General features: G+C 36.9%; 4 protein-coding genes and 1 long non-coding RNA gene across 11 annotated transcripts; 2 read left to right on the forward strand and 3 right to left on the reverse strand.

The window, feature by feature from the left end:
* Positions 1–6,718: 6,718 nt before the first annotated feature.
* GPRIN3 (GPRIN family member 3) lies at positions 6,719–42,181 on the reverse strand. 2 transcript variants are annotated; one of them, XM_085222268.1, is made up of 2 exons: positions 41,725–42,181; positions 6,719–15,396 (listed from the first exon to the last, which is right to left on the reverse strand). In XM_085222268.1, exon 2 carries the CDS (start codon positions 15,281–15,283, stop codon positions 13,058–13,060), a length of 2,226 nt encoding a protein of 741 aa, XP_085078394.1. In that variant the 5' UTR covers positions 15,284–15,396; positions 41,725–42,181; the 3' UTR covers positions 6,719–13,057. The 2 variants fall into 2 exon arrangements, with proteins under 2 accessions (XP_085078394.1, XP_085078393.1); XM_085222267.1 differs by lacking the exon at positions 41,725–42,181 and adding an exon at positions 41,041–41,679.
* Positions 42,182–136,258: 94,077 nt separating this feature from the next.
* Positions 136,259–200,507, reverse strand: SNCA (synuclein alpha). Its single transcript, XM_019614559.3, has 6 exons — positions 200,335–200,507; positions 198,765–198,910; positions 192,499–192,540; positions 186,900–187,045; positions 137,564–137,653; positions 136,259–136,887 (listed from the first exon to the last, which is right to left on the reverse strand). Exons 2-6 carry the CDS (start codon positions 198,883–198,885, stop codon positions 136,855–136,857), a joined length of 432 nt encoding a protein of 143 aa, XP_019470104.2. The 5' UTR covers positions 198,886–198,910; positions 200,335–200,507; the 3' UTR covers positions 136,259–136,854.
* A 20,725-nt stretch (positions 200,508–221,232) lies between these two features.
* On the forward strand, positions 221,233–270,119 carry MMRN1 (multimerin 1). The gene is made up of 8 exons (XM_085222269.1): positions 221,233–221,994; positions 242,531–242,650; positions 245,435–245,541; positions 250,630–250,728; positions 253,357–253,530; positions 257,899–259,881; positions 267,448–267,594; positions 268,706–270,119. The coding sequence occupies exons 1-8, from the start codon at positions 221,468–221,470 to the stop codon at positions 269,125–269,127; spliced, it is 3,579 nt and encodes a 1,192-aa protein (XP_085078395.1). The 5' UTR covers positions 221,233–221,467; the 3' UTR covers positions 269,128–270,119.
* A 58,130-nt stretch (positions 270,120–328,249) lies between these two features.
* Positions 328,250–951,721, forward strand: CCSER1 (coiled-coil serine rich protein 1). 6 transcript variants are annotated; one of them, XM_085222271.1, is made up of 11 exons: positions 328,250–328,502; positions 378,996–379,112; positions 394,138–395,496; positions 398,978–399,165; positions 449,928–450,021; positions 496,743–496,854; positions 587,978–588,191; positions 642,960–643,037; positions 679,031–679,114; positions 715,672–715,749; positions 942,480–951,721. In XM_085222271.1, the coding sequence occupies exons 3-11, from the start codon at positions 394,182–394,184 to the stop codon at positions 942,960–942,962; spliced, it is 2,646 nt and encodes an 881-aa protein (XP_085078397.1). In that variant the 5' UTR covers positions 328,250–328,502; positions 378,996–379,112; positions 394,138–394,181; the 3' UTR covers positions 942,963–951,721. The 6 variants fall into 6 exon arrangements, with proteins under 6 accessions (XP_085078397.1, XP_085078398.1, XP_085078396.1 ...); XM_085222272.1 differs by having other exon boundaries at positions 378,996–379,087; XM_085222273.1 differs by lacking the exon at positions 378,996–379,112 and adding an exon at positions 816,795–816,840 and having other exon boundaries at positions 328,251–328,502; positions 942,480–942,710.
* LOC146544421 (uncharacterized) lies at positions 652,596–674,903 on the reverse strand. Its single transcript, XR_014882856.1, has 3 exons — positions 674,668–674,903; positions 673,848–673,907; positions 652,596–660,945 (listed from the first exon to the last, which is right to left on the reverse strand). It is a non-coding gene; the product is annotated as an uncharacterized LOC146544421 (long non-coding RNA).
* Positions 951,722–993,478: the final 41,757 nt, after the last annotated feature.

Raw genomic sequence — 993,478 nt, forward strand, 5'->3', positions numbered from 1 at the left:
TTGCCTGCAACACTCACAGGTGATTCACTTGGACTGCATTTCCAGACACTGACACTATTTGATATTTGCCAGCCAGCATCACCTCACTGTGGTTCTCTGGATCACACTGCATCCATGCCACAAGCTGATAAACAGCTGAGTGGCTTTAAGAACACTATAACCATATACAAGCACTTCATATGGTGAAGACAAAAAGGTTAAAATGCTCAGGATCAGTAGAGAAGGTCCAAGATGTCATGCAGTGAGACTGCGGTGCAACTTCAGCTTCTGCCTCAGCATCACAGAGAGAAATATTCCCTTAGACACAAAGTAACAGAGGGTGCAGATGTTTCCTAAGTGACAGGGAAGGTAGGTCTCTGTAAGTTGCAGAGGCTTAAGGAGCCTTTCAGAGACTCTAAGGCCAGAATTTAGAAGCCCAGTATGACAAGTTGAAACCTACGCACTCAGCAGTGTACCCAGATTCCCTGTTGTCCAATGGCTCTGGGATAGCCTGTAATAAAAAAGGTGTCTTAGTACATAAGAACTGAAATTATCTCCACAGTTGCCAGCCAAATTATCTCCAGCCGTTTTATTGTCAGTTTAAGTGACACCCTTAGGAAAAGCCATGGTCCAAGACTGACCACTCCCTTGCTAGAACAGCAGGAAAAGAGAGCTCTTGTGGGGGTTTGGATGTTACCACAGTGAGATACAAACCTACATTTGCCCAACATACTGCAAGCAGCTGCATTCAAGCACTATATCGCTACAAGATAAGTCATGCTTGGCTGATCATCCCCTTTGGGTTTCAGTGGTCTCCTCACGATAAAAGGATCCACTAGCAGAATTCATCAGAAAAGCCATCTAGGGAGAAAGAGGGAGTTCAGCCATTCAGTATGCCAGCAACAAGCAATGGCAGCAGGCACTTATGTGATTGAAAGCACATTTACAAGCTTGTACTGATCTGCCACTTGCAACACACATTGCATATTATGTGACACCTCTGATTCCCCTGGGCTGTAAGTACAGTTTGGTCAGTCATTTTTGCAGAATCGGTTTAATCAAGAAGGAGGTGAATTTGGTAATCATGTGCTGCATGGCTGTGCAGGCATAAAGAGGGGAACTCTCCCCACAGGAGACCACTAGCTTTCAGTGCAAGAGTCCTGCCACTACCAGCTGTTTCCTCTCAGTTTCTATCAAAATTTGACAGCTCACTGAAAATTAGGAATGAGAAAAAGATTTGCTTGAAAAAAAAACAAAAACAAAAACAAAAAACAGTGACTCTCAGTCTTAACAGATCTCCTATGCTATGCTAGTGCTAACAGTAGGGGAGGACCAAGCTCTGTGCGTGGTTATTAGAAATAGCTTTTTGGGGATTTAAAGTCGATTCTTCAACGAGATATTGATTTGCACTGCAATAAATGATTCGGAACTACTTGCAGATTTAAAGCATGTAGCTGAATCAGTTACAGTGAAGGCACAATTTCAAGGTAACCTATGCAGCTTGAAGATAAAGACCTGACTACTCCCCCAGACAGGAATAGAGACTGCCAGGCCAGATTCACCACATCAGGTCCTACATGACAAAGGTCCATAAGCAAGAAAGAACATCATGATACCACAGGTAGCGCTGCCTGCAAGAGATGTTACAGTGTTTGTGTGCAGTGCATTAGTGTGACACTAAAATATACATGTGCTCAATACTGCCTCAGGCAGCACTTTGTCCCCAGCAAACAACCCAGGCAAAGCAAAGATGGCAGCTACGAGACAGAGAATTCAGGAGTTCAGCTCCATTTGAAAGGTATCTTATTTAAGAAAGATGGCAATCCCACATAACATGCGAATAATGTCCAAATTACCAAAGCATGTTTTATTCCTCTACTAGTCTCCTAATGCATACAAAAAGTCTGCTGACAATATCCACTATACATGTAAATGCTTTTGCTTTGCATTTCTCTAATACTCTGGGATGTTACCCACTCAATAGATATCTGCTATTTTTATCTATCAAAACAGAGTCAACACAGTTTTTCCCCACTAAAATCAATTCAGGCTTACAGTAAGCCATCTACCAAGAACTCGATATTATTTTTCTGCAGCTATGTATGTCTTCACAAGAGAAAGAGAGAAAAGCAATTAGACCTCGAGGTTTCTCCTTGCTCTAAAGGACTTTGTGCATTTTTCTGATAATCCCAGGTAGTAACGCCTCCGCTCTTCCTGAGTTCCCCTGGCTGGTGGGGGCACAGGAAGATACTGCAGCTTTAGCTCCTTTTATCCTTTCATATGTCTCTAGCCTTTCTCATTTTTGCTCCACAAACCAAGCATCTCAAATAACTCCATTTCCTTAAAGAATCAAGACCTCCCCCATAAACTTCACATCTTCCTTCTATGCAGAAAAAATACAAGGACTTCCAAGTAGGGCAACATCCTATCTACCTCTAGGGCCTTCCTTTCACACCAGCTTCTACAAGTTCCCCACCCTTCAGGTTCCACAGTCCTTTCATCCAACTTACATACAGTTGCTACCCAGGCAAGAACCCAGTGTCTCACCTAACATACAGATCTTTTGACTTTCATGCTGTACTTCAGGGTAAACAGTTTTCTCATATCATCACAAGACACCTTTCCATCTCTCCTGTGAGGGGTTCTTTTCCACTCTTATACCCACGTCTTGCTGCAGCTCACTACATCAACATCAACCTTCTCTAGGCTCCTGCTTTCCAACTGAACACAATCACTGTTCAATCCTCAACTCTAATCCATCCTTTACATGAGCTTTCCTTTTATCCAGATGAAAACAAACACCCCACTTACCTCTTCTTCCCTTTACATGTACCATAACATGCACTTCTGTTCTCTTACTAGCATGATCTTTTATTCTAAAGCAGAGCAACTTTAAATATAGCTTCAAAAAGACAATCCCCACCACACTACTTGTAGCAGGAACAGAAGCAAGCCACAACTGTGTCCATTTATCAGAGGATCAGTTCACAACATTTCTTGCATTAGCCTTAATTACATGGCAGAAAACCTCTCTTACCCACTAAGTGAAGCCTTAAACTGTTGACTCTTTCTCTCCTTCCCTGCAAAGCCTTTGCTGCCTCCTCAGCTCAATGTATAGCACCAGCACACCTGGGACTTGGGGAGGTGGGAACCTTCTTTCTCACTGTTCTCCCTGGGGAGATCCAACTTGACAAAACTGTTGGTTAGAAACCAGTTCTATAGAAAACCTTCTCAGATGTTTTTTTTGGCCAAGTGGGGATGATCCTGTTAACGAGCTGATGTTCATTTTCATCTGTGTGTTACAGTACTTTGGAAGGCATGTCAGTAACTTGATTTTTGAAAATCTAACTGAACCAACTTAACAATGGTGAATTCATTTTCCTGAAAAGATGTAGAGCACTCAGGAAAAGAAGTATTTAAGATCAGCCAGCCCCTTTTCCTGCAGACTTTTCTCTTTAGTATCCAAACTAAAGCTCTGTGGTTTTCTTCCCGACAACATTTGTTTTGCTAAGTACGCTGCATTCTACGACAGAAACACAGAAATGAAACATATTTTTCCTCTTAACATCTGGAAATATGATTGCATTTCTTTTTTTCTTTTTCTTCTTAAGCATAGGGCCTTTTAAGGAAATAAGACACAGGTTTGAAAGATCAAAATAATTTATTCAAACAAAACTTGTAGAGCAAGTTAAATAAGCGTGACAGCTCTTCTGGAGCTGGCATTGGATACTTTACAATGGTAGAAGAGTGTGTGATCAGTGCAGACCATCAGCAAGCAGCAATGTGCCTCTAGAAGAGCTTGGATGAGGAATGTGCCAGTAGAGGGAGACTTAAACTGCAGAATCACAGAATGGTTTGGGCTGGAAGAGACTTTAGAGACCATCCAGTTTCTAATAATTCACCCATGGACAGATTTTCTCTCTTTAAGTGAAAACATCAGCTGAATCTAGCTGGAGAAATGGGTGAGGTTGGGAGGGGAGAAAAAGTGCTACATAAGATAGATGAGTGAAGGAGGTATAGAAAGCTATGCCATAAGCTGGCCAACAGGGAAGCTAGGGTGAATGCCAGGAAAAATTTCCCATCAGAGAAGTATATAAGCATGCCATGACAGTAAGTTCATAACAAAGAATACTTCACATTAGTCAAAACTGGAGCTATATTGAATTTACATTCACTTCAGTTAGTTGGTAGGACTCTTACAGTTTTGCTTAGAACTATGGTGTAGCACTTAGCTGTCTTACTCAGCATTTGTCCTTTAAAGAACTGTTAGACATCAAGATGTAATGGTCACATTGGGAGATATTTGGATGCAACTTGATCAAGTGTCAGCCCCATTAATTCCTCATTCCTTCTCAGCTGGGCTTGCAGAGCCAGAGAACAAGAGAGAAGCCTGCTCACCAGGCTCTGCTCAAAGCACCCATAACCTAGTGGAGCCTAGGTTTTCCAGGAGGATGAGTAGTAACTCAGTGCACAGGTCCAGAATCTGCACAGAGATTCCTTTCTTACTTTAAAACTTGCTAACCTAAGCAATCCGTCTCATTAATTAATAGCCCAGTAGTTCCCCTTAAAAAAAGAAGAGACATGAATGGGAGAAGAGAAACACGAGTGTTTCCTTAATCACAGAAGAAACAACTTACTGAACAGCCTCACCTCTGATGCTTCCTGGGCAGACTTCATCTCTTCTTCCTGAACCCAACCTGACTCAGCCCTGCAGACCCAGCCCCATGCAGGTGCCAAAGTGTATTTGACTTGCAGAACCCAGCAGCTGTATCTGTGCAGCCATTTTATATCAAGTGCTGAGGAAAGTGTGGGCGCCCAGTGTCTGCGCTCTAATTGCCAGAGTATTGTCTACTGGTCTATGATATATATGTCCTTAGCTGTTTATGCCTTTCTGATATTATATAAGTGGATTTAGAGAAAGAGCATTGCCATGAGCAAGTTTCTAATTAGGAAAAGAAATAAATAGAATTATTGGAATTAAGGCAGTACCTCGGCATGAATGAGCCAAATCCCTTCCTTGTGCTGCAGTCCACTGCAGGCTATTAGAAAACATCTTTTAAATTATTATTTTCTAAAGTTAATTCATCGTGGAGATGGAATAGCAAAGGCAAATTCCTTTGCAGACTGGCAACCACGCTCTCAGGCTGCTGATTCCACCTAGCTTGACACTGCTAAGGGCAAAGAACAATGCATTATGAACAGGGTGCTCTGCCATACAGCTGGACCCTCCCTTGTACAAACACTTCTGAATTATCAGCAGCAATGCTGTGTACATTAACGTTTCCTGATTTGCTCTGGCAACTTTCTGTCCAACCAAACATGCAGTTTGCTATTACTAGTCATACCTGCCTACTGCTACTTACCTACCACCACACTGGCTAATAGATGTCTAAATAACAATGGCTCTCTTTGCAGAAGTATCAAGCATCCATAGATCTCCATGGCCTGACCTCAACAGGAGAAAAGAGCACTCCAACATTTTTCACAAATGAGACTGTATTTACCTAAATATTTGGTTGCAGATTTAAGTGCCTACATTTTAAAATATTGGCTTGTGAAACTAGTGATTTGTGGCTCTCAAAGGAGAAATCTGAAGTTTGAGTAAGAAGTATTACGGTTTCCACTCACAATTCTACTACTTACCACAAAGTGTTACTGATAGTTTGAATCCCCAAAGATGTGGCTGTTTCCTTGTCTGGTTAAAGAAGCTTAGCAGATATCCTAGGATCTCGTGCTGCCAGTCAGAAATCTAACCCCCTCAGGAAATCAATTTATGTATGAACTAGAAGCTAGCAGGCACTACCTCACTGAAACGAATTTGTTATACGGTATAAAATCAGATGGAAACCATGCACTGGTGATGATGGATTTGTTGAGATGCTAGCTCTTTTTCTTTCACAGAACTGAGCACTGGTCTGTCTTCTGCTGTGTAGAGGATCTCAAAGACTTTTAGTTGCTGCAGTAAGACTAGAAGGATGAAGCAGGAAACTCTCAGAGGTTTTCCTGCCTCCTAAGGCAGTCTGCCAGTTGCAGCATGCAGATGATGAACCCACTCAGTGCAGGGAAACACCATGCTCCTGGCAGGTAGTGGTCAGGACTAATCTTTGGCAGTTACTGGTATGCAGGAACCTGAGTCATATGACAAGGAATCCAGCAAAGCTCATTAATCAAATACCCTGCACAGAGCAATTAGCTGAAGTAGTTGGAACCCTCACAGCCAACATGTACAAAAACAATGAGTTCAGAAGCACATTTAACAAAACAACTAATCGTTATTTTAGGGAAGACAGCTCCAACTTTGGGAAGAGAGCCACAACTTGCCCTGCAGAAGAGTCACTATGTAACCACACTTCCCCAAGATCTGTTTCATTCCTTTCACTTTTCTGAGTGTGGCAAGGTAGGAAGGCAGGAAGCAATTTTCCATATTCCCCAAGTTAGAGCCATAGGAAAGATTAATCCTGGGTACAGTAGTTGTGTCCTCTAGTAGTAGACAGGCACGTGGGAACACTGCACCTGTAATATGATTGGATCAAAATACTTTGCTGCTATTGTCTGTTATCTTACACTATTTCATACCTTGAGATAAAACTTCTGTTTCTCTTAGGTGCAGAAGAGGGTTCAAGTTATTCTGATGCTGATGCTCCTGGCACCTCACACCACTTGGTGTGTGTATCCACCTTGGATGTGGGGGATGTCCTTTCTTTCCATATGCCAGTCTACAAACAGAGACCCAGAATAATTAAGACAGTGTTCATTTTATTGTACTCAGCATGGAAACCAGAAAATGTAAAACAGCAAAACATTAAATTCCTAAGGAAGTAAATCAGGCGAGTGACATTGCTTTATATCATTGTACGACATCTTCACATGCAGACTTCTGTTGGTATGTCTCAAATAAATGCTACGGTACATCTGGAAGCCTAGAACTAGCTTTACTTTGTACAGTACATCACGTTCAGTCAGTAAAACTATAAAAATAATAAAGCCACAATAATACTAGTCATCATTAGAAACACAAGACTGTTTTTCTTCTTTCGCTGACTGATTTACGGCCATCCTTTTTATGGTGCTTGCAAAAGCCAGGAATTCAGAGTTCACTCATCTTCTCTCCCTTCAGCTCTGTATACAAACTCCCATCCCTTTCCAGTGTGCTACTGAGACCTTAACTTCAGACCTGAGACTTGATTTTATATACCAGGGACACTTGGACTTTTTTTCCCCACTACTGAAACTTCTCATGGCAGCATCTAAACCTGGGTTTAATGTACTTGAAACTATTCATTACAAACTGAGACATGGGATGTGTTTTGGGGAGAATCCCCTAAACAGATGGATCAGTTGTAGTGATGTTGCTAAGAAGTATCTGCCAGACTTGTATGTTTCAGTACACAACTGCTGGAGACTTTGCTGGAAGAGCTGTCATTTATTTCTATGCCAGAGGTTATCACTCTAAGCAGAAGCTTAAGAAAATCTCAAAGCGACTCAATTCATATAATTCTGCCCCCAGTGAGCTCAGATGCCTGCTGTCACCCACAGCCTTTGTGAAGAAACCCATTTGTTTCTACAAAGCTCTGAAGTCAGTGTGCATCAGGCACTGTGCTTTTTGTTGACAGTCTCAACACGGAGTTTGGCCAATTGACTTTTGTTAGCTAGAGCCCCAGGAATTAATTTATAGAGACCAGATGAAATGCTCATTTCTACTCACTATTGCAGAGTGATCTAAACTTGCCTTAAATTTGTGGAAAATGTTGAGCCTCCAGCACTCAATTAGAGAGGGCAAAGGGAAAAAAAACTTCAGAGTATGCGTAATGCATGAGCCCTACACATGTGTACAGTTCTTTCAAACATGTGCACACACATACACGAGCACATACAAGCAACACTTACAGCAAACTTTCTTAGAGGAAAAAAATATTTCCTCTCTGTGTGGCTGAGATCTATCAATTTCTTCTTTAAAGAATCCTGAATGATGAAAGGTTTTACACAGCATAATCTTTATTTCCAGGATTTGATTCAAAATCCACATTATAAATGCTGTGAAAGAAGAGGTGCTCAGAAAAGAACACAGCAGACAAATTATTATATCTCGGAGCTTCAAATAAATGAACAATGTTCATTTCACTTTGGATCAGTTCAGCTGTTATGCTTCTTTCTTTTAAATAGCTACACTAACTCAGGAGGAATAATGAAATTTAGGCCCCTATGAGAACATTTCAGCAATTCCAATGTACAGGACTTGATCTTCAAGCCCACTAGTCACTACAGCACCCCATGACTCTGGAAATACTTGGTAGTGTGCAGCATTTGGATAGGAATGTATGTACATCCTTTTGGGATAACTTTGAAAACAGTGACCACTTCCACAAGCATCAACCAGACTAAAAAAAAAATAATAATAGTAATAATAATAATAATAATAAACACTAAAAAATAAATGAACAAAGGCCGAGATGCTACTAAAACAGAAAAAAGAAAAAAAATGGACAGAAGGGTTTCTTTCAGAATATAGCCCTTACCTTTCTAAATAATGGAACTGAACACTGACTGCAAGGGGCTCTATATTGCTCTAGACCTTGGAGCTTGATGAACACTTATCTTGCATTCAGAGCTGTCGTCTCCATAAGCTGACTGCAAAAGGCTTACTCTGCCTTGGTAACCTTCTGCATTCATTTTTAAAAGGTGTAAAGGAAGAGATATGGAACAAGGCAATGAAGAATTAGCCTAATAAACTAACAAAATTTTTAGTTTTATATTTTTACATTTATAAAAACTTTGCTAAACAGTAAAACACTGATATGGTAGATTCCACCAAATGTCCAAAAGGAATTTTCCATCAACTTCAACACTAATTTTTATTTGCATTTCCGTTTCTAACTTTAACACTTCAAAGCAGTCATGACACTCAAGATAAAAGCCAGCATTATCTTTAGAGAATATATTTCCTTTTTCTGAATCCCTTGAAGGTATTTCTCCAAACAGTGCATTTTTTCCAAGCTCTTACATGATAGTAGTGGTAATAAATGGAGCATGTTCACCTACTGGTATCACCAGTTACTTTATAACATTAGTTTTATTGAATCATATTTGCATATATGTATATACACTAGCAAAATATACAGCTTTTGGAAAAGTTCATTTTCCTAATAGCCATGGGACACATAGAACATAAAAATGTGTGAGCTCAGGATGAACAAGTGGGGATAACTGCAAAAATTAAGCAAAACATTGGCTCTAAGGACACAGAAGTATCTCCATGAAGAATGCATATCAGCTATATTTTAGTTTTCAGTTGGTCTTTCCTTCCTCACTTTTCTCAGTAATTCCTTCTCAAATGTTTCAAGGAAGGTTTCCTACCTCTGAAATGGGGAGGACAGGTATTTTCCTCCCTGTCTCCAGATCATTCCTCACTCTGTTTTTTCTAAGCCAGCAGAGGTCAGGAGGACCAAGTCAACAGAACTGAAGCAAGACTTTGACACTTGTGCCCAAGCCAAGGTGAAGCCAGCAGACATCAACCAAGTGCACAGACAACGGGAGTCATCATGGCCTCAGATGAACCTCAGGCCAGGCTGCAAACTGCCTGCAACAGGGTTCTTCTTCAATTCAGCTTTTGTTTTGGAAACACTGAAACACAGAAGTAAACAGTGCATTCTCAATAACTGTTCTGGTCTTGGCTCTGGCCACATCAGTCTTCAGAAGCTCTGACAGAAATGTTTCCTGACAATTAACTTGTTTCCCTTGTCTCATCTTCCAACAAACTGAATTTAAGAGTTACTTTAACTGGTCAGGCTGCAACACAGTTCCTCTGTTTTTATTTTTCCCTATACAGATTTACTCTTGGGAATGACAAAGTAATTTTTGTTTTGTACCCTTTTTTTTTATTATCCCAAATGGATTTTCTTGGTTGTTAACCATTCAATCAATACTCTGTGATGCTGAGTCACAGGGCAGGGAAGATGAGCAGGATGAAGGCACATGGATCATCTTCCCATACGCTTTGCCATATACTACTCCAAGCACATTTTTACTTTTGACGCTGAAACGACACCAAGAACAGTCTTTCTTGGCTGCTAAAAGACCACACACAAATTTGCTAATTGCTACCCAAAACATGGTTTTGTTTTCCTTCTGATAAACATACATCATCCATCTGAGGGTTCACAGCATCATCTAGACATTGTAAGCACAAGAAACCATAAATTGCCAGTGTTAAGATACCAGGTTGCCTACAGTCTGCCCTAGGAGGGCAAAGTAGAAGCACAAAATATTTTACATGAGATGCGCTGGTGATTATCGATTCATTTTTGTGTGTTTGTCTTGGCATATTATTGCTTGGCTTCAAATGCATGCCTGCAGGAGCTCTGCATTGCTGACATTTTGCATTTGTCTGCGCACAAGTATTTTCACAGAGTGCAAAAGCACAATGCTCTGCTGACCACCACGCTTTTTCCAGCTATGCCCATGTGGTTGTTTAGATGCATCCACTTGGTTATCTACTCAGCAACGTTTTGCTGTATGTCTGTACTGGTGAAATTTTCCTGGAAGAAAGGTTGCTGGGTATGGAAAAGGGGTGGAGCGACTGGTGAAGACTCCTGGCTGGGAGCAGCTGCAGGTTATCCAGAGATCCAGAGATTCTTCCTGAAGAAGTGTTAGCTTCAGCGCTCACACATTGCTAAGCTCAGTTCAGCCTCGATAAAATCATTCATACCCACATTCTAGAAACATTTTGAAGTGCTTGAGCTAAAGGATAAAGTTCATGGAATTTGGTGAATGCATGATAGCTGTTTATTCTCTAGAAGAGGACATTTGTATAGGGACAGTTCAGAGAGTGTCAGATCACAGTGCTGTAATGGGAAGGGATGTGAGCTCAGTCAAGGGACGTGGTTTCACAGGAGAACAGGACAGGTAGCAGCTAAAAAGGAGCAGGTAGAAGGTAAAAGCATAAGAAGGAGCCACACAAAGCCTTGGGCCTGGACAGGAGACAGCAAACACTGCCAAAAACTCTGGGAATCTGAGCCTGACACAGACACAACATGGTAAAAGACACTGAACTCATCAACTAACTTTGCCTAATGATGCTGCTGCTATTAATCCCACACAAAATCTCACATGAAACTCACATCTCAGACACTGCCAAGAAGGTGATGTGAGCAGCAGTACACAAAAAGACAGACTTTCCTCCTACTAGATGTGGGAAGACACTCTGATATGGCATTTCAGATTCAACAATTCAGCGTCAAATGGGAGATGAAATAATGCACAGAAATGGAATGAGAAGGTGCCACAGAGACCCAAATACAGACCAGAGGAAAATTAGGAGTCAATTCAGTGCCGAGCCAACAGCTTTCATTGAACAAGTTTAAAATATTGGCCATTATAAAACCTTACAGTGTTTTACCCCATAGTTGGGGAAAAGGTCCTCAACAGCTGCTTTGAAGTCTTGCCAGTTGACACACTCAGAAAATCTAGTCTTCTAAATAAAAGATGACCACCTCAGGGCTACTTCATAGACAAAAAGATAAGAAAGGATACTAACATATGTAAGATCTACAGAATAAGTCTGATGTATAGTACTACAGACAAATAAATTAGATCATGATTTGTGAAAAATCCTTAATGGAATAAAAAATAACTCCTATTCAACTGTAGTACTCTGCAGGATTACAATATCCAAATCCCCAGTGCTTTGCAGAATTGAAAACTATATCTTCTACAAACTGCAGGGGTTCCCCAGCTCCCCTGAACTCTAGCGGACAGAATAAAAAGCTGGTGGGAAACAGATCTCCCAGGCTGTAAAATATTAAGCTGAGAAATGTGAAAATGTTCATTTGAGACATTATTATATACCACACTCCTGCAGAAACAGTCACTAAGCTACCTCTTATTAGCAGGTTCTACAACTTCTCTAATATTAGAAATACACTAAAAATTGTCTCAAGATTTTGGTACTTCTATAAAGTAAATGTTTCAAGTTATCTATAAGGGTTTATAATACAGAGGGCATTAAGCGAAACAAGGAAAGCACAGGCTAAATAAATAGTATCAAGTTTATGAAAGGCAGCAAGAAAAGCACCAGAACATTGGGAAGGAAAAAAAAAAAAAGATTCAGATAAGGACTCACAAGGAAAAAAATATCAGAGCAGCGTAACACACTAAACACTTGGGCTCACGGACCTAGGCTCAGCCTGCTCCTACTCTAACATATTACTATGCATCTCTGAAGAGAGCAAAAAGACCCACACCACTTTAAAAAGTGCTTTACAGGAACAATATTCAGCACTGCTGGAGGCTGAGAGTGACATGTGGCTGCTGGGCTGGCACCTGGCATGCCAGGAAATCTGGCTGTGTGCGCTCTCTTGTCTGGCCCAACATGAAGGCAACACCTGCTTGCAAGCACACTCACACCTCTCTCGTCCCCTCATCAAAATCCCATTTACTCATCTTCTTCTCCCAGAGAGAATACTTCAGCCCTGGTCTTCATTCTTTTCTTGGTTCTTCACTTCATTGGGAAAAGAACCAGCTCTCTCGGGCTCACCTAATCTGAGCCCCACTGCATCAACAGGAGTATAACTGCCCAGTGATTGGCATCCGCAACCTTCTCACGGACATGCCTCAGCATAGCCAACTTAAACATGAAGAAGGTTGTGTTGAACTACTCTAGGTGTCTACAGCTGTTAACCTTAGTTTCACCTTATCCAGCTCCCCCCAGCATTTTCCTTTGCGTAAGACCTTGTGATGTATACCAATAATTTCTGACAATCATCCTGATAATCTCTCTGCTTCTAGCTTTATCAGAAGTTGCTGCATTCCCTGCAGCAAGGTGGTAATTCATATTTGTGCTTTTGCTAAGTGCCTAGCTCTTATCTGACAGTGATTGGGATGGGGCGCCATGTGGAAATACACCAGCTATGGCGGTGATGAAGGTATGATGGAGAGAGTGTCTATTCAGAAAACAAAGGGGAATAATTTCCACTGTTGCTGCCTTGCAACCCCAATGACACAACTGAACAGCAGGACTCGAGACTCAGGGGGAGGGATTCTCACTACCACTGCAGACATCTACCCACCCCTATGGACCGCTTCAGTCTAACACAGATGACGGAGCGGGTCGGACACAGCAATTGGGACGCCTAAAATTCTGCAGCATGGACTGGAATACATTATGCTGCCTCCCTTTCAGTTTCTTATTTGAGGACGTATCCGAGGAAATGGATTTCCGGTTCTGACTGTTCTGAGCTCGGATCAGTTTTTCATGTTCTCGTATCTGTCTCTGTAAGTGGTTCTGGATAGCTATTCCCAGGGATTCGGGATCGAGGGAAGCACCGTAGACCTCCCACGTCATGCCTTGCTCATCCCAGACAACATCCCTGATGTGCTTGGATTGTTTCACCTGCACTTTCGCTTCCATGGCTGGGGTGGGCTGCTTCTTGCTTTCCCCATGGTTTGGCAAGGACTGAGCTGAAGAAGGACCAGTTGTAGCATGAATCTCAGGCCTACTTTCCTTGGCCTGAAGGCCCTGCTGCTGTGGAGCTGCAGAGGCTTCTGGGTGAGGGCTGACACGTTCAGAGCTGCAGCCTGGCACAGCTGTCACTCCCAACTGCAGCCCGCTGGCTCCTGCAGCCTGCTTTGCCTCTCCTTGGCCTCTGCTCTGCTGCTCCCCACCTGCCTCCCCTGTGTGAACCTTTCTGCTGATGGGCTCAGCGCTTGTGTTTACCACTCCCTGGGCATCCAGCACCATCAAGATTTTCTCCTTTGATTTAGCTGCAGATTGAGGAATCGCCTCCACTTTATTTGCACCCTGACACTGCTCAGAACTGCTCAGGGCTTCTTCATTCTGCTTGGTTTCACTCTGTGTGCGACAGAACGAAGGTAACTGGCTGCTTCCTGCTTCGTGGACAAGACACTGCACCTTGTTCTCAGTTACAGCAGCAGAAGCAGTGTTTTCTTCACCAGCTGCAGGCTGATGACGGGGGCGAATGGTGAGCTGCTCAGCGGGCACTGACTTTGGCAGGGCTGCAGCATCCATTAACAGTGTAGCATTGCCCTTACCACCACTTGCTGCATCCACAAGCGTCCCTTGGGAGGTGGCAGCTGCTGAGGACGAGGGGAGAGTGGGCTCTGCATTGTCTGCTGAAGCTGGAGACACCGCATGAGGTGAGACTCCAGGCAGCTCATCAGGCTGGCTTTGGGCTGTAGCAGCTGCAGTCATACCAATGGTTGATTCCAGCACAATACGAGGAGAACACGGAGATTTCTGTAGTGAAGAGAAGCTGTCAGCAAGCTTAGATTGGCTCAGTCCCTCACTGCCTTTGTAAATGATGTGCAGTTCTTCCTTATCCTCGGGAGCAGGATTCCCTTTTAAGAAGGCAGCAAGGATGCTGGGGCTGGTGGAGGCCGATTTGCTCTCCACAGTAGCCACGGCCTGAACCTCAGCATCTCTCCATGTCCTGCTTGCTGCTTCCTGAGTGAAAGTGCTGCATTCTGACTGAACCGTCATTGTACCCGTTTCTCTGAATTTGGACAGATGGGTTGGACCCAAGTTCACTGGCTCAACACCGGCATCACATACAGGATATGTCCCCTCACAGCTGAGCTGGGCTGGCGACTGGCTGCTCTGCTCTGTCTCAGTTTGATCACTAAGATGCAGCTGCTCAGTGCCTGCAGCCCTACTTTTTGCATCCATAGCCACTTGTGGGTCTCTCTCAGGATCAGCAGTTGTGTCCTTTCCTGGAGAGGCAGACTGAGCACTGGCTTCTTCTGCTTTCCCACCTGTTTCCCCTCTTTGCAGAAGACTTGCCTGAGAAGCAGGATTGAACTCATTACCCCCAACTGGGCTGCTTGGGGAAGAACACTGGGTTACCTGGAGCACTGGCTGCTCCTCAGCCCTCTGAGCCTTCATGGCAGAGTCCTCCACCTGCACTAGAGCATTCACCTTCATCTGGCCACCCTGCATGAACTTCTGGGAGCTCTGCGGAGCCGGCATCATGTCAGGCCCACACCCTGCTGAGCAGGCCACTGCCACCGGGGTTGGCTCTACCGCTGCCTGAGAGCCCTGTGCAGCCTGGCTGGAGAGCCCGGGAAGAATGCTGTCATCCTCAAGCCTCTGGGTGTTGATATGCTTCAGGTCACAGGCACAAGAGGTTGCAGAACCAAGTGTTGTGCAGGGGAAGCCATTGCTGGCCCTCTCTGCAGTATGAGCCTTAGGCTGCTGCTTAGCAGGTGGCAAGTCTCCCAGGTGGTCCTTATCCTCAGCAGCAGTGACCAAGGAGAGCTTGGCAGGTCCCAGGGGATGTGGTACAGTCCCCATGGACTGTGTCAGGGATGGGGCTCGCTGTCAGCTTCTCCTGGGAGCTTTCTTGCAGGACAGTGGGTCCAATGGGCAGGCTAACAGTAATAGTTAGCTGCACAGGAAGAGCTAACCTGTCAATGAAAGAAATGTAGTGTTAGCTGCATTCAGATTTAAGAAGAAAAAATACCCCAAATATTTATTTGATGGCTTGGAAATAAATACTAGTAGGTAGGGGGAAAGAAAAACACCCATTCTGCTTTAAGGCCACATAAAAGACTCAGATTTCAAATATCTCTCAATTCTTAAGTTTGGATGTCTTCTCCAATCCATTAGGATAAGAGAGAACCGTTTCAGTACAACGAGGAACGATTTTAAACTAAAAGAGGTGAGATTTAGGTTAGGATGTTAGGAAACTGTTTCACTCAGAGGGTGGTGAGGCACTGGCACAATTTCCCAGAGAAGCTGTGGATGCCCCATCCTTGGAGGTGCTCAAGGCCAGTTTGGATGGGATCCTAAGCAGCCTGAGCTGGTGGGTGGCAGTCCTGCCCATGGCAGGAGGGCTGGAATTAGGTGTGCTTTGAGGTCCTTTCCTGTAATTTTAAGACAATGCTAGGAGCAAAGAGAAAGAGGGATAGGCAGAAAGGGAAGCAGAATGGATGCGGAAGTTTGAGGAAAAATACTTAGCTACAAGAGGCCACAAAATAAACTCTGAGGTAAATTCCTCTATCAATCTGTCTGTGGAATGTGAACAAGCAATACCTTGCCTGCTGTGAGCAGGTGAAGATCAGACCTGTTTCTCTGAACCCCTGGGACCTGAGAGGTGTCACTCTTTGGCTGTCCATCCATGGAATGCCCTTCCCTCCCTCCACTGTGACCAAGGAAATGCTTACACCAGGCCAGCACAGACTAACATGCACAGAGTTACTCTCTGGTAAAAAAGAATACAGAGACAAGATAACCTGCTGGGTAGCACAGATGAATGAATGCCAACAGAAGCTTTGTGCTGCAAAGCCAATGCCATAGCCAGTGAAACAGTGGGGAGGGATTTTAATCAGGTGGAACAGAGTTGTCCAGGTTGAAATCTGGCCAGGACTGCAGAGAATCCGTCACTTGAAGCAGAAGATGACCTCAAAATGTGCTTCTTAACTGGGGGCTTCAAGAACACTCAGCATTGCCCAGCTCTGGTCCTGTTAGAGGTTGAAGTATCATTCTCTCAGTGTCTGCAGAGTGGTGGTGGATCAGCAATTAAGTCCCACTTTGTTCTTATTTTCAATTGCAGGCTACCTATGCTATATCAAAAACTCCTTTTAAATGATTTCCCCAGCTCATGCTGTCAACAGAACACCAGTTTGTAATTCAAAAGACACCTCAAACATTTAGTTTTGTGTTGAACAGACAGGTGATGCTGGAAAAATATGTGCTCACGTTTCTACATGCACACAGTGGGGTTCCTTCACAAAGCAACTTGGGAGATGCCGCTGGCAAGAGCCGTGCCATTGCTTACGTCATGGTTTCATGATTTTTCATTATCAGTATTCCACATGATAACATGTAATGCACTGGGGGTTTGACTGCTGATGCTCAAGTTCCGGGTGCCTGTCCGGAGGAGAAGAAGAACTACATTTCCCCAGGGGGCTTTGTGGTCAGCAAGGAGATATAACTCCCGGCAAGGTCACCTGATGTTCTCTTCTTTGCCTGCACTTCTTCGCTTGCGCTTCTTCTCTTGCGCTTCTCCGTCTGCGCTTCTCTGCCTGTGTTTCTCTGCCTGCGCTTCTTCCTCGACTCAACTGGACTGCACTTCTCATCTCAGCGTTGTGGTGAGGCCGATCCACCTTCCAGACACACACTCTTTCTCTCTCTCATTATATTCTGCTGATACTATATTTAGTAAATTGGTTTGTTTCACCTCAGATTGTTGCCGCTGTTTTCAATTATTTCGGGGTCCCCTATTTTCCTTTTCCGGGGGCGCGGATCCGCAGATCCCTCCGCCCTTCTAGTTACGGAACCGGACCGAACCAGCCCATAAACCGTTGACAGCTTAGTACCTCCAGACACTCACTTTCTGTTGGCAATATCAGCATAAGTCCTTTCCAAAAGTCAACCCTACCTGCCTCCTTTCTCTAAACCAGAATGGCAATGCTGTAAGACACCCTAAATTTCATCACTTCAGGGTACGTAGAAAGAGCAACAGGAGAAAAGAGTTCAACAAGAGGAAAATTTAAATGAATACAGACAACCTATTTGTCACAGTTTCAGCTGAAGCAGAGTTGATTTTTTCTTCATTGTGTCTGATATGATGCTATGTTTTGGTTTTAGAAGAAAAAGAACATTGGTAACACATCAGTGTTTTAGTTGTTGCTGAGCAGTGTTGTACAGAGCCAAAGACATTTCAGTTTTTCAGCTTCTGATACTGTCCCATCAGAGAGGGGGGCTGAGGGGGCATAAGGAACTGAGAGGGAACGGAATCAGGACAGCTGACCTAAACTGACCAAAGGGATATTACATACCATGTCACATCACACACACAAAAAACTTTGAAAGAGTGGGCAGTTTGCCAGGACAGCAACTACTGCTTTGGGACCGGGTGGGCATTAATCAGTGGTTAGTGAGCAATCGCACTGTGCCACACTTGTTTTGTAAAATACATATATTATTATCATTGCTATTTTTTTTTTTCTTTCTGTCTTAGTAAATATTTTTTGTCCCATCTCACTAATTCTACTCTGTTGCTTTTTCTTCCCTGATTTTTTCCCCCATCCGACTGGGAGGAAGTAGGAGTGAGCAAACGGCTGTGCAGCGCTGAGCTGCTGATGGGTTAAACAACACTATTTTTTTTCTAAGAAAAACACTGCAACTTATTACTTATTCATTAACCTTTATGTCTTCCACATATTAATAATTTATTACTTTTATCCTGTATCTTTGGGCTCTATCCAACCACAGATGCACACAGCCTTCCAGGGAGCTGAGCTCCTGCCCCTGTAGGATACCAAATGACTTAGCTGCAATCTGTGTTAGCAGCTCCATATCGCTCCAAAGTGGGTCTGCTCCAAGGCTAATGCTTGCTAAGCTGTTTGAGATGTATTGAGTTTATGTAAAACAGACTGCAAAGTTGCACAACTTTGTGACTGCCTACAAGACACGTTTGCTTCATTCTGTGCTCACTTCAGTGTCAGCCAGTGCAGTCCTGAAGAAGGAAAGCCATCCAACTTCATGCTGTTGTACCACGACTGAATGTCGAATGACTGTGAGCAGAGCAGCAGATGGCTCAGGGCATCTTTTTTCCTAAATTCTAGTACTCTCTTCTTTCCTTTTCCAAATGTCAGTGCAAAACAAACCAGAACATACAGTTGGGCAGGTCACATTATTTTGTTCTTAGGTCAAGAGTTTCTTTAAAACCAACTAAGCAAAACCGAACCAGTTCTTAGGATGAGACATACAACTTGGGGAACAATTTCAGAACAAATAGACAAGGCAGAGCAGATCTGTTTGGCTCTCCACTATACAAAGGGGGGTACACAAAATCAAACACTCTGGATGGAAGCAAACTGCCTGTGTTCTCATATGCAAATCCTACAGCAGCAGAGATGCCAGCACAGGTCTGTGTGCTGCAGCTAGAAGCAGCTGTGACAAGAATTCTGCATACTGGAGGTGCACTGTCTGTAACTGAAACTCAGTGGGGGAATAACTCCTTATTTTTCAGTTAAGTAAATCAATTCTGACCAGAACTCCCACATGAATCCCCCATCTCTTTAGAGTCTCTTCAGCAGCATCACTAGAAAATATGTTTAAGAAAGTTTATTTTTGATGCATACACTTAAATGACTGCCATAAATGCTAATTACAAGTGATTCTGCTACCTATCTCCAGATGTATAATGCCATGAAGAAATTCTGCCCTAATAAACCTACATATTTCTGGTGTGGGGTAAGAGAACATGACTCAGATATTTCACTTAACATCAGAACATAGGGTAGGGAGCCAGGTCATCCTCCTGAAATATACGTTATTTTATGAGAACATGGTCTTTGTAAAGACTTCTTTGTCAAAGTCATGAGAGCTTTGTTATTGTTGGACTCTTTACTAAGCGAGGCTGATGGCAGGAACCAACAACACTGTAGTAGTATAAGTAAATGTGGTAATTATTGTCCATATTCTTTCTAAAAATTAGTAAAAATCAAAATGTCTTATGCAAGAGAAAAACCACCAAAAGCAGCTAATTACAGAATTGGAAAGGCATTTTTATGACTGCCAGGAGTGAAGGCCAACAGTGAGGCCTGTGGGCGCAGCGTATGCATGCTATTCCACTGCCAAAACAGTGAGGATTCAAACCAACAAGCAACACTGACTGCAAGCAAATACCTACAAAAGAAAGAAATGCGAACCTCAGTAGCTGGCCAAAAAAATATGTTAAAACAAATCAAGATTGCTGGTAAATTTTGCAAGTGTTACATGCCTGACCTGGAGCAATCAACCAAAAATTTCTTTCATCTGTGGAGGTACTAATATCTCTTCCTAAGGTCAAAATCAGTTTTTAGTAATAAGAACAGATTTTTGACGTGAATACAACTCTCCTCCATCTTGTTCATTCTGATCACATTAGTCTGTCTTACCGTGTCAACCTTATCTCAATGTAGAATTACTCCTGACCTTTTGCAAAAAATAGTTTTTAAATTGACAAAGTCTATGTTTGGCTTATATGACTGGCAGAGTCTTTGCATGGCCAGCAGAGCTCCACACACTCTTGTCACTGAGTATCTTCTTTATCTGCTTTACACAAACGAAAAAAAAAATCCACAATACCAAACAGAACATCGTAAGAAGTTTCCAGGCAACTTAACATAGTTAACCTCAAGCTACAATGTAAAGAAAATGCCATTTACCTCAGTAACTCCCGGCTTACATGAATGTCAGCAAAACTAGAAAGTCTGCATATTTTCTAAAACAAAACAGAATTTTCCAAAACACTCCAGCATAAGATCCTGCTTGGCACTTCTTTTGAAAAAACCTGGAAATCTGCAGAAGCACAAATAAGACTACCAGCATCTCTAACTGCCCTTAATTTTGAAAATAATTTAAAAATCAATAATGAAAAGCAATCAAAGTGCAGCTCCCAAACTAATCAAGTGCCTCCTTCCAAATTCTGGATTCCCATCAGATTACCATTCACTGATTCTCCACTCTTTGAGCCCTCTGTTCACCTACTGATGTTAAGAACAGACATTTAGTTATTCCATTTTTCATCATATGGTTTCTCACATTATCACAGAATTATATGGGTTAAGGTTGCAGGAATTCCGACTCCCTTCTCGTCTACCGGTTTAGGGAAAAAACAACCGGATGTTCTAACTTGTATTAGACCACTAAATATACAGATCACGAAGCACATTCCTCTAGATTTTATATTTACATATGCACATGCATCCTTCTTAACTCTGCATCTTGTGTTTTCTTCTCTTCCAGCTCTTTAAGGTGTTGTTCTCTATAAAATGCTGACTTTCTCTTTTTAGCGTCAAAGGGTGTTAGTTGTACAACTTCAGAAAAATCTGCTTAATGATTTATTTTCTCCCAATTGAGAATTGCCACTACAAATGAAAGACAGAGCAAACCAAGGATGTACTCATTAAAATATGAAAGCAATAACCCAAAGAGGTAAGATACAAGATTAACACAGCTTCCATCTCTCAGTGTGCTTAGGGATACTGACAGGAGACAGGCTCTTTCCCTACAATCATGGGGATGCAAGATGAGATGCAGACAAATAGATATTTTGTGTATATGCGGTTCCCACAAGAGATGGGGTTGGCATTTCAAGGAGAAGGTGCTCAGCCTTTATTTTGCAACCTTTCGTCCAAGGGCAAAGGCAAATGGTTACACAAGGAAGAACTGAAGTCACATTTCCCTTACTGCAGCTGAGGTCAGCACCCGTCACTGCAGGTGCTGCAAGACCATCACTTCTGTGATCTCATTTGCAGAAAGACTATCAGACTCCCACCACGCCACAAGTGCATCATGCCCAGCACAAGGCTATCAGCAGCCATACACCAGAAAATGTGCATGAGATTCAGGCTTACCTAGGGTACCACAAAGACATGGAGGCCATTCAGATATGGTCACTGCATCCCCCCTGTGATGCCGCTGCTCCAAATGATAGCCAGACCAAACCTGCAAACACAGCAGGAACCTGTGCCTGGGCAGACAGGGATGTGGATGGCAGAGGCAACAGGTTAAACACTATCAGGCTGCAACTCCCTCCCTACAACTCTATTGTTGTAGCATTTGGGCTCAGGGATGCTTGTTATGGGCTTGCTGTTGTATGAAAGCCACATTAGGCCAGCCCAAAGCTTTGTTTGGCTCTATCCCATCTGCCCTGAGCACAGAAGAGGGCAAGATCTGATAGATGGCATGTGTTCTATATGGGCACACAATGCTACATTCTCTTCAATGTTGGTTGGTTCAGTTGTACCCTTACAGAAGGAGGAGGGAAGACAGCTTGGCATGATGGTCCCCAGAGCTGAGAAGGAGATGGATGGGAAGCCCCTGCAGAGGCCTCACAAGTCAGAAGCCTTTGGTCTGGCTGCAGCCATGTCCAAGAGCAAGGACCTGCCTGCAAAGACTTGCACCTAGCCTACTTATTTTTATCTATATTAAAAAATACATTCCTAATTCATGAGTTTGTAACTCTAGGCTTTATTCTGAAAGGTTTTACTTCTTGTTCTTTTGCGGCAGAGAAGTTTTCTTTAGAAAAATGTCATATTAGTTCTGGCCAGCCTTAAGTCCTAGCATGCAGATACACCCGATCCTTCTTATATTCTTCCAGTTCCCAGCCATCAGAAGTTTAAGGATTTTCTAAATTGAAGGACACTATTAATCAGTATTGGAAATTAATGCACGCGTATTTATTATACCCCTCTATGTGTTTGGCCCAGATAAAATTCTGTGGTGATGCCTATCACAGCATATAAGAATATTGTGCAAAAAACGGTGCTTTACTTGGACAAGCCCATTCACTAAAAAGCCTCGTTAACTCTGCTAAGTGCAGAAGGGCAAAGCACAGCTTAACCTGCTGCCCACAGCCTGCAAACTAAAACAGGGGTTAAGTCAGTCCTGCCAAATGCCACAGAGGTCTATGGGCCTAATCCAAAGCAACACAAACTGTATTGCATCTTCCTTCATTCCATTGAGCTGCTGGCCAAAGCTTCCAACAGGCCACAGAAACCCTATTGGGAATGCTACAGTCTTCTCAACTATATGCAAATACAATTCCAATTAATTTGAAATACAATTCCAAATCTAATATGAAATATTCATTCACACAATGCAGGTAGCATTGTCAGATTTTGTTTCTGAGTGTAGGTATTGCTTGTTTGCTCTATAAATCTACAATCCCTGTACTCTCTAGACTCTTGCTGAACTCCTGGGGGTCCAGAAACCATTGTGCCCAGCAGCCTGCAGAAGCAGCTCACAGTGACTGGATCTCAAATACTCTTTAGTACATAGACAGGCAATCCCTCATGCTCACTACAATAATTTTGATATTGAAATCATTATCCTAGTTTAGAAGCAAGCATCAGTCACAGCAGCCCAAGCATGACCTCAAGACTACCAAAGAAATCAGTATCAGAGTAAGTGGGTTGGGACTGACATAAAAGGATTGTACCCAGGAAGAGCTCAAACAGATTTGGGCACACCTCTGCTCTAACTTCCTGCCGAAGGGAGCAAATCACTCCAAGATCTGTGGCAGCGTGAGTGCAGTAAGCCCAATTCAACTCCACCATACTGCTGGCAGCAAAATAATTACTTACCCTTCAATTAGAAAGATTTCCATCTAAAAGGAAGGATGACTGCAGCTCTGCTCTAAGACTTGGTGTTCCAGCCCGTGTCCAATCTGCACTCTGTGGGCAGGACCTGATTTGCCTCTGCCAGGAGACTCACGCAACAACCACTTTCAGCCCAGGGCACATCCTCAGGGCCACGATAAAAGCTGCTAGCAGCATGATGATACAAATATTCTGCATACATGTAATCTGGCTCAGAATTCATCCTGGTTTCACTTTGCTTTTAATCTCTGTCAGCAAATAACTGCATCAGGAGATATGCAATTATGGGCTATTTACCTCAATGACTACAGCTGCAGGAGCCATACTGGCAATCCTCACTCAGAGGTCCCTAATACTGTGCAGCAAGGCTGGGACAGATCTTTTGAAGAGGAGCTTCTCCTGGCCACCCCTCCCCAGCCTCTCACAAAGGCAGCAGGGTGGTATGCATCATGGCAGCACAGGGAGAATGGCCTGCTTTGTCCCAGCATGTCCACCTTTGAGTGCTGTCCCCTTTCTGTCCCCTTGCTGTTCTGCACCTGCACATCCTCTCTCACCCCATGTGTGGCCCCATGGGCAGCTTGACTCTTGACACGTCTCCTCCAAGGGCTATAGTACCAGGTAAAACACTTCCTTATGACAGGTGTGCACGAATGTAAAATTCCCTGCTGAAAAGCAAGCTTGCTACAGAGTGCCACCGAGAGCCTGGCAGCCGTTCTACTCCAAGGTGAAAGGGAAGGAGAAATGGGTTTGTGAAAACAGCCAAATCAAACAGCAGCTACTACCCTAACGGGCAGTCAACTGTAACAGTTATATAAGCTACAGCCACGCTCTCCGCTCGTATCGTGGGTCAGTCCAGAGGGGACACAAGATGTTGACAAAACCCACAGGGCTACGTGTTTTCCTTTTTTTCTTATTGCATATTATTATGTTTAGTCTCATTATTTATCAGAGCATTTTTTGAACTTCAGTGTCTGACAGTGGAGGTGACTTTTAAGGACGCGCAGCCTGGCTTCAAGGGTAAGCCTTATTTCACAAGGAATGAGTGTTCCTGACACACGTGCAGGTGGAAGGAAGCCAGCAGCCTGCTGTCCACATCAGGCAGGTGACTCCATTTCACACAGCTCACTGTCACACTGAGCTTCTTCAACTGACTATTGAGTAACGAGAAGAAGGTTTTTGAGGGACGCCAGGAGGGTTGTATGAACCTTTCAAACATCACTCCCGTGTTTCATGTTGAAAGTGACATGACCGCCCATCATTTAAGGGGGGATTTTCATCCTCATTTATGCTGCTACCTTTTTTCTGCTTGATAAAACCACGATGAAATCTAACCCCTCATTAATGTATATCATACATTATATACTGACTGCCTTTGAACACTGACCGCTGCCAAACAAAAGCTCTGCTTTTTTGAGAGGGCCGTTTAACAATAGCCAATGATAAATACCTTTTCCCTACACAGCAATACTAATGTGACTTCATTTTAAAGCAGGATGATCACCTTCAGAGGTGAAAGCGCACTGCTGGCTCAGTGCCCGTGCAATTCTTGCTTTCTCTGCTAGGATTTCCAGTTAACCAGTGGCAACCAGGATGGTGCGGTTTATGTAGACATACATCTACTGGGAACCAGCCCAAAACCAAACCCACATTTTGTGCAGCCAGGAAAACATAACTACTGCTTAGCAGGCCTGTCTTGGAAAAAGGGTGGCTCTGTGGAAGAAAGGATGTTATCCAGCATGCTTTTTAGTTCCTTGAACACGAATTTCCTGAATTTCATGATGACTTTATCCTTAAGAACACCCCCCCAGCACACTGCATGCAAACACCACTGTTGTGGCAGAAGCGGCCCCAGCAGTGGTGGCAGAACACTGGTTAATTAAGCTTGATTTGTTGCTGATTAACTACATTATTGGCATCCAGAGGAGCTCATTGTGGTGGTGTGGTTATTTGCCAACATACCAAGTAAGGAAATTTTGCCTTGGAGGAGCCTACAGAAGGAAGAATAATATATACATGCATAATTTAAGAACCAACGATAATTTTTAACTCTTATCCCCTGAGAAATTAAGCTTTCCTCATATATCATATTATTTTAATGAAGGCACCGAGCTCAATATTGGAGAATAGTTCTATACATAACAGGAGCTGGCAAAGGGTATGCCCATTGCTTTTTACAAGCATTATCCTAATGGAAAGGAACTACTCCAAATGGCATGTAATTAGAGAAGAAGGATGCAGACTCCATCCAGTCATTACAGTAACAGAAATTCGCTGTAGTGTTTGATTAACCTAAGAAAGGCATGATGATGATTTCACCATATCTACTCTTGCCTCCTGGCTATAAGAACACAACTAATGTCAATAGAGAGGCTTGCAGTCGAAACAGCAATTGCTGTGGCTATTAAAAAAGTTAAAAATATCTTCCATTCTTCCTGCCTCCACCTCCGCAGTTGCTTCCTGTTCTTTTTTGTGTTCTCACTCTACTGTGCTGCTGCCTGTCCTGGATAATAAACACAGTAAAAGGAACAAAATAATCTCTGTAGTAAAGCACCTCCTGCTAAACACCTTTTGAAAAATCACAAGAGGAGACATTGTGCTACAGCCACTTGTTGTCTGCTGTATGGAGGCTCTGCAGGAAGCCAAACAGTGGCAAGTTGGAAGCCTTTGGTATTCAGAGATAAAATCGGAGCAATTCACTGCTATCTTTTACAATGCTGGTAAATGCTCTTCTGAGGGCAGTGACACAAACCCCTACATCCAGCTGAGGACTGTAACCTGCTCACCTCAGCCACATGAGCTCACAGTACAGCTCTAAGTCAGGCTGCTAAATGAGAAGCTGTTGTCTCAGACTCCTTTCCTTGAGGGTATATGCTTTTTTTTTTTTTTTTTTTTAAATTGATTCAGGTGGAATTGGAGCAAACCAGAAAAGAGCAAGATAGCCTCATTCATTATTATGATTTTAACCAATGAGGCAGTACTGCACACAGGACATGGGGAAGGCAAAGAGGTGCCAACCAAGCAGACACAGGATGACACACGCTAAATGGTACCTTGCAATGCCTGGGAAAACAACATTTGTCACATTCAGCTGATAGTCAGTGGCACCATCTTTCTTTATATCAAAAAAATGATGGAGCAGCCTAACATCACACACAGCAGTGAATCTGTAAGGGCTTCTGCCTGCCTAACCCTAATAAAGATAAATGCAGGATAGGAGCATGGTGGTAAAATCGTATACCTATAAACCACACCATGTTTTCTTCAGTTTCCACCCAGAGCTGCCAGACAGCATTAAAAGGCACATCTGAGAAACCACCCAGGTTACAGCAACTTCACCACACTAGATCTGATCAGGTAAAACTGAGAGAAAAATTTTGCTCTGGCTCTTGCTTTGTGAAAATGGAGGTTTGGGTACTATTATCATCTCCATAATACAAGCCTCAAACCTCACCTCACTAACTTAGAATCCTGAAGTTCACTGTATGACCGGAGGGTTCCTCAAGACAAAGAGAGATTCTTACACCTTCTCCATCTACCATGTGGATACACTTGAACAAAGAGTCTGCAGAGTGGTTTCCGTGGATGAAGAAGCCAACTCATTCACCAATTCAATACGAGATCTTTCTGCAGCAAGAAAACCACCAACAGCTGTGCTGCACAGTGGCCTATTTTAAGAATAGCTCATTATAGATAGTCTGTCCCACAGGTGTCTGATGGTAATAGCTTCTCAGAATTGTTCTTGCAGCCAACACAGGTGTGTAAAATTCTCTCACACTAACAATTTCAGGAATCACCCTCCTTTCTTCTATTAGAATTGTTCCCTAATAAAGGCTTTTTCAAAACATGCATTTATATCCTTAGATTCAACACTCTTCTATCCTCAGCCCCTTAGAGGGTGGTTAAGACTGCATACAGTTTTTATACTATGTTTTAAATGTGCATTTTCATGGGCTTAAGAACAATTTCATTCTCTTCCTCTGAATTCTCAGAAGTCACAAAGCTGATAAGACAAACTCTAGTGTCTGAGACTCAGGAAACTTATCTGTGTCAGAACCCAACTGAAATCAGAAATACTTCCTTAACACAGCCAAACCCAGAAAGTAGTTCAATAAAAACTCTCCTCTCAGCAGTTTTACAGTATTTCTCATTTAACTGAACTAGAAACAGAGACCCAGCATGTCTTACTTTGTAATTCCCTTCAAAGCTAATAATGATATCAAGAATCAATTACTGGAGCCATACATAAACCAAAACTTTGTTTTTTGTGACTGTGGATCTCTGCAAGGACACAAGGACTTCACAAGCTGTTATGACATTCCTACTGTTGTTCTGGGCCAGAAGCTTCCGGGGCTAGAATTCTGGACTTCTCATTTCTCCAGATTTGAGACAGGAGTATTTACCTTTTCATTTTATCATGTGACCACAGCAACACATACTGTGGGGGAGGCACTGGTAAAGGACATTAACTTTGACATGAATTCTTGAATTATCATTCCTCAGGATGATTGCAAAATTACTTAATGACTATCATTACCATTAATTGCAAGACAGCTCAAACAAGATATATCTTGCCTGGGTTTAACAGAGCCTCAGGTTTACTGAAGCTGAAGCCTCAACCACTTGCTCAAGATCAAGTCCTGAGTAGTGGGACTTGCACTGACCATGGCACCTACTCCTCCACGTACAGTTCTACATTTCATGCTGCTGCTTCACACTGCAAGAGCAAAATATGCCTTCAAACTTTGAAGGAAAAAAAAAAAAGAGCATACTGAACAGTCCCAGACAATTACTGAATTTATCACCTACAACCCTACTCCTCACATCAGTCTGTGCTCCTCTCTCCTTCCCCTCAGGGCAGCTTCATCTGTCCTTGCTCAGGCTGCCAGGAATTTAACCTGCAGATGTTAGAAGCAAGTGGAGGTCAGGCTGTTCTTTGCCAAGGCAGAGCTGTGAGTGAGCAGAGCTCTAAACAGCTTTGCCCTTGTTTCCAAGTCATCCGGAGGGCGTGAAAACCCATCACTCACAGCTTAGAGCTTGATTACTGGACTCACATTGAACACAACGCCTGATGCACAGATGTCTACTTGAGTGAGTGAGAAAACACATGGCAGCTTTTCAGCTAGAATGAAAATCCAGGCAACGTGATTTATTTCCACATGGGATCTTCTTGAAGATAAGCACTGGATACTTTACCAGCTGTGGATATACGGTCGGCTTATTACCACAATTTATTTTCATTTACATCCTATTTATGGACATGATTTTTACTATGTCAAACTATGCATACATACAGGATTGCAGACAGACAGACAAACACAAATAAAATTGGATATGCGCTAATGTAATAATAGGCATCCTGCATAATCTTGGCGATTAAATCTAGGCTCTGAAATTACAGAAGTCTGAGTCTGAGTCTCTAAAGTGCTGGATAATCAGAAATGCCAGCAAAGCCAGTGGGAGTCAAAAGTTGCCCAGTACTTTTGAAGAGACAATTCCTTTTTTATTTCCTGTTCTTATGCAAGAAAAGCCAGAAGGACTCAAAATATTCTCCCATTTTGCTGGATGGTATATGTAGGCGTAGGAATACATAACATTTGCACCTTTAGCAGGCAAAATACAGAGGAGAGGTAGGAACTGAAACTTTTTCCACCTCTTCTTTAAAAGATATTGCAAATGAAGAACACAGAAAAAATGATAGAGTCTAACACCAACAGTTCCAGTACTTAAGAGCTTTCTTTTATAATCTCATAATTACTATTGAAAATTCTTTGCGTTTGTTAGTGTAGGAATCTGACTTTGGAGATCTACTTTTGAAAGATTACCAAAAGGTATCAAAAGGGCTGTCACCTTGCTGGATTAGTGCCATTTAGCATGTGCTGAATCTATAAAGAGGTGAAGCAGTCTGCTATCTTTGCTCGAGCATAATCTATAGAAACAAACAAGTTTATAGAATGTGATGCCGCCAGCATTTACAAAAAGCAAAACAAAATAATAATTATGATGATGATGATGATAAAACAAAAATAAAAAAAACCCACAACTCTAGCAAAAATAACCACCTTAAAGTTGAACCAGTCTAGGAAGGTTATCTATGTGAGAAAAGTACTCACAACCCTATGCTTTTCCCTCCAGACCTGCTCAGCTGCTGGTCAGCACCAGCCAGATAATTACTACAGTTTGATCCTCACTGCTTCAGCTCTATTCACTTTGCTCCCTAATCTATTAATTTATTAACAGCTACAAACCACAGACCTCGGCAGCCAACAGAAAGCTGTTGGGCTTATACTATTACAAGTTAACAGGAGAAAAAACATCTTTGCAAATGCAGACTGTCATAAGAGGTGGTTAGAGAGAGACAGATGTTCAGTCAACATTGCAGACGGGCTGGAAAATCCCATAGCATCACTCCAAACTTCTTACCCTTTTCCTCTCCCCAGAAGTCAGACAACTTGCTCTTTTTCACCCACTATGCATGTTCTATACCCTAAATTATCCGGCAAAGGCTGGAATGCTTGGAAAGTAGTAACCCCCTGCTGATCTTTTCCCTGGGCAGCAAGTAGATCAAGTTATTCAGGTGTTGAATTTCAAGGCCAGTGTACTTCAGTTCCCAGCTTCTCCCACAAAACTGGAAACGGACCTAGTCTAGAACAGCTCACTCTGGCAACACTTCTTTCACACGAACTCAAATTGTTTTATTTGTTACACAGAATTATCTCGAGCACTGCAGAATTAATTCTGGCTTGGTGGAAAGGCAGTAAACGGTACGATAAGGTAAGAGCAGCTTGCTTAGAAAAAGACATGCAAGGGGAAGCAAGTTGGTTGATCCGTATGATACAGGCCAGTGTGCTGGCCCTCTGCCTCCTCGACCTAGGCTTGAATGCTCTTCCAGCACAGATTCCCCATCTGTCTCTTCCTGTGTTCTCTGTGCCAGAGTATTTCACAGCTTCATATAGCTCAAGGCCAGGAAACTGTTCACAAGAAATGGATGTTTTTAAACAGTGTTTTGCATCATGTCATTTGAAAGACAATTTAAACACTGCTTAAATATTTGTAAAGTGGCCATGCTCATACTTCTCGCTGTCCCACACTGTACATTCAGCTTGAGCATTCTAAGCATCTCTCTGCATTTCTAAGCCTCTAATGGGTGTTTTTTTCTGTAATGCTATAAGGTGATGGAGAGTACAACAATAATAACCGGGCAGCAAAGTCTTTGGCTACAGCAAACAAGGGCCAGCTGAAACACAGCAGCTGTGGACACAAAAACAACAAAAAAAAGCTGTTTCCTTTTGAAAGACCTGAGGTAGGCAGGGATCTCCAGACAGATATCCTCAACTCCACTGCCAACCCTTAAATAAGGTCTGGAAAGGGGAGGATCCTGGTTCCACCTCTTTCAGTCACTCAGGTACATTGTATGCACCTGAGCTCTCCTGGGTTGGCCCTGCCTTCCACCAGGTGCTCAATCACTGCTTCAGGCCATGACTTAGTGTTTCTGCTACATTTCCATCTTCTGATTATTATTTTTTTGTTGTGGAACCTCTGTAGGGCTGATTTTTGCAATGGATGACTAAAATCAAAACTATTAAAAAAAAAAATACTCTCTCCCACTGTACAGAAAGTATTTTTCTGAGTAGGGCTATAAGAAGAAAAAAAAAGAAAGTGTAGACTTAACTTAAAAGTGCATATGAACAGAAGGGGAAAGCCCATTTTCCCAAAGATTGTCTTCTTTTAGTCACATACAAGAAATCTTTCCTCAACAAAGCCAGAATTAGTCATGAAATACATATGACTGACTGATCTTTTCAACTGTCAGAAATGAAGAATTTCAAATAAAAACTGTGTGCCTATGGAACATTTATCCCTGTTAAATCTTGGTTGCGGAATTCATCTTGGGAGCGCATAAACAAAATTCTACGCTGAACACACAGGTCAGCCTTCAAGATGGGGAAAGAGAAATGAAAGAATACTGTATTACTTCAGGGGTAACGTATATGGCCATGTACATTGCTTCAAAATACTATGCAAGACTAAGCTAATGGGTCTGCCCTAAAACACATTTAACTCTCTCTGTAACTCCATTGTACAGATCTTAGGAAGAGCCTGAGTACAACCTTCTAGAAAAGAGGCACTTTAGTACTCTTTTCATTTAAGATATGAGGATAAGTTGAATCATTAACCACTTAGCAAAAGGATCAAGGAAGAGTGCATAAAAATGATTGCAAATACAGAATGGAGAAAGTAATAATAGGACCTATTGGGGGTCGTCTTCTCTGCAAGTTTTTGCCACTTAAGTCTTGCAGTAAGTTATTGCAAAAAAAACCACATTAAAATAAGTGGGCTTGAGGCCTTCACACAGTATAGTCTATCCACACAAAGCACACTGGAGACTGGCTCCAGATTTGCAGAATTCACTGGTACAACCAAGAAATAGTGTTGAGCAAAACCCCATGCTCAAGCAAAAGCACATCCTGAAAGCTACTCTGTACAGGCAAATCCCTGGTAGATTTTATGAAAGAAACACACCTTAAAGAAGTCAAAAACCGTTGCAAGGAAAATGCTATCATACTGTTTAATCAACTGATATTCCTGCCATAACTTAATAACTTATTGTGAATAATTCCTTCTTCACAGATTGTTCCTCCACTCCTGTAGTTTCTTTCTGGCCACAGGCATCTGTGAATTTTAACATTTTTATTTGTGAGTTCATTACCATCATTATCTGCTCTTTGGAATAGCAACATTGCTCTGTACAAGCCAGGAGCACTTCAGGACCATCACTAAGGAATGGAGAGCACAAGTATTTAGAAGAGCATTCTGCTGGCTGAATGAAGCATCGCTGCTAAATTTTCTTCTCATTCATTTCTTACTCATCTGCCCTAAATTCATTCTGAATCAGCTGCCTACAGACTGGATGACTGAAAGGATGTTGTTATTTGCCTTCCTGTCAGAATGGCAGCTACAGTGCCTGGAAAAAAAAAAAAAAAAAAAATCACAGCAATTTTATGTCTCTGGTTGGATACTACTGGTAAAAAGCCATATTTAAATTTCATATAAACTACAGCAGCTCGATTGATGAGATTTTCATCAATGAAATTACAGTCTTTTAACACTGGGTCAAATATCACCCATCTAATTCAGGTTTGGTGTTTTTCTTTTTTCTGAGCAGTATGTAAGCTACAGACTAATGTACTTCTCACACTAGCAGGTGTGGCAGTGATTGCTGACTAGCTGAACTCATGTGGTGGTTAAAAACCAATTTGATTGCAGATGTTGGATTATAAATCGCACTGAAAAAGATGAAAGGTTTAAGCAGACAAAATAAGAGACAAACTGAGAGACTCATTAGTCACTAGAAGGCAGGCTGTGTTACTGGAGAAGCAACAGCACATGAGTTGTCTTAGAGCATCAGTACAGATCCAACTGATGAGTAAACAATGAATAATGTTTCTTACACTGCTCACTATTAGTGATTATTATAATTGAATAGCTAGCTATTTAAAAAAAAATACCTGTTATTAGCTTCTCCTTTTTAAATTTTATTTTACTTACACCTAAGTTTTTTTTAGGAGTGGCTCAAGTACAACTTGTGGGCTCTCTCCCCTATCATCTGCCTCTTTTGGTTGGCTACTGATAGGGACATCTGCTCATGTACTTGCAGGCATGTTGCTTTGGAAGTGATAGGTACCTACACATACCCTGCATTCAGGAACCTAGCTGAACCCCTTCTGTGTGCTGATTAATACAATCAGTCCACTTGCTCTCTTGTTTAGGAGCAAATGTGAGTGTGCCTATTGTCTGTCTCTTCGGCAAACCCTCTGCCACCTTCCAGCATGGAAAACTGTAATTCTAAAATAGGTCATTTTATTATAAAAATACATTTCCCAAGCAAAGTTCCCCTGAGACACTTCATAATAAGAACATCTTTTGAATTGAATAAATATTGTTCTGCTATTTCCCAGTATCAACTGCACGTATTTCTATGATAATGCCCAAGTACAGTCCGGCTGGAAGCAACTCTTGAAGTACATAATTTAATACAGGAATATTTCCAGTCGAAGCCTTCTATGCCTTATGATAGAGTTCTATTATCTGGCTGACTTTATTGCTCTGTGGACAGTTAAAGTGGCCCCAAGACTTGAGGTATGAATTGTTCCCCTGATGTTAATGTATGTACCAAACCTAGCCAGGGAGGTAAAGGCCTCTCTCCTCACCAAAACAAAGACAACTTCTGTGTTAGTTTGTATGTCTGGTGAATGCAGGAGGAAGCTGCTTACCCCTTCCATTTCTTAGGCATCAAGCTAATCAAGACTAAAATAAATAAACTAAATAAAAAAATAAAAATAAAAATAAAAACGAAGGCTAGATTCATTCCTGAATGAATCAAAATGAGTCAAAAAGCCCAAGCCGCTAAATTAATGAAGTTAATCCTTCTGCAATCCTCATTTCTTAAAACTTTCCTCTGCGTCTCCTGATTAAACCTGCCTGACTTCTCAGGAAATGAAGAAACAGATCTTAGTCCTCAGTCATATTTTGCAGCACCTTCTTATGCATTTCCAGCATCATTAGCAGAACTACAAGCTGGATTTAGCCTTATGAATCTTAGGCATGGGGTAAACAGCACCAATCATGCTTAGTCCTAACCTTAAGTCAGCATGAACAGGTATAGGTCTTTCAACTCAGTTCAGCCCCCTGCAGAAATAGATGAATGCACATTTGCAATTCATAATACTTATTCTTATGGCATAACCAGGATTACTTGGAGGGCTGGAAGGAAGTCAGAGGCCTGGAAGTCTGGTCACTTCGTTCTGCCATGCCACTGACTGGGGTAACCATCAGAAATACCACTTACCCTTGATCTGAAAATGTCTTTGTTGTTCTGAGAATCGTCAAATGTTACTGTTGCATTTGTAATTGGAATACCTGTCCCTGTGGATTAGATAGAAGCCTGTAAGTTCTTTTACAGAGCACTCAGATAATCTTGTAAGGCTACTGCTTTAGCTTGAGCAGAAATCTGGGTTCTCATAAACATATGCAGATATTTATAGCCTTCTCAGTGGCTTTTAACAGATACCACCTAATTATTAACCTCAGGGGGAGGATTAACATTTTCTTGTAATAAATATGGAGATGTTGTAGCATGCTGCAGTATTATAAAACTTTCAGCTCTTGTTGTGAAATACCAGACTTTCAGGGTGGAATAATTCTGTCATCTTGTTTCCATACAGCTCTTCTCAGAGTATCATCTTTCTGACAAATGTTTTGTCACATTACTTCTACCCCTTCCAATGCCACCCAGCATGCTTCTTATGTTTTATCATTTCCCTAATGACTCATCTGTAGAGCTAAGCCTATCGACTGTGAAGTTTTTCATGAAACTGATGCTTCAGAGAAAAGAGAGTGACATTAACATTAGAGACCCATAAATTCAAGAAGTTAAATACTAAGGACTGATCATCCTTAGGTCTTTTTTAGCCTATGGGCTAGACAACCCAGCTCAGCTCTCCTGGAAATGGAAGACTGACGGGACTTTTGTACTTCTTCATTTTCTGAGCTTGGGGCACGGTGATATCCAGTTTATTCTTTAGTGCACAAAGGCCATCCTAAAAGCTGTTCCAACCTGCATCTTTGATAGCCTAAGAAAATCAGAATTTGCTAAAACACAACATGACCCCTCATATCATCTTTGTTACACATCACTAAGGTGGAAGATTTCCTGTGTAGTCCATTCTACTAACTTTCCAAATTTACTCTGTTGTTCAGTGCTGCTTTGGGAAAGAGTCCATGGTCAGAGTCCCAGGGCCCTGTGTGAGTGGAGGTACCTTTCCTCAAGTACTTGGCGGACACATGGCTTTGTGCGCTAAGATCACACTGACAAAATAAGAACTTATCTGAGGTAAAGAACCAGTGCTTTGAGTTAAAAAAAATGTACAGTCTTTTTAATAAAAGCAAAATGATTGCACAAGAGTAGAAAAGAGTAGAAGCAAGCAAACGTCTGTGCATTTTTAAAGGCGTACTTGCTACCATGAAACTAACTGCTAATCAGGGGCATCTGCACAAGAAGTGGAGGGTCTTAAATCTAATAGGCTGGCAGAGTGCTAACCCTACAGTGTGTACTCCCTCCTTAGTGCTCTTCACCCCATCATGCAGTGTGCTGATGAGTCACTCTTGTGTTTATGGACTTCTCTGGTCTGGCTGTGGAAATTCTGTGTTCTACAGATTGGACCTATGATTAATCCATGGGCAACACAAGCAATTTGAAATTAAGCAATGCTACTGCTTCCAGGATCAGAACTTCATCAGTCTGCAATTAAGATTCCTGTCTAGTGACAGGCTTAATATCTATAAAACAGATTTTAAAATAACCATTTTCTTTCTTTCCTTAGTAGTGATTGTGACTGCTGCCTAAGAAGGTAATGAGAAATAGCTCAGAATACACTCTTCTCCATGCCCTCAGGAGAACAGTTTCATCTCTAGAGCTAAACAGTGATATAACTCAGCTGGGAAAATGAATTATCATCATCTTCCAAGTGCTACACACTGGGATTCCCATCTAAGAGCTGCTCTGCACTGTGCTAGCCACCATATTTGCAGATTCTAACAGATTAACAAAGAGCCAGGGTTTGGGTTTTCCTCAATTCTTGTACTTCTAGAGAACAGGGGGAGGGAGACGAGCACAAAAGGGAGCAAACTCAAACCATGCCACACTTCACTAACTTATAATAAAAAACAAAAGGAAAAGTAAAAATAACAGGAGTTGCTGACAATTACAACCACAGATATTATAGGTAAAGACCCTTGGTTCTGGGTTATTAAAAAAGTAATAACAGAACCTTCTTGCATGTTTGTTAGATGTTGACTATCGTGATAGCTTCCTTACCTGCCAATAAGTTCTGTAACATAGGATTGTGGAGTTGAGATGGGGAGAGAAAAAGAACACACTTTGTCCTCTCTGGACATTCTTTATAGAAGATGCTACAGTAATTCATTGCAATATTTGTAATTGTTGGCATTTTTCCCTCCACTTAATCATTTTTCCCATGTACATGCATCCACTGCTGGCAGAGGACAAAGCAGGGCACAAAATGATATTATGCTCATTTCTAATCATCACTCTTTTGGTCTCCATCCTTCCTGTTTTCTCTTACATTCACACACTGCATGCAGTTACAAGTATCAGTGATGTGCTTTTCTCATATTTACTCAGCAGCATTTTGACACTACTGCCCTTTCATATGTGCTGCTGATTTACAGATGTGAACACTTAGCCCCTGCCTCCAAGAAACGAGTCACTCGACTTTAATAAGTAACTGATCTGTGATTAAAAAATTAATCAGTACAAATCTTTCTTTCTGTAGAACTGTTAAAGAATTCAAAGTCCATGTATATAACAAAATACATACGTAGCCTTTTTCTTTTTCTTACTGTTTGTAGAAGTAAACTGTGGCCAGAGACTCTCAGAAGCTTTCCCTGCAAGAAGGTAATTTAACTTGATTCAGAATGTATACAGAACATTTTTTTTTTTTTTAACCAATAAATACTATCAGTCTTTGCTTTGTTCTGTCTCTTAAGAAGTTGACATTTACCTGAGCAAACTGATGTACCCCCAAATATGAGAGTAGTTTAGCCATCTTGTCACATAGTATCAATGCTTACAGACAGTGCATCCAACTCCTATCCTATGATTAATAAATAAACAATAATGGCTGAATTTTGGTACATTTCTAATCTTCCATAATAATGCCAAACTACTGCCAACAATCCCTCATGCTAGTCATCTTTTTTGGCCAGTTATGCTATTCATACGTACACAGAGATGCAGACTGAGGAAAGGGCTAATGCCTCTATCTTGGTTTTTCAGCTGACCTTATCCTGAAACCTAGTCAAGCTGGAGTTTCACTTACTTTAACTACACAACTATTTTTGAAGTATTCTGCACCAGTTCATAACCCTAGAAGACAAATATGAAAGTTTTATCAGATATGAAATCATTACATTTCATGAAATAACATCCAGGATTAGCCTCAAATCCACAATTGCAACAGATTCAGCCTATGTGTCACCTCTGTCCTCAGTGTAGGTTTTGTAAATTAAGGAATTATGCATATCTAGAAGAAGAGTCATACAAGTTACGAGATTTTGCTCTATAGCTGTAGGGCTACAAGCATGTCGTTTTTCACACCTGCGTCAATTTCAGAAGCAAACCACAGCCAGAGTACTGTTCTTAGTATAATCAGCTTCCCCTTAGTTTTGATTGCAGCTAATGGATGTTGTTCATGTTCAAAAATAAATGTTGCACTACTGGCTGTAGGACCCATTTGACACACGTTACTACTGCAACATACTTTTCTTAGGAAATAAACCTAGCTATACCCACCACTTGTCTCTCCTTGCTGAGTGCTCTTCAGCTGACATTGTAACTGTGAGACTCATAAAAACACCATCTTCTGTCCATCATCGACTAGCAGAGTTAATCACCAGGCACCATTCTTAACACCAGATTGACCCAAGCTGGTCATGATAACTCAAAAATAGTTGAGTTTTGGAACCAACCACTCTATGGAGAGATCTATATGCTCTTCTAGTGGCAAAACGAGTTGAAGAGAAGATGCAACATTGAGAAAGGAAAGTTGTAAGCAAAAAAAGAAAAACCAACCAAAAAAAAAAAAAAAAAAAAAAAAAAAAAAAACAACTACCCCAGTTTGGGAGAAAGAGACAGCATTTGAATAAGAAGGAAAAGCTGCATTCCAGGTAACAGAAACTCAGAATTTCATATAGGGGAAATCTACAGTTAAATCCACAATAAACAATTTCTAATATGCTGACACCAACGTGAAAAGAATTTCCTGCAGTTCAAGGGCTCACAGGGTTCTGTATTCCCCTCAGATATTCTCTGATATCTTAGCTCAGTAGATATTTTTACCCTTTTAATAGGCACCTCCCTCATTCATCACTGTTAATACATCATGCAGCATTTTGTATAGACATATTTTCAGGGACTAGGATAAAAAAAAATCCACAAAAAATCCTTTGTGGAATTTCAAGAGAGTTCACTGTACTGATATTTAAGCCACTACATGATCAGAATTTACATTTTCTTAATTCCACCACTGAAGACACTCAGACTGAAACCTGCCATATTTATTCATGCAAACAAATGCTACTCATAGAATCACCTCACTTAATGGAATGGTTTGCCTGTATAGATAAGGACTTTTATCTTGCAAACTGAAACACCTTGAAGGAGGAAATGATGGAGCAGTATTTAATCCAAAGATATTTTATTTATCTTACTGAGGTTCGTAATGGTATTATCACCATGCTCCACAACAGTGAACAGACGACATACTGGGAAACTATGTTGATAAGGGGCCTTTCTATTCCTCTGCTTGTGAAAGGGCAAATACCCGGCTTTTCTGTGCTACTGAAGTGCCACAGGCATGCCCAGCAGTAGCCTTACAAGCAATGCATTTGTTCGTAGTCCCAGTGTTTCTTCATGAGGCTTACAGGAAATGATTCTTGCACTTTCTAAGTGGTATTAGTTAGAAAGCAACTGACTCAATGCTGCGTTCAGCACAGCTACACACACACCAACACCCTCACAGAGCTGCCCGACTGTGCCTCTGACACCGCCCTCCCTCTGGGCACACCGGTAACCCCACAGACAGAGGGGCTGTCAGCTTTACTAAGCCAATTCTGCCTCTATAGAAACCCCAACAGATCTCACTTCAGAGAACATCTCCCACCTGCAGCTTTTCAGTCCCCTTTGGGCCGCTGCATGCAACCAGACAAGTTGACAACGTCCTGCCAGAAGCCTCTGGCCCATTCTGTCAGGCCATGTGCTTTCTAAAGAAAACCATCAACCCAGGGCGGAGTGCAACTTGGACAAGTAAAACTCAGACAATTCAAGGTCAAGACCTGCAACATAGTGACCATGCAGACATCAGCCTTGGCATCACGCTGAGTGAGGGCATCACCCTCCCGTGTAAGGCGGGAAAGCAGATCTCTCCCTCACCAACGCTTGGAGGCACAGTTGAATAAAAGCAGCTATGAAACCATTTCACTGCAGTGGGCACTTTCAGTTCTTCATTTATGCTTTACTCAGTATAACTTCTCTTCCAGTAAATTTCAAATAACCTAAAGGTTACACTGACTGAGAAGGAAAAGGACACTTTTAGCATGGAGGAAAAACTCAGTTGACTTGCAGAGGGAGAAACACAAGAGCTTGACTATTGTTAGCATACTGCAAACTCCCTGGAACTGATAGGACAGGGAGAAAAGCCTGAATACAGACAGATCCAGAGTGATGCATGTAGGAAACTTTAGTTTAAATACTCCTTCCAGGACAGGCAAACAACTCCTGAGAAAAGCCTGGCTTGCCCAGAAATGCAGAGATCACAGACACACAAGTTCCCACCGCGTGGTCGTGGGAAAACAAAGTTCATACTGCTGGGTGAATAGACAGGGGAATACTGTGCCCGATGTCATTCTCTCTGCAGTGACATTAATGGCAGCCTTCCTGGAAGCCACTGTGCCGTGCTGGTGGCTGCACTTTGCAGGCGGCCACTCTGGGGGCCTGGAGAAGAGCAGCCGCTTTTCCTCTGGAGCCTTTGTATTCCTGGGAGAAACCAAAGGAGCGCAGCCTATTTATCTCATCAGAGACAACACTAAGTGGCTATTTAATTACCGTCCTTAAATACTTGCACAGAGACTATCTGAAACTAGAGAGCTATTTAATCTGCCAGACAAAGACATTAGGAGATCTCATAGCAAGAAGATGAAGTCAGAAAAGTTCAAACTGGAAATAAGATGCTAACGTTTGACATAGAGATTAACAATAAGAGCCGGTTACCCAGGAATGCTGTAAATTCCCCATCGTTTAAAGTCATTAAATCACAGCTATTTGAAGAGGCTAGTGGGCCAGGCCTCCAGTTCACTGGGGAACACTCTGTGTTTTGTACTATACAAGAGGTTAGGCTACGAGATCACCATCAGAACTCTGTTAAGCCCATTGGCAGCACTGCTGTCTTTTCCTGGGAGAAAAGGAAAGAAGGATGAAGGAAAAAAGTGTTAACAAAGCCAAGGCCTGCATGGAGAGAACACAAAAGTAGGTTGAGCTGCAGACAGCAGAACTTGGTAAAATTCACTGAGTTTGGCTGCTGGCTTCATTAGCAGCAAGAAGAGGCCCGTTGGGGACTTACTACCCCAAACCAGGTTGCTCCAGGCAAACTCTCAGCAAACCTGGGCGTCTAGCTAAAAGGGGTGAGCGGCACCGGGCAAGCCTTTAACGCACCCAGTTATCTGAATGCAACCCAGCAGGCCAGAAACCGAGCAGGTGAGCCCCCGGCTGGCACACTGCAAGCGAAGCTGCTGGAGCCCAGAGCTCGCGGTCCACCTGCGCCGCGCTGCCGCCCACCAGTCGCTGCGGCCCGGCGGCAGCTCGGAGCGGGCCACGAGGTCACCGTTCGGCGCTCAGCCCCGCGGGGCGGCGGCAGGTGTGGGGGCCGGGCCGCCCCGACTCGCTGCGGGGACTCGCAGGGTCTTCTCCCGCTGCGCCACCGCGGGCCGTTGCCGTGGCGACCGCAGCGCTGCCGTGGCGATCGAGCCGAGCATCCCTCCGGCCGGGCCGGACTGCCGCAACCCGGCACGGCGGGTGGGGCGAGGGCACGTCGTTATTATTATTAATTGGTATCACGATCAAAGTTTTCCGCACTCGGGCGCGACGAAAGCGCGGGAGCCAAAGTACCGGTAACAACCAGCAGAAGGTGGGAGGGGCCCCCAGGGCTGCCCGCAGCCCTGCTCCTCTGCGGAAGAGGGCATCCGGCCGGGCACGGCGAGCAGGCGGCCCTCGCCACGTCCGGCAGCCCCGGACCGCCGTTCTCGCTCCACGCTTGGGCAAATGTGCCGGGGGGTGGAGGTGCTCCCGCTTCCCCCGCTTCTCCCGCTCCCCCCGCCCCTTACCTCCGCGGCAGCGCCCGGGGAGCCGCGGGTGCGCCGCCGCCGCGGGCAGGGATGACCTTGCGGAGAAATTCATCATCCGGCCAGGAAAATAAGCCCTTCCTCAGGGTGCGCGGCGGTGGGAGGGCGAGCGGAGGGAGGAGGGCTGCGCCGGGCTGCCCTCCCCGCTGCGAAGGTAAGGGGGAGGCAGCCGGAGCGGGCGGAGAAGAGGCAACGGCGGCGGGAGCGGCCTCGAGCAACCGAGTCGAACCGAGCCGGGCGGGCGGCGGCACCTCCCGGCCGCTCGGAGCTGAGGCTGCAGGCCGGCGTCCGGCGCGGGGAGGCGGGGAGCCCGGCAGGGCAGCGCTCCCCCCCGCGGCCGCTGGCGGAGCGGGGCAGCCCCGGGCTCCTGCCTTGCCGGTGCCAGTAGTCGCGGACGGGCGGCTGTTTCCGCGCAGGCACAACCCAGCTCTTACGGTCCCGCAGCCGCCGGCCCGGGACGCGGGGAGCTCCTGCTCTCCGTCGAGGAAACGGAGCTGAACGAGAGGCCCTGGTGCCGTGGCGGAGACACCGGGACGCACCGGGGATCGCACCGCATCGCCTCCGCTCCGCCCGACGACCCCGCGAGCCGGCTCGCTCCCGTTCCCAGCGCAAAGCTACCGGCGGCAAAAGCAGCCGGGTGGCTGCTCTGCAACAAAAGAGCCAGACCTGCACGTAGGAAATCCACCAGTCCCATCCACCTGTGCTTGTCCTGCACGTGTCAGTCGAGGAAGTGTGCCGCCAGACTGCTATCTAGGCACCTAACGAGCCGTTTGCTTGCGGGGTCGTACACATTTGCATGTGGGATCGCAGCTTATGCAAATACTGATGGACTCTTGTCACGCTTTCAGCTCGAATTGTTGTTTTTGATAGGCAAATTTAGCTACCACTGTGAAGCGCTGTCCGGTCTGCCTGCGGCGAGCCAGCAAAAAAACCCAAAAAAAAAAACCAAAAAAACAAAAAAACCAACACCCAACAAAAGCAAAACAACAACAAACAAAAACCAACACCTCCACAAAAATACTAGCAAGAAAAACATTTTGTGTTAGGACTCATATCTGTCTGGAAATCTCTGATCTAATTGCAATCTATTCCCACCAGTGTGGAATTTTATCTCTATCTGCTGCAATCGCAGGAAATGGTTCTGCAGTGCCAGGAGATTGGAGTGCAGGTTTTCAACCAGAGAGATTCCAGCTCTTCCACTTTCCTTTATGGAAATTCTGTGGGAGAAACTGTGAGGAGAACTCCTGTATTTACACTGTTTTGTAACATGGAAAAGATCGAGGAGCAAAAAACGACAGCAAGCTAAAAGATTCAACAAATCATCTTTTGATATCTAATAATCTCAAGCATTAATAAATCATATTCCCTTTATCCGTATTAGTGGATCCATATGTTATTCATTGCACAGTAAAACACCCTCAGGCTCAGTTACTGATTCTAAGTCTCTTTGACTCGTGGGTTACATGATGGTTGCTGATTCATGGAGTTTCATAGGGCTCCATTTTAGGGTGAGTTCTTTTTAATGTTTTTAACAAACGTCTTTGACGCAAAACTCAAAGGTATAATAATAAGTTTTTGAAAGACATTAAACTGGGAAGAACTGCTGAGTCTCTTGAGAGTAGAAAGGTCTTGCAAAGAGATCTTTGACATATCAGAGGTCTAGGCAGTCCCAGCCACATGAAGTTTAAAAAGTGCCAGATTCTGCATTTGGGATGGGCCAGCCCTGAATACACATATGCATTGGGGGCAAGAGGATGAAGAACAGCCCCAGAGAAAGGGATCTGGGGTTCTGGTTGATTACAAGCTTAATTTGAGGCATTAGCGTGCCCTGGCAGTCTAAAGGGCCAAACATTCCCTGGGGTGCACCAGGCCCAGCACTGCCAGCTGGGTGATGGAAGGGATTGTCCCACTCTGCTCTGTGCTGGTGTGGCCTCGCCTGGAGCACTGGGTGCAGTTTTGATCACCGCAATAAAAGAAGTACATAAAACAATTAGAGTGTCTAAAGGAGGGCTAAGAAGATGGGGAAAAGTCTAGAGGGCAAGACGTATAAGAATTAACCAAAGTCTCTTGGTTTGTTCAGTTCTGATAAAAGGAGGCTGAGGGGATGCCTCATGGCAGCCTACAGCTCCTCATAGGGAGCAGAGGGGAAGCTCTGAGTTCTGCTCTCTGGTAACAGGAACTAGACCCGAGAGAGAGGCATGGAGCAGCATCAGAGGAGAGTCAGGGTGGGTGTTAGGAAAAGGTTCTAAACCAGAGGGTAATTGGGCCCTGAAACAGGCTGCCCCAGGCAGTGATCAGGGCCCCAAGCTGCTAGAGTTCAAGAAGTGTTTGGACAAAGATTTGAATTTTGGAGGTGTGGACCGAGGAGTTGGACTTGATGATCCTTGTGGATGCCTTCCAACTTGGGATATTCTATGTTTCCGTGATTCTTATGTTTCCTACTATGGAGTGTGCAACTTATTTCCCAGCACTGGCCACTGAGGTCAGCACATATTTATGTAATATCCATGCCTGAATGTGGCTTTCTGTCTTTAACCATGGAAAATTTAAGCTAGATCTTCAATAACTGCCATCAACAGCTGCTTCTTTACATATGCCAAAATAAAAAATAAAAAAAATAGTAGTTTTAAGAGCCTGAACATCCAAACATTGAGAACCTCACTGGAGGGGGAGAGTGGGGAGAGCATCAAACTTCATCAGGAAAAGCAGAGATGTACAGTATTGGCACAGCCAAGGGTTCCTACGAATCTGACTCTACTTTGTTCTTGTTACAATCTTGCCCCTTTTTTGGTGCTTCAGAGGATTGTTACAGAGCCTAGTCCTTACCCTTGTCATCTCTGAGTCTGGAATCAGATCAGGCTGACAAACTCTTCTCATTATTCTCTTAAATGACATAATTTTTACAGAAACATTTCCAGACTTCCTAGAATTAATCCTGTTGCCATTGATATTACTATAGAAAAGTTTCCTCTTTTTTGTTAAAGAAAAAGGCTGGATGATGCAATTTCCTTTATTGGCCATTGGACTTTCAGGAAGAGGTAGCTGCAGACACTTAACAGGCCTTGCTGCTACAAAGACATCCTCAGACATTAAGAAGGCAGTTATTCTGGCTTTCCTAAACTTTCCTAAGCAAAAAAATTGCTTATTCAAATTCCTAATACAGATCCTTTCCATTAATCATGCCTTCTTCCCTTAGCCCGAGATACTAAAATCACAGTCTTAGCACTCAGTTAACCAATTAATTATCTAAGCTAGCCAGACTTTTTGCATCATCTGATGCAGCTTTAACCCCACTGCCATCTTTCCCTTCCAGCATCTTTCTCCCAATTCACTGAAAGAATATTAGTGCTGTTACCTTCTACAGCAACTTTTCCCACCTGGGAAGAAATAACACACACCATGGAGAGGTGAGAGTCAAGCTTGTCTCCAGGTAGCCCTTATTTGCCACTGTTTGCAAAGAGAGAAATTTCATCTGTCTTAATATTTATAGCTAATACTTCCCTCTTTTTTGGAAATCAACTTTGGGGTTAATTGAAATTGAAACACGATAGCATTTTATCTGAACTCATCAGGAAAACATTTGGGCACTGTTTTTGAAGCACATGAGCATGAAGTGCAAATCACAATAGTTGTCTTATTTTGGCTTCAGAATTGCAGAAAAAGGTCCTCCATGTGTTTGACACAGAAAATCTTCCCAGTCTTTCCAGCTGAACCTGCATGACTCAGTGACTTCCAAGGCTGAATAGTCAATTGCCTCTCTTACATGCCTTTGAAAATCTTCAGGAGTAGTCTGCCTGGTTTTACCAAAGGGAAACCATACTTGACCAACTTAAAGAACTTCTTTAATGAAAAAACTGGCCTGGTAGATGAAATGAGAGCAGTGGATATGATCTTCCTTTAATTCAGTGTGGCTTTGAGGCATTTGACACTGACTCCCCTAAGATTCTCATAGAGAAGCTGATAAAGCATAGGCTAGGTGAGTAGGCACTGAAGTAAACTGGAAGTTTTTTGAACAGCCAGGTTTTCAGAGAGTACTGATCAGTGCCAAAAACTAGTTGGAGACCAGTAGCAAGTGGTGTACCCCAGGGGTTGATTCTGGGTCCAGTCCTGTTCATGATCTGGATAAGGAACAGAGTGCACCCTGTTCAAGTTTGCTGATGACAAAATTTGGAGGAGTGACTGATACACCAGACTGTCTTGCTGCCATCTGGGGGGACCTGGACAGGCTAGAGAAATGGGCTGACAGAAACCTGATGAAGTTCAGCAAGGGAAAATGTAAAGTCCTGCACCGAGAGAGGAATATCTCCATGCACCGGTATATACAGGGGTTACTCAATCAACTGAAAAGCACCTCAACCACTCTGTGTTTCTTTGACTCATTTCATATGACAGGAAGCTTTTGGTCAATGTGTTGTGGTACTAATATTTTCACCCTTTATGTCTGTGTAGTACATTTGGGTATAATTAATTTCACATTGTCCTATTCCCGTTTCACAAATATTCTATATATTCATTACTGTGATTCTAAATGTGAAACAGGCCATGCAAAAAAAATAACCCTCTGCCTTCTCAACAAATTAAAACTACCATTTGATGAGTCAGTAATTTATACTGTTTACCTCTTTTTATGTCAACAAAACTGAGATCTGGAACAACACATAATCATAACGATTATAGACATAATGAGCTCATTTATTACGTACTTACCACATGGTATTCTGGTGCATATTCAACAGTAATGATGTCAAATAATACAACAAAAAAACTATCTGCTCAGATAACCACAGCTTACTGGGAGCAATAAATTAAGCTAATGTGGTACCAGATACATGGGAACTCTGGTTTCAGGGCCCTGTCTCCAGTTATGTTATGTTAACTGTGTATACCAAATGTCTTTGATATTTTCAGAAGTTCAGGAAATAAGAAAATCAGCCAGAGCACCTTCTAGGAGGTGGTTGTAAGGGCTGCAGATAAATGTAAATTGAAATTAAATAATCTCAACAATGCATTTCTATGAAGCAGGACTGCTATATATTGCTTGTACACTTGTACAGATTTTAGGTACTTATTTGTTCTAATCACCAGTCTAGTTCTGCCTACTTCCCTGGGTGTCATCAGCTGGCTGTGGAAACACATTACTCCAGAGGGAAACATCCTTTAATAATGTTACTGCAGCTACTTTTGTGCTCTCACATTTTATCAGGCAAGATGGAAGCTTCTCATGGAATCAGATGTAGAACGGCTTGGGTTGGAAGGGATCTCAATGCCCACCCAATTCCAACCCCCTGTCGTGGACAGAGCTGCCCCCCCACCAGCTCAGGCTGCCCGGGGCCCCGTCCAACCTTGAGTGCCTTCAGGGATGAGGCATCCACAGCTTCTTGGGCAGCTGTGCCAAGGCCTCACCATCCTCACAGTAAAAAGCTTCCTCCTAATATCTAACCTCATGCTACCAAAATAATTATTTCCCGGGCTGCTAACAAGACAGTTTATAACTCATGGTAGCTATCCCTACTACATGGATTTTTATGCTGATTCATATTACAGGAGAGATAAAAAGCAGATGTAGTTGATGCTGCAAGGTTAGCAGATAAAAAATATATAGGTGTAAACATGGAGAATAAGTACCGTACAGTACGGTATCTAGAATGGTAAGGAGTGGAGATGAAAAAAAGCAGACGAGAAGCAGAATATCCAGTTTAAATGTAAAAAATATTATAAAAACAACAACTGCTGACATAAACTGTATATCAGTTTAGAACCAGCTGCCTGAAAAGATAAAAAAAAAAAAATCTGGAATTAAATCAATATTGTCTCTAAATTCCTCAATGCTGCCCTGAAACAGAAAGATTTGCATTCATTCAAGATAGTTTATAAAATGAAATCTTAAGTGTTCCTGTTTCCAGTATTTAGTAATTCTCACCAGAATCCTACAAATGTATGCTATCAAGTGTCTGTGATGTATTTGTGTATTGTGAAGTGATGTTCGTTGGTATCACTGAATTTGTCTGTGTGCAAATTATTCTTGAATTATTAAAGAAAAATTGATTTACTTTCTCTTGATCATTCTAAATGTTGTTGTATCTATTATCATCATCTATCTGTAAATCACCTATCATATTATTTCATCTAAAATAAAGACATCCAATCTTTCCAGGTTTTTTTTTGGCTTTTTCCTGCTTCTATTGTATCTTATACCCAGCCATGGGTCTAACAACATTACTGATACGAGACACTGGTAATAACTTCTATTAGTCTAAATAAAAAGGAAATAAATTAGTTGTAGCTCAAACTTAGCTCAGTGTAGCTCTGTATGGAAGCTAAGGTGGATCTTTCAAAAGGCTTGTTTTGCTTGTTTGCTTTTTCTCACCACAGAAGTAACTATCTCCATTTGATCAAGCCAACTCATTTTACATTTCCTGAATTTGCAGTAGCTCAGGCCTTTTCATTTCTGTCTCAGGACTATTTTTTGCTAAAGCATTCATGCATGCTGTAAGCAACTCAGTCTGTTCACACTGGACACCCTCATCCCCATGTGCAACCAAGCCTCTTTCCCCAAGTGACCTCAGTGCACCTTCACCATGGGCTCCACCACAGCAGTATTCAACCATAAAGTTTACACTGGCTTAGTTTCACTTGAATGCACAAGGTTTTCCTGTGAGTTTCTCCCACACTGTTTGTCCTCATAACTCTTTCTGCTAGGGTGATTTTCCACTCTTCCTTAGTTTTTGCTCCTTCTAAGTTTTTCCTTGCTACAGGCAGCATCCAAACTCTATCACTAATATCAAAGAGTCAGACATGACCTGTTCAAGCTAGGATTGAACCAATTGCTCTGGGATATGTGCAGGATCCTTTCTGTACAATCCCAGCTTTTTATGGCAGGCAGATGTACGGAATGCATTTTGAGATGGATTTTCATCACCATTCTGTGTGCAAGTCCCATCTATTAGCATATCCATTTTGGTTGTTTGAATTGTATTAGGAGTATCGACATACGCCTTCTTTAAACGTGTGGATTTTGTTGTAGTTTGTTTTTTTCCTTTGGAATTTGGGACATCCCTTCAGAACATGAGATAGGCAAGGTGTGGTGAATCAAGGGTACTCTTGCAAGAAATATCTCACGGTTGCAGAGCAAGAAATCATTTCCCCTGTTTTTAAGGAAATGCGTAAATACTAGAAATTGTCCTTCTGTTCAATTCAACCGACATTACCTTCTCTAAAATATCTGCAAAACCCCCCTTTTTGCTCTGACCCCACTATTAAACATACAAACAGGCCTCATCCTTGTAAGTCTCCACTGAATCACATTTCCCCAAGCTCTTATGGGAATGATCTCAGGTCTGATTCTATGATATTTTTCACCCACCATCTTTTCTGTAATTGTGCTAAATATTTCCAAGCCAGCTGCTACCTTTTCTCCTCTGTGATAGCATCCTGATGGAGAGACTACAAAACCTGAAGCCTGGGGCTGATTCCTGCTCATTATCACACTCAGCTGGTGTGAGATCCTGGACGTGGTCATGGAATGCAAAGCCAAAGCTAAAAAAATAAGATGAATCAGTCTTCTTTCCTCCACTACTTCCATATCTTAAATGAAAACCAGTGAAGTAAAGTTCTCAGTCATCATGGTCAATGCTTTCTGTGGGTATACACAAACAAACTTAAAGATATAACCTGGGCTGAAGTTTTGCATGGCTAACTCTTAATGCTGCATTAACTGCTGTCTTCAAAGGAGCTGGACCCTCTCTGTTTCTTTAGTGCTCAGTCTCCAGGCATAACTATGTTGGATTTAAATGAGAGATTTGTGTACCTTTTTTCTGAGCTCTTGAACAAAATGAGGCCAATTAGTAACACGGCAAGAAGAAATCATTATTGCTAAACTGGTATCATTATTGGTAAACTGAAATCAATGGATAGGAGTCTGCCTTCAGGAACGGATAAAGCCTTAAAGCTGAACTAAAGGGTCCAGTATGACACAGAAATCTTCAGCAGTCATAAAGCTGTCAAAACAAAGTTAAATAGACATTCTGGGGACGTAGAACTAAGGCAGCATTGCCAGATAGAGCAGATGCTGCAAAAAGCCCTGAGATACAAAGCAAATGACTGCAACATCAAGTAGTCATGAAACTACCTCTCCTTTTGCTAATTATTGAGAGTTGCAAAGACCCTGAGAATTAAGTAATGACATGAGACAGCCTAAATCTCAGAAGACACACACTTAAGTTCAAACACAAAGAAAAGGTTTCTGAGTGTTCAAAAATGACTAGAAATTTTAACCCTCTCTTGGTGCTGCCTCTGGAATACATGGAAAAAGAATATTTCTTATTTCCAGTAGAACAGTGTACTTTTATGTCACTGCAATAAAAAAACATTTTAAATTTATAGGGGTCTTTTTATATCAGCTCTTTGTCCACATATGAATCATTTTTACTTGTTATGGAAGAATAAAAGCATAAATATGGCTTGACATTCTTATCACTTACTTAGCTCTCAATCAAAAGATTTACTGCATTGCTCTCTGGGAAACTTTTGGTAGTTTGGTAGACTACGGAAATAGAGAAAGTCAGCTTACTTTCTGTATGTAGATGAGAGATTTAAGTCATCATAGCGATCTCCATAAAGCTATAGTATATTAACTGCCAAATTGCAAAGGGTGGATAAGACATGGCTCCTGCTCACTTTACATTGACATATCTACCTACAACTCATATTCTCCACATAAAATTATCATGTTTGAGAGGTTCATGGCCATTTAAATTTACTTGAGAATGGTTTACTATTCAAAACAGAGGGAGTTTTTAAGGCAATGAATTATTTTCTGAAAGATCATCAACCTGATGAAAAATATATATATTTGGTAAATATATGATTTATTTATTAATAGACTTATAATTGGTAAATTTGGTAAATTGATTTATATTTGGTATTTGTAGCTGTGTATTTGCTCAACTTCCTTTTAACTCTCATGTATATGCAGAAGGACCCCATTCCCAGGATACACCAATAGGCTGTTCCAGGAGGCACCAGAGCTGTTTTTTCCACTGGGATGGCTCCAATTTTATTGGCGCATGCAGTTACTTCACATTATTCTTGCTCTTCTTTAAAAAGGGTCACACCGCTCTTTGGGAAAGCAGTTTGTGAACTCTCTTCAGCACAGGAAATTTGGTTGTGCCTGGTCTTTAAGTGGATTGTGCTAATGGGCACAAAGGCAGCAGACTGTAATAGATGGTATACTGCCACTTCAGTGATATAGCCAATAATAAAGTCTCACTCACTGCAGGACCTCCAAAGGAAACTCTGTCCCCTACATAACTTGTTTTGAGCTCTATACAGCATCAATCTTTAACACAGACAAAGATAAAAATTACTCCAGTAATGACCAAGAACAGTTACCAAGTATTGGTCTAAGTAAGTCTTAACAAGATTAACTTGAGCTAATACAAATAGTTTGCTTGCGATACTACTGGCAGTAGGTTTATCTCCTTGTACACGTAAAAAATTGCCTATTATGCATACACATGCAAAGAATTCAAATTTCCAAAATGATAAAAAAAGATAAAAATCAATCAAATTTTAGCTGAAGAGCACTGTGAATTAGTTACACATGCATGGACATGTACATATGGAGAAAATCTACTTCTGAACTTGTTCATATTACTTAACCTTTCTCTACTTCAGCAGGTAGATTTTGGATTCTTTGCCCTAGAATAAATTTCAGAATGCCTGATGATTTAATAAATGAGCCCTGCTAATCCTTGCTAAGAGACTAAAAATGAATCTCTCCCAACAGGAATTACCATCCTCAGTTCTTGTGTTGTTAAGGTTTCTTAAAAGGCCACAGCGCAATCTGTGCCTTTCTTTTCCTCAGGATATCATGCCAGATTTTGAGCTGGCATCCATTGATATTCCTCCCCTTTTCAGCCTTGGTTTGCTTTACTTTTTCCCAGTGCATTCTCATCAGATGATTTTGACAAGCCTTCTCCCCACAAGCAAGCATCACTGTCACAGCAAGACAATACTCATCAGAACTTCCTATTTTTCCTGCCTTCTCAGGAACACAGTCTTCTGAAGCATCTCAGCTAACATGTAAGTCAAGCAAATCCTGTTCTTTCCCCGCCTCTAGTGACTTTTCAACATCGCAGCCCATGAGTTTCTACATATCCACCGCTATCTAAATAATTCAATGGCTGCTCAGAGATATATTGGAAAGATTCAATTAGTCATTGAAAAAGTTGATATTAATGAAGTGTGTCTATTTATGTAACTGCTTTAATAGGCAGCAGGAGAATTGTTAAGAATTCTGCCAAGGGCAAAAGGTGCCATTTATACCACTAACAGAGGACATTACTCACAACTAGAAAAATAAACTGGATATCACCGATGCACTGAACGGGTCTCTTGAAATGCGGATAGGGAACAGAAGAAAACATAAAATCTTGATTGCATTAAGAAATCTCTCAAAGAGTTTAAGGCTCTGTATTAAAGACTGTAATCAAAGCTGGATCCCATTGTGCTCTCAGTCTACGTTAATGGTAGACAATGCTTCTCTGATCTCATGCCATTGCTAAGAAGAGACTCAAGTTCAGCTGAGCACAGTGAGAGGCAGATTCTTCTTCGTTTCATTTACTTATGTTAAGACAAGAGTGGATTGAAGAGAAAAACCTGCTTATCTGCTGAGATTGATGAAGAAAGAGTGAGAAATGAAAGTGATTTCCCCACCTGTGTGCATTTATATTGTACAACTACGGAGATTAATCACACCACCTCCAGTGATAGCAGTGGCAGGGAACAGGGAAATCTGTATGTGCCTCCTCATTTACCGTGGGCTGCCATATGACCTTAATTAAGGGGCACTGCAGTGCTGATCAGGACTTCTGCAAAATGACGAGTGTCCTGACACGCATACCATCTACCTTGGTTACATATAATTGAGTAAAGCCAGTACTACACAGCAGGACTTCCTCAGCAAGGCCAGCCTTGAAAGACTTGTTTTCTCCTGCAGTTTGAGAGGTTTCTCCCTCTGGCCTCCACAAACTGCCTTTTGCTCTCCAGAACTGGGAACCAGGTTGCCTTCTCCCTGTTTGGCTAGGACTCTTATGGTATCAGGAGCAGGTCCTGGAACCAGACATTCCAAGCAATGTCCTGAGTCACACTGTACCTCCTTTTTTCAAAGAAAATGACACAGATAACCTAAACTCAGACACTGACGGTGAGGATAGAGAATTTTCTGACAGTAGGCATGCTCCCATAAGATAAACAAGTCTTGATAATGTTAGGCTAGGTAAACTGCTCTTTGAATCATTGGTCAAAGTTGAGACACCTATTTCTTTTGGTCATCAGTGGTGTTCCCCAGAGTTGGTACTGGGGCCTGTAATAAGGAACATGGTTTAGAGGAGAAATATTGGTGGTAGGTGGACGGCTGGACTGGATAATTTTGGAGGTGTTTTCCAATGCTAGTGATTCTATGATTCTTTATCTGCTTGACACAGTCCAGCCTTCAGTAAGGGAAGAAGACTGAAGAGAAAAGGAGATGCAAGAAGACACATCTCATGGTATGGAGAGTTGAGACAAAATCTATTCCTCTCCCAAAGTTACTGGGAAACATGTAGTATTCCTGAGGGGAGCAGAAGTGAGTCTGTGATTGAAAAAAAAACACACCCACCCTCTAAAAAACCCCAAACTACTAGAAATGTCACACAACAACATTAGGGCACAGATTTCAAATGTTTAATCTTCTGGAAAACACCATACATCTCAACATGCTTCTAGTGAGGGTCCTCTATGCAGTCAATTATATGTGTTCAAGAAAATGTTGTATTTGTATGTGGGGAAGTAAATTGGAAACATTTATGAGAGCAGTTCTAACAAATAGTTCCTTGCATGCCCCGTGTATTTATATGCTCACTTTATCTTAACAACTCTTTAGGAGAATTGTAAAGTGAATCAAGACAAATGAGTTCACTTCAAATCTCTCACACAAAAGAGAGATGCCATGCATTTGTAGAGTAATTGAGACATTACTTTTCCATATAAGTCAGCAGCGTGTGGATTTTTCTTGTGCTACACATGCTGTTTATTGACTCGTTTTAATCCCGTTTCCATAGAGGACAGCAGTATGCTTGTTCTCCATAGCCACTGAGATCAGGCTTAGCCTAGTCTCCTCCAGGACATCTCCACCAGGAGCTTCATGCCAGAAAACTTTTTCTGCCTGTATAATGCAAGAGCAAGGACAAACATTTTTGAAACGTAAAATAAAGATATTGAGGGAATTCAGTGGAGAAAACAGGGCAATTACCTAAGATGTTTTTCTCCCTTCCTAAGATTTTCTTACTGTTTTGCAATCCAGAGGCTTCCAAGAAGACAGGGCAAGCAGCTAGACCATCATTATTCTAACAATTGATCAACTAATGTTGATCTAGAAAAGTTCAAGCTCCTGCACACTGACGCAACCTACTAGACTACCTGCTACTGGACCTCATGCCTTCATGATTTTGCTTGTACTCTCCCAAGTAATTCCTAGACATGGCTGGCTGGCAGGTAGTGTGCTCCAGGTCCATCTCCAAAAGCACTCCGCATGCAAGCATCCTATTGCGGAGGATATGAAAATTTGCAAAATTCAGTTCATGGCATTTAGCCTCATCATTTGTCAGAGGGGCCACGGACTCAGTCTTTACCTAGGAGCTGCCAAAAGGACATTCCAGAGTGTAGTTTCAGGGTAGTTTGCGCTGGTCACATCCTTGCCTGCCTCACCATTACTGGACCAGAGGGTTAATCCAGGCAAAATATCTGCATCTCCAAATCATTAATTTTAGCTGTAACAGCTTTCCTAACCCCCTAAACCATGGGCCTTCCATCACCTGAACTGAATTGTGGGTACAGGAACAAAGCCAACAGGTCATAGACTTGGCCAAAACTATTGTGGAACTGTACCTAAGTAACAGATAAAATCTCACTTGTTCTCTGTCACTTCTCTTTGCAACGCTGAAGTAAAAACCAATTGCTTCTCAGTTCTGCTTCAGAAACAAGAAGTGGGCCTTTCAGTTTCTATAAATAAAACCAAACCTTTCCTACAGTGAGACATGGTGCTCCAAGTTCTATTGAAAAGGAAGGGTGCCATTTTCAGGGTTTGAAAGATTCAAGAAATATTTTCATGGATCTTACCACATAGTGGTATCTGTTGCAGCAAGACACTAATAAAACCAGTGGCCTGAGGAAAATAGACTCTCTTGAAAAGACTGAATGATCCAACAATTTCTGATGGATACCACAAACTCAAGTGGCAGGCATTCCTTATTCCACATCAATGAATTTGCACAAGGCTTTAAACAAAGATGCTTTCTTTGCCATTAACTCATTGGCAATTCCACAATACGTTATATACCAACAGAATTACTACCAGGAACCTCACTGGTTAGGAGACTTTGGGTACCAGTTTTTTGCAAATAAAGTTTGTGGTAGGATATACTTAATGTTGCCATATGTCATGCAGATATATGAACACACATCTGAAGATAGGTGCACATGCGATAAAAGAGAAACATTTACACATTACAAATAAAGTATGCTATATAAACATATCCAGCGGAACTGTATGGCGAGAGGATTTGATTCTATTTCAGTATTTGAAGGCTTGTATGTTTTAAGTTTCCTCTGACCTGTAAACTTGAACTGACTTTCCCATTTAAGAGGAAATTCAGATGTTGTTCAGTTTTCAGACTCATAAAACTGAACTTTAGAAGTGCTAAGAATGTCTAGTTCCACAAGGGGTACATACATAAAGCATGCCCATTATTCACCACTGTGCTACTCCAGCTGAATCCTAAATCATCTCTGTAACTGGTTCAAAACCTGACTAATGAAGTGCTAAATCAAGCTCAGCAAGTGCTTCAAGATTCAATTCCTTTTTGCTTAAAAGATTTTGCAATTAGGAATAATTATGATCCAACATTTATACTGCTTCTGTTTCAGTTTTCTTGCAGATGGGTTTTGCACACATAGTACTGTTTAGTTTCAATAAATATTTCAGTAATAATGTAAATGCTTAAATGCTCCATTATCATGTAGTAAAAATCTATTGCAACATTTATTTACTAATAGCACTGAACAGTTCAAAAAGAAAAAGAAAAAAAACCAAAAACAACAACAATCCAAACAAGAGCAATGGGTTTACAAAAGCACTGTTTGCTTTTTTCCCTGCAAGCTTCTACTGCTGCAAGGAAATTTGATTTATGAAGCCTTGATTCCATGTTTGCTATAGACCCTGGCCTATTGCTTAATTCAGCAACGAGGCATCGGCTGTGGATTGGCTGCCCTGGAGCAGCACAGTGGTTGGGCTCACTCTTGCTTTCCCTCGTGTAAGGTCAGTTTCACCATGAGCATGAACGTGTGATGTGCTGCATACAAATAGACAGGAGAAACCAAGAGCCTGTTTGTGAAAGATATCTGGCATTCTGGTAGTCATCAACAATAATCAGCCCATTGCAACTGAAATGATTGTTCCTTAATCCTCCACACTTACACTTCAAATCTCCCTGTAGGCCAATTTGTTTCTGCAAGTTTGCCCTCCCCAGCCCCTTATAGTTTCCATTTGCATTATTATTTGATGGATAAGTGGTTTTATCTTGCAGATTTTTTGGAGTGAAGACAGACCAGGTGAGTTCCATATTGCATGGTCCAATAGACCAAATGGAAGGTGATGAGACAGCTGTAGAAGCATTGTGTCACTAAGCACATGCAGTGAGATGCAAGGAATTCATAGATCTTAGAGCTTCTCATGTTGAGTGGCTGGAAGGTGTAAGTTCTATATTAGGTAAAAAACAAGTAACAGGAGGTTCACCACCTAAACTCTGACTTAGTTTTTTCCAGGGCATTTGCTTGTTCTTTGAGAACATCAAATATAATTTCTTCCTATTTTTATCTCCTAGTATTTACATGTATATTCTTCCTAACCCATATCAATTTATATCTGGAGTAGCTGCAATCACTTCTTGGGATCAAATGGGGAATGTGGGCCATTGTGAAAATTCACATTTATCAGATATCAGAGAACAAAGACAAACAAAGATAAAGCAATTCTTAATGATCAAACCTCTTCTGTCATCTTCCTGTAAATCCAGAGCTTACCTCTCTTTAAGAATCACTGATTGCTTCGGTTAGATTGACATTCTGTTTGCTGCCTGTAAGAGGAGGCCTGTTTGACCACGTACCTTTCTGGATACAGAAATCATTCCCATGGACAGAAACTAAAAAGGGCTTCATAAGCAAAGCAGAGGCATTGTGCAGCCACAGGGCAGTCAGTCCTTCTGCAGACATCAGACTTATTCAAGCAAAGAAGTCTCAAGAGCCCATAATATAATGAGATCTATCAGACCATCTAAATATAGATGTTTCCATCAGTTCCCTCATAAATCACAAAGAAGAAAACACAATCGCTGCGTACACAAGAGTCAAATCAAATCACCTGACCTTTACTTAGCCTTAGCTTCTGCTATGATTTTTTTCCATAATTGACCTTTTCTGCTCCAGAGAGCTCTTCATAAAGAATAGGCGGAGAAGGGGGGGAAAAACAGAGATGAAATTATCTTGCTGAAGTGATAATTAAGCAAGACAGGGGCCATGAAATAATGTCTTTTCATGCAGCTTGCAAAGTCTGTGCAAACTCAGTCGCCTTGGGCAACGGGACAAACTGCGCAGTGCTCTGCCCCACCTACAGCACTTCCTGTCTCTGACATCAGCACAGCACTGTCATCACATCTGTTGGAAAGAAGCAGACAGGGCTGATGGGCTGCCTGAGAGAAGCTGTGACAGCTGCCTCATGCATGTCACTGCGTTTTATCACTCCCTTACAAGATAATAACAGTGATTAGCCTTGTCCTGTTCTCAGAATGGAAAGAAGCACTTCTGTTGAAAGAAAATACGAACCTTCTTCAGGCATATAATGGTGAGATTTCATGACTCAACAACATCCCTCAGTGCGACCTGAGTAGTTACTATAATCTGTGTTACACTAATGTCCAGCTGGCCAGTGTGTGACACAACTCCTGGCCTCAATGGCTCACATTAGAAAAATGAGGGACATGAGGCGGAGTAGGAATCCAGCCTCTAAGCCATGCATCTGAAATCAGGCTCTTCCAGTTACCTGTGTGAAAGCAGACTGTCCCAGTCTGCTACTGTAATTCAGCCTGTGATGTGTCATGGCCAGCCTCACTGCATCTCACACCAAACGCCAGCTTCTAGGTTGATCAGAAAAGCCTGAAGAGTGCAAACATCTATCTACTGCGACATCATTCCTGCTTTGATGCACTTCTTCAAATTCCTTCTGCTACCTTTCCCATCAGCTAGAATGCTCGCAGATATTGCTTCAACATCCTTACAATCAACACTTGCAATACATCAAGATATACATGATACACCCACTTAAAATAGTCAACAGAATAGCTGAATAGGCAGGTGTTGATAAGTGTCTCACTCCAAATTTTCACCCACCACGCAGCGCCCATTGCTCTTGTTGACACTGCCCTTCTTACCCTAAGTCACTGTTTAGAGATAAAATCTCCCAGAAATTTTGCATCAGCCATCAGTTAGCATCTCTGTTCTTTGATGAGAATCTCTCCAGTAACTTACACAGCATTTTTTTTAGACCACGAACATACAGGCTAGATAAACTGATCTGGATGAGGAAGGCCGATAGTAAAATGTCCTGCTGAATTACTCTACTGAAGTGCAAACAATATCTAAATGCTGGTTGAGAGAATGGATTGTCCCGTTCAGCTCCGGTGCAACCTCACTTTAAGCAGTGTGCGCAGTTTAAGGCACCACAATATGAGGACATAAAACTGCATGAGAGCATCCAAAGCAGGACTAATAGAATCGAGAAAGGTCTGGGGTACAAGATGTGTGAGCAGGGACTGAGGTCCCTCGGTTTGTTCAGCCCAGAGCAGAGGAGACTGAGGGGAGGTCTCATGGCAGCCTACAGCTCCTCACTAGGTGCAGCGCTGAGCTCTGCTCCCTGTGACAGCAACAGGACCCAAGGGAACAGCATGGAAGCTGCAGCCGGAGAGGGTCAGGTGAGTATCAGGAAAAGATTCTTTACCTGAGGGTGATCAGGACCTAGAACAAGCTCCCCAGGGCAGCAGCCACAGCCCTGAGCCACTGGAGCTCAAGGAACATTTGGACAACACTTTGAAGAAGTGGTTTGAATTTTGGTTGGTCCTGTGGACCCAGGAGTTGGACTTGATCTTTATTGATCTCTTCCAATGCAGGATATCCTGTAATTGCTTTTTTTTTTTTCTTTTTTTTTTTTTTTTTTTCCTACAAGTAACATCCCTGCTTTCACTGTTAGCAGTCTGTGTGATGGATCTAAATGCCTTCTTTCCAGCAGTACACCAGCCCAATCTGTATTTTCTTCCCAGGGGCCTGGAAGATTGTTAGCTGATGGAGTACACAAGGAAGTGAATTCATGATAGTTCTGATTTTTTTTTTCTGGGCTTAAAACATTAGAAAATGAGTCAAATGTTATGGTCAAGTGTAGGTTTCCTATTTGATTTCCTGAAACCATACAGACAAGTAGGTATTTCCACAATTCTTAACATACCTCTCTATGCTCACACTTACATAGGAAGATATGCACAAGTACCCCTACACTGAATTACCTCAAAGTGTACACCAGTGCATGGATACAGATTTTTTACTGCAGGACCCATCCATCTAATGAGATAGTCCTGACAGTAACAGTAATTAGTATTTCTTCTGATTAAGAGCAAACAGGCTGCTTTCTTTTCCATCAGCTAACTCGTCACTGACCACAGAGATCAGGAGCAAGATGGTTCCTATCTCCTGTGATTGTATCACTTGGACAGTATCTTATCTTGCCCGTTACATTCAACCACCCTTTTTCTGATCTTGGGACAGCAGATAGTGTCACAGTATCAGCTGACAGAGTTTTTTGTTCCTTTTACATGATAAATAATAGCACAGAAAGAACTTGAATCTTTGCCAGCCTCCTACATATCTTTTGGGGTTAGTAAGTCGTATAGTCCCTATATGCAGCTCATAGCCAGAGAAGTTCAGGATCAGCTGTTCTGAAGGTTTCATTTTATGAAATGAGAGCTTACCGCCTCTTTCCAGTAAAGAGCGAACTGGAGGTAGGTTAAAACCATGAAGCAAGTCGCTTGTAAGGTACTGAGAGCAAGAGAAGATTACATTTTTAGAGCATACTAGCAATTCAAGATCCAAGAAAGACCAGGCTGTTATCCACAGGGTAAGTGTAGGACCTGACCACACACGCCTGGTACAGATGGAAGAAACAGCACTCATTCCTCTGTGAGTATGCAATGAAGGCAAATAATCTGGGAGTAGTCCAAAGATATCAAGTTAATTGCTCATTGCTACATGCGTGCTGTGCAGAGGAAGGAAGTGGCAATTTCATTAAGCTTTCTGTGCAAAGAACACACCTCTTTGTCTAGCTCAGTTCTTAAATGTTACTCAGAATTTGTTTTCTTGTTCATATTTCATTTGTATAAACAGAACTGTCATTTTGCAAAAGGATCACTAGTTTTCATCAGCATTAACTGGCACATTCTATTCCTAACAAGACAAAATGTACGTGGTCCCTGTGATTTGGTCTTAGGCTTACAAATTAGCAGCATGAATACAAAAATACACTACTTTACAACTTCCAGACAGTCACAGTTTTATAAAGCACTATCAGAAGACAACATAATATCCTGACCTGTAGTTACTCAAAAATTATAATCTGTAGTAGGAGAGTGGAACATTTTGCAATCCAGTGACTCTTTAATAGCAGTGGATAAATTCCTCTGGGTATGCTTGAAGAAGCATCATTTTTAACTGTCAGACTCTCCCACTGATAGAACACAGATGGTTCTGTTGTGGGAGAACAACCACAGTGAGAAGCAGAGGGATAGCTTGGACACTTGGACAGAATCCGCTTGTATCAAGAGCCACATAAACACTAAAACTTTTTCATCCGTGATCAAGGCCACCTCTCTTTGTCTTTCTGGCCTCAAGGAATGTAGCTCTTGCTTAAGTTTCATTACCTACGTGCTTGGTAAAAATCTCGTGTAAGTGCACCTGCTATTTAAAATTACTACCATATTTTAACTCAGACACATACAATTGACTGTCACCTACTGAGGTCAGTGCTCCAGTGTCTGCTACTGCCTTGGCATTCACTGGGAGCGAAGACTGAACTTTGGAGCCAGGTAAGAGTATGTCTTCTTTACGGGGCTGCTGAGATATGCAAGGGTAAAAGAAACTGTTGGAAGTTCAAGTAACAGCAGTCAGTGCAGCTCCAACCTCCTTTTCTGTCCTTCCCAGGCTGATCATCTCAGAGTGTTTCTACCTACTAGAACTGTTTGCCCTTCTCCACTTTGTGTTCTTTCAAGTCATTGCTGCCTCCATCAAGTAATCCACTTAAGCCATTTGCTTGGTTATTCCCACCAAAGCAGTAAAGATGGAGATCTTCAAGATCACTTTAACTCTTGACCAATGCTGACACTCCATGTTTGTCCTTCATTTCATCTTCCAAAGCAGTGGAACACTATATTCATTTAGAGAGCAGAAGAAAATCCTCAGGGATTCCCAGCACTTATTAAAGTGGATGGAAGTAAGCATTCATATCACCTTCTTTAAGTACCTCGTTAAGTACCTCATCTGTCCATCTGCTTTCACTCACTTGTCATGAGCAACATTAAAACTGCAATTTCAAATGGTTTTCTAACCTGAATAAATTTCTATTCTTTCCCCTATAAGCATTCAGAGTTGCAACTGCACAAACGCTGCAATTTCCCTTTACCCTGTGCTCATGGGTTTTCCTACTCCCTAAATCTTCATAGCTAATTTTTAATGGAACCAATTTCTCTAAAAGAAAAAAAAAATAGCACCAGCTAGCATTTTTTGATGCTTGCTGAACATTGATGGAGACCAAGCAACGGATACAGTGAGGAGGTGTACGGTGTTTGTTTCAGCAGTGGCAACAGTGGGTCACCTCTGCTACAGCAGATTTGTACGAGCCCAGCATACAGGCTCTTGTTCATTGCTGATGAAAAATACATCGCTAATGGTGGTGACTACATTGAGAAATACTGTTTTGTACCTGAGAATTTGCTCTATTAAATAGTGTTATTGTGCTTTTCATAGCTATTGTAGTTGCCATGAAAATAAATAGGACGCATTACATTCGGTGCAAACCTAAATAGTTGAATAAAATCATGCCTAGGTGGCTGGTCCATTGCAGTTTTCCCTGGGTAGAAAACCTTGACAGAAGACCTCAAAGAAGGGGTTCTCATGGGGAACCTGGATCATTCTTCTGAACCTCTACAATCTCTCTTAGCTCATCCATGCTTCTGCCTTCCCCTCAGCTAATCCTGTGCCACTTGCTACCCAGGCTGCAGATGGACTGCACAAAAAGCTAACTTGATGTAAACTAAGGGAACCATGTAGGCTTGTTCCTCTACGCTGTGGATCATCAGCACAGGGCAGGCTGGGGCACAGTCACGGTGCAGCTCTGCAGCAAGCAGTACCTACAGGGCCAGCGATGCAGGAGTTGCAGGCATCTCTCTGCACACCTGCACCAGCTGTCTGCAGCCCCAGCAGGACACACACTGTCCTTCGGTGTGTGGCTGAAAAAGAGCCAGCCAGATAGGCTTGGGTCCAGTGTGGTTTTGACAAGCTATTTTCAAAAGGCATGAGGAAAAAGAATGTAATGTGCAATTTTGCTACTTCTTTTTAGCTGATGTTGTCCCCTTTAGGGCAAAGAACGTGAAGCTCTTTTGTGATGTCCTTCATCACTGTGGGCAAATGAAATAGGAACAACAACGTTGTGCCCGACTGCAATTCAGAAAGGAAACTGTATAATGTTTCCAGTCATATTAGATTTCACCTCATTGGCTCTGTTTTTCTCTTTTTTTTTTTTTTTTAAAGCTAGTAGGCAATATTCCTTTCTCATACTTGAACATGAAAATAAATCACTGCTGAAATATTTAACACTAGGTAGCATTCACATGCAGTAAATCCATAATGCTGGCACTGACAAGCAATAAATCAAAACACGATGCTAAAGATCAATAAGGCAGTGGGTGCTAAATAAACATACACATCACACTTGCAATCTCTGGGAGCAGGGCTCCTGCTTTTACATGTCATGAGCTAATACTCGCCAGCTTTTTTTTTTTTTTCCTTTTTTATAGATGAAGATACAAACAAGGGCATATCAGTTTTATAATAGCCTTGTCAGATATAAGGCTTAAATTTTGGCTCCACACCAGCTGCCTGTTATTCTGGCTTCGCACCAGAGTCTGCAAGAACAGGAGGAGGAAAACATTTCAGTTCTAAAGCTTCTCAGAGAAGAAGGGCTTGGTTTGATCCAATTTCTCATTTAACATTAATTGCATGCTTATGGTTTTGGGCAGAGGCCCAAACAGCAAAATAACAGCTTCCACCATAAGCATGACTAGGGCTGAGCAGCAGCATCTAGGGCCATCTTGTTCTTACTGTTTTTGGCATCAAAAACCCCTAACTAGTTCAGATCCTCTCATCATCTTGGGTAGGTATTACAGAATAACCATGCACATCTCAAACTGCAGTGTGAAACAAGGGTGCAGCTACCTGTAGTGAGAATATTAAACTACTCAACCAGTCGTGAGTAACTTTCAGTGGGGGGGTCAATATAGGGGCCTGTCCTCTTTAATATCTTTATTAATATCCCCTGAATGAGGGGATTGAGCACACCCTCAGTAAGTTTGCAGATAATACCAACTTGGGATAACGTGTCAACCTTCCTGGGGTGTAGGAAGACCCTTCAGAGCAACCTGGCCAGGCTGGATTGCTGAGCTGAGGCCAAGGGGATGAAGTTCAACAAGACCAAGTGCCGGGTCCTGCACTTTGGCCAAAGCAACCTTAGGCAATGCTACAGGCTTGGGGCAGAATGGCTAGAGACTGTGCAGAGGAAACAGGTCTGGAGGTCTGACTGGATGATATTGGAGGTTTTTTCCAACTGTGGTGATGATGGTTCTATGATTCTATCTAAGGAAACATCACTACAAATGCTGCATTTTACCTCACTGCACCTGCAGTTCTACCATCTTCCTTCCCTTTTGCACCTCAGTACCACCAGGCAGGTGGTACTATTGCCCTCAGGCAGGCCAGCTGGACCCTGTGCCTCTGTATGCGTCTTCAACGCAGGCTGTAGGAGGAACACGTGCACAGTACCTGAGCTCACCATGCTGTGCAACAACCTGTCTCCAAAGCATGCTTCTCAGATTATTTTGGGTATATTTATTACAGGATAAGCTGTTTCCCCTACCACAAACATTAGAATAATTTATTCAGCAGTTACCTAATTTCCTTCTTTGCACTGATATTATCATTCTTAGTTCTGAAGTCATTAGAGAAGCCATTAACAACACATTTTGTGTAGCTAACAAAAATAGGAAGAAATTTGTTTATATGGCTTACCTCAACATTAAGCATAAATAAAGCAACAACTTAAGGGAAGAAGTTAGTTCTTTCAAACAAGTAATAAACACAAAAATAACAGCAATTACCAGTTAACTGTCAAATAAGTACAAGTTCTCGATATACTCTATTTCTCATTCCTAAGCTGTTTCTGTTTAAAAAAAAAAAATTTTTTTAAATAGATTTGGCTAAGTGATTCCCAGAAAATAATGTATTTGATAGTAGTGTTTCTTTTTCTTCCCTGCATTTATGGCCTAGTATTTACTGTTTTCAGCTATATATGCAAACATAAGGGTATCCCAACCTATAGTTTGAGTACGTGCTATTTACTCCATGTGCTGTGTTTGCATGATGTGATTCAGCCCCCTCTATTTAGAGTCCATGGTGTTTGGCAAAAACATTGAGAAGTCAAGAAGGAGCAAATGATTTTGAGGTAGCCAAATATCCAGGCTAGTTAGATATGCAGGTCAACCACCATCTGCCCAAAAACATTTATAGTTTGTCAACAACATATCTAGAGAAAGAAAACAAGGGTGTTAATACTAATGAGACTTCTTTTCATCTAAAGATGAGTGGACAGGGGAGGTTTGAGAGTCTACTTGTACATTTTCTTCAAGATCTCTATACCTTGGGTTTTTCGTGGCCTCTCTGTCAGGGAGAAGTACATCTGTTTCTCTTCTTCATAGAATCATTAAGATTAGAAACCACCTCCAAGATCATCTAGTCCAACCATCAACCCATCACTACCATGCCCACTAAATCATGTCCTTCAGTGCCTCATCTACACATTTCTTGAAAGCTTCCAGGGATGTAGACACCACCATTTTCCTTGGGCAGTCTGTCCCAACATGTGACCACTCCTTCCTTCATAGAAGAGATTTTCCAGCACCCAGAGTCTCCAAGACTGCCTGCAGGGGCCAATAGTATTCATGTGGAAATAAATACCTTAGCATGGTAAGGTTCTGCATGCTGAGAAATTCTTCTAGAAGAAGGGGTCTGTATGATGAAAAAAAAAAAAAAAAAAAAAAATCAATGCTGAATAGGTGACTCTCAACATTAAATAACACACTTGTTTGCTGGACAACGGAATGTAGAGGCAAGCTTTAAAGGAAAAATCATGCTTATGTGTTAAGAATTGCACAGTCTATTGGGGGTGGGACAACTTTTCCTCCTGGTTGGACTAGCCTGACATAACTGTTCGTCAGATAGTCTGTAATACCACAATATAGCTATACAGAGCAGCGCCAAGATGAGAAGAAAAGGTCCAACATGCAGAACGTACATCCAGCTCCGTACTTGCCCAGGTTCTCTGAAGTTTCAATTACTGCTCAAAATGTTTCATCAGTCTGTTAACCAGCACCAAAATGGAGAGAGAATGTATTGATACAGCACTGTACATCTTGAGCTGAACACCGAACACATCTCTAGCTCTCCTGGCATATCTATTTGAATTATAGATATCTCAGCCACTTTGGAGAATTTGTCTTGGGGAAGAGAGCCTGCTTATTTGAGACGCTCTATACTCAATCCGCTTTAGGATTGTGCAATCAATAAAAAATACATGCAAATTGCTATAAATGGCAGTTATTTGGAAGAGTAAACTAAATCTGGATACACGCATTGTCAGAGTAGTAGGCTGCTGTAAGACTAAGTCTTTCCTCCTTATGTGGTACTTGCTTGTAAATCTGCTTTGTAGCACAGCCTCTCTCTGCCTGGTATCCTGTGAAGCGAGGCTTTGAGATCCCCAATTCTGCACCTGTATAGTGAGCAACAAGCTTGGTCCTGTACTGCTGCAGTAACAGGAAAAGAGATAGCCAGGTTGTCCTGGGCAAGGTGCATGGAGCAGCCCAGCTGAGCAGTGCCAAGTCACACACTGTGCTTGGCACTCTGTAGCCAGGAGCACAGCTAGCTTTGCCAGCAACCATCTCATCTTGATCATCTATCTGTATATTATTCAGTGTGCACTCAGTCCAATACTACAGAATGTCTACTTATCACAGCATTTGTGCTTGCTTTTTACCCTCCATGTGGTGGAGAGAGCAAATGACTCCAGAATGTCACAGTCTGCTTTGTCCAAGCAATATGGACAAGCTACTGTTTGTCAGTGACTCTGCAAATGGTGACACAAGCGTGCAGCAAAGCAAAAAGCATTTCCTCATAGCTGTGTAGGGCTGTCAGTCCTCTGCCTCCCCCAGTGCTTTGAGCTACTGGTGTCTCAGCCATCTGGTGTGTGTTCAGGACTTTCAGCTGATAACTCCAGCCAGCCCTGGCAACGCTACGCATTTAGCCTGCGAAGCTGAAACAGGCTTTGAAGTGTTTATATAAAGCTGAGAAAGCAGAGGAAAGGCTATAGAAAAAATGAGTGGGAAGGTGCGAGGAGGGAAGATGGCAGGCTGGTGATGCAGGAGGCTCTGCACACATTTTCCTTGTCTAGGAAATAGAAGATAGGGCTTTGCCCAAGTAGGAACCCCTCATGGGACTCAGCCACAGGAGAATAAGGTGGTAGTAATCACAGCTTCTCCTTATCCCCTGCTTGGAAATTGAAAAGCAGATTTTCAGAGAAATGCAACGACATGAAGCTCTTTGGATAAAGGAAGGTCTGAGGAATCATCTGCCTTGGTTTTCTCCATCTCCTCACCCTTCCATAGTACACATGCAAGACAGTGGGGAAGCTAAAGAAATCTTTGTGTTGTGTTTAGATGAGTGTGCCAGCAACCAGCATCAGAACCAGAATGTGCCCATGTGGTGTGCATGGGCAAGAGAGGAAGCTGCTGCTGTGTCAGCTCACCTGCATGGCTCTCAATGATGCAACCCGCTCTGACCTCACCTTACACTGATTTGCTAATGAAAGAAGCTGTAAATTAAGCATTAGGCTACTTGGTTTATGCACTTTCATATATGATAGGCAGACAGGAACCTATCATGCTAAATAAATGATGAATTTGGCTTTGACAGAAGATGTAATTTTGCCCACAGATACAGCGCTAGTGTTAGGTTATTCATGTCAACATGAATATCTTCTTGAGTGACACATAGGCTAGACTTCCTTCTCAGCATTCCTACTTAAGAGATACAGCAGTCATGCTGTATTGACTTTTATCTAATGGAAATAACAGGATCTGAATTTGGGTACAAGCTACCAGCTCAGCATCAACTCAGAAGTACCTCAGAGGTAAAAGAAAGTTTGTTAGTTTTAATCACCCCCTCAAGTATTTTCTATAACATTTGTAGTGAATGTATTAGTACTACCACACGACTCCAAAGATGTTTCCCATCCTTTCACGAGCCATCATGCAAATGTTTCAAAGCAATCAGTTGGAAACATTCACAATGAAATGCTGATGAAATGACTGCCTTCTCATGGTTCCAGTTACTCCCTGTGTTCTTCACAGGTTATTTCCATGTGAGGCTTTCTCTTCCTGCATCTTCACACAGACAGAAGAGCTTGTTGGCAAAGGCTGGTTTAGCCTTATTGACTCCTTATCTGCAGTGTTCACAGCAGCTGAAGATGCATACCATGCCACATGCCTCCTTGCTAAATACCACCTAAAACACCACCTAAATGAACACCCTTGCAAACCAAAGGGTGCTCATTCAATTTGAATGCTATTTCAGTCAAGCTCTAGCAAACCTACAACTTGAAATCTATTCAGGCAACACTGCATGAATGTCACAGTATAAATTCATTTCCTGAACAAGAATCAAATATCTGCCCCATTATAGCTGCAATAACAGGAGCTCTGGAGAGTATACGTCAACATTAATAGCACAGAAATATTAGGGCTGCATAAGGTGACAAGGCCATGTATAAAATGCAATAGTCTCCTCAGGCATAAATCAAGTTTATGACTTGATCAGGCCAAGCTTTTTTGAACACTAGCCCCTTTACTCTGCAAAAGCAAGACAGGGGTACTTTTTAAAGGTACCCTTGCAAAATCTTGAGAGGAAGACATGGATAAAACTGTATTTTGCTTATCTTCAATGTCATTCTACTCACATTCTCCTTCGTAAAACTCTGACAGCTGATGCTAGAAAAAAAAACTACACTCAAAAACAAGTTAAAAAAAAAATCACACACAACAGCATACTGTCCTTCCCTTCTTCAATTCATCTTGTGGTATTCTGCTAGTCAAAGCCAGAGGATGGAGCCATGCACAAACTCAACATTTGAACAGATTCAAATACACACCACTGAGCTGGTTTTGCAGGCTCAAGTATCCACCACAGACAATAAACATGTTAGACTGAAGGAAAAAAAACAAACTTCCACCCCCCAAAAGAAAACCACAAAAAAAAAAAAAAAAAAAACCAATAACATTTACTTCTTAGATTCTGGCTTGAAATAGAACATTAACAAGTTAAACACTAAAAACAAGCAGGAAGAATCAGCTCAGAGATGAAAGCAAGGCATCCTTTCTCTGACATGAAACTTTCTATTACTCCCTATAGTCAACATATAAGTTAAAATAGCTATCACAGCATCAAACAGTAAATCCAGAGGAAATCTGCAGATCACTAAACACAAACTTTGTTAGGTTCTTTTTCTCTGTAGTCGTTTGCCTATTTGGCCAGCAAGTTAAAAGAATCAGCTGCACACTCAGCACCTTTAGAAGCTATCTGTCTAGCACAACAAAACAGAGGGTTGTGACTGTTCCAGTTACGCCAGTAACACCATAGAAAGAACCTGAGTGTTATTATCAGCTAGAGAAGCATATGAAATTACACCAAAGCTTTTGGATCTTACAGAATAAGACAAAGGTAACTTACAGGTAGGTTTCAGGAGATTAATTTTTATAAAAAGCTCTATAATTTACCTAGAATAAAGACAAATTCAGTTATTTCAACTCATTTTGGCTGAGACCTCCACATAAATCTTCTTATTGGTTTCAGAATAGGGACGAGGTCTCATTTGCTGATATTTTATATTTCTTGAAATTGAAAGCCCAGTCTAGCAGTGCTGGGATTAGATCCTGTGGAATCCAAGGTCAGTGATAAATTAAGACTGCCGGTTTGTTCCAGCTTTTACTCCTATGGTGGTAGGTCAAACCTTGACCCAGAAGCTCTTATTAACACCCAGTTTGGATATGCTATGGTTTTCTCCTACAGTATCGGACAACTTACCCCTACCTACATATGCATTTTCTTTTCACAATTGTTTGTAGAACCAGGTTTTACTTAATTTCAGAGCAGTAAGAACATCAGGAAGTACCTGCACAATGAAGAAAAAAAAAAATCAAGTATTTCCTGGCAGAACTTCTGTACCCTAACAATTCATGGTGGATATACTTTTACAAACACGACTTCAGGTCAACACATTCTCACTGCATCTCATTCTTCATCTGCCTGCGATTATAAGAACTAATGGCTTGATCTGCAGCTCAGTATCTATAAATGGCTAATATTTCTAAATAGTGATTGAATGCCTGTATTTTCAGATCTGTTACGTATGCAGTGATGTAAAACTCCTATTTTAAAAGCAATATTTATTTATCACACCATAAGCGGCCATCATCTAGAAAGGTTGTATTGGTAAAGTAAACATGAAGCACTGCTGAACAAAGTAGAACCTAAATGGTCTGTTTACCTTCAGCACTGGACTCGAAATCTATTGTAATATCCTATTACAAACCATAAGGGTTGTAACAAAAAGAACCCAAAGGAAAAAATCCAGAACACTGTATACTGAACATGTATGACTGTGTCATCCTCATACATTTTTGCTTTGTTATTGATAACAGTTAGTTCCCTGGCAATAGTCTTGGTAATAGCAAAAGGATTTGCATTAAACACTCTTCACCCATTTATAGTCTAGCAAGTTAATTAGAGATGAAACTAAAGGTTGAAGAGAGGACAGAAAGGAAAGGAGAACTTTATGGTGTGTAGGCTACACATTCTACAGTAAATATCTCCAATCTGTCCACTTGAAGAAGGAGAGAAGGAAACTGACTGAAGACCCTGACAGTTGCCATGAGATGGCTACGGAGAACCCTGGAACCCCATAAAGCCCGTGTTCTCAGGCAGCTCTGCTGCTTTGGGACATAGCCAACAAATAAGGGGACATATTCCAGTTCAGGTTTCTTATTATTATAGCTCTGGAGGTGACCAGTAAATGAGAACTAGAAAAGCCAGGCAGAACACAGGAAGATAACAGGGGTTAACTTATCCTAAAGGGAATGGGCAATCAGACTTAATTCCCAAGCTCTCCATGGAATTAGTACAACCAATCTGAGAATATCCTTCTCACAGAAGGGATGTGAGAAGCAATACAGACCCTACTGGGAAACCCAAAAAGTAAAACATTCATGTTAACAGATGAGGAGTAAGCAATATGTTCACTTAGTTTATCATCTTCCATAGCATCAGACAGAAATTTATCCAGCAATTTCCAAATTAGGCCCAAGAATGTTTGCGTTATCCATGGTAATACTTTTACAAAGCCATCTCACCTTGTTTAAACATCTGTTTGACAGTGACACTATCAAGTGTCCTGTTCAAATTCTCCCTTGCAAGTATTTCCTGATTTCAGTATACATCCATCTGCTCTTTCCCTTTTTAGTTTAGTGTGTGCATTTAACTACATGATTACCAGGTCTCGTTATTTGCGATCTTTCTCTGCATCCCCTCCAGGTGTCTATATCCTTTCTGGATTATTCCTGAGTACAGCTACAGAAATATCTTTATCCTCCACTCGGCTACTGATTTCATCCCTAAATCTTGTGTTTAGGGCAGCTGTCTTGGAGTGTTACATTGTATTGTTGAGCTTAAAAAAAATAATGGGAAGTCAATTCTGATATCATTTTGTAATGGCACAAGGGAGATAAATCTCCTACTTTGAAATAGGAAGGTCAGGAAAGAGGAGGAGGAGTAAAATCCTGAAATAAGATAGACCAAAAATCTCTAGACAAGGTGAACTTATGTGACTTTGTGCATCTCAGTTGCCACAATTTTCTTAGCCTCATTTTTCCACTGAAAGTCCCATAGCCAGACGCAAAAGCATTTTTACAAACAGCAAAAGCAGCACAAAGTAAAGAAGAACAAGGGAAATCAGAACTGACTATTATTGATTTTGTGATAAAGGCTCCATGGAGACCAACTGTTAATTACCTTTCCAGAGAATAATCTTGTTTACTTGGAGCCAGTGCTGTTTTTCCTTCCCCCTTACCTATCATATACAGCAGACTGTACTGCTAGGATTAGCACAGGATTTAAGAAGTAAATGTGCATTACGAATGAATTATTATTATTCATCAGTTTTATAACAGCCCCGCTAAAGTCCAGGCAAGAAAGAAGCAACACAGAAAATAAGTCCCCCCATCCCAACCCCTGTGCTAAAGAGTAATAAGCTTCCTAAGTAGAACTTGCATCAGTTGGGCCTTTTCCAGATAATTTAAGCCAAAGCAACACACATCTGTCTATCTTATTTACCTTCCCCTACTGCACTTGTATCACATTCCCATTAATGACCTACCCTTCCGGATACAGGGTTAGGCTTTCAGCACAGGGGAGAGAGACGACACAACACAGAGTCACCGTCCTCTGCTCCCTTTCCAATAAAGCCACTAAGCCCAAGCCTCATGAGCTGAGCTGTGCATGGTTGAAGACTAGCTAGTCGGGACAAATGAGGCTTGAAAGCCATCTGTTCTCTCATCAGAGCCTGACATGGGCTGATTCAGCCCAGGGCATGGCTGCTGCAGCTATGCTGGCCTGCCCATGTGATGTGAGCTGTTACTTGTGGCAATAACAGGTGCAAAGCCTCCTGACAGAAGTGCTGTTTTTAAGTCCTGATTCTCTTTAATAACCCAGAGAGGTGGCAGACTGAGCTCTCCAGAGCTGCAGCCTGACTTAGTACATGCTACCTAAGCAATTACAGATGCAAAACAACACTTGCAAGCAGCATTGTGCTGTTCCGCAGTTCTCAGAATTGCTAGGGATCATGCACAGAGAGCAGGAGCACACACAACAGCAGGATGACATTGCTAAGCTTTGCAAACACACAAGCTTTTCCCTGAAAACCTCCCTGTTGTTGCTGATGCAGTTTTGCTGGAATCCTGCTGCAGGGACCTTCCCAATTTTTATTTTTTATTTTTTAAACTTATGTTGAAGAAGATTAAAGAGCAAGGACTTCAGCAGCCACACAGCACAAACAAGCTGAGTACCTAAATGACTCCTTTTAACTAAAGTCTCCATTACAAGATTTAAAACAGGTGATGCCAGAAACACAGCCTCTAAATACTAATTCCCAACACTCTCCCAATTGCTGTCTGTGGGGAAAAAAGTGATAGCAGTTACAGCTCTGTAAAACTGGGCAATAACAGACCATACAGGAAAATGAGTGACTCCATTTGAAGTTACAATCTGTAAGCATAAGTGGAAATGCCATTTTGACCTAAAGGGAGGACTGAGTGCAGTAAAACTTAAAAATCTTCAAAGAGTGCATCTGCTCGGTTAGATAGTCACTCTCTTCCTGCCTAGCATGCATTTCTTGAGGTTTTCTTTGTACCTGTGTAGTACATTTAGTGTGAAGTAAGTAAACAGCGTAAGCTAGAAGCAATCAGCATGATAGTCTCAGTTCACAGAAGCAGTCTCTCTACCTTAGCAAGCTGCCACTTATAAAGAAGTCAGTGCAATCACAAGTTAATGATCTCTGCTGGCTTTTGATTCCAGATCTATTGTGCATTGAAAAATATTACATCTAAAAATACCCTGTGTTAAGATCTCCAATGGGCTTTGAGCACGGTGTTCTGGAAATGATCTGTAATATTTCACGCATTAAAAAAAAAAAAAAAAAAAACCAGCAATGGCCTTGGTGAAGAACAGTTTTGCTCATTTGTATTTATACCTGCTCCCAGCCTCGCAAGGCAGCCAAGGTGACTTTGGGGGAAACGCTGCTTCAGTACAGCTGGTGCAATCTGGACCCACAACTTACCATGCCTGTCAGAAGTAGTTTGCATATTCATTATCTCGTGATGAGCACTGTGTTGTCAAGGGAAATGTACCAAGGGAAAACACACCCCTTTGGTGCATATCTCAATTTGCTCAGTCTTCTGTAAATTTCCTGTGTGCTATATCAGTCTGAGGATAATCTGGCCTGTTTACTGTAAGGATTAGGCCCTTCTCCTAGATTACTGATGTTTTAATTGTATACAGAATAGCTGAGGAGGCAAAGAACCTGGTGGGAATTTTGCTGGGGGTAACAATTAGAACACTGTAGCTCTTTAACTACTTAATCACCATCAGTCCATAGGATTTTTCTAAGAGGCAAGAAAAGGTTCTTATTCATTGGGGTGCAGTGGCGTAGTGGCCAGCAGGGGTTAGAAGTAAACCCAATAAAGTCTAGCATTAGAATCTGTCCTTAGTTAAAGTTAAAAAGTACAGGTCTTCTGTGCTCACAAAGAAGGAGAGCAGCATAGGAAGGACGAAGTTGCAGCAGTTTGTGATCTGATCTTATAGACAAGAGAGAATCATCAGCAGAAAGAGGTGAGGCTTAACAGATGAGCAGAACTACTGCAGGTTCATTTGGCCCTGAAAGCTGGGCATACTTGGTCACGTTGCATACTTGAAATAAATTCAAGGAGCTGCCCAGCTTATAGCTCTGTAGGAACAACCCTGTAGCTCTCTCTCAGGGCACAGGACAGCAATGCCACTTAGTGGCTTCATGAAAGCTATTTTCTCATTTAATAAAAAAAGTCCATGTTAGCAAAGGAACCACATGGATAGCAGCTCAATGTGCAATCTTGACCTTACAGTTCCTTGTTTGCAAAGTAAAACACCCCCCCCAGCAAGCTGCAGAATAACAATCACTACTCAAGTTATCCTACTTCAGCTCTCCTGTGGGGCTTGCCCTGCACTGGAACATGCTCCACTCCTGGCTGAACACCTAGAGCAGACATCACACAGCCCTTGGCATTCAGCGGGCAAGACAAGGCTTCAGACACAATGACCCACCCTGCCTCAAGAAGAAGCTTCAGCAGAGCTGTAGATTTGGGTGATTAACTACAGTTAAGCAGAAAAAGAGTTCTTAGGAAACACCACCCCATCCTGCTGGGATTTCTTTCATAGATTCAGCAATGTTGGAAGAGACCTCCAATATCACCTAGTCCAAACATCCATCTATTACCAATATTTCCCACTAAACTACATCCCTCCGTGTAACAACTCCATATTTCTTGAACACCTCCAAGGATATACTGACTCCATCACCTCCCTGGGCAGCCCTTTCCAGCATGCCCATTTCTTGATGTGAAATCCTGAAACTTTAGTGGAGCTGTGCTGGTCTGCATCGATGCAGAGCCACTCAAGACGTTTATATTTAATATGTCTCAAGTATTCCTGTTATAGAAAATAATGTGAACAAACCTGAACTGGATAGTTCAAATGGACTTGGTTTTCATGTTTTGTTATCTAAAGAAGAAAAAACTAGCTTTATCTTTGCTTCACTGTTGGTTTTCTTGACTTTTTATTCTATCTGTCACTGCATTAGGGAGAGGCAGCTGCACAGACTGCTCTCCTTTTCTGGTACTTCACTGCCTGGTTAACTATTTTAATATCAAAGATCATAGAAAATCTAGACAGATCTTCCATGCCACACTTTCAACTTGGAGAATAATCTTTTGGAGTAGCAATAAACGCAGAAAGAGTTTCTTTTCTCCTGGCTATCCAGCAGGGGAGGTCAAGGTCTCACAAGCTTGCACTTGAGGGATGAGATGGCCTCTCTGTGCCCAAGGGCTCCCAGTTGTCTTTCTGGCCATCACTAACTTGCTCAGTAACCCCTAAGCAAGTCACTCTCCTTCATTTTAATTTATATCCCAAGTATGCAAGGACATAAAGCAGGGCAGACTGGATATGTTCTCTTGCTGCATTGCCTTTCCTGCTGAGACTCAGCATACTCAGAATTCATGTTTGTTTTTGGCAGTAAGCAGTACAAAGCCTGTTCCTCTCTCCTTGCACAGCTCCTGATCTCAACGTTTGCAGGAGAACAGAAATAATTATTCCAGGGTATGTGCGATGACTTTAGAAACAGTGCTTAAGCACCAAAGCTCTTCACATTTTATTCTAATCCAGTAGCATCTGAGGCTCTCAGAACAAAGCAGAGAACGTTTTAAGGCACAAAGGATTAGACTAGGCGAGTATTGCAACCACAGTCATTTCAGAATCAAAGAGCAGATAGTCTGTGCACGTTCAGCTGGATTCAGCTTAGAACAGCTTATAAATCTCCTCTGACTTTAACTATTCCTGCTTTCCCCAAGTCGAACACAGCCAGGCTTATTCACCATAGCAGACTAGCAAAGCAAGTTCAAGCAGTGCTTGATAAGAAGCAGCAACACTGAACTCGGAAGTCAAATAAAAAGACAAGAATAATATATGTACACACAAAAATTATAATAAATAATATATATAATAAATATAAATATAAATATAAATATATATATAATATAAATATATAATATAAATATAAAAAAATATAAATATAATTAATAATAATTAATAATAAATAATAAATAATATAAATAAAATAATAAATATAATAAATATATATATAAATTTATATATTAATATATATATAAATATATATATAAATATATATATAAATATATATATAAATATATATATAAATATATATATAAATATATATATAAATATATATAAAATTGAAATTAGGCAGTACTAAGGTTTCTAGGCAGTACTAAGGTCCACAAGTCCATGGGACCTGATGGGGTGCATCCGGGTGTTGAGGGAGCTGGCAGAGGTCATTGCCGAACCGCTCTCCATCATTTTTGAGAGGTCTTGGATAACAGGGGAGGTCCCTGAAGACTGGAGGATAGCCAAGGTCACTCCGGTCTTCAAAAAGGGCAAGAAGGAAGATCCGGGTAATTATAGGCCTGTCAGCCTCACCTCCATCTCTGGAAAGGTGATGGAACAGCTTGTGCTGGATACCATCTCCAGACAACTGGGAGAAAAGGAGGTTATCAGGAGTAGTCAGCATGGGTTCACCAAGGGGAGGTTGTGCTCGACCAACCTGGTGGCCTTCTATGATGCTGTCACATGCTGGGTGGATGGGGGAAGAGCAGTAGATGTAGTCTACCTTGATTTTAGAAAGGCATTTGATACTGTCTCCCACAACATCCTTATAACAAAGCTGAGGAAGTGTGGGATAGACGAGTGGACAGTGAGGTGGGTTGAGAACTGGCTGACTGGCAGAGCGCAGAGGGTCGTTGTTAGTGGTGCAGAGTCTGGCTGGAGACCTGTAACCAGTGGTGTCCCCCAGGGGTCTGTGCTGGGTCCGGTCTTGTTCAACATCTTCATCAATGACCTTGATGGGGGGATAGTGGCCACCCTCAGCAAGTTTGCTGATGATACGAAGTTGGGAGGATTGGCTGACACGCCTGAAGGCTGCGCTGCCATTCAGCGAGACCTGGACAGGCTGGAGAGCTGGGCAGTAAGAAACTGGATGAGGTTCAACAAAAGCAAGTGTAGGGTCTTACACCTAGGGAGGAATAATTGCATGCACCAATACAGGCTGGGGGATGAGCTGCTGGAGAGGAGCTCTGCAGAGAGGGACCTGGGCGTCCTGGTGGACGACAGGTTGGCCATGAGCCAGCAGCGTGCCCTCGTGGCCAAAAAGGCCAATGGCATTCTGGGGCGCATTAAGAAAAGCGTGTCCAGCAGGTCGAGAGAGGTGATCCTCCCCCTCTACTCTGCCCTGGTAAGGCCTCATCTGGAGTACTGTGTCCAGTTCTGGGCTCCCCAGTTCAAAAAAGACAGGGATCTCTTGGAAAGAGTCCAGCGGAGGGCCACAAAGATGGTGAAGGGCCTGGAGCATCTCCCCTATGAAGAAAGGCTAAGTGAACTGGGTCTGTTTAGCCTTGAGAAAAGAAGACTGAGAGGGGACCTGATCCAGGTTTATAAATATCTGAGGTGTGGCGGCCATAGCGGTGAGGCCAGTCTCTTTTCAATGGTACGTGGAGACAGGACGAGGGGAAACGGACATAAGCTGCAGCACAGGAAGTTCCGCACGGATGTGCGTAAGAACTTCTTCACGGTGAGGGTGACGGAGCACTTGAACAGGCCGCCCAGGGAGTTTGTGGAGTCTCCTTCTCTGGAGATATTCAAGTCTCACCTGGACGCCTACCTGCGCGACCTGGTGTAGGGAACCTGCTTTGGCAGGAGGGTTGGTCTCAATGATCTCTAGAGGTCCCTTCCAATCCCTACAATTCTGTGATTCTGTGAAATTAGCCTATGCTTTGAAGCTGAAACATCATACACTAAGTGACTTCAGTAACTCTAAAGGAGAAATGTTTCTGTTCTGATACTCAGAGCTTAGCTTGCAGGCCCTGTCTTCCAGTGGTGCACATAAGCAGGGACTTCCCCAACTCTGCCACAGCTCCCTGTGCAACCATACACAGCTCTGGGATGCAGCTCTTGTTTTTCTGGGCTGGAGAGAACAGTGGGGGGAACCACTGCTGTTTTCAGCTGGCAGATTTTCAGGGAAGAAGTTTCATAATAAGTAACTACCTGTGGATATTCTGCTTTTAGGTGAGGGTTAGGCAGACAGATTGGTAATGGAGGCGAGATTAGGCTGGAGGTACCATTCTATATGGCCCTCTGCTTCTCTTACTAGTCTGCACTGTGCACTTCTCTGCTGACCACTGTATTTACTGCTTCTCTGCAAACAGTGTTTGGCCACACGTATGCTCTTAGAAGTATAAAAGTCCAGTTGAATGGTTATTTATATGAATTATCCTGTTTTCCCTCTAGTAAAATTCAGCAATTCTTGTCCATACTTTGGTCCCTGTTGGTCACAGTTTTCAAAGCTGTGCTACCTGTAGCATCCTGCAGTTCATCCTGTCTGATGATTCACAATTTCTGTTTGTTGTGTGACTCAAAGAATGAGCTCTTTCTGGAACTGATTAACAGTTCCTACACCTTTTATATTTGCCATCCAAACCCAGAAATTACCACCCTGGGTTCTCCCTGCAACAACACCTGTGTGCTGTTCCCTACAAGAACTGTTGCCTAGTACTTGCTTGTTCTCTTTTTAGGTTATTAGTCCTACTGATCGTTCGTTTGCACATAGCACCCAGATGGAGATAAGGGCTGCAGCATGCTGTACAAACATGCAAAGCAGCACTGAACTTAAGGGCTTTCAGGCTAAATAGATAATAGATATGAGTGGTGGGGCAACCAGCAAAGAAAAGGACATTACTCAGTACCATTCACATTTATTGTGAAAGCCAAGACTAATGACAAGCTTCCCAATTCTCATCCACGACCATATCCTGTTGGCTAAACCTCCTTTGTCCAATATGAAAGAATTTTTCCTGTTTTGTGTCTTGCTGTAACATGACGGATAGCACAACAATGACAGCAGAGCAGCAAGATCCCAAGCCACAACAAGTAGAATGCATTCAAGCACGAGGACAGTGGACACAAAAAACAATGAAAAGAAGCTACTTACCTGAGAAAGGCCACAAGTATGCAGAGATATCCAGACAGATACCCTCATCTCCACTGCCAACCCTTAAATGAGATCTGGGAAGGGGTGGATCCTGGCTTCACCCCTCCTGGTTACTCAGGTACATTGCATGCACATGAGCTCCCCTGGGTTGGCCCTGCCTTCTCACCAGGTGCTCAATCACTGGTTCAAGCCATGATTTAGCATTTCTACTACACTTGCCTTGTGAAAGAAAATGATAGGAAGGACTGAAACCAGTAACTACACGAATTGTGATCACACAGCGAGACCATCTCTCCAGAGAAATGTGGGCAACTGCATGATGTATGTAGCTTGTTCCAGCCTGGAATATCTGTTCTCATGTCATGATATCTCCTGAACACCTTAAGATTTTTATTTCTGTGTTTCAGTTGTCTTCATACACTTCTTTGTAGTCCTCTACTGAAGGGATATCCAGATTTTCTCTTGTGCAGGTCTGCTGTTTAAATCAATGAACATGGCTAGAATATAATTCATACACACACAGCCTCAACCATTGCTCAGTCACTACTCCAAACTCCTTTCCTTTTTCAGACTGTAGCTGAGCACCAATAACATCTGGAGAAATGACAAAAGAGAAATAGAACAGAGTTTACTTCAGCTAAAAAGAACGGAAAGCTTCTCTAGAACAAGTTTTCAGTTGAAGCAATCCAACTGCTACCATAAAGGGTATGTATTTTTTAACTCTATTACTTTGTAGTTGTTTTCTTATTCTTTGCATTCATGTAATTAGTCTGTTAAGCAAGGAAAAATCAGTGTGCCATGTAGATAGATCCTTTGCAGACAACTGGGAATAGTGAGGCTGTCCTGTCGTGAGGATCTCTGCAACTGGATCAATGCAATAAGGAAGAGTTTCAAAGGCGGTGGCTAACAAGGTTAAAGTCGCAGCACAGGCACTGTAAAAAGAAAGCGTTCTTTCAGTTAGAGGTGATCAGAGAAGAAAATGACTGAAAACAAGAGATAAAATGAATTGTTTACAAATTGTTGGTGTCTCCAGAGATATCTATGTCCACATGCACCTGTGACTTTCCCAGGGATCTGAGGCAGTCATGGAGATGAGGGCGGTATTTTTACTGTCCACAGGTTGTTCATGCACCAGAATCATTAAAGTTGGAAAAGACCTCTGAGATCCTCTTGTCCAATCCCTACCATGCCCACTTAACCATGTCCCTCAGCACCACATTCACATATTTCTTGAGCACCCCCAGGGATGGTAACTCCACCACCTCCCTGAGTAGTCCTTCCAATGCATCACCACTCTTTCAGAGAGGAAACTTTTCCTAAAATCCAACTTGAACCTTCCCTTGCACAACTTCAGGCTATTACCTCATGTCGTAGGTTCTCAATAGCTGCTTATTTTCAGCAACTACCTTTCACAAGCCATCTTATATAAAGACACAGGAATACACACATGTCCATAATTAAAGATCTAAACGATGAAATCCAAGGAAGCCTTGGAAGTTACACTGCAGGAGCAGAGAAGAGAAATTCTAGCTTGCTTTGCACCACCAAGCAAACAGTATCTGCACTTTATTGAACCAAAGCTCTGGTGTATGACTCGTGGAGAACTGGTGCTCCTTGGAAAGCAACCTGCAGGTTTAACTGTGTGTACTGCTGCTCATTCTGCCCTCAAAGTGAATCAGGAGCTTGTGTCCTACCATCACAGAGCTAAACAGTACTTCTTTTTCCAGTGGCATTTTCCCCTTAACTCTGCAGGTGTCACTGTGAAATAGAAAATCTGTGTTTAACAGCTTCTGCTCTAGTTGCTTTGTATGGGGAGAAACACAGCTAGAATATATGGTGAGCTGGCTATGAGAATGTTTGACAATTTTCTCCTGGAATAATAGATAAAAAGCTACCCTCTATTCTAATACAGCTGCTTGAGTTGTATTTGGAGGTCGTGGTTCTCACAGAACACGTTGATGTTTTAAAGGCAGACTTTTCCCTTTCTTCTGTTGTTGCCATCTGTGAGAAAAATGCGTAGTATTCCTGGTCTGAAAATCCAAAGTGCTACTTTGTATGAGCATAGTGGAGCTGTGACAGTTCAGTGATGTAAAAAAGCAATTTTGTTCCGTCTCCATGGGGATAAGGTTGTCCATGGAGCTGTAGTTTTAAGGGATGCCCCAGTGATTCCGTGCAGAAGGAGGTTCAAGGGCTTTAATTAGAGGGGGATAGCCAGTCCACAAAGTTATTAGGACAATAAAAATGATGTGATTTATCTCCAGAAAGCCTGATGGGTCCTGTAGTATTATTGTTCCCCAGAGTCCTAGATCTGCCATGCAGAATTAAATTACAAGCCATAGTCCACAGAAGTGGGTTATTCCAAGTGTGGATTGATAACAGCCAGAGATGCAAACTCAGGCAATTTCTATCTCTCTTTGTATAGCCACCTCTCTTACATTTGCCTTCCCTTTTTCTATATGGCTTTTGTTTTTTGTTTCTGCTCACAAATCAATAAAGAAGCATGGCTGCTACTGATAGCCAGCAGTAGGCTCATTCCCAGCTTACTTTGCCATTTTGGGAAACGCTCAATTAATGATATGCATTTCTGGAGCCTAAATACCTTGAAAAACCCAGTCCAGGATGTTGTACTCTGCCCTCCAAATCCCAGCTTCCTTTTGTCAGTATGGGTGTTTATATAAGAAAAGAAGACAAACCTTAGTGGTGGGTGGTTTTTGTTTTGGTTTGGTTTTGTATTACTTGTAATCATCTCTGCTTTTGAGACATCCCTAGGGATGTTTTGTTAACATGGATTTTGGTACATGAATGGCTTACTTCCTTTAAATCTTTCATATAACTTTAAATCCTAGCTCCAGCTCCTGTAACTGCTTCTGACAGCAGGTGCTTCAAAGAGATAGTGTTAGGAGCAATTGTGTTTGCAGTTAAATCATCTTCATTCCATTTGTTCTTTTTCTTCTAACATGAACATGTTCTTTGCAATATTATGGGTTGCAAATGCTATAGGAGGCATTAAAGCAGTGGTGACATGTCCCGGTGTTTCTTGTTCCCCATCACTGCAAAGCCTCCCTTCTGTCTAACACAAAGTTTCTAGCTGCATTTCAGCCCCGCTATTTTTTGTTTGATTCCCTTTTTTTGCCTTTTCCAAACTCAAGAATGACTGATAAAACATTTTCTCCTCACATGACATATTTTCTAAACCTTTGCTCTTTCTCACATTGTGCTCTGGATTATTTTCAGTTGCTCTGCATCTGTCTGCATCTAAAGCTGGACCCATGCTTCAGTTACTATATTGCTCTAAATAGAATGACGGAATTATAGAATCACATGATGTCTTGGGTTGGAAGGGTGTCTTAAAGACATCTCCAGGGATGAGACACCACAACCTGTTCCTATGCCTCACCATGGTCTGAGCAAAGAATTTCCTTTCCGTAGTCAGCCATGGAAGATTCATAGGAAGCAGTCAAAAACCTTATTGTCTGTGAGCCCCCTCCATGGAAAGTCAATTGCAACAGCAGATAAAGTAGAAGCTGCAGGTGAGCCATAGAAGTTTGTTTCCATCTCCTGTGCATCGCCAGGGAAAACTTCACATCTCCTAAATGTAACCAAGCTAAGCAAGGGGTAGATGTGTATGTTTTTCCTGGGCACTGCCATCCAGAAGGGAGCTGATGGGCTTTCCTTCTCAGCAATTCTTGGATAGCCCACTAAAATTTCAAGGTGTTGCACTGTGACCTCTTGCAGCATCTTTAAATACTGAGGATTTCCTCCTCTTTTTTAATTTTTTACTTTTTCTGAACTTAGGGAAGTTCTAGGAATCCGTAGATCTGCTTAAGCAGTTCTGATTAAACACTCAAAGACAGGGAAATAAGAGTAACCTGGTTTTTAAAGGTGCTAAGTGATCCCAGGTTCTCACAGAGAACGTGATCTGGCTATAAACATCAAACTACATGAAATAAAATGTAGAAGTGTTGTCCCATAAGTGGAATTTTGTGCTTGCAGCAGGGAAAACATCTAGCACAGCCCACTGCACAGAGATCTTCTCCCTGTGATTATATTACACCACTTCACTGCATCCTCACTTTTGGAAAGAAATCTAACTCTGCAGCTGGGACTACCTTAGCAGCTGATTAGTCCTTACAACAAAGGATGGGCTGTAGTCAGGTTTCACCTGTGGCTCCTCAGAATGAATGCTTCTCTCTCAGACATTTTTACATCTTTAGTTCCAAGTGTCTTTTTTTTTTTTTTTTTTTTTTTGTACAGCAGTTCGTATTTCACAGCCTAGATGTTAAACAAGAGGGAAAAAAAATCAAAAGCATTCATTACTAGTTCTAGACACACAGTTTAAATGGCAAACTGCTGTGCCATGTCCAGGCCTCAAGCAAACAGATGTTGATAGGATCTATGCTGGGTTTGGAGACCCAGCACAGAAACCCAGCTTTTGGTGGTTCCAGAGTCAAATGGGTCTACGTTAATCAGAAAAAAATATGTGAAAGTCATGCAGTAATATCTCAGATGTGGCAAGTATCTTCATGTACCAGTAGATGGTGATCCTACCATTAGCTGCCAACATACACAGGGATATCTCGAATAGCATTTCTTTCCCTCAGTGCTCTGTAACAAGGTTAACTCAGACCACATTCCAGCCCAGGTCTTGGCAGCACAGGGCAGAGGCAGGGGGTTTCTTTAGCAGCACAAAGACTTGATCAGTAGCACTAATCACTTAACCTCTGTTCCGCAACTCAGATAAAGCTTTATTAATTCATCTGCTCACCTGTAATTATTTTACTAATTTTGTGGTTGACCTCCACAGTCTTGCTTAAGTGAAAATGGAGAACCCTATTTAGCACTTCCGTAAGGCTGACCTACAGCAGACTGTCATTTGATATGAGAAGATGTGAGCTAAAATGGAAAAAGTGAGAGGCTCTTAGAGTCTCTGTTTTTCAACATTTCTTTTACTGCCTCCTCCTTCACTTAGCCATTACCAGACCAAGCTGAGCTAATGCAGAACAGCTGGGGTTGCATACAATTCACTCCTACGTTTTCTACTACGTTTTTGTTTCGTCTGTAAGCCACCTTTTGCATACTGTGTAGTAGTTTCACTGTTTCTCTTCTCACTTTGCAGAAAAACATCAACTGCTGAACTGTGGCAGGAAGCAAATAGTCCTAAGCTGCATGAGTACTATCCAGGTAGCAGAAGGAACCAGTCAGAGAATGGCAGTTTAAAGATGTGCAAATGTGCTTGCTGAAAATACATAGAGTCCTGTGCACGAGATAAAGGCTGAAGAGGATTGGTCAGGAATAGAGCAGAAGGCATCCTAGGATCAGGATAACCAAAGATTTATGGCCCCGATGGTCAGAAATTGCCTTTCAGATCCAAACAGAACACTAGTGTTTAAGTGTTTAAGTCAAGATTTTAAAGATTTATGGATTTTTTGTTTGGCTGGTTTTGTTTTGCCTGTTCACATAATTGTGTAAGCAATCAGTTGGGGCAAACTGGGTGATCAATACAGGAAGACAAGACAAAGCTATGCCACAATACACTTCTGCTTGATGTGTATCTATGCGTGTTTTCCTAAAGTCAATTAGGAGCTTGGAACTTCTGAGATATGATACTGTAAAAAGAGTATAATATCTCGTATCAACTGCTTTCCTGTTGTCCAAGGGTTCTCAAAGCATTTTAAAGAGCATTTTTTAAGGATAAAGTAAGGTCAAACAGTTTTAAGTTAAACACTATTAGAAACTCTTTGTTTCTAGTTCCTAGCAAAGAGCAACCTCCTGGCGATACATATATATTTTATGCTATGTGTATTTGGTGGAATATCTTCTAAAAAGTTCTTGAGCCTCTTTTAAGAGTGATGAAGTAATCTCCAGAAAAAGACGATCTTTTCAAATGACATAAACCTCCATTTTAATTTTTATTGGGACTGATAACTGAAGCTGTGAGCCATGAAGGAGCCTTCCAAAAGGCTGCAGTCCTTGTCTTTTTTTTTTTTTTTAATTTTTTTAAATTTTCTGTTCTGTTCTATGCACTCCCAGCACCATGCTCCTTAAGTTATGAGCATCTTCATAGACTTTACATTGCTAAAACTGCCTACATTTCCTTTGGTTACACCAATGAATGCTTCACAGAATCACTCAGTCATATTCATGCCAAGATGCCACAAGGACAGCTCAAGCTCTCGGCAGCTGCAGTGATAAGAAGAAGAATGAAACCTTACTATGAACAAAATCCACAGATTAAAGTTTTCAAATAATCCCTCTTCTTCTTCTTCATGGTCTGTTATTGTCAAAAGGGAGCTAATACCTCCTATCGCATTTTAACAGGCTTTGCTCAGCATGTAGGTTCTCAGTTCACTCTGGGTTCTGCTCTGCTGGCATAGAGGGAGGGCTCGTGTACACTTAATTTCCTGTCTGACTGACTCCTATCCAAACATTGCTGCTGTTCTTGCTAAAATATTTTAAAGGCTTTGGTAGCTTTTAAAGGAGAAACTTTTTTTTTTCCTTTTCCTTAATAAAATTAGTCTTAGTACATACAATACCTGAGATGAGGTATCCTGGAGTAAGATCCTAAATTGCTCACCCAAGTGATACTGCATGCATTTAAATATCTTTCTAGAAAAATCTAAAAGGGCATTTGCCAGAATAAGGAATATCGATAGTTCCATGCTTTCTACTTCTCAGGCTGGACAGTGTTTATTCGCAGGTATTCAGCCTACAGTTAGCTTCTGTAGTGTGAATTGTTGCTGTGCTCCACTACAATCTTGACCTCTGCCATTCAGCTCATTTCTGCTTAACACTCAGTACAACAAGGATGTCAGGGCAGTAAAGTATGTGTATAATTCTACTCACTTTTCAGCAGTACATGAAAGTAACAATGGTTTGAACAGGTAAACACATCCTTACAAACCCACAGGAAAGGAGACAATGTACAGGCACTTCAGCCAAAAACTTCTGTGCCAATATTTAAATAATATGCCAGTGCAGGACGAAAGTTCCCACCTGCTGGTATTTCGTGTAGTTCTTTTGCTATAACTATGACTTCTCTTTTCTTTCTCTCCTAAAACAGAATTAGCATTCTCTTTCCATAGATATTTTACAATGCAACTTCGAATTAGAAGAAAAGTTTTGGCATGTGTAGGAAGCTCAAAATAACACAAGTTGAGAAATTAAATATTTCTTTAATGAAATAGTGGGAATTGAGCTAATTTCTCATAACTAGCTTTTGGATATAATTACACTTACTTTCCTCTGCTATCTAAGTAGTCAGTTTCTAAAAAAAAAAAAACAGAACTCTGCACACTGTTTTCCTACATGGCAAGTGATGGTAAGCACTGACTTTAGGATCAAGTAAAAATTGATTACATCCATTTATCATTTGACTAAGCCACCAAGGTATGGCTTACTGGAAATCATTTCTTCATTACTGTTTCTAAGAAATAGTCTCTTTTTCTTTCTTGTAGTTTAAGTATCAGATAACTTGTTCATCTGAGTTGAACCTGGTATGCCTTTTCCTCTTCTACTTAACTATTAAGAAAGAGAATAGGTACTCAATTTTTAAATGGTGAGGTAGTGGATGATGTTTTCTACCTGTTCTTAGCCCTGATGAGGCTGCAACTTGAGTATTTTGTTCAGATTTGGGTCCCTCACTACAAGAAAGACATTGAGGCTCTTGACCATATCCAGAGAAGCTTAACAAAGCTCGTGAGTGGTCTGGAGCACAAGTCATAGGAGGAGCAGCTGAGGGAGCTAGGAATGCTTAGCCTGGAGAAGAGGAGGCTCAGGGGAAACCTTATTGCTCTCTCCAACTACCTGAGAGGAGGTTGTGGTGTGCTGGGGTTTTGCCTCTTCTCCCAGGTAACAGTGATAGGACACGAGGATGGCCTGAAGTTGTACAAGGGGAGGTTCAAGTTGGATATTAGGAATAACTCTGGAACAGGCTGCCCAGGAAAATAGTTCAGTCACCATCACTGGAGGCATTCAAGAAATATGTAGATGTGGTACTCTGGGACAGTATTTAGTGAGCAATATTAGTAGTAGGTGGTCAGTTGAACTACATGATCTTGGTGTTCTTTTCCAACCTTAATGATTCAGTTCTATGTTCACATCTCCAGTAACAAAAAAATATAACATTAAAATAATTTATTAGTTTGCCTTTTTTGACGTACAGTATTGTAAGTCAATCACAATTTGTATTCTTTAGCATGTAGAAGAAATGAATGCAAAACTAAATGTTAAATGAGAGCATATACATTATGCAATTCCCTTCAGGTCACAGACTTCAAAACTAGTTATTTTCACAATGTGTTTGCTCCTTCCAGTAGCCTGAAATGACACTCTTGGTTCACAGCCAGGATTTTCAAGCAAATAGATTGCAGGGGTATGAAGTAAGTAGATCTTTTGTATTCTTTAATCAGTTCTGATCCCTACAGTTTAGCAAGAATCATAGACTTTAAAGAGTGCAATAAAATCTCTGTAGTCAGCAAAACGTTATCTATTCCTGCCTCATCCTCAGTTCAAAGAAATATTAGTGCAGAATCTATGTAACAAAAATGTAAAATCCAGAAACTGTAGATGATAGCCATTCTTAAGTGCTTATATTAGAATGATTCATCTACAGTGAGCGGTTCTGAAAGCAGGAGAAAAGAACAGGTATTTGTAAGAGACTTCAAGTGTCTGAATTCTCTTCATGGACAAGAAAAATCTCTTGCTATCTTTCAAATATTCTTAAAAAAATACATTATATTAATTCAAAATACAGACAATAATTTAATAATTCTAATAAAACCTATTAAATTTAAAATATTTTAATAAAATTTTTATATATAATATTCTAACTATATATTGTATACTAAATGTATATTTGCGTATAATATGTATAAACACAAATACTCTCAAGAAAAATCCTTGCCCATTTTGGAAAACCTATCTATTAAAAAATGGAATTCAATAGCCATTGAGACAACAGAGACTTCTGCAACACATTGTGCTTTGAACATCTTTAGTGCTGGAGAAAGAGGTGCAAAACTCAAGAAAGGGATTTTGTTTTTTCTTCGCTTGTGCGTTTGTCTCATAAGCTCACAGAAGTAAAATCCTAAAGTCTGGGAAAACATATAAGGCTTCTTCATAAACACAGATCAACTCCTTAAAATCATAGAGGGATGTATAAGCTGAATAAAATCCAATTCCTCTGAAAATTCAGGAACTTTGGTCAAGAGCAGTCAATGTTCTCCTGTGGACTTTATTATTTGTACAGTAAAATGCTGCTAATTCCAGCCCCGGTACTGCAAAACAATTAAATGCATGCTTAAACCACTGAGTCTGCACATGTGCTTTGCTGAAGCACAAAGTGTTAGGCTGTTTTCAGGTCTATTGCCCAGTGGATTGATGGTATTAAAATATCCCATGAGAACTGCAGAAAATACCATTCCTCCAAGCAGACCAAAAAAGAGGAAACATTTCTTTTGTTTTCCTGGGCAGGAAGGAAAACAAGAGTAGAAATGCAGTAAGAACTTGGGCTGCTAGACTTGAATGGTGCGTCACAGCTGTGGGCCTGTTTTCTGTGCTAGCAGTGATTATGAATGACTTGCTGAAAGAAGAGTGGCTGCTGCAAGACAGTGGAGCAAATTTAATTCAGCAGTTTTCCTCACTTTTCATTAGCATGATTCTGAATCCATACCGGACTGGGAAAGATCAACAAGCATGACAATAAGGGTCAAACATGAGCTGAAGAGGAAGTACGTCACTCTGCCATGCCTTGTAATTACCCTATAGGACATGCAACACATCCAGACCTTGGTTGCTGTCCAGCTGTCCAACCTATCTTCATGCTCAACAGGCAGTGAATGAATCATCCCACTCCTGCTGATGAGCTGACACTGCAGGAGGAGGGTGCCAGTCTTTAGCTCTGTGCACCAGGTCCATAAATAGAGTTACCTTAGTTGATTTTTTTTTTTTTAACTCTGAAATAACAGAGCAGTTTAAATATATATACACATTAGTTTATACCAGTCTGCCTAGTTTCTCTGCATTGCTACGGGATCTGCAAGAGCTGATCCTTATCAGCACAGCAAACTAATACAGTTCAGGTAGTAAGGCATCCCTGCACTACCATCCTCTCTTTCTCTAGACATCAGCATTCAATCTACTGCTGTTTGAAAAACAGGGAACTAGACAAATAGTAGAAAAGGGACCTTGAAAACAAGTTGGCTTTTTTTTTTTTTTTTACAACAAAGTGTTAGTTTATGTAACAGGTCTGCATAGTTATTTCAGAAGTACTGAGAGATATGACTCTTTCCTCATGACATATATATACACAGATAAAACTAATATCAGATTTGCCTGATACACAGGGAAATATTACAAGAGAAAAAATTAAATAGAGAAATACTACTAGAACCTGTTTAGAAATGCACTAATTCACTGTCCTAGAAAATTTAGTTCAGTAACAGACACTTTTTTCCTGTCTCTGCCTTTTATCCACATTGAGTAGAAATAAATAATTTTGTGTAGTTTCATTATGGTATGTAATCACTCTCCCTTTCATACACACAGGAATGTTCCAGCAGAACGTCACATTAATCTCAGCCTCCCTTTTCTGCCAAGTAGACCTATTAAATGTGAGATTTTTTTTTTTTTTTTTTAAACAAAGTATAGGCTGCCTTACCTGATTTATAGAAAATTGCATGTATTTATTTTCTGTATTTAGTAGCCTTGCTTTAAAAACACCTAAGAATTTTTTTTCACACCTTCATAAGTTAGCTAGAGTTGAGGTACCAGTTTGAAGGTCTTAGTATCACATGCAGTGGAAGACTGTTTATTATTAAGGACTGTAGCTTCCCCAACTAAATCATCATCATATCATTATTATTTGAATATGAAAAAGAAACCACATTTAAGAAATAAATATTATTGTTAACTATTTTATTATTATGTTTTATTAATATGAAATAATATTTAGAACTATATATACAGAACATTTAGAAATGTTAGTTTTAGTACTGCCTAAATGCCCAGTGTTAAGTTTAAAAAATAAACCCTTCATTGCCCTATTTGTTTGACACATGCCTCCTGGAGGTCTGTAAAATTTCTGCACATTATAGTTTCCACCGGCAAAATCCTAGTGCAATAAAAGATGAAGGGAAGAGCCTTGAGTTGCCCAGAGCCCACAGCTAGACTTCACATTTCTGTGACACTGGTATTTAGTGTACTAATGGGCATGTATTCTGACAAGCTAAGTTTCATATTAAGGCAATGTGATGATACTTCTGCAATGCATTTCTCTTTTAACTACTGATTTCACAGTTGAGGCTGCCAGAAGCCCAAGTTCTTCTCCTCCTCCCATGGAGGTGGTTGAGTCACCATCCCTGGATGTGTTTAAAAACTGTTTGGATGTGGTGCTCAGGGACATGATATAGTGAAGGGTTGATAGGTTAATATGGTTAGCTTGCAATTGGACTTGACGATCTTTAAGGTCTTTTCCAACCTGAGCAATTCTATGATTCTGTGATTCTCCTTGAGACAATTTCACACTGCAATAGTTGTCTCTATTGTCTCTATCTACAATAGAATTTCCTTGACTTCTCTTGGTGTTGCTGGTAATTACACAGTCACTGGAAGACTTGGTGTTCATTGCTTATTCAAGCATTAGACAAGACATAGAAACCACGTGGTGATAGCAAATGACAGTGTCAAGAACAGGTCACATTTCTTAGTAACTATGCATCAACAAAGAATCCAAACGTAGAATACTTCCTTCTCATCCTGCCTTTGCATGAGTGCAGCAACCAATCAACTGTCATCATTCTTGCCCTCTTAAGCCAATAAATAAATACATCAGTGCTATGCAGCATCTTCAGAAGTTGCTGGAAGTCTTGAAGGTTCAGCACCTGTATGTATAAATATTTACATCTTCAGAACATTCCCTTAGAAAATTCTTGATTTTCATCTTCAACTGTTTTGGCACGGCTTCACTCAGCTTTCTCACATTCAATGTCACTGTTATCAAACAAGCTTTTTAAAACTTTTAGTTAGCTCAACTGCTTACCAAAAGTAATAAGAAAGACAAATGATTTCTTCTTGAAGTGAGTGCTGCCTGTGAACTCAGGAAATTGTTCATTTTAACTGTTGTTAAACTAGTGGAGGAATAGCAAAGCTAAATCTTAGACCTTCCTGCTTTCTTTCCATTACATAAAAAAGAATAGCTATTGACCTTTTGCCCATAGCTAAACTATATTGGCATATTCAGCTCTCTTTTTATATGTGCAGAAAAATAAAGTGGCCTAAGTGATGTACTCAGAGCCCATCCTTTGGAGTAGCATTGCAAAATTTTCCCTTTAAATGTTAAGATTCTACAAAGTCCGCAGTGTTAGAGCTACCACTAACTTCAGGGAAAAAAAAAATGTAACAGGCATTTGTATTTTTATGCATTAAGGCATAATTAGATTTACATCCAATTTTTGGGATTTAGATTTGCAGCACTGGAGACTGTTCCACTGTTAGAGAATACTGTTTTCACTCCATGAATCTAAAAACATTTTATAAAATGTAGATAGTAAGTTACTATCATTCTATAGTAGATTGACAATGAGCCCTAAAATAGCTTGAACTTACTTACATAAGTTAATAATCACACAATAATAGAGAAAGAAACATAGTTTGGAACACACGCTTTTTCCAACAAGTTAACAATGTAATAGATAATAAAACCAAAAATGATGCTCTAGTGCTATAATGTGCTACAAAATACAGCAATAATAGTCAAGTAGCACAACCCTAGGCTGCAAAAAATAAGAACAAACCAAAATACAGCAGCCACAAATACACAGATGCAAAAGCACAGAAAAAAAAATTGCTTACCTTTACAAGGTCTCAGTAAGGGATCTCCAGCAAAAAAAGCCTCTACTGCCAACCCTTAAATAAGGTCTGGGAAAGGGTGGATCCTGGCTCCACCCCTTCTGCTCACTCAGATACATTGCACACACCTGAGCTCCCCGGGTTTGCCCTGTCTTTCTAGCAAGTGCTCCATGGCTGGTTCAGTTTGTGACAGTATTTCTGCTACACTAGAATAGAACAGAATGCGATTTCAAAAAATTAAGCACTGGTATTTGAAAATTTTAGTACTAAAGATATGTGTATACGTAAATTGTGTATAAAATAACAAACTATTATTTTCCTTCTCACAAGCAGTTTTAAGACAGACTTTCATTCCTACTTCTTATCTATAGATCAAATGGTATTTCTTGCTGTAAAGCAAGAGTATTCAAGGCTGGATTTTTTTTGTACTGTCCAGTTTCATACCCTTAGTCCTGAAGCACTAGTAATGTCAAACCATATTCATCAGCATTCTCCAGAGCTCTTTAAATTACCATTTGTTTTTTTCTTCCTTTTTTCTCTTTGCTATTCTGTTAGCTCTGTGAGCGACATCCTGTTCCCAGCTCCACTTTTGTAGTTCTGCAGCTGTCTATTGGAGTCACCACTACAAATTCATTTACACTGCTTGTCCATGTTTGGTTATAAACAGCACTGCAAAATCTTAAATCAATATTTTGAGTTTTCCATGCGCTTCAGCCCAGATGGTACCACGTTAATACAGGCATCTGTTGGCTCTGGCTCATGCCAGTTACATACCACTGGTTTACTATAGGCCTTTGTGGAAAGGAAAGGCTGATCATCATTGAAATTCGAAACTATGTTTTAAGCTACTTAAAAACAGCATTGCTAAACGTTGACAAAGTTGTCATTAAAATCTTTTTTTCGTTCTTTCTCATAGGAGTAATAATGGCAATTTTGCTTCTCAGCCTCAGCTGCCACTGAACCATTTCAAAGCTCTGACATACTGTTGTCATTTGTATGCCATTTGTATGAACAATCCTGCCAGCAGCCAAGAACACGGGAAGACCAGAAATTTCCGGTTGCTTCCAGACTTGAAGCTGCAGTAAAGAACAGTGACGAAAGAACCATCAAACTGTCCACCAGGTTGGCTCCTTCCATTTCTAATTACTGAAAACATCTTAGAAAAAAACAATTTTTTTCTTTCCTGCCCACCTCCAATAGATTATAGCATTGCTGAAATGTCTTGTGTAATGAAGCCACTACATGCTTTCTCATAGTATTTACTCCTGGGCTCTGCTTTTTCCATGCTGATTTTTTGCAGTAAGGCAGATCCACTCTTCCTTTTGCCTAAATCAGAAAATTCCTGTTGTGCTGAATACCTGTAAAGAGCATCCAAAGCATTTCTGACTGTTCGCCACCTCTGTCTGTTCTGGGAATCTCAGAAATTCTGACCTGGCAGGACGGAGGGATGTCTCTTAGCCATTACATGAGCCTTCATTTGACTTAAAGATGCTGATTAAGAGACTGCACAGATGCCTCATGCCTTATCACAAACTGGGGCTGTTGAACTGATGATCTTGCAGTCTTCATCCTGTTATCTGTCCACCATGCTGAAGAAGTATGCACAGAGATCTCAGCATTGACTTTTTGCCAAGGAGAGTCTGCTCCTTTTTATCAAAAGGGAAGAAATGGGGATTATGGGGAAGTAACCAACTCGGTCATGCTGCCCTGTCTTTGGATATGGGTCTTTCCCCTCATTGCAGCCCATCTCCCTAGAGGAACTGAGACCAGATCTCAGACATTTTCATCTTCACACTGGCTCAGCAAGATGGAAGATGCACAGCCATGCCAATGTTAAACTTTTAAAGAAACTATTTAATTAGAGACCTTGCCCTTTTAACGGTTGACTATTTCATACTTCAGTAGGCCTCTGGTTTACTATGAGAAGGAAAAAGAAAAAAAATAACACTGAAAGAAAACTCCATCCACCTTCAATACCAATCAAATTGTTGACTTTTTTTCCCCCCAATCACTTCTACTTTCATTTAAGTGATCTAATATGTAGACAATGGCCTTCCACTTCTTACTTCTGTAAAAAGAGGCTTGCAGTTGGGAGGACTTGGAGTCCTAGCTAACTGGAGTCTGAATCTCAGATCCAATAGCTTCCTATTGTTTTTTTTTGTTAGGTTAAGCCCTTAATTGTAATTTCTGTTTACTCACTTCTGTTTTTCAATTGAAAGCTGGGTACTTTTTTGCAGAAGATGGTGACCCCACCAACTCAAGCATACAGCAGTTTAACTCACTGTGTGTTTCTGAATGCTGAGAGAAAGTAGTGCTACAAAAGAATTATACAGCAATTACTAAATCCTGAAAAGTTTCAGGCATTCTTATAAGCCATATTTTGCTCATTTCAAAAGAAAGGCATATAATTCACCTCCAGTTTCCATATTCTACTGTATTACTGATGATGTTTGAACATGTTTAAGATCTTTCCCAAATGCCCTTCCCAAATACAAACCTTTTGCTGTTTTTTTTTTTTCCCCACTGTAAATCTCATTGTTTGATTGTCTGTACGTCTTTCTCTGACTTAAACGTCCTTAGCAGTAGCTTCCTCAGACAGGAAAATTTTATTTTAAGATACTGAGATATAAGATAGGAAAATAATCTGAATCCACTGACTCTAATTAACATATGGTGATCTTAAGAAAACCTTGTTCCTGCCATATTTTATTGTGATATTAAAGGCATTTACCTCTCCCTTATTAAGAGTAAACAGAAAAGATATTGTTATACCATGCTGGGTACTCAGTCTAGTATAAATATCAAGCTATAATAATTAATCAAAACTGCTATAGAAACACATATTACCTCTCAATTTTGGGCACAAGCTACATTGTCTCTGATTCTTTTAAAATGGGACAGCTCCATCTCAGCCCAAAGACTTTTCTTTACTGTGCAAAATCAAACCTTTCTTTCTTTTGATTAAGAATTATACATCTTTTTTGAATGATCTTCTGCATGTGTATAGTATCCTTCTAAAGACCAGGGCTTCTGTGGAAAGATAATGAGAAATGTACCAGAGCTGCTCCACTCTTGCATTAAGACCTGCTGTAGGAAGTTCTTCTGCCAGAAAGAGCAGATAAACTGGAATACTCCCAGGAACTCTGGCAGATAAGTATTATTTTAAGATGTTGGAGACAGCAGGTTATCAGTTTATATTGCCATATACCACTGTTATTCATTAATCTTTTACCTGTATTTTCCTTTGGCTATTGTTATTAGGAAATTTCTTGGTTTTTAATTTTTATTTTTTAATTTTTTTTTATTTTCATACATGCTTGAGGGAGGATTCAACTGAGAAACTGTGAGCCAAAAAGGAATGTAACTCATTAATATTTTCAATAAAATGAAGATATGAAGATGCAGACCCTCCTGGAGATAATGCTGGCTTTGCACAGGATCAGCTGAGGGAATTATGAGGTCAAACGTTTTTGTCTGGAAAAAACTGGAATTAATCATGACAGAAATCTCGCCAAAATCTCAACAACTGTTTGGGTTTATCCCTGTTTTAAGTCACCTGTGTGATACGAATTATTATCCAGGCTTTCACCCATATATGCAGTGCAAGTCTTTCAATAGAGCATAATGAGCATGGAAAGAAAGTTCTCTTGCTGATACTTTCATAGCATGCAAACAAATCTTGGAATGAAGCCAGCCTGCCTCAGTGAGAAAATATCCTCAACGGCAGAAATGAGGGGAAAGTCAGAAGGGATTGTATGAATAAATAATTTCCTCCTATCCTAACAACTGAATCAATCAGTCCTAACATCTCTCACAACTTACATTTCAGATACCTATCTCCAAGTTTGTTTCTCATTACTGGATTTTTATTTTTTTTTTAATCTTGTGAAGCCATTGATATTTTGTTTTTCTTGTATTTACCTGTTTACTTTAACTCCTCTCCTTTAGTCTTGCCAGTTGTTTTCCTACCTTACTTTTCCCTTTCTTTTCTGTCCTTATCATAGCTTTTATGCTTAACAAACATTATTATCACATTATAGACTCCCTGGTAATGAGGATTTGAATCTCTTCAGAAAGAGATCAAATAACCAGTTTTAGCAAAGGGAAACAAACTTGCTTTCTTTACCCCGCTTCTCTAGCTTTCCTTGAGGGAAAATTCCAAGCAGTGCAGTACAAAGATCGTGGCACCGAGACAAATCTGCTGAGCTAGCACTCTTGCAGAGGTCTCAGTCTGAGCCTTTAATACCACTGAGACCAAAAGCATGTACAAATGCCAGCCTGAAAAGTCTTCCAAACAGCTTTAGTTTGACAGGAACCCGTCTCCCTCCCTGGACAATGACTCTTATATCCAAATATTTCTGCACTAAAAACTTGTTGTCTCAACTTAAACTGTACAAACTTACAGGTCAGCTTCCAGGTGTTCTGGCAAGTACTATTTAAAATCTAATTAATGTCATAGAGGCCTTTGCTCTGATGTGATTCCATGAGCAAACTAGTCAACTGTGAAAATGCATCCTTGTTGCTAGATCTTTTTGACAGGTGTCACGTTTGCTTGTCTAGAGTGGCACAAAGGATTTGCAGAACAGTTGAGAAGACATTTATTTAATTTATGAAGAATAGAAAAGAAACAAATAACAGCAATGCAGTTTTTTTTTTTAAAAAAAAACACCATCATTTTACAAATTTGTAAACTCTGACTCTTTTTTCAACCCCTTTTTAAGTTAAATATCATCCAACCTTTTGGTTGGAAATGCTATCTGAACAGCTACTGTAGCTCACGACAACTGTATGAATTATAAAGTAGTACCCATAATATTATTTATTACTTGCATTTTAAGGCTTTAGCCATTCACCTCTGAGGATGCTGAATGTAAAACGTCAAAGGATGACCAATATCGATTGTTTTACAAAATTACATTTAATGACAGAATAGCACACCTATCAACTGCACACTTTTGTGTTACTCATTAGCAAGTTTTCCTTTAACAGTTGTAACAACTGACAGGTGCAGATTGTTCATTGGCAAGCATCACATGAACTGAATAAGAGATCAGAAACACATAGTTAGGGTTTTATTGACAGGTAAACTTTAAATCATTTCCAGTTTTACAGAGAGCATGTCTGACCATAAAGGAAAGAGGTTTTGCCAAATCACTTGAAACATGTATTGTATGTGTTAAATATCGTAGAGATCAGTAATAGATAAGAAGATGGGAAGATGTAATGTCTGAACCCACTAGTTAGGGACAATGACTGCCTAAGAACTTGTGTTTTCTCTTGTAGGGATACATCACAAAATCTGCAATATCATTGCATGAAAGGGGCTGAAATTTTTGCAGTTAGCTGGCATGACCATCCTGGTAGCTCCAGGAACTCCTGTCTCCATCTTAGATTTCTCTGAGTGTAAAATATGAAACAAAGCTTATACCAAGCAAAATGCTGCAGCACATTATCCACTCCAGCTTTTAACACACGTGCACACCCTCATTATTACAACAATCTCTCTCCCTTATTCTCTTTTGTATCTAGATTTCTTTTTGTTCCCCTAAATAGAAAATCTTGAGATCTGAATTTCTAACTTCATACTTTTCATCTCCTCCCACCCATATTGAGGATTCTCTTAAATTCTAATTTTTCTTTATTATCACTTGAATCTAACATCTTCCCCTTTTTTAAACACCCATAAGTATTGACCATTACAGAGGGCTCTGAGCAGCCTCTCTATAGCCACAGCTTTGTCCCTCTTCTATTCCTTTTTTCCTTCTATTTCTGTGTCCTCCTTCTTCCCTCTTTATATCTACCTGATTCTGCTCTACATCTTGTCACAACAGAAATCATTTCCCTGGTTGCATCTGTAAGGGATTACTTCTACTAGTAAGCAGAAAGCCATCCACTGGGTGAAGCATTCATTAAAATCTTTCCTCGGTCCCATTTTTGACAGCTCCATTGTGTGAATGTACTTGCAGTGAGATCGAATGGTGGTATTTAGACTGGAGTTAAATTTGTTACGCATACCCATCCTAAGCATTAGGTTAGGTGGTTATCCTATGTAAATTAGAGTCACTTTGAATACAGAGCCCTGTTGTTAATCAAGAGATTTTCTGAAAAGTTAGAAAATAATCTAAATGTTTCGTGACTGTCTGAAAAAATCATGAACTTATATTCTCAGATCATGAGATACACTGTAAATGGCAATTCTGGAGATTCCTGCTATATTTATTATTCCAGGATATTAGATGAAATTGGCTGTTCCCAGTTCGTGAAGGTATCACAAATAATACACATTATTTTTTGTTCATGCCTAGTAGCAGGACTTCCAATAGACTACAATGTTAATTTTTATCTTTTGGTGACACTGATTTCCTTTCATGGAGCATATATCCAATATAACAGAAAATATAAAACTACCTAATAACAGCATAGGAAAAACTCTGTGGGCTGGCAAAGGAGCATTGCAGCAGCTGACTACGTGATCCTCATTTTTTTTCTGTAACTGAGGAAATTCATCATAATGACAGACACATTTGAGAGAAAAGCCATAGTTTCTCTCCGAGTCACGTATCCATAGAGCGTGTATTAGACACAAAGCTCATCCAGTCCTCTTCCACACAAATGTCTGGTTATTATCTGGCATTCAAAGCATAGGAAGCCAAACAGATTGTGGATTTGACAGCATACATACCATTATCTTTCTTATGCTTTCTGTTTTGGATGAACACTCTGAATTGGTTTCTTCTGAAGCAAAATGTTTTCACTAGCAACTGATGTGTTTCCTCCATTGATTTTTGACAAAGAGAAATGCTTCAGGCTTTGCATAGATGCATTTTCCCAGTTCTGGAAATTGTTTAATATTTTATTATTCTGAGGAATGCCTTTATGCTCCTCAGGAATGACTGACCAATCAATTATTCCACCTTCTCTAAAGATATTCAGTCACTCACAAGCCTACCTCTTATTTACATTAGAAACATTGCATTTCCTGAGTTAAATACATAAATACTTTAGAAATTAAAATAATTCAATATTGTGTTCTTCCCAGTGTTTTGTAGTCAGAGCCTTAAAAATTTGAGCGAAGTGAGTTAACATTACTGGAAAACAAACAAACAAAAATCCTGTGACTGCTTGAGTGATCTGTTCAATAACAGTATATAAAATACCTTTTTCCTCAGAGTTATTTACAGATGTCCTGGGATTAATACACACAGATATGTGGACATCCAGCAGAATAAATGTAACTAAACTGAAATCTGGTCATGGAGATTCTGCTTTTCTCTTTCTCAGCTCTGAAACACCTCTCAGAGACTAAACCTTGCCTGAGTGTAATCTGAAGATGGAAGGAAGAAAATGAGGAATAGGAGACCTCATGACTACATATAAAATACAAGAGCTACAAATCTTCATTCATTACACAATACAAAAAATTATTTTACCAGTAAAGGTGGTAAGAGCGGCGAGTTAAATTTGATAAGAAACACTTCACTCTGCTACACATGGCTGAAGAGTAGCTCCCCCGCACACGAAAGCCAGACATTAGAGACCTTTCAGAGGCTACAGAGGACAGCAATATCCGTGTTCACACCAAGACCCCTAGAAAACCAATTGCACTTTTTGTTCTCTGTCTCAGATGATTTGTGTAATGTTTTTCCAAGTTACCAGCTTTGGTGAAAATAAGAATTTGTGGAGAAAATCCTTGTCATAGTTCATTGAAATGATTGTGAATAAGTTGCTTAAAAACCTTTGAAAATACAACTCTAAATCTCTGAGGGGTGATGTGAAGATATGCACAGATAGTATTAACGTACACAAGTTGAGTAGTGAGGAATGTATAATTAGGCTGTTTCTGATGTTTATCAGAGCGGAAGGAGCCATGAATAAAAAAGCAGGCGTTTAATCAACTTGGTGAGACATGCATGCTTGCTGCAAGCAGACTTTCTCCAGCTCGTTTAGACTGTTAATGTGGAGATGCACTGAGTGGTGTGTGGAATCGCATGATGTGTGGAGCACACATTCACCCCTGGGAGGATATACAGGTGCACAGCATTTCAGTCCCGAGGCTGTCACAAGCCAGCAAATGAAAATGGAAGTATATTTCTGCTTACACTCCTCATGGAGCATGTTTGCAAAGAGAATATGTGAGTTGTAGTCAGGTCATATACACTGCTGTCCTTTTGATTTACTAATGGCATGCTTGGGACTTAGCATGATGCTGGATATTGGGTGAACAGATTTCCAGAGATGGCACTAGTATGCCACATAGAGTCATGATTTTCAAGGCAGTTTTCAAGAATGCATAGGAAGAGGGATGAAAACATTTAAGGTTTCTTCCACTCTGAAAATACCATCCATCTTGTCAGTCAGAGCAACTGGTAAAACAAAGAGGTAATCTGAAAGGGCATAATTCAGTGTGGAAGAGCAAGGCAACTTTTCAGCACAGAATAGCAGAGAGAATTGTGGACTGATGTCTAGAAGGATGGTACCAGTTAAATGCCTGACTCAACATCTGAGAGCTACATTTAATTTTTCATTCAACCAGATTAATCCTATTATTATTCTGGCTACATGCCAGAAGCTTTTTCTTCCAGCCTCTGTGCTGCTCACTTCCATCTAAAGCTGTCCCCAGGACAGGATGAATCTCTGGGTCAGGGAGGTTATCATGAAACACTGACCTCAAAGGCAGCTTTTAAGCTAATACCATACTACTGTATTTGATCTAAAAGTTTTCTCACTCATAGGGAAAGACAGTATTTTCACTGCATAGCTACAAAAACAAAATTTAGATAGAAGTAGATAGAACTGCTTAAGAAGGCTGATTACTGTAGTTCAAGAAAATTTCATATGAATTTCATATGAAGCAGATGAGGAAAAATAGATATTACTCTCCTGCCACACATCCTTTTCTATTGTTGCACACAAAATACCAACAACTGAATGTCTCTCCCACTAGGGACTGTTTTTACACTCTCACCTTTCATAACAGACTGTCAGGATGTGACATGGCCCTTCCAGCATAGCCCCACACCAGACAAGCAAGGTATTCCACAGACAGCAACTGAATCTGGCCTCTCATTCCCATCAGCATGATGCCTACAAATTAAAGGTAAAAATAGCCTGAGGTAGCTCACAGAGGTATGTTTTCTAATAAGGCCTATGTTTTAGCTATGGGGTATTAGATAAACTTTAGATAAACAAGCACTCAAGCAGTTTTATATCTTTTAGGTCCACTTCTATATTTAGACCATTTTATCAACAAATGTAAGGTCCTTAGCTTCATGGTCATGGTCAACTAGGTAGAGGAAAAAAAAGTAAATATGTCTAGAGGAACTCCAGGAACTGCCACAGAAAACATGACTATAAACACCTGGGCAATGTATACCAGCATCTCTGATCTCCACTGTAAGGCTCCAGATTTACAGCACTGATACTCCCAACAGAGAGAAGCTGAGCTTCTTCTGGATAAGGTAAAAGTGTTTCCTTCTGTGATATATAAAGTGAAATGGACAGATAGTGAGGAGGACAGCAGAAAAACAAGCTTTTTACCCTCCCAGCTTTCTGAGACATTATGGTGGGATAGAGAAAAGTTCGTTCAGCTAATGAATCTTCTAATGAATACACTGAATAATTTTCTAGATACAGATTGTCTCTTTAAAGTCATCATAGGCCAATTCAGCTCTGGTGTGATTTCAGTGGCTTCAGTAAGGCTGCATCATCCTTACAATCAGGCTGAAATTGTTTCTTTGTTCCATTTCCTTTTTCCTGACCAGCCATAGATCCATTGTCCTGGATTTAACTCTTCTAACAAAACAACAATTACTGCATACAATGTTTTTGCTGCCCATTTGCAAAGGGTGACCTTCCTTTTCCCTTGCACAAGTCCCCACATGGAAGTACAAGCTTTCACAGCTGAATGACTTTCAATACACAAACAAAAACAGAGTGAAAACCTTAGCATTGCTATTATAGCTGCTCTCTATAAACAATTACTTATCTTAACAGGGATTAATATAAGAACTAATCAATTACAGAAATAAACTGAAACTGCTGCAAAGCCTGTCTTGGAGTTGTAATTTCCTCCAGCAAATAGAGCTGTGGAGCTACTAATCAAGTTGGGCACTTTTCACCAAGGAGGTTACCAACAGTGTGAAAGTACAAAAACAAGATATGCCAGTATTAGTTGGGAAAAAAGTCTTCTCAAAATTAGCAAAAAAGAAAGAAAACAACATGTGAACACTGCAAATAGATGATGATGACACATAAAACACATGCTATGTGCATCTTGTTAACAATACAGGCTTTGCAAATGATTTCAAATACAGGAAAAATGACCAAGGTGTGCAGAAAACTAGAAAGCATCAGAATGAGATAGGTAATCATTTTTACATGGTGAATTTTAATAGACAGACAGTTAATTATGAGCAATAATACAGAACCAACTACTTAGAGATGCTGTGCACTAGCACAATCAGATTAAATGTAACCTCGTGAACCACTAATCAGATTACATTTCAGTGAGCTAATCAATGCAGTGTTGTGATTATATGGAGTTTATATAGATTATTAGAATAGAATTAAGAGCTGTCATTTCGATAGAATTAATAATCTGACTTTTTTCATTTCTAAGATTCAACCTCAGTAGCAGAAGCTTTACTAACTCTTTTGTTATGTCCTGTTTATTTGCCATTCACTAGAATAACTTCATTCAGCCAAGCAAAGGGATCAGTAGAAATCTCTTCCCTGTCAAACTAGCATTATACTTTGTAGTGATGTGTGGAAAAAAAAAAAAAAAAAAAAAGACAACATACAGAAAGATCCATGTCTTATTTTGCGAAGGAACAGCAGTTTCACAAAGACGCTAATAACAGCAGCTCAGTCAGAGCTCCTTTTATTTGCTGGATTTGGGGCCCTTGTGTTCATCCAGTTGTTCTGATGACAGTTAATAGCCTATTCTATTTCAGTGTTGCCTCCACCTCAGCTGCCTCTTCAGCTTCTCAGTGGAGCTCAAAAGATGGCTCTGAGCTGCTTCTGCGATTTGTGGTTCAGCGTGGGATTCACTCTCGACTCAGTCAGCAAATTGTGCTGAGCTGTGTGATTCTTCTGACGTTCATATGTGTGGCCAGTCATAGCATCGCTGTTGTAGATGCAAAACTTTTCCAGTCACACAACCCCTTTTACTACAGAAATGCTTGTGTATGATGAGCATTTGGAACAAGGAAATACACTGCACATGATGCATTAGTAATAATTCCTAGGTTATGTGATAAAAGCTGCACACCCACAAAGGGGAGCAGACACACAACAGTGATTGTGTGAGCCCAGCCAATACCCTACCCTGGCTGCTCCCAGGCACATCATGGGGAGACAGCAACCACCAGTACACCTCCACAAGCCTACAAGAGCAAAGAGGCACAATGACAGACTGTGACTCCAACAACAGGTTCCTAAGGAACGAACAACCAGTCCTGGTCCCTGCCATGGCTCGTCCTGTAGACCTTCGGCCCCCTCTCTGGGTGTGCTCTTAAGCTGACATCAGCTTTTAATATACATCTTTAATTATATATGCATTTTATTATATAATCATAGAATGGCTTGGGTTGGAAGGGACCTCAAGGATCATCAAGCTTAACCCCCTTGCAATATTTCTATTGGTAGAAAGCCTGTGCAAAGGGCTCTGAAAAGTGAACTCATCTCTTGTCTCCTCTGATAATAATTTCACAGATCATTCCCTCTCAAGCCTCTCTTGTCTATGACAGTCGCTTTCTGCAACGCCTCTTCTAGAATGCCTGTTTTTCTTGGTTGTCTGTTCGTGTCTGAGCATTTCAAACAAAATCTCTCTTCTGACTCCTGTGTACAGTTACTACTTCTTTTTCTCCACTGGAAATTTCTGTCCTGATGCTTCCTGGGATCACATTTGCCTTTTTCACATCATTTAACTTTTGGTGACTCTGTGACCAACTAATACACTCAGGTCTTGCTAGTCTCTCCTTTGTAGATGATAAATACCGTGTCTCCAGTGGAAAATTTTGCTTTGGGTTCCTAAATTCATGTTTGTACTTTTGTAACTGGCAATATTTAATTCAATTTATGTTTCTCCAGCCCTTACAATTATTTAATTTTCTTCTGTACAAGTCTTTTTTGTCCCACAGTGTTATCAGAACTTTTTACTAATGTGTTCTCCACTTTTCTGTAAGTAGAAAGATTATACCCAAGCCTTGTTACCTCCTCCAGTCAGCTGTCTGCTGACTGCCCAATACTATATGACCTTTGAGCAACTTCTTGTCTTACCCACTTCATATTTTTTTTCTATTAAATATTGTCTTCTTCAGTTGGAATAGTAATTTCTCTGATGGTACCTAATCGAATACTCTGCTTAAGTGTAATTAGATGAAAACTCTTCTACTTTCTTGTCTTAAAAAAATAATAATCACTCTTACTGACCTAGAGGTTAGTTTGCTTAGTCTGCCGTCTGAAACTACACAATATCTATATTTTTCTCTGTCATTTTCAGAAGTTTGTGTATTCTGAGGTCAGATGACAGAATGTAATATTTGCACAACTCCTTTTTAACAGACATTTTTCTCAAAAAAAGTGATTCATTTGTTATTCTGTGGCCAGTGTTTCTTTAACATAAAAACTAAAATCTTTGATATCTTGATCTCTGGGAAGAAGATCCCGTTTTGCTGACCACACTGGCTTTTTTTAATGTTTATGGCATCATCTTAATCTAGTTTCTATGCCTGTTTATTTCTAAAGGCCAGACCAGATGTTTCTGTAACCTTTATGAACACTGATGCAAACTGTGCTTATCCCATTCTCTCCACTGGCCGATTTATTCTTATCTTTTTCTCTCCACAAGACTATGTCCTAATTTCCTTAGCATGATCAGTATCTGCCTAAGCAGCATCAATTGTTACTTTATCGTTGTTTTACAATCTCCTAATAACCTTTTTAATATCCCCCAACTGCAAGGTTTTATCCTTTCTACTAAAATAAATATTATAATATTACTCCTACATTTTAATACATAGAAAGAATAAGCAGACAACTACAACTGAAAGAAAATCTAAACGTTATATCCAAGCAGATCAGAGTGAATGCTTGATGGCACCAGCCTGATCTTTTCCATATTTTTAAAGTTTTGAAGGCTAATCTCCTACAAAACAAAAATTTCAAGTAAGGAATGTTCTCCCTGTTTCTAAAAGCAGAATTTGTTCTAGAATCTTTTGAATTGGAAGGGATCTTTAAAGGTCATCTAGTCCAAAAGGATTAATATTTTAAAAGGAGGATGGTTGGCATGGCTATCCTTGCTCTGCTTGACATATATTTAAATGTATGGTAAGCAAGGGAAGTTGCCAGGTCTTCTGGAAAACTACAGAAGCTGAACATATTGTAAGGAAAATACACACTTCTCCATCTATACCCAGATAACACCTTCGTGGTGGGACAAAACAGTGAATAAGAGAGGCATGTTTAGATCATCTGTGTGTTCTCTGGTGAACTCTGCATAATCACTGTGGAAAAAAATAGCATATTTATAGAAAATAATGGTGTTAAATTAATACTGTCTGGAGAGCTACAAATGATAATACAGAACAAATCACCTAACATTACTACATGAGGATAGTGACAGTGATTAAGAAAGATACATCCCCAATTGCCCTACTACTTTACCATCATCCACCAGATTCCACAATTGCTGGGGAGCCTCAGTTGAGGTTTCCAACTTCACTGCAAGAAGGTCCAGCTTTTATATTGTTGAATAAATAAGTTTACATGACAATTAGGCGGAAACATCTGGTTTCATTCTCCATTTGTATTCTACCTAAAGCCTGGCCAGGGCTCAAGGAGGAACCAAGGAAGTCTGTGTGCTAGTAGGTCTTGACACTATGCTTCTAAACAAGGAAAGGTTAATATACTCTCATAATGCTTTATCTAAGCTACATCTCTTGTTAATGAGATATTTTGTCCAAGATACGTATTTTGCTAATGATCAGATACTCATGATATATAATGCTGGGTTGTGAGATTTATCTAGAGATCAACTTTGGTTCAAGACCTACTGTTCAGGCCTAGTACTTTAGCCACTGAAAAACAATTAATCTTTCCTTACGTCAGTTCAAAATGTAAACTGCACTTTTTTTTATTTTCACATTTGTGACATACCTTTTTCTTGAGAATACAATTTTCTTAAGATGTATTTAACCTGCTAAAACAGAAACTTAAGTCCCTTGCTCAAACATTTTAGGTATTCTTGGCATCTATCTAAAGAGAAGTTAAAGATTCGTTTTACTTTTTGTTTAAACTTCATTCCAGTCCAATTTTAATCCATTTTAAGATCAGAAGAACCATTGTAACAGTCACTGCTTAATCAAAATAAACTGGAAAATAAAAATGTCAAGCAATCTCCTCATGCTTTCCTGTTTTTCAAGCAACGATAAATACCCCCCGTAGATCTCCTGTTAATGCAACTATAATATAGCAGTGAGAGTATATAGCCTACACCCAAGCCCATACCATCAACCACAGAGGCATGATATGTAGAAAATCTAAGTAAAGTCCGAGTCCATAGCAGAGTTTGTTTTTAAATTTGAGTCACGTGGAGTTTGCTGTTTATCACTGTCAGACCCAGTAGCCCAAATACATGAGTTCAGGCATTTAGAAAAAAATACAACCAAAGATGTCTTGAGTGACATCATTGTGGAGCAGTCTGTTATAGGATAAACAGGAAGAGGCCAACAAACACCAATACTAACAACCCTTACTCTTTTGCTTCTTGCTTATGAATAATGGAATGCAATTAGAATTAATTTTTGAATTCCTACAGCTGAGTCAGATATTGTATCAGGATATACAAGAAGCTCTAGCAGGGCCTTCTTCCATAAATCAATCACCAGAATTTCTATTGGGTTGTTGAGTATGACAGGGCTGGAGAAGCATAGCACAATGGTCTTCTACAGAAAGACAGAAGCTTATTTCTTGGTATCTTATTACTTCGGTGCATTGGAATGACTTGGAAATGGCCTAGAAAGAATTGATGATGGATGAAAAAATGAAAAAAAAAACATTTTCTTGCTATCCTTTGTCTAACAATGCTAAGAGGAGTTGTTTATACATCAGCTAACGCCTTCATTTTTTCAGTATAGTTATAAAAGAAATCTAGGTAACTGGACTTACACAGCAGATTTACTGAATTTATCAGCTGTACATTGCTTAATATTGCTCTGTCCAAGATTACAGGTATTTTTGTTTCCTTTCCTCTTTTCCCCTCTCATTTCCTTTGCAGTAAACTCTTCCAAACCTCTACTTTTATACAGCTGTTTTCTTTCTCAATACTTTTTCTATGTTTTTTGCCTAATGTTTTACATGCCTGCATGCTACCAAAGAGGAAAAGAAGAGCATAGCTTATTTGCCTAACAAAAAGAAGGCTAGAGAGGGGCAGGATCTTATAAGGAAATAAAACCCCATATGTTTGTCTAACATGACAGAATAGTACCTTGTATTCCCTAGCCTTAAAAAAAAAAAAAAAAAAAAAAAAAGACCAGGAAGTAAACTAATAGACTCAACTACGACAGTAGATCTATTTTCAACCTATAGATTTTTCAACAAAGTTAAAATGCTGTCACCATTACCTTTGGAATTTCTGTTTCCTTTTGTAAGGCTCAGAACATCTGTGTATCACTTAATAACAGAAGATAATTAGCTCCTAATTAACACACCTGCCACTGCAAATTTTTATTATTTTACTTTTTATATATTTCCCAGCTAAACCTGGTCTAAGCCATTCTGTAATGAATGAACAGCTTTGCCTGACTCTTTTCCACTGTCAAGTTTTGTGTTGGCTAATATAAGACTGTTATCTAGAAAACTAAATTCTTGGCAAGATTTTGAGCACTGATGCTCATGTACAGCCCTGCGTGGTAGACACCACATCCTGTTACACTGTTCTGGGTATCAGGACAACTCTTGTTAAGGTTATATTTCTTCAGATACTCAGAGAAGACAAAAACACTTTTTCTAATATACTTTTAGTGAACTTCAGATTAAGTCAGAGCAACTCAAAATTTAAGTCAGCAGAGAGCTCTGAACACAACAGGAGCTTGGCTGAATGTAATGGAGGTAGCTAGTGTTGTATTCAACAGCGCATAACACAGCAGAAGAAAAAGAGATTTTAGTTCATAGCTACATACATCTCACAAGTGGGGGATGTTTCTTTTTAGCTCCATATACCCAACTGCAGCACATCTTGGGCTTCTCATATATCACATATATGTTGAGCAGAAAACACTTGCAAAGTGAAAATACACTCACCCTGTAGAATTAGAAGGATGGAAACCTCCTTTCTTCTCATAATCCACCATTTCATCCAGCAACAGTTGAACACGTATTTACATTACCACCGGATTTATATTCATGTTGAAATTGCTCCTAACTTGGTCACTTAGAAGCTGACTGAAGGTTGTATATGTTGTTTGATGACTGGCACGTGCTAGAAGAGTCATGTGGTAAGTGTCAAAGCAGACTGAAACAAATTTAGCTTTAGCATTTGCTGTTTCTTGAGAACATATGTTTGTGAAGAAGACTTGAGGCTAAACCCTAGCCTATCTTTAGGTTTGTATGCTTACATACAAACAAATGAACAGCAGATTCTCTAGATAAGGAAAAACATTGCCATTGTACTAGAATATTAAACATCAATCATTGTTAGTCCTTAAATAAGGATGTGGCTCAAGGTTAGTCTTAGCAGCGTCTACATATTTCCAGCTATTGTCTCATCTTCTTCGTGCATGTTCTACTTCCCACTAGTCATGATGACAAGCAACTTCCACAGTCCCTCATTTTTGCCCAGACTTCCTCTGGCCCAACTATCTTTATTATGTTCTTAAGGTCATAAGGGCTTCCTTTTCTTTTTCCATGCTCTACTTTCTGTAGTGCAGTTTCTCATTTGTTCCCCAGTAATAGAAAGATTTACTGTGGCTTTTTCTAGTTCACTCACAGCCAAGGGAAGAAAGCTCTTCTAAGCTGAAGTCATCCAGTATTTCCTTCAACAAGAGGATTCAACACCATTCTCTCTGCCTAATACCTGTGTTTCTTCTGCAAAGTAATAAGCGTCATGTAACTTATAGTACTGCCTAGTTCATCCACCACGCAGTGTTTTCCACACCTTGCATTTGCACAACCAGTGCAATCCCCTCACACAATGAGAAGTAGGGGAAGCTGTGTTATTTTTTCTGTTTTAACTGGATATTTACAGCCTACATTTCCAGTCCATTAGTAATGTCTGAATATGAAATGAAGTGAGAGGAATTAGAGGTTAAATAATTTAACAGAAATTGCACTACAGATACAGTAGGTGGTTCTTACTTTTTGCTGAAGGGGTGAAAAATAAGTAATTTAAAGAAAACAAAACACAACAACAAAAAATCAGAGCTGACGCTACATGAAGACTTCGCATGTTGCTAAGTTGCATGTTCTCTCCATGTTGTGTGCTTGCTGGGTCTTAGTCCAGGATCTGAGCCAAATCTTGTTTTCTCTGCCACTGTTCAGGTACATGCTGAATGTCTTCAAGGACCTGGGTGATGGTCAGCAAGTCAATGATGTCACTGTAGTGAACTGGATGCTGAAAGAATCTGGCAAGTCTACCCAGAACTACAAGGTGCAGGTCCAAAAGGAGTGGATCATAATCTTTCAGTCAGGTAGTGCTTCTTGAAATCAAATTGTTGTTGTCCTTGTCAGTAGTGCCTGAGTAGTGGTTGTCTGGACTATCTTGCCTAATTTGAGAGGAATGCAGAACAACTCAAGCACTTCTTTGCAATGATCTCTTCCATTTGCTCAGGCTTATGAAATGCTCACCCAGTGATCAGGGCTTGGAGATTGAGCCCTTGTCTTTTTCTCATCTTGTTGAATCATCATAAGTTGCCAGGTTTAAAGTATTTCTATTAAATCATGGCTTTGAAATGTGTGTTCTGTGACTATTCTGTAGTAGCAGAATGACAGGCAGTTTTTTGTGCTGATAATAGTTTCATTTGATTATTCCTAAAAATGCAAACAGAAGGAGGAATGTAAATGTTAGCCAATAAGTCTTCAATTATGCTTGCTATCTATTAGCCCTAACAAATATTAATTACAACTTTTAACAGTCGGTAAAGTGGTCTTGACATTTCAAAGGTGATTTTACACATTAAAGACACTCATCTCTGCTGTGGAAGAGGAATATGGCAAGATCAAAATGCACGCATAAAACTGATGTGACAGGACTGCTGCACATCATGAAGACTAAGCTGAATCTTAGTAGTGAAAATAGTAGGTGAAATTATGTTGAAATGGGGCGGAGCTAACTTGTCAGTTTTGGGTACCAGACCAAGAGCCAACAAAGTCCTCTTTCTATGGCAAATGGGGATGCTGTATCCATGGTAAGAAGAACTGGCTCGAGTGTGTGCTCTTCCAGATCTTGCAGAGATGAAACCAAAGATAATGATGACTGTATGCCTGCTTAACGGACAGAGGGATGAAGCAAGTATAAAAGAGCTGATCCATGTAAAAATTTAAGCAAACAAACAAAATGCAACAAAAGTTCACCTTTCCTCCATGCGTCCATGAGTAGCAGACCAGTTGTGTCCGTGCTGAAATACTTATGGTCTAGGAACTGCCAAAGCTCAAAGACGCTATGCTTTGCAAACTGGTATCAGGAGAGAGGAGTTTTAATCAACAAACATGCTCTTTTCTCATAGGAAAATTTCTCGAGAGCTCACAGAATGCATTAGTAACAGACCAGCATTTGCAGTGCTGCTCTGGAGCTGTTTTCACCTCGTAATTTCCCCAACACATGGTGTGTGATTTTGTGCTTTGTTTGTTTGTTTTTCCCCTGAGAACTATGTGGTGGTGGGTATGAGCTGTACTGGGAATCTATCTTTATTTCTATCTGCAGTCCCATTAAATTGCTGTCATTTGGTCCAAGGTTTGAGCACTTCCTTACCCTTGCAAGCAAAGCAGCCAAACAAAAGTTGAGATCTGCAAAGTCCTAAGCTGAGCATTGCATGACACCTGCATCGCTCAGCTCGGTGTCATCTCTAAAATTGGCCCAGGGTGCATTCAACCCCATCGCTTAGGTCATTAGAATAGGTCAAACCGTTCCCAAGCACGACTGTTTCAGCCGTATTATCAAGCCCTGCACGGCGCGCCCTGGATTAGTTGCACTCCACTCTGCCAGCTGGCATCCAACGGCACCGCGAGGCGCGGGCGGCGAGAAAGGTCTCGCGCCTCCTGCTGGTGGGGCTGTGTCTGTGTGTGTGCGCGCGCGTGGGGGGCGCTGGGCGGGAAGAGCGCGCGGCACAGCCCGCTCCCCGGCCGCCATACTTAACACAGTCACAAGGTGGCGGTGCGACGTCGGCGAAGCGCAATTTCTAAAGCTGCACTGAACTGAATGCTGAGTACAACCCTTTGCTAAAAAAGAATGCCCAAACACTAAAAACTAACCACGCAGAAAAGAGGTTTATACGGAATGGAGTCTGAGGTGCTGGTAAGAAGTGAAAGGGCATCACCAGGAGAAAGCATTCACATGATCATCACAGAGGACTTACTTTTGTTCTGCGTGGCTGGGATTCCCTCCATAGTGCCTCTATCTCTGCTGATAATAATCATCAAATGCAGAAGTTGCCATGATGGAATTTCAGGCAAACATTGTCCTGAAATCAAACAAAGTTAGAAGGAAAATGAGCTACCTTACATGCTGGGAGAGAAAGGACAGAAAGGGAGAACTTAGCCCAGAGCTGCAGCCTCTCAGAGTACAAATGCTAGGCAAAATACATGAGCTCAGTGCAACCAGGCTGACTGTGAAAGCCATCACACGTAAGAGGAAACAAAGGGCAAAACACATCTGTTTGGGTCCTGCTACCTACAGGCTGAGTAACACGCAGTTTTCATTTGTCTGAGGAGGAGAAGAAAGAAAACAAGTCCATTATCTGCTAAATATGCAAACGGAGCTGCATTCTTGATTACAGCTCTATTTAAAATAAAATACAAACTGTTCTTTAGGTCAAAGTCAAAACAAGCAGCAAGAATTCAGTAGTATCCCTGAATTCCTTCTGAAATCTTACTATGAGAGCATCTGGGAAATCAGCAGGCAAACCTAGCTTATGGGCACTGAAGATGCCATCATGGAGCCCTTATGAAGACACAGACAGATCCATGGCAAGCATTTACCTCCTCAAGCTGTGTCCTCCAGGTGGGTCTCTAAGTTTAATTTCAGACTTAAAAGTAGATTTTTGTTTGCCTAACACACTGTGCTCACAGAGAAGTAAAATAGCTAAGTTAATTTTAAATTAAACAAACAAGTTTCACGTGCCTTAACAAAGGCGGGAATCACCTCATAAAGTTCAAACTTGTCTGCCAACAACAAAAAAAAAGTACTTGAAATCAACTGAGCTGTCATTTATTGAAGAACAACTGATTTCTAAAGCAAGACTCGGTGATAATTTGGCCTAATAAATAACAAGAGGCTGGCCTGCAGCATGAGCAAATGAAGATAACTAGTCTCTTGATCACCTGTACGGGCTCTGGGCTATTTTCCCTCTTCCTGCAGGGGAAAAACATGGAAGGGTAAGTATCTTTCAGCACGATGCATGAGCTGAGCACAGATCTTGAGCATTCCCTTGTCTGAAATGTAACAGAAATGGCCAAAGTGAATAGGAGTAGGGGAAAAAAGGAAAAATGCAGAATGCTTGAGGTTGGAAGGGATCTGTGGTAGTTAGGTGACCTCTGGACGTCATCTTGTCCAAAGCAGAAGTTTTTAACTATTAAGTAACTTAAATAAATAAAAAACTAAAATTATCTGGATAAAAATTGCTGCTGAAAAAAACAAACCAACCAAAAAAACCTGAGCTTTTATGAATTGTCTGGAAAAATTTCTGTTCAAAGAAATTCTGTTCATGCTGTGCTGATAGCTTAGATTTTATTCTGTTGTACACAAAGTGCTAATCTGAGCAAGCATGGGATGCACACGCAGGTGAATACAAGCATGTAAGTCAGGACTTAACTGGGACAGAAAAAATTGAAACAAGAAATACTACCTGAGCCTTAGCTATGCAAAGAATAGAAAGAAACTGAAACTGCAGTTCTGCTCATGCATTTTTAATTTTCAACAGAAAATCCGAATAGAGATCATCTATTCCTGATGGGTAATTTCTAGGAAAGAATCTGTGTAATTGAGTGTTGTTACACTCTATATTGTATGCATATGAATTAAACTAAGAGAGTTCTAAGCCATAATCCAAGCCAACTATAGACCTAACCAGTTTATCATGCTTCTTATAAGTTAGTTATGAGAGGTTGGTAGTACTTCTCTAAGCCTGGGAGGGCCTGGAAAATATCCAGTAGTTTCACAAATCTGAGGATTCCAACAGGAAGAAAGAAATTAAATTAAATGTACAGTGTAAATTAAAGTTCCCAAATTTAAAACCCAACTTAGTACTGCCTTTGCCAAGGCCCAGACTAAGGGGTGATAAGTGACTTTGCTGCTACACTGTGTTGCACAGTTTCAGCTTCCCATTTCTTTCAAGCTCTGAGACTTCCTTCCCACTCTTCCTCTCTGTACTAGCCCAACCATGCTGCCTAACGTGTGATGGGAAAGGGAGCGGAGATCAAGTTCAGATCCTTTGCTTGCCACCTCCAGCTCTACAAAGATTTCTGGTTGCTTAGTTCTCTCTTCTACCAATGGAAACATCTGCTTCTTCATCTTCCTTTACACGAACATGCAGTTGTACTTTGCCTCCTTTTTCCTTCAGACATGCTTGTAATCTAGGCTCCTAGGTCATTCATACACGAAGGGAGTGCTACAACACTTTTGCCAAAAATTTTTTTACAAGTTGTTACGAGTTACATCCTCTTGGTATGTCTGAAAAGCATCACACTGCTTCAGTGTTGTGCCATTTTCAGGGTAATGCATCTTGTCTCTCTGGTGAATTGGCATATGGTTATGGCACAATTTAATATTCTGGTTTATTCTGGGCATCACCTACAAGAAGGTGTTCAGCAATATCTTACCAGTATAATACAGATTTTCTCTCAGTGTTAAGTGAATAATTTGCAATGAGAACACAGGGACCATGAACAGTAAAATTTACCTTTGGATACTTTTAACACGCTCCTGCAATCTAGGCACTGCAAAATAAAACAAAAATTATATTCATAGATAATTCTTCAGAATTATCTTCAAAATCAATGCAACCTCTGCTAGGGCTGAGTTGGAGTTATTCAGAGAAGAGGAGTGAATGCCCCTGTGCTACGTTTGGAAGTAACTCTTCTGTCATCGGAAATAAAAAGCTATGCATGATGTACTTAAGCTGTATAAAAATTCCCAGTTGGTAATACATATTCTATTTTGAATGAAATAATTAACAACTATACAGAAAGCCCACAGCAAGTAATGTAGAAACATAAAATAACATGACATTCTAAGGTTTTGATTTTTTCAGGACATTTCTGGATTTCTGAATACTGTATTAGCAAATCAAAAGCGTTCCAAGAAAACAAGGAATTCAGCAAGCCCCAAATATATCACCAGAAGCCCCTCAATTTCGGGAAGCCAAGCCTGGAGAATTATTTATGAGTATTTTCTGTTTGACCACCTCAGGGCTAGTGTCCAGTGCAGGTAATGCACTTCCCAATACCCTTGCAGTCTCCAGACTTGCTGGGCCTCACATCCCATCCCAGAAGTCCTTAAACTCTTGCCTTGCACAATGCCTTCACTGTACAATAATGCACTTGTCTCTCATCACAAAGCCAGAACCTGTCCCCAGTCTGCTTCAGTTTCTAGAGAAATATCCAGAAATCCCTTAACCAAAGCTGTATGAGGGCTCTCAGAAATGCCAACATTTTTATGGCAGTGTTGAGATGGAAGAGATGGAAGTTTGGGACTGTTTGTAGACTGCGTAAAGCAGGGATGCCCTGGAGCTCCCTTGCTGCTTTGTGGACCTCATTACTGGCACTGAGAATATCCCTGTCCCCTGAAGCAGCTGCTATGTGAAGGAAATATTCTGGTTCAGATACACTGAGCACAAGTGCTTCTGAAATCAGATTTTCTTTGATTTCTGGTTCACAGATTTCTGCTTGAAATAGAACAAATTGAATTAAAATAATTAAATAATGTCTCATAAGTTGTGGACTCTGGCTCTACAGTTGTCTCTGCTTGGCGCTGTTCTGTAGAATATAAGTTGATTTAAGGGCATTTCTGATTGCTTATCTGCTAGTGGATAAAACAATAACATGGTTGCTGGGTTTAGCTGTATAGCTACTTGTTTAGTTACACAGATAGCACGAGGTAACTACAACCTTAACATTTGTGCTCAAAACAAACCTGCATGGTTTTGCCAGCATCAGTCAATGCAGGACTCTTTAATGCAACGTGTGAAGTGGGAGTAGGAAAGACTCCTGCTCTGATCCATCACTGTATTCACTCTAATAATATACTTTTTTTAGAAACGTTACCTGCAGCAATATCTATCACAGCAAAGAAGTTGGGAGAGCTATGAATTAACGTTAATGCCTGTTAGTTGCTCCTTATGATGTGACTAGTTTGGTCAATCTCTAGACATCACCAAAAACCACGATGCTTTCCTCTGTATTTTTTCTGAATTGTGCCATATCCCTACAGGATTTCAGCTTCCTTCTCATTAACAACTTGGTTAAACAATTGCTGTAAAAGCAAGGGTGGATGGGGAATTGAGTAGCAGCCCACTCACCTTCCTATCTTCCTTGAGCAGCATGCTGCAACCTGTGCTTTGTTAACAGCCTGCTGGCATTCATCCTCTTTACCCAACTGGTATCTAAGATAGGCAAATACTTGTATGTTGTTTAAAGTGCAGCTTCTTCTGAGAACAAGGTCAAGGCATATTAAGTATGTGCTGTTTTATAAACAACAGGCTTTGGCATGGGGTCAGTTGAAAACTGAGTAATAGCTGTTAAAATAGGAAATATTTGAAAACAAGCCATCTCTGAACACAACTGAGCTTCTGAATGACAACATTGCCACGTGCTTAGTTTAACCTGCGCTAGTTACCTTGACATACTAGCCATGGAATTGAAGTCACCATGGAACTGGCAACGTGCAGCCACCATGGAATTCAGGAAGGAATGGGTATAGCAGTTCTGTCCTTGCTCTTCTCAGCTTCATCCTCTCTTTGGCATCTGTGTCATTTCCTACGACTATTGCCACCATTGCCAGTAATTTGTAGTTCCTGTATAGCACCTTTCATCTATAGCTTCTGTAGAAGCATTCCTTCTATCTTCATTAAATACCTAACAAGGCACTTGGGCTCTCACTCCTCCAACCTTGTCTGGCATCTACAAATCTCTTCTTGCTGTCTTGGCAGCCTACTGGATTAAGTTTTAGTCATCTAAATAGCAGCTGTGACAAGGGAATACGTCAACAAAGAACAGCGAACTAGTTTTTGTTTCAGAGAGGTATTTAAGATATGAAGTACCAGCAACACTCCTAACTGAAGGGAGGCTTTGGTCAGTTCACTGTCTAAAACAGCTACAGAATGAGAAAGTCTCAGTATCACTTAAATAATTTCCTAGGGTGATATCAGTACAGGCGGGGCTGGCAGGGTGGGGAATGGAATAATTCTTTGAGCCTAAGCAGAAACCAAGGCTAGGCTACTTTTGGAATCACAAAACCAATTTAAAAACAAAAGCAGTTATGCATGCAGAATTACAGCTCACCATCTGCCCCAAGATGGGTACCACTGCTCCATATCCTCTTTAAATAAACACCTAAGAAAGTAAAAAGCTCAGAAAACCCAGACCTCAGACTCTCAAAGTTGAGGCTGATTTTACAGGTAGCCAGAGTAGGAACACGGGGAAATAGCTGAGACTGCTGTGATACAAACTGCACTCAATTTCTCCTTACCAGTTAGGAAAACTTGAAACCTAAGAAAGGATAACATGCTCTTCCTCTGTTAAGCAGATAAGAGGTTTCCAGAGTCTATACTCAGACAATAGCATTCTTGATGAGCATTCTCACTGCCTATCTGAAGTGCTTAACCACTGTCTGCCCTCTACAGATTTTTAGCCATAGGGTAGTCCCATATAAATACAATTCCAGGTACCTAGAGAAGGTGCACATTGCAAAACCTATGTGTGTTGCTCTGGTCTGAAAAGGGTGTGAACGAGTGCTGCTGGGATGTAGCACATTTGTGGCCAACATGGACCCCTTTGTGGATGACTGGCCCTGTATTTCCTTGACAACTTGGAGGCCTTATTTTGAGTACTGTTACAACAGAAAATTAAAACTAAAAAAAAACAAAAACAAAACAAACAAAAAAAAAATTGGCTCTATTTGCTTTGCAAAATTAGTTCCATAAGCATTTTTTAGGATGACTTTCTAAATCCAATAAAGATCTAGTAAGCATTCATTAAATTAGGTGAATTATGGGTAAAGATAGAATTTGCAAATATATTTTCTCTTGGCTTTGCCTCACTGTTGGCACAGATATCTGGAGACTGTGATTCATGAACACTGTTTTCAGATCAGATTTACTTTTAAGACCAGAAGTACACTTACATTAAATGAACAACTCTGTGATTGTGTTTGCCTCAGATTTTCTGAGAGAATGTGTCCTGGCAGTTCAAGTGATGATTACTGTTAGAAAGCTTGCAAAATTCTTGTCTCTAAAGTCCTTGCAGACTTGCAGTGGTCTTTAGGCTTTTTTACTTTATGGAATGCAGAAAAGATAACCAGAAATAGTATCATTATATTAAAATGCTTCCTAGAAACAGCTCATATAATTTAAAGAAAATGACTCAGAAAGAGGTGCAGCTTGGTACACTAATCCTCAAGCAGTAGCTAATAGGCTGAGATTTACAAAGTATTTTGTCCGTGTTTCCGCTTGTTCGTTAAATCTTCTTTACTTAATAACTTTGTGGGATTGAAAAGAACTTTCAGGGTGTTTCTTTCCAATTTCAGGAGAATGGAAAAATTGAGGATTCTATTAACAGTTTAATTGAACAGCTGGCTTAAATTAAAGTAGTCTATACTAAGAAATTTGTAATTTGTCACGTTTTGATGCTACTTAATTGATTAAATACTCCTTGTTGCAGTAGCTAAAGAGCAAAATGGCCAGGGTACTGATATGAAATCTAACCAAAACCAGAACAGTTTGTATGGAAATCTAAGGAACCTTAATTTGACACTGATCTTATCAACCAGCACAAGGTAAATACTACAGAGAACATTATGAATTTGAGAAGAAAAGCTCTCGATTGAAAAAAAAGAGATAAGTTCAGTATAAAAGAAAATGAACAACACTGTAAATTGCAGCAGACTATGAAAAAGGAGTGTGTTTAATTAAAAAAGCTGCTTTCTTATGTAGGAACATGCTGCCCGGGCTGTGTAAACATGCTGTCTGCCTATTCAAGGTTTACAAAGACCTGGTAGCAGTGAAATAAATTAAAACCCAAGGCAATGTGACATTCTTTGATTTTGTTAATTACCCCCTACTTCATCTTTTTTGTTCCCAGGCATGAAGCAGCTTCACACTCTTTCACAGACTTGTAGTAAATTAGACTGTTCGTTTAGGATTTACAATTAGTAAAACAATAGGATGGATGTGAATCTGAAGATCTGAGAGTTTCATCTAATAATGACACCTTGGAAGTTTTGCAGTGCTATTGGTCCAAGACTCCATGAACTTTTTCTAACGAATTGCAAATTGAGTCTGTGATGAATGGAAATGGGAGAGGGAGGTACACTGAATTTTGTTCCTGATCTGCAGAGGAAGAAAAAAGCAGATGAACTTCTACACTGTAAATTCAAATTCCTGCAGACCTATAAAACCATTTTGAGGGTAAAAGCCTCACCTGAAAGGCCTCATCAACTGTTGGAATTGACTTGGACAGACTTGGGCTCAGGGAAGAAGATCCTCATGGTACAAAGTGTATTCAGACACTGAATCAATTAGACTAAGGGGAAAAAAAAAAAAAGGATTAAATTCCAGGAAGTCACAGCTCAAGTATATCTTAGCATAGTTTCCCATGACATAAAACTTGTCCAAGAACACTGAGAAGCACAAACATCAGTCAAGTGCTATTCCCTAATTTTGTACCTCTCCTATTTCTCTAATTGGTGCGTCTGTATGCCACTGATGCTGCAGCCAATGTTTGCAATTTCCAGTTTATAAATACTGTTAGGCAGTAACGATTTAGATTACGTACAGATTACAGCTTTTTTATTTAATTTCCGATTATGCTTTCAGCAAGACTTGTTTTCTTATCTGCATTTAACACCTTTATGGGAATAATAAACTAAAATGAAAAGGTGTAGTAATGCAAACAGGAGTGACTTGATTCACAAATGCAATCACAGCAACTCAAAGATGAGAAGCTGGAACAAAACAAATGATTTTAGTACTGAAACTTTTTACAGTTTACACACACGCACACCCACCCACCCACACACACAAGACATGAGGGAAAGAAATTTTGTTACCTCTGTTCAGTCAGTAGTGAAAGAGATTTTGATGATCTGTATTTTTGGTGCATTATGTGAATCAGTAGTGTTCAGTGACAACAATGGGCAGAAGATTCCAGTGGCAACAGCATCGTAGACAGTGCAAAGCTGTGAATACAACTCCTATATTTATGCTATCATTTCTTAAATATGAAGTTTAAAATTTAACTTTCTGGTAACCAGAAGACAGAAATTTTCCAAAATATATACACTTCCATCTGCTATTTTGCAAAATATGTTTAGTTTATAGGTCTTTTCTGTAAAGACCAGTTATTACTAGTACTACTGCATCTTCCTTTCCTCCTGTCAACATTTTTCCCTGCATACTTCTGTTAAGGAATTACAGGAAAAAAAAAGAAATACAAACATATGAAAAGCACCAGAACCAAGTGTTTACCTAATGATGAGTTTCATTTTCATTCTGCTCTTGAACATAACAGAGCCCGCTTTCTGAGGAAGACCTAGATTGAAAAACCCAACCCATTTATTGTTTGTTTATCAAGCAACAATAGTTACTTGAATCTGTTTTCAAGAGAAGAAAGTCATGTGACTGTTGCAGACAGACTTACTAAGTGAATATCAAAAGATAGGTATTCATTCTGTTATGTTCAGCTGGTGAATTTTTTCTGCCCAAAATTCAAAAAAGGAACATGACCTAGACTATACCAGAACAATTAAGTCCGCATCAATATCAAGTAAAATCATGGGGGAACTACACTACAAAATTCAAATGACACACAGTTAAAGATGAATGCCATCAGCACTGCTTTGAGGAAAAAATTTATGATAATAAATCATTTAACAGAGAAAACTGCACGTGTGTAGTGTAGCCTACAGAATTCTTGTTCAAGTGTTCAGTTTATGTTTGCAGCAAATTAGTTAAATAAAAATGAGCTTACACAAATAGAGTTGGCCTTACAGGATAACAGATTTCAAGAACACAGTTTTATGAAATAACAGCAATTGAAGTCAATGTGATATTTTGGCTATCACAATATTTTGCAATATAAGGAACATATTAAGTCTGATAAAACTCAAGTTTTTCCACTAGTGATTCAAAAGTACTTTCAAAAACTTTATTGATCAAACTGTCAGATAACAAATATGGGTACTATGAAAGTTCTGTGACTGAAAAGCAGTCATGCAGAACATCAGAAATATTCTCAGAAATTGGTCCTAGCCATGAAGTTTTCTTTTTAAAAGTCTGTGGTGCAAAGTACCACACGTAGATGCACAGAACATAGAAGACAGAACAAGCTTAGAAGATAGTGGCCTCCACTCTGGAGCAGCAGCTCAGGGAAGACCGCATGATATTTAGAAATTGCACCCTAAGGTCACAGTGTCAGTATAAAGAAAAAAAAGCACTGCAGCAGAAAAAGGAGTGTAAGCTAGAGACATTGAGGTAGGTGTTACAAATTCCTTTGCAGAGATTTGGAAAACGAGCAGAAAAGACTTTCCACAGCGATCCAGAAGACAAAGAACACACCTTGCTCTTGCAAGAAAAAAGGAGAACAGTGTTTAGTAAGCATGAAAAATGAAGACTGAAGGGTGATGGGATTACAATGTACAAACACTGAAGAGAAACAACGATTTCCTGAAGTGCTCTTCAACTTAGCAAGGAAAGGCATAACTTGAATTACTTGATGGGAGCTAATGCCAAGGAAAATCAAATAGAAAGTACAAATCTTCATCATGACAGTCATTAATCAAAGAAAATTATGATTGAAAGCAACTGATTCTGCAGTTCTGGATACCTTCATCAAGATTCTGTATCCTACAGGAGCACGTATGAATGCAGCAGAGCTCAAACAGTGGCTAAAATAGCATTATAGCCTGTGCCAAATCCAGGATAGTACAAAAAGGACTCTCACCATGGTCCAGACACTGAGAGGAGTGCCAGTCTCCAGGAGCAGGAGCCATACTTACATCTGCTGGAGATGGACTAGGGCACAGCTTTGTCTTTCTCTTCTGACGTGGACCCTGCCCACAATACCCTGCTAGCAGCACTCCCTGAGAAAGAGCTTTGTGGTCCCACATTCTCTCTGTCTCTCAGGTTTTCCTCTCCCTGGTACATAAAATGAAGGGAAAATGATTGAATGCACACTCTGCTAGTTCTGTTACCTCCTAGGGGCATCTCTCCTGCTCTGGTGGCTCAGGTCCAAGAGATACCCAGAGCTGCCATTCAACTTCAGAAGCATGAACATTGTTATATCTCCGGTGCTTCATAAACACAGAACAAATGGTACCCCTGGAAATTAAAGATCATCAATAAAACAGATGCCAGCTTACTTGCAAGTGGAAACAAGCATTCTCACCATTCCTGTTTTTCTGCAGTATTCACATGTATCCACTTGGACGACAAAGTAGCAAATCAGATAACAAATTAAATGTGTCAGAAGCATAAGAATAAAGCTTTGGTAGGAAAAGAAGTGGGCACAGCAGTGTAAACTCAGCTGTGTTTTTCAAGGGGAACAAAGAGAAACTGTGTGGACACAAAGGTGTCCCAAACAAAGCCCCATGATTTGAGTCAGTTCAGACTGAGTGAATCATGGCATAAATGATTCTGGCTTCTGGGCAAATCTGGCATATTGTACAACAGATACAAGAGCCAACTGGATGAGCATCAACACTGAGAGCAACAGCAGCATGTGCTACAGATGGAAATGATTAATGCTGAGACGTTCAAGAATGAAATGTTAACCCACACTGCATTGTTTCAGATTTTGTCCCTTCCAGCCCTTTAGTTAATTCCTTCTTGGCATGATTTCCCTGAATTGTTCTCCAGGTTGGTAACCCTGGATTGGATCTGATCTGAATGAAAGTTACCTTAGTAGGAGGAAAGCAATGGGAGTTTCAGAAGTCAGCTTTCAGCCATAGCAGCTCCAGTCTGGCAGTAAGTCAGAGCACGTAACCAATTAGGACCACTAAGGGACCTCTGACCAGCAGAGATTTGGCTCTGTATGAGGTCCTCCCCTACCCCACTCTCATTCATCCTCCCAACATGCCACCTTCTCAGTGTCCTACAGTAACAGTAATATGTTGATGATCCAAAGCACAAATGAAGGGTCAGGCATGAATGCATTTTACTTTTTCAGGAAGTCTTCCTGAAGAGTGGTAGACAACAACAGACTCTTTCCTCTTGCACAGATTGACTGAGTGTGAAGATTTGCCTGCAACACAGTAAGAGATTGGCTATGCTGCCATCTCTGAAATACATAATAAAGTTTTGCTTATACAAATTCAATTTTTGGTCAGCTATTCTTTCTAAAGCAATGATACTTACTTTTGTTCCATACATAATAATGGTAATTTGTATTCTGTGTACATGTGATGGAGAGTGAGGAAAAAAAATATTCTTGCCATCTTATTCTACTGAAAAAAAAAAAAAAAAAAACACAGAAAGATAAAAGAGTAGCCAACACTTTCCCCTGGATAGTAAGAGTATTTGTGAATTTATGCTTAATTTGTCCTTTTACTTCCTTTCTACTGCTTTGTTTCTACTCTTTTCTTTCCTGGGTGTTACCTAGCTCATGCACAAATCCATGGAAGATATTCAGCTGACAGCAGAAGACAGCAGTCATTTTTAACCATGTAAAAAGGATGCTGTGAAATGCCTATCGAGCACCTTGCTCTAGTGTTCATCTGTGTCAGTGAAGTAACCAGAGGCACCTCTGTGTCACATTTACCTGGAATAACACTAGATGATGCCTTATGCCATCTCTCCTATCTGTGACAGCCACCTGGTGCAAGCACAAACTGTGCCCACTCCTTCCCAATTCAGGAAGCAGGACACAAGGTTGAAAGGTCCTGTTGGAGATGACTGAGCACTGATCTCACTGCTTCCATAACTCTCCAGGAGAACATCTTTTCTTCACAGAATACATCTGATCCCTTAAGATCCCCCAAATATGACAGGTTAAGAACAGTGATTGGTGGTATAGGTATCAGTCAAGTGTGTTTTGTAACTCCTGAACTTCTAAGAAGGTGACAGATCTGAGTATGTACAGACACTGGATGTTCTCTCCTCACTGGACTCAACCAGACTCACTCATGCTTATGCAAAGCCAAATCCAGGTGTGTGCCAGAGCTGAGATGACAAGCTGTACTGATGCCTTTAAACATACATGCCATATTGCTATGTTTTTCACAATCCAAAATATATAAAGAAACATTAAATAGCCAGTATCCAAAGTGCCATTTTCAGTGATGTCTATAGGCAGACAGCATCAATGCTTAAGGGCAGGTTAGCATTATATTCTTCCAAGGAAGGTGTCCTCAAGCTCTGTAACAATTCCCTTTTCTTAGAGACCCTCTGAGCCTTCAGTTTCATCTGAAAGAGATACAACTCTCAGCTCATGAAGAAAAGCTCTACAGCTTTTTTTTTTTTTTATGCAGGACACATTATATTACATAAAATTAATTGATCTTCAATAAATGAAACCAGGAGACATGTTTTACTTTAATGTGCAATAGATTGGTAAAATATATTCCTTCAATTTCCCATTACTATGATAGGAAAGCACTTAGTAATGTAGGTTTGCCTTGAAGTTCTGTAAAAAGTAAGCATCTGCTACTCATCGATTCCTAGTAAGGGTGTAATACCTGGCTCTCCAAAAATGCTATCTGAAATAAACAACAGCAGTCAGTAAATATAGATGCTACTTACCAATTCAATACTTCAGTGGAGCTATTGGAAACAATTTCTTTCAGGCAGGAAACATGCATTTATGACTGGACAGCACCGAGGACATTAGAATTTGGAATACTCACTGGGCTGAAATGTTTATGCACTGACACCCTGTGATTAATAACATTATCAGCGGGGTTAACAATGTTATTAATTGTAGGGATGAGCACCAGCTGATCAGGAGCTGCTATGGAAGCTGTTCTGTGCTGCTTGGACATGGGACATCCAGGGCCCGCTTCTCAGATGCAAAGTTACAGGCCACGAGATGAGAGAAACGTTCTTGTTCACTACATTCTGACCTGAGTCAAGTACAGACCAGCTTAAAGGTCTAAAGCCTAAGGTTTAATATCCTTTTCAACCTCCACTATCACATTCACAAATGGAGTCGTGGTTGCATTATCTGGCTGCTTTCCAGGCTAATTTGCACAGTGTAACTGCAAGAACAAAGCTTTCATGACTCAGGAGAACTAAGGCTGTGATGCATTTCAAAGCAAATGTAATCTAATGAAAAACACCAGCACACAATAGAAAAGGGTGGGCCAGGAAGCCTTCAAACAACAGCTGTTGCAACACAGCACAGGCAGGCAGTTCAGGCAGTACCTGCATGGGTGTCCTCAAGCCACACAATTTGTCAACATACCATAACTAAGAATATGATGAAGAAAACAACTAAAATTAGCTACAAAAACAGGTTGCTTAGTAAAAAAGCAAAATATATTATTGCTTTAGTATCTGCACCGATCATTTTCTTGACTGCTAACACATCCAACAGTATTACTATAAATGGAATGGAAATAAGAAAAACGGAGTGGGAAAACAGAAAGTGGGTGTAATGCTGCAATACAATGAAAAACACAGCAATGACAGCAGAGCAGTAAAATCCTAAACTGCAACAAATGAGCATTTGCTCAAATGCAACAGCAACAAACACAGAAACAAAGAAAAGAAAATGCTTACCTTGAGTGGGCATCTGGTAGGCAAGGATCTCAAGCAATAAAAAAAAAAAAACTTGCCTCCGCTGCCAACCTTCAAATGAGGTCTGGGAAGGGGTGATCCTGGCTCCACTCCTTCTAGTCACATTGCATGCACCTGAGCTCCCCTGGGTTGGCCCTGCCTTCCACCAGGTGCTCAATCACTGCTTAAGGCTGTGACTTAGCATTTCTGCTACAGTGGGTAAATACACATACTAATTTAAAATCTTTTAAAAACACAAATCTGCCATCTTCAGAGAAACTACGGCCTTTCATTTCTGGTTTGAAAGTGAAAGCTGTAAGATACATCAAAATAAACAATGTAAGTAATTAAGAAGTGCTGCCCCTTACTGAAAATTTATACAGCATTAAAGCAGAGAGAGATCTGTGAGAGAAAGATGTCCTGTGAATTCTCTTGTCACTGTGTTACTACCTGGTATTATCAAATCAGGTTGTATAGAGCTGTGCCTATGCTTCACTGTTATTTAGATGAAGGAGGCAACTTCCACCATGACACAAGGCTTTCGAAACTATGGCTTACTGAGGCTCTGACTGACCAAAAGCCAGTAGAAGTTGGCTTTATTTTTGTGTGTGTGAAAGAATTTAGGCTAACTAGAAAGGCCATGGACTTCAATTATCATGAGTATTATCAGGAAAAGATCTTAAAAGACTTGCTTTGAGACACGTGTCTCATCTCTCTTATTTGTCAGGCAGTCTAACATAACACCAGTCAGTCTTGAGAGATCACAGTGATTTTTTTTTTGCATGTATGTTTAACACATACCCCACCGTAACAGCTGAGTTCTTTCAGACCTCAGTTACAGCCTAGAAAGTTAAAAAAAAAAAAAAAAAAAAAAAGTTACGATAAGGTTAGAAGAAAATACGGTTTTGTGCAAGACAGCAGGATAGAGCTTGCAAAAGGATTTTGGACAACTGAAACAGAAAGCTGTGCATGAGAGCAATTATCCTGCAATGATATTTTCGATGATTTCTTTTCAAGAAAATCTCCTTGCTTAAAGGAGTAGAAGAAAATATGATTTATTTTCACAGTACATATTGTCTCATACGTGATCTAGGAAGTCCTTGAATCCTTACTTTCTCTCAAGAGTGGGAGGCAGGAGTTGAATTAGTACCTCTGCTCAGGTCATCGTTGCTCCTCAGTTTTGGGACAGGTTTCTTGGTGACTCCCTCCAACCCTATGGCTCATGGCTCCACATCTTCTCCTAGCCTGCCCAACACCTGGCTTCTCCTTGTGTTTCATGCAACATCTGAAAATGAGAGAGGATGTCAAGATCCTACTGCTGCAGATACCGAATTCTAAATGACAATTCTGCACACTGAACAAGGCAGGAAGAAGCTACTGTTATCCTTGCTTCACTGATGGCATTGGCAAATAGTGGTAGAGGAGATATTTTAAGCCCTGTGCTCCAAAATACAAGCAGTTGCCCTTTCTTTCATTGATTTCCTTAGGGGTACTTTTCTCAAGGTACTGACAGAGTAGGATACAAACTATCCTGCTGTAAGGCAGGAGAATGCAAAGACTTCATGGAGACAATCTTTCTGAATGAGATGGAGGTCAGGCAGAAAATGAGACACACATTCAATTGAAGTATGAATGGCTGACTATGCATTAATACAAAGGAGGCAAAACAATACCAAGAATTTCTTTCTATTTTTTTTTCTTTTCTTTTTTTTTTTTTCCTCAAAGCCATGTTTGGCTTTGAAATCTTTTTCATATATAGTCTGATATCTTTTGTTAATAGGATTTCTAAATAATTTTTGTTTCTTTATTATTTTTCATCCCCTCAGGAACAGTTAGCTATTACCTCCTCAGCAGTTCCCAAGATTATTTGCTAATAGTCTTAGATTGCCTGCCTCTGTGAATTGTAGAAGGAGCAGAATTAAGCACTTGGCAGATAAGCTTAATAAATAGAAAGGTGCTGGGTAGGCTTAGGAAATGATGGAGTTAGTTTAGGAAGGAAATGATGGGAAGAAAAACATTTTTGCTTTCTTTTTCCTACAAAGCAGTTCATCTCCAGAGAAGAAACTTGCTTTCATCTTCTGACAGAAACCTGCTTTGGCAGTTCTTAGAGGGGTTGCCTTACAGAGCATCCTTCAGATGCACTTGTACCTCAGAGACCTTTACTGATTTCTGTTTGTCTTGTTTTTGCAGCTACTGGAAATTTCCTAATGTGTACCGTGAGCTATCCTCCAGCAGAAGTGATTAATGTTTTATAGAGGAAACATTCTGGTGGTTTCGAACGCATTTTTATTTTTATTTTTATTTTTTTTTTGTGCTAACAGGCTCTTGTGTTGGCTTTCCCTCAGAACTATTGCTGGAACTCTCATTCTGTCACTTATTCTGCACGAGTATGTCACGTCTTTTCACCAGAGTCATCTCTATGATGTCTGAATCCTAGGCAGCACTTCCTTTTGATATACTTCATCATTTCTTAAAAACACACTTTTATAGCATTTTACATACCAGCACTCAGTCCTGCCCTGCGCAGAATTACAGTACACACAGCCAAGAGCTGTGCTGTCCACTAGGTGAACAGCTGGATTTTAAAAGCAGATGCCTAATGAATTGCATCTCCCTCCATTCCCATTCCAGTTGTGGTTTCTATTTCTTTTTTTCCTGGTGGACAGGATTAATATTAATTTAAACACTAGATGTAATGGAAACTTTTCAGGAGATTAAAGCTTTATATAGGCCCAAAGACCTCAGACAACTAGACAACGTTTTCACAACAGACAGAAAAAAAAAAGTTATTAAAAGCAGCATATAATTTTCCATTTAAAAATAACACCATTGGTAAAATCAGTTTTTCATCCTGTCTGCCATCTTCCCTCTAGGGAGACTCCACCATTTCACCTTGGGCTTGGAGCTATGCCTGAAATGCAAGGAGAAGATGTAAGGGTGAGAAGATTTTAACCATTACTCAGAGTAAATTGAACAGTTCAATCTGTTGCATTACAGAGCCTGGTGTGTATCTAAACCTCATCGGATCCCTTGAAAAATCACATGCTGTATAGAATAGTGATCAGTAAGTCTATTTCTCCTCTTATTACTCTGAATTTTATACATTTTAAGGATCATTGACTAAAAACATTTTTACCCAAGACCTAACAATCAGGTACTCTGTGGTGGTGATTACTGAATGCAAATCAAAACATTATCCTTGGTATTTCCTATAGTTTCATATAGTAGTAGTTTTGCACCTTATGGATACATGATGTTCTATATGTAATGTATATATATGTATGTGTTTATGTATATATATGTACAGATGTCGGGTTTTTTTTCAACTGTCCAATAGACGTGGAAGCATAATTGTATACATCAATAGGGAAAGTTCTAATTTTAGCCATCTTTTAACTATCAGATCAATGTCTAAGAGTAACGATATACCTAAAAATCATCCTTAATAAACTTAATAGACTTGTTTTGCTAAGATATGTCATGCATTTCCAACATAACAGAAGCTGAGCATCATAAACTGCCAAATGATTATTAATAAAAATACAAGGAAAAAGGAAAAAAGGAAATAACAAAGAAAGTAACATTTTAAAGAAAAAATGTGATTGGAAAAGAATGATGAGCTTAACAATGCTACTATTCCAGCCATTTCAACTGACTAAAATATCAAATTGTTTTAGGGAAAATGACACTGGGGGGAAAGACATCTGGAAAGAAGGAATATCAGCAGCCTAGACAGAACTATCTCGGCTGAAGACATGAGTAGGGAGGTCAAGCCAGTTCTTTGAGTGGCTATACTGAACAAAGCTTTTATTTGGAAAGCTAACTTACCATTTATATTTGGTAGGCAATCTTCCAGTAATTGGGCTCACCGCACAACTCTTTGTTTGTAATATTTTCAGCATTCTGCAAAATGGATTTGAGGCAGTAAGACAGCCAGTGCAGGAGTCTGTCTCCATGATCTCGTGTTTGCCGATTCTACAGCAGTTCAGGACTCCCAGCCCTCCATTCAACTGCCTCAGCACAGTGCTTGGGATTGAAGTCCAGAGCTGACACCATGTGCAGTGAGCAAAAACCTCAGGAAGTCTGAATTTTCTGTCTGAGCAAGTAAGTGAGGTTTATTTTTCAGTTATATTTGGAGTTAAAACTTTGGTACAACCAAATTAATATGCTTGAGAAGAACCAGATCAGGCTGGAAATATAATACAGTAACCAGGAACTTGTTCAAGGGCTATAAAAAACTGAAATGAAGCAACAGAAACCTTCCCCCACCATGTTTTCTGGACTTCATTCCAGCAAAGAGGTATGTGGGAACTGAGAAATCAGCACTGACAAGCCAAAAGCCAAAGTTGAGTTATTTTACTGACTAAGAGCACAATTTACACTTGAGAAATCAAATACTTCATCAGCAAATCTTTTCTTGTTCTAGGATTAAAAGCCAAATTTTATTGCAACCCTCCAGCCCTCTCCCCTCTCTCCATCTAGAAGTAAACTCATTAGCCAAAAGTGGGAATGGTGATAAAAATGCATAAAGGGTAAGAGTAAGGTAAGAGTAGGGTAAGAGTAGGGTAAGAGTAGGGTAAGAGTAGGGTAAGAGTAGGGTAAGAGAACAATCATACTCCCTTAAACATACTCTATCTTCAGATTTCCCCAGATGCTAAGGAAAGAACAATCAATTTTATGGAGGCGACAAGAAAACAAAGATAATTAAAAACAAACTCCTTTACCATCATGATGCTGTTATAATAGCTTCACTACAGGAAAACAAAGGAACTTTTATCCATGTATGGGGAAAGAAAGTCATATTCCTCTCAGGCCAGAAATAAGCGATAATTGTTTTCCGCCTTAACCTTTCTATGCACCAAAGCGATCCTATCCAAGCTACTGCAAGGCTAGAAACATCCTAGTAGCGCTGGTCTCCACTTACTAAGCAAATATTGTGTTGACAAAGCCCTGCATAGTACTTCATGAGTTTTTCCCTACAATACTGAGAAGTATAAGGACATGCAAATATTTTAGGTCTGTGGAGAAGGACTATTACAGTTCTGCAGAAACTGATTTTATTGAGCTGGTTCTTTCCTGTTGCTTTTGCAGCATGAGCACTGTGACTGTGCTACGTACAGAAATCTGACAGTGCTGAAATAGCAGGAGGCTTCCTCGGAAGTGGCTGAGCCTCAAAGGGCAATTTCAGAAAACGAGTGTGCTGTAACCACGCATGCCAGGATGTATTTAAAGGCTGTTTGCTTTTATTTTATATTCTCTTATTATTAACAATGCACCTAAGATTTAAGACTGTACACAAAGTCTCTGTTGAGAAACAAAGTCTTTGCAGATGAAACAGTTTAAATCAACAGTTTCCCTTCCTGCAAATTTCATCAAGCCACCAGCTGTGTTTGGCAGACTGAGTGTTGCCTTAAATAGCTCCTTTCAAGACAGTTAAGGTGAAGCTGGTAACAAGACAGATCTTCCTGGACTGAATATTAAAAATAATCCAATAGTCTATGAACTGCTCTATAGAAGTGGGCATTTCAGCTTTGTTCCTGTGTTGCCTGCAACTTTATGCCAGGGCAATCCTCTGCCAATGCTTCCCTACCTTCTTGTCTTCTTAGAGCATCTCTCCTTCCTTTCAGCCGTCGATTCACCTTGGTCAAGCATCTGCCCTCCCTGTTCTGCCCAAATAGCTCTCAAAGCCTCTGCTGTGCTGGCCCTCGGCTTCTTCAATTGTGCTCATTTCTGTAGCTACTTGTGTCTCTGAAGTGAAATGCCTCGAGTCTTGTGTAGGGAACAAATGCATAGCACCTATCCTTGGAGAAATACGATCTGATACATTGCTGATGCACAACTGAGAAGTACTTCATGTTATTTATGATTTTTAAATAAAGTCTGCAAGATGTTAACCTAAAGATTTGTATTTTTGGATGATAACTAGAGCAAGCTAGCTGATTTTTTTTTTTCAGAATGTTCACATTTTGTTTGTTTCCCAAACAAATTGTTGGTAAAGGAGATTAAAATATAAAGAAAACCCTTGCTTTTCCAGTCGTCACAAAAACATCAATTGCTGTTCTTTAAACTCTTCAAGAAGCATTTCCAATCAATTTAGCAATGCAATTTAGGTTAAGGTACATAAAAAAACTGAAAAACTGATCCAGAATACAAAGAAGCTGTTCTCCACCTCTCAGCCATCAACAAACTCAGACCTGCAGCCCCACTCACTTGAAGTTCATCTTCAAGTTCCAAACAGTCTTCAGTGTAAAATATAGTTTAAGTCCAAAAAGAAGACTGACTATTGATGTAAGATACCTATCACTCATCTACAATGAAGGAACCACAAAACTGTAGTTTCTACAAGAGGGTTCCTGCCTTTTGCTCCTTTGCACAGCTCTGTTCTAAGATGAAATAACTATGCTAATAGGGAGATGAGCAGGGCTTCAAACTCATGCAGTACCAAATCACACAGTCTTCATTTACAAAGAAAATATCAGTAAGTTTCAATAGCTCCCTCATTAGAATAACTGCTTGCCAACAGGAGAGAAGGAATGCTTGACCTATTTATTGTATGTAGCTGGGAATAAAGGTGCACCTCAAAGTGCTGCCTTAACCTAAGTTTTCATATCTTACCACTGAGCAAATACCCTAAAGCCCAAAGAAGCTGATCATGACATGGAAAACCTTGGCTTGTATAAATGTCTTTTCATAGACAAGGTACTTATCAGCTTCTATTCTATTTTGCAATCCCAAAATACCTGCTGTTAACATTCATCATCTTCTAAGAATATCAAAGCATTGCAAAACAGAAGAAAAATTATTCTACACCTTCATATATTTAACAATTTCCAGACTTAGGGTCTTTATTACAAAACTTTAGTAGAAAAGAAGAGACAGAAAATTCCAAATGAGTGAATATATGTCTATGCAGTCTTTCAGAAGAGCAGAGAGGGAGACAGAACTTGTGAAAAGAAAAACCTCTAATAGATTGGTTACATGTCAGAATCTGTCAGCAGTGTGACTCATTTGTACTGCAATAAATTACTTCTTTTCTAGGCCTGAATTTTAACATTTGATGTTTCACTATAGCACTGCATGAAGTAAACCAGCGCTGATCACCCCACTGCAGGAACACCGTGTGGGGTTAATCATTAGCAATATAATTTTAGAATTGGCTGGAGAAGGGTGGTGCAATGCACAGATCAATAAATATTAAACAAATAAATAAAAACAAGCAGCAGGTAGATTAGAAATGAATGGCATGGCATAATTGCAGTATGCTATTTCACACTATGTCATCAGTATTTCCTTTAAAATGCCACTTAAGAGCCAAGTAGTCCAGTGTGAGTGTGAGATGGAAGAGACTTGCTGAAACTCAGGAGCTGATGCAAGAAATATGATTCACTAATAGGAAATAAAGGCTTTTTGATACATTTAGTGCAGAGTTAAATAAGTGTTTTTAAAGCTGCTTAAACAGAGCATGCCTCTTTTGTTCCATACAGGCAGATGTTGTTTTCCATCTGAGCTACAGACAACATATGACAAAAGTATCACGTCTTCTAATCAACATTAGTTTAAAAAATCAAGTACACTCTCTTTGGTGTGACTGCACAGAAGTACTGAGCAAACTTCTAAGAGAGTGACCTCCCCTTAAATATAACAGAAAACAAGAAAATCATGCTAGTCACCTTCCTTGCACTGGCCTGTGTCAGAGATAAAAAAATTGTAAGATTTTTTTAAAGTACCCACATAAATATCTACTTAAGTACAGGTGAAGTATTTTAGGTGGCAGCACAATTATCCTGACTTCACCAGAAGGTGCTTAGACAAATGGTGATATCTGTCTGTAACCCTGATATTTGTGTTTCTGTGTCCAGCAGCAAATGACCTAAAGTCTTGACCTGGAAATTCCCAAGACTCGTTAAACTCTTCATCAGCTGTGTGAGACACTTCATTTTGAGTATGCACATGTGGCACATAAAGCAGGAAATATGGGGCAGGAAGAGCAGCAGCAAAGCAGAGCTGAGCAGGCACTGCACTTCATATGCAGTGCTTCACCTCCACTGAGAGTCTGGCTTACAGGGATATTATATTATACAATTTTGCTGCTAGATATTAGGAGAAAATAAATGGTATATAATCATTTGGTGAATCATTCATCCGAAAAGATCTCGCACCTAATCAGATTCTCTGCTCTTCAGCTCTTCATCTGCTGACCTGAGTGGTAAATAAATTTAAGGATAGATAAGTAGGCATGAATCAGATGATTTTAAGTTCTTACTAAGAAGAACCTATTCAAAAACTGTATGCCCAAAGTAGGTAAATTTTAAGGTATATTCATTGAAAGCTGTTATTGGTGTTTAAGATACCCTTCCTAACAGAATTAGACTCAGAATTTGGAGAAGTCTTTGACTACAATAACAGCAAAGATAATTATACAGACCCAGTATTTGTTCTGACAAGGAGGATGGGCATAAATAGTTCCGTACAGATAGTAAGGCAGGCAGTTGTAAATCAGATTCTTACTGCAGAGGAGAAATACTGGCAAGATTAGAAGAGTATGTGGTGCTAGAAGTAATATGAACAATTTCACATATTTCCACTCATTTAAATCCCTCATGGTACTGAGTCAATTTTGCCAAAATCTCACTGAGCAGAGAAAAGCCTATGTCGATAAATATTTTTTGAAATTTCTGTCTGTATTTCCTTTCTGTTTTGAAACCTTCCAGCTTTTATACATCTAAACTTCATCATAAAATGCATTTTTTTTTTACTCAGCTCTTATATCTCAAAAGGCTGGCATATATTCTATTCAGGACCAGCGGTGCCTGTTTTTAGCAGATTACTCACTGAAGCTTAGGATGGGAACCCTGACCTTGCTGTGACATCCTAACACAATGAGCACTGTCTTGTCCTGCTACTTGATGCTTGATTGTTAAACATACTCTCCTGTTTACCTACTCTGTCACCAGCATGCACAATATAGACAAACGTGTGCCACAAATAGAAATAGCACAATTACAAGAACATTGTATGGAGAGCGTGTACTCCATTCCCAGCAGGTCAGTCTACAGTCTAATTTTTTTTTTTTTGCAATTGATTCTAAAGAAACATCTCCCTCACTTTTATGCATAGGTAATCTGAGGCAAATAGTGGACTTCTGACATTTAAAACTAGCAATTCATGGTTTTTCCCTGCAATGTTGTTGTTTATTTGCATGACACTGGGGAGGTGCCAGATGTTCTAAAAAGTCACAAAAAAACACATCTTCCCTTCAGCTTTGTAAATAGCAGCAAATCCATTTCAACTCTTTGTCAGATCTCTTTCTTGAACCTGGTATTGGACTCCTGTCCCTATCTTATCTAGGGCCTTTAAGTATTCTTGTAGTAGAGACAATAAATAGTACAACCTGACATATCTGGGAGTTCATAGATGTGTAACTACTATGACACTGAGATCTGAAATAAGCTGCAGCCCTGCTGAGAATTTACAGTCTCATCAGAAAACAGATAAATAACACCAATGAGTTGGCCAATAAACTGTACTTGACAATCACAAACAAGTCCACTTTTAAGCCTCCACTGGAGGAAGCATTTTCAAAGCTTTTCTTTCAATGTGGAAGATACCTCAGCTGACCTAGTTTCCTACCCTGTTTGTTACCTCTTGGCTGTCTCATCTGAGGTCCACCTGCTGTCTCTCCATCTGCCAGCCTTTTTTAGATCAGATGAACCTTCACAGTTACACATTAAATGTCAGGCAGGCTTGAGAAAAGTTGTTTATGTCTGCTTTTAAGCAGATTGTATTTTCCATTAAAAATGCAGCATAGAGACACTAAAAACTAAGATCTCATTTGTTTTTGGTTAGCGTAATTAAAAAACAAGCTTGCTTACATGAAAACTGATGCTTTTTGTTCAAAACCGTGGACATCCATACAGAATGTAAATCAATGGAAATACTCCCTTTGTTTTCAGGGAGTTAGGGAGCAGAACATTGGATTATCAGTTCCACTGTGTACCATCAGTCTGACAAAAAGGTGGAGTACAATCACTACTCCTGGAAATCTCCCAAAGTTTCAAGGATTATCTCCCTAAATAGCATAGAAAGAATGATGGGAAACTCATCACACGAGCATGCTCTGCTACACAGCGCAAAACTTCTGCTGGATTTATGGATGTTGTAAAGCCTCCACATTAAGTCAGTAGGAAGCTTCAATACATGTTACATCAAATCTTAGAGGTAACTAAGAATTTAAGATTTTTAACATTTTATGAGTAGGCAGAATCCTCTACCTATCTCCTGTTTTGCTCTTGGATGAATTTCAGCCATCAGATGCACAGCCCCGCATGCTCAAGTCTCCCAGCTCTTGGAGAGAGTAGTCCCTCCCCAATGCTCATGGAACTGATGGACCCTTTAGCCGTGTCAGATGATTCTCTACAAGAACCACGAAGTCTAGAGTGCCCAAGATAAGAAACTAAGGATGAAGTTCTTGAAGAGATGCAGATATTATACTTCCTGAGTTTAAGACACTGTAAATTACCTTTTCTACAGCTATCTTGAGGAAATAAAGATAAGTCACACTGGGGGGAAGAGAGCATTTCTTGCCCTATTCCTCATGCAAATATAATAACTTGAATGTCATTATAACAAAAGCACATAGCAGAAGTATTAACACTATAATTTACAGTAATGAAAGCATTATTACAAGTGTTTAATTAATAGCCATTTTAAGACCAATTAAGGCTGTCAAAATATAAAGGAAACAAAATGTGATTTTTCCCCTGGAGAACTGGAATATGGTGGGATTCATTATTAACTCACAGTCTGAGGATAAAAAACTGCTTTCAGTTAGAAATAAAATCTAGGCTCCTAAAGAAAAGTGAGCTGAGAGGTACGTTGCTCTCCAATAGATATCACTTAAGCAAACATTATCACAATACTGTAGAAACATTTTTTAATGCCCTTTAAAAAAATTTTTAATACAGAAATAGCTATTTAGTTCAGCTTTAGCATCGTACATAATTCTGACATTTGCAATCCACACGTCACCATTAATTTCACTGCAGGAAATAAGACAAAAAGGCATTTATTCTACCTGGAAAGGATGGTTGGACAGTCCTTAAGGAATCTAATTAGAGCACAGCTTGTTACCAGAGCAGTGTATCACACTGTGCTACCATAGTAACCAGGATCCCACGGACCATCAGGGTCATCTGAGGGCATGTTGGCAACAGGCATGAGAAATACACCAAATGCCTATGATACATTTTGAAGGAACAACTTGAAAACTCTGAATAACTTGCTGATGTTAGCCTATGAAAGAAAATAATCTTTACATGCTCAGAAAATTGTCGTATCTCAGGAATCAATTTATTGTTATTACTCCTTTTAGGACAAACTGCTTCCCAGATCTTATTTAAGAAGCTATATGACTTATCTGCAACATCTGAGCAACAAAGCAGTTTGACTCCCTAATATAGGAACAATACAGTAGTTGAGACCTGGGGAAGATGAACATTAGAACTGTATTTTATATCTAGACGGCTGTTTCCAGTATCTGCTGTAGTACATCAGGCATCTGACCAATCATCAGGGTGACAGCTCTGTTACTGCTTTTGGTGGCCAAGACTCTGCTAGCTCACTAGGGAGAAAAAAAAAACAAAAACAACAACCCGCAACACTGCATCACTGAGCTTTTCTTCCTAATTCCTTCACAAAGAATAGAAAAATCCTTTAACAATATTAATAATTACAGAAGTGTGATCATACATTGTATGCCATCCTGATATTTACTTACCATGGAAGCAAACAAGAGACATTAACATAGCCTTTTAACAGTAAATATGTCCATGTCAGGAGATTCTTTTGACACATAGTTTGTGAAGCTGACTGCAAATTGACAGTGGTTTGTTGCAGGTTACCATGAAAAGGTTCTGCAGAAGAGCAAAGGGCTTTAATCTTCATTATGCACTTTAACTATTGGTGAAAATATCCACAAACTGTTTGAAATGATCAAGGAGATGATAACAGTTTTTAAACAAGAGTTTGATTGCAATTCTTTTGAAAAATAGCTTTCCCTAGATAGTTTCCCTTGAGACTTGAGGACAACAACGTAAACTGAAACAACAGTTTTCAAAGCACTGTAAGGCCAGTCCTGATACTCACATTCTTCATTCTGCTTTTAGTATAGAGCAGGCTTGTTTGCTTCTTTTGTTCCCCCTGTTCCTTCTCAGGAAGCCACAAAACCCAAATTCTTCAATGCATGCTCTTGGAGAGATAATTAGCTGTTATAAATAACTACTAGCCTAGAAGCTCATTTTTAACAGGTTACATTTTATTTGCTTCAGTTGAACACCATTATTTACAGACACAAGTTAATAAAACACATCACAAAACAATAAAATTTCAACAGTTAATATTTATAGGTGCATAGTTCATGCTCAGTTACTTTTTTATATATATAATACATACACATTTACATAAAGCTTTCACAATAAGTCTTTTCTGCACAGAAATAATAGTCATAGGAAACAAATAAAAATCGTATCATAAACAATATCAAATTACTGACAGCCTATCAACAAAACATGTACAGATTTAGAAATAAGCAGTAGACACTTAGGTGTTTTTATTTAGCATTTTGTTTTTAACTTTTAAAAGTGAAGCCACAATATCCACAGTACAACAATGACCCTGCCAACCAGCTTTTGTTTCAGCAGGAGGGAAATGCCGAAACAAGGTGGATGCAGTCACAGATACTCCAATCATTGCTGATGGAAGACTTCAAAATACACTGTAAAAACTGTAAAAAAATTTTACGACTGGGCACATTGGAACTCAGCACTTGTACAGGATGGGACGTCTTTGTTAGTAGATTTCAGGAGATACAAAGGAAGAAAAGATTTCTCATGCTTCAGGTTCATAATCTTGATACTCTTCCTATGAAGGAGAGCAGAAATCAGTGCTACTATTTCAGATAAATACATCCTAACATGCATCCTAACTTTTACTGATTGTCCTAGTCACAATGGATGCAGTGAAAAAATAATAAGGATTTTTGTGTGATGAGAATCTTGTATTTACTGTTTTGTCCCATTTTCCAGATACTGTATTTGACTAAGTGATGTTAACAGGAGAATAAGCTTTTACAGTGGTTAACATACCATTCACAGTTATCACAAAGACTTACAGCAATGAATTTGTGACTAATTCCCAGCAGGCATAATGATGCAGGGAAGAAAGGAAAAAAAAAACGAACAACCAATAAAAAAATAACCTGTATGTAGTTTACCTATTAAAAGAATCTATGGAGAGGTAGAACTCTCTCTCCACATTTCGTATCGAATATGAGAAGAAGTTACTGCTGATTACTCAAAAAGTGAAGCATGCATGTTTTGAAACAAAGATAGTATTTTCTCATTAAACTTCAAGAAATGGATTTTTTTTTTCCCCCCACCACTGCACCTCAGAGAGATTTTGACCAGAGACTTATTTCTCCTTTGACCCTGCTGCTCATAGTACCAGCCTGCGCCACACTAACTCGACTCCAGCTTTCAGTACCCTGTCTTTACCTTTCTCCTATGGGCACAAACAGCAAATACCACAACAGATTTACCTCTGGAGGCATTTCATATGCCTCATTCTCAAGATCCACAGGAATATCAGTATTATTCACCACCCCCTCCTGCAGGAAACCTTCTTCATTCTACATTTAAAATAGGGAGAGAAAAAGAAAATAATAAAGTGTCAGATCAACTGCTTGCATTCTCATGTATTACAAAGCATGTCTTTCCTGCCCACACAGTGGATGCTGACTATAAAGGCATGCAGAAGTAAGAGGAGGCCAAAAGGAATTGTATTGTATCAAGACATGGAAATGAAACAGTAATTCTGTTATTTATTTTGTTATAGGCAGATAACTCATCCTCCTACCTCTTAATTCCATTTTACAGTTTTTACCCTTCTCATATTATATTTCAAAGTGGCCAAAGGAGGAAGAACAACTACAACTTATTGTATGTTTTTTTTTCTCCCCCCTACAGTTTTAATACCTAACGATATTGGGAAACGTTTTTCCCTTAACGAGTCATATTTTTATGTCCTTTATTACGCCGAGTAGCACCTTATTCTATATTTATGACACATGACGCTGCCTAACACACAATTTCTTATATTCTTCTCTAGAGATCTGTTATTGACCATTAAAGAAGAACTTCTAATGCCCCCTCCCATCCACCCCCCTTAGCAGTTGTTAATGCTGAAGGTCACAGAGAAGAAATGAAAGTTTTACCAGAACAAAGACTGCTGGAGTTAGCCCTAGGAAATTGATATGAAAACCAGGAGATTATCTCAGTGGAACTATTTTGACTGTACTGATTTATAGCAGTTGACAATCTAGACAGAAATGTACTAGAAAAATCCTAACACACTCAGGAAGAAATTCACTGAAAAAAAAAAAAAACAACAAACAGTCCTGAGGCTAGTAGTGTGGAAAGGAATTCAAAATTAAGCCTGTCACAAACAAGACTAATGAGGTAATTCTTCAAAGTTCACAATTTATAGGATAGTTCCGCTAAATTGAATTTAGAATGTAGATAAAAATGAATAAAAGAGCAGTTAACTTGGAAACTCACCTCCACCAGTTTAACAGAAGACACCAAATAATACGCAAAAGAAGTGGCATTAAAACTTCTTTACCCTAAAGCAGTATTTGTCATGCTTCCTTGATGATTGCTGATGACTATCTTAATTTTATGACAGATGAAGGGCATGGAGTGAACACCACATACTGAAGAAATAATATCTTCACTGGGAAAACTGGATTAAGACTTTTTCTTTCCTCTGACAAACAACTATTCGGAACGAACATGAGGGATAATAAAAATAAATAAATAAAAAGGTGCACGCATTAATCTACAATGTTATAACACGTAGCTCAGCACTGGAAACCACTTCCCAATGCTCCTTAACAAGTGTGGTGGTTGGGCAGAAATAAGTGGAATGAATTCCTAGTAAATGCAGACATACAGCACATTTGAACTTGATTAACTATCTTCATTGCATTTCTGTAGGTGGACAAATTCATAACATGCTAGAAGACCTCAAGGATACACTGAGATTGATAAAGTAAATGCAAAATTCCAGACTGAAATTGAAAATGCTTAGCACATGACCAAAATTTCACTAACATTATAACTGAATTCAATTTATTTCTTTGCTCTTCGATACTTCCTAATCTTTATCCTTTCCTTTAGTCTTCTTTCTTTTATTAACTTCTTCATATGAGAATTTTGTACATCGTAGTCATAGCATGTATTCAGTAGTACTAACAAGTCTACAATGTTAAAATTCTACAAACACAGGAAAAAGGAGATAAGCCTTGCAAACCTCAATTTCAGACACTCAGTATCAAATAGTTTTATTTCTCACATTGTCCACACTTTAGATACAATTTTTAAATGATTACTCTTCTTTCACAACTTTATATTCTCACATAGCATTTAGCACTGACTTTCAAACATAATCTGCTCCCTTTCAGCTGCTACTCCCTTTTACCAATTCCCCTCAGGGATCAGCAGAAGCGTGAAGGCTATTTACTGCATTCCAGGTTCTCTGTGGTGTAACCAGCTGTCCTCAGTCATACTCAATTCTTAGCTTGCTACATCACTCCATGCAGCAATAGTGACTTTTTCTACCAGAAATCCTGCTCTTCCTCAGTGTGGTCATATCTTTTCTTTGGCACCCTTGCCTGCACATTCACATCTTTAACGCTCATCTTGAAGGCACATTATCTGCAGAATTTATTTCTATTATGTGAATTCTTCTCTCATGCTCTTATTTCAGGCTACTATTATAAGAGTGACCAGCATCAGTTAGCAGCTCTACTGACTGATTTTCCTATCTGAAAAAAGTTACAATGGGATATGTCTGTTTTCTTGGCAAGAGAAGCACACAGACTTTTGGTGAAATTCTCATACATACTCAAGCATAAAAAGATTACATTTAGAGCAAGTCACCAGTGTAACATAAAAGGTCCAGTATGAAGACTTGCTCCTAAGTGGGATCAGGCATCCTTTTTCATATGGAGGTAAGCAGAATAGTTTGTGCAGAGCCAATGCACATTTTTTTTTTTTTTTAGCACAGACAACATGGATAAATTCCACAACTGAAAAGATAATGATAAACTGAGTTGCTAATATCTCTCTTAAGCCCTGTGTTTTCCAGAATTAATTATTCTGGATACTCAACATGACATGCAGCTTTCCAAGCATAAAATTAACAGAAAATAACAGGACTACCATAACTTCAAAATGCTCAAACTTCTGAGATTATTTGATGTGCAATATTTAATTACCATATTTTTAAAGCATATTTTAACAGTAATTCATGCCTGTTTACTTCTCTGAGAATTAGACTCAACCCCTACCAGCTTTGACTGAAATAGCGAAACTGTGTGCATGAGATGCAAATATTAAAGCTGCCTCATCCGACACATCAAATCTAAGGGCCTTCAGCTCCTTTTTGCTCTCACTCTTTTATTCTAAAATACCATTCAATTTCTGTTATCATCAAAGAACAGCTTTGGCTAACAATTGGTACATCAAGTCAAAGTGTGCCCCAAATTCTTCAAGTGGCTGCACAAGGAAGAATAAAATGTAGTTGAATGTTATATGCAGCAGGAAAACATACAGCAAGTGAAACCGCCAGCACAGCTAGTAATGACAAGGCAAAAGATTTGCCAGCAGAATTTCAAAGTAGAGTTTCAATGCTCATATGCTGCTTGTTTTTAGGAACCTCTGAACTACCTATCAGGGTTATAGAGACACAGTGATTAAAAGAGGCAGAACTTATCTTCCCAACTTCCTTTATCAAATTCCAATGCTTAGTTCAGGATGAAGAATTATGTATGGCTTCAGATAGAAGAACCAGTAGCACTAGTAAAATAAAGAGATCACAACATCAATATTTTTCAGATTCATAAACCGTACTTAACCAACAAGGGAACTCTGCCTAGTAATGACTTGTCACCTTTGTAACTCAAACACTACCTCTCATCTTGATATCACTGCAGCTTAGATGAGAATGCTGCTACTAAAGGTCACATATTTAACTATATAACACAGATGGCCACATCAGTTTTAATGGCTGCTCTCTCTGCTTCTCATGAATTTTCTCTGAAGTTAGGACATCACAAAAATAACCTCCCCCAGTAACATCGAACTGCTTACGGTACACCTTTTATCATTCTTTTAAAACAAAGAAATGCAATTTTAGTTTCTTGTGATCAATACTTTTATGTCTCAAACTAATTACAGAAGAGGAAAGCCACCTTACAGAACAACGTTCATCTTACTATGAAATTTTTTTTTCTTGAAGCTGCCACATGTCTTTTTTAAACCATACAGAAGAGCAACTCCAGAGGGAAAGCTTTTAGTAGAAAATGTGAAAAGCAAAACATTAAGCTTCTGAGAGGTGAAATCAATTTTTAAATTGGGTATTTGAACTTTCTGCAGACATGGTATTAAAAGAATGGTGAGGTGAATGTCTGCTTGTCCCCCTGAGGCCTCCCTGAAGAATAAGCAGGTGCCTGTCTGTATCTTGTTTTGAAATAAAGAAGCTCTGGGAGAGACTTGTACTTCAGCATCCTCCAGTCTTCTGCTCTCAAATCTGGAATCACGTAAATTAAGAATTCTTCCCTTGACAAAGGTTTGTGATTATCAATCTTGGATAGCCCAAGACCTACATGCCATCTGGCAGCCTTGCCAGCCCTCATTTACTTTCTAAAGGAATGATGAGCTCTCTCCCAAAACTTGCTGTTCTCAAGCAACTTAACATCACTTTGTAAATGAAGGGGAGAGAGCAGCACACCATGGTAAAATTATTTACCTGCATGAACCCGAACATCAGTTCTAAACTGAAGAACTGACACAACTGCTACACAAAAGCAGTAAAAGTCAGATACGAAGTAGAACTTAATACATTATTTACTGCAATAACTCCTAATGATTGACTCTTCCTTCACTATAGGGGCAAGCCCTGATAAGCAGTGTGCATTACAGTGCTAACTGACCCACATCTGCAATACAGTATTAAGCTAGCATTAAGAAAGCCTCCCTTCCCCTTCCTTTTTATAAGCCAGGGAAAAGTAAACAAAAGGGTTTCTCTTATTTCATAACCTTTTTTTAAAATTATACCCTCTTTCCCTTCACTCTCATAACACTCTTGTGGTAGAAGTAGAAACATTTTTTAAGACTGTCTACACTTGGAAAACAAATCAAGTGGTCTGCTCATGCTCCAACAGTTTAGGCAGCACAAGGTAGCAAAATGTTAACATTTGGTCTTCTCAGTGATGTGTCTTTGAATGCTAAGTTAGTTTCATCGCAAATAAATAAAACATTTTATCTCAAGCTACAGACAAAAGCAATTTTAAATGGAAGCAGCATAACTGTAACCTAACCTAGCAGTAGATGTAAGTATTCTAATTTACTATCTCTCTGGTTATCAGCATTTTTTTTTTTCCCATTATAAATCCTGAAAAAGTCTTACAATCACATATAGCCTCATTATTACTGGAGAGTAATTCCACCTTGAACACTCCCGTATTCTGAGATAAGTAAAGCAGAGGAACTGCACGGCAGGAAATAAGCATATATAACTGCCTCCGACCAGTTTTCAGATAACCCAAAAAAGGTATTAACCAGAATCCAATAACAAGAAAGGAAAAACTTACCCCACTCCCAAGGTAAGGACCCACTAAAAAACTCCCAGAAGAAAGTAGTCTCCAAGTAGAAATAATCCCCTTACACTTGCCAGCCAGTAAATGAGGTTAAGGAGGGGTGGACCCTGGTCACACAAGTGAATTGTTCACACCTGTATTCCCAGGGCTGTTATGCTTCTTCACCAGGTGTTCAATCACTAGTTCAGACTATGACCTAACAGTTCTCATACAAGTACCCAACTGTCAGCTCCTTTAATGCTTATACTGTCAAGAGAAGACCACTTTGGAGATCATCCCATGTTCACCGAAGTGAGAAGGCCCCATTGGAGATCACTTAGTCCAGACCCCTGCTCGCAGGGCTGCTCACGTTCCTGGTTAGGTTTTGACCATTTGTACAACCTGTAACTAAGCAGGGCTATTTTAAGTTCTTACCACTGGTAGCTTAATTTCTCTCCTGCCTAAGCCCATCTCATATCGGTATTTATGTACTTGCAAGAGCTTCACCCACATATTTTTCATTACATAGTTAATAAGGAATATCTGGGGATTCCTGAATGAAAGATTGTCTTTCAGTTGTTTTGCCTGCTATCCAAACGTATCTCCTGCTACAAGATGAATTGCAATTTGCTCTGCCAGTGAGGTTAAAATTCCCCTTTGAAAAGGAAATCAGTTACATTTTTTCTTTTCCACCAAATGTCAGATTATTTTAGGGGCTGGATACTGGAGCTAAGTGAACCAGTAACTGCTGTTTCCATTTGATAACTTATCTTTTACAACTATTTTGACCATAAAGCCCAACTTACCTGAAGGGTGAAAAATCCTTTAACAAAATAGCAAATACCAAACAACGTGCATAAGGAAGAGGTGTTAAAATGGCCTTAATTTATTCGCTTTCTTAGTTCTAATGTACTAGTTGTGTGAAGCTGATGGATAACTGAGTAGTCGGTTCAGTTTAGGATGCCCTAAAGCCCCTGCCCACCAGCTACAACAGCCGATGCTGCACATGGCTGGAAGCCCGTGCTGTGAATGACAGAGCATTAAAGGCAGTCTGGTGATTTTATTCCTGTGACAGCGGGACACGGAGAGCAAACATACCACTGCAACGCCTAGAAAGAAATAAATGCTTTTAATTATCCCTATGCTAAACACCCAGGTGAAGAAAATGTGGAGAAAGCACCATGCTTGCATGTGGCCTGAGTGTGAAGGAATCTATCTGTCCCAGTGCATCACTCAGAACAGTAATAGTGAAAAGGGGCTGTTACTGTCCTCCTTAAGCAGATCATGTGAGTGAAGAAGAGATGTTCAATTAAACACATAAATGTCAGGGCAATAGCATGAGTCCAACGTTTTCGTGCTCTTCAGTTGGGAATGACAAATAAGTGAAAAGAGTAAAGACTGAGGCCTATGGAGAGAAAAAAGACGTAATGTAGTTACACATCCATCGTGATGTCTACAAGTGAGTGTAAACACCATTTACAAAAGTTTATCAACTGCTGCAAAATCCTAAAATCAAGTTTCAATACAACACGTGTTTATTTTATTTCTTCCTCTTAAAATCCTCCATTTGTAAAAATGAGGCTGAGCTCATTTCAGAATACAACAGGAATATTTTTGTGAGCAAATTCCCTAAAACCCAGATTTGTGTTTTGCATTAACAAAGCTCATGAAGTTACCAAGTTAGAAGTGCTGATATCATTAAGAAATGTCTGTGGTTGACAAGGCAGGAGCTGCCCATCACCTAGGTCAGACCAGCAAGTGACACCCATTCATAAGTGACAACCAGTGCATTAGTTATACATGACTTCAAATAACCAGTTGTGTGGGGCTGACTCAGCGTGCTATTAGTAACGCATGCAAATGCATCCAGAACACACAACACTCCCAGCTTTACAAACAGCTTTATCCTCTTCAGCCTTGGAACATTCCGAATTCCACTGAAAATATCAAGTGTCCTCAGTGAAAACTGAACTGCTAGGAAAGAAAAAGCTAGGGCTTTCTTTTTTAGTAGCAGGAATACTGGCTACCTAAACATCAGATCTGGAGGCATTGTGCACAGCTGTGGAAAAGCCCCAAACTCTCAGAATGACCGGGGTCACTCTGGCCTCGTGAAAGCTGCACAGAGTTCAGAGCTCTCAGCAATATCACTGAAGTGAAGGCTGAGAGGAACAAACATGTCAGATTTTTCCACCTCCTTAAAAACCTGCACATTCACATTGTTAGTGCCACTGCTTCAAGCCCTTTTTACTTTAGTAACAGAAAGAAAGATTAGAGGCTGTGAAAAGAGTCCTTGCTGACTTCTGTTCGTCTCCATGCAAAACAGCTCAGCAGGTTCCTCACTGCAAGTGTCATGAGCTCCCCAAAATGAACTCAGACAGAGATGCCTGCATTCTCCTCAGAACCCTGTGGGACTGAGGCTGGTTTGCATCCCTGCTTGCACAGTAAGAAGACAGAAATCCCTGAGGCTTTACTGAATGGAAATGAGGGATTGATATTTTGGGAAAGAGCCAACTTGCACTCATCTTTGCAGTGAAAAGAAAAAAGTGTGGAGCTGAAATACAGAAGAATCAGCTAAGCTCAACGGCTAGAGAAATACCCAAATAAAAACAACTGTTGGAAGCCAGAAAGACCAAATAGAATTCAAGCCAAAATCAAAACAAATAGTCAAACTAAACTATTTTTCCTCCTGAGTCAGTATAATTTTCTTTGTGGATGTCAGATAACTTTATTTTACTAAACGCTTTGCTGTGTCACACTTGACATTCTCCTCAACAACAAGAGAAGCATAGGTCAATAAAAGCGTTTTAGAGTGATTGTAAGTAACTGTGTTGATGACAGACGCTCAAGCAGATAATTCTCAAAATGGAAGTTTCTATCACATATAATTTCACAGGCACACTGTGTTCAGTAACACTAATACATTCATTAAGAATTTGGAAGAAATATTGAAGTCTGTACTTACTGTATGTTTGCTCTTCAGCATTAGAGTGGGACAATAAACATCCTAAATTTATTTTAGTGACCTTACTACAATTCAAAATTATCAGGACAAAATTGAACAAGTGACTGAAATAGGTAAGATGCAGCTGAACGTGTTAAGATGCTGCACTTAGGCACTCACTAAATCAAAGAAGAACAAACTGCGCACAGAAAAGAATTGTGAGTCAAAGAATAACATTAGCCAACAATGTCATGTTATTGCAAAAAAGGGCGGACCATTCTCTCAAGTCTTAACAAGGCCTGGGGGGTAACTGGCTTGGACAATTACAAGCATGCTTCCTGAATACAGACTGCAGGCTACAGTATGCATGCTGAGAAAGATGTTGGGAGATCTCAAAGGAGAACAACAGGAATGATCATGTCCTAGAGTTGGGAGGAAAGATGAAGGGACCTGTCAGGAAAATTGAAGTCAACTAGGTTCGTATAATCCTAAAGGAATCCTTAATTAGAACTGTTTAAGAGGTTAGTATGCTATAGGAGCTGTATGGGATTAGCTAAACCCATCCGACCCCTACCGCAGTGGAGGATTCTCTGATCCGTATGAATTTATCAGGAATGACCTCCAAGTGTGACACCTGAGCTCTGTCTTCATTAAATAGAATTAGAACATAATACTAAATAATATTGATTGATCACATTGACTAAAGCAATGACTTTGAAATCAGCATAGAAACAAGTAACTATGTTCAGATGTGTCAGAATTTATTTTATGTTGGTAAAGATTATTTAAAATAGCATAGTCCCAGTCTATGCTTCAAAGTAATACTTTACTGAAGACCACTTAAAGATCACGATCCCATAAATTGTTAGTGCGGATAAATTCTGCAAGTAATTTTACAAGTTCCTCAAGTACACATTCTCTTTACTAAGAGAATAAATTAAATGAGAAAAATAAGTTCATTTTAAAAAGGTTTCTATCTCATACAAATATTATTTTAATAAATAGTATTATCTAAAAGAAAAATCTCTGAAACATAATTGTTTATCTATAAAAAGTCCCCTGTACTGAGCTGCAGGACCAGCAATCCTGTGAACAGCACTAGCTCTGATTGTTACACATTGCCAGGCAGACAGTATACATTTCAATTCTGTATCACATTTTGTGTGAGTGTTTTCACTGAGCAATTTCAGGAACATGCACCAAATGAATTTTGTAGGTCCCCTTCAACTGAAACTATTCCATTCTAACTTTGATGCATTTCCAAACTTCATATTAAAAAAATGCAAATTAAATTAAGTATAAATGCACACACACAGGCATATACACAAGCACATATGTGCTTATGAGAGCAGGTATAGAGATGAATAAAATCCCATTTGCTTTCCACCGAATCGGATCTTTCCAAAACGCAAAATATTATAAATGCAGGATCAAATGCTGATATGCTTATGCATGTCACGTGGTACCTCATTTCAGATAAAGTCCCACTGAAGTGGAATATGAGAAAATGGCGAAATGAGGAACATAGGAAAGATGTCTGGGTCATCACAACTCTCTGAGTGGAGTTCCCTCTCACCCAAGCTGACTTTAGAATTCTGCAATATCTGTGTAGGAACAGTCACATCAGTCTCTTTACAGCTAATACAGACAGACGGGCAGTTTTAGGGCATAGGATGGGACAGATCTCCACCCAGGTGCCCACTCTGGAAGGAGCACTCTGGATCTCCTAGAGACCTGATCTGAAACAGAACATATCTAAGGAAAGAGGAAGAGGGCTCCACGAGAGATAGAAAGAGGATAGGGTATGAACAGGTAAGCAAATGCAACCAGCATTGACTCATTTGCTGTTAACTCTCCAGCAGGCTGAGAGGAGAGCTGACAGCATGGTTCAGATATTTCTTAACTGATTCACAGGATGTGCTGCTGCTGAATCAGTTACCTGTTAGGTATCTTCAGTGAGTATATTCTTTAAAGTGTTCCTTCAGCTCCAATGTAGGGAATCACTTTACCTAGCTTCTAAGGAAGAAACCAGCAATTGCTCTGAGAAACACCAGCAACAATTATTTTAACTATAAAGATATTAGGAGCATGTACTGCAACTGTGATCTATTCAACAGCAGATCAAACATTACAAATGACTACAGAATTGACCTGTGTTTTAAAATTGATATTCCTCAAAAATTTAGCTTCATCTGAAATTCAGCATACAACTATTCAGAGCTTTCACTTGCGTTGGAAAAGATTACTTCTCAGCTTGCTGGCACAAAACACAAACAAACTAAACTCTCATTTGTTTCCTGTAAAATTAGGAACAACTCACTTATATAAGTGGAAAGTATTATTTAATAAATCTTACTTAGAAAACCATAGAAGATGAGCAGAGTCCTAAAGGACTAGATCCTAAGTACACAGTAGCTGAGTATTTGTTTTCTTTTTCTCTTCCTTAGACTTTGTTACTGTTAGCTTTGTTTTTTCTTTTGGCTTAGATAAAGGAAAGATCAGATTGAATTCTCCTGTCTTACAGATTGTATGAGAATGGAGTTCAAGGTAAAAATGACCTTTCCCAGACCAAATTTTTCTCTTACAATGTCAGTGTAAGCCTGGTCACACCTGTACCCCTGGAGAATAGCCTGCCTTTATGAACATATTTGCAGACATCTGCTCTTCCAAAAGTGATACATACCATAGGAATCTTTACTACTCCTCCATATATAGAATATCTTCATAGTGCAAGTTTGTAAGGGCCTTCAGGAGTTTTCCAGGTCAAACCTCTGCTTCAAGTAGCTTCAACTTTCCTTAAATCACTCCCAGCTGATGTCCGGGAAAGCTTCTTGTGACAAAAATTGCATGGCATGATCATGATTGGTTCCTGCACTCAATTGCTGTTACCAGTAGTGTTTTACCTGGTGCATAACCTCAACCTCCTTCGCATTCATTCCTGGTCCTACTGTCAGTATTTCTAATACTATTTCCACTGAACACAATTCCCTTCCTCTCTTAGCAGTTGTTTGATACAAGACAGACTGTCCTGACGTCATCCAAAATTCAGGAATAACGTCACTAATTCCAATGTGGTGTTACTATGTAGGCATTCTTTACTTTTTATGTTAGATGCATGAGGGGATATCTTTGCCTTAACTATGCATACCTTGAACAAATGACCTTCAGCTTATATTTATTACCTGTATTACATACACAAAAGGTTTCCCTGGTGAGTACATACATACATACTCAATACTCTCTCCCAAAATCATTAACATAGGGTCTCACCTCCTTGCACATGTTCAGTTATTTGGGGTGGGGGTCTCAAGACCCTCAGAGAGGAAGTAAGCAGTATTCCTCTTCACGACCACAAACTACCCTCCCCTTGTTTTTTTCCAAGTTGGCAGTTTTGGAGTGATATACTGGAGAGGGCACCCACACTGAACCAGATAACAATGACATACTGGGCTTCTTAAGTAGATAAGGGATGTTCTGCTTAGCATCAGATCATGTATGTTTTGTTAGCATTAGCAAGTTTTGTGAAAGCAAAGATTATTTAATTAAGGATATCATTGACTCCTTTCGGTCTCCTCTTCCCTGGACTATACAGCCTGGTTCTGTTCATACAGCACAGTTTGCTAACTTACTGAGCATCTGCTGCTCCGTCTCCCTGGTGCTTGTTTCAGAGATGCACATAAGGTACTTCTTGCTGTAGTTGGGATGCAGCTGCTTGGCACTTAGCAAGAGTCAAGTATGTCAGACGCCACTCTGCTAAAGAAGGAGGGCAAGCCTCATCTATGTGTAAAGCAGGAAAACCTATGTGGACTGATGATCTCTTCAGCCACAGATTGAGTTCCATAACAGAACTGTTACTGGCACCATTCTTACCATAAAGAGCCTTCTACAGATAAGCTCTGTCAAAGTATTTGAAATTGAGAACTTCTCTTAAATAATCAAAGAAACATGGAAAATTACTTGTCAGATTTGTTAGAATGACACTTTCCCTCCAGTCACTCCTTAATATTAGCCACAGTAGCTTACTAAAATTTATCTTTTAGGCTGGGATCTCTGCATCTAGGAATGAACTGGTGTAAAAGTGCAGTGACACAGAAAAGTGATCACCACAAATAGGTACAATTCACAAATATTAATTGGTCACACAACTACATGGAGTGTAACAAAAGGGAAATGTTCTCTTCTCCACAGCTGCCCTTATGGTTTGAAAGCAGGGCCTCTAATAATAATACAGCTATCAACCCCACTACTATTTGAACACGTTGGAGAAAAAAATGATGCATGCTCCCCATACAGATGATGCACAAAAAGCAGTTGAGGCAAAACATAAATTCTGTTCACTACATCCATAACAACAGACTAACCGCATTTATACCAGGAAATTTTGAGTGAAATATTACTAGCACAGCAATTGCATTCATTATACCCTTCACTTTGAGCATAAGTAGAAAACAAAACAAAAACCTGGACTACTTTTCTTCAAATTGTAAGTCACATGTGATTTACAGAAGTTCAGTTGAAATAAAGAATAATTTCATTTATGTCATGCCAATGAGAATGATAACCCAAACTTATTTTGTATTAACAAAGGGGCTCAGTTAAAATGCTGAGGAGAAACTGAAAGAATATGCAGTTCATATATGGCAAACTACAGTTGATACAATTTTTTATCCTACAACTCACATTGTTGTGTGACAATCACATCAAGATTAATGTACTTCCTCAGAGCAATAAGACATCTTCAGCATTTAGATTCTCACTGTTGTAGAGCCCTTTCGTATATTCAAGTTTTACAGAGCTTTCCAGAGCTGAGGATGATGGAAAAAAAGCTCCCCAAACCAGTCCATGCTTCAGAAAATTATAGCACATATCCAACATGGCTCCTTGCAATCTGAAAGCAACACAAAATCTATCTGGTATCACCTATAGAAAAATTTCTTTGCACACAGTTTGTGTGGTGAAAATTTAGATAAAGAACCATACCTTGAGAATTACTTATGCAGAACTGAATGCGAGCAACACTCTTGCATGATACTACAGGCAGATGCCAAAATGTTTGCAAATGCTCAAGCAATATTATCATTTAGCTGCCCAGCTGGTCAGTTTATGCACAAATTCCATTCTAAAATTGAGCCAAATTAAAAATAAATAGGTGTAATCTGAGGCAAAAAGTATAGTTTGCCATAAATTTGGATGATAAATAAAGATAAGATGGTTAGTGGTAACCAATATGGCTTCACTAAGGGCAAGTCATGCCCGACAAACTTGATGATGGAGTTACACTGTTAGTGGATAAAGGAAGAGCATCTACGTGGACTAATGCAAAGTATTTGATACTTCCCACATAACATTCTGGTTACCAAATTGGAGAAAAATGGTTTTGATAGATGCAGCACTCACTGGAAAAGGAATTGACTGGATGGTTGCACTCAGAGTGTTGCAGTCAATAACTCAATGTCCAAGTGGAGACTGGTGATGAGTGGCATTACTCAGGGATTGGTGCTAGGACTGGTATTATTTAATATCTTTGTAGGTGACACGGACAGTGGGATTGAGTGCACCCTCAGCAAGTTTGCAGATGACACTGAGCTGTGTGGTACAGTTGACATGAGAAGGAAGGGATGCCATCCTCAGGAACCTGGACAGGCTTAAAAAGTGGGTCTGTGCCAACTTCATGAAGTCAACAAGGCCAAGTGCTAGGTCCTGCACCTAAGTCAGGGCAATTCCAAGTACAGATACAGGTTGCGTGGAAAATAGCTTGAGAGCAGCCCTGAGGAGAAGGATTTGGGAGCAATGGTTGATGAAACATTCAACATGAACCAACAATATGCAGTCACAGCCCAGAAGACCAACAATATCCTGGGTTGCATCAAGAGATGTGTGACCTGCAGGTCAAGGGAAGTGACTTTGACCCTCTGTTCTTCTGAGACCCCACCTGGAACACTGTGTTTACTTCTGGAGCCCCCGGCACAACAAGGACATGGAGCTGTTGGAGAAGGTCCAGAGGAGGGACACAGATGATCAGAAGGCTGGAATATCTCCCCTATGAGGACAGGCTAAACAAACTGGAGATCCTCAGCCTGGAGAAGAGAAGGCTCCCGAAGGACCTTACAGTAACCTTTCAGTACCTGAAGGGGACCTACAGGAAAGCTGTGAAGGACTTTTTGTAAAGGCATGTAGCAACAGGAAACAGTTTTAAACTGGAAGAGGGGAGATTTAGACTAGATATTAGGAAGAAATTCTTCACAGTGAGGGTAGTGAGATCATGGAAGAGGTTGCTTAATAAGGTTGCGGATGCCCCCTCCCTGGAAATGCTCTAGGCCAGCCTGGATGGGGCTGTGAGCAACCTAGCCTATGGGAGGCATTGCTGCTTATAGCTGGGGATTTGGAACTAGATGATCTTTACAGTCCCTTCCAACTCAAAGCATTCTATGATCCTCTTATAAACAAACAAAATAGCAGTATGTTATCTTTTAAGTATGATTTCCAAATCATTTCTCTTTATTTTAGTTCCAGTTATCTGACAACAAATATATGCATGCCCCCATAATGGGGGGTACTTAAACAGCTGTCATTGAATTATAACTTTTTCAGTGGTCCAGCTTGAAGCTGGTTGATGCATTTACTATTTCATAAAAAGCATTATTCAGCAAGTAGATTCAATGAGGAATCATGCTACTCAATGGCATCTTGGCCAAAAATCATACCGCTTAATATAAACTGTGACACTGCTTTGAAATCTGATGTAAATAATTTTTACCAGTGAGATGGACAGGCTCAACATCCATTCATCTGTAGTTACACAATTAAATAAATGACAAGAGAACTTTCCTACTCCATCTATGCAAAAGAAGCTTGTTGATTCACATATCAAGGGAAAGCATTCAAGTAAAGTGTGTTCCTAACACATTTCAAGACATTGTGGAAAAGAATTAACATGAGTCAGAGAAATTTTTTGGAAACAGAATGCAAGACTATTTTTCCAATTACTACTGCAGAAGTGAAAACCCTTCAAGACTGAATTTGATTTTTATACTGCTGGTAATCACCTCATGCAAAAGGAAAATTCTCCAGAGCATTTTGTTTTGTGGGTGATACTCCCATTTCCCCAGCCGAGTTAGATTGAACATTTATAGCAGGGGTAAAGTGTTCTAAATTGGCTTGTATCAGTACAATGACTCAGTGATTACCACACAAGTGGGAAGATATCAAGCATTTGACATTGCTTCTCCTATTCTTGATGTCACAAAAGCAAATGCGAGAGAATTTAAACTCATTTTTATCACGTTATTTTAAAATTGTAACAGGGACTTTGATCATTCAAGAGCCTGTTAAATATTCAGGAAGAGAAGATTTTTCCTATGAATGTTTAGTCACTTTCAAGTATGATACTCATTTCTTCACATGAATACAATGTATCATCGTTTGCCCATTTCTCCAAAAAAAAATCCTAAAATTAAAAATTGATACTTCTATTCAACTGTAATGAAAAGATAATGAATACAAGCAGACACAAGATGGGGCTGTGAACCCCATGAACTATGCAACCTGTTTGCACAGAACATGTGTAAATCTTTGAGACATTCATGAAATGAAGTTTAACTTTGAAGGACGGCACAGTAATTTAAGTGCCTTGCAAACAGTGGCAGAATTAATGCTACAATCTTTAAACATAGGACGCTTGTCCTGCTGGCATCAATACACTAAAAAGCAATGTTAATCCCATTCAAGTGTATTTGATTGTGTTTCATCATAATATGAATCACACACTACTAGGATATCTATCATTTTAACCAATGAGCTGAAATTAAGCACCTGGGAGCACTGTAACTAACTCATTCTGTTGGCTAGGTTTTCCTTTGCTCATAACCTAAGTCAAGGTGGCTTCTTCAGTCTCCTACACACACACTTTCCACTGCTCCTGGTTGCAAGCTGCCTGCTATATTAATGACTCATCCCCATTGTAAAGTACCAGTTCAGACTTCTCATTAATCAGCTTAAGCATGCTGGGTTTTGCAGTGAGCTCAAAGCCTCTTGGAATCACTAGTTTATGAATAATTTAAGTTTGAGCGTTACAAACACAGGGAAGGGGTATGGACACCTCAGAGCAGGATGTTGGCAATGACCCTTAATATTCACAAAAAATACTTGTGATCATGAGCCTTTCTTTCAGCCCACTTCAGGGTTTTTCTGGTTATTTATCATCAGTCAACACACTGCTTTCAAAATGTGATTGTTAAATCTGGTGAACGGCCAGGCAGTCACCTCGGTTGACATGCTTGTGCAGAGATTTAGTACTACATCACTGCCTAGTCTAACCCTCCTGCAGACAAGCCACTATCTATCTTGTTCAACAGTGTGAAAAACCTAGAATAAATAACGAGGGCACTGTACTGCAAATAGATGGGGAAGAAAAAAGTCTCCCTTAAAGCATACTGCAAAAGGCACTGAATGCTCTATATAAATGAGACAAACACAGAAAAACATTTTAGCTTGTGGAGAATAGTGTTTACTTTTAATGGACTATTGCTACTTTCTCCCAACATTATCATGATGCTGTCTAACTGTACAAGAAATTGGGCATTGCTTGGGTAGGACTTTTCTTTTTGATAATGAGTAGGATAAACAAGAAAGCAAACATCAGCATCTTAAGTTAAAAAAATTTATGTAGCTCTAAGAGTTTTTAGGAGCAAAGTTTAAGAGGCTGAGGTCTGTCCCTTACAGAAGTCAGACTACATACATTACAGAATCAAAGAACGACATGGTAACATTGTGAGGCAGAAGGGACCCATAAGGATGAAAGTTGGTGATTCTCAACCTCCAATTGAAGATCTCTCTGCTCTCAAAGGTATCACCAACCTTCTCCTGATATTTGGTCATCCACAGACTTACTTAGCATACATTTAAGATCTGTATCCAAGTCACTGATGAAAATGTTATAAAAAACCCAACAACCTGGCCCTAAAACGGAGCCCTGCGGAACCCCAGCCTATTATTCTAACCCTCTGAGCAAGACCTGTCAGTCAACTGTTCACCCATCACATTATCGTTTTGTCTGTATACTGTATATAGTCCAGCTGTATACCGGACATTTTGTCCAGAAGTATACTATGAAGAACAGTATCAAAAACTTCACTGAAATAAAAATTATATCTCTGGCTTCTCTTGGTTAATTAGGTTAGTAACTTTGCCATAAAATGAGCTTAAGTTCATTAAGCATGACTTTCCCCTTGTGAATTCGTTTTGGCTACGACCAATGACTACATAGTCTTTCAGGTGTTCAGTTTCACAGTTTGGTTTGGGAAACAAGGGGAAGCAGGCCAGCCCATCTGGTTTGCAGCTATCTAGAACTTACAGAAGCCATCTCTGCCTCCGTTAAAAGAACCAGGGCTAACGTTACGGAGTCAGACACTATCGCCCCCAAGCCAAATCCTCTCTGGTCACCCTGTGACACTATGCCAACTCCTCCTTTGTTCCCTTTTGTCTGCTAACCTCAGCCTGGTGCTGGCAAACATCAATGAAAGATAAATACAAATGCTCCTACTAGCAGAAGACACACATTTAATACGTTATTCCCTCAGAACGGACAGATTAGATTCACCACTTTTTACACTCCTTTCAATTTCCATTAACTGTTTCTTAATTATTTATGCTATAACTTCATTTTACTTTATTTGAAAAAACTTATTTCTATTACTAAGCATAAAATAACTTGGCTTCATACTATATGCTGAAACAATTATCACACAAATTCTAGGGTCAAGAGCACTGTTAGCAAAACCATGTGTAACTCATGTAAATTCATGTTCACCCATAAGTCAGGCTGTCAGTTTGTCCTCTGCTGAAACTTCAAAACACTCAGTCACACTGACATTCCAAGAGGATTTACCACTGAGAATAACAAAATAATTCTTCCTTCTCACTTCTTACACTGATCAATGAATCATTTGATATAGAGATTAGAGCTAAGGCACAGCAGCTCAAGAAATTTGGTTGATATGTATGTGATGCATCAAGACTGTGTAACTTGACATACAGCTTAAAATTTATATTTTCAAGGTATTGAACATCATGTATTAAGCACGTATATATCAGAGCAGTTGCACTGACTTAACACTACTTTACTACCATGATCAATTACTGCTTATCTATCTAGGCTGTAATCTTCCATAAATCATTGCAGATATACATGCAAAATTTGTTAAGAAAGATTTTTTTTATAGTTCTAATTGAGTAATTGGGTATAAAAATTAACTAACTGGAATATAAGCTACTGATACATTTTCAGAGAAGGGCTGGTCAATCAGTCACTGTCTCATTGGACTTCTCTCAGTATACAAACACAACAAAGAGCTAAGGTTGTATGCCTGCACTGTAAGGTAGATAATTTTCAGAGGAGGTTTTGTTCTGAATGATCATACATATATCTTTTTTCTCTGAAAAACACTTAGATGCTGCTCAACAGCAACTGATGGAGTTTTGGCTGTACGCATCCCAAATTCAGTTTATACTGTGGAAAAGGACACAACCAAATAAAATCTATCAGAATGAAAGCGCACATTAAGGTATATAGACAAAAGTTCATGAAAGAACAGTAGGTATTTTAAAGCTGATACACCTCTAACGCTGAATAAAGAGCAACTTGCATCAAGTGTAATGATGACAATGATCCTAGGAAAGGAAATACGTTCATGTCCATTTGCGAGGGCTCATACTGCTGCTGTTCATCATTTCCTTGGTTTTACACTGTGAAAAAAATACAGTATGGAAATCTTATCTTTTCCTTTTCAGTAACTATTTCTGAAACAGTTTATTTGATATTAGGTTTTGGCTGGTGTGACACAGTAACCTTATTTTTAACACAGTAACCTTTTTTTTTTTTTTATCTTCCAGCATCATTCCACTAAAACTTTTTTTTCAATGAGACAGTTTTAAACCTTACTTAAAAAAGGCATTTTAATTTTTTAAAATCTGATCAACCACCTCCACTTCCAGATTATAAAACTAAGCATTTATAGCCCTAATGCTCGTCTTAGACATTCTAGTGCAAAAATTCAGAGGAAAAAAAAGACAATAGCAATGTACACCTGTTTGGGAGACATGTAGACTTTATAGCAACTAGGTAGGAAAACACAGATGTCATTAAATATTTGATCTAAAACACTGCAGAAAAGTTTGTCTTAACCCCACCGAGATCTTTTCAGATATTTTTGGCCTCCATTAATACTCACTGACTTTGTTTCCTACAGTCGAGTCACAATATTTACTGCTTTACCTGAAGGCTTTACAGCATCAACTGGTTATTCAGCTGCCACTCTGCAACAAGCAACTAGCCAAGATTAATTTCAGAAATATTTCCCTGCAGTGTGACAGGCAAGGCAGATGGAAATAAATTGCCTTCTGAGCATAAAAAAAAATGTATATTTACTGATCAAGTCATCTGGACATAAGTGAAACAGTTTGTTTTTTTCTCCTTATGGGCACCAGCTCTCACAGAGTTAGTTCACTTCAGCTCATGCAGTTTATATCAGCCAAGCCAAAGGCACAGATCTTCATGACTCACTCTGAAAAGGAAGGGCAAAGCTTACCTCTTGCCAGTGACTGCCAGAATCAAGACAAAATCCTAAAACACAATTAAGACTGGATATACGAGGTTCAGTGAGTAATACTCTAATGCTCGTGTCTTGGTAACACTGCTTAATTTCTTTCCAGTGGACAAGCACTCACAACTTTCCCAGTGGAAGTTTGTGTTTGTTCGTGCCCTAAATACATACTTTTCTGGTACAAAAGTGGTTGAGCAGAAGAAACAACGTACTTTCACTAATGCTACATACAGATGGCACCTCACTGTCAGATAGCAGCCTCAGACCTCAGCTCACCACGGAAAGGGGCTGCCCACAGTTGACAAAAGTCCCAACAATTCAGTTGGGCTCACTTCTAAAAAAACCTTTGGTTTTCTGCCTGAAATACATTTTCTTCCCTCTTCTGTTTTTTGTTTTTTGTTTTAAAGCTTTATGATCACAGACTGCAAACACAGCAACCATTTGATGGCTGGACAAGACAATCTAAGGTTGGCCTTTTCCAACCTTCATGATTTTTTGATTTGTTACCTGTTTCTCATAGTCATGGTTCTTCTGGTCGATGCCCCCTCAGTTAGAGCCTCAGTCCCATTCTCACCATGCTTTTCAATCCAACAAAGCCAGCTCTCACCTGGTGTCCATCTAGTACTGACCTGTTATAATGAATGGTCCCATGCCATTACACAAGAACATGTCCCGGCTCCTGAAGCTACAACTTTGACAGTGACTGGGCTTCTCTTTTCCATATGTTGAATGGATTGTTTATCCTGGTACCAAGTTAAATAGTCAGTGCTGGACCTCTTGGATCACAGCTCCTGGTAGTTGAAATCTGCTAAAATGCATCATTGACAAGACCTGTGAGAACTCTCAACACACTAAATTCAGGGAGTATCACTGTTTCTGCTCCACCACTTAGATTTTACATTTAAACTGACCCCGAGATTTAAATATCTTAGTTAACTTCCTATTTAAGAAAGCTATTTAAGAACTCTTAACACACTGCTGTATTCATCAAAATACTAGAGGAGATTTCCAGTTCAAATTAAACATTTTTTTTATCCCCCCCCATAACAAATTTCTTAGCTTTAGTCATGGCAATCTGACACTACTTGCTAGTCCATATCCAACCATTTGTGAATTAACAGTGGACTTCCTACATAGGAATTTAACGAAGTAATGAACTCTAGAGGCTCAGCTTGTCAAAATCACTGTGAAATCATTGTGAAATCACTGTGCAGAAGTCTTAACCTGAGTTTCCACTGGAAAATTTGACTCAAATAGTTGTATACATTTGTATCACAAAACTAGTCTGTCTTTACCAGATAAGACTGCCAGAAACAATATCCATTAATATAGTTATTTCACCAGTATGACATACTCTGAGATATTTCCTTAAACTTCTTTTTCAAACAGCAAAAGCTGTGTTGACATTTAGGACAAAGTTGCTTGGAGAACTACACCAGTTTGTCCCTGCCTTCTAAATGTAATCAGCTCCTCTATCTACCATAACCTCTCTTGTACACACCAAATCTGTCCAAACTTCCCATACATTCAGGGACAAATTTAACCTCGCTGGGGTAGTATTGATCTGCCAGTGCTTCTCGGACATTTCTTCTCCTTTACCATAAGTTACTAGACTGTATTAAGTTTATTCCATCCAGTACAGTGTTACTGCTGAGAACAAGCCTATTTTGAAGTCTGTGAAGTTCACAAGCAAAAGATGTGCTTTGATGCTTTCTCTTCTTCTAAAACTGTACAACAAAAACTGGCTCCCAGTCTCTACTCTGGACAACTTCAAAATTTCACAGGCTACTTATTGAGGTCCATTTGAAGTGGGGAGTGATGAGCTTTGCACCACTACAAAGGCAAACAGTTCCAGAGACTACCATGGTTTTCAAGTCAAGAGCTTTTTTTTTCTTAAAATTTCTGTTCTCTTCACAGAAACACCAAGGTTGGAGAAGACCTGCAAGATCATCAAGTCCAACCATAACCAATAGTTCTCACTAAACCATGTCCCTCATCACAACATCCAAACTTTCCTTGAACACATCCAGGGTCAGTGATTCCACCACCTCCCTGGGCAGCCCATCCCAGTGCCTGACCACTCTTTCAGGGAAGAGAACATTCTGGAAGCAAAATTTAAAAAGCAAAAATAAAATACTGCTGATGCAAAGCAGTGCCTTCTGATTGCAAACAGTATGTTCATGAGAAGATGCTTTAGACACCATGCCGTGACATGAACAGATGTGATCACAATAGTCTACACTTCTGTGCTTTGAAAAAGTTATTGCTTTTCTTTTTTGGGGACGAGTGGAAAGGCATTAGTAGGAAAAAATAGCTATAATTCAGGTAATATCCTTTGAAGGGCTATACTAAAGATGTTAAGGCAAGAAAAGCACTCAAGTAACATGAAACACCATCTGCTTTCCTTTAGCTTCTGAAGTGTAGCAGCATTGTCAATATTGCCAACATTAGTCACTCTCCTCATAGTACTGGATGTTTTTCTTATGCTCTCAGCTCTCAATCAAAATTACACAACCACATCTTATTTAAAAAAATTAAGAAGAAACCTGATAGATCAGAAAACTGTAAAAAGTCACAAGTTCAGAAAAGTTAAAACTACATATTTAACAGTTAAATCTGTATATTTAAACAGATTTGAGCCAGATAACTAATTATAATACATTGATAAGATTATTCATAGATTAATAAACATACTCCAGGGAATTTTTCAAAGTAGTTTCCACATATTCAAAGGAAGAATAGGTCACTGAGTTAGAATCAGATTTTTTAATATAGCCACAAAATATTTCAAAGATCTAGTTCTAAGCCCCATTCTAATACTGAGATAGCTTGTGAAATTAATGGGACACCCTGACTTCTTAAGTCACAGCATTCAAGCACTGTCTCACCTTGATCACAAGTCTCACTTCTTCCTCATCCAAGCACAGCCTGCATTACTGCCTAGGAAAGAAGAAAGAAAACTCTACCTTTCCTGCATACTTTACACTTATCAGTATTTTGTGTGACTCAGCTGCCTCACACCGTTTTTATTTTTACGCAAAGTGAAGTTTTGCTATTCTTGAGCAAAAAGTATGTCATAGGACTGCCTACTAACAGCACCCCATGAATGCTATAGGCACTGTGCTCCAGCCAGACATCAGCACATCTTCAATTGGCAGACACAGAAGTGCAGCCCAGGCCATGCTGCTCACAAGTGCTTTTAGTTAGACTCAGCACACTGAGCCCAGAGTGATTTGGACCCCATTCAGCGCAGAGATCACCTCAAGCCAGGAGCTGCTCCTGGAGACAGACACTCTCAGATGCATCTGTACAGTAACATCAATCTAAACATCAGTCTAGGCCTTCATTAAAAGGCAAAGAGACAACAACAAAATCATGTCATTCTGTTCATCTCTCTGAAGTGGAAAGTTAAGGCTGCACTATGTTATAACTTGTATCTTTTAAAGACTTGAGTGCACCATGACTATGTAAGTCACAGAAGGCTTGTATCACCAACAATATCCACCAGTCACAAAACACAATGTGAAGATCCTCACATAGCCCATGCATCCAGGACTTCCATGGGAGCTTGGGCACAGGTGGTGAGGGTGCCTCAAGCCAGGATGTAATGCTACAATGCTTCCTTAATGTCAGGTATCCCTGAATTTTACTAAGGTCACTTCAGAGTCTTGTGCCAGCTCTTAAATTCCATGCAGGGCTAGGGATTGAGAATTGAAGTAAGAAAAAGAAAACTGTCAAGTATCTTATTACTTCCACTGCACGCTATCATAGATGATGGATTTTAACATACCCAACAGCCCTCGGGGGAGCATCACCAACTTTCATAAACTGAAGGATAGGAAAATTAAGGCTCAGCTTCTCAGGTTTTTGAATTCTTCATTTTTTATTACTTAAAGTACCAAATACTCAAGAACACAGTTTCAACTGACTGATCCTCTAGCTCACCCTGTTTTAATACCAGCATCCTGACATCCTGATCTCGCCCAGGACTTGGCATACACATGCTTAAATTAACACACTTGCACTAAAGAACAAACAAGCATACACATGATACCTTACAGGAGCCATAACATCATATTTCTCTCAGCCTAATCTGTGGGAGGCAGTTCTCAGAGTCACTTTTCTTTTCTTTTCCTTCATCCTTGTGGATGAATTATCACAGAGTATTTGGATATTCAAAATGAGACAGCCTTTAGAAACAGTTATCAAGAAATAGGAAGTTAGTCCTCTGAAAAAATCAGACCTTCTTGGATGTCAGTGCGGATAATCTGAAGCACTGATTTAAACTGTGCTTACTTTCAAACCATTAATTTTACAACTTAGAATGGAGGAGACAGACTATGAGATCATCCGCTTTGCTGGCCTCCAGCTGCTACTGTCAGTATAGATGTCGGGGAAAGGAGACATGCATTTGACACGTGAGCAATCTATTCTCTTCATTTACTACAATCAGATCAACAGCTACTACTAACAGTGGTCACCAACACGTGCTTAGATGTCATCTCTAAGCTCCTTCATCACTGAACACCCAGACTTCAGCATCTTTCTAAACATAAAACAAACTTCTATTACACTGGCATTGTTTCAAGTTTATATTTTACCAGTCAGAAACACATAAGGTCGAAGTGCTTGGAATTAAGTAAACTATGCAGAGTCATGGGCATTGTTTTTTAAAAGCCATTTTGTTTTTATCAGGCTTTATGGCTGCAAGATTTTCATGGTAGAACCATCGTTAACCTCTTTGGTTTATACTACTGAAATCTTAGAAATTATAAAAAAACAAAATGTGAGGCTACCAGGCTTACTACATATCATCTACATCACATGGATCCCTCTAGCATCACCAAAATCCTTAACTTAAATCCAGAAAAAGATGGAGTGAGAGCAGTTAGCAAACAGGCAGCAATATTAGAAAGCATCTTCGTTTCAGGAAACAGCATTACAGCTAACGCAGACAGAGCCAAGAACATAAAGGAGAGAAGCACTAGCACCGTATAATTTCTATGTTACCAAACCTTCAATTACCCTGTAGAGAATGAGAAAATTTCATCTTTCATTGTAGAAGGAAGAGGAGACTGAAGAACAAAGGAAGCATTTTTGAAAGCAATCATGTAAGCGGAGCAAGCAACTAGTAAGCAGATACAGAAGAACTACAGGAGAAAAAAATTAGATTTAATCACTGCCCCAGCTGTCCTGTTATCTTATCATGGCATCCCCTGTACCCAAAGGTAAGCCAGATATCCTGCTCTTCTTGCCTGTAAAGTGAAACAACAAGGGACACTATACACTATTTCTCTACAACATGTATACTACAGAGAAGACTAACTTTCCTTTCTCCTTCCCCTTCACCCCCTAATTTATTGTTTTAAGGAAAAAAAAAAAGATCACAGCATTCACATTTCTACAGTGTTCAAATTACTACTGCAATTTTTTTCCTTTTTAATTATCTCCCATTATTAAATGTTTCTTTAAAACAAATAATGATTTAAATATAGAACATAACTGTTGTATTTGGCACCCAAGAATTAGGTATTAAAAAAGAGCAGAACAAAACACAACTAAGCACATAGCATCACAACACAACAGACAGTCTAAAAACCCATAGTAAAAAAAAAAACAATTTGAGAAAAGGAATAAACTGACAAAAGCTTTCACTAATAATCCAGCTTTCATAGTCTAATGAAAGGAAATTTCTCATGGTACTTTCAGTGAAACTATTAAGACCTTTTACTTGATCATTTAGTTCCCATACCATTTCTGGTGAAAAATGTTTGAACTAAGTGAGGAAACAGATTCTTCAACCACTCAAATTCAATAAAGAAATGTAAAGAAAAACAACGCTAATAAAGACACCTTCAGACATTTCTATATTCCAGCCATTTTCTTATCACTTGCCTCTAATGCTTCAATACATGTATTCTCCTAATGTTACTTTTTTTGATAACAGCTGAGTTAGCTACAAGGTGATATCGCTATGAGAACCGGACTCTTTTCACTCACCACTTTGTAAAAAGTAGATCAACATAACACAAATCATCAAGCATTAACCTGTCATGCATAAGAATAGTTTTGGGGCAGAGTGGTTCTCAAGGATTGCAGCAAACATTATATGCCACTGTCAACCATACCCATGAATTTCCACATTCTGAATGCTTTACGATGTATTCACCTCCGCAAAAGCCTTCAACTTGCTTACTACAACAGCATGACACGCTCATGCATTATATATATAGACAAAGCAGAAACAAATTACCAGCTCTACAGGTAGGGAAACAGGGCTTATCAAATCCTCAGTAACTCAGTGCCAAGTCTCAGGACATTTATGATGGAACAAACCAATTCCTCCAGCTTCTGCAGCAGTCTCCGATACTGATTTCAGAACAAATCGAAATGCATCACAGGCATTTTAAGCTCAGAGTTAGAAATTCATTTTTCCTAAGTATGAGCCCTTGGGGTATTTCAATTCCACAGAAATTGTATCAGTGAACATTTTCATTATGGAAACAGGTAGCATTTAGTATTCAGTATTTTGTTTATGAAGGATCCTGGAAGAACCTGGTAAAATCTTCACTCAATCCATCCAACCTTGAATTTTCTTCTTGAATTTTCAAATGAATGTCACTACCCTCACCTCCACAAACAAATTACTTAGCATTTCTTTGCAGAGCAAACACTTTTAATTTTCTTTTGACATCTTAGGAGGAAGGACAGACTTCACTGAAGAGTCACCACTTGCAAATGTCACTCTTTTTGTTTTGTTTTCTCTTGACTAGTTGCTTGTCTGCTAATAGACAGACTATCATAGAATCATTGGCTATACTTCTTTTCATGGGCAAAAAATCAAATTCTTAATCATTACCTCTTAGAAATGTAGCAGCTTCAGAAGTATCCCTCAATTCAAGTAGAGATACCCTGGCAAGGTCTTCAGATGTTCTGTATTCCCCAGTCTCATCATAGCATAGAATTACTGAATTCCTGGAGTTGGACTAATGACTTTCAAAGATTCTTACCAACTCCCCTCCAATGAACAGGGACATGCACAGATAGATCAGGTTGCCCAAGGCCTGGTCCAGCCTCACCTAGAAAGTTTTCAGGGACCAGGCATCCACCACATATCTGGCAACCTGTTCCAGTGCCTCACCACCCTCCTTGTCAAAGACTTTTTCTTTTTTAGACCCTGCTAAACAGTCTACCCCCTTGTTTCCTGTAGCTCCCCCTCTAAATACTGAAAGGCTACTACTATCAGGTCACCTCAGAGCCTTCTCTTCTCCAGGCTGGACAGCCCCAGTTCTCTCAGCCTGTCCTCATAGGAGAGATGTTTTATCCCTTGAACTCTTGTTGTGACTCTACCTCTCCAACAGATCGGTCTTTCCTGTGCTGTCAACTGTACATCTGGACACAGTACTCCATCTAAGGCCTCACCAGCACAGAGTAGAGGGGCAGGATCACCTCCCTCAACCAGCAGGTCACTCTTCTTTTGGCGCACACCAGGATACTGTTGGCTTTCTGGAGTGCAAGAACACATCACTGACTCATGTCCAGTTTGCCATCCACCAGAATGCCCAGATCTTTTCTGGCAGGGCTGCACTTAATCCTTTCGTCCCCCAGCTTGTACTGGTAGTAAAGGTTGCCTCAACCCAGGCACAAGATTCTGCATTCGTATTTGTTGAACCTCACAAGGTTCACCTTGGCCCACTACTCAAGCCCGTCTAAGTCCTTCTAGGTGGCATCTCATCCCACTGATGTGTTGACTGCAACCTACAGCCTGGCATCATTAGCAAACCTGATAAACGTGTACTCAATCCAACTGTCAATGTCACTGATAAAGATACCAAAGAAAATGGTCCCAGCACTGACTCCAGTGGAATACCACTCGTCACTGGTCTCCATCCAGACATGAAGCCATCAACCATCATTCTCAGAAATCAATCAATCCTGCAGCCAGTTTTGTCCATTGAATAGTCCATCCATCAAATTCATATCTTTCCAGTTTGGAGAGGATGCTGTGGGGGTACTGTGTCAAAAGCCTTCCTTTGAACTGCTACAAAGAGAAACCTACCTCTGCATGTTTTACATACATAGCATCCTCAGTCCTCAGCAAGGAAAAAGGACACACATAAGACAGAAAAAAGCTTTCCTTTCTTAAGTACCAAAATAACGCTGCTTAAGGTGAAGATTTATTTATTTATTTATAATTCATCCCCGCTCCTACCCCCTCAAAGTAAGTTGTCATTAGGGAAAAAAAAGAACCCCTAGCTATTTTTCAGAAACTTTTTGCACTTTGTAGACCTTGCTGGATTTTCACAGATTACCTCATGTGCTGACACTGCTTCCATCTTTTATCTGTTGAACTCATGTTTTGCTAGTTGTTTATTTTCACATGCTGTCCCTTTTTTGAGTAATGCAGATTGCTCCTCCAGCATGTATTTCTCCCCCCACTACTTTGGCTACTGTTTCTGTATAGCTGTTTTGGGTCCATTATTTAGGCTAGCTTACAACCTACATTATTGATTTCATTCCCACGCAGACCTTATAAACACAAAAATAGCCCAACAATCACTTATCTTCAGTGTCTCATTGTATTAAGTACACTTTCCATCCTTCTGTAATCTCTGTCATACTTATCTCACTTTTGTTCATTGCTCTTAATAAATAATATAGGAAAAAGCACACTACTATTGAATTCTCTTCTGCTTGAATGATTAAGAGTTCTTCTTTTTTCCTGCAGGAAAATTTGAAACTGAGTCCTCAAAGCATAGCTAAACATACTACTTGTCATTTGTCGGCTCCTCCTTGAGAGATTTGGTAGATGTACAACTAAAGTGAAGCTTTAGGACAAGGCTTCATCTAGTTTCTTCTGATATTAAAAAAACCCAAACAGAACCATAATAGAATCATGTACTTGTGGAATTACGCATCAAAATGTAATTTAATGAGGGGCAAGTTAATTGAAACATAAGAGGTGCTGAATGTTCAGTAAAGGTTCAGAAATATTATTAGGCCAATATAGTGGACAACACATCTGAAATTCTCAAGTAAGTATCACTCCTTGTGATGTAGCTACTATATATACAGACAAGCAAAATCTTATGGTTTTAAATTCTTTTCTCTGCCTTCTCTCAGATGCTCTATGGTGCATTTGTTTTGATACAACTGGAATTTCATCTTTCTCAGAGGCCCAAAGAAATGAAACCAATGATGGGGGTTGGAGTCGATGACTCCAAAATCTTAGGAGTTGGAAGGGATCTCTATGATCTCATTTATCATCTAATTTCAGGACTACATTGTAGTTTGTGGAACAGTATGTCTTACAAACTAAACATTGAGAAATTGTTTTTCCAGCAATACGCCTCATAATACAAGACTCAGATTTACTATGTTTTTCAGAAGTCTTTACATACTGTACTTGTCTATTCACACTGTACTGAATTCTCCTTTTTAGAAAAGGTTCCTACAAGCTCCGTACTAACAAAGATGACATTTACAAGTCTTACCATGAGCCTTTTTTCTCCTCAACTAATTTTATCATGGTGGGAGTATGTCAGTTATTTACGGCATGCATTTGGGTGGAGTGTGGGGTTCTGATTGCCAACTTGAGGAACTTTTGTTGTTGGACTTCTTGGCCAATTCTGATCATTTAAACGTGGATAAGGCTTAGTAACACCATAAAGCACAAGTAAACCGCATGTTAGAAATATCTATTTTAGGGCAGTTATAATAATTCTCAAGTTAGTCACCTTAAACTTAAAATTTTAATTACAGGCCACTCAAATTTCAGTGAACAATATCTTAATTTTTAATTCTGAAGTGATTTATTTTACTGCTGCTCAGAAGGAAACAGCAAGTAGCTGTTGCCCTCTAAAACACATTAAGAAAGAACAATTTACATTTCCTTTTTAAATGGAAATATTAAAATTTCTAGAGTTGGGCAAATAAAGCTTCATTGAATTACTTTCTCCACATCTATGACAGGCTTCCACTACATAGACTGCAATATCTGGTGTTAACGTAGTACATTATTTCATTTTTTTAAGCAAACACTGCTTCTTCCCTTTCATAGTCTATAAACTTAGAGTAAGAACATCAGATCCAAAGGCAGTCTTCCCTACACTCACTTCAGAGAAGGGAGTAAAATAACCAGGACAAACCTACATTAGCTCTTATGTTCTAGGTTTTGGAGAACTGATTTTGGTCTGTTTTTCCACCGAGAGTTCTCTGCAGAGAAGAGAGAAAATCTCAACGAGTGTTTCAAGAAAGAGTACTAATAAGTGACAATGTTTCGGATTGAAGGAAGATGCCTCACACCAGTTAATAAAGAGATTTTTAAAAACATTTTCATCATAATCTATGACAGAAAAGACAGTGTACTGTTCACAAGTTTAGAAGTGGTAATGAAGAAGAAGGAATTCAGAGTACTCAACAGATCAGGAACACAAAAATCTATGAACTGAATCTCAAGAGCAAAAACTGAACAGTCCTGTTGTGATATTTATGTAATTATGTATTTGATCAAGTCATTTAAACAAAACAAAACCCAACCTGCCTAGCACTTGTTAGCGGGAAACATTGAAATCATGAGCTATGTATAATTGTTCCGAATTACAGTTCAGAGATGCTATTTCTCCCCTCTACTTCAGGCTGTTAAATTCAGAACCTAACAACAGTTTAAAAGTCATCAGAAATATCTCAGTAGTTTCCATTCCAGAAGAACCTACCTAATGCCCGTAAACACCCACAATGACAAATTCCCTTCCCAATCAAAGTTTCCAGTGTGACAATTATGTCCATAAAACTCTGTTAAGTTTACATTCTTTCTAAAATTCATTTCAAGTGAAGTCACTTAGCAAATTTTTTGCACCAGAGTATTCCTGAGGAAGTAAATGTATGCAATTAGTCTTGGACTACATGGTACTTTATTATGAAAAAGTTCTTAAATATAGAATAACTAAATATAAAATAAAGTAAAAATGAAGGAAAGCTTGTCACACAAAAAAATAGCCACTACTTAATTCTATCTCAACAGTGCACAAGAGAAAGAAATTTGAATACAGTCTTTACAACACCTGACTTCAAAAACATCCAGGAAAACGTGTTATGACATAAGTCCATCATAAAATATTCTAGAACACTTAGACAAATCTAATTCATATTACCATTTCAATTGAACTCACTATTCCTTTTATTCACATTTTATTACCAAACATGAAAAACTACAACAAATGCACATGCAGAAATTTGCCAGAGAATTTGCACAGTCCCTTAAGAAAGGCTTTGTGCGTTTGAAATATTGCCAAACCAATAACAGTGGCCAAATGCATAGTACAAATAACAAATTGAAAATAATCAATATAGAAAAAACAATAGGCTGGTACAGCCGGATAATTTTGAATAATAGATAAAATCATGAGAACTAAAGTTTGTGCATACACCATTTGTGGACTTAACTGAGATTTCCTCTTTTTCCTGAATAACAAAGTATTGAACTATGCATGAGAAGATTAATTATAGGAAAAAAGATCTCTAGCAGGACCAAGATGGGTGGGATGGATTATCCTTTCCTTTTTCAAGTTTCTTCAAGTTTCTTCAGTCTACGACAACAAAACAATTCTACTGAATAAGTTGCAGAGAAGTGTAGAGTCTCTCCTTCTCTCCTACTACAAGGTGAGTATTTTCACAGTAAGAATAAAAACCAGAAACCCAGTAGGCTATAAACCAAAAACATTTAATGCCACAACCAAAACCAGGCAAAACTCTCACAGAGCATTTAGTCAAGCTGTGGAACTCCTTTTCATAGGACAGCGTAGTTGCAGAGAGTTCCTTGTATGCAAATAAGCACTGGACAAATGGAAGAGTACTGCATAGAAACATACTGCCTTCCGTACAGCACCAGCAAATGTGAAAGTCTCTCAATAGCAAACCCCTGATGGCAAAGGGGGAATACTAGGGAGTGACATTATGGCAGCCCATGTCCAGCATCTTTGATTCCTGCCGCCAGTAGTGAATGTTCACCGTTGTTATTTCAGGAATTTCTTGGGTGTATATAATTAGAACTTAAATTATTTGCTCTTCTAGAGCAATGAGATGGCATGACTTACTTAGTATGAAACACTTCTACTGTTATGAAATGCTATTTTAGACTCAAGTGTTTCTCAACCTTATCATATCTCAAAATCAATTTATTCATTCACTCCGAGCTTGTTCATCAAGGCCAAAAATCTAGAACAACAAAAAACATCCAGTAGCTGCAGAATAGTTCCTAGACAAACTACAATTGATGCTCTCATTCTTAGACATTCCAGGCTCAAATAAGGCCATGACAGCACACATTAACTGGAGCTCAAGCATTTAAATTACATAAAACTCTTTCCCTTTATAAATCCAGAAAGATTTCAGTAACTTACAAATTCATTTCAGTAACTTACAAATTCAACAAATTCAACAAACTTACAAATTCAAGCACAAAAAACACCACCAATTGCAAGCACAGTTTAGCCCTGAATCCTCTGAAGCTGCAACACCAAGAGATGCATTTGAGTTTGGAAAAATCAGCGTCACATCTGAGTTTGACATTGTTCTGTGGACATTCTCCTATGTCTTTGTACTAAAAGCTTTTAGCTAGAAACACAGTTCAAAGAGATTGCTGCTAACCTTTGTTTTCTTGTTACTCTAAGCAACCTAATCTTTAAAAGCTGAAGACAGACTGTCATGACTTAAGTAATATTTTAATCATTTCAAATTTGAAAGGACAAGGGATCCATGAGGTTTGGGCTGTGCATGAGGAGACAGCTGGCATCAAGATTTCTTCCAACATTCAGAAACCACTGACAGCGCAGATTCTAAAATGCTATAGAAGTTCTTGTGAATTTTAACTAATGCAAATAGTTCTTGTGGAGAAACAAGACAATGCCCAACTTCAGCATCCAACACCAGCTACGTGTCCCTCTGAGACAGACCTCTTACTTTACTTATTTTCACCTAATGAGCTCAAGCATCCTGCAGTGGTTATCTGAGGTTTTTCTGCACTCTCAGGCAGAGGAAAAGATCTGCAACAATTTTCAGCACGGAAAAGCTTACTGAACATTACACTGGTGATAAAGCCCTAGAAGGCTTATTAGATCATCCTCTAAACTCTATCTGCGTGTGTCTGAATTGAAACTGATTTAGGGAACCTATAATCATGTCTACAGTCAACAGACATCTGGGCAGCTTGAGTTCTGACTTGCAACATCAGCATTACTAATTGGAGTAAGTACTAATTGCATCCTTCTGCCTCCCAGACACTGAGAGAATTCCAGACTTCCCACCTCAGATTTCCAACAGACTAGAATGATTTCTTCTAAAGATGACAAGTGAAATTGAACTTTTAAGTACTTAGAAATAACATGCAAGATCTTTAGAGTTGACAAGCAGATAATTTTAGTCAATAGAAATATTTGAATCCCCCAGTCTAACAGGTTGCATTTTTTTCTGGGTAAAATTAGAAAACTCCTAAGGCAAATAAACCCAATACACATACAAAGTCTTGAGTACATCCATCCAAATCACATGCTTCTCAAGATAACTTCAGACAACAGCACAGAATTCTTCAGCCAAAGACTAATAAAAGTTGTGTTGTATTCTACTCACAAACTTTTATTTAGTTTATAACGGCTTTGAGGTAACTGTTATGGGTGCACAACAGTCAATTTCTTGAGACTGGGGAGGTGTTTTTTGTTGAGTCTGCTCTAGTGCGAAAGGCAAAGAGAAGCACCAGCATGATTAAACTCAAGCCAACACTGCCCTGAGCATAGCTCTCCCTCAGTGCCACGCATTAGGACATAAGGCATTCTCTGCCCCCAACCACACAAGAAATAAAGTGATTAATTCTTCACAAGGACACATCTTGAAGCTACTGCAATGAATGCTGAGAGATGCACATTGTCTTCTAGAATGGTGCTGGACCACACAAATGCAGTTACTATAGCATATTTATCACATTGGATTAAACAAAACAAGTCACAAGTCACTATTGTCAATTCAGGCTGTCTGACTACATGCTTATTAACAGTATCTTCAACTATTAACTGACACTAAACCACTTGCTTCAGTTTTTCAGCTCTTACCTAAAAGATAACTAGTCATTCACATGCAGACTTAAGCTAGTCCTGTCTAAATACTGTGACACAGAAGAAAGACACGGTCAAAAAAACATGCATAGAACAACACTATCACAGTTTGCCGTGGATAGCGTCCTAATTAGATTGTTCTTGAGTGGGGAAGCACAACAGTACTCAATATGAGTGATCAAGCTTCACTTTATTCTTGCACACATAGGGTTTATACAGGTTTCCGATACATGTGTTTGCTTACTATTGGTGCACAACGTTGGCTGCTAGGTGGGCTGCTTAGCCTTAACCAATGCTCAGTCAGCATTCACCCCTGTGCTTCTAAGCCAGTTTACTTGTCAGCCCCCCCCCCCCCCCCCCCACATCCACAGACCACAGCTGCAGATATGGGCCCACTGTTTACATGCTGCCCCAAGGAAGGACACTGTGACTCCTATCTAACTCCTAGTATTTTCTCATGGGTATGCACTCTGCCGCCGCACCAGGTATGCTCGTACATATTCTCATGGCCGCCCTGCTTTTGCAGCCATTCCCCAACAACAGTTCATCCTACTTCATGTGAATTCAGGTAGGAAACATTTGAAATACAGATAGCCCAAGGAAACAAAACCATCTCTGTTCTCTTTACACCAAAACATCTTTATTTCTATTCACAGACGTGGGAAAAGACGAAAGCTATAATGTACAATGTTCTACCATCCTGACTTCACAACGTAACAGAGCCTGAAACTGTTCAAGCTCTGGTATGCTCAGCATCTAACCATAATCTCCATCTCTGTGCAAAAATTGTCTGCTTCTATGGCAATTTGAATAGCTCTTGTAGCTTATTGCATTACCAATGCAAAATGCATGAGCTGGGAAAATAAAGGAAGGAGGAAGGAAAAGTAGAAAACAGGAAGTATGAAGTTATCACTTACTGCAGAATTCAAAAACTTCATGTACATAGGAGAAAATATGTTAGTAAGGGAGAACGTGTTGAAAGGCAGTGTATGCTGTCACTAACTGTGGCATGTAGGATAGGCTAAATGGGTATTAATACAGTAGTATTACAGGTAAGTAAATGCATGATGGTTTGGATGATTTTTATAATAGGATTACTTTTTTTTTTGTGGAATAGTCCTGTGCATTGCTTGACTGAACAGTATTTCATACATTCACAGCTAAAGAACCAAACAGTTCCTCTTAGAAGTGTATCGTACTCCCCAACTCCTATGCTTCCTAATCTTGTTACTAGTAAGCACAATTACATCAGTACTGATGATTGAGAAGTGGAATAGAGTATTCAGATTGAAATCTGGCCTTGGACCAAATTATCTCAGATTTCAGCTTCAACACAGCCTAGAAAAACAAAGTTGTTGACACCGCGTAAGTACCAAAGGCCAGAGCAATCCTGAACAGAAAGCAAACAAAGTGAACAGAACACAAGTGTTTTAGGCTTGACTGAAAGCATCATTCTTTTATCTTCTCCCATCTTCCCTTTCTAAATGCACTCTCAAGGAGTGCCTGTCCATGCTAAGACGGCTGTGAAAACAATGAGATAAAACTGGCCAAGGGAGTGAATAAAACTAAACTACCACCTTTGTTCAGCTGCCACCATGCCAGCCTTGCCTTTTTACCTCTGTCATCTAAAATCTTGTCAGCCTTCAAGATATACTAGGCAGATCAAAGAAATAATGGTATAAGCTGGAATAAAAATCAACAGACTTAAAACAGCTTTTATTCATGAAGACCAAGTCTCATTTGAAATGAGATGAAGGGATGAACTGATCAGACCTCAACACCATTCCTTCACAGCATCAATGCAATGTTTCCTGCAGCTGTGATACTTCAACAGTATCTACCTACTGCTTTATGTCTCTGAATGCAACACCTGCTCAGATGATTTACACCCATAGTAAAGTGCAGAGACCAAACACACTAAGGAAGAAAAAAAGGACAATCTAATATTTCCAGGTGTAATTTCTCTTATATTAGAAGTGACATCTCATTTATTTCTAGCCTCTAGAAACTCATTTCTATTCAATATTCAAATTTTGATCACTCAGTTTTATTATTAACAAAAAATCTGAGCATCTGTGATCCATGGCATACATTTCCCTAACAGCAAGAGCTAAGCAGAAATATGTCACAACTGTTCTGAACACAGAGTCTAGAAAAATCTGCGAGAATTCCATATGGAAACATCCCAAGCACATACATGGCTTAACAAAACTAAGCAGTCAGTACAATCAATTTACTTGGAGACATGACTGAAAGCATACTATTGTGATGATTATGACATCAGTTACTCATGAAAGTAGTCTCTCACTTCAGGTTTTTATATGATCAGTGTGCCAATGCAATTTTGCTTGTTTTTTCCCCTTAAATCATGAGCAACTCCAACGTCAGTTCAGCTTATCTGCTCACCAAAGCACTACTGAACAACAGGAGAGTGTTACAGTTACTTCTGTTTTTCATGTTATTATATTAACAGAAACTAATCTTGTCTAGCATATTCAGACAAAGCAAATAAGTAGAAGGTAGTCACATACTTCAAGTTAATATTTTCTTCCTACTGCATAACCCACTGGCAAATATGTGCCCCAAGTCTCTCCTGGTGGTATTCCACTGAGTGTGCTCTGTTGGAGTGTTCTCCACCCTTTTGAGCTTGGACTGCAATAACTTGAGCTTCTCAAGCTGCACACTTCAATTCAAGCATCACCAAACATAGAGCATTGGTCAGGCTCCCTCACCCCTAAGCTCTTGGCTTAAAAACTATCAGATTATCTTCTGAACTCCTATTCTGTTATTATTCATCCCATAACAACTAAGGGTACTTCACGTAGTGCCTTAGTGGAAGGACACAAAGGGAAAAAGAATGTCTATACTTCTTGTCCCCCTCCTCTCAAATCAGCGTCAGACCATATCAAATGCCAAACATTATCTTGTCAGAGAAAGAGGCACTCTTTTAATGAAGAGAGACAGTGTTCAACAGACAGATGGGCAATTCAAAGGACAGACTGCAATGTCTGGGGATGAGCCAGGCAAATCCCTTTCCCCTCCCCCTCAGAAGAAATTTAAGCACTGTTGTACAGACTTGCTTACATTTGCCTAAGCAACTTGAATACTTTCAAAACAAAGGAAAGTTGTCTCTCAAAAAAAAAAAAAAAAACAGCAAAATAAAACACCAAAAAATAACAGCAACAAAACTCTGTTTAAAACTAAACCTGTGTTTAAAAAGCAGAGGACTTGAAATACTATTTTTTCACATACCACTCTGATAAAATCCTCATCCTTGTAACATCAAGAAAGCCTTTGAAAGAACATCCATACCTATGATCAGCCTTTGGGTATACCTACATCAATTTTCTAAAATAGCACTAAGTTCTAACATGGGATGCATGTTACAGCCTAGAAACTTCACACATGACATCAGGATTATTTTTCTCTATAAAGGATATGCTAAATGTTTTCAATACACACACTTGCAAAGCTTGCCAGAGACCAGATATTAAGATGCTACATTAGCTTTAAGCACTCAGCTACTGTTAATATTGTCAGAAGGCCAGACTTTTTTTACCCCGCATACTGCCTTTGTAAAACTTTAGATGCCCTCACCTTTTCAGAGCTTTTAAAATAAAGCCCCCCCTCAGACCTACAAAGCAGGCATGGCTTAAAATGTCAGTGACTTGAGGAATCTCCAGGTCTAAAACCTGCATCTTTTGACAGCTAAGTACCATGTATTGCCAAAGAGCAAAGCAGAGCTGATTGTGGTGTTTAACGCAGTGATTGCACACATTCTAGAGCTGCAGCTCCCTCAACCTGCTGGTCACTTGTTGGATGCAGGCCAGGGTACAGTTGGTTTTCTGAACTGTGAGAGCACATGCTGGCTCATATCAAGCCTGCCATCCACCAGTACCAAGTAAGTAGCACTATCAGTAAGCCCTTTAGAACCATCTGTCAAAACAGCTATCTTTTTTCTAGTAAATTTTAAATCCAAAATGCTTCCAGGCACAGAAAAACTTGTACAGTTACAGCAGTCTGAGCTAGCAGAACACAGTAGCTTCAAGGCAATTACCATCACTACAGATATCTTGATTAGTAACATTCATGCACATAAGTATGACCCATTGTCCCCCACATTTCCTTCTCATGCCCGCAAACCAACAGGAATAGCCGAGTATGATTCCCCTTCAAGAGGCCAGTGAAGGACTCTATGTAGCTGGTTCACTTCCCATAACATAACATACAGGAAATCTAGAGGAAAAAACTGAGTTAGGAACAAAGGACTCAGGAAGAAAGAAACAAACAACTATCCTTGTTTAAATATCATCAACATGTTTACCACTCCAAAAAGATTTCAGAGCTAGTCCTACATTTTGCTTTCTATACTAGTTCTATTAATTATTCCCTTATTTCTCACTCCTGAACACAACAAGCACTTTCAGAATTCCCACCAGCTGCTTGTGCCAGGGGAAGTTCAGATTGCATTTTGGAAAAAATTTCTCTGAAAGCGTTTAAGTGTTGGAACAGGCTGCCCAGGGAAGTATCAGTCACCATTCCTGGCAATTATCAATAAATGTACAGATGTGGCATTGAGGGACAAGGTTAAGAGGGCATGGTGGTGATTGGTTGACAGTCAGACTCGACCTTAGAAATCTTCTCCAACCTTAAGGATTCTATGATTACAAAGCACACATCTGAAATATAGTCAGGGAAAAACCTGCAAAAGAGCTGAGATTTAAAAGCCTTTTATCATAAATGCATAGATGGTGTGTAGGAGGTGGAAAGAAGCATTACTAAAACTGTCAACTTTCCTGTGAATTATGAGCACATCACTCCTTTCAAAAATAGGCTGAAGGAAACATTGTGCTGATGACCATGAATAGCAAGCTCACCACACTTGCTTAGACAGCAAGTCAGCTGTACTTGAACATAATCTCTCCTTCAAAGCTACTGAAATAGTTTTTATTATAAAACAAAAAGAATGACAATTTATTTGAAATAGTCATGTTTGAAAAAAATTGTCATTTCTGATATCTGTATTTTACATTCAAGGCCAGCAAGATAAACCAACTGGCACAAAACTTCTAGCTGAAGTTTCCAATTTCTGCCTGATGGTCTAGCAGCCCTGTGCTACAGTCTGCCAGAACAGCCAGCAGCTCCTCCTCTTTCTCTATCTGAATAAACATATATTCTCATAATGGCGCTGAACACAGCCTGCTTCCATCCGTCACCAGACACAGAAAATGCACTTCAAATAATTTTTTTAAGAACTCAGTGGGGATTAGAAGGATATATCTTTCTTCAATCTGAGCATTACCATGAAACACTTGAATTTACATTAACTTTCCAGTGACTTTTCTCTCGACCAGTTCAAATGCTGCTCTCCAGGGAGGAAACATTCAGCCTTAAGCTCTGTTCAATCCCTGATCTTTCTCTACAAAAACATTTACATACAGTATGCCTCCCTGAACTCTGATAGCTATACCTGGAGGGACTTGTAGGATGAAATACTGCACGCGCAAAATTGTGACCCAATCATTAAACTTGATACAAATCAGTAATCTGTGAAGTAGCAGTTGTTCACAACACAAAGTATTATTCAATTCAGATCGGGGTTAAACGTACATCTTCAAAAGTTATTTTTACATTGGATACACTGGGTGCTAGCTAGCAAATTGAAGTGTTTGATGCCCCAGTACAATGTTGTTATTTTTAACTGGTTTGTATATACCTTATCACTTATACATGCAAAGAGATGCATATTTGAAAAGGCTATGACTCTTAGACACTGGTGATCTTGATTCAAGTCAACACTCAAAAACCAATCAAACTTGGGCATTTTGTCTGTTCCAGTGACTACATACATGCATACATGCTTAGAATTAAACCATGTAGTTCAGTACCCTCGAAGTATCAGCTATGCATAAATCAGCCACTTAATTATAAACACATTAGAAACAATCAGGTTAGAAGAAATCAGAAGTCAGTTCTCAACAGTACAACTGCTAATGACTTTTTACAATTCCCAGACTCTTTCTTAAATACTCACACAAAGGTAAAAAAAAGTCCAAATTTTAAAAAAATTGAGTCCAACTGTTCTAGTTGTTCAGATGCAAAAGACCTTGATAGTATTTTGCATCTCTGTTACAGGCTGCTCCTCTTTCTACTTGGGGCTGATCTACTGAGCAAGGCAAAAGAAATTCTTTACTAGCTGAGCATGACTTGACAAAACACGAACAAACAGCTCTGAAAGCAAAAACAAAAGGCTTTGAGTACAATCAATAACACATCCCAGACACCATATTATCTCAGCCTGCTTCACTCTTGCAAAAACCAGTGTTTCTAGAGGACAATTGCAGCAGCTTACACCTCCAGTTTCCAAACAGAATATTTTGCAGTAGGCCACTGGCAAAGAAAGGTCTGAAATCTACCTTTTCTGATATACTTCTGAGATGTTACTGGAGAAAACTACAAACAACTTTTAGTCAGTAGGTAAATCATGGAAGCTTTAAAAGGAAATATTTTGAGACACATACTTTGAAACTGAAAACAAATACTTTGAAACAGGTACTTTAAACTGCTATCAGTGATCCTAACACAGACCATTTAACTTCCTTCAAGAGACAGATTTAACACAGCTGAAAGTTAATGCTAGTTTACCATAGAAAAGGTAGGTCAGCATGTCTTCCTTTCTCCTCAATAATATGTTAGTAGCATTGCAGAAATCTCAGAACATCCACTGTATATCAGCTTTCATCTAGTAACACAAACTCTACATCAGTTTCAACAGGGGTCAAAGTGGCCATCAAAAGTGTGTATCATACATCACTGGTATTTGCTAATTACCTCTATCCTCAAACTCCCTTTCTGCTTTAATAACTACTGTACTACAAGTAGGTAATCCTCACAAAAGCATGGTGACATTTTTCTCTTTTCCCTCTGTTAATCTTTTCGTTTGTTCATTTCTTAAGATGACATAGGGCTAGTATTCTGAAAATACAGACTGAGCAATCTCTGTCTCCACAGAGAAGTATTTCTTCTACATTTTAGTCTTTTTTTTTTTTTATAAGTTTATACTACTTTAATCACCACAGCAATCCAGGACTTGAGTTTGCTGCTTATGCCCATTGAGCACCACACTGCAGAGCTCAAAGAATACAGTGGCAGACCTAAGAACATGTTGCAGTCCTTTGCCAAAATATCATTTCTACACCTGTCATAAACTTAAATTGCTAGCTAAAAAAAAGACCACACATCAGCAGCAATGTGGATTTTATTGTATTAGGAAACAGCCTCAGCTATCTTTACAAAACCTCTTAAGATAATGACTTCCAGATAAGAACGGAATGAATCTCATTTGATCTCCCTGCTTTCTGAGAGCAAGCAAATTAGGTTGAAACATACAATGTTGGTCAACAGAGGAAAAGAACACTGAAACATGGCAGAAGGAGACAATTATTATAACCTAGTAATGTCTGCAAGCTTGTAAAGCCTGTACCTCAAGCTGCACAAAAGCACTGCTATTAAGTCTGCACAATTACCACAGGCTACAAAGAGGCATTTCCCATCTGAAACATCAGAATTTCCATGCAACAGTGAGCGAGTAGGAATAGTTGGCATGAGTATCATCCCCAAAAGAGCTTAAACACGTTTCTTTAAGTAAACAACACCTTCCTGAACATTTAACATGGATTTGACAACTATTTAAAGCAGGAAAAAAATACATTGCTATGAACAGCACATAAAATCCCACAGATGGCTCCATAGGAAAGACTAGAACACCATGAAACAGAACAGGTGCCAACTGAGCCTGAAAGACTTGCACAGCTCTGTATACACACAGCAGCCTGGAATGGGGGCACGTCAGGTCAGTCAGGAAGGAAACTAAAGATGGAGGATTTAGGAGGTGGATGAAAGACTGGAGTAAATACCATGAGGAGGAAAGAAGCACAGGCTGCAAACAAGCAAACCCTCACATTAAATTCAAAGTCACTCTCCTGATAAAAGAATAAGAAAGGTCTTCTGCAGCTCCTTCAAAAGTTAATGAAAAATTGTTGTCTTCTGTTGTAGATACATTTATAAATTACACTGCAATGACATATGTACAACTCATATTGCAGAATACATTTATCCTTTGAGACCAAGGGACATGGACACATTCAGTTTAAGGATGAGGTACTTGGTTTCTCAAGGTTCAAAGCTAAATCTGCAGTTAGGCAATTGCTTGGGAAGATAGATCAACATGAAGCCACCCAACAACTTCTCAACCTAACTCTTCTGCAAGTCAGCAGAAGTGAAGATAACAAGTAGACAGAATATCAGCCTGCACTAAAACATTATCCCACAGTGAGAAATGAGAAGACAACAAGAGGCCTTGACATTTAACTGATAGTTGTTTCTGAATTCATGAAGATCAATAATGTCCAGGACATCTAGATAAAACCACACAAGTTACCTCACCCTTTGCCTCAGACAACTCAAGTTCTGTCTTAGTTATAGATGTCAGTATATGGAAAGGCTACATAGCGGAATGCAGCCTTCCTGCAAACACTGCAGTTATCTCTTGTGAGGAAAAACACAGACAATGTGCTGCACAACAGGAAAGACATTTTCTCTGCTAACCGGAGAGGCCAAGCAGAGGTCACAATTTGAAACTTTCCCAGCACCTACAAACTCTGATCAAACACCAAAACTTTAGTAATTCTAACTAATGTATATTTCATCACCTATTTTTCCAAATTTTTTTTATTTTCCAGTGCAAATTCCTCTATATACCACAGCCTCAAAATTATTTCAAATACCATTGTTCAAAACAGACATGAAATTGAGCTACTTGCGTTCAGAAGTAGCTACCAGCAGGTGCACATTTATCTGCTGACAATTGACAGGAAAGTTCTCAAAGTGAAAGTATTTTTTATTCAGTGTTTTCTGACTAAACAGAAAACAAACATTAGGCTAAACATTAGGCTGTTTCAGTAAGCACTCTGTACTGCTCTTTATAAGGCCATAATGCAGTATCAACACATGCTGCATTAAAAATAAATCCACGTCACTTGTTTTCTCTTGGTGTCTCCATGTAAACCAACTGCTTCAAGTGGCTTCAATTGCAACTGTCCAGTTTATTTTGGATTGAAAATATAAATTGATGAATCAAAGCCATGTGCATTCCACTACAGAGCATTCATACATGATCACAATGTAGTTTCACAATTCTTGACTTTCATACCTCTGGACTGCCTCCAGAATTCCTGAGCTTTCCTACTCCAAGAACAAATATGCAGCATTATGAAAGGGAGATATGACAGTGTACACAAAGTCCAAAACCTTAATGTTGTCTAGCTATAGGTGCCTTACATTTTAGAATAAATAAAAGTTTCCTGTATTAATTTGCTTCAAAAGCATGGATTAGGTTTTCACAAGCATTTTGTTATTCAACAAACTACTGGTAACCTTGAGATTAGAAGAGTTCAAACCCCTGTAAGAAAGACCCGGACAAAAAAAAATCTAGCTCTTCTGTAATCAAACAGACACACCAGTTTACTGAAAAGTCCCCTCCTTACTACATGAATTAAGAAGGAAAAGCTGACAAATGCTTTTACTTAATAGGAGCCTCTTGTGGTTTGACTCATGAACAATATAGAGCCCCTACCGGCGATTAATCTCTCCCGCCATTCTACTCTTAATCCATCTACCTGAATTAAAAAAGGAAACAACACTAAGTCATGATAAATATCCTTTCTGCTTTGCAGCAGATATTTATACATTACTCACAGATAAGGAAATCAAGTGGAAAGGGGAAGAATAACCCTACCTCAAAGTACATGCCCTTCATTAGGGACAATTTAAATAGAAACATAAAAGCAAGCACCATCTGATAGATGCCCAGTTTTACCTACATGAGCAGACCCGCTTATCTAATGCATCTATCATACTCGGGCTTCCCCAAAGAGAACACTATTTGGTGGTCATTCTACCACAAATGAAAGCTTTCTGAAAGCACAGACTACTGCTACTATTGCTACCACAGACAAAGCGTAAGTGTCAACATTAAACCCACAGCTGGGCCCACACTTAACAGCCAGAAATCGCCTTTTCTGCAATGCAAAGCCAGAATGGACACTGCTTGAGTCAAGCTCAGACCCTCTGGCTATTTGGCAGCCTCCATAGTGATCTAGATTACATACATGTAATCATAAGCTTATTCATTCTCAACTTTGACCTTAGGTTAGAGCCACAAAAGGCAAGAATTAATGGAGAGAAGTAGTCAAAGAAAGCAATTAGATGCTGCTGCACCTGCTCAGACCACTTGGTCTACAACACCTACAGAAAAGCATCAGCTCCCTAAGTTAACAGGGCAAACTTACTTCTGCATTTAACATCGAAACCTTATTTTCAAGTTCTTCTTAATTCAGAATGTCACTTTTTCCTCATAAAAAGCTCTAGAAGAAAGGAATAAATCTGCTTATTCTATCAAGACAATAACATTTTATGTCTCATGCATCTTACACCAACTGCCCTGCTTTTTCTTGGGGTCAGCTGGCTAATAGCATGACATGTAATGGAAAGGTGTAAAAACTCACTAATCCCTTTTTGAAGGATGAAATAATGTATTTATGTTCAGCAATTTCTCCTTTGAATTTTTGAGCTCACCTACGGACTGGAAAGATGTGGAACAGTGATTCTTTAACGAGCCAGGTCTTCTGCAAGATATGCTGAGTCAGAATTTAAGGCAATATCAATATTCTGTCAAAATGATTTGTTTAAAACCAAACTTTGGAACAATCGGACTTTTGTTTTTGTAATGCTACTCAAAAAAAAGTGCATTCAAATCAGCTTTAAAAGTTTCAAGAATTGCGTGTGAAATGTAAGTGTAAGTACACAGTATGAAAAAAATATGCAAAACATTAAAAAGATAAAAATAGAGAAAAGTGAAGGAAAAAATGAGGACATATGTTTGAATTCCTCCATATTACTTTAGTGAAATACTCAACTCAGTTCTAAGCTTTTGGATCTTTCAGAGTAAGTAAACACATTAAAGAATTTCTAAGTAGATCTCTACATTTTTAAACTGCAAAATATAAGTAAAAAAAAGCTGAAAACAGTATCTTTTAAACTAAAGGTGGTAATCAGCACTTCTTTGATGAATACTCAGAAATTCTTATACAATAATTTTCACATTAAATGCAATTAAGAAGGTCTTTTAATTATTGAAAAAAATGCCTAGTGTCCAAATTAAACATCTTGCTTTTCCCTCAATGCTTGGTAAATAAACCAATAAACTATGTTATTAGCTACATAATTACCAATTTATACACTAACTTCTGTATTATCCTGCTACAATAATTTTGTTTTCACAAGTGTTATTCAGAAAGCAATGTGTTATATTAAGAGGCACACTGGAAAGAGAAGAGACTTAACACTTAAACATACTGAGCATAATCTTAAGGATGATGCTTGCTACCAGGTACCTTAATAAGATCTTCAACATGAAATCTAACTAAATCTTTGCAATGTTGACCAAATACTTCAACATTTGAACTTGACTGTTTGTTTTGTTTTCATTTTCTAGCTAGAGTAATATAAATAAAATTATTCACCACAGAAGTCAGAGAACTAAAATAGATCTGCTCCTGCAGTGCTAGAGAACCAAAAACCACGAGATAGCATGAATATAGATTTTTCATTATTTCATTACTGTAACATGATGAAAAGCAAAGCAACAACACCAGAGCAGCTAAGTCCTACGCTACAGCAAGAGAGGACTTGCTCAAATGCAACAACAGTAGACAAAGAAACAAACAAAAGAAACTGCTTACCTTCAGAAGATCCCAGGTACACAGGGATCTCTAGACAGATACCCTCACCTCCACTCCCAAGCCTTAAATGAGGTATGGGAAGGGATGGATCCTGGCTTCACCCCTCCTGGTCACTCAGGTACACTGCATGCACCTGAGCTCCCTTGGGTTGGCCCTGCATTCCCACCAGGTGCTCAATCACTGGTTCAAGCCATGACTTAGCATTTCCACTACAAATTATCTATTTGGAAGTAACAAATTTGACAATTTTTTTGTTTTGTTCTAAAGCAATATTATATAACAGATAATCAGTTGTTATACCTTCATATTACCTGTATATACACACACAAACACACCCTGAGCTAAAACTACAATACTCGAAGTATTTCATAGCTTTCTTAACTTAAGAAGAACACATTCGTTTGTACAGTAAACCTAATCATAATTATTCTGACATATTTCTTCACCTTTTACACGATTATTTTAGAAGCACACTCTTACTACACACAGACATAATGGACATGCAGGCACAGTATAAATGTAGAACACATCAAATATCAGTATACTCCAGTACAGTATCTCTTTTTATTGTCTTTTCTTAACAGAAAGAAGGCAGCATAAAGACACTGTTCTCTTATGCTTCCAGGACAAGTTACAATAATTACAAATAACAAGTATTATTGCTAGTAGATTTTAAAATTAGTCTTCAATTTACAACTAGTTTATAAAGAGTTATCAATTTTTAATAGGTTCTGTCCAACATCCTAATATACACTACAAATAATTCATTAATAGATCCATGTCAGCAAGACATGAAAACTTTTGAATTCTAGATTGTATTACAAATTTTGTCATTTACTGAAATGCTACTCAGTGCATTAGACCTTTAAACATTAATACAAATCTAGTAACTAAAACCATTTTTGCTGCGTTTAAGTAGTGAGGTTCTGCCAGCATGTATGCCCTCTGGGACAGTTTGCTGAATAGCACTGTCAAGACATCTCTATCACTCACTATCACAGCTGTCACACTGACTGGTATAGCCTCAGCTGGATGCCTGTGCCTGCTCTTCATGCGTTAGAGGATCTATCTTGTAACTTGCACTGCCAAAGCAAGTGCTGTCTTGCACACAGGATGGCTTACATTGAAGAGGATGTTGAAGTTCATCTATTCCAACCCCCTTGACATGGGAATAATTGCCAACCACTAGATGAGGCTGCACAGGATTCCATCTAACTTAGCCTTCAGTGCTTCCCAAGATGGGGCATCAACCTCTTTGGACAAGCTTTTCCAGCACCTCACCATCCTCTGACTAAATCATCTTCTAACCTAAATCTCCCCTCTTTTAGTTTAAAACCATTTTTCCCCTTGTCCTATTGCTATCAGAGTGTATGAAAACTCAGTCCTGCTTTAAGCTCCCTTCAAGGAGCTGGAAGGCCACAACCTTGTCTCCCCAGAGCCTTCTCCTCTCCAAGTTAAGCAAGCCCAATTCCCTTAGCCTTTCTTCATAGGAGAGGTGCTCCTGCCCTTGGATCATTGTGGTCCTCCTCTGGACCCACTCCTATAGTGGGACACAGTTGCATGCTTTAGGACAATCCCTAATAGATGTCTACTGGAAAAACAATCTGGTAGAGACACTGGCTAGCCACACTGAAGTTCAAGAAACAAATTTCCTAGTTGTGGTCTATTACAGCCAGTTTAAATTAGCCTGAGGATAACACAACCTTAGGAAACGCTATCTTATAGTAAAAGATATACAGAGTTACATTGAGATTTCAACTGTATGACTCACTTCACATTTCCCTTATTTCTGGAAGTCTCCTACTTCCAATGCTGGACACTGCAACTAAATTGCCCCATATGAATGGGCAGTATTCTGAATGCTTACATCCAAACATCACTGGAAAAACCAAGGCAAATCCAATATCCTAACTGCACATGAATGTAAAGAAAAAAACCACTAAGCATTAAAATACCTTTACCTGATTGGATTTAGATGATATTTGTGAAATGGTTATTCAACTCCTGCAAGACCAATAAGGCACAAGATGCAGTGGAGCCTGTTAGGAGCTGTAGATACTGATCAGCTACCTAGACAGCCATGCGTGTAGCTGACTGAGAAACTCAGACTAAAAATACCAATATCAAGAATCAAATGAATGCTTTTTTGTATCTCAAGTACAAAGCACCAGTTCAGAATAACAGAGCTATTTATGGGGCTACGAAATAATACGCATCACATTATGGATGCTCTTTAATTTCACAGATGTGATTTCATTATGTTACAGCCATCCTATCTCATATGTAAGCATTATAATGTACACGACAGAATTAAATCAAAGTCTATAGAGATTTGGATCATGTTTTATAATTATAAAGCACTATAAGCTTACATTAAGATCAAAAACATTAGTAATGGTCAATATTAAAAGTAGGCAGCTGCATATTAAAGCAACAATGATCTTTATGGCATCAATTAAAGGGTTCAAAGAACTACCAGCAGAAAAGATACCTTCAGTGCTAAAGTACCGACGAGCTAGTGATAAGCATTACCAGAAACTAAGTTTGTGTACACAACCATGGTCACTCCATACTCCTTTGTCCCCCTGCCAAGTTCATTAAGTACTTACATTTGTAAACCTTGAAAATAGCTTTTATGAAGAATCATGGGCACATCAAAAGCAACATTTCCTTTATATTTGAGCAAAAAGGGACTAAAAAGTTCCCCAGGAAACCTCCTTTGAAAAAGAACAAAACCACTTGCGAGATGTTTTCCAGACCAATCTATCACAGAGGAATGAATGCCTACCAGTGTAATACTACTTTCTTATCCTGATTTAAGCACCAATAGTCTTTGTAAGAAACAGAAATCCACTATAACGGGTGAGAATAAAGAAGAGCGTTTAAGGATACAATTTTAACAGCACCTTTGTACACTTAATGGAAAAGAGATACACAATGGAGCTTCATTTTAAAAATCAATATGACACCCATATTTCTATGAAAATACTAATATTCTTCAGAACTCCATTTTGTCATTATAAACACAAATGCTCATACATAAAATAGTATGAAAGGAAAAGTTGGGGTTTTTCTGGGTCATTTTCATCTACAACCAATACTATACACATTTTCAAAAGCATCATTTCTATCAGCTGCCTAGGGTCACTTTCTTTCTAGCTTAAGTGGAAGAGTATGACTTCAGTATATTGCAAAAAATGGCAGTAAATCTTGAGACTGTGCAAGTATGTATTGTTCACCTCTGTACTGGAATAGAAAAACCTACAGTTTTTTTTCCCCCAATACAAAGAGCTAGAGCAAATTTAATTTCAAAAGTTCAAAATTGTCCAGAAAAAGTAACAAATTCATGCCACTGTATTCACAGAAGGCAGGGATTATCCAGCTAGATCTTGACTTTTAATGTATTTAACCAGTCAATGGGTTGGTACATGACTCTGTCTTTTGTCTGCAGACAATACAAACTGTGGTGTTAAACTTGAGATTCATCTGTATTATCTTTCACAGCTCTAGTGGGTTCCTTTTCAGTCCCAAGTTAGTTGGACACAAAAAGTTATCTTCCTATTCAACATTGTTAGTCCTACAGCTGTTGGCCCCAACTAGAAATTACTGAGTTCTATTTCAGTTCGCAAGTACTGCAAGTTGTCAAAATACAAGCTATGCACACCAGCATTTTTCTTGGCTATTCATTGGTTTAGCCCAACCCTCATGCTACCAACTGAGGCAAAAGGAATCACTCTATCTGCCCCTGAATTTACTTCATCATCTGGAAAAAAGCATAAACAAACCAACCTGTTTAGCCAGCTGATCCTTCTTCACCAAGCCAGTGGCTGCAGCAATATTCCCTGCTCCTTCCACTGTCTTCTGGGCCACTGCTGTCACTCCTGTCACCACAGCTCCCCCAACATTGGATACCTGCTCTTTGGTCTTCTCAGCCACTGAGGATAAACAGAAGATGGAAAAATGTTACAGCTTTGGGAACTGTAGGTTATTGAGGTTTTCAGAGTCATTTATCACCGGCAGCCCAATGTCATGAAAGGGCCTCAAGTGGATCTTCAGTAATGAAGATTACTCTGTTAATCTGATCACAGTTGAGTAGGAAAGGTAAAATCAAGCCTCATTTATGGCCCTTATTACACCCAACTCATAGTGTAATACTTAATTAGTGCACTCCATATAGCACAGTTTGGATATGTATTCAAATTAGTTCAAACACCCCCGCTGCATGTAACATGGCATGGAAGACTCACTTACTTTAAACCTTAGACTCAAAAGCTATTGATTTATTTTCTTTTTTAAAATGCATGATTAATAAGCAAAGCTACTACTGCTTGACCAGAGAATTTCTAATACAGCATTTTCTGATTTTCTGAGATTTCTGCATCACTGCTGATTCTTCTATCCGTAACACACAAACTACAAAAAGACTGAATGCCAAAAATGCCTGAGCAAACTGGATTAGTAACTAACTTCAAAGCCTTAGGGAACGAAAAACTCACTTATCCTACATATCCATCAGTGGCCGACATTCTACCTTTCTGAGTATTATGGATTCTTTCTGCTCTTTCATTCCCAAGGGCTGTTTTCCCTGGAAGCAAATTGCATTACAGTAAACCCCTCTAAGATTAAAGAGATTGGATGAATTCACACCACCAAGTAACAGGACCAGATTTTCAGAAAAAAGTGCATTTACTTCACTAAGCAAGAGGGTATTCTTCTAAAATATCCAGCACATCACTTCGTTATTCTAACTAATCCTGTAGTTTCTCCAGTCAAAATACCATCTGACCCATAAAATGCATTCATAACTCTTGCCACATCCCTTTATGAGCACAGGCTTGATTTTACCTGATATTCAGGCTAACCTATCAGAAACTTTTTAAAATCATGAACAAAGAAATGATTTTTTTTTTTTTTTTTTTACAGATAAATTTGATTTCTTTATCTGCTTACTAATAAGTGTCAGCTTTATATAGCAGAAGGTATGCTGCATAGATTGCTATGATGGATATTAAGTAATGGCAAAGGCTAGAAAGATAGTAAAATCTCGTATCAGGTACATTGTTTAATGACTTGAATAATAAATATCTTCTGACAAGGCAAATGATTTAATGCTCTTTCTAACAAACTTAGTGTGAAAACAAAATTTATTACAGCAATTAAACAACTAAACAGCGAGGATTTCTAGGCATCCAAATCCGCTGACAAATTCCTAACCTGTTATTTTTCATAACAGCTTATCACTTCGTACAAAACCAGTAAGCTGGTTCTTTAGAAAAATACTGTCTTTAAGAAATTAGAGCCACTGACACAAACCAAACTATACACATAGCACAGATTTGTAAATGCACTTGTACTAGTAGGACAGGCTCTTTTTTCAGTTTCTAAAGAACAGAAAAACATTATCAACATTCCTATTACCAGAACAATTCTGTAAATAAGCTCTAACTTCATAAGCCTTCAGCTATGTAACTCCAGTGACATGTGAAAAAAAACAAAATAGGTTGCCAGTATGTATTTTTGCTTACACTAAGTAGTAACAAGGGACAAGCATTAAGTGCATATTAATTTATTGTGAATGCAGGTGTCATACCAACTAACAAAACTCATCTGAATGCCAGGTTGATAAATGACTTTAAGCTGTTAAGTCTTTAGCAAATTGATATCTGCTTTGCATCACAGCACTGAGAAAGAGTAAATAGGTTTCTGTAGAGCTCTACTGTGCTGTGGCCTGATTACTTGTAATCACCTCTCGAATAAGGGATCCTGGAATGAGATATAATGGCCACATCGAGGCTAACATTGAAATTGAAGTTCTAGTAATAACTGTAACATTCTACCAAAAAACTAAGTTGTGTTGAAGGTTTTTTTTTCCCGCCTCATCACAGACAACTGGGTAATAAACTAACAATCTTCAGAACAATTCAAAATGAGAACTTGCTCTTTTCCATTTTGATCATCTCAAGTAGATGAAAGCCACGTAATTCCTCTGAATCAGTGGCATTAATTCTTACTAAATATACTTTCAAATATGTATTTCAGACAATAAGATTGCCTAGATACTTGAAAAACTCATTTATGAAGAAGTGATAAGTAAAACGTGGATTTTTTAGTTTATACATTTACTGTAAGATACCTGACAATTAAAATGAATGCAACTGGAATACCTGTGACTAAGAATATAAAGAAGTAACCAAATAATAATGGTTAAATAAATGAATTAGGCAAAAAAAGTAGACTGCAATTGATAACTGCTAAAATTGTCTCTGTCTCACTTTAGGAAACTGACATCTGCTAATAGTACTGAGGCAGAGCGTTTTCTGGCTTTGAGCTTTTCTACAAACCAGAGCTTTACTTGGACTACTAGGACAGTCTGTAAATATCTCATCTTGGAGACTGCACATTTCCAGACACTTGTTCTTGGGAGATGAGTAAGATGGGTAAATTACTAGACATTTAGAATCAAAGGGCTATAAACATGTCAATTAAGCAGGTAAATCAGATACACAAGCTAGTACACCCATAAGACCCAATAGGCAACACTACTTTTCCTCTGTAAGTTTTCAGAAAGGGTGACCTGACAAATAAAAAGTTCACAGCATTCCTATGAATCACAGCCCGGCATCCTCATTTTGCAATGTCTTGAAGTGACTAAACCTGGTAAAAATCAGGTCATACTTAAAAGCAAGAAAATCCTTAAGCCTTGTTAATTTCTGGGTTTGGAAAGCCACTGACTGAAAAGGATATTTCATTGATCAGCACTTTGATCCTCCCCTCCACATGCAAGCTATTTCTCTATTCTTATATTACAAAGTCCATACTGCTCCATTTTAGAAATTATGCTCTCAGGATTTTACATTAGGTCCTCTCTTCTCCATCCTCTGCATGCCCTCTGTCCATTTTTCATCGTCATTCCACAGCCAAACTCCTTTCAACCAGTTGAAATGAATCAGTATTACACAAACTATGGCACAGTAACCATTATTCTCAAGCTATGAGTTACTCATTTCATAAAGTAGCTGAGGAACTTTTTGCCTAAAATTCCCAGTAATATCATTGAACACTGTACTTATAGGCACAGCAGAGAACAGATGCGTTCTCTCCCTGTTTTGATTTATAGTCCGTTATATATCACGCAGAACAAAATTTAATATAACTTCAAATCTGTCAAAAATCTGTTCTCCTAGTTTAAATTTCCTGTCTCACTACATATATTATATCTGATAAAGATGGAGGGAAAGGAATCTCCCACTAAGCTAGCCTACTACAGAAAATCATTACTTCAAAAAGTTTCTCAAAGCCCAGCTTAGTCAAAAATTAACTGTTAACTTGCATGCAAGTGTTATCTATTGTTCCCACATCTGTGATCATATGGGATACACATGCCTCAAATCTTATTCTACTGCAATCCTCTATTGCTTACAGTCATTATCCTCCTGAATATTTCCCTTAATTTAGGTCTAAGAAGAATAGATTTCAAATCTTGTAACAAGAACATAAATCTATTTAGCCTGCAGATAAGTTCTGAAGGGCTGTCAGATGTTCTGATCAACTATGCTCCTAAATATACACTTGGTTTACTTCTCAAACATTTGAGTTGTGATATTAAGTTCTGCCAAGTGAAATCTAACAGTTTATTCTTTGTATTGACCTGTATAAGCACAGATCAATGATAACCTGGCTGCACAAAAAGTTAAAGAAAAAAATCCTTTCCTACTCGCATTTTCACTTGTATTCTATTTTTTTTTTAAAGAAAAATACTACAAATTTCTTGACTGAGCATTTTCTTCAAATCTCCAGAAGTCTCATTTTTGAATAAAGTCACACGTTCTACTCAATGCATTACAGTCATTTCAAGTCCTCCTGCACTTCATACACGTATGATATGTCCATTCATTCTGCCACTTACTAGTTGCTCCAAATTATTGGTTACTAGTTTCAGTTTGTATAAAAATTGATCCCTGTAAATCAGTTTAAAATGCAAATTCACTCATTTTTAGTGTAGAAGTACCCATGTAAACATACATGGCTAGCAATAACTTAAACATTTGATAGTACTGTTGCAACAGAGAGATTATGCAGTTTAAAAAAATAAAAGAGATTTGAAAATCTTCCAAATGCAAATTAGTTTATCAAAACTCTGAAACATGTCTCATCCCTACAAGCTATTACCCTCCTATCTTCCCACTCAGCCAGCTCCTGGGAGACATATTGATGAGTCACAATAATCTTTTAGGAGTGGAGGGAGCGATGGGGCACATCCATACTGTTGTTGCAATAAAACCTAATCTAATAAGTCACTACCTGCAGTGTAGTGTTGGAAACAGTTCTCAGACAATGATGAAGAACCATTAAGATCACCAATAACCAGGTATTAAGTTCATGGGAATTTTTTTCAGGCACTGACTGTCACAGTATAGCTATGCACTACACTATAGTTACACTTAAGTATACTAGAGGCAACCAGCTTAAGAGTTGCTTGGATATAATCACACAGACTGCAATTAGCAGCAATGACTGCTGCAGAGCTAAGCTGACAACTACATAGGAGAAACCCCATTTTGCATCATGGCTTTAAATGTGAATTACCAAAAAAATACTTTTGCACAGATAAATTGCTGGTGCTGCTGCTGGCCTTAACTGCTAACCCTCCCTGTGATTTTTCCTTTCTACCCAGCTCTTACAGGCCCTGCTGTATAAAGGAGGTTTCTTCTACATTATTTGCCTTCTTCATCAGTTGCATTAATTCCTTATCTTTCACTAGCATACATCCTATTGACTCTACAGGGTCCTAAATCAGCAGATAAATGTCTTTCGAACTTATGCCCAAGTCCTTCCCTACTATACATTCCACATCCCTCCCGTTCAGTGGCATTTCTCTTCTCCACTCCCACCTCCAGATTCCACTACTCTTCCTCCTCAAATCATAAGCAAATGGAATTGGACAAATATACCAGGCTTTCAGGAATTCTTCACAAGAAAACTAACCCCTTTTTTTAAAAAAAAAAAAAACTACATCAACATGCTTCTAACTTTCCTACATAGAATATTTTGGCAATAAACAAAGAACAGAAAAGAATTAAGTTTGATATACCTACTTCCACAAACATAATTTATTTTCTTCTGTTTGAAATCTGGTTTCACTAGCCTTCCAGCTTGACTTTGATTCAGAATACTGCTTAGAAAATCCTCCTCACATACAATCATATTAAACTTCTACATTTTACAGTGAAATATTTAAAATTTGAGAAGCGTAAAGAAATGTTTATGTAAACTGCATAAAGTTTTATATTTTACCATTCCTCAGAAGCTTGAGCGTTCACAAAGAACTACACAAAATTTTAATAGAGAAAAGTTTGCTTAATCAAAGAAATTAAGAGAATTGACTTACCTGTTGTGACACCATGAACAACTCCTTCCTTGGTCCTGGATCCTAAACAAAGAACAATATTTAGCTGAAAATACTTGCTCTTACATAGTGGTAAAGACAAGATGGACATTAAGTTAGAATGAATAGATTGAATACATACTGTTGCACAATTTCCAAATTAATTCAACAGAAATTCCATCTAAGAAAGGCTGAAACTATCAATTGAAAGCAACTATTTGAACACAGTGACTATAAAAAAATGATAATACTGCAAACGCTTCTGCAGTTTATTCCTTGTACTTACTGACTTTCTTGCCATTCTCTTAACAGTCATGTTAATTAAGTCTGCCACTCCACAAACTCACAGGGATAACTGCACAGAAGTCATCTTACTATTAACATCCTAATGAGACTCATGCATGCATTTTCAGAAGATCAGAGCCCACGTTCCCAGAAGATCCTTAAAACTTCTAACAACTCTTGTTCAAATCTTGGTTTCTAGGGAATTAACAAGCTTTACTGAGCCTACAGAGAGACTTAGTAGATAAATTCACTGGGAGCTTCTAGAAAGCTGAATTTAGACCAAGAGCAATCTAAAAGAGAAACATTAGGAAGCAGTCAGTACTTAAACATAAAAGTGTCCATGGGGTCAAACTGCAGGCTCACCTAATCCGCTGCTCTCCTTATCACAGACAAGAAACATCAACAAAGGTTCTGCAAACAGAAACCTTGAGCTTGTGCAGCACTGAGAAATATTACAAGACCTGTTTAAACATTGCAACTCTGGCACCCTGAAGACCAAGACAAATTCTGTAATGCCCACGTAAAAATATCATGATAATGACTTCTTTTTAACTACTAAAAAAATTATACATTTTTATATTCACATGTCGCTCAGTATTTCAGACGTTATAGTTAGTATTTGAGTTACTACTTCTAATACCTATGTAATTTTAGCATATCGCTATATACAAATACATATAAACACAAACTGATACTGGCAGAAACACATGAGAATTTTATGATAAACCAGCAGAAATACATTAGAAGAAAGCAACTTTGATAATTCTTTAAAGTAACAAACACTGAAATAACATACAACTCATTCAACCGTACTGTTCACTGCTAGTGCCAATTTGTAGAGCTTACACCACATATTTATAGCACTACTGGATTGATTACAGCATTGAAAAGGCTCTTACCTATGAGCAAGAGCATTATTCCATTACAAAATTAAATAACATTGTTGCATCAAGTAAAATTACTTCCTGTTCCTTTAGATAATCAACAAATTGAACAGCTGAGAAACCTTCCTCCTTTACTTTGATTTTCTCTTCAAAAATAAGCAGTTTGCTCTCAGTGAAAATGTTTACTATTGTAAGAACCATTCATTTTGGTGAATCCAAGGTGTTAATATTTCAAGACTTGTTCTAGGACTTCAATTCTTAATCTTGCGTCACCATGAGCACTGAACAGCACTAAAAACACATGTGGAATTTAAGAAATGACTGTTTCTACTGACTGCTACAAAGAGACTAAACATCATTTTAGGCTTACAGGAAATCTATTCGAACATTTAACATTAACAACATACTTTGAAGTTCATTTGTATACCTGACCAAAATCTCATTCATCTTGCTCAAGTTACTGCCCACCATCCAAGCCATTAGCAAATGCAAACCTGTGAATAGCAAGTATGCCATTCCCTAGAGCTGAGAAGGATGAAGGTGAGAGACCGATGTTATGACAGAACTCGCTTGGGACCTCTGTAATGCACTTACCTTCAGAGGAACATCCACAGGCTGATTCTTAACTCACATAACTGTGCTATAAGCACAGCTAACCTAGAAATGCCAGACCTTTCTACTGCCAGATTTTTCTTTAGCAAAAGCACAACTTGCTGACCTGTACAGAACAAACACATTTATGAAAACAACCAGCTAAGCTTTGGTCCAGAACTTACAGCATACATTCGAGCTAAACATTCAATTCCTGCACACTTCAATGGAAGTAGCTGTTTCTCCAGACAGAATTACAATAGGATCTAGAAGAACATTAGGACCTGCCAGAACAGGTCTATAAATAGAACAACTGAATTTGTAAGGGCAACTCCTGGCTGGGAATGAATGAAAGCAGTCATCCACACTGTTTCCTCCTATAAACTACCCGTCTCTCATTCTGCTATTTTCAAAACATTAATAAACCGGCTCATTATACTCAGCACAACAGGGAGAATGGAAAAATGAGACAAGAGGTAATCTGATACTGACCTATGCCTACTTGGTTAAATCAAGAGCAATAGTAGCACACGGTATGATATTTTTCCTCATTATAATACATATTTGAGTCACTCAGAGGAAACCAACCCACTATTTTTGTCTTTATGTTATTATCTAAAACAACAATAGACTCTCTTCATTTCATTACTTACGATCATCACTATCAGCAGTTTGTCAACACACACTCATTTCTGGGCCGTTTGAGAGATGATTAGAATACATCAAGCAAGCCTTTACTGAGATTCAGGCCACTTAGAATTAGTTGAAGATGGAGAGACATAAGCCCAAATCAGGGGAAGGATAAATCATAACAGTACTTGCTCCTGAGTTCTGAAGCCCATTATCCCACCAGATTGACCTCCAGCCCCTTGACTCCTTCACGAAGCTTACCCATTACTGAAGGAAAACAAAAAAACCTTAAGGAAGTTCTGCAGAGGAATTTGGATGGTCCTGCCAAATAGGTCACGACTGGACTGAACTATTCTAAGGCCATGTACCAGTTGAGCACAGGGCAGTAAATTCTTCTGCCACAAACTTGTCTCTTGATAAGCTATTCTTGTGTTCTGCTACAGTATATCATGGCTAGAGAGATCACATTGGACACCTCCATTCCTGAGCACCACACAAGCACTCAGAAGTCAACTGAGCACAAATGGCAGCTCCCTGGTAACAACACAGAGCTGGAAGGAACCCTTTAGCAGCACATCACTCATGGCATGCAAGAGCATTATCCTTAGTCACAGATCTTGGCTTCAAAGTCAGTGTGGGTAAGCACTGCCACTTTTTTCTTCACTGCTTCACACCAACAGCTTGTGAAGGATACATGGAGACCCAGTTTTGAATTTATATCTCAGTCCTCTTTCGTTATCAACAATCAGGTCATTCTTTGGAAATAAAAAAAAAAGGTCCTGATGCTGCTTCTATAAGTCAAGATAAAACCACTGTTTTCAGTGGTCAGCATTGAAGACATAAGCAGAGGAAGTAAGGGAAAAAAGGAAATAAAAACATACTACAGACTGTATTAAAGGATATTCTGAGTATTGAAGAGACGGACAAAGATCATAGAATCCTTACGAGTTGGAAGTGACTTCTGAAGGCCATCTAGTTCAACATCCCTACACAAACAGGGTCATGAACATATAGATCAGGTTGCCCAGGATGGCGGGAGGGAAGACTTGTGCATGGAAAGGAAAAACAATCCCATTAATCCTCCAGGAGACTCCCTCAGAGTTCTATGTTTCACATTTGAATCTAAACAGTAGCTATTGTTAATAGATTCTCGCTATGTAGAAGTAAGTTAAAATCTTTATTATAATAATTAACCATAACCTGGGCAGAAAAGCAGACATTTTCATTTTTTACTTAAATTACACTCCAAAATTCCTTAAGTTCTACTACCTAAACTCATCTCTTAAATTAAAGACTATAGCATCTTGGGAATCTGAACCAAATTTTTTTTTTTTTTATCTTATTCATTTTGTAACAGCAATGGGAGGCTGAAAGCCACTGAGATGACTGCTGAAACTAGTAATGATTAACAGGTCCCTCTTAGCCTAATTTTGTCAGACTCTTTGCAGGATGTCAGGTAGCTTTCACAACAGAATCTCACTGTTTGACTGTGCAATTTTTATCTGAAAACTCAGCTACAGAGGCTGGAAAAAAATCTTTAGAATCCCCAATACACTGTGCTGCTCCTTGCCTCTGATTATAGAGGGTTCTTCTTAAACACCTTCCAGATTGCAAGCATTATCAGCCTACAGAATGAAGAGATTATCTCATCAGTCTTTGTTATGCTGTTCAGGAGATGAGCTGCCCCTGCTGTGTGCTTGCGAAGTACAGACATCCCCAGCTCAGAAATGAAGGGGTTATGGGTGGCCTGAACATGCTGCTTTGGCAGTGAACACAGAGCTGTGACCTAGTTTCAGCTGCCCTCTGCCAGAATCGAGCCCTCACAGGGGTCCCCAAACACCACTACAATTTGTTGAGCCTATTAGTTTCTGCTCTGATGTTTCCTCTCCTTGTTTTAATTCTGACTTTCCCAGTTGCAGCTAGAGAACCCAAGGAACCAATAACCAAGCAAGTTTATCACTTCGGTCCACTTCCTAGTAGAACATTTTGAGAACTACGAAAACCTTGGCACGCTAAACCCAAGCATGCACCCAGACACATTACCTGTCAGAAATTCTAAGGAGCAACTCTAAAGCGTTTTCTGCCTGCATCACTGAAACTGCATATAGGTCTTTCTTCCTGAAAAGCATTCATCTGCTGCAGGAAAGGGGCTTGCTTCACATCACTGTAGTTGTATGCACAGATCCTCATTATGGCTCAGGGCTTCGCTGACCAAGGTATTTCAGTTGTGAAATAAACACCAAGTCTGCCTTATGAAGCACAGCCTCAGCAAAAATATCTCTGAAGACAACAAACAGGAAATCTGTTGCCTTTGGGAGGACAGCTAGTTCCAGACTCTATTACGATCAGGAGAAGAGCTCTGGGACAAGGATTATTCCAGCACACAACACAGTTTTCTAGTACAAAGAAATCAATGAGCCTAAAAGCATGCTCAAGATCAACAAAAAAAATGAAATTTAAAAAGAAAGCCATATCCTGAAAATTAATTTTAATATCGAGCATGATGTGCAGTGAAAGAACAGCTATTTTAATGCTGAAAATGAGCAGATGCTCATTTTAAAATAGATTCATCTTACAACTACTTTTCAAAATGACTTCCATCTCTGTTGGCAAGAGCACCAAGCTTAGCTACAGCTCAGCAGGAGAAAAGTATATTCCAAATGAGTAGTCTAAACTACATGGAGAAGAAATTATTTGTTACAGACTGGCATTAACCGGCAAGGGCAGAAGGAATCCTGGAAAGATGTACAGAAACATCAGTTCTTCCATTTAAAATAAATACTTCTGGTTTTTAACTCTTCTTTTTAATTTTTGTACACACTTCCCCAGCTACAAGCAACATCCATTCCAGAAATGACCTGTTGCCAAATGATTTAAAAAAAAAAAAGAACAAATCTACAAAAAAGAGTATTTTCCTTTCTATTCTACTACCATGTTACTGAATTTTACCAAAAAATATGGAATTCCTCCAGTTTACATGACCTATTCATATGGTCCTGGCAGGTTCTTTTCCTGTGCATTTTTCACGATGGCGTTTACAAAAGAGTATTTTAAGGCCTAGTAGTTGCTAAGTGAAGATCATGATCATGCAGTCAACATACCAATGTGGGACTTGAAAAGAATCTTTTCCCTGGTCTGGCCAAGTCAGTTAACATCTGCTTCCCATTTTCTCCACTGCTGCTTGAAGGACTAACTACCCTAACTCAGTAACTGTGAAGGTTCTTCTTTGAGAAGCCATGGAAAATAACTGCTGTGCAGAAAGTATAGAACATTAGGTTAAATTTGAAAGACAAGAAGCTGACATCTCATCATTGAAAATGTTACTGTTGAGGATCTTTATTTAGTAAAGAAAGGAAACAGGCTCCTTTCTTCACTGTGTACACTTCGGATATCCTCATTTTATTCCGGGAAAAGCCATTGACATTTCTTATACTCAGTTCCTGAACCAACATCAAGTTTTTGCTTTTAAAACACTGTTTAAAACACAGGCATTCTACAGGACTTTGTGAATATGCCTCCCATCTTGAGTAGCACCAGCCAGTAACTTGCATTGTAAGGCCTCTTCCACAAGGCAAACTTATCTTGTATGACATTACAAAAGCTGCCCCATGATGCAGCCACACATGGCCAGCACTACACAGTGACAAGAAGCAAAACAGTGACATACAACACCACAAACAATCAAACACACAAACAACAAGCAATCTTCAAAGACCTGGAGCTCAGGTGAGTTCAAATCTCATCCTGTTTACTTTCCAGTTAATCATCTCCTATAAACAATTACGTATTTTAGAGAATTCAGCTCTTTCTTTCAGATGAGTGGGGCTTCAGATGAGATTGGGAACACCAATCAGCAGCATGACCTTGCTGCCCACCTACCCACATAGAGGACTCCCTCTTTCGTCTTTCCTGCTGCTTCTGCCACTCCCTGCTTGGTTTTTTCTGCCGCTGCTACAACTCCCTCCTTTGCCTTGTTAAGTCCTTTCATGAACACATCCATGGCTGAAGAATTTCTTCACTCAAAACTAGAAAAAAAAAGCATGCTTTGAGTAACAATTATCTTTTTTTTTTGCCAGAAAAGGAAGAAAATTTCATTAAAACTTATTGAACATTAAAATATTTTAAAATTATGCTACTTATACCAACATATTATATAACTTTCATCTACATCTCTATTAGCAATATACACATAGCTCTCTGTATCTAGTATTGCTTTCAGTATTTCAGATAGAAAAAACAGTTAAATAACTAGAAAAACAAGGAGCTCAGTTACACAAATAACCTTTACATCTTCTCACATGCTATTACAGATAGCAAGCCAAGCAGCATGGCTAAAGTAGTCCCTAAAAGGCCTGGGAGTTCCCACAAAAATCCACAGAGAGGTTTACTGATAATGCAGTTCTCATTTGAAGGTGCATTCATTGAAAGGAGAAAACCCATTTCTTGCCCATCACTACCTCCAACAGACTGTTTGTTGATCTACTAACTACAAGACCTAATTCCATCACTTGCTGATGCTCCACCTTCTCGTTCAAAGGAAAAGCTTAAATACTAGCTACTTAACTAACACCTCTTCTAAATGAGACACGTTCACTTATAGTTAGAACCGCTAGAATTTCAGGACTTGAGCAAACAGAAAACGCTGCTTTTCAGCAACTCATCATTTTGTGTGCAGCCAATATCACTCTGCCAGTACTTGTGTTTTCCAAAGGGATCCTGCACATGTATCAAGTCTAAGGAAAAAAAAAAATCACGAAAAAACAAAGGCAAGAATATTCAATGCTAACAGCTCCGCACTACAGCTACTAAGTGAGTTCTGTGGCAGCTACACAGCCCCATGCTACAATTAAGCTACATAGACAGTAATTAAAGCCACCAAGTCAGCATCCCTTCCACAATCCCGTCACAGCAGCCCCTTCCCTTTTCCCCCTCCCCCTCTCAGAAGCAGCACTGCCTGCTAGTTCCTTCCTCCGCCGGAGGAAGGGATGTCTAGGAAGGCAGCGGGCAGCTTGCTACTAACCCGTGGCAATCAGAAGGGCAGAGTCCGAGCCCCGTGGGCAGCACCGAGAGCAGGTGTGCGAGCACCTGGGCGCAGCGTGGGGGAAGAAACAATACACGGTTACGTGGCTCTGCCCAAATAAAAGAAAGGGCACCTGTAGAGGGAAGAAAAGGAACGCGCAGGGCTCTCCTTCAAGCACATCGCTGTATCTATAGGGACTACCCGAGGAGAAGGGGAGGGCGACGTGATCAGATCAGCACCCAGCGGCTCCCGCACACGGCAGCCGCAGCGCCCGCTGGTTTCCCCTCTCGCTCCCTTCCTCCTTCGTGCCCAAAGGAGAACGCTCGGCGGTAAAAGCACCTCTATATCCCCGCACCTGTACGCACACTCACCCCTGCGACTGCCCAGCTCCGGGGGAGCAAGGCCTGTCACGCACTCCCCACCACTTACCGCCGGGTCCGCCGCTGTAGGGAGGCGGGGGGAGGCAGGGCAGGAGGATAAGGGCGAAGCGCGGAGAGACCTGATGGGAGCTGCGCCTTCTCAGCACATCGCCGAGTCTCCCGACACCGCCCCGACGGCAGCACGGCGGGCAGCAAGTGTGAAGGAGAGACAGGGTGAGGGGCGGGGAGGTGGGAGGAGGGGCCGGGGGCGGTGGGGCGGCTCCCAGCCTTCATTCCCGGCTGGGGGGGAACGTGCTGCAGGTTGGCTATTCGTCGTGACGTGGGGGTGGGAGGTGAGGATAGGAAAAAAGCGAAGGGGAGAGGCTGAGGTCCTGGTCACCTCGTGGCACCACCTGTGCGCCGTTCGCCCCGGGGCTGAATCACCACCATACTCAGAAGCAGTATGAGCAAGCTATTGGTAGTTAATTCGGCACACCTGTTTTGCTTCCCCCACGGCTCAGAAAACGCCCCCGAGCTCTTGATTACTTTCCTTCCTCTTGTAAGTCTTCAGACCCGAGTGACTCGAGGAGAATGCTGCCGTTCTCTCAGGATTCATACTCCCAGCTCATTTTTAAGGATAGCAGGTGTTTCTCTTACAGACAAAAGATGAGTCTTAGCCCTGCTGCAAAAATAGAATGAAATCTTTATCCAAATGAGGACAAGCAGCCCAAACTCACACCTGTTGGACCCCTTAGTGGTCTCCATTGCACAGACCAGGGCCACTGCTGCTCCCCTCTTGGTCTGTTGCTCTCAAGTCACTTTTCCCCAGAACGGGAAAGCAATCACATTTCTCTATACTGCTGCAGAGCGTAGGCATGAAAAGCCAAATTCAGTGGGAAACAAGGTATTAGAACAGATGGACCTTCAGCATCAGTACATCAGTCAGCACACTGTACAGATCCTGCAAAACCTTGCAGAAACAGTTTGTTTTGTCAATGCATTCCAAAGGAGAAGCAGAGCTTGGTACAGATGAGATACAGGGACATAAGCTGCACAAAATGCCTTCCATTCATCATCATGGGCAGGCAGCTGATGGGTCCCTGCTTTTATCTCCATTCTGAACATACAGTGCAGAGTTTTCTCTTTTTCAGGTTTCTTAATATTTACCTACTGCTTGGTAAGCTTTCTTGGGATTCATTCCACTACCAGATTTAACCAAGCAAACCACTTGGTGATACATTGCATTTCCTTGCATCAGAAAGTGCTGACTTAGAGTACAAACAATTCCTTCATAATTCTGCCCTCCAGAAAAACTTGAACTAGCAGGCAGCACATCTTATTCATCACGAGCTGCACATTCCTACTTAATGATGCAAGATCTGATGTGTTTCCTTCCAGTTTTGGGGGAAAAACACAGGTGTAATATTAGAGAATGAATCCAAGAAAATAAAAATCATATGCTTTCTGCATAGAGACAATCTTTTTCGTCCCTAATGTTACAAGCTACCAGGGCTTTATGATTGTTGTAATCAATATTCCACATTGTAACATCACAGAGCACTGGTAGTTAAAGAGTTAATGCTCCAGTTCCATGGATTGTCAACATTGCCAGGTACCTGGTTCTCAGAAGAGAAGAGCTACATATCCCAAAAGACTGTCACTGTTCCATTTTGCATTTAAAGAGAAAGATACAACTGTTCTCAAGTCTGAGACACTCCTTGTTTTATGCTCCTCTCCCCCACATGTGCTCCCCAGCCATCTCACCTTCAGCATTAGAGTAAAGCCTTCAGTATTGGACACTCAAACTTTATTTGATTTATTAGCTTCACTTAGAATTTTACTGCTTTATATCGTGTTATCTTCCATTCTGATATCATATTTAGTAACTTAGTTTTTCCTCCCTTAGCTTACTGCTGTTGTTTTTAGGCCTGTCTCACTACCTTTTCCCCCTTCCCCTCTCCCAGGGCTTGGGTCCATAGCTCCTCCCACCACATTAATCTCAGAACCAGGCCAAACCAGGTTCCAAAACAACTGGCACAACCAAAAGCATGCAGGTAGTGTTACTTAATTCCAATTAACCATTAATACTGCGTTCAATAATTTAAAGACAAAATTATTATTAGCATTAGTATGCTTTCATAATAAACAGAGAATATTGAACTCCTTATGTGAGTGTTACCTACCAGGTTTAACTAAGTGTTTTTGTTTCTCCAGCTTGATAAGGTTCTTTCCTATGCATTGCATGATCAGACAGAGGCAGGATGTTCTGCTATTAGATGAAGTAACAGCTTGTTGGATAATAAAATCATGTGGCCAAATTCAGAGTGGCAGAAACAATTTCAATTTCCATGGCATAAACAAAACTTTTTGAACACTGCAGTTTGTTTTTTTTTTTTTGCAACTGAAAAAACACTGCAGAGTTAAATCGATCAGGATATGCTGTCTTCAGGTTAAAAAACCTTATATGTAAAACTCTTCAAGCAGAAACACTGGCAAGATGTCCCCTTGAAATACTAAGTTGAAGACATTCTCTTGTTGATGCACAATGACTCACATGTGCTCCGTGTTCCCACAGAACCGATATATGATGTTACTCAGAGAAAAGGTACCTTTGAGAACCTGAAAAATTGCAGAATGAAAAGAACCTGTCTTAATTTATGGTGACACTACAGAATGACAGGAAATGGGCAGGCTATTTGCAAGTGGCGCATGTTATTCCGCTGCACAGTCTTTCTACCAATTGCAGATAATCTGAAAGCTGCCTTAATTTCACAAACTCATTAACTGTGTAGAAATGCTATTTTTCTGCAAACATTTCATTTCTAGTCTTTCTTACAGAAGAGGTTACTATCTGTATTTAGACTTGATGGAAAATTCATGCCGTTTTCATACTCTTGCATCACACATTTGCAATTCTGTTGTATCTCAGGTCCCTGTAACAAATGTTTCTCTTCTCAGCCATGCTAAATTTTGAGAACTCAGAAACATGCACAACTTCAAAAAACACTGAAGACAACCTCTCATTTGTATACAGGTAAGCCTGAGACTTGGAACATTTTTTTTTTTTAAAAACCTAGCACATTAACAGGTGCTTTGGTCATAGCCTAATACTTCATTACAATAATTTGCCTCACTTGCTTGGTGTTCCCAGTGATGTTTACTCAACTGAAGCATAATCATAACTACCTACACATATATGCAGATTTATAAGCATATAAGAGAGACAGAATATTTGTTAGGTATTTATATTAAAATGTTTTAACTAAGACAAATGTATATACCAAAATATCATGTTGGAGGCAATTATGCACATAAGTGTGTGTATACCTATTTACATTTATGTATACTTCACTCCGAAAGTCATTTTCCTATATCCATGGCAACTACAAAGAGCACAATAACTTCTTTGATAGAGTCAATTCTCAACTTCAGAACACTTTCTCAATATAGTCACCACCATCAACTATGCATTTTCACCAGCAATGATTCTAAGTCTGCATGGCCATCTATAACACAGCTTACCTTTCAGGTCATAGTTGTTATGGTTGAAAGACACGACCTGCTGCCTCACTGCACTCACATTCACTGTTTGGTCTCCATAAACATTCAATAAACATTGATCAATGTCAATAGGTGTAATTTTCTCTGCATGGAGGAATTGAATTCCACACCTTTGCTTGATATACACTTCCATGTCAGACAGTTTTGTCATACTGCCCTTTCTGCTATCATCCATTGCACAGCGTGAATATGTAATAGAATACTGTCAAGAAAGTTCAACTTGACTGCAATACCACCAACATCCACCTCTGACCTTACTGGCCCACATAATAAAACTGGAGACATTACTTTTGGAGCAGCCTTCATACATCTTTAAAAAAGGTTGAGGTACATCTTAGTTACCATAAATATCAGCTCAATTGACATAATCCCAGTAGTTCTTTAACAAAAGGAAAAAAGGCTCTCACAGCTTTATACCATCTCTATAACAGGCAAAACCAACCCAACCTACTACTCCTTTACTTGCAGTCAAGGTTGAAATTGCAGAAATAACACATTTTACATGAGCAATGATAATGTCTCAGATTAATGATTTGTCTGGGCTAGACATCAGTGTTTAAGCTCTACTCCCGAGACCTTAAGTGAAGCTGTACCCTGAAAAGCAACAGCTCAAATGCTAAGGAGGCCAATGCTGCAGCAGTGTTTCTACTCAGAGGCACGTTCCGATTGTTCTGTAAGATGTTTCCCACTACATAGCACCAATGAGCTGACTGTGAGTGACAGAACAAATTGTCTTCCTCACACGTGATGCAATACATTAGCCCCATCTGATATAACTGATGGTGCCAACACTAGTGAAGTAGGAACTGTCATGCAGGATCAGTTCTGATGCCCATCTAGTTTCCAATCCTGTTTTGGATAGAGGCCAGCACAGAACATAGCCAAGGTCTACAATAACATAGTATGCTCTGAAATAGCCTGCTTCAAATCTAAGTATCTGAGCCAGTGCAGTCACAGCACATAAATTACCTGGATGGCAGCATTTCTCAAGAGATACACCAGGAAAGCAGCAGCTTTAATTAGATACCAATGTTAGTCACCAGCAAACTGTTTAAACAAGTGCAAAACCCAGACAGTAGCATACTTCATTCCAAACTGTCTTCTTTCTACAATTTCTAAGGGGATGTAACACAGAAAAGTATAGTGACAATTTTCAAACAGGTTTTGGTTTTGTCAGAGGTATTAATAGCCTGAAAGTGATGAGCAAATCAGCAATCCAAGCATACGACTGCATCTTAACAGAAGATCCTTTTTCCCCACTTAGCCTATGAAAAAGCTTCATTGCTGCAGGTCTTCTATCTAACACATTTAACGAACAAAACTTGCTGTGCATAAAAGACATCTTCTATTGATTATTCAATGTGCAAAAAAATACATACGCGCAGCAATATACAGAAAAAGGCTATATAATTTGATGTTCTGCTGCTTTAAATAGCAAAAAACCTGGATGTAAGTATTAAAAATAAAATACTAGGAAGCTTCAGATTCAGATGATACTGAGTTGGCAGATCCTAATAGACAAAAGAATTACTGAGTCTGGTTTTAGCCAGTACCAGTTAGGATTTGTTTCAAATCTAAACACAAATGTTCTTGTCCTAGCTTACTGCCAAACTAAACATGTATTGACTTCCTGGAGAATTTTAGAAGGAAAAAAGGCTAACAGTTACAGGAATCAGTCACCCTCTGGACTGTGGAGTGTGGAAGTAAAGTCCAAATACTTTCTACAAATCTGATGTTGTTTCTAATACCTGAATTTTGTTCAGGGCGTCACAGATTAGAAGCTGTAAGAATAAATTCACAACATGATTCACTTTACTCTGTCTTGAGGACACACTCAGCATCCACTGCTGTGCCTCACACCACCAGTAGTCACAGAGGTTTGATCTCTGTGTAAGAATTGCAAGTTACCTTGCCTAAAAAAGCTGGACCTCCTTTAAGTAGTTTTGTGTTATTTGCACAAATATGCTTTTTTCACAGACTGTTCTGCTCTCATACAGGCCACCTGTCTCTTTCCTTGGGCCAAAATACGCATTCACCTTTGAGTTTTGAAACAGAGATACAGGACTTGAGCAGAATGTGTGTCTCAGGAGGTCATCTGCATCTCACGGTCCTGCTCAATGTGAAATATTCGTAATTTCCAGAAAGCGTTCTTCACTCAGAATGTATCATCTTGGTTTCATAACAAGACACCAATGGGCAAGTAAAGCACAAATAAGAATGTGAGAAGGAGCAGTAAGTGAAACAGTTGAGCCACTCACATAAAAAAATAATCAGGGATCACTGCCTGCATAGGTATCAAGTGCCCAGCAAAAATGAGAGTTTGTCATCACTGTGGCTTTTTCTTCCTTTCTCAGTGAACTTACATTAGGATGGATAGCTTCTTTACAGCTTCTGCTGTAATCTTTCCTCCTGTTTGCTGTCAAGATTTGCAAGCATTCAACCTATTGCTGACATACCACAAGATACTGCATTAGTCACTGTAATTTCAAGATTCTCGGAAAAAACAAGTCTGATTTGCTTCACACTTTGAAGATTCTTGCTTTTGCAGTTGTACAGAAGTGCCTGTATCAAGATACATTAAAGTGAAAGCATCCTTTTGTCCACCACACACACCCATGCAATATCTTCTATACATGGTTTCAGGAGTTGTGCTGCTCTGGTTTGGTTAGCAGAAGCAGAGACGAAGTGTTTACGGCCCTCATCAGGGCAGTCTAGTAAATAACACTGATTTGATCACAACCTACTATAAGCATTTATACATAAACTGTTTATAAAAGGCTAATGTGTTTACAACATTTTGATCACTTTTTAGTCATTTTTATGGACCGTAAACGTCTAAGAAGCAGTACATTTTTGAATCCTGTGACATATACTTTTTGTCATAATCTTCAGCTGGAGTCCTCATAACTATATTTGCAGATACATGCAAGTCTCCCTTTACTACTAAACTCTTACATAAGTACTTGAAAAGGGCATAAATCCAAACTGTAAACAACTTCCTCGTGCTATTCAAAAGCCAAATGAAATCTTGTTTCTTCTTTGATCAGCTTGAACGCACTGCTGAAGGAAAACAGTTCCCTCCTCAGAAGTGAACAGATATGTTTTGAATTGAAACAAGCTAAGATGGTTTGTTGCTTATTTGAAAAGCTGAACAAATTTGACTCGTCACATAAAAATCAGTGTGAAGAACACCTTACAGAAGTGAAGGGAATTTAGGGAGTTTTGAAGACTGCATTTCAGACATTACTGCTGTTGTGTGTTATCGAAAATATTTCACCCTGTGGGGGCATCTGTGCTGTGAGATGCTAACACACTCATTATGAAAAAATGCGATTTTGACACTTCATTAGAATACTTAAGCCTGAAAACACTGTTTCCAATGTCTTAAATTTTTTCCTTAAACCAGTTATGTTCTCCCATGCAGATCCTTCCAAACACAGAATAAGTTACAGTTTTGCAATTCTGATATGTTTTCATTGTCCCAAACCATCTTCACCTGTATTTAATGTAAATGACTCCCATTTGACACTATTTGTCCAACTGAGACTATTAACTTCATGGAACACTGAACCCTCTTAGAAACCATGAAACAAACTCTATCTATGGTCTGGTATGAGATATTAATCTCAGCCAAAGCTTTGAGATTGTTCTGCCTCGTTCCTACCCTCAAAAAACCTTTTTAAGGAATATCACAATGCTTAAAAAAAATGACTGTGATTTGTGTAAAATTTAGTCAAAGCCAACAATAACACATACCTCCACCCTCTCACAATGAAAACCCAAACCAACCAACCAAAAATCATTTTAATTAAATGTATCAGATTAACATAACCAATTAACCCAGCAAAAAATAAAAACAGGACTTGCCAACTTTTTTGCATAACTCTGACAGCTACTCTTGCTTCTGGACTATTTACATTAACTCAATAACTTCAAGTTGCAGCAAGCAAACTCAGTACACTTCTCTCTGATCCTTGGGCAGTTCTTCATCCCCATCAGAGTTCTGTTAATTACCCTACGTTCTTCAATACAATCCAATAGAACGAATGGCCTATAGACTTTCAGTTCTAGGCCTTGCCTCATGAACAGTCAGCAACTCAACAAGAAATTACAGTCTCTGCCTGATTTTTAGAAGTCCTTCCTAGGAAATTATCTAGGGCTCCATCAACATAAGTAAGTCACGTGGTAGGATAAGGAAAATGCCAGTAAACAACATACGTATTCTCAATAAAGGCTTTCCAAACTAGCACTAATTTAATTCAACAGACAAACCCCAAAATAAAATGAACTGTTATTTTCATTTGAAGTGAAAAATTAACCGATTTTGAAACCAGCCTATAATACCTATCATTAACTCCAGTAACGTGAATGGCTCACTTCAAAAAAAGCATTCCTAATTTAATGTAAAATGGCAACGTATAATCACTGAGGCAAATCTCCCCTAATAAAACATTATAAATAAACACATACATGCATATATTTTTACAAACGGGCTAAACCAAATCTTAAAACTACTCTCGTAATGCACTGAAAAATACAACAATAACACAAGAAGAACAAAGTCCCAGACTACAACAAATAACAACTTGCTTTAAAAAAAAAAAAAATCCAGCAAGATCCACACAAACTAAATACACTACTTACCTTCAGAAAACTTCAAAAACACAGGAGCATCAGACAAACATGCCTACCTCCACTGCCAACCCTTAAATGAGGTCTGGGAAGGGGTGGATCCTGGCTTCACTCCTCCTGGTCACTCAGAGATATTGCATGCACCTGAGCTCCCCTGGGTTGGCCCTGCCTCCCCACCAGGTGCTCGATCACTGGTTCAGGCTGTGACTTAGCATTTCTGCTACAACTCTCCAACAATGGAACAATGAATCCATCAGAGCATTTTGTACAACTCATTTTCTTTTCTGATTTTCTTGTGTTGTACGAACGCATATGTATGGGAACTGTTGAGTCATGGCCTGAACCACTGATTGATCACCTGAGGCAAGCCCTGAGTCAGCTACAGAAGCACAGGTGAAGGCAATTCAGCTGTGTGACCAGAAGGGGTGGAGCCTGGCTGCACCTCTCCTAGATCCCATTTAAGGGCTGACTGCAATTGGGGATGGCTCTTTTTTGGGAGATTACTTTCTTTGAAGTTTTTTTTTTGCAAGCCTAGGGTAAAGGTGAGTGTTTTTTTTTTTTTTTTAATTTATTTTTCTGTTCTGTGATGATATTTCTAGTTATATGACTTTTAAAGTTCTAGCCTAACCACACCTATTTTGCTAATTGTATGTTTGTTGACTCTTCCACATGCAACTGTTGAATGGTAAAATGTTAGTTTCCTATCACAAAGAAAGTATGTTTTACAACCTATTTCCTTGGTAGAATATGAGATTTGGATTGTAGAGGATAATGCTTATATGTTGTATGGTAATTCAGGATAGTTTTGTTAGGAAGCTTTCAATAAGACACAGTTACTGTATTGTAATTATGAAACAATATCTTTTTTCTGTCTAAGTTCATTTGTTGTAACTCAAAATAAAAATTAAGTTTAGTGTAAAAAAACAACTGATGCTTTTAGTTTCAAGTATTGTGTAAGATGCTGTCAATTTACTTTAAGAAAAAAAAACTTATAGATGATGTAGGTAATATGGTACTCCCAGTACAATAGTAGTTATTAGACTTACAAAAACATGTGTTAAGCATTTTTTTATTCAATTGGTTTTCGTAATTCAAAGTATTAAAGAATATTTCGAATTTTGTTCAGTAAGCAAGCCACAAACCTGAACCTCAACTACCACTAGCTGTTTCTTTTAGAAAGATTATATTATCAGACAGGTAAGTAGATGTAGCTCAATAAAATGTAGTTGTTTGTTTTAGCTTTCTTAGACTAAAAGATGTAACAAATTATATGCGAAGACACATTTTGTTGTGTTTTTACAGATGTAATTGCTGAGAATTTTGTATTTTTCATTGTATGTTGAGTAAAGCATTGAAAAGACTTCTTGGGGTTAAATTGAAAAAAAAACTATCTGGTAGAAAAAGAACATTTTGATATGTATGGTAAAAAAGGCATGTACAAATTGTATTTTATTTCCAATGTTATCCTTTAGTGAATATTTGAAACAGAAATAGATGTAGAATAGGGAGTCACTTTAGACGAGAATTTTAGTTGTGTGATTTACATACTTGTTGTTAAGGTAACAGAATGAAGAACTTGGGGAAACGTTCATCTAAGGTTAACGTTTAACTCAATGTATTTTGCTTGACTGCAGAGTTAGGTATCTAAAAATTCCAAAAAAAAAAAAAAAAAAAAACCAAGAGGCTGAATTCTGAGAAGTATTTATCCATTAGAGAAAACAGAGTCTGCTCAAGATGTTGAACTTACTCAGCCACAACATAATGATATACTTTTCAGTGTGGGTTTTGTAACTAACAAAGCAACTGCAGGTAAGATTGCAGCTGATAAAGTGTATAATATAAAGTGTATAATAAGATAGGAAATGTAGTGGCACAGCATTCTGGAGCTTAGAGCCTAGTAAACAGTTGTAAAGTCAAGTTCCTACTGTTAGCTGCAGTTCATGTTAGTGGAAGGAAAGCCAGAAAGGCTGCAAACTAGACTGATAATGATTCTACCAAGAAAACTAGGAGACAAAACATGCATGAAGTAAGCAAGCTGAAGACTTGACCTACTGCTAAGTGAGACTTGATAAGTGCTTTGTGCAAGCAAATGAACAGTTTCTTACTTAAGCCTGCCAATGTAGAATAGCCTTTACTGGAGAGTGTCCTTTTGCTTGCAAATTTAGATCTGAAAGCTGTGTGTCAAACTTTTAGTAGCACTGGGTTTTGCACGTGTTTAGCCATGCAGTTTCTTTCTCATTCAAGCACATTCAGGTTTTTCTATGAAAACCTATGCAGGTGTGCTGAGAATAACACATTTGATATTCAGTTTTTCAGCTAGAAAGAATTGTCTTAGTGGATTTACACAAACAGAATTTTCATGTAAGAAATATCTTGCTCTTTCCTTAAATTTACAAAGGAATACTGCCATTTGCTTTATGTTATTCTATTGTTTCTATCTTGTCTGCTAAATGTACTGCTCCCTCAGGTTGCCGTGTTCTCTCAAGCAGCTTTGACTCTGAGTTTTTTCTCTGCCATCAATAGGCTGTCTATCTGAAATTTGTAATCATAAAAGCAGATGAAAAGATTATCAAAGCCTGAATTTTAGTTTAAACTGACAGCAAAATTACCCCTCAGTCAATGCTCCATGATAGATTATATAGTATTCTTTGTGCACACTCAAGCCATGATCATCTTGAGAATGTGGTTTCAGTTCAATAGCGGAGTTCTGTTATGTCCCCAGATCTACAAGGGACCACATGATACAGCTGCTTCACTAGAAGAAAGATACTTCTGATCTGAGAGTGGTATTTAAATGAACCAACTTTCTGGATCTTTCGCTATCATGAAGAGACTATTTAAGTAATTGCATGGCTAAGGAAAATAGGGGCAGGGCCCTAAGGATACCAACAGCTGTAGATGTCCTGAATAACCTCATCTGTGGTCTCTACCTATACTCTTATGCTGACCTAAGGACCTTGACAAATGGAATATATTGCTCACTTTCTCTGCTTATGATTTCTCCAGTTAAGTACTTCTATATTCTAGAACTCATACACAAGATGTGATTCTCACCTTCATGCTGAGTACTGTCCTGTCAGAGATGTCTTGTCCAAATAAAACCTCATTTATCACAACATAGAGAAAAGAGCACAGAAGCAACTAACAAGTAACAATAGGAGACATCTGGCAAGGCTTGATTTAATCATCTCAGTTTTATTTGTGTTTATGTAGTGGAAATAGTAAGTCACAGTCTGCACCAGTGATGGGGCACCTGGTAGGATGATAGGGCCAACTCAGGGGAGCTGAGGTGCATGCAATGTACCTGAGTGTCCAGAAGTGGTGGATTCTGGCTCCACCCCTTTCCAGACCTCATTTAAGGGTTGGCAGTGGAAGTAAGGATATCTTTTTGGAGATCCTGGGATCTTGCTGCTTTGCTGTTGTGCTTTCCTTTGTGTTAGTTGACAACCACACCCCACTTCACAATTAGTCTTGATGCTATTGAAGTCAACTGCAATTCAAAAGAACAGTATGAGATTGGAGGTTAGAATATATTAACATAACACAGTGTATGGATTAATAATTTTGTTTCTTAAGAAAAATGTTCTCTAGGAAATAGTAAAGAAACAGTCCTCCTGTTGTAAGAGACAAAAAACACAAGCAGAGCTTATATATCTCTCAAAATATTATTTACAATGAATATATAAGTTGAAGCAGAACCATCTGAATTGTGCTGATATTATAATTGCTCTATGCTAAATGTACCATAACATTATACATTACTTCTCTATGCTAAATGTATTGTTTATCTTGCATAACCTGAACACAGGCCATGTTTAACATCCTCAGGATAGGAGAGAGATCAGTCATGCATTGAGCGTCCTAGAAATGCAAGCAATTCTGATCAAAACTCTATTGGAACTCTATTGGATGAAATTGAATAATGATAAAAAAAAACTGATAATACAAGCATGCTAGCAATTACTCTTCTCTCATATTTGTGTCTGCAGTATCGCTATTCCCCAAACCTGATTCAGAAGCAGTGTGGCTGAATACTGTGCCATGCTGCAGACAGAACATAGGGTATACATAAATGTATTAGATCGCTGTCATGGTGGGTTATTCAACATAACAATTTATCTCTAGCCAGTTATTGCCATATTCATTTATATACCCCACAATGAATTCCTGAGTGGATTTAGGTAGGCTGTAGCCCACTGCTTTAGGTATTTATATTTTGTTGCACAGCAACAGCTGCCATCCCAAAGTGCTGTTATCCTTTCCACCCTTCCATTTCTCAAATTTATCAGTGAAGAGCGATTGAAACTCGACAAATGCTCTGGCAGTGGCAAAACAACTGTGAAGCAGAGCATGTAGAAATTGAAATGGGACTCACAGGGAGAATTTCATTATTGCAGGGGATGAGCATAGCTCACACTCAATCACAAGCAAGTATGTTAGGCTGTGAACGTAGCTCATGCTCAATCACAAGCATGTATCTTTGGCTGCCACCCGACAGTAAGATGAGCTACTCAATTCAAGCAGTTTGCAAACCCAGTAATAAGCCTTTGTCATTTGATTTTACTGTGCCTTATAAATTTGTCAAACCTGTATTTCCCAATGGGCCACACAGCCCATTTTATAGACCCAGAGAGCTTCCCAGGCTCTGTTCTGTAAAATTTTCTTTGGATTTTTGTCTGCAATGCCATTAGTGATGAGTCATTCCTCAAGAAATGAGATAGTAGTACCCCCCCATCTGCACCTAGAAATACCTCTGGTTAATGGCCCTGTTTACTGGCAAGGCTAGTGCAGGATTGCAGCATGCACTGACATTTTTTTTTTTTCCCCTTCCAATCTCAGTCTTCTGCTCTCAGTGCAAACTGTTCTGCCCTCTGTTAACATTATGTTGCATCCAAATTAAAGACTAGATTGCTTGAGTTCTCTGTTTTATCACATTACAAATCTTATCGTGAGCAGAAAAGAGAAGGCGCCTTATATGCGAGACCAAGAACTTTCAGTTAAATACAAGCCTAAACCATTTCATTAAACAACTACTTTTCATCTAGTTATGGTGGTACTTGCACAGCTCGAAGTATTTGGAGTTAAAAATGACTTAAATACCCTTACACTGCTCCTCTGCGCATGAAAGCTGGTGCCTTCAGGGAACAGGCAGCGAGTAATAGCACAGTTGGAATCCTCTGTTGGGAGAAGTAAGATGTGGTTTCTTTCTTGTCACTCTGGAACTGGGCTAATTGTTATGTTTGCTAACAGTAACTACTCTCTCCTTTCTTCCTTGGTCTCTGACATCATTTTAACATCACGTTTGTGTGTTCAATGTAGTTTTTATATCCATTAAATATCTTATATACATATAATAGAGTGTATGATATTAAAAACATGTACATATAATAGCTTTGTTCTTATCTGTTTCTGCTAGAACTGTTTACTCAGCTGACAAGGTTTCCTTTGATAATCAACAGCTGACCAGTCCTGAGCTGTTTATAGTCTTGGGGTGTCTGATGTGATCCTGTGCCACTGCTTTGGGGAGCCTAATCTAATCCTGTACCTGTAGTCCTTCATGATGCGTTTCATTTGAGGGTCACAGACAATTCATTCTACACATAATTTCTACTTGCTATTGCTCTACATTAATTACAGTTAACAAGTTTTACATCACATAACAGTAGAAAGAGAAGCGAACACCAAAATAAGTCTGGCAATAGTGACCTGACCTAGTTGCTACTAGTTGCTGTTGCCTCCAAAAAAGGCAAAAAAAAATCTTCAAGTATGCTGGAACAAGTCCTGACATTTCAGAAATTTTAGGTACAAGCAGAGAAAGCAAGATAAGCATCTAGCCCTGTCCCCTGGCTCTGAATAGAAAACAGTTGGAGGAGATCCACAATAACTTGCTTGTACAGTAGGATCGGCTGGAGTAAGAAACTCTGTAGGTATTGAAAGGGCAGATTTCTCTATCAAAGCAACATAGAAAAGCAGTGGGGCCTTTATCATCAGTGATATTTACTGTAATAAAACATATAAAATTGAGGTCTCCACCCTCCCAAGGCAATAAGTAGCTGCTCAAACTAGTGACTGCTTTGATATTTCTACATCTCTGAAGGTTTCTTATCATCGAATCTTAGAATGGCCTGGATTGAAAAGGACCACTGTGATCATCAAGTTTCAACCCCCTGCAATGTGCAGGGTTGCCAACCATCAGACCAGGCTGCCCAAAGCCACATCCTTGAATGTCTCCAGGGATGGGGCATCCACAACCTCCTTATACAACCTGTTCCAATGTGCGACCACCCTCTGAGTGAAATGCTTCCTCCATGTAACTAACCTAAACCTCCTCTGTCTTAGTTTAAAACTATTCGCCCTTGTCCTAAAACCATCCACCCTCTTAAACAGCTTTTGCCCCTCCAGTCTATATGCTCTTTTCAAATTATGGCCTGACAATGTGACTTCTACTGAAAGCCCAGTGTTTTCTGTAATAGATGTTTACTGTTTTGCTGGGTAAGGGAAATCATGGATCAAGCTTCAGTTTTGAAAGGAATTCATTTCCAAATAGGTTCATCTTGGGCACTCTGTACGATATGATCCCCAAGTCCCTTTGCTATAACTGCACCAACTTTGAATGATTCAATGGCTCAATGCTTGGAAAATCTTTTCCTTTTTCAGTGCCTGAATATTATGTAGAAGGCTTAAGCGAATCTTGGTGTTTTCCTGTCAAGGATCAGGGAGGCTGCCTGATCTTTACATAAGCATTTAAAGGCAATCATAGAAGATAGGTTAGATGAACTCATACTGCTCTACCTCCTGTAGGAAACACTGTACTCAGTGTCATACTGAGATCTTACAGTCCTCAGTAGCTGGTCCTACCTTTCAGCTACAAATGATAAAACATATCGGGTTCAATTCATCTCAAGTTTAGTTCTGTAGCAGTGTCGATAGAAGGGAGGAAAAGAGTTTCACAAAAGCCTTTGAAATTTAAATTCTCTAGCTTATAGAGAGAAATGATTTAACATTTGTTCTGTAAGGGATTTTTATTTCAAAAGCTTTTTCTCAGTTACTCAATTTGTTTCTCTTCGTTCCATTTCCCTTTAATCTTGTCACCAGCAGTGACTGGTGTGGCAAATAAAACACACAGTTATTAATGTGCAGATTTTTCTAGTGGTAAAAAAAAACCCATAAATGTTTTGGTGAAACAAGATTTCATTATTTCCTTTTCTAAAAAAAACATTTTCTTTTTATCTAGTGACTTGCTCTTGGGGTTTCAGTTGGAAAATATGAACGAAAAAAAGAAGCTGGCATGAGAAACAAGAAATCACGCTTATTCACTTGTAAAAGTATTTTGAGGTCTTCCATTAAAAGTCAGCTTCTGTTGGCCTTTACTTCTTGCTCTTATCTCCCTTGACCCTCTCTTAACTTCCAGTTTTTCTGTTATTGTTACAACTAAGGAAGCGAGACCTTTCAAACCCAAGCACTTGTTTGACACTTACTGTGTCACAGTTAATATACATGAGCATACATACATATATTTAGATTCAGCACTCAAATCCCGAGCTCATTATTTTCTAAATTAGGCTCATTCAGGCTCCAGTCCAAATCTAAACTCCCAGCTGCTGCAGTACATTAGTCACTCCTCCTTTGCCTTTTGGTTCCAAGAAAAAAATAAGTTGCTACGATAGATCTACGATTAGTCAAATTGAGGATTACACAGAGAGGTTCCTCTTACTCTCCTTTGTTTTTTCTCCTAGGGCATGTCAAAACTGTTAACTGTTTTTCTAGGAATGGAATTGACGGCATGCGCTAGGGAAAAGTCTCATTAATCCATTTTCCACATGATGGGGAAAGCTTCTCTATAAATAGCAGAGGGCTCATTCCTTGGTGATCTTTAAGGTGTTTTCCAACCTGAGCAATGATTCTATGATTCTCCTTGGAAAAGTAGAGTTCTTTGAGAAGCCTTCAGTATACTTAAGCTTCATGCACTACTAAGGCTTCTGGAACAACAGTACAGCCTTAAAGTGCAGCATACACACAGAATGAGGTTTTAAATCCAGGTTCAAAGACTACAGGAAAAGTTAAGTTTCGGCTGATTTGCAGGTTTTTGACAGAATAAATCTGTGTTTCTAGCTTTTCCCTATGGCTGTAGAACGTTTTCTGACTGGAAAACTGAAGTATCATCTCACTGGACACATCCACAGATAATTTGCCTTATTTTCAAATGCCAAATTTTTAGGAACATAAATCCCCAAGTATCTTTCTAAGTAAATAAAAATGAGGGATAGCACTATATATTTTATGAAAGAAACTGAAGATCTTAAATTAAAATCAGGTCAGGAAACTGGCTCTAGCCAGTTGCTGCAAATCATATTTATCTCTTGTGAAAGCATTCAGCATCTCAGCTCTTCTACCAAGCCTATGTATGAAACATGAAAACCTGCTTACTGATCCAGCTGGACAAAGCACCTCTTTATCACAGAAGTAAGAGAACTCCTTTGACAATCTTGCTATGTTGGGTGTGCAGCAACTGGTTGTGGGCTGGGATACTCAGCTTATCTCTGAGACACCTGAATTAAGATGCTGCTATATCCTGCCCCAATGCACTTCAAGCCATGGACTTGCCAGCTTGGAAGTACCAGGCAAACCAGCTTTCTTTCCCCACTGAACTATGAAGCAATTATCCAACCAAAACTTACTACAAAACATCTAGACTGACATTTATTCCTTGCAGTTATAGGAAAATGCATGCAGGCTTTTTATGTTTATAAATGCAGGGTTTTTTTTTATACTGATTGCTTTTTACACCTTTTGCTCAATGATCCTTCTGCTTGGAAGAAGCAAATGGGCTTTCTCTGTCCCTTTAAGCACCCATGACTCTTCTCCAGACTGAGCTGCTCAGGAGGTTAAAAAAAAAAAAAAAAAAAAAAAAAAACCTGTTTTTCCATGAAATACATATGTACAAGGAAAGTGAGAAAACAGTGTGGTTGTAGAATACCAAGTTAGTATATTTGCCATGGAAACAGCATTTATAAGGAACATGGTGATACAAGGAATATCAACTACTGCCTCAGTGCAATTATTGCAACATGGAGGCACAGCCAGCTACAGGTTGCTCCTTGCACAGCCTGACTGGAGCTGTCAGTTTTATTAATTTGGTAATTATGGGTTGTTTCTGGCTGCAATGCTTGAGATGCTACATGTATCCTTTGCTCTTTTCAGGAAATACAAGGAATGGAGTAGGAGAAATTGAAGATGGGAAGGTGCCTTGTTCAGTTATTTTTCCTGCTTGATGCCTTATTCTTCTTCGGTCACTTTGCCCTTCCCTATTCCCTTTTTGCTACCAAAGCCATAATGGAAGCTTCCTGATTTCCTTTCTCCTCTGTGTTGATGTGAGCAGAAATACAGCCAAACCAAGCAATTGTTTTGCCAAAGGAAAAAGAAACACATGCTGAATGCAGTCTGCAAAACAGAGATGATTTATGCTCTGGATTAATTAGCAGCATTTGATGACCTGCACATCATCAGAATAGAGAGGGGTTTGGTTGCTACCACTGTTCAGATAAATGTCATTTTCCAGTCCCCTGCTGCCATGCTGTTTTGGAGGGTTCATCAATCTCTCTTTGTGGAACCATTATTCTGTGAGAATGCAGCCCTGTGCAGGTTTGAACATGTGCTACCAAGAGAGGAATTATTGCTCCAGTTTTCAGTAAAAGTCCTGGCTTCCTTCTAGCTTTCATAGAGCATTGTTGATGAATATAATAAGAAATAAACAACACGGAAGCTTTTCAGTGCTTGTCCCTGGCAGCACTGGTTTGTTTTTAACAGTGTTTTTATCAAAGCTTTCTTGGTAGCAGATATGTGTGGAAACTTCACACTGCAGACAGGTTAGAAGTGCATCCAAGAAATTTCCGACCTTCAGAAATGACTGCTTAGTCCACGGCTTGCCGTACTTCCCTGAATTAAATGCAGTAAGGCAGAGCCTTGGCTCCAAGGGTTAGCCAAGCTTTTCTTAGTGTTGGATTTAAAGCTGCGTAAGTAAATGTTGTTCTTCTGTGTTCTTGCTGATTTCTAGGTCCTTGGGAATGTCTTGGTCTCCAGAATATTATGGGCATTCCAAAAGCTAAACTGACATATAGCTAAATCTAATGAAGGCTGCTAAAAGAGGCTGTGATGCTCACTGAAGACAATTGTCTTCATCACACTTTGGAGCTAGCACAGGGAAGGAAATGGCCAATGTTAGAGCTCTGCCTCAACAAGTAATTCGTTTTGTTCCAGGAAAATCCCAGTGGTTTTGCTTTATTTGCAACTGATTTATTTGCTATCTTATATCAGTTCTGGAAAGGAAATTCTGGAAGCAGCTCACAGCTATAAGCTTGTTTATTTTTTTATTTTTTTTTAAGTAGACCACACCAATTCTTACTTTGCAAATCCTTAAGGATAGACTGAAGTTAGAGAGACCAAAGCAGAGAGCACTCTCTCATCTTGCAGGTCTTTTCCAACCTTGGTGATTTTATGATTTTGTTTTTTTGCTCAATTATTATTTTTTTTGGTGGCTTGGGATTCAGATCCCAAGCATGCAGCAATCTGAAACTGATATCCAGTGTTTCTGACAGTGCCAGATTTTTCTGATAAATAAAAACAGCTTCAACTAATATTAACTTTCAATCAGCAGCCCAGACATTTATTAATGAAACTACATTAACAAATTTTAATTTAAGACTATTCAAATGCAGAAAAAACTGTGTTGTAATGAAATCTTCCAAGCACCAGAAGTCACATTGTTTTCCATAGCTCTCCTCTGCACGGGTAGAAATCTGCATTTGCTGTACTGACTGTAGAGGCATAATTAACACTTGCAGTGGAGTAACGTAAAGCAGAATCCAAGCTTTATTTGTTATCAGGCAAGTTGATTGTATAAATTCATCAGATACAATTTTATTTCTAAAGCCAACTTGCATTTAATTTGCAAATACAGCCAAGACTTAAATTATCTCTTTTTTTTTTACCTTGGGATTTCTAAAAATATGAGATGACGAATGCTAACTCAGGAAATTGTTTTAATTCAAAATCATAAATGTAGAGCTCAAAAACAGAAGTATTCAGCTGTAGCCTTTAAATAGGTTGCTCATTAGCCTGTCTGCTGAGTACTACATACAAAAGGTATTTTAAGGATTTTTACTAAGAATGAGAAGAATAGAGGAAGAATTCTTTTGATGTAAAAAGAAACTCTTTGTGTTGAGCATCCATCTCCCTCTGATTGTTTCTGTGTGTAAATTCCTAATGTTATGTTTAGGCTGCAATTAATGCTGGTTTATAATACCATCTTGTGTTACGCAGCCTTGATTGTGAAAATAACTTCATGCCCTGCGAAGTGCTGAAAGAATTGAAAAGATGTAGGATAAAATACCCCCCAAACAACCTTAATTTTAAGATCTTAAATCTTAAATGTTTTATGGAAGAGGCTGCTGGAAATTAAAGTGCAATAAAAGGGAAGGAACTGACTCAGTGATTTAAGATATTCCTTTCAGCCTTGTCTGTGGATGGGATTGAGTTAGTAGATTTAATGTTATGTATTTAGAGGTGCGCAAATATGGGTCTACATTTGAACCAAGTGTCTAAACTAGTGAGCTTTGAACACCATCTGAAATGCTCTCAAGTATCCTGAACTCAAAGGGCACATATATACCATGGATCATATGCTGTCTTTGCCAGGATCATATAAAAGTATCTCGCATCAAAGAGGATCTGAAATGACGCCAAGTGTACAATCAAGTTAAACAAGGGGAAGGGCAAAGTCCTGCACCCAGGGAAGAATCGGCCATTTCCTGTGTGGGTAAGCAGGCACGAGTTACCCAGACAGTTCGTGGAGTCTCCTTGGAGATCTTCAAAAGTCACCTGGATATGGTCCTGGATAGACTGTGCTGGGTGACCCTCATTGAGCAGGGTTTGGACCGCTTGGACTGAGATATGCCTTCCAACCTCAACTGCTTACATTATCTCCATTCCATCAAAAGTACAAAAAAAGCTGCTCCATCTGGTCTGTGGGCAATTTAGATACTGAGAGCTGAACCACATGGTTATCATTACTTGGAGTAAAGTCCCGTTAACTGCAGAAAATATTATTGGTGTCATGTGGTTCCTGGACTGAGTAACTAATGAAAACTTTTTAGTCTTATCTGAATTGCTTCCTCTGCCAGTCAGTTCATTTTTTACACTATGGTAGGAAATTGTGTTTTTTTGTTTTTCCTTTTTTTTCCCCAGTTAAGGCTCTAAGCATGCCGCTGGAGTGGTATATCAGCTCAGGATTTGATTCCAATATTTTTTCAGAGATAGCATTCAGAATGTTTTGAATGTTGAGAGCAATTCCATAGCACCAGGAGTTATAAATAACCAATTACTTTCAATTAAGTGATTGCATTATAGACGTTGCACAACTCGTTCTTCAATATCTCCCTGCTTCTGGCATTGTGTGCTTAAATATTCAAAGCAAAAGACAAGATACAACAAACTAAGCTTTATGTAGCACTGTAGTTTTTCCAAACCTTTTTTTTTTTTTTTTAATGGCAGGGTCACAAGTACAAACCATCTAAAGTGTGGTTTAGAACATGTGACAAGTCACTTGTGCTGTCTGGTCATGTATATGTGAAAAGAAAATTACCTAATTATTTCATTTATTTTCCCCCAGGATTACCTAACAGTACATATTTTTCCACATTTCTATTGTGTCATTAACCTCTATCCTGTATGTTCTGCAGAAACTTCTTTCTTCCTTCCACAAGGGCTGTCAGGCTCCTGCTCTCCAAGGGTCATAGGTTGCAGGGGAATCCACAGAAACAGGAAACCAGGCTTCCTCAGTCAGTTTTGAAACACCAAAATCTGTTTCCTTTCTACTAAACATAAAGCCCAGCAGGGCATTCTATGGTGGGCTCTCAGCTGTATGTGTAGCAGCTCAGGAGGAGAGAGAAGTTACAGGGTTCTTGCTTGGGAAATAGATGTAAGACATCCAGTAGCACTTATAAACCATCAGAATGAAGGAGATAATCTTTTTGCTCCTATTACTCTTACAGAGTGGCAGCAACGGATTTAATATTACAGGAAAACTCTGGACCACAGACCAAGGTGGTGAAGCCCTGACAAGTGACACAGATATGACTCCATCTCCAGCTGCAGTGCATGGTTCAGTGGATGCAGGTACAACTGCAAGATCACCTCATTCTGAGATCCAAACTGCTGAGGAGAGTGTATTGCAGGTACTCATTTCTGCATCTTCAGGCAAGACTCTAGGACAGAAAGCTCTGCAGAAAGCCTCCGATGCTATGACCTCTATCCTTGCAAGCCAGTCAAACGGACGCAGTGATGGGAACTCTGGCATAGACAAGACCAGAAACTTGCAGAGCATTGCAAGGAAGGCTCCTCTACGGCAAGAGGTCGCTACAAATCAGGATACATCTATAGAGAACAGGTATCTCGAGGAGCCATCCCGCAGCACTGGTATCACCAACGTTCGAAGGGATGCCAACTCTAAATCATCTGGCTTTGAAGCTACGAGAGGAAAGTAAGAAAAACTACACTTTTTTTCTTGTCTTTTATGTACTTAAGAACGCTACTGGTTATTTTTCTTTTCTCAGTGAAATAATGGGTAAAATTCCTAGTAATTTTAGTAGAGCTGCTTTCTGAGCTTAAGTAAGACTGAAGAAACAATCAAGGAACCAAACCTATAATACATACTCATTCAAAACCATTTAGTTATGACAGACTGAAGCCTGCAGTTTTTAATTCTTGAGGTGCTTATCTCAAAGACAACAGTTAAGTCATTAACACATATAGGTAGGAAAGGACTACAATAGAAGCCTCCCTGTTTTATGCATGGTAAACGTTTCTTGTTCTCTTTCCTGTGGATAGAAGAAATTTCAAGTGTGAGATTTTTTTCTTTTAAAAATGATTTTGATGGTAGAATTCCTAACTAAACTTATAAACAATTGAGGATACAAAATAGAGCAGCATATGACAACATGAAGGATTTTATTTTGTGATACAAACTTCCTGCAAATAGTGTCACAGGTGAATATGTATTCAGAAGCACGTAACTCAATATGTAATGGCTATGCTTCACAGATATATTGTACTGTCTAGCTTTATAACTGAACACTCAGTTATTTTCTTTGTGCTATCATGTCTTCCGTTCTAAATGGGGATGTTAATACTGATTTTGGATATGTTAAAAGCTTCACTTAATTGGTGATATATATTCAGATAGTGGTAGAAAATGGAAGGCAGAAGAGACTGGTCTTTTTCCATACTGTTTATGGACAGTGGGCTTTCTTCTTTTGATTGTACTTAACAAATGCTAACATTCAAAACGTGGAAAAACTCACATTAAACTCACATAAATTCACATTAAAGAGAAGATACCAGCTCTAAGAAAAACTCCTACAATTATGTTGTAATGTGAGACTATAAGCTAATGCTCCTCCAGATTCAAAAAAAGATTCCTGTTGACCTGAATGTCTTGGATTATGCATAATTGAAGTTATGTGGGAAAGGCACAAAGGAAAGGAATTTCTTACCTCAACTTAGAAGAGATACCAGGTAAGATGCTGTGTTTTCCATGTAACTTTCCTAACATATTTCAGAAGTTCCTCTGTTACAGCACTTCATCACAGTTTTTGACAGCATCTGACATAACCTGAGTAAAATGGTTTTCTTTATTTCTTGGGCCTTATTCCTCCATCTCCATTTACATAAAGCCTTAACATCTATTAAGCTTAGAGTCCTTTAAAGTCTTCCTCAGCTTTTCCAAAGAACAGTACTCCAATGAAACTAATCTTCAGAAAAACTTTGTGAATTGACAAGTATTTTTTCTACCTTTTTCATAAAATATATAAGCAGAAAGCAAAGAATCAGTGTTGAAAAGAATCTCATTTTTTTATCACAATAGGATGTGGTTGCAGCTGAGGAAAGACACAAGAAGTTATTTTGTGTTGACCCCTATTTCATGAGTAATCTAGGAGTAGCCTGCTGTGCAACATGCATAAAGGTCTTATTTTGAGTGCATTGAGAACTTAGGCATAAAGCAAGGTTTACAGATCGTTGTCACAGTACTGAGTAGCAGCATGAAAGCCTATCTTAAAAACAAATGCTGAATCCCCACTCTCTTTCTCAAACTATTCTAGGTGTTGTTTGATCCTTTTCACATCTTCTTATCTTATAAGCCTAGTCCTCCTACTGCAAACAAATGTTTTTACAAGCAATGTCGTCTGAGCTTTTCTTTCAGATTTATCACCAACCTAGACTGTGACTTAAGTCACTTCACTGTTTTTTTCTCCCTTTCCCTTCGAGTTAGACTTCAATGAATAATAAGGTCTCTTGCAACTCAATTTCCTTCAGTAAAGCCATGAAAAAATGCCTAGACTTATATACTCAATGTTTCCAATCACTGCTGTGAAGCACCTGAAAAACTACTGCTGTGAAACTATGCATAATAACACAACTATTTATTATATGCAGGTGTTATTGGCTACACTCTACATTCATTTCTAGCATGTTTTTTTCTTTTTTCTTTCTCCTTTTTGTTTTGCATCATTATTACAAATAAATTGAAATTCTTTAAAATTTCCTGTTAATAGAGATTTCTTTGAGGTTTACTTACTGAGTACCTGAGTACAGTTTGAGTGAGTTGATAGCAGAATTCATAGTTGTAAAGTATACTATCTGAGGAAATCTGGAAGGAAAAAGTTGCTTTTTGCTTTAATTTAAAATTAAAGGAACTCTTAAGTTACAGACTGTATTCCAACCTGAATTTTCATTTGACCTTGTAGAAACTGCATGACTCTGTAATCTTTCAGAGCAACCCATTGTGCTAACATATGTGCAGAAATGCTGATGTTAAATGGTTCCATATACAAGGGGGGGAGGGGGTCAGGAAGAGACAAGAGTAAGACAAACAAATCATTATGAGCCTTTAAGTATATATTTATCATTATTTTAAAAATAATTTATAATAAACATACTTTGTTGGAGAGTCTCCATGGCAGATTATCCACAAGGCACACAGTGTGCCCATTGCACAAAATTAATTACCCAAACATCCTTCTTTTGAACGAGGTTGTGTGCTCTGCTGGTTTAAGTACAGAAGGAAATCCCTCAGTTTGCTCTACCCTAGATTATTTGAGGATGATATTATTTATATATATTGAGTAATTCCTAGAAATACTGATAGGGCAACAGTGATGGGGCAAGGCCAAAGACAGAATCACATCATCAGTAAGGTTGGAAAAGACCTCTAAGATCATCAAATCTAATTGTAAACCCGTCCCACCATGCCCAATAAAGCATGTCCCCAAGTGCCATATCTAAAATTTTCTTGAATGTTTCAGGGACTTGCAAGCATGAGCTAAAGTGAAGCTGGAGAACTATAGCAGAGTTTTTTCTAAATTTTGGAGAAATTAAATGTAAACAGTAACTTAGTGTCAAAGAAGACAATTGATAATACGTTGCTTTCAGTTGAGTTCATGTGAGATACATCTTTTTCAGCTTGTGAAGAGAAGAGAATGTTGGTGTTTCATTTTATGATAAAGCAGCTTAAATAACAGTAGTACTATGGAGCGAATCAGAGTCTGAGTCTTGAGTCTAGAACACTCATCCTTCCATTCTGAACACAACTTTACTAATTATTATTCAAAGCAGCTCCAGAATACACAAGACATTCGTTTCGGCTGTAAGTTAACCACATTGTCTCCATGCTGTTGAATGACACTGTATCACTCTATTCTTTTAGTGCTTATTTCAAAATTTCCAATTATAATAAATCCAGTGAGTCTTTGTAGATTTCCCTTAACGTATATAGCAGTGAGGTATTTTATTACTAAGCACAAAAGGCTTTAATAAAGTCAACACCCGGGACAGATTTGCTCAGCTGTCTTGTGGTAGAAATGCTGAAATATTTCATTCTCAAGGCCAGAGCTCTCCCCAGAAGTTTCTCTCCAGAAATTGCTTCTGCTTTTATCCACTTGACAGAATTTCCAGTGTATTGGTAAATTTAAATGAGTGGTTCAGCTCAGAGATGGTTCAAATACAGAAGAAACATAGAAACCTGATTTAACTGCCTGGTTAATGTAAGGTTCATAGTCTCTTTTGATCATGTCACTTTTTAATGGAGCAGAGAGAACAATTCTTAAGTGGATTTCTTAAGATTTTGCATCACTGTGCATGTACAATAATTAAAACTCATGCATGACTTATATTTCTGCCTCGCTAGGTATATTGACTAGGACCTGGAAGAGAAAATCCTTTACGCTAGTGCTGAGGCTGCCTTGGTGGTTGAATGTCAGAAGGTGTTTGACGGTACTTTGCCTTCATAACATTGTACTCCAGCCACGCGGAATACATTTACAATGATACTCTCTTCTCCAGTAGCATTTTCAAGGTAATTCTGAAGTATGGCTGAGAGTCTACAATTTAATTTTTCTGAATGTGATCAACATAGTATAATTCCTATTGCAGTCATTAAACAAAACAAAAACAAAGGAAATCAGTAATGCAGGTATTTTTATTCATTACTTTATTGCTGTTTCATCCACTGAATAAGGGAGGGTGGGAGGGGATAGAAAGGACATAATTGACTAGTTCAGTAATGATGGTATGAGTATTTAGGGATTGGTACTGATTTCTGCTGAGCACTGCAGTAAAATAGCTAATAGGAAACTGAGAGTACTGGTGTGAAGTATTATAAATCTTACCACATTATGTAGATTAGGTACCACTGTATGCTGTACAGCAAGACTAGTATAGGGCAACCAATCAATCCACAGGGTTCATGTGATTCACAGACTATTTGTTTGTATCAGTTCATATCAAATATCCCATGCATTGAGAAAATCATTCCCATTGTTGATCCATGGATAGAAAGAATAAAAAGGTATGTGAAAATGTGAATCTTTGCAGTGTTTACATTTTAAATGGTTTCTATACCTGGAAAGAATCGTCGATGGAGACCCAGATCGTACTGCTTCCCACAATGACTCTGTAGGGTATATTGTCCTCTAGGTGGAGAAGAAATGGTGAAGACATACTCAAGCAATTTGGGACTGCAGGTGACAAAATCACTTCTCTGGAAATAACAGAATCCATAGTTTTGATTCTCTCAGACAGCTTTTCAGCAACGATAGTTTGGAGTAGTCATGACAGACTTTTTTCAAGAGTACAGGAAACATAGCATTGGAAAACAAAAAGCACATCTTCACCCATATAGCTTTAGTGACAGTCCCAAGGTACTTGTAAAAGATGATTTCTCTCTTAGCATCCTCAGATTTTGACTATTTATCTTTTCTGTGATCAGATTCTGATAAGGCACTGCTATGCATATGACGTGAAATATTTTAGTGAAGACAATAAAGGTTTCCATTAATCTCATTGTACTACCTACTGCGTTAATGCACGTGCTTATCTTTGCTCTTGCTCTTTGTTTATCTGTCACGGAAAGAGTGAGGATTAAGAACAGTTTTCATCCCTATTTGACATCTCTCCGCCCCATTGCATAAATTAGGATTACTATAAAAACTGGACCAAGGGTTAGGGTTTAGCTCCCATTCACTGCAAAGTGTAATTTTTTTCACAGCATTTCATCTAAGGTTCACCAGAGAAATCTGCTCAAATTTGCACAGAAAATATGCGTTCTCACAATTCCAAATACATTTAACACTTTAGAAAACTGTCACTGTTCATTCCTGGAATAGACATGAAAAGGAAAACAACAGCAGTAAAGTGACCCATGTTTTCCAAAAGCATTCATTGCGTTGCTAGATCGAGAATGTATATGTTTCAAAAGACAGTTTCCCTGCTTCTTCTCAACACGTCTATTCTGCATTACACTTTTGGTAAGTGGTATGTGAATAAGTGACACTGCAGGTCACGAGGAAAAAATCACCTTGAATTTCACGGACTTTGGCTCAGATTGTTTTTGTTCAAGAGCTCCACAGATATTAGCCAGTGACAGAATAAAAATACAGTTCTTCATGAGGAAGTGACAAATCAGATACAAACCAATTAGCAAGGCAATTTAACTAATTTAATGAAGGTAAATAAGAAGAGAAAAGCTACTCAAACAACACTCTAAGCAGATTAAATAAGAAGAATACACGTTTCTGGAATTGGGATGGGATCTTCTTTTTTAACATTTTCAGGTGTCACATTGTTTTGGTCAGCATTTCTCAAAATGAAGTTATCACTGACAAGGACCGCTCTCATTTTACAGAGATAAGAAACAGACTTAAAAAACAGCAAGTCGGGTACTACTGAGGTTATCTGAGCAGCAAGGTCAATAAAGTAGACCAGAATTATCTTAATGAATTCTATACTCTGGGGCAATTACATTGTGGAAAACAAATTTATATTCCAGAGGGAGAAATGCACAACTGAGACACTTTAAAGAGAACTTTGTCTTTTTTTCTTTCAAATATGTTTTACTGGATAATTCTCAAATTAGCCTAATGCATAACTTCTCAAAAGTCTAAAGTCCATCTGTGGGAAAATTTGATTATTTTTGAGGGGCTCCAAACACAGTGGAATAAGGTCTTGAAAGAGCTTACGTGGTATGCAAATAGACAGCTTTTTTTAGTGCCAAAATTGGCTGGTGAAGTGCTAGACAAGCGAAAATTGTGAACTAATTTTTGCAGTACAAGGTAGGACACAAATTTTCACAAGAGTAAATAAAAGCTTGGATGAGATAAAGAGGCTATTCACAGCACAAGGTTTCAGCATTGTTTGTACAAATAAAGAGGAAATGAACAATGGGAGTAGAATTTGTATTTTGTAAAGGCAGGACAAAATGTCAGAACCCTGAATCCTGGGGAAAAAAAAAAAAACAACAACCATGAAACAAACGGTGAAGTAAATGGTATCACTCCCTCTACCTGATACTTCAGTGCCAACAAGTCAGCTCTTTGTCAGGGTTGAAAACATATATATAACATATTTTACAATCACTTATTACACTACATATCAGATTTACTTCTCAGAGGCTGTCCAGCTTTGCTATTCCAATCAGCATGTAAAGCAGATCTCCCAATCTGGTTTTTGTATGTGGTCAAAATCAGTCATTGTACTGAATTAGTATTTCAGTTGAGATTAGTAGATTCATACATTACAGAATAAAGGAAGCTGAGCAGTGAGTGTAGAAAATCAACCAGTTTTAATTCAAGATTATAACTTCTGTTTGAAGTATAGTTTGTATTTCAGAAAGACGTCCGATGCTCATTTAAAGACACAGGGTTATTATTTAAAGATACAGAATTTAGTTCAGATTCAATGACTCGCAGAAGGCATTGGGTAGGGAGGAACCTTAAAGATCATCTGGTTACAACCCCCTTTCTGTGGGCAGTGACACCTTTTGCTAGATCAGGTTGCCCAGGGCCCCATTCAACCTGGCCTTGAATTCTTCCAGGGATGGAAAGTAGAACCTGTGCCAGTGCTTCACCAATCTCTAAGTGAAGGATTTCCTGCTAACATTTAATCTAAATCGCCTTTCATTCAGTTCAAAATTACTACCCTTTGTAAAAAAGTCTGTTCCCATCTGTATGGGAACTGTTCAGTCATGGCCTGAACCACTGATTGAGTACCTGGAGAAAGGATCTGGTCAGCCCAAGGACCACAGGTGAAGGCAATTCATCTGTGCGACCAGAGAGGATGGAGCCTGGCTCCACCTCTCTTGGGCCTCATTTAAGGACTGACTGCCAACAGGGAAGGATCTCTTTCTGGTGATCCTTTTTTGGGGAAGTTTTTTTCTGTGAGCTTAGAATCTTCTGATACAGGTGAGCAATTGTTTTCTTCCTTTATAGCGCTTTTCAATTGTGCTGGTCCTGGTGTTATTGCATCTTTGTTGTAATGTCTTTCTCATTGTACTGAGCTGTTCAATTGCTATGCTATCTTTCTTTTAATTCTTTTTCACGTATTGGAAAACCACAATGAGGTCTCCCTGGAGCCTTTTTTTCTCCAGGTTGAACAAGACTAGCTTTCTCTGCCCTTTTTCTTAAGAGAGCTGCTCCAGCCCTTTGATCTTTCTAGTGGGCCTTCTCTGGTTCTGTTCCAATGGGTTTATGTACTGCTGGTCCTGCAGGCCCCTGAGCTCCTGCTGCAGTACTGCAGGTGGTATCTCACAAGAGCGAAGAGAGAGAATCATCTCCTTCAACCTGTTGGCCATGTCATTTGATACAGCTTAGGTTAGGGTTGGTTTTCTATGTTGCTAGTATAAAAAAAAGTGAGAGGTCTCCTGAGTCATCTAGTGGATTTCAAGAGAAGTTGCTGAATTAAAAGTCTGCTCCCTTATGTAATAGGGAGAGGGACAAAGGTGAGGAAGATGTCAGAGTGCTTTCTATTCATTCTAATGATTTTTGAGTATTAAATTAAGTCTATCAACATATCTTTCCTCAACAAAACTTGGCAGAATGCTCGAGGAAATTTGAAAATGCCATGTATTTATATTTTACCTAAATTCAGGGACTCTGTGTAGTGCTTTCAGGCTGGGATAAGTTCTAGGTTTATTGCATTTATATATGGTATCAGTATATGAATGTTTATATGAATGCTCTTATACTATTACACTTAAAAGAACAATTGGATTGCCTGAATATAAAAGCAAAGGAGATTGGCTCACAGAAACACAGAATCATTCAAATTGGAAAGGGCCTCAGGAGTTCTCTAGTCCAAATTCTTGCAACAGGAGACCATAGTAGGTTACTCTGAGCCTGATTTAGTCGCATCTTTTGCTCCAGAACTCACCAGGTCAGGCCAGTGACTGCATGACCTCTCTGGGCTCTACTCCAATGCCTCGGAGGAGAACAGGTTTCTCATACTCAGTCTGAGTATTTCTTGCGTCAGTTCATTTGCTGTGACTTTCATTCTCCTGCCATCCATTGCTCTGGCTCTAATTTCTTAAAGGCATCCCTGCAGGTCCATGGTTAGGGCTGATGTTAAGTACTCCCAAGCTCTTCCTTACCCATGCCAAATAAGTCCCAGTTTCTTAGTTTCTCCTTTCAGAATACCTCCTCCAGGTGCTCATAGCACCTTTATACAACTCCCTTTGTTTAGATGTAATGGACAACATTAAATGAAAATGTGTAGAGTTTGGATTCATATTTCATTAACTGCTCTATGCAAGAACATTCGTCTCTGTATAATCTGAATGAGGCACAGCCAGCAAACCATGCGCTGGCTTTAACAGCATTTCCAGGTGCTGTTCTACTTCTTCAGCAACGCAATAATCTTGTTTTCGTGATGCAGTGATGTTCAACTGTGCTGATTCAATAGCATTTCTATTAAAAGCCAGGTAATCTAATCTACTCGTGGATAAAAATAATTTATTTTTAGATATAATACGAAAGGGGCAGAATGAAATCTCCACTCTTTGTGTCCTGACTGCCACTGCTGCTCTTTGTGTGGTTCTAGGACCATTTACAAATGCTGTTTGAAAATATATTGGCTAAAAAGCAAATGGGTTGATTGTGTACAGCTGTACTTGATGATCACCAGCTGGCTGTTTTTATGCTATTTGTTGTTCCTGTTCAGTTAATCAAATATTCAATGGTTCAAACTAGGAATGTAGTACAGAGGGAGTTGATGCAGTCTCATAACTTCCACTCACACTCGGGAAATTATTGTTTTCATTTTGTTTTTTTGTTTTTTAATTGATGGTGTGAATTGCACTTCACTTTACATCAACATCAGATGCCACAGTGTCAAGAGGACTGATTCAAGTCCCGTGCGAAAGTCCCGTGCAAATGCATTCAGAGTACACGGACTACCATGCTAACTTCACCAGATAAAACACAGGGAAGAGGAAGAGAGGTAGAAAGATGAAGGCCCTGTGACCTCCGCCCTTAGCCGCAGTCTGTCCTCTTCCCTCCTCTGCGGGCAGCGGCTGCCACCTGCCGGCCCAGCATGGCAGAGCTTCTCGTTGGCTTGAACGAAAATCAGAGCCTACAACCACTGCTGAGTTATTGCCTCTCATTGGTCTCTTAGCTATGCGCCGAAGGGCAGACTTCCGCAGGCTCTGTGATTTCGTTGACAGATAAGGAAGGTGCTTTTCGCTGGCAATCGTGTCCTTCCGAAGCTGTGAAACCTTGCCTCATATATATGTATCTTCCATATCATGAGGCTGATGTAAATCACTGAAGATGAGTCAGCTAAACACAGGGAAACACTGCAGTAATTCCTCCTGTGCCTTCAGAAATAGTGTTTTGGTTTTTTGTTTTTTTTTTTTAGACAGAAAGGTGTTGTACCTAGGTAACCTGGGCACAGGACTCATTGCCACTGAGGAAATGTGTAAGCAGTTCCTACTTAAAATGGATCTGGAAAGACTCCTATCTCGCAGCCATCTCCAACATGCACCCCATTTTCTGAAGACTCAAAGCTGTTCTCCACCACCTTGCTATCAGTGAGTTTTGCTGGCCTTTTTTCCTTTCATCAGCAAGGGAAAATTTCACAAGGGCTTTTGTTGTCTGGATGAAGAGACTTGAGGTATGGTTTAGTGGCTTGTGGTAGCAATGGTAATGGGAGGATGGTTGGACTAGATCATCTTGTAGGTCCTTTCCAACCTTGTGATTCTATGATTCTATAACAGTTGACTTACACGGCTCTCTCCAGACTGGATATCTGTTGTACAATGTGTTTTGAGAGTTGTTAAATACAACTCTCCTGACTGAGATCAGCCTTAATGGAAAAAAAAAAAAAAAAAGATCCTGCTGCAGCTCTTTACAAAAATCTGTGTCAGAAGCCTGTGTTGCTGATCTGGAATTTATTAGTCTGGTGAGATTAAGGAGGCTTTTCTGGTTTGAGTTCCTGTTACGCAAAGCAGATGTCTTCTGTTCTGCCTTTGCATTAAAGTATCCCATAATAGTTCTTCCACCATGCTTCATCTTCTGTTTTCAAATCTACTTTTTTTTTTTTTTTCAGGCTTCAAAATTCTATTTACATTGTAAACATATCTTAATGAGCTTAGTTCACTGGTAGTGTAAAACTAATTATGAATCACACCAGGGACTCTTTTGCAGAGAATATGTCCTCTAATTTAGCTCAAAGGTTGCTGGGCCCTTGTGAGAACCACAGGTACACAGATATCGTACTCATTGAGTGTGAGAACGAGTTACATATTATAAGTAGAAACAATCTGTTCAAGTTGGGTTATGTTTGTTTTTTTCTTTTGTGTTTTTTTTTTTTTTTTGGCGGATAAAAGGACCAACAAGATCAGAGGTTGAGTTCAGATTATCTTGAAAAGAAACAGTTGTCCTTACCTGTTAAGTTTGGGATTTATAGTGTTGCTTTTTCCTTGAAGGCATTTCCAAATGAGCTAATTCCAGTACTATTACTTTGAAATTAGCTGCTCTCTATAGTAATGATAATGAGTGGATTTACATTATCAACTTTAAGTAGTTTTCTTAACCTGGTCTTCTGTATTTCAGGGCTTTGATGTATTTTTTACAGTTGTGCTTTTAACGTCTGTTTTACTTGATTTATCTTTTTGTTGATCGTATTTGCTTAGATGTGAAATGGAATGCAATTACCAAAAATACTGCAACAGTATGTTTATTGCTGCTAGTCTTGATGTTCTCAATATATAGGAGACTGTATAGGGCCTCTATGCCACAACTGGAGTAGTGCTGCAGGTTGATTTCTAAAATTTAAAGAAGCTTTTCCCCTGTTGAGTCTATCAAATTTATTTCGTGAATTTGCTCTTGACTTCCACAAAGGCGATGAGAAGATTAACTGACATTTAACCTTGAAAGTTCAGAGATGTCTTCAGGTCTTGGTAAGTATTTATTCAATAAATGTTCATCACATACATGCAAGAAGCTAGAGACAGAGGGAACAGAACAAAAAGGAAGCATCAAACTAAAGCTTTATGTTAAACAAAAAAGAAATATTATCCTAATGAAAATTTTCCAAAAAAATGGTAAGGAGGTAAAATAAGATAAAAGAGAGAAAGTAAAAATCCCTTTTACATGAAGCATGTTGTTTAACAATTAAATCTCACAAGTTATATGAGGGAGTACTGCAATATGACGTTGGCGGCAGAAATACTGAGGTGGTCCATCTGTTGGCCTTACTTAGCGTCTTAGATCTCAGGAATCATTTTCCAGCTGAACTGGTTCTGTCACAAATATCTTGGTAAGATCTCAGAAGTCAAAAGATAGATCTTAAGGATAGGTTCTTATGCTATTTTGCATTTGTATGATTCTTGTGTGAAGCTGTGAATCTGTGTGTTTTGATTCCCAATGTAAGCAGCCTAGAAAGACAGTGATGTCAGGGCAAGCTGTGTAATTTAAATACATATTTTCCTGGTAACATTTTAATGTTTTAGAGTTTAACAGAATTGATCAATATGAATTGGAAGCAAGAGTTAGCAGCAAACCATGATATTGGAAGTTGAGCTTTCAGGTATGACATGCAAATATTAGTCTGGAAGTAGTTGTAAGTTCAGCAACCATGTCTTGTCACTCCTTTGTCAAGCCAATAATATGTTCCAGCATGGGAATAATGGTGTGATCCTAAGAGGTCCAGAGGAGCAACAAAGATGAAAAGGCGCTTCAGCCCTCTGATCTATAAAAGGCTGAGAGAGCTGGGATTGTTCAGCCTGGAGGTAAGAAGTCTCAGGCTGAGGCCATGTAGTATTTGAAGGGAGCTTGTAAACAGGAGGTACAGACTTTTTGCGCAAGCGGATACTGAAAGAACAAGGGGGAATGGTTTTAAACTAGAAGAGGATATCTAGGCTAGGTGTTAAAAGGAAATTCTTTACTCAGAGGGTGATGAGGCACTGGCACAGGCTACCCAGAGAAGTTGTGAATAACCCATCCCTGGAGGTGTTCAAGGTGAGGTTGGATGGAACCCTGGGCAGCCTGAGCTGCTGGGTGGCAGCCCTGAAACAGAGGGGCTGGAACTGGATGATCTTTTGCAGTTTCAGAGGCACAGATGCAGATGAGAATAACCCTAATTGTTTACTGCATGTTCTCACATCCCTTATGTATGTTCACAAGTTTTCTTTTGTAACTTTCCCACCCGCCTTTACATGTCAACAAAACATTCTGCAAGTACTCCTTAATGGTGCATGCAGTGCCTATCCAGTCAGAGCCATGAGTCATTCCAAGCCATGTACTCTTCCTCCAATCCGGGTTGTTACCACACAGCCAATGTGCAGCTTGCTTGACTTTGTTTTTTTTCTTCTGGAGGTGTCCTTGGTTCTCAGTGTTGCCTTCTCATGCTTTTTGTCTTGCTCCACAGCTTCTGCTCTGAATTGTCTTTCTTGTATTCCCACAATTCCCTCTTTTTTGTTTATTAGCAAGCTATTAACATAATGTAAAATAATAGCACTAATCATTAATAACATAATCATGACCATTTAGAGCGTTCTCCTTCATTTTGTGTAACACTTTGTAACGGTACTGCTGGATCCATTTAGGTTATCATGACTTGATCAAGGCTTCAATTGTTAACACGCTGAAGGTAAGAAAAAAGGCAAGCTAAACATAGTATAATAACAAGAAATACTATTAAAACCATTAAGAAAAGAACAAGCACGCATTAGGCTCATGGCCCAAGTTTCTGCAACCTGGAAAAGAATCCCTGAAGGTCCTGTTCTGTGTGTACCTCTTGACAATTGTCTCTAATCAGGTACTTTTGTATGCTCTGATATATATTTTTTTTGAATGATCTATAAGGTTCACATAGCACATGCCTTCAAAGTCTTCATAACCATGCCTTTGGGCTAATAATAGAAAATCAATGGCCAAAAAACTTTTATGTTGTGTGTTGGATAGAATTGACATCAGTGGGCAAGCCTGCTAGAGTATCACTAGTGGTGTTATTTTCCAGCCAGCTAGCATCCTAACTTGGTGAGCGTGACCAAAGCTTGAGCAGTGCTGTTTCGCAATATGTTTGGGCTTGAGAGACAGGATGTCTCAAGAGCAGAAATGAGCAAACTAAGCACTCAGCAGCTCAGAGGTTCATGAGTTTTAGTTATCATATTCTTGTGAACTAGTGAACTGAAAGATCTATTGAGCAGTATTCTGGAGTTCTTTATTAAATTCATACGTTGAATCAAATTAAGATAGTATGTGCCTTTGTCTCAAGTGATATATGGCCATATATTTAAAATTCTGATCAGTGGGATGAGAAAGAGTTGATCATTCTATAATGCAGGGTCATCCCTTTATCTGCGATTCCCTTCCAGGTTTGGTCTGTGCAAATGAAGAAAAGGCTACTTGATAGACTAATAGCATCATAACCAAGCATTATTGATAATGAGAGGGTAAAATTATAGTAGAAGAACTATTGTCATAGATGACATCACCGGTAACCTGTTCAAATCCTGTTCAATTTGCATTTGATCTACAACTAAAAGGAAGAAGCGCACAGCAACATAGATAATGCCTAATAATTCTAATTCTTGAGGTTGCATTGGTAACACAGGAAAATCACCCACTTTTATCATACCATTACCAATGTTGTTATTGTGATACTTTCCAGTGGGCAATTGTAATCCAGCCCTTCTTTGTCATTGACTATGGCACCCGTAAGTTATCTACAATACAACAAATTGCAAAACAATACCAAGAAGTAATAAACACACAATCCCAGTCATTATGAAGGCTGGATGCTATTTTCTGCTGTGAGATGAAGCTGAATGTATTATGTTGAAATCCATGTAGGCTTAGTCCCAGTGGAAACAAGTGTATGCATGACACTGATTTATCAGTGGCAAGGGACCTTCCCAATGCTCTGTGGCCATGTTCCAAATGTTAGCCTTTGGCCATTCCTTGAGCAGTGGGGTGCCCCCAAAATTATCGTTACTTGAGTTGTATCTGTATGTTCATGATTCAGAATACTTGGCACAAGCAAAGCTTTACATAATCTTTCTTGAGGTGTGTCCCCTGTATTTCCCCTTTTTTTTTTTTTATTAAGAATACACTTCAATGTTTGAACATATTCAGTGATGTGCTCCCTCACTGGGAGAATGAGGACTGCCTGTAGTATGTCTGGCCACCCATTCTTGGAGGAAAATTAGATTGGCCTTGGAACTATAAGCAGGTCCATTATCTGTTTTGGTAGTATGTGGGATCCCCATAGCATCATAAGAAAATAAGCAGTGTTTATGGGCCTCGTGACTGAATTCACCTGTATGCTCTGTGGAAACATTTAAGAAGAATCTATTGCTACGTGCAAGTATTTTAGATGGCCATATTCGTGAACATGAGTGACATTGTTTGCCAGAGTTGAAGAGGTCTGTGCCATGGGGATTTGTCCCTGTTTGAGGCAAAAGGGCATTTGTCTGGCAGTCTGGTCATGTTAGAATGATGTTACCAGCTTGATTCACTGTCAGTTGGAATTGTTTTTGCAAGGCTCTCCTATTTTGATGCATGAATTGATGGGAGAGTTGCACTTGTTGAAATAATTGAGGTCTAGAAAAGGTGACTGTGACTTGATCAGCATTATGGTTGCCTCAGTTAATAGACCAGGCAATGCAGTGTGTGATGGAATAGGGTTAATAAAGTAAGGAAGAATGTGGTTAGAGGCATAATGTAAAACTCGCTTGAGCTGTGCAAAAAAGGCAGGGTTCTTAAATTTGTTAAGAGAGACCCCTCCATCGGCTGAATGATACCTGTAATGTACAAAGAGTCAGTTACTATACAGAGCTTTTGTTCTGCAAAATTTGAGATGCTTGAGCTACCACAGCAAATCATACAACTTCAGGTGATCCATCAACAATATGCACATCTGACTGCCTTCTTGTAGCAGTCGCACACCAGAGAAGCGCTGCTTGGTATGTCCTGATGGAGCCATCCATAAATACAGTAACAGCATTAGGTATTGGAACATGAGAAAGTAAAATATTTCTAGTAAACGATAGGTAACATAAATGATGCAGTAGCTGATGTCTGGGGGGATGAGTGGAAATTTTCCAGTATAGTCAGCCACAGAAGTTTGTGCAGTGAGCAAATACTCAAGCACTCAATCTAAATCTTTTTTAGTAGTGGGTATGTGGATGCAATCAGAGTCAAAAGCTCATAAAATTTGTACATGATGCCGACCTCACTGTATTAGCATTGCAAACATCTCCACTCGTGATGTAATCGTTTTTAATGTGTGTGGTAACAGTATCTGTTCAAGGATGATGAGAGGATCTTTTCTTGAGATATCCCATTGACATAACAAACTATATGGGCAGTAGGAGTTTGGTATTATAAGAGATGCTGGAAGTGATGAGCAAACGTGATGGCTGTGTCCATGTTGCACTGATGTTATTACAGAGTCTAAGCATCATAGTGCTTTTGGTGTTAATTGTCTTTTAGAGGTTAGATCTCAGCCTCTTTTGTTGGAATAGAGGGTGTACCTGTTAAGTAGTGATAACTAAGGCTGGTGGCAGACACCACATGACCAGCAGCCAGTTGTTCTTGAGCTAGATTATGGAAATGCAACAACGTTTCCTTTGTTGAGGGTCACTGTTGTACCCAAACGGGTTGCTTTGTTTTCCAAGTTAGGGGTATAGGTTGTTGCCCATCAATGGCCTGTATTGAAAATGCATCTGCAAAATCATGCCCCACTGACCACAAAAGATCATGAGCCCACAGAGTACAGGGAAGCAGCATGTGTAAGGAGCAGTGTGAGCGATGTGATCATCAGGCTCTTCAAAAAATAAAATTCAGGCACTTTAGGCTGCTGCATGCCCCCCGACTTCTATAATAGCAGAATGAGAGTTTCTTAGTGGCCATTCAGAGGGCCATTCACTTGACTTAAGGATGGTAACATTGGCTCTGGCATCCAGGAGGCCTAATAACTGTCGCCTGTGTGTGGTAATAACGGTTTGTCTTTTGACACTTGCGTAGTCCATAGCACAACAGGTTTGTCCATGCTCTCAAATCTACCAGTCCAGTCCCTGATGCCAGGTTTGGGCATAGAATGAGAAGGGGCTAGCTGTCCTATTTTACGGCTTTTAGGAATAAAGTGGTGGGTGGAGGGGAGGGTGTCCATGCCATTATCTTCATTTCCTCAGTGTAATCAGCATCTATGACTCCCTGTAAAACAATAAGTCACATCTGTGTAACTATGTCATAATAAGAGGATGCTACAAGAGGAAGCGGCCTATTATACCCACTAGAATAAGGGTCATGGTGTTATCAGTGTTGCTGACTGGGTGGTGGCCAAGTCCACTCCCGCACTACTTGCAGTGGCTAGTCTGAGTGAGCTGACCAGGCAGTGGCTGGCTGATTTGGGACTGTATTTGTTGTCATAGCATTTGGTCTCGTACTCTTCTTGCCATTTCCCAGCAGATCAAAGGGCTGTGCAGCAACAGGGAGCTTAGATCGATGTTCTCTTGCCCAGTGTAGCCCCCTCCCACACTGGGGACAGGGTCGAGCTGGATTAGCTTACGCATTTTTATTTGCTCGCATAGGCTTTTTACAGTCCTTTTGTACGTGGCCAGGATTTCCACGATTGTAACACTTCCTTTTTTTGAGCTGTTCCTACATAGAGTTTGGATGCCAGAATGTCTGCTAACAAGGCCTTTCTGTGACTTTCCATGCCTATATCTTGACAGGCTTTAATCACGTCAATAACGGATGGATCTGCATTCTTTGAGGACTGTAAAAACTTCTGACAATCCACATTTCCTTTTTTTACTGCTAACTGCTTAAACAAAATATCCCGGGCAGCTTGATTTTTCCATTTGTCTCTCTAGCATATTTTGTAAACTGTTAAGAAATTTAATGTAGGGCTTGGCAGCCCCCTGTTTAATTGATATAAATTAGGCATTAGATGAATTAGTGTCAGGTATCTGACGGATAACATGCAACACCAAAGTCTTAACTTATTCAAGGCACTGCCTATCTATCTGATAGATATAGACCTGAGGTGCTGCCTGCGCCCCTTCCCCAGGAGCTCCTCCATGCCAATAGATTAAGTTAGCTGAATTAGCTATAGTCTGGATGGTATCCTGTTCTTGGTATTCAGTCATAAACAGTGTATTGTATGGGAGACAGAATTGTTCTTAACAAGATTTTCCAATTGTAAGGGATCAGAACTGTCAGCAATAGCAACCAAAAGATTATATGTAAAGGTGGACTGAATTCCATAATCCCTCACCGAGTTCCTTAGCTCCTTCACTGCCTCATAATTGAGGGGTTCCCACAGGGGGGACTGATTTGCATGATAGACCATAGGAAAGGCTTGCAATATCAGCATCGCCCCGTAATATTGCTTCTTTTCTGCACTGCTCTAAAGCACTGTAGTATGCTGTAGAAGAAACCACGTTTTTTCTCCCAGTCCCCTTCAAACAGTTATCAGGAGGGAACAAGTTCGCTTCGTCCTTCGGATCTAGTGGACTGGGATCAAAAGATCCTTTGTTTTCGGTCCATCCTTGACTTTAGCCAAGTTACATGCCGCTGCCATGTACGGCAAGAAATTGGAGGGGCGGAAGGCGGCAGCGGTCTGGAGAGCGACAGGGAAGGTGCGGAGATTGGCAGAGTCACGGCGAGGGACCGGGTGGGGGGAGGTGCGGTTGGTGGCAGAGCGGTGGGGGTTTGCGGTTTTCCATCTCCCTGGCCGGGGATGGAGTTGGAGCCGCGGATCGGGTCCGGGAAGGAGCTGCTACCCGCGCCGAGGGACAACGGTGGGGATGGGGGGGAGCGCGATGGGGAACAGACAGAAGAATTTGCCCTTTATTGTCGGGTTTGTTTGTGTGCTTCCGATATTTGGTGCCAAACAGGTAAAAGTTTAGTAGCCACTTTGTCTGTAGTAGTAGAAGCCTCTGAGTTTTGTGCCGATTTTGTACCAAAGCTCCCCATCAAAAGAAAACCCAGTTAATGGAAAGTCATGGACATTTTTGCTTATCCAGTTAAGAGAAGTAACTAATGCTGAGCTAGATACAGGTCGATTTTATCATATTCAAGTTATCTGTAATGCTTCGAGATGGCTTTGTTGCTCCTTCATTAGTGAGCTCCCCATAGCTGCCGACTGCTCACCTTCTGTCCTGCCGAGTGGTGCGGGCACGCAGGAAACGATGTCCCTGTAGTTCAGTCGGGCAGCACTGCCAGAGCAGGTTCACTCAGCCTTGGCTAGGTTTGCTCCATGCAGTGGGTGCCACTTGCAGCATCCGATGCGTGAATTCGGAGGACAATCTGAATGGTTTATTACAGGTTCTAACCTCCATCCTTCATATACATTCACAAGTTTTCTCTTGTAACTTTACCACCCATCTTTACATGTCAACAAAACATTCTGCAAGCACTCCTTAACGGTGCATGCAGCGCTTATCCAATCATAGCTGTGAGTCGTTCCAAGCCATGCACTCTTTCTCCAGTCCAGGTTGTTACCACGCAGCCATTGTGCAGCTTACTTGACTTTGTTTTTCTTTTCTTCTGGAGGCGTCCTTGGTTCTCAGTGTTGCCTTCTCATGTTGTTTATCTTGCCCCACAGCTTCTGCTCTGAGTTGTCTCTTTTGTATTCCCACAGTCTTTATGTTCTCTTCAAACCTAAGCCATTCTGTGATACTCTGATGGTAAACTTAGGTCATAAATATCAGGTTCGTAGAATCATACAATTGCTCTGGGTTAGTAAAGACCTTTAAAAAGGAGAAGACTATTGAGTCAACAACCTAACCACACTACTGTAAGTCTAACAACCCTCTGCTAAATCATGTCCTTGAGGACCGCATCCAAATGGTTTTCAAGCACATTCAGGAATGGTGACTCAACCACTTCCATGGGGAGCCTATCCCAGTGCTTAACTGCTCTTTCTGTGAAGAAGGTTTTCCTGATATCTCACCTAAACCTCCCCAGGCACAGCTTGCAGCCAGGGCAACTTGAGGTTGTTTTTATTAATGGGTGACATCTTTTACAAGACATCTTTTTTGGCACTTAACTAGTTGGAAATTAAATATGATGAGATTCATGCAGTTCTTCATAATCAACTTGATTACTGAATTATATTATTATAGAAAACTTTAGGTTTATTACTAGAACTACGTGATTTTGTGTACTTCTGTTTAACTTTCATTTCTCTAGTCAGCTATCATCTCGATGCATGTAATGTCTACTATATATTCATATGAGTTTGTGCTGATAAACTGTTTCTTTAGAAATCTAATTAGTCTTTCACTTTTCTGTTGGAATGCCTTATAAAAATCTGTAACAGGACATGTCTTCTCAATATGTGACATGTTGCTGTTTTTTCAGCTTAGCACTGGCCGAGTGACCTTGCCAAAAGCCTTTGAAATTTCTCTACTTCTGATTCAAAGAGTGCCAATAGATTTGAGACATGATTTCACTGTACAAATGCATCCTGAGCCATTATTCAAATGATAATTTCAATTAAATTCCATTTCCTTTTGTCTTCTACCACTGTACCTGTTTTTGAAATTGAATGTAAACAGTTTGTTCCAGCCTCCTGGTACTACTTTTAAAGGAATGTAGCCTTGGATTCATCTTCTCCCACTTCCTGCTCTGCAGTTGACACTTAGATTATTTCGTATATGACTTCTTTCCAGGAAGAGGAGGGGAGGAAAAAGCTAGTGGCATAGCTAGGAGTAGGACTAGCACATATTATGATTGTGTGTGGCTTGGGCCTCAATGTGCACTGTATAACACAATTTATGTGTGCTCAACTTATTTCCAGGGGAAGAAAGGAAGTGTAAAAATATCAATTCATAAGATGAAACTTGTTGGTGATTAAAAGCTGTGTTCAACAATCCTTTCTCTTCTGGAGAGAGTTTCTATGATTGGAAATGCAGGGTATTTTAGTATGTATGATTACTGTAGGCTAGAAAGACTTCATTGTATTTGGTACTACTTAAACATTTACCAAGAAAAAAAATCAGGTATACCTAAATAAATGTAGAGGTTTAGAAATAACTGCTTGTTCTCTTTATTGTTAATGGATAGCTGAAGCAGAAAGAGTAAGTAACTTGCCCAAAACTAAACTGGCAATCTGAGGGAAGTTTTGTTTTCAACTTAATCCTATCCTTAACTGATATTCCTGTGAAGTAGCATATCTCATTATGTTGTGCGAAATGTTGTTTGTATTTTAATTCTGTCTCTTTTCTTCTCTTACAGAAACTGGTGTGCTTATACCCATACAAGGCTTTTACCAACAGTTGTAGTGGACAACCTGGAAACCTTGTCATCAGGCAGAGCAAAGCCTTGCACTTGGCTTATTGGATCCTGTGCTCAGAGGTGTGTACAACTAGGAGGAAACAATACTCGAATGGTCACCAGCTGTATAATGAAATGCAATCGTAACTTCAGAAAACAAACAAGCAAAATAACAATTTGAATAAATTTGAATAAAAATTGAGGGAGCAAATTAGCATGTTTACATATGTCATTGCTGATCTCCTAGCAAGTATAAAAAAAAAACTGCGATTGGAACTGTCCTTCAGTTTCACCATGCACATTTGGCATACCCTGACTCTGGCATCCTCTGATCTCTAATGAATGTTTCTTCCAAATTACTTCAAGAGAAACTGCAAGTATTTAAAGCTCGTGTGAGAAAGAAAATCCTTCTTGTGCAGTTTTCCAAGCTTGTGTGTTGTGTTGCTGGGGCAGAAGGCTTTCTCTGAATGGTGTAAATATTTTTATCTCTTCTGGATTCTTATTTGTGTCACAGCTATGTTGGCAAGGCAGCAAAACTAGAGAAGTTATTGGCCTGGATACAATTTGTTAATAGCAACTCTGAACATACTTAGATTGTCCTTTGTGATTTTGGTGACTGTGTTCTCCAAACGTAAGATTTTAATAGTAACTGAAATCGGATTTTAATACATGGGACTGGAGAATGGCAGCTTGAAACAGAACTAGCAAAACAAAGATTATAAAATGTTTCTCCCTTGTAAAATTTCAGAAGCCTCACACAAGTCAGCTTCTTCTGAGAATTGTTCTCTAGATGGTAGGGCAGAGCACACTTAAACTTTGAGGTGAAACCTGAAACAGAAATATCCTTAGGATGAGGAGAGAGAGTAAAATATAATAAATTGTATCTCAAAATAGTGGGATAAGCCCTGGGGTTGCAGTGTTGGCTGCTTTTTTTCTTCTTCAATCTGGTAGATTTGCAATAATGCTTTTTTTTTTTTTACATATTTTTAAAATTTTAATTATCTTCTTGGGCTGCTCTTGTTATTTAGTTTGCTATATATACCTCTGGGGCTTGTCTACATGGAAAGCTATTTCTGCAATTTCTCTTCCTGATTAACTCCTTTCATGGACACTTTATTTTTATGAGTACTTTCAGGAATTGGTTATGTCAATACAGAAGAAGGCAGTTTAATCGCAAAGTAAGAGCGCATATACAGTGAAATAATTGAGAAGACCAAGCTGGATTTCAGTTCACCTTGATATTTAGTAAGTTCTCAATATGGACAAGTTATTTTCTCAGAGGCCAAGTGCTTCAGGGACATGTGCAAATCTGCTATACATTTTATTACGCAGTATTGCATTCCTTATGAAAGGTTGACAAGATTAACTACTGTGTAAAACAAGGTTATTTATATATTTTTAAATTCTTTAGGAGTGTATTTTTTGGTCTGACAGTTTTCAACTTCACCCCTTTCTGGAGTGATTTTGACAGGGATTATGTGTTCAGAAGGCTTCTTTGCATTTTCTGAGAGAAATTGTTTTCGTGATAGCATTTAGCAACTAGCAGAACTATTTGAAATTCTTCTTTTCTCAAACATTATATTTAAGAGAAGCAAATAGACATACATAAGCTCGTTTCTTCAGTATGCTCTTTTGCTGCATATTCATTCTAAACTGACTAACTTCAAAAAGCTGTAAGAAGTGATGGGGTAGTTGGGACATACAGAATGTTTTGGAACAGAAACAAAATGGCTGCTGATTCTGCAGTTACCTACTTTAACTCTAAGAACTGAGGTATCACAATTGCATAGCTATACCCTACTTGCTTCAAACTACAGGCTGGAAATTTTAGTGTTTTATCAGATTTGTCTACATCTATAATCTTGTTCAAATTAGTCCATAGAATCATAGAACGGTTTGGGTTAGGTGAGGGACCTGTAAAGAGCATGTAGTTCCCACACCTTGCTATAGGCAGTGAACCTTGCCTAGATGAGGTTGCTCACAACCCCATCCAACCTGGCCTTGAAAGCTTCCAGGGAGGAGGCATCCACAACCTCACTGGGCAATCTGTACAAGTGTCTCACCGTCCTCACAGTAAAGAATTTCTTCATGATATCTAGTCCAAATCTACCCTCTTCCAGTTTGAAGACCTTTTCCCTCAGTCCATCCCCAGCTATCCTGTAGACCCCATTCAGGTACAGAAGGCTGCTATAAGGAGCCCCAGAACTTTCTTGAGGTTGAAAAGCCCCAGGTCCCTCAGCCTATTCCTGTAGGGGAGGTGCTCCAGCCCTCTGGTCATTCTTGTGGCCCTCCTCTGGACCCACTCCAACAGCTTTATGGCTGTCTTGCTGGACACAGTACTCCAGGTGATGTCTCATGAGAGCAGAGGGGCAGAATCACTACCTTGACCTGCTGATCACAATTCTCTTAATACGACCCAGAATATGAGTTGAATCAGAAACAAGAGGCTTCCAATATGTACTTAATATGGTCTGGTATAGCATAAATACATCAGAAATGCTTTTGTTATTGATTTCAAAGGAAATGTGATTCCATAGTCGTATAGTTGAATCACTCTGTCTAGCTTTGTAGTTATTAATCATAATAACAGTTAATAATATTGAATTCCTGGATGGTATATTCAAGGAAGAAACCTGACAGCACTAAACAGGTCTTAAAGGAAAGTGTTGTCTATTCAGATTAACTGGAGGTTGCAGTACTGACACTCTGATTGCTGTTGAAACATCAGCTCCTAGCTAGGCTTCACTTTCAGTTTCAAGTAGTTAATGAGAGGACATGCGTGCGCACACACACAAAACAGAATGTAGGATCCTACATCTTCTTTACCATTACACAAAACAGTTTTAAAATAGTTTTGTTTTGCAGTTCCCAGACAAGAAGACACCAAGCCTATAGGATTGAACATAAAATAGTAACATCGCTGGAGTGGAGGTGTTGTCCTGGATACAGTGGGCAAAATTGCCAACCAAAAGGTGGGTGAGAGATGCAGTGATTTGAAACCCATTAACTTCAACAAAAGAAAGCAATACAATCTTACTTTTAAGTAAATGGCTATGCTAAAAATCAATGCGGTTCTTTTTCTTAATTCAAAGCCAGGAAAAATACATGGTAGGCTAAAATGTTTTGGAATGTTGACTCTTCCCTGTATGTGAGCTTCCAGAGCAGCTTAAGCAAAATGTCTTTTCCTTTCTTGCTCTCTAAAACTCATAGCATCTTCAGCCTAATTCCATTTTGCTCAAATACGAGGTTGAACTCAGGGCTTCTCTACTTTTGACCTTTCAGTTATTGAGTTCTGCAGTGCTGGAATATTAAATCCAGGTCCTCCCTTGAATGTTTTCTATAAAATTCATCTGCAGCACTGTCACACTTCTGGCTTTTAGTTGGTCTCTAACAATATATTTCACACATTCAATAAAATGATGTGCTAACTTTTGTTTTCCTCTAAATTGAATAGGAAACTTGTTGTTCAGTTCACTGGTGACTGAATTTTACTTGATACTGTGCAATACACGTACAACTTTGTCTTTTTTTGATAGAACAGAACACTTCAGCTCTGCCCTGGTGATCAAACAGACTTTAATATACCATAGTTTAACGTCTGTGTAATAGCTATTTCTTTGCTACTAGCCTTTTAAAAAGCTGCCCTTGAAAAATAAGATTCGGCATCAGCATACATATTTTAAATGAATGAATATTACGAGCAAGGCCATTACATGTGATAGGGAGTTCAATCAGCAGTGGTAAAGAAGGGGCTGATTAAAAATTAATGTAGAGAAATGAAGAGAAATCACTGTTGTTCACATCCAGGAGGGAATTTCAGTGCTGAAAGAGCCAGAATCTCAACAGGCACCAAATTCTCTTCTGTGCAGCTGAGCGTAGAGTCAGATATTGACACAGGATACAGCCAGTTAGCAAGGCTGTCCAGTGAGCATGGATAAGATTTCTTTAAAAGCTTGCTGTTTAAAAAAAAAAAGGAAACATTAGCAAAAATAGGTAATTAAAGGGGTGGAGTACAGTGGATAAAATTGAAAAGACATCAAAACAACATGGGAGCTCTGACCAGGAAAAAAGCTATTAACTCAAACAGTAGTGGCATCTGTGTAAATGAGAATACAGGAATATGTTGTCAAATGTTAAAGGAGTAGGTTTGAAATTACATCTCCTGGGTTCTATTCTCAAAGCTCTTCTGACTTGCTGAATAATTTGGGGAAGCCGCTTATAATCTGCATATCCAAGCTTACTCATCTAGAGAAATGAGATGGCACTTATCTCACAAGGGCTTCGGGATATTTAATTAACGCTTTTAGAAGTGCTTAAAGAGACACAGATTAAAGGTGTTGTGTCTGAAGTGCTTCTTTTCCCTGTTTCTGGAATGCCTCTTTGCATGAGGAGCAGACCACCAGCATAGGCCCTGCCTGTATTACTCAGTTCCCATGAAAGGGCATCAGCTACTGAACTTGAACAATTGCGAGCCTGATAGCTTTGTCTTCACGCTCTGTTTCTACAGAGGCAGGGAGAGAGACATTATAAAATCAGACAGTGACTGCTCAGAATTCTTGAAACCTCCCATTGGTCCCTCTGCACTCGATCTATTTAACAACATGACCATCTAATGAAGGATTTCTGTGCTGAGGAGACATAATGATCTGTCTGACAGTCGAGGCAGGAGAACTCGTCTCCATGTGACAGCTATTCCTAGACACTGGCAAACTCTTCTTGGTAGTCGCTTCGCGACTGACTGGTTACAGGTACTCTGTAGGTAATGAAGTAGTGAGTGATAAGAAGAGCTGTTGGAAAGGTGTTTATATCACTATTTCTTCCTCCCATTTGGCAAGAACACATTACTGAAGTGAACAAGACACATACCCAATTCTACCATGGACCACGTACTTTTACAAGAACTACTTCTTTTAATAAATAAAAAACAGGCTTCCTTTTATTTTAAGTCTTGTGGAACAACACAGCATGGACAAACCAACAAGCAAGAATGCTAATAAGAAAGGCGTTGTCAGCTATGAGTTGCACAGTTTGTGAAATATTATTACTAAGCACAGCTTTATTTCAGCTTTTTATCCTCAAGCTGGAGAAAACAGCACATGCATACCAATGTTTTGGGGTGTGAGGTACATTGGAGTTCATTCATGGACATAAGGTTTATGAACACTGTGTAATGTATCAGCTTTGCTGTGGGGTGAGGTAATGTGCAGTAATTTATTTCCACCTAACCTAGCTGTGGCTTAGAGCAGAGAGCTTGTTCTTTAAATGGTTGACAGTATTGTAGCCATTGTTAGAATTAAATTCTCTTGCTTGGTAGTGATGTCATTTCTCCAGCAGATGGCTGTAAAACGTTCTGCACACGAGCAAGTGCTGTCCTCAGCATGGGGTGAGCTGAAGACTCAAAGGTAGCAATTAATCTTCAGGCACAGGAGTGCCCAGAGAGGGAATATGGGGAAGCTACGTAACTCTCCAGAGGGGTTCCTATTAAGTCACTCCTGACTAATCAAAGATATATTGAGAGGAAAAGATTCAATTTTCATAATTTTAATTTTCCCTGAAATTATTTTGCATGCTGTGTTTAAAAATACATGTGACAATAAATTATACATTTAGGCTGATACATTCAATGTTAGGAGCCTAGTGTTAGATTCCGATGTGCTTTAGCTTATACTGGTGACTGCTGAACACCCTGAAGCTCCTGGAGGAACCAGAGGAGCTCCTCATCACTCAGCCTTCTGAAATGCTGCCTTTAAGTTTTTTTTTTCTTTTTTATTAGTGTTTCTTATTTGAAATTACACCTATAGGGCAGATATGGAAGTCTATTTTTTGTTTTGTATTTTGTCATTTTAGCTTTAACTGAGCATAGCATATCCCATTTCAAGTTATTTAATGGTTATTTTTAACTTAAGGATATGCGTATTGGTGTTTTAGTCTGGTGCTTCTGTCTCATCTGCTGCTTTTTGGCATCTGGAATGGGGATCTCAGCTGGGGGAACAATGAACACGATAGGCTTTTGTCAGAGTTGTTCCTTTGGAAAACGTCTGAGCCACTGGAGAAAAATGATGTGAAAGGAGCTATATTGCCAGTGACTGTTCTGAGTTTGTTTAGCAAATGACATTCCTGATGCTAAGGCTGTCTGACCAGCATATTTTCTAGACAATGATGACATTTCATAACTGTACAACATGCGGTATTCTCTCTGTCGTGTTGTTCAGTTGTGTTTATGTGTGTGAATCGCTCGTTACGGTCTATGCTGCAGTTAGAAGTGTGGAGGTTTGCTCCGTTACTGGTTTCCTCCAACAGTGTTATCTGTGTCCTGGGTTTTACAGGGATTAGGTTATCTGAGCAGTTCAAAGCATTAGTAAACAAGCATGCAGCAATAAATACATACCCTTGATGCTCTTAAAGCAAATAAAACTAACTGTAAGGGCTTGGGTATTTTGCAATGTATAGCTGTGAATGAGGCACTTGATTTAATGGGTAAGATAGAAGATAAGATAGATAATAAAAAAAAAAATCTGGTGTCTGGTAGCAGTGGTGGTGAATATATTTAGAGCAACAGAAGCATCAGTAAATGAAAGAATAAAAGGACATTGATCAGCTGGTCTTCATCACAGTCAAGTAATTGACTCCCTTGTCATAGATTATATCATCACGTCAGCAACTGATAACTGATGTGTAATGAATTGGGCAAAATGCAAGCAGTTGACTCCTGTCAATAACCGTGCCATAGAAAGCAAACAGAAGCTATTGAAATTGTAGCTGAGGATTTTATACTTACTTTCAGACAATTTCAGTAGTTTCTATGAAATTTTCAGTCATTATTATTTTCCTTGATGAGTCTCTGTTCTAATTGTTACTTTCTCCCCTCATTTCCAACCTCAAGCACATTATCCTTCAGTGTAATAATCCATTGATCCTTTTGCACACTGCCAAGAGGCTGATGGGACTTCGAGAATTTTTGGATTCAGCTTTTAATTCTGTTTCCTGAAACTCATATTATGGCCAGGCTAGGTTTTAATACATGAACTGGAGGATAATGTCACCATACCCAACTTCTCCTGCTTCGATCATAATAAAAGTAGGAAATTATATCTGCGGCATTCCTCAGATGTGCTCCAACTGGAACAGCAGCCACTTCAAAATGCATTTTGAACAGGCATATAAAAATTGGTATGAATTTATAACAGGAAGTTTACAACCTACTATGTACGTATCATTATTTTCTCCACTTCAACGAAAGGGATCTGACACCGTTAAGCTTAATGGCTAGAGAAGTGAGTAATGAAAATGTAAATCTCATTTTATTTCTTAGGTCCAGCAGTTGTTGCTCATATTGTTGGGGAGAAGGCAGTTCACTTTCCTAGACCTCAGTTTTCTCAACAGTAATACTAAAAAAAAAAAAAAAAAAAAAAAAAAAATTAGTCCAACTTCTTAAAAAGTGTTCTTTGATCATTGAATTGAGATGTAAAATAAGAACAGAAAATCTTGTCTGCCATGACCAGAGAAAATATTAACAAACCCACAACCTTCCTAAACTTCAATGTATGTATCTGTCACATATCTAAGATTATATTTAGTAGAGTCTGGAATTAGATTACATTTTCTAATTGTTTTCATTTTTCAGGTACTGCAATGCCATTGTATTTATTGAGTAGCATGTAGTAGATTTGAAGAGTTATGTAATTTGAAAAAAAAAAAAAAACAACAAAACATCAATTATTGCTGACTTTTTTTGTATTGTCTTTGCATTTCTGTTTCATATTGATGTAAAGTCTTCATCTAGAATTTTTACCTCTGTATACTCCCATGTTCTGTTCATTCTAGTTTCAACCTTTTAGTACTAACACCAACTCTCACAAATCTCAGGAAGCCATTTATAAAACTATTCACTATATTCATCCAGATGTAGTCCTGCATTCTGTTATAAAGGCTAATCTGCAATTATTTCTGGGTTTCGTATATTTGGTATATGACACAGAGGGAAAGTAATTTATTCTGAATACTGATTTATTCATGTTCAGCGTTTCACTTGCTTCCTTGACTTTTTGTCCATCTCTTAGCTCAAGAACGTCAATCATTTCTGCACAGCACTCAGGCTGAAAGCAGCAGAAGTCTCAATGAAAGGACACCAGGAGCTACACAGGAGCCTAGTGGGCCAGGTCAGCTGTTACAGATGATTTCATCTTCGAACACTTTACTCTTCCTAACATTACCAGAGAATGATGATTGTCTTAATAAAAAAAAAAAAAGTGAAGTGAACTTAGCATGATTAAGCTAAGAACATTTGTAAAACTTGTTCAAATAAATATTTAAACTACTGCATTACTAAGTTAAATTAAGTAGTAGAAAAACAAACAAAAAGCAGCACTGAATTGTAAGAGAAAATATAGTGATGTACAGTGTTTTCATCAGTCATATGATTGGCCTTTAGGGGAACCAAATAATAAAATGTTATCAGATCAGTGTGCTCCAATTGCCAGTATACTGCACTGATATTGAGATAGTCATGCGTGCTTAACAGTGTGTCAGAATGCAGACTGCCACATGGCTTTAAGGAGACAGAACATGTGTATGTGCTTATGGCCACATATGTGCTTTACTTCAAATAATAAAGACAAAAATCACAAAGAATAGGCAGGAGAAGGGATGTATGTGAATATAGTGCTGAGATAAGGATAAGTAGTTTCAAATGGGAGTTGGAAAGGAGAAGATTCTTGCACCTTGGTGATATTGTGTGAATAACCAACTTTCCCAGTGCTGGAAGGAGGAAGATGCTGTCTAGTAAGGCAGCCAGGACTCCTATGAAGAAATGAGCCTGATCAATGAAACGTGAAGCAGGGCCGCTTATTTTAGTAGTAATCCTAGGCTAAAAATAACTCTAAAACTAAAATCTCAAACTTCCATGTTAATTTTTTTCAGTGTGTTTTTTTTTCTTTTCTTTTAAATCAAATTGGATCAGTTTGGAATTGGAATCTAGTCTGGTTGCCAACCCTGAAAATAAAACCTGGGACCAGGATTATCTGTCTGCCCTGGTCTGTCATTCTACCACCTGCTGTCAGGACTAAAAGCCAGATTGTGTTTCCAGCTACTGCAGTGCCATTGTGCCATTTATAAACCACATTTCCAGGTTCACTTGTGCAGCTTGACTACTCCCTGCAGCAGGAACCAAGAGAAATGTAACTGCAGAAACTGTTGTGTCCTGCAGATTATCATTCAATTATCTATTTTGATGGATGGAGATGAGTCACTAAAGTTCACTTCCTCTCAGTGACAATTCAACCAGGAGCAGAAGTGTATAGACCTATCTGTTTGCCCATGCCAGAGAGTAGTGTTATAAGAGTAAGTATTCAAAAACCATCTGCCAATGGCTTATCTCCAAGATGATGCTGAAGAAAGGTGAGGACAAGGCAGACTCAACTGCTTAGTTAAGATATAATCACAGCTTTATGTTTAAGTAGAGACCAAGGGGAAAGAAAACAGCTGAATAGGTTAACGTCCTAACCTAAAACAGTCTTACTCACCAGGGTATACCTATTAGGAGTTGTACAATCCATGTGCCTCTACAGGAGAGCATTCTGTAGGTGTTGGAACAGTTCATGCACACTGACTTGGTGCTTTTAGTGAATTGTCAATATGTTCCCAAGTGTTCTTAAATACCAGAATTTTAAAGAATTTAAGTCTAGTAAGAAGAATATGCTCTTCCATGTGTAACTTGCTTTTTCTTGTTGCAGTTTTTAGGCCCTTGTGCCTACAGCTTGTATTTGACACTAAGCATGTGTCCGTGATTGCTGATTATGACTGTTTACTGCCATGGGAAAAGACAGTGGTCCCTTAATGAAAAGCAGCATAAGATCAATACCAATACTGTAAACTTACTCTAATAAATATTTATATGTATTGTTAAAGAATTTCTTACATAGCAATTTATTAAGTCATAGTATGGTTTTAATCATATAGTGCAGTATATTAGGTGTATGAAGTTGACTGTTTGAATTGTTGAAGGATGTCAAAAAAATTAATAGCGTTCCTTACAGGAATTAAAGCGTTTAAGTAATTTAGCATCTTCTGAAAATCGCAGATGAAGTCTTGTTCCTGTCAGCTGTTAAACTCGAGTGGATAACTGGAGCCATACAGAGTTTGCAAGACCAAGTCTTTTTTTACTGCTACCTGCCTTAAAAGCTTCCAGATAGGCTCTTTTGCACCTGAAAAGACTACAAACTCAGGAAAAATTTAGGAGGTCTTAAAATAAACTTGGCTGTACAGGCTGGATGTCTTTTTTTTCTTAAGACAGACAAATGGTTATTCTGAAGTCATTTATCTATTAGCTATTTTTATATCTCTATTTTGAATTCATCTCTGAAAAGATGATGTATTCCTTCAGATAGTAATCTTGCGAAATTGTGATGTTATAGATAAGTAAAAATCAATGCTTTTGTGATTACAGTAAAGGAGAAAGACTAAATGAGAGTTAAATGAAAACCTTGGTGAGGTGCTAGGTGTTGGAAAAATGACTTTATGCTGATTAAAATATGCAAACCATTCCAGGTACTATTCTAGAATCATAAATACTTTATAATGGATACAGATGCTTTAATAATTAGCTGCTGCTGTGCTGCTGAATGTCACTAATGCACGATACATGACAAAATCAAGATGATTCACTAGAGGTAATAACTCAAACTTTTCACTGCATTCTTGATTAACGTCTTTCAAGTCAATTATATTTTTTTCCACCTCACAATTTTGTAACGCTACTTTTTTTCTTCTCATTTTGTTTTCTGATGAAGCACTTGCACAAAAAATGAATGAGAATATTAGCAGTCAGGAAATGAAATTGACTTTTCTACAGAAGAAGGTTGACAACATTGCTGCTGCCATGAATGATTTGAGAAAGATGCTGTCTTCTCTGGAAGGCAAAATCAATGAAGATAAGGGTACAGACTTGCAATCTTTTCTACAAGGTAAGAAAAATAAATGAATGTAATCACTCAACCACTTAAAGGTGCCAGGAAAAAAAGTGCTTAACACATTTATGGGCTGTCCTACCCTATTGTTCTTTATTTGGAAGGAACGCTATCTTTTTTGCTCTATTTCTTAATAGAGGGGTATTTATTTTTTTGGTTAAACATGTGTTGTTATGGTGGCTTTTGTAGTGACCAAAAGTTAAGTTCTTGTGTACTGAATCATCTGTGCAGTAATGTCAGCTGCTATCAAGACATTTTTACTTACTTCGAATTTCTGCAAGTAATTGTTATTATTATTACATTGTATTCTCTTGATAGCTGCTAAAGGAGGTAGTATTGGCTCTTATGCTAAGTGCAAGTATTATCTTCAACATGTAATTCACATATGAAAGGGAAATATATAAGGAATCCTGTAGTTGTATCTACAACGTGTTATCTTCCTGAATCATTTACCTTTGTGACAATATTAGGCTAACTCTGATAAACTTCTGTACTCAAGAGTTAACAATCAAGTAAGAAATTATTCTTTGTCTTTTGGGTAAATGAGAATGATATGGCCAAGGATCAGAAGATTGAGCAGATGCTTTTCAACATAAATATGCATCCTTTTCTTGAGAATCCCACAGCAAGAACTGTTAGTTATCCAACTAAAATGATGTTTAACGAACACTTTGGAACTTAAGCTTTTTTTCCCTGGATATGCAGTTTATTTCTTATCTCTAAGGAACGTTTCTCAAATTGATTGTATTATATGTTTCAAAATTGAGAGGATTGTCTATTGTTTTAAAGTACCATGAAGCAATTGGATCTTTTAATGTAGAGTTAAAACCAATTGACAAAATAGGTGACTTTACACGTCTCTCGAATTTACCAGCTGTTGCCCCGTTTTATGTATTTTCAGTTCTCATCTGTCTCCTGAGTTGCTCATGCCAAATGCTAGATGGCTCTCTTGTACCCTGGATCACATTTATCCTGTCCCTTAGTGACCTGCTTTCACTTCACCACATATTGCTAGATGGCATTCTTGACCCTTGGGCATACATTTAATTTGTCTTTGAATATTTTCCATTTCCTTTCTGCTTTCTCTTCATTCTTTTTTGTACTCCACTCATTCTAGCTATCATTTTGATAATATTGCAAGAGGTCTTTTGCTCCCACTTACCCATTCCCTATTTATGTCTATATTGAGGGTCTTAGTCGTAATTAAAATGCACAGTACAAAACCCATTATTTTAAGACTTTTTTTCAAACATGTTTCAGGTCTTTGTTTACATCTACCGTGCTCTATTTAATACTTGCTTCAATGAAATTCCAGTTGCTGGCATTTTTTTTCTTTAATTTATATTTTCAATCTACCCCCTAATCAAGCAGTTCAAATGGAAATACTGCTTTCCTCACGAACGCTCCAATACAGGTTATTCTTGGCTTGTATGTACGTGTAGGGTAACAATTAAGTCACAACCTTGAGCACCTGCTGAAGGGGAGGAGGTGGGAATGGCTGGCCCAGGAAGCAAAGAAGCAAGCAGTTCACCTGTGCTTTGTACCTGACCTGAAGGAGTTGTCCCTGGATCCATTCCTCTCTGGGCTCTTTTAAGAGTTAGCCTCAGAAGGGAAAATGTCTCCTGGATGAAGGCTACTTCCTGAGAAGGAGTGCTCTATAGCTAGAGATTCTATCACCAGTCAAGCAAGTCAACTTTTTCTTGTATACGAATATTGATAATTTTTGTAGTAATTGACCTGGTATCACAATAACAGATCAGAAGCAATTCATATCGCTATTGGCTCATGTATACTATGTCAAAGGACAGCTATGCAGTTTCTGCCCAGCAAGTATGGCTTTGTCATACTCCAAGTGGGCAGAATGTACTGAAGTAACAGAAGCTGGCAAGCGTTTTCAAGCTTCTCTCTAGCGCAGTACAGATGCACACCAGAGGTGCATCATGGTGTTGCTGAAATATTTTCTTAGAAGCCAGCCTGAAGAAAGCACTGGAGTATTTTTTCTACTGCCATCCTGAAGCAACATGCTTTCAAAGCATGGCAAGTCTGTAGTTGCACTGTGTTAGTTAGATATCTACTTTCTTCTCTTAGCTTTTCATTTTCTTCCCATGATCTCCTCCTCTTTTCTCATATTAATTATTTATCCTTTTTCTTGTCACAAATTCTAATGGCTGTCCAGCTTTCTAATAGAGATTTGTTTGGAGTGAGGTCTTTTTTATCTGTACATAAATAATTCAGTACAATTCACGGTCCTTTTTTTTTTAGTCAGTTCATGTATTTCAGTCCTACAAACTTGTCATCTGTGGCTATGAGGCAGCATTCACTTCAGTAACAGATATTCTCCTCTGAGTTGATTAGAGAAGCATTGTGTGCTTATGAAAGACTGTTTTCAGTACTTAGACTGTTTCTACTTTTTAGTTATTTAGAGAAAATTTTGTTCTCCATTTAATAATCTCTACTTATTTTTTTCTTCGTTCTTTCTTGCGTATCACGACTTTCTATGGAGTCCTTTCTTCATTATTCAAATGGACACTCATTTAAAAATGAACTCAAGAATGGAGAATTAATTACTTCAAGTCAGAAATGTCATTTACAGCTGGATATATAATCCCAGCTCATTCTCCTGTGTACATATATTTATTTTGCATGCTATTTTTCAAATACTAATTGAAAATGAAAAGGGAGTATATGTTGACACAGTAATTATACAGTATGTATTTCAGAGCATTAAAATTAATAATCTCATGAAAAGTGTAGGGGTTCTTCAGTGATCACAGGCAGTTTGGACCTTTCTATTTCACAATAAGCAACAGAAAGATTGAGTTGCGTGTGTGAACATGCTGCTGTATTCTGAGCTCAAGCTTAAAAATAAGTGGAAAAGCATGCTCCCACAGCCACAAGTGAAATTCAGAATGGCACTCTCCTATTAGGTACATTCTTTTCCCAGCCAGTAGGCAAGGGCAGCAAACCTTAAGTTGTCTGTTTTGGCAGGCTCCACCTCCCTGATGATAACATGTGAAAGTCAGTGCTGAGCTTTGCTCTTTTGGACAATTGCAGAAAGTAAATGACAGTGTAGATCCTGTAGAAGAGCTTTTGTAGCAGGATGGCCTCTCATCAGTATTTGTTGCTGATATGATGTATTGTAAGGGATTCCTTGTAGAAGGAATAAAGTAACCTTATTTCTTTCCACAGTCATGTTTCTTCATAGCTCCTTGTGTCTTGTAAAATACTTGCTAGCATCTTATAATAATCATTTCCTCTACATAGTTTGCTTTTCATTGTTTTCTTGTATCCTCCTCTCAGCTGCCAGTGCATCTTCACTCTTGAGTATTTTTCACTTAGAGTGTTGAGGCACTGAAACAAGTTGTCCAGAGATGTAGTGAGTACCCCATCCCTAGAGATGTTTACAGCCAGGTTGGATGGGGCTTTTGTCAACCTGATCTAGTACCTGATTAAGTGATTGGAACTCTTCCCGCAGCTTGGGGGCTAGAACTAGATAATGTTTACAGTCCCTTTTAACCCCTGCAATTCTATGATTTAACTAGATGTAGAGGTTACTTCTGGAAGTGAAGGAAAAAAAAATTCTGATTTCACAGTGGAGCAGAATACTTGTGATATGAATGTAATTTTTTTAATGCATTGGTCTTGTTGGACAGCGTTTAATTTTATCACTTAAGTCTATACATGAGTCGTACACTCCTGTTTTTCACAGGAATGGAATTTCCACATTTACCTCTGCTTAATGCTTGTCAAGATTAGTATTCTGAAGAGTTACTTTAAGAGTATACGAGACTAAGTAAATACATGTACCTTAGTCTGCTTTTTGCAGCAATTGTCATATCCTAATTTTAAATATTCAAGAAAGCCCTTTTTTTTTGTTCTTCTATCCAATATAGAAAATTGTATGACCACTTACCATATATGACATAACAGGAAAGTAATAATAATGTCTGCTTTCACTTCTTGACTATAATGTTGATAAAGCAGGATTTTTTTTCCTTTACTTTCCAAATGGAAAAAGGACATGTTGTTTTCTTATGTATGAGCAATAAAAGCACATAAATATCCTCATTTCAGTGCTCGTAGACAGCTTAGCTAAGTGATCATAGTTGACACTGTGTACTCAGAGTCCGAGTTGACTCTTTCAAAATAATAGAATAAGTCCCTCTGATTTCACTGGAAACAAGGAAGAGATTACAAACAAGTAGCTGTTCTCTGTGTTCTTCAGTTACAAATTTTGCTCTGTGGATGGGTAATTGGTGGGGATATCTCACTTGAGAACAACTCTGTGCTCATATTTTGGGGGGAAAAAAAGGATTGCTGACAGTATTGTTTTAATTATTTCCATATTTCTGCATTTTCCTGAAGGTCTCAAATCCAGGAGTATTAATATGTTAGTCAAAGATATTGTTGGAGAACAGTTAGAAGTATTTCGAAGAGAAATGCTAGAGAACACGGCGCAGATTTTCAAGACGGTGTCTAGTTTGTCAAATGATCTTGAAAATACAAAAGAATTAGCGAAGCACCTAAATGAAACACAAAGAAAATTTTCTCTAGAAAAGGAAATGGGGCCAACAAATCTTGACATTTTGGAGCTGAAGAGTCATATGGTAGAGATGAAAGAGGAAATTACTCTAACTTGTTATAAGCCTATGAAAGCTTTATGGAAAAAGCAGAAATCCTTGGAAGACAACTTAGAGCATCAACAGTCAAGAAGTGTCATTTATTATGAATCTTTAAATAAGACCCTTAATGAAATGAGAGATGCTCATGAACAATTATTATCAGCTGAAGCATCTCCAAAACAAAACATCCCTTCGACAGATGAAGTCATAGAGTACAATATTACAGAGTACATGTTCACTCTGCATGAGAAGGTGAAAAAACAAGATCTAATAGTACTACAGATCTATGATGACTTAAGAGTCCAGGATAACAAAATTAGCAACCTCAGTCTTGAATTGGAAATTCAGAGAGGATCTGTTCTGGGAGTCTGTGATGACATGTTGTCTGAGAGCAGAAAGGATTTCCAAATGCAGCTGTCAGGAACCCAAGAAAATGTTCTTGTCCTAAACAGAAGCATCTCTGATTTGGTCCTTTCATTGGACAGTAAGATGGACAAAATGAATGAGCAAATTAATGACTTGTCATATGATATGGAGATCCTGCAACCCTTTATTGAGCAAGGTCCACCTTTTAGTCTGACTTCTGAGTATGATCAACGAATCCAATCTGAAGCAATCAATGAGAAACTTGAAAACCTCACAGTTATTGTTAACAGAATGAGTTCTATCATTAAGGAACTCTCAAAAACTCAGGAAGGACTTAAAAACAAATCTCAGGATTATCAGGAGTTCTTGGAGAGTCGTATGAATGAGTGCTCTGTGGAAATAGAAGATGGATTAAACAAGACCATGATAATAATAAATAGTGCTATTGATTCTATTCAAGACAATTATGTACAGAAAGATATGTTATATACTCTGAAAAATGAGACTGAGGTCTGCTGTGGCAGGGCTGAGAAGCTGGACAGCCTGTTGGCTGTCCTTTCCCAATTCCAACAGTTGAATGAATCCATCTGGACATCACTTATTGGCAAGCAGAAGCACGAATTCACTTCACAAGTAGTTCCATTGCTTTCTGATCTCCCACGTGTAGAGTCTGACAAAACTATCCTTCACAATTTTAGAAGAATTTACTATATTTTAAATGAAACATCGTCAAAAATAGACAATCAGCAACAGGATATTGCTCACCTGGAAGAAAAACTAATTGACTATCTGGAAGCATCAAAGGACCTTGAAGTTCGTCTCCTGGTTGCAGAGTCAAAAATTTCCAAGTTTTTGGCAAATAACTGTGTTTCACAGAAAAAAACTAAAGCTACTTTGACAGAGAAAGAACAAGCAGCCTCACTTCAGCTCCAGCCACTGACTTCCAGAATCAAGGCCCTGGAATCAAAGTCAATCCATTTCTCAAACAGCATCGTACTTCTGAACAAGACTGCGTATGAGGCCTGGGGGTTGTGTCAAGATGCCAACAGCAGGATCCAGAAAGTGAATGCAAGTATACCTGTATTAATTCAACTTGCTCAGCCAGATATTCCTCTGCTGCACAGAGGACTCCAAGAGCTCATTGAGTCTGTGCTTGAGATAAAAGCAGGGACTATACTGACAAATCTAACACAGCATGTTGACACGTTGGTGGCAAGTGCAATAAACAATGTTACTGAACTTCAGAAGCAAGTGAAACCAACTATGAAGAAACCAGCTCTAGTGAAAAAAGGAGCAGCAAACATCACCATGAGTCTGACAAGCCGAAGTCAGAGAAATACAGATAACACCATAGACTCAGGTAACATGTTTTAGTTTATGCCAAATTTGGCTCTTTTGTAGTGGTCCTAAGCAATCAATGTGATGAACTGAGTAAAAAGTAGCCATAACAGAGGTGGCTTAAGAACTTGATTTAAGGTGAGTAAAGGCTTAAAAGAATGCCATGAGAAGTGTCTTATGGGAATCTGAGGTTGCTCTATCCTCTTAGTTGCAAGAAGATTTTTTTCTTTCTCATGAAGTCATCCAGAAGCTCCACAGAATTTTTCCTTAATAAATTCGTATTTGTTCTATTTAAGTTATGTGGATGCATAAACTCAGCTGAAAACCTGACCTTTCAAACCTAACTGACAATTTAGACAAAATCTAAACTACAAGACTTTGTGCTTGCATATCAATTGTCAATTTCTGTAAAAATGTGCATACTAGAGGAGAAATCTGGAGTTGCATCAATGCTTAGCAGCATCAGTAGGGATGATAAGTACTAGAAATATTAAGCGAGTGAATACACCAAATGATTGCAACAAGGCTTTTGCCAGTTCCTTCAGACTTCACTAAGATTATTAGTGCAGTTACGGTTATAACAGTATCCTTGCAGAATCAAGAGTCAGGCCATAAAGTAGGTTTGACACTTGAGTGTGGTTGGCTTTCAAATGTTTAAATTCAAACATGATCATAAGAAATGAATTCCTATGGATGATTTCATAAAAATACATTTAGTTATGCCTTTTGGCATCACTGCTCAGAGAAACATGTTTTATGGAGATAACTTCTCTGACAAGGTACGTAAAATGAAGAGTGGTTAAGTGACTAGGAATACTTAGAGGGAAGCTCATTTAGATTAAAATAAGCAGGATAGAGCAAATATAGGCAAGTGTCCAGATAGTTTTTAGGACCCAGATCTAAATCTTTTCTATACAGCATTCTTATAGTTAAGAAAATCTCTGAAACTCTATTTGGTCCCTGTTCTGAGCAGATGTAGGGGTAGGGAGAGCTGACAGTATTGTTATTGTGCAAGCTTGCCCTTCATCCTTCCCTTTTTCCACCTGCACTAGGAACAGCCATTTCAGTACTCAGTGCAAGGATGCTTATTAACACCTTAATCCCATGAGTATCTTGACTTCTGCTGAAATCCATCCACGCTTAAGGAATTAATTCCTTGGTTATCTTTTCAGTTAGGGAAGGCACACTGGGGGAAAAAAAAAAGCCCTTGCAACAAAATTTGTTTGATTTTGACTTTGGAAACAGCAATTATCTTTGCTTTGTGTGTGTATCTTTTCTGTCAGTTTCTGCTGCAGCACAGGATGGAAATAGAAAACACTTGATCACAATTAAAACAGGGAGAATAAGAGCTGATGTCTTTTGATTCCTCTTAAGTCTTTTACATTGTTGGAAACTGTCATTAGTGTCACCTGCCTGAAGCACAGGAAGTTGCCATCTGCTCTCTGCTTTATTGCATTTTATTGCATTAATGTCTTTCCTAGTTATTTACCTCATGATGAATTTTAACAAGTAGCATATTTGTTAATGTTGTTTATGTTCTCACTCTTGCAGAAAGTGCAGATCTTAGCAGATACAGTAAAACCCTATTTTTAAACAAGGTATTCATAATGTAGAGTTTATGCAGTATTCCAGTAGTAATGAACTCAATTAGGTTTTTTTGCTTAGCTAAGTCGTACATCATGTTCGTGAAAGTTTAAGAAGTAAGACTATTATTTTAGTTGACAAGTATTCATTTTCTACATCGATAGACTTTACTTCTCTAGGAAAGCTTTTTCTCTCAAGTTTCAGGAGACCATCCAGAAGTATGTGCTGACTGTACTTAATTTTCTATAAGAAAACTTAAAGTTCAGTAGCTAATTATGGAATGTATTAACTCTTAGACCACCTTTTTAATTCACAGAGATTGGAATCATATTTTATATACAGCACAAATGTGAATGATAATTCTCACTGGTTCCAGTGTGTTCAATATTTGATCCTTCTTGAACAGATTGCAGTTTTTCAGTGACATTAATGTGTTCAGGATTTGGCCCTGAGGTAACATTTTCCACAGCAGTCATTTAAAATCAAGTAGAAATGATGTTAATTTTTTGTTATGTAGGTAGGTACATGCAATTTTGGAGACTTCTCATGTTGTGGATTGAATAAAAGAAAAGTTTTCATCGGGTAGAAGCTGTTATATGTGTATAAAGAATGGAAAATCCAACTTTTTACTTGATAATAAATATAATGACTGTTTGGGTTAATAAAAAAGGAATGTCTTAAGACATCTTCGAGTAGCTAACATGAGGGTGATGCATTTCTTTAGAGAAAAAAATACCCAGTAAAATTGTCATTGTTTGGATTATGAATTAGATTTAATTTAATTTCCAAACACTGTACTACAAGAGCATGATGCAGAATAAGGGCAGCATATCTCTGTTCCCATTTGTCCATTGCCCATTGATTTTGTTCTCTAGAGAATCTATTGTAGTTTTCAGAGGTAAATGTGCTCTTTAAAGGTATGTGTTAGTTGTGGTTGTCCTTTATTCAGATTATTCCGTCCTAACGTAATACGCTCACACTCTGTTATTCATGTTTATGTTAATTATGTTAATGCATTTTAAACAGTGCGTGGTTGTAAGATTAAGGTTGTTTCTTTGTTATCTTTCATTTATCTTATTTCTGACCCTTCCATTATAGTACTTTCACATAGGAATGACTAGAATCAATGCTTTCAGTACCCTGGCGAATGAGGCACCAAAGGAGTTTAGGATTGTGGTCTCAGTAATAGCCACTTTTATTTCGTTTTTGTTCTTAGCAAAGAAAGGCAACGTTCTGTACTGAAACAATGGATAATAACTTTCAGTAGCTATACTTCACATTTTGGGAATTGCACGCTGGAACTGAAGATCAAGTCAGAAAGCTTGCAGTTGAATATGTGGAAAATGTTTCTTTCTTATTGTCAGATTTCAGTTGCACATGATTTCTGATTCCTAAAAGAAATGCAGGCTTCCCTTTCATTTATATCCTGCAATTAATTTATCCCATTTAAATGTTTTGCATCTTGTGTGTTAATTGTATGAATATGATGATAATTATAGTTGAGTTTTGTGGCATATGCTTCCATTTTGCATTTTTACTCTTTAGACTAACGGGTAGATGAAACAACTTTCTTATGTTTAGTACTCATGAAAACTGAATAGTGCTGAAAGACACACATCGGAGCGTTAGATGCATCTTATTAACAAAGAAGCACCTCACTAGAGTTGTCAGAGTCCCAGTCGTTCAGATCCATCTTGACAATGTGCTTCCATCCTAAATCTGAGAGCACAACTTCAGAACTGGTGTGTGGTAAAGGGCCTCCTGTCCTTGCTTTTTTTTTTTTTTTGCTGAAGAGTGTTGTGAGGTGAGTGGGTTTTTTGTTTCATTTTTTTAGTATTACAGGCACCCCACAGCGCTTGTCCCTGAACTCTCTTCCAAGACCCAAGGTCACTAATAGCTTGGCTATCTTAAGTAGCCTGACCTATTCCCACACTGCACCCCTGTCCATGTTTTTGAGAGCCCTGCTTCTTCTAAGGCCAGGAAAACCATTGGGATGTCACGTTCCAGGGGCATGTTTTAGCGGAATGTTGTTAGAGTTAGGGTAGTATGGTTAGGTCATGCTTGGACTCAATGATCTCTAAGATCTTTTCCAACCTGGGTGATTCTGTGATTCTCAGGTCTTCTTGGGGGCTTGCTGGGCTGTGGCTGGCCCTGGTTTCTGTGAGCAACTTGCCTTGCTCTGCTTGTCATCTTTCTAGGAGGTGCCCTAGCCCTGCTGCTACCCCTAGATCCAATGGGCAGTTCTTCTTTGGCAGCTTTGGGACTCCTTGCATCCAGGCTAACTAAGATGCTCAATGTTTTTATCATGGTCAAATTGAGAGCAGTAAGCTAGCCAAGATGAATAATTGTAGACTGACAGCTGGTCAGACCCTGTGCAGCCACAGTGCTTTAGTGGATTTCTCGACTCTTCCAGTCTCTTAGGGCTTCCAGCGACATGATTGTGGAAGCACTGGGAAGTCACTTCCTTTTCAGACATATTCAGATTGAGCTCCTGTCATCACATTTTTCTCTAAGGAGGCCATTAAGTTGCTGAATATTCTATTTGCTTCTAAACAATATTGCAGTAGATACTGGCAAAGTATCATTTATTTTCTTTTTAATACTTATTGATACAGCATTGGCAGCCTATTTCCCAAAAGAGCTTTTGGCTGCTTGCCTTTCCAAAGAGTAGAAAAAACTCAGCATTAACCAGCTATTCTCACTCTTGCTGTATTGAATGAAAACAGTAACTGCATTTCCTTTGTCTTCTGCTATTAATAGTTGCAATTCAAGTTTTTTCATTTATTTACAAAGTTGTTTCTTTTTCCTCATATGCACTACTGACCTTTGTGAAAGATAACAGTAAATACTATAGTTGGAAATATTCTCCTAATATGAAACTCTCAACATCTTTATCCTAACCCAATCATGTCTTTAAAACCTCAGAAAGGAACAAAAAGAAAATCAAGTGGAAAAGAGCAGTATCAACCGGAAATGGTAGCAACAGCATATTGTCCATAGGGAACTTGTAATACACATGGAAATTGCATAGATTGCTTGTTCATTGGCCTTCTACTCTAAAAAATACTAATTGGTTCAAGCTTCTTCACAGCTTTTTTTTTTTTTAGCTTCTAGAATCTGGAGCATCATCTCAAATGTTGTTAAGGTGACACTGCTTCACAAAGGACAGTATACTACAGGTGAAACTATGTCAGAATTTAGTTTAACTCCAAGGTTAAATTCAGGCAAAATTGTCCTCCGTGGCTGGTAAAATACTGTTCTCAGTCTTAATAACATTTCCTTCTATGTAGTCTTTCTCCTGTTTCTTGCATATATCACGGTTGCTCCAAAAGTGATGGCATCCCTTTCATTATATAGGTCCGTGATATCAGAAGCAGATGTTGGTGTTATGGCAGTAGAGGCTGAACCTTCCCATCAATATCCCGTTACATGTTGTTGCTGTGTGATGGATGGCAGCAATGGGCAGTCTGACAGAATAGTGTCTGAGTTGGAAGGGTGAATGAAGCAAAGATGTGGAACTGCATTCTTTAAGTGGAAAAAATGGCACCCACTGACATTCACTGACTCTTGCTGAACATTTTTGGAGAACAGTGGGTATGAGCACAGTGAGGTGGTGGGTGGTACATTTCAGCACTGATGTAGATTTTCATGAGAAAGGCATGCAATGTACATTGCTAGAAAAGTGCATAGCTAATGGTAGTAACTATGCTGAAATATAGTGTTGTGTAGGTTAGAATTTATTGTATCAGAGTGTTAATATACTTTTGTAATCTATTGCTTTTTCCATGGAAATAAATAGGAGGCATTACTTTCAGACTGGCCTATGCATGCTTTGTTTATAATTCATGCTGATTAACAGGCTGGCTGCTGAGTATTTCTGGAGTATGATAGCACAATCAGCTGTTTTTCTTCCTATCCTGCTTTACTTTCATGCAGTATCCAAGCTGCTGAGGATGCTTGGTAAATACGAGTGAAAAATAACTTCAATTAAGTCTACAGCAGAACTGTTATCTGGGAAGAAAAACATAATTTCCTCATGTCCTGTTGCCTGTACTATGAACCCAAGTCATGACAGACCTAAATTGCATGATAACAGCGTGGACATTATTTTTTGTTGAATGAATTATTGCTGTGTTTTTATTTTGTATGCTCTGTTAGTGCACTACAGAATGTGATTTGGCGTTCTGCTCAGTGAACTAAAATTTCTCATGGAAACTGGTTGCTGTAATTGTTTTCTCTGGATGAGAAGCTAAAGGTAACTATAGGCGTTTCTGAAATATCTATGTGTGAAGATTGGTGAGTTCTCATCCAGCAGTCTAGGTTTATAATAGGCTATGTGGAGTCAGAGCTCTTTCTAGAGCTGTGGTGGTAGTTCCTGTCAAAGAAAATATCATTTTATAAAGCACATGACTTATATTTGACAAAAAAAAAAGAAGAAAAAATGTCTTGGGGGTGTTTCATATTATGTTTTTCATGGAAATTCTTAATATTTATATTTATTTAAAATATATAATAAATATTTATAGCCAGAATGTTGTTCCCCAAACTGCTATGACAAAACATTATACCACTCAATAATTACTGCCTAATAACTCAGAAGCACTGGAGTTTTTGTTTCTTAGTATTGACAGAATATGATTTGGTGAGCTCATACATATGAAGAGAGGAAGGCCATCTTCAGTGTGGGTGTACTGCAGAATCACCTGTTTGGTGTAATTTGCATTGCTTGTGATAATAGACTTCTACAGCAATGTTGGTGGATATCTGGAAATGAAACTGAGATTATTTATGGACAAAGGACAAGTACCTGAAGGAGTCTGGGTAGTACTGAGTACCTTTCATCTCCATGAGCTGGTGATTCTGACAAATTAGGGTGAATAGTATCATAGATCGGACAGCACATTGTCAACACAAGAAATACTAAACTTGTGTTTTGGTCTGCCTGAAGTTGATTCTGCCCTAGAAGAGCTGTTTTCTGTGCTTGCACTAGTGAAACCAAACCAAAGCACAGATTCCCCCTGTAGCAATTAGAAAATAATTGCTTATTTTTTCCTCATCAAAAGAAGGAAATAAAATGGAGTATGTCAGCACTGCCTCTTCCAAGTTTTCCTGTTTGTGCATTATCAGCTCCAAGCCTCTCAGCACATTTCCAATCTTAGCAAAGATTAATTAGTTTGTCCAGCCTATTTCTTAAATCACATGATCTTAGTCTGCTGATTTTCACTTGTCTTTGCTTTTCTGTCAGAGAGTAAGAGTAGAACACAGTGAGAGAGGAAGAGGGCTGAATCAGCTGTATGGTGGTCACCACAAAAAGTCAGCTGTCACTGTGAGCCACTGGTGTTGGCTGCTCTGTGGTTTGTGTCAGGAGGGGTAGATTCTCAGCACCCCCACATCATTATGGGAATGAGTGTCCTCCAAATGAATATGTCCCGAGGACCATCTGTAGGTCTACCTTGCCTTAAATTGTTATAGAAAGACTCACAGCAGAAAGAACATCTGCTAAAGCTTGGCAACAACCTGGCTTTGCTGGCTTTAAATTTCTATTCTGGGGAGCAATGGCAGGAGAAAGGGAAGGAAGAAATGAGGAAAGACTCCTATTTCTTGACAGGAATCTCTTGAACTATACAATCACAGCTGTTCAGGTATTTCAGCTTTTTAATGGTTCTTACGTGTTTTAAGTCAAAGCTTTGTAGTACTTTATCTTACTACTTGTACCCAAACCCCTGAGACAATAACTCAGATTTTCTAGGTATTTCGGAATAACTTGGAAACTAGCTGAGGTTATATTATGTTCAAGCAGAGAGGTAGGCTGCTGTATTACTTGGAGAGGATCTGATGTCGGCCTTCACATAGAATGTTGGGAGAAATGCCGCTGGTTTTCTGAATTGCTTAAGAGGCTTCCCAGAATACTGAAAACTTTAGGCAATGTCACTATAATGATTGTTTGCATACGTGTATACAATTGCAACTTAAAGTTGTTGGCTTTCCTCCCTCTCTATCACAGGGCAGTATTCAGCTTGTGTCAGCTCCCCATGCCAGAATGGAGGAACCTGTATCAATGACAGACAGCGTTTTGTTTGTGCTTGTCGCCACCCCTTTGGAGGAGTCAGTTGCAGTACAAAGCTGGTGAACGATGATACTCTGAGTGTTGGTAAGTAAAGAATTGGATGGCACAATATGTTAGCCGCATGGGCCTTTGCCCCAAGGTCTAATTAGGGTACGTTTGCTGGTCTAAGGTCTCACATTTCACTTAAATAAGTACTAAATCAGGTAGTAGTGTCCTGTGTTTTGGTGTTCAAGTCATCAATCCCTTGGGTAACTCACAATCTCCTTTTTTTTTTTTTTTTTAACATGACCAGCCAGTGGGATTAAATTGGGCTGGCACCAGTTATAATTGCTGGAAATCTTTGTGGTGACTTCTGCAGGAGGCCGCTGAGGGATGGTATGCTATAGCTGGGGGGGAAGTGAAATTGCATCACTTGGGAATACCACATTAGCACTGCAAGAAATGCCCTATAAATACTGCTAGCTACCATAATATATGAGATTACGGTCTCAAGGAGTCCTTTTAGGCATACCTCTGGTTTTCACTAGCAAGCCATGCAGCCTTTAAAAATGTTTCCAATTAGAAATTGTGCTTATTCAGTCAAGAAAACAAATAAATAATTTACATGCAAGCTGCATGGAATGTGAAATAAATGCATTTTTTTTGTAGCTGTTTGGCTGATTGTCAATCATGACAACATGAATAGGGAATAAAATCATTTTTATAGTGGTGTGGTATCATAGTGTGCACGCTCAGCTGGAGAAGAAAACATAGATTTTTTTACTACCTCATTTAACATCAGGAGTGCCAAATTTCTTCACAGTTTGTCTAAGATTTGTGGAGAAAATTCTTGGCTTCAGCACACACAGATGAACAATGGAAGAGATCCTGGGGAAGGGAATAAATTGGAATAGAGAGAGGGGAGAAATAAGAGAAATAGCAGCTCTCTTCAATCACAATGTTACCTTACTGTTTTTAAAATTCTTCCTTCTATTTTTTTGTTGTGCCTAGCACTAATTATGAAGAAAACTACTTTTTATGCAACACATAAAAATGCTGTGCTTATGTAGAACAACAAATTAGTCACTTGAGCCACTAAGTTATGATTTCAGATATGATTTCTGGCTGATCCAAGTTTCCTTTCTATAATATAAAAGGAGGAATGGGAGAGAAATACAAAAGTCTTTGTTTGAAACTGCTTTTTATTCCTTTTCAGATTTTTCAAAGAGATCGTACAGATATGCACCTATGGTGGCCTTTTTTGCCTCTCATACGTATGGGATGACGACTCCAGGACCCATCAGATTTAACAATCTAGATGTCAACTATGGAGCTTCATTTGCTCCAGCAACTGGGAAGTTCCATGTTCCATATCTTGGGGTGTATGTTTTTGAATATACCATTGAATCATTTAGTCCCCGTGCCTCTGGCTATTTGGTTGTTGATGGAACAGACAAACTCAGTTTTCAGGCTGAAAATATTAATAGTAATAAATACAATGACAGAGTAATTGCTGGAAATGCATTGTTAGAGTTAAATTATGGTCAAGAAGTCTGGCTCAGACTGGCAATGGGTTCTATACCAGCCAAGTACCCACCGGTCACTACATTTAGTGGTTACTTATTGTATCGTACCTAAATCACTCATAAATGTAAACATTCACCATCAAATGAAGCACCTGGCATATACATTTACCTTTTAAATATGTCATTTCTTTCACAGCAACAAGCTTTTGAAAGTAACTAAAGCGATGGCATTGGCATTTGAAGCATCTACTGGGCTGATTATCCATATTGCTTGTGCATGCTACAAAACAAGTCCATAGGGTGTGAATATAGGAAAAATAAACATCTTCCTTTTGTAAACATGAGTCAGAAGCACAGTTCTAATTATGTCCTGTTTTTCATTGGATAAACAGACAAGGAAGCTGAGAATCAGTTCTCAAGAATAATCAGAGCTTCTTTTGGTTACTGCTTTACAACATGATTGCACACCAAAGGAGATGGATAGATTTTTTTGATGATTTGAATGATGTACTGCTACTTAGCTCATTGTACCAAAGGGTAGTCATATGCAGATTTTTTGCAGAAAAAAATCTTTTTCTCAGTTCGCTTGATATTACCCACCAGGTACCTTGATATATCAGCAATTAATTGATTCAGAATTTCACATGGAACCATTATGATAAGAAACTTATTTTTTTTTTTTGTATCGCAGAACAAGAATCTATGTGCTTATGTGCTCAAATCAGAAGTAAGCTGGTCATTTTTAGTGTTGAATATCATTAGTCATAGGAAAAACATTACAATGGACTTGGTGGAGACTTACTCGTGCTTAAAGCATTTAAATCACAGCTGGCTTTCCTTAGGTGAAGTCTTTGAGCAAGCATTGTTATAGGGGCTTTATACACGTTTTGGTGTGTAGTCTTTAGCTTATAGTATGCAAGGCTAAATGAGATAACCATAGCTGTCCTTTCTAAGTTTGAACTCTATGAATCTCTGATACTTTTTGTTTCTGCATTATATTCACTGACTACTAAGGCAGGATGAAATGAACTACGAATTTCAGTCTGCATAATACCAACTGTGTTTACTGAGCACCAAACCAATTAAAAAAGTATTTTCACTCTATACTATGACTGCCTGTGTAACTCTTGTCACTTTGCCCATTGCTTCAACGGGGAACAGTTTGGACCTAACTAAATAAAAATAAGACAACCGATTTTTACATACTTATTCCAGAAAATACTACCTCTAATGTATACGAACTGGGAAGTGTACGTTGGTAAACATTTTACAATGAAATGAAAGTTAATTCTTCACAGTGAACACCAATACTGTAGTTCATCCTGTTTCTCTCTTTTGCATGCTGAGTTGGTTAAATAGTTTAAACTCTAGATGATAGGTCCAGTCTTTGTACTTCATGTTAAGAGCATCAGTACTCCTCCTGTGCTGCTGCTGGAGCCTAGCCTGGTGCATAGGGTTCAACTTACACCGAGCTGCAGGGTTGCTTAATTTCATGGGAAGTCGTTTGAGGTGTTCTTTAACAGCAGATGTGATCAGAGTTTTCTGCAGTCTTCCTTCAAATTTAAGGCTTTTTTAAATGCTGGAAAAAACAAGAGAGGACATAAAGTGGTCTCACCATCTGCTCTAATCTTGGATTTGTCCTGCTGTGGAATAGGAATCATGCTTGACCTAGGGAAATACATACTCGCTACTGCAAGCCAAGCTGTCCCATTGCATTTCTTTCTTTTTTTTTTCTTTCCTGAGCATAGTGATCTGAAAGAAAGCCTCTTCTCATTTCTTTGTTGCAACCAGCCAGTTGGTTACATGTCCGAGGCTTTTTCTGTTTTCAAAGGCTTACTGTGATTTCAAGGGAGATGAAAATGTTATATTAAAGCTCATTTTTCTGAAGACCTAAATCCACTAATTACTTGTTAATAGATCTTGCAGCGTTTAAGTACTCAAAAACATAGGATGTTTCCCTAAAGGATCTGAAATAAAGAAAGCCACTACACTAACTGCAAATTTCATTAACAGGTTAGAATGTTTTTCTGTTGCTTGCATTTTTGTTTTGGATTTTTTGTAAGCCTTAAGTTCTTTCACATTTGTGGCAGATGGATTCTTGATATACCATGATGCTTGAATGAGTGTGCTACAGATCTTTCTACTGTTGCATATTTTATTTTTCTTTAAATACTCAAAGTCCTTGATAGAATCCTAACTCAGCCTACCGTATCATTGAATTTTATCAAACTTAATGACTGCATGCTGCAATCCCCCCTTGTATGATTTTGTCATTTTAATGTGTTTAGTCTTCTTTATTCCTGCTGTGGCTATGGGTAAGTGGCGTGAAAATTACTCTGCAGATGAAATTCAAATGACCCACCAGAGACTGTGTGTCTATTTTAAGTTGACTTTCTTTGCCCTTGCTGCCCTTGCCTCTATGAGGTACAGGCTTACTCCTCTCCACTCTTTTTCACCGATAACCAGAAACTTTCTCGGCTGTTTTATTGCTTTCCTTCCTCTTTCGTTGTTGTTGGTTTTGTTTCCACATGAAACTCCTAATTCCTTAGTTGTAGAGTAAAAACTCTGTTTAAAGCTGCATCTGTAGCTGTAACACAGGAAGATAATTTCCTGACTTCAAAATAATACTGAAACTTTTGCTTATCGTATTATTTAAAACACGGAAGAAATAATCTTTTAAAAATATAATAAATATGCATTATACTTCTTTATAATGCAGTGGTGAAGTAAACCATTAAAATATTTCCTCAGATGTATTAAAGTTAAATGTGCTTGGCTTTGTTTTTGAAAATTAATATTGTGCACCAGGAATGTAGGTTTGCATTGGCTGCTGAGGCTTATTTGTGGGCCTATGGCCCCGTACCTTGTATGCTTGGACTAATGAGGTACATAATATCATAAAATAACTGAGGATCAATAAAATGAATCAGCCTACCCATTATGCAGACAATACTAAATCTATCAGTCTGAAAACCCAGGAGAACTTTGTAGGAATCAGCTAGGAAAAGTGGTTCCTAAGGCATTTTGTCACTTTTCTGCTTTCATTTTTGCTGTCTGATTTACATTCCCTAATAACAAGAGGTTGCAAATCTGGATGTTCATCACTATCCACAGACCCAGTAAGGGATCACAAAGCTATCCTGAGTCTTTGTACTGTAGAGTGAATGGTGTTCTCTTTATTTGGGGGACTCAATAACCATGGCAACATTTGGTCTGTCTTGGCTTTGACAAGCCCATCCAATTTACTCCAGAGCCTGCGTTATCTTTTCTTTACCTATACCAAGTTATCACTGAATACATTCCCAGGTGCTCATATACTTAGCATTGTTGTTAAGATCAGCAGTTTATTTTCCTTGTGTACCTTTTCTAGTTCAATAGACAGCAAAACTCTGCTTCTTTCCAGCTCATGCCAAATTCCGCTTTTAATATGTTTGCCTGGTGCTATTGTTGCTTTATGCGAATATATCTGGGATATGTTTGTTCAGTTGTTTTTTTTCTTGGATAATAACATCCATGTTTCTAACAAATGCAAAAAAAGATGTTTATTTCTGAATTTAGGTACTGATATGAACTTGTCTACTAGAAGCGACGCTGCAGCTAAATCCATCAAAATCAGTGAGGATAGAATAACAAGTGCTTTGAGACTGTTGCAAAAGCAGATCTTCATAGCAGTGGTATTTAGGCATGTGAGCAGATGAGCTTAAAGCAAATTTATAAACGTAAAATGCAAAAAGACCCTTTATACGAGGGGAAATGGTCTCAAGTTGTGCCAGGGGAGGTTTAGATTGGATATCAAGAAAAACTTCTTTACAGAAAGAGTTGTTAAGCACTAGAATAGGCTCCCCAAGGAGGTGGTTGTGTCACCATCCTGAATATGTTTAAAAACCATTTGGACATTGTGCTCAGGGACATAATTTAGCAGAGGGTTGTTAGAGTATTACGGTTAGGTTGTGGTTGGACTCAATAATCTTTAAGTTCTTTTCCAACCTGAGCAATTCTACAATATTTCCAAAGAAACTATACAAAAATTGTACCCACAAAGACCGTAGATTTACACATTTTTGTTATCGAGGTGAAATAACTGCTTCAACACTAAACTGTGAACACAAATTGAAAAGATCAGTAAATGAAACAGAAAATGATTGCAGTAAGGCTAGCAGCTTTGTGGATTTCATTAACCCTTTCTGGTTGACAGATGTATCATGGAGTTAACAAGATCTGCAGTTTTTTCATTCAGTTTTAATTTGCTGAATTCCTCTTTGTACGCTCATCTGACTGCTGGAAAGCACAAGGCCCAGACTACCGTTCCTATGTTTGAGTGGTATCAAAAGGAGATTTCTTGAGTTACAGTGGAAGTCTTTGTACTTATTAAATTTTCTTGGTGTAATTATGTTTTCAGCAGAGTTCTATAAGAAATACAAGTATTTATCACAGCTTTGCATTCAAAGTGTACATTAAATGTGTTGTTACAGTCATTTGCTATTTGCAAAGCTGTCATTCTCCTTTTTGTAAGAGAACAGGAATGGCAGGAGAGCTGTCAAGAGTGATATTTAATGAAACACTGTCTTTAAATGGGACTCCAGTCAAGAGCGCTTAGAAAGAAAACTTTATTTTCAAGCTGCTTTCTTGTTGAAGTTGCTATAGACATGTTACAGTGAACACGCTGACTTGTAATGAACTTCCTTGCCCCGCTTAAATCTGTAGGGTTGCTAAATGAAAAACAGTCTTCTGCATTCACATATTCCATGTAAACAAACTGAAATGTTTCTGAAAATATTTACTGGCGAGGTTGCTGTTGAAAATTCTTATCTTAGCAAAAGCAAGTTGCAAACAGAACAGACCATAGCTATTTACAAACTGTGGATAAATGCTTCCAGAAAGCTTACAGTTTGGATCTGCAGAAGTTGCATACTGTACAAATGATCTGAAGTGCTCAGTAATTCTTTATAATTACCAGACGCCTTTTGAATGGTTTGTAAACCCATTAGATAAAACCGTTATATCTCACATCCACATAGATATAGCATCCTGAAGACTTGGTTGTCTCAGATGAAGTCACACATTTGACACTAAACGTGTTAAGACACTAAGAGCGCTCCCTAAGTGTGAGTGCTCTTCCATCTTAACTAATGTCAAAGTCAAGAACAACAGGAATTAAAAAATCCTCAGCTCTATCTGAATACTTGGACTCCTTCATGAGTTGCCTTACAAGGGTACAAAAATTCAGCCAGCCTATTCTATGGGAATTGCTAAGCCATGGCCTGACGCAATGACTGAACACCTGGTTAAGGCACACAGCCAGCCCTGGGAGCACAAGTAAAAGCAATTCACCTGTGTGATTGGAAGGGGTGGAACCTGGTCCTGCCCTTCCCTAAACCTCATTTAAGGGCTGGCTGCTACAAGTGAGTGTTCTCTACTTGGAGTTTCTTCTTTTGGGAGATTTTGATAAGCTCTGATCCTTGGCGTGGGTAAGTAAATATTACTTTTTTTTCTTTAACTAGATTATAGTCATCATTCTTTTTTGAGTATTTTGTTAGTTGGTTATCTCCTATTGCCTTTTCCTACAGCTACTTACTGGTTTTTTTTTTTTTTTTTTTTCAGTTCAAAACTGTGGTTTAAATTGAAAGGAGGAGCCTGTAACTCCCGCTTACTTAATGCTTTGTGCAGACTGATCTTCCTTTGGCTTATAAGACAAAAATAATAATTAAATGAACCACGAGGCTCTTAGCAAGTTTGCTAATGTCAGGTTCTTATGATTCCAAATAAGGTTCTGAGCTACCTCAGAGAGAAAAGCTCAATCCTTATTAAAGTGGGAATTGAGCCATTGAATTTAAGGTAAGGAATAACTTTCATGGAAATACATGTTTAAGAATGTAATGTCATTACAGTTTGCAGTGAACTACTGAGACAGGTTTTAAAAGCTGTATCACAATTTTGATAGTCGTTCCCAACATATTGAGGGAAGTTGGAGGCTACAAAGCAAACTCCGTTTCAATTCCACCAGCTATACTGAACTCGTAGGGGGGAAGGAGGATGCTCTTTTGGGAGAGATAGCAGTAATGGTGTCGGTGTCATGACGAGAACATCTTTAAATTCTCGGCTTTTGTGGTTATGGTAATAGGTGAGGAGAGCTGTGTGTGGATAAATACTGAACTGTGTGTGTAACAGCTCCCCATCTAATGGATTAGGGCTACAAAGAACTACATGTACACAACAGGTACCTCACTACAGTGGTTGTTGAAAAGAGTTGAAAAGCTTGACAGAAGAAAATTAACATTTATAGTGGGCACGTAAAAAGCTGAAGTTCCAGCAACATGTCTGACAGTACTGACAACTTCAGAGCTAGGCTCCTGCTCAAGTGAAGCCTTTTTGCTTGTTTCTTGTTGTGTTTGTACCTTTTCATTTTCACAGTAGTGTAAGATTCAATCGTGAGCCCCACTGCCTGAAACTACTGTGATTGGTGCACACAGCAGTTACCTGTTTGTTATCTAAATCAAGTGTGACCACAAGAAGTGAATTTCAGTAACTAGCCCAGAAACTACCTCCTACAGTTAAAAATAACTGGCTGCAGGATGAAGTGCTGCCTATAACTAGTTATACTGCTACCTTTATAAATTGGAAGGCTCTTGCTTCTCAACTATTGAGTAAAATAATGAAGTTCTGTGGTAGAAGAGGCTGCCTCGGAGTATTCTTTCATCATCATCCAATTTGCTACTTTTATTCTCAACGTGATTTTCAAAAGTGCTGACAAAGAAAGTACCTGCCCAGGTAATGTCTTTAATGAGAAATTTTTATTGTTTTGATCTTTGCCCAGCATGCTGATTGCCCTTTACAGAGCTATAGCACAAGGCGTATGCTTATGTATGCTGATGACAGCATCCTACCAGTGCTGATGCTGTTGGACTTGTCTGTTGAACCTGACAGAATTGATCAGGGTAGTTCACCTCTGCGCTGCCCAATACTTCTGCAATACTCCAGACTTTGTGTAGTGATACATAGTTCTGTGCTTATAACTTGCTTTTTTTTCTTGCTGGTTCACTCCAGATACATTATGAAACCTCAAGAGGGATTGGTTTTTACATCTATGCTCTGAGTTCCTGTGTTTCTTTCAGGAGCAGGTAGTCCACAGTTAAACTTCCACCTTCATTGTTATGCTGATGACTTAACTGGTTTAGTTATCAGTTACCCAGGGCTATGACCAAATCTTGTTACTTCTGTACTCCAGGAAGCATGAAAATTATTAGCTTGAGAATGGCACCTCTTTCTATCACCTCAGTACAACTTTAATCTGTTTTTAAGTGTGCATTTCATGATATCTGAGCTAAGTTGTTTACGTGATCTTTATGAACGTAATTGCGTTCCTCTGCTCCTGCTTAGGATCTGGTCTGTGAGCATGCTGCTTTAGTTGGCCCCAGTATGTTTATCTGCATGTGCTTTAAGGAATTAAACTTCTCAAGTGTAACTTCCCGTCAAGGCTGTTCCTGAGTAGCTTTCTCCTCCCTGCCTCTTTCACAAGTACGTCTCTTTATATGACAGAGAAATTGCACATAGTTTCTGTCTGACCAGCCTGTCCAGGGATACCAGGTTTCTAGACAGTGGGCTTCATGTGGAACCAAAAAGTTTATCGGGATTGTGCAGTAAATACACAGAGGAGAACATAAGTGGAAGACTTAATGTCTCTAAAGATAAAAACTATCTTCAATAGAGCTACACTTAGTGGTAACTATAGAGAAGGAGCTCCTAATCTGGTATCATGTCTGGTTTTATATGGATTGATGGTGAAAAGTAATTTAAAATACATTCAATGATTCTGTTTTTCTCTCTTCATGGGATCACTTTGTTGTATTTTCTAGTTGGAGTGGAACTATTTGTCACAGTATTTTAAGAAGTTCACTCAAAATCTATGCATTCCTCTGGAGTTCCCAGAAGATCTGAAGCCGAACACTTCAGAATTCAAAGAAGCTTTGCTGAAATACGTAGATAAAAAAATGTTTTCATAGAAACAGTTGCGATGCTTTTAGAGCATTCCCTCATTTTCACACCCTGACTTCTCTTCACAGCTTGCAGATCTGAATGGCTTGTTTTGAAGTCACAAAGCTTCTCTGTATACTGTGAGGAGCTGTGAAAGTAATTCCTCAGTGAAACTATGCAGATTGCTGAAGTGGTGTAATCTTTCAGAAAACAGTGAAATTTTGCTTTGAAGTTCACTCCTGTTTACTTGTACGTTGCCAGTTCCAAAAAGACTTCAGTGTGCATGTGCCCTCATGATCCTTTCATCCCACTGTATGGCATGGGTTTGGGATTTACAGCTGCTAATTGGATAATTATTGCATTGTGAAGTTGCACAGAAAGGTTAATTCAAGACTTATAAAAAGGACACAAAGGAATCAGAAAGAAAACATTGTTTCTGTTTATATCTCCTTCCTTTGTAGTATTGCTATCTAAAAATATTTTTCCAAGAGTAAAGCAAACAGCTTGATTCTTAAGGATAGCAATGAGGTTTTTTTCTTGAATGCTGTCATGAGTATAATTACACTATCAAGAGTTCACGTATGTTCCTCTGGTTGCCATGTGGTTCTGTTTCAGCTATCTGACTTCTACCTCTCGTGGGATCTGCACCCCTTATACAGTTATAACATTGCTACTAGCCCAAAATAGTTGTTGGTGCAGCCGTGGGTTGGACAACACCTGCCCACCACTGCCACTTTGTGCCAAATGGATGAACATGACAGCCCTGTTCCCCAGAGACTCCTGGCTTCTGCTTTGTAACAAGTGGTGGCACAGCAGGAACTGAGCCAAGGAATGTCATCAGAAATTGAAAGTGGAGAGGGAAGGGAGGAGAAGCTATGTGAGATTGTAAAGCAGAGAAATAAATACATAGATAAAACGTGATAAAAGCTGAGGTGTGAAATGCATCTTTATGTATTCAAGTATGTTACCAGGAGAGAGAGAGTGGAAGTGAGCATGAGGGGAAAATCCTCAGAGGGAAAGGAAAGATGTGCTCTGAGCTGAAGGCTGCAGTGCTGTTACAGAAGAATATCCAAAGATAGAAAGCAGCAAGGGACAAAGAAAAAGCAGTATGTGATGTGCAGTACTCGGGGGGGGGGGGGGGGGAAGGTGTAGAGAGGGGGGAATGACATAGATTCAATTAGCAAGGATTTCTGTTATCTGCTTTGTTTGTTTGTTTTTTCATAGCACTGTAGCTATCTGTTCTGTGGAAGGGAAATAAGAGAATTTTATGAACTAGCAAAGGAAGTATAGAAGACAGTGAGTGCACTGGGTCCTGCTACTTGATCCAAGGGGTCAGGTGAGGCTCGACATAGTAGGCCTGGGTAGGAGTTGATGGTTGACATGACCTGGACGCAGCTTCTATTGGTGTGGTTCAAGATGCACCCCTGGAGCAACAGTCACTTGGCTATGGATGCAGTGGCTTTAATTATGGAAGATATATTATAGGAATAAGGGACAAACATAAACAAAATGAGTGTGGTCTGGATGCTTTGATATTTATTGTCCTGCTGGTTATTGCTGTTCTTAATGAAATTTGCAATTAGCAGGCTATTTCCTTGTATGCTTTTCTCTCTTCATGTCCGAAATTTGTTTTTGGCAACACTATGATTGTGAACAGTACCGTATTCCTTTTTTCCTAAAGCTCAAGAGAGCATTTAAAGCATGCTATAGTCTGAGTTGACACTGTTCAACTGCTTTCCAAATAAGTGAACCGAAGCTGACATGAGGAGCTGGTATGACAGGGGATGGAGGCAAGAGGAATTTCCACTAATGTTATAGCACAGAATTAATCGTGATAGATTTGATACTGTTTTCATTTTTTACTAGTACTGTTGAATCAAACTAGATATTAGGAAAACTTTCCATTTTCTACTCTTCTGTGATATGACACTTAGCTGACAGAAAGATGATTTATTTGCTTTTCCAGCACGTCTACACAGTTCATGCTTGTCACATGGTAAAGCCTTTCTGATTTACTGTGTTTCTGTAGAAGAACACACATCTTTTCTTTGCTTTTTATAGTAACGTTCTTCCATGACTTCATGACAAGTGAGTTTGAGTTCTAATTGTCAAAATAACACTGTGTCCGATCTTTACAGTTATTTCTAAATATTGAGAAGCTTGAGTGATTGTATTCATGGGTGGATTGTGAAGTACTTAATGGAAATAACTTGTTAGGACAATTTCTTAAAAGAAGAAAAGCATTGAAGAAATCTCCAGGGTGGAGTACAAAGAATATGCAAGGTGTCTGTTCCACGATAATTCTCTGAACAACATCAGGCCTGCAGATGTCAGTCTGCTAGCAGCATCAGGAGAGCTTGGTACAATGACTCTAAGAGATGCAGCACACAATGAGGATCAAGGTGTAACATTCAGCACCCAGGCTCTGTCATGAGAGTGCAGTGATGGGAACTTCTTGGTACTATGGAACTGACAAACTGTTCAGTAGTCACTGTAACTTATTAGCTTTTCTGTTTTCTATTGCAACAAAGATAGGTATGATTAGAGTAACTCAAGTTCCACCTGAGGAAAAAAAAATAGTATAAAAGTAGCTGAAAAGAAAGAATTTTGGGGAAGGTACCCTCGCAGATAAGAGGGGAAGATATTGTTGACTTATGGGACCAGTGGATGGGCTGAATCTCTTCGTCCTGGTTAGGGATGCCTAAAGGGTAAGATTTGTGCTCTTGGTTGTACTGAGTGCTTCCCCTCAGAAATGTAAGAATGTCTACAGAATTATTCTGTAGTTTAACACATTTGTGATTGCTATATTATTTATGTTATTGATGTTAACGCATGTTCTGTAAACAAGGTATTAATCACCAGTTGATGAATATACTGATGTTATGGTACAACAGAGAGCTTGGCTATGATGTTATTACACCAAAGCAGGAAACAGAAATGATAGGTAGATTCACCTATAACCTGAGCTCGCAGGAGAAACTCCAGTAGAGTGGATCTCCAGAAGAGATTCTTCCCCACTGGCATTTAGCTCTTAAATGGGTCTAGGAGAGGTGCAGCCAGGCTCCACCCCTTCCTGCAGCACAGGTGAATTGCCTTCACCTGTGCTCACATGACTGACTCATTGCTTGCCTCAGGTGGTTAATCAGAGGTTCAGGCTGTGATTCAGCAGCCCATACAACCAGCAGTTCAAGAGTCTGTAATCATTTGTTCCAATAAAGAGTTTTATTCTATAAGCCAGTTGTAAGAGCTCTCATTGGGAGTGGTCATTCTTAAGGGAGGTCATGTGAGTCTATTTGGCACACTTATATGAAGAGATTCTGAGCTATGGGGGAATCTGAAATCATAAAAATTCTTACTGTATGTGACCAAATTACCTAAGGCTGGTCATACAAGCCTGTTTTTATGCAACTGGACTTGCAGTGCCTAAGCGGGCATTATTAACACATTAACACAACACAAGGTGCATCCTATGAAGATTTGTCTTGCTACCGGCAGTATGAGTGAGGGTCGATTGATCTCATCAGGTGAAGCAAGAAATGGGAGAAACAGTGAAGAATAAGTGTGAAGTTAAGATGGGTCTGAGTGCTTTTCTTTAAAAGTAGTCTATCAAAGCTAAGAAACCACTTCTTCAGTCTAATTTTACTTGTTTCTGGAAATTGCTTTCATATGTAGTGTAGGAATACTCTGGGCTCAAAAATGCACTGTATTGTCACTAAGATCATAAACATTAGCATTCTTCAGGCTTGATTTAGCTTTTTAGTGGGATTTTATTTGCCTGTTTTTTCTAATGCTGACATAGTATACCTGAAAAATAAGGCATAAAAAGAGGGATAGGCGTTTTGATTTTGGGTAAATGTTGAGGTTTCAAGTAAATCCTGACTTGATGATCTGGATGCTCGAGAAGAAGTACTGGGTGAGTTATGTAAACTTAATATTACCTTTGTTTGTCCGTGATGTCAGGTTTGTGTACTGCTACTGCTTTTTAAGTAGTGGTTTCCGTAAGTCATGTCTTGAATACGTTTCTCCATCCTTTTATTTATCTAGTACGCCATCCATGATTGTCCTGTTCCTGCAATTACTTATTAGTAAATTCAAGGCTATAGCCCTAATAAAACGCCAGAAAGATCACAGTGTGCACGGGCAAATAATCTTGTGATCTTTTGTTACTGGGTTTTGTGCATACAAGGCTCAGTGCTGTAACCTGTTCTACTAACACTTTGCATTTAAATGTAACTCACAATTAGTGACAGATGCTGAAATAAATATACAAGTAGGGGGTGAAGGCATTAGTTTATACATAGTCATTTATCTTCAAATATCGTGAGCAAAGCTTAAGCCAGTTACAGTTGAATGAACTGAAGCTTTGGCAGTGTCTTTTGAACTGTTTGAATTAACAAAATCAATCCTCATAAATTAAACTATCGTTGATGTGTGATGCAATTAAGTGCTGTAATCAAAATAGACTCTCGGTGCATGCTGTGTAACCATACTTTTACCAACGCAGAATTTTAACCACTGCTGGCTAACTGCTCCTGCCATGTTGTGTGAGACTCCCATCTGGCATGTGAGACACTAACATTATGATACAGTATTTCTTTTTCATTTTTCAATTTAGGCTGACATCTGCTGGTCTACGCAAATGGCAGGCAACCCTGCTGAATGCAAACCAATTTGAGGCAGCAGTGATTTCAGTTTTCCCTTTGTCAGTTTACAGAGCTCAGTACTGCGACCAAAGAACTTAATTACAAAGGAAATTCACAGTGAATAATATGTCTCTGGAAGAAGAAAGGCAGCAACAATACTGTGTGAAGAAAAATGAGTTTGACATGATAAATTACATGCACGCATACTCTGTGTGCAGTGTAAGTATTCAAAGGAACCAATAGAAGCTACTGTATATTGGCCAATCAGACCTACAGAAAAGGTGTTATTTAAGGGCGCTACACTGTGGGGTGTAATGAGGAGGTTGTAGATAGGAGTTAACTCTTTTTGCCCTATCAATAAAGCTAAAGAGAGGGGGCGTGGCACTACACTAGGCAATCAGCTCTAAATGTTTGAGCAGGCATATGGCAATTTCTGCCCAGTGCTTGGCTTTCACAGGGTGAGAGGTGCTTGGCATTCTAGGTGAAGAGGTTCTGTGTGTCCGGACAGAAGAAGCAGCAGAAGTGGAGGGCCAAGAAAGCCACAGAGATGATACTGCAGGTTCTTTTGCAGTTACTCCTTTAATTACTCCACTTACAACACCAGCTACTCAGTTAATTCCTGGGTGTATCAGATGCAGGTTACTTAGTGAGTTTTGTCTGTGCCAGCCACAAACTGCCTGGCCTTCAGCAGCAGATGTAAATTTGGAGTACTTCTCATGGTAATTATAGCCCTGCTTTCCAGCAGCGTGGTAACTCTTGTCAGCTGTCCCAGCTAACTCCCTGAGATGTTTTAACACACAAGCCATTGCACAGGGCAGATGCACAGATATGAATTCTGTGCTGGCTTTGTAGAGCACGGGGAATGCTGAGTGACGGTTATGATAACTGGTGACACCAGCATTTCTCCTTTGGAAAGTGAGTTGAAGTCAGATTAAATGTTAGGAGGAAATTACTTACTCGGAATGCAGTGAGGCACTGGTGCAGGCTGCCCAAAGGAGCTGTGAATATTCTGGTCCTGGAGGTGCTCAAAGCCAGGTTGGAAGGGGCTCTGGGCAGCCGGATTCTGCAGTTGGCAACCCTGGCCATGGCAGGGGGCTGGAGCTGGATGGGCTTTCAAGTCCCTTCCAAGCCAGTATGGAGTCTCCACTTCTTTTTCCTGTGGCATTTCCTGTGGCTGTAGCTTGGAAGTGCCAAGGGAGCCAGAGAGAGGGGACTAAAGTGCCCTGCCATAGCAGAGCACATAGCAAAAGAGAAAGGCTGGATAAGATTTAGGTCCTTTTATTCTCCTCTGTTCCTGCAACACCATGGCACCTGTCCACTGTACAGTGCAAAGCAGAACAAACCCCTGGTGCCTGTGTGTGTACAGCCAGCCTGCTGTAAGTGATGCCTCAGGTGTCCTGACCTGATTCTTCCCACAGTCATTTGGGCAGACTTAGAGGTAGAGAGAGGCTGTGAAAGAAACAAAGGCTGTTTGTTTTCCAAGAGAGCCCACGGGCTCTAGGGAGGACCCTTCAGCTGGTCCTGCCCGGAACAGTAAAATATCCTCCTGGTTTTGGGAGATATTAGTACAGGAGCACTCATAATCTGCATGCGCTGCTAGAGTTTCAGTCAGGAATTGAAATCAAGTTGCTTTTTAGCACAGGTTTAGCAATAGTTGCTAATTACAATTAAGTACTATTGTGTTAAGTGCCAGCAGACATGGCGTGAGATAGTGCCGAGCATAATTAAACAATCAAATAAATCATCAGTTGTTGCCAATAATTTTGATCCCAGGTGTTAAGGTGCGGCTGAAGTAGAGATCTGCACTTGGTAAAGGTCCTGTGGAGGGTGCTTGGTTAGCTTGGGAATGTTGGGGGTGGGGGTATGGTGAAGCTGGTGTTCTATTAAATGTTTATCTTGTTAAGGCTAACTCTGTATTGCTTAAAAGAATCAAACACAATTTCAAAGACTAACCCAAATGTATTTAGAGAGGCAGGCAAAATAGTTAACAGTGAGACTTCTTTCTTAGTACTCCAGGTCATACTACTTAGCTGATAAATGGGATACAAAACTGTAGGACTGAAACTTGTACAAATGTTGATACTAATTAATTTAAGGTACGTATCTTTCTTTTTTTTATATTTAGTATCCTAAGTTCAGAGCTTTGATTAAGCTGTATAAAAATGTTAAAAAAAAAAAACAAAAAACAGGAGTGACCAACAAAGTGGGCCCCATGGCACTGTCAGTGTAAGGTTCAAGAAAATCCTTATATTACTTTAAGCCTTTGACCTCTTTTCTGTTTAGACTGCTTTTTAAGCAGCTATCTGGTGCTTCTCCAGGTTAAAACTCTCTAGATGATCCCCGTGGCTTTGAATTGTACTTAAGATGGTTCTGTGTACTTGCTTCCAAGTGGAAAAGAATATACTTGCCACTGAATTCTACTCATTTTGCTCGTCTTCAAATGAAGACCAGCAAGAGAAATCTCTTACTCTCAGGTTCTGTGGATGCTTTGCTTCTCATTGTGTTTAATAGTGAAATTAATACACTGGCAGACATGCCTAAGTGTGGTGCAATTAGCTAGAGCTGATGGGGAAATATTATCAGATCTTCACTTGGGGGGGGGGACAAAAACAAAAACAACCCTTTAACTGTTATATAACATTCAGGATTGCTGTTCTTGAGATCTTTACCTTTCTGAAAATGCTGATAGTCAATTTTCCTTTCCATGTATTCTTCTGCTCATCATAATAGATATTTTCAGCACAGATCAGTGAGCTGTAAATCTGAACAGAGTCCTCACCATTTCATACAGCAGAAGAAAAACATCATAGAAATGAAAACAGTAACAAAAATAAAATATAGCACAAAAAGCTTGTTGAAGTAGATTTCAAATGCCAATTATTCTAAGTCAGAGCTAGAAAGCCTTTTTAAGTCAAGGTTTTATATCTCTCTACTGTGGTGCTGCAAGTAGAAGACTTTATACGGATTGATCCAGTGGACTGCTGGATGGACCTCTGAAATTTTCATTTAATGGACTTCTGTAAATCAGACTGATATTTTGTGTGCTGTAAATCCTGAACTCAGTTGGTGGTGTAGTATTACTGTGTACATACACACTGCAATCTGTGTTTATGTACAAGTTATATCAGACTAACAGTTCTGTTCAGAAATAATTTAGGAGCTTAGCCAAAAGCCAAACAGTCTCCAAGTTGTGTTGCATCTACATAAGTGGTGGAAAACTTTGTTGTGGTTTTTGCTCTGTTACAATTGGAAACCATAGAGCATGATGTGCTTAAGGTGGTACTCAAGTGTGTGGTACTATTTGCTCACCACTTTTTTTTGCTAAAATCTGGCACTTGCTTATATCAGAGCTACAACTTACTGAAGTTCTGATAAGTAATTCCACACTTACTAAAACAATATAGCACTGTCTGTGCATTTAGCATGCACTATTGTAGCATCTAATTTCGTGTCACTCTAGATATTCAACTTTCATAAATGCTGATGCACTCGTAGATTCTCTTTAGTAGTGGCGCTGTGCTAACAAGCAAGTTTTGTAGATGCTAATTTTCCTAAACTTTGAGGGTAACTAAGTGGGAAGGTCTAGAACATTACAGTTTGTCAGGATCTTTTTGAACTGCCAATGCAGTTTTATCTGGGCTTGTACGCAAACAGGCATGGAAGAGAGGCAGAGCAGTGAAAAGTTGACCTGTATAAGGGCTTTTTTGGTTATTTAGTTGACAACAAAGCTGCTTTAAAACTTGTAGTCTACTTTCCCCTAGTCTGCTGCTTTTATGCCATTACCAATGGTATCATCCATTAAAAATGGATCAGATGCTAGCACTTCATATGCAGTTTGCACCTGGTGACCAAGCTTTAGAAACTGGGGAAATTGGGTGCGTGTGTAATAGCAAATAAAATCAGCGAAGATTAAAATGCTACAAGTCCCGGGCACTTGAGAGAACAGGCTAAGTGCAAAATGAGGCTCTCTTGTCACAATAGAGCTCAGAGCAGCATATGCTGAGGGAAGCTGCTCTGGCAGCGTGTGAGACCACAGGTCTGTGCCTTAGTAACTGGTCACGTAACTGAGGATTTGAGAGCTGCAGGGTGGGTGCAAATCCTTCCTCAACTCCAGTGAAGCTCAGCAAAGGTTCAGTGTTGTCTGCTTCTGTCCCCATCCAGCTCACCCAAGAGTGCTTAATCAGCGAAGCTTACTCATAATCTAGTTCCAGTGAGGCGATAAATACATTCTGTTTCTTACTGCTTTACCACAGTGATGTGCTTTCAATATTTTTCTCCTGTAATCAAGGTAAGGATCTTTAATTCTTTTAATGCTGCTTTTCCTGTCTGTCTACTGCATGTGAAGCTGCTGTTCCTGGGCTCAGGTGGACTTGAGGCTGATCACAGTGTATGTCTGTGGGGAATACTATTATCTGCAGAGCTTTCACCTGACCTCAGCCTTGAATAAGGATATCAGGACTTAACTCTGAATACCTGAATTAGAGATGAAACTTTAAAAAGCATGCAGCTGAGGAAGTGGCCTGGAGACCTGTGGGGCACAGAGTGACATACTATGTGCTTAGGCCTTGCTCCAGCTTTACATCTGTTGCCAGCTACCATTCAGAGGCAAAAGGAAACTATTCTGTTCCACGGCACCAGGGGACTGTAGGAAAAATACTTCTGGAATAAGGAGGAAAGGAATAAAACTCATGGTAGAAGGCTCAGACAAGGGCTAGCATTCTTACCTCTGTTCGACAGCTTTGAAATACTTGTCTTTCTCTTTCATGATGACGAGCTCACCTTGTGTCCTTTTTGCAGTATCTACAAGCCATGCAATCTCTTACACTTGTTACATGCATCACTTATAGACTTCTAGGAGGGGTAGGTCTCAAATTCTGTGCCTGCAGTACTTTTAGAAACAAATCCCTCTCCCAGCCCTGTCCAACCCAAGCTTACCACACCATCACCAGTGCAGGGGGAGCTGCTGGTGTCTCAGGGTGATGCGGTTGTTTTTCTTCATGAGACACCAGAAGTGTTGAATTTACAGAGCTGACATATTAACTCTGGTGGCCTAAAAGAATAAATGAGCAATACCATAGGGTTGTCTGCTCAGCAACGGGTGTTTTTTCCCAAAGATCTCTCTTTAATTGAAGCCATTTTTCATTTTGAATGTAGAGTGTATTCATTAGAAAGCAGCATCTCAAAGGGACTGGAAAGCTCAGGAGATTAGTAACAAGGTACAAAGCCTTTTGCCTCTAGGTTGCCAGTTTCAAATCTAGCCATGTCATTATTGATCCGAAGAAGTCATTACAAGCTGACATAAGTTGAGATGCATATATTGAAGTGACCTTGTCAGATTAGTCAAATTCCTTTGTTAGGAGATAGGCTCACAAAAAATATTCTCATTAGCACTTTGTTGGTAGTCCTTACAGCATCAGTAAGGACAGGGTGAGCTTGCTTATGCAAAATCAGAATAGAGGGATTTCTGAGCTCTAGAAAGGTTGATTGAAACACTTTGAAAAGGATCTTATGACGTGCTTTGAAATTTCCAAGTTGATTCTACTCTGTGTAATTTAAAAAGAACACCTCTTGCAATATTTGCCACATTTTGATCAATATGAGTTTAAAGAATCTGTGTAATTAGACGGTTTTAGAATCATCAGTGTGTGTGTATTAACAGTAAAACATTTCATCTGGAATAACTTACATTTGATATCTGTTTCATTTTTATTTCTTAATTCTCAGAATCAGGCCAACAGTCGTTTCAGTCCTTGTACTGAGTGTATATATATTGTACTGACTGTATTGATACAGTCAGAAAATGTCTAAGAAAACTGCAGCTCAGCCTGCAGATCTCACATTTGTACTTAGAATTAAACTCTTGCTCTGTGGGACACGGTGACCACCAATGCTGAAAGCAGAAATCATGGGGGAAGAAAAATACCAGATATCTGGTGGGAGTTGAATTTGTCATAGGGAAGGAAAGAGTGTTTTTGTGAGCTTTGAAGCCTGTGCTGTAAATTGAGTTTGAGATGGAAAAATCTCTGTGGGCTGTTTGTACTTTCTACATCAGCACCAATAAATATCAAAGCTGGGCTGGTAACTTTGCTGGCAGAAAAAAGTGCGGGTGACATCAGTTTTGTATTGCAGGCAGCAAGTAAAATGTCTTGATCAATGAAGCAGTAGGTGAGAATTTGTTCCATTGTGCTTTTGATTCCTGGCCAAAATCCAGCTTTTTAGGGAGCTGGATCAAGTGTTTCCTTGAGTTAAACTTGCTTCTATATTTGGTCTTTGTACAGGACCCTCTAACTCATTATAACATCCATAAGGGCCTTGTGGGATGCTGCAAGCATTCAGTGATACATTTGGGCTCAGCTGAATTGCTCCGGGGATTTCTTGGCACACCTTGTTTTATCCTTTAAGCAGCTAGAGCATGTGAGTGGCTCTTTTTCTGTTATGAACGTTTGTTGTCGCAAGGATATGGAGAGGTTTGCCAAGGTTTCTGTGTATCTTCAGCCATTCATTTTCAAGGTGATGAGAATATACAGGTGTTTACATCACTGGTTCAAAACTTGAGAATTTAACCTTCTCAGAACAGAGAACATAATGTACTATTCCATTCTTGGGTGAAAAGCCAAGATAAGAATGATGAATCGGCTTGTTTAAAATACGTATGGATAAATGTCAAAACTCTTCAGCCTTCAAACTCAAATGATTTGATTTTTCTTACCACACAAAAGACTTAACCTGCCTGATACTCTTTTTTTCTTTAAGGTCTGAGTAATAACGGGTCTGTGAGAAGCAGTATTTCAGCATGTTTATTTAGAAATGTGACTTGTGTTCAAGTAACATCAACTATCAGTAATCAACTGAATTGGTAATTGTACTCGTTTCACTGTGATGTCTCTATGGTGCTGTGGTCCAGCAGATGCATGCCCTCCTGGTTTCTGCAGCCTTCCCAGCAGCAGTGTGTCCTGGTGGATTCAGATAAACTTTAACCTGTTTCAAGGCAGTTGGGCAAATTAGTTTAAATAACCATCGAAAGTTTTCAGAATAACCTGGTTAACTTCTCTTAGTGTGCTCAAAGCCTTAGCACAGCCTGGAGAATCTGCTTAGCTGGGGTGTTGCAATGTAGTAATTCTAGCTTCCCTCAGATAGTGGTCACAAATCGTGAGTGGTCACAAAAAAAAAAAAAAGAAGGCTACAGATAGTACTGCAGGACTGTATAAGAAGGCAAAAAGCAGCAGGACGCATGGTTGATTTAAGACTTCCCCTATTTTCTCTACTTTTCCTTTTTCCTTGAATAACAAGTTGAAAAAATAACTTGAAACAAAACCTGAAAACAAGAGGCTAAGAATTTTTCAAGGTCAGGAACTTTAAATGCCTGTGAAAACATAATACTTGAGTTATTAAAGAGGTTTGGGAAGAGATTACAAGGATAAAAATTTAGAAGCAAAGCACAAGAATTTTTGAGTACAGCTTTTCCAACGTTTTCAGCTTACCCAGTGGTCAGGCAAAGGTGATTGTGCAATAAATGAAAACAAACAGTGCATACGAGGAATCATGCTTGGAAGGGGAAAAGAAACAACAAATCTATAGCACTGCTTAAAATGCACAGCTACTAAAGGAAAGATCATTTTTGAAGCTGTTAAAAGTAAATGCATGTACCGAGAGCTACGGTCATACAGAAAGGAAAACTAAGTTTTGCTGACCAAATAGCTTTCCATCCAGAAAAACAAAACAAAAAAAAACACTGAGACTTGATAAGTGAGTAGCTTCATTTCCATTTCCGATTTGCCTCCAATCCGATATCCTGTTGAGATGAATACATACGCTACGCATCCCAAGTGGAAGGGCATAGCTGTATTTTCTTGGTTGCATTACTGCAAAGCTTCCAAAGGATGAGTGAAATGTGTTTTAGAACAACAAAATGGTTGTCAGCATGACCAACCTAGGCTTGGCAGTGCAGGGAGAGGGAGAAACAAGTAGCACTGAGCCACTTGCTGCTTTGGCCAATGAGGAATGCCACCAGAAAACCCTGGGCCAGCTATACCTAGAACATACACAGTGGAGTGCTCCTTCCACATGCAAATGCTCTGCTCCAACTATGGCTGTGAGCAGCTAATCACTTCTTAATCTTACTAACCTATTTGCCTCAGCCGTATGTTGGGGTTGAAATTCCTGCTGATAAGATTAAGGGCTATCTTGAACTAGGGCCTACATAAATAATAATGCGATTTCCACAGTGATATTCATTAGAATAAAATGTAGAAAGGGATGCAAGCCTTTGTGCCGTGGGACTGCAGCCAGCTGCTAATTGTTTGTGATCAGGAAGCAGTTCTCTTTTCCTCAACCATGAGGGGTTTTATGTGTGTGTTAATATAATGACATTTTACTCCTTTTGCCTAACTAAGTTGTATTTATTTACAGTGTGTGGGCTAGATTTCTATCTTTTGGATACTGGACATCTGTATAAAAACTTCAGACTATATTTGCTGTGTGCTTTGTCTTCAACTGATGAGATGTTTTTTTTTTTTTATTTGCACTACACCTGGCTGTAAAATCTTTACGTGGTTAAGGCAGTCATGGCTCAGGTTTAATCCAACTCATTATAAAGCTGACGTGTTTTCCCCATTGTCGCACCATTTGTGACTCATTACTCCCTTCTGCTGGCAAGTAACCCATTATATAATATTAAGAGTCTGAGAAGCATGAAAGCATAATTATAGTAGTCTTTATATAAAAGATTCATCAACAAATGGTTTTGAGAAACAAAGTGGTTAAGTCTGTTATTTCAGTGGCTAATCTAAGAAGCAACATCTGTCAGTGCATGCTGAAACTGTGGCTTGGCGCTTTGAAAATGCTTTGTGCTCTGTCACCAGCTTAAGCACAAATATCAGAAGTACAAGCTTAATTTTCATCACAGCCACCCGTGGCTGACCTGTAGTGACTAAATGCGTTGGCTGCTTTTGCCTTGTTTGGCAGACTATTGAGGCCCTTGGATGCAACCAGTGAAGTTTTCCAAACCAAAACATGTACTGATATAAAACAGTCCCACAGCATTTTTTTAAAAATACATCTGTTACCTATTGGAAAAATGAAGGAACCCAAAAGAGCACAAACACTAGTTTTCCAAGCAACAAAAGTCTCATGTAGAATGGCAAAAGCACACCCAAAACACTGTTGAAGTCAAGGAAGTATATAATAACAAATATACAGGTGTATCAACGTTTCCAGTTCAGATGGTTTCAATGTTTAATTTTTAAAAATGTGTTTATTTGTGAATCCTTCTGGGGGATGAGAGGAGGATGTATGAGGAAATATACTGATCTTTCCCATTTTTCTAAGGATGTGTGGAGCCCTAACTGGATTGCTAAAACCACAAATGAAATGTAACCAATGTGGGAGCAGCCCTTTGCCAAAAGGGCTCTGTAGAGCATGCTTGCATATATGTCAAATGAGGCTTGTTTGAGACGCCATTCCCAGATGTGTGTCATGCATTACCTTCATTGCTCCTGTGTTGTGTACTCTTAAGATGGAAATGCTAATTTCTTGGTGTCATCTTGAGGGCCATGGAGGGAAGAAAGTGTGGAATGGAATCAAAGAGAATATATTATTGGTGACAGCAGCTATACTAAGTGAGGGATGCAAGCGCAAACTGAAGATCTTGTTAATGAGAATAAGGGAGGGAAATACGGCCACCATGCATGCTAGCACAGAGGCTGGGGGATGGGGTGGGTGGAGAAAAGCACTTAGTAAGAATAGCCAAAAAGAGCTGTCTGATTATGGCTTAAATTCTGCAGCCCTGGTCTTCCCAACAAGCAGAACTCGCTTCAGCTGGAATGACGAGAAATTCTCCCAGTTCTCCTTGTCCTAAGGGTATGCTGCTTCTCAAGAGCAGAGGTGCTCTCCTGAATTCTCATGTTATCAGTATAGATGGTAAAAAGATGAAAGTGAATGTCATTTTGATGGTTTGATAATGAATTAGTCGTAATTGTGATGAATTCCCTTTTAATTTCCAGTTGTTCTTCTATTTTCTGGTATTTTAAGAATGAAATCCTTTTCTTTATTCAAGTAAGAGGTTCCAAGTAAAATCACTTTCTTCCCAGAATCCTTCCTTCGTAAGGATTTCGAAGTTTATGTGTTTTATTGTAACTCGTGCTGAAGCCAAGACAGTTTTTGAATTAACTGAATCCTTTGCCAAATAACATTTTCATCCTGTTGCCAGGTCTAGTTTAGCCTTGTAGCAAGACAACAACAGGACAGATCTTGCATTAAAGATCCATCCATACCACTGTTATGCAATACTTGTAACAAAGACTGTGTCCATATATTGGCCTGTACATTCATTTCACTGCTTCTTTGGGTTGTTATTACTCTATTACCACAGCCTGCTTTGCTGTCTTTCCCTACAGCTCAAAAAAACCCACACACAAGACAAGTAAGATATTGCAGTACTGTTGTTCTTAGATTATGTATTTATGGAAATGCTTGGTACCAGTTTAATGTATTTATTAATTCCCTTTGTAAAATTTCCAGACCTCTGCATTTATATGCTATGGAATATGTAATTCCCCTTTCTACCTGTCATTCTCTGCGTTTAAGTACTATTGGCATTATTTCATCTATGATTAAGGTGATCTATGATCAGTCCAGTCTCTAGCTGAATGTTTTGCACATACTGCCTTATTAGCGCCTCCCTGCAGGGCCTTGCCTTTATATTCTCTGCTTTGTTGCATTTAAGATGCCTTCAAAATATTCAGAAATCATGGAGCACCTAACATGTTATTGCATAAGAGTTACTGAGAATGTATGAAAAACTGCATGTACATTGCTTTTTTCTGTGATAGGATTACTACTTTAACTTTAAGTTTCTGAATGTTCAAGTAGAAAATTGGGTTTTTGAAATTACTGGAGTGTATTACAAGACAACTCAAATATTTCAGAATCTGACCAGCAAGCGATGCCCAGGTGGGAGCTTGTGTACATGCGTTCTGTCATACCATTAAAGATCTTTACCTAGAAATTAAACATGAAAAACCTACATTAGTGATGTTTAAGCATATGTATTTTGAATCTTCATGGTGTTTTGAAATCTGCTGTGCCTTCTATCTTGTGTAGAAAGACATCAAAATTTTAATGAAGAGGTTTTATGAATCTGTGTACCGTCTGTCTTGCTCATCCTACTGTGCTCTCTGTACTGCCTTCCCTGACTCTGTACTCATGTTAATATGTTTAACAGCACACTGCCATCAAACGAGGCCTGCAAAACAAATTATAAATGTCATCCAGGGAAATACAAAAATCAGAGTTAAAATTAAATGTTGCACTGAATTTGGATATGCATTAGAAATGTAGGTAAGTGGATCATGAATCATGCTGAAAAGAGACTAATGTGTAAGTAGTATTCAATTTTTATTCTAAAAATTTCTAGTGGCATTTCACTTTCAGAGCAGGTGAGGATGACAGCATGTAGCTGAAAGCTCTTTTTGCCACTCGAAGAAAGAACTTTCTGAGTTTCTCTTTGGCAGCACTTGTAACAAAAATGAAGTAAGAAGATAAGTCAGTGGAAATGGGTTACTATTTCACATAGAGAAACAATACAGTCACTTTATCAGGAGGCTGCTGGAAAAATAGATGTTATTTGGGCAGGAAGAAATATCTCCTTAGGTTATCAGGTGATGAATGAGCAGTCACTCATTTGAAGTAGGAGGGAGTTAAATGAGACCACTTCTTAGCCCTGTAAGAAGCAATCTTGTGTCCTGCAACATGCTTAATGCATACAAACAGAGTAAAATCAGTAGAGAATAGAGGAAAGCATCACTCTTTAACTTCCATCCACTTGCCCAGTACCAGAGAACGCACATTTCGCACGAAGCTAGAATTAAACTGGCTTCAGATTTCTAGCAGAATTAAACTGGCTTCAGATTTCTAGCAGAATAAAGTTTATCTCCACTGCTCAGAAAAACTGCAAACTCTTCAGGCCTTCACTAAAGCTGCTTGAATTTTCCTGCTTTTTGCCACGACTACATTTTAGCATCTGTTCTTAGTGGATCTAATTACTGCTTAAAGTTCCTCTAAAGTAACAGAAAGGAAGAAAGGTAGTCCTCTCTTGCTGACAAATTGCCTGCAATGAAAGAAAGAGGAGGAGGGGGAAAACAGGCTTTCAGGATTGAGGCCCTATGTGATTGTATGATATATATGTAGTCCCTCATCAGTGACCATGTCAGATGTCTGGTAACAGAGCAAATCTACAGCATGGTGGCAGAGACAGAGAGGACTAGGCATGAATCCAGAATCCAAATCTCTCCAGAGAAACTTGCAGAGGAAAAAAAAAAAAGCTTGTAGCACAACTGATCTGTGCAGCAGCTGGCCCTCTGCAGGAAAGGGGATTTGTCTTTGAATTCCATTCTGATAAGCAGGATGGTGGCAGAGGGAAGGGACTTGCTGACTGCCAGCAGCCACAGAACACCCCCTGAAATGTTCACAGCTTTGCTTCCACTGGGAGCGTCTGCCATTCTTCCCACAAGAACAGCTATAGTGTGTTACAAGAGAGCACCCATTTTAGAAAGAGCCAAAATCCATAGATAAAACACTCTCCGGTTCTAGCAGACTTCATATGCTGGGGATACATGGTGTCTATGTGCATTTTTTTCTCCCTAAACACACAGCTGGATTAGAAAGGCTATGGAGGGTGATGATTTGAACTGCTTTTTACCAATAGCAGAATAGCTATATTTCTGTTAAAAACAAAAAAAAGCCACAACGCTGTACAAAAAAAATTTCCAGGTAGTGCATGAATATCTTCTGAATTTGTATGTTGAGATGCTAGAAAATATGATTGCTTACTGGAACATAAAAAGGTTAACAATTTTGTAATCCCTTTTTAATGTATGAATGCATGAATTTGAATAGAAATATCTTGCTAGCTAAGCAATTGTCCCCTTCCTAATTAGCAATCACAGTTCTGACTGTCAATTCCACACATAAAATGGGTATCAGACTAGAAAGCATTCTTGTAGCTCCCACCTTTGTCTCTTTTGTGCATTTGTAATTTGAGTGCAGAAATCCCTCTGTGTGAAAATCAGTAAAATCAGCATGTTTCTTATTTTAAGTTGGATATAAACCCGTATCGTCAGAGCCAGCAGTTTTGATGTTCACTTAAGGTATGCGTCAAGGACTGCAGCTATTCTACAGAGTATTAGTACAAGAACCAATTACCCACTTTTTTTTTTTTACTGCATTTTATGTGATGGTTTCCTACTATGGACATGAGAGAGAAAATAATAATAAAATAAGATGGCACTTCTGTGAAACAAACAATCCTCGTTTGAATGCTTCTCTTGTAACAATGTATTTATGGATCTAGTTCACTCCTTCCCTCTTGGGAAAGAGTTATTGCAAAATTCTTTAGCTCCCGTGCTGTGGCTACTAGCAGTTTCAGTCTACAAATCTCATAATGTCTATCAGATGGGGCCAGCTGTGAAGTCTGTAGGGCAATTAAGCCGGAGTTCAACAAAGCACTTGCTTATTTACAAGAAAATTCAGAGAGCAGATATATACTTAATAACAATGTAATATGTAATAATGTCCTTAATGTATTTAAATAACTTTTCAGTTATTTAAGTGTTTTTTCAGATGGACTCCAGGGGTCTCCTCCCTTTGCAGGACTGAGCATTCATACAGCCTGCTTCCCAGCCCAGGTCTGCGCAGTAGTCAAGGAAATCATTCCTCACTGTCCTGATTTCAGCTGGGATAGAGTTGATTTTGCCTTTGTAGTGTCTGGCATGATGCTATTTGTTGGCTTTAGGAGAAAAGCTATCTAGCTAACGTGTGACTATTTTAGCTGTTGCTGAGCAGTGCTCTATGGGGCAAAGAACATTCAAGTTTCTCAGCTTCTTGCATTGTCCTGTCGGCGAAGGGATCTAAGGGGACATGGGACAGAACTGGGACAGCTGACCTAAGCTGGCCAAAGGTACATGGTATCCTATGTGAAGTCATGTGGAAGAAAAAAAGTGACTTGAAAAATGGTAGAATTGATTGGGCTGCTACAACTTGCAGATTGGCTGGTCTTTGGTCAGCGTGTGGTAAGCAGTTGCATTGTGCATTTCTTGTTTTGTTATATACGTATAGTAACTACTATCCCTTTTTTCTCCTCTTCTTTTTCTTTTTTAGTAAATAGTTTTAATTTCAGCTCACGATTCTACTTTGTTTTTTACTGATTCTCTCCCCTATTCCACTGAGAGGGGGCAGTGAGTGGACTGTGTGGTGCTGAGCTGCTGCTGGGTCAAACCACGTCACTCACTTTGTCCTCAGTGCTCTCTGTTATCCTCATCAGCCTTTGAAGCAGGCCCTCTTGCTGTGGCAGTTTTTCTTTGCTTTCCTGAACATTTTGTGTCTTGAATTTGAACAATGGGGAAGATGAAGACCTCAACACATCTCTATCATTCCCTTCTGTTCTCTAAGGTCTCCTACAAAAAAAAACTTAAAATATCATTCCTTTTCTTTTACCTCTGTAACTGTTTCTACTCTATTATCTGGGCCCTTATTAATGTGTTCTGCTTGTACTTCGTCTTTTTTCTCTTCTGGGTAACTGGTATAAGATAACAGTTCATTAGTGTCACCATTATAAAATTATTGGTAATTTGATTATCTCCCTTATTTCTCAGTGGGCCTACTTTTCCTTGGCTCTTCTTTTCTGCCTGTTCCATTAAATGAGTTTTCGTTATCATCCTTAGCTTTGTTAGCTAGCAATAACTCATTCATCTTTTCCTTTCTCCATCTTCTCCTGTCTAGGTCTGGTTGTTATTCTGTGTTCTGTCTCTTTCTTACCTTTTTCTTTTAGCTCTCTGCCAAGTGGTGGCACATGCTTATTTTTAGTTTGTCATCGTGATGTGGTGGTTCTATCAATTTTTGTTTTCTTTTTTTTTTTCCTATCTTTTAAGTGTGGAGGAGATGAGATGCACCCAGGGACAAGTTCTCTCATAGGAATCTTCTATGGAGGTGTCCAGAGCATGTCAGCCTTGGGGATAAACTGCTTTTGCTGTTGGAAAAAGGTGAGCTCAATTCATTTTTAAGTGCTGGATATGAGTTTGTATTATAAATCGTGAACTGTAAATATGAAGGTGCAGATGTGCATTTTTGCTGGGAAGAGCAAAGAGGGAATTCCCTGGTAGCTGAGTATTATTTTTAGTATGCCATGTTTGGGGTTATTTTACCTATTGCTATGGAAGTTTATTGTATAAAATGTCTGCTTCTCATTTAAGTTGAAGTGTAAAACCTCCACTGGTTTCAATGTGATAGGAAGATCCTGCTAGCTTTGTTACTGGTGGAGCTCTGGGTGGAAAGCAGGTCCACATTTTTCTTGTGCTGTTCATCTGTGGACACACAGGCATGATGCAGTCAGCTCCCTGCACACTACTGTTTCACGTGCCGTTTTGAGCAAATGCATGCTTGTCTTTTACCTTCCAATATGTTTCCACTGAGTGCTGCTGATGTGAGTTGTGTAACTCACACATTGCTCATTGGACCTTTGTAAATTCTTTATTTACCCTAGTAATCAGACTGAAGGTCAAAAGAAGCCCAGCCTGTGTGACCCCAGGGAAACCTCCTTTATCCTCCCTTGAACTGCTTTATCTGGAAGATTCATGCTAAGGTGCTGCCAATCTGTGCTCAAAAAGGGAAGGAAAGTCAGTAGCTCAACATCTTTTGTATTCTTCAGCGTAATGTCTGTTTACGTGAACAAAACACAGGATTAGAGTAAAACACTGAAGCAGTCCCAGCAGGAATGGCAAAAACAATTCTATTGCTTATTTCCCCAGAGCCCTCATCATGCTAAAACCTCCTAGTCTCCAATAGATAGCTAGAGGAGAACAAAGATAACCACTCCCCAGCCACAATGGGAAAAAACTTACTGTTGTATCATCTTGAGCCATGTCAGCCTCTCATATTTAAGTATGTATCACTGGCAAAGATTTAAATGTTGTGTTTATGCAGGGTTATGTTTAGTCGCATCAGTGGCTAAAAACACACGTGGGCAAATGCTAGTTAATTTAGATCTTGGAAAAGGGAAATCCAAAGCACTACACTCTGCTATATTGTCTTTCTTAATGCTTTCCTATGGCAGGATGCTGAAGAAGACATAAGGTCCATGAGAGCCTTCTCCTGGTCATACTCCATCTCTTCTAAATGGTCCCATAGTAATTTTTGGAAAGTAGGAGGGGAAACGCTTAAAACCTCATCAGGTCTCAAGTTCCTTCCATTTGAATGCAGGGATGATGTAGAGAGAATACATGTGCAAAACAAATACAAGCCTCCTCCCCAAACCTGAAGTTATATTAGTTGTTCACAGGCCATCATGATAAGTAGGGTAATCTGGCTTGCATAGGCAGCTCGTTAATGCACATAAAGGAGTTGTCTCGAGGAATATACTTCCAGCTCCCATACCTAGACAAATTGTTTTAATGATATATACTATTCGACATCATGTTTTTATTAGAAGCAGACAATAACTATGCTTTGCATGGTTTTGCTTACAGACCTGTCACACAGAATGGTTTATAGTACCTACCCCATAAAAAAACAGTTTTGGAAAAACTATCCATACATATGACAAAGACTCTAAACCAAAGCTGCCACACTCTGCTGTCTCTTATAAGAAATGTGTCTTGCTCTCTTAATTTTTCTGGAGAGTATCATAAAATGCAAAATAGCTGCATGCCACTTGTAACAGGATCATTATTTGCGTAATCCTCACACTGCAAATTTTTCCTTTGCATTCTTTTTCATAAAGCCCCGCTTGCATGCCAGCTGGGACAAGAAGGGGGGTGGGAGGGAAGTTCTGTATTTGCAAATAGAAATCTTATCTTAGCGCTATCATTAACAGCTCCCACTTCTCTCCTCTACTTTCTATCTCCAGCATGGATCTGTCTTACATAAGTTACCATATCTTGCCAGTGTAGATGGGTGGCTAATAAGCTAACATGACCTAGATTTTTTTTAAGAGTTATATATTGCCTCTAAACAGATGTGACAAGATAATATTTAATCACTGTAGCATTCTTGACATCCACTGGGCTAAATGCCTAAAACCCACCACTCGTATCAGAAGTGCGTGATTGCAAAAGAAAAAAGCACACATCTATTTGCTTTTTTCTTCAGTCGCTGAGGAGTCAGAGACACACACACAGCTGCTCTTTTTCACTGCTCTATAGCAGAGCATAGCATTCAACTCTAAGCAGAACAATTGTAGGAAAAAAAAAAAAGAGATGAAGAGAGAAGGAAGATTTCTCTAATTAAGGTAATTTGTTTGCAACTGCAAGATCTGTAATCCTTCTATCCATATCCATTGTTCACTTGCACTGTATTTGTTTCTCCGTAGCTGAAAATGAGCTTGTAGTTTTTTCATCAGAGAAAACCACCGGTCCTATTCATTTGGCATTTATGGTGTGCATTCTTCTGTGAGCTTTGTCAGACTGCACTGGCATATCACTTGGCTACGAGGAAGCAGTATCTGACACTGGAGTGAAGTGGGAGTAGGAAGGCAAATCGACTTTTTCAACCGATGACCACAGAGCAACATCTGGAATTGTAAGGTGTCTGTAATAAATCCCATCTTATTATCCTGCATATTAAATGTAACTCAGTTAATGACCATATAGAGCAGATTAATGTGAGCAAAGTCTAATTAGGTAAAGACTGGAGAAAAAAAAAAAAAAATTTCTTGTTTAATTATCTAAGGCAGCAATACAGAAACAAGCAGTATTACAGGAGGCTCACATTTAAGGGCCTGCCTGGCAAACAGTATTATGACATATAGGAACAAAAATAGATCTGAAAACTCCTGGCGCTGTTAACATACTCGTTAAGTAGTTTTGCTATTGAAAACATTTTTGCTAACATGTTTGAAAGTGATTTAGTTATTAGGAATACTTTGATTTTTTTGTTTGTCCATTTTGCAATATCTCCGAAGAGCATGATTTTTTTTTTTATGGCTGCATACAGTACTTATGTAATTACTTCAAAGCGGAGCAAGTTAGACTTTACAAAAATCAAGGGATCTGAACTTGCTCAGAGGAGGATATACATCGGCCAACTAACAAGAAAAATCCTAAAACTGCTGGATCCCAAATAATTCTCCAGAAATTTATTTCACCTGAGATAGCAATCTTTCATCATTTTAGCAGGCGTAAAAGCAACTTTCAAATACCATGTTCTGTCTGTGTGCACAGCGGTCCATCGCTTTGCATACATCGTTGCTTTTGATTCTCTATCCAATCGAGGCAATTCCTTTGATTACAACTGCAGCCCTGCTTGTTTTTTCATATATCCAATTAACTTTAGTGGATGATTGCTGCAGCAAGGCCTATGAAGTGTATTTTTTTGTTTCAAAACAGTAGTTTATAAATGATTTTTTTCATAGCACTGAAATGTTCCAGCGGCTGTGCACCTGGTTCTGAAGCATGCTGTGCAGACTCATAGGAAAAAAAGATATTTCTTACTATCTGAGAAGCAAACAATGAGATAGGTAGAGCAAAAGAACATATCTCTATGCAAGGTTTCACACTTGCACAGTAATTTTAAAGTCTGTTTTTCTGCTTTTTTTCCATGATCAAGTTAACAGTTATGTTAGTGAGATCTAAAACAACGTTCTGGCGTTTCTTTTTACTTTCAACCCTTGAATCTTCTAAAATATAGGAAACAGTGGAGAGTATATTTATGTATTCCTGACAGCCTTCCTTTGGATTAACTGTTATCCTAGCTACAAAACTGATTTCTGTCTGTGTTGTCACATATATGACTCTGGATGGCTTGGATTATGTATAGCAAAATGTAATTAAAGATACATATTCCATGAGAGAGGTTGATTCACCAAGGAAAAGAAGATTTTCCAATCCAGAAATAAGGATTAAGGAAGAAGGAGGTTTGCAGAGACTTGAATACATTAATTTTCATAACAGCTTACATAGCAGTTCAGACACCTCTATTGTGTGCAGTGTACTTAGTGCCTTCCTTCACCTGAAATCAGGAAGAAAGGTTGTGCCTATGCGGACTCGGATGCAAGAGTATTTTATTTTGTAGTCAAAGAGCAAATATCCTAGCATTGATAAGAACTGCTGATAAATTGCTGTCAAGGATTGCAGTGGCCAGGTCATGGCAAAAAAAAAAACACATTTTATCTTTTCTTTTGGGACTGAAGTGGATTGAAAATTAAATGGCTGACAAGAATATTTTCCCATATCTCATAGTCTCACAGTGCTTGTTGGACTTCACTTGCCTTGGGCCCATGATGAACCAGATCTGGGAATAAGATAGAAATGTCACTCCAGTGCTGTCTGTGAGTTGCTGAGTCTCAACCAAAAGGTCTTAAACCAGCCTCAGCAGTTTACAAAGAGCTAAAAATTCTGTGTTCTGTAATAGAAGAAAATTTTTCTTTAGAAGCTATGCCATAATAGAGAGCTATGTTCCATGTTATGACCCACGATAAAGGTCAGTTCAATGACTTATGTATTTTAGGGTCACCTTTTGCACTTCTGAAGATGTGTGAAAGTATGGTGAGGAACTGGTTCCAGTATAACTTTGCTGGTGTTATCATGAGATAAATACAAAGTAGCAGACAGAAAAACACTACAATATGGTGGGTTTTTTTTGTCAAATTTGTTTAAAAGTATGTTTTTCTTGCAGATGTGCTACTTAAGTGAACAAAAAAATGAAAGGCTTCTTGAAGTGAAAACAGTAATTACCCTCGGTGGCATATTCCACAGGTGAGGTAGGGTATCCAAAAGGATGTGCTGATAATGAGATTAAGTGTGGCTGCACAAACAATTACCCTGGCTCTGAGGCCACTGAGATATCACTCTCCTAGAAAAGGTTAACAGAGCATCCTGTGCTCTTTAAGAGAACATCCTGCTGCTCTCAGTAATGCTATCTGTTACCTTGCCCGCTCAGTTATGCCAGCCATTGGCATCTAGTCTGGTGTCCACACTTAGATATTTGCCAGCAAATGACTCCTGACTCTCTGATGTCTAAGCTGTGGGATCTCAGGGAACTGAGACAAGACCAAGTCAGACACCACAAGGGACAGAGCCCTGTGTGAGGAGAGCACCAGCACTGCAGGAGCCCAGTGGTGGCTGTGATTCGATGTCCTGTTTTCTTCTGTTCTGGGGGGAAAAGTGTCATGTTCACCTCCATTGTACCATACGAAGGTTAGGTTTAAGTCTGTAGCAATCTTAACTATGCCTCCCTGTATTTATGTCTTTGTTCTTCATCCTGACCTATTCACTTCTCCAGGTCTTGTTATCCATGCACAAAGTGAGAATCGCATGTTGTGCATCTGGATTGTGGTACCAGAAAAATACAGAGGGGAAGCCAGAGGATTTTGATATCTGCAATGGGAAGTTTTGTCTTGCCTTCTGAATCCAGAAGGACTTTTTCCCCATCAAAGCAATATGCATTTTGTGATTGCTGCAACAGGAGGAACACAAAACACATACAAATTTTTCTAAAACGTCAGCACCGTGACCAGACTGCTGCTTTTGTTTATCGGAATTTAGATTTAATCTTAATCCTAAAGGAATATTTCTTTGCATCCCGCTGTTTCTCACTCAAGCACATACTTGCTCTCAGATCCTAATGGAGTCTCCATGTGCCCTTGGAGGGTGAGTTCCTCCTGATGCCATTCATGCCCTTGCTGGCTGCACTCCCACTAGTTGCCCAGCCACTTACCCCAGCTGCTTGTCTCAGTTGAGGTAGCAGACCCAATGCAGAGGATGCATAATTTCCTGCTCGTCATCCAGAACAATCTATGGTGATTGGTCATGTGTTAAACTGCATTCTTACAAGCATTGCAGTGCTTCATTTTATGTTGTTGAAGGATTTTAGTCATGTGCTTGTTGTGTTTTCTACATGCTGAAAATCTTTGCCTTGATTTTATTTGAACCTGTGTGATACACCGTTGTTTATCCTGAATGTGTTGAAATGTATGTGTAGAGTCTGAAGTATGGAACAGAAAAATAGCTCAACCAGCATGAATTCAATGAAACTTTGCATTTCATCCTGTCAGTTGTGCATGCATAAAAGATTTCTTTGTGAATACAGATTAAGCCTTTTTTTTTTTTTTTTAATTCAGGGATTATTATGAGGGCTGAACTTTCTTTCACCCCATGACTTGTTGTGAAACTGAGGGCAATTCTCTGCAGGACAGCATACTGAAAACGTACTGCAAGCAAGGGAACTGATGTAGCCAGGATTCTAGGGGTTGTTGTGAAGTGTCTTCCCCTCAGCTTCAATCTCATCCTGAGATAGCAGCACGATGGCTGGATTCATGGTTCTGCTATTGGTACATCTTCTCTGACACTCAACAATGCTTCTCAGGTCCCGTACACTGGCACTGCCTTAGCCATATAAATGTTCAGCTTCCAGGTGAACATTAGCCGTGGACACTTGGGCATTATTTTCTTAGCTATTTAGTCATTTCTGTACTTTTTATTAAAATTTTGGCTAATGATTTTTTTTTTTTTCGTTAAAGCCACCAGCCTCTTCAAGAAAGTACTGAATCAAAAAACAAAAAAGCATAGAAAAGCAAATCAGGTCACCACAAATTCAGCATAAACACAGAGTGGCCAACTCATCTTCATCACTGGATGGTAGTGCTCAGGGACACGATTTAGCAGAGGGTTGTTGGAGTTAGGGTAATATGGTTAGGTAGCAGTTGGACTTGGTTATATTGCAAGTTTTTTCAAAGCTGAGCAGTTCTATGATTCTATGATCTTCACAATAAGTTGGACATAGCTTCTGCAGTGAAGAATACCTTCCCTTCACTGCTGATAGTTTGTACTGACTTAGGTGTTGAACACGGCATGCAAACTGCTACACAACATCTACTAATGGTAAAAGTTACAGGAGATCTGTGAAATGCTTCGTTATGCAGAAACTGTGACCTCTCCACTTGAGAGATCTGCAGCTGCACACAACAGAGCCCACCTGAATTTTTGCAGAGCTGCTCCCTTAGTGCTTGTGTCCAGATAATTCACCTGCTCTTTGAGTTTGCTGGATCCCCAAAATGCTTATACAGATGTATCTCAGCAAATCCTTCTCTGTCATGTAGAGGTATGTGAAGTAACAGTAGATGTAATTTTTTTTTAAAAAAAACAACACTGTATTTAGAAATTCTGAATTGTGAAAACTGATGAAAAAGGAATGTAAAGAAAAAGAACAGAGCTGAGATAAGGTTTTTAACCTCTAACCAAATTTCCTTTTAACTAGCGAAAATGAATTCGTTAGGAAAGATGAAGTGATCACTGACTGCTCAGTAAATAGCATTTTTTGCCACTTCCTTTTAGAATGGCGCATGTCAAGTGACAGTCACACTGGTCTCCTTTAAGACACATTTTCAGTGATCAAGCAAGACCAACTTCAGGTAGATGCAAAAACTTGCCTTTTTATCCCAAAGTCTCGCGTGTCTGCAGAGAGTTGTGCTGTCACTTTACTCAGAAGCTGACTATGCAGAGAAAAATGCTGTATTTACTTTAGCGGCTGATATATTTAGCTAAAACCAAAAGATTTGGGGGATACGTACTCTATTCATCGCGTCTGCACTTGCCAACTGTAAAAGAAATCTGTCTGAAAAATATTTCCTTTCCCAGAAACTTTTCTTCGCTTTTATATTCTTAGCTTTCTCAGCTGCAACCAAGCTACAAATGCAGTGAAAATAATAGAGAAATCCACATGGGGATGCTCTGCACTCACATGGCTGAACATCTGGAGCTCTATGAGGTGGGTAGACCAGGAAAGCAGCTGGCAAGAGCCAACAAGTTGATACCCCCTGCTTTTCACTCCTCGGTGGGAGTGATGTCCAGGCTCTCTTCCACGCAGCAGCACCTTTCTTTCTTCCACTGATGGCATCATCCTGGCACACAGTCTCACGTTCAGACAAATCAGAGTAAGTAGTTGTAACCTCTGACACTTTCTAAAAACATAGGTATGGATCGTATACTGAAACACAGAATGTATTTTTGCAGAACTAAGTAGCCTGAGTGTCTTGATAACACACGAGATCATTATGCCTAGCTTATCAGAACACTTATGCTGTCAATGACCTTGACTAAAGGAGATTCTTTCTACTCATCTCTGAGTTTAGTGTTATCTTTTCATGCTGTTTACACTGGCATTTATGTAATCCATACAGTGCAATTAACAAGGAATGGCCATGAGTTTAAAGTTGAAAAGTGAGGAAAAAAGTACGGATTCTCTAGCACACATTTGACTATTTAGCAATTAGCTTCTGTAGTACTGTTAACATCACATGTAGATTTTGGAACATAAAGGCTCGATGACACTGAAAACAGACCACTTAGCATAAATTCAGATACAGACTATTTTATTTGCAGAATTTTGTGTCTGTTCTTGTAATGGTTTGTCTTACAGATAGCTCCATAATTCAAGGTATTACAGAAACTATGGGGAATTCATACAACCTTTTTTTTTTTTTTTTTTTTTTGTAATAACAAGACAAAGACCTTTACTAACTCTTAATTCATATCCTTGCATGAGAATACCCTGAAATTCCCCTGTTTCGAGGAACTGCGTTATACTGATATTTTCTTGCAAAATCTATTGTTAAAAGCTGTGCTTTAACTATACTAAGTGCTATGTAACACTGTATGCTCTGAAAAATCATATGCTGTGTCTATCAGATGACATCCCCATGGTGATAGTGTGGCTTTTTTTCCTCCTGCCCGTGCTTCAGTTCCTTCTCCGTGTGACAGAGATAATATCATCCCCTCATCTCACAAAGAATGCAAGGAAAATTAATTAATTTTTGCAATACACCCAGGTATTAGCGTAATGAGATTCTAGCCCTCATCTCCACAACTTTCTGTAGTATCTGATCCCTTTCTGTCTTACAGACTCCTATTTTGATCTTAGCATTCATTTCTTTAGAAAAATGGCATATGTTGAAAAGAGTAGACAAAAATTAAGAATAAAAACTTCAACCGACGTCAAATATTTCTTTTACTTGTGATAAAGATTTTCAGTCTGTTTATATATATACTTTGTTAATTAATAGGATGTGCCACTCTGTGTTCACTGTTATAACACCTCTCATCTTTTCCTAGTTTTTTCTCTTTTATTTTCCAGCTTGTATATTTGTTTAATTCACAAAAATGTTTTGTTCTTGGAATACTTTCCTTAATCTGCTTAAAATAAAATGATCCCTGATCAAGTCTCTAGCAATAAAATAAGCCCTGTGAATCAACTGGGAGATTTGCACAGGTTTCTGATGCAGGTGAGAAGTATTTGGGACTGGTTATAGGGCTTATTTGTAAGGAGTTTCTACTTGATAACTTGAAAGATACAGTAGCACAACCAAAGGAGGACAAGAGAAGGTTGTTGTTTTCTTTGCTTCTCTCTACCTGTTTCAGCAGATGTACCTCCTGCACTCCTTCCATTTGTTTTGCAGTGAAAAAATCTGCCTGTGTGAACTTACTCTAGTACTGATAGTTCGGTGTTGGTTAAGATGTGTAATAGATCTCATATGGAAGGAGACAGGAAGATTGCTCTGAACTTTCACTGATTTTTCAGTCAATAATGCCTGGAAAAAGTCAGGGTATCATTTGAATTCCAAGGTACAAAGATTTTTTTTTTTTTTTTTTTTTGCTGTGTTTTAAAAGCAATTGAATTTGATTACAATTTCTTCAGTGGGCTCTAATGTTTCGATTGCTTTGTTAATGACCTTCTAGTTCATTTCTGTGCTACTTTCGAAGAAGTTGGAAGTACTTGCAAAGTTGTGAGGTGAGCATTTTTCCCATGCTGACAGGGTGAAAGAGAGAAAGCCAAGACCCCAGGAGACTCTTTACCATCTTTACTAGAAGCATAGGGCTTTGTAATGAGATTCTTATTAACAACATACTTGCTGAGTGAGATGAAAGTGGTGTTGGTTTTTCTTCACTGTTGCTTGATTGCTCTGTGGGAGTGTAATTTTCCCCTTGGTATGTGATGGTCGTGTAGTTAGAGCAGCCTTGCTCTCACCTACCTGTGCCTCTGCAAGTGAGGACCCAGGAGGAATGTAGAGGAGCTGTTGAGTGGGAAGGGGCCCTACAGCTGCTCTCAGCATCCAGAAGTACAGCTACAAGCAGACAAGTGCTTGACCTCACTGCTGCCAGAGTCCTTCTGATACATCTTAAAGGAGTAAGAGTGAGGCAGCAGTGCAGAGGTAAATCCAACAAGTTATGAACAGAAAACATCATCTCTTGCTGAGCAGAAATGGAGCAATTAAGAGAGCAGTGGATTCCACCACTTTGCAGGGAGTGAATTTTAACTACTCAGCTCAGTGCAAAATGACTGGAGAAAATAGCAAACAGTCGCCCTTTCTTAAGGAGAATTTTTGTGTTCATTTCATTACCTACATAAAGCTGTTTTCAGTCTGAAATATTTCTATTACTATCATGCAGTCTTGTGCTTATATTTTGCCTACTTTTCAAATTGTTATGCTAGGGAGATGTAAAATTTCACACTATAGTCTCAACTTGATCCATGATACTTCAGTCACTGTGATAATACCTAATTAACAGAATGTGAAATTAAAATGCATTCTTGTCTAGGGGGATGAATATGAGTATACAGAGTAAAACTAGAAGAAAGACATAGTGAAAAGTATTGCAACTTAACATCCTATATCTTTAAACTACTTTTGAAATACAGCAAAGTTGTAGGTATAAAAAATTTGCTAAGAAGCCATGTGCTAAGAGCTGCCAAAACATAAGTCTCTGTAGAAGTAATAAATGAGTCTTTTCTGTGAACTTAATGTAGATATGGTAGCTTTAGATCTAGTAAAGAAATATTTTGCATCTGTACACCCAAACTACTCAAAGCCCTTGTTAATCAAGTAAGTATTTGGAATGCAAAGTAGTGAATTCACATATTTTTGATCACTGATTTTTTGATTGCTTTTGTTCCCCACAAACCTAAAGGATTAAAAGGTGAGTGTTCTTGAATCCAATCATTTATCTGTACAAGACATGCTTGATGTCCAGTATGTGTGCATGGAATCCTTACACCTAGCCATGTGTGTGGACATTGTGTATAACATTCAAGTGAGGCTCCATATCCCAGCATCTCCCTGTCCAAACAGTGAATGCTTCATGCAGAAGAGTTATTCCAGCATACAGGGTCTTGGTGGATTTCCTTTCCCTTGAATGCTTCATTTGTCTTCCATTCGAATGGTGCATGCAGTGGGGGATCAAATCTAACATGAAGGATGTAAGTTGATTTCTGCAGATACGTTTGCAGAAAACTGTTGATAAGAAGATGCTCAATAGATCTTTATAAAGCTTTCCCCTTATTGCTCTTTATTTCTTTTGTGCCATGCCTCCAACCATTAAAATCTGTTTTGAAGACAAGTGATTTTAGGTAATGGAAACTGATATTCTGAAAAATTAAACAAAAAGAAGTATTTTCTTCTGAGATGTGTATTGTATGATAGTGAAGGAAGTTTTTATTTACTAGATTCTATTTCTAGTAATGAGACATTTCTATTTTTGATTCTTACATCTTCTTAGGAAGTTACAGCTTCCTAAGGACAAAAGGTGTTAGAAAGGGACTGCTTGTGAATATCTGTATTTAAGCCTGAACTCCTATGTCAACTGGCATAAAAGTATATTAATTTTTCTACTATGTCACGTCACCCCGAGATGAAAAATAGGAGCATGCCACTAACTTAATGGGACTGAAACTCATTTTCTACACACTCAGCACAGTCAGGCCACATCAGAAGCAACAGATGGCTTGGTATCTCTTGTTGACGTTCCTGCTGGAATTTTATTTCCATTTCAAGAACATGATTCTTTTTTCTGTGTTCTGTCTGATGTATAATAAAACATTCCTCTGATGCTAAATGCAAATGCAGACATATATGAAATAAACCCATGATTTTTTTCTTTTAACGCTGCTCTGTGAAAGACTGCTCAGGCTGGGAAATGTACAGCCTTTAATTAATGACCACAGGTACCTCTGTTTCACTGAGTGACAAAGTTGCTGATCCCTTCACCACTCCTCCACCACCTTCCTGACGTAGAGAGTTAGATGTTATTTTCAACCTCCCCTCGGTTTTCAGGTTCTCCAATGGCACATAACTTGATGATACAGCTTTGTTTGAGAGAGGGAGTAACAAGTAGTAAAAGGTTTAGAATCTATGAAGTCGCATCACTCAAGTTCTAATCTGCGCCTTCAGAGTTCTGTAAGCAGATTTGAAGTATGACTATGAATGTATACTGTGTGTGCATCTGTATTCTATATACCAGAACTAGAGTCCTTCACACGCCTAAATGTAAAACCTCTACCCATAGAGAGTGTGATACCTGGGAGAGCCTCTCTGTAAGTAAGAAGACCGATAGAAAAACAGGAATAGAAAAACACTTTCTGTGTTAGAATCTGTTCAGTTATTTAGTCTGTTGATAGGTAATTGCAGGAACCAGAATGTGTTAACATAGAAAAATTTTAGCATTAAAAATAAAATCTGGTTACGAACCAGTCTTAATTGGTACAAATAGTGAGCTCAGTGGAATTCGCTAGGTTTTCATATTGTGAAAAATTTGCCATTCAGTGGTTGATCTGTGTTTTGCTGGGATTTTCTCATTTCCTTCCTTCACCGCTGCAGAAAAAGTAGATTGCTTCCCCTTCCAGCCCCCTGCCTATTGCTCATTAAAAGTAACATGAAAAATGAATAGCATGATGGTCAAATTATTCTGAGTAACCAGGAAAGCTAATTATGAATTTTAATATTTACTTTTAAGAGCAATTAGCCACTGACGTGAAAATGCCTGGAGAAAAACTGGGTTTTCTTTCATTTGATGTCCTCAGATTTGGATATCTTTTAAAAAGAAAAGTTATAGCCCAAGACAAATTCAGTTTTAATGTAGATGTTTCTAGATTAAAGTACATGAATCTATACAAAACATTTATAACAACTCCTTTTACCTGGTGAACTTGAATATCAAAGAGAATGTGGACTGAACCACCAGATTGCACTCTTAGAGTGGGTTTAAATGCTGTTTCTTATTCATTCTTCAGCAGGCATCAGAGAGGTGGAATCATCTACTGTGGCTAATTAGGAAAAAAGTATTAAAATCTATTATGAAACTTGAATCTTGACAAAAGAAAGTATCATGTAAAATGACTTAAGTGAATGCGGGATCCTTTCCAGAGCTCGGATACTACAGGTATCAGAACGGGCTCTGAAACAAAATTTGGGGTTCAAAAAGAAGGATTGAATGGTGTTAAGTAGTAGAAACGTTTAACTAGCTCTGAGCCCTCTCTAGAAAATAGGCTTTTATTATTGTTATATGACCCTGTTCATCACTGAGTATTTGGCAGGTCAGATATAGTGGTGGGCTTTTTAAAGATATTTGATGTGTGTCCCCATAGAATGAGATGCAGAAACTCCTTTGTGTTGTGCAGTTGCCACCAGAAGTCACACTGGCACAGTATTTCATGTGCCATTGACCTCTCTGAAAGCAGGCAGAAGAGAAGCAGCTTTGAAATTCTGTGAATCCTGCAGCCCTGGGTCAGTGCTGTGACAGCAACATGAGGATGACAGACTTGAGGAATCAGCCTGGAGTTATAGGACATGGAAATGATTTAAGTTTTCACTGCATAGGCCCACACCTGCTGTGCATACTTGTATCTAGTGACACAGTCAGGCTCGGGGTAATTATTTCTACACTTCTTTTAAACACTAAATGCTGTCTATCACTAGAACAAACTTTATTAAGGAGATTTTTGGTTTATTGGATTCTCAGATAGTAGTCAAGGCTGATGAAGCCCTCAACTGACTGTTCGATTAGAGTGATTTCTGAACGCATCAGGAGAGAGTGAAACAAACCCCAGCCATCTAAACGAATATTCATTCGGGGCTACACAAATGGAACTACTCCAATCTTATAGGCTGAAGCAGCCTCAGGAGGATCTAATTGTACTTTGGCAGAAGGGATTTATCGTGTCCACAGAGCTCCCTTCTTTTTGATGTCATTACCCATAGTAGAGAACTGTGCCAGGTATACTTGGGAAGCAGCTTGCAGCTGGACCCAAACATTTAACACAAACATAGATCTTCCTTGCCCCAAACTTTTCAACCACAGATTTAAAGTGCCTCTAAAAACCAGTCTCCCACTGCTTCTGGCTGTAATACAAACCTAATTTCTATCAAACATATAAAAATGCTGTACTTTGCTGTTGCTGACTGTTCATTGTGGATTTCCAAGGCTCTCAGACTGGAAGAAACAAATGTCAGCTTTATAATATAAGCGGCACAAAATCTGTTGCATCACAGAAGATAGTAAAATAGGAGTCTGCTAAAAAGATAAAAGGCTCAGTTTTCTTTGTGATGTATTGCAGTACAGTAACTCTTACTAATGTAAACTGCAGTTAATCCTGTGCTGCTCATGAAAATGAGAGCAGGGCTCAGGGGCAAGATGACAATATTGGTAATACACAATGATCCTCCCCCCTCCAATAGCCATCCTTGGGTTGCTGATGCTAAAGAGTTTCATTATAACTAATGTTCCTGAAAGCACACATGCTTCTGATAGCACACACTACCAGCGTTATCTGTTTAGGGATCACAGGAAGGAGCAAAGATGGCTGTAGACTTGCTCCATGGTCAACCCCCTGCTGCCCTGGAGGAACAGGACCCCTCACAGCCTGCCTGCAGGCTCCTGAATGCTGACAGTCTGGCTGCAGACATCTGTCTGTGACTGTTTTAAGCTGCCTCCTTTTGTAGGAGATCTGTAATACGGCCTCAGGCTGTGCTTGGGGTCAAGCTTGAGGCAGCAATGTTGTATAGCCTCCCAGTTCAGTCTGTGGGAGAGCCCTGGGGAAGCCTGGTGTGGTGATATGGATGCAATTTTTAAATATTTTTCTTCCTCCTTGGAGAGTGCTGGGAGTTGTTTTGCTCTGGGAAATCTGGGAGCAATTGGTGTTGATCAGGAAAATGCTTCTCTTTGAGATACTGGGCTCCTGGGCTCACCGTGGTGATCCTGGCCTGCAGCTCACAATGCTAGCACTGAGCTTGCTCTCGTGGAGCAGTGCTTTATTTTGACACTGCCACTCTTTGCCTTTGTTGTCCCTGCCAGATTGCTCTGCAGCTTTCTCACAGCAGAAGCACAGTGGCCATATCAGGATTTATCGATTATAGGCCCGTTAACAGACAGAGCACTGGAACAGGCTGCCCAGGGGGGGTGTGGAGTCTCCTTCTCTGGAAATATTCAAGTCTCACCTGGATGCCTACCTGTGTGACCTGGTGTAGGGAACCTGCTTTGGCAGGGGGGTTGGTCTCGATGATCTCTAGAGGTCCCTTCCAACCCCTACAATTCTGTGATTCTGTGATTCTGTAACAGGCACAGATTTCTGTAAATGGTAGGTACGAGTGGAACTATTAGGTATTTGATAATAGAAAAATCTCCTTAGGAAAAAGAAAACGTAGCCCTAGACTAAATTTCTTATTTTCAAATTCCTGGCAAAAGTTTCAGATTAAATCTTAGCCTTTGGTACCACAAATTCAACTCATTTGATCTGTACGGTGGGATATTCCAATACCTCAACATGTTGGACAGCCTAAATTAGTAATGTGAGAACTTGATCCTTGACTAACTTAAGTTGTGTTCTAAACAAAGAACAGATCAAGAAGAGTAAAATCACAACAATTCTACTTTTTATTGCTACTCAAGATTGTCATAAAATGAGGTCCCTTGAAACCTAGGGCATTCTATGATTCTATTTCCAAGTTTTCATATAGTTGTGTTGTTATCCGCAGAAAAGAAAAACAATGCAGGGAAAAGTATATGTTAAACATGTCATTCATCTAATGTACCAGTAAGTGAACACATACCAGGAGTTAATTTTGATCAATGAAAAATTGTCTTTTTCTTAATTAGCAGAGATAGTTATGTCAAGATGGGGCAGTACCTCTATTCAATTTTAAGCAGTGAGCCAGGAAAGAGAAACTTGAATGCACAAAGCTTGCTGCCATTTCCAGTGGAACAGCTACATGTCAAGTCCTGAGTTCCCAGACTTTTCTTGTGCTCGATACCACAAATCACCCCACAGCAATCTACACCCATTGGTTCAATTTCTAAATATAAAATGGAGCATAAGCAGGTTAAGTGAAACGCAGATTTATCTCCTCACAGGCTTGAAATAACAATAGAAGAGGTTGTCAACATTTTCCAAGACTGCTCTTGCTATCATTTATGTACATTCTAGTATTGACTTGGCAATCTTTGTCACTTGATGTTCTGTTTCAATAAAAAGATGAAATAGAAAAATGCCCTATCAAGGGTCATCTGATTTATGCTGGGGTAGTTCAGGAATGAAGGCAAGCTGTGGGCCTTATGAAAAGCTGAGTACTGAGCTGGGTGAATTCCACTGATAAGCATCCGTTTGCTTTGTGATATCTATAACTAAAACATAAATAAGGTGTAAAAATTTGTCTCCCTTCTGAATTAATGTGATATGGCCCTGAAACAGTACTAATCATTATGATTTTTTCCCTAGTTACATGACTCCAGCTGTATTAGCATTTGTGCTGTACAATTATCCAGTAATATTTATTGCTGCACTCTTAAATAAGTGTACTATGAATTCATACATAATGTGAAGTGCTTAAATGGTAAACTCATATGCAATAAGAAATAACTGATGCTCTTTGTGAATGCTTAAAAGCGCACAACTGATAGTGCGTTTCAGTGCACACATTACTACTGATGTTTTTTCTATTTCACTGTAATTGAATTCCACAATTAGTTTTAATTATTACCTTGCATTAGCTTTCTGCATACTGCAGACATTCACAGTAAATGCATACAGAAGTGTACTTCTCTAAAAAAAATATTAATACCTGAGCTTTCAGCAAAATAAATGACTTAAAAGGAATAATGGTAAGGCTTTTTTGTCAGTTATCTACAGAGATGTATGCAACACTTGACTGTTTAACATATGCACAGCTTAAAAGGAAACACCTGGCACATGGCCCAGCCCTGTTCATACGATGCTAAAAGCCGTTCTTTTGTGAGCCAGAATCTTTAAGAGTCATTTTAACATAACACGGAGAAAGCAATGCACAGAGTCAGCCTTTGCTATCTAAGATGTTTTAAGGTATTTGAGCAATAAACTTTGCTGGAAAAGGTGAGACTTCAAGTGCTAAAGGAGATACGGCAAGTACTCAGACTTTGCTGAGTTAATTTTTTAAGGGCAGAGACCAGCACTGAAGCAGAAGCAAATTGCAAAAGAAGGTGGGAGACAAGGCAAGGTTAAGTGTGTGGCTTCAGAATTTCTAAGTCAGAGCATATTAGCAACTCCTGCTTTGCCCAGGAATAGAATGGGATACCAGGGCTATGTTTTTGTATCTTCCTGTGTTTGGAAACCATGCCAGGAAGGCAGAAGCGATGCGGTTCCCATATGCACAGCACAACCCAGAAGGAGATCCTAGTGTATCAGCTGCATGCTGCTGAATGGGGGACTGCCTCGGTGAATTCTGTCTCTGTGGGATTAGGTCACAATTTCTCATTGAAGTCAGAGAACTCTTCTGGCTGCGACTGTAGTGAAATTGGAAATGAGCAAGTTCTTTATGTCAGGGAGTGTTAGTATGGGAAGTGTATGTCATTTTGAGGCTTCAGCAAGGAGTCCAAAGAGTGACCAACACCAGCATCCCAACAACCAGCCTCAGTGTCCAGTAGCTCTCCACGATGCCCACAGAATAAGGCACAGAAGGCTTTGGACCGGTGGCCTTCAATCCCATGGTACTGTGTGTCCCCAGATCCCTTCTCATCCTTCAGTTCTCCTCCTGTCCATTTCCCTCCGGAGCTGGAATCTGATATTGCACAGAGACAACAGGTAAGGTCTCCTCAGCATGATAAACTTTTCAACATCTGCAGGATGTTTACGGCTGCCCTCCACTAGTTCTTCCAGCTCCTTCGAGGTAAGCATGAGGGAAGCTGCAGTGGATTGGGATGTTGTTAAGGGTAGAAGATATGCAAACTTGGAAACTTTTTGATTCTGACAACTCCAAACCACAGGGAAAACTGAGAAGTATCATTTTGCTTGCTTCTCCTAAGCACTGGCTGACTCAGCCTGGCTTGAGTGGTACTGGAGGCACTGAGATAAAACAGTTGTTTCTGTGTAGACTGAGGAACAGCATGTACAATTTAATCACTCTGGTAATTTAGAAAAAAGGAAAAGATGAAACATCATTCCTACATTCTTCTTGCATCTGCCTGAGTACCCTTCAAAAAAAATTGTAGTATCTTTCTTCTTAATTTCTTCATGCTTCTTAATTTGCATGTCAAATAAAGCCTCAGCAAGTAATTTTGATGACATTGCAAATGTTTTGCTCTGTAGACAATCTCTGTAAAATGCCATACGTTGTCAGATAACCACTGACAAAGTACTGTTTTCTTCCTAGTCTACTGTGTAACATTCTTCTCATGAAATTTAGAAATCTTAATGTTCTTAAAAAGCTGTCTTACTTGGAAATGCATTATGAGCAATGCCAGAAAATGAGAATCAGATCAAGGAATCTGACAGGATCCTTCTCCCTCTGCACCTAAAACATCCCATAAAACCCATCACCATTGAGATGTGGGCTATATTCCAGAGTCTTTCAAGCAACACTGCTCCCTATTTTATGGATACGCAGCTGCCATGAGAGGTTCAAGATTGTCATTCTGGACCAGTGTAAAAGTGATGCCAGAGTTGCAGACATGTTCATCTTGATCTTAGAACTAATTTTCATTTTTTGTTTTCCCTGTTGTTTTTATTTACGAATACACCTTCTTGTGTTTCTGTTGAATCCGATTAGATGTTAAGTATCTATGAACAGCTGTTTGTTAGATTGCAGCACAAATGTGAGGCAGAGAGAGCAGAGTTGCATACATGTGTATTTTGCCTAGCAGGGAGTATGTCTTCCTCTAAGCTAAGAAGAATATGGATATTGCATTTTCATATCAGACACAATGGCAGTTCTCGGGTTTTAGAGCTTAGTTTCCAGTCAGTTCTCCTAGTCAGTGAGGTGAAGTGATCCATACTAAACAGATTTTTCAGCAATATCCTAGCAAATGTCAAAGAAATCACCCCTTTATTGTTGACAATTATTTTCGCTAGAGGAATGACATCCCGTTTTTGTATGACAAAACAACAGGAAGGTGCAAAGTTGGCCTTGTCAACAATGAGAGAAAATTTGATTGAATGTATAATGGTGAAGGGTAATTAAATACATAGGCTATCTTCTCCTAGGAAATGCTGGTTTAAGTGATATTTTTGGTTCACATTGTAGAACACAATTTTGCTTGTCTCTGTATTATGGTTAGCAGGCAGAAAAATACATCTTAGATGTACTGTATGGGAACTGTTGAGTCACAGCCTGAATCACTGATTGATCACCTGGGGAAAGGACTGAGTCAGCACAGGTGAAGGCAAGACCTAAAACCCTAAGGGCTGACTGCCACGAGGTAGCATCTGCGGAGTCTTTCTAGATCTTTGGATATAGGTAAACATTCCTTCCCCGTTTGTTTCTTTTCTCATTTTCACCACAATAATCTTTCCAGCTGTAACACTGACTGTAACATGTGCAATGTTATTATTAGATGATATTAAAAACATGGTTTTGCATTAGTTTGATGGGCTGATGTAGTTTTTTCCAGAAATGTTTACTTTTTCCTAAAAAACAAACGAAAAACAAAACATGATGTTCAGCAAAGAGTATTACTTCCAAAAAAGGAATTCATGTATATGTGTCATGTATCACTTAAGAAGGAACGGAGAGATATTCTGGAAGGGTCCTGTGCAAGTTTTACCCCATTTGAAAGGTAAACTTACCTGTATTTTACCTGTACCTTAAAGCCCCCTCCTTGGGGCTTGATAATAACAACAACAACAACAACAACAACACAAAAAGAACAACAACAACAACAAAAAAAAAAAACAAAAAACCCACAACCAAACAAAAAACGAAGAACACTGGAGTGAGAGTTTTTCCTTGGGCTCATTCCCAGAGCTTCCTGAAGGGCATCCTTGTCTTGTGCCTTTCTTTCTTGATACGGGGTCACTTCCCTTTTACTCTGCTTTGTTCAGATGCAAACAGACTGAAAACATTGCAAATGGCCCTTGTGAAATTTTGGAGGTGGCTTTTTTTGGGGTACACCTCAGGTGCTGGATTCATCCTGTGCAAAGGGAGAGCAGCAGCAGGCCAGGGAAAGGGAATAAACAGGACAGTGAGAAGCTGTGCTCAGGCCCTTATCTATCGAGATGGAAAAGCACCAGCAGGGCTAAGCAGCCCTTTGGGGCTGGCCAGGACAACATCTTCTCCCCACCTGAGCACCCACTGTACCTGGCCCAGCCCCTCCTGCAGGGTCAAGAGGAGAGAGGTTCAGAATTATGGTGTTGTGTTTCCCGGGAGGTGGATGGACTAGAATATCTGGTTCTGTTGTGGTTCACACAGTCTGCTCACTGAAGAGATCAAAGTATGCTTATTTCTGGCACAGGACCGACACAGATTCCTTCAACTGTGTGTCAGCAGAGCACAGAGAAGCTTATTGACTGCTGCATTCACAACTGCCACACCAAAACCTCACTGTCCCTCATTGTACGTTTTGGGGAAAGCTGTCTTTTAGGTTCCAGATCAGCTTTCCTTACTAATTACTTTGTAACACTCTGGCACACCAAATTATACGTATTTTTTCAATTGTTGCACGACGTAGCGAATCATCTCAAATTTTCAGGCAATCAAATGAAATAATTGTGAAACAAGGCAATCAACTGACTCATCTGTGGACATGCCATAAAATACAGTTTGATTCAGCTTAGAGCTTATGCTGTGCTGAGCACTACAGTTGAGTCACTGTCCCATTATCACTGACCATTTCAATGTTGCTTAGTCTCCGTAAATTAAAGTTTATTTATGTGAAAGTTAGAAATGTTCTCTCCCTTGTTCCTAACCCATTGTAGTTCATTAACTGCATAGCTACTATTTTAATGTTTTAAGGGGTTTTTTTTTTACTCATTTTCCCATGACTTCCTTAGAATTCATCACCTTGCAAAGAGGTTGGTTAGTCTAGAGCCTTTTTCCCCACAGCTCTACCACATCGCAGACTCTACCTTGCGTTAGGGGGACTGGTATTCAAACTTTTTTTCTTCTACTGAAATTACAGATTTCTACAACAATCATCTTCATCCTTATTCAGCCTTTTATTTTCTTTATTCAAATTACAGTTCATGTACCAATGGGATTTAGAATCCATTTCCAAACCGAAAATTAGCTGAGGTTTTAGTCTATACTTAAAAGCCTAAACAGATCACTGTTATAAACAGATATTTAAGTAGCTGAAATAAGGGTATCTCTACTGTTTGCAGAAGTGAATCAGAGGTAAAAGCAGTTGTAGAGCTCTGATGAGAAACCCATTGACTCTGATTTCTCCTATGCCTGGTGTTTCTTACAGGGGCTGATAGGCATCTGATAGGGTCAGCAGACAAACGGCTGTTGTGGTAGAGATGCTTGAGTGCTGCAGTGCTTATGAAGGAGCAAGGCTGCTCAGCACACCAGGGCCATCTTCTCAAGTCTTCTCCATACTCTGTGTGTATTTAGCATTCAGGACTAAATTAGGCTTCTAGATTCCCTGTCCATAGAAGTGAAGAAAAATGTGAGAAAGTGATTCTCTGAAATGAGAGAAGCTCTATTTAATGGACCATCTGAGAAGTACAAGTTAGAAGAAAGAGCTGGAGTTTACCTGCCCATTAATGCCTCTTCACTTGGAATCTAAAGAAAAACAAACCCCTTTGCCTGGGGCTTACTTTGAACTCTGATGGCAGTTGGATACACCTCTGAAGCTGTTTTGGGTAGGGGCTGGAGCAGATGACCTCCTAAAGTCCGTTCCAACCTATATAATTTCAGTCCTGTGGGGACTGGGTGGAGGGAACAACATGATGTTGCCAGATTTCCAACAGCTTATGATTAAGAAGCTTCATGCAAGTGTCCTGGGTTCATGTTCCTGCTCAGCCTGTTTCTCAAAAGTGCTCATCTATGTGATTTACTCCTCAAAGGGACCTGCCAACCGGACTGGTAAGTTCTCTGGTGACCTGGAGTCTCCCTAGGTTTCTTCTGGAGGTGTTTACCACTTCCAGAAAGAAATACCTGTATGTTGGCCCCATAGATTGATCCTTGAGCTTGTGGACATACACAAGAGCCATCTAATACTGTTGTTTATGCATTATAGCCTGGGAAGCAAAGAATGCAGTTTTCACCTTCCTGTGCTTCTGATCTCCTGGCCCAGTGCAGTCACAGAGCCATGAGCTGTTGGTGCACGTGCCATGGCTTATAACAACTTCTGTCTTTTTTTTCAGCATCACTATTTATGCAGTTAAACGCATACCATTGCTAAAACAGTATTTACAGAACTCAATAGCAGCCACCCTAACTCTGAGGGAGTACCAACAGTCCTGAATGAAGCTGTAAGGTTCCCTCCTATCTCTGCAAATCTGGCCCTTGGTGCCACAGCAAGGAGACTCTGGAGATGTTTTGTCTGTTATTTCCTGAAGAAAATCTCACTCTGATCACTGTCAGGAAGCTTTCCTCCATAAATACTGCAACAATGGGCACAAATGAACTTCCCATCAAATTCTGAACATTGCATTTCCTTTAAGAGCTGAATAAATGCACCTGCATTCCTAGAAATTTTCTGTAGTTCAGAGCATATTCCTACAATATTGTAAGATACACATAATTAATGCAAAACTCTTAATTTCTAGAGGCACGCTCACATAAAATTCTATTGATGTGATGGGCTTTCTGTTGCAAAGGAAAATAATATTTCTCATCTTTGTCTTGTAGAAGTAAAATAGTTCAGAGTGCCTTCAAATTAAGGACTTTAAATCATAAATCTAGTGGCTAGTTTATATACTATATCTAGAAATAGCATTTTTAAGCAGTTTATTGGAATAAAAACGATTGTTCTAAAAACTAGCTTCAGCTCTCAGCCAAACTTCTGCACATAGTTTACTATTAGTGGAATAATTCCGTGAGCCTGGATCAAGTCCAAGGAATAAAACAGACCGCACTGAACCTAACATTGAAGTTAAAGGTAATTCTGTCATTGATTTTTGGTAGGTAGAGGCTCTTAGATCCAAGCAGGCTGCTGTAAAAACTGACATTATTTCTATTATTAGTGCTGTGCTGAGGATATGTCCCACCTGTTAGCTAGTCCTGCAGTCCTCATTATTTCACTGGGTTTTACTCAAAGTCTTCCTTGGGGTTTCTGGTGCTGTCTTGGCATCTCGAGGTTATCAGTCAGTCTCCAGAGGTCTGTTTAATAAATAAAATTGAGGAGATGTTTGAACAAAAACATTAAGGGTTTGAACCCTAACATAGCAACCCGCTAGCAGACCAGTCATGAAACTCGGGGCTTTATAGCCAAACAATCTTCCGATGGAGCGGCCCAGATATTCCTGCACTGGAGGATGTCTGTGGCATTTTTTCTCTCACTGTGTAGAGAACCCACATGGTTCTTTCAGATAATTGGGTTGCTATTTGTTTTTCACGCTAATTAAAGGGAAAACATTTTGAAGCGGTCAGTCACTCTTCATTGGCAAAGTGCCATGCAGAATTGTGCAGGCGTGGGCTCATTCACAGTTCTCCTTTCTGCCTTTACTGAGGGACATAAAAAACAAACAAATAAACAACAACAACAACAAAAACCACAAAGGCAATATTAGACCAATAAAATCAACATTAAGATTTTAATATACAGCTATAATTATTTTCCACTGAAAAGGGCACATGCCAGTGGGAAGCATAAAGCACAATGGTTTTCTGTCAGCAGCCTGAGTAGCAGAATGTCTGCCTCCCCCTCTTTGCCTCTCTTGTACACACATCAAACAATTGCATTAGCACTTCTGCTGCCTTTCTTCTCCTACTCTCTTTTTTCACACTATTTAAAAGCTAAAGCAGACTGGTGTTGATAGTTGGGCCTAACAGTGAGTTTTGTTTGAACACAACATATACTATCAACAGTAATTCAGAAATTTCTGCAAGCATTTTAAAGGCAAGACAAAATAGCTTTTAAAGACACATTTCACCATTTACAAATAACAAATTATTTATCCATTTCAGTGCTTCAGAGGTCATCTCTTAGTAGAAAAGCTAGGTAATAGAAATTGGAACAGCATAAATCCTAGTAGGGATGCATTCCATCTATTTGTAGAATACACTACTTTAAAAAACAACAACAACAACAAAAAACTTACTACCTTTTTAAGAATTAAAACACATTGTTGTAGAAGAACAAATTTTAATACTTCATCTTTATTGCTACCTCCAGTACTGTAGGAGTTAAGTTATGGCAGCTCAGTAACTGGGCACTTGCTGCAGAAATTGCTTTTTTCTTGATATGTTTCTAATGGTATTTGAATCAACTTCAAATATTAGTATTTAACTTTCTCTGTTTAAAGCTCTTGCAGTGAAACCATCCTCCTATCTGCATTTTATTTAGTTCTGGCTATAAGTGGTATAGATACTTCAGTATTCAAAGCTATAAGCCCCGTTCTGTTACTATTAGTTAATGCCTAAACTCTCATTTTGGCAAAGAGGCAGGGAGAAATTCTTGGAACTCTAAAGGTAAGTACCTTCTTACATAGGGAGTATGTTTAGTACTGCACTTAAAGATTTTTCATCCACTGATATGACTCCACTGCTGCTCCCATTAAAATTACTGGCACCTTTGCCATCAAGTTCAGCAGATAGGAGTTGGTATTCTTCTTTTAACTATTATGAAAACATACATGTATTTTCTCATGAGCATCCATAGCAAGATTAATAGACTGAGTCAGTATATCTTCTATAGGACTAAAATTTCATGTAGGTATTTGTCTTGTATAATGCATGATGTCATAAGTCAGAATTTCAAAATAAAATCTATGGACATCACTGCAGAGTTCTAATTTTTTATTTAATAAATTTTTCTTAAAAACTCAAAAGAAAAGATTGTCTTAAGCAGCATAACCATTTAGCATGGAATATCACAAGAGGTCTGTGGGAGCCAGCATCCAATTTCCTGTAATTAGTAGGATTTAAATCCCTAACTCCTATGTACCCTCTAGAATATCTCAGGCTTATATGCTTTCCAAAAATTTCCATTGAAGACCAGAATCACGCTGGGCTAAAAACAGTAAAAAAACCCCAACAGAGTAAGTGACAATTTCTGCCTGAAAGAATGATAAATGTAATTATTTTGGGTATAGGATCAATTCAAAGAAGCAAAATCATAGGTTTGTGTTAAAATTTCTTATTCTAACACTGCAGAAAAAAAATATTACCACGTGTTGGGGTTATTTTGGCTTGCCCTAATGTTTTTTGAATTATCATTTAATGAATATAATTATCTAATACATTTTTTTTCTCAAAAATTAATTCACTATCTTGGAATTAATTGAAGTACATATGATTTCTCAAGTTTCATGGCAAGTATATGGATGTTTATTGAAGAGAGGATCATTTAGGGACATAAATCCATGCTGCTTGTTGAGGCATAACTTACTGTTGCCCTTGGGAGAGAAAGACACACTGTATTTTTGTGTGTGTTAATGAAAACATATAATATACTGGCACATTTTATTTGCAGTGAAACTCAGGTTTTCATTTTCTATTTTTATCTCACGTTCATTCCAACAGCATTTAATTGTCTGGGCTCTAGGAACAGATGAGTTAAATAAATCTCAAAAACTCTGAAAATTAAATAGAGTTGGCAGCAGATATTGATGTCCATTTCATAACTACTCTATACATGTATGTCAGAGTCTATTTATTATCTGTGTATTATTCACAGATTGTTGTGGTAAAAATAATGCTATACTCAGGGGGAGAGTAAATAGCAATGCAAAAGTCAGGAAATGTTGTGAGACATGAATTATTATCACTGTATATTAGTGAAATAATTTCTGCATTCTGAAGGGATTTTGTTATTGATTTAGTTTTGAAGGGTAAGCATTTCACAGTATTTGGGCCCTCTGAACTAAAATTTCTGGTTCCTTTCTGCCTGCATCCATCAGGCTGCCTTGTTTGTTAACTGTTTTGGAATCCACATGACTGAAAATGTGTCTGTTTAATGCCGGATATCACATTTATGTGACTGCATTCTCAAGGATGCAGTTAATAGACTTTTCTGCTGCTATTCTTCAGAATATCTAAGGAGAATACCACCTGGGAGAAAAAATGTGCCCAGCAGAAGTGCAGCTGCCAGCTGTGGGGCAGCAGTGCCTTTGGCAAAGTTGTCCTGGACTTGTCCCCTTATCACAGATTCTCTTTTCCAAATGCATGTTCCTCAGCAAGGGATGTGTGCTCCAGGGACCTGAGCCAAAATATGAGTCTGTTCAAATATTCAGTGCATGAAGTAACACTGAGCATTTCTATATTTGGGGAAGTGTGCTGATTTTTTTCTCAGACTGACTATGACAGGGAGATACATCATGAATGTTTGCAATGTTCGTAACAATACTATGTAATAATAAAGCATGAAATGGAGTCAAGAGTATCTGTTGGGATGTAAGCCAAAGCCCAGTAAATTCATTAAGCAGACTGGATTTCCAGCCACCAGCAGATGACCTTGCACATACATCAGAATCACAACACAGGTTTCAGCCCCTGTCCATTTCCATGTCCAGAAAATTTCAGAATCTGACTTTAAAATGAGATTTTTGAATAAAGAAAATAATCTCTCTTCCATAAATACTAAATGTGAGGGTAAGCACAATAGACAAGGATGTGAAAATGAATCTATCTGAGCATATCTTTGCATCTCAGTTTGATTGCACATTGTGAGAACTCGTGGCTTGTTGCCTTCTCTCCTGGAACTTCACAATTCCACACACCAGCGCCACATCTGATGGAGCAAAGCTGCCCCTTCTGCAGTTATAGTCTGAAGGCACTAGTCTCTTGCACACTCTGGTACAAAAATTGAAATTTTTTATGGAAGTAATATGCAACAAAACTACTATCACATACACATCTGCCTGAGACTTTGTGTTTGCCTCTGGTGGCAAAAACAAAGTAAGGGTGGAGCTGTGAAAAGGCAAAGAGGTAAGGCTCAGAAAGTTTCCTTCTAATTCTGGTTCAGCAAGGGCTTTCAAGCATGAGATTCATTTAGTTCTGTGCATTTACTCTCCAACTGCAGGTAGGGCACTTCCTTGAGGAAATGCAGAGCTAATTAATATATTTTTTTTTAAATGAAGACTACAGGCCTTGCCTTCCGGAAAAAGCACTAGTGAGTTCTGGTGATTATGCTTGTGCAGCTTTCCAAATTATTGTTGACTATATGACTGCATGTAGCAGAGATGTAGAGCTGTAGAGAGATGACACGAGAGACTCAGAAGTTTTAGGGTACTTAATCCCAGAAAGTTTTTCCAGGTAGATCCCTCCTACTGAAAGGCTGTTGGGAGAATATCTAACTCAATAACCTTATACATTTTTCTGGGTGTTACAAAGATGCTGGTATAAATAATACAAGCCTAGTAACAGTATAATAAATATTACGATTTTTTTTCCTACTTTTTTTTTAATTAATCCTGTAAAGGTATCTAGGAAGGCAAAGAGGGTTCCTCTTACAGCTTTGAGCAGTAAAGTGACTGCACCTTGTATGTTTCTATGTATTAATAAATACGCCTGGACATCCTGCATTTCTCTGCACTGTCTCAGATGATGTCTTTCTTTCACATGCCTTGTGTGTGGTCTTTTGTATGTATAGCATAGAAGTTGCTGCTCACTAAACAGATGAGGAAAACTTTCATAATTCCATGCTAACTGAACAACTTTAGGCACTGCCTAGGCCTAAGGCAAAACTAATTAATGAGTCTTAACTGCAGAATTTGCTCAGACCCCCAGGTTCAGTCATTCTGTGGAAAGCTCCTGCTGTGATGATGCATTAGAGTTGCAGATATGATAAAATGAGGCATGCAATACTTTATTATAATCCTTTATTTCCTGGTACAGAATACTACCCTCAGACTATGTTTTCAGTGTTAACAATCAATCTGTTTCAAATAGAAATGCAGTTTTCCCTTCCAGCAGGTTTCCTTCCCATTCCCATTTTGTACAATGGGTAAATAACAACACTGAAAAGAATGCTTGTCAACTTCAATTTTGCCTAGCATGTAAATGTTACAAAAATGAACTTTAAAAATCCCTAGACAAACCAAAATATTTCCACAATTTAAAAACAAATAACACAAGTCTGAACAGACAAATTACAAAGGAAGAAACACTGGTAGCCTGGAGAACCAACACATTCTAACATAAGAATCCTCAAAGAGATCAGAATGAAAAGTCAAACTGACTACATGCAGGCTTTTGTTGTCTAAATAAAAAGAAATGCAAACACTCAGTATGGATTGGATGCTTCCATTAAATTACTCTTTGTAAAAATGTAGTGCCCAAATCCTTTTGAGTCTTTCAGATTTCAGTACCCACGTGAAGATTCAGGGATAACAACAAAAACCAGGAGTTTGGTTCATCTACTGCAGGGTCAGACCTTCTGCCAGTGCAAATGGATTGTACTGTGAAAATACCCCTCTGAGTTAGGAGTGAAGGTATTTTCATCAAGAATTTTTGGCCTCATGCCTGTCTGTATTTAAGAGACATGTGGATGTTTTCCTTAATAATGTGTTTTGAGTAATACTCTAACTAATCAGTCAGTTGCACTTGATGATCTTTGTAGTTCCCTTTCAAGTGATTCTATTCTATTCTATTCTATTCTATTCTATTCTATTCTATTCTATTCTATTCTATTCTATTCTATCCTACTCTGTTCTGTTCTTTGTCAAATATCTCACTGATGAAGTAATAAAAAAAAGCTCTTCATTCTATTTAATAAGCTAAATTTTGAGAGTGTAGTGAGAATTTCTCTTGTTGAGTGAATTGAAATTCTTTGCTTCTATTGTTTTTGTTCTTTCTGACCCTAGAAGTGATGGTGGTTATCTTGCAAAAAAAAGTAGTGTCATTTGTGCCATTGACACTGAGAGAGCCCAGTGACAGCGACTATACATCAATTTACAACCAATTTAAAAGCAGGGGACAAACCCCATAAACATTAATTAAAAACTGCTTCAAATTACTATTCTTTTGTGATTAACTAAAGTGGACTTTGACCTCCTTTGAGATTTTAATGTCAGCATGATGAAATTCATCGCTTCTAGTAAACTGACCAGTGTTAGTGACTATTTTTGCAGTACGTCACGTGTGTGGCACAATACAGCAAGTGGAAGATCACTCAATTAATCCTTGCTCCATGGGTGCAAGTGGATATGATCACACACAATGCGAAACCAATACATATTGATCAGTGTGGCACTGCTTCAATGAACAGATGATTCTTGAAAAGGGAGTGGAAGCAGTTTGGTAAAAGAGGCCTCCTTTGCTTTCTCTTATGGTGGTAAACTGGGACTGGACTATAGTGCTTCGTGGTTAGTGTGGAGCAGCAGCACCTCCAGTGCCAACCAGGCTCAAATAGCAGAACCTTCAGTGAAGTCCATGCAACCATGCATCCCCTCTTGAGGTGCCCAGAGTATCCCAGTGCTGAGGTTGGGTCACTCTGCCAGCCCCTGGCTCTGAGTCGCAGCTCAGCATGGCCAGTTATTCTCACAGAACCAGTTATTTTAGGATTTTTATAAGCTCCTACAAAACAGAGATGAATCTGTTTTACCCCCCAAGTATTTCTATAGCTGTGGCCAGCCCCAGACTCCGTGCAGTTAGGATCATTCAAGCAGAGCCACTCTAACTCAAGCAGAGAATCTCTGACAGGGGATCATGTGAAACCATTAGGCAGGAAACATGGAATGAACTCAAACAGAGAGGTAATAGAAACAGATGACAGACAATGCAAGGAAATCAGACATGTTGCTGTAGTGACTTTAAGGACATTTATTTCTCAGCAAGAATGTATTCTTCCTGTTGAATCTAATCTCCAAATCTGGAATTACCTCATGATGCTTTGTTTTGTTACAAAACCACATTATTTGTTTGGCGAAACACCTGTCGTACAGAGAGGCTTTCTCCAGAAGTCACCATAGCCAGGCCAGCAGGACATGGGTGGAAGAAGAGAATCATATCATGGGTGCTTGGGAAGATCCAGGGTGTGGTGGTCACAAACCTTCCTCCTCGTAGCTCCCATGCCTATCTGCTGAGGTTTCCATTAGCAAACCCACTTCAAAACAGGTACTGCTTAATGGTTAAATTTATTCCTTTTTTTTTTTTTTTTTTTTTTTTTCCTCCTTAAAAAACTGCTATTATGCTGTGCAATCTCTAGCTGCTGGCAATCCTGTCTGTGTCACTGGGCTGACCAAAGCCTTCCCAGCAGCACTGGAAGCATCAGTTGCAAATGTGTGTGGAAGTGCCGCTTAATCACATGGTTCACCTTTTGGGGCAGCAGCAGGCAGTTTAGCTTATACAAATGTTCCGGAAAGTTGGGGTTAACCAGTAGGAGGCTCTTACTGAATGCAGGGAAAAAGGAGAAGGATAAGAGATGGAGTTGAGAAACCGTGCAAGGCTCTTGGGAGAACCCTGATTCAGCAAAACCTGGATTCCTCTGCTTATGGCTTCAAGGCTGTCTGAGCTTCATAATGTGGCTAAGTAGATATTTCATTTTAATTATGGGGAAAAGTCTTAAACTTCATTAAGACGACTCACGCGCATAGAGTTGCCTGCATACTTGGCTGGATTGTGAACGCTCAGTAACACTGTTTGGCTACCACGTACTCTTGGTTGAAATTCCCAAACTGTGACTATCAGCATTGTGAACGACGATCACGTACTCTTGAGGCTGTGTCTCATGAGATTTTTGACATTTTAAGATGTGGATGATGGGTTATGAAAAATCTGTTTCTTTTCATGTAGCATCACTGTGTGCAGCATACCTCTGTTGGTCCCCTGTGAGCGTAGAACACTTGATCTGCTTTAGATTTACTATCTGGCCCAGGAAGAAATGGAAACACCTCTAGGTTTTGTTGTTACATATCACAGATTGGAGCAGTAAATGCGTTTGACTGATTGTCACTTACATATAAAAATGAGTGGTTGATTCTGATGATGCTATATAAATTGGCAAGACGAACATATTATGAAAACTCAGTTATATTTCTTAAAGCTCCTCTGTTTTACCACTTCTTTCTGAATGGAACAGGGGCACTAAATGCCTTGACCCCAATATTCCAGGTGCACCATTGCTGTGTTAATGCAGATGAGACCTTGTCTGTCATATGGCCACTACTTTCTCAGTGCTCTTTCCTCATTCCATTAATCAAGCACCGTGATGCTCCTGGATTGCGATAGGCAAGCTCCATTGAGAAATAATCACAACACACACATCGGAGAAGATGAGGAAGTGAAATCAGACTGCCGTGCGGCAGAAAAAAAATAAACTCTCGAGCAGATGGTGAGCATCAGTACACCGGGGCAGGGCCGAACTGAGCCTGGGAGGGCTCGGGCTGTCCCCGCGTGGCGCATTCCCCTCCGCGCTGCAAGCTGCGGGAGGCACGCAGGGACGCGGTGCCCACACGCCCACGCCACGCGCGGGGACAGCCGCCACCCAGCGCCCGCGCACCGCCCCGCGCCGCACACACGCGGAAGCGCCGCCCCGGCCCGCCCCCGCCCGCTCCCTCTCTGCCCACACGCCGCCGCTCCGCACACGCAGCCCGCAGCCGCAGCGTGACTGCCTGACCCCGGCCGGATTATTCACCCCGCGTCGGGAGGGGACGCAGGAAGTCGCCCGGAGAACCGCGGCGCGCGGGCGGAGAGGTGGCGGCGGCCGCGGCACCGCAGCACCGCAGCAGGGTCCCCAACCATCGCCGGTTGCTGGAGGAGCCCGGCCAGGTATATAACGCGTTCCCGGCCCTGCCCCGGGCGGCACCGCAGGCCGCGGGGTGCTGCGGGGAGCGGCGCGAGGCTGGGGAGGCGGGCGGGGGCGCCCCGCGGTGCCAGGTGCGGAGGTGATGCGGAGGGTGTCGCCCCGGGGCGGCCCACCCACGCCTCCGTGCCGAGTCCTCCGTCCTTCCCCTCTGCTGGGGCGGCTCCCAGCCGGAGGGAGGATCGGCGCTGCCGCAGCCCCGCGCCGAGCCCCGGGAGCGCTGGGGATTAACGAGGGCGGCGGAGCGGGGAGAGGCAACGGTGCGAACCGCTTTGTGGTGGTGCGGATGGGGCTCGGCGCCCGCAGGTGTCCCCGGGAGGGGCCGGCGGCATGGCCGCGGGTCAGCGGGGACAGCGGTCCTTTTTCTTCTCGTTCCTTTCAGGCGTTGCGTCTTGCTGTTTATTTATTGTTATTTACGAAGGGACGTGAGATGAACCCGTGGGGATGGCAGGAAGAGAAGTGCGTTCAGAAACGTGGGCGGCTTTGGCGAGGGGCTGGGCTGGGGGCAAGAGCCGAGGGCGCTGCCTGTGTTTTCCAAAAGCACATGGCACGTTCAGAAGGTGGAGCAGATGGTAGTGGTGGTGCTGCCTATTATGGACCGGGTTTGTGGAAATCCCGAGCTTCTTCTGGCTGATTGCTGCGTGGTTTCTCCTGGCTGAAGGAGGTGACCTTTCACGTTTCTGTAAGGCAGAGAAAGTTGCTGCAAGTCTTCCTTCTGAGGGACAGGGTAGATCTGCTTTTCCTCTGAGAAGAGAACCCTCTGAGCTGCACATCTCCCTCTTGCCTTTGAGGCTGATGACAGTAAACGTCTCAGTGTAGAGATTGTAGTGTGCTTTATTTTCTGATTGCACACCTTTATAGTTGAATGCAACTTGAAGGGATGTTCAACATCTCTTATTATCCTTTTTTTTTGTGCCAGATGTGTTTTTTCTCTCTGGTATGTATTGCACTTGAAGTGTTAAACTCTCGGGGGGCACGGAGGTGGGGATGTGAGGCGAGGTCTATGAGCTACTTCAAACAACTCTCCGTGCTCACACTTAAGAGGCAGAGAAGGAAACATGTTGTAAAAGCAGCTGAGGAATATATAAAAGTGAAATATTAATGAACTAGAAAAGCTGAGATAGTAAGACGTTGCGCCTAATCATTTTGGAGGACTCTTGTGTAGCTGCTCAATGTATGTGTCTGTAGTACAAATGAAATTAGTATAAAAGGACAACAGGATTTGTATTTCTCTAGCTAGAAGTAATAATAATGCAAAATTCTTTTTTGCATTGGTGATTGTTTCTTGGGGCTTGTTTTACCCTTGATTTCTGAGGCTACTGTAGAACTGCATTATTGCAGAAACAGTAAAAAAAAAAAAAAAAAAAAAAAAGTACATTTCAAGAATGCTGTCTTAGAAATGGAATGCAAAAGGCTGACTCAATCCTGAAATTACCCAGAGGTTTAGCCTTAGAAAGCACTCTTGGGGATGTGAAGTTGACTTTTCACTCTGAGGTTATTGATCTTCTGTGGTATCCCAAGCAGAGAGCAACTCAGGGCAAGGTAATGTGGCTGTCCAGGCTATGTTGAAGAATGTTGTGCCAACAAGAAGGGATATTTTCTGCTTGGAGTTTATTTACTCACTGGAGTTAGGGGTATGATGGTCTCTGCAGTGTTTTGGCCTGTCATCTTAACATGCATTTCCAGCTTCTAGGTTGCTTTGTACTTACATGAGTGTATAGAACTGCTGAAGAACATAGAAGGCAAGCAGATCCTCTGCTCTTGTAGAGACTGTCTGGACCTCAGGTAGCTCAGTATTTGGAAACAGAAAGAGAGAGAACAAGCATCAATTTATGCTGTTTGTGTTTGCTTTGTAGTTCAGTTGTTATTTGTTTTTTGAAAAAAAACTGCTGGGATGTTCCTGTTGGTGGTGGTGTGGTTGTGCCATTTATTTATTTATTTGTTTTTCATTTTTAGAAAGAAGCAGATACAAATAGAATCTTTACCTAGCCCCGCTGGGAAAAGTTGCTGACGAGAGCTGAGCTTAGTTTTCTTACCACTGGGAGCAGATCCGTTTTCTGTTAGATGCTGAATTTTTGCAGCAGTTTCTCAGGCTGCTCACTGGGAGGATTTAATTGAGTAGGAAAGTGGTTTGTCAGTCCACAGAATGCAGTCCTTGGCAGTGTGTCTTGTGGAACATTTTGGAATAGTTTGTGCACATCAGCTCAAGCTCTCTTTTGGAGAGCTTGGTGCGGGCCTGAGCAGAGGGATGGAAGTGGAGTCATACAAGATGACCTGAGACAATAGGTAAGTGTGTACCATGTCTGGGTCATGTGTAGAGAAAGCGTTCAGTACTTAAGTCTGTGAGTCACTTAAAATGCTGGGAAGGTGAAATCTTGTATCTGTGTCTTAGTGTGTGGTTGCATGGAAGCACAGCTGTGCTGCTTAAGCTGCATACATACAGTTAAGATTTCTCCTGATTCAAACCTAATGCCTCAATGGCTGGACAACAAACAACTTTAAAATACACTTGGGAGTGCTTTTGGTTGCTAGATAGATTGTTTTCTAAATTAAAAGAGAAACATCTTCTCCATCTGGCCCAATTCCTGCTCTGTCATGAAGATTCATGGGAAGTTGTCTATCAGGTTCCATGAAGGTTCATGGAAGACACTGTGGTTTTGTTGGATTAGCCTGTCTGGAGTAGATGTAAGGTCAAAACTGCGTGCGGATTATGTATGGTTTTTATGTGGGGCTATGAGAAAAACATGTTGTGAAAGTAATCTTAATGGTAGACTTTGGAAATCATAAAAAATAGCATGTTCTCAGAACATGGCATTTCCATGTGGTTTTAATTAGTGGTAGATTAAAAGAGGTGAAGCACTAGATGAAATGGTGTCTTTCTATTGGGGCAAATATTCATGGAAAAGAAACTTCATAGACTTCAAGTCAAATTAATAAGCAGTACATACTTTATTTTTAGAATAATACCAGCTTGTTAGGGGCAGGAGCTGAGCTGCATTCTCTATCATGCAGAAGTTAATGCTTGTTAGAGGATTCAGTGCCTCAGGTCTTCCACAGTGCAAGTAGTTTTGCTGAAACTGGAGGGGGAAAAAAGAAAGAAACAAACCAGGGTCTACTTGCTGCTACATATGCATGCTTCCTGAAAAAATGTTTTTACAGCTTCATTGGGTTGCTCTCATTATCGCTTTTTTTTTTTTTTTTGGCCACTTTCTGCAATGACAGTAGGCAGTGTTACCTTGTTAAATGAAGTACGCACACTTGAGTGTTAGGCTGTAGCTGTTGCATTTGTTGGCTGTGTGGGATGCTGTGTAGAATACAGCTCCTGTAAACACTTAAAATGCATGGCATGGCTTGTACCTGTAACATTTCGTGCATATCCTTATGCTTCAGCAGGAGCCTGTAACTTTGAGGAGGAGCAGCCATCTATTTTACATGTGGTTGTATTGAAAGCCCATGCAGCTGTATGCTACTTAACAGTCTGGTTACTGTTATTTGTCTTCTCTTGCATGGTGGAGTGTTACCACTTAGATGATGTGAACTGCAGCTCTGTGACAGAGATATGTAGTATGGTTTTTCATTGTGTAGCAACAAAATGTTAGTGTTTCCTGCAGAGGAGACCATTTCTGTCTGAAATACGATCTGTCCTATGTGGGATAGTTATTTTATGCTAAGGATAGTTTATAGAAGGGCAGTATAAGGGAAAGGAAACGATGGCAGTAATTGTCAAGGGGGGGAAAAAGCACACATAACCAAGAAACAAAACAAAAAAGCAAGAATGTACACTGTAGTCTCTTGTACACATTCTGTATATCTTCCCCAAAACAACTGATTAAAAAAAGAACACCCTGATTGCGCTACTGGCAGGTATTAAAAGATTGGAACGATGATACTTCTGTGTCAGTAATGTTTTACTTTTGTCTTACTGACTTACTGTATTAATATAGTTCGGTTGTTTTTTGATAATTTGGTTTATGTGTGGAAACTGCCTGCATGTGTGGTAGCATGACTTCAGTACAAATCGTGCAGCATTTTTTTCCTTGAGGTTTCTTTACTAGCAGTTTACTTCTGTCTAGGAGTAAAAGCTTTTTGAGCATTTTGTTTTGTTGCTAAGTGTGAGAGAAAGTAGTTCAGTCACTCCTAGAATGTAACGACATTTTACATTATTTAAGAATATGCCACTTAATTTTTTATCATGTTCTAGCATATCAGGAATTTGAGACTGGGCACTCAGGAATGCTTCTGAGGGTCACTACTGCTGTCTTTCAGTGAGATTAACTGGTTGTGACAAACTGGGAGAAAGCTGCTTTTTTTTATTATTATTATTTTATTTTTATTTTTTAGAGCTCTTGGCCTCTAAATTTTTATAGTACAGATAATTGCCTCAGAGAATATACTGGTTCCCATGCATTTCGAACTTTGGAGTTCTTCTCTGGTGTGGCTTCTTTTACTCTTGTTCTTTTGGCTGCTTTTCTGCTCCTCCTTTATTATGTGCCATCTTGATGTGATCTTTTCGGGTGTTATAGCGAGAAAATACTGATACACCAGTGTTAAGGGGACAGGAAAGAGATAATCTTAAGGTCCTTTCCAACCCAAGCCATTCTAAGATATACTACTGTGGGAATTGTTGTGATGTGAATAGTAGAATAACTGCTCTGTGAAAACTAAGATTGTTTTTTATTTTCTTTATTAATTACCAGTATACTTGTTGCCTTAGTCTGTACAAGAAAAAAATTAAATAGGAACTGAATGTATATACTGTAACAATGTAAATGATAACAAGTTAATTTAATTTGCAGTATTCAGAAGCATTAGTATATTGCTTCAGTAAGCAAGTTCTTCAATTAATATATTAATAATTCTTCTCTTCATATTGCTGAAGGGAATTACTGGTAGAAAATGCCAGTTCAGAAAATGATGCGGCTTTCTACATACCTTCTTAGAGAGAAGTGCTGTTTTCTGTTGTTGCGGGTTCTTCCAGATTTACATACTTCCCAAAATACCTTGAGAGAAGATAATACTCTCAGCCAAATTTATGGCGTCTCTTGTGACATCATGACGAATGACAAACTAGCCACAGATATTACTGATAAATATTGATGCATGTTAATTTTGCAGTATTTTTTGATATTAAAATGACACTTTTTTTTTTGATGCACACAGCATGTGCTCGAAATGGCGTTTATGGACTGACTTAATGTAACACACATGTTAGTTTTGCTGTATATGTAGAAATGCGAATATTATGGTGTAATCTCTCGTCGCGTGACTACACTCCTCTACTCTGCCCTTGTGAGGCCCTATCTGGAGTACTGCGTCCAGGCCTGGGGTCTCCAGTACAGAAAGGATGAGGAGTTGTTTGAAGCAAGCTCAAAGGAGGGCCACAGGGATGGCCAATGGGCTGGAGCACTTCTTCTGTGAAGAAGGATTGAGGGAGTTGGTGTAGTTTAGCTTGGGGCAGAGAAGGCTCTAGAGAGACCACATTGGAATCTTTCACTACTTGAAAAAAGCTTACAAGCAGCAGGGGAAACAATTTCTTTATGCAGGTAGATAGTGACAGGACAAGGGGGAATGGATTTAAACTGAAAGAAGGGAAGTTAAGATTAGATCTTGTGAAGGAATTCTTCACTTAGTGTGTTGCGATGGCACTGGCCATCCAGAGAGGCTGTGGATGCACCATCCCTGGAGGTGTTCGAGGCCAGGCTTGATGGTTTCCTGGGCAATCTAATCTAGTGGTTGGCAACTTTGCCCATGGCAAGGGATTGGAAGGAGGTGATCTTTGGGTCCCTTCCAACCCAAGTAATTCTGTGATTCTATGACTGTCTTTCAGAGACACTGTAGGAAAGCATACTAATTGCTCTGTGTACATTCCTTCTCTTAGAGATTAATGAGCTGCTAAGGAACCTTAAGTGGATAGATACTTTCTATTCTCTTTTGATTTTGCCGCTTTCCATGTGAAAGTAGATGTGGCATAAGAAACGCTGTTTGCAAAGGTTTGCAGACTCTGCAAAATAATGTGGTTTTGTCTAGTGTGAATTATCTAGTGTCTTATAGGTATAGGTGCAGTGATCTTTTACCTTGGGTAAAAGACTGAAGCATCCTGATTTATTACTGTTTTCAACGCTATTTTTACATATCAATCATAAGCTCCTTCGGAAAAGTCGTCTCTGTAAGGCAGTGGTTAAACTGCTACTGATTTTAATGAGATCTTGATTATAACCTTAAATAACATTTTGGAATCGCTGTAGTTTACTTTGCATGCGATTTTTTTTTTAATTTTTTTTTTCCAGAAGTTACTAAGCATGTGACTTGCTGTCTTGGTTTTCTCTTTTGTCTCATTATTGAATTCTTAGTGCCACTAGAAATAAAGCTATCTTAGTATTTATTATGATGTGTTGAAATAATGAATGAATAATAGAAAAAGAAATTTCAGACTGGCTGAAACACTGTAAATGCAACTGACATGAATTAAGTTCATTGTGTCTGAAAATAAACTGATCGGTACCTAGAGGCACCTAGCATGTACTAAGGGCAATTATACTAAGGTGCAGTGCCAAGTGGGAAACAAGATATTTACAGTTTTGACAAAGTTCAGCTGGAGCAGAGTTTAAAAATACTGAAGATGTTAAAATGCTCGCCTTGATTTTAAATATTCGGAGGTGAAATATAGGAAAGTAGTAGGAAGCATATGAGATTTGGAAAGGGTGTATCTCAAAATCAAGTTCAGAGTTGTGGAAAACACGCATATGGAATACATGAGGAGGAAATAAAAGGCACACAGGTGAGTAAGTTTGTCAACTGTTAGGAGCTGAAACTACAAATGACTTCTTTTTATCTGCTAATCTGTGTCATAGCTGGTAGACTCTTGGGCATCTGCTGAGATGGGAGAAATAAAAAAAGGCAGAGAAGACTTGGTGGGGAATGCAAGTAGAATTAGCTGTTCTGTTCTCCTGACTCTATATCTTTGTCCTACCCTTCTGCAAAGAGGTTGCCAGAAGAAATTCAGGGATTAGTCACATTAGCTGCAAAGTAATCTCTATCCTTTCTTAAGCCCTCATATTAACATCCTGATCTTGGTTAAATGGGGTTCTGGTGGCTGACTGTCTTTGCCACAGCCTCTGTGAATTTTACACCAGTATTGACTCATGTCTCTCATTAAGACAGTAATATACAAGTTGGGAGTTCTGTCTTTTAAAGGTAGGTTTTGTTTTAGATTAAACTTCTAACAGCCAGAAATGGGAACCAGAAGCAACAGGGCTGTTCTAGACTGTTAGATCTGCAGCTCTGCTACGCATATGTGTATTGATATACGGAGAAGTTAGTCTGAACTTGGTTTGTTTAGAGTTGGTTGAGCTAAGGGCATGAAAGCAGTTGCATTATGAGACAAAGCTAAGGCCTGGTATCTTGACAAAAAAGCTTCCAATTCATTATCAAGAGACACATATCGTTTATGCCTACAGCAGTTTCAAATTAGTAGTGTTAACAGATGATGTAGACTAGGGCATTAATAGAACTTGAATGAAGTTTATAACTAACACATCCATTACTTGGCTTGCAGGGATCGTTGTGATACTCTAGACACCTTAGGGATCAATTTTCTGGGTAAATAGCACGTTCAAATGTATACTTGCATTTAATATAAGTATTTGTGGAAGGTAGTACGTAAGCTGCGTTGCTTTCAGGCTCTGTTCTAGTTGTCATTTACTTGCTCCACTGCAGTAAAATCCAAAAATACGTTCAGCTTTTAAAATCCACTCCTGGTTCTCTAATAACTGAGGAGTGGAGAAGATAATAAAACAACAACAACAAAAAATGCTACTTACTCTGTTTTGAGGGAGTTTAATGTGTTATGTGCAGCGTGCTTCTGAAAGCTGTGTAGTAGCACTGCTCACATTACAGCCACGGTTAAAAATGGCCTCAGGGTGATACTATTCACTGAAGAAGGTAACCAAGTACTTACTGTAGGATTACTGTAAAATGTTGTGAGAACTTTAGTGTACCAACTTTTACACATTTACATTTGGTTAAGAACCTACAGTGTAGTCATTCTACTATGATTCTACATCCTTTGAAAATAGACAAGGGGGAAAAAAAGTATGTTCAAAGGAAGCTGTATTTCTGTATTCAGGTTTATGATATGTTTTCTTCCCCTATAGTTTGCCTTTGGCTGGGTCAATACATGTAGCTTACAAAATGCTGAAGCTGAACACCCAAGAAATGGTAAAACATTTATGCAGCACTATATCTTGATGCAGCATTTTCTAAATATTGACTAAGTCCTTGTCCTAAAGAGTTTGTGTAGTTCAAATAAAACAAGATATGACATGACACAGAACAGCTTGAGAGAGGCATGAGAGCTAAAGAACTGCTTTGAGAATTTAAGTGGGCTTGAAATGACAATGAAAATGATGCTTCACCAAACAACAATATCATCATCAAAAACAACAACAAAAAAGCGACAAAAATACCAGAGTTTGAACTCATCTGTTGCTTGTGTGGGGTTTTTATTAATGGTTTGCAGAAGCTATTATTTATTTTTAATTTATTAAATATGTGAAATGTACATAGATGTTTTAAAGATAATAAGCAATTAAGAAATTAAGAGCTGTTTGCAAATGCATGCTTGTGGGTCCTCAGTTAGTGTTACAGTGTTACAGTACTGCTTCCTTTGGTGGAGCCAAATGCACTATTGCCTATGCCTCCTGTTTGGCCTTGTATTGCACTGAGCAGTAACTGCCAATGCTGAGTGAGAGATGGAACAGGCTGACAATGTGTTAGCTTATGAACTGTGGTGTTTTTAGCAGTGGTATATTGTTGGTTCTCCTCCATTCCTCTTGAGACTTGTTCTCTGTTCCAGAAGTAGAACACAAAGCTTGCAAAGATTTGGTAAAAGAAGCATGAAAGAAGTCTCAAACCTTATTTAAAGTTTTAGTAAGCCTTATGAAATTTGAGGGAAGGAAGAGGCTGTTGTGAGATCTCTGGTTGAGAGAGAAGCTGCCTGGTAAGCTCATTCTTTGTTTAGTATCAAAGAGTTGATCTAGAAGGGGATTCTTGTACATGTCCTTGCTGCTTGGAGCTTCTTACATTGAAATGAACTAACCACAGTACACAAATCTATTGGAAACTAAACCTTGTTAGATCTGATATTCATAATGACATGTGAGGGGGGGAAAAAAAAAAGCCTGAGAGGCTTTCTTAATCTTTTTTAATTTACTTTTTGAAGGTCTTCCTCCTTCCCCCTAGGTTATTTCTCTATGACCTTTTCCAAAAGGGGGTGGAGCACTCATTCAGGGTGTTGGACTGATGCCTGCCTCCTGAGAATTGATTTGTTCAGGCCCATACAGTAGATTTGTTTGCACCACCTGAAGGCTTGATTTTGTTTTTAATACTTAACTAAATGAAGTCTTCTAGGAAGAATGTTGCAGGTATGGAGTTTTTGTTGAACTCAGCTTTTGATTGAAAGGCAATGGGGCTGTATTCTTAAGTTAGTCTGTTTTCACTGATATGCAGTTAATCTGTCAGCAGAGGCAAAGAAGGCCAGGCTTATTTCTGTGCATTGTGTGTTGTTGAAAAAGGATGGGGAAAACTCAAGCAAATGCTGCTGTTGTGGTTTATAATCTGGATGGAAGTTCCCTGTTACAGGTACCAGTTAAAGATGGGAAACTGTAGTAAACTATGTCACATTACCAGTCAGCATCTCTTTGATTTTTCTAGGTGAAGAGGTGTAGGAAGTAGAGAAGCTTCAGATAGAGGCCTGTGTTTTTCTATGTGATAGCAAAATAGTTAGCAATTAATAACTAAGATTAAATCCAAATACACCGAAGTGTGCAATCCTACCAATGTTTTTCAGTGATTTGTTGCTCTAGTAGAGAATAAGCTTAAAAATAAAGCAAAAGAGTCTTTGTGTCAAGGAAAACTTAACATTTATGCAAGTGTAAGTTTCGGTACTTGACTTCAGTACTAACATTGAGAAAGCACATTATGTTTCTTATCTGTAGCTGATAATAGTTGATGTTGAAGAACAATGTAGAGAATAAGTGTACAAGGGATGTTTGTCCTGGACTGTGGAAAATAAGCAATAATAAGAGTGCTTGGCACAGTAGCAAAAGCAAAAACTTACTCATGTTGTTATTTATTTCAAAAAACAGGTTGGACAGCCTGCTGTGTAGTGTTTATTCAAGAGCTTAAAATGAGCTTGGTTTGCTCTGCTAGACAGGTTTGTATTACTGCATTCCAGTGAAACCACTTGCTGAGCTTGTGTGCAGAAAATGCACCTGTTTGGGGAAAAAAATTTCAGCTGAGATGAAGTGGTATGCTAGGGACAACAGGGTTGACTCCAAGGTGAAGCATCCTTTTTAAACCGATATTCTTGCCTTGGAACTGTGATAGTTTTGCATCAGTTCATGTTAGTTGTGCTTCAGTCAGTTCTAGTTGTACTCAGGTTGCTGTATGTATGTATTAGACCTTTTGTAATTTATCAATTATGAATAATAATAATGCAGGAAAGCTGCGTTTCAAGGGCTTTTTATTATCTTCAATGCCACACATCTATAATACTTAGAGATTTAGCAGAGGGGATTTAGTGAATCTATGACAATAGAAACAATTACAGAGGAGGTGAAAAGAATCCTTGAATGCCTTATTTTTATTTCCCTAGAGTTCATCTTCACATATCAAAGTAAATTAAGCAGAATATGCTGCTTAGATGTTTTTTTTTTTTGGATTCCCAAGTCAAAAGCTGTTATGCACGAAATGTAATTCTCTTTATTCCCTGTCCTGCAATCTTTACATGAAGTCAGTGTAAATGCAGAATCATATTCTACATCCATTCATGATACTGAGGGAATGACACCAGTTACTACTGGTATGTATAGTTTTGATATAAGTAGGTTGTTCTGAAGGTCATGCATCCTGTTTATTTCAAACTACAACAGCTACAAAGAGAACAATAACACTATTTGATAAAACAAATTTTCATCTATAGGACACTATTTTTCAACATAGCCACCAGTGGTTAGTAGTTGCTATCAAAATTGCGTGAGAGTCTGCAAGCTGTGCTCATAAAACACTACATGGCCATCCAGAATGGGCTTGTCTTTCATGTTTCTGTTGCCACTGCTGAGCCAAACTACCCACCAGCTCATTGTGCTCCCATCCGCTTTTTGATCTCCATAAATGTTCATCAAGCATTGGTGAATGTTAATGGGTGCCATGTTTTCCACACGGAGGAATCAAATGACACACCTTTGCTTCATCTGCAGTTCAGCAACAGATTGTCATTTTGTCCAACTGCCCCTTTGCTGCCATCTGTCACAGAGCAACAAAATGTAACCAAATATTGGTGGGAAGATTCAGCTTCTACTGCATCCACCACTGACGTCATGGATGACCATAATGAAGTAGGAAGCATTACTTTTGGAGCAATCCTCCTATGTTCCATTATTTTCCATTATTTCAAAAGCTACTTTGCCATGACTTTTTTTTTTCTTTTTGTTAAATAGATTGTTGCCATTAGGTGATTAATGTATTAAAGATGAACACGAGTTTTCTCTATAACGAGTACTAGGTCATAGTCTGTTGTATCTATCTGGAAAGAATGTTTTGCTGTGAATCTAGTTTTCGCAATCGAGTACCTATGGAGGTGTACTCTCCAAACATCTATTTATCACTCTTAGGATTTTCCTGCTGTGTGCTGTTTACTGGAGAAGACAGATTTGATGGAGACTGGAATCATTCTGGCTAGACGTGAAACAGAGTATATTTCATATTTGCTTATTTGTCGAGGAATAAATACAGAGATGAATTTCACCGTAATCCTCGCTGTTTATTATGTTGTGCTAATCTCTATAGCTACGTCTGATTATGAAAGGGGAAAAAAAGCCACCAGTAGGCTTTAAAAGTTTCTACCATCTGTCATGGTGCTTACCCTTCGTTTGCTGTAAGGATGTATATTGTGAGCAGCTTGAAAGACTCCCTAGTGTGTTGTAACCTTCAATGCTATTTTTACCTTGTCTGTCTTTTGGGCTCTTTATGTTCTAATGGAATATACACATATATATAATATCCATCCTTTTCATCAGTTGCTCAGTGTAGCAGCTTTGGATTTGGGACCTTCTTTCTATACTGCATATGAAATGACACCTTGCACAGAGAAGTTTTCACAAACAATAAGTCACTCAGGTCGACTGTAAAAATAGTAATAAGTGAAAGGGTGTGCTTTCTGCTCTGTCCATCCTTGGGGCTTTTACCCTGTTTACCTTCTGTTTCTCCAAGTTAGTATTGCACAAATGATTATACCCTTTAGCTAACTTTCTGGATTGTGTTCAACCTTCATCCTTGTCTGACATTTTACTGTGTGCTGCAGAGATCTTGTTGGATGTGAAGCTGCAGGAAGAGGGCTGGCATATGCTTTTATCAAGACAAGGGCTTTCTGGCAATTCCTGGCCTACTTTATGGTGTGTATGAGCTACTGTAGTTGAAAGGAATATGATTACTTGTGATTGCTGTGGAGAAACAGGGTGTTGTATTTTGAAGAGCTGAGTGAGGTATGGAATTCACAACACTGTTTTTGCCGTGCTGAAGTACGTCGTTTATCTAAATTGCATTTTGTCCCTGTCCTGAATGTAATAAACAGTATGTCATTAAAGCTAGTCATGATCTCTGTGAGCTTTTGAGAAAATACTTCTGTTACTGGAAAGCTGGGTTAATCTCTTCCTAAATCTGTAAGTAATTCAGGCTGTTACTGTGGTTTCAGCACTTTTCCCTGGAAAGCACAGACTGGTCAAGTGATGGAGATCAAGGTCATAACCTACAGATGCAATATCTGAGAATCAATCCCTGCATTTTTTAATATAAATGAAAAATTTATTTAAATTCTGAAAAGATTTTCAATATGTTAAGTACTTATTTGAAACACTATTTCAGCTACTCTTGGTTTCTTGGTTTTATCTTAGTAAATTTTGGTTCATGATACAAGATTCAGGTATGCTGTTTTTTTTTTGTTGTTGTTGTTGTTGTTGTCTGTTTGTTTGTTTTTCCTGCCTTTAGGTTTTTAAACAAAGTAGTAGCATGAAATAGCTGATGACACTACTTGGTTACACAGAAGACGACACAGATACCTAAAAGAATTTAAATTTCATGCTAGGAATCTTTTTAAGTAAGTGTATGAGTTTAAGAGAAAAAACATTATTTAATCTGAATTGTTCTCACAACTCAGTGAATGGAGTGGGTGCTCTCAGGAAGTGCGATTGTTAACTTTAAAGCTCCTTGGTTTAGAGGATTTTTACCTTGTTAATGTTATGTGTTCTCTACGTCACTTGTGGTCTAAAAGATAGTAAAGTAAGATAATGGTAAGGTGGTTTGTATGTTTAAATATATCATCTAAATTGATCAACTCCAATTGATGTAGCTGGTTTTGAAACAAAATATTTCAAAATATGAGTACAGGGGATAGGCAAACTTGGAGCTTTGTGCTCAGGTGTGTTGAGAAGCTTACAAGTCTGTATGTTTTCAAGGGAATAGGTTTGGGGAAGAGAATATCATAGGGTGTTACCAATTGTGTAGAATTGCTGGCATGAAAATATTGGGAGACTGAAAGGATGTTTTTTTGGGAGAGATAAATGTCCAGTGTTCTTTCTAGATGTAACATGTTGCCCGTTTGCAAATCGTAAGCTGGCTGCATTTTCAGAATGATGAGATTAAAGTCCTTAATTGGTAAAGTTTCCTGGATTTTGAAGTGTGTAGAATTGTGGAAATTAAGAACTTGGAAGTCTCTGTGAGAGCTAGTTATTTATACAGTGCCCAAGTTATAATGCAAATTACACTAGCTGACAATCTTATTCTGTGAGCTAAGGGAATCCTGCTGATCTTCTTTTTGTTTTTTGAACCTTGATAATCCACTGTCCCATGTGGCAAACAAGGGATATCTTGTTTTATGTATATCAAATGATGGCAAGGATTTCTTGGCAGCTGAGTTAATTTCAAATTTATAATGTGACTTTAGATTAACATCTGATTTCTCATAGGTAATGATATTTTAGCCCCTGAACTCTTTGTAGGAAGAAAAAAAAAATCATCTCTCTGAAGCATTTGTTTTAAATCTGATCATGCTTTTTTTTTTCTCTTATGTAGTATGTAGTGTGTGTGTGTGTGTGTGTGTGTGTGTGTGTTGCATTTAACCCCTTAGTAGATAATTGCATTTTAAGTGCTGTGGCCATTATGTTAGCTAGTATCACTTCCTTCAATCAAGTCTTAAAATCTCACATTCTAGATGAACCACAAGTTTACTAGTATATACATAAGAAGAGGAATTCAATTTCACGGAATGATCTGAGCTGCATAGTAAGATGAGTTAATTTGTACAGGGTTCATTTTAATAAGCTGTATGTCGTATGAATGGGAAGCAGAAATTTAGGTCATCTTTCAACTGTGTTTGAAAAACAGTGACTTACTGGAGTGGTGGGTAGGCAATCCCCATTGTATTCAGGGAGTGAGACTACTGTATGTCTCTGCATAGTGCATTGCTGAGCTGAAATATAGATGTTTTTCCTTCTGCGTTTATTACTTGTGAAACTGCTTTTGGAATGCATCAGTCAAGTGTCTTGCATGGTAAAATGTGACGTCATCTTGTAGATAGAAATAGGGCAAATGTGGATTAGAGAACTTTTTGAAATAGGGTGGTGTGTAGTTACAGTTTAGAACCTGTAAATAGAAAAAAAATATTTTAGAACATTTGGAATCTGAATGCAAAGGACTTAAATTGTGTACATTGTTATATGGGAAGTCTGAAGTATTCTGTCAATGAAACCTGAGAATAAGAGTTAGTCTTAGGATACACACTATCACAGAGTAGGTTTCACTTCAAAACTCTGGTTTGAATGGATTTAAAAAAAGAGTTGCTTTCAAGGAGCACTCAGCCCAGATGTCTTTTTATAAAACTACAATATTTTTAATGCCAAAGAACTTATCACTGTTCTTGTTGGCTACTGGTTACTCTCTCCATTTTTATTTTTATTTTTATTTTTTTTTGTTTATTTCTTACAGCCTAGAGTAGGAAAATGATTTAGCCTCTTCCATCTTCATCTTCTTGCACACTAGGGCAGACTTAATAAGAGGGCTTATGAAGAGAGGTTAATGCTTAATTAGGTTCCATTGGACTTAAATAAGAAAATAATAATATGGATACAGTTCATTTTCTTATAGAAGATCGTTTTTTTTCTAAACCTGTATATTGAATTAAATTTGAATTAGAATTTGTTAGGAGGAACTCTTTTTGATGCGGCATAAGGACGAGAATGGCTCAAGAATTTTGGAGTAAGAAGAAGGATCCAGGAAAGTAGTTCTTTAATTTCCTGGCAGCAAATGTCATCCCCTGGGCCACTGCATAAGTGATGCCTTTGTTGCATGCCATTCTCTGTTCGAGAGAATGTATTCAGCAGCCAAGTCTCTGTTTCTTGCTGAAGCAAGTTCTGTGTCTGCTCCAGGTGATGGATCAGATGGAGCTCTCCCATTAGCCTTGTACCATCCACAGTCAGTCCTCCAGGTGTCTGAAATGGTTAGCCTGTCTTCAGAGCTTTCATGGTATTGCTGGCATAACTTGGTTGCAGTTCTGCTGAGTATGAATATGCTTTGTCTTGTTTTCTTGAAAGTAATGACAGTAATGAAAAAGATAAGGTGTATTTCTTTCTCAGAAATGGTGTGATTATGGATTTTGCTAATCAGAAACATGTTTCTTACTCCCTCCCCAGCTATGACTGCAGCAGCTTTCTTTGCTGTCTGCTGGCCTTTTGCCTTTTACATCTGTGACTGGAACTGCATGCAGACACTCCTTATCCTACATTAGCACTTTGTGCCAGGAGGAGCCCTCAGAGACTGCAGCTTAACTCCGCTTAAGCTTTGCTGTACAAGCCTGTTGTCAGACAAAGCTTCACATTGAATTCGCATTTTCATTATGGAACCGTGCATCTAATTTGTTCTTTCAGCTAACTTAAATGGAAGATGGGTGGCATCTGTTTAATAAAATCCATCATCATCTGGAGATTAAAGAGGAAAACATCTACAGTTTCCTGTATGTTGGTGTATGGGCTTAATATTTTTATAGGGGATTCATTGCTGACTTGAAATTTTATAGGAAACTACATAGTCAACACATTTCTTGAAACTTAACATCAATGTGGGAGCGTGTTCTTTTCTTGGACTCAAGGATTTCTGAATGTCTCATTTAAATCTGAACCCAACAGAAAATGAAAGTGAGCGTTACCAGTCCCATGTCTAGGCAGCCCAATATAAAACCTCAGATTTAACCAGGTTTCTTTCATTTGATTCCACTGCGATTCTATGTTAAAATATTCTGTAGTTTTTTGGACTTGTGTATATATATATTTTTTTAATTGGCAACAATACCTCTCCCTTTAACGTGGGAAGGAATCTTTATGCCAGGAGTTAAATTCAAACACATCAGCATGTCAAGAGGAAAACAAACTGAATAAGTTTGTAGCCAATTGAGGTGTATTGTGTGTCGTTACCCACTTTGCTACAGCTGGCTTATTCAGAAGATCGTTAAGGTAGCATTTCACTGGCTATATGGAGGACATACAGCATGTTTCTTGGCTGGCTATGGTCTTCTAGCTTTCATTCATTAAATACAGCAGACATGATGCTTTTTTTAATATAGGTTTTGTGTATGTATATGAGATTTGTTTTTTATGCTATGAACTCATGATATCATAAGATATAATTAGGCAAACTACAATTGAACTACTACTGAGTTATATAGTTTTGGATGATACATTATTTCCTTTTGGATTGTAGCCATTTCTTTCATGTGGTTTTCATGTCTGCAATTTCTTGTTATTCAAATTATGATTGAATACTCAGCAGACATGCACAGCTAATGATATAGTGGGAAACTCAATATTTTAATGACTTTGAGGCGTAAAGCCATCTTCCCCCGCCCTTTATTTCTTTATTAATAACATTGTGTACTAAGTTATGTGTAAATCGATGTGAATGAAATATGATGTAAGTGAAAGCAGTTTTGTAAACACAAGCATACAGTGTCAGTGAAGAAGCTGAACCATGGATATATTGCCTATTGCAAGTAAAGGGTGTGCTCCAAGGCTACTCTTCATGCATCAGCTAAAACTATTGGGATGCCAGGTGACGGCATGAGACTGTAGTGGAAGCACTGGTTGCTGACTGAGAGGCTAGGTAAGCATTTTGGTGACTAAAGGGTTTTTGAGGGGATAATAAGAACTTGTTTCTGACCAGTCAGCTGTGGCAAATGTATTCCTGGAATCGTTTGTATCAACAACTGCAATGCCATGTCTATAAGAGATTCAGCTGATTTAATGTCTCACTCAGCAGGACAAGGAGATGTTAGCCACCTGCAGGAGCACCTGTGAATGTCTGAGGTTTTGCAGTTGCCTGGCTAAGGTGGGTTAACACCTGGATCTAAATTATAGTGAGGGAGATGTTGTCTGAAAAATGGATTTGATGCCCGGTGTACATCAAATGATCGTGTGATCATAAGCTCAGGAGAGCTAATTTATTTCAGGTTTGAGCAAGCCTGCGGTGCTCAGTGGTTTCCCATAAATCAAGCACCCCAGACAGAACTGTCCATGCTATATTTATATGCAGAAGTTACAGAGTTAGTGACTTTTCCAGTCTGTCTTTCTCATGGTGATTGCTTAGTAATTTGCATATAATTGTAATATTGCTGACTCTGTACTACCATTACTGCACATGCTCAGGGAAGGGTTCTTCACCTGGGCAGGGATCTTTTTGGCATATGGATGTGTGTAAGAGATTATGATTTTTACTATTATAACAAAGGTGGTTCAGCTAAGGATACATGGACCTTGAATTTTCTTCCTAAGTTGACAACATCCTCAAAGCAATCCTGTTTAATGTCTTCCTCAAGACCTACTGGCTTTGGGATGTCCCTGGCTAAAGAATGTCAAGTGTTTATTTTTCTGATACCTGATACAATGTTAGTTCAGTTTTTAGAAGCAGTCTTCATTAGAAGGGGGAGAGCACAGAAGTTACCCCCTTGCTGCCAGCACTCCCTTCTACGAGGCTCTAGAAAAAGGGCTGAGCATATGTGAAACAAACTATAGAAGACACAAACCTGAGGAGCCCCGTGTGTGCGCACCACTGGAGGAACACACCTATGAGCAGAGACCATTGCTGGATCTAAGTGTGGTGATATCTTAACTTCTTTTCACATCTTTCTCTGTCTCCACTTTTGACATATAAAGGTAGTGTACTTCTAAGCGGCTGCTTGATTTTATTTCTAGGTAATATTGTCCCAAGCCTTTATCTGACCTTCTTTCTAGACATAAGGGTTATATCGTTACAAGTTTTGCCCAACCTTATCTGTTGTAATTCTCCTGAGGTTTACGTAAATTTGTTTCTTATTTGAACATCTCAAGTGATTTGTTGTTACTCCTGGTTACTGCACAATGTTAACCTCACCCTAGCCCATCCAGACGGACAGGACAGTGTTCAAGCTCTGGTTGTAGCAAAGATCAGAAGGCTGTGTTGGTTTCTAAGATGTCTGCATCGGAAGTGGAGACACGGAGAACTGGATGATGGGTGATAACATAGATAGAAGGATGGCACTAAGAGTGTGTCAACAGTGGATGGAGAATTCTGGTGTTGGGAAAAGAGTGAAGATCTGTGTGTTCAAGTAGTGTGGTTGGCAATTGATAACATGTTAAAGATGATAGCAGGACTGCTGATTTTAAATGATGCTCCTTTTGCCAAATGATAGCTCTGCAGCTGTAGCTTTTCAGGTAGGTTGCTTAGGTTGGGATTCAGGATAGGCTTTCAGAGGAAAGATGACAGCACCAGTGTCAGATGGACAGTCTGACAGTGAATGTCAATTTGCTTTGATTCTTTCTGGAAAAAGCAAACAAAAAAACATCAATGAAATATGCTTACATTGTGTTTGTGCATGTACAGAGTGTGAAATACAAGTATTTACATAAGCTGTTGTCCTTTTGCATGTGCAATTTCTGTGATGCAGAGCAGTAAAGGTATTTGCTAAGAACTGGTTAAAATTGTTGTGTGCTGTATTTGACTGTTTCTACTGAGATTTCTGTGATGGTGGTGATCTTAAACATTGGCTTTCATTTCTTATGCTTTTTGCATTTTTTTTTTTTTTTTTTTTCCCCAGTGATGGTGCTTGAAGTAAAATGGATTAAAACTGGAGAACAAATTTCTGTTCTGCTACAAGAGTACAAACATTATATTTAAACTAATAGCATATAACTTTAAAACCTTTGCCATTGCTTTAACATAGCAATAACATTTAGTGCTTACACAGTGCTTGACCTTTCCCAAAGCGCTTTACAAATATTAATTAATTGTTTTCTGAGATTGAAAAAGCCACACAGTGAAGACTGGGGGAAGGAATAGCGGAAACAGCCAGGCCAGAAAAGGAGAGCGCATTTTGCTACACCTAATTATTTCCTGTATTGTCTGAGATGCCAGTCTTTTTTTTTCATGGTTGGTCCCTTTTGACAGCTCTTATCTTCAGAATTCCACCCTGCGTATTTCTTAGCAAATTTGTCCTCTGACAATATGCAGTGGAGTTATGTCTCCTGTGTAGTTACAGGCCCACTGAGGTTTCTGTTGGAAAAGGTTAAGTGTACATATTCTCTTAGTATTTCTCGAACTAGAAATGATTAAACTTTGTCAGGTACCTTCCTATAAGTGGTCTTAATGATTTTAACACAATTAGCATTTCCACATTTTGCAAGGATATAAAAATCAAAGCTCGGAGATGACAGAATTTGAATTAGCAAATAGGTTGCGTGGCAAATTGCTCCTTCTTAAGTGAATGAATGACACTGTCTAAATATGGAAAGCAGAAATGCATCGAATTCTGAATTAGAGAAAGATTGCACCTTTTAAGTCCTCGTTATGATTTTATGGTTGTTCATCTGCATTCCACATGACAACATCATGTAGTGCACTGGGAGTAAAAGAGTTAATGCTGCAGTCCCATAGATTTGTCAATATTTCCAGTCTCTTAGTCTCAGAAGGGAAGAATGAAACTTCCAGAAGATTTCATTTTCTTGTTTCCACTTTGGAGGGAAAGATAGAACTGACTGAGAGTCACAGGACTGTTCTCTTTGCTCCCTGGCCATTTTACCTACAGCATTAGGGTAAGAACTTTGGTTTCAGAAACTCTTGCTTTGTTTGATTTATTAGCTTCCATTCCAATCATATTAAATTGTGTTATTTCACATTCCACTACTGTATTTAGTAAACTAAGTTTTTTGCCTTAGTCTGTTGTCACCGTTTTTCTTTTGTCCAGGCCCATCTCCCTACTTTTTACCTTCCCTCCCAGCCTTTTTCACAGGATGTCTCGTGTATCTGAGGTCCCTTTGTCACAGCACCAGACCCAAGCAGTGACAGTCCTGCAGTATATCTTTCATCCCTTCCTCAAGCCAGAGGAAAGAGAAAACCAGCTTTTACTTGTGCAAACTGCGTTCACAGGAAGATACTGTATATACTTAAGAGTTTGTGTAGATAAATAACTTCTAGTCTAGTTAATTGTTTTCATTACTAGATTGATTAGTTATGGCCAAACAAGCCAACAATAGTAGCAGAAAAACTACTGTCTGCCACCATGTCTATCAATGTTGCTCAATACACTTTGATTGTCGAGTAGTGTTGATATTAGTCAGCAGGAGAATTGGCACAGATCTCTGTTTAAATCCCAGTCTTGCTACCAAGCACGTTAAGTTATGTTCCTCCTGAGTGTTTCAGGAGCGCGGCAACACTTCTTTCACTCATACATCAAAATGAGGGCTGTGGCTTTTAAAGATTTTTCCTCAGGTCCAGGTCCCAATTATAGGCATAGATTCAGTGTTGTGTTCCTCCGTATTTGGTGAGGTATGGTTATAATGTGTGCCCTGGGCTTTGGCAGTCCTCTGAGCTTGTCTAAATAGTTGCTTGCACTACAGCTTGCCAAGTTGGAACGCACCTTTCTTTATGTGTCTTGCCCCACACTGTTGGAGGATAGCAGGAGGGCATTTCCAGTGGTCTCATAGGGCCTCAGTTGTAAGTTGAAGAGGGAAGGAATGAGGGTGTCAGGAAAAAGACAGATGGAAATCAGGAAAGAAGTTTTATGTTTGTAGGCGTTGAACCTTGTATTACCTTGAATCAACAGGACTGGACATATGCTTCCTGATTCACTTCAGACTGTAGCCTTTATATCTGATAGTGGGCAAGGTATCTGACAGTACTTGGTGGTACCCTGTCAAGAAATGAGAGCTGGGAACACAGGTTGGGGTGTTGTTTCGTAGCACATATGAATGTCCTAAAATCTCACAGAACTACAGCTGTTGATCATATGTATATCATATTGATTCATCATAAGTGGCAGAAAAATTGTTTTTGAAAAATACCTGGAGTGTGTTATCATAGTCAGAGTGGCATAGTTTCAGTATTGATGGTCTATTTGTACTTTTGCTTCAAGAGGCAGCTACAAATGGTTAAATAGCTACTGTTAGTGGTGCCTTGTTGGAATTTAATTTGTAACTACATGGAGATGTAATATGTATGCACAGGTCATTTGTCAATAAAGGTTCACTTTTTTTTTATTTTGAGTACACATCTTTGTTTAATTACGTTTTCTCTTTAGAGTCCTTGCCATTTATGTTTGTGCAGTGCTCTGTATGATAATGTGGACTAATATTGAGGAATTGTTCAGGGAAATAGGACTGAAGCTGCTAATAAAGTGTTGTTTCTTTAAAGTGTTTTTTGTTTAAAGTGTTTTAACGTTTTGGTCTTTAAAGACCAGCCTGAGGAGGTGTAATTGGACTCCCAGTTCATCACCTTTGCAGGCAGCAAGTCAGTTCTTGTTCTAGTGTCTCAATGCATGGTGTTTGGAGATGCTCAAGATGTTATCTGAACATTTATCTGACTTGATCATTGAAGAAATTCTGAACTTGATATTTAGATCACTAAATTATTAATTGTTTATATGAATAATAGCAATTCAGTGTCACACCATTCTATGTTTTAAGTCATTTCTTGACTTGGAGAAACTTTTTTTTTTTTAATTTCTATTTACTTGCACCGAGAAACGTAGCTTGGAAACACGAGGTTTCCTTCTGTCTTTTTTTTTTTTTTTTTTGGTCAGTGTAGATTTTGCAGGAATGCAAATCCTGTAATCAGATCAGGAAATGAATATGTGAAAAGAATATTCTTTGCATATATAAATTATTTTTTTATATTATTGTCATTATTACTAGCATTCTGGATATTATCGCTGTAACACTGTGATGGGTGTTTTTCATCAGTGAGGGAACGTATTTCAGTGAAGCACTGAACGTGAATGCTGTTTATACGAGCAGTTCTTGATATTTAAATTGTGGCATATAATCTATCAGGATATGTGACTGCAGGCTGACTGCTGGAAGTCAGGGAGTTAAATATTGGAACTGGATTCTAACAGGGTCGGATGAATTAATAACTCCTAGAAGCATTAGTAGTTATGTGTGCTAAGATAAAGGTTATCGTGCTTTGCTATTTCAGCTGATGGCTGCAAGGTCCTGTGGTGCTGCTTCTATCTCTGCTCGCTTTAGAACAGCACAAGAGCTACTGGTATTGAAGGGTTAGATTTTCCTGAAGTTGAATCATCTTTGCAGAAAAGGAAGAAAGATGGTGGACTTAAAGGTTCAGTTATTTCAACTTGTAATCTTGGATGGCTGTGTCTGCACAGGTGATGTGCCTACAAGGCAGAGATGTTATGTGGAGGTTGGTTAATGTTAGCACACTACCATGGGGAGATAAAAAGCTGTGTCTGACTCTATTGCCAGAAATGTTGCCAGGCTAAAGCAACAGGAGCAGCTTGCTATGCATGAGTGAATTTAGAACTGGATTAAGAACTGTTAATCTCTATGACAGCACAGATGGATACCTTGATAGAGAGAATCTGGTAAGCTTTTAAGAAAAAGATGTGCATAACTGCCATATGAAGATTATTCTAAGAGCTAATCAGAAATGAACAGCTTTAATCTGCTTGCTTATTACAAGCACAATAAGGAATCATGGAATAAAATAAGATCTAAAAGGTAATAAATGGTTCTTGTTTGAAGACTTAGCATACTTTTCGGAACAAAATTTTTAGTCAATTAATGTTTTGAGAGAGGAATGCAGAGTGTAAGCCAGACATGATCAACTAGGAACTAATACCTGTTTCTTAGTATCTATTCTGAATTAGCAACAACTTGAAGTGTGTCCTCTGTTGCTCTAGATGTGGTGAATGAGTACTGAACACAAGGAACCACGTGTTTTAGTGGGATTATTAACTGGTGGTCAAGCAGGCTGAGTCAGCAGCTAAGTATGCATGACATGAGAAATACATACCAGTATGTATTATCACGTGCAAGTATGTGTCTAAGTGTATTATGCTCTGATAACTCGTCTGCGTGTGTAGATGATTTCATTACCGTTAGGTTTCTAATGGTGAAGGAGAGCTGCTACAAGTATAATTAATTATCACTCAAAATATTTGTTCAAGTATTGTTTCCCATTTCTACTTCTCTTTCCACCTTTTCATGGAAATGTTGTCTTGACGTTTCATCCTTTCTTCTGCATTTTCCTAATCAGTGGGAAGATGAAAGAATATTGGGAGCATTGAACTAATATTTACTTTATGTTGCCCTTGCAATACATTCTAACATGGGAATCTTAAAACAAACAAAAGAGAAAAAACAATCCCTAGAAGCTGGCAGCTTTCTGTTCATACCACTTTATACCTCACTGTATATTTAACTAGAAAACTGGAATCAACTCAAGCTGAAGTGTTTCAGTGGATTCAATACCTGCTTTCTCTACTGCTCTGAGCTATGCATCTGTTTAATGATTGGTGCAGTGGGGCTCCAGGCACCTACTTAACACCACTTACTGTTCTGATGTACAAATATTTCAAGGGGATTTGTTGTGTAAACAAGTTAAGCTATGTGTTATATACATTTAATGTATTAGTGCAGAAAAATGTGTGCAGTTGCGTAGTTCCATTTTACGGACGTGGAATACGTGAGAGACTTCTTTTTGCCTGTTTCTTCTTCCGCACCCTCTGCTCTTTTTCCTTTTTCATGCTTGTAGTCTATATAGTCACACAAGCTGGGAATATACAGAGGCCTTGAGCCTGCTAGTAGCAGGGATTCCCTTCCCATTCTCAACCTCAAGCTGCAGAGGAAAAAACTATCCCCTCATCTAATTGAATATTTAACTACTTATTTTTCTGCTGGAGGTTACTGAAATTTTTGTATAGTGAAGTTGGTCTAGCAGTCTATATAGGAAACAGTAAATAATTCTCTTGCTGGACTGATCTTTCAGAGCATTTGTGGCTTATCTGGTGTCATTTTAATTATCAGGAACAATGCACAGAAATCAAGATTACAGCCATGATTTTTTTTTTTTACCTGAGCCTGTAAATTTGTGGAGACCTTTTAAATCTGATTGCTGAGATCGGAAGTGGAGGAGGTAGGAGGAATGGTTACTTCTGAGCCTATGTCAGCATGCACTGACAATAAGGAAAAAACTGTGATTAGATGAGAGTAACATTAAGATACTCAAGATGCCATAAGGGAAAAGTAGGAAATTAGAATGTCTTGGTTAGCTTGTGCTTCAAGTAAAATAAAACTAAGATGATTATACTTTCCCTCCTAAACTATCTCCTGTTATGAAACAGGAAACAAACAAACAAAAAAACTGAAGTGAAATTATTGCTTGAAAACTGGCATCAAGCTCTTTATGTTATTTATACAGAAACAGCCTTTGTAAGGAAGTCTTCCAATTTTCTCAAAGGGAATTCTGTTTCTTTCTATTTGTTCATTGCGATGTTGTTCCTTGAGGTGTTTTGGCAGGTGTTTTGGTTTAATAATCTTCTTTGAAGCACTTTGTGTGTGCAACAGTTGTGAACATGCATGCCATGAGATAAATTATATTTTGCTGCATTTTGGTAAAATGATGGCTACGGATGTATTTTTTTTTCATTTCAGTGTGCATTGATATTTTGTAATATTTCCTTTTCTGAAGACTGGAATTTTGCTTAACTCGGGCTGAGATAAACATGGCCAAAGGGGTTACATTTTTGGAGTCCAATCCCCTTAGATGCTTCAGGACTTTCTGGTGTATTACCTGATACCCTCAAGATATGGTTGGCCTTGTTTTTAAAACTTGTAAAAGTTTGTAGTGGTGCAGATGGAGAATTGTTTAGAAACATCTGAACAGCCTGTTGGCAATGTTTTCTCCATAACCCGCCTTACTATCCCGTGTAATAAATGCAAGCTCCAAGCTTCCATCTCTGTGGGGCTATGATAGTTCAGGACCTACAGGGCTGCCCCACCTAAGATATTTTTGCATTATATGGCAGGAAACTACCTGAACTTCAATATCATAACAGTAAGCCTTTGTTTATAATTTTAGATCAAGATTCCCATACAGTGATAGCTTAAGAAATGTTGAAAATAGTAGCTCCAAATGCTTTTGAAGATCTGATGGAAAATGCTGCAGTGTGCTACATGGTTAAGAGGGTTTATTATGGCAATGGGGCCGAAAAGAACTCTCTTACACATTTGTAAGTAGCATGCGATTTTGTTCTGTACCAATAGTCTTAATACTGTGTATGTCCCAATCATTTCAGTTTTTGATGCTCTAAAACTGAGAGGACATACTGATCGGAGAGAACTACACAGATGCTTTTGGTTGTACATAAGGTAATTAGCTGACTGACATGATTAAAACTCGGCTAGTGTACAGACTTTAAGGATGTATGTACGTGATTTGGGCTTGGTCTGATTCACTACCGAATCGATGTGGTGGTGCTACAAGGTATGGGAGAAATAATGCTTTGTTCTCCATTGCTGACCGGCAGAGTTAGTGGACAACTGCATGAATAACTACAAGTAGTCAGACAAACAGTTCAGTGGACTTTTTAAGTTGGGAGTTTCCTAGGAGTGCTTGAAGTTAATCATTAGCTAAGTGCTTTGCTGGAGCAGGGCCAAGGTGCTTGCTTCCTCAAAGGATCCTGCCTCTATTTATCATGATCTGTTTTTCAGTCTATTGTTTCCAGTTTAAGGGGGACCTTCTATTTTGTTTGTTTGTTTAATTCAAGTAGGTTGTCTCAGTGTCAGGCATTTGCTTATTTTTTTTTTTTTTCCTGAGTTTTATACCTTTCTTAAAGTACATGCAAGTTTAAAGTCCACGTCCACAGCATGAGGAACTAGCAGCCCAACAGGAGGCAAAGGAGAAGGTGAGGCCAGGGCAGGATAGTGAGCCCAAGTCAGATCAAACAGTTATTTAAGCTTGTATACATCTTGATTCAATTACTGTGGATAAACAGAGCAGCTGTTCACAAAGCTGAAACTACACTGGGATCTAAAAATACATTTTTGGAACTACTACTATTTACAATATGCTGCTTTCTCTTGCAGTAACTTATTCTAGAGCTCTTTATTGAACAGCGGGGGTTTTCATGCAAAAGAAACATGCCATGGAGTGCAGCAGAATGGCCAGAAATGCTTTAGCTGAGATTAGGCAACAGTATTAAATGAGAAATGTTTGGAAAGATTTGTTGTCTATTTGAAAGAGCTACATGTCTTTATAATCTCATAATGCTAGTAAAATCACATATATAAATCAGAATAGCCCATCTAGTTGACAAGTGTTGCTTGTCAGAAAGGACATAAAATATAAAGAATTTCCATTAACTATAACTCTTTCCAGTGAATATTTGGATTTAGAATAGAGACAAACATAAATTTTTTTTTTGTAGAATAATCTCCTTGAAGTGATGTTAGTGGATTCAGTGAACTTAGAAGCTTCCTTCCATCAGAGAATAATACGTACATATATCTGTAGATAGAAATAATTACAGTGTCTGGATGACTGATTTTAGGAGCTGTTCTAATGTCAGAAACACAAATCTGTAAGATGAGTGAAATGTGAGTAAGGTAGCCACTCTCTTCCTGAGAATATTGAGCTAACTCGAGATGCACAGGCTCAAGCTTTATTCTTTGCGTTCTTCCTCTCTATGAACTAGCTTATAACAGTGAAACAATGTGCACAGTGCTGAGAGTGGAACTGAGGATAGCAGCTTGGTGATGAGCTGGAGCATCCTCTGGACTGGCTATAGACCCGTGCGGAGGGTCTGTGTGGATTTGTGGGGCTGCAATGCTTGGAGATATGTTAGTGCACCTACTGCTTGACACAGCCTTTTCTTGGCTTTGATTCAGGATCAAGCTTGAGTTGGCACGCTTGCAGTGCAGTGCATCCTACTATACATTTCCATATACATCTTTTAAAGCTGCCTGAATTTGGGTTACTTAGACTTAGAGTGACCAGCTTGAGATATACGTGTTGATAATATACAACGTCCCACTTACGCATTATTCTGTACCACTTATGGAGATACAAATGTGTTTCTGTTTTTGTTTGTTTTTTTTTTTTTTCAACAAGCATTTTCATGGGTGCTTTTGTCTGTTACTTGAAAACCAATTATTTTAGATTGAAATGGAAAACAAATTTGTCATGTAAGTGAAAGCGAAGATAAACAGATCACTTCGGCCTTGAGATTTAAAACTCAGTGTTTTTTTTTTTTTTTTTTTTTCTGGGGAGTCAGGCAGGTAACAGCTATTTTTTTGCGAAAAATCAATTTCTGGTTTTGAGGGGCATTGCTTTATTAAGTTTAAATGGAAATTTTCATCCCATGTCTGAGGAATATTCTTTCAATTACTTGTGAAATTAGTTAGTTCACATAAAATTTAATTCTATAGCCTGCTGCTGATTTTCTGCCAACATGTGAAGTCAAAATGAGGAGTGGCAAGGCTAATTGTAGGCTCTTGTACTTAATCATCCACAGAAAGCATTTTAATGTGTAAAATTCAAGGTTTTCTTAGAGAGTTTCATTGCACTCAGTAAAGATATATTTGCTTAGAAAAATTAAATGTACGCTAGAGATGCTTGGGAAATTTTGAAATAAGAATGCATTGCAAAATCACTCGGGCCTCTTGATCTGTCAGGTAACTATGAGAATAAAAGGTATGAGTTGGCAGGGAGGTTAAAAGGTGTGCAAGCTTGTGCTTTTTATCTGGAGATAATTGAGGTTTGAAAAGCTGGCACCTTTTGCTGATGAGATGTGTGTATTTTATTTTATTTTTTATTTTTTTTTTAAATGGGAGTCCCAGAAGTTTATAAAAGCTTTCTTGGATCTCACAATTGATGCATCTGGTCGTAGGTACTGAAAGGACTGTTGGGCTGTTCTCAATGTGGTGTGTGCTATTTTGATTAGGTTATAGATTGGCTGCCAGTTAAAACAGAATGCCCAGCTTACTCCTTCTGTGCATTAGCACAGCTATTGCTTGAGTAAAAAGATAATGAATGGCAGATTTCATTAAAACATGGGCGACCGTGTCTTAGGTGAAACCCAAATCACAATACTATTTTTGCAAGTTGTTTAAGAAATGTTTGCTCTGTCCTGGAAGGTTTTGATTTTTTTTCTCTTCTCTTTAAAACACCGTGTGAATCTTATAAATAAGGTCTCTCCTATATAAGGCCCATACAAATAGCTGTAATATCCTTCTATTACTACATTTTGAGCGCCATGAACTACCAGACCCTTACAGACCCTACAGAGCAGTAGGTAGACTGATTAAAACCTCAATTCTACTCAGTGCAAATGTTTGTACCCTGAGGGCATCTGTCCCCCCCCCCTTGAAGTGGTGTGTCAGATCACATCTGTAAGCATATGTAGCCAGTATTGAGATTGTAAGAACTCTTAAAATGTAATTGAGATGATTTGTAATCCCCTTACTGGCACGTATTACTGGGTTATTTTTCTAGTACTCATTTAGTTTAAAGCTGTGTCTATTAATTTAAGTTGCCTTTTTTTCAAATGCATTTTCTCTGCTTCTTGGTTTCTTAAGGACTGAAAACTGAAAGTCACATTGTGATCTTCTAGCTTTTTGCTCACTGGTCTAAATCAATCACAAAAATGTGTATGTTACGTCAAATACATATTTAAAATGCAGTCTGAACAGAGAAATGCAGTGGTGGAATGGTGCAGAATCAATAAAAGACAGCCACAGGTCTTGCTCTGTGGCAGCATTGTTTCAGTCCAAAGAAGAGAATGCTAGACTTGTGGTTTACAAAGGAATGAAATAGAAGCAAGGTAATTGCTAAACAGTTCTCCCGCAGAGTCCAGCTTGCGTTGAATACTATCAGTTCGTTGCCCTTTAACTCTGAATCTATTTCTTTCCAGGATTTTTCCCCTCTCAAGAAGCATTAGCATCAAATGGTGTCAATTCTGTATGGTACAATGCATCGAGTTGTGGGGAGTGATCAAGTGTAGCTGATGATACAAATTTGCTAACTGCTTAGTAGAAGCGCCACACTCCTTAACCATCCCTAGGATGTTGTTTTTTTTTTTTTTTTTTTTCCCACTGAAACGCCTTGGTACAATTGGGAGCTGTGTGTTTTAAAGCCAGCTCTTAGAATTCTCTTTAATGCTTTGGTGGGTTTATACCAGTTCTCAGCTGTACAAATAAAGCCCTCCTGACAGCCATAACATGGAGTTACTAACCCTTCTTCAGAAAGAGTATACGACAGTGAATGTTAAAATTAAAGGGCACTGTTACAGTAGATAAAGCTTCGGAAGTATTGTCCATTTGTGGTAATAGGCTGTATTGCTTCTGGTACTAGATTTGCTGTGTTGAATAGTCATCTGTTTGCATAGTTCAGCTGATACTTGGTTCGGGTAAATTTTATAATTATTTTTTGAAGTCTTAATGAGCCTCAGTTTGTAGTTGGCACCATCTGTCAGCTATTCAGTGACCAGTATAAAATGAGACGGCTCTTGGCTTGTTTCTTTGCACGCAGGTAAGCTTGTGCTGTTAGCATCTGCCACAGCCAGCCTATTCAACTGAAGCATCTTCTCTTAGGGACTTCTTTCCTAATGCATACCCTTGTGTTGTTAATTCACAGTCACACTAGTTGTCAGCAGAATATCTTTTAATGTTAAAAAGAAAAAAAAAAAAAAAAAAAAAAAGAAAAAAAAAAGAAAAAAAAAAAAAAAAAAAAGAAAAAAAAAAGAAAAAAAAAAGAAAAAAAAAGGAAAAAATATTGAAGAAAGAATAGAATGCTGTAGAACTATTTATTTTCTTCAAGCAATTTCAGTAGAAACCCTAAAAACATACTTCTAGAATAATGATTTCAAAAAAAAAAAGGTAGTGAAAACATGATTTAAAACAAACAAACAAATGCAAAACCAGAAGACCAAGCAGTTAAGAGGTAGTCATAAGACTTGGGATTAATCTTGTTTTCCTTCTGTTGTTTTGACCTAATGCTGGAGTGAGAAGTGTTCACTAGAGTAAGTGAAAGCATGCACATACTTCATAGCCTTTCAAACTCTGTACAGGTGTAGGGAGGTTTTCTTAAGAGCTGTATAGATAGACTGGAAAGAGAAGGATTATCCTCAGAATATAATTCTGTAGTTTTGGAGCATTTTTACTCTTTTTCCAACAGTAATGTGATAAAAGCTTCCAGACATCACTGTATGAAGCGGATCTTGTACCATCTTTATGCTATCCTCAGCATGAATGTAGGGAAGATGATGCTTTGGACGCAGCTAAGTGGTTGTTCTCATGTGTTGCTTCTTAAGGCTGTGTTTATGGGGAATAAGTAGGTTCTCTTGAGGTAGTGCCAGCATAGAGTAGTCTGACCAGGACATTATGTGAGCATTTATGATGTCTTCCCCTTTGCGTGCCTTAAAACAACTTGCAGTCCTATCTGGGGCATAAGTTGAATGAAGGGGAATATTAGGCAGCCTCTCAAATTATAGTTCTTGGTATATTTTAGGTTTGGCTACTGCTTGATACGCAGTTCTCATATCTGGAGCAGTGACAGGGCAGCCTTACATGTGCATGGAAGTTAAAGTTGCAAAATGGCACAGATTGCTTTGCAAAATCTGTTGCAGAGTGCACATGAAGGAGAGCAAAGCCCTTGTGTAGTCTTGTGGTCACAGGAAAGAGACTGTCGGACTAGTACAAAAGCTTCCTGCAAAAATTTGAAAATCTGTAAAGGCTGAAATGCAGTCCTTAACTCATAAGAGGGCAAAGTTTTAGCCATTCACTCTAAAAGGAAGGAAGAAATGATTTGTTTGCAATTCTGCGGAAATGGTAGAGTTCCCTTACACACACACACACACACACACACACACACACACACACACACACACAGGTGTTTCCTGCATAGACTGTGACATATCCATATATTAACATATAGTTTTGGACATTATCGGGAGTCCAATAGGAGAATGGAGCTGTTTTCCTTTAGTCTGACAGTTGGAGAGGTAATGAGCAGCTTTTCAGTCACAATGTACTTGGATTATTTCTAACATTAGCGTTACTCATTTTGTTAAAGCAATTTTTCAACATGATGCTCAAGGAAGGACAGTACTGCTTTTTATCATAGAATCCTTAAAGTTGGAAAGGACCTTTAAAGGTCATCCAGTCCAACTCCCCTGCAATGATTAGGGACACCCCAGCTAGATCGGGTTGCCCAGAGCCTGCTCCAGCCTCACCTTGAAAGTCTCAGGAACGGGGCATCAACCTCATCTCTAAGCAACCTGTTGCAGTGCCTCATCACCCTCACTTTCAAAGAAGTCTTCCTTATATCTAACCTAAATATGCTCTCTTTCAGCTTGAAGCCGTTTCCCCACGTTTTATCACCACAGACACTGCTAAAGAGTCTATCACCTTCTTTCCTGTAGCTCCCCTTTAGATACTGGAAGGCTGCTATCAGAGATCATCTTGGAACTTTCTCTTCTCCAGGCTGAATGGCCCCAGCTATTCTAGCCTGTCCTTGTAGGAGAGGTGTGCCATTCCTTGGATCATTTCTGTGGCTCTCTTCTGGATGCACTCCAACAGGTCTGTGTGTCTCCTCTACTGAGGACTCTACATCTTGATGCAGTACTCCAGCTGAGGCCTCACCAGAGTAGAGTAGAGGGGTTTCACCTCTCTTGGCCTGCTGGTCACTCTTCTTTTGATGCAGACCAGGGTATGGTTGACTTTCTGGGCTGTGATGGCACATTGCTGGCTCATGCCATCCACCTGAATTCCTAAGTGTTTTCTTGTCAGGGCTGTATTCAATCCTTTCATCGCCAAGTTTGTATTGGTAGTGAGGGTTGCCTTGACTCATGTGCAAGATCTTGCATTTTGAGTTATTGAACCTCATGAGGTTAACCTGGGCCCACTGCTCAAGCCTAAGTTTTTCTGGATGGCATCTCATCCCATTTGTGTGTCGGCTACAACCTACAGCCTGGTGTCATCAGCAAATGTGCTACAAGTGCACTCGACCCCACTGTCAGTGTCATTTATCTAGATACTAGAGAGTGTGGGTCCCAGCACTGACCCCTGACACCACTTGGCACTGATCTTCATCTAGACGTGGAGCCGTTGACCATCATTCTCTGTACTCAATCCTGCAATCTTTTTCCGTTGAACAGTCCACCCAGCAAATCTGTATTTTTCCAATTTGGAGAGAAGGATGTTCTGGGGTACTATGTCAAAGGCCTTTCTGAAGTCAAGATAAATGACATCAGTGGCTCTTCAGTTGTCCATTGATGCAGTGACACCATCATAAAGGGCCCCCAGGTTGATCAAACAGGATTTTCCTTTGGTGAAGCCGTGCTGGTTCTCCTGTATCACCTCCCAGTCTTCCATGTGCCTTAGCATATCTTCCAGGAGGATCTGCTCCATGGTCTTCCCTAGCGCAGAAGTGAGATTGACAGCTCAGTAGCTCCTAGGGTCATCTATTTCATCCTTCTTGAAAATGGGTGTGCTTTTGCCTTTTTTCCTGTCACCAGGGACTTCAACAGTTTGTCATGACTTCTCAGTTATCATTGAGTGTGACTTAGTGACTACATCAGGTAATTCCCTCAGGAATCTCACTGTAACCCATAGACTTGTGGATGTTCAGGTTCCTCAGGTGGTCACGAATCTGATCTTGGCTTACAGTTAGAGGGATGTTCCTTCTCTGATCCCTTCCTACTGAGCCAGATGTTTGAGGGCTATATGTTAGAGTTAGCGAAGAAGACTGAGGCAAAAAAAAGGTAGTTAACTCAGTCTTCTCCCTTGTCTGTTGTTACCAGCTTGCTTCAGTCACTGGAGGGGGCTACTCATTCCTGGGCTTGCCTTTTGTGATTCACGTTCCTGTAGAAGCCTTTTTTGTTCTTCTTTGGCATCCCTTGCCAAGTTCAGTTCAAGTTCAGCCTTGGCTTTCCTGATGCCATTCCTACACAGCTTAGCAGCTTCCTTATAGTCTTCCCATGGTACTTGTCCCTTTTTCCACTACCTGTGTGTTTTCTTCTTGCTCTTCAGTTTGACTAGCAGATTCTGGTTTAGTCTTGCCTTCCTTTCCTGACTTGCTACACCTGGGAATGGAGAGTTCTTGCATGCGAAGGAAAGTTTCCTTAAAGATCTGCCAGCAATTTTATAGGAGTAACAAATTATCAACAAACAATATTGGTCCTTAATGAATTTGCCTCTGACAGATGCTTATTCAGGTCATCTTCTGCAGAGTGAAGATGAATAAACCATTTGAGACCTGTTTAAAAATGAAACTGAACAGATTATGAGAAGGCAGTTTACTGACACTTTATTTTTGGGTGTTGGATGTTCTTAAATGTTGTAGCCATCATGACTAGTTATACTTAGCCTTATTTCTCTTAGTACTGGAAAGAAGGAACAGCTTTTTAGTGCTGATTTCATTTGCAATCTCACTTTTCTTTTACTCTTTTGGATGGTATTGAAACACACACATCTATGACTAAAAAAAAAAAAAAACTACTTTTTTATTGGAAGGCAGAATGTCTAGGCAGCAGTGTGACTGGCAGTCCTCAGGAATTTCCAGCTGGCACAGAATGTGCTGGTGCACTAGCTAAGCAGAATAAGTTGATGAGGATGCAGGCTGTGCCCCCTGCTGCAGGTGGTGTTCTGACTCCCTCTGCAATTCCAGGTTCAGCTAGACTCCTAAGTGCTGATTTTGAAAACGTTTCCCTTGGCTAGACTTCTGTGAAGGATAAGCAGAGGAATGCAATGCTGCATGGAAATATCCCTTTTTGAGAACTAGGGGATTGCCTGTCCTGTGTTTTGGTGTTCTGAGGCATTGCTGAGTGCTTAACTGTTCTGCTGTGTTGCTGATGCTCTGCTGCCAGGTAGAATTCCCTCTTGGAGGACTCAGTTGTAACAACTCAGTTGTATGAAATGTATCTCATTCTTAGTAAACAGGCCACTGAGCTAGCTCACCTATTTTTCCAGTTAATTTAGTACTTTACTATTCATGGATTGATTGTCCATTTCTAAATCTGGTATGCATTCTGTACCTTTTTTCTGTCCATGCAGCACACTTCAAAAGGGTTTTGCTAATTACAGTTCAGTAGTTCAGACCTATTGCACAATAAGATCATTCTAATTGCATTTTCAGCAATGCAGTTATTGAGTGTGATGGTGACACGTATGATTTTTTTTCATTGAATTTGCTGCCTCTCCTCTTGTTGGAGAAGCTTTTTCTTTGAAGTTCAGCTTTATTATGATATACGGGCACTGCTCCAAAAGTAAAATTCCTCCTATTTTATTGTGCTAGCCCACAATTTTATGGCATTCACCCCCTACTTCATTGATGCAGCTGTTGATATGGCAGTAGACTTGAACCTTTCTGCCAATACTATGTTGCATTTTACTGCTATGTGACAGATGGCAGCAGAGGGCAGTCTGAGAAATGGTGTCTGACATGGAAATGCAGATGAAGCAAAGGTGTTAATGAATGCCAGTGGGTGCCATTTTTTCTGCATGGAGGAATTCACACTTGCTGAACATTTATGGAGACCACACGGTGGATATTAGCACAGTGAGGTGGTGCATTTCAGTGGTGGTGGCAGTGGTTCACTTGGTGCAGATTTTTATGGGGGCAGCATGCAGGCTCTTGTTCATTGCTGGAGAAAATGGGTAGCTATTGTTGATGACTGTGTTGAAAACGGTTGTTTTGTAGTTGAGAATTTACTCCATCAAATACTGTTGTTGTGCTCTTTGTATCTCTTCCAGTTTCCATGTAAATAAAAGGAGGCATTACTTTCAGAGTGACCTATGTATTATGATAGAAGTTAACTGATAAATTGCTGCTCAGAATCTCGTTTACACCTTATTCCAAGTGAAGACTTATGAGACTTTTTTAATGAGTGGTATAAGACATGAAAAAAATACATCCTGGAAAATGACAGAGATCCTACAAATGTGCAGGCTAAACTCTTAGTTATAGTTATAGTTTAGTTTTAGTTATACTGATAGTTAGTGTGAGAATGGTTCTTATGTTTATCGCTGAGGAAACACTGAAGGTGGCTTCTTATGGATTAAGGTGATACACAACAGTATATATTTCTTGCTCATTGATGTTTTAAACTTTTGTGTCAAGCTGTAGTGGTTGCGTCTATGGAAAACATGTTTTATGCTTTTGCTACAACCGGTGTTATTGCATCTCAAAGGTGTAGTTGCCACACAAGTTCAGAAAAATGAAGTCTCTCAGTAAACAATAAATGCAGTTGTTCAGTCGTGGAAATGTGGTGCAGGCAGAGATGCTCAGTGTCTTACTGTCAGGACTTGGCACGCTTATTTACACTAGGAACCTGTAAGGAATACAAAAATGCAAATCAAATTTGTGATTTCAGTGCTTTTCAGTGCAAAGTGTGCTGGATTAATATGAAGATGTATTTCAATACCAGGCTTAGTTGACATTTAGGCAGGGTAGGAAAGTGAGTTTGTATATACTCCTTCCCAATGCCAGGCTCTTACATAACTTGAATTAATGCTGTTTCATTACAACTAACTTAATGGATACAGTTATAGCAAGTAGTTCTTAATATAGGAAAAAAATGAAGAAAAAAAAAAAAGGCATGCTTTCTGCATCATTAATGTGTTCAGCTCGCACAGCTTTGCTAATGTAAGTATTGTTCTGTTTACTCATGAATCTAACATATTCATTTTCTGTTAATGTTGCATATTGAAGCCTGGTAACTTCCAAAAGTATAGTTGCTTATGTAAGTGTTAGATGTTTTTTTTCCCACTTAGTTGCATTTAAGATTTGTGCTGCCTTTTACACAACATCTGTTGCAAAAACAATGATTTATCCCAGCCTATGTGATACAGATGTATGTATGTGCTTAGACTTAAAATGTAATGTGTTTTATTATAAATGTTGACAATGCTTACATATTCAGTAACAAGCATTGTATACTGTACGTATGTAGATAACAAACCATATAACTTTGAAGAACTAAGTGGAACTGATTTTGTTGCTATTTGATGCAGAAATGTTGTTAATAGTTCTTTATGATTTTGCAACATACGTGTCTGTTCTAACTATTTATTTATTGTAAATTGTGCTACTGGGTGAAAAAGAAGTTCAGTTGTTATATATATGGCTTTCATGAAAATTTATCTTTGGCTTCTAGTTATTTTAATCCTTGACAACTTCAGAAGTTGTTTTAGAGGACTGAGGCATAAATTTCATAACTCAAATTTAAACTTCATTTGAATTCAAGTGTTTTGTTGAGACATCAAATGGGTGTGCTTTGCTCTGTGGTGTTTTTTTTTTTTTTTTTTTTGTACTGTCGGAGGCGCACTACCTGGCAGGTTGGTTCTTCGTCAGATCTCTGCTGGGAGCTGTAAATAGGGAAGTGGTGGCCCAGATTTCCATTGTCCTGAATCAGAGCCATCTTCATTGAAGGTGATGGTAACTTAGCCAAGAGCTGGCTGTGCTTCATTGTGTCCTAGAACCTTTCAGATCGACTGCCACCTTCTGTTGCCTCCTTGTTTGCATCTGGAGGGATAAATACATTAGCTAGCTGAGGAAAATGCTGCATGAGAAATGAGGAGTAGGTAGTGCTGCAGGGAGAACAAGTGAGCTCTCGCAGGTCCTGAAAACAATAGTTCCCTGCTCTTGCTTACTAAGCAATTGGCAAATGTTAAAAAAAAGATTTTACTGAATCAATTTTCAACTGAAAGAGCTGTGTTCTATGCAGTGAAGCAATTGATATAGCTGTGCCACTCAGAATGTAGAATTTAAGGATGTGGGAGTGACAGACAAATAACAGTTAGTAGGCTGCGAGGATGTGGGCGTGGGATGGAAAGAGAAGGAATGGGAGCACGTGGCAGGTGAAAAGGAAGAAGTGGACAATGTGGTGCTGTGGAGTGAAATTAAGGTGTTTTTATTGTGTTCTAATGCAGGCTTAATGAGTACTGTGCTCTAAAAATGGATCAAAATGCTGTGGATTTTAGGAAGTGAGGCTTGTAGGATACCTGGTGACAAACTTCCCTGCTACCTCTCATAGTATTTCTCACTAGCATATGATTGATGGCTGCTTCTAAAGCTTATCCTTTAATTCCTATAGTCCTCCTATCTGGCACCACCCCGAAACTTGTTTGGAATGGCTGGAGCTGTAAGCTGGATGAACAGTTGGTAACGTGTTTGCTTTGTGGTGAACTTAAATGGATCGTACTTAGTGGAATTAAAACCTGTTAAAAAAAAAAAAAATGAAGTGTGCAAATGAAGTGTTTTTGTGGGTTGGTGTTTTTTATTTTACTTTTTTTTTTTTTTTTCTTAAGTATGTTCTTTCTTGATTAATATTGCATTCAGGGAGATAGACTTCTGGTATTTCATTTGCTTACGGAAAAAAAGGCCAGGTAACATAGACATAGACAGTGATTTTTTTTTTTTTTTTCCTTCACTGCTAGTGATGAGAGCAATGGACTGATTGAGCTGTCTGAACTTTCCACTCCTCAAATAAGATTGTACAAGCTCTTTACTAATTTTGAAGAATAGAAGTTAGTGGAAAATTGATTGTGCTTTGCTGTACAAGAAGTAAATTTAATGTAGGATGCCCGCATATAGACATATGCATTTGTTAAAATTTGATGTCTTTTTTGATGAGGTGAATGAATTTGTTTCTTAGAACTCTGGAGTTGATGAATTTTCCCTCAATTCTAAGCGGGGAGACTGATTTGAACTGTTTGACAGTTAAGCAGAAACTTACACCCCATGATTCAGTTTATCCTTCTGTAAAGTCATCTGTAGAGTGTTGTGTTAACACCTGTGTAGGTTTCCAGGATAATTGGATAAAAATTTTCGAGAAATGTGTTGATGATTTTATAGAGCAGTATTTTTAATGGCACATCGAGTTGAAACATTTACAGTAGAAATAATGTTCATCTTCTGTCTTTGACCAGATTTATTTTTTCCCCTTTACTGACAGCATTTAGTGGAAATTCTTTCTTTTGCAAAGATCATTCTGTATGTCACCTGAACCTGAATTCTGCTTGGAAACATTAGAATATGAGACCATGGCTTATACCTCTAAATTGCTTGGTCACTACTGTTATCTTTATTCTATGGTCATGTGTAATCTAGTGTTTGGTAAACTCTGTAAGCCAGTTTTACTTCCAAGCAAATAGATGGGTAGACAGTGACCAGACTTCTGGGAGTGGCATCTCAGGTTTTCTTCAGTGATTGGATAAAAGTACTAAAGGGAATCCAACTAATATTCTCCCTGACTGTATGGTTTAGTTCCTATGACTTGTTGAGTGGAAGATTTTTCACGGTTTAGTGATTGAACAGATTATTACTATCAAGAAGACTTAATTAAAATACTTGGGATTTGAGTTGAAATGGAAAAAGTGAGAGACTTTCAGCTTTTTGTCAGGAAAAATAGATTTTATCATATTATTATCAAGCAAAAATGAATAAAATTGTCATTCACTTTTTAAAGCCAACTCTACAGTGGATTTGGTTTGATGCTGATCTCTACTGAATAGAACTCTTGAGCCTAGGGTGGATTTTCTTGAAAACAATGGCCTAGTTGAGATTGCTTCTAATTGATTTTGTTAGGAGTTTTTGTCTTTTATGAGAAAAAGATGAGAAGAAATAATTTTTTTTTTTTTTTAAAAAGCATCCGTAACTAGAAGATCTAACTAGTAGATCCTCTGTCTGCCTCCCATGGTTTCAGAATTCTGAGGAGTAACAGGAATTTTGCGATTCAAGTCCACTCTAGTGGTAGAAATGAATACTTGAATATGGTTATCTTTACATTTATTGAGGAAAAATAAGAAATTCTGCTTTGTTTGGGGTTGGTTTGCCTTTTTTTTTTTTTTTTTGAAAGGCTAATGTGATTCTAGCAGGAATTCAAAGGCAATTGTTCTATGTGGTTTGTGAAGCCATACTTAAAGTTATGAGATATGTTCTCATTTCAGATAAAAAGAACCATGTGTGCATTGTTAAGTGGTACTGGCACAATGTGGATTGAGTTTTAACTATTTCACCTGTTCCAGTTGGAACTGGCATTCAACTTGTTTTCAGTACTTTAAGTGCTGCCTCTTTCTTAACACATAGGAAACCCACTGCTCATTTAATCAGAATTCTTGTTTTCCAGAAGAAGCTTATTTGACTCTTAGAAAAGAAGCATTGCAAGTATTAAATGATTATGAGTGTAGTATCAGACGATTAAAGCCTAAAGCTCGTTTTCTCTTTGCGAATATAGCAGTTCTTTGTTCTTGTCCATGTTGTGACATGTTTAGTTACACCGCAGTCCTCACTGACTGTGAATTGAGTTAAACACAAACCACAATATTAAAGAGACCAATAACTGCCTGTGCTCACAGGCTGCTCTGAGACCTGTTAATGGCATAACTGCAGCATCAGGATTCTGGGCTCTTGGAATATTGTACCCTTTAAAAACCCTCAGGGAAGAAATAGATCTATAAATAGTACCTAGAATTAATTTGTTCAGTTATGGATGTAAGACAGTTTTTTCTAATTCTGCTTCTTTCAAATACTGTTCTATTGTCTTTCTTTTTTTTCCATTCTGTGTTTCTTTTCATGTGTGTGGGATTCTGTCGTGGAGTGGCAAAAAACTCTCCAGAATCTGGAAAAACAAAACAAAAAAAAAAACCAAACCAAAACAAACAAACAAAAAATATGACAGGTCTCATACCTCCAGATTTCTGATCAGGTATCCATAGGGAGGTGGCAAAATGTAATATCAAAAGCTGTGACTGTGAAAATCTTCAAGTAAACAAAAGCCTCATTCACATTTTATATTTTGCTTAAACAGCTTAGAAATATTTCCTGGCAGAGCTACCTGGGTAGAAACAAATAGACAGGCTATTGTAATGAGCGTATCAAACTTGAAAGACTTGAGAGATTAAGCTTCTGATATTGAGGTGTAATCAGGATTTTGAAAGTTTACTGTTAGCCTTCTCACTGATTATGTGGAACAGGTGTGCTTATTAAGCTGATATTCAGTGCATGTAGGTGGGCTGGCTTGTCATGCACAGAAACCACGTGTACGTGAGGCATGGCAGGAGGTGACTCCATCTCATAAATCTCTTGTCTATGTTAAGTCCACTGAACCATTGTAAGACATTAACATTGACTGAGTTCCTTAAACTCTGCATGTGCTGCTATGTTATAGGTGCTGCCTATTCAGGGTGTTTTTCAGACATCTTTAAGCAACATAATATCTTGTATTCTGAGAAAAGAGGGAAAAACTCAAGCCCATTTTCACTTGTGCTGAAATCAGCATTTTCATTCAGTTACCAAGTCCCACCCTAAAGCAAATTTTACAGCTCAGTTAATAAACCATGCAAAGGAGTTCATAATGGAAATACCTATGTTCCCTTAATTACCATGATTGTAATAAAACCTGTAATAATAAGGTAGCACCCAGGTTTGTTGAGCTGTTTTGTCAGCTACCAGATAGAGACTCACAAAAATCCCTTTCTGAGTGGAGAGGTGGTTAATGCCTCTCAAGGGCCTCTTGTGTCCAGTAGTGAACTTGTGAGAAAGCGGTATTTTATTTATAAGCTGTTCATTTTGGCTCCATATCCTCCTGCTAAAGGTATGTCTTAACACAGTTGTAGTTGTCTCCGCTTCTTTGCGAGAAGAAAACATTTCATTTTCAGACTATGTGAAAGCTGGTGTTGTTCTAGGCAACTAGAGAAGACTTAGTCACAGTAGAAATAAAAATGGTAGTTGTCCATTTTTTGTTAAAGTTAATTTTTTTTTTTTTGGAAGCACTGATACTTCAGTTATTCTGAAGATATGGTGGAGAAACCTTTGTAGCATGTTTGCTGCACACAGTGGAAGACTAATATACCAGAAACCTAGTTTTTAAGTATGTTAATTTTCTGTTCTCCTGCGTCATAAACCAAAGATATCTCCAACTTAGTTAAGCATGTAGAAAATAGTCACTGAAGTTGGTCTTAATGAGAGCAATGGCCTCGAACTGGCGTCACGTGTCTGGAGCTGAAAGCTCACCTGGGGAACAAATTCTTTCCCAGGTATCCTGCCATCCAATGGTGAATGCTGGGTTGCGCTCATTGCCATAGCTAAACTATAGTTACTTTCATGCTCTAACAGCCAGCTGATATTTGGCCTTTCTTTGTCAGATCGTGAGCACTCCACCGAGACAGTCATTTTAATGTAAACATTTTAGATAGTGCTTAAAAACACATGTGATTAACTAGCAATCAGATACGTGATTATTACCTAATTGAATTTCTCTGTTTCTAAAATTATTTTGTTTTGGGCTAGTGATGAAACCTCTCATCACTGTCCATCTAAAAATTCAAACAATTGAGCTTGAAATATAAGTGTAATCAGCAACAAGACTTTTGGAGTCAGGAAAATTAAAGATAGGAAAGATTGCTGATGTAAGCAAATGCCTTAGGGGTTTGCCTAGGATTTTTGGAACATACTTTCAATAAGAGGTGGAACAAAACAGATTTTTTGGAATCATTTTGTGTAGTAAATGTAGCATTTGCGATAACAATCAGAATACTGTATGTGTCTTTCAGGAGCTAATCTTTTTATAATGGCTTTTCTGATGGCTGTTCAGCAAATGATATTGATCACTTCAGTCCTACTAACATATATGGTGCTATGCGTATGGATTTGTGACATTGAGATCTCTCTGGTTAAATAGACAAGTATAAAATTGGTTTAAGTTCTATTTTTCAAGGGGTATAGTTCTATATGGGTGTTGGGGGAAAGCTTCACAAATATTCCCCAAATCACTTTTGTTTGGTATTCATTAGTTACGGGTGGGAAATGACTGAGAAATGCTTAGTAGAGATTTAAGCCTGAAGCCATAGGCTTGCATTCTCCTAGACAGCTGCTCCTCCAGGTGGAGTCATTGACTAACCTTCTTAAGAGCCACCTTTGAAGCATCAGTAAGCTACCTTTGACTTGTGAGCATTTTTACGCTGTTGTAAAAGCCAGTAGAAAAGCTACGTTTACCCTGTGAGTGTTGCATGCAGTTCATTGCTACTAGACTAAATAACAGTATTGATTTTTAGGTGCTAGGGAGCGTGTGTCTACACAGTTCAATTTGATAGCAGTCAGTCATCTCTAGAGCTTTGATACTGATATAACTAAAATTACAGTTCAGATGGAGATGCGTAGCTAACAGCACTCCTGTGCCATAAAACTGCTTAGTGTCAACTGCTATACAGTGTTCATATTCTTTCTATGATTGAAATATATCAATAGCTGTGGTGGTGTCATGTGTGCTGTCTAAATGCTACTAATAAGAACAGCATCAAACAAAGATGTTACAGAAACCTGCAGCTTTTACAACTAAATTGTGACAATGTGGTGTTAAAGTGTTCATCGTGAGATGTCAATGGTGATCTATGACTCTGCGAAGCCTCTTAATTTATGAAACCACATGGGCTGTCACATCTTCCTTTTCAGACATAATAGATTCAGATTTCAGACTATTTTTTATTGCATACTGTTCTCAGTTGCTCATTTTAATTTGTTGTTCTGATAAGAAGGCTAGAATAAAACTGGAAGTAAAATATCAAAAATAATTATCCTTATCGCCTCAAGATGGATTACATGTTCTTTCTCTCTTCTCCTCAATTCTTCTTTCAGCACCTTTATTCTCACCTTTTTCTCCTTTCCATGTTTCCTGTTTGGAATTGGGCTTTCTGTCAGCATTATCTTCTCGTTGCTTTACAGCAGTGCTCAGTTCCTGGGTTTAGAGAGGAGACGAGTCTTATTTTCAGCACTCAGTGATAGGCAACATAAATTTCTTTTAGATGAAATGGTACGTATAGAGCCTCATCTTTGGCTTTGGTACAGTATAGGCTTTCCAGAGTGCTTGCTGCTAAATGTTGCTAATCTCCAGTCTAAACAAAAAACTTGGCATCTTTGATTTATTTTCTGTATGTTTTGTTTGGGATTCTCTTTACTATTTGAGGGGCATGATGGCCTTTCTCTTGCTATTGAATGCATCCTATCATCAATATTGTCAAAGTCATGTTGAGAATATGTGATACACGCAAGTTAGAGAGTATTTTGGTTTTTGTCTTATTGTTTTTAGAATCTGAGTGAGAGGGGAAAAAACCCAACAAATTGGTTCATATCTCTCAAAACAAAGCACCTCACAATTGGTGCCTGCTTCTCTTCAAGATTTTGCCTTGGAAATACTTCCTGTTTGGTATTGTGTTCCTGTACAGCTCACCCCTAAATGGGGAAATGACTCAAATGAGTATTCCTGGCTAACACTGCAAGCGTTCCCCTCTTTAATTCAGTATCCCCTTTTGCAGAAGTCTGTCAAGAGCAGCTCTTGAAGACTGTTAAAAGCATTAGATGTGTTTAAAAAAAATTAAAAAATAAAAAAATACGATCCAAGAAAAACCACAGATTTTTAGATAATGTCTGAGTTTGGTTTAGCTTACTCTAGTTCTCATGTGGAGAGTTGCAGTATTTGCCTTTTGTAGTCTCTGTGGTAGTAGTATCAGCTGCTGGTATTGTGTTATACTGTTATTCATCACCTGGACATAATCCTCATTGCCTTGAAATTTCAGTGTCTCTGGGGAATCTCCCCCTGCCCGACCTCCAAATCTCAGCTTTAGAAGTTGCAGAGGGAAACCTAGGTCAGACCAACAACAGCTGTGCAGATGTGTACCTTGTAGTGCTGTCCCTAGCTTGAAAGCTTCTTATAGTGGCTGAGTTGAGCAAAGCCAGAGTAAGGAAGCTTGGGAGCCGAAGAATAAAAGCACGCATTCAGCTCTTGTTTTGAACAACAATTTATGCTTCCCCAACAACTTGAATGACTGCAGTTGACATAAGAATTGCTGATCCTGATTAGTACCTCAGGATTTGATATTGCCAGGTATCTTCTGTTCATCTGATTGACATGTATAACAAGTACAAATAGGTAATAGCTTAAAATTGGCAACCAAAAGGCTGATTGGTGTCTACTTGGGGATTTTTTATCGGTATGTGTGACATGGAAATGGCCAGCAGTTCTGTATTATTGAGGGCTGAAAGCTTTCTGGTGGTCTGCAATATGTTACTTACAGTGTTTTATTCTATTAATCAGTTTCTGGTTAAAATTTCAATGTAATCTCAATTGCCTGTCTACTCATCTCCCTTACTTTACTTTAGAAATACTTCAGTAGTTTGATTTCACTTCAGTTATTCTTCAGCCTTCTTACCAAACCTCACTTTCCTTGGTATTTTTCCATTTGATATTTCTGTGCATTTTGTTCCTTGCTTTGTAATAGCCATCTATGGGCAGAGTTTAGAGTCTGAGTAGTTGGTTTTCCTCTCTGTTTCATGGGCATCTGCTTATCTTTTTCTTTCTTCAGTACTCAGTATAAGTGGAGATCCTTAAAGCTAGAGTCATAGTGTACCAAGATGAAACAGTGACAGTTGGTATAGCCTATTAATCTGAATATTACAAATATTTTCTTGCATACTTTGCTCAAATTCAACGTGTGTGTGTGTGTGTGTGTGTGTGTGTGTGTGTGTGCGTAAGTGCCACATGCATGCCTATGTATTATTTGTATGAAGATGAAAATAATTTCAAGCAGGCATTCCGACATCTGAGCTTTGACATGCTAGTGACTTCCTCATTCAAAAAATGTGAAGCACTGAGCTGCTGTGTTTGTTTATCAGTCAGACTTAAATACATATGTTTTGTAATCCTCAAAGAATATAACAGACCCGGAAGTCTTAGTAAAAGGAGTGGTAAGATGCTGAATATTCTTTTTGTGTACTGAAAGCAGATGAAAGACAATAGAACTAACCCACCAGTGTCCAAATGCCCACTTGCTTTTCTGTCAAATTAGGTTATTTTCAACTACTTGTGTAACATAGTGTCTGACACTCTGAAGAATGGGTAGTGGTGGAGGGCTGGAGTTAGCAGTAATAGTAAGAGGTTCAGAGATATATGAAATCAATTACATTCAGTCATAAATTTCTAATGAGCACGTTAATATATGCAAAGTTTTATGGGCATATGAGTTCGGTACAGGCAGATTGTAAGCCTGACGCTGTGACCCAGAAACTTTTTTAATGTTAAAACAAGGGTAATTCTGAAAACATTTATTCTTTCTGGAGGCTAGGTCCTTAATGCCATCAAATCGAGAGAAAGAGGTGGAAATGATATTTCTTTACTATTTAGTCTGTTGAATGAGTTAGGACCCCAGCTATGTAGTTGGAAGGGGAACCAAATAAAGATACTGAGTGAATGGTATAAAACATGTCTATGCGTATGTCCTAACTATGATAATCACTGCTAGAGCATCTTGTGTATAGTAACAGCAAGATAACAAACAATGGAAATGCTTCTCAAGTTATGCTTTATTATCCAGATAGCGTAGTAATCTTTTAGTCAGCAGTTTCTGTTAAAATTGAACCATGTGTTCTCAGAAAACAGCAGATGTATTGTATAACAATTAGCGACATAACTTTGCCACTTGAGGATTTGGGCTAATACCAACGTAATTCATAATTAATCTGTGATATGTATGTAAGGCAGATTTCCTGTTGGGTACTATTTGTCTTCACTATTCACTGTGCGTTCTTGGTGTTTCCAAAGGTTTTGCCACTTAATACATTTAGAGCCTTTACATAGACTTAGCATAAAGTCTTTTCAATAACCATAAAAGGATTAGCCATTTTAGTGCTAGAATCATTATACGACTAGCATAAGACACAGTACAGAAGCTGGGGGAAGGCCAGAAATGTCCTAAAGAGGAATGTTTCTGCTGAGAACTGTTGGGGAGCTGCCCAGGGGCACAGCATCTGCTATTTGACAAGGAACCACCTTGGAGGCAGTGCTGAATGCCATTGTCTCTTTAGTCTCTTTATTCCTTTTCAGTAATATATATTCATTAGCAAAAGAAATATTGGGTACTAGCTCTTAATTTCAGTTCTCTTTGCTGATGGGAGTTGCATGCTTTCTAACAATATTAAGCATCAAGGAAGTGAAAGACAGGTATAAATTGTCAAAATAAGACAAATAATGGAACTAGAGGAAAAGGCTCGATTTCCACTGCAAATTTTGATAGATTGACTTGGTGTAATCTGTAAGATATAGTACGAATTGCATTCCACTAGAAACAACCTTGCTGTGAGAGATGGAAATAAGTGTACCAGCTTAATAGGATATATTATTTTTTTTAAAAATATATCAGCTGAAATAGTTCCTGGCTAGTTGTTTTTAAGGGAGGAATCTTGTATTTTCATTGTGAATTCTATGTTGACATTTACGTTCTCCTGAGAAAGGCATTAATTAACTTCTTTTTTCCAGTTTAGGTTTTTTCCTCTGGAAAAATGTGTGCAATATATATATGTTATGTATAAAAGTCTCTTCAGTGGAAAACTGATAATCTTATTACTTTACTGTAACCTTTGCTAGTGAGGCATGTGGTTTTATGCGACTTAGATTCTTAAGTTCTTGGAAAAAAAAAAAAAGGCAAAACCAGTATGAAAAGGCAAAAGTAATCTCTTACTTCGACTGCTAAACTTCTATAGTAGTTATGTCAAATGTTCAATTTTGGTATCCTTCCTTGAACAGTTATGGTCTCTTCCTACACGTTTTTTTTTTTTAATTTAAGGCGCATCATATGTTCATGACTTGTTTCTTTTATTATTTCTTGTTTTCATTCTGTAGAAGCCAATCAGTGATTGTCCAAATATTTTTTTTTTTTAGAAATTCTGTAGGTTGTAGACGCTTGATCTCTCTATCCTTGATTTAGCTGAGAACCAGTCAAAGCTGAATACTCCTTTCTTTGTTCTTCACAAATTTATCAGAAGTGCCATAACTGGAAAGGCATGGTTGTGGTTTTTTTTAATTACTTATCAGGTCTTCTGATAAGCTTAACACTGCAGTATTCAAAGTTTATTCTGAGAATAAAAAAAAATCCTTCCACTGTTCATTTATATCTCTTGGATGAGTAATATATCTGGATGAGTAATTAAACTCTGTAAGACTAAATTAGTTGCACTAATATTTTATACTTCCCCTGAGTATGCGTCGTGGCTCTTCTGATGAGGCATAGGTATTGTTTTCACTAGGAAGACTGTAATCAAATTTGGCATTGAGCACAACTGTCACTAACTTTCCTGTTTGCTAAAGACATTAGTTGATTTGTTTTTCATTGTACTACTCAATTTTCCAGGATAGTGAGTTAGTTCTCTCTGGTTTTGAAACATAGCTATTCTTCTAAGACTAAATCACTTTGTGTTATAAGGTGAAGCTCATAGGCCTCAGATTTCAGGACAAGCCACCCTAAAATTATGGGATCGCTAATCTTAATACTAACCTTAATTCCATGTTTAAGAAATGGTTCCTTGTCTGTTCAACTAGAGCAACCTATTTCAGTAGTTTTATTCTTCTTACTAGGATGAAATACCTTCCTAAACGTTTTTCAACACAGCCCCATGCCACATTATTATCCCTAATTGGAGAAGTATGAATTTGAAGGCTGGACTAGTCAGTGAATAAAGTATTGTTTCAATGGTTGCAGCCAGATGGTTGTGGTCAGTGATACTGTTCAGATGGAGTCTGGTCACGAGTGGTGTCTTCCAGAGGTCTATCTTGAAACCAGTGCTCTTCAACATCTTTTAACATAAACATAACGTAACACAAACAGTGGGATTGAATGCACTATCAGCAAGTTTATGGATGGCATGATAATCTGCCAGGTGGTTGACATGCCTGGAGGATGTCATCCAGAGAGAGACAGATGGAGCAGTGGGTGCAGGTGAACGTCACGATACTTAACAAATCCAAGTGCAACATCTTGCACTTAGGTCATGGAAACAGCCACTATAAATACAATCCGGGGGACCAAAGGATACAGCACAGTCCTGCTGAATAAGACTTGGGGATGCTAGTGAATGGTAAGCTTGATGTGAGCCAGCAGTTTATCCTCACAGCCCAGAAAGCCAACTGTGTCTGGGGCTGCATTGAAAGAGGAGTGACCAGCAGATTGAGCGAGGTGATCCTGCCACACCAGTCTACACTGGTGAGACCTCACCTGGACTACTGCATCCAAATGTGGAGTCCTCAGTACAGGACGGACTTGGGCCTGTTGGAGTGTGTCCAGAAGAAGGCTACAAAAATGATCCAAGGGATGGAACACCTCTCCCGTGAAGACAGGCTGGGAGCTGGGTTTGTTCAGCCTGGAGAAGAGAAGGCTCCATGGGGGCTTGATAGTGACCTTTCTGTATGTTTAAGAGGGGCTCTGAGAAAGAAGCAGGATCCGTTGTGATTATACAAGAGGAAAGAGTTTCAAACCAGTCTAAATCTCCCCTCTTTTATATATAGGGAAAAAGCTTTTTTTCCAATAATGGTAGTGAAGCACTAGAACAGATTCAGAGAAATGGTGGATGCCCTATCTCTGAAAACACTTAAGGTCAGTCTGGATGAGCCTCTGAGCAATGTGATCTAGTTATAAGTGTCCCTGTTCATTCAGGGTAGTTGTACTAGATGACCTGTTAAGGTCCCTTGGAAATCAGAATCGGTTACGAGAAAATAAGATGAAAAGAAGTTGTTGGTTTATAATCATCCTCTCTTCTACTGTAAGAGAATGAGAAAAAAGCAAATGCATGCTTTTATTCTAATTCATCAAAATCTTCTGAAAGTATACAATAATACTGAGCAGGTGGTCAAATGAAGGACCAAGCTGGGTTGGCGGATAGGGCAGATAGTAGCTCTAGCTTCCTGTGCTCATGTCCAGTTTATTCATGTCCTGGGGATCTATATCCCGTACAACTGTGACCTAGGAAGGCTATCATGAATGGACAAAGCTGCCCTGGAGAACAGGGGAGGGCAAGCAGAGCGTGTGGGATTAGGAAGGCCTCAGGGTGAGCATCGCGCTCTCCTTCGATTTGATCTGTCACTCTGACCTGAGCTCAGTCAAGTCACCAGCATCACTGGTATCTGAGCAGTGACTGAGTAGTGGCACCAGCACCAGTTAGTGAGTGATCTGGGAACTAGGAGAGGTTATAGCATGGAGGCAAGGCCTGGAGGGCCAGATTTCATGGCCTGCTGCTCCTATGGCTGTACCCTCATGGAGTGTCTACCTACCCACTGGGGCCCATACTAAAGTCCTTGGAGCTGTGTTCCAAAATGCTTGGTGAGGAGCCAGTGGAGGGACATTGTCCCAGTGCCTCCTGACCCATGCTTGCCCTCAGAACCATGCCCTTGGGCAGTGAGTCAGAGTGGTATTGCTAGCAGCAGCAGCACCATGGTATTCTTGGGCTGTACTGGCACAGATAAAAGTGAACTAGGGTCTCCTAAAGCAGTCCTAAAGTTGGCTGGTAGAGGGGTGGTTGAGCTGCAAAACAGCAGCTGTCCCTCATCACCTCAGGGCAGGAAAATCAAAGGCAAATGTCATCAGAGGAAGCATGGCATCTCCTAGTTAACTTCCTTGTGCCAGTAGTAGGCTTGTTGGTAGTCCAAACAGAGAGATGTCAAGTTGTACTGCATGTGCATAGACTACCACTGAGCCCCAGCAGCCCTTTGGAGAACTCGGTCAATGCACATCACTGCATTTCAGTGTACAAATGTGGATATTGACTGCATTCCACTCTGTCTCTGTGGAATCCCAGGGTGATCTTTCTACTCCTTCGTGTGCACCAGATTGCACTGTGGGCTTTTTGACAGGACCCAGCCACCACTCTGGTTTTGATGCACCTGAACATGGTATATACAACTATGTAACAGATTTAGCTTTTTAAGGGACTTCATTTCTATTCTGTTCTTTAATGAGTTGCAGCCTGTCCCTGTCAGATGCTGGAGGATTCTTACTTCATTTCTCAGTTGCCTTTTGCATGTGGCATATGTTAGACTTGCCTCTGTGAAATATAGTCTTAACAGGAGATAATGAATGAGAACTGCATTTTCTGTCCTATGTCATCAGTGCTACGTCATCATGGGCATTGAATGTATGTTTATGGAGTTACATCTTGGGAAGTTATAATTTCTTGCTGCTGCCTACATTAGCAGTAATGAGAGATAATGGATTTTTACAAGTACTTACTGCCTTTCTGCATAGAATGGTGATTTTTTTTTTTTTTTTTTTCAGGAGATGTCAGTAGGACTGTTTGTTTGAGCCTGCTGTGTTTCTGCCTGCCTGTCTGATGTTGCTGAATCTTATCCAAGCTGGCAGAAGGCATGGTGCTGTCACTATTCCAATTTCTTGGTAACGCTTTTTAAATTACAGAAATTTCATAGAAAATGTATTTTGTTGTGCTAAAGCAGCAAGTTTGCTTGCTCTGGTACTGGCAGCTGCTGTCCAGCAGCAGAGCTCTCTTTCGTTACCTCCAAACATTTCTCTCCTGCGAAATGGAACTCCTCTGTGTTGTTTTGTTGGCACAGTTTTTACAACATGCGGAGAGAGTCTGCAGGTGAAATACTCACTCAAATGCGTGGTTTGCAATTGCAAAGCAATTTCTTATTGTGTACATGCAGTTAATGGTTAGGAATCGTGGGAGCTACTATGCTAATTATTAATATATTTAACTCTTGCATCAAAACTTCCACAAAGTGTTTGCTTGCTCCAGATTCATAGAATCATTTAGGTTGGAAGAAATCCATAATATCATCAAGTCCAACCATCACCTAACATTTTACAAGTCCACCACTGGACTATGTCCCTAAGTGCATATCTGCACAGGTCCTAAGAACCTACAGGGGTGCAGGCTCCAAAACTCTCCTGGGCAGTCCATTCCAACACCAACCACCCTTTTTGTGAGAAGAAATTCTTCCTGAAATCCAATCTAAACCTCCTCTTATGCAACTTGAGACCATTTCCTTGTGTCCTGTCACTTGTCACCTGAGAAAAGAGACCAATGCTCTCCTTGCTGTAATCTCTTTTCAGATAGTGGCAAAGAGTGATGAGACCTCCCCTCAGCCTCCTTTTCTCAAGAGTAAACAGGTTCAGTTCACTCCCTCAATCCTCATAACTCTTGTTTTCTAGTCCCTTTACCAGCTTTGTTGCTCTTCTCTAAATGTGTTTCAACATTCAATGTGTCTTGTAGTGACTGGCACAGAACTGAACACAGTACTCAAGGTGTGGGCTGAGTACAGTGGGACAATTTCTTCCCTAATTCTGATGACCACACTACTTACTATACAAGCTGGGATGCCCTGAGTCATCTTGGTCACTCCGCTGGATTGTGTTCATGATCGATGCTGTTTGTTTCTTGGTTTTGCCGTCTTTGCATACCCCCATGAGAATAACAAGTGTATGACACCAGTGTTTAGAAGGTTGCTTCACACTTAAAAAGTAAGACTGTTTAGGTTAACTACTACTGTTGGAATTCAGTTGACTTAATTTCATTCTCTTGAATGGTGGCTGCAGTTTACATCTTCTGATGAAAAAATTTGTTTGTATGTTGTAAGTAGTAGAACATCTTGGTCAGATGATATGGTCTTTTCTTCTGAAGAATAGTAATCACTGAACATAATCCACTTCTCAATAGTAAACTTATGAAAATGTAGCAGAAGCTGCAAAAATTGCAAAGAGATTGACAGTTGAAAAAGTATGCTTGTTCCAAATACTACCTTCTTATTCACAGAAGCTGATAGTAAGCAGCTTAAGTGTCTGTTCTTTTTGCTTTTAACTCGTTTGTATGTGTTAAGAAAGCTTCATTATATGGCAAACAAAATGATCCATAATAGCTCCGTAATAACTAGGGGGTGAAAACTAGTGTACGTGGAGATTTATAGTTAGTTTTTTTTTTTTGTATCCTTCATTTCTGTAGGGCTTCATTTTGAGATGTAACAAAACCTTCTGACCGATCTTTTTCCGACTGAAAGAGGAGGCGCATCCAAACAGTAGGGTAAAATTACTGAAAATACGAAGATGTGACCTTAAAATAGGAAAAACAAAAGTTTTCAATACGAGTTACAGAAGAAAGAATATTTACTGCTAGGAATGGGAGGGTCATGGAAAGAAGACTGGCTCTGAGAAAAGGACAGTCAACTGTTTTAACAACAGCAGAGACTGCAAGACGGTATTCATGGCACACATTCTAATATCTGCATGCTGCTTTGAAAGTATGGAAGTATTATGACCATTTAAATTTTAGAGATAAGATGAAATGGAGTAGGACATGAAGAAATGCTTTAATGAGCTAATACTTAAAGCTGTTCTGAACATCTGGCTGTGGGCTTGTAGTTGCTCAGTTGTTAGAGACTACATAGTAAATGAGATCACAGACCTTCATTTTTCTGAATTTTCTCTCCTGTTTATTAATAAGTTCTGTCCCTGTGCATTCCTGCAAGCTTTCTTCACCAGTGCTAGTAAATCAAGCAAAATGTTCTTGTGTAAAAGGATCTACAAAAATACTTAACTCACTCATTCTTAGAGAAGACTACTAGATCAACAAAACCTTCTCTTATATGGAGCTGGAGGGCAGTGATGCATATGTTGATATCTTGTGAGTATTTATGTATATGTGGAGTAACGTGCTTTCGAATCTGTTTTTCACCTAAAACTAATGAGCATTAAAAATTAGATGTACAAACTGTTCACTTAGTAAGATCTGTGGAGGTGACTGGGAAGCACCTGAACTTGATGTTTTGATACCTTTTATGCATTGCAGACAGTGTTTCAGAACATCACAAAAACACAGAGCCCTACTGCGTTTAGCTGTCTTTTAATCACATTTTTGCGTTCTCCCATGAATGTGTTAAATCTACTTTTATAGCTCTGATTTCTTTTTTTTTTTTTTTTTGGAGCTCAGAATCACAAGGTATCTTGGTTTTACATTTCTTAGGTCTTCATAATTGTTCTGCATATAAATTAGGTTTGCGCATAAACTTAAGAAAATTATGAATTCATTTGTTCCAACTATGTAAAATACACTGAGAACTCATTACCACTCTTAGCCTAACTACATTCAGAGTAGGGCATTTTGGTTTGCAGTAACTGTATAATTAATTTAACCTTTAAAGTTGGCTTTTACTATTCTGTCTTTTAATATGAAATGCAAGAAGCAGGATGTCTAAGCCATCCAGTGTAAGGGGACTAAATTATATCCTTGTTCACTTAATTGAACAAAGCATTTAGCATTGTACTTATGTTGACGTCAATGAAATCATTCCTGTTTTGAGAGTTGTCTTACTTTTTAAGTGTCTTACTGACTAGGAATGACATTATTCTCATTCTCCAAGTTAAGAATGTGATTACATGCTTCCCTTGTTTCCTGAGTTGAATTTCTTAGTATCAGCGAGGTAGTGTAAGAAAAACAAAACAGAAAAACGACATAGCGCATGTGTTCAGAGGATCCTATCCGTAAGTTCCATGAGATTTAACTGGTTCTAGATACTGCTGTTAAGCAATTAGTATAAGTAAACTTATATGTGCGATAGCTTTTGATAGAACAACAACAAAAAGAAATAAAAAATGTGCAACAGCACAAGAAGCCTGAATGGCCTGGGAACTCTTCTTTGTTCTGTCTTAGAAGATAGAAAGTTGGGAAATAAAACTATGTCTTCTATGTCATTCTTCTGCCTGGAGGTAGGTCACCAATGTAAAAGCCCACTTGGAATTATGTGGGAGACCATTTCTGTCAATATTTCTCTGTTGCTATTTGCAACAGTTTCTCTTATGCAATGAAAGTGGTTGGAGAGGAAATGCATGTTACAGATTGGTATTTTTTTTATGTTTTAAAAGGTTGCATTGTAAAGGAACAGCTGTTGGTCTTCGTGTGGAACTTGTAAATCTGATTTAGTCTGCTCTGCTCACAGTCTTTACAGCCAGGAGTAAGAGTACAAAGGAAGACAGTTCCCTAGTGAGAAGTTAATTTTCTGGTTGGACTTCCAGGAGTCATGCTTTTATGAAAATGCTTTCAGTGTATCTGATTGCTCAGAAGACAACCCTAGCTTTGAGAGTTACATTTAATGCTAAAGGAAAATAATAATTACTACCTTAGAAGACATAAGGATGGAGGTTGATTGTAGGCACTTTCAAGCTGTAGAACTTTGTTTTGATTGAAGTTAACTAAGGCTTACCAGAGATATCCAGGAACATACAGTGAAAACCTTACCTCGTAAGGTTAACTGTTACCTGATCTGATCAGTTCTGGAGATTACTGTTTAAAACTGTTAATAAGTTGTGATGGAGGTGGATCCAGGTAGCATATCTTGGCTGAGAGAAGCGATAAGCTTTAGAACAAGAGGCAATTGTAAAGGATGTTTAGTTGAACATATAAAGCCTTGTGTTGCTTATTTATTCACTTTTTTTTTTTTTTTTTTTTTTTTTTTTACTTTTTAAGCAATTTGGATAAAACTAGACTTAGTCATCTGTTCATAGCAGCCACTATACAGCTTTCCTATACTAGAAATCAAGGGATATCTCCCTTGATATAAGCACTATTTCCCCATACATATTATTCTTCCTTAAGGGCGGTTTTTCCTCCATGTCTCATCTCCTTTACCTTTTCTTGATGCAGTACTGACCTGAGTGCTAACTCTTTGACACTAGCAGCAGATAAGTTGCTGCTTCTTCATAACATACAGCTGACTACTGGAATTGTGATATGTTTGTAAGGCTTATTGTTGGTGTGAATAATTCTATCAAAGATGTATGTGTACAAAGTTGTAGAAAATAATTTGAGAAACGGTTTTACTTTAATAAAATTTTCCTAAATATGCTGTCATCCAAAGACCTTTGTTTGGCTGTTTTAAAATATGAGATCTAAGCATGAAGTAAAAAATGTTTTTTTGTATAAACTGTTTATGGTATAGTACTTCATAGTTCTCTGGTAATGCAAGAAGACTTTTATAAGGCCTTCTCTTCATCTAAATGTCTGAAGTTGATTTTAAAGAACAGAAGTAAAATACCTGCGTGACAGATCAGTATGATTCTCCATGTAATTGACAAGGAGGGTTCTCACAAGTGTCTCAGTCGCAAAGCAGTTATTTGCTTAGAGCTTCTTAACCTCCAGTTTTCAAAATGATATTCCAGTTTTTAATGTGTGTGCATAAGCAGGGGGTGTGTATTTCTGGGGATTACTTGCTGTGGCACTTTTATCTTATGAAGTGTGCCATACTTTCTGTTCTTAAATAGACTCACTGCTATAGAAATAAGTCTCGCAGTGTTCCCATATTGATTAACGGCTCACAGTAACAATTAGAGTGTATGAATATATTTAATTGTCCTGAGAATTTTCATCTGGGGTTTTCTTCTCTTTTATTGTTTTTTATTAGTGAAAAGATGGATGTATTAGACTTACTTGAATCCAACTTTGAAATGATTGTATTTCAGCAAATGAAAAGGGGAATAGCCTTGAGTCATGGCTGAGATTTATGGAAGTCTTCAGCAAAACATAAGTATTGTGATTTATTTCTAAATTTAGTGGATTTATTAGTAAAGAAGTATTCTTCCTGCAAAAGTTATGTCTAGTAAAATACTTAAACATAGAAACTAAAGCAATTAGTTAGCAATTAAAACTACATATCAGGGTTGGAAATTATTAATGTACTTAATATTCTGCCCCATGAGAAACACAACTTAAGTCTGGTGATGCCCGTGGGGAGCAGGAATCACGTTAGCAAGCTGTGACTAGTCTGAGAATTTTCAGTTCATCTTCTTTCAAAGCATGACTTGGGACTTGTTGTTTTCATCTGTTTATCTTCAGGGAATTTTGAAGAGAGCATTTTCACTCCTGTTGCTCTTAATGAAGTATTATTTCATGATAACATAGTCAACAACTGCTGTTCTTCAATTATCTTGCTATTCATCCAAGACCAATCTGTAAATCTGCTTGAAGTTAGGCAGGGTCTCCATGATTTACTTTGGTGAATACTATTAACTGCCTTAGTGTATTTGATTTCTTAAATTCTTCAATTTATTTGGCTCTTCTGGCAGAGTTTTTGTTGCCCAGTCCTTTTCCAGGTAAGGATGGAAGGTGGCTATGGATTCCTCTGTCTTGGTGTTGTTTTTAACAGCAGCTTAAGCAGACACTTAAGTAAAAGTAGGAATGAAGGTCATGGATCTTCAGTACTGCATGATGAATTCCTTAGGGATTTGTCAATTTTCATTACAGATGATTTAAATGATAGAAATAGGTTTCTTCCTGCATTGATCAGCATGAAAAAGGGAGAGACAAACAAAACCCAGCTTTCATCCACTAAAACGGGGAGTTTGTGTACTAGGGTTAATTAGCTAGTACATGTGCAAGGATTGTTTTTGCAAGAGTGAAAGAAAAACCGCCAATGGGGTGACTGAGGCTTATGGAGGGGAGAGGCCAAGTGTTTTAAATCAGCATGAATCACTTCAGTGGAGCCACATAGTCCATTTTTAATGCTGTTAAGGTCACACACTTAGCCGGCCACAGAGAAGAATAAATGACAGTTGCTGTTGTTGTCATGGGCAGCCATGTGCACAGCAGAAGCAGGCAGCTCTTGAGACTGAAAAGCAGCCAAACTAGGAAAAGTGCAGGAAGCTTAAGAATAAAAAATAAATTGCTGAATGACAGTGAAGTTGTGATTCTGGAAGATAAGAGGAACAGACAAGGGAGGGCGTGGAATGAAGGCATTCAATCCTACTGGGGCCACAAAGGGCTAAGGCAATTGTGAGATGGTTGCTTGAAGGCAGCAAGAGATATGAATTTACAATATATTGAATGACAAGTTTTGGAACAAATGCATTAAAGCAGAACTTGAAATCACTAGTGTCGACACAAATGAGCTGGATTGTGCTTTAAAGATGCTTATGATGTCTTGTGAGCCAGCAGAATATTTTAAATTGTTGTTTAATGAGAGAGCTGATAGAGGTGCTCTGGATGCCTGTGGAAACTTTACCGTTGGCATTTTACTTTGCGCTATAGGCAGATGTAATGTTGTGACAGTGTAGTGTTGGTATAAAGTTAGGGCCGTGTTACTTCCTGTATTTTCCTCATGAGAATTGCGACTTGCTTAAGCGATGGTGAGCTGTTCGACTTCATTTGCAGAGTAAGAAGCTAGCAAGGAGTCTGTCCTGCTTCAGTGTCCTGATCTGGGTGAAATGCTAGCTCTGTTGTGTATGAGTAAGTGCTCTTGTGGGCACATTGCAGCTGGTCTTCCTGCATGAAGAAACGGGAAGGTTCTTGATGGCTTTTCTTTTTAGGATTGTCTTAAGTATTTATTCATACATAAAAGTAAGGAAAGACTGCATGTAATAAGGAACAGAATGTGTACACACAAGTTAAAAGTGGGGCTTAATCTATTCAGCTGTTAATTAAATCACCGCCTGTAAATGAGCACTGAGTAAATCCTGTGTGTAGCGTGAGATCTGAACTTACTATTCTTATTCAACTTTTCATTGAGCAAGATTGTCTGTTATCTCTAAACATTATACGAATGCTTCTGTTTGTATTGTGGATAGGGAGGACGATGCTATTCAGCCTGGTTACCAGACTGACATTTCTCTGTCTGCCAAAGTTATCTCTCAATGTTAATCAATGTGTTTATGTATGCTGTAATTACCATTTGCACTCAGTGACCTAAAGGACTGGATGGCATGGCATTTGAATCACAAAGCAAGCATAAGCTGTCTTTGAGACGTAGTCTTTCAGATTGTTTACAAGTCTTCTCTGATTAAGCTACGTAAATACTGTGAATAGCAGGTACTTTAAGAAATGTCTTGTACACTTTTCCAGAATGCAGATAACAAATAGGGGTCAGAGATGCAGTTTCCTCTGATCCAAAGAAGTGCACTAAAAAGCAGGCACACAAGTATGACTGTGACCTCACTATGGTAAGATGCTTTCCTTTTTTCTGACCTATTTGTGTCTGACTGTGAAAATCAGTTGCTTATCTTCTTTACATAATTCAAGTTTTGCTAGTAAATGATCCCAGGTCTTTCTGAAGAGTAACTGGTTGCAGGGTGAATATGAAGACTACCCAAAACAATGCTTCACTTATGTCTTAATATTTTATATATTATAGTGAAATTCTTTGAGATACCTTTTATTATAGAATCACCAAGGTTGGAAAAGACCTCTACTTTCATGTAGTCCAACTATTCACCTACTGCCAACATTTCCCAGTTAAACCATGCCCCTTACTACCACATCTAAACATTTCTTGAACATCTCCAGGGATGGTGATTCAACTACATCTCTGGGCAGCCTGTTCCTGTACCTGACTATCCTTTCAGAGGAGAAGTTTCTCCTAATATCCAACCTGATTGAGCCCTGGCACAACTTGACGCTATTCCCTCTAGCCCCATCACTAGTTAAATGGATGAGGCTGACCCCCACCTCACCACAACTTCCTTTCAGGTAGTTGTAGAGAGCTGTAAGGTCTCCCCTGAGCCTTCTCTTATCTAGACAAAACAATCCCAGTTCCATCAACTGTTCCTCATCATACTTGTGCTCCAGACCTCTCACCAGCTTTGTTGCCCTTCTCTGGATGTGTTCCAGGGCCTTGATGTCTGTCCAGTAATAAGGGACCCAAAACTCGACATAATACTCCAGGTGCAGGGGTTGTTGTGGCCAGTGTGCAGGATCCGACTTGGTCTTGTTGAACTTCATCCTGTTGGCCTCAACCCAGCCTGACTAGATCCCTTAGTAGGGCCTTTCTACACTCATGCAGTTCTGATGCTTCCTGCCAGCTTGGTGTCATCTGCAAACATAGTGAGGATGTACTCAATGCCCTCATCCAGGTAACCAATAACGAGATTGAACAGGCCAAAACGCAGTACCAACCCTTGAGGAACATCACTCGTGACCAATCACCACTTGAATTTAACTCCATTCACCACCACTATCTGGGCTTGGCCATCCTGTGAGTTCTTTACTCAGCAAAATGTGTATCTGTCCAAGACACGGGCTGCCAGCTTCTCCAGGAGAATGCTGTGGGAGACAGTGTTGAAGACTTTGCTGAAGTCAGGGTAGACCACATCAGCAGCCTTTACCTCATTCAGCAGGTGGGTCTCTGGATCACAGAAGGAGATAAGGCTGGTTAAGCAGGATCTTTCATGAGCCTTTCATGAAACCATGCTGCTTGGGCCTGATCCCCTGGTTGTCCTGCACGTGCTGTGTGATCCCACTCAAGATGACCTGTTCTATAAGCTTCCCTGGCATTGAAATCAGGCTGACAGGCCTGTAGTTCACTGGGTCCTCCTTACGATCCTTTTTTTAGATGGGAGTTATGCTGGCAAGCCTACAATCCTTTGGGACTTTTCCGGTTGGCCAGGAATGCAGGTAGATGCTTGAAAATGGCAGAGGTATTTAATGTACTAGATATTTGAAATTCACATAGGAAAGAGCTATGCCCTGCAGGTTTCTAGAGTTCAATTTGCCTATTTGCTTCCTCAGTGATTATGAGTAAATAAACAATATGACTTATTTCATGCTAATGCTTACTTCCTAATTTAAAGTCAAAAGAGAATATAGATAACATTTCTAGTTTTCTTCTTTGAATGTTTGTTATAGTTTTGATTTAATCCAAGCACAGGGGATAGGAATTCAAGATTTATAAAAGCTGTCGTTCTTTTTTGTACTTGAGCAGTCAGAACTGGAGACAGTGGTGTTGATGTATGTGTGACTTCAAGTTTACTTCCTCCAAATAAATTTGCTTTCTTCCTTTGTTGCTTCTAAAAGCACTAATACTCCGGAAAAAAATAAGCATGGACTCCTGAACTTGTGACCTGAAGTATCTCAGTGCTTGTATTCTGTGGCAGTTTTTTTCTTTTTTCTTTTTTCCTTTTTCCTGATAAACACACACAGTGCAATACAGAGAAGAAAAGATGTGTTGGATTGTATGCATGTGTAGACACGAGGAACTTTGTAGAAGTTCAGCTCTATATATTGGTTAGTCTTTCTTGGCTTATAAATAACTGTTGAGGAAAAATCTCTTAAGTGATTGCCAAGATCAGTCTAGCTTATGAAATCAGACACAGAGAATACAGCTGTGGCACCTATTCCACAATGGGTTTATAAAAGGGTTTATACGCACAAGTTTGTTTTAAATGGAAAATGAGTATTTTAATGGATTTGATGGGTTATGTAAAGGAAAAAAAGCAAAATGAAATAAATATGATAGAGACACAAGTGAGATAGGAACAAAATTTGGTAAAATTGGAGTAATATTCAAGGCAGTAGTGCTTAGCTGCTTAGTAGTAAGTGTGGCTTACGCAGGCTGTCAAGCTGCCTGCTGTGCTAATGGGCAATTCATCATGAGTGCATGAGCTGCACCAGACTTCTGTTGACTGACTGAAAATGAAATGTATTTATTTTGTATGTGTTTATTTGGGAGTTAGTTCAGGTGCTTGTAGTACCCCGGGGTCAATGTCATATCTGTGCAAGTCTGGAGCCAAGTAGTCCCTGCCGACATCTCAGTGGTGCAGGAGACATTACACGACAATCACACGTGTTCTCTGTACAAATATTCACATTAGTCCTGTGTGTTTCATTTAGTAGATGATTCCTGATTCAGTATTTTTGTTCTTATTTTGATTAAAGGTCAGGGCCCTTCAGGTATTTGTCATTTAGCTTCCCATCTAGACTTCTAGATAGCTAATCCTGTTTTCAACTTTGTGTGGAAGATACTGTATACTATTCCTAGGAGACACGTCTTTAAGGAAGAAATCTTTAGGTAAGATTGGTTTAGAAAATGTTTAGATGTAGTATTTTATAATGGAAAAAAAATTATAGGCCTACACATGACAATTATTTGTTGAGTAAGCATCTATTAGATTTTAGTGTGGACATACACTTATGGTAATGGTAAAATTCATGTTTCAGGTCCTAAATTTGTCTCAAAGACTCTGAGAAGTGCATAAGGCGTTAATGCTTTGTTGTATATGCAATCAGTTAAAAAGCAGAACGACTGCTCCATCTACTGGTGTCTGAACACCCCAGCCGGAGCTGCTCTGTTAAATACCTTGCGTGCCCTGGCACTGCTCTGTGAGTAACTCTCTGCAGAAGGGAAAATTAAAAGTACTGGGGTTAATTGTTCAGCTAACGGTCAGCCAATAGATTTCTCTAAAGACACTGGGTAGTGTTTAGATGACTTTAACCCATTTTAAACACTTGTACTTCACTTTTTCTACCTTTACTAGCTGGAAGTCATTTGTTTCTTTTGGTAAGGTACAACTTAGAAAGTACAGAGCATGTTGTAAAATTCTTACCTTGTTCGTTTACATATTTTGTCTAATACTGTGTGTTTGGATTGTTTCTCCTAAGATCTTTTGTATGGGAAGAAGTATAACAAACTTGCCTTCGTGTTTTTTCTTGTAATGAAGTACATGACTTCAGAATATTTTTTGAGATTAATCAGAAAACTATATATATATTTTTTTAATTTTCATTTGTGCAATATGTAGGTGCAGAGCAATGCGGAAAGAAACTATTTACATCTGATTAACTATTAAAATTGCTAAGAATGGGGAAAAAGTCTTGCTCACATACTGCCTCACGCTTTGCATGTTTCTTATTTGCATTGGTTTGAACATGGAAGTGTGGTATTTTGGAGCTGTAGCCAAATACTTGAGGAATAGCAGATCGTGGAATAATCCACAATAATTCTGACTGCTATTAAGTGTTTTAAAGATAGGTTACTTTTTTTTTCTCATAATATCATACTCATATTATACCACATGAAAAATGCATCAAAAATCCATCCCATAAAAAGCAGAACTGGACTTTCTAGTGTAGTAGTCAAGTCACGTCAGTTTCAGCAATATTTGGATTTTTTAAATAATAATAAAAAATAACTTAGGAAGTAGTAGTTTGGGTATTTATTTAGTTACTTAATGAGCAAAAATTAACATGTTAAGAATGAATCCAAATGCACTTTTCTTTCACATTACAAGCATAATTTGGAATTAAAAGATTCTAGGGGGGAAAAAAGGAAAAACAGTTTCAAAGCAAAGGGAAAAAAACAGTATGTGATGTTATTTCTGGCTAGTTGTATTGGTAGTGACTCAAGTTGTATCATGTAGTTGCTTTCTAACCTCTATATTAAACATCACTCAGACTATATTTTGACTCATATGGTGTGAAGGTTGTGCAAAATATATGTGTGTGCATATATAAAGATGTTTTTAAGCAAGGATCCTAGACCTGCCTGTCTTGTTTTTGTAGAGCCTTCGTGTTTGCTTGACTAGTATTGACTAGTATTCTAGCTACTGTTCTAACAAGGCTGTTGTTTCTTGAAGGTAAAAGAAGCTTTGTGATAGGTTCTAGAATTTATGTGCAGGATCAGAATAGCTGTGATTGTTGTAGGAAAAGTCCAGGTTAATTGACAGATCAGTCTGCAAGGGCAAAAGCTATCTGTCATTCAAAGATATTTTTCTAGTGTTTTCTTTTTCCATTATTTTTGCTTTTTAGGAACTTTGTCAGTAGAGCTAAGAATATTGGATGTAGATATTTAGTGGCTTGGTATAGAAAAAACATTTTTCTGTGTAGAGAATAACAATGTAGCTGAACTGAATTTCACTCATTAAGATTTACTGCTATAAAGTAGTAAACACAATTAAGGTAAATGTGAAGACTGAAAGGGAGCAACACCTCTTGAATTTAGTAAATAATAGGACACAGATGGCAGTTTATAAGCGTCCTGTATTAAGGAAAGTAGTCTGTTTGTGTATATCAATGTATATCTTTTCTATATTGCAAGTAGAACAGTCATTTTGACTCAATGCTGAACTTTGGCATTTAACATTGTCCCACATATGCAATTAAGCATTCCTGTATACATGGTTGTGTTTGTTTTCAGAAATGTTTTATGATAGTCATTGTTTCCCTAGAAAGAACGGTAAATGTTTTAATGAGCTTATAGTTGATTATAATGAGCTTATACCTTATTGTAATGAGCTTATTTAATGCATGAGGATTTCTGCTGCCCGGATGATAGAAGTGTTGACAGCCTGTGTGTGCTCTGCCTTCAAGAGGCAAGGAAGAATGAATGAGCAAATATCATTTATGTTGTCTGCTGTTAGAGGAAAGGAATTCAGTGAAAAACTGCTACTACCTGGGCAGTAACATTAGGATTGGTTGATAGGAATAAAGTCTATTATTATTTAGACACAGATTTCTTATTGCAAATGGAATTACAACACGAGCTTTTTTCCTCCTTTTTATACTTCCTTTGACTCTCAATTGAGTTCATTTCCTAATAATACAGTAGGAGGGCTTGATCTCCAGTGGGCTGATACTTAAGATGTGGGCCTGAGAGCAGACAATGGGAGTGAACAATGATTGATTTGAGTGTAACAAAGTCTATAGCAATTTAATATTTAAAAAAATATTTGGCCTATCTACTGCAGCTGTGAAACTACATTATAAAAGTTCTTTTCAGTGATTATGATGTCTTATGAAAATACTAGGAAGGGCCTTCATAGTCTTGTTGAATAATCTTTTGTTGTCTGCACACATCTGTATGCCTGCAAGCATGTGTTTATGAAAGCAAATGAACGAACAAACAAACAAACCACCTACACCACAATATATCTGAATTAACACCATATATATCTGAAGGTAGCGAAAAACACAGAGATCTGTGTGGAGAGGGCAGATGGGGCTGCATGGAACTTTCTGACTTGTTTTCAGTAGGTTCGGTTGTGGGCAAGTGAAGAATGTATTGCAACATAAGTCCTCACATGAGCTGATGGCCTGGATCCTCTCTGCTGCTGCCAGTACTTTTGCTCTTAGCATTGTAAACGTGAGGGACCTTACGTATCAGAGGCCTTGTGTCACTTGGTTTAGTTGATGCAGAGCTATTTTGATAATCTATTTGTTTGTTTGTTCTAGTGATTCTGTCCCTTAAGACAGGGACAATTTAAATTTGTGTCAATTCAGTTGCTGGACTTCTGTATTATCCAGCTCAGGTTTTAGCTTGTAATTGTCAGTGTATTCTGGAAATCAGTGGCTGTTTGCAAGTTATGTCTCCCTTGATAAACTAGAAAATGTAATTCATTCTTGATGCTACTTAAATTGTGGCTGCTTGATAGTACACATTCAAACTGGAGCTATTCTGACAGAAGCTGTCTACTCACAATCTCTAAACTTAATCATTACTCTTACTTTTACAGTAACATAGTATAGATGTAATTATAGGTACCCATATGTATGAGTATATGTTTGTATGCGTATACATACACGCTATATAAATATACACGCCATTCATATGTATATTTTTTGTTGCCACGTAAAGCATATTAATTTGCTCATTAGATGAATGAATTTGTTTTTGTCCTTGACGTACAAATACTGCTTAGATAAATGATCTGGTATTTTTTCCTAGGTGCTGAACACTTGCAATTGAAGAACTTGCAGTCAAGCGTTAGACCTCTTTTGTTCTTGCGATCGTATCTGGTTTTATTGTTCTCTCAGTGGTCCTGTCACTCACCACAGTAGTTTAATATGGCAGGAACCAAAAGGACGAACAACTGTTGCGTATTTCTTAAAGATTAGTTTTATTGTAGTATATCTGCAGAGCTGTTAATACAATATTTTATTGCTTAATTATTAAAAGACACCAAACGCGTGTACAAAACACATATTGCTGATTATTAAAAACCTGCAAAAGCATCTGATTTTAAGCAAGAAAAAACAACTTCAAAAGGGTCTTACACAGCTGTTAAAATGGAATTTTAAAGTTCAAATCTATCAATCTATGATCTTACATTTTGACAGTGAATTGCTAGAACTTAACATTCTCTAGGAAGAATGGGTGTTGGTGAGCGTGATTGCAACACTAGCATTTAGTTTGCTCAAAGATGGTGCCTACTACCTTTAGTAGGAGCACATAAAGGAATTAAAAATCCAACTCAACAGAAAGATGGAAAACATTAAACTTTTGGTAGTGCATTTTTCTTGTGAAAAAGAATGTTTAGGAAGCCAAAATCATGTTTTAATTTATGCAGAAAAATCAGTCTCTTTTCTGAGAGGTTATATTTTATCGGCAGGCTTGTTCTAAGAACTTGCGTAACAAAGGATATTTGGGTGAAATATCTGTGTATCATGTAGGTTTATACTGTTACTCAGTATGATATGCATTGCATAATGTATACAATTGAATATCTTGTGTAGAATGTTTTGAGCCACATCTTTGCACGGTTACTAGGATTTTGGTGCTGCATATCTAACATAACTGAAATTGTGATATAAATAATGAGATGGAGCTGTACGTAAGGTAGATGTTGATGTCTCAAGTGTTTTGACTGACTTAAAATTTGTTTACTTGGCTTTTAGACTGAATTATTATTCTGTCTCTCTTTCTCACCCCAGATTAATTTCTTGGCTGTGAAGTAGTGTGAACACCTCGTGCCCTGATGGGGGACTCAGGATCCAGGCGATCGACTCTAGTGTCTCGGTTGCCAATATTCAGAAGAAGTATTAGCCGGAGACATGACTCCCTCCCTTCTTCGCCTTCCTCTGCCAGCGCTGTGGGTGTGCACACCTCCTCCCCATCCAGCACAAACTCCAGCTCAGGGAGCACAGGCAAGCGCCGGAGCATATTCCGAACTCCTTCCATTAGCTTCCATAACAAGAAGGGGGGGGAGCAAAAGCCTGATGCCGCTAGCCAGAATGTTAACATCTCAAATGGTGCCCAGCCCTCTCTCAGCACTTTTCAAAAACTGTGCCTGGAGGAACACATTAAAAGCAGAGGAAGGCATTCGGTTAGTTTTGGCAGCTCGCGTAGCAAGAAGATAACAAGATCTTTGACAGATGATTTTGAAAAAGGAAAGGAGCCTTCAGCTAATAAGAATGTCTTTATAAATTGTATAAGCTCTGGCAAAAATGAGGGTGATGATTCTGGCTTTGTGGAGGAACAGAGCCGCTACTCTGTCAAACAGTCCACACGAAAACTTCTCCCTAAATCTTTCTCATCACACTACAAATTTTCCAAACCGGTTCCACAGAGTCAGTCAGTTTCCTCTGTGCAGCAGACTGGCTGCATGCTGGAGATAAAATCCTATGTTGAAAGTGAGCCAGTGATTGCTGCATCCTCCTCTCCATGCTCAGCTGAGGTGACAGAGTGCATGGGGAGTGCTTTGCAGTCTCCACTGCTCTCAGCTGACCTCACGGCTGTCCAGACCCCTTCTGACTTCATAACCTTGACGGAGGATTCTGTATCAGAGGTTGATGCTCTGCCCAGCAGTGGGAATGGAGTGCTGCTAGCAGAGGATTTTGGCCACAGTGTCTCTACCTCTCAGATAATCTTTAATCCTATTGCTGTTCCGGTGAAGGAAATGGATTATATGGGAAGTACTTGCCAGTCTGCTGCTGTATCTCCTGCAAGTCATGCAAGCTTGTGTAGTGTTGAATCTAATAGCTTGCGCAAAACTTCAGCTGCGAATCAAACAAAAGTATCGTTGCAAGCCAATGAACTACATGTTACAGATGCCAGGCACAAAGGAGAAATGAACTCAGCAAAGGTGGATTTAGAAACCTTTGCGTTACAGCATAAAGAAGAACTGGGAATGCACTCTCCAGCAGCAAAGGAGTTGAGTGGGGACCGAGAGGAAAGCATGTTTTCCAAGCACAGCAGAGAAACAATTCCTATAACGGAGCCTAAGATTATTCAATGTTCTGAGCCTCGGTCCTTTAAAACACAGCAGGGATACGAAACAAACTATCCTAACGGTATGTACTCTGTTATTTAATTGTGAGGTTTGATGGTTTTGGAGTTGGCTTGCTTTCTTTTTCCCCTTAGTTATGTTTTAGAGATTGTTTGGTCATTAAGTATGTGTTTAGCATTGTCAGTGCTATCTAGAAAGATGAAAAGTTATGAATTGTGCTTTAATTCAAAAGCAAGCTTAAATCAGAATAACAAAAGGTATAAAACAGAAGCCTTTGTTTCTTTGGGTTTCATGTTTTACTATGTAGTAATAATGACATACATCAATGATGTTGATATCTGTTTTCCCTTGATAGAAAATGTATTAAGCAAGAATATTGATTCTTGTCTCGTGTTGAATGGGTATTCTGGGATTTTTGAGGCATGCATAATTTGAACTTGAGTCGAAGACTTGTGTTGTTTGACAAAGAAAAATTGCCAAAAAATAAACCTCCTTTAGCTGATTATGAACAATAATTTACTTTGTATCTTGCAATACTTGAGGTTTCAAAAGTTCTTGATATTCACATGCTTTTATTGAGATGATGCTGTAAAGTAGTTTGACGGAACTACTACTGTTACGGTAGCAGAATACAATAATATATTGCTGTTGCTATCTGAAATATCATTGTGCAGATTCTCGTTTCACAGACTGTGTAATGGAGAATGTTAACTATCAGCTGGGTCTTTAGCTTTCAAATACTAACAAGATGGAGTGAATAAACTATTCCTCAATCTCAGTCTATAGAAAATGGTAAATGCAATCTCAAAGGAAATCATTCGCTGCTCTGATTAAAAGAACTATGTTTAATATCAACCTGAGATGTAGTGTCTGATAACTTGCAGAATTTCAGTCATTTTGGCTTTGTTTTCCATGCGCTTCAGCCTAGATCATGCCACTTAAACACAGGCATTTGTTGACTTTGACTTATGCCAGATTTCTACAACTGTCTTCAAGTCTGGTCAGGAAAGGCTGAATATTATAGAAGCTGGAAACTAAGTTTTAAGCAAGCACAAAGTTCCACTTACGGGACAACTCTTCTGAATAATACTCCCTGTAATTCAGGAGGAAACAATTATTTCCTCTTCCCCTAGACTATTACATGTCTATGGGACTGGAGGGATCTATGTGAGGGTACTGAGGAAACTGGCAGAAGTTCTCACTAAGCTACTCTTCATCATTTATCGGAAGTCCTGGTCAGCTGGACAGGTCTCAGATGACTGAAGACTTGCCAATGCAAGACCCATCTACAGGAAGGGTCGGAAGGAAGATTCTGGGGAAGCCTGACCTCAGTATTGGAGAAGGTTATAGAACACACCATCTGAAGTGTGATCACACAGTTTTTGTGGGACATCCAGGGGGATCAGGCCTAGCCGGCTTTGCTAGTGTCCTGCCTGACCAACTAGATCTCCCTCTACAGTGTTGCAGTCATGAGGGGACCTGCATTGTGGATGGGAGAAAGGTTGTTGACGTAGTCTACCTAGACTTCAGCACAGCCTTTGACATGATCTCCCACAGCATATTCCCGGAGAAGCCTGGACATTTACTTAGTCATGTAGATTTTAAGCAATCGGAAGCAATCTTACTCGTCAGTTGTTTTTCACTGTACTGGATTGTTGGGCATCTTGTTCATAAATGGATACATAATGTTAGATTAATCCCCTAAATTAGCTTTCACGAGAGGAGACCTGTTTATCTTGAACCTTATTCAGGTGGGACAAAAAAAAAAGATGTTTAAATTTAAGTATGTTATCTGTTCTGAGCACTTTGGCTTGTCTTCTTTGGCTCACTTGTGAAATGGGCTTACACTTCTTAATCTGATTTAGTAGAGTGAAGTCGTTATAATGAAAAACAAGGAGTGTCTCAAAATGATCAGTTTCAAATTGATTGTGTATTTCTAATCATGCATCAGCAATTGTGTATTTAATGTGTATGCCTGTAAGACAGCTAACTGATGTTAGAGTGTGATAGACTTTTGTAAATGAACTTAATATTCAGTGAAACACTCCAGCTAATGCTGCGCAATTTAGAAATCAATGATTATTATTATGGTTTTTTAATTCGATTCCAAATGCACTTTTTTTTTCAAATTTGTGTAGTGAAGGATGTATTAGAAATTAGCAAGGGATCAAACATTTAAAGTCCCCTGAAAAAGTGCAGAAAATCCTGCTATGTGAAATAAAATGAGCATAACAAAAGTTTGTAGTGTTCAGAAAGAAGTAATTAAAAGTACTGTTATTGTTGCCTACAGACAGTTTTGAACACTGAATAGTATTTAAAACTGGGTGCCAATGTTAAGTATTTCTGTACACTTTATGTAACAATAAGTACTTTTTTCTTCCCGGTCCGACGGCAGATTTCAGTGGTTGACAGCATCATAAATGTGACTCAAATGCCTGACCAGATTGGACATGTAATGCATTTCTTAATATATGCCTATATAGTTTTATGTGATAGTATTTTTTCTTTTTGTAAAGCTGTTAAGGAAATGTTTGTTCTCTTGCAAAAGGCAAAAGAAATGAAGATTTTCACGTGTGTTACATTTATTATGTGTCACAGTTTCAAGTGTGACAGTGCAAGGGGACCCCTTACTCCCCTTTTGGGGGAAGGGAAGAAAAATGATCCAATTAAGATATGAAGGGATAACAAATTTACTACAAATGGTAAAAGAATGTAAGGTGATAATAAAAAAGAGTTAAAATTAATAACTCAAATGATTGTGGAGAAGAAGGCTATTACGTGCTTTTGCTTGCCGGGCTGCTGGAACCTGGAAAAAACTTCACCCCTGTCACCAGGAATCATAAGTCATCTGGAAACCCTTGGGAAATGTAGTACATCTCAGTGTATATTCCTCTTGGAGAATTAGAATTCATGTGAAACTGCTATAGAGAACATGAGACTAGGAAGTACAGCTCCACAGTGCACTATGTATCTACACCCAACAGCCTGTTGCATGATGAATGGAATGGAATGATACTATGGAATACCGATATCACCAGGACGTTGTGCTATTTTATTTTCCATTTTTCCCCATCTCTCAAGTTGTCATAGCGCTTGAAAATGTGATTTTTTTCTCCTCTTTTCCAGTGTTATTTTAATTAATGGGATTTGAGGTCTAGGATTCAGCCTGCAAGATGAGTTTGGAGAGCATGGATGAAGAGCTGTGATATATGTTTCTAACAAAGCTGTGACCTGGTCCTACAGAAGTTAGGGACAGGATAAGACAGGTTATGTTTTTTGCACCAGGGAATCAGTGATTGTTTTTCTGATAGATTTTACTGGACAATAGTTTGGAAGCCTCCAAGAATGAAGAGAGAAACGAAGGAAAGGCTATGCTTTTATTTAGTTAAATAGGATCTGTTTTCTACAGGATACCTTATGGAAATTATCACTGTTACAATCTTATAAGATTCCTTGCTAAGCATTTTAAGTCAATGTTTTCTGTAAGAAAATATTTGTAGAGGATAATTCTCTGTAACGCGTGCTGATTGCATGTCTATTTGTAGTTGATCTTGCCAATAGCTTCAGTCCATACCGAGAAGGCAGATTTATTGAGAAGAGACTCAGATCATCCTCGGAAGGCACTGCTGGAAGCAGTCGACTGATCATAAAACCGAAGGATAGCAATGCAGAAGAAATTAACAGCCTACGGAAGCAGAGAGCAAGCTCATCCTCCTCAAAAATGAACAGCATGGTGAGTTGATTGCTGTGTGTGTTTTCTTATTTCACTTATTAGTGCAGCTATATTAAACAGCAAATTTGCAAGATGGTAAAAAGTAACTTAAATGTGGATTTGAGCTTCCAAAATGTGGTTCAGGCTGAGCAACAGAGATGAAAATTGTTATTTTTTTTTTTTTTCAGGTTGTTACACTGTAGAAAGTATTGTACATTTGCAGTGAAGAGCTTGTTGCAGTTGTGCTTTGTAGATTTGCCTGGGATAGAAATACTGGGAGAGTCAACTACAGCAAAATTCAGTGTGAATATTGCTGAAATGCAATACAGTGGGCAGCATTTTGAGTTTTACTGTTGTAGTTATTTCACGGAGTCATGCACAATGAGAATGAGATGAAATTGAGAAGTTTTGCAGTGAGGAATTTGTTCGTAAGGAAGCTCATTATGGAAAGGTTGGATAGTTCCTTTCAAAACAGGTGAGAAAGTTCAGTGCTTTCACCCTAAGAGCAAAGTAAGGATGGAGAGGAAATCTTCCCTTCTGAGAACTCTTGAAAATCCCTCAGACTGGGAAATCTATGACAGGTCAGATTGATGTGTATCAGTGCTTCTGAAACTTTGTAGGGTGAAACAGTAATAATATCAGTCCTTTCCTTTTATGGGCTGTCCTATAGGAAGTGAGAATGAACATTTTAGGATGAATGGAATTTATATGTGTGCATATACTTTCAGGTGAGAGTTTAAAAAAAAAAAATAATTAACAAAAATACAAGACAATGGCATCCACTCTTCAGCTTATATAAATCACTAAAATAAGTTGTGCAGCTGTTCTGAGTACTTTATTTGATATTCTAATTGAAAAAAGAAAGATTCATTGACACTCATATTTGAAAATTTTCTAGAGAAAGGAAAAAATCTGGAAGTTAATTACTCTTGCCCAGCTCTATAAAGAGCTTTTTTTTCCTCTTTGGTTTACTTAAAAGTACTTAACAGCCTTTGTGTTGTTATGGTCTAGCACCATTCTAAGAGTCTCTGATGCAAACACAACTGCCTTTTCTAAGAGAGGTTTTATTTGCAGTTTTTCAAAAATGTGAAACTAATTTGTGCAAGCTCATGCTAGATGTCCAAAGCACATTATTCCAAAACACCATGATTTTTTTGCTTTTGCAGACAGACACAAAAGCTCAACAACTGATACTGTTATTTAGGTTCTGTTTATGACTGTGTTACCTTGCCTGCCACTGAGGGTAGCATGTTTTTTCTCTCTCAAGGAAGCCTAAATTTTATCCCTGTCAGATTCGCCCGTACTGATTCCTGTTCAGTGATTTAAAAGTAGGTCCCGAAACAATTAAATAATGTAGTATGAATTCCCCTTAAGGAAGCTGTTGAATTGGGGGTTTTCTTAAAAGATTGTGAAGTTTGTCCTTTGGTTGTGGTAAATCTTACATCTAAATGTGCTATCTAAACATTAATTCATAGACTTAGTAGTTCTGCTCTCCTATGGCAAGAGAAAATGACATCATTACAGATGACATTTTTACTATGTACAGCCAATGCACAATAATTTTATATGTTGTACAGGTTTTTATGGCCTATGTACCACTGTCTTGAAACACTCAATTGAAACAGAATTACTTGATGTCTTTTACATGAACACCTGACTCACTTTGTACGACCTGTGGAGTGTGGATTACTTACTTGAATGACAGGATTATTCCTTCCTCAATACTATCATATTGTGCAGATAAACCAGTATTGAATAATTAATTTAATTTTATACATCTGCTATTCTTCCTCCTTTCTAATTTGTTGCTAGCTTGTTGTATGGTTAAAAATAAAATGAAATTTATGTCAACAACAACAAAAATACCACCTCTTTTATTAATAAATACACTCAGCTATTATACTCAAAGAAGCAAGATAGAAATAATTACTAAATTGTAGATGAAGCCTTTGTGCTACTGAAGTTTTTACTTACAGCATAGTTATTTAGCAAGTTCACATCTGAATATCAGTGAATCTTATATTTCAAAACCAGAAGACAGTGACATTAAAAGCTCCTGTTTTCATATAGGCGTAGAGAACTTTATGCAGATGTAACTTCTGCCTTAAAGAGTTCACTCACTCTGTCTTCAGACTGTAAACCCTATTTAACTCATTAGATTTAAGCTATTAGACTGGTCTTTGCATTTATTTAAACAGTGGACTAGCTGATGTGTTAATACTAGACCAAACAAAGAAGTATTAATGAATGATGCAAAAGGGAAGGTGACAATACTTGAACAACAGGAAAAGAACTAAGTGTGCATGGATGTGTGATTTGGGTCTTTTTTTTTTAATGTATTGTGTATGAAAATCCACTTCTGTGTTGGCTCTTTCTTTTAACTTAAATTAATGAGATTGTCTTCAGATTCACTAGTATTTGCTTGTAGCGTAGTCACAGTCCCAGAAGTTCTGTGTTACAACTGCTATGCACCTCCATGAGTAAAAGTTCTTTTAGATTTTCTACCAGTACATACAGGTACCGTCTTCATGTGTTCAGAGAAATGCTAGATTAAATCATCAATATATATAGTTTTTAAAGTGAAAAAAAAAAAAAATAATCAGGAGGCAAAAGAAGAAGCTGACTCTCTTAAAAGGAAAGGGAATTAGAAATTGAAGGAATTATGTTCCTAATAATATGTAACTGAAGGCCTCTTCACTGTACTTGTCACAAGCAATTCATGTTTAACACTTCAGTAGCAAATAGTTGCCAGTGAGTCATCACAGGTACCTTTTCCTCACAAACTGCAAAAAGTCTTCCAGAAGTTCATTTGCTTTTGTTCTTGTTGGCATACAGCATGGGATTCTTTTGTTGCCTGCCTAGAGGGGAATGCGAAACAGGTTAACTGGGGTATTCTAGGTTTGTACAGGGGAGGAGAAAAAACTAAACATTCGGGGATTCGAAAGTTTGAGAAACGGTTCTTCCTTCTAAACAATTCACTCAACTTAACATGCTTGCATGATAGTAATGTTCTTTTCTAAGTCAACAGGTAAAGGCTTAGATAGATCAATCTCCTACAGTATGTGTCAAATCTACCAAGAGGGTTGTCAGGTCCTCTAGCAGCGGCACTGATTCATTTGTGAGGCTCTGGAAATTAATTAATAATCTGGATGTATAATGGAAAAAAAAACCCTCTCTGAAAATGTACTGACTTCCTAATTGTGTAAATAATGAACTGAAGCAGATGTGTGAAATTAACTGCTCAGATTACTAATTATGTATGTTTTCATCAGAATAGGCATTGAGAATCATTCTTGCAGTGACTGATTTATCCCACAAGGTGTCAATATTTCACCAAAAACTATTTGAGATTCAAACGTTACTAAGTTGCACAAAGGATGAAAACTCAAATTCGGTGCATTTTTTCTTGGAACACTTTGTAGACTAGCCCATGTTGTATAATAAAATCCTTACAAATGCACCTGGTTGATACAGATGCCATTTGAAGAGATTCATATTTTGATAGTAATTCTGGGCATTAAAATGTTCAGACCATTACACTATCATTACCACTTGAAATATATAGACATAACATGGAGACAAATTAACTACATCTTTGATTGATATGGCTGTCTTCCTTATTCCCATAGCTCCTCTTCTTTCCAATGCATACAGATTTAGTTGCTGTTGTCTGGGGGGGAAACAAAACAAAACACAACGAGCTAGTCAGCATGATAAAATACCTAAATGACCTAAAATATGCAGCCCTGCAAGATCAATAAAAAGAACAGAAATGTGAGTAGTTGAAATATAAGAGCGTACCGTAATAATCACATTTAAAATAATATGATCAAGTTCCCACATCACTTAATGTACTTTCTTTTAAGATCATCGCGGGGAAAAAGAGTTTATGTGCTGGAATACTTAAAATAAACAGTAAAAGTTGAGGTCAACTGGAGAAACCAAAAGATCATCACCTTTCATACAAGTGTGATGAAAAGATCACTATCATAGGTCTAACTTTCATCAGTAATAAAGAACAGATTTTTTAAAAGAATATAAATTGGTCTTAAAACAAACAATCAACAACAACAACAAAAACAATAAAAACCAAAAAACCAAAAAGTAAAGAATTGGAAAAGCCAGTTTTAACTATGGTCAGTCATTAGAACCAAACTGTTTTATAGGAAGTTGTCAATGAAAATGTAGATACATAGGCTACTATGTTACTATAGGCTTAAAAAAAACCAACCAAACAAAAACAAACAAAAAAACCCCCAACAAAACAACAAAGTTCAGAGATCTGTTGGAGTTCTCAGACCACTGTGTTCAACACTTGAGCTGCTCTATGGTTTAAGCACAGCATGCATGTTTTTGTTCTGTGTAGACAAATGACTTATGTTTATAGTAGTCCACTTACATTTGACTCTGACATACCTGCCTCTGTATTACAAAAAAACATATTCGACTGTGGACTGCTTCTTTGCATGCACCTGGCTGTCAGCACATGCACTACATAACTAAAATAAACCCAATTTTTCTGCTTTTTACTTTCTTGGTGAGTGAACATTATTGCTGACCTTTGTGTTCTGTAGGCTCTCACTTCACTATGTGGGCATTAACTTGAGCCCAAGTCTTTCTTCAGTTTCTCATATTATAATTTTGTCTACATGTTGTGAGTTTGCCATTTCTTAAATTGAGATACAAGTTTTCATCCTTGCAGGTAAAATTTTGTGTGCTTGCACTCTGCCTTCTCTTCTTTTGCCTGCAGCAAAGCAGCCTTACCTATTTGTGTCAATTCAATTAGATCTACATTTTTTTTCTAGAATGTGCCTTTGACTGCATCCTTGCTTGCTTCGTTTCTTCTCCATGATTCTAATGTATCAGATAAAACTTCTTGTTTCTAGTTAAAGGACTTCAGTGGCCTAAGGTCATTTTAGCTTTTTCCCCTCAACTTTAACAATGATGCAAGTCTTCATTGTCCACTTGTTAAGCAGTCAAACAGTTGTATTCGCGCTTTCTCCCACACTGCCTACCACTGTCTGGAGTAACTGTGGTTGTCACAAAACTTTCTTCATTTCCTTTCACAGTTTTCACTATATCTTTTGCCTTGCCTACAAATGCCAACACAATACTGAAGTGAGATCATTTTTCAAGATGCACACTGGTCACTAGGTCGCTATAGATTTTATTCTTATCCATCCTGTGCTGACACACGTTTGCACTACGCTTATTATGCAGCAATACTTTGAATATCTAACATCTTTGTAAATATATGTACAACATGCATTTGAAACAGTATGTGGAATAAAAAGGTAATGGAATACAGGAGAGTATTTGAAAGGCTATTGCGGGCTTCCATTTTATAATAGGAGGGCTTGAATTCAACAGAGCACAGCCAGTTGATTGAAAGAGGTGATCATCTCGCTGTACTTGCCCTTGGTCAAGCTTCAATTTACAGTGGATGTTAAGACACTTGAATGTGCCCAAAGGAGGGCAACAAAGCTGGTAGCAGGGCTGGGAATTATGTCCTGTGATGAGAGGCTGAAAATACTGTGTTTATCAAGCTTGCAGAAAGGGAGGCAGAGAGGGGACCTCATTGTTCTCAGCAGCTTCCTAAGGAAGTGTCACAGGCTGTACATCTGAGGCTACTTGAAGAGTGAGGGAGTAAAAGTTGAAATGGTTTTCTTATTTTTTTTCTGTTCTGAGTAGTATGTACTCGCTGTTGAAACATGGAGCACAGATGAAACTAGCGTGGCTTCTAGTCTGGAGAAGATAGATAGAAATGATTTTTCTATTTGTTCCAAGTAGATTATAATTTTTCTTCCATCCTTTTCTCCCTGAGAGTGGACCTGACTTTCTGCTTCATACATTGTGACAATCTGTACTGAGATCATTTCAAAGATAAGATTTTCAAGGAATCTGTGGCTAATACATAAGGTGGAAGATGCTGTCAAATATACGTGAGTTGAATGGCTCATAAGTTATGGTAGGTAGCACACAGACAAACTTGGAATTGAAGATGGTTGTTTTGTGACCTGTGAAGGCTTGAGACAGCCTGATGGGAAACAACTGCCTCTTTATTCACAGACTGGAGACACGTAGGTATTTAATTTCTCTAACAGCAGATATGTTTTTCTCCTGACAGCCAGGGCAGTGAGTGTAAGGTTAGGAAGAGACTATGAGTTTTGGGGGTTTCATTTCAGGTTCAAAACCAAACCAAAACAGTCTTTTTCAGATATACCAGAAGTGTTATTAAAAATAATAATAATAATAAAAAATAATATATATATATATATATATATATGAACCAGGTAAGCAAAATGTCTACACTCCTTTAATATCCTTTACATAACCTTCTTTACAGCTATCAAGGTTATGTTTCCTCTGAGTAACTGCAAGCTGTTGTTAGCATGCTGAACATATTTTAAGTCTCATCTGTGATGTTCATATAAGATTTTTTCGTAGTTAAGCATTACATCTTTACTTCCATTCAATTATGAGATTTCTACTTAATTCAAATTCATCTATGCTATGTTGGTCTTCTCAGGGGAGAATAGTTAGCAACATCAATTCTTACTGAACTGTTTGAGCAAGCCCTGTAAGGCAACAGTTTGCTCCTTGTGTGAAGTGGATTTGACAGCATTCGTTTCTAACTAACTTAGTAGTAACATAACAAATTTTCCCCCACTTGGAATGGGTTTGACATTTTGCTTCCTTTGTGGAAGGAAACTGTGGAAGTCACTTAAAGGAAAAAATGTTATGATCTCTTTGACGGTATAAGGATGTACTATCTAAATAGGAGTAAACTACTGACTGTAGCTAAGCAGTAGTATGGACCTGGTGTTCTTAATTTAGCACAGATAATGAGCCGTTCTCATACTGTTAGCAAAAAAAACCCGAAGAAAACGAAAAACAACAACAACAAAAAATGGAAACAGCAAGTTGGGATTTAAGAATTTTGCTTATGATTTTTAGGTCAACTAGAAGGTTTTCAGTTAAATACCATGTGGAAAATTTACATCCTTATTGTAAAATAGAATTTTATAGGAAGTTTGTTTAAATGAGGAAAAAAAAAAAAGTCAGACTGTTGTTGCTATATATTTTGAATTCATTCTTGAGATCAATTAACTAACTGAAAATAACCTAGACTTTACTTAGTACTTATTCTGTAACATTATCCCTTGAAGGACGCAATCATTATAATCCATAATAGGGTAAACTATTGTTTTTATATGGATAGAAGTTCTCCAGTTGAATACAATTGCAGTAATGCTGATAGAAAGGAAAATAAGGTTATTAGCATTTGTAAATCCCAGATAATTCAGAGTAGTTGTTGAAGGTGTTATTACCTAGTGAATGTAGAACTGAGTTAATTCATCTCATATTTTCTATTACTGTTTTAATTTAGGAGTACTTGTAAGAATTTCCTGAATTAATTCACAGAGAATTGGACTTATGAAACTATAGACAGGTGTCCTCTGTAATGTGTTACATATATTTTTCTGTTTTCCTGTTTTTGTGGAATGCCTGAGTTTTAAAATCTTGACAAACAGCTAAGTGTAAATCACATGATGCATGGGTTTTTCTAACACTTCTCTGTTAGTTTCAGTTCTTACCAAAAGCATTTTTTCGTGTTAATGTGAAGAGACAATTTTTTCTCAATCTGCTCTTTTTTTTCAATTGATAGTATTTCTTAGGATTTCCTTTTCCACATAAAGTCAAAGATTGATTTCTCAACAGAAATATCCTGTGATGTGTCAAAATATGAAATAGTGATTGATAATATTTGAACAGGCCAAAAAAGTCTTGTTCTAGTTTACTTGGACTTGTGTATTTTAATTTCCTATTCATCATCACACTTTCTATAAGCATGCGTTCAGAGTACAGGCCAATATGGTAGTAGTATTCTTGTGTAGTGGCATTGAAAAATATCATTTTTTGGCCTTCAGTCTGTACATGTGCTCTGTTAAAATCTATATATTGCTACCTATGTGTCTAAAGAGACTAGTCAGTTTGGTAGAGATCTTTACTTTTTACTCAGTGCCTGCCATGCTGTGGAGGCATGGAAGATGTCACAATTTCACCATGGATCAAACAATCCAAGAAGTCTAATTTATCTGATCCTCCAACAAGTCTAATTTATAGTCCCTGCTGTTTTTTGTAGTACTTTAATCAGTAGTAGTGGAACAGTGTCAGTAAGGCTGGAAGATGACTCTGGAGGTTGTCTGGTCCTACATCCATGCTCAAAACAGTGTCAGCTAGGATTTAGAGTGGAAAACGACAGATTAGTGGGTAGGAAAGCATATTCCTGTTCTTTTCTTCCTGATTTCCTTGTGTTTTTGTTTGCTCCCTCTTGTCTGTTTGTTGAGAACCAGTAAGCAGATCCTGGCTCTGTCTTCACTAGTCCCTGTGACCCACCCTCGTATGTGCTCCAAGCCCTTTAATAGTGGGAGAGATAAGAATCCAAGTTTAAAATGTAGCATCAGGCAGTTGTGGGGAGACTTAACAGATCTCCTTGACATATCTCTTACTGTTCTTCCAACTTAGTTGTGCCACTGGTCACTGCCCTGGCATGCCCTGCCTGTATATATGATAGAGTGGTAAGAAACAGTGAACCCCCAGAAATTAGGATTGTCCCTGTGTGTGTGCACCCTTACTCTCTTTTTATTTCTTTCTCCTACACGTTGGAGCCAGGTATGCCAGAGGAAAAAGATGATTGACAGGGAATTCCTATGAGTTGCAAGTGGGCATGTGGAGCTGTAAAGGAGGAAGGAAGCAACCAGGAACCAAAGAGGTATTTATAGAGGAATTGTAAGAGGTAGTACAATCTGAAGTACTCCTTGTGCTTGTGTACTAGCTCTTTTCTACATGTAGATAGGACACAGGTATGAAGAACCTGAGAATCATTGCTGATGGGGACAGGCTCTCTGATTTTGTGACCTAGCATGGCTGATTTATTTCAATACTGTGCTTGTATTTCAAAATGAAAGAGGGTTTGTTATGCAATGAGTAAAATACTTCCATGGAAAATGTTTTTATCTGTTATTTGTGTTGAGAAATACTCTTTGTAAGAAAAAAGTAGATATTTTAATAGCTTTTATGCATTAGGAGTCTACCATCACATCCATGAGAGATGCTCTTAGCAGCATTTCTGCAGCTGTAGTTTTTTTTCCTCAGGTTAGCTCAGGTCTCCAAAGAAGCTTAGCCAAGTACAGTATGAAAACAGAAATTAGCAGGTGACTTCTCTAAAGGAGACAGCTAATGAAGATTTTACTTCATTAGGTTGGAGTTTATGACTAGTGAGTATAAAGTGTATTGGAAAAAAAACACCTTAATTAGTACTCAATTGGTTTTCATGGGAATAAAAGCTGAAAATTGGTCTGGGCCTTTTTGCAGTTACAAATTGAGCTCCTATTCTTCCTTGCATAGCTTACTTCCTGCTGTAATAAATACTGTTTTAAGGTCACTCAAAAAGTAATGACCAAGACCAGCCTTGTTGTCAGGGTTCTTATAAAGTATGGTGTTTTTGCATAACCTATTTTTTTTTTTATCTGTTTTTGTGTGTGACATTGCGCTCAGAATAAATATGCTGTTTTCCCTCAGGCTGTAGCAGTTCAGGGTAGGGTGCTCCCATGCTTTTGGTACCTTTGATTGGTGAAAAGAATGTAATCAGGTAAGAAAATGAAATTATTGGATCACTTGTTTGCAGTCTCTCTGTCTCTCCCTGTCTTCCCAGTGTGTTGCTGGAGGCGATCTTTGAGGGTTAAGGACGTAGCAGTGGCTGAAAAACTGTCTGCAGACTACAGAAGTTTGTCTTCTAGAGCAGTGTTTTCTGATTGAGAGTCAAGTGAATGCTTACCCATTAAAGCCTGGATCACATTTGGCATGACATTGATAGACATATGGAAATGAGGTTTGGGAATGCTTATCTAGGTTAATCCCCCTTATAAAGGATGAACAAGCATAAATATAATGATATCCTTCAAAAAGGAATGAGGCATTGATAAACTTTTTTTTTTGCGTTAGAGATCCTTTTTTATATTCATGCCATTCATTCAATAAAGCTAATAAAGTTCATTAAAATAACAGGCCTTGTGAATACTTAAATATACTTGCTTTTAAATTTTCATAGTTCATTAGAAATTTTCATTAGAAAAATAAACAACAAACACACGAAAACTCACCAACCATCATATACTTAACTAAATTATTGTAGTTTAAATTTAGGACAGAAATGCTTACTTTTGTAATTTTTTTTTTTTTTAAATATAGAAATAGATAACTTTTGAATTTTTGTGCTTTGAGAAGCTTTCTTGATCTTGAAGAGTTTTGGTTTCAGATAAGTGGTTGAGATGAAGTAGGCAGACTGGATAGCTGTTATGATTCAGTGCTGATAGAGAAGCATACCACTTAAGAAGTAGTAATAGCTATAACAATTCATTTTACAGCATTTATTTTAAATCCAGTTTTTGGTACCAAAGAGAAGCTAGGAAGGGCTTAGAAATAGCCTGCTTCAGGATCTTGAACATCTACAGTGTGACGGGGAGTTTGAATGATTCCAGGAGCACTGGAAGATTGTTCACCGAAGTCCATTTCTGTTTGCTCAGATTGAGGTATCTTGGGCAAGAAGGAGGGCTTCCATTTCTCTTACTGAATTGCCTCTTACTCATATGCATGTTTTAAATTACTCCCACGTACCCACCCTGTTATGTACGATCCAGTAAAATAGACAGCACTGTAGCAGAGCTCATGTCATCTGCTAAAAAAGACTCCTACGAGATTCTTCACTGGATAACTTTTTGGAATATGTTAAAAGAAACTAGGCTAGTTTTGACTGTTCTATAAATCAAAAGTTTGCATTTTCATGAGAAGTCTCCTGTCATCTTTTTTGGCATGTTGCAGCTGATAAAAGTAAAACCCACCAGTTTTGACTATATTAATCCAACCTAAAATGATCAAATTTTAAATGTTTGGGAGATATTTTTGAAAAAAAAAAAGATCTTAAAATAAGCATTGTGAACTTTGTGTTGTGTGAAGTAAAACGAGTAAATAGTGGGATGGAATGCTCAGTTAAATGAAATTTACTTTATAAAATTGCCGACTTGGCAGACTTCTGTCTTGGCACAAATGCTTTTATGAATCTGCAGACTGGAATGAATAAAGTGGAAGTGTGGGAAAGCGAGAGAATGCATCCAAAAAAGAATTGAGAGGATAAAGAAAAGTTGGGACTTGTTGGAGGATGGGCTGTGTTGCCTCTGGGACACGGGCGAGATTATCAAGTGCTGATAAGTGTGAAAGCACTGAAGATAAGAAAACTGGGACTAAGTACAGGGTGTTGCTCACTGCAGGTTTTGTGGAAAAGGAAATGATTAAGCATCAGAAAGGAAGGAAGCTCATTGGGAGGTCTGGGTGGTAGTGGTGCTCTGAAAGTAAGAAGATGGGAAGCTGGTCAATGTATAGAGGTAGTGAAAGGGAAGCAGCTTTTTTACTTTTATTTGTAATTTAGGCAGGAATTGGGAGTAGCAGGGAACTAAAAAGGTCAAGAGCTATCAGAAATGATTTCCAAGAAAAAAAATAGTAACTTTCATCTCACCTGAAATACTGAAATCCAGAGCCTAGTCTTATTTTCTGTGAGTATTCTCTCTCTAAAGGACATCGTTTATAGGAAAACAAGGCAGCCTGTTAAAAACGCTTTGAGGGCAACAATCTGTCAGACATTTGAACAAAAAGAGGACAACAGTGCAAATGTCCTGCCGTAAATGTGTCAGTATGCATGGTGGTCTAAGTCTTTCCTTATTTTCGTTATTCACATGTTATCAGAGTGTTTTTCTCCAGACTAGACTAAGTAGTTGTTGTTTTCTTCAGTACTCTTTAAGAACAGAGGTGACATGGAAAGCATTTTGATCTTGATATCAAAGCTGTATATTTTCTTTTGAAACACTTTGCCTTTTAAAGGCTCATATGAGGTCAAGAAAAAAGGAAAAAGATTATTTTTGCATTTTGATTCATAGAAATGCTTCTGTACACTTTCCATTCAGGTTAACTCTGATCAAAGTTAAACCACATAGATGTCAGTGCTGTGAGTATTTTCTTTGTTTGTTAATGGAAGCCTTCATGCAACGTGAACTCTTTCTTTCTGGTGTGACCATTTTGCTCCTTTTCTGCGATACAGGACAGTATTCCTCTTTCTGTATGGTTTTGTCCTTTCACCTGTTAATCATGAGACACAAAGCTGCAACTGTTTTCACAGCTATTCAATAGATTCCACCTTTCTGTCCCTTACGTTACAGGCATGAAACACAGCAAGTATTTTTCTTCAAATTTGTGGTTAAGGATTATGCGATGAGTCGATTGCTTAAATACGTTTGTATTCTTTAGGGCAATATCTATAAATGCTAATGCAATGCACTAAAATTTATCTGAATAGTTCCAGAGCAAGATGGAGGTTACATTAAGTGGATTTAGACAGAGGAGGGGGAAAAACAGGACTGCAAACTAATTAAGGTCAGAATTGCATACAGGACAGCATATAACTGCTGATAGCGAAGTGAACTTTTGAAGAGAATTCTGTATCAGTATTTTTGAGGGAATTATGAAATGATCTTGTCTTCTATTTTCTTTTTATAGTATTGTCACTATTTTAACACTATGCTTCAGAGATTCTGCTAGTCAGGAAGTTGCGGCCAAAAATAATGAAGTAGTAGCTGGACTAATTCTTCCTAATCTATTTCACTGTAGCTGTTGTCCTACACTGTAAGGAGTGATGTGGCTGTATGGGAATTACTAGCCAGGGGTGTTAAGCAGAATAAAGTATTTTTTTGTTTGTTTTTGTATGTCTTTTGATTTTTTTTTTTTTTTTGCATCATTATTAGCTAAAAATGCTAAAAACAGCCTTCTGTTAAAGATCAGTATAAGATGGATCTTGTAGTGACATACAGATTTTCATATGTGCCTGACTAGTACACCTAGTGCATGCCTATGCTGTTAAACTGATCACCAGAGATAGGGAGTCAGGATTTTTCTCTTTTCCCCATGTCAGACGAAAGTTATTTTTTGGGGAAAATTCTGTTTTCCTCTTAGGTTGACTTCTTTGTAATCCCCATTCCTTTGACAGATAATTCAAAAATAATGTGGGTAGAGAAAAAGTAATAAAGGAAAGACTGGAAAAAATCACAACTGGTCTTGAGATACTGTTGACTCTCAGGGATATATTAAGGATGTGTTTTTTATCTAACGTGAAGTGTACTCAATGTAAATTAGTTATAAAGCTACAGTGTATTTTGTTATCTTGTTGTTACCCTGATTCACTTCTTAAGTTTATAACGGGAATAAGAAATTAAAAGGAGAATTATTTTTGATCATTGTATTGTAGCATGAAAAATTTGTATGTCTTCTAACCAAATGAATTGTCACTAAGTAAGAGATCTCTGTTTCAAATATCAGCTGTAAAACTATTCAACTATTGGCTTTCTAAGAGTAGAATTAAAGCAGAAGTAAAATTAATTCCACAAAACACTACAGCTTAGAAACAAGATACGTTCAGAAAGGGCGAATTACATTAAATAGATTTTTGTAAATTCCTATGAATGCGTATACTATTTAAATCTAAAAATCTGAGTAGCTTGACTTCAAAGCCAAACACTTGTAATATATATATATTAAACAAAAGAACTCCTTCATGCATGCAGTTTACATTGTATTTAAAATATAATGATAAATGTTTTCAGGACACCTTTTATTTTTTGGTATGCTAAGCATTTTGCGTAAGTATTGTGAATGTATTTGATTTTAAAGCTTACGTCTTCCGAATTTACTTGCATGTGTTAGTTGGTTAGCATGAATTTGTTGAATAGTTTGGTGTGAAAAATGAGAAAAAAGCGTTTGCTTCCTTTTGTGGTCCATACAAAAATGATTTTTTATGACTTAGGAATACAAAAGGAGGATGCTGGAAATTGCTCCTCAATGTTCCAATTTTATGTAAGTTTAATTTTTTAATTACTTCTCAGTGTATCTAAAATAAGAACATTAGTGGAAAATAAAAATGTTCTTACTGGTTTTCTGTACCCAAATGCAAAGCTGGGAGTAAAATAACCCATTGAAAAGTGCGTAGTAGTCCACAAAACTTGTGTAAATGAAATCTTGAGAATAGATACTTTTAGGATGGGGGTTTCTGGAGGTCAGATTCTTCATTGGTTTTATATTCCACTAAGATGAAGCAATGAATCTCAGCATGTTGGTGTCTTTGTGAGGTTTTTATTTCAAAAAGATACAAATAGATGAATACAAATCCTGAACTTGAGTTGAAAAGAATAGTCGCCCATTCAGCCATGGTTCATGAATCACAGCAATTCTTGTTTTAATAACTTGAGTTGGAAAGCTGGATGCCAAACTACTCTGAGCTTGCTGCTTTAAGAGGACTCAGCTGTCTACTGGAAGGGCCTACAGGTGGAAGAGAATAGAGCCAAGCAGGGATGCTTTGCTTTCTAACACAAGAAAGGAAAGCCATTAATGCATGGTTTTGGTCTTGGAGTGCATTCACCCTTCTATGCAGTCTGCATGACAAAGGCAATTGTAGCATTATAAAATGGTATGAAGTGATACACTGATTTCTTCAAGCATATTTATAGCCACTCTGTAGGAGGTCTATAAGGTCTATTAACTAGAGGAGTTCAAAGATACTCATTGTTGTTCAGTATTTATTTAAAGAATTCCATGCACTAGGGTGTCTGATAACCAGGTTTTAGGATCTTCTGTTGTCTCTGTAATGCACATTTCTGTTTGTTTAATGGGGCTCTCTTTTGTGAGCTAACATATGAAGCTGCCAACACTAAGTTGTTCATGAGCCTGGCTGTTGTGAGGAGAAAATACCCAATAGCCCTATTTGTAGCTTTAAAAACTTTTCCTCGATTGCATCATTTAATCATTAGTATGTGTTTTAAAAGATGGTGAACTAACTCATTGATCATTATTCTGTCTCTCTATTATGATGGCAAGCAGTGTTTGTTTACCAAAAATCAAATAAACAATATACAGATTCAAGCCTGCTTTGTTCATATTTAGAATAGTTTGGCAAATAGAAAAGGAAAATTCTGCTTTTATTAATTCTCCATATTCAAAGGCTCAAAAATGTAGCTTCAGGCAACATTTTCCTATTGATGTACTGCAAGTTACTTTCATATTCAAGGTGAGCAGAAAGGATTAGCACATCCTTATCTGAATTAGGATTTCATTTCTAACCTGTTTTCTGTTTTAATATGCTGTTGCTATATGCAGGGTTTGCACACTAACGCTACAAAATTTACATTATAATAGATATTTGAAGGACTAGTTCTTTTAAGTACAAACAATACGTAATGTAGGGCAGACCAAAATTATTATGTATTTTACTCTTGTGGGTGGCTTCACAATAACAGTAGTTTTGAATAGAACTCAATATGTATGTAACAACATTGCTAAGTATGAGCGGAAAGGTTATGTGTGTATGAGTAGAAGAAAAAGTCTGTTGATGCCCATGAGTCCTTCAATTTTTTTGCTTACATGATTGAACATTATTTTTACTAATAGTATTTCTAGACCAAGACCAGTCAGTCTACTTTTGCTCTTTGCTGTGTTTGCTGAGACAGGAGGTAGTGTGAGGTCTAAGCAGAAGGCACATATCAGGGCACGTTATATGACAGAACTTGACAGTAGACGAGGTCAAAAAAAAAAAAAAAAAGAAAAAAAAAAAAGAGAAGAGCAGAGCAATTACTTGTGTGTATACAAGAGGTGATGTAAAAAAATTCATGGTATGTACTTAGCCACAGGTTTCAACAGAAGAATCATCACTGGATCCTCTGGTTAGACTTCTTAAAATAGGACTTCATGGCATGTCCTATCAGGTACCTCTCTATCTCTCTGTAATAGTCAATAGGTTATAGTGGAATAATGATATCGAAAGTATGAAGAAAGGAAACACGTACCCTTTGGTTATCCCCCCCTTTTTTTTTTTTCCTCCTTTTGCTTTAAAAAAAAAAAAAAAATTAAGTCTAATTTCTAAATTAATCATCGAAACATTAAGGTTAGAAGTGACCACTAAGATCATAAAGTCCCACTGTTCATGTTAAATATGTTTACTTCTAGCTATTAGGTCTCAGTTTATCTTCTGTAGCTACAGTTAAGTGCATCTTTTACTATGTTTTTTTTTTTCTTTTCGTTAAAGCTGCTTGTATACTGTAAACAGAGAGAACTTCTTTATTTTATTTATTTATTCATTTATTGCTTTTCATTTGAATAGATTGAGGTTTTTACACATGGAATCATGAAATTCTCTGGTTTGGGAGGGACCTTTAAAGGTCATTCAGTCCAACTCCTTTGCAATGAACAGGGATGTCTACAGCTAGATAAGGTTGCTTAGGTTGTCCAGCCTAGTCTTCAATGTCTCCAGGGACAGAGCATCCACCACCTCTCTGAGCAGCCTGTTCCAATCCCTCACCGCCCTTATTGCATGAGAAAAACAAACAAACAAACAAACAAAAAAAAACAAAGAAAAAAAAAAACAACCGAAAAACCACACTTCTTTTCTTTTATCCAGTCTCAATCAAGTCTCAATTTCCTCTTTTAGTTTGAAACTACTTCCCCTTGTCCTATCACAACAGATCCTGTTACAGTCATTCTACTTTCTCATGCCCCTCCTCCCTTTGGATGCTGAAAGGCTGCCATCAGATCTTTTTGGAGCCTTCTGTTATCCAGGCTGAACACACTGCTGTTATAGTCATGAGACAGATTCATAGAGGGCAGTCCAGAATACACTGCAAAAAGTATGTAGGCACCTTTCATTGTCTTTTCTCTGTTGGATCTTGATATCTCTGAACATCTGCCAGCATTTTAGATGGCAAATCACTCATTTGAATCAGCTGAGGGTATGAGGTGAAGGCTGTCTTTATCGTCCTGACTCTTTATACTTTTGTTCGTCAGTGTTTTTTTTTTTTCTTTTTTCCTGTAGTGCATCCCATTTGTGCTGTTGAGTTTCTTGATGGGTTTCCTTTCAATATTCTTGATCTTGCTGCTTGTTTTGATTGTTGTAATATTGTTTATAATTTTTGTTCTGCTGAGAACAGAGGAATAATTTGAATGCATTGTATGTTTGTAGAGAGTATAGAGGTGACAGAGATGTTTTTACTGAGGGAAGTAAGCTTTCAGTTTCCTGAAGCCAGTGTTTTACTGGGTTTGCGGTGGAGCTCTGATGTGTGGAGCACTAAGGATAAAAGCGGTGCTGAAAACTGCCCGTCACAGAATCACAGAATGGCCAGGGTTGGAAGTGACCTCAAGGATCATGAATCTCCAACCTCCCTGCCACATGCAGGGCCACCAACATCCCCATTTAATACTAGAGCAGGCTGCCCAGGACCCCATCCAACCTGGCCTTGAACACCTCTAGGGACGGGGCATCCACAGCCTCTCTGGGCAGCCTTGTTCCAGCACCTCACCACTCTCATAGTAAAGAACTTAACCATTGAACTTAATAAAGAACCTATATGTTGCACTGTCTGCCAGAGTGAATTGTAGTCCAAAAGTACGAAAGATTCAGTAGCGCTTAGAAATGGTATGAGCTCATTCAGCATATTTTTGCCACAAAGAAATCTACATACTGAAGAGTGCTGATGAATGCTGGTGACTCTGTTCTGCCCATGGGCACAGCACAGAGAGTGAGTATGGACCAGTGTGTCCTGCAGTAATATTCCTGCACTAGCACTGCTCCTCCTTAGTGAGCATTTTGGAACACAACCCCCGGGGCTCTGGTCTAGGCCCCAGTGGGCAGGCAGACCCTTGTGGGGTACCACCATTGGAGAAACAAGCCATGAAATCTGGCTCTCTAGGTCCTGCCACCCTGCTGGTTGCAAGGTGACTATGAAGGCCTTGGGATGTCCTGCCCAGGGCAGGAGGGTAGAATTAGGTTATCTAAAAGGTATTTTCCAACCTGAACTATTGTAAGATTCTATGAAAAGGTTTGATTCCAATGATACAATATTCTGTGAAGTTCTTGAGAAAATAATTGGTATAGAAAGGCAAGCATACTCAGATCAGATTTGTTTCACTTCTTTGCATGTAGCTGATTGCTATAGTAGCACTGAATATTTTAGTTCTGCAGGGTAAAATACACCCTATCTCCCAGGAAAATGAATCCTTGCCTGCCAAGTATATTGGCTTCACCTAGGTATTACTCATGCTAATGATATGAACGCCTAGTTCTTCATAAAGCATTTTGCTCAGTGAAGAGAGTAGTTCTTTCTAAATTTGTGCATATCTGGCAGTTTTCCAACGTGCTGTTTTCTGTATAGCTGGTACAACTATTTATGCATTAAAGAAAACAGAGTGCAGACAGCAACACGTATTTCATGTTATCAATCAAATTCACTGAAGTCCTGTTGTAGCTCACTAGGATGACATGAAATTATTTCAGTGTGTAGTGGCAAAATAATTTGTCTTCAGATTTTTCTTTGTTGCAGCTGATCCGCTATTCTTAATGTTTTCTGTTTTTCCAAGGGCTATACATATATTTTCTGGAAAGGCTGCTGATCATAACAGCTAATCTGTCAGCCATTAATTGAATATTCTACTTAATTTAATTCATTTATCATCCACTTGCACTGAGTTCCGCAGATATTGTGAAAAGGTACTTATTCTGATCAAAGATGTGCTGCATCACAGTATAGACAGATGTGAGCAATATAGCAAATATGTTTTATTGGTCTAATTAAAAAAGAAGAAAAGAATCAATAGGCTTTTGGCACATAAATCCTTCTTTGGGGCCAGTTCTTTAGGTAATACATAATTATCCTCAAAGATGTTTCTGTGTCCAGGGAACTTGTCTGTTTTTTTTTTTTTTTTTTTTTTTTCTAGCCTCAATATGAGGTTGATAAGAGACACTATCTCTCCTAATAAACCTTTCCTCTCTTATACCTACAATCATTCCTGGTATCAGCAGTTCTGCTAATGTCATTTTTCAGTAGCTCTAGGTTTTACTTTTCCTCACTTCAGTGTCCCTGCAGCAGATTCAAGCAGAAGCTACGATATCTGTCATCTTACTTCTGTTTTGACATATTGAAAAGTATTAAATTCTTAAAAAACTCTTTTATACACCAGTTTTTAGAAGGGAAATACTATTGCTCATCTCTCACTCTAATGATTCATTATAAATTCGAATTTCTTCATTTTTTTGTTGATTTAAGAAGATGATGTTCCTTTTTCAATGTGACTGTTGCATCATTTACCTTTTTAGGGAAAAGCTGCCAAGCTTTATTAGGGGGCTTAGCTCCTGAGGGGGATTTTTTTATTGTTTCCTCATGCTTGTCTAGTTCTTCTCTGTACAGTTGCTAACTCAAACTGTCAACCTATAAAGTGTTCTTATAACATTTGCACATGAATTACTGCAAGAGGTGACATAAGGCTAATAGAAGGTGTTCATGGTAACAGAAAATCTCATTTGTACGTAGTGGAAGTGTGAGCTCAGGGACTTGTGCTTTGATTGTGTTATAATTAACAGTGCTTTGTGTATATTGCTAGGATAGCTGCAGAGACTGCTGACACATTGTAGGCCCTGTCTGACACATTCCTTCACTTAAGAGATGTGGACAGCAGGGAAGAATTGAGTGGATACAGGGCTCTATCTGGGCTGATTGCAAGTTTCTCTGCTAATCACAGGCATGTCACTCATGGTTAAGAGGCAAGACCCAGTCTTCAGCCTTGATGTCTGTAGGCCTGTATTTTAAAAGCATTTCTTTTATCTTCTAACAGTAGAAAAAATAGCTATCCGTAGGAATAATGGCTAAGAAGAAACCACGAAGACAGAAAGTTTATAACATATTGCCATATAAGAGGATGGATAAACTTTTTATGGCTTCTAGAAATTAAGCTTTCTGCACCAGATGTTGAGAACCTGTAAGCTATTGTGTTTTATTATGCTGTTTCTGATTACTTTAGAGAGCAAAGATACTATCTACTGAAATTCTTATTATGCTTGGCTGCCATTCTTTGCCTTTACTTACAAAAGGCAACTTGTGTATGGAGTGCTTAGAGCTATTCCTATTCGGCAGCTCTGGTTATCTGGTATTTGCTGTAGTTTGCTCTAATGGTAAAATGTTCTGAGTATCTTTCTGTGAACCCAGAAATGTCTTTCTCCACCACTTCTAAGACAAGAAAAGTCCATGCCAATGCATAAGCCCGTTTAAGAGAGAACTTACATTCTGTCTCTTCAGCATCTGTTTGCCTTTTCAGGTATCTAATGTCACTAAACCATGTGGCTCTTCAGTGTAAAGTATAGTATTTTCTGGAATGCTTTTCGTGGATGGGTTACTCAAAAGACCTGATTAGGTTGGCCTTAACCAAATGTTTGTGTTTAGCAAGGACATCTTCATTTTTTCAGGGTCATTTTGTGAACAGTAAGTAGAATTGATTATATTTTTGAATAGCTTCTCCGCATTTCTCATTCATATACTGATTTTTTTTTTTTATTTTGTGAGCAAATCTTTCAGCATAGAGCTAAAGGAAGAGAAACTTGGACTAACTTCTAAAAATATCTTGTATTAATTCTAGAGTAATAACCTAATTTTAGAATCATAGAATAGAATCACAGAATCGAGTTTGGCTTCATTTGTACTGCTGATGGATTCAAGTGATCTGATCTGACGATATATCTCCTAATTCTGGACTGTCTTCTGTGATCTTGCGTAGCCTGGACCTGTTTGGTTACTCATGAGTATATCACATCGTGTATTTTAGTTGATAGCATTTGTCCAATTGATTCTTTGTTGACTTTGATTAGTGTGTTTCTGTAGTATCTACTGTGAGCTTCTGTACACAACATGCAAATTAGATGTGTTGTTTGTCTGATCTGAGCCAACTTTGGATTCTGTACTCAATATTTTTCATTAAGTAGGAAATGATTTAATACAGCTAAATAGATATTTTATTTGCACATATTTTAGAGGGCTGTTTTCCTGCACATACTGGCTGGTGCTGCCATGTACGATTGATGTGAGACAGCATTTTCTTATGCTACCCTGTTTTGAATATATCTTTTTTTTTTTTTCTGGACGAGTTTCTTTTATTAGCCATGAGTTTTTGCATTCTACAGTTGTCTTAGCCTTGTTGCTAAATGTTTTTAAAAATATTTTCAGAATCTTGGCTGGAAGGGTATTAGAGGCCATAGCAAACAGCTACAGCAAGTTGTTGAAAATAATTCATTTCAGATATTCATTTGTTTTGATGTCTTTAAGGGTCTTTTGGGAAAATGATGCAATCAGGGAGGGGAAATAGAAGACAGCTGCTTTAAAGAGTAGATGCTAACCAGAAATTCAGGTCTCTTGTGGAAATTTTTCAAGATCTGGAAAACAGACTTAATCTTTTTTATTCCAGTAGTAATTAAAACGGACAACGTTATGAGTAAGAAAAGAATAAGCCTGTTAAAAGTAAATATTCAAAAAGAGATTATTGGAAGGTAAACTACTTCAAGAAATTAATTTCTATGTTCAGCTCTCAATCAGATACAGATAATTATATATAATTATATATATATCTGTAGTTTCAGGGCTGATTCAGTGCAGTTTCAGTGTAATAGGTGATGCCATAAGATGAACTAATACTGTAAATGGCTATTACTTCATTTTGGATTTTTTTCTCTTTGTGTTATTGAACGGTTTGTGTAAGTCAGTCTTTGAGAAGATAAATTTACCAGTATGCAGAGATGGAATTTATCTCTTAAGAAAATTATTTTTTATTCATGTGTCAGTTTGTTCTACTTCAGCAACCTGTATCTTCTGCTTTATTGTGCAGTTCTTGTAGAAATATAGAGACATCACCTTTCTTTGATATAGTCAGTAGCAATTTAGATAATTTGCCCTATGGTAGGATTTAAGTCACAGGTTTTCAAACTTACCAAAGGTTTTTCATAGCTCTATGATGCTGTTGCATTGCGAATACAACATAACAATTCACATTTCTTGGAGAAGCATTGCTAAAAATTGAATGGTTGATTTCAAATAACTCTATTCTTACACATCTCCAAGTAGCTGTCTTCCTCCCCTCTCCACCCCCCAAACAGAAGAAAAGTTTCTTACTTTCTGAAAATTAGGTTCTATTGGACAGAGACTTAACCCCTGAGACTTTTCTATGCACTAATAAAGTATTTTAAGATCAGCCGCAATTGATAATTGTAAAATTGTATGTGCATCAGGGTGTTGCTCACTTTTAACTGGCATGGTAGAAAGAATATTATGGTTAACTTTCTGCTCAGAGGAGCTGTTAAAAAACCTACCATATCACAGCAGTTTTTTTATCTAGATACCATTACCTTCAATCTTTGATACCTGACGTTGTGTTAATAGCCCCAAGTGCATTTCAATTTAGTTTGTGTTTATATGTCTATACCATCCACACCTGTCTCAGTTGATCTGAAGCAACTGATCTGAATTGATTTGAAGTGTATTACCTATGAAACATAAATATTTCATTGTATACTTGCAAGAAGAAAATGTGTTAATTCTACAAGGGATGCTTTGAAATTTTAGATTATTATTATTTTTTTTTTTTAGTACATACTTGATTATGTAGAAGAGGTTTGGTTGAGAATATTATCTGAAATTATATGCATTTTATAGCCTTGGGGAAAAAAAAAACCTTCCCTTTTTATCTTCTAGATTGTCATGGAGTATATGGCATATGATGTTTTGCCTTAGGACTGTATTTTTTATTACACCAGAAGTAAAATGCAGGGAAACCTCCCACTAAACTTGATAGAACTTATGTTTGAGGGTGTTCAAGTTGGATGTAGCCAGGAATCATCCCACTATTCTTCATAACCTTCAGGTATAAGTAGGTTTCTCTGAAAGTAATGCCATCCAATTTACTTCCTTGGAAACACCAACAGATAGAGCACAATAACACTATTTGATAGAGCACATTCTCAGCTACAAAACACACTTTTCAACGTACCACCATCTTCTCCAGCAATGAACAAGAGCCTGCATGCTGCACTTGTGTTAAAAGAAAAATAACAGCAACGAAAACCCCACCACCACCACCACCACAACAACAACAACAACAAAAAACCCCAGCAAATAAAACCACACCTGCTGTTTCAGCCACTGCTGAAATACACCACCACTCGCTGCCTTGCTATGCTGGCCTGCGCTGTTTGGTCTCCAGAAATGTTCAGTAAGCATCACAGCATCAATAAAAATCAGTGGAGTAGAATTCTTTCCACGTGGATAAATTCAATGACAAATTCTTGCTTCTTACATACTTTAATGTCTGATGCTTTTTTGTCAGACTGCCTCTCTGCTGCCATCTATCACAGCAACAAAATGCAACAGAATATTGATGGGAAGGTTCAGCCTCAACTACCTTACCATGATTTGTCCTTTGATGTTCTGGGCCACTGTAATGAAACAGGAGGCATTACTTTTGGAGCAGCCTTCATGAGTTATATTACTGACTACTGTAAAACTCCTGTGTTCTAGATTGGTTACTTACTGTTGCACTTAATCTTCTTTTCCTGTATTGCAGAATAGGAGTAGAATAGTTTAATCAAAATACTTTTTTAAATGAGGTGATATTCTTACGCAAATTGAAGTGGTGATATACAGTCATGTTATATGATCCTGGCATTGAATAGAGTGAGAACACTAGGTTTTTGTGATGTGTAAATAAAGCTTTAATATCATCTATGTTGGGCAATGAGAATCCTTTTTGTGTGAGAGAAGGAAACGTTTTCAAAACCAGGTAATACAAGCCCCTTTTTTCTTAGCATGGTCTCTATCAAAAAGGGGTCAGGAAAAGTAAAAAGTAGCATTGCTTCCGAGAGGGCTTGTGGTATTACAAGGGTTTTCTTTTCTCATTTTTGTAAAAAGACTGTAAAGGATTTGTTATGGTAAATAATCCTGCTGCTGGAGGACGCATTTGATATGAATAAGCTTGTTGCCTCATTGGTCCCTCATAGAGGTAAGCAACAGGACTGAGAAGGAGATTACTGGGATTACATGCAGAAATTAATAACGGTCTTTTAATTGTAGAACCAAGTTTATCACAGTTCAGCCAATTAGCTGAAAGTAGAGATGGAGCTAATAAGAAAGAATATGGAATGAGCAGATAAAGAACTAACAGCTTAATATTTAGAGAACAGATATTACTTTTACATTACTTGCTTCCCTTTACTGATTGATGTATTACGGTAATTTGGTTTGCTGCTGCCTTTGGGATTTATTTCTAAACACATGAGTATTATATAGCACTACATTATGTACTTCAGTTTTCCTGCTTACTGATTCCAGGATGAAATCTGTTTTAGTCTTGATACACTACATTTCACCCATTACATTCTCAAGGAAGACAAATGACTGTAGGTCTTTGCAAGTCAATGACTCATAAATAGGAGCTTTAGGAGCTAGAAATTCCTCCCTTCTGTCCTTCTAGAGACAGTGTAATCTGTGTAAGAAGGGATGAGTAATCAGATAAATAATACATTTATAAATGTTTTTTTTTTAAGTTTTTTTTAAACAGTAGAAATGTACAATGGTCATTTTGCTTAGTTGGTTACATGCCAAATGCTACGCAAATCTCTACCTATGGTTACAGTTTACTGAGAACGTAATTCAGTTGCTTGGTTCCTTAACACGAATACAGATATTATCAAGTGGAAGCTTAACTGCTTAAAAAAAAAAAAAAAAAAAAGTTATGAAGTGGTTATTAAATTATACCATTCCTGTTTGGAAAACTCTATAGTCACTCTTTCCTTAAATAAAAGTAGAAGAAGCTGTGTATATCATAGATGTATGATGAAGGGAAAATGAACAAAGATATATGCTTGTAATTATAAGGTAGCTACTTCATGGTTTATTTTTCCTTTTATTATTGACGCAATACTGCAGATTTTTGATGCTTTTGAGTCTGGAAATAGTCTTCAAAACATTGATTGAACAAGGAAAGCTATTATTATATTATTCAAAATTAATTTTCCATCAATTAAAAATGTCATAGGTAATTATAAGTATCAATTTGTTTTATGAAGCTACTGACGTTTCAGACAGGGCAAATTTATCAAGAGGGAGGTCAGTTTTTTCCTGCAAGCCTTATAAGCAATAAACAGTAATGTCTTGTATTTCAAGAAAGCTTTTCTTTAAAAAATTAATATTTTTCTGGGTAGTGGAGATATTCATGTGATTTGGTTAAAAAAACAAATAGGAAGAAAAACATCTGTGCACATCCTTCCTGTTGCATTTAGCAAACAACCAACCCTATGCTCCCAGTTACATGTTTATACTGTAGTTCAAACCTCCATTAGTGTGACTGACTTTATTGCCTTTATATTTCTTGAGGAAAAAAAAAGTAGGTCTGTGGTGCAATGCCTGGCCAAGCACATCCAATCTTAGGTTGAAAATGAAATCTCAAACTCCAGTTAGCCTGTAGGCATGGTTGCACTGTTATGATGAACGTATGGTATTTATCTGAAACAAAAAATAACGAGGATACTGACTTCATTTGACAGAGCAGATCTACAAGAGAAATTTAGCAAAGTACCGGGAAGATTAACTAAAGGTTTTTTTTTTTTTTTTTTTTTTTTCCCCAATTAAAATATTTTGTAGTGTTGTCAGAGGTACAGGTTGAGTGTGCCAAATTTTTCTATAATTATTTTCTATTCGCTTTCACATTTCTTGTTCTCTCTATAAATATAATATTAAAATTTATGGTTAAATGAATAGATGCTGTATATGATGGTAACCTTGAAGTATATAGCAGTTGGGATGTAAAAAAAAAAAACAAAACCATAACAACAACCCTCACTGTGATCGTGGACATTCTATTATGATAAGAAACAGGAGGCCTAGTCTGGCCATTGCCTTCAGATAAACTATTTCAGGGAGGCAGTGAGTAATCTGCTAACTCTGCATGTCCATTGAGAAGTGCAGGACCAGCTGTAACTAGAGGTTTTATATGGTTTTGCTTGCTGTTGTGTGTTCATATATTGTTCTTTATCAGTGTGGATGCCCATACTAATATACTTTGTGTATGACAGTGCAAGAGTTGCAAGAGGCGGTGATTTAAGGTTTTACTTAATGCTTTAATACAACCCTTGATCAAGTTAACAGAACTGTCACCAAGGGAATGAACTACTCTGCCTGGTCTCTTCTCTAATCCTAAAGATCAGCACAGACTGCAGAACTGCAGATGAGAAACTCACATTTTTCTTCGCAGTGCTGAGAGCGTATTATCCTGACAGGTAGCTAGTTTTTCACACACCAATATAAAAATAAAACACAATTTTTAGATGAAGAGATACCAACTCAGAGGTGTCTATAGTCTGTTGCAGGTAAATAAAATGCTACAAAAATATTGTTGCTTCAGGCACAGATCATGAAACAATGTTTTTTAGGACACGTTCTTCTCAGTTATATTATACTTGGGCTAGCTGACAAAAACACATTGCTGGTAGGCAGTGTGAGGTTGTGTATCCTGTACTTATATTAAAGAGAATGAAGGGCCAAGCACAATGCTGTGCTTATAGCAGTAGTGGAAGAGAGAGGTGGCAGTAAGCTCCTCTGCTTGTACATCCTCCCACACCTTACCTGTAATCTTCTTTGAAATTGAAATATCTAGGCTTACTTTATGGCTGCTAATTCACTTCCATTAGTGTCAATGTTCTTCCATATCCCCTTCTTATTGTTAGTTCAGTATGGTCTTACACTAGAATACAGACTAAGTTTGGAACAACTGTTTCTGAATGTGAGATGTTTAGACAAGTTGAGTTGTACAAGAAAATGAATTTAAACTAGAAATGGTTAAGACTTTGCTTTCTCTAGTCTGACTGGTTAAATCATGACACAGATTCGTAGATGGCAGTCCAAGAAAACACGGCAAAAAAAAATGTAGGTACCTTTCATTGTATTTTCCCTGATGGGTCTTGATGTCTGTGAACATCTGCCAGCATTTTAGATGACAAATCACTCATTTGAATCAGCTGAGGGTATGAGGTGAAGGCTGTCTTTATCATCCCGACTCTGTATATTTTTGTTCTTTTGTGTGTGTTGTTTTTTTTTGCAGTGCATCCCATTTGTGCTGTTGAGTTTCTTGATGGATTTCCTTTCAATGTTCTTGATCTTGCTGTTTGTTTTGATTATTATAATGTTTATAATTTTTGTTCTGCTGAGAACATAGGAATAACTTGAAAGCATTGGTATGTTTGTAGAGAGTAGAGGTGTCAGGGATGTATTTACTGAGGGAAGTAAGCTTTCAGTTTCCTTAAGCCAGTGTATCGCTGGGTTTGTGTTGGGGCTTTGATGCTGTGGAGCGCTAAGGATAAAAGCAGTGCTGAAAACTGCCTGTTTACTCTATGTTTTAAGGAGTTAATACTTCAGTTTGTGCTGCTGCATGACCCAAGTTTGGCATAGAACTTCAGAACAGTAAGTCCACAAGCTTCTGAACTGGAAATGTTACTTTAAATTCTCTTGGTTTTTGTATCCATAGCCTGCTGTATTGAGAATAGTGAACAGAGAAGTACTTCAAACATGGTATTGAAATTTGCATAACTATGGTTAGCTGTAACTGGAAAACCATTTGTGTTTGGAAGAGATGATGAACTCAGCGTTCAGCAGAGAGCAAGTATTGTGTTCAATTTCACCCCCGTATTTAAATGAATTTTGACCCACAAGATAAGATGAAGAAATATCTAAAAAATCTCTGAGCAGTATCTCAGTGATTTGAGATTAAGTAGCATGAGAAGAGCAGTTTGAGGAGAAGGTACTAACTGATTTCAAATGCCTTATGCTCTGCTGGAGAAAATGTTATTTTTAATCTAAAATATCTAAAATAAATGTGTAGGAGAAGGTGTAATTTCCTTTTGTTTTATGGACAGTCCAGGATTTGTATCAGGAAACACTTTCCAAGAGGAAAGGAAAAACCTGAAGTGGCTTTACTAAGAGTACGGTGGAATGCCCGTCACCAAAAATGTCTAAGAAAACAGTGGGTAACCAGTAGCTACTAATGTTATATATGTATTTCATACTGCTGTGGGGTCGCAGGCTTGACTGCCTTCAGTGTGCTTTAGTCCTTCTATTCCACGAACAACACAGAGTTATATACCGTGCTCTCTGTGGGTAGTTGTGAAACTTCAGCGTGACTTGCCAGCAGCTAAGATTGATGTACGTAGAAGGCACAAAGTCAAAAGAGGCAGGATTTTCAACAGGCATTTCATTTATACCCTGCATGTCTCAGGAGCAGAGGAGGAAAATAACCTGTTATAGAGGAGCCAACATCAGAGAATAAGAAAGAGCCTCAAATACTCATTAAAAGCACTATGAAATCACCATTAACTGGAAATATCTTTCCCATTTGGTAGCATCGATATTATTAAGTCATTGGGTCTGCATTGCTTTCCTGAAAGAAATTTAGGGTAACGTATGTATGTGTGAAATTGAGTTTTTTGTTAGTTACCATGGGCATATACCTGCATATTTTAACGACATAAGTTTATCAAGGGTTCGATTGATAAGAAATAACAGCTATTGACCATGTATGTCATTGTCTTAGCCATGCTCAGGAAAGCTGCATTAGAAATGTTGTAGAGGCTATTATTTTTTCAACAGTGACTTCTATGAACTTTTTCAGTTACACACATAAAATATGCAATGCAATCTCCCTTCTTCTAGTTCTAAGCCATTCCCCTTGTCCTGACACTATTAGACTCTGTGAAGAGTCAATCCCTCTCTCACTTATACACTCTCTTTAAGTACTGGAAGGCCATAGTGAGGCCTAGAGCCTTCTCAAAGCTGAACAAGACCAACTCCCTCAATCTATCTTCATAGTAAAGATGCTCTGATCGTTTTCGTGGCCCTTCTCTTTGATCTGCTCCAACAGTTCTGCATCCTTGTTGTGCTGGGAGACCCACGTTGGGATGAAGTACTCCAGATGGAGCCTCACTTTTTTTTTTTCCCCCAGGAGCAAAATCTACTCCCTTGAGGCTTTACGTATTTCAAGTGCTACTGGTAGGTTCAGTCATCTTTAATTTCAGTAATGCCATCTGCCTTTAGCGCATCCTATTGGCTACTGAGGACCACTGAGCGAACCAGAAAGAGCTATATGGATAGTATTGAAGAAATCTCAAAGTGGGCCTGCGTGTGAATTTTTTTTTTTCTTAATGAGGAAAAGAGAGATGGTGACTGGCCACGTGTTAGGAAATACAGATTTATTATTTCTCTTTTCCCCAGAACAGTGGCAAAATATTTTGGGGAATAAAGTTATATTTAACATTCCTTTACCTCCTACTACCATATAAGGTTATTCTCCCTCTTTTTCTTTTTCTTTTTCTTTTTTTTTTTTTTTTCTATGTCTGAAAGTCCTGCAGCAATATATTTATCAAACAGCTTTTAATTTAGGTAACTGAAAAAATTGTGTTGGTATTCACTGAGTACATTATCTTCAGGTTTGAAGGAAAATATCCAGTATTTTAGGATGGAGATGGCTTTGGTATAAGTGTTTTCCCCCTGCCATGTACCACTTCATTTTCTATTCCCTTTATCTTTCTACCCTTGATTAAATACTGTGTTCTGGTGCTCAAGAGAATAATTCAGATGAGCAGAAGCATTACTAATAGGAAAAAACTGCTGCCTCCAGCAAATACTGTTTCTTATTAGTCAGTGTGCCACCTTATGAGAATGAGATTAATTTCAGATCAGAACTTCACTTCAGTGATGAACCGATGTACTACTGTATGTGGGTCACTAGTTCCCTCAGCTTCAAAACATTCACTGAGATAGTCCTTGTCTTTTCTTTTAATACGTACCTGTGAAGACCACTGATGATGAAAGCATAGATTTTTATATATAGGTTGTTTTTCACTGGAGAGCGTATCTTGGTCTAAAGCAGAACAAATACAAAATTTGCAGCTCATTTTGACAGAACTGTGTTCAGGGGGAAACAGTCTGATCCACAGACTGTAGCATAGAAATGGAGAACTTAGACTTGTTTTTTTTAAACTGTGCTACATCAGTAAAATGCTCGCAGAAGTCTGAGAAGAACAGTTTTTTTTTTTTCTTTTCCCCTGCTTTTTATCATATTCAAAATCCTGAGTTGGATCTGAGATGAAAAATTAAAGAAGAGTAAAACATTTCTTGTTAAGCTACACATTTGTTGAGAGTGTTTCTAGTGGTACTTGCATTGGATGGTAATCAAGTTTGAGTCAAAACTGGAGCTTTTTCAGATGATTACATATGATGAAATGGTGTTTGGTGTGGGATTTGTAAGCATCCATGCTATTTTATTTTATTTTTTTAAGATCTTGGACACTTAATCTGCCTTTTTATTTTATCTGATTCCTGGTGATATGGAGTTGTTTGTGTTCGTGTTGGATTCGCCTAGTATATCTATGATGCCACTTGTGCAAGTCATCACTTCTGTATGTGCTGCTATTATAATGGAAAAAAATACACAGCAGGGATGAGAAGGAAAGTATGTGCTTGTGGCTACATTCGACTACAAGAATTTGAGGAAGCAAGGACTGAATCTCAGCTGAACTGAAATGGAGTTAGGAAGACTGCATTTTATTGATTTTGAAAGAAAGTATATTTTACTGAATTTATGTGATAATTTCAGCTTTTGGGAATTTAAAGAAAATGTTCATTGTTGTCTTCTCCCCCATCCCTCCCCCCCAAAAAATCCCCTTTTGCTATGCTTTTCTCTCAGTTCTAGAGAATTCACTGAAAGAGAAAGTGAAGGGCCCATATAAAACAACTAGGGGGAAGAGCAGTGATGTTGAGATAATAAATTATAGACGTGTTTCAGAATAAGCACTTGGAAATAATCATACTTGGGCTGCACTGATAATTGCACACTTCGACTGCTTGCTTACATCTACTCATCTACTCTAAAAGTTTTTTTCTTCTGAGACTGCACTGTTGGTAAAGTTTTTTAATTAATAAGTGAGTACATTCAAAAGTGCTGTTTTCTGATATTGTTTGTGTCTCCTGTTAGTTAACACACGGTTCCAGTGCAAAAGCTCTTCATCAAGTTGGATTCACTTGGTATTTTAAGATGCATTTAGAGGTAAATATCTATGGTCTGAAAGCTAAATTTTGTGTAGTGGAATTTTTTAACTCTGTGGATTAAAGAATTGTTGAAAACTGTGCTTTTGAGACAGTGTTTAATTAGCAAGTCTGTGGAATGGCAAGATAAACTGAGGGATCCTGTCTATGAACTCATGATCATTTTGTGGTGTTTGCCAAACAACAGACACAGTGAGTTGTGTGGTTTTTTTTTGACGAATGAACAAGTCACCTTGTGCCTCTGTGTTGTCTTTGGATATTTGCAGAGTACATAGTACATTGTAGAGCGGCTGTAATGTCAGCTCCCGGTATACCTGTAGACGTAGTGATAGTTACTTGGATTTCATGTAGAGAGTTCTGCATTTGATTTGTATTTACTCTTTGACGACTTGAAAATGAATTATCGAAACTTAAATTCCTTATTTCTTTGCTAACTTCCATTCTTACAAGTTATCAGGAGCAGTGACTGTCTTATCTGTCAGCAAAAAAGGTAATTCTGTGATTTTGTGTCAACAGATAAAAATGTGTTTAAATTTTTTTTTTTCAGGAATAATTGTATAATAAGAAACTACTGTATCACAGTCATTTCATAGCTCATAAATTTGGAAGTGTGATTATAGAAGAGAGACTGCTTTTCACAATCCTAGAATACCTTGTGCACCAAAATGAGCACAAAACAGAAGACACTATCACCATTTACAAGTTGTGCGAAATAATTTCTCCTTTTATGTGGTGTCATTAAGTATTTATTTTTCGTTTGTGTTAATAATTACTATGTGTTAAACCCTAGCTGTAAACTGGGAACTAAGAAGGTTGAACAGCTCATTGACTAGAAGTCAAGCTTTCACCAGCCTTATGCACAAGTAGATGAAGAATGAATTCTCTTAATTTTAAACACATAATGCAGTTGATAAGATAATAATTAAAAAAAAAAAAAAGCAACATATGGAGTCTAGATGTTAGTAAGAAATAATGAGATGAATATTAAATATCCATAAGATTACAAATTATTCCGTAGAGATGGTTTAGAGGATAATCTTTGGTAAGAAATCTCATCTGACTTAACTAAATGTTAAAGAATAAATTCCAATGAAGTCCTTGGGCTTCTACAAATAGGAATGTCTGCATGAATGTGAATTCAGGAATTGAGTTTTCTGTGAGATGATTTCTATTCTTATTACCATATCACTAAAAGAAGAAAAGCACATGATACAGAGCTTATTTTGGAAAAACACTGCTTTAGGAAATGCTGAATCGTCTCCTGCTTGTAATGTTTATTGCAGCTTATGTTTTCTTTTTTTTTCTTTTCTTTTCTTTTTTTTTTTTTTTTTACTAGCTTTATTTAAATAATCAAATATGGGCATAGTTTTCATGTCTTTTGAAAACTTATTGGCAAGCTTCTTCTCACTGACCTCCTCGATACTCCTGGCAGGCTCCTCTTAGAGCCTTTTTCTTCTACTTCCATTTCTATCAAATTGTGTTAAGGACTGTATTATCAGCTACGAGCAGCAAAGATAGTTTAATTAGACTGCATAGATTAAATTAGGAGCTTTTCTTCTGAGTGCACAGACAGTGTATGAATAGAGGTAACTTGACAGAGAATTTAACTACTATCTTGTATTCAAAAAATAAAAGCTATAGTTAATGTCTTTTTGCCCACTGCTGGCTCAGAGTACAATAAGACTGCTTATATGATAGGCTGTTATTTTTCTTCGGAGCTGAATAGGAAGAGTTAGAGTATGTAAAAACTAAGCTGAAGCAATTATTTTTCCATTGCTTTGCGCTTGAGTTGAAACCATCAACTAGTGCTAGAAACTGTCTAGAAATATGAAAAATGTGAAATAGGTGTTCACTGTCCCGATCAACTATTTTTGTTGATAATTGAACAGAGCTTTAGAACAGTGATGTGATATAATGAATATGGTGCAAAAGGTTGATTATCATCCTTTTTTTTTTTTTTGAGGAAGAAAGAGAAAAGGTGAGCTTGCAGAGTGTCTTCCTCACAAGATTTAAGAACTCCCATGCAAGAAATTAGTGACACTTTGTTCTGAGGATTTAAAAAAAAAAAAAGCATATACATAATTCTTCCTAAATCACTTCTAGAATGCTTTTTTTGATTAAAGTTTGAAATATAAATGATGAAAGGCAGTACCATATAACTATGCTTTTTTTTTTTTTTAGTTTGCTAGGTAAAAAAAGAAAAAGCATATGTTTTGTTCAAATCTAAGTACGTTAGAGAATGCATTTGGAAGTCCTATATTGAATCAATGTGCAAGTTTGTGAGTGGATTCAGGTCTACCACTAATAACAGCAGTAATTATTTAGTTCTTGAATTGTGGATGGAATTAATACTTGAATTTGTGTACTTCTCCAGTATAGCCTAGAGTTATGATGCTGAACCCTGAGACTTAAATTGAAAGCAGTTATGTATTGAGGTATCAATACACAGTTTGTGTCTCTCAGAGATCCAGGAGGGGTATCTTTTGCTTGTTTTGCCTGTAAATTAATTTTGATTAATGCAAACAGATGATCAACAGCAATTCAAGATCTTTTTTTTTTGGGGGGGGGGGAGAGAGATGCATCACAGTTAAGGTCCCCAAGCTTTCTATAGAATCTGCACATTTCAGAGACACTGAAATCAATGTCTTCTCTTAGTCACTTGGTGGCAGTAGGCTTCTGTGTAACAATAAACACAGCCATAAAGTGATTCTCAGACTCTCAAACTTGAAGGCTGTCTGCTTTCTTCTGCAGTATGAAAGATAAGTGTTTCTACTTAAATAGTTATTTGAACAAAATAAAGAAAACATAATTTATATTTGATAATGCTTTGGAAGCATTTAGTATAAGCATACCACACTGCAGCATAGGAAAATGTATTATGGCATGTGGATAAAGCAAACAAAATAGTATTGTTTCTCAGCAGTCAAGGCCCAAGACAGGGAAGGCTCCTTTGGCTTTTATTACTGATAACATTATTGTCAGAGCCAGGAAGCGGTAAACCTGTCATGTTATGAAATTTGTTGTGTGTTGTCCTTGTGGTTGCAAATGAGCAAGCTTGACAGGTGAATGACTGTGGCGAGCAAAATCCTGCCTTATGTTACAGCCCTGTATAATTGTGTCAAGCTGGAACCTTGTAGCCATGATGTCTGGCACAGACTTGGAGGGACCAAGGGGCACAGAGCAGTTATCCTGCTGAATATGAGTCAAACCACATTCGATTTATTTTTACATCAGAGAGATTTGTCCTAATCTATTTTAAAGCACATTATCCCATAACATTTGCATTAAAATATGGTATCAGAGTCTTTCATCAATGTAAGGTTGATCATACATGTAACTGGATTTGTCACGCTTTAGAAGTTGTTGCTCAGTAGCAATGCAGTACCTTAAAGGGGAAATATAATCCTAGTGAATTGCTGCATAACAGAGAATAACAGAGAAGAGGCTTGTTTCCACACCCTCTCGCCTCCCCCCCCTTCCCATAGGGCATTTCAGGAAAAAATGATAGGATAGCACACAGACATATGGGAATGAAAGAGCTGCGAGGGCTGCTTTGAAAGTATTGTTTCCTGTTTTATTATGCTGGCCCATGATGTCAGAGGTACAAACTGTGGTACAGCAGCAGAGGCTGAACCTTCCTGCCAATACTTCATTACAATTTGTTGCTGTGTGACAGATGGCAGCAGAGGGGCAGCCTGACAAAATGGTTTCTGACATGGAAGTGCTTATGAAGCAATTGTGTTAACGGATTCCTCCATGTAAAAAAATTGGCATCCGTTGACATTCACTGATGCTTGCTAAACATGTATGCAGTCTGAACTGTGGATATTAGCACAGTGAAAGCTGGACTGCATGGGCAACGTAATCCTAGCAACTGTGAAGCAATGCATTAGCTCTACTGCTGCAGATGTTTGTGTGCACCGTGCAGTCTTTTTTTGTTGCTAACAAAAATGCATAGCTAATGATTGTGACTATGTTGAGAAGTGATGTTTTGTAGCTGAGAGTTTTTGTGCTCTTTGCATTGGTTGTAGTTTTCATGGAAATAAATAGGAAGCATTACTTTCAGAACATCCAATCTAAATTTCATTTGGTATGAAACCTTGCAAAAAAGAAAATTCCGATACCTTGTGAATTTTCTTTGTTCAGTATTAGATTAATTTGTCCTCATTTGCGGCATATGAACACTGTATTTTGACATTCCTGCTGGTAACTTAAGGAAGTTAAAAACTGAATACTGGTAAGCCCCACATATAATCAAAAGACCATAATAAACTAGAGGATGGATGGAGCAATGGGATGGGGTTGCTGATCTCTGCAAATTGTCCCTGTTAAATCTCCTACTGAATATGAGAGAAAAAGTCACTTACAGAGTCATTTGTTTTGAGAGTTTCTGTTTGAATAAGCTAGACAGACAAAGAATAGGAGAGAAAACTTAACTTTCATATTGAAGGGATTACTTGATGTAATGAGGCAGAAAGTGCATAAAGTGTATCAAAACTAACAATTTCTTAGTTGACTGATGTTCCCTTAGATTATACTGCTTCTTGGGTTTAATGTTTGGATCCTAGCTTATAGCCTTATTGAACTAAAAAAAAAAACAAAAAACAAAAAACAAAAAAAAAACAGGAAAATATATCCAGTTGTTTTTTTTTCCATTGTTTCATATCCAACCCAGATAAAAACACAATATTGACTGTGTTAATTCAGAAGATTTGTCAAGATATGTACTAAAGCAAATTGTACAGCAGCTCCAGTTCCCCTGCAAATGCCCTTCCAAGCTGCTTCAGACCTTTTTTAAAGCAGTGTGTCACAGTGTATAAAAGATTATTGCCTGGTTGTGTTTTTGTTCTTCCAAAAAGATATATCTACTTTGCCTTGGAAAAATATTCCAACCCATACGGTAGAGCACATGAAGTATTATTCAAAACCTTTTGTAACACTGAGTCCTGATTTATTATGGCCCATGAGCCACAGGTCAATTAATGTAATCATGTAAAATAATAGGAATAGTTAATTTTCAAGAATTATTTTGTACTTCACAAATACATGTTCACTGGCAGACTTTCCATGTTTGTTATCTGAAAAATGGCCAAGAATCTTTAGTGTTATCTTTTACTTCTTAAGGTAACACATGAAATATCATATAGATGATAAGTTTTCACTCTGTTCATGACTGGTATGGAAAGAACACTGCATGGCTTCTTTCTGTACACAAAGATTTTTTTAAAAACCATTTAATTTTTACATTCATACAGATTAAAATGAGCTTTTCTCAAGGGATCAGAATGTCAAATTTTCTTTGGTACCTTGTATTTTTAATTTCTGATATACCTTGACAGGAAGGAAGACAACAAAATCATGACATCTTTCAGTTTCGTAATTTTGTGAGTAGTCTGAATAGCAGCAGTCAATTCTACCAAGATAGCCACCAGTAGAACAGAAATAGTTTTAATGTTTGTCTCCGTTCTTATCCCCTAAAAGAACAGATGAAAGCAGAAATTAGTTTATGATGCTCATACTTAGGAGTTTTTTTTTGTTTTTTTTGTTTGTTTGTTTGTTTGTTTTGTATCTTGGCCCCATACTTTCAGAAATCTGGTTCTTGCACTCCTGAACCTGTCAATAGGGCTGCTGTGTCTATATGGCACAGCTACTTTTTGTGGTTTAAGTCATAACTAATTGGCCATCTATTAGGCCTCTCTGTTTTTTATGCCTTTTATGATATGGTTGTTGCCCTTTTGGATTCTCACCTACTTCATGTGAAGATCGATTGGGATGCAATATTAAAGAAACTGGTTGTTTCTGCTAGTAGAATGCTACATGTGATTATGCAAGTACGTTTCGAAAAGGAAATGGGTCTTGGAAACTAATATGGCAACACAGACAAACCTGTCTAAGAGTCTTTGGCAACGTGAAGGAATCTTTTTATTTTTTTTTAAAATTATTTTTAGTCAGCTGTGCAGGTTGAAAGTTTTCATAAATGACATAATGATGAAATTAAATCACCTGGTGTGGCTACATGAGGCTTGAGCAGAAGCCAAAGATTACCTTCTGATTCCAGCAGTGCAATAGTTTCAGTCTGCAAAGTAATTTCAGCTCTCTCTGAATTACCTTCTAAAAACAGCAAGTCTGTATTAATTAGTATATGGGAAGTAATTCAATAATATTCACTGTTTAATCATATAGCCAAGACATATTCAAATTCCCCCTAGCTCATAAAACTACAAGTGGATTGGGAGGGGTTGATCAATGTCATTGAAAAATGTAGAGTTGAACTGAGAATTTGACAATAATCAAGGTAAAAAAGGATGTTTCATAACTAGCATTGTAAGATGTGAATCTGTACATCACTTTTGCTCATAGCAGGTGCACTGTGATAATCTCTCTCTTCCATCCAAGTATTTGTTGTCATTCAGTTTCAACATTTTGCTTTTAAGACTACTACCTTCTTATCCAATTTTGGATGTTGTCATAGAGGTTCAAAGATTCATGGGAGAAGTGGGGAAAAAAGCCTATATCAAGGAAGATCTTATACAATTGGATGATATGAACCTTATTCTTGAGGAAAGTAAACTAATAAATTGTCATCTATGAAAGTATGAAACTTAGATTGCAGACCTGGGAATAATACTGAATAGTTCTGAACAGTAGTACAGCATTTACACACATTGGCTTCATTGTGGTTGTTGTATATGCTTTATTACTCCAGTAAACGGAAAACCAATTTTTTGGCGTAATCCAAGCTCTACATACAGAATTGAAGCTTTAGAAGCCCATAGGCTTTGATATCTGGTCAGATGTCTTTTGCTCAATACATTCACTGGTAAGTAATATTTATGTAGATCTTACTGCGTGTCCCCAAAACGTCTTTATAATTTCCTCTTATTTTATGTTCAGAGCAACAGCAGCTGCAGAAGTCTTAGATACAGAAAAACATTAAAAATAAGAATATTGACCAAGAAAGAGCGTCACCCTTTTTTGGATATATGAAAATGTCTGCTAATCCTTACATGAAAGCTTTAAAACCTGTTGACTGAAGAAATATTTGAATATGAGTTAAAATGAAGGCACAGGAGAAAATTACGTAGTTTTATGATACTGATATTGGTGCAATAGATATGCTATAGAAGTCCTACACTAAATAGTGTTAGGTAGTACTAGTCCTTTCTGTTGTGTTAAAGATACAAATCTGTCGCATGGCCAGTTAGGGGAGCCCTCCTGTTGAGTTGTGAGACTCAGGAAGTACGCTCTTGCTTTCTGAAGCCCTTCTCAGAGAGTAGTCTATGTGTAGCTATGCCCAGTCTTAGTTTCAGACATAATCAATTGTTTATGTCTATAGAGTGATGTGCATAGCCGCTTACCAGAGTCAACATTTGCCTGTCAGAGTCCTCTCGAGGGCTTTCAGTTAAACAGATTCACTAACACCTTACTGCTTAAGGCCCCCAGAACTTTCACTGCAAAAGGTTTGTTCAGTTAAAAATAGATAGTTTAGTGAGGTGACAGATAACAGATTTGGAATTGATGCGGATAAAATTCATTAGTTGTGTTGGTGCTAATTCTCAAGGCCAGCTAGTAGTTGCCTAACAATTCAGCTGGATTGTGAATTCGCATGTCATTGCATGGTAACAGAGGTGCAATATCTTAAGTGGTATCCCTGCTAGTGGGGAAAGGATGATGAGTCTGACCCACCAACCCACTCCAGTCAGTGGAGTGGTCCCTCTCTACAGAGTGTTGGCAGAGGACCATATTTTGTACTCTTAATGAGGAGAGATTAGGATGTGTGCTGATAGGCATCTTAACAAGGCTTGTGTTATTTAATAAATGTAGGTGAGGGAGAGGGCAAGGCCAAGACCGATGTCAATGTTTGGTACAGAGACACAATTGCTCTTCAGGCTTAGATAAAATGACTTTCACCAACAACAGTGGGCTGTGCGGCCTCTGTCCCACTCCAGACCTCATTGTCACAGTTGTCAGACCTGAGGTGAGATGTTAAACCATACATCTTTACATCTGTACAGACATGTTTTGGTCAGCTAAGTTGCTCAATTCCTACCTTTTTTCAAGACCAGTGCAAGTTAGGCACATGAATTAAATCTCATTGTTATGTAAGCTGTTGACTTAGAGTCATTCTGTATTTCAACACAGCAAACCTGGGACTTCCTACATTTCCACATTCTTGCAAATATTTGAAAATCAAGGCAGACTGCCTTATTAAGACAGTATCTATATTTTCTGTGTAATAATTCAATTTCTTCTATAATGTTCAGACTACTGAGGCATTGAGAATGTGTCTCATTTAAGAGCCCCATAGTTTTCTAGCAGAAATTTGAAGATCAGTTTTGTGTTCATACATGCTGAATATCTTTTCTTGCTAAGTTTTAAATCCAGATGTGTTTGTGCATGCTGCTGAAACTCGGTCCAAGAGCATCCCATTTCTTCTGTTTGTAATGCTGAACGAGTCTGGAATTTTTAAGCAATTAGCTTCTTAGAATGGGAACTAAGCAGCAGTGTTAGTTAAATTGAACCTATATATACTGCTATTCTATTCAAAACAGAAGACCGATTTTTCCTTCTTCCTAGAATAAAATAAGAGCTGTTCTAAAGAAACATACCCTATGATGGATGCATTGCTGATTCTTTTTAAACTTTTGACCAAGAAACTATCTTATTTTAGGCCTCTCGACAGTATGCCCTGAGCACTTAGCTGTTAACAAATAATGAGAGCATTGATTTGCTGAAAGGAGAAAAAAACTGGAGCGCATTAGGCTATTAAATTAAAAATTTATTCCAATTAGTACTGGGGGGACTGCTTCCTACCCTACTAAATTAGGCAACTGGGAATTCATGGCAAGTGAAAATCATTATAATGACAGTCCTTTTTCATAATGATTTGAGAAAGTTTCTAACAGTGTCACCATGACCTCAGAGAGTTTCAATTGCTCTCTGTACTGAAGATGCATAAATGCTGATTAGTGACAAAGGGCTTTGGAGTACTTTTTAGTAAAGCTAAGTCTTTCGTAAATATTTAAGGTCTGACATCTAACTTGTCAGTTAGTGTAATAAGCTGTCCATCTCCATTTGCGTAAATAACATACTTGTGTGCTCAGGATGAAGAATTCTGTGACTTGATTTATGATATTTAATGCCCATCTAGAGAGCCTTCAACACAAAAGTAATTTGTTTATTGAGTTCATATTTTCATTCATTCTCCTTTTAAACCAAAAATACGCTATTTCTTTGCCGTTCTTTATTGTAAGAACAGTATTTCAGTTATATTTATGGGATGAATGGGACAAGTCAAAGAAATCTTGGAGATGTCATTTAAACAGCAAAGTTCCACAATGAACCAAAATAAATGGAAATAAAATTTCATGCAAAAGATCTATGAGCAGAGCCAAGCTGCTTTGTTTTGTTTTGTGGCAAAAAAAAGTATATACTTTTTAGAAAGCTGTCTGTATGCTGACTTGATCAACAGGTTTTTTTGGGGATTAATACTTTGACTCAACCAGAGTCTGTGAGTTGTTAATAGTGTTGGATGGCAAGATGACAGGCAGCTGAATCCACACATTTGGCTGTTCTAAGTTCAGATGTACAAGGCAGGTGGCTGATACCAGTGTACTCGTCTCATAATTTTCTTCCATTCTGATGTACGGAAGGCTAAGTATTTGTTAGAAGAAAATGTGTATATATATATATAGATACTGTAAGAGAACAGTTTTAAGCATCAAGGCTTTAAAAGTATAGAAGGGTAGCCCATGAAATGTATGCGTTCCAAAATGTCCAACAAAGGATTGTTTTTCCTTTTTCTGTGAGATTTACGTACCCCTTCAAGATGGAATATCATACTGCAGATGTTAAGTGAAATCTGTTACAAGATGTCTCGCCTCTTCAAGTTCCCACTTCACAGCTCATTCAGTTGCAATAGCTAAACTAATCAGTAATTGTCGTACAGCTTTTCTTTATGAAAAAGAACAGAACAAAGAAACTGGGAAAAATATTCAGTAGTGGAAAAATGACATTTCAGCAGAAGCCTTTCTCAAAGAATGATTTAAAACCCTGTTTACCAGAGCAGCCGTAGGTCAAAGTTACCATGGAAACAGAAAGAATTCAAATACTATTAGCAATAGCATATCTATTATGATATTGTATTAACAAAGTCATAGTAAAGGGTCACTTGTGGTTTCATTTACAGGGCTCAATTTTTGGTGATTTATCACCAATATTACAGTCTACAAATGAGAATTAGAAACAGACGGTTCAGCCTTGCATTGTCTTTTGGTAATATTGAGAGGAAAGAAATATTGCGTTTTCCCATTACTTTGTAAAAATATTTTATTTATTTAAAAATGTTTATAAGGCTTTTTACTTTTTTGAATGAAGTGAGCACATAGCCTTTTAGAAATAAAGTAATGGTAAACGCATAAAATAGGTTATTTTCATTTAGCATCTAAAAGTTCTGATTCCTCTAGAATGGTGACATCTGGAAAGAAGATTACTGATGGGAATAATAGATAAAATCTTGAGCTCGATACCACATGCATACCTTTTCCTGTGTTGTTTTTTGGAAGTGCTAAAAGCTCATTGTAATCAATGTAGGATTTGTTTGGAGAAATGAGTCTTGAAGTCCACTGTGTCAGTACACTGTCTCTGCCAGACAAGGTGAGTTGTTCTTCAGTGGTTTGTAAAACAAACAAAAAAAAACAAAACAAAAACAAAACACACACACGCACAAAACAAACAAACAAACAAAAAAAACCCAACACGTTCTTTAAAGAGATTGCTAAGATTTACTTCTTAGAACAGGGATGAATTACCAAGATTGCAAATTCTAAGGTTCTGCCTCTTGTATCCCCTGAATTTAATTACTATTATTTTTTTTAGTAAGGACAGCTCCTACCTATTTACATGGCTACTTTTTTTTTTTTTTTTTTTTTCCTGTGTTGTCCTGGTCAAGAAAAGAGAGAAATATAATCCAACTCTGATTAAAGGTTTGATCTTTGACTCTTAAAATGTTGGCTGAGGCATAGACTTGGGTGCTACCAGGATAGAGCCAGAAGTTTCTAGTACTCAATATCATTTGCCCAAAGGCAGGTTTAAGTCCTGTGTTTAATTTCAGTGGTTTTGGAAAAATTTATTTGACCAATCCATGTGTTGAATGACCTGTCATACACGCATCCCTAAAGTATGTACAAACACAGAAAAAACTGAAGTGTATTCAATATGAATGCACAATACAAATACCAAAGGAGCTTTGTGTGTCTGGCAGAAAAATCTGGCACAGGAGATGTAGAAAACTTTCCCAAAGCTATATGATCTTAATGACTGTACTTGAACACTTACATAGTGCTTTGCCTATTACAAAAGCTGTAAAAACAGTAACTAATCCAAAGCAAATTATGTTTTGCAGATGTGTCCCTCTGCTGGGAGGAAAGCATATATATGTTTGTCTGCGGCTTTATTTGGTCATTTTGAAGTTTTATTTCATTTAGTTGAATACATTTTCATACTTTCTCAACAGAAGATTTTTTTTCTTAGAACTGTGAAAATTATAGCTTGATGCATGAAAAATGTATGTATCTTTTTTTCTTTTCCAATGCAGAAGATCCAATTGTGATTCTATTACAGTGAAAGTGAATCTGTGCACTCTAGAATTATTTGAAAAAATGGCAAACAAGCAGTGAAATACCTCTGACTGTAATGTTTTCTTTTTCCTTTTATTCACACACTCAAATCTTAAGCTTTCTGATGCAGAGAAGCGTGTACACATTTTATATGTGGCTTTTACTTTCATATACTATTGCTTGATAGGTAATTCAATGTTAAGTGAGTGCTGCTTTGTTAGGAACTGCTTCTAATTTAGGAGTTAACTTGAACCTGCATTCATTTAAATGCTTTAATAGAAGCAGAAAGGACAGCAAATTTTAAACGCTGAGGGCATCTGTTGCCTCCCAGTTCTGTAAGGGCTATTTGGCTGTGCAGCTACCCTGTGTGTTGCAAATGGGTGTGCAAGCCTGTATGGTAATTAGAGATTGCAGTGATGGGGCTGTTTAGAGACTGGCAAATGAGGCAGTTTCTCCAGGATACAGGTGCTGGGGATGGCTATGGTCTTTGGCACCTCCCTCAATGAGACTGTAGCAGAAAGCTCTTGCTCTCTCCAGAGTTGAAAGCTGAAAACAATGTGTTTAGCATCTTCTTCTGCCTCGTTCCTTGCCCATCCTTGGTGGTTTTGTGCCTCTCAATCTTCTCCCCAGGATTAAGGGGTGGGGATCTTGTATGTTTCTCATTTATGATTAAGATCATAGGCAATCTTAATTTTGGAGCCAGGGCTTGCTCTGGTTTCATGTCCTATCTTAGACTTTTACCTGCATATTATCCTCCACAGAGTTGTAGTGTGTGGATGACCAAAGAACAGAAAATGTATTTGCATGGGCTGCTAGTCTCTCCAGGTGTGTTATGCAGGAGAGAAGCTGCCAGTCTGTGGTAGGAGGGTAAGGAAGGTGCTGGTTGCCCCTGGGTGTCGAAGTACCCTATGAAGTATCATCTCCATATGTGCATCTCCATATCTGCTGTTCTAGTGAGAGGAAAATTGATTAACGCAGGAGAAAGAATGTTGGTGTTGTGTATATATACATATTTCTTGCTCTAATGCTTTTTCCCATGGACTTTAGAAGGTAAGTGCCAATTCCCTTTGTGGTCTGATCCTGATTGACACCACATTGTATGGCCTGACAGCAGCACTGTCAACTCCAGCTGCCAGCGGTGGCTTTGTGTTGTGTTACTCCTCTGTGGTTTCAGTAAGCAGATCGTATTGCAGCAGAATGAACCCTGTGCGGGTGAGTGTAAACTGAGACATGAAAAGAGTCCATTATTTATAATTGTTCAGGCAAAAGGAGCATCATTGCAGACGTCGATTTAGTGCACAGAGAGAATCCAAAGGACAGAAACAAGGATAGGTTGGAAAACAGTGTGCTTTCCTTGCATAGCTAAAAATACATGTGCAAAAATATTTTGAAGAGTAGTATGATGGATCTGAGCTGTGTAGTTGAACAGTTTCCTCCTCTGATAATCTTTGCTCTTCGGGGCACGTTAATTTATAATATAAATGAATTTCCATGTTAGCTGCAGAAAATGTTCATAGCAAATGGTACAAGATGTTTTTTCTACCTTTCTGATGTTTCTTGTATATGTGACTAGAGAATAACATGCTTTTTGGGTGGTGCTATTCAGACTAATACAGCACTTTTAAAATGCTCTTGGTATATGAAAAGCATGCAGAGGCTTTACACTTGATACAGAGATTTTTATATCGTTGGCAAAGATTGCGTTTGCTGGATTTCACGTACTTTCATTTTCTCTTTGAAGTATGTGGGAGAGTGCAGAAGGAGAAATACTTCATTATGTCCATGAATTATTCAGGTACAGTTCTAGGAGTTAACATTACTTTAAATAGCTCAAGGTCTTTCTTTTTCCTTGAGTATATCTCGGAGTTTTCATTTTTATGCTGATTATATGCTAGGTTTCTTTGCAGAGTACAATTTTGATGAAGTACTATCTTTTGGCAGTCTCTAGAAATCATTTGAGACTTGAAATAAGTGTTTAATTCTGATCTTTTCCAGCATCAGATATGCAGTGACCCTGAGTAGATACAGGTGAATTGTCATACATGTGTTCTTACAACAGAATCAAATTATTCTCCCTAGAGTGTGTTTTCTTTTTGCTCTTTCAAAAGGATTGATCTCAAATAGCCCTCCACATATATTTCTATGGAGGGAAGATAAGGAATCTATTATGTTAAATACTAAAATGCTACTATGCATATAATACCAGGCTATTTTTCTTTCGAAGAGTAATTTGATTAACTCTCTTGCAGTGCCTCATTTCAATCGGGAGATTTGAGTAGTAAGCCCTTATACTTGGAAACAAAACAAAACAGAATAAGATGTGAAAATCTTTGTTCAGAAAACGGGTAAGAGTAACAGCACAGAGGAAGATGATTCAGAAAAATGACTTTTATTATTTTTAATTTCTTGTAGTTATAATCTATCTTTGAAATGTCAGTGATTCCCTACATAATCACTTAAGCAGTGAGTCACAGGCTATTATACCAGGAAAAAAAAAAAAAAAAGCTTTAAAAAATGATTCCTCTGGATTTTAGGGCTTTCCTTATAGTCTAAAGTTGGCAGAAAATGGGTTTAGAGATTCTCGAGGAAAAAATGATCTGTGTAAAATGAAGCCGCTGTTGATAAGTGTTTCAGAATGGGACTCCAGTGAACAAAGCTCATGCACACGATTGGAATTCTGGCAGCAATGAGGATTTTGCCCAGTCACACACTAGAGGAAGGACCATGGCAAAATGTGCTCTAGGAAAAATAGCAGTTCTTTAGTGTGTTTGCTGAGCACAGATCATAGTTTGACAGCTTTTCTTCAGGCTTCCTTGTGCAAAAGCAACATTAATGATTAAAATGTACCCTGCGTATTCGAGTTCATGAGAGTAAGATTATATCAATGTACGTATAATCCCAATTAGCTTTCCTTGACTTTTGTGAATACCATCGTCAGTCATTATGACTGACAAATACCAATGAACAGTGTAATTGTAAATGTGTGGATGCTTCAGTCTTGTTGCTTCATCGAATTGCTTACAGGGCCTCGATCTCAAAGATCTTAAACTATTTCTAAGCAATGGTCAAGATTTTGTTGCAATTTGATTATACTGTAATAGAATGGAAATCTCTTACTTGAGAAAAGAAACCTGAAAACACAAGAAAATGCCAGGTCCCAGTAGCAACCTGTGTGTGGAGATATGAAAGCACTGGTCAGGAAACAGCCTGCATCCCTTTGCTGAAACACAGAAATATGTCAGTGCTGAGCCTCCCTCAAGATACCGGCATAAAAAATAAAAGGGAACACAAGCCATTGAACATGATATTGAATAGGGACTGCATGCTAATTACAATAAAATTACAGAATAATGCATACAACTCTCCAAAGATGCTGCTAATGACAGAGAACCTTTGTCTACTGTGTTTAGAAGCAGGGAAGATGAGAACAAAAATATGTGCGAACATAAAGAAATGAATCTTTTATTTGGCTCTGTTGGTTTTGGGATGTTTAAAATAGGCCTTTTTGTCCTCTAAAACCAATTGTTCATCTTGGTTTCCAACATTAGTTGCAAAAGTTCAGTTTTACACATGGATTTTCTGTCTTGTTTATGCATATTGTAGAATTTGTATGATCTTGATAGGTCCATTTTAGGACTGAATATTATTGCTTGATAAAATACTATACTTTTGTGTATTTTCATATTCGTATGAATGTTTTATTGTCATTTTTGAATATGGGGGTAGTAACTTTTTAAATGATCGTAGAATAATTCCATAAGAAGTAATTTTACTAGGTGTATAAATTGGTTACTTGGAATAATAACGCTAGATCATCATAAAAGGGGCTTCATAAATAAAATGTTATCTGTTTTTTTTGTTGTTTTACTAACAATAGATGTGAGTTTAGTTACCTTGGGCACTTCATATGTACTTATTACCATGACTGTTATTATTTATTGCAGCTTTCAAACTTCCTAGAAGTTGTAGACTCTGAGCTGCAACAGGGCAAGAAGTATTGAAGTACTTGACTATTCTGGAAAAGGATAGAGAATTCATATACTGCACATTAAATTTCCTTGTAGTGATTACAAGAAGGGAAGCTAGGAAGAGAAAAAGAAGTAGGGAAGGAACTCAAGATTGGAAGGAAGGTCCCTTTCAGTGATGCTGAATAAGCATACAATTCAGGGAAGATTTTTCTATCTCTGTTATGTTTCAGCTTTTTCTGTTATATATCAATATGAGTCACTGCATATCTTTTATAGTAAAAGTATTCTGAGGTTATATTTCTAAACTGAATATCACCCATGCCAGTGATTTGAATAAGATAGTTAGCATTTGGATGAAAAAAAAAATAGTTTATAGGTTTTGTTGTTGCTATAATCTTTAATGCCAAAATTGCTAATAAAAAAATAACTGAAATATACCACTGAATATTGTCTTGAGTTGTAGTTACTGATGCTGCTGCAGAGAAATAGGTGTTGCAGTATGAGGAATAGTTTAGTAAATTGGAAGGAAAAAGCACCATCATGTAAATTTCTGATGCACTTTAAAGGCAAAACAGTGCTAGAAGTCGTGGCAAAGAGACACAAAAGTAGAAAATGCCTTTCAAGGCTTATAAAGGGGCTATTAGAAAGTCGAGAGGTTTTTGCTGCAGAGCTTCTGCTTTCACTAAACAGTTTACTTCTGGAAATAAATACATGATCTATCACCATAAATAGACAACAGACATTTCCTTGGGACCTTGATGGAAGTGTTTCTTTTTCTTTGTGACAATGCCTTTAAGCTACTTGCTGTTATTTAAGACTCAACCTCTCTTTTTTCTATCGCTCTTTTTTTTTTGTTGTTGTTATTTAATTATGTTAATCTTCAAAGACTGTAGTAGCAGTAGTGGGAGAATGAAAAGAGGGTCAAGAGGTATTAAGTTTTAAAAGAAATTACAATTTTTACTAATTGTCATAGCAACAAAGGAGATGTGGGGAATAATGGTACCTAGCAAGGAGGCAAAGGAGTGGAAGACACGTCTGAGCTGTTCTGTGGCATTGGGCAGACCAGTTTTGAAGTATTTTTGTTTTACTATAAATGTACATGTTTTCAGAAAAATATTAATGTTAGGACAGATCTTGGAAGCAAACTACTGCTCCTCTTCTTGGATGTACTATTATGCATTCCTGAATCTGTATCTGTGGAGCAACTGTTTGCAAGTCAGTATTCTTCCTTGGTAGTGGATAAGGAGAAGAAAGAGGCTGCTGATCTGACAGAATAGACACATTTCTTCTAGCAGCTAGAGAAACTCCCTCTGTCAAGTGTTCATTTGTACGTATAAAGGAGCCCTACATACAAACTTTCTGATCTTAGTTCATGTCACCTGGTGGAGTTGCTTCAGCTTAGAAGATGAGGCCTAATATAGTGAATCACTGTATTTTCTACTGATTGCAGACAGTCTCCCAAGATTTCCACCCGTGCATGATTGCACAAGGTGTAGCATATATATATCCAATTAGAATGAAACCATGCTCATTACTATCGCTACGGAGAAGATCAAAGGATGTTTAGCATGGCTAACAATATGGATTAATTTGGTTGACTGTGATATATAAAATAATGTTAAGGAACAAGCCTGTATATTTCATCTTTTTTGCTGCTTATCAGTACTGACATGAAAAGCTTTTAGAAGTTTAAAATTGCAGGCATTTTTCTTCTGGACTTTTTCAGTGGAATGCTTTTATTTATAAAACAACGTAGAAATGAAATAAGTTGTACATTCTCTGAGTATATATTATTTTGACTGACTAGTAGTGTCTAAATTAAGTGAACAATAAGTTCTTCCATTGTTTAGATGCTATTTTGTTACATTAATCTATTCTTAACTTGACGTAATCGCAGAATTGCAAGATTTGGAGGGACCTCCCAGAGATGGAGTCCAAGCCCCCTCCTAAAAAGCATGTTCCCTCCCATAGGTCACATAGGTAGGTGTCTAGACGAGTCTTGAATATCTCCACAAGGAGGCTCTGTAATCCTTCTGGGAAAACTGTTGCAGTGCTCGATCACCCTTACTGTAAAGAAGTTCTTCTGCATGTTTGTATGGATAACCATCGATTCTCCTTCTGGAAAAACAGTTGGACTAGAGGTACTTCAGTCATGTCTCTTAGAACAGAAAACAAATTCTAGTAGTGCCTTGCTGCTTATATTTTGTGAAGTATTTGGCTACTATCACATTAACCCTAAATGACATTTTCAGTCTTGAGTACTCCACAAGCCCCAACAGTGATTTAGAAGAGACTTAAGTTTTTGGCTATCTATAACACTGAGCAGTGCATGTTGTCTTGCTTTGGTTTAATACAGAGAAACTTTTTTTTTTTTTTTTTAATTAAGCTAGTTTTTCTTTGGCTTTGTTACCTGCTAACATAAATCCAGACAAGAAAGGTGTGTGTCAGTGTAGGTATTGGGTACCATAACCTGACACAATGCATCTATATCCTGTATTCTATGTAGTTACTATGCTTATGTACTGGATTGTAATAAGTAATTTGGTTATTGAAAGTCTGCATTATGTTGGCTTGAAGAAAATAGTTTCTATGAAGAAGGCTTGCCGGCAGCTCTCTGATAAAAGGAATAAGATGTTCTGTGTTAGATGCAACTGAAACAGTCGTGATGCATACAGCACTGCTTGTTCATTGTTGGGAGATTTCTACACTTGACAATTATTACTTTCTGTGCTTGGTATCTGTAAATATAAGAAGAGCATTAACAATGGGTTCTGCATTTCAGAAGAGGTATTCTTATGCTAGTGGAAAGCAAGCGAGATGATGCAAGAGGTCCTTGTATTGCCTATATGTTGTTTTTGAAAGAGTGGAAAATAGAATTTAAAGAAATTATTACTCAAAAGAGTTGAATAAATGTAAGCTTTGTGTGTGAATAGGAACTGACATCTGTTATGGGGGAAAAATACTTGAAAGAATTAGAAGGAACATGAAAAAGTATGGTTGGAACTGAAGTCATAAAGGGCTTTTGCTAGTTTGCGGTATAATGCTGTTATGTTTCTTTGCTTTTCCTACAGCAGGATATCTGTAGGGATCTCTAGCCCCCAAAAGCAGCTTGATGCACTGAAACAATCACCTGATCTTTTCCATTCTGAAAACCAGCGTTTGATTTAGATTTGAATGGGGAACATAAGGCATGTGTGTAGTGCCAATGTATTGTGGACAAGTCCAATGTGTATTTTCCTCTGTGAATGACCAAAGAATCATGCTTGTTCTGTTATCACTTCAAGATTTTCAAACAAAATGCTACCTGCAGAATGCAGGTCCTACCTTGGTTTAGAGAAAATCATCAGTGTCATGATATTATCATGTCAGAAGAAATGCACTACATACACCTGATGTTATATGATAGTGCTAATTTCCCTTACTTCAAAGCATTTTCCTTTTAATCATATCATACTAATTATAGATTCTTGATCATAGAATAAAAACATTAATGGGAGGAAAATGTAACCTGTTTTCGTCCCTTGAGTACAACAAATTTAGATTGATAGAGACTGGAGAAAATGATAGCCTGTTCTCCTTCTTTTCCATAGTCAGGAGAGGGACTAGAGAAAATGATTACCTCAGATGATTGCAAACACAGTAAATCACAAAAAGAGACTGGGGACCCAAGGAGCCACACCACATAGTCAGGCTTTCTTCTCTGTCACTGTAAGCCTTTATTGTTCACACGAATACTTCAAAATTCATGAATTGATTGATCATACCTGGATTTTCCAGTAATTCTGTACTTGTGTCTCTTTATGCCTTAGATGAACAGAACTATAGATCTCTGTTTAGTTAGAGCAGATACTGATTAGAATTCCAAAATTTAATGAGAAACAGCTACTGATAATTTTGTGTTCTGCTTGCTTCTGTATTGTTTTGTTTGTTTTTCCCTCTTTAGATATTCAAGATCCTGAGAAACAGAGAATAGTGACAAATACATCTCTATTTGGCCAAGTATTTTGTACTGTTTTCTCTCTAGTCAAATGTAAATAGAAGAATTTCCTGGAGCAAATTCTTAAACTTATTTTCCAGGTTTGATTGTGCAAAAGGGATTTAGACTCATCTGTTTAAATACTTTTGCTTATTTGTTTTGTTTTTATTAGGATGTTTTGAATAATTTGGGTTCCTGTGAGTTAGATGAAGATGACCTAATGCTTGATTTGGAGTTCCTAGAAGAGCAACATCACCATCGTACTGGTAAGACTGAGAAATATTGGATATCTTCAAAGAGATGTTACTATTCTAGAAAGACGAAATCTGGAAATGTGTTCAATACAATTACTTGGAAATAACAGAGTCATTTCCTTAGAAAGGTAGGGAGCAGTATGCATTTATTAGTTTGATTTGTAAATACCTGTGCCTTTTGACAGAAAGGTACTCTTTAACATTGCTTTTTGCCTTCATGTGGTCAATTATTAAATGGAATTATTCTGTACCTGTAAAAATTTCTTGTAACTACACAGCACCAAAGGCAGACTCGCTTAGTTTTCTAGATATTTAGAGTGACTTCTGCCACAGAGTGTTGCAAAACAAACAAACACAAAAAAAACTATTGCTGATACAATTGTAACTTGATTTCGTGCCTGCTGGAATAACATGCTTCAAATAAGGAGGCCTTGACTTGAGTGTAACATGATTGCTTTCGTGCACTGCATTGATTAATAGCAATAGCCATGGTGAACTCTCAATGTGTTCAAAAGAATTTTAGAACAGATTTTCCCAAGCTCTTGGTAAATAAGGGCACTTGCAGTAGGGAATCTTGCCTTCCTTTTTCCATAAGCAAGTAAGTCCCAGTAACTCCAAAAGACTCAAGGAGCATAAAACATGTGAGATTTATGCTTGATCACAATGTAGAGCTCTGAGTTTGTACTCCATTGTGATGCTTCCTATGACAGTGACATGCTTCTTATGACGGTGACATGACAGTGACACTGTCACAATAACAATGACCCTTGCTTTCACTTGCTATTTTCTAACCCTTTCTTTCTCCATCCACAAATGTATGTATCCCTACTGTACATTTATGGAGACTCAGGCGGAAGAGGAGTTTCTGACAGTTATTCCTGCAGGCGTGCAATGTCTTCAGTTCTGCTCTCTCTTTTGCTGCACATTTATGCAGGAAATTATTATAGATATAGCATTGCTGATTGAATTGTACTCCTGTTTCCATTTTTCTCTGCATGATAGTTCTATGATGTTTGTATTTAACCACTGTGTTGTGCCACTGTAAGCCTGTTTACATATCTATTTAAAGGAAAAGACAAAGACACTTGTCTCATTATATTTGATAAAAAGAAGAGTAGTATAGAGGGCTGTAAAAGCAATATTTGTAATCCTGAATAACTTGTTTCCTTAATAATTGAGAGCTAAAAAGTTTGAGGATAAAACTAACTCAAAAGTCATTTAAACCAGGAGTGAGTAATGCTACTATGGGGTTATAGAAAGTGAACACATGGGTGAAGAAACGTGGATTGAAAAAACAAAACAAAACAAAACACCTTTTTATAAGAAATCATAGTGCTTAAATGTGATTAATTCCTGGGCCCACTGTGGACAAGTTAACTGGAAGAATCATTTTCCATAAATAATATTCTCTAGCATGTGCTTTGCCTTGTTTGTATTTTGTTACTTTGCGTACATTCGTTGCTTCAAAAGTAATGCCTCCTATTTATTTCCATGGAAACTACAGCAGATAGAAAGAACCACGTAAATATTTGATAGAGCAAATTCTTATCCACAAAATGCTATTTTTTGAACATAGTCATTACTATTAGCTATGTATCTTTTATTTATTTTTTTTTTTATACCAACGATAAACAAGAACCTACATTCCATGCTCATAAAAATCTACATGAACGTCTGGAACATAGCATGTTTTTTCACTGTCACCACTGCTGAAGCACACCATCCACCACATCACTGTGCTCGTATCCACTGTTTCATCTCCATAAACGTTCAGCAAGCATTGATAAATATTAATGGTTGCCATTTTTTCTGCATGGAGTACTTAAATTCCATACTTTTGCTACCTCTGCACTTCCATTGCCAGACACCATTATATCAGTCTGCCCCTCTACTGCAATTTGTCACATGGCAACAAAATGTAAGGGAATACTGTTTGTAAGATTCATTCTCTATTGCCATACTACCAACTGATGTTGTTGTAGCCAACGTAATAGTATAGGTGGCATTGCATTCAGAGCAGCCCTTGTATTTATAAAGCTCTGAATTAATGGTGACAGAATAGTTATGTCCATTGCATTATTGTAAAACATTTGCAGCAGCCTGTGGAAAAGCTAAGATCATAATGCTTGACATTATTCTTGATGGAAAAGTAATTTCAGTGGAGATGTGATATGATATGTAATCTTTCTACTCTTGGCTCGTTATCCAGAGCTATTTTAATTCTTTGAGTATATACACCATCTGAAAACAGGAGTTGATAATTTACGTAGTATTTGATATTAGTTGATTTTTTGGACTTGTAAAAGCTTCCTTAAGGCAATGGGCTTGATTATTAGTCTATGGCTTGCTTCACCAAAAATTATTGAAGACAATCCCAGACATACAGACCTGTGAACCTCATTTTCTCTGCTGGCACGTACTGCCCATGTTATATAGACTTCAGCAACACATGTTTATGTTCATAACAAGTTCATTAAGTTCCTCTCCTACATAAAAGGGTCTTTATGTTTGACATTCCCATGAGTGTTGTACTGTAGTTGTGATCAGGTGGAAGTTACTGCATATACTTTTTTCTCTTATCAAAATGGGAGCATTGATTAGTATAAAAATATGACATGAACGTTAAAAAAAAATGCTGTTTTTTGCATAGTAATCTTAACTTTGTCTTCCTGAAGCCTAACTTACCAATGCTACTGTGAATGTAGTGCAATAAAAATCCTATTATGCTCCACATAATGATTCTGATCATAGCATTTATTAGGTTAGGGCCATCGGTCTTAGTTTTATTACGATTTACTTGTGCCCCACTGCTACACTTGGCCTCCTTATGAGAAAATCTGTGGGGAATGACTTTAATGGGAAATGTTCCAAGAGAAGTTCAGCTTGGTAATTTAACAAATATGTTGAAATATGATGAGATGTAATTGGAAAAAGAGTTTAGTTCCTTCTCTTACTGAGAGATAGCTAATGAATCAGTTAAGTTCCCATTCTTCAAGAGCCTAAAATAATCTCTAAGATGACAAATTGTATGGGTACAATCATCACATCTTGACTCAAATATCCAAAATGTTTCTTGGTTAGGAGGCTGTATGCAGCTAGCTGTAACATTGAAACATAGCAATTCTCAAGTGTAACACTACACTTAGTAAATTTGATCTTTTGTTTAATGGCAGATTGACTCTAACCTGTCATTAGGAGGTCCAGGTTTTTAAAGACATGTTAGTTAAACCGTGATTCACGAGTGCTTCTGTTTTTTTTTATCTGCTGTTATTGAAAGGAAGAGTAGTTGTTAGGATGAGGATATGTCTTGGATTTTTCTGCTGAAGTCGACAGTGAGTTGATAGTTTAATGAAACAACTATGATTTATTGATCTTAATTTTGGTGACTGTTTTTGAGTAGAAAATGAAATGCTGTTGGAAGAATTTCTGGAAGAAATTTGTACTTAGGAATGCATTTTAAAAGAGGAGAAACTAATTGGCAGGATAGAGAACATTGCTCTGTAAAGCAAAGCTGTGTATGAATTAAAACGTAGAAAAAGAGATTTTTTGCGCCCTCCCCTCTCTCCCCTTCCCCCCCCCCCCTTTTTTTTTCCCTTTTAAAAATAATAATAATTATTCTTTTCCCCAGATAAATTTTTGTGTTCTTGTCTGTTCTCTGGTTGCCCTTCCAGACTATCTTCATGAAGTACGATTCCTGCAGGAAGGCACTATGAACTGTGATTAGTATTAGAAATTGAAATAAATAAATAAAAATTCCTTAACTTTTTAATTTAACATCTATGGAGATGTTCAAGGTCAGGTTGGATGGGGCCCTGGACAGCCTTATTTAGTTGCTGGCAACTCTGCCCACAGCAGGAGTTTGGAACTGGATGACCTTTGAAGTCTCTTGCAGCCCCAGCCATTCTGTCTGAAGATTTGCAAACCTGATTTGCAAATGCTTCTACCTTGAATGTAAAGTTCTGTGTTCTGCAGGACTTACCATGGCCTTGCAACTCTGGAATCCTTCATTTGTGACCTTCTCTCCTTTAGTGTGTATTAATTTACTGCTTTTGCTTCTGTTTTTAAGCCTACATTGCTGGGAAAGAGATTATAGATGGAGACATTTTATTGTCCCACCTAACAATTGCTTTGAAATTTATTAAAATAACATTTATGTATACTTGGTGAATTGAGAGCTCTACTCCTTACAAATGCAGAATATTAATCAGCTAGATTCACTGAGGTTTTCTCATACTGTTCTTGAGCTGGAATGCTTAAGAGTAAACATAGTATGACATACGTGATGAGACTTGAGGGGGCTTTTTTATTACTCTAAGTAAATTAGTCTTTTAAAATATACTGCAGTGTTGATTTTTTTGTTGTAAAATAATTAAGTTAGTGGTTTCTATAGCGGGAAACTGTGACCTGCTTATAGAAAGTGACAGCAGTAATTTAACCTTATTCATTTTTGTTTTCCCTGTTGAAACATGATTTGATTCCAAGTTATTGATTAATCAAATATATAATGAAGACCTTTATCTTCAGTGATATAAGCAGAATATGAAGGAATATAAGAATATAAGGAGAATCCATTAGTGTGGTAGGTACACATTTATGTGGATGAGGTTTGCTTATGTTGTGCATAGCTTATTGAAAAAAAACAAATATTTTGTTGTCTTGCTCTGTTGTTTTAATAGTTACCAGTATATAGCAGTAAATAGCTACCTTCTACAATAACTTAAAAATGTATAGCCAATGAGGGTCACGTGATTTTTTCACTATCTGCCATACATGTCATCAAAGTTGTCCTGCTACATTTTTTTTTCTTCCCACAAAGACATCTGTGCATACCTGGGATGTACAGTGAGCAGCTCAGCAGATGTTAGTAAGAGCTGGTGGTACTGGATGTACATGTGTGCTCACCTCTGCTTTGGGCTCTGGAGCACACAGTGTCTGTTGCAGAGTGCAGTATTGATTAGCTGTGCATCCAGACTGGTCTGTTGCATCCATCACATTGCTACCTGAGTGCTTGCTGAATAGTTTTGAAAAATGCAGTTCAGTGTAGTTTTGGGAAGAGATTTGTCTTCAGTCAGAGCTTTAGCCATTTCCAATTTAGTACCTTGGCCTCATCCGTAAAGCAGTGATCCAATATACATTAAAAGCATAGCTACATCATCTCTAACGTATTCCTGAAATGATATTATTTGTCTTACTGGAAGAATTACATTAACATGGGAATATGAAAGTATACTTCAGCGTTGATTTAAATATTTTTCAGCTCTTCAAAAACAAAACAATAACAAAAAGCCAACAAAACTAAACACTTTCAGACATAGGGGACATTTTGTTCAAACTTAAGTTTCTAACAAACACTGTCTTTTTATGTGAATGAGAAACTATACATGCTTCGATGAGATGACATCTGAAATGATGACAGTGGCTCTGATGGTCCATATATATATATATATATGTATATGTATGTATTCTTTTACTAATGGATATGCAGAAAGGAGGATTCTTGGTGTAGTTTTGTGTTAATATAACTGTAAGGAATGAGTTTGTAAACCTCATATAGAAATTTCTCTCATATAGCACATGTTCCTGTAGACGTGATGTAACTATAAGAAAATTAAGTAGACATTCTTCATGTATAAATTGTAATGATGTGACATCGTGCTGTTTAGCATTGGAAGTTATGTGTGGGACAAGGCACATATCAGTGAGATAATTAGAACCAAATGACTCTACCTTTGCCATAATTCTTCTCTGGATACGCTAGTAAGATCAACACCACAGAGTGTTGGGCTGGAGTCTCTATCATAGCATAAACATTAAGGATTCTTATGAAAAAATAATCCTATGTATGTATTTGTTATGAATTTGGCAGATTACTGTATCAGTTTTGCAGACATCTGAAAATAAGGTAGATACAACATTTTGATTTTTTAGATGAATTTATGAGTGAAACATTAAGGTTAGAGGTCAAATTATTTACAGCATATCAGATTGTCATCTATTAATAACATAATGATGTTATTTATTAGCAACTTCCTCAATAAACATGCAGTGTACTTGTTTTGTGGAAAAGAAAACAAATTTTTATGGTATTTCCTTTCATTCTAGATAGCCTGCGGGCCAATTGCTGTCAGTACCCAGCCAAACCTTAGTGCTGGTGTAATGACCCAGTGATATTAATAAGGTTGTTGCTGAGTTATTCTGAATGTGATGAACAAGCTGTGTGTAAATTCTGTGGATGGTTGGAGCTCCTTCTGTGTCTATTAATTAAATGTTCTAATTATTTTTATTAATTTTCATGGAGAGTAGGGTCGCTTAAGCCAAACTGCAATCTCTGCTTTTGTTTGTTTGGTTGGTTTTGTTTCTTGACAAACAGTGGGAGAAATACAGACGCTATTAAAAAGTACAGAAAAACTCCATGCTGGTAGTGGGTCATTAACAGTCATAGTTAGAAACTGTAAACTCAAAAAAAAAAAAAGAAAAAAAAAAAAAAGAAAAAAATCACAGCATTAAGCAACTATCAGTTTAAAATGTTTTGTCTGAAATGTTGAGTTGCAAATGCACCTAGTTCACAAATAACAGGAGGCGTATAAGCATAGACATCTAGCTGTGCCTCCCTCAGAATGTATTTAAATTGTGCTTGAGGTGTTATGGATAATTGGCCTGTGCTGAGCACCATTAGTGGGTCCTGGGAAATATTCAGCATGCTGAGCAAATAGTACTTTTAGGTTTTGTGTGTGTGTGTGTGTGTGTGTGTGTGTGTGTGTGTGTGTGTGTGTGTGTGTGTGAAGAGGGGCAAATGACCAATATTTTCAACTGGTGAGTGTAAGTTAAGTTACTTTCTGGCTAGAAATTTTATTACTGATATGTACCTGTAAATCCTGTTCACTTAAATGAAGCAGTTAGAAGACCAGCATCACAGAAATGAAACCAATAATTTAAATGCCATGAACTTTTTGTACCACAAATAGACAATAAAGGCTAAAGATCACAGTCTTGACCTCCAGAGTTGTGAAGGAGTACTTTGAGTGAGATGCATTTGCATGGTTATCATGAAGCAATTAGAATTAGAACCTGTATCTCAATTTCCTGCTCTTTTGTAATTATAGTGTGACATTTAGTTACAAATCCTTGTTTATATTGGTATGCTCAGCCATCACTGATTGAAAGAACCAGGATGGTAATTAAATTAGGCATACGGCCTTCTTTCATTTCTTTGATTTTATACATATATTGAAATGAAACATCTTATTTAATAGTGTCTGCAGGCAGAAAATAAATGCAATATTAAGCATTATGACAAATCAAAGCATATTGTTATTTATAGCAATTCTACATTTTTAGATGACGAAGTGTAAGCAGTATGCTAAGTGATGTTTTTCTGTCCCGCTTTGCGAGTTTGCAAAGATCTGGAATGGTTCTTTTGCCAAAATGGAAATGTGATGAGAACTTTAGAGAGGCGCATGCTGTTTCCTTGTTTTTTTTTGTTGTTTTTTTTTTTTTGGTGAATATAACAAAAATTTAGAGGCTAAGCATAACAATTATGAACTCAAAATTATTCTGCAGAACAGCCATAATTCAACTGTGAAAAAGCTGTAAACTCCGCACCTATTCATCAGCTTTTCCTACTTAAAGATCAGGTGAGACTGTTCCTAGAAAGTGTGAGGGATGATTTTTATGTTTTAAGTATTTGTCTCTTGGATCCTTAATGCTTCACTTTTATGTGTGAAAAAGAAGGACACTGTAATACTTCAAACTTGAGTCTGGCATTCCTGGTTTGAGCTTGAGGTTTTTGATGCATGTTTCCAGTGCTACCTTGGGCTGGTCACTTAATACATGTAATGTATCTCAGGTAGTACCCTCAGTATTCACAGTAAAATCATAGAATCGCTCAGGTTGGAAAAGAAGATCGAGTCCAACCATGACCTAACCATACTACCCTAACTACCCTCTGAGCAGTGATTTGAGATGAGAGAGCTGCTCAGATACTGTTGGGATGAAGTTATGTTAATAACTATTTCATGCCATCTTTAGAGACCAGTTAAATTTTGTGCTTTTTCATACTTTATTCCAGGAAGTGAAGCAGACATTAGCACTGTTAGCATGTTTGCTAGTTAATCGTGTTATTTTTGTCTTTCCTTCTGCTAAAGAAATGCCATAGCAAAACACAAGCTTTTTATAACAGGAGCAAAAGACACTGAAAAAGCTTAGCACACTTAGCAACTGGAGTCTAGGCTTGAAAATAAATGACTTTTTAAATCTTTCCAAAGTTGTACTTACCATCCGTCATTACTCAAAGATTGAGTCATATCTGCAGGAGTTTTTGAAAATATTAGTTGACTCTGTCTGCCTTGTACCAGAGTCTCTTTGTCATGAGACAGCATGTCATGTCTTCTTTGCCCCTGTGAAAGCAGACAGTTGATATTGTTTGGATTTTGTCAATATTCATTTCTATTTTTACCTTCAACTTCTTTTGAGAAGGAAAGAATTCACAAGTGAGTGCCATGCAGATAGCTAACCTCTAAGATTTGTTGCAGCCTAGTTTCAGTTTAAGGAGGCTCAGCAGGTATAAAAGGCTTTGGAGTTTGGTCTGTGGTACAGAGACTTTGTGAGAATGTTTTGATCTTCAAGGCTTTCTGAAGAAGCTTGTGCTTTTAACTGTATAGCTCAGCTAACTTTGCATAATATTGTTCACATGACATTCACAAATCATGTGTCTCTTTTAGACAAGAGAACAATTTGGGATGAGTTTGGAAAGATGACCTTGGAGGAATTTTTTGATTTTTGTCTTCTGTACCTTAAGTTGACTTAAAATTATTACTAAGTGAATAAATCCCGGCTCTCTTTGCTTCATTTATTTACACTCAATTTCAAAATTCTTACTTGAAAATCTTACTGCAGTCTACAACCTTAAAAAGAGTTTGTCAAAGCAACTCCTTGCCATCACTCCAACTGCTTCCATGAAAGATAGTAGATTCATGAAGTCTACTAGGGATAATATTACTGTTACTCTTGGTGAACAGCTTTTTTTTCCTGCTTATATAATGTAATATTTTTAAGATAGAGATTTGATTTCCAGTTAAGATTTGAAGGAAAGTGTGGTTGCAATTAAAACTATTCACTCAGAAAACAGTTTTTAGAACAAGCAACAAGTTCTCTATTGCAGAAGAGTTACCATGCATAATGTTGAGCTATGAGTGGCAAACGTGATACACTGAATCTGGGTGTTTGCATCACTTCTCTTTTTTTCACTGAACAATGAATATATCAGTTAAGTATTTAAAGAACTGTGGAAGCACGTGCTGGTCTGTGAAAAGATGTTTGCCTATGAAGATTTGCCTCCTTCAAAGAACATAGTCTGGTAGATGTGTAATTTGAAATTTTAATTTTTGCAATGTGAAAAATGTGTTTTTTTCACTGTTAACAATGGCAAAACTGAAATGCTTTTAGGTCTGTCCAAAAATGAGCATATTCCTGCATGCAATGTATTGCATAGTGAGGAAAAGAGTATGGTAGTTAATTTTGGTGACAAGTATTGTTTTAAGATTCACTTAAACTACTGTTAAAAAAGACACCTAAAAAAGGCTGAAAATTATTGTAGTGCTTAGCATAAGGATGTGTATTATTTGAGATTGCCTACTTCAGTGAAAAAGGAGGTTTTAATTAATGACAGAAGCCATGAACAAGCATAAACAGAGTTGCAAACTTGTGGCCAAAGGATAATGGAGGTGATGTCAATGACCAAAAGTCTCCAGTTACTAACTGATGGGCAATGAAAATGCTCTGGGTGAAGCTTTGGCACAGTGCCTAGACTGGAAGAAGCATGAATGTATGTGGCAGACAGGACAAACTGAAGGCATTTGACTGGGATGTGTTAGTGTTTTACATGTTCAATTTTTCTTGTACAAAGTCCTTAAAAAACAAACCAAACAAAAAACACCTGAAAAATAACCAAAACTTCTCAGAAATTGTGATTTGTCTTTCATATAACTGCTGAATCTGCAAGAGTGAGAAATGGAACAGAAAACAGATAGTAAATGAATGTAATTCTTTCCTGTTTGGAAGGTTAACATGTTCATTCTTTCTTTCCTATCTGAATATTTGCAGCCCTGCAGACATAGTTCACCTATTTATTTTTTTTTAGAAATGAAGATTAAAGTGGCTATCTTTGCAAATGTCACGACAACCACAGTGGCACCAATGCCTGAAGAATCTTGATTAATGGGAGTGTTGGTAGTGGAATTCTCTTTGTTAGAAAGATTGCGATTTTCCTGGTTGTCAAAACCCTGGGCAGTATAGTTAACCTGTTGAAGATCTTCCAGACTTGACCAATTTTTTTCTCACCGATTTATTTATTGAGGGGAAAAAAAAAAAAGCCATTTACCATAAAAATACACTTGTTTGGATGCTGAAAATCAGTCAGTAGATAAAATGAAAATACAGCTGTGTTGTAATATTATTTCTGTGCTTATTTCCCCAAACTGCTAATTTCACAGAAAGTAGTTTTGACAACCCTTACATTTTGTTCATGAATAAAACATGGCATAACTGTATTTCCAAGGCTTGATTTCATTGTTTTTTTTTTTGTTGTTGTTGTTGTTGTTGTTGTTGTTTTCCTATACTCAATCTTTATTTGTATGACTTTATTTGGAGTTTTTTTGCAGTGTTGGGAATTCAGCAAACTATATTCTTTAAACTTCTAGCTGTAACATTACTGACGCCATGTATTTGTTGTAGCTTTTCTTTTTCAGGCTAGGAAGACATAGATATGTTATTTAACCAGTCAGCGTGTACTAAATTAAATGCAAATAGCTCCCGATTCTGAGGACTTTCAGTCTAAACCCCTCAGCTTGCAAATACAACGTGCGTGTGTTTGCGTCTTGGTTTATTCTGAGCTGTTAGGAGCAAATCATATGAAGAAACCATGACTGTTACTGTGCATTGGAAGAGACAGTTTTTTTTGTGGAAGGAGGTCTGCAAAGCACAATGGACAGGACTGTACTGAGCTATTTTGTACAATCTCACACAGTGATATTTAGAAACTTAGTTATTGCATGTGGTAAATACTAGGGCTAAATAGATGGATGAAAGTAGAGAAATAGTGTTTGGAGGAAAAAAAAATGGTGTTGGAAAATCTAAGAGTTTCTCACAAAAAATAGCACCGTTTGGGACTAAGTTGCTTTATATTTGAGTTAGAATTAGACTTCAAAAAATTTTTCAGACTCTCTCTGCCTTCTGATACCTGCAGAAGTACTATTCCTTCAGTCTAGTCTTAAAAGAAGTCAACAGGTTGTATGAAATCGAAGATAAAGTTTTACAGATTGCAGACATTCTAAGTAGGAGCTAGCTGTAATATAAGCATGCTTGCTTTCTGTTCATACTGCTCTCCTTCTTCAAAGCAAGGGGGGGTATGGATAACAGTTGATGGAGAGCTGTGTTGCATGAGATATCAGGTCTCATGATATTTTTCACTCTTTCATAGCCTACAGGAAAACTGATGTTTGCTTCTTCTGTCATACTGGGATAATGAGCCCTTGAAACAGCACGGTGGCAGTGGCTAGAAGGATGGTAGAGGGAATGCTGTGAGACCAGTGGAGCTGACAAAAAAACCTGATCATTCTTTCAGTGTAAGAATTTGTATTTCCAGAATCTTAAAACTGTAAATAAAGATGTTTTCAGTCACGTAATGCTCCTCTTAAATACAAGTGAGAGGTTTTTCTTTCTTTTATAACTCATATTTAGTATATTTAGTATTTTCTCTCTTACGTATTAGCCAGCTTTCTGGAATATGAAGGAACCAATCTTAGCTTGCATATCAGTCAATTGATATGCTAGCCGATGAATTTCTTCTTTTGTAGATTCAGTTCATTGGAGATATGTCATGCAAATCTCTTATTTGTTGATCTTTAGTTTTCCTCCTGATCTAGTTCTGTTTGCTTCCCATTAAAAAGAAATATGTTTTGATGGACATCTTTCTGCTTTCCATTTATGTTCAAGTCACATATTCAGGTATGATGCAGACAACATGCATCTTTAAACATTCAGTTAGTTCTTGATTTTAAATAATAGTATATTCATTAAATACTCAGTTTTAAAGCTGTGAGTCAAAGATGGTAGCCCTTGTTCTTGTGCTAGCTTAAAAATCTATGTAGATAAGACGTTAATTAAATTTGCAAAATTTTTACTGACGGATCCTCTCTCTCAATAGACATCTGTTTTGTATGTTATGGAATAGATTCATCATGATTATTTATAAAACTAATTATATTTATAAACTATAAGCTACACATGATGGAGTTCACAGAACTCCATAGATATCAGCTTTCTTTATGTGTGGGGATGAACTTTTCCTGTATTTACTGCTACTAAAACATATTTGAAATTTTGATATCTCATCAGTATTTAGGTCACTGCACTTGCTATGCTGTTCGTATTCCTATTGGTATCCAGGATGATTCAGCGTGTTTTATATCTATTGCTTGTTCCTTTACATTTTAATTTTAAAGTTTGTTAAAGATTCAGATCTCTTTTGTGTCATTTTTTGTTTAGTATGTATGCACATTCACTAGTTTGTGGGGAAAAATGTTAGCGATATATCACAGAGCACATAGAAAAACACATCTCTCCTTCGGGAAGCAGTCATTGTTCTGTGCTTCAAGAATTTGCTGTGAAAGCTTCTCAGTGGGGCATTAAGCATTTATTTAGCCCAAGGCACATAACTATCTATCTGAAGTCAGTGGGAACACACAGTTTAGATGTTAGCTTATTCATAGGCGTCCTTGGGCCTAGGAGCTTGGATTCAGATCACATAGTAGCTCCTGTGACACTGAATCTTACATCTATTCAGTTGTCATAATTTGCCTTAAATATAATGTACTATGTTTGAGTGTAGTATTGCTAACAGGTATTGTACAGGCCTAAAATGTGTCTTCTGCCTGAGGAAAGTAAGATTACAGACAGCTAATTAATGATTTTTTTTTTTTTTTTTAGGTTTGGTACTAGTGGCAGCACAGTTAAGAAGAATAAAATGTGATATTATTAAGTGATTAATTTATTTTATTTTAAGTTATTTTATTTATATTAGTGATTATTTTCCTTAAAGTATATACAGAAATGCAGTCCAACTGCTTAATTTCATGTAGTTACTAGACATGGAGATGTAAGAAATAGACAAGAAGACAAAGCATTTACTTTTTTTTAAGTTATTTCAAGGAAAACTAAAGTTGGCAACAAAGCACAGTATGATTGTTTAATTTAAAATGTTAACACCATTTCAAGAAAAAAAAAAAGTACAAACCACTCATTTTTATTGAAACTTATTCCATACGAACTCTGCTGTTTTCCCAGAACAGTGAGAGTATCAGTCCTTGACTCATTCTTAATCATCCAAGTGGTGGAGATACAGGTAAAATGAACTGTATGTCTAATAAATATTTTCTTTAAGCAAATTATTATTTTTTTTTTAACCACTGCTAGTTTCCTACATTTAGTAGTCTGAAGAGACATTGAAAACTTTTATGTAGGAAGAAGAAGCAGAAGTCACAAAAAATCCCACAACTTATTCAATGTTGATTTAGGTGGGGTTCATTTACAATTTCAGCATGTCTTTTAAACTGGTAGGCTGCATTTTAAGAAATGGTGTGATACTGGTTCTTCAATAAAGCAGAAGTTCTTGCAGGCAGACTAGATCCCTTCCTATCTCTCTTAAATACATTAATTTTGTTTTTCTTTCATGAATATAGCTTCTGGATATTCTTTATCTAACAGAAAAAATTGTAAGGCTTTTTTTATCAATTAGTTTAATGGTCAGTTCCACTAAAATTGCTTCCAATCAGCCTAAGAGGAGGTGCTGCCTGTGTGTCGTATGAACTGAAACTGTTTTGCAGAGTTGTTTGCAGCCTTGATTACATATGCAGTTCCTACAAACTGAATTAATCTGAATGGGGGATTCTTAAGGAGGATATTTGATTTTTCTCTTCTAATCCAAAGAACATGGTGCCATGGCTTCATTCTGTTTATAACATGAGTATTTTTTCAGTGTATTTTCCACATAAGTGACTAAAACTATGTTACTGCTTTATTCTCGTCAAGACATTTCAAAAGATTTTTGAGAGAAGGATTTTTATAAGATGAGATCTCTATGAATCTCTAGAACATCTCCACTAGAAAAAAATGTGTCAAAACCCAGTTAAACACTTGAACTAGTCTGTTTTGAAAGAGTTTGTGAGTCAAATCACAATGTCTGGAAAAAGCCATTCTGTTTCAACAGGGAGAAAACTGAGTTCTAATGGGACCTTACCCCTTCTCCTTTAACCTCCGTTCCTCACCTTTCGGTTAGGGAACCAGTAATCATGTGAATTGTGGAGATGTCACATGCCAATTGAAGTGGCTTTATAAACTTACGGAGCACTCACTGTTTGTCTTGCTCCAATTTATAGGAGGGTGATGAGGTTCTTTTAATATCTATATACCCGGCGTGAGATTAAGAAACAATGGTTCATATGTTAGTCCAACCAGTTTATTATAAATCCTAATCAGGGAGGTGGGGAAGGGAAGGAGAGAGATAGAAAAGATAGGTAAGAACTAAGAATTGTGTAATGTGGGGATAGTCACTACCAGGATCCAGCAGTGGTCCTGTTGCATGACATTTCGAAGGTCCAAGGCAGAAGAAAAACCTAAACCTTGCGGTTTTCGATTCTTCTTTTATCCTACTTGTTCTCCTGCCTACGTGACATCCCTGGGCACTTGGGCAAGGGTCATGGCCATCATCCTGAGATAAGTCCACACAAAAGACCGCTGCACAGCTATTAATCTGCAGTTTATCTCTCTCTCCTTGCCTCTGGCCTTGCCCATCTCTGTCCCCCAGACAAAGGATTTCACAACCCTTGCCCAGGACTTGCCTGGACTTGAACAAGTCGATCTGTGTCCCAAGCTAGCTTTGAGACAATGAAAACTAAATAATCTCTTAAACTGTTCCGGTGTCACATGTTATAATTTGGCAAAAATCATAATACTGTCCTTATAATACTGTCCTTAATTTCTTTATCTGTTAAGTATGCTACAATGCATTCCTATTTGTGGTAAATGTGATGCATGTGGATGCAGAAATCAAGTAGGTTAGATAAAGCCTGTTTACAAGAGCAGTAGATCGGTGAAACCATTATTCTTTGGATTGTCAGCAATGTGGTGAGCTATAATTTCTCTTTGCTGATGCAATTTTCCATATTCCACTTAGTATGCAGTGAAGTTTGCCTGTCTGGTCTGTAACAAACTCAGTTTTTTGGTTTTTTTTTTTTTTTTTACTTGCTATCATAAACATCATTCTTGCATTATAGCTGCTGGATTGCAGGAATAAAGCTGATAACTGTTTACACCTTTTTATTCTACTTAAGGATTTTATAAATAATAGCCAGTGTGTTACTTGTGCAGAGGATAAAATGTAGGAATCGTTATCTGATTTTTGCAGTCTTCCACCTTAGAATTTGGCATAGTAGCTTAAAAGGTCGAATTTTTTTTTTCCCTAGGAAGGCACAGGGAGAATTACACTGCATTTATTGTACAGTTTTGGCCTGTATAATAAATTTTTTTTGAGAACCTTTTTTTCATAGCTCAGATTAATTCAGAAAATTATAATGTATTATCCTGAGAAGATTTAAATTTGTGTGAGACGGCATTACCGAATCAAGACTTTTTGCAAGCTGAAAACAGTAGAAGTCTTTATTTTTTTAATTCTTCAGGTGGCAGCAAAGCAGCACTGCTGAGTCACTGCTGATTATTGCTTGCACGTTTTATTAGTTGAAAATGGGAACAAAAGCAGTTCACATATTCTGTGGATGACAAAACACGCCTTGCATAATGTTGGAGCTTTTTAGAATTTCTAATTAAGAAGTAGCCTTAAATTTTACTCAACTTACAAAGAGTAAATTTTCTTGTTGATGAAGAAAATGAGAATTGTGACCTAAGGATCTCTTCATGCCCCTTGCCAGTTTCCATCTATTTGGGATGCGGTTTAGAAGAGATTATTAAAGATACTGTTTATGATAAATTTTTTGGTAAAAAGAAATCTCTGATGGGTAAGGTAGCGAAAACTTTGTTATGCAAACCTGCCTTTAAGAACAGCAAAAAATGTCTTGTGTTATGGACATAATTGTATAAGCCAATCTACTTTAAAGAAATATTAGTTTTAGGAATTTGGTTTAACTTTTTCATATAAATGCAGAATTGCATTTCACTTTGGAAAATAAACTTAGCAAATAGATTGGTAAAGACCTAATTTTCCTTCAGTTATAAAACTGAAAACTGCTTGCTTGTACTGTGGTCTCACACTGTCCTCTGTGGTCTAGAGCCTGGTGATTTATGATGTTAAGAGTTAATTTGGCAGTAATGAAACTGGGCAGGTTCAAGGTTAACCTGAAATTCACTGGTTCATGTTTTTAAGCTTGTTTGCTGAGAGAGGTGTTCTGTTACATATACTAAAACAAATGGATATGAGATACTATTTGGAAGTTTAATTTAGTCAAGCAATGTAATTTTAAATAGGTGACTCTTCAGTCAACTATTTACACGTATTTACGATGACTTTGCAGAGGGTGACTTTGATTTGTGTTCCTGTCCGCATTTGTACCCAGTAGGAAACTGTCTGATAATGTGTGATCTCATATTTCTTTCACATAATTCAGAGAGATTCTAACAGCGTATCTAGCACTCAAGGGCATCAGACAGATACACAGATTCCCTGGAGTACCTTCAGTCCAGAAATCAATACTTAGACTGACGCAAAAATGCTGTAGGATTGTTGGATTTCTGCTTTTTGAGGAGGAAATAGGAAAGAGTAGATGAGGGGGGTAGAACTCAATAAATAAATTCACGTTTAAATAAAATTATGATATGTATTATATTATAATGTATTATATTGTGTACATAATGGGATTTTTGTTTGCTTTTACTAGATGCAGGTAGATGCCTTATGAATACTAACAAATAAGAGCAAATATAATTTTTCAGTTGTTTATTGTTGATAAACATTTGGAATTAAACCAGCATTAACTTTCCACTTAGATGTTAATCTTTTATATTCTTAATAGCTTCTCTTCCGATGTGCTTTATGATATTCCCAAAAACTGCAATGGAATTACAGCCTTACTCTGGACAGGCAAAAATATGTAGTCCTCATTCAAGAAATTTGAAGTTTGCTTGCATATGTACAACAAGTTATTTAATTATTTGCGTGGTACTTTATTTGCTTATTACTGTTTATCTTTGATGTAATGATCCTGTTGGAATGCGCTTTTTCATGTTTATTTACAATAAGTATTTTACAAATAAGATTCTGATACCCACTTGACTGGTTGAAAAATATTTTGATATTTATTTTTGGCTGTAGTTCTGCAATTGATGTTTACATTTAACAAAAATTGACAGTGAAGAGTCAAGCTCTATAGGGAATATAACTCTTCATTGATAGAGAGTAAAAGGAAATAGGAGATTATAATCTGCAGTTTCATCAGCGTGGATCCATGAGAGGTGCATCCTCAGGCTGTGTGATTCAACTTATCTGGAAGGAGGTTCTAGTCCAAGGGTTCCAGTGCTCTGTATTGTCATTCTGCTTTGGCTAATCTATAGATGTGTTCTCATAATGCATATTGAGTCTGTGTAAAATGTTTTTAGTTCAGAAGTATTTATTCTGTCCATGCATCTGTATTTTAACTAAAGCCATTCATCTTAAAGAATTTCAAAGCATTTTATGTCATTACATGCAATATTAATGGAATTATGTCATTAATTAAAACCGAGTTCTGAAAACAAACAAAACCAAATCACTGAGATGACAAAACTGAGCCATCATCTACCCTTACCTGTATGTCCTATACCCAATTGTATGTTAAATTGTTTTGTGAATTTTTGGATCCTGTGATTTTTACATCATCCCCTCTGTACTGTTTCCTGACATACACTAGTACTGTGAATTTAGATAGTTCCCCTACAGATGTGATTAATTATTGTAATGCTAATGTCAGTTAATTTATTGAAGTGGAAAAAAATTTGCTTCTGGGTTCAAAAGGATCTGCAGAAATTTTGAAAGGATATGTAGGGGACCATCTCTACTTGTGCAAATAATATTTTGACATCTTTCATCCAGCCACTATAAATCGCTGAAGTTCTGGAATAAATTCATAATACCGGACTTGTGTTCATGACCAAATCATCTTTTTATGCCATAACTATGAAAAAGCAAAGTATCCTATTCACAATATTAAAACAGAGAACCATTACTCTTGACAAAGGAGATAGAACCAATTCCTAAGTCACAAGAATGCTCTTCACGTGAGTTCTCATCGGAATATAAGCATGGTGTAATGTGGACTGTGTTGTGATGGGGAGATGACAATCTGAAATACAGTGCCTGGAGATTGATCTGTTGAATGCAGCATATTCATTTGCAGTTAAATGGCATTATATTTTCTGTGTTAAGTTTCACATGTTATCACTGCAGACAAGTCGAGGCAGAACAGTGTGTTTTTTATTTAACTGAGCATTGCGTATAGATTATCTTAATGCATCATTCACTTTGAGAAGGTCATAGTTTCCTAAGTACATCTTGGGCATTAAGCAGGAAAACTGAAGTTCAAAGCTGCTAATAAATCTTTTCTGAGCCTCAGGTTCAAGAATTGAATGTGTTTGTTTAAAATATGAACTAATTATTCCTGAATTACCCCAATCACCATAGTAACCTATGTTCATTGTATTTCATATGAATACATTTAAAGCCATTTAGCTGGAAGAAATAAGTGTTGTCAATTATTGATATGTACATGTAACCTAATTATATTGTGAAACATTTTTGTAGGATGAACGTGTCTTCATGCATTGCAGTTTCACAACACTGTCAATAATCAGTATCACTCATTTAGGTGAACTGTAATTCTCATTTTTGAGTCTTTTTCCTTATTATTTCTTTTTTTCTTCGTCTCTTCATCTCACTTTTACACCCTGTATTTGTATTACACCTTGTATTTAGCATTTTTGAATTTTGCTGTTATTTCTGGTCTTTTTTTGGTCCTGTGCAATTACAATCTCACCTTTGCTGGGAGATGTTTTTTCTTCCTGCATCTGCTCACATAGGCTCTTCCTTGGTCGTATGTTTGACTTGCAGAAATTGCACATATTTGAAGACTTAGAAGGGCATGGAAACTGTCCTTTCTCAACATATTTTACTACTGCTAGCTACTTAGAATCGTAGTTGTGCTTTCTGATTTAGATCTTATAGAAAACGATCCTGTTGAGCCTATCCTCTCTGCCCTGATGTCTAAGTTATTAGTGAATCAATTCTGAGCCTCTGTAGTTTACAACTCAGCATCTTGAGGCAAATCAAGATCAATGGCAGTGTACCTTAAAATGTAGTTCGGGAGATGATAGAATCCCTGAATTTTGGGTTGGTAGGGACCTTAATGATCACCTAGCTAGCTCCATTTCCCCTGTCATGGATAGAGACACCTTCTACAAGACCAGGTTGTTCAAAGCCCCATCCAACCTGGCCTTGAACACATCTAGCCATGGGGCATCCACAGCTTCTCCAAGTAGCCTGTTCCACTACCTCACCACCTATATAATGAAGAATTTTTTCCGAATGTCTTTCAGTTTAGAGTCATTACTGCTTTTCCTGTCACTACTCTGCCTGAGAAAAAGTTTTGTAGGCCTCCTTTTGTTACTTGAAGGCTGTTGTAAGGTTTTCTTGGAGTCGTCTTTTCTTTACACTGAACAACTCCAGCTCTCTCAGCCTTTATTCATAAGAGAGATTCTCCAGCCCTCTAATCATTCTTGCAGCCATCGTCTGGAGTCTTTCCAATGGATTCATATGCTTCTTGTGTTGCGGGTGCCAGAGATAATCTATGACAAATAGGAACATTTTTTTGTATGGGAAGACTGGTGGCAGTGACCACTCAAGCCATCCCCAGTAAGCTTTTCGTACTAATTGCTAACAGTGATTATATATCCTAACAGAAGCTAAGTTCCTAGCGTGTGAGACCTGTCTTAACTACAGTCCTTGGTTAGTATTAATTGCAGGTGTTTCAGTTTTCAGCATTTCAAGTGCCTCGGTTGACATCAAGAGATATATCACTTTCTCATACTGTGTCTCTCACTGTACTGACAATTTTAGTGAATATAACCTCAAACTGCTGCTTCAATGCCTGGTCAACTTATCTTCCATTTTCTTTACATCACTGCCTTGGGTTGAAAGTTAACTTGCATAATTTTAGCATCCTGCTATAGAAATAGGCATTGAAGACTCTTCCATGTGGTACCTCATTTGTCTTAGGTACATGGATTTGTTTCCAGTTGGCAAAGCAGCTAGCAGGATTTGCAGGAGCAACTCATCTAGCAGCGTGTCCCTGGGGCAGCTGAGGGTATCTGGTTTCCCTCTTGTAGAAATGACAGAGCAGGAGGTGTGATGTAAAGAGCAGGGGCCTTTGGGACCTGACACCTCTGCAGCTGGGCTGGTCCTCTTACCGAAAAGCTGTTCTTGTAGAGCACTTCTGTGGATCCCGGTGTTACTTGCAGATGGTCAAATAAAAGTCGAAGCTGGTACAGTGGGTAAAGCAGGTGGTAGCTCTGGCTTCCCATGGTGATTGGCCTGTGTTCTAGGGATCCATATCCCGTGCAACTGTGGCCTAGGAGGAGTGTCCAGAATGGCCAAGGCTGCCCAGGATGAGAGAGGACAAGCAGAGCATGAGGAATAGGGAAGACCTCAGGCTGGGCATTGTGCCCTGAGACTTGATCTCTGGCTGTCACTCTGACCTGAACTCCATCAAGTTACCAGCAGCACTGGTGTATGCACAGTGACTGAGTGGTGGCAAGCACATGTTGGTGGGTGACCGAATGTGACGTCACATGGCCTTCATGGTCATCTGGCAACTGGGACGGATCGTAGAAGGGAGGCAAGGCCTGGAGAGCCAGATTTAATGGCCTGTTGTTCCCATGGTTGCACCACCACAGGGGTCTGCCTGCCTCCAAGGACTGTTCCAAAATGTTTAGTAAGGAGGAGCTGTGCCAGGGACATTGCCCCAGAGCCTACGAAATGTTTGTGAGTGAAAACAGCATTACAAATGGTATATGCCATTGAGATGCTTATTAATGTTTATTAACATCTTAAGTATGGGAGACAAAGGGACATGGTCAACCACTTTTCAGTGGCTTGTGGGGACAGGCAAAGGGAAATGGCCATAAACTGGAGCGTATGAAGTTCCATATGAATATGCAAAAGAACTTCACAGTGAGAGCAACAGAGCACTGGAAGAGGCTGCCCAGAGGAAATTGTGCGGTCTCCTTCTTTGGAGATATTCAAGACCTGTCTGGATGCCTACCTGTGCAGCCTGCTATAGGCAGCCTGCTTTGGCAGGGGAGGTTGAGTTTGATTTCTAGAGGCCCCTTCCAACCTCTACAGTTTTGTGATTCTGTAATACAAGCCAGTTTTCTTTGCTCAGGGGTGTATCAGAAACCAGCTGGCATGGCTATCAGGATGTTGCTTGTTGTCAGTATCATTTGAAAATGTACCTTGAGAATTTATCAGTTTCTTTATTTTATATTTAATTAATTTTTTGGTAGACTATTATTTACATAGTCTTAGAGAGCCTCATCACAAAGCCTCTTGAAGGTGCTGGGAAAGTTTCCTTGATCCTAATTGTTCAATGGCTTTTGCACGTGCAGTTGATTAATCACGCTGCTGCCTATTTGTTTAATTAATTAAACCCAGTGGTGTTTGAAGAATCAAAAAGCAATGGAGTAAACACTATAATTGACTGAAATGGGAATTACATTTGAAGAACTGTTGTGGAATTAATATCACTATGTAATCTTGAAATGCAGACCACTTTAGTTGTTTATATATGCAGCTTTTGTTCATTATGCTGAAATTGAGCTGAAAATTGTTCTTTTCATGCCATTAATTTAAATTTTCAAATTCAAAGTAAATTAAGTTGCTAACTTCAAACAGTTATGGAGATGAATTCCTAAATGAGAGAGAAACTCAGTCTACAGCTATGTCTAAGAAGCCACATTTTACCAAAGCCAATGTTGCCATCATAGGTGATTAACACTAAAGCTTATTGTTGCAATTATACAAGTCAGCGTTACCTCTTTAATTGCTAATCACTTCACCAGAAGCATTCTTCTAGGTTTGGGAAATGCAGAAGTTACAGATGAAGAGCGCTAATTACTTCATCCGGCCTATTTTTGTTTTCTTCCTTTGTCCTGATAATACTAGTTGTTTCCTGTGGTGTATTTCCTGACAGCTTTGCATTACTTCATTTAAAACCTTTTGCCTTCAGAGTTATCCAAATTTCAGTGTTTCCCTTATTCTGAATTGTATCTAGCGATAATGCCTGAAGTGATGCAGAAGATAGGTAAGCAGTGAGGTGAGGGAACAGATGTCTCTAGAAGTCTGCTGTTTTGTTACCCCGTGAGCCTCATTCTTAATTAAGTTTTTTAGTGATTTACTGTAACGTATTTTTTTAAAACTGATGCTGATCTAAGGTGGAATGTAGGTAATCGTTATTTTAACTGTTATTTTGTGTAATGTAAAATCAGTAAATTAGATGACCTTGAAAATGCTGTATTAGTTATCAGCTGGCAGTTTAAACCTCATTGTCACAGAGTTGTAGTTCAGTTTCTGAAATGCAAGCAATTTACCACATCATATTCCTTTTTCTTCATGATTTCTGTGAAGCAATATGGCTTCTTCATCGTAGTAAGGAAAATGTCTAGGTAAGTACATTGAATTGGAAATGAGTGGTTCTTAACTGTTGTTGTAAAGGAACTCTTCTACCTTAGTTTTACAGTACCTCATTTTTTTTTTTACCTTAACTAATCAGCACTTCTATTTTTGGAGCTGGCTTTGGTGTGTAGATGATTTCCACTTTTATCAGGTATTCTTTAGTTTTTTTTTTTTTAAAAAAAAAGTAACATTTTTTTTAAATACCTTGTCTGAACAGCAGGGTGCAGTGAGATTCTGGAAGTGCCCAGATCTTCAAAGTTTATGTGTTTTAATTGTATCAGCGTGTAAGGTACATGCCATGTAAGGTTCCCCAGACATTTCAAGAGAGCTGGAAAATATGTATTTCTTGTATGTGCAGCATAAACAGTGCTACAGTGATGTGTAATGTTTTGAGTGAATGCTCAGAGGTTGTAAGAGAAGAGCCCTGGAGTGAGCGGTCAGCTACAGGTAGCTTGCTCTGTCCTATGCGGCTCAGTGTGGTGGTTCTTAATATGCCCTGTTAAAGTGCCTCAAACTGGTAGGATGGCTGTAGAGTATGTAAGCCTAATTGGGAGGAGACGAACAAAGTCTCTGAACGCTTTCATCTATGACAGTGGCTGTCAGAAAACATGAGAGACTATTCCTGTGGTACTTAATTAAGATTTGAGTCTTTGTAACGAAAACAACAAACAATTAATTAATGATAAAAAATTAACTGTGTGTCCTTTGAGTAGTGATTTATATGTGTAATTAATATGGTACATTTAAAAGTGTTAGTTGTCCTTTGCGGAGCTGGGTAATAAATGGTGGATTTAGAAGTGTTAGCTTTTACTCCAAAATAGTCATAGGACTAAAAGGATCTAGCAAAGCAAGGATGACCTCCCCTATTCTGATTCTGTGTGAAGAAATGCTGCTCTTGCACAGAGATTCTGCATGTTGTAATTTGTTATTTTACGTATCTACTCTATCTAGATAGGGTATCGCTTCTTCCAGTACATAAGTACATAAGTATCACTTTTGTTCTCAGGCTATCAAGATGGTCAATTAAACAGCCATATTCAGCTATACATATATGTAAGATGTTAGTGCTGAATCTGAGTTATCCTACTTTTCCTCAGCTGAGGCCCTGTGTCCACGTTCTTAAAGATATCGTGCTTCATATTGCAAGACCAAACTGACCTCACAAATCATATAGTTAGTCAGGGTCAGTAAGATGGGACATCTCAGGAGGCTAGCTCTATTCAGACTCTGGATTTTACTCTGATTTCAGCAGTGATAGATTTAGGAGCGATAGCCATTTTCTGTTATGTTTCTTAGTTTTGCAAGACAGTGGTTATGTTCACTCAAAATGTACTTTCATTGTATCTGTGATTTGCTTGTGTACCTTTAAAAATTCTTGGAGCTTAAAGTAGTGTTTGAAAGTAGTTCTTAAGGAATATGCTTTTTTGATATCGTAAATATGGATTTTAAACTACAAGGAAAGCTTGGAAGTATATTGATATAAAAGAAACCAGTGATTTGTTGGCTATAAAGTGCTTGAAAGGAATCCGTGAATTAAGACTGCAAAGAAAAATAAATAATTGTGCCATAATGCTTTAGTAGAAGTTGGGAATTCATAATTATTTCTCACTATACCTATGACCATAGTCTAATTGCATTTTGGATGATAAGGACGAGAGACGTTAATACAATAGTTCAATTAATAAGTCATTTCTTAAGAGTTGTTTCAGAAGTACAGAATTATCGTATATGGATATTATAATGAAAAGGATAGAATAATGTGGTACCTTGAGGTTTCTGTTGTGGAGTAGGGCTATACCAATGTTTACATGGGAGACCTTAGAGTTATGTCATTCAACTCTGTGGTGATATATTGCAAAATGTAGAGAATTATATCCTGTACAATTCATCCTCGCTTTTCTTTCCAGTCTCTCCATCAAAATTGTTGTTCATGAGCAGTCTGTGGCTAGTGAAGTCCAAATCATGCAGCATGTTGAAGTTGTTCTTGTGCTTGATCTATGTTGCATGTGTCATGGGTAGCATAATTGTCCTTGTGCTTATTTGCTTATATGTCAACAAGTTTAATCTTTCCAAAAATGTTATTTAACTATTTAAAAATTTTATGACACTGTTAATTTCAGCAGTAGTTAATAAACATGCAATAACGTAATTATGTCTGTGGAGGCAGTGCTTTTGGTATAAATGCTTATTGGTATCCCTAAAAAGTCATGAAAACAAATGACAAGGCATATTGCATTTAGAGATGTACAGTAGAGATATAGAGGTGATATAAATTTGAATGTATTGTGTAAAGTTAACTAAACTAGTTACTGGGCAGTTGAATGGTAATTCCACTCTATACAGAAGCTAGTTAATAAAGTTTGATTCGATTCTTAAATAGCAAACTCTTCTGCAAAGTGTAGCCCTGCTGTCATTTCCATTGTATTTCAGTCATGGCTCTGCTGATGCCTTTGATTGTGGGATTTTGGTTACCCTCTGAGGTCTCTATAGTAGATGTGCTCTATATCATAGAGGCAGAAGTACGTATTTGAAGCCTGACATTTAGAAGATTAGAACAAGAATTACAATTTGAAGTTGGTTTATGGTTTTCTTCTTAGTGAAAGAAAATTGTTTTTGACACTAGCAGTAACTTTGCTGATTAACTATGGGCCCTGAGAGCTGGTTTATGAATTAAGTGAATATTGAATTAATTTTGAAGGCACAAGGAAAATAAATAGCTAACTTTTTTTTTTTTGTGGTGTTACAAACCTTTCTTCATGTTCAGATAGAAAAGTAGCCCACAGCACTTCACTGAAATGTATGTTTTCTTGCCTATTTTTATTCAGTGCATAAAATGCATTTGTATACACATTCTATATGCTCTTTTCCACATTAGTATTGCTAAACCTTTGAATTTAACCTAAATGGGCTCTAGAGCTTCCTAACATAACTGCCATGTCAGTGTACACCTTAATACACAGTATAAGCCATTCAACTTTTTCATCACTGATTTCTAGGTTCTTTAAACTGCAAAGTTAGTGCTGTGCTAATGTAAATTTTACTGTGTAAAATTTTTGAAGTTGAGTACTTTTGTTAAAGGCTCTTAACAATGTTACTAATTTACACATATATAAAAGCATTCCTGCAAATTATATTAAAGGGTAATTTCTGCTGTATGGGACTTCAGTGTTCTCACACTGTAATAATAGGTAACTAAGCTGTGAAAATACAACAGAATAGAGCTCCATAATCAAAATTGTGAAATGCCTGTTTAACAGCACAGTAGTAGTTGACCTGCAAATGGAGGGGACAATGTAGGAAGTACTTTTATTTTCTGTAGAGAAATATTTCCAAGAGATTCCATCTGAATTTATTTATATTCAGCCCTTCACTTTACTTGTACAGCAAGAAGCTGGAAAATCTGCTTGAGAAAGGCAGTCATGTTTTCCTAAAAATTAAGAGTAGAAGCAGTCCATATCTGGGAGGGTTTTGGGTATTTTTTGAGAACGAGAAAGAAATAAGTGGCAGTTTGGGGAAATGTGTTTTAAGAGGGAATTGAATGTTGCCTGCTTGAGTGCACAGAATATATGCTTGGGTGGACAGTCTAAAAGGAGACCATTGCCCAAAGCATCCCATTGCGTCAGGACAAGTGATGTGAGGCTTGCCATTTCATTTAACTGATTTGCACAATAAATTACACTCTGTTTTTATGAAGTATTCTAAGTAATGTACAAGACATGGAATTCTTAACAGCTGTGAGATTTCTCATGTACTCGATTCCCTGTATCCCTTTAACATTAAGGAGACATTACATGGGCTATGACATTTCAGTCCAGTGTATTTATTGCTCTTAGGTATGTGGCAGCATCTGTGATATGCTATTAACAGGATTGTCCAACATTAGCCTTCAAATCACAGTATACATACATGAATGTATACTGTATGTACAATCTCCAGAATTTTTTACTTGTAAAATGATTTTATATTGTTTTTTTAGATAAAACTTCCATAAGCATATTAATAGTAAGGCCATTGCTTAAAACACTAGTACTATTAAGTATTACTAAATAGATACATATCTTTAATCTCTGTAAGTTTCTGCTTTGCAATATTAGCGACAGAAAAGTAGTGTTGATAAGGATAAAATTCTGTTTACTGCTGTCATTTGTGTTCGGTCAACACACAGATCTTAGGGGAGAGCAATTGGCTCTCAGGGATCTCAACCAAATAGGGCCAAATACTTTAAATACTAAAAAACAATTTCACTTTTACAAAAGTACTGAGACTTTTAAAAAGGTTTTGTGTTTTTTTCTTTACCTTCCAGTTTCAATGATACACCAAAATAATGTCATCTTTTTTTTTTTCCTCACAGTCACAGGTAAGCCTGTGGAAAAAAAAGTTTGTCTCAAAACTACATGTGACAAAGCTGCTCAGAACTTTTTTTGTTTTACTCTGTCTTGATCTTTTTTCTCCTTTTTTTTTTTTTTTTTTTTTTTTTTTTTGTTTGAGAGACAGTGCAGTATCAGTATATGTTACCCAAAAAATTGTACAAAAATGTGATGTGTGTTTCTGTCTTTGAGGGAGGTGCATGTCACTGCATGCCTGTGCAAACACATGCAACAAGATGGTTAGTAGCATTGTCTGGGTCCACAGAAATTTACTGTGACATTTTATTGTCCAGTGAGCAAGTACAAAAATCCGAGGCAATCCGTACTTGTTTGAGCCCGATATCAGCAATGTAGAACATGGCAATTGCCTAATCCATTGCATTCTGTTGAACTTCAAACAGGTTTTTTGCTAGTTTAAGTTCTTTCAATCTCTTGAAACTAAGCTAATGCATACGATGACTGATTTTACTGCTTTCTGTAAATCAGCACAGAGATTCTCACTGCTGCTACCCTTTGCAGCAACCTCCATGTCTTCCTGTTCCTCAAGGTGTGGAAATTCCTTCCACTAAGAACAGTAACGGAGCACAACCACTGCTGGACTTAATATGATGGAGATGCACACTGGATACACTTTGTGTATGTGTTTCCAGTGTTTCCTTGTTTTTTGAAGACATAGCTGGGTGGTGTAATTGCTAAACTATTTCTTCACAGAGTGCTGAAGTGGAGAAGTCTATCTTACAGTTCACATCTTGTTTATTGGCTTTCCTCTTGCTCACATTAGCTTCTTACAGCTAGAAAATAAGGTGCTTCCTCTGTCTCTGTCGGACTATGCCAACATCAGAAAAATGAAAAGAGCAATATGTAAGCGTGACCCACAGAGCTGCTCAAATCTCCCAACCTCTTAGGTTTTATCTGCTAGGACTGACACCAAGCTAAGGGCTGTTACTTTTGACTTGTATAAGCAGAATTTATTTATTTATTTATTTATTTATTTATTTATTCATTCATGTATTTATTAGATAAAATAGCTAAAGTGGTTATTTCAGGACAAAAAGGTTTCATGTACCTTGCAGTTATTACGTCTTGAACATTTTCTTGGTCAGCCTTGATCCCACAATTGTCCTGTCAGTCTTCAGCTTGTTGATACATCTTTGAATCTCAAGGGACTGAGGAGAAGTTCTGGTCCCTCTATCTTTTTTGACCTTGCTTGAGAGAGAGGCATGGGGTGTTGTGTGCATCCTATCTGAAGCTGCAGTGAACTGTAACTTACTGTGCAATTTATGCTTCCTTTTCCATCACAGGGAATCGTGTTTCTGTAGAGTGAGTAAGTAATCATTCCTTTCTTTCATGTTTGTGGCCTGACATCATTAATACTGACAGTACAGCTCTGGGAATCATTTGATAGTTAAATTGAACAGTCTCTCTCTGCTGGATCCACATTGACAGGTTGTAAAATGCTCAATATGTTGCTTCATATTAAAACCACATTTGAGCAACAGACTCATTACTAGATCTCAAAATCAAAATAGATGCTCAAAATTCAGAAGTAGTATCAATAACAAATTTTAATATACTGTTCTTTTATGGCATTTTTCATATGTAAATAGCAGCTCTAAATCTCATTGTTGTCCACATTTCTTGTACAGTTATGAGGGCTGCTTTGAAAGTAATGCCTCCTACTTTATTATGTTGGTTCATGAGGTGAATGTCGGTGATATGGCAGGAGAGGCTGAACATTCTCACAAACATGACATTACATTTTGTTGCTATGCAACAGAATGCAACAGTGGAGCAGTCTGACACAATAGCATCTGATGTGGAAGTGTACGTGAGACAAAGGTGTGTTATTGAATTTCTCCGTATGGTAAAAATGGCACCCATTTACATTCATCAATATTTGCTGAATGTTGATGGAAACAAAACAGTGGATGTGAGCACAGTGAGAGTTGGACTTTGGGTAAACTTTTCCTAGCAATAGTGCTGTCATAACAGATGTGAATCACCTCTCCTAAGTGCAACATGTAGGCTCTTGATCATTGCTGATGAAAATGGTGGTTACTTTGTTGAGAAATGGTGTTTTGTAGCTGAGAATTTTCTCTATGAAATGGTGGTGTTATGCTTTTTGCATCTATTGTTGTTCCCATGAAAATAAATAGGAGGCATTTCTTTTGGAACGCCCTATACACTAAAGCAGAGGTAATGGAACTCATCTGAACTCTTGGTCAAGCGTTTAATCCAAAAATAGTATTTTTTCTTTAAGTTGTTATATTTGTATATTTCAGTATCTCTGAAACCATGACTGTGGTGCCTTAGTAAAAAGAAACTGAGCATGTTAAAGAAAACTAAGATAAAAACTAAGAGTATGTTATGAAAAAGCTTTGTTAAATGGAAGATGCACTGCCTGCTTTTTAACTCTAAAAAGAGGACTATGGGCTGAGCATAGCAACATTAACAACTGATTTTCCTGCTTCTTTTTGTACTATTGAGTCTATAAAGCATTTAAGAGGTTCTGCTGCCACTGGTGAAAAACAAATTAATTATGAGATTTCTGAGAGAAGCTTTTAAGGAGGGTGTTATATTAAGTGTATTTCCTTGGGTTATTGGACCTTTATATTTAAATTATTATATGAACTGGGGATTAGGTGCAGTACATTATGTTTAAATTTAAGATATTTTCTTGAAAGTGATATTTGATTTTAATACATGTGCTATTTAAAATATTGGGTAACTTCCAAATAATTCTTGTTCTCAAATTGGAGGGCTTTCAACAAATGTCAAGTGTTAATCTTAGGCCTGCTCTTAAATTCCAATCAGCTAAGAGTATAATTGTTCACTAGAGAGTGAAGTGAATTACCTTCTACACGGCAGCTCAAAGAACTAGTCAGAAGGAAGTTCCAGAATTGGTGGTCACACTCTGCAAAGTGCAAGTAAAATGCTCTGCGTACCGTAGATCCCGTTAACCCCTCTGCCTTGAATACAAGGATAACCTTTGCACCCTGCTGTTGAGAGTGCTCTTGAAGTTGGTGAGATGCCTTCCAAAGGATGCTAGGGTTTTAAATTAAGTTACGGAGGCGATGGCTATTGACATTTGGGTGAGAATGAAGCAGTGCTATTATGCATGCTACATTTTAGTGAATTGGGAGCTAATGTATCCAGCTTTGCAATGTAGGTTAATTTTTTTTTTTTATTAGCGTATGCATGGTGTCTGTGTATGCCATCCTTTAGTGACGACCTACATAGATAAATAGAAAAGGGGATTAGTTTCTACTGTCCCTTGGACACAAGTTGTAGACACTGATGGATATAGTCAGTTTTCTTTAAGGTCCAATTCTCTGGTATTTGGTTGCAAGTAAAAGATGTCTCCAAAATCACTGTAGATTACAAAGAGCAAGTGGTTCCTCTTCATTTTCAGATACCTCTAGAAATCCAGTCCTTTTGCTCTATGTGCTAATTGTCAAAAGAATCTGTTGTACTTGACTAGTTCCTTGGATGCCTCTAGCATAACATCTGAAGTAAAGATGGGAGATTTCCCAGGGGAAGATGGAGTGTAGGGCTGTGAATGTGTTCTCACTATTTAAATAGTCATTAGGCCAGATTCTGCTCTGTTCACAGATGCACAATCAGCCTTCCATATTCATGAACACTCTTCATCTGCTTTGACAAATGGTGCAACTTGAGAATTGAGCTTTCATCTTTTTGCTTCTGTTTAATCAGTTCACCTTGAGTTTAGAAATCATGAGCTTGATGAATCCAAAGAAAGCTCCAGGTGAATTTGGCCATTGACTTTTTATACACTGCTGGAGAGTTATCCTGTGAGAATCTGTAATATGTGTTTTACTTCTATTTCCTGTGCATCTTATGCTGTTTTATAACATAATGACCTACTCTCTGGAACAGATTTTCAAGTTATCCTCCTGCTAGCACCTACAGAATTTCCCCACATTCTCTTTTGTATTTTGAATTGTATAAAATTTATAGCCTAGATTATCATTTGAGTGTAGGAGAAAGCACATGGAGTTCTTCCTTATTAGGGCAGCTGAGGCACAAAAAGTTTGAGCGTGTTCAAATTTATGCTTTAAGTAAAGCATCATCCTTCCTCTACCAAAACATTCACAGTGTTCTATCAAGTAATAACAATATTAATAACAGTGCTCATTACAGTCTCTTATTAATGTTACCAGTATTACATTATTTAAAGCCGCAATAAAGCTACGTAAATCACTAAAATAGCACTCCTTCCTTTCAGAGTCAAAACCAGAGGAAAGGTTCTTAATCAAGGTAGAGGGATAATATGTAACCATGTATTGTCTTATTATCTGCTTTCCAAGTAGTTGTTTGCCAAAAAAAAAAGTGATTTATTTATTCCTTTTTTAAAATTTATTTGCAGGTTTAAGACTAGTAGAATTGAACTGACTCTTATGAACTTGGCTTGGTCTTAAGTGCTGCATTGTTTTCTCAGTTTGTAACAGTGAATACTTAGATGAACTTCATGTTTAACAAATGTCATTGTATACTAGCAATTTGCTTGATTCACATTAAGAATTTTGAATTAATCATAAGAATCATAGAATTATAGAATGGCATGGATTGGAAGAGACCTCAATGATCGTTAAGTTCCAGCTCCACCCTGCCACAGACAGGTTTGTCAACTGCTGGATCAAGTAATAGATCATGTTTCCCAGGGCCCCATCCAACCCGGCCTTAAACACCTGCAGGGATGGAGCATCCACATCCTCTCTGGGCAGCCTGTTCCAGCACCTCACCACTCTCTCAGTAAAAAAACAAACAAACAAAAAAAAACCACCTTCCACTTGACATGTAATCTAAATCTCCCTTCTTTCCATATTCCCCGTTGATGAATTTTATGATGCTTACCAGAGAGTAGAGCATAACTAATACAAGCCTGGACGAAGAATACTGAGCTCTGACTATTCTGCTTCAAATACCAGTCTGTCTGCATGGTGCTTCATGATGCTATGGTTGCCCTACTCTGAAGAACATACTTCAGCCTCATTACCTGTGGATCTCGAGCTAATGGTCAGATAATAGACGTCTATCTACATGTTAAGGAGGAAAATGTATTTTGAAAAAATGAAAACCATGTAGCCTTATTTGTGACTTTTATCACTCTGAGGAGCTGCAATGAGAATGAATCAGATCTGAAAATGACAGGAGGAGAAAAATGATTTGAGTATTATGGAACATAGCCTTCAAAATATCTCTGCACTTTCTAAAGTTATTTCAACTCAAATAATATGAACTGCAAACCAGTGCTTTTAATTATCTGATGCAGCTACATCATGCCCTTGCAGTGTGACCTTGAGCAACCAACTTGTGAATTTGCAGTTAGATAAGGGCTCAGTGCACCCCATCTGCTCTCATAAGTAGTGAAGTGCTTATACTTTTCATAGTTTTGCTTGCAATGAAACTTACAGTTTGATTAAAACACATCATTCAGAAAAGGATTTGTTTGAATTTTAAACACATCTAAAGACAGACATTAACCAATTTTATGCTTACTTTTTTTTTTCCCCCTCAATAGTTTAATTGCTTTTAATGCTATCACTTGGCTTGACAGGTTATAGAGAGAGGTACTTATTTGTCCGGGAATGTTCTCCTGCATATGTTTGCATACAACATATTAAAGTAGCCATTCAGTTACCTTTTTTGAGAAGGTGAGGTGATAACCGAGTAGAGCCTGATTTCAGTGACGTCATTGTCACCAGTGATACAAAAGCACGCTTGTAGGATGAGGTTTGTGTTGGACGTTTTTGCGAAGGCAGTACTCTTAGTTGTTGGCTTGTGAACCAAAAGTCTGCTTCAGTGATATAGTGATGGTCTGTATTCTTTGTGTCTGGTAGTATAATTGTGCATTTGGCTTTCTGTTTGTTAGAATCCTCCAATTTATAGGCTTCAAGATCTGCCCATACTGCCTGTCATTTTGACTCTGCTCCTTTTTTTTCTGAATATAATCCACTGATATTCAACCTAACTTGAACATAAAAAAATGCCCTCTGAGCTTCTTTAGATTTCAAGGGTTTTGTGTGTAGTTTTTTTTTATATTTCAGAATTTTTAGAAGTGTGAAAGAGTGGGTGTAATAAAATCAATTGTTTTATTGTTTTTCAGACAGATGTATGTATTTTGCTTGGCATAAACTTTATCTCCTGCATGTATACCGCTAATTTGAATGTTAATTGGAAGAACTCAGCAAGTCACTTGCAAACCTGGCACAGCAGCACTGAGCTCTGCTGTTCAAACTTTTGCATCAGGACTATAACACTGTACTTCTGGGAGAACCGAAGCATGTGCTTGTGCCACATGCCAAATCAGACAACCTTGGCCTGAGAATGTAGTAAATTTATGTAAAGTATTAAGTATAGCAAAATCTGGCTGTGTAAATAGTCAAAGTTTTACTAGTGCAGCCACAGAAAATTGATGGATATTCATATTCTGCTTTCTGTTGTGTTTCTTTTTGTGGTGCAGCAGACTGTCATGTTTTATTTCCATAGATGCCACTGATCTTTCTTGCCACCTGGCTAACTCTATTCCCTTGGTGTTGCTTGAAAGGCTGTGTGAGCTGGCTAGGGAATTTTTACTCTGGTTGTCTTCTAGAATCACTCCTTGCTTGCTGTCACAACATGGCAGTTGAAGAGCTTCATTCTCCTGTCCTGAGATCATATCAGCTCTCATCCTTCACAAACGTCCTTCATACACGTTTGATGCCCACAGTAGAGAGTGTGGTATTCTGTTCAATCGCATGTTTTTTCTGTTCTTCATAACGTCTTCATTTTCCTTCTTGACTCAGACTTGTATGTATAGATGATCAGAAGGCTGTCCTGGCCTGTCCATTTGCTGCTGGAGTACTAAGTGAAGTTCTCCCCACATTCCTTCTTTCTCCACTGCTTTGTGCTTACAAATGAGTTGTTGCCAGCTGTTTCCATGTGCAAGCTCAGATTTGATAAACTGCTTGTAGAGACTTTGATGTCCTGCACAAATGCAGAGATGAGGCTGATGCTTAGCCCAGGAAAGGTCTGCAAACCACTTCAGATGCGTGTTGTTTAAGATTTACTAAATAATAATAATAATAATAATAATAATAATAATAAAGACCTTACTCAATTTTGCAGTTTTGTCCATAAGAAAAAATACTGGTTAGTAACATAGTAAACTTGAAGTTTTCTCAAGGACAGAATTATTAAGTAAGATTCTAGCCTTACAGAACTCTACACCCAAAGAAGTAAAAGTAAATTAAAAATAGGAGAGAAAGCCACCTATCTTTGGGATGGCAAAGGAGTGAAATATCTTCTTTGCATTTTGTTACAAATAAGAAAAACAAATAATTTGAGAAAATAGTGGGCATTTTCATTATGATTTCTTTATTTGTTTCAATGTCCAGTGTAAATTTCTGATATGTAGTGTAGGAGTGACTCCTGTGAAAGAATGAATGAGTTTGGTGTGGCTATGACAAATGTGCTGCTATAGGGACTGCTTGCTGAGTTGCTTGTCACTGAGGTTGATGAAGGCTGTCATTCTGTGGCTTAGAAGATGTACAGCTCTACTAGCAGTTATCCCTTGTGCTCCTGCTAGCTGATACCAATATGGTTGTAACAAAAAGCCAGCTAATCTCACTCTCTTTACAAATCATAAATATCTCACATCACTTTCCTGGTAAGCTTTGGTTTTTAGAAAATATAAAGAGAGCTGATGTAGTGGTTTTATTTATTTAATTTATTTTGGGTATCTGTGCTTTTACAGCTTTTTTTCTTGTATTAATTAATTTCTTGTGGCTATGGCCCTTCAATACAAACAATAAATTAGTCTTGCCTTGTTATTCTTCATTTCAACTAGTCCAAGGTGAAGTCAAGAGATTATTCTCCTGAATATGCTTACTATTGAGATTTGACATTTGTACATGTGGTAAGTAACAGTCTAAGATATTGTTGCTAGAGTACTTGTTCCTTCAGGGCCTTGTATTGTGCCTACAGAAATGTCCTGCAGGTCTTTTTATATTCCTTCTTTCAAGATGCCAGTGTAACAGTCTTTCTCTCCTTTTCTTGAAGGCCTGATACTGCTTAAAATCGAAACTCAAATTCAAATGTGATAACAAAATTGAAATAAAACTATCATTACTTAGTTTGTCTGAAAAGGTGCCTTGGAAGCAGCTGGTTCTTGTGGCTGGTAAAAGCACTGCAAGCATTTTCTTCCCGTTCTTAAAGAGACCAGAGTTTCCCAGTTTCTTGTACCTTGCAACAGTTGCCAGAGTGTGGCTATATGCTTTCATCTAACTTTGCTCCTTTCAGTAAAACATTTTGTAAGCCATACAGGGCCTTTGGCTACTTGTTTTTCTTCCATCTTCCAAGACTGTGGTGTTTGTCGGTCTAAATTGCCACTGAGGTCCAGCATTCATCTCCTGCAGGCAGTGTTCTCCTTTGTAGTTACATTGTTCAGGGTAAAGTCAGGACCAGGGAGACTGAGAGCAATTGGCTTTATAGAATGCCTGCAGCTTCAGCTTGCTCATGGGGCTTTTGTAGCTTCAGCTGTCGTCCCAGCTGATGAGCCAACTGAACTTAATGAGCATTCATATCTGCAAGGTAGATCCCATTAACTTAAGCTGCTTGACTGAGGTGTCAGATACGGAGCTTTTTTCCCTCTTTGCCACAGCCTATTTGTACATTTGCATGCTTGGCTGGCACGAAGAAACCTAGTGATGAGCATGATCCCAGGCCACATTCATTGCATCCTATTCATCCAGAGGGCCCGAGCCATGATGTTTTCTTGTGAGATGATTTTATTAGACTATCTATTGCAGATACCAGTCCTACTCATCAATCTCCCACAGCCAGCAGTGCTGATCAGACCTACTGATAGGGAAGGGAGTTCACATTGGAACTCAGATTGTGATGTTTGAATGTGTAGGGTTAGTATTTTGATAGAGATGGGCATTTTACATTTTTGAGGTTATCAAGCAGTGTGTGTGAGTTCTGTCTTCAGGGCAGAGCAGGGGACTTGAAATTTTTTCATCCTCTTTTAGTCTTTGCTTAGCTCTAAAAGCAGATTTTGGAGCTAATACTTTGCTCTTTCTAGTGAGACTGAAATGTGTATTTTTGTTCAGACTTGCTTATAGCCAAGCACTGTGCTACAGAGGAGGTTGGAGTGAATCTCTTTGGGTGCATATTAATGCAGTTGTTTTTTTTTTTAAACTGGTTTTGAATGACTCAGTAACATAGCTTTCAGTAATTTACAATTTTTAGTTATTGTTGTGTTCTCAATTATACAAGTTGCTACTGTCACCCTTACTGTAAAAAAGTTCTTCTTGTTTGTACAGAACTTCCTATGTTCTTGACCTCTTGCTACATCACACTGAGAAGAGCCTGGCCTCATCCATTTGCCTCTCACCTCCCTTTAGGTATTTATAAATGGTAATCGGGTTTCTCATCAAATAGTCTTTTCCCCAGGCTGAAGACACCCAAGTTGTCAAATCTTTGCTCATGTGGGAGATCCTCCAGGCTTTGTCATCTTTATCATTTTTGCGGCTCTCTGCTGAACTCCTTGTAGGAGATCGATGTCTTTTTTGAGCTGGGAAGCTCAGAACTGGACATAAGTAGTCTAAATGTGGTTTCAACCAGGGCAGAGTAGAGGGGGAGGGTCGCCTCCCTCAACCTGCTGTCTGTGCTCTTTTTAATGCACCCCAGGATACCACTGGCCTTTTTTGGCCACAAGGGCACGCTGCTGGTTCTTGGCTAACTTGTCATCCAGCAGAACCCCCAGGACCTTCCTCCTATTTGCAGGTCATCACCTAACCTGTACTGATGCATGTGGTTACTCCTCCCCAGGTGCAAGCCTCTAGACTTCCTCTTGTTGAATCTCATCAGGTTTCTCTCTACCCAACCAGTGATGACATCAGAAAAGGTTATCAGGTTGGTCAAGCATGATTTCGCTGTGGTGAATCCATTCTGATTACTCCTGATAACCTTCTTCTTTTCCAGTTGCTTGTGGAGAGTATTTAGAACAAGTTGTTGCATCACCTTCATAGGGACAGAGATGAGGTTGAGTGGCCTGTAGTTTCCTGGATCCTTCTCTTTCCCTTGATGAAGACTGCAGTGATGTTGACTATCCATATGTATATGTATACATTTTTTTAAAGGTTTCACTGTTCACTGCTGCAGTGAATTTATTCCATTACCTTCAAATCCCTTCTGTAAGTAAATCAGTGCACCTACTGTTTACGTGGGTGGATAGTGATAGGACAAGGGGGAATGGCTTTAAACTAAGACAGGAGAGGTTTGGGTAAGATATTAGGAGGAAGTTTTTCACACGGAGGGTGGTGTCACACTGGAACAGGTTGCCCACGGAGGTTGTGGATGCCCCATCCCTGAAGGCATTCAAGGCCAAGCTGGATGTGGCTTTGGGCAGCCTGGTCCAGTGGTTGGCAACCCTGCACATAGCAGGGGGGTTTAAATTAGATGATCTTTGAGGTCCTTTTCAAGCCAGGCCATTCTATGCTTCTTGATTGCTATACATCTTAGTCTAAAAGATTAAGCCTCTACTTTTTGTTTCAATGGACATTCATATCTTTCATTTATGAGACTTCTTGCAATTTGGTTATATATGATTGTTGGGAATCAGATTATTAGTGTTTCATTGTAACTTTTCACTAATGTATAAGTATGCTTTTTATTCATGTCTATGTCACACAAAGTCATAGACTGAAATGCTAACAAATACAAGGCTGTGACATTGTTCTGACTGATGATGTGTTACCAAAAGCTAACAAAGATTGGTTGCAGTTTTAAACCTTCTAATGTTACTCTAAGGCAGTACTTCTTGATACTGAGAAACAATAACAGCATATTATTGGAAATAGAATATGCTTTTATTTCATGTTTGGAGGATTGTTTGAAGGATGCTTGAACCAATGTTATCTTTAAGTACTTCAGTGTGAATAAGGAAGTGTTTTAGAAAACAGCCTTAAGCATAAATAGATATACTTTAAATGTTTTATGTACAGAGGAGTTACAGTTGAAAAATGAGCCTACTTGGATTCCAATAAATACTGTTATGATTGCTCCTGGTGCTGCTACAGGTATTCATCACTGCTGAATTTGCCACAGGGACTGGTTGCAGAGAGGGTAACAGGATGGTCAGATACTGAACAGATTTCACACGGGAGAAAAATTTTACAAGATGAAAGAGATAACTAGCAAAACACAGTCTATCTGGTTAAGCTTGTTTTAAACTGTAAGCTGGAGAAGAATGAAAAGGAGTGAATGTGCTACCCTTTCTTTCTCAAGGGATCAAGCTACTGTCATTCTGTCAATTTAATGAGCTTAGCAGGAAGGAACACAGGAAGTTCTGTATGGGTGGCAGAGCCTGGAACAAGCTGTCCAGGGAAGTTGTAGAATCTTCTTTGGAGATATTTGAGACCCACCTTGACACTGACCTGTATGACCTGCTGTAGTGAACCTTCTGTAGCAGGGGAGTTGGACATGGTGATATCCTGTTCCTTACGAGGAAGTTTTTCACGGAGAGAGCGGTGAAGCACTGGAACAGGTTGCCCAAGGAGGTTGTGGATGCCCCATCCCTGGAGGCATTCAAGGCCAGCTAGATGTGGCTCTGGGCAGCCTGGTCTAGTGCTTGGTGACCCTGCCTGTGGCAGGGAGATTGAAACTAGATGATCATTATGGTCCTTTCCAACCCAGGCCATTCTATGATTCATAGAGGTCCCTTTCAATCCCTGCCAGTCTGTGGTTCTGTGCAGTGTATGGGAAATAGGCCATCAGCATCATCATTATTTGATTAACCTATGTTTCATCACAGGCATGACTTTCCATGACGTATCACCAGTAAGGGAAGCATTCTAAGCATTAACATTTAAAAAAGCAGCTGCTGCTTATAGTTTGTTTTCTTATGCAGAGAGTGTGAGCCAACTGGCCCAAATAGCATATATGATTGTTGCCCTATTATTGCAGTGGCAATAAAGACACTTGGGGTACAAATGCAAGGGTGCAGATAATCACATGCTCTAGTGTGCTAGAATTTCTTGGCTTCTGATTAATGTTGTGCAATGTACCCTTCACAACTGGGTGCCAGCATTGACAGCACAAAGCAGATCTGTTTGTGCAGCCTTTGTGAATACCATAAAAGAAAGAGGAAATTTGAGAACCTGCTAGAATGTATTTCATTTGTCCATAATGGCCCTGTAATTGTTGCTATTACAAAATTTCAGATAGTGGCTGTGGTGTGTTTAAGAATTGGGCCTGTGGTTTTATTGCAGAATTATTACATTAAAACCATTTGGGGACTGTAGGCATATAGTCACACTCACTCTCTTAAGTATTATTCTGGCCAATATTGTGAAATGCAGCTGTTTCTAAGGGATAAGAGGCACTAGAGTAACTGTTGAACTAATAACAAAATTGAGATCCATTTAGTTTCCTTTTTTTCCCAAAGACCATCAGCTAATTTGAGATCAAGGCACAGGAAAATTAGGCTTTTTAATTTTTTTACTGAAAAATTAGTGGGGCAAAAATGGCTTTGACTCTAAGCGCCTTGACCTTTTATGTGGCCTTTAAGAGACTGAAAGACTCTTCGGGCTTAAGGGTTTTAAAGTAAAGAATTAAAATATTGTGTTTTGCTTCTGGGGCCAAGAAAGAGAATATTGAGATGAAATCGTACACTTGGTTTTGCTGAAGTGTTTAATGAAGCTGATGTTTGGAGCTAGGCAAGAGAAGGGCCCTCTGAATTAATTAAGAAGAGAACACATTCACATGGTGAGCACAGTGCTAAACTACAGTTATTACTGGGCTTATCACAACTAACGCACTTTGTTTAAGGACCCTCCCATTCGTAGTGCCAACAGCTTTCCTAGGGTATTATCTTGAGTTATCCACTTTAAATACTCCTTTTTATTCCCTCACCTCTTCAGTGGTACTTAAAACTGGATTAAGTTACTGAGGTAATTTATGGTAGATCCTTTTGTTTCCTTTTTGTGTATGTATACTTTATACATGTTGTTCTTGGCTGGACTGGAAGAAGTGTTTCACAGTTCTTTGTTCTCCTATGTTTGCCTTGTATGAAGAAGATACACAGGGCCAGGCTCTCTGCTCTTCCCTATTTGTTGTTCAGAGCACTTCAGCTCATTGCCTCAGCCTCATCACAGCAGAGACAACCTTAACAAACAGTGTGCTAACATGCAAATGTCTGTACTGGGAATTGGCATTCTGGAGTAATTAGAACATGTTTTCTGGCTCTCAGTAGTTAAAAAGAATGTGCAATTGGATAATTTGGCTCCAGATATTGCTCCCCTGTGTTTCGATCTCCTGTTTCTTACACTGGTAGTTGATAGGAAATGTATTTAACACCTCCCATGCCTCTGGCTGGTTGCCTGTTTTTTTTTTTGTTTTTTTTTTTTTAACTAAAGCAGAATGTTTTTAGGTATGAAACAGCAGTTGTTTTCCAGCCTTGATCTGTTTCTCGAATGATGAAAGCTGATTATTTTAAATTTTATACTTACAAGTGGAAATTCTTGGAATTGTTAGTGCCCAACTCTTAAATCCGAAAGTACTTCAGTGTTTTCATCTCCCTACATCATGAATCTCTTATGCTTCACTGCAGACTGAATATGAACATTTCCCTTCTGTCTTCTCTAAACAGGTAGTACCTGCAGTTCATTTCATCACTTATAAATTGTGTCGAGGGAGGCTATTTTCACATAGAGTAGTAATAGCCAATTTTTCTCCTTCCTCTTAAAAAAAAAAAAAAAAAAAAAAAAAGCAAAAAAGAAAAACTACAATCAACAATATTTGAATAGCTGCTGGAACTTTCGCCCCTAGAGCTTAAAATCTTTCTCTTCTTCACAGAGGTATGTTATATTCATTAGCTGTTGAAGGCTTCATACTGTTCTACTATTTGGGGATATTTTTTGGTTGGTCCAGAGTAGAAGAAGACTGCTTAAAAATAGTCACTGTTATTGTTCTTGGAAGGAACAGCTAAGGAGAAAAAAAAAAGAAAAAAGGTTGTTTTTCTTCTTCAGATGCAGAAATCTGTTTTGATAGTGAATGATGGTCTGGAGCTTCTTAAACACTCCTAGTGATAAATAGATGGTTTTAAAACAATCGGCAATGGAAGAAAAAAACCTGCATGCATCATTGAAGGATAAATTGAATTCAGTGAGGAATTACTTCTAAAAGCAGTAGTGATCCCTTATGATGGTATTACGTGAAGTTAAAACATACTTTTTTCTGTGGAGTTGTCCTATATGTGACTTGTAGTTGGTATGTATCTTTTATTTCATCAAGATAAATATTAGTTAATGATAGTGCATAGTAAAGATGTCCTTTCAGTTGTATTATTTTGCTATCATTATTGGCTAGTGTATGTAATCACTGAATTGTGAATCAAGGAGATGCAGGTTTACTGGAAAATACCGTCACATGCGAAAATACCATCTCACTTGCATGTGTATTACCCATTTTTTCAGAAGACAATAACTGCATTACACATTGCAGAGGGCACAGAACTGAGAGAGAGTGGATGGTAGTCTAGAGGGTCGTGCTGCCATGCAGACCTGGAGAAATGGGCTGACAAGAACCTCAAGGGGTTCAACAATGGAAATTACTAAGTCCTGCATCTGGGGAGGAACAACCCAAGGAAGGTAAACAAAGGCACTAGCGTGCGTGCTGGCAGCTTGTCAGCTGAAGGTAGCTCTACAGAGTAGTTTCTTTGTAGTCTTGGTGGATACAAGTCGACCAAGAGCCTGCGTTGTGCCCTTGTGGCAAAGAAGGCCCGTGTTATACTGGGGTGCATTAGTTACGGTGTCCAGCAGGTCGAGATGGGCAATCCTTCCTCTCAGATTTGGTGAGTCCTCACCTCCTCTCCATGCTGAGATCAGTGCAGGGTTTTGCAAAAGAGGCATGGAGCTCGTGAACAGTGCCTAACAAGTGTCTATTGTGATGATGAAATTGGAGCATTTCTTCTATGAGCAAGGTAAGACTGTTCAGCCTACAGAAGAGAAAGGAGAGATCTTATTTGTATGTATGCTTGGTGGGAGAATGCTAAGAGAACAGAACTAGGCTCGTCTAAGTGGTGCCCAGTGCCAGGCTAGAGACAGTAGGTGCAAATTAGAACACAGGATGTTCTGCCTGAACACCAGTAAGCGCTTCTGTGAGGCTGTGGGCTCTCCTTGCAGATCTTCACAAGCTGCCTAGATGTGCTTCTGGGTGCCCTACTTTGGGTGCCCTGCTTGAGCAGAGTTTGGGCTTGATGGACTAGGATTTAAAGATGTACCTAATTTTCCTGTTGACCTTTCCTACGAATAGCTGGCTGCTGTGACTGTGAAGAAACACGAGAAGTACTCATGCTCCTACTGCATATCCAGATAGAAAGTTTCTGCCCCATTTGTTTTGCAGTACAGTTTAATTTGACTTGCACAACTATTTAGCTATTGTGTAATTGTACAAAATCATTCTTATTTTGACAGTGGCCTCTAGAGGTCCCTTCAACCTTAACCGTTATTCTGTAAATCTGAGGTTGCTACTTTTTTGTAGCGCTGGTTTGCAAATGAAACAGCAATTGTTTTTCCAGCACTACAAATTGAAGAAAATGATAAAGCCATTGCTAATTAAAAATAATAATAACTTCAATTTTCCAGTCTCCTTCTGGCAGAGGTATGCACATCTTATTTTCCCCATCATCTGTGGAACAAGCTATAGCACAGTGTGGGCAGGAGAGCTGGGCTTTGTTTTCAGGATGATATACACAAACCTAGCATTAGTTCAGCCTCCAAAAGCATTTTTTTCTTACCACTTTAGGTTCTTGTTGCAACTGAAAAGAGAAAGTTAAGAGAATGCTAAAGGTTGACAGAGGTCCTTGTAGAGTTTATGCACACAGCATAAGAATTTTGGGGATGATTTACAAATATAGAGTCTTTTACTTGTATTATTACCCTGAATATTTGATATACATATAATATAATGTCTCACCTCACTTACTATACACTGCAAACAAAGGGCATGGATTTTATTCACACTGGAAAAAAAAAAACAAACAACAATTTGGTTTTTTACAGCATGGAGCTAGGACAAAATGAAAGAGTGAGATGAATGACTGTAATGAGGAATTTTGCAAACTTTCCATGTGATATCCCAAAATAGGATTATAATTATGTGGCAAAATGCTCAGCAAAAATCAGTCAAAACATCTCTAACACTACTGAAAGTAGCGAAAAAATGAAGATTAGAAAATATGAAGTAAAAGAGATAAATTAACTAGCTACATGAATTTACCATTTCCACATGAATAATATCTTGTTTCTTTTTGTTCATAAGCTGTAGTGATAAGAGGCAGAGAATGAGTTTGTGTGGTCATTTCAGGAACAGTGCAGTAGACTGGACCAGCTGTTTATATTGGTGATTGGTAGGTTTTCAAATACCAGCTCAAGTAATTAAAATCTTTGCTTTTTCTATTTTCTTGACAAGTTCATGTGGTAAGGATAAATCTGTGAAGTTCTTACTGTCTTTTAAAATGAACACTCAGCTGAACACTTGAGTGGGTTATGGTTAAAAGGAGTAATCTTTTAGTGTATTGGTTTGATGTTATAAGGTCTGTAGTATTTTGGGAATCTTAAGAGATTCAGATTAATGAGTCCAAAATGTAGTCGTCATTAATTGGCTTTTTGGGTGGTAATATTACCCACTGATACATTAAAAAAAAAAAGAATAAAAAAAAAAATGAAGGCATATGAAAGAAATGAGACTTAAGAGAAGTTTGAAGTGAAGTATGAAAATAGTCTCCTTGAGTAGAGCCCATCCCTGTCATTGTTAAAGATGACTCTGCATTCAAGTGCATTCTCATTATTTTAATGAACGTTATGAACAGATAATAAAAGAATGCGCTCTAGGAGATAAAAATTAAATGCTGTCACTATTCATGACATTTTAGTTAATTATACTATCCCATAATGACTTATGACTGTTAGCACTGAGGCTCGAGATAAAAGGGGGGATCACAACAAGCTGTACCAAAGCTTATCTCTGACTTGAATGGGAGGATAATAAATTCCACGTGCACAGATCACCAGATGACCCGGGTTTTTCTTTAGCTGTAAATTAAGGGATTATACAATCCCTGTGTAGCATTAATTATTAAACAAAAGCGATTTTAGATTGTAATTCATTCATGAAATTTTATAAAGGCTGGTAGATGAGCGGTGTCATCTTTGTTACCTGCAATTTTTATTTTAACTCCTTTTGTAAACTGCTTTGATGGATTGTGGGTGATCGTACTCTGTTGTGCTATGTGATGTCAGCAGACTTTTTACAAGTAAATTAATGACATGATAGTCAAGTATCGCAACTTTTCTAAAAAAAAAAAAAAAAAGAAAGAAAAAGGAAATAATTATTTGCTTTATCTTTTTTTTTTTTTTTTTTTTAAATCAGCATTTCAGGTTAAAATGCAGGAGCTGAATTTCAGTATCACCCTTTGACAAACCTAACTTTTCACAATTGTTTGTCTAAAAACAAAGAGTCTAATCTATATAGATGTTTTTATTTGTACATATTCAGTCATTGGTTGTAGTGAGAAGATACTGCTTTGTGCTTTTCTTTATGCCTAACAAATAGCACCATGATAATACATCGTCTGCTGGTTGAATGCAAGATAGGAGGACAAAAATGACAAAATTCTTTTATTTTTATGTAGTATTTCTAGTTCAATGCATTTTGCATCAGTTCTCTCCACATTTTTCTGTGTAGGAACCTGTAACATATATTCCTCTTACATACCTGTAGGCAGTATGGCAAGTTTTCTTTTGGTATTAGCACGTTTTGGGGTATGGATTGCTGTGATAATGACCAAGTACTGAGTTAAACTGATTTCAAAATACAGAAGGTCATGTTTCACTACTCATTCACAAGTCATCTTATGTGTCTACCATGCGCAATGTGTGCATCAGTAATTAAACAAGTAGGCATAAACACTGAAGAACATAAAATGCATTAGGCATAATTACATGTACTCTGCAAAAAAGATTGTCTTCCTTTTAGAATAAGCCCATTGTTAGGATGTTTGTGCTTCTTGCTAAATGGCTCAGGATCACTCTAAAAAACAAAAGTACACATTTCAGACCTTTATTTCAAATACTCAATTCTTTTCTGTCCTATTACTTACAGTCAACTCTCAAGCTGCCTTAAAGCACTAGGCATTGCTCCAGGGTGTGTGTTGGGCATGCAATGTGTCTTGATGTGTGCTGAATTCATGCTGAATGTAATTTGAGTAAAACTCAGGGTAAAATGCCACTATTAGCTGTTCTGCATTGGCATCCAATCAAGGCAATATGGATGAAATTTTTACTTGAATTTTAGTCCTTGTGTAACTGAAGTGTGTGCAAATGATAAATTGCCTGTGGTCAGCAAGGAGAATGCATGTGATTGTGAAGGTTGGATGATACACTATCAGAAACAAGTTTTACACTGATAAATGTTACTGTTCAATATTCTCAGCTATCATAACCTTGTACAAATGTAAAATAGGTTTTTCCTGGCTTTTAATCCTTGAGAACTTGTGACAGTCATCCTTGTTACAGTTGATGTTATTGGCTGTGTGTACGCACATGTAAACCCCACAGCGATGTATGTTATGCATATAAATTGCTGTGCGATCTGTTTAAAAGATGAATCACCACATTTCTTCTTGTTCACATACGACATACAGTAGTACCATAAATGTATAATATGGGAAACTGGTGTGGTTTATTCGCTACAATGAGCATTTGCTTCCAACTTCTGCTTGGAACATAAAGGTACATCTTGGCTGTACAGGAAATTTCTACCTTTGAAACACCTAGCAGGAAGGGGTGGCTGCTGTGGTGCTATATTACTAGTGACATTTACAGCTGAGATTTTGGAGTATGTATAACTTCTAACAAGTATAGCTGCTTGTATGGAGGTCAGGTACTTCTGGGTGTTCATTTATTAGTGCTAATTGAGCTAGATGCTCAGTTGAAATATGTGATTGTTCTTCTAGTTGTAAATACCAACTGAGTCATATCAACAGGCACTTTAATATGTAAATAATTCGTATTAAGGGAAACTATGAATAAAAGTATCAGATATCACTCCTAAATCAGTTGGATTTGGCCTTTTTGGCTTAAAGTATGAGATGTAAGACAAAACTCATCAGAGTTTCTTTTAAGTACTTTATAATCCTCCTTAATTTCTATTCTCATTTTTAATCTGTGATGAAGAAAGAAGTGCATCGTATGCTAATTTGGAATTGGAAATACATGTGCTTCTAAGGACTCACATGAATCAAGGAGATATTGCAAATTGACATCATATCTTGTATCAGGTGAAACTTAGAAAATGAGAGTGGATGTACAAGTCTACGGGAAATACAAGTGCTACTTTATGAAATATAGAAACAGTAATGTTTTCCTCACAGATGACTACACCAAAGTCTGGAAAATCATTTCTATTTTGGTCTATCACAGTATGACTTATTACATGTATATATTTATGTATACACATAAATTTATACTTTTTTTCTTTGAGCATCTAAAATACACCCTAATGTCACTTTAACACTGGGATTTTTATCTTTGCAGTTTGTCGAGAAGACTCGTACCAGTCAATAGTCTCATGTGCTGCTGTAGTACTTACCCCAACAGTGGATACAAGGAAGAAAGAACAGATGCTAAAATCTGAAACATCTAAACAGTGAGTTATTCAAATAACATGATTATTTATGAATGCAGTGTGAACAAGGGCTATATTTATTCTTGTGGATGTATGTTTACGCCTCATTTCTGTTTCACTAGGGGTTACACTTAAGCATTCCCATAACCAGAAATTGACCTGTGACTAGGCTGCTTCTTTTTTTCACTAGTCTACCTTTTTATCCAAGGCTTTGATAATGAAGTATACAAAAAATGTGCTCCTTTATCCTCTGAAAAATTTACTTTTTAATAGGCTTAGCAGAAGGATTCGCTTTGTTTAAATAATCCTCTCATTCATCTCAGTTTTTAGTTGCTTTTTAGAAAGATCTTAGTTCCTAAAAGTTCCTAAATTTGAGATATTTCAATATTTTTCAGTGCCTATTTTTACTACTGTGTTATAAGGTATGATGACATCCTCAAAAATACGGTAGTGATCTTCCACACAAATTCTAAGAAATGGAGTATAATTTGATATCATATGTTAGACAAGAATCGTACCCAAAACATATCAGACAGGTTGGTTGTTCCCTAACACTTTTGACATGGTCCCGTACAACATTCTTATTTCTAAAGTGGAGAGATTTGGCATGGTAGGAACCAGAGGGTTGTGGTCAATGGTTCTGTGTCCAGTTGGAGGCCGGTCATGAGTGATTTCTACCAGGGGTCTATCTAGAGTCTGGTACTCTTCAATTTCTTTATCAATGGCCTGGATAGTGGGATTAAGTTCATCCTTGGCAACTTTGTGCTGCAGTGGATACAACAGAAGGAAGAGATGCCACCCAGAGGAACCTGGACAGCTTGAGAAGCAGGTACACGAAAACCTAATGAGGTTTAACAAGGCCAAGTGCAAGGTGTTGAACTTGGTTCAGGGCAATCTCAGGTATGCATACAAACTGGGAGAAGAACTCCTTGAGAGCTGCCCTGTAGGGAAGGTCCTGGAGATCCTGATGAATGCAAAGCTGCACATGGAAAAAAAAACCCACACCATCAAAAATTCAGTGAATTAGATATTAGACCTGAAACCTTTGGGTCAGATTGAAATGTGTGCACTGTCATATCTGTTACTAGTTATACAGTGTCTTTAATGGGAGATGTAAAGTCTCTTTTCCTCATGTACATCTAGTCTTGATACAGGTCTATGGCCTAAGTCACTATCTTATTGTGGCCCCTCTTTCAATCTGATGGTAGAACTATTTCTTCCTAGTCTATCTGTATTTAAAAATTTAACGTCGTACATTGTCTGTCACCTATATGTGAAGTAACGTCTGAAATACTCCTAGCATCTATTTGATTGAATGGTTTTGTTATGTGGCTTTCTGATTATTAAGAGATTGGGAAGGCAGTAGGTTGCAGAGTATCTATGCTGAAATACTTCTGTGGTTAATTCAAACAATATAGTATGGTTTTGCCTCAATTCCATTAAAAAGTAAGCCTGCACTGTTATTTTATTGCCTTTTTTTCTCCACTGTCAGCAGTTTCAACATTTAATAATCTCTTATGAATTCAAAGGAAGGTCCTGTATGTGTTTACCAAGTACTTGAGACTTTTATGCTCAGCGGATCGATGTTTGCTGGCATTGCCTCGCCCTGCCTGTATGTGTGTGCGTGTGTGCGAGTGTGTGTGTGTGTGCCTGTGTGTGTGTGCGAACAGCAGATTTCCTGTTATGATAACACCTCCTTTTCCCCTTGTGATATTAGCAAGTATATTAATATATTTTGTTTTTTACTTACTATTTTATTCTTTACAACCTGACTAATGATATCCTCTAAGTTATTAGACATATATATAATACACTCAGATATCTAAGAAACGTGCTGTGGCCTCTGCTACAATTTGCACTTCTAAAAATTTAACTTGTAACTCTGGAGTTCTTTCATTTAAAAAAAAAAAAAAAAAAAAAAGGTTGTGCTTAGATTATTTTGTATATATGTGCATACGCAATGACGGTATTGTCATGTTTAAACCAACATTTCTTACAAATATATCAGAAATGAAACATATCTTTCTGGAAAAGTTTTACATATTCTAATCCGAGTTCAGTAATCTGTCTCTAAACATTCAGTGTAACTGTAGGACTGTAGGATGAACAAAGTATATTGCTTCAAGGAGATATGGAGTGCTGTGAAGCAGCAGTGTCCCATTTATTTCTGTCTTGTCACCTTATGCTTTTTACATGTAGATCTTTGTCCCCATACCTGCTTACAATTGAAGATTTAGAGATTGTCTAAATATCCAAGTGCCGTCTGTTTCTCTCCATTGTAGACATTAGGCAAGAGGGAAGCCCCTGACACACATCGAATTTGCTTTACAGTAGTACAGTATCCATGTTATCTGACCTGCACAGATGAATTGTAGTTACTTGTGTTTGTAATTACCTTACTGAAAATGACCTAATAACCTTTATGGCTTAGATTTTTATGCTTACTTTTGCATATGTACCTCAGTGGTTATGACTTGCCTGTCCCAAAATTGAATATCACATAGGATTGAGAAGTGGTCAGCTCTCTAGGAATGAGCAAATATTGCTGAGTTTTAGGACCTTGGACAGAGTATGCCAAGTATGTCAAAATGCTTTCTGAAACTATGTAAGGAAGCAACGTATAATCCAAGAGACACAAAAAAGTACAGATTAATGAAAATCAGATAATAAACAGTTGCAAATAATTAAAAACAATTATACTGTGTAAACCTCAGTGGAACTATATGCAAAACTTTCAGGACACAAGAAACTGTGATGCCTGGGTGAGGAAAAAATACCTTTAGTGTGAATTGCATAGTATTTGACTAAGGATGTTTGGACTTAAACAGAAGCTGTTTAGTGACTTTAAATAATGCACTATATTTAATTAATGTAATTTTACTCTAACCAGCAAAATATTATGCCAGAAATGGTAGCAGCAACACGTAATTCTTTGAAGTGTCAGTGATTAGATAATTGGGGATTGGAGAAATAAAAGGCTGTTTTTTTTTTTCCCTTTATTTTTCTTGAACTTGCAAAACATTTCTCCAGGAGGCAATTTCTTAATGATACCAAGGGAATTGTGCAGGGAGTCACAGTGACTGGTTAGGTGCTTACTCATGGGAATCAGGGTAACGGAGAGAACTATACCTTTAAGCAGTGTACTGCACTGTTTAGTACAGGTGATCAGTTTTGGCATCTCAGAAGGTTTTTGTGTATGTACAATGGCTGCTCCAAAAGTAATGCCTTCTGCTTTATTATTTTAGCCCATGAAATCAGACCATCAGTTGGTGTTATGGCAATAGAGGTTGAACCTTCCTTCCAATGTTTTATTGCGACACAACAGATGGCAGCAGAGGGGGCAGTCTGACAAATGGCATCTGACGTGTATATGGAGCAAAGATGTGTAACTGAAATCCTCCATGCAGAAAACACTGCACCCAATTAACACTGATTGATAGTTGCTGAAAGTTTGTGGAGCCCTAAGAGTGGATGTGAGCACAGTGAGGTGGGGACTCACTGCATTTTGGTGCATTTTAGCAGTAACCATAGCAGCAGTGTGTCCCCTCCACTGGTGAGATTTTTACAAGCAAAGCATGAGGCTCTTGTTAATTGCCAACAAAAATGCATAGCTAATGGTGGTGACTATGTTTCATCAAGAGAAGTGTGACCAGGAAGTTGAGGGAGGTGATTCTGCTTCTCTACTCTGCTCTCGTGAGACACATCTGGAGTATTGTGTCCAATTGTGGAGCAACCAGCACAAGAAGGACATTGCAGTGGCTCTGGAGCAGGGCCACAAAAATGATAAGAGGGCTGGAGCACCTCCCCTATGAAGACAAGCGGAAAGAGCTGGGGCTCTTGAGCCTGGAGAAGAGAAGGCTCCGGGGAGACCTTATAGTGGCCTTCTACTACCTGAAGGGAGCCTACAGGAAAGCTGAGGAGGAACTTTTTATAAGGGCATGTAGCAACAGGACAAGAGGAAATGGTTTTAAACTGGGCTTAAATTTAAAAACCAGATTTAGACTAGGTATTAGGAAGAAATTCTTTACTGTGAGCGTGGTGAGACACTGGAACAAGTTGCACAATTAAGTTATGAATTTGCCCTCCCTGAAAGCATTCAAGGCCAGGCTGGATGGGGCTTTGAGCAACCTGGTCTAGAGGGAGGTGTGTCCCTACCTATAGCAGGGTAGTTAGAAGTAGATGATCTTAAAGGTCCCTTCCAGCTCAAACCAAATTCCCTAATTGTCTGATCTTCAATTTGTGAAAATTTAATTGTTGCATTTGAAGACACTGATGATGCTTTTTGATTTTGGCAGCCTTACCTAATTTTTTTCAAGGGAAAAAAAAGAAAAAAAGTATTCTACTATTTCTTTCACTTGCAGGTTTTCTTTTCCTTTTTCTCTCCTTCCATCTTTTACTTCTATATAGATAGTATTTAGATAAATTTCTGGGAATAATTTTTTCCCCTTGAAGTGACTATTCTTTTCTCTGCCCCTGAGAATAACATGAAGAGTGATTCTCTAATGTCAGGTTGTGGTACCCCACTGCAAGGTTTGTATCTGGTTTGACAGTTTTTTCAAGCAGGCTTGTTTTGGTAATGTGTAAAATGAATGCTTTTCAGACTCATTTGGACAATCTGTTAAAAGATGATTGAACCGTTTCAGTTTCCAAGACAATTGTGATGATCCGCTCTGAAAGCATGCGTCACTCCTTGCGTAATACTAATGGTATATGGATGCCTGTTGTTGCTCTGGAAATACATCGATTTGAAAGCTGTGGTTCCAAAGAAGAGAAGCAGTAAAAGACACATCAGCTGAATTGCAGTATCCTTAGCATAGCATTTTAGTGATACATAAGAGGTAGAGGGGATAGAATTTATATCAGTTTCTTCAAAGCAAGCACTTCAAAATTGGGTAAAGAGTTTGTAGTGCAATATACTTAAATTGTCAGTTGTCACATGTGTCATCAAAATCACTTCCTGAACTGATAGGAATCAAATATATTTATATAAGGGTCAAATACATTCCAAAAATTGTTTCATGTATGTGGGTACTGGAGCTCTTTCTTGGGGAACCAGGTGGGCCTGTCTCCTGTGGGCTCAGGCCTGAAGGGTGTGCTGTGCACATGACAATGTCTTCATTGTTCTGTGCTCTCACCCATTCTCTTCATGAGCCACTTCTTCTGCTTTTTCTCACCATGCACAGCAGTGTGATGGAGCTCAGTCATCTCTCCTCCCTGGCTCTCGTGCTCCTCACAGTACCCTGCAGCACCCCGTCCTTTGCTGGTGGTTGTGCAGATGTTTCTCTTTGTAAATTTGAATTGCACAGTAATTGAAATTTCCGTGTTGTTTCCTTCTTTTATCTGTGGAAAATAGTCTAAGTGCTGCCTCTCATTCACATGACAGACCATCTGCAGATATGGAAATTGCAGTAGATATGTCTGGGAAGGTACCTTCTGAAGTAGGGTAGAGTCTGTGACTAAGGCGAGGGCCTTAGTGAGCAGATGGGTTTTGCATGTTAATGTATTTCTTACCTCAGAAGATTTATATATATCCTAGTTAAGAAATAGGGAGCAAACTGTGTTTTTCATAGTAATAGGTGTTGATTTCCTTTGTTAAAGTTAGGCTTAGTGAAATACTAGTTTCTTTTTGAAAAATGTAAGTATCTCTTGGAAAAATATTTTCTGCTAGATTTTTGAATCTTTAATTTTTATACTAGAAAGAAAAGCATATTGTAAATATATAACTGAGTATATTCACTGTGTAACAAATCGATAATAAAAACGTAATCAATGTAATAAACAACAAATGAACTTTTTATTTAAAAGGCGCCATTAAGCTGTTATATTTGATTAAGAACTCATTTTTTGATTATTCCAATTCCTCTTCTCTCTGCAGTAGAGCAGAGGGAAAAACAAACTATAACTCATGGACACAACAGTCCTATAGATTCAATGTACATCAATGTATATTATGTGCTTTTTGCACATAATAGGAAAATGAGTTATTTCACTCTACTCATATACTCATTTCTAGAATGGAAAACATTTCAGAAAATAGGAAATATATTTCTATTATTTCTATTGTTTTCTGTGTCCTGCCACTGACAGTAGGAAAATGAATTTTGTACATTTGCAAAACAGCTGATGGTTGTGCGAAGAAAATAAGATAGTACAGCAAAGCAAATAAGGCAGAAATTGTGTATCTGATTGTAGAGTGTTCTCATGTTTCTTGTCAGTCACAGTAACCAGCTATTCATAAGAAAAACTGGCAGAAAAACAATCTAGATAAGGATTTATGTAAGAACATATTAACCAGATCCACATTCGGACAGTTTTTGAAGATGCCCAAGGAAGGGGGCTCCACAGTCTCTATCGGTAGCCTGTGCAAGTGCTCAGAAGGCATTTGAATTATTACTGATATGACTGCACTCAGTGGTATTTCTTTAAGAGTTGAAGGTGTGGTATATTAATTAATGTGCTTAATTGAATCAAAGTATGGAGGGTCAAGAATGCTACAGTATTTCCATATTGGAATAATTGTGCTTACTTCAAAAGAAGGCTATTGCATTGTATCATTGTGTAGCTAACCTTAGTTAATGAAAGAAAATTAAGGAAATGAAGATGTGTAGAGAATGTAATTGCTGAAGGATGGTGTGTCTGAGTTACAATTATATAGAACTGTTGAAGACTAAATAGTTAAAATAGCTTACATCGGCAGAGGGTGCAACTGAAGTTGACTTGAAGTAGTGAACTATGCAAACTGGGCATAATGTAATTATGGCCACGTGGAATACAACTTTCCCCTGCTTCATCAGCTAGAAATGGACAACATAATTGCATCAATGGCTACAATTTCTTAATGAGATCTGAAGTCTGAAGTCAATGCAATAAAAATTTTCTCAGTAAACTACCGTTAAATTTAGAAAATGACTCTGGTTTAGCCTCAAGCAACAGTAAAATGTAGTTTTGTTCCACCCATATCCCTACAATTATATAAATTTCTAATTTTGTAATTATTCTTGTTTTAGCCATATCGCTGATAAGAATGTCTTTCAGAGTAGGATCATCCATATAGCCTAAATTATTTTTTTTTACTCCTAATTTAAATCAAAATCAATGCATTCTCATGCGTTGTTATCTTCATTTTCTGTGAATCATCATGTTCTCCATTGAACATTTCTGCCATATTTTTAATCGTGTGATTTTCTCATACTTTGACTCCAGAAACTTACCAAAATAAAATACATCAAAATCAGTAATTCTGAAGTATTTAATTAGAGATCTGAATTGAAACGATGCCGACTGTCACCCCAGATACATAGATAAAGTCAAGTGCTCAATGTACATTTGGTTCAAGAATGGAAAATGTATTGTACCATAATGCTTAAATTATTCTGCTTTCAGGAAGTTGTTGAAAATTATGAGTCAGACAGAATCAACTCAAACACAGCAATCAACACCTGGTCTCCTTGGCTAAGAGATGTACAGACTTCAAAAACACTGGTGGTGTGCTGTACCAAATATCAGAAACTTATAGAAAGGAGGCTTTTTGCTAAATTATCTTTTAATGTGTGAAATCAAAAATATGTACAACTGGCTTGAGCTAATTTGTGTTGAAATATGTAGTAGGAATATGAACAACTTGTCTAAGCTAATGTCCTTGAGTATTCATTGCAAAATATTCTCAGAATATACATTTCAATTGGAATGTAACAACACATAGTTATGACTGGACATGACATTTGTTTGAATTTGAGTTTTGAGCTTTTTAGTGTGTGATGATATTTGAATGATTATGTATATGTATTAGGAGTCCTTAATCCTACCTGACTCCTTGAAAAAGACACATTGCTGTAGGCAATGCAATCAGAAATGGTTGAGAAGTTCTAGGAGGCTGAGCAGCTGGAACAGGACTGTACAGGTGGATGTTTGCTATTTTATCTGGAGATCTACATCTAAAGAATTGCTTTTCTAAATTGTAGCACATGTTACTTAAAAAGTTTTATTTCTATAAATTATGGTTCTCTCCATTATCTTATGTGGCAGCTACTGAAGTCCTGAAGAGGACACGTTTCGATAGTCTATTCATATGCCATACTACAGCAATTACGAAGGCAGCGTTACACCCCATGTATGGTTAAACTTGATGCCCAGTTCTGCCTAATGAGAATTTACAATAATTGTGAGATTTCACCAGAGACATATGTTTTAAAAATGTAGAACTGAGAACTCCAGATAAATGCGCATTTAACTCAGGTGGGAGAATGAGTGAAGTGCCAGCTGTGACTATTAACTCCCTTTTCTTGTATGCCAAAACTTTAAGAGCACACAGAAATTATGGCTGTAAATTTGAGACAGAAATATTTGTTTAACTTCTTTGATTCAAGCTTGCACAAAATTAATTGGAAGTGCATGATATTAGATAAGTGCTCCAGAAACAGAATTGTACTTTCTGGCATGTAAAGGCATCTGTTGTTGTTAAGCTGTAATTAAAGTCATGTTTGAGCCACAACCAGTGATTGTGTGAGCTTTATCATCTCACTGGGAGTTTAAGCCAGGTTTGGGCCTATGCTTTATTGCAGCAAAAATATCAGTTTGAGGTGTTCTGAGGTGGTAATGGGTCGGGAGAAGGGACCAAGAGGATAATTAGCTTTCCAATTTAGAAGTGTGTGGTGTTTGTATTACAGTTAATCCCTAGTTCTTACAAAATAGATTTCAAAGCATAATTGCAGCTCAAATGTAAAAATTAATCAGCTATGTTATTATTTGTGAACAATTAAGCGTCGTAAAATGGGAAACAAATATGAAGGAAATATGTTTGTAAATGCAGTGCTAAGCCTGAAGTACTTTATTTGGTTAGACAAATGCATTGTAGATTAAAATTAGTGGAAAAAAAACAGATTACAGATCAGGGATTTATTTGTTTCACTTTCACAGTAATTTGATGATATCTCTGAAGCATAACAAAGAACAGAATTTCTTGGTAATTTCTTATTCACGCTGAAAGATAGGAGGGAAAGAGGAGGGATGTCAGAGACATGTAGGTAGATTTGCAATTGTGATTGTATGTTATAGCTGTTGAAGTATGTTCTTTTCTTAACTCAGTGTCTCCTTTCAGTGAAAACATACTCAGATATTCTTTTAAATATGATCAGTGAAAAACTGCATTGTGATTGTGTTACCAATTTTACTGAGGGGTTTTCTAAGTCCTGTACTTTGTAGAGCATTTCTAAAAACTGTTATCCTGCACAGTGGCTTTCTTAATCAACTTTGTTAGCAAATACTGTGCTAACGAAAGTCTTAATATCGTGATTTAAGTAGAAGTACTGCTGCAGTAAATTTAATTGAATCAGCATGCTTCTTAGAATATAGAAATAATGTAGAAGGAATGAATTACATGTAAATTGCATGAAAAGTGTGCATACCTGCTGTCGCGTTGTGCTTGTATGGGGAGGGAGGAGGTGACCATGCTATGTTTAGCATACCATCAGTGGGATTTCACATTTGAATTTGCAAAACGAGATGAGGAGAGATGCAACTGGAGTGTGCATAACCTATAAGCAAGATTTGTTCTGTCTTGCAGAGTGAAAAGAGGTATTAGAGAAAGCATAGAAACAATTTTAAGAACAGCTTTGTTACCATCGCTTCCAGCTCCTTTGTTTAATTGTTTCTTTCATTCTTCTTTCTTCCCTGGGGATAATGAAGGTATGGAGACAATATCACCCTTGTTCCTGTAGTTACATTTTCAGTGTACTTATGAGTAGCTCTGGGAGTATGGATTTTAGTAAATCTATATATGTTTACATTGAGAATTGAGTACATTGTGATTTACTTGCATGGATTTACTGACTGCGGAGGTGGTTGACTGTAAGTAGAAAGGTGAAGTGATAGTGTTGATGTTTTTTTTCTTTTTCTTCCTCTCCTGGCTTTTTCCAGTTGGTCTAGTGGCCATGTCAGCCAGCATTTGTGAGATATAAGACACCTACAGCATAAAGAAGGAAAGCTAGGAGATGGGCAGGAAGGAAGCAGAGGAGGTAAAATTGAAGCAATGCTACATTAACACATTAGGACACAGGCAGTGTTGGTGCACTTGGTTTGTTTGAAAGAGAAATTGGCAAGTAGATTGAAATAAAGTTATAAAACCAAATTATTGTATTAAGTAACAGTTCATATAAGATAGCTGAATGGTGCAAAATTTACCTATATGTCTATGAAACAGATGTGAGTTTTTCTTTGTGTGGTATAGGATGAGGATGCAACTGGGTTGTGCTAGGAACATGCCTGTCCAGGCATGTAGCTACTATGGAACATTTCATGAAATTTGTGAGGGAAGCTTTTTTCTTTACCCATGCTGTACCTGTAAGTATTTTGTGTGTTACCCATGACAGGTTCATTTTACCAGTCTTATGCTCAAAGAAAGATTGTAACTTGTTTTGCTTTTATTTTAATCTTTCCTTTATGCATATACAATGGAGTAGTATATAGCTTTTGTTACAAATGAAAACTATTTGCTGCTGTTAAAACATTGATTAAATATGTAGCAGAATGTTTTACAAATATTTCCACCTATTTATAATTCAGATTTGGAGCTTCCCTCTCAGCAGTATACAACGTGAACTTTGTTCAATGTTTCCAAAAAAGAGAAGCTGGGAAAGAGAACTGTGCTTGCATCATAACTACTTTCTGTGTTGAACTGCTTAGTTAATTATATTTAGAAGTATGAGCAAGATGTAAATATTTATCTGCGTTTGTTCTAGCAGTCATGTCAGGCATTGCAATAGTGCAGTGGAGTTAAATCATTTACAGACTTCTGTAGTTCTCACAGAGCTCCATGTTTTGACCTGTGCAAATTAAGATCTCTTACTAAAAAGAAGCATGAATATATTAGACAGAAGAGATGGTTTTTCAAAAACAGATCAAAGTATTGCACGGACTGCGAGTTAACCTGCAGTTCTCTCTGTTATTTTTTTTGTCTGTGTTTTTTTTTTCTCCCTTCAATATCAGCTGTTTCTTATGTTCAGCAAATCCCCCAGACCCCAGGAAGATTCCTGGCATGAGCAAGACAAGAAGAAGGAAGAGAAACAAAGATTTAAAAAAATTACTAGGTTTGAGCTATGAGGTAAAAACAAAGGGAAGCCCAGGCAGGGGAAAAATAAGAGAGGTAGCTTTGAGGTAAATTTTCCTGTGTGTTAATCATTCATGCATATTACCTGCAATCTTGGCAAAACTACCTATCTGCCTACCTATTTATTTCTTTATACAGCAACTTAGAGAGTGTTTAACTGAAAATATGGCAGTGTTCATTTAACTCTGTCACACCAACCTGCTCCTCCAGATTTTACTATATCCTTTATTATAATATAAATCTTGATACGTTATTTTACCTTATGCCAAGTTTACTAATTCAGAAGATAATGAGTTAAGAAGGATTCATCTCTCCTGACAGTAGTAGGAGCAGATGTGACAGAGAGCTCAGTTCAAGGCCTCAAAACAAATATAATGAGAAGAAAGAACAGAAGGCATTCCTTTATTTTCAGAATCATTTCATGTAATTCTGACTGTATCTATCTAAACATTTAATACGCGCAATATAAAGCCAAAACAGGAGAAACAGAAGTCTTTTTTGCTGGATGTACAAATTGTATGGTGATGACAAGTTATTTTGTCCTACAGTAAGGTTCCCTAGTGGACCCTATTGATGAGGTGTACTTTAAGCCTTAATTTTGTAATCTTGATCTATTTTTATCATTTTCTCGGAGTTTACAATTAATAACTAGTACAGAAAATTGTATTATAACATTAATATTATTTATAATTTATTAATATTATTAATAATATAATAATTATAACAAGAAATTATAATATCAATAATTATAATTATAATATAATTTATTAATATTGCATATTTTTATAATATTATATACATTATTAATAATATTATTGTATTTAAAATGTGCCATGTACTTTCATAGCTGAATAGAAGTCACTTATTGTCAAAAGAACAGTACAACCCATTAGGGAGAACTAATGGTGAAGCTAGAAGATAGTATTTACGAATTGATGAGAATGCACTGTTTTTCAGAAGCAGGATTATTACTTTTTAAATCCTGTTCTGACTTTAAAGAAAATATTTATTTAAATGTATAAAATATAGCTAATATATACCTAATATATTTTTCTTTAATATCAGATGGAATTGAAATGTTATCATACAACTATGCTATGTGGTAATAAATACTATTTGTTGTGATTTTCAAGTTCTCTACCTTCAGCTCTGTTGCATTTCAAAATTATACAGTGCCATTATAATCTAGAGTAAATACAGTACAGAAACAACACCAAAAAAGTTTTATTTAATAAATCTTAAAAAGTCAAATCATAAATCTTAATCGATCTCACAAATTTCTTCTGTTTCTTAAAGACATCATTTTTTCTTTGTCATCGAAAGACAGAAATACATTTAGAAAAACTTGGAATTTGGTAGAAGCCAATTGCAAAAACGAATTACTAAGCTGAACCAGAGTTCAGAAAGTCTCAGAAAGGAGTCATATCCCCATTATAACAGAGAATTTTAATATTGATTTTATCAAGGTTTGTTTATCCTAATATTTGAAGATGCAATCAATAAAATTCACCTGCTTAAAGCAGTGTTTATTGTTTCCAACTTTGTACTATCTGTATATTTATGACTTTTTTTTTTTCATGTGATAGTACATAAAATGTACTAAATACTTTTAAATTTCAAATTTATAAAAGTTAACTTGAATTTGTAATGAATGGCTGATAAACTTCAGGGAATTTGTAATTTGGATGGAACTGAACACTTGATTCCATTTCTTGTAATACATTATACTTGAAAAAGCAACAATTAAATACATATAGAGTGGTTTCAGTCAGTGTGGGGACAGCTAAAGGTCTTTCAGCATTGCAAAGCACTTTGTATATACAAGAGAAATTGGGTTGATAGTTAAAGAAGCTTTGAAAGGATTCCAAGAAAAAGATGAAATAACATGAAATGTTTGAAACAAAAGCTTTTAAATGTCTCTGTACGATATGACTTTGTTAGTTTTTCATTTTTTTTTGTTCAGTCTTCCTGCTTCCCTCACTCTTTTGCTACTTACTGACATTAGGGATTTTGAGTTGTGTAGCACAAAGCACTTTGCAAAGAGGATTAATGAATGAAAAAGCAACATGGATAAATTATTTTATTTCTGGGGCCATTTACAAAAAATCTTATCCGTTCTCATAAATCTTGGTTCAAGGCATCTGTACTGTAGTTTCACACTTGCTTTGGCATACTTTGCTCTTCATGTGCTTAACCTGGAAATAACGTATGCACAAGCTGGGGGAGGACTATCAGTTTTGTGTTTCAGTGAAGCTTGAGTGTTATCAAGATAGGATTGCACAGTCGTTATGAATGCCATGCTTGCTTTTGCTAAATCACAGAATGATAGAATCACTAAGATTGGAAAAGACTTCCACGATCATCCAGTCCAACCATCTACCAGTCACCAGTATTTTCCACTAAGCAGTATCCCTCAGTATAACATCTAAATGTTTCTTGAACACAAATCTGGTGTTTGTGTTAGACTTATTATTTCTGTTATCTTTCTGGTCCTTCACATTATTGTTGTACCTTAATTCTGGTATTTGTTTAAAGAGAGAGTATCAGAGTGAGTACTTAAAGCATCAAGTTTGCAGTACTGCAGATATTAAAGTATTTAAAGTGTTTCTTATTAATCTAAAAAGGAGATTTTTATGCATTCTATGGGAAAATTTCTTGAAAAGCTTGATTATCAATTATACTGAGTCTTGTACTGAAACTAGTACAATCTGTGAGAGTTAGGAACTGAAATTTAGTCACTTGGAATAAGAGAAACTAGCTGGAGGTAATTAGCATGCTTACATTGATGATAGAACATGAAATTTTTAAAGGCGAATGTTCCTTGATGTCTTCTAAAAGAAACTGTCTGGAAGATGCATTATCCACTATTATTTTAAATATATGTTGAACAATTGTGTTGTTTCTGTATGCCTCTTTCAAACTAGATATTAGAGTGTGGATGTTGAGCTACAAACAGCAGTTAAATTAACTTTTCTAATGATGTCATCTTGTATTCTGTATGTGCTTTTGAATGGGAATACATACCTGTCAATGTGAAGTGCCATACAATGTGTTTATTTTTCATGATGAAGGAAGAGTATGGTAAGTTGAGAAATGTATGTTCAGGGATATTTAGGATCTATGTAAAATCTTAACTCTTTGACATTAGGTATTATATTTCAATCTGTCAGTCTTATGAGATTGACATGCAGCATTTTTCACACTTGTATATGAGAAAAAGGGAAGATTACTTGTTGTGAGAAGTGCTCTTTTACTATTTTAATTATTTCCCACTCTCTCTGTATCTCTGTAGTCTTGAGTGAATTTGAGTTCCAGATTCATTGCTGCTTGCTTAGGATCTTTCCTATGCTTGTGTGTACTACATGATGCCATAAAATCAGGGAAGTTTTTTTATATTCTCCAGGCACAATGTTGTAAGCTGAAACCTTCTGGATTCTGCATTTTGGGAGAAAGAAAAGGTTTTTCTTTAGCGTAACCTTTCATTTCTCAGACAAACTGGAAACTGTTGTCAAGAATGAACAAATAAGGAACTACTAGGGAGTTGAATGAGCTCAGTGACCTGTTCACAGCTTTCCAAATATTCCCTGACCTTGACATCTTTCTCTGTGATGATTTGGAATCTCTGAAGGTATTAAGTTGTATTACTGATGGTTTTGTGTTGTTCTCCTTAGAAGTCCTTTGTGAACCTTTCTCAAACTTCCACCAATCACCAGCATTATCTGTTTTAAATATTTCCTTGCTTGAACCTTATTTCCTTTCATCTAGACTGGTAGTGGAACTGGTAGCAAGAGAGCAAAGCAAGTGCAGGAACTGCTCAGTTTGTCTATGTAGATTTAGGAGGAATGAACAGCTTTTCCTGGTATGTCCTTTTCTAGCTTTGACAGTAAACCAACATTATTCTTCTTCACTCATCTTCAACTGCTTCAGAGATGACCTCAGTACATTGCTAAAAAATAAAAGACAAGAAGTCTGACGTTCAACAAGATAACATAATGAGTACAATTATACAGCTTGCTTTTCTCGTCTGAATTGGAACAAGTAATTTGAACTTAGCCATCGTGAAGGATTCATACATGGGGTTATGGGTACTCCAGTGATTTTGGACTGTCAGTATATTATAAAATGACTGGTTTCTTTTAGATGAAATAAGAGAAGCTTGCATCTATTAGGCTTGTAGATGCTATTGTCCTGATTTGCCACCTTCACATGTTTTCTTAAATGATTTTTGCAGAGTAAGCACAGGACAGAACAGGTTTTTCAGAAGGTTTATTTTTGTGCATTGTTTTTGCTTGCACTAACTATGCATGAGGCATGCTTCTATGGAAAGTCTGGAAGAGTTGTTCTTAAGGGATCAGCAAATTAAAATATTTATTTTATCTTGTCTTAAAAATATATATCCATGATATCCACACAAGTGTTTGTGTGGTGATCAGATTTAACTTCCTATGCCCTAGTCTGTATAAAGTTAGCCTAATTTGGGTGAAGAAAGTAATTTTCCCAAGATATCAAATGCTTTCTGAAATTATTTTCAAAACATATCTTCCTTATTACTTATAATGATAAAGTTATAAGTAAATAAGCAAAACAATCAGCAGTGTCTTATAAGTTAGTGTATTTACCATTATATGTTGCTTTTCTCTTTTACTATGTGCAAATTATTAAACTCTTATTGGCTCTTCCCCCAAACGATTAACTACTGTAGTAAACAGAAAGGATTTCCAATATATTGGGAAATACATATAGGCAAAGTATCTTCAGAGGTTTTTAACTGACCTTCAGTGAGGTTCATAAGGGTCGTAGTGTTGTCTACATTTTCCTTACACCAGAATAAAAACAGACTAATGACGTAGGCTTAAAGAACTCTTCTTAATGCAGAAAAAAATTCATACCTAGAGTGGAGAGAAGTGCATCAGATAAAATGGGATACCTGTGCAGTCCACATTGGATTCCTATGCACTTTGCAAACAAATCAGCTTGTCCAAAGCTATCCTATGGCTTATCCTCAGAGATGTCCTGCTTCATAATAGTGAACCTATAGAGATATTTCTCAAAGAATTAATATATGCAGCTATGCCTGTAGGTGTCAGTGGTTCAATATAGTGCCATGACAAAAAAACTAAAATAGCTACTAGGCAGCCTTCATTGGAGCCTAGAAACAACAGAAACCTTAGCCTTTGAAAGAAACCTTTGTGTTTACTCATTAGTGTTAGCAAAAAACATTTTATTTTGAATGAAATGCTGCCTGACTTGATGGGAGTATGTTTGCACAGTACTATTGTCATGAGTAAATAGTTAGTACTAACAGGTAACCTGTGGAAGATAGAAGATGAATTATTTTAAACAATTTTTTTTTTTTACTGAAATAGTTCAGTGTTTCTCTGATGCTTCTTTTCAAATATCTATATTTTTTTCTTTGACTTTATAGCTCTCCTTCTAAAGATTTTTTTTAAGTGACATTGGAGGGATAAAGCTTCGGTGTAAGAATGCATGCTTATCTCTGTTCAATCATGTTTTTGTTACAAGAGGGGTTATCTGCAGACTAATACAGCTGCTACATTTGGTGAGCCATCTAATCTTGAATCTGTACTTGCTTACATTAGGACAGTCTTTTCTAACAGGCATATGTATTTTTTGATCAGGACTGCTGCTGGAAAATATGCACTTCAGCCTTGTCTATTCTATGAATGCTGATGAGCAGAAAGCAAGTTTGCTGTCTTGCCATCTACTCCTCGGGTTTCTTAGGGTTATGAATCCCATTGTATATTGATGACACAGGGATAAACTTGTTCATTCAAGCATACCTATGAAAAATTCATGTTTGTTCTAAAGATCTGTCACCTTGGATGCATACTGGTGCTTTTATGAGCATGTCACATATTGGTTGAAGACTGTATTTTTTAAAATCTGAATCGTAAAGGATTCATTCATCTGTCAAAGCTAAAATAATGGAAAACCTTGAAGCAGTCAAGATTTTTATGAAAAATGTGACTGAAAATGATGTTTATCCTAAGATTGCTGATTTTTCTGGAAAGTGATGAACTAAGCTAGCTAAGAACAGTAACTTATAACCACGAGTTATACAGTTCAATAAATATAAAATGTGGCAACAAAAATTTTGTCTTCAAAAGACTTATAATTTTTTTCCCATTTCTTATATTAATGAAAATACAGTGGAGTTAGCTAAAGCTGTTCAGTAGTTGAGATTTGTTTTGTTGCTTTAATTTCCTGACATTCAAAAGTCTGCTTATTTAAAGATAAAAAACGTCAAATCTTGTATTATGCCAAATTCTTTTGCCCAGTACTTTGTATTGCCCAAGGCCACTTATCTGACTACCAACATCTAGTAGAAAATGTCTGTTCTTACACACATGTGGTCTTGTAAAATTGGGGCATTTGGGTGTTTTTTCGTGCTTGAAATTTTCATGCTTTGAGTTTAACAGAAAACATGACTTAACATAAATGCACTTATATTTGAAGTTAGCAAGTGTCATAATGAAGCTAATATATTTGCAAAATTCAAATGCCATGCTATGAAGATTTGCATGCTTGTTCAAATTTAAGCATATAACCAGTCCATTGAGATTTAAGCCTGTGCATAAGCCTTTGTGGCTGTTTTATCCAGTGTTCTTTCATTCAGAAAAGCAAACTGAGATGATATAGGTCTGTGAAATGTAAATATTTTTGTATAGCAATATTTAACGTAGTGACAATAAAAAGTGAAATAGAAATTAAAGATAAAATAATTCTTATTTCAACAGAACTAGTCAGCGTTTTTCTCCTTTCCAATGGAAGGAGAAGAGAGAAAGCTGTAATTATGAGGTGAAGGTTGTGTCCTTGCAAAGAACAGACATGATTTTCATTCTGAATAATTTAAGCAATTTCTTTCTTTTGAAGGAAAGATTGTAGAGCAAAAGAATCTCTTGTGCGATTTCAGCCATTAAAAAGATATTTGATGATCTCTTACCTTTTCTGTCCCTCATTACATGTACATTTAAAATTCACTTTAGATATTAATGATGCTTATAAATCCATTTGCCATCCATAGTGATTTCAGTAGGGAAGACTGAAGTCTTTCATTGTAATGGAGCTGCAACTAAGTATTAGTTATCAGATACTTAAGATCTGACTTCTTCCAAATGGGAGTGCTTAGTCTGGATCCTAGCCACTTGTGATAAAGATCCTGAATCATCTTTTGAAAAACAAGGGAATTACTCCTGGCATTCTAGTTGAAGCAAATGATTGCTTTGCATCTTGTAGAATTTTGCCAGGCAAGTGTGTCAATTCAAACCTTGATCAGTACACTTTAGCATTCCACAGAAATCTTCCAGCAGTGAGGGAAGTTTTACCTAGAGGTGAAATCTACCAGAGCAATTTTAAGGGGCTGTAGATGGATGTAGAGAATTTAGCATACTACAGTGGATGCTAGTAAGAAGTGGGATTTTTGAAGACTGTATCCCTATCATAGTCGAAACTGATAAAATACAAGGCAAAATGACCAATAGACTTCACTGCTCTTCACTTCTTTTCATTATATTTCCGAAGTAAAACTCGTTCTTCTATGACAATTATTAAAACAAATCTCAACTAGTTGGACAAACGTCATTAAAACAAATCTCAACTCACTAGGAATTATAATATATAAGCTGATAACAGGTAGATGAAAATATTTAAAAAAGAAAAATTAAACCAGATTTCTTGTCTATCTACCAAATATCTTTATTTATCCTTATCTTCTACTGTGTGTGCTGAATTCTGGATTAAATGTATTTTTTGGTTCTGCATGAACTGATGAACTGTAGCCATCCAAATGTGGTGTTCCCATAGCTGACTTTTTGTGCCAACGTTGGGAAGAGAACTACAGAAGTGTTAAGTGAAGTCAGGCCAAAATCTTAGCATGTGGATAAGATGCCAGAAGTAGAAACTGCACATGTATTTGCTATCATAGACAAAGCTATCACCTTTTCAAAAAAAGATAGTGATTAATTCTATCCTTTTTACAATGATACCTTTTAAAGTAAATTGATAACTTAGGGATTCTTGAAAGTAAATCTTATTTGAAATAAAATTATTTTTTATTTAATTTTATTAGTTCAGAATCCTCAATTGTCTTTTAGACACTGTAGATGAAAATCTCTGAAATGCAATGTTTGTATTCATTGCACATGAAATTCACCTCCACATTTTATTATCTTGAACTGTTGGCCGAGGCTTTGTTCTTTGGGTAAAAGGAACTTTGTTAATGGAAGATTAGTAGCTCAGCTGAATGGGAATTACCGATGCAGAGCCACAGATGAAGCACAAACCTTTTACGCTTAATTAAATGTAGTGGTCTTACTGCAAAACAGATATGATCTCTATTTAGTACAATGTAAGAATGAGAAAATTTAAGTAGGCAGCAGAAGAGGAGTATTATGGGGGAGATCTAAGTAGCCAAGATGAACTGTTAGATATTTAATGCTAGAGCTTCATCTACATTGAGAACGAATTGTATAGTTGACTTGAATTAATGTTGAGTTGTAGATTCTGGTACTGATGGATTTCTAAAATTAATAAAACAATGTATTGGAAAAGAATGGTTCAGTAAAGAAAATAATCAGTCAAAGAAAGAATGCTTTTGTATTAACTCATTTTGAGATAAGCATTTAAAACTCTACTGGATATTGCTAAGCTTTTAAAAACTTAATTTTTATTTTGTGAAGAGATTCTTGTAAACTCGCTGATTGCATATGATTTATATGAGCACGTTTTATGTACTGCTTTTCTTTCAACAGGGTACATCGTGTCTTTTTGTTCTTTTCATTTAACATAATGATACTTTTAACCCAAATAATGTAGTTTTCTCAGTTGGTTCAAGGTGGATTTTTCAGAATAAGCACCAGAGTTTGTACTGAAATTTCATAATCTGTAATCCACATATAGTAAGAATATAACACAGAGGGGTATTTATTCAAAAAATATCAAAAATAATCTGAACCCTAATTGTTATGGGTAATTCTGAATTTCCTCTAAGAGAACTTCTATTGCATCCTATTAGATAATAGAAGTAAAAAAAAGTATTTTAGTTAATTAGTTAATAGTAACTAAATTAATTAAATAGTATCAAAAAGTTAATGCTGTTCATGGTAGTGTATTTTTTAAATGACTATAACCCCACATTTTGCAGTTTAACACTGCAGATGTCACATAATAAAATAGGAGGCATTTATTTTGGTACCAAATCATTTGTAAGAGCTGTATATAGAATTGTCTTTTCCATATTTACTGAAGGGTTGACCCATCATTTTTACTAATTGTTGTTCTGGGTAGGTTTACTGACAACAATCTAATCGAATGTCTAGTTTATGTCCAACATGCTTGGAAGTGAACTGTGCAAGTGGACGATGCTTCAACAATACAATAGAAATGTATAATTTCATTTATAGTATTGAAATGTGTTTGGAACAAAAACAAAAAGTATACTAGAATATTAATTATGTGGATTGTTGATATTATAGAATTTTGGTTTTATTTCACTCTTTACTGACTTACACTTGTGTTTTTGTTTTTATAACCTATTTTCATTCTCACTATAAAAACCAATATATTTTCCTTTAAATCAGAGCTGGAGCAATGTGATTGTATTACAGTAATTTTTGAGCCTATTCCACTGGACTTGAAGCCTAGCAGTATTGCTTTAAATCTCAATTTCCACACTGTTGTAGTCCTTTAATTTTAAACATGTTAAAGAAGAGAGTCTTGTATGGGTTATATCACAAAGCAAGAAAAAGGGTTGTGTTAAGATTCCTTTTGGAAGGTCTTAGTGTTTTCAGTATGCACTAGTGTGCGAGACTTGAGGAACAGAAAACAGTTTTGCAAGCACAGCAAAATATAAAAACCTCATTAGTTTTGCATAGAATTTTTAGATCATATGTGACAACTACAAAAATGTTATACTAGAAAAACCTGCTTTTTAATGCTACTTAGTGCCCTCTGTCTAGCTAAGCAAAAGTGCGTCGTTATGATGTAATGCCTTTAGCTTTCTCTCTTTCTTGCATGAGGTTCTGACATTTGCTCAATTCATCAGAAGAATTTTGAAGGTAGATTTTATTATTCAGTATTTCCTTTATAGTCATTATAATTAACTAGCAGGACAGCTTAATTTTGTTCCAGAGATAACCAAATTTTGTCCCTTTCTCCAAAAATATATATATGTTTTTTTCCCAAGCAGGGCAAAATACACTTAAGACATCCAAAGCAAAAGTGATGTAGAACAATATGTCTACGGAGAATTGTGTATATATTGTTCTAATATGTGGGAATTTTAGAGGATAAGGTGTATGAGGAGCAGCTGAGGCCCCTTGGTTTGTTCAGCCCAGAGCAGAGGAGCTGAAGGGAGGCATGAATGACACTCCCAATGGCAGTGGTCACAGCCACAAACTACCAGAGTTCAAGGAGTGTTTGGAAAGGGTGTTCAGACATCAGGTCTGAATTTTGGGTAGTCCTTTGTTGAGCCAGGAGTTGGACTTGAGGGTGCTTGTGGATCTGTTCCAACTCAAGATATTCTGTGATCGTGTAACTCATGTATAATGTAAAGATAGTATTTTTGAATTCGTGTATCTTGAATTTTGAAGCTGTGTCTGATGAGAATATACCTCATATAAAAAATAGTTTCTGCTTTTTTAGATGCCAGCCATGCATGTGCCTGCACTGATAAACTCCTTGGTATAAATTCTGCTTTTGTTGAGATGTATGCAGTCTGCTGGAAACTGCTGAAGATTCATTTCAGTGGTTGAGAATCAAAATTGGCCTGCTCTTTCTCTCCTTATGAAAGTAATGTAGAACATAATCTCTTGTGCAATAATCATAATTTAATATAAAAACATAGGCTCATGTGGATATATTTGACTTTAGGGAATGTCAACAAAGATTAATGTCAGATAAGATGAATAAACCACTACTTTTTTCACTGTCAAATCTGCAGTTGGGCAAGAAGCTTCACTTTGTTACTGAAACATTTTGCTGCTTTTAAATTTGTATTGTGTAATGTAGTATGTTGACTTCTTTTGTTGCCTCAGTATTTCTGTAGTATCGCAAAGTTCTGTAAGTGGAAAAAATGGATCGTTACCAGGCAGCTTAATGTTAATAAAATGAACAGCAGTGCATATTTTCATGAATAGTTTGTAGTCCTTATTACAGTTAGGCAAAAGTGAGTGAAAAGTCCTAAATTTTGTCATAAAATGCATCCTGATACCTCAATATTTGATTCTAATGACGGAACTGTTGTCAAGCAGTTTTCTTACTGCAGAAACATGATGGGATGTTTACACCAGGCTGTAGAACCTTATTGATGATGAGAATTAGCTTGTTTTCCTAATGGCTCATTTCTGAAGCCTGTTGTGATGACACTGGCTTCAGCTCCTGCTTACATACCTCTTAGACCAAATGTGCTAGAAAACAGTTCACATATTCTGAAGTTCCCATTTGTCCAGGTTCACTCTCCCAGCCTTGCCTAATCTGGAGTGGACACATCATTAACATTTAAGATTGTATGGCTGTTATTAAAAAATGTGTAAATTACAAGTATGCACAGATTACACGTTCAGTAAGCTAGTATATCTATCTGCAAATATATATACATTTTATTTGTATTTGGTTCTCACTGCTATAGTCTGTTAGCAACAGGCAATAAATGTTATTAATCTTTCTGCACTGACTTTGTTTTGCCTGTGACAGCAATTGGTGCGGGATCCCCTTGTCCTTATCTCAACCCATGAGCCCTTTTTCTTTGTATTTTCTCCACCAGTTCTTTCTTTCGATGGGGAGGAGTGAGGGAGTAGTGTGATTCAGATGCCCAGTGTGAAACCACTGTACTGCTCTGCAGCTAAGTTTGCAGGAAAGATCCTAGAGATTAAAAGTGTTGTGACTGCAGAATTTCTCACTATTGAGTATATACTTATCCTACACTAATACTTAAAATTTGTGATGGTGATTAAATGTGATCTCAGTGTACAGATGCATATGATTACAATATATAGAGAATTTCAGTGAAGCTTAATATACTATCTTAATTATTTCAAAATATCTGATAGGAAACCATGAGCTTTCTCTTCTCTGAACTGCAGTCTTGGTTCTTGATAGGAGTCAGATGAAGAGCTGCATTCCTTGCCAAGTGATAGGAGGGATTCCCAGAGAAGCTTCCTAAACAAGTTGCTGAGCAGCAACTATCTGCATAGTGGGATAGGACAGCTAAATGTGTTGCGCGTGTTGAAGGGCAAATGAATGAGAAAAGTTGCAATAGCTGGATTGGTGTGATGCTGGAGACGCTTGGGGATGGCACAGAAATATGTGGTAACGCACCAAACATACTGGGAGAGCTTTGAGACTGATCTTGGTTCTCTGCAAGTCTTGACTATATTGACTTGGGCATGCTGTTCCTTCTCTGTGATTATTTCTGTTATAATTACTTCAAATTGCAAAAAATTACATTGCACAGATAGGGTAGCATTTCAAAAACTGCAGGTGCTTTTTGAAGTCAACTGTTGATCCCACTCCCTTCCACCAAATAAAATGAAGCATTTTGTGTACACTTTTACGGAGTATAGTTTTTAAGGCTTTGTCTGAAGGCAATTAATGCTCTGTATCTGCAGTAATGTCACATTTTCCTGGTTTATTAATCTCACAGTAGGCTGGAATTTAAACAGTTTTCTTATGGTACTTATGGTATTGTCTTGCCAAGTAGTTCTTAATAGTAAGGGAGAAAGATACAAACTGTGATGCTGGAAATGAATCTTGAAAGCCTCTGTCATTTTGTTTAAACAGGTTCTTCTGTTGCTTAAGACCTACAAAGGGAAGACAATAACAAAAAACAACAACAACAACAACAAACAAACAACCTCAAGATCTGGATAAGGCCCATAATTTGGCAGTGCTTTCATTATTATCATTATTCACTTAAATGGATGGAAATCCTTTTGTAGATTATGCACGATGAACCAACACATGGAGAGACAAAATCAGAATGAAAAACTCACTGCTTACTTTAAAATACCTGTGTACCATTACTTTATACAGTACTGTAAATAAGAAACACCAGTTTTGTGTCCAAGTTCTGGCTAAGGCTCCAGTTTTCTTCTTTCTCCTAGCCTCAAGTCACTTCTAGTTGTATATCAGCAATTCCTTTGCCTCTGGATATTAGGTGAGATGCACCAAAAACAGAAAGAAAATCTCACAATGTGGGCAGAGGTGGAAAAGTTTTTTTTTTTTTAAATACAGACTTTTTAAAAATGTGTGTTTTGAAGACAGAATGTGTAGATCCACCAACCTTCCATTTTCTGCATGAACTAATGAGCAGTTAGTAGACCAGCTGAAGTGCTCAGCCTCAGCCTTTTCAACTGCTTTCACTTATATTGTGTTTGTACTGCTCATAACTGTTCTGAGTTCATGTTCAAATTTCTGTACTGCTGTGTTTGAATGAAGTTTGGACAGTGGGTTCATCCGTTAAAAGTACCTACAGCCATTGTGGCAGGATGAATACATTACTTGAATACTCCTTAAGAGGGCTTCCAGTCTACTCCAACTCTGCTTCTAAAGGCCTTTTCACGTATACCGTGATGAAACATAAAGTATTTTTGCCTGTTAGGCACCCTTTGGTTAATGATGGTAGGAAATACTGCTTCACAAAGATTTGCACAAGGGTTTAGGGAAGTTAATTTGTTTTCACTTGGAAAAAATCATGACATTGTGCTCAGTGGAAGACACATCCTAGGCTGCACTGCCCATATCTCATTATTAAGGATAATATCCAGAACACAAAAAAGAAATCGATTGCATTTTTGGAAGTTTTTACATGAACTTACGTAACTGAAGTTCCTGCTACTTGTAGGTCTCCCATTCCGTGAGAAAGGTAAGATTGATTTGAAATTCTGTACTTGAAATAGAAGTTCTTTACATTTGTACATGATGTTGTGTATAGAAAATATTTAATAGAGAGTAATCCAATGTTTTGGTCACATATGCTGCATTCATGTAATTGCAAAGAGAATAATCAGAGCCTAAGGTGAGATTGCAACTAAGAAGTAAAAAGCTAAGATTCAGTTTCTAACTTCCTACATGCTATATAAAATATATTGTCATGATACTTAAAGACAAGTTCTGTCTGTGATGACTCTCTTATTGTCTCTTTTGATTAGAAAGATTAGGAAAGTTTCTAGGGTTTTCACAGAAATTTGCATCTTCTTTATAAATGCAAATATGATGTATATTTTTATAATGGTCCATAGCCCACATATTGCTCAATATGAGGGCTGCTGCATTCTTAAATGTTTTCTATCAGAGAAGTTGGTGATATGAGAGACTCGAATCAAATACACACACACACACTTCCTTATTTATCTCTTGGCATGTGGACAAGAGCTTAAAAAGAAGCAGACTATAAAAGATTAAGAGAGCATAATGACTTATTCAAAACAGTGAAGATATGATCTAGAAGTTTAAAACAAAAGTTTAAAAAATAAAAAAAAATAAAAAAAAGCTTGAAATCTCTTTGTATTTCCCCCTGTTTTGGTAGGAAAGATGACAGTAACATTCTATTGTTTTTCTTTCTCATAGTAACAGATTTAGAAATCTGGAGGGAATATATTGCCTGGTAATATTTTTTATGACTACCTAGGAAGGTGTAAGATGTAAGATAAAGCACAAATAAACAAGATTTTCGACTTTTTTTTTCCCCCATACTGACTAAATGCAAGTCTAGTTAACTAAGGATAAGGAAAAAGGAAGCAGATCCTAGTAAGCTAGCAGGTGGTGTACATGTCATTGCCAACTGAAATCCTAAGGACTCAGGTTTCTGAATTCCTCGGTTTTGAATGTGGTGTAAAATCATGATTCTGACATTTTGTGGTCATTAAAAATCCCGTAACTCTTCTGGGAGAAACTCCTCCTGTTCTTGCTAAGTTTTGTTTCAGTTGGTTACGCCTTGACTACCTTATCTTCTCTGCAATTTCTCTTGTTCCCATCCTGGTCAGGATTGCTTTGATTTTACTCAGCTGGGAGAGGTTCAGGTTGAATATTAGGAAAAATTTCTTCTCAGAAGGAGTATTGAGGCATTAGGACAGGCTGCCCAGGGAGGTGGTGGAATCGCCATCCTTGGAGGTGTTCAAGAAGTATGTAGATGTGGCACTGAGGGACATAGTTTAGTGGGTGTGATGGGGAATGGATTGATGGTTGGACTAGATGATTTTGGTGGTCTTTTCCAATACTAATAACTCTATGATTCTTTAAGGTTCTTTCCAACCTAAGCATTCTATGATTCTCCTACAAGGTGTGGTGCGTTTAATTGTGTCTCGGCATAGCCTGTGTTCTAACTGTGCTTCCCACACATCCCATTTGTGACATTTCATGTACCATGCATGTCCTTCCTGTCTTTCCTAGTTAACCTCAGCTAGGCCACAAAAACAAACAAACAATCATAAAACCCACAAGCATTCTTCCTTCCTAGGAGGAAAGTCTGTGCATAAAATCAGGCTTTAAATAAGGAGTTAGCTTAAGTACTATTTTTGCAGACTGTGCAGTTTGGCCATGATACCGTGGACAAGAAATAATACTTTCATGTACCTAACATTAATATATCTGTCATGACTTTCTCTATAAATATCATTAACATCCTAATGCAGTACTGCTTTTATAAACATTCTGTGTTACTCAAAAAGATTTTAACAAAACATCAGATGAAAAATCCCTTATCTAACAATATTCCTCAGTGAAACGCTTCAGCTTTTTTTGTAATTGCATGGACCTTTGACCTCTGTCTTAAACAAAAATAATTGTAGGTCCTCTGCAAGGAGTTACATGAAAAATTCATTATTATTTCATTCAGATGTTTTGAAGCTAGATTTTACATGTTGTCTGAGGTGCTGACATGAGCAGTTTTGGTGAGCTGCAGCAGCTGTTGTGCAGTTACCACTCCATAGCTAATGCTTTGAGACCAGCAGATTATTTATATACCATTAACATTTAATTAACCCACAGTACCTATGCCTTACCAATGACAGATGGATACAGTGAACATGAGGACTAGCTAGTTTTTTAAAATGCATTATTTAAAAAGTGTTTTGCTGTCTTTTCTCTTGCTTTCCTTATAATTTGACTTTTTGATAGCTTTTATTTTACTTTAATCAGCTTTTGGATAGGCTTGAAGAGGGGAATTAAGCCTCACTGTGATATATTTGAAATTGTAAGCATGCAGCAATTGGTTCTTCTTTAACATATTGTCTCAAAATGGCAGATTATAATAATAATGTGAAAAATCATTTGAATGACAGGAAATGTAGCAACTGATCTATCCATTTCAAATGGATTGTTTCAAACACCAGGTAAATGTTCAAATTTGATCATAGTATTTCCTGAAAGAGTGTTTCAGTAAGGTCAGCAGTACTCCCTATGGTATAAGTATTGTTCTTCCTTCTGAGAGAGTGAATTATTTTTTAATTTGATGCCATAACAAACAGTAATGACACTGACCTGCTTGCTTTTTGTGACATGTTATTTAAATTTAGAAAATTGCTACATGGAATGCAGCAATCGTTGGAAGCATTTTCTAGTACTAGGAACAAAAGATGAAAATAAAGTCCTCTGCTACCCTCCCCACACCCCCGGAAAAAAAAAAAAAAAAAAAAAAGAGAAGAAAAGAAAAAGAAAAAAAAAAAAAGAAATCGTGTGTTGTTCTGAGAGGCGCCAATTAATTTGAAGGGAGAGTATGAAGAATTTGCTTCTTTGTAAGTCTTGTGAATTGAAGATGAAAAATCAGAAGCAGCAAACAGTATTATGGAAAACTGTGTAGTTTCAACCCTTTTTCCTTACGTTCTTTGTTCAGTGAGGAAGGTTTAAATCTGCAGTTCATTTTCTGATTAGGAAGATGTTTTTTATGACTGTTGAGCAGAAGTGATTGGAAACAGTAGATTCTTTGTGCACAGGATCTAGGACAGAACTTGAAGCACTGGTCCTCAGCCTGCTGCAAATATTTTGTTCACTTTTTAATCAGGTTTGTGAAGTCAACTAAGTTCAGTGGGAACTATACTCATTCTCACAAATGCCTGAGGTGTAGATCTTGAATGGTTTTATAAAGCCAATGAAGAAAAAGAGCTGTTGTGACATTTTATTTTTCTTTTCATGCCTCAGCTCAAGTTTATATTGATGCCATCAATAAAAAAGACTCAATAAATTGTATAGTCTAAAAGATTGGATCTTTAGATATAATCTTTGGTATCTACTTTGTTAACTTGATGAGTGTTAAATTGACTCCTTTATAATGAAAATCTGTCTTTGAAAAACAAAACAAAAACTACAATCAAGTCATTATGTATCTTTATCAGCATTGTGGGGCCAAGAAGGACACTAATGCTATCCCAAGAAGAAGATTATTTGTAAGAGGGAGAAGTTTGCTAAGAACTCTATATCCTGTATAGCTGAGAGAGGCTGTAAGGGCAAAACACTGCTTTAGTGAGTAAAGGTTTGAAAGAACTAAGTTTGTTGCCCTTCCTTCACTCTGCCTGTTGGGATCTGTCAGACAGTTCATTTACTATTCTTTCATGACCTAAATGGTTCACCTGTGAAGTCAGTAGTGAAAATGTCCTCGTAAGCCCAGAGCCTGCCTGCCTGCCCTCTGTAATACATCACTTCATAGGTATAGGAAGAGGGAGTAAATTTGAAATGAAGGAAGGCACTGTGAGAAAAGCTGGTTTATAAACATGTGCCGGGTATAATGAATCACTGAGAATGGGGGTATATGTTGAAAAGTATACTTTGTTGACTGTACCAGTTGTACAAATGCATGTGTGAAAACAAGTGAGAAATGTTTCTTGATATATGTGAAATCTAGTTTATTGAATGTATGTTCTTGTGGACATGAGATTTGAAAAGAAAAAGACATTGGCTGGTGTTTTTGTCTATTGTGGCACAAATAAGCAGCCTGGAACTATTTTCTTTACTAAATGTGAAACCAGACACACAAACTTGTGTGTTGGAAGGATGAATACTCTCATTCCACAGAATGACTGTTTTATTTATTTAAAAATCTCAAGTAACATTTATGAGTGAAAATTTCAATTTTCAGCCCCCAGAAAGGGGAGGAAATACAGATGAATATATTCTGATTTTTCTGTTGTTGTTTGCCTATGTGAGTTTTAAAAAAAAAAAAAAAAACAAAAAACAGAATGAGCTTTATTTCTTTCTTCATGAAACGCTTTGAGCTACTCTTTTACCTACTAAAATTCCATTATGCTAACTGATGACTGCATACCCCTCGGGATATTGCCATGTATAAATTCAGTTTTTGTGAAATTAATCTCTGTAAAATTGGATAGTAAACATAAGCAGTAAAGTTTTTGAAGAAAATCTGTTGACTTGAGCAATTACATATGCCATTTCAACGTTGCCAAAGAATGATCACATCTCAAAGGTATTATTTACATATAAAAATATTTGATTTTCTGCCTAAAACTCTCAACCGTATCAATATTTGTGTGCATTTCTCATGGTAACCACAGTTTGACATGTCTCCTCTTTCTGTTGGCAATTAGTAATTCACAGTGTAATTTGGTTCTCTTAGTTTGACTTTGAAAACTACTTAAAAATTTTAAAATAACGTTATTTGGGCGACTGAAAAAATATCAGCTTTTATTCTCTCAATTTCTGCCACCTAAATAATGGTGTGTGGGAATGGGAGAGTGAAGCTAGACCAGTGAGCAGGATTTAACTAGTAACTGTGATATTAGATGAGAATGCATGAATCCTTATGTGCCTCTGACAGAATCTGTTCCTGGATTCTCAGAATAAATGGCATTATGCTAATCTGCAGGGCATTAAAAATGACGAGGAAAGAATATTCAGCTATGAAACTTAACTTCAATATAATATGATAGAAATGATTAATTTTGTGATTCTACTTTAAAAATCTCAAAGTGGTCTGATAATATATGCTATTTCCAAACGAAAGTTATTGTGCTATATTTGAGTGGAGAGAGGAATTTAATCAAGTTATTTATACTTGGAGCTTTCTATGAGAATACCATACGTCACAACAAATGGGTGTCACTGGGCATGAACTGAAAAATGAAAGTACAATGCTTTTGAAACAACTACACAAAATTATACAACTCTCTTAAGATCTAAAGCGTACTTTTTAATCTATTGTTTTATCACCATATTAAATCTTCTTTGTGACAGCTCAAAGGAACTTACTGTGACTTAAGGAGTGAATCTTTATCAGTAGTTGACAGGCAGAAAAAATGATAAGGCCATACAAGCAGTTATTTATAATAGCATTTAGCTGGAAAGTGGCAATCATTCAATATATGATTTATGTAATTTTCCAGGGCAGCAGATATACCTTCTGCAGTCCATCAGGCACTTCATATAGGCCTGCTTCTGCAGCATGAAAGTTTGCCTGCTCATTGCAGAAAGAACAAGATAAATGCAAAACTGAATACAGCTGTGTAGCAGATAGTACAATTGGAGATTCTTGTCCTGTTTATAAATGATAATTCCTTTATGAAGTCAAGCTGATATTTAACCATTCTGGCTTTTTCTTTTTTTTTTCCTTTTTCTACATTTTTTTTCTTATTGTTCCCTCCTCAACACAAACACACACTTTTATTTTTGTCAATTGCACACAGTGCCCTGATGCCTTGTACGGAATTTAGCCTGTTAAAATAGATGGGAGCTTGGCGCAGCCACTGAATGTTTGCCTGTTGGTGATGGAGTGGTAGAATTAACTTTTTTCATTTCCTTCCTTTTGGTTTTCCTGCAGTATCACTCCACTTGAGGAATTCCTTGTACTGCCATTAGTGTTTTTATTTAGTCAGTGTTTTGGGTGGAAAAATGGATGTTCTGTTCCTGTAGTGTTTTTGAGAAACATTGTCAAAATCTATTATTTGAAAAAACCTGAAACTGCTCCCCATGTTTTGTTGCTTTGTGACTGGCGTGACAATTGGAAAAGCCAGAATGCAGGGAGGGCATTTTTTTCTTTTTACTGATGTTTCTGGTGTATACGAAGACAGAAAGCACCTGCATGACTCTTACACAGAAAATCGTCTTCTTTTGGAATGTTTTGGTTTTGAAAAGCTATAAATAAGCAGCTGAAGTTTTAAAAGTTTAGCTGAACAGTATGTGATGCTTTTGGATCTTATCTGTTCTCAGGTTTACTTCCTCTCAGTTGGCACCTGAGCATACAAAACTACCATTCCGTCAGTGCTTCTTCAGCTAGTGCGTAAAAGTGGTTCACTTCACAGGCATGCAGTCAAAACTGAGTGGAACATCAAAACATTCAGCAGCCATGGGTGGCTGTGTTGGAGTCTGAGCTCTCTTAGTGATAGCCTTGGATGACAGTGAATGCATTCTCCTGGAGATTCCCTAATAGAGATTTTTTGAAATCAATAAAATGTACAATTCCAAGTTCTGTAATGATGTGTATATCCACCAAAAAGATGATATCAGGCTGCTTTAGTGAAGGATCTGTCCTGACCAGGATTATATCCTGAGCAATTAATTGCTGAATGTTGAAGGCAAGTATTACTCATTTAATAGTCATAGTCTAAGATGACTCATAATGAATTAGCTTTCCTGTCAGCAAATGAATGTTTTCCCCTTTCTTCTCCTGCAAGTCTGCATTCTCCATCAACTTCTGTCTATGAGCCAATGCCTTATACAGTAGTAGTGAATTATTAAAATTCTGCCCAAAAGTGTATAGTGAAAAAGACAACCTTTGCTACAAGAATTGTATTCCTTAAGCAACTGGGGCCTTAGATCAATATTGTTGTGCCCTGCAGGAAAGCAAGAGCATCCTAAACACCAGCTGTTATTGTTCCATGAAGGATATAGGAGAATGCTGCATTTGACCTTTGCTTCTGCAAGCAGATTTCTGCTATGTGGCCCCTCTCGCTGTACATTTGTTTTATTTGTTTGTTAAATCTTTCTTTTGCTGTGCCAGTACAGTTGATGATTTTACAATGCCTTTCACAACAAGCACCAGTTAATCATAAGTTGCTGGATTTATAGTTAGATCTTTTTCAGTCTCTTACTAGAAAACTTTAATAGGAGTTTCAATGCTTCGAGGAAGAAATGTTAACTAGCCTACTAGCTGAGTCTCTTCATTATATTGCCATATGCTCAGCTACTCAGATGAAATGAATAATTTTCTGCCATGGCTAGAATAGCTCTACAGAAGCCCTATAAGCATCCAGTTAGGTAATTCTGCCTGAACTGTTTTTAATACATCCATTTTAAGACCAGTTTAATGTGGTTTGCTATGATATTGTCATCACGCATAAAATGACATATCTGTTAAGAATTTTGTTTGAATTCATTTTGAGCTCACTGTGTGTTAAGGTGTATATGTGTAACTAATGATTCGTGGAGGTGTATATCTCTGTTGCATGATATGCATCAGTTGTTTGTGTAATTAGATAGAAGCACTGAATATAGACTGTGAAATAGAAATACTCAAGCGGAAATGCTAATCTGCCACAATAATTTAAAGAAAAGGATTGTCATTGCCTCCTGTAAATCTTGAACAGACTGTTATCTCACAAAGCCACAACAGCATAAAATTTACCTCAATGAAATAAAAGTTCTTTTCTAATATCCAGGATTTTACCTGCTGTAAAAAAAGGCATTTTATAAATTAAAAAAAAAAAAAAAAATCCAGTAAAAAATTTATAAGAATGAATTTTTTAGGGAGGTATAAAGACATCTGTGAAATGAATTGAGAAAGTTCTAAATGGCATTGTCATTGCCAGTGGAGAAGAGAGAGGAGCATATATAAAAGTATCAGGAGAGTGTAATAGCTCATCTTCTTCTCTGTCTCCACCCCCAGTCTATTTCCTACCTCTTGATTCAGTGACTCATCTGAGAGTCAAATGTTTGAGATTTTCTTAGAGTTTTTTTCTTTCTTGGCTCAGTCACACATTTTGGCTTTAGCAGTCATAACTTAGTAAAAAGGGTAATTTAGACTGGTGGAGCAAACTCGGATTCTATCAGATCAAAATTCCAGAACTTTCTCGCATACTTTTTATTTTATCCCCGTGTGCATTTTCACTTTCATGTTTGTAGAGCCTTGTGCTTGAGGAAATGTCATGGTCTTTGTCATCAACTATGATTTGAATCTGTAGTTATATTTTTTTTCCCCATATTTTGATCTTCCTGTGCATTATCTTGTTAAAGATCATTTGAAATAGAGATAGAGGGAAGTGCTTGTCATTTCTTACATCTTAGCATATTATTGCCATTTTATCATTTTGTTTGGCATTGTGTGACTGCATGATGAAGATCAAACATTATTCCTCAGTCATATGACAAACCAGTGCTAAATTATTGAGTCTTACTTGACAGTTGTTAGTAGTGCAGAAAGCCTTTGAGTCATCAATTTCAAAACCTAAGGGTATTAAAAGAAGCATTGCTTTACCAAGCAAAACAGTGAAATAAATCCTTATGTGTATTCTGCTGGCATATATGGCACGTTGATTGGCTTTTCCTGCCTTTATCGCTTTTATTTTCCCCTCTTTCTCCTCTGTTTACTTCATTTGTCAGTATTTTGCTGTTCTCAAATGAGCATAAGAGGTTATCTTGCTAGTAATAGTGTGATTGTTTTCCAACAACTTTTTTGCCAACTTGTTAATGAACAAAAGTCAGGATGGAAGGATCTAAAGTAATAAATTAGAACATTTATGGATGCAAGACAGAATCTAGATTTGCCTTTTTGTTACTTCATCATCTCAAGCTAGGTAAGGTTTCACGTGTCTACTTGAGACCGACAAGGAATGTCCATTTTGGGCACATGATTTATGTGGTGGATTTTACTTTTTCTAGTACTTTTTTTCTGTATAATAATTTTTGCACTAATTATTTACTGGTTTTGTTGAGTATTATTCCCATTAAGCTCACTTGGAAGGGGATTTAGAAGCAAAGACTACATAGTGTGAAAATAAAGTGAAGAGAGTCGTGTTTCTTTCTGTCATTTTTGTGTATGCTCATGAAAATTTTTCAAGTATTTCCCTGGGAGCAGTTGCTTGGAGTCAGTGATGTCTCTTTCTTTGATACCAGCTGAAACATGAGTAGACTTGTTGCAAGATTTCCCAACAAAACCTGGTTATTTTAAAACACAATTTTTATCCCAAAGTATTTCAGATCTAAGGCATGTCAGATGTTTCTTTCAGTTCAGCCTACTTTTTTTTTTGTTTGTTTGCTTTTTGCCACTGTTCTAGAATCATGGGTTCCCTTGCATTTTTTTTTTAATACTGTGGTTTGATTGTATTGTCTCTGTGGTATGACAAATTAAACTAATTTCTACAAAAGTCTAAGCATTTAATTCTTAAAGACTAATATTTTATCATAGTTATGACACAAGCTACACTAGATTAATAATTCATTTTTTCACATATGATAATACTACACTGTATCTCTTCTAACTGCATCTTGTGTTTGTCTGGCTTGTAATTGTTTTGTAGCTCTTTAACTTTTAAATTAATAAATGAATGTATTACTTGATATTGAAACGAATATGCTTTTCTTTATACAATTAAATTGGATTATTGAGATGTTTATATATGGCATATCTGCTCTCATTAACCAGTATGTTAATCAGTACGCTTCAGTTAATATCTACTATCAGTATACAGAATGTATGCTATTAAATAGTTATCCCATATAGTTGATATAATTTTACATACTTGAACAGTAGAAATTGTGAAACATGGAAATAAGGAAGAGGAAAGGAGAGAGAACTGGCAGGGCAAGCAGATGGCCAAATGATAACTGGCTTTGGATTTCTCTAACCACAATTTTTTATTGAAAATTATTCTAATTTAGGAAAGAACACAAAGAGTATGAGAAAGTGAGGTGAAGATGGATATTCAGAACAATATCAAGAAAAGATATAGGAAGGATTTAGGTACCACAGTATATGAATAATAATTTTATTTAAAGAAATCCCTGAGGTCAGTCATAGAATTCAGGTGTGTAGGGATCTTAGGAGCTGTGTAGTCCAATCCTTTGCTCTGACCAGGTCCAGTTGAGACCTCATCCATTTTAGTTAGGAACATTTTATATAATGGAGGCATTACAGTCTGTCTGAAGCTCTCTTGCAGTGTTTAACTGCTTTCACAAGAAATGATTTATTTTCATACATCTGATAAGAGTTTATTATCTTTTGCATCTGCATCTTGCTGTTTCCCATCTTCTCTACATTTGAAAATTAGGTTGTTTTAGATAGTAACAAGGCGCTTTTTATGGCTTAACAAACTCAGCTCTCCCAACTTCTTCTGATATCACCATCCAGTGCCCTTGCTCCAGTAGATCTATGTTGTCCTTAGAGCATCAGGCTGTGAACTGGACACAGTTGCACTGTGGTGCTCCACGTTAGTAGACAGGAAAACAGCTTTTGCTTCCTCCCTTTGGCTTGCACTCGTTTCTGTGAAATGTATGGTAGAGCATGTTCTAGTGATTTAGATGCTTAACTGCAATAAACAAAATATGAGTTATAATCTAATAACTGTAATTTGTAATACAGCAGCTGTTTTGACAATATAGATTGTAATCTTATGGTTTTGAACGTATCTGCCATCCAATTAGTCCCTTTATATGAAAGAGATTTAAGACATTTCTTCTGCATTGGGCAGTTCACATGGGTCACTTATAGGTTCCTCTTCTGAGCCTGGTCTACTTTTAAGCAACTTTTTTTCTCCACTCATTTTATAATACCTTCAGGTGCCTAAGGGCGGTGGTTTCTGCTCCAGGAGCTGGGTTTTCAGCATCTGTCACCATGTTCAATGTCACAACCTTTAAGTATCTTTTGGATGTCATCACAAGTGACTGGATCACTCTGCATAATTTACTTGACATATTTAGCTTGTTTTTCTTGCTTAATGTGTGTGAAGGCTGTAATTTTGAATAACTTCAAAGAATGGCTTTGCCAATTGATTTTCCTATAATTAAATGATTTTAAAAACATTCTCTAGATTCAAAATTTGAGCTCTTTTGCCCAGTTGTTCTTATTCTTGGCCTTGCTGTTTATATCCCCCTTTTACTGCACTGATGTATCTTCCCAGCTTGCAGGCTGAAGACTACAAGCTGATGTGACATATTTTAAAGAGTAAATGGTTTTCTCTCTAGTAAGGCAGGTTAGTCCTCACCAAAATATGCTTTTATGTCACCTCCTTGTTTAAATATATGGTCTGTATTTCATTCTTTGTTCTTAACAGTTATGTCGCTAAGCAAATGTGTATTTACAGCTATCAAAGGAAAAGGAATGAATTCAAAACTCAGTTATTGCTTGGGGAACATAAGTCAGGGCTGATGGGTAAACTAATAACCTGATGTGACAGGAATTAGTGTGCTTTTTAGATACTGACAAATTATATTGAATCACCACTTACATGAATAAACTTTGACTACCTTAGATGAGGTTTAGTTCTTTCCTTAGATTCTTTTTACAGCTCAGGTGTCTCACTGTGTGTCTGTATGAATATGTGTATATATATATTCTAAAGTTATGATTATAAAGTGGTGAAACTGAGAATCTATAGGCTACTTTTTAAGCCCTTTTAAGCTAAGAATACTATAGAGTTTATTATTGATTATTAAAATAATGACTTTTGGGTTATTTTTCATCGGGAATTTCTGGTTTATTTAATTTTAGTTTTGAATATGAGCAAGGTGCAAGAACAGAGCTATACTAGGAGCCATTTATTTTCTTCATTTTTTTTTATCCCTAATGAATTGAGAAATATAAGGGGATGTTGAAGATCCATATGGGATATAGGGTAGGGGAGAGGAGATTCTTTTGTAAAAAAGGAAAAAGGGAGATTGAGAAGAGGGTAGTGTTTAAGTAGAGATTGTTAGAGGAAGAAAAAATGAATGAAAGAATGTATGTATAGTTGTTTCCAGTGTCTTCTAAAACCCACTGCAAAAGATAAATACAGTTCTGAGGAAGTATACTCTTTCAGCAGTAGATGCCAGGATGTGTAACATTTATCTAAGTTTGGAAAGCACTGACTAACCTGAGACTCTCAAAATGTGTGTAGAAGGAAGATGGTAGTAGTGGATGGTGGGATTGGCATACAAGAGGAAGGAGGCAATGTTTTTAAAGAAATACCTTTCTTGGGAAGGATCCTTTCCAGCAGTGTCCTGTCTCTGTGTGAAAGTGTCAAATGACTTTATATTATCCACATTCTCCAGTATGTGCCATGGATTTTGTGGAAACCTAGCCTAAACACAGAGGTGATCCAGGACTAAGAGCAAATCACCTCTGTCTGTAATTTATACGTATCATAAAGATTTTGGAGGAAACCTGAGTGGCCACCAATCCGGATATAGTCAATAGTCAGCACGTATTTACTCAATTTTTGTGATTTAATTTCATCTTTGTTTGGAGGCAAAATGTATCACTGTGGATAGTCTGAACAAAAAAATTTAGCTCATCTGAAGGTCTGCTCTGGGCTAAATTTTAAGCTGGCAAACATGCAAAGTAGCTTATCTTGGAAAATGATCTACATTCAGAACAGTTTGCTCTACTTTAAAAGCAGCTTGTATTTTGTGCTGTTGCTTTTCCAAAATAATAATGGTACGTAACTGTTTTTTGGGAGCAATAGAATTTGTGAAGTTAGTTTGTTGTTACAGCTCTTACCAGTACTTGGCATTAAGTGAAATGGATCTTTGGAAGAGTAGTGTTCAGTTCTGGCTAAATCTGGAGGACATTTTGATGAATAAATACTCTAGATAAAAATTACTTATGATAATAGGATCGCTTATCGTAAAGTATTAGTGAAAATTATTTAAAATTTGTAGATCTTCCTTCATCTTAGTTTGGCTTCATGTGCACATTACATGCAGACATTGTGTGTGAAACTCTTGCTTTTTATTACAAGCTTAACCTTCTGCTCTGTGTATTCAGTAGCATTTTCTGTCAAAGGAGAACTGCATGCTTACAAAATCAGTTCCAGACAGTTTGAGTGTAAAATGCCTTATAAAATGTTGATGGAAAAAATCTTTGTTTACTAAAATATTTTTAAAATCAGTTCTGAAAATAACGAAAGAATAAGAAATAATAAATTAGTTTAATTCAAGTACTTGAGCTGTTTTATACCAACTTTGATTTCTCTATGTGCAACAAGGTATAGCAGTACAAGCACTCTGGATCTAAATCAATTCTTATTAAGAAATCTTAGCGTGTGTTGTTAAAATGTATAGTTAGCTGTTTGTGCGTTGTGGGAAATGGGAGTTTGCAAAAGCACCCAAGCTTCTAAATGTGAGTAAATGCAAGTTACTACCCTGCTTGTGGACTTCTGGAAAGAACAGAATGACTTCTCTGTCTTCAAAATTTTTAAACTACTCAATCTTACTGAAATTTCATTTTGCACCTGGACAGGAGTAACCACATGCATTAGTACAGGCTAGGGGCTGAGCTGCTGGAGAAGAGCCCTCTGGGGAAGGACCTGGGTGTCCTGGTGCATAACAGGTTGGCCGTGAGCCAGCAGCATGCCCTTGTGGCCAAGAAGGCCAAGAGTATCCTGAGGTGCATTAAAAAGAGCACAGTCAGCTGGTTGAGGGAGGTGATCTTACTCTGCCCTGGTTGAAACCACATTTAGACTACTATGTCCAGTTCTGGGCTTCCCATCTCAAACAAGACATGGATCTCCTAGGAGGAGTCCAGCAGATGGCCACAAAGATAATTAAAGACTTGGAGCATCTCCTGTACAAGGAAAGGCTGAGTAATCTGGGTCTCTTCAGTCTGGGGAAAAGAAGACTGAGGGAGGAATCTGATAATTGTTTATGAATATCCGAAGGGAGATGTGAGGCAAATGGATGGCTCTTCTTGCTGGTACGTAGCAATAGGATAAGGAGTAATGGCCTAAAACTTGAACATGGGAAGTTCCATAATGACATGCAGAAGAACTCCTTTCCAGTAAGGGTGACAGAGCATTGGAGCAGGTTGCACAAAGAGGTTGTCTCCTTCTATGGAAATACAGAAGACCTATCTGGAGGCTTACCTATGGAACCTATAGTAGGGTACCTTCTTTAGTAGGGATGTTGGACTTGATCTCTTCCAGCCCCTGTGTTCTGTGAATTTAGATTCATAGAACAGGCAGAATTTTTTAAAAAATAGGGTATTAAAAATACTGCCTTTTCTCAGTATAAGCAGGGAGTTAGGATATTTTTTGGATTTTGACCTGTGACCAATCCTTTTTTGGCACTGAATTATTTTTAAGACTGTTGTAAGCTATAGACGACTTAATCGTCTAGTTTTTCAACCCCTTGTCAAAATTTGCCATTGAACAGGATGTGTTTAGGGGTGTCTGTCACTGCACTCCGCATCCCTTGAAGTGCTTTTGTCTCACTTTAACAGATAAAAACCTGTAGAGTGGCAGGCGGAACATATTCAGTAGAGCTCTTCAGTTTATGAAATCATTCTCTCTCAGGGCTGTTCACAGAGATGTGAGTCCAGCAAGCTGTGGACATAGACATTTGTGAGGCATTTTGCTGAATGATCTGAATGATTTCTACCTTTTCCCTCCATTTCCCCTACAATCCCAACTTTTTCCACATTTTTCTTTTTATTCTCACATTTTCTCCCCTTTTCCCCAACATTCCCAAATTTTTCCACCTTTTCCCCTACTTTCCCACCTTTTCCCACGTTATCCCTTACATTCTTAGATTTTCCCTACCTTTTCTCCTATGTTCCCCTCTTTTCTCATACATTCCAAACATTTCTTTCCTTTTTCCGATCTTCCCACTTGTCCCACCTTCCCCCCCGCCTCACCCCCCTCTGTATGATAGCGTGGATGATTCTCTCTAAATAAGCTCTAAGAAGAGGAAAAAGCTCAGTGTAAGAATTGTGCAGTGATTACCCATTGCATCCCCAAATATTTATTTCTGAGTAAAGGTCAGATTTTTGATGCAAAGTAGAAATAATAAAGCATTCTTCTAAGTGAATGCCTCTGTTATATTTTACATTTGAAAAAGCGAAGAATATAACTTCCTGAAAGTAGGATAGGCAATACAGTGTCTATTGTTTTTTTTCCTCTTTTTTATATGTAATGACCCAGTTGAAGATAGGCTATCAGATCATACTGTTCTCTGAAATATTCTGTAGCTTAGATGAGAACAAGAGCCTTCACACAGAAATAAGAAAGTGAGAAGTGCATGTATGCCAGTCAAGCTTGTAGACTTTGTACTTCCTTTCTTTTTCTTTGTCCCCCTTTGCTCTCCCTTCCTCCCCCATTGCTGGTAATGATTGCATCAATGATAGGAAAGCTATCAAGTTAAGCTTCGTGCACAATAATGAAGTTGTTTTGATGCAAATAGGACTCAGTCGCTTTAGTTTCTCATTTGTGACAATCTCTAGTAACCTGATAGATCAAACTGAAGCTGGAAAGCAGTGTACAAAGCAAGTTAAAGAAGCAGGCTTCCATCTTGCATAGTAGCTTTGAGGGATTAATAATTAAAAGTGTAGGGTAACATTTTTAGACGAACATCTCTTTGTATCTGTAACTGAAATGGAATCTAAAATGCTTCAGGATTGCCAGTTGTACAGAGATTCTTTGAATGAAGACCAGACTCTTGGACAAATTCAGAATCACAGAATGGTTGAGGATGGAAGAGAGCTCTGTAGGTCATCTAGTTCAGCCCCCAGATAGTCTAGGACCATGTCCAAATCATTTTTTAAGATCTCCAAGGAGGACACTCCACAACCCTTCTGAGCTACCCATGTCAGTGCTCCAGCACCAGCACAGATATTCTTCCTCATGTTCAGGTGGAGCCTCTAGTTCCAGTTTATGCCCATTGCTTCTCCTGGCAATAGGTACCACTGATAAGAGCCTGGCTCCATTTTTTACTGCATCCTACCTTCAGGTATTGTAGACATAGATGAGATCACTGATCATTCCCACTTTGTTCCTCACCTGTATTTTTTTTGAAGCCATGTGGTGCCTTTAGCTCTATGCCATAAGAGCTTGAGGCTGGAACATGGCAATTGTGCAGATCAGTGGCACATTCATTCACTTAGCTCTGTTTACTGGGGAAATTTGTGCATTCCCAATTTTGGTCACTCAGACAGGAACTAAGTAGTAAATCATGATTCTAGCAAATTGATTGCTTTGGCCACAGGAGTGGTGCAGCTTTGAGAGTCTGGGAGCACAGGTAAATTACCTGCTAGTTAGCACAGTCAGAACCTTTGTAAATGGGATTATCATTCCTGAAAAAATACTTGTAACAAGTATCTAAAAAGGCAGTAAATGTCACTGTGCTGTGCTGTTAGCACAATTCTAAACATACTTCCAAGTTTCTGTTCTAGTATGTGACAGTTTCATATCCATTTAAATCTAAGCTTTCATTTTTCATAGTTGTGTCTGTGTAGTGTTTTGCTTATGCCCAGGAGACTGCAGTTGGCTAAAGTATATCGTTCTACAGTTCTAGGCAATACAAACTTCAGCTTTTATATGTACAGTCACCAGTGCTAAGTTGATGCTGAATTCCTCACTGACTCTTCACCAATAGTATTTTCAGGTAGAAAATAGGTTTGGAAAATCCAATCACTAGTGGAAATAAACATTTTAAGATCTTAATTGATAGCATTTCTTTAATAGTTTGAAGAAGGAGACTGAGGATCACATAGTAAATAGGTTCTGTCAACTTTTATCATCAGACACATATTGTTAAAGTCTATGTCAGCACCTTCACACCACTAAATGAGTTTGTATATTGAGCATGGAAGGAAATGTTTGTGCATTACCGGCACTGCTCAAATTTATGCTTTTTCCTCTTTAAGATTGTTCATGCAGGTGGAGAAATTTCACTGAAGTTGGTGTATTCAGAGCACAGGCTGGACCAATGCTTAGACATGTTTTGTAGAAGACTTTCCAGGTTTTAGAAGGAGAGGAATCAATTTTGCTCAAGTCTTTGGCTCAACTAAATTCAATAAGTTTAGAATCTTACTTTCTCCCTGACAAAAACATCATCATTTACTGCTTTTTAATGCTTATCAGTTTCTAAAGCAGAAACAAATGGGTAAAAGACTGTGGTAAAGACAGATGTAAAGAGACTTACATGATATTAAGAATGAATATTGTAGATTTAGAGCATTGGACTGCCAGGTCATGTAATTGTTTTAATAGATCTGCTCTGCATTAAAAATGATTTCTTTATGTTAGTTTTTTTTGTATTCATTGTAAATACTTAAAATGAGAGCTCATAAGTGAAGATTTCCTGCAAATAATATGATTTTCTAAGTTCCCTATTATGGACTGATGTGCCCATATATGCTGTGCAGAGTTATATCGATTTCATTTACACTGTAATAATGTTGTTTTAAATACTTCAGTTACCTAGCTCTCATCATTTTCCACAGCACTTAGCATTCTTCTCAGTCAGCTTATAGCATTTGAATAAACAATTCAGAAAGCTTGGGTATAACACAACTGCATGACTATCCTTTGGTTACTCAGCAATTTAAAGCTATTTTCTTCCATTCTGGAATTACAACTTTTATTGGCAGATCTGTAACTAAGTGGAAGCTGGATACCCTCAAAATATTTTTTCTGGTTCAAGCTTTTAATGTTGTTGTTTTTTTTTGTTTGTTTTTTGTTTTTTTTAAATAAAATGCAATTTTAATAGCAAGAACTATTTCCAATTAAATAGTTTAGTTACTCATTTTTATTTTTATTAATAGAAATGAGCTATTTGGGGCTTTTTTTTTTTTTTTAAAGGAGAAATCCATTGAAATTGACTTAGATCAATTTTGTAGTTTTTATTTTTTATTTTCTTTAAGCTATTTTGCACCCAGGTGAAGTTATTTGTGTTGTGACATTCCAGGATTAATCCCATGATGTATTTCTGGATAATTCAAAGTTGATCACCTTTTGTATTTTCTACTGTCTTAGAGACTTTCTTTCTTCCTTTTGTAGCTGGTGGCACTTTATCCCAGATAGCATTTAGGAGCACTTAGTAAGCCTGTCAGTTTACTTGTGACCTGCTCCTCACTTAGACCATTGGGGATCAAATAAATATTTCCCTTCCTTCTTTTCACTGCCATTCTTGAGAAAAGCAGGCATTCAGGAAACACTTAGTACACTTTAGGGTAGTGTGATTAGGTTGTTGTTGGACTCGATCTTTAAGGTCTTTTCCAACCTGAGCAATTTTATGATTCTGTGATTCTGGAAGATCAAAGCTGTAGTTATAGGAGATTATGAGTCTTGGGAGATCAACTCTGCGAAGATTATAAACTACAGACAGTTGCTTTGGACTGTAAGGGGCTGCTAGATGAAATCTTAGTGAAAACCAAAGGAAGGTGTTTTCACAGATTACATCAGAATTCAGACTCTGATAAAGTTCAGTGCTGGAGAGTTTTTCTGACAATCACTTCTCACTAGAAACTACTTCTCCAATATCAGGTAGCTTCTGAAGACATATTCTCAGTTTTAATATTGCCCTGTTTTCAGATGGCAAATGCTTGTTATTAGCAAAATAGCTCAAAACCTTTAATTCATAGAAGTTTCAGAACAAATTTAAGTTCATTTTTGTCTTTATTTACAAAGGAAAAAGTCTAAGTATGGAAAGAAATGAAAACAAAGCTTACTTTATGCCATGTCAATTTGTAAATGTCACCATCTCTCTCCGTATATTTCTTTTACCTTTACATGTGTTCCTGATTGAGCTCAGGTGGAGTTACATCTCTTTGTTGTTAAAGTTAATTAATCTCCCTGAGATATCCACCAACTTCCATGGCTTACCTTTCTTTTGGAGTTTCACAGGACCTTCATTTAAATGCATTAACTTGGCCAGAATGCTCTATATTTCTGGAACTCATTGGGCGCTTTGACAGCACTATATTGAGACCTGCCTTGCTTCATAGGAGATACAAATACTTTTTTTGTGATCAGGTGACATCTCCTGTAGTTGCCTAGTCTGATAGTAACTGCTTGACTAAACAAAGTAAAAAAAAATTTTTCCCTTGTTTTTTTTTTTTTTTTTTTTTTTTTTTTTCTGGCTGACTCAGTCTGTTCTCTTTGTTGTAATGTTTCTCCACTGCTTTAATGCTGTATTTTATGCAGGTTGCTCCAAAGTTATGTCTCCTACTTTTTTTCTCTGAAATCTACAACAGATACAAAGAGTACAGTAACACTATTTGTTAGAGCACATTCTTAGCTACAAAACACTTTTTTTTTTAACATAGTCAGCATCATGAGCAATACATCAGTGCTGAATGAGAGCCTGCATGCTGCACTTGTAAAAATTGCACCAGTGGAGGTTACTTGCTGTTGCTACCCGCTGAAATGTGCCACCCGCTGCCTCACTGTGCTCACATCCACTGTTTGGTCTCCATAAATATTCAGCAAGTGTTGATTAATATCAGTGGGTGCAACTTCTTCCATATGGAGGAATTCAGTGACACACCTTTGTTTCATCTGAACTTCCAGATCTGATGCCTTTCTGGTCAGACTGCCTCTCTGCTGCCATCTGTCGCACAGCAACAAAATGTAATGGGATGTTGGTGGGAACATTCAACCTCTACTGCCATACCATCAACATCTACTGCTGATGCCACGGGTCAACATAATGAAATAGGAAGCATTACTTTAGAAGAAGCTACCATATATTAACCTATGATGCGGTAACTCTGTTACACAAGCATCTAAATTGAATTACTGTGTGAGGCCTATTAATAGCTCTGGACTGAGACTGGATTCAGTGATAACTAATTGCTTTGGGATAATATTAAATTTGAGGCTTACTAAATCATATCATGTGGTGCGTTGACTGCTTGAACAAATGAAGTGGTGTTGAATATAGTATCCTTTACAGCAATGTAAGTGTGCAGCTTCCTTTTTATGATTTCAGCATGCTGTGACAAGATATCTGAAAGCCATAGCCAAGAGACAGTTTTTCTTTCCAGGTTTGATATTCTTTTTCTGTATTTTACCTCTATTAATAGTTGGCACTCTTAGATTCTTACTACTAGCTTCTCCTTCCAGCCCTTATGATGAATTGATCTTGTTTTTTCGGTCAGGTTGGTTTGTAAGGTCTTGAAGGATTTATGCGTAGCTGTTCAGAGATTTCACCTGAATGTGGATTTGATTTGTTTATTAAATATAAATTCTTTTGATTGCAAAGGAAACATCTTGATCTTTTTAATTTGTACTTAGTTATTGAAAGGTCAGAGAGATAAAAAATAGACTTAAGGAATTTTGTGTGAGTAAGGGGTATTTTTTCTCAGTGTTTTCGAAGTTGGCCTAGGTATACTGCTCCCTGTAGAATTTTGCATGCTTTTATTTTGCTTGTATGTGTACCAATGAATTGTCACAATCTGTCAAGTTTAGTTAAGATTGTGCTTACAAATGCAATCCATCTTAATGCATTTCTTAATACAAATGTATTAAGAAAGAGTGCATTATTCTAAATATGAAATGAAGAAAGTAAAATGTAATGTATTAAACAGAAACTAGTAGTCATTACTTCCATATGTAACTTTCTCATATATAGTACCTGTTTTTCTGTTACTGTTTTACATGCACTAATAATATAAAAATCTGGATTAAAATAAATATTCATTAGTTTTCATATTTAACTCACAGGTTCTCTGCTTAAGAAATGATTATTCAACAACAGTATAACTTTTGTAAGTCAAAGTCTGTGAGCCTCCCATCCCCAAACAGCATATTATTTGCCATATCTGCATCTCCACACTATGTCTTGCCCTGTGTATTCTTCTAAACCCTATCTGGTCATTTGTGCCGTAGTTTATTAAAAGGCATGGGTAAAGCAAAGATATATATTTTTAAGTATTTTTAAAGGAGCTCAATAGTTTCATATGCAAGTAATGCAGGGTAAGGTATCATGGCTGTATCTGTGTGTGTTGTGTCTGTCTTGTTCTTGTTTTGCTATTTGCTTCTAAATATTGGGTTCGATAAGACTTGGAAAATACACTGACATGGAAGATTTCACAGCTTTGCTCTGAGACCGCAGCTGTCAAAACACTTTCCAAAACCATACCTTAAATTCTGTTGGCCAGTGTACGAGAGGACATAGCCTGTCTTACATAAGCCCTGTAATTCTTCTGTGTTCTAAATTTTTGAAGACCACGTAGACTGATTTATTTTTGTCAACAAAATCCTGGCCATGTTCCATCCTTCATCCAACCCTTTCTGCTAACTACAAATGCAATTCTCAATAGGAAAAAATATACCTTCTTGATGATTTTTTTTTCCTCCTTTAGTACTTTATCCCTTTAAACTAGCATAAGTTGTGCACAAAAAAAGTAAAATGAGTGTTAAAGTCATTACTAGTAACTATGAGACACTGCTGTGTTAATCTTAAATTCTCAAAGTTTTCTGATTAGCATAAAAAGATAAGTTTTTGAGAATCTGTTTACCTAATAAAGATGAATGGCTTGATTCTATTCAGCCAGGAGTACAATAAATACATTATCTGCTTTTGCAATGGACCATAGCACAATTTCATGCCTACCAGGCATCTAGGTTGAATGTATATGATGTACCAAATTTATGAGCATTCAGAAATTACCCCAATCTGCAACTCACGGGAAAATGACTTCAGTAATCAGTTCCTCAGATGAAGAGGTTTCAAAGTAGACCTTGGTTTTCAAGTACAAAAAAAGGGAAGGCAATCATAGTAGGTTGAAAAGACACTGGAAATACAGGGCAGAAATAGAAGAAAGCAAAAGTAGCGAGAAGTGTACAAAGATAATTGTAACATTCACTAGAGATGTTTCTCTGTCATTTGAAGTTTAAAATTCATGAAACAAAATAAAATGTGAAAGGTACACTTTGTGGGATGCTAGCGTAAAACACAAATCTCATTGGATATCTCTTTCTTGAGGAGATTGGCTCAAAAACTGGATGAAGTTTTCACCGGAATCTGTGCTGCCCAGTATGCAGGCCAGTAATTATAAAGTTATCTGGGTTATCCTGCACTAATACTGCATTAACATTGTGTCACAGATTTTAAAGCTTCAGGCACTGATCCTATTAACTCTGTGTCTTGTGTTTGTTAGGACATATATTAGCAATTCTGCTGTATTACGGTTTGTCTAAGCTTAATGTAAATGAGTGTATAAAGTTTGAAATAGGAAATCCATGAACAATCTCAATTAGAAACACAGAGGGAAGTATCTTATTTATTAAATAGCTGTTGGGTGTATCCTTAATTCAGCAGAGAAAACGGCAAAGTCTTACTGTGTTCAGTAGGTCCAGGCTTCTAAGAGTTTTTTAGTTAAATTCTTGGCTTGTGTTTAATGAAATGGATTTTCTCACATCTGCTTGAGTTTATATACATGTATGTCATATATTTTCTAACTGATATATGCAAGATGTGTATGAATTTTCCTTATAGCGTGTACTTAGAATGTCACAAATGTTTTTTTGATCCCTTCCATAAATATGGTTCCTGGAGATCCTGGATATCTCCCACTGTTCCTGGAAGACAAGTCTTGCACCAGGCCAATAGCAAGCTAGGAAAATTTGCCTAAGAATTATCCCACAGGAAGATTGATGCTATTTAATCCACCAACCACAAACTACTGTCAGAAAGTCCTTTCACCTGTATTTTTATTTATTTATTTATTTATTTTAAATATTTAGGGACAAGATTACTTTTTTTTTCTTTTCTTCTCCAAGTCTTGATTTATTATTGTCTACTTATGGTCTCTGTATATTGTCTATTTATTATAACAGAAAATAATACAATCTCCTTGAAACGGGAGATTGTACCCGTGTGCTGTGATTGGCCACAACAGTCTTTTATGGATGCACTACCAAAAGCAGCTTGGCTTTATCAGTTAAACCATCTTTTCAATCCAGTTTTTGTACTACTAAGAAGTAAATATGTTATACAGTCTGCACGTAGAATGAACTTAAACAATAGGTTGCTCTGAAAATAATGGTCCTATTTATTTCCATGGAAATTACAACAGCTACAAAGAGCACAATGACATTACTTGATGTTACTATAGAGCAAATTCTTAGCTGCAAAATGCTACTTAGTCACTACCATTAGCTGTGCATTTTGTCCAGTGATGAGCAAGAGCCTGAACACTGCACTCGTAAAGATCTGCACCAGCAGAGATGACCCACTGTTTCATAGCTGCTGTGATGGCATCGTTGTTAAGAAAGTGTTGCCTGCATACTCCAACTTCTGCTGTGCTTACTTCCTCTGGTTGGTCTCCAGAAATGTTCAGCGTTGACTAATGTCAGTGGGTGCCATTTTTCCCCCACTGAGGAATTCAGTGATGCACTTTCTCTTAAACGGCTATTCTATGTCAGATGCCATTTATCAGACTGCCCCTCTGCTGCCAGCTGTTGCACAACAACAACCTGGAATGGGATATTAGCAGGAACCTTCAGTCTCAAATACTATACAATGATTTGCACTTCCAATATCATGGGCCAACATAATAAAACAGCAGAATTACTTTTGGAGCAGCCCTCACATATCACTGAAATGTCCAAGTATATCCTGGGGAGCACTTGCTGGACATATGATGATTTGGGATCTTCCCCTGACTTTTGCCATATGTCTTTATTTTGCTGCTTTTAAAGAATTTGCAATGTGCTTAAAAAAAAAAAAAAAAAAGGCAATATTTGTCTTTTTTTCCCAAGACTTATATTTCATAAAGGAATTATTTATTATATTTATGTGAATGACAGGGTTAAAATTCAATTAGTAGGAAGTTGTTGTTTTTTTTCCCCTCTCTTCTTTCATCTGTATCAGATTGTATGAGTACTACAAGATTTAAAATATTTTGGGCTGCATGAAGTAGTATAGAGTACCTCTAGAGAAGTTCTGAGGCTTGGTGCTTCACAAACTTTTGGACAAAAAAGTTGAACATTCAGAAGAGAAGCAAATCGGGATGAAGAAACATAAGCGTATGACTCTCTGGAAGTGGGGGAAATAAGTACTTCTCTTGTAATATTGAAGTTACCCACATAGAAAAATAAAGCATAAAGTACTATCATAAAATTGAAAGAAAAGTAACAAACCCATTATGAATAACATAGAAGAAATAGGAAAAAATATTTGAGAGTAATTGCATGCAGAATAGAGCATATTCTGACATACCGTATTAAAAACAGTGACTTGCCTAAACTGGAAATGATAAATCACCCGCTATTGATGGAATAATAATATATATGCTTGAAATGGCTAAAAGGAGGGGGATGCTTGTACAGGCAGTGTGCTGCTTGGCATGTGGAAGTTCAGTGCTATAATGGATTGTGGAAATAAAGTAATACAGGTAGCATATCAATTGAGAGATGACGGTCTAATAATTATAAAATTGTATTGATTTTCTTTGCAAAAAGACAAGTTTCTACTTAGTTTCCTAAGCATACTGGGTCTTTAGGTGAGACAGTTGTGTAGATTTTGCTATATCAAGCAGAGTGTAATGAAGCATTCAATTTATACCCTCATTTTTCTTTTTTTTCACTTGCATTAGCGCTGTTCAGATATTAGCCCTTGTGGAACAGACTCTTTTGTAAATATTTGTAAATGCAAGGACAGAAGAAATTGTTCACGTAAAATTAGCAATCAGGCTGATTACAATTTTAACAAAATATTTTTAGACAAACTTGTTTCCACTTAAAATTGATCGTGAAAAGAATTGTTGTTCGACACATCTGCTTAGCTGTTCTTCAGTTAATCTAATGCAATGCAGAACTTCTTGATGACAATGAAATCCAATAGAATATTAACAGCACTTTTCTGAAAAATTAGAGATTTTTTTTTTCTTTCTTTTTTTTTTCTCCTCCAGTGAAAAAGCCAAATCAGGTGTCAAAGTAAAAGGTTAAATTCATGTCTGTTAGTTTATGGAAGAGCACGGCTACACGTGCTTGTAACAGTGCTTCAGGGAAACCGTACATCTCTGGAATGACTGTATGCATCTCTTTGCTACAGATTTATGACTGTGTGGGATACCTACGCATGTGGAGAAACCCTGGCTGGCACACAATACCGTATCCTAGCATTCTCTGAATCATGCAGGTTCTTTTGGGTTTATATTTAGTTGCCATGAGCTAAAAGACCAATACCACCCTAGGCTTCTGAGACGTACTGCTTCTGCTTCTAGGCCATTCCAGGCAGATTAATTTCCTGGTTCCAGCTCTCTTTGCTGAGGAGTAAGCCCTGGAGGCTTTATTTGCACTGCAAGAAATTAAAGCTATGGTTTTGTAGTTATGCTTGTCAGTTTGTTTTCTTTTATCTCCATAGTGAAAGACAGTACTCAACTGTAGGCTAGAATAGAAACTTCCCAGTGCACTGAGGACAGATAGAATTGTGAGTCAGTGGCTTGAAGGGAATTTGCCAAAATGACAAATGAGATCTGTTACAAATGATTGAAGTGTTTTCTGTTGAAAAGGTCTGTAGCCTTTCACAGGTGTCAGTGAGGGATACAAGCACTGACATATTGGAATTCAATAAAAATTTCTTAATAAATATGTCACAGAGAGAAGGAAATTGGATTAGAAACAACTTCCCTGACTATTTTCTTCTTCAAAATATGTCTCTCTAACTAAATATCAATAGGCTGACATACCTGCTTCATATATTTTTCTGCTTCTTATTTAGAAATAAGGACTTAGTTTTATGAAACATGGTAAGGATTTAGCAAAATAAATAAATCAATGCACAGTTAAATCATTTTCAGTGATGAGTCCTGGCTGCTGCTTGTAAGTTAGGAGTTAATTTTCCTGTTTCTTTTTAATGGTATTCTTGTTTTCTACTTCAGAAAAACAGCATAGGAAAAATATTGAATAGATTAAATCATGTGGAGATATTTTTTCCTGTGTACATAAAAGATTACTGAATATTGATGAGTTTTTATGTTACAGGTTATGACCTCAAAATACAATAGAATTTCATTTCTGATCTGAGGCCTGACTACTGACCTGCTTTTTTTCCAGAGAACAGATTATTGTTTTATTTCCTTTCTGCTCATGCTGATAAAAAACAAAACAACAAACAAACAAACAAAAAACACAACACCATAACAACAAATGGATATATTGAGTTTCATTCTTACTACATTTTACAAAAATAAGCCAAGGCCAACAGTACAAATCATGTGAAAATGTTCATTCATAGATTATCCTAGCCAGTTGGGATCAGCAGGTCATCATGTCTGATCTTTTCCTTAAAATAAGTATAAGAATTTCATTCAGGAACCCCTTCTCTTGCATTATTACAACTATGTATACTTATAACTTGAATGAATTTGCTACTTCAACCTAAGTGTCTCAAATCACTTTCCTTTTGTAACGAAGCTTTATGTGGAACGCGTTAGAGTTTATTTCAAGTATCAGGAACCTGGAACCTTAAAATGGGTAAAACCTGGGTAAAATTTGCACTTTGAAGGACTTGAGGATGCTCAGCTAGATAATTAGCATTCTTTTGCTAGGGAAGAATGTGTTGGAAGACACCACAGAACACTAGTAGTGGTGTCATGCATCAACATTTTTCAAGCACTTTCAAGTAAAAATTCTATTTTTAGGAGTATCTTATACACTAATTTTTTAAGAAATTATCCTAAATCTCATTATGTCTCTTCATCTACTTGTCTTAAATAATAGAATATAGGGTACCTAATTACTGAAGAAACTTTCTAAAGCTTACTTGTCGTTTCATATAAACTGTTTTGGGAATCCTAATGATCACAGGTGATCAGGTCCTGTATTTTGTGTACTTTTAAATTGAGAAGATACAGAGCAAAAGTGTTTTTCAATTTTATTTTATTGATTGTTTTAGAAGAGATTACTCTCTCACCTCTCGCATTGCTTTTCACCATTTCATTGGGCAGCCTTCAAATTTTCTTTGATTGTCCTTCATTTAAGTAGATTACCAGAGAGAATAGTTAGAAATAATTTCTTTTTTTTTTAACACTGTGAATAGCACAACCTTAAGATATATGGTGCTTAACTATTAGTTATTTTTTTTGCGCTGTGCCCTGTACGTTTAGCAAATGTTCCCTGGTGTTGTACATTTTTCCTGTCTCAGCTGAGCCTTGCTTTAACCATTTTCCACTTATGCCAAAGCAAAGGCTACAGAACATATCTTCTCTTGTTTTGTGGCTAAACGGTTGCTGTGGATTGACAACGGTGTTTTGAATTTGGATGTGAGATGGACCATCTAATCTAATCTTTGGGTTGTTGCAAAAGATTGCAAAAGACTACAATAATATTTCCTTGCAAATCTACAGGAAAGAAATGGATTTTTGATGCATTTCTAATTTAGTTTATGCCAAAAGTGCAGGGCTTCTCAATACTATGAACACTGCTGTGGCTGACAAATATTTGAAGTGTTCTAACAAAATCAATAATGAAGAAAATATACGGCTGTGTGTTTAGTTTTAAATGACTTGGCCTCCGGTGATGATAGCATAACATCCGCTTAAGTTTTGAACTTTTTTCTAAGAAGCAGTGTTTGAACCCTGAGGACATGGGGCCTGTCAGCCTGACCTTAGCGCTAGGGAAAGCTATGGAGCAGGTTATCTTGAGGGAGATCACAGGGCATGTGCAGGAAAACCGGAGGAACAGGCCTAGCCAGCATGGGTTTGTGAAGGGCAGGTCCTGCTTGACCAACCTGATCTCCTTCTGTGCTCCAGTGACCCACCTGGTGGATGAGGGAACTATTAGTGATAGGTGGGCAGGTGGACTGGATGATCTTGTAGGTCTTGTTCAACTTTGGTCTTCTATGATTCTATGGCATTAAGAGCCTATAATTTTATTTTTTCTAGATCATTAATTTAAAAAAAAAAAAAAAAAAAGCTGAAGAAAGCATCATACAAAAAGTACTTCCTGTAATCACTTTTCAGACTCAATCCCTCTCTGAATGTATTTCTGATTTGAAGTTGCTTTGGTTGCCTCTCTGTGTAAGCATCTTTTAGAAAATTCATGGCTAATCTAATTTACTCACTCTTTTCTGTATGTTTTCCAGTCCAAAGACTTCATAGATCCTTCCTATGTCACTGGCTGAATTTGAAACAACTCTTTCATTCTCTGGCTTTCAAAATGCTGCCATGAGCTAGAAATTACCATGCTAATAGATGCCTTGAAAATAAGGGAATTAGCAAGAAATGTGCAGGTATGCTTCTATTCCAATGTGGAAAATATTTTTGCAGTATATGGTTAATGGCTAGTTTTTTAGTGTCAGTATGGGGTTTAAGCATTCATTTCCAGGTAAAAAGAGCAGAACAAAACAAGATGCAGAGTTCTGGAGGACTAGAGGTTATGTAAATTGTACTTCTATTAGTCAATTTGGATATGCTATTGTCAATCAGTATGTTGACTTAGGCTGTCATATTCTTCATCTTATCATTTTTCTTCAATTATTTATGAAATTACTATTTTTTTGCCTGTTATTATTGTCCAATATACTGTATCTCCTTTATTATTACTATTTTTTTTTAAACTTGAACATGTGACAAATAATATGGGTGAATTTATGTACTGGAAATACAAAGCTTTACGTAGGCACTTTTATAAAAATATTATTCTTTATCAGAAATGATCTCCTAGGTTGTACTTTCCTTGGTGGATGTTAGATTTCATATTGTGATATGATTATTTTAACAAGATAACTATTTGTCTCAAATGTAAGCAAACATTCACATAAAAATATCCATATTTACTTGAAACACTTCTGTGGCTTTTTCATGCAGAGGACTGGAATATGTAATGAAGTGGAGATGTAGTCATACATTTGGGTAGCCTTTATTCTCTCTGGACTCAAAAATACTTTGCTTTTTGTTCTTCTTCTTTTGTATACATGCACCAAGTCTACAATTTCATTGATTCGGCAGCTTTTAATTTTATTTTTTTATCTGTATGGTTCCATACACATTTATATGTATCAAAAGCCTTCTGTTCCTAAAAACACAACAACAATATTATCTGTACCACCACACAGTTTATAAAGAGGTAACATTACACTGCCTATTGCCTGTCACCTTTGTAAGGTATTGTTCTACCAGTAGCCATTGATTTTTGTGAATCATTTGGGGCTTATGGAGAGTAGTGAGCTGGGAAATGTCAAGACACCAATCACAAGGTGTTATAGAGTAGTTTTGTTCACAACTAATAATCATTTTTACCAGTGAAACATTTTTATTGTGTAGCCTTGTACTATTGAAAGGTCTGACAATGGAACATTGTGTGAACATAGACTGGGCATAGCAAATCAACAAGTCTACATCTGATTTCAGATAGCTCATGTAGCCAAAAAGGATTATTTTGATTTTCCTTTTGAAAGGACTGTGCATTTAACAAATGCTGATGAAAATCTGGGAGTATGTGAGGGGAAACTGAAAAGGTAAGGGATTACATTCAGTAACACAAATTTGAATTCTGCTGCAATTGCTGCTAACTACATCTCAGCAATGAGAGCTTTTACAACAGAGTGCTAAAGCATCATTATTCTAGAAAATAGTAATTGTAACAATAATCCTAACGTGTTACTATTTTTTTTTTAAGGAGAGATAAAGCATTCTATTTTGGGTTTTCATGATAACTGTCCTAGAGTTTTACATTCTTTTTTGTTTATTGTTTGATATGTCTGTTGTAAATGAAGTGAGAAGTAATACTGAATTTTGGGTATCTGAAACCACTCTTCAATACTTTTTTCCTTTGTAAATACTATTGCTAATATCAATTTTGACTTTGAGTCCTTAACAAAGACAATATTCTAGTGGAAAAATTCCTGTAACAAAAATGGATCACGCTTAACTGTAGTATACTGAGCAACTTCTATAGAGTTGCAAAGGGGATTAGGTCAGTTTATAGGTCTCTAAGCCTCATCAAATAGGTGTTGACTGTTATTTTTTAAATGGATATAGTGATATAGAGGCACTAAAAGTGATTTTACCAAAATAATTCAGCAAGTTCCCAAAGAAGAATTTGGAAGTCCTAACAATGTGTAGAGTGTAATATTCTGTATTTGAGAGGAAAAGGTTCCAGAATTTCTCATTTACTGTTTCCAGAAGACAAAGCACATGGAATCATAAGAGTAGGAACGGAATAAAAATATTAAAATAAGATTATTCAGATAGTTTGTATATACTTGTGACCATATGCTCTAGAAAGTAATGACGAACATTAAAATCCCATCACCTGCTAGAAACAACTCTTTTACAAGCACAGTATTTTCTGAATGTGTTTGAAAATCACTTTTGGAACGTGACAACTCATTTAGTAGATGTCAGCTTTAAGGTTCATAAAGTTTGGCATGTAAGATTCAGCTTGGAATGGAAAATCTAGAGCAGCTTTTTTGGCAGATGCTCCCAGCAACATAACAGAAATGTTCCACACTATAGGTGATGAGGTTTTAACACAGTTGTCTTAGTGCTAGATTAATTTGTAGATGCTATCACCTAGTCATTTGGCATTAGGGCAAGTTAAGAAAGAAGAAATTAGGTTCATGTGAACAAGCATATAAATTTTGACAGAAGGAGCTAAGTTAAAGCCGATACAGTATGAACTTACTCATGCAGCAGCAGTCTAGGCAGTTTTCTTGACAGGGACATGGAGTTCTATTGATTTTTAGTGCATTTTTTTTTCTTGTAGTGATGTGAGAGCTTTGAGAGAAAGCTATGTGCTAAATAATGAATCAGTGATAATTTTCAGACAGATAAAAATTCTGTTTGTCTAGTTATTCTCATGCAGTGTTCCCACCATTAGTGGAAATAGAAAGCAAAGCCAAATTTCTGAGACTTTCAGCAAGTGAATTAATTTTTCTGGACGCATCTTTAGGAATGTTAGGAAAACTGAAAATACTGCCTTATTTTTCTTATATGAGAAATGCTTAATAAGAAACATCTTAAGGCTTCCCTTAACATTTCCCACTGATTTCTCACATCCTTAACTGTTGATATCATGATAGTATACCATTTGTCTCAATGTTGTTATCATAGAATCATAGAATGGCCAAGGTTGGAAGGGACTTCAAGGATCATGAAGTTCCAACCTCCCTGCCACAGGCAGGGCGGCCAACCTCCATATCTAATACTAGACCAGGCTGCCCAGTGTCCCATCCAACCTGGCCTTGAACGCCTCCATGGATGGGGCATCCACAACCTCTCTGTGCAGCCTGTTCCAGCATCTCACCACTTTCTATGTAAAGAACTTCTCCCTGCTATCCAAACTAAATCTTCCTTCCTTCAGCTTAAAACCATTTCCCCTTGATATCTATACATAGTACAGTTTACCAAGTGGGAGCCTTTTTTGCCTGGAATGTAACTTCTTGAATTTGAAGATTGATTTTTTACTTTTAATGTTTCTGGAAAGCAAATACAAGTGACAGTGGTAGAAAAGATTGTGAAAATTAGCATTTGTAATTCTTTCTGTAGTATAGTATGTCATACACATGCTCATTATCAGAGATTACAACATAGCTGTCCTGGCATGAAACAAACACAAGATTAATATAGGGCATTTCACATAAGGAGTTTACAACATCAGATATGTTCTGTGACTGTAGTTCCACCTGGTGTTGTCTGTATGGTCCATTTTCTTTTCAACACTGATTTCTCCAGTTCATTCCATTAAAGACTGTTCCCTAGGCATTCACATGTTTTTTATGTTTTGCAGCCATATGCTATATGGCACTGTATTTGCTTAATTTAAAACCTGACATACGTATCCATAACCCAGATCTCACTTATGTGTAGTAAATTCTCATTAAAATCTTTGTGTTGGTTGTGTATGTATATTGTGACATATTAACGAAATGTTGCTTCTAAGACAAATAATTTTCCCACTGCATTATGAAGGACATTAATCTATTCTAAATTGAGCTATTTGATAATGGAGATAAGATGAATTGCAGTTTCTTCAGGTTTTGAACTGTGCTGCCTGTAGGTGTTTCGCAGTATTTGGTAAATACTTTGTGAAAAAACATTGCATATCTGCCACTAACATTTTTCAGAGTTTAAGAATATATAATATCTCTTGTACTTAGTTGTTCTATTCTCTGAATAGGACATTTTTTTCTATCATATTTCTGCAGAATGTAAAAGAACTATTGCAATCCACTCACAGAACTGAATAAAGAATTGCTTATGATAACAGAGAAAAAATGTATAGGAGGAAATTCACTCTGTTAATCTCTTTGAAATGGTGAATGGGAGGTTGTAGATACCTGAGTACTATTACAAAATGTAAGCAGAGCTCTGAGATCCATTATTCACAAAATCTTTGTTTAAATTGTGGTGCTCGAGTTTTCGCCTCTAGGCATGCTCAAAGCCAATTAATTTTGACAGGAATTGCTCTACATCTGGTTTGTTTTCTCATTTCCCTAGGGATTCGCAGAATGCCCTGACTTCTTCACCTGTGGAACAGGATGTTAGGAAGATACTAGATATATTCTTTCAAAGAGAAGCTCAGAAAATATGAAGAGGCAGTTTCAGCTTTTGTTGACTCTTTCCTAACACGTAAATCACTCCAAAAGTAAAGCTCCTATTTATTTCCATGGAAATAACAACAGATACCAAGTGCTCAATAACACTATTTGCGAGAGCTAATTCTCAGCTACAAAATGCTATTTTTCAGTCCTCCTGACATGGTGACTGTGAAACTCCACAACAACAGAGAGCTCCTTTACTTCAGTTGGTATCGTGTGGATATTTTGTTCCCATCTGTTCAAGCTCTTCTGTAGAAAATGGTCAGAAAATCAGTGGAGCGTTCAACACTTCCTGAAAAATTCCCTGTAGCTTTGTGGTTGAATCTGAGGAGGAGTAAAAACATGTAGGTCAAAGCTGTCAGGTTATGGGGGGATTCTAGTCCAGGACTTCAACATATTCTATGCAAGTTCTTCCCATTAGGCTTTGGGACAAATAGATGTTTAGCACCTCATGGATTTCTTTGTCAGCTAATATGTACGAGTACTTCCCATAACCTTCCTCTAATGATTTCAAAAGCATTCTACCTTAGTGTGCATTTCTCCAAAGGAGCCATTTAAATTAGTGTTTTCCAAATTGGAGGAGCTGTTTTTTGTTGTTTCTGTGATATCTGCAGCTTAGGATCACCATCTGTAGTCTTTTGCTACCTCACATAAATTATCAGTTGTTTAATTTAGCTTTTTTCTCATGTCATTTATTTCCACATACGGAGGTAGCAGCTTTACCAGCAGATAATAGAAAGTTATTAACTTGTTTCACCTTACATTCCCACAACCACATGCTGCTATTTCTTATAATAACCTTGGCTCCAGTAATGTGGCCCTTTGTGGGATTTTTGCAGTGTGTGATTATACTGCAACTACAAAATGAATGTAGACTGTCATTGCATTATCCTACTCATCTAATGTGGTAGTTCGGGTGTTGTTTGCATGATATTTTCCCACATTTATTGTCTGATAAAATTGAGTTTAAAATTAACTATTTCCTTATTCTGCAACACTCTTGGACTCTGTTCCACTATACAGGAGGGAAATGGCTGTGAAAGTGCTAAAATATGAGTGTCAAAATGAGTAGAAATAATATTCCCTTCAAGGTTTTAAAGGAGTATTAGTAGCAATAGAGTCAACCCAAATCTAAACTTTTCTTGGTATTTTTTTTAGTGGTTTTAAGTGGCAGTTTAAAATCATACTTTTTTTCTGAATTATGTTAACCTAATACAAGTAAAGGTAATTTTTCAAGGCACTGCAAAAGAAGAGATGTTTATTAGACACTTGCTGTATTCTAAAGACTATACTTTTTCTTCGTAAATTCCAGTGTAAATTAAACATAGCATAAGTTGTTAATAAAAATAGAAATAGGAGACAGGCTAAAAATGTAAAACTAGAAAACATATTTACTACAACCACTTAAATGTGTTGTTAGTGTTGAGGATTTTTTTCAAGATTATCCCCTTAGCAGGGTTCTCTGTAGGAAAATCACAGAAAACTATAATTGTCATACATGGGCAAGTTTTTTTTTGTGAAAAAAGAACTATATCAAAAATAGATGTTTTACATATGTTTTGCAATAAATGTTCAAATTTTCTAGTAATGCAAATCAGCCTCTTGAAATCGAAACTTATATAGTTTAGCAAATAAAACTTTGTGAGAGCCTGACCTTGCTTTTCAAGATATCCTTTTTTATTCATAAAATAATTCAGTGGTAATGATTAAGATATTAGTGATTGTTAAAAATAATAGTTTATGGAAGATGGAAAAATGAGAAAAGGTAAGACCTAGCACCATTAACATAGAGCTGTATGTTATAAAATATGGCCTCAAGTTGCAGCAGGGGAGGTTTAGATTGGATATCAGGAAAAACTTGCTTACAGAAAGGGTTGTTAAGCACTGGAATAGACTTCCCAGGGAGGTGGTTGAGTCAGCATCCCTGGATGTGTTTAAAAACTGTTTGGATGTGGTGCTCAGAGAGGAGGGTTGTTAGGGTAGTGTGGTTAGGTTGTGGTTAGACTTGATGATCTTTAAGATCTTTTCCAACCTGAGCAATTCTATGATTCTACGAAAACCTTCTCATAACCGTGGTAAGATTGCAGGTAATAGATGCCTCCACTCTTCTTCCATATTTAACAATAGTGTTTACAAACATGCTGGTATGTCTTAGAAGAGGTCAGCATGTAGGTTACCTTTTGTTGCACCGAGACACACGTAGACCCAATGCATGAGAATGTTGCTTGATCTGCTCTCTCTGTAGTTCTTAAGCACTTGAGTAAAATGAAGATCATATCTTCAGAGATGAAGGGAATGCTGTTATGGATCACTGTAATTGATGCATTGATGTATACACCCAAAGTCCTTTAGAGGGTGCCACAAATATTTAAGAGGTTTTGAGCATTTAATTTTACACCAGATCTGTAAATTAACTGAAAGATGTGTAAAAATTCATACAGTGAGACAGCTCCCTCCTGGCTACATACACATAGCGGCTCAGAAGTGTAAATTATTCCTGCTGAGGTCAATCTTAATTTATGCTATTTTGCCTCTGCATCTGCTATTCCGAGGAAGAAGAATATAAATAACATTTGCATTTGAAGAAAAAATTCCCTCTCATCGTATGAAACTTCATTCACTTTGGGAAATCTGTTTTAACGAATGGTAATCTGAAGAGATTCAGCTGAAATTAGCAGGTCACAGAGGAAAATTGCTTCAGATGATGTTTCTGAAAAAGCTGAAGAAATGACCACAGCCTTGACAAGTGAACACTAAAGATCTGCAGAGGTGTTGTTATTTAGTACTTGTTCTATGGATTTTACTGTGTAGAAGTGTAAAGTAAAAAAATCAAAGAAAACAAACAAAAAACTAATGTATGCGATGGGAAAAGATTCATTTTTGCTCTTCCAGTGTCACATTAGAAAGGCAGATAGAAAATAGTAAGATAAAATCAAAATTACTAGAGCAACTTGAGTACAATCATATTGCATTAATGATTTCATGTTGATGACTGTGTGGAGGTAAAAGACCTGCACATGACGCACTGAGTTCTAAGTGGTTTTAAGACACTCCTCTATTTGCATTTGATAGTGACTCAGCTGGGTCCTACTACTTTCAAAAGTTAGGGAGCTATTGGCAACTAATATCATTACTCCGAATGCTTTCTACTGTTCCTTGTCCTGTAATATTCTTGATTTAGTTAAGACCCATGTAATTTATAAACTCCACTTATATGGTGGATTTCACTGAAACGTTTCCCATTTTCAGTGATGTGATGTCTAAGGAGATATTCATATACTCAGCAGAATCATAACAGTAATATTATAATTGCTGTTCAAAAGTACTGAGTAGTCTAGGCATCTTTTTACCTACTATTATACCTACCTAAATATTGTTCAGTTAAAGTGAATGACATTCTGTGCAGCAGTATGCCTGGTGTTGAATTTCTCTTTGGTGTAGACAAAGGACATGTACAAGGGACATGTTTTGTACTCACTTCATAAGGAGATAGTTCTGTAGAAGTGCAGTTCATTGTACATGAGGGAATCCTGGCTCGTAGAGGTTAACACCAGGAGAGGATGGGAGAGCAACAGAGTGGTTTTCTGTCCTTTTGGAAGCCCTCAGGCATCGCTGTATGGGGGTAGTTGCTGCTGAATCATACATACTGTGTCAATCTGTGTTGCCACAGTCAGATAGCTTTTCAGCCATCCTGCCAAGTATTTCTAATAGTTTTAAATTTACTACTATCCTTGACAGTATGGGCACTTTTAAGCAGCTAGAATAACATTAGTTGAAATAGAAATGACAATAGAAACTGAGCAGTTTCTTTTCTAGTGTAGTTTTATTTCCCTGGGACGTGGTTGATTTCTGTAGGATACAGCATTAGACCATCAAATCATCTTAAGTGGGTTTTTTTATTATTTTCAGTAACTGTGGAACTGTTCCTGAATGGAACTGTTTAGACATTCATATATCATCAAAGGAAATTGTTACTAAATGGACAATGCTACTTAATGTTTGAAATAAGTGGAAACCAAGGTCTCCATGCAGCAGTCTCCATGACAGTAAATGTAAGAATTTCTTTTATCTCCTAGATGTGATAAAGGAATTGAACAGTGAAGCCAAACTACGAAATAAAACACAAACCAACCAGCCAACCAAAGAAAATACTTATAAACGGTTGTTTTATTTTGACGCTTGTATCCCATGGTGTTTTAATATGACAAGGGAAAAATTCCTTTCAGTGGTACTCAGTGCCACCCGTGCTTAAAAACATACATAGACTTCCATATGTTAATTTTAATACAAGCCATTTGGATGATGTTTTGCTAAGTGATAGGAGGTACATATTCTGAAAAGTCTTACTTACAACAGCTAAAACTAGCTAAAACCCTGATCGCGCATTGCCAGGAGAAGGAAGCAGGTACAAAAATCATATGTTTCAAACTTTATTCTTTATTCCAAACTATAAGTTCCAGACTTGCTCCTTCATACACCAAGGAATTAATACTACTATAATTAATCTCACAGGTGTTTTTTTTTTTTTTTTTGTGAGATATATGTCACGTGGGTTTTACAAAGCAGAATAATCCTTAGGAAAAAAAAAAATTGAGCCAATTCAATCTTTATAAGACGTAAGGGAAAACTGGAATTCATATAATCAAATTTACATTTTGGAACCAGAAATAACTTCTGACTTCATGATGACAGTGAACATATTTCACAGCTTCTCTGCTTTTTTTCTTTTAGCTTTCACATTTTAAGTATATTTTATGGATTTTAAGCCAGTTAAAAAGATTTTTCTGAAATAATCTTGAAGTATATTGGAAGTATGCTTCCTGAGGAGTACCTAGATATGCTTAAAAATTTTTAGGTGCATATCCTGGTGATATTTTAAAGATAAAGAATTTGGTGGGACTATAATTTCACTAGCTCACTGTCTGCAGTTCTATGCCTTGCTTCATTTGGTTGAGTAATATGTTGGGTTTTTTTTAGGCTGTCTAGCATTGATAGTACTTAGAGATGAGAACTGATTCAAGAAAATCAAGATTGTTAGACTGCTCCTATCAAGCAGAATTTCATTTCATAGAATCATAGAATCTCTCAGATTGGAAAAGACCTTAAAGATTATCAAGTCCAACCATGACCTAACCATACTACCCTAAGTCTAACAACCCTTCTCTAAATCTTGTCCCTGAGTACCACATCCAAACTGTTTTTAGACATTTCCATGGATGATGACACAACCACCTCCCTGGGGAGCCTATTCCAGTGCTTAACAACACTTTCTGTAGAGAAGTTTTTCCTGATATCCAACCTAAATCTCCCCTGCTGCAACCTGAGGTCGTTTCCCCTCATCCTTTCACCAGTGAGAAGAGACCAACCCTGCTTTCACTGCAATCACCTTTTAGGTATTTGAAGAGAGAAGTAAGGTCTCTCCTCAGCCTCTTCTTCCCCAGACTGAACAGCCCTTCTTTGTTTCTTACAGATTTATGGTGATTTTATCTGAAGTTCTAAGCAATACATATTACATACAACACCTTGAAAAGAAAGAAAAAAGGATTAACTTAATCTGTTTCTCTTAATGTCAACTCTGATACTTAGCGGCAAATAAATGTTGACTGCAGCCATTATGAGGAAAAGAATCCATTTTTTCTTTGTTACATCCAAACTGAAGATACATCTGTGACTGAAGTGGTCAGTTTAGGAAAATGTTAACAGTTTATTTAGATATTCGTTTTTCTATGTCCAGTCTATTTCCTTTTTTTTTTTTTTTTTTTTTTAAGGAGAACAATAAGAAAAAATATCAGCTTAAATTATTAAAATTCACCTTTTTGATGCACGGAATGATGATTTATATTAGCAATGGGCTTTGTTCTTTTGAAGTCACTAAAGAATACATATTCTTGTTAAATTATTATTTTAATACCTAGCTCCAAAAGCATATTTAACATAAGTCTAAGAAGAAAAATAAATAAATGTTAATTAGCTTTCATTTTCTCTCCTTTGCATTAGCCTGGTTTTTGTCTAGTGTGTTGCTTTTGCAGCATGTAACGTATTTCATTTACGTCTCAAAACTATTTTATAGGAAGCTTTCTCTGGATTAGCAAAAGTATTTGGAAGCAAAATGTATGGTAATGATTTCTTTACTATTTATTTTGCTATTCTAATGTGCTAACGCAGGACAAGGAAAGCTAGCAATAGAAAATATGAACTGTTGAAGTTCATGAGAATGCCAAAAATGTCATTATCTTTAATGAACAGGAATGAATGAATGAGTTGCTGTGTCTTTTTACGTTTACATATAAGTAGTTTGTGTTAATGCTTACAGTCAAGCAAGGCTGCCTGTTGCTTAATCTTCCTTTTTGAAGAAGTTGGGCACGCTGACATGGCTGCTGTGAAGTGCTCAAAAATTCCTAGAAGTACTGAACTCCAGAAGCTGTCAGCAGAAACAAACGTCTGGTGTAATTATTATTTCTGATGCCAAAACGAGCTCTAATGATAGGTTTTGCACTGAGATGTAAAAAATTTGCATTTAAACTTCTTTTTAAAAAGCGGTTAATGTTGGAAGATGTGTCATTCCCTGCAGAATGCCAAAACAAAAGCATGCAAATTATATTATTTTACCATTTTCAGCATGATTGTTATTATTGTCTGTAGAACAAAAGTTTTGCTATTTGCTCTTGTTTGTACATATATTTGTGATGTTCAGCATATTTGATCATTTTATTTTTCTAATTTTCGTTGTCTTTTTACATAAATAACAAAGCACTGTGCTTTCTATTCTTTACTCTAATTGAGTACAGCATATAATGGCTTCTGTTTTAAAACATTACGTGAATTGCTTCAAATGTTATATACTATGTTCCACTATTGCACTCGAACAAAATTTGCATATATTATTAGATTTAGGAGAAAATAATAATAATAAAAAAAAACAACAAATGAAGCATTTGAATCTTGTGGCCTTTAACAATCTTCGCATTTTTCTTGTATTTCTTTTTTTTAACTTCCTTAGGATTCCTTAGTTCTAACTATCATTTTTTATGCTTTTCTTGAAATACTTAGCCTTTAGTATTCAATCCCTGTCCATATAATATCCAGGTATATAGTATTTTGAAATGCTAAAGACAAGTGTCTTTGGATTACTTTTTATTTACAAAGTCATCAACACACTAAATATTAAAAATGAATAGTTTTTTCTTTGCAACTGCTCTTTGTTGTTGCAAATTCTTTAACTTTTGCAAAAGTTAAAAAGTAATAAAAAAAGTTGAGACATTTGCTGAGTAGCATGCAATAAGTATGTTTATTTTAAAAAGAAATTACATTTTCGCGAAAAGAAAACTCATTCTCTCTATCAATTCATAGACTCAATTTTCTGTTTTTTGTTGTTGTTGATTTTGTTTGTTGTTGTTGTTTTTTAAACTAAGGAATGCCAAAATCTATATGATGCTTCTTGAGCCATTAATTCTTCAGATTTGGGAAATAAATGTATTCTCATTCATTTCACCCCAGGATGCATGGAACAGAGTGATCCCAGCTTTGCAAAGCCATAGTTTTTTTTATCAATTCTTTGAATGCTTGTACCTTAGGTAATTTCCTAAAGCAATAATTTTAGTAATAGCAACTGAAAATTGCTGTATAATTTTAGCATTACATTTTCTGACCTTTTTCATTGATCTCACAGGAACTGCAGTGCAGTGTCTTCTGCAGAGTAGATTACGGCATTTCTGCCTGTGGTATTGGTCTTTTCTAATGCAATTTCTCTTTTCATCATTGCTATCGCAATCTTGTTTCCTCCATGGCACATCAGGGCTACAAGGGACTCCGTTACTGTTGTCAGTGGTAGGGGATTACATATGCCAAATTTCCTGAATTTTTGTGGAAGTATCAGGTTCAAAGTTTGCAGCATATATTGTAGCTATAGATTGGATGAAACCTTTCTATTTTGTGCAGCTGGTTGCCAGAGCTAAGAGGTACTAGAAGGCTAGCGCGGTGACTCTTTGCTACTGCATGAGGGAGACCTCAGCAGTATGATGCTGCCTATATACCTAACTGCATCGTCACCCTTCCTACCACCCATCAAAGGTAGAAGGCATCAGCTCCAGATACGGAGAATCCAGTGCTGAGTCTCTCGAGCAATATAAGCTTTTCGCTTTCTTTTGTTCTGCCACAGAGACCTTTGCTGCTACACTGATCAGTTTTTCTAAATTGTCTTTTTTGCCCCCATTGTACCTTAGTTCATGACACATAGATTTGGTGAAGGCACACAAGTGAACCATCATGTCAGTCAATAATAAATGGTCTCCACAGTACTCAAAGTCTACTCTGTAACTGGTCCTGGACTAGTTAGGTCTGGTACCAAATGTGGGGAGAAGGTTAGAGAACCCAAGTTTTTGTACTAAGTAAAGTTAGCAGTTGTCCAAAAACTAGCAAAGGGCTGATTTTTGTGGTTCATAATAGAAAAAAGAAAGGATAGGTAAACATTAAAAAGCAGAGCATTTTATGCACAGTTAGCGTGACTATAGAGTTTTACTATGCTAATAAAAAATGATATGCCTCCATAAATTTCTAGCTGAGAAAGGTTTGGCTTTATATCATCGTTTATGTGAAGATTTTTTTAAAAGGAAAATGAATCATGATTCAGCCATTTAGTTTAATTAGTGTTGTTTGTAAAAGACTATGAAAAAAATAGTTTAAATTAGATGGGCACTAAGCTTGCTTTTTGAAGGGTTTTCATTTTCGTTGTCATACAGGCACAAATCAGAAATAGTGTTAGGCAATTTAATTCAAATTTTTGCTGCTTTCTGACAAGCAGTTAAGAGCTTAAACTATTTGATAATACTGCTGCTTATGTTACTTTCCAGTGCCATCTTCTTCCAGTCTGTTGATGCAACTGACACTGCTGCTTCTAGAATTGCTTGCTTGTTGAAAGACACTTGATGCTTTTTAAGAAACAAGCAAAGGAATTGGTCAGAAGAGCACTTGTTGCACCACATAGCACTTACAATCAAAACTGAGTTCTGTAATATGTGCAAGACCCTCCCCTTGTTTCTCCTGTCAAGTTTAATGTCATTCACTTTTTGTAGTTGGATTTTATTCTCTGTGCTCGTAGCTGGTAGATGTTTCCCATTAGCTATAAGTAGGTTTGTAAGTAGACAATTAAGTTTGAACATACCTTTTTCCCCTATTCTCAGCGATCTTTCTAATCCTCTGTAGCTGTTTTAAGTCAATAGCAAAGAAGTTACCTAAATTTCTTCTGTGCAGAAATTGCAGATGTTCCAGCATGGCGTATCGAAAAATAATAACACCGGTCATTCAACTGTTGAAAAACTGAACTGGTCTGTTAGTTTTTGTGGAGTGTATCTCAGGTTTCTATAAAATCTGAGTATTGTTGTTTTGCAGTAATATTTATGGAAGGTATAATTCAATTGACTTCGGTTTATAACATTGATAGTTCACAGAAGGTATCCCAAATGTGTCATGTAGTTTCCAGATAATTGATCAAATTTCTTCAACATTTGAAATGGAGTCAGAGTTTACTGCAATAAAGTTCTATTAATATACTGGCAGGTGTACTGACAAAGATGGTGGAAGTATTCTTAAGGAGCATATTTCTATAACTTGCTTTTGCTTATCAATGAAGAAGATGAATTTAAAATCTCCAGAATGACACCTCCAAGAACTTAGAAATCAAAAGGCAAAAAATGACTTCAAAGCGATTTGGAGACAATAGCTGTAATTCCTCCCATGACCTAATTTTCAAATTAGTTTCTTGTGAAATGCTGGCTTGTCATTTAACAGGAAAGCAGCAATAAAAATCTATTTTGCACTACTAGCAATTTTGCAGGGACTTACAGTTTTATGCCCTGACACCCAGTATAAATTTTTAAAGACATATACATAACTAATTTCTTTTTCTAATAAGAATTAGTTGTAGCTTTTGCAAATGATCCCATTCTGCATTGACAATAATGCTAAGGGAACAATAGAATGATAGTTGGGTTTTAGAAGTGTTTCAAACTGTTGTAGCCTTAGACTCAATCAAACTGAGTTCTGTAATATGTGCAAGACAAGAAACACATTGAGGCCCTGCAGTGTGTCCTGAGAAGAGCAGTTAAGCTGGTTGAGGAGTCTGGATCACAAGCTTATGAGGAGCGGCCAAGGGAGCTGGGATTGTTCAATCTGGAGAAGAGAAGGCTTAAGGGAAAACTTATCGCTCTCTACAACTACCTGAAAGGAGGTTGTGGTGAGGTAGGAATCAACTTCTTTTCCCATGTAACTAGTGACAGGATGAGGGGGAACGGCTGCAAGTTGCACCACGGGAGATTCAGGCTGGACATTAGGAAAAAATTGTTCTCCAAAAGAGTGGTTAGATGCTGGAGTGGGCTGCCTGGAGAGGTGGTTGAATCACCATCCCTGCAGGTGTTCAAGAAAAGTTTAGATGTTGTAGTGAGGGATATGGTTTACTGAGAAATACTGGTGATAGGTGGATGGTTGGACTGGATGATCTTAGATCATTTCCAACCTTGATGATTCTGTGATTATCTTCAAAAGGATGCAGCATTTGTAGGTGATGGTGAATGTTTATATGGAAGAAAGCAAAAATGTTAAGCTAAAATGCAATAAACCATCTGCTTTTTGAATCAGGTTGAATCAAGGAAGATCGGTTGATGTTTCTTAAGAGGCAATGTGTCTTTTTTTATGTGTATAAAGAAGCTTCCTAAATGGGCTCCTGATTGCAGCTCACAACTCGCAGATCTGCCATAGAATAAGAGAATGTTAATGAAATAAAAAAAATAATGAGATAGATTATGGTCAGGCAAAATTGTTTTGCTTGTAGTGCTTCTTTACTGGCTGTTTCGTAATCTTTTAGCTGATGGTGGAGGAAAAATTTAGCTATGACACACCATTCCCCTAATTTTGTTTTTCTAATACAGACTTACATGGAAACATCTGGCCCCTACATAAAGCTGTGTTAAAAAAAAAAATGAGACAACTAAGTAAACAAAGGTCAAAAATAAAAAAAGAATCCTTAGTGAATAGCTAATTGAATCTACTGTTGAAATACGACCTGGAATTCAACTCGGTTGTCTGTTTTGAGGTGTAAACTGTCGTAGAAAGAAAGAGTGTTGAGGAGTTTTTTTTTTTGTGTGTGTGTGTGTGTGTGTATGTATGGGTGTGTCCGTTAACAGTATTCCTACAAAACTGACATCAAGCAGTATGTGGGTTTTTTGTTATCTCTATTCATTTTTCTCACTGTGTACCCATTGCTTACTTACGCAAAAGTGCTCTGTTTAAAGTTTTAAACTGGATATTAGCAGAATTTTTTATTTTTTTTTTTCTCCTGGGAAGGATGTATTGGTGTCAATTTTAACTGTTGTGACAAATTTAACTGCTTTAAATATATTAACAATAGAGGTGTAATGAACAGCAGTGGATGCCTTTAAAATACTATTAGGAAAAACCTGTTGAAACTTCTGCTATTTTGCTGCATATGGCGACCTGTTTCTGGTGACAGTTTTTTTATGAAATTGAATTATTGTAAGCATCTCTTGATAAATTGGTGTGTAGATTTTGTTTCCCTGCTTAGATTAGGTTTCCTTTTCTATTTAAAGATAAATTGTTGAACTTTCTGGAATGTGAAATTGCAAGGTATTGTTAGAAAGCATTTCTTATTGATGTTCTGTAAAATCTCTCCCCTGTGACATTACTGATATTGATATATAAACCAGAAAAATAGGAAGAGTTTATCAACATGATAGCAAGAAGCTAAAGATTAGATGAATGATGCAGTAAATATCAATGTTAGAGTTGTGAACTAGGATCAGACAAAAATGAGCAGCCTTTCTTTTTTATTTAAAAATAGCTCATTGGGGAACACTGGTTATACTTCACAGTCACAATTCAGTCTTAAAATAAAATTCTTTCTCAGCCTATTTTGACAAATTATCTATTGATTAATTAGTTAAAATTAATATATATAGAACTATTATACATATTTACATATGTACACATATATATATTTATTTATATATAAAAAACTTGGCCACGAAACACTTAAGTCTCTGAGGAATCCTGGTGACCAGAGCTCCCATGCTGAAAGATACATCTGTTTATCTGGAAACATGTAGTCTCTAGGCTTGAAAGCTGTTCACGCTTTGGTATTTAGGGAAAACGTAGTTGGAGAAGAGAACAACTTAAGATAAAGATGGCTGTCAACTATAAGTAAAGAGACCTGATAAAGAAGCCTTTGGTAATAGGAATTTTCTAGAATGGAAAAGAATATACATGAAAGTAGAGATCATAGAATTGGAAAAGCGAAAGAAAAGGAAGGGAAAGAGAAAAAAAGAAAAAATGCCATAAAGCAGGCAATTAGGGGGCAGATTGGAGGTGCCAGTCAAGTGTTCCACTGCCATATCTGGAGCTCTAATAGGCATGGAGGAGAGTTTTTTTACCATACAATGTAGTAAATGACAGGGAGAGTCATCAAGAGGGAGGTCGTATTAAATTTTTGTAGACCATTTTTAAAATACAGAATATCAGTGTGCATGGAAGCTGCAGGATGGGAACAAAATTACGATAGTATGAGCATGCAACAAGGCTTACTTACAAGTAGAGCATGGCAGACATTTCACAAGCGATGTCTAAACAGAAGGAGAAACTGGTTGGAATGGATGCAGTGATAAAAGGAGAGGATTCAAATTAAAAATGAAAAGGCATCTATGCCTTCTTAAACAGAAAGCTGTGGATATGAGAAGGGAGATAAAATAGGTTATAAAATTGTTAGATGTTGTAGACACAGTCTGGCCTAGGATAATGTCACAGGCCTCATAACACATCTTAAAGACAAGTAAATTTCTAATGGGAGGCACTTAAGGTTGTTTTTCTTGGAAGATATTTGATGCCAAGATAAAGACGGGCAACGTAAGAGACAGAGCTATGTTTGATTAGATAGAACTGAGAAAGGAAAATGAAAATCAAAAGAATATACATGAAAGTAGAGAACATAGAATTGGAAAAGCGGAAGAAAAGGAAGGGAAAGAGAAAAAAAGAAAAAATGCCACAAAGCAGAGGTGATTAATCAAAAACTAAGGAAATAAGACTAGAAATGGATTTTAAACTTGGAAAGGTAAGGCTAAGGGTTAACTTCTTCCCTGACATAGATTCATCTTCTTTTGTTCCTTCCTCAGATGCTTCAAAACTGTAAACAAGATGTGAGTGATTTACTAGCTCTCACTGAAGTTATTTCAGCTGCATCCTGCCATGATCTCTTTCAAATGAGAACCTAATAACTCCTTGGAAGGAAAAAACACAAAATTTACAGGAAAAAAAAAAAAAAGGATTGATTGATTTTGAAGCTGTTGTGGCTTGTTTAAAAACAAGTAATCACCAAACTTCTTATCAAAACATTTTATTCTGAATTAGTCCACCTAGAATAATCTTTCCGATTAAGATTTTTTTCCCACATATTAGTCCTGTAACTGCAAATGATTCTCTTGAAGAAAGTTGCTGTGAATGTAATATGGACTTGAAAGATTAGCTTTCACTTTCTGGTCTTCACACTTATTTTCCTGCGTTAAATCAAGCTTTAAAAATGTTCTCACACGATAAAAAGAAGCTTGTTGGCTGCAGAATTTACATGTGCCATACCCTAAGTTTTAGACTCCTGTATAAGAAGTACGGTTCAAACGTCTGCAGTCTTTACTCTTGATGTTGTATCTGTCATTCTGTCTGGGTTTCAATACATAATCAATTTCTTACTTTTTCATTGTTATGATTTTTTTTTTTTTAAGCAAATTACCCTTTCTAATATGTAGTATAAAGGTAAAAGGTTTTTATTTTGTAATTTTTATTTCTGGAGTATTCTGCATCATTTCACACTAATCCAGCTGAATGGAAGTGTTGCAAAAATTACATTAAAAATATATAATTTGATGGTTCATTTCCTGAAATTATGTGTCTCAGAGGTAACAATGATCACTGAGGTATGCATTTATCTATTCAGAAATAAGACAGGAGGCATCTGAAGACAATGAGGGTTAATCTAGAACTCAAAGAGATAAAAATAAGTCATAATGTAAAAATACCAGGGCTGGCATTATCTGTCCAGGCAAAATATGTTTTGATTTGAAAAACATCAACCACTTTATTGTTTACAGTTTTAATTATATAAGCACTCAAAGCTACCCTGTGTTGACAGTGGCTGTTGTATTGGTTTGTTTCTCCTATTTATGTTTTCTTGCCCACTGGAAGCAAAGCACAAAGCCTGCTGATTCAAACTCTGTTTAGACCAAATTGTTTCCTTCTCACATGTTCTTCTGTGTGTTTTTCATATGTGTTATTGCATGGGAAAAAAGTAATCAAAGATGCTTATTCTTCCAAATATAGGAGATAATTTGGACAAATACTTCTTTTTAAGTACTCCAGTATTTTGTATATACGCATGTGATACATGTGAATGTGGACCATTCTTTTGAGATGTGAAACCAAATCAGCAGAGTTTAAACTACTGAAGCTAAACACTTAACTGTGAGTGTGTTTCTTATAGGATTTACATGCCATCCATGACCTTATCTGAAATGTAAGTCTTTTAGGGGTAAAGCCTATCTCAAAATGTTTGTATAATCAAGTAGACACCTTTCAATTTAGGATTTTCTAGCATTCTCATCTAGAAAAGAAAATGTCTGTTTTTGCAAGGAGCATGAAGCAAACCTGAGCAAAGAGTTGAAAGCTCTTAAGTTGTTCCTCTGCTTGCTCAGTGGCCTTGCTTAGTCCAAAGTGGAAGTTTTGTTTAGACTATCAAATTGCAGTTGCTGTAGCTGTGTCACTAGTGCGATGATGGTGGCAGAAAATACCAGACTCTCAGATTTGCTGTACCTATCAAAACTGAATTTTTCCATTCGTAGAGTGCTCTGACTTTTTAAATGTATGTTTTTCCAATAAGAAATGTATTTATTTATTAGAGAAAAAGGGCATTTTCTTTACTGTTGTCTCTTCCTTAAATTTTAACTTTCATTTTGCCATACTGTTTTAAGGTCAAACTGACATGTAGATTAAGGAGGATAATTTTCTGTCAGAATAGGTTCTGGTGGACACTGTTCATACAAATGTGTGTGACCACATCTGTTCATGGAGTGTTACTGAAGGAGGCAAGGAGATTGCCAGGAGGCACTCATTGCTGGTATTTTACCAGCAGTAAACAGTGTGCCTTTGCCCTTGTAAGTCCCACATCGGAGGAACAGGAGCAACCTTAACAGGCTTGCCTCAGTTCTAGAGACATCTGCCATGTCTGGTAGTTGGAGCAGTAACATATCCAGTTGAGTGTCTTATCATTTTCAGATTTTAAATATATTCTATGCCTTTTAGAGTAACATCAAGTTCACATCCCACTTCCTGCTGCTTCCTTTTCCTCCTGACTGGTTTGCTTTTGGCATTGCAAGCCCTTCTGACACAAAATACTGAGTAGGCATTTTGCATTCAGGAGAACAAAGATTCCATGATTTGAATTTCTTAGTGATGTACTTTATACAGAAGAGCATGTTCGGCTCATTTTCCATAGGGAGTGAACCAAAGCCTATTGTCTGCTGTACATTATGATGACAGCAAGTGTGCCTTTATGTGGTCTTTAATATTTATTTTATAAACCAACATTATGAAGGCTGAAACTGTCATTCCTATTTATACTGCATTTGTGCTTTGGGATAAAAAGGAAAAGCATCTGCATAGAAAAGATGTATGAGAACAGTTTATACACTGAAATTTTTCTTCTTAGGGGTATGAAATGTGTTTTATAAAAAGCATCAAAAAATCTTAATCCTGTTTACGCTTCAGAAGTTCCCTCAGGGGTTTAAATTTTTCTGACTGTGGAGACTGAACTCTTTATGAAAACATTAACAGTTGGGAAGGATTTTCACATTATATGAACTGAAATCATTTGATTTTATTCAGAATGAGATTGTATAGAGTGGCTCATATTATTGCTTTTATGCAGTAATGTTCTCTACAGAAGTGTAATACAGGTGTAAACGTCATTTCTGGGAAGAAACACTGTGGTCTGCCCTTAATTGCTTCAGCAAATGAAAATATTTTAATGATAAAGCAATTAAGACTGCCATAATAATTAGCTACTTACTGAATTGTCTAAGTTGCTTGTATATATATTTCCTCTCGTACCCTTTAAATTATTTCTCTTTGAAAAAAAAAAAAATAGAAAATGTTATTTAGCTTTTACTTGGGCAAGAATGATGAGTAACTTATATTACATCTTTTTGTTTTCCTACTTTTTTTAAAAGAAAATAACCAAATATGTGATTGAGTCTTTCTAGATATGTGTTCAAGTAGCACAGCTCACCTAGAAGATTCATGTGATTGCTGTAATAGGAAAAATAAAAGGAAGACAATAAAAGGAAGAATAGGGAAGGTACTATGCATGCCAAATGTTAGGTCAATAGTATACTTGCATTTGTCGAATGTTTTGTTTCCATTGGTAAGAATTATATTCATACTGTTATTTGTACTATTCAAGTAGTAGTTTATTATAAAGCTTACTTGGGAAAGATGTGTTTGAGAGACTGTGTTTTGATTAACTTCATAGGCAAAAGGATGAACTTAATGTTTGCATTCTTAAAAACACTTAGACCTAAGCATCAAAAACTTGTAAGAATTATCTTAAGGGGGAGAGTTTCAGGCTATGGTTTCAGTATCCATTTTCAAACGGTGTAGCACAGGTAAACAGAGGACTAGATTGAAATCAGACTTTATCCTTTCCAAAAAGCAGCTTCCTTGAGGAAGCAACATAACAGTGCTTACCTGTGGAAGAGATGTCTTAGAGAAGCCTCATCTGATAGCATGAGAAGGGGACTAATTCACATCTCCATTTTCCTAATTTATACTTTGGTGGTTTTTGTTTTTTTTTTTTTTAATATGCTTTTAATGACTTTTTTTTTTTTTTCCTTTTCTTGTGTAAACACTTATTTGTTTTCAAATTTTTCTAGGATTTTTAATGAGCTGAAGTAAATCAGAGAGTAATGGGTTTGCAAAAGCAATGAGTACAGATAAATTAGTGCTGAAGAGAACTTGAGAATCTTACCAGGGATTGTCCTCTATTTTTCCTGAAGGGATCAAAAGTTATAAAAATGGCAGTTCAACTCTCCTATGGTTGCTTTCAAGTGCAAGCACCAACCAAGAACAGATAAGTTCTGTTTTCACTAATTAATCTACTTGTCTCATTGAAATGCTTTGGTTCCATTTTCAAGTCCTGACACAAAACTTCAAGAGAACATTGGCAAGAAATTTAAAGTCTAATCCTGAGTTTTCCATCAGTATGCAGGTGGCAGTAATCCATAGTTTGTGTAGGGCTTATCTTTATCTCCTGTTTTGATTGTCAGCTGTCTGTCAGGACTGGTCTGCAACCATGTACTTGCATTGCCGCTAAACTGAAGCTGAGCCTGCATTACTTACATTTAGTCTGCTCTATCCTGCCACGTATGTGTGCTTGGACTATTAGATCAGGACAGCTTGTGAAGCGGGATCATCATTCTCCCTTCATGGATTTTAGGTGATCATGGGTGATAGATAAGGCACAGATATATGTGTCTATCCAGTTGGCTTGCATCACTGGGTACTTGCTATACCATACATATTTACAGTTTATTTCTGTTGCTCTTCAGAACTGTCATGTTGGTTACAAATTGCTTATACTGTAAATTCCATTTTTCAGTTATTGATTTTCTTTTCCATGAATTGTTCATAATGTATTTATTTATTTTTTAGTGCTTCAGTGAAGGTGTTTTTTTCAGCTTCTATGCTCCGCTTCCTTATGAGATGCCTTTCTTGATGTTTACTTGTCTTTCCAGTCATTATTTCATGAGGAAATAGTTGTGAGTAGTGAACTGGTGATGGTGTGGTGTTGTGGCTCTTGGTAGGATTTTTAGGGCGCTGCAATAAAGAGTCTTGTCACCACACAACTGTAAAGAAGATTAAAATGGAAGAAGAATAGGCTCTAGTGTTCTTCTTTGCTTACAAGGAGCTCTGCCTAAGGAGTAGGAGAAAAGGTCACTTGCTTCTTCAAACAGTATTTATATTTCTTTATGACTCTATTGCCCCAATGATTTCTAATGCAGAAAACTCTTCCCTTCATCCATTTGAAAGGCTTCATCCCTTGAAAACAAGTGCAATGAATGGACTTGGGGGATTTGAAGCACAAAACAAGATGATAGTTTCTCTTCTATGTCGTCTGCCTTCACATACAAATCATTGAGAAATGGATTATTTTTCAACTACACACCTATTCTTCTACTCTCTACCTAAGGGCAGTTTGTACATGTACAGGATTGTTTCATCATTCAAGAGCCAGTGTTAATTACCTCATGCAGTGGATAAAATGTGTCGAGATGCTGTGCTGGTATTGAAGTAAAAAGCACACCGTAACATAAATGAATTTTGATTTTTTTCCTTCATTAGCAATAACCTTCGTCATGTCAGATATATCCCAGTGTTCTGTTACATGAAGCTCCTTCTGTTATTCATCTAAATTTTTATCAATTTTCTGCAACCATAAAATGGAAGCACTGAAAACATTCAGCAAGAATGCTCTTCTAGAGCTTCAGATTATCTGTTAAAAAATATGTAGAGATTAATTCAAGCCTAGAGCCAGTGCAGTTCTTAGGGTTCTAGGATGGCTTCACTGTTTCCTTACCTCTCTCTGCCCATTAATGCTTCTGCAGGCACAGCATGCTTCTGGCTCAGGTGTGTTCTGGTGTTGGGTTTGGGGTTGGCACATCTTCTGGAGCCATCTGCCTTTAACACAAGAGGATTCAGAAATACTTGACTGAGCTGACCCACTGATGTGCTTGCAGGGTTGGACCCTACAATTCCCAGTAGAAGAGCTGCCCCTACTCTTCTTGTTTTTTAGTAAAAGAACATAGAAGATAGCTCTTTTTTAAAGTTCCTTGCCTTGACTCTGCTTTGAGACTTCAAACACTTAAGGAAAGTTAACTGAAAATGGAATTTTTTTCACTTAGATGTTACAATTTGAAATTCAGTGGAGAGAGTCAGGAGAGACCACAGTTGAAGTTACACAGGTACTGTGATAAACTCTGAAATACCTCAGCAGAATATGAAATTGCTTTTCATCTGCTTCTGAGCTGGAACATGAATGAATGTGCACAGAGATAGACTACTGGAACACAGGTGAAATAATGTCCCCAAGGCTGGGAAGATGATGCCCTTCAACAGCATTTCCATATACATTTGTCCTTCACTATTTCCCATCCTCTCTAAAAACATATCAGGATATATTTTATGTGTTATGACTGACGTTTGGATGTATGACTACCGTGAAAATTACTGCTATTCCTAGTAGTGCTAATGAGAAGCTCAGTACTTTCTTTTCACATTTCAATAGTCTAGTGTAATAATGAAATGTGCCATCCTAAACTGGGATATAAAATAGAATTCTTGCCTATATTAAGTTATTAAAAGTCCAGCTACTTCTCATTTTGGAGCAGAAGCCCCATTGATATCTGCAAATGGGAAATATGTGTATTCCTAGTTTAGGTGGGCAGTTTAGAGATAAGCAATGTAGTATTAAAAAACCTGTAGAGATTTTTTCCTAGTTTATAACGAGAAATTAGCATTTCAGCAGCAAGAAGGTTGATGTATTTTGTTTAATTTATGTGTACTATAATGAGCAGTGAACCTGTTCAAGGCTCTCATTGTTTATTGTGAGAAAATCAGGAATAAAACAGATAGTATGTATCAGATATTGACAAAATAACAAGCCGCCAACTACCATATATTTCTGATACTCATTTTGCACCTACTGGTTTCTATAGGTAGCCTTATGGGTGTATGGGTACAACTTTCGGTGTAGATTTGTTTGGTTAGATTCCAGGTGTCTTTTGTATAAAGATTGTGTATGTATTTTACAATGTTTCACTGCTTTCTCTGTTTTTTGATATGAGCATGGAGATGGATATTTATAGAAACATAAATACACCCATGATGGTGAGAAACTGCAATCTTATCACCTTGGTTATTCTTGGCCATTTTCAACTGTAGTGTCATTCACTGTTTTGAAGTATAACAATTTAATGGTGATTGGATACCAAACTTTTCAAAGTGCAGCAACTACAAAATTGCAAATAAAGTAATTAAGTATAGAATGCTCAGAATATTCTTTTAAATGATACTATGGGAAAAATGCCATCTACAGAAATAACATCATTGGTTGTCTCACTTAATCAGCCAAGCAGGATGAATACAAAGAGAAGTAGAGACTAATTAAGATATACTGTCCTAAACTTTCTTTCATAAAACTTTTACCTTTTTTAGGGGCTGCCACAATGATTACATTGATACTGCAGTTGTAGAAAATACCGAAGTGATTTCTCTGGTTGGTGTTGTGAAGGGACTATCGTTCGTTCTTATGTAGCTTAACTGCCCTTGCAAAATCCATATGGTTCCTGTCTGTTGGAAGTGACTGATCACCAACAGTGGGCTTCTAGCTTTCCACTGAAAGATGTGAGAATTGCAACTTCAATTATCCTTGCTTAGTTTGCTTCAATAATGAAGTTAATATTTCCTTGCCTTTTGTTTTACATTTTCAAATTTTCTGCTTATTGTTGCTGTGGCAAGTTTACATGACTTGGAACATTAAGGTCTTTCGTGTTGAACTCTTTGAGGCTTATGCTGATGAGGGAAGGGATAAAGGTCCCATTCCTTTCACCATGAACTTTGGAAAGCTTTCCAGGTGCTGCTCAGAGGACCTGATTTTGGATTAGCTCTTCCATGTTTTCTGACACACATGTGAAGGTGTTAATCATCTGGCTTACTGGTTTGTTTTTTTTCTTCTTAATTTAATTGAGGTGATTTATTTGTCTCTGTTATTCCTGTGAAAGGCTTTATTCAGGAGTGATGAAGTGAAGGAATAATGACAAGTATTAATTAGCAAATTCTTAGCTGTGGTTTCAGTTCCCTGAAGTTCATTTATAATATAGAATTTGTAAAATAATTTAGAACTGATTTTGCTTGAATTGTGTTCTGATCTAGAAATTTTCTTGTTTATTTTTTTTTCCCAATATTGCACTTGTTGTTGAAAATTAAATAAAAGACTTGACAAATTATGCTGTGTTTAAAAAGTAAAAATAAAAAATGCAAGCTTAAGTCCAGGGGGTTCATTTTATCTGATGGATGATACTAAAATTTCAGAATGCTGCTTGTAGAGCTAATAAAAATATCTCTAAGGAAAAAAAATATTTAATTGCCTGCTGCCAGATTTTGCTGGCAAACATTGTTTGTATATGACCCTGACCAAGCTGGTAAGTTAATTCAGCAAAAGATAGACAGTGATCCTTTTGAAAAGGTAAAAAGCCTGAAGATTATGCTTGGAGCTTTGTTGACAACCTTATGCCAATGACTGTCAAAGTATCTTGTAGGTCAGCCAGAATTTAGGTCAGTTTAACTATACTTAATTATACCAATTTATTATGCTGGTTGCATGCATTCTCGCAGAAGAAGAAAGGAAGTATCCTGAGAGTGTGTGAAGGGAGATAATCACCTTCTTTTGTGGAAAAAGCTCTGTAGTTTTGATAGGCTGCTGCCAGGAGTTATAGTGTGGGGGGATGCAGATGCAGAGACAAGGGTTGGTATACCAAAGAGATGGAATCAAAAAGTTCAGTGAGGGATGTCCCATACTCCTCTCTTTTGCATTGTCGAATACTCACAACAATACAGAATTGTCTGTAACAAACGAAGGTGAGAAACAGCATTATAGTATGTGCTAGTGTACTTACCCTTCAAAACTTCATCCCTTTTTGACCAGTACTCTTCACTGCATTCACCAGCACAAAGTTGTCTCTCATGGGAGGTGTCACAGCTGAAGGGGAAGACTTTTATCATTTTTCCTCTTCGGACATATCTGTTATTTGCATTCTGGGCTTTGTTTCAAAGACGATTGAACAAAGATAGTAATCACTGTTTGTGCAGCTTACTGTGAATAAAAACCTTCCCCTTTGCTACCAGGCAATGTTATCTGCTTTTAAATGTCAGGCACCCTTCAGTGTGCACAAAAGCAAGGATGAGATAACACTGCCATTTGCCTATGCTGGAAACAGAGGGATGGCTCCAGGACCTGGGTAGCAACACTTGCGATGAAAAGCCTTTGAGAGAACACCCACCCGAATTCCCCATAGAGTGAACTTCATAACACGATCTGTTCTGTTGTAGGTTGTACTGAAGTTGTGACATGAGTCTTAAAACAGAGAAATCTCAGATTAGTTACAAGTCTAAGCCTAAAGAAGGTCTGTATTCTAGGCATGTTTGCTTCTTCTTGTATTTCAGCTGCTCTCAGAGTGTCTCATTGCTTGTTCAAGTGCATAAGACAAAGTACTTTTATTGAAAACAAAAACAAATGAAACCGACTCCGCTATTATGTTAAAAAAAAAATAAAATTAAAACATTCTGGTGATGCCAGTGAACTTTCATCCATCACCTCATCCCTTTGTTTCTCTTTATCTTTCTGCCAGTGTATTATGAATAATTCTGTGACACCTTTCCTCTTGATGCATGTATGCCCTAAAAAGTTTCCAAGTTTTTATATGTCAGATATGGAGAATGTTAGCATGGACACTAATACGTATGCTAATTCAGATCTCCAATGGATTTCTGGCCATAAAAGCAAAGGAAAAAGGGCGGCCTTGTACTAATAATACAGAAGATTAAGGGTCATAAGTCAAGTGATGCTAAAATTCAAAGACTGCACCATATCTGTATGTGCTCAGGCACACTTTTTGAGCCGTGTCTTCTGCTTTCAAAATCCATAGGTGTGCTTAGATCAAGCTTTTTTTGCTACAATACAGGCTAGAAACTGCCATTTCATGCAAATTTTATCTTCTTAAAAAAAAACAAAACATTTACTCCAAAAGCTGATGAGGTATTGCTAACAGCCTTAGGAATATATGGGAGTCCAGTTCAGTTCTATCTCAGTTTAGAAGGAGCATTGAGAAGCAAATTATAACACATGCTTGTTATTAGAGCTTTATGTTGTTAACAATGCTCTTCTGACAAAGACTTTGCAAAATTGGTAATTAAAATTATTGATTACTCTTATGTAATGTAAATTTAGTGTTTCACAGAGGTTCTGGATTCTATTTAAATTTAATAATCTGACTAAATTTTTAATAAATTCCTTAAAGCTGTGTTTTCAAAATTTTTTTTTTCATTATCAAATTGTTGCAACTTTGAATAAGTTAAGGGTATAGGTTATAACATTATTGTTAAATGGAAATAAATTGTGCTGAAAGTACTGCTTTTGTTTACTGCTCAAAATTCAAATATGCGCAGCTCAAAAGAATTCATACATCAGATGTAAAAATCAAGTCAAAAGCTGTATGTTTTGAATGAGATGTTCTCTTCCTAAACTTGAATCATTTTGCATAATACTGCTCTTAATCTTATTTGCAACCTTAAACTGGCCTGGCATTGCAAACTAGAAGCAATTACAGCAACTCCAGATTTTCAGGTAATTCAAGTAGAGTTCCTGGAGTAGCGAATGTAACAGCCAGAGAATAAACAACTCAAAAATGCATTTAATTTTTATATGACTATCTAAAAAAAGAAAAAAAAAAAAAAGGCAAATTTACATGTAGGGGAACTAATTTCCTCTTACTGAAGGAAAGATAAGGCTTTTTAGAGAGGATAAAGCTTCTGGTGGTGCATAGTTCACAAGCACTCATGGATCAAGAAACAGCGCACCAACAAAAACATTATAAGTGACAGCAGCTAAATGCTACTATTGAGTTTTTACACACTATTTCCTTCTGTGTGCTGGAATACAAATAAATATTTAGATGTATTTAGATATGATCCAGAGATCTGATCTTCATATTCAACTGTACTGAACAATTATGTTTCCTTTGCCTCTGGCCTTAATTTGCCAATTGTTTAGTTTTACTCTGATATAACATGTTGCATTATGGGGGAAAGGAGGGAGAAGGAATGTTCTGTAAGAGTGCAATGCAGGAATGCTACTGTGGTGTTTTAGTCAAGTTAGACTAAATATTCTTGTTATTTTTTTTGAATGAATTATTTAGAATCAAAATCAAAAACACAGAAGACCATGCTAGCTCTGTTTGAGAATTCTCCTGTAGGTGGGCTACTTGTACAGTATGATAAAATGTTTCTGCTGTGGCACTGTGTGATTGAATATATCATGTAAGAACAAAGCAATTAGGTTAGCTTACACATTAATTAGTTTGTTTTTCTTTGTTTGATTCTGAAGTCTTTGTTAAAAGAATATTGAGCATGTGCTTTTAGAGGGGTTTAATTTCACTCATTATAATCCCAGTGTGCATACTGCAACACTTACCTTCTAAGTGAAACCTGCCTGAATGAATACAAGCCCTCCAGTAGCTTGAGAGGAAACTTACAAGGAGCTTATGCTCCAGAGCTCCCACAGCTTACAGGGTTTCATCTCCATATGTAGCTGAGAATTTGTTTTTAATAATTTATTGGCTTCTCTGCCAGTGGCATTTTGCAAGTTGATGTGTTGAGCTGTGTGGTATTCAGGGGAGAAGGGAATGCGTTGGAAGGCTTGTGGTCCCTGAGACCTGTGGAGCTCCCAGTCTCTTACATAAGGTGACAAATGCCTGGATAAATACTATTTACTTCTACTTTGTTGCCTGGCACTCTCCAGAGATAAGATCCAAATATTACTCCAAGTGATCTTTGATAGCTTTTTTTTAGGCAGTTACTCTGAAAGGATATTTCTTTATTTCCTGTGTCCCTATACTTTTGTTTAGGATCAGTTTTGACTAGAATCCAGAAAGTTTATTTTATTTAATTGTGAGAAATGTACATACTGTTTACTAGTGTTCAACTCTGTTAATCATGACACAACAGATTATGCATCAGTGAATGGACTGAAGGAGATATTTTTTTATAAATATCTTCTCACTTGAGAATGCCATTCTTCATTAGAAGTTTGAAAATTTCCCCTTAATAATTCAAAACAAATAAATATATAGGCATGTGCAGATAGTCCCATATACACAAATAATCAATTGGCAAGAAAACACAATTTGCAATGACTGTGACAGGAATTGCATGAATTTTATTAGCAAACTTTACTAAATAACTATTTAATTATATTTAATTATTGCTAAATTTCTCTTTTTGATTTGTTACTTACTTTCTAACAGATTTTTAAGTCACTGTGGCTGTTCAGGTGTATGTCAGCAGAGACAACTTTTTTAAAGCATTTATTATAATGTTTCTTTGCTCTCTTTTCAACAATGGAAATAGAGTAAAATGCATGTTCTGGATTTCTTAATAAATCATGTCCCTCGATCTATTACATGCTTTCATGTGTTGGTCACAAAAGAAGGTTTAACATAAAATCTATTTCAACAATAACATTAGGATCAAACTATTTTATGTGGTAACTTAAGGAAGATGGAAAGTATCCAGGTATCCTCTGAATTGAAACATTATTCTTAAAACCATTAAAGAGGACAAGGAGAAGAACGAGGGATAAATTTGTTTAACCATATACTTTCATCAGCATGAAGGTCCATTGTGTTGATTCCACTGAAAATAATAAAATAATTTCTTCACTCAGAAAGTTGTGTTCATAATTGCTTATTATTCTGGGATTGTGTGAAAATGTAAAATGCTAATAATTAAATTTAGGACTAGTAGACAGAACTTTCTAATCCCACACAGACTTTTAACTATGTAATTGTCCTATTGGGCATTCCTTAAGTCAAGCAGATAAGATGGTATGACCTCTTGATTCTCTTCCTTATAGTCCTTATTTTTCACCTGTGATTTGGTTCTCCAGGCATATGCTTTTTTTGCTAATGGAGGAATGTGTATGTCTACAGCATTATAACCTATAGTGTGTTTAGATTTCCATCTGTTCTCAAGCACTGATGTAGCCTGAAGCCAGGACAAATTCCGTACCTGAATCCAATCCAGAAAGAGTTCCCTGAGTCACTCTCTTGGGCTAAAGGTGCCTCAGGGTTGGGATGCAAAGCAAGCAAGCAAGCTGAATGCTGAAGCGATACTAAGATACTTTGTGTATGTTAGTAAATATCAATTAGGCTCTTAAAACTGAGCGTTTGCTAGGCATCTCTGTTGAAGCTTTCAACCAACTTCAGGTATAATGAATTGCCTGATTGCTTCGAAAAATTTTCTTAATGCTTAATCACTTCATCAAAAGATATTATCTTGATTTATGTAGTAGTACTGTGGGTGGGAACTTACTAAATATTTAAAAGCCAGGTCAGACAGGACTCAAAGTGAATGGCTTTGTCTTCTTTCTAAAGAATGAATAGAGTGACTTCTTCTACTTATTGGCAGGCAATCATCATGTCCAATATCCATCCTAATTTTCCAGTTTTTTTTTTTTTTTTAAATACATTTATTAGCCTCCTGAAGCTATAAGTCTTATGTTACATTTGCTGTTTCTCAAAGCAAATTCCAAGCATTTAAAGCAGAGAGCAAAGATGAGGAGAAACATTTTTATGTAAAAGGTGGCAATGACAGAACAAATGTACTTTTCTCCCTTTCCCAATTTTATAGAAATTTGCCTGGCACACTTGTATACCTGTCTTCTTTCACAGCTAGATCAAACTTGTGTTATTCTAATCCCAAGTCAGCTGAGTGGGTAAGGTAAGGTACACATTTGGAGTGAGATTTGGAAAAGATACTGAATACCTGTAGCTATGCTGGAACAGTGTTCAACGAGAGTTATGTATGTTTGCGCAGATAGATTTATCCTTAGTCCAGATAAAAGGTAAAGCTTGTTTTGTTTATATCCCAATCAGAGATGTAATACAAGTTACTGCTTGCTTTTTTTATATTTAACTAAGCACACTCACTCATTTATGTTTCCTTGTGTGTTGTGATACTCTGCTTACTACTGCCCTGTTACCACTTGAATTTAAATAAGCCTCACTGGTCTTTTCCAAACTGCTATTTGTTTGCACATTATCTGATTACTGCTTTGCACTACATTATCTTATTTGTATCATATTTAAAATTTTCGTAATAGATTCCAGGAGGAAGAAAAGGACTAAGATCTCAACTGTGATATGTTTGTGTGCTAGATCTAGGAATGTAAACAGAGCTCTTGACTCCTGCAGAGAAAGAAAAGAAACGCTTGATGTGACCTTATAGGAGCTGTACTTTAGCAAGAGCTGAAAAATTGAAAACTTTTTTTTTTAATTTGACTTTATATTTCATGCCAAGTTCTAGCCTAAAGGAAATCTTTATGGCTGAGATATAAGCCTTTAAAAGAAAAGGAATTATAATGGAAAAGGCTTGACAGTCTTTTAACTTATAGAAGCACTAGCTATTACAGTTTGTGTACACATTCATGTGTGTATATGCATAGTTTGATAACAAGAGATATTGAATATCTTTTTTCCAAAAGGCTGACCTTGAAAAGTCATAGCATCAGAGTACCAGTAATAGATATATGGTTCTAAAAGCTATAAAATGTCAGACAACATGTACCTTATGATATAGAGCAGTTCAATTTTCTCAGTTGTCATCCCTTTAACTTTTGGAGCATTCTCTGTTTGAACAGAAATAACATTGAGAAATTGGGTGAGGAGGCTGGTCAAGGTGAAGTGTAAAGATTTGATGCCATAAAATGCTAATATGGGTAATTAACCAAGTGTTTATGTTTGGGTTATGTATTCATTTTCTCAGTATTTGTGGAACTGAGTGTGGAATTATGGAATTTTTATTCTCCTTGACTGGTGTTTGAGAATGTTTAGGTATCTAACAGCAAATTACTTGCTATGCCTATTGTGATACTTAGATACATGCCTTCAAAACTTCAAAACTGTGCCTTGGTACTGCCAAATATAGAGCCTTCCCTTTTTCTTAACTAAATTTATTTGAATTCTTAAGCATTTAGGATACAGCACATCTCTTACTAAGTTAGAGTAGTAAGAAATTACTCAGAGACTAAGATTCAGTTTGGGGTGTATGCAGGAACTGAAAGTAAGGTAGCTCATTGTAGGAATGCTAGTGTGTGCTTTGAACTTGGTTTTGAAAGTGTTTGAAGTAGGCAGCTTGTTCTCTAAAAATCAGATATAATTGTTCCTATGTGTATTATATGACCTCAAAACAGTAATTATTATTATGTAATTATTTTTTAAAAAAGAATCCCTTTAAAACATTTGCCATTGATGAGAAACAGGAATTCCAGATGAGAGAAAAAGCATGGATGGAAGGCTATTCACATCTGTATAAAAAAGAATTTTAGGATCTGTTTTTCTGTAACTGTTATATCAAGCTCATTTTTCTGGTATAAAAGGCTATATGTTTCCTGATGGGACCCATCATAAACAAGTGAGTTTTTTTTTTTTATTTTTATTTTTTTCTGAAATATTTATGAAGATTGAATATATAGAATCACAGAATCGCAAGGTTGGAAAGGACTTACAAGATCATCTTGTCCAACCTTCCTCCCATTACCATTGCTACCACAAGCTACTTAATCATATCTTGTAGCTCCTCATCCAGACGCCTGTTGAATACTGCCAGGGACAGCGACTCCACCACCTCCCCAGGCAGGCCATTCCAGCTTATATATGCATTTATATATGTATGTGTATAATCTTTATAACTGTACATATATATAATATGAATATATATACACGTGATATTTTTAGACATGAATATAGTGTTTAACACTGAAAATTGAAGACAAATCATTTAAGACTTTCTTTGAGTTGCTACTTCAGAAGTTATGCCCTCTGGGGAGACAAGAGGTATGTTCAGTTCTTCCCATTAAGGCTGGAGTCCTTTGCTCGGCTTGTGGAGCCTTTCTGATGCCTGCAGAGTTACACGTTCTCTGTTACGTTAAGCTGGTATCAAGAAGTGCAGACTCTGTGGGACTTAGGCTAACTCTGATGTAGCAACATCTTGAGTATTGCTGATGAAAACTAAGAAGATTAAATTCTGTGTAATCTGGGGATCTTTATGCAAGTGAAGTCCAAATTACCATAAGCTCTGCAAAACATTGATTTGTGGATCAGCAAGAAGGGAAAAATAACTAAAACTAGATCAAGTTGCAAATCTATGGGTCTTTATCTTTTAAGTAAAAACCCTTTAAAGATGCTTTGGAGTAAGAAAACTATTCTTGTTTTACCTTCTTAAGGGAAAGCAGCTTTGAAGCACAGTCATATCTGTTCCTGAGTTAACGCACAGTTACATTGGATTTATAGAGGCTATTAAAATGCTAAGAGTCACTGACTGATTATTTTTAATGCTCTTTCACTATTTCATAAAAGATTACTTTCAAAATTGAACTGCTCTGTCTTGGTGGTATTGCCATTTTACTAAATGTGGATATTGTGTCTTATGATGATGATTTTTTTTTTAATGCATTCAAAATGAAGAAATATGTTTATGGTATTCAGCTGGTATGTACAGATAAAACAAGAAACAAGGCAGTAAGCTTAAAATGCCACCAAGTTGCACAGGCCTTCATTCTATTAAATTTACAAAATTGTAACAAATTTGCTTTGGCTTTTAAGATCTTATGATTACATTAATTGTACTGACATTAAGCTTGCTTTTCTCAGTTACCATTTGTGATCCCTGTATATGAAACATGCAGCTGTACAGTTCCCCAGGCTTCAGGTTTACCCTGTTTGAGCAATCTGAATTATGTTATTATCCTTGGTGGTGTTGATCAAAAGGCCGAGGCAGAGTTTTCAGTACAACCTCTGTCAGACTTTAATCTTCATCAAATAGCAAATGAGAATCACTTGTTATCTGGAAGAAAATTGAGAGCAGCTTCCTCCCAGTCTTCACAGTTGTAATTAATTTGCCACTTCACCCACGGTTCGTATCAGACTTTTCTGAAGACAGTTGTCTTTTCTCTTGCCCAAGAGTCTGGCTGGGTTTGAAGCCTCAAGGCAAAGAATTCCACAGTTGTGCTGAGGGATCTGAAGTGACATCTATGTGGGATCATTCTTCAGGACACTTCTACATCACTAACATCCACACAAACTCTACTTGCAACCAAACCATGCTAGGGAATCATTGAAAGAGCAATAATTGGGTTGGGCCAAGGCATTTCAGATGTACTTTAATGCTGTGGACTTCTGCTGCCTGGGAACATTTTCTGGTACAGTTTGATTAACTACTAGAGGTCCCTTCTCCAGTGTCACAGGCACAGGTGTTGTGTGAACAAGCTGGAACAGCCAGTGATTAGCCCCACTCCCTGTTCCCCACCATCATGGCGAAGGCTCCTCCTCACTGAGCAGCCAGCCCTGCCCTGGATGTGTAACTATTACTCAACAGTAATCAAATACTGGCCCCAAACAATTCCTCTTTACTCTGTGCAACTCAGGCAAGCTGGATGTTTGGCCACTCACGATAGGAAACTTCTAATTTTAGTAAGAAGGTGTTTGTTTTTTTTTCCCTGCAAAATCTCTGCTGTTGCTTTGAGATGAATTGCAGTGGATTACCATAGTAATAGACCACCTGCACATTGCTAATGAAGAATTTGATGAAATAGCAGTTCTAAAATGAATTTTAGATGAGCTTTTTCCTGCAGCAAATAAAAGGAGTTGTATCAGATCATGATTTTCTGTCAGAGATAAGTTGTACTCTACTCAGGTGGTTCAGAGGTACCATATAATTCAAGCACTCACTGTGTGCCAGCTCTGAGCATCCATTTCTCAGTGGCAGTTGAGTTAGATTTTAAACTTACGTCTGTGAGTTGTGATGTCTTACTATGGCTGTTTCCATATTTTAGTTCTGTACTTGAAAAGGCAGTCACTTTGTGTGTTGAGCAGCGTGATGTCAGCATATAGCCCAATGAAGTAATTCAAAGTATCTTCTTCAGTTGAAATTAAGGCTTGCTGAATTTCAAGATTTATGGTTCATACTGAAACACTGCATTGCTCCCATGTAGCAGAGGATGATACTTCTCCAAGAGCACTGTTGGTTTGTCCAGTCACATGGGAAGCTGCATATTGCTTTTGATGCCAAATTCTTCCTAGAATGTACAGTAAGAGACACCTTCATGAAGATGAAGCTTTGGTGGGTCTCACCATGTGAAGATGCAGAATATTATAAATAATATTTTATCTCCCAGTCTTCAGGCATTGGGCAGGAAAAAAAGAGGACTTTGTTGTTTTGTATTACTCAAATAGTGTGCACTTTGGGCTTCATAAATTTTACTCAAGTGGAGATTTCAATAGTTTGAAAATGGCTTCTTTTTTTATAAACCCCTTAAGGGTGGCTTATATTGTGAAACTTCTGTTAAGAGATTATTTTTCTTTGCATGATTTATACCTGAGGCTTCTTTAATAAAGGCTATGAATCAGTAATGGATTAATATCCCTCTATCAACTGCACCTTTACCATCTGTTTCAGGTTATTATTTTAAAAGACACAAACTATTCAATTCAGAAAGTTGTTTAAATATATTTTAAAAATTAAAATGCTGTAATTTAATTCTTGTATCAGAGTGTTGAAAACCCTAGATTAGAAAATACTATTTCCATTAGCCATCAGGGCAATCTATGTCCTTTTTTGGTCAGTTTCTTGACACACTGTCCTTAATGTACATTACATAGCGTGCAAAACATATATTAAAAATCTATAAAAATAATTCTAGTAGATTTTTTTTTTTCTTCCCATTTGTTGACATGGCATTAGTAATTGTTTGTTATAAGAAATCATGTTAATCTCTTTTTGCATGTGGTTATAATGAAACCAAAGTTAACTTGAAAGAATATTGCACTTAGAAAAATGTCTTTGTTCTTGCAGAGGATGCCAGCACTTAAAATTCAGAATAAATTTTGTTACATGAAAATTCAAATGGAATAGAAAATTGGAAGTATACATTAAATGTATAATCACGGAATCAGAATTGTAGGGGCTGGAAGGGACCTCTAGAGATCATCGAGTCCAGCCCCCATGCAAAGCAGGCCCCCTACAGCAGGCTACTTATGTAGGTGTCTGGCTGGGTGGGTCTTGAATATTTCCAGAGAAGGAGAATCCACAACCTCCCTGAGCAGCCTATTCCAATGCTCTGTCACTCTTTCTGCGAAGCAGTTCCCTTGCACATTGGTGCAGAGCATCCTGTGCTCAAGTTTATGGCCATTTCCTCTTGTCCTGTCCCCATAGACCACTGAAAAGAGGATAATAGTAATAATAATAATTGTCCTTACGTATACTAATATCTTTGATTACAGTGAATTAATTTAGTACACATATAGGTGTTATGCATTACTGTTACAACCCTTTTGTAACTTATTCAATATAACGTCGTTGCACAGTGTAGCCACTTTCTCAGACTTATTCCCCACTGAGATTTGTCCTTTTCCTACTGCTCAAAAATAAAATAGGCGCAACATTAAGATTCTGGTTACTTTCATGCCAGAAAAATCATTGGTCATTTTAATTACATTTTGTTCTATCAAAATTTCAAGTAATCTCTTTTTAAATTTTTTGGTACTTTACTGTTAAACTTTTGGCTACTTCTGGCTGGTTTTAGCTGATTGAATCCATGACCTCTAGATCATAGAGTGATACAGGTGGCAGGGAACCTTTGCAGGTTTCTGGTCCGTGCTTTAGCTCAGAGCATGTTCAATTAGATGAGGTTACTCAGGGCTCTGTCCTATCTTTAAGGATGGAGGTCCCGGGAACGGGGAACCCTTCTCAGGCAGTAAGTGAGTAAATAAATAACATGATCCCTATTGAGTTCCTGTATTCTGGCTTCCATTAATTTCCTTTCATCCTGTTACTGCACAGCCCCGATGATTGTCTGGTCCAGTAAGACTCCCTTTTCTTTCACTTTGGAAAACTGAGCAGCCTTTCAGCCTTTTTTCATAACTTGTGTGCTCCAGTACCTTGTTGGTCTTGTTGATCTGTGCTACACAGTGTTCAGTATAGCAAAGTCTGACACTCGCTCTGATATTAAAGGAAGATAATATGTACACAAAACAGGATTTCAGGTGTAAAAAGCAAAATACTGGTATTCCTTTACTTCTAAATCTTTCAAATTTTTTCTGTTGTCTTTAATCTCAACTACAGCTTAATGTTGTTTTGTTTTATGTTCTGCTTAAATAACTTCAGTGGTAACTAATCTTTGGAGAGAGTACAGATTAATTAAATTTCAAGTTCCGGTTTACAAAAGATTATGTTCATCTTATATCACTGGGCCAGCCTAGAAGACGGTATTTTCTTTAGTGATTTTCCTTTCATTCTAAGTCAAAGCATATGGAAGAATGTGATTTAGTTTTTCAAAGTGCATACAAATTAGGTGATTATTCATTTTTTCATAAAGCAGAACTGAAAAACAATAGAGTCATAGCAGCCTTGCCCATGGGATATTTTGTTTCAAAATATCTTTCGTCTGAAGAGCTTGAGATAGTATGGTCCTAATTCCTGTAGAAAGAAGTGAATTTCTAAATGCATATTTTATTGCTAACACCATATGGCCTTATATATATATAAAGGCCATTCATACTAGCGAGCTCAAAAAGTGAATGTGTAGTGTGTCTTTTAACATTACTTCTGTTAAAGTATAACAATTGCTGTGTTCTTTATTTTCATTCTCATTTCAGTGTTGATGTTTCTGTTTCCTCTTTTAAGGAACCTCTCTTTGAAGCTGTCGAAGGAGGTAGAACAAGGAGAAGCCAGGTATCCCCCCCGTATTAGCCAGCTGGCTGGCAGCCCATCTGTGGAGTGGCCTTTCACTGGTTTGGAAGAAGGTGGAGGCATCGAATCTTTGCCCTTCAGACTGATGCTGCAAGATTGCACAGCTGTAAAGACATTGCTACTGAAAATGAAGAGGGTTCTTCAGGAGGTAATTGCCCACTCATTTGTTAAATTAATAGCTTTCTTCATTAATGAGCTAAGCAGCAAAAGAAGGTCAGAAGAGTTTACGAACTCGATGTCTCATAATATGTTTTGAATATATGGAATTGATGCAGAAATATAAATAGCTCTGCCCCAGTGTGGCTGAAGTCAGAAAGTTTATACAGTTGCAGAATTTAACAGATGCTGCCATCTTGGTGTGCAGAGAAAAAAGCTGCTCTTTGGGTTTCAGCTAAAAGGTGGTGGATTGATTTAGATCAAAACAAATTGTGTTGTCTTCCTCTCTTATTTTGGAATTTTACAGTTTTCTTACTGCAGTTGTTAATCATTATGTAGTCACATGCAATTTATAGAAGAGATTCAAAAGGAAGAAAATGTTCAAAGTAGAAGTACTGAAGCTAAAGGTTACTCTCTTGGGCTTGCAAATGGCAGATGAAATCAGATTTCTTAGTTCATTATATCAATGTTAAGAGTGCTGACTTGTCCTGTCCCGCTACATTCTTCGCCTCTCACTTAGACTGCTGGTGTTTATTTGAAAATCACCTTTTGCATTGTTTAGGATTTTAGAATAAAACAAATTATTTTTGTGGGATTTTTTTTTTACAATTTCCAGCTGTGAAAATTTGACTCAGATAAGTTTATGGCAAGTTTTGTCAGTGCACTAGAGCATTCTTGTTCTTCGATATCTACAAAAATTACTATTTTTTTTAATTTGTTTAATTCATAGACTTTGTAGAATAACTCATGTGCAGAGGATTCTGTGGAGATGCAAACCTCTGCTCAAAGCAAGGCTGCCTTAAAATAGGTTGCTCAGTGTCTTGCCCATTTTACTCTTCAGTACATTAATGGGAGTACTTACTTGCGGCTTCAACAGCCTTTTGGGGCAACCATGCCAATGTTTAACTACATCATTGCAAGCTTGTTACTTAAGATATATTCAGAATTACCACTGATGCAACTTCATCATCTGAGGAAGTGATATTTGCCTGAGACTTAAATAAAGCTTTGATAAGTTCTTTTTTTTCTCTTTTTTTTCCACTGTTCGTTTCTTAATCATCTGTATCTAAGGTCAACCAATTGTTCTACTGTCTGAAGATGTTTATCAGTAGTTTAGCCATAGTAGTTGTCCATTAGCCCTACTAAATGGCACGTTTATACTGGATGTTGCGACCTATGCCATTCACTTTCCCTCAGTTCTCAAAAAACTTTATGCTATTGAACTTCCCAGTGGACTTCTGTTTTGTTGAATACAGAACTGAAATAATTATTCTCAATCAGTTCTTTCTTATATAATTTAGGGATGCGTAGTGGATTTAAAAGTTCCTATCCACTGAGCAGGATGTGTAACCACATTAAAAATGCAAATAAATATTAAGGATTATAATACTACAAAACATATCAGTTGTACTTCATCTGGTTGCATTGGTAGCTTATTGTGTGACTATTATGTTTTGCTTAAAATGATTCATTTTTACCTTAAAGGTAAGGATATATATATTTTTTTATTAACAAGTTCCATTACACTTGTGTATGACTCTGCTGAGATTTTCTATATGACAGTATTTTGTACTTTCTATAACATTTTAAAATATATATTTAAATACATATTTTTTAATACATATTTAAAAGCATTCACCACATGATTTCCACAAAAGGAACTCAAGGTATTTAATATACCTGAGTTACTGACACCTCCTTATGTTATTCATATTGATTTTATTTTTTCTTCTTATTCACTGACTCTCTCACTTCTTTGTTTTAGCCATATAATTTTTGTCTTTCCATCTGACAGTATCACAGTGCAAAACGTGATCCTGTCTTTCTCCTTTTCTCTTTGTCTTGCCTTCCTTACGAAATCAAAACAGCCTTTTACTAATCCCATAGTTGATATTGTGTATATGCTGTGCAAATATAATATATGTGTGCTGTAATTTATCTCCCTATTTTTTTGAATGTTTTTGAGTGCTGAATAATGATTTTGAGGTAGAATATCTTATTAGTAGTATGGATTGTTCCAGTACACAGCTGAAGCAAAATCTGATTTAGTTAGAAAGAATTGATCAATCTGTTGATTATCTAAAACTCATTTGGCTGCCTAGAGTTGTTATTTGTATCTTGATTGTTCTTTCTGCTTTAAAATAAATAAATAAATTAGTGATTTCTAATAATAGCAGTGATAGGTATATAGTGAAATAATAGCAGAAATTATATGGGGAAATGCTGCAAAATAGCATTATTGCTTAGATTTCATATCCCTGTAAAAGAGTTAGCAAACCTGTCCACTATACAGTAGACATCACCCTTGGTATAACTGTAGGAGAGCAGTAACACTAAAATGTTCACAAAAAAATGTTATAAACACACTAAAACTTGAGGAAATGAGCCAAAAATTGAATATGATTCAAAAGAATATAAGTAGCCTGGTTTGAATGGTGTAAGCAACTAAAGAAGAGATGACTTTGAGAGGTATAAAAAAAAAATTGGTATTGGAGTGACAGAACTTCATTATCTTCAGAAATACAGACATTTATATATTTATGTCACTTTTAAATTATTAGTGGAAGATTCCAGGAAAATATAATTCGATCAAATTGAAACATTTGATGGAAGAATCTGACAAATAATTCATCTCAGCATATGTGGCAAACAGTTTCCATGGAGAAGGCATCTTAGTTCCATTCTAACTAGATGTAATTTCTTTTTCCAAAAAGCAGTTCCACCCCAAGCAATATTATAAATCAAACTCTGTGCAGTACAGAATTAAAACAGAGCATAGAAAAATTTGTTCCTTATCTTTGAACTCTCATCTATTTTTAGTCTTAGGTGAACATAGTCTCTGGCAGGTTTATAGAACTGAAATATTTTTTACCTGTAATATTAAATATATATATATAATTATTTTTAGAATTAATAGTACATCACATGTTTTCATCCACTTTTAAAAGTATAAAATCATGCAGTCTATATTTGAAAAATGGAACAATTTATCAGAAGAAAAGCTGCTGTTTTTCTTTTTATAGCTGATGTTATCCAGAGAAGAACAAATTACAGGAGTGTATACCTCTTTATTGAACATCTGCTTTTGACTACTAATTTAATTATGCTCTGCCAAAATGTAGTACTAGTTAAAAACATGTATAATTATTTTTTTTGCTGCAGTTGTTTGTAATTGAGCAATCAATATCAAAAAGCTGAGTGCAATATATGCTGTACTGTGTTGCAGATTTGTAAAGCTGTGAGTTTAGCTTGTTATCAGTCTTATTATGAGAAGGGAAATTGAAGATGTGGCAGTAACTTGAAAGACTGAGAATGTTATTAGGTAACGTATTTAGTAAAAGACTAATGAATGATTGTTCGATTAAAATAATTAATTACAAATTCACTTTCAGTGAAGAAGCCTTGAAAATGTCAACTTACAATTCTCTGTATCTTTGGCTATGTAAATCTCACAAATGTTTAGAGAACTTTACTGAACAAAGCTGAAGATAGACTGGACAACACAAGGAAACTCAGTGATGCAGCAGAAATTAGTCAAGAAAGGATTTCTGAATCCATTCAGCAGCTTTATTGCGGAGGGTCTATTTCTGACAGGGAATTTGTAAATAAATGGACTAGCCGAGACCTGTGTCCTGTAAAGTTAAAAAGATGTTTTGAAAAAGCATTACTAGAGATTAGCAACACAGCTTGATAAAAGCCATTTCAGAGTATAAAACAGTATAGGCTGACATGCAGCCCATTCTATGATTTGCAGATGTTTCTTGGTCTTCCTTTTTTTCCATTTCAGTCTATTGAACTATTTTTTGTTTGCTTTTTAATTTGTCTTTTGTTTGCTTGTTTGTTTGTTTTGTCCTCAAGGTGTCTACCTGGTCTTGAGCTTTTTTCAGTATTAGTTCCCTGCATTCAAAAATAAAAATTGGTAGGTTTGTCCTCCCCGTACAAATGGATTCTTTACTTTCTAACTTTAGATGGGCTTTAGATGGGCTCTGAACTTGGCTTCTGGACTCAGAAGAAGACATTGGCTTTTGTCCTCCATGTACTGTGCTATGCTTTGTATGTTTTATTACATTTCAGACCATATATTGTTTGCATATAATCAATCAGCATCTTCAAATAAGAGTGTAGATTCTTTGTTAGCTATTGCTATTAACACTAATAAATGTATTATTATATATATGTAATAACTTTCCCAAACTACATAGGTTGCTCTGAAAGTAATACTTCCTATTTATTTCCATGGAGACTACAAGAGATACAAAGAGCACTATAACACTATTTGATAGAGCAAATTCTCAGCAACAAAACACTACTTTTCAACACAGTTGTTATCATTAGCTATGCATTTTTGCCAGCCAGAACCTGCATGCCACGCTCATAACAGTCTGTGTCAGTGGAAGTGGCTCGTTGTCACCACTGCTCAAATGTATCATGTACTACCTCACTGTACATACACTGTTTGGTCTCCATAAATGTTTTGCAAGCGTCAGTGATTATTGATAGGAGCAATTTTTTCTGCATGGAGGAATTCAGTTCCACATCTTTGCTTCATATGCACTTCCATGTCCGGCTCCATTTTGTCAGACTGCCTCTCTGCTTTTATCTGTCACATGACTACAAAGTGTAATGGAATATTGGTAGGAAGGTTCAACCTCTACTATGATACCATAAACACTCACCTCTGATGTCATGGGCCAAAATAATAAAATAGGAGGCATTACTTTCAGAGCAGCCCTTGTATATATTTTTTTTCCTGTCTCAAATGAAACTTGGGATATTTCCATCTATTACCATTTAATGGTTTGAGCAATAGCTAACAGCGAGAATATCAAAGGGTGGCTAATTGAGAGGACATTTAAGGGCTTGGCTTTCTTGAAATCATTGATGGGACATTTCAGGCAGAGACATGTGAGCAGAACTATTTGTAGTTTAGTGCCTGGCAAAAGAGGGTCTTTATGCTGAAATCAGCATGGTGGAAAAAATATGGCTGTTTTGGGAAGGAATCAGTTTATTCAGTGGTGATGGGTTGCTGATGTTGAGTGCATTGATTCATTTGGGCAGAAACTGAATGTCCCAGCTTAAAGAAAACTTGCCAACATTTAGGCTTGTTTCTACACATCATGTGTTACCTATATGCTTTATGATATAAATAGGTTTTCAACATATAATTACACTTCTGTATATTTTTATGTGGGTATTGAAACTGACCATATTGGCTGCTAATCTTGAAAATTAAGATACTTTGTCAATGTGTTTGTGTAATTTTGAATATAAATTATTCAGTGCTGTGCCAGACTTCTTTCACAGCTCTGCAAAACACTATACAGGCCATGGAGCTTTAGAAATTGAAGCTAATTGCTACTATTAGCAACAGGAATAAGTTACTCTGGACATATATTGCACGCTGTGTTTTACTAATTAATCATTTGTTTTACTGAGGGAAATTGAAGCTGTCTGTGGCTATCATTAAAATGTAATGTGTCCAATACAGAGTTTTTAGGTTGTGTTTGAAAAATTAGAACTTTGGAAAATTATCTCAGAATGACTGTGAGAAAGGCTATGACACTTGCCTGAGATTTGGGGGACAAAGTCAAACCATTCAGTCTGCAATTAGCCTGCCAGATTGGCTACATTACTTCTCCGTGTGCATCTTTCACCTCGTCAGTGAAATAAGCATAATTATAGATCCTTTTTTATGCTACACTTGCAGTCTACTAATGGAAAACAGTAAAAGATAGCTGAAAGTTCTTTGCAATATTTTCAGTCTGATTACCAGGAGATATAGAGTAGGCCTTGGACTATGTTTTTTTAAGGATATTAAACTATTTTCTGCAGTGCACTATGAAATGTACTGTGTTTATTGATATTGTTTGTTAGCCACTTTGGAAGCAATTGCAAGTGCAATAAACTATAAAATACTGCAGATTTTCTTCCTTTAAATAAGTCTGTAATTAACCAGTGTAGCATTACTGATGTATTCAACAACTGCACTTAATGCAGTCCCTTTTATCAAGTAATTAATGCTGAAAATTATTAATTCCTTCATTTCATGGCTTGTTGACATTGCGTATACCCATATATTTAAATAACTAATGATAAAAATATACTAGATTAAGTGCAAGGATTTAACTTAATCATATTAAATGACTTTTTAACTTGCAAAAACCCACTGACATACCCTGGTCCAGCTACTTGCAAAGAGAGAGCAGAAGCAGCTGTATATTCTGGTACACTATTTCAGCATAGCTGGTGATACTGGAAGCCAATGGATATAATTAGATGTTCTCTTTGGCAACAGTGATTATTTTAAGATAATCCATTAAAGGTTATTTAATATTAACAAACATAGCCAATATTTGTTGTTTGTTATTTTGCTAGACATTCTTAAAGTATTTTGCGGGGTACCTGCTTTAGCAGGGGGTGGGACTCCATGATCTCTTGAGGTCCCTTCCAACTCCTGCAATTCTGTGATTATGTGAAAGTACAAGTAAACAAGTATAGATTTTTTTTTTCTGCCTGTATTTGTAAGGCAAGTTATGGAAGGCAAATACTGTCTCCAACATTAACATGTCTGCTGAATCTAACATAGACAATACTCTGAAATAGGTGATAATATTGTAAATCCAGTTCCAATCCTGTAGTTTGTTTCTTAGCTGAATAATTTTAGTTCAGATAATAATAATAAAATGCTAGAGGACCAGCATACAATTTCAGTGCAAGTAATACTGATTTCAGTGTGTGCAAAGTTGAAAATTTCTTGAAATTGTTAACCATTCTCTGATGGTACTGTAGAAAACCATTTACCTGGCAAATCAGGGCATGTTTTTCATTGATTCGTTTAGGAGGCCTCATGTGATAGAGGTTGAGCAATTCTGGGAGAGAGTTGAAGGGTTAAGATGAATGTTCCATATGCCTATTTGTACTTTACTCCTGATCTTGCTCATCTGCTGACAAACTAATGAATGTGAGGTTACAGGCAGAGAATGGCACACAGCTCTGGAGTCCTATGGGGTCACACTAGTATTGGCTGTATGAAGTGGTACTCTGAAATGATCTTGATCACTTGGTGACCAATTCATGCTTACACTCATTATGAATTTCTTTTGCAGGTCACATTCAGAATGCTTTTGAACCATGTTTGAAATGAATTTCAAATGAATGCACTTTTTAATTTTTTAATATTGAAAATGGAAAATTTATCTTCCCTCTTTATATCTGTTTATTCTACTGCTTACCTAATGGTTTAATCTTAGTAGACTACTTTTGTCTATGTCATGCAGCCTTATTGTAGCCAAAAAGGAGATTCGCCATGAAGCTCCTTGTTCTCCCACTTGCTGAGATCATATTGGTCCACATGTTTAATCTATGTATTTAGCAGGCAAGTGATTCATTTCTTTCTTGGATTTTGACATTAAATATCTCCGTTGTTTCCTCAAATGAAGCATTTTCATGATGCTGTGATGAGCTTCAGGTAAGCATTAATTTGCGTAATGTACTGTACCAGCATCCTCAACTGGCAAGACTTAACAGCACCTTACAGAAAAGCATGAGAAATACCAACCCTATTAATATATAATTTCACAACATCAGCAGTTCTGTGCAGTTTGTGATGAACTTGTGGCTGAAGGCCATGAAGTTATAAGGCTAAAAAAAAAAAAACAGAGCCATTTTCCCGTGAAGTACTTGAGCTTGATCAATTGCTGTGGGTCAGTCAGCAAAATTCCATCTGACCCTCCGTGATAATGTAGCTGATCACACCAGTTATATTTTCTGATACATCTGCAAATATTGTTGCTAGATAATGAGCAAGCGATGAAAGCAATTCAGAATGTGTGTAGAATAAACTGATTATATTCAGTTGTTAGAAAGAGTTCATGAGTTATTTTGAGGTAAATAGCACATTTAGTACAGGTTTTAGAGTTTCCAGTAAGAAAACAATGCTCACAGTTCTAACAAGGTTTCCAGTGAATTACCCATTTGTACCCAAGATGCACAATAATGTCATTTCCTACAAATTTACTGAGGTTATAATGAAAAGTAAAATGAAAATGAAAAATAAATTGAGTTGATATGAAAATAATAATTTGTCAAACAGCTTTTCCAAAGAGGCACTTATTATGAGACTCACTGATGGTGTCAGTAAACTGAAGTCCAGTAGGTTAAAACCAAAAAGATTTCCCTAGTTTGTCAACTTCTGAAGTTTCTTTAAGATTTTTTCTTCCTCATAGTACATTTCAGGGACCTCCTGATATGGAAAATAACTTGTTTTATGGACAAAATAAAATTGATATTGAGCAACTGCTGCCTTTAGTGGATGTACAAGAAAAAAAAAAAAGCGATAGAGGAAAAGGTAGGCCCTTGTTTTCAGAGAACAAAATGCCAACTGTGCATGTGTAGCTACCTATTTAAATATTTGTGTTTGTAGCATATAGATGCTTTGGAAGAATTTAATTTTAATTTCTAATTATCCCTTAAGCTTAATAAGCCAAAGTTTATGAAACAAGCCTTAATGTAATTTCATGAGAAATTCTCACAGTTCATATCATGGATCTTGGCGTTGTTCTGTGGCACAGATTTATTTAATGTTTTCTTTATACAGTGCATACCTTTATTTTTTAGCCCAGGTTTTATTCTTTGCAGACTGGCTTGACTTCATTTCATGAAAATAAAAGGTAACACGATGATTCTCAGTGACAAAAAGTTTTCTAGGAAAAGGGCTTAGAAATCGCATGTCAGAGATGTGTCATATGCCTGTTTTGATAATTGTCCACGTAGGTCCAGTTTCTTATGAGCACATAGTGTATAGAAAGAGGAAGTGCATATTGCCAAGAGTCTGTATTTCTCTCCTTTGTATGTCTTAGTATTATAAATACAGTTAGCTGCCTGTGGTCAAAGCCTCATCTAGATGTGAAATAAGAGAGGAGTCTACTTAATCACACTGGTACTTAGTGCCTAATAAGGAAGACAATCTTTTCATCTTTTTTTTTTTCCTTAGATTTTCACATTTACTGTAAGTCTGCATTATGAAAATAATCATCCGTGAGACTGAATGCTCACTGACGGAGAATGCAAAGTTATCTTATGCTTAGGGTTATTATTATTTTTAAAATTAAATTGAAAACTTTCCTCTGTTTCAGTCCTGGACTCAATAATTTTGGATAGCTTTCAGGTAAAAGCACATGCTGTGTGGAGATATCCTATTAGGAACAAAGATATGCTCAAAAATAACTGACCTTAGCTCAGTGGAAACTGAGCATGTCACAAACCAGCTAAACAAGGATACAGCTTGACAACAATGACTTCTCTTATCCCTTTTGAGCAGGATTGAGATAACTAGAATGAGTGTCTGAGCAAGGATTGCTTACGTTCTAGGATTTTTATTTCACACGTGTGGCTTTATTTCTTCTGCTCATATTAGTCAAATCATTGATCCTTTTATATGAGGAAAACACCTCTTAGGTCACATCTACAAAATGTTTCTATGGAAAAAGAGATCCAGGTTTCTATTACTTGCCACCCATGCAAAATGTCTTCTAACACTTCTTATCGCTTGATCTAAATTTTCTTATCAATTTAGTTCAGTGTTGAAATAAATGCATTGTTCTCATTTTTTCTTTTAACAAGACCTGTATATAAATAGATGTGTAGTGGATGTTCAGGAGATATTAGTTGAATGATGAATTTTATCTTTTATCTCATCTAGCTTTGCCTTCACCATGGTAACTATTTAGAGTTTCATTCCATTTATATAGAACAAAGACAGAAATGAACCTTTTTGAAATTCTGACAACTGAAAATAAGTATTCTTATAGAGCTGTTTCAATGTTTCGGAACAATCAAAATCTTCATAGTCATAAACTTATTTTCCACCCATACTTGCTTTTGGAGGAATGCAGTACCAACAGTGATTAATACCTTTATTCATGTGTGTCATTCAGGAAGGCATTCAGTGCAAGGTACGCCTAAAAAAAAAACCTTCACTGAATCCATCTTGTGTTTAATATAAAATTTCAAGTTCTTGCTGTGCTTTAACATATGGTTGTGCAAAAGAGGCAAAGATACAAAAATAGGAACAGGAGAAAATCAGTGAATTAAGAACTGAATGTATGCAATAGAATGCTTCTCTGGAAAGGCAGCTGTTTGAGCTAGTCTGGCACCCTGACAGACCTGCTTCTGTATTTGCTGTTTGCTGAAGCAAGTAATTTATCCTGACAGTAACTTTGCCAGCACTGCAAGAATCCTATTTCACTAAGATTAACAACTTCGCCCTTGTTTCTAGGAACAAATATGCTTTATTCCTTGTTTCTGGATCTCCTTGTTGTCTGTCTTACTGATCTTGCTGTGTTTTCAGTATGCTTTTTTTTTTTTTTTTTTAATGTAATAAAAAAATTTAATACTGTCCAATAAAGAGGCTTTTTAGCTTTCTTAAAGTTTTGTTTTGTTTTGTTTTTATTTACACACGGCAACTTTGAACCTCTCGTCTACTACCCTACTTACTGCCAGTGTTAAGACTTATATCATTTTCACATATTGAGAACAAATTGTTTTCTCCTTAATGCTACGTTTCAATGTAAGAATTTGAAAACTCCAATCACAACAGGTACCAAAAACACTAAGATCTGAGATAGGGTTAGGGTCTCAGGCAGCTTACGGAACAAAAATTTGAAATTCTCAAATCATCCCTGTAAAATATTGGGTTTCAGTGAGATGTGTACAAATGTACCAAGGTCTGAAAAGTGTTATGTTTAATTGATCCATTTCATTTTCATATTTGCAGTTAATATGCAAAAGTCTTTCTCAAGCCACCGACAGTAATCAAAATCTGCAGTGCTTGAAAGCAGTGCAAGTTTGTTTGCCCTGTGCCTTGTCCTGTGTGTGCCAAGGCACTTAGAAAAAACAACCAGGAAACCCAAAAGCAAAGAAAACAATTACATAGCCTGCTTTGAAAATCTGCATTTATGCAGATTAGCGGGGGTTTTACAGTAATGATCTCAATTGTGGTTGAAATAAGCTGTTGTGACACCTGGGAGTTTTGCTATGGTCTTCATGTCAGACTAGCTGGATGGTACATAAAATGAATGGAAAATGAAGTACATAGCACAGGAGAAAGTGTACAGTGAAAATTCTGTAAGTATGCTTTGGCCCATGATATAATGCAGGCTCTTCTTCTTCATCACCACTGAAGTAACAAGTTGACTCAAGTGTTTGAAGAAAAGAATATGTTAGAAGTGGAGAAGAAGAAGTAGAAAAGCATTTATCTAATATACAGTATTTATTCTAAGTTAGGAGGATGCTTGTAGTGAAATAGTGAGAGTTAATGAACTGATGGAGCATTCCTTGTTCAATGACCATCTAGTAGGGCCTGTAGAGCTCAGCTGGATCAATCATGGAAGCTGGGCCATGACATGAAATAACCGAGGTGAGGCACAGTAAGCACTTGCACTGAGGAAACCTCTCACCTCAACTCTTGCATCTACAACAATGCATAGACTGACTGTTTTGGTAATGGTGACTTTTTTTGCATGTAACATTAGATAATGGACTTAAATGAATTGTGGTGCTTCAAACTTCTGCTGTAGTAGAGAAGAAAAAGTCATGACTATATTAATTTGCAGTTATTGTCATTTAGCTGCTAAATACTTTCTCCCCTCTCCAAAAGTACTTTAAAAAAAACAACACTGAAGACCTAATTTGAGCATCTTAACAGCTTGACATGCACAAGGTTGTTGTAAGCAAAGACATGCATGGTGGTTCATTTGTAACTCCATTCTGTGCATGCTAGCAATGAATGGTGCAGTCATTAGTTTTATTTTTAAAATTTGGATGTATTTTCATTTATACATATATATGTATATATAATGATATATCATTCTACCTGTTTCAATTGTCTTGTCTGTGAAAAGATACGTGGCTGTGGAAAAGTAAAAAGTTTTTTCATTGCTGCAACTATCTTTGAATAATTATAGCATGGAAGTGGTACAATATAAGTTAGGTCAAGCTATTTCTGGTTACAAAAATAATCTTTACCTGTAACTGGAATAATTACTTTCATGCTTTTATGAAGTCTTCAGACTTTCTCAAGCCATGTCAAGTATTTGAAATTGGGTGTGATCAAAAACTAAATTCATGATTGCTCTTACCCGTATTTCCAGTGCACCCTTGTAATCCAGATACCAGTTTGGACAAAGAGCACATTAAATCTGCTTTCAGAAATATGGATATGGATGTTGCTCTCCTTTATCAAGAGCATTTTACATTTACTCTTTAAGCATTCCCCCCTTTTTTTTTTTTTTTTTCCCCATGAATGCTGTTAGATGTTGTGAACGTTTGCAAATATTTTGTGAACTTGGCATGATACCAATATTTTCCTTTTAATTTACTCTATGCAGAGGTAAAATAATTTGTCTTATATTTTTGCTCTTACCTCTGCATGTACTTATTACTTTTTGCTATGTCTATTTCTTTTCGAGTATCTATCTGATGCATAAAAGGTCAATTCAAATCTTTCCATTAATCATGTTAGATTCAATTGAGAGTAGACTCCAAAAGAGTCTTTTCATCTCCTATTTAATAAATATTATGGGGTTTAATGTTGAATGATTACCCTTTGTTAAGGTTTTTTGGTCTGTCCATTACAGTCACTAGGATACTTTACAGAAACTGCAGAATTTTATATGATTCAAAAGACCTCTTAAAAAATTATGGTAATGCCAAATAGTGTTGTATGTGTGTGTTTGTGTGTGTGTGTGTGTGTGTGTTTTCATCTTCAGCTGATTTTTTAAAGACAAAATCAGATCAATCATTAAGGATGTATAGCTCTATGTTAAGGGCATAGGCATGTCTGCATGCCTAACAATAGCACCCTTATTTAAAATCTTGTCAGTTTTTTGTTTTTTTTTCCAGTCATATTCCTTTTTTTCCTTCTTTTTACAGATTACCTTGCTAATTGCTTCTGAAGGAAAAAAAGTGTGATTTTAAAAATAGCCAGTGTGTGCATATATGTAAAATGATTTTTGGAAATAATAAGAAATTTGTCATAAGTTCCAGTAAAAGTGAGATAAAGGATGTTGTATATATTGTGACTTAATTTATAGCTTCAGATTAAAACATGTTTTTTATGTCCAACCTCCATAAATTTTATCTTTACCTGAAAAATTAGCAGTTGTTTATTTGTCTTTTTGTGCTATTACTTTTTTTTTTGTGGTGGATTAATCCGATGCTAATTAGAAGAAGCAATAGAACTGAGAAGAAAAACGGCTTTGGAAAGGAGGTAGAAAAATTATAGTAACCAGAGAAATGAAGGTTTCAATGATTACTTGAGATCACTTTTAAGCTGGTTTCTTGATGGGAATACATTTTATTAGTGAAATATGTTTGTGTGGGAGTTGAACAAGCTGTGTCTAAAGTTTCCAATAAGCATTTTTAAATTAAACTTTTTAGATAGGTTTACCTGTTTAATGACTGTTAAGCTATGTCTGATGCTAAATGCCTTCAGAGAGCAGAAGCTGTTTTAGAAACAATACAGAGGATGGCAAGTGCTTAATGATTTCATCCACTGAGCTACTGCTTCTTTCTCTTTCAAAAATTCTAACAAATGTTACCTATAGTCTTAGTTTTTTCACCCTGAGAAAGATGATAGAAACCCAGGAGATTTTCATCTGGTGCTTTCTTGTACTCTCATATAAAATAGATTTTACTCTATGTGTGGTCTATGGAAGATCAATTGGGATAGTGTCAGTCTTTCAGCACGTCCACATAAGCGGCAACTGCTAATTGCCCATTGAAGAAATGATGTCTCATTTCCCGACTTGCTGTTCTTTTTTTTTTTTTTTCCTTTCTAAGAAAGAGCAGGGACAAGAAGGAAACTACTACAGTTCTTCAAAGTGAGAATCTCATTTCCTATCTTGTGCTTGTTCTGCTACTCTGACTGCAAGTCTGTATAACTAACCCTCTTGATATATAGCTTCAATGCATCTTTGGCAGGAAAGAGAATTTACTGGGCAGCCACCAAGGGAGTCATTAGATGAGAACAATTTTTGGATAGGACAAGTAAGATAGGAGGAGGTAGTAATTTATTCTTCTACATCGCTGAGTGTGCACCAGCAAAATCTGACCTTCTTCTTAGGTTTCTGTGTACAACTGGACATTATTTTCAATGTAGGCAACATATGCTAGCATGCAAGTCACTTGAAAACACGTAGAAGGACTAATTTTTTTCAAATGTACATTTGAAAGTCTACTGTGCATATTTTTGTGGGATGTTATAGTGCCTCTGAGAATGATAATCTGAGATTTGTCACATAAAGTTTACCTTTAGATACTAAGGAATATATGAGCTGGAACAGACAACTAAGTCGACAGTTCTTTCTACAACGAGGACTAGCATTTATGAATGACACTTGTCCTACATATATTTCCAAATGACAAGCCTTTCAAATTTGCTGCTGCCTGATGCTCACGCAGACATTTTCTGGTACATTTGCAGATTTCAGAGCCAAGCAAGCTTCATAGTTTTACAGACTAAACCAAACACTGTTGCTGAACATAGAGGAGGATGAAATTATTCTTTTAAAAAATTCTGTCAGTCATTATACGTGACGGTAAGCTTCAGTAATATATTGGAATTTATTGGAATTAAAACAGAATATAGTGAAGCTAACCTCTTTAACTGGAATACTACTTTTAAGAAGTTCTAAGAAAAGACCTAAAGTTGGCAAAATGTATCATTTTCAGTTTAAAGAATAACTGATAGCCTTAAAATGTGTCTTATCTTGCAAAAAATAATCTTTATGCTAATGGATATTCCTTATAATATTGCCTATAGGTAATTAGAAATTATGAAAGAGGGCAGGAGACCTTGAGTTCACATTAATCAAGTAGCAAGGAGAGAGAGGATAGTGAATAGCTAATGTGTACTACTGTCTGGCAGACGATGTGAGAGATTATTGAAAGGATATTTAATTTTGACACTAAATCAAAATTGTGCCAGGAAATGGAAGACAACCTTTTTATTTTTTACTTTTTTTTAAGTGGTTAAAATTATATCTTCTGTTTTTAATGATAAGTTCAAGAATAGTTAAAGGCTCTTTTTATAGCTGCTTCCCTCACTGTGTCTTCTAAAGGTGTAGGAATATTTGGGTTACTTTTCAATATGATAAATTAGTTTCCATCTATCAGAGAGACTGGAGAGGAAAATTCCCCCGTGCATATGAGGGGAAAATAAATGTTGGAGGCACTGGATAGGAGTATAAGGTGTGGAAACTGAAAAATTTAAAGTATCTATTGATATCCAGCTATCAGGAATAGAAATCATCCCTCTTGAAGCAGATTTCTGAAATGTACAGGGGAAGAAATTAAGAATGCAATTAAACAATTGAAAAATTGTTCAAAGCATTATTAAGGTATAACATGAACATGAACAGGCACTGAAATGGGCTGTCCAGGGAGATGGTGGAGTCACCAACTCGGGAGGTGTTCAAGAAACGTTTGGACGTTGTGTTGAGGGACATGGTTCAGTGAAAACTATTGGTGGTGGGTGGATGGTTGGACTGGGCGATCCTGTCTTTTCCAACCTTGGTGATTCTATGATTCCACGAACCTATATGACTTTGGTGGAATGGTTTGTTTATACTCAGACAAGACACTGTGAGTTCTAAGAAACACAATATTAAGGGTGGCAGTGTGCATCCTCAAGCTTTTCTGATTTTAATTTTCTAAGTAAAAGATAACATTTTAAAGAATTGAGTGACATGGCATTTTCAGAAATGCTAGGAATGGCTTCCATTTGACAATTTTGGATAGAATTAACTTGGCTTGCTGTGGTCATTATTACATAAGCTTGAACAAACAAATTGGTCATTGCGAACCTTCAATTTCTTCTGGAAATCTAGTATTTTCCACTGTCATCTGCAGTGTAGTGATGGCCCTGCAATGACTATATATAAGAACTGAAGGGAGAATGTTAGGAAGATGTTATTTTGTATTCTATTTTCTTAATTCCATACACAGCAAGAAGAAAAAAAAGAAGAGATAAAGACAAAGATGTAATGAATAATGTAATATAAGCCTCAGTAAAGATTATTCTTTTTGATTAGCTATTCTTAAGATTTCTCTTGAAGGTCAGCGGTGTCATAGTTTCACATATTGTCTCAGTTTTGATGAAAGCTTCTTTGTTGTACCTGTGGAGGTGGCAAAACCTCGGTCAAACTGCAGGGAGTTATGAATCCCACCTTCCTAGAAAGGTTCTTGCAACCTTTCTTATCAAAAGCTGTGCTTTTTGATATTATGGACACTAGAAATATTTTTTAAGACTAGAAGGGCTTGATTCATTTGCTTTATTTTAATGTTGTATATCATTGAATATGTGTTAAGCTAAACTCATCTAACTGCTAGCTCTAGTTCTTGAAGTGGTATATGGCTGTCTTGTAGGTCCTATGTCATATCTGCCAGCCTATAGATTTGTCTCAGATCCTTAGACTATCTTAGGAATATTTATACATCTATATATATTTAAACATCAGAATTTCAAACCAGAGACCAAACTGGTCAAGAAAAATACAACCTAACCATGTTTTGATTTTTGTAGTGCTGTAAGAGAGTGACAGAATATTATGCTGGCATAATATTATATTTAAATATGTTTGGAGTTATAAGCCTAATAATGTGGAAGTATGTATTCTAATTTCTCTACATGAAAAAGAGATGATTGTTTTCTTTGTGCTATCTTCATTATTGCTTTATTTTTAAAGGAAAGATCTTGAATAGATTAAACAACAACAACAACAAAACAAAAACAACCGTAAATCTAGCTTTATGTGTACCTTTTAGACAGGAAGGACTAAATCTTGATTTTTCAGCATTGTTAAGCATGCAGTAAAATACTGCAGGTACAAGACTTTATGCTAGTATCAAACCCACACAGTTTGGCTCTGTTTTTCAGAATAGACTTTTCATGTGAAGCAAGAATGACACTAAAATAGTACATCTAACAGCACCGTCAGTGCTTTTTGGCTGGGTTTAATCTGTGAAGTTGTGGGTTGTTGCTTTTGAAGCTCAAATTTCAGCCAGAGTGTATGTTAGATTTAGTGATCTGTTTGATTTCATTGCAAGGCATTTCTGACTGCACAATCCACCTGCCTTTGCAGAGAGTACTCCCCTGGGAATAAGAGTGTTCATACTATGATAAAAAATTAACCTTTCATTTGATGCTCCTTTTATTGAGGCTCTGCAAGTGGATGTTGAAATGTTTTTCATGTAATAGGCAGCTGAAGTAAAGTACTATCCATCAGTGTGGGAACAATTATATATGTGAACACATTTTCATCACTGTACCCATTGACAAACTCTGGTGAAGCTTGGAGTGTTTCTAGAGGTTACCCAACATTTCCTGTTAGACTTCCATGATTTTTTGTCTAACACTTGTTTTTATTGGTTTCTCTGTATACCAAGTAAAGGAGCACTGCTCTTTGACAGTTAAACTTCCCTTCTGTGTAGGCAGTGTAGCCTCCTCAGAGCTGCTCTCTATGCACCGTAAGATACAAACCTTTCTTAAAGAACTATAGACATTGAACTGGAAAGGAGGAGGAATGGGATATATGTACAGTACAGTGACTACATCTTGTGTAGATGCAGTGGAGCTTGTTCTGAATTCAAGTGTCTTCTAATGTAGCTGCTGTACCAGTAAACACAATGCGAGCTTCAAAAGCTGCTGGAGACTTTGAAGAGGTTCAGAGGCAGCTTTACTGCCAGCCTGAAATTTATGCTGTTCTACTGCCATGCTGGTACTGTCTAGGTAGACTTATAAAGGCTGGGGGCTGAGCAGAGGTGATTCCAGCACATTCCAAGGGTTGCAGTACTACACTGGTATAAAGAATCCCTTCGCATTTTTGGAGAGAAAGATACAAGTGGATTGAATGATTTCACTGGAGTTCAGTTCAAGTTGGATGGTGCTATTCACAAGGCAGCAGGTTTTCTCCATGTTGATCCACATTTCTGCAGAACACTGGTAGAGTATGCTGCTGATTCCTCTTGTCTGGAACTTTTCAAAGTACATCAAGCATAGTAGATTTAAAGTTGAACGTATTAACAATCTCCTATGTATGGGTATCAAGATCTTTTTAATGTTCTTGTTGATAAACTATTTAGTCTCTAAAGTTATTAATTCCATAATGAGTAACTTGCCTCATTAATTCATAGAATCACCAAGGTTGGAAAAAACCTCCATGATCATCCTGTCTAACTGTCTACCTACTACCAATATTTCCCCACTAACCTATTTCCCTTGGTACAACATCTAAATGTTTCTTGAACATTTCCAGGGATGATGATTCAACCACCTCCCTGGGCAGCCCATTCCAGTGCCTGACCACTCTTTCGGAGAAAAAGTATTTTCTGATGTTCAAGCTGAATGTTTCCTGGTGTAAATTGAAGCCTCTAGTCCTGTCAATAGTTATGTGGGAGAAGAGGCCAACTCCTACCACAACCTCCTTCCAGGTAGTTGAATTGTAGAAGTCTCTCCTGAGCCTCCTCTTCTCCAGACTAAACAATCTCAGCACTCACAGTGGCTCTTCATAAGACTTGTGCTTCAGAACCCTCGCCAGCTTTGATGCCCTTCTCTGGACATGCTTGATGTCTTTCCTGTAGTGAGGGGCCCAAGGCTGAGCGCAGTATTTGAGGTGCAGCCTTACCTGTGCTGATTACAGAGGGAGGATCAGTATCCTGCTTCTGCTGGCAACGCGATTTCTGGTGCAACCCAGAATGCCACTGGCCCTCTTGGCCACCAGGGCAAACTGCTGGCTCACGTTCAGCCAAGCCTCCACCAAGTCTCCCAGGTCTGTTTCTTTTACACAGTCTTCCTGCTACTCTGCCCCAAGATGACTGTGGTCGTTGTGGCCAAAGTGCAGGACCCAGCATTTCATTTTGTTGAACTTCATCTCACTGGCCTCAGCCCAGCAATCCAGCCTGTTGAGATCCCTCTGTAGGGCCTTCCTGTCTTCTGGCAGATTGACACTTCCTCCCAGCGTGGCGTGATCTGCAAATGTACTGAGCGTACATTCAATCCCCTCATCCAGATCATCAACAGATATCAAACAGAACAGGCCTCACTACCGATCCCTGGGGGACACTACTCGTGACCAGCTGTCATCTGGATTTAACTCTGTTCACCAGCCCCTGCCCTCCAGCTTGTTCTTTACCCGGCAAAGAGTGTATCTGTCCAAGCCACAGGCTGCCAGCTTCTCCAGGAAAATACTGTGGGAGACAGCATCAAAGACTTTGCTGAAGTCTAAATAGACTATGTCAACAGCCTTTCCCTCATCCTTCTGATGAAGCAATACTGTCTTAGCAGCTGTGTATTCTTCTCAGGATATTCTCAGATAAACAAAAAAAAATCAGCAGAAAGGTCAAAATTCCTCCAGAATTTCCCACAAGCCAACTACTTTCGTGGTGTGCAGGTCTCTGTTAGCCTCTTGGTCTCTTTAATTGGCTGTAGTGCAAACTAATTTTATTACTAAAATAGCTTATGTATTTCTATCTTGGGTAAGGGCCAGAAACCAGGCCAAAAGTTATAACTTGAAAATAAAAAAATAAATCTATGCTAAAGAAGAAGTAAATTGGCTTCTAACGTCTTCTGCCTGTCATCTCTGAAGCAATTGACTTTTGTCTTTTCTTTTTTAACAGCGAGCTAGTGGTTTTAAGCCAGTAACTTGCATTTTGTGGAGGTAAATGGTTTGCCAGCTCTCTGTTACAGTATTCGTGACTGTGTCATCCAGAGTGAGCCTGGGGCTGCCTTCCTTCTACCAGGTACCGCAGCCTAGCTTATGTGGCATGGTTTTTGTACCATATTTTCTTCTCCTGTTCTTTTGGGAAAAGAGAGTTAAGAGTGTGGTGGAATTCAATTAGCAATCAGTGTGAAACCACCACTGTAAGAAAGCATCAAATCAAAATGTAGGACATATTAATGTGTTATCTGTAAGAATCTGCTCTCTTTCATGTGAATAGTGAGGAAAAATGAGTTCATGCCTTTAACGGAAATGCTAAGTCAAGGCTTGAAGTAGTGTTTGAGCACCTGGTGGGAAAGCAGGGCCAACCCAGGGGAGCTCAGGTGCATCCAGTGTGTCTGAGTGACCAGAAGGGGTGGAGCCAGGATCCATCCTTTCCCTGACCTCATTTTAGGGTTGGCAGTACAGGCTATGGTTTTTCTTTGAAGATTCCTACCTACCTGAGGTCTTCTGAGGGTAAGTAGACTTTTTTCTTTGTTTCTGTGTCAATGGCTGTTGCATTTGGGCATATCCTCACTTACTGCAGTATAGGGCTTTGCTATTCTCCCGTCATTGCTGCTGCGTTTTCCATAGTGTTGCAGTATTACAATGCCATACAAATCATTAGGGAAGAATTTATATCCTGGGGGATAATGCTTCCTGGAATGATGCGCGTTATGTGTCTTTAATTCAGTTCAATATCAAAAGTGATTCTGTTGTTTTGTTTTCTTAGATTTTTCACTACTCGTACTGTATGATGCATTCGGGGTGGATATCCTGAACAATTTGTTCGATATCCTGAATTTGTTCCTGAATATTTCAGGATAGTGACTTCTGGAAGATAATGTAGTGTTTATACATAAGTCGTGTCAAATTCAAAGGATTCAGCTATGACATTTCCCTGTGTATATATATAGAAAAGCTTTTTTATCCTCCATCTGGATGTTATGGGTATAAATTATTTTAAATTAGATGATGATGTGTTTTTGTGATGGCATCTTTTATTCTTGATTCTGAAAAATAATATCATTTTCATTCATTTTTACTGCTATGCTAGGATGTCACATCTTTACTAAATAGGGCTTGTCTGCTGAAATGAAGTATGTGTTGTATATTCATGTTGCCAGAGTGCCCTTTACTACCATTTGATATGACATAATAATAGCTTGAATGTCTTTTGCTTTGCCTACACATTTGCAGTATGGGAAAATTATGAAATCATGGTTTCAGTGTTGCTTGTCAAGAAGTCCTGAAACTGCCTCTTGTTGTATACCTTCACTTTTCATCTTCTGAACAGCAGAAGCCCGGTGTATTCATTTCAGATTACTAAGAGAGCAAAAATGTTTTACATTTTGAGTGTGTGGCATAAAATAGCATTTAGAAAAGTCTAAAATAACAGATTTTTTTCATGCTAGAAAAACTTTAATTGCAAAATCGTCCTGTAGAATAGGAGTCTAAATTTTGGGTTCTGAAAGAGCAAATACAATTCATAGATTTTTAAACTCGCTATCCAAAAGGGAGTGACAACTTTTTGCTAGTTTTAGATGTATTGTAGGTCTAAATTCTCAGCAACTGTCCATGAATTGCATTATCTGTCTCCCGGCTCCTGAAGTACCTCTCCTCTCTGTCTTCTAAATCTCTTGGTTTCTTGGTATTTCTAAATACTGCATGTGATTGTCATTTGATTAAAATATTTTTATAGAAGTCAGTATTGTCATGTACTGAGGAAGTCTCATGATTATTTACCTATGAGTAATTTAAAGCAAGGTAGTTGCACTTGTACACGTACTTTATTTATGTTTATTCTGAGAATCAGACCCAAGCCAGTTTCCTAAATCCTGTCTTGAAATTATGCAGTAGTTTGGATGTTGATCTGGAAATTGTGTCTGGCTCAGCATCCCTGAGAATATCCTCTAGCTCTAAAGTTAAAGCCTGCCTCAGATCGACCTCTGAACATTATGATGCCAACTTAACTCACCTTTTTCTTTCTGCTTGTAACAAACAGCAGCGTTCTTCTCTAGCCTGTATTAGTCCAGCACTCAGATTTGAATTGGTTGATTAGGATAAGTGTATGCTATTGACATTGGGTTGTGTGACAACAGTTATTCAAAGCCAAGTTATGAAATTGTTCAGAAGCAAAATCTTTGAGTAGTTTTGAATAATAATACAAATATACAGTTGTTTCCAATTTTATCTACTTGTTCCTTTTAATTTCTGATCTAATCTCTCTCGCTTCACTGCATTATGAGTTTGATGGCAACGTAGGAAACTCTCATTTTTTTTCTGTTGAAAATAAAACCTATTTAATAGAGAATTAAGCCCTTCCTCACACCCCAAAAATAGTTTTTTAGTTTGTTATCTGAATTACACTGTGGTAACATTGAGTGTTATACTGAATTTTACTTAAAAACAATCTTTCTTTTTGAGGATGGGAGGAAGGTGGTAATTGTAAGTATGGATCTCTGGCTTATTTTGAGATTTCTTCTCTGGAATTCATGGAGTTATTTTGATCATCATCTTAAATGTCTCTGAGATAAATTAAATGCCCTGTTCCAGACTTCGTAGTCTGTGTATATTCCATGCAATTCTGAAAAGTAGTTTTTATTAAAGTAGCATGTGAATACATTTTAAAATTTTTTGGAATTCAGTGGGATACAAACATTTGCTAAGATTTAGTTTGTCTAAAAGAGGAGTGATACTAGTGATTATTTTGTACTTTATTCTGGAACAGGGACTTCACTTTACAAATTCATACATGAAAGGTTTGCTGAAATATGTAAATCTTTTATTGCAAACATTAATAGTGTTAGCACTGTGTTTTAATTTCAACCTGTAAAAATTACGCAACGGAAGAAAGAGAATGAAGTGTATATTTAGAGTTTTAGAATCTTCTTTTTCACGTACATTCCTTCTTTTAGTGTCCAGAAATGTCAGAAGTGAAATGTCATTTTAGGAGACAATTGTCTGAAATTAAGTAAATATGTTAGAGAAGGAAAATGTACCCATCTCTCAAAAAATCAGAGTGCTGTCTGCAGATGACAAAATACAGTAACACTGCAGTCACAGAGGTGTCTGCACTTTAGTATTAAGTATTTGTTAGTATTGCATACGAAGAGTTACCTGTGAAATACTGACATGGAATTGATAGTTGTTTACCTGAAATTGAAAGGAGTTGCATGTCAGTTATAAAAACCACCAGAGGATCAGCAACAATTGATCCTAGCTTGTCACGGTTTATAGTAGTATATACAACAAATAAGTCATTCAAGTCAGAACTTGAGGTTAATGTTTAAAAAAGTTTTTGTTTCTTTTTTTTTAATGTTAATATTCCTGGTAAGAGTGGCTCTTCGTTTCATAGAAATAAAGGCACTGAAATGTTTCTTATTTCACTCTCAAATAATTATTACATATTGCAGGAATTATTAAAAGTTGTGCAACTCCTGGATAAAAATGGTGGGTAGATTTGGAGGTCTTCCTGTTTTACCAGACAATATAAAGAAGTGATTTTTGTTGTCTTGTATTCTGCAGAGCTTAATGCTTCAGTCTGTTTCTCAGGCCTGGAAAATTTCTCAGACTTGTCTGAGGCTTCCTTTCTATATGGAGGAATGCCTGATTCCTGCTGAACTGACCTACCATTAATTCTAGAAATATGGGTTTTCAGACAAGCCAAGCTAGGTTCATAACACTGAGCGCACAGGTCTTGAAGTTATTCTTGTTTCGTGTGGTATCAGAGAGAGAAAAAGTTTCCTCAGCATGCTTGAAGTACTGTGAAGTACTGTGCTGAAGTTAGTGGTTTTTTTTTTTTTTTTTTTTTTTTTGCTGCAGCATATATGGATAATATGAATATGATATAGTGATCAGACATTATTAGAGAAAAATATTTGTCTTCATTTCCTGATTTGCTTTTAAGAAATATAGGATTAAGATCTAGCACAACTGTTGCTGAACATTCAAGGGAGGAGTGAACTCAAAATCTGACTGCATAAAGAAAATAGGAATTTGGTGCATATGTATAAGTAGATACTTATTTATTTATAACATACTTAATGACCCTTTGATAAACTATTGTAATCTAAACTTCATTAGCTTGAATCAAAATCCAAAACGTAAAATTTTTCATCTACTTTGAATTATAATTGAATGATGTTCCAAGCAATGTAATTACATATCTGCATACCTGTTGTAGATCAACTTCATTTCAGGTTATCAGATATAATTTCAAAACCAAGAAACATTTGGAGTTAGTAAATTAAGATATAATGAAGTAACATCAGTATTTGGATTGTGTTGTATATCTCAAAGGTGTGAAAAACATGTTTGAAGCTAACATGTGTTTCTATGTGCATATATGTATACATTAGTGTACCTGTATGTGTGTACAAAGTTACTTGTGTTCTTACAAAATTATAAAATTCGATATAGGACAGGATGCTCACTATTTCCCACATAATGTGCGTATTAAAAAATACCTGTTAAAATTATCCGCTTTAGGAAGGTAACTTTGTAATTGGGAAAAGAGTTGTTTTTGTTGCACACTGAAATTTGGATTATAGAGGCATATTTTGAATTAATCATTTGCTGTGTCAAATGGCTAGTACAATTTATTAGTCGTGTGGAAAAGCAAAAAATCTTTCTTTGATTAGGCAACGACAGCTATTTACTTATGCATTTCAACATTTGCAAATATATTCTTGTTGTTGTAAGCGCTTCCATTTTTGTAAGTCTCTTAGTGGTCTAGATTCAAGGAAACTTAAACGTTGTAAGAGGGTGTTGAGTATTTTGTTGCTGAAATGTAAACTGGAGTTTGGCAATTGCAGTACACACCATGGTGGTGTGAGGTTGCCAAAAAGATAATCTTATTCATTCAACAACATCTTAAGGTTGGGATGTTCAGGCCACATTTATCTAAGTGCATGTGGGGGATTCTCTCATAAGTGTTTTATGTGATTTGCCAAATGACAATAAACTTAACAAGCTCATTGATGATCTTTTCAGTAAACAACAGCTTAGGAATAGTGTCCATCTTCATGCACAGCAATGAAGGAGGGATGCTTGAAGCCTGCAATCACTTCCTCTTGTACCTGGCAAACCCTTTTCTGGCAATTAAGCAATTTGTTCGTGAAGGTAGGTTAAGGCTCTACATTCCTCCCTTCAGAATATTTTCTCTAGACAAAATGGTAGCCGTGATTCATTGGTCCAGAGTGAGGAAGAACCAACCCATCAAGTAGCTTGCAGTTAGCAGTGTATGTGATTTTTCATTGGGTGTTGTTCAGCACTGGTCAAGGAAAAAAAGACTTGTAGTTTTGGTTCTGGATGCAGAGACTATATCTTTATTTAATGCAATGCTTTTTATGTAAATTCGTTCTTAGGAATGACTAATGTAATAAGAAACATTACTATACTAATTGGAAGCTAGTAAACCTTTTTCAGAGAGATGAATTAAAAAGAAATAAGCCAAAAAAATACCCTGAAAATGCAATTCTTAGAAAAGAATTGCAAGAGTTCCTTGTTTCCTAAACAGCAATCTTAAAAAAAAAAAAAAAAAAAAAAAAAAAAAAAAAAAAAAAAAAAAAAAAAAAGGATTTTTGGTCAGCTTTGCCTTCAGATTTTCCCTAGGCACTTAGAAAACTGAAGGTCATGTATTATGAATGAAGTCTAATACTTAAGTCAGTATCTTGACTTCATTAACTTGCACCTAAGGACCAATGCCTCTAGCTGATATGCTCATTCATTTGGCAGTTTCATCAATTCTGGAAGAATTACTGCCTTTTTCTTCTGATCTGAAGTAGTAACTTGGGCACTGAGGTTGAATCTCAGGTTCCTAAAGAAGTGACAAATATTTTATAGTGTGCATATTTCATATTAACCTGGAGAGATTTTGTCATATGCTTTATTTTTGATGTTGTGGTGATGTACTGCGTTTAGGAAGTAGACAACGCAAAGGATTGAAGAGTTAATTCAGAACTTAATTGACTTGGGGAAGGAGGATAAGGTAATATATGTCAAAATCCACTGAAAGAGGTCTTCAGTTCATTCTGTAACCTGAAGGCATTTACTCTTGTGACAAATACTTTTTTCCACTTCTATCTGTTTATTTGTTATGTTAGTGGCATTAAAGTCAAACTCCTTCACCAAAGATTGACATGAGCAAGCATTGTTAGATGGCCACTGAAAAGGACTTGCTGCTGAAAGAAAGAACATGTCCTTTTTGCTCTGCTGAAAAACTCTGCCTTTTCTCCAAATGAGAAGTTTTGTGAAGATAAGGCATTTTCTTTCAGCAAGTTATAGAGTATCTGGGGCATTTGCACAGTCAGAGTTAAATTGCTTCACAACTGAAATGTATTTGTATCCCTTTCTTAAAGGAAGAAAGAGTAATCTAACTACAGTTACACACTTCTTTCCTGAACAGTATAATGCTTTACTTTTCACAGTTTGGGAGTGAGAGGAAATGAAAGCTGACCTGCCTAGGAATTCAGGTCTACTTATATAACTAGAAAAATTTGGGAAGTATTCTGCCTGTATAGTATACATGAAAATAAAAATTATAACCAGAAGCTTATGTCCCAGAGTATACAATATATAGCAGAAGTATTGCAGTATCGGATTTATGGATAAAAGCCAGCTTATAAGTGCATTCACATTGCATTTATGTAAAAGGAAAATTGAACTGGAATGTTCTTTTTTTTTTTTTTTTTTTTTAAGTCAAGGCAGTGTTAAACTATACATTAATTTCTTCCAGTTATTCTTTACATATGAGCTGTAGAAGTTACATAACATAACTGCACATTGTCATGCATTTTGATAATGTATTTTTATAAGGATTGTATATATTATATATATTCTATAAATTGTAGGCGACAGTTGTCTGAGAACAGTAACTAATCCTGGGCTTCTAATAAAGTTGAGCTGGGAAGGGTAGGATTATTTCAGTCTTAATTTAAAAAAAAACAACAAAGCAACAACAACAAAAAAGGACAAGGATTTAAAAAAACATCATTCCTTTCGCATTTTTGTGTGCACAAATTTATGGATGACTTCTGTAGGATCTGATCTTTTCATTCTGTTTTAATAGACTTCTTATAATAATGTAGTTTGTTACACAGCCCCTGGTGCTTTTCCAGTGCATCTAAGAATAGAATTTTGTAAGCGTGTATTTCAGGCCTTAAGTTCTAGCAGTGATTTTAAGGAGTGGTGTCTCCAGGTATCCTGGTGAAATTAATTCTGATTCAGTTGATGAGGTAACAACCAAGTCAGATTTTTTTTTTTTTTCTGCTTAGATTTGTAAAATCATTTGTAAAAGGATTTTAACATTCCTGTTTAACATAATACATTATGCTCTTTAGATAGTGTCTTCAATTTTCATTTTTATGAGGAACAGTATTTTAAGCCTTCAGAATTTTCTATATATGATTTTTATTCTCCTCTTTATAGTTTCATGTTGTCAGTTTATTTCACTTGAGTACAATTGGCCATCTGTCTAGATAATCTTTCTTGGGATTATGTTCAACCTTCTGTCCACTTTGAGCATAGTTCCTTTTGAGTATTATTTTGTTATTCTCTACTGGCATGAGCACTCACAGCCCAGAAAGCCAACTCTATCCTGGGCTGCATCAAAGAAGCAGCATGACCAGTGGGTCAAGGGAGGTGATTGTTCCCTTCTGCTCTCATGAGGCCCATCCAGAATACTGCATTCAGCTTTGGGGCCCCCAGCATAAGAAGAGCATAGGCCTGTTGAGCAGGTTCAAATGGGGCTATGAGGATGATGAGAGCTAGAGCAAGTTTTCCTGTGGAGAAAAGCTGAGGAATCTGGATTTGTTTAGCCTGGAGGAAAAAAAGACTCTGAGGAGACCTCATTGCAGCCCTTCAGTACCTGAAAGGGACCTACAGGAAAGCTGGGGGAGAACTCTTCAGCAGGGAGTGTAGTGACGGAGCAAGGGATAAGGGGCCTAAACTAAAAGGAAGAGTATGATTATGTAATAGGAAGAATTTCTTCACTCCAGGGGTGGTGAGCAATGAAACAGAGGCTTCTGCAGAGAAGCTGGGGATGCTCCATCCCTGGAAGTGTTCAAGGCTTGGTGGATGGGACTTTGAATAACCTTGTCTATTGGAAGCTGTTCCTGCCCATTGGTTGGAATTAGATGTTCTTTAAGGTTTCTTCCAATACAAACCATTCTGTGATTCTACGGTACTGATCTGATCCTATGTGTGGAGCTGCATTGAAGATCTGCTCAAATAAAGAGAATCTATTGTGATCTTTCTACAAAACAAAAGAAATCCTAATTTTTTTTTTTTTTTGCATAGTGCAATAATAAAAATTGGAATATACAGTAGAAGGAAACACTATGTTAATAACAATATTAACAGTTACGATCCGAATGGATAAATTTCGTTAAAGAATTCATGTTTTACTCCCTTCTGTAAGGCTCTTATTTTCATAAGGAACTTTTCTTCATGGTATAAAATTGCTGGAGCTTGATTTCCTTTTCTTTTTCTAATTCTGCCTTTATTTTTGACCCTTTTTCATCAAGCCCAAGAGTTTATTGTCAAGTTTTGCATTTAGAGATTTCAGTCAGATTGGGAGTGAAATTGCAAGATGCAGACATCCTCTTATGCCACTTCTATGTAGAATACTAGTAAATTAATAGAAATATAACCCTTTTAAAAATTGTCATTATTTTTCTTAAAGGAAGCCATATTTGCTTTTTCTGAAAATTTCAAACACATTGTGGTTGCATGAGGATTTCTGTCATTGGTGATGCTTATATGGCATATCCATCTGTGGTCGCAGAGGCCATTTGTATGACAGGGGAAAATAAGCTGCACTTGTCCTTATATCAAGAGTATTGCTAAACTGGAAACAATGATGAAATGACTTGTATAAAGCTTAAAATGTAAAGGCTTTCAAAATGGGTTTGTGTTGCAATTGATATGACCTTCCTTGTGTATCCGTGTTTGTTGAATTGCACTGCATTTATTACCACAATTAGGACCAGTTGTTTTGATGTAATGTAAGTTTCTAAATGGCTTTCACATCCCTGGAAAGGATTTTTTTTTCATATATATATATATTTTAAAGTTTTGACTAAAAGCACGTATTCCAACTACATATTTATATGTGCTTTTGATTTGTGTCAAATGCACTTGAAACCTAAGTACATATTCTTCTCAGGCCATCCTTGAAACTCGCAACAACATAAATTGATCTTCAAGAATAAAATCAGCAATTGAAAGCAGTGGAGGGAAGCCTCTAGGGCATCAGAACTTCCAATAATGTAAGATATTTTCATTCTTTCCGTTTTTGTCATTACTTGCATTTGAGATCTACTTGTATCAAGTCAAGAAGTCAAAAGAATTTGTTTTTTATATGTATTAGTGTATTTGTATAGTAGGTTTTTAACTGTCCTGTTTAAATAGGTTCTTCTCTAATGCTTTATTTCTGTTATTGTTTAAGTTGAGGAGGAATATTTTAGAAATCTAAACTGAATGGGAATGAGGACAAGGTGTAAGAAAAGTCTCTTCTGCCTTGGGGAGAGCCCAAGTAGTTGGAATGTGACTCTGACTATCCTCAGAGGAAAAAAAACAGGTGTTTTACAATTTACGAGAAACAGGTGCTGAAAGAAAGACTGCCAGACTCTGTGAGGGACTGTGAAGAATGCAGTGCCAAAGCCTGAGGAAATTAGTGTGATTGTGGTATTATGTGATTTTGATTTGGAAAGAGTTTTAGCTAACTAATAGCCCTTTCCAACTTAAGGCTTCACGTTAACTTTACAAGCATGTAGATTTATTTGCATGAAAATTAGCATGGTCCTCATTTGTCATTCTGAGGTTATGTTTTTGAGTTGGGATCTCAAAATTTATTTGCTTGTAAAAATTCTTCGCTGTATGCAATGTAAAAAAATAAATAAAAATGCAGTGTGTCATTCTATCTCTAACAAACTTGTTTGTGAACTGATAAAGAGATGAAGGGGATGTGAAACGCTTTAGAATCTCTCTCCTTTGGTTCTTTTTTCTCCTTGGCAATTCAGGGCTAGCTATCTCAATGATTCATGTTGTCTACGCAGTGTCAACAATTATTTTAGTTATTTTGTTAAAATTTTTGTAATTCAGTACAAAACATCCCAATAGCCAATCTCACAGAAAGCTCAAATGTCTGAGGTAATGGGATATGAAAGTATGTGTATCACTATGGTACCTGTGTAGTTAATGTGTTACCTCTGTATTTTCCATTTTTTCCACGCAGCCTCTTAGTTTTTGCTTTAATTCTTTTATATGGCTTTCTAATGTCGGCTGTGAAGTAAGTCTTTGTAAATGAAAAGGTGTTTATTCTACAGCAATGTATTTTCATGGTGCTTATTGTTTTTTTTTTTTTTTTTTTTTTTCTGTAAGTAAGCTCTTTGTTCGTGGTCTATAAGCAAGGGATTAAAGTAGCAAAGGGTGAAAAATGATTGTGCTGATGAAGCTCAGATCTGAGTCACTGGCAAATAGAAAATTAGTGCCTGAAATCAGTCTTTAACTTTTAAACAGTCTATTTACTCTTTGCATCTTAGTATCAGAGACACTATTTATTCATATGAAAATGAATTAATTGGTCCTAGACTTGAATCTTTCTTTTTTTATTTTTTTTTTATTATACCATAGTTAGCCTTGCCTTAACAAGTAGGATAAGGGTTATTGGTTTTAACTCTCTCTAACGCTTATAGACAAGAACCAACATGAGCCAATTAACTAAGAAGCAATCTGAAGGTGTTGAGTGAATTCAGTTATGGCATAAACAGTTGTTATTCAGTTCATATGAGTTGATCTGCATTACTTAGGATAGGACTGCTTGAATCTACAGTATGTAATTGATACTTGAGCCTAAATCTTTAGCAGGCATGAATGGCTATTCAAATATACTGCAGGGTTCAGCCAAAGCAGTTGGCCTCTGCTTCCATGCTTAACTGCTTTCAGAGTCTTCTTAATCAACAAAATTCCTGTGGGCAAAAGCAATGAGGCACCCAGCTTTGCTCCAAAACCTTTGACTTGAGCTGGTTTGTTCGAGCCTGCTTGCTATGAATACTTCTTGAATTAACTTGGATTTTTTTCCCCCTTGATTTCTTTTACTTTTGAATTAAGCTGTGTAACTTCTGGATATTTTTCCACTAGAAATATAGGAAAAAATCTACTTATAATTTCATTTTGATTGCAGCCTGCTAGCAATGCTTTCTAAGTGTCTTTTATTCCCTACTATTATCACTTAGGAGGCAATTCTTCTTAGATGCTTTTCACTGAAGTAGTATAGTCATTGCTAGGCAGTCAGATACAAACTTCATCTTAAAAGAAAACTATGTTATGGTCCTACATATTTGTTATATATACCAGTTCACAGAGACGTTCACTATTAAATGTATGTATGCAGCACCATGCATAAATGAGATTTTCTTGCCCATTCTTCATGGAGATGCTAAAGATGCTGTGGCAAATGTCTCGGGGAAAGATGAGAGACAAGAATATTTTTTAAAAGGAAATAAAAGGTTTATGTGCAAGCTATAAAAGCAGTGTTACATTGTCTCCTGATTTACTTTATGTTGCTACTTTCAAAACTGAAGAAATGCTTTGCTGAAAATCATCACATATTTGTTGGTGTGAATCTAATTTTGGAAGATGCCAATAAAACTTCTGAGAAGTGCTGCTTTTTGAACATGAAAATGAAATTCACCATTACGATTTTTTCCACTTGCATACATTGTGAAGGGAATGTTTTGCTTATGCTTTAAAAAATGAAATACCAAATATAGTGTTTCCACAATGCTTCACAGTCTTTGTTCTTTTTTTCTTTCCTTTTTCTCTTTTTTCACTTTTTAGAATTTTTTTTTTCCTTCTCCATGAGCTGTACCACACTACTGATTGTTGTAGCACAAGGAAAGTTGATGTTGAGCAAAATGGAGAAGGTAGACGACATGCAGTTTTAATCATAAAAAAACAAATCTGCTACTGTGACTATATTAGTACATGTAACTATTTCTAGCCTCTTCTACTGCTTTGTATTGATGCCATAGCGTTAACATACCCCTAGCAAACATGTTATTTTGCTAAGTAGTAAGCCATGTCTGTCTGCAAACAAGCTTGCAAGCCAACTTGAACTGGGTTGCCTCCAGCAACCTCCCTTGGTCTCTGTCACTTCCCTGGTTCAGGCTTCCCTTCTGTTCACCTGTATTTCACATCCTTTTCAAGGACGCATACTGAAAACTTTTCATTCAGGAGTCAAAGATAATGGGATCAGGTAAAGCATTCCAACCAGCACAAACCTGGGAGCCTGCAATATCACCACCTACTTTCAGATCAACAGGCAAGGCTTGACTGTAATGGCTTTCATCCTGAAAAGGAGTCATAACCAATCTGGTTTGTGTATTAGAAGAGTAGTGGAAAAACACTTCTGGTGCAGAATAAATGAGTCTGTTAATGGCTTTGCTGAATTATGTTTAACCATAAGAACAGACTATTATAGTTGCTTTTAATGTTTTTGCAACACATGTCTCTTGTGAGATCTCTAATGCCTGTTTCGTATTTTGCCCACATTTTGAGACTGAAGGAACTTTGCCAGTTAGTTCAGGTGTGTATAAATTTCAGGTTTTTTTTGTGTGTAAAATGATGGCCTTGAAGGAAAAGGGCAAGGCTATAACAGAAATACTATTTGCTTCTCTTGATCTGAAAGTCACCAATGTTAAGGCACAGGGCAATTTCTCTGTACTGCTGTCTTTTTTCCAGTGCTGCCTTTTAAACTAGTCTGTAGTTTAAGGCAACAGTGGAATCTTCTGTACCAACCAAAGAGGAACTGCTCTAGCGTTTCATTTTCAGAGAATTGCTTTTTAAGTTCCCAGATGTGCATCAGAAAAGGACACACAACTGCTGGCAGATAAATTGAGCATTTTTGTTTTTATAATTTCCTTGTGCATGTTGTGTATGATTCTGATGTATTTCCTACATCTCCTGCCTGCTCTTGCACGGCAGATGTCCACATTTGTAATTAACAGTCAGCTGCATCAGCAATTGGCATGCACATGTAGAGCCTGAGCAGTTACGCTTTTTAATGCAGAATAACTGTGATGAGTATTTTCCCAATATGTGTTGTCTGGTATGTTCAACTACAATTCTGGCGATAAGTCATGAATCATGTCATAATACAGTTTTTGTACAATTTTGAGGATTTTTCTTCTGCTTCCATGAGTTTATCATAGAATGGTTTGGGTTGGAAGGGACCTTTAAGATCACCTTGTTCCAACCTCCTTGCTATAGGCAGGGGCACTTCCCATAGACCAGGTTGCTCAAAGCCCCATCCACCCTGGCCTTGAATGCTTCCAGGGAGGAGGAATCCAAAACCTCGCTGGGTAACCTGTTCCAGTGTCTTATCATCCTCACAGTAAAGAATTTCTTCTGGATTTTTAGTCCAAATCTACCCTCTTCTAATTTAAAACCATTTCCCCTTATAAGGAAATGTAGTAATGGGACAAGAAGTTCCTCCCCAGCTTTCCTGTAGGCCCCCTTCGTGTGCTGGAAGGCTGCTATAAAGTCTCGAAGCTTTCTCTTCTTAAGGCTGAAGAACCCCGGCTCTCTCAGCCTGTCTTCATAGAGGAAGTGCTCTATCTTATAGTTCTGTTTAGGTGAATTCTTTGTTTCATGCATAAACTGTCTTGTATTGTTTCGTATGGCTAAGAAAATCAAAGCACCGTTCCACTGATTAAAAAAAGTGTTAGGTAAAACTAGGTCCTTCAACTTCTGTACATGTCCTTGTATGTGAGCTGTCATTACACTGGACTAGTTGGTAAATATTATGGGAGACTACATTTTGTGAGTTTCAAAATCTTGGTTAATTACTTGGACATCAATTTTTGCTTTGAGAATTGCATTTCTTTTTAATTCGTTACAGAAATCTCAATGAAATCTTTCTTTCACACTGGGAAATAATGAAAATATTGTACATAAATGCAAACAAACTTAAAAAGTGACAGTTTTAAAAAAAGCCCACCGTTCTTAATATTCCATTGTGGGGGCATACAGACCCCAACTGAAAATGCTGCAGATATTCTGAGTACTTGCATATACTCACTGTATGCGGAAGGATATATATAGTTGAGGTAGGAGGGGTACACGTGCCTTGTTTATACGTATTCATAGCACATATATGTATATGATATTTTACATAGATTTTCTAAAAAGTTCTAAAAATATGTATAATTTTAAAAATCGTAGCAGTGGTCCTGGTGCTGATAGTGTGATAACATACAGATGCATTTTCTTCCTGGATTTCTAAGGAAAAGTCTTCATAGAGCAAATGAACAATTTCCGTTCACCATCAACTCACAGCTATTCTCTGGTGGAGATAGTAGCACCCAGCAGTGCTTCAGTAGTGCTACAGGCGAAGTCATATGTTTTTTATCTTTTATGGATTACTGTTTAGGTAGGCTGCTGACATTTCCCAAGGAATGCGGAGAAGTGTTGAGAAATTGTACTTTTAAATGGCTTTTACCTCCTCAAGATTTCTTGAGACAAAGAAAAGTCACTTCTTCAGTTCAAGGCTGTTTCCTACTAAATATAAAAGACCTGTAGAGAAGAGGGTGTGCATGAACGCTTTGATGAAAAGGTCACAGGACTTCTTTATAATGAAAAACATTAGGCAGGCTGCCTGTAGGTGTCATTACAAGCTGTCTTGTTGTACCCGGAGGCCTAATCTTGCAAACAATTAAATGTAGACGTGTTAGAAACTTTAATTGTGTACATGTCAAATCAGCAAGACAAATTGAAATCTCTCAGCATTTGTAAGATCTTCAGTTTACAGGTTTTCCTTCAGCTGTTAAAAACAAACAAACAAAACAAAAACATGTAAATTAAATGTGGGGAATTTGTCTAATACAGGTTTTCTGTTATATTGCAAGACTGAATATGTGTGGACTTTAGTTTTATGCTCTAAATTGGGATATTTTTCTGAGCACATCAATACCTGGATAAATAATTGCTATTTTTTCAGTTATGTTCTGTGATAAGCTTTGTGGTCTCAAGCTGGCTCTTCAGTTGCTTTTTGGGCTTGTAGGCAATACTATAAACTAGTCATTTAACAAATAGTGTGAATACATTTGGCTTCCTGATTTCCCACCCTTTCAAGTGATATAATATAGTTCTATCTTCTGAGAGATCCTTTATTTCAGAGGCACATGTCATCAAAAGAGTCTGTTCAGGTGTCAGCTGAAATGGTGCCTAAATAGAGACTGTCCTGTTAATGTTTACAAATAGAAATCTATTAATTATTATGTCTTAAAATATACCAAGGCTACAGAATTCCTGATCGAAATCAGATACCACAACTGTTGCTGATGATCCACTGCTGAGACTTTATTATAGTCTTACTCTGAGTTTATACATAGCTGTTGATTTGGATAGTGAATAAAAGACCTTATTGTTGTAAGTGAGTATTGTTTCAAATGAGTGTGGATGTCTGAAAAAGTCATCCACATACCTGTGGTGAAAATTCCTGCTAACACCATTTTTCAGATGCAGTAGTGATTCACTGTGTGAAAGTCGGGCAGAGTGATTGTCTGTATCCCTTGGCAACTGGAAACAAAATGTCTGTGTTCTTGTCTGGTGGCCTTCAGGAATATCTCTGAAAAGTCATTTGTTTTCACAAGGCAGTCATGCAACATTAGAAGCCCACTCCCACCCTTTCTTCATAAAGAAGTCTTCATAAAGCATGAACAAAATATAGATCCTCAGTGTTATTAATCAACAAGTTATTCAAGCTCTATTGATTATAGAAATGTAGGGCAATTTTTTTTTAGAATTAGTTTCCACCTGGGAATTTATCAGGCATGAAATACATATGCTGTGTTTTGTGCAAAGTGCTGTTAATATTCAATATACAATTGAAATCTGAAGATTTTATCCTCAGAATTTCTCAGATTTCTATAGCAACACAGATATATTTTTTTATGTAGTGTTAAATTTTATTCTTTACTCTGATTGCTTGAGATAAAGAAAGCGAAGATCCCATATTTCCCAAAACATGCAGTAATACGAAATGTTTCCTTTAAACATAATATGTCAGATGAGTCATGTATCTTTGTGTAGGTAGCTGATAATCAGTAAGTCAAATGCTTAAAGGCTGGTGTCAAAATAGGTATCAAAGACACAGGTTCTTTTTTTTTTTCCTCACACTTGTTTTTCAGCAATCACGTCCTATTCTCCTTTCTTTCAGCATTGAGCAATTTATGCTATTTTTAGAAATTCTGCTGGTAATAATCAGTCAGGAAGCTTTAAGCTGAGTTGTTAAGAGTACAGTACTGTTAGCTGGAGAATTTCGTGATGATGTATAGAAGGTTTTGACCTTTTGAAATTTCCAGTTTCTCTATTTTGCTTTATAAATACAGAATGTGAGAGAAAAATCAGGGTTTATCCAGAAGATAAAGCCTGGTAATAATTTGCATTTACAGATTTACAGAGCAATAGATTTTCTTCAATTTTAAAATAGTGTTTAATTAAATTTTATACTCACGGTTCTGAGAAGAGTAGCATGTTATTCCAAAATGTGTTTGCCATATATGCCCATGTCCTAGCTTTCTGTGCCGTAGCTCCCTGCACAGACAGTCCATGGGGAGAAGCCAGGTCAGAGCTGGAGGAACTGGCTCATTTTGGCATACAGGTTTATTTAGCCTTGCTTATATAAATGTTCTAAGATAAACTGTAAATGCTTGCACCCCGGTTAGAGATTTGGAATAGTGAAAGAAGGAGAAAGGCCCTCTATTCTTGATAAGTATTAAAATGATTGTGAGAATTGATGCTTTGATTCTTTTTCTACTATAAACCACTAATCAGCTTTAGTCATAAATGAGACTGCAGAAATATCATACTGCTTAAAAATAGGTGTCATGGTTTCATGATTTTTTCATTATCGGTATTCCACATCATAACATCATGCAATGTACTGGGGGTTTGACTGCTGATGCTCAAGTTCCGGGTGCCTGTCCAGAGGAGAAGAGCAGCTACGTTTCCCCAGGGGGCTTTGCGGTCAACGAGGAGATATAACTCCCGGCAAGGTCACCTGATGCTCTCTTCTTTGCCTGCGCTGCTTCGCTTGCGCTTCTCTGCCTGCGCTGCTTCGCTTGCGCTTCTCTGCCTGCGCTTCTCGCCTGCGCTTCTCTGCCTGCGCTTCTCATCTCAGCGTTGTGGTAAGGCCGATCCACTATCAATTTCACATTCTCTCTCCTTATAAAATTCTGTTGATACCATATTTAGTAAATTACTTTGTTTTACCTCAGATTGTTGCCACTGTTTTCAATTATTTCGGGGTCCCTTATTTTCTTTTTTTTCCGGGGGCGCGGATCCGCGGATCCCTCCGCCCTTCTAGTCACGGAACCGGGCCGAACCAGCCCGTAAACCGTTGACATTCTTGGTGGAGAATGCGGGCAACAGTTGCTTTTTAGCTTTTTGAACAAATCTCTCTCTCCGCTCTCAGACAGCTTCATTGGGAAAGTTTATCTGTTTCACCAGTACTGTCTGAAAGCGTGACCTTGAAAAGTCCAGGCGGACGGCCAATACTCTAGGATATTTGTAAACTTTGAGCCTTGCTATCTTGTTTCTGTAAAAGAAAAAAAAAAGAGAAAAAATGCTTTCTCTACTGAAACTGCCTTTTAAGGGGCTGCATGCCACTGTCTCTTCTTTCTTAATGCTAAAAACATACTGGGCCTTAATTAAGTTCACCACTTTGCTCTATGGAGCAATAGGTATATATAGCCAATTGAAAACATGGATGGAAATAACTATGTGGCATCTGCATATTATGTGGCATACCATTCCAGAGGGAGCTGCTAATTTTACAGGGTTGGGGATTCTTAAGCAGGTTTCCAGCCTCTCCTTTGAATTCTTTATGCGGATTTTCAATGCTCACCTGATCACGTTATTAATCTCCGTGAATGTACTGCTCACCATTTCACTTATTATTAGTATTTATTATATTTTGAGGAAGTCTGCCCCAAAACCAGTAAATACTGAGTGGCAGGGAATGTGGAGAGGCCTGGGTGAGACTTTAGAGAGATGGAAATCTTCGGTGTCATGGAACTTTACTCCAGAACACCTGAAAGACCCTGAAAATTTAAACAGATATTTGAGACAGGAATGTCGTGGCTCAGGAAGATCTGAGGAGGCCCAAATTGTTTGGGGCCTGGCTAATGCTTACCGGGCCTTATTCAATACTATCCTGGAGAGGGAGAGAGTTTGTGAAATTGAAAAGGAGAGTCTCAGGGAAACAGTGCAAAATGAGCGAGAGAGTCTCCTGGTCGAGAGAAACAGCCTCCAATCTGAGAGAGATGCCCTCCGAATTGAGAGAGACTCCCTGCAATCCAAACTCAACAGTCTTCAATCTCAACAAGACACCCTCCAATCTGAGCTAGATACTCTCATAATCGAACGAGACAGGCTCCGAGCTGAACTGGAGGATGAGAGCATTGGAACTGACCAACCTGATCAACTACAGGAAGCACCACAATTGATGTCACTTGCCCCTGTAAGAGGACGGAAAATGAAACGAATCTCGACTCAGTTAGAAGAGAAGAAAGAAGAGGAGAGAGGTCCAGAGGAGTGGCTCCAAGATCCACAAGAAGCACCCCTAAGTCCAGGGGAGGGGCCCTCAGTAAGACCACGGTCACCGGCGCCAATGAGGGCAACAAGAAGTCCCGAAAGAGTAAGAGGTGAGCAAGATATCGTTACCATTGTTGATCGATCTCTGAAAATGAATGAAATTCGAAGTCTGAGAAAAGACTTTTCACGTCACCCAAATGAGCCTATTGCCACTTGGTTACTTCGATGTTGGGACAATGGGGCCAACAGTGTGTGGCTGGATAGTAGAGAAGCTCGCCAACTGGGTGGCGTTGCTAGGGACTCAGCCATTGACAGAGGTATTAGTACATGCCAGAACCAGGCCTTTACCCTCTGGAAGCGGATGTTGTTAGCTGTAAAAGAAAGATACCCCTTCAAAGATGATCTGATGCCTGAGAAAAAGAAATGGGCTGATATGGAAGAAGGCATCTGTTATTTAAGAGAATATGCTGTGGTGGAAATGCTACATAGCCCCGATTTCATTCCTGACAAGCCAAGAGAATGAAACCTCTCTGGGAGGAAGGGCGATGGCAAAAGTACAAATATGGGGAGGCATGGCAGGTTGATTATATCACCTTACCACGATCTCGTAATGGTAAGCGTTATGTGCTCACCATGGTGGAGGCAACAACTGGGTGGCTTGAAACCTATGCAGTACCCCACGCTACCGCCCGAAATACCATACTAGGTCTTGAGACACAAGTCCTGTGGCGACATGGTACCCCAGAAAGAATTGAGTCAGATAATGGGACTCATTTTAAAAATTCTCTTGTAGGTACCTGGGCTAAAGGTCATGGTATTGAGTGGATTTACCATATTCCCTACCATGCACCGGCCTCAGGTAAGATTGAACGATACAATGGGTTGTTAAAAACTATGCTGAAAGCAATGGGAGGCGGTACATTTAAGCACTGGGAGAAGCATTTGGCAGAAGCCACCTGGTTAGTCAATACCAGAGGATCTATCAATCGTGGTGGTCCAACCCAGTCCAGCTCCCTACATACCGTAGAGGGAGATAAAGTCCCTGTTGTACATGTAAAGAATATGTTGGGAAAGGCAGTTTGGGTTATTCCAGCCTCTGAGAAGGACAAACCTCTTCGTGGAACTGTTTTTGCCCAGGGACCTGGGTCCACTTGGTGGGTGATGCAGGAAAACGGGAATGTTCAATGTGTACCGCAAGGGAACTTGATGTTGAGGGAGTGCAGTCAGTAATTCCTAGTGCGTGTGTTTATATTTTGTTTGTCTATATTAAGCATGATGTAGTGATGTGGAATAAGGGGTGGAATGTCATGGTTTCATGATTTTTCATTATCGGTATTCCACATCATAACATCATGCAATGTACTGGGGGTTTGACTGCTGATGCTCAAGTTCCGGGTGCCTGTCCAGAGGAGAAGAGCAGCTACGTTTCCCCAGGGGGCTTTGCGGTCAACGAGGAGATATAACTCCCGGCAAGGTCACCTGATGCTCTCTTCTTTGCCTGCGCTGCTTCGCTTGCGCTTCTCTGCCTGCGCTGCTTCGCTTGCGCTTCTCTGCCTGCGCTTCTCGCCTGCGCTTCTCTGCCTGCGCTTCTCATCTCAGCGTTGTGGTAAGGCCGATCCACTATCAATTTCACATTCTCTCTCCTTATAAAATTCTGTTGATACCATATTTAGTAAATTACTTTGTTTTACCTCAGATTGTTGCCACTGTTTTCAATTATTTCGGGGTCCCTTATTTTCTTTTTTTTCCGGGGGCGCGGATCCGCGGATCCCTCCGCCCTTCTAGTCACGGAACCGGGCCGAACCAGCCCGTAAACCGTTGACAATAGGAAATGAAGTTACCAACACTATTTTGATGTTCACATGCTTTTTTCATTTTTTTCCTAACTTTCTTTTGCTTCTTCCATTGTTATTGGTCTAATAGATTAGACTCTTTGAATTGTGATTCTTCGTATCTGTTCACTACTTCAGGCAGTAGTTGTACATGACTCTCACTACAGGCTGTACCCTTCATCTGCTTAAAATGGCTTGCAAAACAGGGGCATAAATCACTTGTCTGTGACCACTGGGTATAAATCACAGCATAAATCTGTTAAGGCCCATGCTTGTCTTTTTGAAGACTTAGAATTTTATGGAAGCCCATGTTCAAGGAAAATCTTCTGTTCTGCAACAAAATAGTTTCTGAATGTTTAGACTGGAAATTATCAGCAGTTAGTGAGATAATGAGTAGTCTCATGGCTACCTTTTAAAATGCAGTTTTACATAACCATTGGTAAATACAAAGACCAGATGCCAAATTCTCTAATTTTGCATAATAGTCTGTATGAGTTTTTTGAGTGAGCACTTCAGTTGAATCTCATAATTTGACCTTAACAAATGTATTCCAAGTTTGGAGTAATAGTGTCTGGCTGTGCTGTAAGTGATGAGGCTGATTACCAAACATGATATTTTTGAATGAAAATCAACAGTGTATGTATTCTGAGTCAATAAATGACCCTTCTGATACCTTTCCCATTTATTAGGCTTTTATTGGTTCTTGAACTTAATAGGGTTACTCCTGTGATTGTGCAACTTTTCTGAATAATTGAATGTGCTTATTAAAAACACATCAGGTACCCTTCTGAAAGGTAGATCAAACATAGAGTTTAGCAATCATAATTGCTAGGCTCTGCAATTTAGCAGCTGGTTACCTTAGTGAGAATTTTTAAGTCCTGATCTATTTATTTTGGGGAAGAAATAAATACCAACAAAACCAAACAAAATAGAAACAAAACAAAACAGCAACAAAACAAAAACAAACAACAAAAAAACAACCCTTATCTGGCAGGCCAAGTGAATACTGCACAGAGATCTACTCATCTGTGTTTTGTGGTTAATCTCAACTGTGGATTCTGATTCCTTTATGTCAAACGGTTCACAGCTTATCAATTCCATTAAGTTTACTTCATTGCAATTGATGTTAGATCAATTAGGATTCAAGGATTGTGTTAGTTTTACTTTTTAAAATTCTGTTGTACATTAATGCAAATTGATGCAATGATATTTTCAGGACAAGCAGGGAATTGGATAATAATGAATTATTAGATTGCTTCTGACTTTTTCTCTTCAGACCTGCCATTTAGAATAGCAACAAATAAATGACATGACTTTTCCACACTCCTGGTGGGGCTATGTGTCTCTCAGCAAGCTTTGGCTATAACAAGACTTAAAACTGCTTCCAGGCACCTGTCCAGTACCCTTCTGATACAGAAAACAGCTAGACTTTTTACTGCCAAAGTACCAGTATAACCAAGTGAAAGAAATTGAGTTATACTAGAAATGACTGAACCCTGACAGCAGAGTTTTCTTCTGATCAACCATGGTCAACTTCCAGGCCCTTTGCAACATCCTAGTGTTGCAATGTGAGTGAGGTATGGTTTTTTTGTTTGTTTGTTTGTTTGTTTTTTGTTTTTGTTTTTTTTTTTTTGTTTGTTTTTAAAGTACCAGGAACTTTTGAAAAGCTGTCATCTGCTGCCTGAAGCTGAACTTTTGATTAAAAAAATAAAAATAAAAAAATAGCATGTGGCCATGAATTTAAAGATATAATAAAATGGGCATTGGTGATACTGATTTTTAACAATATTTCTTGTGTTAGAACTGAAATATCTCACAAATACATTTTTATCCATGCAGCATATGTGCTATAAGTTTCATCTATTTGATTTGTTCAGTTTCATGTGTTCCAGTGCAAACTCGTTGCCAAAACATTACTGTCTGTTCTCGCAGCATGTAACATCCTTTCCAAGATTGCCCTCTGTGTGCAAAGAGTGACGAGGACAAATAAAAATCTGACATGTTGGCTCTTGCTTTGTGCTGTTTCAAATTGCCAGAGAAGCTTGTTGATAGAGCCTGATGTTAAACATTTGTGGAATGTGTCAGATGAGGACAGTTTGGTTTCTTTTGTGCTCTGGTTTGGGGACAGCTATTCCCGAATCCTCCTATTTAGTTTTTGGATATCGCTCTGAACTTTTTCAGGCCTTTGGTCTGTAGCTTAGAACGGAGATGATTTACTGTTTGCACTTAACCCATGACAGCTTCATTTTTTAAGGGACTTTGAAAAGGGAACTTATTACAAAATTCTGAGAAATCCAAGTTATTTTGTTTCCTGGATCTTGCTTATTTTCCTGTGCATTACAGTTAGCAAACAGCCTTATAAGTTTTGCAAGGCGTAGATTCTGTACACAAAAATCTCATCAATCTTTCTGATATGGTTTTTATGAATTTCATGGAGATGTCAGCTGTTTGGCTCTGCACCATCCTGAAGTACTCTGGAATCCTTTCAGAATGTCCCCACTGTCTTTAACACACTTGATCTGCAGATCTGTTTTGGAAAATAGTAAGGCAAATAATCATGGAAAGATCTGCTGCTGACCAAAGTACCTTACTATTTTGAGTTGTAAACGCTTAGCACAAAAGGAGTTTGCATTTTATCTTCACACTGGCCAAATGCAGATTCTACATGCTTCCCATGTCTAGCAATGTGGATTCTCATCTCTGAGTTTACTATTTAGGAAGTCGCTGCCTCCTTGCTGTCCATGAAATAACAGCTGGAGAAATGGGATCATGGACATGTGGAGCTGAAAAGATACATCTCTACTTTTTTGGGATATGCCAAATGTGTGTGTCATGGTTCTTGTAATCTGGGTTGCAGTGTTTTCCAGTTACACAGGGGAGGTTAAATACAGTTAACTTTTTCCAATGTCTAGCTGTTTAGCATTCCTCCTGAGACAAGGGACTTCTTGTGCGTCATGATGAAAGTGTCACATTAAGGTTACAGTTTGACTTTGCCTGCCAGAGCATCCCCCACAAGAGCTTTCATTAGCCAGTTTCACAAACATTTAAAGAACAGATGCTATATTGAAATGGCAGACATAGTAGATTTGGAATTGTCAAAGATAAATGCAGTGGCTGCTAATATGTGGCAGTAGTGCCAGTGGAATACATGCTATCCCAGGTGTTCTTCACCAAGAGGTTATGCACTCTGCTTACCGAGAAGGTGTCCCTAACTTGGCTGAAGAAGAGGAGTGTGTCTTCCCATCTCTTATGACTCTCTACAATGTCTTTTCCTTTCTCTTATCCTTCTTTTTTCCTCTCCTCATTAGACTCTTTGGAAGCATATATTGTTTGTATAAGTTGGATCTCAGCTTTTTTTTTGTTCTAGTCTTTTTTTTTATAAATGGCTCAATAGCTATCTTTAAGGATCAGGGACTTGTGCAGACAGACTTTCCTGTGGCTGTGTGTCTGCTTTAGGATGCAGAAGCAATGCAGTGTACAGGCTCTGAGGTACAAAGCTGCTGTTGATGTATGTTCATCCAAAATTAGAGTCTGGTCTTGCAGGAGTGAGCACTGTGGGTGTGCTGTGCCCAGCCTTTGCTAGTGCAGCATTTCATGCACATTTTAATAGTAGTGATAATGCAAACACAACTCTTTCTGCACATGCTAATTTATTGACACTAACCACAATGAGATTAAATGTACATAATTAAACTCTTTATCGTTCTACTGGTAAGCATGATGGTAACAAGGTTTGTGAAAAGGAGTTACTAATTTTCAATAATTTATGTCATTTTTTTTTTTTTTTTGTGAAATATAGTTCAAATATTAATGCACCTGTGGAATGTTCCATTTATTAGCCTCTGACTCATCTCTATTCTCCTGGCTTTAATTGTCCTGACTTTCCTTTAGAAGTTCTTGGACTTCTTGAAAAAAGCTTCTTTTGCAAGACAAATATCTTTCAAACTCTGACCTACAGGTGAAAAGTGTTCTAGCAGTGAAAAAAAGGAAGCCAGTCACAGTCCAGCTGAAAAACAAGAGAGTATGAGTAGGGAGATTAAAGCTATGTTTCTCACTTAACTGTGCTGGCCCTGAGGTTAGCAAGAACTGCTCTGAGAAGCAGAATCTGGATGCTGCTTGCACTCAACATCTCATTAAATGAAATAAATGAGTTGAAGGATGAGCACGTCCCCTTTCAGCAGCTCCAAACCCACTCTGACTTGGGCTTCTGACAGGTTCCACATGTACTACTGGAGTTATAGTCATGGGTGTCTCATGTAAATGGCTTGTATCTTGTGAATAATTCCATCTGTAAAGAAGTTCCCTTTACATCATCAGAAATACTTCAGGGATGTGTGATGTGGCCACTGAATGTCAGTGGTGTATCCTGTTTCTCCGATCCTCTGCTGAGTGTATCCATCTCTTCATCATCTCTGACTTCACCTGCTTGATAATGCTTTGTCCTGATTTCAGCTGGGACCAAGTACGTTTTCTTCATAGAAGAAAACTTCTTTATCCAGAGAAGTTGTGGGTGCCTCATCCCTGGCAGTATTCAAGGCCAGGTTGAATGGGGCCCTGGGAAGTGAATGGCAGTGGGGTCCTGATCTAGTGGTTGGCAGCCATGCCCACAGCAGGGGCCTTGGAGTTCCATGATTTTTATGTTTCAATCCAACCTAAGCCATTCTGTGGTTCATAGTGTCTGCTATAGTGCTATGTTTTGGTTTTAGGAGGAAAAAAAACAAACATATTGGTAACAGACCAATTTTTAGTTGTTGCTGAGCAGTGCTGTACAGAGCCAGGGACATTATAGTTTCTCAGCTTCTGGTACCGCCCTGCCAGTAAGGGGGGGCTAAGGAAGCACAGGGAGCTGGGAGGAGAAAGGGTCAGCTGTCCCGATTCTATTACATACCATATGGCATCATGTGAAATTGATAAAACTGAGGGGAGTTGCCATGGGGGCAGCTGCTGCTCTGAGCATCAGTACATTATCATAATTGATGATATTTTGCTATTTCTATTTGTGTGTGTGTGTGTGTGTGTGTGTGTGTTAAGAAATAATTTTAATTTCAACCCATGAGTTCTCCTGTTGTTTTTTCCCCGTTTCTCTCTCCCATCCCACTGGGAGGGCAGGGAGTGAATGAATAACCTAGTGGCACTGAGCTACTACTACTGGATTAGAGCACAGCACACCCCCGTGGAAGCATTTTATAGTGTGACTTTAAAACTGGGCATGTATTTTTTACATAGCCTGAGCCCAGAATGGTGAGAAAAGGTGGAGATTTATGTGAAATAATATAGGTAGTTGCAAATTGCAAGGCTTTCGGATAAATGCCTGTGTTTGTGTTTCAATGCCATAACAAACAAAGCAAGTACATCTGAAAAGCTCTTTGCATTTTATTGTAGTTTAATGAATGTGAAAGCTCTGTTCAATTTTTCTCCCTGGTTTCCCTATTTATGTTGTAGGGCAGGAAGAAATTATGCTCATTTGTATTCCTGGACATAATGTAAATGAAAAATGATTATTTTATTGCTAATGGCTTTATAAAATGCTCTTCAGATCTCCCTGCAAGTTTAATATATAATACCACTGCTAAATAAAAAATTATGAAAGCAAAATGCAGAGCCAAGGCTCCAAAAATAACAGTAACACAATGCCTAAGCACTAGTACAGGCAATGTCAAACCCACCATCCCACTGCAAGTTGCTTCAGTTTCTTAAGCAACACACTGTGACCTCCCCAAAGTGTACTGAGTTGGTGCTGAGAAGCTGTGCTGTGTGGTGATTCCCCTGACATAATTTTCTGACTTGAGATATTTGAGCAGATTGATCGTGTCTTTCTTGTAGTAAGCCAATTATATGGCTGTTAGAACACAGCACTTGCATAGACACTCAGTCACTTTTGTGCGTGTATACATATACACACATCTACATGTGTATGTTTATTAGCCTATATTTACGGACTGAGAGAGATGAGCATAGGGCAAAGGAAAGGGGAAGAAAAGAGAAGGTGTGAAGACTTTTTATTTCGGATTGGGGCAAAATAAGAGTAGTGGTAGTGATGGATGCAGGAGTGGGAAGTACTGTGAAGATAAGCCACTGTGCAAGACAATACTGCTGGGAAGAAAAGCAGGTATTGGAGCTGAAAAGGGAAGAATAGATAATGCAGCTGGAAAGACTGTGGAGATCTGACTGCAGAAGGGGTAATTTTCATTGAAGCCTCTTCCAGTGTGGGAGTTGAATGTCTCATTGTGCCTTTCCCTTTTTATTCTTAAGAATTACAGCTGCTGGCAGAAGGTAGAAACTCAGTGTCCCACATATTTACAGAATCAAAGATATTTGTTATACTTTGATGAATACGTCCTTGGAAGCTGCTGATGAACCAAAACGCAGGCTCAGCATGCTTCAAAACTGTGTCAACGGTAATCTGTATTTCAAGAGCATAGGGATTGCCTCATAATATACAGACCTTTAGAAGACACTAGAGAACTACTCTGTTAAAAACACTGTGATTCAAATAACGTGGCAAAACTTACTTGCTAAACGTGCACCTTAGATTTCTACAAAACCATACTAATGAAGACTTTAAAGCAGGGAAGCCCACTTCAAATTGTGAAATATCATTTGGTTCTCTTCTTGCAGTGAGAAAAACTCTCCCTGCCGTCTTTTAGCAGTGGACATGTACAGATATTTAAGATGTTTCCTTTAAAATTTTGCTGGGGAATTCAAGACAGTTTTGAGAATGAAGCATCTCATCTAAATAAGTTAAAATACTCTGTTAGAAGAGGTTCCATACTGAAATTGTAAAAACTCTTTTGAGAACTGATGATGAAGTGAGAATAATTGCAGTCACAACATTTAGTAAGTGCAAAGTGGCTTGTTAAAACCTCAGTGAAATTCATAGCAATTCAGGGAAGCTGATTCTTTTTAAAGAGAGAGAGAGAAAAATAAAACATAGCTTTGCATTAAAAACACCAGTGTGAAAGTCTGGCAATTTTGTGCTTGATATTTGCAAATTAAAATTAAGGGGGAAAACAGAAGATTAGACTGCAAATTATTAATGAAACTCAAACTGACTTAATTTAAATTTAGATTTAAAAAGTAAGGTTTATTAACATTATGAAACATTATCTTAATTCACATGAAAACAATATCTGGCAGGGAAACTGTAGGCACAGTACAACACTGTTGAAACTGATATCATATATCCATAGATATGTACAGGTAAAGAGATGCATTGAACAATAAAGCGTGTCTAGATTTTTTGGAATTAGTGCATGAGAAAATGTGTATTTAAAAAAAAAAATATCTAGTACAAACAGATTTTTTTTATTTAACTGAAGGATTCATGCCTTAATGTTTCAGACTAAAAAGATGTTACACAGGCTGAAAGAGGTTCATCAGCATATTTCAGAGCTTGATAGAAAGCATTTAATTGTATTAATATGAGAATATTTTAAATGTTTTTTGCTGAACTTGGTACCTAAATCCATGTCTGTTTTCAGTAGTGCTGATCTGCAGTCACTTCAGAGGAACCTACAGAGCTTGTTTTCAGAAGCATTTATTTCCTAGCTTATCAAGGCAGTTATTTACTCATATCCATAGCATATAAATGTATATCCTGTGTGTGATTTTATTCTCTTTAATGTAACTGTAGTACATCCATTCAAACTCTTTGTCTGGCAGTGTAGTGACAGGAGAAGTAGTAATAGTATTAAACTGAAAGAGCATAGCTTTATATTAGTTATAAGGAGAAATCCTTCTCTAACAGTGGTGAGGTGCTGGCACAGGCTCCCTGGAGAAGCTGTGGAGAAGCTCTGTCCCTGGAAGTGTTCAAGGCCAGGTTAGATGGGGCCCTGGGCAACCTGATTTTGTGGTTGACAACTCTGCTTATATCAGGGCGGTTGAAACTGGGTAGACTTGAAGATCGATTCTAGTCCAAGACATTCTGTGGTCTGCTCCTTGACATCTTCAACGTGTATCTCGTCCCAGTATGATATGACACATAAATGATGCAGAACACGCGTGAATAGAGGAACAGAAAGAGGTGATTCTTTTACTGGATTCGATTGTTCTCAGTTAAATTAATCAATTACTTCTTTTATAATTGTTTTGTATGGAAGGGCAGAAAAATGATGAGTCTGGATGTCAAGAAATATTAAGAATCTGAGAAAGCCCCACACTTGGATTTTTTGTTGATACAGTCTTCTTTTAGAGGATGTAGACAGTTCCTTTCAGATTCAGACTATAAGATATAACATGGGAGTACCGGTTCTCTTAGTGCTGTAACTCTGGTTTTGGAGAGAAAATGTCTCTAGGACTGGAATGAAAAAAAGCATTGCTGAAGCTTGTGTATTAAGCAGCCTTTGTATTTGCTGCAAAATTGAATGCAGTTTGATGAAAAAAAAAAATGCTTGTATTTGAACCTGAAGGATCTCCTGCAAAGAAACAAAATAGGCAGCCTGTAGATTAAAAATCCCTGAAGAGTACGTGGTTCTCTTAATTGTCTGCTGAAAGATCAAAAAAACGTGTTATATGATATTATTATGGCAGATATACAATAACAGAGTTTCAAGGCTGGATAGTATAGTCAGTGTAGTAGGAAAGAAACAATGGAAACTGGGAGGGAATAGAATTTTTCTCAAGGAAATCAGTTTTCCACTGATTCAGTGTTCCATCAACAATATGTTTGCGTTTATGAAAACAACCCTCTGTTTTTTGTTTGGAAAAGAATATGACTTGAGTTATTTTTAATATGATATGTAGTAACAATCCCAATTCATGCAGTGACAATCATTGATAATTCTACAGAATGCATCACAAAGAGATGTTGACCCTAAAATCATCATCTGTGTTACTTTCAAAATTACATTTCACTTGAAAATAGAAGTCAATGGTGTTTTTAGGTATTAACTAGGTACAGTTTTTCTGTTTAGGAAAGTAAATGTGTTTCTCCCCTATGAATTAATGAACAGATAATCGGACCCTTCTTCTAAGCTCTAGGTGCTGGGAAGTAATCTGTCCAAGGAAACTTGTGTTTCTATTTATTAGGAGTGTCTGTTTGTGGAGGAAAGCAAGGAAAACAAAATGAGAAGATGAGCAAGGAAAACAAAATGAGAAGATGAGCAAAGAAAAATAAGGGTGGAAATAAAGAGACCAAATGAGGGTATATTTGTTAATATATATATAATATATAGCTCTTAATTATGTAGTGGTTTTTTTTTTTGTTGTTGTTATTATGTAAAAATATTTTGTGTTTCTAAAAACAGACTTTTTTTTTCTACTTTGTTTACTCAATACTAAGCCAGCAATCTACAATTTTTGACCCTGCTTTAGAGCCTTAGTTCAGCATTCTTTTTTTTTTTTTTTTAACAAATTTTACATGTTTAAGATGATGTTCTCCTTCTGCTATCAACCAGGTAATATATATGTTAGGTATTTTCGTTTCCTCTTCTTTTAGCAATTTAAAAGCGCGATAACTTTTTTTTCCCAGTACTTTGGAAAGTACTTTTGGAGAGTACTTTGGCTCTGTATTTAATATAAGGAACATGGAGATAACTAAGTGAAATGTAAATATTTTGAGTAAATTAAATGTAAATTATACAACGTGAAAATTTAATCTGTCTAAACTATTTAATTAACGTGCAGAATATCACATTTAATGTGTTTGCCTAGTGTTGCTGGGAACTCCAGGTCTTGTAAAATAAACAGTACTGGTTGTACAAGTTCTGTTAAGTGACAATTCAGCATCTTAAATGAGGTGTTATTTCCCACTGTCATTTCACAGCTCAAGTGATTAGCTTTGCCTAGATGGTAGTACAAATTGTGCCTAATCTATCTGCCTGTATCCAAAGTGCTGGTTAAGTAGGTGGTTGAACCACTAAGAACTTGTTTGTCTATCTATGTCTCACTTCGACGTACAAAAAAGTTGCAAAAAGTGGTATCAGCTGTCGTTTATGGTTCTCCCTTGCTATGGGAACTAAGATAACACAGGACGACAGACACAAGACCCATACAGCCTTCAGAGCTATGGGAGCAGCTATGTACAGTGGTAGGCAATGTGCCAGCCAAATATCTTAAAACAACAGTCAAATATTTGAGTTGATAACTGCAAGTGGTAGTCAGAATAATTGACTATACCTACTAACAAAAGACATGTGAAATAGAATTACAAGCAACCACACACATGGTATTCAAATATAAAAGGAAGTAGACCTAGCCACATTTTAAGTGAGCACTCCATTCTTTGTCATTGAGTGAGACGGGAAATGTGGGGGAAAATCAATCAAACATGGAGGAAGATGAAAGTTGAAAGCTTATTTCACATGCCTGATGCTTTTTCTTACCAAAACTGATTTTGTTTGTAGTGATTTTATTTGCATTAAGTGTATGTATCAGTAAAAACTCTTAATGATGTTAAATAACTTGGAATGGACAGATATCACAGCAGTCCAAAAGCATAGGGGGGGAACAATGCATGCTCTGGATGAATATCTAGAGCTCTTGGACTTGTGAATTCCTGATTCCCGTCTTTGTTTTTAACAGCCTTGTCTAGCTTTAAGCAAACTGCTTCACCTTCTTTTATCATTGTTCTTGATAGAACAGGATGATAATATTTAAGCACAACATTTCATAAAGATACTGTGCAGATCCATTAATGAATCCATTTACAGGCCTTTGATTACCTTCAGTATATCAAAATGTCACTGCTGAGCTTGCTGACTGCACTTATTTCAGTTCTCGGTTGTACTCAGCTTCTAGATTATAAAGTTGTGGTGTAACTCATGATACAACTGAAACTATCACCCCAGAAGTAACATCAATATTCATTTACTACTCCTTAGCAAAAGCTATAAGGTACACAGGTTGTCTTTTCTTTTGTTATTATAAAGATTTATTTGCTCTACAGCTGTAATATCCATGGAAAGTTTTCTTCTCTGTCAGTATTAACTTCTTAGATCAATATGTTGTGATACTGATCTGCAGAGAAGTTAATGTCTGCCAACTATCATTGCAGTGTTTACCCTTGTTGAAAAGCAGTTGTAGCAAATTAAATTGGCTTCTGTCTGTGAGTGATATGCATAAATTTTATGATACAATTAACTAAGGTTGATACATAAGCCTCTTGCTAGAGAAGATCAAATTAAATACAGGGCTCTGTAGTGGGAAAAGTCCCAGTTTACAAGATGAGGTGAATCTGTTTTCATTTAAAGAACAGTGGCTGAAGGCTCAAAGACCACTGATTTTAGAGGAGTGTGGCTTTAACAATGTGTATTTGTATATTCTTGATCTGCTGTATTGATTAAAAAACCTGTTTGCATTCTCTAATTTGCCGTTAGACATTTCATGTTGACATACAGGATTATGTTTTGAGATAAGTATTCACAAATAGAAGAGAGCAAAACAACATCAAGCTTATCACTACTTTAAAGCAGATCCGTAAAGACCCTTCCTTCTCTTTCATCTAGCTGAAATGGTGGGATTCTGTCCGCGAGAGGGTTCTGATCTTCAGTCACCAAGCAGAACATACATATGGGAAATGTTTGTTTTCAGAAATTTAATTCTTCCTTTTGTTTGCATCATTCTAAAGAAATTTCCTGATAATTACTTTCTGTAAAACATATGTCTCGAACTAGAAATAATTACCACAGCCCAGGAGCAACTGTCTTCTACCTGTTCATTTTGCAGTGAGGATGATATTTAGGTTGATCAGCTTGTAGAAACTGAAAAAAAATTTGAACATTAATGATTGAAATTGTAGAACAGCTACTGGCGTAATTATGATATCCGTTTGCTGCTTTTTAACACCCTGCTCCAAATTAAAAGAACAAACAAACAAAAAAAAACTTCAAGCACTTAAACCTACTCAATCTTTTTTTCTTATTTTTCTTATTTTTCTTTTTTTCTTTTTTTTTTTTTTTTTACATAGGCAAGACAATACTTTTTAAACAGTAGAAACTGAGAAAATAGTTGAATTGCTTGATATTCAGATATCTTTTGTGTAGAAAATGGAGTTCAGATATTTAAAGCTTTGCAACATTCTGTGCTCTTCAGGATACTCAGGTTTCTACCAACACAGGGAAAAAGCTAAATCTGCAAAACTCACCTATGGAAGAAGAATGCATTAATAGTATGCATAGAGAATGTTATTGTTGCAAAGTTCTGCAAAATTAGGAAATATGGTAATTTTCCTTATTTGGTCTTGTAAGTATGATTATGATACAAATGATGTTCAACATCTGTGATAAATTGTATGTTGTGATTATAGCCTAATGTTAAAACATCTTCCTGATTTATAACTCAAATCTATCAAATGTAGGCAGGCAATCTGCTTTTATGAGAACAGAATGGGCTTAGAGATTAACAAATAAAAAGTGTCCACTGAATGAATTGCTCACAGTCGTTTCTTCTGTATGGGAAACTTCTTAGACTGCAAAGTGTTATTAAGATGTGGCCAATAAACTTAAGTGTTATGTTGCTTAAAATGATTGATAGGTGATACTGTCTCTCTCAATTCTTTGCTATAACAAACTGTGTTAGTGACACTGAATTTAATTAATTTATACTGCAGAGAAGCTTTTCTGCTTCTTTTCTTTTGTTGGAGAAAAAATTGCTGGAGTTGCTGAAAGGATTGCTGAGGGTATGTATGCATGAATAGTTGTATTCAGACCTAATCTCTTGTGCCAGTGCTCCAGTCTGGCAAGACTCAAAACAGTCCAGAAGGCATACAGTCCAGAAGCCCATAATATTGTCCCCTGTCTTGTGACAGTTTTGTTAATCCAGGCACGGTGCTATGTCACTATGCTGTCCAGAGAAGGGCTGTCTCATGTCCATTTTGCAGGAGGAGCTGATGTTCTGCTAAGGCCAATGTAGGGATGTGCCCTGGTAAGTCTTGTCAAAGCAACCTCAGCATTGTCAAGGTTGTTTGGTCTGTCTTATCTTTTAGCTACTGCTGAAGAATTTGCAGCTCATGCAGTGTGCAGGGATCAATCTGCATTGCTGAATTTCATACCGACACAGTTTCAGTGGTGGACTGTCTTTCCATTCACTTGTGATTGAAAATTAGGGTGCATGATTTGGTTTGGAAAGCAGTTGCTTAGTTTATTTTTTTTCAGTTCGGTGTAAATTAAAACACAAATTGTCTACCTTTAAGACAGAGCATTCTCAAAGAGGAGGTCTCTAGTTTTGACTGCACTTTGAATTTAATCTAAAAGAGCTCTTCTTCCCTTCTGTTTAACAAATAGTCTCAGTCATTTTCCTTGATGATCAATGGCAGGAGCTTAAGTGTTAGTATTTGTAACTATTGAAAAGACAGTGGTGGATTTGGTAAAGCTATTGGCTTTCTGATACAGTATACTCTCTCTTATTCCCCAACAAGCTCTCTGTGTTGCATGGGTTATAAACTGCCTGTTTCTTTCTCTCTCTCCTTCATGAATAATCACCGTGTCACCCTCTTACCTCCTTTACTTACATTCCCTTTATTCAAGAAGCAGCTGTTGTCTTTTCTTTCAGATATGGTATAACATACATATCTATTTAAACTCTATGATTTTCTCAATAGGTATCAATTCTTCAATTCTGAATTCTGTCTGGTATCAGTTATGACATAGGGATTTTGTTACAAGGTTTTTTTTTTTTTTTTTTTTTTTTTTTCTTTTCCTAACTGGCTGAATACAATACAGTACCTACATTTGTATGTATTCCTACATTAGTGAAACTTAATGGGGTGCAGCAATATTCTTTACTTTTAGAGCTTGTGCCTATCAAATGGTTCACATCATAGTGATGTGAAAACAGATACCTGATTAGTTAATTGCATAAACTAAATTTATTAAATCATGGCACTCATGGACTTGTTTCCCTAAAAGTATTGCGTATTATAGTATTCTTCAGAATTTTTTTTATCATATTTGCATTTTCTTAAAGATTTTGTTCTTCCATCATTAATACCACTACAAATTAAAAAGAGTCTCCATGCTCCTCTTTTACATGACATCTATTCAAATGATGACTATGTCAACAACCTTAAAAAGACTGGATTTTTGCATCGATCTGTTAGACATTTTGCCTGGATACATTTACTGACTTCATTATTAATTTTGCTGTTAACTCTTCAGTTTCATCTACTAGTGCTCAATTGTAACATATACTAACTCAGGGGAAAGGGATCTTTTTAAAACATTAATTCAGATGCCTTTCTGCAGTATGTTTTCATATTAATTTTGCCTTCTAATTTCAACATCTGAACATCAAATAAATTATATATTGTTGTCTGTTCTATGTGATATTTTAATTTTCATCTTGCATTGAAGGTTCAACTAGATGATCTTGTAGATCCTTTCCAAACTTGTGATTCTAGGATTCTATGATTATTCTTTGTAGATGTGATATAGTTGCATATTTGTGCATGTATTTCAGTATTAGAATGAGGATTTTTTACTAATTAATGATCAGTATTGTATAGATGGCAGCTGCTTTCTCAATCTAATTCTGTTGAATTTTAAGCATAATTTTTGAGCTCTTTCTTCCCCAAAATATGAAGAGATATTAGTAAAACTTGATTGCAAATGTGAATTCCTGTGTGTTTTCTTTCAGAGTACAGACATGAGTCCAGCTAGCAGCACCACCTCACTCCCTGTTAGCCCTCTTCCCGAAGAGCCATTACTTTTTAAGGTATAGTTAATTCATTCTTCTATAAATACTGTATATGTATTTTGGCTTATCATGCAATCTGATGTATTGTGAAGTGCTGTTACTACTGCTTCCTTTCCTTTAAATTACTGTGATGTCAGCAGATGGTCACACAATACTGTGCAGATTTTAAGAAGTAACTATAATAAAACATTCTTAGTTTTTGAGAGGGCTATTCTTTCAATAACAGAAGAGACTGGAGCTATGAACTGTTACTTAAGAAAAAGAGGAATATGTTTTTACATATCTCATCTGCTATTGATTTTTTTCTGATATATGCTTGTGTATATGTCTGTATATCTCTGAACAAGATCCTCTCAGGTTGCCCAGGTGTTCAGAACAGTGCTGTCACTGCAGGCCAAGAGGTATCATTGCCAATTGTTGGCTGAGACAAGGAGGTGATTCTTATTTTCATTGCCATTGTCTCAACTGTGTGACACCAAATTAAGGCTGAGGAAATTGAATGAATGAAGTTTTGTAATTTTTGGCTTGAGTCTATTCTGCGCATGCCACTAAATCAGGAAATAGCAGCCTCTCTCTACTTTCCATTAAAAAAAAAAAAAAAATCTCTTTTTTTTTTTTGTGAACTGCCTCACCTGCACTGTCCTGTTAAAATCCTGCTTCCAATTTTAGTGCCAACTCAGCTTCCTATATCTCTTCTCACAGTTTCACTCCCTTTGTTTTACCTTATTTTTTCATGTCTGTAGAGGAGTTGCACCCTAATGTTCATAACCAGCTATCAAGTCAGCCAATTACTGTTACTGGAATGGTACAGGTTTCTCTGTGGTTTCATCGGTGGAAGTACATGTGAATCTTTATGGTCAACTATACACTGATTATACACTCCTTTTCTGGTGTTTAATACTTTCAAGACCGTTAGCTCTCTGTGAGATCTGGCTGAAATGGAGCAATGTTTTGCCAAGATACTGGAGTATTTATTATCTTTTTTTTTTTTTCCCCTTGGGAAATCACATGGAATACACATTGAAACATTCTGAAAATTATGAGGCAAATTTTGTAGTTACCATTTCTCCCTTTGCCTGGGGAAACAGTAAGATATGTCTTTGAGAGAGTAAGGGACTTCTCAGCTCAGATACAAGGTGTAGAAATTTGACATGAATTAGTGAAATCCTCAGCTGAAGTAAGTGCACTCATCTGTTTGCATCAAGAAATCTCTGACACAGTGCCTTTATTTGGTTTTAAAGGAAGTCATGCTTGCATAGCTGAAAATGAACTACAAATGGCTTATTTGAAGTGGCAAAGTTATTTCAATAAAAAAATTAAGGTACTTGTTCATATAAAGAGCCTTTTATATTTTGCATTAGGAAATTGTACAAGAAACCAATGAGGGAATACATTTTGCTATGAAATTCAAATGAATTGAAATCAAATACATCTCACAGCAAATTCTCTTAAGTATAATTAAAAATAAGATAAAATGTAACGGTTTATGTTATTAATTCCTGACTCATTCCAAGAGAGAGCAATATTGTTCCAGAAATTATGTGAATGATTGGTTTTACAAGCCATGACCTTTTCCAAAAACTGTCAGCCTGTAATATTGGCTTTTGATGCTGGAATGATACATTTCTCTTAGAATTGTAATAATAACTCTTCCCACCTCCTTTGCTGTATGTAATGAGAAGACAGAAAAAAGATCCACTTTATGATTCTGGAAACACAGGTGTAACAAAGTAGGATAATATAAACTTTGCATATCTTTAGAGTAGTTGAAGGTATTTAAGCTTTTATACTAGACTGTGAAATAAAAATCAAACTCCGATCTCAGTGATTCCTGATCTACTACGAAGGAAGTGAGCGTCCAACTTTACCAATGCAGATGCTTATGATTCTTAATCCTGAAGGATTTGTGCTCTATAAATGTGAAGGATAACTCAGCTCCTTCAAACACCATTGTAAGAATTTGAGTTCAGTCTAAGGAAAGTGAGAAGCACAATTCCCATGGGAGTACTTGCATGTTGTAACTCAGTTGTAGAGACAGTACTTAGCTACCATTTTCACATTATGCTGTGTGTGCTATGACATATAGCTCTACCAGAAAGATCCAATTCTGGTGAGACCATACCCTGAAATAGTTGGAGGGAAGTTTTTTCCAGTGCTGTATCAGATGTTTCACTTGTGTTCATTATATATATTATTCTTATAGAATTATTATGTTAAATTTATTAAATTCCTCCTACAGAGGAACAAAAGAAATGGAAAGCATTTCAGTAAGTATTAACGGTAGCCAACCCCAGTGCTGCTTAAACCTAAACCCTTGAGAAGACTATCACTTTAATGCCTTCTAGCAATGTTGGCTTTTTAACAGCTGTACATAGTGATACAGTAATGGAAGCTGGTTTTGCTTGAGCAAAGATCAAGTTTGCACAGTAGCCAGAAGTACAACCAATTCTTTATGTGGCTTCTGATTTCCTTCTCCCTGTTGAGCTAGAGACGCATTGCATTCAGAGCCTTCCATAGCTATGCTCTTTAAAAGCTTATAGAAAAATCTTGTTCAGACATGTATGCAGACAGTGCACTTTAGAAAAGCTTTTCTAAACCAATTTTTGATGAAATGCTCAAAGGTATTTCTTTTCAGTCAGGGTTATTTTTATGTCAAATTTTGTCTTTCAGTTCTCTGCTGTTTTTTGTAGTTAAAATTATTATTATTATTTTTAAGAGCGAGATCTTTTCCTATATTGTGGGAAAAGTTTATCCTATCACAGAAGAAAATCTTTTTGTTGGTGGTGATTTTGTACTTAGCCTTTTCGGTAGGAAATACCTTCCTTTGAGCAGAAGTTTATCCTTCTGCTTCTCTGTCATATTTATTGAAGAACTGGAGTCCTATCTCAGGAAGAAGGAAGTGATGCCACAGTTGAAATATTACAGAATTAAGAATCTGAAATGCAACAGAGCAGAATGGCATTTGCATATCTTAACTTGATTGTTATTCTACGCTATAACAGCAACAGTGCAGCTTGCTCAAATGCAAGAGGCTTTTAATTATGACTATGTATATCTGTACTCATGATCTGTAATTAAAAATAATGTTGCTTTTCATTTTGCAAATCAGTGAGGGAGGGATTGTTTCTGTTATGTCATCTTAGAAAGCATTCTTCCACTTTTTACAGCCTGTTCGTTTCTCCTACTCGTTATATCATGCTTTTTTATAATAACATTTCATTATTTTAAAAAGTATTCTGAAAATATATCACTAAGACTGCGTAAACAGAGTTTTTGAAGCTCCAAGGGAGAATCCTATTATCTCGAGTAAGAGCTCTCAAAGTTCTTCACACTAATCATCTCAGTACAGATAGTAAATCCACCCAAATTCCCTTGGCTAGGGACTGATAGGCATTGGTAAATCTGGAGGACCACTCTGCCATTCAGAAAATGTCATAGAGTATCCTGAGCTGGAAGAGACCGACAAGGATCCTAGTTCCACACAAGACCATCCAAAATTCAAACTGTCTGAGAGCATTATCCAAACGCTCCGGCAGCATGGGGCTGTGACCACTGCCCTGAGTGCCTGTATGCTTGACCATATGTGGTGAACTTTTCTAGTGAACAGGATTACTCCAAGTGGTTTGGAGTGAAATTCTGTTGAAATCAATGGCTTTGTGCACATTGATTGCAATAATGTGGTTTTGGTCCATATATGAATGATGAAAGTGTACTGACTACTCCAATCCCACTGATTAAAGGTGAAAATGTAAACTTACGTTGACAATTCCAAAATGGAATCTTTGGAGTTGTATTATCATCAATGCAATGGAGTGTTTTCATATACTTCCTCCAATGTAATTAAAATTTAGGACTACTGGCAATAGAAGAATATATTTAATAAGTCACTTGCCAGTATATGTCAGAACAACAGATATTTTCTTTGTAAAATAAATTAAATGAACTTGGGAACTTGAAAATGGGATTCCTACATGTGGCATGAGTCTTTTCACTGTAGCATATGGTCTCTCTTCTTTTTAGTTGTTTTTTTTCTGGCCAATGATTACATTTTCCATTCAGAAAACCTCTGAAACATGCTTACGTACAAACTAACATGTCAAGTAAGTTTGGAGTGAAAAACATTGGTAAAACCTTTGACTGTTCTATTGAAACAGATATAAACAGTTTTCCCAGGATCTTAATTAGTAATGATAATGACCCAGTCACAAGTATTCAAACATAATTCTTTACCAGAGTAAATACGAAGTTGTTATTTAGAATTCTTACAAATTGAATGTCTGAGAAGTGCAATACTGAAAATAAGTGATTGATTTTTAAAATGCTTTAAAAAGACAGATGCATTTGTAATCAGTTGAGACAGCCATTATGAACAGTGGATAAATATTGTTAATTTTAATCACCCGAAATTAAAGGCAAGGTTAAATTGCTGAAAGACAAATGTCTTGTGCTACTTAAGAAACCAGCTGTTTCCTGGCTTTCTTTCAGCTGCTTCCCCTGGTAGAGCAGGCAAGATACTGAAATATGAGGAATGATGTTGTGCTGTAGATTCATTCGTGTTTGTTGTTACTTTTCTGATCAGATCACATACCATATTGTTCGTTCACATCTAATTGTAAGTAGTAAAACCTTTTAATTGTCTGTGTCATACCTACAACTGATCAGAATTGTATTTGTGGTTTCTCAGTATCTTAATCATTTTGCGCTATGCTGTGGTGTATTCTTGAGGACGTTCCCATACCTGCCAGTTTGTTTATTGTATATTTATTGCCGTAATTATCAATGTTTTGAATTAATAACATATAACTTCTGAATGGTCGATTCCATTAGCTTTCATCTGATTTCCATAATTATTCTTAGTGATGCATGAGAATGAGTGCCAGTTTGTTAGCAAAATGATAATTCCTTGTCATGACAAGAAAAAAAAGATGAATTGTCTGCCCATAAAGTAAAACATTATTATTTCTAATGTATTTTATAAAGTATCCTTTACACAAGAAGTCTTTCGAGTAAAAGAAATTATTGAAAAAAATAACAAATGTTATGAAGCTGTCAATTTTTTATGTACCAGTACTGCGATTGTATAAATGCTACTCACATATCACGTGACTATGTTTGTAGTGTAAATTTGAGGGGACCAATCATCATAAATATTTATTTCTTCTGAGGTGCTGGGGATCCTGAAAACACTAATCCTTATAGCATTCCTCGACAATTCCTCTAGGTGTTGTTATCTACCTTTCAGCGAAATAGTTTCCACTGTATTTCTGCTACTGTCACCTGCCCTAGTCTCAGAGTGGGCAACTGCAGTTTCTGGTTTCATGTTCCAGTTGTTATTTATTCTCCATTGGCCTTACTCAAATGGCTGGTCTCTGCTCAAAACAAGGATTATGCAGTTCTGTGCTTGCCAAACTGGAAGCTAAGCTGGATGTGCAAATAGATCTCCGTTCACAAACAACTGGGAAATTATAATTTCTCTTTAAGTAGAAAAACATTTCAGCATTTGTTATGCTTTAAGATGACATTTGATTCAATATGGCATTAAAGAGCCACGTGATTAGTACTATGTGATGTGTCATTTCTCTGCACAGTACTGCAAATTCTTTGTTTATAGGGAAGGAAAAAATAACTTGAAAAAATGTTTTTCAAGATGGTATCATGCTATCTGATGGGGAAATACTGAATGGTTGATATTTGTTTGTTCAGTTACATTTTTCTCTTCTCACAGTTTTTCCCATGTCATATGGAAGTGAGTTTAACTGTCTTCCACTGTAAGTTGTTTATTGTCTAGAGTCTGTACACAAAGGATTTAGAAAATTTCTCAGTGAAGAAACATAAATAGCGGGCGCTAGCTAAAATATTGTAGTCACTTAAAAGTATAAACTATCTTAGAGGTTTGAAAGCCCAATTCTACCCAACTCCTTCTCTAAAATAGATACAAATATATTTTGTATATATATATATATTATATATATATATATATATATATATATATATAAAATTTTGTAATTTATGGAAATTCTAACTGCTCACCTGCTTTCAAGAATAGTTAGCATACCTCCATGAATCGTTCAAGGCAGCAACACAGTTAATATAAAACTGTATTCCTGTAAGTGTCCAAACGGAAAAATCAAGCAACTGCATGGCTCACCAGGAAACAGATTTAGTTAAATTGACTTGTGATTATGATTTCAAGGGCATCAAATGTTCTTTTGTGATGCATCTGAAAAGGTTGCTGTTTGTCCGATTGCAGCAGCTTCATTCCTTCAGGCTGTATTGACAGGGTGTAAAAATATAACGAAACATGATGTGGTGAACTAGAGAGTAGCTTATTGCTTTGTCAGGTGCTTATGGAGGGAAAAACGTAAGAGAGAGGTGAGTGCAAACAAAGGTACAATTTAATGTCAGTGCAATCCTAATGACAAAGAATTAAGTAGTCAAGAAAGAAAGATATAACTCAAGTCAAACAAAAGTTGAGAAACAAATGAAGTGCCTGTTTTATATGTTAGGAGAGCTTGGTACAGTGATTCTTGCTGTGTGAAATAACAAGCTCCGAACATCTGAGTTTGTTATTTCACACAGTAAGAGCCAAAGGACATCTTAGCCCTGCATTTTCAGTGTTTCTGGGCAATCAGTAACACCAAAGGTTGTCTGCTGCAAGGTGGTTGGATGGAGGGAGGGACAAAAAGGTGGATAGAGGTAAAGACAGAAGGATGGATCATGTCAGATGAACTAATCCTTTCTGTCTTGTGTAATGAAGAAATGATGCTTCCCCAGATCCCTTTCAAAGCATAAATGTGCACTTTGGGGCATCACTGACCTACAGTTTGAACCAGTGTCTGAAGTATTAATTAAAATGACATCCTAATCAGTGTGACTGATGTTCTACTTTGTACTGCATTAAGTTATATTGAAAGTAGATTAATGTAGAAGAGATACTTTTAACCTGACTTCTTCTACATGACAAAATGTACAGTGTGCTGCCAAGGAAATCCATCAAAGGGTTCAGCTGAAAAGATATCTCTATAGATACACAAAGTGAATAAGCTTCTCTGCCTATTTTTCAGCCATACAATTCTGTTATCAGTACTTCTTTGTTTTATTTATATTTATTTTATTTACTGTTTGCATGTAGTTTTTGGAAGATCAAATTAGATAACTTAATGAGAGTTTTTAACAGGAGGAAGATTAATTTCTTACATGAGCAGATAGTGATAGAACAAGGGGGAACAGTTATAAACTACAAGGGGGGAGATTTAGTTTAGATGCTAAGAGGAAATTTTTCACTCAGAAGATGGTGAGGCACTGGTACAAGATGCTATGGTTACCCTGTCCCAGTAGGTGTTCAAGGCCAGGTTGGATGGGGCCCTGGGCAGCCTGACCTCTGGTGCTTGATAGCCTTTCCCATGGTAGAGAAGTTGGAACTGGGTGGGCTTTAAGGTCCCTTCCAATCCAAGCCATTCTGTGTTTCTGGAACTTTGTTTTATCATCTTAAGTTTATGAATCCTTTGTGTTTTGAAATTACTTTTTATTTAAGTGAATCAGGTAAAAGCTTCAATCCTTGGTGTAGTGGTTTTATGATGGTAAAAAACCTAACTCTGACGTGCTGTGAAAAATGGGGTATTATACTTTTCAGTAATTGTCAGCATAGCCAGAATGTTTACAACCAAGATGCCTAGTGTAACTTGCCAGTTGTTGGGTTAAGTCAACAGAAATCATCTTTTCTTTGCCTTGTATGAGTTCAGTTTATCAGATGATTCTTTCCATCTGCTTTTTTTCCCCATCTAGTCTTAAATAACAGCATGTTCATAACTTCACCTTCTTAACTGTTTTATTTCTGTGATATCAACTTGTACAGAACAAAATTATTGCACATAGAAATATCTCACTCCTGACACCAGAAATTCTCTCATCTATAAATATTTTACCTTAAAAAACAAACAAACAAACAAAAAAACTTTTAAATACAATCTTACAGTCTGCAATGTAACAGTTGATGTTAATCCTATTTTTAAATAAAAATGCACATATGGTATAAGATGTGAGATAAACACTGATAATATGAACATAGAATTTGTTCTGTGGCATTGTAAAAATATGTCAGGAAAAAATGAGTGACATAGGTGATTTTTACTGTGTCATACCAGAATCTTGTTGATCGATTTTTATACCTTTCCAGTTCTTTGGGCAATTGCGTTATTGAAATTAAGAGCTTGGATGAATTGTGTATTGTGTTTTTTTTTTTTTTTTTTTTTTTTTTTTTTTTGAGAAATGATTATATTTGGGTATTTGGTTCTCTTGGCCACTGTGTAATCTTGCTCCCAGCATCTCCTACAAAGGTGGATGAACTTGTCCTGCTATTGTTCAGCAAAAAGGAACATGCTTTATTCTGTTGGTGAATTGTGATAGCTGTTTCTGATATTAAACCACTCTAGGCATGAAAACTAGTATTTACTGGCATCATGGTGGATAAGCAACACAAGTGACACAACATGCTTCAGAGAAATGCTTTACAGAAGTTACTGGAACATAAGCTGTAGCTGTAATAGAACTCAAAAGCACCAAATAAAAATCTGAAGCCTAGTTAGTTACTTGGGGATAAAACAATGATATAGCCCAAGTAAAATGTAAAAATGTATAGGAATGACATACTTGAACAGATAATATACGCTCTTACAAAGAGTAAGCTGAGTATGCCTACTAACATTTAAGAATTCCATTTAAGAGGATGTATTGTGAATTATTTCATTCTTCATCTTAAAAAAAAAAAAAAGAAAAGAGAGAAAATGTAATGTCTGGTTGTTGGTTTTTTTTAATTTTTTTTTTACAAGTATCTGTTTTTATATGCCAGGTGGGATCATTGTAAGAGCAAGTATAAGCCAAGAGAAGCATATTTAGATGGACAGAGTGTATAGTCTCTAGGAGAAATGTCATGATCAAGTCATATTACCTAATGTGATACTCAGCAAATATTAGATAAAAGTTCATTTCTGATTTGCCTTTATATGCTGTGTAGTCCTATTTGGTATAATTCACTAACTTACTTTACTTGTCAGAAGACTGGAAGAAGTCTATATTTAATGAATTGTCTATGAAAGAGAATTATCCAGGAAAATTAAAAGCACAGAATTTTAAGGCAACATATTCCTTGCATACTTGACTCATAAAAATGTATTCGTTCCATACAGTTGGGGTGTAGTTTATTTCAATAATTAATTGGTTAGAACTTTCTTACGTATTATTGGACTTGAAGTCATGTGTTATCTGCTTTAAATCATCAGCTTAAGAGATCTCAGCATGCTTTGTGATGTTCCATGCTTCAAGACTCTTTGAGATGTGTTCATCGTGGATTCTTGGTACATGAGCAAGGATATGTGGTTTTGTAAAAGACCTATGCTGTTTTCCCATGGAGGTGAATCTGGCGTCTTTCTGTGTTGTATTCTTGAGTAGCATGAAAAACACTGTGAAATGTTAAATAAATGTGAAGATGGTGAATTGATAACATTAAATATAATTTGTATTGAGAAGATTTTATAATCCAGCATAGGGTTTGGTATTCCAAAATGACTCTTTTATTTACATATATATATATATATATAATTATTTTGAGAGGAATGTAGAATACATGCGTAGCAGATGACCTGCAGAATGAATCATATGCTTGTCAATCTTTATTGCATGTGTGAAATTCTTAAGACTATTTACGATGTCACTGTAACAATGTATATATAGTGCAGATTGGCAGGGCTACATGCTCTTACGTAGGCATGGAGTTATTGGGTGGATTTCTCAAGGTCATAAACAAACCAGTAAGTATGAGCTGCCCTAGTTTTGTTAACGTGTAGAGTATCATAATTCAATTTATCATAATTTTAATTTAATTTTAACTTTAATTTAATTTAATTCAATTTAACAGGTTGCCCAAGGTGATTTTGGATGCCCCATCCCTGGAGATAAAGTCCAGGCTGGATGTGGCTCTGGGCAGCCTGCTGTAGTGGTTGGTGACTCTACACAGAGCAGGGGTTTGAAACTGGATGATCATTGTGGTCCTTTTCAACCCATGCCATTCTGTGATTCAGTCTATGTGACATTGTTTTGGCTTGGTCAAGAGCATTTAAATGTTCAGTTTTAACTGAAATAGAAGTAGAATCAAAAGAGATCAAAGATGCCAGAAATGAGAATGTAGTTTCTCAGATAATGTGACTTTACTAAATAAAAAGAAGTTCCAAAAGATTTACTTGAAAACGGATCATGAGTGGCAGGACTGGAATAGAGAGAGTCTAACTTTGTGCTGCTGTCACAAATAAATCCAGTTTGATTATATAGTGTAGAAGAGAGTATTGCCTAAGATGACTGATTGCTTTCTTCATAAGCAAACAGAACAATTTCTACCAAAGTTCTTATAAGTTGACTTTTTCTGTGTTTATTTCTCCTTAGCTCTTCAATTGGAGAATCAGCTGATGAATGGGAATCAGATGGAATCCTGGTTGGTGCAATTTTGCCACTGGTGCACGGTTGTGATAACAATCAGCACCTGCTGTTCTTTTACTCTCAGCAACCCCACAACAGAAGGGTCCTCTGAGAGACTAGGTCAAGTAGACAGCTGCTTAGTGTCCTCTATCTCTGAGGCAGCTATACTGAAAGCCCACCGGTACTCTTTTGTGTCCTTGAAGTATTTTCTCCTGAGGTAATCAATACCAAGGATGTACAGAGACTCTTAGTCACTTGCAATGAGGTGCTTTTGTCAGTCATTCCCAGTTATGTTTGCTTCAGTCTCCAATGAAGTTAGCTACTGAAACTACTCTGTTTCTCCATGAATACGGATGGGTTCTGCTCCTTTATAACTTGATGAAATAAGAGGTGGTTGTGCAGTGCTGTCCACTAGAGCTTTATACTCTTGTTGTTCTGGTGTGCCAGGCCAGTGAATCCATGTAGCCCAGTAAACCTGTCTCTTTCTTCCGCCTTCCTGGATGCAGGGCCCCTCTTGTTCTGGTTGTTGTTCTATTTTTTGTGTTGAGAAAGACCCATTCTGGAGATGGGGGTGATGAGTACTGTCTTTGAGAGAGCTAGCAGGCCTGCACCAGGCAAGAGGCTTCGCTAGTGTTCTTTATTTAAAATCTTAACAGAGACTTATGGGATGTGTGAGTGAATTCAAAGGCAGACATTTTAAGCATTTTTAGAGAGCTTAGTATAACTTAATTTTACTACCAAGTTTACTAGTAAGCTCACTTGAGAACTGATTTTTCCTTGATATAAATAGGTACCTGCAGATGATTCAGGTATGTATTTCTCACAGAAATACTTAATTTAAACTTGCTGTCAGTTCCTATGCTGCTCTTATTCAGAGCTGCATCTGTGTACCTCCTGGTGGCAGCTACCTCACTCATCCTTCCTTTCTGCTTAGTTTCTGAAGGGAAAAGGGTAATAAATGAAAGAGGGGGGAAAGAAAGTAAAATCAGTGTCGAAGAGGCACTGCTTTTACCTGGTGATTACATTATTCTAATGAAACACTGAGTTTCTCTTTGTAAGTTAGTTTGCGGATTTTTTTTTTTTTTTTTTTTTTTTTTTGTGAAACATTGCAGAGGTGGGACTTTTTTTTTTCTTTGATAGGTTAAAATGATGTACTTAAATTGCAAACGTTTGCTACCTTGTGCTATGTCACTACTTTATTTATAGGGAAAATGCCTTAGGTTTAAGGTAGGAAAGTGGATATTGGAGGATACAGACTCCTGTCTCAGAAGCTATATGATTTTCCTAGGGGAGCTAATGTAAGTGTTACGAATTCTGTCTGCAGAGCTTCCAGAGTACGTTTATTCTTTTTAGTGGCACAGCGAGACTAATTTTATTAACCTTTTGAAGTGCCTTTCACATTCTCAGTAGGCAGCCGTGGTAGATGTGTAAAATATTAATACTTGCAAATGTTCTAGATGCTAAAATACGTAAGAATAGGGCAGTGAACATGATACTACAGGCTGCATACCAAAAACCATCTGAGTGCTAATTGGGAATAATGCTACAAAGCCCCATCAAGTAATCCACACTACCATTTGACTCACTGTTATAAATGTTATTATATAATTACTACTTCTTGGCAGGTCTGAGAATGTTCCATCATCATCTGGTAAGATTACATCTGGTATGCATGAAAGGGATGCGGATGTCTTGCTTAATACAGCTGTGTCTTAACTAGTCTTTGTCGCAAGTGTAACAAAGCTTTGAAGGATCAACACTGTGTTACCGGAATCACTTCAGAACCATCTTGTTCTAGTTATTTTTTTAATCTTATGCATATGATGACATGCCTATTTGACAAACTCAATGAAAATTAGGTTCCCCTGTGAGTAGCATTGTCCCCTAATGTTGGAATCAAGAGTGCTGCCTTAAATAACATGAGATTTTGGAAAAGGTTGCCAATCTTTATGTACATTAAGGCTGTAAGTTTAGAAGTAGTCTTCATTGCTTGATATATTCTGTTCTACACAACATTTCACTACCAGTTTTCCTCTTTTCAAATCTCTTCACCTCACTCCATATCACAAAGAGGAAACTAACCCTTTATTAACAGATAATGAAATGGAAATAATAACAAAAATGTTATTAGGAAAACTGTTTTTCATTCTTCTGTTCTTGTGAAATCTTAGTGGATGAGAGGTTAGGAACATTTGGCAGACTGACACAGTGGGGTAAAGAAATAGTAATTGATGGTAAAGATGACGTATGGTCTCATCTTTCCGATTACTTCATTTTAAAATCTCAAATCCCTTAGTAGGATGTTGTCTTATTTTGGATATTTTCAATAGAAAATAAGCTTAAAGCTGATCATTTACTTGAACATTAGAGAAAGATAAGTTATAATTCCTATTTGAAAAACAAGAATATAACATGACTAAACAGTTAGATGAAAATTGCCTGTGAGTACAGCTAGATCCATATTCTAATTCTGTTACAGCAATGGTAATTTCTTGCTCCTAAATATATCCATGAGATTTCTGTAGCTATTAGACCATGATAACAATGTTTCAGTTCATCAGACAAAATTAAATTTTAGTAAAGCAATGAGCAAGTTGGAAATGTAATGGAAAGCTTATGGTTATGATGTCATGATATATTTCACAAGTCAAACATGTTTCTGAAAAAGGCAGGAAGATAATAAGTAGCAGGAAAGCCACATGGCAAAGAATCTATCAAAATTGGTGACATGGGAACTGATGAGTCAGAATGCACCTTCAGGAAAAACTGAACAGAGATAGGGAAAGAGAAACTGATAGTTTGCTGCTGCTTAATTTATTGGCAAATCCTAAAGGTGTTAGCAAGGTCTATCTCTTTTCTCTTTACAGCTCTAGTTTAACATATATGTGGTTGACTCACAGTTACAAGGTTACTTTTCTGATACAAAATTTAGGCTAAACTGGAGATTAGCTGGCTTTCACTTGCCAAATTCCCTTTTCCTGGTTCTATTGTATAGTTATGGAAAAGGGGTTATGCTAGGCTAAGACTTTTTCATGCAGCACAGACTAGATTTGGAGAAACTTGGTGTCTTTATGTTGTGATTGTACATTCTGCTGTTGTGTAGATGAACAGGACAGGCTCTGCTGACTGGTAATTGCTGGGTAACATGGCTTCTGACATGATGGAGGAATGGATTGTACTGACTTGTACTAGAATTATTCTAGTTTTTAGCTAGTAGGAGACTGCTGGTGGGTTGTAGGACAGCGTTTCTTCCAGAAGTGATGTGGATGCAGATTTACTTTGATCATTGCAGTAGGGCCTTGACTGCATTGGAGGTGCTCCTGCACTAGGCATAGGCTTGATCCAGCTGGAGCCTGCGCTCTCATGAGAAAGTTTCTTCTAGGCAGAATTTTGAGCAAGGCCCCTGTGACTGCTCTGAGTTGCAGGTTCTCTCACTGATGTGTCTCGTTGCTGCCTGCCATCTGTTCACTCTCTATGGAAATGAGAATATGTCCAACAGTCATCTGAACAAAAAGCTGATTCGAGAACAGGTGTTGACCAGTCCTGATTTAAACAATCAAGCTTAAAGGACAGAGATTACTCAAAGTGAGGAGTTTTGCTAACTACAAAGCCAGCTGCTCTGTCATTCCTGAGTAGATTAACTATGTATTCACAGCTGTCTTTTTCAATTCTATTCTATGTGATGATATTAGCAGAGGAGAAGTATAGTTGTGTTTTTTTTCACAATTGTAACTGCATGTTTCATGTAGTAAATCTTTCTTATGAAGAGTGAGTTCAAATTATATTTCTTCTCTTCATCCATTCCATGTGAAAATATTTGGGGTAGTTATTCCACAACAAAAAAAGTAAAGATTTTTCTTTGATTATCTTAATTCTTCAGAAAAAAAAAAAAAAAGAATTTAGTGTCTCTTTCTTGGGCTTTTACAGTAAGGAACATTTATTTTCTTTGGCTCTTAGGAAAACACTGTGCTGTGCTGTTCAGTGTAAACATTCACCAAAAGCGTATAGCTGAGCTGGAAGTTCAAAGTTATCAGAAGTATAAGAAATAGTTGTGTTTTGACTTTTTTCCCTCCAGCCCATTACTGAGTGTCTGCAATATGAAAGCACGTAGTTTGCTGAATTTTGAGGAAGATGATCTTTTTTTTTTTTTTTTCAAGGATAGCTTTTCCAGATGTAGTGAATACATTGTTATTTAAAACCGATTGCTCTTAGCTAAAGTTCTCAAATTGCCCACTGATTGAAGCATCTTTTTTTTTTTTTTTTATGAATTTGTATAGGATAACCATCACAATATGTAAATCGTTTTCAACTTTTCACTGAATAAATTTATTAACTGAAATAAGAGGGCTGCTAAAAATTGCTATAGAACCTTGATATTTGCATTGGAACAGTGATTTTACCAAGTTTTCCCAAATATATTAAGTACCCTTCAGTTTTTTTGAAAGATTGCTTCCATACTTCTTAAGTCTTTATTGAAATAAGAAGTTTCCTGCATGAAGTCTTTGAAGGCACTTGGAAATTCTGCACTTTTTTTGAATTAATACTTAGTTGGAAACATGTAACTTCAATTGCAAAAGCTGTTTTGTAGGGTCTTAAAATGAAAGTTTAATGTAAGTTTGTGCCTATCTTTGCATATGTACTTGGGTTGATCAGTGCTTTTTCTGTGCTGGAGAAGTAGAATCCGAACATGTCTTTGAAAACTCAGCAACTATACTGAATGATGGTATCTTCTTTGGGAAGGTTACTAATCATTGGAGTATAAATGCATAAAAGTAGAATTTCACTCAAGCAGCTTCGTAACTAAAAATTTTTTACATTGGTTATGAAAATATTCTAAGTTGTAGCAATAGTAATTACTTGCTGAAAAATCAGTGATTATCTAGCATTTCTTCATCATATTTTCATGGCAGTTTGAGAGGACAATGTGGTTAATTTGCTATCTTTACTGCCAATGTTTGTAGCTGGGGTAGAATGGTATAAAAGTGTATATCTAAAGTACAAACAGTATATATATTCAAGCGCTAAAGTTCTACCATGCTCACAGATACATAAGGAAATCATTTTAACAAACTTGATTTTTCAAAATGAATAATAATTGCATGACAACTAGACAATTCAGATATTGTGCATCTTCCAAGAGAGTGTGCAGTAGTGAATGGCTGCTAAAGGGAAGCACAGACCTGTGATACCCAAAGGAATATTTGATAAGTGTCAAGACCACCTTGTTTGTACTTCCAGGACAAATTTATTTAGTAGAAGTAGAGCAGTAGCACAGTATTTCAAAAAAGATACATGCTTATTCTAAATTGTAAAAATTTACATGATTAATATTTTTGAGATTATTATTTAATTTCAATGATGCAAAACATGTAGTTCACACTCTGGAAACATAGTTCTAGAGATGAAGGATCTGACAAATTATAATTAATTTATAATGATTTCCAAAATCAAAAATTAGATTAAGGAAGTGTCTGATTTGTCAGTCCAAATAAGCATACATTGTCTTCATTTGATCCTAATTAGCCAGGCTACTTTGAATGAAAAAGCTTCAGATAAAAAAAACTAACTTTTTTGAAAACTGCATCACTAGAAATCACCTCCTGTTGCAATTTTTCACCCATATCATACTTCCTATTTCACTTGTTTTTATTATGACTTTATTAGCTAATGTTGTATGCATTAATGCTTTTGGGAATATTGAAATTATATAACGTTTCAAGTGTTTTATTGTACAGCTGAATTAAATTGCTTTTTATCTGCTTTTTTAAAGCATTTTTAGTTGTAGCCCAAATAATGGTAACCCACTTATGGCTATTAGTGATCAGTTGTCATATTTTTTGTCTGATTAGAGCAGACTGTAATCCAGAGCTCCCTTCACTTGACACATCACTCCACTCATTCTGCACATCTTCCTTAGAGACTTAGAGAAACCAACTCTACCCTCAGTATCTCTCTGGGTCCTACTCACGTCTGGCAAAGGATGCTTTGAGCTTCAAAATGTAAAAGCTGCATTTTCCCTCCTATTTCTGATGTTTCAGCATGGATATATCATTGGTCTATGCTTTTCTGGAGTCAATTCCAGATATCTGTAGTCTCTTATCCTTTTCACTGTGGTAAAAGTCACTGCATTTTTTTGTTGGATGGGAACCAGGGAACTGTACCTGCCTCCTTCTGGCATTTTAGAAACCGTCAATACCAAGCCATCTAAGTATCTCCAACTAGTGTTTTCTTGATTATTTCTATTTCTGAAACCTGGATTCATATCAATTTTCTTTCTGGAAAGAGCAATAATAATGTGGGGGTTTTCTTGTATGTTTGATTATTTTTTTAATCCTAGGTTACTAGCTACCTACTTAGTCCTTTTCTGAAAGAGAAGACCACTCTTAGGGTTAATGTCTTTGTTTGCCTTCCCACTCTTTGCTCTTAGTTGCCTGTAAGTTGGTCTTAGCTGCGCTTCTTTCAGTTTCTCTCCCTTGAGCTTCTGCTCTGGATGACAGTGTCATTTCTCTGGCTTTTCTCTCTCCAGCAGACTCCTGCTGGACTCTGTAGCTGTGTGATTCTCAGTTCTGGAATATATTACTCGAGTCTGATGGCAACTCATGTGGACCTCTTGGAGCCCATAAATGCAATGAGAATAATCCCACCATCCTCCCCAGAAGTCTCAGTAAAAAGTCCCCTAAAAAGACATAATGAACACTTGACATTTTTGTTGCTTCTAAATACTGTATTTGCTTTCTAAAAGTTAAAAAACAGCAGTTGGCAGAATTAGTTGTTCTCTTACAATTTTCCCATTAGTAAATTAGCGTTTTAAGTGATTGATTGACCTAACTAGAAAATATCTTTAGTAGATATTTGAAGTTAAAAAGTACAATCTGTCAATTGTCTTGTGCTTTTTAAAATATCCAGCTTTTATCTGGATATTTTATCAAGATGCTTGCAAACAGTGGAATGACAAAGAATGGAAAGGAATGCCTTGCAGTTTAACATGTTGAACTATTTTGAATGGTGGGAGAGAAGCTAAGATTTTTGCCTACTGACATAATGAGTTAGGTGATTATGCTGGTGAGAATAAGCTGTACCATACCATCCTGACTGTGGGTAGGCTCTGAGCAGTAGAAAGATTGAGAAGGGAATAAAGTAAGGTTTAGTCATAGAATCATAGAATCACAAGGTTGCAAAAGATCTACAAGATCATCTAGTCCAACCATCTTCTCACTACCACTGCTACCACAAGCTACTAAAGCATATCTTGCAGCTACTCGTCCAGATGCCTCTTGAACACTTCCAGGGACAGTGACTCCACGACCTCTCTGAGCAGGCCATTACCTCTCTGGGCATGCCATTAATCCTTTACTTGGTTCTTTTGGCTTTGGCATACGTGCATTTTTTACCTTAACTCATGGCACTTCAGGCGTTCTGAATTAAAAATAAACCAGATCTATTCTTGCAATAGTTTCACCTGCATAAGAAGGAAGAAAAAATAATATCCTAATTTACTTTCAGTCATGAAGGTTATTATGGTGACATAAAGCACAGACAGTATGTTTTTGTCAGTAAAAAATAATACCATCTGCTATTTACTTTCAATTTTTATATGAAGCTTAAATTTTTATTATTTTCTGTCAAATCTGTCTCAAGATATACACATCTCTCTATTAAATCACATTCATTATGATTATCATTCTGTTGATACTGAAATAGGTACAATATAAAGTTATAAAACATTTATGAAATCTTCACTACCTAGGCTGATTTGAAATGATCTATCGTTTCTGTCTGAGGAGAATGAGCACAATGCATGGCTATTTTAAGACATAGGTTGAACTGAAGAGGCAGAGGTGAAGAAGTGCCCTGCCAGCCATGTGTAGGCTTTTATCTGAATCCAGAGATTGAATATGATACAGAAATGATGTACAATGATTGTAGTATTGTCTGGGGAAAAGAAAAAAAAGGAATGAGGCATTAGGCATATTTGCCCTTCAGTCAAAAGCCATATTTTTCAGCATCCAGAGCTTTGGCCTCCTTACGTTCTCATATTGCCTCATTTGCTCTGGCCCATTATTCTCTTTATATGTAATTTTCAGCTTCCCCCCAGGGGAAATGATCCTTAGCTTATGTGCCTGACCAGACACACTATCTACTCAAGGTCCAGTTGATCTTCTTTTTCTTTTTGTTTTCCCCATTAAAGTCTCATCTCATATGGTCTGTAATATCAAAGTTGTCATTCCTTTGCTGCCTTTTCACTGATTTGAGATGTTTTTTTTTTTTTTTTTCTTTTTTTTTTTTTCCTGCTGGTACAGCAACTTTCTGCTGGGATTGCCTCTTCAGAAATTATTGAACGCTCAGAATTTTTGAACCATGGGTGCTTTAGGTGCAACTCTGACTTCGTTCCTTAAGCCATTATTATTTTTGAATGATTTTCATAGGTTGCCTTTTGTCAAAGGCAAAAATGAGAGATTCATATTGCCTCCAGCCTTAAAGCAAATTAATTTCTTGCCTGTTACATGTTGAGACATCTGATAAAGCATTCGTTTTAGGTTCTTGTAGAAGAAAATGATGTTCTATTTATACATAATTTGTTATTATTTACGTTACTTGATCTGTTTTGGTAATGTTTAGTATAAATTGTCTGACCAAATTCAATTGAGATTTTCTGTGACATTTAGTCTTTCTCTTTTGTTTTTCTATGAATTTTTGTTTCTGTTCGGAACTTAATTTTCTTCAATTTTTTTGATAGTTTACTCCAATTTATTATTTTTTTCACAACTTTCCTTACATATTCTGTCATATCATCTTTCCTGCCTTATTTAATTCATTCTTTTATTGATTGTGAATTGTCGCTGCTTTCACATCATATTATCACTTCATATGATTACAGAGCATGGGGTTATGTTTTTCACTGCGTACACAAGTCCAGGCACTTCATCATGCTTTCTCAAAAGCCAGGTCTAATAAACAGGAGAGAAATTGTCGCTTCAAATAAACTGAGCCCCTTTTTTTCTCAGCCCAGTTTTGACACTGAGATCTGAGATCCTTGTGTGTTTTTGTTCTTGTTTGTTTCTTTGTTTGTTTTAAAGATAAGCAAACATTGTGAGTTCAATACTATGCAGAAATTATTGGTTAAAGAAATTTGGTTTGTTCCTGTACAGAAAGCCCAACTCTGAGTTGGAAATCTCATATTTACCCATTTCTGACAGTCAGCGATTTCCACTTCCTCTTTCCCCTGCTGTTGGCTATATCAACCTGTAGTATTTTGACTTTTGCCATAACTAGCAAGCTTTGGATGTCTTTGGATATGATGCTGACTGAACTGTGACTGAGGTTAATATACAGTTAAAATTAGCAGCTATTTGTGGAGGTGATTAAGGATTTATCCTTAGTGCATAGCAGCAACTCTACTCAGAAAGCATTCACATACTGCCCTCCTGCATTAGGAAGCAACATCTCTGTGGAAAATCCAAGACAAAATAATTGGACATGGTGTCCAATATTGACCTCTGCATCTAACTGTATTACTGCTAGAATGGAACAATATCAGATAGCAGAGGTGAGAGTCCATAGATGAAATTGGAGATAATTCTGTATCACAAGGACAATCCTTTCTTGATGCATCATTTATCACCAGTGTCCAATAAAGAACTGCACAGACTCATTTGTTTGGAAGAATTGTTTAATTGCAGTTACAGCTACTGAAGAGAGTTGTATGCTGTAGGCCTGCATTCAAATGCATAAATTTGTATTGTAAATGAAAGCCTTTTTATTTATATTTCCTTGTTCAGTTTTTGTCATATTTCCTTCAAATTTACGTGAGCACCTTTCTCAGCACTGAGAATGGCAACCAAGTGGAAAAAACTCTGGTCTTTTGTATTCACAGCAGTAAATGTTCAATATGTGTCTCTTTTGCTATTAAATTAGAATTTGGGTTGGATTTTGATCTTTACGAGGTTAATGCTGTCTGCTTTCATTCATACTTAACATATATACCACTTGGCTTTTATAGGATTGGATTGCAAAGTCTAATAGCATTCATAAAACATTTTCCAACAGCTTATTTATATCAGGATTTTCTTGGTTTTGTGAGGTTTAGAGGAAATTTGGCTTAAACAACGAGTAATTCATCTGATGTTTTCTGAGGAATTGAGTAATTTCATCCTTTTGTTTACATGTTTGTCTGCATACCAGGAAGTGTAAAATTTATGAGAGTAACCATAAATAAATAAATGAATAAATTCTAAAGCAACTGGGTAATAAGGTGCCTAACAAAAAACACGTTGCTATTGTAGAGTGCAAAAGGTATGCCTAGATTGATCTTTATGATACCATATATGATTGTGTTTCTTTCTGAAGTTACTTCTTTCCATTGATTTGAGAAAATCTCTGCCTCTACTTTAATGGAGTTCTACTCTACAGTTTTCATTCTGTTAGTCATCTCTGCAAATTCAGTTTAATTTTTTCTGTTCTTTGAAGTCTACGCTTATCTTTCTGCCTGGTATAAAAAATTATTGCTCACTCCCATAGATGTTTAACACAGGCTTACTATTTTGCATAGTCCCATTAATTTTCATAACATCGTAGTCAGTACAAAGCCCGTCTTTCCTAGTTCACACTGAGTGTGACTCTGAAGTCAAAAACATGTCTTGGGAAAATATGTTGAGCGAATCTTCCAACACCATACAGCCGTGGGGATATAGAGAAAACGAGAGTCTGGTTCTTGGAGTATAGCAGCAACTGTCTTTTAATGGGAGGAAGAATGGATTTTGTGCTAATTATTTTGCTTTTTTTTAATTGATTATACGTGTAGCAGTGTTCACTTGGACAGGACTTGCTTTAGCATAGATGGAAGGAAGGCTGTGCTATTATATTACCGATATTTTGTGGAGCTGTGCCTCTATCTGTTACATTTACAGGCAAACTTGTCTAATCTTGAAAACCATCAAGTTTCGAATAATGAGAAGATGGAGTCCATGACCTTTGCTCGGTTCTACATTAGTTAAGCTTAGTAAAGTGACAAAGTTTTCCAATGTTTTGCAATTTGTTTCCAGGTATGAGGCTGTGTTGGTTATAACTGGCCTTTTTATCATAGACTACCGATTTGTTGCTAATATTTCTGCAGTCTGTTCTGTGAGTTCTTGCCATATGTATGGCAGACAAAAGAAACAAAGCAATATCTTTAGCATAGAGAAGTATGCTTTGGCGGCACCTTTTAACGTGATGAAAACTTGCCTTGGAAATGAGTCATTCAGTGGACAATGAGAGTAGATGGTGAAGTTTGCTCCAAAATTTTAACCCATGAAATGGACTGCTTAATACCATCTTTAAAGATCAGGATGTCATTAAGGCAGGTTTTTAATCATGTATATAGATGTGGAAGTCATTTCTGTCTCAAGTTTATAGCCGTAATTAAGCTCCTCATCCACAATTTGAAAGGCACTGAAGGACAGAATCTGTGGGTCAATCGTTTTTTGTATCATTCTGTACTCAATACTTGTGAAAATCTTATTTCACATGCCTAAATTCCTGAGGAGAGGATGGGAAAAATTAGATGAAACCATGTGCACTTCCAAAGCAGTCTCACACTCAGATGATTTTTCTCTACTAATTTTAGTTCTGCTCATTTAATGCAGAAATCAGCTATTTTGTATTTTAAAGAAATAGCATTTGACATTTATAGGTCTTAGTTAATGCCAATGTTACATAAATATAGCAGCCAATGACAAAGAATACTTAAGTTAAAATTTCACTTGGTTTACTACGAGGCCAAAAATCTTTGTATGACAAATGTTTGAAGCATTGACAACAGCAGACATACTCTGAGAAAATGTGTCTGTAGTTGATATAAATCAGCTGGTGTTAGCCCTGGGAGCTATCACCTTCTTTTAGATTTTATTTTAGTCTCCAATTGAGAAACGTAACCAAGAAGGAAATAACTTGCTTTTCAATTTACAACCCGCCAACATAAGGGGTTTTTTGTATGTAATTTGAATCGAGCAAGAAGGCAAATAACATTTTAAATAGAAAACCACATTATTAGTTGTACACATGCAAGTTTAATCACTAACAGTTACTTAAGGTGTGTGTGCCAGCAAAATCAGCGTCTATAATCTGCTTTTTGTTTAAGATATGTAAATAAGTGATCTTTAATATTTCAGATTTATTTTGCTGATTAATTTCTGTTGAATGCCTTAGTTTAGATCCTGTCTAGTTGCTCTTCATAGACTGAGCTGTTGCCTGGGGCTTCTTTTCACCTTTTTTAAAAAATGTGTGTAGAAAGAATATAAAGTAGGGAGAGGAAGGAGTGCTTTTCCTTTAAGCAAAACGAAATGGCTGACGTCATGGACATCTTTTGAACTGGAAGTCTCAGAGGCTGAATTTGATGCATATGTTGATACAGATCAGAGATGTTAATTGGATAATTGAGCAGTTATTTGTCACGAACAAGTTAAACTGATGGAAAACGTAGTTGAATTTTTCATGAGAGGAGAACGATATGGTTGTTAACCTATCTTCTTTATAGTTTTCAGAAGAATATTTTTGAGAAAATATAATGAAATAGACTACTATGAATGACGTGCTAATAACATACTGAAAGACTCTATTACCATGCTTAGTGGACTGTGTTTTTTCAAAATTTTTTTTGATTTTTTTTTTTTATTTTGTTTTTTAAATTATAGTAGGCTTTATTAATGCAATTGGTCCAAACACTAAAAGCTGTCATACCTTTCACAGACCCCAGCTTACTCACATTGAGTGTTTTTTTTAAAAGTGCTGTCTGTAAACTGGAGACTTATTTGGGTTTCATGTCAGGTACTCCAGAACTGAAGGAACCGAAGTTGTTTAGTTTGAAATTGTAGGTTGTATGTTTCTGTATGTCTATAAGAGCATAGCTCTGAATATCAGAAGTATTCTGCTGTTTTTAATTTAAGGAAAAAAAAAACCAAAACATTCTTGCATATCTGGCCAAGTTCTTCAGCAACGACTTTTTTTGATAGTACTAGCAGCTCACAGTGAATAGTAGAAGCGTGACTGTATTACTTCCACAGCCAAACTGTGGAAATATAATATATACTTACATATATTACATACATACAGAGATATTCAGTGATGACATATAGTGTAATTTACAGATTTAGTTATCAGTCGAACTGGTATTTTCAAATAATTCCCTTCACAAGTAAACAAATTATTTTCCTCCTATATCATTCCTGTGTACATCACAGTAATTTACTAAACATCTAAACAAGCCAGATAAAATGAAAATAAGGGTGAGAAGAAATGGAATATTAGTTTGAGTATTGCTGAATCTGCAAAAGCCTCACCAAATAAAGGATTATTGTCTGGGGCACTTTTTTTTTTTTTTTTTTAAACATTGAAAGGCTTAGTACATACTCATATTCAAGGTGTCCTTATCCTTAATAAAATGGCATAATGTCTGATCTCTGTAATTTCTGTTCAAAAATAATAATTATACTGTTTTGCTCTACATTTTCTTGAATAGTTCCATTTTGAATACATAATTCAGTATTATCATGCTGTGTAGATTTTCTATAGTTAGGTATACTCAGACTTATTTGCAGTTTTCCGGCAGCTGTGGAGTGGAGTCAATAATAAAATCTTAAATAAGGCAGTAGCATAAAAAAGATACGTCAGGGTAGCTCTGTTTTGCTACTTTGAATTGATTTTCACTGAACTTGAAGTATAATTACCCTTGATAACATAAAATTAATGTAAAAGCTATTTTTTTGTTTGTTTATTTGAAAAGCCATTCAATACATTAAAAAGCTATGGTTGACCTGGAGGAAGATATTTTTGATTTGATTTCATTGCTTTGTTTAGCAATTTTAACTCTCAAAGTCTTTTCACATATCAGAGTAATCCTTTGGGTTTGATAGGATGAGGAGCAAAGAGGATTCTTCCATTTTGGATTTATTTATTTATTTATTAAGAGAGAAAAGACCTTGGGAAATAATGAATACTAATGTTCGGCTTATCTGGAAAGCTTCATTCTCTTTGCGAAATATGTTTTATTTATTGGCATTTATAAAATAATGCTGGTGTAGCACCATTTAAGCATTGTTCCCTGAGATATACTGTGAGATACATTTGTATGCTCGCTTTTTTTTTTTTTTTTATGACTGCACAACACAGTTAATACTTAAACTTCTAGATTTTTACAACTCCAGTTGTCAAGCACGATGTGAAAACATTTACTAATTTTGAGGATGACTGGGAAAAGAGGCCTGTCTATTTCTGTAGAAATTCCAGTTACCAATTAACATTTTCATTAGAATATTTGAGTCATGGTTAATTTTCACTAAAATTTATTATCTGAGTAAACCCCACCTACGAGTCCTTCTAAATCTATTACTGTCAGCTAATGTCATGATTACAGGGAGAGTACATGATGTGCCATAGCAACACATCTGCTCTACTAATTTTTTTTAACTTAAGATTGCTATTGTGCTGTTTATCACTGAATTATCAGACGTGATAAACTATTTTATGCTAACCCCTTTCATATCCATCCTTTTAATACCTTACTTGTCATTATAAGAGTCTTTAGCCTTACAGAGTAATGAAAGGTTCTTGTCTCAAGCCTGATTACTACTCTAATGTTTTCCAGGCATGCTTAGTGATGAGTTTGGCATGTGAAACAATTTCCTACAGTAATAAAACTAATTAAAGTGGGCAGTCATCCCCACATCACTCTTTAATGAATTATAATGAGCTCATTAATCTACCCATTCTCATTCGCCACATCTATTGGCTAGGCTTCTCTGTGTATGTTGGGATAGAAATTTATCCCAGAAGAAATGGACTCTGAAAAAGCACCTGTTTTCCTTTGTTTGACAAAAAACAGAAGAAGAAGGTAATCTCTAAGTGGAATATGCTTTTTAATAATCAGAATTGTAAGAAGTAAATAGAATAGCTAAGACCTTGTAATGATGACAAAGGAAGAGTCATGTAGGAACTTGACTAAGTGTAATATTGGGCTGCAAATGACAGGATAATTAATGCCTCTGTGGCTCTTACAATTCACTTCAAAATGTGACTTAGAAATTATGTTTTAGTAACTGGATCTCTGGGAAACTGCCTAAAGAAAATAACATCAAGTTAATTTTGGTTGAGTTTCTTGACATGTTTCTTAATTCAGAATGTGCAGAAGTGAGGTTGCAAGGTTATACTTCCCAATTCTATAATGATGAATATTAGACAATTAAATGGTAATAGTTGTGAGTGGAGAAGGGAGATTATTCATATGAGTACCCATGTAGAAGAACCACCTGGCTTTTGTAGATTTTCTTATGCAGTTTTCCTGGTGTGGAAAATGAACTCTAGTAATAGATAATTGCAGCATATTTCCTGAAGTGTAGTATTCTTTTTAGGGTTTGGATCTTTTTAATTCAACTTCCAGAGGGTTGCAAACAAATCTTGAGTTTACTTACAGTCATTGTGCAAATTTTAATAAAAGAAGTTTGCAAAGTGTTTGTTTCCATTGTACATAAACGAAGTAATACAAATATGCTGTTCTGAAGCACAAGCAGCAGTGATACTCAACTGTAAATTTCCATTTATGTCTTTTCCACCAAAGACTCAGCACTCTTTTCTTGTTTTTAAAAAGGAAGCTGGAATAATTTTTATGCAAACTACTGAGGCTTTGTCTGTCTATTCCGTAGAAAGGAAAAGTGCAGGCTGCTTGAGAATCTCAGTGAGGCTGTCCTGAGGTCAGGGCATTCATGTTAAATCCAGGTGACCTGGGTTCATGTCCCTGGTGCGGATGGGAGGATGCACACGCTTGAGAGTATCGACATCCCCAGACGTGACCCCTGCCACTGTGGCAGTGCTACTGGCTGTTCTTTTAGCTGCGGTGCGTGGAAAAATTTTGCTGACCAAAGACTATTCGAAACTGATTAATTCTTTTCAAGGGCTTTTAAAAATGAAATAAATGCTCTAAAATAGCAGCTATGTTGTTATAAAACCCGAATTTGATTTAATCTTAAAAAGTAGACTAACGTATCACTCATTTATAAAGAGACAGACAGGATTTTTTTTGCTTCATGACCATTACTCTTTCCCGTGGTATCCTGGCATTATTTAAGTTCTTGTTTGTTTGTTTTACACAGAGGAAAACTTTATGGACTCTCTTCACCAAATTTATGGAGTCCCCCTAACTGCATTTTCGGTTCATTTTTAGGAAGCTAACAGTGTATTTTAGGTTGGTTCTCCAAGACTTGCATACAAATGTTCTTGAAATACTCAGATTTAAATTGTGCTATGTAGAGGCAGCTAAATATTAGGAAAAATAAAATCTTTCTATTTTTTTTATATGTGGAACTTCATTTCTAGTTGGTGCAGTATAGTGATTTATCTCCACAAGGAACTGTATTACTGAGTTGATTATGTCAACAAATGTTATGTCTATTGAACGGTACTGTTTGCTAGACCAACTCAGTAGGTATTTCTGGTCAGCGCTGCATTGTCTCAGTGCTTCTTATTTTTGTAGTTTTCCTATGGCAGTAAAACAATCTTCTGATAGCTGGATTTTGTTTTTGTTTAAATTTTTATTCTGCATATACGCAGAGCTGATGTATAGCTGCAAAGAAACTCCCAGAAAATGTTGCACAGCTGAGCAAGAGTTTATTCTTGAATGAAAAATAGATTTTGATTCAAGGTTGATAAGTTATTGATGTTTTAGTTTGTGAAGCAGTTGCACTGAATGTATAGTTTAGTTAAAAACTTTGTTTTCCCTTGTGTCCTCCTACTTTTAACATCAGTATGGAATATTTAGTGTTCTCTTTTATAAGTGCAAGTATTCTTTTCATCTCTCGTAATTATTTATATTTTTCCCCCCTTGCCCTGAAAGTTCTCTGGAAGAAAATAAAAGAAGCTGATGGAGATGTAACCACACGAAGAGGAAAATACAAGCAAGATATTTTAAACAATACAAAATAATTAGTAGCATAAATGGCTCTAGTAACTAGTTTAATAGGTTATTAAATAATAAAGGCAAACAACATTCAGAGAAGGACACAAATTGAAAATTACTTCTTTTCATTACTCTGAATGTATATGTAAGTGGTCTGAGCTTGAGTAAAAAAGTACATATAATTGAGGATCTATTCTTAATGGTATTTGCAGGGCACTTGATGAAATAAATACATTTTTCTCAAACTGTTTATTTTGAAGCTTGTTATTTTGATTCTAAGTTTGTGAAGAAATGCGTGATTGATTCTAATTTTTCTCTCAGTTCTGTAGGAACAGTAGAATTCAGCATGTTTTTTTAAGTATATGACCTCTAAAGAATTACTCGGAATAACTATTTTAGAGGAAATACAAAACACATAGATAATGCAGTTGTAGGAGTGGGTTGTCAACCTGTTGCTTAAGTGCTACATGAAATTTGGGTTACCCAGGTCTAATGAATCATATAGCACAACTAGAAAAGGTAGATCACAGGCCACCTCACATATCCGATCAAAATCTATGTAAGAAGGGTGATTATATAGACAGATTTCTGAGCTTGAAAAAGATGACAGAAGTTGTGCAGTTAAGACCTATAAGAATGAGGAAACATGAGTAGAAAGTACTCAATTTTTCTTGGGGCAAAAAAAATTTTATTGTTAAGCAGCTAGTTTGAGAAAAAAAACTTTGGGGTGTTGAATATGTTTTTATTTGTACATTTTCATGAATGTGTTTAGAAAATGTCATCAAAGGAGGCATGGCCCTGTATGTATAAATTTAGGTTTACAAAGCGCGAAAAAAAAAAATAAAGGCAGTGGTTATATCAGGAAAAACACAATTGTGTGCTGCTATATGTTTCCACTCCTGGCTACTGTTTGTGATTTCTGCTGATTAGATGCATCTTGGGCTTCACTTGGTATCCTTTTTTCATTTTTTATTTTGTGGTTTATTTATCAAGCAACATTCCTTTAAACTCCATACTGTTTATTTTCACTGATGCAGAGAGCAAAATTGAAATGAAAGAAAAAACAAGCAGCAAAAAAACAGCATGACAAAACACATTAATTTGATCAATCCCTAATTCACAATTCACTATGAATTGGATGACTGCGAGGAAAACACTGTTAGCTTTGTATTCATAGGTGTCTGAAGTTAGTAGCGTAGCCTGTGTAGTCTTTTTATGTGTGTTACCTTTGTAGTAAAATACAATTTGAATTCTAGCATTCAAATTAGGGCCCAAAATTGTTTCATTAAAAATATTTTTGACATATTATGTGTGATTGAATGGAAGCAGAACATGGTGTAGAATCACAGAGGACTTTATCAGTATTAAATAACCATTATTTATCATATTGGAGTCTGTATAATCAATGGATATACAGATGGTATATAGTCAATAAATATACAGATGGTGTGTGTGTGTGCGCGTGTGCGTATTTATCCAAGAGCTTGGCTAATATAATTTATATTGGAGTAATGAGAGAAAGTCACTCACCCTGTCCTGGCCTCGCGAGATGAACTCTGATGGAGCGGAACTCCAGAGAGATTCTTCCCCACTGGCAGTCAGCTCTTAAATGGGTCTAGGAGAGGTGGAGCCAGCTCCACCCCTTCCTGCAGCACAGGTGATTTGCCTTCACCTGTGCTCCCATGGCTGACTCATTGCTCGTCTCAGGTGATCAGTCAGAGGTTCAGGCCGTGATTCAGCAGCCCCATACAGAGTCAGATCCTATGAATCTTGGACTCCATTTGATTTCATGATCAAGAAATAGGGAACCTGCAGAGGGTTTGGACTAGATGACCTCCAGAGGTGCCTTCCAATCTCTCCAATTCTATGCTTCTCTTAATGAAATGTAGAGCTGTTCCTATAGAAATGTCATTTAAATCCTGCAGTTGCATTAAAAGATGACATAGACAATGACAACTGTTTCTGATGTGACCTTCCAAATGTTATTGGTTTTGTTCCTCCTGCGCAAGGGAAAGGCACCTCCTAGTGAGACTGATGGTGTTGCAACAGGGTGGATTCTGGGGATGCCTCTGAGTTGTGTTCTCCTTTAAAGCTGTGAATTTACCCCTATCATTATGCTGTGTTTGAGCATCTGTTGATGGAGCCATGTAAAGTGCGAAGCAGGAGAGTAAGCATGGCCATTGCCTGCCGTGAGTTGTCAAGACTCCAGCCAAGGCTAACTGCCCTGACTCAGAGTGCCAAAAGAAAAAATGAGCCAAAGAAACAAATTCAATATGCTTTACAGCCTGCCGATTCACTTCTCTGTCTCTTAGTGGGATTGAAAGGAATTGATATGACAGAAGTAAACTAGTACAATGCATAGAACTAGAGTGAATATAGAAAGGCAAAATAACGCTGGAAAGTGATGCTGTATATGTACCTAGAAATCAGACTATAAATACGGTGTAGTATAAATAATTATGAGGGGGTCATCTCAAAGATGGACCGGATCTGTGATTTCATTTTGAAATATATCTGCAACAAAAACTGAAGTCTCATATTGTCTGTGTTATGCCACTCTAAATAATTTTAATATAAACAATGAAAAACAGTTATAACCAATCAGAAAATTATTAGAGGGAAAAAAAATAGCTGAAAATACAAACTACAATATCCAGAAGCCTGCTTCCATGAGTAATCTCAAATGAGTCGATGCTCTTCCTGTTGATAAATGGTATGTGCTGACTTCCTATGCATTAACACAAATGGAATCTCAGTCTGAAGATGGGTCATGGTGCTTCTCTACAAATTTAAGATCTTCAAAAATATCTGGTGTTTTTCAGATGCCAGGTGGTGTAAAGGGTATTATTAAAGACATCCTGAACCTTGTACATAGTCTAGATCTCCAGACTGTTAGCATAAAAATCCTGTAAATGTTCAAGTAACCAGTTTTCTGAATACTTACTCAGAAATGTACTGAATTTGTTACATGAATCTGCTGCAGGACTTCACAAAAAAAAACAAAAAAACAAACCAAAACCAAAACAAAACAACCTGCAATTGTTACGGGACTTAAGTAGCTTTCTGGACCTGACATTCAATTTTAAAATTCTTAGTTCAGAGTTACACTTCAGGATTATATTCTTAAGAAAGTATAACCTAAATAATTGCTGATCTCTGCATTACTGTAAGCTGATAAACAATCTGCTTAGCATCTGAAATGCAGCACATTTATCAAAGGAGTTTTATGATATTCTAATTTTATGGTGCTATTTTGGCAGCATATTCATTTTGGTGTAAAGTAAAATTGCAGTGAATTTATCTTCCAGTATACTCGGTTAGTTTTGTTTATAGCTCTCTGTAATTACAACAAGCACAATAGGTCTGTTTTTTCCTAAGTGTGAAGAGGTATAAAGTAACTTTTTAGAATGTAAATGATTATGTTTTTTGGCACTTACGCATAACATGCTGCAGTTGTCTTCACACATGCAGTACAGTTTGTCATCCTGTGACCTGATCTGATGAGAAACAGTTTTGCTATTATGTTTAGCACTTTCCCAGATGGACAGAATTAAACGAAATAGGAAAATACTAGCAATGAGATATACAAATTGCTGTCATAAACTATGATCGAAAATTATGTTACTTTGAAGAGACAAAAATATGATCATTTGAAAAGCATTCTAACCATAATCAGGTACAACAACAACGGTAAATCCATGTGAATATAAGCTAAACCCTGGAATTTTATTTATTTATTTATTTTTTAAAGCAATATAAGGGAATATAAGTAAAGAAAATACAATTGATACTTTTCATAAGTTTTTGGTTTTTTTTTTAAATGAGATATTCCTGGAAGATACTTCATATGTACTATGAAATTTACTGAACTGAATAAAATATCTTCAAAATGGTAGTGTATCCAACTTATGAGCACATGCATGGAATATGGGATTTCACAGCGTTCATGTTCTTATTGGACTAAAGTTCTTGATAACATGTTCAGGTATAAAGTCTCTTTGTGGGAAGGTAAGGAACCAGAATGTCCAAGGATGCTAATATAGTAAATAGAAATGGTAAATGTTACCTAGCTGAATTTTAGATCTGTAGTCACTTAATTGATTCTGGTTAGCGCTTGAACTCAGCTATACTTACATGCAGATCTATTATTCTCTTTGGCTCTTTGTTTATATCTAGGCCACCCCAAAAGTAATCACAGAATAAGAGAATTGCAGGGATTGAAAGGTTCCAACCTCCCTGCTAAAGCAGGTACTCTACAGTAGGTCGCACAGGTAGGCATCCTGATGGGTCTTGAATATCTCCATGGAAGGAGACTCCACAACTTCTCTGTGCAACTACTTGCCACTACACACTACCAATAAGAGCCTAGCCTCATCCGTTTGCCTCCCACTTCACTTTAGATATTTATATATATTAATCAGATGCCCCCTCAGTCGTCTTTTCCCAAAGAGACCCAGGTTACTCAGAGTTTCCTCATATAGGAGTTGCTTGGATACCCCTTACTCCAAAATATCAACAATCCATGTTCACTGGAGCATTAACTCTTTAACTCCCAGTGCACTACATGATGTTACATTGTAGAATAACAAAAAACCATAATACCATGACACCAGTATTATAAGCAGCCTTATTTTTCCAAACATTAAGAGTACATGATCCACATTTTACATAAATCCCAAATAGTATAGCCCCAGATTATTCAAATTGTATTTTAAAAATACGCTCTTTTTCACTCACACTCATAGCGTTATTGTTTGCCTTCTAGACTAATAAATAATGCAGCATCCTACTACTTTCTGCAGTCACCAAAACTTACAGCTACATATTTTTTTCTTCTGTACCCTCCATGTTATCCTTATTGAAACAATGCTGACCTTTACACAGGATGTGATTTTGGAGTGCTCTCATTTCTCAGCTCTCAATTTCTGGAGAAACTGTATTCATTATTTTGATAACAGACAGTTGATTTCATTGCATTTTACTTGTGTTATTAATACATTCAGTCAAGTATATGGGTTATTGGAAGTACACTAGTTGTTCTACAGTCTGCTCTACATTTTTTCTCGTTCATTCTTGGATGATGTTGTCTATCTTATTCCTATATTCAATTTGTATTATAGCAGAAATATCCTCAAAATATAAGAGAGATATAGAAACACCAACCACCCTATTTTTCATTTTTTTCTTACATTTCTAGAACAAATGAAGCTTACAGAAATACCATGAAGCAAATTAGTATTATCAAATCTTAATTCTAGACTATGCTCAACAAGAAAGAGCTCTTATCTATTTGCAAACCCCATGTGGTGAAGAGTGTTTGTTAGTACTGCTTTTACTAAGCAATGACATAAAAATCTGGGAACTGCTAGTGCTTCTCTTTTACTATATGCTTTTGGATAACATCTGTGAACACACTGATGTGCCTGTGTATCAAATTGCAGGGAAGAAACTATGCATAGACTGTCCTTCTTGAGATGCTTGAGTTGCAGATGAAGTCTCCTTTTTGGTGGCAATGATTCTATAGTCAAGATATTTGTGATTGGAAAACTGAGCACATAACACGGTTAACTGGTGTTTTCTAGATCAATGGAATGTCTTCCCTTCAATTTTCAAGAAGCCAGGTATATGTTTCCCTAACTGCACTTTATATAGGGATCACTAGCCAGACATGTTGTACCATATAATTTCTTACCGTTGAGCTTATTACATACTGATAGATAATATTGAGACAACTCTTTTGTTATTATTTCTGTATTTGTTTTATGTTCTTGACAATCTAATACACTTAAACTCAGGTGTATTTAGAAGGGATATGACTGAGCACAGTTTCTCAGAAATAGTTCATTTTCATACTGCCATACTCCCATCAGCTGTTTTCTATAATCCACATGATGTCAGGACTAATAATATCCATACAACCATGTGAAGTGCTTTAATATTCACAAGAGGTAGAATTTGTATTGGACAGTAAAGCAGCAGGAGGGGCTGAAGGTGTTGAAACATGCACTACAGCCATATAGTCTTTCTAAGGTCAGTGGTTTGGAGAAGAACCTGTGAATGAATAATTAAACAAAAAGCAGTGTTTTTTGTTTTGTTTGGTGTGGGTTTTTTTTGTTTGTTTGTTTGTTTGTTTTTGATAGAATCTTCACTTTGAGTTGATATTCATTTCTGGGAGGGAAAACTAGGAGATGGGATCTGTCATAGGTCTGAGGGAATTGAATAAAAAGCCTCCTGACACTGTTCTTGACACTGCAGTCTGTTAACTGAAAAGTACCTAGAAACAAGATTTAAGTCTGCAGTAGTTTTCAAACACACAATTGCTGGGATTGGAAGTGACCTTCAGAAATCATCAAGTCCTGATGCCCTGCTAAACTAGGTTCCCTAGAATAGGTCACACAGGAAGGCATCAAGATTGGTCTTGCATATCTCCATAGGAGGAGACCCCACAACCCTTCTGGGCAACCCGTTCCAGCGATCTGTCACCATTACCGTAAATAAGTTCTTCTTTATGTTTGTATGGAACTTCCTATGTCTTCATCACACAGTAATCCTTATAGAAGGATCACTCCCTTGTGTGGACGAGAAAGATCCAACTGAGTGTTTGACTGCATTTTGCCAGGAGAGATGCAGTAGGATTTTAAAGTCTTTGGAAGCTCTGGGAGGCAAAAGATTATTCAAGTTTTCACTGGTCCTACAGAGGCCTGAATTACCTTCAATACCACATTTATTGCTAAAGGTAATCTCAAAAACCTTTCTTACTTGCCATAAACTAGTACATGCTTTATTTCTGCATTTCCTTGTGCTTGCTTTACATAAGCTTGTTTTTGTGATAGTCTTTTCTTGCTCGGTCATGTGACCTTGTTTTTCTTCTTCTAGTGTATAATCTGTCAACCCATTTTTTAAGTTAAAAACTGGAAATCAGGAGATAACAAAAGGTAATGTGAAAATCTGCTGAAAAAAAATTCAGAATAGTGCAACTAGACGTAGAGGTGTTATAGCTAATATGGCATCATTTTGAAAGCATTTATTTTCCATTAACACTGATATCATAAATATTGATAAATTTATAGTTCAGTTCTTAGTGTGTTATTTTTGATAAGCAAACCTTTTTGATAACTAAGTACATGCTGATAACCTATCAGGTGCTGAGGGTACAAGGTTCTGGGATTTATTAGTATTTAATTTTCAGCTAGCATTCTTAGACATTGTATCAGTAGACAGAGCAAAATGCTGCTATAGGCGTATTACTAAGAATATTACCCATGATTTTTTTTTTCCTAAAGGAAAATAGTGCAAATCCTGACTTCTTTTTCAAAATTTGAATCTTTCAGGAGATCTGTATGTAGTGCTGAAATAATATTTAAGTACAATTATTATCTTCAGCCAAAGATAGGATGTTATAAAGGGCCAATGTAGTTGTAAATATCTTGAGTTTTATGTGTGAGTATTTTGTTTCTTCTTCCAATTAGTCCATCACAGAGCAATGTAATTACTTTGAAAAGTCATTATTATAGCAACATTCTACTGAGGAAAATGTCTCTATATTTGTCTCATTTTTATATTTAGTTTTGCAAGAACATTAGTACTGCCAGAGTTCAAGCGTATCACATGGGTTATGTGCTTTTGAACCCCTGAGCAGTTTATAGTGTAAGCAAATCTCATGCTTTTATGTTTGTTATCATCCATTAGCTAGTGATACACTGTTTTCTTTTTTAAACTAAGGGTAAAACTATGGTGCATATGCCTAACTATATTCTCAGTAATGTTCTTTATGTTTTTGTTGTTTTTATTTTGGTTTTGAAAGTAGTAATTCTCCAAACTATCGCATGTCCCAAACTTGCAAGCAAAAGAATGCTGAGAGTCTTTTCTTCATTTTTAGCTGTAAGATGAATTTGTTCTCTATTGGCTTGTTAGTTTGTTGTGTTTTTAATCTTCAGTTACTCAGTAATTTAATTTGAATTTATCCTCTTGGATGTTTACCAGCACAACACACAAAAACTGGGTTGGCATTTTTTTCTCCCAAGGTGTTTAGACTTTCATGAATTCACAGGATTGTCTGTATCTGCATTTACGTGGATCTGTGTTTGGTGACAGCTTGGCTACTAGGTTCATTTTTACGCACAGTAAACTGAGTTATAATCAATGCTTATCTCACTAAGTGATGACCAGTATCTATTTTGTTTACTCAGTTAATATATGAATTGCTGCTACTGTGCTGGATGTGGGGGTAAAAAAAATAAAAAATAAAAAAATAAAAATTGTGCATCAGAAGATGAAGAGCTCTACAATAATGATTCTAAAGTGGTATTTCTGTAATGTTCTTTCTTGTGAGAAAAAAAATATAACATTTCATAGACATACCTTAACTGAAAAATCAGAAAATAATGAAGTGGACTTCTTTGTGGTGAGCTTTTGCCATTTTTGTGTCATCTTTGGATGCATTAATTTGTTTATGCTGCAACTTTAGAATATGTTATTGAAACTGCAACACATGACAAAGGAGATTTGAGTTTCGTTACTTAAAAATAATAATCTCACGCTATGTGAAACGGCCTTTTCAAGTTAAGACCGAAGTAAAAGCATGGAACCTCTTTTAACATCTATTTTGATATTTTTCTAGGATGGAATGAAAGATGAATGCTCAGCGCTGAAGCTGCAGCTGAAGGAGAGAGATGAACTCATAGCCCAACTTCGTGAGGAACTGGTAAGTAAGACAAATTATTAAAAAAAAAAAAAAAAAAAAGTTTGTTTGCCTGATAATGTCATTCATTCACCAATACCAAAACTCAAGAAATATTATTTCACACCCACTGTGGAATAACTAGCCTGAGACTACATTAACCAGATAACACTGGCTGTGCTCTTCTAGAGACTTGTCAGCCTCTGAACTGGCTACTGTTTAAAGACACTGCTAGTAGAAATTTCCTTCAAAAGATTGTTTTGACAGTTGTCTTACAGTATCAAAGAGACATTATCAGTGGCAAAGAAGTAGCACATCAGTGTATGTGTATGGTAGAAATCTTGAGAGGCCACGTGTATTTCCTGGTGAATTGTAAATACTTGTCCCATGAATTGTTTTTCGTGTCTACAAGACTGTCCAATAAAAAATGAAATATTTTTTCACTCTTAAATAGATGTGGATTTTAATTTAAATGAAATAGTAAATGTTCCCATGCTTTACTGATTTTTTTCCTTGCATGAGCTAACAAGGCTTGAGTACTACCACTTGAATAAAAGATAGAATACTCTTAAGCAGCTGAGTGAGGTAAAATAAGCCATGTAGCAATTAAAAATACTAAACATATAGAAATGTATTTTATTGTGCATTTAAGACTGAGCTAAATTAATCTTAAAAGTCTGTTTTTGACAGAATATGATTAAAAAAAATGTCTTCATTATTCTTAATTAAAGGATGGGAGAATTTTCCTCCTCATCTTTCAGAACTAGGGAACTTACTCCAAAGAAAAAGCATACAAAGTCAACATATTCAAGAAAGTGTTCAATATGTATGTTGCCACCAAGGAACTTGCAAATGTGCACCAAGGATTTTGTATAAGCACCCCACAGGAGGTGGTGTTATTTCTGTAATCAAATCTAAATTTTCTGATCTAGCTCTAGGGTTTTTGTACCTTTCTGTCTCACATCTGGTGGCTACCCACAAAACTTGAGCAGAATGAATTCAGGTCCATCTGTAAACAGAAGGACAATCTGTGAAACCAAATGGACAATGTCAGGCTTAGACGAGTAATTAGAAGCACTAGCCCTGTGTCTATGGCAAAGTTACACTGCATCTTTCATATATATTAAGAAAAAATAATGGTGTTTTTCTATCTGCGGAAATAACTAAGTCTGAAGTTGCATGGAAAAATGTAATGCCACACAGAGATGAAAGATTCCTTTGTTATATTAACATCTGCAAAATAAATACAGGTCATCAATATTCTTTGTTTCACATTTGGCTACATTAAAAAATGATGTATTATGTAATTAATATCTAAAATTAAATGACAAAATGGGACACTGGGAACATCAAACTTCTGCACAGTCTCAGAGCATTAATTTTATATCAGCCCTTCTTGAAACATATGTTATTAACTGGCTGACAACTTTGTCAGTGTAAAATTATCCTGTATTGATACAGTGAGTTGTAGTTCATTTGCTGTTAGTTGTTGTCAAAGTTCATTTGTGTACAAGTCAGTTGCAGGAGAAAGACCCGTAGAGACTTTAGCTCTTCTATCACATAGTAGGCAGAAAAGTACATCTTTCTATGGTCATGAAATAAGAATTTCCATGCTTAAAAGTGAATATCTTGTGTTTAATTCATGATTAACTGACTGCAGTTTTTATATTTTAGAATTGTATACAAAACAAAACAAAGAGAAAGAGAGAGAATAGAGATGGGAGTTCTGAGACCACATTTAGTCATTTAAAATTGAGTTTGGAAAGGAATATGTATATCTCATTTACTCCTATTGAACTAAATAAAGCATGATGATTCACTAAAATGAAATCCAAGTCTGTTTTTCATCGGACTCAGAAAGATATATGAAATAGCAAGTGATCCAGTGTCTGCTACTCAGCTCTACTCATTTATATATATTTTTTTAAAAATCAATCTTTTTTTCCAGTGTGATTTGAGCACTTAGAACTACTCTAAGTAGGAAATATTTTCATGGTATTGTGGCAAAAATAACTGAGTGCTACCTACGGTAACATCTATTTTACTGCTGTCATTGATACGGAAGCATTAACACTGAAAAATGAGTGTTAACATCATTATCCTTTCAACTTCGATGGCCTTGTGTAACTTGAGTCATACATGTTGTCCCATTGAAATAAAAAATATAGTGAGGCAGTTTGGCTGAATTCTTACTAGATCTGGAGGCAAAGTTAAGTCAGGTGATGAATGTCCCTGATAGCTCAGCTCTTGGAGGGTATTTTTCTGCTGTGGAGTTGCCTGTATCAATTTTGTTGTTGTTGTTGTTGTTGGTTCTTTATCAAATGTAAAAAACAAATACCCAAACTCTTTCCTTTTATGAGCTGCCTGGACTAGCTAGTGCTAGCTAGCTGAGCTTTATCCTAAGCTGCAGAAGTTAATGCTTTAATTCTAGATAATCAGAATTAGCTAAACAGAAAATAACCAGCATTTTTTATTTTATTTTTGCAAATTATTCTATCTTCAAAACTTATCTTAAATATTTGGTGTGGGTTTTTTTGTTTGTTTGTTTCTGTGTGTGGTTGTTTGTTTTTCTTCTAAATATGCATAATTTATTCATGGAGTGCAGATTGATGGCAATCTTGGTTCTTTTCTTTGATCTGATTTCAATAGTGGGCAATTAGTCAGTTGTCTGTAGTTATGAAGGATCGTTCTTTTGAGTTATCAAGATTTGAAGTGTAACAGAAAGTGTAAGATGCACTTGACTCCTGTTTATGAGCAGTTTACGAAAGGCACTGAAGTGCAAAAATCACCTCAAAATATGCTTGTGCCAATATAATTGCATTGGTGGGTACAGTCCTGGAATCGTAAGTTTCTTTTACAGGCCAAGAGTGAGATTTGGAAAAATGAATTGATGAATTCATGATGAATACAGTTTTTGGAATTGTTAGCAAAAATAAATTTTTAGACCTATCTATTTTCAAAACTTTAAAATAGAATTGTCAAATTTTAAAGGAATAAGGTACTTCTTATTTGGAAAGAATTGCCTTAATGCTTATGAAAAGAAAGAATAACATTCTAGATTAATCTTTATACCGATTATCTACTTGCTCTATGTTCTGTGGGTTTATAGTATTATTTCATGTTGGCTATTTTATGATGGGCTATTACATACTCATGGATAATTTACATAAGAGCAGACAGTTGTAAGTACTTTTGAATCTTTTTTCTTCGACATATTTAGGAAATATTAGGAGCAGCAAAGGAATAGATTAGGTATACTTAAACATTATTAAAGTGTCAGATTTCTTTCCTACTTTTTACAGGAGAATTAATTGTGTATGTTCCAGAAAAGGCTTATCTTTGCGGTAATTACTCTGTGAATCAGTTCCACAAGGCAGACACAAAGTGCGAAAGTGGCAATATCCTATGGCACACAATGGGGATTAGCCTCTGGTTCCTCATCTATGTCAGTCCCTTGATGAGAAGCTGCCAGTAAGATAGCATCTTTAATATTCCTTGGCACTTGAGAAGATGATTCTGCATATTAGTTTAAGACCTTATCACAAACCATTGTCATATTGTGCTGCTTGGCATAGATAAATGATTATGTCATCAGCGTAGAATAGCGTCTTGCTAGTCTGGCTGAAATGCTGCTCTCCCAGTATTTCATAAAAATGATGTTGCAGAAAAGAGCAAATCTGAAATATAGAAATTTCCCAAGTCTCCCTGAGACACAATGCTGAAGCTTTCTTTCCTTTGGTAATAATGCATCACATGTGCTTGTCCTCAGCACCGGTGTCATTCATAGAATGATGATTTTGAGACATATGGTATTTTACTGATGGATCTTTAAGTAAAAGGAGGCAAACATGATCTGACTTGACTCTGGAATCTCTGAGAACTTCAGCTTTTGTTTTATGTAGGACAAAATGTAGGTCTTAGTTCTGCTTTTCCACTTAATTTTTTTAATCAATTTTCATTAATCAGCTTTTAACTCAAAGAAAAATATCAAGATAAATTAAAACACATAGCTACAATTAATTTTAGGACAAATTGAAATGGCAGATTCTTGGAAGCACGGTGGAAAGGAAAACTTTGTGTTGCACTTGATCACTGTTGTGTATCCCCTGGCATGAAAGAATAATGTTACATACTTCTGACTTTTTGTCTTTGATTTTTACAAATTCAGATTTCACTTTAAATGAATGGTGAATATTAGATTATAATTCCTGTGAAGTGTTTGTCCTATGCCATGGTTGTCCATGATCACAGTGATCTTTAAGCTCTGTGGAGCTGAGTAGCTGTACCGCACCTGAGGAACCAGATGGGGGCAGTCCTCACCAAAGGAGGTGTGGTGGTGGAAGGCTGGATTTGTACCAAAGCTCACAGGGTAACTGAGGTAAATCTACGTTGTTATAAATGCTAGGAAAGAAGGACATGAGATCAGCAAAACCACCAGTGTGATTTTTATATAGTTTCGGTTACTTAATTGCCTTGACTTTTTTTATTTTTTAATCTATGTGAAAGACAGATGACAAGCATCGTGTGGAAGCACACATCCATGCTGTCTCTGCTATTCAGTCTGCTTCTTGGTAGTTACTTTCCACTACAGCATAACATTTTGTTTCCTGAGCTGCCAAATGTGGAAATGTGCTTAAAATATTTTTCCTGATACAGTCTCAAAATAGTGCTTAGTTTAGTTTACATGAATGCGACCACAAGATATAACTTTATCTTGGTATCATGTATTGACATAATGTTGAGTTATATATATTTATAAAAGAATGAAGAGAGAGGTAATATTGCTTAAAAACAAATACACGTATGCTGGAAAGCTTGTTTTGCTTCTTAAGATCAGCAGTTTAATTTGTATGTTAACAGTTTCACTATGTTGCTAAAGGCATCTGTGTGACACATTTTTACTGCAGTCATCTGATGTGGATGAGTTTCAGATTAATAAACGCTTTATCTTCAGTGCTGCACAGCAGTGCTTAATGAATCAACCAGTACTGTTGTTCCTTGCAATAATTAATTTTCTGTTTGAGGAAATATTTTTGCTTTTGAAGGTGTAAGGGTGGCTGTCTGTGCAAATTTACTAGAGACCTAATATAAGAAAAATGTTTTGCTTCTCTTTCAATTATAAATTGTCTTCTACAATTTATAGGTAATACTTCACACAGATTTCCTTGCTGTATGAAGCATTTCATAGAAATGTCTGAACATACATATTGGCATAGCAAACATCAGAAATGAAGTGTCCTTGGTGCTTTAATAGCAAAAATTTCATTTTTGATTACGTTCTAGTGAAGTCCTGTAAGGAGATTACACTGTTTCTGTAGAATTATCTGAATATTTTTTTATTCACAATGTATTCCAGCATTTTAGGATTTGACATATTTTTATGTCCCTAAATTAAACATTTTGTCCACAATGATAATTTTCATGGAGAAAAAAAAATAATTCTCATCACTCTTATTTCAGTTTTAACAGGAAGAAAAGGATGCTTTTTTATGTTATTTCAGATGCAGGAAAGTTAAGAGGTTTCATTTAACCTTTGCTTCAAAGACTAACCACTTTCTCACTGTAAAAATACTTTTTGTCTTATGACATTGTGCTTCCAAAGCTGGAAACCCCTCTTCATGCGCTCTGTGTTCTTGGATACAAATTCTGCAGCAATTTTAAGTAATGGTAGAGCTCTAATGCTGTTTGTGATCTTCTGCTGTAACTTTACAGCAAATATTACTACTGCTGCATACGTGATTGAATCTGTGTGAAGTATTAGCTATAAAATTGGGCGTGTATTTCTATACTCTCTTCCAGTGTTTGGATAGCAAAAATGTCCTTTTCCTATCTACTTTCATTGTTGTTGTTTGTTTGGTTGATTGGTTGGTTGGTTGGTTCAGAGACCAGGAAGGATAAGGGGAAGAGATTAAACTTTGCCATGCAATTTTTTCCATCCTTGGGATAAGTGAATGAATGGAATCAAGTGTCATTGATCCAGATTTGAGCAGCTAATCAATTCCTGGGATGTTTTCTTTTATTTTTGCTAGGGTGGAAGAGAAGGATGCTTTTCTTAGATATGCTGCTATTTATTTCACATAATGTAGATAAAATCCTATTTTCTTGGTCATAGTAAAGATTTGACTGTAAGTAGACTTTGGTCACAGTGCAAAGTATCTTTCTTCCATCTATGTCTTCAACTGTTTCATCTTTGCAGTTTTTGGATCTTGCTTTTGCTGTTTTGATTTTCTTTCTTTGTCTTCTGAAATATTGTTCTCTCTTCCCTTCTATAGTAACCAGTATGTGCATTTCTTTTGGTGTCCTTTGTATGTCTTATCTACTGTTGGAGAAATTGGACTCAATGCCTGCTTTTGTTTTTTGTGTGGAGGCTGCTATTATTTTCAAGTTCAGTATTCTGACTGATATTCACCTGTAATTCCTTTCACTTTCAAGAGATTTCACCGCAGTCCCAATACAATAAGTGGGGGGTGTATTCTTTGGGAACCTTTCATAAATTATCTGTTTATTAAAGCATATTTAAGCTGGGGGGTTGCTTGAGTTAGCGATCTATGCAAACAGTTAGGGTCTATGCAAACCTTTCAGAAAGGAAGCATATTGAAAGACTGTACACACAAACCTGACTAGTCTCAAAGCAAAAAGCTGGCTTATGAATTAGGACTTTCTTTGGTAAATTCATTCAAAAATATATTGCTCAAGTAACCTCAAGTTTTAGCTCTTTTGGTCGTGTAATTGGATAAGATATTATATTTCTCTATACTTGTATGGGGCTGCTGAATCACGGCCTGAACCTCTGATTAATCACCTGAGGCAAGCAATGAGTCAGCCATGGGAGCACAGGTGAAGGCAAATCACCTGTGCTGCAGGAAGGGGTGGAGCCTGGCTCCACCTCTCCTAGACCCATTTAAGAGCTGGCTGCCAGTGGGGGAGGATTTCTCCAGAGATCCGCTTCATTGGGGTTCATCTCATGAGGCCAGGATAGTGTGAGTGACTTTCTCTCATTACTCCAATATAAATTATATTAGCCAAGCTCCTGGGTGTGTATATATACATGCCATCTGTATATTTACTGACTATACACCATCTGTATATCCATTGATTATACAATACTTAAATTTCAAAGAAAAGAAGGTAATATGTGGTGATCGTCAAAAAAAAAAATAAAAATCTAACAACAATTACTGACTTTTAGCCACATATTGAGCTTAAATTTCAAGAAGATAAGTTACCAGTTAATAATAATCTGATAATTTGTTATTCTAAGGTGTTACACTTTGAATACCTTGTTAGGTTGGTCTGTAGGGCTAATAAAGTTGAAAGCAATAAACTGTTGCTTGCTAGTCTTTGTTTAGCTCAGAATGTAGGATGAAAATAGGTTTTTTCTTGTTTTTTTTTTGTTTTTATTTTTTACTCAGAGCCATTGTTTATGAATTATTCAATATGTTTGAAATGTATTTAACATATTTTTGAGTTTTCAGGCAATAATGCAAGACATTTATCTTACATTTCTCAATTTGACTTACAGATGATATTGTTTTTCTTGAAGGGAGTGCTCATGATTTACCAGAAGAGTTATAGAGTTTGCAGGCTATATTATTTATCAGAATTCACTGATTATCAGCGCAGGGCTTTATAAAACCAGACTTTTTCCATGTGATGTTTGTGCTGCAGCTTGCAGATGAGTGTTTCACCAAACAATGCTAGTTGGGCAATAGGGTGCTGTATTAAAATTTCAGAAAGAACAAGTTTATCTGTTGTACTAATCATGATGGTGAATTGAAGTGAAAAAAGGATGTCTTTTTGTGAACTTGTTTCAGTATGTTTGGTGAGCTTGTGGAGGAGTTGAGGTTAATAGGCTGGAAAAATAAAAAGTTATACAATTAAAGGATGATCTAAAGCAGCAGGAGAGCTCATTGTTGTTCAGCCAAACTGCATATTAATCAAGTTACTTGCACGAGCAGGATGATGGATTCTAAGGAAAGGCTGTTTAAAGAGGACTGAGGATTTTTTAGATTGGCTCTTGATCTACCTTCTGATATCAGTGCAAACAGATGTACTCAGCTTATACAACTTGCTATGCGAGTCCTCCTTCCTTACTAGTCAGTATGAATAAGTTAGGTTAGATCAGTTTCTGGCATTTTGTGGAATTTATTTTCTTGCATCTTGTTTAATTTATGGTAATGGAATTCAGTTCCTAAGGGACAAATATGTTTGCTTTTTATCTCCTTTTGGATCACAGTCCCTGGGATGATATGGTTCATCAGTTTCTTTCTTTCTATGCCACAATAGCTTATTGAGATATCTTCTCCAGTGCTATTCGATTCTTATTTGTCAGACTGGAATTAGTAACTTCTCTGTTTCTTTTGATATTTTTTTTTTAAATTTTAAAACATGGATCATTTTCCCTAGCCAGCAAGATTTAAGTAGTAACCAACCAGAGGGTTTTTTTTTCCATGTATGGTTTTTATTACCAAAACCTGTTTGTTTTTTATTTTTTCCTACAAAACCAAAGAGAAACAAGCTGCAGGCAGTCTAACCAGTGAGATGATGATTAAGTGGAGAGTGCATAATATGCACAGCTTATAGGGAATCAGGAACCTGAATGTTTATGCACATTATATTATGTATCTGCACAGAAAGGAAGGAATCTGGTAAGAGTGGCAATGTCAAGGTTATGTCTTCAAAAATTGCTGGAATCAGTAGTGAAACATCTACAGAACAGAGGATCTTAAGAAGCTGTTGTTTTCTTAGTTCCACTTGGGCTTTGTTTTTCCTTTTTTGATAATTCTTGTTATTTTATTTCATTGTCCATGAGTTACTAAAATATATAGTGTGTGAGGTCCCTCATATTGAGGGACTTCATATTGATTTGGTGAAACAGAGAGAATGGTCTGATGAGGAACACACAAAATGCAGCAAGAGAAGACAAAACAGACTGAAATCTAGCAGTGACCTCATTGCCTAGTTATTGAGATAAGGTGATGAGCTATTGATATAAGTTGACAGGGCAGTTCTGACAGTGTGATGAGCTGAAATCTCAGCTTTTTTTTTGGTCTATTTTTCCCATTCCCATGCACTATTTATGCATTTACTGTGTTCAGATTAATGTCAATCCCTATCCAAAGACTAAAAAATAGATTTATGTATAGCAATTGCCTGGTACTCAGTTGTAGAACATAATAATAAGAAACTCAAGGTAACTTGCTCTTGCATTCCTGCAGACTCTTAACCAGTTTTTAAGTTGAAGTAATCTGCTGTTTTGTCAGCTGCCACCCCACTAGTTACTTGATCACTGTGCTATGCAGTTGCTAATGTTCTGTATTAGTTAGCATAGATGCTGGCAATTGTATTTCAAACATATGCCAGTAGATATATGCAAATAAGAATTGTGTGGCCTATCAGGGTTTTTCCTAATATGTTAATGTTTACATTTGATTAGAAGAAGGAACTATTAAGCGAGGCCACTAAGGATCAAGCAGCATAATAAATAATTGAATGATTAAGTAAATTAATAGTTTTCACGTTCAGGTGTTTCAAATCAGTTCTATAAAACAACTGCAAATTATAGAGTTTTCTACTGGCAAATGTCCTCAAAATTCTTGTCTGTATATTTGTCTTATTGCTACTTTGCTTATATGCAACTTGTACTACTTCAAAGACTCCCATTGAGTCATTCTGTCTTTATGTTCTTCCATTCGGTTTTTGTTGTTGTTGTTGTTTTTTAATTCCCTACGTATTAGCAATTAGAAGTTAACTTCTATTTATTTAGTAGCGTTTTTTTGCACTGATGCATTCCTTTCTTTGCTCTTGGTGCTTGGGAGGAACTGCAGCAAAAGTTATAACAATACTAAGTTTCTGGTCTGATAAACTAAAATACTGCTTAGCATGCGAACTGGTATTGGTTAATTTTTTGACTTTCATATATAGGAGAAGACTATCATATCAAAGACTTCTAAAACAAAAGAGGAAGAAATATAAAATCATGAGTTCGGAAAGGACTTGGGGATAACTTCAAAGGTAGAGTAAGTTGTTCAGGGACTTTTTGAGCCGCACATTGAAGTTCTCCACAGGGAGCATCTGCAGTCAAATATGGTGTCACATCCAAAATGGTTGAGGATGCAGCCTGTCTTTCCATCCAGGTCACTGAGGAACATAGCAGTTACTGTTTATTTGTTCTTACTTTATTATATTGCTTTGCATATATTACAAGCTGTCAGAATAGGAACTGTTCTTTCTTTGTTAAATTTCTGATTTGGAAGTCTGAATACAAATCATAGGATTTGATTTACATTATGATTTTAAGTGCTGTGGTTATTATAAACATGATACTTCATATAGGCGTTAACCCAAATATCCAGCTGGTTATCAGTTTCCTAGCACATATTCTAATTACATCTGATGCCAAACAATTATTTAGAACCTATTATTGAAGATGTTTTAAAATTTAGACTCAGACCATTATAAGGATAAGGACCATGTGGGATACATTGCTGAATAATATTCTTGTGTTAATAGCTTCTTTGTCACTTGGGAAGAAAACCTACACTCTAGGCTAAGACTGAGATACTGACATCTCTTTTGCATTCCATAGCCATTTGCACTACATGAAGTCTAGTAATTCCTGTATGGTACTATAAATAGTGCTATGCTTCTCAGAAGTTATGGAAAGGGAGTTTAAATTTATGACTAGTTAATGCAATTGAAAATGATCAAGGAGACATCTTTTCCCGGCTCATCTGTTTTTATGCTGAAATAAATGAAAATATGCATCCTCCCTTTTCTTGTGATATGTTGACTGCTTTGGATTTTCATATGTATTTATTATGACAGAATTGCGTTGACAGTCCCATGCACAATTCTTTCAAGTTCCAAAAAACTAACATTTAATAATTATTGTTGTCATCTGTGCATAGTGGTGGATTTGATTCTCCATTTTGGATGCCATAAACTTAAATGTGATATAAAAAAAACAAGTTGACAGCATCCCATTTGTGTCTTAGTGCTAGAGCCTCATAGTCACTCATTCCAATGTAGGACTTCTAGTACTGATGCAGTATTTTTCTCATTCAATTGTGCTAGCCTAAGAATAGCTGTCATCTATACCTCACACAGGGTAGGGAAGTACATTCAAATGTGTTGAAAACATTTTCACTTCATGGCAAGTGTCTTAGGTTTTATTAATGCCCACGTGTTGTTTTTAGCTGAAATAAGAAGTCTATAAAAAAAAAATACTTGAGAACTAAAAATGTAAGTATCTCATTGTCAAAGACTTCAATTACTGCATACTTGCTGTCGTGATGTTCATTAATTTGTGCTCCTTGTAACTTCCTACTTCTTTTCAAATCACTGTTAACAAATATCCACCACATGGCAAATCAAAACTCTATAAATTCTTTAATGGAAGCATGTAGATTATTGAAACTGAAATCAAGCTGACTTTACCCTTTTCTCTGCAAAACCAAAGTGTGAAAATGATAGAGGAAAGAAAGCTCTCATTTCTGCTCATTGTGATTTATCTGTCAATAAGTGCTAGGTCTGTAGCTGGCAGACCTAAGTGGAGCTATTTGATGTGTTGATGAGCTGTGCTGATTTACAGCAAGTCCTGTCATGGGATGCCTAGAGGGGAAGAGTGTAAGTATCTATTTTGTAGAATAATAGAGCGCTTCATATCCTTAATAACACGCTTTTGATGGACAGATATATTCATGTATTACCTGACATGTAGAGATTGTTGGCAGCTTACTTTGTCATTTGTTAGATCTGATTGTGCCTTTTGATTTAAAGAAGATTTATATACTGCAATGGAAATACAAGAGTGCAACCAAGGTCAGTGTTATCTAAGTTGCATGTCTCCTTTTGATTAATGGTATGACTTCCTTCAACAAATAAGCAAAAGAACAAGTGAAAAAACCGAAAGGTTAACAATAGAATGTGCCATCGCACATGCACAACTCCCTCTGCCTTTGAAAAACCAAACCAAGCAACAGTGTTCGTAGTCTAAAAATGACCAAAAAAAGAATAAAATTATTTTGGTTTATTCATGTTCTTTTTTCATTGGTGGTAGCTGAAGAACACAGTAGCAGCTGTGAGTGGGCAATCACAAAATTGACCACAACGATAGATGCCCCTTAGGGAAGGTTTGATTTAAAAAAAAAAAAAAAAAAAAAATTGTTCTTGAATCCTAGGGCTAATTCCTATTCATAAAGTCATCTGTTGGAGATGATTATTATTGTCCTTCTCACTGCAACTGCTATGAATACTTCAATATTTTTGTCATCTAGAGGAATCAGAAATGCATTAAAATACATTTAAGCTTTTGGGAAACTTACGTAGGAAATGACTTTGAATGAATTGTAGGCACTTGCATCAGCGTAAAGGTATGTTTAAGTTGTTGTGAAAGAAAGATTTTATTCAGTCAGAATATTTTTTGACAAAGCCTAAATACAGTGAGAGATTGGCATTGGAAAAGATTAATTGGACGTTCATTTTTGCAGACTCTTCTGATGACGCAATATTATATGCGTATATTATATCCACCCAGGTGCTGGGAGAGATGAACAAAAACGAAAGGATAAAGGAGTCTATGCTCTTCTGTATCTCTCGTTTTCTATGGACATCCAAAGGAGGCTTAACTTGTCAAAGCTGTGTTATTGTATTTATGAATTTGGTAGACTACAATTTTGCTGTCAAGAAAAGAAAGCTGTATATTTTCTCTTGGGATAGAGAGAGTTAAAACATTAAGAACAAGATGCAGTTTTATAGTTAATAAACAGAACTATATACAGAATGTACTGTAATAAGTACCTAGAGAGTTATACAGCTAGCTTAGTAAGGAGAGATCTTCAACATGTTGTCAGTGGGCTTTAAAACAGTACATTACTTTTTCTGCTTTAGAAGACTCTACATTTTATATAACAAAAGCTTTTTTAATTCTTCATTAGGACTGAAAGCTCAGCAGTCCCAGGCTTTTTGTGTGCAGTTCTGTAAGGGTTTGATACTTTTCCACGTATTTCACTTCTAGAAGTGAAAGTGAAAAGTTTTATTTCCCTATTGTCAGGATACTTAGATTCTAAATAATTCAATGCTGCTCTTTATGTAGTAGATAATACTTAGAACAAATGTTTTCTGATTGTTGTTGCTAGTGTTTTCGGAAGGGCTTATTTGCACTCCAATAGGACTAGAGAGACCTGATGGTGTACTGAGTTCTGTAAGGCTATCTGCTACACAACTGGCACATTTATTTTTTTTTTTAAATGAGCTTTAGAACATGTCCAGTTTTTGAATCTGAGCAGATGAAAATTCATGAGAGAACCTCCAGGTCAGCAATTCAGGGCTAGTGGTATGAAGCACTTTTGATTTCACTTTTACGACTGAATTAACACACTGTTAACTTCATGTTAAAATTATCCTGAAGGTCTCAAAGAGGAAAATAGCTAGATTCAAACTTGTCTTGTTTCAGGACAGAAATTGGGTTAAATTCATAGTCAGAGTCAAGAAAGTACACTATTATTTGTTTTAAGTTCTTTGAAAATTTCAGAGGTAACTTCAATATCACTGTATTTTTTTTCTCCTTTCAAACTTTTTTTTTAATTTAAGACCTGACAAAAAACAAACAAACATATTAAGATGCCAAGATTTGTTACTATGGGCAAGGCTCTACCCAGTATATACTAGAACAGTGATTTGTAGCTTGATAAGTTGCCTCTGTTGGTTATATCTTGGATACTCTCCAGTACAGATTTGTCAGCATCAGTAGGAATGGATCTGAAGTTCATGACAGTTGGTTCTGATGATCCAGTACACACCCTGTGCATTGTCATGGGACTTTACTCCAAAGTTTCATCCTTTGGATTAGACCCTCTTTAGGAGTTGAAGCCTTGAGTATATTTCCAAAAACTCATTTTCATTCACTTTGATCTGAAAGGAGAGACCGTTAATTGATATGAATCAAACAGGACATTTTAACCTCATTGGCATTATTCATTTAATTGCCAATTTTCATTTTTGAGATGTATCTGAACTTAAACGTCAATATGAACACATTTCTAGACTGATTGAGGTTTTAGTGACTTGTTCTTTGGAGTAAATGCCTTGCATATGTGTCATGGAATTAAATGGATATAGACTTCTCCTTACACTTAAATGTGAAGATGCTACAGTTTTTGCAAAAGATGAAAAGATAATGATCTCTCCTCCTTATCTTGGAGCTATAATATGCATTTGATGTAGTCAAATGCTACTTATAAGAGCCGGTGGATAGTTTCACATGTATTCACATTTTATTTCCTTTTTAAGGTGATCTGAACTTGATTGTTTGCTTAACTTTAACTCATGATGTATAATTTTAGTAAGCACTAAAATATTCTTCAAATATTGGAGAAATAAAGGCTATCAAGTGCTCTGTTAGCATTTTGAAGCTTATTTATTTCTTAAAAAGGTGACTGAAATGAATTTTGCTGTTTTTCAGTGTCTGTGACTGCTAGATGAAATCCTTCCTTGCAACATTTGTTCAGCTTATAAAAATCCTGCTAGTCATGTTATCCTGGCATTTATGCTATTGTGTTTTCATAGGTGTAGATCTAAAGGGAGAATGAGACCTTAAATGCAGGGTGATAACATAAAATTTTGTTAATCAGTGAACTAGCAAGAAATTTATGCAATTTTTTTTATCTCTGAATGAGTCATCATATTAAAAACCTCTGTAGTTCTACAATTTCAAGCAAGCAGATTCCAGTTACTTCTAGAAATTAATGAGAAAATTGCAATGTTTGATTAAGCAAGCTTTGTCACATATAATTACAAAGAGGAAAAATTTGCTGTCAACAAGGCTTATGCTGCTCTTTTGTGATGATGATTGGACTCTACTCTTATTTAAACTCCATTGCCTTCAAATAGCTCTGCCTTTTATCTTTATCAGTGTTGTTACTTATTGCACATTTCTTCTATATACATGAATTAAATAAAACTTCGGGACCTTTATAATGTTTACATCTCTCAAAAGTTCAGAGCCAAAATCTGATTTCTGTGCTTATACTGAATAATGCTTAATTCCAAGAGTGATGCTGTGTGTAGAATAAGTTGCTAATCAGCTCAAATTTGGGAATGTGTGTGTTTTAAAATGTTAAGCTGAAATAATAATAATATTCAAAAAGCTTGAATAACTGAGTATTTATTAATTTTGATAGGGACTGCTTCTATTAGGCAATGAGACATCAACATACAAATGTCTATCTTCAGTCTTTGAGTTGCAAAGTGAATGAAGTCCTTAAGACATGGACATATTGGAAAAAATCCACTGTAGTGTCACCAATGTGGTCAAGATATTGCAGCACCTATCCTTTGAAGAGTGGTTGAGTAAACTGGAACTGTTCGGCCTTGAGGAGAGCTAGGAGAGTTCTCATCAATGTATATAAATACCTGCTGGGTAGATGCAAAGAAGGCAGAGGCATTCTCTTCTTGGTTCTCCCTGCATGAGCAGGAGTTCAGACCAGATGTCCTCCAGAGCTGTATTCCTACCCCAATCTTTCTGTGATAAACCACAGTTTTAGGGAGTTCACTGAGCTCTTCAGACCTCTAATAAGCTTTTATTCATTAAAAACTGCTGGAAATTAGAAAACTGAAACTCTTCTCATTCTCCATGTGTTGCATGCCTTTTACTCAATGGTGTGTTTTCTCAATATTTCATTTTCCTTGAAATTTGCTGCTTGGAAAATACTTAAACAACGTGAGATAGACTATGCTGGAAATAGTGTCTTGAAAGAAATCAAGTTTTCCAGCTTTATGGCAGTGGTTTTTAGCACAAGTTGCCTCTGCATCTGAAACATTGGAAAGGGAAAAGGTTGTCGTCTTTTACAGAGAAGAGAAATCCAGAGAAATTGCAGTGTATAATATAGCAGACAAGGCATGAATGAGTAGCTGAAGAGTGTAGTTTTCTGTTGGAGTTTGCTTAAGACAGGAAAGCATAATGGATAAAATCTTAAGTGAATTCTGGATTGTTAAAGGATTTTTTAATACCTATTTTTTGATGCCATACAAAATTATTAATTGTCTGCTCACAAACTAGAAATTTAGTTACAGAAGCATTATTACATTTGATAGTGCTTTTCTCAAGACTATCTTTTGAAGCTCTTGGTTCAAAAAGCGTTTCAAAAAGCCGTTCACTGAAATGAAACAACATGAGTAAAACTGTGAATAGACTATATTTTATGGAAAGGTTGGAAAAGCTGTCCGTGTGATATGTACTAAATGACGTTAAGTAGTATCACAAGCAGGAAATCTATCATTTTTTAACTGGCATAATGTGGGAATTTTGTAATGATAATTGATATTAAATGTGTACAGTGGTAGCAAATTACTGCAAAATGAATTAGTAAGATTGAAAATTGTCTCCCATTAAGGGAGGTTTTCAATTTAGCCAATGGTTACTAAGCAGACAACTATCCTCATGCTGTTCCAGTGTTTAAATCAATGTGTAAAACATAAGAGTCTTCTTTTTAAGTTAATTTCACAAACGTTTGCTTTAAGATTACAAATCAATTTCTTTTTCTTGATTAGAGTGGAAAAACAGAATATTTCCAAGTCTTTGAATGGAACATTTCATCATTAAGGAACATTATTAAGATGTACTTACATCAGTAGATTACTAGACGCGGTTTTAACCAAGCTGAATAAGTTGAAGGACTATTAGTGTGGATCTAAAAAATAACGGGCGCATGAGACTACCTTTGTCTTCATGCATTGCACAGATCTGCTCCTATTCTTCTGTGAATTAGTTCGATGAAATTCAAACTGGTGTACCTTATCTCTTGAGAGGTATTATGTTATACAGAGTATGTTGATTTGAAACTTTGTTATGCTCCTATAGTTTGTTTTTCCCACAAAATTATTAAACTTAATTTTATGTAATAGGACTTTTAATAGGGTTCCAAGTACTGCCATTCAAAAGCTGTTATGCTAGCAGAGTTTGCTCTTTGAGCAGAGAGGTGCTTGCAGCAGAGCTTTTGTTTCACTGTGCATGTTCAGAAATATCTAAAGGATAACTCTTGAAAGGTGGATCTTCCCAAATGCAGCTGACTTAAACTTAGAGCAGCAAACTTAATACGTGATGTAAAAATAACCACTGTTGCTTTAGGTTTTGTGTAAGCTCACTCTGCAAATGTGCCCATTCTGCCACCAGGGATGGCCTGCTTGTCTCATGATGGTATGAGTTGTACCAATGCTAACTACTCAAACTAACAAGTTGGCTTTTTTTAAATCGGGGTCAATCCAGTCATAGCAAATGTCATGAAGCATCATGTGTGGGTCTGTCTGCTTCAGTAAGAATTTGCTTTCATAGAGTCATAGAATGGCTCAAGTTGGAAGGAATGTCAAGGATCATCAAGCTCCAACCCCCCTGCCACAGGCATGGCCACCGACCTCCACATTTAATACTAGACCCATCCAACCTGGCTTTGAACACCTCCAGGGACGGGGCATCTACAACATCTCTGGGCATCCTGTTCCACCACCTCAACATTCTCATAGTAAAGAACTTCCCCTGACATCCAACCCAAATCTTACCTCCTTTCCTAACTAAAACACCATGTAGATGAGGAAACGGGTAGGTTAGTTGCTATTTGAAAAGCTGCTAAACTCTTAGCCTTGAAGGTCTTTTGTCTTCCATGTTCCCAAGCCCTTAGACTGCAGGTGGGATTTCAGAGAGAGCTGTGAACTAGCATGAAAACAGAAAGAACTAGAATGATTTCAAATTTATTCTTTGCCTAATGATTTTAATGTTTTTCCGGGTGTTGAAAGAAGTTTCCCTGTTGCAAGAAATGTCTGAAAATTACAGACAGTACAGACTGTTTATAGGACTTCAATTCTTTCAGTGGCGATTTTGTTCTAATTCAAGTAGGAGGAACATAGTTGGAGCAGTGGAAAAAAAATATATATTTTTAAGGACAATTTTGTGGTGAAGTATCTTAGTGATTTGTTGGACTGGATTTTTGCTGGCACTTGATCTAATTCACTGTTGCCAGAGTAACATAAAATTCTGACTTCAATATTTGGCAGGCAAAGAAGGAATTCTGTCAAGTAGTTTTTGTTTAAGTATAATGACCATAGATAAATATTTTGTGGTTTGTTGTGGTGTTTCTTTCTTTTTTTTCCTTCCTGTCTGGGTTTTAACCAGTGTCTGGTTGAATGAATGACTGTAATCAGTTGCAAGTATTGTAGAAGTTAGAGCAAATATCTTGCATTCATATAGTACTTTACTTTTTCACAATTCCTATTACTTACTGTGAAATTATACTGTGTGATTGAAATTACACAGATATGTTTATATAAACACATGGCTTACATCAGCTCTTATTCAAGTGTTTAGATGAATTTCACTTTGTAATTTTGTTATTGGAGATTAAGCCAAGTTCACAGCACAGGGTTTCACTTCAAAGATCTTTTAAACAATTGTTCAGAATGCTAGAAACTCTCTTAGGCTGAGATTTAGTGCTTTTGATTTTTTTTTGTTTGTTTTTTTCCCTAAGTCTGAAAAAATTTTTGAACATGGTTGTAGAAATCGTAAATTTGTTTTAAGTCATCTCCTGTTTTTAAACATCAGGATAAATCTTTTGATTACATGGAAGGGTGTCAAAGAAAATGTAGTTACAAGCAACAGATTCTGTACTTGGTTTCATCGTACATCTTTACTGTTTTTAGTCACAAAAATAATAGTAATCAGCTTTCAAACAGAACAGCTTTCACAAATCAATGCAACGTTGATGAAATTGCCAACAGGAAACATTAAGGAGAGAAATTTCATAGGAAAGGAGGGTGGTGATGAAAATTAAGTTAGAGAAATAGAAACGGGAATCTATTTTACCTATGTATTTAAAACTCATGCGAGTTACTGGTTGTTGAAGTTGGAGAGCTTTTCATGATTTGTCAAAATAAGGGGAATTTTTTAGATCAAAAGACGTACAACATCAAAAATAGTAGAAGCATGATCTTGTTTTTTTTTTTTTCTGTGGTAGGAGTATTTTTAGTTTCTAGTAAGGGAAGCTGCACTAACAGAAACAGAATAAATCTACAAAATCCTTAATTTAATCAAATGAAATTTTTTATAGCTTTCTGCCTTTATGTAGGTTTTGTGCTAAAAAAAAAAAAAGTTAATAAGGGGCTCAAGTGTACCTCTGTTCTGGAGCTTTACTCCTTAAGGCTCAGCCTTTTACTGGAATCTTGCAGCCCGTGACCAGAAAATTGCAGTAACTCCAAGCTCTTAAATTTTACTGATGTTGTCTGTGCGTTCTGGCTCTTATAGAAGTTTGCTGATTGAGTTGTAACTAAGAAAATTGAAAGAGCTATCCTAGAATATCAGAAAATCTTGGTGTCAGTGAAAATCAGCTTTCTAGTTTACTGGAGGAACTTAAGTAGGAGTCATTGATGAATGTTTCTAGCTGGAATTTTTGTTTTATGTATCCTTAAACAATCAAACCTCTAGCTTACTCTTTTTAAAAACAGCGGGCTGCTGATAAACAAAATATTCAGCTAGTAAATGTATCAAACTACTGATATCAATATCAGTACTCTGACTTCTTACAGGCAGTTTCTAAAACTGCAGCCTGAAATTTGAAATTAGTTACATTAGCTTACATTAGCTTTCATACTTGTTGAATCTGATACGTAATCCATATTGTAGTTATTTTTCTCTTCTTTAATAAATTCTTAAAACATTCCAATATTCCTTAATCATTCATAAGCTGTTATTTCTTTTTATTGTTATCCTTTGCTCCTGTCAAGACCAGTATAATAGTTTAACCATTGTTGGAGGGAAATTTCTTATTGGATTGATAGTTGTAATGGACTTTTTTTTGGTATTTGTTTATCATCTTCTTGTTATTCATCTCTATGTACCATATCTGTTTGGACAAAACATCTGCTAAAAATGCTGTGTGACAAGAAAAAACAGAAGACTACTTCTAATTCTGGCTTGGTCACAAGTGGAGAAACTCCATTGCACATAATGAAGGATAAAATATAGGAGTAATCTGATAACACATTAGACCATAAGGCTTCAGATATATGTATTCATTGAAGGGTAGAACTAGCTCTTTTATTCTCCGTAATATACATTTTGTCTGAATGCTTGGGCTCTTTAAAGACCCAAGGTTTAAATGAATAAATATGCACCAAGTAAAATATGGGGAAGTTTGCAACCATTTTGTTACATACTTTCTAACTGCATTTAGTAACGTGAAATATCAGTTATTCCCTAAGGTATTATGTATTTGTAGATCATAAAGTTTTAGCTTAAATTAAACATCACAGCTGGTTGCTTTAATTTAATTCATTATAGCACAAATGTTTCAACAGTTTGACTAAAAAGAACCATACTGCAAATTCAAAAGAAGAGCGAAGGTCAATGTACGTGGATCCTAGTGATTTGCAAACTTTTATTATTATTATTATTCGGATATATTAAATTTATTTTGTAGAACTTAGCTCAGTGGAATGGAATTTGACAGAATAGTACAATTTAGCAAAATAGCTTGAACAATTTTTATTTAAAACAATGTGGCATACTGTAAAAGTTCAATATAGTATAGCTGTCTCAAATTTTTAAAGGAAATAAAAAACTGAACACCTTCTGGATAACCAGATCTTTTGGATTCTTATGCATAAATCACATGATTACATAAATTATGTATTTCAAAAAATACTTATTTTTATATTATCTGTATCTGTAATTGATTTATCCTATTAAATATTATTGCTTCTTAAGAACATTTTAGTCAGTATGGCTGCTATCTCATCTATATCTGGGGGTTCCTTAGTCAAACAAATGAAACTTAGGTATCTAGATTTCATCTGTTTCTAGTTGTCTAAGAAAACACATCACTTCATATTCAAGAAGACCTTCAGTTCAAAGCAGCTACTGTTTCTACCTACCTATTCAATTTAACTATAGTGTTATACATTAAGTTTGAAAATGGGTAATGGTATTTTGTGAATACACTTTATCCTGTATGTACCCCCAAATTCTTGTAGATGAACACTTCGCTATAACTGTACTAGGTATTCATACTTGAATATGAAGGTGAAAAACATGGCCCAGCACTTTTAACTCAGTTAAGCAGCAAGTAATTCTAACTTTGATGTGCTTTATGCATTTCGTCTGATTCATACCTGTGATAATAAGGAAAAATAAGCTTTATGGAGTCTTTAAATTGAAGATATACTGGCAGAAATTTGTTGGTTAACGTTACATTTTGTATTCTTTTGTTTGATTACTGCATTGCTTGCCTTAGTCAAAAATGGGAGCTGGCACTGGTGTAGCAGAATTACTGCGTACGTGAATTCAGACACTAAACCAGGATGAAGAAGTAGATGAAATACTGTGTAAGCAGCTTAGAGAAGTATCACAATTGCTACCCCTTGTTCTTGCAAGGAAGTTCAACTTAGCCAATGTCTGTTGGAAATACAATGCAGCAAAGAATAAGAACTCCAGGAGGTTTCCAGTTTGTGTTGAAGAAAACTTCCTGACATCGTTGGTGTGTGAGCCAACTAGAGAAGGCAACCATCAGGGAAACACTTGTGGGTGATAGAAAGGTTGGAGGTCATTTTGGTACAGAAGGATAAAAAGCTGACTGAGTGGCTGGGCCCAAAAAGTTGTGGTGAATGGAGTTAAATTCATTGGAAGACAGTCACAAGTTTTGCCTCAGGGCTCAGTAATGGAGGCAGTTCTCTTAAATATTTTTATCAGTGTTCTGGATGAGGGGATCGAGTGCACCTCGAGTAGGTTTGTAGATAATCCCAAGCAGTCTTGATCTTGTTGAGGATGAGGAGGTTCCACAGCAGTATCTGGATAGGCCTTTGTCATGAGGCTGTTCTTGTCCTATACAATGCTACAGGTTTGAAGGAAATGGGCTGCAATGTTCCCTGGTGGCCTGCATCTGGAATTCTGTGGCCATCAGGTCTAGGGAAGAGATCGCCCCGCTGCATTCAGCTCTGATCAGGCTGTATCTTGAGTACTTAATCAGTTTTGGGCTTCTCACAATGAATAACACAGTGGGGCAGTGAAAGGCAATGAAGAAAGTAAAGGGACTGGAACACAAGTCTTAGGAAGAGTGCTGAGGGAACTAGGTTTGCTCAGTGTGGAGAAAAGGAAAATCAGGAGAGACCTTTATAGCTCTTTACAAGTACCTGAAATGAAGTTGTAGCAAGGTGGGGATAGTCTCTTCTTGCAAGCAACAAGGGTTAGAACAAGAAGAAAAGGCCTCAAGTTGTGCCAAGGCAGATTTAAGTTAGGTATTAGGACAAGTTTCTTCACTGAAATCATTGTGAAACAGGTGAAACAGGCAGCCCAGGGAAGTAGTTGAGTCATACCTAGAGGTGATTCAAAGATATATATAGACATGGTGAATAAGGAAATGGTTCAGTGATAGACTTGACAGTGCTAGATTAACAGTTGGTCTTGATCTTAGTCTTTTTCTACCTAAATAATTCTATGATTTTTCTGATGGTATATGATAGTATATAAACAACTAAATTTACTCATTTCTTATATGGCTCCTGGTATTTACAGATACTCATTTTATTAATTTTTGTTTTTATTATCGTAACTGAAAGACTACTTTTTTCCTTTACTAATTCTACACTTGATTTCCATTTGCCTGTTTTTTTGCCCTTGCAAAACTAAGTAGATTTTTAATAATAAATTTATATTCTAAGGCAGTACTGCATTAAATCGTTTACGTTCTACCATTTTAATTATGGAGAACTTAGTTGAAAGTCAGCGTGTTAATGAGAAATAAAAACTCCATTCATAAATTTAAGTAATAACCTGATTCAATTTACTCTGTATAAGAACTGTTACATATCTGTAATATTACTTGGAAAATATTTGCAAATATAAAAATAAACAGACTTACATTATTGGAATTATTGTTTTTTTTTACAAAGCACCTCTTCTTAAATCTCCATGATACAGTTTTCATAGTATTTTCAAAAATATTATTCACTTCTCGCAACTGAATTTCTTGCATACACATTGATTTCTGCGTTCCTTTACTTCTGCACTAATGCTTCAGGTTTTCATTTAATTTGTTTTTACTTGACAAGTTGACACGAACAATTGTTTCTCATTGAGATTTAAAGCTAAATTCAGTTGGTAGTGGTATGTTCTTCTGCAAATACATAAACGTTATTTTAATCTGATGGTATAGAAAGTAAATTACTTAACTCCCATTTCTCCTCTGTTTTGGTTTAAAAGAATTTATTTATCATGCAGCTACATTTTGGAGACCAAGTGTTAGCTTCTTTTTTTCTTTTCCTCTCTCATTAAAGTTAGACTTCTGACTCCTTACCAAGAAAATGATGCGACACTATCAATACAATCAGAAATAAATTGTCTTTAAAAACTAATACAAATCATTGGTTGCTTACAGCATTTAAAACATGTGGTGTCCATAGACTTAAAAACTTAACTAAAAATTATATAATGTAGATTTAAGTCATTGCTAAATTAAGGGCTTTAGCAATACTGGTGCAGTTGTGTGCTGTGTTACTTATTTTTAGAATGAGATATTTGAAAGCTATCCAATTATCACATAGATTTAAGAAGCAATTTTTTACACTAAAGAGAAAATTCAGATCTGCTGTTTTTGTGGGATAGAATTAGGAAGTATCTTAATAATAGCATTATGTGAGTAAATTCTGAAAATAAGATTACAAAATGGTCATGGAAACTGGAGGCTGAAAAATGAAGCGCTCATTTGGGAATCACTGTTGTGAAGATTGACTTAATTTCTAGCAGCGATGGTACTTCCAGTGTCATGAACCTTCTTTCTACCTCCTCCCTCCCCATCCAAGTCCTCGAAAGATGGAGGAATTTATCTACCAGTGAGAGTTTATTGCTTTTAGATTAGCCATTCTTTGTTACCCAATTTAGATATTATTTCTTCTTTTCAGACTAAATGTATTTTTTTTCTGAGCCAAATGTGCTAAGATATCCTTGGAAGAGCATATTTAACCCATACAAATTGTAACCTTACTGCCACATGATGCTCCTGGAAGAATGAAGGCCCAAGAAATGAATGAATAAGTTTCATTTTATGTGGATAACTCTGTGGATAACACATTAAACACTTTTAGAAAAGTCCCAGAACAAAATATCTGATAAGAAGTAGTCCAACTTAACTTTGGCCATTGCCATGGGAAAGCACAGATTAGAAAAATATCTGCAGAATAGTTTCAAGTTAAAAGGCAAACAGGATTTAAAAGAAGTTATCTTTACCTCACACAAAACCAATCTTCTGACATTTACTACTTTATTAGTGAAATCTATTTAATTATGTCTTCTCTGAGACATAATTTTCTGGGTTATTTTATGTGAACTAGTTTGCTTTATTTTCCACAGGTGCCAGGATATTTTAGGGTGTACGTTTCTGTTACCGCATCAGTATAGAAGAGTTTCAGAGTAACTTACAACATCTAGGCAGCTAATTTTGAAGCGTTATGAGTTGCATAAGTAATATTATTTGTTTAAGCACATAAGTGAAAATTAATATTTCTATTTATTCTCTTATTATTTGATATTGCAGTGAAATATTCTATCGCTTGTGCTTATGATGACTAAAATGCAATGAAATTTCTGCTCATGGTTCCCACCTGCTAAAGAAGTCTAAAAGGTGATTTTGAATTTTCTACTCTGGACAAGGAATGAAGTGATAATCTGGATACGACAACCTAGCAGTTTGTAATGATATAGTACAATTGGGGTAATCAGTATTATTGGTCTTTGCAAAGTACCATCCTGGTACTGTACTTAGTAACTGTTGGAAACAGGTAAGTAACCATCAGTGTAATGCAGTCAGTTGAAACAGGAAAGCAGACATAACAACCAGAAATATATGAACTATGTGACCTGTACTAAAGGGCAATTTGTTAAGAAACATTGGTAGAGAACATAGCCATCAGAACAAGGATGTGCTCTATCTTTTTGATCTACAAAATGAGTGAAAATACAAGAGGAAAAGACATGGGAAGAGAGGTACAGTACAGCATGACTCCCTCTCTCCCTTTTGACCTTGAAACTCTTATTATGTCCAATTTAAAGATTCCACCGGAAAGACTATCAAATCGCCAACTGTGATTCAGAGCATATTTTTCTTCCCCTGCAAATTTATTACTAAAATCTTTGGACATGTCATAGTGTGCAAAAGCTGTAATTATGCTGGAACAGATGTAACTTCCATGGTTGAAATGGCTGTGATATTGACTGTTACTTTTACGTAAGCTTTAATGTTTTTTATTGAACTCACAACTAATTTTTTCCAATTCCTCACATCCATCAGTAAAGGCACAGTATACTTCTTTCCTGTTATATACTTCTTTCCTGTTTGTACACGCAAAATTCCACTCTATTTCTCCAGGAGCACTTAAGCATGTGTTGCTGGCTCACAGTTGCTGAGTAATTACTGACCCAGAAAAAAACCCAAAAAGCATCTTATGATTAGTTGGAAAAACTGTTGCAAAGCTACAGTCATCTTCCAGAGAACAGTAGTGCATATGCAGCTGTATTCTCCCATGGCGCTTCTGTGGCTACAACTGATTTGAACTGGAATTTTGAGAAGATTTTTATCTTGAAATGGGATTATACCAAGAGTAACAGGAAGAGATAGTGGTGCAGAACTTAATTTCTGTTCTATTTTGCCCTATGCAAGGTCAGCATGCAGAGTAAATAGAGTTACCGTGTTGTAACACAATAGAGAGAACACCAATGACAGCAGAGTAGCAAGGTCCTAGGTTGTAGTAAGTGAGGATTTGCTCAAATGCCTTAATTGTAGATAGAAAGACAAAGGAAATAAGCTGCTTACCTTCAGAAAACCTCAGGTAGGTAGGGATCTCTAACAAGAAATCTTTACCTCCACTTCTAACCCTTAAATGAGGTTTGGGAAGGGGCGGACTCCACCCCTTCTGGCACTCAGGTACACTGCATGCACCTGAGCTGCCCAGGGTTTGCTCTGCCTTCCTGCCAGGTGCTCAATTCAGGTTGTGACTTAGCAATTCCGCAACTCTAGTTTTGTGGAGTCCTGTATGTGGGAAGATATAGTTATAGTTTGGCTGTTCGTTGCAGTGTAGCTGTCTGGGTTTCTGGCAAATGGAAAACCTGAAGTTTTCTGTATTTAACAGCAGCTGGAAGATCAAGTAGCAAGTGAGGCATGTCACCCCACCCTCTGGAGGACTAATGATCTTGACTTAAATCTAGATGTGCTTTAAGGTTCTAATATAGAGCAAATATACCCAATAGTGGGTATATTTTCTGTGATGGAGAAAACAACTTCTCCCATTGCTTTGGGGGGAAAAAAAAACACAGCGATATGTGGTAAAGAGAATAACCATGATGCTGTGTGTTTATGTGTGTGTATTCTTAGGTGTTAGGATGTTCAAAGTTATATAAGTTTCAGTTTAGGGATAATTTTTGTAGTGAATTGAGTTCCAGTTTGGTTATTAGTTTAATTCTCCAGAAATAACTCGGAAGAGAGTGCCCATCCTGGCATTTTTACAATCACTTTGTTATGCCTGCTGCTGACGCTGAAATTGTTTCAATGAGGAAGGACCTCAGGTTTAAGGGCCATGTGTTTGGAAGCCAAAGTTTAGAGGGAATATCAAAATCTCTATCCCTGGCAGAGAAAAAATGAACGATGTTAGTTATAATGTAGCAGAGACAGGAAGGAACACAAAAAGGTAGAAATAGGTGCAATAGGAAATAATGTGTATGTTTCAGAAGGAGTTCAAGAGATCTAAATTTCACTGAGTGCAAATTAGAAAAAACTGATTTAAACTATTCTGAGAATTTTATTTCAAAAGCTTAACTTTGTTGTATCTGCATCTGATTTTTATCTATCCCCCTCAGTAAGAAGTTGTGTTGACACCTTCTTCTTCCTAACAAATTTTATATTTTCTTTAAGTAGTGTACTACCTAGTTGGGCAAGAGCTACAACTACATCAGCTGAAGCAAGCTATGTTTCTTAAGTAGCACTTCTTGTATTTCTGTGTGATGAGCTGTTGGGAAAAAGGTGTTTCTCAAGTGGCTAATATTTGCCTTTATCTCTTTTTCAGCTCTTGTTTTATAAGACAAAATTAGAATTTATTTTACTTCTGCATGAAAAAGCGCTATAAGCTCTGTAAGTGTCAGGATGTCTCTTTAGAATTGCATAATATAATTATGTATTTTATAAATATATTAGAATTGGAGTTATTTCCCCTCTTTGAGCAGCAATTTTATGTTACACCTTCTTGTGGTCATGATTATAAGTTGTCTCTTTTGTCCCACTAGAGCAGGAATGTGGGGACCAGTACAACATATCTTACTGGTAATATATGTCATTGTGAAATAAAAGTCTAGTCACTATTTGCATAAATGATGAGAAATTATGTTTTAAAGAGGAATATAAAATAAGAAATCTTGTTTCAGTGCTCCTTCCTCCATGTGATAAAATACTCAGAAAATAGTAAGGGAAAATCTTGTTTCAGTTTCATAGTCTTGGTGCTATTGTTTCCTTGTGCATATGCATCATAACAAAAAGAAGACTGTAACTGTTGCTTTCTCTGTACAGTATAGATATCCTTAGTATGTTTTTTGTAGAGGCTTGAGGAAGAAAATTTTTACACGGTGATGAAAATATTTTTAATCAACTGAAATCAAAACTTCAGTGCTATAAATGCACAACTAAATTCCAGCATGCCAGTAATTTGATGTAGAATTCATAAGTCTTACAGATTTCATGGAATCAAACTTTATATTTAATAAAAGAAAAGATTGGGGAGAAAAAAAGAAAAAACAGCAGACTTGGTAAGGTTCTCTTCCATCTTGTTCTGTAATATTACTGTGTCAAAATCTGACAAGTATTTTTGATAATACAGACTGCTTTGGATTACTTTCACATCGTGAAAGCAAAAACTGAAATCTTGATGCTTAATTCAAACTATTCTGCTTTGACATGTGTAGCAGAAACGATAAGTCACAGCCCGAGCCAGTGACTGAGCCCCTAGTGGAAGGCAGGGCCAACCCAGGGCAGCTCAGGCGCATGCAGTGTACCTGAGTGCTGGAAGGGGTGGAGCCAGAATCCACCCCTTCCCAAACCTCATTTAATGGTTGGCAGTGGAGGTAAGGATTTCTTGCTAGAGATGTCTGCTGACCTGAGATTTTCTGACGTTTACGAACTTATTTCCTTTGTTTTTCTATTTACAGTTACTGTATTTGAGCAAATTCTTATTTGCTGTAGCCTATGACCTTGCTGCTCTCACTATTGTGTTATAGCGTGGTAGCCTAAAGCTTAAGTACTCGTCGTAAGCCTTGGATAGATATGAATTAAGGTGTACTTAGAGGATTGTGATTAGTGACATAGTCTAATTGAAGGCATGTAGCTAGTGTTATTTCCCAGGGGTTGAGTGATGGTACTGAGTTCAGTGTTGTTAATTCATGGATTAACTGGATAAAAGGACAGTGTGCCTCCTCAGCAAGTTAGCTGATAATTCAAAACTAAGAGGAGCAGCTCATACATGAGAATGCTGCGCTGTCATTCAGAAAGATCTTGATGAGAATAACGGGCAGAGAGAAATCTCTTGCAATTCAACAAGGGCAGAGTCCTGCATCTGGGAAAGAATAGCATCTCTGTTGCTCTGATAAGTTATTACTAATTGTAAATTAAAAAAAAAAAGTTACTGGGGATGATAGGAATGTGATTACTTCTAGTGCGTGCGCACGAATATGCACGCTTAATAGTCAGTCTGTGAGTGCAGGACAAAAATCATGTTGTGTTGTAGTGATGAAGCCAAGCTTTGTGCGTTGCAAGTTTTATGCACAATATTTGCTGAAGTCTACAAACAGCATATTGTATAATTTGGAAGCACAAAAGAGAACAACTCAAGAACTGGAAACTGTGGTTTGTTTTTGTTATTTTTAGATATATTTACAGTGGTACTTGGATCATGTTTTTCATAGCAATTAATAAAACTAGGGCTTTATTTATCACAAAGATTAGTACATACTTATGTCGATTTCTATGGTGTCATGAAGAACGTGATTTATATGATGAACTATTTTTTTTTCTATTCATTTGACGAACATTGGTCTAACTTTCTTCTGTGCTGTAGTCACTGGAATTGATTGGAAATTGTGCTTTGATATGTTTATAGTATACATTGTAATGCTGTCGTCTTCAATCACTTTTTTCAGGGCAGTGATCTGTTAGATCTGTAAACACTTAGCTGTGTGAGGTTTAAATAATGCCAGAAGCCTTCAATATACATTAGTTGCAATTTGTAATGTGCTGAGTGAGTGTCATGCATATTAATCACATCACCCTCATATCCCTGCATGCATAGAGGGCAAGGAGAGAGGAGAGTACTAGAAATGTTTGAGCAGTGTACTTAAAATCTCCACTTAGAGGTCTAAAGGACATAGTCCTTAACACTTCATGTGGTAAGGAAGAAGCACAAAAATAAAAAAAGGTTTTGATACTTTCAAAAGTTAAGAAAATAACTTCCCCAAGTAATGCTTCATATTAAATGTGTTGCAGAATCATCTGTTAGTTAATGCTATGGAGTTTTCATCGTGATGTTAATTGGTATTGTTTGTTTTGCTAGACAATTTTTCTTGAATGTATACTGCTAGTCGTGGATATACTGTAATATACTCTTCTTGTACCTATGCAAAACTTTTGAATTGGTTAGCATTTGACATGTACTTAATAGTTTAAGAACAACGTACACACAAGGTTGAAAGCTGTGTGCTTTGTGTGTCAGCAGAACCATAAGTGGAGACCATGCCATCCAAAAGCTGTGTTGTGGCAGTACATCTTAGTGAAAACCATGCAGGAATAATCTATCTAATCTGTTTTTACACTAATCAATTTTTGTTTAAGAACTCATTCTTGCTACACTATGAATAGATTAGCCTGCTACTTCTGCCAAAGAAATAATTGAAATAAATATGTTTATATCCTAATGCATACTCAAACTGAAAGGAACTCAGTTTCAGTTGAAATAGTTATCGTGTTATGAAATCTGTTTCGTTTTGTAGCTTATAAACTAAATAGAATAGATGTTGGGGAGCACTTTTTTCTGCTGCTTGTTATCGTTTTGCTCGCACTGCCTTCCTGCTGCTGTTGATTAAGTTTAATCTCATAGCACATCAGAATTAAAAAGCTTTGCTTTTTTTTGAGTCATTTGAAGAAAGCTTTTCTCCCCAGGTTCTGAGACAAACATAAGTTGCTATCGCAGTGGTGTAAAGGCCTGAAGCAAGGGAATAAACTGCAAGTAAATTGTAAATCTGATTGCACTCCTAATGCTTACAATAGTAGGCTGATTGGCTGTGTACTGGAAGGAAACACGAATGAAGCACAAATGAAATAAAGCAGTCAAATAATCTGTACAAACTAGAAGAGAGAGATTTAATCATGTGAATATGAAGAGGTTAGAATACAAAAACTGTAACTGTGAATGTATTTATTTTTAATGTGACATTAAAGGTGGTACAGCTTTTAGGTAAAATATTTGCTAAAGTAATTTGAGATGTGTCAACTAGACAAAATAGGTTGCTTAATGAGAAAAGCTGCAGCTGTATAGGTGAACTCATCCAAAAAAGGTGGTGTGCTCAAGGTAATTTTCACTTTGGAATTTGCAATTAAGCCAAGCACCACAAGTGGTTACTGAACTCTCACTGATACAGAATTGGGTAAGAGAATTTTGATATGATCACAGTTTAAGATAAGAAAAATCTTATAATATTTTTCTGTTCAGAAGAGAAATGCTGTGTAAAAAGTGTCGTTTCAAGATGTATTGTCCTATGCTAACTCTTTAAATACAGTTCTTTCTGTTCTGTATATTCATACATACATAACGTATAATAATACTTATTATCTCTCTATATAAAATAACTCACTCTATTCTTTGTCAAGTAGCAGTTTTGCAGCATACTAAGTAAGTTCCTATCCCAACTGATTGAATTAGCCTTAAATTCAACATCCCAACTGAAATCCCATTTCTGTTTCAATTCAGGATGAGAATTTGGCTGCCAAACTTCCATTGGTAGAAAAAAGGTTTTTTTTCAGTATTTGTTTAAGTTGAATAAATTTAAATCATCAATTTTTTTTTCCACGGTTGAAGGATCTTGGCTAATCAATCTTTGTCTGTTTAGCCAGTACAGAGCATTTGTAATTTCAAACAATTGTTGAGAGTGTGGCACAAAAATAAACCTGGATAGTTTTTGTGGTCATGTAAGATTTTAAATACAGTTGGGTACAGATTCTTCTGATGTGAAACAAATTGCAAGAAAACATCAGCAATGAGGAGCTTCTTGTGGTGCTTTATGCTAATTTACTGTACGTAGTATACAACTGAAAAAAAAAATGAAGTGGAAACTGTAATAATAAAAGTGTAGCTTTTTTAGTATCCAAGATAATTTTCATATGTCCACATTTTAAAGTAATTTGTCATTTTTTTTCCAAAGCATTTTCATGTCCTGTTACCCCAATAATGTCGTTTTAAAGGAGGTTCTTGATGACTTCATAGTAATTCCCCGTCAGATGAGTAGAGATGTAAGATATGGCCACAGATGCATTTATGTTAGCCGTTGAACCTTCTAATTTACGAGATTTCCTCAGAGTACAAAGCTTCATGTCCTAGCTGTTTGTTTGGACTCCTGCAAAAGCAGCATAGGCGGAGAATTTTTTAGTTCAAGAATGAATTTGTGTTATGAGGCGCTTTCCTTAACCACGTAAGTCCGATGGCCCCTATAACTGCTTTGCACTACATGACTGTTGATGGCATGTGAGCACCTGCAGAAATGGGGAGTTAGAAGACAGGAAGCCTGTATACGAGAAAACTTCTCATTTGAGAACAGATCTGTGCAGTCATAATTGTTATTTCTTGCTGGCTTGCATGAGCAGTCATAAAAATTTTGGGTTTGAGAAGTATGTTTGGAGGAGGTAGAATGAGAAGTGTTTTTGAGAAGGAGGTAATGATTCCCAAACATACTTAGGTAGATTTTCTGAAACCTCTTTCTTTCTGATGTGCTGTTTTATCTGAAGTGTTCTTTCCTGTCACTGTGAAACAGAAAAAAATTTACCAGCCAAAGATTTCCAGCTTAATATGACGAGCGTCATGGATAGCATAGTAAGAAGTAAGGTAATTGGTTGATTAAAATGCTATGGCAGGGATAGGGTGTGGGGAGATGAAAGGTGGAATGCTTGTTTCATGGGATGAGTGATATCTAAAGGAGACTGGCCTTCACTGTTGTCTTCTGGAGTGGGCAAATGGTATTAGTTGTGCTAGTCTAATGAGGAGCACAAATTTTAATGGAGGTACTGTGTCTTTTTTCTTCTCATAGCATTAGCGCATCTAGGTAATGTCCACAAATTCCTAAGAAGCTTCTGCTGATAATTTTTAAATCACATAAATTTAGAGGATGTATCTTTTAAAAAGTGCTTTTTCTTGTATGTTCTCACACAAATTTCATTCTGTACCATCACTCTGACTGCAGTAGTCTTCCTCATTTCTGGGAGGAAACTCGGTTTGGTCAACAGCTTGGTACTCTATTGTGACTTCAGCAATGCTGCTCTTTTGTCTTTGTTTATATCCTTTTGTCATCTTTCAATATATATATTTTTTAATTTTATATATAATATTTTTACACACTCGTGATCAGCTCATGCCTGTTATTTTTCCTTTTAAAGCACCTCTCAGTAGCTTACTCCAAATATAATAATAGAAAAAGTATGTAAGCACATGGTCATGAGACTGATTTTTGTGATGAATGTTCCTGGAAGTGTTGCTATGAGTTGCTATGTGATTTCAGAAGTGCCAACAGCTGCTCTTGGATTAGTTTGGTTTTTTGCTAATTAGGATTGACCTAGTGAATGAGAATTTTTTTCTGCCATTAGTTCTGTCACCATACAAGTATATTCTTAAAGCTATTTATTTTATAAGAGGGAATAATGTTGTGTAGGAAGGGTTAAAAAAAAAAAAGTTAATGCTCTATTTGAAAGATTCATCTAGATGTAGTTTGGTTATCTGATCTAAAATAATCTCAAAAATGATTTGATCCGTTTTTAGTCTTTAGAGAGTTTCCTTTCACAAGATGATTATGAAGCACAGGGGGCTAGAGCATATGACATTAGAGAGTCAAAGGGATATGTTTCCTTTATCTTTAAGAGAAGGATAGGAAGGGATCTGTCTTCAGTCCTCTTCTACCTGAAGTCCTGTAGAGAAGGTGGAGATATATTCTTCTGGATACATGCAATGAAATGACAGAAATCAAGAACCACATAAGAAAAATGGAGACATAAAGGAAGAACCTTATACTTTGCTTTAGTTTCCTCAGAATGACTATCTCTCAACGCGGACTTGATACAACTTTTAGAAGCTTTTTGATAATGGAAAAAAGGTTACAGGGTGCAATGTATGTAGTTGTGGTATGAGCACAGGGTCAGTTATGGAAAAAGCGACTGATGATTCAGCTTCACTTGGAAGCTTCTGAAAGAGGATAATGTTTCAAAATGGCTGGAAAGTCTCAGGAAAGCTTTGGATTATGAAAAATGTTAAAAAAAAAAAAAAGAAATGAAACATCTCTATCAATAATGATGGAAGCTTAAGGCTACTGTACAGGAATATTTCTAGACAGCTTATTTCTTTGTTACGAGTTAATGTTAACACATGCTATCCGGCTTGTGAAGATCTTCTATTTAGTTGATTTGCTCTAATTCAGAAAAAGACAAACTTTCAGTTCCAAATGCACTTTTCTGGCACCCAGATTGGTCTTTCCCATTTGTATTAACAAAAAGTATTGCCTGCCTTTTCAGACTTCCTTTCAGGTAGTACCATAAGCCATTCCACGTGTGGCAATGCTCTTAGGGTGATGTCCATTCAAATACCGAAGACTAAAGTAACTGTGGGGACTTGTCCATGTCATACTAGTTGCTAGTAAACATACGTGCAAATTGCGAAAGTAAAATGAATTTATGGCTGAATGCCCCATTAGTGATATTGAAAAGTATTTGGGCTAAGATGGAAATTCTCTCCTGCAAGAAGTTTTTGTTCTTTATAGGGTATTACCTCTCTACAGTGTCTTTCTGATCTGCGTTTGAAATATTGTGCTGTGCCTAGTTATGAATAGTAAATCTATCCGAAAGAAGCCAGTGCTGTGTATATCCAGCAAATATTGCAAAATAGTTAAAATTACTTATTATGTAGCAAAATAAAGCCTCTATAAATATTTTACAGAGGCAGAGTAGGATTACTGTGTATTTACAGTGTGAAGATCTGCTGTACTTCTATAGAAATAGTTACACTGAAGTTTTGTTATGCTTTTTTATCTATTATGCTATATTCTGTAGTTTCATACTGCAGAATAGAAAGGATTTTTTTTCCAGCATTTCATCAAATTAGCTCATTATGAAGTCTGTCTATTGATATGGTCAAGATAGCATGAAATGATATTTCAATTACCAACTCATCTTTTTAAAAAGTGTTTTTATATTGCAAGTAACATCTTACAGTATACTTATGTCTAATACCTTCAATATTACTATTCAGTTACTTCATAAACTAAGACATGCTTATTGGAGCAGCTACTTTACAGTGGCAACAAGAATTCTAGAAATGTAGTGTAAGTTAGTGAAACAACTAAAATCAAGTTGAATGGCTATTAAATATGTGGTCTCTTCTAGTAGGATGCTGTTTTGTTGCAAACTAGAAGTTTTCTGCATTATAACATGGAAATAGGATTTTAAGGTATCCGTAGGTGTTTGCCACATCACTGGAAATAAATGGCATGTGCTATGTTCTTATCTTTAATAGTTTTAGAAATAATTCACATCAACACAATTAAAAGTGTAACTTTGTAGAATGAAGATAAGATATTGCTTATTGTCAGTGCTCAAGTCTTTCACTTTGCTTCTGGTAAAGAAGAAAATGTGGAGTCAGAACTTGGAGTATTGTGTTGGAAATTGATCTTAGTGTGCATACGCAGTTAAATGAGCAGCTCACAGAAGAAATGAATTTGATAATTCTGACTGTCCTAGCTATCCCAATTAATGGGTTACCTTATTGAAAGTTTTGTTTGTGTATACGTTCTCCTAGTTCTTTCAAAACGTATATTTGTGGCTCCACTCAGAAAGAATGAAAATGTTAAACTTAGTCATGTGCATAGTTTGATCTGATCATGATCTGATCATGTTACTTGAATATTCAGTCTCTGTCAATGTCTGGGTTGGTAACTAAAATTCAGAGTTGTTTAGCAGTAAAACTTGCTTTTCTAAATGAGAAAGCACATATCTAACAGTATCAGTTTTCTAAAAAATTCTGTTTGCAATGGACTAGTAAATTCAAACCTTTTGGTTTGATGGACTTTTTCTGTTCGAAATGAGGAAGCTATCTTAAATGAGCAAATTTGGGAGCAGTTAATTGCTAGTTTGTTTGCTTGCCTTTTCTTTCTTTATTTGAAAAGCTGAGTTGCCAGAGACAGGGCTGTTTTGGTGTCATTGTCCTGTTATTTAAAAGCTTTTGGTGAAAATTCCCTCAATTTAGGGGTGTTCATCTTTCCTTGAAATGAATAACATTTGATTGCAAAAATATGCAGAACAGACATATATGAAAGAAAACACAATCCAAATAATAGCTTACATTTCTAAAGTTTCTATAAATTTATTGCAGTAAAACCAGAGTTATATTCAACTTGAGGTTCCATTAACCAAAAACTTCACTTTATGTAAAATTTGTTTTGCTGTAATGCATACTTGTCAGCAATATGAAAACACATTCTTGTTTCATTTTTTATGAGGAATTTTCATCTAAGATGAGTTAAAAGTTTTATATGAATATAGCTGAAAAATAAAACCAATTTGGTAAATAAAACACAATTCAGGGCACCAAAGGATTCCCTTCGTGGAACCTCACCCTCCTGTGTCCCTTTCGCTGCCTTATCCAATGTATTTACAATTGATTGATCAGAATACTTTACAGAAGAAAAAAGCCTTTAAGGACTTGGTGAGGATCATTTCTAATCAGCAAAGAGTTTTAAATTAAGTCCTAAAATGTTTTTTTGTGATGCATGGTTTTCTCAAAATGGCCAGATCTCTTCTTCTGAGTCAGTCCTGAGGTTTCCTCATGAGACTTGAAAAATAGCTCAGGTGCAAAGTGAGAGAGATGTGTGAAGCAGAAATTGGGATCAAGAACTGTTTAGGCTTTGCTAATGATTTAGTATTGAGCAAGAGGGAGGTTGTACTAACCTTGTTTCATGGAGTTTGCATCTTTCTATATCAAGGCTTGCATCTGCTGTGGAAAAAGTTACTTCCCATCACTGCAGTGACTGTCTTTGTGGGCCCAACTCTCACAAATAGTTGGGCTTTCCTGTCTATTTATGAGAAAGTTGATATAAGGAAATAATAGTAAGGAAATAAACATTTCAGTGAGAATAGTGTCATAGTAAAATCCATTTCTGAACAAGTGGCTGTGCTTGAGTTTTGTACTTATTTTTTTTTTTTGTAGCTGCGAAGCCCAGTGAGCAAAAAGATGACTCACCTATGCTGTGTTATTTTGTTTTACAGGAAAAAGCTCAGTGTTTGCAGAAGGCTGTTGCTTCCCAGGCAGATAAATCCACACAGACAGAACTTCTTGGCCATGATGTAAGTAGCTGTATTGAACAGTACTGTTTTTTAATCATCTTTATGAGTGTTCAAAGTTCTATCAGCCTGCTTGTCTTTGCTACTGTTGCGTCCGTGCATTGATTTAATGGAATTTACTGGAATACCATTCATCCTTTGTTGTTAATTGATTCTCAAATGGCTTCTGCAACATGAGAATATAATTGCAACTACCTGCTAGCATACCAATACTCTATTAATTTTATGCTTTGCAAACAGCTCATAATTAGCATAAGTGAACGTGGAGGGTATGTATTAGTGGATTGTAATTTTCTTCAGTATTGATGGTTATTTACATGTTTATTAACAAATTAATGACATTATTACATTTAAAATCACCATATGCTGTCTGAACAATATTTGCATTTTGGAAGATAACAGAATAAGTGCACTTATGCTAAGTAGTGCTAAAGCTCTTAAAGAGCATCAGTCAAAATTTCTTCTTCAAAGTGAATTGATTTGTTTTTTTGTTCTCTCATGGAGAACATAGTAGAAAATGTTTTTTGTCTTTTTTTATTTTATAATAGTTCTTTTTATTGACATATCAGTTGAACATAAGTGATATAAGTGATAGATTTGCTTCCTTATGTGAGCCTTCTTAAATAATCTAAGATTAAGTATGCCACGATAATTAATATTTAGGATGCTTTTCTAGTCTATCGTTTGGGCTTAGCAAAGACTGTTCTACAAGCTCAGTCTGTGTTTCTGTATGCAGCTTCCAATTTATAAAGCATTATTGGAGCATTCAAGTTCTTGTCTTCCAGTACTTCAGATAGTCTTGTGAAGACAGAAATATAAATGTTTCATTTTTAATAAAAAGTTCTTAAAATCAACTATTTGTAAAAAAGTCTTTAAAATTGGTTCAAACCAGGAGTATTATTTTTTTTTTATCTTTAACAAGTTGGGGAAAAAAAGTGTACTTCTTTTAACACAGACTTATTGTTTTCCTTTGAGTACTTTTTGTGTAGGTCAAATGTGACAGTATTTTAGTTGATGTTTACCTGTCTCCACTGAATTCTTGGTTATCGGTTGCTGAATAGGAGCCTGTATGCTTTGTAATGTTTGTGAGATGGTAACAGGGCTTTTGGGCATGTTGGAACTAGGAGGTGTATTTACTGGTGGTGAAAATCTTATAATATTTAAAAATCTTACACTTATTTATTTAATGGTACAATGCTATTTTTCTTTCTGATGGAACTAATTTTCCTTAATAAGTACGTGATGTTCAGTTTTTCATGAAAAATAAGAATAAACTTTATGTAGGATACTTTTTTAAACAGCTATGTTTTGTACGTATGGTTGTGCTTCCTGACCCAAACCTAGTATGTGATACTTCATTTTGCTGCTGTTATCCATGCTTTTAACTGCATTTTTTCAAACTTCTTGGTAAAAATGCTTCTACAATATTATGATTGAGATCATATGTTTACTTAGAGTACTATAATGCAAGAGCGAAAGGATATCTGAAATAGTTTTGCATGAAACAGCACATCCACCTATGCTTTTACTAGTAAAAATTGTTACAAGGAGTAGTTTCAGAGGAAGTTGTACCAATCTGAAGGAATAAGCTGTTGTTAATATGATAATCATGAAGCGAATTAAAGCCATGCAAGAATTAAGAAGAATGTGCAAATAAATAGTGTTAACATTTTTTCTACTGTTAGTGTTAAAAATTTTTGCTCATTCATTAGTTCATGTAGCTTGTCTTCAGTGGATGGCTATTACAGGTAACAACTAGTTCAGCTGTGTTCCCATTTTAACCCCATGGCAGTTAAATTGATATTCTTTACTTGTAAATGAGTGTTTTTTTCAATAGCAAAACTTTGTAACCCTTCTTAAGTGATATCAGTACATCATTTTATCCAGATCACGTAAGTATATGTAACTGCAAAAATGTGTATGCTGCGCTAATGTGAAATTCTATTAAGTAGTCCATCACAGAGCAAGCAAGAGAATGCAAGATACAATGTTCACCCCATTGGTCACATTCTGAGGAGAATGACGTACATTGAATATTTAAGGTATCTATCTGAATGGCTAAGCAGAAAATGTAATGCCCTCCTCACTTCAGACTTGCTACTGTAAAGCAAAAAACAAAACAAAACAACCAAGGTTGCCTATTTTAATCCTTTAAATCTCTTTAAAAGCTAGCAATAGGTGGGTAAATGTATTATCAGTAAATTGCTTATAATTATTTCACTAATATTTTAATCAAAAAATACACTTCAGACTGTAGTTTTTTTGCAATCCGTAAGTTAGTGTTTCTGAGAAGAGTTTGTTTTGATTTCTTTTCATATTAATTTGTCTCCCTGTATAAACAGTGTCTTAATTCTTATTTTTTTCCTATGATCTCTGTTTCTGAGAGTAATCTTATGTTTCAACAAAAGAATCTTTACTACCTTTCCTTCTAGTGTTTTATGATGCCTGATAAATTATTTCATTTTACATTTCTTGCTCAACTAGCAACACTTATAGTTGTTTGACCCTTCCATCTGATGCAGTTATGTTAAATTAATGTCAATAATCATAAAATCATAGAATCAGCAAGGTTGGAAAAGACCTAAAAGATCATCCAGTCCAACCGTTCACCTATTACCAATAGCTCCCACTAAACCACGTCCCTCAACACAACATCCAGTCTTTCCTTGAACACCCCCAGGTCGGCGACTCCACCACCTCCCTGGGCAGTCCATTCCAGTGCCTGACCACCCCTTCTGAAAAGCAATACTTCCTAATGTCCAGCTTGAATCTCCCTTGCCGTAGCTTGAAACCATTCCCTCTGGTCCTATCACTAATAACACGAGAGAAGAGGCCGACCCCCAGCTCACTATAACCTCCCTTCAGGAAGTTATAGAGAGCAATGAGGTCTCCCCTGAGCCTCCTCTTCTCCAGGCTGAACATTCCCAGCTCCTTCAGCCTCTCCTCATGTGGCCTGTGTTCCAGACCCTTCACCAGCTTTGTTGCCCTCCTTCGATGAACACGTTCCAGGGCCTGAATGCCTTTCTTGCAGTGAGGGGCCCAAAACTGGACACAGTACTCGAGGTGCGGCCTCACTAGTGCTGAGTACAGGGGAACAATCACCTCTCTGCTCCTGCTGGCAACACTGTTCCTGATACAAGTTATACATAGTTATACATATATACGTATACTTAGTATATGCATAGTATGTATATGTATAGTATATGTATATATAGAGAGTATATGTATAGTATATATATACATATATACATAGTTGCCAAATATTTTGTAGAGAAAAAATGTGTACTTATACAACAATAAAGTAGAAGAGATATTGTTGTCTGTGTCTATTGTTTGTAGTGTCATTTTTGGTGGTTTTTTTTTTTTTTTGGACAAAGAATGCCCTAAAGTGGGAAGAGAATTGCAAACTGTTAAGCTGCAAAAGAAAGCAGTGCATTAATTTGCTTGAGTTCTGGGTCATGTATTCTGTAGTTGAGAGATGAGTCTTTAACCTTGTAATTTATGTATCTTTTCCATTAAAAGTGAAAGTACTTTTTTTTTAATTAAATGAAGAGTGAATCCTTGGGGTGTACAGTAACCAACACAGAGAAAGATAGAAATTAGTCTACCTCTTGGAAGGAATGGGTAAAGAATAAAGAACTACAGTGTTTAAAGGGAAGTAGTGTTCTTCTGTCTGTCAAACTACTCTGAAAAAGTCATGAGAGTTTTCCCTTTGAGTGTTTTTGATAAGTATCTGAGAGGTTACCAGAGTGGAAATGAGTAGACTGAATTTTAGCTTGGTGGATATATAGCATAATTAGAGTCAGATTCTGGCTTTCAAGGTGATCGGCTGAGTTTGAGTTCATGTAATCTTCTGCAATTCTGTAAAACAATAAAGATAATATTACACATAAGATTCATTTGAACAAGAAACCTTAATGCGTTATGTTTTCGATACAAGAACAATCGAATGCAATCTGAAACTTAATAACAGAGTTAAAAAATAAAGCTTCAAGTTTTGATTAGGGAGCGGAAAGCCTTTTAAAGATGACAAGTGCTAGTTTCATGAAGAGATTAACATTACCACTTTTGCTACTTGGCTACTCCAAAAGTTAAGTATCAGGCCAACTGCATGTGTCCTGAGAGAAGATGTTAGAAAGTAATCCAGGTTTCTTAGAGTTGTTTTCTACAGCAGAAAGTCAAGGAATCTCCACCTAAAATTACTGTCTTCAAATATGTGTGTATTAAGAATCATGAACTTAAAAAGTAATTTGGGTTCTGGGGCTGAAACTGGGAGTTGCAGTGCGGAAATGAGACAGGCTTCCATATACCATTTTATTTCATATTCTGTAGTGCTCAATTAATATGAATAATGTTCAGTATTGATTTGTAGAATGCAACTTGGCTACTAGTTGCCGGTATAAACACAGTTCAGTTTAAATAATTGTAATAAAATGTGGATTTTATACAACAGCGGTGTTTCCTTGTAGACTAAAATCAGTCTAATACTATAGTGTCCATATCTTTTAAAATATAATCTTTCTGTAAGACATCTCTAATAGTTGCAGTGTCTTTCTTACCTTTTTAGTTCTCCATCTAACTACTTACTCTATATTTCTCTGTCATGTCATAAGTTTATTCTGTCTTCACATTTGCAGTCATGATATCTTGCTTTTGAAGTACAGCAAAATATAAGGTAGTAGTGACAGCAAGTCTGGTCAATACTCTTCAGATTTTGTATATCTCAGGGTAGGGAAGAAAAGGGAAAAGGTGGAGACGTAGTTATCATTTATTCATCCTCATTTTTTCATTTTATTTTATTTTTGAAGATAGTGATTTAACAGCTTGATCTGCTTTAGTACCATCACTGCCTTCTCCTTGGATTACTCCATGAGTTTACTTTTTCACTTAAGCATATGATTCTATCTTTCGGGACATTTTGTGTCTTTCTTTTGCTGTTTCCTTTAATTTCTGTGTTATGATTTTTAATGAGTGTGACTTAACAGTTGTTTTCTAACAGTATTTGACCACATCACAGTTGCCTTGTGTCTACTGCAAAGGTGCTACTAGGAAGTATATCACACCTATAAATATTAAACAAATAAGCATTTGTCCCTAAAGTTAGTAGCGTATTTTTAGCGTACATTCCCTTTTACATGATTATAGTAACAGATTATACTTTTCTTTTTTCACCTTTTTGAAATTTTAGAAGACATATTTGTCTCATTGAATTATATTTCACTGATTCTGTTTATGCTTGCCACTGAATACCTGTAGTATCTTGTCTGTAAGTCAAGAAATGTATTTGGGAATATCTTACCAGCACTGAAATATTTTCAGTTTGGTTCCTTTATGAATAATGAGTAGGCAAAATGAAAGGTAAAATTAGCAGAGAAAGGTTCATTTCAAAATTCAAAACATTATGAAAACTAAATGAATTGACACACACACACACACACACAGAGCTGTGGATAACTACTGTATTATAAAGCAGTATAATTTCAACAACAAATATTTTTTCACGTAAAGGTCTGTTTTATGAGTGTTTATTAATACAGCTTAATTTACTTAGTTTTACCATAATATGAAAATATTTTCAAGTTGTGTGCATTTTGCATGTAGGTTCCCTATATTAGCATGATCTGTCTCATTTTGGTGACTTTTTTCCTGTACAAAGATGGCATCTAATAAATTATTTTTTCTAACTATGTAACTGTCATGCACAAGCTGAGGAGTTGTATTGCTGTTTTTGTATGTCATCACTTAATTCCATGTTATGTTGGTGATCAGTGTGAAAAAAGCTTTAATACATGCTGCCTGAATGTCTGCTTAAATGAACATTTTTCACATAACTTTGTGTTACCATCAAACCATATATCTTTAAGGTTTCATTCCATTTTTTTCTTTTTTTTTTCTCTTTTAAAGGCCCTGTGGAATTCTCCATGTTCTGAAGGCTTAGTTTACAAACCTATCAGCTTCTCATTGGTTCCATCATTATTAAATTAAAAAACATCTGGACACTCTGCACTTACGGATTTAATTTAATACTGATGTATAATAAATGAGTTACAAGTTACAATTATTGGCAAAATCTACTGCTAAGTATTTGGTTTTTAGTGAACGTGACTTTTCTGGTTGCACTATCTTTATTATTAACTTATATAAATAAATGATTAGTAAGTTATCATGCAGTTATTATCAGAAATAAAATTCAATTATTCTTATTGCATGCACTTTAATCATTTATTGGTGATTCGCAACATGTAAGAAACTTCAGTGATGATTGTCTCTGAGACTGGAAAATACATCTTGAAGATCTGGCAAGCCAAAGAAACTATTAGTTTTGAAGCCTTTTATTTTCTGTCTTCAAATAGTAATAAATTCACTATTTGTGAATACAATATTGATGCTTTTTGGCATGTGCTCTATTTCATGAATATTAATTTTTGTAATTTTTACATGAGATCCGAGAGACATTTCTTAGGGAATTTCATCTTATTTTACAATGTCAGAATTTGCCCAGCTTTTTCCTAAGAAAGGGGATAGCTGATTCTAAAAACATGCACTACAGACTAATTTTTGAATGCATTAAAATCATACCTTTACTTTTTTATGTACTTTGTCTTCCAAGCAATGTTTCTAAGACCACTGATGCTTGTGAACAAAGTAGATATTGTTTGATGAACATGACTGTGCTCTGTTAAGCAGTCAAAAAATAAAAATATCATAGGATCATGTCTTGATTATGCAAGAAATAAGCAAATTGTAGGGTTCACCACAAACCCCGCCACCATTTTTTTTGTTGCTTGTGTTCCTTTTCCTCTGATTGACTTAATTCACTTGGGGATATACTCTACACTCACCTTTACCAGGTAAGACGAGAAAGTGTTTGTGCCAGCAGCATGCTTACAAGTTTCCTGCTAATATGTTCTTCTGCAAACATGGGATGATACTTGGAATTTTGCTACTATGCCACTTTAGTTAAGTCGCATAGTATATAGTAGTAACACTTAACTCAACCTGAGCAACTGTTTGGAATCCATGGCTTCAATTTCAAGCAGAGACCATACTACTCTCATTTAAATATAATATTTAACAGGGTATTCTGAAATGGATCCAAACTGAGAATAAAAGCATTCAACTAAAATTTCTTGTGACAGTTGAAAGTGAATGGATTTCCTTCACAGGTGATGTTGCATTGTTGTGGCTGATTATGGTACCACTTAACATGGTGCTACTATTTACCAGTCTTATTTCCTCTTTTCTTCTTTGGTTTATAACAACCATCTTCAGCTTTTTTTCTCATTCTTCCAATTAAGCTTCCAGGAATTTCGCTGTGTATAAAACTGTATAGTTCTCTTTGTATTTGTCAAAGGTATATTGAAAACACAGTGAAGTAGCAAATAAATAATTTGTTAAAAAAAAAAACAACAAAACAAAACCTGAATGACTATGTGCATTTTATCCTTTTTGAACTTGACCTTCCTTACCGAACTTTATCTGCTACCATTATTCCTTCTCTTTCTGAGTACTTGAGAATCTGTTTTAAATCCTTTCAGCACAGAATTGCCTAGCTTATGCTGTCTGTCGCGCTTTCTTTTTTCATCACCATTTTTATTATGCTAATATTTTCAGTCTGTGTAGGATAATGTTATTTGGAAGAGGATAGGGAGAGCATTTTTCTTTGTGATGCGTTGGCACAGATCTGTATATTGCTTAAAGACATAGATTTGGAGAATGAAGAGAGCTGTGAAAAAACTTCCTGTGAAAGTCAGGGAAAGAAAAAGTTGAAGAAAAATAAGACAACTTTAAGAGTTCAGATGAGAAGAAAAACTAGTTTCACTTGCTAAACAATAAGTTTACTTGTTCCTCTGAAGTGTTCTTGAAACTGTATATAAAGTATTGAAACATCTAGTGTCTTTCTAAAACTGCCACCGCACTGAAGTGTTGCTACAGCTGTTGTTTCAGTGAAAAACTGAAAACAGTCCTGTGACTTATGAGCATGGGTTTGGACTTTAACTTTAATTATGCATCATTTCCAATACACGTTTCTTTTCTTTTTCCTTGCCTTGACAATATGAATCAATAAGGGATTACTCTCACAAAAGATTCTAATACTCTGGAAAAAAAAATCATGATAAGTGATATTTAGACCTCAGGGAGACACAATCAGTGTATCTACTGAAGTTCCTAAACATTCTTTATTTGTGAATTATTTTGAATAGAGAACTCTTTATAACATCTCTTCGTTTGTTATTGAGTGGTTTTTCTCTTTACGCTTACTTAACAGTATTTATCAGTACAGAAGTAGTATTTAGATTTACTGCTTAGTATGAGGACTGAAGGAATAGTTGACAGGACGTTTACTTCAGTGTGAAGACATAAACCAGTGTAAAAGTTAGTAATTACAGTAGAAATTGGTTCTTCTGAATACACAGTAATAAGGAAAATAATTATTTTAGAAAACAACTCTAGGAACACTGGAGAAAAACAAATCATCTTGCCTGAAGCCTGTGTCCTGTTACTTTCACCTTCACTTTTCTCTCATGCTGAGCATTGATGTTTAACAAGTGCTGGAGTTGGTTATTCTACCTAGAATGTGTTATTTTTCTAATTGATGTTTTACTAAAGATATCAAATAATCTGAATTAGGTATTTGTATTTGCACTTTTCTCCAGCAGTATCCGAATGACTAAATGTGGGGCTGCTTGATGTAGTATAAGAGGGATAAAAGTGGAAATCAAATTTCTATATGTTTAAAAAAAATAATAATCTGGCACAAAAATGATACACCATGATAAAATGTTCCATGGTAGATGTTAAGAGGATCTGAAGGAGTAAGTATTTTTAAGAGTTGTAAACAGTTAAGGAGATAAGTTTCTAAAAACTTGGGGCAGGTTAAATGCAGAAAAATTGTTCTTCTTGATCTAAAGGGATGTTTTTCCTTTTGTCAGTGTGTGGTGGTTTTGGTGGTGTTTTTTGTTTGTTTAGTTTTTTATTTTAGTGATCTGTTTTTAAAGAAAAACTGAATTTTCTGAAGCAATTTCAGTAAGGAAACATAAACAACATGAATGCTGGCATAAATTTAAGCTACTGTACATTGATGGGCATTTAGGTCTCTAAAAAAATGCGGGCAACAGGTCTCTTAAGAAACAGTCATTGAGGCTGAGGCTGTTTCTTGATGTAGGCACAATATGCATAGTGATAAGGTTAGATGTTCTGTTTTCTTAAATAGGGAATCTATGAGTGAATTCGGCAGTTAAAATTTATCCAGTGTTAAATGGTATCTTTTGAGGGGTGTGTGTATATTTATATGATTTGGTCATTTGAAACAGTTTGCATTTTTCAGTATGCTTTAACTTAAAAACTGAAGGAGTTTAGAAGGATAAAGTTAGCATGCCATATAATACCAATAATGGAAACAGAAAATGTTATTTCTGTAACTGACTTATTACTTGTGCTTGCTCAATAGGAATGTGGTGAGAACTGCACCTAGACTGTGTACTATTGCCTTAAACTCATTGCAATGGTTTTCTAGTGTGTTTCATTCATTTATTCATTTCTAGTAATGGAAGTTCTACTTCTTAAGTATCAACAGAACACTAGCATTAATGATAAAACAGCAAGAAGAAATGTAAGAGAGAGAATTATAAATGAGGTTTGGGGAACAGTATGGTATTTCATTTGTAAGGCACACAAAGGCAATATATGGAAAATGAAGTTTAGATGGTAGCCATAAAAGAAAAAAAAATTCTCTTTGCCAACAAATGCACTGTATAAAAAAACTTACAGAAATTCATTTTTCATATGCATACAAGTGATGCTGAAGATGCTATGCAGCAATTGTGTGTATGATGTTACAACCTTCTCTTTAGTACCAAGTTGATTACAAGGGAGATTTTTATTCATTTAGAAATACTCAAAAGAAATTTTGTGGTGCTGCTGATGTTAACCATCATTACAAAATTAAATGATAGCTTTGTATTGGATACTTAAATGAGAGGATTAGATCTATATTGGGTAATGATGCATGCGTAGTAATGTTTGGGGATAAATTCCTACATTCTCACTAACAAAATATTGTGGTTTTCAGTGAGCAAGAGCAAAGCATGACTGTCTAAGGGGAATGATGATCACACAGACAGTACTATCTTCATACCTAAAATATGTACAACAATTATAAATTCACACATCAAAGCCATGAGTTTTCCAGTATACATAAAAAGTGTACATTTAATACGTGTGCATCTAAGTGCATCTGTATTTATTCTTCCAGCCTATTAAATGATTGAGGAGAAATGATTACTGTGAGGCCGAATTGAAAGATAAAATGAAGAAATACAAGTTTCCCTGGTTAGAGTGCAGGTTTGCAGAAGGACCATTTCAATATGGAAGCAGAGCTGCTCTTGCTTCAGTGGAGTCAACTTTTAATACTCTGTATACTTCAGAAGCACCCAAGAACCCTGGGAAAAAAAAAAAAAAAAACAAACCACAATTCCAGAAAATGAATAAAAAGAGTTCATAATTTTTCCAGTATTTGGTAATATTCCTGCTATCACAACATTATTTGAAGGCTTTTAAATCTATCCCCAGAATCCATAAGGTTCTTACTAGAGAAACAGAAGCAAAGCTAAGTGTCTACTGAAGACTGCTTCATGCATACTTATATTGTCTTGCTATAGAAATATATATAAATGAATTCAGAAACTTGTAATAACTGGAAAAAAATAAGCATGTGATGTCTGTGCAAAAAGCTCTCTGAATTGCAAAACTATGTATAAAATGAGCTGAAAGCACAGGTAATATTGTTGTTAGGACTCTTTGCAATTATTGAGAGCATTACATGAACACAAGGCAGGGCTGTGCCATCAGAATCATTTGAGCTTTCCTGTTCTTTAGTTAGGATCTATAACAGAGAATCTGACTTCGCTTTTTCAGTAACTGCGGTGGTCTTTGGATAAACTGCTAGGAGACTATTATCTCTTGCATAGGCTGTCTGGATCAGCTGCTGAAGAACCAATCACAATAAAGCATTTAATATTCTGAGAAATTTGTTCTGTAAAAGCTTTGACCATGTGGTGTACCATATATATATTTTTCTAGCTTCATGTGATAAATCTTCGTTGCATTCTCAGTAAAATCTGTGTAATGCTAAAGAATGTGTAAGCTTGACATTAACCAAATAGCAACTGAACAGCAGGTAGCGTTTAGTTTCCAACTTGGGGTCACAAATTCTGTGGCAGATATTTCACAAATATCTGTTGAACCTTAGCAATTTAATCTGTGAGGAATGACTGCTTTGCAAAATAACAGTAATAACGTCTACAGAAAACTGAATGAAAATTGTTTACATGCAGTATTTCTTTTGCTGATAACAGAATGTTTTCAACTTAGTTGCTTTTTAGAACAATGCTGCGGTTTCCTGATAACAGGTGTGAACTCATCACTAACTTAATGGCAAAATCTTTAAGAATTTCCTCATTGTTATACCCTGAGGTATTACTTAACTGACTGACAAAATATCACTGGCAAGTATTGTGAAATACAAAATGAGAACAAAGCTGATGAGAACGAGGAGGAAAGCAAAACCTCTATAAACCAAGCAAAATATATCAATGTTATTTTCTGTTGTGTTTTTTTTTTAATATTTTCTTTTACAACAAATATCTATGGAGAGAAATAGAGCTACCTTCTGAACATCTTTACTGCTCAGTGCTCTTTCCAAATACTAACTACTTATTAGGAAAAGCATAAAACGAAAACAAAATTTAGTGTGATGTTACTAGTAAACCATTGATTTACTTGAGGTTTTTCACAAACTGAAGACATAATTGCCAACAGACCTGTTGGTTTTTTTTTATGAGTTTATTCCCTTTGAGATTCAGCGTTTTCATTTTGTTGTTTAAGCATCCTTTAAAAATATTTTTTGCTTTGTTTTTAGTTGAATTCTTTGTTATTGATATAAGTTTTGTTAATGTTGTTTACATTATCTGTAAGATAAAAACATCCAGTACTCAGGAGTTTTTACAGGGCCTTTTTCAGTAGTTCACTATCATAATTCTGTCTTTTTTGAACTTGGTTATGGTGATAAACAGATTAAGCGGGCATCAAAAAGCTTTTTGTACTCATTTAAGCAAGGAGGAAAGGAATGAGTTGGCTGATTCCACTCCTTAAACCCAGGTCTTTCTGTTTTTCTCAAGTTTCTTGTTGCTATGTCAGCAATTTTCTATTGCTGTTGAGAATTCTTGCAAATTCTTCTAGTGGTGACATTTTTGTTCTGGCTCACTATTTTCCCCTGCTGTTGTTCCTTTGCTCATTTTCTTTTATCCTACTGTATTGTTTTTATTGTCTCTCCACATTACGGTCCCTTTTGGCTCCTACTTTTTCTTTTCTATAAAACATCACTTTTATCACCTTTGAAGCATGCTTCTAAAACTTCAACAGTAACACAAACCAGAATGTAGCACTTCCACCTCGGTTTTATTAGTTCTTTTGTTTGTTTGTTTTTAGGTGGAAGAGAAGAGGGAAAAGACATTAAATGCAAACTACCCATATTCGTATAATTCCAAGAGAGTAGGAAGCAATAGTCTTCTTTTTCCTTTAGTTAATAGTGCTAATTCTTATGATCAAGCCTTGTAAAAAGAAAATAAAACTATTTTTAATTCTGTGGATGGTAAGGTCAGTTTAGGTATCTTTTTAAATGTTTTGAGAGTATTGTTTTACTCTGTTGTATATCAGGTAAGAAATTCTTTCAATTTAGCTTTCTTAAACCATTCATAGTAGTTTTTAATTGGCAAGTGTCAAGTGATTTTTTTTTTTTAAATATACAGTCAACATAGGCCTTGAACTGACTTTGGAACAACTATTTTCAGTTCACCATGCTCATGTACAATTTAATTTAAAACCCTAAAGATTTTTTAGGGCATCTAAGAAACTTTTTTACTCCACTACTAGACTTACTTAACAGCAGTGTTTTGCGTTACCTTGTATTTCATAATGTGATCAAATTTTGGAATTTCTTGCCACTGCTTTAGCTAAACGAAATGCTTCTTATGTTTTTCGCTTCACACATTGGTGGAAGATCATTGAACGCTGAATCAAAGTATACAGAGAAGTCAACGATATAATGTATTCCTCCTTTAGTAATGCTGTTTTGTCCAATTCAGTATAGATCTCACAATCCTTACTGCACGCAAATGTGTGCAGTTCTTAAAATTGACTTTTAAAACTCTAGAGTAGCTACTCTGAGAAGAAAGATTTAATATTTTCATGATATTGGGCAGCTTTTCTTCTGCTTAGAACACTAATTTCAGCTTTGTTTCTCTTCTGTATTTAAAACAGTAATTGCTGCTTTCCCCTTATCCTTTGCTTGTAACTGTTCTGCTTTAGTCTTGATAAATTTAGTAAACCTGTTATTAGTATCAGTATTTATTTCTGCATGGATATTAAAAACATTAATGAACTTTAGACGATGTGCTTGTAAAATACAGAGCTTATTCTTCAATTAGTTTGAGTACATTATTGAAAGACAAAAAAAAAAAGTTATTGAGTAAACCTGGGAAAAACATAATCACTGAAGATTTTTCATGGCTTTCATGGTTTTACAGAAGTCTTTTTTTTAAGGGTCAGTATATTCAAGAAACTATTCTGTTGTCTAGGGAATTCATGCCCAGGGGTGACATGCAGGGGTGACTTCAGATTTTCTTAGCCATCAGACTCGGAAAAAGCTTCTGCAGAAATATTTACGGGATATAGTTCAGTATCTATAGCCAGAGGAAGCTCTTTTTTTAATTAAAAAACAAGTGAATGTTTACACTCTGATTCAACTTCCATGTTCACTGTTGTGCTGAACTATCCTGAAGACATCATGACAAGCCATTAGATCACAAAATCTCCTCTTAGCATTTCCTTAGTATTTAGGTTGCCTTTCATAAGTAACAATTTAAGTTTTTTGTTTTGTTGGATTTTTTTTTTTTAAGAGCACATTGCCGGAGCCTGTTGAATAAAACCAGAACAGAAATGGGATACATTATTCAGTAAACCTATACTTGGATAAACTTCTTCCGTGATCCATGTGTAAGATACGGTATCTCAAACAACTAGCAAGGAAACATCCCACGGCACATGACAGTTGTTCTCACTTATACTTCTCTCAGAGCTGGATTGGTTCTTATGGCAGTATTGGTGAAGACAAGAAGTATGACTTGGCTTAGAATAGAATTTCCAGGAAAAAAAAAAAAAAAGAATATTGCTTAAATTTTGCTAATGTGTTTTATAACCCGGAGTAGGATGCTTATGCCCTGTGCCTGGAAAGTTTCAATGTGAGACTGGATTTGCTACAGGCAACTTGATCTCATTGTACATGTCCCTGTTCATTGCAAGAGAGTTTGACTAGATAATCTTTAAAGGTATCTTCCAACTCTAAGGATTCTATGATTCCATGGTATTCAACTTGTATATAAAATATGAGAAAATCCTTATGTTAGTGGGAAAAGGAAGTTAAATCAAAAGCTTGTGAGATCTTGAATGACCTAATCTTTTTTGCCTTGCAAGTGTATTTTCTCAAGTGGTTGATCAAATGGTATATATGTAACTGCTAAAAGAAGCACTGAGTTGATGTTGGATAGTTGGGCTGATATCTGCTTAATCTCAGAGGAAGCTACATTTGAGGTGGGAACTGTCCAGTAACAACTTTGTCTTTTGCAGATAGGATAATAGCCATCCTTAAAAACTCACTTTCTGTAAGTTATTTATGATGCTTCTAGTTAGACAAAGAGGGCAAATCCACCTCTTGTTACACAATAATACTGTCTAAGCAAGGATTATAATTTCATCACTAGCTGTAAATGGGAACATAACTCAAATTATAGCATGGAATATTTAAGAATCACAAACGCTAATATAATTCTAATGTAAAACATCCAAGGTGCTTATTTCCATATTTTTTAATAATGCTGTCTTTTCAGAAGGGTTGTTACTTGTTGCAACACACATAAACTTCAGTGGCTTATTGTCTTATGCAGTGCTCTCATTTGGAACAATTAACTTCCACCAATCAAATCAAAGGTTGTACTAAATGAATGATTTAGATCTCCAACCACCACTGAACAACATGTACAAAAGAGTTCTTGAACAGATTCTATGAAAATAATGAAACTTACATCTGAAATCAGTCATTACTGATACCTGTTGGTGACCAGAGTCAGATGGGTACACAAATCCAAATGAAGATTTTGTAGGAATGTGAAACAGTGATTAGGAGACACCTAGTATGTTAAATTTCGTACTATATAAGTCCAAATATGAAGAAGTGTTTAAGTTCCATCTGCAGTCAATGTCCACCAGGGACCTAAATGTATTTTGTAGTTTTGGATCAAGGTAACTGTTGAAATTTGAGTATCTTTGTAAATATTTCAGACACAAAGTATGCAGAAGTGATGGCTTGATAGGTTTTGTAGAATAAGTAATAATATTTTCAGTTGTTCATTGCTGGTTTGTGGGTTTGTTTGTTTTTGTTTATTTTTATTTCCCATGATATTTTCATTTAGCATAATGGTCATTTTCAAATGTGAACATTTTGTATGTAAAATATGCTGAAAACTTTTTCTGCTAATTATTATCTATTACTGTGTCACTTCATATGAATGTATGAAATTGTTGTGTCCTAGCAAGGATTTTCCAGTGTATTTGCCTGGGAGAGATTTTTCTTATTGCTAGAATAGAAGTCTGCTTTGCCTTTGAGAGATGCAAATAGGCTGCTGTGATGGGTGTCAGAGTTGGGACCTATCCATTTTTCTCATAATGGGATCTGAAATTGAATTTGTTGTTCATTCATTTGTGTAGTATAAATAGGATAGTATAACATTTTCTTCAGTTTCATATCAACGTGTGTATGTGTTTATATATATATATATATATCAAGATTAGAATAAAAAAAGATTTACAAATTTTGCAAGCTAGTAGGACAGCAATTTATACTTCGTCATTGGTTTAACTCTCTAAGTTCAAAAATTAATGGTATTATATCTTGTTAGCCTTCCATGGAGTATTAAGGCGATGTTTTTTATTAGTCAGAAAATTTAGGATGAAGTAGACGGGCATTTTTGTTGTTTGCTATACCTTGTTCTGTGACAGGAATGAGCAGGAAACTGCTCATTCAAATTTTAGAATGTGTTTATGAAATGAAACTGATTTTTCTACCTGCAAAATGCTCAGTTAAGTAAAGCGTATATAGTACCATAGGATATCACTTCATCAGAAAGTAGTTTTCTCCCACTCGTTTGCTTTTTATTACCTTTGTGGTATAATTGATTCAATTCTGATCAGTTCCAGCTTTTTCTGGAATGTGCAATACATAAAAAGCCACGGTGTGTGTATTTGAGTATTTATCATTTTTGAGGGTGAGAAAAGTATATATTCTGTCTCCTTTTCTCAGTTGTTTCATGTTCTAGCTCACTGAACACTAGGATCCTGATCAGTGCAGATCAATAGCACTCCACCAGAGCAGGCAGATCCATCATAAGCCCATGTGCATTGCAGTGTCTTTAGCAGAAGCATGATTTGTGCTTTATTTTACTACAGAAGTTTCAAAAATGATATTTAAGTATGTTGTTTCCTTTGTTTCACCCCACCACACACAAAAGATGTGATTCTGACTTCATTTAGTCTGTTACTTGAGCGAGTGTGATTCACAGTTAATCTCCACTTATGCACTAATTATTCCAATTTTCAAAAACTGTGATTAATGCATATCTTTAAAATGTACACCTAATTACACAGAAAACAATTTCTAAATTTGTATAAATATAAGTTACAATTTTAAACATAGTAGATAATAAGCAATTTTCTGAACTTACATTTGCATATTGTAATTAAGAACTGCTTCATTGTATTTATGTTTGCAAACAGGTTTTGTGCTCTTTACTTACTGCGCTGTGAACAGAGAAATTAACATATCACTTTTGGTACAGATCCAAAATATACATCTTAAAATGAATTCTGAATCTAAATTCATCTTTTGACATTTTAAATTAGTTGCAGAGTTTTAAGGTACTATTAGATTTTTTGCATATGTGGATATATATTCTTGCCTGCCTGCCTAATGTTTTAAATCCTTCAGTAATCAATCTCAAAGTTTCACAAAAAGGGTAGTTAATAAACTCACTTTTAGAAATAAACTGAGAGTACTAATTTTGATAATTGTGTTCAAAGTAGTCATTAAAAAAAATTCAGTTACTGTATATGCTATAGTGCCAAAACCCTGAAGCTAATGAATGGGAAATCTTAAGGAGGTAGTTTAATGTCTGCAAGGAGAACTTAATGCTGTTAGTGTAAGGCTGCCAGGAGATAAATGTATCTACTGATCAATATTTAATTTAGACAAATTTATTTAAATATTTTCAGAAGCACCCATCCTTAACTATATTCCCTAAACACAACTGAAGCGTCTTTGAGCTCCATCCGTAATCTAATATTTCATAAACCCATGAGTATAGGAGTAAGATGTTTATATAGTGTGTTTGCTCCAAACATTCATCTCTCTTCTCTTGACAGCTATTCAGTCAACTGTTACTTGGTCTTAAGGGATGATGTTTTAATAAATGTGGGAGGAAAGGATTAATTAATCAGTACAACTTGCATTCACTATATAGTGACAGTATTTGGTTTTCTGTGTTTGGAATTGGGAATTGGTTAATCAGGTTGTTTTTTGTATTACTAACATAGAAATCGCCCCTGAATATAAACAATATCTGTAAATGCATAAGTCTTGCATGGAAATGTATTCATTTTTAGCTTTTGCCATGTCACTGTAAGATACCACATTCTAGTCGTTGTGGTGCAAGAGGAAAGTTTAAAAATATCTGGCAAACATTGCATTTGCAGTGGGAGATATGATTTTTTTTTTTCTTAACAGCCTTATGTAGCTGATAAATTTCATTAGTGCCAGATGTAGAATTTGGATCACATTCTTATAAGCATGCCTTATTCCCCTAAATATTTTTCAATGCTCTTAGCTGTGTACAATTTATGATGACAGCACAGTTTGAGTAAAGAGGTGACTTACTGAGATGATATGGACTTCTTAATATAAATAAATAAAATGTCATAATGTGTTGAGGGTTTCTATTGAAAGAGAGTACATTCAAACTTTGTTTTCCTAAGTACAGGTAGATAAATGATGAAGCCTTCTGCTGTTACCCTCATGTAACAAAAGATGACAGGATATACTTTGTGAGATGTGCTAAAAGCAAACAAGTACCTTCCTTGTACTGTGTTATCTTAATAAATTGGAAAACCTCTGTAGGTTCAAGGGGAACTTATTTCTGCTTCTGAGATGCTTGGAGAGAACAGGAATTTCATTGTGATTTCACAGGTGACCGGCACAAGGCATGTAAACTTAGTGTCAATGCCCAGTGCAAGTTTAGCTTTGGCTGCACTGACACTGAACATTAAGGAGATGACGAAGAGTCAGGGAAAAGAGAAATGTATATTGAAATGTTTGCATCTAAGTTCTGCATTTCTGTGACTCAATTCCAGGTAGAGAGGAATCCCAATGGGTATAAGTAATATGTTGAGTGGTTCACAAGTCCAAATTGCCTCTTTCTAACTCTGTTAATTTTTACTGTGAAAACAGCAAGTATTATCTCCAGCATACAGACTCTTCCATGTACTCATTCATGTCGTGAGATGACTCAGTTTCATTCATGTCAAACAGCAGGACCACAAGGCCCCAGAAAGTAGAGAGTAGGCACAGGCTCTACCAGGCTGGTTTTAAGTACAAACTACAAATGATAATTTTTAGTTTTTGAGTTTCACGGAAACATTTGAGTTCTTTAACAAAACAGATATTTAAACAAATATAATTCCCTTTACAGATAAAATGTCTGTATGGTGGCTTATACAAGATTTTTGAATACCTTGTCCACTGTTCTTTGCTTGCCAAATAATCTATGCTGTGGAGTTGCAGTGTATAAAATTGGGGAAATGTGTGTCCACTAGTATTCAAAACTGGTTATTATTACCTTTATGTCCAGACTCCTGAATGAGACCACCTGTATAGTGGTTGTGGATACTACTTGGTTCTTGTTTATCAAACGAGGTTGTTAAATCCATTATACTCCTCTCTGTAGGGTTTGTTTGATGTTGTAGCAAGTTTATTAATCTCACTAGCCCAGAAGAAAGGTATTCCTATTATTTGTTAGGTCAGATCATGACTTGAATTAGCACGTTTGAGCACATGTGAGCACTAATGATTGTGTAAAGTGGCTGGCACCTCCCTCTCTTGTTGGTTCAGATTCTCATAGGACTGAGATTGTTTTCACGTGACTTCTGATAGGCAGAATACTCTCAGGTGAGGCAGGTCTTACAGAAACATGCTGGCATATGCCCTGTGCTTAGAAAATTTCTCATGCTACTACAGACCTACCTTGACAGAATATGCTGCAAATACACAGTCCTATGAATCTGTACTACAATGTCAAGTGATATCAAGCGACCTAACTGTACCTCACTGACGGATGATGTACCAGTTGACCAGCCCACACTTGGTGATGTAATAGGTTATATGAATACCTTCAGGAAGATTCCCTGTTTTTGGACACCTCTAGAAATTAATTTATGATAGCATGATATTTTTAAGAAATACAAACATTAAAAGCATTAATGAAGTTTAAAAACAATCATTACATACCACCAACAAACAAGCAAACAGTAATGTGATTGCACAGCATGAAGGGAAGAAACTTTTATAGAGATGATGCAATTGAAGTTCAGCATTATAAGGAGCATTTCTCTTCATCTCAAAATGATACTGAAGTCTCTATTAGCATATACAAACAGAAATTGCCCAGGGCTGGTTTCTAAGTCTTATTACCAAAACACCATGCATATGAAAAGTTTCATTTTACTGTCTGCACAGAATTACTACGCAGATCAATTTATAGCGTTTGGATAAGTGTAGAAGTAGCTCTACGTAGTAATTGGGTAGTTGTTGAAGATAAAATGCTGTAATAAATTTTATGACCCTGAAAGGAACAATGAATTGATTATGCGTTCATTATTACTATTTTTGCTTTTTCAGTGTTATTGCCATATTGCTCTGTATTTGTAGCTGCAGTGTTACTTAGAGTTTTGAGAATTGTTCTGGCATTTCTTTCTTGCTTTTTGTACTTGGATTTTTTCCACCACATTACTTATCAGTGAAGCTTCTGAACTTAGCATAAAACTGTTTTCTGGTCTTATGCCACCAGTGATGTTCTATATGATCTCATGTATGTTTTTACTTTGTGTACCTCTGTTTCCTCATCTGAAATTTTCTGAAGTGCTTTGAATTCTTTTCATGTAAGGACTTGTTCTTTAGTAGAAAACAGTACTATGTTTTTGTTTTTAACATTTGCATCAAATACTTCAATTTTGTGGTGCTGTATTATTGGTTTTTAAGTGTTTAATAGAAGAAAAATTGTGATGGCTTTATGTCAACATAAAAATAAATGTCTGTAATACAAAAGCCATTAGCTAATCAGACTGTTATTACAGTATAAATAGGTAATTTGGAAACCCTTGCCCATCTTAGCTTGAAAAGTAAAACAAAGAGATATTAGTAGATTATAAACTGTCACAGTTGAAATGCCTTTATTCTTTATTTTATATGCTGTTACCATTAAGAGATGAAATGCGTGTCTTCAATGTTAGAAACTGATCTATTTAGAGCATGGCATTTGATTGCATCTGACCACCATTTTCTATTACCCATGTCTATAGCACATTGTGAGAAGAGAGAATTGCTGAATTTTATAATGGCCACATTGTACAAATGAATTAGTAAAGTTATTTCTGTGCTAGCTTCTATTATCAGATTGTTACAGTTTTAAAAAGAGTTCCAACAAAACCTCTCCATTCTGAAAAATAAAGTCTTTTCAACAATTCAGAACTGAAAGGATCAAGATTATTTTGTTCCTTATATTTGAACTGGAACATCTAGCAAAAGTTCATGAGGGTAAACCTAAACAGGCTTTATTTATTATTTTATTCCTTGGCACTACATTTTTGAATTATTTGTCTTGGGTAGAATAGTGAACAAAGTATTTTCACCTGGAATACACTCCGTGGTACTGAAAGTTGATAAATAGTCATCACTGAGTAAGCATTTGCTTATTCTTGTAGAAAGTAAGCAACCAAGTTTCTAAAGATGGAACTAGTTCTAAGATTACTACTTGTGGTTTTGGATGCTTATATTCAGAAATGTTCATTGATGAGTAAACTCTTACATAATAAAGCGGAACACCATTTTTCTTCAAGAGGAGCAGTGCATGTGCAGAAGTAACTTATGCATTATGTCCTGGAAAGCTGCATTGGCACCTGTGAAAGCTATCTCTTGGTTTAGTATGAGTCACAGTTCTGAACGTGTGGTTTTTTGAATTTTAATATACTGTTTAAAAGAGTTGTTTTTTTCTGTGCGTTTTTGCTAATTTGTCCAAGGTGTATGTAAGCCTGATGTGGAACAATAATGCATTTTGTTCTCCTTCACCATGTTGTGATAGGATTGACTTTGACTGTAGTAGATGGTATTTTGATAAATGCACTACAAAATATGGGCCAGCTGTAATACAACCTACACCATGAGTCTTATTATGTTACAAAATTGATCATACCTGATATGTAATGTCTCATTTTCCCTGTGGGCTGCCATAACCTACTATTCCGTAGCAAAGTTGAGCATCTATAGCATCAGACTTGAACAAAAAAGTGTAACATAACAGAAAAGGACAGAATTCACTTGTAACCACAGAGTCCTACAGTCCTTTGTTGTAGATGATCAGTCAGTTGGATTGCACTTTTGTATTCTGATCTTCTCTTGAATTTGATTTTAGGGTGTACAGTTTTCTTTCTCTAAAGTATCAGCAAAGTAATATTGTGTGCCAATTAAATATTTTCTGGCTGCAGATAGACAGGTTGTGTTTGTGTGGATTTCTTTTTCCTCATGAAGTAGAAGACTTGTTTTCTCCAAACTTACCTAGCTCAAATCACAGCTTCCCTCACTGGTCTGTGCTGCCATTACTCCAGTCAAATACAAGCACTAAAGCCTTCACTTAACTATTATTACATTTTTCCATTCAAGATGACGTTACATAGCAATTGATACAGGATTTTGTTCCAAGAAAAGTGTGGATTATCAGAAAGAAAAGTACTTACATGTGTATTTCAAAACTATTTTTGTTGTAGTACCTGTCATTATGTAACAGCCAGTGTAACTAGAAGGTTAGCATTTGCTTGAAAGATTATAGAAAATATGAAGTCATTTTTCACTAGCACAACTAGTAACTCCAAATCTGATCTTTGCGTAAGGAAAATGTGAAAAGAGCTATAAGGCAACAACCCCCCTATTTCCTTTTCTTTGCTTTTCTTCACTTTTTTCTTGTTGCCTTTGCAATGACCTCTACTTTTTCAAATTGATAGTGTTCACATTGTGGAGAACATGAACTACACTGAAAATGAGGCTGCAAGCAAAGCATTTTGCTGTGGCAGAAGGTTGGTAAATTGAGAGACGTGCTAAATGATAAGTAACAGAAACTATCCTAATAAGTGTCCTCTATTGACAGTGCAAGAAATTATGATAACCAAAACTTGGGCTAATTATGCATGTCTTGTCTTTCTTGCTGTGCTCAGTATAGAGGATTGATAAGCAATGTACTGGTTAGTTTTCTGGGAGGTTGACTAAGCCTTGGTTTCAATTTAATTTAATTGTAAAAAAAAATATATATATATATATTTTTTTTTCCTGTGATAAACAAGAGATCATCTTAGAAAAAGTATTGCCATCTGATGTCAACATCTGTTAAAAGTCCAGTTATGCTATTGAAATATATGGAAGAATTAGTGTGACATCAATGCAACTTTCAACTATAACTGTATGTAGTTCATTTACTTAACATTGCTACAGAAGTACTAATTAATTTAAAGTGTTTTTGGTTACATTTTTCATCTGTTGATTTACAGTGTTACAGGAATTATTTGAAAATACAGAAATTTTTGGGAGTGATTAATTGTTTGGAAGGAACAGGCTAAAATAGCAGCAGTTATTATATTGCCAGTACAAATTTTGTCTTGCAGAAAAATAGATGTATTTCATGGTTATCTTCAGGTTAGCACATCAGAAAATGCACTCAAAATTTATTCCAGGATACTGCATCATTAATGTTTAATGGAGAAATAAATCTGGGTATCATCAGCATAGCAATGCTATAATCTTTGGATGTGAGTAATGTGTCTCATGTGGGTGGACATGAATGGCAAGTAAGATGGGATAAAATATGCAGCTTTATATGAGGCACTGTGGGGGACTGTTGAAGATCTGGATGCTATGCCTGAAACACAGGATGGTAATGCCCTATAAAATCAGAGTTGTGCCATAAAACAGACAGAAATATCAAAGCAAATAAATGTTTATTTTGCTTTAAAAAAAAACAAAAAGCAAGATACAAACTGTAAATCTTGGGAAATAAGTATTATAATTATTTGGTATCTTACAATAATTAGTTAACATAATTCCATCAGCTAGTACTCTGTGAAAAACAAAACCAAATATTTAACTTAGAAAATCTGACAGTATGAGAAATTTTGGTTTCTATTTGTTTGTATTGGGTGTCTGGATTATATATCTGCTTGTCCATATTTGAGCATAGTTCTTTTCCATAAAGGCATATCTCTGGTACTCAACTCAAGGATAGCACAAGCAGCAGCAGCAGGATTTTTATTGAAGCTTTATTAGCTGATGATAGATTTCATTTAACTATCGCTTACTGATCTTTCCATATATTGCATCATTTGAAGATTTAATTAATGGTTTCTCGATTTTAAGACTATTTGTAGAACTCTGAAATTTTAACAGCTGAAGCAGGCTTCTCATTGTGAGATTCTCGATCTCACATGATTGAAATTCTGTTGTGATCATTTTCACCTGTGGTTTGTCAGTGGTTGTGACTACTCAAGCCATGTTAGTTTAAATTTTCATAGAATCATAGAATGGTTTGGGTTAGAGGGGACCTTTACGGTCATCTAGTTCTAAGCCACCTGCAGGAGGGACACCTCCCTCTAGACCAGGTTGCTCAAATTTTGTTAAACTTTCTGTGTGATGTACCAGTCAGATCATATTGCTTATTAAATGATGTAAAATGTCTTAAACTAATAAAATGAGTAGATCAGATCTTTTTTTTTTTTTTTACATCTTCTCAGGTGACTTCTGAAAATTGAATGTTTTAAAAGCACTCACTTAGAAAAAAGACTTTTTTTAATGTCTATTATTTGAAAACTGAAGTTAACCATATAAACAAAATCTAAGGTCTAATGCCTGAACACTGGCTTAGTTCAATGTATAGATCCCTATTTGCCCCCATTTAAATGTACCATGAATTAAGACAGTGTTGTTTTCTGTTTAAAATGGCCCAAAGTAATGCTAAAGAAAGAAGTTTTATCAGCAAACTTACTTTTCCTGACCTGATGGAGGTTTTATATGTCAATGAGCTATGTTTATATTAATGTACATTTTAAACTTTTTGTTTTTCCCTTAGCCTATTTACCCATTATAACCTATTTCTGTTTACTTAACAATATACTTGAAATTGAAGAACCTCATTCAAATGCCTCTTTTCTTTCTGTGTAATGTGTTTTGGTGCATTTTCTCCAGTAAAGTTCCCAGAATTTATTGCATGTTTCTTGCTTCTGAATTGAATAAACGTAGGAAATAAAAATAACTAGGTCCCTTTTTTACATGCCCAGCATGTAATGTATACATAGATCTTGTATTTAGTTGACTTTAAAAATATATTTTTTTTCATCTTTTTTTTTTTTCAGTATCTGCATCTTAGTATTCTTCAGTTGCGCAGAAAGTGATGGCTCCTATTTATTCGTATTGAAACTACAGCAAATACAAAGAGCATAATAACACTATTTGGCAGAGCAAATTCTCAGCTACCAAACATTACTTAAAATACTTTTTTACAGAGTCAGCACTATTAGTTATGCATTTTTGGTAGCACAGACTTACATATTTATGAAAACTTACATGAGCTGAGAGCATAGGCATATCCTTACTTGTTAAGCTCTTAAGGAGCCTGGAGACGTAGGAGAGGTCTTGGAGAAACAGAGTCTGATTCACTCACATTTAATACTTGTAAGCTTTGTTAATGTCTTAGAAAGAGAAGACAAACAGAGACACCTGTACTCTTTGGAGTTTCATTAAGTTGGATTGGCAATACTAGACTGTCCATACTAGGGTACGGGAGGAAACATAGGAGAGTTAGAGATAACACCAAAATACTTTAAAACAGTATCCTGACTCTTAAAACAGCAGCATCTTCTCTCTTATTTACTTTGTCAATTAGCCAAAAATAAGTATCCAATGAGGGGAAAAGATTTGTTTTGTATTTTTGTTTTATTTTGATGCACCGCACTTTTTTTAACTTTCAGTTTCAAGCTGAAAACTTCTGTCCCCAAAGTGTAGTTGGAGGTGAATTATGTAGGTTTGACATACCATGCTTATAGATCTGTCCAACTACTGAATGACTTAGGATTTTTCAGTGAAGAAATTTCATGAATTAAAAATACTTTTCTTACTGCATGTATTCTAAAGAAGCAAGTATTCTCTTTAATATATTAAGACAGTAATAGCTGTTTATATTCTTAGTGTAGAACCAGTATGTCTTCCTGGACTGTGAGGCCAGGAAGACTTGAAATCCATATGTGTAAAACATGGCTAGAATGATAACCTTGGTTTACAGTGCTATAAACATTTTATATGACCTTTAAAAACTTAAAGCTTTAAAAAAAAAAAGTGATAAATATAAAGACTGTTCAAAAATTTTTCATTTTGTCCAGTAGTATTTGACTTTGTCAAAATTTAAAAACTTTGTAAGTACTTTCTACACTAATACCTATCATAAAGTTTTAAAGGCCATTAAATATATTTGCATTCTCATATTTTAAGTGAGAAGCCATGTTTTTTGCACACCATTTAGCTGGTAGGTATGTATAATAAAAGTGTAGTTTATTGGGCAATAATGATGAGTATAGAAGATATTTATTTTAGTTTTCTGAAAAATGTTTTCATACATGTTTGTGGTTTGTAGTCCAAGTGCAGCATGCTTGAACTTGATTCCTACTGAGGGTCCCTTCCTAGTGCTGTTGTTGTTTCTAGGATTTCCTTGACGTATCTTTTCCTTGAGAAGAGGTTACCTAGGCTTGTTACCACAGTATATCACAGTAAGCCAAGGACTTGTGGCAGTTCTTGACATCACCTTTTGCTGAACTGGTAAGGGTTTTGTGTTACAGAGCGCAAGGTACAGATGTACCTTGTAAATAGTTATTTCTCACTTTTATAGTAAAGAGGTATAATTACATGTCCAAATACATCCTTTTAATGGATTGCTATATGCACTTGATGTGTCAAACATAAAATGCAAGGAGGCAGCACTCTTTGAGTGTGTTATTGGATAGAGATCTTTATTTTGTGGGTTTTTTTTCTCCCTTTGTCAAAGAAAATATCAGAATTAAATACAAAGCAACCATTAGGGGAGGGATTGGGAATGAACTATAAATTCTTTAGCAACTATGAAATGTCTTAATAAAAAAAAAACCAACTTGCAAATTCTGTTAATAGGAATCATTTCCTTGTTTATTTAAACATTTGATTGTACAATAGTATTTAATCTTTTTTCCTTTCTTTGGTTTTGTTTTGTTTTCTTCATGCATGCAAAAATGTTTCTGGTTATTTATATGTGCAGAGAAAACAAGGACAGAAGGTTCTGATCATGGTGAATGTGATGTGTGTTGTCTCCTAAGAGGTTTGAAAATGTTGTAATTAGCTCTGGAATTATGTAGTTTGGTCTAGGAGGAATGCTTTTAAAGTATCACAGCAAAAACTACTTAGGCATGTAAGAATCTCTAACACGTTACTAATGTGATAGAAGCAATTACTATCTTAAGCAGTAGGAAGATGTTAAAGATCCAAGACTGCAGTATCTCAGGGCAAGGCTTAATTTACAATTATTGTAAAAGAGAAATAAATGCTATTTTTTTAAAAAAGCAGAGAGGCTTAATTACTTTATATGTAAGCCATTTAAGTAATGGAATAATCAGATTATATTTGGTAGGAAAGCTGAGATTTTTATTGTTGTTGTTTTTTTTTTTCTTTTTGGTTGCTTGTTTTACTTTGGAAATTATGGATAAACTGCATTCAAATAGCTATTTATTCTTTCCCTTCAGTTTCTTGAGATTTGTTTTGCTTCAGACTATGTAGTTCTAGTAGATGAAAACTACCCAGTATTCTTTGTCACCCTACTATTCATACTACAAATTTGTTACGATTTAGTGTGGCTTTTGGGTATAGAACATGTATGATATTTATGCTCGAACTGTAAACATGGGAAAACAATGTATAAACAGTGGAGATGGAGAAGGGCTGAATTTTCCAAATAGTGAGCATGGGAGTGATAATTAAAAAAAAATGTTAGAAATTACTAATGAGGCTGGCAGTGAATCAGATCACTACTGATCTATACTGAGAGCTTTAAGAAATATAGTCATGTAGCTTCCTATGAAACAAAGACCATTACTATAAATCTAGTGCCTTACATACTTGCTTTGATTTTCTTTGCTGATGTACATGTAAACCTCTCAGGAATGATTCTGCGTAGTATGACTATGTCCCTTATGTTTCATGTTTCTTTTTTTTCCTTCATTAAAACATACAAGTTTTATTGTGCCAAGCTCATTCATGATTGTGGCACAAGTCAGAAATGATTTCAGATTAAAGAAAAAGGGTTTTTTGCTCTTTATTCAAAGTCTAACTATTCAGAAGAGGGTAAGCCCATTTGTGCTCTTCAGTCTTCATGAAGGCAGATAAATGTCTTGTCAGATCACGAATCTATTCATGAGCATGGCTATTTTTAAGAATGCTGCCCTCTGTATATTTTTTTTGTTTGTTTTTAATTAAATTGCTGCCATAACATAACCAAGCACCACCTCTCATTACAGTCAAACCACAGGAAATTTTACCACTTAAGAATAGAGATGGTGTGAAGCTATTCTGGAGAAGATTTGAGTAATATTTAACTATTAGTCAAAGCAGCCTGCTTTAAAAATAAAATAAAATAAAAACATCATTCACTCTGCCATGTGTTTGTGATGCTGGGGAGAAGGGAAGGAACATTTTTACTTCTGCTGTATTGGCTTTTGTTTGAAAACACACATAATGAAGGGAATGTTTTATAAAACGTAAGCTTTAGCCATCTGCATGCTCCTGGGAGTTGTACGTAGACCAGGAAAAAATGCTAAAGAGTAAATACATCCAAGTGTGCAAATTGTTTTGATTGGTACTTCGAACTAAGTAAATTTCCTGAGGTTCATTTATCAATGGGATAAAGTTCCTTGGAGATGTATCCAAACAAGTAAGAAAGAAATGTCTCAGATTTTGCAATATTTAATGCTTGAGAGAAATGGTAAATTCTGTTCAGTATTGCTGATGGAAGGAACAATTTCACCTTATTCTCTTATGTTAGCCTTATTTTTCTGTGTACTAGCTATAAGCCAAAGCTTAAACAGTGAGAGATCCTCCACTGGTGAAGAATGGTAGCCAAATGATTGAAACCCTTGATTTTCTGAATGGAAGATTATTATTTTTTTCAATAATTTAGTAATAAAATTCAATATTGTTCGATTATGGGTTGGTAGAGTAGTTTTTTTTTTTTTTTTTAAATCAGGTCTGGTAAAAGAATACACAATAGTAAGGGAGATAACTTTTGACTCTACTAGAGAGTCAAGTGTATGTTGTTTTTGTGCCTGAAGAGATGTTTTGAGGAGAGAACAGAGGTCCTTTGTCAAGGAGTTCAGAATAAGTTAAGAGAAGCAGAATTTCACCTGTTTTGTTTATTGTATTTTGGATTAAGAAAATTGTGCATACAGGAAGCAGATACATTTACTCTGTTAATGCTCTAACTGCATTAAGATCATAGTAAGAAAGCATTGGAGGGAGTTGAGAAGCTGAGGTGTCAGAACTCTGCTCATAATTCACTAGGAAGTGAAATGGTGGTATTGGGCATATTCGCCATGAGCAACATTAATTGTCCTGTTGTCAGATCAAGCTGGCAAGTGGAGAGACTACTGGAATAAACTCTGTAGGTCACCCAGGTAAATGTATCTTGTGTGGTGGAGGAAAAAAAGCAAAAAAGGGGATGAAGAGGAAAATTCCAAAGTTAAGACCTCAGGAAATTAAAAGACAAACATGAGGCATACCATCAAACTCCTGAATGACATTCATAGCAGTCTAAATTCTGGGGTATTTCTCTTATATTCACTGCCCAGTAAAGTCCTCTGTGGTTTTAAAATGGGGAAAAAAGAGATGATATTTTGAGGCAAGAAGTTACAGGAACGCATATGTTCTCAAATAGTTTTTGAAAACTTTGTAAACACAAATATTGAAAAGCAAGTCAAAAACATTTTGAAGAGTCACAAACATCTGCCTTGATAGAATGATTTTCTCTATTGCATTTGTCACTGGATGAAAATCATGGTATAGTTTAGTAGTGGAGGAGTAGTGCCTAGTATTTATATAAAATTATGAACAACAGACTATTGCAAAGCTCTTGGGGTAGAAGGCTAGAACTGAGAAGTTCTCATGTCATTATACAAGAAGTCCCTAGGTATGGAGGGTGCCATGGGCTGAAATACATTATTTTGACATGACAGCTACCAGGTGTTCTCTTTCTATTTGTTTTTACACACAAAAAATCTGAGGGTCTATCACAAATGAAGCAGAACTGATGCTGCCAGCATAAATTTTTTATTTAGAAAAGTAAATCCCAGCTGCTCCGTAGCTGAAGGTTAGATTATTTGCTTCAGAACATAGTTGAGATTGTTGTTGTGTTTTCTTTTTTCTCTGTTCTGTTTAAGTAAAAGTATGTTGCATCTGTTCATTTACAACAGAGAAATTTAGATTCATAACAGTGAAGACGACATTCAGTTATTTTAAAATACAAAATGCTTAGACTTTACTTGAGATAAAAAAAAATACATTACGTTCATGAAATAAGTATCTAGTGTAATATTTTAAGTATGTAAGAGGTGGACCTTCCCCTTCCCGCCCCCCCCCCCCCCAAAGTCCAACCTTTGTGTGCTTCCTAGAACAGAGAAATAATTTTAAATGCCTTTTATTCCCCAGTTTTGCAGTGAATATACAGCAGAGTTAACTGGCTTTTAATAAGCTTCATACATACAAAAGCTGTCATACGCTGGTACTTATTTTTTAAATGCTTACGACAAAGTGAGTGCTAAAGCATAATTGATTATTTAATGCCTCATTATAGTACAGCGCCAGTCTAGTGTGCATATTCCAAGCTACACTGTGGGGTTTTATCATATATATAGGAGAGGATAAATTGGATTACCTTACTTGAATCTAAACTTATTATATTAGTGTCTTGTTTTAAGATTACCTGCTTTATGCAAATTGCATAGTATGGTTCTTCTGGAACGTATTTACTGGCTCGCATCATTTTCTCTTAGGAAACCATACACACCTACACATACATTTTTCATAAAATTGTGCCTGTCAGTTGATAAGGTTGTGATTATAAAACTTCCTCAAGGCTTTTTCTCTTTGTCTTTCAGCTGCATAAATTCCAGATTGTTTGCTATCTATCCTGTGCTTTGATTTTAGCATGCAAAGTAGGTTGGTTGTTTCTACTGGAGAATTTATACAATGCTAATGTAGGCTGCTGCAATCTTCTACCCACTCTTCTCCTATAGGCCAGTGAATATGATGAACCTACTTTGTGATTCCAGCTTCTAAGATAATACTCAGAAACCTCTTTTTCCTGAGATACTGTATTTTAAGAAGGAAACACAGCAGTATCTTACGGCTTTACTTTATACCAATGCCACGATACTATAATCTGGTTAACTTGAGTAAAGAAGTACCAGACTACAGCTGTTGCTCTGTGAATTATCAGTCTCTTGGGAGATTTTTAAATAATGGTATGTGTAATGCAGATTCTTTGGTGTGTGGTTTATGATGCAGAAATCATTGAATTTTTATTTAACTACCTGATTTCAAAGCTGGGATGCATGGGAAACATAGCACACTTAAATCAAAATGCATGTGTGAATTGCATCTGCATGTAGTTGTGGTCACTGGAAGAATGTGGTACACACTACCGAGCACTGCTCACATTGCCCGTTTTCTCCCACTTCTGTGGAGGAGAATCTACCAAAACCAAACTCTCCCAGTACCAGATCTGTTTTGCTGATGCTGAAGCAAAAAATAATATGAGAGCGTTTGATGTTAAAATAAGAGTTGTGTAAAGTTCTACTTTTTGGTTTTTAATTATTGCTACTGACATAGGCCCAAAGACTTATTGGCTAGTACTGCTTCCAATGCCAATATTTCAGAAGAATGTAATCATGATCTTAACATTCTGAAAGAATGCCAAGTATGGTGAGAGTTGTATGTATCTTCCTTCACCCTCTCTCCAAAAAGAATCACCAAACACAAAAAACACACAAAAACTGGCAGATGTTATTGCTGTGAATGAATACAAGATTTTCAGAACAGATTGATGTTTTGAATGCAAGTTACTGTACACAGTAGAAGATAATGAGTCTTGAAATAGCCAGTATAGAAGTCATGTTTTAATTCTCATGAAGAAGAGCAGTGAGTGGTCTTTACCCCTTCCCTGTCTCTTAGGATTTGTGTAACTTTTTTGTTGCTGTTGTTCTTTTGCTTCATAACAGTAATGATATAAATGGGTATAAAGCAAATAAAGCTGTTGTAGAGAGCTATCATGGGACTGATAGTCTCACAGGCCTTAGAGGGCAGCCAAAGGTAATTATTGGAGAAGTTTCCCTACTCACTGAGGGACAAGAAGAGTGGTAACCCAATCCAACTATCTTGTTAGCTTTGACAGGATTGAGGAGCAGCAGTTGGCTCACTGCTCAGCACTGTCACTATATGCAGCTGTCTCTTCCTTGGAAACTTCTGCAGAGAGGCAAACTCTACTTCCTTTACTCTGATTTTCATGGACTCATATGACTCATACAGTTTACACCATAAGCAATTGGAAAAGGGTGTCTCATCTTGATTGTTGATAGGTGGCTGATTCTAACAGGAGTTTTAATAAAAGATGCTGAGTTATGATCCCTGCTCCAACACAACCTGTATTTAAATTATTACAATAATTACCATGTGATTAATAAAATATGCTAGCGCAGTCACTAGAATCACCATTCTACTTTCACACAGTATGGTAGTTAAACACAGTAAATAATTCTGAATTTATATATATATTTATATTTATACACACACAGACTCACACACACACATATACATATATTTTATATATATATAAATATATATATATTTATATATATATAAAATCAGAAATTAATTTCTGATACTTTCCCTGCAAAAAGTGTAATAGTATAGTTAGCTGTTAGTTACTGTGAAATATATGGGAAGAATTGTTATATAACTATTATAATTCAGATGTTGAATGACAAAGACATGGACAAAATTTCAAATAGACTAAATCCTTCTTCACTGTATTTTACCTTTATTAAAACCATCCCAGGACAGACTATCCTAAAATTACGTTACAAAGTCAATTATTTTGTAGATAATAATCGCCTGATCTATATGGAAATATTTTGTTAGTAAGTTGTATCTTAATAAATTCTATTTAAAATTGATTAGAGTTCAAGAAAATAGCTGCTGGATAGTCTTGTACATGCAGAGATATACAGGTGTGTTTCTAAGCATTAATGGCACACACTGAGCTGAGATGCATGCTATGGGAATTATGTTACGTTATCTTAAAAATTTCTAAACGCTCTACTCTTTTGAATTTGTTGTGATAAAACATATTCCTGTTTTTAAACATAGGACAATCCAGAGAAATAGTTTACTTTTTTTTTCTTCTATGGTTCTGCAACTTGACGTGTAGACTACCAAATAGATGGTAAAATAAGGAGATATAAATATGAGTCTTGGGGAAGATGAATTTGTCATGGGTGGATTGCCATCTGTTGATAATGCAGCTGCCAACAATTTGTACTGAAGAACATTTCTACCACAGCATTGTTATTTTGTATGAGTTTCTTCTAACATAGGTTATTTTATCTGCTATTATGTACAGTACATAATATTGCAGTAATCAAATTCTGTTTATTGAATTTAATAGTCCAGAAGAATCTCAGGAAAGGAGTGATGCTGGGGTTTTCTTCTACAGATGCAGTGTTTATTGATTTGAAATTTGCTGTTTTTAGTGTAATAGGAAAATGATAACTTACTCATATCTTTAGTGTAATAGTGTCAGGACGATATGCTCTTTCCCAGAGTTCATTCCTGAATGTCATTGGTCACAACAAACATGAAGTTTTGTGGGGATTTGTGTTGGCATTTTTTATGATGATGTTATTGGTTTCTTAAGTACAGATTAAGACTTTACAAATGTAAAACTTCAGAAAATGTCAGATTTTTCAGTAATCTGAGATCATTATGTATTGTAGATATTTATTCTCATGTTAGTATTGGCAAAACCCTTATGCCGTGTACCCCAGCAGAATAACAGATTTTTGTTTGTTTGTTTTTAATTGAAAACAAAGTTTCTTATTGTAGAAAAGGTCATTGAAAATCATGGACGTGTGATTTTGAATTTCTGAATGTATAGAATTCTTAAGAAAACTTAAAAAAGAAAACTTAAAGAAAATATATCAAATATTCCCTAAAAAGAAATAAAAATAACTGATACTTAATTTCTTCTTTATAGATTTTGGAGATGAAAAGAGAAGGTAAAAACAAAGCTGAGAGCAGAGAAGGCAATTAGTTGTGAATTACTTTAAAATATGAAATAAAAATTGGGTAAATGACTGGAGGTGTCCAGGAGCGAAAAGAAGCTGTTGTTAAGTGTCAGTTGTGAAAGAGAGAAATATTCTCCGAGAGTCTTTTATACTCAGAGTAATGCTGAGTCTAGCTCTAGAGTGGAAATAAATGTTAGCAGGCAAATAAGAGAAACGCTGGTTCTGAAGAATAGGCAGATTTGTAGGGTTATTTTTTTTAAGCCCCCTTATTACATTTGCAGTGTCTTAATGGCTGACAGCCTTTAGTTACTCCCCAGTTCTGCGGGTAATTTCTGAGACACGCAGGTCATCTACTGCACTGTCTGTACCTGTCATCCTCAGTCCTCCTGGTTTTGCATCTGATATTGAGGTATAACCAGTTCAGTGGCTTGTGTCAGTATAGACCACTTTCTTTGGAACTAGAAGTCAAAGATGCAAGTATAAAATCTTGCCTCTAGCAAGGTCATGAGAAAAACTCTTCGTTTCAGAAAAGCTGCGTTCCTTCTTAGATGCTAATGAATTCAAAGAAGGTAAAGAAAATATAAGTACGAATGTGGAGCTGTATATTGAAAGAGAATGCTACTCCCCCCTCAGTTCTCTTTCGTTCATTGCGAGTTGTGAGTTGCTGAGATTGTTTTTCTCTGTACACATTCCAATTCTGACAGCTTTTTCTTTCTCTTGTCCTGCTTTTAATTGTAATATATGTGTAGATGGAGGTGCATGCTTAGCTGACAAAGTTCTCTTCAAGTATTTCTAAGTGGGGCACATTGAAGAAGTATAAGTTGTTAGATTTTTTTGGTTATAGTCCTCTGTATTAAGTTCTTCCCGCTATCTCCTCCTATCTTAGCAAAAACTAATTATTTGAAGGTTTATAGACTGCTGTTGCCAAATGGTCTCACAGTTAGTAACAGAGTACAGAAATGAAACAGAACACTAAACCTTGGGGATTCACCTGGCCTCCTTTGCAAGCCAGGTTGGTTCCCACAGTGTCAAATAACAATTAAAGGAATTGAGGTTTGAAGGTGGCTCTGTAGAGGTCAAACTGAAAACAATTTTCAGTATCTAAGTGCCATACCTTAGCACAGAAACAGAGCATAAATACTAGTACATAGAATAGCATTTGAAAGTTATTATTTCTTAAGAGATATTTTAGTTTATACCCTTCTGTTACAGTTTCCTTAGGGTCTTGATTGTACAGTTGTGTATATATGCTTAAATTCATACCTATTAGAAAAACTCCAAGATGAGAAACTTTCCACTTTGTTAAAGAGGTAACATATATGTTCTTTCATTAAACATAGTAGGGTCATTTGCATTTATTCGTCATATAATGAATGTAAATATTTCCTGTTGTCTTCCATCTAAAGATCTCAAACCACCAAGTGAGCTGCTAAAGTGCAGCTGCAGTGTTCTTGTTCCCTGCAAAGAAAAACAGTTTCAATTGGAGAGATTTAAACTTTCTACTCCACCATAGGGAACAGTTTGCTAATTGGAGCACCCCGTTTGGAGAATCAAATCCTCTGAGGCTAAGCGTGAAAATCATGCTGCTTTCTCAGGTCCTGGATGAATGTTTTAACAGCTCAAGTTTTGGTTATGAATTCTTAGGGTTTAGGCTAACGCACCTCTCTTTCTTCTCTCTTTCTGCTATCTTGAAAGGGAAAACTTTTGTTCTGCGCCCTGCCTTTTGTGGATTCCATTCTGACATTTCTCCCACTTCTCACCCTCAACAAAAAGCTATATGCTTACCCCAATGGATTGCTTGCAACCACATACATCCTCAAAGGCTCTTCTGAGCACTTAATAGTCGTGATTTTACTGAGAGGGAAGTACCTAAAAATTTTCAGAAGCAAGGCCTTGTTACTTGAAAAGCTGAAACTGATTTAAAACAGCTGAACTTGTCCATCCTGTGCGGTATATACATCTCCAGAATGCTTATTACCTCCCATTAAAATAAACAGGCCTTTGTTTAAAGAAAACAAATATAATCCATTTTCACAAATAAAGGTATTTAACTTTATATTTTTTAAAAGGCTGAGGTCATCTTGGCTGATGTTTATTTGTTCTCTTGCATTGCTCTATTCTGCTCCGGTGTTTTTGCGTGCAAATGAAATAATTTTAAAACTAGCCATTACAATCCAAACATGCTATTGATGAACATAAATAGAACACAAAAAGCTCTTATGAAAAAAGCTGTTTTTGAAAAAATTAGATTTGAATTACAAGTCCAACATTATCATTTACTGCATTCAGTGGGAAACTATAAATTGTTTAGAAGTTCAGAAAGCTTCTCATTTCCTGCTGAATGTATTGTGTTAACTTAAGTAGAGCAGTGAGTGAGAGCCTTAACCCTGCAGAAGGGAGCTCTGAATTTGTTTATCGTCTTTTGGGAATTTCTCCTGAATTATATGTGGTGTATAAGGGCAGAATTTTATCTAGTAAGTAAACTACAGGATACTTGAACAGGGAGGAGAAAGAAGGAGTGAGAGGACGAGGATACCTGCTGAAGTGAGTAATGATGACATGGTGAGATTTTAGTACAAAAGTGTAAAGGAGATCAGACAGTAACGCTTAACGGAAAGGTTATTCATCATGCCATACGTGGTTTAATAGTTCCCATTTGCTCCACAAATCTAATTAATGGGAGTAAGTGGTTGAATTTTAATTTTAAGTTATTATAGTGAGCAGTCCTGTTTGCAGACAAATTTGAGGACTCCTTACAGAATAATTGCGTTGTAATGTTATGCTAGTCTGAAGGTATTGGACATAAGTAAGGATAAAGGTCAATATGCTGAAAAGACAGTACCTTAAGGGCAAATGAGAACACTGCTTGGAGAATGCAGGGGTTTCTGTTAAAGATCTGGGCAAATTAAGCATTCAAAGCATCTCTTGAGGGGAGGAAAAAAAAGAAAACCAACTACAAGCTTCCTAACTTTTTGATAACTAAATGTGAAAATTTTGGTCAGAGGTCAAAACAGCAGGGCTGTTACAGTTGAAGCATCATTCATTGATGCAATGGCATTGAGTTATGCAACAGGAAGAAGCAAGAACAGCTAACCATCATATCATTCAAACTTTCAAACTTAAAATTTCATTTAGTTGTTGGCTAAGATAATCATAGATGACCCCTTTGGAGTTTTTTTTGTGCCCATAGTGTACCATTACTTTTCTTTTAATCTTTCTCTGCCCCAGGAAACATTTCAATTGAATTTCGCTCTTCATGCAAAGAATAAAGAGCATTGAGAGCCAACCTCATTTCCTTTCTTTTTCTTTTTAATTCTGTTTCAATAGTTTGACCCACTGTGCTAGTTCTGTTAAAATAAAAATATGTATTTGTTGTGCCAGTCTGCTAAATTGTCAACATCTTTCAAGATTTTACTGAATTTCCTAACATCAGATCTGAGTTTCACCATTTGATCTGGCATCTTGTCTTGGATAAGACAATTTTGTGCTCTCTGCGCTTCCCATTGCCTTTCTCTTTCGTTGTTTTACTCTTCCTTTCAGGCTTCCATAAGTTCTTCATTGCTCTTTCCACTTTTATTGGCCAATAACTGTATCCTGTTTGTCTCCTTCTAATTCTATCACATTGTCTTAAATTTCTTGCCTTTTCCCCATTCCACTAGTTTCTACCTTTATTGTAACTTATTTTTTTTATTTTATTTTTTGCTATATTTTTCTATTATTTCTTCTATTTACTTCTACTTGTGCTCCAGGTTGAGGAAAGCCATAGTTCAGTAATACTGTGACAAGAACTTGCAGAAATCCAGGCATAGTTTGAAAGAATTTGGGAGTGGCTTGGATTGTGAGGTTTTTTTGTTGTTGTTTTTGTTCATTTGTTTGTTGTCTTTGTTTCTTTTTCTCTTTTTAATTTATTTATTTTTTTCTTGTCAGTAGCAAATAGTAAATAGTTCTTCACTTAATGCTGTTTCACTGTTGTATGTACAGTGTTCTGTTAATATCTTTCTCCTAGGTGGATTGAAGCAGTTGTTTGATGCAGGAGTGGTACAACTAAGTTCAACAACTTTTTCTTTCAAGTAGGCTTTGGATTGGTAACATTATAAAATCAGGATCTTTGCTGAAAGATAACACCTCTAGCTATCTCAACCCTGAGATGCTGGTTCAGAATTAACTCAGAGGGAAGCGTACCATCTGTTGCTAAAACCTAACACTAGGAGCTAAAGCAATTTCTAGCTTAAAGGGAAAACGTGGGCCTGAAGTTAGCCAATTAAGGGAACAGGGAAAAAATTAAAAATAGCTTCTGGTCCTTTGCTTCTGCCTAGTGCTGGCTGCCAGTACAGACAGCAGAGAGAATTGATACTGCAGAGAAAATAAACTGCATAGAAAGTTTTGTCGAATACCCAGCAAGCAAATGAGAAAAGGCGAATACTGTGCATTTCCTATTTGATTTAGAATAACTGTACTTTGTGATATAAAGGCTCATTTATGGTATTTAAACTCTTAGTATTTCTTCAGTGCTTGATAATTAAGACTCATTTCTGTGCCAAAATTGCATATTTGGATAACTAGCTCACTAGACTAGGCAAGACAGCTAATCAGCCAAGCCTAGAAGAAGATTCAAAGTTTGTTGCTCTGCTTATTTATGGTTTGGGTTAGCTCTAATATTTTTATTTGTATGGTGTGGATAATGCAGAAAACAAACCAAATAAGTTATAGCCAGCCTTGTTTTCAGTTCTGCTCAGAGGAGAAAAAAATACTACAAAAAATTAAGAGCTAGAAGCCACTGCTGCTTGAGATTAAATAGATTGCTCCAGCTTGCCATCCTATGCCATATCTTCAGATATTGCAGTGATAAATCTACTATAACTGTGGGACCTGGATAAATGCAGATGTGACCTTTTGTTTACAGGGTATCAAGGGAAATCTTTATGAGACTACAGAAGTGTTTCAAAAGGTTTAGAAACATTATGAGATGGTAAAATGTGTCCCCTGTGGATAATTTCGGCAGCAAAGATTCAACACTATTTCTCAATGAACAGTGCCCTTTCTGTAGAGATTTGAACAAGCCATTTGGCAATGATGTTTGGGAAGCAGTTTTGGATAATATAATTGAGAGGAAACTGAACTGTGCCGTTTTAATTAAGCAGGATTTTAATGTTATTAAAAGATTGACTTGAAAATATTTAGGTATGTACAGATATTGATGCTAGTGCAATGAAAGATGAAGTAGAAAAATAACGTTTTTGTTTTAACAAGAAAAAGAGCTATTTGTTATACTTCCTCCAACTTCCATTGCTTCTAAGTGTTTGTCTGGTTATAATTAAAAGTGGGGACTTTTATCAGCTTGATTGAAACTCCAGAATGTGTTCTGTTACTTAGGATGAATCTACTGATTATACAAATACAAGGTAATGTTCTGAGCAGGAATGGACCCTTGCTGCTGAATTGTAGGCAGAAAAGTTTAAAGTCTGTCCTGCCACATAGGAGGAAATGACCGTAAAGTACAGAATAGCAGCAGTTGGTTGGGACTCAGATTTTTTTTTATTAAAACTCCAGTTCTATGCTGAAATTTTTTGTGTTTTGTTTTGTCAATTTAAATTATATGCACCTTGTGATGAGATTTTTAGCCTGCAGAAAGGTACTGATTAGGTATACATTCGTTAATTATCTATATGTAACTAATTTTCTAATTTTTTTTCTAATAGCCTTGGTAGAAGAAGATCAGATTAGAGAATATTTAAGCAAGCTGGACATACGTAAGTCCACAAACCCTGAGGTGATGCACCTCTGAATGCTGAGAGATGTTATTTCTTGGCTTGTATTAATAATCTTTGATTGATCACCTCAGCTGGGGGAGTTGTCTGAGTAATGCTGAAAAGCAAATGCCACTCCTGTGTTTAGAAGGATAGGAACCAGTTAGCCTCAACTTGATCTGTGGGAAGCTGATAGTACAGTTTCTTAGAAACCATTGCCAGGCGTGTGAAGGTCAAGGAAATTATTGGAAGTAGTCAGGAAGGAGACCTGATAACCTCTGCTTGAGTGGCCTGGTAGATGACCCAAATGAAAAACGACTACATAAACCCTACATATGGAAATTGAAGGAGTGTAGTAGGGTAGTGCAGTATCCAAAGTCATGACTGTGACACAACTTGTAAGGAAGCACTGTTTTAGACAGCCTTTTATATCCAAGTTTACCAACTTTGAGAAATGCGTAAATATGATTTTAACTATACTGGATAATAAGGATATGTTACCTGTCCTGTCAATTGTAGGGATTTTAGTCATTAGCACTTAGTAGAGTTTTGCTGCGATTATTTGATTAATGTACAAATCATGCCTGTAATGATTAATTGAAAAAAATTCTAGTAAATACTTAAACTTAGCATTGGAAGTATGAAATAAATATTACAAAGTCAAAGTTACTGAAAACCTGGTTGAAAAGAGCATGTAGGTACCAGAGGGCTTGAAAACATCTCTTTGGGATTATAAACCCATGCTTAGATAGTCTCTGGTGAATTTAGGACTATATTTTGTAGTGAGGGGGAAAAAAGCATCAGAAATAAATAGGTTGTATGTAGGTTCTTCTAATGTTCTTGTCTGTACAAAGAGACTCATTCTTAGTGGATTTAACTACCTCAGTAATATCATAACTGCAGCCAGATTTGTTCTGTAATTTCAACTTTGTTTTTCTGGAATTGTTTTGTGCTGTGCACAAAGGTACAAGCGTGGTCGTTTGGCTTTGTGACTCTTACTCGCAGTTGCTACAGCAACAGGCTTCTGCAGGGAGAAGATTATCTGGCGAACATTACCATGCGTGTTTGCTGTAGAGCTGTGTAAACAGATGTAAATTAACTTTCAACATTGCAAATAAGGCAACATCTGGGGCTGTTGTTTCTGTTACCCTCTGTCATTCACCATGCTGAGCATCCACCTCCAACCAAAACGAAGTGTGAATGTTCCTAATAGGTATTTCTTGGTTCATGAAAGGAATTGTGAATCTAATTGCTGATCTGCGGTGCGAGCGTCTGGCGGGGATAGTCTAAAGGTCTCGGTTCTCTATCATGTAAACTCCTTTGCTTCTTAAGTTTTTGCCAGCGAACTCCTTCTGTATTAATTTGGCTTGGAAGACGGCTAGCGAGCTGCTGCTATCCTGACAGTACTGGTTAGTGGTTATGCAGGACATGATGGGGCTTTACTGCTATTAGAGCCATCAGAAAACTAGGGTTCACAATAGGCTGAGTTGTTTCGTATTTGTTGCTTTCCATTGTGTTTCCAACGGTACCTCATTGCATTTTATAGTATGAAAATAAAATATATATTCCCGATATCAAGACGCTACTGATCTGTTTATGTGGTTTTTCTGGGCTTTGAAATATAAAATGTCAACCCATATTAGGTAGTTTTGTTTGTGAGTGTTGCTGTGTTAGATCACAACCTTATCTGTTAGTGGCCTTACATATATCAATGTGACATATCAACAAAACGTGTAATTCCTTCATACTAACTAAAAACAGCCTTGCTCCAACTTATGATCTCAGAAACTAGATTGTTTGGAAATGAAGCAGATGGAAACTCCTTTAGACTATGGATGTATGTACAGGACGGAGAGGAGCACAGCCAAAGTCATCTTCCAAGGTGAGCAATGCTTCTTTGGTTTGAAATCTTCTGCTGAAAACAGCATCAGCCTCACAGATACATTTGTTGTGATTCACCAGCATGCCCGTGGTGTGAGAATGGAGAGAGGAATGATAGAAGAATAAACTTGATCTTAATATATTGGTCTGACCTATCTGCCGATATTTATTCATTTCTGAGCAAAACTGCTGGCATCGTGCTGTTCCCATGCTCTCTGATGGAAACAATATGCAAAAAGGAATGCTGCATGCAATCCGTTTTTCCCCAAGAAAGTAAGGTGAAGCTTGGGAATGTGTTTTGCTATTAAAAGTGTAAAAGTATTTATATTGTCACTATTTTTTTCTTTGAAAAGAAATGAACTTGTAATAAGTGAGATTGAAATACTAAAATAATAAAAAACATCTCATCTATAAAATACTGCAGTTCTTTGGGAATTGGATTCCTCTGTTTTCCATACTTACCTAGAAAATTACTTTTTTCCCCATCAAAGAATTCAATACAGCAGTCATAAAGTGAAGATAAAAATCAGTGTTGAGCTAATATGTTTTTCTGAGTGGAATCAAAACCTGTATTAATCTAACCGCGTATTGCATTCATTGTTTGATTGTTCAGGGTTGGGTTTTTTTTTTTGAGTGCATATCATAATTATTCCCTTGTTTCAAGTCTGCAGTTCTCCCTTTGGTTCTGCACGTGTTCGAGGCACTCAGTATTTGCTTTGTTTGCATCATCCTTTATCATGCTGGTGTTGGGCTTTTTAATACTGACAGCAAAAATGCCAGCTAACAGCCACGTTAGCTTCGTATATATATGTATATATATATGTATCTGTATTTTTAAACGCTACCATTTCTGAAATAGCTGAATCTGTTCATGCTGCTGACACATTGAATCTTTGATACTGATTGCAGAAGGAGTTGTAGAGTAAGCTATAAAATTGCCTCTTCCTTTATTTATTATTGTGGTAAAGCAAGATAAAAAGGATTTCATTTTCGAGATAAAATGGGAAGAGAAACAAGGAATATCTCAGTACCTTGTCATTTCACCTAGGTAATATTTCTGCTACAGAATTATTGGAACTGGTCTTGCTTACAGGCAGGACCAATATGTCATTGTCTAATCATGAAAAATTTTAAGCGTAAGCAAACAGCAGTTTGCAGTTTTTATCAACAAGACGTAAGTGTCGTGCATAGTAGATTATAAAAGTCAGTCCATTCTATTTTCATTTTCACACTGCAAAATCATGTTTTTCTTTTTTTTCAATGGGAAAAAGCATTATAGGAAAAAGGAGAGGAATCTAACTTTAAAATTCAATGCTCAAAAGACTTATTTTTTTCCTCATTGAAGAATTCAGTGTAAGAGTCATAAAATAAAGATAAAAATCAGCGTTGTATATTCTTTTGAGCCGATGTAAACTGGTAACGCTTGCAAATATTTGGCAGAAGTTAACATTCTTCTCTTTTTCCCACTCAATATTAACTTAGAGCAGTACTTCCGGTCTGCCTGTTTAGAGAGCTAACAGTATCATTCCAGACAGGCTGAGTGAAGTCTGATCTTTATTTTTTTTTTTTTTTCCCCGCACATAGTATCATTTAATAAAACCCTCTTCTGAGCAGGTCCCAGTTGTGATCAGTTACAGTAGTAAAAATAGCCTCTTCCTGAAACAGGTGTATTTTAAAGAGAAAGAAGACAAGTGTTCAAGCAAAACAGGGTGAAAAATAGCTGAAATACTGCTCAGTCTGAGAAATTGCATATACCATTCTAGGATTCTACCTATCAATTATAACTTCTCAGTTTTGCCGTAGGCTTCATGCTTGACATTGGTCAGATGTTTTAATATTTTTGCACCTCATTATCTAAGTGTCTATTTATGAAAATGATATGCAAATGATTTATTTTTACATTATTTGCATGTCTCACTTTTCTTTAATCTACTTCTAGATGCAGTATTTTTCTGTAGACTGAGTGTGATGGTGTAATAATAAATTACAGTGCAGTCTGGAATTGCACAGAAGGGAAACATTCTCATTTATTTGTTGGGCATAAGACTGTTGTTTTGTTAGCAGTATTCTCTAGTTTTCAAATGAGTTTCAAATGTAGTATCATATGTCATATCTTAAAACTGCACCTTAATCTGCAGCGTAACACTCCTTAGAACCTCACCACCCAAGAAAATCAAACCAATAATGTTTTTTAAAAGTTGAGGATTACTGAGCTTAGATTGTTAAAGTTGTTCTAGGTGGTTTGTTGGTTTTTTTAATATGCTGTGACAGTTTCTACGTCTCCTGCTTTTTGGTTGGGATTATGATAGAAATTTCACAATTGTTTTCATGGTTTTATATATTTTTATAGTCCATTTGCTTTAATGTATGACAATGGAAGAGCTGGGCAATATCGTAGTCTGTGGTCCATAAACATAGACCATTTGAATTATGTCCCAGTTTATGTGACAGACCAGATAACTCTGATTGATAGATTTGGAGCAGCGAGAACACAGGAACTGCCATTATAACGTTCTTCACAGTAATGGGAGTGATATCATTAAGCTATGCACATACTTCTTGTCATGATTCTTTTTCTGATAAAGCTACCAAAGTGTCTTGAAGGTAACGTGAGGATGTTTCTGGGAAAAGAACTTCAAAAGCTTTAGGGAAGGCCTAGTTTCTAATGTGGCCTTTATAGGAAATGGTTCAAATGACATCCATACTTATACATGTACAAGGGAACATAATAAATGATGCAGGCAAAGAGGTAAGTTCTCAAAATGAATCTAAAGGTCCAGATTCTGTTTTCAGAAGTGAAATTTTAATAAAGGTGTACTATCGTCACTGTGTTTATGGAAGTTTCAGTTGCACAAGTTGCTTTCGTTCAAAACCCAGTAGACATAACAAACTGCTGTGGATGTTTTCCTTCCCTGCTCTAACCCTCTCATTTTGCCATTGGTAAAAGATGAAATATCTGTGGTTTATAAATAGATGAATAATTGTAGCTGTACAAGTAAATTCAAATATTCTTGCATGAAACTTCATATATAGTTTAGGACACAGGAGGGCCACTAAGATGATCAGACAGCTGGTACACCTCCCCTATGAGGAAAGGTTGAGGGAACTGGGTTTGTTTAGCTTGGAGAAGAGAAGACTCTAGGGACATGGCACTGTGGCCTTCCAATCCTTGAAGGTAGCATATAAACAGGAGGGGGAATGGCTGTTTAAGAGGTTGGATAGTGATAAGACAAAGGGGGAGTGGTCTTAAACTGGTCTTAAACAGAGGAGGTTTAGATTAGATATTTGGAGGAAGTTTTTCACTGAGGGTGGTGAAGCACTGGAACAGGTTGCCCGAGGAGATTGTGGATGCCCCATCCCTGGAGGAATTCAAGGCCAGGCTGGATGTGGCTCTGGGCAGCCTGGCCTGGTGGTTGGCAACCCTGCACATAGCAGAGGGGTTGAAACTAGATGATCATTGTGATCCTTTTCAACTCAGACCATTCTATGATTCTGTGATTCTATGAAGAAGAAACAAACATGCAAAGAAAACCTTTGTAAACTGAAATGACTTGCACAGCCCTCCTTGAAATTTTATTTAGTTCCAACTTTCAGATCTGTCAGTGGTACTGTTTGCAACTACTTTAGGCATAAAAGGAAGAGGAGATTTTTAGTGACCATGGAATTATTTAGATTGGAAAAGACCCTTGAGATCACCAAGTCATGGCAATTGAACCGTACAGTTAGTCGGTTTGTAGCTTGCCATCTAGATGTGCCCCAGTTGCCAGAAGTGTTAAACTGAACAACATGCAACTCTGGCCTGAGGCTTGGGCAAACTCTCGCATTGCAGAATTGTAAATTTTAAATTTGGAGTTTTTTTGCAGTAATTGCCTATTATGTTGCACTGATTTATTCTTATACGGACATTTCCTATTGGGTAGCCATGGTTATGTTCCTAAGGGTCTATTATCAAATGTTTATAAGCTGGTTGTTGGCTCTGTCATTGCAGAGAAGTTAAGTTTGCTTAGTGGAGAGTATGACAGCTGATGAGGAATACATGAAAAATAAAAGCAGGCAGTATTTAGTTAACTGGTTAACATACCAAGAGAACTAATTGCTAAACTGCATATCCATCTTAGAATATAGTATGCTGAGAAAAAAAATGTGAAGTAAGAAAACATGAAAATATAATTTAATTTATAAGATGGGGAATGATTTGTAACCATATCGATTTTCATAATGTTAAATAATGCTTTCAATATTCCTTGCATTATAACTTGTAAGTATGAAGATGTGTCCATATAAAGTATTACCAAATATGTCTTAAGTATCCAAGAGGAATTCTATTGTTAGTCATTATATCTTCAAATGTAATTTGTTAAAATTGCATCGTTTATATAGTAGTGCAACTTACCTGTTTTATCATCATAAACCTGAATGCCTTATTAGACTGCTGAGTACAATTCCTGTGAGATACTGGTTTTTATTTTTACAACCCTTTTGTGTATGGTCTAGAGAAAATGACTTAATATATCCAATGCTTAAATTTGCAATTCATAAAAGAGAAAATGTAATTTATATTCAGACTAAATGTGAGTAGCTTGCACAGGAAACATATGGATAAATACTAGTTCATTCTCTTGCTCATCACAGAACTGTTTCTCTTATGAGAACTCAGCTTAGTGGAATGGTGCAAACTGCATATCTAGAGAATTCGATGATGTTTTTCCAAAGAGCTTAAATACATGTTTTCCTTAAGAAGCTGTGAAAATTAACAAGAATGTGGGTTTCCAAATCCCTTCAGGGACTGAAATCTCAGATGCACGATTTGTTTTCTTCTACTCCTGCCTTTGTCAAACCTTTCTCCCACACTTGCTTGACCCCAGAAAATTTCCATGGTGTCAGGAGATGAAATGAATCTCTTACAAGCATATAAACCAGAGAGATGGAGTTATAACCCTCAGTATGGGGAAAAGGAAAAGATAATGATTTGAAACTGGTAGGAATTATCTGATTTATTTATTTTTCTTTAAAAAAAGAAAAATTCAAATTATTGCTTACATATATGTGAAGGAACAGTTAGAGCAGTGGAAAGAGACAAGATTCTTTCTAGCTTTCTGTACTAATCACTACATAGTGGGAGATTAATAATCAATTATCTATTCTAATGAATATTTATTTAAATATTCAATGAGCTCCCAGGAGAAACTGGGATATTACTCTGAGTATTCTATAGCTGCATCTCAGAGGATTCCCCTGGAGTGTGGGTGGCAGAAAAACTGAGATCTTTCTCAATATATCAGATCAGTAGTTTGTGCTCTTATTTCCCAGGGAAATGAGTTCTCAGCTGTATCCTACCCAGATTAAGCTCTTTCTTCTTTTTCTTCTTTTTTTCCCCCTCTTTATTAAGAGGTTCTTAGCTGATATAAAGCAAATATTGGCATAAAGGAAAAATCATCTTGTACTTAGGTCTTTGGTGAAAAATATTGATGCTTTACTACTGAGATAGTAAGCTGAACAGCTTGCTTAACCTGAGAGTTGTAGAATATTGACATAAGACTTGGACTAGGCATGTTGTTGTTTATTTTATACATTATTCTAATCACAGCAGACCTGTAGGAGACAATTTCATAATTGTTTATTAACTGATTTATTTGAAAGAGTATAACTTGGGCATTTTGGATACCGTTTGCTGAGATGCTATAGCTACCAGTAGCTTCTGCCTGCAAAGAATATATCAGACATTTCTACATAGCATCTGTATTTGAAATTGTGACTTATTTATTGTGCAGGCAGTTTGCCAAAATAGCTAAGAAATATGAATGCAGAGTTTTCTGCAAATAGGATAGATGCAACCTAAAATCTAAAAAAAGTATTAATTGGCTTACACACACATAAAAATGTAGAATTTAGTGAGCTTTTATGTTCACCACTAGAACTAGTAGGACGCCAGAAGAGCTTTCTCTTGCCAGGAAGCATTAATGAAATAGGGAGGGTTCAGCTTTCCCAGGTCTCTGGCTTGCATCCTCAGGTTGTTGAGTTGCCTTATCCCACCAGCTTCACTGGCACAGATAAATAGACTCGACAGATCCTGACTAACTCCCAAGCTAAATGAGTCTGCCTTTAAGTTGTTTTTTTTTTTTTCCTTTTGGAATTTATTTATTTATTTATTTTTGACCCTAGTCACTACCATGCTGCTTCTTGCTCACTCCTCTCTTCCAGGGGACTGGGAGAATATAGCAGGAAAGAGAGAATCCAGTTAATGGCAGGTTAATATGGAAAGTGAAACCTATGCAAAGGAGGAAAGGTCTGTTGTTTTGTAGGCATATGTCCAGCTGCTTTCTTGGAAGCATGGCCTTAGGACATGTAACTGTTGCTTGGAAGGCAAAATGCTATAACCACAAAAGCTCTCCTTACACCTTCTGTGAGCATCTGTTTTGTGGCAGTGTCACATGATATGGGACATCACTCTGGTCAGTTTGAGTCAGTTGATCCTGTTGTGTCCTATCCCAGCTTCTTGTGCACCCCCTGCCTGCTTGCTGGGATGGGAGGGGACAGAAAGCCTGGCCGCTGCTCAAATAATAGTCAAAATTAGGTAACAGGTAACTCTGTCCTAGCCACAAACACACAATGCACAGCATTGTTTGGGTACCATGGGCTCCGTCTCAGTGAGACCCAGCTCTCCTCTCCATGCTGCTGTTTTGCCTCTTGAAGCACAGTGTTGTTAGCAATCCCATCTCAACAAGCCTGCCCTTAGGCTCTAATTTTACCCTTCCAATCTAACTACAGATTTTCTCACAGCTCAATTTTTGGCTATCTGACTGAAGGTTGTGTAGGTAGGCCTGAACAGAGCCTGGGTCCTTGCTGTGAAGGCTGCTTGATGCCAGAGATGGATATGTGGGGGAAAGGACCTCCTAGCAGTGCTATGGAGATAGGGGAGTGCACAGTTTTATAGAAACAGTTCTGTTGCAAATCAGTCTGCCACCCATTATATTTTTAAGTGTTTTGTTGTTGTTGTTTTAAATAGCCAAAACAGGATTAAATCATCTCCAGTCTGAACAGCCGGGTGCTTTATTCATTATAGGAGACATCAACTTTCCCTTGGGAAAAATGCAACACTTGCTGTCATGCAGAGTTTTTAGTTATGAAGAGTATCTCATTTTCAGTTACCTAAATAAAACATTAGTTATTATATGAAAAAGCACTGTCTACAGGCATAAACATACATTTTGCATGCACAGAAAAGGCCTTCACAGCTTGAGCATATTAGGTATAAGGGATAACTCTGATATTCTCTTTCTGCTGTGTGGGGCCAAAAATCAATGAAAATCCGTAAACATTTCTAGTGTTAGCTTCTTGAACCAGCTGCCCTGCTGCTGAAGTCCATCCAGACAAAAGATGAAAAAAAATGCATCTGAGCAAGGGATTCTCTGAGAGATTAGCAGCAGTGTTATTCTCCATATTCTTTCCTATGTGAATATAGCAGTAGTGTGTGCTTTGTGTGTTTGATGTGTATAGTGAGATGTGTCACTTTGTTATTGGCTTTACTTGTGTTCTTATGTTCAGTGAATGCACTTTTACTCTCTTATTAGTCTAGTAGAGGTTTCTGAATATTTTTCCTTTCATACTTTGAATTTCAATATAAGTCAGGAATAGATATTGGCAGTTTTGATTTTAGGTAGCACAATAAAGAAAATTTAGAGTATGTCTATGTTACAGTTGTCAAAACCAAAGTAAAGTAATAGAAGAAAAGTGATATGGCAAGCATGTTTGGGATGAGCACTGAGGAATGATTGACTATGTAATAATTTGGGTTACAATATCCTTCCCAACCTCTACAGAGGGTACACTTTGCACATTACCTGAGGCGCAGGCATTAGTGCAGACTCTGCCAGGTGAGCCAGAACAAAGCCTGCCTCTGGCTAAACCAGCAGGGATGCTGCTAAGCTTGTTTCCACTTGGAAGATATTCTGCATATCTTACAGTAAACATAGAGGGATAATTTACAGAAGAAGATTAATCTGCAGATGTGAAAAATGACTCATGAGAATCTGAAGGTGCTTGACATTCGTTACTTACATATACAGGCACATATAGCACAGTAAGTCAAATTATGCAATCTTGTTGATGAACTTCATGGCAAGCTCACCGGCTTTTTTTCTACTCAATAATTCATTTGTAAATGTGCAATGCCCACAATTTGAAAGTGTTCAGTGCTTAATTAGAAATTTGCATTAATGAAAGGTGTGCTGTTAAAAGAGTATCTCTATCTCATTTATAACTTAGTTGCTGATATCATTTTTCTCTCCCCATATCTTTTTTTAGATTTGATTAATCTTACCAAATTACCCTCAATGTAGTTCTCTCTGAATTACAGGACTGTAAGTGCACCATTATAGTTTTAAGTTCAAGTATCAGCTCTTGTGATAAATTTCAGGAGATATTCAGAGCTCAATTCATTCAGCAAAGCAGATATGTTTTGACTAGCACCACAAAAATTAGAGGAGAGGATAGAAGAAAGGAGTCATGGGAAAGAAGAAGCTACTGGGAAAACCACTTAATTGTTTTCAGATCACTGACAGTCATTCTTAATTGTTGACATTAGGAGGATCAATTCAATTGGCAGGGTCAGTAGGACAGTAGAAAACTTATGCAGGGTTTAAAGGGATTTTTTTTCTGAAGTTCGGTATTTCTGATATTCAGTGTTACTAGTAAGATGTGACTGAAATACTTCCTTGTACTATTTGCTAACCAGCAAGTCTTAAGGTGAGACTTCAGCAAGTGATACAGAGCTGAAAATAATTTATTTTAGTAGAGGAAGCTATTTAACCTGAGTGCAAGCTCTGCAATACATGTCTTAGTATATGAATTGTGGCCAAGTAGGTCCTTGAAACGTAGCTTTAAAAAACCTTGATTGTGTTGAATCTTCACTTTTTTCTTCTTTGTGATAGGATTTGGGGATACTTGGGGTTTCCATGAAAAAATGATAAATGCAGGCAAATTTAATATACTCCCATTCAAAGATTTTATTAGTACTCATAAGTTACTATTAAGGTCAATTTTATTTTTTTATTTTATTTTCCCAGGGAATTAGGACTTATTCTGAGTGGTGATTATCTATGGTGCCAAAGTTGAATTTCTACCTTGAACTACAGTGTGTTTCCTACTGTCAGAGATGGAACAACAGTTCATTTCCAAGGCAGTGCATAGCCTACATCCTAGATAAATAGTTAATCAAAACTCACATCAATTTGGTTGTTCTTTCATTGCTAAGCATATTGTCAACGGTTTACGGGCCGGTTCGGTCCGGTTCTGTGACTAGAAGGGCGGAGGGATCTGCGGATCCGCGCCCCCGGAAAAGGAAAATAGGGGACCCCGAAATAATTGAAAACAGTGGCAACAATCTGAGGTTAGTAAATTTACTAATTTACTAAATATAGTATCAGCAAAATATAAGGAGAGAGAGAGAGAGAGAGAGAGAGAGAGAGAATGTGTGTATCTGGTAGGTGGATCGGCCTCACCACAACGCTGAGATGAGAAGTGCAGTCCAGTTGAGCTGAGGAAGAAGCGCAGACGGAGAAGCGCAAGCGAAGAAAACATCAGGTGACCTTGCCAGGAGTTATATCTCCTTGCTGACCGCAAAGTCCCCTGGGGAAATGTAGCTCTTCTTCTCCTCCGGACAGGCACCCGGAACTTGAGCATCAGCAGTCAAACCCCCAGTACATTACATGATGTTATGATGTGGAATACTGATAACCAAAAATCATGAAACCATGACACATATACTTTGGGAGTGACCAATACAGCCAAAGGAATGTCTTGTAGTCTTTACATCTACATTAAAAATGTTCAGAACAATATTCATCTGCATTCTGTAAAGGAAGTAGACGTGTATTAGTGTGATTCTGAAAGGTGACCTGAAATAGAAATTCTCTGTTCCTTTCTTGCTGATGGCGGGGGGGGAGGGGGGAAATTGAAATAAATTTTGGCTGTTGCTTATGCTTTAAAGGCTTCTCAGTACAAAAGACTAGTATGGATTATTTGGAGAGCATTTGTTGTTCCTTCAGTGAGAGAACTAAACTTAAAACCTATCTTGGTTTGGGGTTATTTGGTGTTTTAGCAATTGCTTTTTGCTTTACCAAATTGAGCTAGATGTGATTTACCTTCTTTACCTGATGCTATGTCTCCGATGTTTAAAACACAGTGATAATTTCAGAAATTTGACTGGTTCCTGGAAGATTGAAATATAAGAAAGGTGGAAGTTCTGTGGCACAACTTGTACTTCTACATTGCCTTCTGTCTCTGCTCATTTTAGTAATTCTATGTTTATCTGCTTTAGGATATTAGTAGATAATTATGCTATATTATAATTCTAGGTGGTACTCTGTGTTAAGGGTAGTTTGAAATGTAATAGTGTTGTGTCCACGGTCATTGCTTTGTCCCTTCTGATTACGGTGGAAAATCTCAAAAGCAAGAAGACATAGAAATAGCATGCTTAGGAGCAGCTGCTTGAACAGATTAGTGTTCTTCATTTTGGATGAAGGCGCAAAAAGGAAAAATGTGGATTGGTGCATCTTTGCATCTGTTGTGTTGAAAGTGGTCCTGTGCACTCTAGTAGATGTGAAGACTACTATAAACAGAATGTGTGTGCGAGGAAGAGTAGGATGGATATTTCTTATTTAAAAGAAACAGGAAATTCAGTATGTATGCTTCTATACCGCTCTAAGTATCACATAGATTGCTTTGACCTTTAAAAAGCAGTGGACTTATAAAAGTAATATGCAGTAGGATTATCAACTTCAGAGCCAAAGCCAAAATAATTAAATAAGCACTATATTCTATTAGGACATACATCACAGCACCCAGTGGCAGTGTAGCAGACTGCAGTAGGGGCAGGTGTATGGGTGTGTAAGTATATAACATTTCAATTTTTTTCTCTGTACAACATATACTACATTAAAATGTTTACTCATTTTTTTTGTATTAACACAAGGTCTGTACCTTGCTTAACAACTCTGAAGTGTGATTTTTTCCAGACCCATGCACTCACTGGTACACTGAGTTATTCTCATAACAGCAACATAATTATTTAAGCTTTTTTTCTTTTTTGTCAGTTGAAACTGATCCACAGCCGTGAGATTTTAAACCACTTTTTTCTTTCTGCTGTCTTTTTTTTTTCTTTTTTTTTTTTTTTCTGGTTATGTATCTGTTTACGTTGCTGTCTTTTGCTGATGTTGTCCTTCTCTTCTATGCAGAAGGCACTTTCTGCAGTGAGCTGTGGTCATCTATAGCAGACATGCAACCAGAACCTTGAAAGATATGGCTGGATCACATATGATTTTCTTTTCAAGATGCATGATTTTAGAGATGTGGATTACTGCCTGAGATCAAACTTGAAAGTGCTTTGATAACATAATAGCTTAAAGTTAAAACAAACATTTTTATAACTAAATAATAATTCATTTTAACTATGTTTTGACATTGTGTTGTTTTTAAGCATTTATGTTTTATACATAGCTGCAGTTTTCTTTCTCAGCACCTTAAGCAGAGTTATCTTGAACCACTGCTAATTTGTTTAAAAATAGTATTTTTTTAGAAGTTCATTTTATGGAGGTGAGACTTCTCTGAGTATAGTTTTCAATTTGACGTAGGTCCAAAATAAACATCGAAAAAGCATACAAATGAGACTTTGATAAGAAGAAATTTAAATTGTTTGGCTGAGGTCACCTTTAAAAAAAAAAAAAAGTTTTGTGCAAGGTATCCATGAAAATGAGTTCAAAAACAGCATTTTGAGGAAGCTGGATTCTTATTTTGGGTACTGTTTTGGGAGATGGAAATTAAGCTATATCTATCAAGCTCAATTTTTTGTCTTCATGATTCTCATTAAAACCCTGACAATTTTAAAATTTGTGCTAAGTACTTTTTTTTTTTTTTTCACCCCCACCTCCCCAACCCAAAGAAATACTGTTGCACTAATTTTTACTAAAAGAGAAGACAAGATCTTCTTTGGTTATATCTCCTTTACCTTTCTCTGTTATTAGAGACAGTTGTTCCTGGCTAAAAGATTAGTCAGAGGAATATAAGCTCCATCTTCGTTTTCCTTCATTAGAGCAGTGAGCAAATGCATTTCCAGTTCTTGTTCACAGGCAGGTGACACTCTACAGAGGCAGTGTTAGAAACTTGCATTGCAAACATCGGACACTGTCGTTAATCAATTACGTGTGATGTTTTTAACTTCTTGTGTTATTTGTTCTTCTGCATAGTTCTTTGGGAATATTAGCGTTCGATGCTACCAGAAAAGACAAATGGAAAATCACCCTGACAGCTGGAGCCAGCTATTAATAGTATTGTTTTTTGTACTTCTGCAGAAATTGCAGCTGACTACATGACGTTATTCTTGATCATTTTTTGGAAAGGCACAAATAAATTAAAATTGTAGTATTTTACATTGATAGGTTTTAGTATTAAGATGGATATTATTTTTTTCCCCAGATAAATAGTAGTTGTATGTATTTGTGCATACCTGATCTCATTACATTTCTAATCAGATTACACTGGCCTTGTCCTCTCCGAAGCAGTCCTGAAAGCCTGCTGGTTTACATGAAACACACAGTCTGCCAAAATCAACAGTCACTTCATTTCCATTATGAAATCTCAGAAGCAAACCATTCTAGGTTTTGATATTTTTGGGGTGAAATATGCCATATGCATTTAGAAACCTGTTGTAAATTGAAAAAAAAATTGTTGTTATATCCTAGTGCAATGTATTCTTGTTTTTGTTTAATTACTAGCATAAATTCTTTGTAGATTTCATTTTTGTACAATGATGATTCTATTAGGGAACGTTATTAGAATATGCAAGTATATCTAATATACTTGGTTACAAAGGTTAATGGCACATTATTATGTTTACCAAGATAATGCTCTCAGAAATCACATTTTAGCAGCTGTAGTAAAAGATTTCAGCTTCAAATTTGGTTAGAACTGGTGGAATTAAGAGTTCTTGCAACCTTGGTTCAGTCTCATTACTATTTTGTAGTAAATGTGCTCAAGTATAATGGTTTTATCACAGCAACCTCATATGTCTGTTTTACACTTAAAGGACTGAGGTAAAGAGATGATAACACTTAAAACCGTGAAAAATGCACAGGTTTTGCATGTGAATGCTTTTTGGATTATCGTTCTTAGTTCTGCATTTTTCCAAGGAGGAATCAAATGACTTAATTTGCATTCCTGACCATTCTCAGCTTTATCAAATAAAATCCTAAATGCCTCATTTAATTCATCCTGAAAATGCAGAATGCACATGCCTGTGGATAGCTATGAAAGCTTTGGGGTGTATTGGCTTCATGGCAGTTAATTAGAAACATGATGGTGAAAGCAAAGATAATATTTTCTATAGGTACTTTCCAGTAAGTTAGATTAGCTTTTCTGTTCTTGCACTTTGTTTTGTTCATTTCACGTCTTCCAGTTTCTTCTCATCAAAGATGCATATATGTGGCATGTTCATTTATTGTGCAAATATGATTAATCACTGAGAAGTACCTACCCTGATACTGAACGAAATTGGAGCTATAGGGAAAGATGCACACTAAGTCTTTGAAGTCTTCAAATTATGTTTATTTGGGAACTTTTACCTAAAGAGTTACGCTTGGATGCCATTCTCAAGTTTAGCCAACTTATTTTAACTTCAGGTTTTTCAAAAGTTATCTTGAGGCAAGGGAAATAACAAACCCAATTGCCTAAAACTTAGTGCTTGAAAAAGTTTTTATCTAGGGAGTTGTTCACCAACCAAAACAACATAGAGAACTATCAGCTTAGCCTATAATCTTTTTAATCCTATGCACTAGTATATGTTACTAAAAACATTTTTCCGAAGATTAGAAAATAATAATAATTAAAAAAAGCCTGCAACAAATACATAGTGGCTATTTACTTGTAGTCATTCCAGAGGAAAACCAGGAAAATATACTTCCAAGTTTCTTTTATAGTATTATTAAGGGTTTTACGTTATTTCTGTGCAAGATGAGAAGATGAGTGATTTCAAATAACTTGCTGTTTTTACCACAGTATTGCCCGTAGCATGCGTTTTTGTTCCCCAGTCACCACGTGACTGCCCTCATTTTACACCACAAAAATAATGGTTGCTCGTTTGCTGATTTCTCCTCCTTTAACTATTGATTAATATTTTGCTTGTGGTTGGATCTAGGTTTTCCTCTTTCCCAAACTCTAAAGGAACATACACAATCTCAGGTATGTGGTGTTTCCTATAGTTCTATCTGTGACAGGCTGAGAACGACTTTGAGATCACAGACATTCATGTGAAACCTGCTGACATATGCATGTATGTTTAGAATCTGATCCAACCTTACAAAACTCTAGATGAACTTAGTGAGATTTCCATGCTCATAATGCCCTAAAAATCTGTCCATAATTGTTGCTGGCCTCTATGGAAGGATAATCCAGTGCTTCACACTTCCACAAAGATGTTGCTGTACTTCAGTCTGATAGATGTTTAAGATAGATAACGATAACTAGGCAAAACAGGGAATATTTAATAAAAGAAATGTCGATTATTTAAGCCTGAAGGCTATTTGATGTTGATACATAATGCTGAACATGTCTTTGGGCGTTGTTTCAATTTGGCAATGTTTCTGGCAATGTAACTGCTTCATAGAATTATAGAATCACAGAATGTCTTGGATGAGAAGGGACCTTAGTGATCGTCTAGTTCCGGTCTGCTGCCTTGGGCAGGGTTGCTACCCAGTAGATAAGGCTGCCAAGGGTCCCATCCAACTCTGTCCTTGAGCACTCCAAGGAATGGGGCATCCACAGCTTCCATGGACAACCTCTCCTTTGACTCTTCCTGAGTCGGGATATCTCAGGTACCCTCAAGTATAAGGAAAATGTCAAGTACAGCAGAGAGAGGTTCCTTATAAAAGCCAGCCAGTGAAGTTTGAGTAGAGAGGGAGGCATGACTTTATTTCAGGTATGCATTCTGAGTCCTAAAGAGCATCACCTTCCAGAAGAAGTGACTCACTCTCTCTTAGACCAGTGGATCCTATTGACCAAAGAAGTTCAAGAACCATTCCTGTGCGTATCGGGAGTGTCAATGTTTGACACTCAGACTTGCCAGTGAAGAAGTTCAAAGGAATAATGCAGTTACCTTTGCTAATTTCAACTGTGTGCTTAATCTGCCATTTAGAGGAATATTTTCTGACTTGATTGCAATAGCACGTTGGTTTCTTTCTACCACTAATGAGGCCATTTCAGCTCTTCTGCATAGGCGCCTACAGTTAGATTAGTAGCAGAGAGAACAGCTCATTATTAATGTAGTGATGAAGATGTAAAAACTGAATCAAAGCATTTTGAATCAAACCTGTTTACTTTCATGTCTCTAAATCTGCAATCTAATCACTGAGAAGAAATTTATTTTGATTCAAACCCTTTACTATACAGTCCAGGCCATCTGAGCTCATAGAACTAATTCAAAGGATGTAAGTGAAATTAAAAAAAAAAAAAATTCTTATTTTATTATGATATTATTTTACAGTCCTCCACTGACACTTAAACATGCACATTTATGCTTGCTTCTATGCTTATTGAATAAATACTCTCTGTAATCAGGGTACAGTCTCTGTTATTGTTATTTCAAAGAACCAGACAAACCATAGTGAAATAGTAAATCTCATTTTTGAATCCAAGCCCCTGTTGTGCCACTGGAATTTCTTCTGTCCTTCCTTTTTGTAGCTAACTCACCTTTTTTCCAAGAGTGTGCAACGTGAATATTTATTATATCTAGTATTTCCACTATCATAACCAGCTAATTTCCAAATGCAGAAAACTTGTTTGCAGTTTGTACTTGGAAGTTTTCTTTCCCTTAAGGATAAATACAAGGGAAAAAAAGGCTGGGGAGGGTGGGATGATTTGTGGAATAAATGCATCTTTTACTCTTGTCAGACTGTTACTAATGACTGTGACTTCTAGTACTTTTGCCATAGTATATGTTGGGACCGAGTGAAAGATATGACCAACTGTAGCCAATAATTAGAGAAAAGTAAATTAGTAAGCTGTGTGCTTCTATCGTACTGTATGATGTATGCAAACCATCATAATATCACATAATTCACTTTGATATTGAAACTAAATAAAAAAAGTATGAAACATAAATAAAAAGAAAAATGCCAGCAGAAAGGTAAACCTAACGCTAAATATGAAGAGGTGTGAAATCATATTCTGTATTAAAAATAAAAGGAAAGCTATTGTTCTCACTCTCAGAGTAACTACATACGGCTTTAGCGTACAGAATCCAGTGCAGTTGTTGCTAAAATACATTCAAATAGCAGTCTTACCTGAAAGGAATATGAATCATATAGGCAGTTCAAAGGTGTTTTTTGTTTATTCTGGTAATATTCGTGTAGTACTCATGAACATATGCCATCAGAATTTGGCAACTGTAGGAGGCAAGGCTTTTTTTTTTCTTTTTTTCTTTCTTGTACTTGCTTGTTATAGGATAAATAGCACTAAAATTATCTGCTGAGCTTTTGTGGCTTTTACTTGCTTAAAAGAGCTCTGAAAGTGTGTTGATGAATGTGCTTTGCCTGTGTTTTTTATATTATAAGCATTAAGCTTAATCACTTGCTTTTTCAAGTCATTTGCAAATCATCTGCTTTTTTAATATTTATGCTTTGTTTAGACATGCTGTAGAAAGATTTCTTTCTGTCACGTACATAATTATATTTAAGTGATATAATGGTTATGATACGAATCATACAAGCAGCAACTTGTTTTGGGGAAGTATAAAAATGGGGGAGGTAGGTCAAATCATCATTGAGGCATCTTTGACAACCTATCCTTTTAATTAGTCATTAGTAGACTTTCCCAGACAGTGCATCAGCCATGATTGGGTAAGTAGTGTTGTAGGAGAAGGCGGTGGGTGGCAAAAAGGAAAATGAATCTAGCCAACAGTATCACTCAGAGCTCTTGATAAGTGGATGATTTACAGTTCCATATTTCTTGTCAGGTTATTAAGCCAGTTTTTCTCTTCTTTGGCGAAGGCTTCCCATAGCAACGAATTAGTACTGTTATATGCTTGTTGCTTTTGGTTATTTGGTTAGTGTGCACATAAAAATATTTTCATAGCATTTGCTGTGATACAAAACTTTTTCATGTAAGTGTATTGTCTTACTTTAAAAAAAATTATACACATTTCTATATACATACATGAAATGTAATTTTAAGAATGCTGGTGAACTATGCTAGATTACAGTTCTAAGCAATATGATCATCTGCTTTCTTAGAAAAATAACTGCACGTATGATTCAATAGTGCTCTTCCTTGAAATGTGGATCACTTTCAACTTAAACTCTGAAACCAGTGTCTGCTCTTTCTATCTTGTGGATAGTGAGTTTTTTCAGTTCTGTTCTTCAGACGAGCAAGAAGTTGAGGTTAGAGAATCTTCTTTCACATAGTTCTATCCTGTAGACTTAGAGGTAGTTGCAGACTGGCGTTGGCTTTCTTCCTGTTTCATGGCGTAAATCACTCCTTCCCCCGAAAATGTCTTTAAATGTGAAACGTCTTCACAAATTCTGAGGTCTTAATTATTTTTGCTTTATATCTGCCACCACTTATTAAAATAGTTTTTTTTCTTTCCATGTGTAGTGAGTAGTGCATTTATACATTACCATGCTAATATCCTAAATTTCGTTTTGGGATATATTGTTATTTGTAGCGTGTAGGTCTCTGGTAAAAGCAAGCACAGTCTTGATGTTGGTCATATCATCATGGTGTTGTTATCATTCTTGAACTTACACACCATTACTCTAGCTCTTCTACCAAACCATGTATACGTTCTTAAGGCTCATTTTAAGCTGCACTGGCTGTACTTTGCAGCATCAGTATAAAAGGGTAATATTAAGAAGTGATGGACATAGGTTAGGCTGTTGATATTCATGTCTGGTTAGCTGATTTGGAGTCTAAAATACCTACTGAAAAGTAAGAGTGGCACACACAAGCAGCAGATTGGTGTTACGTTGTCACAACAAAACAGGTAGCTGCTGCTTAGCTACTAAAAGTTGTTCCCTTCTTCCCTGAGATATACCCATGTAAACAAAATCCATTATGCATATTTCAGACTTGCTTCAATTCACTTAAACTAATATGCTGTTTTGTATGCATACGTGGTTTACTTTTTTCTGCTACTGCCAGAGCAAATACCTGTTTCTAATGCTAATGTTATTGGTATAAACTAATAGCTTTTATTTGGAATGAGTATAATTTTCTCAGGAAATGTAAAGTTTTTTTTCTTTGTTCTGTTGTTGGTATTATTTCAAAAAACATTGACATCTAACTGATATGAGCTTAATTCTGAACACAATGTTTGTCTCAGAGTAAGGAATGCTTCTATTTAAGTATGGAAATCACCAGATGAAATCATGAGAAGTTAATTTAAATCATTTCTTGTCCTTTGAAGCCATATAAATAGTCAATGCTTTGACAACTAGCATTCAAATTGGCATCTTTTTAATAATTTGTTCTTAATGTAAGTACTGTAGCTTCAGTGAAAAATATCATCAATGTCTCCCATTGGCATGTTTTCTCAACCTGGTATATCAGTTTGTATAGTAACTGACAAAGATTTTTGAGGTTTACAGAAATTTCTAAATCAAAGCAAATATGTTTGAGTTGACATTAAAATACTAATCTCTATAACTGAATATAGGGGAATATTTAATTGCCTGAGTCAGTATGTTTGTATTTTAGAAGTTTACGTAGGGACTCATCTCAGTCCTAAGTATTCTCTCAATACAAAATGATCATTATCATTTTCACACATTTTATGTAACTTAATCAATTTTTTCTTTTCTCCAAAAATATTATAAAATTACAGTGATTTATATGCATATGAAAAAAGTATGAGGTTAAAAAAATCAAATCCATTTAATATTCTGATATTTTTCTGTTGTGTTTAGTCATCAGAATGTAGTCATCTGACACTGGGACTATAATAATCACGTATGACCTTTTTTAGGCAAAACAAAATCTGTTTTGGAAAATGAAAAAAAAAAAATTATTTCCCAGTCTGAAGAATTTTTCAGTTCCATTTGGGTGTTTTTTCATTTGTCTGAAAAAATAGACCGTTTGTGATAGCTATTCCTATCATATAGTCATTTTATTAAATTTTTTTAAGGTTATTCTAGAGAATATTTTGATTTATTTGAAGTCAAAATATTTTTCTATTTAAAATCACCTAAAGTTACCACATTGACGTTAGCTTTGTATAGTTAATCATTAGATTTCTGTTTTAACTTTATTACAATCCAATATATATTTTTTTAATCTTAATTTATATGTATGTATTTTCTTTATCCTGTCTCCATCTTCCGGCTTACCTTCTGTAGTTTTGATGGTTTCAGATTCTTTTGTACAAGACTGCAATTTTTGAGTTGTCTATTGCTGAGGATGTATTTGTTTAAGTGAACTTTTCCCCTTTGAATTCTATCAACATCTTTCGCAAAAAAATACAGATGAGAAAGCTCTTTGTTTACACTGATGTCACACACACCAAAAGATAAAAATTGGGACCAAATGAGAGCCTCTTGGGAAACAAGTTGTGGAAATGATAAAATCATCTTGATGGTAGTGAACAGGCTCAAAATTAAATACGCTGGAATCTGAGAGTGTCGTGGAGCATGAATAATGCATGTGCAGAAAATGATGTCTGATGAGAGATGATATACAGGAGGCAAGTATTATAATTTATTGTTGTTCTTCGTAATGGAAACACTACTTACACTGCAGAAGAAACATGGTCCCTGTGGCTTTGCTCTAGTTTCATTAATTTGTTTACTGTTTGCATATGTCTTGTGGCAGAAGTTTCCCATAACATTTCAGTTTAGAGCCAGATGTTTGCAGAATTTTTCATCTGGCACAGCTTAAGTGAGACAACTAGCAGATGAACAATAGTCTGCTTGAGTGCATTTCCTACAGCATTTCCTGTGATGGCTGCTTCTTTGTGTCTGCACTATACGGCATAGACAAGTCACACCTTGAGGCTCTCTTTACCCTGTATCCACCATATTAATAGTGGTGGGGGACAGAGCTACTAGGAAAAATGCTATGTGATGCTGAAATAGGATTGAATCCACCAAAATTGTGGATTGGAAAATGAGAAAAGCAAGCCACAAATAAGCTCAACCTCTTGGTATCTTCTTTGTATTTTAGGTAGGATTGCGTGCTGTTTTCAAATCAGTACTGTTTTGGAAAATTAAAATGAGGTCACTTATTTATTTTCATCATTTTCAATTTATTTATGTTTCTGTTACATTGTGTTCAAGAAAAAATGTTAAAGTACAAGAGAAAGATAAAAATAGGCTCCTAGAGTTTCAGTTGTGGGCTATGTGCTTCTGCAGTAGGGTAGCAATTTAGTTTCTGGTCTAGGGAAAATTGGTTACGGTTAAAGCTGGCTTAAGACTTTCCAGTAGCATAGAGGGAGTAGGGTTTGCTGTGAGGGGAATCATGACCAGTTTTTAGCAGGAGAAGCAAAGGTAAAGGCAGCTGTACCATTGGGCTTAAATGTATGGGCAGCAGAGCTCTGGCTACCTGTTAATCAGTTTGCAGGATGGTTCAGGTTCTACACTGAGCTCCGTGCAGGTTTAGGATGTCTAGGCTAAAGACTAGTCTACCGTCTTCAATAAGGTTTTTGAGCAAATCAGAAAAATAGGGTTTTCACTGTAGGCACGCAAGAATTTAAAGCCCAGTTTTCACACAACATCCACATATCTTCTAAGTACTCCTCTTAGTTCAGAGAAATTACTTCAGGCCTTCAGGTGACTTCATCCATTTAGAAGACCCATCAAGTGATGCAGTGGGGCAGATTTTTTCCCATTTCTTATTGTGAATTGAACCTTAAGTCTGAGCTGTTGCAGGAATCAGTCGTCTTTTCATTAGAACAGAGCAAATTCAGACTTGAAAGGTTTCCAGCACATGGAAAATTCAGGCTTTGAAAGTTGAATGTAGTTTCCAAAGAAAAACATGGTCACCAACGAGGCTTGAAGTTTTGGTCAAATCAAATGCACTGATTGCAGTGGATGGCCAAGTGGCCATACCTGCCCTAAAAGCTCCTTTATTTCTTTCTTTAAAAGGATGAATATATTTATAACATTTCTATTGATTGTGGATTGTTTTATTTTTTTATTTTTTTTTAGACAGCATAGAATATAGTAACTGACTTTTGTGTAAAGAGTGTGTCACAATAGAAAAAGGCTTTCAAAGTCTGGAAAAGTCAATGTACTTAAGTTTCTGTTGTAGAGAAGAGAGGTAATTAGCTTTCCCTAGCAACCGTTTGCTGTCACTTTTTGGCTTTTTTTTTTCTTTCAGGACAAGATTAGTAAACACCTTGAAATAAATGAATTAGAAATCCACACAGGAATCAAAGTTGCCTGGTATTTAAAAAAAAAAAAAGTCATTAGGATAAAATCTTCAGAAATAGCACAGATCTACTGAAGTAGTACTGATCTGTTATTAGTTATATTTTCCACAGGTATTTTCATGAAGAGTTTGGTCAGCATATTTTGTGTAGCTATTATTGATTTGTTATTTATATTATGTGCCATATATATATATATATATGTACTTTTTAAAAAGCAACACTGCAGAAAAAGACTGATTTTGGTGAAACTTTACAACTAATTGTATGTAAGTAATTGCGTCCAAATTCCTAAAGAATCAGGAACAACTTAGGTTTCCTTATATTGTTTAAAAAGAGATAGTACCTATTTTCACCTAATTTGTTTATTCCAAGTGAAGTTCAAGATTTATTTCAGTAGTTTCCTTAGGGGAAAAAAAATTATCAAAGTAGAAAATGTTCTTCTTCCACTACAGACAGAAGAATACGAATTCAAATCATATTCACAAAATGCTGCAAATGAAGTGAGTAGGATATCAAAAAGTAAAAACTTGTTAGTGTCAAAGAAACTAAATTCTAATCTTGCTATGAGATTCGGTCTCCTTCAAGTATAGCTTTGCTGCACAAAAACTAAAAATCACAGTACATTTGTTCCCTCCCTTGTTGCAAGCAGCAGGACTGGACCAGTGTTGTTTGTGCTCAGTTATGTATAGAGGAACATCTGAGACTAGGATTGTGTATTTCTACTCAAAAAAAAAAAAAAAAAAAAAAAAAGTCGGCAATTCCCAAGTCATCTGCCTCTTGTAGAGTATAGGTTAAAATAATAAAATAATGATGATGCTGATAAAAAAAATATTATTTTTAGAGAAAACTAAATTAAGATGTGATTGTACTGCACTAAATGTGTCATTACAGTGAGTATGGCCACCTAACATCATGCTAGCAACGTTGCATGCCATTTTTGCAGACATGCATACAGATACACACAAACATAAATCCTATCTAACTACAGTTTTCAGCAGCCCCAGAAGGTGGCCCCAAGGGTAGCTTCATTTAACCAAACATGGCCTCTGACCTGACTTTGGCTGCTGGGGGCTGTGTTGTGCCATCTCTGAGAGGCTCAGTGCAGCAAAGGAAGCAGGGGTGAGCAGGGTCATTAAACTGCCTCAGCATCAGGGCTGAGGCCAGAGCTGCAGGCTGGTCCCAGGGGCAGTCTCATCTAGGATCAACATGTACTTATATTAGAGAACACATGAGCCAAATCAGGAATCATCTGTGTATCTTTGCATTTTTGTGCAAAATAAGTGTACAGGATCTAATGCAATAAATTAGTGCAGTCAATCATTCCTAAATGTGACTTAGAATCATTACTACAGAGTAGTATTTCAGGTTTAAGGGCATGTCTACACAGCGTTGCCTGAATACACAGGCACTTGAATGGGTTTGCGTAGCCTGTGTGGAGCTGACTTTGCTCAGAAAATAATACCGAAGCTAGCTCATTTCAAACAAGCTTGAGTGAGAAAGTGCTGAGTCTTGTTGTCTTGGAAATGTGAGTGCTTTCTTCCTTTTCTCTGTGGAAAAAACAACCAGACAATAGGGTTGCTGATCAAAGCCTCCAAAGAAAGCTGCTTTTATAACCAAAATATGTGAACCTTTACAAGAGCCGTATGTACAAAAGCAAAGATATTATTTAACAAGGAATGATATTATGTGTAATCTTAAGTACTATGCTTTTCCTCCTTGGGAATCAGCAACATTGGAATCTATTCAACAATACAGAAAACACTGTTGATTCTTTTACCCTCATGTATGCCATTTAGTATGTCCAGTGTGTTTCTTCTCATTTCGTCGTCTTTGTGCATGTTGGTCAGTAAGGTGGTAAAAATGTATTTGTGTCTGTGGTCCCATATATGTGCTACCACTTGCACACTTAAATTAGGGAATGGAGTTTATCATGTTCCTTAACCACAGTAGAGAACATGTTTTTTGTGCAATGATTTTATCTCCTTTTAGTATGATGTTCGAGCGTTTAAAGATTTGTGTAAATTTACTGTTTTTACAAGACGACTGGAACTCTGTTGGTGGCAGGAAAATTGCAAAGGCAAAATGGAAATTGCAGTCTCTGTCATGATAGTTCCAAATGGACTGCGAAGAAATATTTTTCCTCACTACTGTCTGTATAGAGCATCACTAGTATAGAGAATGACATGTGCTGATTTTTTTAGTTAGCCTTCAGTGTTTACTACAGATTTTCAGGTTCTTTTCTCCTCTTAGCAGTTGAGTGCAACTTAAATGAAAAAAGATAAAAGGCATGATAGTGCAAGGGACAGTGCAGAGTATAGCATTTCTTTGTAAGATGTACATCAGAAAAGAAATTGTGCTTCAATTCTGGGCTTGTCAGCTTGGACCTGGTAAAGCATAAGAAAGTCCTTAGTTTTGGTGTTTTTTTTTGTCACTAAAATTTCCAGCCTTCCATTTGTGTGCTTGAGGTATAACCCTTATGCATACCTGCCTGACTTACTTCATTCTAGAACAAAGTTTATCTCTTCCCCCTGACTATATAGATGTCCTAATAGAAGACACCGAGTTCTAATTTTAAGCACTACCACATTCATGTGAACAAAATATCAGTCTTGAAAACTGAAGTTCCTACCTTTTTTCCATTTGACCATTACGGCTTTTTGACAGAAAACCTGTTCTGTTCCGTAGAATTTGATTTTAAAGTGGGGTGGTGGTTGTTGTTGTTTTTAAGGTTTGCTTTCTGGCTGTGGTAACTCCAGTAAAAATAAGCTGAGACAACTCCTGGTGGTTTTATACCACACTGGCTTTCTGCTTGTATTACTGGAGTGTGAGCTACTTCCAGATGAAAAATACTGATGCACTTCAGGACTTCTGAGCTGCTCTGTCACACAGGTGTCTAGAGATTCTGACTGGAACCAGTGCATCAGATCTACTTTTGGGGGTTAGATATGCTGTCTTGAAGATCAAGATTTGAACTCTGCTAGGACTCTGTGGTTCTCTTTACTCTATGGATTCTCTAGTGCAGTTGTCTTTAGCATTTTAGGCTAACTTATGTACTCCGTTCAGATTTTGTTCAGGTACATGTTATCCTTTAATATAAACAATGTAGAGCAAGCACCTTCGCAGGGAAAAGAGTTACATGCATTGTATTTAGAAGACTGATCTGTTGCAGGAAAGCAAGGAGAATCTGCATCTTTTTTCACTTTTTTCCAACCGGTATTTTTCCACTCTCTTCTCTGCTGTACTCCGTTCAATCTGCCACCAAGCCCAGAACTGAAATATATCACTGTTGACTAAATGTAGAAGAACACAAGCATGAATCCATTTATTCATACAGCTTTGAATTTATAAAAAGAAAATTAATTTTGAATTTCCAGTTGCATCTAGTTTATATTTCCACTGCCTTTAGGAACCTTTATATTCTGTGATAGATGTACCCGTCAGACTTGAGACACTTGCCATGTTGCCAGCAAGGATTTGGAAAGGCATTTGTAACTGTATTGACCCCTAGCAGACTAGCATATTGCTGAATTAATTTCTTCCAGATGCTGAATGAAGGCATTACTTAACAGGCATCTATTTGAGAGGTGGAAAGTTGTGCTGGTGGGCTGTTACTAGAGCACATAAAATCTCAGAAAGTTCCAGTGATTGTTTGTAGAAGTATATTACATTGTTTATTATGTAGCTAAGAATTACCAGATGTGCATCACATAATTGAAACCATTTCTAATTTGAATTTTTTTCCAAGAAAATCTGAAAACTTGTTGGTAACATAATTTTGAAGGATTGGACAAGTAGTAATGAATCATTCGTAGTCACTGTCAAAATATTGTGTCAGTCATATGCCACCTTCCCACCATGTTTCTTGAAATTGGTAGGGAGAGAGGGATTTAAAGGGATTTTGAATTTAGGCAGCAGCAAAATAACAAAAAATGATGTTAAAATTTATTAAAAATATGAACAAGGATTCAACTTGACTGTCTAATTAGTTCTTGAAATTCAGTGCTGGGTACTGTATGAAAATATAAGGTGTAGTTAGAATATTAGATTACCAACCTAATTGGACAGTATAATTTTGCAGCAATATATAATGAGAATTCAGGCCAATCAATTAATGCAGTGATTCAGCTGGTAGAATTCTTGGGAAACAGCCAGCTTCTCTTCTGACTTGAATTATCTCCCTTCTTTTCTCCCCTCCTGTTTTTCTCCTGAGGATGATCAACCTATTTTTCTACTTCATATTTGAAAAGGAAATTATAATGTAAGCTGTATAAACTGTAAAATCCAGTAGTATTCTGAAACAGATTAAAAACAATTCATGTGGCATAGCAAAAGGAAAGAGTAATGTATTAGTAAATGACTTGGATGAAGTAGAAGGCTCGAAATTAAACGTTATGTTCTGCTAAGAAGTTTCTTTTTCACAGTTATATGGAATGAACAGATGGAGATCTGTTGAAATTCAGCCCTTGGAAGCCCTTATTATTGTATGTGTGCTGGGGTTATAGATTTCAGTGTATTGTCTGTGGGCCTTTTGGGTTGATTCTGGTGAGTATGAGTTTACGTGCATCAAAAGAGGTAGTAACTGTTCTGCATGTTCTGCAGTGATCATAAATCTACTTCTATTTGATATCAAAGTGCAGTCTGGCCAGGGGGCAACTCTTACCTCTTAATACCCCTTTAATGTATTTCTGGTCACATGGTTTTTTGAGCAAGAATGTTAGAACTCTTGTCTTTAATAATTGAGACATACCTAAAATTAATAATATATTCTGGAATTACTTCAAATTTAAGTCTGTTTTACATTATAGTGAATATGAATAGAATCATTGAGTCTAAAAATTGTTTTCTTACTTGGGAAGCACTAAATTGTACTTCAGTTTCCTAACAATTACTTAATAGGATGAACTAGTGCTCGTGCAGTGTATGTTATCAATTTATATCGCAGCTAATGTTAAATCCCATTGATTTCCTCTAGGAGCTAGGAGTTAGGATCAATAATAGAATTATTATTTAGGAACACATTAATTATTTTCAGGACTCCCTGTGTGAATTTTAACCTTTGTTTAATACATAAATCTTCTAGTTTTCTAGTTCCTCAACATAGATGTTCTTTACTTTACTGGGTGCCTTAGTTAAGAAAGCAAATATATATTCAAAGAAATCCTCAGATTCTGTCCAAACAGCTGATTGAAGAATCTGAGTGCTGTAATTCCAGATTCTGCTGCAATTCTGGTTAAACTTACCCTCTTTCCCTGCCTGCCAGGGTTATAGATTCCTCATGATATTGGATACTAATTTTCCGTACTTATTTGCTAAGGTAATTAAGAAATCAACTCTGTAAATGTTTTAGTGGGAACTGATTTCATGATTGTTTGTTGTTTTTTTTCTTTAAATACTGTGCAAGACTAAAATGAGTATCTATTTAGGAAATTCCTCTACATTCTCACCTTTCTCTGATCTCCCTCTAACTTTTAAGGGATTGTTCTTTACTTATCAAAAAAAAAAAAAAAAAAAAAAAAGGAAAAAAGCATTACCCATTCATTTTATAATAGGGCTTTTGCATGAATTTGTATTCCTATCCAATTGTAGGTAGGAACAGTCAACTTGAAACAATGGAGTCACCAGTCATCTTTGTGATGCATTGAGATACTATGTCTAAAATAGATTAACCTTTATTCTTTAAGAGGGAAAGGAAGGGGAGAAAACCGGGAGCAGTAATATCCTGTGGCAGTTGTGTAATGTGTAGCAAGCTATTCCACTCCAGGAGAAACTAAAAACCTATCACATATACAATGTCTTCTGATACATTAAAAATTGTGGAAGTAATTAAAAGATAACAGAATACAAGCATGTGCTTCTCTTAATGATATCAAAGTGTGACAGGTGAGTGCTGATATGAAGAGGAGATGTTTATTTTAGAAGCAGTTACAAATGGTTAGAATCAAAGTTCATGTTCTGTTAACGTTATCGCTATTTGAGCAAATGTTAAGCTTCTTATGTGTAGACTACCTCTATTCCAGAAGGTAGTTCAACTGTCACTTGAACTATATCCGAAATTCTTTGCTGCTATTTTCAGTGCTATGCTTTTATTTTCATGTAAGCATTCTTATAGGCTGTTCCAGAGTAACTGGTCTCAGCTCAACATCCTCCAAATTTAGACTGGAAAATGAAAACATTTTCCCTGCTTTTTACTAGTCATTCCTCACCCTTTCTGAAATCTGCTAACACATTCTCTCACAAATAGTAAAAAAAGGAATGCCTTATATAGATGAATAATTCCTCTTTTAAGTGTTGGGCACTCAATGTGAATTCAATTCTTTGCTGTTTTCTCCCACATTACAACTTGTGAAATACAGCTTCACATTTCTCAGCAGGTCTCTCTTCTGTTGTTCTTCTAACAGTAATAAAAAGCCCAGAATTCATTAAATGTTACTGTAAACTAATCCAGCTTTTGTGATGAAAGAGCCACTTAAAAACTTCACACTATCTCAGTGTGAATTACTATCACAGTAATTTATTGTTTGAGCTGCGACCAGTCTTAGCTCCAAGAAGGTTAGCTGCTGACCATACTATCACATTAATAGCTTTTGATGGCCTCCTTCCTTCAAGTAAACTTTATTGCTAATGAAGTACTATTGCAATGTGTTATTAAGTAATCTAAATCCAATTTCAGTCCACACAGCTGTTCCACTGAAAATAAAACTAAAAAAATTATGTTGAGCAATAGTTAATTTGCTCTGGAAGAATACATTGTCTGGTAGAATCTGTGAAGTTTACCCTTTGCAGAATTAGACTTTTAGTTGAAGAAACCTTTAAAACCACTATAGATGTAGGAAGCCCACTAGTAATCTCCCAGAAATGGGCAGAGATAATTGACATATCTGCTGTTAATGATGTACCTTTGCTGTTGCTTCAGAAGTCATTGTTCAGAACGTAGTAACTTAGAAAATATTTCCTATCCTGCATTAGAAAATGAGAGAACTGGATTTCTGCCACTGACAGCTGGAACTTCAATGGTTTATCAATAAATACATTTTATGTTTTTCTTGCAACCTACTCCTGCTGTTGGAATGCAAGTCACTAGGTACTGTTGAGACGAGAATGACTTAGGCCTTTATTATGTCTTAGTGTGTTGGGTGTGTAAGCCCTGTTATTGTGAGGAAATAAATAGGTGAATAACACACAGTGAAATATAGTAGAAAAGATGGGAGGTGTAAGGATACATGGCATCACTGCTCATTTATTCTGTAGTCTTACTTCTTGCTTTCAAGAAGGAGGGAAGCGATCAGAGCTAAATGCTTAATCAAAATTGAGATGACCAGAAAAGCATCTGACACAGAAAACATCCAACAGAGAATAGTTATGATTAAGATGAACATGTGCAAATCTGGAAGGGTCAAAAGTAACTAATGGAACTTCATAACAGTGCATTTCTGCACTTTTGTAGACTTTTGAGTCTTCAGTTTTGTTTTAATTCATATTTGGTGTGTTTATTGTATGAGTGCCTTCTAATTAAAAGTCTCAAAATGACACATTTGAAACAAAATACTTTTTTGAAGTAAAATAGGAGACACTTAAGTTCCAAAACTATAAAACATCGAGTTAACTTATTTTTTAAAAAATATAAATGTTTCCAGGTATAGTCAGGCATGAATACTGTATATGATACCAGAAGGCTCAGTGATTATGTGAAGTTCATTTCAGTGGTGCTCTGTAAACCCATGTTGCTTTTATATGCTGATATTTTGTTATTTATAGGTATCTAAATATGTCTGGCATTTATTTCTCTATTGTAACATGACATTGCCTCATTCGATTCAGTAAAGCTCTACCATTTTATGAGTTGAAGGTGTGCTTGTACGCAACTGAAGTACATCTCTCCACCAGAATATTTTCTACATCATAAATGAAACAATTTTTCTCTTTAAGCATATATTGACATGCTAACAAAAGTAAAGACAAAATAAAACTGTTGTACAGGTCCTCTGTAGATGCCTTTTTTCCCAAGGATGCAATCCATTGCTGGGGTCCTCAAAGCTGCTGACACTGATGAAATGCCATTCTGTTCTACAGCAACCCTGCATCCCAGGGGGAGAAAAGAATTAAGCTGGTGATCATTATGCAGCCTGCTCTTCAGCACGTGTTAAGGCTTCAAAGGAATTTCGTTTTTGTAGCAGCTTGGATATTGCCTGAGCAATTCATTTTCACTTTCATCTCTACTTCTGTTACGGATTTTACATAGCTGCCCCTCAAAAAAAACCTTCTGCTCCTATGCTATGCGCCTTCCCTCTTTTTTTTTTTTTTTCCTTCTGTTTTGTTCTATGTTGTGGTGGTAAGACATCACAGAATATAAAAAGTATTCTGGTGACATTAGGTTGGAAACAATGGACAGTCTTAAGAAGATGAAGCATTAATTTAAGTCAAAAACTCTTCTGAAAATTTTGAAAACATTGTGGATCTACATGTGTTCCTCTTCATTTATAGATGGAAGAAAAAAAGAAACTTAATTAAAATAAAATTTGTTTTCATCTTTAGCCCAAAGCTTCTACTGTTCAAAACGTTGTATTTTGAGTAACAAAAATGATCATATGCAGGTTTTTCATGTTTTCTTTGTATTTCAAAAATCCTACAGTGGACACTGAACCCACTTGGAATAAAAATTTGGAAGCTTTTTGTTCAGTTACCTTTCAGAATCACGATTTATTTTTTACAAGTTTAATTTTCTCTGAATCCTGTGAATCTATGAAAAAAGAGTTAGTTACAGTATCAAAGCAAGAGCCTGCTCGTCCAGATTACTGCATTTATGATGCTGTATTTTCACTGATTTTAGTCTTAAAGTCATCACACACACAGATTTCAGAATAAGTTTACTGTGCTTTGAAATATAATTCACACAAAATCCAAATTGTCTAAAGAATAGATTTCTATTCAAAAGTATTGCAGTAGTTCATTTGTATCTCAGACTTTTTGGTAATGTCATAAAGTTTGTTTAGAGACCCTGTGCTGAGCTTCTTCAGTATATGTATTTATTGTAAACTATATGTAAAGCTGGAAGATCAGTGTGTGGTATCAGGTCTGAGATCATTATCTATCATGCATTTTCTCCAGATGATAAAAATGAATATACAAATAAAAATAACTGCATCTACCTGGGAGATAAAATCCTGCATTGTAATTATTATGCCATTTAACTTTGCCTTGTACACGCATTTGCATCTGAATCTGAGACTGTAAAGATCTCCTTTTAAATGAATCGTGCTTGTTGTGACTTGGCCTGCAGGCTGGTTATGTCAGAGGAAATGTAGACCTATAATTTTGTGTTCTGTGACAGTGCTTAGAAAGCACTGGGAAATTGATACTTTGTTTTTCAAGGTGGGGTTGTATAGACCTCAGATAGCCATTAACTCATATTTATTACTCCCATCAAGGACATAAGTATTTTTAAAAGTTAATATAAATGTTAGTGTAGTTCAGAAGCATGGAGTATTTCAATATGTATATATCTTATCCATAAGTGTGATTGAGATGGCTGCAGCTTTACAGCTGCAAAACAGATTGAGTGAAATGTCTCTGTCGCAGACATAGCCTTTGCATTTCCTTCTACAGTGTGCTCCAATTCAAAATAAAGTGACCCCTCATTACTGTAACTTATTAACCAGGATATTATCAGTTGCAGAATTTGAACTGAGATTGTTCTGCTCAAAAACTTTTAGGTCATAATGATGTACAGTTAGTTTGTGTATAGAAATTATGTTAATATCAGCTAAAGATTTGAAGATAAAATGTCACTAATTTAGATATGGCAAGATTGCTGGATGAATTTTCTTGTAAGTTATATCATAAATACCTACCAAAAAAATTGGTATTGTTCCACGTTCATTTTTTAAGTTCTCTAGCCAGTGACTGTTCCCAAAAGTGATCTATCATTTGAAGATTTTGCCGATTCCCGATATATAGGGTAGATGAGTTGTCAAAGGAATTTCTGCTTGTTTGTGCTATCTGAGATTTAGCCCATGTCGAATTATCAATAAAGCATAAAATCATACTGTCTTTCTACGTACATATTTCTTTTGCTGATAATTATATGTAGATATATTTGTATTTACATATAGAATATCTATGTAAGTAGAGATGCATGTAAAAACGACATGAGGTATAATTGCATTGATAGAAGAAGCAGTTACTGGCAAACAATCTAGTGTTTATAAGTGTACAAAAGTTGATCAGAAAGTCTGACTTCAATGTGGCTGTTACATAAATATCATTGATTATTATATTAATTGCTATTTTTCATATATTCCAACGTAGAGCTATTAATACTTCAGCTTAGATAAATCCCATCTTTGTGTGCCATCACAGCAGCAACAGAATACTGCTTTTTATTTCTCCTGAAAATAAACTGAAATTTACTAAATATCATGTGCAACATCTGCAGTTTTTGCCAAACAACTATTTTGATAGCTGACAATTTTATCATAATCATTAGTCCATCTTGTTCACAGAAATAAGGAAATGGGTGGACAGAGTTGTGCCTACAAATTGTATGTAGACATTTCACTGATGCAGTCTTCCATATTTAAACTGTCCAAGTTGGTTCCTGTTTGAATTGGGAGAAGAAATATGTATTCCGGAAAGGCTAAGGAGGTTTGCGTAGTGAATAATAGATTTGCCACAGCTTAGCAATTTGGTGGAGAATTTCTTAATGCCCTTAGCCTGTTTTTTTCTACCACTGCATAATTCCAGGTAAAGAAAAGCAACATTTCAACATCCTGGACAGACACCTTCACTCCAGCCGCCGTATTATTTCCAAAACACTGTTTGTATATGTAAACAAATTGAAAGGATAATTTGAATGTAATGGTAATGATACTATCCTGAGGCTGAAATATAAGAAGAAATTTTCAAATGCAATGTACCTTCCAAGATGAGTAGTGGTAATGTTGCTCTATGATGAAAGAGTTCCTGAATATATTTGAATATAGATAATGATTTGATTTCTTTGTCAAAGTGATAATCCATTCAAACACTTTTACAGTTAATTACCTCTAAATTGCTTGTATTATATTAGGCTATTCCCTGAAAAACTTATGCTAACAGATGAAGCTAAGTGAGAGACTCTCAGATAGGACTGAGTAGCTTGGTAATGTAGTCGTTTTTCTTACCCTGCCTGACACAAATGCCGTATGATACACTTTTCAGAGGATCATTTTTTTCTTTATATCTCATCACCTTCTAAGTAAAATGCAATGGATTTTATCCTAGTCAAATTTCCATCTGTGTTTCTTCACTACTGAGGTCCCTTTGTGGAAGACCAATGATTCTCTTACTCATTGACATTAAAATATTCCAGTGAAAAGCGAGAGCAGAACAATAAAAAAATAAGTAAGGAAGGGTAAAGGCTCAAAAGCATTTTCACGTATGGAAACTAAGCTTTTGTGTTCTTGGTGCAAAAACAATGCTTTTACCTAATTCTGTTTTTTCTCCATTTAGTACAAAGAGAAATAAGCAATTGCCTTGCATGTAGAGTTGTTCTTTTTACTGAGTAAAATTGATAGCTTGAAACTTTTATAGAACTGGCACTTCTGAGAGTGTCATTTTTCATTTCATCCTTTTCTATTATCTCAAATTATGTACTTTTTTTGTTGCCACATTTTATTCTGTTTATTTGTTCAATCTATTCACAATATGGCAACTGCCAAATACCACAAACGGATTCTTAAAAACAATACTAACAATACTAGTTGTGTGGCCTTCAAAAATCAAAAATAATTTTCAAAAACTTTCTTTTGTCTTTTGGCGGTTTAAAACACTTCTAGCTATTGTTGCTTTTTTTTTTTTTTTTTTTCTCTCTCTCTCTCTCTCTCTCTGAGTGGGAATAAATGTAAATCTTGTTTTAGCTACAAAGCATTGTGGAAATGATGGGGTGCTCAGTAAAATTTCAAAATTAACGGTGGATAAAACCCAGACCCTGATATAGTGAAGGAAGATTATAAATGATTTGTTTAGTCTCTATGGAGAAGTGCACCAGATGTCCCCCTGTTTAAACAATCCCTGATGGTTAACCCATGAAACAGTATTTGCTGTAGCTAATGAGGAAAGCTGCTTGCATGATTTCAGCACCAGGTTAGGCAGTGCAGAGTAATGTCTTGGGGATTACTTTAAGAGATACCCCCACAAAACTCAGCTTCAGTGAAATATATATAATGTGAAAATGCCAGGTTTATGTGAAGAGCACAGCCTGTATGGTTTATAATGTGTTACATCCAGACTGTCTAATGATGCGGTCCAAAGCAATTAAGTATTGCAGTTTTATTGTACTCAGTCTGTTTTCTCATGACAAGTAAACCCATTACATCAAAGCAGGAACAGTTTGCTAGGGAAAAGTGATTGAGCACAGTGCAACTTAATCTTTCTTGTTTCTTTATCAGTAGTATAAGTAATACATATATATACACATATTCATACACATCAAGTGTATTTAGTAGGAAAAATTATCTGCAGTTTATATTAATATTATGCATTAATGGAGATGGGAAATGTCATAGTGAATGGCAAGGAATGCTGCTGATATAAATTGATATAAACCTAGTAAAATCTTTAACACGGCTTTATTTTTCTCTCCATCTGTATAACTTGCTGAAGACAATAACTGGGTGAGCACGCAGGTGTTTTTTTTTTGTTTAGTTTTGTTTCAAAAATACAATGAATTACCACTTTTTTTTTCTGTTGGTTTGTGTGTATGTACTGAGTGAAGATAATGATTTATTGTGTAATCTTCTATTTAAATATGCATATATATTTTAGTACAGTGCGAGTGAATGAGGTGATAAAGTTCATTCATGTTAGCTGTGCAATTTTGGCGAATATCAGTAGCAATTGATTAAAGAGTATGAGTGACTCTATACATGTCAACATGAGATCCACCTGCTTATCCCTGCGCTCAGCTGTTGCCATGTTCCTAATTTTTATACCACTGACCAATTCCCATTAAGTGTTGTGTCTTTGCCTTCCTTACAAGCGGTCTTCTATGTGACAATCTTATGCGCATTATGTAGTTCGGTCAAGATAGATTAGTTAAAGGCCTTTAATTTGCTCCAGCTATAATACAGAAGCGACTACAATAATGATTAACTGCATCCTAACAGGAATTAGAATTACGAAGTGCCTCTGTATGGGACAGGAACAACTGGGCAGTCTTTGAGAAGTTGCAAAAGAAATGGAAACAAGTGCAGTGTGTTGTCATACTTCGTACTTTTCCAAAGGGCTTAGATCTTGTAGGAAGGTATAAAAATCTATATATTTTACACTTTGTAATACTTGTTAGGAGGCCATGCCCTGCTGTTGATGTTTGGAGTTTCTCACACTGCACAAGTATTAGTTATGGCTATTTTTGAGATCATGAGTGGCACTGACATGGGGCTAAGATGAGCTGACATTTTGACCCAGATTTAGCTGATTAGGGAAATATTTCCATATCAAATTTGATATGTGCTTTAGGCTACCAAGAAATCTAGGACACAGATTCCCTGGGGGCAAGGGTTTTGAATTTGATGTGTTTAAATGCATGCTTATGTAACGATGCCACTGCTAAATCAGACATCTATTTGCTTGACTACTAAATAGTCAAAAGAAGATATTGCTCCTCATTTTTGTTTTTATTTTCCATACCAAACTGGAAAATTTAGTACAAATAAGCTCTGTTTAAGAAATAACTTTTCTATGCCTAAAAGTCCATGTGTTAAAGGCACAATAAAGTGTGTAAGGCGCTTTATGTCTACTGAAGGGGGGGAATTGTAGTGTATAAATCAGGTAAGCATGAAATTTCCCCAGCATCTGTGAGATTTGACATTGGACATTGTGACTGTGAAAGTGCTTTCGAATGAGGTTTACTCTGCCTTGTCATAATTATTTTTTGCTGAATAAGGTAGCGATTAAAAACTTTGTGGATGCACTCCAATGAGCTTCTTTGTGAATATTAAACAGAAGAATGTTGCGGTTTATGTAATTTTGTGTAGGACCTAAGGTGTTTGAAATACTGTTTACTGTATAATTCCTAGTTGTTTGGTGTAAATAATGCCTTAGTAGAGATAACTTCTAGCCATCTGATCCCTGGCTTTTGTAAAGATTTCTTTGGAGAAATTTTGCATCACAAGTTAATACCAAAAGGAGACTGAAGGAAACAAACCATTTAGAACCATTACCCCTAGTGCTTGGTAGTCTGTTCCCATTTTTCCTTTAGATTCCCTTTGGGTACCAGGGGGCCGCAGTGAGGTCTCTCCAGAGTCGTCTCTTCTCCAGGCTGAAAACGCCAGTCCTCTAATAATCTTCCTGTCTTCCTCTGCATCCGCTTAAATGGGTCCATGTGCTTCTGATGTTGAGGATCTCAGAAATGAATGTAGGACTGCAGGTGGGCTGAGTACTCTAGAGAGGGGAAGAGGGTGACAATCACCTCCTTCGTCCTGCTGATTGTGCTTCTTTTGGCACAGCCTACAGTATGGTTGGCTTTCTAGGCTGCAAGTGCTTGTTGGCAACTTGTGTTGGACTTTTTATCCAGCAGTACTCACTTTGGGTTTGTTTGCAAAATGGGATTAAAGAACCATTGTATCTTGCCACTTCCCAATTTCCCAGTGCAGACTGATTTCTTATGAGTGATCTTGTTTTCTGTTTCCTTTTTTTTTAAAAAAAAAAAAAACTACTGTGCTGGCAACTCACTTGGGAAAAACTGCTGTCCAGATTAGTTCATTTTGATTATTTTGATATATATATATTTTTTAAGATCTTTTTCTACATTGTCACTTTCAACTGAAATATATAGACTTGTGTATAATCAGTAGCTCCAAATGGACTGGGGGGACGGGAGGGGAAATGTTAATCAACAGTGCAACAGGAGAAAAGGTCCTTCCTATCTTTGCACTAGTACTTTTCCCACATTTCATCATCACAACCTGGCCAGCTGCAGAAAGCGAAGTATCATAACTCATGACAATGGTGGCAACATTTCCAAGAACTTTCTGGAGATAGGGAGGTGCTTGAGTTCACTTGACCTTTCATCAAGAGCAGCCAAACCATTTCTGTACATCTAGAAAGCCATCCAGATCAGTTTTTTGGGCAGAGTGAAATGTTTTTGTAACTTGGCCATACAGAAAGCTCCCAGGATTAAGAGTGTGAACAAATAAGGCAGAATAGCAGAAAAATGTTATCCTGGTATTTGATGGAAAAATTAAAGACTGGGAAGAAGAGAAAGCCAAATCTCTTCTAGGATTTGAACCAGAGAGAAAGAAAGAATGAGATCGAAGTCAGCTTTTATAAATGATAAGGAGAGGCTGCCCATCTTAGGCGTTCTGGTAAGGCAGAAGAGTTCATTATATCTGTGGAAGGTGTATGGGAAGAAGGAATTTTTAGCTCGTCCAAGAGCTGAGGGAGGAACTATTAATGCTGGTGACCAGAAAGTTACAATAAAACATGGGATGAACTGATAGGCAAGTTTTGATTAATAGTGGACATTTGGATATGTTTTCAGAGATTAGCTTAAATTGAAGAGACTTCTCTATTCCCACTATGTTGTGGACGTAGAACTGGAAACATTTCTGCTGATTGTTTTAGTAGCGCTGGTATATTTTGTTGATTTGAAAAGTTTTAGTGGTTTAATAATGAATAACCTTTACAATAAACAGCAGTTATATTAAAACACAAAACATAAATACAGTTGGAACCAAAAGCAGCCAATTTCTTGGATTCCAGTGTGAAAACAAACAAAAAAAACCTTAGAAATTGCACTCAAAATCCATTATTCAAATCTTTATTCTGTTTTTGTTGATGATGTTGTTGTTTATTTTGTTTGCTGTTGTTGTTTTAATGAGATAGCTCATAGGATATCTAAAGCAAGTGGGAAAAATATAGAAGAAAAGTAAGATTAATAACCAGTAGGTTGGCTTTGTTCTAAAGCCCTTAAGAACTGGAGTCTCTATTGGAGTAGCTGTATCAACATCAGCAAACTGGTCTTAAATTAAAAAACAAGAAGGAAAAGACCAATTGCCCACATACTGCTCCCATGTGAATTTATTTGCTTGCAAGAGTTTTGTTTATTTTGGTGAGATGCATTTGGAGAAGGCATTAGAGCTTTCTTTTACTCTCCTTCTTGATGGGTTTTATAATACTAGCTGTAAAGGTAATAAGTGTGAAATACATCATATTTATTTTCTTGATTTTCTTTTTTCTATGTTAGAAAGAGATTATTTATCAGAAGTATATGAATTTCACCATCTTGCTGCAGATTACATTATGTATTATATACGTATACATTACGTGCTATTCTGAATAGCACTGGTGCAGACCGATCTTCTGATTCTTCATAAATGATTTTGTCTTACTATTATTCAGTTTCCCATTCTTCATAGAGTGTTTTTTCTATTGACTTTTTTTTTTCTACTAATGAAACACTATACTTAGAATCCTTTTTAAGTAGGGAGGGAAAAGCATGAAGTTGTGACGTGTTGTGCTCTGTGAAGAAAAACTGCAGGAAAGTTCTAAGTGTGTAATATCCAGTGTTTTGAGTTTAGCTCAAAGAGATTTTCCTTAGTGTTTCTCAGATAATCATTAAGATTATTAAAATCTAACTTGTGGATCAGAGTCTGAGCAACCTCTAGCTTGGAGAGTTGACAGTTTAACAGTGTAACCATCACAGAATTGCTGTAACCTGCCACAGAGTATTGTAAAACCAGGTACTGTGAACTCCCAAAATATAACAGTGAGGAGAAAAGAATTGCAGAATTTTGTTTTAAGATATGATTTAAGCTTTGTTGATTTAAATTTTCAATGTATGCTGTGGATATACATTTCAATGTATGCTAGATTGCAAGCTAGATTAGTTGCTTTTATTCTGTATTTGTTAAGTACAGATATTCCTTTTTTCTTTTGAGCCTTAAGCTACACCTGAGCAGGCCAGGTATCAGCATCTTTGTCCATTCTCTAAACACTTGATTATAGCAAATGCAAATATCATAATTCAGTAAAAAAATTTGGAAGTGAGAGTAAATTAGCAACTCCAGTCACTTAGTACTCTTACTTTATTCTCATACTCCTGTTTTTGTATGAACGAAAATATTTGGTTAGTGTACAATATAAGGTATGTTTGTTCAGTTATTTGGAAGAGAGCACTTGTGAAGATAAGACATAGACTAATGAAGCCATCTGGTTCATCCTCCTGGAACTGTTATGTTTAATATTTTTTCTTCTTTGAATATATTTTTGAACATATTATTGATTCTCATTCTACTTGTGTGTTGATCCTGAGTTTTAAAGTCTTTTTTTTTTTTTTTTTCTTTGTGAATAATGAAATTTTAATGACTCAGGTTGAGTCTTTGTTTCCTCTGGTAGTTTAACTGCACCTGCATTCAAATGGCTGCACTTTGCCCTTTTTAAGACAAACAGCACAGATTCGCAGCCTAGCAATCTGTTTTTCAACCTGTCTAGACTGAGAAGAAGAGTAAGATGTTGAACATGAATTTCCTACAAGGTCATAGTGACTGGAATGATAAGCAGCAGATTATGTCTGGGAATGTTTCAGAGCAAAGGTAAGGAATTAGGATGATTATCATCACTAATGATGTTAAATTGAAAATAAAAATGCGACTAACTGTTGATGGAGAGAGTGCTATATTGTGTTTTTCAATAAGCCCAATAATGGCTTTTCTTATAAAAGTCAGTTATGGTGAGTTGCGATGTTAAATACAGATAAACAAAAAGTTTCTGCCTTAGTATGGAAGATTTCTAGACTTCTGTTGAGTACAATACAAGTAAACTCGCTTATTAGAAAAATCAGTGATCCAGGAGGCAAGAAAATGACTACCTTTTTCTTTTTGTTTTCTTTTTCTTTTTTTTGTTATCATATATATTGTCATTTGAAACAATTGTGTTTCATACAGTTTTAGTTTTCGTTATTTGCAAGGGATTTGAAAATACTAGATCCAAGTACAGTTGCTATAGTCAATATTCACAACTGCTGTGGATGTCTGTGAGTCTTGTTTATCTGAGCAGAACAAATTTTCATCTGAAAGCCCCTAATCTTGCCTTCAGATGCTGCCAGTCGTGAATCAACACTGTATCTATGGTATCTTTTGTCCATGAAATGGCAAACATTTTTGATCATTGTCTCATCACAAGGAGATATAGTGTGTCAGTGTCGCTGATCTTTTCCACGTTCAGTATGGTATTAAAGCCATCTTTCTGATATTTTGAACTACTCTTGTTTTACATTTGCCAATACAAAGCAGCATTAGCTTATGATATCTGTTCTGAAAAAACAAGTCCAAAACGTTATTGTCCCCTGCTTTTTCTTCTGCTTTCTCTCAAATCTGGTCTGAGCTTTCAGTGGTTATTGACAGCCATGATATAAATGATGCAGTGAATAGAGTGGCAACATGGAACAAAGTGTTTAAATTTACCATGTGGATTTATATTTCAATTTCCATGAAAAAAAAATGTAAAAACATAGAGGAATCTGCTCATCAATTTTTCCTTTTGCCTTTTGCCTTTTTGTTTTGACAGTCTCTGGTGGTTTTCCTAATTGTGTACTGTTCTTGATAATGATAGTTCCATAACAAGTACTAGATTTTTTTCCTGTTACCTTGTTAAAAGAAGTCATTGTCAACAGACTTCTACTCATATAAATAATGAAGTTGCAGTTAAAAGTTAGGTGACATACCATATACAATATGGGATTGCTCTATTAAGAGTATCTTTGTCTGGCAGTGTCATCAGAAGCATCATCATACAAGCAAGATGAACTGATAGACCAGATCTCCATATTCATAGCCCCAAAACAAGCCCTTTAATCAGCAGCTTCTTGTCATTGGGGTGGGGGAGAGATGCTATGATGGAGTTGCTAGTTATTTTAAGACTTATCGATAGCATTTCACAGTGTGAGAGCCAATATAGTATCTTCATTATTACTAACAAAGAAATGAGAGGAGAACCACAGAAGGCTATTAATCAAAAATATTACTACTGATTATAGGCTTTATTTTGTAGGATAGTCTTGTGGCTGCAAATACAAGAATTGCCTGTACAGACAGATCTTTGTACTGTTTGGACAGCACAGTTGGGACCATTCTGTGGAGCTTGCAGCATTCAAGTCCTGATGGGAAATGAGTCAGTGAGCTGTATTTGTTTTTAGGAGAAGCTGCAAAAATTGTTTCTACGTTAGATATGTAGGGAAGGGTGCTTAGCTATTCTTTACATTTCTCTGCAATAGGTTCTACAATAAAAGAGCCTCATTCCATTTTCCACATTTGTAGAATTTAGAAAACCATGGAGATATTGTTCCTTATATTTCTAAAACAAAGACTTCCTCTAGTAATGTGTAAGCTCTCAGGAATCTCTGACATTTAGACTACTTAATAGCATTTCTTTCATTTTTTGTGCTTTAAAGCAAGTCTGCTACTGGCATTTATATAATGTCCATTTGTTCTTGTATTTAGTTTGTTGATTGCTTATGAAGCTCCATATTTAACAAGCATCAAAGTAATGAAGTGATATATACCCTATAAAAATCAATAGTTATAGAAGTAGACAGTCATCTTCCTCCCACTTTTTGTGCATATTAGCACTGGACTACAATGTTATTAATTCAAGGTCTATACATTTACCTTTTAGAAAGCAAAATCAATAATTACACTTAGTTATTCTATAGCAACTGCATTTCTCATATTTTATTTCCCATACATTGCAAATGAAGAAACTACTAGCAAATGTGTGGCTTGCCCAGAGCCATACCTGAAGTCCAGCAGGTCTGCACATTTTCTGACTTGAGAAGGAACTTTACCTCGTTCTGGAGAAGTACATGAAGACGATCACAGATCACAGGTCACACAGAAATGGATTTTGCTTTTGACATCAGAATTTCTATGGTGCTGTTTTTATTGTTTTCTTCTCTTTCTTTGACTATAATGGTTTATCATTCTGACTGACAGAAAATCTGCCTACCAAAAGTTTATTGGAATAAGGGGCAGCTGATAGCTATATTATGAAGAGAAGGATAAAGTGGAAGGTGAAGCTGAAAGACAAATGACTTAGATCAGGGCCACGATTTACTGCTCGTATTCACGCATAAGTATCTCCTGATTATTTAAGAATGCTTCAAAAACTACTTTTTTAGCACTGGATAATTAGAACATCTTCTCATTTGTTATTAAATATGTTTTGAGAATAGAGGAGACACGTAGCTACAACTTTGTTGCTGAGAAAGCATTGTTTAAGGGAAAGGATTAGGCTCTTTCTTTACTGTTTTTAGGCTATATCTTACTAGGAGCATTTGAACCCAATATTCTCATACGAACTAAAAACAAGCAATTTTTTTTTTTTTTTTCAAATATTCAAAGTTACTGAAAATAAAGGAAAACAAACCACAGAAATTAAGAGAGATATTCTGACAGTAGTGTTTTACATTAAATCCTACTTGGATAGGAATTTTCAGTGCTTTACTATTCTGGTTACTGTAACTTCAGTTATTGTCATCTGCATTTATGCAACAGGAAAGCTTGTGTAATGTAAAATTTTCTATTAGTTTAATGCAGGAGGGAGCAACTTCCCTAGGAAACTAAATGTTAGATGAGAAGAATAAGGATTCTGACTATTCTGTTACTTTAGTCACACTTCATAAAAATTCACTTTTCCATAATAATTTATGGGAGATCCTAAAAACCATGATTGCAAAAATACACCAATGTATGTGAACCTATGTTTTGGCATGTAGAAATTCATCCTCGCATCACTTTTTTTGCAAGTCTGACATTGATTTGCTTCCCTTTTTACACCTCAAAGTACAACATACATTGCTTCTGAAATTATTTATGTGGCCTAAAATTCTAATCAGTTTCTTACTAGTGCCAAGTATATCACCAAAGTTACAGCTTAATGATTCTTTCTGGGGAATGGAAGGGAGAACCTGACCTCCTGCTGCTAGTCTGGGCTTGAGCATAGTTAAATATGTTCCTCTGGCTCTGATCAAGTCACAAGTACAAGTGTTAATTTTTCTCACCTCTAACCTCACCTTTTTTGACTATGACCTTAATTACACGAGTTGAGTCTTGTGAAAGTCCTTGCTTTCCACAGAGAACATTCTGTCCTGCAATTTCACGGAATAACACTGAGTCTCTTAAGCAGGATAAAATTGCCATTGTTACTATTATTTTGTGGAATAGGTGTTGTTCGATGAGTTCTTTAGGATGACATTGAATTGTGCTTTTTTCTCCTTACTAGCTGCATTTATAATCAGCAGTTCTGTTACTTGAGATTGCGTCTATGATTTTATCTTGCACAAACAAGTTCAATTTGTTGGAAATGGAACATTTTCTACTATTCTTTCTGGTAGTTTATATCTAATGTAGTATGAAAACTGTTGAAAAATGTCCTCAAAACTTATGAGTTTGAAAACTCTAGTTTCAGATACAGAAATAATTTGTCTTCAATTATCTTTAAAATTATAATCAGTTGGAAATTAGAAATTGAACTACTTTTGCAACAGAGTGATTGAAATTTTTATCTAAATAATCATTTAATGCCTATAATATATCTACATCTGTCCATAAACTCTGTCATGGCCTGAAAATACAGTTCTTTTGGTATAGTTATCAAAGGAAAAATCACTTTACGCTGTGAACACATACTATCATTTAGATAATTGTGTTTGATAGTTACGTTTGTATATAGGATGTGATTATGATACCCATCTAATTTTAGACTACTGTCTCTGGGAGGGATATAAAGAAAGAACTAGATGTTCTTTTACTGGAAAAAAAAAAATTGTATACTTAATTAATTTAGTTGTTTTAGAAAACTGTTCCTTTTTTTTCTTTTTTTAAACATTTCCACAGTGGGGGGGGGGAACAAAGTAAACAACAGTGTATTTTCTAAACTCTTATTATCAGAAAAATGTGTTCAACGCATATTACGAAAAATACCAGCGTGCTTTTGAAATGCTTTTGCAACATAGTTTTTGTGGCAATAAACACATCTTTACATTTAAATAACAGCGTATTTTACCTCCTGTTGATGAGTACAGTAAGTGAATGTTCAGGGTCACTCTCTCAGATGGATTTTATTTTTAACATACATACTATTTCATTTAGCTAATCCATGATCAAGCAGTCTTCTTTTTCTTCTGCCTTTCCTTTAATTTCTTTGATAGAACTTGCCTGGGGATTCATTAAATCCTAATTCACAATACAATCTTAACTATGCTCATTCCCTGCAGTGTAGCCCATCATTGATTCTATGTAGATCTGTCCTTTTGTGAAGTAATTGCATATTTTCCACCTCCTCTAATTCTCATGCTAGCTTGGGCATTTCCAGAGAGCAGAATTCACAACTGTCTCCCCAAAAGACTAATATGCTCAAAAGAACCGGAGAGAAATTTTTTTTTGTTTGTTTTCAATCTTATAACATCATATAAAAACCATGTGCGGTCTGTTAACCCTAATACCTAGAGGTCCTGGCCAGGAAAAAATTTACTAATATCCTTATTTATATTAAAGCATGAATAATTTTATCAATGTCAATTATACTAGCTGTGCTTGCAAGCAAGTAGGCATATGTGTGCAATAGTGTGAAGATTTAAAAAATATATCTGTTCTTTTATGATCAAAAGTAATCTTATGAAGAGACTTATTTGTAAAGATACTGTGTAATGCAAATTGCAGTGCTGACATTTCAAGCACAACAGTTTTCCTACACAAAGAAGGCATTCTATGAAATATTGGTCATAAACTATAATTACAGTTAGAAGATTCAGTTTGCTAGATAAAAAATAGAACATTTTTCTTAGTTGGCTGATTTTTTTTGTTGTTGGTGATTGATGGTTTTTGTCTGTTTATTTTTTAATCAAAATGTTCTTATGCGTTATAAAAGCCTACAGGATGAAAAACTAGTTCAGGAGGCTGAAATAAATAGTAATAAAAAAAAAAGGTACCATGTGCATAAAATCATTGTTTATACAAAGCTCTAAGTTTCATCCAGGTTGCAAGTTAGAATGAAAAATCTACGTTTTCACTTCCATGTTTTTAAAGGAGCTAGAAAATTCTTAGAGGATTTTTGTCAACCTTCTTGACGTTCCTGTCACTAGTAAGATTTCCATTATCTTCTGTGGCATTTTATGAGCCTTAATGCGGTTTAAGCAAATAAAGGAAGCAAATTTTAGGTATTATGAGTGTAATTCATAAAGAATCTTTATCACAAATTATGTTCTCTCAAAACATATTGATGCTGAGACATCACCTTTCAATGATGTGAAAATGAACTGCTTAATGAAATAGTAATGTTTAGCTAAGTCCCTATATCCAAAGATGTCTCTCTGGAATTCAGGAATAATAACAGGGCAAGGTCTGTGATTTTATATGAATTATTTAAGACATTATTGAAACTCTGAAGCACGATACACTAGTATGTAACTTAAAGGGCACTTTTGTATGAAGTGAATTAGATCGTTGCAAAAACAGAGTGTTAAAACAGCTTTAGGTTTTTCCATACTTGAACCTATGCTTCAGTACTACTTTTTTTTCCAAGTCAAATGTTTGAATTTTAAGCGCTAAATTATTCTTTGCTGTTCTTTTTATTTATTTCAAGACAACAATAGCAAAGCAACTCTGTAAAGGGCAGGCTATTTGCTATAAATTTAAACTCCGGGGTGAGGGAGGGGAGAGAGGGAAAGTGTTTTTGTTAGTCCTAATAGATGGCGTAACTACTTTAGAAATGCAAGTGTAATGAGCAGTGTTACATCACTAGAAGTGTAAATTGTCTTTACCACAGCTCACCAAGTGAAACCAAGTCAAGACTTTGTTCTCATAGAGTAACATAATTTTTGAGTGCTGTCCTAAGATGTCTGTTAAAACTTTACCTTAACTTTCTGAAACGACAGCATCTGTTTGCTGCAGTTGTTGATGGTGGTGTTTCGAAAAGCACCGCTGGTTTCGGCCATTTGGGAAATTGTTACATTTGTTCTGTAGCCTGTTTTTTTTTTTCTGATTAATTGCCTGTGTTCATTTCAGTTAAGATCTCTGAAAAGCCCTTCAAGAGAAATGCTAGATGTTATTTTAGTGTCTTACAAAGCTGGGAACTATCACTTGGCTGGTCTTTTACAACCGGAATTAGTATTCCGACTAATAGGAAAAGATCTGCCTTTAAAAGATGGATCATTTCAATAGATACCCCCCAAAAAAGCTCAAAGTACACTTTCTTTTCCCAGCAACCTCTTTTGAAATCTGTTAGAGCTTGAGCTAATTGAGTTAATATTGGTTTTGGAGCTTAAAAAAGGAAAAGTCTGGTTACAGTTTTATGTGAGAAATATTGTGAACATCTCCTTTTCTCCTGTTTTCTCAATGGTTGCTTGTTGTCCATACTCACATATATTTCAGAAATGATTTACAGACATCAGTGTGTAATGGCCATGCATTTCCATTGCATTCGTCACATCATTCTAAATTCAGTGTGTATGAGAACGTACTTAGGAGGGTGATCGTTTATTATTCTATGTAATCAGATCATAAGAAGAAGTAGGGAAAAGAATATGACCATTCAAATCTTGCCTGATCTCATAGAATCATAGAATTGTTTGAGTTGGAATGGACCCTTAAAGGTCATCTAATCCAATTCCCTTGCAATGAGAAGAGATATCTGCAGCTAGAAAAGGCTGCTCAGAGCCTGCTCTCACCAGCACAGAGCAGAAGGGCTGGACTACTTCCCTTGAACTGCTGGTCACGCTTTGGATTCAGCCCAGGATATGGTTGGCTTTCTGGCTGCAGGGGCACTCTGCTGGTTCTGTCAAGCTTGTCAACCACCAATACCCCCAGGTCCATTTGGCTCTATCCTTACATTCCCCAGGTTGTACTGATAGTAAGGATTGCAACCTAGGTGCAAGACATTGTACTTATATTTGTTGAACCTCGTGAGGTTCTCCTGTGCCCACTGCATGAGTCTGTGTAGGTCTCTGAACTGTTTTGATCTCATGATTGTTTACTGCAGCTTTGTCTTTTCTTCTGAGAATCGGAACATTTGCATCTTACAGGTGGTATTTCAATATTGTGTTCATTGTACTACTCTTCATTGTAACTAATTGCCATCTGGAATTTTTCTTGCCTGGGATTCTCTAAGCACAGCGTAGTTAATTAGTTTAAGACTTTGGAACACATTCTTTGGAGTCCTTAAAAAATAAATAGTATTTTACTTATCTGTATTGCATTTGATAGAAAGAAAAACAGAACTGACACTTTCTCATTATCCTAGTAAAGGTAAATTTTAAAACTTTGCTTTAAAGTATGTTTCAGCGACCTGTAGTCTAAATGTATTTGTTTTATGGCAGGTGCTTCAGCAATTATCATTAATTGGGAAATTAGATGCTGATACTGTAGCAGCATCTTTATTCACTAATTGGTTTTGGCACATTTTAACTAGCTGAACACAGAACCATTCAAATGAAGCAGGTGAAGATTTGTGTGCAAGTGGTGATCCTGTGCTATGAATCAGTTCTCCTCCTCCTTCCTGGCCACAAACCAGGTGTTCTCTTTGGGAGTGTACACAAGACCTGAGGTGTTGGCCTCACTTGTTAGTAAAGCACAAGAAAATAGAAAGCAGGTGAAAAATTGAGCTACAGTCATTCAGTACTCATTCTTCATTTTTATTTTGACTTTTTGGGTTGCTACAGGGTCAAAAAAATCATGTACTTCTCCTTTGCAGACTGTTTTGTAGCTTCATCCATCTCTCCTCCAATTGGGAGTGCATTGTTTCTAGAAAAATGTGGTGTGGTTGATGTATTTCTTTTCTGATCCCAGAACCTTGGACTTTTTTTTACTTGACATATCTTGTACTTTCTCCTTTCTTGCCCATAGGAAAAAAATTCTTGGGGCTTGGATCAGTGAACTATACTTCAGAGTCCATGTACAGTGCATCATTTAATATAAGTTAGGTTTTCCTTTAAGTGTCTCTTCGCATCTGCTCCACAGAATGATGACCCACCACTGACATCTTGCAAACGGAAGGATTTTCATATTTTGAGCATCTATGTCGCTTCTCAGACTTCGAGTAGTAGAGTTTGCTATGCAGTAATCTTATTTTTTCTACTCAACCTGACTTGATTTTCTTGAAGATTTTGAAGTCCTGGAGGCTAGCAAACTTGCAAAACAATCAACAGCTTAAAATCTCTTTGTTGTTTTTTGTTTTATTTTTTAATTTTGACATGTTCCCTTTTTTCTTTTTTTCTTTTTTTTAAATTCCCTTCTATGCTTCTGGCTACTCTTACTTTTAGGAATTATGTGGTTTGCTTTCAAGGCCTTCCCATCTGTCCTTTCTTTTGTAGCTGTATAGGTACCATATGAGAGGGAAAGAACAGTTGCTCAAGACAGATATCCTTGACAGATATTATATTTTTACTATCCAGTCTCTGCCTTTTCTCTAGTATTGTTTTTCTGGGCTTCTGAAAAACTTGAAGAATTTCTTGAATATGGTGGAGTGTTTCCCTTATGTACGTGTAACCGAGGAAGGCAGTGTGTGTGTATGCTATCTATTCTGCTGCAGGAAAAAAAAATATTCCAGTTTTGTAGGGTGAAATGCCTCAAAGACTGCTTGACCTTGGCCTCATTGTTGATTCTAACAGAAAGAAACCTTTAGTCTATGAGTTTGTACTTAAGATTTTTTTGTTTTTTATGCTTTTTCATTTTAGTTCCTTTTTTTTTTTCTTGTTGTATGTCTCATTGATGAAGCTGCTTAGTAAAATACAATCTGTTCAGTAAAAAGTTGGAAGTTATTATGGCATATGCATTACTGGCAAATCTAATGATAGCAATAATTTTTACTGCACCAAGTGGTAAAAAGACCAGTATATTGGATCTATTCTAAAATATTAATTCGGAGTTGGGAGGAAGAAATTTGTAGCCAAATTAGGTTTTGTTACGCCTTTATGTGAGACATGTGGCATTGTGCTCTTAGGAAAATATGCAAGAACAGCATGTCAGGGCATCTGATAAAGAATAAAGGTGAGGGACTGAGTTGCATTCAGAGTGTGTTACTGTAGTTATAAGGCATTTGAAAGCACTTTGGTATAAGAGGTAGGGAAGAATAGTGTTCAGCGAATTATCTGTATAAGAATTTTGAGGAAGCTACAGAACTAAATAGAATACAGAAACTGTTTCTGGAAGATGTCCCAGCTGTCACCACTTAAGAAAACATTAAATCAAGAATCAACATAAATAAACATAATAAAGGTAGTAACATCATACAGGTTACTAACAGTGTGATTCCCTACAGCCATGTATAAAGTTGTGTTGTTTTAAGGTTGTGTTAAGTCCTTCAACAGCTAAGATGCTTTTGAAATGCTATGATAAAGGTCTAATGTGAAAAGATTATTTATTACATGCCAAAAAAATCAAATACTGTATCACTCAAGTGAGTTTAGGTCAAATTAATGCAATACGAAAAAAAGTCAGAAAATCTAATAACAAAGTTCCATAATAGACTATCCATTAAATTAAATATCATGTTCAAACTTTTTCTTCATCCCTTAAAAATAAGAAAAGCAGTTTGTCTTGGTGGAATATTTCAGACAGACAATGCAACAGAAAATAATGTATAGATCTGTAGAAGTATTTATTTAATATGGCAAACCACATGATAGAATTTGCAATAGGGAGAAAAGTGTGAGGTTTGACATGCCCGTTGTTCATTGGTGTATATATATATCACCATTAATACCATTTTCTTAATGAAAGAATGGGAGGTTTTTTTTAGAGATAGATGAGCTCTAGTGGAACACGAACTGAGAAGTAAGTGTGTGCTCTGGTCTTAGGTTCTGACTCTAAGTTTAAATTGGAATGTGTTCCCCTGGGATTCAGTTTAACTTCATACAAACGTTTACCGGAGCATTATACTCTGATCTAGATATGATTTTCAATGGTCTCATGCCTTATCTGTATTCAGTTTTTAGTTTAGTGATGGATTAAGTTGAAACCCATTGTTGACCTGGCGTTAAGCAGGAGGAAGAACTGGGTGACCAAATGAAGGTCTTTTCAGAAAAGAAAGATGCTGATTGTGTGATTTTTCAGTTGATAGGATGTGCATAGAACTACATGTACATGTTTTCATTTATTAAGTGTACATTCTGAAAACAGCTATCATTTGTATGTATATTCTGTATATGATGGCAAAGAATTGTGTAGACAGAAGCAACAGCAGTTAAAAATGGAAAGCTGAAAGATTTTATTTCATGAACAGAATCATTTACCTTTTTGTCTCTCTTTGGATCCAATGAAGTTTTCCTATCATTGAAACTGTGTGTAATTTAGGGGTAAATAGGACCAGTCTTAAAAAAAAACAAAAACAAACAAAAAAAAACTCTCAGAATCCTTATGTGTATTGCTCAGCTCCACTAAATTCACCCACAGAGGTTGTACTGAGGTTCATAGTTCAGATCGGGAATGATACTCACCACACTTGCAATGTTAGCACGCTCTGAGAGGTTGTGAGGTGCCTATGTCTATGTAAGACACCTACAGTCCTTTATGTAATATCAGCAAGAAGCATTTTTCAGACCTTAAATAAACTCCTTTGATACTTTGTTTATCTGTGATGCATCTGATGTACGTGACAATTTACTACATAGTGGGTTTCTAATTGTCCTTGTATACGCTAAACTGACTTGCTGTGTAATACAATGAATTTGTCTTTGTTTTTAATGGGATCTTTCATGCATGCAACCAGTGGCAGAATATCCTTTTGCAGAATTGGATAACAGTTATAAAACAGGTACAAACAGAAAAAGAGTGGATGTTCATAGCAAAATTACTGATACATGTCATCAGCCCAGATGAGACTGTCAGAGGAATGGTGACTTTTGAAAGAACAGAAGGCTGGTGAGAACAAGTAGTGAAAGCTGTCTAAGCACTGAGACTGTCCAGCAGTTTCAGCCTGAATTTCCAGCAGATAGCCCTAAAATAGAAGCACTCTTATCGCAGTGAGTACAGTTAATTTGCTCTAGATGAAAGATGTTGTAGGCAATTATACCTAAGAGGTCCCTAAGACCAAGTTTGTGAAAGCCTTGAATGAGCAAAGCAGGGAGGCTTTAGAACATCTTAAATAAGCATGGACACAGAGGAAGCTAAATTCAAGTTTTCTTATGTCCCTGAGAGCAGAAAGAATGAGACAGATTAGAACATACTGTGATTAGGAGATTATTGTAAAATAATATCACCAGTGTGATTGAGATTTCTGGAGATGCGTTACTATTTTTCCACTTCAAGGTTGTTGGTTTTTTAAATTACGTTTTCAGATATGTTTTTGTTTGTTTGTTTGTTTTTAAACTGGAGAAACAGTATTTCAACAGATGTTGAGGCATGCAGAAATTCAAGAGTAATACATAATAACATTCTACCTAAGCAATTTGAGCAGATTGTTGTTGTTTCTAGTGAGATAGTTGCAAAGAAACATCCAATTAAGAAATTAAAGCTAACTGTACAGCAACGTTAGTTGGATTATTGATCCTGTTGCTATCGCATAAGGTAGCTATTGCTATCATTTTAGGTACACAGACTATTGCTGCATACCTTCAGCATTGTACCTACAATCATACAGCAGCATGGGTCGTCTGGCCTTAATGAGAATGCAATCCAAACTCTGGTGTGAAAATATATTTTAGAATCTTTCACTTATAAGTGGAAACAGATTGCTGAAAAGTGCATGTAAATGTTGATTCAGAGTTGAAAATGTGCCAACAGGCTGCTAGTAAAATATTTACTGATAACTTTAAGATGGAAATATGTCTTCCTTTTTGAGCTGTAACTTCAATTTGAAAGATATTTATAGGAGTAGGTTCACATTTATCTATATATATAGACTATGGAACTGCATTTGCTCTTCTGGCTATTTCGTTTTCTAATTTTGTTCATATTTGGCACAGTAAGAAAAAAAAAGTTATTTCCATGCTATCATTCTCTGTTGAATATGGCTTCAAATATTTTGGAATTGTGTGAAGGCAACGCAGTATTTCAGCTCACTGTAGGACAAAAATATTAATTTTTATTTCTTTGTTTAAGGCAAAACACATTGTAATGTGAAATCTAATCATAGAAAAGACACAAATGCCAAGCAGTTTTTCATTGTAAAGAATGAATATTGGTTGTTATTAAAATTAGATAATGCTGTAAAAGAGATAAAGATGTGAACAATTGCTTGTGAAAGGGAATACTTTTTTTGTTTTAGAATTTTCTAATCCTACCTACTTCAAAGTCAGATTTCTTCTTTTTTTTTTTGTTTTCCTCTAACATCTTTGACTTCCTCTTCAATATTACTGCATTGTTTACCATTTTTTATTTACATTTATGCAGTCTATTATTCCAAAATTTACATTTATGCAGACTATCACAGAATCACAGAATTGTAGGGGTTGGAAGGGACCTCTAGAGATCATCGAGACCAACCCCCCTGCCAAAGCAGGTTCCCTACACCGGGTCGCACAGGTAGGCGTCCAGGTGAGACTTGAATATCTCCAGAGAAGGAGACTCCACAACCTCCCTGGGCAGCCTGTTCCAGTGCTCCGTCACCCTCACCGTGAAGAAGTTCTTACGCACATTCGTGCGAAACTTCCTATGCTGCAGCTGATGTCCGTTTCCCCTCGTCCTGTCTCCACGTACCACTGAAAAGAGACTGGCCTCACTGCTATGGCCGCCACACCTCAGATATTTATAAACCTGGATCAGGTCCCCTCTCAGTCTTCTTTTCTCAAGGCTAAACAGACCCAGTTCACTTAGCCTTTCTTCATAGGGGAGATGCTCCAGGCCCTTCACCATCTTTGTGGCCCTCTGCTGGACTCTTTCCAAGAGATCCCTGTCTTTTTTGTACTGGGGAGCCCAGAACTAGACACAGTACTCCAGATGAGGCCTTACCAGGGCAGAGTAGAGGGGGAGGATCACCTCCCTCGACCTGCTGGACACGCTCTTCTTAATGCACCCCAGAATGCCATTGGCCCTTTTGGCCACGAGGGCACACTGCTGGCTCATGGCCAACCTGTCATCCACCAGGACACCCAGGTCCCTCTCTGCAGTGCTCCTCTCCAGCAGCTCATCCCCCAGCCTGTATTGGTGCATGCAATTATTCCTCCCTAGGTGTAAGACCCTACACTTGCTTGTGTTGAACCTCATCCGGTTTCTTACTGCCCAGCTCTCCAGCCTGTCCAGGTCTCGCTGAATGGCAGCGCAGCCTTCAGGCGTGTCAGCCAATCCTCCCAACTTCGTATCATCAGCAAACTTGCTGAGGGTGGCCACTATCCCCTCATCAAGGTCATTGATGAAGATGTTGAACAAGACCGGACCCAGCACAGACCCCTGGGGGACACCACTGGTTACAGGTCTCCAGCCAGACTCTGCACCACCAACGACGACCCTCTGCGCTCTGCCAGTCAGCCAGTTCTCAACCCACCTCACTGTCCACTCATCTATCCCACACTTCCTCAGCTTTGTTATAAGGATGTCGTGGGAGACAGTATCAAATGCCTTTCTAAAATCAAGGTAGATTACATCTACCGCTCTGCCCCCATCCACCCAGCATGTGACAGCATCATAGAAGGCCACCAAGTTGGTTGAGCACGACCTCCCCTTGGTGAACCCATGCTGACTACTCCAGATAACCTCCTTTTCTCCCAGTTGTCTAGAGATGGTATCCAGCACAAGCTGTTCCATCACCTTTCCAGGGACAGAGGTGAGGCTGACAGGCCTATAATTACCCGGATCTTCCTTCTTGCCCTTTTTGAAGACCGGAGTGACATTGGCTATCCTCCAGTCTTCAGGGACCTCCCCTGTTGTCCAAGACCTCTCAAAAATGATGGAGAGCGGTTTGGCAATGACCTCCGCCAGCTCTCTCAGCACACGTGGATGCACCCCATCAGGTCCCATGGACTTGTGGACCTTAGTACTGCCTAGGCGCTCACGCACCTATATATCAAACTTTACATCTCTATGCATTCAACTTCCAGTTTCTTCAACTTCTCAAAAGGAGCCTCAAGTCATATCTTGTCTATAGAGAGCAAATGAACTGTATGTAAGTAGAAGCGATCTCAGCACTTAAATTTTTAATAATGAGGAAATGTAGGAGAGTTAAAGACAGATCTGCTGTACAAGTGCTTTTGAGATGTTTGTGTCAGAATGGTTGATTCTGCACAGCAAAATCCAGTTGTCATGAAATTATTCATGAATAAGTGTCTGGCATTAAAGCTGGAGTACAGTAATAGCCTCATTTTTTGTTGTTGTTTTTTTTCTTTTAATCTGGTGCCACCATGATACTGTGATATACTAATGTCATTGTATTGAAATTAATTGTTTTTAAAAAGTCAACAACATTTAAGCAGTATATGGGACTGGAAAAGTCAGCTTTTTCTGGGTTCACTACGCTGAACAGTGCATTGTGTTGATATACTCAGCTAGTGAAGTTTTGCTTGAGTGAAAGCAGTTCTGTCAGAGCATGGTTCCCACTTCAGTATTTTCTGTTTATGAAAAAATCAAATTCAATCCTTACAAGACAAAGTAATAGTGATCCAGCGAGTGTTTCTATCTCTGGGCGATCTTATGTATTAATAGTGATATGCCATCATACATTGACAAGGAATTACCTTTCAGAACTCTCATGAGATCAGTTGAGCATTTCTGATGTGGGAATAACTAAGACTTCAGTGTAACCTGTCATGTAAAACTGTGCTTTTTATTCTCAGGAGCACTCTGAAATATTTTGAGTTATCAATTTCCTTTCTGTGATGAGAAACATCTGCATATTCTTCTTCTAAGTCAAAGTATTATGCATATCTGTGTAATGAAAATCTTGCCAACCAAAATAACCACTATAAAATTAATCAGTTGTTCATTTTTATTAGTATATTTGTTAACTATGCTAGAGGTGGGTTTTTGTTGTAAGAGAAAAGAGGCGTTTTTTGGGGGGAAAAAAGAAAAAAAAAGACATTGTTTTGATGGGTAGTGAGTGATCTCTTATTTTCTTCTGGCTTGTTTACTCCTTTGTCAATACACTCTTTTGTGGAGATTCCTCATACAAAGCAACAAAAAAAGAATAGCTATGTATGAAGATATGCTACAGAGGGAGAGAGTATTCGGACATGCTGAAATAATTTGATCATTTCATATATTGAAGTACTCAGACTTCCAGGTGGCTGAAGGTGAGCTCAGAGGACTTCAGTCACTGTATACAGAGTAGAGATAGTAACAGGTGAAATCATAACATCAGAGTTCAAGCTTCATTGAAATAACAGTCTGATACATACTTGGATGTTTTGCTTTGTTGAATAGGTTACACCATGACTACTTTTCATTTGGACTTCCTTGCTGCTTGTCTCAGAGTAGCTATAGATACTAACCAACTGGATGGTGTTTGTGATGATTATTTTAACAATTTTCAAGTATTGTTTTGTTCAATGTGAGAAATAAAAGTGATGATGGGAACTGAATGTCAGATTCCCTTGCTGAATTCACTGGAGGTTTCTTTGGGTGCTTAACTATGACTTCTGACGGAATCTCTATCATACTCTCACCTTGAAAACATAAACATTAATTGCAGTTTTTAGAAAAACTGAGTTCAGTGGTGTTCTATTGCATTACTGAACGCTTAGTGAAAAGAAAGTTGCAAATGACCGGCTGAAAGAAATTTAGCAGGGCAACAGTGTATCTACTTGCCCTGCACATGAAATCCACATTCACGTTAGGGGTGTCTTGGTTAATCAAACATTACTGCATTAACAATGCGTGAATGCTAAAAATATCTCATGTAGAGGCAGAAAAGATAAAATACAAGCCTCTCTAATTTTTCCTTCTTGAGGAACAAAGACTGGAGCACTGAGTTATAGTGCACAGTAATGTGTAGAAAAGTTAAATAGTCTTTGTCCTGCCTTCAAATGTAGGATTTCACCTGGGAAACCTGCTTGAAATCTATACTAATTATAAGTAGGCAGTTATGAGTAAGTAAGCTAGCTGATTAGTTCAAAATCTGATGCTGTGGTAAATGTAAAACAATGAACATGATTTTTTTTTTGTTTCGTTTTTTGTTTTTTGTTTCTTTTTAATTCTAAAGCATCTGAGTTTGGCTTGCATTTACGTATAGAAAATGCTGACTGTGTTAGCTGTTAAGACTAGAGCATAAGCTGTTTGGGATGTCTTGGTTGTTTTTTTTTGTTTGTTTGTTTGTTTTTTTTTGCTACAAGATTTAAGTGGGGACCTAAGTAGATTTTCTCAATATAATGTGTTTGTGTGCAAAGCAGTCCTGAAAATTGTATTTCCCTCATTACTCCACTGCTGTAAAAGGGCTTCCTGGTCTTGACTAATCCTTTCTTTTCTGCTGAACTATAAATTTTCAGATACTGATCTCTGTTTTTTTCTCACCTGCATATTCAAAGATGAAATGTGGGTGCTATTCATTTTAAAGCCCTTCTTTCAGGAACTTTTTGAACACCAACTTAATTTTCGGTTTTGCTGCACTGATCCATTAATGGGCCACTGATGAAGCTTAGCTTACTGTGCTCATTAAATTATTTTGATTTTTTTTTTATTTGAAACATAATGTACTTAACAAAATTGAAAATAGCATTTTTTAAACCTATTCCATGTATGTTAAATGACAGGACAAGCATCAGTGACCGCAAATGAGAACAGGGAGTTCTGTCTCATCTTCAGGAAACACTTAACTGTGGGTGATAGAGCATTGGCACGTGTTGCTTGGAGAGGCTGGTGTCTCCTCCTTTGAGATCTTTGAGGGGATGGGCCTGATGGACTCAGAGATTCCTATCCATCATTCTCTGATTTGGTGGAGTGAATTAGCAAAGAGCGATTTAGTTTATGTATATTAAGTGAAAGAAGCTTTCAGAACTAATAGGAGCAGTAAAAAATACAATTAAAATGTAATTAAAAAAATAGAGTGAAAAAACTGTTTTTCCTGCTTATCATTGATGACAGCATAGACTGGCTGGGATTTTGAGACTTAAAAATTTTATGACCTCAAGATGATATAGAAAGAGTTATCAATCAAAACAAACAAAACACAATGTTTTCACGGTGATCTTGAGATGCATGGTGAATCTACACCTCTGTTGTATACATTTCCATAATTAAGGTTTAGAAAATGCTGCAATTAGAATGTTTTGTGTACCTTCTAAAAGAACTTCAAAATATTTTAAATGTAAACAAGGTCTTTATGTTCAGTATTCGTGTAAATGTTTAACATACATTAGTGTCCTATCTGAAGAGTGCTACAGTATCAAGAGATGATGCCAAGCAGAATCCAAAATAAAATTCAACTAGGAACAATGTGTGTTACTCTATAAGTGACCTCTTAATTAAAATTATTCAGCAAAATTTTAGGAAAGGGTTAGCTACTTAGAAGCATCAGATGAGTGTGCTAACTTTGATAGATTTTGAATTTAGGAACAAGGTAACTGGTCATCTGCAATACCTCCACATTTTTAATAGCCTTATCTTATCCCTGCTTAAGGCCATACATTTCCAGGAATCACATGACACTTGGAAAACTTGGTAAGTACAGTATTTGCCCCTGAAGTTATTATTGAAGCACAAACAGCTTTAGGATGAAAAAAGTTAATATACAGAGCAGAAAAATAAGCCATGTGTGATTAAAACTGTTGAGCAGTGCCAGCAGAACTTGAACTCTTCACAAAGAATGTCAAACTTGCCTTGGCTTTGAAAATGTTCCTTATCATTGTGCCATATTTTACTGAAGGATAACACTTATTTCTGAGTGAGCAAGTTGGGGAAAGGAAAACTAGCTCCGGTTAAAAGATAGAGGCATTTTCCCTCTGGAAAGCCTTTTACTCTGGAAATTATAAAGATGAAAAAGTAATGCAGTCAATTGCATTGGCATTTTGCTTTTCAAAGGAGTATTATGTCATTCAGAATACATTATTTAGTTATTTTCAGTAATGATAACAGTAACTAACAGTGAAAAGTAGTAAAACTCCCAATGCTTTGGCTGGTGGATTTGATAAAATGAAATGATTTAAGTGTTTGATTTTTGATTTTTTTTGTGGATAATTGGTACAGTGTATGCATTCAGCACATAGAAAATAAATACCTCTGGCTAAGGAGCAAGCAGTCAGTTAACCACCGTTAGACTGGTTTAATTTGTACTTTTTGTTTTTATGTATCTTTAAATAATGAATTGAAAACTTTTTAGAAAGGTTAAAATAATAATAATAATAAAATTTTTTCGGTAGTGAATGCCATAATGCTTTTAATTCCTAGGAATAACTCTTAAGTCTTAATATACGTAGTGTAAATAGAATCAGAAGACATTCTTCCTAGACAGTTTATGGCAATAATGTATTACGATTTACCACTGCATACCTAAGTTTTACTAGAAAGCTGCCTTTAAGCAAACAGATTAACACAGTTGACATAATGGAGAAGCCATGATATCTTCATTCAGTGTCTATTTTTCAAAGCTTCTGGCTTTGCCTTGGATGACTATGCAGTTTCTTAACATTTCAAATAACTGTATTTTCTTTCAAAAAGACTCAGGGAGCACTGGGAAGTAAGGAAGGCAGCTATTGTGCTTCTGCTGCACCAACACAAATTAACCTCCACTTGCCACCTTGACTACTCATTGTGATGGCTGTTACTTCTTCCTAGAGTTGTGGGAAGGAGTTAGTCACTGAGTGACAAGTTTGGGGTGTAGTGAGATAATTGGTATCTGCAGAATTTACACAGCTTTGCATATGCCCCATGTGTTGTGAGCTGTGGTCTCAGCAGCAAGGAAGCTTAAATAGTGAATGATCCCTCTAATTCTGATTTTCTTCAAATAATGTGGTATGTGGAACATTAGATTAAGATGATTTCTCTGTGGGGCTTGTTAGATAGAGGTATATGTGCTTCACTCTTTTTAGATAAAGGAAAATAGAATTTTATAAGTCCTGAAACATAAAGTGACCTCAAAAAACAAATGCCTAGCGCTACGTAAATGCTTATCAGCCTAGAATTCAGAAGATCAGTGGAAGTCAAAATGACTTTCAAGGAAGTCAAGCTCCACTCAAGTTTCATAAGTTTCACATGTTTGATTTTTTTACTTTTATTTTTTAGGCAATAAATACAACCTAAATAGTACTGTAATTTGTCTCTGTTGATTACGCAGTCCAAATGATGAGAGCACCCATTTACATTGGGAAAAAAGCATAACACTGGACACAAATTCAAAGCAAAGCTCTGAAGATTATCAGATTCCGAATGAGACAGCATTGTTTATCTTGATGCTGCTGTTCAAATACTAAACACTGGAGTTTCTCTTTACCTTGTCCTTTTCTTACGCTCTTTCTCGTTCTAGTTCATTTTTCCTGGCTTGTTTTATGGAGTTCTGGTGGATAGGGGATCACAAAGGGTAGAGGCTATTTTACAGAAACCAAACCAGTATGACTTGCTTGGCATCTGATTTATATTTTCTTTATGTGCACATTCGGTATTTCAGAGTTATGTGGCAAATACTGGCATACACAACAGGCGTAGCTCTCTACTGAAAAAGCACACTGCATCTATTGATCAGGGATTTAATAAAGCTGCTTCTTGTCAACTGTCATCAGATGTGCCCAGTGAGTACCTGTTAGTACCTGTTATGCAATTATGGAGAGATGATGAGGAGGAAGTGACAGGAGCCAAACTGCACCGCCCTCACTCTCCTACCTGTTTGAAATACGCTTTACCTTCAATGACAGTATCAGCTAAGACATTGCTGTAATTAAGCATTCTTTCTTTCTTTCTTTCTTTTTTTTGTAATGGAATCCACTCTGATATATATTCTATTTATTGTCTTTTCTGTCAAATTTAATCATTTCTGACAAGTGTGAGCATGCCTGTCTTATCCTGATACTTTTGCCTTATCTTTACTTTCCTTCTCTTTTTTTCTTTTTTTTTTTTTTTTTGTCTCATGTCCACTGATGGGTGGATTACTCATAGAACATTTTTAAATATAATTTGTTTATCTGAAAATAGAAACTGCAGTTCTTCAGTAATAACAAGCTCTTCTATCTAAACAGTCTCTATTTCATTTCGGTGCTTTCATTTTCTTCATGTCTTATCATTTTTTTCATTTGCTACTGCTGTTAATCTGACATCCTTTGCTAAAAAAAAAAAAAAAAAAAAAAAAATGTGTTTTATTTACAGGGCACAGCCTTTGGAAGTGCTCCTGTATCTTCTCGCAGGCAATTATGTGAGTCTCTTGAATTCTGCTCTGTGTTGTAAAGATGACTATGTGTTCATGTGCTGTAGCATGGCATGCCAATATAGAGTTAATGCCCTGAGGTCAATATTCAACCGCTGGTGTTGCATATTGCCTGTAACGTGCTTGTAGCTAACAGCTTCTGTTGACTCCTTTATTTCTTTGCTGTGTTTTGTCCAACACATTGTAAACTAGGGCTGTGCTATGTGCTATAGAGTTGCAAGAAGGGAATAAAATACCATAATGACTCAAAGTCTGGAGGGGAATAAGTATAATATTCCAGTTAATGTATTCATAATGAATAGCATTTTTAAAGCCAAAGAACATCCTTTTCACATTCTTCAAATTAAACTTTCAGTTGGATCTTAAAAAACTAAAAAGTGGAAAATCGAGCAACATGGTCTAAGGCAGGTGTTACTAAGACTAGCTGTATTTATATTTGTTCTAATCAATTAAAGAACATCTTATCCCCAACTCTGGGGACTGATAGCGGACTTTTACTGAGGTATCTCCTTTATTTTTTCCTTAAATCCATTGAAAGTATTGACAATAGATATCATTTCTTTGGAAAAACGAAAACAATACTCGATTGCCCCCATCCCTCATTCCCCCCCTCCGCATCCACCCCTTAAAATAATAATAATAATAATAATAAGCAAGAAATCACAGCTGTGATTTTAAAAAGGAAATGTTTATGTTCTAACTCCAGAGATCTTTCTGCTGCTTTAATAGTGTGTGTTTGTGTAAATGTGTACAGTGAACATTTAGATGCTCACAATACCATCAGACTTTGAGATGAGGACTTGTTCCTTCGGTCTATTTCTGTCTCTCTCCTCCTAGCTTGAGTTGAATGTCCATTCTAAACACACTGGTGTCTTCCATATACATAAAATAAACTACATCCATGTACTGCATTATTATAATTACTATGCACTGCATCACACCACTGAATGTCAAAAGGTTTCATCACAATTTAACATTACAGGCTTATTCATAAAATACAGTGCATCTTTAACAGTGCTTTGTTGTTGGTAATCTAAATGTGTTGCTTGCATAAATTCACCAATGCTGCTCTGGTGTATTCATAGGAAACATGTAATATTTGTCTATGAATGTGAGTCTTAAAAGAGGAACTAAAAATATGGTCTGTATGTCATTGTCCTTTCTTTTATGCAATTATCTTAGCTGTTTCTATTCTGGATATATCTAAGGGGAGAGAAAGTGAAATATCAAGATGAAATACTTTTCATGAAATATAACTGTGCTGCTATTATAATTATTTAAGGTATGGTGGAGAGACTGAGTATTCTCACTGAATGTAAATTTTATCCTTCACAAAAGCAATGCTGAAATTATTTTTTTTTTTTTTGTCTGATGTGTATGATATTTAGCAGTCTGCTAAATTGAAAATTTGAGCTTCTGTCTGGTTTACTTTCATTTAGGCAAATTCACTACTCTTTTACACAGTTAAGAAAAGTATTGAAGACTTTGGAAGTACGCCTATGTTGTGACATGCTTTAACATGCTTTTTTATAAATAATAAGCATACCTGATGTTACTCCTAACATCTTCCTTTATGGCATAGTATCTTTGTGTATCATTGCTTGAGTGATGACGTCACCTAATGAAGCATCTGAGATCTGAACATAAGGAATTATGTGAAAAGGACAGAATATCTGGAAAAGTCAGGGTAATAGTTTGCAGGATTAAAGATGCAGAACAGTAAAGCAAATGAAGAAGAGTGGATAATGATTGCGTTGAATGAATACACAGATGCATATGTAGGAAAGAGTGGTTGGTCTTAAGATTGGATTATGAAATAAAGATAAAATTAACATCATTAAAATGGTGAGAGGGGAGATGTAGGTTTAGAACTGCGTACATAGAGTGTTGACAGTGCCTTGACTGGGAAGCAATTGGAAGCAAAAGAAGTATATAAGTGAAGAGATCCATAACATTAGGGAAAGTTATTTCAGACAGCTATTTTCTGCTTTTATGTGTACTAGAAAGCAGTGAAGATATGGAGCTATAAATATATTGTACCAAAACTCATCTTCTAGCCATTGGTGTCAATTTCTCTGGTCTTGTTGAACACTGTTATTGTTTACTTATGGAGGTAGGAGATGATGATGCCCGGGAATGCAGAGCAGAAATACTACTGAGCAAATAGTGTCCTATCATGCAGCAGTTTAAAAGTAGGCTATGTTTTGTTATTGTTGTTGTTGATGTTGTCAGTGATCTTTCAATCCACTGCAGTAAACAATATTAATTTAAAGATTTTAATCTGCTGGAGACTTGTAACTGCTTGTAGCTTTTAATTGCCTTGTAGGCAAAGGTAGGTGATGTAATATGGTGGTGGTGTTGAGAGTCACTGAAAGGTCATGCACTTCTGGGCATCAGAAAGTGTCAGAGACATCAAGTATCATCTGTAGTAGTGCTCTGTTATGACATCTCTTGTAACCCAGGGTCTCCAGCAGTTGCTGGTGAAATGTAGCAAAGTAATGAGTGGTTGAGACTAAGATCTGTTTAGATAATATTTTCAAATAACAACATGCTATTTTTGAGGGGACATTTCCACATTCTGGCATCTAGACTGTTGTGGATTATACCCTGGCAGAAGTTGAGCACTACAGTCGTTCTCACACTGCCCCCTCCCAATGAGATGGAAGAGGGAATCAGGGTAAAAACAAAAGAGATGAAGTACTAGTGAGATAAAACACTATTTACTGAGATGGAAAAGGAAAATAGTAGTAGTAATAACAATAATATGTTTATTTGCAAAACAAGTGATGCACTACCAATTGCTCACCTCCCACCAATCTCCAAGCAGCTGCTGCCCCCCTGGCCAAATCCGCATGGATTTATGATTTTTTCACATGATGTCATGTGGCATATCCCTCTGGCCAGTCTTAGGCCAGCTGTCCTGGTTCTTTCCCCTCCCAGTTCCTTGTGATCCCTCAGATAATTGCTATTTATCCCCCTTGTCTGGCAGAGCAATACAAGAAGTTGAAACATCCTTAGCTCAGTGCAGCCACTGCTTAACTACAACTAAAACATCACTGTGTTATCAACATTGTTTTTCTCCCAAAGCCAAAGCGTAGCATCATACCAGACATAATTAATAGAAAAGAAAATACATCATCAAAACTGTCATCTGAAACTAGAACACAGATACAGAGTAAAAGGGTAACTGAAAAGTACCAATATTGGAGTTAAGGCTCCTTAACAGAAGATAAAACTTTGCTATTTGAAATGCAATAGGCTGTGACTTAGTTTCTGTTTTACATAGAAGACACAGAGTGGAATTAAAACAACATACAATCTAAACTAACCAAGGAAATCTGTTATTAGCAACAAAATAAGGTGCAATGACAGAAGACAAAGTGAATGGGGAGTCCCTCCTTAAGCTACAGGGGGAGGAAATAATGATGACCAAAAAAAAAAAAAAAGAAAAAAAAAGTAATATTGAGATAAGAATATATCATTCACCAGTTACTGACACAGGCAAAATAGACTCACTTTAAGGAGATAAATTAATTTGTTGCCTGTTGCTGACCACAGAGTAGAGCAGAGAGAATTAAAAAAAAAAACATCTTCCCCCACCCACTTCTTCTACTTCCTTCCCCAGATGCTCAGGAGGTTATGGATTGCAGTCAGTATATTACATGAGGATGCATGAAAACCACAGTTCTGAAAATGTATATGTTCTTTTGAACTCTTTTTTAACTGCATTTTTCTCCTGCATAGCCACATATTAGAGTCAGAGTTTTAACTTCATATCTGCTGATAAACCGTTGGATTAAGCTGGTGCATCTTGAACCAGATTATGAATCTTTAATTTTGTTATATCTATAGTACTTTGTATCCAGACAACTTTATTTCAAATATTTTTTCTTGTTTCACCTAAAATGTCTACCCAGTATAAGCAATTGACAGTTAAGGGCAACAGTGGGCATTACTTTTTAAGAAAATGTCTCATCATAGACATACAATTTGGGGAATTAAAAATACTAGCCACTACTCGGAAGAATAAAATTAAAAGGAATACATAGACAGAGAGAGAACCTTTCTGTAATAGATGTTTGATGAAAGAAAGTAGAAACTAAAAAAAAAAAAAAAGAAAAATCAATACAGCAATGTGGTACCTGACAATCAACTTTACAGACAGAACAAATTGGATCAGACACTTGAGATAGCGGTATTATATCTAAAGAATTTTATATCATCTAATGATAAAAAAAAAAAGTACCAAAATCTAACACAGTTAAACTAACCTTTAGCCAGGATACTTCATAGAATTTACTGACAAGGAGAACTGAAATAAAAACTAAAGGAAGCAAAATTCTTAGTTTCTTGATAAATGACATTTTAATGTATTAATCTCAAAACTTGAGACAAGCTTTTGAGTAGTTTAAATGCAGCTCTATAGTTCTGTTATTGGTTTTGTTAAGAAAAAGCATGAATTAAAGTAAAAAATGTGTAGAATGGAAATTAAAAGACTTAAATTCTTGGAGTAGATCATTTGAGTTACAAAACAAGTGTAATAATGTAATTGCCTGCTAAAAGCAGGTGATGGTTTCTTTGGTCAGCTTGGTGGTGAAAATGAAGAAGGTAGATATGATGCTGGTAAACTGGTGTGTTTTGACCCTCATGGAAGGGTGCAGCCCTCACCCACTGTTCATTCATAGGCCACATACAAAATTTTGCAGTGTAAGCATCTAAGAAAATGGAAATGTTAAATGTCTTAATATGATATGGGTTTGCCAATTTGGGTGGTAGGTCTCTAACTCTACAGTAAGACTGTTATCAGTTACATGAGTTTCAATCTGAAGTAGTATTAATATCTTTGCCTTAATTCTGACAGATAAAATGAGTATTTATATGGTAAAATTTACCAAGGCAACATTGATCAGTTTAGTCAACTATCAAGAAGGAGGGACTTCAGGAGAACTTAAAGGATTTGACTACACACATGCAAAGGAAAATTTTTGAGGCCAGTAATGTAAATAATTAGGTAAATAACATATAAAGAATTAACCTTTGAAGATGTCAGTATTTTATTTTATCAGTTGTAGTCAGTTCTTAGAAAAATATATGTTGAAAGCAACAAATTGTGAAGGAAAATTGCAACAGAAGCAGAAAAACCAAAGCTGTTTAGATGTTCTATTTGTCATAAAATATGTAGATTTTTAATCCCATAGAAGCTTTGATTTATGCCAGGGTAATGTCCAGCATTTAGTTACTGTCTGTCTGGAGTATAGATACTAGGAAAAGACTTTCAATCATTCAATTCATTATCAAAGCATTAAGGAAGTGTAATATAAATCGTGTAAATATCAATAGTTCTTAGTATCTATTGTTTTACATTTTTGGCTTATAATTTGTAATATTTGTAAAACATTTGTAAAAATGACCTCATCTGAGAGTCTCCTGGTAAATTAAATTTTAAAATTAATTAGGAAATTATCCATTTGACTGAGTAGGTTTTTGATGAGATTTTCAAACACTGTAATATATTCTTATTTAGGCTTATTCTATTGTAATTCCGAGTTGTACTCCTGTTAACTTTGGTGGATGTAAGATCATGCTCCATTTTTGCAAAATGAGAAAATACGTATTCCGACAATAGTTTGGTTAATATATTATTATATAAAAGTCTTTCATTTGTGAAAGTGAATTCTAATTCTTTTAATGGCAGCTTCTACTTTTGTTTCTGTTTCCATGGAAACAAAAACTAGCACAGTCCAAGTTTTTTTAAAAGTAATTATTTTAAAACTTTGGGGACTAGAGATTTCATTTAAGCAAATTTGGAACCTGCCCCAGAAACATGTAGTGTAGATATAGAACAGAAGTAATAAGTTCAAATGTTATAGCTCAGCATGTGGTTTTTATTTGTCTTTGTTTCTTAATTCCATGTTTAAAGTAAAAGTGGGATTTCTTCTTAAAAAAAAAAATAAAAAATAAATAATAAATAAATAAATATATATATATATATAATAAATAGCATTTAGATTGTACCAGTGCAGAACTCCTGGATACAGGTGTTATGCTTTAGGATATGGTTTTGTACCTAGGAGCACTGAAGAATTTAGACAACCTGAACTGAACTTTCAATATGTACTTGATGGGGTAGAAAAGTATCTGTTACAGTGATATATATATTTAAAATCTTGAAGAAGTTTGGTTTGCACACTACTTCTGATTGTAGAAAAAGAAAGCAAATATGCTGCTGTTATGTTGGCTAACATATCCTTGATCACAAAAAAAAAAAAAGAAAAAAAAATTAAAAGAAAAAAATCATGGGCATCATTTTGTTTAAAATCAGCTGATGTTTCCTGTTAAAATAAAATTACCCTTCAAAAGCCAGGTCTTTCATCATGGAAACATTGTTTAGTGGGCTGAGCTTCACCAAAATCAGACATAATCAGTTTGTTCTATCCTTGCTTTGCATTCATGGACTTGATTACACCTTAATCAAGGGAAAGTCGAGTACAGAAGCTGAAGATTTGCTTGTTCTGTTTGTTGTTTCTACTTTTGCTGCCATTACAGTGTGTAAAAAGGTGGTACATTCTTTTATACTTCTTTATAAAGTTAAAAGATGAAAACTAGAGAGAATGCATAGAAATTATGTAGACAGTTGCCAAATTAATCCAGATGTACTGCAAAATTTTTTGAAAAGCCTATTTCTATGAGCTTCTTGAACTACTTCAAATAATTCATAAGACCTCAAATAGCTGTAATTATATGCTTTTTGAAATTCTACCAAGTTTCTGCAAAACACCTATAAAACATAGTTTAGTATTATTCAAGTGTTTTTCTGTGTGAAACTCTTCTTTACTGGTCATTTATGGTTATTTATTTATTGTGGTTACTTGCTCTCTTTTATTTCTGAGAAAATGAATTTTTGCAAGACAGCTCTTGCTCCAACATCTCAGAATTTACATTATTGAAATTATAAATTTGGCTTTTTCCTTACAGACTGATCTATGTTACTTTCTGTGGGAGTGCATGAGATTTTTACAACTTATATCTATACAAAGTGGCTTTTAACTATAGTTCCATCATGTTTTGTGACAGCTTACTATTTGCTTGAGACTTACTCTTCTTGATATATCAGGCAATAAGACAAGGGACAGAGGCTGTAAGTTACAGCTTGACAGGTACAGAATGGTCATTATTCTATATTCTAGGGGGCTCTGGTGTATACAGAAAGAAGACAAAAAATGCATTCCTCTGAAACTATTTTCCTTTAGAGTTTAATTTTTTGTTTACAAATTCATGTGCAGTTAATCTACTGAAGAATTTTTTGCTACTGAAAACAGCTGTGTATTTTCCAAGATGTTGTGATTGCTATCAAGTTTTGCAAATGGGAGTGACTTTTCACTAGAATGATGCATTTTTTTTACCTAAAAATAAGGTTAATGTGTTAAATAATTCTGCAGCTGAAGTAATAATTCATTTTAGGCTTACCAAAATAATTCTGATTGATCCGATCTCTTTTATTCAGGCTTCAGATTAAAGAGTCAATTATTTACCTGACTCTATTTTGACTAGTGAAATTGAGTCTCTGATAGATCTCCATCAGAAGTAAACCCAGTAATTCATTTATTCTTAATTACCTGTCAAAGCAATCCTATTTCTTATGAGTGAATTATCTAAAAGCTGACAGTGATTCTTTTAAAATTATTTTAGAAATGTAATGGAATTATCTGTATACGTGTGTTGTGCTTTGTCTGTAGAATAATCTCCCTTATTCAGTACATCCTCTTCTGAGCACCATAATTTTGCTTCTGTTCCTAAACTTGTCCACAGGAAAATCCTTCTCTTTCTCCAGGGTACTGCCTTCTCTTCTCTAATGATAACAATATATATTTTCAAATTGCCTATTGTTAAATATTCCTTTAGAAATTTTTTCCTCCTGCAGCATAGTTGTTCCATGACTGTAAATATCCTGGTGATTGCATGGTTATTAAGTGTTTATATAAGGAAAGTTTCGGGAAAAGGAAGAAAAATGAATTGCAGAAAATTCATATTCTATCTTGCTAACGAATATAACAGGGTAGTAGGTTTTATAGATATTCAAATTAAAGCTTAATCCTCTAATGCAAGAAACTATTGTAGAGAAAGAATGCTTTATGGTGAGCATGAACAGTAGATATTATATGCTGAAAAAAAAAGTAAAAGTTGTAGCTAAAAGGTTCTTTCTCAGGCTTCATGGCTTCAGGTTCTAATTCTCTTGTGGATGTTAGAACTAACTTAAGCAAAGCAGTTACAGGCAGAATTTAAACTAAATCAAATATTCAGCCATGTTCTCCAACTTATGTACAATCATGCTATTTAACAGTGTGAGAATTACAACTTCATTTTTCGACGGGGACTTGCAACCTGTGTGTGTACATCTTAGTTATCTTTATTGACAATCTATGTTTGCAATTATGGAAACTCTACTTGGTTTTAGATTAATTATTGTAATAGATAATAGTGCTGTTATTTCAAACACAGTTAAATTAAAAACTGTTGCTTTTCTGGTTTTGATCACTAGTTATATCTTTAGAGGAGTAATGAAATTTGGATCTGCTGAAGACAGCTATTAAATTACTGAGTGGTTTAATAGGCTGGTCAATTTTCAAGCCATTCTCACTAGGGTATATTAAACAGTGGAGAAATTCTGTGGAACTACTGTTATTGGCATATTGTTCTTTGTTGAATGTGTTACTAGAGATATCTTGAACATGTTTTGCTTTGACATAATTGTAGATGTCAATAGGCTGATTTATGAGTGATTTTATTTGTCATTCTTTCTTCTGAACTATTAACAGTTTTCTGTATTGCATTTAAATCTTTGGGATAGATAATAAGTACTGCTTTTAAAAAAAGTCCTAGTATAGAAGGCTTTTTTTTCCTAGGTTTTCCTTCTAAGATTAAGTGTGTGTAATTATTGCAATCACTTCGGCATTTTATCAGCAGTGGAAAAAAGCAGACTGATTGGCATATTACTTCAGGTGACTGAAAAGTGTTACAAGTTGAAATAACTTTCGTAATTTCTCTGTGCTACACATGCTTGTTTGGAAGTGCACCTTTTCTCCCATATACAACATTACAGTATATATCTTTCTAGAGAGGAGATAGACAAATGATTAATTCTGTTATTTCCTCTAATTTTTCCTTTATGTTGTTCATTTAGTCATTTTCCTATGAAATCTAAGGATTTTATATGCTTCACAGAGCACTAAGTAGAATTACTGTTTTTAATGTGATGAAGTAAGTTCACCCATATGGATTGTAAATACAAATAATGCAGTGTAGTTTGTTAAAAAATTTTAAAACTGCATCAAGCAATTTTAAATAGCAATATATGTAATACTTGAACATATCAACTCAGTTTATTCAAGTTCACTCCTTTTTCAGTCATTTTTGTAATTAGCTTTCTCTGCTTTTCACTCACTCATTTCAAATATTTGGAAAGTATGTACTACTTTTCTATGAAAGTCAATTAATTATTGTTATTTGGTCATACTGCTCAAACACAGAAAAAGAATGAGAGTTATTTATGTATTTTGTTAGTTATCTATTATTGGGAGATAAATACATGCTAGATATTTTCAACACATTTCAAGCATTTGTTACACATTATAAAAAGTATACCAGTTCCAGATTTTTATTTTAAAAATAATTGGTACTTTTTTGATGCTTGCATGTGTCTCATCTCTTGGATTTTAAGGGTCTATACTTCCAAAGAGAACAGACATAAAAGTTAATTGTAAAAATAAACTCTATCATATATAAAAATATATATACTGGGATTTTATTACTTGTTCTATAATTATAGGCTTTGACAATGAAAATCTTATCATCTATAGTAACAAGCAAGCTGAAGTAACTGAATAGTAATCTCCAAGTTGAAAGAATTTCTGTTTACCTTTTGGGCTCATGTGGTCACTGTCATTGCTCTAGACAACTTCTACTGTGCAACTAATTGAGTCTCACTCTCCTTCTCTAATAAAAAAGGTATAGTACTCTTCTTTTTGCACAGTTAAAAAATGTGAGAAATATGAACAGAGATGAGAATAGTGACTGCACATTCAAATTCAGACTTAAGAGAACATTTAATATTTTTATCATTGTTACTGCTGGAATGCTTATGTTTTTCTATATGTGTGTAGGTTTATACATTGAAATTAAGAATCAGGAAAACCTAAGCATAACTCCAAATACTGTCGTGAAAGCAATTGAAGTGAGAAGGAGCATCATCCATGTGAACAGAAGTGTGTGGTAGGAAGGAATACAAAGAAATATAGTTCACATATATCCAGCAGTCTAATTTCATGTCTTTTGACAGTAATTCCAGTAGGGTTGATGCTAGATCAGCTTGCTCAAGACACAAATGTCTGTACTGGGCAGTCTGCAATGTCAGTGTTCTCACTCCTTTCCTTTCCTCCTCCTTTCATTCACATGTCCTGCTTGTTGGTGGATTGTCCTTTGAAATCAACCTTTTGTATCTGAATGTTTTAGATCTCTAACATTAATAAGAGCTTCTTAAGTGTAAAGCCTCAATATTCTATTTACTTTATTCATAGTCTTTTCAAAAGAATTTATCTGTGAATATTGAGAAAAGACAATACTGCTGGGAGATCATCTTGGCCTGTTCCTCTTACCAGTGAGTGTTTTTAAGTCTTCCAGCTTAGCCATGGCTGCATCTGAATTTCTGCATTAACTTTACTTTTACAGACAAAGTTCTTCATCATGTTGGGATTTTTCTCTCAGGGACTTGCAGAAATTTGTTAATGTTTGAATTTGTTTGAGTACTATCTATGTTGGTCCTGGGCAGGGTATCTGCTAATACAGCTTCACCTTCTTGTTTCTACCTGAATAAATTATAAACAGCATGATGTGTACTCAGGCTTCATTAAAAAGGGTAAAGAAGTATTCCTGTGAGGAGCACAAGTGGAAGGCAAACAGAATTTTCTTTTTTTGCCTTCTTTCTGTAAGTCAGAACTGCTTTGAGAAAGGAAAGACTGGCACGGTATAGAGTGAGCTTTGGGTGATTCAGTATGAACTGGATCTCCTGTCTCCTGGTCCTGTATGACAGCCCTCAACTATGCCAACTATGTTTGTGCCTGCACACAATGTTCTTGCTTAACAATTTATGGCTCTAAGCAAAATTACAGTCTGCTTATTATTTTATCTTCATTGACTATTTCACTGCTTTCCTGGATAATGACATGAAGGCATGAATATATTGGGTTCACTGAGAGAAAGCTCAGCTAAAAAGTTCTGTCTGGCCTATTCACATTTCTTGGCTGGGAAAAATAATTGTATTGTTCAAAAGGTGGTGAAACTGGACTTCTGTCACTTAAAGGTAAGCACCTGTAGTTTGTCTTTCAGCAGCAGTAATCTTTCATAAATTGCCAATTATATTTAAAATGTGTTATCTAACATGTTCAACAGATGTATTTGGTCATTTATTCTTTGGAGTACAATGGAAATACCATTCCAATATTTTCAATTTTAAGGACACAACATATTTGTTTTGGTGATACATTTATGACCTTACACAACAATAGAGTAGTCACTTATTGTAGCAAAAGAAGCTGATTTAATTAAAGCAAGGTAAAATGACACCTACTCATGGATGTGAACACTATGATTATACTTGATCAGAACACTGAAGAAGATGTAAAAAAAGTGGTACCTTCTTTCTTATTTTTGTCTTCTGAAATTACCCATGCTGAGATAGGAGGAAAGTGTTGCAGACTTTCATTTTAAATTGTCAATATTCTCATGTAGTGCAAAGTAGTGATACAGGTGGAACAATTGGAAGCTGGCAGCAGAAGTCATGCTTTCTTTCTTTTCTTTTCTTTTTTTCTGTTGTCCCCCTTTGGCTGAGCTTCTCAACTGTTCAAGAGGAGCAGAATGCAGAGATCCAGGAGCTGGAACAGTCAGCATCCTAGCTGTCAGTCTTCCCTGTCCCATTTTATTGTTTATTCAGTATGACATTAAATATCATGTCTATAGTAGCATCAGTATCTCAGATATTTTTAAAGGGACTTTCAAACAGTCACATACTAAAATAGGAATAACATCTGGATATTTTACTATTCATTTTGCCTTCAGCAAAAATGCATTTAATAAATTTAATTGCAATTAGTGGAATAAGTCATATGGAATAAAACAATAGCGTGATAAATGCCCTGCAGTATTAATTCATTTGTGAAGGAGAACTACTAAGTCTGAGTTCTTCAGTGTGCCACATGTGCATTTCATTGCTGTCAGCACAGGATGCCTTGCAGCTGATCCTTTGCATTTACACTGAGCTATCATGTACAAAAGGAACCACTCCAGAAAGAGAGCTAGTAATATAATTTTCTAATGGGCTTAGATTGTCATGGAACACCGAGTACTTAATTAAATAATTACAGGATAAGGCACTATATTGTTATAGTTTTTCAAGTACACTTTTAAGCAGTTAGCACATTTCCTGAATGAGGTGAAAAATCAAGAAAGAAAATATTGTATATTTATTTTGTAGCTAACTAATCAAATATTGCTTTTCTTTTTTTTTTTTTCCTTTGAATAACAACACGTAGAAGGCAATTAAATGCCATAATTTATCTTTGATGGATGGTGTGTTTAAAGCAGCTGAAAGCAAATAATTTGAACATGTAGGAATTAACATTCTGATCCCACTAAGGGATTAGCGTATGCTGATCCTCATGATCTAGATGTGACTCTTAGCAGGTATGAGATTTGTTTCAGTTGTAAAGGATAAATGTTACACTTTCCTGTGTTGATTTTAAGTGAAATGCCAGGAGATTCTACAAAACTGCTTCTACTACACCCAGATGTTGTTAGCCAAATTTGCTACAAAGGAAATATGCAAACTTCACTTTAGGAAGCCACAATGAAGAATCATGAATAGTTATATGTCCTACCTAATCTTTAGCCTAAATAATTTAAAGGTTACTATATGATTTAAATAAATTTAATGATAGCTGATGATATGGAATCTCTAGCCACATTTCATTTTTCCTACTGTGATTTTTGTTTAATGCTTGTTATAGAAGAATTTATGACAGTAGGGATTCTATTGTGCTTAACTGATTTTTCTCATTGACAGTACAGCTCTAGTATGAATGAATTTTGCTAAGTGTGTGGTATGAAATTGCTATTCAGCTCCCCTGGAATCTGGGTCAAAAAGTCTAGAAATACAAAAGGCAGTATGTAATTGGTTTTTGGTTTTTTTTTTTTTTTTTTTTTTGCTACAGAATGTTCCAGCCATATAGCTATATTCTGTGTGTGTGTTTAATAACAGCTTATCAAACGAAAGTCTTGAATCACTTCTTCACAGGCATCTCCTAGTAAGTGCTAGGTTGTGGGAAAAGTGTGCATTAATGCACTAAGATATGAAGCTGTATGTCTAGAGCCAGATGTCCAAAATAAGTATGAAGTCCACTGCTCCGATTTTAGGTGGCAGCTCTAATTTGGGTACAAAGCAATAAATAAGCAATAATTCAAGAGTGCATTCTTCCAGAGGGGGAGAAAAAGTATTAAAGTAAAACAATCAAATAGCCAGTTGGGAAAAAAAAAAAGAAAGAAAAAAAGAAAGAAAAATTCTGTCCTTGTATAGTCTGTACAGGTTTGCCTGAATCTTGACTGGACTGATGCAGAGAATAATGAGCCATTTTTAGGCTTTTTAGTCCTTTGGTATTTTAGGTATGTTAATTCCTAAATGTCTGTTTGCTTGCTGATATTAATATAATTTGGACTACTTTCAATGATATATATTGAGAAAAAAAGAAGCCGTATTATATTGAAGTCCTATGCTTTTATTGCCAATGAACCCAACTTGCTGAGCTCTACTTCCTGTTCTTGTTAAAAAGTGTAACCTAGAAAATAACTGAATTGTTTGGATGTAGGAAGCTGCAAACAGGATAAATGTTGAAGTTACAAATAGCTCATTTCAGAGGTAGGATCACCTTTCTAATACTGACTTTCTAATAAAACTTTGAAGTTACAAGCTTTTGATAGCACTATCAGTAAGAACATATGAACCCGAGCCCCAAAACTCTGCAGCTGTGACACTGACAATATACTAAATTGAACTGCTTTTTATTGTTTAGCTTAATTCTGAAGTATTTTCTAATCTCTTTCAGCCAATCAAGTTAATCTTGAGAAAAATACAGCATCTTTGAGTAAAGATTAGGAATTTAAAACTAAATGACGTTTCCTACCCATCTAAGGATGAAACATTAAATAATTACAGTTTAGATACTTTTTTTTTCTTTCACCCTTTTATTTCTCTGTCTAGACCTTAAGAGAATGACTAAGTCATTCTGAAAGGGCACTGATAGCTATACCTCATTTTAAGGCTATTATTGAAGAAAACATATTTACTTTGACATCCTAAGCCAAAGTATGCTTAACAATTGCATGTTAAAGTAAATAACAGCTGTGCCATCATGTTATTGCATTCTTGGCTCCTGGGTTAACTCATCCAGGTTATATAACAGAATAAAAGGATTTTTAAAACACTCTACTATGCTACTGAAATACAATATGTTTTCAATAGTTGGCAATCAGTATATGGATTATAAGTAGGGTCTGACTGCAGAATATGCCCAGAAATTAAAGTAATTAAAGTAGAAACTAGTTCTTGGAGTGTTCCAAAACTTTATTTTGGTTTTGTTTTGTGTTTTTGTTTGTTTGTTTATTTTTGTTTGTTTGTTTGTTTTCTGAGTAATTTGGAATGAATTATGTTACTTTTATATTGCCAGAAGGGTTGAGTTCATATTGGTGTAATAGTTGACATCCCATACTGGTCACCTCATGACTCTAGTACTCTTTGAACATCTGTGCTTTGCAGCACAAACTGTGGACAGAACCTGATGCTTCTGCATTGTTGTGAAGTCCCCAGAAATGATCAGAATCTCTATAAAGTTGCAGTATTGGGACACATCGTGCAATAGCATTTATTTTTTGAATTACCACATAAATGTGTAGCTTATTAAAAATTAAATATCAATCTCTACCGCTTTTAGAAATTAGTGTACTCTAAGAAGCCTTTTTGAATATATGAAAGCACTATTATAACAGTTAAAATAACTGGAAATATATGACTATTGCTTTTGGTACTTCTTAGTGTGCTAGCAGAGCTTTTCATTTACATTCATAATACATATTTATGCAAGTCCTCAAAAGAGTTTTGTTTGGAGTAAAACATCTATTTTGTGATAAAATATTCACTTGAAATTGAATGAAAGAAGTCTGGAACAAAATGCACATTAAAATTTACTGGAAGCTGAGTTCTGAAGTAGTTTGGTTAGATCAGAAAATGAAGATGTATTGGGCCAGTGACCTTATAAGAGGGAAAGGAAGGAAAAAATTAGAATGCAAAATATTCTCTGAGTAATTGACCATTTGGTTCCACTCTTTCACCCCACTAGCCTTACCAAGTGCTTTCAAAATGACACATAATTGCTGTTTTTACTTCCTTTTGGTACGACTTGACATTAATGTATTCAATGAAATTGCATATTATGTGCTAAACATCCTGTCAGTGGTGAAAACTAAGACAAAAAATAAGAACGACAAAATATAATATCAGTATAAAATACAGCATCGGTTTCTACATTTCTAAAAAAAAAAATGTGCGTTTAAGTATGTTTTGTTGAACAAATAACTTTCCAAGTTTTCAGTATTGTTTGTGTTTCCTGTTAGACTGAGGTGTTTTAGTAAGTACTGGGAGAAAGAAGTGCAATTAATTAAAAAAAGTCACAAAAGAAGTTAGTATCTATTTACTCCTGTTCTAGTAATGATGAGAACTTGTATGGCATCAGAAGAATTGTTCCAGAACATGAGTTAAATCAGAGAAAAGCATTCAATACCAGTTAGTTTTGATGATCTTATTCTGTATTTGAAATGAATCAATACCTAACATTTTAAAGACTAAAATAAGAGGTGGAACCACTTTGCTATGTTATTTCTTCTTGTTGATTACTGGAAAACAACAGACTTAGGCTCTTTGAGGAGTTTTTAAAAACTGAGTTAAAATGTATTCCAATGAACTGAACTAGGCTGAGTTATGCTCTTTTGTTTGCAGTGAAAGGGAGAATAAGAGGGAAAAATGCCACTTTTCATTCTCTTCAGTTCTGTGTGGATGTGCTTTTTGCTCCACAGCTATCTTGTTTCGTAAGGTCAAATCCTTTGCCTCATGGAAATAGCTGATGAGATTATAAAGCAGAGCATCTCACTGATTTCTCAAAAAAAAAAAAAAAAACAAAACCCAAAAACCACAAGATTGTTAAACTTCATGCTGCAGCTAACTGCCTCAGTCCATTTACCAAGATTTATGCAAATTCGAGTTCTGCCCAAGTAGCTTAAAATGTTTATCTAAAGCTCATGCAGTCAACCTGAAAGCTGCCTAGGATGTAGACCTTGCGAACGTGAAAACAAACATTAGGATCACCTTCTATTCTCTTTTGGTATAAATACTGCTGTGAACTGTTTTTTGTTTTTTTTCATATGAATACTGGCAACCCTCTGTATCGTATCAGCAGAACATGTCTGCATTCTTACATCACAGTCTTCCATTTAAGATATTTTTGGGCCAAGTTTAAATGGGAACCTCCTCTCCTTGGTCATCAGCCACGATAAACATTTTCTCACTGGTAAACAGAATAGCATGCAATCAGATCTTTGAAGGACGACATCAGGTGCTTCTATACTCCCCGTTGAAATCAGTAGTACAATTGTAAATCTGTAAAACTAGACAGATTTATTACAATCTTGTTTCCGAAACAGATTGAGCAAATGCTTTTGTAATTTTGCATGCTGGATTCACCTTGATCTCCTGACATCAGAAGTATTGAATGTGTCTTTGTGCTCTAGGCAAACTTGAGAAACAATTTTTTTTTTCAGATTTAGCTTCTATTCTTTCTTTCTTTATTTTTAATCAGGTAGCTTTGGAGATTTAGATTTTACTTTATATATTTTAAGTTGATAGTAGACTTAAGTGTATAGAACTATGAACTACAATTTTGTCAATGTGAACATTTGGTTGCTTAGTTTTATTGTCCTTGCTGGAAATTGAAATGCTGTTTCACTGATCACTATTATGTTAGCGTTTCCCACTGATATTAATGATTTTAACCTTATCAGGGTTTCTAAATTTTTGCCAGTTAGAAATTTTCCCTGATTGTTTGCATTTGCGGTGGTCATTTTGTCATGCTTGACATTTATAAATATATATTTCATAGATTTCAAGTAACCTACCTGCATGAGTCCAACTGTGGTTCATAATAGATAATGTGATTAGACACTTATTTTTCTGTAAAATTAGAATAGGCTTATGATTATAATTAAATTACAATTTATGGGCTTGCTATTAATATGCAGTTTATTTAATGACTACAATTGGTCAGATCCATGTTTTTTTTACCATTAAATGGCTAGGCTGAAGGATACGTACTTTGCAAGTATTCTTATCCCCCTGATTAAGCAATACAATTATAGATGAGGCTTAACACCTTCAACCTGTATTACCAGATTGTGCCCAAGCTGAGGTGAGGCTGAAGAGTGATACTGTGTTTGTCTGACTGCTCTTAGGTGTCTGTTGTCATGAGAAATAATTTAGAAATAATTCCTTTCCTGCTCCCTTACAAATCATTTGATGGATTAGGATGCCATTAAAAATACATTAGCCTGTGGTCTTTTAACCTGATGAAAGGTGATAGAAAAGATGGAAGACAATCTTTCATTTCCTCAGTGAAGATCTGTCTGAGATAGCACTTAAACCATATACAGTATTTGTAAGTGGTAGACATCTCACATTGTATGTGATGCAATCTTACATGAAGCATAAGAGATAAACTGATTTTGTCAAGTGGATGTAAGCTTTTGGTGGAAGAAGTATTTCTGGTTGTCAATGAAGTTCAAATAATTCACCTGAGGATTTAGTGTTTTTAGTTTTCTTTGTGAAATATAATAACTTCCAAACCAGAGTATTTTGTATTCTTAGGACAAATTTCCTTCTCAAAGTGACATTCCAAGACAAGATTGCCTTCACACAGGGTTTTGGAGAATGAAGAATGGTAATACATGGAAAACACATTTATTTACACTCATTTCTGAGTGTGAGGCAAATGAAAGACTCATTCAGGTCCTTTAAAAATCAGGATTCTCAGTTTTAGGTTCCAGTAGATGTGCACTATTTTTTCTCCTATTCCCTGTGGAAAAACTAGAAATTTAACAAACACTCGTTTATTCAAACGTAATAGTCCTCAAGAACATAGCAGTGCTTTTGACCATTCAGTCATTCTTGTTTGCTTTATTTTAGTAATTGCTTGGTTAGTTTTTATTTGTACCGTGTTGATGTATAGCAGAAACTTTAAGGCATGAGTTTGAGTCCTTTGGCAGACTACCTAAGACTGAGTTGCCATGTTGAAACTGTAATGTTGTAAATTCCACTTATTCTAAGTAGTAACTAAACCTCTCTTAATATTCTCTTCCAGTGAAGTACAGGTGAGGTAGTGTCTCACAGGAGATGATCCTAGAATCTGCTTATCAAAAAAGTTGTTTGTGGGCAGCCTTTCTCATAAGAGCAAAAAATACAAGAGGAATGTAGAATATAAGAAGGGAAAAAAGAAAGTGGCTTTATAGTTTTTTTAAGATGTAAAAAGGATTTTTTTTTTTTTTAATATTGCCTACCAGGAAATAATTGCTTTATATTTAGAAAACCTCAGTGTCTGATGAACAGCATTACATGTGATACTTGAACTTAAATAAAAGAAAATTGCAGGTTCTGATACAATAGCTGATATTCAGATGGCATTACTTAGCTGCTCAGAAGCTTCAAAGTCAGTGCCAATCATTTGATCCTGGAGTGAATTTAGCTGATGAACTGCTGCATTCCTTATCTGTGGAAAGCAATACAGACTGTTGACAATATTGATTTTAATGTTGAAAAGCTGAAAGACAATATTGCTAGAGAATTTGCTCTTTTAAATACCAATGAAAGCATTAAAATTACACCTTTACTTAAAATTAGTTGTTGAAGGGAATCAGAGATTGACACTTATTCTTTTTTTGAATTAAATTAGTGTCCAGTATGTAGAATATTTAGGAAGTATTTACTGCAGTAACTGGGAGGAAGTGTCAATAAATTGTGCACATATTATTTTACAAACAGGCAGCACTCCTGCCCTACCTGTCCTTAAGTTGTTTTGTATGGAAAATGCGTTTGATGACAAGCTTAGTGAAGATAGTGAACTTCTTGAAATGTAGAAACATAGCTCTAGGAAGATTACCTTGAAGACAGATTGTCTTCTGTTGCTTGATATTAATTGTTTAATGAGTTCTTGCATGAAGTAGGATAGTATGTGGCATCTAGGTTTTACAATCACTGATTGTGTTTTACAGTAAATGCTTGAGTGTTATTCAGGTGGCTCTTATTATGGCTCTTATGCCACTTGCATACCCTATAGGAGCACTTCCAGGATCAGAAGTACTCAATATTAATCTGTCTTAATATTAATTTGTTAAGTATTGATTCACATACAGGTACATCATTTGCTTTTTAAAAATTTTTTTGTAGAATGGCAAATATTGGAATGCTGTCTAAAGTTTAATGCATATTTCAATGCCAGCAAATGCTAGTTTATAAAGCTAGGGCTTAAATACTGATACTTCTATCCTCATGTTGTCGTTGCTTTTATTAGTGCTGATTTCTCAGACAGCAAATGCAACAAAGGGCTTTTGGTTGGTAAAGAATGTTTTCTTCTAGACTGATCATGGTAATGTGATTCATACAATTTTCCTTTCATCGAACTATTGCTGTGGAGGATCAATCATCTCCAGCAAGTTGTGAAGCCTGAAGAGTTTGGGATATTCTTCACCTCCCATGAATTATTCACCATAGATAGATTAACCCAGTGTGCCCTGCACCTGCCATGATGAGGGAAGTGATTCTGCAGCTTCATATGTACATACTATGTGTGTGCTTAAAGCATCACTAGTATTCTCATTTATCCCATATATTTGTTAATTACATTATGAAAAATTGTAATCTTTTAGGGTGTTCCAGTAAAAATGGTTTCTAGCCTTTTGGATGAAGTTTTTCATAACATTTTAACAAATTTTCTACATGTGGTGGTAGTGCTAAACAATTTACTGCAAAGCGGAACTAAAATTTTGGAGATGAGATACTGTGTTAAAATGAACAATGACAAACAAACAGGAAGTGACCAAATTAATTTCAATTTCTACCTTATCAAACATTTGCTGAAAGTCTTCATATGACTGTGTTTAATGAAAATGCAATTGTTATAGATGAAATGTCATTCCAGTGTGCAGCAGGCATTCTTAAAAAACCTGTATATTCCATGAAAATATGTCTCTGAAAAATGTGTAAAAAATCAAACAAACCACTCTACAATGGACATATGTGAGAAGTACACAACCTTCTAGTTCTTCCTCCTCCTGTAGAAGATAATGCTACAATATCAATATATATTTTCATATTAGTTAAAGCCTCTCAGACTTTCACATTAATCTAGAAGAGCTAGAACCAGGTTGTTCAGAAATCATGGTATCACCTGGTATTTTTAAGTCTCTAAAATACAACTTTTTTGTTATAGTAATATTTTTGAGAGATTTTTGCCTCTTCCTATCTGTTCTGTAATTAACTAGTTCCTATCACCTGGTAGATAAAACAGTCTTGGATGCAAAGAAATAATTAAGTTATTTTCTTGAATGCATTCACTGGAAGCAGCTCTTCGTAAATCCATTCATTTAATTGTTTAAAATGAGAGCATGGATTTGAAAGTACCAAACCAAAGTACTTAGGAAACGGTATCTTTCCATTAAAAAACAGACCCAATCAATATTCCAATCTGGATACTAATGTTCTCTAACATAAAGAACATATATGTGATCTCAGTTTCTCAAACTGAATAATTAAGCCATGAAACAGGAGCACAAGCAGATGAGTTTTACATAAACATTCAGATTTATTGCAGTTCAGGTGTGCTGTTACCAAAAATAGCAAATGTTTCAGAGCCTGAGTCTGGTTGTGTTTGCTGGTTTATGTACTAGTACTCTGTATATTTACAGAAATACTAACAATGTGGGGTTGTTTGTTTGTTTTCGCCTGGAAATGGAGAATTTTTTGTGTAAGGATTTGATGTGAAAAGAATACATATAGATTGATTGTAAATGCAGAAATTAATGTAATAAAGTAATGATTGCATTTGCAAATCAATAATTTTTAGTGACAGCACTTCTTTGCTCTGTCAAAAAAAAATATTCAGGATGAGTAGTATAAATTCCTTATAAAATATTGGAAACACTTACTAATTATAGTAATAAATTACTATAGAACTGTGATTACACAGAAGTAGTTCTGCAATGAGTTTTGCAGCTTGTAGTATAAATAATCCTTCTATATCAGGGTGGAAAAAAAAAAACATAAAAATAACCTTTTTTGACTATGTAGATTTAAAAGAGGATTATGTAGATATAATATTTTCTGGTATACAAAAGTCCAGACTGTGAATGTATTCTGTATACATGCCTGGTATTTCTTTTTGGCTTGACTGCTTTCTGTGTTGGATTTAATGGCCTCTTTTTATGTGGATCTCTGAAGTTTTTTCATACTTAGTTTGTTCTTGTTTTTTTTTTTTCCCCTGCTTTGTGCAAATAGTTGTAGACTCCCTGCAGAACTAACTGCAAATATCTATGTTGAATCCAATCTGTCAAATTTCCAGAGTAACATGTTTTTCCCTAGCTTGTGCAGATGAATTGCAGTCACATACTCAGACAAAAACACACGTGTATAACTGTGAGCACATTTCTTCTCGTTAGTCAGTCATACTGGTCTATAGTAGTTAGCAAGCGCTTGTGCTATCAGTTGCAAATAATTGAACTAATGGATGAACTTTGTTAGCATGTTTATAATGAAATACTTTTTAATGTGTTGATTTTATACATACATACATATATATATTATATATATATATATATATATACGCACACATACACACACACCTATATTTTGCATAAATAATTTCAGCTAGTACAGGAACAGGAAGTAGATGCTACTGCATAGTACACTACATTCACTGTATTTGAATAAATCCAGTGTTGAAAAGTCCAACACACTCTTTTATATCAGATACACAGTGGAATGTGCTTTATGTCTGTTCATGAGATGTCTTTTTTTTTTCTGCTTCTAAAGAAAGCTAAATAGCCACAGGACAGAGAATGGAACTGGTTGTAGTAATACTCATGCCGTTCCCAATTTATCTCAGTGTATAAATTCTTCATTACAAGTCTGCAGAAAAGGTAACCTGTATCTTGTAGAGCTCCCTTAAATGCAGAAATTGGCTTTTTTATTCTTTCTTCTCTCTAGTGCCACAGAGCAATTTAGTATTTCAGGTGGGCCTGAAGGTAGGAAAAATATCAGTAATTACTGTTCTGATGTGCGCACCTATCACCTTAAGTGAAGTACAGAAACAGGTAGAAACAATAATTCCTAAAGCTTACTCTTTTGAAGCTTCTCTTGTAAAATTGTTTCAGGTTTCAATATTTCCACTGTTTTTATGGACAATGGGAATATAAAAAAAAAAATAATCAAAAAGAAACCAGAAACACTGATCAAACATAAACAGTGATTCATTTTTGTTCCAGAAATTCATCTCTGTAAAGATGATAGAATTTAGTCTCTATAAACATTTGATAACTAATAAGAAGCTCATTGTGCAGAAATAATATTTTTACTTGTATAGTTCATTTTGCAATGTTTTAAATAGAAGAGATAGAAATATATGTTAGTGACTTTTGGTGAAAAGAGCAATACTAAAATGGAAACCAATACTATGAAGTGTTCAGGGCAGTTTTCAGATGCCTCAAAAGTGACCTGGCAGGAGTCTTTGTTGGTAGGTGGCTCTTACTGTGGAAGTATTCATGACAGCTTTTTCACATTCTGTGTAGGTCAAGGTAGAGTGTGAAGCAGTTCTTGCACTCACAAACGTTTTATGTTTGCTAATTTTCTGTCTTTTGGTGAGGGAGGTGGAAGGTTATCCACTGAGTTGTTGACCGACCTGTGGTCATTCTGTCTAGTTATTTTCTCAAGTCCTCAGTGTAATTATTTTGTTTCCTGGCAGTTTATATTAAAACAAAAGAAGTCTAGAAAATATAACATTACTGAAAAGTAAAATAAAGTTAGAAGTATGTGTACATAAACTACTACAGCTTTTAGTCCACTGTATATACAGAGAGCAGTGTTACATCTGGAAAAACTACAACCCAAACGCATTTGAAATTTATTGAGGTGCACTGACAGACAAACTCTCACATTTGTGGGACAGGAATATTCTCCTTCACCTCCTGCTAAAATGCGAAGTTATGTCATAATGTTGAAACTCCAAAAGGAGCCCATAGAAGTCCGTGAAGCTTTACCTAGTCCATCTATCCTTTTATTCGGCTATTTCTTTGTTCTGACATTTCTACCCTTTTTAGTTATAAGGCTAGAGAAAACTGAGGAGTCTTTTCATCATCAGTTTTATGACAGATAAAAGACCGAGACAGAAGTATTTTGTTGGTCAAGGTTGCTTTTGGAGTTGTTAGCATTCCACAGAAACTCGCAGATTCAAGTAGTACAGCCGTGTAGTGTGATGTCATGAATCAGGCTCCTAGTCTCACCCATTTTTTTTTGCACAGAACATGACTTAATTGTATTGGCAGCATTCCATATTGCTAACACATGAGCCAATTCACAGATCTTTTTTCCTCTATTACTTTCTTTGCTATGAATAACGTGCCTGTACATCTTTAGTATCTGGCAACATTCTGTTTCTCTTCCAGTCCTAAACAAGAAAAACAGGCAGAAATCACAATTAAATATTAATGGCATAGAATATGAGGGGTGCTAAATTATTCATTAGTTTTGTCTAGGAAAATAGAGATCTTTGTTCATTAGTCACAACTTTATGTATCAATTGCTTGATGGGAAATTAATCTAATTTTTTTCTTTGGAAAAGCAATTGTTTGACATTCTTTCATCTTGATTAAAATCCAGCTCTTCTAAATAGAAGAGAAACTTAAATTCTTTCATAGGAATAACTAAAATTGACTACCCCTTCCCTATGTGTATGCTTAGTCAGGTAAAGGGCAGAGTATTTTCATATGTGCATGCAACAGTAGAACCTAATTATATTAAAAAATAAAACTGAATGAAGAATTCACTCAGGGTATGAAAAAAGATCTTTCAATTCTTTGGCTAAAATACACTTGCAGAAAATTAGTTGTATCAAAAATCTTATTTACAGTGTGGATGTGACATCATGTTATTTAAAGTCAGGGATTGTCTTACCAGTAAGTATTTCTTTGGTTAGACTTCTAGATACAATTTGGATCATTAAAAATGAGTTGTGGTTCTGAGGACTTCATTTCTCCAATTCAGGTCTGCTTTCTGCTGTGAATTTTCTAAATAAGAGTGCATAAATGTCAGCTTGCTTTGTGCTATTTCCAGAAATGCTAAGTCTTTCTGAGATCTGATCCACAGCCTAATTTTTTAGGTTTTTGTTTTTGATTTTTATTAATATGATCCAATAAGACTATATTGATCCTGTTGGTTTTCAAAGACAGGATGTTAAGTAATTCCTACAGGGAAGGCAGTAAAGTATTATAATTTGCTTACTGTGGTGCTTTGCAGCACATTATGTTACTAGCTGCCAAAGATATGATGTAATTAACAACAACAGTTTGCATTAAATTAACTTTACATCTACTGCCAATAAGCATAGCTGTAGTTAAGTGGGATTTGATCAGATTTTAGATATCTTCATAAAAGGATTTGAGATTTTGCATACTTTCTTCAGTTCTGGTGCTCTTGCTTGGTGTTGTGAAGTTGGGACTTTATTTTTATTTACTGAATTTAATTCCTCCATCACTCTTTACAGACACCCTAAGGGCTGTGCATAAATATCCATCCAGTTAGAGTTTTCATTACATCATTAGCAGTTAATCTTCATTTCATATTTTCTCCTAATTGATATAGCCTTCATACTGCCTTGTTCTGACATAGAACACTGAGTTGGCTTGAACGTTATAAAATTACTTTTCCTCAGTCCTCTGCATAGAGGCTAGATAGTCCATCTACATATTTGTCTGTGTGGTTTTGAAGCCTTCCATTGATTATGTAGACTTTATCTGTGAGTTGGAGTTTTCTGTGTGTAGAACTTCTCTTGTTTGTTGATTATCCAAAGTGAATAGTTCATACCTATCCACTTTTCCCACCTGAAATGCCTTAGTTTATTCAGTTGCTCCTTGTATAGAAAACTTTTCCATGCTTTTGATAGTCCTTGTTACCCTTTGATTTTCTCCGTTTCTTAAAATTTCCTTTGTAACATTTGTTATCTTGACCACTGCTGAGTGTTGAGCTGATGTTCCATAGACCCACATATCATAATCCAAGAATGATCTCACTCTGATAGCCATGTGTCCATCCACTCAGCCTAATGATGTTCCACCATTCTTAACAGTGAGCCTTTACCCTTTATACACCAAATAATACAGTAGCATTGCCAAACTGTCACCCAGCTCCTCACAAGCAGAAAACATTTCTCCTAGATTTTCTCCTGTTTCTAATAGTGTGCGTAGAACAGACATTAAAAACAGCTATAGATGTCCTGATCTGACACCTTTTCTTTTTTTTTTTCCCTCCACGAAAGTAATGTTTATCATTCCTCAGTCCTTAGATGCCAAAGCTGCTTTAAGCACAGGATTATATACTGCAATTTAGTAATTTAGGCAGACACCATCTGGTCCTGTTCTTCCTTCATCTAACTTCTCTTAGAGATATCCTTCCGTGCCCATCATTTTTCTTAGTTTAATACTACAGCCTACTGGATGACTTATTTGGTATTGTTTTGTTTTGTTGTTGTTTGTTTTTTGGGGTGGGTATATGTATATGTTTCAAATAGAAAACCTATTTCTGGTGAGTCATGTCTTTGCTGAATTGAGTCACAGTATTGCCTATTTCCTCCTCCCCTTATTCTAATAAGATGAGTTGTTGCTATTGAAAGGAGTTTGGTCATTAGCTCATGCTAGAGAAGTGTACAGTGCTCATCTGGGACAAACCATTATATTAGTTATGTAAAATACTTCAGAAGCCTGTCAACAAATTTTACTAGTCATATACAATATAAAATTTTCAGTAAACATAATTTTTATGAAGCTTTGTGTCATCTAGAGGCTTTTAAAACTGTATGTGATGTATATTAGTATCAGAGATCACAGACTTAACGCTGCAGTTCTTAGCTCCAAGTTTTTCTGGGCTGGTAGGTGTTGAAGATTTTTTCCTAATTAAAGAAAACATTGTATTCAAATTTTGTCATTGCTTTTCCACTTTGTATAAAGAAGCAGTCTCAAGCTTTTAACTTTATTTGGATTTCTGTGTTGAGGCTAGAAAGCAATTGCTAACATAAAAACACCTGATTTCAGGTGTATTTCTTTTTTGTACTTTTTATTTCACTCTTAAGTCTCTGCTTTGAGAACAAAGAGAAATAAATATTATTTAAGTTATTTTAAAATCTTTGCTAAATAACTGCATGAACATTTGGGATACTATTGTTATCAGAGGAATTTTTTAAAAAACATACCTTTATGTATAAATTGATAGCCTAGGAGGAGAGTTTTGAATAGTGTATAATACACTAGCATTATCAACTCCATGACATGTCTGCCTCATACTTGTTTTTCAAATAGTATCTAAATGATAATATATATTGGTTACTAACAAGTATCCAATATATACTGGATACTAACAAGCATCAGGAAAGTAGCCTTTTCAAAGTAACCTGTAAGCTAAGGGGAAGCATTATAAACCAGTGAATATACTCTCACTGTTTATTAGAGAAGATATTATCAAAGGTTGTGCTGCTTACTACTTCTCTAACTTTTATTACTGAAAAAATGATATTTTGAAAATAATTTATTTTTCAGTTCCTTCCCATGATTTAAATTTACAACTCTGTTTATAAACTGGAGCAAATCCCTTCCTTCTGTATGCCTGTAATTTAGGGCAGAAATGTTTTCTCCTTTTAAAATGTGACAAAAATTATGCTGCAGAAAAGCCTTGAAACTATCACTGCTTCTGCTTAATCATCTCCTCTTCAGAGAACCTGAGCATGACCTTGCCATTATTCTTAGCATCCTAGCCCTGTCTGGGGGTTGGTGCAGGAAATTTTTCCAAAAAAAAAAAAGTTCTAACTAAAGCGGTCCATGTTTGTAACTCAGCAGAAAGCTGGTGTGAAATAGTCTTCCTGGCAGAGGGCTGCTGTTAAAGGAGGGGAGATGATCCAGTTAACAAAGTTTATTGGCAGAGCTGGAAAAAATAGTCCATAAAGCCCTCCTGAACTGCAGTTCAGCAAAATTGGAAATCATGCCAATGATCTAGTTTCGGATAAAGACAAGCCACATTCCCCTGAAATTTAACAATGTTATACTTGGGCTATATTTCAGGTGATGGCAGATGGTGCCAGAACTCTGATGGAAACTTTCTGGACGTAACTTAGGCAATACTGGCTAAAAGACAGAATTTTAAAATATCTGAAAGCTTCTGGATTTTTGAAAAAGCTAACATATGAGTTCTCTAAACTTATTATGCTCCTGTACATACATTCATCTGAGTCAAAACTGAGTTTAGTCCCATGCCTCTAACCATTATGATTTTAATACATTCCTTCTGTGCTTTAAACTATATTATGAACCCCTCTCCAGGTTTGAATAAATCTCAAATTTCTATCATGTATTTGTACAGCAAATATGAAGTAAAACTTGAAGTACTTACAGTATTAGGAGTTTTTGTGACTCTAAATGTAAGAATAGCCTTATCTGAGGTCTGTTAGCACAGTATTTTCAGTCTCTGACTCTTATTGTGCAGATTCAATTGTTTTGTGTACTTCCAGATGTTTCAGCTTTTTTTCAGGTATCTGGTTTTGGGACAGTTTGTATTGTATTACAAGTTAACTTTAAACAGTTCTTGTTACCAAAACTGTTAATGGACTAATTTACTGCCTTCATAGATTAACAGCTTTGCAACAGTACCTTTTCAGTACTTTTATCTCGATAGCAAACTCAAAACTTCCTGCTCTCACAAGTTGAATACTGTGAAGACATCCCTGAGGCTCTTTGATCAATGGTAAAACAGGCAATAGAGAAAAGGAAGATAATAAAAGTTACTTACTAACATTGCAAAGACAGTTGATATTTTTCCCTACATATGAATAAATCAGCTCGAGAGAAACTTTGCTTGGGTTAGAAACAAAACAAAACAAAAACAAACCTCAAAAAGAATTATTACTTCTCACCAAATGAATACTTTGTCATGACAGAATTGTCATTTTAGAAGGCTAGATTGTTTCTCATATGAGTTTTTACTTGATTTAGATGCACAAATTCAGTTTTCTCACTAGGAGATAGATTATTGTTTGATGTATAACCAAATTCATTAGAAACTTGTTTTAAGGGTTGCATTTGAGTGAAGAGAATGTATGGGAGATAGTAAGTAAAGATGCTGCTCTAACATTCTCTCAATTGAGGCATTTTGTCTTTTATGTGTTCATCACCTTAGCATCTATGTAATTTTTTTATTTGAAATATAAAGAGCAGATTCCCACTCACCATCTTTTTGTTGTCTTTCTTTGTTGGGTAGACTTGAAGAATGAGGTTTGCAAGTAGCTCGGAGTGTACTGAACTTCAGAGCCTTTTAGATTATTTAGTAAATTAGTCTTACAATGTCAAGTTATGTTCAAGCTTCTATGTTAGAAATTATGTTAATTCTGTAAGCTTTTGTTCCTCTTGTTATAAAAGAGCATTTGGTAATAATTGTGCTGATCTCTTGAAAACATTATGATTAGCAGAATGAAATATGGTACTTAAGAGAATAATGGAATCCTAGAATCATTTGGTTTGGAAGGGACCTTAACACCAGCTACCTTCAACCCTACTGCCATGGGCAGAGGCACCTCCCACTAGACCAGGTAATCCAAAACCTTGTCCAGCCTAGTCTTGAACAGTTTCAGGAATGGAGGAATTGTATGGGTTTGGGCATTAGTTTTGCCTTGGTGATATTCTGCCTGCTCAAACAAAGGGATCCAGCTGTATGACAGGGTTGCTGTGGTTTCTGTAATGTGAGATCTTGCTGGGGCTGTAGATTTGCCATTCTTTTAAAATAACACTGCTGAGTATGCTCTAAGTGTGCAGTGTATTCTGTGTGTATCATGAAACTGTCAGCAGCACTGAGAATGGAAATGGTATTTAGTTAAAACTCTTGGACATTGCCAATTTCTGAAACTTTTACATTGCAAACTCTTCTGCTTAGCCATGAAGCTGAGCAGAATTAGCAAGATGGTATGAGTCTCATTACACATATTGCCACAGTTTATGGATGATTTTCAAAAGGAAATAAAGAAATAAGAACTTAATAATTTGCATCTGCATTTTTGCAAATTCCTTCTACCTATTATGAAATAAATTATCTTGACTCTTTTCAGGTATGAAAATATGTGATAGCTTTCAAAAGACTGCAAACTCAGGTTGCTTTTGCTCAAGACTAAACTTGGTAGATAAATTCTAAATATGTATATATAAGTATCAGTATTTAAAAAAAAAATATGCAAATGTGCCCATGATGACCTTCTAGGTCAGTAAAGTAAGTAAGCTAATACTGGGGCATGTTGTTGTACATAAAACCATATCGTTTTCCAGATTAAACTAATTTGTATGTTCTGACCTTCTCTGTGAAGGATGTGGAGTATACATATGTAAATTGAAATGTCATAAGAATTATGCAATTATTAAAATATATATGTATGACACATATATATGTATATATACACATATATGTATACACATATGTATGATATATGTATGTATGTGTTGATAATGAATAGTAGTTTCTAATGATATTGTATGGGCTTTTGGGGTGTGTGGGTAAAAAAACAACAACTTTTCAGTTTTGCTAGTGAGGTGCTCAGCTCTTTTTTTTTTTTTTCCCTCTATTATTATTGTTCTGTTCTTCTTTTAATAGTTAAAAGAACATGCATCTTTGAGTCTATAACTATATCAAGTATTGTTACTGCAAGTATCAAACATTATTGGCAAATATTCAAGACTAAAAAATCATAGCTAGGACTTCTTTCTGTGGTAAGATTGAATAATATTTTTTTTCAAAGAGTATGATAATTTTTCTGTCTGATCAGCATCCTCAGAGACAGTTGTGAGATGTTATTTCTGAGCAGTACTGTTTTTATGTACATCTACTCAACTCATTAGCAAAGTATAAAAAAAATTATCAAGTATTAGAGCTGATGAAGTAAATGCTGCAAGCTGAATGTTATCATAGAACTTTTAAGATTAGAAAAGATCTCTAAGATTGTGTAGTCCAAGACACATTGTACTAGTTAAATGTGTGAAATCAGTCCACCGAGATTCATTGTGCCCCTAATTTATCATTCAGTCCCAGATTGGCACTTTGTTTTGAACAAACAAACGAACAAAAAACCCTAAGTGGGCAATCCTCCTAAGTGCTGAGTGTATTGATATGGTGAACACACCTTCCTTCAGGTGAAGTGGCCTCTCATAAGCACACACATTCAGGCTTAGGTGCTGGATTCTCCGGTACAAAAAGTTCATATTTCTCTTAGATAAGTCTGCTATGATTCCATGTGTTGGGGAAGCTGGAGAAAAAAACTCTTCTCCTTCACCTTGCTCTTTTCCTCTGAGTAATTTAATGTAAGCTACAAGCCTGTTATAAACAGCAGTGTTTGCGACAACTTCTAACTTCCTAACTACTGCTCTAGCTTTGGGTTACCAGAGTGTCTTAGCTGCGTGTTTCAAAATATTGACAGACTTTAATTGCTGAAAATTTTGAAATGTTTTCAAAGAACTTGCCATATTTAACATAGAAGACAGTCTAGGCATACTGAAAAATCCTAAACTTCTTCTGAAGAATCACATTTAGCATCCCTTGTAATGCAAGAAATGCTAAACATATACTGAGTTCCAAATTGAGTTCTTCTAGCAATTTTATTTGCCCTTTTTTCTTCAGTTACTTATGTTTTTTGATGCTATAACTTTTTTTTTTCCTTTAAATTATAACGAAATGAACAAATGATAGAGATAATTCCACATATTTATCCTCTGGCTGGTGGAAAAATGAAGTAGTGGATAGTGTTTTGCAATTATGCTACTGTCCAATTTAGATTTTATATGGTGAAAAGGAATGCGATATTTCAATAGGAATGTATATACTAGCTTTAAGTGAGTGGAGGGGAAAATTCTGATGAAATGAAATCCCTATGAAAGTCTGTAAAACTAATTCATCCTCTTGAAAAGCATTTGCAGTGTGCCAGTGAATTTAGGAAGCAGCCTTGAGATTTCAGGAGGAAGTTAAGAGATATCCTTTCTTTGGCCGTAACAACTCTAGAGAAATGTTAATCACTACCATGATAAAGCAGTTAAGCAAACTTTATATTTCAGATATGGTTGTAATACAGCGATGTCAGCAGATTTTGTGACTTCCAGCAGGGCCTTCTCGAAGATGCTCGATGCAGATGTTTGTCCAAGTCAAGCATAAATAACAATGTTTGCCTTTTTCTGTTGCTGTTTATTGATGGTACCAAGTCATCCAGCTCTCATTTTGTGGGGCAGTGGAATGTCTGCTGCGTTTTACTGTGCATATAACTATGCATAACTAAAGAGTACCTCATGCATGAATCTCTGATACCCAAAACTTTCCCACTTAATTTTATGTAAAAAGGCAAAATAATAAAGGAACTGACGAGTTTGGAAAGGTAGATTATTGTTGTCAGCAAAATGATTGGAAGTAAATTGATTGACTAATTTAAATCCTGTCCATGGAATACGGTTTTTGAACATGATATATATGAAGAGTTACTGCCCTAGAGAATTAAATGCGAAGGCCTAACACTCAGTCTCAAGGCTGGATACAAATCCTCGTGAACCTGCTCCTGTAAAATTGTCTTGTCACTTTCCCCAAGCATTCAAAACTTTCAACAAGGCCAAACTCACAAATCCCATCCCTTAGCCTTCTGTTTCTGTGCTGATGCTACATGCAGAGTTAACCCACATGAAAGTTTAGTAACACAAATCTTTTCCAAACCTTCCTATAAATCTCTGTGTCTTCCAGTGCCATATAAAATTTGTTGACAGAAGATGAAATGCACAGTTTTTGGGTGCTGGGTAACTATTATATAAAATAATTAATCAGAAATATTCCCTTTCATTCCAAAAGACTTAATATACTTTCTACACTGATTTTTTTTTCAAATATTTGATATTTATTTAGCATCTAGCTTAAAATTGATATGCTCACCACCCTAACGAGACTTTCTACCTATCTCAACAGTTATAACAATTTGTCCCAAGACTGTAGGATTTCAGGAAGAGAGTAAAGTCTTCCTCCTGGTCAATGAAAATCAATGACTAAGTGGTGCAAACTTCCCATGAGTGAATTTCAACTGCAGACAAAGCAGTGTGTGGGCCTCATTCACAATTAGAACATTGATATATCCATGTGGGAATATGAGAGGTCCCCTTGCAAAAGATGGATAAATTGGAGGAGCACTAAAGCCTTCTTCAAATTATTTTCCAGTCTCATTTTACTTAAAATTTTAATAAAATGTAAGGTGAAAGTCAAAACCTGAATTTGCGAATGTGTATGTGTATTGAAATGTCAGTGAGTGTGTCTATGGTTGCCTTGTCAATGAAGGATGTAGCACACTGTACAGGGAGCCAAATGAGGTGGGACAGAGCTTTGGGTGGTTTCAGTGGGACCACCTGTGCTAAGCAGCTACTGAGTCTGAATATTGATTCTGGTGTTTTTTTTTTTCATCTAGGATTGTTTTATTCATTATGAGAGATTACTCCTCTAATTAGTTCTAAGTAGACATTTTGAAAAGAATTTATGGAGTCTCAGCTTGGTTAGATACCATTCATCTTTAGTTTTTCCTCCAGTTGTTAGCAGTATCCAATTAGTACTAGAAGCAGTTTAACTTCTGTCAGTTAACCATGGCTTTATTGACATGCTATCAAAATTTGCCAGAATCTCTAACTGAAACTGCCGATAGATTTTCCAGTTTAATGAAGTCATTATGTAGAGGTAACTTTACTTCCGATATCAGTAGATTCAACTGCTGTTTCATCCTGATGCTTTGAACATTATATTTTACAGTGACTTTCAGCTCTTTGATTTACACTGTGACTTTAAAGCATAAGTTTTTGTGTGCACCCATGTTTTAGTTCTGTTTTATTTTCACATTTATTTTCTCTGTAATTGAAAAGAAAATGATCAGATAGAAGAGCCAACTTGCCATAATTTCAGCATTTCTTTTCCTTGAGATATCAGTTACACTGCACAGTATATAGAAATTTTTCTTTGCAACTTGGAATTTCATCTTATCATCTAATTATTACTAATTAAGTAATTACAATTAATTTGAACATAATATTAATGATTTTTCACATAAATTACCTGAATAACAGGAAAAGTTTATGCTATTTTTCATCATTAAATGCTTACTTTAATTCTGTTTGGTTTCTCAGTTTCATTCGATTATGCTGCTCAAAATACAGTAACAAAATACATGAACGAAAACACATAGGAAACGATCTTCTAAAAACTTAAAAAATGCATAGAGTAGATATAAACTCTGTTACTAGTAAATAGGATTGTTTGATTGAATTTATTTTTCACTTGTTTGTTTGCTTAGAGGATGCATATCAGATGTTTTATATTGATTTCCTAATTATCATTGTTCAGTGTTTCTCAGAGAAAAAAATATATTCTGTCTTTAGAGAGAGAATATACAGTATATACATACAATAATATAGGATATAAACAAATGACAAGTGGACAATTATGGTAATTCAAAAGAGTCTCAATTCGAGTAATTATTATTTTATGGATGCGCATTAGCCTTTTTTAAAAACAATATTTATTAATTATTTATTAATAATACTTTCCACTCTAAAAAACTGATAAGGTCATAAAGAGAAAAGGTTATCACAGAATCGCAGGAGTTGGAAGGGACCTCAAGAGATCATTGAGTCCAACCGCCTGCTAAAGTGGGTACCCTATAATAGGCTGCACAGATAGGTGCCCAGATGGGTCTTGAACGTCTCCAGAGAAGGAGACTCCACAACCTCTCTAGGTAACCTGTTCCAGTGCTCCATCACTCTTACCATGAAGATCATCTTCCACATGCTAGTACAGAACTTTCTATTTAAGAATTTTAAGCCATTACGCCTTGTCTTATTGTAAGACACCACTGATACATATTTAGTTTCTAATGAAATCATATTCTAAATAATAGAAATGCGCTAGGATCCCAATTTGTATAATTGTTCATCTTAATGCAAGTCTAGATATACAGTCCTTCAGCTTCTTTCATTTTGTGTACTTTTCATATGTAAAAGGGTATTGCAGTGAAAGATGCAACCACTGCCTCCTGCCACAGTCAGTAATTTGACTGCTTAAAGAAAAAGTAGAAAAACATAAAATAATTTTTAAAAAACATCCCATTGTGTTCTAATTTATTTTATCTGTTTCTGTGGCTTGTTTTCAGAAGTCATAACATGTTGGCAGTTGAGTCTACTCTTTAACTGGACCAAAGTAACTTAAAATTTGTGAATACTATTTTAGTGTAACACAAGTAATTAAAAAAAAATATATAAACATGTCAGATTAAGATTGGTAGTTAACTGTATATCATTTGAAAGGCTGTGTGTAGGAGTTGTGAACAGTCTCGCTACTGCTCAGTGTTGCCCTTCACTTGCTGACAAATCTGAATATCAGAGGTATCCTCCCACCCCAGCCTCCCATCCCTGCTCTCCCTAACTGCAGCAGACCTTTTCTGGGGGAAAGTTGCCTAACCTGCATATGTTTAGGACTAAAGAGGAAAAACATAAATCTATTCTTTCTCTAGAGCTTTACGATAAATTTGAAATGGTTCTCCTGATGGTGATTTAACTGAGATTCTTCTCCTTTGACTGCAAAAGTGTTAAACATCTCAGTCCACGTTTTCATAATCTAATATATCATATTGGTTCAGATACTTGATGATGACAACAACAACAAATAAACAAAACCTAACAATTAAGCTATGGTGATGCTGGAATGTCCACAGTTTATAATATCCTAATAATCTATAATAATGCCAAATGAAATGTTGTATCCACAGGAGTCCAGTCTTTTTTTACTGCTGTTATAAACTATGTGGTCTGCAATTGTGAAAATTCACGATTATTTTAGAGATTTCAGAACTAGGTTTAAGTGGGCATCCTCCAGTATATCCATGTTGTCATGCTCTCCGTGTCTGTCTCATGTGTTTTATATCATTCTCATTCCTTCCTTCTCTTCTTTTTTTCTTCCATCCATCCATTGTCACATCTTGCATTCTTGATTACAGTGTGTGTAATCATTACCACCGTGTGAAGGCAGTTCCCCACATCACCAGGTATGGTGCCACATTTCTCTGGAAACTTTTATGCGTGTTTTAAAACCTATTCAGTGTTGTGCACTGTTATAGTGAGATTCTTTTTGGTTAGCGTCATTTCTCCCTTTTCTCCTTTTCCATTAGATATGAATTACCATTTCTGCATCTTTGTTGTTTGTGTTTTGTTTGTTTTTTTTTATTGTCCATCAGTCATGGCCTCAACCCCATCAACTTTTGAGTGGTTTAACAACCAATATGAAGTTTCATTTTGTCGTGCTCCTGAGCTGTTCAGATAGTTTTTATTGCTTTTATTGTGATTGTGAACAGTTTCTGTTAAATGCTTGATACTCAACTGCAATGATAAACACTGATGAATAAACAAATGCTTTTCCTTAATGGTTTGAGCGCTATGTATCCAAACCATCATTCATCAGTATTTCTATGGTTTTCAGAAACATGTTAGGTACAGACTGGTACATGGCTAGCTGATTTTCTTTTTGAGAATGTCACAAGACCTTAAAGCTACTCATTTAGATGCAAATTTTTATGACTTCCTAGTGTGTTTCTGGATATCATTGGCTTATAGCCTGATTAGCCTATGTACTTTTGCACTTTAGCAGAAAAAATTTCATCAGAGCTATTGCAAATTAAGTGTTGTTAGTAGTGGAAGAAAACTGTCTTGCAATCTCTTTTTAAAAACAAAAGTTAATGTAATTAATGAATATGCACTCATGAGCTTTTGCAGAGTCGGTATAAATATATATGTTAATCATTAATGATTTAGTTCTATGCATTATCCTTAACATAAAGGTTTTCTCTGTATGCAAATTACCAGTTCTGGAGCTGGTGGAAATGAGTATCACCCATCTGATTCTGATGACGACACATCTCAGTTACCATTGGATGACAGTTTCTTCTATTCAGGCTTTGTTTTGAAATGTCTTGCAGCCCTTATGACTCTGTAAGCTGCAGCACAATTAGCAGTATAACTGCTCAGAGTGAGGGGAAATAATCCTGTAAAATAAAAAGCTTTCTTCTGTTATAACTATTTCAGGGTTCTTCAGTCATCTCGAGATCTTTCATTCTGAACTCATGTCTCTGCAACTGTTTAACAACATAATCATTTTCACTATGCATAAACATTATTTATTTTCTGCTTAAGTTCCTCTTTTGCTAAAGGAGGTTGGTAGTGGTATTCTGTCTTTTTTCCAAAATTGAGATTGTAAAATGATGAAAAGATGAACAACTTTTTCTTGTACTGAGTAGTAACATTGAACTTACTGAGGTTGATTTCATAGGGTGTATAGAGAGGCATTTAGAGTGTGCATTGCCATTAATAAGATGTGATCTTAAATAGCTGCAAGCTGTGGCTTCATAGCATTCAACCTCTCAGGTATATTACTGTGAGGTCAAGCCTAAATGAACAATCATTTCTTTCCTGTTATGTCCCAGCCTGTATAATTACATTACCTTAATGGATTTTTCTCTATTATTAGTGAAGTAAAAGATGGGGGATATTAAATTAGATATTAATTGCCTCAATTAAGCCAATGTATAAGGATCATGGCTCAGTTATGGTTGTCACGTGGGATAATAGCTTTGTTGTGACTACTGTAAAATCACATTTTGCAAAAGTAAAAATGTAATTTGATTCAAAAGAAAAATTGATTTGTTTTGAACAGAAATTTGTTTTGAAACAAACAAAAACAGATTTGTTTTGAACCTTCCTAGAGAAGGAAAAACTGGAGAAGTTGTAATAACTGAAGATGCATAGAATAGATGAACAAGTAGTTGAGTGACTGAGTCTTACCTGTGGATGGGCTCATTCAGTGGTTCTGCAGCATTCTTGTATTCAAACTAGTAAAGACAACTTGGCATTATAAACTACTCAAGTCACATATCTTCACAGCATGCCCATCCTACTTAAACTAAGATTTAAATCTATTTCCAAATTGATGCATTCCAATTTTAGAAGGGTTTTGTGGTTTCAAGATCACTCTTTATGTTCAAATTGCTCCCTTTTTGCTTTTTGAGGATCATATGATTCCAACAGCCTTTGTTTTTGTTTGTTTGTTTTTAGTGTAACCTTTAGTTTGTCAGTCAAAATTCAGTAAACTTTAATATTAAGAATCTTTTGGAAAGTGAAGATGTAATGAAAGGGGAAAACAGGATTTGAGTGAGATACATAGTCCTGTAGTTTGCTACTGGGAACAGTCTGAAAACAAACAGCAGAGCCTCATCTTTTAGCACTACTTACCAAGGTGCTAATAAAAATCTCCAGAAAAATATTGCATATTTTCTATAATATATGTTGCAAACCAGGGAGGACTGCTGATTTTTCTCGTGTCTCAGAAATTTGAGTTACCTCACTGAGATCATATGTATACGAATATTGGCATTTAATTACTTCATATTTTTATCAGTGCTTTTTAAAATTTGATTTATAATAAAATAAAATAGACATATTTCTTTTCATGAGCATGGAATGCCTTATAAGTCATGTTTATTAAACTTGTTTATTAAACAGTGTGTTGATATCTTGGGTAATATAAAAATATTATTCCAGTATGAAGTAGCTTTTTTCCACAGATCATTAAAAGTCTGACAGAGGATTTTCTTGTAAGGCTGATTTGGATTTATGCAGATCACATTCAGTTATAAAATCAAGCAAACAGGACTCCAAATGCTTAAGCTAAACAAATGTATCTAGTTTCATTCATGAAACAACTGGAAATCTATATAGTTATAATTTTGCATGAAACCAAGAAATCAAATCTATTTCCTATTTTATTAAATAAATAAAAGTACTCAAGTTTCAGTGAAAATGTTCTTGTGGTTGAACTTGAAATGCACAGCAAGTACAAATGTTTGATAGAATTAAATGCAGACACTGAATCACAGTGATCAGATGTTCTCTATTAACAAGAAGCATTTTTTAAAAAGATTAATTTTTGTAACTCAGAGAGCCAATCCCTTTTGTTCCAGATTTTAATTGAACAATTCACTTCTGGCACGCTACTGTAATGGACAAATTCCAGAGGATAGAAACAAAGGGTACTGTGTTTCAGTAAATCTAAACAATAGATAAATGATACTCAAAGTCAATTTAAATGTCGTTCTTTTCGAGTTTAGTTCTGGTCCTTTGGAGATCTTAATTAGTGTTTGTCAGCACAGACTGGGAAGAGAAATATGTTCCCATTTGATCAGTACACGTTGCTTCCCTGCACTGCTGCAATTGGACTGGACAAACTTCATGTAGCTTTTGACTCTTACTGTTTGTTACAGTTTTAATTTCAAGTGGTTTATTAAATGAGGGTAAATTTCTTATGGCTCAATGTATTCTGTGAGTCTTTGGTAATTGGAATAATCCTTTTATTTCCTTTTCCATTTCTATGAGCTAGTTAGGAGCATTCTACAATAGACTGAGGCATTGAATGTTTCTTCTTTTCAGCTATGTAACTGCAAATGAAATCAAGATAGTCTACCAATTACTAATTCCAAAACTTGTCTTTACCACAAAAGTTATTTTTTGCATACTGCTAGCTAGCCATCAACTTTTTTTTTGTACTGGAGTATAGAAGTTCCATGCATGATACCTCTAGAGGTCTTAAGGTATGGGCAAAGATCATAGAATCATAGAATCAGCAAGGTTGGAAAAGACCTAAAAGATCATCCAGTCCAACCGTTCACCTATTACCAATAGCTCCCACTAAACCATGTCCCTCAACACAACATCCAGTCTTTCCTTGAACACCCCCAGGTCGGCGACTCCACCACCTCCCTGGGCAGTCCATTCCAGTGCCTGACCACCCTTTCTGAAAAGTAATACTTCCTAATGTCCAGCTTGAATCTCCCTTGCCGTAGCTTGAAACCATTCCCTCTGGTCCTATCACTAATGACACGAGAGAAGAGGCCGACCCCCAGCTCACTACAACCTCCCTTCAGGAAGTTATAGAGAGCAATGAGGTCTCCCCTGAGCCTCCTCTTCTCCGGGCTGAACATTCCCAGCTCCTTCAGCCTCTCCTCATGTGGCCTGTGTTCCAGACCCCTCACCAGCTTTGTTGCCCTCCTTTGAACACGTTCGAGGGCCTCAATGTCTTTCTTGCAGTGAGGGGCCCAAAACTGGACAAGATGTCTGCATCCAAGGGCCCCAGGTCTCCTGTTCCTCAGTGAGACACTGCTTCTTTCAGTAATAATGTTTTAAGGCAGGAATCATGCCATGGGTGTTGGTTATTTGTAATTTCAAGTCATGTCCTAAAGGAAATGGTTAGTGGCAGGATCAACATGAAAAAAATTTATTCTAAAAGAATATGCCATCTTACATTTACAGTATTCACTGTGTGCTGAAAAGCCTTTGAAATCTACTGCATTTTGGGGTTCCTAATTTCCTGTTTACTTAAAGTTGCATCAAGGCACAAGACCTTCTCTCCTGCTGCTTTGCACATAACCTCAATTTCTGATGTTTCTAGTCTTATGCTGAAACCACCCTGACATTGTAATTGGACTTGTCAATGTAAATGCTGCTCAGGAGGAGATGAAAACCTTTCTCCTGAAATTGTTTCCTTGAATTGCTATATGGTTCAGAGGTAGTTTTCAAATCATCCAACCTTCCAGAATAGAAATTCCCTATTATTTTAGTTTCTTTTATTAAATGTCTTAATTACAATTGTTGTTTTTTTTTTCAGATATTTCATCGCAAAATAAATAAATAAATAAATAAATGAACCCATGTATAGTTATACTACTTAAACCAACCCAAACTTTTTTTTCCCCTTAAATATATTAATACATATTTCTAACATAGAAAAAAAAAAACACATATAAAAGCAATACAAGAGGGGCACATGTATGCCCAGTAGTATAGTATTTGCTTCCAATTAATAGCAACACAGCTTCAGATAAAAACAAAACAAAACAAAACAAAAAACCCACAACTAGGCAAGAAATTACTGAGACTTTTAAATGTAGACAAATGTATTTGTCAGTACTTTGAGAAAAAAGTATACCAGAATTCACTGAATAATATGAACAAGAGCACGGACAGTGGAGAAAAGGTTTTAACTGGTAATTCAACTGACAACAGCAGGATGGAAAGAAATTGTAATAATCAGATATGCAGATACAATTAAATTGTGTCCATAAATGTGCTGAGAGGGATTTCATGTAGGATCGTGGATCTGAACATCCATACTGCTATTCAAACTTCTGTCATTCCCCTGTCCATTTATTCTGTTTCTGCTCTTCTCTCCATGTTTGCATGTAGATATGGTGGGGCCAGTCTCACTTTGTGCTGTTTCTTGCTTTATTCAATTGTTATTCTTTTTAATGCCAGTTTAGGAGTAATGTCTATTGAATGCCCTGACCTCGAAGTTCCTAAATTGTGCTCTATACCATTTGTATTCTTTTTGAGCCCATAAATCTCTCCTTCTGCATTGGCAGAAGATTGTGAGGGTGGGCAGCAACTAGCCTGCTCTGCCTGAACCTTTTTCAGTAGGGGAACATCTTAGAATGGGCTCAGAGATGAGAGACTTTGGCCACACAGCTGAGAAGGGCATTGGAACAATACTAGTCAGGAGATGACCTTCTGTGTGCACCTTTCTCCTCCTCTTCTACTTTTTGCAATGAGAGAAGCCTCTGCCTTTCTCCAGGGAGGATGCAGAGTGCTGAGATGCCCCATGGATTAGTGGCAATACTTATAGTCCCAAATTGATAGTTCTAGCTTAAGAGAGAATTACCTTCTTCAGCAAGCAGCTTATGAAGCACTCTTTTAAAAAATAAGTAAGGAATTCATGATCCTGACTAAAGGCTATGGATTTTTCTCCAGGGCCAAGCATAGGATATTTGTAAGTTAAGTTTGTTTGTGTAACAGTCTTAGGGAACAACAATTTTTTTCACAGCAAAACATTTTTTTACCTTGTATTACAGTATATTACTCAGAAGCAGATCAGTGCTGGAGCAATATTATGACAATACTTGGGGAAGGGGTCAGGTCAGTACTCTTCAGAGCATTTTATCACAATGTTTCTTTGAATTTCAACAGCATATATGCAGAGTATAAAGGCAATATGTGTATTTACACATTAATTTTAGAAAATCCAGCTTTACAAAAACTTTAGTGGCCTTTAAAAGGTAGTTATTTATTAGTTATTTATTATTTATTATGTATTCTCTAGTCAATGGAGGTAAATTTGAATACAGAGAGTAATCTGTATGTAACTTTTCAAAAGAAGATAATTGAAGGGATAAAAGATAGTTATGCATTTATGATTGCCTGTAGTACCAAATGTCAGTCAGAAAGCTTACTAATTTTGGACTCTGCCCATACAAAGCTTTTTGGAACCTTTTTTTGTATCTGCTCTGTATTTCATTGGAGCAGCACAAATTGAATGGGTTAAATTTTAAGTAAATCTAAAGTTTATTTTTGATCAATAGAAAATCAAAGTTTTGCTTAACAGAACAGCTGTACCATGAATTGTACAACTCAAAGAGAAATGTTGACATTCTTGAAGACTCAAATGAGCACTCAAGGGATAGACACATGGGACACTTGTTTAACTAGTTTCGTTGTCAGTCACAAAGACGTTTTTTCTACATACTCAGAGTGGGGAAAAAAAGTATTCCTTCAATATATATTTACAAACTTACGATAAGATGCTGGAAAGAACCACAGATGTATTTCATTTAGGGAAAAATGCCAGTAAATTCTAAAAGATGTCATCAAAGCTGACAGGATTAAAACACATTGACTAAGACTGAAATGGGAATGTTGAGACAGCATAGAGGGCAACAGTGCCACTACTCCATACAAATCTGCCTATGTGGGTTTAGTAGTAAACACCAGTTATGTTTTCATATCAAAGTTGTAATGCAGAAAAGAGATGGAAATGTAATAGTATAATTTTGAAGGTTTACAGAATTGTGCAGATTTATAGTGAAAGCTGTAGATTTGTGGGATGCTCTGAAATACAGACTACAAAGAAAGTAGCTAATTGTTTCAAGTACTCAGCAACTTTTTAAGCTGTTCAGTCAGTTAAGTTCATAAGAAAAGCTCTTACAAATTTTGTTATGTTTATGTGGAAAATAATTTGCTTAGATACAGGCAAAAATATAATACAATAGGCTATTTATTAGAAAAGGAAAATCATCTTCAGTATGAAGGAAGTGCATTATACACATCAGTGAAACTGAAACCATAAACTTTTCAAATTAGATTTACACATTTAGATTAGAAAAATGAGTTGAATGCGTGTTGGCAAATGTGAAGTTTTCCTTGGGAGCTTAATGTCTTATTTGTATGAAGCAGAAAATAATCAGAGTTGAGATTGTCTTTCAAAGTACACACAAAGGAAAACATATAAGTGAGTCTTGTACTGCTTTAATGAGATCCTTAATTCACCTCACAGTATGTTGTTGTTAAAATGTGTGATATAGCCAAGCAATAAGATGGGCTGTTTAATAAGGTATTAAGAAATAAATAACTGTTGTGTTAATAAACAGTGAACCAGTCTGATAGCAGTGTAAAACAGGTGAGGAAGTTTCCCTTGAGCATGATACTTTACAGTGTGCCATTTTCCACTTAAATTCTTGTTCCAGTTGAAGATCAAAGGTAGGATATTAATAAAAGTCATGTCAATTCTATCAGTAACTTAGAGGCATATTTAAAATGTGTGAATGGTAAAAGAATATTGTATTACTCAGATCTGCTTTTTATGTTTTTGCATTTTGCAATGCTTGGTAGCATGTTTGTCCTCTATTAATGTTGGTCCAGATAAACCTGTACTTGTTTATGTACTATTGTGCATTTGTTGTCATTAGATATTGTAGGAAGTCAGTCTAAAATTGAAGGCTAAGATTTTTTAACATTGTTCCAAAATCAAGCAAAGATTCCTCATGCCTTTCCGTCATTTTTGACTCATTCTATTCATTTATTTTCTCTTTGATTTTATCTCTTCATATCAGAAGGAACAGGTTTTAGTTTTAAGCGGTTCAAACCTTGTCTCACTCATCTGTTCTATCGTAAAATGTATAGAGGTCTCAGAAGTTCTCTGAAGAACTTCTCAGCCATGTAGGGATAAACACATTTGAGTAAGAGGTGGCACACTGTGCATAAACACTGTATTTTCTATTCCTTCATAAGTGAGTTGTCATGAGTTGATGATTTCTTCCTTGTCTTGACCAAATATTTATCTGTGTCACAAAACTCTTGGAGCACTTTTCAACTACAGTAAGAAGTTGGGATAAGAAATAAATGAGTAACTGATTTTTTGTGGCAAAACCATAAGAATCTTTTTTGTGAATTACCAAGGAAGCTTCATCTGTATTTTAACTGGCAAAAAAAAATGACAAAATTATGTATCAATGCAGTGCACGAGTTAAGCACGTTGCTTGATATTAGTCTTAATGGCAACACTAGGAAGACCTCTGGGAGCGGTTCTGTAGCCATATGAAGTTGTTTATAGATCTGTAATTTGGCAGCAATCAGTCGGTGCTTGACATTTCAGCACTTCAACCAGCTGCAATTCAGAGGTATCAACTTCGACCACAAATCCCTCATTAAACTTCCAGTAAAACAGAATTACTGACTCTTATAATTGTAATCATGCATTTTGTTTTAAATGTTAACCAGAAAAAAAATGATTGTAGATCATTCTATGAATATGCACGTTTCCTTTGCCTACTTGTAAAGTTTTTAGCTATGGTATGATACAAGTTAAGTAGGATGAGGTCATGGAGGTTTCTCCCCAAAAACAGTACATGGTTCTGTGCCAGTTAAAATCTTTAGCTTCAGTTATAAAGAAAAATGATGTTGTGCTGTGGAGTGAAACTGTAACAGTGAAAGATTAATTAGCTAATATTTGGGAGGCTCTGAGGATAAATCTGGCTATGCAGTGTATGTGTGTTAAGTATTAATGCAACAGAGTTGCTAAAAGCAATTTGAAAGTGGGTTTGAGGGTTGTTTTTTTCCTGATCCACTCAGTTCACCTGAAATCTTCTGGTTTGTGAAGTCTTTGCAGCTAGGCAAATAAACATGCACAATAATCTCCCTGGCACAGATGGATCAATACTACTCAATTAGGTTAGCTCACACTTGTTTCACAGTCTATTAGCGCCTCTACATGTCTCATCAGACTAAATCCTCTGGGGGAAACTGAGTGGTGTATCATTCATCATTTGCAGTTCCTTGTCTCTGGAAGACAGAAAATTGAGTGTTTTGGGGATGGTAGTGACCACTGAAGGAGAATTCTTTGTGTTAAGTGACTGAAGCCTGAAGATGAATGTCCCTGCCCAAACAGATTCTGAACTTATGGACTTCTCTCTAGATAGAAGAGCTGTAGTAGTATGTGTGGATCTTTCAGTATCAAACCAGAAGTGTCATGGTTATATAAAAAAAAAAAGTGCCCATGGAATACAAACTCACTGTTTGACTCAAACAATCTTGGCAGTTTGATTTAACAGGGCAAATTTCATGTGGTTTCAACATTGCCTGACTTAAAGTGGCTTAAAGACAGTGTGAAATCATAGTTCTTACTATGAAGCTAAAGCTACCTTTTCTTATGTATTGTGCATTCAACTAAAGTATGGTCTTGGACTGTGTCTGATGTTTACCAAATGTGTACTACAAGGTGGTCTGCAAGTCCCCATAGTTGTTAAGACCAGTCACAGGGCTACATCCCATCTAGCCAGGGACCTAAAGATGAGAATTAAGAAAGGAACATGCAAGTAGCACCAAGCTTGCAACCAGCCATTTAGTTTGTTAGGTAGGGAAAAAAAAATAAACCTTCAGAAAATGCTGAAGCCGAGTAAGTGAGATTCTGGCTTTAATGTGTGTGTATACACGTGTGTATATATGTATATATTCTCTGTTTTCTGGAAGATGATTAGTCAGCAATATTTTGTCATTTTCATTCAGCAGGATTTGCAAAACCAAATTTTCATCAATCCTGCTCCTTTTTGACCACCTCTGTTCCAAACTTGTTGAAAGAGGCTTGATTTCCCCACCTTATTCAGCAGAAGTACTTCAGCATCATCTGCTTGTGTTTGTGAGATTTCCCCATACCATCAACTTCCGGAATTTTAGTGCTTCCTTCCTAATCTTTTTGCAGATCTACCTAATTGCTCCTCAGCTACAAATGCACTTCTCTGTCTTATTAGGATCCAAGAGGTTGCCTTTTCTACCTACCATTGGTTAATTTGTAAAAGCAAGGTTTGATTGAAAATAATAACAGTAATAAGAGGGAAAAATAAAAGACAAGGCAGTTTGGAGCTGGAGGGGCTATCCTTCCATCTGGTACCCTGGACAAGTAGACAAACTAAGAGGAACATGCAGTTCTAAATCCTACCTAATTGGAAGTTTCTTTTCTCAGTTTTTTTGAGTATTTTAATATGTTTTGTTTGTGAAAATTGGCCCATTATCACCTATTTAACGAGTACCTGGAGTACCTCCCCTGTGAAGACAGGCTGAGGAAGCTGGGCTTGTTCAGCCTCGAGAAAAGAAGGCTGTGAGATGAATTATTTGCAGCCTACAAACAGGAGGGGAATTAACTCTTTGAAAGGGTAGATAACAGCAGGACAAGGGGAAATGGTTTTAAGTTGAGGGAGGGAAGATTTAGGTTGGATGTCAGGGGGAAGTTCCTTACAGAGGGAGTGGTGAGGTGCTGGACAGGCTGCCCAGAGAGGTTGTGGATGCCCTGTCCCTGGAGGTGTTCAAGGCCAGGTTGGATGGGGCCCTGGGCATCCTGTTCTAGTATTAAATGGGGAGGTTGGTGGCCCTGCGTGTGACAGGGAGTTGGAGCTTCGTGGTCCTTGAGGTCCCTTCCAACCCTGGCCATTCTGTAATTCTTTGAGTCTATCCCATAAATATGAGGAACTTTTTCTCTAATGTTTCACTTAATTAACTTTATGTAGAAGTAGTCTATTTTGACAGTGATAGTATCACTTATATATTAATGTCACTTATATATCTTGTAGCTGTTTATCAGACCTTTCACTATTCTTACTCTAGCTGAATTAGTAGTCTGAATATAGAATTTCACAGAGGAAAGCTTGTTTATTATCTTTGACATTCTGTGTTTTCTTCTTATTTCAGTATAGTGTCTTTTCCATTTAGCAGACTTCCCTCTTTTTTTCTCTTACACACAGTTGGAAAGTGAAGGATTCTGGGTTTTGCTCAAACTTCTCTTTTTCTTTCTTCTGAAAGAAGATACAAAGCATTCACTCAAAGAGAAAGCCTAGTTTTGAAAAATGGCTTAGCTTTGGAGTATATTTTATCCAAACATAGACGCTAAACCATATCTGTTTCATAATCTTCACTGGAATTTCTTTCCCATCACACAGCGATCACAAGCAAGGGAAGTATTCTGACTAACACTTAGACAACTTGTCTCTATTATGTGTATGAATTCATGCCCTTAACCATGAAGTGGGAAATATGTTTGCACATTTCTTGATGAGGCTCAACCTCTGCTAAAAATGTTACCATTCGCAGTTTGATAGAAAGTGCAATGTCATGTTCCCCAGTGAAACCAGAAGGAATTGGAAAATGGCCTTCATGGAGAACATCCTTCCTCTCATGGTTCCTTGCTCATCTCTGAGAGTACCATTAGTCAGTGTCCTAAGGCCAAGACCTGCATCTTCCGTGCTAGAACAGTGGAGCCCAGTTGCAGTTGTAGTGAGACACTGCAACAGTAGTGTGCAATATAAATTAAGCCACTTGTGAATATTTTAGATACTTTTCTGTTAATGTCACAGTAGGAAGGTCCAAATTTCTGCATTATAAATAATGGAAACATGATTTATTTACTGTTTATATACTCTAATACAAGTTATAGCATAAGTCCTGTGTCACTATAATATTTTCCAGATTTCATTACAATTCAAGTGTGGCAGCCATGTGTCTTCCTGCTGAAGGAAAGATTGTTTAAATTTGAGTCTGTATCTCAACTTCTTTAGAGCTCTGCAGTGCTCCTGCACTTAGAAATGATGGAGATATATTATCAAGCTCCTTTTGTGGAACATGTTGAAGAGTTATATTTTAATTCTGCTGTAAAAACTGGAAGTGCTTTCAAAGGTAATTGGACTTAATCTGCTGAACATGTTATATTCTTTGATTTTTTTACATTTGAAGAACTTTGGTTCTGATGCACAGTAAAAAGGAGACATTTGTCTGTTCTTTAATTATTAGTCAAATTAACAGTGTCATCTAATGATATGGGAGGACTCGTTCCTCCTCTCTTCTGTTAAAAGAGCAACAGGATATTTTGAAGAAAAATGTATGGTGAAGGAAATTTTGCTTTTATCATTGCAAGAAGGAAGGAGAGTTATTTTCCCACTGAAGAGTGAGACTATATTTTCATCTGAGCAATTCTCTGGTATTCCAAATGTACATATATTCTCTTTACCACAGGTCTGTAACTAGACTTACCAGCCAGACTTAAGTGTGGTCAACAGATGTTCTTCTAAAATGTTGTTCGTGATGCTTTTTGTGTGTTTGACTCCTGTTTCTGGAACTCAGAAGGAGGCATCTTTTCCAAGATTTCAGAAATACTAAGACAAATTACATAATTCTATTTCTAAATAAATGCATTAAGTTAGTTCCAAATAAATATTTCTTACCCTATTTACCTGAGGATAAATACATTATTTTACTCTGGAATATAATGATCCTTTTACTATAATTTTAAATCTGTTGTGAATGTTTGAAATCCTTGTCTTGATTTTCCCACAGTTTTACAACTGTGTTGTGGTAGTAATAAATGGTCACAAAGTAGACTAACAGCTTCTCTTATGTATTGCTTTTAATACTTTATTTATATTTACAGATATTTTGTGAATAGATACAAAGCTGTAGAGATGTAGTTGGATTTTTTTTTCTCAGCAGTTGTTTGAATTTTACATTGAGATATTTTGTAGCAAAGAATTTTCTTATGAACACTTTATCATTTGGAACTTATACTCTAATGAAAGAAAAGTTTTATATTTTTTTTCTTAAGTTAGTATCTTCTCACTTTGTATCAGATTAGGCAATTTTCTGATAGTAAATAGCAGCGGTAATGCTTCTGCTATATATCTGGGGACTAAATCTGAGCTCTTAAAATGTTCCTGCTTGTGTTTCTTCATTGAGCTTCTTAGTTAAAAGATATTTTGCTGCTGTTGGCTAGTCTATATGCTGCTGTGCTAGTCTGATAGCACAGATAGCTAGCGATTGCTTGGAGAATGTCACTTCAGCACCTCTCAAAACCACATTTGTTATCATCGTTGCAATTATTATATGCTGGTTTTTCTCCTGAGTTAAATACAGTTGAATCCTGTATCGATCTGAAGTTACAATATATATACTGCTGCTCTACAGAGTGATGACTTTGTAGTGTGTTGTTTTTTTCTTAATGCAGTTACTTCGAAACACTCTTTCATTTCACAATAACTTTAAAAGTACATTTAGATTTATCATGTTGCCCATTTGCATGGACCAGAGCCCAAGCTCCCCACATGGCTGTGATGGATAGCTGTGGTGGAAACCAGCAGCCCTGTTGGTCGTAACTGCCTGGTGAGTTGCCTGGTATGCAGGGAGGCAGTTTGATAAGTGCTGGTGGCATCCACTGGGCAAAGAAAGTGGCAGATTAGAAGAGGTTACTAAAGGCTTACTCACGTGTAAACTCTCTAGAGAGTTGTCAGGATGTATTTCCATCCCTTACCATTGCAATCCAAGAGGAAAATTTTCTCTGCATCAAATATTCTCTTTAATTCAGTTAGTATTATATTCTTGCCTGATTTATGCTTGCTGTATTCTCCTTTTTCCAAAATTTGAATGATATTACACCATAAATGCTTCAGCTTCTGTTAAATCTTAATGAGAAGCAAAACCAGCTTGAATTAACCAGGTCTGGCTACATCAATATTTTAGCTGTGTAATTTATGACTATATGTAAAAAGAGACTTGTAATTCAGAGGATTATCCACTGTTGTACGAGGAGGGGGAAAAAATCTTATTATAACATTTTAATGCCTTTCACAGCTTTCTGAAATAGCGTTCTCCCTTGGCTATACTCATGATCAGAAGGATTTTTATATATTTTTTTTAGTTCTCTTTCATCTCTAATCTTTGTAGAAAAGCCCTCCAGACCACTGAGATGAAACTAGAGGAAACTAGTAGGTCATTCCTAAAAGTAAGGGCCAAATTGGAAAGCTGCCCTATGTTTTTGCAAAGATGTAGGAGTCTGTAAATGCTCCCTTGGACCATGAGATTTACATTGAATGGTGGAACTTGCTTCTCTGTCTACTCATTAAGAAGCATTTATACCATGGTAATGCTGATAGTAATTGCTTCTTCTCATGTGCTAGGTAGGATCAGGATTAAACTCTTTTGAGCTACATTTTCATGTTTCCTCTCAGCCCGTAGCTCATAAACTGTGACATAAGTTATATTTTAAGTATATAATCCAACTTTTGAAATATGGCATACTTAAGTGTACCTACAGGTTTTCTTTGTTATGTATTTTCCTAGCTCTTGCAACACTTTAGAAAATATTTTCTTATTCCTAGTACGTTTTGTTCAAATTCTTCACTATGTTACTGAAAAGCATTTATAGAAAAAATACTGCAGGGGACATCTGTACCCAAAATTTTGTAATCTAAGATCTTTCCAAGTAAGGATTGATTATAGTTGTGCTATCAAATGCTGATGAACTTGCAAAATGGGGATTAAAATCTCTGCATTTTGTTTTCTGAAAATGACAGCTCTGTGTATTATCCGGGGCACATTACTTGTATTTACAGTATGCCAAAACAAACAAACAAACAAAAACCCCACGCATTTCAAAGATTGAAAAAAAAGAATTATTGGTTACTTTTCATTGAAGTTATTGTATACGTTAAGCATGTTTTTAGATCCAGGAGCTATTAATCCAGAATGGTTTTAGAACACTTTTTTTTTTTTGAGGCTGCTTAGGCATTGTGTCAGTTCTTCCAAACTATAAATACTGAAGCTGTCACTGCTTATGACAATTGAGACAGTTTTTGGCCATCTCTTGGCTTTCACCCTTGTGATGCATTGGAGACAAGCTGGAACATGAGGTTCTGTCTAAACATTAGGAAGCTTATCTCTGCTGTGCAGATTATCCAGAGAGGTTGTGGTGTCTTCTACTTGGAGATCTTCAAAAGCCACCTGGATGTGGTTCTGGGCTCTCTTTTCTGTGTGTTCCTGCTTGAGAAAGGGTTGGAGCAGATGAACCCAGAGGTTCCTGCCAACCTCAGCCATTTGTTGATTTTGTGATTGATAAATATGCTTTTAAATATTAGTGTAAACGAAGTAGTCCTGGAAAGGCAAAAACTTCACACCCTCAGAAATAAAGGTTTATCTATCAAAACAACTTAGGCATTTCTGAGGTGTCCACTGGACTGGCGTTCCAGTCTGCAAGGTTTCAGGACTGCACTTGGCTTTAGTTACTTTCAAGTTGTTTCTTTAGTTACTTTCGAGCAATGCAATGGACAGAAATCTTTCAAAACATGCAGGCATACTTTGCATTCATGTTTCTATTTCCATGCAATCCTAATTGCTTAAAAAAAAAAGAAATTAGTTCACAAGCGCAGTTGTCATCAAACAGCATCTGCAAGCCTATTAGAAATGAGAGGTAGGAATCAGTATTTTTGTGTGCAGTTTGAAAGAAAATATATGAATTGAATATGTTTTCTTATGTAAGTATTGCAATTCAAATCAATTATTTACAAAGTACGATCTAAGCTCTGGACCAAAAGCTTTAAATCCTGTCTCTGAGTCTTCCTTTCCAGGGTAAATTAAAAGGAAAAAAAATTATGAATAGATTTATTGAAGGAGATACGTGAAACTATATGCCTTTTTTTTTTTTTTTTTTTTTTTTTTTTTTTGTCCCAGGAATTCAATGGACCATTTTCCAATTCACAAAGTATTGTTTTCTCCTCCATTATTTCATTCTTGCTTTTCAGTGTAAAATAGACGTATAAAACATCACAGAGTTTGTCTGAATGCATCAGATTTATTAGTTGGAATCACATCTTTTCCAAGCTACTTTTGAGGGTTTGAAAAATGTCTCTTAAGGTCAACTCACATTTCCTACTCCCATGTTAATTAATTAAAGAGCAATGCACTTTTCCATTCTACATTTGTCTCAACTGAAAACACAATAAGTAAAACTAATAAAAATAACTTCCATTAATGAGCTGGTTTTATTTATTTAGATAGATGCATCTGTGAAGGAGCAGAAGGTCTAACAATATTCCACATTATCACACTGCATAGTTTTAATGATTATTGTCTCATGGTAAACCAAATGCATTTCTGCCTTGGACTTTGATTATTTTGCAAATTTGGATTATCTTGTACTATAACACCCTCTGCTTCTTCTTTATTTTGCTATCTGTTTTGTAGGGCTCATTTTATCTTATATCATTACAAACTCACCTTTCAGTTGAGTAAGTATTAGTGGTATTACTAATGATTTTCTTCTTATGAGCTAAGAATCTGCTGTGTTGCCAGTTAGTATTTTAGAACCATTTATAGAACAATTGACCATCTGCCAGTGATATTCCACAGTATCGACTGGTCCTATCAATAAAAGTTAATATTGCCTCCAATTGAGAAGGCTTTAATTCATAGTGTAATTAATTTTTCATTGTTTGTGCTCTCTGTGCAATCCCACAGCTTCTCTTAGAACTTCTTTTAGGAAACTAAGATCAATTACTCAGTATAAGTACTCTTATTTTTAACAAGAATGCTAGTCTCCAAGTATTACATGCTGAAAAATGCAATGTAGTCTCTTGGCTCTCTAGTAGTTTAATTAATAAACACGCATATGCTCATTTTGTGAGAGCAGGTTTATTGGTGTAATAATATTTTACCAATGAGTGAAACTATCTACATCTTCAGCTTGATTAGTTTCATAGTGTGAAAATGGATTTATTTTATCAAGCAGATTATTCTGAAGTGAATTTAAGGTTGTTTTTTTTTTTATTAGTAGTTTCACACAAATATTGTCCTTGTTTTCTTCTTTCAATTAGATTTTTGAAACATTGCAGCTGTGAGCTATTTGAAGTTCCTAAGATGAAGTGGTCACATTTTTTATTTGATGTTTTACATGAATTGGTTCCACTCGGTTCACAGACATACTGAAATGTTGCTAAAAGTTGTAGACAGTTGAGTTACTTTTACTCCAAAATGTGTTTGCTGAAGTTTGCTTTTAAATGTCAATAGAAGATGAACCAAGAGCATAGAAATATTATGTTTTGTCTTTTGGATGGTACATCTGTTTTTCAAGCTTAGAAAACTCCTTTAAAATAAGGCTAAAACAGAAGTTGGCTTCCATGTCAAAGTTCTAAAATATTTCATGAGCCTTGGTTTGTGCAGATGAATCACGAATATGTGCGTCTTCTAGTTGTAAGAGAAAAGTTGTTAGATTTAATTCTTATTCAGATTGTTGTTTTGTCTTTTTCTCTCATTTTTCCATTAGTTTGATGTTTAGAGACCTGAAGAAGTTAATGAACTCTAATTTTCTCAGAACCCTAAAGGGAAGTTTGCTTTTGTTACACTTTTTTGGGAACACCTGTGCACTGCTGAGTTTAACTGGGCTACAGCCAGTGCCTGATGTGTGGACTGAGAAGGGCTTTGTGGTCTGACTGGATATCCTGATATTGTGTGTTACTGGCAGTCTGTTTCCTAAATTTATATATTATATATATATATATATATATATAAGCTAGAAGGTATTCTAATTTTTAAGGGATTGTATGCATTCTCTGTTGACCGGTGCATCAGGTATAGGGACACCTACCAGTAGATCAGGTTGTGAAGGGCTCCATCCAACCTGGCTTTGAACACCTTCCAGGGGTTGGACATACATAGCTTCTCTGAGTAGCCTGTGCCAGTGCCTCACCAGCCTCAGTCAAGAATTTCTTCCTAAATCTGAACAGATATAATCTATATCTACTCTCCTTAAGTTTAATGCTGACACATCTTCTCCTGTTGCTGCACTCCCTGATGAAGATGGCATATTATTACTTTTCTTACACAACTTAGTAACTTAGGTTTGCTAAGGATTTTACACACAGTAATATATATCACTGCTTGAAGAAATTGCAGACAGTGGCCTAACTTATATATCAGGTTTACTAGTACATTTCTGCGGTTATGTTGAAAACAGTTCAGAGCACATGATACAGCCGCATGCCCCCTCACATTGAAGAAAGCATAACTGGCATGGTGAGTGGTATGTGGTAAAGCAGTAGGTCTGGCTGCCTGAAGAGCAAAGGCTTAGCTTGTATAGCTGAAATAAGGTCAGCATAAAGTTCCTAGGGTGCCCTTGAATTACCACAGTCTGACTTAGCCATTGGCACTTTTAAAGGAAACCCTGCCAAAGGACCAGCTGCTTCCTGTAGGAGACCTGCCATCTGGAGCTTGAAGAGCAATCCCTTTGATAGACATCTCTGGCAGTGAATGATTTGCTACATGTAATTTTTTCTTCTTTTAATCTTTTTCCCCTGAAGTTTTGAAGAATTTTCTGCAGTAAATTTTGGAAGATGTTAAGAGATTTCTCTCCTCCCTGAGTTGACAGTGGGAGAAGTTATTTGGCTAATTGGGAGTCAGCTTTAAATATCTGAATTTCAAAGTTAGAAATTCTGCTGAAATATTGAAGATCATGTCAGAGACTAGCAGACACAAGTATGTGAATGAATGCAGTTTGATACAAGAGCAGTGAACTGATTGTGTTTCCAATAGAAAGCAATTAAGAACGATTTTATTTTCTGTGTATTTAAAGACTAAAGAGAAAGAACTTGAAACCTGATGAAATCCTCTATTGAGCTGGAACTGCCAAAGCAAGCAATGAACTTCTGAGTGATTCAGAGGGGCTTGAATACAGGTCAGATAGATAGATAGATTTCCAGTTCCATGTAGAAAGGTATTGAACCATAACATGGGATAAAGGGCATGAATGAAGAACATGCACTCACTAGCTAAAGTTAGTAAATATTGAGTAGGATGACAAACGGCAGATAGCAGTGGATGCTATTGTAAAATCCTGTGTTGGAGAGCAAAGACTACTGAGGCTGTGTTCTCTTTGTGTAATGTCTGTTGACTCAAAATAAGACTTTTTGTGGATCCACATCTTAGTAGTAGAAGAGAACTATTTTTTAAGTATTGCACAGAAAGCAAAGATGAAACGCATGATGCATCTTCATTTTAATGGCCGCATGACTTTTTCCTACTGATTAGTTCCAGTGAAAAGATTCCTGGGGCATAGCAGGCTACTCACGGTGACTGTCTAGCTGGGCGGTTTGGTGGTGGGTCATTGATACTTTTCTGCAAAACCAGGCTTGCCTCTCTGGAATTTTCTTCCCTAATTCTCCTAGTTGTTGTAATGAACATGTTAAGGGAGTACAGTCCCAGACTATCTTATTCAGCAGCAGGCAAATACCTAGTAACGGCTTGTACTTTTAAAAACAATCCTCAGGTCATCCCTTGAGGGCTAAAAGATGGAGAACAGCACATTGCAGTGAATGTAACATTGAATTAGGTTTTTCTGTATCTATTTTACTCTCAATTTGCCTCACATCCTTGGTTTAATCTTTTCAATATCTGTGTTGTCTTTTCTACCTTGTACTTATTCAGATAAAGATAACTCTTTTCCATGACTTACACAAGCCCTACTGTATGGAATTCTGGTCTTGTTTGAGATGGATATCTACTATTTTTATTTACAGAATATTTCTTTAAGCGCCAGCTGTTTGTTTTCACAATGGTATCGGTGGTTAGAAAACTTGCACTGAAAAAATAATACTAAATTGAATTTGAAGCTTTATTGTCCACTTCTTTCATTTCATATATAGCTTGCACTCTTTGTAGTACAGCAAAATAATAACTGTATGCAGTTAATTAAAAGTAGAAGTACAATTGAATTATTCCATTCTTTGAAAAGCTATTTATTTTGTACAAACTTCAAAACAAGAGAGATAATTTCTTTTATATGAAGGTGTATGTGTGTTATTAGAAAATGAGAGGAAAATTTGTCACAACCTTGTATTTTTCTTTGAGAGCTTCAAACTATAAACTGCCTCTTATTCTTTATGGTCTTGTATGGGCCCAGAGTAGGAAAAGGGCATGTTGAAGTTTACAGATGATGACTCACTAAAGAAATGATTGATGTCACATGAGGGAAGTTGTGCCATGGTGAAATACAGGTAATGATTTTGAAATTGCTTTTTGTTGCTAATTTGTGAAGATTTTATTGAAAACAGAAAACATTGTGCGTCTTAAATGTCCTTTAAGTTTGTGGTCTCGTGTGAAATATCCAAAATGTTCTAAATACTCTTCCATGGGTATTGCCCTGAATTTCAGTCCAGTTGAATCTACCTGCCTGTGCCAGAACTGAGCCTGAAACTACTTCTGCCCAAAGCCATCTTCAGAGATGTGATAGGCTTACTGTGATGTCTAATGTTAATTTGAATCAATATACAGAATAGAAAAGAATGCTATTTCGTTGGCTGTGGTTACCGTAGTTTAAGATGCTACCAACATTTGTTACCCACTCCCTCTCTTCTCCAACTCTGCTCACCCCTTCCTCTGTGGCAGGGTTAGTGACATCAGAGCAGGTGCAGGTAGAAATGCATGCGTAGCCTGAAGTTCCTCCTCCAACAATCATTTTTCTTCTAACTTGAACTGGGAGCTGCAAACACAGAGCCCAAGACTCAGTTATTCCTGCTGCCTCTGCTCCATCTGCACTCCTTTTTGTCAGTGGTAGCAAACGGAGCAAGTACATTCAGGGAGGCATATTTGTAGCAGTTTGATGTGGTCTGTAGGAGCCAGCATTTCTATGTCTTTTTTACTTTTGTCGAGAATTTGCAAAATTAGTAGTGTATGATATTCTTTGCATGTGACACTAACCCACACAAGATCCTTCCCTCCTACTTGGAGAGACACACATTTGAGAGTTGGATCACATGGGGCGTAAGGAATTTGGTCACAATCAAAGTGTTGTGGTCAATGGCTCGCTGTCCAAGTGGTTACTGGTGACAAGTGGCATTCCTCAGGGTTCTGTATTAGGACCAGTAGTGTTTAACTTCTTTGTCAGTGACATGGACAGTGGAATTGAGTGCATCTTCAGTAAGTGTGCATATAGCACCAAGCTGAGTGATGGAGTTCATACAACAGAAATAAGGATTGCCTCCAGATGTACTTTTACAGGCTTGAGAGGTGGGCCAGTGAGAACGTCCTGAAGTCTGACAAAGTGAAGTGCAGGATCCTGCACCTGGATTGAGGCAATCCCAAACATTAGTATACTGAAGATGACAATTGGAGAGAGAGGGAGAGCAGCCCTGTTTAAAAGGAGAAGACTCGTGGAAGGTGAAATAAAAATAAATCGAAGTACCAGAGACTTGCACACAGAAAGCTAGTTGATGAGCAGTATTATAGTTTGTGGAACTGTAAAAGTAAAGAAAATAATAAAAACATGTTTAAACTGCAATATTTAATTAAGTCTGAAAAAAAAAATATTGCGTCTTGTAGAATACCAGATTTCTACTAGCACCATTAAAGAGTTTTGCAGCCATTTGACTTATGGTTGAGATTTATTAATGATTGCAGAGTCTGATACTATAAAACATATCTATTTACAGATATAGCCATATGGAAGAAATGTATGCTGAAATATAAGAAAATTGATTCGGTGCTTAAAAATAACATTCCCAGATAAATCCTTTGGGTCAAAAATTATCACAGAAGTGAAATTAGGAACAGAAGCTGGCACTCAGAAGTAGTAACTTGTTTGTGTTATGCTATCTGATATATATACATGTATATAACTTGTTAGGTTTACTTCACATTTTTTTTTTCTTATACTAAGTTTATGATAATAGCAGCTGCTTTATTCTGCAACTGTAATTGCTTGATACAAAAGACTTTTCTGTTTATCAATTTGCTTTATCAGTTTTTCTTTTCCCTTTAGGCTGATACAGTAGTAGCAGTATTCAAGGCATTCTCTTCAGTAAAACAAACAAACAAAGAACCCTACGTTTTTGCTATGCACCTCCTGTAAATAGCTTGCAAGCATTCTTTTTCTTCAGAACTACTAATATAAAACAGAATCTTTAATGTTCTTATAATACAGTTTGGTGAGCATCTGTTTTCTTTTGTTTGTACACTTCACACCTACTGTTGCAAAACAGTCATTCTTCACTGTAAGTGTTATTTTGTTGATGCTTAAAGGTTCAATGAATATATCAGGCCCTTTACCCTTCTTGCTTTGCTGCACAACTATTGAGCTTTCAGAGCAGAGTCATATCAATAAATTCTGACTTGCTTTACAGCTCCAATTTCATGCTTGGCCTTTCCAAAGATACATACAAGGAAAAATAAATAACTGAAAGAGAAGAAATATCTGTACAAATTGCTTTAGCAAAATTCACGTTTGTAGAATAAGCCCTTTCCATCCCTCCTAAATTAAAAGACATTGATACAAAGAGCCTGTGTATTTTCTTCAGGTAAACCTTGCTGTACTACCACTGTGTCCACTGATGTGAGGGTGATAGTTCAAAGGTGTAATAATGTTACACAGTCCTGTGGATGCTCTTTTTAAACCTCATGAGCACGAGTTTGTACAAAAGATCTCTTTGACTTTGGTGAATGATACCTAAAGGTCTGAACCTGTCATAAGAGACTTGAACTGCTCAGAACTGGTGCAAACTGGTTTGATCCAGTTGGAAATGTTTTTAACCAAGTGGTCAGTAATACTATAGCACTATTTGATAGAGCATATTATCAAAAAAAAAAAAAAAAAAAAAATCATATATTTTCACATATTTTTATAAATCCCATTTTAAGTACCTGCCAATGAATCTTCCAAATTAATTCACTTCTCTCAGTACTCTATCCTAGTCAAAGCTGTCATCAAAACTACTCACAGAAGTTGTCAATTTTAAAAGTGTGCCCTTCAAAGCGTCTTAAATGACTTTGCCCATTGTTAACCCAAGGTGCTATCATCAGAAGTGCTTAAATCATTGAAGTTAAAATAATCAGCTGTCAGAAGACAAAGATTTTGGATTTCTGCTGCTTAGGTTCCTTTACTTGTACTGTTTTACTTATGAACAGATCAACATATCACACAAGCACTTTTTCTTCATAATTCCTTCTGTCATTGCAGTAGATGCTCAGAGAAAATAATAGGTTTGGTAATCGTAGCTGAAAGTAGTCATTAGTTAATGTCCTATGCTAACATTGGGTCCCCTAGAAAAAAAACAGCACTTTTGAAGTAAGTGATAAGGAATAGAATGTTTCAAAATTATTACTGTTATCTGTTCCCATGAGCAGCATGGATTACTAGCTAATAGTAACAGCTTCATTCCAAACTAAGGTTACTACAGCTGCAGGTCAGTATATCCTCACATATTTCGAAGTGTACATTTGCTAAAAAAAAATGATAGTTTTGTGCCAAGTACAATATTTTATTTTTGGCCTTCAGATCAGTCTTTGATGTGATTGTATTGTTATTAAGTAAGTGAAGGCATCAGTTAAGTCAGTAAAGTGTCTCTTATGCATCTGTAACAATTTTGTCATTACTCATAAGAATTCTTTTGAGACAGGAGACTGACTCTAAGCAAGTGTGTTTTAGACAGAAAAAAAAAATAGATACAGTGAATTTAAAGGTTATTAAGTGATTTGCTGTAACAAGTGGGTGGCTTGTGAGCGGAGTAGAGGATGTGAATCTGATAAATTAATGAGAAATCTCTTTCTCACGGAGTTATAAGAGCTAAGTAGGACAGTGCTGCTAGACTAGTTGTACTTCGCTTTATATGAAAAAGCTCTTTCTAAAAAGGTTTGAATTGCTGTACAGTCCCTTTAGTGGGCAGCTTGTTATAGACAGATGCGATCAGAAAACAAATACATGTTCCAAAGATCAAATTTGTATAACTGGCTGGTTTGAAGTGAAATCTTGCCCACAGTCAGGCAAAAGATATAAGACCTTTGTGCAACAGGAGGAGACATGAAATAGAAATAAGTTCTGCATCCCAAAGCAGGAGCTGGGCACCAACTGGACTCTTGTATTGAGTCTGAACACAATCCTTGCAACTATCTTTGATTGCATGGAAGCTACCAACGGAAATCAGCTACAGCTGCCTGAATTTGATCCACTAGTGACAGAAACTTCCTCTGATTTGATTAAGAAAATTTTTTTAAAAAATTGAAAAGCTATGAAACCGGCATGTAATGTAAAATGTTCTAATTCTACATAGAGATAGTAAAAAAAAAAAAAAAAAAAGGAAAAGAAAAAAAAATTAGTATATAATTCCTCACAGACCAGGAAAAAGTATTTCAAATTCTTAAACAGAAAATATGCTGAAGGTTCATTTGTATATGGATAATAGCTTCTTCCTATCCACAACAATCATACTACAGACCTCTTGACTACTAGCAAGTGCTACACTTGTGTGGGTGCTCTAGGGTGTGGCATAGAAGCTGTGCAACTGCTTTTGTTACTCTCTGGAAGTGTGCCTCTTGTTATAGTGTTAGTAAAAAATGCATCTCCTATAGTAGCAAGGTTTTGTATACAGCACAAATATGGCTATGAACACCCACAGCAGTGGATAATACAGAAGAGAGGTAGTGCGAATGAGAAAAGCCAAGCTAGATAAAGCATGCATATGTAATTGCATTATTGGAAGTTAAATGTGCAGGTGTTGTAAATGTACAAAGCTTCAAAGAAAGAGAAAAAAAAAAAATCAAACAAGGCTAAAAACAGGAATACAAATGGATTTAATCATTAATATACTCACTGAAGAGAACCATTAGTGACTTGACGTATTCATATAATTCCCTTCTTTCTTCCAGGCACGTTTCTCACTGACCAATGAGTAGAATGTATATTAAGGTCAGTAACAGGATACAAATTACAAGAAGTGAGGAAATAGTTGTTATAATATTGTTATCCAAAAAGCCAGAAAAATTTGTAGGATAATCATTTTAAACAACTCTTTAAATAAAGATTTAACTACTTCCACTGACTTCATTAAACAAAAAGTGTCTGAAAGATCAATCACGCATAACTATGATAGTAACAGGCAGTGTAAAAACATTGCTCATTTCTTTTTATCACTATATGAATGTACTTTTATTTCTTCTATCTGTAGAGGAAAAAAAAGAAATAAAGTAAATCAACTATTTATAGTTACAAAAATAGTGACTTCCATCTTATACAATTTGAAATTGTTGTGCCAACAGCTTGCATGGTTGATGAGATATGAAGAGCAGAATATAATTAGATAATGTAAGTGATGTATAAAAAGACACTTTGCTCTAAAATACGCTTAAAATGAAATCACACAGCTGTGTCATCCCAGTGGTATATTTCAGAATTCTTTAAACAATATCTGTAATTTCTTTTCCTCTTTGGAGGAATAATATCTCAGCATCATCATCCACAAACAAACATGGAAAGAGGGGCAAGCAAGTTTTAATGGTGTATGATATTTAGACACTGATACCGGGATTCTGAGCTGTCCCCATTTTTAGTCTATAGCATCTGAGCAAAAATTAAAATCTTTAAATATGCATACTGAACATCTCATGTTGCTATGTTTTATGTACCCCTATTCCTTTCTAACTAATCTTAATTCAGTTATCCACTCAGTAAGTACCAGAAGCAGTCAGTGTGATCAAGTGAAGCTCTCACTACAAACACATCTTGCAAACTGGAAGCATTCAGCAATCTTTAGGCACGTTGAGTACACTTTACATCTAACATTAGTGAATAATACACAGCATAAATATATAAACTTCAGTCTTACAGCTACACTCTTCGTCTCACCTTGTCTGAATCTTTTCATTTAGTAAAACCCTAATAAATAATATCTCTTGGGGTGTATTTATATTCTAACTAAGTTTTAAATAAGAGTTTTTGTACAGTTTTTGTCGATAATATTTTTTCAGATGGAAGAGAAGGAACAAAAACTTACATTTAAGCATACTTTGAAGCCTGGCAAATAATTTAGCAGCAAGAGTCTGGTAGTAGCATTCAGATGCAGATGTTATGGGCAGCTTGTCTGTAGCCAGAGGTTTTGTTTATGTAGAATCAGACTCCTTTTAGTTTCATCATAGAGGGTAAAATATAATTTTAATTAATGCTTTGAGTACTCTAACAGATTTTGTTTTTTACTAGTGCTAAAATTGGCTTTTCACAGACAAAAAAAAAAAAAACAAACAACATTATTTAAAGGGGCATTATCTTCTGTTGAACAACTTCATCTGTAAAATATTTGTCTGACAAGCTGGTGACTGAGCAAAAGCAGAAGGATTTTAGTTTAAATGTCAACAGAATTTCAGCTTCCGAAGAGTCCTTGTGATTGCTTCACTGAGACAAAATGACTAGACAGGAAGCTCAGGGGAAATTAGCCTTTAAATAATTCCTTATGGTGTGCATGTATATTTTTTACTTATCCAATTACTGCAAGAAATCACTCAGAATAAACACTAATAATTGAGGCAAGGTTAAGTAGCATGGCATTAAACGTTCTTTAGTATTCACTGTAGACCACAAACTTTTCCATTTGTAATAATTTCAAATTGTTGTGGTTAATTCCCTCATCCACTTTCCTACAAGAACTAAAATTGAACTCAATCTAGACATCTACATGCTACTGACTGCAAGGGCACTCAGATTCCCTTGTACTTCTGGAACCTGAGGAGAAATTTCTGCTTTTAGTGTAAGACTAGAAATGGCTATCTTGACTACACTGAAGAACGAACCAATTTTTACGTTATGCTTAGTTCTAAGTTAATATACCAGAATAAACATTTGGTTGGTTTTTTTTTTCTTCCTAATGAATAATCTGATCTCTTCTGCCAAGCACTGGTTGACTCAACTTCTACTTTTCCAAGCTCCAGTCTGTGGAGAATTCATTACAAAACTCACTGAAAGGCACTGTGAAAAAAATCGTATGTTGTTTCATCTGAGACTTCCTGTTTCAGTTTTCTGACAAAATATCTGAATGAATTCATGGAATTTTGGTGTCTAGTTTGTATTGATTGCAGTGATATTTGGATGCATGGATCATGAGGCTTCTTTGAAAATCTAACCCTTTGAAGAGATTTTCAAAGTCAATTCAGCTCAAAGCAGTACTTACTTTGCTAACTGTGAAGGGAGGGAATAATAGAAAAATGTATGTTTTGAGGCATGTTAAGTGACTGTAAAAATTCTTCTTTATTTAGAACATTAGGCTAAACTAATATAATAGTTCTACCTCTGGGTTTCTTCTCCTATCATTGAGATGTTTTAAACTGTTCATGCAAATCTTGGGAATCTCTAATGATTTTTGTTATTTGTGAATGTAAAGTACTTAGGAGAGAATGGAATGATTCATTATTTATGCAGTGCATAATATTTTAGATAACACTTCTTATTTGTGTTGCAAAATATCTTGTTGCAAAATAATCTGAACAAAGTCAATGGAAATAAACCTGAGAAATAAGCTCTGCTATAACTACACTAAAAGCTCTGTTATAACTACACTAATAATTTCTGATTTTAATCTGAATGAAATAGAATTATAATGGTATTAAACACTGTGGAAGCATTAAAAAAATGTTCAATCTAAGAAATCTTGTTGCAAAGTTCTCCATAATTTCCTAGATAGAACTGTTAGGATTGGAATCTACAGCACATACAATATTTGTTTTTATCTCGCTGGTGTTCTTAAGATCATTTCTTTGACTCTATTTGATTTCAAAAATGCATGTTGAGCCTGACACTCTGCTGTTAGTTTCACTAGGCTTTTTCTTCTGTTACATTTGCTGTGCTCTTTTACTCCCAGATTCTTTCTGAAGTAAAGTGTTTCTGTTCATGCCTTGAAATAGGTGAAAATATAGGATCAGTCAGTATTTGAAAGATAAGATATTTGAGTGTCAAATCTGCCTGTGCATCTTACTGCAGCATCTCAAATTCAAGTCTTGCAAATACAGAGCTGAAGCTGGCGTCTGAAACTATAAATCAAAATACAGATGGGAGAAAATATCTCCTTTTTGAATAAACAGCAGAAAAATTGTGCCACTAGGAAAATTTTTTTTTTTTTTTTCTAGATGAAAGTTGAAGGCAGTTGTCAGAAGAAACTTCTTGTTTTCTGTTTTTCAATAAAAACTCATAGGATGCAATTTTTTTTTTTTTTTTGAATGGGAAAAGAGTTTTGATTTGAAAAGCGCTTCCAAGATATTCATTAACCTAAATTCTTACTCCTTCTTCGCCACTGACGCTGCTTAGAGATAATCACTAAATTTCCTAGTTTTTTTTTTTTTTAAACCTTCTCTAAAGACAAAGTAGTAACATTCAATTGTATCAAAGTACTGTGAGGAAACAGAAAACCGCTTGAAGGATAGATTTTTAAAGTCAGTAAGTAGTTTTACTTGCTTCTGTAAAACAAAAAATCTCCAATTATGATCTGGTAAATTAATTTTTTTATTATTATTTATTTATTTATTTATTTATTTATTTTAGGCCTAGACTGAGTTAAATCATCTACCAAAGTAAGCATCAAGAGAATGGTATGAATTAAACACAGAAAGAAAAAATAAAAAAGAAAAAAAAAACAAACGGCATATTACCTACTAGGAGCACAAGTGAACAAATAGAAGTGGAAATTTATAAACGTCTTCCAGTGGCACAGCTGTAACTGTGTTTGTCTGTCTTAATGTAAACGGCAAGACAGCATGATTCTAGCAGTTGCAGTTCTGCTAATTGTTTGCATTCAAGGTTTAATGATGCTAGAAGGAAATTGTACACTTCTCAGTAAAGTACATCTAACACTTAAGCCAGCACTATGCTGAGCCACGATCCAAGTCCTTATGAGCTGTGTGTAGCTTGATTTGCTAGTGTTTGAATTAATGCTAACCTTTGAGATTCCCTGAGGGAGAAGAAGTATTATTCTCTTGATTTAAAATGTATTACAAGTGTTCACATGCTAAGCAACATACACATTAGAGAGATTGCTGTAGGCTCACAAGAAAGTTACATGTCTTACACACTAATATTTCCATGTACCTTTCTGTGCAGATGTGTGCATTTTGTTCTCGCAGGACTTGCTGTTGTCAGTTCCTTGAGCTTAGTATAATGGAACTAAGGAAGCTTTAGGCTTTGAAGATGCAATTTGCTAATGTGGAAAATAAGATTGTTTTTGTTTGTTTGTTTGTTTGTTTGTTTAGCAAATACATATCTTAATTTTAGCAACAGCAAAACTGTAATTGCATTATCTAGGAACACAGTATGACAAAAAATTCATTACTGAATATGGTGCAGTAGTGATGGCAACAATGTTCCAAACCTGTATTCAATTCAGGGTTAGTCCTGAAGGTGCAGTTGTCTCTAGCAATCTCAAAACTCAAAAATAAATAAATAAATAAAAAAAAAAAAAAAATTCAAAAGTTAACCTATGACGTACATCGTGATGTATCAGTAGACACAAATGTATCTACTGTCTCAGGTCTCTGCAACATCAGGGTCTGCATTAAATAAAACTAGTTTATGTAACCCCCATGGAGTGTACTAAAGCCCCAGTAATGTTGCTGAGCTGATGGCATTGAATAATTCCTTAATATTCCCCAAAGTAGTGATTACTTTAACTCTTAGTCATGAGAATAGGTATGTGTTGATTAGTATAGGAATGTCAATACCACTAATCTATTTCAGCATATCTCAATTTACATCCTATTAGCAATTGGAAGTAAACTATGCCTCAAAAGGGGAAACTATTTTTTCCTTGTTTCCACAAGTTGCTTCCATGCAGAACAGCACAAGTAGAAAAGCACAAGAATCTTATGTATTGTGTTTTTATTACACTTCCTCTGTTCTTCAGAGATGTCAACACTGTGATCTCTCTTTTTTTTTTTTTTTTTTTTTAGTATATATTATGGAATTCTTATGCTTTTCTTAATTCCCATACATTTCTCAAATTCTAGTTTAAAAGATTAATTTTCTTGCTCTGCTATATTGTATGGAAGACAGTTCCAGAACTCTCATCTCCTTTTCATTAATCTAAATGTATTGCTAAACTAACTGATATTAATGAACTGGAAACCAGACCATGGATAGACAGCGTGCATTGAAGAATTTGAACACTTGTATATGCGTTTATTTATTTAAACCTGACTGTCACGCTGAGAGGAAATATATGTATATAAGATAATGTATAGCTGTATTATAGTAATGCTAATAAGAACGTTGATAGTAGTGCAGCACATTTCATACCCAGATCCCCTCAGTGTGGTCCCTGACATGATTATCAGAACATATAATGCAATAGAAATGCTTTCATTGATTTCCTAACACTTGAATACATATCAAGAGCACTTTTTATTTTTCTGGTAGGTTGATGGCAATATTTATTTTTTATTTGTATTGACAGAATTCTCAAATCTTTCCTACTGAATACACTTATGAAGAGAACTGAGGACCAGTTCTTGGGAGGTAAATTCTCACTGGATCCCATAGAGGAGTTTCAGGAGGGAGACTGGTGGTGGTACTGGCCCACCTAGGGTTGTGAAGTTTTTACTGTGCATATGGTTTTGACAGTCAATTTGAAGGGTGAGAAATGGCTCCATATTTGCATTTTTAACATTCATTTTGGAGAAGCTAGAAGCCTGTGGTTTTCAATTGCTTTTCTAACAGTGGTCAGATGATGAAGACAATCTGTTTAACAAACTGGCATATAAGATAGCTTTCTCCGTATGTCACACATTTGCCATTCCATCTGCTGGGTAATAAAGCCAGCAAAAACCCAGCTTGACCGACCCCTTAGGTGATCTTGTCTTCCCCCTTCCCCCCGTCCCCCCCCCCCCAAAAAAAAAAAAAAAAAAAACCACCAGAAAAGTGACAAACTCATTTAAACTTTACATATTTTAAACTTTAACATATTTTAAACTTTAACATATTTTATTTCCTTTAGTGCTTCCTGTTCTTCTTGATACTACATAATGTACAGTAAATAGGCTTAAACAAAGTATTTCTGGTAAGCATTATTCTTGATTCTTTGTTCTAAAAGGAGAAATACAAGGTTATGAGAATATGATACACATTGTCGGTAACTTCTAATGGGCAAAATAAGCTCATGCCTTTTCTGCTTTTTGAACAATTAGTATTAGCAAATAAGTGTCAGATTGACAATGTTAGAAGAAGATTGCTGTTTTACCAGCATAGGTAATAAGAGAGACAGACAAATGGAAGTTTGGACTGAACAAAGTGGAGGAAAATATGAAGTGGAATTAAACAAAACATCACTTTGCCAAACCATGTCTTTATCCTCACTTTGCATCTAACTTAAGGTAAAATAATTTGACAAAAATTGATATATATACTTGATATGTTGCTGTAAAATTGTGTAAAATTGCCATTTAACGTCCGAGTGTTGCTTCTCGTAGAACTTCTTAGATATATAGTTCAGCTAATCCTTTAACAGTCCTCCGCTAAATGTAATATTGTTGATTGCCAAATGCTTATAAGGTTATACTGAAAATAGTGAAAATTGGATTCATCATTCTGTTTGACAGTGAATTTAAGTGTTTTTGTATGCAGTGTTCATCTCACACACACACACACACACACACACAAAAAAAAAAAAAAAAAAAAAGGATAAACTTTGTCATAGCTATGAGCTTCTAGTAAAGATGCCATCTAGCCCTGGAGACAAGTAAAATGATTGTAACCAGGTGTTGGCCTCATTTTTTCTAGCATGGCCAATGACAAAGCTAACTGAGCACAGCAGTAAGATGAAGGCTTAGTTTATAGAATTATATGGAAAAACAAACAAACAACGAACCCACTTTCAGAATGCACCGTGGAAACTTTTGTTTAAAGGAAAGTCTTTTAGCCAGACAGAACTCTGCTAGAAAATTAGTTCAACTTTTGAGAATTGAGATACAGATGATGGTAGCAAAACATTATGACTTATTAAACATTGTACTATAGGATGTTCTCAGCTAAAAGATGGGATCACTAGCTGTATAATTGTTATTTCTATCCCTAATGGGGTGTGTAGTATTTTTATAGTGTAAACAGAAGAGAGTACACAAGTACAACTGAGGCTTTATACAGATGTATGAAATTGTGCATCATGCATTCCATCTGCCATGGCCAAAGCTATGAAATGATAAAATGGTGAATACTGAGTTGATGGAGTGTTTCAGGGGGATCTGTGCATGATTTTATTGATGTAATCTGGTTTAATGATAGAAATATGTGTACATATTAAGGAAGTTATTTTCTATTGGTAAAGCTACTTTTCCTTTCAGTAGATATAAAGTGGGGCAACTATTAATTCTCAATTCACAGTTCTCTAAGAGGATACTCTTCATCTACCTAATTTTTTTTTTAATATGAAAATAAATACATTAACATTTCAGCCAAAATGTATACTTAGACAAGCACAATTTTGCAACCTATGTTAGCCTCTCAAATCTTAGTGCCATGAAAACCATTTAAGGAGTTGAAGAAAAATATCTATCAGATGAGGAAGTATTGTGATTTTCTTCCATGAAAGCAAAGGAACATCACATGACTGCATCCTTATACTCCTGAGTTAGCATTGAACTTCAGATTGTGTTTGCTGTTTCCAGGTTTTATTAGCTCTTGCAGATATCTTTAAGTAGTCAGAGCTTCTTCTCTGTCCTTGACTAACTACTTGGAACATAGCTGTTATGAAGCTTTATAGAGAATAGAAGGATAGCTTTTATTTTTTCCCAAGAGGGAATGTTTTACTGAAAGAGAATGTAAATTGGATATTCCTGTGATGAGAGCACTATAAAAATACATATACCCTGACAAGGGACTGCTCCTGCAGGGAACACTGGGATATTTTGAGTTGATCCTGATAAAGAAGAGGAAGTTAATTTCTGTTACACTGCTAAGGATTTGCTTACTTTTGTTACTCATATTTTGTATTAGTGTTAAAACACTAATATAACTCTTGTATATCAAGAGTTAACAGTAATTGAAGACACTTCTTAATTTGGACATTTAATTACATACAACAGCTTCCTGACGTGTCCTCAGACATATGCACATCCCTTTTACTTTGCTTCATTTGTTTCTATTCTTTTTAGTAAGATGAAATGTTGATGCCGACTTACGGGCATGCTGAAAAAAAAAAGTGAAAGGAGATAGTTTGGAGACACATAGGGGAAGAGAATGAAGAATGAGAAATTTGGTCCACTTCTCATTCAAATCTTCTTCATGGATTTGAAATCACCTATGTTTAGGAAGTTATGCCACATGAACTCGGGTCTTCTCTCTAAGTGCTGCATTAGACTATGCAGTCCTGTTCTTTATGAGTACACTAGAGTATCATACTCAAAATGGCTCTTGTGGATAAGAAAAAAAAAAAGCTCTTGGCAGCCATATGGATAAATGATTTGTTGTAAGATCATCGTTCCTCAGGTTGGAGGGCTGAAAGGAAAGAGAAATTCCATTGTTCCATATTATAGAATTTATTGAAATTTATACAAATTCTGAGTTGGGAAATACAACATCATACAGGAATGCATTTGGAAATGCATGATATTGTATCTTTTCATATTGGTGTCTTTGCCAGCTTTTAGCACTGAGTTCTTCCTGGTATGCAGAAGGCGAAGGTAGGTAACGCTGATGGGATGTGGATCCACGTGTTTCTCTGGGAGATATTATAATGTATAGGGTAAAGGATTCTTGCAAGTTGCCTAATATTCACAGCTCCTTCTCAGAATAACCATGTGGCAGGCTGCTCCAGCAGTGATTATAATCTAGTGGTTATGCTATCTGAAGTATTATACTATGTTATCAATGTTGATGTTATCTTAAGTATTACTCCAGTGTAGATAATTTTAATTCACTCCCTGCTGATCCCTGAGTTAGAGAAATTTTCTAAAGTAGCATCTATGAGCAGTTTGATATTCTTCATTAAAAATAAATAAATAGCAGATTTTCTGAAAATCATTTTGAGTTTTTGGGACTGGGAAATTGGGAACAGAAAAGTCCACTGAGTATCAAAATTTGGTTTTAATTTAACCTGTTTGTAGAAACAAGTTTGATAAATAGTATTTTGTTCTCAGATAAAAGCTTGTCTGCGTGTGATCAGTGCTCTGGGACGTGAGAATAATCAGATGAAAGTGAAACATGTGGGTTGCTCTTAAAGTAATGTTGTTTTGTTGTTTTTTTTTTAATTTATTTCTGTGGAAACTACAACAAATACAAAGAGTACAATAACAGTTTTTGACAGAGCAAGTTCTCAGCTACAAAACACTATTTCTCTACAGTGTTTAGTCACCACCACTAGCTGTGCATTTTTGCCAGTGATGAACAAGAGCCTGCACACCACTTTTGCAAATATCTGCACCAGCAGAGGTGACCCACTGCTACTGTGGCCCCTACTGAAATGCACCATCGACCACCACTGTGCTCATATCCACTGTTTTGTCTCCATAAATGTTCAGCAAGCATTGATGAATTTCAGTAGGTGCCATTTTTTCTTCATGGAGGAAGTCAGTGATACACCTTTGCTTCATATGCAGTTCAGTGCCAGATGCTATTCTGTCAGACTGCCCCTCTGCTGTCATCTATTCCACAGCAACAAAATGTATGAGAATATAAGGAGGTTCAACCTCTATTGCCATATGTGGCAATGGGGAACAACATCATAAAATATGAGGCATTACTGTTGAGGCAGCGCTTGTTCTAAATTATTCACTGCTTTAGAAATAAGCATTGGATTTTGTAACATTGCTGTGTTTTTCCTCACTCTGAAAGATTATTTAAAGTCTCATGTATCAGTATACATGCTTTATGCCAGCAGTTGTTTTGACTGATACATTTATATAGTGATGTCATAACAAAATGTTCTTACAGACACTCCAGAAATTGTTTCACTGCCTTTACTTTTGTCTATGTAGTCTAGCTTTTTTTCCTCCAGGAGGAAACCTTTTTTTTTTTTTTTTTTTTTTTAAATCTAATGAAAATACATATTTTCCAAAGTTTTTCTTGAAATAAAAGAATTGAAATTATTTTTATTTAAAACCAATCTTAAGCTTATTTAAAACAGAATAGTGTCAGGTTTATTTTTTCCTTGATTTTTTTTTGTTTGTTTTGTTTAATAAAAATAAACCAACAGAAAAACAGGACCATAGTGCCAGAAAGGAGGAGGAAATTGTGTTTAGGTAATGTATGGCCTGGGCAATGGGCAGCTAAGTTGATTTTTTTTTTTTTTAACTCTACAGATTTGAAATCAGCTTCTATCTTATCCATAGAGTCATATAATAATATGTGGTGCCTTATTTTCAGGCTTTCATGTTTCTTCTCTTTTATAATTTCTTTCAAACATTTGGTGTTTTTTGAATTTTTTTTTTTAAATTTTGTTTGTTTGTTTGTTTGTTATGGAGGAATAGTTGGTATGTAGGCATCTGTGATTACTTGGGGAAATAATATCTGTGTTTCCATCCTTGTTCCAGCATGTATGCAAGGTCAGTTTTTTGTTTGTTTAAGAAAAGAATAAAGGCCAGCAAGAGAAAATGATGAAACTCATTTCAGAAAATTGTACAGCCCTGTGAGGGATGCCATTTGTCAGATAAGGAAGTTCATTCTTTTTAATACAGAGATTCAAATCTGTTATGTCTTGGGTTGCTATTCTTGGAACAAATACTTCATGCCGAACAAAAGAAGTACCTGAAAGTTATCTTGTCCTGAAGTGATATGTAAGACTGTTTTGTTTGGTTTTAAATTTAAACAACTTTTTTTTCCCCTTTTCCCCAGTTGAAAAATGAGAATTGGCTATGATAAGGACCTTCACAGCTGAAGTTTCTTAGATAACAAAGCTTCCTTAAAGATAAATACTTTATGCAATGTGTAAATTTTTCTATGCTATTTATGCTCAGTTTATGAGAGTGTATGGCTAAGTTCTTGGTATGTTTTGAAATAAATGTGGTGAACTGCAGAAGTTAAGGCTTCCAAACAAAAGTTTAAATAGGTAGAAAAAATGAAAAGTGACAAGATTTTGACAGCTTTTGTGGTACGGCATTTGAAAGAAAGATTGGAAGTGTTTCAGAAATGTTTTAACTTATTTGAGAATGTTTCATTTTTCTTGTTCCTTTTTTCCATAGCTAGGTCAAAAGACACTATTATTTTATTCTAGATCTCTTCCTTCCTGGAAGAAAAGAAGCTTGACTATATGCATTCATCCATGCAAAACATCCTTTTGTATATTTCTCCTAGTTTGGTAGTCCTCTGCTTCAAGTTCATATGCATAAAGATTTCAGCTGGTAGATTGTGTAACATAATGTATACGATAATGTATATGGTGGTCTGTATAAATTGCTTTAAGCCAGAAAAGAGATTCTAGGGATTCTTCTCTGTATCCATTTCAGTTTCTCTAACAATGACTCCAAGTCAATCTATATTTATTCATTTTAGCTTTTATGCCAGTAGCACATTCACTACTTCCTCTGCAGACATAAGCTGTGACCTTAGGCCTTAATCTTCATGTATGCTCCTACGATACATAGTGTTCATATTCTTTGTGACTGCAATCACTACAAAGTCATCCAAATCATATCTGTGGAAATTATATGTGCCATGGTGTACTGACAGTTTTATGAGTGAAATTAATTGCAGTACATAAAGATAAGTTTGTTACTTGTCACTCTCATTTCTTCCCTCCACCCAAATATTAGTAGGCTTCTTCCTTTGTCTTATTTATTTATTGCAGTAGTCTGGCATAATTTTAATGATGCTTCTTCTTTCCAAGCTTTACTTATAATCTCTGATAAACAATAATTTCTCGTTTCTTGAGTGAACAGGGTGATAATCTGGAGAATGATACTTTTCTCTAAGGCATGTGCAGATGAGAATGATGAATAGTATATAATCAAGCTGTTTTTAGTTAAAAAGAATGTAAGCCATTAATGTTACCTTGCTTCAAGCTGATGATATTCTTGAAAAAATGACATTACTTTGAGTGGCATATTCAGGAGTATATGGGGATTTATGTCCAAAGGCTTTTTATATTCAATTATTGCTATTGTAAACAGTAATGAAATGCGAAGTGTATATGCAAAAGATGAAGAAGTTAATAGTTGGATTTGTAGATGTGGAAGTAATATAACAGACACAATGAGGGAAATATTGTACAAAGTAGAAAATGTGTGTGTTTCTCATTTGTTTATCATAGTACATATTTTCAGTAAAAGTATTTTAGCATTCATTTTTGTAGGATAATAGAATATCCTGTGTTGGAAGGGACCTAAAAATATAATCAAATTTGGCTTCAAACAAGACCAGAATTTTACTTTCTATTCCAGACAGACTGGGAGAATAAAATTAAATTTTCTACAGAATAAAACCTTTGAATATGTTCAATCGTAAAGAAAAATTTTTGTTATGCTATTTCACATTGATATTACGCTAGAATCATTACTATAGCTTTACAGAAACATTTTTTGCTGCAATTAAGAGAAGATATCCAAGTGATGACTCAATTAATCAGAATTACAGTATCTGAAAAAAAAAGTCATTATCAGAAAAAGTAAATTGATTTTTTTTAACTTTTTTTGTCTAAAAGTTAAAGCAGCTGATATAATTACATAAAAACATTTTATTTGGATTGAACTTCATTTTATTGTATAGCAACAAAAATTACAAATATTAAAACCAGCTTTAACAGACTTATAAGGAAATCTATCTAAAATTCTTTCCTGACTGAGATATCCACCTGTAATGGAGATGCTAAGTCATGGCCTGAACCAGTGATTGAGCACCTGGTGGGAAGATAGGGCTAACCCAGGGGAGCTCAGGTGCATGCAACGTACCTGAATGACCAGAAGGGGTGGAGCCAGAATCCACCCCTTCCCAGACCTCATTTAAGGGTTGGCAGTGGAGGTGAGTGTATCTTACTGGAGGTTCTTGTACATCTGAGGCTTTTTGAAGGTGAGCAGCTTCTTTTCTTTGTTTCTGAGCCTGTGGCTGTTGCGTTTGAGCAAGTTCTCACTTGCTGCAGCCTGGGACCTTGCTACTCTGCTGTCATTGCTTTCCATTGTGTTACAGCATTACGCTGCCTTGTTGCTTTGGACAAATTTAGCACAGTAATGCAGAAATAAAAGATCTAACTTATTTGGTATTTTGGAACTCCAGGCTGTTGAGGCAGAGTCCCCTTTTTTTGATATATTATCTGAGGCTTTATTTTTTCAAGTGGATTTATTGTTTTTGTTCTTTTAGTAACTATTAGGAGTTTATTGCAAATGGATTAATACTAGTCTAACTTCTCACAGAAGATTGAAGGAGGAGCAGAATTCTGTTCTTCTGTTTGCTCTTCTTTATTGGTTACTTTTTTTTTTCTTTCTAATCTATAAAGTAATATGAATTTGTAAACTTTGTTGTAGTTGAAATTATTCTGAATTGCAATGAGATTTAAAAGTTGTGGAGCAAATGAAAGAAATAGTCTCAGGAGTCCTGATAGCCCTTGGCTTTTTATGTCTCAAAGATAGGAACATAGCTTTTAATTGCCATGTTTGTGATGATAATATTAATCAGTGGGAGCTGGTCAAACTGTGATTGAGAGAAATAGTGGCTATGTAACTAATAATACTACTTCTAATTAATTTAAGAGTAGTCTGGATATGTTAAAACAAGCTAGACTCAGTGCAGCTTTTCAGTTAACTGTTCCAGAAGAGTTCTGTAGGTAGGACCAGGTGTTCTGTGGCATTTGCATGTGCTGGGAATAATTCTCAGGGTATGTGAGGTATGTGTGGGTGTTTTCTCATTTGTAACTGACTGAAATAAGTTGATATCCTTTGTAATATCACTTATGTTCTGTTTTGAAGATGGCTTTTGTTGTTTTTTTTTCTCTTATAGTAGCACTTGTTATAATTCTATGTTTGCCATAAAATTTTTTTGGGGAGACTTCTACATATTATGACAGATAAGGTGAAACATGCATTTGACTTTGTAGCCTCACTGTAGCTGACAAAGATGTTGCAACTACTTCTTAAAATGATTTTCTCAGTTCCACGATGCTTAGAAAATGTCATCTCTCAGGTAACTCATGTAAGGAATAAAAACCCATACCAGCAAATAAGCCTTGTGGCACAGATAGATCCACTTGTTATTTTCCTCCATTTCTAATATTTATTTCTTGCTGAGATTTATTTTGTCTGTAAGTAGACTTCAATTTTAATATTTTTTTTTTTCTGCTGTTGCACTCTGATGTGAGCAATAAGACGTCACTGCAGATATGACTTTCGTACTAGGCAGCTGTTTCTAATTTCAGATGAGTTGTGCCCATTCTATCACACTTCTTCCTTCCAGTTAAATAGCGTGCTTGGAGGAACTCAAGCATGTCTGACAGATGTGATCCTCATTTCATGATTTTGGGCTGGCCCTGATTTTTCTTCATATTGCTTGGAGAAAAGAATTATATGCAGTGTGCAGCTTCTCCACAGCTTGACTTCATCTTTCACTACGATGCCACTCGCATCTCTTTATTTTCTGTGCTGTTTTTATTCTATTGGCTGTTCTATCATCTCCATTACTGCTGAGATTGTAATTTTATTTGTTTGTGTATCTTTCACTCAGCCTTCTTGACTTACTTTTATATGTTCCAATAAGACTTTTTCTAAATCCTTTTGTCACTTTATCTTTCCAGCAAAATGTCACAGAACTGTGGCATTGCATCTGTGTATTATTTACTTTTTAGCTCCTATAATCAATGTCAATACTATCTGTACATCCTGCTGATCACTCTCAATTCCCTCTTTTCACTTACTTTACTGCCTAATTCTGTTTGTTTTTTGTTTGAGCAAATGTGTGGTTTTAACTGCATCCAGCCTTGGCAATACTTTGCTTGTTCTTAAGTTAGCTTGTAGTTAAATCAAAATTGTGCTGCTGAGACTTTACCCTTAGTCACCTATATTCTGTCACTTTTTTTCCTGTTCTCATGCAATTTGATATATATGTTGACTGTAGTCCCATTCCAGGTAGTCTGTAATGTTGTTCTACCGGTCTTATTATCTTAAATGATGCAATCTAGACGCTATTTCTCTGGACAACTTAAATTTTACACTACTATCATTTCTACCTTTTAAAATACTATTTTATTAGTGCCGTTATTTCACAGTTTAGTTACTCTTTCTGCTGAGCGTAAGGCTAACAGTCTGTCCCTTTAACAAACTTGCCATCTGAAACACATTCAGCTACCATTTATACTGGGTTATTTTCTGTCCTCAAGTCTCTCCTATTCCTGTGTCAAGGATGTCTAAGTCCTCTTTGATAAATCAGACTTGCTCTTCTCCTTTGTTATCTTTATAGTGTATATTCATATTCTCATTTTCTGGAATACAATACCAAATACCTTCCAGATAGTTCTTATTATAATATGATAAAGAGTCTGAAGGAATTATTTTTTTTTAATTGGAAAATCAACACATGAACAGATAGAAATTCAAATGTTAGCTGTTCTTTGAAAAATCAAAAATATAGGCAATAACATGAGCAGAAACCCATATAATCTAGCATTCTAGGCTGTAACAATAGATGTCATGTGAGTACCCAACATCAACTTTTCCCTCAGAAATTGTAATACGTAACATTGTGGTCTAGTCAAACATTTCTCTGTGATATGTATTCAGTAATTATCCATTCACTTGAGTGAATCAGAGTCCATGCACTATAGGTACCCACAGCTCAGCAATACCGACAGTTATTGAAGAATTAAAAAAAAAAAAAAAAAAGAAAGTTAAAGCTGTCTCAGTTATGTCGTGTGGAATGCTGCTCCAACAGTGCTGTAAAACTAAACAAGACATGACTTCTTTTATTCGGCTTCATGGGAAGTGCCTTCTCCTGTGTAGTTCTCTCCAGCAATACACACAGCATGACAAATAAGCAGGAGCTGGAAGTCATGGTGCTCTTAGAAAACCATGACCTAATTGCTGTCACAGTGAGGTGGTGGGATGAGTTGCACAACTGGAGCAGGACAGTTGAGGGATACAAGCTTTTCAGAAGAGATAAGCTGGGGAGATAGGCTAGGAAGGGTTGGACAGTTGTCTATTTGACTACTCTATTTGAGTAGAGGAATAATTGAAGACATTACTGTTAAGCCCTATGAGGAAAATAAATGTATAAACAAGACTCAAAATAGGTTGGTTTGTTTTATCTGAGTTTTGCAAGTGTTTCATCCTGACTCAAGGACATGGTTGTGTGCAAATTGAGTAGAACATCCTGTCTCTAAAATAGGTTTCCTTGTGATTTTAGAATAATGTTTCTTCTATGTTAATCAGATAGGAGGTTGAGAGAATCAGAAGTTTTTTCCTCATGTTTTGTTTTGCTCTCTTGCACAATTTTCTGTATCCTGCCCATCATCCTGAGAAAGGGAAGCATTTCTTGATCATTAGTTGGCAAGTACTACTAGGAATAAACATATGTATTTAAAATAACATCTGGACTAAAAATGTTTAAAAATCACATTCCAATGCTTCTGAGTAAGGATTGCAGTACTGTGAAGTTGGTTTTAGAAAGTGTTCAAGCTTGACTAAAGCATCAGCAGTTAAAAAATAGGAGAATAGATTTATACTTTTTTCTGTTTATCTCTGTCAAATAAATATTACGGATTTAGAGAAAAATGCTGACAAGCCATTGATTTTTCAAGAAAACCTTGCGATTTTGTGTTGCTTTTATTTGCATTTCGCATCACATTATTAAATAGGTTATCTTCCTATGTTTAACTATTTACTATTTAAAATAGACGTGTTTTTTCATTTTCAGCAAATCTTTTGTTTAGGAAAGAAGTGATGATAATCAAGCATTAGTCCTCGTTTGTCAGCAGTTGAATTTTGTAATTTTCCATGCAACACTATTGTGTTGCAGAGGATGGATAAGAATTTTCAATATTCATTTGAAGAAGCTCATCTTAAAAATAAGTCTTATGTGAAATGAAAAAATAACATTGTCTGTTTGTGCATACACTTTTGAAGAAACAACTTTGTGCATAACTGGCCAAATTATGTCCAAAATATCTATATGAGAACCATCTTCAGATCAGATATACAAATCATTCAATTATCTTGAAAATAAAGAAAAATATGACAGCTAGGTAACCCATTGTTTTTCTGACAAGCCTTGTTATTTTGAAGCAATTACTAAAAATATAATGAAGAGATTAGTATTAGATTATAAAATAAATTTAAAAAAAAACAAACCCCGCTCTCCATAATAGCTGCATTTGTATAAAATTTTAATTCACATTTTCCTTGAAAAATGTGTTAGATATGCATCTACAAAAAAAGCAATTATTGGTAACAGTTGCAAATAATTATAGAAAGTACATTTTTTAGCAGCAAGATTTTTATTAATTTTTAAAAGATAGTCATGTTATTAGCAGTGTATGAAAGTGCAGTAAATACTTCACTGAAGCTGATGTGAATGCAGAAACAAAGACAGAAATAACTATGCATAGCTAAAAAAAGCTTCAAGCAGTCACTGATAAAAAAAACTAGTTTCCCCCACCCAAATTTCTGTTTTATAGAACTTTCTTTTCAATACTCTGTCACAGCAACTTTTTTGTTTCTTTTAGGGGCAGCTGTGGAAACCAAAAGCTCATGTTGAAGTTTTAGTTCTTGTCCCATCAGCTTAGAGAGCCTTTGGAGAAGGCTTAAATTCCTCTTTTTTTTTATCAGCACTGTGTACATGCCACACCAACTTTTTTTTTTTTTTTTTTTTCCCCCCCCCCCATCCTGCTATTTGGTTGCTAAGCTCTGCAGAACATTTTGGTTTACAGAAGTATGTCTTCTGTGCTTTAGAAAATAGAAATAGTTTGTGTGGATATGTAGCCTTTCCTAATGCACCCAAAACATATTTTTACAGCAGTTCATCTAGCTAAAAACTTTGTTTGCATTCCCAGAGAAATAAAGTCTGTAGTCAGTTGCAGTAACCTGTATCATTATTCCTGTAACCTTTTTCCAAAAAAATTCACAATGTACTGTTCCTCCATTGGTTGAGTAGATCACTGTTCTTCTAGGTGTTAGCAGGAAAGAAAAGGACAGCTGGTGCTAAGCAGATTTAATGGATTTTATCTGTGGTGATGTCCCATAGAGATGATGTGTCATAAGGTAGGACATGTGGTCACTTACAAGAGAATCTTAAGTTTCTTCTAAGAGAGGAGAGAACTACCAAATTTTAAGGAGTGAATGGATAATAGCAAGTGTTGGAGATATAACAGGGGATTTGTCACTTACATTCTATCTTTCACAAAATAATGTAGAAATCTCCATTTTCCAGGGGTGTTTGTGATGCATCTCTTTAATAGCTTTTTTTTTTTTTTTTGCTAGTGTTGGAAGCTTTTCTTTTAGCAGTGGGTTTGAATGATGCAGCATGATTACTTTGGATTTTTATCCCTGAGATGCTCTGATTTGGGGAAAAAAAAATAGGAAAAATGTTTTCAAGTTTAGTTTATAAGTGTAGAGAGGAAGCTTGGAGGGTAAGTGAAAGCTAACCTAAGTGTATCGTAAATACCATGATAGAATGTGTATTGTGAGCCCATCTGAAATTAAGAAACGTTTCTTCCAGAAGCAATGGGAATGTTTTGATGAGGAAAGATTAGGAAAGTAACTGATGAAGCAGGCTGACATCATTATAATAATCAGAAATGTTCTGGCAAATTTCTGTCTTTCAACTACCCACGTAACAGCATCTGGCCTAAGAGATATTCTCCATGTTATGGAATAACATATTTACCAAAAAAGGGTAAAGCATTGGGTGGTTCAGAGAGTTTTCTGCTACTTATGCTCTCTTTTCTCTAGTTTCATATTATGGATTTTGTTTATGGACGGTGTCAAACTCATGAGAAAGCAACAACAGTGAACAACACCAACAAAATCCAACATTGCTGTTTGAGATGCTTATTGTACAAGGAAGAAACACTTGAATTTCTTGGATAGCACATTCTTGGAACTAGAATTTTTCAAATATAGTTTGTACAGAGTAAAAGCAGTTCAAACAGTCACCAGAAATGGTAATTATTATGCCATGTATGTTTTATCATTGAGTAATAAAAGAACGACTGACATATTTTATAATCAACTTCACACTTTTTTTTTTTTGGGATGTTTGGTAGTGTCTTATGTTTAGAGGTTCCGCTTCTTTTAGAATATGTATTTATTCTCTTATCTAATTTTCTTGTTCATAATATTTAGGCATTTTTTGACTTGACCAACTCGTGCATATTTAATTTCAGGTTTTTCTCAGAGTCTTTCTTGAGGCAAATTATGATTATTGGACTTTCTGTAAGGTTATGATGCAACAAATTTTCAAAAATGTAATTAATTCAATCTCAATCATGTAACAGTTAACAGAAGATTCCCCTGGAAGTAAAATGTCTAGACCAGATTTGCTGTTGATGTTTCCAGGAGAGAGGATGTTGGTAGTGAGTATAAGCTTTAGATGTTGGCCCTGAGTATCGAGATAAACAAATGCCAAATTCTTGATGGATAGTTTCTCTTATGTTGTACTTTGAGATAGAAATAAAGTATGACACTACAGTTGGGAAATATTTTACCTCATTCAAACACTTAATTTTTGATGCCTTTTGCTGTTTTTTCCTGAGGCGTAAATTTAGCCACGTGTAAGAAACTCACACAAGGTCTTCTAAAGCACATGCTGTCCTAATTTGCTTTTTGAATGATAAAAGTGTTGACTGAATATTTACAAAATATGCTCACTATATGGCCTTCTCTCTACTGATTCTGTACTTACAATTTTTTTGTGTTTTTTTCTTTTTTTTTTTTTTTCAGCCATTTATATTAGTTCATCCAGCTTTTGTGCAGAAGCATATTTGCTTGTCACTTGGGTTGCAAAAGTATCTGTTGCTACAAAAACTTAAACTGACAGTAGAAAAGCTTCAACATGAGTAGGACTGAGCAATACTATCTGGGAATGGGCACAGAGAAAGCTGCTTGCTTTCTAAACTGTGAACTCAGTTATCCTAACTAATAAAACAGAAGCTGCTGTGTGATTCGCTGCCGTGCATACACATATATGAAAAAGATATTAATCTACCTCTTCTTCTCCAGCCATTCTCATCTCCATTGCTGATACTTCAAGTTCATAAAGTCTGGATATCCAGTTATTTTGCTTTTTGTACAACATTCAAATGGCAGTGTCACGTAGCAAACAGGCTGCTGAACAGATCTGATTTTCTTCTGTATTCAGCTATCTGATCGTACAACAGGAAAGACAGATGTGCCCTTTTCAGGAGGTTTTTCACCCATAGATTTATTTTTTGAGATTTGAGTGTGTGTGTGTGTATTTAACAAGTGCAATTGAATTTAACTTCGTTGAATACTTAAGCCCCCTCTTAGTGCATATCGTATGTCAGTTTTTTTATTGAAATGCTGTTGAAAAAAGGCCTAGAGGTACTTTTTGAGTCTTAATCTAGAGTCCATTGATATGAATGAATGTTCTATTAAATTCAATGCAAAATTGGCACAGATATCACCAGAACAGCTTTGTTTAGATGTTAGTCATATATTGCTATTTTTCACAAAGTCATTGCAAGATTGTAGCTTTATTCCTTTTTTTTTTTTTTAGCAATAAAATATGTCTGGTATGGCATCATCTCCGAAAATGTTATTTTGCACAGTTCTATGCATCACATTAATTTTCATTCAAAAGTCTCAAAACAGGAAATATTTGCTTAGAGGATGCAGTAGGCAGAAAACATCAGTTTACAAGAATTAGTGGAGGATCTTGCAGTCAAAAAGTGTTGTCTGTTTCAATTGTGTAAAGGTGAAGTTGGCAAAATTATCCATATTTGGGGGTTTGAAAGGTTAAATTCTTAAACTACTAAAACACTATAGGGGAGAGGAAGAAGGAGGAGAGGAATTTAATAATAAGGGCAAGATTTATTGCGTTTTCATGGCTGTGTAAAACCAGCTTAAAGATGCAGGGTTTTTTCCTGACGTTTATGTTATTTGTAAAGAGGAAAGTGTCTTTTGAGTAAAGGTTATCAGTTTAACTTAAATAAGTTACATAAAGCACTCCTACTTTTACTGGGTGAAAGGAAAACTTGCAAGTTGTTAAGTGGGAAGAGTTCACTGAAGCTTAAATGAGATGATCAGACGCAGGGCATGTAGGAGAGACGTCTATAGGTATAGAATACTGACTGTTTTCTCTGCAGTTCCTTAATTATGTGGAAACTGTGGTTTTCACTGTTCAGTGCTTAGATGGTTCTATTATCTTCATCCTGACTCCTTTTCTGGTTTTGTTCAACTAAGAAAGAAGTGGAATGTTTACTATCATTTCTTAAGTTCAAAACTGATCAAAATGACACTGTAAACCTTTATAACTTTTTTGAAGTAGAGGAACTCATAAAGCGTATAGCTAGAACATATCTAACATAATAAAGGTGAACTACATTTAATATCCTTAATTATACTTAGCTCTAGCTTATACCACTGAAGCCTATAGTGCTGTAGAAATGAGAGTTAAGGGTGTCAAGGCATAAAACAGGATCTTCTTTTCTAATAAAGATCTTGATCTGCTTCCACGAAGGACAACGAATGTACTCTGTTAACTTTTCTGAGTCAATAAAAAATATCCTGTTATACACGGTAATTAGGATTCTTGCCATCAGCAGATCAAGACTTTTGCCATTTGCATGCTTTGAGTGGACTTGTAGCTGATGTGTTTTCATTATAAGTGCAGATATGCACTGATTGAGCGGACCCTAGAGTCAAGCTTCAAGACCACTCATGAGAAATGCTGTCTTCAGATGAATGAGAGCATGATGCCAAGTAGTGCTGCAGCTTGTTCCATGGTCTCTCTGTAATGGAAGAAGTTCCACTTAGCCCAAACACAAATGCCTTCACCTAGACAGAACAAAGGGAAGATTTCATCAAGTCTTTCTGCATATGGAGTCATTAATCAAGCACTTTGAAAATAGAACTTCACTAGCACATTATACAGTACTTGGGAAACATTAGGGAGTTAGGAATAATTTGTTCTGCTACATGATAATCTAGTGACTTGCAGACTACTGAGTCAGCTTCTTCTGCCTGCGTTTTCCAGATGAAGATTTTTAATTTCTAATGTTTACCCAAATAATAGAAACATTGGGTTATGGGATTATTTTTTTTTTAATTGTTTTATTTTCCTTTATTTCCTGATATATCTTTTCAGACAATTTTTATTGCCACAATTTAATTTGATTTTAAAACTGAAGTTGCAACCTATTATACTTCATTCACTATCAACAAAATGAAATTTAAGTTCAGTAGAAGATGAAATGGTCAACTAGTGAATGTGATATCGATAGTATTAGCAGTAATCCACAGTACTTGGCTTTTTTATTGCTTTATGTTAAGAATACTTTTCATGGAGATGAAGTTACACCATTGCAAGAAACATTTGAGAGATTTAATTATTCACTAGCGCTCTGAATGATTTTGGAGTAAAGACTGTAACTTGCAGGAAGTATGGTTCCAGCATCAAAAGGAACTCTTCCTTGAAAGCAAACATAATCAATGTATACCTCATAAATAGAAGTATCTACTTTGAATCCTTAGCTTACCAAATAAAATATTAGCAACTCAATATTTTCATTAATGTGATGTAGGCATGAGTGTACATTTATAGAGACAGAACTGTTCATGGCAGCGTTCTCTTCAGTCTGCAATTGGCACAGTTTTGACACAGTGCAGGTCCTAGATATTCATAATTCCAGCTATGAAGAAGTGAGGGAGAAGAGTAGGACATGATAGTAACTTGTTTATAATCAGTTTATCAGCTTTACTGTCATGGCTTAATGTCATTGTCATGAGAAGATACTGTTCTGGAATAATTTTAAAGGACTGAAGTTTGATTTGACAAACTCAGAAAAGCTGGATTGTGGGGAAATGCAAGAATATATGAAGGTCTGAATTTACATTTATGAATTATGACAGACTTATAGTTTAAAGGTTTTTGTATATTAACTGTTAAATTTATCTCCTCCTTTCCTGGATCTTTGTTACAAAATAAGGAAAAATGAAGCTTTATATTCATGTGGGCATGTTAATGCATTATGAAAGGAAATATATGATACACTAAGCATGATAGTTGTTATTCTGCTGTTTAGTATTTTCTAGTGACTCTTTGAAAAATGCAGTGAAAAAGTAAAATGTTAGCTTGTTTCCAAAACACTAAAAAAAGGGCAAGTTTGTTCCAGTGGTTCTGATCAGTAGAGTCATTCCACCGAGCATGTGTCTCAATTATAACAAATGAATAATTTCCTTTGGCTGCAAATAAATGTTCTGCCTTATCCCAAATGTTATTAACTGAAACATTGGGTGTAACGGACTTATGTTATTCTATTATTTATTTATTTGATACCCTTTTAAATAATGACAAAGATTGTATTTAGCAAGGAAACAAGGGCATCTGCCAGAACTTCTTTTGGATATAAACATGCTAGCCACGGCTCAAACAGAAGGTAGTAGGGGTGCTAAACAAAAAAATTACATAAGGCATTTCTGCGTGCAGTGATGAGTGTTTCAACAGTGGAGAACAGTTTTTGATTCTCTGATCTGTTTTTGCATTAGTTGTCTTAGACTTCGAAAGGTGACAGGATCACAGTAGAAAGTGCTTTGGTCTGAAATGGCTGTATCCCTGCAAGAGAAGCATAATAATGGATTTCATCACATCTGTTGGAGCTGATCTGCTAATCTGCTATGAGAAGGTTAAGCCATGAGTTAACGTTATGCTGCTGAAGTTGAAGTAAGCCTAAGCTATGTTCAAAGCACATCAGACAGTTTTAATTAAACTCTCGTAAAAATAGCTGTTCAAACTAGGGATCCCATTGTTTTTGCAGACTTCCACTGTCCTTATAACAAAAATTAAGTGACTGTTAATGGGGTTTGGATTTTTTTTTTTTTTTCTGTTTTCCTTTGAGCTTGGCTTTCCTTTGTTACTAGCATTAAAAAGATACCTTGCCTTCACATAGCTTCTTTCCAGTAATGCATGAGAGTTTTGGTTACTAGGCACAGCAGTTTCTAAAAATGCCAGGGGGATGCTTGGGAACCAAGGCTGTAATAATGGTACCACTACTGCAATCATTAGATATGGACATGTCTACAATATATTTTCTCTTGTGGGTAGGACATGAAAATGTTCTTACGTAAGAACATCATGCGGACTAATAAATATACAGAAAGGCCATAGGCAAAATGTTCTGACGTAAGTAAATGGTTTGTTATAGGAGTAAATGTTAACAGATAGTTCTAGTGCTTTTGATTCAGTTTCATTTTTCAGGTAACTTATCTTACATTAAATCATATGTCAATTCACACAAACAGCTTAATGAATTATCAGTTTGAAGGAGAGGGAATTGCAGACTTATTTTCCTACATTACAGAGGAGTCAAAGGACTTTGCCTTCTTTATGAGCTATCATTGGCAGAAGTATAATTTAGGGGATAGCTGAACTTTGTCCCTGAAATGAGTGGTCTACCATAGTGACAATTCTTAGGCAAGCAGCATTTTTTTTTATTCTGTTTTTTCTTCAGATTTTTTTTTCAATCAGTAAGCTCCAAATTAAAAAATAAAAATTAAAAGCAGTCCTTGTAGTTTGAAGAAGAACACACTTAATTTGTTTTCTCTTAAGAAAAAATCTACAAAAGTCTCCAGTGCATCCACTGTTAAGACTACAGCAGTAATAAGCACGCATATGGTTTCCCTCAAGTCACAGACAGCTGATAAAATGCCTAAAATTAAGAATGCTGCTTAAGTGTTTTCCTGGATAGAGTGAATGGCAAATCCTACTTTATGCCCCGGGACTCTTGGGACAAAAGACCTGGAAGAACCATTAAAAATAAGTAACCTATAATGAAAAGGATTTTGTTTAAACTTTAATTAAGTAATCAAGCTATCTGCAGACAAACATGCATTAACGAATACTAAATCATTATTTTGACCAGTTTTTATGTTAAAAGCTCTTTATTTGCAGTAGTGAATACTTACTGACAAATATTCATTTAACTATTTAATTTAAGAACTAATAATTTATCAAGAAAATAACTAACGCTGCCAAAGCAAATATGTTTTCAAAAGAGTGAAAGTAAATGAGCCCAGGAAAAAAAAATAAGGGTCTGTAGTATAAAAACTACCCACATAAAGAATTTCTGTACTAGCAAACAGAGTGTAACTCAACAGCTGAACTGTGTTGGGTATTTCTTTGCGATCATTTCACTGTGGTGGATAATGTCCTAATCTGTGCTCTAAATCTCTGTGTTCAACTTAGCTTCTGGAGTGGTTACTTTTCTAGTCTTAGAAATTTCTCATGATTCTGTCAAGAATATGCACAGAAATTCTCTGACTGTGCTAAAAGAATGGATTCATTGCTGATAAAGTACTGGATCCTGTTTATGGATTCTCTAAGTCTATGAATCAGCCTTTTTTTTTTTTTTTAACTAATCATAGTGAGGCACCTGAGTACAGAACATCTGATGATGGTGCTCAAGCAGTGAAATAATTTGTTATTTTCTGATCTAAATAAATGTGTTATAAAAAACAGTAATTAATCATGTATTGAAAGCAAGCACAATGATTATTATTGTCAGATTCAGAAATAGTCTCTCCAGACATAATGTTTTTCGCATGTATAATCTCATAAATTGAAAGTCAAAATTAAGTCACACTTCTAGCTGAATCTCCATTTTGCTCTGTCAGTTCCCCTCTCTCTGTAAAGAAGTGCCTTGCAACAGTAGATTGGACTAGAAAACTTGGCATACATAAGCAGTGAGCATGTTCATAATTCCTCTGTGAAACCATGTTCTTCCTACATCCATCATCAAGAGATAGGCAAGGAAGGAGGGACAGTGACATGGCTTTCTTTGTTAGTATTTTGATGTTGGTGAGCTCAGGGCTGGCTATGATAAGGTTAAGTCGCTATGGGTAAGGATCGGGGGAAGACCAACAGGCTGAAATCCTGGTGGGGGTCTGTTATAGCCTAACTGGGATGGAGAGATGGGTAAGACATAGCAGCTGGCAGAAGTTATTCAGTCACCAGCCCTTGTTCTGATGGGAGACTTAAACTTCCCTGAAAATGCTGACAGTATAATACAACAAAGAGGAAGCAATCTAGGAGGTTTCTAGAGTGGGTGGACGACAACTTTCTGATGCTGTTGTTCACAAGCAGAGAAGGGACTGATGGAGGTCAGTAGCAGTTATGAGCAAAGTAACCTCAAAGTGGTAGAATTCTCTGTTCTTAATGAAGACTTCTGGGAGTGAGGGGGCAGCAAAACTGCTATTTCAGAATTCTCATGATTGGACTGTGACTGTGAACTATCCAGGACACTGGCAGAGTGAATCCCTTTGGGTTCTGTCCTGAAGGGTAAAGGGGTCCAGTAAGGCTGGACACTCCTCAAAGAGGAAGTCTTCAAGGTGCAGGAGCAGGCTGTCCCTGAGTGCCTTAAGATGAGCTGGAGGGGAAGAAGGCCAGTGTGGATGAAGAGGGAATTTTTGCTGAGGCTTCTTCCTTTGGAAGAAGAGATGGGCATCTTGGAGGAAGTACAAAGAAGTTGTTAGGACATGGAAGGAGAAAATTAGAAAGGTAAAAACTCAGCTTGAATTCAGCCTGGCCACTGCAGTAAAATATAACCTTTTTTTTTTTTAACAGACACAGACACACACACAGACAGACAGAGACACAAACAAAAAGAGGGGATCTAATGAGAATCTCCATCCTTTACTGGATGCAGGGGGCAATGTGACCACTGAGGATAATAAAGAGGTTCAAGTTCTCCATACCTTCTTTACATCTGTCTTCGCTGTCAGACCAGTTATCCTCAGGGTACTGTACCCCCTGATCTACCAGTCTGGAATGGGGAGCAGAATAAATCCCCTGTGATTGCACTGGAGACAGTTAGAGACCTTCTACTCTATCTAGGCTGTCACAACTTCGTGGGGACAGATGGGGTGCTTAGAGAGCTGGTGGAGGTGACCGCCAAGCCACTTTCCATCATCAGTGTTCCTGGTCAATTGTATAGGTCCCAGAAGATGGGAGGCTAACCAGCATGACTCCCATCTAAAAGAAGGGCTATAAGGAGGATCTGAAGAACTACAGGACTGTCAGCCTGACCTTGGTAGCAGGGAAAGTTATGGAACAGATCATCTTGAGTGACACCATGTTGTATGTATGGGACAACCAGGGAATCAGGTTGAGCCAGCATGAGTTCATGAAAGGCAGGTCCTGCTTAACCGCTGTTCCTCAAGTTATTCAAGAAACACAGAGATGTTGTGTTTAGGAATTGGTTTAGTGAGTGATATTGGTGATAGGTAGACTATTGGACTAGAAGATTTTGAGTTCTCTTTCCACCTTAATGACTCTATGATGCTGTGTTTCTATCCTCGGTGCGCTAACATTTTCTTACTAGCGCAGGAGATGAGTTCAATCTGTAAGTGAATGGAACCTTTTCTATTAAATAGTCTGCAGATGTGTTTTTTCCATTCTTCCTGAAATGCTGCTTTCAGTTCCAGAATTAAATTATCACATAATAGCTTATAAAAAGCTTACAGTTAAATCAGTATCTACTGGTGTCCATGTTTAATTACTTAATGACCTATTTATTTCTTAAAAGAAAACAAATCTATTTTATATTTTCAGTGTTCTTTTCCTTTGAAAAGCCTTTTTCTTAGTTTATGCCTCAAATTGTTGTAAATGTGACCATTACAGTTAGATATATGTCTATCTCCACACATTTTGTGGAGTTGGTTGTTTTTTTTTCTCTCCGGTTATAAAATGTTTTTAGCAAATTGGTTATTTGCATAGCATACACAGGTTTGCCTGCTCTTTCACCTCACTTGTAATGTTTTTGTTCTAAATGGAAGAAGACTGCATTTAGTCTTCACATTAAGCAGATGTTTTATTATGTCATGTTAATTTTCTTTAGAAGTAGTCTGTTGGTGCCTTAGTGTTATGAACCCAGCAGATGCTTGCACACCTTCTTTATCACCAACTCAGTCATCTGCTCTTTTTTACTCCCTCACCGGTCTGCAGAAATCTTTGTCCAGTACCATGTCCCTAGTGAAGGGTATGACCTTCACATTTTCTGGGTGATACACACAATAAACTCACACTCATTTACTGTTTGTTTTTGTTTTTCTGAATTGGCTCTCTTTGCTTTTAATGGTAAGCAGTGAATAGTTTGAATTCACATTTAAATTTCTGTGTATCAGTTAGGTGTTACAGGAGTTCTGCAGTTGGGAAATAAGAAGCAATTGTAGCTTTCTGTAGTGTAGAGGTACTAAAAATCTAGAGGAACTCATCTCTAAATATACTTGAATCTGTTCATTGAAAAGATGAATATGTTTCTGGAGGAGAGAGCAAAGAAAGGTGAAGCATTTAGGAAGACTGTGATAAGACCTTCCAAGCAATTGGACAAACAATTTTTTGTCTGCATTACAGACTTCAATTTTTCTAGGGAACATCTACCTCTCAGTTCTGTCAGGCCAATCCATCCAATCTATGGCTCTTTGTTTCTAATGTTCCAGAAATCTTTCTCCTCAGTCATGAGCTATTTTCTCTCGGCACGGCAATCCCTTTAACATTTCCTTCAAGTTGTCAAACTCAAGTTACAGTACTCCTGATCTTGTTTCCCAAACTATTTATCTTTCATTTGGAGAAAGATTAACATGGATTCAGTTAGAAGATAGCAGTGCTTTAATTATGAGAATGCTGTTAATGAGAGAACCCATCTTCCACTGTCCTGGTTCACTTTACTCCTCAATTTTTCTATTAGGCGTTCAAGTATCCACTTGATTTGTGAGTTGCTACAGTTTTGTTCATGCAAGAAGTTGAACTGTAATGAAAGCACCATATAACTCCAATTTTCTAATATAACTAAACAAAGCATACAGATTCAATATTTTGCAGAACTATATAGACAACGTAACAGGTGAAATTACTTACTGTTAGTTTTGAATGAGGCTGGAACCTGTAGGTGGTACCAATAAGCACCATTACAAAACAGCAATTGCTTACTGCTGAAAACTTCATGGACATCCATGAGGTTACAACTTAATACTGCCTTGGAGCTGCTGAATTCATTTGCTGTCTTTAAATACAATCTCACTGGAGAATAAGACTTCGAGTTCAACTTTTGAGCTCAATTTTCGAATTGAGTTGAAAATTTGAATATGAAAACACTAAATGAGTATGAGATTTTCACTAAAAATCTGTTATTAAAGCAGTTTTATCTTTAATCCCACGTACAGTGCAAACGTTGTTTTATCACTCTGAAATTTTTTTTTCTTTCATTTTCTTGTTTTTAGTGTCCTTAATAACTCGCTTTCATAATGTTCTGTTTCTATCTTCTCTGAATCCAACTTCACTCTTAAGTCAGTTTAGAATCCCTTTGAAATAATCAATGTCTGGTAATCCTACAGATTAGCTTAATGAGAAACACAGCATTCAGTAATGTTTGCCCCTATTTTACATATTTTTCAAGACACTCAAAGAAAAAACGTTTGTGAATTTCTGAGCAGTGCTTTGCAACAGCAGTGCATATATATCTTACAGGATATTTTAAGAAAAAAAATCAGCCATTGCTATATAAAAAAACCTAGTATCTGTACTGCAGAATTTGTTGTTCTGTGCAGTGTATCTGGTGACAGCTCAGTGTCGCACTGATCTTCACAGGGAGACTATATCTCAAGGCTCTAAGTGACTTGAATTGTATTATCTGCATAATAGCAGTTTCTGGTACATATCACAGATGCAATCCTTCTTTTTACAGTACAAAAGATTTTAAATCAAAAATCACACAATCTCTGAATACCTTCTCTGTGCCAGTGTTTGGGTTTTTTTTTGTTAGTACTTGATTCTAGACAGAAGATGCGTATAGACTGACATAGTTTGAATGTTTCGTCCAGGATAAACATTTAGGATCCCAAAAGCTCAGCATTTCAACTTGGTTACAGTCTTGCCATATTTTTGTTTCCATGCATTCAGTTTTCCTTCACTGACAGTGTTGGATCATCTCCTTCAAGCTGAAGTCCAGTGTAATATCCTTGAGTATTTTGTTATTGAGTTGTCTCATCCTCCATGACTTTCAACTTAGATTTGTTTTCCTACATTATCTAGTTGTTATATAGATGTCACTCTAAAAACACCTACTCTCTACTCTCCTGGACAATTCTTAACCTTCTGCATGTTTTATCTTCCCAGGTGTGCTCCTGTTCCTAGTAATTTCCACTCATCACACTCAGCATACAAAATTATGTCCTCTACTGAGTGTTACTCAGTTATGCAACCTCTTTGAACATAAATTCAAAATTACTCTATTTCTGTAATATGGTTGGCCAAATATGTGCCATCCATTTTCAAGAGAAGTGAAAGTGAAAAGCATTCTTTGTACTTGAAAGAAAAATAAAAATAAAAAATGGAAAAAAATCACTTCTGCAGGTAGCTTTAGTGTCAAACTATCTTGAAACAGCATGCTGGAGCTTGCTAAGAAGCAGAGCCCCAGTCATGACTTGATGTCAGCAAAGCTGCCTGGTAGTCAGAGGTCACAGATCTCAGTTGCCAGAAGACATTTAGAACGGAATGTTATTGTGGAAAGTGCTTCTGCTTTACAGATTGCTAACAAATGTTTCTAGCTTGGGGAGCTGCAATGTACATGGAAATATGACAGACCAACATGCAGTCTGTCTGGTAAAACACCAGGATGTTTAAATTAAAATTTTGTTTTCAAGAATGCCTAAGAAAGAGGAGGTATTTCTAGCATCTAGCACTTCTTTCAACAATTACTGTATCTTAGTGAAATAATTATTTCTTGATCTGTGACAGTTACTGCTAACATGGTCACTTGTCAATGTATGTACACATATACAAATGTACTTAGGTAAAAATTATATTTTGTTAAATGTAGTTTTATTCTCTTGTCCTCCTGATATTTGATACGTTGTTCTTGTGGTTGTCTGACACATGCTGTTTCAACATTGGCCTACAGGGATAATTACGTATTTGTACTGCTTCATATTGAAAAGTTTATCCTGGTTTTCAGTTGGTGCTGTTATTCAGTTTGTTTAGCAATAACAATAAATAAATGACTGAACTGATAGCACTGAGGAGAGAGAAGGCACTAGCTGATATTGAAAGAACGATTATCTGATAATTGTTAGTCTTCTTGCCAGCAAAAATCAAGAATCGCACTCATATGCTACTTTTCCTCAGTTTCCAAAATATGTGTACACACACTGGATGGAGGTGAGACTATTTAAAAATACACTTTATCTGTTATTTCAGTTTGGGCTATATTAAATAATTTGCCTTCTTTCTTTGGGTAAAATTTGCTACCTAACTCAGTAAATATGTTAGATGCTGTTTGCCGGATTGTTTCAGCCACTTGATAGCAGTATGGTGGTCTTTGACATCAGAATTTTAGGGGATCTTAGAGTATGTGCTAAAGGTCAGTGCACTGCAAAACACCTAAGCACACAAATAAGCAATGCATTTGAACTGTCCAGGTTTAAATGTGTTCATTGACTGCAGTTGTCTTTGCTGCAATCTTTTTTCTTTGATAAATTAAAATTGAAACCAGCTTTCTCACTTTCTCATTATATTTTTTGTTTGTTTTATTTTATTGTGTGGGTTTGTGGTGGTGTTTTTTTTTTGTTGTTGTTGTTTTTTCCAGTAAGTAGAATCAATTAATCCACAACATGGTGATCTGCATGGTTAGTATAAAAGGTTGTTATCACTGCATTTCTTGTTTGATTTGTCAAGGTGGCATACTTAGTTGCAGTTTTGGGAAGTCACAGATGGCTGTGTGTGAAGTGTGGGGTGGAAAATGAAGGGATTTTCAACAGATGTGAAAGAAAGGGTACCTCTGGGAATCATGTTTCAGTTTTTAAACAATTGGTGTTGTCTTTTTTTTATATATTTTAACTCATTCTGCAATAGTATAAATTTTTCATGTGTGTTGTTCTGCCTTTGTCGCTGTACCTGAAATTGAAGTTAGTGCAGAAAAAAACTTTCTTCCAAGTGGCTCATGATTATAGTCAGATTATTTATTAGTAAGGTGAGACACATTTCTATTTTGTATGGAATTGTTGTTTGAATTCTTCAAAATTTGCTGTGATCTTTCTCATCTTTATTCCTTCTTGAAGCTCAATTCCTTATTCCATCAAAACAACTGAAAGAAATTCTGTGGGTGCGAGTCCTAGTGTCTGAGCAGATGGTAGTTGCCAGTCAGCTTCAGTTAGGTTAATAAAAAACAAGACTGACTGTAGTTTTCTTTGCAAATGATAAACGTGTATGTGGCAGAATAAACACTGCGCTATTGGCTACTGAGAATTGTCTTGATTCAAGAACCTGAGACAAGACAGAGGACATAAATAAGTTCCTTCATTATATTGCATGCGTTTTCCAAAGCTAACCACTATCCTAACTGAAAATACTGTAGGTGTGTTGTGAAGCCTGTTTAAGTTTTGGAATGAGCAGATATATTCATAAGATAATGACATCCATTATCTTCAAATATAAGTAAGATTCTCACCAAATTGTGGCTCAAATAGATTCTCCTCCATGTTGAGTGAAGACTTGTGAGCTTGTGGAGCCATGGAAGATTATTCCACGTGAGGATTTTAAATAGATAAGGAAATGAAATTTAACATTTCACTGTATCTCATGAAGGCAGCATCAAATAGCTGAATGCTATTTATTTTTACATGTGAAATGGTTGAAATACTTTATTATATATTTGAGATATTAATATCTACTGTCAAATTTGCTTTCTGATGTGTTTATAATTTTAATCCTGACAGATGAAAAGTGTTCAGAAATTTAAAGAAAGAAGGAGGTAGTCTCTATAAGAAGTGTATACAGGGTTCAGATACTGGGGCATATAGTTCAGAAGGTACTTCAAAAGAATGTGAAATGTTGTTTTTACCTTTATTTGTGGGCTACAGAAGGTCCAAGAAAGACTTCTGGTGGTAGTGAGGGGCTGCAGTGGCAGCACCGTATTGAGATGAAATACTTCGGGTGAAAGCTTTGTTGGTATTCTGGGAAGTAAGAGAGGAAGTCTTTATCCAGAGAAGTTTGTAGTACAAATCCGTAGTTCCCAATACAGAATAACTCCAATGAAAAGAAAGCATGGCCAAAATTCTGGCCAAGTTCCTACTGATGTAGGAGAATGGACTCAAAGAATGCAGAGCTCTACTGAGAGATTCTGTTTAAAAAAAACAAAAAACTATATACTTATATATACTTACACATACATTGAGGTATCGAGTAAGATTAAACATCATAGATCCTTCAGAGGCACAGGGATAAAAAAGAAGTCTGAAAGTCTTGCTATTTCTGTTTTCCATTAACTCTTTCCTTTTTCATTTTCTATTGTACAGTATGTCTAATGCAGCAGGATTGGTTAGATTTAAATCACTTTGGTTCTTGTCTTTATTCACAGCACAGTCAAAGAAGGTAGAAATTATAGTGAAAGGGGGGGAAAAAAAAAGTGACTTGAGTCTTAGCATTAGAATTAAACAAAGGACAACTGGAAAGCATGACATACTTCAAATTCACATAAGCTTATACATAGAATGGCCTGGGTTGAAAAAGGGCCATAATGATCATCTAGTTTCAACCACCCTGCTATGTGCAGGGTTGCCAACCACTGGACCAGGCTGCCCAAAGCCACATCAAGCCTGGCCTTGAATGCCTCAAGGGATGGGGCATCCACAACCTCCTTGGGAAACCTGTTCCAGTGTGTCACCGCCCTCTGTGTGGAAAAACTTCCTCCTAACATGTAACCTAAACCTCCCCTGTCTCAGTTTAAAACCATTCGCCCTTCTCCTATCACTATCCACTCTTTGTAAACAGTCTTTCCTCCTCCAGTTGATATGGCTTCCTTGAAGTACTGAAAGGCCACAATGAGGTTTCTCCAGTCTTCTCTTCTCTAAGCTAAATAAGCCCAGTTCCCTCAACCTTTCTTAATACGAGTGGTACTGCAGCCCTCTGATCATCTTAGTGGTCTTCCTCTGGACTTGTTCCAAGAGCTTTGCATCCTTCTTGTACTGGGGCCCCCAGGCCTTGTATGCAGTACTCCAGATGGGGCCTCATAATATGAATCCAAGGATTATTTTTTGAGGAACTCTTCCATGATAAATGCTTATTTACTGTAGGCAAAACATCATTCAGCTGGGCTTGTCTCATTTTCCTCATAATGAAATTTGGCACTGTCTCCTGTCCAGCCAGGAACCATATTTTTCAGCCCAGCCCAATATAAAATCAAGACATGATCTCTTAAGATAAGCATTACATTTCACAAATTATTATGGATGAGAATGCACTTAAATACTCGTTTTTAATAGTCTTAACAATAAAACAATGTATACTTATATCAGCCACATAAAAAAAAAAAAAAAAAAAGAAAACCCCAACCCATGAAAATACATCATATGGGAGATTTCTAAATTCTCTGAACTTTAATTATCTTAGTGCTCTGTCGTGTTGACTTTGCAGCATATTTTTTGAGCGTATACGTTTCCTAAGTGTTTCTCATTAAGCAGCTATGTATAATACAGAAAACATTTGATATTTTTTTTTTCAGGATTTCTTATTGGTAGTGTTATTGCAGCATTGTTTTGAATACAGAGTGCTATCAGTTGAGAAGCTCTTGCAGCAGATTTTGAGTTTGTAGCTTTCTCTCACCCTGAAGAAGCTTTCTTCTCATGGTTGCAAGCCAGAGCAGCATTGAGCAGATATATCACTGGGGCTTGTTAGATAATTTCCTGAGTACTTGCTTCTCAGTTTTTATTTGGATGTGATAATATGTTTCAGGTGGAAAAGATAAAGAATTGTATGTATGATAGAAGCTGTTGACTTTCACCTTTCCAGAAATATCAGTTGCCATATTTATCCATGGATTAAAAGTAATTTGCCAACCTTCTTAGTCACTATGTTCTCTTATTGTATTCAGAAATCTTGTAGTGTACATTCTGTAATCCAAATGTCATTAGCTGATTTTCTGAAGAACATGTTTCATGGAATTCTATGAATGAAAGTTATAAATCTAAAATATTGGTAATACTCTTCTCTATTCTAGAATTCTGTTTATAAATTACATTACCCCAACTCACAATGTGCTATTTATTTTCCAGAGTAATTTCTGATATAGTCTTGTATGAATTTGTTTCAAAACCAAAATAAATGAAAAAGTAAAAGATCAGAAAAAAAAGTTACTTTCCTAATTCGCTTTCCTCATTATTAAAGGTGAGACTTGGTTATTAAAAAAAAAAAAAAGTGAAAAAGCCACATGCTATTTAAATTTAAGTTGTGTAGCTGACATATTTTGGCAGTCAAATTGGATGAGACATTAGAAACTTGCGAAGAAAATCCTGAGAAATAGTTGAACAACTTCTTTAGTTATCACAGCTTTGTTTGTGCTATGCAAAAAGCAGAATACTGGACAGGTTTTTATGGAGGACCATTTTGTACCTCTGATACTAAGGTAGAGAAATGTCAAAGCAACCCTATGCTCTTAAGAGCTTCATTCTATTATTACAGTTTTACCTTCTGCGTCTGCGACTTATTTATGAATTTGAAGTGAGTGTTTGAGAATGTTTGAATTTTCCTCCTGATGTAACTACAGCTGATTTAGCACATAAGAGCTATTTGCAATACAAAGATGAGGTCTTCCTGCAGCTTGCTCCCTGTGTGTGGCTATCAGCTACCAAAACTAGCACCTCATAAAAATTACACTGTGTGATGCGGGCACATGGCTCCCTAGCATGTCATAGTAAATAGAACCCTTATTTTGTACACCTCTGCTCACTCATTAGGACTATTATTGCAGATTGATAGAAGCCAGGTAATTTGAAGGCTGTCCTCTTAAAAACCCAGAATTATTATTAATATCTAGCTCATCTACAGTTTCTGTAGAAATCCTTCATGAATGTAAGAAATACGTGCAAGTTGTGGCAAATGAAATATCATCTGAGAAAAATAAGAGACTTCCTGGTCTTACCATATCAGGTTACTAATTGTTTGCATCATTGACATGCTGTAAACATGCTGTGTAATTTTTCTGTTTTGCATTCCAACCCTTTCAAAGGAGAGCCCTTGCTTATGGAAACATGAACAGCAACAGATGACAAAAATGTGATCTCAGTGTACATAGTACACATTAGAAACGATTAAAATCTCACGCTAGATCCTAATATTCTGCTTTCACTGAATAACTATTGCGTAAGGGCTGCTCCAAAAGTAATGCCTCCTATATTATTATGTTGGTTTACAACATCAGAAGTGAATGTTGGTGGTCTGGCAGTAAAGGTTGTACCTTCCCACTAATATTCTGTTACTTTTTGTTGCTATGTGACAGATGGCAGCAGATGGGCAGTCTGACACAGAAGTGTGGATGAAGCAAAGGTGTGTTACTGAGTTAATCCATGCAGGAAAAAGTGGCACCTGCTGAAATTCTTTCTTATTTGCTGAATGTTAGTGAAGACCAACCAGTGGATGCGAGCGCAGCAAAGCAGTGGGTGGTGCATTTCAGCAGTGGTGACAGGCACAGTGGGTCACCTCCACTGGTGCAAATATTTGCAATCTTGACATGCAGGCTCTTGTTCATAGCTGACAAAAACGTGTAGGTAATAATGGTCCCTGTTGAAAAACAGTGCTTTATAGCTGAGAAATTACTCTATATATCAGTGTTATTGTGTTCTTTCTGTCTGTTCATGGCTTCCATGGAATTAAATAGGAGGCATTACTTTCAAGGCAACGTATTTATACGTGGCTTAATTGAATTAATGACACTCACTCACCGAGACAGGAAGGAAGTTTGCAGCGGCTGTAAAGGATTTTTACCCAGAACAGGAGAATAATAATAAATGTTTTATTGGTCTATGAATGGTCTCAAACATGGAATGGTAATTCATGGTGGTTAAAAACAACAGTGAGTGAGTATAGCTTTGAATATAACAACTTAGAATTTATTTTGGACCATGAACAGTAACTCTCATAAGTAGTAATTCATGTCTACACTGTTATGGATCAGTAAAACAGTCTCTTCTTATGTATTTATCTCCAGCAAGAAAATGATGTTAGTATGCCACATATGTAGGTGATAAAAATACACAATTTAAAAGAGGAAGGTTTGAGTTTTTTCTTTAATAGTTCTTTATGATAGAACAGATGGATTGGATTCATTATTTTGCAAATCTTTCAAAAGCTCTTGTCTCCAGACCAATCATATGGCACAGCTGGCATTTAATATAACTCATCAGTCTATTAGGTGAATAAAATAAAATTTTTTTCCCCCCTCTTTCTATCATGCACATCGTTTATTCTGGACGTTGTTGTTGTTCTTCTTGATTTACAGGAGAAGAAGAAGTATAGGATGTTATACTTTTATGACATAGGTGGTGGAAAATTACATTTCATTCAAAAGTAACCTAGAATACTTAGGCAAATCAGCTTAGAGAAGATGTTAAGCTACAGAAAATCCTCATATCACAGAGCTAAATCAAGTAGGGCAATGTAGATAGACGATGGTTGTAATGCCCAACTGTTTCTAATTCATGATGCTGTGCAAGTCTCAGACAGTAGGGGTTGCAAGCACTACAGGTTTTGCTTATTAAGAGTGAGTCTTTTGTTTCATTCCTCCATCAAACTCCACTGGAAAGGGTTCCAGAAAAGTTGGTGGAAAAAGTCTAGTCAAGCAATTAAATGTAAAATATAGCTAAACGATTAACAGCAGATAATGGTGGCAAATATTTCATTTGTTTACCATTTAAGAAATAGTACTGGTGTTTGTTTACTTCAGAGAAACAATTGGAAGCCAGGCAATTAGGAAAAGTTGGATTTTAATTATAAACAACAGACTTTTAAACCTGAGTAACATTTTCTAAATTGATGAGAAGGTAAAAGCTTGCCTCTAAGTTTAAAATCCAATGGAACACAACTCTGCCGTTCTACTCTTTCTCATTCTTCAGTGTTTTCCAACAGTATTTCTCTTTCAGCTTCCAATATGTTATTTTCCACATTATGCAGATGCAAATCAAGAAAAAAGCAAGTGCAGATCTCCAGATGCATATCTGATAATTCTTTCTAAAAATAGGTGGTCTCTATGGCAATATTTCCCAGTGCCCTTGAAGGTGAAAATTCAGTTATGCTAAGCAGAAGTCTTTTGGCAAAGATGGTGAATTTCAGTTCTGTAATGAGATTGCTATTGTCAAAGCTGTATATTCTAACTAGTCTAAAAACCTTAGAAAAATATATCTTTAAGAAAGTCAGAAACTTGACAAATTTTTCCCGTATAGACCATTGTCTGTTACTATTTTGTTACCTTGACATCACTGTCCTCTTTTTTTTTTCAGCTCTTCAAAATGTTATTAATTTGTGACAGATCTGTATCAATTTATTATGGAAATTGAAATGCTTCTCCTTATCGCTTCAAGAGTTGCTTATGTTTTTAGAAAGTGTCTTAATATTGACAACTTCTATGATTGTAAAAAGCACTTTTCTTGTGTCTCTTTAACAAGAACCAATTTCACATCTATCTGATCAGGTTCTGTTATCGGGATTAATTCAAATAAATGAAAGCTTAGCTTTAGTCAGGGCTGAAGGATTGGATCCTTTATTGCATTCCAGATAAACTACAGCTCCTCAGCGTTGATGGTTCAGTGGACAGCAAAGTATTTCCTGAGCATTGTTAGGTTTTCAAAAATCACAAAATCAGAGCCACATCCTGCCTAACTGTATTAACTTGCATCTCTTTCCTACAACTCCATAGCACGTGCAAATCAAATATTACAATGCATATGTAGTCTCTAAATATGAGTCTTCAGAGGCCTGCTCTATTTAGTTTAACACACCAATGAAGTATCTACTCAGTGTATGCATATGTGTGTTGCAATGTAAAACAGAACCAATTTTTTAAGATTTACAGGGATATTATAATGTAAAAAGTTGCAGAGGTGGTGGCCAGAACAACTCTGTTTTCTTTCCTGATTTTAAATTAGGCAATGACCAGAAGTGAGAATAAGTGATAAGTGAGTGCAATATCAGCAAAACGGTTTGTTACATATGTCTATTAAATCAACAGGCTGAAATTTTTTATTTTAATTTTCTGGCGCAGCAAAGAATAGCGTTAGTGCTACAAAAGAAAAAAAGTCTTCAAGATTGCACTAAAAAATGCAAATTTGGGGGAAAAAAAGACACAAAATACATTTTTATCAGTGTTTCTTTAATAAAGTCTAATAGCTGCAATTCTGCATGCAAATGAGCACTATAAAGACTACAAAACGTATACTTATGGCAATAGTTCATCGTCTTCAGTTAATATTTCCTTTGGAGTCTTTTTACCTCTATTTGTAGCTTTACGGTATGACCTTCATTAAAATTTGACTAACTTAATTCCTAGGTGTGAGGCCATTCATTTAAAATAGTGGACATAAAGCAAGAAGAGAGGTATGCATATAAGTTATTTCAGCAAATGACATCTCAGTGGTGAGGCATTCAGTATTCTAGTTTCTTATGTTGTGGGATTGTGCTAAGATTAGTATTGGATAAATTTTAAAATCTATTTTTGTATTCCAAGAGTTTTGTAGCCCTGAGAATATTTACAAGCCATGAAACAACAAAGAGACTAGTCTACAGTACTTGAACATATATTTTATTGTCAGCGTTGTTGAGGCAGTAAATAAAAAAGGATTATCGTTAATTATACCTTAACTGTATATCCTGCTGAGTTTTTCACCAGAAGGCATTAAAAGTTTCATACAATAAGAAAGAGTTGTAGTGTCTACCTAGTCTTGTCATTATTCAATAAAACTTTTCAAGTACGTGCTGTTTAGGTGATTACAAAACTCATAGAATCATGTGAAAATTTTGTGTTTAAATCAGATGTGGTAAACTAATGTGAATTAATTATTCTGTATTTGCATTAATTTTACTTTTTTTTTTTGCATGAGATTGTATGAGTAGATGATGTGATGGGACTTAAAATGAGAATATTGGAAGTTGCAAAGATAGTTTTTAGTGCTGTGTTTTTTTCCTTCATCTGAGGTTTAAAAAAATCTTCAACCATAGTTTGTTTGGGAAGGTTATTTTTTTTACAGGATTAGAAAACCACTCAGTGGAATGAGAGCCACCAGAGCACTATGAGAATTACTTTCTTAGTGAGAAAGTCGTTGCTTGATTTTCCTTGATCTTGGCAGAAAAAAATAGGCATTTTAATGACCTTTATTTGAGTTCAAACTTTTTTGTGTCACACTTATGATATGTGTTCTTAATATTAGTATTGACAGGGCAGGTTGTAGATAACTTTCTCAAATCCGTATCAGAGGGTAACAAGAAGAAATTTATTTACTTTTTGCATGTGCATTACATTTCTTCCCTGAAGCACTTCATATCCCAAGAGTTTTTTCTTCTCCATTATGAATCATTTTCATATCCAGTGAACACTGAAACTACTTTTCGAATTGAGGATGAAAAAATAGAGAATGAAAGTAAAACAAAAAAAAAAAACAAAAAAAACAATTTTGAGACAACAAATCTGTAAAACAAAGGCCTATTCGCAAGATTTAAGTGAATTGCTGCACTACTTTCTTTTTCTATAACTTGAACTTTTATCACCAAGTCAGGAATTCAAGGCTTAAGTAAAGTTTTTGTTCTTTCATTATTCAAACTGATAAAGCAAGGAAACTGTGATGTTAGTAAAGGTATAGCCAAATCTAAAAGACAGTGGTTTGTGGGCTGGGGTGTTGAGAATAAGCTTGTACTGAATGGCCTTGGTGTACTAAATCTATAAGTCATGTGTTTCAATATGTTTTGAAAATACCTCTGAAGAAGTGTTGATAGTCAGCTGAACTTGTTTGAGTACTGTAAGACCTTTGGCTCTCTGAATGTTTTCACTGAGTTCAAGAAAAACAGAAACTTATGATTTATACCAAAACCCCTGTCTCATTATTCATTGTAAATGATCACCGTGCCCATTGAAGTTCAACTTCTAGCATATTTTTGTGCATCATGTAAATAGAAAAGCTAGGCAAAGCATATTCACTGATGGGAGAAAGTTCTGTTGCATTATTAACGCTTAATAAATTTTCTCTTTATGTCCTTTCCTCCCTCCTTTCTTTACTTCTTTCCCTTTCTTCTAGGGAAGATTATGCAGTTTGTATCAAATGCTACATTTTATTTTAATTTTTTGTTTTTGTGACGTGGGTAGAACATTTGCATGAATCCTCTTGCTATTTTAGGCAAATTATCATTTATAAAATATATGAAAGTACTTTAAAAACTACAAAATTCTTTGTAGTCTTGACATTTATACTCGTGGATTTTGTTCTTAATTTTGGGGTTTCTCTGCATGTTACTAATGTACTTTGTGGTATAAACACAATGTTGCAATTGGTTAGAATTTGAGATATTTAGATTTTTATTTCACATTCTATATTCTTTTTCTCTACCTTTGACAATTACAATTTTGTAATTATAATGTGTGTATTTGTGTAGGTACACTTTACCTTTTAAATGTCTATTTTGTATACATCATATAAAATACATCATATTTCTCTGTAATACTAAGTAAAATGTTTGATACTTCAGTCGTGCCTGAAGGAAATAATTATGGTTTGCTTATTTAGATGATCTAGTCAGCTACCAATCTTCTTACCTTATTAGAAACTTAGGAAAGCAACTAAGGGCAAATATTTTAAATTCATATTGTTACCTAAAGATGCTGAGCAGTTTTAGCCTTTCATAATGTACAAATATCTGCCCAGCTGCTCTCCTTTTCATAGTGGGTCACTGTAGAAAAGAAAACGAGAATCCTTTTGGGTCAAGATTAGGAAAGGGAGATTGTTTACTGGTTAAAACTGGGGGGCAAAACAGTCTTGACTTGGGGAAAAATAATTTAATTTATTGCTAATGAAAATAGAGTTGTAGAGTGAGAAACAAAAAAGCCAAACATTAAGACACCACCTTTCCTGCGTTTCTTCTCCACCATGATCTCTCTTTGGGTTGCAGGGAAATCTGTGCTCCAGTACTTGGAGTACCTCCTTTGACCTTGATATTCTCTCTATTGTTTCTTATTTTTTTTTTTACCTCCTCCTCTGCCTGCTCAGTGTTTTATATCCTTTCTTAAATATGGCAGCCTTTAGACCTCACAGTGGTGTAGCCTTGTTAGTTGGAATAAAATTTGTCAGCTAGTGAAAAGCATAAAAACTGGAGACTGATTCAAAAATCTATGTTCCCTTACTATGCTGCATAATGCAGTGTAATGTATCTTTACTAATGCTTTGTTAGTAAAGCATTATTTTAAGATGCAACATGCAAAACAGCGTGCATTGCTTAAACTGATCATTTTATTACACAGCATAAGCTAACTAGGATTTTTTTTTTTGTGCAATGCTTTTTAATAAGATCATTAGAGAATACTGGTAAGTTATAGAAATTACAGTATGTTTCACATTATTGCTTGACTGAACAAAATCAAGAAAATAGCAAAATAGGTTATGAATTACAGCGACCTATATTGGTGTTCCCTTGAAAATACAGAGCTTCTCATCCAATCTTTTCTCTCACTAATCTGATCCATAATGTTGAACTGGAAATGTGAATATTACTTTTCATAACAAACATTACAAGTGATGTGTGAGCTCAAATCTCAGTTTTTAAGATCTGAACCCAGATTTGATTTCAAGGACGGTTGATGAAGCTATTCTACAGCAGTCTTATCAACAAAATGAGACACTTTGTACACTTGCTGAGAAAGAAATGGACTGAAAATATTCTACAGCTTTATCAGAAATGAAGCTTAAAATGTTATCTATAATGCAGCGTAATACTAACTAAATTAGTATTTCATAAAACAGTTTGATGGCACTTCTAATATACATCAAAAAGTACTTATATGGTTCTGCAAGTTGTCATGGGACTACTACTACATTTGAGTTATTTCTCTACGTTTTTTTCCCTCTTTTGCAAGGTTTTAGTACTTTTCTCTAGCATTTTGTGATTTAAGCAGTTTCAAAGAGCCGAATTCCTTGCTGAGACAACAGCAATCTGGTGTCAGCAGCAAGGAGGCTGCCTTTAATTTTGCGTTGTCTGTGTGTGAGGTGAAGCTCCAGCCTGCCCAGGTCCTGCAGCACATGGAACTCCAGGACTCTTCCTGGAGTAATTCTGACATTTGCCAGCCTTCTGCAAAAGCAGATATTGGCACAGCTCTCTCATGAAATTGCTCAGAAGTTTCATCCAAATCAGTCTTAATTAAAGAGCACATGCAATACAAACAAAATCTGTGTGGCTAAAAATTGTTGGAGAGACTGAAATGAAAGTGTTAGGATACCACTATTAACCGCTAGGAATTTACAGTCACTGTTCTCCATCTAATTTAATGGCTTGAGACTGCTCGAGGGCCCTGTGCAATTTGAAAAGAAGACAGTCAGATTCACAGCAGAATGAAACATGTATTTCTAGCCTGCAATATTTCTGAAATCTGAGAAATTTAAATCTCGACAAAAAGCCAAAATGAAAGGCATTCTTTGAAGGTTTTGTTGTGATTTTTTTTTTTTTTTTTTCAGAATTGTAATACATTGCTTAACACACAAATCTTCTATATCCCTGTGTTTTAATGCAGTTCATATAATTAAGAACAATCTCAAAGATTATCAACTTGCCTCTATTCTTTCTACTGTAAGCAACTCCCCTTGCCCTGGAATGTGACTGTCTAAGCTAAGATTGTCACTGCTCAAACACCACATAGTTGTAGCAGTGCTTTCTAGCTTTAAAAACCTCTGAGGTGGCTAAGTATCCCTACCTTTGTAGAATGAACAAAAGAGTGTCAAGAACTGACATATCTAGAGATACCTAATTTTAAAGACACTGTGATATGCCAAGCAGCCCCTACTACCTAAGGATTTAATATCTTCTTCAGGCAACTATGTTTCCATATAAAGCATGGCACAATGACTGCCTTGTGCTGTAAAATTAGAGAAGAGCACCAATTTTCACTGCAAGGGTGATTCTGTATTTATATTGAGTTTAACAGATTGTTATGTTCTGCGTTATGCAGTCTTTGCTTGTTTCATTGCTGTCTGTGCTGAAGGAAAAGGAAGAAACGAAGACCAAAGAATTACAAGTCACTTGAATTTTGAACCAAGCCCAGCAAAATCAATTTGTTTCTTCCCTTCGCTTCCGTAAGGATTGAAATAGGTTGTAAGAGAACAAGTAGCTTTGTGAATAGTTTTAAGAAAATTAAAATGCCTTTCCGTTACAAATTAATTAGCTTTGAAAACAACAATAGGAAATAATAGCTTTTTTTTAATAGCTTATATAGAGTCCCTAAGACTTAGTCTTCAAACTGATTTGGATTTAAATACTATGTCATTACATTTTATTATGATTTTTTTTTTTTTCAAAAGACCGAATAATGGGATCTCAACCATTTCAAAGGTTCAGCTGGAACTGCACCAACTTTCTGAAACTGCAGAAGGTTCTTTATAATTTGTCCAGCCTCTTCTCTAAGGGATAGAATAAATCTTTCATATGACAAAACTTTCATATGACAAAACTCAAGCCTCAGTCATTAGAAAAATCTTTTGACATGTTTCTACTTGTATGTAGTATGCTTTAATGAGCATATTATTTCCATTGAAATTCATTCTGCTTTTTCTCTTCTGTGGTAATAGTATATTTTGTCAATACTGAAGCTTAATTTGAAGGGAACAATGATATTTTGGCTATTATTTATAGGTAAGTCTTCTTGACTTGGCATATGTTACTGTGCAGAAGCACAGTAGCAAGATGAGATTCTCTTTTGAAATTTCCAATATACTAATATAGTTTTAAGGAGCCTTCTTTCCAGCAGGGACCTAACGTACTCTGGAACTCCCTATACACTAAGAAGTACAGAAATAACTCCCAATTACTGAGGGCGTAATTCAGAGGTCTCTGTACTTAGTGGGCCAATTTCCAATGTCCTCAGTAAGAAACTACTAAGTTAAATCATTTAAAGGCTGAACGTGAGCCTAAGCATTGCTCTAAGAGCTTTGTATGACTGCACCTGAAAGTATAGATTAGATTAGATTCATTCTTTATTTCTCCTTTTTAAAAATTTTTTCTTAATGCTAATGCGTGTCAGTTAGTAGTGCTGGGTATGGAGCATGGAAGTTACCTATTTTAGGCAGGAAAGGATTCTTGAATGAAAGAAGTAGTAGAAAATAGCCATGAATTTATATGAGTCATTAGAAGGGTAGGATGAAATCTTTTTTTATCAAATCTGCTCAGAGCATTGATTGAGCTGAACACCAACTTTGGAGGGCTAAGTTTATGTCTTAAATGAGAAGGTATAAAAAAAATGAATAACTTAAATGTGTAGCATTCTAATAAGCCACTAGGATTGTTTTGAACATAAATATGTAATAGATACAAAGGATAATATATGGAATACCCATATCTGTATACAATTGTTCTTAACAGCCTCAGAAAACCATTTGACTTCCTTTTGTGCAGAGTTCAAAGACTAGAAATAAAAGTGAGGATTGTAGAATTCTTCTGCCATGGCAATTTCCTCACTGCAGGATGTCCGAGTTTCCATCATAATGGAGAATGTGGGAGGTGAGCAAGGATTTCCACTTTTTAATCTGGCTGAAAAACACAAATACTACAAGCATGTACTCAATTATCTACCTTACTTTGATTTAAAAAAAAAAAAAAAAAAAAAGCATTGTAACACTAAATACATACATTTCACTCTATATAATGGAGAGGGGAAATAATTTCTTATTTTTAAGTAATCTAATCCCCTATCTATGAAAGAAGGGATAATAAATTCTCACCTGATGCTTTCAGGTGTTGGCAGCTCTCGTATATCTCATTACAGAAAAGATATCAGAAAGGGAAGAAGAAAAATAAAGAAGAAAATATTTTAAGCTTATTCTTTCAAGCCTCAAACCTTCAGTAAGAGATAAATGCTTGACTACTGAAATAGATCTACTGAACAACTTCTCTTTGTAAGCATAAATATATTCAAAAGACTTAAATCCTACATAGGCTCTATTTCCAAGGATAAAATGTAGCTACAGCTAACATTCATCTTCTATACTGTTTTACATTACCATCTGCAACCATTTGTCTAAATTTTAAGATCTCCTCCCAGAAATCTGCAAAGAAACAAACAATAATTATGAAAAAGGCTTAGTTTGAATCATTACATCACTTGATTATAAGCAGTACAGATAAGCAAAAAAATCTAGCTTCTTCACTCTCTAGATAGAAATATTGAAATAATGCCAAGTTGTAAAACTTTTTTTAAAAACAGAACAAAGTAGTGATGCTGATTTATTTGTCCTACGTTGTTCAGTGCGTCTGTGAATAACCTTGAAGATGATATATTAAAATCTGATATTTTAAATCAATCACATTTCAAAAATAACAAATGTGTGCCAAACCAGAAAACAGATGAAATACAAGTATTGCAGTATAAGAGCATTAATAATTTTGTTATTTTTTAATTTGTGGTAACAAATGATAAACATTTTATTCATTTTCTGAAAAAGCATGTATATTTTTCAGAGAACAAAGAAGAACACAGTTCCCTCCTCTGAACTGGAATCCAGAAAAGTTGAGTCAATCCTGAGGTCAAAAAATCCTTTATACAAATAAGGAGTAATCAATTATTTCTTTAACTGTCATGTCCTATAAGCTGATAATTCTTCCTTCTCTCCTGTGATTGGCACAAGAATAATTTTATTTATGTTTGTGAAGTATTCTTATAGAGAAGGGGGTAGTAATTGCATGAGTGGAGAAGTGAAATGAGAAAAAAAAGTCAAATGGAAAATATCATCAAATTTGAACTGCTGGAAGATGAGACCCTGCAGTAGTTTATTTCCAATACCATCCTTGCAGCTGACACTTCTGTAATATGGATAAGAATCTTTTATATCCTATGGTAAATAGTAAATGTTTCCTTGAGAACCTGAAGAATTTCATAACCTAAATTTAATCATAAGTTCTGTCTTTATGTTTTCTTCACAAAATGTGGAAAATATAAGAGCATAACGTGTTTACAGCTAGTTCAAGAAAAACCCAGCACCATACAGAGTAATATCCTATGCCTGCTTTTGATCAAATCTAATCTCCCAGTGGAAGTCAATTGGACGCTGTATGTTGAGATTATTTATGACCCATACAAACACCATGTGAATGTGTCTTTAATGCAATATGTTTATGCTAGAAAAAATATATAAAAGGTCATTAATATATTTTAGGCTTTGATTGTTTTCTCTTTTTCATTATTTCCCTTAAGACAAGAAAAACTAGTGTGGTGATGGCTTTCATTTTATGGCCTAATAGGACCTAAGAAATGTGGATGTTTATGGCTTTATCAAGGTGAAGCAGTTGTATATGAAATTGGGTAAATGCAACAGCAAAATGAACAGTTAGATGGTGAACTAGTAGAACTGCAAATCTAAGAACTCCCACTGAAGTGGGAAGAGAAAGTTTAGCAACTGCTTGCATGCTTTGACTTTGACAGAACTAGGAACAAAATTCTTTTAGAAGAACGCAGCAAATCCAGAAGCCTGGCAGACTGGGTGGAGATGGCAGTGACATTGCACTAGGAATGAAGACGATAGTTATAAGCAGGGACAATACTGGCATTGAAGATATGTGGGGTTCATTCAGGGCCAAGTGCTGATGGTGCATTTGCTAGCATTACAGCACAGTACTTCTTGCACCTGGGAGCAGATCTCAGGCAGAGGAATAGATGGATGCCCACCAAATTTGTTTTCTTAACCCACTTTCCTTTAAGATTTCTCCTTACTCTCCTCTGACTGATAATTCTAGCTTCCTTTCTTGTGCCAGTAAAAGCCATTTGTACAACCACATAGGAAACTATTCTGGCAGAAAAATCATTTCCATGTAGAGTAACTGAAAAGATGTGGTGTTAGCCACATCACCTTCCTTGTCCAAACCACAGCATTACCACTCAAACATTAATGCTGGCATAAAGAGTGGAAGAAAGATAACTGGGAGCCAGGCCACCTTACCCTAAAGCAGCAAGAAACGTGTACTCGAAGTTAAACAGGAAGCATGACACACAAAGGAGCAAAACTTAATATAATTTTCATTAAAAACTTAATATGTTTTACACACACATGAAGTTGTGTCACTTATTGGCATTCATGGTATGTTGCATCGGATACCGATGAGTGTGGCTCTTCTCAGCGAACCTGGCCTATCCCTGCTCAGGGGCCAGTAACAGCACAACCAGACTCAATGTGGCATGCTGGAAAATGGTGATGTTATTGCATCCTACACTTCTACTTATAGTGTCTCCACTTTGTTACCGCCTCTCTTGGGTGTCACCTACTCTTATCTACTACTAATGTGCCAGGGGAGGTTCTGTCCTGTAACATTCCGAAGTTTCCCCAACGCCTACAATAGTAGTGGCCGTTTTTGTCGTACTATCTTATTGTTCTCAAAAGTATGGTTCCCATAATAGTACTTTACAGAGAACCCTAACAACCCAGAGTTAGAAATTTCAATTGTGCTGTGTGGAAGTCCTACTCTAGTTTTCACTATGATCTTGAGATGTCTATGATGCAGACATCCTGCTTCCTTTGTGTTTGAAACAGAAACAATAATCATTACAGTTAATCATATCAGCATACAATCAGAATGCAGACACAGCTGTTAATTATGGGGCATTTCTGAAATTGGCTTTGAAATACCGTATATAACTTTTGCTATAATTTGCATTTAAAATCTTGGTAAGATAAAGGCATAGTAGTTGTTTCTAACTCCCTTCCTTCCTTCCTATCTCTCCCCTGTATTCTTATGCTTCGCTTCCTTGTCTTCCTCTGGCAATATGTAAGCACTGGAAATCACCTATTATTATTACCAAATTCTACGAATGCTGCCTAGTTACAGGATTTGCTGATACAGCACAAATGGGAAGTTGCACTTATTTCTTTTCTATATCCTTTTCCAATCATTTTGTATGCTAAAATGTCAAGCTGTTGTTTCTTTCTACTAGTAATAGCTGTAATTGTAAAGAATTAAATGAGAGGAGCTTAGTAAATTAACATTTTTATTTTCTCAAAAGAAATAAATTAAGTATATTAGGTTTTGTTCATGGCATTTTGATCTAGTTAGATCTAGTGTACTTTTTACTTAATTTCTACACTGGCTATATATAATCAAAAGTAGTCAGCTTCGGCCCATATCATGTTGACTTTTCTTGCTATATTATGGGAATGTTACCTGTGCAATATATAGGTTTCATGAATGGGACATCTATGCTTTTATGAGTCCACATATATAAATCCAAATATGTGCACATAAACATGAATTGGATCTGACCTGACATGTTCTGATGCTTCTTGTGATTCTGTAATTTTATATAGGTTTTTTTCCTGTTTGTTGATATCTGTGTAATTCTGTGTATTTGTGAGCTTTGTTGCTGGCAAACTGTTTAAAAGATGTTTATTATCAAAAGCTTTGTGGGAGGAAGTAAGAAATATTTTTCATGAAATAGGATCCTAAATAATGATAATCATTTTTCTGTAAAAATACATACTGTATCTTTACAGATTAAAAAAAAAAAAAATTCTATGTTTATACAGTATATATATTTTTTTAGTTATATTTTCCCTTATGTGGACATGTGAGTCTGCTTGATCTTACTTCAAGAAGATACTGTGAGACTTAAATCCTGTTAAGAAACATATTAGTGAATGTTACGAGATAAAACAAACAAGAAAAGATTTTTATGTTCCTATCAGAGCATTCAAGAGGACACTTAATATTAATGAGAATTCTCAATGAGTCATCCTGGTTACTAATTCCATTTATTATGCGTGTTGAATTTATAACATAAATTTTGTAAAATCTGCTTTTAAGACTTGAAAGCAATGGTGCTCCATCTTGAAATGAAAGGTGTTAAATGTGGACAATTTTTCAGTTACAGAATTTCAGGAGTCAGGAGAATATACATTTCTGCTGCTTAAAAGTTTTTTCATTTTTGTGTAGGCATGTGACATATTTTTCTTCCCATTTAAAGATTTGTATCTTTTCATTCTAACATTGATCTTCAGATACTAAAAGGGAGAGTGCTTTACTTAACATACAGCAGCCACTTCCTATTTATTTTCTAACATGTGCTTTTAAAGGGCAGTGCTCCTCCTTCAGTCCTCCTCCTTCAGTACTCTCTTCCCTTCTGGCACCTGTGGTCAAATGCTTCAGAGCTTGGGGAATAAGCAGCTTGGCAGTCAGGAGTATTTAACAGTTCCTGTTGTTTTTTTTTAATGATTATTATTTTCACTGCGACTGTTCAACAAATCAATTTTTGGAATAGCAGCAGCTTTGCATGCTCCTCTTCCTTGTAGCTGCATGTCAAGGAAAAAGAGTAAGTGCAAAAAGAGAAGGGTCAGGAAGAGGAAGATGAGAGAGTGATGCTGCTTAAGCATGAATTTCCTTAAAGCAGAAACATACTATGCATACTATACTGAAACAACTGATTGGTGGCTGAAAAATTTAGGCTGTGTTGCAGGTTTAGGGCAATCAGTTTTGGTGATAGAGCTTCTGTGTTTGGTCTCCTTCCCATTGCACTGCATGGGAGCTTGCCTGCCAAGAGGTGTCTAATTGTTTCTGCATGAAAAGCCACAAATCACTAGCTATCCTGTTTGGCTTGGGGAAGTGAGCTGCATTTCATGTGGTAGCTACCTACTACATGAAATAACTAACGTTATTTCATGTAGTAAGTAGCTGTTGGTATGCATCCTACTGCTCGCATTTTCCTAAGGTGAGTAGTGTCTCTGCATGCTGCTGTTCAGCCAATTGCAGGGAAATTTGATTTCAGCATTATCCTGGCAGTAGTAAATTAGATATATGTTTGGATGAATATGCTCAGTTGTGCTCCAGTGCCCAATACACTCATTATTTTTAGCCCTACTTGATCCGGAAATGTTTATGACTTAATTCATTGAAATTTCTCCTTGATTTTCCTGAGAAAAGAGTGCTTTTTCAGCACACCCAGAAGGAATAGGCATGAATAGCATCAGTACACCTGTTTTTACTCCAGGACGCTTTCTTTAGCCTGTTTCAATAGCTGAGGAATTCCTTAGTTTGGGACCAAAGCAAGGAACTGCCAAACTAGTGAATAAGCATCTTCTGGCCCTTACCCAGATTCAGTCTGAGAGGCTGAAAGGTAGATGGCGTGCAGTAATGACGCTGGGAGGCAACGGAGCAGGTATGTGCCCTGAATTACAGTGGTGTTCCCTGTTTCCTGCAAGGCTTATGGAATTTATAGGAGAGGGTTGCTAATGGCTGAGAGGCAAGAATTTTAAGTAGATAGGAGCAGCTTGTAATATAAGCTTTCCTAAATAATGATCGCCTAGGATGCACTGCAAGCACAGCCTGCATAGCTTCCTTCAAATGTGCTCTTGGGTTAGTTAGGGAAGTCCCTTGTGTGAGCTTTGTAAGCTTTTATGAGTTTATGGATGTCAGTCTAATCTGAGGCAATCTTTTATCAACCCCCAGGGTGTCTGTGTGTTTGCACATTGTCTTTCTTCATGAATTTCAAGCATTACCCATCTTTTATCTTTCAATGAATTGGCAAGCATGGTATGCTGCCCAAAGGCAGCTTCGTTGTCATGTGCAGTATTTTGTTGTCCTTATCCAGCTTTCTTAAGTATGATGCCTTTTTAGCTACCTTAGCTAAGTTTTTAGTCATTTTGAAGGGTTGGGGCTTTTCAACCAAAAAGGCAAGTTTTTTGATTATGGATTATTTATAGGTAAGCCACAATTTGTTTTGGTTGGTGGGGTAAAACACTGAGAACATTTATGACACTCATAACGCTAACAGAATGAAGGAGTTCTGCTTAATGGTGATTTGAGCTTACAACAGGAATTCTGATGGTCAGATCGGAGATCACTGCTCAAGAGAGGCCTGGGCTACTTATTGCTGGAGTGGCATGGCAGCAAGCCAGCGAGGATGATCAAATACTTTAAGTTAAGGAGAAATTTGTTTTCCTTGTCAGATTTAGCTGTAAATTCTCCTGCTTCTGTTTAGGACTAATGTACAGGGTGAACAGAGATGCAGCCCTGGCTGTGGGCTTTTTTGTTTGTTTGTTTTTTTTTTAAAAAAAGATAGAAAGTGATCATCAGCCTTGATTTTTTTAAACCACATCACAAGCCTTTTGTTTCTCACTTATCCTCTTTTCTCTATGTCTATTACTGGCAAAATACCTTATTATTCTAATTATTCTAGAACATTTCTTTGATATTCAGCTCTAGCCAATCAGTGTTCATCTTGCAAGACACCTAATCAGATTAAATATTTCTTTTTTCAGTTATTTTTCTTAAAATGTATTAAGAAATCTTTTTGCAGAACACTGTTTTTGAATTTATCTTGTTTGTTTGTTAGGAGTTATACAAAAAAACATACACCCTTAATTTAGGTGGATGGAGGAATAAAAGATTGCCATGACAAAAGCACATGGTAGTCAGACAAGAAAAAAACATAATGTACTGATCCCGAGCAATAAAATCAGTGGAAGTTTTGCTAGTGGATTGAATGATTTCACTTAAATATTTAAAATTTCTGGGATTCCAATGAAATTATGTTTAATGAAATAGAATGGCAAACATTAAGGTTAACAGTTGAGCTGATGTTCAGTAGGAAAAAAAAAATCCTAAAACTCTTGGCTACTTTTGCAGCTATTATACAGTAATTCGTAAGTCAACATTACAACATGAATTTACATCTGAAAAAATGTTTAAACGTAAGTTAGTAAATCATCTTCTATTACATTTGTTAAGTGAAAGACCGATGGTAAGGGCAATAAGGAAAAGAAAATGTAAATTATCACATTTGTGATGAAAGGATATGTTGCAACAGGAAGTCATAAATCCTTCCCTTTGTGCATTGTGCCAAATATAGATAAAATATAGTATAATATGAAATATGATCTTGCTAACCTTCCTTTGTGCTATACAATAAAGAAGCAAAAATGGATGAAGGTAATTCAGGATTTTTGCTTTTTTTTTTTTTTTTTTCAATTTCAGTTCTCCTATGAAGAAAAGCAGAATAAGAGATTTCAGTGGCTGCTTATTTATGTTTGCTTTTTAACTTTTCTCTTTCTTTACAGTGTTTATGTAATATGATTTTGATGAGGATAACAAGGAACTGAAATGCTGAATAATTTGAAATATCCACATTAATAGTTTTTATATTTCCAGGAAATAAAGATAAAAGATAAAATAGAAAAAGCTTATTTTGCCAGCAGCATCATCTTTGGACTGCAACATTTCTGTGCCATGTTGGGTTCTTTGTCATTTTATTTGTTTTAGTGGGCTCCTTGTGGCAATGTGTCCTGTAAAATCATTTACAGAAGAGAAATAAGATCTTTCCCTATGAGTAAACAGAGTCTATAAACACCAATTCCATACTGATAATGTCAACACATTCTTGGGTCAGTTGCTTTGATAGAGGGGAAAAAATATATATATTTTTAGGTGTTGTCTTTGAGTTTGAATTACTGGTGTTAAATTATTCTCTTGTTTTGCACTTTTCTAAGAGAATCCTATTTGTTCTTTACCTCTTTCTGTGACTGTCAGTACCTAAAATATTAGACATGGAATGATTCACTCAGCTTAGTTTTGTAGGTGCCATTTCTTCTGTCCTAGGTGAAATCAGTTTCACTGAACATTGTACTGTAGTGCATTGTTCATACAGTTGATATTTTTTTCCCTGACTTAGGAATATCAGTATCATTATGGATTAGGAGAGTTTCATTCTGTCATAAAAGCCTAAACAACTTCTGCGTGATGTTGGAAACACTGAATTTGACTAATTAAGGATAGGGATTCTTTGCAGGTATATTATCATGCTTTTGTCTAACCATGAAAATGTGTTGTGGACATTTATTTTAGAAATACAAGAAATTTGGCTACTCTGAGATATTTCATTCCTTGAACAGGTACCTTTATATAGATATAATTTCTTCTTTCCCTTTAGGGATGTCTTGCTGTCATCAATTTTATAATAAAAATAGATAGTCAAGTCAATTAAAGGATAATTAGAATTTCTTCTCTTGTCAGTAGGATACAATTTGCCCTTCTTATAGTCCTTTGATTTTTCCTTCGCAGACTGTATGTTGAGCTGAGGGATAGTGTCACTGATTAGCATAGCAGTAGCTGAGCATCATTTGACAGTGTATGCAATTTACTCATTGTTCTTATGTGTTGAGGCCTCATTGCTGTCAGAAGTAAGGTTGCTACTTTATGGAACTCATTTTAATGGAAGTTTTTTTGTTTTTTTTAAAAAAGAAACTATTGTTAAAGAATGTAATGTAATAAGGTATTGGCAAGTACAATTTATGCCTTTGTGTGTGTGTGTATGTGTGTGCGCGCGTGTTTTTTGATGGAATTTCTGGAACTATAGGAAATCACAGCAGCATGGAATCATAGAATGGTTTGGGTTGGAAGGGACCTCGAAGATAATTTAGTTCCAATCCTCTGCTATAATTAGGGACACCTTTCATTAGACTAGGTTTCTCAAAGTCCCATTCAGACCGGCCTTGAATGCTTCTAGGGAGAGGGCATCCTCAACCTCAGTGGGCAACCTGTTCCAATGTCTCACCACCTCACAGTAAATAATTTTTTCAGTAAATAATATCAAATCCAAATCCAACTTGTAAATTTAAACCCCAGCTTTCCTGTAGACCCCTTCAACTACTGGAAGGCCACTATAAGGTCCCCCCGGAGCCTTCTCTTCCATAGGCTGAAGAGCCCCAGTCTCTCAGCCTGTCCTCATAGGGGAGGTGCTCCAGCCCTCTGATCATCCTTGTGGCCCTCCTCTGATTTTTCTCCTCTAACAGCTCGATGTCCTTCCTGTGCTGGGGGCCCCAGAACTGGACATAGTACTCCAGGTGGTGTCTCACGAGAGCAGAAAAGTGGGGTAGAATCACCTCCCGAATCATATTCGGTGGTATTAGGATTGGATAATAAATAACCATATAACTGTGAACTTAAGTTTATAGGAAAAAAACTAAGCGTGTATATAATAGAAGTTAGTTATCGAAAGTACTTGCTACCTATTAATTTTTAAGTTTTGATTCAGACGACCTGCAGGTGTGATAATGAAGTTTTAGTGACCATATGCTAGACCTGAGATTAGAATGGATTTACAAGTTTTCAGGCAAGCAGTTCATAGAAAAATAGATAAGGCTCAAGGTGGAGATCTTGGAACAACTTATTTTGTACACGTGGCACATCAGATGCTGTGCAGAAGTACTAGTTCAGCATGCAAAGCCAGAACAATGTGTTAGCACTGCAATAAATGTCAGATGAGTAGCACTATCCTTCAAAAGGGCTAATTAGCACTTGTGCAGTTTTCCTGCTTGTAATTCTAGAGCAAGCTCTTAGTGTATACTCAGGACCTTGGTGTCATACTTCACTGCTCATATTGCACGAAGTATGGTCTCTGGAAGTGACCAAGTGTTCCCTTGGATCCACTTTGCCATTTGCTATCCATTAATTTAGGTTTCACTTACGCAAAAGGATCTCAAGTGTAGCACCTGTGACTTTCTATACCACTAACTAAAAGCATGGCACGTGTGGCCCTTAATTCTTGGGCTGCACAGAGACAGTGAGACCCAAAATGCTGTGTGAACATGGGGTAAGTCTAGTCCACGGGCAACTTTGGCTCCTTAGTCTAGATTCTACTGCCTGTAAACAAAAGTACATGTACAAGAAGAGCTCAATGAAGGTAGTTTCTTAATCTCTAGCTGCAGTAGCTGTGACTACTCAAAGAAGCTGAGGGGGGTTGGTGGATATCAGTAAAGAATATGTCCCAAAAGCAAACTTTTGCATGAATTCAGAAGAAACAAAGGTCACGTGGGAGTTGCTGGCATTGGAGAGCTGACCTGTACTAAACACAGGATGTTTCCCCAGTTAGGAATTTGCAGCTTTCTCACCTTTTTGTCTCTATGCCCATAGTGTGAAAACTCCAAAACCTCCTTGGGACTGACTTTTTGATTTTGAGGATACGTTAGGTAAAAACTCTGTAAAATAAATTTTGTTACCTCATAGTATGTTCTACTGTTCTGTAGTCGTGTTGTTAAAACATCCTCAATGTTGATTTCATTTTCATTAGCATTTTAACTGTTATAAGAATTCTAAGCCATATATTATGATAAAGGGGTACTCAGTAACTAAGTGATTTTTCTTCTCTGTGGAAGAATAAGACTACAGTGGTGAATGGCTCCAAAGTTGAAAATGTTTAATTTGAAAGGCATTGTAAACATCTGTACTATGCAAAAGTTTTTAGTAGCTTTAGTAATGGATTTTCTAGTTAGCCCTAGAAATGCAGTACTGAGAATGCAGCGTAGCAATTTACTACACATTACTGAAAGTTCTTCACTATTTGCTTCTTACTTTATGAAACAATAACACTTTGTTGCCTTAGCTATGTTTTATTAGTTACACAAATTAAATTTATTCAAGGATACTTCTACACGTTGAAAAGAGGAATATCTTAAATCAGCACTTTGCAGGCTACTTATTGTACTATTGTCAAGAAATCTTTACAGGACTTTAGCTGAACACTCGGTCACTGTTATTCAGCTGGACTGTTGATTAAAAGGGCATCACAGGAAAACAACATGCATTTTAGCATCTACATTGTTGCTTCCAGTAACTAAATAAAGATGCTGCAGAAAGCTGAAAGGGAGAAAGAGCAGTGCTTTTGATTTATGTTGCCTGCATTTGTTCTGTAACTGATGGCAGTAGAGCTTGCAAGTTGTTCAGCAGCTGTTTCTTGCCCATAACCTGTTGATACTGATTCATGCCTTGACACATCGAGCTTTGTTTATTTCATGCATCACGTGTTACCAGAAGACAGAATCCGTTCACCAGTAGGTTAAAGTCTGGGTTGTAAAAGCTACTCTTATGGTCTAGGTGTTGCTGAAATTAATATGAAAGAGTGCTTTTAAGAGACTTGAATGAGGAGCTATTACTTGCTGCAAGAAAATTGCATTTTGTATTGGATCATCTCTAGGCTGAAAGCTGCAAGTACAATAGTGAGGAGGTGGCGGAATTAAAGAGCTGACATAGTGACAGATCTGGCATACCAAAGTACGGAGTTAACCTGTGTTTTGGTAAATTAGATCTGCACTTACATAAACTGTCAGAAGCCTGAAAAGCATCTGAAGGGGATATAAATTCAAAAGCATTGTGCAGGGCTTCATCCTTTGGAGGACTGTAGCACTCTTTCTTTGTTGTTGTCATTCATGGCTTCTTTATGTTGCTTTATGTTTTAGGAATTTGGGGCTAAGCTGGGAATGGAGACAGCTCTTCAAAAAGTGCTGAAGTCCAGCTGAGACCTAACAAGGGACAAGCGAGCTTTACTATGCTATGTAGTTCATACTACATTTTGTATTCTTTATGTACTCACAAACACAAAAGAAGGGGTAGAAATCTTTAGGGAATCCAGAAAGTCTTCAGGCTTCTGTCACAATAATTACTCTCTTCAGAGTGTGCTTCCTTTAACATCGCTGAAAACAAAAATCCTTTGGGGTGGTAAAACCTTGTTCTTCAAACGCAGTGTTGTTAGTTGGTTGTCAGGATACACGGGTACACTGGCGAGAGAGTGTTTTGCTTGGTTTTACTCTCTATGCCAGCTGTCAGAAAGATATATTTAAGAAAGTTGCTCTACTTGGAAGAATTACATTATAGGTATTTAAGACTCTCAGTTGCCTTTGGGCATAGGCGTCTTAAAAATCTGTACCTTTTGGGGAGTGTTTTTGTAGTTCATGTCTTCTGCTGTCATTTTACATCAGTACTTTATCACAATATAGTCAGAAGCAATATCCATTTTCAAATCTCCTGCAGCAACATTGTCCTGTTGTTAACTCTTGTCATATTTCACTCATTAGATCTGAAAATGGAAAGCGATTAATTGGCAGCATCGGTGCTTTTTTATTAATATATCCCATACTGAATTTTTCTATGAGTAGTCAATTTTCATTACTTGAAAGTGAGCTGCTGAATGCTGTTCTTTTTTTAATCTTAATATAAGAAAAAGTTGTTAGAATGACTTTCTCATAGAGTAATCCTCAGAACCATTTATGAACCAAACATTTTAGGCAGCACATTAAGTTACAAGTTTTGGCTCAGTCTGCATGGATTTAGCGCCAACGTGAAATAAAACCAAAAATACTTAGATTTTCCTCATATAAATGTACCCTAATGAATGGTTGATCATGATGCTGATCAAAGTTCTATTTTAATGTTAAATCCATCTCTTCTTTTTTGTCATTATTATTTTTGAGAAATAGGTTCTGTTTGGTTTTGAGAAATAGACTCCTTTAGCAAGATGGCATGAACTTTTTTGTTTTGTATATCTGATCAGGAAATTCAGATCCAGATGTTTTGTACTATTAAGACAATTTTTAATCTTGGCTTATTTAAGATATTATTTAAGATAAAGGAGGTATTTCCCCCCTCCTCCCTTATATGAGGGCTGCTCCAAAAGAAATCTCTCTTTATTTATTACCTTGTCCCACAGTGTCAGAGGCCGATCTCGATAACAAGACAGGCTCTTGCACATTGCTGGCAGAAATGCATAGCCAATTGTTGTAATTATGTTGAAAAAAGACTGTTTTGTAGCTGAGAATTTGCTATATCAAATAGTGTTATTGTGCTCTTTGTAACTGTTGCAGTTTCCATGAAGATAAATGAGGCATTACTTTCAGTGACATATGTATTCAAAATACATTGTTTGAAAGAAATTTCATGGCTGCGTTTCACAGGCTCATAGAGTCACCAGAGTTGGAAAAGACCTCCAAGATAATCTAGTTCAACAGTCCACCCACCACCAATATTTCCCCACTAAACCTTGTCCCTTAGTACCACATCTAAACTTTTTCTGAACATCTCCAGAGATAGTGACTTTACCACCTCCATGAAAAGCTCATTTCAGCACCTGACCACTCTTTAAGGGCAATTTTTCCTAATCTCCAACTTGAACATACCCTAGCACAAATTTAAGACCATTCCCTCTAGTTCTATCACTACTTACATGGGAGAGGAAGCTGACCCCCACCTCTCCAGAACCTCTTTTCAGGTAGTTGTAGAGAGCTCTAAGGTCTCCTGAGCTTCCTCTTTTCCAGACCGAATGATCTCACTTTCCTTAGCTGCTCCTAGTAAGACTTGTGCTCCCGACCCTTCACAGCTTCATTCTTCTGTGGACATGCTTCAGGGCCTTGATGTCTTTCTTGTAGTGAGGGGCCCCCCCAACTGAACCCAGTACTCAAGGTCCAGTTTCACCAGTGTTGAGTGCAGAGGGATGATCACCTCCCAGGTCGTGTTGACAACACTATTTTGGATACAAGCCAGGAGGCCATTGGCCTTCTTGGCTACCTGAGCACATTGTTGGCTCATGTTCAGCTGAGTGTCAATCAATACCCCAGCCCTGCTTCCTTTACACAGTCTTCCAGTCACTCTGCCCCAAGCCTGTAGCGTTGCCTGGGGTTGTTGTGGCTGAAGTGCAGGATGTTGGCAATTCCTCTTATTGAACTTCATCCTGCTGGCCTCAGTCCAGTGATCCAGACTGTTCAGATCGCTTTGTAGGGCCTTCCCCTGGGCAGACTGACGCTTCGTCCCAGCTTGGTTTCATCTGCAGACTTAGTGAGGAACAACCTATTTCCTGAGCTCAATATTAGGCAGATTATAGGGTGGCATGTGAGGATATCTGGGACAGAGAAGTTAGTGGTTCTATCTGAGTTACTGAGAAATGCAAGGGAGAGTGATGAATGAATTTCTTTGCTTCAGTAATCACCAGCTGCCAAATCAGATTCTTGGAGCACTGCCAAGCAGCAGTTTACAACAACCCTGCAGCTGCTCTAAGATAGGCTAGAACATAGCTGGCATGAAGCCACCTTCAGTTTTGGACAAGGATTCAGCTATCGAATTGGCAAACAGATGTGCTGGGATTGTGGCTTTGCTTGCTCATGTCTAACCCTTACAGAATACAGTTGGTACCTACAAGTTCAATGCAGAGAATTTTGCATTAAACTTTTACAGGATAAATAGGTTAGAAATAAAAGCTCAAGTTTTTCTGTAGCGTTGTTATTGATGCTGTATATCTTGTTTCTACTGTTCTGCATTTCTTTCTGGGATTCTTTTCTTATTCTGAATAATTTAAAAATGGACCAGCAAGAAAACTCAGTTGGATTAAGTATTTTCAAGGAGCAAATTAAAATGCAACTATTCTGAACTGTGCATATACGGTAGTTTTCATGTAAGTGTTTGAGTGATTGTGAAAGAAAACTTGCAAGAAGTTCTTAGTAGGATTAGATGTCATTGCATGCTTTTTCTGTCATTTTTTTGAGTGAGAATTTTTTTTTTTTTTTTTTGAGGGAAAGGAGCATTTTTTTGTTGATTTTTGACTCCTCATAGTCCACTGTTCTCTTTTCCTTATCAGAAGCTATTCTTCAGTAATTTGTCATGAATGACAATGCAAATGCTTTTTGGCAATGTTTCTATTAAATTCTCTCAATTCTGTGGCTAGGTATACATGTGACAGCAGGATTCTGCCATTTCTTGTTGACCATTTCATATTCATATCAAGCTAAAACAATGTCTTGGAGTGCTGTAGTATATTATAAATTTTTATGATGTTTTAAAAGTTAGTTAAAGTAGCGGTCCATTTGTCACCACCTGATATTTGTTTAATTGATTAATATAAGGAAGTTTCAGCTTGCAATTTCACAAAACTGAGAAGAACTTTCCCTCACCATGTGCATATATTAAACTTTTATTGGTACATAATGACTGTCACACACACATACATACATACAACAGTCAAAAACCTGAAGCCAATATTTTGGTGACTTAAAAATCCAGCATGTGTTTTCTAAGATGAAAATATATCATCCAGAACAATACTTTCAGAGGAGAGAAACACTGCAGTGTCAAATAATCACAATAGGATATTTAATCTAGATCAAGTTAAAATAGCAATATGAAAAATACTATCATCATATATTGTACCTTTTACTGATACCCAGGCTAAAAAATATGCCTTTTTTTTTGGACATGTTCTGCACCCTTCATTTTCAAAACCAGTTGATTGTTCTCTATTAATTCTAAAATGTATCTTATTGGTATAACCTAAAAAACTTTTTTCCTACACTCTTGTTAATTATTATTGTTCTGTTAACTGTTAAGCCGTTCTTAGGATGACAAGATGTCATTCCTAAGACCTCCAATGGTGATCTAGCCTCTGTATCCACTGTATCCAAGAGTATAGCCATCAGAAGCAAAATGCTTTAACTGATTATTCATGGCTCATGTTGTTTTTGACTGAGTAATATAGCTGAAAGGAAGCAGGTAGAAGTATAGTTGCTGATTAAATGGATAAGATATGCTTTCATAGGCACTTCAATAGTAGCTGTAAGAAGAGAAGCACTTCATTCCTAAACTTTTTCCTGGTGAATGTACAACACAATGAGAGCATTCTTCAGTAATTTGTCATGAAAGCATTCTTACTAAAGCAGATCACTGTCCAACACTAGTGTCGATTTTTTTTCTGTGTTGGAGTAAGATTGTGATTCATCTTAAATGTATATTATTTTGTTTTCCATCAGTTTAACTTCATTTCTAAAAAAAATAAAACCAAAAATATTTGAAGCAAATAATGAAACAAAGTATTTATAAGCACAGAGAAGAAAACAAGATGAACAAGAGCCAACATTGATAACAAATCAAATGAATTGCCAAACCAATCTAATTTCATTGAGCAGAACGGTAGCAGGCCTTCTGGCTAGAAAAAAATAGCTGTAGTTGACAGACTTCTTGCTTATAGTCAGGCTTTTGACATTGTTTTATAAATGTATTGTGCAGACTAAATGAAACAAATACAGAACAAATTGGAGAACTATTATTGGATACTACTTACCCAATGTTAAAAAACAGTAGATTATAATAAGTAGGGTTTTGTGGTATGGACTAGAGAAAAATTTTATTACGCTTAAAGATGGCGTGAAGTTGGGCAGGGTAGAAAACATGTTAATGAGTAAAACCAGAATATAGAATGATATATTGGGCAAAAGATCGGAGAGAAAAATGATGAGATGCAACAAAGACCAAGGAAAAATTATGGCTATAAGATGGCAATCAGATGAACAACTTTGTAATAATTTTATATTAAAAGTCTTGGAACTGTTGTGGCTAGCCAGGTGATCAGGGAAATACTTCAAATTCTGTATTCTTGAACCATCTACTTCAAGAAAAAATGTTGAATTATTAAAAATAAGTAATTACTATAGTGAAGGCAAGTGAGGGTGAGTAAGATCTAAAAGACAAAAATAAAAGATCGATACAATATTTTAAATTCTAGAGGAGAGAAAAGCAAGAGGTAGCTTGACAGCATTCTTCAAAGACATAAATAGTTATTCAAAGATGAAACAGTAACTCTTTCTTCATTTCCCTGATAGATGGAAATAGAAGAAATAGACTTGCAGTCAGAATGATTTTGTTGAGACATTAGGAATACCTTCCTTAAAAGTAAGGATAATGTTGTGGAAAAGTATATCTGAGGGAAAAGTAGAGATTATATTGATGATATTTTTTACCAGCTACTTAAAAAATAAATCAAGAACAATATGGAGTTAAGCTGATCCTTGCCAGAAGTGTAGAACAGACTAGATGTCTCATTGTGAAGTTCTTCTGAGTTCTATGATATATAAGTATGTTAACATATATTTCTTATTTCTCACCATTTTGATTACTCCTATGTCATAGTTGATTCCTTCAATTGGGGAACGATTTAAATAATTTCATTTACAGAAGCAGCTACTAAAGAGCTGGTTTTTTTTTTTTTTTTAATTATTTTTATTATTGAAGTATAGTTCTCAGAATGTGAAAGGAAATATTGTTTAATAAAAGGTCCAAGCAGTATTCAAGAATATGAAAGTCCAACATCTTCAATGCTTTACTTTGCTTTTATGAAATACATTTATTAGTTTATATTTATAAGAGCATTTATCTGCATTTATAAGGGCAGACTTAGATAAACTGGTGTTTTTACAATTTGTATAGCTGTTGTGGAATGGACCAACAATTTTTCAGTTGACAGAAGGCATAGGTTGACATATGGTAACTTCAGAAACTCTCATACTACAAACATATGTATTTTTTGGCCGGGCATTGAATTTGAATCTCTTGTCCCAGTAGGAAGATTTTATTTACTGGCATGGGGGGAGGAGGGGAGTTACTAAACTTAGGTTTCCCCAGGAATTAAACTGAATTTCAGCTCAACATCTGTGTGCTTCAGGCAAGAAAATCTAAGCAATATTTTTCAGAAGAGTTCTACTCCCATTTTTTAGTCTGGACACAATTAGTACTGAATTAAAAAGGAAAAATATTATGCCAGTATTGATCTTTCTCAAAACTGCTGTTTCTGATGTAAAATGTGTAACAGTACTTGAATTGAAGTATTCTTTTGAATCTGTTTTGAAGAAGGTCCATTAGCATGACTATACAGTTAAATAAAACAAAAAGGTTACATGCCATTAATGTTGATTTTTATCGTTCTTCTGCACTGCTTTAAAAAAAAAAAAAAAAGCAGTTAGAGTAGTACAGATTGTCCTGGAACAATATATAAGTTTCATGGAAGCATCCTGAAGGACTTTTTTCTAGCAAAATATTGTTGTAATGATTGGGAGTGTTTTTCATTTTCTTAGCTTTGTTCTGCAGTGCCTGAGCCCATATAGCAATGTAAATGTCAAGAAGCTGCTATTGTGTACTGTCATAGTTCTGTTGCATAAAGCCTGTATATTGTAATAATTTTTTTTTTTTTTCCATTTGAATGGTAGAACTTGGTGGTTTTGTCAGTAAGTGTGACAGGAATAAAACAAGGGAAAACACATATTCCAAAATAGCTTAGAAAATAAAGTACAACTGATGCTATTATTAGAATCTATCCTCACATAACTGCAGAGATAACGGATTTTAAGTAGGTTACATCAACAGCTTTTGAAACTCGTTTAAACACAGCTTCCAACTATTTAAGCTTTATTGGGCAAATTGGTGTCATATATAGTTTGCAAAAATTTATAGAGAGATGAAGCTTTCTTATGAAGCCACGAAGACGTAAAGTTCAAGTTCCTCCAGGCACTAGGCTTCTGAACATTTGTGGCTTCGCTACTACAATTCCTCAGCCAGAAACATATCTCCTTGTGAAGTTACCTATTACAGTCACCGAACAGGAAAAATCTTGCTTCAACTCTACTGTTTTCCCATCTACAATTTACTTAGACTCCAAGAATATGTATGTACTAAATGCTTGAGAGAATAATTAAAGGTAGTCCCACAGGCCAATTATATCCTTCCCAGTTAGGTGTTCAGAGGTCAGAATGAAATATCACACAAGATAGAAATCTAAGATGATCTGACTTGCCAGATAAATTGCCCTTATTTTTAAGAAGTACCAGTGTGTGCATATTTGCAAGCAAATCAAAGTTATTACCACGCTGGAATTCTTACATTGTACTTTTTTCAGACAGTTGAAGTGAAATTACTGCTCTGCTCTAGCAGAGCACATTGGCATGTGTTTAAGTGTAAGTACACTGTAAAACACCTAAATTCAAGGGACATTGAAAGTTGAGCTTAAATGAGGCATGAAGATTCTCTTAAAAGATGTTTTTAATGTTTTCTAATATTTTAGAGTGTTAAGTGTTGATCTTTATTCAATAGAAATTATTGTTGTTCCATCATATTTAATGCTCTTGAAAATCTGTTTATAAGATTAATATTTATCCTTTTACTAAGTTCTGAAAAAAAACTCTGATTTAAGTTATTTATTTAAAGAAATACTTTAAATAATTACATATGATAAGTATTTCTCAATGTTAGTTTTGTTGAATGAATGAGCAGTTCTTCTATTTTATGCTAGCAGTTTTGGGAGTTTGAGCAGCATTGGAGATTCACCTTTCATTTCAATGCTCAGCCCTGTACATTATACATCGTGATATAGTGAGGAGTGTTTTGTGTACTCTCTGCTATTTTCCTGCTAAGATGTTCTGTTACTAAAATTTCTGGGTTCTGTTCATTTGTTTTTTATTTGCTCCAGGCTACATATCCAAACAGAATGGTGAGCCAAAATCTCAGCACAAGGGACAGAAAGTCAGCACATACTCCCACCGAGGACCCTTTTAGATACTCAAACAACCAAGCAACGGCCTATGAAAGCAAGAGTTGTCAACTGTCTAATTTGTGTCTGAGCAACCTCCTGAAAGAGAAGGAGATAGTGGAAGTCATCAAGCATACTAGAGGAGCCTACGAAGCCTTCACTTCAGAGGCTACGCAGAATGGTTTGGCCACCACAGCACCAAGTACAGCAAAGCCTGCATCTCAGACAGACCGCTACCCACTGTTCACAGGAGCTCCAAAAGACCATACTGCTGTACCTCAGCAGCACACCACTTTCACAGGCAGACTTGGACAGCCTCCAAGGGGACCCATCTCTTTACATATGTACAGTAGGAAAAATGTTTTTCTTCACCACAATTTACACACAGCAGAGCTGCAGACTTTAGGTCAACAAGATGGGTAGCAAGGTTCTTGTCTTCTTGCCATAGATTAAGAGTCCACTGAAAGGAAACATAAGCTCACACAGAGCTGAGTAATAAGTCTTTACCTGCTGCTACCTTTACTTGAAAAAAATAGATTAAAAATTAACATTCTCTAGGTTTCATACTTTCCCATCTGGAACTGTAGGAAAAGGATGAACTAGATTGCTAAATAACTAGGTTGGTTTGTCACGCAGAAGTCACTACTGGTAGAATAAATGGGACCATTGGGCTGGCATTGCTGGTCCAAAATTGGCTGTTTTTTTTTTTTTTTTCCTTTTGTCTTTATACAGCCACTAATGTCCCCTGAAGTTCTAGAAAGTAGTCTTAAATAATACTATGTATGCTTAATAATGTTACTGTTAAAGTAGATGTGAGGAATGAATAGTTACATAATTAGTAAACCCTACTGAATTACATAGAGAGTAAGGAAATAAAGAGTAAGAAGTCTCTAAGCCTGTTAAACCTACAGTGAAATTTGCTCACTTGTAGATGTGTGTTCCCACTTCTTGCTTACATGTTTAATCAAGGCCTCATGCCATAATTAGAGGAAGTGACATTTCTTCATCTACAAGCAAAGATCATAGAGGCTCACTGGGTAATTGAATCAGAATAATTGGAACAGAAAATAATGATGACAGCTTAATTTCTAAATCTTCTTTTTCTTCTCCCTACCTTTTTTTTAGCTATATTTGTTCTGGTCTTTTTGTTCTGCGAGCACACATCACATTGAGGTGATAGTTGTTCTCTGCAGACACTATATCGCTCATGACACAATGTCACAGTCTATGTTACCAGGGCTGCTCCGAAAGTAATGCTTCCGATTTTATTATGTTAGCACTTAGTATCAGAAGTGGATGTTAGTGGAATGATAGAGGTTGATCCCTTCCAACAATATTCCATTACATTTTGTTGCCATGCAACAGATGGCAGCAGAAGAGCAGTCTGACAAAATGGTATCTGATGGAAGTATACACAAAGCAAAGGTGTATTATTGAATTCCTCCATGTGGAAAAAATGGCAGCCATTGACACTTATCGATCCTCACTGAGCATTTAAGGAGACCAAACAGTGGATGTGAGCACAATGAGGTTGTGAGTGATGTGTTTCAGCAGTAGTGATGGCAACAGTGGTTTACCCCTGCTGGTGCAAATGTTTAGGAGCATTGCATGCAGGCTCTTGTTCATCACTGGTAAGAGATGCATAGCTAATGGTTGAAAACTAGTACTTTGTAGCTGAGAATTTTCTCTATCAAATAGTGTTATTGTGCTCTTTGTATCTACTGTAGTTTCCATGGAGATAAAAGGCATTCCTTTCAGAGCAGCCTCTATATAATGGATCGTATAACTTCATTTTACTTGCTAAATTAAAAAAAAAAAAAAAAAAAGAAAGGGTGAAAGACTATATTAAGTGGAATTATCTTATTACCAAGACTAAACTATCTGTGTAAATTGTAATTTGTGTGGACCGTATCTGCACTTCACGGCATATAGTAACTCCGCAGGTTTGCTAGTCTTGACATGTTAAATGCAAGTGAGATGAAGTAAATACTACCTGACATGCAGCTTGTCAATCTCATGGGAATGTGTATTCATCTGATCATGCTACAGAACCCGAAGGCTTGTCAGCACCAGAAGAACCAGTTTTCCCCTTTTAAAGGGCTTGAAAACAAGTATCGTGGACAGGATGCTGTAAACATGTGGTATATACTGAACATGACAGTTTGCAACCTCTCTGATGGCAGCTAATCTGTTTGAATGATATTAGGATTTATAGTTAGTAGCTTATAATCTGGATGTTTAAATATGATTGAGGCAGATCTGAGGCAAGTCACATCTCTGTTTAACTGGTGATAGATAATGAAAGGTAAGGGAATAGCGCATTCTCACACAAAGAAACAAACTAGTGTGACACCTAAAGTAGCAAATGATTGAAAATGATTTTATAACTGCTAATTGACTTTTAAAGGTAAGTGACACATATAAAATGAATTAAAAATGAATTAATGAAATAAATCTTACCTAATGTTAAACATATCTGCTAAACTACTTAATATTTAGTTGAAGGCAAGGGTTGGATACATTAACAATTAGATTGTGAGCTTGGCAGATATTCTGCAAAGTTCAGCAGCCTAACCTTTCAGAATTCTATTTCTTGAGGGTTTTAATTAGAGTAGAGGAAATTGGATAATGTTATCTGATGTTAAAAAGACCCAGTTTTGTCTAAATATGTTATGATGATAATTTTGAGTGTCCTGAGCTGGATACGTAAGGATCAGTATAAACATTTGCCAAACTTTTTTTGTGATTTTATACATTTATGTGTATATTGCCACTGCCAAAATTGGGGGGAAAAAAAAAAAAAAAAAATTGCTAACATAGCTAGACCGAATTAACTATGGGTTTTAAAGACTCACAGGCCTGCACAGAAACTGATAGTTTAAACTCTACCAAAAAGAAATAGTAATAACAGAATTTCACTATTAAGACTTGTGGTTTTCTCTGAGCAATCTCTTACAGTTATGGTAGATTGAAAGCACAGTTAGTTATTGATAACAATATATTTCAGTCTTGCTAATCTCAAGAGTTGATGTATGCAATTATATTTGAGATCTGTACATAAATTAACATATATTGCAATCAAGGGTATTTTTTCCAGGACACAAATATGCAACAACTACATTTAAAAACAAAATAATAATAATAAAAAAGAATGAAACAAAACAATAACAACAACAAAAACAAACAAAAAAAAAACCTCTTTAATTCTAACTTTATACTATATCTGTAGTTGTTTTTTTATTCCTGGAAGAACAGACTTTTGGAATACATTTTATTAAATAAATCCATCTACATATTAAAAAAAAAAAAAAAAAAAGAAAGAAAGAAAAATACATTTTAAATGCTACTATTTTCTTGGAAAATCTTTTATAAAACTGAATCTTAAAAAAAAAACTGGAAAAAAAACAGTTCAATTAAAGTGAGAAATATTTTTAAAATGTCATCATGAAACTGTTTTGTATCAGTATTTTCAGCACTGTTATGTTATTTGTAATACTAAGTGTAAATCTCACCCAGAGAAGGATATTAGCCACATGTTAATATACAGTACAACAGTAACTGTAAGAGGTCCTTTGATCCTCTTGTGTATATACTAAATCATAAAGCAATGGCATGTGGACATTCTTTCAGTAAATCGATTCCTTTGTACTAAAAATCTCTAGTTTTTTAAGATTTTCATGTATAGAATGATTTATACATTTCTCCAAGGCTGTACATATCCAAAGACACCAGGGGAAAAGACGTTTTCTTTTGCTACAGAAGTACTTTTTTTTTTTTTAAGTTTCTGTACATGAAGCATAACTGTAAAATTTCATTGAAAATTTCTTCTTGTTACTTCCATATTTTACAGTGTTATAGAGAGCATTTTAAGAAGGAGAAAATCCCCAAAGAAAAGCTGCTTCCATTTGAATCAGTTCCCATTTTTTGAAGCAGTCACTTGGCACAAGAAACATTCATGTGCCCTAAGTACTTTTTAATGATACACATTGTAAGGGAACTGAACCTCTGATTGAGAGGCTCTGATGAGAGCCTGAACCTCTGATTGACCACCTGAGGCGAGCCATGAATCAGCCCTGGAAGCACAGGTGAAGGCAATTCACCTGTGCTACTGGAAGGGGTGGAGCTTTGCTCCAACTCTCCTAGACCCCATTTAAGAGGTGACTACCACTGGGGAAGGATCTCTTTTGGAGATCGCTACTCTTGGAGCCTTCTCAGTCAAGCCCAGGATAAGGGTAAGATTTCCATCTACTCTTCTTTAGCACGATAACCTGTTTAGCCTAACTTTCTTGTGTATTTTTTAATTATAACATCCATGTATTCATTGATTGTACACGCATGAAATGGTATAATGTCTTTATTATGATCCTTGCTTCCCTAGAGTAAATACATTTTACAAGATACGTTTCATGCAATCACAGGATGGCTTGGATTGGAAGGGACCTTAAAGCTCACCAAGTTCCAATCTCCTTGCTGCGGGCAGGGATGTCACCCCCAGGACCAGGCTGCCTAGGGCCCTATCCAACCTGGTTACTGAATAGCATGCAATAATACACTAGGACCAATCTTAATTATAAATTATTAAGATGGGAGGAAAACATCTGTCCAGCACAGTTCTTATATTTAGTTTTCAAAACACTGGAAGAGTTGTTTTTTGTTTTGTTGGGTTTGTTTTTGTTTGTTTGTCTTGTTTTTTTATTTTTTGTGTGTGTGGATGAAGTATAAATGGTAATTCCATACTGGAAGGAAATGACTTTTCACAAAATCCCTCCCATGTTTAGGGAATTTGGTAGCATCTGAAAGCATTCCATAGGATAAATTTTTGCTGCTTTTTAAAGGCAGCCCATCCTTTTATATATAAAACGAAACAGGTGGTAAAGGTTCCTTTTTTTAAAACAGACTGTTAACATTTTAGTTCATTGCTTTTACTTCCAGAATACACTCAGATATGCCAAATAGGCTTTTCTTATATGCCTTTCTTTCTGCAAGCTTTGATTGTAAGTTTTTCCTGGCTAAGATTTTTGCATATTTGGAGCATTTGAAAGCTTACCTAGGCTATTCAGGTTTGTCACACAAGTGCATTCTAGTCGTTACCTAAAAATTGGTGACTTCATCTTTCCCAAAAGCCAGGGATTTCTGACTGCTCTTGTGGCGTAAGTGTTACGTCTCCAGTGGTTTGATCAGCGCACTATTGATTTCAGTTAAGTTACACTGAGTGCATCATATGATAACTGGAATTGTGGCCCTTTAGCCCAACTTATTTCAGCTTATGCGCAAAAGGAGATCTCAAAAATTTGATCCAACTGAAACACCAACTCACAATCTAGGAAAAATTTACTTTTTTTTTTTTCTTTCTTTGTAGTAGTATGCAGGTATAAAACAACAGAATACCATCAACAAAACAACCACACTAGCAACAAAAACACCAAAATCTTATACAAGTCCAAAGGTCGTAAATGAAATCCCCTCATACAGTAGAGTAACAGTGACTTCTAGCAAAACTTTGAAATAAGTCTGAAAATCCACTGCAGTCTTCTTACAAAATTATGGTGTGGCTGGAACAATGAGGGTCTGTAGTGCATTAATGAAATATTTCACAGCCTCTTTTCTTCCAGACTGCACCGATGACTATTTATTTATTTATTTACTTATTTTCTGGAGGAAAATTTGCAGTTTGATGCTAATGCCAGATAAAATAGGGATTAGAGTTTGAATGTACGCTGAGGAAAGTGGTGGGGGCCTTCTCTCATCTTGGAGAAATGTGTAGCATCCTCTCCAGGACACATTTTAATCTTCTGTTGTCAGCAAGAACTTGACAGAGGCCTCTCAGGAGAAGAGCACTCTCAAATCATGTGGGTTATAGCTGCCTTTGTATTTGCTTTACTCTAGCATGTTCTACATAAGGCACTCCTAACATCATTTGGAAATTTCAGCAGCTGCAGAATGTGTTTCATTGGGATTTAGCCAATCAAGTCAAAGATAAAAGTGTCACGTGCTGCTTTAAACCTAGTAAACTCTAGCTGTTTGGATTGTGCTTTCTCACAGATTTTTTAGTCCAATTTTTGAGTACATGTACACTGTGATGCTCATGACGCTAACTTCTTATGGTATAAAAGACAGTGGAAATCTGTCCTCTGAGGGGCTCATGATTTGCAGTTTATTTCCTAGGGCAACTGCATGAACTTAAAGGATTTTGTGTTGTTGCAAAGGTAATGGTAAGGGAACTTATTTGTTGATCTATTTTAGAAATATTTGATGGTTGTTTTTTTTGTTGTTGGAATATACTTAAAACATTCCTCAGGAAAAAAAATTCTGTAACATATTAGCATCGATTTCCTGTAAGTTCTTAGTAGCCATGGTTGTCACTTGCATTTTGTAGTGCTGCTAAATATTTTTGGATGTGCCATTTTTGTTGCCTTCGTTACCAGCAAATCTTACTCTTTTTATGAGTTTTGCCCTCAGCCCTGTATTAAAGATACAGAGGACTGTCGAGGATTTCTACAAAAGTAATCCTGCCTATGTAAAGTAGAGCAAGAATAAACTTACCTGAAGGTCTCTATTTAATCTCTGGAGATAGAAAATCTATTCAGTTTGATCTGAACTAGGCAACATTTGAGAGACCCTGATGGATGTGACAAGTGTCATTATCTGTTGGTTTCCCAAATCTCTAGACAAGACAGAGAATAAAATATACCACAAATAAAGGTTTTTGTTGTGTACAAATAATGTTGCCTTATGTTTTGTATTGTGATCCCTGCTGTGCCTGTCTTTCAGAAACATTTCGTATAGATACATGCATAGGCTGACTATGCAGACAGGCTGCACCACATCACCATTTCTGCTTTAAGACGGCTCCTCTGGATTCTCTTAATATCTGTTCAGTAAAATGTTTAATCTATCCAAAAAGAATTTTAAGCGCCTGTGTAAACAAATATATTACATGATTTGATCCCTTTTTCATCACACTGAAAAAGCCCTAGTAGGGTAAGTATAATGTATATGGATAACAACAGTATTAGTAGAATTTAAATTTATTTTTATTTTTCCATTATGTCAGTGCACTTTATATGAGGGCTTAATGTGAATTACAAACTAGCTTGTATTAATTTTCTTACCAAAACTTGATTTAAACAGGGTTCAGAATTTTCTGCTTAACTTTAAGCATGTAAACAATCTCATAAAGGTAAAAAAAATAAAAAAAAAAATTCTGATTCTTTGGGAAGATACCAAACAAATAATATATTTTCTAACATAAACAATTTCATTCTTATTTATTGTTTGAAAGGTATGATATATAAAAAGTATTTTTCGTTTTGTATAAATACTCTTCAAGGCTCACAGGCCTGCTTCAGTCCAGCTATAACATTGTGCTTTGTTTTCCAAATCGTTAATTTTTTTAGAAATCTGTTTTGTTCTCGTGGCGAAGAATTTGAAAAGAGATAATAAAAGGACTTTGTACATATTCCGCACATTGCATGTAGAGATGGATCAATGTTACATGAAGAATACAAGAAATCAGATGCATCACTGAGTAAGAATTTTGATTTTGAGCTAGATGCTCAACAGTATATAAAATCCATGTAAGCGGAGAACAGATGTTTTCTAACAGGGAAAAATCTAGTGGAAGGGTAAAAGGTAGCAGGTTGATAGCTGCTTTTCCTTACATAGCTGTTTTCTTTGAATTATGTTAAAGTAATATTTGTAAAATAAACTTCTTGAAGTACAGAAACATGATTACTCAACGCCACCAAATATGGATAAGGGTAATTCCATGTACAAGAAAATTCGCATATTTTTATTACCATAGTATTATGTTTGCTTGAAGTATAAGCAGAACAACACCAATGCATTTTAACAAAGAAAAGAATCGGAAGGAAAGAGCGTATTTATCTAAAACGCCTTGCACATCATGTATTCATTTCTAACTTTCCGAAATAGGTTTATATAATAGTATTTCATGAGGCTATAGTAGTGCCATTATACTATGTATCAGTGTTCTCTAAATAACAAGGAAACATTGAAGGTGGCCATGATCCAGATCGTATATCAAGATCTACATCTACTTTAAAGGTTATTTGTTGTTTTTGCTTGTTTCTTTTGTTTGTTTCTCACTTTCCAATGAATGACTATCATGATTTTGAGAAAATTTTACACTGATATTTCCATAAACAGTGTGGCCTATGTGAAATTCAAACTGATATGGAGAGATTAAATGTTTTTGAAAATTATACCTATTCTTCAAATCTAAAGGAGGTCAGTAGAGTGTTTCAGGCATTTTATTATTATTATTTTTATATTTTTGAACTACAGAGAATTCTGCTTTGTTTATTAGCATTAGAAATTTTATATGAGCCTTTTTTCATTGTCTACATCATTATGACTATCTTGCTGTTCAGGATGGCAATCTTTTAGAACTAGCTGTCAATATAAAATTTGAAGGACTAATGATATTTGTGTTATATTATACTAAAAGTCCATTTAGTTTGAATAACATTGCAGCCATGTTGTAAACAGTTTCTTAAAAGTAATTGAAAAAACAATATATAGTACATGAATTAGTGACTTTAAAAAGTTACAACTATGAGAAATGGAGGAAAATATTCACATATATAGTAAGAATCGAGTGTAAATAAATACATCGTTGGAGAACATGGAAAAAATATCAGCTCTGTATGAGGCAATGGAAGACATTTTGCTGTTCAAGATTTCACGCTGATGATTTAGAATATAACTTAAATTTTAGAAGAAGAAAATTCTGAGAGATAACACTTAAAAAGGTAATTTAAGATAGAGTTGGAGTCACACTTACAGTAGTGAAGGTATCCAATCTCCCAGTAATTAGCTTCTATTTAAGTTCAGAGAAAAACTTGTATAAGATCTCATTGGAAAAGTTCATTGGTGATTTTTACTGTGTACCCTACAAAGCCATGAATTAGTTAAATCCCAATTTTCATTTAACAGGTAAATATTACTATAATATTTTAAAAATTTTGAAGCATAACACTGTCTAACCTCTGATTTGAGTATCACCATATTCTCTGATTTTTTTCATTTGTATTCTTTTAATAGTTTTGAGTTTATGTTACTCATGTGCAATAAGAACCTGATTCTTTCAAATTCAGTCTTCATGCACTGACTGAAACAAACAAAACCAACTAACTAAAAAAAAAAAAAAAAAACAACCACCAAACAACAACACAGCCTTTGAAAACAAACACTTTTGTCTCTGAAGAATATCAAGCAGCATGCTGCTGTGTTTTGTTAGTTTGTTTTTTTAATAGGATTACTGAGGATGGAATTGGTGTGAGTTACTTTGAGGAGTTATTGCACTTCATTAAACAATACTACAGGATTCTATTCATATCATTTAATGGACATTTGTTTGTTCTTATTTCTAGTTGACATAATTTTTACTTTTACATTTTATGACAAAAATGTATATTACTGTTTTGAATATTTATGTGAACTTTTAATTTTAGGTCTTAATGTAGAAGTGTATATTCGGTATTTCCATTCCTGAAGTTAATATAAAGGGCTCTTACACTTTTATTTCCCTTCTTAAAAAAAAAAAAAAAATGTTTAATAAAAATCCTGTGTTATTCTACGATGATCTTGTGCTGTTTTTCCTTCAAGTATCTTACATTTATTTGTCTTTTCTTCAAACTTATGTTGGTGAAATACGTATTGAACTTGAATAAATGCAAACACTTTAGAATCTTTATGCTATGAAAAAATCTGTTAATAAGACATATAGCCTTTTTCTTCTAATCTCTCTGATGAGAATTGTAGATTTAAGCTATTTGCTACTGTGCTATCAGACAGTTACAGAAAAATGCCAAGTCCTTTCTGCACTATTTCCTGAGTATTGAAGTAGTTTTGCATCAACAACAGTTCTCTGTTCCCTACACTGCTTCCCATTTGTTCTTAGCATAAAAATACTAATTTCCATTACCAAAACAAGGCCTGACTTTATTTTTTATTTGTACAACTTCCTGCTCTCCTATATTCTATGTTTGCTTTTTGTCCCTAACAGTATTTTAAGAAAACATGTTCCACAATATTCCTCTACTTTGCTTCATTTTCCTTGAAGTATATCTAAATGAACCTCTTAGCTTTCAAAGGCCGTAGTTATTACTTTTATTCAAATCCATTAAAAAATTTTCACGTTTGTAAGGCTATAAAATATGTCATCATTGTGTTCTATTAATAAAACAAGTATGAGAAGCAAAATGATTGCTGATTTTGTAATACCTGATAATCTTGTCAAGAGCAAAAATGCTACTTCAGCTTATTCCTGTATGTGAAGAATTCCTCTGGACTGTATTCTCAGTCCAGCAGGTTTATTTACTCCACCAGCAACAAACCGTTTTCAGTCCCAACTCAGAAATTCTCAGTTTGGCCTCCAGTTCTGCATCCAGGAAATGTTAAAGCTCATTTCGCAGTACTTACATGTCTACCACTCTCTCATTGATAACATTAAAAATGTATCTTCTGTTCTAAGGTTTTTGTTTCTTTTCCTTTACACTGTTCAATATCTTCTCCATTTTAGTGATGTATATACTCTTGCCTTCTAGCATTTGAGTGCCTTGCTGGAATATGAGGCCTAATATTTTGTTTACATATATATATATGCATATATAATAAATATACTATGCATATATGTATGTGTGTATATCTTCAAAGGAAAAATAAAAAATACGTTATTAGTATATCAGTAGAAGAATACTTTCTAATTTTGATAGTGTTATGCCATCCCATATCTATACAGAACACTGATATTTTCCTATGAATTTAAACTGCTGTATTATTATTCTACTCAATGATAGTAAATTAAAATAAAAATTAGATTGAAATGGTTTGAAATTTCCACAGGTTATACAGTTTCCACAGAAACTCCCTTAAGTGATAACGCTTTTTTGAAACTTGTGAAGCTTGACTGTATTGCCAAGATGATGGATGTTTTAGCCTTTGTATGGTGACTGTCAAAAGTGCCTGAGAATTTCTCAGTGTTCACACATTGTAAATGTTTCCTTATTTCCCTATAGATTGTCCTCATTTTTTATGATACAATAGGATGGGAATCTTTTCACTATCACATCAGTATCTCAAAAGTTACTATTAGTTGGAGTGAAACAATATTCATCAAACAGCAAAGTAATTCATGCGTTGTTTGGCTACATAACATGATGTTCAAAGTAGAATTTTTGCAGGTAGCCCAGAAGACACAAGCGGAACAACACTCTGTATCTGCTATAAACCACTGTTCTTACAACAGTAATTTTTTTTCCAATAAACAGATTTACCTGTTGAAAAGTAAAGAGGAACGGGTGAGAACAGAGAAGATATCAACAATCACAATGGCTCAGGTTGGAAGGCACTCAAAGTGATGTCAGCTAGGGATTCATTGTCACAACTGCATTCTAGTATCGTTTGGAATATTTTTGAGGATGGATATCCAATCTCTTTGGACAACCCATGCCAGTGTTCAATCAATTTTACAGTTAAAAGGTTTTTTTCTTATGTTTATGCAGAATATTTTGTGTTTCAGTTTGTGCCTATTGCCTCTTGTTTTGTAATAGGTACCATGGGGAAGAGACTTGCTCCATCATCATCTCTCCACCATGAAGCATTGATACGCTTTGGTTTCCCTGTAGTCCTGTCCTGTAGGCACTTATTTATTTGAATACATGTGACATGGGCCTTCGTCAGCATGTTTGCGTTGATTACAAATTCTCACACATCGACAGATATCACCTCATACTTTACTTGCTAGCCTGTGGGTGAAAAAATCAGTACAAAATTGAACCAGATGTGACATTTTTTGTTTATATTGCATTATATTGCAGTGACGTAATGTGCTAAAAGTATCTCTCATACACTTTGCCATATCAACAGTATTGAGGATGAAGTATGAAAAATATAACTTAATTGCAAGTCAGTGAAAACGGTTCTGATGATCTCCACTACTAAGGATCTCAATTCACCATTCGAGCTTTAAAATATTTTTCTAATTCTAATGGTATACCACTAGATAAGAGAACCACATTCCTAAGAGTAACTTTTGTCAGATAGTTACTCTGCTTCTAACGGGCTTCTATGTTCATTTTCATCTCCTCTTGGAGGCAAAAGAGATGTATTTTGTTGTGTACTACAACTGATATTTCAGAAAGCACAATTAAATGCCACATGAACAGTTGTTAATATGTGAATACGTTAATATGTGAAGGCAGTAACTGCACATTAAAAGGATTTATATGTTTATTTGACCAAATATGGACCCAATTTTGTGGTTTGTGCTCAGCACAAGTAACTCACGTAATGCAAGAAGTAAAAACTGGATTGTATTATTATTTATAATGTTTTATTTTACAATAATGCTAATGCCCAATGCTTATTGTTTGTGTAGAATACCACATGACAAACATGAAGTACTTTATCTAAGAATTAAATTTCATTCAGAAACATCCTGTACATACTGACTTACTGCAAATTAACTTCTTTGAGAGCAAAATTATATCTGTATGCAGCCCTGTTTCAAGCAAACTGATATTATGCAGAGCACTACTTTAGAGCAATAGGCATGCATCTCCCTCTACACTGCTACATAACACGGAAGATATGCGCTCCTTTTTGCAACATCATCTAGATCCACACTCTGTTTTAAAATTACTTCTGTCACTGTTTTAAATTACTTCTGTCATTTTAATCATCCTTTTCTTTCTTCCTTTCTCTCTTTCTTTTTTTGTTTTTATATACTTTCTTGTACTTTGTTACAAGTTTTAATCTGTAATATAAGGTATTCTGAACCCCCCCCCCCCCCCCAAGAGAGCTTCTTCAATTAAGTATCATCTGTACCTGATTTAATTATCAGGCAATTAGATAAATACCAGGCCTTAGAAAGTGGGAGGTGGAAAAGGAAGTTACTGTTGATATTTAGGTCCTAGCTATGTAACACTTAGAAGAATCTAGAGTAGATATAATTTTGGGGAGTTAAAAAAGTTATGTAGGAATGGAATATTCTAAGCTATATGTTACCTTGTTTTTTCAGACTACAAATGTTCAAAATTATTATTTAGATAAGTCTTGATTTATGTCCTTGAATTCAGCAAAGGAAGAAATGTTGTAACTACGAAAAGAATGCTTCAATAAGCCAGCTGAAATAAAACTAGTAAGTTATTGTTCTACACTTAAGCATTATGGTTTTTTTGTTTGTTTGTTTTTTAAATTATTGGGAGATTATTTAAATGTGTGGAGCCCAGTATTTTTGCACCTGTTATGTAAGATTTTTATTTATTTATTTATTTTCCTGATTCTGTAATTTACTACACTTGCTTTCCTGTTGCTACTGTTGGCCTGTCATTACTTATTTATTATCTCTTTCTTGTTCAATTGATGCTTGTTTTGAAAGTTGACCAAGACAAAATGAAATCAGTGGGATAGCTTTGATTTATTTAGCTTAGTTTTGCAGGGAGACTTCTGGCTATGAATTAATGCTGTGAGATTGTATTCCCTTTTCTGCTCATAATTAAGTTCTGTAATCCTGGGATAGTTATGTCATTTGCATTGCTAATTTTGACAAATTTTTCAGATTATAGTAGCTTCAGGGCAGAATTTCTTCATCTATAAGAGATGGATCTGAAGGATTTTTAAACTCAAAATCTGCTCTAACACTCACTGATGCTCACAAAATATCCAATTTAAGATTTTATATGTAAACTCTTGTGAGCCTGCTGCCACTATTTTAAACTTTTCTCCTTTTTTGTTGTAAAGATATTATTACTCACCTTTGATTCTAAATCCATTTTTTTTAACCAACTTGAACGACAAGCAAAAGACTGATACTATTAATGTATTAATGGGGCTGTCTTGGTTTTGGTTGTGATAAGGTTAGTTTTCTTCATAGAATCTGATTCTAGTGGAGAAGTTGGCTGGCCATGGTTTGGATGGGCATACGCCCTGCTGGATGAAAAACTGACTGGATGGCTGGGCTCAAAGAGTTGTGATCAATGGCGTTAAATCCAGTTGACTGCCAGTCACAAGCGGTGTCCCCCAGGCCTCGGTACTGGGGCTGCTTCTATTTAACATCTTTATTAGTGATCTTGATGAGGGGATTGAATGCACCCTCAGTAAGTTTGCAGACAGCACCATGTTGGGAGGGAGTGTTGATCTGCCTGAGGGGAGAAGGGCACTACAGAGGGACCTGGATAGACTGGATCAATGGGACAAGATAAACTGTATGAGTTTCAATAGGGCCAAGTGTCGAGTTCTGCCTACAGGCTTGGGATGGAGTGGCTAGAAAGCTGCCTGAGGGGAAGGGACATTAGAGTACTGATGGACAGTCGGATGAGTATGAGCCAGCAGTGTGCCCAGGTGGCCAAGAAGGCCAATGGAATCCTGGATTGTATCAGGAATGGAGTGGTGAGCAGGACTAGGAAAGTAATCCTGCCCCTGTACTCAGCATTGGTGAGGCCTCACCTTGAGTACTGTGTTCAGCTTTAGGCACCTCAGTACAGAAAGGATGTGGAGGTGCTGGAGCAGGTCCAAAGGAGGGCAGCAAGACTTGTGAAGGGCTTGGAGAATATGCCCTTCCAGGAGAGACTGAAGAAACTGGGGACTTTTAGTCTGGGGAAAAGGAGGCTGAGGGAAGACCTCAATGCTCTCTTCCAATATCTGAAAGGCGCTTACAGCAAGAGCGGGGTTGATTTCTTCTCACTGGTGACAGGTAACAGGACTAGGGGAAATGGCCTCAAGTTGCGCCAGGGTAAATTTTGACTGGATATCAGGAAAGGCTTCTTTACGGAAAGGGTTGTTAAGCACTGGAATAGGCTCCCCAGGGAAGTGGTTGAGTCACCATCCCTGGATGTGTTTAAAATCCGTTTGGATGTGGTGCTTAGGAACATGATTTAGCAGATTGTTGATAGAGTAGTATGGTTAGGTTGTGGTTGGACTCGATGACCTTTAAAGTCTTTTCCAACCTGAGTGATTCTGTGATTTTACGATATGGTGCTGGATGTTCTGAATTTACAAAAAGAACAATATTGATAACACATCCATGTTTTAGCTGTTGCTGAGCACTGCTTACGCTAAGTCAAGAACCCCCACGGAGGATGTTGGGAGTGCAAAGGAAGCTTAGAGGGGACAGAATCAGGATAACTGATCTGGACTCACTAAAAGGTTGTACCATTCTATATGATATCATGCTGGACAATAAAACTGAGGCAGCTAGCAGGTGCAGGGGTATGTCACTGCTTGGGAACAATCTGGGCAACAGTAAACATGTTATGTATCATTTGTTTTCTATGATTATTCTATGTTTCTATGTTATATTATTACTATTATTCTTCATTTTACATTCTATTACCGTCTTTATCTCAGTTCATGAGTTTTACCTTTTTTTTTTTTTTTTTTTAATCTTCCCAGTTCTCTCCTCTGTCCTACTGTGGGGGAAGTGAGTGAATGGCTGTGTAATGCTTAGCTGCCTGCTGAGTTAAACCACAACAGGGGAGTAAAGAGACTGAAACTAACTCAAACTAACTCGTAAGAACTAATGGAAAAGTGTTGGCTCCAACAGAAACTTTTAACTACTGAATTCTCTCTGATCATCATTTTGTTCAGTTAGAAAAAGACAAGCTAAGGTTCCTAAGTGTTCTAGCAGCGTCAAGCCTTAGAAAAGCATTCACTAGAGAAGCATTAGGTAAGTCGCATATAAGTGAGTAATCTTCTTTATTATTTTCCACGGAAACATGTTTCTATATAAACTGAGAAGGTAGCATATCTGCAAAACACAGTGTTAGTTCAGCCAGGTGAACATTGTCACTGTAAAGGCATTAAAAAAAAAAAAAAAAAAAAAAAAGCAAAATAATTTATATGATGTGAACAACTCAATTGTAAAATTAAGAACTTGAATTCTGGAATGGTACCAGTGCATAGCTGTTTGCAACACTGCTGTTTTATTAACTGGAATGACTGTGCTAGGTGTTCACATGGGACTCACATAGGTCCCAAAAAGTTTGTTTTCCACTACAGAAGTAATGAAAGTAAAGCAAGAAACTTCTTTGAAAGATGTTTCAGCTTGTATCTAGTAGAAAAACTGACAGAACAGTTGTCAATGGTTTACAGGCTGCTTCAGCCCAGTTCCGTGACTAGCGGGGCAGAGGGATCTGTGGATCTGCACCTCTGGAAAAGGGAAACAGAGGACCCCAAAATAATTAAAAACAGCGGCAACAATCTGAGGAGAAACAAACTAATTTACTAAATACAGTATCAGAATGCAAGATGATAACATGCTATGATACAATATAATTAGAATTGAAGCTAATAAATCAAATATAATGAGAGAGAGAATGTCCAAAAGATGGATAGGCCTCACCTTAATGCTGAGGTGAGATGCACAGTCCAGTTGAGCAGCAGGGAGACGAAAAAGAGCCGATGAAGAAGAGCGCATCAGGTGACTTTGCCAGGAGTTATATCTCCCCTCTGACCGCAAAGCCCCCTGGGGAATGTAGTTCTTATTCTGTTTGGACACGTATCCGGAACTTGAGCATTAACAGTTAAACTCCCAGTGTACTACATGATGTTATGACGTGGAATACCAATAACCAATAATCATAAAACCATGACAATAGTAAAGGCAACAAGTCATGCAAAGTAACTGGTGTTCTTTTTTTAAAGGTTTTTATATGTGTGAGTTAATTCCACAGTCCTAGAATGTTTTGGGTTGGAAAGGAGCTTGATCGTGTATTTTCTACAACCACCCACTGGATCAGGCTGCATAGGGCCCCATCTAACTTGGCTTTGAATGCCTGCAGGAATAGGAATCCACAGCTTCTCTGAACAGACTGTTTCAGTGGCTTACTACTCTCTGAATTTGAAAATTTCTTCCTAATATCTAACCTAAATCATCCTTTTTTTCAGTTTAGATTTGTTACCTCTTGTCCTGTCACTACATTCCTTGGTAAAGAGTCTTTCCTCATCTTTCCTGTAGGCTCCCTATAGTTACTGGAAGGCCTCAATGAGATCTCGATGGAGCCTTCTCCAGACTGGACAAAACCTGTTCTACCAGGCTCTCTTCAGATGAGAACTGCTCCAGCCATCTGATCATCCCTGTGGCCACCATCTGGTTCTGTCATAACAGGCCATGTCCTTCCTGTCTTGGGGGCCCCAGAGCTGGATGCAATTCTGCAGGTGGGGCCTCATGAGAGCAGAGTAGAAGGGCATAATGACTCTTTTGCCCTGCTGATCATATTTTGTTTGAAGCAGTCAAGGATAGTTTTGGCTTTCTGGGCTGCAAGTACATGTTGCTGGCTTCTTTTGAGTTTCTTGTAAACCAACAACATGAAGTTCTTCTCTTCAGGGCTGTTCTCAGTCTGTTAGCTTAGCCTATATTTGTACTTGGGATTGCCTCAAATCAGGTGCAGGATCTTACACTTGACCTTGCTGAATTTCAATGAGTTTGCATAGACTAACCTCTCAAGCCTGTCGGGGTACTTTTGGATGGCATCCCTTCCTGATATCTCCTCTGTATTTCTTAGTATTTACATAATATTCACCTTGAGGTAACAAGACATTTTATTTTTGAGCCTGACTGTTACAATCAGCTTTGTCAAGTACGTTTACAGACTTGCTGAATCACATTCCCCTTCCTCATCCCCCTCTCCACTTCCACTGTCTGTCTTGTTTACTTTAAATTACTTCTAAATAAAATTTTTCATGCCACATACAATACCAGTCTTATTGTGTCACTAATTAGAGGTCAGATGCATAGAGGAGCCAAGCTTTGTGATACTGTCTCTATTTCGATTTTCTTCAAATACCTGCTAAAAAACCTATGAAAGCAGAGCTTTGATTTGCTTCATAAAAGAGTAATATTTATTTTAGGTGTTGGAATAGAATACTATGCTCAATGACTGTGCAGAAGCCTTCCCTCTTATTTTCTTATAGCAGTGAGATGGTTGATTTTTTTGATTTTTTTTTTTTTTTTTTTTTTTGAGGGGGAAGGAGTGAAGGAGATTAAATAACAAAAAGAATAAAGAAGCTGTTCATGTTTTTTTTTTAATTATACATAGGTTGCTCTGAAAATAATGCATTATATTTATTTCTATGAGAACTACGGCAAAGAGCACAATAATACTCTTAGATAGCACATTCTCAGTTACAATACACTATACTCCTCAACATATTCACCACCGTTAGCTATGCACTTTTGCCAGTGATGAACAAGGGTCTGCATACAGTATTCATTAAGAAAAATATCTGCATGGCTATCAAGAACATGGCTTGTCTTTCAAGTCACAGTTGCCACTGTGGAAACACACCACCCACCACCACCTCATTGTGTTCACATGCACTGTTTTGTATTCACAAACATTTAGTAAGTGTTGATGAATGTCAATGGGTACAACTTTTTCCCGTACAGAAAAATTCAATTCCACACCTTTGCTTCATCAGAACTTCTGTGTAAATGCCATTTTGTCAGACTGTCCCTCTGCTGCCATCTGTCACACAGCAACAAATTGTAATAGAATACTGGTGGTAAGGTTCAACCTCTATTGCCACACCACCAACATCCACCTCTGACATTATGGGCCAACATAATAAAATAGTAAGCATTAATTTTCAGCCCTCAGACTTTTTGTAAAGATGGTATGGCATGTCATTACTATGAGATTGCCTTTGGCTTTCAATTTGGAAGTAGGTTATTTCTAACAAAAATTTTTCACTGTAGTGTTGTATTCTCAGCCCAGTCATGTTTTGGCAATAGCTGCCTTTGTCACTTTCATTTGTTGCACAGGTTAAGAGCCTCGAAGTGGCTGAAAGACAGATTAGATAACAAACCATACTTTTAGGTTACTCTTAGGAGTTTTGGATCTTATATCATGACTGGCTGTGAGGGTCAGAAATTTTGCATGACCTCTTGTGAACGTAAAGATGTAGAAGACAATGAATGATATGTTTAGGCTATAATTGAGGGACTTAATGTTCATGCTCCTTTTTTGAAGCTCGGTGCTTATGAAATGTGACTGCACAACTCTTAGATTGTTCAGGTCTCGTTTCAAACCAAAACCAAAATTCCTATGAAGAATCAGTCCTAATAATTGTTGGTTTAAGGTATGTCTAAGGCCTTGTAATCAGGATAGCATTCTTCCACTTTCTGAAATCTGAATTTTCTAAAGTCTAATTGGATTCCTCTTTGGATGCTTGTGATAATATGTTGAGGACTGATACAGAAAGGCTTGCAAACACTTCTCATTAAAGTCAAACTTGTGGTTTTTACTCTGTAGAATAGCTCCTGTAGACTGTTTTAGCATAGTTATATCCAGTTTAGCTTGAACTCCTATCTGAAGTGGTCCACGCTGGAGCCATGGTGGTGACTATCTCTTTTGTTTTCTACGAGGAATCCTTGCTTTTATTTTATATTGTTTCTATCACCTGTCTTCCCTTCCCCGTCTCCCTAAATGATTACAATTTGTAATAAACTTGTTGGGCTAACATTTGACCCACTGTGTCTTAGTCCCATGTCAGGTATACGTATATTAAAAGAACCTCCTCTCCCTCTTATAAATTGGAGTAAGACACATATCTTCTTTCAGAGCAACAGCTAGAAGCTAGATATGGTATACATCGGCATTTAGACTAATAACAGACATTTTTTTCTTTTGCAGCCATGTCAATTTATTACAAAAGTAATTGTAAATGAATTAGAACTAAGTTTTTATATATGATCATAAATGAATTTCCTTATCCTACCTCTTCAAATGTAATTAACTTTTTGATTATATTAGCCTATTAATTTCAGCTGCTCATTTCCATGTACATTCACTAAATGAAAATCCCAGGCTCAGCAATTTGCTGAGGCTTTTATCTTTGGGAATGCTTGGAACTGTTATTTTTTCTCTGATCAGAGGGACAGAAGCCATCTGTGGAGCTGAGAGGAAGAAAACCTCAAACCAATGCACTGTTCATACTGATTGATTCTTTGGCATCCCTGAAAAAAAAACTGTATTCTTTCACCAGTTGAAAAGTGATAGATTTAGGCTGAAAACCACTGTGGATGCTTTCTAAGAAATCTGAAAGTAAAAGAACTGTAAGGTCTAGCCATCTTAGACATCTAGCTTCCTATGGCAATTAGCTTACAAAAAAAAGGGACACAGGACAGAGGTGTCCGAGAGACCTAAGACCTGAGAGCTGTTTTTGCCATGGATGTTTCCTCTTTTCCCTATTTCATACTGGGAAATATCTTATTTGATGTTTTGCATTACTCCTATTTTCCAAGTTTGAACACTTTCATCGTACGCGAGGGCAGGCCTGGAAACTCAGATAGAGACAATAGGTTGTACCTCAGGGCTCACATAAGATCTCAAATGCTCAGCTTTTGTGAGGCCAAGTTAACTAATCTACAGTATAACCTTTCCCTGCTCAAAAATATGTTTGCATTTTGGGGAAAATGCCAGGTATCAGAAAAAATGTTCAAACTATTTTACACTTACGGTAACAGTTGTAAATCAAATTAAATTGTTTTTCACTGGTAATTTAGAGCTAAACAGTTTATGGGCACTTAGATTTTGATGCCAAACTGTCCCACTGAGGGATGTTCTTCCTTTCTTATGAAATCAAAACGTAGGTTTTTAGAGCAAGCTGTTTCAGACAAGCATGTGTTTTGCTTAGCTCATACTTCAACAACACGTTGATGTGCATTTAAAACCTTACAGGAAATTGTCTCCATATAAAGTTAAGGACTGTGCTGTAAACCAGCCTCAAAAACAACCTTGGTTCAAAAACTATCCTTTTTCTTTTCTTTAAAAGTCTCTTCTTTTTTGAACAGATGTAATTTCAGTCTAGTTTTATGAATTGCTGTAGCAGTGTCACTGACTAAATAAGTAGCAAACCTCTAGGAGCATGTATGGAACATATGCCCTAACCAATATGGACCGCAAACCCTGACTTTGCCATAGTGCCGGTATGATACTGGATCACTTCAAATTCTGCTTTCTGAAATAGCTACAGCCTGTTCCACAGTAGAATGAGCACGTGGCCACTAGGTCACATCTCACTACTCAGAGCTGCTATAAGGATGTCTAATTTAGCCAGGTGGCTATAGCCTTCTGTCTTCTGCAATAATGAAACACCAGTGCAGGCTCTGCAATTCCCAAAACTTGATTACATGTGTAGCATAACTTCACAGACACCAAGACTTCAGCCTTCAAAAGACGGAATTCATTTTATGCTGCATCAGTGAAATTATGCTACTTTTACCAGTGTAAATAGTTCTGGTGATGAGGTAAATATATTTCTGTGTGGGCTTTTCATATGTATAATTAAAGCATATAGGAAAACAAGAGCCACAGTTGCTTCCTATTTGGAGGTATGCTATAAAGCATGCTGATTTCTTATTTTACTTTCTGTGGTCATTACAAGCCACTAAGATAGTGAATTAACTTAAGTATTTATAAAGCAGAAAAATATTCATGGAAATTACTTAAGATACTTTAAGTATTCATAGAAATAATGACAATTCCATCTGTCATCCTAAAAATGCTACGGGTGATTTTTCAAGATCTGCAATACTCTGTCTGGCACTCTGAGGAAGACAGGATTGAAGAAGAACCATTTGTTTTTCCCCAGTGTATATTAATGAAATTGTTCATACAATTTTACATACATAAGAACAGTGTGATGTCTTTGGGTAGGCCATGCGTTGAAAGCAGCATTTCCTAAGCTTGGAGGACAAAGCCCCACTTTAAACTGGGAAAGAATAAGTCATTTTAACATGCCTTATTTTTTGGTAATTCAGATTTGAAATAATAAATTTGCAAGACAGCGTTGGTTAGCCTATTAATGTTCAAAAGGCAGATGAATGACAGCAGAAGCTGTTTCAATTTCTTGTCTGAAACATTACCCCACGACATAAAGCTATTGTCATAGAATTGTTTGGTTGTCACCACTTGTCACATGCTGTGAGTCAAAATCACCATTATCAGAGGTATTGGGTGGTGTGCAACAGACTGGAAATCTCCAAGCAGGTTTATATGTATCATATAATGAGAGGACTACACTGGAGATGCCTCAAAGGTTGCCATTTACAATTTTTTTTTTTTCCTAAGCTCTATTATTGCACTGTAAGAACATACTGGCAGCTGTATCTGTGAATGAGTTTAGCCTAGCTAATTAATAGTGCTACTTCTTGGTATTAATAGCAGAAAATGGTATCATCCTTCAGAATAAATATTGGGCTATACCTTACGTGACTGTTAAAGATAACCGCAGCCCTCTGAACTCACATTTGCCTTCTAATAAAAAGTGGTTTCATTGATGTATTGATATCATCAAAGTGTATCCTATATTCTTAAGTATGCAGCCATTGTTCTTCTCTTATTCTGTGTCTGCACTTCTGGGCAAATTTGGGCAGCCACCTTTTCTCAATGTGATGGCAAATACGTGAAAAGGTTACACATTATTGTGGTATGTAAAAGATTAATACTGTGAACGTACTATTATTACTAATGAACATATAAACTCTTTTTAAAGCACCTTTCTCTTCCACTGATAGAAAATGACATGAGAAAAGCTTCTAAAATCCAGTAAGCTGGATAGTCTGTTTAGAGTATATTATGCTGAGGTGTTTTTTTTTTAATTACAGTATAGCTTAATCAAATGGCTTAAGCTAAAAACCAAAGATTTTAGTTTAAAATTACACCAATCCTTTGCTAAACTTGAAGTAAAGCTTTTTTAAAACAAATAAATTATCTGCATAATAAAATACTCAAAATCTACCACAGCGCTGTTAAGTTGTAAAATCCCAGGGCAAAATTTCTTCCTTAATGTAGTAGCAAATAACCCCTATGAATAAGGGCTTGTACTTTATTTGCATTCTAACTCCTGGCAAAAGTTTAACAAAGAATTTGAGCCATTAAGTCAAATTCACTCTGTAATTGTGTTTAGTAATTCAAGATCTAGCTGCCAAAAATGTTGCCACTTCTTCCTGTGACAGGCTGATCTTTTCCCCAGACTTTGTCTAGTCTTTTAGGATCACCTAGAAAACAAGCCGATGAGAATCAATAATGTAATTGATAACACAGAAGTGGAAAAACTAGTAATGTTTCAGAAATAACGAGCAAAACTCTATAAGCTGATGCTCTTTGTCAAGGGGAATTTTCCATATGGCACCACTATCACTACTACCAGCACCTCAATCAATTAATTTTAAATGTACTCAAGAAAAGGATTTTAGTTATGTCTTATTTTTTTTTACTGTTGGGAAGATATTTCTGGCAGAGAAGGGAGTGATGGGGAATGGGAATAGATAAGGGGAGGAATTTATCCCCTGCCTATTTTGGCCTGCTCTTTTCTATTGAACTAGGGTGCATTGTTTAACACAGTGCAGGGAAATTTCATTATTGTGTCTTAGAGAAGGCTAGCATTGAGAGTACTTTTGGTTAGATCATCAGTGACAGAAACTATGCAGAAGATGAAGAAATAATATTACAGAATCCAATTACTGAAATTAAGATAAGTTGGCACTTGAAAAATATTGTCTTTTCCCATCTAAATATAGCGTAGAACTGCAATTGCAATCAGTGTTAGCGTAAAATTTGTTCAACATCTAATGGTAGCTTCGGACTTGTAATTTTCTGATATTATAGTTCAGTACAGTGCTGGGTTCTACATTGTCAGTCTTAATCTTAGATGGTTAAGCATTTTCAAAGCATGTACTTAACTCATGGTGATTGCATAAAAATGGATTGCTGTATTGGGAGAAAAATATGTTGTACTTGCACTCATCTCTTATTTTTTGCTGTCTGGGATATTTTTTGTCAATAATTTGGCTGAAAGTCACTTTTTGAGGGTTATTTCTTCACAACTGGCAGAAAGAAAAAAACAAACAGGAAGGAAAAAATACATGCTTCTTTCTTAATTTGCAAGGACATCTGCAGAATTTGAGACTAGAGAATCAAGAAAATGAGTGGATGGTCCCAAGGGCAAAGTACTAGGCATGAAAATGCCATGCTGGATTTGCAGAAACAAAGATGGATGCTTTAAGATGTCAAAAAGATGAGGTGTTTTTAGAGGTTGAAATTTTTAACCTTCATCAATATATTAGTCATATTGACAACCTTTCTTTTTTTCTTCTTTTTTCTTCTTTTTTTTTTTTTTTCATCAGGAATGTTCTTTACTTTTTCTTTCACCTTCCTAGGTACTGATACACACCATAAAATACTTTCTGCTCAGTGCCAGTACACATGTGATTATTGTGACAAAATGTCAGACTACATTGCCAAGGCAAATGGTCAAATCATGCTTGTGACTTTATCGACTCTATTATTACCAGAAAACTGTAACTTATTTTGTGTGTCTTAAATCACAGAATAGGTTAACCCTTGCAAACTTGCAAACTAAATGTTTTGAACTAGGATTGTGTAGCCTGATCTAGAGGTTGGCAACCTTGCCTACAGCAGAAGAGTCAGAGCTTGATGATTTCTAAGGTCCCTTTCAATCTTAACCATTCAATGATATGTACTAGGTGAGCATTGGTGTCATTCTCCTTGTAAGGGCCATCTGGCTGTATCATATCCCTCCAAGCATGAATTAAAAAACAAAAATAAAAGTAAAGCACATAAATAGCTTTCCTTTCCTCTTAAGTCAGATAGGAAAGTTACATACAGGTAAAAGATATTTCTTCAAAGCGTCAAATGCTTCTTAGGTGAACTTGCAATGTGTGGTAGATGAGGGGGAAACCAAGACAACTACACCTAACTTGGTTTTGATTAAGGCAGCTCGCATATTGAGAGCTGGGTAGACACTGTTATAAATTCAATGTGATTTAATCTCTTAGATACTTGGAAGGAGAGATGCTTTTCTTGTGCTATTTCATTATGAATTTTTCTAACGGTTCTAGCCTATATAATGTCTAACGCTTGGATGTGCCTGGATCAACATTATCACTATTTGACTCAGTTCCTTGTGGGTTTATGGTATTCCAGAGCGTAGATCAGGCATGTGATTTGATTATTTTTAAATAATCTTCATCACAAAAGCAGCAAGTCAAAACTAGTTCTAATCAGGTTAATGTGATCTTGTTTCCAACTTGAGTGAACAAAACTCTGCAAGTCAATTTTAACACTTTGAATTCCATCAGCTATGTGATACAGTATGTAAACATGCAGTACTGAAATGAGATCTAAGTTACTGTCCTTCACTGTTTAGTGGGTTGGATCAATTACAATTCCTGTAGTTTGTCTTAGAATCAAATCTAGTTTTCTTCTGCTGTTAGAACAAAGCTGCAACTGAATGTATGCTCATTAAAATTCAGTATAATGAAGAGTGGCTAGAAAACCATCTATATACTATGCTTTAATGGGTTTAGAGGCAGTTTTCCGGTAAAGTATTAGTCCCTACATATAGACATATTTCTAAACAAACAACAAAAAAGAAACTCTAATGCTCAAAACAAAGAAAGAAAAATGAGTCCAATGGTAAAAATATTATTACTGCATTTAGCTCATTAGTCAAAAAAATGTCTGTACTTTTAACTACATATTGTATATTAGCAACTCATAATTATTAAGTGATTTTTATAAAAATTCTTAACACTGTTATGAAGAATTTGTTCACTGTTTTGGATAGTAATGTATTTTGATCACAGATCACTGGTAACACGTTGGGTTTTTGGTCCTTTTTAGTGTTTTTCTTTTTCCTCTTCTTGTTTCTGCAGATCACAATTGTTTGATTCTAATACATTAATTATGGTCTATTTTTTTCACTGCGTAGCCTTCCAGTCTTCAGAAAAATAAGTGCATCCTTCCTTAACATTCTGTATGATTGATTATTTTGCAAACCAAAAGGAAACATAAACAGAAGCCATTTGTAAATCTTAGTTCTGCTTTTAACCTCATTTAGCTCAAAGACTACTTTTTAGTTCCCTTTTATTTTCCTAGACTTTAGCAGAAATTAGCTTTCCCTTCTATTTGCTTTTAAGCAGTGTTACGATGATAAATTTAAAATGTTTAATAGATCTTTGCCACTTCTGTCTACCTGTTCCCATATGAAGTAATGAAGTGTTCCTATTGCAAAGTCAGCAGAGTTTGCTTACCGATTTCCCATCAGACTCAATGCATGCAGAAAGCAGCACTCGTTTGCACAAACACAGCAGAATGCTGAACACCTGTTTGAAGTGATTACCCATGACCAGTGTTTTACTCCACTGGCAGCATTACATGAGTTTTACCTCTGATAGTTATGGTTCCCAGAGGACATGTGCTCCCACCTCTGCTAGTTGTTAAGGAAAATAACTGTTCTTCACCTGTTAATGAAGTCATGCTTCCTTTGGGGCAGATTTTTTTTTGTTGTTGCTTTGATTTTTCAGTAAAGAGTAGCAGAGCCTTAAATTGGTCTCAGTCAATTTGCCATTGTCACAATTTAAGTCACGTTTTAGCTGCACACAGTAATTACCATGAACTTTAATCTCAGGCTTCATTCCTGCAGTCCTGAAAAGACTGTGTTGCTCTGTTGGGTGGACTAGCAATGATGGCTTACACCTGTGGGTTCTCCTGGTCCCTGAAGGCTTCCCTGTAGGAGTGTATTGTAAGGGTAGCTTTGCCTACAAATGATAGAGACTGAACTAAAAATACATGACAAGGGCTTACAACTCATCTGACCATCATTATTGGTTTTCTTGTTTCTCCTAATAACTTAAAGAGTAATAAAATATTTCAAGAGCATCTCAGCATATTTCAAATTCCCTATATGTATGGGACTGCTGAATCACGGCCTGAACCTCTGATTAATCACCTGAGGCAAGCAATGAGTCTGCCACAGGAGCACAGGTGAAGGCAATTCACCTGTGCTGCAGGAAGGGGTGGAGCCTGGCTCCACCTCTCCTAGACCCATTTAAGAGCTGACTGCCAGTGCGGAAGGATCTTTTCTAGAGATTTGTTTGGTTGGAGTCTATTTTGTGAGCCTGGGATTGGGTGAGTGTTTTTCTTTTCCTATTCCAATATTATAGTTATATCAGTCAAGTTCCTGGCTATACTATACCATTTGTACACTCATTGATTGTACACTATACTTAAGAGGAATCTATGGAACTGGAAAATGATTGCTGATTTATTATCATCAGTTATGTTTACATTTGTAGTGAGGTATATGATCCATCTCTTTTTCTACTGATGAATCAAAATTCTAAGCCTGTCTTTTCTAAAATATTTCCACTTTATCTAGAGTGAAGGGCATGAGTTTGTGGGTTCTTGGCTTTTGTTTGTTCTCTAGATAGGGTTGGCAACAGTCCTAAATAGGTACAGGTTGGAATAAGAATGATTAATAGACAACAGATCCTTTTCAATTACAAGACCATGCTTACAAAAACACCAAATCAATTAATGCTATCTATGAGGCAGGTATTCCATGTAAAAGTTAACTAAATACTCATTCTGATAATTGTTTCTGGTGAATCAACTGCTGGCTATCATCAAGGATAATACGCGTATATATTTTTTTAATTTTTTTATATCTAATGTGGCAAGTGTGATAAGCAGATAGTAAGAAACAAACTTGAAAATAATACAGAATGCATTGTGTTGGTGACTAGATGGGGTATTTTTGAATTGTACACTGTTGGAGAGGAATTCGTAGAACCCGAAGAGCTAGTTTGATATTTACAAGGTCGCTAAGCAAGCAGTAGACTGGAGGTGATGGTACAAGACTTAATTGAAAGGAATTTACACACTGTATTGTCAAAACAGGTGGAAAAGACTATGTTCAATCATCTAGCTTCTGACCAAACTAATAAACTTGAACTTTGAACTGACAGTATCAGAACTAATCAGTGTTTCTTTCAGCAATCTTTCTGAAATGTGTCTTTACTATTAGTTTTACTTAAGTAACTTCACAAGAATTTAGTCTACATATTGGATTATCAGATCTGTGGAGCAGAATGTGACAACAAACTTAAGACATAAAGTGATGTAGGGAATCTGGGAATGTGAATAAATTCTGACATGAAATGAAAATAAAAAATTTGTTGAAAATTATTTTGACTAAGTTTAAGTGACAGTTGGACTAATTTAGGCAACAAGAATGAAAAATAATCGAGTTCAAATGCACATTCTGGAGCTCTGACTGTGAATCTGTTTAATGAATGTTAATTTAAGTCATGCAATGAGATTGTGACAGGTATGAAGGGAATTCATTGGGCTGTACACAAATGAGCAATTTAAAATATAAAATGTGCAGCATGGATTATAAATAAGACTGAACCTCAAAACACATGGTTTGATATTATGTTCTATCTAAGTTAGAATAACAAGAGGAGACTAGAGAATTAATATATGTATTAGAATGATGAAAAAACAACTCAGAATTGTTTAAGTGAAACGTATCAGGAGAATAAATGCACAACGGCGACAAGAAGTCTAATAGATCCCTGCATCTTATATCAAGAAAAGGAATTCTTGTTTAAAGGAATGCAGTTCTAATAAAAGCTCATAATGCCTCTTGGTGTCCAAGTTGCACATTTATAATAGGTATTATAAGCATTTGAGGGTTTTTAATAAATACGTCATTGATAGAAGCCTTCAAAAGCAAACTAGTACATTTTAGAAATGATTAATTTCTTGGTTACCTGTATTTTTTAATTGTATTTAATATAGGTTTATGGAGACAAAAGCAAGCAGTTGACAGTGGGCAGAGAAAGCTTATATTCAACCACAATGAAAGAAGTGAGCCCTAGGGAGTGTCATTGTGTAATGATACAGGCGACAAATCTCATGAAGTGTGGTCTGATCAGCAAAGAAAAAGATACCCAGCTACTTAATGGAACTTCTATTGTGCTGTCACATAAACACAGAAAATAATGACTTAAAAATTAAATTTTGGAGAAGAGTCCAAGAAATGCCTGAAAATAGGAAAGGACATATTCAATAGGTAACTTATAATGAGCATGTAGTTGTGGGTGGAACTTAAGATCACCCTTTTTGACAGAAAGAAAAAAACAAAGCAAAAATTTACCCAACTTCCAACATATAAATTGAGCATAAAGCTGATCACCTGGGAAATCAGAAGCACTCCAACAATGTGATGGCAATGCAAAGGGATATGGAGAGCAAACTGGATTTTGATTAACTCCCACGCCTCCAGGATTTATTTTATTTGGTCTCTAGTGAGAATAGAGGCTCCAAGCCAGACCATGTTGAGAGGTAACTGTCTTCCTGACTTAAATCAAAGCTCTGCACTTCAGACAGTGATTCGGTTCCAATGTTTAAGTGGCTTCCCCAGAAGAATACTACTTCAGAGACATCAAGGAGTTATTGTACAGGTACAGGGTCAGCCCCTAATTCAAATAATAATTGGAATACATCTTCTAAACAGATTCTTACTTGCAGAGACAGATATTGTTACATGGCTTTTAATGAAAAGTTAAATGTAAACTAATTAACAGCAAAAGGTACTTTACACCAACAGAAAATTATTAGTGTCAAGTTCAGGAGCTTAAGGAAAACCTCTGATTAAGTATGGCCTATGTTTTGTTACCCACAGTATCCTCTGAGGACTATAACATTAGAGCTATGATCTGTGGACATAAATGTTGATATGTTGTTATCAACTTTAAGTTTTCAAACAGTGAGAGGCAATCTTAGCAGTGGGGATCCAGCAGAGTGCTCCTTTCACTATTGTAAAAAGCTGTGCTAGCAAAACCAATGCTATTTAATCTGAGATAAAGCTCAATTTTTCACAAAAGTGAGATTCATGAGGGAAGGTCAGGCAAAAAATAAATCATATTCATCCTATTAAAAATGCCTGTAAATAATTTAAGTCTGCAATAGCTGTAAATTATATGCAAGTGCCCACATCTTTTCTTTTTCAGATGATCTATAAACATCAAACCTATTTACTTCTGACTCTTATTTTGAACAAAAAGATAATAGAAAAATAGGGTACTTCAGCTATTTATATTAACAGTTTGCTCCTAGTTGTTGCATGCTGCTTCTTTCATGTACCTAATGCTATCTCAGGCAATATATTTTTATCAATTTATTTATAGGAACATCCTTAATGCTTAAACTTTTCATTTAAACCAATTCATTTTATTACAGAAGTACTGGACTCGGATCATGAATGGAGAGGAAAAAATCGTGGAACGTATTTTTTGTTGTTGACAGTTTTGAGCCCTTGGCGCATTTATTTTGTAACTTCACACCTTTGGATTAAGCAGTTTATATAACTTTATTTCATGGTTCCAGAGCTGATTATAATGTCTTCCTTCTCTTCCAGCATGTTTAATTCTCTAAAGAGAGGAGAAAAGGGAAATGGATGTCAAAAGATCAGTGTTGGTATCACAATTCTTTACCTGCAACACAGGTCTTCTAAAAAAGCTGTTTTGTGGGGGGAAACAAACCATGTTACATGAGGAGGCTGATCCCTTACTTGTCATTAATAAATATTTCTGTTCTCTATATCCACTTTTTGTCATGATAAATGTGTATGTTTTTCTAATTTACAGTATGCATTTAAAGAAAATAGCTTATTTAAAAACTCAAATCTCTTTTCTATTAACTTCAGATGAAGTTGAACCTTCCAGAAAGTTTTGCAGAGAAAGAGGAAACTAATAATTGGTAAGTTGAACTTTAAAATGTTGATTTTTGATTAGACATTATCTTACGTTTTCATTTAACTTGTTGACTTTGAAAATCTAAAATTCTAGAGTTTTTTTTTTAAGAATTTGTAGCTATACATCTTTCATGTAACAGGAAAGAGTAGATATAATATAGGACTTCATGCGAAGAAATAACTTTTGAAGTACGAAAGTACAGTATGTGCAAGGGGGAATGAAAAGGACAGATGGAGAAACTACTGCAGAAAGAAGAGTAAAAGAGATCATAAACAACTTAAGAGTGAGGATTTGCAATGCCTTAGTAGCACCTATTACTTAGGTCACTCTGAAGGTAATACTTCCTATTTGCTTCCATGGGAACTACAACTACAAAGAGCTCAATAACACTATTTGATGAAGCACGTTCTCAGCTACAAAAATTAGTTATCAACATAGTCTTAAGTAATACTAAAAGATTAACACTGATCAAGGCAAAAACAGGAATCACAGTTCACATCTATTTATTTAGGTTCAGAATTCAGTCTAGACATTTTGTACATATTTCTTTCCCTTCCAACTCACTTGGGTTGTTCCTTGGCATACATAAATGCCAACAGAAATGCACATGTTTGGGTTTTCAATATTTTTCTTATTTACAGCTGATGTTTGAAGGAGAACCAATATTAATCACAGTCTGAATGTTACGCTGCTATAAGTCATCCTTGATCTCATCAGCTTTTCCTCCCACAGTGGTGACTTATCTTTTAGAGATATGGCAAGGGTGAAGGATATAATCATGTTTTTGTTTATATTTTATTGTGGTGTAAGATTTGTAAAAACAGAAGGCTAGTATATGGTCACATTCTTTTCATTTGGAATGTAGTTGGAATGTAGCTGCATTTGTATCTTCCCATGTAAGATCAGATTTTGCGCTTACAGTAGTAGTGTCTTGTTTCTAGTACTAAGAAATACGCTATTGACAGTTTTGGAATTGTTTTGTTTTTCATATATTCAATTCCCTTATTTATTACCAAGGCAAAGCACAAAGGAAAACGTGAAGTTCTAACAGGTGAAAACAAGGATGGATGTGGCATGTACATTAGCTGTGTTTGCCACCTTCGAAAATTGTTTATGTAGAAATTACAACATGCTAATAATTTTACTTCATTAGAAAAAAAATGACCCGAGTATAAGAGGATGAAGCATGGAAAAGAAAAAACACCTTGCCTTGTCTGAAACCCAAATGTAAAGTTCTTGAAGTAGCTATTCTAAATCAGATGAAGATACGAGTTGAAATTGTAAATGGCTTGTCCCTTGGTTTCCTCCATTTTCTGTTCAGAGCAGTAGGTTTTTGTGCTAAAAATGATATGAAAGAAAAAGGAAGATTACTGAAGAACCATGAAGGAAGAAACTGAGTAGTTTAGGGAACCAAAGTAAGTTGAAGAAAGACAAGCCAAGTGGACTAAGGGGGGGAAAAACAAACAAAAAGAATACAAACAATAGTCAATAAATAATATAAAAAAACTGAGAGAACTCAAAGTGAAAAAGAAGGAAGCAGAAGGCAGTTGAGAGGGACTGAAGGTTCCTAGGTATATTTGTGGTTTTGAAGGTGCATTCTGAGAGTAATTAATTTCAGAAATCTCAGGAGATTTCAAGTAACCACTTCATATATTTTGTCTCTTGTGTTGTTTAATTTTGTTCCTTGCAATGTGTATTCTGAAGGGATGCTGTTACTTCTCTAAGTAATTTAATAGTACTGTTTGTGTTTGGTTTCCTGGGCTTGAGGAATGCTATTTATCTAATAGTTGTTCTATATTCCAAGGTAAGTTAGTAAGAGAATTTCCCTTTTTGCAAGGCTGGAACAAACAGATTCTCACTAGATAATTGATTACCAAGTTTAGTTTACAATATTTCAAAAGAAACATTTACCACTGTATGTTTTGACAAGTGCTGCAGAATCTTTACTGATACAGTTTGCCTAAATAAAAGTCATTTGCAAAAATAATAAATGTGATTAATTATTTCTACAATTACTGGTGAAGCTTTAGAGAATATGTTCCAATGAAGGACTAACTGTTTACAAAGAGATTTAGAAATAGAGATAAATAAACTCTATCATACTCCTTCTGAGAAGGATGAACAGGGAATGGAGACAGAAAATGTGTGTAGTAGAACATGGTACTGCTGTGTTCTTAGAGGATTCTGTAATCAAAAGTAGTTTTAGTGGACTGATGCACAAAACTTGCCTCAAACATGCACACGTAATTGAAAACAAACCTTTAAATTGTCATCTTCATAGTATGCATATAAATTGCACATGAATTCATCAAAACTCATACATGTTTTGGAAAGCATGTTGCCCTGCTTCAAAACTACAGTGATCTAAATGGTATTGGGAGTGTCATTGCTTTTGACATACACTCTTGAGTTTATGGTTAAATGACCACAAAGTGATACCATATGCATTGATATGTCCAGGTTTCATAACTGCTAAATGAGCTTGGGGTGTTGGGAAGAGAAATAAATGGTAAGGTATGTGAATGTGACTGGATTATGTTACATCAGGATTTATCACACAGTTGATGAATGAAATTTTGATTGAATACACATGGATTTAACAACTGCACATAAAACTAAATGGCACCACTGCATACAGAGCATACAAGATGCAAATACTCCTTTATCCTCTTTGTTGCCTCCTAGGCTAACCATATTTTCTAATTTATAACTAATATGCTCTTTTTTAAGATGGAAATCTAGGGCATTCTCTATAGCTGGCAGACTACACACACTTGTCACCATCTTCTGCAAGTCCTATGAACTATGAAGGGTATTTCCCTTTCTGAACACGACTCTTCTCTGGTGGAGCGACAAATGTTTCTTTTGGTGTGTCACTGTGATAGGTCAATGGGCCTAGGATCTTCTGTAGTTCCTCTTTTAGACTACTCCTTTGGCTGAGATAGGCAACCCGTTGTGTCACTGTTTGTGCCTGGGCTACCCATGTCTTCGGAATGTGGGTCAGATCTTCTTCCCACCTCTGAATCAGCAGAGTGGTCTTAACTATGATTTCAGCTGTTCAGGTTATCAACTCTACCTCCTGTATTGCAAACTACATAGCCAATAAGTGTTTTTCAATTGTACTGTATCCTTATTCTGCTCCGTGCCAGACCTGACATCAGTATCCAGTGGGTGTCTGAACAGTACTCTGGCGTTGCCACAGGCCCCAGACAAAGCTATCCCCAGTTATGTGAACTCAGCTGGGAGGGTAGGATCAAACGTATCCAATGCCTGAGCTTGTTTGACTGCTGGTTTTGCCTATTGGAAAGCCTTGTGTTCCATTCTCCCCCAGTCCTGTAGTTGCCCCTTTTTTGTGAGCCTGTATAATGGTCTCAGCAAGTGAGCTAAAAGAGGTATAAAGGAATACCAGTACCCCAATATACCTAAAAACTCCTGCAGCTGCTTTGGTGTTGTAGGGACTGGGAATGCATGAACCTTATCTATGACAGCACTGAGTAGTACTTTAGACCAAACTGAACAAATATTCAATTGAAATAAAAAGGTTCTGCCTAATGAATAGGGGCCTAATTATCTGGTGTATACCTGGTAAGAAAAGACACTTTACAGAATGTTTTTTGCTTTCTAGCATAGTGCTGTTGGGGAATTACTTTCAAATCAGTAAATAGATTTTTTATTTTTAACTGTTGTCAATGATTTACAGGCTGGTTTGACCCAGTTTTGTGACTCATGGGGCTGGGGAACCCATGGACCCACTCCCTGGGAAAGGGGGAAAAGGGAAAGAGTAAGAAGATGGGCCTAGAAGCAAAACAGCAGCAAAGATCTGAGGAGGAAAGCTAATTTACTAGAGAAGTTATTGGCGTACAAGATGATAATATAATACAATATAATTGGGATTGAAGCTAGTAAATAAAATGGGGGAGAGCGAGTATTCAACAGCTGAAGACCTTAATGTAATGCTGAATGTGAGATGTCTAGCTGGGACAAGCAGAATGGAAAGAGAGAGAGGTCTCGTGATTGCTGAACAGTTTTTCTTTCCCTCTGAACAGAAATTGGAAATGCCAAGTCCCTTGGAGTGTGTAGTTCTCCTCTGAGAACCAGGTGTGCAGAACTATTCACAATCCACGAAACTGAAGGATTAACTCTTAACTCCCAGTACTCTACGTGGTGTTATGATGTGGAATACAGATAGCAAAAATCATAAAACCATGACAACTGTGTATGAGTAGGTAGCTTCTAGGTCCTGTGGACATCTACAGCAGTGGTCAATTCTTTTCTGTCACAGAGATGTTGAAGAAAAAAGAAAAAGTCAGGTGTTTTCTAAAATCCTGGCTCTCCCGGCTCTCCCCTTCCTTTTCCTTAAATGCTGTACACAGAAACCAGATATAATTTCTCCTCCAACTCTATTGCATTATGCCCTCACTGCTGTTTGAAACTCTCACAGCTATGCCCATATTCATTCTTACAGTCATTTTTAGAGGTACTGAGTGAAGTTATCTGATATAGCAATCTGTGTTCTTCTGGGTCTGAACTTGCCTTGTCCAAATATGCTTTGTAATTTTCTACTTGTAGACAGTATTTCCTTCTTTCTCCTGTTTCCAGTTCAGAATATCCTTAGGTAACTCCTTCCTTTTGTACCTTCTGCTAGGAGAGATGAAAGCATCATTCAGGTAATGTTTTCAGAATGCTGTTTGTCATTCTACAAAGATGAAATTTGACTACTGAAATTTAAATGAGTATTGGTTGCCACCCTCAGGTTTAACAACAACATAAAAAAAAAAAAAAAGCAAGTAAATGATCACTTAATTTTCCTTGATTTCTGTGGCAGCTTGCCATTTAACACTTTTGTAGACTGATGAATGTCAAAGATATAGATTTGTATAGCAGATGCATGTTGCTGTTATTGCTAGTTCATTCCAACCAACACGTTATAGTAAGTATTGAAAGAAACCAATTTGTTGTTTTCAGTGAAAAGCAGCTGCTTGGAATTTGACTTAGGAGATGTCTTAATGGTAATTTCTGGAGATGTGTCCAGAAATGTTTAGTTTCTTAAATCATGAATGGCTAAAAACCTTAATTATTAAACATCTAGTACATAAATTTCTTTCAGTGTTCTTATTCAATCCAAATTTCCCATCAAATATTTAGAGTATGAGATCTAAATTCCACGTGATCATCAGTTACTAATGAGAATAAATATAGTAAAATAACTTGATTCACAATGATTATATTTCCTAACTGTAAATTCAAGAAAAAATACCTCTTTTAATAAAAATAATATGCCATGCATCTTTCCTTTTACAAAAATTGTTGTTTACTCTTGGATTCCATAGATGAATAAAGTTTTCAAGCGGAATATAAGGAACATAGGGGTAATGTTTGCCCTTTTCCATTCTGGTGAAGTTCTCACTGAATGGAAGAGGAGAAACATAACCCCCTTTTTCAAGAAGGGTGGGAAAAAAAAAAAAAAAGGTTTGGGGAACTACAGGCAAGTCAGTCTCACTTCGGTACCTGACAAGATTGTGGATCAGTTCCTCCTGAAGACCTTGCTAAGGCACATAATGATAAGGTGATAGGTAGTGACCAACGTGACTTCACCAAGGGTAGATCAAGCCTTACCAACTTGGTGGCCTTTAATGATGAAATTACAATGTCTGTGAATAAAAGAAGTGCAACTGATGTCATCTACCTTGGACTTGTGCAAAGCATTTGACACTGTCTCACATGACATCGTGGTCACCAAAATAGAGAAAAACGGATTTGATGGATGGATCAATTGCTGGATAAGATAGTGCTGGGTGGTCACACTCGGGGAGCTCTGGTCCACAGCACAATGTCCAAGTAGAGACTGGTGACAAGAGGTGTTTCAGGGATTGATGCTGGGATCAGTGCTATTTAACAGCTTTGAAGGCAACATGGACAGTGGCACTGAGTGCACCTTCAGTGGGTTTGGAGATGACACCAAGTTGAGTGGTGCAGTTGACACGCTAGAAGGAAGGGATACGTACATGTGGGCCCATGCCAACTTGATCAAGTTCAACAAAGCCAACTGTGAGGTTCTGCATGTGGGTTGGGGCAACCCTAAAAATAATTACAGGTTGGGCAGAGACTGTTTTGTGAGCAAACCAAGGATAAGGATTTGGGGGTGTTGGTTAATGAAAAACTCAAGGTGAGCTGGCAATGTTGATAAGAAAATATAGGTTGACATCCATATTTTTCATAGGTTAACAAATTTGTTCAATATCGCTTTCAACACATTGTTTTAAATTTATTTGATTGTTGTCTGTAGTTTCTATCACTTTATTATTAGCATTTATTTTCTTGCTTTTCCTAGTTAGTTTTAATTTATCTGTTGTTTATACCATTTTTTTTCCACGTAGAATGGAGACATTCCTTCTCCACTGCATTCACAATAATCATCTTCATTATTAATCCTGAGAGCAGCGTTACTAATGGATTCTTTATCATTTTCATAACTTAAAAATTAGTTAATTATCTGATGAGATGATTATTAAGAATACTGGATTTTGAGACCACTGATTTTATTTATATTCTGTGTAGGGAGCTTTTCCTCATGATCTATTAAGGAAATAACTAATGAATAAATTAAGCTTCTCTATTTTTTTGTGATCGTTTTCCCCGTTGCATGTCTGTCAATATAGGCTTATGGTAAAAATCTCTAGCACTTTTTTAAATTAAAATTTTCTAGTGCTGCATTTCACTTTGTATTGATCATTTCATTTTGAAGGTCTTTTAGGATCAAGAAAATATATTTTTTACAAGAAATAGGTATTTACTTTACAGTGATTGGTCACCATTTCCATGCATTTCTTGAATAAATGCAAATACACTTGCTTTATGTGTTACTCGTGCATACTTGAAGTATGATTAGATCTTTCACATATACTGCAAATTCTGAATTTTCACCTGTTTTATCTTGATAAGAGTCAACTGACTTGGTTATAACTTTCATCAATCCATATTTATATAATATCTAGACTTCAGATTAATATGTAATATAATTATAATATATAAAAATATAGATAAATTAGACTTTTTATTATATATATTGTTTGTAATATAATATAATCTTACATCCAGATACTGCTCACTCAAAGCTGGCTACTGACTTAAATGAATAAAGACAGGTTGACAGGTTAAAAACTAAATATAAAAGCTCAATGAAATATTCCCTAAAAGCCCCCTGTCCAACTTTCACCTCAGGAAATGTGTTAGAATATAAGCATGAAAAATTTTTTAAAATGAGTAATAATTCTGGATAGAAATGCATGATTTCAAGTATTTCAAATGTATTAGCACAGCACATTCACTAATAAAATATTTTAAGGTCAATAAAGTACTGAATGTAATGAAATAAATAGTTTATTGCTAAGAATTATTGGGTATATGAGACTTCAACTAAAACCTGATTTTTTCCAAAGCCTGTCTTCCTCATCCAAATATGATTACATTAATTGGCTATCATATATTTGGTCCAATATTTCATTACAAGATAATTTTAGAGGATGAGTGTGAAGTTAAATTTATCCTAAAGTTCTGTCTCCTTAGTCATTCTCATAAAAGTTTATGCTTGGCTTTTAATATTCAAAAGGTGCGGAATCATATGATATTCTCAGATGAGCTTTAATTTTCTTTAGGATTATATGTTATTCTAACTTTTTGTTAAAGACATATTGCAGGAAAATGTAATGATTTGTCAGTAAACCCAAATGCTGAAACATGACAAACTGGTTGCTTTTCTGCTCTGATTAACATGTAATAGTCATGAAGAATTCAAGAGTTCGTATTGGTTTTGAATTTTCTGGTGGTTTGTTGTATGGTAGTTAAACGTAGAAATTTGAGGGAAAGGAATTCTCTAAGAGAAGATAAAACCATGCTTTCTAATATAATTTGTTATACTTAAGAAATAAAATTTTCAAACAGGTAAACATCAACTTCACCATTTTTTTTTTATCTTTTACTCATCTACTGTTAGCTACTGCTGTATGGCAGACAATCGTATATGTGTAAAAATGATCACCTACCCATTTCTTCCTATTTTCTGGGTGGAATTGTTCTTTCCTACTGAAGCAAAGAATTTCACTCTTCCACTCAACTATTTTCAAGCAAGAGTCTAACTCTTGGCTCCACCCAGTGCTACTGAAAGTTCAAACCCTATGTCTGAGAGTACTGTCCACGTGTTCCTTGAACACTGGCGCTGTTACTACTGCTGTGGGCAGCCTGTTCCATGCCCACTGCTCTCTGGTGAAAAGCCTTTTCTTAACACCCACATGACCCTCCCCTCATGACGCTTCATGCTTTTCCCCCATCTCTTTCTCCTGTCTCCAGACAGCATAGATCAGCACTGCCCCTCCACTTCCTCAGTAGGAGCTATGTAGGCCTTTATGAGGCCTACAGTTACTATCCCTTCAAGTAGTACATCCTGTTATTTTACAACACAGAATTGGCCCTAAAATGGAGCCCTGAAGAACCCCAATAGTGACTGGCTGCCAGTCTGATCTAATCCTATATTCTTTGAGAATTACCACTCAGCCCAGTTGTTCACGTGTTGTGTACCTTTCTGACCATGCATTGGACGTTTTGTCCAGAAGTATACTATGAAAAACAACTCTGAAAACTTTACTGAAATCCAAAATATTACATCAACTGGTTTCCCTTGGTCAACTAAGATGAGTAACACCATAATTAAAGGAAATTAGCCTTATAAACCTGTGTTGTCTATATGGCAATTGACTGCGTTATTTTTCAGCAACTCCCAGATTAGTCTTTATGATTTCACTAAGCACTGAAGTGAAACTAACAGATTTGTAATTATCAGGGTCTTTTTTTTTTTTTTTACCTGTCTTTGAAACGTCTCTGCTTGTCAAGAGATCATTCTCATCAAGTAACAGATCAGTGTTACATTTGGTCCTCCATTTGCTGTTAACATATTAAAAATACACTTTATGTTCCCCTTGTCAGTGATGTCTGGATTACATGTGTTGAATTTGGATTGAAAGTATGTGAAAGAATATAGAAACAAGATAGTTTCTTACTCTCAGCGCAGTGCTGGATCTTTGCTTTCAAGGTGAACTCCTGAACTGCATAGCCTTTGACCACTAAGACCAAACATACAATGATATCTGAGCTGATCACTGTTACATTTGGCAAAAATAATGGGTCAATTGCCTTCTTTTTATATATATAAAATATATATATAAATATATCTATAATGTGTATATATAAGAGGTTGTTTTTATTCCACTCCTGAATGTCTGTGAAAATTGTTGTATGTAAATTTCAATATCTCTGCCACTGCTGATTTTTCAGTATGACTTCTGGATTATTCTTAATACAGCATTTATCTTGGATACTAACCAGACTGCTTTTCTTTCTCCCTTTATTACTTTCTTATCAGAAATCTTAAGTTATTCCGGAAATCTGAGTGCTATCCCTAATCCTTTTGTTTTTATTAGACTGGAATTATTTTTCAATCAGGGCAACATACTTCAAAATTCATGTCTCCTGTTTAAACACTGCAGGTATCTGTGAATACAGATGCACACTCTTGAAACTGAGGAGTGAAATTTGTGTTTTCTTGCTCTATTCTATTTGTGTAGGAAAAAAACATCTGTCATCTAGCAACACAGCAAGACTGGTACCTAACGAATCAAAACATGTTTCTTCTATAGAAATGACAGTAGTAATATTATAAAGTAATATTTCTTTATAACTGAAATTGCATTATCATGTCGTTATCACTTTGGCGTTCAGATACTATGCAAAATCAATTTATAAAAAAAAAACTGTCATGCAATATGAGAACTGTAAGTAAAAAGAACTATAAATCCCCCTCTGTTTTCATATTAGGTCCTTTCCTATATTACTATTCTGTCAGCAGTTAATTAGGCACTTAATACAATATTCAGAAGGGATCAGAGTCTCTAGATACTTTATCAGAAACAAGACTTAGGCTTTAGTGAAAAGTGTACAATTCTGTGAACCAGGGTCAGTAGCACCTTACAGTTATTTTGAAGTATTTGCAGTTATTACAGTTGTATTTTGAACTGGTTTTATGTTACAGTTTCCATTTTTGTTTTTTTAAATTTGTTTTTTCTAGATGGATTTTAATCTACATCATTGCCTGCTATTGTTTACATTTTTTGTTGCAGAAATATTTGGACTGAGTCAAGGGCAAAGGGAACTAGGAGGGAATGACCGGAGGTGAGCAGAGCAGCTCTAGTCTAATTGCCCTTTTGATCAGAGATACTAGCTGAGAAACCCTTGTTAATGTGTTTGATATTAGCTCCAGTCCCCGAATATTCTCTACAAGCGAGCATAGGTTGTGCTGTAATCTCAGTCTAGAGTGAAAAACACCCCTGTAAAGAACACAACTGAACATTCTTGAAATTTTCCTTTGGTAGATGTAAAAAATCCATTATGAATTTTGAAAAGAGAGTAAAAGCAACTGAATGGTCAAGACCAGTCTTTTCTTTGTAATATTAAATTGAAACACAGTGACAGGAAAGTATACTCAAAAGAAAATGACAAAACTAAGTTATTTAAAATAGTACCTTCAGATGATTGAAACAGATGCATTTTATGGTCAGAAATTCAGTATCAACATTGGCTAGCAGGAAGCTTCACAAATACGATGCGTTTCTGTCCTCAACAAAACTGATCAAATTTGCAGACATCTCCCATAAACAGCAAATTAATTAAAGCATGAAATAATAATTAAAAAAAATTAAAGAAAATGTCACCGAATCCATCCCTTATGAAATAAATTCTAATAATTCCTTAGAGATACATTGGAAAATCTTGATAGGACAAATAAGGCAACAGCCTTAATGATTCAAAACAGAAATCAATTTCTAATATATTTCTTGATTCAGCTCAAGATAATCAATATGAGTAATCAAAAACAACACAATAAAACTAAAGGCAAAAATTTTGAGAAAATGACTCTGTAGAATATGAATCTTAGCACCATTTACATATGGGCTCAGGGACTGGACTAGCTGCAATCTCTGTCTGGTTTTCAAACCTTCCCAGACTGATACAGCTCTTCTGGAAAGACTATTTGTATCTATATGTGTTAAATTGTCAGTGGCGTTTGACTTTCAATGTGGATGTCAGGATACTCCTGATAACTGGGACAGGTGAAGCATATTCCAAATTGGATTCTTCCAAAACATTTGTAAGTGGTATTTCTATTGAAAAACAGCCCTTGAAAGTAATCTACATGCTTTTGTATACATATCTTGAGAAACCTTTCCGTTGAACCTCAAGAAAGTATTTGGCACCACTGAATATGTTTAGCAGTTCAGGACTATCCTCTCACCATAGATTCTCTTCTTTCTAGTGATTTATGCCTCTGAAGACAATGTTGAGAATAGAAAACTGTTGAAATAATATTGTGAATACATCTGTGAATGAGGTACACAATCCAAACACAAGACGTATGCATCCAATTAGGAGGACAAAATTCCAGGAAAATACTGTCTGTATTTATGATCACTTAATTTTTGGAAATGTTGAATATAAGCAAAGTAATAGAACTACATAATGAGCAATTAAATTGTTAAAGATGTCGTCGGAAGAATAGAAATTAGCTTAGCAAAGAGAGATTAGGGAAACGTCTTGATGCTGAAAACTACTGATTTTTCACAACCATCTAGACTCTATTCGCTGCTAATTGTTTGGGGTTTTTTTTCATTTCCAAAATTGAGGCAAAAGATCTGTTATAACTCGTCAAGGTATTATCCTCTCTTACATCTTGTAGCATTTTTCTCTGCCATGGAACTCACCCACAAGCTAGCACGATTTTGAAGACTGAGACATCTGATAGTTGTAACAAACTGTGATGATGCAATAACAATGGTAAATAACCTTCCTCTAAGCTCAAAAGGCTTCTGAACTCCTACTACAAATAAGTAATTTAAATTTAACTGTAATTTAACTGAAGTTTTAAAGGGCATTCATCTTCCATTTACTAGCCTAGTTTTCCCTACTTTAGGTTGAAACTGTAACATTTCTTATCCTCTAACTACCCTGGAAAACTCTTTCCTATTTTCCTCTTTCATTCAATTGATATCTAAATAAATCCAACCACCTATACGCAACATTTTTGACTGGTGCAGTCTATGGTAGAGATAAACAAAATCTCTTGTAAGTGTGTGTTTAAGGATTTCCTTTTTTCTACTTTTTAAATGATATTTTATGGAATCTTAGATCTTCAAAGAAAAAAAACTCACTAAATAATAAAGTCAATAGAAGTGAGTGCTTACTAGGATTTTCCTGCAGTAACTCAATTCATTGATTAACTAGCAATAAAAACAATATTCAGTCAACAATTAATCTGATAATCATTTATTCCTTTAAGGTTGTCTAACAGCCTAATGAAGAGTTGCACAGGCATTATGAAATGTGTTAATGGCCAAATGTCCTTATGGAGCATATAAGGAATTTCCAGAACATCCTGCACTTAAAAAGCAATTAACCAATTACTTATTGGTAGGTACACGATGGGTGATCAGGACTGCAAATCATAAATTTTTTAGATAGGGAAGCTGGAACACCAGTTTCTTTTACACCTGTGTCTGTGTTATACTTGTTATTTGTGCTGCCCAAGCAAAGGAAATCTCTGTAACAAATCTGATTTTCTAAAACTTGTGGATAAAACTAATAGAATGTAAGTTGATGTGAGGAGAGGAAAAAAATAAAGGCCTCTGCAGAAAGCAATGTAGGTAGTAGCATAAGGTAAATCGAAAGTAATCAGATAGGTTCTTGAAACAGAAGTAGTGGCCATTGGAAAGTCTATGCTGGAGATAAGTAGCAACGAACATCAATTAGCTATGCTGTTTTCAAGTAAGCTATATCAAACATTAAACACCATGGTAAGAAGGAAGGTTTCTGTCTTCCATCCAGTTCCTCTACTTAAGGCAAATTATCTTATGAATTGTAATTTCTATGATATTAATTGGGATATGTAAGCTTTAAACAAATGAATAAAGTTATACCGTGATTCAAATATCTCCTATTAAGTGTAGACTTCCATGTATAAGTTATCACAGAATCACAGAATTGTAGGGTTTGGAAGGGACCTCCAGAGATTGTCAAGTCTAACCCCCAAGTATCATTGGAATAATGTGCTTTGATCTACTCTCTCATGAGAATAAGGTTTTTTTCAAGACTTTCAAAGTATTGGCTTCTGATATGCTGCTTGTCCTTTATAGCTAGGAAGTGCTAGCATGATATTTTTTGTTAGTAACAACAGTCTTGCAGACAATGGGATATTTTACAGTATAAATTTGGGTAGTGAGGTTTTAGAAATAATTAAATAGTCAATTGTAAATTATGTAAAAATTCTCTCTAATGTTTAAGCATAGAGTAGACATGATAGGCTTCATTGAGTAATTCAAAACCTGTGAAGCATGTTACTCTCAAACTATCTGGATTACCGTCTTGACTCATTGTACTAGAAGTTCCTGTTGATACCACTAAGACCGAGATTGATTTCTACTCTAGTAATATTTCTATTCTAAATCCATTACTCAGACATTAATGACTTAGCCACTTCTAGGTGAACTTCAGCCAAAAAATAGTCTCAGAGATACATACATAAGCTTATGTTTTCTATTTTTCCAGCTGTACTGAAGGAAATAGTAAGTGTACAGGAATGTGCCCAGAAGTAGTATTACAATACCTTTATGTAAGTGGTGCCATTTAGTTAAACAAACAAACAACAACAACAACAACAAAAAAAACGTAACAACAGCTACAAAATCTGAGGCTTTGTTGTTTGAGGAAAAACTTTGCACTGTTGTGAGATTGGTCATTAATCTTCTTTTCTGTATAGTATACTTTATGAGACCATTAGGAACACCTTGTTTGCTTCATAGTGCAACCTTGCAGCAAAACATTAAAAATCATGGTATAGTTTTAGGATATTTGCTTGAGTTCTTAAGAAAAGGGGAAGAGGGTAACTGGCACAGTGGAATAGATGTATAAAATTGACTTTAATGTTTTGTTTTATACTCATTAGTATATGTGATTAGTATTACACGTATTCAGTATTGACACGTGTAATGGAAACCTGTATCTTTCTTCTCTCTCAACTTCAGGATGTTCATTTCTGTGTTCATCATTTCAATTGTGCCTTTAAGACAGAGTATCTTTGCAGAGTGAATATCATTGCAGTGTGTCTGGAAAAAGTCAAATACAAAAAAGGTCAGCTCTCTTATTCAACCTGTGTCTACACAGTAATCCTATTAGTAAAGTAAGTAAATAAATAAAAATGGCTGCTTAATGCAGCCATACACGCTGAACTGAAAACCTGAAATAGAAACAATTTGCCATCTACTGCTTAGAGATCCACTTCTACAAAGACATAACAACTTGAGACAGATATTGAGCAGGCAGGACCATGATGTTCCCTTATCTTTTTCATGTCTTCATGCAGGTGAAGAGCATGTGCTACAATCCAGTCCCCAGTGTATTTCACACCACTTGCCATCAAACAAAACAGCAAAGAGAACTGGATAGCCTATTGACTGGATAGACATGGTCAATGGTCAGAAGTGAGTATTGGGAGGAATTGTTTGCATCTGTAATATATAACTAGATTTCTGGTACTTTTCTATGCATGACTGCTTTGCTCACATACCATGCTTTGCTCCTTTGTTGCAAGAACTTCTTGTGATACCTTCAGCTCCCAAGTCTTACAACCTCTCAAACTTCATTTTATACTGTAACCTCAAGGGAAAGAAGACAAATTTCTTCTTTTCAAGGTAAAGTTTCCGTAACCCGACAGTGCTTTTTGTATATATTTTCTGCATTTCATCTTTTTAAAGGCTTGGAAAAAATTATTTTCCATCCACTTCTCCTTTTATTTTTTGTTGATGCTGGTGGTCTGCTGGTGGATCCTAAAATGACCAGTTTTGTATCATGGTCCCATTTGGGATATCTTAACTTTTTAGTGCCCAAAGCAGGACTTTTCAAGAAATGCAATATAAAACGGAAAATTTTTCCTCATGGTTCTTGGTGAAATCAATCTGCTGGCTGGCATTTGTGCATTTGGAAGCTCTCTTTCATTAAATGGTTTATCAAGGGGAAGAAAGATTGGTTATGCTCATATTTTCCCATGTTATCTATAGAAAACATAACTTTTTTTTTTTCATCCCAGAAAGAGTATCTCAGAAGCAATCAGTAGAAGCATATAAAACTATGTTTTCCTTCCTAAAACCTTTTCTGTTCTAGCTAAATCCCAAAATTATCATTAACAGGCTATTTAAGTGCTGTATGATATGAAATATAAATACTTGTAGAATATTTGTGCCAGTGTGATATAATACTCTGGGCAGCTCACATTAGAGTTTATTTAAAAAGCCATCTAGAAATTTATATTAATAAATATAGTATACTGTAATATATATTTTTGCTTATTAATTTCAGGGTGAGCTGAAACTCTTGTCAGCTTAATTAAACATTTATAATAAACTTTTATTAAGACAGGCTCACTAATTTATCTTTCTGAAATTAATCACGTTTGTTTGTATTTTTTAAACAAGTTGATGCTATTCAGCATTTGTAAAGACTAAGAACCATTACTGTATTTTTTGCATTCCACTAGGATCAGAAACCATGCTGTACATCAGAGGCCTTTTAAATTATTGTCTTCTCTTTCAAAACAGAGCTTGTTTTCTATATCATAAGAAAAAGGTTACCAATAAGAATATCTTCCCACATCTGAAGTAGTGTGAATTCATTCAATTTAGATGTATATGCATAAGTCTTCCTTGGAGTACCAGTGCTGAAGAGTGAACTAGAGCTCAGAAGACAGGTATCTTTCATATAGTACTTCCCTGTAGGAGTGACAGCAAAAAATACCGTGTTTTAATTTTATATTACAAGTTCGATTCACAAACAGTGGACTGTTCTGGGAAGAATTCTATTTGCAGCTTTCCCTTCACATTTTTTCTTACATAGCACCAGAGAGAGTTATAAGTATTGCACAATTACAGTAAATGGATGATATCTCCTTACTAGCATTTGTTTTAGAAGCCTATCTCAGTAGTGACACAGAGGATAGCTTTGCTTGGTTAACATTCACAAGAAATAATTCACCCAATTTCAGCATGCCCAAATGGTTTCCTTAAAGATTCTCTACTGAAAAGCAAAAAAGGCAAAGTTATTTGTGATTCCAGATAAATCTCTGAGTACAGACAATTATTGATAATTCTGGAGCTGAGCTTCACAAAACAAAGCTAGCTAGAAATGTTCAGTGGTAGACAGCAATTTACTGATAACAGGAAATAAGGAAGGGTTACAATTTGGCTATGTAATAGGATTTTCTTGGAATATAAAGGTTTTGGTTAAAATTTCCAGGATCAGACAGCACAAGTGAGAGATCTATGTCCACTAAATACCAGAGTCTGCATGCCAGATTTGTACTGTATGCTCTGAATACAAGATGCCTGTGATAATAGCATTGTTGAGAATAGGGAAATAATGATATTATTATGCAAAAATTAGAAGTAAATTGAAACTTTTAAAATCCAGTGTAAGCGTCTCCACTTTTTTTGCACTGGTCAGCAAAAAACTACACATTCAGAAGACAGATTCTGCTCCTCCTGAAGGCAGATTGATACCTGTGACTTTATTGGCAAGAAAACAAAGAAAATACCTGAGCAAATCACAGTTAACTTCATGAAAATTTGAGATTATAATGAGGTAAATGACAGATCCGAACTGCTGTAAATTGTTTTGCATAAATTGTTTGTTTTGTAATTGATATGCATATCAAGGTTTTTTTCACAACTTGAGAAACAAGTTTTAACACACACACACACACACACACACACACACACACACACACACACAAGAAAGTGTTCTGAATGAAGTGCTTTACCAATGGAAATTGTGAAATGTGCCTAGAGGCCTTGGCAGAAGATCAGTCACATTCAGTTATATGGTAAGACTCTGGTATGCAACGTAGGAAATTTTTAAAAAATCCGAAATATTTCCAGTCTGCATAAAAAGACCAAAGTTTTTATTATAAACAGGAAATTAAAAAAAAAAATGGATATAGATATCCAGGTATTCCAAATTTGTATGTTAAGATATGATTGTCGAAGCTAGAGGCTGAAACATTTGTGAGAAATCTTAGCTCTTTTGAAGTATTACAGACTTGATAGTTGGCATGGTAGGTAGTGTATATTGAAAACCTGAAAGGCATCTGACAGCATATCATGTAGCTACAACTGCTAAACTGACGATAAGTGAAATTCGCATCATTTACAATGAATCCAAGTAAAATCAGACTATGCTTACTCTAAAAATATGAACAAGACAGATATAAAATTGGAAAGCCTCACTAACCAATACCACAAAAATTGATTTAACCTTGGCTCTTCTGGATTCTCCTAAAAAATAAAAGCAAGGTACAAAGTGATGATAATGGCCCCAGTAAAGATTGCAATTATGAGCTTACATCAAGCTCTTGTCTTTTCAAGGAGCTATTCTTACTCATACTTGGCTGGCGAAAGATAAAACCTGTGATTTCTACTGAGATTTCTTTTTCTTACTTTTCACCTTTTAGAAGACTGAAGAAAATCTATGCCACCCTTCTCAGCCTATTTTAATTAAAACAAGTTTTTGCTATTGCTATTTGTTATGCAGATCTTTAAATGCGTTGTATGCAATTTGCCTGTTGTTTACCTGGGAAGTACATAAAGTAGAAAGAAGCTTTGAGGAAAAAAAATCCCTGCAAGGTTCTTTACTGCTCAGTGTCAGTGAAAACAGAAAAGTATCGCTTACAGGGTACATTAAGTAGCCTGTTGGGCTCAGACTGAGGTAAGAATCATGAATGCACTTTGCACCTACATCAGCATTTTAACTCTTGACGCTACTCCCTCATGCTGGATGAAATTAAGAGGTAATAAAAGTTAGTTTTTTTCCCTCTGATATTGCTAAAAAAGAACCTTTGTAAGAATTTATATGCAGAAATCTGCAATGTAGCTGCGCATCAATTTTGATATTGTGCACTGTTGACTCTTAGTACATTATTTCATCTTGCTTGCAATAGCTAAGGTCTGCCATATCTGAGAAAACTTTCCTATACCAGACCTGTTCTTTTCATTAGATTTTCTTAAAACCTTGATATTTTTTCTTCTTTTCACACAAATAAAACATTTTATGATATTTTTCTTCCAGACTCACATTTAATTAAATATATTGGTTTGAGCCTCAGTGAAGACTAGGAAGAGAAAAAAGATGGGAAACATAAAAACATTTTTTTGTATACCTTTCAGTAATGCAGGTATGGGGAAAAGAACAAAACTTATGTCTTTCAGTAGTTTGTGATCTAGGAACCACATATAGCCCTTTCTTTCATTTGCTTTCTAATAGCAAAGGAAAAAGTGTGGCCCAACTTAGAAATGGGAAAAAGCCACACCAACCAACAGCAAAAAATAAATAAATAAAATAAACACACCTGAGAATTTGCATGCAGATATACTCCTACTAGAATGAATGAAACAAGACTTCTAAGTAGAATAACAGTTGTACTGTTGAAATGCTTACGGCAGTAATTTACTTAGACATAGATTAGCAGCAGTCATTTGCCATGTGATACTCAGAAGTAGCCGTGGAACATATATGCAAATCAAGAGAGTTACATAAATAAACTGGTGATTTGAATTGTTAGGGTAGCTTAAGGCTGAGAAATATAGTGGATGCTTATTCTCAATGGGTTGAGCAGAAAAGGTCATGGGCCTGCCTAAGTGGGATACATTTTCAGAAACTACCGACAGGGGAAAAAGTAGAAAAACTGAAGACAATGCCTTTTATAGGTTTTTATGGCTACTTTATGTCATTTCATTCCAAAAATCACAAATGAAGCTTTCTCCACAGTTCATAAAATCATAAATGGTCATATGATTAAGTGCCTGAATTACAGGAAGAACTAAAGAAATATTTACTTTTCTTTTTTAATTTATCCTCTTGTTGTTTCTCTCTGCTGAGCACAAAAGCAGTACCTGTTCAATAACTAAACATGAAGATGCTGTATTTTCTTATTTTAGAAAGTGTAGGAAAACTGTGCAGTTATGGCCTGAACCACTGATTGGTCAGCTGAGGAAATGACTGAGTCAGCTGTGGGAGCACAGGTGAAGGCAAGACCTAGACCCCATTTAAGGGCTGATTGCGACAGCAGAAGGATCTGTTTCTGGAGATTTTTCCACTGTGGACCCTTTCCTGCAAATCTAGATCTTCAGATACAGATGAGTATTCTTTCCGTTTGCGTCTTTTCCCGTTTTCATGATAATCTTTCCAGCTGTAACACCAACTGTAACAGAAGGAAAGACCTGGCCTATTTTGTAATAACCTGGAAATGATAATTTCCTCCTGCTCTTATAAATGCAAATACACTCAAATATTACTTTTCATTATCCAACAGCATCATGAACTAAATGTTATTTTTGTAATGATTATGTCCTACCTTTTACTATCTGTATTTTTGGTATTTTCTGAAGTTGTATCTAATTCCCATCTGTTTGTAAAGGTGCATTCCAAGTGGGATCTTAAAACATTTTTTATGTTTGTTTTCCATATACGTGCATTGTATTCATCAGCTCTACTTCATGAATTAAAGAAAAACATGAACCTGTAGTTACATATCTTGAAATACATTTTACATATAAATTAATTCCAGTAAATACATACATAGCTACATCATTGGCAAGCAGTGGTCTCATCTTGCCTTTTGGTAGGTAGAGATTGTAACATTCTCAGATAAATAAATAAAAAAAAAAATTATGGCTATTATCTTTAATCCTATCTTTAATCTACCTTTTTAAAAGCAGAAACATTGCCAATGTTAAGAGGGTTGTAAAAAAATTGTAGAACCACATACAGGAGATGAAGTGTTGTTAAGATCATTTTTCCTATCATTGACTAATTTGAGAAAAATAAGAAAATGAAAGGACAAATACAGAGCTGTGATGTGTCTGTGATCCTTGACTGGTGTGTGGTGTGTCTGATAACTATTTGTGCCTTAAAATCTTCAGGCACTGATGTTAGGTGAAATACTTAGTGCTGAAAATGTGCATAAAATTTTGACATGCAAATTTTTTAAGTATTTCCATTATCTGAATAGAAGGCTATATTGCTGGTTTAAATATTGATGTGCATATTTGTGACTATTTCTTTAAACGTGTATTAAGAATTTTTTGATACGTATTTCTCACGAGCTCTCAGAATCGAACTTTAAAGAAAACTCTTGTTTAGTATCTATCTTATGTACAGATGTGGTAAAAATGTTACAATCTGTCCTATTCTGAAGTGA

Source organism: Meleagris gallopavo, chromosome 4 (genome assembly GCF_905368555.1).
Source record: "Meleagris gallopavo chromosome 4, MGAL_WU_HG_1.1, whole genome shotgun sequence".
Classification (NCBI taxonomy): domain Eukaryota; kingdom Metazoa; phylum Chordata; class Aves; order Galliformes; family Phasianidae; genus Meleagris; species Meleagris gallopavo.

Bases quoted from the DNA above. Each gene is read 5' to 3' on its own strand.
- GPRIN3 (XM_085222268.1), bottom strand. From the start codon at position 15,283: ATGGGGACTGTACCACATCCCCTGGGACCTGCCAAGCTCTCCTTGGTC.
- SNCA (XM_019614559.3), bottom strand. From the start codon at position 198,885: ATGGATGTGTTCATGAAAGGACTTAACAAGGCAAAGGAGGGAGTTGTA. The intron at 192,541-198,764 runs GTAGGTGGGCAG...TTCTTTGTTTAG, and splicing joins AGAGGGAGTCCTCTATGTGG to GATCCAGGACCAAGGAAGGA. The intron at 137,654-186,899 runs GTTGGTTTGTTT...TTTTAAATGTAG, and splicing joins AGGATCAGCTGGCTAAACAG to AATGAAGAAGGTTTCCTGCA.
- MMRN1 (XM_085222269.1), top strand. From the start codon at position 221,468: ATGAAGGAGATAATCTTTTTGCTCCTATTACTCTTACAGAGTGGCAGC. The intron at 242,651-245,434 runs GTGTGTACAACT...TTTGTTTTGCAG, and splicing joins ATTGGATCCTGTGCTCAGAG to TTCCCAGACAAGAAGACACC. The intron at 250,729-253,356 runs GTCAGCTGTTAC...TTTCTGATGAAG, and splicing joins ACAGGAGCCTAGTGGGCCAG to CACTTGCACAAAAAATGAAT.
- CCSER1 (XM_085222275.1), top strand. From the start codon at position 394,182: ATGGGGGACTCAGGATCCAGGCGATCGACTCTAGTGTCTCGGTTGCCA. The intron at 588,192-642,959 runs GTAATTGCCCAC...GTTTTCTTTCAG, and splicing joins TGAAGAGGGTTCTTCAGGAG to AGTACAGACATGAGTCCAGC. The intron at 679,115-715,671 runs GTAAGTAAGACA...TTTGTTTTACAG, and splicing joins CCCAACTTCGTGAGGAACTG to GAAAAAGCTCAGTGTTTGCA.